The 1,153,433-nt window shown below is 41.6% G+C and overlaps 3 protein-coding genes, 1 long non-coding RNA gene and 1 pseudogene across 26 annotated transcripts; 3 read left to right on the forward strand and 2 right to left on the reverse strand.

The window, feature by feature from the left end:
• Nucleotides 1–165,777: 165,777 nt before the first annotated feature.
• Nucleotides 165,778–944,539, reverse strand: LOC144930211 (uncharacterized). Of its 17 annotated transcripts, XR_013635332.1 has the most exons (23): nt 944,273–944,536; nt 940,201–940,503; nt 870,780–870,944; nt 842,498–842,570; nt 763,877–764,006; nt 691,738–691,921; nt 668,755–668,941; nt 614,836–618,603; nt 600,260–600,469; nt 598,533–598,616; nt 564,115–564,159; nt 561,617–561,672; nt 554,377–554,606; nt 505,492–505,550; nt 504,136–504,230; nt 425,800–425,849; nt 419,054–419,172; nt 415,495–415,624; nt 413,991–414,157; nt 328,646–328,725; nt 327,507–327,615; nt 308,826–308,881; nt 284,633–284,715 (listed from the first exon to the last, which is right to left on the reverse strand). XR_013635332.1 is itself a non-coding variant. In XM_078851597.1 (20 exons), exons 14-17 carry the CDS (start codon nt 554,457–554,459, stop codon nt 327,511–327,513), a joined length of 342 nt encoding a protein of 113 aa, XP_078707723.1. In that variant the 5' UTR covers nt 554,460–554,606; nt 561,617–561,672; nt 564,115–564,159; nt 598,533–598,616; nt 600,260–600,469; nt 614,836–618,603; nt 668,429–668,515; nt 668,755–668,941; nt 691,738–691,921; nt 763,877–764,006; nt 842,498–842,570; nt 870,780–870,944; nt 940,201–940,503; nt 944,273–944,535; the 3' UTR covers nt 165,778–166,216; nt 178,621–179,137; nt 284,627–284,719; nt 327,507–327,510. The 17 variants fall into 17 exon arrangements, 8 of the variants coding, with proteins under 8 accessions (XP_078707723.1, XP_078707721.1, XP_078707726.1 ...); XR_013635328.1 differs by lacking the exon at nt 308,826–308,881 and having other exon boundaries at nt 284,633–284,719; nt 944,273–944,535; XR_013635330.1 differs by lacking the exons at nt 308,826–308,881; nt 944,273–944,536 and adding an exon at nt 942,928–943,162 and having other exon boundaries at nt 284,633–284,719.
• LOC144930285 (28S ribosomal RNA) lies at nt 383,352–384,340 on the forward strand (annotated as a pseudogene).
• Nucleotides 549,822–559,617, forward strand: PRL (prolactin). Its single transcript, XM_073331892.1, has 4 exons — nt 549,822–549,995; nt 552,041–552,148; nt 554,457–554,636; nt 559,426–559,617. The coding sequence occupies exons 1-4, from the start codon at nt 549,846–549,848 to the stop codon at nt 559,615–559,617; spliced, it is 630 nt and encodes a 209-aa protein (XP_073187993.1). The 5' UTR covers nt 549,822–549,845.
• A 32,194-nt stretch (nt 944,540–976,733) lies between the features above and the next one.
• On the reverse strand, nt 976,734–981,269 carry SOX4 (SRY-box transcription factor 4). Its single transcript, XM_073331894.2, has 2 exons — nt 979,264–981,269; nt 976,734–978,644 (listed from the first exon to the last, which is right to left on the reverse strand). The coding sequence occupies exons 1-2, from the start codon at nt 980,509–980,511 to the stop codon at nt 978,597–978,599; spliced, it is 1,296 nt and encodes a 431-aa protein (XP_073187995.1). The 5' UTR covers nt 980,512–981,269; the 3' UTR covers nt 976,734–978,596.
• A 1,087-nt stretch (nt 981,270–982,356) lies between these two features.
• On the forward strand, nt 982,357–1,107,979 carry LOC144930212 (uncharacterized). 7 transcript variants are annotated; one of them, XR_013635337.1, is made up of 16 exons: nt 982,357–982,441; nt 985,855–986,036; nt 989,429–989,554; nt 992,738–992,852; nt 1,027,771–1,027,811; nt 1,038,292–1,038,404; nt 1,040,289–1,040,498; nt 1,043,138–1,043,191; nt 1,045,214–1,045,269; nt 1,046,336–1,046,398; nt 1,047,217–1,047,738; nt 1,057,085–1,057,181; nt 1,057,537–1,057,641; nt 1,069,540–1,069,606; nt 1,084,325–1,084,370; nt 1,084,594–1,090,715. It is a non-coding gene; the product is annotated as an uncharacterized LOC144930212 (long non-coding RNA). The 7 variants fall into 7 exon arrangements; XR_013635340.1 differs by lacking the exons at nt 982,357–982,441; nt 985,855–986,036; nt 989,429–989,554; nt 992,738–992,852 and adding exons at nt 1,029,108–1,029,177; nt 1,107,143–1,107,979 and having other exon boundaries at nt 1,025,359–1,027,811; nt 1,084,594–1,084,685; XR_013635338.1 differs by lacking the exons at nt 982,357–982,441; nt 985,855–986,036; nt 989,429–989,554; nt 992,738–992,852 and adding an exon at nt 1,029,108–1,029,177 and having other exon boundaries at nt 1,025,359–1,027,811.
• Nucleotides 1,107,980–1,153,433: the final 45,454 nt, after the last annotated feature.

A 1,153,433-nucleotide genomic window follows, 5' to 3' on the forward strand; every position in this document is an offset into this window, starting at 1 on the left:
TTGCATACAGTTGAGGTCAAAGTAACAGGTATGTAGTTTCCTGGATCACTTTTTCCCCCCTTTTTAAAAAAAGATCATATATTGGCAGTTCTCTAATCATAGGGTATGATCCTTGAGTTTACGGATTCATTACAAGTTCTTGCTACTGGGCTTGCAATTTCATGCACTAATTCCCTTAATACTCTTAGCTGGAGATTATCTGCCCCTCCCCCGCCCACCCCGATTTGGTCCCAATAAGCAGTTTGAGTTTGATTTCCACCTTGGATGTAGTAATTTCTACTTCTGTATCCTCATTTCCATTACCCATCTTGTCACTACCCCTAAGTATCTCATTATCCTTATTAAAAACTTAGGCAAAGTATTCATTTAGGTGTTGGGCCTAGCCTAGATTATCTTTAATCTCCACTTTATCTTCAGTGTTTAGCGGTCCCACTTTTTCATTTCTTGTTTTCTTTTCATTTATATGGCTATAGAACTTTTTACTATTGCTTTTAATTTCCCTTGCAAGGTCTAACTCTGCTTGCCTTTTGGTAGTTCTCACTTTTCCCCTGTACTTTCTGTCCTCCACAGAATCATAGAATATCAGGGTTGGAAGGGACCTCAGGAGGTCATCTAGGCCAACCCCCTGCTCAAAGCAGGACCAATCCCCGACTAAATCATCCCAGCCAGGGCTTTGTCAAGCCTGACCTTAAAAACTTCTAGGGAAGGAGATTCCACCACCTCCCTAGGTAACGCATTCCAGGGTTTCATCACCCTCACACTGAAAAAGTTTTTCCTAACATCCAACCTAAATCTCCCCCACTGCAACTGAGACCATTACTCCTTGTTCTGTCATCTGCCACCACTGAGAACAGTCTAGAGCCATCCTCTTTGGAACCCCCTTTCAGGTAGTTGAAAGCAGCTATCAAATCCCCCCTCATTTTTCTCTTCTGAAGACTAAACATCCCCAGTTCCCTCAGCCTCTCCTCATAAGTCATGTGTTCCAGTCCCCTAATCATTTTTAATAATCCAATCCCCTAATCCAGAAGGTAGCTTTCCTTGCTGATCCATCCCATCTTCCATTTCTTGTAGGCTTTTTGCTTTCATGTAATCACCTGTTTGAGATGCTTGCTTATCCAGCTTGGTCTGCAACCCCTCCCTACAATTTTTCCCCCTTCCTTGGGATGCAGGCTTTGGATAGTTTCTGCAACGTTCACTTAAAGTAATTCCAAGCCTCCTCCACATTCAGATCCGTGAGTTCTTCAGTCCAGTCAACTTCCCTAACTAATTCCCTTCATTTTTTAAAGTTTGCCCTTTTAAAATCAAAAATCTTAGTTGCAAACCTATTTTGGTTTATCCTTCATTGTAGTTTAAACTGAATTAGCTCATGATCATTCGAACCAAGCTTCTCCCGTACAACCAGTTCTTCTATGAGGTCCTCACCACTCACCAATACCAAATCTAAAATGGCTTTACCTCTTGTAGGTTCTGCAAGTATTTGATGAGTAAATCTGTCAGCTATCACATCCAGGAAAATCTGGATCCTACTATCATTAGTAGCACTTGTCCTCCAATCTATATCTGAGACGCTAAATTCTCCCATGTTCACGTAATTCCCAGTAGTTTTTTTTTTCCATTAAAAATATGAAAGAGGTCTCTGTTCATATCCAAATTGGATCCTGGGGGACAGTAGCACACCTCAAGCACTATCCCAGGAGAGCTTCCAGTAGCTTTCTTCCTCAAAGTGACTGTGACAGAAACAGACTCTGTTTTATCCATTTAATCACTTATGATTTCTTCATAATCTACAATACGACTCCACCACCTTTACCTTTATTTCTGTCTTTCTTGAATAGCACATACCCTTCAGTATCTGTATTCCAGTCATGACTTCTATTTCACCATGTGTCTAGTTCTTCCATTTTGTTACCCAGGCTCCTTGCCTTGGTGTACAGACATCTTAGTTGTTTCTGCTTCACTTTGCCCAGATCCCTCACCAAATTATGTACAGTCATTCTACTGCCAGTATCACCTACCTCTTTGCTTCATTGTTATTGGCACCGTCTTTGCTCTCGATGTCTGTTCTCCTACCTCTGCTGTTTCTTTCTCCATTGCTGTATACTCTTTCTTGATTTTTCTCTCACTCAATATTAGAATCAAGCATGAAGATTACATGAACATCTCCCAACCGTTTCCCTCGAATTCTTAGTTTAAAACTCTTGTAAGCAGTTGTGACAATTTCCTGTGACAATAGCAGGAGTCTATTTCCTTCCCTCCTCAGGTGGAGTCCATCCCATGAGAACAGTCCTCTGTCCATGAATGCCTCCCTGTGTTTGAATATTCCAAATGTCCTCTAGGGACAAGTAGAATCCCACTGAAGATCATCTGAGCCTCCATTTCTTTAACCATCTTCCCCAGCCCGGCATAGTCTCCTTTGCTAGATTCTCACTGGAACATATCAGTATCATTTGTTCCCACGTGAAGAACAACCCGTGGATTCTTTCCTGCTCCCATTCAGATGCTCTTCAGCCTCAGGCTCCACATCCTGTATCTTAGCTCTCAGCAGACAGCACATCCTTCTGTTCTCTGGATCAGCTTTGGTGACAGGACTGTCTGCTCTTATTAGGGAGTTCCCAGTCACATACATCTGCCTCTTCTTGGTGTTGGTGTCATTCTCCGGCCTGCCTCCTGTTCCTTCCTTCTGGCTGCAAGTCCTCTTGTCTTTTGTTCTCACTTGCAATCTTCTGTGACTCATCCCTATCCTACTGGTGCTCCGAACTCTGGCTACCTCCATTGACTCTTCCTCTCCTCTTGTAGGACTGGCCTCACTTGTCTTCTTTGCCGTCCCACCCTCTGTTACTGCCTGATGCGCCCTTTCTTTGTTTTCCTACTCAGGAAACATGTTCCTGAGCTCTATTTCTCCTTCATTAGCTGGTATTTTTCTCTGCCTGGTTCTTGTAGTCACATTTTTCTACAGGCCACTTTCCTCACTCAGCAGTCTACCCTCATAGTTCTCCAGTCCAGCTTGCATCTGTGAGTCTTGAGTTTTCCCTTCAGCCTCCTCACCTTCCCTCCATCATCTGCTCAAATCCCCTTCAAAATACAACCATAGTTTCTACCTGCATCTCCCAACCTTGGATTGTCTCATCCATCAGCTCTATCAGCTGGCACTTTGTACAAATGAAGCTCTTTTCGGATACCCACTCTAGGAAAATGTACACCCCCACAGCTTCCACATCCAGCTATCTTCATGGTTTCTTCTGTTTCTTGAGTCACTGCCATTTCTGCCTCTGTACCATCACAGCCTTCCCACCTAAGCTCCTGTCAAGAAAAAAAAAATAAAACTATGGAGCCTGTCTCCTTAGTTCAAGTTATAAACTCATGCTTTTTGCTCTGGAATTTGCAGGTGTCAGCCCAGGTAATAGCCATCACTGCTTCATTCATTGTTTTCTTTACAAATTGAATCTCTCCTTAAGACCTATTCCTTCCAGGAAACCTTTATACATTAGTCTCCTTCCAGTAATTTCTCCACAGACTCTCACTCCCATTCACTTGAACTGTTACCCCGTGTCTGGTGTTTGTCTGATCTGCCTTTGACTGTAATCTCTTCTAGGCACTCCCTGCAAAGCTTTGTGTAAACTGGCTTTGCTCTGCACTGGTAATTGTTTATTACGAGTAATACTTAGCATGTTTACAATTAATGTTAAGACTGGAGATGGGGTTATCATCATCTAGTCACTTTTTAAGATGAAGTTTCAAAAAGATTTCTGTTTTGGTTTTGTGGGAAAGCATCAAAACACAAAACTGTTTTCACACAGTGCATAAAGGCTTTCGAATACCTGCAGTAAAGCTGCCTATTATATCTAGGCTTCTGTCAAGAACGTTTTCCATCTGTGCATTTCTAAAACATTTTCAAAGCTTGATTTCTTCCACTTTGAATAGGTGTTAAGGAGTCATAGGTGCCAGAAACACATCATTTCTTTGTCTTCTTTTTCCTTTGGCTAGAACTCTCTGAAGTTGTGATGCTAAGGCTTGGGGAAGTTGCACATAGTGGTTATGAAGAGAAAAAAAATACTTGCTTTTTAGAGTGCTGCTAAATTGTTTAATAGCTCCATTATTTTTATTAAAATGTTCAAAATGATTCACTTTTTTCCTCTGAGTGGGACAACCTTTGGAGATGGTTGCTATACTCTGTTGCTATTATGCTGTCATGTTTAAAAAAAATTGTTTTGCATTTTCTCTACTTTTTGCCTTTTTTCTTCCCAGGAATAGTTTTCGTTAGTTGATTTTGGCTTCTTAACCTCATACTTGGGTGTGCAATTTTTTTAAAAAAATTTCAGGTGGTGGATAACTGAATAATAATTTGGGGATTCTCAAACCCAGGAATAATGAAGATTGCCTTTGAGGGTTGTCTTTATGAGTCCACCCTCCTAGGATAAGCATGTGAGCTTGAATTTGTACAAAGCAGTGTATGTTGGGGCTAATCCCCCTCATGGGACGTTCTGAGGGTACAAAAGGTTGGTGACCCTAACCACCGTTCTGTTCTTTTAACCATCCAAGGTGCAGTGAGCTTGGAGTTCACTCAGTCCTTGACACTATCATGGGAATTTTTTTTTCTTGTCAGCCTATGGGGACTAATTCCGTTTAGAGTTCATCAATCGGATAGTTGGTCAGTTTTTGTAATTTAAAACCTGGAATTGTTCTTTGGTGTCTATACTGTTGTAGGGATTGTCCGAGGAAAAGGCCTCTGAGGCTACTTCCCCTCTTTTTTCTAATGATAGTTTTATTAGGCCATATATTTTCTCCTTCCACCCAAACCCATGAAGAGTGGGAGGACCACCTCAATTTTCTATTGATGTGGGATGCTCTTCAGGCCCAGTTGAGTGAGTCTGCTTTCGAGCATCCAGCATCATCATTGCTGAGGGGCTTCACAACTCCAAAGAACTACTTATCAAATTGGTTAAGTGGACCAGCAGCATCCTGGTTTCCTCTGGGTTGATTGATTCTGGTGCCAAACATCCGGTAACATCCATATTGAGCCTCCAACTAGGTGTCAGTGCCCTTTGTCCCTGGGCTGTGTGTCAGATGATTCTGGGCCAAAGGTGATGTCACTTCAGACTGCACCAGAGCAAAAGGAGGTGATGTAGTTGCCAGGTACCTGACACGAACACACTCACTGTCAAGGAAATCGATAATAAGGGATATATGTGTCAGAGCATCAGAAAGCTTGGTCAGATCTGCTTCTGAAGGTATCAATTGGCCAGATACTTTATGACCTGTGTGCTATCTTTCTTCAGCATCTTTAAGGAGCTGTCGGTGGTGAATGTGGAAGATACCTCGGTGGCCAGGTCTGTGAAGGCTTCAGCATCAGCCGCTGCCGACAATGCCTCTGATCCTCTGGGGAATTAATACCAATCATACCCTTATTGACATAAGCAAGGCTGATTCTGTCTCTTTTTCAATCTAGCAGTGTTCCTTTCTACTTCTCTCCAGGCTTTGACGTTGTAACTTCTTCTGGGAGATGTTAGACCTCAGGGGCCCCAGTGATGGTCTCACTGCCATCAAGAATGAAGCTCGGGCTCATGCTGGGGTTTTGTTAGTGCCCAAATTCAGCCAGGCCTTTTACCCCTGGCTCTACGGGTCAGACTACACATATCCTTGATCAGCATCTATTCTGCCACTTAACTCCTCTGAAACTGTGCAGTACTTCTGGACTCCCATCCTATGGTGGCAAGGTTGGCTTCTCCACAGCTGGTGTCGAGTGCGAAGGCTAAGTATTACAGGAGTCTGAGTTTGATGTGGCTGATGAGTTAGAAACACTTCCTTTGTTGTCTTCACTGGGTATGTCTGGGGACTTCTGTTCCGCTTCACATATTTCTGATGGCATGAAAGCCTCCCTGGAATTGTTGGGACATCTTGCTTCATCTATACATCTAGAGCTAAGTGTGATCCAGAAGAAAGCCATGGGCTCTTCACTATTCTGTAGCCCAGAGACCAGGCTGTATGGCATCATTATAAATAAATACACCAGGTTGCTCTTTTGATTTCTATACATTATTACACATACAGCACTGAGCACTCACCTTGACTTTCAGACCTGGTGCCTAATTTTGGAGAGCAGTCTTGTGGTAATTTCTAACTAATACCCCTCTGAGCCACACCTCATAGGTTGCTGGATGGCTTGCTAATATCTCAAGAGTGAGGAATCCATGTAGGCAATTCTCGAAAGAAAATAGCTACCATAGGAACAGCAGTCCTCTATGATGTTTGCCTATAAAGATCAAACTCCCCACCCACCTTCCATGCCTCCTCAGAGTCTCGGATTAAATGATTGCTGAATTAGTGGAAGGAATTTAAAGGCTGTGGAGATCTCTCCTCTTCTCATGTCCTGAAAATCCTATGCAAGGGGGAGAGGTGAGAGGTTCCAAAGGACAGTGCTTTCTGGAAGACTGAGATCATGCATCAGAAGTGTATGTGTATCCAAGAGTATGGATCCATATAAGCAATCTTGAAGAACCTCAGTTACTGTGGAAACTATTTTCCCCCTCCTTGATTCACTAATCACCTACCCTAAAGAGGTCTCAAACCTAGGATATAGATTTATAGAGTGTGGGGACCTGTTCTGGGTGTTGAAAACAGACTTATTTAATGTATGGAGCGTGCAAGATTCTTGTCTGTGGTCTGGGATTTACTTGGTATAGCTATGCGAGACTCACCTGTGCGGCACCTCCCGCTGGTTGTCCTGGGAATTAGCTCTCCAGCCTCCGGAGTGCCCTCTGCAGGCTGGTGTCCCACTTGCCTCAGGCCCCCGTGTCCCTCCCAGACCCCGGTGCTCCTTTATCTTGTGTGCTGCCCTCTGGCAATATACCTTCTCTCTGAGTCTCCCCACCCAGGGGAACCCCCAACCCTCTAACCACACCTCACCTCAGTCTAAGGCTACTGCTAGTCACCATCTAGCCCCCACTCACTGGGCAGACTGCAGTGTACAAGCCATTCATCACTGGCAAAGTGGGGGGCGGGTTTAGACCTGCTGCCTTTGCCTACCCTCTGGGCCGCAGCCTCTGCAACCCCAGTACCTGGTTTGGCCTTTGACAAGGCCTGCAGCCTGGTAAGTTGCCAGGCCAGAGCTCCCCTGTTCCTCTCACCTTTCCCCAGCCCTGCTTGGTTGCCTACACCCTCAACTCCTGAAGCTAGAGGGAGAATCCTGTCTAGCTCCTGGCTCATAGCTCTTTTATCAGGGCCAGCTGAGGTCTGATTGGGGCATGGCCCAGCTGTGGCTTCTTCCCCAATCAGCCTAACTTTTAGAGAGCAGCTCCAGCCCTCTCCCAGGGCTGGCTGTAACCCTTTCCAGACCAGGGAGCGGGTGAACACCGCACTACACTTGGAAATTTGTTTTTCAATCAGATATCCTCTTCTAGCTCAATGGTACACTCTGCATGATAATGCATCTTGTTGGGTGATACCATCACTTTTAGTATGTCGCAATATCAAAGATCACCAACTGGTTCCAAAATATGGACTCCAATGTTCAGTCTGATGAGCCAGGCTGAGCACTAGTGCAATCTGTGGTTGTGCGAAGAAATTCTTCTGCCAAGCTGAATGCTAACAGGTACATCTGCAAAATGAGAGTATCAGTGACAGAAGCAGTGGTTTTATAAGGAAGCATGCCCTAAGCGGCACCCTTGTTTACATTTTCAGCCGACGGGTTTGTACTGCACCTAGCACAATGGGGTCCTGATCCTGACTCTGGTACCTAGGCACTACGGTAACATTAATAATAATAATATTGATTAAATATTGAATGAAATACCTTCTGACATCTTGAGAGGATCTGTGGTCATATTGGCGTGGGACATAAAGGGGAAGTTTCAACTGCTTCTGACCACACTTCACTTGCTTTATGGACAGAGACTTGCTTTATGGATGAATGTCTAGGACTGGCAGACTAACATTTCTCTCTTAGCCATTAAATTTCCTAAAAAAATTAAGGAAAAAATGTCTGTAGCCATTAACTGTAAAACATGGTCTTTATTGACATGTGTCAGTAATGAAACTCTCACTATCCCAGGGAACATCTGCAATGGAATGATAATGTGTCCAGTCACACTGAAAATGTCAGTACCCGATAGTTCTTCATACCAGTGCCAATGATGCTGAGATGCTGATTTGCCAAAGTTGAGATCTGTGAAATCATTGCTCTGGAGAACACAGCATCGCTCAACAGGTAAGAAGGTCTGTGCAGATGTCCTCCCACACATCTATAGTATTGCTAATTCTACACAGCGTGGGACATGGCATTTCCTAGCAAGTAAGAAGGAGCCATGTGTGTGTGTGTGTGTGCGTGCACGCGGGTGTGATGTGTATGCACTCACACCTCCATAAAATGAGTTCAGTGCAGTGAATGGTGTGGCATTGCCTCGCTGGTAAAGAAGTTCTAAGTTAAGTGTGGTTAAGTGTTCTGTAGAACACAGCATCACCCAGTATGCAAGCTGGTCTCTGCCCATGTTCAAGCAGCATCCACGGCAGTGACCTTCAACCTTAAAAAGTTGAAGAGCCATTTTTACTTTGGAGCTGGCATTGCACTGAGCTAAAAAGGATTTAAAAGAACTCAAAATACAGAGGTAAATCTGAATAATTTATTGATGGGGCGTAATAATTATCCTTTAGTAACGCAACATTTTTGTTTGTTCTGTGTTTGTACAGCACCTAGCACAATGTGGTCCTGGTCCATGACTGGAGCTCGTAGGCACTACTGCAGTAATACTACTCATAAATAAAAATGTGTAAATTCTGTCAAGACAGGCGTGAACCAAAACCCCATAGCCAAGCCTTTTCAACTTTCTCTAAGTTTAGACCCAGATGTGAACTTCACATATCTGACCCCTTCTCTAACTTGCTGAACTGGAACTCCAGATTTGAATATCCTTACCTTTTCGGTCAGTTCATATGTGGGTCTGAACGTTGTGTCTCTGGCTTATCTCTGCATCAGTTTGCTACCAGGGCAGTTACATACTTAATTCATCTGTCTATATGATTTGTAATTTTGTTCTGAATTGCCATATTTCTTTCTGGGGCAACTAGAACCCAGTATTGAAATTCCATCTTTGAAACTGAGAAGCGAGCGGTACATTTGACTACAAGCTAGGGATCTGTATGATTGTCCTATAGGACTGAGTAGTTTTTACTAGTCAATAATGGAAATGATAGCCTGCATCTCAGCAGTGATTTAAGTGCATAGTATTACAATGCGAACTCTGCCCTTTTGCTAGCAGTATCCCAAATCCATTCTGTCCAGAGCATTAAGCACAAATCAATTTAGTGACATTTCCATCTTCTGTTGCTGAACACCACAAACTGCAACTTACTGCTATCTGAAAATGAGAAGTGTATGTGATTGTGCGTGGCCTACGGATTCTTCATCATTCTCCACCCCCATCCCCCCAGCCACAAAGCTGCTTTTGTTTATGAGGTTTTCATGATGAAAATCTGTGGGGTTTTATGTTCTTCTGTATAACATAGGTGTAAATTGAGGAAAAAAGGATGTGTGTGGCATTGGCAGTTTTTCTACTTAAAGAGGGATGGGTTGTGGGATTATCCTGAGTTTGCAGCTCCTGGACATTTCTAGTAGCCCACTGTAGCAGAGCAAAGAACCACATTGTTATTGATGTCTGCTACTATATCCCCTCAGTGTTTTCAAAATTTTTCTGCACTAAATAATGCATATCTATCAGTCCTGGATTAAGGATCTAAATGTATTTCCTGAGGGTGAAGGTACAGGTGAGGGGTAGTTCAGAAATACTCACTTCACTTTCATTGCAATATATATTGTGTTTTCCTTGTGAAACACTCTTAGCAATAAAAGATCCTTTCCCCATCATTTTTTCTTGCCCACATTTTATTTATTTTATATAGAGACATACACACATATTAGTAATACATGCAGATGCATTTTAGCTGCAAAAAGGAAACAATGGAAATACATTAATATGATTTCCTGGAACAGATTTCATGTAAAATTAGGGCACTGCAACAGATAAAAAAAGGAACTTAAATTGGTCAGTCAAATTCTGCTCCCAGTTATGCTGTTGTAAATCCAGAATTACTCCACTAAATGCTAGGATGTTACTGTAGCATAACACCATCGTACCTAACAGCAGAGTCTGGCACATCAATTATAATGGGAACCAAACTCTGAACTTTAAAATTAGGGGAATATATTTTAAGTTTGTTTCAAACTGAATGAATTACAGTACTATTCAGTATAAAAACAGGCAAGGGATTAAATAGCAATATTCTTTTATTGTCTTAAATGGGTCACTACCCTCAACATGAGAGCCAGTTGTCCAGCGTAAGCCCTTCAAGAGTTGACCAGAAAAGTATGTATTTTTAGTTAATTAACATTATATAAATAACTTGATTAGCAGTCAACCTGCAGTTCAAATTAAGATGCATATTAATAAATGTTATTTTAAAAAAGTGGAATAGGGTAATAAATAAAGTATTATAGCAGAGGTAATTAGACCTTTCTTGACTTCTGGACCATAGAGTGAAAGGCTCCATCTAGGTAACAGCATCATTTGTTCCAGTGACTGATGTCTGCTCTTTCAAAGGAGCACTTCCCTCTGTGATTAAATATTTATCACTACCTTACTTTCTTGATAACAGTCCCCCAATGTACATTTATTCCGGGAGTTATTCTTCGCTATGGTACTCTAAAGCTCATTCTGCTTTGGTTTGACCTATGTGCAACTTGGTTAGAAGTATGTTCTTTATGTTAGAAAAATGCATTGTCATCAACTTCTCCTCTGCCTGTTTGGTTTAGTCAAGCATTTTGTTTAATAAGGAAATATAGCACTCATACATGCCATAGGTACATTGGCTGATGATGAGATGCTTTATCCTGTCTTAAGCAACTTTACATGGAGGTATAAGCATGGCCTGTAGTGAGATTTCTTAGGAGGATGTTGGTTAGTGGGCTGTGGCTGATACTTGCTTCTAAGCATGGAGGGGCTGAATATAGTTCAAACTTAAAAACCAATTAAACTATTACTGGCCTCTTAGTGAAGCACCATGCATCTACTACAAAATTGGGTGATAAACTACCAAGAGCGGGCTATAGCTTTGTATTCAATTAATTTTTACACAGACTGGAAGGAATAAATGTCAAAGTCACAGAGACTGCTGTTTCACAGCAGAAGTAATTAGGTGGACCTTTCTTGACTTCTGGACTATAGAGTGCAAGGCTCCTTCTAGGTAACAGCGCCCTTTGTTCCATTTTCAAGAGCCAGTGACTGATGTCTCCTCTTGCAAAGGAGCACTTTCCTCTGTGATTAAATATTTATCACAGTGAGAGGCCAGCAGTAGGACTAAGTGCCTCCAATTAACCACAGCAGAGGTTCATAAGTGACTATAGGACAAGTATAAATATTTTAAAAGAGCAATGGTTGTACTGGACTTTCTCCCTGCAGATCAGCCTATGTTTTTTGGTAAACAGATGTGTACCTAATAACTCTGCACTTTATTTGTTGTGCCCTAGCGATAAATCAGGGTCTGTCAGTTATTGCATTAATCTTGTGTCTGAAGAGGTCTATTTTGCCTGGTGATTTTGCAGAGCAAGTGAAAACATAATTAAAGGCACTGAGATCTGTTCTGTTGCTGTTGTGTATTTTTTTTTTTTTTTAGAGGATTCACTCACAGAAAGAGTAGCTAATTCTTGGGCATGTAAATGTATGAGGAGCTTAGCTGGAAAGGAGCCTCATTGAAAAAGGGAAGGAAATAGGTCTTGCCCCAGGTCTGTGGTCAGGAGGAGATAGAATGGGATCAGTAATATCCTACAGAGTTGACCAGTGAAGGGAATGGGATTGTGCTATGAGGGGAAGATTGGCTGGTCCCTGGCTTTATCTAATATACACACCCATTCATTGACAGAACATTGGAGACTTAGTCACTTCGGGTTCCTCTCTTCCTGTATGTGAGGAATAACTCTAATTTTGGGGCTGTCCAAAACCACTGTTGTATTATCCATCTTCTTGTCAGTATCCTACAAAGAATCTCTAAAGACCTGGAACCTCTCACTGTCTTTTAGCTTTGATTTTACCCTTCTGGCAATGCATTATTTTTTGGTAGTAGAGTGCGTGGTGCCAAAATCTAAGTAACTTACTGTATTGTAACAACTGTATAGAATTTGTGCTACACTAGCTTGCACTGTGTCTTAACCAAGTAAAGGACCAAAGGTAGGTGTTTGGATCAATAAACAATCTCTCAAATACACATGTTAAAACCAGCAACAACTACAGTGAAATTTCTGTGGAGGCTTAGATTTGGGAGTATGTTTTTATAAGATGTTACAAGAGCTTACAGCAATTCAGGATGTACCTGAAATGGTTTCATTACTGCTAACTAAGAATGAGGCAATGACAGACAAAAATTCAGGTCAGGGTTTATTTGTTGCAAAAGCGTGTGAGCATTTCCATTGTACTAACTCTGTTTTCAGTTATCAAACCCAGTCACATGGTAAAGCTCTGCATCATGGAACGCGGGGGGGTTGGATGGGGCAGGAGTCCCGGGGGGCAGAGGTGGGCAACGACCCCCTCGTGGGGTGAGGAGGGAACCCGTTCTTAAGATTTTGGCAGCTCATCACTGGCTAGACTTGCATAATAAAGAGAATATTTATACGTCCAAAAAAAAAATAGACACTGGCTAACCAACTAGTGTCTGGGCCCAAATTAGGATTAGGATTCAATTATAAGGAAGGACCAGAGCTAGAGTTCAGGTTCAAAATGCAACCACACTGAAATCTCAGTTCAATGTGCTTCAATCCTGTTCTGTAATTTTATGGGATGTTGTGACAGGGCATATTGCTCATCAGCAGTGCTAAGCAGTAAGGAGAAAGCTTCATTGGTATTGGTACTAACAGTTGGGTACGCAGTACTGGTAGCAGAATGACTACCTAATCAGGTGAGGAATCTGGGAGGAGTCAAACAGAAACAACTAAGAAATCAGTACACCAATGCAAGGAACAAAATGGTGGAACTAGAAATACTGGTGCAAGAAGTGAAACCAGGTATTATAGGGAAACAGAAACATGGTGGAATAGTAGTTGCGACTGAAGTACAGGTATTGAAAGATGTGTGCTGTTCAGTAAAGACAGAAATAAAGGTAAAGGTGGTGGAGCAGCATTATATGTTAATAATGAGGTAGACTGTAAAGAAATTAGAAGTGATGGAATGGACTAAACAGAGTCTGTTTGGGTCAAAATCACTTTGGGGAAGAAGGCTACCATGGACTCCCGTGGGATAGTGCTTGGGGTGTGCTACTGTCCCCCAGGATCCAATTTGGATATGGACAGAGACCTCTTTAGTATTTTTAATGAAATAAGTATCATTGGGAATTGTGTGACTATGAGAGACTTTTACTTCTCAGATATAGATTGGAGGACAAGCGCTACTACTAATAGTAGGGCTCAATTTTTCCTGGATGTGATAGCTGACAGATTTATTAACCAAATAGTCAATAAACCAACAAGAGGTGGTGCCATTTTACATTTAGTATTGGTGAGTGGTGAGGACCTCAAAGAAGAACTGGTTGTATGGGAGAAGCTTGGTTCGAGTGATCATGAGCTAATTCAGTTTAAACTACAATGAAGGATAAACCAAAATAGGTTTGCAACTAAGATTTTTGATTTTAAAAGGGCAAACTTTAAAAAATGAAGGGAATTAGTTAGGGAAGTGGACTGGACTGAAGAACTCAAGGATTTGAATGTGGAGGAGGCTTGGAATTACTTTAAGTGAAAGTTGCAGAAACTATCCAAAGCCTGCATCCCAAGGAAGGGGGAAAAAATTGTAGGGAGGGGTTGCAGACCAAGCTGGATAAGCAAGCATCTCAAACAGGTGATTACATGAAAGCAAAAAGCCTACAAGAAATGGAAGATGGGATGGATCAGCAAGGAAAGCTACCTTCTGGAGGACAGAAAGTGCAGGGAAAAAGTGAGAACTGCCAAAAGGCAAGCAGAGTTAGACCTTGCAAGGGAAATTAAAAGCAATAGTAAAAAGTTCTATAGCTATATAAATTAAAAGAAAACAATGAATGAAATAGTGGGACTGCTAAACACTGAAATTGAGGTGGTGATTAAAGATAATCTAGACCAGGCCCAACACCTAAACAAATGCTTTGCCTCATTTTATAATAACAGGAGCTTAGGGGTAGTGGCAGGGTGGCTAATGGAAATGAGGATACAGAAGTAGAATTTACCACATCCAAGGTGGAAGTCAAACTCAAACAGTTTAATGGGACCTAATCCAGGAGACCAGATAATCTCCATCCATTTGAGAAAATAAATGATTTTTTTAGACAAAGGAAATTCAGTAGATCTAATCTATCAGGATTTTAGTAAGGCACCTGGTACAATTCCACATGGGAAATTATTAGCTAAATTGGAGAAGATGGAGATTAATATGAGAATTGAAAGGTGGATAAGGAACTGGTTAAAGGGGCGCCTAAATTGGGTCATACTGAAAGGTGAACTCTCAGTCTAGAGGGAGGTTACTAGCAGAGTTCCTCAGGAATCAGTCTCGGGACTAATCTTATTTTAATAGTTTTATTAATGACCTTGGCACAAAAAGTGGGAGCGTGCTAATAAAATTTGTGGATGATACAAAGTTGGGAGTTATTACCAGTATGGAAGAGGACTGGAATATCATACAAGAAGATCTGGATGACCTTGTAAACTGGAGTAATAGAAATTAGATGAAATTTAATGGTGCAAAGTGCAAGGTAATATATTTAGGGATTAGCAACAAGATTTTTTGCTATGAACTGGGGAATTATCAGTTGGAAGTGACAGAGGAGGAGAAGGACTTGGGTATATTGGTTCATCACAGGATGACTATGACCCACCAATGTGATGCAGCCATGGAAAAGGCTAATGCAGTCCTGCAGTCAAGTGAGGTATTTCTAGTAAAGACAGGGATGTTTTCGGGCCTTTATACAAGGCACTGGTGAGACCTCCTCTGAAATACTATGTGAAGTCTGGTCTCCCATGTTTAAGAAAGATGAATTCACATTGGAACAGGCGCAGAGAAGGGCTACTAGGATGATCAAAGGAATGGAAAACCTACCTTATGATAGGAGACTCAAAGAGCTTGGCTTGTTTAGCTTAACCCAACAAAGGCTGAGGGGAGGTATGATTACTCTCTATAAACACATCAGAGGGAGAAACACCAGGGAGGGAGAGCTTGTGGGCACAAGAACAAATGGATATAAACTGGCCATCAGAAAGTTTAGACTTGAAATTAGATAAAGGCTTCTAACCATCAGAGGAATGAAGTTCTGGAACAGCCTTCCAAGAGAAGCAGTGGGGGCAAAAAACCTAACTGGCTTCAAGACTGAGCTTGATAAGTTTATGAAGGGGATTGTATGATGAGACTTCCTACAATGGTATATAGATGCTCTGTGACTGCTAGTAGCAAATATCCCCAATGGCTGGTAATGGGACACTAGGTGGGGAGGGCTATGAGTTACTACAGAGAATTCTTTCCTGGTGTCTGGCTGTTGGGTCTTGCTGAAATGCTCAGGATCCAACTGACCACCATATTTTGATTCTGGAAGTAATTTTCCCCTGGGTGAGATTGGCAGAAACCCTGGGGTTTTTTTGCCTTCTGCTGCAGCATGGGCACAGTTCACTTGCAGGTTTAAACTAAAATTAATGGTGGATTGTTTGTAACTTGACATCTTTAAATCACGATGCGAGGACTTTAGTAACTCAGCCAGAGATCGGGGTCTATTACAGGAGTGGGTGGGTGAGGTTCTGTGGCCTGCATTTCGCAGGAGGTCAGACTAGATGATCATGTTGGTCCCTTCTGGCCTTAAAGTCTTTGAATTTGAGTGTGGCCGAGTGAGAGTGAGGCTCCAGGTTGAGGAAGTAAAAGTTAATGTACAGAGTTTGGAAGCAGCTGGGCCTCATTAGCCTCCCTGATGCTCAGCCTGGAGCATTTAGAAGGAAGAGAAAGTCAGCTATTAGGGGCTGCTGGGAGTGGTCATTTCCAACAAAATTACACAGCAAATCTTGACTGTAAACACAGAGAAAAGGTTACTGGAAGCTGCACCACGATCCTCTAAAAACAAAAGAAATAACTTTATAAGTAACACTTAAAAGAACAAACTTTGCATTAAACAAACTTCTGCCACCCAGAGTATATATTAGTAGGGTCTCTATTGTTATTATGCGGGATTGAGGCCCCACTGTGCTAAACACTATATACACGTGATTAAAAGATGGTCCCTGCCACAGAGTTTACAATCTATGTAACTACTGAGAATAAGGTACTGTCCATGAATGCTGAGAAAACAAATGTGTAATAGGCAGAGTGGCAGCAGAGTGGGCTCTGAGTTCATTCTTCATAATTAGATGTTCCATTCTGCCAGGGGCAGACACAAATTAGATTGTAAAATCTTTGACTCAGGGACCATGTCTTCTTGTGTGTTTGCACAGCACCTAGCACACTGGAGCTGCAATACTGATTAGGGCCTTTGGATACTACTGCAATACAAATGATCAGCGCTGTCAATTAATCGCAGTTAACGCATGCGGTTAACTCAAAACAAATTGACATGTTTTTTTAAAACGAGCATTAATTACACTCTAGGGTGCTGTGCTCAAGGGGGTGCCACTGCGTGCCCCTGGGGCAGGAGTGCCCCTCCTCCCGCTGCCCTGCTCCACCCACCTCCTCTGCTGCCCCCCTCATGGAGCCACTCCTGTCTGCTGTGCAGAGCAGAGGCGCGGGGGGCTGATGTCAAGGTGTCCTGCTTCTCCCAGCCATGTCAGTCGCCACTGATCTGGGGTTGGGAACCAGGGGGAACCTGTCTGCTGCTGGCTAAGGCATGAGTGCTGCCGACAGCGGCTGTTTCTAGCTGAAAAAGCATTCAGGCTCCTAAGTGCTCTGCTTAAAGAGACAGTGCTCCCCCAACACAAGCACACACACACATACACTCTTTCCCCAACACACACACACTCACACACTCACTTTCCCCTCCAACAACACACACACTCACTCACTCACTCACTCTTCCCCCAACACCAAAAATATTTAAATAAATGGAATTCCATTATTGTTTAACAGTGCGATTAAACTGTCATTAATCGCAATTAATTTTTTTCATCATTTGACAGCCCTACAAATTATATGTAAGGATGATAACTCCTACTCACTATATGCAACGGAAATGGGATTAGCAGGAATAACTAAAACGTGGCACAGCACAAAATTGTGGGCCTAGTAGTTTTGACATATTAAAAAGCATGCACTGGCTGCCCAAGCATGTAAATCACACACCGTTCCTCAGTGATAAGCCTATCTCTGAGATAAGCAATAAATTCCCTCTGAAAAACCAACCACCATGTATCCAGCACACATACAAAAATTCACGTTGCAAACACCATACAGAATTCAAGGATAAAGAACCATTTGACAAAAAGTTATCTGAGTCATATATTCCATTTCTACAAAATACAGAAGAGTAATTCATATGCCTCCAATCTGTCTTCACCAACGGTACCACATGCCTTCTAAACAAAAGAAACTGAGCACCAGTGTGATAACTGCATAGTCCTCAGTACTTAGATACATAGATACTGTATGCTGCATGTAGATAATGAAATAAACCTGTACCCTGGAGGCACCAGTGATACTGCGCTTCCCAGCATTGATGAGAGGAACCAATTTACTGAGACCTATTTAAATTTTGTGGTTAGAGCTGCCATGGTCAGGTTTAGGTTTGTGTATTGGATAGCTTTTTTTGTTGTGCATTGTCTTTGAAAACTGTGTAATTTAATCTGCACTGACTTGGTACTTGTGATACTGATGTGCCTGTTTTCAGCTTTACGTGGGGTATGCTAAACCTACCTGAGAGTACACATAGGAAATTAAATTCCAGGCAGCATGATATTATTTTATAAATTAAATAATTACACACCTAGGCAAATGCCTCAGCACAGTTATTGGCGTATGCAAATCAATAATATCGGTTGACTAATAAGCTTATTTAACATGCTGACTAGTCGTAACTTAACAAACAAAAAACAGAATCTGACCCTCCCATTGGCATCTCCCTGGCCCTTCTGACTCTAGTTTTAAATCACCCTAAAAGCACAATATGCTGTCTGTAAATGAATTCTTACACATTTCTCTTGGCTGCAGCAATATGTCTACATAATATCATGGGAGGCTGATGAATGCTGACATACCCATCACCCTAAAACTATTCTAATTTACAATTACAACATTATAAAATTCCCAGCAGAGTCTGTGCGCCCCATTCCAGGGGTGCGTCCATTATCATTTTGAATTGTTTTTATTACAATAATATCTTGAGGTTCTCACCAGCACCGGGGTTCTGAACATTCAGTAAGAGATACTTGCTGTCCTGGCCAAAGAGTTTATCAACCGAGAGAGAAGAGAACCAAAGGGTGAGACAAAGGGCTGCAACATGCAAGCGGTGTGATGCATGCTAATTCCATTTTTAAATTTGTTTTCTCCTTTTGTTGCTTTGTTTGCGGAGTGAGTTTTCAAAGTGGTTTGTGCGGGCTGAGGTTGGGTGAGAGAACGGCATGAGAGGATGAGTTATTAGTGGAGCTATTTGGAAAATGTTAGGGTTTTTTCAGGGCAAAACTGAATTTTCAGTGAAAAATTAAACCCCAAAATCGTCAGTGGATGATTAAAAACTTCCATTTGGAAATGCCACTGCAGTGCCTCCTGGCAGTTGTCATTTGGGTGATTCGTGTCCCCATTCTCCTCTATGGGCTGGGCTCCCTAGCCAGATATATCCGCCATGATGCACCACAGTCCATCCTCTTGCTGAGCTGCCATTGCATCCTGGGAGTCCCCAGCCACGGTGCAAAATGGGAGATATAGTCAAGCTGGAAACTCTGGTCCATAAAGCAGAATAGAGTGTTGAGGCAGCATTTCCAAATCAAAATTGTTCATTTTTTTCCATGAAAAGTGATACATTTCCATTGAAAACCCCACTTCTCAAGAAATACTTAATTTAGTCAAAAATCCAAATGTCTGTTAAATAGTTTTGATGGATACATTTTGACCAGCCCTAGTTATTAGGAGAAAGAAGTGGGACAGGAGAAAGGAAAGGGGAATGAAGGAGGGGAGTGTGGATTGCCGAGAGAGTGGAGCTGGCAGTGGAAGGACAACAAAGTAGGGGAGGAGGATCCCAAAGGAAGGAGAAACAATAGAGGAGTTTGCCACAAACATAATCATATGTCTGGCTTTTTAATTCTATGGAATATTAAGACCCCTTCATGAAAGCCCATATAATCTTGGGTGAAAAAAAATAATAAAAGGTACATGAAATGCTATTTGGGGACATTGTAGCTGATGTAGGAAGCATCAGTATTCATGTGTCACAGAGCGCATGCCTATAGACCCCATAGTTTTATGAATGAGGATACAGTGTGTCGAATATAAACAAGCAAAGAGGGTGGGGGTGGGGGGTGGAGGTGGGGGAAAAGCATGCCACATAAGGAAAGATATCAGTCATGTGGCACCAGGCATGAGCGAAGAAAATGTCTAGCATTTAGGAATCCACATTGTGACTGTAATAGGGCCAACTGATCCACACAAAATCTGCAGACAAAGCAGGAAAATGCATGGGTAAAAGGCAGAATTCCAAGGATTGCTCAAGTGAAGGTTAAACACTCTTGATAATAATAATACGGGCTAGTGGATAGGATCCTGGGTGGGGACTTAGGAGACCTGGGTTTAATTCCTAGATCTACCATTGCTTTGCTGGGTGACCTTGGGCAAATCACTTCCCTCAGGTTTTTCATCTGCAAACTAGGGATGAAGATACAGACCTCCTTTGTTAAGCACTTTGAGATCTATGGATGAAAAACGCTATGTAAGAACTAGGTATTATTATAAAAGCAAAGAAAAGATGCAAACTCTAGAGAATGCCTGCCTAAAAATATGCATAAATGGCCTACATGTGAAATGCAAAATGGACACAGGGGCACAAGGGAATGTAATAACAGAAAGTGAAAAAGTGTAAGTCTAAAGACTGAAATCCTGTGGTGAGGAATGCACTCTAGTGTTAGGACAGTTGCAATGAATAGACATACATAGGCAAATACCATAAAGCAAGAATTAGTGACAATTCATTGTGGAAAGCAAGCAGTAGTGAGTGTATGCCCAAGTGAGATACTTGGCCTAGTCAGAAGGATGTTTGCCTTAGACAGTCAAAATAACAACTCTAGTATCAATCTTGAACGAGGTTTGTATGGGCTTAATTGCAATGTTTGAAGATGTGTTCACAGGAAAGGAGTGTCTCCTGGTGATATACAAGATTTAGTAATGGAAGAACACAGTGCCTGTTGTGCATGCTACCCAAAACTTTCCTCGAGTATAAAAACAAAAACCAGAAGGAAGAGCTGCAAAACTTAACAGATGGTATCATTCATAGAAGAGCCAACAGACTGGGTTCCCTGCATGGTAATTGTATAGAAGAAAGCGGGTGGGCACAGACTTTGAATTAATCCCTAGAAGCTGAACAAGAACAATAAAAAGGAACATTTCCACTTTGCCCATGAGGAATGAAATGATTGCTGAGATGGAAGAAGCCAAATTCTTCGGTAAATTGGGTGCACTGGCAGAGCTTTGGCAGATTCCCTGGACACAAAGCTTCAAGATTTGCACTTTCAATAAGCCACTTGGCAGATACGGCTTCTTAAGATTACTTTCCAAAATATGTTCGGTGCCAGAAGTAGTTCACTGCACAACATTTCAGATGTTAGAAGTTCTCTCAGGAATAAAAGCATTATTATTGATACCATGATAGGAGAAGCATTGCTGATGAACAGCAGGGGCAGTTCTGGAGGCTTCGGAAACAGAAAGAAACAACTTTAAAGTGGAAGACAGGTGTCAGTTTCAAACAACTAAAATTGCCTTCTGAGCAGAGAAACTGGTCAAAACAATGACTCTACAATTCGAGCAAAGACTAAAACAGAAATTCAGATCCTGCATGGACTGCTGAATGTCCATTTACACTGGGGCCATCTACACTGTGATAACTGCAGCTGGCCTGGTGCAGCTGACTCGGGATCTCAGGGCTCAGACTGCAAGGATATAACACTGCAGAATAGACATTCGGGCTCAGGCTGGGGCTTGGGCTCTGAGACCCTCCCCCAGGGGAGCAGCCCAAGCCTAAATGTCCACAAGGTACTTTTTAGCCCTGCAGACAAGTTGGCCGACCCAGGCTCTCTGAGACTTGGCACTCCAGGTCATTTTTTATCTCAGTGTAGACATATCTAGTAAGTTCACACCCAATTAGACATTTCTCTAAGTCTAACTCCTTCACAAAGATGTAGAATGGGCATGGATGCTCAGGAATTTTCCATCAATTTTGCAGTTTCTGCAAAATCAAAATTTTCATAGGAAAATATCCTTTGAATTTTCCAGGATGTGCTGCAGCCTCTCCTCTAATTGAACTGATGTGGTGCCTTATGGGAGTCACATGACCCTGAGCATCATGGGAGATGTAGTCTGGGTGGGCATCCCAACAGATAGAGAAGAATGGGAGCATGAGGTATACAAACTGCAACTCCCATTCAGCACCGCAGCAGCACAAGGGAACACAGATTAATGATGAACCAAGCCAAAAATAAACACTTGAGTTTGGTTAAACAAAAGAAACATTTTTACTTGGGAATGTCAAAACATTATGCTCTGACCCTAAATGTCAATGACATTTTGACATTTCTAGACCATTTTTTAAAATGTTACATTCCATGAAAAATTTTGATATTTTGACTTTTTCATCTTGAATTAGGATGCAAACAAATTTTAAACTATCATAATTTTCCATAAGGTAACATACAGCACTTCTTGTGCAAGCCTACTTTATTCTTTAGGTGACATCACACCACCTTTAATATGGGCTCTGACGGGAGCAGTCCTTCAACACTCCACCCACAGGGTTTCTTTTGCAGTTACAAGTTCATCATGGCCTCAGCTCAGAACTAGCACCTTCTAACCCTACTCTAAGGATTGTGGCCTTCTCTTGGCCAGGAGTCCAGTCCATGTGGTGGCTTTGGGTCCATTGAAAATCACTCTATTTATCCAAAAATCCTTTCTCTGTCTGTTGGCCCCTAGAAAATCCAGTTTGAACTATTTCAATCCAGTTATTGAACTAGTAACTGGTATGACTCTCAACGGGGTGACTTCAAAAGGCTGATAATGGAGGAAGTATCCCTGTCCTACCAGAGAAAGTACATATAATAACACATACACAATTGCATTTTTAATAGAATGGATCCCAAAGGTATGAACCCTAATTCCATAATTCAATAAAGTTTACCTTAATTCCATGAGTTTTTTTCAGTCTGTGAGTATGTCACAAGGTCAGAATCAGGCCCAGAGCAAGGCTCTGATTATGCAAATCTTTAACTCTGGTGAAGGTATTGTTACTTTTTAATCTATATATGTATTAAATTGAAATTCATAATTTCTAAATAAAATGTTACATTAAGAAAACTTCACCCCACAGGAAAAGACGTTGTATGTTTCTGCAGAATGGCACTCAAACTCTGCGTGAACCATCGCTGTATCGATTATGCTTTAGATAAAACCACGGGATTCAGTTAACCATGTAGGATTGTTTATGGATAACCACTAATGGTAGAAAGCCTAAAGACAAATCATAGATGACTAAAGTCAGGCTAATTTGCAAAGATCAATGTTGTGACTGCATTCATCTATCATCTCAAATACATGTACATGGTAATCAATGGTAATCCATCTCTTTCCCACAGGTCAATTAATCTTTTTTAATTTTGCAAGGGTAACCACACTAGTACAGTACTCTTCACAATATTTGTAAGATTTTTTTTCCATAAAGATTAAATGGCCTAAAATTTATCATGCAATCACATAATACTGGAGAGGGGGCCTAGTGGGAGTAGACCCTGACACCTGAGGCCAGCTGGCTATCAATCCTGACTTCCTCTCTGCCTCATGCTTTGAGGCAATACATTTTAAATACCCGTGATCATTTAAATTCCAATCAGGTAGTAAAATTTTAGAACTGGTTATTGTTTTATGAAACTGAACAAATTAATCTTGTAGGGTGGTGGAAAGAGCAAAAGACAGTAAGGCCTGAATGATGCTTGCTTCCCTTCATACAATTTTGAGCCTGCAAGTATACATATAGATCCACATCTTATGAGAAAGGAGGCTGTGTAGAATCCTTGGTTAAAACAGGAGAAGAGATGTGAAGCTGTAAGGAGCTAACATTAACTTGGCAGAAAGAATAACAACACTCCTGATCAAACAGGAGTGCCATCTTGATCCGGTGGACCTAATTAGTTGTCCTTCAGGAAGGACCTTCACCTAGCTGGAATGCACTGCCTCCTTAGAGCTCACAAACTAGCCTGACAGTAAAAGGCCTGAGTGGCCTTGGGATATTCCCCAGTGTGCAAATAACCTAGAGAAGTGCAAGTTCCTAGATTTTTATTTTTATTTTTTGCTTCACATAGCACATCATTTTCCATCCTTCTGTCTTCACTTGCATTGGCTATCTATGAATATGAAAACCCAAGAGAAACTTTTTGTCCTAATAGACAACTCAGCTGTGAATCTGCTGTATTACAATAACAGAGCAAAGGGATAAGGAACATCAAGAGGTAAATATCTATAATGGAAATATTAACAGTGACAGCTAGTTACTGGTACTCCATGGTGAAAATATAACTTATGCTGTATTAATTTAAAAAGATGTACTAGCAGAAAAAAAATTGGCCAATAGTTTGGCAAATTAGCATTTTACATAAGGTAAATAATGCCACTGTTTTCTGATAGCATAAACTAACTTCAAATATCCATACAAAAATATATTTTTCACTTATATAGCATCTTTTATCCAAAGCACTTTACACAGATGGTTAAATTATCCCTATTTGAGAGAAAGAAACTGAAGCATAGAAGTGAATCCTGACTTCCATTTCATCTAATGATCTAATCACTAGATTATGCTTTTGGTGTGGCATTTTAAGAACTCTGTCTTTGAGAACAGGGGCAGCTGTTATGAAGAAGCTTTCTTCAAAGGACCATTGGCTCAGAGATGGATTTCCCTTGAAAGATAGATGACTATTTGTGCTATGCTACATAAGCTGCCCATATTCTGCCCTTACTTAGTCCCTATGTAGCTTGGATGGTTGCAACATTTAAATAATAATATTGTGCGGCTTTTCATTCGAGGAACTCAGAGTACTTTAATGAATTAGCCTATGCTCACTTTACTGAGGGGGAAACTAAGGTAGAGTGAGAACAGGTGGTTTGGTTCATATCGTGCCATAATCATGAGACCATCTTTTCTTCCAATAGACAAGTGTCAGTAAGTGGCTCTCATTCAAATTAAGTGGAGTGTGCATTCTGTTTTAGACTCTGAGATGTTGATGTATTTAGTTTTCTGATACAGCCTAGTTGTCAACATTTAAAACATTTCTTGGGAGGGGAAAAATCATCTTGAACAGAAAGCACTCTGTATTGCCTATACTGATACATCATGTCTCCCCTCAAAATGGAGGATTTTTTTTAATGTTGCTGATTGGAAGAGCTGTCACTGTCAAGTTGGAACCTGGTCCATTGTCAGCTAGGGTGACCAGGTGTCCGGTTTTTGACCGGAACACCCAATTGAAAAAGGACCCTGATGGCTCCAGTCAGCACCACTGACCGAGCTGTTAAAAGTCTGGTCGGCGGTGCTGCGGAGCTAAGGCAGGCTAGTCCCTACCTGTCCTGGCACTGCAATGCGCCCTGGAGGTGGCCAGCAGGTCCGGCTCCTAAACCGGGGGGGCGGGGGTGGCATGGGGCTCTGCGCGCTGCCCCCACCCTGAGTTCCAACTCCTCACTCCCATTGGCCAGGAACCGTGGCCAATGGGAGCTGAGGGGTGGTGCCTGGGGGGGTCAGAGCAGCATGCGGAGCCTCCTGGACCCCCCCCCCCACCTAGGAGCCAGATCTGCTGGCTGCTTCTGGGGTGCAGCTCAGAGCCAGGACAGGCAGGGAGCCTGCCTTAGCCCCCTGCGCCACTGACTGGGAGCTGCCCAAGGTAAGCCCACACTGCAACCCTGAGCCCAACCTCCTGCCCCCCAACCCTGAGCCCCCCCAAACCCTCTTCATGCACCCCAAACCCCTCATCCCTGGCCCCACCCCAGAGCCCAAACCCCTAGCTGGGAGCCCTCGCTCCCTCTCGCACCCCAACCCCATGCCCCAGCTAAGTGAAAGTGAGTGAGGGTGGGGTAGAGCGAGCCACCGAGGGAGGGGGAATGTAGTGAGCAGGGGCAGGGCCTCAGAGAAGGGGCGGGGTTAGGGTCTTCAGTTTTGTGTAATTAGAAAGTTAGCAACCCTATTGACAGCATGTATCAATGATCTTTTAAAGTTTATATATAATTTTAAAAAATGAATAGTGTCACACTTCCTTTGAACAAAATATGTTGTAGAAGAGGCAGGCCACTACCACCATTTTGAATGCTTAGTCCCTCCTATCAGCTTGTTGATCTCTCACATGTATATGGCTGCCAATGCAATTACCTCCTTTGGCCTACAGGAGTCCTGAGGAAGGAAGGAAGGGAGGACACTAGCCTAGAACTTCAGAAATCTAGGTTCTAGTTCCACGATCAGCAGATGCACAGATACTAGGATAATGGGGTGGGGGCACATAAGTATCAGAGATAGAAAACAGTTAAGGTTTTATTATGAGAAAAATTTCCCTTTGCGTCTTTTCTTTTAAAGGGACACCATAGACATAAATCACAGTTACGTCTGAAAATTTTTACCCATTTTTGTTACAAGTAACGCCTAAAATTACTATTACTGAAAGAAAAGTAGAGAGAGGAAATATATTTTTCTATTTTTTATTTTACTTTTTTCATTCGGCAGTACTTCGTGTCGTCAGTTTTCCCATTCAGCCAGTTGTTTTTTTTCTTTTTTTCTGTGAGTCTTTTACAAAGCAACAGGGGAGAAAATACACTTTAAAAACTGGAAAATGTGATTGTCAAACCAGAGAAATTGGCAAAGGGACTCAGGAGCAGGTACACTGCAATTGCAATTGCATTTAGGACTGCCCAGATTTCAAGCTAATGGCGTCCCTTTAAAATCCTATAAAAATTGTGAGTTAAATCTGCCCATAGAAGAGCTTTCACTTGTGCAGATGGTACTCATTTGGCAGATCACCCTGATGTTGGCGGCATTGCAGGGGTCATATTTGTACACAGATGGACTGTTCTTCATCAGTTTCTTCATTGTAATATAACCAAATCGATTTTCCTTCAGTAATAGGTAGGCATATTATATTTCTCCACCCTATTCCTTGTCAGATGACTAAGCAGAGCAGTGGATCGCAAATAAATGTTTGTTGTGGCCGCATGTGCAGCCACAGCAAATTCAGAGTGGCTGCAGTTTTGACTGTTAAAATATTATACAAGTGACAGTCTAGTTGCGTGGTTATTTGTAAGTGTCATGTAAATGAAATGAATCTTTTCAGTGGAAAGAATATTTACTGTACTAATACTACGAACGTTACACAGTTATTACTAACTATATCGATTTAAAAGTTTGATGTAAAAATACTTTTTCATAGCTTTTTTTGGTAGCAAAGTAGTTGTAAATATCCATGAACTTTTTTTTATTCCGAAAATTGTTCTGGCTGTACATGAAGTCCCTGGTGGCCACCATGGCCGCACTTGACAATCAAGTTTGGAGGAATCTCAAGAGTCCTGAGCCTGAGAATTTGGCAGCAAAAAGGACATTATTCTTGGAAGATACAAAATTAAAATTCATAATACCTTTTCCATGAGTTCAGTATATTTCTTTGTACACCCCACTGGGGGAAGGGGCTTCTTTGCAGCAGAAGTTCATGAGCACTGTACATCAGGATCACTGCCCCATAATACAGTCACAGAAGCTTATGCATGACATGCTTATATCTGAAATGGACCTTCAAAGGAACTTGCAGGAAATCTAGATTTCAAATCTAGGGTACTAGTTCATATCCCGTGGTAGTGACCAAAAGTTGTGACCATCAGTTTAGTGACTTATGTGAAATGAATTCATTGTTTAGTGGGGAGATGTCCATATCAGTTAAAGTGCAAATAGTTATTCCCACTGGCAATCTCAATACAGAGGCAATGGCTTGAATAGACATCTCATCCACAGAAGTAGTCCTGTTGGATCTGATTTGAGGCACAGTGGCAAGACAGTCCGGGGAACAGCATTGCCATTGTCTTGTTTATACAGCATTTGTTCCATTAATAAATAGAGAACTTTTGTCTCTAGTGCACTCTGTGCTTTGCAAAGTACGGTAAAAAAACAATGCACCTGTCTTGTTGCAATGAAACAGAGAGAGTTTCTCAATTCCCATGTTCTCTGAAAGTAGCCTCAGCTTTTCAGTGAGTTATTACTCTTCCTTGCTGATCTAATGGACATACAATCGTAAAAAGTCACATAGTGCAATTCTTTCACCATAATTATTATTTTCTTAGTATGATGTGTTGCTTAGTACTTTCATGTAGCAAAAGATACCTTTGTACTGCATACAAATGAGGTCAAAGTGAACATTACTATGGGAATCTTAACATTGCATTTCTTGACATTTTTGTAATAAAATCTTAACATTACTGCTTCAATAATGTAATTTTTTGTTATACCTTATAGACATTCCTGTCTCAAAGAAAGTATTGAAAGGAAGCCAGAAAACATTGTTCTTAATTATAAAAGGAATTGCTTTTTTATTAAAGTGCTTGTTGCTTACATATTCTAAATTAGAAGTATGTTGTTGCTTGTTTACTTTATTTCCTGATTCCTTTTTATCCCGTTGATTGCTTTGTGGATAAAGGGCCTGATCCAATGGCCAGTGAAACATTTTAAATTGGATCAGGCACATAGTGAGTTTGCTGCAGTCCCAGCATCCACAGCTGACTTGAGTAACTGTGTAATTGATCATACAGAGTAACAGTTATAGACAGCAAAATTGCTGACTGCAGCTAAATTTTGCTTTTGTAAAACTACAAAAGCATTTCTAAACTTTAATTTCATATCCATCTGGTAAGTCTTCATAATCAGCCTCTAATTATCTACTTTTTAATGCTTTTCTGGTTACTCTGACTCCATATGAATTTTTCTATGCATAGAATTCTTGCTTAAAGTCATGGAAAATTGTACATGTTGCTATATATGCTTGGCTACAGCTGGTTCCTGGGGGGGAAAGGGGAGGTTGGGTATTTTTTTCCATCACAGTTACTGAACATTTCTACACAAATAGACACACTGCATTCTTCTGGTTTAGTAAGAGTTTTAAAGACACAGGAACAGTTTAAAACCAAATCTCCTTATGAAGCATCAACTATAGAAAGCAAGTATTAGGAGAAAAAGCAAACTGTCTGGTAGTGTGTTTTCAAGAAGAAGAAAGGGCTTGTCATGTTGGGTGTTGTCCCCCTACCCCCAATGACTTAGAAATCATACATCACGGTTTTGAAATGATTACTGTAGATGATTATTGCTTGCTTGTAAATGTTCTGTCACCACTAGAAGTATCTGCAGTTCTAAGTTAGTCAAGTCCTGCTGCGTCAGTCCTTTAAATGTGCCATTCGGAATGTGAGATATTTGTATTTATGAACCTGAATGCAGTCTTCAAAATCTGTTGCTTTGGGTGTCCCCTGAAGCCTTTTAGATAATACTGTTATATCAGCCCCCACTTATGAGGAAGTGAGGAAACAGGTAGGTTGACTTGCCCACAGTGACTCAGGGGCACAACACAGAGCAGAACATCGGAATTCCTCGCCCGAGACCTGTACCCAATTTATCAGATGACGTAACTTTTCAAAAGCTTACCATTAAAAACACAACACTGGCAACCGATGGGTTTAAGAAAGACACATCCTCCTGCCTTTTACCACCTCAATACATTCATGATAAATACCCTATTAGCTAGTGACCCTAAAACTAAAAGAAAAATGACACATACACATCTCTCACACCCTTCTAGTGTGTACCAGAAGAGGGAGAGAAGCTCAGACCCGAGAATTTCATAATGTTCTGCCACTCATCTCCAAAAGCTAAACGATACTTTGGCCAGAACAACAACAAAAATGATCGTATCCTTCATCATCACTAGCACTGCCAAACTGGAAATGATCAGTTAAAATGGGACCTGAATCCTAACCATCCCGTTTATGGTTTGATTTTGCCAAACCAAAACCATCCCCCATTTTACCTGTCTCTTAATTTAAATCCAAAGCACAAGCAATGAGAACATTTCAACCACTTGTAAGTGATGCAGCAGTGCATGGGAGGAATTATCCGGAATAAGTGCAAAGAACCAGGCCCGCTTACAATAATTTGCTTCATAATTCCTAAGAGGAAATTAAGAAGGACAGAGACAAACTAAGATCACATCTAGTGTATATAACCATTTGCTATCATTGTTGTCTGATGTGGTTAGAGGCATCCATAGTTTAACATTTTGTGTAACAGCAGAGTGGATAGTTGTATATCCATGTTTGGGAGCCGTGTTGTAGCCCATTTGAATTGCTCACACAGCTCAAAATATGACTTCAATTTTTTGACTGAAACAGCTATCCGAAACTTTCAGACTAATTAAGGAAAATGAATTCAAATGACATGTCAAGGTGGGAGCCCAGTTCAGCTGTAGAAAAGGTACATGCAAGAGTGTGAGAGACAGTTTCTGCTCTAACTGCCCCATTTGATCCTTGCTGCTACTTGAGGTAAACATAGTTTAATCACATGGGGCTAGACTCCGCCCTTTTCCTACATAGCTGTGCCGGTGATGTGGCTGGGTACGACTTCACTGGATTGTGGTTCTCTCTATGGGCAGGAATGGAGGAGAGCATGAGCTATGTGCAAAAAAGTGGTGAGGGGTAGAGAGTAGGCAGAGTCATGGCCCCAGCTGGGCTGATATAAAGGGAAGCTGCTGAGGAAGTGTGGCTCACAGAGTTCCTCCTATCATGAGGCAGCTAGACATCACCCCATCCACAGGGTGGTGCCTAAAGGCTGAATCTAACCCTTAGTTCCTTATTCAAATATGGGTTCACATTCTCATTTTCTGCTCTACACTGCTCTGGCTGTGTAAAGGGTCCTGAAAATGGCCGTAAATGTAATTTATGCCCCTTTTAGGGCCCCTTTGCACTTCCGCAGCAATGTAAAGCAGCAGCAGTGAAAATGAGAATCTGCCCCAGCCTCTTTAAGTTGCAAAGGTTCTAACTGTTCTGGCAGATTTGCAGGAACAAGAATTTCAGTGAGCACTGGGTATTTATTTCTTGAAAAATGGTAAGAGGGAACTTGCAGTGCAATAGTGAGATTCAAGAGTGTTCCTACACAGGTTGTCAATACTCCTTCAGGGCTAAAGCTTAACATACAAGGTCGCACGGAGAAAGCAATATTTATTTTTGACAAATTAAAAAAAATGGCTTCAGAGGCTATTTTAAATTGTGTAATTGCAAAAATTAAAGCCCCCAAGGAGCTCATCATGTTAGGTGTTTCAGAGGTTTTTTACCATCTGCATTTGCATTTTGCCTAACAAACATAGCACACACTGAATATTTTAAAGATGTGGCTTATTACTCTGAGATTAGCAGTAAAGCTATATTTAAAAAGCACATATTTAAAGTCTTTCACCTGAAAATTCACCTTTTCTTTATGACATTTTCTGTTATTCTGCTTGTCAGTCTTCCCAATGTTTAGTGTTCCCTCTATATATTTATAAGATGGTTTTATTGCAAATAAGTCTAATCACTATGCAAATTAAGTAATTATTTGGTGAATATTAACCTTTTTGTTCTCTGCACAATAATAAATATGTCTTTTAAATTCTCTCTGTATTTATGGAAGTAGTGTAGCAATTAAAATACACTTAAAGAACCCTTATTTACATGCAAATTGTTAAGATGAAGGAGACTATTAGGATATGCAAAATAATGTGTTTTTCAATTTCATATATATTTGTTATTAGTATAAATATCTTCCAACATAATTTAGTTCTGACATATATTACCAGTGATATTGGATGTAATTTCTGATTTAGATTACTTAAGTGCAAATTACTTTTTTGTTTTGTTGGCATTTTTTGTTCTTTAATTCTAAGGTATACCTGAAACATTTCATCTGTATGAGGTTAATCAAGTTGCCTGTGAATAATGTATGTAATTCATATTTTCTGTTGACAGCATTATGGCAAGGAATTGTTCATTTTCCAGAGTGCAGAAGCACTGGTGTTTACTGGCTCTGATTGAATATTATTAAATGAATGTATTGAGAGAAACTCTACTTTTTTGATTCAATAAATTATTCAATTAATTATTTTTCTAGTATAAGATCAGCTCTAGTAATAAACCTGACACAGTTGCTGGTTTCTAACAGTCTGCAGCTTGGCAAAACAGAGTCTTTCTGATCTCCTTTGGTCAGAATTACAGCCAGCATTTTACTGTAGGTCACAGATTAAATGTCTTTTTTTTTTCCACTGAAAAAGAGTTGCTCAAATTTTCTCTGTGCTTCTCAGAACCCGTTCTGAAGCAAATTGAAGTTTATTGTGGAAATACAGATTTCTTCTTTGAGGGGAGAGTAGAGAAAATGGGGTATGATCCAATTTCCATTAAAATCATTGGGAGTTGGGACTGTGCCTTTGTTGCACATGGACTGGACAAAGCCTGTGTTGCCCCTGGCAACCTTGCCAAATTTTATATGCATTCCATTCAAAGGTGGATTAGGGGTTTGTGGGGCCCTGGGCCAGAGCAAGTGGGGGCCCCTCCCCGCCCCTTCCGCCTGCAGTCCCCCCGCAGCGCTCCTGCTGGGGAACAGGGTTGCGGTGCAGGGGCTTCTCTAGCTCCCCAGCACGAGCGCTGAGCAGGCAGAGCAAGGCAAGCCCTGGCACCCCACACCAGGCAGGAGGGTGGGGCGGGGAGCGGGAGCTCCCATTTTTCCGGAGGTCTCCCAATTGGCCGGTGCCCCTAGGCATGGGCACCGTTGGCCCAGTGGCTAATCCACCACTGATTCCAATCTTCAGTTTAAAAACCATTTGAGAATAATGGTGTAATTAAGGCAGAAACTGCCTTCCTACTTAAGGTCTTGCCTTCTCAAAGCTCATTAAAGCAGTATTTTGCTTAAAAGATATCTTTCCAATGCAGTCCTCCTGGACAGTCATATTAGATGGTGGGACAATTGAGCCTGCACTGACCACTGTTTCTGCCCAGACTGCCCAGGAAAGTACAGATGGTTGAGAGATGTGGTGGCTGTGCTACACCGAATATTTCACCAACATCTGTTTGTGCATCCGAGGGCAGTGTGTCTTTCATCATTCATCAGGAAAACTTGAATAAACTGCCCTTGGTAGCTCATTGTAGAAGGAGTTTACACTTAGAGGTCAGAATGTCCTTCCAGAAGCTGATAAATTAGGTCAGGAACCAGAAGGCAGACAGGATCCCAGAGATAGCTGATGATGGTGGTGATCAGCAGGGATGCAACCAGTCAGGTTGGAGGACAAAGGCTAGAATTAAAGCCAAAGGATGGGATGTGCTACTTGCATGCCACTGGTACCATAAACGTGTGTGGTCCAAATGTTGAATTCAATGAATTCATATGAGGAGAGGGTAATTTTTCAGTAGAGAAAACAGATGTTGTGTTGCAATAGATCCGGTAAAAATAAAAAGATAAAGACCATATCAGGGTTGAGATTGAGAAAAGGAATTCACAGGGGCCAGGAAACAGTTTATTTCACATCATTTTGTTGGGAGGCAGAGTTTGCCCCCACCCTTCCATCTGGACGGGGAAGGGGTGAGCCATACTAAACTCAGAGATATTGGGAAAACTTTAACTATATGGATAGTTAAGCATTGGAATAGGCTTCCAAGGGAGAGTGTGGAATCCCTGTCACTGGAGGTTTTTAAGAACAGGTGAGACAAACATGGGTCAGGGATGGTCTAGGTTTACTTGGTCCTGCCTCTACGCAGAGAGCTGAACTATATGACCCCATGAAGTGCTTTCCAGCCTTACATTTGTATGATTCTGTCCCCCATGGAAGGCACCACCAGTAGATTTGAACTGACCTTGGGAGACACATAAAGGGCAGAGGACTTTTCCTCCTCCCTGCTCCTGATGGCCCCTTCTCCAGAAGTCATGCTCTGATTGGCTCCATCCCAAGGATTGCCCTAAAACTCCCTTCAGAACATTTCAGTGTTTGGAAGGAAACCCATGAAGGAAAGATGGTGGCTCAGAATTACCTTATTGGGAAATCCCCGCAGGTTTATAAGGGAATAAGGCCACAGACAGAAGCAATCACTCAGCCCTGCCTTTGTGATTCTGCATGCTTCCCCTGGTGTTTGGAGCCACTTCCATGGGATTAGGGGGAGAAAGGACCATACTGTAGAGCAGCTGCTTCTCCTGTCCTCATCACCTGGCTGACTTCCAGCTTTCCTCCCCTCAATTTTGCATATAGTCCCAAGAGTTTAAAAAGCTGTTGTAATTAATTAAATTTCAGATTTTGTTGCTACAACTGTGCACACATTTATGAATAGTAATGATTTTTATTTGGTTTGCTTGTGAACATGGAAATTGTGAATGTATCCTGGATCAAAGACAGAAGACAAGTGTTTATTAGAGGACAGCAGGCCCTGGAATTTGGTAACGAGGATATAACTATTATATCAGAGTACTATGAAGTCCATTGTCCAAATATGGCCACTGGTGCTGGTTGCACACTGCTAGAATCCTAAGGGGAATGGAGGAGAATCACTTTCGCTTAGTCTTCTTCATAATGAAACAGTTCTAGGGCCTTCGTCCCGAAGCACCTGTTGTCAGTCCTAGCAGGCTGGGACATAAATCTAAAAATTGGTACTATGGAGGAGTGAGGATGCAACCAAATGAATGATAAAGAACAGCGAAAAAATTGCTTCAAAAACAGATGGCAAAACCAGCAGGATAAAAAAAGTTTGACTTGAGTTAAATCAAACCTTTAGGTTTTGGTTTCAAATCAAAAATCAATTTAGAACAAAACTAAATGAAGTCATGCTGAGAGAAAGGCATTGTTAATATTTCAGCCCACTATGCTATTAATATACAGTACCGTAGTATCACAGAGAAGATATAGCGTCTGTTTGGATATTTTAGTAACATCTGATATGATTTTAAATGAAATAAAATAAAATCAACTCTGTTTAAATCAAAATAATTCATGCCAAGTCAGTATTTAATGTTTTCAAGGCAAATCTCAAGCTGTTTAAAATGACTTGATTTTTTGCCTAAATGTTTCTTAAAGTTGTGAATGTAGATTCACTCTTCAACTTGCTCTTCCTCTTCATTAGAGTTATCTGTTTTTCTTTTGTCTTTCAGTTGATATCTTTGGCAACAATGGATAGGCTTCACAAAGGTACTAAGGTGCTTAAGTCCAGATTTAGGCTCCATCGCAATTCACAAAACTCCTGCCAAACCCTGTAGGTGCCTAAAATCACTCAGAGCCTAAGTTTTCAGGGTAAGAATTCCCTAGGAGGAATGCACCAGTATACATGACCTGCCGGGCCCAATGTAGTAGGCAGCCTCTGAGCACATCTACTGGATCAAGTTCCATTCAAAATGTGACTGGAGAAGGAGGAGTGGTGGTGCTGGGCACCTTATAATTTTTAACCCAGTGCTTAGAGCACTCACCTGCAATGTAGGAGACCCAGGTTCAAACTCCCCCTCAGGCAGAAGAAAGGAATTGAACAGAGATCTCCAACCTCTCAGGAGCAGTGCTCTAACTACTGAGCTATAGGATGTACCCGACAGGGCTGTCCCTAGGGGGTGCAGGGCCTGGGGGCCAGGGCAGAAGTGACAAACCCATCACTTCTGGGACTGACCATGCTGGCCAATTGCACCAGCCTGCAGGGCACCACAAAGCGCGGGGCTCAGAGCAGTCGCCCCAATTTGCCATACCCAAGGGATGGCTCTGATACCTGATGTGGTGCTCCCTCAGTCTCTCCTGTTGAAGCTGTTCTTCTGTAGATAAATATTTCAAGAGTCATTGGGGTAGAAAAAGAGCATGAGCGAGAATGATTCTGTAGCCTGGTGATTAGGATACTCACCTGAGCAGCCGATGGGCCAGTCATCCTTCTCCAGTTACTCTATTTGTAAGGGGTGGAGTTTGGCTTATAGCAGGGATGGGGACCTCTGGCCCGTGGGCCAGATCCAGCCTGCTGCTTAATTTAATCTGGCCCATGGCAAGTCTCCACACCGTGGGCCAGAAGTCCCAAGCCTCAGCTCCTGCCCCACCCCCACACAGCTCCCAGGAGGAGGGGCGATTAGGGAAGCTCCATGTGCTGCTCCCGCCCCTAGCGCCAGCTCCACCGTTCTCATTGGCTGGGAACCAATGGGAGATGTGGGGGCAGCGCCTGCAGATGCCATGCAACACGCAGAACCCCCTGGCCGACCCTACACCTACGGGCCGGACGTGCCGTCCACTTCTAGGAGCAGTGCAGAGCCAGGGCAGGCAGGGAACCTGCCTTAGCCCTGCTGTGCCACCAACTGGGAGCCACCTCAGATAAGTGACACCTTGTCAGAGCCCGCACCCCGAACCTCCTGCTCCAGGTCAGAACCCCCTGCCACACCCTAACTCCCTCACAGACCCCACATCCCCACCCGCACCCCAGTCCTGAGCCCCCTCCCTCACTCCAAACCCCTTGGCCCCATCCCAGAGTCCTCTCCCATCTCCTCATCCCTAGCCCCACCCCAGAGCCTAGGGGAAGCCCCGAGCCTCCACACCCTTCCCCCACCCCGCAGGGCTGGAACCATGAGCACTGGCTCGCCCCACTGTGGTGGAAGCCCCGAGCCTGTGGGTGGCCCACGACTGATTTTTTTCTGGGGGCCAGTGGCTGCTGATAGGAAAAAGGTTCCCCACCCCTGGCTTATGGATAAGGCTGTGATTTAGTCATGGGTATTTTTAGTAAAAGTCATGGACAGGTCACGGGCAAAAAACAAAAAAATCACGGGCCTGTGAGCTGTCCATAATCTTTACTATAAATACCCCTGACTAAATCTTAGCTGCCCAGGGCCCCCACTGACCTCTGTGACAGACATACAGCCTTACTTATAGAGCACCACAGAAGTGATGAGTATTATTATAAGATACTGAAGTACCCAATCTGAGAAAAAGAGAATGCAGTTGTTCTGATGGATTTCCTGCTTTTCGGCATTGTGTTGGTTGGAATAATCCTACCCCCACCTTCTCCAAAAGAAAACCCCTTGAAGTAATAGTAGGTGAGAGCCCTCTTCTTGAACTCAAACCAAATGTCAAGCCCTGCACCACCCTCCTCCTCCAGCCAGATTTTGAATGCTCAGAGACCACCTACTGCATTGGCCCCTGCACATGAGATAGGTGCATGAATGCTTATCTTGCCCAGTGTAGCACAGGTGGCAGCTTGGGCAAGCCACCCAAGTATGTATTCAGACGCTCTGGGCAGGTAGGTACTCAGGCAGCTAGCCCGAGCCGCAGTCCATGCTACCTGGGTTATACTGCTATCGTTAGCAGAACTACCTGCTGGGGTACGTACCCACTCAGACACTCTGGGTAGCTATGTGGGTGGCTAGTCCAAGCTGCCACTTGTGCTGAACTGCTATTTATTTGCTGTAGTTCAAACAGAGCCAATGCAGGTACATCTATGTGAGCTGGGACCCACACCTCCCAGCTGAAACGCAGACATAACCTCAGAGAGAGGGAGTCTCTTCTGTAGTCATACTGAAATACACAAGGGGTTATGTTCAGTATTTCATTATAAAATTAATTGGGCACAAAAGAGAGGATTATATATAAGTTACTGTTACAGGTTTCTCTACCCTGTTAGCAGATGTTCATTCTGCTGGGAAAGGGTTAAATACATTCTGCTGAGACACTGATGAAGGGGATCCATTATCCCACATGGATATAGGAGTGGCGGAAGCAGCTTTTTGGGGGAGTCATCCTGAGAGAAGAAATTCATAAGCAGTCAAACCTGGAGAGGTTTGAACTGATCTTTGTTACATTTCTGCTTTCTTTATTTTATTAATACAATCAAACCCCACAAAAGGAGAGGGTTTGGACCCTCCATACTATGTGGATTGTTTTTGTAGAGCAGGTTGGGAAGAACGTATGTTTATCTTGTAATAGCTTTGAGAAATAAAAGGCCAGGTCTACAGCTGGTGAAATTGTCATAGTTCCACTGAAGTTAATGGAGTGATGCTCGTTTGCACCAGCTGAGGATCTGGCCCATTAGCTCACTAAGGGTCTGAGAGTCTTAGATGGGCCATGTATAAAATATTATTAGGTAAATTTAAGCAGATGATTATGGGAGATAAGAGTGACACTACACTATAAGATAAATAGATATTTAAGAAACAACAGGGAAGAAATTTACTATAATTTACTTTCATTCTTGGCATACATAAAGGTTGCTGTGCCATTGTATTAAATCAGCCTCATGATAAGACTCTCCATTACTGTCCTATTTCCATATGAACTCCTTCAACATAATCCTGTAAGAACATTGGCACATTCTGCTCCTTTGTACCTTGTCACTGAAATTTAAATCCTGACCTACTATACTGAATTTGACTTTGTAGATAAGAAATGACCAAAGACAAAGCTTGGTGGTGAATGTTTTGATGTGCAGTTTTATGGGTGTTCTCTCTAAAGTTCCAACTGGGGAAAACTTAACTCAGTTAATGTTTCATTGACCAAGACTGTTGTTCAGACCTATCTGTGTAAGTTCAACAAAGTTCGAAGCTTACTTCTATCAGCCAGCTTTAGTCTTCTCCCACTGTCCCTAGCCCATTTGAAAATATAAAATACCCAAATACAAACTGTAACAAGAAATACACGAAGCAAACAATCTGTATTTCTTCCCTTACAGGTGTAATTTTTTCTCTTGTTTAATGTTGTCTCATTCCCCACTGCTACCCACTATAGCCTGTTGTTGTGTTTATCCCTTTGAGGATCTGTGCTTTTGCTGGTCGTACAAAGTAGAATTTACACTTCCCTGTACCATCTTTCCTGAACTGATTTCCTCAAAATAAACATAAAGATGTGAATATATCCGCTAATAGTCCTGTAATATAAATAACTAACATATAGAAAAGTCTCAGTTAGTAACCAAGTGTGCAGATGGTTAATATTCTTCAGCCTACTGTTAACAGGCAAGCCAGTCAGAATATATCAAAATGAAATAGAGCATTGGCAAGATTAAACAGCAGTGAATTTGCACTTGTAATAAAATGGCTACACAGCATTTAATCCACATGTAATTGGGAATAGATAAGGCTGGAACTGAATGATTGCACAGAATCTGCATAACACAGAGGAAGGAGGAGAGTAGCCCAGGGCATAGTGTAAGAAGGCTCTGTCACCTGAGGCTTGGCTCCTCCATCTTGGAACAAAGAGGCAGTTTACATCATTTCATTGTGGCATGTGAGCAGAGAGTGACATGCTGATGAACTTGATAAAACAATTGGGGGCCGGGCTGTGTAAGAGCTTTTAATGTTATTAGTCCCCTTTTAAAGTTGGTCCCTAATGGAATCAAGTCAGAGAAGGCTGAGTCTGGAGCTGTGATGATGATGCTTTTCAGATTTCCTTATCTGCCTAGCAGCTGATTTTTAAACTAGTTAGATCTCAGTGATCAGCTTGACTGGGAGGCCTTCCAAAAAGGCCCAATCAAGCTGAAATATGCAACGCTTGAATGGTAGAAATAAAAATGGTCATTTTCCCCCTATCATCTCCCTGGCCTTGATCAGCCTGAACTCTTTACTCTCAACTCCTGAGGTATGTCAGCTCAAAATTCTCTCTCCCTTTCCCTGTCTTAAAGTTAGAGCTTGTCCAAAAATAGGTTTTCCTTCCTGAAAAAAGAAGTTGAGATTTTCAAATAAATCTGACAAAACGATTTTGACAAATTTTGTTTCTGTAAGCAGTGTCAGGATGAGCTCCACCCTGACATCTGGTGGTGAAGTGTGGCAAGTTGTGGAAAAGAACTTCAGGGGCCGATCTCATTTGCATAGGCACACCCACCCCACCTAGAATGAGGCCATAGCTGCCCAAATGGTCACTTTGGCTGCTGTGGGATCCCCAGTGTCTCTGTTATTGGGGCAGGAAGAATAAATTGTTATTACCCTGATTATGGGAACTGTGCTTGGAACTGTACTTGGCCTTTTGTTATGATGGAGGGACTCACCATCAACTAAGTAGCACTCGCTAGGCAAGGGTCATAGGTTCCAAAACTCTGTGAATTGAGAGAGGCTGGGGACAAGTATTAATACTTGGTGGCATGGGCCCCTTGGTGAGGGCCTTACATGCTACTTGCACTTCCTCCTCTCTCTACTGTGGAATATCAGAGCTAATTTTGATTCCATTAGGAGTCTAGTTACAGGCTGCTGAGCTCACTTTGGGCTAATAGTGCACCAGCACTGAGGCTCCCCACTACAAGCTGAATTCACCAAAGAGCTGAAGTGACTAAGAGCTGAAATCACTGAGCGTTGTGTTAAGTAGTGGGGGAGCCTGAAGATATATTGTGAAGCAATTTGTGGGACGGCTGCAGTGCCTTGTGGACAGGCTGGTGGAGCAGTTCGTAGGACGGCGGGAGCTGCTGGTGGGACGCGGAGCAGTTTGTGGACCGGCTGGTGGAGCAGTTCATGGGACGGTGGGAGCTGCTTGTGGGCCGTGGAGCAGAGCTGAGCGAAGGAGTTCGTGGGGCGGCTGGTGGAGCGGAGTGAAGCGAAGGCCTAGGGAGCTGTGGGGCGGTCAGCTTCAGATCATGTAAGGTGCCTCTTACCCCTGTCCCATCTCCACCCAGGTTGGGAGGTAAAGCTCCGCAGATAAACTTTCGAACTCTGGGGCTGCCCTGACCAGGGACAGAGACTTTTGGGTCATTGGACTTTTGGGACTTTGGGTGATTTGGGGTTGCTGGACTCAAGAGCCAAAGGGAAAGGGGCATGCCCCAATTTGCTTGGGGTGGGTTTTTTTTTGCTCATGGGTTGTGTTATGAATCCTGTTGGTAGTGTTTCCCCAACATAATGCCACATTGTTTCTCTCTGTTATTAAAAGGCTTTTTGCTACACTCAGACTATGTGCTTGCGAGAGGGAAGTATTGCCTCTTGGAGGCGCCCAGCGGGGGTGGTATATATTTGTCCCAGGTCACTGGGTGGGGGCTCGAGCCGGTTTGCATTGTGTTATTGGAATGGATCCCCTAGATATTGAACCCGGTCCTTGTTGCTGCCAACTCTGACGGGCAGAAGGGTTACATTTCAATCAGCTCTACTTAAAGAAAACTGACTTTTCCCAATTTATTTTGTATCCTGCAAGAGGGCCAAGTGCATTAATTAGATTTAATTGGTTAGGAACAGAATCTTCAGATTTACCTACAAGAACAAGCATCAGCAGCATAAAGCATGATCTTGGGCTCTGTTAGGCCTATCCTGGTGCCATGTATATGTTGAGCTGTATGGATAGCACTAGAGCTCGGTCACACAACAGACGCAAGAGTGGACAGCCCTGTCTCATACCCCTGCAAGGTGGGAATGGTTCTGAAAAAATCTCATATGTGACCACCGTGGAACAAGTGTTCATATAAAGAAGTTAAATCCAGGAGATGCAGCTTAAGCATCTCTTGAAGGACATATTTGGTCCTTATTTGCTAGGAAACCCAGAGACTCCACAATTGTTATTGATACAGAAACAGCTGCATAGGTTTACCTGACCAGCTGCAGCCTATTACAACTTCCTGGCCCAAAAGACTTTCCCTAATTTCGATTTCCTGCACCAGGCCTGGAACAAATATTTGTCTGTACCTTGAACCCTAGACAATGGGGAAGTGCTTTGCAAAACATTAAAACTCTATCTCACAGGGCTGTTGTGAGGATAAATCCATTAAGGACTGGGAGGTGCTCAGATACTATGGTAATTGGGGCCATAGAGGCACCTTAGATAGATCTACAAACATGCTCCCCCTTACATCTCAGGAAGGCAGTATGGTTGCCAACCCTCCAGGATTGTCCCAGAGTCTCCTGGAATTAGCTTGCCAGGAGCTAGGATTCACAATGTGATGGAGAGACTGCCGAGACTCATCAAGCCCTCGGATCGCTACCCCTTCCTGCTTCTCCATGTGGGCACCAATGATACTGCCAAGAATGACCTTGAGTGGATCACTGCAGACTACGTGGCTCTGGGAAGAAGGATAAAGGAATTTGAGGCTCAAGTGGTGTTCTTGTCCATCCTCCCCGTGGAAGGAAAAGGCCCGGGTAGAGACTGTTGAATCATGGAAGTCAACGAATGGCTATGCAGGTGGTGTTGGAGAGACTGCTTTGGGTTCTTTGACCATGGGATGGTGTTTCAAGAAGGAGTAGTGCTAAGCAGAGATGGGCTCCACCTAACAAAGAGAGTGAAGAGCATCTTCACAAGCAGGCTGGCTAACCTAGTGAAGAGGGCTTTAAACTCGGTTCACCGGGGGAAGGAGACGAAAGCCCTGAGGTAAGTGGGGAAGTGGGATACCAGGAGGAAGCACGAGCAGGAGAGGACGAGAGGGGAGGGCTCCTGCCTCATACTGAGAAAGAGGGATGATCAGCGAGTTATCTTAAGTTCCAATACACAAATGCAAGAAGCCTGGGAAACAAGCAGGGAGAACTGGAAGTCCGGGCGCAGTCAAGGAATTATGACAGAGACTTGGTGGGATAACTGACATGACTGGAGTATTGTCATGGATGGATATAAACTGTTCAGGAAGGACAGGCAGGGCAGAAAAGGTGCGGGAGTTGTATTGTATGTAAGAGAGCAGTATGACTGCTCAGAGCTCCGGTCTGAAACTTCAGAAAAACCTGAGAGTCTCTGGATTAAGTTTAGAAGTGTGAGCAACAAGGTGATGTCGTGGTGGGAGTCTGCTATTGACCACCGGACCGGGGGGATGAGGTGGACGAGGCTTTCTTCTGGCAACTAATGGAAGTTACTAGATCGCAGGCCCTGGTTCTCATAGGAGCCTTCAATCACCCTGATATCTGCTGGGAGAGCAATTCAGCAGTGCACAGACAATCCAGGAAGTTTTTGGAAAGTGTACGGGACAATTTGCTGGAGGAACCAACTAGGGGCAGAGCTCTTCTTGACCTGCTGCTCACAAACCAGGAAGAATTAGTAGGGGAAGCAAAAGTGGATGGGAACCTGGGAGGCAGTGACCATGAGATGGTCGAGTTCAGAATCCTGACACAAGGAAGAAAGGAAAGCATCAGAATACAGACCCTGGACATCAGAAAAGCAGACTTTGACTCCCTCAGGAACTGACGGGCAGGATCCCCTGGGAGAATAACATGAGGGGGAAAGGAGTCCAGGAGAGCTGGCTGTATTTTAAAGAATCCTTATTGAGGTTACAGGGACAAACCATCCCGATGTGTAGAAAGAATAGTAAATATGGCAGGCGACCAACTTGGCTTAACAGTGAAATCCTTGCTGATCTTAAACACAAAAAAGAAGTTTACAAGAAGTGGAAGATTGGACAAATGACCAGGGAGGAGTATAAATATATTGCTCGGGCATGCAGGAGTGAAATCAGGAAGGCCAAATCACACTTGGAGTTGCAGCTAGAAAGAGATGTTAGGAGTAACAAGAAGGGTTGCTTCAGGTATGTTAGCAACAAGAAGAAAGTCAAGGAAAGTGTGGGCCCCTTACTGAATGAGGGAGGCAACCTAGTGACAGAGGATGTGGAAAAAGCTAATGTACTCAATGCTTTTTTTGCCTCTATCTTCACGAACAAGGTCAACTCCCAGACTACTGCACTGGGCAGCACAGCATGGGGGGGAGGTGACCAGCCCTCTGTGGAGAAAGAAGTGGTTTGGGACTATTTAGAAAAGCTGGACGAGCACAAGTCCATGGGGCCTGATGTGCTGCATCCGAGAATGCTAAAGGAGTTGGTGGATGTGATTGCAGAGCCATTGGCCATTATCTTTGAAAACTCATGGCGATCGGGGGAGGTCCCGGACGACTGGAAAAAGGCTAATGTAGTGCCTATCTTTAAAAAAGGGAAGGAGGAGGATCCGGGGAACTACAGGCCAGTCAGCCTCACCTCAGTCCCTGGAAAAATCATGGAGCAGGTCCTCAAGGAATCAATTCTGAAGCACTTAGAGGAGGGGAAAGTGATCAGGAACAGTCAGCCTGGATTCACCAAGGTCAAGTCATGCCTGACTAATCTAATTGCCTTCTATGACAAGACAACTGGCTCTGTGGATGAGGGGAAAGCAGTGGATGTGATATTCCTTGACTTTAGCAAAGCTTTTGACACAGTCTCCCACAGTATTCTTGCCATCAAGTTAAAGAAGTATGAGCTGGATGAATGGACTATAAGGTGGATAGAAAGCTGGCTAGATCGTCGGGCTCAACAGGTAGTGATCAAGGCTCCCTGTCTAGTTGGCAGCCAGTATCAAGTGGAGTGCCCCAAGGCTTCAGTCCTTGGGCCGGTTTTGTTCAGTATCTCCATTAATGATCTGGCGGGTGGCGTGGATTGCACCCTCAGGAAGTTTGCAGATGGCACTAAACTGGGAGGAGAGGTAGATATGCTGGAGGGTAGGGATAGCATGCAGAGGGACCTAGGCAAATTAGAGGATTGGGACAAAAGAAATGAGGTTCAACAAGCAGAAGTGCAGAGTCCTGCACTTAGGACGGAAGAATCCCATGCACCACTACAGACTAGGGACCAAATGGCTAGGCAGCAGTTCTGCCGAAAAGGACCTAGGGGTTACAGTGGACGAGAAGCTGGATATGAGTCAACAGTGTGCCCTTGTTGCCAAGAAGGCCAATGGCATTTTGGGCTGTGTAAGTAGGGGCATTGCTAGCAGATCGAGGGATGTGATCGTTCCCCTCTATTCGACATTGGTGAGGCCTCATCTGGAGTACTGTGTCCAGTTTTGGACCCCACACTACAAGAAGGATGTGAAAAAATTGGAAAGCGTACAGCGGAGGGCAATAAAAATTATTAGGGGACTGGAACACATGACTTATGAGGAGAGGCTGAGGGGACTGGGATTGTTTAGTCTGTGGAAGAGAAGAATGAGGGGGGATTTGATAGCTGCTTTCAACTACCTGAAAGGGGATTCCAAAGAGGATGGATCTAGCCTGTTCTCAGTGGTAGCAGATGGCAGCATAGGGAGTAATGGTCTCAAGTTGCAGTGGAGGAAGTTTAGGTTGGATGTTAGGAAAAACGTTTTCACTAGGAGGGTGGTGAAACACTTGAATGCGTTACCTAGGGAGGTGGTGGAATCTCCTTCCTTAGAGGTTTTTAAGGTCAGGCTTGACAGAGCCCTGGCTGGGATGATTTAGTTGGGGATTGGTCCTGCTTTGAGCAGGGGGTTGGCCTAGATGACCTCCTGAGGTCCCTTCCAACCCTGATATTCTATGATTCTATGATTTAATTGAAGCTTATGTCATGTGATGAAACCTCCAGGAATATGTCCAACCAAAACTGGCAACCCTAGAAGGCACTCTCAGTGACCAAGCTGGGAATAGGTCTCCTGAGTCCTAGCCCTAACCTCTGAATCACATGCCTCTCAAATCAGCTAGCTGTGTTACAGATGCCCATCCAGAATATTGGAAGGTGAACTGGGAACCATTTTTAGCGGAACTTGTGGGGTAACGTTTTTAATACCTACACGGCTTTTATATGGCTTGAGAGTTATGAACCTTTGTGGTAAGAGGACATGACAATCATTTTGCAAATATGTTGTGTTTAGTAACAATTACAATTAAGTGTGGTCCGAAGCCTCTGGTTCTGGTATTTTTAGCCTCTTGCATTATTATTATTTCATAGCTGTATAAGTTGTACATTTCCTTTGAGTGATGTTGGCTGTGTGTTTGTGCCCCAGGACTCTATATAAAAAGAGAAACTGTTTAATAAATGAATATGGGTTTTTGCATGATTAGGTTTGCTTCTTGCCTCAATGCTGTTAACTCCCATGTTAGACTAAACTTCTTGTTTAATTTTATTTTAAAATGATCAGCATTATATCCTGCTTTTAACTAGGGTTGCATGTAGTAGTGCGACAGGAATTCAGCTTGTGGTGATTACATGGGCACTCTGGGGTCTAATATTGCAGAGCAAATGAAAATTGAATTAAAGCAAAAGGATTAAACAAGGGCCCACTTTTGAACAAATTACTGCATCTTATGTATACATACACCTATTGGAGTTCTCTTTATCTCAGTTGGTGCTGAAGGTCCCAGGTTTTATCTCTGCTGTGCCCACTAGGTTTCTATGTATGCGGCATGGTCCATTAAACACAACATTAAGTTTCTCTGTCCATATATGTGCTCCAGGCACTATCACTTAATTCACAGTGCTTGTTGACCTGTTCTGAGGAGGGTGATCAGTGCTATAGAGGACCTTAGAAGAAAGGGCTGACTATTTGTGTAGCTGGAGAAGAAGAAAGTTGGTGCATTGAAAGCATCTGTGCTTCAGTGATTCAAATTTGCCAGTAACCTTCCTTAATTGGGACTGTGTCAGCCAGAAGCTAGTGTATTTCAAAAGCTGTAATCTACTCGTTTGTTTATTTTTGAAGGGATAGAAACTCTCATGCTTCAGGGCATGAGGAAACCAGTAACTGATGTGGGGATTGGGAAAATCTTCCCTTATTGACCCATGTGAGATAGTGGTTGTGCACGTCACACACAAGCAACCCTTTCACAGGAGTACTATTTTTTGTGGCTGCCCACTCCTTACTATCTCTTTCCCTATTACAATGTTTCCCTCTTCTCTCAGCATGCCTCTGTAGGACTGGCTCTTTAAATTTGATTGGGTCAAGCAGCTACAGTCGGAAAGCAGACATTTTGCACTTTGCTCTTTCATTTTGTAAGTACTGTAACTGTTACGTTTTCCTTTTCTTGTCGCTGAGGAGAGTGTATATTCTGGTACTGAATCCTGTCAGACTTGATAGACCAGTGGACTGAGCCCAGTGTGACAATTCCTGTGTTTGACTGCAGTTCTTTCTCAGATAGCACCCATACCAATGATGCAAACTGTAATTAAAGGTGGCCAGGTCAAATTCTGCTGAACCATTGGTGCTTGTTAGAGCTAGCAAACCCTGAAAGCAAAATATGGGCCATGGGGCTGGGTTGTTTCCTCTGTTTCTGTGAGTACTAGGAACACAAAGGTATTGGGTGAAGGAAATGGACAAGGAGGAGTGTTGGCTTTGAAACATAATCCCTGGCATCTCCCTGATTATGCACTTCTGTGGGTGCACCACAAAGATGGAGTTCAAGAGAAAGTGAACCCAAGCTAGTGTGTGGCAAATAGCCAGTGTCCCATTATTGTACTTTCCCTCCCTCACCCCCAACTTCGTGGTGATTTTACAGAGAACGCTAATGCCTGTCAACATTTTCCCAGTCAGCAGTTCTGTTCCGATAACACCTGAGCTCTCACAGAAGGATGAGAGAGCAATGACAAGGTATGCTTGAAAAATCCCAACACATGCCTATCTGCATCTTTAGGGACCTAAATACCGGGTCCTTAGCGAGTTGGATCAATTGCCTTCTCCACACAAGGGATAGGAATGGGGAAACTATGCGCCTTCTCCACTGAATGATTCAGAGGAAACTCTAGGCTTGAAAATTTTCATGTGAAGCTTTTCTCCTACTGGGGAAAAATCTAGCATTCCCACCTGACCCACCCCACTTATTTTTTAAAAACTTTGCTTCTCATCGTAAATCAAAATGTATTAATGTTAACATTTTTGCACTACAAACTTTGCAAACCCTGCATTAGCTAGTGACTTTTGCATCATTTACATTCACTTCTTGCTGGCAAAATTCTGGACAGAACTTACAAAATCTAGCAGCCAAAGGGGGACTTTTATTTATTACTTTTATTGACTGATTGATTTCTAGGCTTTGTCTCTAGTTATATGCAAAATGTGCTTGTTTTTAGGTTCCTGTGAAACAATTTGCACTCACACCAAGTGAAGTTATACTCTAAACATTCTCAAGCAGGGTAGAAATTATCATATGCAAGTAATTACTCTGGATGATTGGAATTGTTGAGGAGGGTAATTGTTGAGGAGGGTAATTGTTGAGGAGGAATAATGTATATTCTAACGGTATGTGCACACAAACACCATATTAGCTGAGATGGTGAACCGAGTCATGCATTTTAATCATCCTGTAGTGGTTAGCATATGGCAAAAGTATCTTTTATGAGTGTTATAAGTCTGGCTGTGACTCAGAGTTGAATGGTGATGCATCCCAGGTCCTTTTCTAATACTGATGAGAATATCTTGTACAGTCCAGTTGTTAAATTACATTACATTTCTGAGAGAGATACGGTGGGGGAGGTAATATCTTTTATTGGACCAACTTCTGCTGGTGAGAGAGACAAGATTTTGAGCTTCACAGAGCTCTTCTTCAAGTCTTTCTGGGACCAACATGGCTACATCACCACTGCAAGCTACCTTTCTAAGGATGTCAATATTTTTGGCAATTACAGTTCAACTTGTTGCATTCTTAAACTGGGGTCCAGTCTGGATGAGTACTCTAAATAAAGCGAAGGCTCTCACAAATTGTTTCAGGATTCTCTAGCTAACCTTTGAACTGAGCGGTCCTTCTGTAACTTAATAACAGGATCCTGGCAGGCTGGAAAAGATGGATGGGTGTGTGTTTCATTTTGTATGTTTAAATTGTGGGGGGTGGAATGGGAAGTAGGTCTATCTTTCCTTTTTTCCTGCCTAAGGACTAGGGTCCTATCAGGTTTTTTTTTCTTTTTTTGGCCCACTAAAGCCCTTTGTAGGCTCTTGCAAAAATCAAGTTACAGTGGACAACAGTTATAAAAACAAGGATGAATTGCTTTAAACAACCCAGTGGCTATCGTGTGTATATTCCTACAGAGATAAGCCAAATGAGTTAAAACAACCCAGACGGCTCTAAGTGCAATGGTGTTCCATTAAGGATTCTGTGGGCTGGGTGGGTTTGTGTCGGGATACTCATTTTATTTTTAACTTGTTAGCCTTGGTTTCATAGAAAGGCATGCTGCAATCCTTGTGGTTTTAAGGGAATTTGTAGTTTAATTTTTTAAGAGCTAGAGGTCAATGATGAGATTTCCACAGGCGGTCAGGATGGGAATTGTACTGTGTCTGCTACTCTTCATCATGCCTACAACCATACTTTTCTTGTCTGTTTAGGGAATCCTACCGGATTATCACTGTGAGGCGCTAACTGTGATGTGGCTGTTCACCATACCCCTGGAATATTCTAGAAATATTCTGTTTCACCAGTATTTTGATCCTAATTCACTTCTGTCATCTTGTTGCCTCTTGTATGAAGTGTATAAAATTGCCAAATGCAGCCCTCTGAGTGGGTCTTTTTATGGGATTGTTCTTCTGGGTGTTAAAGGTGTTGGTGTGATAGCCACCTTCCATTCAGGATAAATGAAGGAATAAATGTGCCCTTTGTTGATAGCTGAAACAATGGAAAACTCCCACTCAAGGACTAGACCACATGAAAGCCTGGGCAATGGATGGGCCATATGGTCCAAGGAGTTTTCTGGGGGCCTAATAACAAATGCAAGTGTTGGGGATTGACTTGACTGCAGCTTTGTATCATGGGTAAGACAGAAGCAGCAGAAACACTAGAACTAGCAAACCAGCCAGCAAAATACTTTTGGATAAAGTGCTGGCTGGAAAGTGGCTTGGAACTGTGAACAAAGAAACTGTCTGATTCCTAATATATTCTTCATAAGTACACAGTCCTGCATCCAAGAAATACCTGCCTCCATCAATTTCTCTTTCTAGCAGAAACTACCCACAAGATCCTAGAAACTGGCTAACTGCTCCAGTAAAAAGGGATAACAGTATTTTGCTTAGTATCCTATGTGTGTTCTGGTGCAGACATTTTGGTCAGTGTTAACCTTGTAGTACTAGTGGTTTGGGAGTTCCCATCACAAAATACATGTGTATCTTTAACCCTGAACACTAAAGTTAATCCCAACTCCTCAGAGTTAATGAGGAGATAATTGCACTCACCCAGATTAATTCCTGTGTAACTGATTATATTCAGTGGAAACACACCTGGGATTAATTTAGCCTAAAGTCTCACCAAGTTCATTAATTTTATTAAACAAGAAATAAAAGATCTTAAGTATGCTATACTAGCTGCAACTCTTCTGTCTGGGTCCAACAGTACAGGGTGATTCTCTACATAACAATTGTAAGGCTATGTTTGTAAATACTGGTAAGTACTTGGCTCAAAGAGAAGCATTGTTAATTTCTTCCAATGACTAGGAAAGCCCTGACAATTCACAGAATTTTGAGACTTAGCAAGTAAGGGCCTGATCCTGAGAGATGCTATGGACCTTCAAGTCCCATTGATTTAAGCTGAAATGACAAGTGTTCAGTACCTCCCAGGAGTAGGCCCTAAACAGTGAACACACACATGCAAGGATAATCACAGAATGTACTCTACTTATTTTTTGTACAGTTTGGTCTTAATTATTTATGGTCATGATTCAGAGTATACTGGCAATGTTGTGGAGCTAAGTCTTACTAATGAGACTTTCCTATAGCCTCTGCTATTAAATCTGCTTTAGAGATGAAGGGAGAATACCAATTATGTGTGTTTGTGCATTAATGAAGTTCTAATGTGTCCACCTTATGGAAACATCTCACTCTCAGTGCACTTAGCCCCTAGGGTAACAGTGGAAATTTCTTTGCTATGTAATGCCCTCTATATATGTAGTAAGTGACTGAATACTGAACGTACAACTAAAACAGCCTAGTATAAATCTTTGAAGATGCGCATTCAACGCTAGACCAGAAGGAAATGTCTGGTTGATGGGAGAAGTGGGTGCACACATGTGTTAAGGCAGACTGCTAGGCTTTCAACACTCACATCATGCTGCTTCCGTTGTCGGAAGGTACGGGAATTCTTCGTTTCCCTACAGCTGCACATTTCATAAATATTCTAGCTGGGCAAAATGACTTATCTGCGATCCATTTCAATATCTAGCACCTAACCTACAAAATCAGGGTATGCTCTATACAGCTGTACAATATGCAAAAGCTGACTCAACTTCAACTGCAATATGCTGTTCCAGGGAGCTCTCAAGTGATGCCGCTGTAATTTCTCACCATAAACTGTTTCATATTAGAACAAACAATACTCAGGAGGCAATCTGGATTCAAATTAATTCAAAAGCACCATCACTGAGAAGTGAGCAGCTTCTTTGTGTTATCTACAAGATTTTATAATATGACTAGACTGCAAATAGCTCTATTCATGATAAACTGGTAACTTTGCAAATTGTATGTGCTGAAAGCTATTTGTTGTACACGCTGTTCTGGAGATAAATCTTAAATTTAAACCCTCCCTGATGGGGTGATGATAGGCATAGGCTGCCTGGGTGCTGCATAGAATGTTTCATTTCAGGAGCACCAGAGCTCTGCAGGGTCCCGCCGTAGGAAGAAGCCATCTGGCCAGAAGAGCTCTAGGCTTCAGGAGCCTAAAGCAGGTGGCTGATTAGGAGACAGGTTCCCTTGCCTAGTGGTGGGATGAAGAAAGCATCTGAGATCAGAAGGGGAAATCAAGCAGTGGAATAACTTTGTCCCAAAGTCAGAGAGCTGACTTTGCAAATGCCTCCAGTCCCTGCTTCCCCTTTGAAGCCCCCATTGTCTTCCCCATAAGGACCTCCAACAGCATTTCCACTTTCTTCATTTTCTCCGCTTACGTTTCCACCAGGAATTTACTATTTATAATTCAATAATGTTCAGGGTATGTGTTGGACCCTGAACCAAAACATAGGTGCTGAACTGCAATTGGACTCCTTCTCCCTTGATATTGCAAGGGGATGAGTGGACTGTCAGAGGAGACCTGAATTTTCATCTTGTTCAGACCAGTGTAAATCAAGGGTAACTCAGTTGAATGGGTATAGTTTCACAAGAGTCACACTGCAGAATCACATCACAGGATTTACCACGCTATTTCAGATCACTTAAGTCTGTCATTCTCTCTCAGGCATGCTTTGGAGGAAGGGTGAAATCACAATTGGGGACCTAAACTGAATGTCTTCTTGTTGTATAAGTAATTAAATGTTCTACATTTGCTAAACAGCTAAGCCACAGCTGAAAATATTCCCTGTGTTGAGTTGGGCAGGTCTATTAAGCCTGTATTTAAAAGTTCAGGCTCTTTTAATATTTGAGTAGAGGACTGAACTCCTAGATAAACCACCCTACTGTGACATAGATGAGTGCGCCTACCACTTCAGAGAGTGAAAAGTGTCCTCATAGTGCATTGGTGCTGTAAGAGGGGAAGGATGTTTGTTGTGATTCACTGAAAAGCAATGCTCTAGGAAATTATAAAATAGCATTTCACTACTGGTTGCGGGAGCAGCTCCAGAAGCTGAGAAAATGAAGTCCAATGACCTTTTGATCCATTTATCAAATCCTTCCGGTTCCTATTTCCAAGAAAGTAAAATAATAAATATGAAGGAAAGAAAAGTAATTTTTATTAAATAACCCTTGAAACACAACCAGCACTGTCTACACTTGGCATCCCTTTTTGAATTATCTTTTTTAATTATTAAACACATTGGAGGGTAAAAACTAAAGCAAAATGTCTGCAACTTCAAAGCCATAGGGTCCAAACACTCCTCCATCCTCTAAGGGACAGAGGAGACAATTTTTGCGGTCTAAAATCCCTGCTGAAGGCATGGGAAACTCATGGAGAATAGGTGCACGACTTGGGGCCGGGGGCCAGGGGCGGTAGTGCAGGATATAAGGCCAAGGTAGCTAAGGGGTTGGATGCATTAGCCTGTGATAGCAGTGCACTGGAGCTAGTTGCTGTCATGGGCCAGCGACATCTAAGGCAATGGGAAATCCCTACAGAATGTGGAGCTGACAGATCTGCTCCAAATCCCATTGTTCATAGAGCTCTGCTTAAATTAAAGCTGATTCAGACAGCATTCTTTACTTGGACTTATGTGCCTTTCCTATTTACCTGTTAGTCCTTTTCCCCACGGCCATGTCCCTTGTTTTCTGCTTAGTTGCTGCTATGTTTGTTTAGTCCACATGACACAATATCATCAACTCCCCTGCCGTGCCCTTAGGAAGCTTTTTTTTTTTTAACCTATTCCTCTAATCTTCTTTCCTTTTGTCTCACAATGCAACTTTTTAAATGAAATGCAGGTGGTTTTACAGAGATGGGTATTGACCCTTACAGAGTGTCTGCCCATATTTTTCTTGTGTGACAGTGACTGATGTTAGTCATGTCACTTAATGCACTGCAGGAAGGTGCTTCTCAGGAGGGTGGTGTAATAACCTGTATAGGATAGAAAAGACTAGTCTGCGGCTGGTATTTTCAATGGAGCCTATGTGAGTTCAGCACAACTCTCATTAAAGTTAAAGGTAGTTCAACACCTAAGGCCTTCTTGGATTTCCAGTTGGGCCCAGTCTACAGCCATCATTGTCATTGTAAAACTTCCACTATCATGAGGTGTGTGTGTGTGTAATATATATAAAACAAATACATAATTTATAACAGCCAAGATGAAACAACTTAACTAACCAGCAATCAGTCATGCCCACCAAATTGCATTCACTGTTACACTTTAAGCATGCAATCTATATATAGTATGGTTGCAACTACTGTATCTGTTTGCCTAGCCACTCAAGAACAAAAAGAATGTACAGATGTTAGCTGCCTAACCTCTGGATTTTTAAAGCCAAATGTCTAATTAACACACTTCTCTTTCTTATATTTATCTTCAGTTCTGGAAAGCAAAAAACTAGAAAGCTCAACACAGCTATGGTTCATTTATAGACTTGAACTTACATGAGAGCTTTGCAGTCAGATTCTTTGCCAGTGTAACTTCATTGACTTAAATTTTCTACTGGCATAACTTCATTTGGCCCTTTATATTTATACAATTTTCTGTGTATCTTTCTCTGTGTTTATAGGTATATACCAGATCCTCAGCAGCTATAACTGAGTATAGCTCCTCTGGCTTCAGTTGAGCTCCAATGACTTACTCCAGCTGTGTATCTGGCCTAGAGTGTCTTTCTTCTATATCCTTTTTTCCCCTCGCCCTTAATAGCAATGAGGAATCCGAATTCCTTAAGGAGGATAATACCAAACATAATTAGGCAGGATATGTTCTTCAAGAAGAAAAATTAATTTGAACAGGGTTCCATAGAAAAATTTTATTGGCCTCTGGTGGGATGCTGGCACTTTATCTTAATGAATCCTTTCTTCAAACCCATTTCAACCACTCTAGTATTTCAAAAACTACATTATAATATTACTCATGTGGTGGGGGGTGCTTAATGATACAACTAACTGCATGTGTGTGCTTTTAATGCATTTAAACTTTTGTCCCAGATTCCAGATATATTATTCTGGGCTGCAACAAAGCAGTGTAAAAGTATGTGCTGTAATTTAAACAGTTTAATTGTCTTTGGCACATAGAAAATATGGACTAATGACTCAGTTATGGGACTATGATTGAAGAGATGTGGGCTGTTCCTAAGTCTGCCACTGACTTGCTGTGGGACCTTGGGCAAGTTATTTAACTTCTGTGCCTCAGTTTGCTCACCTGAACAATTCAGATAATGCTTATCTATTTCACAGTGTATTGTGACTACAGAGCTGATATCACCATTGCTTGTGAAAAGCTTTGAGATCCTCAGATAATACTTTGTATTTCTATTTTATTAACTTTTATTATTATTGGGTAGTTTCCATTTGACTGTGGGTCTATAAACCCAGCAAATACTTCAGGTTGGGTGATCTGTCCAAATCAACTCGGATTAGCTGCTGAACTGTGCAAAATCTATAGCAGGGCTCAGCTTTCCTCCTTGTTTTCTGATTCCACACCCATCTGCCCCTTCTCTTTGACAAGAAGGGGCCAAAGTCAGTAGTTGGTAACCCTGACATAAGTTTCCCAAACTCAGCGGAGCTATTGAGACTTACACCAGGGTAATTCACAGAAGAAACAGCCCATTATATTATAAGCTCATGGCAAAGGGGAAAGGCAATCAAGAAGAGTAGAAGGAGAATGAGGTGGAGAGGCACAGACATGGTTAAAACTTGTAATACCTCCGGTGGTGGGGACCTGAATGGGTTAATGTGGACCTGAGAGGCCCACATTATGTTAGCTGCCTCATCCGGTGGGAGAGCCAGGCTTAACTGAACATGAAGCCCAGCTAGGCTGAATCAGACTGATTATTATAAAGAGAGCAAGTCTGTAGCCATAGGGGGCTGTGAGGAGGGAGTCTACAGTCACTCTGTGGGAGCAGATGAATAAGCTTTGGGATCTTCGCCCTGGAAGATAGAGGAGTTGTAAGGAAAGAGCCTGAGAACGTAGGGCAGGAAGAAACCTAGGGAAACAGCAGCGTTGGCTGCTGATTATATGGTCCCTTGACAGGAACCCGGTGCAAAAGGGGTGGGGACTTAGTAGATCCACAGGAGGGAATGCCTTATTATCTGGCTTAGCAACAAGCCACTTAGCATGCTGGATTTTTGTGGATCCCGTTTGTAAGCACCTGTCTCTTCCCCTTCATTGTTTAGGAAGCCTAGGCATCTCACTCGGGCTCTCTTGATTAGTGATTTTTTTTTCTAGGTGCCCAAAGGTTAGGTGTTGTGACACTGAACATTGCAATGCCTAAGTCCCTTTGTAGATCCAGGCCTTGAGCCATTGCATTAAGTGATTCACACCTTGTCTTAAAAATCATGGCACTACAATGTGATAATGTAAACTCAATATCTTTGGCCCTGATACTCAAAGGTATTTAGGGGCCTACCTCTCATTTTAAACAATTAGAGTTAGGCCCCTAAACGCCTTTGAGGATCTGGGCCTTAATGTCTTATTGAGCAGTTCTAGTTTTCTTGATCATATTTTGTAGCTTGTATGGTTTTGCAAATTAATGAGGAATGTATTAGCGCATTCTGCACTCTTCCTAGATGTGCACAAAAGTCCCAAGTAGTTGGTAAGTGAGTTAATGAATCTGGCATTACAGCAAATTATTAGTGTGTATTCATTAAGCATTCAGAATACAATCCAACAAATATAACTATTTGAGAACATATAATGAAGTTTGCAGAACCCTGCAAGCAAGCAAAGCCAGTGCATCTAAATTTATGATTTTGTAAGATGGAAATAATGAGTTATACTGTATTTGAGAAATCAGTCATTTATTAGATATTTTTAGGGGGAGTGAGGGAGGAATATAAATTGCAACCAATTATTGATGCCGCAAAAAATCAGCTGCCCAGAAAGCATCTGTGAAAATTCTGACACGGGAGTTAATCACCGATTTGAAGCATGTTTTATGAAAGCTTGGAGCATCTTTTCCTTGCATGCTGGTGATAAATTAGTGCACCATGACTCAGGCTCTGCATGTATTTTTAATCTAATTATCCACTGGTTTTTCGATCCCAGTTCTGATTATAGTGCAATGTGATCATAAGAGAGCTCTTCTGTCTGCAGAAACTGGCAAAATAAAGTAAATTGTTCTCCCAGAAGATGTCGCTTCACATCTTCCTATTCCTTAATTAACATACAGGTGAAAGGAGAAAATTATGTCCTATCTTGGCTACCCTTCCTCTTAAAATGTTGTTTTCACCTTGCAGTACTCGATCACAAGCAAAGGATAAGGGAGGAGTGGGAAAAATGAAGCTTAAAATCCTAATATTTGGGGAGGAGCCTTTGCGGGGAGATAAATATCCAGTCTAGAATTACTGTCTGTCATGCTCAGACTGGGATAGGCCTTATTCATGTTGATCAGCACTTGTTAAGGTGAACAGTGTCTTCGTCTTCAATTAAATGACTTGAATTAGTAAATGTTTGCCAAGGTCTGAGCTTCCTTATCTGTCACACTGTTTTCAGTCTCCCACTCCCCTACCTCCCCCCTCTGGAAGAGGGATGAAGGCACTTTATACCAATTTTTTAAAAAGTGGCCTAGTAAAGTGTGGTTGACTATACTGAAATATGGATTTAATGATTAAATATTGAAAATCTGATACAGGGAATTCCTGATGTGTCAAGCACAATGTTTCTGGAATGACTTTTGATGTTGAGAAATGGCTGTCTAAAAAGCTTAATTGCAATTCACTGTGAGCTGTGAAAAAATTGACCTTCCCCTTTGCATGATCTCTAATTTTTCACTTAGTTTAACATAGATTTTAAGGTAGTGTATTTGATACACTATTATGAAGTAAAAAGACTATTTATAGAAAGTAGATTTGTATCACAGAGGATTAAGATGGCTTTAATTCTGTGTTGTTTCTATGTAGTGCATTCAGTAATAGATCCTGTAATTATTGGGTTTGTTCTGTACCCCAAACCCCTAGGCTGCCGGTAGTATGCCTGATGCACTGTGTTTTGCAAGCAAGCACTATAGGTATTTCAGCAACTAGGTCTTGAGCCTTGTCTGCACATAACAGCAGTGTGTAGGGTACATGTAGGCACACGCTGCAGTGAAAGTGCATCCATACTGCAGTGTGTAGCTACACATGGCAGTGAAAAGCTCTGGTTGGGGGGAGGCAGAGAGGAAAAGGTCTGGCAGGAGGGAGCTACACTGATAAAAATAACAGTATAGGTGGGGGAGGCATTGCTTGAGTGTGTAGAGAGCTGTGTAGGGTACATATCCTAAGGTTCTGGCATGCCTTTACTGGCCTAAGCCGTGCCTCACGGCCAGCACTATTTAGAAGTGCGTGCTAGGAGGGCACGCCGCATATGTACTCTATACACAGCCATAAGTTGAGTGTGCAGTGTATACATACCTTTGTAGTTGCCAGCCCTGGTGGTTCTCAGTAATCACCAGGACACATGGCTAAGGGAAAGATGTTTTTACTAGGGCTGGCAGGGAAGGGAAAGGTTGCAGATACCCTAGGTACAGAGGCTCGAATGGTTACCGTTCAAAGGGAGCAATAACAGTTCTTGTTTTGGTCTCCAATTGGGTGGTCCAATTGAGAGTCAGGGCTCTTCAGGCCTATTGCCTAAGGGGTCTTCTCTAGTTCAGTCTTGATCCAAGCAAATCAATGTTCAGTTATTTGTTCACATTGGGCCTGTTTGCTCAGGCTCCCTGTTCAGCTGCTGCTGCACCCTCATTAAGTCTCACATGGACCTGCAGCCAGCCCCAGCTGTGATGTCTGGCACTCAGTCTGTTCCACCTTCTGCTCTGCTCACAGTTCCTGAGGTGTCTTTGCAGCCCCCACCCCCAAACAGAGCCTGGCCATTTCCTAGTTCAGGATCTTTCCCCTTCCCTGGTTAGGAGGACAGGAAAGGGAAGTGCAAGGGGGAGGGGGCTGATGGGGAAACATAGTCCTTCCTTAACCAGGGGAAGGGGCTGCACAGTGGGGAAGGGGCTAATGGAAGGTGTAGTACCCTGCTTTGCAGAGCTATCATAATCCCTTCAGCCTGAGGCAGTTCCATTGCCAAGAGAATTGTTAACCGGAAATGTCCCTTCTTCTTAATCACCATATTATATGGAACAATATCTCTATCTTTAATTGTTCCCTGTGGGAGCTGAGTTCTCCTGAAAGATCTGCCTCCTAAAGTCTAACTTTAGATTTGTGCCCCTAATTTGAGTTGTATACAAATCTTGACTGGCCAATTTATAAGATCCCACAATAAAGATCTGTAGTTCAGTGTTACAGTCACTACCCAGAATAACATAGAATGAAGTTTGTGATAACTATGTGATATGACTGTGTAATAAGATTTAGGTTTACTATTGTTAATGTCTGGGATTAAATTTGTTCCATTATAGTGTTTACCATATTTTCTGTGATTTCTTTTTACATTCTATTTTGATCAATAAAACTTTTAGAAAGAAATCTCAAATCTGTATATGTGTTCCAGCTGAGTAGCCTGAAAATCCAAAAAACCTCCACTTTCCATCCCTCCCAGGAGACATGATGGGATTACCTGGTTATCTGAAACTTTTAACAAAGAGGTTTATAATGTATTATGTGTCCTACCTAAGTCCTAAAATAGATGTAAGTGGACTATTAGCCTGGTGCTAGCCCCTCTGCACAGGCTGAGTTCCATTGTCAATCAGGAGATTTAGGTCAGATCCTGCAACCCTTAGTCCTGTTAACTTTATAAATACTTCCATTAAAAGTACAACACTTGGGCATACAAGTCGTAGTAATTTCAGTTCCATAAAGCTTCATGATCTTTGGCACTTTAGTACTCTAGTTCTTTTGACCACTAGGGCCCTATTAGTGCCAAAAGGCAATTTTAACTGCCTACCTTATACTGTACGTAACAGAACTTTCATAAGAATGTTTCTTAAAACCTCCTTTTTGGGCCAGTAAACCTCCTGTATTGCTGTGACTTCTTAAAATGACATTTTGTTTAGAATCCAGCTAGGAGCATGGGAGATGGGGGTGGGAGCAACACCACAGACTGATAGATTTAATTAGGTCTCGAATCTGTATTCCATTTAGAGAGGAAGACAATTAGCTTCCCTGCCCTTGTGAGTTTGGGGGAGGGGGCGCGGAGGAAGAAGGGTTTACAGGAGGTGGGTGTGTGTGAGAGAGAACATGAAGTCACTGCGTTATTCTGCTTTTCCTACCAGAAGTTGAAATCAGTGCTGTACATAAATGCTGTCAGCCACCATAAAGAGAGCAGAACACTTAAAATACTGTTAAGGTTTCATCCAACCTCCAGCATTATTGAAGCTGGTTAATGTAGCAGCTGCTTTTCATTCAGGATAAATGTAAGAAACAGTTAGGCTCTCTTTGGAGTAAAACAGCTGAAACAATAGGAGCCACTGCCCAAAACATGAGCCACATGTAAGGCTCATCAGAAGCTGAGTTCTGGGGGTTGAATGCAAATACAGAGAGGGATGGATATTTCTTTAGGTGGAAGGGTGTGCATATGTATACGCTTAGGAACACCATGGAGAAAGTAGCAGAAAGCCCAGGACAGCCAGAGAAGTACTTATAGCATCACAAAGAGCTTTTTGGGCAGAGTGCTGGCTGGAAAGAAATTTGGAATACTGAGCATGGAAGTTTGCTTGTTGATCCCTACTGTGATCATGGAAACAAGACTTTGTTGTACATTTATAAATAAATAAGGCTGCATCAGAGAAATACCTGACTTCATCAGTTTCTCCTCCTAATGGAGACAATCCACAAGCCCCCAAATATTTGCGAACTGCTCAGGTTTGAAGGATTTACAATACATGGAAGGTTACCCTCTCCCATCCCCCACAGGACAGATGTGCACTTGCAGTGCAATGGAACTTACAAGTGCATAAAGTGAGGAGGGAAACCCAGAGAGGAGCCAATACAGAAATGGCAGGGCAGGCCCACCTACAGCAATTCCAGGCCCCAGGGCAGAGTAGTCAATGGGCCCTCCATGAACGCACAAGCTGGGCCCCCATGGATGCGGTCCACCTGACATTTGGGTGGTGCTGCACCTACGCTGGCTTGTACCCAGTGAGCTGCTGACTGCACTACTGGGCACGCTCTTCCAGCATGGCCAGGGCTTCTGCATGCCTGCCCAGTAGGGTTGCCAACTGTCTAATTACGCAAATCCAGAGACCCTTGCCCTGCCCCTTCCCTGAGGCCCTGCTCTCTCAGTCCACCTCTCTGTCGCTTGCTCTCTCCCACCCTCACTCACTTGCACCAGGCTGGAGCAGGGGGTTGGGCTCTGTGAGGGGGCTGGGGTGCAGGAGAGGGTCAGGGGTTAGTGCTTATCTCAGGCAGCTCCTGAAAGCGACTGGCACGTCCCTCTGGCAGTGGATCATAGGTGGGAGGCCCAGGCCCCACTCCCGCAGATCCCATTGGCTGCAGTTTTTGGCCAGTGGGAGCTGCGGAGTCAGCGCTGGGGGTGGGGGAGCACACAGAGACTTCCTCCCCCTGGGGCAGTAGGGCTGTTCCAGCCCCTTCCGGGAGCAATATGGAGTGAGGGAAGGCAGGAACCGACCTTAGCTCTGCTGTGCTGGGGGCGCCAGGGCAATTGCTTCCACCCCATCGGCGGGCCCTGTGACTGGGTATTTTTTTGAGAAAACTCCCTACTACCAGACATCATGGACTATTTGGAAGGAACTGGGGTGTCTCTATACTTTGACTGTATTCCCAGAAAAGCTATCTGTAGAAGGTATTGGCAACAGAAAGCAGCCGATCAGCATAGCCCAGAGCTCAAAAGTGTAGTAGTGTTCCGCAGTGTTCATGTATGGAGTTGGGGCTTTTCAAAATGGTTGAAAGTGATAGCTTCTAATGCCTGACAAATGAATAGTGCTGCCAGACTGTCCGACTTATCTGCTGGCCTCCAAACACCTCTGTTCTTAATCATATGGGAGCCAGTTCTTGTCATCACTCCTAACACTTACAACTCCCCTAGCTCACCTAATTGTATGATTTCTTCTCATTCCTGACACAGGCCACTTCTCAGGTGGACCATTTATATGTTCTGGTACTGCATAAATATTCCTAATACAGTGCAACACAAAGATCCCAGCTGGGTTTAGGGCCCCACTGAGCTGGGCACTGCACAAATGCAAAGTGATAATTCCTGCTATTCTAAAGAGACTAACCGATACAGTGAAGGTAATGGGGATAGAACATAGAAGCAAATGAATTTGTAATATCTTATGTTCCTTGGAAAAACTGTCAGTAAATGATCAATTCACATAGATCTCCACAAGAACGTGAATTGCCCGCACATACACCAGTTTCTTCAGGGCTCAGTGTAAATGTTAGGGAACTCTGAAGAACACCGTTGCACATGCTACATGAGACATCTAAATTCAAAGCTCAGCCTCCACATCAGAGGTAGCAGGTTTTCACTTGGCTGCTGTCTTCAGTGGAGCCAGAAGGGGGAAAAACCTCCCTCTCTAATGGAAGGAGACCATTCTTAGAAACAACCTAACTAGCTCTGGTTGTTTCAAATTTTTTTTTTTTTAAAGGAAGGAAAAATTGAGAGGAAGGTGTTTTCGTTAGCTTTCTCAAAGGGGTGACAGCAAGAATCTTCCTACATGGCTTTAGGACTTCCCTATTTCGGCACTTGTATTCTAACAGAGAGAGGATGGGTCAGTGGTTAGGGACCTTGGAAACCTGGGTTCATGTTCCAGCTCCACCACAGACTGTCTGTGTGACCTTGGGCAAGCCACTCAACCTCTCTGTGCCTTCGTTCCCCATCTGTAAACTGGGCATAATAGTATTTCCCTACCTCACAAGTGTGTGGTGAGGGAAAATACCTTAAAGATTGAGGTGCTCAGATACTACAGAGATGGAAACTACATAACTACCTAGAACAGATTAGAAATAAATTGGGGATGGGGGGAGGGAGGTGAATCACTGGGTTTAAAAGTATCCAAACTTCTATACGAAGGACTGTAATGCACTGTTAGTCCATGCATGAGGCTTCCCTATCAGTGGAATTTGAATAAGTGGACAGAAGGCAAAATAGTGTAAATGAAAATCAGGTCCTTAATGTTCTAAGGGATCTCTATACTGCCACAAATATAAAAGGGGCCTTAGTGCAAATGTGAATCAGGACTTTTTCTAAAATGTCTTATTTTTCTCTGATCTGCCTCCTTGATCAGCCTCTTCATTGTGTAATCTTGTGTGTACAATATTTATAATCATTATCAGTAATGTAATTTGTATTACAGTGGCACCTAGAGACCCCAAACTAGTCAGGGAGCCTATGTGTTGTATGTATAAAATATTACTTTGTATACATTTCTCTATGTATTATACCTATGCATGATCATACATGTTTGTGTGCATTTAATATCTTACACCACTCACCTTTAGAGCTCATATTACAAACTGGATATTATATGATTTCCCCCCTCCGCCCCCGTTTTCTGAAGTTTTTGGGAAACTTACTTGTGAAGAGGATATGAATTGTTAATAACCAAAGTGACTGTTACTATATCACCCCTTTTGGGATTTACCTGCTCAAAATCCTCAAGAAATAACATTCAGTATGAGTTGGAGAGTGGGGAGGAAGTGAGATATCTCAGGCGATAATACAGACAGACAAGTATATAAACAGAGCTATGGATCTGGAGATAATTTTACATCTCTGCTTTCCAACAGGTAACTATCATCAATATTCTTGAATTAATAGCCCAATTTTGAACTAAAAATTAAAGTAATTGGAATTGTTGGGGTCCTTAAACTGTTAATCCAACCAACTGGCCACAAAGATATGATTAGCTTTAAAAGCTACATTGCAGCGTGATCATATAGGGCATGTGCCTAGGATTGCATTACCTCTTATGCTGTTTCCCTTAATGTGCATGGCTAGTCAAATATAACATATCTCCTAAATGATTCACATTTGCCCAGCTTCAAGTGTGAGATCTGTAAAATGTGATGTTGAAAATGAGAGAGCTGAGCAAGTCGCAGCATTACAGGCAAGTATTAGCTCTGTTTTGTTGTACTCTCTATGAACCTGCACAGCAACAACAGCTAAATCTCTTATGAATCCTCATCAATTAAGCCTCAGGCCGTGAAAGGCTGACATCACTGAGCTGCCTGGTCCCAAGCCCTGACATGTGCTCCTTTTCAGGCAATTTTGTGATAGGCCATCTCCTTGGCAACCAGGTTTTGCCGTCTCTATCTCAGACTCTTCCTTAGTGTAAGACATCTGGGCTGAACATCAATGATCCATTTAAATGTGTCTGGTAAAATGCCTTCAGCATAGAAATCTAACAAGCATAATCTTGCCCAACTTTTAACAATAAAACTATGGACTTTACTTTTTAGAATGTTTATATGTATGTACCAAGAACACTGGAAAAAATGAGTGAGTTTGTTTTTTAAGGGGGAGGGCGAACAACATCAGATGTATTTTTTTAAGTGTTCCCCTTAACACTCGTCACTCTCCTCTTTAAAACTTGCCATTGATTTTGAATCTAATTATCTTTTATAGCCTCTGTGATACTCTATTGTATTGTGCTATGCTGATCTAGCCCTCTTAGTGGTAATAATGAAATGGTCATTTTTAGCATAGCATGGGGCCCACAAAAACCAGAAGCTATGGCTCTAACAATGAATGAATTTAAAATCTGTGGGAGGCTTTAACGACTTGGGGATGCTGAAAATGTAGTCAGAGGGATGTTAGAATTAAAGCTGTGGAGTCTCTGCTTATAAGCTGGGTGCTGTATCTCCCAGGTAAAACAGGGCTAATGTTGCTTAACCATTTGCTCTGTAACTATTTATTAAACAAATTTGCTCAGTCTGTGTTTTACAACACTTCTTTTGTATTTTCTTTCCATGAAAATTCCAGCCAATTAATTTTTCTAGAAGGAACTCTGGATGAAACAAGAAAGTTTAAGCAACGGTTTCAGAATATTTGTAAGATGTAAACTAGTAATCTGTTTCTGAACCAGAAATCTGATTGAGTTGTTTATCCATTAATGGAACAAATACACTGTCCAATCAAACCTGCTCAAAATTTTGGATGTCAGATGTTGGCAATTACCAGGTTGTAAACTAGGTACAAATCAAGAATTATTATACAGAAATAATTTGTTTGATATTACCTAATAAGTTGAACTATAATCTATTTATGGACGATCCATGAAGAGGGGGAAAAAACGGTGGGAACTGTCTCCAAATTATTTGTTATGAATAATTCACCCAGCTCTTTTCCTAGGGCATAGTGGAGCAGGGGATAACCCCTGGTTTTAAGCAGAGAGGTGTCTACAGTCTGTTAGGTGGCTTAACGAGAGAAGAGGAGCAAGGAGTCTCTCTCTCTTTTACAGGTTCAACATCTTGTTTTTAAATTAAACCCTTCTCTTTCTTTGCATAGTTTCCCACAATGCTGACTGAGACACCAGGAGGGTGTATGCATGTATAACACTGGTATACAACATGTATCATTTGTTACTTATTTGAGCCCATAAGCAAGACCCTCTATGGTATCATGCTGAAAAGAAGCCACAACCTCACTGCCCTGAGCATGGTACAGTCTCTGCCTCCTTTAAGGCCAGCATACCCTTTACTTTACAATAATGAGCCACAAAAGGCCCTGCAATCCCCAGTCTGGTCACATCATTTAATTCAGTTTTTAAAATAGCTTTACCTCCCATCTACTCCCTTATCACATCTACTGTACACCCTTCCACACCAGCTCCTTTGCAGAGCAGTAGCCAGCTGAGCTGGGTTTGCCAGGGGGTTTTGAGGATGGATGCCAGGGCTCCTTATCCCTCCTGTCCAATTGTAGCCCATCTTGGTGTGGGGCTGTCCCAAAGGCTGCTCCTCAGGTTTTAATAAGCTGCCTCGTTGGCTGAAAGGGAGAGAGCTGCCCTTCCTTCCCTCTTTAAGCTGAGCTGGGAAGGAGCAACAGGACATTCAAATTTTTCTGCTGACGAAAGGTTTTCCCTCCTCTCAACTATGTGCCAAGGGGAAGAGCTTAGGGCTAGCAGTTGGGTCATGCCCGCCGGCTACTGATGTTCAGTGGTTGATTGTGTTATACTAACTGACCATTGATGTCTGTCTGGGCTCAGCCAGAATCCTTTTTGAATTTCCACATGTTTCATGAGACTTTTCTGCAAATTTGGAGCAGAGTTAGTCTGTACAGGGGGAAACTTAGGCCAGAATGGTAGGCAGGGAAGGGTTCCCTGAAATCTCCTAGAATTGAGACAGTGAATCGCTCAGTCCCAGCTACACACAATCAGACACTACTTGGAGTCTGTCTCAGTGGCGATTCTAACCCTCTCGATAGGAGTGAAGCATGACTCTTGGTCGAAGCCACAGGGCCAGGCCTGGTTGTGACAGATGGCATCTGGCTAGGTAGTTTTGACTTTGCATAGGGAGGAGGTGTCTGTCCATCATAAGAATGTTGAACATAAGAATGGCCGTATGGGTCAGACCAATGGTCTGTCTAGCCCAATATCTTGTCTTCTGGCAGTGGATAATGCCAGCTGATTCAGAAGGAATGAACAGGGCAATTATCAAGTGATCCAGCATCTGACAGTCAGAGGTGTAGGGACACATATCACAAGATTGCAGGAAAAGGTTGGCTTAGGGTGAGGATGAGTGGCTACAGTTCCTCTTTAGCATGATCTACACTAGGAGTTTAGGTCAAATTTAGCAGCTTTATCTCTATTTAACCCTGCATCCGTCCACACAACAAAGCCCTATTTTTTTACTTAAAGGGCTCTTAAAATCAGTTTCTTTACTCCACCCCCGATGGGGGGATTAGCACTGAAATCGGTCTCGCCGGGTCGAATTTGGGGTAGCGTGGACGCAATTCGATTGGCCTCCGGGAGCTATCCCAGAGTACTCAGTTGTGACTGCTCTGGACAGCGCTCTCAACTCAGATGCACTGGCCAGGTAGACAGGAAAAGGCCTGCGAACTTTTGAATTTCATTTCCTGTTTGGCCAGCATGGCGAGCTCACCTGCACAGGTCACCAAGCAGAGCTCATGAGCACAGGAAACCATGCAGTCCCAGAATCGCCAAAGAGCTCCAGCATGGACTGTACGGGATCTGATCACTGTATGAGGAGACGAATCCATGCTGGCAGAACTCCGTTCAAAAAGACGAAATGCCAAAATATTTGAAAAAATCTCCAATGGCATGAAGGACAGAGGCTGTAACAGGGACCCGCAGCAGCACTGCATGAAAATTAAGGAGCTCAGGCAAGCCTACCAAAAAGCAGAGAGGCAAACGGCTGCTCCAATTCAGAGCCCCAGACATGCCACTTCTACAATGAGCTGCATGCCATTCTAGGGGGTGCAGCCACCACTACCCCAACCCTGTGCTTTGACTCCTTCCAACATGGAAGCGGGTTTTGGAGGCAAGGAAGATAGCTCACAGCAAGGAAGCAGAGAAACCGGTTTTCCCCAACAGCCAGGATCTGTTTCTCACCCTGGACCTGGAGCCAGTACCCCCTGAACCCACCCAAGGTGGGCTCCCGGACCCTGAAGGCAGAGAATGAACCTCTGGTGAGTGTACCTTTGTAAATATTATACATAGTTTAAAAGCAAGCATGTTTTAATGATTGATTTGCCCTGTCATTCACAGCCAGTACAGCTACTGGAAAAGCCTGTTAACGTGTCTGGGGATGGAGTGGAAATCCTCCAGGACATCTCCATAAAGCTCTCCTGGATGTACTCCCAAAGCCTTTGCAAAAGGTTTCTGGGGAGGGCAGCCTTATTCCATCCTCCATGGTAGGACACTTTACCACACCAGGCCAGTAGCACGTAGTGGGGAATCATTGCGGAACAAAGTATTGCAGTGTATGGTCCCAGTGTTTGCTGGCATTCAAACAACATCTGTTCTTTATCTCTGTGTTACCCTCAGGAGAGTGATATCATTTATGGTCACCTGGTTGAAATAGGGTGGTTTTAGTAAGCAGACATTCAGAGGTGCTCGTTCCTACTGGGCTGTTTGTCTGGGCTGCACAGAAATCTTCCCCACTGTTAGCCACATGGTGGGGGAAGGGGTGAAGCCATCACCCAAGAGAATTGTGTGGGGGGGACGGGGGGTTAGTTGGGTTTCTGTTGTCTGTGAACCCGGAAACCGCAGCCTCTCCTTTTAAATTGTCAACCCATTTTAAATGGCCAACCCAACGGCTACTTCATATGGGAAATGAGGGCGCTGCTGTTTGAAGCCATTCCCACATGTTGTTATGAAGGTTAAAGAAGCCAAAAGACTGTGGCTTACCATGGCTGCCTGCAAGCCGAATTCTGCTGCCCAGCCCTGCATAAGTGATCTCTCACACCAAACCGGCGTACCCTACATAAGAGTCAAAATGCGGCCTTGTAATGAAAGCACATGTGCTATGTAATGTTAACAGCAAGGTTTACTGTGAAAGCATGTACCCATTGTTCTATAAAATGTGTCTTTTTTAACTACCACTCTCCCCTTTTTTTTTCCCTCCACCAGCTGGATATGTTTCTCCTTCCCAGAGGCCAGCAAAGATTAGAAGGTGAAAAAACTGCACTTGTGATGAAATGTTCTCTGACCTCATGCTGTCCTCCCACACTGACAGAGCACAGCAAAATACATGGAGGCAGACAATGTCAGAGTGCAGGAAAACACAATATGAACCCGAGGAGAGGTGGCAGGCTGAAGATGGTAGGTGGCGTCAGCTTGCTGAAAGAAGGCAGGAGTCAATGCTCAGGCTGCTGGAGGATCAAACTCGTATGCTCCAGCGTATGGTTGAGCTGCAGGAAAGGCAGGAGGAGCACAGACCGCAGCTGCAGCCCCTGTGTAACCAACTGCCCTCCTCCCCACCAAGCCACTCCACCCCAGAGGATTGCCCAAGCAACAGAAGGCTGGCATTCAATAAGAATTAAAGTGCTGTGTGGCCTTGTCCTTCCCTCCTCCACCACCCCACACAGTGCTTCCCTCCTCCACCACCCCACCCGGGCTACCTTGGCAGTTATCCCCCTGTTTGTGTGATGAATAAATAAAGAATGCATGAATGTGAAGCAACAATGACTTTATTGCCTCTGCAAGCAGTGATCGAAGAGTGGAGGGGAGGGTGCTTAGCTTACAGGAAAGTAGAGTGAAACCTGGGATGTGGGGGGGGGGGGGTTTCCATCAAGGAGAAACAAACAGAACTTTCACACCGTAGTCTGGCCATTCTTGAAACTGGCTTTCAAAGCTTCTCTGATGTGCACCAAATCCTCCTGTACTCTTCTAATCACCAGCACCGATGGTGCTGGATGCAAGTAATCAGCGGCCAGGCGATTTGCTTCAACCTCCCACCCTGCCATAAATGTCTCCCCCTTACTCTCACAGATATTGTGGAGTGCACAGCAAGCAGTAATAACAATGGGAATATTGGTTTTGCTGAGGTCTAACCGTGTCAGTAAACTGCGTCAGTGCGCTTTTAAACCGCTCAAATGCACATTCTACCACCATTCTGCACTTGCTCAGCCTATAGTTGAACAGCTCCTTACTACTGTCCAGGGTGCCTGTGTATGGCTTCATGAGCCATGGCATTAAGGGGTAGGCTGGGTCCCCAAGGATAACTATAGGCATTTCAACATCCCCAACTTTTATTTTCTGGTCTGGGAAGTAAGTCCCTTGTTGCACCTGTTCATACAGACCAGAGTTCCTGAAGGTGCGAGCATCATGTACCTTTTCCGGCCATCCCACGTTGATGTTGGTGAAATGTCCCTTGTGATCCACTAGTGCTTGCAGCACCATTGAAAAGTACCCCTTTTGGTTTATGTACTTGCTGCCTTGGTGCTCTGGTGCCAAGATAGGGATATGGGTTCCGTCTATTGGCCCACCACAGCTAGGGAATCCCATTGCAGCAAAGCCGTCCACTATGACCTGCACATTTCCCGGAGTCACTACCCTTGATAGTAGCAACTAAGTGATAGCGTTGGCTACTTGCATCACAGCAGCCCCCACAGTAGATTTGCCCACTCCAAATTGATTCCCAACTGACCGGTAGCTGTCTGGCATTGCAAGCTTCCACAGGGCTATTGCCACTTGCTTCTCTACTGTGAGGGCTGCTCTCATCTTGGTATTCTTGCACTTCAGGACAGGGGAAAGCAAGTCACAAAGTTCCATGAAATTTCCCTTATGCATGTGAAAGTTTCGCAGCCACTGGGAATCATCCCAGACCTGCAACACTAAGCAGTCCCACCACTCTGTGCTTGTTTCCTGGGCCCAGAACTGACGTTCCACACCATGAACCTGCCCAATTGACACCATGATGTGCACATTGCAGGGGTCTGTACTTTGTGAGAAATCCATGTCCTCATCACTCTCATCACCGCGCCGCAGTCACCTCCTCCTCTCCTGGTTTCTCTTTTCTTGCAGGTTATGGTTCTGCATATCCCGCTGGATAACGCGCATGGTGTTTATAGTGCTCATAATTGCTGCAGTGATCTGAGCGGGCTCCACGTTCCCAGTGCTATGGCGTCAGTGCTGGAAAAAGGCATGAAACGATTGTCTGCTGTTGCTCTGACGGAGGGAGGGGCAACTGACAACATGGCTTACAGGGTTGGCTTACAGGGAATTAAAATCAACAAAGGGGTGGCTTTCCATCAAGGAGAATCAGAATGGCCCCTCACGGATAGAACTCAAAGCCCTGGGTTTAGTAGGCTGTTGATTTCACGGAGGGAGGGAGGAGAAAACGAATACAAAGCAAATCTGGTCTATTTCTTGTTTTGAGCCACTTCATCTATCTTTATACATCTTGCTGGCAGCAGACTGTGCAGTACAACTGCTGGCCATCGTCATCTCCTGGGTGCTCGGCAGAAGACGGTACAGTATGACTGCTGGCCAACATCGTCTCCTGGCTGCTCATTAAAAGACAGTGCAGTAGGACGGCCGGCAGGACTGAATCACCATGAGATGAAACTTAAAAGGGTAATGACCTGGCTGAGTCACTCCCACATTTGCCCAGGCGCCTCTGACCTCACCGAGGTCAGTTAAAAGAGCACCTAGAGTACGTCAACGATGGCTACCTGTCATACTGCACAGTCTGCTGTCAAAAGGCAATGAGCGGCTGCTGTGTAGCAATGCAGTACCATGAACAGGCTCCGTACTTGCTGTGGTATGGCATCTGCTTGGGTAACCAAGGAAAAAAGACACAAAACAATTGTCTGCTGTTGCTTTCACAGAGGGAGGGAGGGAGGGCCTGACAACATGTACCCAGAACCACCTGCAACAATGTTTTTGCCCCATCAGGCACTGGGATTTCTACCCAGAGTTCAAATGGGTGGCAGAGACTGCAGGAACTGTGGGATAGCTACCCACAGTGCAACGCTCCGGAAGTCGACGGTTGCCTCAGTACTGTGGATGCACTCCACTGACTAAATGCCGGATAAATGCACTAAGACCATTTGTGTGGGGACACACACAATCGACTATAAAAAGGCTTTCTACAAAACTGACTTCTATAAATTTGACCTAATTTCATAGTGTAGACATAGCCTGTGTTGTAAAGACTCCATTCTTTCCCCTCCATCTGTTTGCTACAACTAAACAAATAAGAATGTAATGTGCTATAAATGATCCCTAATTTGTGAGGTTTCTTTTGGGGACAGCATGAGCAACAAATTGCAGAAATGAAAGAGACCCTAATGGATATTTTTGTATCTAACTTTATCCGGAGTCTAAAGCCTTCAAAGGATGGTGCTAGCACTTATACTGGAAAGGAGAATATTTCAAAGCAACAAGTTACCTCATTTATTCCAGCACATTTAGGCCCTTTCACGTGTCCTTTGCCTGTCAGTAGTAAAACTTAGAGACACGTTCAGGGAGGCTGGTGGTGTTGGAAGGAGGGGACCTCTTCACTTATGGAGAAGAGAGGCTTTTTTATCTCTCCAGGTAACCTGCTTACGTTATATGACATTAGTTCAACTATACATCAGTGATTCAGTTTATTAATGGGAACAAAATATCTATTAAGTTCCTAATTAAACATGGTCTTCCCTTCTAGAGAAGTCAAACACAGTAAAGAATTTTTCTTTTCTTATGCTAAACATCCTGGGCTAAATTCTAAACTGCACTGAACTTACAGTTAAACAGCTGAGGAGAATTGGGGAGAGGTGGTTGTAAACCACCTTTCTTGTCCCCAACTCTGCGGCTGCATGGGATCTGCAATGGTAACTGGCATAACTTAGAGCCCAGTGCATTCTACCACATCCCATCTCTGGCATATCCCCTTAACCCACTGACATTCCGTTATGCAGAAAGGGCAGGGACAGGTGTCATAGACTGATCTATGCTGGTTTTGTGCACCTGAGAGATTATACTATGTCAAGATGAATCCTTGGCTGCCCTTTGAGGGCTTCATTCTGGCTGCTTTGCTTAGCTACAGAGCGTAAGACCAACAGCAAAAGGGCCAAGCATGGAGACCCTGTCTCTTCTGATTTACCCACCTTTCTGTTCACTTCAAATCAGGACATGTTGTCATGTACCAAACCAAGCCTTGAATGGATATCCTTTAATTTCTCATCTTATTTGATCATGATTCCAGGTCATACTTTTTAGTAGCCTTCACCACCACTTTAAGGGCCATGGTTTTTCGTTTTGTTTTTTTGGGGGGAGTCGAGGCAGGGGGAAGTGACCTGACATCACAAATTTAGATCCTAAATGCAGAAGATGCTTGAATAAACAGCTAGAAATAAAAGGCAGCTGGTCATGGTGACCCAAGTCACAGAATAAGTCAGTGGCTCATTGCTATTGCAACACAGGAATCTCTTAAATCCAAGGTCTTCAGTATAACTGCTGGACCTAATGTTCATTTTGTCTTCGAGCACTGTTTAGACCGAAGTGACTATCTGCCAAGTGTTTCAATCAAGAGTGGAAGCTATTCTCAGAAAGATGCTACAGCTCAAACAGAAGCTGTGGGCTTAATGCAGACATTTTTGGGAGAGGAACTAGGGCTAGTTGTTACACAGATGGATTAGATTATCATAATGGTCCCTTCTTGCCTTAAAAATCTCTGCATTTGCATTTGCATGCTTGAGAACAAACTCTACAGTGTAGATAACTTCTGCCTGTGCTTGCCAGTATGGTCACATTAGTGTCTTCAAGTGAAACACTTGGAAATATCCGTATTTAAAAAACAAACTAAATGCACTGCTGTATCGGCGCCTGAAGGGGCTCATCCTAGTGTAAAACTGGTGCGACACATTAGTAAATAAGGTCCAGTATCTTCAAAATAATGGGCAGATCTGTAGAAAGGAAGAGACCTAGAAAATCAAGGTTTTCTAGTCTATTCAGATTCCTAAGAAGCTGTGCCCCTCGTCAGAGCATCTGAGTGCTTGTGGGACAGTTAAGTTCCATCTTTTAGGCCCCCATTCTGTACAGCGCTTAAGCATGTGCTTAGCTTTAGCACAATATTGGTTCCATTGATATCTCCATTTATTTCTATTAAAGGATGTTTGGGTAAAATGAAGCTAATTAATAATCTGGCTAAAAGTCATATTTGTCAGAGGTGCTGAGCACGTACAGTTCCAATTGACTTTTGAAATTGAGAGCCCAACACTTCCCACTTTTAAACTAGTTCTGAGGGTTAGTTAGTTTGTTTTTTTCCCCTCACCCACCAGAAGAGATGTACAATACAAATATTGAAATAGCTCCCTCCAAATCACCCACCTCTCTAACTTGTATTGAGGGCATTCTCCTATGGACATGATAGTGAAGGACATGATACCATGCTGCTGCTGATTATGCCAGAGGTATGGTGGAGCTACCCAAGTCTCAGATGGGTATACAGTGTCTTCTCTGCTGGGATTCCAGGCAAGAATACAAGGTTTTAAAAAGTTTTTATTTTCCTTAAAAGGAAGAGCTGGGGTCAGACCTAAATCCTGTCTTCAGTAGATTTTCACAGGAAGTAACTGTGGACAGAACTTGGCCCCATGTTTGTTTTCTATGTGATAGTGTCACACCAACTCCTTCATGCACGTATAGAGTAAGCAGCAAAAGGAAAAGCCACAGAAACAAACAGTAACTTTATCCTACTAAGTAAGACAGCTGAAAGAGGATACTTAGATTGTAGAAATCTGTTCTGTAAACTTCTAGGACAGAATGGAAGCATTATCAATCTGTCAGTTCTGACAGCTGTCAAAACTTATCCAACAGCAGAAATTTTATGGAAAAAGCTTTTGCACCTAAAGTGAAACAAACACTATTTTCATTGCTTTAACAACAATTTAAAACTTTCTTTATATTACTTTTTTTTAACTCTTGCCTTGCAACTGTAAAGTATATTTTATTTTGAAAAACCATTAACCCAAGACATAACCCCCTCTCTCCCAAAATGAGGGAGCTCGTTATTCTTTTTTCCAGTAGTGCCCTTGCAAAAGCCACTCATGCTGGAGTCAACTGTCAATCCTGGTCCCTTAAAATGCTATACTATTCTTGGAACCTATTTATACTGGTACCTCATTCAGGGACAGGTTATGTAGTTACTCACGGCAGGCTAAACAGACTTTCTACTGCACAAATCAGGTGCCATTTTTTTTAAAATTCCTGTCTGATCCTGGAGAAGTCCAAGAATGCACAAAGCTTCAGTCAAGCATCTGGATCCATAGAGATTGCTAGACTTGCTGAGGCACTAAGATGGATCCCAGCAAAGGCAGGAAGCCTGGCAGGCCTGGCCCTCAGTGTTTTGCTGCCCAGGGTGGAAAATCCTTGCCTGAAAGGCCAAGCAATCCCCTGCCTCCAATGCCCCCCTTTGGTGCTCCCAGAAATGAGTGACCGCTTGATCGCCTACCCCTAAGGTCAGTCCTGAAGCCAGGGATTCAATGAAATGATGTATAAATCCCTTCTCCGTGTCTGGAAATGGTTTTTGGTGGGGTTATTGAAGGGAGGCTTGAGGGAAGAAGTGAGTTTTACATTTTATTCTGAAATAAGTCATGGTCATTCTGATCTCTTCTGGAAGCAACTCTTAACCAATGTAGAACAGCATGCCAGAAAACCATGTCCTATGCGTAGGACTCAGTCCTGAGGTTGACAGTTCCATCTTGAAGGGAAATCCATGGCTCTGCTGAATGAGGCAGCCCTTCTGTTAACTTGGACCAGTCCCATTAAATAATTTGAAATAAGGATCCAAACCTTGAACTGTTTCACTGCTGTTGATCGCGAAGCACTACAAACAATAGACGTGATAGTAACAGTTGAGCTTTTTCTAATGGTTTAGTCTTCAGAAGATTCAAGGCAAAAGTGGATAACTCATTTGCTTTAAGGAAACAGCAGCCTTGAAATATTTTAGGATTCAGAGTCCGTGCAGGCGCACTCATGCACAGGACTATATTGGCCCCTGCTCCATCAGCATTAGCAATCATCCGGAGCAAGGGATAACCTTAGCTCACAGTATCAGAGGGGTAGCCATGTCAGTCTGGATCTGTAAAAGCGGCAAAGAGTCCTGTGGCCCCTTACAGACTAACAGACGTATTGGAGCATGAGCTTTCGTGGGTGAATACCCACTTCGTCGGACGCATGTAGTAGAAATTTCCAGAGGCAGGTATAAATATGCAAGCAAGACTCAAGCTAGGGATAACAAGGTTAATTCAATCAGGGAGGATGAGGCCCTCTTCTAGCAGTTGAGGTGTGAACACCAAAGGAGGAGAAACTGCTTTTGTAGTTGGCTAGCCATTCACAGTCTTTGTTTAATCCTGAGCTGATGGTCTCAAATTTGCAAATGAACTGAAGCTCAGCAGTTTCTCCTTGAAGTCTGGTCCTGAAGTTTTTTTGCGGCAGGATGGCTACCTTTCAATCTGCTATTGTGTGTCCAGGGAGGTTGAAGTGTTCTCCTACAGGTTTTTGTATATTGCCATTCCTAATATCTGATTTGTGTCCATTTATCTTTTTACATAGGGACTGTCCAGTTTGGCCGATGTACATAGCAGAGGGGCGTTGCTGGCACATGATGGCATATATTACATTGGTGGACATGCAGATGAATGAACCGGTGATGGTGTGGCTGATCTGGTTTGGTCCTGTGATGGTGTCGCTGGTGTAGATATGTGGACAGAGTTGGCATCGAGGTTTGTTGCATGGATTGGTTCCTGAGTTAGAGTTACTCTGCTGCGGTGTGTGGTTGCTGGTGAGAATATGCTTCAGGTTGGTGGGTTGTCTATGGGCGAGGACTGGCCTGCCTCCCAAGGCCTGTGAAAATGAGGGATCGTTGTCCAGGATGGGTTGTAGATCACTGATGATGCGTTGGAGAGGTTTTAGCTAAGGACTGTATGTGACGGCCAGTGGAGTTCTGTTGGTTTCTTTCTTGGGCTTGTCTTGCAGCAGAAGACTTCTGGGTACACGTCTGGCTCTGTTGATCTGTTTCCTTATTTCCTCATGTGGGTATTGTAGTTTTGAGAATGCTTGGTGAAGATCTTGTAGGTGTTGGTCTGTGTCTGAGGGGTTGGAGCAAATGCGCTTGTACCTCAGCGCTTGGCTGTAGACAATGGATCGTGTGATGTGTCCGGGATGGAAGCTGGAGGCATGAAGGTAGGCATAGCGGTCGGTGGGTTTTCGGTATAGGGTGGTGTTAACGTGACCGTCACTTATTTGCACTATGGTGTCTAGGAAGTGGATCTCCCATGTAGATTGGTCCAGGCTGAGGTTGATGGTGGGGTGGAAGCTATTGAAATCATGATGGAATTCTTCCAGGGTTTCCTTCCCATGGGTCCAGATGATGAAAATGTCATCAATGTGGCGTAGGTAGAGAAGGAGCATGAGTGGACAAGAGCTGAGGAAGCGTTGTTTCAGGTCAGCCATAAAAATGTTAGCATATTGTGGGGCCATGCAGGTGCCCATAGCAGTGCCACTGGTCTGGAGGTATATATTGTCACCAAATTTGAAATAATTGTGCGTGAGGATAAAGTCACAGAGCTCAGCAACCAGTTGTGCTGTGGCATCATCAGGGATACTGTTCCTGACAGCTTGTATTCCATCTGTTTGTGGGATGTTTGTGTGAGGGCCTCTAATAGAGAGAATAACCCTGGTCGGGGCCCTAAGGGTATGTTGATTTGTTCCTCTGTTAGTGTAGGGAGTGTCCTATCCTTGGACACACAATAGCAGATTGAAAGGTAGCCATCCTGCAGCAAAAAGCTTCAGGACCAGACTTCAAAGAGAAACTGCTGAGCTTCAGCTCATTTGCAAATTTGACACCATCAGCTCAGGCTTAAACAAAGACTGTGAATAGCTAGTCAACTACAAAAGGAGTTTCGCCTCCCTTAGTGTTCACACCTCAACTGCTAGAAGAGGGCCTCATCCTCCCTGATTGAACTAACCTCGTTATCCCTAGCCTGATTCTTGCTTACATATTTATACCTGCCTCTGGAAATTTCCACGACATGCATCTGACGAAGTGGGTATTCACCCATGAAAGCTTATGCTCCAATACGTCTGTTAGTCTATAAGGTGCCACAGGACTCTTTTCCGCTTTAGCTCACAGTATTAACTAGTAAATAAACCGATGAAAGGCTTTGACCTTCCAGTCTATTAGAGACCTTTCGGGAGACCTAAATCTAGTACTAATTTTATAAAAGGAAAAAAGCAGCAGTATAAAAGACTACCTACATTCTGCTCTGCTATACGGGCACAAAGCTGGAGGAACTATCTACTTCAGTGGAATTACTCCAGCCTTCCACTCCTATAAGCAAGAGGTGAATTTGGCTCAAATTGCTTTAACAATCCATGCGACTTTGACACTCCATTTCCTTTAAACACTAATGGTAGTGTTTCTTTTAAACAGAAGAGTCCAAAAGAGACACTCAAACAAAATGTCAGGTCTTTTTCCCCCTCTCTTGTTTTAAAATGCAGTCAGTTTCTTGAGCAATATCTGTACCTGAAATGTTTGTGGTGGCAAGGCTTCAATGTAGAAACTTCTCCTGCTTAGAAAGGGACTAATGTTTTAAATAATTCTTTTAATCATTGTAGAGCTTGCACACAACACATGAGAAATGCCATTGAGTAACTAGAGATCAAGCACAAATAAAGAAGGGTGGTTTTCTTCAAGATATTCTATTACACTGACATTTTTCTCTCCAGTTAAAGTGGAAGTAGTTTACATTTTAGCAAACCAAGTCAAAATCTTTAATCTAGTGGAGAAAGACATAGCAAGACCCACTGGCTAGAAGCTGAAGACAGACAAATTCAGATTAGAAAGTACACAAATTAACACTGAGGATAATTAACCATTGAAACACACTATCAAGGGAAGAAGTGCATTCTCCATCTCCTGATGTTTTCGCATCAAAACTAAGTGACTTTGTGGTAGATATTCTTTAGTCAAATGCAAGTTATTGGGATCAGTATAGGGGTAACTAGGTGAAACATGAATGCTTATGATACCCAGGAAGTCAGGTTGATCTAATAGTCTCTTCTGGCCTTAAAAATCTATGAATCTACAGGGAGGCTAGCACAGCTGAGTGATAAGCTCACCCAATGTTTGTGCTCAGGGAATGCGCAAGGACTGTGTGACGCTACACGGAAATGAGAGGAAAGCTTGCACCCTCTCTCCCTTGTGCACCTGCACAGTTGTAGTTCTATTCTGGAACATAATGCAAAACAAATTAAAATTAATGATTAGTCTCTTGGCCAATGGAATGCATCTAGCTGTGTGCAAAAATTCTACAGCAATCCTTATATAATTAGGTATAAAGAAAATACATTAAAATTAAAAGAATACTGTTAAGGTGGCAAAATTGAACACTCCAAAGTTTGGATATGTCAGAAATAATGGTGCCTGTGAAGTGTGGTGATATTGCACTATGAGCTGGTGTTTTCTCCAGACTGCTCTTAAACAGTCCACACACTGTGTTGAGTCTAATCTCCTTCTTCTCTTCCCCTTTTTCTGGCATGGTTGTTTTATTACTACATAGCTTAATAATATGAATTTCAGCTCCAGCCTTCTAACCAGCCATCATTGTTTCTAAAATACTCCCAAATATTTAACATCAGATTTCTGTAGGGAGGTTATATTTAAAAGTCAGAGTGATAAGACATGGGTTACCAGGAAAATGTTAATTCTGGCAAATGCTGCACGGAGATGCAAAAATTGTGTAAGAATCTGTCTGATTTACTTTTAATGTGTTTCTGAAGAGGGTCCCTTATCCCCTACCCTAACAGCGATATGAAGCCTGAATTATTAAAAAAAAAATCAGACCACTTCAATTCTGGAAAAATCAAAAATTAAACAGCAGAGTCATTTACCCCATGGTGGCATCAGGATATCAGGTTCAGATAGATTTAATTTATCAATAGGGTCAGGCTGTACTGAATGTAAAATCAAATTACACTGAAGCAGATGTTGAAGTCCAACAGGAAAAGGTGTAGATTGATTAGAGAAAGGCAGGGCATCAAAGGGCCCTTTGTTTGCATTTGACTGGGTGAAACAGCTGACAAGTGGCCATCAGATACAGCAGTAGGGCAGCTGCATGATGGCAGTTTGACAGCTGACTTCATTTTAGCCCCTAGGATACACTCTGGAATGGATTTGTCCTTTAATTGAGCTGGGCCAGAAAATAGCATGGAGAGGGTGAATAAGAATGAAAAGGGCTGAAGTTTGACAATGTAACCCAAAGGCCAGACAGGTGAGTGTAATATAGCTATGACATTTAGAGTCTGTGTTTGTGTGTGTCTATGCATCGTGTGTGTGTTTCCACAGATTAGATATAGATTAGCCTCAAATATAAACAGCATTTCTTCCAAAATGTGTACAAATATTGTTAGTGCACTTTTTAGAATAAATGGCAGACAGAGAGGTGGTAGCGGCTTGGCTTTCATCTGCGTGTACTGATGCCACTGTACAGTCTTGTTCTGGGACTCAGAAAAAGCTGGTGACTGCTCTATGGAGGGCTATTTGTACAGAGTATATCAAGAGTATTTTTTGGAAGTAATGTTTATTTGTTTGTTTTGTTTTGTATAGATGGATGATGGAAATCTGGAGTTAGTAGAGATATATGTACTGTATATGAGGCAAATTCTGAAATTCATACTCAGTTTTTTAACCAGTCCTTACACGGGCAAATCTTCCAAATCAGGGGGAATTTTTCCTGAGGAAAAATATCAGGGACGGGTCCCCAATAATTCAGAGTTTGACAGGGACTTTGGTGATATACATTTAGTAGAAAAAATCCTGCAATACCTACTCAGGCAAAACACCCACTGATGGATGAGAAAGTCTTGCCAGAGTATGGACTGCAAGTTTTAGGTGCTTATGTCAGGATGCATTGTGCAAAGTAGAAGCTAATCAACATAAATAGGGAAAGGGACTATAGTGAAAATGTGTGACTATGAATCTGAGCCTTTTAGAATCAATGGTAGTTAAATGTGTGTATCAAGTTGTGACGGGGTGGACTGGCTCCGCACTGGAGTGGAAAGGGTTAAGGCAGCGCTCTTAGTAGCAGAAGCCACACCCCCTCGACCCTGCTGGGCATGCTCCAACTGCTGCTGCAGTAGTATAAAAGGGAGCGCATAACCCAGTCTGGGTGGACTTCCAAGGAGGAAGGATGCTTGGTAGAGGCTCCAGCCCAGGGGCTGTTACAGCCCTTACCTACAGGAGCCGAAGAGCCTGAGACCTGGACCAGAGGCCTGCCGCTATCAGAACCCCAGGGAATGTACAGCACCGAGGGTCCTGGAGGCCCCGATACCCCATGGACCACTGCTGCAGGAAAGCCGGTAGGAAGTGACCCAGGAAGGGTGAGGGAGTGGTATCTCTCACCCTCATGAGGTCAGTGTGTTTCGGTGGGATTCCCCGCTGACCTAGTTGTGGACCACTCCTCCACTGTTAGGGCCCTGGGTCAGTGCCCAATGGAGTCAGGTGGGCCTGAGGCCCCCTACTGGGGCCACCACCACCCCTGGTGACAGCCCCCAGGAACTGGCCACTTGGGCACCTTACCCTACATTTGAGGGTGATTGTATGGACTCTGGCTGCTAGGCCATACTACCATGCCTCTGAGGGTGAGTATATTGACTCCAGCCATTGGGACACACTTCCCTGAAGACAAGGGGAGTCCTGTTGACTCCGGCCATTGGACTATGCAGCCCGGTGGCTGAGTGCAACCATATTGACTTAACCATGGGGCTAGCACTCATGTACCCCACCCCACGGCAAGGGGGGGTACTGGCCCCATGACACAACTGAAGAATAGACTCATTTATGCTCTCCCAAAGCATATATATGTGATTACAGAAAAAAATACACATTTGAGTTGCCCTGAAGCAATGGCCCTGTCTTCATGGTTCTTTCTCTCACCTATTTTCCCAAAGCAGTCAACAAATATCAAATGTAGTTAAAGCAGAACATATTCATGCATCTCATTAACCTGCAGCATAATTACTAAGCAAAAATGGATTTCTCAAATTCTCATATGCCAGTTCAAAAGCCTCTTCAAATTACATACACTTAGAAAACATTATATAAAAAAGTCTTGCATATGAATAATGTTAAATCATGACAAGTCAATGACTCAAGCAGTAGAGTTTGGTTTATGTATCAAAATGTGTAACAGCATAGACTGTGAGCTATTTGGGACAGAGACTGTCTTTCTACAGCCTTTTTGTACAGTGCCTAACAATGGGTGCCTGGTCATTGACTGGTGTCCCTACTCTTGCAATAAGCAAGCAACGAATAACAATATCAATACAAATCTGTATGTGATATAAAAATATGCTGCTTTAAAAGTCACTTAATATCATCCTTATACAGATTCTGAGGATTTTAGAGTTTGAGGGATCAAAACTATTCGACCTTGGATCACTTCTGAGCTTCCTATTTTTCAATCGGCTAAATAAACCAGTTCCTAAATTATTATACTTTTACAGTGGTGCTGGAACACTTTTAATAGTGAGAGTGCTGAAAGCCAGCCCTTTACCCTTGTTCACCCCTTCCCTCCCCCCTGCGCACCGGACCGAGCTGGGTCTGGGAGCAGGGCCATGTCTCTGGGAGGGGAGGATACGGACAGGGGTCTGGCCGGGGCCCCATGCACAGGGCCAGGAGCAGATCCCCACATAAAAAGCTGCAGCACCCCTGCACCCCCAGTTCCAGCACCTCTGTACTTTCAACACATTCCAGTAGTTTTTTGTTTTTTTTCTTTTGGTGAGCCTACACGGGACTTTTTCCACATGGAATGGAAACCCTGAATTAGCTTAGGGGGAGACTTTTAGAGGCAAACAGTTAGGCACCATACTTACATGGACAATCGATGGAAGTTAGGAACCCAACCCCCATTTGTGTCTTTAAAAGTCTTCCTCTTAGTAAATGCATTAAGAAAAGAATCAAGGGAGTTAACTTTGGCAAACTGTGAAGGACAGACATCCTTATTCATGTTGAGTAGTTCCTTGATGTCAGTGGGGCCTCTCATGAACTAAAGATACTATTCAATATGAGTGAGGGTATCAGAATCTGGTCCTATGTTATCATTGTGCTTTCATTCTTAGCCCCATTCTTAGTCTGTTGCTACAGAATAGAATCAGAAAAAGCTTATCAAAATTGAGACTCTTCTCTCTCCAGTGGACCTTTCCCCCATCATGTCTTTACATTACATGATATATTACATTCAATAAATCAATAACTCTTTTAGCTTGACCCCTATTTTAACTACTGGTAATTACAGGCCAAGAAATTGGGTTTTGCACTTATATCCAAATGACTTAACTAGAGATTTCTAGTTCCTTCTGTGGGATTCTTTGGGTCCAGACTTTGTCTAAATTTTATTGTGATCCAGTTAGGGATGCATGGGTGGCACTCAGGCTATGTGAAATGTGAAGTAGAGAGCTGGAGGAGGGAATAATGGAGGATGATTGGTACAGCATCTGGTTAGATGCCCCAAAAAATGCCATATTATGTAAAAGAGAATAGCATTTAGTTAAACTACTCCATTGTACTTTAGCTTTCCTCTTTTTCTATAGACACTCTGACCTAGGATGCCAGTCCAGGCTGGAAAGGCTGTGGAGTTGGCCACTCCTCTGCATGTACTCTACAGCGGCTACACTCATTGTTTTGGAATGTATAGAGAAGTGTTTGTGACTAGAAGTGGCTGGGAAGTGCTCAAGAAAACTAAAATTGACAAAAGGTGGAGGGTTATGATGGGATTTCTGTGCATTTATCCTGCCTACATATGATGCACTTTATATCAGTCACCAACCCAAAGCGCTGGGGCTGGTAGTGAAGTAGTGATGTATATACGTGTGTACACACACACACACACACACACACACACACACACTGTTTTGCAGACTTATTACATACTTCACATGTGAGGTACATGGTCTCGTGGCCTGCCAGCCACATCCACCCTCCACCCTCGCCCCATTTCCAATATACTCTCTTTTCTTACAGTGTGTGTAGTAAAGGTCAGTAAAGCTACACAACCCACTGCAACATGTAGAGCAACTGCTGCTACAATGGGTAACCTGTGAGTACCCTTAACATAGTACACATATGCCCTGCTACTGGGCATATGAAAATAATATTCCTGAGTATTCCTAAGCAGGATCAAGCCCTGTGTGAGCTGGTAGGGTGGTTTCTCACTTTAAAGAAGAATAGATTGCTCATGGTTTCCATCTGCACCCTCTTCCTGGTTATCATTGGATCATGTTTCTTTTTTATGTGTAATATTTGCTATATGTTGACAGGGTACAATATATCTAATACCCAGAGGCATTGGGGCATGGAATACTTTTATAAAGGAATGTTTTTTATGTTTTATCTGCCTGAAGTGAACATTTTTAACTTTGTGGGAGTTCTTCTATTTATGAGCAAAATCACAGCATAGTCTTCCCATGATATTGTGGGCACTGCAGCATAAGCCACTATGTGGAAAGCATACTTAAGGTTGAACTCTGATCATATAGGAAGAAATAATCTCTCTTATGACCCTGTTAGAAATCTGTGCATTAGTAGAAGAGATGGGACAAAAATGAGTGTTTTGAAACTAATTTCAAAGTGAGACATTCAAATTGTTGTTCCTTTAAAAGAGCTTACATTTAGGTCTACCATATGTGGTTTTGATGTGGGTGTTGGACCAGCTAGTACATTGATTAATAGAGTCACTGTTAAAACCTAATATAATAAACATTTGCTCAATATTGTCTGTTTAGGTAATCCTCTGTAATGGCATACAGAAAGTCAATATTCTTTGAGTAATGGCACTGCAGTATGTCTGAGCCACATTGTTGAGATCCACACGTAAATTCTCAGTAAAATGAGTTAATTTGTTGTACTCAAGCTGCAGAGATGAACAAAAATGATCTAAACAAAATAAAGGGCACTTAACTATGATGCAAATCTAGTGGTGTGGACTAATGTCACAATACCAACAGACAGCTGCAATTCAATGATGTAAAACCAACGGGCCTGGTTCCCTTTCCACTTAATCTACTTGTGTAGAGTTATTTTGGTGTTATACCAGTATAACTGATAACAGTCAGGCTACTTATCTGCAAAATAAAGGTTTAGGAAGTGGGGTACTAATTTCATTTAGGGAGTAGATAGAACTTTCAGAAAATAATATCAATGAGGCAAATTCATTCTGAGTGTAATACCATTGATGTCAGTGGGGTTAAACTGGGGATGAATGTGGCCCAGTGTCTCAAAGCATTGTTTGAGTCAGAGCTATCTAAGCAGAAACTGAAGGCAGTCAGAAAACCGCAGCTGTATGGCTGGAGTTAATTTTGTTTGTTGTATTGGCCAAAAGAAAAAAAGAGATGGGCAAAACAACAAGACTTTTTCATTTGGGGTTAGAAAGTTTGGATTTAGCCATTTTGGTTTTGTTTTTGTTTTTCTGAAGTGAAAATCCCTCTGTGGTTTTCAGTCTTGGCACTAATTGTATTTATTAACATTTTTCAAAACCGATTAATCTTAAGGCACTCTCCAAAGATGAGTAAGCTTTATTTTCCTCACAGAGAGGCTGTGGGACTTTCACAGGGTCACATAGTGAAAACAGTGCAACCCAGGATTACTGACTCTCTTAGCCCCCTGCCCTAACCACTGCATGACAAATGCCCCACTTCATGTGATAATTACAAAACAGAATTTTAAATACATGAAAGGAAACAGTGTGGGTAAACAGTGGGAGTCAAGAACTAAGTTCTGTTCTTGGCTGTATGACATTGACCTTGCTGTCTAAATTGAAATGTACCTCCAAGGAGTGTTATGAGGTTTGCAAAGTGGTTTGAGATTCTCCAATGAAACATGTTATGAAATTGCAGAGTATTACTACTATTCAGCTAACAAACTCTCTTCCCCCCCCCAACTCCAGAACTGAGACTGAAAATGTGTCCATATCTAATGTTCTAGAGCCTAGGAATTATTATTTATTTGTTTTTACGCACCCCCAGGGTGCAAGTTGTATTATAGACGGCAGTATCTTCCAACTTCAACGAGTGTACAGTCTAAGTAGACGTCCCAGGGAGTCACCAAAGAGTGGGTGATCTGAGATGCAATGATTTCTGTTTAATTCTTAGTCCCATTTTTGAAGCTCTACTTTCTTGACTAAAACAAGTGGGATAGTTGTAGAAATAGAGTTCGTTGCCATTCTTACCATAATATCGTTTCAAATCCAGTTCTGCCCTGAAAAGAGTGCACCTGCAGAAATGAATTAGGTGCTCAACCATCCACTGGGGAGAACAGAGCAAGTAACTCACTTTCATTTATGAGCCGAGCAAAATGTGAAACTAGGTTTTCCAAGGCAAAGGGATAGTTAACCCAAATTAACTCAAATTAACCCAATACTCGGTTAAGCTAGCTTTTTGTTTGGTTTTTAATGTTTGGCTCAAAAAAAGAAAAGGCTTAGATAATTGTCATGGATGCTTCTTAAAGTTAACATAACTGAACACGATGGAGCTTGCAGTTCCCTTTTAAATTAAATTCATCCTTGCGTGCTGGAGTCAGTAGATTACTGACCAGACAATGACACTGCCATCATGTGCCAGCAATGCCCCTCTGCCATGTACATTGGCCAAACTGGACAGTCTCTACGTAAAAGAATAAATGGACACAAATTAGACATCAAGAATTATAACATTCAAAAACCAGTTGGAGAACACTTCAATCTCTTTGGTCACCCGATTACAGACCTAAAAGTGGCAATTCTTCAACAAAAAAACTTCAAAACCAGACTCCAATGAGAGACTGCTGAATTGGAATTAATTTGCAAACTGGATACAATTAACTTAGGCTTGAATAAAGACTGGGAGTGGATGGGTCATTACACCAAGTAAAACTATTTCCCCATGTTTATTTCCCCTCCTACTGTTCTTGTAAAGTGCTGGAAATGGCCCACCTTGATTATAACTACAAAAGGTCCACCCCAGCTCTCCTGCTGGTAATAGCTCACCTTTCCTGAAAAAAGAAAAGGAGTACTTGTGGCACCTTAGAGAGTAACAAATTTATCTGAGCATAAGCTTTTGTGAGCTACAGCTCACTTCATCGGATGCATTCAGTGGAAAATACAGTGGGAAGATTTATATACATAGAGAACATGAAACAATGGGTGTTACCATACACACTGTAACGAGAGTGATCATTTAAGGTGAGCTATTACCAGCAGGAGAGCTGGGGTGGGGGGTGGACCTTTTGAAGTGATAATCAAGATGGGCCATTTCCAGCAGTTGACAAGAATGTCTGAGGAACAGCTGGGGGGAGGAAATAAACAAGGATAGGTTCCTGGGTTAGTGGTTCTGGTGTGTGGTTGCTGGTGAGTATTTGCTTCAGGTTGTGGGGCTGTCTGTAAGCAAGGACTGGCCTGTCTCCCAAGATCTGTTGTCCTTCAGGATAGGTTGTAGATCCTTGATGATGCGTTGGAGAGGTTTTAGTTGGGGGCTGAAGGTGATGGCTAGTGGTGTTCTGTTATTTTCTTTGTTGGGCCTGTCCTGTAGTAGGTGACTTCTGGGTACTCTTCTGGCTTTGTCAATCTGTTTCTTCACTGTCATTATGCAAGGCACTGAATTTAGCCGTTTGGAGTGGAAATCTATCAACTTCATGAACACTCTTGTTACAGTCTGTATGGTAACACCCATTGTTTCATGTTCTCTGTGTATATAAAATCTCCCCACTATATTCTCCACTGTATGCATCCAGTGAAGTGAGCTGTAGCTCACGAAAGCTTATGCTCTAATAAATTTGTTAGTCGCTAAGGTGCCACAAGTACTCCTTTTCTTTTTATGGATACAGACTAACATGGCTGCTACTCTGAAACTCATCCCTTACAAATCCTAATGCAAAAGATTCTAAAATAAGTTGCAGTCAGTCATCATGTACACATTTTTTGAAATGCATGTCTTTTGCTCAGTAGGTTATGTTATCCTAGGGTGTGTGTTTTGTTTGGCTTCCAAAAGAGGTGTGTGTCCTAGTGATCTAAACAGATATTAGGGAGTGGGATTTTATGGCGGTGTGTTAAACTCCAGAAGACAGAGGGTTAAAATGAAAAGCCAGCCATGCCCTCCATTGTAATGTAAACAAACCAAATCATTACCTTTTGCCTTTTCAATGTATTTTGAATGTTCTTCACAAGAAATCCCCAACCACCACCAGCAGCATCTCTCCTTTCATTTACTTTCCATGTTCCAAGAGTGTCTGTATGGCCAGGCCTTCAAAAAGGTGCTGAGCACCCACAATTCCCAGTGCTTTATGGGCTTCTGTGTTCATTGACTTCAATGGGATTAACAGGTGCTTGGCAGGTGCACTGACCTCTCAGAACATAAGCCATGATTCAGCAAGGCATTTACCTTTAAAGCATATTCTTAAGGCTATTGAAATAAAGTGTGTGCTTTAAGTCTCACTGACTTTACCCAATGAGTCTTCAGGATAGGCTTAAGTGTTTTGCTGAATCAGAGCCTTGTGAGGTGTTGAACACAACCTGAGAGTCAGCATGTTGTGGGGAAAGCTTACATAAACGCACGGTGGGGTAAGTGGATAAAATGCCTTGTGAAGTCACAGACTGTGCCTATTAACACACTGTTAACAAAGTCCAATTTCTAGCTTCCTGAAGCATGTGAAAGTAGACTGAGGTGATCAGTAAAATATAAATGTTATAGTCCATGGATACCTACTGCAAGTACTAAAATATTGGGCTATCTCTTTTTTATTATTATTTATTATTATTATTTTTCATTTAGCTCAATCCTGGTCGAATGACACTTAAAACAAATGTCACTTCTGCAGAGTTTTCTACTATCAAAAAAAGCACTAACCCCTTTCATTCCTGCAAATCTGGTGCTCCGTTTGTTTGCTAAGACTGAGCTTAAACACTTTTTGCCAGCCATTCCCAGCTAGGCTGTGTGCTCTGAGTGTCCGATGTCTATCACGTATCTGTGACCCTTGGACTAATATTAATCAAGCAAGACAGCTGAGTCTTGCTAGGGTTGTCTGAAAAGGGGGGCCTTTATCAGTTTCAGCTTAGTTCAGTAGACATCTGCGCAGCAGAGGTCCTCGTGATGATCCTGGCAGCCGCTCTTTTAGTTTGGGTTTGGCTTTTAGCACTGAATGCTTTTTGTCCTGACTCCCCGTACCAGTCTGTCTCAGCACTTTCAGCGCCAGAGCTTTCTCTTTTCAGAAAGTCTAGCTCTCTTTACAGGCCACTGGGCCTGACTTGGGCTGTAACCAGAATTACAGAAACCAGCAACCACCTGTCACCAGCACATTGTATGTGTGGGCAGGGAAGGAGGGAGCCAATTGCTTGCAGGGAGATTTCTGAGAAATGGGACAGTTTGCTTATCCGATTGCCAACATGGGAAATAGTGATGGTGCAATGGATGCTGAGGCAGAGGGGCAAAGGATTAGAGCCCGAAAGGGACCACTTTTCCCAGAGACAGCTGATTACTCTTCCTTTTAAATGCCTTTGCAACTGGTAGGATTTATTATACACATGATCCCCTTGAACTTGAAGGGAGGCTACACACATTCCACATACTTCTTATATTAGCATCATTTGGTAATAAACAGAGTGCTGTGTCTTCTGATATAGTAAACTTCATATCCTATTATACCGCGCAAAGAAGGGAAGAGTAAAGAGGTATCCATGACCACAGCAAGGTACAACCTGTCAAATTGTCAACTCTTTAGCAGAGGAACTCTTTAGCAGAGGGACTATGTATTACGCTATATTTTCTAAAGTTCCTTGTACCCTTATGGCATTACTGAAATGATTAACAATAATGGTTGGCCCAAATACTGAATGTCTTAACTGGGAATGAGGGATGGTCCCATTGATGTCCGAAAGACCTCAGGAGTTGTCCTCGTACTAACAAGAGAAAGACATGCCAGACAGACCATAATGGTCTATGGGTTTACAGTGTGTCACCCTCCATTTTATTTTTGTATTTAATTTTCACCCTGGGTGAAGTTAACCTGTTGTGTACATTGTTCTCTAATGTATTTTTGCTTATGTATTGTAACAATTAGGTTTTTCCAAGGTTGCTGTGGATCATAAAGGAGCAGAGCAACGGGAATAAGAAAACTAGCCAGTTAAAATAGATAATAAATTAAGCTGGCTCTACACTACTGTTCATTGAACATATGAGTCCTTACAGTTCAGGGCGCAATCCTAAACCCTAATACACCAGCCCTCTCACATAGACAATAACAAGAGAAGGAAATGGCATGATGGTACTTTCATGTCAAGATCTCCAGCTGGCTAGAACAGGAAGTGGCACCAGTAAAAGGAGTTTCTGTGTTGTACCTACCTCTCTTTTCTGCTTATTCTCCCTTTAGCTTTATGCTTTTCCTCTTCACCCTTCCATAAGTCCTCTGACTGCCTCAAGAACTGACAAGTGAGAATGGGTATATGAGTGGCTTTTCAACACCATGTGATCTGTGGGCTGACCAAAATTCAGTCAGCAGCACATATCTCCTGGCTACTCATGAGGAAACAGATTCATGCTAATGGAAGAAGAGAGAGGGAATAAGGCCAGTTCATGTTTGTTCCTCCTTGTGTAAATACGGATAGCATATATAATTAAAATATCATTATTCTTTTATGAAGATATAAAAGAGGCAATGCATTTTTAATGGAGGATGTTACATAGTTCTTTGGCAATTTTAAAATTGAAATGACCAGCCACTACCATCTCTTGAAAAGTGATAACTGTGGTTATCAAGGGGTTTGGATTATTAGTTTGGTTCTTTTTGAGTGCCATTCTTGAGTATTATGCTAAAAAGCGTGATAATACCTTAGCTTATTGCTTCATTCTAAATACTGATTTTAATTACAGGGTTATCATAGAATCATAGAATATCAGGGTTGGAAGGGACCCCAGAAGGTCATCTAGTCCAACCCCCTGCTCAAAGCAGGACCAATTCCCAGTTAAATCATCCCAGCCAGGGCTTTGTCAAGCCTGACCTTAAAAACCTCTAAGGAAGGAGATTCTACCACCTCCCTAGGTAACGCATTCCAGTGTTTCACCACCCTCTTAGTGAAAAAGTGTTTCCTAATATCCAATCTAAACCTCCCCCACTGCAACTTGAGACCATTACTCCTCGTTCTGTCATCTGCTACCATTGAGAACAGCCTAGAGCCATCCTCTTTGGAACCCCCTTTCAGGTAGTTGAAAGCAGCTATCAAATCCCCCCTCATTCTTCTCTTCTGCAGGCTAAACAATCCCAGCTCCCTCAGCCTCTCCTCATAACTCATGTGTTCCAGTCCCCTAATCATTTTATCAAAACATTTTATCAAAAAGACCTGGAGGCACAGGACTGTAAGCATAGAATGGGTTTTCCAAATCACCCAACATATCTCCTCAGTAACATTGCCCTCTCAGGTTCTGTCGGTTGCCTGTGCCATAAAAAGGTAGAATTTCTATTTCTGCCAGTCTATCACAGCCTTAAATTCATCAGTCTGGAAAGATCATACAAGATACATATGTTCAAGTGCCACCAGGCTCGGCTGAGTCGGGTGTTTGAGAAGCTTTTGATCTTACACTGCAGGCTCAGCAACAACATGGGGGAAGCTAATAAAGTCTAGCTTATTGCCTGCAGAAGTAATAACTTCTCTCTTACTGAGAGAACCATTTAGTGGCCTGATCCTTCTCCACTTCCAGAGAACATGGAGGGAGGCCAACAGCAGCATAGTATTATAGGGAAAGAGTAAGGGGGGGGAAAAAGCTACTGGTGGCCTTCTATCATCCCGTGGATACACTATTTTACTGTGCAGGCCATAGTTCTCTATTAGGCCATACACAAACTCAGTGAAGAGGTCTCAGACACTTTCACTAGAAAATTGTATTGTGTTTGGCTAGCCATCCTAGTGGAAATTCTAGAACTGCATTAGAATCATTCAAATACCCTGTTTGTTTCTATTGAAGGACCAGCAGCCTCAGGAAAAGACTTGATGCCAAAATTGCCTACTGGAATCAGTAGGAAAATTCATCTGAGTAGAAAGTATTAAATTTGAATGCTGTTTTACAGGCCAAGGTTTTTTCATTATTGGGCCACCTATCAACACAGAAGAAGAAACCTAAGAATTTTTCCTTTTCCCCATATGGCTAGGATTGGTACTATTTATATTGCAGTATCTATTTCATAACACTTGCCCCCACCCCCAAAAAGAGGATGATCAGTAGAAGCATCATCAGCAGAAATAGCAGAGCTGCCCCTCATACAAAAATACACAATATATTTGTCAGAGATGTTGTATAACCAGGGTGCTCTGGCCTGATGTGGGAGCAGTCTTCATCCTTGTTAACTTATCAGCCAGTCACTTTTACTCCATAAGACAAACAGCTGTTTTATTTAAAATGGGAATTTGTATTTTAACTCCCTACAGGTACCAGAACAGCCATGAAGCAGACACTTCCAAGACAGCTGCCGTACGTACTGATGACTAGAGATGGTCAGAACACTTTCAGGGAAATATCAGGGACTGGAACATAGATCTCCCACATCTTAGACCAATGGCGCAACCACCAGGCAATCAAATGTCAGAGAGAGTCTCTCAGACCAGAGCACCCTGTTTGGTTTTTAGGGGTTTTTCCCGAATACATTCAGAAGGTTTTCTTTTCATTCTAATGTGGAATGCAAATAATCTTAAAAAGTTACCATGAAACAGAATTGTCATCCTGTGGACAGCTCTACTGATGATTGTTGCATTAGGAGTATAATGATACTAATGGTGATGAGGAGCAAGATATTGAGGGTGAAATCCTGGCCCCATTTATGTTAATGGAAAACTCCAATGACTTCAATAGGGCCAGGACTTCACCTGGTAAGTGTAACTGAGCAAGATAATAGGGTCCCAGTTCTGGGAGGTGCCAATTGTCCTTAACTACCAATGACTTTGGTATGAGGTGGAGGTGTTGACCCTCTCAAGTTCAAGCCAAAGGAGAATGAGGAAATACTATAGACAGAGGAGAAGTAGCTATAAAATATTTCTATCTAGGAGAAGCAGGCTAAATCTTTCCATCTGGTGGCAGTCAGTTTTCTTATAGCTCCCTTAGAGATAATTTCTGTGGATTGTGGTCAACCTGACCATGCTGACCTCTATTCCAAGACTTCAGAGAGAGCCTCAGACAGCTGTATGTTCCTGAAGACATTGGGAGGAGGTGGTGGTCCTTGGAGATGGATTGTCAGGTCACCTCTGCCCTCACCAGAAGTCAGCTAAAAGTAAATGAGGAGAATGATCCTGGGACATATTGAAGAGAGAGTATACAAGGAAGATAGGATGTCCCAAGTCATGGTTTAGGGTCAAAATTGTGAGGAACTAGATGGTTTGGAATAAATTGGACTTACTTTTAAGATGCCAAACTTGAAATCAAAGCTCAGGGGATATGAGTTCACATGGATCAGAACTGAAAAAGTTCACACAATATAACCATGAAGTGAAACTTCAGGGTTGTTCTACACAGCTTTACAGGCAAGAGTCATGTGTTACACACACAGAGTCTTACAAGCAAAACTAGCAATTCCGCATATGCTGTTTCCTCCAGTAGAATTGACTTTAAATAGTCCTGTGAAATGTTACACATAACTTGGTTTCAAGCGGCAATAATACACACATGAAACCAGGCTCCATGCAGCTACACTCTTGCAAAAGAGGTCAGCCAGCATGTGCATATTCTGCTTCTCAAGTGTTTATTTTTGGTCCAGTTCATATGTTCTCACCTGATTTTTGCAGTTCACACTTTAAACTAAATCCATTTGACTGTTTCTACATCTTTCTCTCTCCATAAGCCATCACCGTGTTATATAGGTGCAAATTACAAAATCAAGAATTGGCATAATTTTGTTTCACAATGAATGGGGGATCTGGTCATTGGGTAGTGATCTGGTCATTGGGGCACCGATCCAGCAACTATTAAAGTCAATAGAAAGACTCCCATTTGCTCCAGTGGATGCACACCTACTTACTGAAATCCCTGGGGGTGAAATCAATCCTGGCCCCATTGACTTCAGTAGGAATTTTGAGGGAGTTCAGGGTAAAGCCATTAGAAATCTCTAAGTAGGCTTTGCTTTATATGCTAAACTGTCAAGACTACTTTTGGTGTGAAAGATACATATTCTAAATGCTCTCTCAGCCTAATCTGGAGAGTATAATACCTTTTAATGTTCATGGACTCATAGCTAAGTATATTATCAAATGGCTTTTAAAAGGCCTGGCTCAGACACATCTCAATGCCCTTCTTTCTCTTCCCCCTTCGCCCATATAATATATAGACTCCCAGCTCCTGAAGTAAATTCACTTACATAAAATGACTTTGTAGGTACATGAAGTGGCCTGCATTTCAACCAATGAGATCACAGTGATACAGAGCGAAAGCTAAATCTCCTGGGTGATGCTTCTGCCTGATCTCAGGCCATTAAAGCCATTCTTGTCCCCTCAGTGGACTCCAGGCCAGATTGTCGGCCTACATTTTTCACTGTGACTGTAACGCTGAATTGCCCTACTTCTGAGGCACGTAAGTGAGGCCTCGTAGCATTTTGTTTCATGTTCTGCCATTGAGTGTAAATTGTACTGAGGGGGGGAATCCAAGATTTTATAATAAAAACACACATACAAAGTCTCTCCATTGCCGTTAATAATCAGCAGGGTCCAAGTTACCTCTTATTAGCATTTATTTTACAGAAAAGGTAGGGTATAATTTAGTGATTGATTCAGATTTGGAGAAGCACTATAATCAGCCTCCTGAAGTGCTCTGCCTGAAGTCCTTGGATGCTTTTCTTTTTTTTTAATTACGTTGCTCTTTCTTTCTCTCTCTCTCCTTTTCTCTCTCTGTCTCCCTACCCCCCCACCCCCACCCCCGATCTCTCTGAATAATGCAATTGCTTTGAATAGTCCAGACAGGCTTGAAGATTAGGGAGCCGGTTTGTAGAGATGGGGGCCAGCTGAATAGGAGCAGGAGGCCCACTCCCCTGGAAAACAAGGCTCTGGGAACTAGGCCAACTGTGAAGAGCATGTGCTGTGAGTGACTGAATAGGCAAGCAGCAGGCCAGCCCATATGTCAGGCTGTGCCACAAAGACTTCTCTGCACATCTACCATGACAAACAGGATTACCGAAGACAATTAATCTGGCACGCTTTATCAAAATCAAGCGCTGACCCCCAACCTCTCCCCTCAGTGTGCAGCAGATGCCACGCTCCAATTCAATGGTGCTCAAGTGTTCCCTTTTTCACTGCTGAAAGGAATCCAAAGCCTGAATAAGGCTGGCGTGGACTAATTGCAAACACTGTCTGATGGTGACAGTCCTAATCAAATAAGATGAGCTCACCTTTTCTCCAACTTCTAATGGGAGGCTGGCTGCAGCTCTCTGTCAGCTGCTGGGAGAAAGAAATGCATCAATTTTAATGTCCCTCTTTCCCCCTTGCTGTATGTTGGGGGATGGGGAAGCTATGCTAATCATTTCTGCCTGACTCTTTGGGAGGAGTGTGTCACAGGGGAAGGGAAGAATGAATACATAGCATGAAGTTTGAGCCATCTCTATGGAAAAGGTGTTACTTTCTGCATTTGTGAAAGACGAAAGGAAAAGAATGTGGAAGAGTTGCTGGGAATCAGATGCTAGATATCCAGCGAGCTCTGCTTTCTCGCTGCACTAAATGTGTAGGGCCAGATCCTTAGCTGGTATTTTTGGAGCTGTGCAAATCACCTTGTATTTAGCTCTTCGTATCTATTAACCCTGTCAGTGCTACAGTGTGTACAGAACATCACACTCATTAGGAGACCATTCTTTGTTTGCATCATCATCTTCTTCTTCTTCTTCTTTTAGTTACATTACAACCTAGAGGGATTTTTAAAAGCCTACTCTGGTGACTTGACCGAAAATTAAAAGCACAGTTCAACTAAGACAAACAGGGGTAGCAAACTTTCTGTCTTGTAGTTTATTCTGTTCAGATTTACCCTACTGATGTATTCTACCTTAAAATTTTGCTGCTCATTCAACTGTATTCAAATCTCTCTATTGTGGAAATCTCATGAGATCAGGCTTTCTCACAGATCTCCTCCACTTCCTGGTTCTAGCCAGTTTAGAGCCAAATGCACTCATTTCTCTGAGTACTTCAGTCCAGTGCTTCTCATCCTGAATGCAATGCAGGGTTGCAGAGACATGTTCTAATTTTAAAAAACAAATGTCTCAAATTTTCAACCAGAAATTCTGTCTGGTCCATTTTCAATTTGGGGCTAAAGCTCTTTCTTAGTTTTTATTAAATTCATTCTTCTATTCTAAAATATAGATATAAAAGTTATTAATAGAGCTGGTTGGAAAACAGAGCTTCAATCCCTAATATTTCAAAATTTCTCTTATTCCTGAACCGGGACAAAAACTCAACATTTTGAAATGTACTTTGGAATGGAAATTTGGAAATATTCAATTTTAGAAATATTGAAAAGGCCTTAATGAAATGTTTCAATGTTTGTTCATTTTAATAAGATTGAAACATAATATAAATCTTAAGTAAAAGTAGAGATGAAACCAAGTCTAAATGAAATACTCCATATTGTTTAAAAAAAGTCTGTCAGATTTTGTTGAAATGGCCACATTCCTAGGCAAAGTTATGATTTAGAGATTAAACAAAGTTTTCTGAGGGGGGAGGGAAACCAATCCACCAGATTTTTCAACCAGCTCTAGCTATCAACTTTTAATGCCCTTCATTACATTAAGCCTGAGCACTTCATAAACTTTAAGCCAGAAGGGGCCATCATGATCAACTGAGCTGTTGCACATCGCAGACCTCAGAACCTCATCCAACCACTCCCGTAACAGGCCCATAACTTCTGGTTGAGCTAATGAAATTCTCATATCTTGATTTAAAGACTTCAAGTTCCTGAGAAACCACCATTTTCTTTAGTTCAAACCAGCAAGTGACCCATGCCCCACGCTGCAGAGGAAGGCATAATTCCCCAAGAGTCTCTGCCAATCTGACCCAAAGGAAAATTCCTTCTCAACCCCAAATATGGCAATCAGTTAGACCCTGAGCATGCGGTGAAACCCACCAGCCAGACTCTTGACAAAGAATTATCTGTAGTAACTCAGAGCCCTCGCAATCATTAATAAATCCTAGCCTCACACCACCTCATTCGGAAGTAGGACAAAAATTTCACAGGTAAGGAGCTGATATACAAAGCGATTAGATGACTATCCCAAGGTCACATAGGAATTCTATGACAGAGACAGGAACTGAACCTAGGTTTCCTGAGTCCCAGTCTCATGCCCTATACACTAAATCATCCTTCCTCTCCAACTGAACAGCAAATGTCAAACATAATGTTGAGTTTGGGAAGGATATAAGTGATTGCAGAGCAGTTGTGACTACTGAATTATATTCCTGGGTCAACCACTGATTAACTTTAGCCTTGGACAAATCACTTAACATCTGTGTTCTTCAGTTTCCTTGTGTGTAAATTTGGTATCATACCAATCTGCTTTATAGTGGTGAGGCTTAATTAGTTAGGACCCACCCCTGAAATGAGATGCATGCAGGTGGCCCCTGTCTCACTGTAGGATTGTGACTTCATTTAAAAAGTAATTGGAGCTCTTTAGACGAAAAGTATAAAGTAGTATTATTATTAACAATGCTTTATTAATGATGCCATCAAACCTACAATTGCTGAGAGTCTATGTAAAGAAAACAAGTGTGTGAGTTACAAAGGGAATGGAATAGCAGTTGATTTTGATAACAGATTTTATACTCTAGCAATGTATTCCAGCATTCATGAATTGCAAAATTAAAAATGGGCCCAAGTAGGAAATCTGCAAGCAGTGCTAATATTGCTCAGGGCAGCCAACAAAGGCCAAGTGTAGATCATGCAGCAGTTCACTGCTGACATACCATAGCCCAACATCTTTCAGAAATGAAAGGCCAGCTTATAATTGTATTCAGGGCACTGAGTTCAGTTTCTAAGAAGCTTCTTGCAGTGAAGCTGGGTCAGCAAGGAAAAGCCTGGGGCAAAAAAGGTCAAAGAACCACAAATCCTACTCAAAAAAAGAACACACCAAATAACTGGGGAAGTGTTGATTCAACTGAGCACTTCAGGATAGCGCATGAGGGGGAAAAGTTGGAATTACAAAATGGAAACCTATAATGTTTGGTAATGCAGAGAAAACAGTAGTCGGCAATGAACAGCCTATAAACACATTAGGCAGAGAACGGAAGAAGATGTCCACTGTCCCTAGACCTATCTCTAGCTAACAATATTGTCAACACTAGCTTGGAGCAGTGGCAAGATGTTTCCCAAAAGACAGGAATAAAGGGAGAGTGTGATCATGGGCACATCCCCCTCTGCACTCACCAGAAGAGCTGGGTTGTTCAGAGGCAGCGCACGGTGCACCTTTTCAAAGGCTGGAGCAAGGACCACCACTGCCAGTGAGTCAGGGATAATGCCTTCAGGAGCTCCCCAGGGGACAGTGCATCTCCTCATCACTGCCCACCGTGGACAGTAGCTGAAAAGAAAGCCCCAATACAGCCTTTTCTGTTTAAACTCTCTTCGACTGAGCACTGATATGAAGGAGTAACTTATACAGAGGTTAAATTTGGAGGGAATGGGAAACACCAGGCGCCTTTCACCTACTCGCTAGCAATGGCTTTTAAAAATCCCCCACATTCTGAAATTTTTCAGTGAAACACAGGGGCCAATTTTTCTTGAAAATGTTGGACAGAAACGTTTGCACTTTTCAAGCAGCAATACCATTGATTATCCTGCCAGGTTGGTGGGGGGAGGGCCCACTACTTCCTCTCACATCTATAACACCAGTAATTAAAAGTACACTTAAAAATGATTGGACCAGATCCTCAGCTGCTGTCAATCAGCATAGCTCCACTGACTACACTGCAGGGATGCCAATTACACCAACAGAAGAGAGTCTGACATGGTATATCCTAGCCAGTCATCACCATCCTCACCAGTGAGGATAGAGTGGTCCTTATCAAAATACTGCAGTGTTAATGATAATGATCACTTGCTGTTTATTTAAAATATAAATACAGCAAACATCCAGTGAGCTGAGTCAGAATAAAAGAATCCCCTTGGGAATCCTTAGTGCCCAGGCTAAAATGAGCCCCAAACTTCTTGGTTTAGATACGTGCTGCCTTCCTCTTTTTCTCTGAACTCAAACAGGCCCCTTTGCCTTTGGTGATATGATGTCCCACAAGGTCCATCAAAGTATCTCAGTTGCTCTGGAATTCCCTAAAGAAGGCCCTTCAGGTCTTGTATTTTAATCAAATTATGTGTGTTCCTCCATTTCAGAATATGCAATGTATTTTGGGACACCTCTGGTCGAGGGAAATTACAGTGTCTCCACAGCTAAGTAAAAAAGCAGAGCAGAGGTACTTTAATCACTTGCTGGGGTAACACGGATGTGTCAAGCCTTACTATGTTTCAGTTTTGATGTCCGTAGCATACTATAATAGGGAAAATAAAAGCAAGGTAACCTCAGAGGAACGTTGTATTCCCATCTATTGCAACAGTAATTTACGTTATATCTCCAGTGAGTGATGCTTATGGTGAAGGCAAGAATATGTTCAGTGCACTGGAGAAATTACTACTGTGTGCATATGAATGTGTAGTCAGCGCTCTGGTAGGGTGGAAGGGAATGGGTTTTGTTGGAAATGACTCTCGCATCATACTTTTTTCATATTAATGCTTTTCAATCCTGTTATGAGACTAGTCTCAGATTAGACACTGAGGTAACAGGTGCCTTTATAAACATAATGGACAGTTTAGATAGTTTTCAAAGCTCTGAAATGAATGAGATATTCTCTGTGGAATGGTTGGTCTTAAAAAGAAGCCAAACCTCACATCGCAAAAAGCAAACAGTTTGATTATTACAGGATCACATAACTCTTCAGAAAGTCTTTTGTGTTGTCCAGATCTAGATTTGAGGATGACTTCACGAGGAGCTTGCAAATTAAGGATGTAGGTGATGCCCTCTAGAGAGGGAGGGTCATGGAGGGGAGAGAGGGAGTTGGAGAAAATGGATGCTACATTGCTGAGCATCTTGCTTTTAAGAGATGGCTTAGACTAGAACAATGTTGGTTTCAGGGGGATTTTAAACCTTTGCTCCTGTGCAGGGATGGGTGCCATTATGCATTTGCTTCTGTGTCTTGTAAGGGGTATCAGTGTGAGAAATGCTGGTCCAGAATGGAGGACAAGGGGGAAGTTTTACAGTGCCTGTTCTTTCCGACATGATCTTGCAGTCCCTGTCCTGGGAGCAGTGACAATTCACACCAGCCTAGGAACCAGTGTGAGCCTGTATTTGTATTCCTGGGGCCTTATGACAAAAACTAAGCACATCCAAAACCTATAGTAACTAACTGCTCATGGGTCCCGTATGAAATGTAGCTGGGAGTAAATCCGAATCATCTCAAAATTCAAAGAGAAACCTCGCACTAACTACCTGTAGTTAGAACAATGGCACCTTTTTTTTATCTTCCATTTGTTGAATCCTTAAATTGTTATAACACCCAGTGAACACTGAGATAAACTGCTGTTCAGATAATTCACTGTCAAAAATATCGAGCATGCTTTAGTTGGATGGTGGTAGTAATGGTCTTTTCAAGTGCTGCTTCACAAAAGCTGAGCCTATCGAGATTTTTTGGCAGGCTTTGCGTTTAACTTGTCATGTTTTATATGGCAGTAGTGCAATTCAGGATCAGGATAAATCAGCTTACCAGTCTCAGGGAAGCTGGGGGAAGCATGCTGCTGCAGCCTATTAGCTGCACAAGAGTCTAACAGAAGGTGGCAGCATTTCAACATTGTCCACTCCAGTAAAAAATAAATGAAGACAGACAAAACCAATGCAATCTGCATGGCCAGGAGGCTTCTCTTTCCAATTCAAGCTGGATTTACAGATTGTGGCCTCACATTCATTGTTTTGGAGAAGGTGTACAGGGATAGCAGTACAGGGATGGGAAGCTGTGAGACCTCTTCAAACAGAGGAAAAGGGAGAGGGTGAGGCAAAGTTGATGATTGAGGGAGGACTGTTTCACTACTGGTGAAAGCTGACGTGCCAAACAGATTTCAAACCCTAACAAAACAAAACTGATGGCATATATATGGTAGCTTCATCAAAAATAGGGGTAGAAAAGAAACAGCCCACATGTTCTCGTAACAGTTTTGTATAGTCATAACTCCATTGTTTTTTAGGAGAATCACTAGCAGTATTGTCAGTTTCTGATCTGTGTGTTTGCAAAGAGAAGCTGGAAAACATGACCTGAGTGCACCTTAAAGACTCAAAAACCAGAAGGCAAAGGAAAAGATTTTTAGGGGGACCTGACTATGATTTTTGAATGCTTTAGGTTGGCAATACTGTATTCTCGGTTTAAGATTTTGATTCAGCAAGGCACTTAAGCACATTGCTGTGTGCTTCGCTCAATAGAGATGGACTTAAAGCACATAGTTAGTATTTAACTTTAAGCATGCAATCAGCGTCATTTACTTCAATGAAACTACTCACTTGCTTACAGTTAGGGAGACCAGATGTCCTGATTTTTGAGTCTTTTTCTTATATAGACTCCTATTACACCCCACCCTGTCCGGATTTTTCACACTTGCTGTCTGGTCACCCTACTGACAGTTAAGCACATGCTTAAGTACTTTGCTGGATAGGGGCCCTTACTTCAGTGGTCATTGGATCAGGCCTTTACACTAAAGTCAACAGGAAGACACTGATTGGACCAGAACCTAATTGAGATCAGAGTCAGGCCCCCAGACTTCTTATACAGCACTTTTCATCTAAAGCCCTCAGACTGCTTTAAAATGTTACTTGTTTAAGCCTTGCCATAGTCCTCTGAGGCAGGTACTGCTAACATGATGGAATCTGCTTAATAATGGTAACCAGCGGGATACCATATTTTGCAGCTGGTTATTATACTCTCTTAAGGTGATTTCCTTTTACGCACTTCCAAAGCATCCTGTGTGTTTAAAACACAAATAAAAATAGGCAGATCTCTACTTGGAAATTAAATTGCCTTCATTTTAAAATTGCAATTTTCATATATGGAGTAGAAGAAGAGAAACCTTAATCTTGAAGTGGCTTCCCATTGCTGCTACCTCAGCAAGTTGACTGCAATGCAATTAAACCACTGGATGGGTCACCAGATGGCATCCAAGCATGAGACAAGTTAATCTAGAGGGGATATGAAATCTCGCAGGAACTGTGATTTTGCAGATTTAAAACAGATTACTGTGGCTAGCAGGCAGCCATACAGGCTTAACTGTGTTAATACTACAGATAGGTAAAGTGAGGCATGAAATTAAATTCCTCTCTCGGGGCCATAGGAGAGAATCACTGGCAGATTTGGTATTAGTACTGTGGTACCTTCGCTCTCTGGCCAGTGCTCTAACGATTTTGCTACACTCCATTCCTTTTTGTTCTCTGTACCGAAATACTCAGATATTGTAAGTAATAGACTCTGCCAAGTAACCAGTAGTCAGGAATCAAGTTGGCAGGCAGAGGATGGCAATTCAGTTTTGTTTGGCTTTTCAGCTCTTCCTGGAGTTCCTATTTGATGTATTATGATGTACTGATAAATACTTAAAACTGGAAATCGGCTCAGAGGACTGGTTGAACCTTTCAACCTTGTGAAACATTTGCCCTTCTGTTTGTTCCTAGAACAATTCAGAGACTGTCTTGCCTCTGGTACACAGGTTAAAAGCAAAAATCAGTGGTGAATAACTGGTGAAGAGAGAGACTGGGCAGGGGGATAGCAATCGCTCCAATCCCAACCCTTGAACAAAAAATCAATATAGAGATGTGCAAGACAAACTTCTGCTTAATTCATATGTTCTTCAGCTGACAGTCCTCTGACTACATATTTTGCCTGAACTGTAGCACAAATCTATTAGCTAATCATCTATTAGAGTGATTCTCTCAAAATTAATCGAGTCTAAATTTGACATAAATGATCTAGAATGACAACAATTATAACAATCACTTTACAAAAGAATGACCTTTAATAGAAGAAAAAGCAAATTTAGGCTAAATTGATTCAAATGACACATAGGCAGACGAGGAGGATATCTCTCTTTGTCATTATGGTAAAATGTCTGAGAGGTGATTCTATCAGGCTCCCAAATGTCATGTTTAATATTATGTCAAGGTTTTTGTGACTTTTTTTTAATCATTTTTACTGTTACTCCACACATAGGGAATAAAACTTCACGCATGACTTCTAATATCATCATTAAGATCTTTGTTAAAGTTAATTCCATCATAGCAGATGCATTTTAATTGCCACTTCTTCAAGCTCAACTCTACAGCACCGTTTATATTGCTTTAAATTAAATCTTTGGTTACTAATGGCAAGATCTGTCAGTCCTCTAAGTAACATACAAAAAGCAAGTTTGTCATGTTTAAAATGTGCAAATGTAAAGGTAGTGAAAATGGATCTTGGTGGATAAAAGTGCTGATCTTGGTGCTACCGTAGTAAATTTCACTGGACTCCAAAAAGATGATGGGATTTCATGCCACCTATATGTGTAGTGAGACTAGGCAAAACTCAGTGTGGAAGCCAATAGAAGATTTGCCTGAGGAAGGAATGAGGTGGGGACTTCAAGATTTGGCTCAAAAGAATTAGTAATAATCACAGTGCATTATACAATATTATTCTCACATCACTAAAACACTGTTGGGTAACTCAGGCCTTGCCTACTCGGGGCATTAACCCCAGTTGAAAGCTCAAGAGGCCAGCAATTGGTCTAGCTGCATCAGAGCAAATTCCTAGTGTAGGCAAGAAAAGTTTATAATTTGCACTGATTTGAGCTAACTCCAATTTCAAGCCAGGCTAAGGCTCAATCTGTGAAAATTACTGCATTCTTTGCCTTCATTTAGGGATCTGCACTGTTCAGCTACACTGATGGTGGTCACCGAATCGGGGCTAATTCTCAGGGTTTGTCTACACTTACAACACTGCAGTGGCAGCTGTAGTGCTTAGTGAAGACACTACCTTCACCAGTGGGAGAACTCCCGTCGGCGTAGCTACTCCACCTTCTCGACAGGCAGGAGCTATGTTGATGGGAGAAGCTCTACACTGGAAGTTTGGACATAGTTATAGCAACACAAGTTCATAGTGTAGACCAGGGCTGTATGTGGACGTGGCCTTCCTCAGAAATAATCACTTAAGTCTTCATCGGGCCTTTTTCATTCAGTAACAAAAGTGCATGTTTTCCCCCTGAAGCTTTCATCTCCTCTGCATCCCTGCAGGGCTCTAAGGACTCACCCTCACCCATTTCCCACCTTCAGCAAACCGCACAATTTATGGCTCAAATCTTTCTCGATGAGGACGAAGATGGATGGGACATCCTAACAGAACCCATCATGCCCCTTCATAATCAGTGACTGAGCAGCATTAGAAATTCCCTCTGTTTCAGGGGCTGATATACCCCTCCTCATAGCTCCCCACACACTCTGCTGACCAAGATAGCAAGAGACCAGCAAATTGCTGCATTTTACTTCTACAGCCTACATTTATTTGCAGTTCAATATCATCATCATCATCATCATCATGTTCCTATTACGCCTCTGGCATTTAGGGCAGTGACAAAGCTCCTCCACTCCTGTCTGTTTCTGGCAAGTCTTTCAGTGGTTTCCCAGCTGTGCCCCAGGTTTTTCAGGTTGGCTTCCACATCTCTTTGCCATGTTGTTTTCGGGCGGCCTCATTTTCGCTTGCCTTCAGGTGTCCATCTTATTGCTACTCTGGTGATGGAATCAGTTTCCATCCAAAGCACATGACCGATCCATCTCTAACGCCTCCTGACAATGATGGTGTTCAGATCCTCTTTGCTGCACTGTGTCGATAGATCTTGGTTTGAGATTGTTCTAGGCCAAAAGATTCGGAGGATTTTTCTGAGGCAGGTTGTATGGAATGAAGACAGTTTGGACATGTCATACTTTCTCATTCCCCAGCATTCTGCACTATAAAGTAGTGTTGAAAGTACACAGCTCTGATAAATCTTAAGTTTGGTTTGGGTGTTGTATTTTGATTTCCTGAAGGTGTTCCTGGCTTTAGCTCAATAATAAGTACTTAAAATTAGGGGCCATTTTTTTTCAAAGCTGGGCCACCTAAGTGGCACCCAGAAAACTGGTGTATGCAAATCCTACATCTGTGAGCTCAAACAGGGAAATGCATGTGCAAACAGGTAACTGTGAATAAAATTGTGTGCACACATCCAATTACTTATGTAGCATGAGCAAATGTAGGGTTTGCTGACACAGCAAGAGTCCATGCAAATTTTGTGGAGAATTTGACGGTCTACTTATAGAAATTTCACACTGTATGTGTGTGTGGTAACTAAGAATCAAGAGTTAGACACTGGACACAATTTAGCTGCATGCAAAGGGTACAGAAGACAAAATACCAATTAAAGAGCCTTACACAGGGGTGACAAACTGGGAAATATCTGAATTATTTTTTATGAATATTGTTTATGCTTCTGTGTGTTTGGTTATGATAGGGTTACTTGCTGTGGAGTTAGATCAAAAGAGATTACTAGCGGAACCAAACAGGAAAGGCAACTCAGTCAGGCCTAGATAAGGAACATCCCAACAAACACTCAGATGCAATAGCCAGGTTTATAGCTGTGAAGAGGTGACTCCTGTTTCCCAACCCTGGTGACATAACTGTTTTCCCAAGGCTGAGAACACACAGATCAAAGGGAATACTAAACCATTACAGGACCCTGGGCTTCAAAAAGGGGGTTTGAGTGAGCAAAGGGAGAGTCAGTGAGAGATGCCAGGCTGGCAAGATGAGAGACAGAGCAGGGGACAGTCAATTTTCTCGCGGCCAGAGATGGGGTTTATATGGGCTGAGGGAACTTACAAATGCTTGCAAGGAAAAAAATTGTGTCTAGAGCTTTAATGTGTACCCCTTTGCTCTGCCCACCTTTGGTTGAAAGAATAAATAATTCTGTGTATTGAGGAAGCTGGGTTTTTTAGTGACTCTACTTCACTGTTGTCACAGGTCCCCAGAAGTAAAGGGCTTACAGGTGCCAAACTTAGCTGAGATTGTTGGGTTAGGAAATGGGGGAGAGACTATAGCCCGAAGATCCAGTCTCAGAGCGATTGGTTCCACCCAGAGAGAAGTAAAGGACGCAGGTTCTGTCAACTGAGGGCTGCACTCAAGAAGGACAAAAGGGGGTCAAAGAGCAGGTATCCTGTTGTCACAGTTACCAGACCATCAGGACAACTTTTTAATAATACTGAATTCATCTTTATGTTCTGTAATTTTGACAATGCCTTTGGTTTTCGGTCAAAGTATACTTTCATTATTCTGCATCCATTGATATAAATACATCTGACATGGACTCAGACAATTTATCAACAAAACCTCATTCTTGTTCTGCAAGTATTTATTGACAAATCTGATCTATTAAAATGTTTCCTGTGAGCGTAACCTCATAGGCCAATAAATGTCTTTAGTCTTTTTTGTTTTCTCTAAAAACTGCTTTTTTTTTTCTTCTTTTTTTTTTTAAACAGACTTGAGTGGTAAGAGCTGTAAAACTGCAGAAAACAGATTGTGGGATATGGACAGTTTAAAGTGGACACAGTTTATAAATCTAGTGTCTCTTAAAATTTTCATTGCTTCTTACTACTGCTGTGTCTGGTTTTTACCCGAGGCAAACTACTTTGGTGGAGCTTTGACCAGCCAGTAATTAATGAGCACCAATAAAATACAATGAATATCTCCCAGTATTGAATTCCTCAGCCTCATACAGGATTGATAAGCAGTGGGAAATGAGATTGGTTATTGAGCAGTAGCCATGATCTGCTTAGGCAGTGTGGCTTAGTTGATAGAGCACTGGACTGGGACTTGAGATCTGGGTTCAATTACTGGCCTGCTATGTGTGACCTTAGGCACTTGACCTCTGTGCCTCAGTTTCCCATCTGTAAAATGGGGCTAATGATTGCCTGCTTTGTAAAGGGCTTTGAGATCTACTGGTGGAAAGGGACTTTATTGGTTATTATCTTACATAAGGTGCATTGTCTGGAGAGCAATAATGTCTGCATTTCAAAGATAAAGCAGGATTTCAGGCATGTTTCAGGAATCAGTCAGGTTTCACTAATTTCAGGGACTCTAAGTGGAAACTACTGGACATGGCTACTGGAGAATCCACAAGGCCCTCTGCCCACTGTGTCCATGGAAATCAAGGAATCTGACCATTCTCAACCAAACAGCAGCCCAGGGTAAAGAGCTGCATAAGCCTCAGTGCATGCATTCAGTCAGCTGGCAGTTTTGCTTTAGTACAAGAGCAATGGGCTTCCCTGTAGGCCCCAGATATCTGACCCATCCGGAAAGAAACTGTAATAGTTGGGGGGGCACAAAGCCAGATAACAAAATAAACCAATAGAGTCCAAGGTATACAATGAAGTTAAGTTTTTATTTTCAGGAATCTAAATCTGGAAAAGCTCAGTATTTCTACCCTGAGAACACACAAGGAGACAAACCCTGAGCTACCCTTCTTCTGACATTGAATTGTACATTTGTTATGAAAAGGAGCATTTTGTAGATGGGTCTGTTACTCCCAATGGTTCTGAATGAGCTGCTCACCCCTTCCTGTCTTATCCCTTTGCCTCTGAAGTAACCATTGTGGCACATCCCTTTCAGGCAATAATAAGTTGCCCCTGAAAGGCCATCAGAAATGCCATTTGGTGAAATGGGCAGCAGAAGCATGGGGAGGATGTACAGGCCTTACCCTCTCGCTGTGAAAATGTCTGAATTTTCCCTTGGGGTAGAGAAGAGACAGGACTCAGTTGCATTGAGTAGTAAGGAGATTCTTTATTGCCGCAATTGGACACAGCCATGACCCTGTTGTGCTTTCTAGCTCAATAGTTCCACATTTAAACACTGTCTATGCTGCCTAAATTCACCACACAGATACCAAGGATCTTTAAGTCCTGTTCTGGGCCAGCCAGTCCTGGAATGGACTGCTGAATATATTGCAATGCCTGTCATGTCACTGCTGCAGTACAAATGTAGCTGTTCTCACTTGCTTAGCAGGGGTTTGAGTGTGGAGCAGGAGTCCTGAGGTCAGTGTTCAAGCTGGTTTGGTGCCTTCTAGCCGATAGAACCTACCTTCAAGTTAGCCTGAATCTAAGCCCTGGTCTACACTAGGAGTTGAGGTCGAATTTAGCAGCGTTAAATAGATTTAACCCTGCACCCGTCCACACAACGAAGCCCTTTTTTCAACTTAAAGGGCTCTTAAAATCGATTTCTTTACTCCATCCCGGACAAGGGGATTAGCGCTGAAATCGGCCTTGTTGGGTCGAATTTGGGGTACAGTTAGACGATATTGGCCTCCGTGACCTATCCCAGAGTGCTCCATTGTGACTGCTCTGGACAGCACTCTCAACTCAGATGTATTGGCCAGGTAGACAGGAAAAGGCCCGCAAACTTTTGAATTTCAATTTCCTGTTTGGCCAGCGTGGCAGGTGACCATGCAGAGCTCATCAGCAGAGGTGACCATGATGGAGTCCCAGAATCGCAAAAGAGCTCCAGCATGGACCGACTGGGAGGTACGGGATCTGATCGCTGTATGGGGAGAGGAATCCATGCGATCAGAACTACGTTCCAGTTTTCGAAATGCCAAAACATTTGTCAAAATCTCCCAGGGCATGAAGGACAGAGGCCATAACAGGGACCCGAAGCAGTGCCACATGAAACTTAAGGAGCTGAGGCAAGCCTACCAGAAAACCAGACAGGCAAATGGCCGCTCCGGGTCAGAGCCCCAAACATGCCACTTCTATGATGAGTTGCATGCCATTTTAGGGGGGTCAGCCACCACTACTTCAGCCGTGTTGTTTGACTCCTTCAATGGAGATGGAGGCAACACAGAATCAGGTTTTGGGGATGAGGAAGATAGCTCACAGCAAGCAAACAGAGAAACCAGTTTTCCCGACAACCGGGAACTGTTTCTCACCCTGGACCTGGAGCCAGTACCCCCCGAACCCACCCAAGGCTGCCTCCCAGACCCGCCAGGCGGAGAAGGGACCTCTGGTGAGTGTACCTTTTTAAAATAGTATACATGGTTTAAAAGCAAGCATGTTTAATGATTAATTTGCCCTGGCATTCGCGGCTCTCCTGGATGTACTCCCAAAGCCTTTGCAAAAGGTTTCTGGGGACGGCAGGCTTATTCCATCCACCATGGTAGGACACTTTACCACTCCAGGCTAGTAGCACGTACTCGGGAATCATTGTAGAACAAAGCATTGCAGTGTATGTTTGCTGGCGTTCAAACAACATCCGTTCTTTATCTCTTTGTGTTATCCTCAGGAGAGTGATATGATTCATGGTCACCTGGTTGAAATAGGGTGCTTTTCTTAAGGGGACATTCAGAGGTGCCCGTTCCTGGTGGGCTGTTTGCCTGTAGCTGAAGAGAAATGTTCCCTGCTGTTAGCCACAGGGAGGGGGGAGGAGGGAGATGCTAGCCACGCGCTGAGGGGAGACAAAATGCGACCTTGGAACGAAAGCACATGTGCTATGTATGTAATGTTAACAGCAAGGTTTACCGTGAAAGAGTGTACTCAGTGTTCTATAAAATGTGTCTTTTTAAATACCACTGTCCCTTTTTTTTCCCACCAGCTGCATGTGTTTCAAGGATCACAGGATCTTCTCCTTCCCAGAGGCTAGCGAAGATCAGAAGGCGAAAAAAACACACTCGTGATGAAATGTTCTCTGAGCTCATGCTGTCCTCCCACATTGACAGAGCACAGACGAATGCGTGGAGGCAAACTATGTCAGTGCAGGAAAGCACAAAATGACTGGGAGGAGAGGTGGCGGGCTGAAGAGAGGGCTGAGGCTAAAAGGTGGTGGCAATGTGATGAGAGGAGGCAGGACTCAATGCTGAGGCTGCTGGAAGATCAAACTCATATGCTCCAGTGTATGGTTGAGCTGCAGGAAAGGCAGCAGGGCCACAGACTGCCGCTACTGCCCCTGTGTAACCAACATCCCTCCTCCCCAAGTTCCATAGCCTCCTCACCCAGGCGCCCAAGAACGCAGTGGTGGGGGGCCTCTGGCCACCCAGCCCCTCCACCCCAGAGGATTCCCCAAGCAACAGAAGGCTGGCATTCAATAAGTTTTAAACTTTTAAAGTGCTGTGTGACCTTGTCCTTCCCTCCTCCACCACCCCTCCTAGTGCTTCTCTCCTCCACCACCCCTCCTGGGCTACCTTGGTAGTTATCCCCCTATTTGTGTGATGAATTAATAAAGAATGCATGAATGTGAAGCAACAATGACTTTATTGTCTCTGCAAGCAGTGATTGAAGGGGGGAGGGGAGAGTGGTTAGCTTACAGGGAAGTAGAGTGAACCAAGGGGCGGGGGGTTTCATCAAGGAGAAACAAACAGAACTTTCACACCGTAGCCTGGCCAGTCATGAAACTGGTTTTCAAAGCTTTTCTGATGCGCACTGCACCCTCCTGTACTCTTCTAACCACCCTGGGGTCTGGCTGTGCATAACCACTGGCCAGGCAATTTGCCTCAACCTCCCACCCAGCCATAAATGTCTCCCCCTTACTCTCGCATATATTGTGGAGTGCACAGCAAGCAGTAATAACAATGGGAATATTGGTTTCGCTGAGGTCTAACCGAGTCAGTAAACTGCGCCAGCGCGCCTTTAAACGTCCAAGTGCACATTCTACCACCATTCTGCACTTGCTCAGCCTGTAGTTGAACAGCTACTGACTACTGTCCAGGCTGCCTGTGTATGGCTTCATGAGCCATGGCATTAAGGGGTAGGTTGGGTCCCCAAGGATAACTATAGGCACTTCAACATCCCCAACAGTTATTTTCTGGTCTGGGAATAAAGTCCCTTGCTGCAGCTTTTGAAACAGACCAGAGTTCCTGAAGATGCGAGCATCATGTACCTTTCCCGGCCATCCCACGTTGATGTTGGTGAAACATCCCTTGTGATCCACCAGTGCTTGCAGCACTATTGAAAAGTACCCCTTGCGGTTTGTGTACTCGCCGGCTTGGTGCTCCGGTGCCAAGATAGGGATATGGGTTCCGTCTATGGCCCCACCACAGTTAGGGAATCCCGTTGCAGCAAAGTCATCCACTATGACCTGCATATTTCCCAGGATCACTACCCTTGATATCAGCAGTTCTTTGATTGCATTGGCTACTTGAATCACAGCAGCCCTCACAGTAGATTTGCCCACTCCAAATTGATTCCTGACTGACAGGTAGCTGTGTAGCATTGCAAGCTTCCACAGGGCTATTGCCACTTGCTTCTCAACTGTGAGGGCTGCTCTCATCTTGGTATTCTTGCACTTCAGGGCAGGGGAAAGCAAGTCACAAAGTTCCATGAAAGTGCCCTTATGCATGCAAAAGTTTCACAGCCACTGGGAATCATCCCAGACCCGCAACACTATGCGGTCCCACCAGTCTGTGCTTGTTTCCTGAGCCCAGAATCGGCGTTCCACTGCATGAACCTGCCCCATTAGCACCATGATGCCCACATTGCCAGGGCCGGAGCTTTGAGAGAAGTCTGTGCCTATGTCTTCATCACTCCCATCACCGTGCTGATGTCACCTACTCGCCCAGTTTCGCTTTGCCAGGTTCTGGTGCTGCATATACTTCTGGATAATGTGTGTGGTGTTTAATGTGCTCCTAATTGCCAAAGTGATCTGAGCGGGCTCCATGCTTGCCCTGGTATGGCGTCTGCACAGAAAAAAGGTGCGGAACGATTGTCTGCCATTGCCCTGACGGAGGGAGGGGCGACTGACGACATGGCTTACAGGGTTGGCTTTCAGGGAATTAAAATCAACACAGGGGGTGGCTTTGTGAGAAACTGAATGGCCCCCTCAAGGATAGAACTCAAAACCTCAAGGATAGAACTCACAACTGGGTTTAGCAGGCCGTTGATTTCACAGGGGGAGGGAGGAGAAAATGAATACAAAACAAATCTGGTCTATTTCTTGTTTTGAGCCACTTCATCTATCTTTATACATCTTGCTGGCAACAGCCTGTGCAGTATGACCGCTAGCCATCATCATCTCCTGGGTGCTCAGCAGAAGACGGTGCAGTATGACTGCTGGCCATCATCTTCTGCTGGCTGCTGATTAAAAGACAGTTCACTGCCAGTAGGACTCAATCGCCATGAGACGAAACTTAAAAGGGAAATGACCTGACTGAGGCACTCCCATGTTTGCCCAGGCGCCCCTTCCCTCATCAAGGTCGGTTAAAAGAGCACCCAGGACTATGTCGATGATGGCTACCAGTCATACTGCACTGTCTGCTGCCAAAAGGCAATAAACTGCTGCTGTGTAGCAATGCAGTCCCGCATCTGCCAGCACCCAGGAGACATACGGTGACAGTGAGCTGAGCGGGCGCCATGCTTGCCATGGTATGGCGTCCGCACAGGTAACTCAAGGAAAAAGGCGCAAAACGATTGTCTGCCCTTGCTTTCACAGAAGGAGGGAGGGAAGGGGGGCCTGACGATATGTACCCAGAACCACCTGCGACAATGTTTTAGCCCCATCAGGAACTGGGATTTCTACCCAGAATTCAAACGGGCGGTGGAGACTGCAGGATAGCTACCCACAGTGCAACGCTCCGGAAGTCGACGGTTGCCTTGGTGCTGAGGACACACTCCGCCGACTACATGCACTTAGAGCACTTGTGTGGGGCCACACACAATCGACTGTATAAAACCGCTTTCTACAAAACCGACTTCTATAAATTTGACCTAATTTTGTAGTGTAGACATCTGCACAAAGCTGGAGTGCTGCACACAATTCACTTCACTGTATTGTAAACTCAGTACAACTGATCCAAACAGAAGAGATTGATTTCTCTAAGTCATGTATTTCTTAGAATTTACCTTCCTTTTTGTGTGCTGGAAAAACTCAGTGCAGGACTTGTAGATATCGTTTCTTTTCCAATAATTATTCTTTATTTAAAACTGGTTTTAACAGTTTCAAATCTGAGGAGTGAACATGGGATTTAATCAACTTAAACTACTCTCTCCCCATCCCTAAAAACCACAAATCCCGCAGCAAACACAAGCCTGGTGTTTTTAAATAGTATCAAATCAAAGATTTTTTTAAACAAATAAATACTTTGGGAAGAAATGAGCAGCTATAAACCAAAAATCACTCCTTTTAAAAGGTGAGACAGCTTCCATTCTGTATCTTGGTTATCCTTACCAGGCAAAGAGAGGAGCAAAGGTGGGAACCCCCAAATAACTATTGGAGTAGTTTGGTGACATGGGGCCTGATTTTCTTTGACCTTCTGGCAGTGTAAAAGTCCCTCAAAGTGGTGCAAATATAACTTATGCCTATTTTAAGGCCCCTTTCATACTATTCTGGCGGTGTAAAGAGACTTTGTATAAATGAGAATCTGGTCTGTAGTGTTAACAATTCTCGGAAGGGCTTTACTATCAGACAAATTAGTGTGGCACCAGAGGTGCAATGCCATCACTATCCCCCTCAGATATCCTCTCTCTGCCCCCCTCTTGATACCTTATCCTTTTTCTGACTTGAACGGAACTTTACTTGCCCAGTAGGCTGGAAATCTCACTGAAATACTCCAGAAAGGCTGGATCCCTTAAGTCTGAAAATTTTAGAGATGAGCTGGCTTTTCATAGATTTCCTTCATCTTGGGCCATTGGAAAATTGGTTAGTCTCTAAGGTGCCACAAGTCCTCCTTTTCTTTTTGCGAATACAGACTAACACGGCTGTTCCTCTGAAACCTGGAAAATTTAAGAAATTTAATCATGCCCACCAAATTACTGGAAGAGGTAGGAATAGAAAACATTCATCTTGACACTTGTCTGCTGCTCCAATCACTAACCCATATCTAACTACTTACTGACCCAGTGTTAAGCACAGGGAGAATCCATGATAGAAGTTTGTCTTCCTTTTTGCCTCTGAGAAAAGTGTAGGATTGGAGATAGCTCTTGTACTCCCTGATTCAGCAAAGCACTTAAGCATGTGCTTGAGATCCGTTGATTTCAGTGGGCCATAGTGACCAGTTTGCCCATCCCCAGTTGCCATACACATGAGCAGCATGCCATCAGATATGGCTGCCTTTTGCCAAATCTTTCTTTGCAGTCCAAAAGAGTGAATTCCACAAAAGTACTCTGTTTGGCTTACATAGATACATACTCAGGATAAATATGGAACGTTAGATAATGCTAGGTAAGCATTCTTTAAATATAGTACCATAATGCTTCTACAAACTTCCCTTTCCTTTTTTCTCTTTCTGTTTCTGTGAGACTAGAGGATGTTTATAGACACCACTGTATATACAAGTTGTAAGGAATCAATTGCTAGTCTATATTATAAAGTGTGTTAGTTATAGATTGATTTTACACATTAGGATTTGTGTACTCTGTACTGTGTACATGTATATAGATAAATCTTGTCTTGTATTTCTTCTGATAGCAAATAAATAAATAAATTAAAAAATAGCATGCATGAACTCAACTCCTCACTCCCTGTCCCATCCATCAGAAATGTTTTCAAAGCAAGTGTGGGATCCATGGAGAGCTCTTGGCACTCCTGTCATATACCAGCAACCAGTTTTAAGATGAATTTGTCATAGTGGCTTTATTCAATAGTGGTATCTTGTACCCATTGGGATGAAAGCCATGTGCGGTGTTCAGGTTTTTCCAAGCGAATGGGGGCAGATCTCTATTTGAGATAGGATTACTGCTCATTTAATTGTGCTGCTGAAATGATTTGATTAATATAATTATCCATTGCATTTTTAAAACATACGTATCAGAGCAGACAGTAATGCATTAGCTCAGCAGAAATAATACTGTACTATTGTCTAAACTAACGTGAAGCACTTTTGGATATGACGTGTATATATTTTAGTGTACATGCTTACCTTTGAGTCAGCTGAGCTTCTCTTTCCCATACATCTTTGATTTGTTTCATTTGTTATAACTTGTTGCTCCTAGGATTCAAGGCTGCATTCTCAATATCCCACACTTGTACTGTCTGTCTCTCGGCTTCAGACGATCCAATCAGCTGCCTGTGTATCTGTGCTATGTATAATCAAGATCTCTTGCATCCGAGCTATTTGCTGTAGTTACAGGAAGTCTGTTGTATTTTGGGGGCTCCTGGACTTGTAAAGATGATGCTTTCGCAGCATTAGAGTGAACATTACCTCTTTAAATGGATTGTCCACCCTTATTAAAACCACACCTACTAATTGCTACACACATTGCAGGTTCATGTAGATTTGAAGGGCAGATTGGTGCAGTTTACAGTTTTTGACGCCATTATATACATTCATATTCACTTTCTATTATACTGTATTCATTGTAGTGGCATCTGAGGACCTTAGAAGTTACTCAGATATGACAGTATTAGAAGAGAACAGGTAAATACAAGTTCTCTTCTTCAATTGCCTCCTCCAGCAATGCTGGAAGGTTTTTATCTGTTGTTTGATTGTTTCATACTTGCTTCTTTATTTTTTTTTCAAACTAGCTTCTGCTGTATTGCCCATTAATTCATAGTTATTGGCTAGTAATCTTGGTCAGACGGAGCTCCCTACACATGCCTTTGGTGATTCCCCTGTATTAATTGGTGACACTTCTGATGAAAGGCCTCTGAGATTTTGAAGAACATCACGCAGCAGTGTTCATTCACTTGTGCTCAGTGCAGGATTCAGTCCTGAGCTAACTTGCGGTTGGTTGCAAAGAAAGCCAATATGATTTATTTTTCCCATGCAGTCGGCTGTCATGATAAAAGGGTCCTTAACTAAAAAAATATTTTAACCAGGTTGGGGAGTGGCTGAAGGCTGACAGTAGGGAAGGAAAGTAACAAAGGTAGAAGCACTACAATAATTATACACCTGTCAATTCTTCTCTTTCCTATTAAAGACTCATCCATTTTTTGTCTGTGAAAAGTTCATTTAAAGCGGTCTCTTTCCTGCAGTAGGAAAAACAACAGTTCATTCAGTAGTATAATACAAATCCAAGAATGTTTTCAAATTTCCCTCTTTTGTGTGTTTTCAGATTGACAACTATATAATTAGGCATAACAAAGAGAAAAGGGAATTAACAAGATTTAACACAAGTCAGGTAACTTGGGGAGTAGGGAAGAAAAAGGCAAGGACAGAAACTAAGTGAATCAATGGAATTATTGGAGTGAAGTGGGTAGATTTTGTACGACAAGGATGGGGTAATATTTCAGAAAGTTAGCTGTGTTTCTGAGGTGCTTGCACAGGGATTGGTAAGACCTACCCACTATATACTCAGTAAATTGGTAGAGCTTTCCTTTGACATCAAAGGAATTAAGCTAATTTATACAAATTGAGGATCTGGCCCTATATTTTGATTCTTCATGTTCATAGGAGATATTCATAGTGACCCATCCCTAGTGGTAGCAATGTACCTCTGCCCCAGGGGAGAAACAGAGGACATTTGTAGTGATGGATTCTCCAGCCCTCTCCGGCTTAGGCACTTGTGGCATATGGAGACTTGACAGAATTGTGCTCTATGCTACACACTGGTGTTGAATCTCACCTTTGTACAAAGATCACCTCAAGGTCTGTGGTCCACTGAAGGTATTTTGAGGACTAGTTTTGGAGGAATGATGAACAGATGAACACATAACCTTGTTCTATAACTATTTTCTCTTTTGGGGATCTGTTCTTCAGTTTGTGAATACTTTTCTCCATTTCCTTCTGTTGTTTTTTCCATTTTTGTAAATTTCACCAATACAAATCTGTTTTTTTCTGACTGCTTTGTCAAAACCTTTGATTTTTTTAAAGCTATGTCACTCCTTGAGTCTTTTCCGTAGATACCCATCTATTAGGATCAGTGGAAGTTACAAAAATATTTCCAGCAAAGAATATCAGACTCTTAAAAATTATTTTCTTTAACACAAGATTCTTATAGCTCCCAGTTACGAAAACTTGGTTGTTAAGCTATTTTGAGGAGTTACTGAATGTATATAATCAATTTTTCTATGAAAATGTGTCATTTTTTTGACTAGCTATAAAAAAAACCTTTCTGAAGTCTTCTTGTGTGCGGTACAGCAATGACATGTTGATGTTCTTGAAGTGCTCATAAACAGATTTTAAATAATTCATAGTTGATTAATTCCATTAATGTCAATCTAAACATATTCTGCTCTGCACCAACTCAGCTATTTACTTATAGAAATTCAGACTCAAATCAGAGAAGACAAGATTTTCCCCTCCATAACACATTGATAGACATGTCACTCATACTCCAGGAGTTACTCTTTTACATTCATACCAATAAATCAGTTTTGGTGCAAAAACCTTGCTGTTTGTAAAAATTGGATATTTTTCTACAGGAAAATTTGCAAAAATGAGAAATTTATTTTAAGAAACATCTTTCACAGGCAAATTTGATTTTTTGGCAGACAATCCAAACCTAAAATTTTCAGTTTAGGAAACTACTGCATTGTCTCATGGGAGGTATAGTTTTGGGTGCCTCCTCCCTTTAGTCTCCTCTGTGGGGGAGGCTCCATGGCATCATTACATTACACAGGATACAATACAGTCCCATGCCTTCTGAGTTCCCACAGTGCATCATGGGAAATGTAGTCTGGTTAGAGAGCCTAACCCACAGAAGAGACTGGGGGTTTGAGGCACCTGAACAACAACTCCTATGAGGCACTGCCATGGCAGTTCCAATTCAGAACTTTCAGTTTTCAGTAAAAGATTTCTGGGGATGTTTGGGAGTTTTTCTGCCAGAAACCAAAACTTTTAGTTTTCTGGGTGTTTGGGTTTTTTTGCTCAAAAGTTAACATTTTCCATGGAAAGCAAATGCTTTTCATTAAAATATTAACTTAGTTGAAAACAATTTTTCATCAACAAATTTTTGGCAGAAAACTTCTTATGAAGCTTTAAGCTATGCATTTGGCATTTCTTTTCAAGAGATTCCAAGGCCTGGGTAATAAAGCAGGTTTGGGTTACTTAAGGTACATAGAAGAGCCAAGTGCACCAAATAAAAAATACCATAAATGCTAAATAATAATTTTCTGTTTAAAGTCTTCTTCAGTAGAAAACTGGTTTTTCAAAAAAACCCAAAAATTTCCATGAAAAGTGTCTGCTTTCCTCAAAAAATTTCTGGTTTTTAGATTGAAAACAGAAATCCTGAAAATTGTCTTTAAACTGTGAAATGAATTTCAGTTTTCAACTGAAAATTTGTGGATTTTAGACTTTAGTTTTCTGAAGAAAAAATTGATGTTTCTGTGGAAAACTTAGATAAATACAAAATGTTTTGTTGTCATTGTTGCAATTTTCCATTTGGGGTGGGAGGGGGAACCATTTTCTGTCCAGCTTTACTTATTAGTTATTAAGGACTTCAGCTCTAGTCATAGCACATTAACAAGGATCATTGTGGGGAAGCAAAGGGCCCAGAATCCGACTGCAGCTGCCTCGCCGAGAATTCCTGGTGGAAAGCCAGTGAAGCCAGCTTCTACACCAACCACCCCACCCAACTCGAAAAAGGGGGAGTGATGGTTGGAGGACAGAGGCTCAGCTGCTCACTTTTATGTTGGGGCCAAAGCAGCTGCCACTGAGAATCAGGGAACTGCTTGAGAACCTGTGCTGAGTGTATCTCAATGCAGCAGAGAATCTGTCCCATAGTATTTGATAGTCCTGGAAAAAAGAAAAAAGAGGGCAATGGTGACAGGAGAGAGATTTAAACTCTATAAAAAAAGGGAGCAATACGAGCTTCATACCTCTGGCCAAAAACTGGCAAGCCGCCACAGTATTACACCACTTGAGCATGTAGAATTCCTGTTATGAGAGAGGTGATGACAGCACTATGTCCACAGCCCATTCACCCTGAAGGGCACCTGCCCATCTGTTATACATGCAGGTATTTTTATAGCAATAGCTCTAGAGAGATTTAAACAGGTGTCCACACCTAAAATACATGAAATAGTAGCTACTGACAACAGGAGTCTCAAGGTCTGCTGGATCCAAGTTAACATGGCACAGGAGCATAGGGGAGGGGTTGTGAAAGGAACGATGAAAATGCCGCTCAGGTCTACAGGTCCCCTGTGTCTTATTATTAGGGGAAGCTTTGGTGCTGGGCCATTGTCCCACAATGAGAAATGGGAAGTACAATAAAATTAGCTTAATCTCAATTCTATGCAACACTCAGAGCTATTAAATTAACAGCTCACTCAACATTTCCATCTTCCAGATAAAGGATCCAAGTTAGAGTTTTGTCTATAGTCAAAGCTGCACTATAGTCAAGTGGCAGAGAGGCCACTTCAAGAAGATGATTATATTTTTAAATGGTAAATAGAGCATTTAATTCCATTCCTCTAAAATTAACAGTAATAAAATCCCCAAATTGTGTTTTTAAGTGTTTTTTGTAATCACAGTAATTTATGATTGTCGACTTAAGTCAACTTAACTCTGTGGTGTAGACATCGCCTAAGATTTGAAGGATTTTTTTTTATGATTTCAGGATACAGCATTATTTTACAAGGAAGGGTAAGTGTGTTAGTTACACTGCAAATACTGAACATAGCTGCCTGGTGATTAATAACAATACAATCTCCAAGTAGACTGAGCAGATGATATGGCAATCGTGAAATCTCTCATTATTCTGAAAAATTATTCTTTCAATACTGGCAAGTCCACACAGCCACTATTGTACAGGCTGGGACATAGATTTCCATGTTGGTAAAATCAATCTTTTGGCAATAGGAAATGACCTTTAAAAGAAATGTTTGTACCGCAACTAGCTCTCAGAACAGTAATGAAAGTCCTGCCTTAGCCAGTATGATGACCAGGCCACTCACAATTACGAAAAGGTTGGTTCCATTGCTGTTTCGGCTTCCAAGGCCTGACTAAAATTTTATCATATAAGTTATAGCTATCCGGATATTCCTTGCAGTTGTATTGCCGCTATGTGCCCCCAGGATCTTGGCCACAATTAGGTATTAGTCTGTCCGTCCTCCAGCACTCATAGCCTACAGCCAGATTTATTTTAACAGCAGCTTTAAGACCATTTTTTTTCCAGCCATGGAAAGATCCCACTTGCAATGACAACTTAACCATGCTGAGAAGGACAGGCAGTAAAAGCTGATATTCCAAAGGGAAATTGGTTGGGTGAGAATCCATGATTCAGGTGGTGGAACAAAGCCTGGTGGTAATTTTGGATCTATTTAAACTTGAAACTGGATTGGAACTCCCCTGCTCAAGAAAAGTAAAGAATGTATTACATCACAATCTGGCAGTACCCTTTATGGACTGCATCCGTATTTAAATGTAGTCTATAACAGTGCCACAAGATTACTCCTACCTACATTTCCTGGCTTCTCAACTCATATTTAAAAATGACTATTTTAACAGTATATTATTTAGTAGCCATGTGGAAGAGGGCGTAAATATTTAAATAGGCTTCAGCTTTTCTCCTTGGCTTCTCTGCTAGCTTGCCAGTAAGTGTGGATTGTATTGCTGATTTTTGTGAGACAGATACTGTCCAGTAGAGGCTGAGCTGAAATCACCACTTAATTTCACGTTAGCCAATAGCCATCAGATCACCAGGTTCTGCAGACTTGGGCTATCTTTGAACCAAAACTAGGCAAATAAATATATTTCCTGATGTTAGAAATTAACATCCCTTTCTTATCATAAATCATTTGAGAGTACATTACAGTTACCTCACTTATTTAATATTACATCCAATTCCCCACCACCACCACCACCAAATCTGTGAATTATTTTTGGTCTAGACATTGTTTACAAACTTTTTTTATATTTTTATTTATTTCATATTTGAAATTCAAGTCCTGTGGTTTAGTTTTGATGGGACACACTGGTCACATGGTATGTTTCGTGCTTGGATGCGCATTATTCTTAGCTTGAAATGTCGTGCTGCAATTACCCCTGTTAAAGAAATCCAATTTGGATTTTGTTGACTATTTGCCAAGATTAATTTAAGATGAATTATTTCTATGAAGGTTTCTGCCACAAATCTCGTTTGTTACAGCATGAGTTTTCAGCCTCGGGGTCAAGTCCACCCTCCCTTTCTTTTTAGCTAGATGTTTTCCCTTGAAAGATAGGGTTGCAGTACGGAAAAGGTTGAGAACCACTGTGCTAGAATATTGATGGAGAAACAAACATAACCAAAGAGAATCCATTAAAAATTTTAAACCAATATTTGCAGAAGATTGTCTGCAGTGTTTGTCCAGCTCTTATTTGAACCAGTGACCTACTGGGAAATGCTCCAGGCCAACTGGGACTTGAAACCATTTATATCATTGTTCTTGTACTAATAACCTTGTGGATTTATTACTTTCAGAGCATTTTATTGTTTTGTTCACGACCTGGGGCTTTTTGAACTCATTGTGGTTGTTAGTGTTGTATATTCCTATATGAGAAATACTCATCTGCCTCTGTTATCTTGCAATATTTTCCCTATATCTTATATAATACTTTCCTATATCCTATATTCCATAATTTGTTAGAAATAAGGTTTGTAAATTATTATTCTATTATTATTATTATAATTAATATTGTGTGACTATCAATCCCTCTGTTGTTGAAAGTATGCAAAGGATATTAATCACTTGTAAAAGTCATGAATTTGATGCCATTAGTCTCTCTGTCACAAAAAGGCATCTTCATTCGCATATGCAGCTTCCTTTATTGCTATCTGCACAAAGAGAAGCTCAGACACAACACATTATCAAGAATCTACAACCTATCCTGAAGGATGACCCAACACTCTCACAAATCTTGGGAGACAGGCCAGTCCTTGCCTACAGACAGCCTCCCAACCTGAAGCGAATACTCACCAGCAACCACATACCACACAACAGAACCACTAACCCAGGAACCTATCCTTGCAACAAAGCCCGTTGCCAACTGTGCCCACATATCTATTCAGGGGACACCATCACAGGGCCTAATAACATCAGCCACACTATCAAAGGCTCGTTCACCTGCACATCCACCAATGTGATATATGCCATCATGTGCCAGCAATGCCCCTCTGCCATGTACATTGGTCAAACTGGACAGTCTCTACGTAAAAGAATAAATGGACACAAATCAGATGTCAAGAATTATAACATTCAAAAACCAGTCAGAGAACACTTCAATCTCTCTGGTCGCTCTATTTCTGATCTCAAAGTGACTATCCTTCAACAAAAAAACTTCGAAAAAAGACTCCAATGAGAGACTGCTGAATTGGAATTAATTTGTAAATTGGATACAATTAACTTAGGCTTGAATAGAGACTGGGAATGGTTGAGTCATTATAAAAAGTAACCTATTTCCCCTTGTTTATTCCACACACAGACACCCCCCCCCCACTGTTCCTCGGATGTTCTTGTTAGACCCTGGATTTGTGCTGGAAATGGCCCACCTTGATTATCATGCACATTGTAGGAAGAGTGATCACTTTAGATAAGCTATTACCAACAGGAGAGTGGGTTTGTTGGGGGGGAAAGGGGGGGAAGAAAACCTGGATTTGTGCTGGAAATGGCCCACCTTGATTATCATACACATTGTAAGGAGAGTGATCACTTTAGATAAGCTATTACCAGCAGGAGAGTAGGGTGGGGGGAGAGAAAACCTTTTGTAGTGATAAAGACCCATTTTTTCATGGTTTGTGTGTATAAAAACATCTTCTGTATTTTCCACAGTATGCATCCGATGAAGTGAGCTGTAGCTCACGAAAGCTTATGCTCAAATAAATTGGTTAGTCTCTAAGGTGCCACAAGTACTCCTTTTCTTTTTGCGAATACAGACTAACACGGCTGTTACTCTGAAACCAGCGATTATTAAAGAAGGCTGGAGTCCTACCAAAGGTTTTGTGTTTCCACTTTTACAAATTTTATTCAACTTTTATATTGTGGGAGTACTTTCCTTCCATTCTTAAAAAGCCACACGACCAGGTGCCCTTGAACAAATCAAGCTACTGAAACAATGAGGGAACTCTTAACTGAGGAAAAGTGGGTAGCCATTAGTTAGACCATCTGCGTGTGATTATTGATGGATGGGCTAATTTGGGGCGGGAGGAATTAAAAGGGCCAAATTTTTGATATGTTACTCAAAGTTAATAGGACCACTCCTGGAGTAAGACGGTAACAAAATATTGACTGCCACCCTGCCCCAAACCCAATAAAGTAAATAAATAAATAACCAACCGCCTGAATTTTCACCTAAAAGTTTAACTTTACCTAAAGTGAACATTTTTGAGGTTTGAAAAGTTCATTTAACTTTCTAAGAATTATTCTTCAACATCATCTTCTGCACTTCCAGGTTTTGTCTGGGACTGGACTAAGTAGGGAATTTCTTGAAAATACCTTTTTGTGCAGAAAACTTCTTAACTCTGTTTTGCAGCCCCAAGAATATCACAAATGGTTTGGATAAGCTTCGCAACAACCCTTGGACCTTGTGACTTTTGGGTGGTTATTCAAACTAAAGTTCATGATCTTTTGAGGTTCACTATGACGCCTTACAATACCTGAAAATGATCATTAAATGAAGGAGTTAAATAACAATAATAATTTTTTTTAAAGCAGATCTGGTTCCTTAAAGACCAGATTGTTCAGAAAAGGGTGTCTAGAATATACCCATGAACATGTGAACTTTTTGCATGCTAACACTCACATTTGTGTCAATTTGTAACTAGTTACTAAATATGTGCAATGGGTAGCCATACAATTGTCGATTAGGTGTGCATACGTGCTATTAGTCCACACAGCTGATGGGCTTTTGATGTAAATTATCTTGGCACAATTTAGGCCACCTACTATTGAATTTTTGGAGGAAGAGGCATGTCACTGAAAGAGCATCTTTCCCTTCCTCACCCCACGTCTGCTTGCCAAGTCATGAAGAGCATTTGGCAGCAATCGTATGCACTAAACAACCTGCAATATTCTCTGAGGCATCTATTTAAACCTCAGACCAAAACGGGAGGAGGGAGTGGTGGGAAGAATGATAAACTTTTGCCACAGCAGAGCTTCGTACAGGATTTTAGCTGAGACATTACAGGCATGGAATGTTTTCTGTGTTTATTTTCTCAAAAGAAATCGTTGGGGGCATTTCTGAGAGAGAGCATTTCCTTTGTTTCTACTAAAATGCTCATACTTAAGGAGCCATTTACTTTACACAGACTTGCGTAAAGCTTTCCATAACAAGTAGAAGTTGATTCTTACCTTGGGACTCATTAGACACTGGTTTAGCAGGCTTATTTTTTGGAACCATGTCCTGGATAAGAAAAGCAATGATATTTGCAGGAGGGATAAGTAAAGGAAAAATCCTGCTTTACATAAGAAGGAAATTATTTTTCAGACTGACTCAGTCTTGGACACTCACACCGTTGTTCTGAAATTGTACCTTTAATACACACTAAGGACTCCACAAGCTGCTTAACGTTGGCAGGTAGAAATCATCATTGTGGGGGATGAATTTTTTGTTGAGTGATACTGCAAAGCAGTGGTCAAGCTTGGTACACCAACCTCTAGATACAGGGTCAAGAGTGAAAACCAACCTGTTCTCTCCTCTGTGCCAGCCTGCCCTGCATGCCCAACTGCTAACCTAGAGAATGGAACTCAGACTTCAACCAGGAATCTATGCAGCAGATATTTAACCTAAAACCTGATCCTCTTGGGCAGGGCATATCTAAACTGCTTTAGCATTGCTGAAGAACTCTTTTCAGGATGATTTTGGTAATTTTGTTTGTTTGTTTTTTAAAGGGAGGGAATTGCATTCCAAAGCTCACAGGCATGCCATGTGGAATTTACTAAACCAAGTGCTCAGGGACTATCTCAGCGAGGTGCTGAGTGCCTCCTGCAAAGTGCCTTTAACCCCCATTGACGAGTTGAGCCATGCAGGAGGTACACAGAATCTTGAAGGATTAGGCCTAGGTAGTTTTTTCTCCAGCATTAATTTGTTGATGCAGCACATCCTGTTATGTTACCGGGTGTCAACAAGGCACTGACTCCATAGTTACTTTTGCACCGGGTACAGAAATAAAATTGGAGTTTTGCAAATCCCATTTAAAAAATAGTCTGCAAATATTGGCTTACGTGAATAAATGAGTTTGTTTTGGCTATGGTTGTGACCCTTTTGTATTCACTCTTGGAATTCTCCACTAAACAAGTTTACAGGGAGAAATGTTTGCAGGAACAGCAGATACTAGGCAAAACTCACAGGAAGGAAAGTGGGGGCTTGTTAAGTGCCAGAGCAGCTGTGGAAACACAGGTTCCCCGTGAAATGACCCTTCACTTATTGAGGCTTCTCTGGAATTTTTTATACTTGTGGGCAGGCCCTGTGGCCTCTTCCACAGGCATGAGAGAAAGCAGGAGGTCTAATCTCTGAGCATGTATCTAATACACTGGAAAAAGCAAAGAGAAAGACTCCCAGAAACTTCCTTCACCAGAGCTGGCCCTGATGGGTTTTCCTTTGTGAGGGAATGATCTAGTCAGCGTTTGCATTGTGATGCTGTTGTCTGCCAACCCCAAATTTGCATCAGCTGTCTTCGCTGCTCCATGTCTGCATACAGCCTGTATGTACTTAGCAAGGAACTATGCCACTTTCTCAGGGTGATGAGCCGCTGCCAAAATGCTTTCCACAGTGTCTCATACCCGGTGTCTGCCTCTTTTTTCCAAAATGTGACTTGCATTTACAACATCTGGAACAGTTAATCAGCCAAAATAAGATTCATGCCCTGTCACCAGGACTTAATTTTATTGAGTTGGCAGGCGGAGAGCACTTGCACACGGGCTCAGGGACGACAGACAAATTCTCCCACAATACACTATAAGTGAATTCATAGAGTGGCCCAGCTTAGTGCAGGAGCCAAGAGTCTTAGGATATCCTGCCAAAAGTCCAGCCCAACACGCAGCACTAGTGTGCAGGCAGCTACGTGAGTCTGTCACAGGTGTGACTTTGCAATGGGGATGGTCCACCTGGGCCTAGGCAAGCCCAAGTTAGCTGAGCCCATGCTCTTTCTGTAGTGAAGACGCATCCTAAGTTCAGCTTTGGCTGGCAGCTAGAAAAACAGTTGCTTTCAGCCAGGTTTGGAATCTTGCCAGATCATTTCAGTCCACCCTGCCCTTGTGTGTGTGTGCACATTTATACACAATAATGTTGAAGTATAGCCAACTTATTTGGACTACATTTGCGGTTCAATATTAAAAACGTTCAAAAGACTAAATAACCAAACTTAGTCAATTTATTGTCTAAAGACAAAGAAATAAAATATGAACAGTAGTTATACATACCACTCCCTCCAGAAAGCTGTTTCTCTCAGTGCACAATACACCTTACGGAGAAGGAGTGCTCTGAAGCAGGCCTCCAAAATTACCTATATTTCTATCATAGCTGTTTACAAGCTAAAAGCACTCTGTATGTCACCCAAGACCAACATTTACCAATCAGGTTTTTCACTTGTTTTTGTGATGCCATGCTGTACCTTTTCTTATCTGTTTTGGACACTAGAGTCCAAACCAATTGCCTGTGAAGGTACTTCCTAGCTTGTACCAGGGCAGAACATTCATGTATCTTGTCTTTGACAAGGTTTTGTATTCACTTGTGTCAAAGCTGACTTCAGCTTTGCAGGGTATTGTGGGTGAACATGAATGAACAAAAGTAAACAGCTTTGTGGGAAAGACATAACCAAATTATATTAACATAACTGCCCCCATGTAGTATGCACTATACCTAATATATATGTATTGACTAACAACACATACATCAAATTATATATAGCTAAACAAATCCAGTCTGAACACTTCTGAATACCTTTATGGGAAGTTTTCACTCTCTTTCTGCAAACATTCTTGTGAGCAAAAACTAACTCATAAATAAAATGGGTGTCACTGCTACCATCAAAGCAAATTTTCAGGTTTTAATACAATAAAAGTTCCCAAATATGTTTTGCACTGTTTACCCAGGTCTATCCCACACCAGCTTAGGTGGGTTTTAACTTTCATATCCACCTTCTGTATTTGAAACCATGTGACAGCAAATAGGTGTCAGTGGACCAGGGATGTACAAGTAGTAAAATAACGACACTCACGGCATGTGTTTGAACAACTCTCAGGTTTGCAGGCATTCATATATTTTTGAATCTGCTCATAACTAAATTATAGCTTTACTTGACTAAATTAATAAAATGGGGTCAGATTCTCAGCTGTGCCATGTTTGGATTCAAGGCAGCTGAGGAAAACAGGGGTTAGAGAAAGAGTTGGCTTGAAGCCACTTTTCTGCTCTCCATGCCAGGGCTAACCAGGAGCTGAAACTGCTTCTAGCTTAACTTAAAGGCACCTAAGGGCTGCTCTAAACTACACTGGCTACAATGGTCCTTCCGCTTTGCCACATCCTCTCTTTTCTCTTCCCTCCCTCCAGTATGTCCCCTCCATGAAGCAGGAGCAGGTGGCATAGAGCTAGCGTAGGATGGCTATCAGGAAAGATTCTCAGCTGTGATATTAAGTCAAATGGACTTAGTCAGGCTGAATATCTGTCTTACCATGTTTGTTTGTTTTTTCTATTGGGTCAGCTGGGTAAAATGCATTAATGATAAAAAATGGGACCTCCTGTTTGCTCTGCATGGATGTTAGTCTCCAGAACAGTTTTAAAAAGTAGAGGTTTCACAAGTGCCCTTGGCCAAATTTTCTTTTCTCCCTGATGCCAATTTACTTCACTTACTTCCATGGAATGACGTCTGTTTACACCTGAGGATCTGGTGTATGAGCTGAATGTAGTGAGTGTCTAAATGAGTGGAATAGAACAGAAAATGGTGATTCTGTTCCAGTCAAGTCAAATATAAACCAACTTTCTCTCTCTCTCTCTCTCTCTCTCTCTCTCACACACACACACACACACACACACGCACACAGATATCTGCTGAAACCACATACAACCAACATTTATTTTCATACCATCTGGTACAGAATGAAAATCATCCAAACCCAGTTCAGTGCTTTTGTTAGCAGAAATCCCTCCATGGATTAGTACGCAGAACATGCAGGTTCACTCTTCTGCCACCTGTTCTGTGATTGTGCATAGCAAATGCATACCGCTGTGGCAGGTTGCAGCATATTGGGGAAATCAACAAGATCCTGATGCGTTTGCTGTTAGTTATGAGTACTGGAGTGAGAGATGTCATTTTGTCATTTTCAGGTACATGCATTTTCAGGTGCTATGCCTCCCATATGATAGGTGCATATGAAATGTGTGAGAGCTCCTGGTTGGCATTGCTACTGCAATATGTAATCTACGGAGCAGAAATACAAAAGAGACCTTTAAAAAGCCAGTGATGCTGTCAGCAAGCATAAAGGCAGATTGGGAGACAACGTAATTCACTGAGGATTTGCAGCAGGGAATGTGGGTTAGATTAATTTTGTTTAGGAGAATATTGAGCAGAATAAAAACTCATTTGTTTACTTTAGATAGACAGTGTCATCTGATTGTATTTTGTGCAAACAAGCCAGTAGCTCACAACTCCACTAGGCTGGTAGTAAACAGTTTATAGAGCTGATCTACTGCTGAAACAGTAAGAGAGCTTCCAATGGGCTTGCTAAAAATCCATTACAGAATGAAATATGTTGCATATTACAGCAGCATCTTGGCCGACTCTTTCCTTACCTATTGAAATGTCACTTCTGGAGACAAACTGCTGAAAGGCTTTCAAAACTCAGGGTACAAAGCTAGTGCCCCCATTCCCTCTACCCCAATACACAGGCATGCTTTTTTTTCTTCTTATTCTTGCTTGTTGTTGTTCCCAGACGCAACAATATCTTTACTGCTTCACTTTGTCTTGAGCAGATGAGTTTTGTCTTTAACTTCGGAAAGGTTTTGGCAATGTGACAACATGGTGCAATGAACTGCCCAGGTGAAAATGGCCAGTTACAGGAATTAAAGTTTTCCTCAAAATAGACAGAAGGTCAATGCTGTGTGGTACCTGGGTTCAGCTGTAAAAAATGAGAGGAAGGATGGTCCAGTGGTTAAGGCACTAGCCTGGGATACTGAAAATCCAGTTCAAATTCTTTATCTGCCACAGACTTCCTGGGATACCTTGAGCAAGTCACTCAGGCCTAAATTTTTAAAGGTTTTTAGTCACCTACAAATGCAGACAGGCACTTTTGAAAATGCCTTTAGGAGCCTATTTGCATCTTTTGGAACCTTAATACTTTACATCTCTGGCCCTTGGTATTTATGTGCCTAAATTCCCCATTTGTAAAAAGGGAATAATAGCACTTCCCTATCTCACAGGGATGTGGTGAGGGTAAATTGATTAGGTTGTGAGGAGCTCAGATACTACAGTAACAGGGGTCATACACATAGCATAGATAGAATGTTCTATCTTTGGGGTTAGGGCTTAAGACATGTACCGCTGCACTCCATCCTGAGGTGATGTGTGCCCAGTCAATATGCGGATGGTTGAAATCCCCCTTTACTACTGAGTTTTCTCTTTGTATAGCCTCTCTAATCTCCTTGAGCATTTCACAATCACCATCACCATCCTGGTCAGGTAGTATATTCCTACTGTTATACTCTTAATACTCAAGCATGGAATTTCAATCCATAGAGATTCTATGATACAGTTTGCTTAATTTAAGATTTTTACTATCTTTGACTCTCTGCTGTCTTTCACATATAGTGACACTCCCCCACCAGCACAACCTGTTCTGTCATTACTGTATATTTTGTATCCTGGTATTATCACGTCCCCTTCATTATTAGCATTCCACCAAGTTTCTCTGTTGCCTGTTATATCAATATCCTCATTGAATAGCAGCACTTGCTACTAGTTCACCCATCTTATTATTTAGACTCCTAGCATTTGTATACAAGCACTTATAAAATTTGTCAATATTTAGTTGTCTGCCTTCATGTGATGTAATTAAATCAGACACTTTTTCATATGACTGTATATCTTCAGTTACTACTTGTATTTAATCAACTTCTATCCTCTTCTCTTTACTAGGATATAGAGTATTTCTGTTAAGAGATCCTCCCCAAAGGGATGTCCCTGTATACTGTATACTCCTCTGCTTTCTCCCAGACCTTAGTTTGAAAACTCCTCTAAAAACTTTTTAATTTTACATGCCAGCAATCTGCTTCTGTTTTGGTTTAGGTGGAGCCCATCCTTCCTATATAGGGTCCTCCTTTCCCAAAAGGTTCCCCAGTTCCTAATAAATCTAAAATCCACCTTCCTACACCATCGTCTCATCCATGCATTGAGACCCTTCAGTTCTGCCTGTCTAACTGGCCCTGCACGTGGAACTGGAAGCATTTCAAAGAATGCCACCATGGAGGTCCTAGACTTTAGTCTCTTACCTAACAGCCTAAATTTGGCCTTCAGGACCTCTCTCCTACCTTTCCCTGTGTCATTGGTACCTACACGTATCACAACCACTGGCTCCTCCTCAGCACTGCACATAAGTCTGTCTAGATCCCTTGAGAGATTTACAAGCTTCACACCCAGCAGGCAATTCACCATGCAGTTCTCCAGTCATCACAAAGCCATCTATCTATATTTCTAATGATCTAATCCTCCATTACTATTACCAGTCTCTTCCTAATAATTGGAGTTCCCTCCCCTGAAGGGGTATCCTCCATGGGAGAGGAGACCATAACATCATCTGGAAGGAGAGTCTGGACTATGGGATTGTTTCTGTCTGCTCCAGTTTGATGTTCTCCTTCCCCAAAAGTTTCATCCTCCTCAACAGCACAGAGGCTGTCAGACTGGGAGTAGGACTGCTCTGCTGTGTCCCAGAAAGTCCTGTCTGTGTAACTTTCTGTCTCCTTTAGTGCCTCCAGACAACTGAGCCTTACATGACATCACCATTTAACCAGGAAGGGGTGGCAACTCCTTGCTGCTTGAATGGGCCATCACCCAGGCATATTATCCCCTGGTGACTAACTTTTACTCCAAGACCATAAAGCATACTTAAATATTGCCCATACACACATCTCACAATGATTATAAGCCTTGATAAGTTATGAGTTTTCTGTAAATACCTTATGTGCTATCTTTTATACATAAATACCCTAAAACATGGGTTTTGGTGGAGTGAGTTTGTCAGGTCTGAGACTAGAATTGTTGGCAAAAAATGAGGGAACCTTTGCCAAGGGGACTCTGTGTCACAACAGTATATTTTAAGGTACCCAGGTACAAACATTTTTTTAATATATATGTATGTGTGTGTGTGTATTATTTTTGGCATCTGTGGGACCTTTTAGGTTGATTGTGTCAGCCACACTTCCTTTCTGAACAGAGGTTGCATGCAACAATTGGATGAACAATTTTATAGAACTCCCCGGAGGGACTTTCATGAAGCTAAGCCCATATGAGATCATGTTATGAGAGTGTAGTTTGGTTGTGTTTTTATTCAGTAGGTGATCTCATTTATTTAAAGCACTAATCATTTTAGCAGGCTTTCCAAAATCATTGCAAAAAGTGATCTTGTTAGGGCTCCCCTGTGAGTTTTGCACAGAAAATATCCATTTCTATGCTAGCTTAGTAGATATATACCTAGATATTCCTGGTTAGAGATATTAATAAAGTAAGTTAAATGCAAGCAAATAAGATTACCCACTGCAGTCATGACTTTACCACTATCCAGGTTTATTATTCTCACTTGTATAAGCTCTTCTTAGATTGCTAGCTCTTTGGGGAAAGGAACATGTAAACCTCTGTGTTTGCACAATGCCTAGTACAGTGACAGTTCTGATTTTTGCTGGGGCCTCTGGATATTATCCTAATGTAAATATTAAGTAAAATATAACAGATAAAGTATCCTGAGACAGGTTGCCCCGTGATTACCCCTAAAAATGCGTCTAGAGCATTTTCTCTGGTGCTCTTCAATAATGAAAAGAATACAGGGCAGGCCCAATTATCTGCAAGATCATGAGGTAGAGCAGGCTCTTTGCCAAAAACTTATTTGGGTCCAATCAGCTGAAAACTTTGAACTGTCTCTCAATGCAGAAAAGTAAAATGTTAACAGTCAGAAATAACAAGGCTGGGAAGCTAAATGAGAAGCAAGAACCAAGAATAGCTTATCCTAATTCTGGTTTCAATCAAAGACTGCATCAGAAGCAGGCACTGCTGTGGGTTTCAGAATAATGACTTTATTTTAAGCAGACAGAATTTGTTGGCTTGGCCCAAATGCTGACAAGCAGTCTCCCCTAAGCACTGCACACACAGGGCCAGATCCTGAAGTCCTTACGCCATTTTAACTCTAGCAAATCCCATTTTCATCAGTGCCTGAGTACATGTAGTTGATTTGTGTAAGGTCCTTAGTATTTCACCCACACACATTATACTATATGTTGGACTCTTAAATTCACCATAGACAAATAAATACTTGTCTTCTGATTTCACTTTCAAGTAAAAAAAACCCCAAACCCATGACCACTATTGGCCTGATTCTCCAGTGCCTTGTGTATTATGTGCTTATTTAACCCTGTGTACCGTGAATGCAAAGCAGCTCTCTCTGTAGTGGTAGCACTTTATACCCACCTTGCCATCTTTTTTCACTGGTTTAAACAAATATATAATGTGCAAGGCAGTGTATGATCAGGTCCTGTGCCACTGAGAGAGAAGTTATACTATAAGAGTTTGATCCTGCAAGGTGCTAAGCAGCAACTCCTGCTGAGCACCTTCCACTCACTGGGAACTAAGGACATTCAGCATCTTGCAACAGCAAACCATATATTTTCCTTGGGTCAGAGACTGTCATTCACTGTGTTTGTACAGTGCCTAGCGCAAGGGGCCCCTGACCTCAGTGAGACCTCTAGACAACTGCTCCAGTGTAAATGTTAAATGTATCATTTCAAATACCAACCAAGCAGCGTGGCGATTGAAAGGTAATATCCCCAAATCATAGAAGCCAAGACAGTACAAAGGACTGGTACAAACAAAGCTGAAATTGCTATCTCTATTAAGAAGGGAATGGGATGAAAGACAAATGACACTGGAGAATATTCAGAGGATGTACTGTTTCCATGGGAATGTAAATGTTAATAAAAGTGAAGGAACATTTAAGATAACTCCCTGTATAAAACTTGCAAATCCTAACTTTTGGGAAAATTCTCTTCCCCAGAAAAGATTTTTGCAGGTGATATTTTATCATATAAAATTGGTAAATGCCAGATGTTTGCACTGCGTTCGCTAGGATGTTGCTGAGTCCAGGCAAAGCATTCTTACTCAAAGGGGAAGTGTGAGTTCTACTACTGCAATGCATCCTGCTATTCTTTTTCACCCAGGACCATGATTCAAGTTCAGCCTGAGGTCCAAAGTGAAATATACTTGTTAGTTTCATTTCTGTCCCTAATAGATTATAATCACCTTAAAAAAACATAAGAGCTTGGAGCTAACTGAAACAGAGACTGAATTATTGTCCCCTACAAAACGTAGTCTCTCTGTATTAGTCTGGTGGGTGGGTCTGTGGGTTAGAAAATAGAATTAAAGACAAAGACATTATACTAGAGAAATTACAAGTGTTATCGCTGATACACATATCTTTACTGGGAGATATAGTGGTAAGCAAGCCAAGTCAAAATGATTGAATTCCCTCTTTGTACTGGTCAGGCAGGTGTAGTGGGAAGGAGTGATGAAGTGACTCTGAGCCACACTGGGCAATGAATAGTTCAGTTACTACTGCATCAGGGCGGGGGGGGGGGGCTGCCATCGTTTATGGTGACACTTTATATTGTATGCGAATCAGGGAGCAGGTGATCAGCAACAGCACAGCCCCTCATGGATGACATACTTCAGCAACGGCTTTAATGTCTCCTGCTACCATTGCTAGGTCAGCAGTTTAACTTGGATAAGAAAACAAGCATTGCCATCCAACATCTTTATATGGGCCTTTGAAAATTTTAAATAATATCAAATTACTAGAAGTGAAACGGGGCAGCGGTTTAACAGCATCACTACCAAGACTGCAGCACAAAAAGAGAATCTTTTTTAGTATTTGCAGCTATTTGCAGGAAGGCAGAAGGTAATCACCCAAAATGGGGGTCTTATTGACAAGTGATTTTAATGGAAGAGCTCTGTCCAGATATCAGTGGTATGATACACCCATGCAGTTTAGCCAAAGCATGGGTTAACAACACCCTTTCTCAGAGTGGAAAGGTGTTCCTGTGGTTCAGGCAACTCAGGGACTTTGGATTCATTTCCCAGCACCATCACAGACTCTCCATTTCTACCTCAGTCAAGTCCCTTAATCTCTTGGTGCTTCTGATCTGTAAAATGAAAATAAAAATTCCTGTCTCTCTCCCTCCCTTAGTCTGTGTTGTCTGTACTCTCTAGGCCAAGGACTGTCCCTAACTAGATGCACAAACCTAGCAAAATGGGACCCCGGTCTCCATTTGGGCCTCTGAACTCTACTATAATACAAACAACAACAATAATAATCTTACAAATGTGTCCAGGGATGTTTAGTGGCTGCAAATAGCTTAATGGAAAAGACTGATATATAAATAACTCTTTAGTAAAGACTGAATGAAACTAAAGCGCTAGCCCTCAAGCAATGCTTGTATGATCTTTCAAAGGGATGTCTTTTAGTTTCATGAGGTACCTCAGTGTGATATCTCTCCTGATCAGTAGTGAGAATAGTCTGAGGTTTACATGAAAACTAGAATATGCAGATCAAATTTAATCTGAAGTGATTTAATTACTGTTTCTGGTGAATTTAATTAGTTAATGTTGGTCCATATTTTTCTCTATCTACGGTACCATGTTGCTATGTACAGGTTTATTGCAATGAAACCTATTTTCTGCTCCAGAGGTCACCTTCAGGAACTGCAACAGATCTGTCTAACTGATTACAAGAAAAATGTTTGTGTAGCTTGTTTGTAACAGATTTCAGTGTTTTAGTCACTTGTCTTCAGAGCCTTATCGCGGGTATATGTTGCAGCTTCAGCTACAAGTCATTGTGAATCTCTTAAGTGGATTTAGGGGGCAGAGTGTAGCAGCCCTGTATTGGGCTATAGCTGAAGAGTTTTAATAGGAAAATAGTGTGTGTGTACTGGAGCAAATAGTAGGGGATCCTTTATAGATAGAGTTATTATTCCAGGCAGAATTCCAAGTGACTTTCACGCAAGTGTCTTTACAAAGACCTAATATTCAAAATCTGTGTGTTTTGTTTTTCTCTCTTCCCTTTTCAGTTTCTCACAATGAATGGAAATATTGTAGAGCAAATCGACTGAACTGCTCCTACAGCAATCTAAACCCCTCTTTATTTATCCAGGACCTCTCAGTTATCTATCTAAGGTACTTATATGCCATCCATTACTGGAGTATCTAAGCACCTTATAACACCATTTTGAAACAGGGAAGTACTATGTTCCTTACTTTACGGATGGTGAGCTGAGGTACAGAGAGTGAGAGTGACTTGCCCACGGTGTGTCAGAGCAGGTAATTGAATCAGGGTCTCCCGAGATCCAGGCTAGCATTGTAACTGCTGGGCCTTCCTTTCTCTGTTTATTTATCCTTATAGGCGGTGCAATTGCCGTACACCTCAAAGTGTACTGGAACAGGATTAGGACAGTTCTCAGGTTTTGTTTCAGGGTCCCAAATCCAAGTGCCATCTTGGCTGCTCGTTCTGTTTTTTTGACCTTCACTTTCTCTGCAGAAAGCTGAATAAATTATGAAGAAACAACTGTTGATAGCAAGACAATAGGCTCATCATGCTCTTGGCTTTGTATCAGATGACAGTACTAACTAGGCCAGAAACAAAAGTGCTATGGTTGTGTATAACTGTCAGTGTGGGTGGTGGATGCCTGGCCAAAGGAATGGTACAAACAGAATGGCATTGGGAGCCCAAAGCAGATCAAGAGAGAAATGGTGTCCACTAGTTTTCGTCTTTGTTCTGTGAATATGAACCTGAATAATATCTATTCTGGTTGGCCTTAGAGGATAATGTAGAATCTTTACCTCTCTATAGCAGAAAATAAATGATATAGCATTTTAAAAATTGCATTTAGAATACAACAGTAAATTACATGCAATGCTCCAAGAACTGCACAGAATGGTCATATAACTCATCTGAATGTATCTTAAAATATTAGGACTGAGGGAGGAAGAATAAGTTGGCTACTAGTAACTCAGGGAGACCCCCAGCTTCAAACATATTTTTATCTTATAAATGAAGGTCAAGGCTTAAGAGTGAAAGGCTTATTAAAATGAATGCTAAAGAGATCCCCCATCCCTTGCTGCCATCCTAGCTCTGTTTGAAGGATAGTACTTATTTTCTTTAATAATGGAGCTTACAAAGGGGATAATTAAATAAAAAACCACAGAAAAGTAATGCATAATATCAAGGCTTGGATTGAGTAATTGTTACCACTTTTAGCAAGCTTTCAATATCATCAAAGAACATCTTACAAAATACAAACATTTAGTGGTTTTTTAAAGAGAGAAATCCCGATACTAGTAGTAGCTAATTTAACCAGCTAGACAATGTCTAATATTATTTCTGCGCAGCGAGGTGTCCTGTGAGGGATTTCAGACAGAGACAGCTAAGGAGACAGGAATTAGAATTCTCATACCCCCTTCTTTTAAATGTTTTATCTGAAATGAATACTATCAATGTATTTTCCTTTATTTTAAAATTTGCTCTATTGCTTTTAACGGAACCGTAGAATCTTGAAACTGAAATCAGTGTCTTTAATGTTTTATTTTCTTTCACCTTGTGCACGCAGGGTCCAACCCAGTTTGAGTTAGATTGAGTTTATTGCTTTTGTTTGTTGTTGTAGGGTTGTTCCTGAGTGCTGGTTACTTGCAATGATTTGTTTTCCTTTTTTAGAAAACAAAATTGGAATATAAGAAATATAATTTCACAGGCTTCACAACCTGAAATAGAATTTTTAAAGGTAGGTCACATTAGGGACTTGAATAATGAAATCTTATGTGAAGAGAAAAACTGCCACATATTTTGTGGTGGCAACAGATGCCTTCATCCCCAATCTCCTTTTCCCACTCTTTAATTGTAGACTCTCTTTTTCTCCACTTCTTATTTTCAGTCATCTGGTTTCTCTGTGCAAAAGATGGAGACTTGGCAGCTATCCAAACTAATAACAACCATTTGTTCCTATTTTTGTTTCATCTCTGTAGTGCCAAAAAGAAAGAAAGAAAGAAAGAAAGAAAGAAAGAAAGAAAGAAAGAAAGAAAGAAAGAAAGAAAGAAAGAAAGAAAGAAAGAAAGAAAATCCCTGTAAAAACCCTGGTGAACATCCTTTAGTCAGTATTGTCTTCTTTCCAATAAGTATTATTAACAATAATACCATATCTTCAACAAATATCTATTCTACCCTCCATGTAATTTCCAGGTAGAGAAATTACCTAGAAAGATCTACTTGTAACCAATAAACATTTATATAAAATGTTTATATGAAACATTTATATGAAATCTCTCCCTCTATCTTTCTGCTCTGCATTGAAATGAAAGTTCACGGGATGGTGCCATCTTTTTGTTTCTGAGACACTCCATTTCCATATGTATCACTTTCCCCTCTTTCCCAGTAGCATATTGTCCAAGAGAGGGTGCATTGGCAGGACATGAAAATATGAGAGAAATGAAATTCCACTCACCCTTGCCTCTGAACAGAAAGAGAGAAGTGAAAAATTATGTCATTATTGCACATACACAGCATATCCATGACACGCACTTATGCCAATGAAAAAATTCTGATAAACTAACCAACCTATTTTTCTTGCTGGAAGGACGAAAGAGAGGTTGTTGTTTGTGTTTTTAAATTCCTAGTAGGCACCCATATACTATGAAGATGAGGGTTGTGTAATTACTTAGGTAGGCTGATGGACAAAACCCCTCACAAAGCTTACTTACGTTCTGTAAGGTGCTTAGATATGATGGGAGGCATGGTATAGAAACTAAAATAAATAGATTCGATGGATATGTGTTTCATTTTTGCTAAAAATAATGGTTTGATTTGTTTGGGTATGAGCTGTCAACAATAATTTCAGCATTACATAGCATAAGTAAAATTTTCGATGGCATCTGAATGACTTGTGCACCTAAGTCCCATTTTCAAAAGTGATTTAGGCATTTAGGAGCCAATAAAATCTGTGGAATTTAGGCTCTGCTAAATCACTAAGATGCTTTTGAAAATTATATCCACTGTGTATATATTTTACAGGCTGTTACAATTAAGGCCTTCGTTTTCACTTACTGTTTTCTACTGAAAATCCCCAGGTTTTACAGAAGTAATTTGTTTTTTTACTGATTTTTCACCCAAATATTGGATCACCCAAGTACATGAAAATACTGATTATGTTAAGAAAATCCAATACATTAGATTAGATAGATGTATTTGTGTTAATAATAAATTAGTCTAAGTGCAAATGTGAAGCTGTCTGTTAAAGTAAGATAATGTAGTGGGAGATACGCAAGCCTGCACTCATTCATTTGCATACATGTCCATACTGTAAATGTACAAAACTGTTTTTACTTTCAATACTCAGACTTTTCTCTATTTGAGGCTTTTGTTTCTCTCTTCCTGTCTGCCAATATTAACCCCAATATTTACCCAGAAAAATATGAAGTTAATTTTTTGGACTTATTTTACCTGTTTAAAAAAAATTGTAAGAAACACTGATAAATTCCTGGGAATTTAAAACAAAGTAAAAACCAAAACCAAAGGGCCTAGATTATTCCACTGTAATAAGAGATGGGCCAAAATCAAATTCCCAGACTGCAACAGTCTCAAAATTTGGGAAAGTTCCGATCCTGATCTGGAACTGAAATACGCACCTCATGGGCACCTCTGACTATGATGTTTATATCTCTAGCATGGACTTTTCAAAAGTGCTTTGCACTGGCCGGACTCTAATCCCACTGAAGATTTTGCTGAGTACATTTGAAAACCCAACCCCTAATTTACAAGAAAACGAAAGCACTCATTGTTGGCCTACACAACCTTTCTTCCTCCAAATATTTCATGAGTTTTGACCAACTTCCGTAGTGTTTGTGCATAGTCATTTTGAGGTGATTCTCACTACAGCTTCTTAAACAGTTGGACTAATAATCATGGGCCAGTATTTTTTTAAAATGGGGACATGCTCACAGCGGATGTATTGATACAATTAAGCACCAGCCAACATCTAGAGGCATCTGGCAAACTGTTTGCCTCAAGTCGGTGATGTTTGCATGGAGTCATGTCATCTTGGTGTAAGCTTTTATAGTATATCAAGCTACACTTGACATTTAGAATGATATGTTTGCACACAATCTGTGTGCTATCCTTTCTCTTGCATTTGGCTTCCAATGTCTTCATCATCAGGTTTTTTTTATCAGAATGTTCCCTGAACCACAATCCAGTTTAAGTTTCGTTAATGATTTATAGACTTGTTAAGTCGTTTTGTTGTGGGTACTCTGTTTTTGTTCATTAACTCTATCATTCTTTTCTTGAGGATACTTAGCCTGGCTCAGAACAATTTTAATCTGAAGGTATTTGTAAATTGGTCACCATCTTGATTTGGACCTGATTCATCCAGGTACAAACGATAAAATGGATTGATGTGCCAAATAAATTCCTGGTCTAACCCAAATGACTTTATCAAAATTAAACTAAAATGGAATTTGGCCCAGTAAGATAGTTTTCATGCATTTGTAGTAGCAATGTTATCCCTTTAGCTAATCAATAATGAAAGTATGTGCTACTCATGCATAAATTATCTCATAGAGGCATTTCCCATGTTAGGCTTTACACCAAAATGCCATATCAATAATTTATTCCTCACTGTGTGAGCCAGCCCATCAACCCATTTTATTCCAACAAACTATTTCATTATGACCATGCACTTAATCTTGTTTTACATGTTGGGACCCTCTGTGGGATCCACACCGTATTGTAATATATGATTGTTTATATTAGGAGGAAACCAGGCCCCTATTTGGTACAGAGGTACTAAAGTTGAATGTTTAATGTGTGATATTTCACCACTTTAGATTAATTTTTGAAGGTATTTGGGAGTCATAAGGGCACATTTAATTTATATCAGTTAAAACAGAATCACTTTCTTGATTATTCCCACTTTTCCTGTCTGAGAGATTGGGAGTTTATTCCAATTTACTGGGTTTTTTTTCTGTTTATATTCAATGACCGGTAGTATATTTTCTTTCAACACTTCTTCTTGTCCTATTTAAATGGGAGTTGGATAACATCTAATTATGTGGTCATTGTTAATTCTGACTTTTACCAAATAGTTTGTCACATTGTGTTATTTTATCTAAAATGTTTAAAGAAAGGTCAGGGAGGAGGATATACAGCATAATATAAGCTGTATATAGTTTTGTTGTGCGAAGTTTTTACAGTGGTCCAACCGAGCATTATACAACAATGGAGGGGAGTTGTCATAAATATAAAGGGAAGGGTAAACCCCTTTGAAACCCCTCCTGGCCAGGGGAAAGCTCCTCTCACCTGTAAAGGGTTAAGAAGCTAAAGGTAACCTCGCTGGCACCTGACCAAAATGACCAATGAGCAGACAAGATACTTTCAAAAGCTGGGAGGAGGGAGAGAAACAAAGAGTCTGTGTTTGTCTGTAAAAAGAAAAGGAGTACTTGTGGCACCTTAGAGACTAACCAATTTATTTGAGCATGAGCTTTCGTGAGCTACAGCTCACTTCATCGGATGCAATGCATGCATCCGATGAAGTGAGCTGTAGCTCACGAAAGCTCATGCTCAAATAAATTGGTTAGTCTCTAAGGTGCCACAAGTACTCCTTTTCTTTTTGCGAATACAGACTAACACGGCTGTTTGTCTGTAGTCTTCTTTGTTGGGGATAGACCAGGAATGGAGTCTTAGAACTTTTAGTAAGTAATCTAGCTAGGTATGTGTTAGATTATGATTTCTTTAAATGGCTGAGAAAAGAATTGTGCTGAATAGAATAACTATTTCTGTCTGTGTATCTTTTTTGTAACTTAAGGTTTTGCCTAGAGGGGTTCTCTATGTTTTTGAATCTAATTACCCTGTAAGATATCTACCATCCTGATTTTACAGGGGGGATTTCTTCATTTCTATTTACTTCTATTTTTATTAAAAGTCTTCTTGTAAGAAACTGAATGCTTTTTCATTGTTCTCAGATCCAAGGGTTTGGGTTTGTGGTCACCTATGCAAATTGGTGAGGCTTTTTATCCAACATTTCCCAGGAAAGGGGGGGGTGCAAGTGTTGGGAGGATTGTTCATTGTTCTTAAGATCCAAGGGTCTGGGTCTGTAGTCACCTAGGCAAATTGGTGAGGCTTTTTACCAAACCTTGTCCAGGAAGTGGGGTGCAAGGTTTTGGGAAGTATTTTGGGGGGAAGGACGCGTCCAAACAGCTCTTCCCCAGTAACCAGTGTTAGTTTGGTGGTGGTAGCGGCCAGTCCAAGGACAACGGGTGGAATATTTTGTACCTTGGGGAAGTTTTGACCTAAGCTGGTAAAGATAAGCTTAGGAGGTTTTTCATGCAGGTCCCCACATCTGTACCCTAGAGTTCAGAGTGGGGGAGGAACCTTGACAGGAGTCGTCCCCAGAATTCCCACAAAGCTATTAGTATATTTCCAGGAGATGGCATGCTTCCTTCCTATATCATCCCGTCTGGGATGTGGTACTTCCTACATTTTGCAGCTACATTTCAGAAATTTTCTACTGTCAATTTTTCATTCACATTTATGGTTCCTAAATGGAAATCCCCAAATCAGTCTGGTGGTTTTCTTTTCAGCAATAGAAGTTTGTGTTTGCCCTTTGAGTAGGCATAACTGTATTTTGCATATGTAGTCTGTGATTATCTTAGGGTCGTGTCCTGTGCCTAAATTACACTGATGCACATGTAGAAAACTCCACTGCTGTCAGTGGATTTATTGTGGATTTACACCAGCGTAACTGAGATCAGAATTTGACTCCATATCCATTCCATGCAATCTGCTCTAAAACGTCAAATAGAATTTGTAGCACTGAGAGATCAGAAAAGCCATCATGCCTGCCTTGGACATGATTTATTAGTAAACCAAGGGGGGAAAACAGTATTGCATTGATTTGTAGATGATTCATCTCATGGCTACCCATTTTACTTTAGTTGATGGCTTTAGCATTACTCTCTTGGTTATATTGTATAACTATATTTAGGAACATTCTGAGAAGTAATGGGGCAAAATATAATCTATGAAAAAAAAAGATTTAACATTGCTGGGTATTGGACAACTAATAAAAGTCTGTGAGCATTTTGCTTTATCATTTTAACCCTTCTTTTGGGGGAGTTATTTTTCAGCCAGAACAATGGCATTTGGGCTGAAATCTGATATTTTACAAGGTCTGAAGTCTGGAAAAAATGTTTGCTTGAAAAGAATTAGTTAAAGATGTTTTGGATGTTGTTTTCGACAGCCACCGATGATCTTCAGTGCATTCAGACTGTGTTATCAGTGCCAGTGACATTGTTCTGGAGAGAGGACTTTGTGTAGTATATCTAATGTTCCACATCTCACTTGAAAAAAGAAAAGAAAAGAAAAGAAAAGAAAAGAAAAGAAAAGAAAAGAAAAGAAAAGAAAAGATGAAGCTGCAACATGTCAGATTCATGCTTCAGTTTCTCTTGTTACTAAGGCCCAGTCTAAAGTGAAGTTGACATAGCTATATCAGTCAGGGGTGTGAAAAATATACACGCCTGAGCATCATAGCTTTGTTGACCTAACCCCCTGTGTGGATAAAGAGGGGCATGGATCAGCATTCATGTCACACTCCCCGTCAGTGCCCAGCTCAGGGAAGGTAATGACCCAAAGAGCAGCCCAAATGTGGTGATGAATCCTGGTCACATGCCACCTGAGGCACATTGTGCATATGCTAAGAAAAGGTGTGGGTGCAGCTATGTCAATGGATGAATGCTGCTGTCTATCCACATTTGGGGAGGTGGTATTCCCAAACTGACAGGAAAATCCCTTCCATTGGTGTAGGCTGCATCTCTCCCGTGGAGTTATGCCAGCAGAGCAATGTCAGTATCACATCTGTTGGGCAGGCATAAACTTAGGCCAGACATTGGGAATGATGTAAGGAGAGGTGGCTACATTTGTTTGCCATGGTCAAGGTGCGATTGTCTTCCTATCAAAAACCTGTGGGTAACCTCCCGTACAAATACAAAAGTGCCAGCTTTTGTCTGCCTATGAGAACTTTGCATTCATGATAGCATATTTTGTGCTTCATATAGTTTATATGCTACCGTAGCTGATCCTATGACAGAGAAAAAGCTTAAAAGTTTATTTGCCTGAGAATTGTCTTGGGCTTGGGAAAGGAAAAAATGGAGCTTAAAAGATCCGAGTTCTTCTTCCATTCCCCTCAAGTCTAATATGGAGGAGGCTTGGGTGTCACTTCCACCACAGCCTCATAATATATGACAACACAGGAACTATTTCCTTAATCTGTTCCAAAGATAACCTTGTACTGTTGCCAATTTTAAAGACTTGCCTGACATTTCGGTTTTTAATTTAACCTCTGCTGCTGAATGACACAGAAAATATGTTGGCCAGCATTTTCCAACCTGGGTGCCTAAAGTTAGGCTCTTGAATCAACATTTAGGCATCTAAATAAAAGGGAGTGACCTGATTTTCACAAGTACCATGTACCCACTTAAGTCAAAGGGATCTGTATGTACTCAGCATCCTTGAAAATTTAGCTATTATTTAGATGCCGATATATGAATTAAAAAACCCTAACCTTAGGGACTGAGGTTTGAACACTTTGGCCTGAGTCTGCAAAAAGGGATCCAGTTAATTGTATGGGTATACAAAGCCAAATCCTGAGGCCTGAAGCCAAGCAAATTCCCAGTAATGTCAATTCATTTGACCTATATGGAGAACAGATGAAATATCACATGCAAAGTGAGAAGGTCTGCTTGTCTTAAAAAGAAAAAATACAAACAGATGCTGGCTCAGCCAGAGTAGAAGCACAAAAATGAGAGTCGTCTTTGTAACAGTCATATATATCTTGAAGCTCTAGATCTCTCTGGGTCTCTTTTAAAATGTTTTTCAATATTGAATTCATCTCTCTCTTTATTTGATATTAGCTGCATGAGCTTTAGATTCAGGGGATTAACTTTGAGTGTCTAACATCATCTCTTTCTCCTCTAAATTCCACTTGTACATAAGCAGTTCAGAAAACAAACCCCTTTAGTATAGCAAGCAGGGGCCCAGGTCTCATTTAGCTCTCCAGTGAAGAAAGGAGTCATTATTGACACATGTAAGTGATTTAAGAAGAGACTGTCTACCCTGATAGAAAAAGACTTAGTTGTCTGGTGAATCAGGAAATGTCAGACTTTCTGAAAGGTTAATGGGAGTCTTTAGAAACATGTTAAACCTAATCTTACAGTGTGAATGCTGATGACTGTATGTCAAGATCCTAGAAATAAGAGAGGGCAAGGGAGAATACTTTAAGTGAAAATAATTTTTGAGCGGATAACCAGTAGAGCACTTTTTATTGCAGTATGTTGTTGAATTTATCCTCTCCTGCAAAGCTTGATATCTGGTTGATACCGTTAACAAAGAGTAGGCCGTACTATGACAATTGTCTTCTTTTTAAATGGGATTAGTCTTTCCACACCTGTTGACGATTAATTAAATTAATGGCCTGGCATGGGTTTGGAAGTGAATGAACTTAATTTTTTTTCAGGTTTGTGTTCTTTAAATGGGCTGAGTAATATTGTAGTAACCGAAGAGACCACATTAGACTACGCAGGTTAGCATTAATATTAAAATAACCCTTCAACTTCAGTCAGTAATCATCAATGCCTCTTCTGGTTTAGCTGAAGATTTTTTTTTTAATATGCAATTCATGAATATACACACATTACATGCAGTTTTACAATCCAACAGCCATTAACAGTTGCAGAAACATAGTGCATATGGGAACAAGTCGTTGAATTTTTGTTTTGTTATTTCTTATTTTAATAATTTACACATTTTGGTGCAGATACATTTCTGTGCAATATTTTTTTCATTTATATACATATTTTTGCTGATTTTAGGTCATTTTTGTTTGTCTGTGATTTAGTTTAATTACCATACTGCTTTGTGGAGATTTGCCTTTCTTTGTTGTTGGCAATTTTTTACAGTGTAGGCACAATTTGTTTAATCCCATAATAGAAACCTGCTCTGTAGAGAGTTCTATTTTACTGTACATACTGTATCTCATAACACAGTTTCAGAATCGGATACAGCTGCAACTAAATCCATGGACCTGAAGAGAATGTGTGGAATTGCCACTTATAAAATAACATTCAATGTTCTGGGGCCCTCTTATCCCAGTGCAGGCTATGAGTAACACCCATTACCATCAAATCAAATTTTCAGTCTTTATTTTTTTCATTATCTGATCTGTTGCCATGGAAGAGAAAGAGAGACCTAATGACTGCAAGGAGTGGGTCAACCAGCAATTTGGACATAGACCTGCTTAAACTTCAAAACATTTACTCTCATTGAAGTAAGTATCCACATATTTCTAAGGTTCTCCTTATCCATCAGAACATCTTGAGCTAGATCTTGGTTTATGACAAAGCTAACCTAACAATAAGATGGAGATTTCCTCAACATGAGGTACACCCCATCCCCGCTCCATAATCCTTGGCTTCTGCCAGTGGCATGCGGGGAGAAGGAATTTAAGGCACTCAGGAGATATTTGGTTTGTATAAAGTGCCTTGGTGGCTGTTACAGAACACTGTGGTCACAGAGATGCAATAATTTGCATCTATCCTACCCACCCCAGGGATTGAGGTGCAGCTCTCAACAGAGTATAGCAACATTTAACACCTTCTATCTTTCATCACCTCCAACCTCCCCCTCTTATAGTTATAATGAGATTATATAAAATATGAGAAAGTAGGAATATGGATTAGATTAATACTATGTAATCTGAGTTGTAATGCCAGTCTGGGGAATGCTAGTCTTTAGCCAATATGTTGCTCACAGGTGGGCGTCCATATTGACTTCAGTGAAACTCTGTGCTGTCAAAGGGATACACCACCATAAGTCCCAGTTTAGGATTGGGGCCATCATTCTTCATTTTTGTGCCCCTTCAACTGTTTGAGGTTGTAAAAGGGTTACTGCAAAACTAATTGCCATTTTAAAAGAAATCTGGCCCATACTGTGTACTGGATTTATCTGTAAATCACTGTACAGAATACACAGCACTTAAAAAAGAAAATGTGTGGCCACTTTTCTGTATATTTCACTGGCTCTGAATGCAGCAAGCGAAACAATCTTGGTTGACTGACAGCAAAAGAAACAAAAAATGGATGGAAATCTAATAATGTTGCACTAAGGGCTGTTTCTTTGTAATAACTAATAACAGTGTTTCTGCAGTACTAATACATGATAGCAGCATTTTCACAGCAAAAATACCCATCCAGTCTAAGTACCAGTGTGACTGCAACCCATGTTAAGTTTTTCCTCCATCTCAGAGTGAAATAATCAGATTGAGACACCCACAAAATACATCAGGCTTCCTCAGGAGTCAAAATGCAGGCTGGCATCTTGATTTCATTCCAGTCTTCCTCAATAGCTGCAATTCTCTCTTTCCACTCTGTGCAAAATGCGGAGTGTGGTGGAGCATAATTATTTCAATCAGCTTGATTCAGTCAGTGATAGTTTGATAATGATCAGTCAGGAGAAAACTAGCTGGACTATTGTTGTACATGGACAATGTTAGATTTGTTGCAGTCAACTTTCACTTTAAAAGTGCCTTCATATACCCTCTGGGACTATTTTTTCTGATTGAGTACTCATTGAGATGCATTTCACTGGTTTCACGTTCTGTCTGGAATTCTTTGCACAGCCCTGGTTTTAGTTCCAATGAGTGTTTTTATTTCATTTCATTTCTTTTTTTTTTTTAATCAGTGTCGATCTATGGAGAGAAGAAAAAAGGATGGGGACCCAAATGAAGGACTAAGTGCTTACTTTTGTCCACTAGCTTTAGTTGTCCTAAGGTTATGAGTCTATCAAGTTCAAGAGAACATTTTGTTTATTTAAAAGCGTATTGCAATGTCTGTGATACCGTAACATGTAACGATAAAGCAACATCATAGGGAAAAAATCTAAAGAGCTAGATCGATATATATATATAGACTTCATCGGCAACCCTATCTGAGTTATCTCCAATATTTATTAATCAGGATATCTCACACTGAAAACCTATCATCTTGCAAACTGCCAAGGCTGGCTTCAGATGCTTCATATGAGCAAAAAGCTTGGAATGACAGTTGTCCAAGAAGATATCCGATATTTCTAACATTGGCAATTTAGATAGTACTGGACCTTAACATCCTCAGTTGACAATGGCCACATATAGTAAATATAATTTTAAATCCTTGCTTTTTACCTTAGGCCATGTTATGGTGCAAGAGGACAATTTTCTATGAGCTCCTCATTACAAAATGGAAGCTGTAATGAAAACCGCAGAGGTTTACAATGTTAGATGTATTCCTGATATGGGCAGGTGAGACAAAGATGCAGAATAAGCTCAGTTTTATCACCTAGTTGCATAAATAAAGGGAAAGTATCCCTGGATGTCACTGTTTGTTTGTTTACAAACAAACGCACATATGCATGTATGTAATATCACATTTTATACCTGGCTGTCATGTTTTGATTTATTTGTGAATATAACATAAGACAGTAAAAATGGCTATACTGGATCAGACCAATGGTTCATCCAGCCCAGTATCCTGTCTTCCAGGTGGCCAATTGGCTAACAGTGGCCAATGCCAGGTGCTTCAGAGAGATTGAACAGAACAGGTCAATTATCAAGTGATCTATCCCCTGTCATCCCGTCTCAGCTTCTAGGGACACTCAGAGCCTGGCGTTGCGCCCCGACCATCTTGGCTAATAGCCATTGATGGACTTATCCTCCATGAACTTATCCAGTTCTTTTTTGAACCCAGTTATACTTTTGGCCTTCACAACATCCCCTGGCAACAAATTCCAGAGGTTGACTGTGCGTTGTGTGAAGAAATACTTCCTCATATTTGTTTTTTAACCTGTTGCTTATTATTTTCTTTGGGTGACCCCTGGTTCTTGTGCTAGTGAAGGGGTAAATAACACTTCCCCATTCACTTTCTCTACACCAGTCATGATTTTATAGACCTCTATCGTATCTCCCCTCCCTTAGTCATTTATTTTCCCAGCAGAAAAGTCCCAGTCTTTTTAATCTCTCCTCATATGGAAGCTGTTCCGTACCCCGAATTGCCCTTCTCTGTACCTTTTCCAATTCCAATATATCGTTTTTGAGATGAGGCAACCTGACCTGCACACAGTATTCAGGGTGTGGGCATACCATGGATTTATATAGTGGCATTATGATCTTTTCTGTCTTATTAGCTATCCCTTTCCTAATGGTTCCTAACATTCAATTAGCTTTTTTCACTGCTGCAGCACATGAAGGAGATGTTTTCAGGGACCTATCCACAATGTTTTTCTTGAGTGGTAACAGCTAATTTAGATCCCATCATTTTGTATGTATAATTGGGATTATGTTTTCCAATGTATCCAGTGTATGGAAATGGAGAACAAAGCTGGTGCCAACAATCATTGATACACAGCTATGGTGAAAGTCAGCATGAACTAATGCTTTTGCCTAGCTGAGCTTCACTTTGTCCAGGAGTCCTTGATGCAAAGATGGCCACCAAAGCCCACTTCATTGGAAGTAGGATCAGGCCCATACTCCTAGGGCATTTTTACATGGAGATTTCGTGCCCGGCAGGCCAAGGTGTAAATCTACAGCACGCTAGCCTGTCGCTCAATAGCTCGTAGCTCAATCGCCATGAGGACCCTGCTACCGCACATTAAAAGTTCTGTAGAGCTCTTTGACATACTGCTTATTGAACTTTTATTGTGGTCCACATAGAGATTTAGTGTGTAGCAGGCTACTGCATTATAGATTTACATGCTAGCTTGCCATGCATTAAGTTTCCAAGTAGACAAACCCTTACTCCGAGGCAGACTGGTTTAAATGCTGATGATTGTGGATATCCACATTGTCCTCCTCCAAACCCTTCCTGACTTAAAACTCTCCTCTGAAGTGATGCTTACAAAATACTCAGCAATGGTTAGGCTGGTGAGCTATGACATGCTGATCAGCATTGTCTCATTGTTATCTTGTTCTCCCCTGTCTCTCTATATCTACCTATTGTGTCTTGGTTTATACTTTGATTGTAAGCTCTTTGGGACAGGGACCATTTACTTGTAAGATGTTTGTACTGAGCCAACCACAATGGGTCTGGGGCCAAGTTAAGCATACATGCCTATTTGGTTGTATTTGTTTTTATGTGTGTATTAATGTTGACTTAATTTGGAGAGGTAGAATGTTAGAGCTCAAGAACAATACCTGTCATGCCCCTCCCACATTGCATTGTACTGGTAGTGGAGTGTTATGCTCTGATGCCCCCAAGAATAGCAATATGCACCCACGCACATACTCACAGCAAAACAGCAGGTAGGCTGTCCATGAAAACACAAGAATCACAAACTGGTTAGGTCAGCAATAGTTTGAACAAAACATAACAGTCTGAACAGCAGCCATATAGCAGCCGTCCCTGAGTAGCTGTACACACCCACGCTATCCACACACAGACACAGCCTTTATCAGGAACAGAACACTGAGGTCAGGGAGCAGGACCCAGAAACAAAACAGGAACAGGAGCAGGAAGGCAACACACACACCCCAAACATCACATGGAGTCTGCAGTAGAGTCCCATACAGCACGGGTTTAGGTTTAGTGCAATAGTGTGTGCTATGTCATAACAACCTGAATGTAATCCTAGTAATGCAGTAGCACTTTTATTGTCCTTTGCATTTTAATGCATATTTTTGAAGTGTGTGTGGATGTGTGTGTTTCCACTGACACAGGTCAGACATTCTCCTTTCCAGACCTTGGTCATACAAGCTACTTCAGAATGTGACTATGTCAAATCTCAGTTTTCCTTTGGTGAACTGGTCTCACAATATTGTGTACACTTGTATTCACCTATAACTCATCTGGTACTGAAATCTGTAAAGCAACCCCCAAAAAGATTTTTCAATTGGGGAATTATAAAGCCATTAAAAAATACAATAAAACCTTAGCTGTACTGATTCAATAAACTATTTCTAGCTCTACTGTCAACTGTAATCTGTACCAGTTTGCACGGAATAAGCAACATTTCTTTCCCAATGTTTTCCCTTTCTCAAATGGCACTGCAATTTAGACAATAACATGCAGAGCCCATGATTAATGAAGCTGTGAACTGAGAATGGGACAGCTGCTGGCTCACAAAGAGCTGCTTTGTGTGCATGTTACTGCATTTTCGAGAAACTCCACAAATTGATAATTTGCTAAATTAATTTACTCTCTCTGTGTAATGTTAATGTAACCTTCAGTTGGAAAAGTTCATACAAATGCACAGATTTTCACCAAAGTAAAACAGGCAAGGAGTTGAATCCTCAGAGGAGTGACTTTGCTCTACATCTCGGTATTCAGTTGTTTACATTGGCATAATGTTACTCAGAAATCCTTTTTTTTTTTTTAATGTAATTCATTTTAAAACTTAAGTGCTCTTTGATGATTTAGGCCAGTTGAGATTGAGAGTTATACAGCACAATATGCAGCATACAGTACCATGTATCACCAATAGATAATGGCCCTGTTTTGTAGACACTGTGAACTCTGGACTATGAATTTAGGGAGGGCCTGAACCGAAACCTCACCTCTGAACCCATCACCACCACAGACTGTAGTGAGATGCAAACCAAACCTACAATCCCATTCCCAACGCCCAGACTTGGGGAAAATTCAAATCTGGATTTGAACTTTGTGGCTTTGCCCTTCTCTAAATCATAACTGGTTTCTTCAGGAAGAGAGGAATAAAGATTGTGGGCCTAATTGCGACCCCAGCGCTGTCGGTTTTTTGATGATCTGATCACACCAAGGGAATGGAGATACGTGTCCTAACATGGCAGCTGGGGATTCTTCTAACACAGGAGGAATGGCCAGGTGATGTAAAGCCGACATAGCTGTAGGGGTATTCCTGTGCAGGCCAGGAATGTGAGAGAGCAGATTGCTGGCTGATGAAGCAGTCCCCTCAGAACTACTCTAACCTGTGTAAGTTGGCCACTCTGAAGCTGCTCCAACTTCAGCCCAGGATCAGGGGAATGAAAATCTGATTTATAGGCACCGTTCTTCCTCCGTTCCACGAGTGCCGCACAACTTGTTTCTTACCTTCTTGGTACAATTTCCAAGGGAAGGTTGTAAGTGAATGTGCAAGTCTTTTTTGGATGGACAAACTGGCATGTAGCTCCATAAAATGGCAATGAATGTTCCCATATGCCAATCTGAGGGTTCAGATGTGACATTTTAAGTTCCTATTAAAAGGCCAGTCTTTTTGAAATAGGCCTACCTTCGGTCAAGCTGCAGTGCATTTTTAATGAAGTGATCAAGGAAGTAAATAGTGAAGGGTGACTTGTTTAATGTATACCAAACTAGCTTTTATAATAGTAATTCACATGTGGCGCTCAAATTGAATAAAAATCAACAGTATTCAGCCTCATAAACATGCTCATTTTGCCTTACTTAAATAGATGCTAATTCAGGACTTACAGCATTACCAACTCTCCCTGTTGTGTTGTTACTAATGGGGATACCTAAAATCTTGAGATAACATTACTTACCATCCCATGCTGGAACCCATACTGGGTATCATCAAACAATTACAACTCCGACTCGAAAGGGACCACACCCTGAAATAAATCTTTCCTGAACCCCCTCTTCTGGCCTTCCAACAACTTTGGCAAGCTCATCATCAGAAGCAAGGTCCCCACAGACCAGGACACACCAGTTCAAAGTGGCACCAGACCCTGCCGTAACTACAGATGCAAAACCTGCAGAAGTGTCACCTCTGCTGTGATGATCAATACCCCCAACACAACACACCTTTCAAGATCCATGGCATGGGTAGCGGGTATCATAGTCTTGGGAGAGGCCGTGCCTGCCCAAACAGCCTGGTGTGGCCCTGCCCGTGCTCCGCTCCCAGACCCCCTCCTGCAGTTCCTGGTGCTCTGTTCTGGCCCAGGCTGGCTGGGGCTGGGGCTGGCCAGCCTGCCTCTCGCAGGGACTCAGGGCAGTTGGCACTTGGACTGCATTGCCCAGCTGCCTGGTGCACCAGGGCTGTGGGAGCTGTGGCCACGCCGCCCAGTGCTGGGCTGGGGTCGGGGGCTGCGGGTGCGTGTGCGTGCTGGGCTTCTGCAGGGGGGCGGGGAGACAGCAGAAGAGGGAGGGGGCGGGGCCAGGGGTTCCTCCAGTGGTCAAGTCACTTGCCGCCCACGATCCATGGCTCCTACACATGTCTATCACAATATGAGATGTGCCTCATCCAGTGCACTAAATGCCTCAACAACAACTCAGGGCATGGCTGCACTCGAAACCTCAAAACGCTGCCACGGGAGCGCTCCCGCAGCAACACTGTGAAGTGCGAGCGTGGTCACGCGCCGGCGCTGGGAGAGCTCCTGGTACTCCGCCTCCAGGAGGGGATTACTGCTTACGCTGGCCCCTTACAGCGCTGTCCCTTGCCGTGCTCAGGGGGGCGGGATTTTCTGGGAAAGCTGCAGCGCTGTAAAGTGCCAATGTAGCCATAGCCTATGTGGGTGAAACCAGACACTCTCAGATGCACTCACAGAAAATGATAAAAGACAAAAACACCCCATCACCTCTGGGTGAACACTTTACACAAAGCAGTCACTACTTGCTGGATCGCTTAATCCTTGTCCTGAAAGGAAACCCGCACACCACTTTCAAAAGACAAGCCTGGGAACTTAAATACTTAACTCTGCTAGACACCAAACCACGGGCTCAACAAAAACACTGGCTTTATGGCTTATCACAACCATTTGTAACCTACTCCCCTCCTTTGTTCTATGACTGCAGGGGTGCTAATTTCCCACTTTATTTTAACTGGTCTCCTGCAATATGTATTAATCCCTTAATAATCGGTCCCAGTTTGTATTTAGCTGTGACACTCTGAGTACTTTTTCCAGATCTGAAGAGGAGCTTTGTGTAGCTCAAAAGGCTTGTCTCTTCCACCAACAGACGATGGTCTAATAAAAAATATTACCTCACCCACCTTGTCTCTCAAAACCTAAGACCAACAGGGCTACAACAACACTGCAGACATTACTTACCATAGTTAACTAATCTGAGTTTTTACATGTGATCAGTGGTAGCTGCTCATTGGTGAAGGGGAAAATGGAAAACAATCTTCCTCGTAGGAAATCTGGAGATGTAATATTTTTTCTTGAATGCAGATACAGAAGTAATTTTTGTTTCAAGAGCATATGCTTTAAGACTACAGAAAATACAGTAAGTCTGAAAATGCCTGAAGGATAGAAGTCAGTCACTGAACATTAGCTGATTAAAAAAATACTGCAGAAGTTAGGATATCTTTGTTTTTACAGCATTGACTGGTATACATCTGAGTGGAATTTCTTCACAAGATGACCAAGTAAATCTGGGTGTTTTGGTGGATGTCATCAGTGCACTTGATCTCTTGAAAAAGTTAGATGCACAAGCATGTTAGAAGTCTTGCGGAATGAGTAAAGGGCATTTAGTTCATCCCATTTAGTACGGCATACCTCCTGGGCATATAACTAGTATCATGTGTGACTGTGATGCTTTGTCTTAACAACTCTCATATAAATCCATGATTCTATACATAGCTACACAAGGCCATCAAGAAATACATCTGGTTTCCATACAAATATGAATGCTTAGTAAGCTCTTCCATTATGTACTGAAACATATGTATGAGATAATAAAACCTGGAAACTGCATAGACAATCATAAGGTAGAACTTTGATATGCTGTACACAGGAAAAAAATGTACCTTACATAATGAAAATTTATACTTCACATAAAACGCTGCAGAACATACTGGAATACTTATACTTCCTCCACGCATTGGTGTTTTGTATTCTGCAATTTACTGTGTATCCAAATATGAAATGTCCCTTGTCAAATAGCTTAATATGCATGTAATATGGAGACAAATACAGGTATAACATAGCCAGTCTCCTCTAGTGTGTAAGGAAACTCAGATATGATGAAGTGGGATTCTTAACTGGTCAATTGTCGTTCTAACCCTGTCTTCATACTTTGCTTCTTCTAGGTTACTCAGCTGTACAGATGAGCAATGCTGCAGATTATTTGGCAGAGTTTTTCAGAATAAAGTTGGTTTTCATCTCAGACCATATGATAATACAAAACTACAGTAAATTAAAACAAATTAGAGGTAAAGCTGCTCAGACTTGGTACTGCAAAACTTCCTTTATGTCTAAAAAACTCATTGGATTATAAGGCACTCAGGGCAGAGATGGTGCTTTTAACTTGTATTATCTAGAGAACCAAGCAGACTGTTATTGTTGGCCAAGTAAGAAAGGCCAAGGGTCTGAAAAATGACTAGCAATTTGGGACATCTAAATTTTTGGGTGCCCAACCTGAGACACCTAATGTTGAGAGGGTGGGTGCTCAACACTCGGGATTTAACCCTGCAGACTGGGGAAGGGGTCTCCCAGAGTCCCTGGGACTTCTGAGTCAGTTAGAACTCCACTTGGAGAATCAAAAGGTGGACAAGTTAGAGGTGAATTGTGCCTCCTGGATTGTGGTCAGACACTTTATGCAGAGATGGGGTAAGAGTTCAGCATGACCTGACTCTCATATTACCCTTTCAGACATGGAGAGTGAAATCTTGGCTCCAAGGGTATGTCTAAACTGCAGTAAAAGTCCGATGGGGGGCTGCAGCTGGCACTGGTCAGATGACTGGGGCTCCTGCAGCTCATGCCACGGGGCTAAACATTGCTGTGCAGATACTCAGACTCGGAACCCCACTAGCAGCAGGTGGGTCTCAGACTCCAGCCCAAGCTCTAGATAATGAACCCAATGCCTGCTGCTGCTGTCTACACAGCTATATTTGGCCCCTGTGAGCCCATGACATTTGACCAGGCCTCTGAGACTCTGTGCCATGGGTTTTTTATTGCAGTGGAGATGTATCCCAACTCCACAGCAAAACTCCCACAGACTTCAGTGGGCCCAGGATTTCACTCCCAGGGTACATCTACATGGGGATAAAAGCCCCATGCCACCTCCAGACTTGTAGGTTCCCAGAACTTGGCCTCCAGCCCGAGCCCAAATGTGTACACCACAATTTTTCAGACCCAGAGCCTGAGCCACACAAGCCTGAGTCAACTGACCCAGGCCAGCTGCTGGTTTATTTATTCCCGTGTAGACATACCTCTAGTGCCCATCATGGCTTAAGAGTGAGAAAAGCCTTCTCTAGCCAGAGGGATCTGTCCAGTTCATGCTCAGAGATGCAAAAGGGAGGAGTGGGAAGGTCTGGAAAGCTCCTTGCTCCCTCTCTCCCCTTGTGCATGTATACAGAGCCTGCCAGAATCTGGCCCTTTATCTGATAAAACTCAACCAAGTACTATCTGCTAACTCAACAGTTAGAGAGACAAGGTGGATGAGGTAATATCTCGCATTGGACCACCTTCTGTGGGTGAGAAAGGTAAGCTTTTGAGTTTACACAGAGGTCTTCAGAAGAAAATCTATTAATGCTGGGTTCCCTTTCAGTGAAAGTTTTCTTTTGTTATACATAGACTCAGTGCTTGTGAGTGGGAAAGTATTGCCTCCTAGAGGTGTCCAGGAATGGTGTTTAGTTTCCCCAGATTACTGGGTGCGTGTTCAAGCCACTTCTCTTTTGGATTAAGAGGAGCCTTACTGAACCCGACCCTTACTGCTGCTGATTCCACCTGGCAGAAGGATTATATCTTTCTGAAGAAGAGCTGTGAAAACTTGAAAGCTTGTCTTTGTCACCAACTGAAGTAGGTCCAATGAAAGGCATTATCTTAGCCTTCTTGTCTCTCTAATATCCAATCTGGTGATGACAGAAGTGCCAATAACTCAACAATTGGTCAGATCTCTACCACTGCCATTCTTGAATAACCTGGGAGTCCCAGAGTACATTGTGGGATGAAGTTAGAATAAGACTAGGGTTTCCAACTTCCTAATTGCTGAAAACTGGACTCCCCTGACCCACCTCTTCCTCCCCCATGCCCTGTTCCCTGCTCCACCTTTTCCCCTGGGACCACTCCCCCACTCACTCCTCTTCCCCCTTCCCCCCATCATTCGCTGCTCTCCCCCCTTGCCCTCCTTGTTGCTCGATCCTCTCCACTTCCCTTCCCCCAAAGCTGGGGTCCCTCTGCTCCAGGGGCTGGGACAGGAGCTGCAGTCTGACACGAGCCTGCTGCCTGCCTGCCCATGAGATGCAGGTAGGAGGCGGCCCTGGCTGAGCAGGGGCTGGCATGGGTTGATGACCCGGTGCCCTCCCCCCACCCACAATAACTGAACTTTTGGTATCCAGTCAGTATATCTGACTGGACATTACCAGGTCCTCTTTTTGACTGGACTTTCTGGTCGAAAACCAGGCACCTAGCAACCCTAAATGAGACACACAGGGTGGGATGAGTCAGATCACTGAGCGATACAGGGCACATCAGAGGGATTTACAAACTCACTATGTAACAAGTACTGTTTTGCATGTCACATCCTGCAGAAGACAATGTAGAGAGTTCAGTAAGATTGTATGAATATTTCAGAGGCTATCTTCTTTTTAATGAAATATACATTTTCTGCATGTAAAGTACATTTTAGGAGATCTCTGAATTCTGAGGCTGCGATATAAGTGTCTCCGTATTCAGTTTGAATATTTCATTATGTCATAAATATCGTATGTTTCAGTATAATAAGGAAGACAGGTAACTAAATATTTGATTGTATGCCAGTCATAATGACCCCTCACATGAAGAAGGGTTTTCATGATCTTGACCCAATTACAAGTGCACTGAAATACTCAGCAATAATTTCAGGAACCAGTGAGCCACATGGTGCAGTGTGTTATAGCAATGTGCTGACTGCTCCACTTCACTTGCTATTCTGCCATTATTTTCATTAAAATGTCCTCCCATTTCCAACATGATGTGATGAAGGTGGGAATTTTGGTAATATTTTTATGATGCCTGTGTGTGCCTCAATTTCCTTTTGTGCTTTGCATGGCTGTTCTGAAAAGGCTGCCTTGTGTGACTGCACGTACTTACTGGGGGCATTGAGCCCTGAAGGAGTAAAGTACAAGCCTCTCTGTTTGGTTCTTCTGAACTTGCTGCTGGGACCCATGGAGGGAGATAGGGATCACTAGTGCTGAAGGCCCAGTTCTAGAGTCTTGAAGGCCAGGGGCTTGTTACTGTGGAACTGTGTGGATCCTTGGGGTCTGGCACATTAAAGGGTCACTCCCACAGGACTGGGATGCATCCGATGAAGTGAGCTGTAGCTCACGAAAGCTTATGCTCAAATAAATTGGTTAGTCTGTAAGGTGCCACGAGTACTCCTTTTCTTTTTGCGAATACGGACTAACACGGCTGTTACTCTGAAACCTCCCACAGGACTGGTTGCAGGCTGGGGCACAGACCAAATCCTGTGGTTCCATGACACACAGCATTACAATTTTCTTAAAGCCTTTCAAGCTAAAACTTGGTTAGGGCATCGACAGTCTATTTTGAAATTATTTGAATTGGTTAATGTAGTCAGTACCAAATATCAGCTCTAGGCTGAATTCATTCCCTCTTTTCAACTGGAAAATGCTCTCCCACTCAAAGCTTTGTAACGAGTCGCATAACAAAACAGTCACTAAATATATCAGTGCCCCTGATATGCTGCTTTAGAAGTCTCACATAGCAGGCCTGGTCATATATTTACGCATCATGACGGTCTCATAGCAATTGCAGTCTTTATAATTAGAGATGGGTTTGAGCTACAAAGTTTGCATTGCAATCCAAACTTTCCTAAAAGTTGTGTGAATGTTAATGTCCGGATCCTTAGCACCGCCATTATGGAAATAAAAGCAACTATCAGAACTGGTTCATTCTATTTATCTGACCTGTCTACTGTGTCTAATTTTTGACACCAGGCTCATCAGAATAGTATTATTTGAACCCATTCCCCTTATACTTCAATTGCAATGTGAAGTTTTGGTGGTAAAACTATTTTACACATTTAGTATGTGGAAAGTCAAATAGGCTTCTACAACAGGCTGAAGCAAAGTACCATGTGGGGCAAAAAAAAAAATTTCTATCTAAGACTATGGATATCTGCTACTAATGCTCTTATGATGTGAAAAATTAATTCTAGAATCACTTTGTGACACTCCTGTGGAGATCACTTTGCAAGGGACAAATAGAACAACATAAATTTACAGTAGCATTAAAATAGAAAGGAATTAAATACTAAAAATATGGTTTAAAAAAAACTTACCTGGTGCTGGTTCTTCGCCAGAGCATGAAATATTAAGGTTGAGCTAACCAAAAAAAGCAACTTTTTGGTGCTCTTCAATGGAGCGGCTACCGTACCTGTTATGCTATTCCTACAACCTTAAGTCCTACCTCACAACCCAATTGTTTCTACATATGTCTTCCAGTTCCAGACCTCTTTGTCTCTCTCTCTAGTTCTCTCTGTCCTCCCTTTCCTTCTCCCACTCCTTTACTACCCATTTGTTCAAATTACTTCTTCTCATATTTAGCTGTTTCTATGGTCACTATTTCTGTAAGATGCAGTCCTAGGGCTCTGATTTAACAAACTAGTTGAGCAAATGCCTAATTTTAATTGAGCGATCCTCTTGGGTTAAATGTGCTTAGTTAGGCACATGCGTAATACACGACTGAATCAGGGCCTAAACCAATGGAAAGTTCCATATTGGTCTGGAAGTCTCTGGTAACAACTATACACTGGACTTTAAATTTAGGCTCAGTTGGGAGTGCTCCCCGTGGCAGAAGGAGACATGCTGCTGGAGGTTATTTTTAAGCTAAGGTAGGGTTGGGCGAATCCAGGGAAAGCTGAGGCAGCTGAGTTGGAGGAGGACTGTGTTGGGTGACAATTCCTCTCCCTTTTTCACAGGAAAGTGTACTGGATCTGTGTTCTACTGTAAGAGTAGTGGCACACTGGGTCATTCTAAAGACACAGGCGTCCATTTGACATAGATGCTCAGGAGTACAGGAGTTGGAGAATTGCTATGGGAATGCGTGTCAAAGCCCTGGGAAGAAGCTGGAGATTGATGCTAGTATTTTAATTTGAATTGCAGTGAAAGATCACAAATGGCTGAAAGGAATTGGAAAATTGAGAACAAAGAGCTGAAATGGCTGAAAATTAAGTCTCAGTGCCAGGTTGGGTAAGGAGTGCCCTTGTGGGTTCTCCTTGGAAAATGTTTGGGAAACCAATGTGGAGTGGAAGTATATTGGTGATAAAGGATGAGATCAGGGCAGTGAGGCACAGCTGAGAGCAAACAAGCTTGGGGAACTTCACCACGAGGCAATCTGCTCCCAAAACTTCCCTGCATGCTAGTGCAGAAGGAGCCCAGAAGGAACATGAGCCTGCTGCAAGGGCTCTAACACTCACAGGCTGAACGGTAGTAATGGCCTTGCAGGCAGGACCCTCTGTGGATGATGGGGCAAGATTTGCGCTATAATACTGTTTTTCTCATCTATATGGCCCTGATTCAGGAAAGTTTTTAATCCCATGCTTATCTTTAAGGATGCATTTAAGTGACCTTCCTCTATAGGGATGCTTTTTGGATTGGATGTTCTTTTAAAAGATCTGCTCTAGGAATCTTTTTGTGGGGGGAGTCTATGGCTTGTGTTATACAGGAGGTCAGACTAGATGATCACAATGGTCCCTTCTGGAAACTATGAAGCAGGAATTACATAGGGATACTATTTAACCTGTATACATGGGTATTATTAGGTTGATCTGGTTAATGTTTACAGCATGCATTTCAATCCACAGAGGATGTCACTGTATCAGTGTAGTCTGATTAACATAAATTTTTATACTCCTTAAAGTCTGATGCTTTCTCACGCAAATCTCCTATTGCCTTTAAAAGGAATTTTGCCTGAATAAAAAGTCCAGGATAAGAATCTATCCATTTAAAATTTACCATACAGCTGTATGCCCTGAGTCTCTAAACACTTAAGCATGTGTGTAACTTTACTCACGTGAGTAGCATCATTGAACAGTAAGGGCTATTCATGTGAGTAAAGTTAGACATGGGCTTCAATGCTAGAGGGATCAAGGTGTAATTTTGTATAACTCCTTTAATTACAGCCGTATCCCACAATACTTTAGAGTTGAAAAATCTGAGAGGTGGATAGAGTATGTTATAATAGATGGAAAACAATAGTGGAAAGAAATTGTATAGCACATAATTAGTGCATTTGTTCAGAAGAGGAAAAGCAGAAGTAGTGAAAACTAAGGCAGCAATTGTGCTGTGAGCTTTAAGAAAAAGGAGCGGGGCTCGAAGAAAAGCTGCAGTCAAATAACGCTTTAAATTAAATCTCCTTGTGTAAAAAGGGGATTTAAAGTATGGCTGTGTCCCTTGAAAACTGTGAAGCCGATCACTTAATATCATCAGAACACTCTTCCTGTTGTTAAGTGTCCCTGCATTAGTTATGCCTGCTGCTACTTTAGTTGTTTCATTATCTATTATGTATCCTGACAGCAAACCCTGCTCCATCTACATGCTGTACGTTCCCATTTACACAATTAAAATCTTAAGCAGAAATTTCTTTTCTGGGTATGTAACTTTGCTGCTGAAAAACTTTAAGAAATCTGCCCACAAACGAACTAAACATCTCTATGTGCTGGCATATTATTATTTAATTTTTCTAGTAAAACCCTACCATTGTGCTCAGCGATGCACAAACAGAGACACATGGACCCTGGCCTGACTATACCCTCATTATGTATCTTGAGGGTACGTCTACACTGTAATCAGCGGTGTGATTGCAGCTCAGGTAGACACATGCTAGCTTTACCCACTCTTGTGTGGCTTAAAAATAGCAGCATAGACATGGCAGCACAGGCTTCAGCACTACGAATACATATCCAGGGTCCATGGCAGGTTTGTACGGCCAACATTGTAACCTGCACCACTGCATCTACACTGCTATTTTTATCCATGCTAGTGAAGTTAAAGCTACAGTGGGTATGCCTATGCCTTTTGCAATCACAGCTTGGACTGCAGTGGGACATACCCTGATTTCCAAAAGTGATGAGCATTCACCTTGAGGGCAGACTAAAGAAAACTGGGAGATACCGAGAGCTGAGGACTTCTGAAAATCCAGCTGTTTAGGTGTCTAAATATGGACCCATGAGGCTAACGTTAGGCGCCTGGTTTTGAAAATGTCCTTAGTGCTTTGCACTTCCTTAATCCACACAGACCAACATCTATTCCCTGTTTTTTCTCTCCCCTCTCCCCCTTTTTTTTGTACAGATGGGAATACCATTTTCCAGTATTAATTTTTTCCAGGTGGAACATCTCCAACCCATACAAGTGAATTTCTCACAATCATCTATGAATAGAATTAAAAACAGAACTTTTAAATGAGTTGAAATGTATTGTTCGAAAATTCCGTTCAGGTGACTACTAGGGAAGGCAAAGCAGAAACGAGGTGGGCTCTTTGTTTATTATTATCTGTTTTATTATTAGTCAAAAGGCTTAGTGACAAACTGAAGAATCAGTGGTCTATGCCACCTTTGCGCATGTTGCTGAGCAAAAAGTCAACCCGTGAATGTGCCCCAGGGAAAGGATTACAGCTCCAAACATTCACCTACCTTTCTGTATTATTTTTAAGTTTAAATCGTGTTTCAAGCAAACTTGCATGAGCATCACCTCATAGTTCTTTCTCTGCACTAGAGCCACCTGCAGAGCCACCAGAAGATTATGTCTAATGCAAATAATCCATCCCAGGGCACAGAGCACATCACAGAGGTTTAGTTACCACTGTTGGTGGGGAAACCAGAGAGCTGTGGCCAGAAATATCTCACAGATGGGCTTGCTTGAAAATCCGGGGCATCCTGAGCTTTCAAACCTTTGAAACAGATGAAGTGATTCCAACATGACCCCTGTTGTGATATAATGGCTCTGTCTGTGTGTGGAGGGCTTGCCATGATTTACCTATTGCCATTCATAGCTTGTATAATAGATGACAATTCTGAAAATGGATTACTATTGATTAGGCACCCTGCACTATTGAATGCTCTGAATTGATTTATTTGAATAAAAGCTTTGGATGACCTCACTAATTTTTAAATGGCTTTGAAAAAACAGTAACTTTTTGTATATGGACAGCTGATGCTTATGGGCCCTATTTAAACCAATTATGTCCTGTCATCACCCTTAAAGGTTTATAGTTATCAATTGAAAATTAAAAACGGATTTCAGGAACAATGGGAGAGGTGCATCCCAGAGGCACTCTCCAGGGGGAAAGTCAGGGGGGAAAGTAAGTTAGAGGACTTACCGGTACGCCGGAGTCCTGAGCAGGGGGTGTGGCCTCAACCAATAGAGGCGTGGCCTTAACCGGAAGAGGCAGGGCCTTAAATCCCCAGGCCCTTTAAACCTTGATTTAAAGGGCCAGGGCTCCAGCTGTGGTAGTGGTGGCTGGGAGCCCGGGGCCCTTTAAATCACCCCCAAGCTACCAGCTGCAGAGGCGGCTGGGAACCCCGGGGCTCGGGGACGATTTAAAGGGCCCAGGGCTCCAGCTGCCACTACCGCAGCGGAGCCCCGGGCCCTTTAAATCACTGAGGAGCCCTGGGGCCTCCCGGCTGCCACCGCTACCCCGGGGCTCTGGGCTCTGGCAGAGCTTTAAAGGGCCTGGGGCTCCCCTGTGGTAGCGACTGCCGGAGCCCCAAGCCCTTTAAATCCCTGCCTGAGCCCTGCTGTTGAGGCCCTGGGGTAGCGGCAGCCAGGCTCCATCAGAGATTTAAAGGACCCTGGGACTCCAGCTGCCACTACTGCCCCGGCCCTTTAAATCCACTCTGGAGCCCCACTGCCGCTACCCCAGGTCTTCGGCAGCAGGGCTCTGGCGAGTATTTAAAGGGCCGGGGCGGTAGCAGCGGCTGGAGCTCCAGGGCCCTTTAAATCCCCGCCAGAGCCCTACCCCAGGGCTCAGGCAGCAGGGCTTAGGTGGGGATTTAAAGGGCCCTGGGGGTGGGGGGTAGCAGCTTTAAATCCCCGCGCTGGAGCTCCGGGGCCCTTTAAATCCCAGTACGGTGCACCGGCTCTTAATGGTATGCCGTACTGGGGCGTATCGGCTTCCTTTCACCTCTGGGGAAAATCTACACTTTTAAACATAGGGGGAGCTCTTATCTTGTTCTGTATGATAGTGGAAGCCAGTGGTTAGATCAGCACCAGAAAGGCAGGTGAATGTTGTCCTAGAACCCATTCATCTTCTTCGAAAGACATACAGAGCCAGCCTTACTTACGCTGATTTCATTGGGAGCAGTCAGAGATTAAGAAACTGCTCAGCCTGAAAAGGGTGACAGAATCTGGGCCAGACTCCTTTAATTATCCCTCAGCATTTAGGGCCGGAGATAATATTGTGCTGACAAGGGAAGGAATTAGTTTTTGTTAAATTAATCATAGCATCATATGAAAACTCTTTAGGGGATCTGAATGGGATTTTTAAGGATTTAGACTGCCTGCATTTTAAAGTGTAAGCCATGCAATATTCCCCTAAATAATGTTTACTTGCAGCATACATAAATGTGTATGTAGCAGTAATTTAGGGTCCAGTTGCACTCCCACTATGGTCAATGGCAAAATAATCATTGAATTCAGTAGGTCAGGATCAGGCTTTCCATGAGGATAACCTTGCACAGTTCTGCTGATGTTTCAAATTCATGTATATGAATAGGTATTTTTATTCAAAAGTATGATAAACAGGAATAATTTATACAAGTGAAAGTCAAGCCCCTTGTGAGACTAAATGGATTAAGCAACTTTTCCTGTTGTGTCCTGTCTGAAGTGAAGGAATAACATGGTTTTTGATATGATAGTTTTATTAGTCTAAAAGCTGTAATGTCCTCAAAGGCACCTTTACAGAACATTTACAAGGCCTGGAAATAACTTGTATACAGTACATCCGCTTTTCCTTCAGCCTCATAGAATTTGCTTATGCTGCATAAAGGACGAGGGGGTGGAGGGTGAGTTACTTCCTGTGATTATTTCTAACTATATCAGGATTGCAATATTGCAACATTGTGGGGCGGTATCAGTTTTATAAACAGACATAAATACCCTAGCAGCAGAGCAGGAAGAATGGTATAAAAAGAGATCAAGTGGGGCTGTTCTACTATAAGCAGAAAAATAGATTCCTAAAAGAGAGAGGTGAGCTGACGTAGGCCCTTGGAGACTTTTAAATAAGAGAAGGAAGTTCTGTAAGAACATGTAGCAATAAAATGGGCTGTTTATGGCTCTGATGGACTATAGTTTAATTCAGACATAAGTGGCTTGATTGATGCTGTAACTTTAGTGCTTCCTCTATAAAGGGCATAAAACAAGGCAAAACTCAATGTGATTTCTAAAAATCTAGGCTACCATAGATTTTTTTTTTTAAATCTGCTTATTAGGAAAGAGTTACCCCAAAGGCAAACCATTTCAACAAGAGCCAGAGTAGTTTTGAGGTTAGGGTTAGCTTTGGGGACAGGCTCATATACTGTCTCCCTGAGTCCCTGAAAGAGCATAAACAAGGCTAGTGGGATACCAGCTGCTGTTATAGTATTTTAATGAGCTGTTTTTCTCCATGAGAGACGGTGGTTGCCACCACCATGAGGTGAGTCATCTGCTCCCAGCCCTCAGACTTTGCATTCAAATCAAAGATTTCCTTTGAAGTTATAACGTAACATGGAAACTTGATAACTATTTTCCCCCCAGTGCTTTAGCGATGATGAATTGCCGATCATGAAAAGGGAATTACTTTTTTTTTTTCTTTCCATTTACATAGAAGCAGTAAAAGTCAAGGTTCCACATTGCAAATATGTGCAAATTCATCCACTGGCTCTCTGTGTGCTACAGTAAATCCTATGGAGATAAGGAGCTAAAGCAGCAGGGGAGCGGCAACATAAGCTCCAAAGCTAGACATGGAATTTAATAGGCAACAAACTTAACAAAGGGCAAGGGGATATTTAATGGGGGAGATGGGGTATTCCAAGCAGTTAAAAAAGGGCACGCGGCACAATAGTCTTGGCTATCAAACTGCAGCTCAATATAGAACGCAGACTTATCAATAAATAAAGAAGTTTGCTGAGGCATTACTTCATACAGTAATCAATTTTTGAAACAGCTGATTTTATTCCTAGAAAGGGTGAGGGTTGCTGCTGTTTTAATTAGCATTCAATAAAAGAATATGAGGCTTTTTTAAAACAATTGGTACTGAATGCTTAAAGTAATCAAGGTTTTCATCATAAATGAGGGTGTTTTTACCATAAGCAAATTAGACCATGTCAATTGTGTAGTTTGCACGTGGAGCAGCAGAATTTGTGGTGGCCTATATTGCACACACAGGGTCTGATTCAGCTCTGGTTTACACCTGTTTTACACAGGCATAACTCTGACTTCAGCAGAGTTACTCCTGACTTACACCAATGCAAGTGAAATCAGTGTCCGGCCCATAGTACAGGGTATCCTGGTGCTGACAAATAAAAGCGAAAACAGATTCCTGCCCAAACAGGTATCTATTAATATTAAAATAACAATTCTAGTAGAGACCTGATTCTGTTCTGATCTTTAATACATGATGATGAAAAGGCTGGAAAGTATTTAGGTTTGTCAAGTGTTTGCAGTGTTAGCAATTGATTGCCTTTTTTTCCCCCAACAACCCAGACCTTGAACTATCCATACCTAATAGGTAGCACCTGATCTGAAGATTGGCCTTTTCCTTTTCATTTCTGCTGCCCAATTGTACCCAATGCAGTTGCATCAGGCTTCATGGCATTTAATGGCAAATTCACTCTTCTGGATCAGATATTTGCTTTCAGTTTGAAAAGTTTCTGATTCCAGTGGATGAGGTGAAAGCAGTAATGAGGATTGGAGCCATGTTTCCAGGGTTGCCAATTTCCAGTTAAATAGGATCTTTCAGGACACTTCTGGTTAGACTTTAGTTTTTAAAAATTGTGATTGTAAAGGGAGGTACATGAAAAAGACAGTGTCTTTGTTTTATCTTGCTAAAGGAATATTTTGCTGGAAGGTTCAACTTCCCAAAGTGTCTCTTAAGTCATGCATTTCTAATGTGCCCATCACCATAGAATCCATATGTGCTGTTTCATACTTCCAGCATAGGACCCAATCTGTTCCTGGACAAGTCAATGGCAAAACTACCAGGATCAGGCCCATCATCACCTGTTATATCTCATAAGCAAGTGTCAGCCTGTAAGCCCAACTGGAGGAGAAACAGCAGAAAATGTAGTGGGGTTGGGTTTGTTTGTTTGTTTTTTTAATTAAAAAGCATGCGCTTTATCGTACTTCTCTGTGAAATCATGTCATAGCAATAGCATAATTACTGCATAAGACTGCAATAGAATTTGTGTTTTAAACATAAAGAAACCCTGCTCAGATTTGTCTCTGGTAAAAATGTTTGTATAGCGTTTCCTTAACAAGCAAGGAGAAAAATGGTACTTCTATAGATTTCCCATTCATTACAGGAAAAAGAAAGAAAAAAGCCCTAGTATGAGAGTAACTGAGCAGGAATATTATTTGAGTTAGGAAGCCAGTTAGGCCTGGGTTAATTAGCTTTTCCAACTTATTTGCAAGTATTTGCAAATGTTGGTTCCTCTTTAAAAGAAAAAAGGTAAGAAATGCTTGGGGTCAACTCTATCAGTGGCTCAGCATTATGACCATTTTAAACACTTAGATCAACAAAGAGGCATTTAGACAAAAGGCTCTGGGACGGGGTAAGGTAAGGGTGATTAGAGTATGAGCTAATAATTTTGTTTGAAAATGAATAAAGAGGATGGGAAATTATCCAAATGATTGTCTCACAATGTCTGGTCTAGCTGTGTTAATGATTTGTCATGCTTGTTAGAAGTGGGGAAGAATGGTCTTGTGATTAAGGCACTAGAGACAGGAGATTTTGGAACTGAAACATAACCAAACGGGACAATCCTGACTGCAGTAAATTCCTTGTGTTACCTTGACCAACTCATTTAATTTCTATGTACCTAATTTTCTCATCAAGAAAGGGAAAACGATACTTCCTTCCTCTGTCTTGTCTATTTACTCTGTAAGCTGTTTGGGGTAATGGAGCCCTTTTCTTGGATGGGTCTTGAAGATGCTACTCTAGAACAAATAATATAGAACTTGACAGAAATATCTGATGTCCAGAAAATGTACAGGTGACCTGCAAACTTCTTTGAGAGCCAAATATTCTGAATGCCATGGAGATGGTGTTTTAATAAGGGATGTTGGTAACACAAATAATGGTGTTTAACATAGTTCAGAACCCAGAGCCAGTAGCCTTCTATCAAAGGGAGCATGCTATGCTAAAAGCCTTCTACAGAGGGTGGAGCATGTATATTCTATTTGACAGCATCACCTACAACATGTCTTTTGTAGATATTGGTGGTTAACTATCCATAATTAAAGTGCTGATGATTATAAATGGCTAAAAAGAGAGAAGTATTAAATCGCTACTTAGCACCCACTGCATATTTTGTTATCCAGCCAATATAGGTATGTCTATGCTGGATTGTGAGCCCAGGGTTAGTGGGACTCAAGCGATACCAAGATGCTGGCATGCAATCTGCCATTAGTGGATACACGCTGCTGCCTGTGGCTCTTAATACAGTTTTCACTGGGTTATTAGCTGGAGATCCCTCCTATCCTTATATTAATAACAGCAAACACAGGGCCAGAAACTTACCAGGCTAAAAGGCAACTTCTGCCTCTTCTGTTTCTGCTGTCAGTTCTGTGTAGGCTGCTCTTCAGCAAAAGGCTCCTCCATGTAGGGACCCAGGATGTGGTGCAGCTGCTCCAGCGGCAAAGCCTCCTCAGAGACCCCTGCGAGCACAAGAGTCACTTTGGCAGCCTGGCCCAGTGCTTGCTGGCTCCCCACCAGCCCTAGACTGGATTCTGGGCTCATCAATTCTGGCTGACCAGGCTCATTGCTTGGTGATGTACCCAGCACCCAGTCAAACTCCTTGTAAAATGACAGGATGACAGCAAGTTCCCAGAAGTGTGGTTCTCATCCTCGGCTTTCCAGGAGTCATTCTCGAGCCACTTCATCCATTCCCTGCACTGGTCACCAGTCAGGTGAGTCTCCAGTGCTGCCAGTTTCTGTGCTATTTCCTGGTAGGCACGGTCATTCCCGGAACTCTTGCTGAAGTCGAACTGTTTGCTCATTTCGCACCAGAGATTAACCAGGATCTGGCTGCACTCCCATGACCAGGTAGCAGTGCACTTGCAAAGGACAACTTCTTGTCAGTGGCCCTTGGAAATGCAGGAGAAGGTTCACTCTGCTTGCAGCTCACCAGTCAGACTAAAATGGAGGGTTAAACGCCAAGCGGCTCTACTTGAAACAGGGAGATTGCTTTCAGTTCCTGGGAGATTGGCCAGTCTTCGGACTGAAAGGACAAAGCATGGGATTGTAAGATAGTGTTGGCAGACTCTCAGGAATTGAGTCTGGGGACCACAGGGCTGAGCTGCATCCACACTGAAGAACAATGGAGTTTGTACCCGAATCCATGCAGGACTCAAACCCCTTACTCCATCCCTCCAAATCCCAGAGTTCTGGCCCAAAGGACTTGCTGACCCAAGTCAGACAGAATTGTGTGTAGGCTGAAAGGGGGAGTTGGGATCAAGCCTGAGTCTGAGCCCAGACTTACATTGCAGCATAGACAGACCCACAGAGAACCAAGCATTTTAAGCCTCCTGTTTAAATAGACACAGTTACTGTATCTAATCAACAAAGCAGAGTTGCTTGCCAAGAATGTACAAAACTAATAGATTTTACACAGAAACTACATCACCTTCAAATCAATGTTGATAACAGAGGTGTCATTTACAAAAGGTAAAGAAACTCACATTCACCCAATCTGTCCCTAGTGACTGCCAGCAGGGTCTATGAATTCACTAGCCAGACAGAGGTTTTGCCATAGAAGAATTTCATTAAAATAGGACAGGTTGACAAATCTGAGTGATTCTTTTACAAAAGTATTTCATTTAGGGACTGCCTGTACTGTAACGAAGTCTGCAACATACAGACTCCTTATTTTGTGTGCATAATCTTAAGTCCTGATTCTATAGATGTGCCAACATCCATTAGCATTACCCAGATGATTAATGTTAAAGTGTTTGCAGGATTAGGGCCTTGGGTGGCCAAAGTATGGGCAAATACAGAAAAGAATTTTGTACAACTAACAAAGCCAGAAAAGTGTTTTGAAATTAATTTGGATATGGAGTATTGTAATGCTGTGAGATGCTGGTGACTGCATGAATCACAAACCTCTCTGATTGGATGTGAATTGTGAATGCACCCTTCAATTAACATAACTGTCAGGATGAGTTAGTTAGAAGCCCTCCCCACCCCATCACCCAAGGTAAAAGGGGGTTGTGAATCCACCCAAGAGTTTGGACTGAATGGATGGATGGTTTTGCTGGGTATTATTTGTGTTTTGCGGTTGGAGGTGTGGGAAGGCAGAACATGGAGAGAAAGCAGATGCAAAAAGCAAGAAAGGCAAGCAGTAGCTTGTGAACACAGTGTATGACTGGAAAAAAGTGAGAGCTTTTGGGTGTGTTGACAAAAGAGGTTTGGGACTGTCAGCTAAGAAACTGCTCCTTTTGTTCTTGGTTCCTCCTATTTTCAGAGAAGCAGGACTTCGTATATTCCTTATAATAAACAAGATGGCATCAAAGTTAATACCAGACTCCCTCAGTTTCTACTTCCCACTGGAACATCCTAGCTCCCCAAACTTTAACTAGATGTTCAGGTCAAAAAAGGGAAACAGAATCTAAGGAAAATCTAGGATTTTTTTGTACAGAACTCAGTCCAGAAAACAAGGTGTCTTAGGATTTTAAGAGAATTAGCTAATGATGTCACTGTATAACTAAAAAGTCATCAGCAACCACAGGAGGTACCTAAAGTCTTCAGGGGGGAAATAAGCAAATGCAACACTGATTTTTCCAAAATGAAAAGAAGAGAGATCCTGACCATTAGTGTTGCATACATTCTGCACCAAATAAATGAGGCAAGATTATGTAAAAATATTTACAGAAAAAAAGCTAAATATCTAGAATATAGACCTGTAACTATAAACAGCATGAGTGTATAAAGAATAAGTTATGCCAGGCAATTGCACAGTTGCTTTATTTCGATAGAATGCGGTGGATAACACACAGTTTGTCGGATGTTAGTAATGCGTTTTATCTTGTGTTTCATGACATCTTTTTTGAAAATATAAGTCATATGGTTTTGGATAGAAACAGTGTAATGTTGATGGGAAATTGTCTAAAAGACTAAACAGAGGATAATGATGAATGGCAAGGTACTGCATTGTTAGGAGGTGGCTAGTAGAAGTCGACAGGAAACAGTGTTACATCCTGTTTTATGATCAGGAAGATTAGGCAGTATGTTAATGAAATTTGCAGATGATCCTAAATAAGGATGCGCTATTAACACCGGCCAGTGCAGAGAAATAGTGGACCTAGAGATTTTGGAAACTTGGGCAGTATGTAGCATTAGACCTAGAGATTTTGGAAACTTGGGCAGTATGTAACAGAACTAGACTTGAATTTTGCAAAACACATGCTGAGCACATCCAGGGAAAATTAATCCCAAACACAATCACTCAGTGAAAGGAAGAAACAGGGAATCCATTATAATGAGACTTACAGCTGAGAGCAGGTAGCAAATTGGGCATGAGATTTGAGTATGATATGGCAACAAGCAAAGAAAATGCCAGCGCAATTTTGGTCTGCATAGGTAGAGGCATTATTTCATATAGCAGGGAGCAATAATACCTGTCTAAGAGCCATAGTTTGATCTCCCCTGGAATATTGCATCCGTTTGCGGACACCACTACAGCAGATACGTTATCAAAGGGGAGGTCAGAGAAAATCGACAAAAATCTTCAGGAGGCAGAACTGAAAACAAGCTACAATAAAAATGTTTAGCTTGGCTAAGCAAAGGGAGAACAGGATGAAAACCCACAAAAATTTGAAGGACAGAGAAGATTCTTTTTAATATAGTATAACTAATAACTCTAATTCAGTATAGCATAATGGATATAACTATGAGTAAATGGAATGAAATTAAGAGGGAAATTTAAGATGAATCTGAAGAAAAACTTCTTGACAGTGAAATGTATTAGATTGTGGAATAGTCTCTCTGGGGAAATAATGAAAGCACCATCGCTTGGGACTTTTGAAATTACACTGGAAAAAAACAATAGAGAATGTAGTGGAGGGAACAATCTTAAATTGGCCCCAGGGATATGGACTGAATGACTTAATCATTCTTCTCAGTCTCTAATTTCTATGGGCCAGATCATTCCCAATGCAGAGTTTTTCCACATAGGGGAAGAGGAAACTCAGACCGTTTCCACGCTGCATTTTTTATTTAATGTTTTCTGTGCCTGGGTGGGATGGGGTTTGGCTTTTCCTGCCTTGCAGAAATTGTAAGGTTCTGGCCACAGGATGAGTAGTCAGGCTGCTTTGTATCTCCACAAAGCCATCTGGCCCTTCTGCATACCTCTCCCGTGATCCTGATGACCAGATGGCTGCAGTAAGGGAGCTCTCATGGGTTCCCCTCTCACTGCCCCATCCCACCCTTTTTGGAGCACTGAAAAGAGAAGGCCAAGAAGTAGGGTGACCATATTTCTCAGAACGGAACACTGTGGAGGGCTAGCCTGAGCCCCTCCCCTTCATGGGTCTCACCAAGGTCCCCGCCCCTGCACAGGGCTGGTGTCACTGAGCTCACTCCTTCGACCTCCCACGTGGGTCTGGCCTGAGCTGTTTGGTATTGCTGCTTGCCTGAGCCTCACCGTGCAGGGCTGGCATCACCGCTCACCCCCCTGAACCTTTCTCCACAGCCTGTTGGGGGGGAGGGGCTCCCCTCTTTTTTGGCAAAACTGGGCATTTGTCCTGTCTGGTTTTGCCAGCCAATCATCATCTGGCAAGAGCAAATGGGACAAATGCCCAGTTCTGCCAAAAAAGTTGGGACGTCCAGGACAGGGCTTAAAAAGGGGACTGTCCCAGGCAAAATGGGACATAGGGTCACCCTACCAAGAAGTAAATGCTGACAGTGGATATCCTGTAGGATTGGTGGTAGCGAAAATGCTGATGTAAGCATCATTCTGCCTGACCCACTCTGGGGAGCCCGGTCCTGAAAACCTGCCTGTCCAGCTGCAGCAGAGAAGCTTAAAAGTGCCAGGGAAGGAGGCATGATGACTTGAAGGCAGCACTCCCCGCTTTCTTGCCCCATCCTGGCTCTACCAAGTTTTCTTCCCCTTTACCTACAGAACTGGATCTGTCTCTTTGATTCTATGAAATGCCGCTTCCAATCACTACTCAGAATTTTACATGTGTCAAAGCTGAGATGGAGAAAATTGCATGTACATAAGTGAAGCTATAAAAAGTGGCACCCACCATTTTAGAAGATGACTTGAAAATTTGGCCCTAAAATTGAAGTGTTTTCATTGTTTTCCTTTCTCAGTTGTTCAGAGTTTGTTTACTGACGTAACATAATGATTGCCTTACACCGCTGCTAATGAAAAAATGGCTCTGTGATGGTCTGAGCTAGTCTCCAGAAAGAATCCTATTTAATAGCAAAGAAACAAGCAATGTTTTGGGCTGTGATACTTCTGTATTTTGATATAACACTTCGGTCTGCTCTACACTACAGAGTTAGGTTGATGCAAGGCAGCTTACATCAACCTACCTACGGAAATGTCTACACTTACATTTTGCTCCTGCCGACATAACTACCCTGCTACTCCGACTTAACAACTCCACCTCCACGAGCAGTGTAGAGTCAAGGTCGATGTCATTAGGTTGATGCAGTTGATGTCAGTGTAGATACTGTGTTGCATCTGTTGACTGTTACTGGCTTTCAGGACCTGTCCCACAATGCCCCACATTGACAGTACAATGGATACAAGCGCTTCTGGTGAGGATGCACACCACTGCCACAAGGAGCAAAGTGTAGACACGCACAAGCAATGTAATTACTGCAGTGGCTGTATCCCGATGTAAGTTAGGTAGACTTAATTTTGTAGTGCAGATGTGGCCTATATAACTGTAACCCTTCTGCCAGGCCAAGTTGATAGCAGCAAGGGCCGGGTTCAGTACACAGGGGCTCCCTCTCATCAAAGCAAATGCAAAACTGGCTCGAGCCCCCACCCAGTGACCTGGGAAAATCTTACACACCCCCTGGGCACCTCAAAGAGGCAATACTTCCCCTCTCGCAAGCACAGAGTCTCGGTGTAGTAGAGAATCTTTAATAACATGAGGTAAACAACATCAGCATTAAATTGGGGAAACACCACAACTACCAGGAGCAAAGACCCACCCCAGAAAATAGGGCCACATCCTTTCCCTCGGGTTCTTGAGTCCCAGAACCCAAACGTCTCTTGAGTCCAGCAAACCACAAATCACCCAAAGTCCAAAAAAGTCCAGCCCCAGAGTTCAAAAGTTCATCTGCAGAGTGTTACTCCCCAGTCTGGCTAAAATGTGCCTGTGTGTGGGGGAAAGAGGTAAGGGGCACCTTACGTGTCCTGAAGCTGACTGCCCCACAGGGCTCTGCTCTGCTACGCTGTCTCACGAACGGCTCTGCTCCACCATGACCGGCTCCGCTCTGCACAGCTCGCCGTCTCACGAACAGCTCTGCTCAGCTCGCCGTCTCTCGAACACACCGCTGTCTCACGAATGGCTCCGCTCTACCACGACCGGCTCCGCTCAGCTCGCCATCTCACTAACAGCTCTGCTCAGCTCGCCATCTCACGAACACACCGCTGTCTCACGAACAGCTCCGCTCCACCATGACCGGCTCCGCTCTGCTCACCTCGCCATCTCACGAACACTCCACCAGCCTACCCACGAACAGCACCGCTGCACTCTAGATCTTCCGGCTCCCCACTACTTGACACAGTGCTCAGTGATTTCAGCTCATAGTAGTGGGAGCCTTAGTGCTGGTGCATCATAAGGCCAAAGTGAATGCAGCACAGTACCTGTAGCAAGACTCTTAATAGACCCAAAATTAGCTCTGACATTCCACAGTGGAGAGAGACAGAGGTGCAATTGGTGCTTCAGGCACTCACAAAGGGCCCCATACCACCAGGTACTAATACCCGTCTCTCTCAATTCACAGAGTTTTGGAACCCATGTACCTTGCCTAGCGAGTGCTACTCAGTTGATGGTGAGTCCCTCCATCATAACAAAAGGCCAAGTACAGTTTCAAGCAGAGTTCCCATAATCAGGGTAATAACAATTTATTCTTCCTGCCGCAATAACAGAGACACTGGGGATCCCACAACAGCCAAAGTGACCATTTGGGCAGTTATGGCCTCATTCTAGGCAGGGTGGGTGTGCCTATGCAAATGAGATCAGCCCCTGAAGTTCTTTTCCACAACTTGCCACACCTCACCACCAGATGTCAGGGTGGAGCCCATCCTGACTCTGCTTACATAACTAATGTGTACTAGGGGAAAGTCTGGGGAGAAAGATAATGTGCCCAGATAAAGAGTCAATAGCATTGTACTAAGGTAACTTGAGGGAACAAAAGACTAGCCTAATGGGCCTAATACCCAATCATTAAGATAATGGCTCAGGAGGGAATGGATACACAAGGGGAGATAACATGGTTCAAATGTATGAAAGCTTTAGGAGAAAAATATTAGTCATCTACCCTGTAGGTTTGGAGGGAAGGTGCTACCCTACCCAAATGTTTGTTTGAAACTGGATTTTTTTAAAGAAAGCTAATAAGCAAGAAAGATCATGCAATGAAGACAATTAATGACAAAGAGAAGAGGAGGCTTGTGAGCCTGGAGCAAGATGAACAACAACAAAAAAGGCGGGATAGCCAGGAGGACAATCAAGGAGATGGCTGAATCTAGCACGTACACTCTTCTGCTTACATTTTGCCCATAGCTCATACAAGTCGTCTTTTCTTTCACCAGTGAGGTTGGAGGTAACCTTAGCTTGTGGTTATGAAGCTTTGCAATGTACTTTTATTTTCACTGAGTCTCTGTTTTATTGCTCTGAATAAGCTTGGCTTAATGCAAGTTAGAGCAGAGTTATTGAGTGCATTGGCCTGAGTGTTGAGAGCCATCTAAAGATGACAGAAATGCTGTTTCAGACTCCGAGGCAAAGCTGAGGAAGGAGAGGATCTGGGCCTAAGTCCAACTTGGTTTTTTGGTCAAATATCACAGACCCATAAAATATTGTTATCTCTCTGGCTGCCATTAGGCAGAAACATGGGAAAATCCTAATGGCCACCGATCAGAAATGAGTTTGGTTGATCAGAAAAAATGGCTTTTAAGGTTTGCAACTGCCTGCTGAGCAATAGCATCTGGTAAGTACATAATCATCTATTCTTATTTCTCCGATTTCACCCCTGAATTCTTGGAGAATCTGTGCGGTGACATCATGTAGCCAGAGATTATCAGAGCCAGTTGCCAGAAAACTCAGATTTTAACAAGACAAATCATTCCATTACTCTGCAGATAACCTAGCTTATAGCACTTCTTCATTTGGTTACTTCCAAAACAACTATATCAAGTTACACATTCTCCATTCCACCCCCATCTCAATTTGACCAAGCTGGTCTATCTGCTGTCACGGTCACCTGAACAGGTTACTGCCCTGTGGGTGGGGAGGTGAAGGGAAGGATTACCCTGAGCTCTTGCATTTGTGGCCTGCAAAGCTCAAGAGTATGTGTGTGTATATACACTTGATTGGGCAGCAGCACATTAAAGTGACCATGAATGGCAGGTTGTCTGTCTCTCAATCTAAGTGATCAGAAGTTCTTTCTCTCTAAGATCATAGAGTCATTGTCTTTGCACTGTTTCATCATCCAGAAAAAGATCCTGCTAGCATTTCAAATTCTTGCACTCTATTTCCTCAGCAACAACAAAAAAGAAAAAAAAAAGGAAAAGAAAAAGAAAAAAATGCAAACCTGTCACCCAGCCAAATAAACTTGTAACTGTAAAAATCTCTATGCAGTAAGAAACCAGCTTGAATTAACAGTGGCCTTAAGTCCCCATTATGGTAGAGACTCTTTATTGGAGGCAGATGAGATTTGTTAGCCAGAAAGATTATCTGACCAAAAAATGCCCTGTTTGCAAAACCAGAATGAACTTTAGGCACATGACTAATAATGCCTGATTCTTATATAGCACTTTTCATCCAGAAATCTCAAAGGACTTTACCAAGGAGGTAAGTATCATTGTTCCCATTTGACAGATGGGGAGACAGGCACAGAGAGTGATGTGATTTGCCCAAGCAAAACTGGGAATAGAACCCAGGTCTCCTGAGCCCATCTCCATGTGCTTATGTGAAGCAAAAGCTTAAATGCTCTGTTAAATCTGGACCCAGATCTCCCTTTCTTTTCATTGCCAGCTCCCATTTGCATGCTTGCTAAAATTCAATTCAAAAACCATGGGCAAGTGAAGGGTGCTGCAGAGTATTAGAAGAGCCAGTCTTTGTGGGTTTGCAGAGCTCATGACAATGAGCCTCTCCCTTTTGCGGGGATGTAGAAACGTAAAGGACAATCTCAGCTTTCATATTTTAAAAAAGGACAGTTATAGCCCTTTTCCTTGAAAATATAGCTTTGAAAATGGAAACTAATCCTCACTGGTCATTAGGATGGAAATCTCATCATTAAAAATCCAAGTTATTCACAGTCTCTTGACGGCTGGCCTTTGGGTTCTAAATAAACAGATCTGTAGCTCCCTTGATTTGTGGGAAAACACTACATCATTTCACAGCTGTAGGGGGTGCTGCCACCCTCGCTACCCACATTACAGCTAAGGCCACTGTGAGCTACCTACCAGCCGGCTACCTTGGACTGAGCCAACTTCTTCGCTGAGTGGCCATTGTGATCTCTGACCAAGGACAATGCTCTACTGAGAGTTTCTGTATGCAATGAGTACCTACCAATCATCTTTGTCCTTTTCCACTTCGCTATCTCATTCTCCCCTCTTTGGCCTCTCCCAACCTTTAATAACAAAATATTTTCCAGACTTAGTCTTCCTCCACAGCTGGTCCTCATGTCCAGCCATCATATCTCACTGAGTCTGCTGTTCCAGAAGCAAGGTTTCCCCCCGCAAACTGACAGAAGATGCTGCGTCGGGAGGACTTGATTCCTTGTGATACATAACACAGGTAGCTTTCTAGTTGTGTAGGTAATAGTAACAATCAAATCCTTAACTGACTTTCAGAGCAAGAATGCAGGCCTGGCTCCTGCTGCCCACTTCTCTCTAGGGTGGGTTTCAAGCTAGAGAAGCTTGCATTTTTTTTCTGTGTGTCACTGGCTGCTACCCAAAGCAATTTTAATTCTCCTGTCAGCTGTGTAACCCTATATATTTCCCCGTGAGCCAGATTTCTTTTCACTGTCTCTTTCCCCGAGCTTTCTGCAGATTCTTAAATTGCCAGCAAAGTAAATACCACCAATAGTAGCAAAATCTAGAGAGAGGGAGAGACGGAATAAAATCTGCGTGGAAATGAGCCGTGGACCTATTTTCACTGCTCACTGCCTCTCAACAACCCAGCAGGGGAGGACAGGGTAAAACAAGCAGGAAGGGAGCCAGTCCTAGAAGCAACACCAAATAAAGCTCACAAACAAACATCTGCTTTGTCATGTTTAAACAGAGCAAAGCTTTGTATAGTTCTCAAAATCAGGCTGCTCCTCAACGTGTATTTTTAAACTTTTGGTGTTTAAATCACTCCAGGTCTGATGAAAGTTATTGTATATTGAAAGTTTTATGGAGACTTAAACCTAGTGAAAATATTTTTAACAGTTGAGGTTTTCCATCCATTCCACAATCAGGGTGAAAAGGTTTACTCTGTCAGTTGTTTCCAAATATGTATTTGACAGACGTAACAGGACTCTTACTGTGTGTTGTTAATGAGGAGCCGTTGATTTTAAGGGCATATTTCCTGAGGTTTTAGACACATTTTCTGAAAATTCCCATACAGCAACAGACAATATGTATCCCCCTATAATAAAAATTTCCAAATGAGGATATTCCGTATTGGGTTTCTGGACACAAACTATGCAAATTCTGTTCTCGTGCTGCTCTCGTGGGTTATGGTTCCAACAAAACCCTTTGATGGAGTTATAGCCTTTATTAAATGATTGCTCATCTATTATTTTTATGATAGTACATGGATTACAGAGTTTAAAAGGGCACAGTCTGTTTAAAATACATATTTTTAAAAATCAAATTTCCTTACAATCTTCCCATTTTAAAAGTGTCTTCCACTTAGAAAGATTTACTGGCTTGAGAGAGATTGCCACTGACATTTATTAATTACAATGATTATTTTATTTTATTACAGTAATATCTAGAGAGCCCTGATGTTATGGCAGCTCCAGTCTTAATTTCATTGTACTTAAGGTCTTTCATTTTCAGTTTTTACTGACATTTTCCTGAGTTTTACAAAAGCTATTATTTGGTATTTACCGATTTATGCCCAAATGTTGGATCATTCAAGTCCATGAAAATATTCATTATGTTAAGAAAATCCAATATATTACATTGAAGTAGAGGTGTTTATGTTAGTACTAAATTAGTCTCAGTGTAAATGCAAGACTGTTGAAGACTGTAGCGAATACATGCATGCACTTGCATATGTGTGTATACTGTTAATGTACGGTTCCTGAAATGAACCACTATATTAAACTGCTTTTACTTTCGGTACTCTTATTTTCTTTATTTGTGGCTTTTTTTCTGTCCTCCCATCCCCCCAGCATTGAACCAATATTATCCTACTTTTCACCCATTTTTTAATTTTTATAATAAATGCAGAGAAATTCCCACAAAATTTTGAACGACACAAAAACTGAAAACAATGGGCCTTGATTGAACTATACTAAGAGACAGTTCCTGCCCCAAACAGATTACATTTGAATAGACAAGATAGATGATGGATAGAAGAAGGTAAACAGAGGCATAGAGGGGTAGAATGACTTGCCCAAGGTCACATGTCAGGTCAGTGTCAGAGCTGGGATTACACTAGACTCCAGGAGTGACATTTTGGCTCCACTGATCTCAATGGTAGTTTTGCCATTGTCTTCAGTAGAACAAGAATTTCACTCTGTGTCTCCTGATTCCCAGGTCGGTGACCTATCCACTAAATTATGCTGCTTCTCAAGATCATGGTTCTCAGTCCAGTAATAGCTCTGAAATGGAATTGTACCTATATTTGCTAATTAGACTTAGGCTATTCAAACTGAAAAAAACCCCAAATTAAGTCTAATTTATTTTCCAATGTATATAGTGCTTGTTGACCTTCTAATTCTGCCACAACTTGGGATCCAAATGCTGCAGGGGATGTTTAAAAACACATGTTTCTGTTAGAATAAAAAGATGCATGGAAACACTTAAATGGTTCTTAGGTTCAGTAGAAGATTATTTTTACAAAATCTGATTTATGGGCCAAATATGACTTGGCAGCATCCATTTAGGGCACTGTACGGCCCAAGTTAAATAATAACACCAGAATTCAATCAGGAAAACTGTTCTAAAATAAATAATAGCAAGTGGAAAAAAATAATCTCTTCTTCACTGAAGCCAATGGCATTACACAAGACTGAATTTGATGCAATAGACTTATGGTCGCCACAGTAGCTGTTGAGAATGAGAGGTGCAAAGTGACATTGGCATGCTAAGGTTTTTTTTTCTTTGTATTTTACCTCCCAGTGCTTTCTCATGGCATGATCTGTTGTGACTGATCATATGTGCTATGATATCATTTTGGAGTCATTACATTGCTTATATTTTTGAGTCAGCACTATATATTCATGGGTAAACAAGGAAAGTTTTCTCAGGCTGCATTCTCTCTAAGAGCAATTAGCCACTACGTCATTATAGAGAAAAAGCCTCAACACTTGGAAACTGAAGATCAGACATTCGAATTTACAGCATGGACTTGAATTCAGGAGAAGAGGGAAGATAAGTACATTAAAAAAAGCAGAAAACACCACTGCACATTCCATCATTGTATTCAAACCGGTCTGCTTTGTTCATTCTACCAACATAACACTGATGTCAGGTTTTTGCATTGCAGTTTTGCATTGCTTATTAGAACCAGTCTTGTTGCCAAGGAATTCATCTCTGACTTAATTGGACCCCTACTTAGTAGCATTACGATTGTTATGTCAGAGAGAAAGAAAACTAGTTCATAAATTCCATAGGTATGTGATAGTTTGTCTGGGTCTTCTGGATGATGCTAACTCATTATTTCTGCTGTGTAACTCTGCCATCAGCATGTCCCATTGGGGAAATTAGTTCCAAATTTTGCATTAGTGCAAAGTGTATTAATGGTTTGTGACATTAGTAGCACCCTGGTCACTGAGGTTGCTGCAGCACTGGGAAGAGTGCAGGCTTAATTGAAGCCAATTCATCAATTGCTTTTGGGGATTAGTGACACTTGGGTGATGATTGCTGGGCTAATGGGGCAATTGGCTCAATAATTGGGAGGCTATAAGTGGAAGGAAGAGGAAGCAGGGGAAAGCTCAGAGGAAAGAGTCATGCTGTCTAGAATGGCTCACAAGCAAGAATACCAACCTCAGGGCAGACTGTTGGCACAAACCCCAAAATGATTGTGAGTTCTATACTTAGATTTCACCAGCCAAGTAATACGTCTAAATTCCTCAGGCACTATATCGCCATAAGATGGAGTCAGACAGTCCTCCTGGGCATTCTGATCTATCTTGCTACCTAAACAAGCTTGCCTCTCTAATACATAATCATTTAACACCAAAGATCACAAAATATTCAGGTTACTCCAGTCCCAGAGGGTCACTTACCCCAGGTCAAGTTGGACCTTAAATCTCACACCAAAGACAACGTTTGTAGTCAATCCTGTATCAAACCAACTAAGGTTTATTAACTAGGAGAGAAATAAGAGTTATTTACAAGGTTAAAGCAGATAAACATACACACACAAATGAGTTGCAGTTTTAGGTTTCAGATGGTGATAGAGCTGCTGAAATATGACCGCTGTATATGTCCATTGGGGCTACCCCAGGTTAGTCCTGGTGACCTCTTGCTTATCCTTAGGAATCTTTGCTGCTTAGAGTCCGAACAGCACAAAAAAAACCCCAATACCTTCTGGTCAGGGATTTTTATCCAACCCCCCCACCCCACATAGTCTAAGATGATAGGACAAATGCTTCTGCACATAACCTCTTCGTGGGTGGGTGGGGGAGCAATTGACAAAGTCTTTGTTCCACAATGGTCCATTTGGATTCAGTAGCCCTTCCTGATGGGCAGGAGATAACTTCCATAGGAATCCAGAATTTTTGCATGAGTGAAGATTTTTTCCTGTTGGTGAGATACAGCGTTTCAGAACAAACCTTTCACAGTTCTAGAGCAAACACTTAAGTATTGCCTTTTAACATGGAGTGCAGATATTATAAGTAGGATTACTACATGCAGCATCCTACAAGCATTTCATAAAGTCTAAACAGTAAAAGCATTCTTATAATATTAATATCTATTTTAATTATATTAATCCACAAGCGAGCCAGCCTGGTCTCCAGCTATGCATTTGTCAGTGCTCAGAGAGGCCCTTGGCATAAGCTGGCATCTGGTCTGCCAGCATCACAGAGAGCTCAGAGGGTAAGCCTGGGCTGAGGAGTGAAGGCTGTGCAGAAGCCTCCTTTTGCTGTAAGCCTGAAGTACACTGTTATACTGTGTAAGGAAAAAATAAATACACATGTGGTGAAAGGGTAACAACCTGGTATGTGTTTGTGACTGAGAGGCCACATGAACTGGCCAGGCAGGGCAGTACCCTGGGTAGTGACAGAGGCACTCTGTGACCTGGTTCTCAAGTCATTCTGCAATACCATATAAGAGCTGCTTATTGCTCTGCTTGGAGTGATTATGAGGTATTAATTTCCCAGGTATAGATTGGAGGACAAGTGCTACTAATAATGGTAGGGCCCAGATATTGCTGGATGTGATGGCTGATTGGCAGATTTCTTCACCAAAGAGTCTCTGAACAAACAACAAGTGATGACATTTTAGATTTAGTATTGGTGAGCAGCGAGGGTCTCATAGAAGAACTGGTTATAGGGGACAAGCTCGGTTTGAGTGACCATGAGTTAATTCAGCTTAAACTAAATGAAAGGATAAATAAAAATAGGTCTGCAGCTATGGTCCTTGATTTCAAAAGGAGCTATCTTTAAAAAAAATAAGAGAATTAGTGCGTGAAGTTGATTGGACTAAAGAACTCCAAGATCAGAATGTGGCGGTGACTTGGAATTACTTTAAGTTAAAGTTGCAGGAACTATCTAAAGCTTGCATCCCAAGCAAGGGGAAAAATTCAAGGGGAAGGGTTACAGACCAAGCTGGATGAACAAGCATCTCAGACAGGTGATTAAGAGAAAGCAGAAAACCAACAAGGAATGGAAGATGGAAGGGATCAGCAAGAAAAGTGTCCTCTTGGGGGTCAGAAAGTGCAGGGAAAAAGTGAGAACTGCCAAAAGCCAAGCGGCATTGGACCTTGCAAAGGGAATTAAAAACAACAGTAAAAGGTTCTTTACCCATATAAATAAAAAGAAAACAAGGAAAGAAGTGAGACTGCTAAGAACTGAGTCCGGGGTGAAGATTAGGTATGGTCCAACACCTAAACAAATATTTTGCATCAGTTCTTAATAAGGGTAATGAGGAGCTTGGGGGCAGTGGCAGGGTGGCTAATGGAAATGAGGATATGGAAATAGAAATTATCACATCTGAGGTGGAAGCCAAACTCAAATAGCTTAATGAGACCAAATTTGGGAGCCTGGACAATCTCCATCTGAGAATATTAAAGGAACTGGCACATGAAATTGCAAGACTAATAGCAAGGATTTTTAAAGAATCTGTAAACTTGAGGGCCATACCCTATGACTGGAGAATTGCTAATATAGTACCTTTAAGAAAGGGGGGGAAAGTGACCCAGGAAACTACAGGCCAGTTAATTTGACTTCAGTTGTAGGCAAGGTCTTGGAACAAATTTTGAAAGTGAAAGTAGTTAAGGGCATAGAGGTGAACGGTAATTGGGATAAAATACAACATGGTTTTTCAAAAGTGAGATCGTGCCAGACCAACCTGATCTCATTCTTTGAGAAAATAACTGTTTTTCTAGGCAAAGGAAATGCATCATGTCTGATTACCTGGATTTCAGTAAGGCATTTGATACAGTTCCACATGGGAAATAATTAGTTAAATTGGAGAAGATGGGGATTAAAATGAGAATTGAAGGGTGGGTAAGGAACTGGTTAAATGGGTAGACTGTCAGGCTGAAGGGAGATTACTAGTGGAGTTCCTCAGAGACTGGTCTTGGGACCAATCTTATCTAACATTTTCCTTAATGGCCTTTGCACAAAAAGTGGGAGAGTGCTAATAAAATGTGCGGATGACACAAAGTTGGGAGGTATTGCCAATACAGAGGAGGACCGGAATATCATACAAGAAGATCTGGACAACCTTGAAACTGAAATAATAGAAATGGGATGAAATTTAATAGTGCAAAGTGCAAGGTCATGTTCTTAGGGACTAACAACAAGTATTTTTGCTATAAACTGGGGATTTATCAGATTGGAGCAACAGAGGAGGAGAAAGACCTGGGTGTACAGGTCGATCAGAGGATGACTATGAGTTGGTAGTGTGAATCAGCAATGAAAGAGGCTACTGCAATCCTAGGATGAATCAGGCAAGGTATTTCCAGTAGAGATAGGGAAGTGTTATCCCTAGCATTATACAAGGCATTGATGAGACCTCATCTGGAATACTGTGTGCAATTCTGGTCTCCTGTGTTTACGAAAGATTAATTCAAATTGGAACAGGTGCAGAGAAGGGCTACCAGGATCAGAGGAATGCAGAACCTACCTTTCAAGAAAAGACTTGATAAACTTTGGCTTCTTTAGTCTAAACAAATGAACGACGAGGGGATATATGATTGCTCTCTATGAATACGTAAGAGGGATAAACATCAGGGAGGGAAAGGAGTTATTTAAATTAAGGACCAAAGTTGGCACAAGAATAAATGGATATGAACCAATCATCAATAAGTTTAGGCTTGAAATTAAATTAAAGTTTCTAATAATCAGAAGAGTGAAGTTATGGAACAGCCTTTGAAGGGGAGTAGTTGGGAAAAAAAACTATTTTGTTTCAAGACTGAGCTTGATAACTTTATGGAGTGGATGGTATGATGAAATTACCCAGAATGGCATATGGCCAATCCATGACTGCTATTAGCAAATATCTCCAATGGCCAGGGACAGGACATTAGATGGGGTGGGCTAATTCTTTCCCAGGCGTCTGGCTGGTGGGCCTTGCCCATGTGCTGAGAGTCTAACTGATTGCCATAGTTGGGGTTGGAAGGATTTTCCCTCAGGTCAGATTGGCAGAGACCCTGAAATTTTTTCACCTTCCTCTGCAGCATGGGGCACAGGTCACTTGCGGGTTTGAACTAGTGTAAATGGTGGATTCTCTGTAACTTGAAGTCTTTAAATCCAATTTTGAGGCCTTCAGTAGTTCAGCCAGAGGTTGTGGGCCTATTACTGGAGTGAGTGGGTGAGTGAGATTTTGTGGTCTGTGATGTGCAGGAGGTCAGAGTAGTTGATCAGGATGGTCCCTTCTGGCCTTAAAGTCTATGAGTCCATAAGTCTTGCAGTGCATGTTTAGTTACCCTTATGCAAATACGAAGTTTGGGGTTTTCTCTAATATGCTTTTTGTTGCAGTTTCCCCACTTTTACTGAAAGCCAGTAAAACAAAACTGAGTCTGTATGCAACTCCCCTATACTTACTGTTGCTTATAAACGAGCAAGGAATGTTACAGCTTCTGGGAGGGCCAGCTTGAGCCAGTTACGGCCTGACTGAGCTGCCTTAACATTAAAATAGCTAGTAAAACTCATGCTTTTCTTGCAAGATGGAGCTCTTCCCCCTGGGCATGTGGAAATTCTGATTTGTGCATTTCGTCATTTTTATGGATCTGGATGTACAGATGATTCAGGTATAATGATTAAAATGGGAGTTGTCCAAACAAATCCCTGTAATACACAGAATGTGATTATTTATTAGTAATAGTGCAGTGACGCTTAATGGTCCCAACCAATATCAGACCCCCATTTTTCTGAACATAGTACATAGACCTATTTAGAGACCGTCCCTGTTCTGAAGAGCTTACAATTGGTTTCTATGAGCTGTGTTTCTTTTCCCATTTGGATGCAATCCACAGCGTACATATTCAATTACAAAATAGATGCTCCATTGTCTGTGACACAACCAAGGTTCCATCCCCAAGTAGCAAAGAAAAGGGAAATGCAAATTTCTTCTAAAAGTCGACTCCTGTGGCCTTCTCTCTGTTATCCGTTCCCAGGCAAAGCCTTGAGTTCAGATACTTTGAGGCAGGGTAAATGTTTGACAGAGCCTGCATGCCTTCACTCTTCTGAGCAACCCGAGTAACTTGAGAAAAAGCAAAGCAGATCTATTGCTCAAAGAAGGCTCCTGGTCCTGACCTCCCATTGTACACTTAAAATCTGGTGAGGATATTAGAGCTTCAGAACAGGAGGGTTTCTGCAAGGAATGGATCACACACTCTTGCTTTCCTCCAACCAGCACTCAAAAGTTTGCTCATGTCACCATCTTAGCCACACGGCGGACACAACAGCAGACAGATCTTGTGTTTGCATTCAAAGTTTGCTGCCACAGTGTACCCAGCTCAGCTCTAAAAGAGAATCTTTCTGTTCACTGAGAGTGGATACCAGCCTTTAAAAGCTTCTAAGTAAATAAAATTAAATTAAAAAAAAAATACCGCAGGTACTGAAGAATCCAGTGGAACTTTGAAAAGAACAAAATCCCTGCAATCGTTGTGGCTGAGCGTTCGGGGTGGGGGTGGGGGTGGGGGTGGGGGGGAACAAAGGCAAAAAGAATGTCTCAGTGGCAAAGTGCCAGTTTAGGCCGAAAAGGAAAATTGCTAATTTTGGACTCACTGCCCCTTGCTGATGCTGAGCAAAAATTATTCACACAGGTCTGAGGCTTGTCTTGGCTTATGCTACATCTGTGCTCAATTATAAGTGAGTCTGAGACATGGGCTAATTCTGCAGACCAAAGTAATTTTTGTTTAAACTTTCCAACCCTATGAGGACATGCCATGCCAAAGGGTGGTGGATGGAAACGGGAGTGTGTACCTGGAAGTGGAGATAGTGAATAAAAATCATTTCTATTTCAAAATGTGGCTCTTTCCTCTAGCACTTCCTTCTGTAATAAATATGTGTTCAGGGCAGGGAAACCTTCTAGCATTGAGAACCATTGATCTAGCATTATTGCAGCTCCACTGGAGAGAGCAATGTGGGACTACTAGTGTAGTCTGGCCAATGGCACTTGATCTGCTGTGTAACCTAACCTAGCTCAGAGAAGACCTGGAAGACAAGGTGGTAAAAATACCAGCCAATGGTCAACAGTTTCCTGTCTATACTAATGCCCCGCCATGGCTGCCAGTAATGGAGCTGAACGGGTTTTCATCAGAATCAGCATGTAGAAAGCATCTGGGTGCTTTAGTTTCCCCAGCCATAGAATGGGAATGATATTACAGGGTATGATGAGGCTCTGGGGACATGGATCAGCATTCATGTTGCACTCCCCATCAGTACCTGGCTCGAGCCGGGGAAGCCAGTGATCCAACCAGTGGAACAAATTTGGTGATGAATCCTGGTCACATGCCACCTTAGGCACGTTGTGCATATGCTAGAAGATTGTGAGGCTTACCTAAAGTTTGTAAAGTGCTTTGATAACCTTGAATAGAGAACCCTGCCATTTAAATGCAATTCGGTAGCTGCCTTATAAATACATAAGCTAGGCAGAAGATGCTGCAGAATTGCCAAACAGAGAAAATCTGTGCTCCTCTGGGGTTTCACAGGAAGATGTTCTCTGCTCCAGGGCTGTGTTCTTCAGATACCATGGAGAGGTCACTCTGCTGGCCTTCTGTGAAAGCAGTTATGGAAGCATCTTTTTAGACCAGGCCTAGATACTGGGGGGCACAGTCAGTGTTATTTTACAAAAATGTCCCTTGCCCCAGCAACGCACACACCCACTCTCTCTCTCTCCATACAGATTATAGGTGCTTCTAGAAGAAATAATGTGAGTGGAGCGGCATGTACATGGATTTACTGCTGGTCCATATACAGGTGAACGTTCGTACTTTTTGCGAGTACGTTAGTACTTTTTGTACATATACGAGTTGCACATGTGTTTTCAGTAGAAGTTGGAACCAAGCCTGAGTAAATCATGGTCCAATTTAATAAGATACTTGCCAGAGCAAAGTTGGCTACTTGATATGCTCATTTGTGTGCCATTATCCAGAATGCTCTTTGGGTTATTTGGGTCTGAGATCTGGGGAAAAAAAGAACACTTGGCTGCGGTGGTTCAGCCTGTGTGTAGAGTGGGCTCGGCTGCGGGGGTTCGGCCTGTGTGTAGAGTGGGCTCGGCTGCGGGGATTCGGCCTGTGTGTAGAGTGGGCTTGGCTGCGGGGGTTCGGCCTGCGTGTAGAGTGAGCTCGGCTGTGGGGGTTCGGCCTGTGTGTAGAGTGGACTCTTTCATCCGTGCTCTAGCAGTCACTACCTTGAACGAAAGAATTTATTTTCTATAAAACTATTTTGAAAGTTAGTGCTCTTCATTTGTTTTTGGATCCATTATCAGGACTGTGTATATTTTACCAATGGGATGAAAGGAAAAAAAAATCTTTAGATACTGCCAAAAAGAAACAGCCTAGTGGAAAGTCTGTGATGTTGTTTACAGTGGAAGGAAGAAATAAAAAAGCCATTTTCAACATAGCTTAAAAAATCCTGGCCCATCGTCCGCTCTCACTTATATGTATAGAACCCCATGATGGTGATGGGAGCTGCACCTGTGTAACTGAGAGCAATGCTTCTTGCCCCTCTGTGAGCTGGCACGTGAACACGCACCGCCTACCTTTTAAAAGTGTTCTCTACGTTTTGATGCCTCCATTTTTGGGTGCCCAATCTGAAGCACTCAGAGCTTAGTCTTTGGAGGTGCTGAACATCCAGAGCTCCAATTGCTCTGGCCATTCTAGTTTTAACATTTCTATCCTGGTACATTTCACTAGGAAATAGATTGCCTCAGGAGATGAGGAAGGAAGTGAGTATGAAGTTTGCTGTAGCAGGAAAATGAAAGAATGGAGAAAATTGCTTTCTTTCTTTTTTTCCCTGGGGCTGTTGTGTTTTATCAGTAGGAAAAAACATACTGGTAGCTTTTCATTCAGATATTTTCTTACCACAGTTATGATAACGGTGAGACAGGATGATGGGAAACTCTGACCTTTGACCCAGAGTAGGATTGTCATAAAGAGCATGAAAAACAATATTCATATGACATGTGGTTTCAACTTTTCAGTCCAGAGACAGTTTGTCTTTCCTCCCAGCTCCCTGTGTTCTGAAACCCATTTCCCACAGCCTCAAATACTACATAAAAGGAAGTAATGACACCTTTACCCCCGAGGAAAGAAGTCAAGGTTGACGTGGACCACAATGAAGCACTTTGTGTAACATCATTTTCTGCCTCTATTCAGACTAGTGTTCAATGACTAGGGCTGGTAGCTTTTTCCAAGTAATCATGGACTAATCATTTTTGTTTGTGCTAGTGAAAAAAGATGGCTTTCTTTCCTCCTATCATTGTTAGTTTCTCTAGCAGACATTGCCCTTAACAACTGCAATATGCTTTCTCCTATATGCTGTGAACATATTTTACTAAAAGAAGTAGTTTCCCATCTTACAGACAGTGGGGGTAAGGAGGAAAAGGACATAACATCTTTCATGTTCTTCCTGTGTAGAATTTTTTTCCCATGGTTGTTCTAAATTTGTCATTATTTCCCACGTGAGTAATATCTATATAAGTTATAGCTTACATAGGCTCGACACCTGAAATGAAAAGCAGATCGTATTTCAGACTTGAATTATCCTCCAATATTTCATGATATATATTCCATCTTGATGGGGTACTATTGTTATATATTTCATAGTTATGATTTCCAGAGTATCAAACTACTCATTATCTTCCAGGGCTATCTGGCTATAAATGCCAAAACACTCCAGCAGCCTGTGTGTGCTTTTTTTAAACTTATAGTCCTGTGTTCTGTGTATGTTTAGCATTTTATGTGTTGCATAATATAAAAATGCTCTAATACTCTATCAAAAGCCCTGCTAGATTATTGACAGGGTAGGTTTCATTTAATTCCTTGATTCAACAGCCATTCCAAGATATTTCTTGTGTGGTGCAATAAATACCAAATGCAGCGCTTATACTGAATATTTAAAAAATCAATCAGGCTTGAAATGTAATGTTATCTAATTGGCTTGCTACATTCACACTAAGCTGAATGACATTTAAAAAAAATCCAACCCTTCTATATAACTTCATATTTCCTCAGTTATAAAAATTGATTTTTTCCTTTAACTTTAATATAATTTGAATGTATTAAGTTAATTTACTCTTTTCTTCTAAAGTTTAAGGAAATGTTCTGAATCTAACTCAAGATACTGATCAAATGTGTGTGCATGCAGGTGTGGTAGTAATGGAAGAGTGTTAAAATCTCCGTTTAAGGAGCTACCTACAAAAAGCCATTCGCAGTGCTTAACAATAGCAAGCTTTATTGGTCTTATACAAATCCTAAGAACAATGCTGCATATTCTCAAGCAAAATGTCCTGGCACTCTGTTCACTATTTAAATATACAGACATCTCTCCTTTATGGAGCCCTCCCATAACAGTGGATAACACTGTTGTAACATTCCAAGATTGTTTTCTCAAGAAGGTGTTAGGATTCACAAGGAATGCGACGGGCAATAATACAGAAAAAATATAAAGCCATTATATTGAATCAATAGGTATTCTAGGTAACCCCATCTTAAAAAATACATTGCAGAATTAAAAGGGGTTAAGAAACGGTGACCACAATTGTTAGGGGCATGGGAAAAAATCTCATATGAAGAGACATTGAAAGGACTGGGTTTCAAGGCTTACCTTAGAAAGGAGACAAATAAGTATATAAAATAATGAATGATGTAGGTAAATCATGAGCTTTTGTGCCCTGTGTTTCACAAGAAGAAGGAACCATTCAATGAATTTGAAAGTTGGCAAACTGAAAATTGATAAAATTATATACTCTTTCCACACAACACATAATTAGACCATAGAACTCGTTGCCACAAGATATGACTGTAGCCAGTAACTTTGCAGGAGTCAAAGAGAGATTGAACATTTATATGGATAACAAAAATACCCTGAGTTACAATGGCTAATGCTAAAAATAGAGTATTGAAAGGGATATACAACCTCAAGCTTCAGGTTGTAAATCAATCTCTTACTAGAAGGGATTAAAATGAGACCTTCATGAGAGTCAGAGTATCTCACATTTGTCTACTGTGGGGTTTTCTGCACCTTCCTCTGAAGCACATGGTGCTGGCCATTTTTGGAGACAAGCTACTGAACTATTAGACCAGGGCTTTTCAACCTGTCAGTTGTGACCTGACACTGGGTCTCCAGAATGTGTGAAAGGGTCAGAGGGCTGGCTGTGACCTGGTGCATGGGGTTGCAGCACTGCTCAGGTTTGGCCCAGCTGCCCTTCCATCATGATGATGGTGGGGCCAGCTGTGCCAAATCTGAGTGAATGGCACTGTGACCCCATGCAACAGGTCACAATACCACTGATTTGGCCCAGAAAGCCCCTCCCAGGAGCCAAGCTCAGCCAGCCCCAGGGGGCAGGAGCCAAGAGAGGACAGTTGGTGTCACATTCTTCAATAAGTACCAGCTTCCCAATATACACCGCACCCTGCAGCTGGGCAACACCCCAACTTCCATACTCCCTGTCCTACCCCATGCCCCCCTAGAATGGGCCCCCCTCAGCCAGGAGATTCCCCCTCCGTCGTACCAGCCATCCTGGCCCTCAGCCCTCCAGGTCTTCTCCCATTGCACCTCCAGCCCCTACTGCCCCCTAATTCCTTCCCCTAGGCCTCCAACTTTATCTCTGGGACCCCAAATTCCCTGACCCCCTTCATCCTCTGTCCCCATGGGCCAAGGGGGGGCTGTGTGTTTCTGGGAGAGCTATCATCATGCCATCCATCCCCTACACACCTCTGGTCCCAATTCCTTCCCCCAGTCCTTCCAGAACCACCAGTTCCTTCCTAACTACACTCCCATTTCACCACTTCACCTCCAGGCCCCCAGATCGCCTCACCCCCTACCCTCTGTCCCCTATGGGGAGCTGTTTGTTTGTTGACGGGATTTCAGCTCACTGTCCCTGCCCAAAGAGCCAGTGGAAGGGGGTTCCTAAGTTGCTCAAATCTGGCCAGAGTATCTGGAATCTTATCTCTGAGGATTCCCACCCCCACCGCCCCGCCCATGCCCGGCATAGGAGGGACACAGGATCTGGGCACATCTCTGGGTTGTGACAGTCCATCAAGGTTTACAAATGGGTCCTGAGCCAAATAAAGGTTGAGAACCACTGATTTAGACCACAAGTCTGATTCACTATTGCAATTCCTATGTTCTCACATGGAATACTGACATCCTTAGTAACGCTATATGTGTCCTGTTATGCCGCTTTCTTTCCATGCACGATGCCACCTCAAGTGGTAAGTCACGTTTTTCACTCACCCCAGTAGAATGTTGAGAAGGAAGCAACATGGAACCAAATCTTTTGATATCTGAGCATTACTTTTCTTGATCTTAACTTCTCTTAATTACTATGGAAAAGGCACAGACTCTTGCTGAAAACTGGCACTTAAAAACCAGTAAACACAAATGTTATTTTTTGGTATATAATACCATCTTCTGATCCTTTGTTCAGCACTGGACAAAGTAAGGGATATAATCTCACCTTGCTGCTTTAGGATTAATGTATTGAGGTGAAAACACAGTCCTTCATTTCTGAAAGCTATAGCATGGGTTGTCATGTTGTCTTGAAATTGGAAGATGGATGGCACCAATATTTTTAAGGAAAAAGCTTATGGATAGCAAAGTTATTGTGTCAGACTGTAGAAGTGTACTGTCTGTAGAAGTATACTGTACTTGTTACAGAGTATTTGAAAGTACAGTACCTCTATAAAATCTCTACAGTGCATACACTCAGATTTGCCAAACAGACATTTAAACTTCACCTCAACATCAGCCAAAAGCCTGTCTGATCAGGATTTGAAGTAAGCCAGGATACTATCAGTCCAAACAACAGTTCAGCATCTTTCATATTTTCATTAGTTCCTGTAAAATTTAAGCTTTCATTTTTCAGAAGTTGAGTTTTTAGATGCTCTGACTGCAAAGAGAACCTTTGAATCAGAATTGAGGTGTGTTTTGTTATAAAATCTGCAGCCAGAAACAATAATTTCTGGGGAAGAGAGAACAACTTCATTTGACTCAGAGGAGCACTGACTCTGAATTCTAATGATGGTAATTTAAATATCAACATTATTAACCAGATGGTGGTTGATCATTTCAGCAGAAACATCCAGCTTTATCCTTATCCAGTGTTGCTGGGTGTAATAAAGATTAGAAATGGAAAATACCTATTAGGTCATTGAATCCATTTCCCATGTGGCTAGTGCAGGATTGTATCCTACAGTACATTCCTCTACTATTTTGTCCAGTCCACTTTTAACACTGAACCCCACTGCTCTGCAGCTTCCCTATCAACACCACCCTAGCTGAGAGCTCTGTTGTGGGAAGACCACCCTTTCATGGTTCTGCTAGGGTGGTTTTGGCAGGGTACCCACATCTCTATTCAGGTAGGTGGGGGCTGGGCCTTCCTTCCGCTGGGGTGGAGTGGGGAGACCCTAATTTAACCAAAGAGGAGCAATGATGCCCCCACCTCACCAGCAGAGATAATTCCTGTATTGGGTGCCACACCCACTACCATCCCAAGGTGGGAAAGGGCTAAGAGGGACCCCCTGTGAGGGGATGTGCATGCAGCCCCTGATTGCCTTAATCCAGACCTGCCTGTGGGCTGTATGTATCACATATCCAGTCTAGGTACAGCAGCATTTGATGTACTTTGAAATGCAGGCCAGAGTCAATCTCTTAGAAACCTGATATGCTTTTAAACTCCTCAGGTCTCCAGCTAGTAAACTCCGGGGATTTAAGCAATGACTTTTCTTAATCAATTAGCTTGTCTGGAGAATGTTCAGGTCTACACCTGCATTGTGTGTTGAACCAATGATCCACAGGCTTGTTTAAAATTGGCTTTCAATTGTTTTAAAAAATGCTTTTGGTGTGTTCAGCTGCCAGATCCCCTGGGTAAAATGGTTTTCTTGACACTGCTCCTGTGTAGTCTCACATCTGTGTATCTGTCTCTCTAATACCTAACAAAAGAAAAACCTTGCTGCCACTTTTAATGCATGACTCCAAGTATCAGTCTATTTGAGCCATAAGCATTTGAGCAACCGCGCTTAGGTGGGTGCTCCTCTTCTGGTTTATTGACTTAATATAAAAAGGTAAGTCTGGAAGATGGGAAGCACAACTTTTAGATATGGAGACCTTACATGGAGGCTTAAATTAATGATGCAAGTGGTAACAACCCTGCCTCTCACATGGACATTTAACAATGTTAGAACGGGAACCCTAATTTGGGCCCTCACCGTTGGTGACATTCTTTTTTTTTTCTTTAGAGACCTAATCACATGTATTTAGAGTCCCTTAATTTAGATGTGGCAGGGGGCTGAGAAGAGAGATTTGGTTTATTGAGAAATAGAGGAGATGACTGGGTTCCAAATGATGGGAAATGCCTCGGGCCAGTTCATTACAAGAATTCTTCCCCAATAGTGAAAATGGGAAACAAGAAAATCTCAGGATATTGGCAACCTATCAAATCTACTTAGAAAACAATTCCATTATTAAGGAGAATGAGCAAAAGAAGAGGACTGAAGAGATTTGGGGAAGGAGGGTAAGCTTTATTCATTTGTTAAATAAACCAGATGTTAAATATCAGAGCAGCCCAAGTCATGATCCCAGTCAAATCTACATCATGATTTGAGTTAGAAACAATTTGGAGACGTTTTAATTTTATTTCTTTGGATGCATGGAAGAATAAAGTGTGTGTGTGGGGGGGGAGGAATTCGAGGCTCCAGGTACTCCTAACATGAATTACAAGAACAAAAAATGAAATTAAACAGCAGCTTACTGTCCTGACAGCCATCAGATCTCAGTTCTCTACAAAACACAAACGTAAGCACTACCCAGGCCTGTCTCTCACTGATCCCCAGGAGATCTCTTTGCTGAAATCCCTCTCAGCATCTTTGAAAATCAGGTAGTTTTCAGTGCTACTGGACCAGTGTCTTTAGCAGTCTCACAAGATCTGAGGCTCCATGTGAGAGAAAGGGGCCCATGCTTACAGGGGTACCTATGATTTAGGAAAGCCCTGGAGTCTGCAAGGTTTATATTGAATAGCTGACCAAAGCATGACTGTAGAGTTCTGGAAATGAGATGGAGCGCTGTGTTGTGATATCACAAAAGGTCTTTGGCGGAGGAGGTGTGAAAGAGAAGGAGTTAAGCACAAGGGTAGTCAAGTCACGTGTTGGGGTTGGAACAGGAAGTGCTGCTGAGTGGTAAGGAGAGCACACGGGGAGCAAGAGTATAGAGAAACTGAGTTCTTGAACCTTTTCCCCAGCAACCTTGTCCTTGAAGTAAATCTATATTTGATCTTGCTGTTGCTTCTGCTTAAGGAACTGTGATTCTAAGATTGCATAATGAAATGAAAGTTTAAAGGGGAATAAAAGCTTCAGAGAACAGCTCATTCAGATTTCTGACAGACTCACTCCTACACTGTGCTCTGCTCTTGTGCTGAAGTCCTTTTATTCTGACTTTGAGCCATGGCTTGGAGAAAGGGAGGGAGTGGCAGGCAGTGATAAGGAGATGGAAAATTGAAGGATGGCAGAAGCGGATGACCCAAGAGAAGGGCGAAAGCAAAAAGTTCAGACAAGTTTTCCATCAGCATTTGGGAAATGTCTTCACCCAGCCCACTACCCCCACCCCTCACGCATTTGTTTTGTATGGTTCTTATCTTCTATGTAATCTAGACCATAAGCTATTTGCTTCAGAGACCGTCTTACATCATTTTGTACAGTGCCTAGCATAACTGGGTGACAATCACTAAGACCCTTAGATGCTCTTCCAGATAAATAGTGCATAATTAAAAGTCCCTGTTAGTGGGTATATATACTCACAAAATTTGACACAACTCATTCTCTGCTCAAGCAAATTCTAGTGCTGGAAGGGAAGGTGGGCGTCACAAGTCAGGACTGAAATGCTTAGGTAAAGCTGTTGTGCCTGCGGATAGCTTTCACGATACTTGCCTGCATTACGCCTGGTTCACAGGATAGTGTTTTTGTTAGGCCTTCACTTTCATGATCACTTGAGTTCACAGATAGATTTTAAAAAAATGTTCAGGAATAAAATACATTTAAAAAAAAAAAGCATCCATCTATGCAAGAAGATTATATATCTAGCAGGAGGTGTTTGCTGCATTTTTCTTTTATCCATGATTATCTGGAATGAATATGGTATAGAACAGGAGTCTATGTATTTGGTAAGAAGGACCACACAATGTTTAACAATAGGCACTCTGGCTCAATAGTGTTGTCCTTATAGTGTGTGTTAGGCCCAAGCCGCACTGTTCAAGCTCAAAGAATTAGCCAGTTCTCTGTCAAAATGAATCTGCTTCATAGCCTGTTAATGTTACAATTAAATACATCTTTAAAAAAAAAAAAACCATTTCCTCCTTTACTGCCCTGTTAAGAGCTGAATCCTGCTGTAGTGTGTGTTAGGTCCAGGCCACTTACAGGGGAAATTGCAGTCATATTCCTGACTTTGCTTTGAAGGCATTACTCCTAATTAAGGTTGCAGATATTGACTGATTCCTTGGTGTAGACCATGAGTAATTCAAAGCACTCACTTTGCTCTAAAATGCAAACACTTTGTTGGGCATGATCAATGACTCCTTACATGTCTGACATTGTCCCATTGATTAATATTTGGGTCAAGTGCATATTGTATCACATTGGGTCATGATGTCATGCAGTGAAAAACAATGGGAAACAGCAAAACGGATGTAACACAATGCAGTGACTCCAAAAAAAAGTTATTTTCCAATCAATAAGCCAATCCATTTGGTGAGGTGGAAGGGATCAATTGGAGGGTTGATTTATTTTTCCCTTAGGGAAGGCAGGAGGTTCTTCACCATCATGACCTTGATGGAGCTAATGCAAGTAACTTACCAGAACTCCCCTGCATACACCACATGTTCTGATAAAAGGCTGCATATCCTGCGGGAATCTCTGAAAAAGGGTAGGGATTCTGTAAATGGAGGCACTGACCTAGCACTTAGAAGTGCCCCTTATGTTCCCCTATCCAATATCTGCATTTAAAGTGGGCCAAAACCTCACTTGATTTACACTGGCTGGGAATCTGGGCCAGTGGGTATAGCATAGCTCAGCCCCGTGGCCACAGCACTAGATGCAAGTTACACTGCTCTAGATGAAAGATATAATCATGGCCCTCTAGCTTGTGTTCTGTGTTGATATGGGGAGGCCTTTCACTAGTATAGTCGTAAAGCTGTGCTGGCATGACTTGTGATGGAAAATAAATCAAAAGGGAGTGTGGTATAAAGGCAATGCTATCAATTTGATCTGGTTGAAACAACAAGCAAGGGAGTCCAGCAGTTCCTCTGTATCAATCACCAAAGGATACATTAGCCTCAGCAGAGTCAGAGAGCCCATCTCACTGTTCTTTACTTCCTCTTCTTTTTCCACTTCTCTGTAGACTCTGATTCCTTTGACCAGTATGGGATGACCTGCTCTTGCCTCTCAAATGTAACCATGGTCTGTCCATTATCATGTGTGGACAGATAATCTCTTCCTTTTTTCAGTACAAGACCTCTCCCCCTTATATTGGAAATTGTACCTGGTTGCTCCAGTTCCTCCCCGGTACACACTGGTTTTCCCTTGCATTCTGCAGAGGGTGAATGTCATGCAGCCAGTACACTTAATTTGGACTGCATATTCTTTGCACTCATAATGCTAATTTGGCTTTTAAAAGTGAATCTATTGATAACATAATGCACTATTCAACATCTGTGGTGGGAGAGTGGGTGTGGGAGGGTATGGTAAGGAAAAAGAAGCCCCTGCAGGGGAGGATGCCTTGGCGATTTTCTGGCATTTGTTGAAAGCTGGTACAGTCAAAAAGCAATAAATAAATACATGTTCTTCAAAAGTGTTTTTATGAGCTCCAGAGATAAATCATCTCTGGTAGGGAAGATTTTACTTTATTCAGGGAGGAAGAGGATGTACATCAGAGGCAGGGAATTAACTCCAAACCTGCACTTCAGTTTGGTAGAAGAATATTACTAAGAGGCCTGTAGAAGTCCCTTTTAGCATATCACTGGGTTTACAGCTATCAAGTGGTAATTCCAGTCTGATTATTTGTCTGGAGAATTTCAATACTTCATGTGAAATTTGAAAAGAATGGGTGCCAATTCGCTGCAGTGGCTTTGTTCTCACTGCTTCACACCCACATGATAAAAACAGGATGTTGAACTATCTGCAATTAGTGCATTGGGATAACAGTCTCCATCCCACCTTTTCCTTTTCCTCTTTCTCTCCCCTACTTTTGTCTGGGGCTGTAGAGATGACCTCAAACTGTTCAAGATAGATCAGTGCTTCAAAGAACTTTTAGGAGTCATAAGCCAACTATCTTGCATGTTAGCAAACGCTCCAACACTTTTTGAACCTCCTTAGGCTTGTGCCACTATGTTTCTTGATTTTTAACAGCATACTGTGCCAAAATATAAAAAGAAAAGTGAGTGTGTTAAAGAAGTAACAAAAACTATCATGTTATTCTGTCCAGGAAATCTAGTGACAAAATATCCTGTGAGCTCTGAAGTTAGCATCTTGCAAACAAAATTTCCTTCCTCGTTCCAGTGGAAGCTACAGTGACCCCTTAATGGTACGCTGAATTGAATTGGCCTCATTAGCACTGACCCCCCACTTGGTAAGGCAACTCCCATCTTTTCATGTGCTGTATATTTATACCTGTTTACTGTATTTTCCGCTCCATGCATCTGATGAAGTGGGTTATATCCCATGAAAGCTTATGCCCAAATAAATGTGTTAGTCTCTAAGGTGCCACAAGGACTCCTTGTTGCTTTTATTGATACAGACTAACAGAGCTATGCCTCTGAAAGCTGTTCCTATTCTAACCTCTTCCTTCACTAGCTCTTAATTTTCTGAAAGTCTTTTACCTTTTTTAGAATGAAGTTTTCCAGTCTTGGCTTCTGCCTGCAGGAGACTTTTTTTTTTAAGTTGGAGCAAAAAATGTTCATCCATTTTTTAGTATGTGTGAAAAAATACACTTTGAATATCATTAAAATAATTCAGCTTTAATTTTAAACACTCTAGTGCCAAGTGTCGAAGAAATTAGAAATTTGCCATGGAAATAATCCATATGGCAGACAAGTGCCTTTGCGTGTTGGAAATTTGGGTTTGCTTATAATGTGTGGAGAGTGTTTTGAAAATTGCACTCTCTCTGCACAGTAATGGTTTAGTAATGACATCACTAACCTTGAAATGTGAACAATGATGGAATGCCACTGTGCACACATAGCTAATGTACTTGTGCAAGGAGAAAGTTCATGTACAACAAACAAGGCATGAGCTCTGCAGGGGATCCTGACCCTTTGTGCAATTTGTATAGTAAAATATGCACAGATCCCAACAGTTGCAGGAGATGGGGTCCTTCTTGTGGACACCTTAGAGGGCGGAAGGAAAAAATATCACATGATGCTATCCTATACGGAGGAGAGGGATTAATAATAATAGCTTGGAATGTTTCTTCTTGGAATGTTGCCATTTGTATCCACAATTATACTGATAGCCTATTGTCTCAGACAGAGTGCACGACTTTATTATTTCACTGTAATACTTTATTGTAACTTTTGGTGTACTATAGTATCCTGGAGACTGGGAATTTTCAGAAAGCATGTAATAATCCACTACTCAAGTGAACAGACTAGAGGTGAGATTAAAGTTTTTTAAGGTACTGGAATGTCTTTCATAACAGGAGGAGTGTAGGCAGCGGATAGTCTTTTGCTTCCCACTCCACTTCTGAGGGAGGTCAGAAGCATTGTGATGTTTTGGTGTCATTTGAGTGCTAATTTTGAAAGTGGTAATTCCTGAGTTGAGCATGCAGAATTAGAAACTATGATTGGCTGGTGCTGAGAACTCATTTCTGAAAGTAGCCTATTTCTTTGGAAAACATCAAATTCTGGCTGGTATGTCATGCTGGTGAGATGTGTGTATTTCAGATGTATTTGCACAGGAGACAGAGGCATTGGTACCTGTGTGTAGTTTTCAGTGCCTTCATCTAAAGGGCCTATTATTCCTTAAGGAGATTTTTCACTGTTTGTGTAGAGCGGTGGTTCCCTAACTTGTTCCGCCGCTTGTGCAGGGAATCCCCTGGAGGGCCGGGCCAGTTTGTTTACCTGCCGCGTCCGCAGGTTCGGCCAATCACAGCTCCCACTGGCCGCGGTTCGCTGCTCCAGGCGAATGGGAACTGCTGGAAGCGGCAGCCAGTACATCCCTCAGCACGCGCCACTTCCAGCAGCTCCCATTGGCCTGGAGCAGTGAACCGCAGCCACTGGGAGCGCGATTGACCAAACCTGTGGATATGGCAGGTAAACAAACTGGCCCGGCCCACCAGGGGCTTTCCCTGCACAAGCGATGGAACAAGTTTAGGAACCACTAGTGTAGAGACTTAACAAGATGTCATTACAATCAAAACAGCTCCTCTGGATTTGCATCATGTGCAGAAAACAGTGAGGCAGGAAAGATGGATACCTGCGGCTGTGGTATTTCCCAAGGTGAAGTGGCTGTGTCCATAAATCACTGGAAATCCATAATCTTTACTCTTCTCACCAAGGATTCAATACTACTGCTATAGCAATTGGCTACCTGGCTCATCTTCCTTTCACCCCACTTCCCCCTCTGTTTTACAAGGCACACTTTTGTATGGTTTGGAAAATGGCTCAGCTCCCATAAACATTTTTGTGGAAATGTAGCACATCATTGTACCCTCTTTTATTTCTTCAGCTGGTGATGGTTCTTTCCCCCTCTCATCTGCACTCTGTAAATAGACAACTGAATAGCGTGTTATCTTCATAAAAATTCACAGGGACCTAGACTGCACTGGAGCACAGGGGGTGTGAGAGTAAGATTAATCTATCCCAAGGGAGCCAAAACTTTGCTCAACAGAGACCTGCATTGGTAGCTTCCAAAGAGTTTAAGGATCACACCTAATTTGAATAAAAAATAGACTGTTTTAAGAGCTGATGTAAAGAGCTGTACAAAGGAAGCAATTTGCAGTGCCCAACAACAATGAACTTTATTAGTCCTACAGAACACATCAGTAATGCCTATATATTCTTGCGTCCTGCCTACTGGAACAATATCTGCTAGCTAATGAGATGCCTATATACAAATATAGAGCAATCTTCGAACAAAACAGGTTGCAGTCACTTTCCCTTTTAATACAGGGGTGTAGGCCGCACATGCTGCAATTCCTAAAATCCAGTGACTGGATGAGCAGAACAAAATGGAACATTGCATAGAGAGCCTGTAAGCTCCATCAGGCTCAGCTTTGTATTGGAACTTGTTTGGGGGACGAGACTGCATCATAGAAAGCCTTGGTCCTGTTTGGCACATAGGCTACCCTTTCCAAAGAGATGCTCTAATTGGATCCATAGCACAAAGAAAGAGCTATAAGTTTTTGCTGCATTATTTTAAAAAATGCCATTTGGGAGGCAGGAGTATACATGAAGAAGAGAGGTGGGAGGGAAAAAACTTTGGACTGTACATATCTGACGTACTATTTTGCCTGGCAATGCTAGAATGCTGTGAATAAACTGAATGCAGCAGTGCGCTTTGAATGAATGCACCAGGTCCATATGAGAGTCAGAACTGACCATGCAGAAATTCCTATCCAATCAGCATGGGAAATAAGGAAACAGAAAGTATAAATCTTTCTTTTCACAGATGATGTCGGCATTAAAACACCTTCTTGGTCTGGCAGTGGGCAAGTGCATATTAAGTGACAGTAAGCCTGTTCAGTCCAGTTTTAAATGAATACTGTAAAGTGTTCTTTTGACAACTTATTAAAAATTTAAGCCTGATTCCAAACCCTCAGGCGACTTGATTTTTATAGTTAACATTGTCTATTGAAATAGCAATACATGATGTCTGTCAGAAAGCCAGTCATAATAGCTGTAGGCTGCGTTCCGAAAATAAAATAGCAGTCGATATCTGTCAATGTTGTGTTAGTGCCATGTTCTACATCGACTCTTCTAAATCTTGATAATTCACACTGCTGAAATATGTCTGGGACTTGGCTGGAGAAGGCCCTGTATGCTCTACAATCTGAAACAAATTACGTTCTGTCCCTCCTTGTGGCATAACCAGAGCAGACCCATCATTTTTTATAATGGGCGCTCAAAGTAACGTATTTGTCATGTCAGAAAAGCACAATAAAGTCACAAAAGTTCCCAAAAATGGAGAAGTGCCTTAAATGGGGGGGAGGGGAGCGTTGGCTAGTCAAGTTTTTAACGTGAAAAGTTGTCCAAGTTTGATATCGTCTTTCAAAACAGGAAGTGGCACAAAGGGAAGCATTGTGAATCAGGGGACCTGACTGCAAGTCAGACCTGGGTTCGATTGCTGGTTCCAGCATTGACTTGCTGGATGACCATAAGCAAGTCATTAAGCCTGGCTGCAGTTCACTTTCCCCATTTGTAAAATGGGGACTGTAATGTGCACAACCACATTTGTACTATGCTGACAGAGGAATGGAAGAAAAGGGCAATTAGAGCCCTGTGGGTGTGTACATACGTGCCTGTGTGTGTAATAATTCAGCACTCTCTTTCTCTCTGTATTTAATTTGCTCTGTTGCTTTGGACCAATTCCAGTTGGGAATTTACTTTGGAAAAGAGAAAATAGAGGACATCATTAGCATTTACCTCACAAATGCTCCCTGTTCTCTCAGTTCAGAGGCATATCTATGAATCATACCATATTACCTATATTCCTTATTATTAGGGGTGTTAAAAGGGTAGGTACAAAGGGAAAGAATGGATTAATAGTGCTCTCTCGTTTTTCTCTTTGCAAAATTAATGAGCTGAGACACAGTTAAAAATCTTTTGTGAACATTATAGATATTCTCAATGAAATAATAGGGAGCCTGGTTTGAAGGGATCACATTTCCATTGCAGAAATTATGATTTAAGTTACTGATCTTTTTTCTCCCCTACCAAGTAAAATGACTTCCTTGCAGAATGCAGGACACTAAAAATCAACCACTACGTACATTTCCATTAAGATATTTATGAAAAAGTGAAACACTGGATCATGGAATACAGAAACTTTTAAGTATGGTTAAGTGACAGTTCAATTTGTCATAGAGTTGCATGCAGCCTGACCGCTAAGGAAAATGGATCCTCTGTTTACACTGGCAAAAGTGTCCTGAAATGGATTCTTTCACTGTATCATGCTGCTAATAAGGTTCACACGTGTCATGAAAAGGCAGTATGGTCTTTTGGTACCATTGTTCTAAGGTGTAGGCATAGGAAGAATGAGAAATTAAACACACTAATTATTTTAAATTAAGTCCATTTTCCAACCTATCCTCTCTCGTCATATATCTTCTATTCACCCTGGATGCATGGGTGGTACGCAAAGCTAAATGGAAGATATTTCTTCTTTTTCTTTTGTTAAAATTTCATACATACAAGTCACAATGCACATTTTCCAGTGATTTTGATGTAATACCAAAACCAGTTGATTCTGACTGAATAAAAAGACTATTTGCACTGGAAACCAGATCCTGACAGTTACATTCGTCCAACCAGGGAACAGAGACACACCATGTGATTTATGTGTCCAGTCCAAACTAACCAACAGCACTTGAATTTCAAATGTCAGAGACTTGAAATGAATCACTCAAAATCTACAAACTAAGAATAATTACTGAGTACTCAGAGAATAATTCTGAATAATGAACCAATTTGATGAAATTGCAATCACCTTTCAAACATTTTACAAAATTTCTTGAGTAACATATCAGTTATGACTTATTCACACAGTTCTGTCCCTAATGGACACTTTTTGCTACCTGCCATCAGTGAATGCAAAGCATAGACTAAAATTTTCAAAAACTTATTTGACAAGCTCTTTTTCTTGATGTCCAACTCTAAGATACCTATTCTTTCCTTCAGATAATTACATTCATTTACAATGGAATCACACAGATGGAAACTGTATAAAAACAGGCTTTTCTGTGATCAACAGGAGATGCCATTTTATTTTTTTTTCAATGAACATTTTCTTTGGGTAATTCAGATAAATCTGAATTAAGTTTATTCCTCACAGAAGACTTTTTAAAGAGAACAGAGTAATATCTTCACTCTGTAAAAGAAATAATGGGAAAATCAAACCAAAAACAAATGTTGTAATAAAATAAACTTCTATCATTTTACATATGTGATTTTTAAGTCATGTTTTCCTTAAGCATATATGGACTTTAGGATGTGGGCTACTGTAATCAACCTTTGTTTCATACAGAGGAGTGGCTAATGATCTGTGATCTGATTTAGAAAACAAAAGATGTCGGCTTCTCTAAAAATGATAACCATCACTTAGAATAGTTATGACATCAAGAGAAACAGGAAGAACCCAATGTTGACCTTTATTCTTATCAGGAAACAGATTATGTTGCAACATGACTTTTGACTTTTCAGAATATTCTTATACCAAGCCGCACTGTTCAAGCTCAAAGAATTAGCCAGTTCTCTGTCAAAATGAATCTACTTCATATCCTGTTAATGTTACAATTAAATACATCTTAAAAAAAAAGAAAACCATTTCCTCCTTTACTGCCCTATTAAGAGCTGAATCCTGCTGTAATAATGGGGCCTAAGTGCAAGCTTAATTGTAAGAAGTGAGTGAAAGTTCATAAATTGTTACAATGACCAGTTCTATAAAACTGTGTTAAAAAGTAAGAATGTAAGAAATGTAAGAAAAAGACAGACTACATTAATTGAAACAGAAAGTATTTTACTAATATCACTCAACATAAGAACATAAGAATGGCCATACTGGGTCAGATCAATGGTCTATCTAGCCAAGTATCCTGTCTGCCGACAGAGGCTGAACCCAGATTCTTCAGAGGGAATTAACAGAACAGGCATTTATCAAGTGATCCATCATCTGCCAGTCTTGGCTTCTGGCAGAGACCTAGGGACATGCAGAGCATGGGGTTGCATCTCTGACTATCTTGGCTAATAGCCATTGATGGACATATCCTCCATGCACTTACCTAAATTCTTTTTTGAACCCAGTTATACTTTTGGCCTTCACATCATCCTCTGGCAATGAGTTCCACAGGTAGATTGTGTGTTGTATGAAGAAGTATTTCCATGTATTTGTTTTAAACCTGCTGCCTATTAATTTCATTGGGTGACCCCTGGTTCTTATGTTAGGTGAAGGGATAAATAACACTTCCTTATTTACTTTCTCCACAGCCATTTATGGTTTATAAATCACAGTGGTTCTCAACATTTTCAGGCTACTGTACCCCTTTCAAGAGTCTGATTTGTCTTGCGTACCCCAAGTTTCACTTCACTTAAAAACTACTTGCTTACAAAATCAGACATAAAGATACAAAAGTGTGACAGCACATTGTTACTGAAAAATTGCTGACTTTCTCATTCGGACCATATAATTATAAAATAAATTGATTGGAATATAAATATTGTACTTACATTTCAGTGTGATACCTGAACCTGTTTTTCACTTGTGAGCCTTGTCTGAAGCCTGAGCCCCAGGAGGTGGGGTTGAAGCATATAACTTAGCTTTGTGAGGCCCCTTCTGGTGTGGGGCCCCAGGCATTGCCCTGCTTGCCACCCCTTATTGCTGGCCTTGCACTTGCGAGCTTCCTAATCCTGTCCCATGAGCAGTCAGGGGGATGCAACCCCCAAGTTGAGAAACACTGATCTAGATGAGTTGAGTACCCTCTGGAAGATCTCTGCGTACCCCAGGGGTATGCATACTCCTGGTTGAGAACTGCTGCTCTATCATATCTCCCTTGGTCATTTCTTTTCTAAAATGAATAGTACCAGTCTTTTTAATCTCTCCTTATACCTCTGTCTTATTATCTATCCATTTATAATGGTTCCTCATATTCTGTTCGCTTTTCTGACTGCTGCTGTACATTGAGTGGATGTTTTCACAGAACTATCCACAATGACTCCAAGATCTTTCTTGAGTGGCAACAGCTATTTTAGACCCAATCATTTTGTATATACAGTTAGGATGATGTTTTCCAATGTGCATTACTTTGCATTTATCAACATTGAATTAATTGGCCATTTTGTTACCCAGTCACCCAGTTTGTAACTCTTCACAGTCAGCCGTGGACTTAACTACATAAGTAGTTTTGTATCATCTGCAAATTTTGCCACCTTACTGTTTACCTCTCTCCACTGTGAAAACTGACCATTTATTCCTACCCTTTCTTTCCTATCTTTTAACTAGTTACTCATTCATGAGAGGACACTCCCTCTTATCCCATGACACCTTACTTTCCTTAAGGGCCTTTGGTGAGGGACCTTGTCAAAGGCTTTTTGAAAGTCCAAAAACACTCTACCCATTATAACACTCTTGTCCACATACTTTTTGACATCCTCAAAGAATTCTAATAGATTGGTGAGGCATGATTTTCCTTTACAAAAGCCATGTTGAGTCTTCCCCAACATATTGTGTTCATCTGTGTATCTGATCATTCTGTTCTTTACTATAGTTTCAACCAGTTTGCCTTGTACTGAAGTTAGTCTTACTCGCTTGAAATTGCCAGGATCACCTCTGAAGGCTTTTTTAGAAATCAGTTTTACAATAGCTATCCTCCAGTCATCTGGTACATCTTTAAGTGATGGGTTACATACCAGAGTTAGTAATTCTGCAATTTCATATTTGAGTTCCTTCAGAACTCTTGAGTGAATGCTATCTGATCCTGGTGCCTTATTACTCTTTATCTATTTGTTCCCAAACCTCCTCTGTTGATACCTCAGTCTGGGACAGTTCCTCAGATTTGTCATCTAAAAAGAATGACTCTCCCATGCAATTAATTCATTTAACTTCTCCTCAATGGCCTTGCCTTCCTTGAGTGCTTCTTTAGCACCTTGATCATCCAATGGCTCCATTGATTGTTGGCAGGCTTCCTGCTTCTGATTTACTTAAACTTTTTTGTTGTTGTTAGTTTTTGTGTGTTTTTCTAGTTATTTTTAAAATTCTTATAGGCCTGCCTAATTATACTTTAACACTTGCCTTGCCAGAGTTTATGCTCCTTTCTATTTTCCTCAGTAGGATTTGACTTCCAATTTTTAAAGGATATAATTTTTTCTCTGACTGCCTCTTTTACTCTGTTGTTTAGCCATAGTGGCATTTTTTGGTCCTCTTACTGTTTTTTTTAAATTTGGGTATACATTTAGTTTCAGCCTCCAATATGTTGGTTTTCAGGAAGTTTCCATGCAGCTTGCAGGTATTTCACTCTTGTGATTGTCCTTTTAATTTCCATGTTTCAGAGTAACAGCCGTGTTAGTCTGTATTCGCAAAAAGAAAAGGAGTACTTGTGGCACCTTAGAGACTAACCAATTTATTAGAGCATAAGCTTTCGTGAGCTACAGCTCACTTCCTCAGATGCATATCGTGGAAACTGCAGCAGGCTTTATATATACACAGAGAATATGAAACAATACCTCCTCCCACCCCACTGTCCTGCTGGTAATAGCTTATCTAAAGTGATCATCAGGTGGGCCATTTCCAGCACAAATCCAGGTTTTCTCACCCTCCACCATTAATTAATTTCCATGTAACTAGCTTCCTCATTTTTGTGCAGTTCCCCTTTTTGAAGCTACTGTGGTGGGCTTCTTTGGTATTTTCCCCCAGAGAAGGATATTAAATTTAATAACATTATGGTCACTATTACCAAGCTGTTAAGTTGAACCAGATCCTGTGCTCCATTTAGGACTGAATCAAGAATTGCCTCTTCCCTTGTGGATTCCAGGACTAGCTGCACCAAGGAGCAGTCATTAACAGTGTCTAGAAGTTTTATTTCTGCATGCCCTCTGAAGGAGATGTACCCAATCAATATGAGGATAGCTGAAAACCCCCATTATTATTATTGGGTTTTCTGTTTTTGTAGCCTCTCTAATCTCCCTCAGCATGTCACAATCAACAACGTCATCCTGATTAGGTGATCAGTAGCGAATTCCTACTGCTGTACTCTTAATATTCAAGCATGGAATCTCTATCCAAAGAGATTCTGTGAAACAGTTTGATTAATTTTAAGATTTTTACTATGTTTGACTCTATGCTTTCTTTCACATATAATGCCACTCCCCCACCAGCACACTGGCTCTATCATTCCTATATATTTTGTACCCTGATAGTATTGCATCCCATTGATTATCAATGTTCCACCAAGTTTCTGTGATGCCTATTTTATCCTCATTTAATACCAGACACTCAAGATCACCCATCTTAGTAGTTAGACTCCTAGCATTTATATACAAGCACTTATAAAATTTGTCAATATTTAGTTGTCTGCCTTCACATGGTGTAATTGAATGGGACTCTTTTTTTCATTTGACTGTTCCTCTTCAGTTCCTACCTGTACTTTATCAATGTCTATCCTCTCCTCTTTAGTAGGATGTATCGACAATCTCTTTCAATAAAGCCTCCCCGAGGGAGGACTCTGTCCAAATCAAGTGCTCCTCCATGCCTGTCAGATTTTCCCCAGCCCTTGGTTTAAAAACTCCTCTACAACCTTTCTAATTTTACATGCCAGCAATTTGCTTCTGTTTTGGTTTAGGTGGAGCCTATCCTTCCTGTATAGGCTCCTCCTCTCCCAAAAGATTCCCCTGTTCCTAATAAATGTAAATTCCTCTTCCAAATGCCATCATCTCATCTATGCATTGAGACTTAAGATTATAACTGGCAGACAAGAGGAGTAGAGAAATAGAAATCAATGAACCAACACTGGTGTGTTAGAAATTAGGCTTGTTGGTGGACAAAATAATAAAGAGATGAGCTATTCCAACCATCACTTCCTTTTGGGGACCTTAACAAAAGACTTTAGGAGAAAAATTGGCTACTGGACCAGCTTCACCAGCATAGTTGCTACCACCACTGTCTCCTGGGACCCCAGATCTTCTTCAGCCTAATCCTGAAAGATGTCCTGAAAAGACTAGGCCAGAGAGAGGGATTTAGATGACATTACACCTCCACGAGATCTGGCTAAAACCACCTGGGATATGAGACTTTGTCACATGCTCCCCACTCCCTCCACTGTGTCCTTTCCGTTCCTCACCTTATTTATTTTTTCTGTCTTTCTCCTTTTGCTTTCTGTCAAATAAGAATCTGGCATAGATGGCCAAGACTATATATTCTGCAACATTGCTGTAAGCCTGTGACCGGAAAGAGGCAGCTAAAAGTAGTCCCCAAAACAGCCCAATGTTGGTACAAATTTTCTAGATCTTGGAGTGGCTGATGAGACTATGTGTTGGGCCTTTGTTTTACTGCAGTGAGTTTGCAAGTGAAAGTCAATACCAGAGATAGAAACTGCATTTTCTATCTTTGCCGTTCATTTCTCTCCCCTTTTGTGTGTGTTTGTCTTGTTTAGTATTTTAAGAAATAGAAATGGACTTTAGTAACAACAGCAGCAGCAACATCTCCAGCCCATATCAACAAACGTCTCTCTTCTCCTAAAAGGTCAGTTTTTTTCATCTTTGATACCATCTAAAAGATTTAAACAAAGGGGCTTTTCCTTCTAAAAACTCTCTTCAGCTAAAAGGAAAGGGAACAAGAAATGTTATTAAAATGATAGCCTTACTTAAAGCTTTATATTTCAAAAGGCTATAACTGTTTTTCTGTATATTTAATAAAAAGTTAAAAACATTTTTAATTGTGTATTTGTCATGGCACTAAGCAGGCTGAGATCTCTGTATACCTCCCTGCACTTTGTTTAAAACTGTTTAATGTTGAGCAGTTTCAGAGTCATGTTGACACCTTTGACACTTTGGGCCCATCTAAATTAATATAACACTCCTTGTCTCTATCCCAGGGTTTAACCATGTCATCAGCTGTTGCAGAAAAAACACAGATTCCTGAATTCACATCTTGGGTATTAAAAATATATTTCAATTCACTTTTCAAATATATTTTAATTTGTAAACACTGTCTCCCATGAAATATACTGTAGGGGAAGAAAGAAGGGGAACGAGCAAAACAAATAACATATGAAAACAGGAATAATATTTTTACTTACACATGCTAGGTAAGCACTGAATAATTTTACTTATTGCTCCATCGCACACAAGTTATTTATCACATTGCCTAATTTATGTAGATGATTATAATACCTGCTGTGGCCTTTATCCATCCTCCATTCCATCGGAAGTTCAAGATGGTTTTTCTAAAGGCAGCTTCATTCTGCTTTATGTTGTGTTTGTTTTATGAAGGAGGATTATATTGCGGTTCAGTGAAGCAGATATGTAATGCATATTGGGGCATTTTTCCAGATGGTTCTTAAAAGGAACTGAAGAGGGAATGTTTTAGAAAAATGTTTGGTACCAGAGGACAGTAAGGAAGTAGCTAAAGCATTGGCTTCCAGTTCCTTTTTGCTCGTGCACTGCATCCTTGTAATAAACTAATAAATAGATGTCACCTTTAGGCCACTGGCCCTATTTTGGGATGGTGATGAGCTATCAATGAGCTCAAGTAAGGTTAAGCAATATGTATAGTCCACCACACTGAACAGAAGTAAATGTTGAGCAAATACCGCCTTCTTTACTCTCAAGAGTAAATTGGTTAGAAGTGGGGAGTGGATTGAGGCAAGCCAAGAATGGGTATGTTAAGAGACCTGAGGCCAGATTTTTAAAGATATTGAGGTGCCTAGCTTCCATTGAAATGAGAGGGCTTTTGGCACCCAAATACCTTTAAAAAATTTGGCCCATAGTCTTAAACATCCTCCTGGTGCAAATGAAGGGTTTAGCTGTGTGCTCTATTCTTAGGCCTCACCCCTACTACCAAGCAGAAGTAACTTAGGAACTAGGTAGCAATACTCTCACTAATGCAGGTTCACTTGCCTCCTTGTCCCACTCCCCACTTTCTACCTTGCACTAATGTACATAACACCCAGACCTGCACCACGCAGGGTCACGCAGTCTCAGAATATGAAAATACCACAACTATATTGTCCTAAGGATATTCAGGTGCTAAGGGAAATGCTTTCTTTTCAGGGTAAACTACTGTTCATCTGCAGATTGACAAAAAAGGATCCTCTCATTTCTGGTTTCATTTTAAATGAAACCCATACTTGAGACAGTAAACTCAGAGGAGGGGATTTCTACAAGGACATAGCTGTAGAAAGGAAATATATAGGTGTGAAGTGAAAATGTACTTTTTCTGTACCTCACTATTATTTATACCCCTTTGATATTAACTGAAGAGATTTCATTTTAAATAAGATCTTCCTGCCTCACAAATCTAGATCTATGGAATTCTGCAGCAAAGTTATAATTCTTTCTTTCCATCAAATCTTTTTGCTTTAGAAATAGCCATAGCACATAATAGCTACCTTATGACTTCACTGAAGGATTTGTTTGTTTATATTTATCAGCATTTCTGTGGTATACATCACCATAGCATTTGAGCAAGCTGGAGGAAGAGATATACAGGGGCACTCTAATGAAAGAAAGGGACCTTTTTTACATGTGACTGTGTTTAATAATTAGTCAGTAATTTGGCATGCACTTTGGGAAATATGAGAACCAGCCTTAGCATCAAGCTGAATTTATCAGAAGGTTCAGATCTTTTTTGGGTAATTACTTTTTCGCATGTGTACCTGATCCCAAGTCTGTGTTGCTTCTAAAGGCCATCAAATTAATTGCAGATCTTCATATGGAGAGAGTCTCGGAAGGCTTGGGCTCTAAGGCTCAGAGATGTGCAATGCATTCTGCAAGGCGTTGGACCTCAGGGAAAACTGGTAATGTACAATTTCACCAAAGCTGCCAGCTCAACTGATGAATTTAATATGGTGATATGAAAAGTGAATGCATGTGTGCAGGCGTGCTGAGGCCTGACCCTGAAGGAGGGATAGAAAAGAGAAGCAAAGGAAAATGTAAGCCAGAATCATCCCAGGGAACCAGCCTGCATGAATGAGAGAAACTTGGTCAGAGATCAAGTTTCAAGGAAGGGAGAAGAATCTAGTTAGATACAGAGAATGAAGAGAGAATGTTGGGATGTAGGGAAGAAGAAAGAGAAAGAAAGAAGGCCTTATAAAATGGCTTGAAAAGGGACTGGGAGTGGCTGGCTCACTACAAACGCAATTTTCCCTCTCTTGGTATTGACACCTCCTCATCAATTATTGGGAGTGGACCACATCCACCCTGATTGAATTGGCCCTGTCAGCACCGGTTCTCCACTTGTAAGGTAACTCCCTTCTCTTCATGTGTCAGTATATTTGTGCCTGCAGCTGTAATTTTCACTCCATGCATCTGAAGAAGTGGGTTTTTAACCCATGAAAGCTTATGCTCAGATAAATCTGTTGGTCTTTAAAGTGCCACCGGACTCCTCATTGTTTTTATAAAATGAGGCATGCAGAATTATTTGGGGTTTTGAGGTTTAGCTTTACACTGATTATGAGCTGGAATGGCAAGAAAATATATGAAAAATACATTACGTTGAATCCTGTTTAAATTTAACAACATATTATAACATTGTCCCCAGTGAGCATGTACCCTCAAAATCAGTTGTATATTCTGATCTTTAGCAAACTGACATGATTTATCAGTATTCTAACAGAGCTTTCACTTTGAAGTATTAGTCTTAACACTAATATCAGGTACAACATGATGTCATACACATGCCTCACATGTCCCTTGGAAATATCACAAGACCCAAATCTGAACTAGCTGATTTCCTGGTTTGACACGGAATTTTTGAGGCTGCAAATGCCTCAAAACTGGCATGCAGTATAGATATTCTGAACAGAAATAAGCTTGTTTCAAAGATAGATAGCATATTCAGTCAATTGTTTACAATTTTAATGGGCTCTGCTAGGTAAATTTAATACAGCACTGTTGTGCACTAAGTACTTCTGACATTGTTAGCTCCTTGGAACTTTCTTTTTCATTAGAGGACTTGAGAAATAAAAGGCCTCCACCAACTAGATTAAAATAGAAGTGCAAGGGCAATGTTTATGGAGAAAGAAATCCGGGATAATGGTTGGAAGAAACAGCATGAACTGTGAGTCCCAATGAACTTTTTAAATCTTTAAAGGGTTGTGTAAAGCAATGGTTCTCAAAGCCAGTCTGTCGCTTGTTAAGGGAAAGCCCCTGGCGGGCTGGACTGGTTTGTTTACCTGCTGCGTCCGCAGGTTCGGCCGATCGCGGCTCCCACTGGCCGCGGTTCGCCGCTCCAGGCCAATGGGGGCTGTGGGAAGCGGCGCGGGCCAAGGGACATGCTGGCTGCCCTTCCCGCAGCCCCCATTGGCCTGGGGTGGCAAACCGAACCTGTGGATGCGGCAGGTAAACAAACCAGTCCAGCCCGCCAGGGGCTTTCCCTGAACAAGCAGTGGACCAGCTTTGAGAACCACTGGTGTAAATGATGCTGTCTGTTCAGTCTTGTTAATTGTTATGGAGTAACTTTGGCCATCTGCAGTTATCATCCCAGCAATGAAAAGCATTACTGTGTCATCACAGGACATTTTCTAGCGACATTCAGTGACTTTCAGAGGCTTTAGCTATTTGTTTTATATTTAACAGAAATGTCCTTTTTACACCAGAACTGCAGTTCAGGTGTACCAGCCTATTAATATTATGGTTGAAAATGTACTAACTGCTAAAGGAAGCCCTTTGCACTTGTAACTTTAGTGCCCTCGTGGCCAAGATGGAGTCTGCGCCTGAAGGTCGTTCTGGCCAAGAGAAGGCATGCACAAGAATGCAGCAGGAAAAATCCCTTCCACCCCAAGGGCACCTGTTCCAAACCCCCAGAGTGAACACACGCACACCAGAAAACTACAGTGGATATCAGAAAGGGAAATATTTATTTACAGAGGGATGAGAGGAGAAAAACAACACGGGGAAATGTAGGGGAAGCAGTAGAACAGGGTTGCATCCAAACCAAGGCCACACAGGCCCAGTGGTAGCACAATCACACTCTGAACTGGCAGATGATCCCTGACTAATACACAATGCCCCGGGTTGACAATGCCTTGGATAGCCTGAATGGTAGCTGCTGGTTCTCGGTCCTTGACCTCCACGGCGGATACTATCAAGTGCCCATGGCACCAGAGGACCGTGAGAAGACAGCATTCATCTTCCCCTTAGGGTTTTACCAATTTAATCGCATGCCACAGGGAGTATCTGGAGCTCCAGCCATGTTTCAGTGACTCATGGAGTGGGTGGTAGGGGACATGCACCTGTTGGAGTGTCTAGTGTATTTGGATGACATTGTAGTGTTCGGGCACACTTTAGAAGAACACGAGACTCAGCTGTGTAAAGTTCTAAATCGTTTGGAACGTTGGCCTCAAGTTATCCTTAGATAAGTGCATCATCTGTGCGGTATGTGGGACACATAGTGTCTGCAGATGGTATAGCTACAGACCCAGAGAAGGTGAAGGCAGTAACCACCTGGCCGAGGCCCACGACTCTCCAGGAATTACTGTAGAGTCTGGGATTCTGTTGCTATTACCACAGGTTCATCAAGAATTTTTCGCATATCGTACATGCTCTCACAGAGCTCACCAAGGGATACCTCCCCACACAAATAAGAAGAAGGGAAACTCACCTCAGCATCAATATTTTAATGTGGGTGCACCTTTTGGAAAGCGGTGGACTGATAAGTGTGAAGAAGCTTTCCATAAAATCATTCAACAGCTCACTCAAGCACCTGTTTTGGTGTATGCTAATCCCACTCAGCCATATGAACTTCATGTCGATGCAAGCTACACCAGTTTAGGCACTGTCCTTTATCAAGAGCGTGAGGGCAAACTCCGATTGGTAGAGTTTGCAAGTCGAGGTCTCACACCGCCTGAGAGAAACTACCCTGCTCATCAAGTGGAGTTCCTGGCATTGAAATGGGCCATCATAGAGAGGTTCCATGACTACCTCTATGGGGCCAAGTTCACTGTAGAAACCGATAATAACCCTTTGACATACATCAAAACAACAGCTAAATTATCCATAGCAGGGCACTGGTGGTTAGCGGCACTCTCTACCTATGATTTCACTCTGCAGTATTGACCCGGTCGAACAAACATGGATGCAGATGCCTTGTCTTGGTGGCCTCACTCTAAGGATTTATCACCCAATGATCAGATGAATGTGAGGACCCCTGAATTGAGACCTTTATGCCAACGAGTATCCATTGTGGAGGAAAAGTCCACAGCCAATGAAGAACGAGCAACTGACTGTCCCGGTGAGCCACCATTAGCCATACCCATAGTCTACTCAAGTTTTACTAGAGTACAGGACCCTCAGCTGCCCAGACTAAAGGATCAAGAGGTGGAACATGCCCAGCGAGCTGATCCACGGATAAAGAACATATTTTATACAAAGGGGAAAGGATCCCAAGGCTATTCGACTGAGTCACACAGAGGAGACCCTTTTGCTGAAAGAATGGGACTGCCTATTGGTTTGGGACGGATGAATTTATCAAGGACAGAAGCATCCCCAGAGGCCTCACCCAAAGCAATTGATGCTACCGCAGAAGTACCAGTGAGGCCTTCCATGATCGAATGGGGAATTTGGGAGTCGAGCAATTGGAGGCCCTAGTTAAGGCAAGATTCTATTGGCCCCGGATGGGGCATAACATCGCCCACCATATTCGCACCTGCACCAGATGTATCCAACAAAAGACTCTTCCTAAGCAGGCAGCTCCTCTTGTCAGCATCACAAGTTCTGCACCCATGGAGCTTGTCGTTATGGACTTTCTATCATTAGAGCCTGCCGGCCGGGGTACTCAAAATATCTTGGTGGTCACTGACCATTTTACCCATTATGCCCAGGCTTACCCCACCAAAGATAAAAAAGCTTCCACGGTTGTCAAAATCCTGTGGGAAAGTTCTTCATTCACTCTGGGTTGCCCGCCAGCCTGCACTCAGATCAGGGACGGGATTTTGAAAGTCGGTTAATAAAAGAACTTTGTAAGATCATGGGGATCAAGAAATCACTCACCACCCCTTATCATCCACCAGGGGATTCACTGCCAGAACGATTCAACCACACACTACTGAACTTGCTGGGAACTCGGGCACCGCAGCGGAAAAACTACTGGTCCAGCTCTGGCCTGTCCTTCTCGGGCAATTCCCCCCTGGCACAGTGCTCCTCCTGGCTCCTGTCCTGGCAGGTCCCCAATCGGCTGCCCTGTCCTTCCCAGACTTCAAGCAGGTTCTCTGCTGCTTCACTTTGGGAGGGCCTGCTTGCTGCAGCCCTTCTCTCTCTCTCTCCAGCTCCATTGCTCTACCCTGAGTTTCCGTCCTTTTTCTCATTCTCGCCCTCCCCCTTAGGAAAAAGATTTAAAGGGCCCATGCTCGCTAAACCTCAAGGGGTCACACACTCATAATATCTCAAAGTCCTTTACTACCTGAGGCAGTGACGGTTGAAGGTCATGAGTGAACTCCTACCTCCACTGAAGTCAGTGGCAGTTTTGTCACTGACTTCAGTCTTCTTCCTCCTTGCATTAATCCCTTCAGATGGGGTCCAGTCTATGAGCAGTCTCCCTCCAAGGAGCTATGTTCAGTGCCATATCCTGTATCACAGCATACGCTAGTATGTCTTTCTTTATGACATCCCACCACTTCTCCTTGGGTTGGCCTCTCTGTCTTTTGTCATTGACTTCAGTGGGGCCAAGATTTTACCCCAGGTTTTTAGAAACGCACACAAGCATTTTTAAGCCTAATTTACAAATGCATCTTCCATGATTGTGTATATAATTTCATGCATAGATGGCCATTTATGCATCCAGCACATTATTTGCACATAGTTATGATGATGATGTGTGTATTAACACTATTGAATGTATTTTTGCACATCTGATTTTGTGTGCACAGTTCTAAAAATCTAGCCCTAGATAACTTGCCTAACTATTAACTTGCCTAACTATTAACAAGGAGGCTGCTCCTGCTGACAAGGAGGCACTTGGGTGGCAGCCACTCCTGCTACATTTGGGAAATTATGGGGGGTGGTCAGACAATAGGGAGATCAGACAAGAATTACATAATGGCAGTAGACATTGAGATATAAAAAGTTAAAGCTTTATAACTGTTAAATGATCAATATCACATGTCACAATGTACAAATGATCAATATCACAAAATCACAATATCACAAATGATCAATATCACATGTCAGAATGTACAAACTAATCATCCTTAACTTAAACTCTCATATGTTCTCAAGCGGCCTCTTTCTCACTGTGCCTATCTGTAGAAATGTCAGTTGTTATCAATGGAAATATTTTTTAGTCGGTCTGTGTGTGTTCGGTGAAATCAGCATGCCAACACTTACCAATAAAACACTAATCCTTCTTAGCCAAGTCATGATCATCAACTGAGTTGGTGTCAGAGTCAGCAATAAAATTAGAGTCCACGCTCCCAGTCCTCTGCCCCAATGGCTGTACTACCATCCATCTCAAATATGCAATGCTGATTTTGTAGTGCCTTTGAGTTTTTGATTTAAGTGTGTGTGTATATGTATATAGGAGATGTTTTTGTGAGTGTATATACAATATAGAGAGAATATACATCATGTAGACAGCCAGAAGGAGAACTATTTGGGATTAAAACGTCAGTGCTCGCAGCTTCTCTGGCACATACACGACGAGCTGCAGGAGACCATGCTAGCATTAGCTTTTCTACCTCATCCACAATTCTTTCTGTTGTTTCCATAGAGTTACCACAAGGACAGCCGTGAATCAAGACCATAAACTGGGTACCAGTGTAACTTCTACAGCACTATTCCATGGGGCATTATCACATGATTTGCTACCAGATTGTGCCAACTACAGAATGTAAATGAGGTTAGAAAATATATATACTGTATACATTGTCAGATTCCAGGTGCATATGGTAGCATGGAGTTGCAAGAACAGCTCTGTAGGCTTAACCCACAGACAGACTCTGTTATAGCTGCTTTCCTCCTTTTCTTAAATACATATAGGCCATTGTAATATCTTCCTTCCAGGCAGTCCTTTCTTTTCTTGGCCTTTGCCCTGCTACCATCATTCTTTCTGCAAATGATGAAAGAAACAAAAGGCCAAAACATCAGAAGTAATTAACAAGCAGTTGTTTCAGTCCTCTGAGGTATGCCTCAAAGTGTTAGAGCTTCAACAGGAAAGCAGGTATAAAGGACAGGAATGAGAAGAGTTGGGGGGAGAAATGTGGTGCAGAACTGGAAAGAACATACATCAGCAAAAATGATGCCTTTGGCATTGTTGAGCTCTGTTTTATTAGTTGAAATAATGTCAGTGGAATCAACGATAAGTGGTGCTATTTATGCTAATATTATTTTTATAAGCTATAACTGTTCCAGTGGGTTGCATTGTTATAACTCCATTCCAGCTGCATGGAAGTCTTGAGTCACATGGCTTTGGGCTCCATCAGCTGAATAATATTAGGAGAAAATTCTGTTAACACTGAGCTATTCAACCCAGCATGGTCAAGTTAGCTAGACAGATATTTTAGACAGATAGACAGCAGAGGAATGTAAACCAATTAAACAGCATTTCCTAGTGCACCCAGCTGTCCCAAGAGTAATACAAGAGCTAATATAGATTGGTGGGTTTGAAATATATAGATAGCAACAATGTATAAAAGACACTGGTGAACCAATTCTTTGGGTATTATTAATATGGTTTGGATAATTAGTGGAAAGTTCTTGGTTCTGAACTGAGTTTTTTTGGTTTAAAAAAATAATTGCAAAATCAGAATATGTGGAACTGGAAATGAAACAAACAAAAAATCCACTAAAAACTAATTATGATAGGAATAAAATTAAAAATATGTCAATCAGTCTTCCATTGTAACTCTTCAGTATTTTTTTGTCTTAGGCAATATTTTAAAATGAACGATATGTCCATGCCTTCTAGCACTGCTGGCTGCGTTTCAGTTATTTAATAACTACCTCCTGCAGTACCTTACTATCGCACCAGAAGAAGGTGAGGAGAAGGGTGAAACATCCACTGCATATTAACTAATGTTAGCTATCAGTTGCTGTTATAATTTACTGCAATTATGAAACGGAAAGGGAAGGGTATTTTCTATTTGTACAGCGAAATTGAAGGCCAGGGAAAAGGGACAATCACCCTCCAATCAGTAAAGGGCAATCTGATGTTCGGGCTCATCTGAAATCCTGCCAGAGGTGGAGAATTTATTTCACTTGTCTGCCCAAGTAGATTGATCAACATGCATGCAAATCAGAGATAATATATAAGTAGAGCTGAACACATGAGAAAAATCTATTTGAGAAAAATTATTTGAAGGGAAAAATGCAAAAATACTATTGGCAATGAATTATTTTCATGCATTAGTTTACCAATTAATTGGCGATATTTGAACATAGTAATCTAACAGACTATTTTATTTTATGCTTTCTCCTCTTTCCTTATACTACAGGGATTAGATTATTTCCCTGAATTCTATCCAAAGGGATGGGGCTTAGCAGTCCTACAAATACAAGACTGCATTAGAACTATGGCCACAGAGTTACAACATGTGTGTACTTTCCTTTTCTACTACCCATTGCCATTATTCTAAGGTGCACTGTGGCTGACTGCAGTTTGCTATTAATAATCCTCATTACAAATGTCATGTTCCTCTCCCCGTAGGCAGTAGGGGAGCTTAGAACACTTAAGGGGAATGAAGGGGTGCCGAAGGTGACCGAGCCTGAGAAGAGTCAGTGAACATATACTGCTCTGAGAGGTTACAACAAGGTGGGAGTGATTTCTGTCAGGGATCCCAGCTCTCTGTCTGTCTGCCTCTGTTCCCATTTTCTGTATGGTTTTTGCAAATCAGTGTATGGTCCAGACTCCTCCAAGTAGAGGTATGTGCTATTCTCAGTTCATAGGCTAAGGGTGAAAGAGATGGCAATTGGGAAAAGCTGTCATAGATAGAACTGATTTGCTGGAGAGTTTTTTTATTTGTAATAGTGTGGTACTATCAGCACTCATTGGACGCAGCCATGCAAAGTCTCTACTTTCCCGGCCATATCCTCTCAACAGCCAGCACAATACACATTTGGGGTGGTGCTAACTATCTGATGGCCCCCAGGCAAAGGGGAGCTGCAGCTGCTTATGCACCTCTACTCCCCCTCCTAGCAACTGTCAACCACAAGTAGCCCTTTTGCATTCAGTGCCACCCAGGCAGGGCCAGCCTTAGGGAAAATGGCACTCTGGGCGAACTTGTATTTTGGTGTCTCTCACCCCTGCTGCCTCCCCATCCATTACCCCTGACCCCCACTGCCTCCTCAGGTACCCCACCACCGCCATCACCCCTGGGCCTCACTGCTTCCACATGCCCCAGCTCTCCACCCATTCCCCTGGCCCCACAGGCTCCCCAGTCCCGCATTTCCCTTGGGCCTTGCTGTCTCCCCCACACATTGTCCCAAGTTCCCTTCTGCGGCCTCGCATCCCAGGCCCCGCCCCACTCCTTGCCTCTTAGTCATGACACCCCCCTGACAACAGCACCCTGGACGGTCGCCCATGTCACCCAGTGGTAAGGCTGGCCCTGCACCCAGGGATGAGTTGAGCCCATATTTCCATCATTTGTGGAAAAGCTAGATGGTTTTTAATATTTTCCAGAGATAAAAAGCAGGTTTTTTTAAAAAGTATTTTACATGTCAATATTGTGAGCGCCTGCCTCCCCTGCACACCTCCTTAGAGCAGGGATCACTGCTGCAGAGGCTGTGCTTCAGTTTCCCGCCAGGCCTGCAGCTGATCCACTCAGACTCCAACACCTTCTGGCTTGAGGTGACTTGGCCCTCCAGGAACATCATATAAAAGTTCTACCCCTTCAGGGTATGCAGAGTCCAAAATAAACACAAACAAATACACTCTTCTTCTCTCTGCCTTCAGGAGGCCCTGATAGGTGGCAGTCTTTCCTCAGTTCCTAGCCCCAGCCAGTCTTGACTCCCACTCCAGTAGCTCAAGGTTGCTCTCCCTCCCAGCCAGACAGCAACTGAGCTGGGCTCTTCCCTTTTAGCTTCTCCCTTTAGGCTTGACACCTACTGCAGGTGTAGCTGGGAAGGGCTGAGAGAGGCCACAGGCTTTCCTTAACCCCTTCTTAACCAGGGTGGGGTATGTGTGCACCCCATCACAATACTCATGAAACACTTGACATTTTCACACAACACTCAATAAACCAGAAAAAGCAACAAACACTTAGTACTGAGGCAACTCTACAAAGTTGGCTCCACACACCTGAATTCTACATTCTCCTTTTCACATCTCTTTGCAACTGTGGATTCTACTGGGTCAGGCCGACCTTTTCTTTCTTGCAACTGTAGGAAACTTGAATGACTCGTATGCTCAGTTTCCGCCAGGAAAGTGCATGAACGGTGTAAGATTGTTCAGGTGTGGGGGAAAAAATCCCTTCTTAAGTGAATATATACTGCAACTATAAGAAAAGTAACAGTGTTTTTGTCTCCTGAATTGTGTTTAAAAAAGTGTTTTCGACATCAAAGGGATAGTCATGATAAGGGCTCAGAAACAAAGGTATTGATTTATCCTTTTGGTCCAAGTATTTGCAGCCTATCATGCTGCCTTCCCTTAAATGTTACATCAAATTATGATCCCCATGGGTCTGCCATAGTATGTGATTTTAGAAGCAACAGAATGTGATATAGCGATTAGACTGTAAAGCGCTCAGGTACAGTTCTTCAGGGCCAATATCTGTTATCATTTCAATGACAAAGGCCCACTCTGAAATGAAACCAGTGGATCAAGGTGAAGTAGCTGGCTAAGTGTCCATTTCATTAGCATACTGGTACTTACTGGGCGTTGGCAACCAGCCAAAGAATTTTGTCACATTAGTTCTCATCAGCTTCCTTTCCAATTTTCCTTTTGAATATATCCGTGGTTAAAAACAGAAATGCATAAAGATAGAAGGCCTTACTACCTAATACAGCATACTGCTAAGACATTTACATTTTAAAATTACACAGTATAACTGAGTTTCTGAAGGTCTTGGGGAGGAGAGACACTCAAATGCTTCAGAAAATAATAGTTTTGAAAACTAGGAGAAGCAAGGTGCTGAATTGTGTGCTCAGAGTCTCCCCCCCTCATTGGAGTGTATAGACACTACAATCTCTTGGCTGGCTTCCTCGAGTCTGGAGGAGACTGGCCTATTTGCCAAAGGTCAAATGGCTCTACAAAAGTCTGCATTGTGGGTTCCCCCAGACCTGGAATGCAACAAAGAGGGAATGCTGGATGGCTTGCCTGCCAAAGACCAACTAGTTTGGCAGAGAGAGAATGCTTCAGGGTAGTGAAAGCAAAGTGCTGGCGAGCTCTGAAGAAAGAGGTTTCACTCTAAGCTGAGGGGGAACCCAGAGCTCATTGAGAAGGTACATGCCAGCAGAGGGCTTTTTTTTTTTAAACTTAAGAGAAGGAACAACATGACCTATTGCTATTAACTATAATGTGTTACCTAGCATGCTGGGGGTAGAGGACAGAAATTTCAGCTTTTCTATGGCTTTTGTGCACCATGTATGTCAAATCTATAATTCTGTGGTACAGTGGGTAATGCACCCTTTTGATAGGAGTGTGCTAAGTTAATGCTCTGATCTAATTTATAAAGCAGATAAATATTCAGGTCCAGTCCATGTGCATTGACTGCCATCTTGGCTGACACTGAGAATTAAGAACCTAAGAACAGCCATACTAAGTCAGACCACTGGTCCATCTAGCCCACTATGCTGACTTCTGACAGTAACCTGTACCAGAGTTTCAGAGGGAATGAAGAGAACAGTCAGTCAGTCAGTGAGTGATCCATCCCCTGTTGTCCACTCCTAGCTTCTGACAATCAGAGACTAGGGACACCTAGAGCATGCGGTTGGCTAATAGCTATTGATGGATCTGTCCTCCATGAACTTATCTTTTTATTTTTTTGAACCCCCGTTACAGCTTTGGCCTTCACATCCCCTGACAATGAGTTCCACGGGTTGCCTGTGCATTGTTTGAAGAAGTACTTCCTTATGTTTATTGTAAACCTGCTGCCTATTAATTTCATGGGGACCTGGTTCTTGTGTTAGGTGAAGGAGTAAATAACACTCCCTTAGTCACTTTCTTCACACCGTTCATGATAATTATTGAACTGGGGACTTCCAAAGCATGAGTCTCTACAGATTGAGCTAAAGATCCAGGCTCTCAAACTATGAGCTGCAATGGACTCATTCTATGAGGATCACGTAGAGGAGGACACAAAATAGACACTGATCAGTGGATTACACATACACAGCTTTTCTTACAAGGGTCTCTTATTTTTAAGACACACACAAAACAACCTTTACCTGACTTTCAGAAGCAGCCACCAAATTTTCACCCAACTTTGGCAGGTGCCAATAACTGTGGGTGCATTTCAGCCCTCCCTAGTGGCTCAAAACCATATCAAAAGTGTGTCAAGGTCATTCTCTTGTGTTCCTCCATTTTTTTTCATGGCTTCAGTTGGAGTTTTCCTAGGCTAAAGACCAGCATGAGGCATTTTGCCATGCTAGACAATTCCTTCCCCTTGGAAAATATTTGAGGATAGGAGAGATGAGCAGGCAGCCAAAGCTGCACTAGTGTGACACTTCCTGGCTGGTATGGCTGGATGCCCTTAAAGAAGGAAATCAAACCATTAACCTGGGCTGGAAGGGCAGCCATCACAGAGCAGTGATAATGAGGCTCCCAGGTGAGGAGGCATGAGGGGAGCATGAAGGGGTCAGAGAGGAGGCTGGGCCAGAGTTATCCCAAAACAATCTGTGCCTTGGGTGGCCTACACCTAATGCTGGTCAGGGCTGTGTAAGGCATTGGACCCCCCACATAAGGAATTACCATCTCAGACCACATAAGGAAGTAAGGCCATGGCTACTCTACAAAGTTCAATTGATGCAAGTTATGTCAGTGTACAGATCTGTATATCGCTTGGGTGCATGCACGCTTGGCTACTTGCATTGGCACTGCACATACTCGCCTTTGGTGCTTGCAGCAATACAAAGTGCAGTGCATCATGGGTAGGTATCCCAGTGCACCACAATGACACTTTACAAATTTTTAAAAAACTTTCCCTCAAACTTCATCTCTGGCCATCACTAACCACCTCGGTTCAAACATGTAAAAATGGCTCCCAGCCCTCTGTAAGTTAAGACAAATGCCTTTTGGGACATTTTTGCAGTACTTTGTGGGTTGTCAGAGATTCACCCAGGGATTTCTGGGAGCTAAGGTTCACGCTCCCACCATGCCACTTTCTCCATCCCATGATACTTTCCACTTCCCGTAATTTTTTAGGATTAAAAAAAAAATGCCAGCAATCCTGCACACGCTTTTTCCATCTATGCCATCTCTCTGGCAGAAATATGGACCCAGCAGAGCTTAGCACAATTCTCATGTGCATTGCTGGTACAGGCCCCCACAGTTTTCCAGTATTAGAGCCTGAGGGAATACAAACATAACTGTGGTGAGGAAGTCTCAGTTTGCTGCTGGCATTGGAGGATCAGCTCCACATGGTAGAGCACCGTTTCTGGGCCCAAGAAACGAGCAATGTTTGGTGGGATCGTATCGTAATGTAGGTTTAGGATGATGAGCAATGGTTGCAGAATTATTGGCTGCAAAAGGCCACATTCCTGGATCTGTGTGCTGAGTTTGCCTCAGTCCTCCAGCATAAATACACCAAAACAAGATCTGCATTGACAGTGGAGAAATGAGTGGAAATCATGCTCTGGAAACTTGCAATACCTGATTGCTACTGGTCAATCATTTTGGAATTCGAATATCCACAGTAAGGGCTGTTTTGCTCCAAGAGTGTAAGGCCATTAAACATTTCCTGCTACACAGACCTGTTATTCTTAGCAGCAAATAGGAAACAGTGGATGGATTAGCAGCAAATGGATTTGCAAACTGTGGTAGGACAATAGACAGCACACACCTCTATTTTGGCACTAGCTCACTTAGCCACAGAGTTCATCAACAGAAAGGGCCACATTTCTATGGTTATACTAGGGCCTAATGGATCACAGGGGGTGCTTATCATTGTGGGCTGGGCAGGGAAGGTGCATGAGGCTCACATCTTTAAGACCACAGGCCTTTTCAAAAAGCTGTAAGCAGGGACATTCTTTCCAAATTGGCAGATTACCACTGCGATGTAAAACCCTTTCACCTGTAAAGAGTTAAGAAGCTAAGGTAACCTAGTTGGCACCTGACCCAAAATGACCAATGAGGAGACAAGTTACTTTCAAATCGGGAGGGCGGGGAACAAAGGGTCTGTCTGTCTGTCTGTGTGATGCTTTTGCTGGGAACAACTCAGGAATGCAGCCTTACAACTCCTGTTAGTTAGTAAGTAATCTAGCTAGAAATGCATTAGATTTCCTTTTGTTTAATGGCTGGTAAAATAAGCTGTGCTGGATGGAATGCATATTCCTGTTTTTGTGTCTTTTTGTAACTTAAGGTTTTGCCTAGAGGGATTCTCTATGTTTTGAATCTGATTACCCTGTAAGGTATTTACCATCCTGATTTTACAGAGGTGATTCTTTTACCTTTTCTTTAACTAAAATTCTTCTTTTAAGAACCTGATTGATTTTTCATTGTTCTTAAGATCCAAGGGTTTGGGTCTGTATTCACCTGTACAAATTGGTGCGGATTGTTATCAAGCCCTCCCCAGGAAAGGGGGTGTAGGGCTTGGGGGGATATTTTGGGGGAAGACATCTCCAAGTGGGCTCCTTCCCTGTTCTTTGTTTAACATGTTTGGTGGTGGCAGCATACGGTTCAAGGACAAGGCAAAGTTTGTACCTTGGGAAGTTTTAACCTAAGCTGGTAAAAATAAGTTTAGGGTGTCTTTCATGCAGGTCCCCACATCTGTAACCTAGAGTTCAGAGTGGGGAAGGAACCTACCCCGGCTCATGAAGCCATACACTGGTCACCTTGACAGCACCAAGGAAAGATTCCACTCTTAGCTCAGCAGGTGCAGAATGACAGCTGAATGTGCTTTTGGTACCTGAAGGGCTGCTGGTGTTGTTTACTCATCAAATTAAATCTCAGCAAGAAAAACATTCCAGTGCTGCTAGCCATGCTGTGTACTGCGTAGCTGTGAGGCAAAAGGGGAAAAGCTGGCACCAGGGTGGAGGGGAGAGGTGGACCAGCTGTCTGCTAAATTTGAACACCCAGACACAAGGGCTATTAGAAGAGCCAAGTGTGGAGTTATGAGGCTGAGGACGGCTTTAAATGAGTATTTCATAAGTTAGCCACAGTAGAGTTATCTGTTGCTTTCATGAAATAGTGCCGGTCTTGTGTACTCTAGTTTGTATATTGGCTGGGTTTTTGTCTGCTGCTATGAATTCTATAATGCATGGTGTACAAGGAAGAGCTGGTAGGCAGGCTGTGAGAACAGACTGGGAGCAGAAGAAGAGCTCTGGTTGAAAAAGAAGACACCAGAGCTAAGTAGGGATTCTTGTGGGATAATGGACTTTATTTTAGGACCCTGAGGATTAAGAACTTTTTGTTATTAAACCAGCCCCAGGCAAGGAGGTAGTCTTATCCACCTGAAAGCCTGTATGCAGTTCTTAAGAGACCTACATGGGTGGGGGGGGGCCCTAAAAGAGATGGGGTGCCTGTAAAGGCAAGGGGGCACTCAGTAAGTGGCCACTCCCCTACAAACCCTTTTTGGAATTTATTCCCTATCCAACATTATACCAGTAAAGCGATGAAAACACTGCTGTCTTAACTTATGGAGAGGCTGGGAGCCATTTTTACATGGTTGAACCAAGGTGCAGGTGATTAGTGATGGCCAGAGATGAAGTTTGAGGGAAACTTAAAAAAAGTTTTTAAAAATTTGCAACGTGTCATGCATGTACACACTTACCCATCTCCCTTCCCCTTCATTAACAGGCTCATCTGTGCTCAGCTGGTGGTGCTGGCTAGACACCAGTGGAGACTCAGTTACTGACAAATGTCATAGTTTGAGTTCCCTGCCACATCTCCCTCACCCTCCTCACCATTCATGGCAGGGGTCTCAGTCTCCTCCAAGGTATCTGCAGTGGCCAGTGGTATCCTGGTTAGATCATTGCCAGGTAAAGCATGCAGTTCATTGTAAAAGCAGCAGGTCTGCAGGACAGCACCAGAGTTCTTGTTGACCTCCCCTTGCTTTGCGGTATGCTTGGCATAGTTCTTTCACTTGCAGACGGCATGGCTGCTGATCCCCACCATGCTCCTTTGCCAGCATCCCCCATGCAATCTGCTTGTACATGTCACTGTTTCTGTGGCTGGTCTGTGGCTGGGCTTGAACAGCCTCTTTTCCCCACAGCCCCAAGACATCCAGTACTTCCTGCCTGCTCTAGGCAGGAGTGTGTCTGGTAGCTCTCTGTGTACGTGGAATCAGCCTGGTTTGTTGAGCAGTCACTGGCTTTCGTGGGCAAGTGGGTAAGTGTGCTCACCAAGGTGGGTAATCAGGAAAAGGCATTTCAAAAACACGCAGCAGTTTTAAAGGTAGGGGAGTCTTCCGATCTCTGTGACCCTGGGCCATAGAATTCAAAATTGTAAACAGAGCAGTCACTGTCATGGGGACACGGATGTTGTAGAACATCAGCTGTCTACATTTGCACTGCATCGACCCAAGTAGGTTGACTGTGGCTCTGCATGGTGGAGAGGTGGTTTTACTGCCTGTCTGAAAGGGCTGCTTACGTCTGCGGGAAACAAATGTTAATGTAGTCACATTCATAACTCTGTCAGTGCAAGTGGACTTACATCAACGTAACTTTTTAGTGTTGTTAACAGGCCAAACCCTGAGTCCATTATACAGATACACATCAGATTCTGCCTGGTCCTTTCAGTTGCGGTGAGGGAAGGGCACAAGAAGAAGGCCCCTCCCTCCTGTTCTTGTGCTTGGAGAGTACAGACACTGCTCCATCTCTACTTCCCTGGATGCACACCATACCCCAAAGAAGACAGAAGCCAGTCCTAAAGCTGGCTAGCTATGAGGGTGTAAGCTGCAACCAATAAAAGGGGTCTAGCAGGCTGCCTGAGAGCTTGAGGTAAATATACCTCATGGTGCTCTTGTGAGTACTGCTCAGTTGAATCCCCAGGGTCTCATTCTCTAAGTTGGAAAGGCAGCATTTATACCCACTGTGCACTGGTGTGAACAATTATACCAGGTGCAAGGCAATCAGACCTGAGTGGGCATGTCTACATTGCAGTATAAAACCAGGTTCAAACTCAGGGTCAAACCTAATCCCCCTTTCATCTACACACAAATTGTGTTAACTCAGGGCTTGAACCCAGGGACCAAGGACTCCTCCGGGGCTGGACGTTCTGAGCCTTAATCAAGCCAGTACCCAGGGTTGAAGCCCTTTTGCTTTGTATTGTAGATAAAGCCTACTGGACTTGTGCTCTGGGAGTCTACCAAAAAGTATCCCACAATTGGTTTTTATTCATCCTTATTCAGCCAGGTACCCACTGCAATCAAGGAGAGTTTAGCCTGAATAAGGACTAAATAAAAAATAAGGACCTTACAGTGTCACCCTTACTCACATTGAGTCATCCTATGAGTATTTACTCATAGGAGTAATATTCAGGCCCTAAATAAGGACTAGGATTTGACCATATATGTTTTGATGAGAAATGTATAAAGAATGGCCATGGGTATTTTAATAAGAAGACTATTCTATATTTAACAATATTAAAAAAAAAAGTCTAACAATGTTACTTAACCCACAATACACATTTCAGTTTTAGAGTGTCAATAGCCATGTGCAATTCAGTGTAATGCATAAATACCAAGGGATCACGTGTTTCATCTGCAATATGTTTCAATTGGTAGAAACAAGAAAAAGTATTTACTTTTCTGCCACATGTTAAATTCACTAATAGTCAGAGTGCTGGAAGGAAAAAATGAGAAATCTTTTCCTTGGGTTAGCAGGGAGAAAGCTAATATCGGTCAGCGAATCCTATTATGATTATTATATATGACTCTGGGTCAGATTCATTCACAGATTGCACAGCTATTACTAAATAAGACTTCAGGTGGCTATATGTGAGTTTTTGTAAAATGTGATTGGGTTTCAGTGCAGTGACTGCCAGGTAATGGATTAACGAGCTGTCACTGTGAAATTCATTCATTTCTCCTTATCATTCAGAGAGCAGGTGTCCTGTCACTCTCTGCCAGGCTGCATGCACAGTCCAGGAAGACATGCAGCCTTCCACAGAGAAATGGAGGCAGCAGCAGATTTCATTTATCAGTAACAACATTCTGTTCATGAATTCTGACCTTTCATATCCGACACCTATGCATCCTCAATCAGCCTCTGCCATTGACTCCGGCAATTTTTCGGTTGAGTGTGATGGTGGTAAATGCACTGGAATAGGATGAGCGCTCAGTACCTGTGAATTTTTGAAAGCTTGGAAGAAGGGAAAATAGTATGTGCACATATGTAAGTGCATGTGTTTGGAGGACACAGGGACTATGCTTCATTGAATCGCATTCTTTGTACGCACATGCACATGTGCATTGGCTTCAATGGCATTGCAGGGTGGGGAAAGTCAGTGAAGGATTTGTCTTGCTCTTCTCAAAGGATCAGCCAGTCCCACAAACCTCTGCAACACAAGTGGTATAAATTCAGGGACAATTAAATTATGTGAATTAGACTGGCAGTGGGATTTTTTTCTTTAATAAAAAAGCTAAACATGATAGAGAAGGTGTTTTGTTTTATATAAAAGAAAAATAACAGTTAGCACTGGGCCAGACAGGGTTTTTTTAAAATTATTTTTTGTAAGAAAGCCAATAAAATGTTTGGCTTGGAAAACTAAAAAAGGGTGAGAAATGAATTCTATTTTGACCTTCAACTCAACAGCCTGTCTGATTGAATCTCCGAATACGATGAGAGAGTGCTTTCTTCAACTAGGCAAAACCTTGGTGAGACTGCATTTCCTACCCTCTCATCGCCGTTTGTTTACACAGATTGTTTATAAAATGACCTCAGTGGCTTTAATGCATCAGCTACAACTGCAGCATTCCCATTGCCAGATCTTGGGGAAGTCAGGATAAGGTTGGGAAAGGGTAGTGATCACCAGGCAAAACGAAGAATAAATTAGCTCAATACTATATTGTGTTTCCAATGTCCTTCCATGAAAACAAGGCACAGTAGTACAATATTTCAGAAGGGAACTTTTGAAAGGTTTTGTATTGCTCCAACCCTCTGGTATAAAAATATGCATGTAGCTTTGGATTTTGCAAAGTAGATAATTATCCCCAGAACATCAAACTAAGGTGGGGATTTCCGTCCCTCGCCCCTAGTATCTTTGGTGAAGAATGCCCTTCTGTAAGTAAGTTGGTTGAGGTGTTGTGGAAAATGAAGCAGTTTCTTTGACAAGTATTACAGAATTGGCTACCGAATGAAGGCTGTCTTGCCTGAACACCTCATTTGATTTTCATAAGAAAATGTTTCCTACCAGCTAACAAAAGGAGCTAGTATGAATTGTAAACCAGATGAATTGTTAAACAAGTGCAAAATCAAAGTCATCCTGAAAATAAAATTATTCACTCTCTATCTTGTGCCTCTCTAATACTCACAGAAGTTAAGGATGTTGAAAATTCTTTTCAGGTATCCCTATCGGGTGGATACAAGTACTCGAAACATTGAGGGTACCTGCCAAACCCTTTCTATAAATATTGGCCACCAAAGCATTTGTGCTTTGTAGGTATGTAACCACATATCCACTGTCATTCCTGAAAGTGTTACCTCTAGGACTGGTATTCAGTGAGAATTACGTTACTTTGTAGCTCTTCAATGTGACATCGAGAACATAGGTATTTTGGAGGTACCCATATTGCGGTTGAGGATCATGTGACCATCTCATCATGTGACTACTTAATGAAAAACCCATCTCTTGATAGGAAATGCAGTACTGATTTCTCAAAGCTCTGCAAATTTAGGCCTTCCCCACTCAATACCATGATACACTGAAAATAGCATACTTCCCTTAGGAACATATTTTCTTTGGGTCCCCTAAAACAGGGTCTCTGTTATAGCTCTTTGTGCTGCTCCAGCGCTGCTAAATGGCTGTAAAGCTGCCTTAACTGGGCAGTTGAGAATTCCCCTAGCTTGGGAAAATCTCTGGGTGGTATACACAGAGGTCTAGCACAGTTGGCTCTACTCCACAACCTCTCACTGCCTGAGAGCATGAAGTGCAAATATGGCCATGGGAGAAGAGGGCATGGTAGAGAGCCACTGTGTTTTGGCTAATCCCCAGCTGGGGTAACTCTGAACAACCCTAAAGCTGCTCTAAATGGCACCAGGGGATAAATCAGCTCCCAAGACATCTTGTGATCAAAGATGTACAACGCTGGTGATGTACAATCATCTTTGCCTCTGCATCCTGCAACCAAGTACAGCTCAGTTAGACCTAAAGATTGGGCCTAAAACAGATATTCCAATACAAAAATCTGCTACCTGTGTGTAAAGATAGCTGGGACCCATTTAGTGCATATACTAAAAACACAGGAGATCCTGAGCTGAGAGTCTTTTTAAAAAACGGAACACTTCTTTGTACTTAATATTTGATGATTAATCCTGGCTGAGAGCTCAAGATGCTATGCAATATAAATGTCAATTAAAATATGAAATAAAAATGTACATGGCAACTTTAACTTGAACCAGAGCAAATATTAAGTCAACTTAAAAAATAAAATATGTATATGCTTATAAATGATTTAGGCCATTTCTGAAGAATCCTACATTCTTAACTATACCCTTAGTCATGTAAAGCCGTGCTTGCTTACTTAGGGTATGTCTACACTGCAAAGAAAAACCAGTGGTGCCGAGTGTCAGAGCCCAGGTCAATTGACTCGGGATTGCAGAGGTTAGAGGCAGGGCTAAAAATGCAGCATAGCCATTCCCACTTGGGCTGAAACGCAGAATCCAAGAGCCACCCCCCTCACCAGGTTTCAGAACCTGGGCTCCAGCCTGAGTGGGAATGTCTACACTGCATTTTTAGCCCTGCAGCCCCAAGTCAATTGACCTGGCCTCAGACTCAGTGCCGTGGGGTTTTCCTTGCAGTGGAGAAATATTCTTATATGCTTAATTTTACGTTCTGTGAGTAGTCCCACTATACACACTGTGTAAAACTAAGCATATGAATAAGGCTTTGCAGGACCAGGGTCTATATTCTTACAGTATCTCTCATATTTGCATATCTACTACATATATTACACAAAACAGAACTTCACCAAAGTAAAAGCTATATGACCAAACATTTTCATATGATGTATATGTGCTTTTTAGGTGTTCATAAATGCATACGGTATGTACATATTTTTTAGAGCCTGGGCCTGATTCTCCTTACACCTTTATATAGCCATTTGCACTTGTATTAAATAGGCCTGAAATGCTATCACTGGTGTAAGGAAGTGAAGAATTGGTAGGGTTTATCACCTACATTTCACTCATTTACGCTACATTAAGACATGCAAAGTACAAGCGTTTGGCGACTCTGACCCATTTTATTTCAGGCTATGTCTACACTACAGCTTATGTTGGCATCACTTATGTCATTCGGTGGGGGGGGGTTTGAAAACAAACATCCCCCTGAGCGACATAAGTGACACCGATGTCAGCGCTTGTGTTCACAGGGCTATGTTGGCGGGAGAGCTTCTCCTGCCAACTTAGCTTCTGCCACTTGTGGAGGTGGTTTTATTATGCTGACGGGAGAGCTCTCTCCCACTGGAATATTAGGATAATTTCCTAAGACATCTGACTAGGAGCTTCTTAACCATACTTTTAATGTATATTATTATGAAAAACAGAAAGGGCCGAGTTAAATTGCTGTGACCCTATTGTGCAAAGATTTAAGCACAGGCTTAATAATTTTATTAAGATAATGTTGAAATAAGAAACGATACAGAGTTCAAGTATAGAAGTTTCTGGTTGTCAGTGGATAAGGTACAGATTATCAAGGGGTACGAAATTCAATTTAGGAGCTGGTGGAGTAAGGATTACATAATAAGCTGCAATCTCCCCGACTGGGGGTAAAAGTTTAACCGGTCAGAGTACAGACATTGAGATATGGGGGTAAGTTATCCACATAACGACTATGTTCAGGTGCGGAGTATAGTGAGTGGATACGATGGTGGGGATGGGTCTACCCTCATTTGCTGGGATTTAAAGTTCAGTGGGTTTATGGTTCCAGTTCATACGGTCCAATGGGGAAAGCCTCTCAGTCTCTTTCCCACAGTGGGTGCACAATGTCATAGCGGCTCACTCCTCCTGGTACTGTCGGTGGCCGGTGATGTGCTCGATGTAGATGTCCCTGGACCATCGGATGGTGTCCGAGACCATGAGGCGCCGCATGAGCCGTGTGTAGCGTCTACCGATCCCGCAGGTCCGTAGCACAGGCTCGTTGCAGGGGTCCCAAGCGCCCAGGGTTCTGACGATCAGGGCGTCCAGCTGCACCTCGTAGCCCTTCGCTCTCAGGGTGTCAGCCAGAAGGGTGTATTTTTCCAGTTTCCGAGCTCGGGCTTCTCGGAAGGCCAGGGTCCTGTTCTCGACGGGGACCGTGATGTCGACGAGGATGATCTTTTTCTGGGCCTCGTCGGAGACAACCACGTCGGGTCGCAGCAGGCTGTCGGTACCGGGGATGGTGCAGTTCACGGCGACCTCCCGCAGGCGCGGTGCGATGGCTTTCACCAGGCGGTTCTGGATGGCCTTGTGGCGCAGCTGCCAGGCTCTGGAGTGGGGCTTGCAGCTGCACAGGACATGGGGCAGGGTCTCGTTGGAGTAGCCGCACTTCCTGCAATGCTCGTCTCGGTTCCCGTGGCGGACGGCTCCGTTGAGCGGGACGCAGTGGATGAACCGCCAGTTGGCGAAGCGGGTGAAGCTGCCCCCGCCGAGGAAGTGGTTGCAGGCGTCCCACTCGCTGGTCAGTTCGAAGGCTTTTCCCTGATCCTGGTACGCTTCAGGGCTTCTATGTACAGCGAGTGGATGGCTGCCTTCAGGGTCCTCTCCAGCAGGCCCCTGGCGCTCGGGGTGATGATGGTGTTGTCCTCAGACCTGATCTGCGGCACCAGGACTCCCAGCTCCTGGCGCTCCTCGCACCACTCCCAGCGGTAGCCGATGCGCTTCCCCAGGCGGCGCGTGGCATTGTGGGCGCGGGACCACAGTGAAGTGATGTTGCCCCCGTCTCGGCCAAATTACACAATGGGTCTGTTTACACTGTAGCTGGGAATGTGCTTCCCAGCTTGGGTAGAGAGCCACGCGCTAACAGGTCGCTGAGGTTAGAACACAGGGAGTCTGGGTATTTTTGTTTTCAGACAGCTATATTTAGCACACTAGCTCAAGCAGAGCTAGCATGTCTCCCAGCAGCCATGTAGACGTACCCAGTGTGAGTAGTCCCATTGACTTCAGTTGGAGTATGCACATAATAATACATATTATATAGCACTTTTCATCAGTAGATCTCAAAGTGCTTTGCAAAGAAGGTCAGCATCATCCCCATTTGTAAAATGAGGATAAACTGAGGCACAGAGAGGTGAAGTAACTTGGCCAAGGTCACCCGGCAGGCTGGAGCCAAAGCCAAGAATAAAACTCAGGACTCCTGAGTCCCTGTCCAATGCTCTATCCACTAGGTCACACTGTAAGGTTAAGCAAGTGTATCAATCCATAGGATCAGGGCTTACGTGCATCTTGATTTCATTTTACACTTGTTTGTGAATGTATTGATTTGAAATAGTATGAAAATCAGGAATGACTGTCTTTTCAATTCCCAAAGGATACTATGCTCCCAAAAGTTTTGGAAAGTTATTTACACTAGACAATAAACCCATTTTTCAGCCTCTTGGCACACACATATCCTTCAATCTCAAAAATATGAAAATTATGTTTTCATAAGACAAGCCATCCAATTGTCTCCCCGATGAATAAGAAAGCAAATAATAATTTTCCATGGGAAAACTAACTAAAAGAAAAATAATTATTCTTTTTGCTCATTTTCTACTCACTTCTCCACTGTCCTACTGTACACTCACTTTCGGTAAAAACAAAAATAAGCAGGCTTTTTATTTTAGCATGTTTTAATTGGGCTAGTTACCCGTCATTTGCAGTGTGTTATATGAAGTTAACTATACAAAAAAGAAAACCATTTTCCCATCAGTTTTCTGATTTCTATTGGCAGCTTTGACCTTTGGTCTATGCTTCAGAAGGAAATGGTAGCTCCAAAAATATGCTAACCATCCACCCTTTTGTTTGCATTCTATTCAGTGGTTTACATAAATATTCAAGATCTATAAAGAAAGAGTGGAGCAAAATGCCTGACATTCTACTTCACATTATTGGCATTCCTTTTGGGACTGGGATAAACTGATAAACAGCCTTGTTTCACAATTTTAAAATAAAGACTTTGGATGTTTTTTCTAAAAGATCTGCTCTAGGAATTATTTTGGGGAAGGTCTATAGCCTGTGTTGTACAAGAGGTCAGACTAGATGATCACAATGGTCTCTTCTCTCCTTGGAATTGATGAATCTATGGGTCTTATTGTCTACTTAATAGTTTGCATGAAGCCAAGTCTGATGAGAACACCTTGCAAGAATATGGTGCCCCCTAATCTATATCCAAACTTTAGCCATGATTCAGTCCAGAACCTGAACCCTAATCTAAACATCCTCCAGATCCAAATACCACCTCCTTAGTTCATCTCTAATGACTAACTATCTTTGATATTTAGTTTGAATAAAGGGCTTGTCTACACGGTGCATTAGTGCACACCAGTGGGGTGTAAATACTAGTCCACACCAGCATCTGGTGCAGTAACTGGCCCAGGTGGACCCTGCGGGCACTCACTAAAAGTTCCCTAGTATTCATTAACAGTCTCATTTCAAACAGTACCACATGCACTAGGGAGCTTTTCGGGCCAGTTAGTGTGTGACATGCTGGTGCAGACTGGACTTTACACACACACCCCGGGGTGGACTAATGCACCATATAGACAAACCCTAAGGCTTTTACTGATTTTTTTCAGTTATACTGAAAACTAATATATTCCTATTGTACCTGACCAAAAAGCATTCGCCTTCCCACTCCTCTCTTAGAAGGAAATCAACAATTTATCATTCTAATTGATTTTAAAAAGTTAATTTCTATCCAATTAGAGTGACATGTTATATAGGTACTGATACTGTATCTATCTGCCAGTTGAGTACACCAAAGCATTCCTTTTAAGGAGTTAAATTAAAATATTTTATAATATGGTTTTGATTTTGGCTACATATTGAGAATTTAAATAATTCTAACTTAAAATCTAAAACCTAAATCGAACTTAAAAGGACCTGGATTCATTTTGTACATTATTAAAATTAAATTATTTTTTCTGATTAACATTTAATTTACATTTAAGTATTCTGTACTTTTTCCTCTATAAAGTTGCAATTGTATTATGTTTTTTAAAAGTGAACGGAGTGGTCCATGTCTAGCAACAGGCATGGTTCCTGTTTAGCAAAAGGAAAGGTTCACCAAACAGCAGCAGTAGCAGTGCAAGCTACACTACAGTACTCTACTACTGACAGGTTTCAGAGTAACAGCCGTGTTAGTCTGTATTCGCAAAAAGAAAAGGAGTACTTGTGGCACCTTAGAGACTAACCAATTTATTTGAGCATGAGCTTTCGTGAGCTACAGCTCACTTCATCGAAAGCCTATGCTCAAATAAATTGGTTAGTCTCTAAGGTGCCACAAGTACTCCTTTTCTTTTTACTCTACTACTGTGTCTTATCCTCACAGAGGTGAGAGGATCCACTCTACAGATTCAATCAAAAAGGTGCTATTTACAGTGTGCATGCATGTGATGCAGACAGCTGCTTTACTAAGACCAACACCATCATGGGTCATCTCTAGACTCCCACACTCATCCACGTGCCCACTATCCTGTGTTCCCTATAAGCTGCATGGTTGGGCGGCCGTCCAGGAGAGATTCGAGTGCCACCCAGTTGATTAGCAGAGTGCGCACATCCAGCAGTATACGTTCCGGTGCCCCTCCCCCCACAGCTTTGCAGCTATGTTGCTCTGTCTTGAAGCTGTTCCTGGGATCCTCCTGCTAGCTGCACAGAGTGAGGGGCTGGGGGAGCTGATGTCAGGGTATCCCCTCCCCCCACCCATCTCCACAGAGCAGGGGAGAGGGGACAGCCTGGCACAGGAAGACTCAGAGCTGCTGTGGCCTGAATGGTGAGTGAGTGCCTTTCTTAAAGACATCCCACACGGTTTGAGACTTCCCCAGCAGCCAGCTCACACGGTGTTTGTGTGTGTGTCACACACACACACTGTCACAATCACCTCCCAACACATACTTGTATTACTGTTGTTGTTACTTCTTGGTACTTCCTGCAATGCACATATATTCTTTCATTTTCTTTCAAAGTGTGTTATTTTAGTGTTTTGACTGGTCTATGCATTTCATAATTTTTATTTCTCTTACACTTAAATTTAATTCTTTGAGTAGTGAGTTCTAAAATTCCAAACCTGTCCTAGCTGGAGTAATTGTCCCTATGGTAACTTTTTAAATATATAATATCTACGGTTTTTGGTTCTACTGGTGGCGCACATCTGCACATACCTCGGTGCACATAACAAAATTTATTCCGCACATGGATGGAAAAAATTAGGGGGAACATTGCCACTGTTCCTGATCTTCAGCAAAGGATTGGACAATAAAGGACATAATCAACATACCACTGTACTGGTCCATCCACTGCCCCATTCAAGTGAAGACCTCAGCCTTCCTTCCATTCCACCAGGAAAATTTACAAAGACAATCCACATTTTGAAACTATTTAATGCTTTAAGTCTCCAGCATGCTCTAGAAAAGCAAAATATGCAGTTACAAGCATGGGATGCAAATGAACTGAGGGAACAGAATAATCGCTTGATGACCACTACCATCAATGCCTTTCACTGCAATGACAATAAAAATCACCCAGGCTCAGTGATGAAGTACACAGGCAGAATGTTAGAACATTGGTGGCAGAAACCAACTCTGAAACCATCCACCAGCACTGCAAAGATCTCCTAGAGGAATATGCCACTGCAATAAAAGAAGCAAAAAGAGACACTTTTCATCCTCCACCATCACAGCTCATAAATCACAACAGAGAGAGCTATTGTGCATGGCAAACCAGCTAAACAACCCCAGCTGTATAATCCAAACACTACACCCAACTAGAAACAGCTGAAAAGAGATCTCTTCCTACTTCACAAAAGACAGAAGCCCAATACAAGCAGAACTTGCTGAGGAGGAAATCGCTATGCTAGATCACATTAACCACCTCACCATCTCAGGTAGAGCAACATGTGACATCTGCCAATATCCTGGCTTCAGATGCATAAACAGTACAGCTATAGTTCTGTTAGCACTAAACAATGATCACCACATGGCAATGGATAGAGACCATATCCAATGCTCATGCCACTCAACTCTCTCCACTCTCTTTCAACACAGGTTACCAAGACGTGCTGGTGACCTACTTACAGGGCATGGCTGGAGTAAATGACTCAGAGTTACAGTAGCTCCAAGTCCAGTCACTCATTCTCAAGAGGACACAGAGTGGTGATGAGCTGGAACTGTTATTTTCCGCAAAAGCCCTCTTCAACATCTACATGAGGCCACTTGGAGAGATGGTGAGATGCCATGGGCTGCACTGCTAACACTGCATTGGTGATTCATTTTCCACAGACCTAACCAATGACATGTTTTCTTGGATTTTTTTTTTTTTGGTCTCCTTAGACCTCAGTGATCACCACTATCCCCCCCCCCCCAAACTATAATACTTTTGTTTAATTACTATTTTTTCCTATTCCTTTTGTGTGATCCCCACTCCCATCTTTTTTTTTAAGATATTTCTCTTTCATAAACATCCACACAGTAATATGTGAGTGCAGAACTAGTGCACTGAGTCTCAGTTGTCCCCCTCTTTCCACTAGGATGCAATTTTCTTTAAGATTTACTTTTGATTTCATTAAGCAAAAGAGCAGGGTTTTGTTTGTTTTTGGGGGGAGTTGGGGTTAAACATTTGCAATAGGCAAAAAACAAACTTTTTAAAGCCACAACTTGGCACAAAAAAGCCAAATTGTGCCAGTTTTGATTTGTTTCAAAAAATGCACTCATGGGGCCAATAAGGAGTGCACCCCATGTACCTATGAGCAGATATCCTCGTGAACTGTACTGAGAATATATAGAGCTGTGAGGGGGAACCACTCTCAGTTCCTTCTTCACCACAAAATCCCGTGAGACTCCAAAGCAGAGGGAAAGAAGGGTGGGTAGTGAAGCATCCATAGGACACACATCTCAAAAAACTCCAGTTCCTGCACAAGGTGAGTAACCCCTCCTTCTTCATGGAGTAGTGTCCTTTGGATCTGTCTGCAAATGTAACAAACAGCCTGGGAGACTTTCTACATGGTTTGGTTCTGTCCCAGTAGAAGACTAATGCTCTTTTGACATCAAAGATTGGGAGGGCAGCTTTCTCACTGTCCTAGTTTGCTTCAGGAAAAAATCCAGAAGATAAATAACCTGGTTATTATGGAATTCAGAAGATACTTCAATTAGAAACTTATGGTGCGGTTTTACAGAATCTTTTTCTGTGAAAAGCAGTGTAAAGGGAGGCTCTGCCATTAAAGCACTCATTTCTCTGACTCTTCGGGCAGAGCTGATGGTCACCAAGAAAGCTGTCTTCATAGACAGGTGAAGTAGAGAACAGGTAATCAGTCATTCAGAGGGAAGCTTCATAAGATAATTAAGGACCGGGTTTAAATCCCAACCAGGGGAGGGCTGACTAATCTATGAGAAAAAAAAAATCAACCTTTTGATGAATCATGGGGCAGGCAAACACTGAGAATCCTTTTATGGATGAATGAAAGGCTGTGATAGTCACCAAGTGAACCGTGACAGACTCCATGGTAAGACCTGATTTTTTAAAATTCCAACAGATAATGAAGAACAGAGGATGGGGAAGAGTAAAAAGGTGAAAACTGTCACTGGAGACACTAAGGGTGAAATTTCTTCCTCTTGAAGATGGTTCAGGAGGCCTATGGTAACTGGAGAACTAAACTGGGTGAGACCTCTGTGTCACTTGTGACTTGCTAAATTTTCTTTTGTTTTCAGATGTGGGTGTGTGCTGAAGGACCTGAGTGTGGCCCTGTAATGTTTCAAAGATTCATAGATATTAAGGTCAGAAGGGACCATTATGATCTAGTCTGACCGCCTGCAAAATTCAGGCCACAGAATTTCACCCATCCACTCCTGCAATAAACCTCTCACCTATGTCTGAGCTATTGAAGTCCTCAAATCATGGTTTAAAGACATCAAGGTACAGAGAATCCTCCAGCAAGTGACCCGTGCCGCATGCTACAGAGGAAGGCGAAAACCCAGGGCCTCTTCCAATCTGCCCTGGAGGAAAATTCCTTCCTGACTCCAAATATGGCGATCAGCTGAACCCTGAGCATGTGAGCAAGATTCACCAGCCAGATACCCAGGAAAGAATTCTCCGTAGTAACTCATATCCCACCCCATCTAACATCCCATAACAGGTCATTGGGCCTATTTATCATGAATAGTTAAAGATCAATTAATTGCCAAAATCATGTTATCCCATCATACCATCTCCTCCATAAACTTATCGAGTTTAATCTTGAAGCCAGATAGGTCTTTTGCTCCCACTGCTTCCCTGGGAAGGCTTCCTGATGGCCAGTTTATATCCATTTGTTCTTGTGTCTTGTGTCTTTCATCTGTGGACTCAGAGAATAAAGTAAGTTAATCAAAAGGGAGGTCTTCAATGATATTTTGGACCTCCTTAGGAAAACCAGACAGCTGTAGACAAGACGTTCTACGGATGACTACAATGGTAGAGACGGAGCAGACTGCAGTGTCGGCCGCATCTAGGGAGGCTTGCAGAGAAATTCTTGCAAGGAGCTGATTGTTGGCTATGACAGCTAACAATGTTACACAGGAAGTTGTTTGATAAAATTGTTGAATTTGTCATAATTGATGTTGTACTTTGCCACTAGGACTTGGGAATTTGCTGTCTGAAATTGCAGGGTCACTAAAGGGTAGTTCTTATATCCAAATAGGTTGAGTTGCTTTTTGTCTTTATCATACAATGTAGACTACATATGATATTGTCTTCCATGTGCGTTGACAGCTTCCACAACTAAAGAATTTGGTGGAGGGTGGAAGAACAAAAATTCCAGATTTTCTGCTGGAACACAGTATTTCTTATCAGCCCATTTGCAAGTAGGCAGTGTGTGGACAGGAGTTTGCCAAATGGTCTTTGCAGGATCCAGTAAGGCTCCATTCACTGACAGAGCTACTTGAGCAGAGACTGTAGTATGTAAAATGTCCAAAGGCTTATGTTGTGATTCCTGGACCTCCTCTAACGGAATCTGTAATGAGTCAGCAATACATTCAATCAATTCCTGAAGTTGCTTGAAATTGTCAGAAAGAGAAGGTAGGGGAGACATTACAGCCTTCTCTGGTGACGATGATGAAATATTAATTTGCAGTGTCACCTTGTCAGCTCTAGTCTGTTGCCCCTCAGAAGCCTCCCCTTCAGCTGGGATGTTGTGGAGGCAGTGATGGAGCAGGAGAGTGCCTCTGCCGGTGATCTCCTTGACAGAAGCTAAGAGGTCTTGAGGACTGCTGGCGATGGGCAACTTACTGGTCCCAGGATGGCCACTAAGGTGGACCATAAAGGAGAGGAGGGGTCATCCAGTATTGGTTACTGTAACGGGGCGCAGACTCACCCAGCGGTGCCTCCTCCTGGTCGTCCAGGAATTAGCTCTTTTTACCAGCTCCAGAGCACCCTCTGCTAGTGTCTCGCTGTCGCTGGCCCCCATGTCCCTCCCGGACCCCGGTGCCCTTTTACCTGGGGTGCTGCCCCTCCAGGCAATACCCTACAGATCTGGATCTCCCCTCCCCACTCTCTATCCTCACCTTGCCTCAGCCTCTGGGCTACTGTCAGTCACCATCTAGTCCCCTTTCACTGGGGCCGACTGCAGTGTGTATAAGCCAATCATCATAGGCAAAGGGGGTTTGGACCTGCTGCCTCCGCCTACCCTTGGGCTCCCCTGTTGCAACCCCATTACCCTGTCTTAGGCCATCTGCCAGGCCTGCAGCCCGGGGCTTTTCCAGTCCAGAGCCTCCCAGCTCCTCTGGCCTTCCCCAGCTCTGCTTCACCTCAGGTACTCTGGTACGCTCCCCAGCAGCCAAGCCCCTCTCTCTCAACAGCTAGAGGAGACTCTGTCTGCTCCTGGCCCACTGCCCTCTTATAAGGGCCAGCTGAGCCCTGATTGGAGCATGGCCTCAGCTGAGCCTGCTTCCCCCAATCAACCTGGGAACTGCTTGCTCCCAGCCACAGCCCTCTCCTGGGCTTTTTTAAGCCCTTTAAGGCCAGAGTGGACGACCACCCCTCTACAGTCACCCAGTAAGAAAAGGCACAAAATTGTGTTTCCTTTGGAACTTCCCTCTCAGGGATGGTGGTCAGGGAGATGTCTCTTTGATGGTAGACAGGAGATCCCTGTACTAAGATCTCAATATAATCAAGATAAGATAGTACTAAAATGACGCTCAACATAGCCAGGGACAGGCAGTGGAAATACTTCTGTCTGCCTGGTGCAGTTTGTACAGGAGAGTTAGGAGGTATTGGAGAAAGAAAAGGCCTCAGTGACCCAGTAGTTCTTGGTACAGATAATTGTTCAGTACCTATTAACAATAGATTCCAGCTCATCTGAAATAGACAAGTCTCTGGAGTATCTAAATTCCTGTGGTATCAGATATACATGAGTATGATGAGGACCAAGAGACCTGACTTTGGTGGTGGTTCCATTTTAGAAGATGGCATCAATACTGGGAGTGCTGAAGTGGTACATGTCTCTTGGATGATGCTAGTACTGAGGACGTTGATGACTTCTGGGATATGAGTTTGGTACCTTCACCAAAGAGTCAGCAGGCAGCACTGACCTCCTCGTTTGAGGTCTCTGAGTGATGGTACTATTTAGGCAGTACCTGAGTCAATTTAGTTCCCAAAGTATGTCTGGCACCATGACTTTTTGAAGAACTAGAAGTCTTCAAAGAACTCCTGGTACGAGAGCCTCAGCAGTATGCCTAATGGGATGTGAAGTCTCCAAAGCAATCAGTCTCTGAGGTGACTGGTTTCTCTTCAAAGGAAGCTGTCTGTTAGAACTAGAACTCCTCCTTTTCAGAGTCCTGTTGGGTACCTTCCATGCTCTTCTTCCATGAGGATCTCAGTGACCAGAATATGGAATTGTGTGAGTCACTAAGTGTACGGACCCCAATGTATGAGTGTACTGCTTTTAAAAGAGATGCAGATCTTCCACTTCAAAGGCATGTGGGTGTCTCCCAAACAGCAAAGGCCCCAAAAGTGCCTGTCACTAGAAGAGGCAGCGCTTGAATCCTGGCAATGACAATCCCCAAGAAGAGCTCCTTGGGCGGGCGGGCGGGGAGGGGTGGGGGAGAGGGAGGGGAGGAAGGGTATTAAATGGAACCCCACCTCAAAACACTAAAAAAAGCTATAAAGCTAAGTAAACTTGAACTAAACAAAACTATTCTAAACTAAGAACTGTAAGGATATGTTATTGCAGACACGCTAGATGCTCTGTCTCTGCCAGTAGGGTGGTTGAGAAGGAACTGAGGGCAATTCAACCATCCAGCCCTATATCTCTTTGGAACTGGGCAGGTGGATGCCCGGAGCGCATGCACAGGCCAAACAGACCCTTCTACTGAAAATCTCCATTCAAAGATGCACCATAGGGGCAGTACTCAAAGAAGAATGGTGAGTATGGGAAAAGGAGACTTTGGAAAACAGAAAGAAAAGACAAGTAACTGAAACAGAAGATACGTAGTCAGAAAAGAATAAAAAGGTAGGGAAGTGCAAGTTATTCTTGTTTAGGTTTTGCCAGCCTAAATGAATTGACAGGCAGATTTTGAAGCACATATCCTTTCTCTTTTGTTGGAAAGTTATTCTAGAGTTCAGACAGTATGTCAGGTGAATTACCTGGAACTAATCCAGTTCAAATAATTTGAATTGCTAAAGGAAGGACGCGTGAAAGTACATATCTTTTCTGAAGGAAATTCCATTAGCAGTAATCTGATTTTAGTCTCATCAGAAACAAATACCTAGAAGGAATTTACATCCTGTCTTTGACTCAGCATTCGGTTTCGAGCTTGTGAATCTTTATTCCCTACAGAAGTTTATAAATGATTCTGTAGATGGTTTGTCAGCATGTGAAGATATAGCTTTTTTTTTTTTTTTGGCATTGTCAACCCTTTGTATTACAAGACTGGCGGCTGCAGTGAAATGATGCTAGCAGTGGCTGAAGAGTCACCAGAAACAATGTGCTATAAAAGAAAAATACAAACAACCCACTAATAAGGTAATAGCATTATTACAGCAGCTAAAGCTATCTGCAAAATGATACCAGTGTTTGTAATGATGCAACATGAACAGCAACAAAACTATGCAAAGTGTAGAACATTAAAAAGCCATTATAGCAACTGTATTTAATATACATTCATTTAGAAAGCTGCAATGGGCTAATATCCTTTTATGAAGGAAATTAGCTTTACGAGAGTCAAGTTAGAGGAGAGTTGACTTTGTGGACTTTATTAAAGTCCACAATTTGTACATTTTGAATATCAGGACCAGGAGGCCAGATGTGGGATTAGATGGGCCTATGGGCCTGATGTAAGATGAAATGCTTTAACTAATTCTTGCTCAAGAGTGCACAAGGTTAAATTAACTGCCACAGTTAGAGTCAGAAAGGAATTTTCTCCCACAGCAAACTGAGAGAGACTTTGTGATGTAGGGTGTTGCCTTTCTCTGGAGAACTGAACACGGATAGTCCCTTGGGATCACACAATGCATCTCCTGTGATTTCAGGTAGTGAAGGAGCTGGTGGGCCTTGGCCCTTCTTGTCATTACTGTGTTTATTCCTCTTCTGAATGATACAGCTTTGTATGCAGTTTTCTCATGGTGCACAGTATTTCTACTCATGGCACAGTGTTGGCTTAAAATGTCATCCTTCCCTCTGTCTGTTGCTTAGTACCATTTGTTTTATTGTTACAGAAGTGATTCCTTATTTTCAGTCTTATTACCGCTATTAAGAGTACCACAGTGATACAATATGAAGTGATAGATACATCAAAAGATAACAGATTTTTTTCTTCTTTCAGTCTATAACATGTACCAGTACAGGACACAGCACTCCGCTCCTAGTCTTTAGTTATCTACTTTTAATTAGAAATGAGCCCCAAAACTGAAACCTCAATTCCAGACCTCTTTGAATTTTATGGGGAAAGAAGTTCAGATTGGAATTCTTGGATCTATACTTACCCCTACAGCTTTGCCTCTACGTTAGATGAGCTGATCATATGCAAAGTAAATCGTCAGTTTTGCCACAGTCATGTTGTTTTAAATGCCTGGCTCTATATCCACAAAGGAAAAAGCAGTCCAAGCCATGAAACACATACTGCACTAATCGATATCTGATGGAGATTTTTACTATCATTAGCTTACTGGAGTACTGGACTATACCTAATGACATCTCTGCTCACTGCTTTCCTCAACAGTACCCGAAGTACATGGGTTGGATTCATGGCAAGTTAGGTTGCAAGGCAAAGAAATGCATTACTGTAACAAGTCTCAAAAGCCATTTTTATTGCTGAATGCTAACACAGTGGGTGGTACTAAAAATTCAAATTATGACTTTCAGCAGTTACTGAGATACTGCAGTATCCCCTTTAGTATACATCAGAAGATACAACTATCACAACAGTTACTTCACCTGAAATGGAGAAGGCAGAGTTTTTAATATTGTGTACTATCCTCCTGAACATGCCAAACAGGATGATAGTTGTTGAAGCCTTTTGTTAAATACCAAGTGACCATATCATATCGAATGGCTGGATGTGAATGTGGTTGCAATCATTTTTATTACTGATTTGTAACTGTTTTGTAATTCTGTCACTGTGAATTGTGTAACAACTATGCACTTGTTTTGTGACAGGAGATGTAACAGAATGAACAACTGGCTAGAAAAGCCGTTTTATCAGAGAAGTGTGTCCTTGTCACATGTTTAACAATGACACAAAACATTACAGAAGCATTTGCTTCTTTCTCCTCCCAGTAGAATGAGTTTGGGGGATTCTTCTCTCTCCTCCTGTGTGTTCAGGAGGAAAACGTGCTCAACAGTGACTGAAACACCTTTGGGTAGAGAGTGTGAAATGCACTGATTAGTACATCTTCGTGCTGCTTAATCAGTGTAAAATCAGGCACAGCTCTAGTGGATAAGCATGAATCAGCATACTCAGCCCAAAGTCTCTCCCAGTGAATCAGCGAGAAACAGAATCCATTCCAATTCTTTTTCCTGAACACAAATATTATGGATATTCATGATATTCTGGAAAAGAAACATTTGATTTGGCTCTGATCCCGAGTATATGGTCCTATGTCTCTACTTGGGTGTTCTTACAGGCTCCGGTGGTCCTTGTGCTACCTCAGACACAGAGTTGATCACTTGCCTTCCTGCGTGAATTCCCAGTACCTTCAGCACTTTAATTCCTTCCTGGTATGTGAGTAAAAACATATTCTAAGACAGACTGAGTTATAGAGTATAATTGTTAGATGTTCCCTAACTAGTTAATGACAGTGCACACATTGATACTTTGGGTCAGGACCTTAGGAGGAGGCCTCGTGCGGTTTCTTGTTTCCTGTCAGTATGATTAGACATGTGCTGAAGTGAGGTGTGGCATCAGTTTTGAATGTTGAATAAACACCCGATCCTGCTTCCATCAAACTCAATGGGAATTTTGCCATTGACTTCAGTAGGGACATCATCAAATCCAAAGTGAACCTGAAGTGTGCGTGTGTGCATGCACATGGTAAATACAACTGGATGGTTAACAAGGAAATGCTTTTACTCACAGCAGGTTTAGGATCACATTCGGCACTAACTAGTAATTTCTCTAATGGCCAGAAACTGTAAGACATCTTTCACACCGGTTGGCCACTTCCTCACAGAGGGCTCACTCACCGGAGGTATTGAACACTTTTACCTCTCACTAGAGTCAATCTTGTTAAAATTCTTCCAGTTAGTAAGGTTACATTTCTTAAAGGAACAAAACACTAAAAAATCCTTAAAGGAGTAACACCGACCTTTTTTGGGTTGCACAAGTACATGCCTCCAGAATATTTGTGAACCTAGTGAACTGTGATCTCCTTAAAAGAGAAATTTTTGAGTATACGTTACTTAAACTATTAGAAGAGACAACATGTGAGTTTTCCATCCTGTGCAGGTTTTGGTGTTTGTTTATTTTTATTTTTTTGCATGAAGCCACTTTATATCATAGCAATTTTACATTTATTTCACAATACTAAGATAATGCCAATGAACTGCTCACTTTCTAAACTCGGGGTAGTACTTTACTCTTCTTGCAACCCCATTGAAATCAATAATGGGGCTGCTCAAAGAATGAGGCAAGTAATGGCACCAGAATCTGGCTCTCAGTTAGCAATAACAAAACTATTTAAAAAATAAATAGGAGAAAAGCAAACAGTTCTGTTTCTTCCTCAATAATAGTCAAATAAATCAAATTTATTTCTATAGTTCACCTAGAGAAATTTTGTCTGACATATATAAACCTTTTAAAGGAACTGATAATGGAAACATTGATTTCATTGTAGTTTTCATAGAAAACCAACTTTTGTAATACAAAACCTAAGGTCTAGGGCCAGATATTTGGCCCCAGTGCCAACTGCTTTCTCAGCTCTTTTTTAGTAACACCCATCTTTTTTTTTATATGTCTGTATAGTACCTAGCACAATGGGTCTGGATCCTGATTTGGACCTCTACCCAATACAAAGGCACTACCACAAGGCAAGTACTAAATTGATATTAATAAATCCCAAGGAGATAGAAAATTTCCCTAAAGGGACGGGTGACTTGGAAGAATCTTTGAATGGTGTAAACCCACTATAACCCGTACTATGTCACCAGCTTCCCAATTCCATGTCGGGGCCAAGTCAGGGGCAACAACTGCCAGATCAGGACTGCTCCAACTGGTGCAACTTAGAGCAGCCTACTCCAAGGGATATTTGGGACCATTTTGGCTTCCAGAGGCCACCAAGATCAGTAGAAGAGACTTCCTTCCTTTCTCCCTTCTCTTCAGCTGTGCCTCTCTAATGTGCAAGTCATGGGCTGCAGAGTAATGCCGATAATGCTAAATTACTGACAGGACTGAACCAAGAAACGAGACGTAAATACTCCCAAACATTGAGGCAGTTCAGGTCCTGGTTTGCACTTCATGGCAGGCCTCTACAATAGGCTAAACCAAACTTTGTGGCTCATTCTCACAGCTAGTAAACTTTTCATTCATACCCTCCATTTGATTAGAGATTGATCCAGGTGGCGTTTGATCTGCAAAGAGACTGCATTTGGGATGTGCTGTGATGCTGATGATACCTTAGAGATTCCGATCTCCTTCCTTCTCCACCATGGCAACTTTTTGTTGATAATATTTGTTGCTGATAATATTGATAAAGCTACATGGGGGAAAGGTCATCATTCCTACATGTTCACTCCCTGAAACACATTCCTGAAAAATATGGTGTTTAAGCCAATTTCTCCTATTGTGCATGTAAAGCAGAATTTTCCTTGCAACTGCGATTCACCCTGACACGTAAAAGAAAATGTGTCTATTTACAGTATGTGCAAGAAGAAAAAAAGGCTTTTAACTGGAGCATGGAAAATCTGCACAGAAAGAATATCCCTGCAAAGAAAAAAACCCATATAGCACAGGTCCAGGACCAAACCTGACAACTCTCACCTACCTTGAGTAAGGCTCGCTCATTTTAAAGGCAGCTTTTTAAAGATACCCTATCTCACTCTTGTGATGAAAGATTTTGCTGTGTGAGTCTATAAGCCATTCCCTCTCATTTACACTGCCATTTAATGAGAGCCCTTTTCTCATGAGAAGAGGTGAAGGGAGGTTCTTAGTTCATAAGGCTACTCACCTTATGTTAGTTAATCAAGGCCAGTGGACAGCAATGAAAAAACAAAACTTCAGAAAGGGGCTCTATTCCATGCCAACAGGAGCTTGTCCACAAGGAGCAGTGGCAAGAAATCCTATTGTCCTGCTGTATAATAACATAAGAGGTATATTAGTAGGACAACATCCTCATGGAGCTGTAAAGTACTGAAGCTCTTTCACAGAGCTGAGATGGGAGAATAGATGGAGTGATTCAAAGAGTTTGTCCCTTGCTTTCATGAGTCCTGCATATCATCTGCAGAGGTGGCTCTTTAGCAGAGTGGACTTCACTCTTCACCACCAATGAGACGTACTCATGTAAGGAAACACTGACCACCCTCCTCCCAGCAGGAAACAGAACAGGGCCCTTCCTCTGCTGCTTTGAAACTGTAACCCTGAAAGCAGCTCCTGACTGTCTTCCCCTGCTCACTCCCAACCAAAAACTTTTCTTCGTTGCCCCTTGGTACGTAAGGTCCATGCAGCTTAATACCTATCATAAAAGGATATTTAAAATGACTCCATCTTGCAACCTTATTTTTCATTGCCCTGCAGTGGATATTTGCCCCTTCCACAGTGCCAAGGGCTGTCAACCACCCCTTAGATCTTCACCAATAACCACAACTAACACAGGACATTTCTCCTACACAGTTCAAGTCTTATCTGGAACAAACACCCACTGGATCTGCAAACCAGCACGCAGAAAGCAGATCTTTGGGCATATGCAGCCAATCAAATGTAACGATGCACGATTCTCTTCGTACAAGCATACAGTAGAAGGCAAATATGAGGTCCTTATGCTCCTGCTGATCAATGCAAAATCAGTGGCCAAGAAGTCATTATCCTCTATAGTATCTCCATCAAAATAGCCTGACTTGGTCTGCATCAGGGAAACATAGCCCAAGTTATCCAGCAGATCATGGCAGGATCATGACCTGCAACGACAGCTACATTTCACTGTAAGAATAAAGCTATCAGCAACTGACCCAAGAACGTGAATTGCTGAGGCTATAATGGGTGCTGTGGCCCATAGAAGGTCTGGAAAGACTTTCCCAGGAATCCACAGTGCATCCAGCTCTGTGTGATCATGTCCACTAGCTTCTCTGTGAGACCCTTGCTGGGTCCACCCCAAACTGAGCCAAATAAAAGCCCCTGCCTGCTCAGGTCAGATGGAAACAGAGTGGCTCAGGGCAAACTAGAGGAGCACATTCAACTGCAGAAATGACCCGCATGCACACACTTGCTGCTGAATGCCTGAAGGCAGAGGATGGCCTGAGCCTGACCACAGCACAGCTGACCTATCTCTGCACTAGATTACTCGCTCCACTTACCTGTTTTCTCCCCATCCTGTATTCAGGAGTATGAGTGGCCACATTATGGCTGAGTCCTACACAGGTCTTAAAAGGAACAGAAGCAGGTCTATGTGTTCTCTTCCCTTATCCTAATGCATCCATGCTGAGCTACCTAGAATTTAATCCTTTGTGTGATCTGAGGGCCTTTGGATTCCACCATGCTATTCACCTGTCAATTTGACAGCCACTTTTCTGACATTATGCACAAGAATTCAGTGGGGGCTCTAAAAACAGTGGCTAATTCTCCCTGGAGGAATGTGCTGATAGATTACTGCGAGTTTTCTTTAAAAAAAACAAATAGTTTGAAATCTAGGGAAAGACCCTGCCCCACCCCCAAGCCCCAGTGAGGGAAAGGAGGAAAAGGGAGCAAGACGGTGTGTAACTTGCACATCCACACATGGTAGGTAATGAGTTCTTCAGAGCATGAAGGCCCCATATCCCCTGCTTGGCAGCTAAGCTTTTATTCCATCATGCTCAGTGACAAGAAATTCCCCACTCCAAAACTCGAGCCATCTGGGCTATGAAAAACATAATCAATCCTAGCAGCTAAATCACTCCACACAGCATTTTGAACACACAAACTCCTTAGTACATTAAAACACTGTTATAATAATGACAACATGATAGGATCTACGAGGTCTCTCAGCATGAATCCCTTTCTATTTAAGCAACTGGATAAATTACAACCCCCAAGATTACAGTATGGCTGCCTATTAAGAGCAGTTACATATGAATAGACCCTTAAACCTTTCGCAATCAGAGCTCAGAGAGCTGAACTGTAACCTGCTCCATACCAGGAGCACCAGATTTGCTTTCACAGCTCAGTTAAGGTAGATATTTGTATTTACATCATATGTAAATATGTTACGTTGTATTTACATTCATTTCTGGATAGTTAATTGTTGTCCGGAGTTGAAAGTAAAGGCCTATGTTACGCAATCGATTGGTCTCGTATTTCTTTTTCAATGTTTCACTCGTCAAAGAAGAACATTTTTGAAATAAATGTAATTGAGATGAGATCAGCCAATAGATTGAATCACTCCATGAGTTTACCCTTTGCTTTCATTGGTGCGGTCTGCAGAGAATATGCAATTTGCCTATGAGACAACAATCACAGGAAAAACACTACAAATACCAGGCACCAATAATCACTAGTCACAATGTAATATTTTTAAGTTTTAGACCACAAAACACTCATACTTTTAGCTGGTCAATAAACCACTATAAATATATTTATTGCAATGAAGTGTCCTTTCCCTCCAGTCATTCTAGTCTGATTTCTACATCTTGGGTAAAAATACAGCAGTTTTACACCTCACCACCCATGCAAATTGGCTCTGGGAGGATAAACCCAGTCTAGCAGGAACATCTGGAGGCACACAGGCAGCAGTGGCTTCTCTGTCATTCCTCCTCCCTGTGGGTGGATTGCAGGGATTAAGGGAGCATGTCCAGAGCTTCCTTCAGCCCTGCTGCCGTATTAGCCCATTGGCAGCCCCACAAGTCTGAGCAGCATTCAGGCTACTCTAACTTACTCCAAGGGGAACCAGCCCAACACACCACCATCACAGGCTTGGGGGAGTGCGAAGGTAACTTAAAAGCACTTTTGCAACCCACAGCGGAGTTGTGCTCTGTTTCTTGGCCACAACTGAAGATCTGAGCCTGTATCTCGATGAGCGATGATACATTGTTTTGCCTTCAGTGAATCATAGACAGTACCACTACAAATATATTTGTGTATTACAAAAGGATCGAATTGTGCACAGGACTGGTAATTGAATACAAAGTCTTGTACCGCTAGTTCACCAAAGTAAATGAAGACTACGCTGGCAGTGACTAGCAATCTGATAAAATCTGAGAGCTGGTAAGTAATTTTCACCAAGTGAACTGGTAAACCTGTTCAGCGTTGTCAATTGCTTCATCACAAGTCCTGCCATTCCAATTGGCTTTCACAACAGACAGGTTATGGACTGCATAGGCACCCTTGAGGTTCCCCTTCCTGTCGGGTTAGAGAAAGACATACTGGCAGAAACTTGAACTCTCACTGCACCTGTTCCTTGGATAGAGACTTTCAGTCTCCATGGTTGTCAAAGTGACATTTCCCACAAGCACCAAATGAGTGTGTTGTAGAGGACCCCAAGCTTCCTTCAGCTCTCCTTGGCATGTGCTGTTTGCACAGAGCTGGAAGACATTTACCCCTTGCTATAGGTCTTACTCTGAATTATTTCAAGGGAAAATGTCAAATATGTAGAAAATACACCAAAGCTTTCCTGATGGAAAATTAGCAGATAGCATTTTGCCCATCAATTTTTCTGTGGGAAACTGGCCTGTCCTTTTGTCACAGTGCATCATTATTTTGTGTGACAAAACTCTTTTCCATTGGAAAAGCCACTATTAGTTCTGAAAGAAGCTGTCTTGGCAGGGCATATACCAGTAATACAGAACAGGTGAGAAGTACCTAAATCACTGGCTCACTGAGGCTCCGATTTGTTCCCCTCTCCCTTATACTCTGCTTTAACTAAGTCTTAACATCACAGATGGAACAACAGACAAACAGGTGAGCCTACAATGCACAAAATCAGAACAATTAGCTATTAGTGATCTCATCCTGCAAGGTGCCAAGAGGGATGATTTGGAGCTGCCTGTCATAATTTATTAATATTAGATGTTCTGTTTGTCCATTTACTGCATGTATATACAGAGTTAATTCAATAGCCAGGTTGTTGGGGAATGCACCCAAGAGGGAGGGGTAGAGCCTGATATACCCTTCCTTGCAAACATTTAAAATACAATGCTTTGAAATTCCACATCTGGTATGCTGGGCTTCCCTAACCAGTTTAACCAGGCTCAGAAAACACAGGAAAATAAGAGATCTTGGGTGTGGATAAAGTGAGTCACTAGGGGCAAAGGTAAACCCAGACTTTAGAGGCTGGGGTGTTAGGGACTTCAGACATAATGGGGGTCACCAGAGGATGGATGGACTCTAGGTAAGACAGACTTGTGCTTAGGCCTTTTGTGGCTTACAAGCCTTTTCTCTTATATGTGTTTTGTTCCTGCTGTTCAGATTAAACAATACTTTGTTTTAAGAAGGTTCTTTTCAGTCACTGTATTCACCATTAGTCACAAGCTCCAAAGAGCAGAACCACAGGTACTTGACCATAGTCAGATCCGTGGTATAAGCACAGATGATAGAGTGCTGTAGCCTGGGACCTAGTCTAAGAGAGCGAGAATCATGTGATTCTACCCCATGGAGATAAAGGCCAAAGGCATGACAACTGGGGAAGGAAGAGGTGCATTCAGAGAAATCAGAGAAGGGGTCAGAGGGGCAGCTAGTGCTGTAACTATGACACTGAGCACTTCCTGTGAGGTTGTGAGCACCCTCGAGCACCTCTGAAAACAATAGACAATGCAGGCATTCAGCACCGCACAAGAATGGAACTGTACTCACGGAACTGGACACTACAGGAACACTGCCTGGTGACATATGGCCCAAAATGTACTTTATACAAATCCAAAGACTGATAAGAAGGTTTCTCAGATTTTAAACCTTCCAGTGGAATCTATTTTTTAAAAACAAATGGATATTATCCTGTGATATTTGGGACCCAAACATTGCTCCATTGTGCTAATATATGAGAACCTGAATGTGACAAGTGGAAATGAAGCTTGTTTGGCCTATTCTCATTTTCCAAGATGAGATACATGCCCAAATGAACAAACCAAATAAAAATGAAATTCGATTTTAAAAATATTTTTAATAATTCAAACAGTTATAAATAATAGACACAAAGAACGTTTTCTTGTATATGATTGTTTCATTAAAACTGTACTAGGATTTAATCATTGATTTTGCTTGAAGAACTTTAATTCATGTTAAATAAAAGAAGATAAAACATACTATATAGTAAAATGCAATATTCTGATTCTAGTATTATTTAATCCCACAAGTAATCCCTCAATCCCTATTAGAGTTTAGCATGATCCAAAATTGTTTATGCACCAGGACCGATTTTTTTGAAATGCAATCCTGCACGTCATCACATCCATCCACATCTGAAGAGGATTAAAACAAGTCCCAACCATGTAGCAGCATCTCTAAAGTGCCTATCACCGCAGTGCCTGGACATTGAGATAGCAGACCTATCTGCCTGCATCAGTAAGGGCTATCTATTTACCTCAACTGAATAGATTTATGAGAAGCAAATTATAACACCCAGATTAAATCAACAGTCTGTTTGCAAAGCTTTCCATATTGTAGAATATTGTTTTACACATCTACATACAACAGGAGAGATGTCGATTTTTACACCATTCATCTAGATTAACAACTGATGGTCCCGAGCCCAGAAGCTAGCAATAAATGGCGAATAAAGAAAAAAACATGCTGATGATTCCTAGTAGATTTAGATCTCAAGAACAGAGACAAAGGAAACCAAAGAACTGAAAATGGTACATTCCCTTGAAATCAGCACATATACAAATGTTTTTGTTCTAATAAAATAGTTCTTCCCAAATAGTGGATTCAATAACAGTCAGATGGCTTTTCACTAAAATTTAACACCCTCGTGAGCCAGGATGTGAACAGAGCAGAATGATTTAGCGGTACAGATCTGAAACACCCTAACACAGTTTTTATTTGGGTAAAGTCCCACTGACATTAATGCCATTTGAGTGAAGTGCTTAGGCTTTGCCTATTGACTCTTGAAATAAAAGCAATACCCAGACCAGAATTGCCTACTTACAAAGTAAAAAGCACATGCAAAAATACACTTATGCCCCTTCTTTTCTGTCCCAACCCCTTAATCATCTCATGATGCTGCATAATGAACCAAATTCACAACTGGCACCTGTGGCAACAACGCCACTCAAGTGGATGTTGCTGTGCCATCTTCTGGAGCGAACTTGAGCTATTTGCTTATTTGGAAAGAAAAAAGATTTCTGGGAATCACTCATATTTTACTAACTCATTCGAGCAGCACAGGAATGCGCTGGAACTAAAGCGAATCTCGGATAATCTTGCCAGCTCTTTGGCTGTTTGTGAGGAGTTAGACAGTAGAGCTGGGAATTTTGGGGGGGTAGCGGGACATCCTGAATTGGAACAAAAAGTTAAAAATTGAAAAATATTCAGGAGCGGGGGAAAAACATTTCAGGAGAAATGAAACAGGGTTTTGGGGCTTACTCCTCAGGCTGCCCTACTCCCCAGACAGCTGGATTCCGGGGCAGATAGCAACATGGGGAATCAGACAGCTCTGGGAACTGGTTGCTGAGTGATTTGGGCAGCTCAGGAAGCCAGATGACCAGGGTGTCTGGGATCTGGCAGCCTAGGGAGTTGGGAAGCAAGCTATCTGGGCTGCCTAACGTCTGGGCAGGAGGCTTTCTGGGCTGCCCAAATCCCAGGAGTTAGGCAGCTTGACAGTCCAGCTCCCCACCCAGTGGGAAGCCAGGGATCCCTTGTTTGCAAGTTCCCATTCTGTAGGCTGCTGCAGAGCCTGGGATCTCAGGAAGCCCTGGGCTACTGAGGGGCCAAGGTGGACAGGGACACATGCAGGCAGGCAGCTGAGCTGGCAGGAAACCTGCTGCCTGGGTTCCAGTGAAAGTTTTGTCAAAATCAACACATTCCTGCAGAACATGTTGATTTTGATGAACCAGCATTTTCCCACCAAAAAAGGGGTGGGGGGGGGAAGTCACTGGAAATTTTCCAATCTGCTCTAGTAGACAGCAGCATTGGCTAAGAGTCCTGGGGAATGGAGTGGGTGGGTTTTTGTGTGTGCTTGTCAAGGGGAAGACCTTAGTTGTCATTCATGCCTGTATAACTTTTAAAAGTTAAATTTCTGCAACATGTTCTACTTTGTACAAACCTTGAAGTCCAAATAGAAATTTCAGCCAGTATAGAGTGTAAGGCGGCAGATTGGTTATTTTGTATTGCTTCTAGCATGGAGGCACAGTATACAATCAAAACACCACTAAAAACAACTTCCTTTAAAGATATTCATACAGGTCGCATATGAACAGAGTCTGATTTGTCTGGGAAGTGCTTGGATAGTATTCCAAGTAGTGATTGTACCAGCTTCTTGCAATTCAGAGTGTTGGTTTTTATTGGAGTCTGTGTATCTAAGTCAGAGGTGGGCAAAATACAGCCTACAGGACCGTCCTGGGCTGCCCTTGAGCTCCTGGCCGGGGAGGCTAGCCCCCGACCCCCCACTGTCCCCCATCCCCCGCAGCCTCAGCACTCTGGGCGATGAGGCTATGAGCTCCTGCCAGGCAGCACGGCTGCCAGTCCTGCTGCTCTGAGCGGCATGGTAAGGGGACACAGAGCAGGGGGGTCGGATAAGGGGCAGGGGGTCCTGGGGGGGCAGTCAGGGGACAGGGAGCAGTTGGATGCGGCGGAGGGGGTTGGATAGGCGTGGGAGTTCCGGGGGGCCGGTCAGGGGATGGGGGTGTGGACAGGGGTCAGGGGACAAGGAGCATGGGGAGTTGGATGGGTCAGGGTTTCTGAGGGGTCAGAGGGCGGGAAGTGGGAGGGGGCAGATGGGGGAGGGGCCAAGCTGTTTGGGGAGGCACAGCCTTCCCTACCCAGCCCTCCATACAGTTTGGGAATCCCGATGTGGCCCTCAGGCCAAAAAGTTTGCCCACTCCTGATCTAAGTCATCCTCTTTGTAGTTAAATTCTACAGCTGAGATCCACAAATCAAGACTGGGGGTTCTGCTAAAAGATATACTCTAGTTCAAACAGGAATTACTCCAGGGACATTTCTATGGCTTGTGTTACACAGGAGGTCAGACTAGATCACTATCGTGGTCCCATCTAGCCTTGGAATCTATGAGATCTTCATGGTGTCAATTTTCAAGTTTTTGTTTCAAAAGACTGTGGGCTGGGTGTTCGGCTAGATGTCCTTATGTGGTTAAATCACTAGCCTGGTCCAAGTTCGATTCCCTGCTCCAGCACAGACATCTTTTGTGATCTTAGGCAAGTCACTTAGCCTCTCTGTGTGTCAGTTCCCCATCCGTAAAGTGGGGATAATAGTGCTTCCCTACCTCACAGGATAAAGATGGTGAAGCACTCATTTACTTTGGCAATAAGGGCCACATTGATGCCTTAGAGGGAAGGGTCCTCGACTCTGCAAGTCATTGCAACCTTGGACCAAATAAATCCTAATCTACTGATGCATCCTGCAAGGCTCTTCTGATTACCCAGATTTTTTTCTGAGGAGGCTGGATGGGGTGGCCTGGAGGTTAGGTTTATCTGTTTGATGTGGGAGTTATTTCATTGGTGTCAACAGATGAGGAGCTGTTGTGTAGTGTTGACATTTTTATTGCAAGTTATTGTAAATGCATCCAGAGGTTGCTCAAGGGATACATTATATAAAAGAAATAAAATATCAATCAAAGGGTCTCAGACAAGATTTGCAAGGTATATAGAAGATGAGCAACAGGCACATTTACATTTAATTTAATAAATGTGTGGTGCATGCAGCCATGTAATTGAAAGGAGATGTCATCGTTGTGTTTGCTGCACATGGCACCTGTAAGCATTGAAGAGTCTCACTGCTTGAAGCAGAGGCCATCTGCCAGTTTGCATTTCAGTTCAAATGGAAAATGTTACAGAGTTAGTGTTGTAGCTCTGTTTGTCTTGTCTAGACTACTTCCCTCCAACCACATCCACCTATTTTGTCTTTTTCACATGGATTTCACATGGTTGAATCCTCCAAAATTAAAAGAAAGGGCAAGTTATATTTTTACTTCAAACTAATGGCCCATCTATTCCAGTAACCTGTCTCCACCATTGGCCTCGCCATAAGAACAACATACTGGGTTAGACCAATGGTCCATCTAGCCCCGTATCCTGTCTTCCAACTGTTACCAATGCCAGGTGCTTCAGAGGGAATGAACAGAACAGTCAATCAGCAAGTGATCCATCCCCTGTTGTCCACTCCCAGCTTCTGGAAAACAGGCTAGGGATACTCAGAACATGGTGTTACATCCCTGCCCATCCTGGCAAATAGCTATTGATGGACCTATCCTCCAGGAATTTATCTAGTTCTTTTTCTAATCTTGTTATAGTTTGGGCCTTCACAACATCCCCTGGCAAAGAGTTGCACAGATTGACTCTGTGCTGTGTAAAGAAGTACTTCCTTTCGTTTGTTTTAAACCTGCTGCCTATTAATTTCACTTGGTGACCCCTAGTTCTTTTGTAATATGGAGTAAATAACACTTCTTTATTTACTTTCTTCACACCAGTCATGATTTTATAGACCTCTATCATATCCTCCCTTAGTCGTGTCTTTTCCAAGCTGAAAAAGTCCCAGTCTTTGTAATCTCTCCTCATATGGAAGCTGTTCCATACCACTTATCATTTTTGTTGCCCTTTTCTATACCTTTTCCAATTCCAGTGTATCTTTTTTGAGATGGAGCGACCAGATCTGCATGCAGTATTCAAGATGTGGGCATACATGGATTTTATACAGGCAATCTATCCCTTTCTTAATGGTTCCTAACATTCTGCCATACCAGAGTTTCTGGTGGAGAATACAGAACAGGGCAATTGTGGAGTGATCCACTCCTTTTTTTCCAATCTTTGCTTCTAATAGTCAGAAGATTAGGGTTGCCCTGAGCATATGTTGCCTCCTGACCATCTTGGCTAATAGCCATTGATTGACCTATCCCCCATGAACTTATCCAGTTCTTTTTTTGAACCCAGTTATAGTTTTGGCAATCACAACATTACATGGGAATGAGTTCCACAGTTTAATTCTGCACTGTGTGAAAAAGTACTTCCTCTTCTTTGTATTAAACCTGCTGCCTATTAATTTCGTAGGCTGACTTCTGGTTTTGTATTACATAAAAGGGTAAATAACACTTCTCTATTTATGTTTTCCACACCAGTCATGATTGTATAGCCCTCTATTATATTCCGCCCCCCCCCCCTTTAGTTGTCTCTCTTCTTACCTGAAGAACTCTAATTTAGAGTAATTTTAGAGGAGTTTTAGTCTCTCCGCATATGGAAGACGTTCTATAGGCACAATAATTTTTATTGCCTTTCGCTCTACGTTTTCCAATTCCAATATATCTTTTCTGAAGTGCGGTGACCAGATCTGCATGCAGTATTCAAGATGTGGGCATACGATGAATTTATTTCGTGGTATTATGATATTTTCTGTCTCTTTCCTAGTAGCTCCTAACATACTGTTAGCTGCTGCTGCTTATTGAGTGGAAGTTTTCAGAGAACTGTCCACAGTGATTCCAAAGTCTCTTTCTTGGGTGTAATTTAGAACCCAACACTGTACGTGTGTAGTTGGAATTATTTTTTCCAATGTGCATTACTTTGCACTTATCAGTGTTGAATTTCATCTGCCATATTTAAACCAAAGAGTAGACTTGTTTCTCACATACAAACTGTAAAGCCTCTGTGGGATAAAACCTAATGCCTTAAGAGTCAAATTCTACCCCCATTTTTTTTTTTTTGCATTACTTAAAAGGGCCATCTATGATGGGTTCCCCATTGTACTAGGCCCTGAACAAACCCAGAGTAAGAGACAGTCCTTGCACCAAAGAACTAACAAAATTAAAGAGGTTGTATTAAAATTAAAAAGGCCATAGAACAGCTTTTAAACTAAGGGCTGTGGGAAAGCCAACAGGTGCGAGGAGCATGTGGTTTGGCTGGAGACATCCCTTAGGAGAGGATCTATTAATGGAGATTCTCTATGTTCTATTAAGGAGGAGAGGATGGAAGATGATCAAATGTGGGTAGGAGCTGATGAGAAACAGTCAAATGAAAAAGAGACCCATTCAATTATACCATGTAATAGCAGACAGCTAAAAAGTGACAATTTTTTAAAGTGCTTATATACAAATGCTAGAAGTCTAAATAATAAGATGAGTGAACTACAGTATCTCATATTAAATGAGGATATTGACATAATAGGCATCACAGAAGCTTGGTGGAATGAGGATAATCAATGGGACACAGTAATACCAGGGTACAAAATATATCAGAAGGACAGAACAGGTTGTGCTGGTGGGGGTGTGGCACTATATGTGAAAGAAAGCATAGAATCAAATGAAGTAAAAGTGTTACATGAACCAAACTGTACCACAGAATCTCTATTGATTGTAATTCAATGCTTGAATAATAAGAATATAACAGTAGGGATATACTAACGACCACCCGTCCAGGATGGTGATAGTGACTGTGAAATGCTCAGAATGATTAGAGAGGCTATAAAAATAAAAAATTCAATAATAATGGGAGATTTCAACTATCCCCACCTTAGGACAGGATGCAGGGAAGCAGTTTCTTGACACCTTAAATGACTGCTTCTTGGAGTAGCTAGTCCCGGAACCCACAAAGGGAGAGGCAATTCTTGATTTAGTCCTAAGTGGAGCACATGATCTGGTCTAAGAGATGAATATAGCTGGACCGCTTGGTAATAGTGACCATAATATAATTAAATTTAACATCCTTGTGGTGGGGAAAACACCACAGCAGCCCAACATGGTAGCATTTAATTTCAGAAAGGGGAACTACACAAAAATGAGGAAGTTAGTTAAACAGAAATTAAAAGGTACAGTGCCAAAAGTGAAATCCCTGCATCCTGCCTGGAAACTTTTTAAAGACACCATAACAGAGGCTCAACTTAAATGTATACCCCAAATTAAAAACCATAGCAAGACAACCAAAAAGTGTCATCGTGACTAAATAACAAAGTAAATGAAGCAGTGAGAGGCAAAAAGGCACCCTTTAAAAAGTGGAAGTTAATTCCTAGTGAGAATGATCGAGATGCTAAAGGAGCACTCAAGGGCAATAAGGCCATTGTGGAGAAACTAAATGAATTCTTTGCAGCTGTCTTCACGGCTGAGGATGTGAGGGAGATTCCCAAACCTGATCCATTTTTTTAGGTGAGAAATCTGAGGAACTGTCGCAGACTGAGATGTCATTTGAGGAGGTTTTGGAACAAATTAATAAATTAAACTGTAATAAGTCATCAGGACCAGATAGTATTCACTCAAGAGTTCTGAAGGAACTCAAATGTGAAACTGAAGAACTACAACTGTGGTTTGTAACCTATCATTTAAATCAGCTTCTGTACCAAATGACTGGAGGATAGCTATTGTAAAACGAATTTTTTTTAAAAGGCTTCAGAGGTGATCCTGGCAATTTCAGGCCAGTAAGCCTAACTTCAGTAGAAGACAAATTGGTTGAAACTATAATAAAGAACAGAATTATCAGACACACAGATGAACACAATATGTTGGGAAGAGTCAACATTGCTTTTGTAAAGGGTTATCATGCCTCACCAATCTCTTAGAATTCTTTGAGGGTGTCAAAAAGCATGTGGACAAGGAGGATCCAGTGGATATAGTGTACTTAGATTTTCAGAAAGCCTTTGACAATGTCCCACACCAAATTCTCTTAAGCAAAGTAAGCTTCCATGGGATAAGAGGGATGGTTCTCTCATGGATCGGTAACTGGTTAAAAGGTAGGAAAAAATGGTCAATTTTCAGAATGGAGAGAGGTAAATTGTGGTGTTCCCGGGGAACTGTACTGGAATCCCAGTACAGTTCAACATATTCATAAATGTTCTGGAAAAAGGGGTAAACAGCGAGGTGGCAAAATTTGCTGATGATACTAAACTACTCAAGATAGTTAGGTCCAAAGCAGACTGCGAAGAGGTACAGAGGGATCTCACAAAACTGGGTGACTGGGCAACAAAATGGCAGATAAAATTCAATGTTGATCAGTGCAAAGTAATGTATGTTGGAAAACATAATCCCAACTATACATATAAAATGATGGGGTCTAAATTAGCTGTTACCACTCAAGAAAGAGATCTTGGAGTCATTGTGAATAGTTCTCTAAAAACATCCACTCAAAGTTCAGCGGCAGTCAAAAAAGCTAACAGAATGTTAGGAATCATTAAGAAAGAGAAAATAAGACAGAAAATATCATATTGCCTGTATATAAATCCATGGTACTTCCACATCTTGAATACCGCATGCAGATGTGGTTACCCCTGTGACGGGTTGGGTCACAGAAACCCCCTTGGGACTGCCACCTGATGTGCTGGGAGTACCTCTGAGCCCATTTTCCTTGGCAACTTGGGACTTCAGTACCTTGCCTGGTTGTGCCAGACATGCTAGCCTGCTACAAACACAGATCCAGGTCTGAACCATGTCCCCCAGAAGCTGCAGGCTTAACTGAAAACAGATTTAGAAGTGCTCCAGTCTCCAATACCCAGATACCCAGTTCCCAATGGGATCCAAACCACAAATAAATCAATTTTATTCTGTATAAAGCTTATACAAGGTAAACTCATAAATTGTTCACCCTCTATAACACTGATAGAGAGATATGCACAGCTGTTTGCTCCCCCAGGTATTAATACTGGCTCTGGGTTAATTAATAAGTAAAAAGTGATTTTATTAAATATAAAAAGTAGGATTTAAGTGGTTCCAAGCAATAACAGACCGAACAAAATAAATTACCAAGCAAAATAAAACAAAAATACGCAAATCTAAGCCTAATACAGCAAGACACTAAATGCAGGTAAATCTCATCCTCAGAGTTTTCCAATAAACTTTCTTTTACAGACTAGATTTCCTCCTAGTCTGGGTCCAGCAATCACTCACACCCCTGTAGTTACTGTCCTTTGTTCCAGTTTCTTTCAGGTATCTCTTTGGGGTGGAGAGGCTATCTCTTGAGCCAGCTGAAGACAAAATGGAGGGGTTTCCTAGGGCCTTATATAGTCTCTCTTGTGTGTTTTCCTATGCAGAATCACAGCTACAAGATGGAGTTTTGGAGTCACATGGGCAAGTCACATGTCCATGCATGACTCAATTCTTTACAGGCCGACGCCATTGCTTACATGTTAGTTTGAACGTTCCCAGAAAAGCTCAGACGTGGACTGGCGTCTCTCAAAGTCCACTGTCAGCTTAAGTGTTTCTTGATTGGGCACTTACTGAGAATAGTCTTTTCTCAAGAAACTGACCAAATGCTTCACTGAGGCTACTTAAAATCAAACAAGTACATAGCCAATATTCATAATTTCAAATACAAAAATGATACATGCATGTAAAGAGGATGAATATATCCAGTAGGTCATAACCTTTGCAGAGATATGTTACATGGCATATCTAGCATAAAACATATTCCAGTTATGTCATATTTATATTCATAAGCATATTTTTATAAAGCGTTACGGGGTGCAATGTCAGACGCTCCTCCTGAACTTACTGCCAGAGACTTAGACACTGTCCATGGCGGAGGCAGTACCTGTAAAATCCCTGTTTGTCCCTGGTCACACTCCCTGTCAGTACCTTTAAACAATATGATGCCATTCATAAGTGTTCTAGCAAGGTTCGGGGTTCCTGGTCCCCAGGTGCCTGAAAACAGGTTGGGGTGTAGTATTGCTAACAGAATGCAGACAGCAATATCTCTTAAAATGTGGGTTTCTTGGCATTTAGCCACCAATGCCATAAGGCGGTGTGCCTCAGTTTCCCCTTTGACAGAGCAGCATAGGCCGGTTATGCTTTTGCTGCTGTGCCAAGCTTCCAGACTGTTTACAAGTATAAGCTGAAGAGCAACATGCTCGTAGGACTGTCTTGTCACCATCCCTAGCATGTACAAATGTCCCACATCTTTCAAGCGTTTACTGCTAGTATTAACTCCTTTGTCTTGACCGATAGATGAAGTAGCAAAAGACACAAGATTAACAGCAAATCTACGGCGGATAGGCTTTGTTCACACAATTTAGCTTGTTCAGTGTCTATTGCATTTCCCAATTCCTTTGTGTACCCTGGTAGGTGCTCTGATGCAGATTCTTCTGCCTCTTTGGAGAAGGCTTTTATTTCAGGCATGCGTTTGAGGCTTTGGCAAGAAAGGGGTGCACTGCAATCATGCCTGCCCTCAGCCCCTCCCTCTGGAATTTCTTTGGGTTGGACCCCACCTCCTTGTGAAGCTTTCCAAGTGCAGAGTTTTTCTCCCCCAGCCTTGAAGAGACAGTGCTATTTTTCACAAGGGTAGCAGGAATAACATTCTTTAATGGAGTGCTTTGGATCGGTAAGACTTCCCTCTCTGGGCTCACCACTGACAAGGGTCAGACATTCCTGTGTCCCCCAAAAGGGAAGGTGACCCTGGTCCAGCTGTGGGCTCACAGCTACCAGCTATGACAGACCCTTCACTGGCCAGCAAAATTCCACACACACCCCCGCCTCCCCCCCATCCTCTTGCCCTCAGGTTGGGCTTGTTTTCAGTTACAGAGTCCTTGGTGTCTGTTCCCACCGCAGCAGTCACCAGGACCCCAACTTCCACCTTCGGGATACATGTCTCTGTGCACCCCAGGGCAGGCCCTGTCCCCTGCTGAACTGCAACTTCCTGTGGAACTCTTTGCCAGAGGCTGTTGTGAAGGCCAAGACTGTAACAGGGTTCAAAAAAGAACTAGACAAATTCATGGATCCATCAATTGCTATTAGCCAGGGATGATGTCCTAATGTCTGTTTGCCAGAAGCTGGGAATGAGTGACAGTGGATGGATCACCTGATGATTACCTGTTCTGTTCATTCCCTCTGGGGCACCAGGCACTGGCCACTGTCAGAAGACAGGGTACTGGGCTAGACGGACATTTCGTCTGACCCAGTGTGGCTGTTCTTATGTTCTTAATCTGAATTGACAGAAGAAATAGAGAGGTGAGCTGACTTGCCCAAGGTCAGACAACATGTCACTGGCAAAGCCAGGAATAGAATCCAGCTCTTCTGAGTCCCAGCCCGATACCCTATCCACTGAAGTATGCTGCCTTGTATGTAGAGATTCCTTGGAGCTGTAGAGAGACAGAATTTTGAACTAAATACATCGCCCCCTTTCTATTAAAAAGAGGGTACAGTAGTTTATTTTTCCCTGAAGCTCAACAAAGTATATGTTGCCTGAGTTTTATTATAATTATCCTATTTGTGGGAGTAGAATTTTTCACAACCTCTGGGTAACTACACCTGTATTCTCCTTCCACAATCCACTCCAGGAGTTTCCAGTCAGGTCTCCTGCTACCACCTGTCTCCGGGCAGGGACCCTTATCCCACGTCTGTCTGACTGGGGAGTTTTAAGGCTGCACAGCTCCAGCTTACACTGCAATATCCCCAACATGACAGCCTGTCTAAAGGCTGGTGCCTGTGCTTTGCTTTCTCTCCCAGGGCTATGAACAGTGTATTGCCAGCAATTACAAGTTACCACACAGCTCTTCCTAAGCAAGTACCTTATTCTTAAGGTAAAAGCATTACACACAAAACAATTACAAAACTAACCAGATTAAAACACACACTAAACATACCAAGAACCACTCAGTCTTATGGGGTTTAGTAGGCCAAAGTCTTTCTGACCCTTCTGCACGGGCTGGGGCTTCCCCTTGGGTAGAAGGTCCTGTCCATTGACTGGATCACAAAGAAGGCCCTGAGTCAGTTAAAACACAGCTTTTAAAGCCAAAAGCCCTTGCTTTGTCTTTTGGCCTATGGAAAACCAAGTTTGAACCAGTATCTGCGAGCCTCCCCAGGGGTGGCACCTCTCTGGAGGTGTTTCCAATCTAAGTGATTTACCTTAATTACCCATCACTATTTTTGTCTCCTGGAGGAGTTGGGGTAATTCTCCCCACTGAACCTGCATACATTCCTTGACTCACAGTGATACACAAACTTAATGAACTATGATCTCTCAAAGACACTACACGGGATTGCAATATCTGTCGCAGTAATCTCAACATTTGAAATGAATTAAATAATCTCATCTAAACAGAGAGTTGTTTAAGACCTTTCCTGTGAACAATCCTACCCAGAATTCTCCAAATTCCCAAGCTATATCACGACTGATTCTATACAGAGGGTAAATAGAAAAGGGATAAAAGGGTCCCATTGTCTTATTCTTTCTGCAATATATATAAAAAAAGGAAGAACAAAGTTCATATTTACAGAAGTTTGTTGAGAAAAATGTTAAATGTATACCTGATAAATAAAATGAAGCTTCCCAGTTGCTCCATTATGGACAGATTACATTAAACTGAAACATATAGTAAGAATATTTTAATCTTGTTAGTGTAGTGTCTTATTTATCGTCATTATGCATGTAATTAGGGTGATAGTTAAGGTACTATAAGCAGGAAATTCCAGTGTGGGATTTATCTTTGACTGTCAAAGGGAAAAGTGTAAGTCGGGGGGGGGGGGGTCCTCAAACTAAATTTACCTTAGGGCCAGTGCCAGTCTTCAAATCCTTCCAGTGGGCCAACAATGTCACTGAAGATGGCGTTCAGAAAAGAAAACGTTTATATTGTATTTTTTATTTCGAATTTCTTAGAAATAATAAAACTGTCATACAACTTTATACAATTCTTCACCTGCCAGAGAGTTTTCAGTGTTTGCCAGACACCTGGCCATGCTTCAGTCCTGTCAGTTTGTTGATGTTTGGCCTCAGTGACCAAGCAGTTGAAACCTTCAAGATTGCAGCAAGGTGTGCATCAGATAGTTGCGTTCGGTATTTTGACTTGTTTATATTCATTGTGGAAAAAAGTGACTCTGTTTCCGTGCAACTCAGTGACTCTGCCCAGCAACCACGGCTGACTCTGCCCAGCGACTAGTGATGGTATCTCTGTCCCTCTTCCCCAGCCAATGGGAGCTGTGGGGGCAGCGCTTGCAGCAGACATTGCTGTCAGTGTGGCTGCATGGGTCTCTCCTCCGGGGGCCGCAGTGGGGAGGTTCTCGGGCTGCTGATGGCCTGCAGGCCAGGACTTTGAGACCCCTGGTGTAAGTATTTGGCCAATGAATTATTCCATAGGGAATTACCTGCTGGAGTTGGCTCATCCACCCGTTGCACAGTGTACGCTTAGTTAACTAACACATTTCAGCTCCAACAGTTACTGATAAATCCCGTACACTGAGGATACGTCTACACTACACCTGGTACAGTGGCAGAGCAACAGCGCTGCAGCTGTGCCATAGTCACGCTGTAGTGTCGATGCTTCCTATATCAAAGGAAGGGTTCTTTTGGTCGATATAGGTATTCCACCTTTCTGAGAGGTGGTAACTATGTAGATGGAAGAATCCTGCTGTTGACCTAGCTGTGTCTACACAGGGTGTTATGTCAACCTAAATACAGTGCTCAGGGTGTGACATTTTTCACAGCCCCGAGTGATGTAGTTAGGTCAACCTAAGTTTCAGATGTAGACAAGGCCCAAGAAAGACAGAGCAGCATAAAAAAAGGGGATGAAGGAAAAATAAGAAACAAATATGACCCCACACATTTCCTCTGTAAAAGGAACAGATAATATGGAATTGCCATCTTCTGTAATACAATATGTCAATCTAAGTTCTTTGGTGGGAGCATCTCTGCCTCTTAATTTTTTTGAGAGAATAACTGCTGTATTGACAACAACAAAGAAGCATACAAGAAGAGGTGAAAGGTACAGAGAGACAGGCCAGCAGTACTAAGAATAAAAGGCCAGCAGTACTAAGAATTAAACTTGAATAAGTTTAATCTAGTGCTGTACTCAAAAAAGAGCCAAACCAGCTCCTGCTGTTGCAATGCATGAGAATTACAAATAGTAGTCACAGGTACTGTGTTCCATTTATTAGTATTCTTAGCAATACTATTAATTACACTGTTCTCGGTCACACCAGTGTAAATCTGGAGTAACATCCTTGTGGATATGCACATGGAAGTTATTTCTGCAGCATGACTCTCATGCAGATCCCCCCTCCCTTACCTCCACCCCCACACACACAGTTCAGCAAAAATAGATGATCTTTGGCATTTTAGGGCCTTGCGCAAGGCACTTTAGGATTTGTCCCTAAGAAATAGAAAAGATGAAGAGAAAACACCTGTAACAAACAGTGCTAATGGTGAGAGGAGACTGGTTCGTGCACATATGCACCAGTGCCCTACAAAGAAAATCATTGGTGCGTTATATTTTTCTCTCTAGAGAAAAGGACAGTAAAATAGCAATCTGATATTTCTATAGGCAGAGGGACAGTAGAGGAAAGGCAGATACATACACAGGAATGTCTGCTCACCACGGCATGTAAATAGACTTCTGGTATTTCAATAGGGCACAAGCGGAAGGAGGGGGAAGCAGCAGCAGTGAGACTGGTAGCAAAGGACGGGTCTCTCTAAAATGTTACTGCCACCACTAGTGTCAGGAGAAGCAGAACCCGATAGACAATTTTTTCCACCAGATGGTATAGCCAGCTATGGATTAGAAATTGCACTAAATGAAAACCATTTTACAGACTGCACATCAAGGCCAGAATTTTCCAACCATTGCATGAGTGCCAATGGCCTGTTGGAGCGCCCGCTAGATCTCAGAGCTAATTTGGGTGCCCGGTGGATTTTCAGAATGAATTACAGTTGTGGTCAAGTCCTGTGGGTTCCCAGGTTGCCCAAAGAAAATTGTTCTGGAGCACAGCTAAAGGACTGGGCACTTGGTTAGCATTTTCCAGGGTCCTCAGAGGCCCTCACATGTCCACAAGACCATGACTCAGGGTATGACTAAACTGCAATTGGGAAGTGTGATTGCAGCATGTGTAGGCATATACAAGCTAGCTTTGACTGATGTAGTTTGTTAAAGCTAGCAATGGCGGCAAGGGCTAGCCACCTGAGTACAAGCCTGCCTGAGATCCTGGGTATGTACTTAGGTAGCTAGCCCTGTGCCATTGTGGTTACACTGATGTTTTTTTCTAGCTGGCTCAGTCAGAGCAGCTAGCATGACTAGACATGCTGTAATTGCACCTCTAGTGTGGACATAACTCCTAGGGTAAGCCACTTTGCCACACTCTGGTTGTTCTGCATACAACACACCTGGGATCCCCACTCCAGATTAAACACAAGACAGTATGAATATGGGAGACAGAGAAGAGCATGCGAGCATGAGCAAGAGAGAACATGTGCAAGCAGCAACTAGGGGGATTGAGGGACAGGGCAGGGCTGAGGGAGTAGCAGGAGGGTTGCAGAATACAGGATGGGAAGGGGTCATAGTTCCCCTCATTCCCTTATAAAACAGAAGAAATTATCTAGGGTAGAGCCAGTAGTTTCTCTGGGAGGCTTTTTTGCCCCTTTGAAGGCTCTGTATACCTCAAGGCAATTTGGCTTTGGCAGATGCAGACCTGCTAATTTGCTCACCCTTTCCTACAGACGACGGGGAACCATGATGTTTTGTGATGGTGAGTGGAGGTATGAGAACATTAGGTTTTGGAGAGATCCTGCAGGCTGTTATGCATATTCCCTGCCCCTTCTGAAGGCGGTGCAGAAAGTAAGGGTTCAGTCTGGGATTTGACCACATACTTTGGTGGAGGTGGTAGAGTAGGAGCTGGAGAGAGAGAAAGGAATAGAATCATAAAGTTTAAGGCCAGAAGGGAACACTAGATAATCTAATCTGACCTCCTGTATGTCACAGGCCACTAAATACCTCCCAGCCACTTCCACACCAAGCTCAACAACCGGTACCAAAACAGAACACAAGCCTCAGGAGACTAAACTATTGTGTGTCACTGTCACAGGGCGAGAACAGGAAGAACTGAGGTTTACCAGCATCCACATTCTTATGAAGTTAGCCGTGCATGGGAAGGAAATGATGAGGGATGGCATAGTTGCAGTGGTTGCCTTAGCAGTACCTGATCTAAGAAGGATGCAGTAGATTCTACTGTCATCCCTAGAGACATTGGCATAGAACACATTGCATGGCATATCCTTCACAGAATCACACTGCACCCTCAGTGCTCACTGAACCAAGCACGAGCAAGTGCCAGAGAAGACTCGAACAGCAGTATATTTTCCTGACATACTGTTGCAATAACAGAAAAATAAGTACCTTGTAAATACTCTCATAACTGTTAAAATTATGTGATTTGATCCTTTCTGAAGAATTATTTCTAATATCTAAACAAAGGGAATAGTCTGCAGCTCAGCAAAAACGTCTGTGTGGATTAGTTATCCTTGCTGCTCAGACAGATAGTGATAATTCATACTTCACAAATCTCCCAGTAGCTAGTCTCTAATAACTTTGGTAAGGGTAATAATTATCCTATAAAAATTACCTGGCACTTGAACTGGCAACCAGTTTTACCACCTGGAGGTGACTGTTAAGCAATCTGTGTCTATTGGCAAGCAACACTGCAAGTTTAGCTTTGACAACTCCTTCACCAGAACGGGCATGTGAAATTGCATGGCAAAATCATCAAACTGATTACCTGTTTCTCTCTCCTGCCTATGTTTATCATGTCAGATAATGGGATAAATATAAAGCGTGTCCTTTAAGGCAACATCTTCTCTAGGTATACGTTGCAAACAGAAGTGGGTCATCAGTATCTTGTGACCGAATGTGTTAATGAGTGGCTGAATAGACTGAACACTGAGATCTGGCTTTGATCCAGAGTCATAAGGAGGACATTTATCATTATTACTAGAGCCACCTCTATACCATGTTGTGGTCTAAAGCCTGATTATGAGAGGTCCAAGATGTGAGCAGATGCCACATATTGTTAGATTTTTGATCATTTTGCCTAGGATGGTGAAGTTAATGACAGTTGATGAGACTGTCTGCATCAAATCTTGGTTTCTTGAGGACCAAACAGACTATCATGTTCTTTAGGGAGGTTCAGACAGTTTCCAAAAGAGGTACTGAGCATTTCCATTATTTAGTGGAGCAATTGGTGTTTCCTGGTTTCTACTAGCCAAGAGGGGCAAGGATCTGTTTTTCAAATACTAGCCTGGATGCCCCCCATTGCTACCAGCGTCTATACGTAGGTGAGAGGGATGAATTTGGTTGGGGTGGTTAGATGGTTATGGTTCTCCATCCTCTTTTGAGGAACTCTGTCCCAGTGAGCTCATCCATATTCAGCTTTTTATTTCTGAGCACTAGGATGAGAGCTCTCTGCAGCAATTGGAGCTGACCTTTGGATTATGGAACCCAAGTTGATAAAACAGCTCAATACCAAGAACAATTCTGGCAGTTGTAACTGTCTTTCTGCAACTTCAGATCCCAGATTTATGGGCATCATTCCAATTTAGTTGGATGAACATGGAAAAAGAGATGGACCCAACCATCTATGCACTTCCAGTGGTGAAGACCTACATGCAGGAGTAGTGTTAACTGATGCAATCTGAAAAGTCTCAACTTTGCTTCTAGGTCAAAAGCAAGATACAACCAGTTCTCAGAATATCTGATATATTTTATTATTCATACACATGTATTAAGAAGCACACATTTACTTGGCACTTTACAAACTTAGTCTCCAATCCTGAAATAAAATACACATTGGCACATGCTCTGCAGTGATCCTCCAGAAATGTATTATTGCCTGTCGTGTCTAACTACTTAATTAAAAGGAATGTCAGACATTTCTGAAAAGACACTAGTAAGTTGTCAAATGCAACAAAGAAAGAAAATAATTTTAGGTGAGAAATAAAGTCTATGTAAATTATAACACCCATCCCACCCTTCCAAATCACAGCTATGATCATTTTAAGTGATTTTTGTCTGGCATTTTAAAATGAAATGTGATTCTCTTGTTCATTCCCTGGCAATATTCCCTGAAATATTCCATTAAGTGTTTTCAATTACATACCAGTCCCAATAGGATCTCAGTAAGAGGTTTTAAAAAGGTATCTTATCCAGTACATTATCTAATGCAATTTGAATGCTATCAACGTTGCAATAAATAAAGATAAATTAAGTAATATAGGACAAAAGTGTTATAGCTTTGAATCAATAGACTGGGTAGTATGTGGATCTGTTCACATAAGTACGGTTCTATCTAAAGAAAGGTTTCAGAACTTGGCTTTAGAGTGAGTCTTTTATTTATACCTCATTTCCTTTGGCTTATATCAAAGTCTAGTGCAGAATAAAAACAAAATGAAGCCTAAGCTACACTGTTATATGTGAAAGCTTAGATGATTATATTTTTAAAACATACCGAAGTCCATTATCTGTATTATGATATCAGTTACTTCTTAAAGGCTCACTCCTAGAGGCTGCTGAAAGAGGGCTGGGGAAGCAAACTTCTAGAGCTGAGCACTCTGCTTTTCTGCACCTCGTCAGCGCAGAGTCATGCACGTGTGTGTTTGTGCACAGGCACTGGTAATTTTTGTTATTACCGTTGTTCCAGTCAGATGTTTCATTCTGAACAGTTTATTGGACAAATTCAGGCCTCAAACCTGAAAATGCTTCCTCACGTGCACAGCTTTATTCATGAAGATTCCCATTGATTTCAATGGGGCTCACCACAGTGAAGTTAAGCGTTTGCAAGTTCAGGGCCTTAGCTCTTCCTACCCCCTCCCACTTTTCACACTCTCACCACAAATAGCTAACAATATTTGTGCTCAGGAACCATTCACAGTGAATACTCATTAGACTGCTTAGATAACTGGCATTTGCTGTTGGAGGTGTGACGGCCCATCTACATCATACAGCATTGCTTCTATTCCTTGACTGGGTGACCTAACCTTTATACATTACTTGTGCTTTCTCTTCAAACTATTGGATCAGGAGTAACAAAGCACAGGGTTCACCAGCCTTACCAATGGCACTGTTCTTTTCCCTTACAACCCTCACTTGCTCCTCTGCATGCTGAAAATCCTTTAGCCTTCACAGTAAAAAGCTATAAAAACCATCATAATTTTCAAATTCAATGACAGCCTGGCTGTCAGGAAGGGACGTAAACAGAGAAAAGCTCCATCACTGTCCAGTTTGCTTGGTTGCAAGATTCTTAGTGTGTTTTAACTAAGATTTATAACATACTGACTGGTTAAGGCCCACGGGTTCAGAAAAGCAAAGGATGGAGGAGGAGGAAACAAAAGCTGCTAATAGAAATGTAACATTACATTATGATAATTAGCATGAAATGTGAAGATTTTATAAATTGCTTATCTGTTTTAATTATTCCTGAGACGTCTGTAATATTAACGCAGGGATAAAGAATGTTTAATTGGAAAATAAAGAGATCTAAATTTATTTTTTTCCCTGTGTATATCAAGGGAAGCCTCAGTATTAAATCTGGAACTTCCAAACTCTTGTTATAATTTAGAAACAAATAAATTAACCAAACATCTATTATAGAAACTAAGCCTTGTCAAATCCCAGTTCTGATGGAGCAACTAGCCAGGGAGTGTTAATGCTGTGGAAAATATACTGTTTGCTTCATTAAAAAAAATTCCTTTGTCACTACCATTACCATAAATGCTATAATAAAACAAATCTGAGTAGCAGCTTTTTGTAAATGACATTTCCTTCCTTTTCCCCCTTGCATGTTTCACAAATTTGAATTTCCCCAAAAGACAATAGTATGTATTAAGCAAGAATAAGATGATTATAGGATGACAGATTTTTTTTCCTTAATCCTTCTTGAGAGCCATTACAAAGCAGCATTATATCTATACTTCATCTTGCAGAAGGAAGGAAATAAACATTCAGTTAAATGGATGGACACAGACTTACAAATTAAAAAAAGAGTGAAGGAGTAAAAACAAAAACTGATAAATGTGGCAGATAGAGAGGTAAAGAGTTTCAACTCAGAACCGGAGCTCAGAATTTCTGGTCTGCTGCAGTTTCATGTTTATTAAAAGGGATTTATCCTGGAACCATCAGGGCCGAGCCTACTAGCTGTTCAGTTCTCCTTCATTTATCTTATTGATTTCCAAGTTATAAGGATTAGAGCAATCTAGTCATGCAGACCGCCTCCTGTAGACTCTGTTAAATACACAATCTGCTGACAATATGGAGCTTTCCCTATCTTCTCCCCATTTTGGTTGCACTATAATGAGCACACAGCCAATGCTAATCAAGCTGCCTCTCTCTTACATCAATGTTATCATTTCTTCTATGAATTTCTTTTATGGAAAAAATATTGTAGAGAAAATCCACAGTAAAGCAGAGCTTCACATACAGATTAATGTATATGCTAACATTTCTGGAGCCTATTCACAACTGGATACATAATTGCTAATCACTGAAGGGCAAATTCTGCCACCAGAGCCTCGTATTTCTGGACGTTGTTTTAGAAGTTTGCCTCCCTTTTGGTGTGCTGGATATAAAGTAATTTACACTTAAAAAAAAAAACCCAGTGAATGTTAGTGCTCTTGAAAGAAGCCAAAGGTACATTACCCTTTTATCCAAGAACAGGGACAGAATTGGAAGCAGAAGTGCAAGTTTCCCCCATGTTGCCCCATTCAAATATCTCAGCACTGATTAATGGGACTGCCTCTAGTGGGGAGAGTGTAATTTACTCTCCACAACCATTTTATTACTTGATCCTGCTTCACTGAAATCAATGGGAGCTTTTCTATTGGTTTCAATGAGTGAGAGATCAGGCTTCTAGTCTTTGACCTCTGCTGATACGGCCAATATATACCAATTATGGCCCTGATTCTTCTATGAGCACTGGATCCTTGTGGCTGTGCAGAGCCCCACTGAAATCAATTACATCAATGGGGCTCTGTGCAGGCGTAGAGATCCTTCTGTGTGGTGTTCATTGCGGAACCAGGCACTTCGATGGCGATGTTTGTTATGCAGACATCTGCTCACTAGGAAATAGACAGAAGTTACCAGCTTATTTCATTTAGGCTATCAAGGATCCCTTAGACATAAAAGTTATCAGGGGCTGCTTCTGTCCTGTTCAAATTTTCCAAGTATTCCAGGACCTATGTTTTATTTGTAGTACAGTATTTATACAGACTTTTTCCTTCCTTACTAATTGGTCAGATTTCTTTTCTGTATTATTCTTGTTAAAAAGAAAATTTTTAAAAAGGAATTCAAGGTTATGATTTTTTAATCAAAATTCTGACCTACTAGTAACTAGTAGACCTCCAGACACCTTTGCTTGATGAGTATGTTGAGGTAGTCTCCAATTGTCAGGGTTTTGCATTAAATCCCAGGTCCATCCTCCTTCCCGTTAGACTGGCTGATGCATTACAAACAGGTAGCTCTAGCAATATGCTGTAAAAAACTTCTTTTACACACAATCTTTGAATCCAACATTAATTAAGTAGAACATAACTGCTGAAGAAATAATCTCCCACATTCCGATGTAACTAAAAACAGTACTTTTGCATCAGGCCCTAAGATCCTGCAGATCTTAGGATACAGAACTCACTATATTATCTTCCAGGAACAATTTGTGTCTTTTATTGGCCAAGCAATGCATTCTGTTATACGTATTATTCTCTTTCTCGATGCATTTGCTTGCATTATAAACCTACACCAGTGCTGCTTTGACTATGAGGTACTGAACATGCTTTTAATTTCAGTTTAATAAGAGAGGTATTATATGCAATGAAGTAGAACATTAAAAACACATTTACTGAAGCTATGTAATAGATACATCTCTAACACAGATGTTAAACCTCAATAAATATGTTTTCAGGTACATTATTTATGTAGTATGCTTTCCCAAACTGAAGTACTGTGAAAAGAAATACCTAGCTTTCCAACATGCTTGGACCCACCCATGTCCATTGACTATATAGGATTAAGGCAATTTACATCCTAGGAAGGTAAGAATGATAGAGCTCTAGGTGGTTTAGAAGGACTTAAAGATTACAGAAAATGAATAAAAGGGAACCCAGGAGTTCATACATTATTATTCCCCATTTCCCCTTGCATAAATCTAGTGGCATGTCATCTGGCATGTTTCTATGAGAAGGAGAATAGAATTAGCGTGTATTACTCATGGAGAAATTCAAAAAGGACACACCAAATTCTGTTATACTTCGTATTTAAACTTGTGCAAGATCATGCCCCCAATATATCAGGTCAAAGTTGTGGGGTGGGGGACAGCCAATCCTGCACCACTCTCCTCCCTGATGAACTCCAGGGAGGGAGTTATACAGGTCCAGCAACCCACCCATCAGATGAGGATGTGCATCATTCACTCCATTCCCAATCCATGTGATCAGGGGCTAAGCCAGTGGTGAACTGGAGCCGGTTCGCGTGAACCGGTTGTTAAATTTTGAAGCCGGTTTAGAACCGGTTGTTAAAGGGATGGGCAAACTCCGGCTCGCGGGCCACATCCGGCCCACGGGACCGTCCTATCTGTCCCGCCTGAGCTCTCGGCTGGGGAGACTCCCCTGTGAATTTTTACTCACCCGGCGGCACTCCAAGCCTTTGGCAGCACTTCAGCGGCGGGCCCTTCACTCGCTCCGGGCCTTCAGCGGCACTTCGGCGGTGGATCTTTCAGTGCCGCCGAAGACCCGGAGCGACTGAAGGAACCGGTTCTTCAGCTTCTGGCGGCTCATCATTGGGCTAACCTAGCCTTACAGTGCTTTCCCAAACTGAAGTACTGTGAAATACAGTCCTTTTGCACGTGATTAATGGGGCCAGGGCTAGTTCAAAGAAACCTGGGATGCTTGCAAAGCCATTCCTGTCTGCAAGTGGCAAGATTCAATATGTGACCTCTCCAAGAACCTATATTCTTCTGCTCTACCATCCTGAGTGTATGTGTGTGTATAGAGGGGAGGACTTTAGATCCATAGGGTGTGACCCAATAGGGAACAGTGGTGCATGTATTTTCACCCATGAAGCCTTAGTTATCACTGCAGCAACTTGTACCCCACACTAAATAGGATATGGATAGGGCCATCGTGACTTGGGGGACACCCTGCAGGTTTGGCCCTATTGTCAGGCATGGCTCTTCAGGAAGCAGGAGCGTGCCCAAGAGGGGGCCAGCAGGGGCATTCCCCCCGCCACAATCATCAGCAGGGACACAGAGCTCCTCTGACCACAGGGCCGTGGCAGTGGGAGCACAGAACATGCCATTCCAAAAGTGGTCTAATTTAAATTCCTGCACACGCCCCTGGCAGGAAGGGTTCCAGGGTTGAGTTCTCAGTGGAGTCCCTAGTGACATGAAAAGTGTGCTGCTGTGGAGCCAAAATGAAGGGCAGGATTGGTGGGGTCAGGGCAGTGGCATAGGGGCCTGTATATCTGCCCGATCTCAGGTGAGCTGAGAATTTGGGCACCAGATCCCAACTTCTCCCACATGTGGACAAACCTTTGAATTCTTCAATTTAGAGGACCCTCCACAAAGGGAACCTGATAGAGTTCTCCTCTGGGCTGGTTCACTGTGTGGTCATAGGAAGAGGTGAGCGGAACCTTAGTCATCATACTCTATCTTATTAAATCTCAGTCGAATGTAATAAGAAAGTTACTGTATGCACAATGAATGCTACTTGATCATTAGGACCTGGTTCTGCAATTTGCTTAGCAACATGTTAGGTGCTCAGCACTGTCATCTTTTAAAATAAATGGAAGTTGAGGGCCCTCAGCACCCAGAAGTAGCCACTTAGTACTTTCCAGGATCCACTTTCCAATATATAATTACCTCTTTTCTGGTACATAGTGCCTTATTAACCTTATTCCAGATATTAATAGCACTCAAAGAGAATGTTAATAACCTATTGGAATAAACAGTCCTTAATACTCAGGGACTCATTTATATATGCCCCACTGCGTGCATGTCGGATTGTGCAACTGAAAAGTGAGCTCAGTGGCTCCTTCTGAGGGGCAGCATGTTCCACTGGTGTCTCACCATACAGTGCTTGATTGTAGAGCTTTTTGTTTAAAAAAATTTATCAGCAAAAATCTGTTAGGATAACTTCAAGGCTCAGTGGTCAAACACTCAAAAGTAAGGACATGGCAGAGTTAAGGCTGCCTGTGCAGTATTAAGTCTGCCCCCTTGTGCATATGCATAACCGGCTTTAGTGATATGACCACATTAATTTCTGAAACAAAAAATATTACGTCAGACAATGTATTTTCTTGTGTAGCTTGCAAAGTGGGCAGTGACTGAGGCAACTGATCCAAAGGAGAAGACCTCACTGTGCATCTTGTACAATAATGGCTTTCATAAACTGTCTGGCATATGCAAACTTAGTAGGTAGTGCAGTGTGGAAGAGGCTACACATGTGTACCTAATGTGATAAAAATCTATGTTATATTATTTAATTGTATTGTGTATGCATAAGAGTGTAAAATTAGAATTGTGCATGTAACCTTAATGTTGTCGTTTCCTAATTATTGAGTGCTTAGCTGTGCAACCTTAACATTCTCTTAGCATATTTTAATGGAATAATTACATATCTATTATCTAGTTTCATATATGGGTTAAAATATTTCAAACAACACACATTTTTTTACCAGTGCTTTAGGAAATTATATCCCTTTTCACCTCTGGGCTACTCTTGTTCTGTGAGCTTTGCTTTTTTTTTTTTTTAAACAAAATTAATCTTGTTTCCTTTTATCACATGGAGAAGCTATATCCTCTGTGTATGTGAGTGTGTGTATGTATAAACAAATACACAGAGGCCATACAGCATGACATATATGTTTGCATACGTACATATATGTATACCCACACATAAGTGTGTATGCCTTTTTATATGTATAGTGTGTGTGCTTACACACACCTAGACACACATGTATACAAGGACAAAATATTTGAAGCTAGCAGCCATTTATTTTAAACACACATGTTTTCAGCAAGCTTCTTTTCGATTACCACCCACACTGGTAAATATGCCTCCCCTCCCTGGTCTGCCCTGATAAAACTGCCCAGCCATCACTGACCTGCAATCTCAGCAAACTGATGGGCAGATCTTGTTTCCGATGTGCATTTTGATGAGCCCCCAGTACAAATCCAATCTGAGTTGCAGGCTAGCTGATGCATGGCTGGCCTCCTGCTTTATTTAACTCACCATATTTTCCTCATTCCACATACCAAATTCTGTTTATGGGTTCTGTTCAGACTAAATTGTAAAACAAAATATACATTGGCTTATTTGATAAAGCTGGACACAGAGCAAGTGAAAAGGAAGAGTTGCACAAATTTTCAGCCATAATTTAGTATACAGATGGTAACGATAGGAGGTGTCGGCTGTAAGAAATGAGTTGATCAGGAAGATTTGCTTGACTGAATTTTGATTTTGTTTCCAGCAGATCTCCTCACATGGCATTGTTTATGCAAATATCCCCTCTTTTCAAAAAGCGTCTGGCTTCAGAAAACCCCTGGCAGTAGAGCACAAAAGCTAAGTTGTACAGCAGCTAGAAGACCTGAAAAGGCAGGCTGAATGGAGCAATGGATGCAATATGCAGGCATTTGGACAAACAGAAGAGCCATTCTTCTCTGGGTACCAGTGGTGTGTGGAGAAGGCAGCCTACCCTGGAGGCAGAAAAAATGACCCTGAATAGGGGATAACTGCCCTGCTTCTATAGAGAAAAGAAAAGGCTAAAGAGACGAGAGCCAAGGATTATAGACACAAGTATGCTAAAGCTAACTGCTTTAACCTATTTTTAAGACATCTTTAGAGGTGGCTAAGTTTGGGAGGGTAAAATGAAAAGGCAGCTAGAAAATAAGAGTAAATCTACTTCTCCCACCATTTGTTCTGAGGTAGGAAAGAGGAGATGGAAGAAGGGAAAAGAGTCACTGCTGCCTTCCACTAGCATTCCATTTCTACATTCTGACTTCTACAACTAAATGGGAAGAATTGTATTTATACTGTTTGCTGAAATAAACAAATAAATGGGAGATATTTCCTTAGGTAACAGGCATTTAGTTTGGTGGCATGCACTGCAATAGATTCTAGAAATCTATTTTTCTTTGTACTACACATATAGCATAGCTAGTTAGCTCTATAGACTCTATAGACATATGCACACACTAGATCTATATATAGGCAGATATGTCTGTATGCATGCCCTATACCACATATATAAACAGGTAATGTGAAGTAAGCAGAAATATTATATTAAGCATAATGATATTACAAAGCACATAGCAAACAACACATAATTTTGAAAATTCTGAACATGTTTATTTTTCACACAGAAAGTAGTATATTTCTAGGGAAATTCTAAGAACTTTGAAGCATCCAGCCATTTGCTGATGAGTAATCAATTCTATAGCATCCTGTTATTATTTCTGCATTATCAAATGCCTGATGCCATGAGACAAATTATTTTGTGTTATAGTTCACTTAAAAACCAAGTCTCTTTAAAAATATGATTGGAATTATTTTCCTAATATATAAACATTAGTATGTGTATTTTCATAAAAGATGCATGTCAGTGTATACGTTTTCCTCAAAAGTGCATATATCATTGTATGTGTGTCTAGCACACATACAAATTCTGAAACGTACATTATCAAATTGCACACATAACTGCATATTCCATGTATAGCTGCATTGAATCTATTTTGTTTTGTGCTTTCAAAGACTTTCTTACGTTATAAAGAGGACATCTATTCTGTTAAGTGAAAATGTTGCCACATTGAGTAAATGAATAATGTATTTTTAATTTCAGTAGTTCTGGATGCTCATCTTTTAAATGAAAGAACATATCTGGAATGGTTCTTTTAAAAGGCATTTGTAGACAGCACAAACAGCCTTCAGAAAGCTCCTTGAATGTGGAATTTTGCAAAATCCAATTCAACCTTAGACCCTCCTCTTTTTAAGAGCGAAAATCTAAGAAAACCAAAGCACAAGAGACAGTGGCATCATCTGCATTTCAGTGGCCTGGCTTCTATATAAAAACAGCTATCTTCTTCTCCCTTTTGTTTTTTGTAACAGTTTTTTTGGAATTGTGGGGTTCGTAGTGAGGGGTTATTTGGAATCTGCCATCAGCCTGTGTTTTGCATACCAATAAAAAAAATAATAAACTAATTTCAGGCATATCTGACACAGTTCATGTAGAAGGCCCATTGTTAGGAGAGGAATAGTATATTCTTATCAGTGGCTTTAAACAGCTATTCATCATTTCTAAAGGGCAATTATTTGGAATCTCTTAAACTGGAATTCATAATACTCCTGCATGCTGAATTTTAAATAGAAATCTGTATTTAGATGAAGGAATACATTAGTATAAGTCATTAGAGCACTGAAAATCCATGACTTGCTCATTTTTCACTCACTCGTTTTTTTTGGTTTTTGCAGATAATGTAAAGTGCCAAGGATATGAGCATTTAAATAAAACAAAAACAAAAAAATGTGCTCTTTCATGTGAATGCAGTTGTAGATAATTTATTCTCGTCTTTTTTATCAGAATATTTCCGTTATTGCTAATTATTGCTGAGAAAATAAACCATCGACAATGACCACCTCAAAAATCAAAGACACAGACAGATGCATCTGTATTCATATATTAGGATGAGCAGAAATGAAATATCTAGCTATCTCCAATGTTTGCTTGGGGAACCTAAAAGACAGCAAATGATAGATATGTACAGTGATTCCTTGTTAGATTTTTTAAAATATACTTATAATTCTAATATTCTGGTTATTCAGTATTATTTATTAGAGGAATTAGCTATCAATGGACAAAAATAATAAAGCAAAAAAAATCCATAGTACAAAATGAGGAGGGGGCAAATGGGTGGGAAGTGTTGACCAACTCAGTAAATTCTAATCAATCTTTTAGCAGGAGGCCCACAACCAAATAGAAGCAAGCAATAACCCAAGCTCTATGAAAAATAAATAAACAAACTAAATATCATTGTCACATGCTGCTCATATTTTGGCAGTAAATCTGGTTTAAGAAAAGGCACAGCACATGGATAACTTGCAATCTGGTCTGGAACTTTGTGAACACAGACTATTCCAGCACACACAGTTAAACATCATTTTGATTTACCCAAACACACACACACACACACACACACACGCAAGCAAAGACTAAATAAGCTGAAGTTGATTTATAGTAAACAATTAACCAATCGCCATGGGAACACAAGCTCTATAGCTGCTGCTGCTGCTGTTCAGGATCCTGGTACCCATTAATACGTAGACACACTAAAAATCACTACACTGAAGTAACGGCTGTGCCTTGGTTTTGCAACCATGCTGCTTCTTTACATCTGCAGTCATGCATCTTTGTTTGTTTCCTTATTTCAACTGAAAAAAACTACACACACACACACACATTATATATATATATATATATATATATATATATATATATATATATATATATATATATATATATATATATATATATATATATATATATATAACTAACATGGCTCCTGTGTGGCTGCACAAGAGGGAAAAAGAGAGCCCAGATACTTCCCCCTACCTTTATCCCTGTGTAAGTGCTAGGTACAGTATACACCATGAACTCCTTTAAGAATAGCCCTTCCGCAGGCCCTGTACACAGGGGTGAATTTCACCCTATCACAAAACCTTGATGCAGGGGATATTCTAGGTTAAAACTGATCAGATGTTTGACACTCCAGGAGCGCTGAGTGGTTATTTTTGGAAAGCTTTTTCATTCTCTCTTTTGGGGGTACATATTTATTATGGGTTTATACATATGTAAAGTTTGGGGACTTCAGATTGCTTAGCAAGAACACGTTTTAATAATTAACAGTCCCCACTCCCATCTCCCACCCCCACCCCATCACATTTCAACATTTTGAGCTTCATTCTTCTTCATACTGGGAACTAGGGGGTCAGGGGCCAGAAGTAAAAAATCTAAACAAACAATAATAAAATTGTCCAGTGTACTTGAACTACAAAAATCAAGAACATGCGGATCTACTCATGAACATTCTGAAAGCAGTTTAAAACAGATAGAGGAAACTATCTGCTAAGAATTATTTGCTCGGCTGTAGTAAATGCTAAGGAGTGAATGGAACAGTTTCCAGTGGTCCAAGGGGATACAGAAAGAGAATGCATGTGTTTTTCCTTCCATGTAGTTATTTTTAAGTTGGGTCACAGTATAAATTTATCCAAAGTATTGTGATACTTATTTATGTCATATTCTAGACCTTTTTGGCTTCCTCGCCACTTCACCCAGTTTCCTAAACAAATCACTGACCACTGATCATATCACACAGAATACTCTAGTGAGGGGGTAGGGGTGGAGGTGGGGGGAAGGGCTGGACCCTAGCAACAGTAGCCCTGTGTTGAAGAGGCATCTCATTTCCTATAACAGTGGTCCAATAGTGACTTCATTAAAAAGAACAAAATCACTTATGGGAATGTAAAAATCTCTCTGAAACCAGGGAAAGTATGTTTTACAATGCACTCCTTCAAATTAAAACATAGCCAAATGGATTGTCATGTGTGCCATGTTTTAGCTCTCTGATAACTTGAGTACTATCCCGGGAAAAGAGAATTGAAACCCTTTCAATAGAAATTGTGGCACAATTAGTGAATGGTAACTGTAGCAGATACCATTGTAATGATAAATAGGAGCATAAACTGGAATTAAAATACTTCCACTTCTAGACTTTTGTCATTGTACAGTTAAAATGAGCTCTTTTGCATAAGCTATACAGAAAGGGCAAAATAAATCTTACTGGAGTTTATGCTGTAGAATATAGCTCAACATACAGTTTTTTTCGTGATAGTGCAGGAGTAAAACTATTAATATTCTTTACCTTAGTTCTGGAGTGCACAGTGGCATTTACCATTTGCAGGTGGAGATATGTACCCTGATAGCAGAGGTTGTGTCAGTAATTCCCTTGTAAATACCTGCTTTTGGAGGTTTATAATAATGTAGCCACATACATTTGCTCTTTGCTGGGACTTTCCATATTTTATCAGAAAATTTGAAGAGTTAATAGAGATCCTGCTAATAAGAATGGCTGGTACACACAGATGTATTAACTTGTACGTACATGGCTGTTGGAAAGACTACATATATTGTCTGCTTTAGTGTTTAACCATTCTCACTACTGCCTAAGCTGGCTGAAGTGTTTCTTCTGATCAATTTATAGAAATCTATGTTTATAGAGTCAAAAGGCTTGAGGTCCTAGTCAACTCTCATTGAACTCAATGGTATTTTTTTCATTGACTTCACTGGACGGTGGATGAGTCTCTTGAGAGCTGCTGCACAAAGCACCATCCAGTTCCCGCTGACACTCAGGGAATTATGCATGCGCAAAAGTTCTCAGGCTTGGAAATGAAAAATTCTAGGTTTTATTCCATATCAGTTGGCTGTATGCAGTTAGATAACAGCCACACATTATTACAGCATCCTGTATATGTTCATTCCCATAATCCCTTACATGCTTTGGAGTGACTTCAAAGAGAAAAGAATTGTTCTAACAGCAAGATACACTTAGTCAATTCAGAAGTGGGCACTAATTTTGGGTGTCCAGCTCAAGACACATAAATCTGTTTCAGATGTGGCACCCACGATCAGTGAGCATATTGGTCTATTAGGATGTCAGTCTTTGCCTCCTGCAGATACACTACGTGTTGCTCTGCTTTATACACACCAGCCAGCTATGAATGGTGGGATTTTACACCATTTGGAAAAGGTAGTTTTCAGGCTTCTGGATATTTTATTCATTTGCTTCCTTTATGAGCCTGATCAGAGGGTTAAGAAAAGTGGATCACACTGGGGAAGGAATTCAATACTAAAAACACGGGAGCAGCCGTCTAGCCAGCTCTCCTATTCCAGGGGAAAAGCCTCTCTCTTAGTCACAGAAAAACAACAAAATATAAAACAAAACCCCCCAGTTTGGGAGCTTCTTACCCACAGCCCTGAGCTCAAGAACCACTTTCTCCTACTAGCTGCCTTCACCCCGGAGCAGATGTGTTAGCCTGAATTGTTAATAACTCCTCGTTTGTCAGGCACAGTATGGGGTCTCTCTTTGCCATGTCCCACTAAAGTTACATTTTGTGGAGTTCATCTCAAAAACATCAAAGCCCATCTTGCCTAATCATACTTCATTTGAGTATCTAGTAAGGAGAGCAGAGATCTCAATGAGTGCCAGGTGAGAGCTCAGGCTCACAGGTAAAAGGTTATATCTCACTCATGAGAAGAGGAGGCTATCAGTATCAGTAACAATGTGCAGAGTTGCTAATCCTTGCCTGTCCCTCTTTAATTCTGTTTGACTCTTCTACAGTAAATTGATGCTAATTTATGAACGAAGATTCTGTGTCTGAAATTCTATTTATTTGGCATCCAAGTACCAAAGTGTTAAAGGACAATGTGTATCTCCATAGTTGGAGTATATGAAGAATGGCTTGTATATACACGCCATTGCCCTTTATTGGGTGGAACATGAATGTATTTTGCAGGCCCTGTAAGTTCTTTACAGGTGTGGCTGCTTGTACATCTCACTGTGTTGTTGGAGCTGAGAGTTGGGAAATCTCCTTCAGAAACAGCATTTAAACACCTGGAGTTGATGTCTATACACATTATATACAGCAAAGCAAAACAAAACAAAAGACAAACCTAACTACTTTAAAAGAATATTAAGCTTGCGAAGTCAAACACTTGACAGTTAAGGACTGACAGTTAAGGTTGCCTGTGCAACCTCAATTTGGCCTCTTGTGCATACTAATTACATACTATTTTGATTGCAGGAGTTCTGTCCCTGTCTGCTCCTGTCCTCTGCTCCTTTTCCCTCTTCTTAACCTGTTCTACTCTCCAACTTCAACTACCTGAAGGGGAATTCCAAAGAGGATGGAGTTCGGCTGTTCTCAGTGGTAGCAGATGACAGAACAAGGAGCAATGGTCTCAAGTTGCAGTGGGGGAGGTTTAGGTTGGATATTAGGAAAAACTATTTCACTTGGAGGGTGGTGAGGCACTGGAATGTGTTACCTAGGGAGGTGGTGGAATCTCCATCCTTAGAGGTTTTTAAGGCCTGGCTTGACAAAGCCCTAGCTGGAATGATTTAGTTGGGGTTGCTCCTGACTTGAGCAGGGGATTGGACTAGATGATTTCCTGAGGTCTCTTACAACCCCTGATCTTCTATGATTCTATGATCTTCTCTTTGCTCTTGCTTGCCTACTTCTTACCCCTCTGCATTCAAGTCTGGATACTTCCTTCCTCCTCCTTCTCACTGCCTGGATACAAGCAGGGGATGACAGAAAGCACAGGAGAGACAGCTTCCCTGCTCTCAGTTCCAATATTGGTCCACAGCAGCCCCTGGCAACATTTTCATTACAAAAATGAATGATATTGGAAGTAGGAAAAATAAGGTCCAGTGTTTCTTACCCTGTATATGATGTGAAGGCCCTGGCATCATATAAAGAGATACAATGAGTTGCCACTGAGAGGGAGACATCTGAAATTTGCATGAAGAGCAGAACAATCCTGCTGAGCCTCTGATCCCTAAAACACACTCACTGGGGTGGGCATGGAACTCTGTGGGGATGGAGGCGTGTACTCAGTGTGGATAGAATCTTTAGAGAATTTTGCTGCCAAACTCTGACAAGTCTCCTAAGCATGGGCAAATGGTGATTTTCCGAGGCTTATAACTTGTTGATTTCACAGGAGCAGCAAAAGACACATCTCTCACCCTAGGGAGACTCTCCTGCAACATTTCAAATCACTGCTCCAAAGCATGGAAGCACGGGAGGTTCTCAGTTAAATGGCTGTAAGAATTTTCTAACATTAGCAAAACAACATGATCTCATTCTCAGAAATGGCTCAACTGTTTTTGCTGAAACTTCAGAAATAACTTCAGCCTGAAGCAGGCACCCGTTCTGGAAAATTTCACCCCAAATGGTTAACGTTATAAGTAATGGAAACAGGATCTTATAAAGGAAACTGTTAGGCAGCCTAAACTAAAGGGAGCATTGCCAGCTTTGCCTACAGTGAGGCCTCAGATTGCTAAACTAAATCCTCAATCCTACAAATGCTTCCTTGAATGCTTGATTTTACAAAGGAGTTGTCCTGCTGAAGTGAATGGGACAACTCACAAATTAGGAACACATGTAAGTGGGGTCTTGATTCTTTTAAGTACAGTCTTTTTAGCATCCATGGAAAGTAGCAGATTGCTCACACTAGAAAGTAAACTTCTCTGATTATCCATAGATCAGGTGCCTCAATCCTGAATGCTTTCCATGCCCACTGAAGGAGAATGAGACGTGGCTGTTTCTCAAGACAATGAAGGCTTGTGGTTAGGCCAGCATTTTTCTAAACACGTGCATGTATATGACAACACAAACTCCATTCTAATCTGTTCCACTACTATGGTATAGAAAAGTGCTCCATTTTGTAATGGTTATGATTTTACACATATGAAAAGAAGTTTCAGCTGATAATTACAGAAATTTTACAAAAATGAATGATATTGGAAGTAGGAAAAATAAGGTCCAGTGTTTCTTACCCTGTATATGATGTGAAGGCCCTGGCATCATACAAAGAGATACAATGAGTTGCCACCGAGAGGGAGACATCTGAAATTTGCATGAAGAGCTGTCTGCAAAACAAATGAAAAGGGACAGATAAAATCCCACGTTATTAGCTAATATAGCATATGAATTTCAGTGTGCAGTGTGCACATTACAGATAGCCATGGTTTATTGTCGCAGTGAATTAATAACATTGTCACAATGGATAACATCATATATGCCTCCTATCCAAATGATAGGAAAACAATTAGGGTTTCATAATAGCATGGTTATCCCATGGCTACTTTGGGATTAAAAAACCCCAACAAGTTGAAATTCTTTAGTGGCGAGTGGCATAATCTGAGCCTACCACTGTAGGAGACAGCTCTCAAATTTATACATTGTGTATTTATACATTGTGTGTGAGTCCCAGTTGTTTTTTTGTACCGCTGACTGAACTTAGTTATGCTGAAGAGTAGATAGTAAAAGCAAGCTCCTAGACTTCTTCCTACTTGGTATTTTCAGTGTTACTTCTAGTCCTTCTTAGAAAGAACAAGGCCTTGGTTTGCTGGAAAGAGCAGGGAAGGAGGGGGGCTGTTGTTAGGGGTGAGTCTAAGTAAGTCTAGAGGGAGTTTTTAAGTTGGTGTACTATACCGTTGTCTGGCCTCCCTCAGTGTATACATTTCACCAATTCCTTAGACTTAAATTAACTTAGATTTGCTTAGATTCACACCTGCTTACTACTATGAAGCTCTTTCAAATATACTTCTGAACTTGGTCCACTGAATCTGAGTCTATGTTAACTTACAACTTTGTCGACCTCATTGGTGTGTAACTTATATTCCTTTAAGCTCTTACATTAGTGAGTCAGTGTTCGTAAGTCTAAGGGTGTCTGAGCATAAGGTCTTCTTAGTAAATGAAAGGATATTTAATTAATGCAATTTTATCATCACCTTTGATGATAAAATTTGATACAATTTGATACAAATTTGATACAATTTGATACAAGTTTGAAATTTGAATTTGATACAATGCCGGTATTACACAGCATGCCTTACAGTATGTGTATTGTTTAATTTCAAAAGTAGATAAATTGTTTTCTTTTCCCTATGAGAACTATGAGAGTTATGCACTTCCCATTGTGGAAAAACTCAGATTTCTATTAATAATTCCTATGAATATCTTAACTATATTGCATTTATAAAACTATTGGTGGAGATAACTGTATCTGCAATACTGAATTTGAGACTATTCCCCATAGAAATCATTTTCCTTCGTTGCACCATAGAAATAACAAATGCATCGAACACCTTTACTATTAACGGTGCTTGCTGTCTCCAGGGTCACATTTTTTGATTAACAATTTCCAAACTTTGTCAAGGATTGCACATTTCCTTTGGTATTCCTTATTAAATTATGCATTACTTTTCTTTCCAGCATACTTAGAATATTTCACTGATGTTTGAGGCAGCTCATATTCATATGAAGATATATGACCAATATAGATGGTCAAAAATGTAAACACATTCTGTAAATCAATCCCATGTAGTCCCTAAGTATAGAATAAAATCTGGGGATTTTTGAATCTGAGTTTGTCTTTTGTGTTTTGTGCCCAGCATGCAAGACCTCCTGCGTACAGTGTGAAATGAAATACTTGTGTTATAGCTGACTTCTTATGAAAAAGTAATGAAAACATCAAGCAATATACTCCACTTTATGCTTTTTAAAGCTTTTGCACAGAAAGCAAATTGGACTGTCCATGAGCACTGTAGGGTTCTGAACAACACCCAGGTGTAATGTTTCAAGAATAGGCAGACCCTTCATAGTATTGATAGATTTTTATTATTTTGACGTAATCCTACTTTGTCTTTTGGTAGTAACCTATTTGATTTGCAACAATTTGTTTTTTAATTAAAATAGACACAGAAAATCGATAATGCTCTTCCCAAAGAAGCCAACTAAGTATGCATATTGCAGTGTATTCACCTAAACAAATAAAAGAAGATGAACAGCTGCAGTCTTTCTTTTTGCCTCTCAGTGAGACTGTTACTAGCATACTCTTATTTTCCCTAGTTGTCTGAGAAGTGTGACTAAATATCTTTGCTATTATTTGTTATTTGTAGTATAGTGGTGCATAGAGACTCTAATCAAGACTTCAGGTGCTGTACATACATATCATAAAAACAAAGGCAATCCTAGCCCCAAATATCTTAGTCTTTTATATTTTTCTTTATACTATATATAAATTAAAATACATAAAATCTCCCATAGCATGGGGTGTTTGAAAGTCACAGATGTTATTGCAGGATTTCCTGTACTACCTATAAAGACTGCCATAAATACCACAGTAAAATTCATTAAGAAAATGGCAACATTTTAAAGATTGTAATGCAGATGAAGGGGGCCAAAGTGGAAAGGCGGCCTGATGGAAGGACTGGACATATGGCAGAGGAAAGCTGTTGTAACCTCATATCCCTTCCGGAGCATCACAATGCAAAATATGAGTGCTAATAGTTAGCAGTGTACATGTGTGGAGGATCGGGCCAGGACATGTGCTGATCCTGCCCTGTTGCAGCCTCCACAAGCTAGACTTTTGTGGAGGCTTAGTCAAATTTTCAATCTGCCCACACTTATCAGTGCCACCAGTGGACCTTTTTTTAGTGAATGCCTCCTTTGGTGAACCTAGCCCAGTCAGACAAGCATTTATTATTATAGGGAGGGCTGGTAGGTAAACTTAAATATAGGTAGCACTAACACTTTCCATTTTAAGACCCTGTTTTAATTTGCTTATAACTATGCCAAACTGTAATTTCGGGATGAACTTTTCCATGCCAGATGTCTGCCTCAGTGTGCATTATTATTAATTATGCTTATTATGTTTGAAAGTTTCAGCTAAAATGGTCCAGGTATTTCTGAGCAGAAGAGAATATGTTGTTCTGCCTATGTTAAAAAAATCTTACAATCATTTCACTGAGAGGTTCTTGCACTACCAGGCTTCAGAACAGGAATTTGAAATTTGGCAAGAGGGACACCCTGGTATCAGGGATATGCCTTTTGCCATCCCTGTGAAAAATTGCCCAAATTTGGCCAATTTATGAGCCTCTGAAAAATCTCAATCTGCACATGCTCAGTAAAGACTTGTTAGAGATTGGCTATTAGATTCTATGAAGATGCCATCTGTATTGAGCATGCTCCAGCCCCTCACTTCTTCCGCATACTGTCTGGACTGTACATATGCCATCACCACAGAGGGACTGAGCGTGCTCTAGCCCAGGGCTGCAGGGGCTGAGCTGGCTTTCCTTGCAATTTCTCTTTCTGCCTGCTGTGATATTGGACATGGGAACTGAGAGCAGGGAGACTGTCTCTCCTCGTGTCTCAGTGGTCCCCCTGATGGTGCCCAGAAAGCAAGCGGAAGGAGGAGGAAATTGCTTGACTGGAATGGATAGGAGAGGAGAGGGGGAAGGGCCTAGATGGGAGTGGAATAGAAACAAGGAAAGGTCAGAGGTGAATAGGAGCAGAGGGAGAGGATAGGGGCAGGAGTGAGGAGGAGGGGGAACTAGAAGAAGCGTTGGGAAAGGGGGATAGGAGCAGAGCAGTCAGGAGACCATGTAAATAAAAACACGTGTCATCATTCATATGTATAAGGGGGCTGAATTAAGGCTGCACAGACAGCCTTGATTCTGACATTTCCTAACTGTCTAGTGTTTGACGTTGCAACCCTATGCCTCTTTTAACATAGTTATTGTATGAAATATACTGTATGAAATCAGTGTTAGCCAGTAACGTCAGGTCTAGCTTTCAACTATAGGGGAAAAAATGCACCCACAGAACTCAATTCAAAAGTCAAAATTCAGTGGTTCAGTAAATGTAGACACTAGTCTAGGATTCTTAGGTACTATGAAGATTGGTGCCTAGATAGATAAACAAGAGAGACAGAGATGACAGATTATAGAGAAAGAAAATAAGTTTTCTGGTTTGCTGAAGCACAGAACAAATCCTCTCTCTGACTTACTCCCTCTTTCTGAGCCAGTCATAATGCCGCTTTTCAACAAAGCACAATGGAATATAATACATGGGTCTTCTTTTGGCTTGCCAGGGAGAGTAGACCTCATTTATTTTATTTTACAAATCATTTGATATAATCATAATAATATCAATGGAATTGAACTTTTATGACTCAAAAATAGTCTCCTGCTTTGAAAATAAATGTCTTAGCCTCCGCATTTATCTTTCAGCAGGTGACTATTATCCAGTCACAATGTTCAATTTCATTGACATTATCTCCTAAATTGAATCATAAATGTGAGCGAGATCTGTAACATAATATGCAGACTTGGGTGTTGCTACGAAGGAGGTGGAATTTCAGCTCCTGTCCCTTGGAGTCTGTTTTGTTTTAAAAAATCAGTGGATCATTTCCAAATGAATTCCTCCATCTTCCTTTGAAAGATGCCAAGCACAGTGTGCTGTCTGCAGTCAATTGAACCTCTATGCCCCACGGTAACTCAATCCCTCCCCCCCTTGTGCACGTGAAAGCTGTGCAACTGATTCCCAAAATGACTTGCTATCCCTACCCTGTCCAAACCTGACACAGCGCACATATAATTTAAAAGAAAAAGAAAACTATAAATATTTTCCAAAGCTAGGATCAAGAAGTCAATGCTGACTTGATTTAAATGCTACCCATGTCTATGGAAAGTTACCGCAGTCTTCACTCTGTTCACCAATATCTAGTAAATATGCACGACTACACAATGTGCCACACCTTCCTCCCCATCCTAATATTGTTATCTGAGAAAGAATCCAAATGCCTGTTATTTGCCTTTGCCTTGGGTAACTATAAAAGGCCTTTGCTACCTGAGGGTGAACACTGAAAACAAAACCTGGAAGTTTGGTTGTTTTTTGTAAAGGTAGTTCCCAAAATTGTTCCTTGTAAAATGCTGCCAGATTACCACTCCAAACTACAGAACATTGGCAAATACTAAGGACATCGAGTATGGAGGTGTGACAAGACCTGAAATGAATCTGTAACATTTTGATTTTAAAAGATCAAGGAGAGAACACTGCTTTCAGCTCTGATATGTTGATGCCCCTACAGGTCCCAGACTGCTAGGAACCCCAGTGGGAATTTGGCACATGCAAAGTGAGAAGAACATCACAGCTAAGATCCGCCATGACTACTGGAAAGCAATTTTTTCCAGTATATTATAAGGTGTGTTTACCCTGTAATGCCCTTTGGATATCTCCTCCACATCTGGATTTTTGGTGCCATTTGTCCTGCTAACTCTGCTAGTCGTTTGTATCTGTAGGAGTCAGAGTTTCTTTCTTGTCAGCATCTTTTTTATTTTGTATCATAACATCGGTATACTCCTTTTCCTATCTTACACTTTTAATAACCATGTTCCAGTACTGTAGTTTGATAATAAAATACAGGAGGGCCCTTAAAACATTTCAGTCACAACAGATAATGCCTTAGAACCACAAATAGAGAAATTTACCTCAGCAATAGTGGTATAATGCCACATTGCAAATTCTGAGGTAAGCTTATCTACTTGTATGTCTGAAAGGTGCAAGACAATTTGAGCCAGACTATGACCCAAGATTCACATGTGTGAGGAATCCTCTGTGTGCAGATTTTACCACTTGTGAATAGAAGGGGGGGGGAAAGAGGGAAGAGAGGGGGATTAGCTGCCTCCGTGGCACTATTCCAAGATCCCGACAGAGATTTTTCTACAGAACCAGGATTTGGGCACACTCTAGATTTACGATAGCTGTGTACATTACAGCACTGCCTCATGACTATTAAAAGTGTTTTACAGTAGAGGGAGGTGCTGCTATGATATATATACATAAAATCATATGTTGAAAATTAAAAATAATTCCCCAGGAGGGAACCAGGGAATGGGGCAGGGGGAGGGAACTGTAGAAACCTCCTAGTCTGAGCATAAAGAATTACTCTATGCCAAAATGGCAAATAAAGCGATATATTTTCAACAGACGCTAACTTCCAGCTGGATTAGGAAGTCTGCTAATTGATACATATAAATTTATAAAAGATAAATAAATGCCTCATTTACAGGGCACACAGGACTGTGCTGTTTTTGCCCAGCAAGGCCAAACCCACTATTGCTAAGAATCCTGTCAGATTAAATCAACCTGCAAATATATAATTGTGGTATATCTTGTTTCCATTGGTATAGTGTATCATTGTAGTCATTATCTCAAAGCTCTTTCATTCTGAGGAGCATCAGTGTTTAATTATATCCTTTTATGAGGCTTCATTTGTAGGCATCTCCCCTTTTCAGACTGGGCTTTGCCAAGTAAACTAAGTCATTATGTCTGAGAATGTCCTCAGTAATGCTGAACATTAAGCCTCTGTGCACAGTGCTCCTGAACTAAGCACCACATTGATTCAAATCTCCTTTTTGCTTTCTCAGAGATAAACTGACAGATGCATATACCCGCACTCACGCATTCTCCTTAATGGAAGCAAAGAACTGGGGTAAAGGGGAGGCCAGCACAATACACGTTGTATGCTACCAAACGTAGAACTTCACATGAGTTATACAACAAGGCTATTTCCATGGTGGAATTCCCCCAGGAAAGGCCCTCAGCAACTCTTAAGCCACACTTAAAGCTTGGGTTAAGGGACAACTTCAACCCTCCACTCCACCAGCATAGAAAGCTCTCCTAGAAGTGGAACAAATGTGGTTCTCCTTTGGAAGAGGAAATAAGATTTTTGGGTACGTATGGTGATGGGGGTGACAGAGGGCCCAGCTCTGCAGTAGCTCCTCTGTGCCAATTTGATGGCCACCATTTCCACCGAGATGATGGCTGAACCCCAGAACTCTAGAATTAAGAACATAAGTCTCTACAACTTGAGCTAAAGAATGATGCTGTCCAGCTGAGAGCTGTAACAGGCTCACGTCCTCTGGGGACTGGCCACAGACAGAGAAAGAGAAGTAACATACTCGGACCAGTGAATTACACCCACATGAATGGGGTCAGAGAGGAAGTGACTTGCAGGGCAAGATAGGGGCTGGGCTATGAACAAACTACTTGCACTGTTTGTGGGGCATTGGATTTGAGACTAGGGTCTTAAATGGTGATGAAGACTGCGCTTGAGGTCTCTTCACAGGATGAATTGCATCCAGAAAGAAAAACAGGGACTGACATTTTTCATTTTTATCTTGTCCTATTCTTTAGAAGTGCCTTTTCTAGCATGGAGCAGTACGGAACATACTAGCAAACAGATAAGGAATAATCCATATTGGTATTTTTATTACAAATTAGGATATGCCCAGTTAGCATTATCTTCAAGTTTAGTAGAGGTAAAGTGACCAGCTGACCCTATGCCCACAGGGGGTTGAAAAAGAAGTACAATAACCTAGTTGTAGATACATATTGCTAGCACTGCTTAGCAAGACAAACTGCACCAAAAATCCAGATATGGTTTCCAAGGTCTGAAAAGTAAGATAAGCTCTTATTATAATATTTAACAGCTCCTCAATATTAAAGAAGCTTTGTTCCTATTTAGATTGTTTGCATAGAGTCTGGCCTAATGCTGACAGTTTTGAAGATAACTAAAGACTTAATTCTGAAAGCTCATATGTGGATATGGGGTTCCTCCTGCTCAGAGCTCGTTGTAGGTTTGGGGTCTATGTTATCACATAGATATACATATTTGACCCAATCCTGTTCACACTGAAATAAATGGCAAAACATCTAGGAGTTTAATAAGAACAAGAGTAGGTCTACTGTAAAAGATAAACATTTAATGCCCCCACCCCGCCACAAAGTCTGAAATAAAAAATGAAAACTATGAATACTAAGATACCAAATCTGTATGATATATATATGTAAGGGAGGTGCTTCTATTATATAATTATTTTTAAACATTCTATAGTATCTTCTTTGAATACAGATCAGTGTGACAGTCCATGACAGTATAAATGATGACTGAAATACTCTAATCAATACAACGTGTGTTGTTTTATTTATTAAATAATTAGAATAAAAAACTACTATCCCACGTATGCTATGAATGTTTTTATAAAGAAAGCATTCACAAGCCAGACTCCATACCATGACTTCAAATTACACATATGTTCATTTATAAAATAAGAAACTTTTGGGATAAATGAGACTCATAGATGTAAATCATGATTTCCAACTTGTGTTTCTTTTGAGGAACCCCCCAGGTTACTCCATACACCCATCATGCAACTCACTGGACACCTATGATACTGTACCATAAATTGTTGCTTCCTCATAAAGGCCCTCTGTTTTGCAAAAAAGGGCTCAGTATGTGGAATGACAACTTGATTTTCCATTTTGACATTTGTTAAAAATGAGCTACAACATAATCAGGCAAAGGAACTTTGTGTGTATTGTGTGGAAATTGTTTGAGCTCCCAGCCTGCAGCTCTCACCTTTTCCCAAGACCCAGACTGAAAAAGGCTGCAATGGTGGTGGGAATGTGTGGTGCTGTTAGGATTTCAAAGTAATGGAATTGATCAACCTTTCACCCAGTTCACAGACAAAAATTTCATAATATTTTCTTTTTTTTAAACAAAGAATAAAAAAAATTTTAAAACCCATAAGGGGTGACAAGGGGGTTAAATAAATCAATACAAATATAGGCTGTACATTAGTTTATTTATCACAACTCACTATTAAATCATACATCATCCTAGTTATCAGGGACTTTTTTAATACCATTTTAGGACCTGATGCAAAGTCCACTAAAGTCACTGACTTCAGTGGGTTCGACTCAGAATCTTAGATTCCAATTCCGAACAGCACTTTTCTTAAGCACATGCATAAATCCATCCCTAATCAGGAAAGCACGAAGTATACATTTACCTGCTCTTTCTGAGTCAGGATGCTTTCCTGAATTGGCGCTTAGTAGCAACCTATCACAAGGGTCCAATGCTTCAGCCCTTACTCACCAAAGTAAAAATAGTGTAAAATGTAATCGGAGGAATAAGAATATGCAGATAATAGGCAGGCCACAAAAGATCATATTTATTATCCACTCTTTTGCTCTAACCTGTTCTTAGGTATCTGTAATGGTGGTATTGCATTTAAATTACCCTATTTTTGGTATGATCCTATTAATTTCATAATACTGTATTGTCTTTGCAAAATGTCATCCATAATGGCCTGACAAGAATGACTTGCTTGTGTAATTGTGGCTTGCATGTTGCAAATTAGACGAATAGCTTCATTTTAATGGCTTTCACCTTACAGAATCAGTGGCAAGCTGTTCCTCAAGGCAGCACAACCTGTTGCGATATGAGACCTGCTTATGTCACTTGAGTGCTTTATAGTGATGGTTTGGAGGGCTATAGAATGGGAAACTTTCTGTCTTACTCAGTAATTGCTAGCTCAGATTAAGTCAATTACTGTCTCCCAAGTGTCTTAGCCTCAGGGCTGCTCTAACTTTTGCCTGGCAGCTCATGGCCCCAAAGAGCTATTCTGGTCACTAAGCATTGCTGGAGACTAGCCAGCCATGCCCCTTACTCCAGGAGGTGAGATGGTGTAGAAGTCACTATGTAAGTCATGATGTGTTTCTCTATCTGCCTGTTTACATGTAAATTAACACCTGGGCATTCCTCGACATCTGTAAAAATGATGATAATTATACTTCCCTCTCACACAGGGTTGTTGTGAGAATAAAGTATGTAATGTTTGCGAGACCCTGTGGTGCTGAGGTTCATAAACTGTCTAGAAAACAGCAGAAGCTTCTATAAATCAGAATACTAGGTATCATGAACTGTTGGCTAACTGTCTGGCAAGGTCCCAAAAGAATAAAATGAAGCGTTAGGAAACAGCTTTATATTTTTAAATCTGAAAGTGATCCTTTGAAATACTCCTCTGACCCCTTCATAAGGTAACGTTTCATCACACCACATCATGTGACCTTACAGGTTCATAACAGAATGTGGCTGACTCATAGTCTGGGAATTCTGAGTAGACATGGTCTTTGTAAAAATGGTGCTAAAAACTTGCCGAACAAGAAAAACAAGGAAAATTTGTTACTTGGCACAAATATCAGATGTTTGCCACTTTGTTCTTTTACAGATAATCATCACAGGCAGACTTACATTTTGATTGAAGTTGCAGTGTAGCTGCACAGTGCTTATAAGGCAGATGCAGCATATCTCTAGTTTTCATTGTTATACCAGACAGTTTGTGTAAAATTGTGATGCTCTATCTTTTCCCATGAAGACTGACCCTGAGGTGGGCCCTACCTTAGATACATGCATGAACAAGTGTTGTGTTTCTACCAACTTGTGGCCACATATTAGAGCAATAACAAATTTTTAACCCTTTCGCCAACTCACTGGCTGGATTCACCAGATAAACCTAAAAAAGGACCTGCATGATTCTTGGGCAGCAACTGTACCAAGAGATGGAAGCCTCTCTGCAGTCAAAGTAGTAGGAGCAGTGCTACATTTGTCTCATGTGGAAGTTGCTATTTGTATATCTCATATCAAGCAGACCCCATCTGTCTAATGTCTGGGCATTCTGAATTGAAAACAAGGTTTCTATGCCATTGTTTTTAACTGTTGAGATCATGTAGTTTCTAATTCAGCTAATCTGATTAAACACAGTTTTTCCAGAACAGTAAAGAGGTCAGCGTAGCTTAGGGGATTTTTAATGAGAGCCACAACCTTTTACTTCTAGGTCACTAGGTTCACTCTAAGCCAGGTCAGTGGTGGCCAAAAGCTATTACTCTCTGATAGCCATTCTATGGCCTACACGGGTTTCTTGGTCTCAGTCTTATCACCAGCGATTAGATGGCCACATCACAGTAACTACTACCACAACTGGCAGCCTGGCTGGAAGCAAAGAAGCTATGGGAGCAGAGGTGCTGGAACAATTTGTATAATGGGGGTGCTGAGAGCCATTTAGCCAAACTGTAAACCCTGTATATGAATAAAACCACTTCAAGCCAAGGGGTGCGGCAGCACCCCAGCACCCATAGTTCCAGTGCCTATGTGGGTTGCGCTAGTCACAGGAGGAATCACTGAAGAATTAATGGCCCAAGGAGACTGAGCTATTCACTCATACAGTCAGGTCTGAGACACTAAGCCCTGGTCTACACTAGGACTTTAGGTAGAATTTGGCAGCGTTAAATCAATGTAAACCTGCACCCGTCCACACGATGAAGCCCTTTATTTCCACTTAAAGGGCTCTTAAAATCGATTTCCTTACTCCACCCTTGACAAGTGGATTAGTGCTTAAATCGGCCTTGCTGGGTCGAATTTGGGATACTGTGGACACAATTCGATGGCATTGGCCTCCGGGAGCTATCCCAGAGTGCTCCATTGTGACCGCTCTGGACAGCACTCTCAACTCAGATGCACTGGCCAGGTAGACAGGAAAAGAACCGCGAACTTTTGAATCTCATTTCTTGTTTGGCCAGCGTGGCAAGCTGCAGGTGACCATGCAGAGCTCATCAGCAGAGGTGACCATGCAGAGCTCATCAGCAGAGGTGACCATGATGGAGTCCCAGAATCGCAAAAGAGCTCCAGCATGGACTGAACGGGAGGTACGGGATCTGATCGCTGTTTGGGGAGAGGAATCCGTGCTATCAGAACTCTGTTCCAGTTTTCGAAATGCCAAAACCTTTGTCAAAATCTCCCAGGGCATGAAGGACAGAGGCCATAACAGGGACCCAAAGCAGTGCCGCGTGAAACTTAAGGAGCTGAGGCAAGCCTACCAGAAAACCAGAGAGGCGAACAGCCACTCCGGGTCAGAGCCCCAAACATGCCGCTTCTATGATGCACTGCATGCCATTTTAGGGGGTTCAGCCACCACTACCCCAGCCGTGTTGTTTGACTCCTTCAATGGAGATGGAGGCAACATGGAAGCAGGTTTTGGGGACAAAGAAGATGATGATGATGATGAGGTTGTAGATAGCTCACAGCAAGCAAGCAGAGAAACCGGTTTTCCCGACAGCCAGGAACTGTTTCTCACCCTGGACCTGGAGCCAGTACCCCCCGAACCCACCCAAGGCTGCCTCCTGGACCCGGCAGGCGGAGAAGGGACCTCCGGTGAGTGTACCTTTTAAAATATCATACATGGTTTAAAAGCAAGCACGTGAAAGGATTCATTTGCCCTGGCATTCGCGGCTCTCCTGGATGTACTCCCAAAGCCTTTGCAAAAGGTTTCTGGGGAGGGCAGCCTTATTGCGTCCTCCATGGTAGGACACTTTACCACTCCAGGCCAGTAACACATACTAGGGAATCAATGTACAACAAAGCATTGCAGTGTATGTTTGCTGGCGTTCAAACAACATCCGTTCTTTATCTCTCTGTGTTATCCTCAGGAGAGTGAGATATCATTCATGGACACCTGGTTGAAATAGGGTGCTTTTCTTCAGGGGACACTCAGAGGTGCCCGTTCCTGCTGGGCTGTTTGCCTGTGGCTGAACAGAAATGTTCCCCGCTGTTAGCCATGGTGAGGGGGGAGGGTTGAAGGGGTAGCCACGCGGTGGGGGGAGGCAAAATGCGACCTTGGAACGAAAGCACATGTGCTATATATGTAATGTTAACAGCAAGGTTTACCCTGAAAGAGTGTAGCCCCTGTTTTATAAAATGTGTCTTTTTAAAGACCGCTGTCCCTTTTTTTTTCTCCACCAGCTGCATGTGTTTCAATGATCACAGGATCTTCTCCTTCCCAGAGGCTAGTGAAGATTAGAAAGAAAAAAAACCGCACTCGTGATGAAATGTTCTCTGAGCTCATGCTGTCCTCCCACACTGACAGAGCACAGACGAGTGCGTGGAGGCAAATAATGTCAGAGTGCAGGAAAGCACAAAATGACCGGGAGGAGAGGTGGCGGGCTGAAGAGAGTAAGTGGCGGGCTGAAGAGAGTAAGTGGTGGGCTGAAGACAGGGCTGAAGCTCAAATGTGGCAGCAGCGTGATGAGAGGAGACAGGATTCAATGCTGAGGCTGCTGGAGGATCAAACCAGTATGCTCCAGTGTATGGTTGAGCTGCAGCAAAGGCAGCTGGAGCACAGACTGCCACTACAGCCCCTGTGTAACCAACCACCCTCCTCCACAAGTTCCATAGCCTCCACACCCAGACGCCCAAGAACGTGGTGGGGGGGCCTCCAGCCAACCAGCCACTCCACCACAGAGGATTGCCCAAAAAACAGAAGGCTGGCATTCAATAAATTTTAAAGTTGTAAACTTTTAAAGTGCTGTGTGGCATTTTCCTTCCCTCCTCCACCACCCCTCCTGGGCTACCTTGGTAGTCATCCCCCTATTTGTGTGCTGAATGAATAAAGAATGCATGAATGTGAAGCAACAATGACTTTATTGCCTCTGCAAGCGATGATCGAAGGGAGGAGGGGAGGGTGGTTAGCGTACAAGGAAGTAGAGTGAACCAAGGGGCGGGGGGTTTCATCAAGGAGAAACAAACAGAACTTTCACACCGTAGCCTGGCCAGTCATGAAACTGGTTTTCAAAGCTTCTCTGATGCGTACCGCGCCCTCCTGTGCTCTTCTAACCGCCCTGGTGTCTGGCTGCGCGTAACCAGCAGCCAGGCGATTTGCCTCAACCTCCCACCCCGCCATAAACGTCTCCCCCTTACTCTCACAGATATTGTGGAGCACACAGCCAGCAGTAATAACAATGGGAATATTGGTTTCGCTGAGGTCTAACCGAGTCAGTAAACTGCGCCAGCGCACCTTTAAACGTCCAAATGCACATTCTACCATCATTCTGCACTTGCTCAGCCTGTAGTTGAACAGCTCCTGACTACTGTCCAGGCTGCCTGTGTACGGCTTCATGAGCCATGGCATTAAGGGATAGGCTGGGTCCCCAAGGATACATATAGGCATTTCAACATCCCCAACAGTTATTTTCTGGTCTGGGAATAAAGTCCCTTCCTGCAGCTTTTGAAACAGACCAGAGTTCCTGAAGATGCGAGCGTCATGTACCTTTCCCGGCCATCCCACGTTGATGTTGGTGAAACGTCCCTTGCGATCCACCAGAGCTTGCAGCACTATTGAAAAGTACTCCTTCCGGTTTATGTACTCGCCGGCTTGGTGCTCCGGTGCCAAGATAGGGATATGGGTTCCGTCTATAGCCCCACCACAGTTAGGGAATCCCATTGCAGCAAAGCCATCCACTATGACCTGCACATTTCCCAGGGTCACTACTCTTGATATCAGCAGATCTTTGATTGCGTGGGCTACTTGCATCACAGCAGCCCTCACAGTAGATTTGCCCACTCCAAATTGATTCCCAACTGACCGGTAGCTGTCTGGAGTTGCAAGCTTCCACAGGGCTATCGCCACTCGCTTCTCAACTGTGAGGGCTGCTCTCATCTTGGTATTCATGCGCTTCAGGGCAGGAGAAAGCAAGTCACAAAGTTCCATGCAAGTGCCCTTACACATGCGAAAGTTTCGCAGCCACTGGGAATCGTCCCACACCTACAACACTATGCGGTCCCACCAGTCTGTGCTTTCCCAAGCCCAGAATCGTCGATCCACAGCATGAACCTGCCCCATTAGCACCATGATGCATGCATTGGCAGGGCCCATGCTTTCAGAGAAATCTGTGTCCATGTCCTGATCACTCACGTGACTGCGCTGACGTCGCCTCCTCGCCCGGTATCGCTCTGCCAGGTTCTGGTGCTGCATATCCTGCTGGATAATGCGTGTGGTGTTTAATGTGCTCCTAATTGCCAAAGTGAGCGGAGCGGCGTCCATGCTTGCCTTGGTATGGCGTCCACACAGAAAAAAAGGCGCGGAACGATTGTCTGCCGTTGCTCTGACGGAGGGAGGGGCGACTGACGACATGGCTTACAGGGTTGGCTTACAGGGAATTAAAATCAACAAAGGGGGTAGCTTTACATCAATGAGTATTTCAGGCAGGACTTCACGGAGGGTTCCAATAAGAAATGGTGCACCTAAGTAATTGTTCTTATTGGAACAAGCAGGTTGGTCTGGTCTCTGATTGATACATGGCTAGATTTACCTCGCTGCACCTTCTCTGTGAGTGACTGCAGTGTGACCTAGAGGAATGAGTCCCCTAGATGGGGGAGGGGAGGAAGCAAATGAGTACAAAACAAATCTGGTCTATTTCTTGTTTTGATCCACTCCATCTATCCACATCTCATGGCTGCTCGGCAGCAGACAGTGCAGTAGGACTGCTAGCAATCCTCATCTCTTGCCTGCCTGGCAGAAGATGGTACAGTAGGACTGCTAGCAATCCATATCGCCTGCCTGTTCACCATAAGATGGTTCAATAGGACTGACTGCAGGACTAAAGAGAATGACCTGGTCAAGTCACTCCAAATTTAGTCCCTGCGCCCACATCTGGCCAGGAGCACCTCAGACATGACGATGACGGCTACCAGTCGTACTGTACCGTCTGCTGCCACAAGGCAATGGGTTGATGCTGCTGTGCAGCAATGCAGTACCAAGTCTGCCAACACCCAGGAGACATACGGTGACGGTTACCTGAGCAGGCTCCATGCTTGCCGTGGTATGGCGTCTGCACAGGTAACTCAGGAAAAAAGATGTGAAACGATTGTCTGCCCTTGCTTTCACGGAGGGAGGGAGGGACCGGGGGCCTGACGATATGTACCCAGAACCACCCGCGACAATGTTTTAGCCCCATCAGGCATTGGGATCTCAACCCAGAATTCCAATGGGCAGCGGAGACTGCGGGAACTGTGGGATAGCTACCCACAGTGCAACACTCCGGAAGTCGACTCTAGCCTGGGTACTGTGGAAGCGCTCCGCTGAGTTAATTCACTTAATGCACTTAGAGCATTTTCTGTGGGGACACACACACTTGAATATATAAAACCGATTTCTAAAAAAACGACTTCTATAAATTCGACCTAATTTCGTAGTGTAGACATACCCTAAGGAAGGTACTGCTGCCCACCCAGTACCTGTTCTGCTGGTATATAAAAAGCTTCACTCTCCAACGCTGTTAATCTGGCTCTTTTTGTGAGCATTAAAACATTTATGAGACAAAGCAGGGAACTAATAGATTAGTTTACACTTCCCATATGGATCTGACACTTGAATCCTGATTCTTACCTAAACAATTTGGTAATAGGAGCTCTTCAGTCTCGGGCCCTCCTTTCCCCTACCCCTACCGCCCCCAAAACAAACTCTGCGTATATTTGAGAGGCAATTGAAAAATATATCTGTGTGACCCAGAAACCTCTTAGTGTCAACAGGCAAGGAGCACAGAGGGGGTGCATGAGGGCTACAGGAATCTCATGTCTGGTCAGGGGTGAAGGTATCATAAAAGACTTACTGGTACGGGGGCCCAGCTCTGGGCCCCCGGAAGGGGCGGGGCCTCGGACGGAAGAGGTGGGGCTGGGAGGTCAGCCTCCCCCAGCCAGCCCTTCCACGCTGCCTGGCCTGCACCGCCCAGGGCTCCGGCAGCAATTTAAAGGGCCCGGGGCTCCAGCCGCTGCTGCAGTAGTGGCAGCCGGTAGCCCCAGCCCCTTTAAAATCGCTGGCCCCTGGGGCAGCTGCCCCCCCACATCAGCAGCCCTGGGGCTGGGGCAAAAGGGGCAGCAACTTTAAAGCGCTAAAGGTACAGTATGGTCCAGTACCGGCGGCCCATACCATACTGGCCCATACCGTATACCGTACTGGCCCATACCGGCCCACTTTCACCTCTGTGTCTGGTATTACATTCTAGTTCACTGAAGAGTGTTATGTGAGGTCTCAAATAAAAGCCAGTGTGTTACATTGGTCATCAGTTTCATCACAAAATGTATGTATGGGTGTTGTGTAAAGAGGTATGTATGTACACTAAAAATTATGTTCTTAAAGACTGTGTCTCGGGACTGATCACTGGCAAAGGTGAAAAACAGGTTTTTTGTCTGACAAGAAATGTTTATCTATCTCCCTGTTTACATGTAAATTAAGTATTGTATGGTTCACAATGGGCCTCCTCTCACTAGTCTGAACCTGTCTGAAGGATTATGAAAACTTCAAAGGAGAAAAGTAAGCAGTGGGAGGGGGGAAGGAACCCTATCTTAAAGTGCACATCAAAGGTTTGCTCTAGTATATTTCAGGGACAAAGATGACACCTGGGCAATGGCAGCCTCCACCTAGGAAGTAAACACAGTATGAGTTTGTTCATGAAAGATGGGTCTCAACCAGGCTTGGTTGAAAATGCTGGTGAGATAAGCTTCTTTAGACAGGAGGTTAACCTGTTAGTTTGATTTAGTCTCTAGACAGCATGTTATGATTTTATATGTATCCCTTTGTTTCCAATATTCTTACTCACTATCACTTAAGCAAAGTGGTGATCCTGAGCTGAATCTTACAAGCTGGTATGTAATGTTCCTTTGGGAACAGCAGGACTGGTAATTCTGGGAGTGTTAGCACTTGGGGGTTGGTGTGTGGTTCACACTAACCTGGAGAGAGACCTGCAGAGGCCTGGAAGATAGTTGGAGGCCTGGAAGCTTATGTTACCAGAGGTTGGTGGTTTCAGAGTGCTGACAGAGCAGGCATAGCCAAGACTTCCTCATGATGAGATGAGGTGCCTCATAACCCTGGGTACACCTGGTGAATGTCACAATCTGTATACCCTAAGAAAAAAAATCTCTATTCACTTCCTTTCAGAAATATGTCATCAAGAAACGCATCTTCAGAGTAGGAAATAAAGAGGGAAAAGTGAGTAAAGCATACATCTTCATTAAACCTTTAATCTACACACACACACACACACACACACCAGAAAGTTGCATGACAGTGCCCTTCAGCAGGAAATAGGGGAGAGGTGGCAAGGGAAGAAAGAGGAGTGTGATAAATTAAGTCTACCATCATGAATGAAGATTCTTATCCAAGAGAGGCAGGCAGGGTCAGTAGTGATAAAATGAAATCATTCAATACCTTATACCACTCCTGCGAAAGAAACCTCTATTTGTGGCCTAATCCTACTGCCATTGAAGTCTACGGGAATTTTACCATTGAAGTCAATGGGAGGATTAGATCTTCATTGCTTAGTAACACTTTGTGCCAGCTCTGAAAAAAACATCTGCACCTGCAGTTCAAGTCTCATAGTGACCACTGGATTTTTTGAGTGTCTCGCTTCCCAGAAGTGCTACAGAGACCCTGATGGAGGTCTCTGATGGGGAAACGATAAGGATGTCCTCCTGAATGATTGGTGAACCCTACACCTCCATCAATGGTTACAGTTATATTTCACCTTTGTGCTACATGGTAGAGGTTTTGGAAATGTGAGCATTTGGGATAACAGAAACGTCTCAGGGATAAAACTAAACCTTGCTATGTGTGATAGCATTATAGGTTGCAAGGATAAACCCTTGCAGCTCTCATCAGAAGATATGTGAATGCCAGAGCCTTGCCTGCATAAGTGATGGAGGACCCAAGGTGGATATTTCAGTGGGAGTAAGGTTGAATTTTCCTGTTTGTTATTCTCCAGAGTTGCTGAGCACCTACATCACAAGCTGATTTCAGCAGCATCGCAGGTGCTCAGTGTCTCTTAAGATTTGGCTAATTAATTATACATTTTTAGCCCTTTTTAGAGCAGTGTGAAACTTGAGAGTTTTACTTAGTGGTTCTTGATTTGCCTCAGTTTCAGTCCATGTGAACATGGGTGTTTGGGTTTAGACAAACTCAGAATCTCAGACAAAGCTCAGATGAGACCAGCTGTCATATGGAAACTGAAATATCTGAAAATCCTCCTGTTTTCAGTACAACATCATTTTTCGACCCAGATTTGATTAGAAAATGTCCCAAGTTAAATAAAAGAATCATAGAATCATAGACTTTAAGGTCAGAAGGGACCATTATGATTGTCTAGTCTGACCTCCTGCACAACGCAGGCCACGGAATCTCACACACCAATTCCTATAACAAACCCCTAACTTATGTCTGAGCTACTGAAGTCCTCAAATCATGGTTTAAAGACTTCAAGGTGCAGAGAATCCTCCAGCAAGTGACCCGTGCCCCCGCTGCAGAGGAAGGCGAAAAACCCCCAAGGCCTCTGCCAATCTGCCCTGGAGGAAAATTCCTTCCCAACCCCAAATATGGCAATCAGCTAAACCCTGAGCATGTGGGCAAGACTCACCAGCCAGATACCCAGGAAAGAATTCTCTGTAGTAACTCAGATCCCACCCCATCTAACATCCCATCACAGGCCATTGGGCATATCTACCGCTAATAGTCGAAGATCAATTAATTGCCAAAATTAGGCTATCCCATCATATCATCTCCTCCATAAACTTATCAAGCTTAGTCTTGAAGCCAGATATGTCTTTTGCCCCCACTGCTTCCCTTGGAAGGCTGTTCCAAAACTTCACTCCTCTGATGGTTACAACCTTCTTCTAATTTCAAGTCTAAACTTCCTGATGGCCAGTTTATATCCATTTGTTCTTGTGTCCACATTGGTACTGAGCTTAAATAATTCTTCTCCATCTGTGGTATTTATCCCTCTGATATATTTATAGATAGCAATCTTATCTCCTCTCAGCCTTCTTTTGGTTAGGCTAAACAAGCCAAGCTCCTTGAGTCTCCTTTCATAAGACAGGTTTTCCATCCCTCGGATTGTCCTAGTAGCCCTTCTCTGTACCTGTTCCAGTTTGAATTCATCCTTATTAAACATGGGAGACCAGAACTGCACACAGTATTCCAGGTGAGGTCTCACCAGTGCCTTGTATAATGGTACTAACACCTCCTTATCTCTACTGAAAACACCTCGCCTGATGCATCCCAAGACCCCATTAGCTTTTTTCACAGCCATATCACATTGGCAGCTCATAGTCATCCTGTGATCAACCAATACTCCAAGGTCCTTCTCCTCTGTTACTTCCAAGTGATGCATTCCCAATTTATAACAGAAATTCTTGTTATTAATCTCTAAATGCATGACCTTGCACTTTTCACTATTAAATTTCATCCTATTACTATTACTCCAGTTTACAAGGTCATCCAGATCTTCCTGTACGATATCCCAGTCCTTCTCTGTATTGGCAATACCTCCCAGCCTTGTGTCATCCACAAACTTTATTAACACCTTCCTGCTTTTTGTGCCAACATCACTAATAAAAAGATTAAATTAGATTAGTCCCAAAACTGATCCCTGAGGAACTCCACAAATAACCTCCTTCCAGCCTGACAGTTCACCTTTCAGTGTGACCCACTGTAGTCTCCCCTGTAACCAGTTCCTTATCCACCTTTCAATTTTCATATTGATCCTCATCTTTTCTAATTTAGCTAATAATTCCCCATATGGAACCGTATCAAATGCTTACTGAAATTGAGGTAAATTAGATCCAATGCGTTCCCTTTGTCTAAAAAATCTGTTACCTTCTCAAAGAAGGAGATCAGGTTGGTTTGACACGATCTACCTTTTGTAAAGCCATGTTGTATTTTGTCCCAATTACCATTGACCTCAATGTCCTTATCTACTTTCTCCTTCAAAATTTTTTCCAAGACCTTGCATACTACAGATGTCAAACTAACAGGCCTGTAGTTACCCAGATTGCTTTTTTTAACTTTCTTAAAAATAGGAACTATGTTAGCAATTTTCCAGTCATACGGTAAGACCCCTGAGTTTACAGATTGATTAAAAATTCTTGCTAATGGGCTTGCAATTTCATGTGCCAGTTCCTTTAATATTCTTGGATGAAGATTATCCGGGCCCCCGATTTAGTCCCATTAAGCTGTTTGAGTTTGGCTTCTACCTCGGATGTGGTAATATCTACCTCCATATCCTCATTCCCATTTGACATCCTACCATTATCCCTAAGCTCCTCATTAGCCTCTTTAAAGACTGATGCAAAGTATTTGTTTAGATATTGGGCCATGCCTAGATTATCCTTAACATCCACTCCATCCTCAGTGTTTAGCGGTCCCACTTCTTCTTTCTTTGTTTTCTTCTTATTTATATGGCTTTAGAACCTTTTACTATTGGTTTTAATTCCCTTTGCAAGGTCCAACTCTACATGGCTTTTGGTCTTTCTCACTTTATCCCTACATGTTCTGACCTCAGTAAGGTAGCTTTCCTTGCTAATCCCTCCCATCTTCCACTCCTTGTAGGCTTTCTGCTTTTTCTTAATCACCTCTCTGAGATGCTTGCTCATCCAGCTTGGTCTACAACTCCTGCCTATGAATTTTTTCCCCTTTCTTGGGATGCAGGCTTCTGATAGTTTCTGCAACTTTGACTTGAAGTAATTCGAAGCCTCCTCCGCCTTTAGATCCACACGTTTTTCAGTCCAATCCACTTCCCTAACTAATTTCCTTCATTTTTTCAAGTTAGTCTTTTTAAAATGAAAAACCCTAGTCACAGATCTATTTTTGTTTATCCTTCCATTTAGTTTGAACTGAATTAGCTCATGATCGCTCGAACCAAGGTTGTCCCCTATAACCATTTCTTCTTTGAGGTCCTCACTGCTCACCAAAACCAAATCTAAAATGGCATCCCCTCTTGGTTCAGCAACTACTTGGTGAAGGAATCCATCAGCTATTGCATCCAGGAAAATCTGATCTCTATTATTATTACTAGCACTTGTCCTCCAGTCTATATCTGGGAAGTTAAAGTCTCCCATGATCACACAATTCCCATTAGTATTTACTTCATTAAAAACATTAAAGAGGTCTCTATCCATATCCAGATCGGATCCTGGCTCTTCACCATCCCTGATGTATTTATTTAGAGCAAGCCCCTCTCAGCCTTCTTTTTGATAGACTAAACAAACCAAGCTCTTCCAGTCTCCTCACCATAAAATAGGCCCTTCACTTTCCCTACTCATCCTAATAGCTTTTCCCTGCATCTTTTCCTGTTTGACTTCATCTTTCTTGAACATGAGTGACCAGAATTGTACACAGTATTCCAAATGAGATTGTACCAGTGCCTTGTACGCTGGTATTAATACTTCTCTATCTCTACTGGAAAGTCGTTGCCTGATGCACCCTGGGATCACATTTGCCTTTTCACAGTTGCACCACACTGGTGGCTCATGGTCATCCTGTGATCAACCCAGACACTCAGGTCTTTCTCCTCCTCCGTGGCTTCCAACTGATAAACCCCCAGATTATAGCAGAAACACTTATTATTAGACTCTAAGCAAATGACCTGGCACTTTGTACTACTGAATTTTATCCTATTTCTGTCACTCTAGTCTTTGAGTTCATCCAGATCTTCCTGTATAACATTCCAATCCTCCTCTGTATTGATAGTGCCTCCCATCTTTGTATCATCAGCAAATTTCATTATCTCACCCAAAACATCTACATGAAGTGTTCCAGCTTCATCCAGGGTATTAGCTCTAGAAATAGGAGCAAGTTTACCAAACCTTATACCCCAACCACCCACAGTGAAATTAATGGGAAAATAGCATCGTTAAATAGAATGAGGGAAAGATTTGTCATCAGGATACCTTGAAAAGTCATTACATCCTGATCAATAATGTGTAAGCTTATTGGAACATCTGGGTTTGCGGTCGGTGATTTTGTAAGATTAGGTTCTCCCATGATATTTCCAATACTTCCAGGTACTGGGACTCGTGATACATTTGTGAAAGGCAAGGCAGTCTCACAAAATGCAAAGATCTGAAGCCTTCACACACTTTTGGGGAAGCATAACCCAAGAGAGAGACTAATCTTGCTGTTCTGAAAAACCCTTAGCATTAGCCAAGTTTTTTACCTTGGAGAGGTAACTAACTTTCCCCCATATTACAGAAACAGAATACCCATTTACAGCTAAGTTAACTGAAAGCTTGGAGAAAGCCTCTTCAGGAGAAGCTGCAAGTAGAATCCATGGTTCTTTACAGCAGAACCAATGCTCATCCACTTTGCCACACACACTTTCAAAACAACATGTCAAATTAGGGGCTTCTGTAACCCATACAAACCGTGTGCCACCTTTTAGCAGGAAGACCAGATGTACAGGTTGATGATTCTGCTACCACTTTTACACCAAGAAGTCAAGTAATTTAGAGAATTATGCTTTTACATCGGCGAGTCCAGGTTCATTTCCCTCCCCCGAGATTACCTGATGATATGGCCACTGTTACATTTGGTTGTTTTGACTGTAACCACAATCTACTGCCAGAGCCAGAAACAACAATAAGAATCCTGGTGCCCAGTGTTCCACCGCTGTTTCACACACACTTATGTAACATCCTGGCAGCGTCTGTGTTGTGTCCCCATCTATAGGCTGCACTGCATTCCCTTACATACTGTCATTTACTGCTATAGCTGGAGTGGGTGGAAGAGGTCTATGCAATAAATCAGAAGACTGCAGGTTCCATCACTGCTGATGACCCATGTAAGAATATATAGTGTTAAATATAAGTATTAAAAGTTAGTATAAGTATCCTGGAGTAATTGTTAGAATGGTTTTATACTGCAAAGTGGTGTATTAGGAAGTGAATTTGGATGAGCTGGATGTTGTGTAGTATTTCTTTTACTGTTGCATTTTTATTATTTGCTTTTGATAAATGGGGCTGTCCCTTTATGAACAGTGTTGATCTGAGACTGACCACAATAGGTGGGAGATTTCATCCATGTGCCTAGACAGTGAAAGATCCTGTTGGTGTCAGGGCCAAAAAGGTCAGAGTTTGATTTAATAAATGTACATTTCCACAATGCAAGTCTTATGCTCAAACGGGGAATATTAGCATGTATGGGGGACTGGATGCCTCAGAGCATTGCTAATGATCTATAGAATCTTTCACCTATAGGTCACCAGTCTGAGTCCTGTGCAGCTTAGCTATGGGATATTTGGGAGCCCCTCTCCAAGATGAAATTGGTCAGTTCCAGCTACCATGTCACAAACTGACCCCGCATATTAGGGACTCTATTTTACCATGTGTTTGTACAGTTCTAGCATACAGGGGCCCTTATCTTGTTTGGGTCCTCTTTCAAGAGCTCTTGAAATAAGGGCCAAATTAATTTACTCAAAATTTGCAAGAGTTGGCAGCACTCTCTCTGTCTCTCTTTTAGACAAACACACAGCACAAAGGACAGAAGACAGACCAAAAACCATATATAAAAAGATCAGGGTTTGGAGGTCAAGCTCATGCTTTTTGTGGCTCTGAATCATGATTTTTGAACTTTTGAGATTGGCGAGACTGAGATTTGCACAGGATATAAATCGGAACAGAATCTGGGACAGGTTTTGCTAGCTATAGTTACAGCTTTGTAATCACTGTTTCTTACTCCTTTTACTCACACAAGTAAGGGTTGGCAGGCTCTGGTCTTAAGTTAGTTCATTTCCTTCTGCAAAACCTGCAGGGAGAGTACAAAAGAATGTTTTCTGGTTGCTACAAAATACACTTTTTAAAAAGTTCAGTATTTTGAATGATGAATTAGAAAAAAAAAATTCACAATGAAATTAGACAGTTAGAATCCCAAGGACTTTTTCAACCTATTACAATATATTTAATTAGTTTAAAGTTGGGGCATGTATGGTTTGACAGAACCCTTTAATTTTAGTAGGGCAGTTTCATGGGGGAGGGGAAGAAAAGAAAATATGGATGTCCTTAGCAAGCATGGGCCTGTGGGTTTGGATAAAATGACATGAACTTTCTCTGAAGTCCGAGAAAGTTTGATTCATTTCTGTTTCCTAATTTTTCACTGCACCTCTGCACTTCCAGTCTTTGCCTGCAAATGACAACAGAAATATCAAAATACACAAACAAGACTGTTCTCACAGTATTTCTGGCCCAACCAAAACCAAGACATTCCTCCTTCCCTGACCACTGACTGACTGAAATTCATTCTTTCAGGACCATCATTTAAGAGAAGTGCTAGTTAAAACCACCTAAGAAATGTTTATTTCCTCTTCCCATCTTCCTCCACCTAGATTTGTCATTTCTATGCTTGTATCGAATGCTGAGAATAGAAACTTCATAAAGATTCCCAACAGGTGTAAAAGCCATATACTTTATTCCAGCACTGTTGTTTTCCTCTTCTTTCCATACAGCTATGTACAGTATGTGTTCTCTAATGTAGGGAAGTGCTGTGGATGCAGATCAAAGCTGTTAATAGAATCATGGACTAAACTAGGCTTAATAGGCTAACTACTTCAAATGTGATTAAGGTTACAAGAAACCAATCCTTCTCCTTAACCAGGTCTGGCAGTTCCAGGTTAAAAACTGATTTTATAAGGCTATATACTCTTCTTCCATATTAGTCAAATTTCTATATTTTTCTGTTTCCACAAGCTGCAGTTTGTACATTTCCTGACAGAGCCTTGCCAAGCCATCAAACAGACAAGTTGGCAACTTTAGGACTGAGCAGCAGTTTCAGGAAAAAAAGAAGGACCTGGCCAATTATTCAGCCTCCTTCCTCCTTTCCCTATTCTAACAAGTTCACTGCTGTAGTTTTGTGGGATCGGATATTTATGTGGTCACTTCGTGCTACTGCTAATTTATGATGTTCCCAGTTAAACCTTTGTAGCCATGTTGGAAGTTGAATCACACCAACATATAGAAGAGCTGTTAAACTGAATATTCAGTGCTTTCCCTCACAGCAAATACTGCATGGTCCATGTAATTATTGCATTCTTCAGAAGCATCACTACCTGTATTTCACATATATTTTCACTGAACAAATAAAAATCAACCCATTTTCATAGTAACTAAAAATTGGGTCAGTGTGCACATTTTAAAATATGACCAACATTGGCTAAGTTTATAATATTTTAGGTAAATGTAGTATTTTACATTGAAATATATGAAATACATCGTACTATTTATCTATTTGTTTATATGCCAGCAATGAGCTCAGAGCAGTACAGGACACAAATTTAAAGCCTGTCCGGGTCCTGACGACCTCACAATCTCAAAGATAGACATAGGGAAGACAATGTTTGATAAACATATACTGTACTTGGAACATCCTTTTTTTTCCTGCCTGGGTTAGGTGGATGAAGATAGATAACTGATCGCAAATAAGGTCCCTCTCCGCTTCTCTGCTTCCATTGAAGCTACTAATGGATTTCCTCTCATTTGGAAGACAGAAAGGGTAATATACATTGCATGGTTTTAAGGGGTGATGCAGATCCCACTTGGGCATATGTTCCCACATGTCCTCTGGACTCCGCCATAATGCCCTTGGGCACTCCTGTTGTTGTAAAGCCTTTTCACACTCCAAATTGAGATACAGATTAAAAGCCAAAATATAGTCCTAAATCTTCAGCCATTCTCTCTGATACAGTTATACGTGCTCACACTCTATATTTATATATAGTCTTGATCTTGCACCTGCTGAAGTTAATAGGAGTTTTGTCATTGACTCCTATGGTGCAGGATCAGCCTCTACATGCATTCATGTGCGCACATAGACGAGATAATTTTAAGCTTCCTGTTGGGATTCTGGCAATACACCATTTTTCTCTTCTTACTACAAATAATACTTTCCAGGGTAAAATAGCACAGCAGCTATGTAAAGATTCATGTACATAGAAGCAATGTCTTCTCCAACCCCTAAAGCCTGATTTCCTTAAGACAATTCCATGCAGATCTTATTCGGAAAATGATTTTGTATTCTTTGGATTATAGAAGACAAAAAATAACCTATAAAACATAAGGTATATCTGAGCAGATGCAGTTTTACAAGGTGTCCCTGTGGTGTTAATACCTAAGGAACCTAAGAAGTATGAGTTCATCACAAAGTAATCTAATATTCCAAGGATGATCAATGTTCATTTATGAATGCATGTATTATGCATATATCTCAGCCATCAGCTGATGGGCTATGCTCTTGTAAAGAAATCTACAGAAACTTAAACAAGCAGCTGCCCTCCCATCAGCCTTGAAAAGCAGAGGCAGCAGAGAGAGAGATTTTGCTAATGGAGCTATGTTTCTATTTTCTCTCCCTACCAAATAATTTTCCTTCTGCCCTTCATTTTTTTTAGCTACTTTGTAATTTTTTAATTTGGAATGAGATTTATGCTTCTGAAGACTATCTGAGAAAGCTGGATTAGAACATCTCTCTCCTATACCCATGCCTTTAGAATACATTTCTTATATTTTTGGCACACCGAACCTTTGTTCTACTAAATGAGCAAAAATATTATTTCTTCTTTAACCCTATGCTCACCTGTTAAGTTGAAAAGCTGAAACAATTATTTATTTATACATTGCACATAACAGTAACAGTATCTTTCAAGCAAAACATATACTACCTCTTCCATATTGCATTGGCTCATGAAAAAAACCTCCATTTTCCATGGACAGCAATCTCCTACCTTTCTAAAGCATTAAAGACATCAGTTCTTTAAAATATTGCCTACCGTTTAAATCACTAAACTACAGATAAGCCAGAAATGCAGCAAGATTTACTGCTTTCTGAATGTATATTCTTTCAAGACTCCTTTAATCACCTTCTCCCCTCTCCTTTTTTGTCCCCTCTTCCCCTTTTCAGTATCTGCTGAATAAGGTTCCTGATTTCTGTCCCTGCAGAGGGCAACAAAGAGCTTTGGTGTTGGTTGTATCATTTGATTTGCACCCTAATGAAAAACTGTAACCAATTATAGCATTCTCTTGCTATCAGACCTTTGTGAGCCCTTGACAACCAACCTGAATCATGTTAGCTACTCCAGGCAGACTGATCACTTCTCTAAATGCACATTACTGCTTTGCTGCTGGTATATTTCACAGGCCTGATGGGCTGGCTAGCCAGTCCTCACATCAAAGAGTTGATTGTTCTGACTTATTGGTCATGTGTCTCTCAAGGAAACATACTAACCTTTTAGAAAAAAGGAATGCGGGAAAGTTAGATTTGTAATCATTCAAACTAGCATATAATGTTTTAGTCCAGCCCCCAATGCAGCTGGTGAAGTATTTAGCTTTTGAAAACGTGTTTCAATAAATCAGTTGTCCTTTGTAAAGAGGAAAAATGCTGACTTAGGATAAGTGCAGGATAATACTTAAAATCATGTTACAATTAGCCTGAAAACTTCATATCTACAGTGGTTCAAGCTATACTGTGGTGTGCGTGTATATATCTATCTATCTATAGCACACATGTGTATGTGTGAATAATATTCATCTCACCTGATTAAAGGTTTCCAGCTTGCTGTACCTATTATCATTTGTAGCACAGTTTCATGCCTGGAGGCTGATATTTTCCTGTTCTATATCTCTTTGTTATTGTGAACTCATGACAGCACAACTAAACATTCAGACAGCAGGAGGAGCTGCATGAGTCCACATCTCAGTTAACTGGATCAGGCATATCAGTAAAAGATTATACTGGCAACTTCTATAGACAGGGAGAAAAATATTCAACTGGATGGTGGAAGGTGAAAAAAAAAAGCATAAACAAGCTCTCATACAAAATATAACATGCTGTTAGTTTTACTCTACTTCAAGGGCTTTGCTATAAAATATCTAAAACCACTAAATTACTGCTGGTCTTACCAAATATCTACTGTTGTTTTTCATATAAACTTCATGCAAGAGGCAGAAGGAAGTCAGTTATTCATTCTGGATATGTGAACAGTGAAGCCTAATCGTTTCAGTTCATCCTTGTCCTGCCCCTTTATCTGCTCTCCTCTATGGAAAATGAAAATGAACAACAGAATAAACAGTGAGATCTGACCCTGGTGAAATGCAATGGCCCATTGTGTGAGAAGCCTATAGCGCAAACAATTTTGACAAAATAAGTCTTCATCACCTTTTCCAGGGAACCCTAACTACATACCTTCTGGGACATCTGACTGAAGGTAGCACTGGAAGCAAGAATCTGTCTTGTGTGCTTGCTCACCTGCTTTTCACACATCTTGTAGGCCAGGGTTTCTCAGCCTGGGGGTCGTAACCCAAACTTAGGTTGCCACAAGGTTTCAGTGGGTCACATGGCAGCTCTTGTGGCTATGGTCCCACAGAGCTGACTGGGCCCGGCTCCCTGCTTCAGGCATTACAACCTCTCAGGTTGCAGCACCACTCAGGTTTGGCACGGGTGCCCCTTTGTCATGATGGCAGTGGGCGGCCACACCAAATTTCAAAGTGTGGCACTCTGAAGCCATGCACCAGGCCACAAGGCCATGCTCACAGTTTTGGCCCAGTTGGCCACCTGTCAGGGAGATGGAGCCAAACCTGAGCAGCGCTGTCACCCTGGAGGTCAGAATGCCCCCCCATAACCAACCCAAGCTCAGTCTCCATTAAGACCCCACATCTCCATCCAGTTTCTTTTGTTTGTGGCATCAAATTTGTTGGATACAATGCTGGTCTCCTACGTAAAAACTGAGAAGGTTCATTATGGCTCTACCTTGCATCCAGTTATGATTTTAGAAAGCATTCTCAAACATTGATCTCTGTAGAGGCCCAATCCATCTCCCACTGAAATCAATGCAAGTGCCCCATTGAGTTCAAGAAAAGTTGAATTGGGCCCTCAACCCACCAATGTATCACCTTTTCTAATGATCTAGATATCAGAGGTGAGATCAAGGAAAATTGGTATCTCAATTCATAGGCGCTGGAGCACCCACGGAAAAAAATTTATGAGTGCTTAGAATCCACCAACAGCCAGCTCCACCCATCCCCCACAGTGCTTCCTGCTGCCGGCGGCCCCACTGCTCAACTCCTTCCACTTCCTCCCAGGGCCTCCCGCCTGCTGAAATCAGCTGTTCCGCTGAATGCAGGAGGCACTGGGGAGGGGAGGAGCGGGGATGGGGTGCGCTCAGGGTGGGGATGGAACTGGGTGGAAAGAGAAGAATGGCAGAGGGGGGCAGGAAGAGTCGGGGCGAGGTGGGGGTGTGGGGGAAGAGGTGGAGTGGGGGTGGGGCCTAGGGTGAAGCAGGGGTTGAGCACCCCCGGGACAAAGAGGAAGCTGGCGCCTGTGTCTAAAGTAATTCCTTTTTACACTCTTTCTAAATTATTTACCTAATATGCACAGTGGTGCTGTAGGTCAGAACCAAGCACATAACAGGACCCTTCTCCAACCTGCTGAGAGATTAAAGGCATGAAGGAAAATAGGCACAAAAAACCACTGCACAGAACATGTATACTGTGGGATTTAATCATTAGAGCTTGACAGCTTCGTGAAGAGGCAGTTACAACCTTTTCAGCCTCTATAGGCAAGAATACAGTATCCATTCTTCCAGTGCTGTATAACTGTCCTTCCCCTATGCAGCCATGCATTGTTCAAAAATAGCTGCTTCTAGGGCCTTCTCACACATGCAAGACGACTGGCCCCAAATCATCTGGGAACAAACTACCTACAATAAATTGGATTTGTCAAAACACAGCCATGTTTAAAAATTTATTCTGGAAAGCCACACCTTTAAATAGACCCTGAGCAATATCTCAGACGTCTCATTACCTAAAACAGATCTGGGGCAACACCTCCATAAATCCCAGAATAGCTTCTTAGCCACACCCAGACCAATGCTTAATGCTAACAAATTGGACCACAGCTTTTGCAACCGCCTCAATCACACTCTGGGCTATGCACTCACAGGACACCCACACAGACATTCTCTCCTATTGGCCTCTTTGTCTCAGTTTTCTCAGATCCCATCCCTCTCTCATTTCTACTAGAGATGAGAAAATAGTGGGGGAGGGGGAATTGCAAATATTTGTTCTAATTCAAAGTTCATTTCAATTTGAACATCCTTGCAAACCTTTTGTGATCACCTTATGTCAGTGGTTCCCAAACTTGTTCTGCCACCTGGTGGGCCGGGCCGGTTTGTTTACCAGCCGCGTCCACAGGTTCGGCCGATCGCGGCTCCCACTGGCCGCGGTTCACTGCTCCAGGCCAATGGGAGCTGCTGGAAGCGACAGCCAGTATGTCCCTCAGCCTGTGCCACTTCCAGCTGCTCCCATTGGCCTGGAGCAGCGAACTGCAGCCACTGGGAGGTAAACAAACTGGCCCGGCCCACCAGGGGCTTTCCCTGCACAAGCGGCGGAACGAGTTTGGGAACCACTGCCTTATGTGAACCTTTGAGAATTCAACCTCAGGTGAACCTTTGAGAATTCAAGCTGCAGTAGCATGAATATTTGCATGGCAGACATTTTTCTACCTCATTCACCCTTCAGGAATTTCTGTTGTCTATTCAATTGTAAAATCAATATTACACATTAACCAACACAACATAAACTGTGATATTTACTTCTGTGATATTTACTAAATGTATAATTCACAGATCGGGAGGAATGTCAGACACACAAACCACATGGGATTGTTTCTGTTCCCTGATTGCATTATAACCAACCAAAATAATGTAAATTGCAAATTTTACAATTTACAACATAAATCAAAATTTACTCCTTATTGGCTAGTTATATTGGACATCCTATAAGGGAGCAGAGGGAATACTTTGTGGCATATGTCACTAACCAAAACAACATGCATTGAGAAATGTCTATAGGCAATTGTAAAATTAACAAGTTGAAATTTGAATGATGATCTCACAAAGCATTATTTGCTGACAAAAAGCAAAATTTTGAACAACAAATAAAACTAGCTGATTTTCATGATCTGTTCTTAGACACAAAAGAAAAATTAATGGAATAACTTTTTCACCATTCTGCAGTCTCAGGTTTTTCTTATATTTTGCCTTTAAAATGAAAATATTGTTACATCTGCATTGCAATATTAAACAATGTACACAGTTCAGCTGTTGTTTGTTTCTTTAAGCTATAGTAGCTGGAATGTTTCTAAACACATATTGTAGCCAGGACTTATTGATTACTTAGCATAACTTTGCCAAGATGAACAGGGACATATGAATGGGGCCAGGGAAACGCATAAGGATCCTATATCTCCAAAGGGCCTGGCAGCAAGCCCTAACTCTAGCTATGACCAAATATTCTTTTGGCAGATACAGATGGTACATTTCTATCTAATCCATAGGCTTTGTTAGCTCCCACTGAAGTAAATCAACCTTTAAGCACATTTCTACTCTAGATGAAATGGTTCTGAGATATTCTATGATCCAACAAGTATGATGCTTTGCTTGGTCTACTATTAGGATCATTTTAGCAGTAGTTTTTTTAACAGCAGGTGGCAGATTTAAATTCCATTGGCTATCTTCTCTGGTCCTCTAGGAATTGCGCTTAAAGATCTGACTTTATCCAAAAGTATTATCCATGTACGAAGAAGAGATAATTTGCTAAGGGTCAGGCTCTGTCTGGGAGGTGGTAAACAGTATGGATCCCTTTTACCCCAGGGAATTTCCAAGAGGCACTCCTCTTCTCAGGGCTCCAGCGAAGATAGGGTAAGTAAAGTGCGTTCCTTTTTCTAAATAAGGGGTGCAGGGGCTGGTCAAAAATCTAACTGTGTTTTATCATGGTACATTCAATGTTCTGATGTATTTATCTAGAAAAATTCTGTATGCTATAACAACTGTAACCCTTCTGCCCGTCAGAGTTGGCAGCAACAAGGGCCGGGTTCAATATCTAGGGGTTCCATTCCAATAACACAATGCAAACCGGCTCGAGCCCCCACCCAGTGACCTGGGACAAATATATACCACCCCCGCTGGGCGCCTCCAAGAGGCAATACTTCCCCTCTCGCAAGCACATAGTCTGAGTGTAGCAAAAGTCTTTTAATAACAGAGAGAAACAATGTGGCATTATGTTGGGGAAACACCACCAACAGGATTCATAACACAACCCATGAGCAAAAACAACCCCACCCCAGGCAAATTGGGGCATGCCCTTTTCCCTTTGGTTCTTGAGTCCAGCAACCCCAAATCACCCGAAGTCCCAAAAGTCCAATGCCCCAAAAGTCTCTGTCCCTGGTCAGGGCAGCCCCAGAGTTCGAAAGTTTATCGGCGGAGCTTTACCTCCCAACCTGGGTGGAAATGGGACGGGGGTAAGAGGCACCTTACGTGATCTGAAGCTGACCGCCCCATAGCTCCATAGCGGCGCTCCGCTCCGCCAGCCGCCCCACGAACTCCTTCGCTCAGCTGCGCTCCGCTCCGCCAGCCGCCCCACGAACTCCTTCGCTCAGCTGCGCTCCGCTCCGCCAGCCGCCCCACGAACTCCTTCACTCAGCTCCACGGCCCACAAGCAGCTCCTGCCATCCACACACTGCTCCGCGTCAAACTGCTTCACCAGCCGTCCCGCAAACTGCTCCACAATATATCTTCAGGCTCCCCCACTACTTAACACAACACTCAGTGATTTCAGCTCTTAGGTGAATTCAGCTTATAGTAGGGGAGCCCCAGTGCTGGTGCACTGTCAGCCCAAAGTGAGCTCAGCAGCCTATAACTAGACTTCTAATGAAATCAAAATTAGCTCTGATATTCCACAGTGGAGAGAGGAGGAAGTGCAATCAGCATGTAAGGCCCTCACCAAGGGGCCCATGCCACCAAGTATTAATACTTGTCCCCAGCCTCTCTCCATTCACACAGTTTTGGAACCCATGACCCTTGCCTAGCGAGTGCTACTTAGTTGATGGTGAATCCCTCCATCATAACAAAAGGCCACGTACAGTTCCAAGCACAGTTCCCATAATCAGGGTAATAACAATTTATTCTTCCTGCCCCAATAACAGAGACACTGGGGATCCCACAGCAGCCAAAGTGACCATTTGGGCAGCTATGGTCTCATTCTAGGCATGGTGGGTGTGCCTATGCAAATGAGATCGGCCCCTGAAGTTCTTTTCCACAACTTGCCACACCTCACCACCAGATGTCAGGGTGGAGCTCATCCTGACACTGCTTACACAACCATTAGGATTTTTTTAAATTATTATTTGTAGAATTAACTGGTTACACCTTTACACGAAGCATCAATACCAAATTAGTATTAGCTTTCATTTGTCTTTAAAACTGAATTGTAGCACTCATAGAAGATTCTAAACTGACTACACTGGAGACTAAAGCCCATCCAGAAAGGATTTGAGGCTCCTGTATTTATCCACGGAGCAGATATAGGATGGGCAGTTGCATTATAAGTTTTTCCACATCAGCCCAATGTACTCCACTGACTTTCATTAAGAATAAGTAGTTTGTTCAATCTCCATTCCTCAAAGGTTTCTAAAGCACCTATCACCACAGTATCTAAGATAGATAAATGGATGCCCCTTCGGTTGTTGGCCTCTATGTGAAGCTGTTAACAAGGATGACAGTTGCAACCAACAGCCATGGTGGCTTTTTTGTTGTAAACACTTGTCCACTAAGAACTGAAGCGCACCACAAGCTTCTTTTGTCTATTAAACAACTAATAGATGTTAACCATTTTCAGTGACTCCGTACCTGAGGAGCTCTGGAACATATGCCAGATAACTTAGAGGTAAAAAGCTACATATTCCAGTGCCAAATACCTGTCTCCTAAGACATTCATTTGACCCCTAGATATAAGTCTCGAGTTAAACTGGAATTTAAGGATTCATCTGAAAAACAACAATGGGTAAAACTTTCAAAAGTACTTACATAACATAGACTCCTAAGTTCTAGTTTCAGAAGTGACTTAAGCACTTTGGGGCTAGTTCACAAAGAAACTTAGGTGCCTAGACAATCACTGGGGTTTCACAAAGCCTGAGTTCAGCGCCTAGGCTCCCTATGCAATGAATGGGGAAAGTCAGGCACCCCAGAATGGGATTCACAAAGGCCAGCATAATAGCCATCTCCTCACCTAAAATACCTAACGAGAGATGCCAAGCCAAGGGGTGTGTGCTAAGCCCCATCCCCTCTCAAAGATAAGCACCTAAATCCCCTTGTTTGGGATTCTCAGCTGAAAGCCCTCTAGTGGTATTAGGCACCTGCACTACTTTAGCAAAAAGGAGAGGAGGAGGGGGAGATCTGAATTGGGATCTGCCACCTCTTAGGTGAGAGCTGAAAACTCTGGGCTACGGGATTTTCGCATGTGGGGCTCCCTCAGACTCTCCTGTTGAGGCTGTTCCACTGTGGATAAATAATAAAAGAATCATTGGGCCAGACACAGAGATCAAGCATAAGAATGATTTTGTATCCTGGTTGTTAGCATTTAGGAGGTGGGAGACCCAGGATCCAGTCCCCGCCACTGCAGTGACTTTTTTCCCCAAAGCCACAGTGGAACAGCATCAACAGGAGAGAGAGGTGGCAGACTCTTAATCAAATCCCTTCCCCATCCACCTGAAGGGGGACTTGAACTGGGGGTTCCCCCACCTCCCATGTGAGACCTCTAACCACGGGGATAAAACGTAGAAAGCAGCAGCACCGCCACCTCCTTCTCCACCTCCATTTTGTGTAAGCTCACCTCTAGGGGTCTGATCTAGTAGGCGAGGTATAAGCACCCTTACCGGATTGGGCGCTACAGGCAAATTAAGCAGAGGAATGCCTATCTTCCCCCATGCATCCGATGAAGTGAGCTGTAGCTCACGAAAGCTTATGCTCAAATAAATTGGTTAGTCTCTAAGGTGCCACAGGTACTCCTTTTCTATCTTCCCTCAGTTTGTGCATTGCTGGTGGTGTTGTACTGTGCATGCTCAGAGGCAGAAACATAGGCACCCAGGGAACTTTACTGCATAAATTTAGGCACTGAGCAAATTTAGGCATCTACAGGGTTCGGAGGCAGCTGAGAGGGTTTGAATTCCAGGGCGGACGGCCTGATTCTAGGATTTTAGGTACCTAAAGTTGCAGTTAGGTGCCTGCATAGGTGCTGGAACTAGAGGTGCTGGGGGTGCTGCTGCACCCACTGGCTTGAAGTGGTTTCCATCATATCCAGGGTTTACAGGTTGGTTCAATGGCTCTCAGCACCCCCACCATACAAATTGTTCCAGCACTCCTGGGTGCCTGAGGCCTTTTGTGAATCTAGCCCTTAGGAGCCTAAGTCATATTGAAAGCTAAAGTGAAACCTAAATGTTTTTGAGGCTCTGAGCCTGAGGCACTTTTGAAAATTTTATTCCAAATGGTATTTTCTTTGTGTCCTTTTTAATTGATAGTGGTCTTTAGACTTTGGACCTGATTTTCCACTACCTAGCACTTTGGGTAGCCATTTACACATCTTTAAGATGGGTATAAAATGCTATATTTTCAGATTGGTTGAGTTTTTACCCTTATTTACACTGGTGTAAATTACTAGCCTAGGCAAAGCTGTGAAAATCAGGCCCTTAACTGAACTTGTTAGATGGTGCGAGTAATATGCAAAGTGTTTCAATGCTGCTTAGGACTGTTAGCTTGGAGAAGAAAATACATACCCATGCTATCCCTTTCCCCAATGTTCAGTAGTGAACTTCACATAACATTGACCAAGATTTATGGATGGTATTTATTTTAATGCTGTTAGGTGACACCATTTGATGTTTTCTCAAAGGGACTCAATGTAATGCATTTTGAGTGAAAAATAAAAACAAATAATTTAAAAAAGGGACAAGCTATTATTCTTGGAAAACAAAACTTTTTTTAAAAAAAGGGGTCAAAGTAAAAAAAAACCTACAGAAATAATTTAAGAATGAAGCATGGAGGAAGGCATAGGCTTTGCTGATGACTCTAACATAAATGTCTTGGACTTGAACACTACCTCAGCATGGGCTCTCACTGCTGACAGGACATGCTGTTATTCTTCACAACAAGCATTAAATATACAGAGGAAAGGGGTTACAACTGCTGTACTGAAGGAAAATTACTCCATTTGCAAAAACAAAAATGCTTTCCCTGTAATAGAGAGCATTCTAATTTACAATTTGAAAGCACAATCTTATGCTATAGGTAAACCTGTGATTACTAACAAAATCACCTCAGTTTTCTGAGAAAGAAAGAACACTTTTCCTCCCTATTTCTCTTCCCCTCACCCACAACCTTTTGTGTGCTACATTCTAATGAAAGGTCAGAGGTGAGGACTTTATTTTCCTCCAGACCATGAATGCTAAATAGCACTAGCACGAACAGTTCAATGACCCCTGTGTGTTCTGAAGTTCCTAAAAAATGAAAACAAATGTTAAGCTGGGTTTCAAATCAGACCCTTTCTGCTTTATATATACTTATGGAGAACATTAGGCCACTTACAAAAATCAGTCTGAACTGTGACTTCTGACCTACCTCCATTTTAAAATGGCTAGCTTCATTTCCAAAGCTGCTGCTGGGCTTGCAGTCCCCAAGTTCTCTCATGTAATTCTCACTTGATGCCTACTACTGTTCATGTGCAAGTTACATAAACCAGAGCAATCTCTAGCACACATCAAGGGCCCCGTTCCAATTTAAAAGTAGATGGCTGGAGTAGGTGTTATTTGTACCCTATGTCAAGCTGTGATTGCTCACATCTGGCAACAAGCTGAATAGGACTTTTGATTCAGGGTGAAGAAAGAAAAAGTTGGTGGTAAGAATTAGAAGGAGGATGAAGCAGGGTTTATCTTACAGCATTGTGACTTGAAATGAGATCTCCTCATAGCCAGAAAATATCAAGTTAGAAGAGACCGGTTTAGTCATGTATATGTGCTGCAGTATTGCTGGATAGCCATGACTACAAATCCAAAAACGTAGTCCTGTGACATTTAAAATCCCCACATTCAAAAATAAACCAGTTGTTTGCTAAAAGCTTCTGACATACCAATACATCCTCATTTGTGGTAGGACAACAAATGTTTTTTCAGTTAGTATAAAACCATGGCAATGGTCTCTTGAATCTAATCTCATCACTGTGGGCCAGACAACTTCTTTTTAAATCTCATTTTCGTGTTTTTTTTTTCTTCTTCTTCTTCTTCTTCTTCTTCTCTCTCTCCTTCTCTTTCATTGTCCCCAATGCAGATACAGAGCAGAGTTTTGAGACTGCATTGTTGAGACCCAAAGATTACGATCAATTTGCAACTGTGGATTGTGCAGCTACTAATTCAGAGTTTGCCACTGCTTTTTCTTGAAGAGATTCTTCTGGGGTAAAAAGCACATACACTGCATTGGTTGCTATTTGAATATTTAATCTCATGCCTTGCTGCAGAACTGTATTAAAAAGCTGTACACTGTGCTTATAAAATACTGTGCAGAAAGAAAGGTGTAGATGGATGCTAATGAAGCTTGCAAAGATAAGTAAGTTGGTATTTAAGTATAATTCTACTTATGAAAATCCAGATACTTAGAAATGAAAAAAGCACAAAGGTCTTACTCGCTTCAGGAATCTGAAAAGTGTGGGTTGAATACATTTCAGAGCTTCCAGGTATTTAAAGCCCTGGAATATGTGTTCTAGTATTACAGTTCTCTGCTGGTGCAGCTAAAAGCAATGTGTAACTCAGTGGTACTACACTAGGTCCCCTTAAATGAAAAGACAAAGCACTAGGGGTCAGAAATCACCAGAGGTTCTCTCTCCCAAAAGCAGTAATTATTCAAAAGCTTCCTGAGCACTTGAGTACAGTTATTTTTAAGTATTTTAATAGAATTTGATTTGCTAGGTGGAATCACCTGGCATCATTTTTGTAACTATAGAGCTATTCTCTGTCTGCTTCTGTAACTGTTGGTTGTTTTATTTTTTTATGGTGATAGATTCACAGTGGTTTCAAAGCAAATCTAAGAGAATCATTACCACTAATTTGTAAATGAGAACATGTTTACTTGGAATGGTTTTAGAATGATTTGAGGGTACTTCTTTATCTTAGTGAATGATTTTTATGTTGAACTTTTCTGTGATATATGTATTATTTGCATGGGTCTGGTCTATCTTGATGGATATTCCCACAGAGTAGTTCAGCTATACTTGTATGTGTGCGTATGGTAATTCTTACTACAAAGTCAGCGTTTACAACCATTTCCCTATCGTAGTGTCTTCCCACACTTACAAGGAAGAAAGAACTGCAGGATAGCAGATCCAGTGGAGTGGTAAATGTCAGTAATTGTGGACTTTTTTAATGGTACTAACACTAGGTGGATAGATTAGCTGTAGATATTTATTACTCTTTACGCTCTGAAAATCAAAAGGGGAGCTGAGGAAAAAGGAGCTATGGGAAGAAAAGAAGGGACTCTATAAGACCTGCAGTTGATTGTACCTCTGAAGGCCATTAACTATGACTTTAGACACCTGGATTTGAAAATTCTCCATTCTTAAGGCTCCCCTCTCTCCTTGAAGCCACTCCCTATTTTAAAATTTATCAGCGATTTCCAACAATCAGTCTAATTCAATTTTAACAGTGACCTCTAGGCTAGAATACATGCAAATTTACTCTTGAAAACCACTTATAGACTACAGCTGCTACATAACAAGAACATGGCAGTTGGACTTCTCAGACGACTTCATCTATTAGATTTAAGAATATTTAAGTTCCAAAAAGCTTTGGCTACCTACAAATTAATGGATGTACCTCATGATATATCATTAGCGCATAAAGCCCTGAATAATATAGGATTCATCTACCTTCAGTGAAGCATTCTGCCTTATGGGCCAGCAGTGAGACTGACTGAACTGAATGTGTTGACCATCCCAAGATGTAATGCAGAGAGAATGGGAACGAGGATTTTTTTCTGTTGAAGGCCTGCGCTACAGGAATTCTGTCCCTCTGGATATCTGCTCTTTTAGGTCCCTGATTTCCTTCAAGATGGAATTTATTCTATTTTTTGTCATTTTGGGTTTCATTTGCTTTTGTGCAAAGGTTGCTCTTCATTTATGTTTCCATTCTCTTCTGGACATAGACAAAAGCTGACACCATGTGTCTTTGTACATTTGTTAACTGCATTTGCTAAGTCATCCAGAGGCCTTTGGTCATGGGTTCCAAAGAAACTTAATTTATTATGATTATGTAATGTAGCATCATTGACACTGAACAGAATCACATAAAGTACAAATTCAGACACATCTACAAAGTGTGGTTTTCTCAGGTTATTACCACTATTGGCTTTTTTGAGATGAGATGGGTCAGAGGTGAGTTGCATGTGGGGAAGGTTTCTCTCCCAGAAAGACTAGTTAACTGTAACTTCTTTGAGGGATGTTGCCTTCTTTAAGGACACAGGGAATGTGTATATAAAACACTGTCAAGTATAATTTCTTCTATGTGAGGTTATTTATTAAGTTTGTCCTGGCCTGAGCTTTCAGAGTTTGGTATTCCTTTCTTGCTCCATGGGAACTGAATACACATAACATTACACAGATGATTTTCTGAAGGCCAAATCTTGAACCTGGGTTTAGATAGTAAGGCATGCACATCCCCCTTATTCCTACATCCAGGCACTCCTGACCAGTGCAGAGGCTTGCCTGGAAAAGGCTGAGGAGCTATTGAAGGGAACTGGGGAGATCATACAAATGAGACCCCACAATTCCAGCTAAGTTTCCACGTACTTCTGCGCCGCACAACCAACAGTACAGCTGCAGTAACTACAAGTATGCAGCAGTGGGAAACCACAAATAAGAAAACAAAGTTCTTCCAGGGCTGGACTAGTCTGGGCCATGTACTTTGTCCAACTCCCTGATGAGAAGTGAGATCACCTCGCTGACACTTGTTTGGGCTCTGCTGTGAATTTAAGATTCCCCGCAGCTATCAGTCAGCTACCTAGAACCCAGCCCTACCTCTGCTGATTTAAGGAGGCTCTACACAAGTGCAATGCCTTTCGAAAGTCACCCCCAAAGACTTGGAATGTCATGGATTCAACCGTTTGGTCATCAGGGAAGCATCCACCATTGCAGCTGTGGAGCTCCAGCTGACTCTATGCTTTCTCAGATAGGACAGATTTGGCCTTCAGTGCTCTCTGCAGATAGCATATATGTTTCAAACATTCTCATCTTGCTCCTGTCACATCTGCATCCTCCCTCAACTTGATGCAAATAAGAAAGGGAAATATTTTGTGTTTTGTTGCCCTTGGACAGTGATGGGGAATTTCAATATTGGTTTCAATACACTAGAACATCAGCAGCAATACTGAAAGCACATAGGAAAGATATAAGATGTGGCAGGGGTCTGGAAAGCCAGAAAGAAATGTATTGTTTTCTGGGTTTGGAAAGTTCTGCCTTGCACATTCAGCATGAATTGTATTGTACTGTAAAATTAACCCAACAACAGCACCAAACTTTCTCTGCAAGAAGAGGAAAATCCCACTGCTGTATGGAAGAAGTTTTCTGACTGACTCAGTATCATTCCAATGTCTCAAGCTCTTTGGAGCAGGGACTGCCTGTTATGGGTCTGTTCATTGCCTAGGACAACATTGCCTTGACCCAGGAGTAGGGCCCCAAGGCACTACCACAATACAAATAACAAAAATAATAATAAATCCCCATGCACTGCACAGGGATTTAACCCCAAATCATAATACAGTACGTGTTTTAACTTTGTTTTTGAAAAACTATTGATTGGGTGTCAAACCACACAAAGGGGATGTATGTTATAGGCCTTTTTGTCTCTATGGATTTTAAAAGATTATATACCATAGTTACACATGGAGAGGATAAAACAGAGAGGAAGGCTGGTCCAGAGGTTACGGTATTAGACTTGAGAGACCTGGGGTTCAAGTCACTGCTTTGCCACAAACTTCCCGCATGATCCTGGGCAAATCACTCAGCCTCTCTGTGCCTTGGTTCCCCATCTGTAAAATGGGGGGTGATAGCACTTCCCTGCCTCACACCGGTGTTGTGAGGATAAATACATTAAAGATTATAAGGTGTTCGGACACTATGGTGTTGGGAGCAACAGAAGTACCTTAGGTAAATAAGTTAACCATGGTACAGGCCCTCTTGACTTTAATAGGAGCTGTGCCAACCTCTCCTAGTGCTGAATTTGATCCATACTCGCTAGGATTTAGGATGTAGATTTAATTTCTCCACAGTATCCAGAAAGCTATCTGACCAGCAAGCTGTTCCAACAGCAACAAAGAGCAACCCAACCGTGTCATTCTGATTGTTCACACATATTTTACTTTGCTTTATCTCGGTGCTCTTCCAAAGCCGCTATCATGAGTTTACCAGATTGGAATAAAGCTCAGTCACATGCTTTTGTCTTAGAGATTACAGTACCTGTCACTGTCTAAATCTAACACAAAACCATCTGCTGAAGTGTCACACAAATAATGGAAAGAGCAAAGCTGTTATTCGCAAATACAGCGTTTCAGTCATTATGGCCTATATGATTTTAAATATTTTTTTAATGGAGATTTGACTGCAGAATAAAAAGGCTTGGTTAATCACTGAATTGCCAGCAACACAGTCATGCTGAGAAACTGGAAATCCAATAGGGTGAAAGACAAGAGATCATCCCCATTTCTCATTGCTTCCTGTGAGTAGATGGCATTCAAACTGAGGAACTATAAGGGCATCTTTAGGATACTGGAAACTTTCTGGTTGCTACATTTACAAAACAGAGACTATCTTTCAGATAAGAATTTCTGTTTCAGGAGAGCTGCAAAAGTATAAATGGCAAGTAGACGCCTAACTCCCACTGAAAATCAATGATAGTCGGGTGCCTAATTACCATTTCCACCTTTGACAATCTCCTCCTCAGTCACTCTTTGAGCATATACATGACCTGAGCTTCCATAATAATAGTTATGACTCCCATCTAATTGCATTTAACACCCATTTTTCTTCCTCTTCTAAGTTACTTTATTTTGGGGAGGGGGGCATTGGTTATATTTCTTAATCAAGTGGAAGTTTCAAGTTGGATTTAGCAGGAGAGTAAGTATAGGGAAGTTCTATGTTAAGCTGCAAGATGTCATTTGTTTGTTTATGTTCTTTTTATAAGAAAGCTCATGCAGAGAAAAAAAAACAAGGACTAGACTATGTTACAGAATCAGGAATAGGGAGATGGAGCAGGGAGTGAGAATGTGTGGACTCAAGGACTGAGCCTGTACACTGACTCTTATGAAGTCTGATGGAAAGGAACAAATCTTTTCTCCTACTAGAGATATCACATTCACATCACCACAGATATGTGGCCTGACTTCCACCAGCCTGCAAGAACGTTGGAGCACATTAGGCAATCGCTGCCTACTCTGCCCTGTTGAACTCCAAAACAAGCACCTTATGGAAACATTTTTGTGATCCATATTGCCAAGGCAGGATTCAAATCATAATTTTACCTGTTCACTGGAAGGAGGAAGGTCCCATAAACAGTGTTGAGTCCAGATCATGCATCATCTTCCTGCCTGTCTTCCTATTCTCCAGCTCATGAGCATGAGCTAAGCAAATCTGAAAAAGAGAAAAAGGATCTTTTGTATTTTTTCCGAATTACTCATCAGCATGTGACTTTGCTGCAGATACAGCTTGACACTGACTCTCCTTGAGCCTCTGGGATAACTCAGCATATAAAAGAGACTAAGACACAGAAATTACAGCAACAAGGGATGAATTAAGTCCCCTATTTAGTCTTAATTCTCCCAATCCAGCAAATATCTTGAGATACCACAAAATTTTCAGGGCTCCCAGCCCCTCTCTTCTTCTCATTCCTGACTCCACCTGTCTCCTGTCCCGCAAATGGATGCCTCCCCTCCCCACCCACCGCAGCCCGGCTCAGCTCTTCTTTTCTTTCTTCTGACTCTTTTATCTTTTAAATGATGCAGCCCTTTGTGCTTGGGCATTTGGCCAGAAGCAATCAGCTATGTATTGCACCACCTTTCTTTATTATTTATACTGCAGTAAGGTCTAGAGAGCCCCAAGTGAGATCTCATCACCGCCATGCTGGTCACTGTATAAGAGACAGGCCTGGCCTATACTTAAAAGTTAGATTGCCATGGCTATGGTGCTGAGGGGTGTGCACAACTCACACCCCTGAGCACTGTAGCTATGCTGTCAGTGCTTAATTTGTGCCAGGGCTGGACTTGCTGCATCAGTTATGAAAGCAAAAATATTGCTTGAGCCCCAGCATCTAATTTCTTAAGCCCCAGTGCCTCTTTCAATACAAATTAAGCATCGTATGCCCACCTAACTCCCAATGTAGATGCCGCTAGGTATGCAGAAGAATTCTTCAGTTTACCTAGCTATAAACCCTCAGAGGGGTGGATTACCTACAGTAGAAAAGCAGTAGAAAAACCCTTTCCGTCGCTGTAGGAAATATCTACACTACAGTGGCATAGTTGCACCACCATCAGGCTATGCCGCTGTAGCACCCATAGCATAGACCATGGACACATAGGTCAGTGCTTGCCTGGCAAGATTACAATTTAAATAAGAGACAAAAGGATGGGAAAATAGGCCAAGTGATTTGCCCAAAGTTACTCACCAAGTCAGTGGCAGAGCCTTGAACAGAACCCAGGTTTGCTGATTCCCAGCCCTCTGCCCATAGCTGACTCTCTACCACATCTGGATCACAAACAAACAGTCTGTCTTAATTCAAGACTAGCAGCAACAGTAACAAATGGCTATACCCCTCAGGCATGCAATATAGCCTATATATTACAGATTTCCTAATAAGGTAAACTTAGACTTATATGGGCCCATATTGTCTCTCTTTGCAAAACATTTGTGCAGGTATAAAACCCACATTTGCATGGACAAATGGGCATTGATGCAACTAGGTGGGATAACTGTACAACCACAGCTCAGCACTCCCCTTCCTTTCCAACCCACAGTTGCTTCTCCTCTCTCAGCAGCAGATGGCTCCAGCTTTTAGAATCATAGAATATCAGGGTTGGAAGGGACCTCAGGAGGTCATCTAGTCCAACCTCCTGCTCAAAGCAGGACCAATCCCCAATTAAATCATCCCAGCCAGGGCTTTGTCAAGCCTGACCTTAAAAACTTCTAAGGAAGGAGATTCCACCACCTCCCTAGGTAACCCATTTCACTGATTCACCACCCTCCTAGTGAAAAAGTTTTTCCTATCATCCAACTGAAACCTCCCCCACTGCAACTTGAGACCATTACTCCTTGTTCTGTCATCACTGAGAACATTCTAGATCCATCCTCTTTGGAACCCCCTTTCAGGTAGTTGAAAGCAGCTATCGAATCCCCCCTCATTCTTCTTTTCCGCAGACTAAACAATCCCAGTTCCCTCAGCCTCTCCTCGTAAGTCATGTGTTCCAATCCCCTAATGATTTTTCTTGCCCTCCGCTGGATGCTTTCCAATTTTTTCACATTCTTCTTGTAGTGTGGGGCCCAAAACTGGACACAGTACTCCAGATGAGGCCTTACCAATGTCGAATAGAGGGGGACGATCACGTCCCTCGATCTGCTCGCTATGCCCCTACTTATACATCCCAAAATGCCATTGGCCTTCTTGGCAACAAGGGCACACTGCTGACTCATATCCAGCTTCTTCATCCACTGTAACCCCTAGGTCCTTTTCTGCAGAACTGCTGCCTCGCCACTCGGTCCCTAGTGTGTAGCGGTGCATGGGATTCTTCTGTCCTAAGTGCAGGACTCTGCACTTGTCCTTGTTGAACCTCATCAGATTTCTTTTGGCCCAATCCTCTAATTTGTCTAGGTCCCTCTGTATCCTATCCTTACCCTCCAGCGTATCTACCGCTCATCCCAGTTTAGTGTCAGTTTGCCACCTCTACAGCTATCTTTCAGCTGTTCACAGATTGGGGGTAAAGCCAGAGCTTGCTGCAGCTGAAAAGGAGAAACAGCCAGCAGGAAACAAACAATTGAGTTGCAGCCCGGAGAAGAATCTTTATGAAACACACAGGTCAGTCCTTATGGGACAGAAAGGGTGGAAACCTTCTCACATCATGGCTGCTTGTGCCCCTTTTTTACACCCTCTCCACCACACTTGCTTCTGTGTCAGTATTCTACCCCTCTATAGTTGCATCTGTCTCCCAGGCATGGCTGTTCCCTCTTTTCACCCTTTCTGGGGCAGGACGTTGTCGTCATACTATCTGTAAAGTGCCCAGAGCGCTGTTGGCCTAAATAAATAATTAAATAATGCTCAGAATATTATGCTAATAACTCTGGGTTCCCGTTGTTAATTTCTGAACCAGTTCATTACCCACCAGGCAGGATCATGGTACAAAACTTCTATCAGTGGAATAGTCATGCCCCGAAGTAGCACATGTATCAGATACCATAGGGCCATGGAAGCACTAGTACACTTAACTGTGGCAAGCAGAATACACAGCAGAAAAAATAATCTGTTTTACGTCCAACGTGGTCAAGTGAACTGGCGCATATACAACTGGCACCTTCCCAAATGCCACGGTGTGACAGACCCTTAGCAAAAGTGCACAAGCAAAGCAGCACACAAAGAGCCTCCCCCTTACCAGCACTGCCCACTCAAGAGCTTTTCTCAATTTCTGTCCCTGTGTTTCCATTAGTGGAAGGACCATTATAATTATAGTCAAAATGGGTGGGGGAGGAGGCATGGCCCCATCCCCCATCTGCAGCAGCCCACAGACAGGACAACCATCCTGATGAATGGCAAATCCAGCACAGTCCCACTGCATGCTAAGGCACTGGTGGAAGAGGGATTGACTGTGCCTAAGGCAGGGCACAGCTCCTCTCAGAGATTCCCACTGAGCAGGGTAATTCTGCATTGCTTCCTGCACTGGTTGGTCCCAAGTCTGTTTTCTAGGCTCCAGTTTCATTCAGCTGTGGTGCTAAGATTACTGGGATAGCAGTGGGAGGCTGACCTCAAAAGAATGAAAATGGTAGAATACAGTTGCCAAGATTCAGAAGAGGAACTTTTGAAACAATGTTTTGTTTTTATGTCTATACATTAAATAAATCTTTCCAGTAAGACCAGGTTTTTTGAAGCACAGGATTTTTAAAAGGAGTGCAATTAAAATTCCTTATGTAAAGCTACTTTCCACCCTTCAAGCTAAAGCCAATGATTCTTAAAAAAGAAAAGAAAACCACAACCATGTGTGCACAGAGAATATCTGACAACCTGTTTTTAATAAATGAACATTTATTTATCTCTCAGTCCCTTTTTTCATAAGTGTTCTCAGTCATATCACATAGGATCTCTTCACTAGGATTCCCACCAGTTGGGCACAGAAAAGAGGAAGGCTGATACCATTCCAGCCATTGCCACTCAGATCCTATTTTCAGAGCAACTCCTAATGGCCTAAATTCATCTTCTCAGCCATCTTTTTGGGGGGGCAGGGAAACCTTAATTGCTTTTCATGTAACGACCAGACAATCAGAATTATGAACTCCTGTCACCTTTACCCCCAGATTTGTCTCTGTCTACTGTCTTTACATTTTGGAGCTGTCTACATTGGATGGGACCCACTCTGGTTCATGTTTTTAGCCAAGAACCTGAACTTGACATAGGTTCACAGATAGAGCTGGGCAGAAACCTGGTTTTCCATCCTGTGAGACTTTCAGAGAGTTCTAATTTCTTTCCGAACCCCACATCAGGATGAAAAGTTGAAGTCTCAAAAGTGTTCACAAAATGACAAACTAAAAAAAAAAAAATCAGTTTGGGTCAATTGAAAAGTTTAGTTTGGATAATTTTGAAACCTTCCATATTTAACTTTTTTCTTAAATAGTTTTAGTCTAAATTTATTTAAAAAATTTTAAAAAGGTATTTTGACTCAAAAACCCAAAACTTTCTGGTTCAAAAATATCAAAATATTCTGTTTCAATGATTTTGAAACTTTTTATTTTTGCAAAAAAAACCCTGAATTGAGAGATTAATCAGAAATGATCCCGTTTCACAAACAGTTTAAATTTAAAGAAAAAAAATGGCTTGTTATAAACTTTCCAAACAACTCTATTCTTAACAGCCCCTTCTCCTTTAACCTCACAATGAATAACAAATCAGCCCCAAATAGTGTGAAAGAAAAGAACCTTAAATTTTAAAAAAAAATTATAAAACTGATTAAATCATTCTATTAAAATCACGTCTAGTCATTGCTTTGTTTAGCAATTTAGGCTGGGATTTTTAAAGGAACCTATGGGGTTTGGGTGCCCAACTCACAATGAAACTCAATGGGAATCAGTAACCTTATGCTTCCTTGAAAATCTCAACCTTAGTCAGATGACACACAATATTGTATTTAAGGAATTAAGTCAGTATACATGCAGGCATTTGTGTCCCTTTAACAAAAAAACAAACAAATTAGGATCACACAAGGATAAATTATAACATGATTAAGTTATGGAACTTCATACTTAGCCAACATGGCTGATCCCAAATACAAAGGTAATAGATCAAGGTCAAAATAGGAAGCAGAGGCCGATATGTGGCTTGTGGAACATAATCCTTTCCTTCTCGGGTTAAAAAAAAAATCCAGATTTCTACCCTGATCTAGGTTTGCTATGGAAGTAGTGGCACAAATCATTGGTGGGAAAATGTAGAAGTAAGACAGGAAGGAAAGATGATAGAATGTGAAATTTTGTCAATTTTTTAAAAGACCTGCACTTCTGTCCAACGAACTCAATCTTAATAAAGAGTATTTCTAGTACCTTTGGATTGGTTTGGTCATATAGGAGAGCTTGATTCTGGAAAAGCAAATATGTTGGTAAAAGTGCATAAGTATCTAAGGATAGGCCTAACTGTAGCAAACTGGGGAATCAAATATGTTCTCATGTTTTATTTAAAGAATTGCAAGACACCTTGAAAAATGAGACTTGAACCTCACAAATGACTCAACATGGACAGACCCTTTTACTTGCATGGAGGCCTATTAAAGTCAAATTATTGTCTGCTCAAAACATCACATGTGTATTATATGTATTCCTATTCATCCAACATTATGCAGTCACCATTGGGGATGGAACATAGCATCTGTTTAACAGTGCTCAGGTACTAGCACAGATAGGCACACCTTGGAAATTCACAAGCATTCAGGACAGACTGTGAAGGAGAATACTACAGTCAAAGGAAGCAATAAAGAAAATGTACAGAGACAGAATGTAATTACCTTGGAATTTGGCCACGACATTAGTGTTAACATACCCCTAATACTGTAGAAAGTGCCATGGAATTTTGATGAATGAAAATAGTCAGAATTTCGTTTGTTTCACCTTGTATGTCAGGTAGCGCCTTCAGGGGCACAACCTCCACTAAATCCATTGGGTCAGTACTGAGTCCAAGGGGACAGTGCCTCCTACCAAAACACCACTTCCTTTGATACCTGAGTTTTTCCTAGACATTTTCCATCCAAGTACTGACCCAGCCTGATCCCGCTTAACTTGTGAGGTCTAATGAGATCATACATTTTATGAGAAAGTAAAAGAGCTTAACTGGCCTTAACTGAACACAATCAAACTTAGCAGTTAGAAGTAACTTGGTTCATCCCAAGTGGAAAGCGGTGTGTTGAGGGGGCTTTCTTTGCTTCTGGAGACTGTAATTAAGATTGTGGGACATTTACTTCCCTGACAAATAAGAACATGTTTTCAACTTCTTTATTAGAGCCTAAGAGCCATGTTTTCAGAAAAATGTGGTAGACAGATTGGTCTTTCCCATTTGTCAGACTCCCAAGAAGGCATCCATCTTGCCATACCCCAATGAACCAAAAGGTGACAACTTGGGCACAGACATGGAGATGTTCTCACTTGAAAGAATATTTAGGAAGTAATTGTGTATGATATTTTTCATTTGTCCATGTTAATGTCAGCTTAAAACCAAATAAAATATATGGGCCAAGATTTTTAGAAAGGATTTGGGGAACCAGCCTGAGATTCCTTAAAAGGGGCCTGATTTTCTAAAAATACGATCATCCACCCCTTAAAATCATTTAAAGTGTCTCATGTTGGGCACCGAAAATCACTAGCCACTTTTGAAAACCATGACCATATACGTATATGTTTTGGGCAGCAACTTAACTGCAAATGCTCCAGGCAATTATCTGTGACTAAGTCTGGCAGGCAAAAGGGCAGTCACAGTTCAGAGCCATCACCTTCTAGGGTCAGAACCTTGAGTCAACAAAATGGTCACTGAAATAACATATTTGTAAAGTTCCACTAAGGCGAAACCTGGATCTCAGAGAGGAAAAATTCTGATTCTCATGGGAAAAAGTTTTGGTAAACATCTCTTCATGTTTCACAGTGAACACATTCCACCCACACAAAGACGGCTAAAGTCTCACTTATGGGCTTCCAAAATGACGACACTTAAGAGCATAGCGTAACCTCAGTGTTTAGTGAAAAAATACAGGAAAAGCAGCACCTCCCTTGTGGAAGAGGAAAAGAGCAAAAGCACAAGCAGTATTTCAAACACAAAAAGCCCCCACACACCACCAAAGCAGCAACTAGAAAGTTAGTGCCTCTCTTTTGGTGGCTATTTAAGGTGAATCAAACAAAGCCATGCAAAAGGATTTTTAAGTAAATATCCAACTCCAGGCCAACAGGTCAGAGCCCTGGGCTATTTTCCTATGGTATTTCATAACATAAAACTGCAAATTGCAGCATTTCTCCATATACAGGATCTAGCTAGCTATTTTAGGGTTTTATACCATTTCCCATCACTGTAGTATCTGAGTGCCTTCCACATAAAATCAATGGCAATACCAAAGTCCTAGTGGACTGGGGGTTTTGAGGTGGGATTAGATTTTATTAATTTCTGTTTTTGTGATGTATTTATTTAGTTAGTTAGTTGGTTGGTTTTGCTTTGATTGGGGTATTTCAAAGTCATGAGTGTCATTCTCACATTGGTAATGTCTTTTACCAGGATCCAAGTATTGTCTAATATAAAAGAGGCTAATGTAATGTGATCGAAGATCAGCTTTTCACCAGGTAGCTGATAAGCAATACCGATAGCAACTTTCCCCATACTAATGCTGAAGAACCATTCCACAGAGCTGTTAGGGAATAAACAATATAATCAGAGCACAAGTACAGATGCTAAAGAAATTACATCACCCAACCAAGGCAATAGTTACCTTGCAGCCCTGTTTCTGACAGAAAGATCAATTTAATTAATAGGGATTATTTTCTTTAAGTTTTCGTTGTTTGTAAGTACAGTCTTGTAGTCATAGTACCTCTATAGGCTAGTTTATGAGCATTAACATTGCTCAGATAATCTTGCTGGCGAGAATAGAAACAGCTATCATGTTACTTGAAAGAACTAAAGCTGTATTGTGTACCAGTCATTAGTCTCCTTGAATCTGCTCATAATGATGAATGCATCATTCTGCTTGCATGCAACTTTGGTAACAAACGGCACAGCCAAGACTTTTCCAGTTCTGTTATTCTGTTTTAAAAAACACTGACATTTTCTTAAACAGACATAATTTACAATTTTAAGTAACACAACAGTGCCTTGGTGTGTAAGGGCCAGCAAGCAAACAAGACTCCTTTCAGAAAGATCAGAAAAAAAAACAGTCTTGTGCTCAGTGAGGTCACTACAGCTTAAAGCTAGAAGGGTGCAGAACTAGGGCACTTCTGTGATTTTTTTTCCGCTTTGAAATGTATATAATGCTCCCATTGCAGAGCCTCTGAGTGCATGTAGAGTAAAAAACATTACCCAACACCACAGTAGCATGTGGGAGTAAATCTAGACACAGAGAGATCAACCAGGGTCCTGATCCTGCTTTGGTTGAAGTCAACCGCAAATCTCCCATTCACTTTAATGGTGCAGGATCAGACTTTTAAGTTCTGATCTTGCTCCCTAAGAAGTCAATGGGAGTCTTTTTGTTGACTTCATTGGGCTTTAGATCATGCAATGAATGCACTTTTATTATCAGAACTCCACCAGACTGTTCTATACTCTGGGACTAACTTCCTGCAGAGGATGATGGGATCTAAATTAGCTGTTACCACTCAAGAAAGAGATCTTGGATAGTTGTGGATAGTTCTCTGAGAACATCCACTCAATGTGCAACAGCAGTCAAAAAAAGCTAACAGAATGTTAGGGATCATTAAGAAAAGGAATAGATAATAAGACAGAAAATATCATATTGCCTCTATATAAATCCATGGTACACCCATATCTTGAATACTGCGTGCAGATGTGGTAGCCCCATTTCAAAAAAGATATTAGAATTGGAAACGGTTTAGAAAAGGGCAACAAAAATGATTAGGGAAAATGGAACAGATTCCATATAAGGATAGATTAATAAGAGTTAGACTTCATAGAATCATAGAATATCAGGGTTGGAAGGGACCTCAGGAGGTCATCTAGTCCAACCTCCTGCTCAAAGCAGGACCAATCCCCAATTAAATCATCCCAGCCTGACCTTAAAAACTTCTAAGGAAGGAGATTCTACCACCTCCCTAGGTAACGCATTCCAGTGTTTCACCACCCTCCTAGTGAAAAAGTTTTTCCTAATATCCAATCTAAACCTCCCCCACTGCAACTTGAGACCATTACTCCTTGTCCTGTCCTCTTCTACCACTGAGAATAGTCTAGAACCATCCTCTCTGGAACCACCTCTCAGGTAGTTGAAAGCAGCTATCAAATCCCCCCTCATTCTTCTCTTCTGCAGACTAAACAATCCCAGTTCCCTCAGCCTCTCCTCATAAGTCATGTGTTCCAGACCCCTAATCATTTTTGTTGCCCTTCGCTGGACTCTTTCCAATTTATCCACATCCTTCTTGTAGTGTGGGGCCCAAAACTGGACACAGTACTCCAGATGAGGCCTCACCAATGTCGAATAGAGGGGAATGATCACGTCGCTCGATCTGCTCGCTATGCCCCTACTTATACATCCCAAAATGCCATTGGCTTTTCAGCTTGGAAAAGAGACGACTAAGGAGGGATATGATAGAGGTCTATAAAATCATGACTGGTGTGGAGAAAGTAAATAAGGAAGTACATAATACAAGAAGTAGGGGTCACCCAATGAAATTAATAAGCAGCAGGTTTAAAACGAACATGAAGAAGTATTTCTTCACATAACGCACTGTCAACCTGTGGAACTCTTTGCCAGAGGATGTTGTGAAGGCCAAGACTATAACAGGGTTCAAAAAAGAACTAGATAAATTCATGGACAATACGTCCATCAATGGCTATTAACAAGGATGGGTAGGGATGGTGTCCCTACCCTCTGTTTGCCAGAAGCTGGGCATGAGCAACAGGGAATGGATCACTCGATGATTACCTGTTCTGTTCATTCTCTCCGGGGCACCTGGCATTGGCCACGGTAGGAAGACAGGATACTTGGCTAGATGGACCTTTGGTCTGATCCAGTATGGCCTTTCTTATGTTCTTAATCTGAACTGACAGAAGAAATAGAGAGGTGAACTGAATTGACCAAGATCAGACAACATGCCAGTGGCAGAGCCAGGAATAGAATCCAGCTCTTCTGAGTCCCAGGCCAATACCCTATCCACTGAACTATGCTTCCTTGTATGTGGAGCTTCCTTGGAGCTGTAGAGGGACAGAATTTGGAACTAAATACATCACCCCCTTTCTATTAAAAGGGGAGTACAGTAGTTTATTTTTCCCTGAAGCTCAACAAAGTACATGTTGCCTGAGTTTTATTATAATTATCCTATTTGTGGGACTAGATATTTTCACAGCTGCTAGGTAACTACACCTGTATTCTCCTTCCACAGTCCACTCCAGGAGTTTCCAGTCAGGCATTGGTCACGGTCGGAAGACAGAATACTGGGCTAGATGGACATTTGGTCTGACCTAGTGTGGCTGTTCTTATGTTCTTAGCTGGAGTTCTCATGTTATACCAATAGAGTGGTCTTAAAGGAAAAGATCATTGTGACACTTTCTGGCAGTTGCCAGGGTTGTGAGGTACCTCTTTAGCATCCTGCCCTTAGCATAAGGAAGCCTTCCTTGTAAGCCTCCCCAATTCCACTAGCCACAGGCAACACAACCATTCCCCTCAAGGCTTATACAGGCCCCGCTCTCTCTCTCCCCCTCTCTCTCTCTCGATGTTAGTGATTGGCACACTCCAAACCCCCAGCCTTCCAAGCATCCCCCTGGAGTGACCAACCCCAGATCCACTAGAAACAGAATTCACAAGGTAGCTGCTTCCAAATAAATAGTACTCACAAGCATACCAGTTTCAGCTCAAGATCACCATTCCATTTAGCATTTAGATATGTTTATAATGAAAACAAGTAAAAGGCTATTTAACAAAGAGGAGAGATTTAAATAATAGTAAATAGAAACACTGGAAACAAATGGTTACGTGTAAAATAAAATCATAACACGCATTTTAGAACCTAGACTTACTTAACTAGTTACTATCATGTTTTCTGGTAGTGCTGACGTGTTTTTCAGCCAGGTAGGCTGTGATCCCTTTTCCAGGAAACCAAGCATGCTCTCAGCTTGTCTCCTCAGTGAAAGATCCCAGGTTCATCTCAGTACCTCCAGTTATGCCCCCCAAATCCATTGTCTTTATTCGTAAACAGGACACCCCCTCACTATTTTTGTTATTTCCTGCTTCTCTTATGTCAATTCACAGCTTCTTCATTTGCATTAGGCTCAGTAATGCACATATACTGAGGGTATGTCTATATTTAAAAGGCTACAGCAGCATAGGTGAGCTGCTTTCGTGTAGACACTACCTATGCCGATGGTGTAGACAGTACTAGGTAGGTGTAGTTAATCCACCTCCCTACGAAGCGGTACCTAGGTCAATAGAAGAATTCTTCCATCAACCTAGTGCTTTCTGCACAAGGACTTAGGTCAGTTTAACAATGCTACTCACCCCCCAACTGACGTAATTAAACTGACCTAATTTTCTAGTGTAGACTAGGTTTTACAGTGTTAGACACAAAATACCCAATGACCACCCAGAGAGAGAAACTTTTACTACCCTCTACCTAAAAAGAAGCTGTTTAGCACCTTCTGGTGAGCTGTCTAAACTTATACACCTTAAACACATAGTTTTCAGTATAGATATATAACTCCTTAAATATCATCCATACATACCTTTCACTATGACTATGATGACCAGTAAGCTACTGGCTTTCAATAGAGAGCTCACCTGCCTTTGGCACACTATTAAGTAGATACCTGACCCCAGGGATCTTTGTAAAATGCTAAGTACCCCTTATGCCTTCTGCCAGCTGGCATCAGGAGATCTTTGAGTCACAATAATTACAACTGTCTGTCACAACAACTGACTGTCACAATTAAATAAACTGTCCCCAATAAAGTAAAACTTACTCAGCCATAACACAAAAAAAGTAAAAAGATGAACCTTATATCATTTCCTAAATCTCAACAATTTTGGCCTCTGTCACACTAACAGGGAAAGTGAGTTCCATAATCAAGGATCCTCCACTGAGAATGCCCTAACTTTAGTCCACTTACAGTCATATCCAGGATTTTTAACAGCAGCATTCTAGTTGATCTCAATTGCTGGGAAGGTGCACACGGAAAGAAGTAGTGTCTCAAATATTCAGGATTTAAAAACCAATAGATTCAAACCTAAGATTGTATCTTGACAGATGGAAACTAGTGAAGTCTGCACAAAACAGTTGACATATGAGCCACAGGACTGAAACTGCAAAATAAATGGGTGCAGTAGCTAAACTTTCTATGTGGTCTTGAAGAGTAGCCCCATTTAGAAGTACTACAGAATTACTAAATCAAAAGATGTGAATTAAATATTGGCCCAAGTGAAAATCCTGGACCCAAACACCTGAACTTTGAACATCAGCTCTGGATTCAAGCTTTCTGGGTCTAAATCAAAGTTTGTTTAAATACTTTTAGGCCCTTATTCAAAAAAACTAATGTAGAATAAATCCATGTGTCTGCACTTCTGGGGTACAACTGGGATCATCAATGCCTAAATACTGTGAAAAGGGCTGTTCTGATGATATTTGAAAACAGGAATCTCACAAGAAAGCCCATACTTGTGAAATCTCTAGCAAAATGTTGCCTCAGGAAGTTTGGATAGTCCAGACAAGGTTGAGATAAGCATGCAAACTTTTGAATGTTTATCTGAAATAAACTCAAGCACTGACTCTTTTGCAAATTACTTGAGACTAGTGTGTACACAGTAAATATATTCATTCTTTTGACCATATTTATATTTAGTTGAGGAATCCAGTTTGATAACATTGCCCCCTGCCTCTGCAGCTGCCTGGATGGAGTCAAGTTGATTCAAGAGAAGCAATTATGCTTGAGACATCTCTCTCTATTCTACACAGATTACAGCAAATTTGAATTTAAATTAGAAGTTTAAAAAATGGCTGATTATGGTCAGAGGTGGGTATTACCCATGAGCTTCAGTACTGAATATGTTTGCGTGATCAAATAAATACTCTATATTCTACTGAAGCTTTTGAAGAATGTTTAGAAGTAACACAAGTGGGAAAAATCCTCCTTGTGCCAGACTCTAGGATGTTTTTTAAACATACATCAAGGCAAAGCCATAAAGCAGCCAGTTGCCCTCTGCCAAAAGCAGCATTCTCTCTCTCTCTCTCTCTCTCTCTCCTCTCCTCCCTTGAAATGAATAAGATCTAGATCAAGGAAGTTGCACCACACCCTTTAGGTACTTTTTACATTTGCAGAAATCTCTATTTTGCAAGAGGACTTTTTAGTTTTCTTTTGCCCAATCAACCCACCTCCTTCCTTGCACTGCACCAAAGGTCAGAAGACAAATAAAGCCTGTCAGTTCTAGAGCTGCAGTGGTCAATCCAAGCTATCAGCTGTATGCAAGGGGCCCCATACCAACGGTCACAACCTTGCTAGGGACTTCTGGAGTGTCTCAAGGTATCAGTTCAACATGAGGGGGTGGGAGGGAGAGTGTTCTTGTTCAAGATTACCTGTGATAAAGACAGCTCTGTGGAGGTCTGGTAAGAATGAATCTTTCAGGGGATAACACGTGCTGCAATATTTTATCAAAAGGGGTTACAGTAAACCCCTTCTACTCCTGTCTCCTAATCTTCCCTTTCTTATCAAAATACAGTACGTATGTTGTTAAAGGCCTCTTATTGCTGCAACTAAGTTACATCAGCTCCCCTCCACTCCGATCACATGCTGAATCAGCAGTTCTGAAAACAGTGCCGTCTCTGACAGGCACTGATTCTGGATATGTCAGTTAAGCACTGTGAAGGGCAAGCGGCCAAGTGGCAGCAGGGTAATTTTGGAGTTCCTGCATAACACTTGCTAGCCTGCAAGATACTGTGTGTGGGTTTACACTGATACGAGATCACAGCAATTGAAAACATGGCTCTGCATTTAGAATCTGAAGATCATTTGCACCCCTGCCAATGATTAACGTACATAATATGATGCTTCTGAACACGTCTCAGAAACTTCCTAATCAGGGAAAGTGCTGAAATGTGGTAATGCATGGGTGCAACTTGGGGCAGCATCTGGATTTGCAAGTGATTTTTTTGGTAGGTGGGACATAGCACATATAAAAGTAAGAGAGAACTTTAAACAAAATACAATTAACATTTCTATAACCCCTATTTTTATTATCTTTTCCTCCCTAATCCTCCTCCCCCTCACACACACACACACACCTTTTTTGTCATTCTATTCATTTTTCAACAGGTCACTTTTCTTTCTTTCAATATTTTTTCTGAGCTAATTAAAATGGTTTGTCCATTTCTCCATATTTTCTCTCTCTCCATTATTCTCACTCTTTTATAGTATGTTGCTTACCCCCCTATGAGCCCTTATCCGTTGAGATACCTTTGTCACCTCTGCACCCCCATTTTCCTTATTGCTCCCCCCCCCAGGTTCTTTGCTGTTCACAATCTCTCTTTCCTGTCAACCTGTCTCTTCTGCCACAAGAACACCACTGTCTTTCTTTCCCGCCAATGGCCCTGCTTCAGCAGTCCATTCCTGTTTAGCAAATCATTTAAGCATGTGCTTAATTATTGGGCTTAATTTTTATTTCAATGGGCCTCAAGCACATGCTGAATGGCTTTACTGGACAGGGGCAGATTAGGCACGCGTTCAGATGTTTTGCTGAATTGGAGCTATAAACCATCATCGACAGCAAAGCAAAGCATCAGGCAAACTGTAATGAGCCCCTTTCTGCTCACCACATCTGTACACCAATCCATCACTGGGGTGCTTCAGTGCTTATAAGAGTAAATAATGGCCTGCATAAACCACACTCTCTAGCAGGAATGAGAGAGGCTTCTTTTTAAAATGTGGGTTACTCTGCAGCTATAACATAACTGTTTCAAAGGCTCCCAAATCCTGCATAAAACAAAGTAGAACCATTCCTTGAAGACAAAACAGCAGTAGCAGGACAGCCAGGTGCTCAAACTATCTTGGGAGAGTAGCACATAGTTTAAAAAATTACTTCAGCCTGAAGTAATTTGAAGGAGAACCCATCAGTGCAAATGACAGCAAGGGGAGGTGGAGTTTTCACATTATCTCAGAGGTTCTGACTTGATCAGACTTTCAAGTACTCAAAACTGGAGAACAGGCTAGAAATTCTGGTGTGGCAGACTCCAAATGTACCACACAAACATATATTACAATTCATAACACTAATACATAACAAAGTATCTAGCATTAAAATATTAAAACTCATGAACCAGATCCTGGCCCCCTGTTTATGGCCTCAAAGGGCTACAAAGCCCTCAACATGGGAGAATCCTCAGGTGCTGTAATGCTGGATTGGCTGGTTTTCCGTCACCCTGCCTCACAGACTTGAGGGACCGAGTTACATCACGGATCTGACTGGGTAACAGGAGCACGTTCAGAACACCATTGCACTCGGGTAATCCCGAGCCACTAGAACAGCCCCTTGAAGGTGTGGGTAGCTGGGAGCAAATTAAAGCAGCTTTGGGGCTGCTCTAATTTGTATCAGAGGTTGAATCATCCTGTAGCTGCCACCAGGGTCAGACAGATATAAAGTCTTTTTGTCCCTCCTAAGGTCCTGCACCATGCAGAGCTTGGCCATTTAAAAACTGGGGCCCATCTTTTTCTAAAATAAACTCCTCACCCCCAAAAGCCCATTAGTGCATTGAAAACGAGTTAATAGAGCTATCTGTGACTGCAACAAGAAGTTTAAGGGTGTACATTCATCAGACTTGATGCCCATTTCTTAAGGCAGTTGATCTGATCATGTTCAAGTAGTGTATAGGGCCAAAACCCATTTGCTTAACTCACAAAAATGGTTAAATAGCCGTCATGCACAAGGCAAGCTGGATTTGACTCCTTATCAATAAGGACACAATTCTGCAAACTGGTAATACTGGATATATGTGCTGATTCAGCAAAACACTCAAGCACGTGCTTAATTTTAAGCGCATACATAAGTCCCACTGAAGTCAAGGATTTATTTAAGTTTTTTGCTGAGGAGCATAGTCACAGTAGTAAGAACTAAGTTCAGTACTAAGTATTTGCAGAATTACAGTATTGGCTGTAATTTTGTTTTGTTTCTGATGTCATAACCCTCACTCAGATTCAGACCTTTAGTGAGGAAGTGAAAAGGTAACTACTTCCACGGAAACAGACAAAACTGCTAGGGAAAAAAAAATAGAACATTTGATGCATTCCCCAAGGCAAATATTGTGTAATCATGATAGTATACTACATCCCTCATAACTCTGTGAAGTATAAAATGCAGCAACTTACCTATCCTTAATTAGCTGTATTTAGTAGTTTTTATGGACACTGAACATAGTATGTTAATTTGCATATATTAGCATGTCATTTGCATGCTTACCTAAAGGTACTCAATTTTATTACCTTCCGTGGCCCTATTTCTCTAATGACTGTATTGGAATATAAAAGATTCCCCATTGTGTTTGTTCTATTATCTTTATATGTATTTTGGAATAATGCATCTTGCTGAGATGTGAGAATCTTTATGCAGAAGCTTTTGTTTTAAAATCTGAGCCATTTCACAACCACCCACCCTGCTGAATTTTCTGTCCAGTTTATATTTTCTTGCCTGCTCTTCAATCTACCCAAATAAATTCTCGGATTTTTTTTAAAAAAAAAGTCAGGTACTGAGTAGAAATTTGCTCAAGTTTTAGCTTAAAAAGAAAGTCAAGCACAAAAAGTTAATGAATCTTACTCAGTCTATCAGCACCTAAAGGCACAGAGAGAGAAAAATAACAGCTGCAGCTGGGGAGAGCTGAAAAGGGTCAGAGGTTAGTGCCTGCATCTGCATTCACTGAGAAACAGGGAGGAAAAATAAAGGGTCTCTCTTTGTTGCAACTCAGCACTATTTTAGAAAGTGCAGATACTAACTTAATTACCTTTTGCACTGGAGCACTGCAGCAGGCTATAAATCAATACCTAAGGTCACATTGCTAAAAGCAGTAAAAACAGCCTTTTCTCACACTCCAGTATGTTGTTTGCTGCTTCTGCACCCGTATCACTAGAGTTCAATATCAGATGGGAAACAGAGGGCTGAAATAATGACCACAAGAGGAATCAGAATGATAAAAACTGATGTTTAAAGTGACCTAGTCAAACTCAAGGCAGATAAGATGACCGCATTAAATCTTCTATCCTTTAACAGTTAAGAGACCTGTGTAGCACCAGCTGAGTGCCCAGCAGTTTAAAGACATTTCAGTGTGTCCTGGATGCTCGTTTTGAGTTATAGTTTGATTTTATTTTTTTCCAACAGTAATTTCCGCGGAGTAAATCTTTGGCAACTTGAACCAGTACCTGAGATGAACAATAGATGTGAATGCATGGCATCTGATTTCAATAAGGTATTGGGTGCAGAGCTCATTTTAACAAAGGACAGACATTCTCATTTGATTTTCTATTATACCTGCTGACCCAGATATTTTACAGGCCTTGGAAGAGAAAACAATTGATATGAAACTGTAAGATATGGAAAGAGCCACTTCCAGCTGAGACAAGATTGGCACAACTTTTAATGGGTTTGCCAGAGGGAGCCGTTTTTTCATTTTGGTGCACATGGTCAAGCTGCTGCCTCAAGCACCTCAAATGCAGTAGTGTGCAGGACACACGCCCAGGTGCCAGAGAGAGATGAGGAACTCTATGCCTAGATTAGATTAGAGGACCCAGGCTCCACTGCCTTGCAATCATTCATACTTGTGTTAGGCGAGAGCAATGTGAGTATAAAATGCTACCACGGCTCTGACCTGGTAGTGTGTTATGCTCCCTTTCCAAGTGTAATTCACTGTCCAAGGTAGAAGGGAATCAAGCCCTAGATCTCTGCCCTGATACCAAAGATCCCCATGAGCTTGGAACTAACTGGTAGAGAGATCACCTTTCCCACTGCAACTATGGTCTTCCTTAACAGTGGAAACTGTTGATCAGTAGGAGTAGGCTTGAGAGCAAGGCAAAACACTTACAGGAACTGGACCTGGACCTAGATTTTGGAGCTCACGTGCATTTTTTACACTTGGCTTTCCACACACAAAACGAATCAAAGTCTGCAGGCAGGGAAGGAAGAAAAAGAGACTATTAACATTTTTATTTTTAATTACTTGGAAGGTGCCTAGATTTAAGATGACGAGTATCACAAAATATCCTTGGTGATACAGTAGATAGATACACTCAGACAAGAGACAGATAGGACTCCATTTGAATCCACATTCAATTAGCTGGAGTATAATTAGGCCAAGTTGGAAAACTGAAAACTTCCAGCAAAAATATTTTTGGTAAAATTTGACTACTGCCTCTCCATAAAGTACAGTAAAAATAAGTAAAATTCTGATACTCAAAACCATGCCCAGAATATTTTTATTACTTTCAGGTTCAGTATTCTGAAATTTCCCCTTTGGACTGTTTGAGTTGCATACACCCCTTATGAAAAAAAACAACATAATGCAACCTGGTTTGACTTTTAGCAGTCTTAAGAGAAAGTGGTTGTAGATGGGAATAAAATTTTCCACCAAAATCCAACTCAGGAAAACCAGGTTTTCAGAAAACAGATGGTATATTTTGAAAAATATATTTTTAAAAGAACCCTCGTGGGAAACTAAATTTGTATCTACCCAGTATACAGAATTAATTTTCTTGATAATTATGGGTGTTGTAATAGGATATAAACAAAACCCAAACAGTATGTCAGGCTGGGCCTTCATGTTTCGAGACACCTGAAATTTGCATCACTGCCTACGGGCACATTTCTGCCACTAAAAAGTCTGTTCTTTTCATAGAGTGGCGTTGTGTGTGATCATTAATCATAGACTCTCAAGCGTTGCCACCATAAATACTGAATCTGCATAAAATTCACTACTGAAATTGCAGGATTTTTTCCCCCAAAGACTATCAAATGCAGACATGATGGGGAGAAAGTCAATAGCAGACAGAACAGAAGAAAGAAAAAATACCTCCCTCGATTCACTAGATTTTGCTTAGACATTTTACAGCAGTACTATACATTTTTGGTACAGTTCTTCAGATTCTTGAGTATTGTACCTGGCTCACTCTCAGTTTTAACACACACACCAATCCTCAGACACATCTAAATATAGCTTCAACATAAAAAGGAAAAATCTTTCTTTCATTATTTCAAAATAATAAGTCTTCTATAATTATTTTAATTTTTCCTCCAAGACTGTCACATAAAAATACAATATAGTGCATCTAAGGGGAATGTATTTAGATTTGTATCTTAAATCAAGTTTCAATATTCTACTCACAAAAATGGGGCTAGGCATTTGAAAAAGTAACCCTTAATCAGGAATGCTGAACATAGCAATACGTTTAGTATGCCTGGATACTGGCCTGATTCCAAATTTTTAAAAGAAATATCAGAATAAAAAAAGAGAAACACATTGTGATTTTTAAAAATCTATTTTAACTGTAATTAGTTTCATGCCTGTATAAATGTATGGTATGTAATTCACAAAGATTTACATGGGTAATAGATTTATATAAATACCCATGTGGTAAAGTAACTAGGACAAGGAAATGGGATTCAAAAGGCCTGGTTTTCATTCCTGGCTCTGTAACAAACTTTCTGTGTAAACTTGTCAAGTCATTTAGCCTTTCTATGCCTTAATTAACAGAGGTAGTCAAAAAACATTGGTGTAAGTTTTCTGTTGGAAAATGCATTTCCATTTGTGTCAGTTTTGACAAATTTTCAATGGGAAAGTGTCAAAATGAATAATTTAAAATTCCTTATTTCATTCTGATAATGCTGAAATGTTTCTTTTTGATTACCATAGGTAAAAATATTACAACTACAATTACTACAAAAATTACAACTATATCATGTCATTTTGACTTTTTAAAGTACCAATGTTTCAAATTTTTTGAAGTTTTTGGAATTTTAATTCCACAAATTTTTTTTGAAATTTCAACTTTTCAATCTAGTATTGAATGAAAACAAATATTGAAGTGTTGGAATTTTCTGCTGGATGGAAATTCCATTTTCCAATGAACTGTATTAGTTGACCCATCTGTAAAATGGGGATAGTATACTTACATATTTAATGGCATGTTTTGACTCAATTACTTAGGTTCAGATGGTTAATTGTTTTATATACACCTGCAGCAAAATTATTCCCTTGAATGAGAAAAACATACCGCAGATCTGTGCATGGGACTATTGCTAAGAGAGGCTGTAAAGAGCTGCCCAAATGAAACTATTTGCAGTGCACCACAAAAACAAGAAGTTTTATTTGTCACAAAAGACCCAGGAACCATGCTATATATTCTTGAGCACCATATTACTGGTACTGGAGCTGGTCAAAAATTTTCTGTCAAAACTGCTTTTTGACAGAAAATTGTCTTTTTTTTGACAAAACACAATTTTTCATGAAATGGGCCTGCTTTCTCTGGAAAAGTTTAATTTTTCATCAAAAAACAAACATTTGAAAACTGAAATATTTGGGCCAAAGACCAAAATATTTTGATTTGGACATGCACAGTGCCTCATGGGAGTTGTAGTTTGGTGGCTTCATGTCCTCACTTTCCTCTATGGACCGGGCTCCCCAGCCAGACTACATCTCCCATGCTTCAAAGCTTCCCATTTCCAAGAGGAGAGACCATGATGCATTATGGGAGATGTAGCCTAATGATGGAGCCCAGTCTATAAAGGAGAATGGGAGCATGAGTTGCCAAATCTACAATTCCCATGAGACACTGCCAAATCAAAATATTTTGGTTTTGCCTAAAAAAAAAAAAATCAGTTTTCATAATTTTTGTTGAAAAATTGAATTTTTCAGCAGATAAAAACATTTTCTGACCAACTCTAACTAGCACTGTATCTAATAACTATTTACATCTACTACTTAAATATCATAACAAAGATTTCACATTCCATGGGGCTGCTATCCCCCTCCCACAGAAATGGGGTCAGAGAAGACAGAGAAGCAAGGAATGAGAGGAACTTTGTCTTTGTCCCCCTCCAATGCCCTGGCTAATACAGCTGTGCAAAGGGGGAAGTAATCTGCTGCTGGTTTGCACTGGTAGTAGATTACTTCCCCAATGGAGCAAGACGGGAACTAGGGAGTGAATTATGACTCTTAGGCTAGAAGCATCCTATTTTGTCTTAATATTTATTTGTGACTAGTAACATAGTTCTGCTGTGCTACTAGTCACAAATAAATCAAACTAGTGGCAGGAAAGAAACATGGTTCCTTGGAAAAAATAGGATTCTGGAATTGGGATGGGTTTGCTAATTTCCCAATTCCGGGAATAAACTAATCACTGAGATTAAAAAAGAACTATGAACATAGAGCTGAATCCAATGTAATTGTTTATATATTCCCACAGATGAGCTTTAGTCCTCATGACTATGACTGATAATGCCAGTAAGAGTTATAGTGGGCTAAATTCTGCTCTCATTTGCAGGGAACCTAATGGGTTTCCTAGGTTTAATGAAGAGCAGAAGTTGGTCCTGTGTTGACAGTTGTTATACAGAATCCTACAGACACAGCAGTCTGATATTTTTATGCTAAGCCTCCATGTTGATTTTGAGATGTAGATTCATTTCCACTATCTAGTTTGTATTGAAACTGCTAGGCTCACAGATCCGAACCCAGATTTTCAAGAGCTGACCCTCTAACACATTCACTTCTTGGCAGCTTACCTCCACTTTCAACACATATTCTGCAGACTGACCAAGAAAAACATTTTTCTTTTTTCCCTTTGTGAGTGGGCTCTTTCCTTGTCCCTTTTCTGAATTAATTCAAAAGATAACAAACTTAAAGTCAGGACTGTCTCTTAACAGCCTTTACCAGTGAAAGATCAGAGGGGAACCAAGCAATCAGGCTAAAAGTGGAAACAGTTAAGACCAATTATAGCAAGACAAATTAAAATGTTTCATAGTTCATGAGTCAATTTAGCTGTAGGTCACGTATTACGGAATTGAAGGGCTCAAAATATTCACCTTATTATTCCTCTGTGTGCAAAAATAATAACAGCTGTTCTAGTATTCCAGCTGTACGTCATCCCATAGTTGATAGCTGGTTGCACCAAAAAGTACAGGCACGTCAGAAATAGAACTACCATCAAGTTATTCAGAGTGTCTGTCCTGCTTCCCCAAACATCTTCTCTCCCCCTTCCAAAGCTTTAACTTTATCCTTCACTCTTGCACATTCTTTTCTTGAAGTTACAGGCTGCTCTGAAAAACTTTCAGCAATAACACAAATACCGGAGGTCCCTAAAATGTCTGAAACTCTTTCCCTTTCACCAGGGGTGGCAGGTTTGTAGAAATTTTGGTAGTGCCCAGAACCCGCCCCCGCCCCCAAACTCCACCCCCACCTGCCTAAAGCTCTGGGAGGGAGTTTGGGTGGGGGTAGGAGATCTGGCGGGGGGGTGGAAGGCCCTGGGCTGGGGCAGGAGATTGGGGTGCAGGCTCTGGGTGGGAGTTTGGGTGCAGAAGGGATGAGAGGCTGGGCTCTGGGAGGCAGTTTGGGTTGGGGAGGGGATCTGGGCTGTAGGATGGAGTTTGGGTGCTGGGTGAAGGCTCCGGTCTGGGACAGGGGTTTGGGGTGCAGGAGGAGGGGTTGAGGGGTGCAGGCTCTGGGAGGGAGTTGGGGCGGGAGGAGATGTGTGGGAAAGGGGTTGGGGTGCAGGCTCTGGGAGGGGGTGGGGGATTCGACCCTTACCTGGGGCTCCTAGGCAGGGCGGGTCAGGGGGCCACCACGCGCTGCTACCCCCAGGAACTAACCTCGCAGCTTCCTATTGGCTGCAGGGGTGCTTGGGGCAGGAGCAGTGCGCGTAGACACAGACCCACCCTGCCCAGGGGCCACAGGGAGGGGCCAGCAGCCATGTGGAGTGAGCAGGCAGAAGCCCCTCAGCTCCGCTGTGCTGCCAGTGGTGGGTGGGGGCCCCGGGGCCGTTTTAAATTGCCCGGGGGGGGAGCGCCCAGGGGCAGAAGGCAGGGCTGAGGGAGAAACCAGGCCTCAAACAGTGCTGGAGCCAGGCCCCAGGCCAGCAATATTGCTGGTGCCCAGGCACCACGGGCCCATATAACTCACCGCCTATGCCTTTCACCACATCAAAGGTCTGAAAGGCTGATTTACAGCCTTACTCCACTGGTGTATAAGACCCACAACGCTGATCTTCCACTGGGAATACCCACAGTGTAAGAGTGATTCCTTGGCAGCATGGCTCTACTCTTTACCCAGTGCTTAATTTGTAATGAAAGAGGTGCCAGGGCTCAAGCAACTTTTGTACTTTCATAATGGCCGTGGCAAGCCCAGAGATGCCGGGGCTATGAACTGCCAAGCCTAGAGATGCCGGGGCTCAGCCCCAGCAAGCTCTGGCACAAATTAAGCACTGTCTGTACCCCTCTTGCTGCTGTCTTCACTGTAGGGGCATGAAGGGGGAAATTGCTCTCCAGCTCTTCCATAGAGAGCTGTTGACTTTCAGTGGAACGTAGGTGCTAATGAAAAATGTATCCAGTATCTATCTGTCTCTTCCTCTTCATTGCTCTCTAAAGCAGAGTGACAGATTAGAGTTTCAGATTTGAAAAAAAATAATTTGAAAATAAATGTTTAACTGGTCTGTGTTGGTAACAATGATTTCCTATGTAGGCTTTGAGTGGCTGCTGCCTCCTGCCCTCTCCCTATGCTTTCCAGCTCACGTAATGCATTATCAATCACATGGCTTTCCTATGATATACTAAAAGACAGTAAACAAATATTGTCAGCACTCTAACCTTGAGAGAATGGGATTCTGCAAGGAAAGGAGGAACTCCCTGCGTCCTCTTCCCCCATCTCTTTGCGCACTCATGCAAGAGGAAAGCCAAAATCTGACTATATAAATAAGCCTCACAAAACCCCTGTAAAGCAATGTTTGCCTACCCAATTTACAAATGAGGAAACTGAGGCAAAAATAACTTACCCAAGCCAAATACAAACCTGGGAATAGAATGTAGGAATCCTCTGTCCATCGCCTGCTCTATCTATTTAGCCACATTGCTTCATGATAGTAACCAGGCTTCGTTCATATCACATTTTGAAGCATCAGCTATCTAGGAGATTAGCCCACCTTTTAGCATATCATGCTTTTCTTTCATTTGATCATCAGAGGAAGATACAGGCACAGCTTGTTTTTTGGGGCCACATACTATCGAGATTCAGCACGACAGATCTAGTTACAAGGTTTTGCTTCGAGAAGTGACTGTGTACATCATTACAGACAAAACAAGAAATTCACCCAAAGTAACAGTTTTATCAGAATAAATAGGCCCAGACCTTCCCTGATAGCACCACTTTCCACTGGCTGGGTGATTAGAGAGGCTATCAAACACAACCTCTTTCCTGCTCTCCAGGCTTTAAATAAATACTTGTGCTAATTGCAGATAGCAGCAAAATGCAGCACCAAACGTTTCAAAACGGGCATGGATGTGAAAGGAATAAACAAGCTATGGTAGATTAAACTCTGCAGAGTGGTGTTTTTCTGACACTGTCAGAATGTATAATAAAGAGTCCCTTGCTATTTTACTGTTCCTATCCTTGTAATGCATGCCGGATACCTATAATTTATGACGCGGAGCCATTGCTTCATGAGTTGCACTTCCTTTTAAACTGATGCTGAACTCGTTAGTGGGGAAAATGTGACAGGTTGATAGTGGTTTCTTATCTTCAGGTTAAACATTGTCAGAATAATTCATGGTCAGGCAACTGTTAGAACTGTAATGTTTTTATAATTGGAGCTGGAGTGGATTGTTCACCAAGGATTTGAGATCTAGCAAACAAGACTCCCCTGTTCTGGAGCTCACTGCCTGCTCATCCATCAGTGTTCACAAAGGGCAGTATTCTGAAAACCATTCCACTGAGCTTTGAGAAAATTTCAAAAAGATCCAAGCAGAGGAACCAACAGAGCTGCTGAAAGGTGAAAAATCACTGTATTGCCAACTCTCAGTGATCAAAAATAATGAGTCAAGTCCCAACAAACAGTGAGATTTAAATAATAAATAACAAATAATTATAATAATAAATGTTGGGTTAGTTGTTAACGTTCATGTTTTCAAGTTTTTCTCTTTACCCATGAGGGCTAGAAGCTTACTTTATTTTTAATGAAAGCAGAGATGGTCATGTAATCACATGACTCCTGGAGCTGAGGATTTAAGAAAAAACAGGAAATAAAATCCTGAGTGCTGGAAACCCTGAGGTTACATTCAGAATTGGCTCCCTACATCTGTCAGTTTAGATCAGCTAAGAATCTGGACCTATATCTGTTTTCTGGGAGTGCGTATTCTGCATGTTGTATATTTGCATGCATGTGTGCATGCGCATGTGTACCTATGCCAAGACTTAACTGAGGACAGTGACCTGTGTTCCAAAACTGCAGGAAAAAAAGGTTTGTTAAAGTTTGCACTGAATTTGCATAGAATATGCAGCTTACATTTTAGACTGGTTAACCCAAACTTTAATTGTGAGAAAGTGCTTGCATTTCAAAGAAAGGAAAAAGCTCATTTGCTATTAATGCTGACCCTTTGTCATTAGCTATCAGTTGCAACACAAATTGCTTCTTTATTTTATTTCAATTTATTGTTATACGCTCACGAGACCAACAAAATGCTCTGGTACCATGACCTTGAGAAGTGGCACTTACTTCCAAGTTCTGTACAACCGAACACAGCACATGGGCTTAACAGAGCAAGTCTCAATGAGATGAGGTGGGTGAGGTAATATCTTTTATTGGACCAACTTCTGTTGGTGAGAGCGACAAGCTTTCAAGTTTCAGAGTAGCAGCCGTGTTAGTCTGCATCCATAAAAAGAAAAGGAGTACTTGTGGCACCTTAGAGACTAACAAATCTATTTGAGCATAAGCGTTCATGAGCTACAGCTCACTTCATCGGATGCATGCAGTGGAAAATACAGTGGGGAGATTTATATACACAGAGAACATGAAACAATGGGTGTTACCATACACACTGTAACAAGAGTGATCAGGTAAGGTGAGCTATTACCAGCAGGAGAGCGGGGGGGTGGGAAAAACCTTTTGTAGTAATAATCAAGGTGGGCCATTTCCAGCAGTTGACAAGAACATGTGAGGAACAGTGTGTGTGTGGTGGGGGAGAGGGAATAAGCATGGGGAAATAGTTTTACTTTGTGTAGTGACACATCCACTCCCAGTCTTTATTCAAGCCTAAGTTAATTGTATCCAGTTTGCAAATTAATTCAAATTCAGCAATCTCTTGTTGGAGTCTGGTTTTGAAGTTTTTTTGTTGAAGAATTGCCACTTTTAGGTCTGTAATCGAGTGACCAAAGAGACTGAAGTGTTCTCCGACTGGTTTTTGAATGTTATAATTCTTGATGTCTGATTTGTGTCCATTTATTCTTTTACGTAGAGACTGTCCAGTTTGGCCAATGTACATGGCAGAGGGGCATTGCTGGCACATGATGGCATATATCACATTGGTAGATATGCAGGTGAACGAGCCTCTGATAGTGTGGCTGATGTGATTAGGCCCTATGATGGTGTCCCCTGAATAGATATGTGGACACAGTTGGCAACGGGCTTTGTTGCAAGGATAGGTTCCTGAGTTAGTGGTTTTGTTGTGTGGTTGCTGGTGAGTATTTGCTTCAGGTTGGGGGGCTGTCTGTAAGCAAGGACTGTCCTGTCTCCCAAGATCTGTGAGAGTGATGGGTCGTCCTTCAGGATAGGTTGTAGATCCTTCATGATGCGTTAGAGAGGTTTTAGTTGGGGGCTGAAGGTAATGGCTAGTGGCGTTCTGTTATTTTCTTTGTTGGGCCTTTCTTTGTAGTAGGTAACTTCTGGGTACTCTTCTGGCTCTGTCAATCTGTTTCTTCACTTCAGTAGGTGGGTACTGTAGTTGTAAGAACGCTTGATAGAGATCTTGTAGGTGTTTGCTCTGTCTGAGGGGTTGGAGCAAATGTGGTTGTAATGTAGAGCTTGGCTGTAGACAATGGATCGTGTGGTGTGGTCTGGATAAAAGCTGGAAGCATGTAGGTAGGCATAGCGATCAGTAAGTTTCCGGTATAGGGTGGTGTTTATGTGACCATCACTTATTAGCACCGTAGTGTCCAGGAAGTGGATCTCTTGTGTGGACTGGTTCAGCCATCAGGTTTGCCGTGACATTATCGGGGATACTGTTTCTGATGGCTTGTAGTCCATCTTCATGTGGAATGTTGATATAGAGGGCTTCTACATCCATAGTGGCTAGGATGGTGTTTTCAGGAAGATCACCAATGGATTGTAGTTTCCTCAGGAAGTCAGTGGTGTCTCGAAGACAGCAGGGAGTGCTGGTAGAGTAGGGCCTGAGGAGGGAGTCTACATAGCCATACAGTCCTGATGTCAGGGTGCCAATTCCTGAGATGATGGGGCGTCCAGGATTTCCAGGTTTATGGATCTTGGGTAGCAGATAGAATACCCCTGGTCGGAGTTCTAGGGGTTTGTTCTTGTGCTTTTTCAGGGAGTTTCTTGAGCAGATGATGTAGTTTCTTTTGGTAACCCCCAGTGGGATCAGAGGGTAATGGCTTGTAGAAAGTGGTGTTGGAGAGCTGCCTAGCAGCCTCTTGTTCATATTCTGACCTATTCATGATGATGACAGCATCTCCTTTGACAGCCTTTTTGATTATGATGTCAGAGTTGTTTCTGAGGCTGTGGATGGCATTGTGTTCTGCACAGCTGAGGTTATGGGGCAAGTGATGCTGCTTTTCCACAATTTCAGCCCATGCACATTGGCAGAAGCACTCTATGTAGAAGTCCAGTCTATTGTTTCGACCTTCAGGAGGTCCTTCTTTTGTAGTCTTGGTAGGAAGGTCTCTGTGGGTTAGTATTTTGTTCAGAGGTGTGTTGGAAATATTCCTTGAGTCAGAGACGTAAAAAATAGGATTCTAGGTCACCACAGAACTGTATCATGTTCATGGGCGTGGAGGGGCAGAAGGAGAGGCCATGAGATAGGACAGATTCTTCTGCTGGGCTAAGAATATAGTTGGATAGATTAACAATGTTGTTGGGTGGGTTAAGGGAACCACTGTTTTGGCCCCTTGTGGCATTTAGTAGTTTAGATAGTTTAGTGTCCTTTTTCTTTTGTAGAGAAGCAAAGTGTGTGTTGTAAATGGCTTGCCTAGTTTTTGTAAAGTCCAGTCACAAGGAAGTATGTGTGGAAGCTTGGTTTTTTATGAGCTTATCCAGTTTTGAGAGCTCATTCTTAATCTTTCCCTGTTTACTGTAGAAGATGTTGATCAGGTGGCACAAGCACAAGAAGATGTTGAAAGTGTGTGCCACAAGCTGTCAGCATAGTCTGTGTGGTATGTAGATTGGAATGGATTTTTTACCTTTAGTCCTTTTGGTATGATGTCCATCTGTTTGCATTTGGAAAGGAAGATGATGTCTGTCTGTATCTGTACGAGTTTTTTCATGAAGTTGATAGATTTCCACTCCATACGGCTAAATTCAGTACCTTGCATAATGACAGATTTCAGAGTAACAGCCGTGTTAGTCCGTATCCGCAAAAAGAACAGGAGGACTTGTGGCACCTTAGAGACTAACAAATTTATTTGAGCATAAGCTTTCGTGAGCTACAGCTCACTTCATTGGATGCATTCAGTGGACAATACCTGATCACTCTTGTTACAGTGTGTATGGTAACATCCATTGTTTCATGTTCTTTGTGTATATAAATCTCCCCACTTTATTTTCCACTGAATGCATCAGATGAAGTGAGCTGTAGCTCACGAAAGCATATGCTCAAATAAATTTGTTAGTCTCTAAGGTGCCACAAGTACTCCTTTTCTTTTTACAAGCTTTCAAGGTACACAGAATTCTTCCTCAGGACTGGGAACAGTACTCAGAGTGTCACAGTTAAACACAAGGTCAAACTGTTTAGCATTAGTAGTTAGCATCTGAGGGATCATTCAAGGTGAAGTGGCCCATTATTTCTCCTGTAGTCATAGGACAAAAATGGGGGTTAATGGGATACAGATTGTTACAATAAGCCATAAATCCAATGTCTTTATTAAGACCATTATATTTAGTATCTAGCAAAGTTATGAATTTAATCTCCCAGGCTCATCTTTTCAAAGTGTTGTGGAGGTTTCCCTTGATGATGAGGACCAATAGGTCAGATATAGAGTGATGGCTTTGTGAACAGTGTTCACCCACGGGTGATAGGGTGTTTTTGCTTTTTTATCATTTTCCTGCGTGAATTCATTTGAGAGTGTAGTGATTGTCTGGTTTCACCCACATAGCTGTTATTGGGGAATTTAGTGCACTGGATGAAGTACACCACATGTTGTGATACGCATGTGTAAGATCCAGGGATCTAAAAAGGTATGCTGTATGTGTGGGGGGTTGGTCACTGTAGCAGTGGAGATATGTCTGCCAGTTTTGCATCTATTGTTCTGGCAGGGTCTGGTGCCACTTTGAGTTGGTGTGTCCTGGTCTGTGGAGAGCTTGCTTCTAATGATGAGCTTGGAGTGGTTGAGAGCTTATTTGAAGGCCAGAAGAGGGGGTTCAGGAATGATTTCTTTCAGGATGGGGTCCCCCTCAAGTATGGGTTGTAGCTGATTGTTGATACCTTATGTGGGTTTTAGTGGGGGGTGGCAGATGACCACTCGGGGTGTGCAGTTGGAGGGAATTTTATTTCTGTATTGAAGCAGGTTCTCTTGGGGTATTCAGGTGGCCTACTCCATGATGCAATCTACTTCTCTGGTGCATTGTCCCTGTTTGATGAAGGTGGTTTTGAGTGTATTAAGGTGTATATCCCAGACTTTATCCTCAGAGCATATTCTGTAGTATCTTGAGTGCTTGACTATAGATAACAAATTTCCTGGTGTGTTTGGGGTGGTTACAGTATGTGGATGACATTGCCCCAGCTGTTCAGCACACAAGTCTCCATACCATCAGCTGCATCCTAACCCAAGTTCTTAGCACAATGGCTGATTATTTCCAACTCTGGAAACTTAGGCCTAACCCCAAAAAACCATGGTGGCCACTTTCCATCTGAACAATAAAATGGCTAATACCAAACACGATGTGCAGTTCTGTGATGCGAGCGTCAGCCATGAGGCTAGCCCAAAGTACCTCAGCGTTACACTGGACCAGAATTTGACCTTTCGACAACACCTTGAGAGCGCCCACAGCATGGTCAGGTCTTGTGTTGTGCTTATCAGGAACTTGGCTGGAACATCATGGGGCCCCAGTCCACGGACCTTACAAACTGCAACAATTGCCTTGATATATTCTGTGGCTGAATACTGTGCACCAGTGTGTTCTAACAGCAGTCACACTAAATTCCTTGATACTCAACTCAATAACGCCATGCGCATAATGTCAAGGATGCTCAAATCAACTTCAGTCAACTGGCTTCTGGTCCTATTGCATATCCAGCCTCCACAGATTAGAAGACCTGCCCAGTGTGACAGGATCCCCCGGGTGCAGCCTGGGACTGTGGAACAGATGTGCCCCCTTAACTCACTATTCTGGGTTGTCTCTCACAATGCTTTGCTAGTGACAAGAAGCGAACCCATCAAGGTCCTGTTATCACTCAGCACAACCGTATGTGGAGCCCCACAGCCAGCTAGATTGCATGAATGCTTCCAGAGCTACTCATGAATCACACAGAGTAAGGCACCAGCCAAATCCCCCCCAGCTCCCAGACTTCTACCTCAGGAATATAACATTTTGCACTGCTCAAGACCCTTTCTTGAGCAATGCAAGTTTATTAATTGGTTCACCACTTCATCAGTGGAAAGTGGATATACACCAGCCTTTGTAAACTTGAGCAGATTTACAAAGCACTTCAGGTAAACAGTAAAATAATAAACAGTAAAACAAGTTTATTGATTACAAAAGACAGATTTTAAGTGATTATAAGTGATAGTAAAAAAGTCAGAGTGGTTATCAAAATAAAATAAAATATAAGCATGCAGTCTAAACTCTCAACCCTATTAGACTGGGCAACGTCTAGCTTAAGCAGTTTTTCTCACCCCACTAGATATTGCAGTTCATAGTATACAGGTTTCACCCTTAAAACCTGGGCCAGTCTCCTCTGTTGGAGTCTTCAGTCTTCTGAGTGTCCTCGTTGCTTGCAGCATAGGTGTGGGGGAAGAAAAAAGGCGAAGCCTGGGGCCACTGTGTTCTGTTTTATATCCTTAGCCCATTTGAGAACACAAGTCCAGGCATGTCTGGTGGGCATTGGTGAGTCACCAGGTGAAGCAATACCCCCGCTGTGTCTCCTGTGAGTGAGTCAATGAATTGTAAATCCTAAACTGGACAATGGCTGGTGATGTCTGCTCAGCACCCACCTGGGTGTTGGTTACCTCCCTTATTGTTGTCTCTGGAGAGCTAGTATCTGGGCGCTTCCCAAACCCACAGCATATTTTAGTGAAAACCATACAGCAGAATTCTTATAATTTTATATTCATTAATGATATACATACTTGGATGGAACAATGTGTTTCAGGAGATCATAACCTTTCCCCTGATACCTCACATGGCATGCTTTATATGCAATATCACAATTATATATAGATGAGGAATATGGGGGTTACAGGGTGCTCCGCCAAGATACAGAGTGTCACACCAGACATCTCGCTTTCTCAACCATGTCATTGCAAACATGAGAATTCTGTTGCACGATGAGCTGCAGAACCCACCAAAGACAAGATTAAAATCCTGCATCCCTCTATGGAACCACATTAAGACCCTTACATTCAACTTTGAAAGTGGAGCTCCATGGAGAGCCACATGGAGCATTTCAACAGTGCAAAATAAACAGCTGTTGTTGACCCAGCTGAGGAACCACTGGATTTTGATTTATGTCAGAGAGACTCATGAAGATTGAATCGCGTCAGGATATCTCATGGGAGATGTGGACAAATCCTCTTTAAATTGAAAATGAGGCAAACACCTATATGCGACTGTGGTCTCCAGGCACAAATGATGGAGCACATCATATCTGAGTGTCCCCTTTGTTCTTTCGCCAGGGGCCTGAAGGACATTCACTAGCTCACTGCTGTGGCAATGGGCTGGCTTTCAAATCTAGATATACATTTGTAATCATTGCTACCTACCCAAGCAATACAAAAGAAGAAGACTGGATCTATAAGGTAGATGTGTGATCCATGGGTTTCTTGCCTATAGATGTTTGTAGGGTTCCATTGCTGAAATTGGTGATGGTGTCCAGGAAGTTGATGCTAGTGTGGGCGTGTTCCAGAGAGGATTTAATGGCACAGGTGGCAATTGTTGAATTTGTGGTGGAAATTTGTGAGGGAGTTTAAGCCATCTGTCCAGAGGATGAAAAACAACATTGATGTATCTCTGGTATATCATTGGCTTTGTGGTGCATTTGTCCAAAAATTGTTCTACAAGTTGGCCCATGAAGAGACGGGCATATCAGGAAGCCATCCTAGTACCCAGGGCTGTTCCCATCGTTTGGACAAAGTGATTGTTGTTGAAAGTAAAATTGTAATGTGTGAGGATGAAATGCATGAGTCTGGCAATGTGTTTGGGGTCGATATCTGATGGCTGTCCATTGTCTTGTAAATATTTGAGGAAGGCAGCTATGCTGTCATTGTTAGGGATGTTGGTGTATAGGGAAGCAACATCACATCTCAGACACTCCATGACTCACTCCAGTACCATTAGAAAAAGAGAAATTCTGGATATTAGACACTTCGTGCTGTTTGAAAAATAGGTTTTGTATAAATAAATAAATATTTAATAATGCATGCTCTTTTCTTAAAATATTGATGGCAGAGCTATGATTGTTATATGTCTAAAAATCCCAAATGGCAAACTATAATTAAAGCCAGAACTGTTGAACAAATAAACCTGTTAAATACACAATATTATCAGGCAAAATGGCTATGCGTTTAACTTTTTGCTACTGTAATTACATTGACTGCTGCTCTTCATGCATATATTAATACCTTGCTTACATTACAGAGGCTAAGACATAAATTACAGAGCACAGACTTGAAGGAAGGTTGTAGTCAGACAGCGAACAGTGGTAGCAAGCATTTTATATTGAAAAATAAACTCCTAGCACTGGATTTGACTGCTGTTTTTACTGGGATGTTCCAGTTTCTTGCAATCCCAACAACCCAATTTCTCCAAAATTATAATTAATGAAGTGTCATCTTGGAAAGCCTATCTAGACGAGGTTTACAAAATACTACAAAATACTACAGGTCACTTTGCCCTGGCTGCGATTACAAAACTAGCTGGACTCAGAGAAGACATTCAGTTTATCTTGAGATAGGAAAGGAAAAACACCACGTCAGTTCTATTTTCTGTGTAATAAGAAACTATTTTAAGGGCTCTCGGCTAATTTCAGCAAGGGTTCTGTATAATTATTGATTGGCTGGAGTGGGTGTGCTACCTATTAGAGGCAAAAGAGGTCAGGACATTCATTCCCATGGGCTGAACTTTTCTGAACCTGGAAATGAGAGAAGAGACTTGGAAGTGACTTCTGACCACTTGAGACAAATGATGCCAAAACTGCCTTTACAATTTATATGCTGTATTTAGCTGTGCCTGGCTTTTGAATGTAGGAGCTGTTAAATATTGTACTTGAGATTGAAAAATTACAAAGACTGTGATGTTTTCTTGAAGAAACTCATGGAAAAATTTTCAGGTGGCACTTTATCTTAAGCTTCTATTTACAAATGGTTTGGAAAAGATTAATATATGATGGGTAGATGTCATAGGCATGATTAACATGAGTTATAGATGGTTATAAATACATCAGTAGAAGGTGTTATGGGTGGTTATTACATCCAAAAGAACTATGCTGATAGAATCTTAAGGTTACAAAGCCAAGCATTCAAAAATTATTAAAAGCCAGAATTAAAGTTGCCCATGCAACCTTAATTCAGCCACTTTGTGTTTATCCATTATCGTAAGTCTAATTATATGATCACATAATGTTTTATTCATGGGACCCCGCCTCACTCTGAGCACAGGATGGATGGTACTTACTGAATGGGTAGTCATTCGACATTCTTTTTAAATCTCAGGATTCAGGGTGTGGCCCTATGCATTATTTACTGCACACCATCCAAATGGCCCACTTGACTGCAGAATTATTAATTTCCTCATGGTGCTTTTCCATGGTATTTTTATTGTAATATGTTAGCGTGTTACAAACATTAATGAATTTATGTTCACCACACTCCTGGCAAAGGAAGGGTGACATTTATCCCCATTTTACAGATGGAAAATTGAGGCACAAAGATTATGATCAAAAGTATCTACTACTTTTGGTGCCCAATTTGAGATGCTCAGGATCTGATTTGTCAGAGTACTTAGCATTTCATAGTACTTTATATGATCAGAGCAGCACTCCAATTGACCTCAGTTGCAGGTATAAATGCTCAGAACATCTGCAAATTAGAACCCAAGTGTCAAGCAGGGTACCCAGAAAGCAAAGCACAGACACTGGCCACCTGTACAACATTTTGATTTATATAACTTGTCCAGCATCACACAAGAATTCGTGGGAGAGACAGAGATAGAATCCAGTTCCTCCAGGCACATTAACCAGGAGACCATCCTTTCTTTTCCTGCAACCCCGGCTCACTCAGTATAGATGCTCCAACTTCTGTGACGAATGAAGCAAGGATCCCAGATATTTGCGGGACATCAAAGGAATGCTGAGACTCAGGAATCCTGGGTTCTATTCCAGATTCTGAGGAGGCATGTGCTCTAGTGCTTAGAGAGTCTTCCACTCCTCTACCCCCAGCCTCTCCATGTCTCCTTCTGAACCTATCCTCCCTTCCCTAGCTATTCTCCCTGTTATCAACACTCCATACCCCCTATCATCTGCTGCTATCCCTTCCAGCTCCTACCCATCCTGATAGACCTGACTTCAGGCCTCATCCCATCCTGCTCCTATTCTCAACACACACACAAAGCCCTGTGAAATCTCCCACTAGGCCCTACACCCTCAGTTCCCACACACCTCCACAACTGCCACCTACGCACCAATCTTGAAACCATCCCTTTCGAGTGTTGTGATTTTGGGGAAGGCTACATAGCCTGATAATCCCTCCTTTATTTTCCTTTATTAAGTTGGCTTGCTCTTTCCTATCTAATGTCTTCAGAGGAAGACAGTAGGCCAGCTCCCCCGCCAGCAGACTCAGGAGCAGAATCTTCATTTCTAGAATCTTTAGATAAATCTCACTTTTCTTTCTGTTCTCCTTCAACTCTCTCCTGAGGCCAGTTTCCCTCATATCCTGAGTTCTTGACTCCCACATGACCACTCCCTCCTTCTTCCCTCCCTCCCTCTGCAGCTCTCTTCTTTTCCTTCCTCCTCCCAGCAATGGCTCACTTTCTTGATCTTCCTGGGAGCAAAGAATTTGCATGGTCCTTTGTGCCCTTATGTCCGTGTGAGCAACAATCACCTAGGAGCAATTCAGATTTACACCTCAAAGTCTGAAACACACCCCTTTCCAAAATCCATAAGGGTTCTGGGCTGGATTTAGCTCATCTCTCGTTTTCAGAAATGAAAAAAGTTAAAAACATGTCAAAACTTACATCACTCATACACACTGTACATGTATACAGTGGGCCCAATCCTCCTCTCATACTCATTTTACATCAGTGTAACTCCATTCACAAGTTAGCACTAATGTAAGTGAGAAGGGACTCAAGCCCACTATGTTGAAGGGGAGTTTCTTTGTGCACTGACTAAGGCCATGTCTACACTAGCACTTATGTCAGCAAAGCTTTTCTCTCTCAGGGGTGTGATAAAACACACCGCTGAGTGAAATAAGTTTTGCCAGCATAAGCGCTTGTGTGCACAGTGCTATGTTGGAGGGAAATGCTCTCCTGCCGACATTGCTACCGCCGCTCATTGAGCTGGTTTTATTATGTTGACAGGAGAGCTCTCTCCCATCAGCATAACACGGCTACAGGAGTGCTCTTACAATGGCATAGCAGTATCAGTACAGCTGTGCTGCTGTAAGCCTGTGAGTGTATACATGACCTAATTTTCACGTTGTTGAGTGACTTTGGTACTGTGAGTATTTCTTATTTCCTTTAAACGTTCTTAACTTACTGTAGGGAAGTTTGCTGAATGTTCATGTTACTAAGGCTTATGTACCCTCTATAAATGACTTCAACTACATATTTTAAGTCACAGAATCATAGGACTGGAAGGGACCTCAAGAGGTCCAATCCCCTGCACTCATGGCAGGACTAACATATTTTAAGTCACAGAATCATAGGACTGGAAGGGACCTCAAGAGGTCCAATCCCCTGCACTCATGGCAGGACTAAGTATTAACTAGACCATCCCTGACAGGTTTATCTAACCTGCTCTTAAAAATCTCCAATGAATGAGATTTCACAACCTCCCTGGGCAATTTATTCCAGTGCTTAACCACCCTGACAGTTAGGAAGTTTTTCCTAATGTCCAACCTAAACCTCCCTTGCTGCAGTTTAAGCCCATTGCTTCTTGTCCTGTCCTCAGAGGTTAAGAAGAACAATTTTTCTCGCTCCTCCTTATAACAACCTTTTATGTACTTGAAAACTTATATCTCGTCTCAGTCTTCTCTTTCCAGACTAAACAAACCCAATTTTTTCAATCTTTCTTCATGGGCATGTTTTCTAGACCTTTAATCGTTTTTGCTGCTCTTCTCTGGACTTTCTCCAATTTGTTCACATCCTTCCTGAAATGTGGCTCCCAGAACTGGACACAATACTCCAGTTGAGGTGCGGAGTAGAGGTACATCAGTGCAGAGTAGAGCGGAAGAATTACATCTCGCGTCTTGTTTACAATACTTCTACTAATACATCCCACAATGATGTTAGCTTTTCTTTTGCAACAGTGTTACATTGTTGACTCATATTGAGCTTGTGGTCCACTATGACCCCCAGATCCCTTTCCCCAGTACTCCTTCCTAGGCAGTCATTTCCCATTTTGTATGTGTGCAACTGACTGTTCCTTCCTAAGTGGAGCACTTTGCATTTGTCCTTATTGAATTTCATCCTCTTTACTTCAGACCATTTCTCCAGTTTGTGCAGATCTTTTTGAATTATAATCCTAACCTCCAAAGCACAAAGTCCAAAAAATAACGGTATTCATGTATTATTGGAGGTTTCTTTCACTGGCTGGCAAGCTGCCTTCTTTCCATTACATTTAGTCACCCTGTTTTTGAGCAAGGCATTTTCAGTGTTGATCAGTTGTGTGTTTCCACAGTCCTATGGATGGTCACAGCATTAGCTGGTCTTAGGCAATTAACATCTGGTAAATTAAAGAAGGTTACCCTGTCATGGAACAAATATGATTCCCTGATCATGATTTCAAGAACCAATGCTTGAGACCATCACTGCCAGTATGAAATAGTGTGGCAGTTCCATTTACATGAAGGAAACAGGCCGGAAGGACAGTTATCTCCAGGGTGGGTTTCCAGTTAGAGGATTTTAACAATTTTATTTGCCCTTGTAAAGAGTAACGTTCAAAGCCCCATTTTGCTGACACTGTTTATTATAATACTGCTACTGTTTTAAGATCACATTTTCATATCTACACTAACATGGAGTAATATTTTGTTTGAAGAGTAGTCCCACTGAAACTTGGGGGGTAATATACTACTCATCGAAAGAAAGGATATTAAAATCTGACCCTTAATTACTATGGACCATTCCTGAGGTTTTTAAAGCTGCAGAAAGTATTTTTAGGGAGCTTGTCATGTAAATGCCACAGAAGTAAGTTTGACTTCAATAGGGATTTGCTAATGACTGAATTAAATTTGCATCAGTACTTCAGGATTTGGTCCATATGATTGTAGATCAAGAAATCTGCAGCCATTTATACTCAAATAAGGTATTAGTTTGTGGAATGTATTTTGAGTGCAATATCTAGTCATGTAGATTTCTTTTGGTCTCTGCAAGATTTTGCAAATCTCTTACTGTAATACCTTGCAGGGGAAAAAATCATATTTTTCAGCTGTTTCCATTATATAGAGAATGTGGTGCAGAGCTTCAGCTGGAATAAGTAAGCATAGCTCCATTGACTTCAACAGAACTACATCGATTTACACCAGCTGAGGATATGAGGCCTTGCATTTAATCTGAACAAAATATATATTGGTAATACAAAACTGTTAGAAGATATAAGGAAAAACAAGATTACTTTTAAGGAGCTCAAATAGAAATTTAAGGAGAAAAATGTCTCCAGCAGAAATGACACAGTCAGAGAATAACACAGACCACTGGAATAACAACCATGCTGTCAAAATATAGCCAAAGGACCACAGTTTGCAGAGAATTACAGTATCATTATCAGTGACATGGGGAAAAAAAGATAAGAGCAGCTTAACTACTGCCTGTCAATGTCTGCGCCTCGTTCAGCACCCAACTTAAATAGTATTCAGGCAGCTGCCTGTGGATATACCCAATATTACATGTTAATGTAAAAGTTAGACTGCCAAGTTAGGGTCCCCCCACACACACACTTTTCTTTGTTCTCTGAAAGGAGCCTACCAGAAACTACTTTAAACTTCTTCCATGACATTCACTGTGATCCCAAAAATGCAGAAGATGCATGCGGCTTCATGATTCACAACTATGTTAGTTTCTGTCGTATAATAGAGAAGGAAGTAACCAATTAGAATTCAGAATACAAGTAACCCTTAATGTTATTTTTTTTTAATTCCCTTCTTAATTCTGACCTTGGTCAAGTCCCTTCATCTCTCTGTAACTCTGATTCCTCATCAATAAAATGGATAATAAATCAATACATTAATAATAATAACAGCATACTTTATATAGGATTGGCAGGATATTTTAATCCTAACCAAATCTGAGAGACAGTGTGGGTCAGTAGATAGGGCACTGGATAGGGACTCAAGAGATCTGGGTTCTACTTGTGGCACTGTCCCTGGCCTGCTGGGTGATCTTAGGCAAGTCACTTTCACATCTCTGTGCCTTTCTGTTGTGTCTATTCAGATTTTAAGGTTTTTGGGCCAGAGACTGTTTTTCGTTTATGGAGTCTAGGTCAATGGGTGCTACCATTGTACAAAGTGTCCATTACAGTTATTTAACTTTTTGACAACTCATTTTTTAAATGTATGGTTTTTAATATGCAAAATGTTTTGGTCCAGACACTGTGGATTGTATGTAGCTGGGCCTAAAGACCAAAAAAAATCTATAAAGGCAAATAATATGAAGTTTGCAATTTAACTACGTGTTAACATGTTAGACTATAATGGCTCAGAAGGAGAAGTTATCGTTTTTTATGAAGAAAGGAGGCCAGATAGAGGATTGGTTCAATACTAGAAAATATTTACAAGAGAGAAAGAAGTAAAGTATTCAGAGTTAAAATAAAAAGGAGTATTCTTAGGCACAACATAAAACTGCATCTGTTGAAACAACTCAAGTTCAGAGCAGTCTGATAGGGCATCCTTTGTTGCTCAAGTATGGCAGTATCTATCCGTGCCCTCAATAGATAAATTAAATGACGACAGATGAAGGGCCATTGCCAAGACAGTGAAGGAATTGCATTTAGATGTGTAAATAGTTGGTACTAAACCATTAAAATAAACAGGTGAAATACAGATTCAATGGCTTAGACTGCTAATACTGGTTAATTTGTTCTTTGACCATTTTATAAACTGTCTGAAACTCAAATTAGCAGCACATTTCTTCTAGTAAAGAGCACAGTCCTTTGAGGTGCTAACTTGCCCTCTCAGTTTTCAATGAATACATAATGTACCACACAGCTTTCAACTCTGACAGATACATAAAATCATCTTATTCTTCTGAGGGAGGGGGGCAGGGGCAGGTTTTAATCTTGCTAGAAACAAATCTAATTCCGAGGTATGCAAGTTTTTCCAGCTCTTCTGTCCTACCAAATAGGTCAGTCCCATTACACAGCACTAAAAATCTGGGCTGAAATCCTGGCCGTGGTGAATTCAATCGGAGCTCTGCTAATGATTTTGATAGGGCCAGGATTTAACCTCTGAATCAGAAAATAGCCACTAGGTACAGCATTTGCTTCCTGGTCACCCCTCGTCCCCAAAGAATATCATGTATTTGTAAACTCTCAATGCTCTTGCTTTAATTCTGCATACTGGAAGCTTCTCAAGCTGGTTGTGAGCTTTTTTTATGTTTTACAACTATATCCTTCTACAGATATTTGGGCCCAAGATGTAAAGTCTGGGAAAGTTTGGATCTGCCTCCAAAGTTCAAGGATGTTTGGATCTGGAGTTAATTCATTATGGAGAAAGGGCCCAGCTTGGAGGTTTAGATCTGAACTTTATTAAATTTCAGGGCATTCAGATTTGGGATTTGGTTTAGGCCCAGCTGTTATCCGCATCTCTGTACATGCTCCTCTAACAGATTTGGAGGCAGCCAAGACTACACTTGTCAGTATGTAATGTAAACAGCAGTCAGTATTGTTGTTTTTGATGTTGTAGGTTGGGTAAATTTGAGTTTGATTTGTTGGTGGTAAGTTTTTATTTTTTGTGTTCATCTATAACAGAGGTGGGCAAACTACGGCCCGCGGGCCACATCCGGTCCACAGGACTGTCCTGCCTGGCCCCTGAGCTCCCAGCTGGGGAGGCTAGCCCCCGTCCTCTTCCCTGCTGTCCCCCCCCAGCAGCCTCAGCTCACCGCACCACCAGCACTCTGGCCCACCGCTCCTGTCAGGCAGCATGGGTCGCGTAGCTGGCTCCGGCTGGGTGGCGGGGCTGCGAGCTCCTGCTGCTCTGAGCAGCATGGTAAGGGGACGGGGAGCGGGGGGGTTGGATAAGGGGCAGGGGTTCTTGGGGGCAGTCAGGGAACAGGGAGCAGAGGCCGGTTGGATAGGCATGGGAGTCCTGGGGGGGCTGTGGATAGGGGTTGGGGCAGTCAGGGGACAGGGAGCAGGGTGGGTTGGATAGGGGGTGAGGTCCCGGGGCACGGTTAGGAGCGGGGGCCTGGGAGAGGGCGGTCAGGGGACAAGGAGCAGGAGGGGTTGGATGGGTCAGGGATTCTGAGGGGGCAGGAAGTGGGAGGGGGCAGATAGGGGGCAGAGGCCAGGCTATTTGGGGAGGCACAGCCTTCCCTACCCGGCCATCCATACAGTTTCACAACCCTGATGTGGCCCTCAGGCAAAACGTTTGCTCACATCTGATCTATAATATCACGTGGTAGTCTGGATCCGCAGTGATGGAAGCTTTAGAAATACCTAGGCAGGCACAGAGCACCAGAAATATATCAAATTACTTTATATTACTCTCCACAACAAGTTACTAGAAAGTCAGTTGTAGGATGAGTGATGAAAATCAAACAAACAAACAAAAATTTGGTTTCACACCACTTATCCATGTTTTTTTCCAGAAGTATCATCAAAAGAGTTAGGTACATAATGTAAATAGAAGTTCTCATTCAACAGTGGAGATACCAAGACAATAACCAAATTATATTTTTGTTCGTTTTTATTTTCCTCCTAATTTTTAAATGTTTAAAAATTTCCAAACCAGTTCTAGTACTGATCAAAAGTTCCTTTAAGAAACCTCATCTCATGAGACACTCATATCTCAAAGCTTTGATATTGATCCTCTGTTCATGAAACACAAATATGACTGTCATCCTTTGGAGACTGCTGCCACTCTCTAGCCTATAGGTTTGTTTCCTTGGGATTTGCTTATTTGTTTTACCAGAGTTTACAAAATATAAGCATGGTCTAAGTCCTGCTTTTCATCTTAGTAGAAATGGCTTAGCCCAATATCCCTCACACCTGTCTCTGTTATGGGGCATATCTGAACAACTAGGGCCAGATCCTCAGTTAGTGTAAATCGGTGCAGCAATACAATCCTAAAAGACTCCTCATCTTTATACAGTAAAATTTGGTACCATCTGGGTTAAGATTGAATTTCAAATCATGACAAGTTTGGGAGCATTGAAATCTTTGTTTTGGAGACAGCCTATTACAGAGATCCAGTGTTTTGGTTTAGCCCTATTTCTACTTATTAGCTAAAGGCATAACAATTTGCGATGTGGTATGAATAGATTCCCATCACTATAATTTCAACTCAGTGATTACACTGAACCAAAATCATTTCCTGAGCATAAAGACTCAGGATGCTATTCACATTGTTGCTGAAAATCTGGCTGCAGGTTTCATTCTGTCTGCTACGGGTGCACTTGCTGGCACTCTGTATCCTATGCTACTGGACCATGTGCATAATCTGATTTAAATCCAGGCACACGCAAAGATAGGTCCCTCAGAAGCCAAGAGAAAACATAATTCTCTAGGAAATAGAAAGATTGCTACAGAAAGTCACCAAATGTCACAGCTTCCGTTTCTGGAGCAGGGTCACTAAGAGGGGATGCTGTAAAAAAGTTATCTGTGTGGGGAAATTCTGATGCAAACATCCATTCTGATTCTTACACCAATCAAAAGCAGGAGTAATTCCACTCAAGTCATGGGTCTCGCACTGGTGTAAAGCGGAATCAGAACTGGACCCTCCAACTGCTTTCATTTCCATCTGTCAAAGGCACCTCCAGGCCTTGTGCCTCAATGCATACCCAAGTCATGGCAATATCTATAACAATATACTCTTACTCATGTCTTACTTCTTAATTTAAGAGTAGATTGTGCTAGCTAGCATCTAATAGTTATTAATATCCTAATAGCATTAAGGTGTTCAGTATTGAACTTAATTGTAACACTGATGAGAGTCCACTAGAAATGTGGAAATCTGATTATGTGGAATCTCAATAATAAATCACAGCTTTCTTCCCATTCCTTAATAAACTGTTAACCAATACTAAATTAACTATAAGTAGTTAAAGAGACACTGAAAATTTGGACTGAAGGACTACTGGTATCTTTTTAATGGGAAAGATTAGATTCTTCAGACCTGGTGTACATGAGAAGCCATTAAGCTGTATACTAAACCACTTGCTGCTCAGTATTCTTCATCAGTTAAAACTTAACAAAAAACACACACCCCTAAAAAACACATGCCTAATGTATTTCCATGCAGCAAAAACCTGCAGCACCAACTGAGCACCAACTGCTGTGAAAAACTGTCATCCCACTGCCACATTCCAGGTGCAGTCCAGGCCAGTGTGGGGTTGTCTCACCACCTGCCCTGCAACCTTGGGTGCCTCACCGTGCTTTGCTGTGGTAGCTCCCAACCTGGGCTGCTCACAAACAGCCCAAGAGCTTGCAGGTCACACCCTGAGGGTCTGTGTATAGCTACAGCCCTGGTCCAGCAGCTCTGACCCCAGCAGCCTGTCAGTATCACTCCAGTCACAGTCTGGTTTCCACCAGCCTTGGTTACTACTTGCAGGCTGACCCCAACACACTCCCAGTCCTGAATTTTCCTAAAAACATCTGTACTGCACTGTCCAGCCCTCTCCTGAGCAGTTGAGATATCAAAGGTCCATTGCCCCGTTAAGGGTCAATATTCACCTGTTTGCTAGTTCATTTTAAACACAGCACTGGATTGGTTTAGATTTAAAATAAAACAAAGAGAGACGTTTTAAGTGAGTACAAGAATAAGGCATTAAAGTCAGAAATGGTTACAAGAGAAATAAAGATAAAGCATTTCCTAGTAGCTAAAACTTAACAAGCTAGACTTGGTTCAAGGTAACGTCCTTACCACAAGTTCCCAGCAACAACACTGACCAAATTCCCAGGTCAAGATATCCCTCCAAAGGTCAAAGGGCTGGTTCCTTTGTCTTTTTAAGTGAAAGAGAGAGAGATAAGGATAGGTGACTTGGGGTGGTTTTGCCCCTCACTTTTATAGTCCCAATCACCCTTTGAAGTGGATTCTTCTGAGGGTTACCACTCAAAGCAAACTTTATTCAAACAGTAAAGAAGTCAACATGGAGTCTGGTGGTAAAGGTAGCCCCATGCTCTTTCTTCTCTCCTGTGTCTGCTGAAATGCAGATTTGCCTTGTCTCTTGCCATTTTCCCCTCTTGCTGTCTCAGGGACCCTGTTTGCTACTTATATGTAAATTGAGGTAAACACACATTCCTCTGTTTAGGATAAACCTATTCAACTACTTTTGCCTAGTCAGAGCTGTGTGGGTCTGAACATGTGCTAACATCATCATACAAGGGGAATGCATAACTTTACATATAATGTTGCTACATACATTTCACAAGCAAGTTAATTAGTTTTCAAATGATATCTCACAAACCATATTTTGTACAAAGATTATTACAATAGTGTGGAGGATGTGAGTACAGGGGTGCTTTTGGTCACACCTACTTCACTAAAAAGATCATGCACATTCCAGAAACCTTCTCAAACAGCATGGATTTGCTCCACCTATACCCACCAACCATAAAACCACATGCATTCCCAGAGTTCACTACATTCCCTCATCAATAAGTTCTGGACACCCTAAAGGAATATCAACCCAAGACTTATGAATCTGACCCAGGCCTTTCCTGGCTTTTAAAAGAGAGTCATAAAAAACTGGTGCCAATTGTGACCAAAATAACCAATGCATCTTTCAGAGAAGGAATCTTCCCTTCCTCCTTCAAACATGCAATAGTCTAACAAACACAAGAACAAGTATACACTGGTTTTAACCAACTACCTCCAATGCCAAACCTACCATTCCTGAGTAAGCTCATGGAAAAGCTAGCCAAAGCTCGTCTAACTGAGGCTAACATTCTAGACCTGGCACAATCTGGATTCAGGCCAGGACATGGAACTGAAACTGCCTTATTGGCACTGATGGACAATCTCTTCCTGTCGATGGCAAACAATCAGTGCAAACAACCATTCTCAGACTCCTGGACCTCTCGGCAGCATTCAACATTGTTGACCATGAGATACTGCTGTCTCACATAAGAGAAGGGGCAAAGGTCCTGGCTAATGCACTAAAATGGTCTGAGTCCTTCCTGTAGCACCCAACGAGTAGATGGGAAACTGCACCTCTACCACTACACCTCTCACTTGTGGAGTTCCGCAAGGATCAATTCTCTCTCTGGTTGTTTTCAACATCTACATATAGCTACTAAATGAACTGGTCAGATAAAATGGACTCAAATGTCAGTAATATGCAGATGACACACAACTCTATCTATCCGTCACCACATATGACCTCATCACTGCCATCAAGATGGCCCAGGGCTTCAAGAAGATTAGCTCATATATGAAGAACAGCTGGCTGAAGCTGAACCCAAGCAAGACAAAGGTGACACTGGTGAGCAAAGGAAAGCATTCTGAAAGGTCTACAGCCACAGTACAATCTCCTGTGGTTGAATGTACACACCTCAGTTTGTCAGGTCAGTCCATAGTTTAGCATTGCTCTTGGATTCCTCATTGACATAGGCTCTCACAAAGTAGCGTCCATGAATAATACTTTCTATCATCTTCAGTTAGCTCCTTCCCATCCTGGCAGACAATGACCTGGCCTCAGTCATTCACGCCTTTCTCAGAAGGACTACAGCAATCTGATATACCTGGCATAGATTCATAGATATTAAGGTCAGAAGGGACCATTATGATCATCTAGTCTGACCTCCTGCACAATGCAGGCCAGAGAATCTCACCCACCCACTCCTGTGTCTGAGCTATTGAATCCTCAAATCATGGTTTAAAGACTTCAAGGTGCAGAGAATCCTCCAGCAAGTGACCCGTGCCCCATGCTGCAGAGGAAGGCGAAAACCACCAGGGCCTCCTTCCAATCTGCCCTGGAGGAATATTCCTTCCTGACCCCAAATATGGCGATCAGCTGAATCCTGAGCACGTGGGCAAGATTCACCAGCCAGATACCGAGGAAAGAATTCTCTGTGTAACTCAGATCCCATCCCATCCCATATCCCATCACAGGCCATTGGGCCTATTTACCATGAATATTTAAAGAACAGTTAATTGCCAAAATCATGTTATCCCATCATACCATCTCCTCCATAAACTTATCGAGTTTAATCTTGAAGCCAGATAGGTCTTTTGCCGCCACTGCTTCCCTTGGAAGGCTGTTCCAGAACTTCACTCCGCATGAAGTCTTCAGCACTTAGGAAATTCCTACTAGTACAGAACACTGCAACATTTCTCCTCAGCAACACTGGTTACCACAAGCACATGAAACCTGTCTTGTGTTCTCTCACTGGTTTCCCATAGAATGCTGAATCAAGTTCAAGACTCTGTTCCTTATCTTTAAGTCGATCCATGGCCTAGGATATCTAAAATATTGTCTAAATTTGTAGGACAAAGACCATGGTCCTCAAGCACAATGGAACTCTCAGCAATAAAAGTAAAGCTCATCTGTATGGAAGACAGAATTTGTTGCATGCAAGTTCAAGACTGTAGAATGAACTTCTCCAGCAACTAAGGGTTATCACACATCTCATCATTCTGCACTCCTAGAGCAAAACACATTTCTGTGACCTTGCCTTCTTTAACAAATACATTGCAATGTGTATATTTTAAAACAAACAAAAAACCTAAAACCCTACCAAACAAGACAATCCAGTGTATGTTATTCTCCTCCTGAGGAGAGGATGAGAGAACAAACATGTGACAGATGTGTAATCAGGTTGCTTAATGCACTACTGGACAGAGCTCAGATACTACAGAGAAGAGCACAATATAAGTAAGACCTTATATAGAATACTTATCTAATATAGCTGTGATAGAAATACTTAGAATTAATTTTACCAGATACCTTACGCTAACAAACAGACCTAATCTATTAGTTTAGTGGCATATATTCCCTCCTTCATATGTATACATCAAAGGACAGGATGAATCTGGCAACAGATAATCTGACCTGAAAGTCTCACTTTCCTGCCGCACAAATGTTACACACTCATTAATATGTGAAGGCATTTCTTAACAGCAATAAAACAACTCCTAAGCGGACGCTCAGCTTTGCTCTGTCTTACTGAATGAGTTAAGACTGTTGCACAAATATATAGCAAGAGAAAGAAGAACTGCATTATAGGAATGGACATATTTATGCACTTCTTCCAGTGTATATAACGCCTCCCCATTGCTCTAGATACTACATTAATCAAAACTGACAACTGTCCAAAAAATACAAGCCACTTAACAGAGGTGAACTGTCCAATCAGAATATAACAGCCTAGGTCATATCCCAAAATAATAATAAAATAGCCCCAGTCAGTTACCACCCACTCTTGACCAGCTGTCAATTAAAAGCCTAAGGGAAAAAACTCATTACAGTTAATTACCAGCATTCAAAATTGTATCATCTATGAGCTGACTCTTCTTTATCTATTTATAATTACTCTACATACAGTGGGAGCCATTAACAGGGAAGTGCACTGTTGTTTCACTGTAAGTAGAAGTTTGCTAAGGGGCTGGTCAAAAGCCCACTGAAGTCAAAGGGAGGCTTTCCTTTGCCTTAGCTTTGGATCACCCTCTCAAGTTGCCCCTAGAACTCCTTCTTACCTTCTCTAGTTACAAGGGGCATTGACATCTGTGGAAAACTATTGGAAAGAGATTATATCTTGGGTAGTGAATGGAACAAGACCATTTTCGCTGTCCCATTTCTCTTTTTTTCCAGTTTAATACAAACCTGCCTTATTTTGTTGATAACATAAAAGCCCCTTGGTGGTTCAATCAGTACTGAGACCTTTCAATTCTCACAATGCAAATGCTTCTAATATCTTATTTCTATCACCCCAAACTATGTCAATTCTGAAGAACTGTGGGAGAAAGGCAATTTGTACTTTGTGTGTAAAAACAAACAATACAGGGCAGGTCTCTATTGCTATGGTATTTACTTTCACTTTCGCAGATTACTGTTGTGAGTTTTTCCCTTCTCTTCTCTCATGTCATAATAGATCTACCTCTATAAAATATACTTCAAAATTGTTCATAGTATGACATGCACCACATACACACAGTGAATTTTTCCTCAGGGAGTACTGTTCTTTATTTTTTTCATCACAGGCTCAGAGTGAAGATATAATGGGTTGTGCATGAATTGGCAGTAACGTTTGTTTCCCCAAAATCACTGCTTCAACCCTAATTTAGCAGCATTACCAGAGAGAACCCATTTGAGTGAATGAACCAGGTTGGCTAGAAACCATGACAGAAGGGATCCTAACAAGGAAAGCTTCCTGATGGTGGGGTGCAGGAAGATGTCAAAGAAAGACTGCTTCAAAATCCTGAAAACCATATTGTAGGCTATAGAGAGAGACTAGTAGACCTTTGGAGAAGAAGTCAAGAGCCACAGGTAATTAGAGGTAAATGGGTTTCACAGGGAAGGGAAATCTGAATGGTAGTTTTGGAGAGTGGGACAGTGAAATGGAAGAAACTTCAGAAGATTTATTATTCATGTTGTGGTAGCATCAGGACCGCATTGTGCTTGGCATTGTGCCCATATGTATTATGAAAGAAGCAATCCATGCCCCAAAGAGCTTTTAATCTAAGTAGATTGTTTCTAAGTTTTGATATGATTCCAAGATGCTGGGGTGGGGTTTCACCAGTCATCAAAAGCAGCACTCTGTCCTGTTTAAATGAACCTTAGTACGAGCTGAGAAAATTGAAAGGATCGGTTTTCTGTAGTTGAGAGAGGAGAAAAGGTAGTAAAACACAAAATAATGAATTGCATAAAAGAAATAAATGAAGTGCTACTGTTTACCCTGTCATAACACAAGAATAAGGGACCGTTCAATGAAACTGAAAGGCAATAGCATTAAAATGGATAAAAGGATTTTTTTTAAATAGAAAACATAATCAATCTGTGAAACTCACTGCCGCAGATGCCATTGAGGCCAAGAGCTTAGTAGGCTTCAAAAATGGCTTAGATGTTTGTATGTATAATAAGAACATCCATCATTACTTGGAAATGATTAAATAAGGTTAGGAATATACAAGGTCATGCTTTAGGGTATAAACTAAGACCCAAGTGAGACTAGGAAGAAACTTCCCGTACGGGCAGATTATTCTGTAACCATTCGCTGGTTTCTTGCACCTTCTTCTGAATCATCTGGTGCTCCCCACTGTCAGAGCCAGGATATTGGACTAGATGGTCCTGATGCAGTACGACAATTCCTATCTTCCTGTTGTCACACCAGAATTCCTTTGGTTGGTGAGCCGCTGTGTTTTTCCAGCCCTCACAGCAATACCAGAGTGCAACATCCCAGCGTGTATTTCGCTGTTGCACAGCAATGAGAGACTGTGGCCCGGGAGCAGGTGGCTCACTTCACTCATCAGGACTCCATGATAGATGAGAAGTGAGGCAGCTCTTGAGAGATCTATTTCAGGCTGGCAGTACTTCAGTCCATTCTGATGTTTCTTGCAAAGATCTGGCAGGATCGAAGCATTTAAAACAAAAAACAAAACAACCCAACAATGCTCCCCTCCGCTTTGATTTTGTCCGCTGTAGCTCTGAGAGCTGTGCCGAAGAGTGAAAGAACCAGGTCACTGATGATTAGAGTCTGTTTTGATGTAGGATTGCTTGTGTAGGCTCTGGAGAAAAGTGAATAGTGAGCATGAGATTAAAGAGCTAGTATTAAAGCAGATATGCAGGCTTTGGTCCTACAACCTAGCACACAGTCCCAATCAGACATCATGCATTATTATTCCCTTGAGACGGTCTGGGGCACTGCCCCACTGGGCTCCACTAACACAGCACTACTCTCATTAGATGTGAGAAGCATTATTAAGTATTACCAGCAAATCTGAGGCTAGTAGCTCATTCAGCATCTAAAATTATTAGATGTGAGAAGACATCTATAGCAGCTGGCACCTACAACATTATAGCAATAGACCTGCTTCTAAAATCTAATGCTAGGGGGGAAGTGGCAAGGGGAGTGGGTGAGGAGGAGAATGGCAAAGAAAATGGGTGAAAAGGGAGCAAAAATGGGGCGAGCAGAGATTGTACAACAGAAGACAATGCAAAAACAGAGTGAAGACAATACAGGAGCAATTGATATAAAGAAAAGAAAAACAAAGAACATTTATCCCACAATAGAGATCCCATGCTTCCTAAGACAATAAGCCAGGAAAACCAATGCAGGCAGTGGGAAGGACCAGTTGTGAGGGGTAAGGGCTGAGGCATTTGTCATATATTAAAACTTGGACTCACAACCTTTACTTCTAAATCTTTGGCCTCTATTTTTGGTACTGGTGGGATGCTCTTCCACTGAAAACATTCTGACATGGACCCTGATGGCCATTAGCCAGGTCTAGAAAAGAAAGCACATACTTTGCGCCTGACAAAACCAGGATGGGACAAATTGATTACTGCTGTAACGTCATTGACTTCCATGAGCTTACACCACTGAGATGATTTGGGCCTAATCTGTTTGCACTGAACAAGTGCTCAAATGAACCAAGTAATCATGTCAACTGAGACGCCAGGCTACGTCTAAACTATGGGCTCGAGTTGTGATTCCTCTGCTTGTACACACACACACGTGTGCTGGCTCTCCGTGTCAAGCTAGCACGTTTATAAATAGCTGGGTAGCTGAGGTAGCACTGGTAGAAGCAGTGGAGGCATGGCTGAGCCGTGACTAGTGTGACCCAACCTGAAATAGGTGGGTACGCACACAGCATGGTTCAGCCGTGCCACCGCTGCCACTAGGGTCTGTTCTAACTTAAAGCAGCCATCCACAGTCACAAGTGGGCTGCTCTTTAGGCTAGAATATCTCAAGTTCATAGCTCTCCAGCTACTCCCCTTCCTGCCCCTGACACACCCCTCCCACCCCTATTCATCCCCATTTCCCCATCATACCCCTACACTAGTTGCTGAGGTGGGGGAAGTCAAGGGATAGCCTAGGTCTGCCTTTGCCAACTCCACATTGCCTCTGTGCTGGGAGTATTCCTTGGTGATGAATATAAAAGTGTTGCAGCAGAGCACAAAACTGGGTTTGGGGTTTTTTTAGGCTCTTAACTCCATTAGAAAGCGGAAATGGCTTTACCGAAACTGAGAAAGTAAAGCAGTGTAACTTAGCCCTGTGATTATCCTCTGATGGATAGCAAATACTTTTCTCTGAACCAGAATGCAGGACTGCTGGTCTCCATAAGGATTATCAGGAGGCCCAAGTGACGGGGGGGGTGGACTCTTGACTGGAGTAGAAAATCTCATCTGACCCTTTCTGAGAAGATTCCAAACACGCACACAAACCTCTGTGCATGCAGCACATGCTATCAACCCGTCCGTTTATAAAAAGAATCGTTACAATACGAGTGAGGAAATATCCTTTCTTGCAGTATTTCCACATCTGGTCCAAGCGGATCTCACAAGTACGTAGGCATGCAGTAATGAATGGGAAAGGGAAGTTAACCAAACTTTTTTTAACATTGGGTTCAAGTTCTGGGTGAAGGTTCAGGGAAAGGGCAGGGGTCCCTGTTTTACCCAAACTAGTCTGAACATCCCTTGTAAAGAATGAAAACAGCTGTCTAAGGCAGTGCTCCAAGTTGCCAACAGTTTGTAAGGCTAAAAAAGTTTAATCGATTAAATGAACAGGCATTTGTTTTCCTACCCACCAATGTATCTGATGACTATAAAGGGACAAACTGCATATCTGGCAACTGAAGCTGTCAGTAGGGCAGGCTAGCAAACAGGAATTATATTTTGTAGTTCTTGTTCTGTATTAGAAGAACATTTACTGGGGATTTGGGAGATGCAGGTTCCAGTCCTGACTTCAAGCAAGCAGAGCAGGGACTTGAGCCTCTGTCTCCCACATATCAAGTGAATTCCTTAACCACAGGACTAGTCTGGGGTGGACTGGTGGTTGGCTGGCTAGGTCGGTTGGTCTCCCTCTCATCTATACCATGTCTAGAGAGATAAGAGGGATATGTTTTTGCTAAAAGTTTCGGTTTCAACGAATCAACATTTTCTAATGGAAAAGAGATTCAATGGAAAATTCCCAACCACTTTTAGCTGTGTTTTTCAGGTGTTAGCTAAGGGTCCGTAAAAAAAATTTTTTTTTAAATTTCAGTTATCATTAGTAAGCTTAGGGTAGCTGAAATTACCAATGAAACATTATAAAGTAAACTGTAAGAGATCCAGTCAGGTGCCCCCTGCTGGGCACCCACCAGACTGCTGTGCAGGTAATCCAAAACCCTGGAATCCTGGAGCCCTATGCGGCTTAGGTCTCTGCAGCCCCGGGTCTCAGCCGGTTGCAGTATCATTTCTTCCCTTGGTGCGTCTGGCACATTTCCTGGGCACAGACTCAATTAGTTACTCCTTTATGGAAATGGTGCTCCTCAGCCCACCAGTCTTGTGTCCCCAGGACCAGCACTGAAGATACCTCAGTTTCTTAAACACACCCTGTCCCAGAATCTCACTGACAGATGTGAGTCTTGTGGGTTACACTATAACTCTCTCAGGAGGCACATGTAATTTTGAAGCAAATAACACACTCACACACTTTACACAGAAGTCTAACACATTTGCTCTTTTTACTTAATCATATGAACCACAAGAGAGTACAGATCATTTAGAAAACAATAAACACGGCAACCACAATGCCCCTCATCAGCTTACCCTTCCCTTAAGAGATCATCTAGGTTCAGAAAAGCAGGCAGAGTTCCCTGCCTCTGCAGGCCCCTGCAGGCTGGAATGCTTCTCTCTCTTCTTGAGCTGGAGACAAACTGGCCTATGACCCCAGGCAGCTCACCTCCTCCCTTTCTATAACTTGTAGCCCCCTTTATCAGGTCAACAGGTGACCAGAGTCCTGCCAAGTGACTTCATTACCAAGGCAACCTCTCCCCTGCTAAACCAGTTCTCCTGGTTGAGAGCCAGTCTATTGTTTAGAGCGATTCCATTTCTGTGAGAGAGCACTTAACAACAACAGCCCGCTTGTTTTTTTTCTTTTGCCACCAGCCTTTGGAATTTCAGTCCAGCATGGAGGCGAACCAGCAACAGAGAAGGCAAAAGGCTGCACATTCAAAATGAAGTTTGCTGCTGGGTAAAGACACATAGAAGGAGGCATTCACGACTTAGCAGTTTTCATAGTAACACTTCGTAATCTCAGCTAGAATTCATAAATTAGGACAGCCGGATTCCCAAATTGTCACATAGGCATATTAACAAAAGCCCATTGGAATCAATAAGAGTCTTTCTTTTGGATCAGGCACATTACACTCTCCCCTCCAGCACTGCCAAAGGTTGAGCAACGGAGTTTATAATTGAGGGCTGAATTATGGCTTAGTTATGAATTAGCTTCTGTCTGGCCTGCTCTCCTGAGTCATTTTTACTGTAAACTAAACTCTTTGCAAATCACTGTCATTCATGACTAGTCATTACTGTTACAATGAATCAATGTTGGGGGAGAAATTAAGGATGTTATGGACCCCTGCTAAGAAGTCACAGGTACGGCTGTCCCTGAATTAGGATCTATAACCTAATTGATCTCAGTGCAAATAAGGATAAGGAGCAAGAAAAGGTAAACTAAAAAGGTTCTTTATTTAACATAAGGTAAGTATATGGACAAAATATCTCAGTGGCTTGCATGGGCATGAAGCCCAGAAACCTCTCCCTCTACAAATGACAGACAAATATATTTATACTTTACAGATCAAAGTTCGTCTGATCGTCTGCCTCAGCGTCGAGATGTTGGATCCGGACCTACCACTGCATTTGGGAATGACACGTGGTGCAGGAGAGACTCGGACGTTTGAGGACTGCTGGACCAGGATTAGGATCAGGATCAGTTCTCAGGTAAGTAGCTGTGGTGGTACCTCTCAGAGATCTTCCTGCGGTTCTTGATCCAACAACACTAACGCAGACTGCTGCTAGGTAGGACAGAGGGGGGAGGAGGGGGCTTTAAAATCCCCTAGTCTCTAAGCAGATTAGTGACCACCTGACCAGTCCTTTTCCCACCTTTCCACAAAAGAGTGCCAAACGCAAACAAAAGGGCACCAAAGTTCCAAAGAGAAGTATAGCCAACATGGCTGCCAAACAACTACTAGACACCATTCAAGATGGCGATTTTAACAAATTTTTTGACATTATCATTTCCCAGGTAAATAAAACAAGATAAAACATAGACATAAATCAGAGCATGCATATTAAAATATAAATACATGAATAACGCTATACATTACCAACACTGCTATATTACACTGTTCTTTTGCTGCAAGTTTGCCTCTGACAGCTTGTAGTTTGATAAGTGAAAGGAGGTTGAGGGACATTTTAGACCACAAGGGTCCACAGAAATCACACATATCACAGTCCCAACATAGCCCTGGGACAGTTTTTAAGAACTATATCATAATGATATATAAACATACCAAGATAATATTATCATCATTGTAACAACAGGGGAAATGCTTCTGCTGCTCTTAGCCCTGCTAAGAATTTTGTTGGTGATATCACTTTTACAACCCATATATACATCATTGGATGCGTTTCTTGCTATAAGCTTCTTGCTTTGAAACACAAAAGTAGACCTGGTCAAAAATTTTCCAAAGGAAAGTTTTTGGAAAATGCCAATATGTGGAAGGTGAAATATTTTGCAGAAGTGTGTCAACTTTGTTGAAAATTCGTTGAGAGAGAAAAATAGAAAAAATACAATTTTTTTTCCCACAGTTCCACGGCCCAAAATGTCCAAGAAAGCCAGGGCTTTGCCTGGGTGCTTGCTTTGAAAGTTTCCATACTTCTGTTGAATACTCCTCATAAATAATTCCTTCTACTGTCTCACATACAGGCTCAGACTCCTTACAAGGACAGAACTGCATCTGCAGAATCCAACCACTAGCCACTCCTTCTCTCTGGCTGACCTGGGTGCATCCCGCTTAGCTTAGAGAGCTGCCCTGCATGGGTGGTGAGGAGGATTGGTCCCCAGGCTACACAGATATGTTCCCCCAGTGCCAGGGATACCCAAGCAGTTGTGGTGGGGGAGGTGTCTCCCATGGAGGAAATAGGAGCTGGCTTAACACATGTTCCTGTACTGTGGCTGTCAGTCAGGCCTGGCTAGGCATAGGAATAGGTGACTCCTGGCAGTTTTGAGGTGGTTCCCTGTGCCTGTAGCAGGGAGGATGGGGTCTGCACACACCACACAGTCAACCTATGGAACTGGTTGTCTGAGGATGCTGTGAAGGCCAAAAGCATGGGTTCAAAAAAGAATTACATGGATAATAGGTCCATCAATGGCAATTAGCCAAAATGGTCAGGGATGCAGCCCTATATGATCCGGGTGTCCCTAAGCCTCTGACTGCCAGAAGCTGGGACTGGCTACAGAGAATGGATCATTCAATAATTGCTCTGTTCTGTCTATTCCTTCTGAAGCATCTGGCCCTGGCCACCGTCAGAAGACAGGATACTGGGATAGATGTACCATCAGTCTCATCCTTTATGGCTGTTCTTATGTTATTAAAAGAACAAAAAAAAAAACAAAAAACCATTACAACAAGGAGAAAAATTATAAAGAAAGGATGCATACAGCACTTGAGATTCCCAGGTGGTCTTGCATCCAAGTACTAACCAGGCCCAGGACAGTTTATCTTCTGAGCTCATATGAGTTTCAGTGCATTCAGTCCAGTATGGCCATGGATAGTTGAATCTGGATTAGAGGACAGGGCTGGGAGTCACCAGCCCTTGAAACAGGTTACTGAATGCCTTCTACTGCTGGCTTTAGAAGGTTCTGATGATACCCGTTCCACGGGATCCTTTCCCTCATTTGATGTCCTTTTTTCCTAATTTCTCTTCTTCAATCTATCTACCAAACCCTTTTTCTGGGAATCTCATGATGATTAAAACAATTCTAGCTTCCTATAGATGGATGGAACATGGTAGGCCACTTGAGGTGGTCAGTATCCTGACTAACACAGAAAAGAAACCCACAGGGGTTTTCACATAGCCAAATACCTCATCTAATTAGTGATGTGCATGAATGGCTGAATGAGAGTCTCACTGTCCCTATTTACTATCTAGTGAAACCACAGCCAACAAAATGGGCTTGGCATACTAAGCAGTGAAACAAGACCCTGTTGAGCATGACTAGTCTGGTACTGTGAAGAGACATGAGAGGTGCAGAATAAGTTAGAGGCCTCCAGGCTGCCAGAGAAATATCACTACTCATATTGTTTTTTCACTTGCCAGTTTACCAGTGAGGTGGAGGGAGGAGAGGCAAACCCTGAGGGGCTCTCACTTCTGGCTCCAGGTACCTGGTGCATGCTGGGCATGACCTGCTGTGGGAGAGGTGTCATGTTGGGTGTTTGACTAAAGCAGTACACCAGTAACAAAGGTGTACTAAAGTGAGTATAGGGAGGACAGAAATCTCCCATGGCGCAGAAGGGCAAAAGCTCATTTAATCTTGATTTTCAGTATGAATACAGACCAGGAAAGTGGGGCCTCACAATGCTTCTCAATCCTGAGAAGTCCAAATGTCTCTTCATCCAGAGCCTCTATCTCCTTTCCTGAAGAAAAACATCTCTTTAAGCAGGAGGGGTCAGAAATGTTACCACAGGGATAACTGGCTTTTGGCAGCCAAGCGTTCATAGCAGTAGCTTTTTGATCCTTCAGAGTCAGCTCTTTCTATCATTGTGAAGCAGAATTCACCAATCAGTGGTTGTTCACCCACTAATAGGGAATGTGAGCTGGGGATAGACCATCGTGAGACAGGTTAGTTTTATGCGATTGAAAATGTGTTGCAATTGTAATCCTGCTCAGTATGAGAGGAACCACAGGTTCAGACATTTGGTGTATGTGTTTGGCTGAAGAGCCAATGTGGTGAAGCTACCATCTGTAGGATTATGACTGAATTCCTCTAAATCAGTATCCCCCCTAAACATAACAATATGGCAACACCGTGGAGCCTCAGTTGCCCTGGATAGCCAGCTAATCCCTCAGGTAGGGCACAGTACAGAAAACTGTTCATGTTGAATCATAGAATCATAGAATCATAGAATATCAGGGTTGGAAGGGACCCCAGAAGGTCATCTAGTCCAACCCCCTGCTCAAAGCAGGACCAATTCCCAGTTAAATCATCCCAGCCAGGGCTTTGTCAAGCCTGACCTTAAAAACCTCTAAGGAAGGAGATTCTACCACCTCCCTAGGTAACGCATTCCAGTGTTTCACCACCCTCTTAGTGAAAAAGTTTTTCCTAATATCCAATCTAAACCTCCCCCACTGCAACTTGAGACCATTACTCCTCGTTCTGTCATCTGCTACCATTGAGAACAGTCTAGAGCCATCCTCTTTGGAACCCCCTTTCAGGTAGTTGAAAGCAGCTATCAAATCCCCCCTCATTCTTCTCTTCTGCAGGCTAAACAATCCCAGCTCCCTCAGCCTCTCCTCATAACTCATGTGTTCCAGTCCCCTAATCATTTTTGTTGCCCTTCGCTGGACTCTCTCCAATTTATCCACATCCTTCTTGAAGTGTGGGGCCCAAAACTGGACACAGTACTCCAGATGAGGCCTCACCAATGTCGAATAGAGGGGAACGATCACGTCCCTCGATCTGCTCGCTATGCCCCTACTTATACATCCCAAAATGCCATTGGCCTTCTTGGCAACAAGGGCACACTGCTGACTCATATCCAGCTTCTCGTCCACTGTCACCCCTAGGTCCTTTTCCGCAGAACTGCTGCCTAGCCATTCGGTCCCTAGTCTGTAGCTGTGCATTGGGTTCTTCCGTCCTAAGTGCAGGACCCTGCACTTATCCTTATTGAACCTCATCAGATTCCTTTTGGCCCAATCTTCCAATTGGTCTAGGTCCTTCTGTATCGTATCCCTCCCCTCCAGCGTATCTACCACTCCTCCCAGTTTAGTATCATCCGCAAATTTGCTGAGAGTGCAATCCACACCATCCTCCAGATCATTTATGAAGATATTGAATAAAACCGGCCCCAGGACCGACCCTTGGGGCACTCCACTTGATACCGGCTGCCAACTAGACATGGAGCCATTGATCACTACCCGTTGAGCCCGACAATTTAGCCAGCTTTCTACCCACCTTATAGTGCATTCATCCAGCCCATACTTCCTTAACTTGCTGACAAGAATACTATGGGAGACCGTGTCAAAAGCTTTGCTAAAGTCAAGAAACAATACATCCACTGCTTTCCCTTCATCCACAGAACCAGTAATCTCATCATAGAAGGAGATTAGATTAGTCAGGCATGACCTTCCCTTGGTGAATCCATGCTGGCTGTTCCTGATCACTTTCCTCTCATGCAAGTGCTTCAGGATTGATTCTTTGAGGACCTGCTCCATGATTTTTCCAGGGACTGAGGTGAGGCTGACTGGCCTGTAGTTCCCAGGATCTTCCTTCTTCCCTTTTTTAAAGATTGGCACTACATTAGCCTTTTTCCAGTCATCCGGGACTTCCCCAGTTCGCCACGAGTTTTCAAAGATAATGGCCAGTGGCTCTGCAATCACAGCCGCCAATTCCTTCAGCACTCTCGGATGCAACTCATCCGGCCCCATGGACTTGTGCACGTCCAGCTTTTCTAAATAGTCCCTAACCGCCTCTATCTCCACAGAGGGCTGGCCATCTCTTCCGCATTTTGTGATGCCCAGCGCAGCAGTCTGGGAGCTGACCTTGTTAGTGAAAACAGAGGCAAAAAAAGTTGAGACCAGAGTGTAGACAGAAGGGAGCTGCCTATCACCTGTTCATGGGGATAGCTCAGTGGTTTGAGCATTGGCCTGCTAAACCCAGGGTTGTGAGCTCAATCCTTGAGGGGGCCATTTAGGGATCTGGGCCAAAAATTGGGGACTGGTCCTGCTTTGAGCAGGCGGTTGAACTAGACGACCTCCTGAGGTCCCTTCCAACCCTGATATCCTATGACAGGACGGTAAGCAAAACCAAGAGATTGCTGAAGACCACATTTTCATAACTTGGCACTATATTAGGGTTCACAACTCAGGTAAACCCACACAAAAAGAGGCACATATTTGCATATACAAACTCTTGATTTGCATGGGCAAATTCAGGTACATGTGAGTGGCCTGTTTTATTTGCAGGTGCAAAGCTATTTTAATTGAGAGGCTCACAACCCAGGAAATTTTGCACATTTCACAAGAGTGGAAAAAAGTTTTTATTTCACGGTAAACATTGCATGAAGCAAAGACCAGATGTTTGCCTGTTTTTACTCTGCCTCACTCTCCCAGCTGGAGTTATTAATTATACCTTTTATTCTCCTTTAGCAGCTCTTAACTTTAAAAGATTAAATGGCTTGATTAGCCCTGTTTAGCATTTCCTAGGTGGTTTATTGAATGTCACATTTAACATTCTGGCACCTCAGAGATGAAGCTAAAGGAGGAATAGAAGCCTTGAAGGAATAGAACTATTTTTTCCAGGGAACAGGAGAAGGGCAATTGTTATAAATTGGACATTTTTATTTACACTCCAACACACACACACACTCAGCTAAAATGTACATTATTTATAAATGTTGACATGGATTTTTTTTAAGTATCTTTGGAAGAAGTTTCCTAGGAACAGTACCTGCACTGTTACCTAAAAGAGTGCTCCACAAATGTCCTCATCTGTCTTTTCTAGCAGATCCACCTTCTTGAAAGTATGTAGGAATATTCTTCAAAGGTGAGGATGATGTGCTATACCAAATTCACTTATTCTAAATGGGGCTGAGTCTTTCTCCTTGTATTCTATGCCATATGTTACATAAGAGGTCAGATTGGTGATCATAATGATCCTTTCTAACCCTGGAATTTATGACTCTATGAATCCTTGCCTGGCTCAAATGGCTGCATCCCCACGGGCAAAATGGAACCTGTCATTTACCAACAATAATGCGAAGTGCAGCTCCATCAGTTGCAGCAGGGTTGGGAGCTATGATGTAGGTAGCACTTAAGCACTTTTACTATTGTATACTCTAACTCTGCTCAGTGAATGGATCTGCTTGGGTGGTGAGCTACAGGTCCAATATTTTCCACAGTAAACAATAGCTGGCTGGCATGTGTAAGTAAAAGTGGGGGAGGAGAAAGTGTGTGTGTGTGTATATATATATAAGGGCGGGGGGAGGAGAAAGTCTCTCCGTGTCTGACCTTCAGCTAACTGGAACATATTCAGCCATTTAAGGCATTGTCATTGGATAAATCCTTGTGAATGCCTGAGATCATAGAACCCCTCCATTTGTTTTAAGGCCTATCTCCAAGCTCTGGTTAAATAGCTATCATTTCTAACATTTGCATTCCTCTTACCCTGTAGTGGGGAGAGGGGGAGGAAGATGGTGCTATCATAATTACACTACATTCTTCTGGATTCCATAATGAGCTATTATTTTGCTAATGGAATATTCAAGTAGTCTGCAGTAATTTATCAAATAGTCCCAAGTCCCATTTTCTCTGTGTGAATCTTTTTGTTCGCAGGTAAATTGATGTGTGGGGGGTTATCAAGGCTTTTTTGTAATTCAAATTAACCATTCCACCTCCCTTTCTCAAGAAAAGCTCTTTAGGCACAGAATGTTATTTCTTTTAAATAATGTTTAGAATTAGAATTGTGCAGACTTTCTGTGAGTGGTAATTTCTGCATTTTAATTTAGTCTCACAATGTCTGCATTTCAACACCTAATTTTGAAAATTTGCCTAAACCAAAGGGGAGCAAAATGTAATTCAACTTCTTTTTAAATCCATTGTCTGTTCCATTGTCAGATTAAACTGAACTGAGTTAGAGATAAAGGACAGAAAACCCTCCTGGTTTTCAGTGTTTTATTTTACCTACAGTGGAGGAAAAAATGGCCTGAATGTACATATAGAATAAATTGAACACCCACCACACGTACGCACACTCTGCACACATATTGGGGGGGGGGGGAGAAAGAGAGGATAGCTAATAGCACTGCAGAGCTGTTACTGTTCAAAGCATTCTCTGCATCCAACACTTTCTCATTCAGCGCCTTTCTTAAAACCACCTCTGCCACAATGACTATGAGAAATCAGCCATTTAATAATGGTTTGGGGGGTATGGAAGGAGACAGTTGGCATTTTACATATAAGTAACAGAAGAAAAACTGCAAAAGGAAATATACGTAGACACAAATTGAAAATATTTGATCCCTCTGCCACACACACCATTTGCCTGTCATCTTCTTAGACCTCAATCCTGCAGTATGCTCAGCAAAAGCATACCTGTGCGCCTGCACATATCCCCATTGAGAACAGCCTGTGTAGAGGTTATTTCCAATTCGGAGCCTTAGATTTTAAGCTCTTTGGAACAGAGCCTGTATCTTCCTATGGGTCTGTACAGCACCTAACACAAAGAGGTTCCAGTCCTAGTTGGGGTCTCTGGAGACTACTATGGTGGGGGCTCTCCAGTCAAAGATAAGTTGTTCCAAACTCCCATCCCTCCTCCAAATTTTGGGGAGCGAGGAATAACTCCAATACACATATCTGTTCCAAGATCTTTATCAGAAGACCCACAGCACCACTAAACAAGAGCATAACACAATAAATAAAATCTAAATACATCATAAAGGGACTTTAACTCCATCCATAACAAGCCATCCAAACACTCTCTCTGGCCTTTATCCAATAACCCCAGGTTAGGGCACTTCCTTCCCTTTACCCAGAGGACAATTATAGTGTTCAGTGTAGCTCAAGTGTGACAGCTGCCCTCTTGGCAGACTTACTAGGGATTGAAGCAGGGACCTCCAGAGCTAAAAGCATAAACTTCTACACTTGTGCTAAAGAGCCATGGCTGTATCAATGCACATCTGTGGGTTACACAAGCTCCTAGTGGCCACATACCCAGGCTGCTCCTTGGGTCTGTCTCCACCCTAAGGGCTCAGGCTCTGAGCTTGCTGCAGCCCTGCTGCGCAGTCCCTTCTAGAGCGGCATCCTTGTCCTGGAATGCTCCAAGCAGGAAGTATGGCCCATCCCCTAACCAATCATAGGGCTGGCCCTCACAGCACTACTATTGATACATGGAGTAGGGGGATCTTCATACAGCAAACAAGACAGCATCTAATGAGAACTTTTTAACTGTAATGTTCTATTATTAACAAATGAATACATCTTTTTTTGCAGTTTCTCACATACATCAATGCTTTTAAGAATATCTTAAAACGCATGCTAGATCTTAAATCATTTTAACATCCTCCTGCTGAGCCATATCACCCACATTTATAACACATTTAAAGTGACAGAATGCTTTGGGAATATGTCGTTGCCACAATATCATTCATTAAACATAAATATTCGAGAACTGAACTTCACAAACCACATTTTTTAGTGGAAGGAAGTTGTGTAATGTAAACATTTGGTTCACACTATAAATGTCTTAAAATACTGTCATCTGCCTGCAATAATTTATGTTAAATAGAAACTAATTATGCCTAATCATGGCTCCAAGTTTTCCATGAGTTTATGGTCAAGTGGTTAGAACTAGAATCCACACTAGTATGCTTCAGTCTATATGCTATATTTAGGCATGGAAGGATTAGATTTTTATCGGGAAATGTCGGCAAATGTCAATTTCACCATACACAAACCTGCAAAAAATAGTCTCACTGATAGTAATAACCATTTGCAGATAGACAAAGTAAGAAAAATGCTGCTTGACAACTTATTATAGTTTTATTTAAAGATATTTACTTTATATATTTTGACATGCAATGTTGACAATTTGTGTTTTAACAGTTATAAAGCTTTTAACTTCTTTGTCTCAACATCTACTATCATTAAATATTTATTGTCGGCTCCCCATTGTCTGACACACACACCCTTTCATAATTCCCCACAACTGTGAAAATTAAAAATTGATAAAAATAAAAAATGCTTAAACATCAGTATCCATTAATATTATTTTTTAAAATATCAAATTCTGCCACGCCCAGTTATAGTGAAGGTTGGCATCAAGCCACAGAGAGACCTGAACTGAATACTATCAAAATCCTAAAGAGTAGCTTTGCTCCCTAAAATATAGAGCTTTGTTTGTATTTGTTCATTTAATGAAATGTGATTTTATCAATTTAACTTGTGCAGTGATATAGTAATGAAACAAATCCAATGTTCAGTATATCTGTTCATTCCTTAAACTCCCTGTTGAAACTGCCAACAAATGCCTTAATGTGGCAATTTCTTTGATGCGAATATCTGCCCATCTCTACCATTTAGGGCTGATTTTGAACTGGCAGTCTTGGTGTGAAAAGCTGTGTACCCCATCACTAATCCTGTGAGCCAATTCACTACACATTTTTGCATTAAAATGAAACAAAGTTTTCTAAGGGGAAAAATAACTTGATCAGAAATGTTTTCTTTATTATTAACGGAACAGGTACACAAAAAGAACAAAAGGAACAAAATGTGAAGAATGAAAAATGTAAATGGAAGTGGCAGAATTATCCATAATAATGCAGAAAAGGCAGAAATGTTCATTAAATATTTCTGTTCTGCAGTTAGGGGGGAAAACAGATGATATAGTCTCATCATACTGTGATGCTAATAGTCTTTCCATTTCTGGAGGAGGATGTTAAACAGAGATTACTAAAGTTAGAGAGTTTCAGGTCTTGATAACTTGCATTTAAGAGTTTTAAGAGAGCTGGCTGAGAAGCTTGCTGGACTGTTAATGTTGATGTTCAATAAGTCTCGGAGCACTGGGGAAGTTCCAGAAAGGCTGGAAGAATGTATCAATTTGAAAAAAGGATAAACAGGATGGCCTGAGTAATTGTAGGTCTGTCAATCTGACATCAATCCCAGGCAAGATATGGACAGTTGATATGGGACTTGATTAAAAACGAGCTAAAGGAGGGTAATATAATTAGTGCAAATCAACATGAGTTTATGAAAAATACATCCTATCAAACTTAATTGATATCTTTTTTTCTAAATGTGATTACAAGTTTGGTTGATAACAGTGATAGTGTTGATATAATATACTTAAACTTCTGTAAGGCATTTGAGTTAGTATTGCATGACATTTTGATTAAAAACAAGAACAATATACAATTAACATGGCACACATTAAGTGGATTAAAAACTGGCTAACTGATAGTTCTCCAAGTATAATTGTAAACAGGGAATTTTCATCAAGTGGGGTGTTTCCAATGAGGTCCCACAGGGATCTATTCTTTGCCCTACACTATTTAACACCTTTATCAATGACCTGGAAGAAAATATAAAATCATCACTGATAAAGTTTGCAGGTGAAACAAAAATTGGGGGAATGATAAATAATGAAGAGGACAGGTCACAGATTCAGCACAATCTAGATTGCTTGGCAAATAGGGCACAAGCAAACAATGTGTGTTTTGGTATGAATAAAGGTAAATATACACATCTAGGAACAAAGAACATAGGCCATACTTACAGGATGGGGGACTCTATCCTGGGAACCAGTGACTCTGAAAAAGATTGGGGGTTGTGGTGGATAATCAACTGAACATGAGAGCTCAATGTGATGCTGTGGCCAAAAGAGCTAATGTGACCCTAGGATGCATAAATTGGGCAATCTCAACTAGGAGTATTTTACCTCTGTATTTGGCACTGGTGTGACCACGGCTGGACTACTGTGTATGGTTCTGGTACTCACAGCTCAAGAAGGAAGTTGATAAATAGGAGAGGGTTCAGAGAAGAGCCACCAGAATGATTAAAGGATTAGAAAACATGCCTTAGACTGAGCTTAATCTATTTAGCTTAACAAAGGGGAGGTTAAGGGGTGACTTTATTATTGTCTGTAAGTATGTACATGGGGAATAAATATTTAATAATGGGCTCCTCAATCTAGCAGAGAAAGGTATAACAATGCAATGGCTGAAAGTTAATGCTAGACAAAATTCAGATTAGAAATGAGACATAAATTTTTGACAATGAGGGTAATTAACCATTGGAATACTGAGGGTTGTAGTGGATTCTCAATTACTGACAATTTTTAAATCAAAACTGGATGTTTTTCTAAAAGATTTGCTCTAGGAATTATATTGGGGAAGTTCTATGGCCTGTGTTATACAGGAGATCAGAGGATCACAGAGACTCCTTCTGGCCTTGGATCTAAGAATCTATTAACATTATAGCAGATTGGAATGCAAACTGCTCACTTCTTACTAATCTCACCTGATGTTTCAGCTGACTGGGACCTTACTCTTTAGTTTATGTTGTTCTGTGCAAAGTGAATGACTAATAAAATTGGATGATTAGGTATGTATAAATCTTGCTGGTTTTGCTTCAGTCTAAGACTGTGGACAGTTACACATGCAAACATAGAGAGAGGCAGGATGGTCCAGTGACTGCCTAGGACTTGGAGACTAGGGATCAAGTCCCTGTTCCATCATAGACTTCCTGTTTGATCTTGGGAAGTCACTTGTCTCTCTATGCATCAATTCCCCACCTGTTAAAAAGAGTGAGGATAATAGTACTTCCATACCTCAAAGGGGTGTTATAAAGATAAATACACCAAACACTGTGGTGCTCAGATTCTTTACTCAGATACTTCACGCTACCATAGTAATAGGACACATAAATTTCTTATATTGAATGTAAATTTCACATTTCATGACTTCTGAATACTTAATAATAGTTAGATTGTGAACTCTTTGGGGAAGAGACTAATACTAGGTGTTTATCCAGTGCCTTTCATAATGGTCCCTGGTCTTGGTTGGTCATTAAGTGCTACCATGATACAAATTAATAATAAATAAAATAATAATAATAACAACAATAATAACAACATAAGCTTTAGCATTCTCTTAATGATTTTGTTTCTAACACACACTTCCACACAAGCATCCCGTTCTCTCAACAAAAAAAAAAAAAGTCTAAGGAGAGTTTGAAACTTGTCTAGATTTTTCCCATTTCATCATCACAATAATGCAGTAGGAAATTTTTGTTCAATTACATTTGACCAAAGGAGTATTTTTCACAACAGTGGCATCCACACATTCCAATTCTATGGTGATCCACTCCCGAGTGTAACGTATCACTACTCTTTTAGAAGATTCTCCTGGTTTAGGTTGTTTGGTACATTATTATTCACATCTTCAATGTTGATGTAAAATGATTTTGTCAGTTAACTTGGGAAGGGTGAGAATTATCTGCACTATTGCTAGAAAGTTTAAGCACCTACCTCTGAGTGTCCACTCCATCTTTGCACACCATGCTGCTAAAAGAATGCATTCGAGGAAAACAAACCTTTGTTCCCTGAATGCAAGAATAGAGACAATATGAAAGAAGATCTAATGACTAAAAACATAGCACATTTTAAGATAACTCTAGCGCTTTCCGTAGTTAACAGAGACCACATACACTGATGCTATTGCTAACTTTGCTCCACCTCATTGCTAATGAACAAGACTAAAAAACTTCCCTTTAATAGAAAGGGGGGAAATCTCAACAGCTTGACTCTAGCAGGATTTGCCATAGCTTCCACAAAGATGTACTGTAAAAGCAAACACACTGACTAGCAAAGGCTTCTCGCCAGTGGGAAACAAGCCCTTTTTAAATAAAGGCACATCACTCTTTTTTCCAGGGTTAGCAGTCTGCAACATTCAGAAATGGCTTTCTCAGCCCATCTATGCAAAGATCTGAAATTCTACTGTTTTCTGTGAGAGATTCTATGCCCAGATAATAGCTTTCCCTAAAACCCATTCCAGTTGAAACCAGCATCTCACTCCCTCCTTGCAGCAGTTGCCATGGTTTTTCTAATGCAAAGTCCAATTGAAAAACACATATTTAGAAGAATTTGAACACACACAAGCACACACAGCAAACACAGCCAAAGGAGATTTTTCACAAGGCTACTTTCTCCTGGCCTGTATTTCAAGACAGAAAAAATTGTGTCTGGTCTCATATATAAAAGTTAGCACTGACATTTAAGTTTTGCCATATCAGTAAGTTCAGAGAAGAAAAAAAAGTTTTCAGTTCTGTGTTGCTTCTGACAAAGAGCTTATGTGAGCCCCAGGAAAAGGGCTGCTGCAGCTGTTGCAAACGAGAAACCTTAATTTTGCTGAAAATTCTTTCCTGCCTGCTAGTTTTCACTATCAATATGTTATAGTAAATTATTTCATTAAGTAATTCTTGTCCTCTGTACCCTACTCATCTTCGAGGACAAACTTTAGATCTACCTTGTGAATGTTGATAATATTTCTACTCAAAAGACACCTGCTGTTTTCTAAAGTTGACATACCACCTGGGCTCCTTTTCCGAGTCTTCTTCATAAAGATATATTATAATTGCAACAGTTATTAAGAAAAAGAAAATTATCCTTTGGTGCTAGTGATCTACTATATTCTTTCCCACCTTTGTTCTTAGGCAGACCTCTCTCCTACAGACAGACATGAAGACAACTTCAAGTGACAATGAGACAAATTTCATTTTGTTGTGAACTGTCTTTTCAATTACTTTACTCCTTTCCATTTCCCCTTGCTGACCTGGACCAGGCTGTTAATCTGACAGAGGTCCCAAACCTCCAGATTAAAATATGGAAATTGTTATCCTTCCACTTAGACCAGTGGAGTATGCATTGTAATTACAAGGAAGTGTTTGGTTCAGGTTTACAAGAAAAACTGAGTTACTTCTGCTATAGCCCATGACAATATAAACAGAATCTGACATGTTGCAACCAATACATTTATGTACAAATAGATGCACATAAAGTACATCTTGGTATATTTTATATTCTTTACAGCAGCCATTGTTAGGAAATCCAATGACACCTCCTAGGAGTCAACAGTCCTGATTCTCTACCCAATTACACCAATGTACTCCATTGTAACCCACGTTACAGCCAATAGACTTACATGAGTGTAATGGAGAGGAAAGTCAAGCTTAGTGACTCAAGTCCTGCTCTCACATAAAGCTTGATGCATTGCATACTGAAGTAAATTGGAGTTTTCCTGTTGACTTTAATGGGCATTAGACTGGGCCTTTACAGAGTAATTATTTTGAAGTTAATGTAGTTACTCCAGTTGTACAACAGAATTTGCTCAGTTCATTTAAGGAATAAATATTATAGCACAGAGGTTCTCACTCTAGGCTGGGCATTTCTCCCCCAGCCCCCAACTGCTTTCTGCTTCCTTTTGTTGTTGTTTTGCTCTCTTTTTAAGGTATCTTTTCCTAGTCTCATCACTGACAATGCTAGGATGAAAGATATTTCATGATACTCAGAAGTTTGCGAAGCCAGCGTACTGAAGGAGGTCTACATAGTCAGGTCACATTCTTTCCAAGTTTTTTTCAAGGGCCATTTGGGGAGACATTCCAAAATCACACATTTTACATAGTCATGTATCATTTTCTGGTCAGAAAACATATTGTTACAGTGCAACAAGATATCTGGGATTTCATAGGTGCAATTTTACATGGCTAACTCAATTTTAACAACATAGGGCGAACTGAGGCATTACTTAGAAGCCATGTTTTTGTGGAGGCCTGAATTAGGAGGGATAAGTATTAGAAATCGTGTTAAACTGCCCTAAACATATGGGGCATTCTGCATTTACTGTAGGGCCCAGCTCTAGCCTCAATTACACCCAGTCAACCTCACTGAAGTTGATAGAATAGAACTATGCAAGAAAAAGGACATTTCCCACACAGAATTTTCTGCAATTTTATTTCACTGTTTATATATCCCCCAATGGTGTAGTTTTGTAAAATATTGCAAAATTGTCATTTTTTATAGGACAACGTTGCAAATTTTGAATTTTTCCATACTTTAGCAGAAGCTAACTTTGTTCAATTTCAGTGGGATTCTTGGATGAACAAGGAATACACCAAAGAAGGACAATCCAGTGAGCTGGGGCTCAGGAGACCTTTGCTACAGACTTCCTCTACAACCTTAGGCAAGTCACTTAGCTGCTCTGTGCCTCTGTTTCCATAGGTACAAAGAGGATAGTAGCACTTCCCTACCTCACAGGGGGTTTGTGATAATAAACATCAAAGATTGAGAGGTACTCACATGCTATGTTAATGGGTGCCATATAAGTACTCAAGCTGGAGAGACCATCAGGGTCTCAAGAGCCAATTGACCTACCACAATCAGAGAACAATTCCAAGTAATGAACAATCTGATTAATCCAGTTTGCACCTTTCCTTTCAGGAGTTGCGCGTCAAGGAATTTTCAGGTTATTTTGTGGTGTCAGGAAAGCACGGTCTGTCTCATTGTGTGGTAGGCACAATCACAGACACTTCCCTGTTTGTGTTGCTCACTGACTAGACAGGCTGAGGCACAAGTGGGATCCATTCCTCTCATTGCTAGTGAGGGAAAGTGCCGAGATGCTATGGCTATTCTTATCATTGATGTCCTTTGGGAGGGCAAGAAGCCAGTTTTTCTGAAAGAAGCACTTGTTAGACCCAGAGGCTCAACCACATAAATAAAGATGAGGTGAACAGAGAGTGAGAACCTGAGAGTTCTGCATCTGCACTGAGTGGGATTCTAGATCTAGATCATACTGTATCTTTAAGAACTGTAATTTGCCAGTGAATTTGCCATTATTAAAGATGCCTGAAGGTTGGTCTTTCACACTTCAAGGGTGCCTGCCTATATCCTCTTAGCTTCTGAGAGGGAAACACAATAACTAAAATTAAGATAAATTCTCACATTTATCCACAGGATATAGGCAGTAACAACACAATGAGCATCCTGCCCTGCCAATGCACCTCAAGTCCAATTTGAGTGGACCACCCTGTGGGTGTGAGGGTGGTAACAACTGTGGACCAAGATACTCCAAACCTTATTCAAAACATAGTCCTATTGAAGTCAGAGGATTTTGGCTGAGTAAGTCTCAGGTAATAACTACAAAATTTGGCACAATAAAATACTTTGCACTTCGATACTAAATATCATTAACTACTTTACAAACATTAAGAACTAACCCCTCATTTTTTGGTTTCTGTGATGTGGACAGCTGCCCATTGAAATCAACCTGAGACCAACTCATTTTATGTAGGTTACCTAACACCCAACAGATGGTAACAGCTTTTCATGAACACCAACAATGGTTACATTCACATTAATGAACTAAAGGTGAAGGCCTTGTATCCCATTACCAGTCCCTAAGCTATCTACTTCCTACAAAACAATATTGGCTGGGATTCCCATTATTAACTACAGCATTTCTAGTTAGAATGTTTGATAAAAGTCTGGAGAACTAATTGTAGAGAAAAAATCAATTAAACTGTTACAATTTCCTTGTTAGGTTAATATTATAAACTTTTAAAGCCTGTCTTAATTTGGCATCATTAATAACTGGAATATCAGTCATGAGTTCTGTTGTCCCTTTAAACCAAAGATGATTAACTCCACTCTCTCTCAGAGGTATAATTTGCAAAGGATAAAAACCACAGAAGTACAACAAATTATTATACTAACAATGTTGTTTCTGTGTATGATTTTATGAGCAGGACTCCATCAATCCAATGAGTACCTATAGTTTCATACAGTGCTATCCTCATATTCCTACTGAAATGGGAGGTATATTTGTAATGAAACGCAAATTTGCTTAAAATTTTAGCATTTACATATATTTACATCCCTATTTTCAGATGAAATTGTTTTTATTGAAGCAGTTTCTTATGTTTATGAGACAAAGACTCCCAAAAATGAACAATTTCAAATATGCAAAAATGGGGCAAAATATAATTGTAGAAAATTCCACACAAAACTGTTCCTAGAACTTCTCACAACACTTTATTTAACCCTGTAGTTCTGCGGCATCATAGAGGATCTCAGAGATCAAAAACCTGTAATGCTCCCGTGATGCTGAAACCATTTCTTTTCACAGAGCAGACAGTCCTCTTCTAGGCTTCCCCTTCAGGGCTGTCTGTTTATCACTATCCCCTAACTGCCGACACACCCGTTCGCTGCTGTGCCCAGTGCGTGTGCTGCTGCACCTTCTCCCCAGTGCTGGCCACCACAGCTTTAAAACACACGCCAGCCAGTTTTCAGGATCCCGCTGCCTGCCCAACTTCCCTGATGACTGCTGCTCCATTGCCACCCACGTGTCTGGATGCCTCTGCAAAAAAGCATCTCCAAAATCACCACACTGTAGCGCAGGTCTAATTGCCTATGTGTCTTTTGTGGTCTAGCACAGACTGTGAACCTGGGTGTACAATTCAAAAACGTGTTCCATCTGTCCACTACTCACATCCCAAACATGCAGTATCTATGGAAGAAAGCAGTTTTATTCACAGCACTAAATATTTTAGGTCCAATTCTCCTCTTACTTGTACAGGTGTAACAGCACTGAATTCAAAGGAGTTACATCAGCAAGTCAGAGTAGATTTATGATAGAACATAGGCCAATAAGCTTACAGAATGCAGCATTCCCAGTGCACAGGACTGCATCTCCTTCAAATGCCAGCTAGTCATCTCTCACATCCACCGCCATGCCCACAGACACACTTTCCCTTTATGAGATTCCACATTTTTCTGCACTGCATTAAAACCTATATAATAAGATTTAGAGGTAAATATTCAGGCTGCTGTGGGATAGCTAGCTGCACAACTCCCAATAACTCCCATGCATCATTTCAAATATTAACACCAATGTCTGCTCCTTCCACATGACCTAACAGTCCCAACTGGTTAATCAAATAAAGCTGAACACAACAGCAAAGCATTCACTGACTCACCATCTGTGCAGGACAGATGACAGATGAAACTGCTGTCACACAACCACTCCCAAAGGGGGCGGTCTCCTCATGATCAACTGGTGACTGATCAAATGGAGTCCCTGACCTCCCAGTTCCAACTCTTTAGATAATTCTTTTATTAACCATCTGAGCTACATAACTGTTGACCTCAAGTTTCAAGCTTCAACTTCCAACGTCAGTCAAGGGTAAATAATGGATAAGCCTTTGATAAAGTATTTCCGTACTATATGAAATTGCTTTTTTTTCCCTAACTGGCGTATCTGATGCCAAGGAAACAATTTCTCTGCCCTGATACACAACAAAGATCTCTGAAGCTCCTTTGAAAGGACTGTAATCCAGAACTTTTTCTACTTGGATCAAATGCCTTTCCACTAATAGAACCATCATGACATTAAAAAGCAGGAACCATAGCTTTAAATTAATATGTTTCAAAAATATCCAGGTAGTCTTATCTTTAAATTTACAATAAATTCAACATCCCACCTTCAATCTTCTAGGGCAAAGAGTCTTTGCTGGATCAGAGCTCTGCTTGGCACAGGAGAAGGCAGCGGTGCAAGCACAAATCATATCTTGCTGGTACTGCACTCATGGGAAGGACACAAGGGGGGGGCACGTGACCTCCCCATGTGACCCTCCATGTGACTCCTCCCCAACCCGCCCCCAGCCCAGGGTCCCCACACTCTCCCCGTCCCCTCCGACACTCCCCTTTGTGTATACAAACATCAACATCCTTAACTACTCACTTTCCCCCCACATATGTAGTATTCAGTCTGTTTATATGGAATATGGGAGTTGGGTGAGGAGCCATTTCAGCATAGGTATGACTTATTAAAAGACAAATTTTAAGTAGAACTGTATCCTAAACTGCTTTATGGTATTGTAACCAAACTTTGCATTTCAATGGGAGATTCAATCTCCTTTATAGGAACAGACTCCTGAAACTCTTACCAGTCCATAAAAGTGGTCCACAGTCATGCAAATAGTCCCATTGTATTCAGTGGGACTTATGAAATGATTAGGGGTTTACAGGATTCGGTTCCGAGTTTGTAAATTGTTTTGGATGAAATTGACAATGCCTGAGCTGTCAGATCAGAAGGAGTTTCATTTGAACAAAGGTGGGCAGATGTGTGATAAGTCTTAGCTCTGTTGCTAAGATAAGGAACATATTTTCAGCAAACGTCTTGGCAGATTCCTGAGGGAGCTGGTTTAAGGCCATCAGTATAATAATATTCACTTATAGTTCTCTCACCCACAAGCTGGAAAATGAGGCATTTGCTTTCTTTGTTTTGCTGCTCCAGTTCCAGTTAACAAAATGCATGTTAGACTAGTTTGGCTTCAAAGAAGAATTCTTTGTACACTGGGGACAACACCTGATTCCTGTCAGGCTGCAGAACTGTGCTGACATCAGAATCCAAATATCCTCTGGTCAGTGCAAGCAGAGGCATTCCTCTAATGATTTGGACTTGATGTGATGTAGTATGGATGTCATGGATAATTCAGACCAATGGGGAGAAAAAGAATCAAAAACAGTGTTTAAACACCTTCCGTCCCCCCCATCCCTCCCCCTCTTGAGGACTCCTGACCAATGTAACAGCACAATACATATGCTAATGAACTTAAACAAAGACTTTGTTTAAGTTCGTTAGTATATGTATTGTGCTCTTCAAGCCATTTAAAGAATGAATGCCCTCCCTAGCCGTGTTCTGCTCTTTTAAGGAGCAGAGCACAGCCCCATACCCCGCTCCAGAGGTGGGGGGGGAGACTAACCCCAAGTCTTTCCGGTACCCCATACCTGCTAAAAATATCTTGCCGGTACCGCCCTACTTGCACTCCTGGGAGAAGGGCACAGGTGGAGGTAACCTCAGTTACATTCCCCGATTCTCTGGGTGGTTCTATGCTGCACCAACCCCGGCAGAGTTTAGAGCAGACTGGGGACTGCTCTAATCTATACTAAATGGCAATGGTCCCTCAGAGACTGGCCTCCAGCTAGGGATAGAGCACAGTGTGCAATAACACTGGAATTGGAAGGGTTATAGTATAAGAGCCAGCTATGTTGCCTCTGTGCTAGCTGAGGACCCTCCCAACCTCAATAGATGAGATCTGTCCAGTTCCTGTCTTCTTTGTGCCTCCAGAGCAAGAGTTTAACAAAGTGGAGTAAATCTGGCTATATAAATATTAAATGTACATAATAAAACTAAAATTACACCAATTATATTGTGGCTTGTTTGGAATATTAGCATTTTAGTAATGTAGAGGGAAGAAAAATAATTTGTTTTATTTCTCTGAACAATCCATCCAATATATTTTTAAAAGACAAAAACGCTTTCTTGAGTAATAAATAACTAATGTAAACCCCATCATTGTGTATGTATAGTTGAGATTATGTTTTCCAATATGCATTATTTTGCATTTATCGACACTGAATTTCATCCGGCATTGTGTTGGCCAGTCACCCAGTTTTGTGAAATCCCTTTGTAACTCTTTGCAGTCAGCTTTGGACTTAACTGCCTTGAGTAATATTTTATTGTCAGCAAACTTTGCCACCTCATTGTTTAAACCTTTTTCCAGATCATTTATGAATATGTTGAACAGCACTTGTCCCAGTACAGATCCTTGGAGCACTATTTACCGCTATCCACTGTGAACACCGACCATGTATTCCTACCCTTTGATCATATCTTTTAATCATTTACTGATCCATGAGTAGACTTCCTGTCTTATCCAATATCTGCCTACTTTGCTTAAGAGCATTTGGTGAGGGTCCATGTCAAAGGCTTTCTGAAAGTCCAGGTATACTATATGCACTGGATCACTCTTGTCCACATATTTGTCGACAACCTCAAAAGAATTCTAGTAGATTATACTAGATTAGGTGAGGCATGACTTACCTTTACAAAAGCCATGTTGACTCTTCCCCAACATATCATGTTCATATAAGTGTCTGATAATTCTGTTCTTTACTATAGTTTCAATCAATTTGCCTGGTACTGAAGTTAGACTTATTGGCCTGTAATTGCCAGGATCACCTCTGGAGAAATTTTTTTAAAAATGAGTTGCATTAACTACCCTCCAGTCACGTGATACAGAGGCTGATTTAAGTGATAGGTTACATACCACAGTTAGCAGTTCTGCCATTTCACATCTGAGTTCCTTCCTTGAATACCATCTAGTCTGTTGACTTATTACTATTTAATTTATCTGTTTGTTCGAAAACCTCCTCTACTGACACCTCAATCTGGACAGTTCCTCAGATTTGCCACCTCAGGTGTGGGAATCTCCCTCACATCCTCTGCATTGAAGATCGATGCAAAGAATTCACTGGCCTTCTGCGCAATGGCCTTGACTACTACTACCAATATACTCCTTCCAGCGTGCCTGCACATACTAGAAATCCATTATACCTGTCCCATGCACCTTCCCAGAGAGAGTCAGAGATTCCACCTTCCAACTCCAGACCACATCTGGAACGTTACCCAGTGCACACTTTGGGCCAGAGGCCTCAGAGTACCCCATTCATTAAACATGACTAATTACTTACTTGCCATAGAGATGAACATAGCCACAGTATATTTTGTTTCCATTTGCACTATAGGATATAAATCATGGAATGAACAGAGACCCAATATAATATATACAATATATAACCCACTTAACACACATCCCCCATTTTTTGTCTTTCCCCACTCTGACTGGATGGGTGTTAACAGGCCACTTCACTTCACCTTGATCATTCTCTTGAAATGTGTGTTAATTACTTATGCTAAACAATCCTTTCCACCTTATATTTAGCAGTGAAGCTCTGAGTACATTTCCCAGACCTGAAGAAGAGCTCTGTGTAAGCTCAAAAGCTTGTCTCTCTCATCAACAGAAGTTGGTCCAATAAAAGATATTATCTCACCCACCTTGTCTCGCTAATAAAAGAATCTTACATTGTCGTTGTTTTGATACCTTCATTTGCCTTTAGATTAATACTGGACAGTTATCAGAGGGCAGACTTAAGGCTGGTTTTGGAATGTATAATGTGATAAGTAAATGCCAACAAGTAAAAAAAAAAAGACATTGTATGATTTGGGAGGCTACTTAAATATTTCTTTTCCAATAAATGCTTATTCCCATACTTGAAAATGTTTAAGTGTCTGTAAACTCTAACTTTCCTTGGTACACACCTATTTCACCTTTCATGTTAACTAGCAACCAGAACTTAAAGGTAACAAAGATTTTGTTGTCTATTAACTGGATATATATATAGAGAGAGAGGCCCAGGGTGGAATTTTGGAGCGTCCAACATGCCCACTCCCAACATGTGCCTCCTCCTCTGTTCAGCTTGAACAAACAAGTATCATGCCTGGTTCTCTCTTACAACGTGGCACTTCAAAATTCTAATAAGTCGTCCTTTGCCTGCCCCCCATATTTCAAACTGCCCGACAGCCTTCCTTGTTGGTCTAACCCGTTGCTTTCAGAGCAACTGCTATGTTCAAATACACAACTCACTTGCTGTTCATGCTAATGCTGACCCTTGTTAAGCTGCCAATTTTTTTTTTTTATTTTTTTTTTGGAAACCTGTTCCATTGCTGGGAACATGTGGCCTAGCTACTTTGTACTCCAGTGGCCCAGGCTTACAATCTATTCGCTTCCTGGGCCAAACTCATCCATGATGTATCAGCTGAATTTGGCCGATCATTTCTAACTATAAATGGATATCTACTGTTTGGCTGGGTCCCCAGCTATCCTTCTTCTAAACTGTTCATCCCACTTAAGCCATATGCTGTCATTGTAAGTGGAGTGTACATTCCAGGTGGCATTTATGTAACTAAAGATCAGTTTACCTGCAGTTATTTCTCCCCCAAGTCCCATTGGCCAAAATACTGACATCCAATTGTTAACTGATGATGCTAGTTCTGAAACAATCTCTAATCTCCGTTCTCTTTTTCCAATGACTCTTCAGTTTTGCTTTTTGAGCACTTCACATATTGAAAATATATTGCATGTATTCCCATCACTTTTGGGTCTACTGATCAATTAATTTCCAGAACATCAAGTAGGAACAGGAAGGTTTTTAATCCCATCATGCCATTTGCCCTGTTCTACTTATGGTTCTGAAGCCCTCTGTGCCTTAAACCCACCTTTAACAGGCTTCATATATTACTGGCCTATTTTAGGGTCAAACCTTGGTCCCTCTTTTGTGCTCATGAAGGCTCCAGTTGCAGCAGAATTGGGCAAACTTCCCTCAGACCCCCAATCTTGACTGTTATGAATTGTGGCCCCATCACAGCTTTCTCCCATTTCTGGCCTTATTTAACTAAAACTATTTTCTACCAAAAAGAAAAAAAAAAGGCAGCAGACAGATAAAAGAAGAGGAGAAAGATGAAAAGTTTACAACAAGCATGGAAGAATACACAGCAGAGCTTAGAACTCTCAGAAAAACACAAAACATCTCAAGTACACTGCATAGGATTTCACCACAGAGGCCAAAATATCTCTGGCACCAGAGCTCACTCTTCTCACTACAAGTACATACCTTGTCATCACATGTTATTTTACTATTAACATTTGTCACTGACATTTCTGAGTAAAAACAAAAAACAGTAACTTTGATCTATATGATTGTTATTCCATAAAATGTGATTCCATAAAATCTTGCCCCATCCATTTTAAGCCAGAATTCCCGCACTGAATTCAGTAAGGAGTTCTTCTTTCAAATGGATGGATAGGAGAGTATAACCCACGGGTCGGAAGACGTAGTCTCTTTCCACAGTGCAGCTTTTAGCCAAGTTTGTAATGGCTTCTTAAAATGCATCATTCTAAACATGACACCCACACCCAACATAGTTGATTAGTAACAGGAGGCAGATAACCAGTTTTGCTCTTACCCCAGGTACATAGTTGTATTTCTATGGCCATTGCTAACCCTTAAATCTTGATTCAGTAAAGCTTCTCTATTCAGAAATGGTGCTTAAGTAAGTGCTTAGCTTTAAACACTTACTGATGTCCCTGTGACGGGGGCCCTGTGTCAAGCTAAGGTGCCTCCATCGGTGCACCCCGTCACCCTGTTGTCGGGATCCCCCTGTTATGCGGGGGATTTCAGCCAAGTGGGTCCTGACCCCCTGACGGGGTTACTTAGACAAATAGTCCATAATCCGGAATCCGGGCGGGCAAAACAAGCAAACAGTCTGGAGCACTAGAGTCTCTGGGCCGCGCAAAGCAACCAAATGGTCTATGGCCCTGTAGCCTCCAGGCTGGGGCAAGACAAACAAACAATCTATGGCCTGACAGCCTCTGGGCTGGGGCAGGCAGTTGCATTGGGAAATTAGTTCTCTGGGCAGGGCAAAGCAGCAAGCAAACTGCAGCCTCTGGGCGGGGCAAAGCAGACAAACAGTATATGGCCCTGCAGCCTCCAGCAAGGGCAGGTAGTTGCAGTGGGGGGATTAGCCCTCGCAGGGCAAAATATGAATCTGTCTATGGCCCCAGGGTGGGGCAAAACAAACAAACCAGGTAGGGGCCTTACTTCCCTCTGGGCTGGGATGTAAAACAGGCAGCAGCCTCCTCAGCGGGCAGCGGCTTGGCTTCCCCAGCAGTCTCTGCAGTCAGCGACTTGCCTGGAGCGTAGTCCGGGTCTTCAGGCTCTATCGCTGGGAGCATCGCAGGAACCGGCAGGGTATGTCCTTCCTTCTCTGTCACCAACCCTGACTGAGCTGTAATGCCTTCTTTTATCTGGCCTCTCCAACTGGAGCATGCACAGCAGGGAAAAGGGGGCGTGACCACCTGGGCCCACGATTGCAGCCCCTCATCAACCCAGTGCAGGCTTGGTGCACCCCGTCACAGTCCCATTTAAGCATGTGCTTAAATCACTGGTTCTCACCCTCAACCACTTGTAGCCCAATCAGCACATAGCTACGGCCCATGTGACATCCTTAGGGCCATACAGATAATATATATCTATTGTACAGCCCACGTAAAACATAACACATATGCAGCCCACAAAGGTAAATTGGTTGAGAACCACTGACTTAAATGCTTTTCTAAATAGGAATGGACAGAAGCACCTGCTTAAGTGTTTCCTGAACCAGGGCCTTACTTAGCTGTATGGACAGGGACTTGCAATTGTTTCTATGTTCTATGTCAGTATGGCTGTTTTCCCTCCCTCTTGGCTGTCAGTGTAATAGGACATCCCAGTACTCTGCCTCATGTTCTGCGGATGTTGCTTCATGACCAGGTCTTCTGGGCCCTCCATGTCCTGCTGAAGCAGTATGAATAAATGTTCAGATTAGCCTGAAATGCAGACTTAGGCAGTGTGGTAGGGATGGATGCACACACTCACTTGACACATGGTTGTGTTGCAAAAAGAAAAAGCTACTGCATGGCCACAACCCAATCAGTCTTGGTGGTTCTGGGTCAAATGAGAATATCACAGACTAGTTACAAAACCTTGATAGAACTTGTAGCATGGCAAGGTGTGACACTTTTCAGGTGAGGTGTCCAAAGTGAATCACTACCACTTGCTCACAGTGGGAAGGAGCCCTGTCTGTGCCCACTAGAGGAAACACTCCCCAGCCGGCATCTGTGATCTCTGCTATTCCCTCCTTCAGGCTAGCAGTTTACATGCCTCATTTTGTTACACTCAGGTACCCAGTCCCTGTTCTTCTGGATACGCACACTGTACACCAATTCGCTGCCTCCATGAAAGCAGTGCACCCCAGTTCACTGGTTTTACCTCCAATGTTGGAGCACCCACAGAAAAAAAGTGGGTGCTCAGCACGCACCAGCCACCCGCTGATCAGCTGTCATCAGCTCCACCAATCAGCTGCTCCCCCTCCCCACCAGCACCTGGTACCCGCTGCCGATCAACTATTCAGCGGTGGGTGGGAGACACCAGGGAGGGGAGCGGAAGGAGCAGGGGCGTGAAAAGGTAGAGCAAGGGTGGGGCACGCTCAGGGGGGAGGGGAGGAGTGGGGACAGGAAGAGGCAGGGCGGAGCCTCGGGGGCAAGGGCAGGGCCTTGGGGGAAGGGGAAAAGTCGGGGAGGGGCCTTGGGGTGGAGCGGGGATGGAGCACCCCCAGGGAAAGCTGAAATCAGCACCTGTGGTTACAAGTTATTGTCTCTTAATCCAAGAGGCCCCCTCTTCAGTGAGCTCTCCTGGGCTTCATTTATCTTTGTACATACTCAAGTCTCCACCAGATCCAGACAGTGAACAAAGTGCTATCTCCAGACATGCCCACTGTGCTCAACACTGATTGAGTTAGCCCAGAGACCCCACCTCACTGCAGGTGACAAGTCTTACTTCAGCAGTTTCATAAACTAATATCCCACATTTTACATATCTCTTAAATTGTTTCCTGCACAAACATCTTGCAATAACCATGACAATCAGCAAGTTCTTAGCTTTCCACAGAAACTACACACAAACCCACCTTTGGTAAAATATAGAGAAGATGGTCGGATGCAGGAGTAATAGACCTGCCTGGCTATGCCTCTGTCACACGAGGCTATTTGCCAATTACAGTAGATAATCCCCTCAGTCCCCTTTTCCTAAGTAATATTAACATCCCAGAACAATTGTTTTAATCTATCTATCTATATTACAATAATTTATTTTAAAAACATTATTACGTCAGTAACTATCAACAATAGAAGAAATAAAGGCAAAGCCTCAGTGGTGTGATTAGCCGTCGAGCTCATGTAAAAGTCATAAAGCACTGAGAGAAAGTGACTTCTGCCAGGAGGAGCAATAACTTGTGAGCATTGTTCACAGAAGGACATGCATATGGGAAGGACTGGAACATTTTCAGGTGCTGGATTTTGTTTCTCATCCTATCCTGTTTCACTTATACTAAAAGTTAAGGGAAATGGTGAGAGAAATCACTTTCCCATGTTGCACTTGGAGCCTTTCTCATGATTACTTGCCATCTTGACTCAGCAGTGGTAACAGAAACAAACATCGGTGAAAGTCATATCATCTCTGCATAGGAAATATAGAAAAGCACTGGTTGTGGTCGGAAATGGTTTTGCCATAGCTGTAGATTTTATTGTGTGTTATTAGAGTCCCTGCTGCAGCATCTCCAGGAGGAAGCCAGTAGCAGAAGCTTAAATGGAACTAAAGATCAAAACTTTGATGACCATTAGAGAGGGAGGAGTGGCAAGCCAAAGGATCCTGAGAAGAGTAAGAAGCTGGGGAACCTACAAGAGGAAGAGTGGGGGACTAGCACGAGCTAGTTGTTTGTCTATACTGCTCCAATGGATGGTAGCCCAGGAAGCAGTCTCCTTTCCCTATAGATTTTGTGGACAACTGGAAATCAGGCCTGTCTTCCTAGGCCTGCAATGGACTCTTTTTGTGACCTTGAGACAGTCACTTACACTTTCTCCTTGCCTCAGTTATTGCACCTGTGAAATTGTGAGGCTTGAAGCACATCAAGATCCATCACATCTGAAAAAGGCAAAAATGACTGCACTATATTTTCATGAGAGATGCTAGTGTAATATGTGTTGACTCTACAGGACCTGCTAACATATTCTGGCAATCTACCATCGTAATTAAACTATAATTATTTATTATACTTTTACTGTGGTTTATTTTTTCTTGGAGACAGTAAATCCCCCACTAATCTTTTCAGAGATTGATTTTTAAATGCCCACTGTTTGCAAAGGGCAAGGTTGTTAAGTAATTATGAGTTAATAGCTCTGTTATTATTAGGGGATATACATCATAAATGATGGGGAAATCTCAGGGCAGGGAATGGTTGAATTACAAATGAGATACCTTACTTTAAAGCTGGACTGGGATAGTCAGTAGAAGACTTTCCTTTGTCATCAGCTGGTGCACATCTTTGGCATGTTTTTTTATCTCCACTATGGCTGGATTGTAAAGGAACCTAACCCCCATCAGGGATAGCTTATAGGGTTTCGGTTCTCATTTCTCCCTCTTCCCCTTCCTCCCCCCCCCCTTTTTTTTTTTTTGGTCCTTTCACCCTTGTTCTCAAAAGGACTCTTGGCTTTTTTGCACATCCTTCAACAGCACTGATTTTCTAAACAATAAATAAGCTCCGTATGAACGTGTAGTCTGTTGTTGGCCTGTGAAGTCTGCTGCTGTAACTTTGGACAAGTATCTACACTGGGGAAGTATCATTTAAAATGTTCCAGACTAAACATTTAAATCAGACAAAATAAATATTTCAGCGTGCTAACCTGTAAACTATTCCTTGCTGCTACTGGAGCTTAATGCACTTACTGCTGTAGCTCCTTGTTAAAGGGTAATACATATTTAATACATTCAGGCATCACAGTGAGTAACACAATCAGTGTATATTGGCTAACAAATTATTTGCTGTCCTTGAGCCTTAGCTTACTACATCTTAAATTGCATCCATGGAGATTTGGAATTATGGTGGCACACAGGAAACATGCATTTGCTGCGATCAATTTACCATCTTAGGCTACACAGGATTGGGCTTTAAAGTTCCACCTATCCTGAAGGGTATTTGCACTGAAGAACATTCTGTCCTGTGAGAATACAAAAAGACTCCCTTTCTGTAAGGAAAGTGGAATTTTAAGGTGCCAGGAATGTACTCTCATCATGCCTCAAAGTCAGCAGATGAGGACTTGGACAGGCCTCCGAAGGAATACCATTTGTTGCTGGATGAAGTGTTGGGCACACCCAGGGTGGTAACCTTCCCTCTGATGACTGTATATAAAACCAGTGCCCCTCTATCATATTAGGGAGCACCATGCTCCTAGAAGTGCTATCTTTTGCATGAGAGCTCCTCATTGCCCCTTGTCAACATTAATGATTCCATCATACTTATCCCCTCAAATTAGGGGTGTTAGCCCTGTGTCTGGTCAAATTTCAACTTGGCTAATCGCATTTCACTTCTGACATTTTACAGCCACTTTTTACTCATTAATAACTACACCAGGCCCAAGGTATCTTTATTATTACTACACAGCGGGGACTGAACTGCCATGCTTCACCAAAAAAACTTCAAAAACAGACTCCAACGTGAAACTGCAGAACTGGAATTAATTTGCAAACTGGACACCATCAGATTAGGCCTGAATAAAGATTGGGAATGGTTGGGTCATTACAAACCTAAACCTAATTTCCCCAATACTAATTTCCCCCTACTGTTACTCACACCTTCTTGTCAACTGTCTGAAATGGGCCACTCTCATTACCACTTCAAAAGTTATTTTTCCTCCCTTGGTATCCTGCTGTCAATTGAATTGTCTCATTAGACTGACCTCACACTTGGTAAGGCAACTCACATCTTTTCATGTATTTATACCTGTTCCTGTATTTTCCACTCCATGCATCTGATGAAGTGGATTCTAGCCCATGAAAGCTTATGCCCAAATAAATTTGTTAGTCTCTAAGGTCCCACAAGGACTCCTCGGTGTTTCTCCCTTACGGAATATGTCATGGTAGATTGGGGGCAAGGAGGAGTGGTGGCAGGGGCTGGAAAACACCATTCCAGCAGGTGTAAGTTAGAACACAGCTGTGTCTGCTCTAACCCATATGGGGTCCAGTGCAGCCCCTGACCAGTCACATGATATGGGGAGGTGGTTGTCATTCAGGGTTCAGGGTGGGATACACAAAGGGACTTTGGCATTGGAATGCTGAGTTTCACGGCCTAGAAAAATCAGACAACAACACTGCAATCCACAAAAACTAGTTAGGCAGATAAACTCTCTATACAATGGATGAGGATAAATAGGCACCTAGAAATAGGATCCACAAACCCAGCATGCTAGGCACAGAGCCACCTAAGCTAGCTAACAAGAGCATGTGCTAAGCCCTGTCCCTCTCTCTGAGACAGGCACCTAAGTTTGGGCTGCAGGGAGGCACCTCTCTCTGCTAAAAATCCACAAATGGGAATCAGCTGCCAGGAGTCAGCTGACTTAGATGCTTAAGGCATTGCCAACCTTATAACATTTAGCCCAGTGGTTAGAGCACTCTGAGGGTGAGAAGGGATTTCATACTTCTGAAGAGGGGGCTCCAACCACTAAGCTATGGGATAGTCTGATGCGGGGTTCCCTCAGTCTCTCCTGTTGAAGCTGTTCCACTGTGGATAAATACTTAAAAAGTAATTCAGTGAGAGTACTTCTCTCTCTCTCGCTCCCATCCCCTTGCTCCAATCACTTTTTTACTAGTTATTCACAGTGGAACAGTTTCAACAAGATAGTTAAGGGAGCCCCATATCAAAATATCCCATAGTTCGGCTTGCCAACATTTATTTTATTGTTTATAATTTTGATGGAATATATTAATGTTTACGTTTTTTTTAATCAATTTAACTTTTCACAGTTGCAGGAATTTATTGGGGGGGTCAGATAATAATTAGTGACCGCTGATATTGCAATTCAAAATGCTAAAGTTTTATAACCATTAAATCACAAATTGTCAATGTCACATCAATATAAACAAAGGAAATATCCCTACATCAAATGCTAATAAGTTCTCAAGTAGCATTTTTCTGATTTTGCCAATTTCAGTTATTATTGTTGGTTTGCGTGTGGACGGTGAAATTGACATTTACTTGCAAAATGCTAATCCTTCCAAGCCTACCCATAGCTCAGTGGTTAGAGCTTTCACATCCTTTCTCCCCATCTAGCAGAGAGGTGGCAGGTTTGAACCTAGGTCTCCCACATCCTAGGTGAGAGTGTTAAGCACTGGTGAGCACCACCACTTTCCCTTAGAGTTTGAATGGACCTGATCTTGTAGGTATGCTCAGATACCACCTACCAGCTTGGGCCCCACATGCAATTTAGGCTGCCGAATGCCTATCTTCCCTGGTTTGTGAATTGCTCTAGGACTTAAGCGAGAGATAGACATTTGGACACCTAGACGGAGGCAGCAGTGTGTGTGCTTATAGGCAGAAACTTAGGCACATAGGAAACTTTTATTCTGAAAACTTAGGCACCAAGTGAGTTTAGCTACATACCAGGTTTGGAAGGAGTTTTATGGATCTCAGTGGAGCCAAAACTTGGATTTAGGTGCCTAAGTATTTTTATGGATGTGGGCCTTAGTGCAGATGAGGATCGATCCCTATATCTGGATTGCTTGTATTTCACAAACTTGTTCACTTATACTTTCACTAGTCTTAGAACCAATGGAAATCTGGAGAAATATAGCCAAATCCTTAAAGATATTTGTAAGTGTTGTTTTGGGTTTGGGGGGGGGGAGAAAGGTTTTTACACTATAGAATTCAATTTCTAAGGATATCTAGAGCCTGCTGAATAATTTCATATCCCTTAACAGTCAATGTGTAGATTAGAATGTGTTCCTCTACAGAAGCAATACTGATTTCAAATATAAAAGCATTCCAAGTTTATCCTAGCCATGCCTTCCAAGCAAAGAGTTGGAATAAACTTTAGAAACTCCAGGATAAATAAAGAAACACTAGGGCTGGGTTTATTATTCTGACCAAGTAAATGAGCTGTCTAAAAATGAAGACAAAAAAATTAAAGGTCTCTTATCTTGCAAGCCTGAGGAAAGCCTTAATTAAAATCTCTTGCAGTTGTGTTACTGTAGATGCCACCCCCCATTTTGTTGTTGTTGCTTCATCTCTCAGACAGGAGGTTCCCATTGTGTCAAGGCACAAGTAGAGGCATCTGAAAAAGATATTGTCCCTTTTCCCTTCTCTAAACTGTAAAGTTTTACCTATCCCTGTTTTGAGCATCAATGTGAGCAGTGTGTTTTAGAGAAGGGCTCAAGCTGCGTTATTGTTATTGGGATCCAGATTATGAGCTCCCTAAAATTTCATGGTACCTATAAAGCTAGGGATTGTTTGCAACATTCAGGTCTGCATCTGGAATTTAGATTTTGAACCTCTAAAGAGAGATAATTCTTTCACTCCCCCTTTTATTTATCATAAAGCACATCCTCACAACTGATTGCTACTACTCAGAGGACGTGGACTTTGTGTGTGCAAAAAAATTTCCTTGAAATTATCTGAACGTTGAGGGGAGGATAAATTTAAAAGAGGCATCTTACATTCTGCCCCGAACAAGCTTGTGCTTAGTTTTATTGCTTCTAGTAGGGTGTTTCATAATCTAAGGCCATCCACCTAAAGTATCCTGCCTCCTGATCTTGACAGCTTCACCATGAGTCATAGCTACAAAAACCCCAGTGAGCATTGCTTTATTGATGGATCGTGGATATGGAATCTGAAAGATAATCTTCCTTTTAAGACTTTCCTCTGAAACAACAGGCATCGACCACTCTCAGAGGCAGATATTAAACATTAAGGACCATTAGTCTGATGAGGCACATCTTGCATTCGTATCATATATTGTGCATGTTTATTGGCCATTCAGATTACATTATGATAGATGCAAGCCATACATCATAGGAGATATAAAAAGGATTCTATTTTAAGTCTCTGTATCCCTTCCCTCCCCTATTCCAACTGTGGATTTCCATCCCCAATTCCTATTTTAATGCTAGCTAACTGAAAAATTGTACTGAAAAATTCCATCCTCTTCCTGGGCTCTTTGCTCTTAAACTAACAACCAGGCTTTAGTGCCAATTTCAGCTATGTTCTTCATAATGAAATTAGACCAGGCACGCAGGGATGGTATCAGTTTCCCTAGGACTCATCAGGGTGAAATTCCCTCCTGTGCTGAGGCCTGTGCACCACTTAAGTCCTAAAAATAATGGTTAATTTGAATTTAAGTGGTGTATGGGCCCTGTGCTGGCCCTCTGCACAGATGGGAATGCCACCACAGAGGGGGCACTCAGCCATACCTCACAATACTGGCCCTTCTTTGTCATCTAAATGAAGTAATCAAGTAAACTCAGCTCCAAAGAGCAAGGTGGAATGAAAAACAAAGCCACCTTTATTCCCCAAGTCAGCTTCCAGAGGCTTTTCATCATGGTTTGAATCTGCATTTGATTGGAGCTCAGTACAGCTCTGGTGATATTTATATACCACCTGAACAAACTCAAGGAGACTAGAATTCAAGTCTTAAAGGGTCAGCTACAGACTGTTCTTTGAACTTATTCACACTGCAAGTAAAAGACTAGCTAGCTCCAAACATAGACTGTCATCAAATGGCTGTAAGTACTCACATTTTTGTAGGAGCAATTAAACTTGTTCGTTTTTGAAAGTTACATTAGCAAAGACAGCTTGTGTGAGAGATAGGTGACATTCAGCTCTGGCTCCACTATCAAAATGGAATTTGTGCTTTGATTGCACCATTGGTGCCGATTCATCTCCAGGATGGAATAGCAGCTTTCTATGGAGTGACAATATAATCAGCTAGAACTATTTGTTTTATTATTATTCATATTTTTTTCCATCAATCAACAGTTAAAAGTAATACAACAAGGAATACTATAAATTACTGTAAAAATACAAGCCCAGGCAAAATCATATTTATACCAAAAGCCCCAAGTAACAACTCATACATCTTTAAGTGTGCCAATAAGACAGTAATTTCATGCTGTTAGCAAAATCTATGAGACAGTGAAGCCCCTTTATGGGGAAAAAAATTATTCTGACACCAAAAGTCAAAAGAAATGAAGAAAGAGTTCATTTGAAAGTATTCTAGGTGCATTTCTTGAACTACAGTAAAATACTCTAATCTGACAACTGCGTCCATTGTTTACAACTTTGCCTACTATTTTGCAACCAGTAGTAAAATGAAAAAACAAGGGCTCAATATTGTAAAGTTTAGCCCCTCCTGGGAGGTCCTGAGTGTTCCCAACCTCAGTGGGGAAGTTGATTTTTAAGTGGTGTTAATGGCACCCTGCATTTCCCAGGATCAGGACCGAAGCAATGGGTAGTTTCATGCAGTAATATTGCCATGTGTCAGAATTTCATACCATGGTTATTTCATTCAGCTATCTCCTCTTTTTTTAGCTCGTATCAGCTGGCTTTTCCATTTCCCCTCCCTCCAAAACTTGTGAAGTGTACTGGATTTGCTGTATTTTGGGTATCTGTATTTTGGGTAAATCACCGTTCCTGTTCCATTGCAGTGCCTAGCCAAGCAATATCCAGGGATATAAAATTGGGGGGGGGGAGAGGGAGAGAGTGTGCACCTCTCCCCCCGGAGTAGTACTGGGACAGGGAAGCCATGGGTTCTAAGCTCATCTTCACTAACAGCTGATTATATTTCTGTTTTATAACCACTACTATTAAATATGGTCTCATATCCCAGAGAAAAGCAATTATTGGTCTCCCCATTTTACAAAGACATTAACTGAGAGGTGGTACAAGCCATTTCTAGGAGTCTGCTGCTGACTAGTGTGGTGGGGATCCATAGGTTTACACACGAGGGAATTTGTTTTTCCAGTTTTCTTTTTAAACTGGTTTATTGAATTCATAGAGTGAGAAGATATCCTTAAAAACAAGTCTGATGGTTAAAGCAACATGATAATCTGTCATTTATCATGGCATGTGTAACAAAAACACAGTTGTTCCATATTTCAGTTACCTTTCTCACACATTAGCATGGTTAAAGATTTAGAGAGTTTTTTCCTCTCAGTGGTCACCAATATGTTAATTCCCTTGAAGTCTAGTCTTATTCTGTGATTTTGTTGGCAGATGATTTGCTTGTAAAGTAGCACTCACTCTTAGAGTCACTTTCAGATGTCCTGCTTCACCTTTTACTCAGCCAAAACTCCCAGAGTCAATGGGAATTTGCACCAGGTTGGTTGACTCACGTCTGCTAAGGAATCCGCTGAGTGAGTAGACATTTTGCCTGAATAGATGTTGAGAAAAAAAGTGAGGACTTTGGTCATAGCCCACAGAGAGAGTTCCAAATGGGACAGAATGCAGCTAGTCCATTGATGCTGCACAGTTTATTTTGCTAACTATTTTGCATCAATTTGTTATTTCTATTAACAGTAGAATCCCAGGAATCCAGGACAATTTGTGCTGTTAAAGCCCAAAGCCCATTCTGCGGACTGACTCACAAGCTGTTTATTTGCATGATCCAAGAAAGTAATCTTACAATACATTTATTTAACTTTCAGATTTGTATTAAGGGTCAGGTCACTTGTGCAGCTAGAATAAGGTGTGCATTATGACATTATCCACATATGACAATAGAAAATCACAGAGCCTTCTTTTATTTTAACATCCTAAAACAGCCTTAATGCCACTGTTGGGACTAGGCTGTCTATAATTCATTCTGAGGGCAGATGATTACTATAAAGTTTTGATTGTGCCTTAATTTTCCCATGGTACAAGGGCTGTTTGTTAAATTGACTATGTATGACACAGTCGTCTGGAGTTGCCAGACAAATGCATTTTCAGTACTCTCACATTTCCTGTTTTCTGAATTGAGGTCTGTATTTGTAAATGGTATGAATTCCTAGGCTCAATAACAAAGCAGCTAGCTGATATGTGGCCACATATGGTAAAGAGCATTTTTAAAATATATATGAATCCCTTTTCCAGCCAGTAGGAGGAGGCAGTAATCCCAATGACTCACGTTACCTCCTGACACAAGTAAAGATAGAGAGCAACAGCAAGTCATTTTCTCTCCAAAGACACTAAGATAGTGTGTCTTGTAGTGGCCCTCAGTAACCAGAAAGTCCTGATTTTCATAAAAAACACCATAGCATTTGGACATGCTAGGGCTTGTCTACACTTGGAAGTTTACCAAAATAGCTATTCTGAAATAACTCCCCTCCTGGACACTCTTATTCTAGAAAGATCATCCACACACTGGCTTGTACCGAAATATTATATGTGATACAGCATGGCCAGAAGGCAGCAGGAGAGTGATCTAGGAGAGATATGTAAGTCCCACAATGAGGAGAAGCCTTATTCCCTGTAGAGGGAAGAAAGGTTTCTATAGATTAATTAAAAGTACCTGAAGCCAATTAGAGCTCCTGAAGCCAGTCACCTGATAAAAAACCCCTGCTTCAATCAGCCAGGGAAAGAAGTTGCAGCAGAGTGGTTTGGAGTTGGAGCAGAGAGCAGTTTGAAGGAGTTGGAGCAGAGTGCAGTCTGAAGGAGTTGGAGTTGAAGTAGAGGAGAGTTTGGAGAAGTGCCGTGGCTGGCTAGAAGACCAAGACCCTAGGTAAAGAGACACTCGGCCTGTGCAGAGAGAGAGGGCAGGAAGCCCAAAAGCTGAAGGGCAGGAGAGGGAAGTAGCCCAGGGGAAAGAAGCACTAGTTCAAGTGGTTTACCACTATCCCTAGGGCCCCTGGGCTGGGACCCAGAGTAGAGGGCAGACCCGGGTTCCTCCCTCTCCACTACCCTTCTCTGGGTTACTAGTGGGACAGTGGATACGCTAGTTCAGGGGCAGGAAACTGTGCCCCGAATCCCCCCCAAGAAGAGGAAGTGTGGGACCCATCATAATCGTACCGGCAATTTGCCACATATAGTACATTTCCAAGTGTAGACAACCCCTTACTTCACGGGTAACAGGTTAATCTGATTACACTATAATGTATAAATGCTGCAGGCTATAAGCATAAGTTCTATACCAGTCTAACAGAATGCCGACTGTCAAGTGCCATCAGTTTTGTTATCTAAAATGTTGGATAATGGCAAAAACTAAGGAGGATCAAAAATATCTTTGTTATATGATACTCCCCCAAAACAAAGCTCCGTGTTAGCCTTCTTTTAAGTATTATAATAAATCGCAACTACAGGATTTGTGAGTTAGATTTGTGAAAGAAAATTAACATCTTTTAACTTATACACTGTAAAAAAACTGACCAAGAAGGAACACATAACAATGACATCTCTCTATGGGACTTAATAGAAGCACAACAAAATATACATCTTACTATTGCACTATTCGTGTCAGATTAGCTACCTGTTCATCTGTCTTTCTAGGGTAGTGTTTCCCAAACTTGTTCCACCGCTTGTGCAGAGAAAGCCCCAGGTGGGCCAGACCAGTTTGTTTACCTGCTGCGTCTGCAGGTTCGGCTGATCGCGGCTCCCACTGGCCATGGTTCGCTGCTCCAGGCCAATGGGGGCTGCGGGACGTGGCGCGGGCCATGCTGGCCGCCCTTCCCATAGACCCCATTGGCCTGGAGCGGCGAACCACAGCTAGTGGGAGCCGCGATCGGCCGAACCTGTGGATGTGGCAGCTAAACAAACCGGCCCAGCCCGCCAGGGGCTTTCCCTGAACAAGCGGCGTCCCAAGTTTGGGAAACACTGTTCTACGGTATTTATAATGCAACCAGCACAACAGTATCTTATCACTAAATTATGAGATCTTCAAATTTCAGGGTATAAACTGAGGGTATAAACTGAAATTTCAGGGTATAAACACACAGGACAGGAAAGAATCTCCTATTTCCATGTCCATTACATTTCAGCATTGAACAACTAGTCAGATAGATTATTTGGCCTGAATTCTCATTTGTGGAAAGGGATTTCAGTGTTCCCTAGTGTAAATGAGAACTCAGGCCAAAGAATCAATCTGACTCGTCAATGAAAAAAGCAGCCATAAATCAGGATTATATTTGCGCTCACTTTAAGGCGCCTTTGCACCACAGAGTAGAGAATGAGAATCACTCCTTTATTTTTTATAGTTAATACCTCTCACTTTTTTCCATAAATGGACGTATACAGAAACAACCTGAACTGGCATATTGACTGTTCCCTCTGCTATACCTCCATATTGTCTGACTCTCCTTTCATTTGCTCCCTTGCTGGCCTATAGAGAATCCAGTCTGAAACCTTTGCTTCTTCTTTCCATACAAATTGTCCTTTAAGAATAATCTTCATTACTAGTTCCTTAAAAGGAATGCTACTTAATTTTTTTTTAAGGGAAGGATGTGGAAATCTACACATATATTCAATGAAATGTAGAAACTTACTCTTAGGTCTAAAGGACCAATATTATTATTTATTCAATTGCTGAGCTTTTCTCTTGTGGTAACAAGGTTTCATTCTGATCTTAAAAAATGCCTCTGTGGCTGATTTCCACACTCCTCCAATGAATATTTCACATGGGTTTTAATTTAGTACATTTTGCAAAGATTGAGTGTCATGGATACAGAATAATGCATTGCTGCTGAAGAGCTGACAAAGAATGGCCAGAAAACAACAAACCCTATCCTGGTATCTGAACAGTTCCAGGAAAATCAAAGAGTCAGACAGCTTCAATGAATGCCACAGAATTCCTCTGGGCTCCTTTTTAGTGATTGTTTTTCAAACTTACTTGCATGTCCTTTATCATTAATTCCATTTTGTAGGTTGAAATCCAGATGCCTTTCATCCCTGAATACAAATATTTGTTGATTACATTTTCATGTCATTTGTAAATTATTCAGAATAACCCTGAAAGAAAAAAAGAAGCCAGAAAGTTCTCAATCCAATGATATTTAAAACCAGATTATTAAATCTTTTCAAGCAGTCAAAGAGCTTCCCCAACTTGACACTGATATTCAAGAGAGTCCTAGTATATTTCCTTTAGTGTGTGTAGTTTGCCCATCCCACCCCACCCCCATATAGGGAGAGGAACAAATCCCTCACTAAATTGCAGCAAGGGAACTCAAAGCTCAAGATGGTCTCCAACTGAGTGGAAGAGACTGCAGATTTCAGCTAATGTTTGATACACTCTATTAAGTATCAGGAACTTGAGGGGAAGTGACTGTCTTTTGTTACCATGGCTGCCAAAATATGTGCAGTTATTGATCAGAGTATCAAGGTTGAAAAGACAGTGACAAGAAAAACAACACAGCACTCAGCTGCCATAAGCAAGCTATTTCCAAACTGTAATGTCAGTTTGCTGAGAAGGACCTTTCATTTCTATGTCAGCTAGCTAGGTTTGAACTATGGCCGGGTTCTTTCTAATTACTAGGAAAAACTAGATCACACTTCCAGTAAGAGCTCAAGGCCCCAAGCATCTACGAGAATGTTAGAAGCTTCCTACAATCACCCAGATGTTTAAACATGCTTTTATTTTTTAATCTGAAGACAAAAAGTGCTATTTTCTTTTTTAAGGCTGCTGAAAAGTCTTGTTCATAGAGTATGTAAGATCACACCAGAAAACACAAGGACAATTCAAGGTCAAATCTATATCTCATCTCACTGCTTCCTTAATCCATTTGGCACAGTTTACAATCTAGAGGACTATAAAGGATGAATAGTAGGGTTCTTTGCACAAAGCACATGGAAGTGACCTCAGCTGCCCTCCTATGAATAATGGGAGCTATTAGACTGAGGTGATGGCAGTAGCAACAATATAGTACTTTGTAGCTCCCACTTCTGAGCAAGTAGGGGGAAAGCAAGAAGACAGTTCAGTCCTGCAGATATGTATTTACTATGCCAATATTTTTCCTTTTCTTTTGTCGTTATAGCAGTTATAGCAATGAGATATTTATTCTGGCATGGCTATCAGCCCCCAAAGTGTAGCATTTTAGTCATCAGCCATTTTAAATGCACTTCATTTTAAAAAGCTGACAAACAATAATCCATTTCACCAGATCATCATAGTAAAGGACTCATTATGCTCAGCTTCTCTGAAGACAATTGTTGTTATGACATCGACGACATGAATAAACAGACAGGTACAGCTCAAGGGGTGATGGGTGCAGTCAGAATAGTGTCCATCATTACCATGCACCCTTTCCATCAGTATTCACCTTTTTAACTGTGACAGGGATCTATTTAAAAGCACATGCACGTTATAATCAGATTATCATCCTCAGCTCCCAGGCACTTTGGAGACTTCTTGGTGAGTTCCAAAAATGCTTTTCATTGTGGTGACGTAAAGGATGTGACAAAATACTCTCTGCTTTTATTCTTCCTCCTATTCTAGATATTTCCTGTTTCGGGGCTCACACAAGTAACAGTTTTCTGAGAAAACAAAAAAGACTGAAAAATGTTAATGGAGATTTGGGATGGGGGGCGTTTTTCTTTTTTGTGCTGCATTTTCAGGTTCAGCTCCAGCTCAAATGGTGATAAAGGGCCAGATCTGGCCAAAATGCAGACAAAGGCCACCATAAATCTTAATTTTGCCCTCCTAGAACATGATGTTTCTGGGTACAAGGATCATAGATATAGATATCACAGCAACCTGAGGGTTGCTCTAGCTTTCCTTGGCTGCCAATGCTACCATAGGGCTGAAATTGCAACTGGGGACATAGGAACATCCTGGCCATCTTTGCTCTGGTTAGACTTTTTCCAGTGCAGAAAGCAGGAAGAGTGAATCTGCTCAAATGGTTAAGCTGTTTCTATAAGCAACTTGCCCCCTTCCCAGAAGTGTTTTGAAATTATGCCAGATTTGTTACCTTCATGGATGTGAAGGAAACCTTAAAATGTAATCCAAATGTAACCAATGCCGAGATGCCAGCCTGAAATAATATCTCAGAGAGGTGTGAAATGCAGCTGCCGCATTCCTTTTACTGGGTTGTAAACCCACTACTGTTGAGGGCTCTCCCTGACCCTCAACAGCACCTAGTTGAGGGAGTATCAATGACTTTGCTGAGGTGATGACGTCCCATGCTCCCCCCAGAGACTCGTGCTCCAGTGAGCTTGTTCATTCACCCTGTGGGACATACTCCAGTCTGCCTGGAGTCACAGAGGGATGATTCTAAAAGGGAGGACCCCACCTGCCCAAAGAGGCTAGATGGTGGGACACACACCGATCTAGCAGATGGCTCTATTTTGAGTGGCTCTTGCCACTATCACCCTAAGAAAAGGCAGGACCATGACACAGACATGAAACCACAGCAAAAGGACCAGCAGTGTCCCCCATGTGGAGATGTGGCCGAAGATGCCAGCTTGACTTAAACCAGCCCCTAAACGGTTTAAGTCAATGGAGCTAAATGGAGCTAATGATTTACCTAGGAAAGAGAGGAAAACTTTGACTGCAGGGGCAGGGGGAATGACACATTTTCCCTGAATAAGAGGTTTCAGATTCTGACTATTAGTGGCTGGCTAAAATGTTGGCAGTACTTATGAAACCTGGTCTGGTGACAGGCAGTTGCAGATATTTGAAACTAGGTTCTTAGAGACCTCACTGATCATTTGTTTCCACAAGTTTTATTCCTACTTTTCGCAGCCCTTCAGACACACAGTGGTTACCATTACAAAATAAGCATTTACCCACAATTGACTGCATAGTGCTATCTCACATACCACAGTTAGTTCCTATTCTAAGTTGAGAAGAAACTGAGATACCTGAGAAACCACTGCAGGCAAATGCTCAACTTTCTTTAAAAAATGGTGACCACTGTGTACTCATTTGGTTGCCTGCATGACACATTTTATTCCCCAACTAGCTGCGAGTACATTAGCTAAATACTTCACTTTTCACCCATCTTGAGAAGTCCTCAAGTTGTTCCTAAACACTTCTCTCTCTGCAGCATATTGCAATGTTACCATAAGATGCAGCCAAAGGACAGCAATATAGTCAAAAGTACCATATTATTCATAGATATTTAGGTCAGAAGGGACCATTATGATCATCTAGTCTGACCTCCTGCGCAACGCAGGCCACAGAAATTCACCCACCACTCCTGCAAAAAACCTCACACCTATATCTGTGCTATTGAAGTCCTCAAATTGTAGTTTAAAGACTTCAAAGAGCAGAGAATCCTCCAGCAAGTGACCCGTGCCCCATGCTACAGAGGAAGGCGAAAAACCTCCAGGGCCTCTTCCAATCTGCCCTGGAGGAAAATTCCTTCCCGACCCCAAATATGGTGATCAGCTAAACCCTGAGCATATGGGCAAGATTTATCAGCCAGATATTACAGAAAATTCTTTCCTGGGTAACTCAGATCCCACCCCATCTAATATCCCATCACAGGCCATTGGGCCTATTTACCATGAATATTTAATTACCAAAACCATGTTATCCCATCATACCATCTCCTCCATAAATTTATCAAGTTTAATCTTAAAGCCGGATTAAAATATGTTCAAAGTATTACTTTTCTGATATCATGTAATCATATTTTTCTCTCTAGTGTTGGAGTAAAATGGGAGACTTGCCTGTTAACCTGGTAATTTTCATTCTAAGTTTTTCTTCTATATAAAATGAGCACTATCATCTCTCTTTGTGAAATTATTTCCAATAAGGTTCCTCCAGAAACAATTATGAACTTTTTTTTTTGGGGGGGGTGAGGAGTTACAAGCTTGAATTTTCTAGCAAAGCAACAAAGAAATTCTACAGAAGTTCTGCCAACATGTTTCTGATAACTGAGACAAAGCAAATAAAATATATTTAATAAAAGATGACATAAGATATAATGGTATTATCTATAATATTATATTTTTGCATTAGCAAAAAAAGAGTAAGTATAAACAAGAACAAAAAATTCAACAGTAAGGAGAAGTAGGCTGAAACTGCAATGAGACACAGTATGGATGAGATGTATAAAAAAGAAGTGTGAAAAAAATCACACCAGAGGGTAAAGCTAATGATTGACAAATATTGAGTACCAGAAGGACCACATGTGAAAGGGGAAAAAACAGGACTTGTTGACAAGTGAAGAGCTGTGAGAGAAGAGAGGAGCTGAACATATTTTTTTTAATGAGGTGTTAAGTAGATCACCTCGAGAGGTTGGGATAATGATTGTGATGATGAGTTGGCCAGCGTGTGAAAATAGCTAAATAATATGACACTTGGCAAACTCAGGAGAACACTGAAACATGAGATTGTCATTTTATCCAGAACCTAACTACTCATTCTACTCAAATGACTTTTAGCGATGTTCACAGGAAAAGTGGTGGCCATCTCATTAAAGTAACAGCTTGTAAAAAAAAAAGGCATGTATTTTTTTTACGTGTCCAAGAAATAGCCTAGTATTTAAAATATCAAATCTTTCCCTCTTTCTCAAAGCTTATCAAAACCCAAATATTCTGACACCTTCTAGTTATAGGCCCTTATCCAGCAAACAAAGTTAAGCACTTGCTTAAGTTAAGTTCATACATAAGTCCCACTGAAGTCAATACTTAAGTATTGAGTGGTCTGGTGAACTGGGGACATAATAACCACCCATCATTCTGCTATCTTTCTGTCTATGTTGTGTTCTACATTGACTTGTGCCTTTAGCAGGTTAGTCTTTTGCAGGGAAACTCTTATTCATTTGACAAAGTTCTCATATTGTACTTTCATGTATACTTAAGGTCCTACATATAACAGATTAAATAATAAAATAAATAAGGAAATAGCAATAAATATGCAGTAAAAGATTAATTTGTTGCATTCCTTATACCCTTCCAAAAAAAATCCCCACTAGAAATGGAAGCAGGGGGACAGAGAATTCTGTTAGGCCCAAAATGATGGCTGCATCCTGCCACCAACACAGGAGTACATAGGTGTAGCACAGGGGTTCTCCGTGAATTGGACAGGAGGGATGTATGTGGGTGGAGGAATGGCTGGTGGATCTACGAACACATTCAATCTACTATCTGTGCCCCTGCCCTAACACCTGGCCTCACAGAAGAACTGGAGTGAAGTGAGCTCCCATGGACTTATCCTTTATGGTGAACAAGGGGTTCTAGATACCCTAGGTTCTAGATATCCTACTCTCTTTGAGGTGGGACCATACTATCTATCCATATCCAAAGGGGGAGGGCTGGATTTGGAGGGGGGGTGTCAGGATTTGCCTCAAAAATAAAGAGGAAAAAACTGTGGGAACATTTTAATGGGAAATAAAGCAAGCAGAAGTATTGTCAAGTTCAAAAATAAAATGTCTGAAGTGTCTAAAATAGCTTACATCTGTTTGAAGGAACTTGACAGTGACAAACTCAGAGGATGTTTGTTGTGGATGTTCAAGGATGGCAAGGAAGAGGATATGCTTATGTGTTGAGATTCTAAATATAGAACTCCAATGCACAGCAATGAGACACAGTTCATCAACAGTATCTATAGGAAGTCAGGAATATAGCACGAACTAGGGGAAGCACCACCACCGTTCACATAGTAACTATGCAGAGGAGGCAATTCTATCCCATCTCGGCAAAGCATTTTGCTGGGTCCATTGATTTAATACTATATATGAAGGGAACTGTGAACATTATAGGCCAAAGAATAGGGCCAGATTGTGATAGCCTTACTCATGCTGAATAGGGTGACCATATTTCCCCAGAGGGAAAATGGGACACTGCACAGGACCTGCCGGAGCCCCCTACCCTTGCACGGAGTTTGCCTGAGCCGCTTGCCTGAGCTCCTTCCCATGCATGGAGCTGGCCCAAGCCGCCTGGCATCTCTGCTACCCAAGCCCTGCCACACAGGGCTGGTGTTGCAACTCCTCCCCCCAAATGTTCCTCATGCCCCACCTTTTTGTCGAAGCTGGGCATTTGTCCCATTTCCTCTTGCCAACTAATGATGAGATAGCAAGAGAAAAATGGGACGAATGCCTAGTTTTCCCCAAAAAAGAGGACTGTCTTGACCAAAATGGGATGTATGGTCCCCATAAGGCTGAAGGCTATACCCCTTAACACATTCAAAACTGCCTTCACCAAACAAGGACAATCCACCATAGGAGTAGATCCCATAATGGAATGGGCCATCCAGATATCCTAAGACAACTGCTTCAATGCAAAAATAAAACCCCCTCTAACTGCAGATGCCTAATTATTATCTACCACTCCACACTGGAACCCATATGGGGTTCAAACAACTACAACCCATACTCGATGGCGATCCCATCCTGAAAGAAATCTTTCCTGGACCCCCTCTTCTGGCCTTCAAACAACCCTCCAACCTCTCTTTGTAGTAATTTCCAGTATTCTCACAAGTGTCATGTCAGACCCGGGGTTTAATATGATGTTTTGCTCTGGATAAAATTTCACAAGTTTTCAAAAAAAAAAATCAGCTTTTGCAGGGTACATTTTGCTATGCAATAATTAGAAACATGTGGGTCTGCCACTAATAAAAAGATTTAAGATGTAGATTGGTAAACAAGAGGGCTAGAAGTGGAAATTCATAAAATAATGTAAAACTATGCTCACTAGTCACCAGTTGATTGTATGTATCAGCTGTTCATCCATCCACTTCTCCACTGTGAAGAAAACCACCAAAATCATCATCAAAACATTTCACACACTGGTATATAAACCTCTTGACATAGATATTTTCTTTCATGAACCTGATGCTACTGGATATGAAATTCACTAAGCAACACGTTCTTGACCACATTTCTGCCCATCCATATTTTGTTACCTCAGTCTTATTTTTCAGATGAGAAACCCTTATTCCACATTTCAAGTGACAGTGACAATGAACTCCATGCCTGAAGCTCAAATACAGGGACTCCATCCTTAATCATTTGTTTATCTAGTGCATCCCAGCCATTTTTAATCTGGAATCAATTGACACTGATTACAAATGCGTGCCTATAGAGTCTTGGGGAAGGCAAGATGGGTGTGAGAAGTAGAACTTCTGTATGCATCAGGGAGAAAGTGGACACTAGTCAGATTTGATTTTACAGCTGCCCCATATGGAAAAGAGCTACCTCCACAGTAAGCTTATGAAATCGCAGGATGAACCTACTGATGTTAGATTGTTATTTCTTCTAGTCTTGATTTTGCCGCTATAAATGATCCTCACCGAGTACAAAAAAGATTTTCACCTAGTATAAGTTGGCATCGCCCTATTGCAGTCAATGCGGCTCTTCTGATTTACACCAGCTAGCTATCTGGTTATTTTGTCCACTCTGGCTAAGATGATGAGTAAAAGAACAAAAATGGAGACTCCACTTGAAAATAAAAAAAGCAATGCTGGGGAGACAGCAATTAATGTGTTTTCAAAAGTAAAGATGTTGGTTATTTTGGCATATTCTATCCTAAGAAACATGTCATTACTAGCCTTCTGGAAAACAGATATTTTTCACTAGGTTATTAGGCTCTGCAATTATAAAGAGGTTGAAAGAGTCAGAAATGGTTTCATGATGAGGTAATAAGCTACACACTAGTTTTCTAGTGTTTAAAAGTTTTAGATAATTTTTCTCAATCTTACATCAGAAAGACAGACCAGCATAAGACCAGCTGCGCTTACAGACAAGTGGAAAAGTTGTTTGCCAGAACCATAGACTCTTAAAACAGTTGTGCACATATTTATCAGTAACTAACACAGATCAAAGAGGAGTTGCATATAGAATCAGAGGGCAGTAATGACTGAAATATGGAAGGAGATCTGAAAAGAGCCAAAATGATAACAAACAACAGGGACAGAAAATTGGTATTGACTGTAGCTGAGAAACGATGACACACAGCAGTGTAAAAGATTTTGGGTTTTTTCCTGAAACCACAGGACAGACACAGCAAGGTGTCACAAGAATGAAGCTTCTATGATAAAGAAAAAAGATATACTTCTTGGCACAATTAAAGTTTAGGGTTGCAAACAGGGGGGTGAAACATTTTCATTTTATGAAAAAAAGCTGCATAAAATTTTCTAGCAAAAAATAAATGAGAACCAGCACCACAAGAGTTACACTGAGGCTGTGGTATTCGGAACAGTTCCAGAACTGGAAAAACATTTTGAGAATGGTGCTAGCCCAAAAATATAGCACTAAACTGCAGAGGTGAAGAAACATCAGTATAGGTTCCCTATAACCTGTTTTATATTCCCCACTCATGCCCCACAAATCTCAATGATGCAAAGCAACCCTAGCTGTTTGGATTGTACCACTGAGGTATGTGTTTGTGAGGGGGTGGATAAAACCCACACTCAAGAAAGTTTAGAGTGCAGGAACAACTCTGGGCCTGGGAGGCACCACCCCAACAGGCCTTCTGAGCATGCTCCAGCTACAGGAGGGACCTCAAAAGGAGTCTTTTCAGTATAGCAGGGTGGTGGACAGAGAGAGACAGACCTGCACTCGCTGCTGCAGAGGGGCTATGCCAGGAAGGTGCTCCTCAGCTGCACAGAGCCAAGATTCCCTAACTTGCTAAAACCCATGGTCCAGGTCACCAGGGACAACCGCCAGCCGTGATGCACCCCAAGGGGAGTGGTAGAGCAGCAGGAAGAGGCTCGGGGACAGCATTAGTTGGACTCCTGCGTTACAGTGCTCAAGAGGTCCCCTGGGTCGGAACGCAGTGGAGTGGGAGGACTTGGGTTCCCCTACCCCATAATCACTAGGTGGGGCTGCCACCACAGACTGCAGCCACTAGGCAGGGAGGCTCACCTCCCCCACCTACCTCCAGGCCAGGGGACTTCAGGGAAGGGGTTGGAATGGGGGGCAGGGAAGGGATGGGAAGAGGTGGGGCTGGGGCGGGGCCTCATAGAAGGGGTGGAGGGGGGGCAGGGCCAGAGGCAGCGAGGGTGGGGTGTCAGTGATGCAGCCCTCGGGCCAATGCACTCGTCCTCATGTAGCCCTCATGGTCATTTGAGTTTGAGACCCCTGCCCTAATGTCTCAAAAAAAAAGTGGCTTTGCCTTTTAATTTAATCGCATGATATGCTCTTTTAGTTTTAAAGTATGGATTGTTGTATTATGCAATAAGTGCCGAATTGCGTAATATAGGAGTTGCAGAAATGTATAGAAAGCACGCGTTTGCTCGCAGCATGCGTCTCCACTACTGCGGCGCCACATTACCATTGGTCCTCCCCTTCCCCTCCGACTACTATTCTAGGAAATTCTTTGACCTATATAAGCGGCCACATCAGGCGTGCCCAGCACAGTGTTTACAGTGTTTGTAATCTTTGTTGCATGTACTCAGCTGAAATAGCAATAACAAGCCCGTGGCTTTACGTTTTGATTCAATCGGACGATACCCCCTTTTAATTTTAAAATATGGATTGGTTCGTTGTTAAGACAAGAAAAGGAGCAGGCAAACTGAATTATAATAAATGTGCTGATAGTAGTGCAAATACCTCGGACTCCTCACTTAAGAACTTACATGAAGATAATGCCGCCACCAGTTCCAGTGCGTGCAATAAACGGAGCAATGACCAACAGAAACAGACTTTGTCTCTTAGTTCAGGTCAGTGTAGTTCCTATTCAAAGCCATCAGACATTCCATCTGATGTCTGTGATATTCCAAAAAATAGATTAGAACACCGGTCTCGATTATCTAGAGGTCCTTATCAGCCTAGATTGAGCATGTTTCCTAGAAGTAAAATAGGGAATAAACAAAGAAGTTTTCAGTCCGATTGGTATGAAAAGTATAGGTGGTTAGAATATAGCCCATCAAAGGACGCAGCATTTTGCTTTTCTTCTCCTCTAATGATGCAGCAAACAAAGGTCATACTGATCCAGCATTTATTAATAAGAGACTCAGAAACTGGCATAGGGCTAACAAATGTTTTATAAACCACCAACCGTCAAAATCTCATGTGTTGAGCTGTTCTTCATGGTCAAGTTTTAATGAAGTATTGACTGATCGACATTGTTCTGTCTTTGGCGAAAGGTGGGAGACCATTCAGGGGTCACAATGAAAAAGCTGACAGTTTTGAGAAAGGTTTATTTCTAAATCTTGTCAATATGCTCCAAAAATATGATCCCGTAATGGCAAAGCATGTGCAACAATCTCCTCAAAACGCTACCTGAGTAATCGCATCCAAAATGATTTAATTGTGGCCTTGCACAACATTGTGCAACAAAAGATTGTGTCTGCACTAAATGGAAAAATGGTCTCAATAATTGCCGACGACACTACTGACTGTGGACACCATGAACAGATGTCCATTGTGGTGCGGTATTTTGACAATGAAAAACATAGTCCAGTTGGACATTTTGTGTCTGTTCAGAGACTATTATCAGTTGATGCTCAGTCTATTTTTGACCAGTTAAATGATGTCCTTGACATTCTTAAAATTGACTGGTCATCTCTCTGGTTTGATGGCGCATCTACTATGTCTGGATGTACTGCGGGAGTTCAAATGAAATGTAAAGAAAGAAACAGTGAAATACTCTATGTACACTGCTATGCACATCGTTTGAACCTCGTCCTTGTAGATGTATGCACTTCAAGTAAACAAAACAGAACTGTCTATTTTTTTGGTGTTATTCAGACTCTTTATGCCTTCATGGAGGGGAGTCATGTGCGACATGTGGTAATGGAGAAGATTTCACAAGAAGTAGGATCCCAGTTGAAGACTTTGAAGTCACTATCAAACACAAGATGGGCATGCAGAGCAGAAGCAGTGGCTGCTGTAAAACAAAACTACTCCATTATTTTATAAGCTTTACAAGAGATTATCGAAACCACTTGCCTTGCTGATGCTAAAATAAAAGCCAGGGGTCTTATCCATGAACTAAATTCATTCAAGTTCATCTTTGCCCTTCATATGATGCATGCTATTCTCCAGATGGCGGTAAAAGTGAGTAAGGCTCTTCAAGCTCCAGATCTCAACTTACTTACTGCAATGACAGGGGTGAAAAATTTGCATAATTCTTTGGCTGCAATGAGAAGTGGCCCAGAATATTTTCAATGACAGTGTGAAAATGTGTGTAGAGAATGATATATCGATTCCCCCAGTTAAGAAGAGAAAAACGTCCACTCATATTGATGACACGTTTGAGTCCCAGCATCACTTTGATACAAAAGAGGAGCAGGAGAGAATAACTTCACTTTACCCACTCCTAGACTCAATGATTACCGGCATTGACCAGCGATCTGAACAGGAGACTTGTAAAATTGTGACTGCAGTGGGAAAACTGCTGAGCTTAGACTTCGCAGGGACGATATGAGAATCATTGTTAACAAATTTAAAGTGTCCTTGGATGAGTTGGAAGCTGAAGTCGGATTGCTTCAGGGTTACGATGGATCTGTTCCTAAAGGTAGCACTACGAACACCGCCAGAGAGTGGCTCGATTGGCTAAAGGAATTGGATTGGTCTTCCATGTTCCAGGCCTTTTACAAATGTATTCAATGCTTTGCAGACTTACCTGTTACAGGCTGTTCATGTGAAAGAGCACATGTAAAAAACAAACTAAGTAGTACAATGTCCCAACAGCACCTCGACTCACTCATGATTTTGTTAATTGAACAAGAATTGGCTTCATCAGTTAATTACAATGATGTGATTGAGGAATTTAAGTCCATAACACCTGGTGAGTGACATCTCATTCTCTAGGACAGGAAGATGAAGAAACCTTAATCTGTTTTGGTCAATTTGGGTTAGCTCATTATCTGGTTAAAGATGAAGATCATGAAAATTGACTGTATCTTTGTATACGCCTGGTTATCACTACTGCAAAAATTTGGTATTTTGTGTCTCATTTTTTAAGTTTGTATTTTTTAAGTAAAGTTTAGTTGTTAATTTTAAAAAAAATTAAGTTTAGTTAAGTTTTAGTTTCTTTAGTTTGTTTGATGAATAAAAATAATGTCCTTTATGATTGAGTATTCAATAAATGTTCACTTTTAAAAAATAAATAAATAAATAAAATTCCCTGGGTGCACACCCTAATGAAATGTGCTGCACACGCCTATGTTAATTATAATTATCAGCCAGATCACACCCTCCTGTAGACAAACCCATGGCAGCTGGCTGAGAAGGAGAAAAACTATAAGAGTCTTCTCCTGGAGATTCCCCCATGTTGTTTGATTAGAGGGATGGGAGTTGCTGAAAAGTTCTCCTCCACACCCTGTGGATTCCCAAGGATTTATGTGGAGGCCCCCATGTTTCCACTGTGGTTGCTAGAGCCCCTCTACGTCCCCCAAACTCTCTTTGGCAATGTGTCTCCAAGGGACTGTCACTACTAAGAATTCCAAGGCTCCTGTTGTGAATGAGACTCTTCAGAAAAGAAAACTAAGACCAAGGCTCAGGGAATCTCCTCCAAGATGGAGAGTGGATGATATGGATTCCCAAATGGATTTAGGAGGGAATTGGAACTGTGTAGACACATTGTTTGCTAGTTAGGGGAGAAGGATACCAGTTGCCCCTGAAGATAAGAGCATGATGCTTGAGTTGGAGGTAGGATAGCAGCCCCAGATCTCTCACAGACACCTTCCTCCTCCCATGGGCGAGTCATCTCTTCAACAGGGTCACTCTTCCCCCGTGATCTGAAGTCACAGGTAGGAAGTGAGAAAAGCGGAGGTAGTGGGAAGGGGTTAGACTAGGTTTGGTTAAATTTCAGTGAGAGATAGAATGATGATTTTGGCTAAGGAGATTCTTATTCAAAACAAACTTGTTCAGCCACATTTATTAGATAAGATGATGTGTATGATCACGTGACAATGGTAAAGAATCAAAGAAGTCATCACTTTCTTCTGACACTGACCCAGAGTTTTATTAGAACAAGGAAAAAATGATTGTTCCTATAGCTACTCTGTCTCTTTTTCTGCTTCATGGTAGAGCTTCAGCCTAGCACTTCCCCAGCCCATGCCTGCCTGGCTTCCTGCAGATTTAAACAGATTTAAAGCAGCAGCATGCTATCTTCACCAGTATAAGAGACATTTCCAGTGTGACCTGCCTGTCTTCACTGTATGGTAGAACTGGAACTGGCTGCAAATTCTATGCAAATGAATAGTCTCTAAGGTGCCACAAGTACTCCTTTTCTTTTTGCGGATACAGACTAACATGGCTGCTACTCTGAAACCAGAATTTAGATGGTAGCTTATAAATAAAGATGGATGGAAAATGGTTCAAAAATGAAGAGTTTGCAGCCTGATGGTAGAAAAAAAGTTCAAGTTGAGAATGTCAATGTCAAAGTTCTGCTCTTTCCTAGTGACCTGCTCTTTCCAGCATGATGATCTGTAATGGGTGGCTGGGTACATGTGTAGCCATTAGAAACAGGTACGGTAAATTGATTCTTTGTTGGCAGGTTAATTACCTGCATTTTATTTAGGAGCAATTTAATCACCCAGAACATAAAAATAAATGTGTGTTCATCAGCTTTGTTCATTCTATAGGCCTGCTCACTATATTGTAAGATTCCAGTTTCATACGTGAGTTTTGTCTCTCTCGAACAAATGTATTATTTTTCCAGGTGTTCAGAAGGAAAGAGCTTCCTTTGCAGCACATACCGGATCTACTGAGAACCTGGCATTTGTTTATGTTGGCTTCACTGTATTTCATGGGCATGGATCTTAGCCTCCTCAACTCTATTAAGCCTCCAGCTTTGATGGGACTCTGAGTCAGAATTTGATACTAGTAGCTGAAGTAAAAAGCCCTGTGTTGACAGAGAAAAGAGACTTTTAAAAACCTTTTCATTTCATTTTTAGCAGATTTATGTTAAAGACCTCCATCTTCACCAGAAAGTGTGTACAACAGAAAGATGAAACATTGAAGTTGCCCCTCCTGTGTATGTGTGAACATGAAACATGCAATATACATTGCTGTCATCTAACGTCATGTCTTCAGAATGGAATGGTTCATGCATGTTGAAAGAATTTGTAAGAATTTCTGAAGTCCTTGTCCCCTCCATTTATAAACTGATGGCATATTAGCCAGCAAGTGAACAGCTTTGTGTTTAGAGAGTTTTTATAATTGTTCCATTAGTAATATATCAAAACATCACTTCTGGGTCAAAAAACCTCTCAATATCACTCCTAGGAAAGTGGATGTGCCTTGGCAACAATTACAAAACTCCAGCAATAAAATAACAACAGCAACACAGGGAGGAATTGACATTTAATTGATGTTTTCTTGTTTAATTAGTTTTAAATTCAATTGACAAAATGTAAATAATTATTTCAAAAAATACTGGGTTTTTAATTATTACAAACAGTTTTGTTGGTACTTAAAAACAACATCATGCTGTAATTTGCTGTAAAGTTTCCTGTGAGAAAAGAATGAACCAGACACCTGTAGGATGCACTAAAGGAAAATTTCTTCTAGAGTTCATTTCAAGCTAGTTAGAAAGATATAAAGTGAACCATTTATGTCTGTCAGCTAATAGAATCCATCTACAGAGCAGATGAATGCACCACTAATGAGGTGATATGCTGTAGTCTTTGTGGCTTTGGCAAGCTTGGAAAGGAATAGCCCATCACAGCCTATTTTCCTTCCAATATTCCTTCAAACCCCTAGAAAAAAACAAAGAAACCAGAAGGAGTTAATAAAGAGATGGCTGTTCGTGGTTCTCCCATTCTGAATCAAGTTGGAGTAAACGAAAGAAATAAAATGTGATTAATTGGAAGACTTTTGTATTTTATTCTGTTTAAGCCATGAATGATCACTCACTTGAATAGTGTTAGGAATTTCATTACACATTATCAAATGAACTTTTTACATAGATGGTGGAAGGACATCCAGCCACAAAACACTGCTTCAGCAGATCACAAATGTTAATGCATTTGGCAAGAGCATTACTTTATTAATAATTGCTTGCTACTTACGATGTGCAAGACACAAAGATCATACATTCTCTAGAACTACCCTGGAAGACCCAGAAGAAGGTGTTACCTGGGAATCTTTTTAGTTTATCTGTCTTCTTTTGTTCTCCTTACATAAAATGTTAGAGTGGAGATACAGACTGACTGATGTGGTCCTTGTGAAAGACATGAGTCTTACGTGGGATTTGAATGAGGAGAGGGTATTGGTCTGCTGCGCTGGGATTGTCATTTCAGTCCCAGTGGGCTGCCTGAAAGTCGTCATGAAAATGGAAGGTGTAGACGAAAAGAAATGGGACAGAGTAGCTCACATCGTTGGTGGAACAAAAGGAGAAAGGCTGGAGACCCATATGCTGGTAGGCACTGAAAGAGTTACATTGAAGGACTCACTATATATAGAGGTAGTGTGACTGTACTGTGTCACTTCCAGATTATTAATAAAACAATATTTCTTGTTGTAATCACATGTACTTGTGTGTCCTTCTTGTCCCTGCCTGCATACAACAGACCCACCAAAGTGTGTCCCATGAATGCCAGCTGGCAAAGAATATCCTAATTCTGGTATGTAAATTCTGATTCACCAAAGAATATCATGTGAGGTCTTAAATGAAAGCCAGGGTCACACTGGTTATTAATATCATTGTAAAAAGAAAAGGAGTACTAGTGGCACCTTAGAGACTAACCAATTTATTTGAGCATAAGTTTTCGTGAGCTACAGCTCACTTCATCGGATGCATACTGTGGAAAGTGTAGAAGTGAGCTGTAGCTCACGAAAGCTTATGCTCAAATAAATTGGTTAGTCTCTAAGGTGCCTCTAGTACTCCTTTTCTTTTTGCAAATACAGACTAACACAGCTGCTACTCTGAAACCTAGTATCATTGTGAAACACATGTACAACTACTATGTAAGAAGTTATGTATTTATAGTAAAAGTACATCCTTAAATTCTGTTTCAAGGCAGAGTTGACAAACAGGTTTTCTGTCTGCCTGTCAGCATGTATATTAAGCATTGTAAGCCAACACAATCCTATTTACATACAAAGTCTACAGGGGGATGTGAAGTCAACAGGAAGGCAAAACACCAGAAGAAAGCCACAGGGATTTATTCTGACTGAATACAGACAATAAATTCTGGGGAATATAAAGAGAAGGCAAGAAAGATGCCCCTTTATTCTGCATCTAGGCAGTAATCAGGTAATGCAGTTACATTCATGAAAATGGGGTCACAACCAGCCTTGGTTGAAATGCTGTAAAGAACATCTGGGATGAGAAACTTCTATAGGCAGAAAGTTAAGATAAGCCTGTTAAGATAAGTCTCTATATATAGAAAGCGTATTATGATTTTGTTTTATATATATATATATATCCCTTTTGTTTCCATTATCCTTACTCGCTATCTCTTGAATCTTTTAAAATAAACTTATTGTTGTTCTCACCATAAGCCTATCTCAGTGCTGTGGTGTTATACAAGGTGCTGATCCGGAGTTGAATCTCACAGGCTAGTGTGTGCTCTGTTCCCCAGGGGACAGCAGATCTGGTATTTCTGAGAGTGTTCAGTGGATGGTGGTAGGACACTACAGAGGAATTATTTGAAGGGGGGCTTGAGGCCTGAGGTGCACCTACTGTTAACCTACAAGGCAAAGTAAGGGCTGGCATAGCCCAGAGGAGTGTGCTTGGGTAGCAGATAAGCTGGTGGTATCAGGAAGCTGACATCCATGATCCAACTAAACACAAACAGGTCCCCTTCTCACTGGAAGCAGCGGGGGTAACAAGGTGATGCACAGTCCTGGGTATCCAGAGAACCGTCACATATAAACATAAGGATGGAGGCACAGACCAGGGCCAAATTGACTGGAATATGAAACAGAGACATAAACTTTCAAACAGTCTGAGAGTCGGAGACTTTGCTCAGTGCAGAGAAGCACCCAAAAACGTAGATGCTTAACCTAATCTTATCTGAATCTCCTGAGTATGGAAAAATGGATTGAAAATCCCATGAGACAAGGCTCTCTCCAAAGACTGTTGGTACCGCCAGCTTGCAGATGGAGCTAAAAATACTGCATGAATGTTTTCTCAATGTATTTGGCATTCATACTTCCAACACCAAGAAAAAAATATGTTCTAACAGTTAAGGCTTTTGATACTGTCATGCATGACCATCTCCTAAACAAATTAGAGAAATATAACCTAGATGGAGCTATAACTATAAGGTAGGTGCATAGCTGGCTGGAAAACTGTTCTCAGAGAGTAGTTATCAGTGGTTCACAGTCAAATTGGAAGGGCATATTGAGTGGGATCCCGCAGGGATAAGTTCTGGGTCTGGTTCTGTTCACTATCTTCATCAACGATTTAGACAATTGCTTAGAGAGTATACATATAAAGTTTGTGGACAATACCAAGCTAGGAGGGGTTGCAAGTGCTTTGGAGGATAGAATTAAAATTCAAAATGATCTGGACAAACTGGAGAAATAGTCTGAAGTAAATAGGATGAAATTCAATAAGGACAAATGGAAAGTACTCCACTTAGGAAGGAACAATCAGATGCACACATACAGAAGGGGAAATGACTGCCTCGGAAGGAGTACTGCAAAAAGGGATCTGGGTCATAGGGGATCATAAGCTAAATATGAGTCAACAGTGTAACACTGTTACAAAAAAAAAGAAAATGTCATTTTGGGATGTATTAGCAAGAATGTTTTAAGCAAGACATGAGAAGTAATTCTTCCGCTCTACTTCATGCGGATTAGGCCACACCTGGAGTATTGTGTCTAGTTCTGGGAGCCACGTTTCAGGAAAGATGTGGACAAATTGGAGAAAGTCCAGAGAAGAGCAACAAAAAATGATTAAAGGTCTAGAAAACATGACCTATGAGGGAAGATTGAAAAAATTGGGTTTGTTTAGTCTGGAGAAGAGAAGACTGAGAGGGGACATGATAACAGTTTTCAAGTACATAAAAGGTTGTTACAAGGAGGAGGGAGAAAAATTGTTCTCCTTAACCTTTGAGGATTGGACAAGAAGCAATGAGCTTAAACTGCAGCAAGGGAGGTTTAAGGTTGGACATTAGGAAAAACTTCCTAACTGTCAGGGTGGTTAAGCACTGGAATAAATTGCCTAGGGAGGCTGTGGAATCTCCATCGTTGGAGATTAAGGGCAGGTTGGACAAACACCTGTCAGGGATGGTCTAGATCAGTAGTTCTCAACCAGGGGTCCACGGCCACCTGGGGGTCTGCGAGCCCTTTCAAGGGGTCCGTGGGGCCCTGCAGCTGAAACCCCAATCCCCAGCGCCCCCTGCGGGGCTGAAGCCAGGAGGCGCAGGGCTGAAGCCACAATCCCTGCTGGCGCCCCTCACGGGGCTGAAGTTGGGAGGCGCAGGGTTGAATCCCCGAGCCCTGGTGCTCCCTGTGGGGCAGAAGCACTGAGCCCATGGGCAGAGTTGGGGACTTAGAGGGCATTCCCGCCGCCCGCCCTGCTCCCCCCCAAAACTGCAGCGCAACAGCACGGCAGTTCAGGGGGAGGAGGGGCAGCTCCACACCTTGCCCCCCCCCAATTTCCTTTCCCCAACCAGGCCAGGTTGGAGGCAGGAAGCCAGAGCCCATGTAGTGGAACAAACAGCTCCCTGGAAGAATTTCCTATCTAGGTTGTACTGATCATGCTCACCCAAACTGAACAGGCTCAGTAGGTAACTGCTATTGGTGGGCTGGGAAATGTGCTGGCTGCTGTTTTTGCCGTTACACCAGGCAGTGTGGGGCAGCTGCTGCTCTGGCTGGTGCCCTGGGGCAGGCAGCTGCCGCGTTCCCTCCTCTCCTGCTGGTGCCCCAGTTTGAAGCTGCTCCTCAACTCCCAGCCTCCTTTGCTCCCACAGAGGCAGCCGGTAAGAGCCGCCCATGTGGGGAGACCCAGCTCTGTGGCTGGCAGACCCATCCAGGAATAGGGACTGCAGGGGAGCCCTCCCACCACTCAGTCCCTAGTACCCCTCTCCCTACATCCTGAGCTACACCCTCCCTGCACCCTGAGCTACCCCCTGCCTGTACACAGCCCCAGCTACCTCCCTCCTTGCATCCTGAGCTCCCCCACACCTTTATACACCCCCAGCTACTCCCCTCCCTGCACACTGAGCTACCCCCATGCCTGCACACAGCCCCTAGCCACACCCTCCCTGCACTCTGAGCTGTTTTCGAACTTTTTGAGCTAAGCCCCCCATCTCTGAGTTATCATTTTTGGTTGCCTCCCCCCCCCAGGCTAGGTGGCCTGCAGAGGTGAGTCAGGCGGTAGAGGTGGCGCTCCCTCAACCCCGCCACATGGAGGTGGCTCAAGCCCTGCTGGCCCCTGCCCCCTCAAAATAGAAGTCAAACTATGCCTATGCCCACAGCCCCTGCCCCGAGGCCCCCACCTGCCTCCACTGGGCCCTGGAGTTTTTATAGCATGTCGAGGGGGGCCTACAATTCTATGAGCTTCATTACAAACCGCAGTTTTATTTTTCCTAAAAATTATACCTTATATCAGTCTTTAACACATCTCCTTTTCCTTCCCTTCATGATAAAGGCTCTCCAGTTGCTGATATAACTGTACTGAGTGCAGAGGAGGAAAGATTCAAAACAAGACTTATAATTTTCCAAGCATCAGCATCACTTTGAATCAAATAATGTTGCCATCCCAACTACATCCCAACCTTACCATTACCACATTTAAAATAAGTGGCTCAAATATTTAGCACTTTAGTTTTATTTACTGTCTGGCCAGTCATATTCTGAAAGAATTCCAGACAAAGGAGAAAAGCATGGTTTGCCTCCTAAAAGACAAATAAAACCCCAACATTTCATAGCTGGAATGTTCTTTTGCTCTGTTTCTTGTGGTACATAAAAAATGATTGAATGGAGAGGTCACCTTAATCCACACAGGTGACCTACTTCAGGTCAGAGGACTGTAGGTGATAAGAAGCCCAGCAAAAAGGACACATCTGCTGTGCATCTTTTTGAGTCTCCTTACTGAAATTCTGATACTGGAATAAGCATGTTAAATACATTATCAAAATATAACCAAGTGTTAAAATATGATACTTTTTATAGCTCTTTTAACTGACTGCACCATTTCTATTAATACCACACGTACAGAGTGAAGCCTTCTTAAATTACCAGTTAAACAATAAAGCTGTTTTAAGAAGTAGATGTACTGTACATTAAGGCCATGCATTTACAGAACCAGGTAGCATATAAATCCCAGATGATAAACATCAAAGACATCTAATGAACTATATTACATAATCCCCATTTAGCAGCCAGGTTAAAGTAGGTGACATTGTCAACTGCTGTACCCTTCTCAGCAACCTTCTCCTTCTACTCGTTGAAAGTGAAGTATTTTCATATATACTCTATGTACATACACACACACTATATATTAAAGACTAAATTTTGGACCAATTCAATGCCAATATTCAAAACTCTTTAATTTGTTCTACGTAGTAATTCTCTGCTTCCAATAAAATCATTTGCAGTACTAAATATCACTTCTGAACTGTCTTACTTACATTATGCAGCTACATATGCATCGCTTTGGCATTGTCAGACAAACTAAACACTCTGAACTATAAACCTCAAGTCATATTCACACCAGAAGAAGTGGTACTATATTTTTTAATGGGATGGGACATGACTTGCCACAGCAGAGGGACCCAATTTTCTGAACTCTGCTAGAACTCAGGCACAGAGATAATTAAGCTAGACGAGGATCTGATGGTACACTTTGCAGCTAGGACCATGTACACATAGATAGTTACTGAACATAGAGAATTACAGACTAGTATATGTTTCAGAGTAACAGCCGTGTTAGTCTGTATTCGCAAAAAGAAAAGGAGTACTTGTGGCACCTTAGAGACTAACCAATTTATTTGAGCATAAGCTTTCGTGAGCTACAACTCACTTCATCGGATGCATAAAGTGGAAAATACAGTGAGGGTGTTTTATGCACACAGACCATGAAAAAATGGGTGTTTATCACTACAAAAGGTTTTCTCTCCCCCCACCCTACTCTCCTGCTGGTAATAGCTTATCTAAAGTGATCACTCTCCTTACAATGTGTATGATAATCAAGTTGGGCCATTTCCAGCACAAATCCAGGTTTTCTTCCCTCCCCCCAAAAACAAACCCACTCTCCTGTTGGTAATAGCTTATCTAAAGTGATCACTCTCCTTACAATGTGTATGATAACCTGGATTTGTGCTGGAAATGGCCCACCTTGATTATCATACACATTGTAAGGAGAGTGATGATAATCAAGGTGGGCCATTTCCAGCACAAATCCAGGTTATCATACACATTGTAAGGAGAGTGATCACTTTAGATAAGCTATTACCAACAGGAGAGTGGGTTTGTTTTTGGGGGGAGGGAAGAAAACCTGGATTTGTGCTGGAAATGGCCCAACTTGATTTTCTCCCCCCCCATCCCAATTATTAATTATTAATTAGCACAAATCCAGGTTTTTGAATGTTATAATTCTTGACATCTGATTTGTGTCCATTTATTCTTTTACGTAGAGAAACTCTTTTACTCTACGTAAAAGAATAAATGGACACAAATCAGATGTCAAGAATTATAACATTCAAAAACCAGTCGGAGAACACTTCAATCTCTCTGGTCACTCGATTTCTGATCTCAAAGTGACTATCCTTCAACAAAAAAACTTCGAAAACAGACTCCAGTGAGAGACTGCTGAATTGGAATTAATTTGCAAATTGGATACAATTAACTTAGGCTTGAATAGAGACTGGGAATGGTTGAGTTATTATAAAAAGTAATCTATTTCCCCTTGTTTATTCCTCCCCCCCTCCCCCCCACTGTTCCTCAGACGTTCTTGTTAAACCCTGGATTTGTGCTGGAAATGGCCCACCTTGATTATCATACACATTGTAAGGAGAAAGAAAAGGAGTACTTGTGGCACCTTAGAGACTAACCAATTTCTTTGAGCATAAGCTTTTGTGAGCTACAGCTGTAGCTCACGAAAGCTTATGCTCAAATAAATTGGTTAGTCTCTAAGGTGCCACAAGTACTCCTTTTCTTTTTGCGAATACAGACTAACATGGCTGTTACATTGTAAGGAGAGTGATCACTTTAGATAAGCTATTACCAGCAGGAGAGCAGGGTGGGGGGAGAGAAAACCTTTTGTAGTGATAAATACACATTTTTTCACGGTTTTTGTGTATAAAAACATCTTCTGTATTTTCCACAGTATGCATCCGATGAAGTGTGCTGTAGCTCACGAAAGTTTATGCTCAAATAAATTGGTTAGACTAGTATATGCAATGCCATTAGTATTTTTCTGTAATGCGTCCTTTTAATTCTTTAATTTTCTTCCAATCTCAGTGTTTTTAGAGATAAGTAATGGAAATTCTAAATCCTAGTTTTAATTTTTCTAAAATGCTTTTTGGTTCCTAAGGTCCTCATCCAGTCCAGAATCAAAAATAATACCATGTAACCAATCACAACTAACCAGCACAACTGAAATTTCAAATATCAAAAATCTTATAAATACTTGCCGTAAACTATCTGCCATAAAGTCATAGTCATTCCAGAAATAACATGAGAATAGCCTTTCTCCCCAGTATTTTGGCTCTTTTGCTTCCAATTCTGGTTGCAATTCATGAAGCGTTGGAGGAAAAAGAATGAAATTTTACTTTTTCTAGTTCTGTCTCGGTTCACTGCAATTTTCAGAACCAATTGGTGCATTCCTTTTTTCAGATATGTATTTCTTATGTTTCTTATCTCTGCCAGCCCTTGAACTTGGCATGAGCATTATCATGCTACAAAGATCATTACACCAATCAGGTTATCTTTTCAAATTAAGAAATCCTTAGTCACGCAAAAACCCTACTGATCTCAAAACAAGTTTTACCTGAGTAATAACTGCAAGATACATTCCTTAGAAAAAAAATTATATAGCCATTCCCATTCATTTCCTGGATTAACAGTAAATTTTACAGTAATATTCTCTATGCCAAGCAGACATTGATACATTTTCATAAGCACTTTCTCACCTACTAACATCATGATACTTTGCACGCTGTCCCCACTGACAATGATGCTATGAAAAATCATAGTGCATGCCAGATAAAGCAGACTTTCAGCATTCACACTCCATTAATTAATTCATCACCTAAAAGCTAAGTATTGATTTTTTAATGGCTTTACAAATCTGTTTAAGTTTCTATGATGTAATTAAGAGGACGTGTGTTTACTGTAAATTATCTAACAAGTACAATGGCACTGCTCTCAGCAATAACAAACATCCTAGGCACAAAGCAGACAACAGGGAAAATGACTGCTTGAAAATGCTTTCCTACTAATGATTTATTTAAAAACACACAGGGTAAGATTATTTTCAAGCTCTATTGTTAAAAATTCCCTTACAGCTGTTAAAAAAAGGGGGGTTCAGTATTGCTCCCATTAAAGTCAGGGAGAGATGACATTGAATTCCATGGTAGAAGAAGCAGGCCATAAAATGAGACATATCTTCCATCTTTCAATTCACAACAGAAGCCACATTTACCAAATAAAATTCCAGAAAATGGTGTCAAATTGTACTGGTCATCAACAGACAGATAAAGCTTTTTACAAGTCTGAATGTGAGGGATCTGTGATAATTCTATGTAATTTTCCATCACAACAAAGGTTTGCTTGGGTGTCATTTTGAAATTGTTCCCACAATCACTCATTTGTAATAATTTTTGTTTTGTCTAAAAAGAAGGAAGAAATGCAATGCAAGAACTACTATCGCACAAACAATATTTACTGTACTTTTGTTCCTAAATACTAGTTAAAAAAAGCCATAATTCATATAGGCAGCAACAACATTTCCATTAAAATAACACTGAAAAAGAATGGAACCATGAGACAAACTTGGGATCAACTCCCTCCTCACATACCTCCTCCCCCCCTTAAAAAAGATCATGGTCTTGTGGTTAAGGCACTGGAATGAAACAGTCTCGCCACATGCGTATTAGAGTTGGTCAATTTTTTTTTCCCTAGAATGATTTTCTGACAAAAAATGCCCTTCTTGCAAAACTAAAATTACTCAGGAGAAAATTTCTGTTTGGCTGAAAAATTTCTATTTTCCATCAAGAAAATCAACATGACAGCTGCCAAGCTGCCTGCTTGGAAGATTCATCAATATCACTTCTTGACAGTGAAACTGACAAGAGCTTTTGTGATGTGCTGCCCAGGCTAAGTGCCCTGATTCTGTTTCCCCACCTTGTTCTAGAGACAGAGAACCAGGGCACTCAGCTTTCCTGCCAGCTCAGAGAGATAGAGAGGCAGAGTGGGAGGTGGGGAGCCAGAGCAACCAGGTTCTCTACCACTCCAGCTCCCATAATTACATAAATACATGACAAACTCAACAACTAATACCATGGTGCTGATACAGCCTCCTGCAAGTATCTGTGAATCTCTGGCCTTACAATTACACTGCAAAATTAAACCTGTCAGTGCTAGCTGATTATCAGAAAGAGAGTGGGGTGGGGGTGAGTAGTGGTGATAGCTGTTTGGTTCTGAAATAAGAAACTAGGTGTGCAAGGAATTACAGTCAAAAAATAAATTGGCTGAAAATAGTGATACCGAAAGAAACAAGGTTGGGAAGGTTTAGAAGGTCCTGACCTTTGGCCCATCCCCCAAACCGAGAGCACATCCTGGAGGCTGCTTTCTCTGCTAATCTGCAGCCTTTCAATTAATGTGGGGGGATGGAGTGGGGGGGGGGGAGAATCTATCCATTGTGTAAGTCTATGGCCGAAATGCAGAGGGTATATTTTATTTTACAGCGAACTCCAGAGGGAGGGCTGCAACACTTCTCCTGAGAATAGTTACTGCTATTACTCAGTTTTCAAATGACATCCAACTGTTAATGGGAGAAGGGAGGATATCTGAAGCTACTCATCATGCAGAGATAAAACGGTGGCAGAATAATCCGGCTATGTCTTTTTTTAATGTTAATGAGCGGCAGAACTTAGTTGGGGTTTTTTTAATTAAAAATTCATTGGGTTTTATACTTACTTGAAAAAATATTGGAACGCTTCTCAATATTTAACAACAGGATGTAAAAAGATATTTCTCTTAATATCATATTTTGGTTTAGGAAGAGACCTCAACATTTTTATACTAATCTACACATTTCGGTAAATTTAAAGAAAGATGTTTGCATAATGAATGTTCTAAAGAGGCTTGTACAGCTTATTAAACTAAGTCTTTTTTCATTAACTTAATGTTCTATGACTACTATACTATGAAAGCTAAATACAAGGTACTTTTAGCACCAGTAGTACTGATAGGAAACATTTCAATATTCTTAGTCCATACTCCTAGTCGGTCTGGGAAGTCACTAGTTATCTGAAAACTCTAATATGTGATGACCAGAAAAGCAGAAAACATGGAGATAATCAACCCTTTCATTTTTCACCATACTATGCAAAGCACACATCTAATAATGATTGCACCATGTCTGGATATGGACTAACCTGGAACCCATATACGTTGTGCAGATACTTTGAGGCCATGGGCATAAATATGTAACAATTAACTCTTTACCTATTGGATTACTACAAGATGTAATCCACATGAGCTACTGCATTCCCACATGAGCTGCCTATAAATAGCAATATATTGTTGCTACTAACATTCTAGACTGCAGTGAACCCAGAGCGGGTGTCTTATACATGCAGACTAATAATGAATAATAACTATTTAGAATTAAAACAGCAGCCCTCCAACTGATTTTCTGCAAAAAGGTAAGGTGGCTTTTATGATGATTTATTTGCTGTTTGATCACTATTGTTCCTTGCAATTCTTTCTTTATATAATAAAAGAGTAACCATGTTAAGAAGATCCAAGTGAGTTCTAAGAAATTCATCAAAAGAGTAATTCTAAAGCATTTTAAATTTTCTTTTAGAACATCCTTCTCCACCCATCCTGCAGTAAGTCCTTATGAAAAGTAGCAAGTATTCAGAGGAAAAAAAACCATGAGCTACAAAATATACATGTCATGAAATTGCCTGAGAATAAATGGACTTTGAGTTTCTGTCCTCACTTACTTTCCTCAAGGAGATCTTCAAATACAGTTTGTGGAGTAGTGGCTATTGTTATATGGGGGTGTAGTGAGGCGGTGTGGCTCCCTGCCATCCCAGAGAGGGACGAGCCCTTCCGGGCACCAGAGCGGGTGGAGCTAGGGAGCTCTGAGCCCACCCCTCAGAGGGTCAGGCGGCGCCCCGGAAGTATAAAGGCTCGACCTCAGAACTCACTGGGAAGACAGCCGCCTCCGACCTCCCCATGCCCGCTACCCAGAGGAGTTGCTGGGCCTGCCTCTCGCCAACTACCCTGAGGAACCCATAGTGCTGGACCCCCCAGAGGACACCACTGAGACCCAGGTACCTCAAGAGGGGGAGTGTGGAAGTAGCCCAGGGGCAGCCGACCTAAGTCTGACTGTAGCACTGCCTGAGCCCATGTCAGCGTGTTGCGGCCAGGATCCCCACTGACTCAGCAGCGGGTCTTCTGCCTCTGCTAGGGCCCCGGGCTGGGAGGCAGTAGAGTGGGAGGGCCTGCGTCCCCCTGCCACCCAACCCACAGGTGGTAGTCTCCCCCTCTCCCAGGCCCTTTGGAGGCTTGGGCCTACTATTGGTACTGCTCCTGCTCAGCCCCCGCCTGAAGGCCTGAGCGCCTGACTCCTTGTTGCCCCGCCCAGACCAAGGGCCTGGGCTTATTGATACGCTTGCACTGTTACCGCTCAGCCCTGCCTGAGGGCCTGCATGCCTGACTCACCGTTGCCCTGCCCTGACCCAGGGCCTGGGCTTACTCTGCTTATTGCAGTTGCCGCAAGGGCCGCCAAGGCAGATTCCAGGGGCCGGACTAATTCCCCCAAGACATCAATGGCATGTAGTGAGGCTGTGTGGCTGCCCGCTGCCCCAGAGAGGGACGAGCCCCGGCTAACCTCTTTACAGGGGGCCTGAGATTTTAAAATAATAATACATTTCGGGAGTTGTTTTTAGATTCGGGTGCACTCAAGTCACGTTTTCAAGCTTTCCTCCACAAACATAAGGGCTGGAAGCTCACTTTTTAAAATTATATAAGTATTTAAATTTTCATGTAATCACACAACTCCAAAAGATGGAGTTTAAGAAAAATATCAAATACGGTAAGACTTGCCATCAGGGCTGACCTTACCATGAGGCGAAATGAGGCGGCTGCCTCAGGTGTCAGACTGTGGGGAGGGCACCACTAGGACCCAGAGTGTAAAAAATTGTGCCTGCTGCTTGGGCATATGTATTCTCTCTGCTCTAGATGCACAGAGATGGTGGAGTGCTGTGTTGGAGGAAGGAGGGCACAAGAGACATAATAGATAGGAGAAAAGGTGAGAGGGAATAACAGAAAGCAGCAGGAGCTGCAGGAAGAGAGAGGAGGAGGAGCCTCTTATGTACCTCTCTAGCACCCCCAGGAGCCTGGACTGATTAACACCAGCTTCTCAGGGAGCTTCCTGTTTCCTGTTGCTTCCCCGAACCCACTTGAGAACAGGCAGTCAACTGAACTAGTAGGAGCCAGTTAGGCCCTTAAGATGCTGATATCTTCCCTCACTCAGGTCCTGCTACCAGCCTGCTTATTTTTCCCCTTCAACTGAGTGTTGAGAGCCACTATAGCTGGCACAGAACAGCAGTCATGAGTAAAAGAAGAAAACGCCCCTCTGGGGCAGCATTCAGAAAAAGAAAGCAAGCAAAGGAAGCTTTTCTATCTAAGCAGGAAGGAGCTCTCCTGAGATGCATAGACACAAATGTTCACGGTGAGCCTTCCGGCCCCAGTGAGGACGTCAGTGGTGAGGAGATGCCTGATCTTCCAGTTAGTCAGAGTGCACATGACCTGGCAGCTACTGCAGCATCCATATCTCCATCTCAAATGGATATAACCATGCACATTCCTGAAGAAAAGCGTAGATCAGAGACGAGTATGGTGGAGGCACAAGAAACAGCTGCTGCTGAGTTTAGTTCCTTAAATCTTGATGATCCAGGACTGTGGACCCACTTGAGCACTAGCCTGAGGGACTTCCTTTTACTGCATGGACCACAGCAAGTGAAAAACTTCATGTTCCCCAAAGACAATAAAAATAGAAGTTTCCATCCAACACATTACTGGCTTGAAATCCCCAATGGTGACAAAGTGGAGAGGCCATGGTTTATGTACTCAAAACCCAGAATGCTGCATACTGCTTTTGTTGCAAACTCTTCCAGTCTAATGTTCCAGCCACATTGGGTTCTACCGGAACACAGGACTGGAAAAATCTGGCTAGAAATCTGCCATGCTATGAGAGGCAGCAAATCACCAGAGAGCATTCCATAGGTGGAAAGAGCTTGAGATGAGACTAAGGTTAAAGGCCACCATAGACGATCAGCATCAAGAGAAGATTGCATCAGAGTCTCTTTACTGGCAAAATGTTCTGAAAAGGTCCGTTGCCATTGTGAGAATGCTTGCTACCCAAAACCTAGCACAGTGTGACACTTCAGATCAGCTGTATGTGCCGAACAGTGGAAACTTCCTTAAAATTGTGGAGCTGATGGCTGAGTTTGATGCTGTACTCCAGGAGCATCTAAGAAAAGTCACCACCCAAGAAATGTACACACACCACTACCTTGGAAAAACAATTCAAAATAAGATCATACAGTTACTGGCAACAAAAGTCAAACAGAAGATTGTGGCAGATCTGAAGTCAGCAAGATATTACTCTGTTATTCTGGACTGCACACCTGACATCAGCCATACGGAACAAATGACTTTACTGGTGCGTTTTGTAACAACACCAGAACCTAGTAAAAAGGTCCCTGCAATGGTGACTGTCAGAGAGCATTTTCTAGAATTTATTGACATTGATGATACTACAGGAGCTTGTATGACAAATGTGCTTCTTAAAAAGCTGGAACATACGGGAATTGCGATAGCAGACATGAGAGGTCAGGGCTACAATAATGATGCCAACATGAGAGGAAAGAACAGAGGAGTGCAGAAATGGATTTGAGAGTTAAACCCTCGAGCTTTTTTTCCCATACAGTTCTCATTCATTGAACTTGGTGGTCAGTGATGCAGCATCAGCTTCTAGTTAGGCTGCTGGATTTTTTAATGTAATTCAAAGCATCTATGTATTTTTCTCTGCAACAACTCATCGATGGCAAATTTTGAAGCAACATCTGGGAAGATCCTCTCTGACACTGAAACCACTGAGTGCCACACGATGGGAAAGTCGAGTGGAGGTGATAAAGCCTATTAAACACCAAATTGGGAAGATAGATGATGCCATAGTTGCCATTATGGAGGAAAATGTTATGCCAGGAACTGTTCGTGGGAGAACAGTGGCAGAGGGAAATGGAATCACCAGAAACATACATAACTTCAAATTTCTGTGTGGCTTAGTGTTGTAGCATGACATACTGTTTGAAATAAATGTTGTAAGCAAGAGACTCCAAGGTGTTGACCTTGATATATCTGGAGCAATGAAACAACTGGACAAAGCAAAGTCATACCTACAGTCTTACCGGTCAGATGAGGGATTTCAAAACATTCTGGAGAGTGCACAGAAGTTGACAGAGGAACGTCACACTGAAGCTATTTTCCCACCCTTTCAAGAATACAAGAGTCACCAAAGAAGATGACATTTTGATTACGAGGCACAGTATAATCTCATAAGAGACCCCAAACAACAATTCAAAGTTGAATTCTTTAACCAGGTGCTAGATTGTGCAATACAGTCAGCTGAAGAACGTTTCATGCTGCTTTATGGCTGGCCGAAACGTTTCAACTCTGCCGATATTGAGCATACAATTTTCAACCAGCCAGGCAAAATCAAGGATATGATGTTTCCAGTAAATGAGCAGATGTGACACTTCTCAAAGTCACACTGTGAAAGAGTGCTTGAGAATGGTGAGAAACTGAATTGGAGTTGGCTAGTTTACTCGAAATCAACTGACAAAGTGTCCTGTTTTTGTTGCAAAATATTTGACAAGAATGTCAAATTGTTGCTCGCGTTTTCTGGGTACAATTACTGGCATAACTAAACTAATGCTCTGAAGCAACATGAAAAGTCACCCAACCACTTTATGGCCTACTCCAAATGGATGGAGGTCAAGTCCAAGCTCGAGCTGAATAAATGGATAGATGCAGAAAACCAGCGCATTATTAATGTAGAAACCCAGCACTGGATAAGCATGCTTGAGTGTCTGATCTCAATTACCCTCTTCCTTGCAAAAAATAATTTGGCTTTCTGGGGCTCATCAGATAAGTTGTTCATTAAACATAACGGTAATTTCCTCGGTTTGGTAGAGCTCCTTGGGAAATACAATGATGTTGCGTGTGAGCAACTATGTTGAGTAGTTTGTAAAGAAGCTATGGACCATTACTACAGAAAAACTATTCAAAATGCATTGATTGACCTTATGGCAAGGAAGATGCTTGATAATATATTGATGCGGCTCAGCAAAGCGATGTACTATGCTGTAATAATGGACTGCACTCCCAACATTAGTCGCAGTGAAAACATGTCATTTACAGTAAGATTTCTTGCCAAGGATGGCTGTACCCAAGTAAAGGAACACTTCATCTGTTTCTGGTCTGTGGACAACTCTACTGGAAAAGGCCTAACAGAACTGTTTATGAACATTTTGAATGAGAATGAAATAAAGCTTCAGGACTGCTGCGGTCAAGGCTACAACAGCGCGATCATGAAGGGAAGAAACAGTGGCATCCAGGCAAGGATCCTTGTGCTGATTCCAAGAGCTTTCTTCATACCTTGTGGCTGCCATTCCCTCAGCCTGGTTGTGTCAGATGCAGCATCATCTTCTTTAGAGTCAGTATCTCTCGACAGAGTACTGCAAAGGATATACGTCCTGTTTTCAGCATCAAATATCAGGTTGAAGATCCTCATGGACAATGTTACAAATCTGGCCGTGAAGCCACTAAGTGACACTCACTGGGAGAGCTGCATTGACAGTGTAAGCCAGTGAGTGAGGTTTACGATGCCCCAGTGGAACTGGTGCAGTCAAGTAAAGCCTAAGGCGGAATCAGATGCGAGGCACAAAGCCTGACAAACCAGATCACTGATGTCAAATTTCTGGTCTCAGTTGTGGTTTGGCATGATATCCTATTCCAAGTAAACATTGTAGCAAGGCATTACAAACTCAGTCAATGGCTATCACAACCGCTACTTCTTTGGTGAGAAGCTGTCTTGATTTTGTTGTGTTCTACAGAGACAACAGATTTGAAGATGCCATCACTGCTGCCAAGGAAATGGCAGAGAACTTAGGAGTTGATCCTGTCTTCAGGGAATCTCATATTCATCAGAAGAAGAGAGAGTTTGGTTACAAGGACAAAAATGAGATGATGGGAAGCTCGGAAGAAAAATTCAAGAGGGAGTATTTTTGCTCACCCATTGACAAGAGTCTCACTCAAGAGTCTATCGAAGAAAAAGGTCTGGACAAATGAAACACCACAAAAACACCTGGGTTTTTTGTATGACTTTAATAAGTTGCGGGCAGACAGGAAAACAGTCAAACAATTATATGGACCATCAACAGATGCTGACACGTGGGGACTGTTCGGATGTCAACGATAAAGACCTCAATGTCAAATTAGACAACATCCGTTACATTTTGCAACACAGGAAGCACTCTCCACTCCAAGTTCTCCAATTCATTCGTGATGCAGAGTTGAAGGACATGTTTCCTAATGTGTGGTAGCTTTGGGGATTCTGCTCACACTGCCAGTCACAGTAGCAAGTGGTGAGCACAGCTTTTCAAAGCTCAGGCTCATTAAAACATATCTTTGATCAACAACGGTCAACCAGAGACTGACATCGTTTGCTATTTTATTGCTTGGAAATGCCATTGGCCAGTCTCTGGATCTCTCTGATGCTGTGCTTCAGTTCATGAGGGCAAAGGTGAAAAAAGCGACCTTTTGAATTAAAGGACTAGGGTTAACATTCTACAGCTGTCACCTACTGTAACAGTATTTAATAGTGGTCCACCCAACGTTGGTGCACAGTTCAATTTCACGATGTTAGTACATTTCAGTTATTCTTAAAATTTAAAAGTTTATACAAGCTTAGAGAAAACAATTTTTTTTATTTGCGTATATATGGCCTGAATAAATACAGATTTACAGATCCTAGCATACAAATTTATCATCTTGTATGACAGGGATAAATCATGCAGGCAAATCGAGCACCAAAGTTGTGAAATGGGCTACAAATGCAATAAAAATAAGGTATTGAAAAGTTTAACAAATGGAGAGGGAGGGCACCGAAGACGCTCCTCGCCTGGGGCATCATTTGGTCTAGAGCCGGCCCTGGCTGTGTAAACTCTTCCTCTAGAACTAAGAAGTATCTGAAATCAGCAACTTGTCACAAATTCAAATTTTGTCTTTGAACCAGCAGAGGTTTGCTCAAATTTTCTTCACACCCACTTGCTTTCTGCTCCATCAGGCTGCTGTTTAATTTATATGGAGTGCAAACCTGGTTTGCTTTAAAAATGAGTCTGAGCCAAGCCTCCAAACTCTGGGAAAATCTAAATCCAGATCCTAACTTTACAGCTCGAGGCAATTTCTAATTAATTGATTTAGGCTGCATGCAGCTAGTCAATATGCCATTTCTCCTGTACTCCTCATTGGGTGGTTAAAAGAAAAATAAATCAGTTAATTTACAGATTACCAGATCAACATATTTTATAATATACCTGGTCTTGTGAAGACAGTATACTTTCCCTTGCTTGACACAAATGCAGCACCCCAGTAGTTCCAATCTCTGTCTCAGTACTTGATAAACTCTTAATTTCCATAAAACACATCAGAACACACAACACCACATCTCATGTTATTCTAGCTTCCAAATTCCTTAATTACTTTAGTTTTCAGTCTCTATCTAGAATTCTCCAATTCCTGAATCCTGCAGTTCCACACATTGGATGCTCTATACTCTCTGGGTGAGATTTAAAAAAAAAAACAAATTCAGAATTGGCCTGACCTCGACCTTCAGCTGAGTGCTTTGAAAAAACCCCACTCTCTCTGTGCAAATGAAAAGATGCTCAGCTTGCGTTTCTGATTAGCAGTGCAACATTCAGCAAATGTTGTCGAGTTCACGTTTACTTACGTTACAAAAACAGGAGAGAACTATAACAAAACTATTTTAAGTTACCATAAGCACATAAGACTGTAATGAAGTGCCATGAATGATTACATTTTCAATAATCCAACCAAAACTATTTGCAGTGTGATCTAATGATATTGAGAAGTTCCTATTAGACTCAACCTTATAGAGCTCACACAGTGATCCTTAATACTTCCAGTAACTTAGTTACACTTCCAATATTGAGAAGCTCTTGCATTTTGGTATCATTGTTCTGAACGGTCCAGCTCCATGGTTAGTCCGCAGCTCTGTTGCACAGCATCACATGAAATACACCAGGATGCTACAGTATTAAGAAATTGCAGAGATCATTCCTTTAAGCTGATGCAAGTTTCTTCAAAACACATGCTGCTAAATTCAACCCACTAAAAGCACTGACTGTTTTTTGTTCATTTCTTGAAATTAAATTCCAGCTGTTCTGAGTAATTCTATCTGTCCCTGGTTTGTATGACCAAATCCCCTGTGTTATAATTCTTTTTTAGACACCGCAAATAGATTTCACCAGTTTCTGCTGCAGAAATGACAAACCACTGTAAATTTGTAGCAGGAATACTTCATTGTTAACTGTAGTTTCAACAGAAATAATAATGAAAAATACATCTTATGAAAGAATATTTTTGAAGGTCACTACCAAAAAAAATTTGCTTAACAAGCCTGAGTTTGAGATGAATTCTAGTAAGCTGCATAGCCCGGGGGCGGGGCAAGGAGGAAAGAATTGGATGCATACTCATGTTACCTTGAGGAACATGTCAGTGCTGCTTTTCTGCAGCAACATCCTGATGATTGCACACGTTTTTACATGAAATGAAACATAAAATGATATTCGATAATAAAAAAAAGCATTTTATGTCAGCAGCTAACACGCAGTTTATTACAGTAGTTTTACCCTGGTCTTATTGGTCAGAGCTTTGAAATTCCTGAGGTTGAGCTGCCATGTGTTCAGAAGCACTTAATGCAGTTCAAATTTTCTTCCCGGTTCTGCATTATCACATCTTGAAGGTATGTCTTAATGTAAAATCAGATGGTCTATGAAACCACCAAAACTATAAAAGTAAAGAGCAATTCTCTGGGGCTTTTCTACAGCTCCTTTCTTTGGCTTTAACTCTAATCTTAGCTTTGATTTGCTTCAAACTGTTGTGCAGATGTCCTTCTATAACTTTGTACGGCTCTAGGTCATTGTCACACAAACTCTTTGTATGTTTGCTAGACACTTACGCTGCATTCCAAAAACACTCCTGTTTGTTTCACTTACTTGCCTGTACTAAAGATTAATAATATATTATTGTGAAGGACTCACAAACAATTCAGTTTCATTAACTTTTCCTCATGTCAGGTGAACCAATGTTTCCCATTCCATTCCCTTGCTCGACAGATTTCCTGTGAATGCACAAATCTGTTCACTCATTTATCATTAAAGTCCCAATTTAGCTGAATTAATAGGGCTTATTTAACCTTCCCCCCAGAGGAAATGTATCAAGTTTTACAGAAATAGCATGTCTTTTTTTATATAAAAAAAGTCCCAATATAAATCACAGCAAACACACACTTTCATATCCTGCTTAACCATGAAAAACAACTAACCCAGAATAGTTTTACCCATGAGCAATATACACAAAACCACATGTGCTTCTCTGGAAGCGATGCCTTCCTTTTTCATGTTTGTTTCTGAGCGAAATTAGTGTTCCTGAAAGGTGACAGACCTGGAGGCTCAAATTCTTGATTCATCTACAGAACAGGTATGGCATGTGCAGAGGCACTGCAAGCTTCTGGATAGCACTTTGTTAATATCCCTGCTCTTTATTCTGGAGGAATTAACTCTGTAGGCAAAGAGAGAGTTTATGTTCCATTCCCATTCAGTCCTTGGCCTCCACCGAACCCTCCAACAAGTGTGTCAGTTAGCATAAGTTGTAAGGGTGTTCATTTGTGAGTTGACATCTGGACCAAAGAACATGAACTGAGACCAGCAACTCATTTTATTTAATCCAGATAGCTATCAGATGCTAATAACTTTCAATCACTCCTGAGCTAGATCAGAATTCATTGGGAGACTTATATCCCTACCCTATTCTTCTCTCTCACAATGCAAGCATGTTGTAGTTTCTTCATTCTAAAAAAACCCATTCTTTACCCCACTTACCTTTCCAACTACTACTTTCCAACTTCCATCTCCTTTTCATCTCAAAGTCCATTGAATGCAAAGTTTACATTTGCTGTCTGCAGTTCCTTTCCTCCAGTTACATATTAGACCCTCTCTAATCCAGCTTCCACCCCCTTGCATTCCACTGAAACTATTGTCAAATTTCAGAGTAACAGCCGTGTTAGTCTGTATTCGCAAAAAGAAAAGGAGTACTTGTGGCACCTTAGAGACTAACCAATTTATTTGAGCATGAGCTTTCGGATGCATCCGATGAAATGAGCTGTAGCTCACAAAAGCTCATGCTCAAATAAATTGGTTAGTCTCTAAGATGCCACAAGTACTCCTTTTCTTTATTCTTGTCAAAGTCGCCAATGAACTTTTCCTAGTCAAAGCTCAGAACAAATACACTATCCTCATCTTCCTTGAGCTGTCAGCTGTCTTTGACACAGCTGACCATGCTCTCTTTCTTGTCCATGACTACTTTCTTGATTCTCCTCCTATCTCTCGAATCACTCCTTCAGCGTGTTGTTTGGAGGACCTTCTTATGCTGCCCTGCAACTTTCTGTGGGAGTTCCCAGGGTTCTGTCCTTGGTCCTCTTCTCGCTCTGACCTTATCGCTGGGTAATCTCATCCTCAAACACAAATTCAACAACCATCTCTATGCTGACAAGTCACAGATTCATCTCGTTACTTTAGAGCTGTTAACTTCAGTCCAAACTCAAATTTAATCGTGTCGCTCTAACAACTCCTCATGGATGTCTAGCCATCAGTTCAAGCTCAACATGGCTAAAACAGAGCTCCTAATCTCCCTATCCCCCCAACGCTCCCCCACTTTTCTCAGTCACTGTGGCCGCCACCACCACCATCCTGCCTGTCACTCAGGCCCATAACCTGGACATCAACCTTAACTCAGACCGCTCTCTATAGTGGGGTGGGCAAACTACGGCCGGGGGTCACATCCGGACCACCAGACGTTTTAATCCAGCCCTCGAGCTCCCGCGGGGGAGTGGGATCCAGGGCTTGTGCTGCTGTGGCGCTCCAGCCAGGGGAGTAGTCTCGGGGGCTTGCCCCACGCCGCATGGCTCCTAGAAGCAGTGGCATGTTCCCCCTCTGGCTCCTACGCATAGGGGCAGCCAAGGGGCTCCGCACACTGCCCCTTCAACTCCCATTGGCCGGGAACCGGAGCCAATGGGAGCTGCGGGGTGGCGCCTGTGGGCAGGGCAACGCGCAGAGCCACCTGGCCGCGCCTACACATAGAAGTCGGAGTGGGGACATGCCATTGCTTCTTGGAGCTGCTTGAGGTAAGCGCCGCCCAGAGCCTGCACCCCTGACCCCCTCCTGCATCCAAACCCCCTGACCCAGCCATGATCCCCCTCCCTCCCTCCGAACCTCTTCGTCCCAGCCCGGAGCACCCTCCTGTATCCCCACCCCAGAGCCCTCACCCGCTGCCAGAGCCCTCACCTGCACCCCAACCCCCAATTTTGTGAGCATTCATGGCCTGCTATATAATTTCCATACCCAGATGTGGCCCCCAGGCCAAAAAGTTTGCCCACCCCTGCTCTATAGCCTCACATGCAAGCTATATTTAAATCTTGGAGATTCCTTCTGCATAACATCTCAAGATACAGCCTTTCCTGCCCATAAAACTTGCCTGGGATCTCATAATCTCACATCTCAATTCCTGCAACATCTTTTTCTCTGATCTTGACAAACAATCTTGCCCTGCTGGTATCCATGCAAGCTACTGCTGCAAAAATCATTTTCCTATCTGGTCATTTTGACCATGTCTCCCCTCTCTTTGCACCATTCCACTAGCTCCCCCTTTTCTATCACATCAAACGTAAACTGCTTGTACTCACTTTCAAGTCCCTTCACACCCTATCCTCATCCTATCATTCAGTACTGAAGTGTCAGCTCCCACCTCTGATCAGCCCATGATCTCAGCTTCCTTCACCCACTTGTTAAATTTCCAAACAAGCACCTTGGGGCTCCTCCATGCTGCCACTCATGCTTGAAAGGAATACCTAGTAAACATCCACACAACTACTTCATTATCCACTTTCAAATCTCTCCTTAAAACTCTTTTGTCATGATGCAGACAAAAAAATTGACAATGGTTAGGCTGTATCACAACCTAGCATGCTGACAAATGTTGTCACTTTGTTTCCTTGCCCTCCCCCATCTGTCTGTAGCCATCCACTGTCTCTTGTCTTTTACTTAAATTGTAAATTCTTTTGGGGACAGGAACAGTCTTTTTTGGTCTACGTTTGTCCATGGCACAATGGACATGACAAGGGCTCCTAGGAGCTACAGTAACACAAATAATAATAAAATAAGCAAATAAATAATAATAATAATGAAATATCATGGAAGGCTCCAGTTCATCCTATGCGTCCCTTACATCATCGATCCTATCAACTCTTGTCTGATCACATTAAAGAGGAGACTAGAGACAAACAGAAACCACTTTTTAGGGGAAAACGGATAAACTGCCCAACACTCAGTTATCAAGCGCTTTATGTTTTAAAGCTGAAAGCCTTGAAAACATTTATGGAGTGTTCATTCACCCTTATACACTATTTTTAGGAGATTATTCAGACTGCACAAAAGAGAAAGCAATATGTTTTATGAAATAGTCTATTCACATCCAGTTTCCTGAGGCTATCGCTGACTATTTGCCAGCTCCTTGTCTAGAAACAGGGGGGACACATCAGCAGTTTCACCATTTATATAAAGGCTGCCCTTTTAGGGCTTGATATTATATGCTGGACGTTCCACTGAAGTCAGTGGATTTCTTTTAAATTAAACTGAATTCCCTGGGTTAGTAATGCTTGGGTTTGGATAACTTCAACAATTGGGGAGGGGGGGGGGGTGTAATCCTGATGGAGCATTGCCAACCCTACACATTCAAAAACCATGAATCAGGCCCCAAAAATATAATGAGATTGACTTAAAAGTCAGATGCCTTTTTAAAAACTAATAATTTGGGGGCAGGGGGGGAATTTGCCTTTTGGCTTCTGAGCCCTGAGAGTACACTTGGGACACATTTTCAAGCTTTTCTTTGCAACCATAAGGGCTATAAACTTACTTTTTTTAAAATGAAAGCTGAGATTGTCATGGACTCATAAACTGGGGCTTTACGAAAGACAAAAATATCACATGACTCACAATGAAATCATGAGAGTTAGCAAAACTGATATGTACTCTAACCTTAACTCCACCTTAAAAAAGAACCGCCTGTGTTGTTTGGGTACCTCTAACACAGAGCTTGAGAAGACAAACTTACTGAAGTCCACTACCTCTATTACACCAAAATGAATGGTGATTTATTATTAATTATTTATTATGATTATTATTTCAGGTGTCCACTAGGTGGGCTGTGTTATATATCTTCCAAAATTAGTCACTTTGAATTAAGGTGTACTTAACTGTCTGGCAATTTTACTGGGAAAAATAATGAGTTTTTCACTTTCATCCTGGTTCAAGTGCCCTGACACCTTAAATGACATGATTCTGGCATTGTCCCTCCTCAGTTATGTCTGAGATAGATGAAGTCATTTTTTAAAACTATCAGATCTAATTTGGAAACACTGAATATGTTTACAGCTAGTCTCTGGTCCATTGATGTCACAATCTGAGTTGCTGTGAAAACCTGAAGTTGCTGTGAAAACCTCTAAGCCCTAGAGAAGGAACCCTTAAATATCAACAAGGTTGCTGAAGAAGGGAATAGAGATGAGGTGGAGGGGAAAGCTCACATGCCAATTACAACTGGCTTTCCAAACAGATCGACAGAGGCTTCTTTAGTTCTACTTAGCCTTGCGTGACCATATTTGACTATCACATGGGAAGGAGGGAGTGGGAACAAGAAAAAAAAGAGAAAGAGAGAGGGGGAGAGAGAGAGAGACTTCTCAATTTTCTCTTGTTGATCAGATCCATCTTCTCTAGTCTCTTTGGGTACTAGCACTTTTGTTGTCATGTCCCTTTTACATGTGTGGTTTTTCACAGGCAATGCAGAATCTCAAAAAGCTCCTATTCAGTGTACATTGAGACACTTATCTAATTCTTCACAGAAATATCCCAACAGCATGGCCTGTAAAATGAGCCAAATCCACTGGAGCTATTGACTTCAGGGGAGTAGCAAGCAGCAGTATATTTGGCCCATCATTTGGACAGAGAAAAGCCTTTCTAGTGAGACTTTGTACCCCAGAGAGGTAGAAAGACAGACAAACAGCAGCTTTTCATAAGGTATTTCAACACTTCTGATCCAAGACAGAATGAAAATACAGACTCACACAAAAGTGAAAGAACATGGCAGAGGTGGAAAGGAAACCAAACCCTACTGAGACTCAAAAAAAGTTTTGGATCAATATTTTGGTAAAAGTTCAGAAGGGCTTAGTACCAGTTCAATCCTTCCTTGCTCCCACCTGCTTAAACACCTCGAAGGCAGCTAGTAACGAAGATCTGTCAATGTCTAACGATTTGTTGCACAAGTGAACTTTGTGGTGGATATATGTTGTCTCCACAACCACATATTCATCTGGTTTTTTCCCCTAGTCTCACGTTTTTTCCCCCTCACATGACTTGTGGGTTTCAGCTATGTTTTTACATTAAATAACATGAATAAATATTATGGCATGGCAGTAATAATTCTCTAGCTAAGGCTGAAATTATATAACTCTATTATCAGCCTAATTTTCCAACCCATTTCCAAAGAGGGACCAGTTTTCCTTATGTTTTGCATGCTGCATCTCACCCTAGGGCACACTTTTCCTCCAACGTTTGGTAAAAATCCAACAAAGGGTTTTAAAGTTGCTATATTCTTAAAATTTGTCTGTAGTTTACTTTTAAACTCTTTTTTCTAAGACTTTTATTGTTGTCATTTATTATTTGTATTATAATAAGCAGCACCTTAACCTTATATCCAACTGAGATGGGAGAGCCCAGTGTTTCTAATATACAAATACATACCAAGAGAGTGTCAGCCACTAAGAGCTTACAATCTAAATAGACATACAGACTGTGTTGGAAGGAAAGGATAGAACACAGCAGTGGAGAGAACAAAGTGATAGTCTCCAAGTGACATGTTAGTGCCACAGTTGATTGATTTTTTTAAAAAAATGTTTTGGGTAGGGTTTTGTTGGGATGGAGTTAGCGAAACAGAAGGACAAAGGGAGGGAGACAGGATCCTGAAAGGAAGGAAATTAAAGAGAACAGGGAAGAGAGACAAAAAAGGGAAGCATGGAAGGCAGGTGGAATGAGACTGAAGCAAAGAAACTGTAAGGGAGGAAGCTAGAGCAAACAGCTAAGCAGCAGAGTTAAAGCCAATCCCAAACATTCAAAACTCGTGAGTCAGGCCTCACCGCTCCCTCCTAAAAAATCATGAGTTTGACTTAAATATAATATATAGTGGGTTCTTTTTATTTTCCTTCTGAGTTTCTGTTTTCCATCTTTTCTCTTCAACCACATGTTTAAAAGAAAATGAGATTCTCATATACTCCAGGGGCAAGGGTTTTAAGAGAAACATGACAAAATCATGAGATGTGCCATCAGCGCAGCAGTGGAAAGTGGTCAAACACTGATGATGACAACAATGTCTCAAGTCTTTGCAGCAGCTCCTTGTCTCTGCTCACAGTACCTCTATAAAGCCCAATCAAAAACTCCATCTTTGTTTATTTTTTAGGCCTTGCTTTAGTATTTTGGGGAGGGTTAAAACCATATAAAGAGTTGGCTTTAAATGCAGACAGAGCAAAGTTTATAGTGTACATTTTTTATACTGTCAGATTATAACTTACTTTCTTCTGACTTCAACCACTACAGAGGAATGGGAACTGTGGAAATCCAGGGGAAATGTGGTGGTGCAGAACTCCAGGAAACTGTATGGAGTAGGGACCTGAAAAGTGGGACATCGATGAATGAGGTGCAGGGGTGGGATATGAGGGGTGCTTCCTTGGGTTAGAATCCAGGGGGTCTCTGAGAAAGGTAATAAAAAGGGGGCTTGTAGAGGGCACAGATTATTGGCAAGGGCATGAAGGGTGCAGGGGACCCCAGGAGCATAAAGAGGCAATGCTCACACCAAGTATCCCCTTTAGATTATGCAGCCTGTTTCCCTAATGCACCCGGCCACCTCTGCAAGCTGCTGTGAGAGGAAGATCACATCCCCACCTCCACCCCTCCCCATGTGAGTGATTTGAGCCCATAAGGGGTGCTATGAAGGAGTCATCCCTTCCCAGAATGCAGTGCACTGCAGTTATATCAGCCCTTTCTGCAGGAGGGGATAGGGAAGAAGGCACCTTGCACTTTCCTGTCCTGTGCACCTGCACAAGGGCTAGATACAATCTGACCCTATGAAACACGACTACCTATAGGGTGAAAGGCATAGTATACTAATATATAGTATTTGACTTCTAATATATTTTAATTTAGATTTTTTCTTAAATGTTAAGGTATTACATTGTAATGGATCTTTGAACATTGAAGTTTTACAGTAGAAGTTGGGAACATATTGGTATATCATGGGTGTGGCTTCTGCAACTACCGTACATGGAAACTGTAACAGTTTTCAGTGACCCTCATGCTCTCATTTCTGCCCGTGAAGCATGATAGGATGTGTGGTCTGTGGTGTGGTGAGGGTGAGAAGCAATGTGGTGAACAACTGTCAGTAGCACACTGGTGGTCTGTAACATACTGGAAGGCTTAAAATGTTCTGGGTTTACACTGCCCACGCAGCCAAATTAATTGCCACCCACAAACCACCTGACCCATTTACATTTTCCAGTCAAAATAAGATATTATATTTCTGTAGGGTGTTATCTCCAGAGCAGCTTGTGAGCTAATTCAATGTGACACCACTGGACCATATATACTACTCTGCACACTGCAAATAAGTGCAAGTAGGAGTATCGAAAGTGTGATAACACTTTACCTATCTCTACCATAGAATTTATCCCAAGTTACAGTGTTATGTGTATTTGGGGCTAATAGTAATTGTAGGTATATTTAAGCAGGTATCTACAAAAGATTAAAAGGTGAAGAATGCAGGAGGCCATAAGTGTGTTTTACACAGAGTGAACATATTCTAAGAGGATAGGTGAATGATTTTATACTCTACTAAGAAGTCCCAAGGTACCTCTCTACTTCAGTCAGTCTTGCATGAGGTTTACACGCTGGGAGACATTTTCACATCATAAAAAGAGAGACATCTTCCTTTCGCATCCCCTTAAAGTTCCTAAAAATCCCAATTCACTGTGTGCTTCCAATAGAAAATGGCTCCTCTAAACAGCAGAGGCTGAGAAAGGGGCCTCACCCCCAATCCAAAAAGAAGCAGTTGCTGTAGTACTGCGGGTGCAAGTCCTCAATTAGGACTTGTCATACATCTGTCAGCACTCATGACATTCAGATGCCTGAAGTGACAGGTACAGTAGCTGGTTTGGGATTTAAAAAAATTGATACCTTCAGGTTTCTTCTTTTCCCGACTACTCTGGGAAACAGAGCAGAGAGAGATACTGTACTGCCTGTGTCTTGAGGCACCGTGTCAGGGAGGCAAGAATTCAAGTAGAATTACAAGAAATGGGGTTTTAAAGTGAGGGGGGAAAACGGGGAGAGAGAGAGAGAGAGAAGTGATTCTCTTTCAAACTCTGACAAGATGGATGAACATACAGCTGTGATATTTGAGACCAAGACTGGCAGATGTTTGACTGCAAGTTCATGCCATCCATGTCAGAACTTGACATGAGGTTTAAAGAAATGAAGGGCTGGGTTATCTAAGAAAAAGCTCTTTGTGAACGAAGAGAAGAAGCAAATAATTATAGCACTAAGGGGCCCAATTCCTTTAAAACAACATAAAATGCCTGTAAGCTTTTATTCATTTAAGCTGTACAGGGATTTCTTCCCCTCCTCCCTTTAACAAGCCAATTAAAGCACTGCATGACCATTGCAAATAGAAAAAACTGAAGACTTGTGCAGGTACTGAATACTATTTAAGCAGAAATGCATGCATGAAATCATTAAAGAATTTATGAAGGTATCCTTTTCTCTCTCCTTCCTAAATAAAGCTGGCAAACTTCTATGTCTCTACCTCCACCTAGCATGTATACAGGCTCTCACTGGGTAAATTCTTAAAAAGTCCAATAAAAATGATGTGAAAATTTGCTATGAATCAGGCCCTAAAAATCTGACAACAAATCCCATGCTGAAATCCTAGAGGCTGAGTGGAACAGATTTCTGTAGAAAAACTGGAATTCTGCCAAGAATTTTTAAGAGTCTGAATGCCTCGGGGGGAATATATAAAGATAACTTCATGATTCACCTAACCAATGCAGTAAAACCAGTTCCCAAAAGCAAGGACCAGAACACTATGCATATTTGGGTGCATTTTTTAACTCCTGGTTTTCCCTCCCCTTCTCCTTCTGTTCCGTTACTGGTTGCCACCCAATTCCCTTTGAACTAGGAAGGTAGGCTATATAAGCTACTTTTACTTCTCGGCCAGCCAAAAGGGAAGGGTCATGAGCAGGGCAGCCAGTTCCCTCTTCTTTGAAAGCTGTATGTCTGTTCTCCTTTAGATACACATCCTCCTGCCTAAGCCTCAGCACAGTGTTTCTCCTCTCACAAATGTCTAAGCTCCAGTTCTGTCCTGCAATCTTCTCACTACCTAAATCAGCCATGTAATAATCATCATCCACTCCAATGTATAAAACATCTCATCGCTGTCTTGCAAGGCAAACAAAAATCAAAGCAATTTTAACTATCTTATAAAATTATGTTTAAACTAAAATACATCTGCAGCAAATGCAAAGAAGATAGTAGGCCACTTATAAACACCCTGACACGTAGTATGTTCTGAAAAGGCATCTCTCGATTCAAGATAGAGAAACCTGCCTGACATCCATATGAACAAAAAGGAACTAACCTCAAGAAGTCCAACCAACTGAGACCAAAAATGATGACAAGACAGGCAGGACTCCAGAAGGCTCTCTGACATATTCATGACAAAGTCCACTTGAGCTTTTGATAGTTATAAAGATTTTAAATGATATTAGCACAAGCTAGAAACAAACTTTATGGCTTGGACCAACCTCGATCATGTTGCAAACCTCTGCCCCGCATTTGAAGAAACATTTTGGATCCAGATTAGGAACCAAATTTCACAGGTAATCTCTACTTTCTAAATAACTTTATATTTCTTTGACTACCTTTGAAGTGTATTTTAGACCAGGATAACATGATGCCCATTAAAACTCTAGCAGTGGCATTTCTAAAGTAAACAGTCTCCTGATCAACAAAGCTGGAAGGTCTAAAGAAGGTATATAAAACATTAATTAAATTCCACAACTGACCTCTGAAGAAGATATTATACCCCACCCCCCCTTTTTTTTAAACAGACAATGGAATCCTGCTTCCTGTGAAATCTGTGGAAGTTTTGTCATTGATCTTCAATAGAACCTGGCTTGGGTTCTAAATGACTTGCACAAGAACATAGAGGGAGTCAGTGGCATAAAACTATAAAGCAGACAGTTCTGCAGAAGTCTGTCCATTCCAGGGAAAGCAGCCAGATGGTACAAGTGTCTCCAATATTATTCAACATATTAAAGTGGGTTCTGTTCCTGGCTGCGCCACTGACCTGCTACATGACCTTGGGCAAATCACTTCACCTTTGTATGCCTCACTTACCCCAAAAATAGGAATAATTACTCCTTCCTTTGTAAACTACTTTGAAACTTAAGGATAAATAAAAGCTGTATAAGAGCCCAATATTATTTGGAAAATGCATTCTTTGGGACATAATTTTCCCTGCTGAACTTTGATTCATGGGAGTTGCCAAAACAAGCGCCTTTTACAACTGATTTAATTTGAAACCCCAAAAAAACTTGGGATCAAGGTTTGAATCAAATTACTAGAAGAGATTTCAGCTGTTACACAGCCATAATAGCTATAGTAAGATGGAAAGTCTTCAAGACCACAGCTGCCAATAAGAAACCAACAGCGATGCTTCTCTTATTGTAGGAAAATGGCTTCTTCCCCACAAACCACTTCTCTTTATGAGACAACAATGTAATAATGCACTGGTTTCAAGACGAAAAGGAGTACTTGTGGCACCTTAGAGACTAACCAATTTATTTGAGCATGAGCTTTCGTGAGCTACAGCTCACTTCATGAAGTGAAGCTGTAGCTCACGAAAGCTCATGCTCAAATAAATTGGTTAGTCTCTAAGGTGCCACAAGTACTCCTTTTCTTTTTGCGAATACAGACTAACACGGCTGTTACTCTGAAATCTGGTTTCAAGGCGTAAAGCTAGCAGCTGCAAATCCCATTACTTTTTTTTGTACAGTTCCCAGGGCATGGGGGAAGGTGGGAGGCAGATAGATTTAAAACAATAAGGGGATAAGACCTCAGAACAGGTAACAAAAGCACAAAACATTTTTGTGCTGTTTTTCTGAAAAACATACACAAATACAATGTGACAGGTTTCAGGGTAACAGTCGTGTTAGTTTGTATTTGCAAAAAGAAAAGGAGTACTTGTGGCACCTTAGAGACTAACCAATTTATTTGACCATAAGCTTTCGGTCACGAAAGCTTATGGTCAAATAAATTGGTTAGTCTCTAAGGTGCCACAAGTACTCCTTTTCTTTTTGCAAATACAATGTGGTCAGCACTCGGAGCACATCGTATCAAGAGGAACTAAAGATAGAGGTTACAGTTATTTGCCACCTCTTGCTGGTAAAGATTAAAATAACTACAGACTGACAAATGACATGAGTAATATTTTTTTTAATCAGATATTTTCTCTTTTGTAAAGAGAATGAAAAATTTTTAACACCACATTAGCCCCATTCCTCATTTGGGAATAACAACAATGCCCCAATTCAGCAAAGTACTTAAAGGCAGGTAACTAGTCCCATTCTCTTCAGTGGGAGTATTCAGATGCTTAAAGTTGATGTTATACATGTGTCTAAATTAAGCATGTAAGAGTTTTGCTGAATCAAGGCCTAAGCTTGCAGAATCAGCCTTCTCAATTGGTAATAAATGAGCCCAGAATACAATTTTATCTAGAACATGAAATTTCATGTGTTGCTTTTATCTTTTAAATACAGTAGGTCTGTGTTTCATAGGCCCAATGCATTAACATCTGCTATCTGTAATCTGTAACACCTATACAGAAGAACCATTATCACAAGATGACAATTTGGCAGTGAACTTTGATATACAACAGTGACAAGGTGTTAAACCCAAAACCTTGTCTCATAAAGAGCGAGTATTTTATTGCTTTAATGGGTTGACTTTATGCTGTTTCTTACCTTTTTGTGTACCAAGAGTTAGGGATTTTTTTTTCCAAAGAGAAAAAAGGGGGATATTAAACACATGTGGGAAACTCCTTTGTTCAGCTATAATGATTTGAAGTTTTGATTATTTGTAGCATGTTCTAATGAAAATCTATATCTTATTTATCAGGTAAAGGGCCCCATATTGCACATTGTCTGCATACAGGACTTTCGTTGAAGTCAGTGGGAGTTCCTCACTTCCTCAGGCCCTTAATTCTTTTTCCGGGATTCCTTTGTAAGATCCTCAAGGTATATCAACAAATATATTGCCTTGTTGCATTTGAAATGCACTCTTTGGCCCCAATTTGACGAACAGAAAGGAAGGGGTTTTCCATCTCTTTTACACCTTGGTAAATCAGTCACTGAGGTCAGTGGAGTTACATTGGTGTAAAACCAGTTTGTGAAGAGAATCGGCCACTTTTGGGGCTTACGGTGGTGAATTAATGACCAATCCAACAGATTTTCAGATCAGGGGAACCAAATCAGCCCAAGAATACATTACACTTTATGATGTTGATATACAAGATGATTCAGCAAACACCGCCTGTTGAAACTTACAGATGGAGAGCTAACAATGGAACCAAAATGTGATCTAAAATAAACATCCCAGCAATGCAGTCAACATCAGAAACTGCTGAATGAAAGAGAGTTAACTATCGCTAGCATGCAGACCAAATGGTTTCCATTTACACGTGCTGGCTTCTTTTCTCCATTTGGAATCTTCACCCTGAGCATTCCTTGATATTATGTTCTCTTTCTATAATTTCAGTGCACTGGATGGCTGTGTGATGCGAAGATGGCAAATTATATGTGATTCACTTAGTCATAGCAACACATAACCTGTACTCATGACCAGATAGTCCAAGCTATCACAGCATGTGAGAAATGTGAAAGCTTATGAAAATTAATCTGGAGGACATGAAGGAAGAGCTGGGTAATTTTATGATCAGAACGAATTTAGTCAAATGCTAAGGGTACATCTACACTGCAGTTGGGAGCGTGCTTCTCATAGGTGCTGATTCTGTGGGTGCTCCAGGGCTGGAACATGCACAGAAAAAAATTAGCAGGTGCTTAGCCCCCCTCCCTCCAGGCGCTCCTTGCACGCCATGGAACAGCTGTTCTGCGGTGTGCAGGAGGCGCTGGGTGGGAGGGGGAAGGGACATAATGGGGTGGGAAAGAGGCGGGATGGGAAGAGAAAGGGCAGGGCCAGGCATGGAGTGGGAATGGGAAGAGGTGGGGCGGGGTGGGGGTTTGGGAGAAGGGATGGAGTTGGGGTGGGATTTGGGGCTGAGCTGGGGTTGAGCACCCCAGGGAAAATTAGAAGCCGGCATCTGTGGTGCTTTTCATCCCAGGTAGACACATTCATGCTAACTAAAAACACGAAGCAGCTTGAGCAGCAGCTCAGGCTCTCAAGCCCACCCAAAATCCTGGGACCAAGCGGGGGTGGCTAGCCTGAGCCTTCGCCAGGGCCACCACATCCAGTCTGCTATTTCTAGCATGCTCACAAGACTGTCTGCCCAGGCTGGGAGGCACATTCCCAGCTGCAGAGTAGACATATCCTTAAAGGTTTATGGAATAAGTGAGTATTTGAAGAGAGTTCAGGAAAGAAAATTTTCCCCAATTAAAGCACTGCACAATTGGCCAGCTGCATTACTGCTTGGGAATTAATTTTCTCTGAAGTACGGGCTACTGTCAGAGACAGAATACCAAGTTATAGTCAGCAGTAGTCTGATCTGATATGACTATTCATGTGTTTCTATGGCTTTGTCTACATAGTGGTTTCATGAAATCAGTTCAAACCCGTATGGGTACACTCCTATTCCAGTTTCAGAATGATTTATTTTGGTTTAGCCGAACACCTGTTCCTAATTAAGTTATTGTGCAATAAACTACTCAAACTGAACTAGAAGGGTTTGCACCATTTTGACAATAGCACCATCTATAATTTAAAGCGGCCCAACACTTCCCAGTAAAACCTTGTTTTCTGGTTATAACTTTGTGAAATGTTAACTGTTAGAGCTGAAATTTTACAAGTCAGGCTTCTACCTTGGGCTGAATTTTTCTTGAAAATTTTGCCAAAACAGTTCACCAGTTTGCAAGACTGAAACTAGGGGAAAACATGTTGTATTACAATGTTTTAAAAAATAATATCGGGTGACCTTTACTTTGTACAACTCTAGCAACCACATGCTTTGGAGCGGGGTATTGACATTTGGCAGAGGGTGACCTTTGTGTCAGGAATGAGCCTTTTGCCATTCTAGTGAAAATTTTCCCAAATTTGGCCAAACGATCAGACTTTGAAAAATGACAATTCATGCATGCTCATGCCTGCCCCCCTGGAGCCAGGACCGGGAGTTGGGGGGGGGAATGATGCAGACAGGGGTAAGGGGACCAAAGCTGGGGCCACAGCTGGAAGTGGGTCTTGGGATGGGTATGGGGCCACAGCCGGGGGAAAGGATGGGGGCAGGGGTGCAGCCAGGCTGTGGTGAGGGCCAGCAGCCAGGTGCAGCTCCATTCCCGGCCTTACCCCCAGCCTCAGCCGCAAGCGGGGAATGGAGCTATGGCCAGCAGGCTGAGGCTGGGGGCTGGTGCAGGGCCAGGAGCAAAACTGTGCCAAGGCTGAATGGGGCCAGGCATGGGAGCCAGAGACACAACTGGGGGCAGGACCGGAGCAGAGTTGGAGGTGGGCAGGGACTACATGGCACTCCCTCCCCGCTCCCCTGTGGGGGCTGGCCTGGGCCCCACTGTGCCCCCCACCCTGTGGATTTTCCTCCACATCCCCCTAGGGTGGCGCAACCACAGTTTGGGGACCTCTGGTTTAACAGCTAAAACTTCTGAAGATGACATCGTCACTGAGCTTGCTTGAGCGCCTTGCCTCCCAGTGCTGGCTGGACTGAGCGTGCTCCATTAAACCTGTGTGCAACCTTAATTCTGGCATTTTCTACTTTTGAGTGCTTGACTTTGTAACCTTTGTGTTCTTTTAATGTAGTTTTTTTTAATATTGAATATATAGGACCTCTAAGGGCTTCATAACAAATTGGTTGACACTATATCAAGAGAGAGAGAAAATAAAATATTTGATTAAACAAAAAAGCTACAGCATTGTAAGACTGCACTCTCGTATTTAATAATTTCTAGGTTCGATGCCTCAGCATTGAACTGAACACATACATTATGTACCTAAATCTGTTGTATTGCTAATTCTTCAAATAGTGTGCAGCATGTCATGTCATTCTGCTGACAAGCAATTGGCAGGTAGTTTTTACAATAGCAAGATGGATTCACAGTGTGGGATGTGTTGATTGCTCATGTCAGTCCCTTTGAAATTTTAAAGCAGTAGTAATTAGAGTTATAAATCTCTCCCAAATATAATTAGATTACTATTTATACCTATTGTTAAAACCAGCCTGAGAAATTACTTTTTGGGCACCATGTCAGGAGAAATAATCTCTTTAAAACACTGAGTTAAATATAATCCATAGACCTATATTCTGTAATAAAACTGCATAATGCAGGTATTAAAGAACGCTTAGTGTCTCATCCTATTACTACATTTCATAATAGTGCATTCTAGCTGAAGTTTTCTTCACTTTCTACCTCTGCTCTGGTTGAGCACTATAATGCTGTAAAATGAGATAAAGGTGCTATATATGGTCATCTCTGAGCAACAGGCTCAGAGATAAGGGAACAGAACTGCATGTTGCATAGGGTACAGTGGTAGGTTATGATTACTGTACTGTGGTGATGCTGTGCTGTGAACATCAGAGTATTTTGATTTTATATAATCAGATTGTAAGCCCTCAGGTAACCATTATGATCAAGTTGGTCTGACCTTGAACTAGACCATATTCATAGATTTTACTTTCGATCTTTTTGAAAGATATACAAGACTTCAAGTGATGGCAACGCTACCGCATCCTTTGGTAATTTGTTCAAATGGCACATTACCCTTACTGATTTGTATCTTGTTTTGACATTTTTTTCTGACTTCAGCTTCCAGCCTCTGGATCTTATGACTTGGTTTGCTAGATTAAAGAGCCCTCTATCATCAAACAGGGAAAAGATATCTACACAGATGCTAATGTAGATATTTATGTGATCAAGTCAACTCTTAACCTTCTCTTCTATAAACTAGATAGATGAGTTCTTGAGCAGAATATCGGGTAATGGGGCTTTTCCTTTGAAATCCAGCAAAAGAGTAGACTTCCTTCCATTTCAAAATGTACCAAGCCATGAGTCTTTGTAGCAGGCCAGCCCCATTGTTGGTCTAACAGGTTCTGACTAAATCATGCAGAGGTTGAAGTGCAATCAATATTGCTGGCATTCCCCAATGACCAAATCAGACCTCCTTGGGCACAATCAATTATATTTATAAGGCAAAGACGATAGGTGCATTTCTAAATCTATGGGTAGGATGGTCACTCTAAGACTAAGCAGGAAAGAGATCTAGAGGATTCACCTGCAGCACCTAACAGCAAGATAACCCTCACCTCCACAGGTTGAACCAACTGTGAGCAGGCTTTGCTTACTGATTTAAAAGCTAAGGCCCCAGTCCTGCAGATTATTCTGTGCAAACAGACTCCTGCATTCATGCAAAAACCCATTGCTTCCAATGGGGCTCTGTGCAGATGGAGGTATCTGCGCACATGGAGATGGTTGCAAGATCAAGGCCTAATAGGGTAACCATATTTCCCAAAGAGAAAATGGGACACCACGTTGGGGCTAGCCTGAGTGCTCCCCCCACCGCATGGGGCTGGCCCGAGCTACTTGTCAGAGTCCCCCTCCCCACGCAGAGCTGGCGTCCTGGTCATAACATGACGTATAGTCACCCTAAGGCCTAAGAAATTTTAGTTCTCAATGCCCTGTCAAAGCAGCCCCCTTGCAACAGCCAATCAACATTCTTTCTTTTCCTCAGTGCCCAAGCACTCACTTCATTTTTCTATTTGTCTTTTTATTTATTTACTTGTAAGAATATCAATATCAATAATTTTTTTGGGGGGGGGGTTCTATTGAATGATTTGACTAATATAAAAAAGGAGTGTTGATTTGGTTCCTTATTGATTTTATTAACATTTTCATCCAGTGTAGTTTCTGCTTAACATGTTATTGAACGTTTGTTTAATTCTGTAGCTCTTTCATACAGAACAACCAGCCAGATTTAATTTCACTGGTATTTGACTGATAAAAATGCAGTCTGGGCATAGTTCTTTATTCACCGTTATACTCTTTATTTATGGCAAAATGGAGTTCTTCTGTATTACTAGCCTCTCTGTTAGAGAGACACTTATCACTCAATGTGGCTTGAGAACTTGGTGAAAACTTTTATTGCACATTATTGTTATGACATTTCATGGAATGTCTGTCTTTTCTAAAAATATCAAAATTATAAATATAATTTTAAAAGACTAGAATATTCACATAAGTTTTTGTTTGTTTGTTTTTGCAGTACTTGTTCTCCTATACTATACCTCCTACTCCATCAACAGCTTAATCCTGTTCCTGCTCATGCAAATATCAAAGCTCCCATTGATCTCAGTGCTACAGAAACAGACTCCAAGTTACAGAAGACACTTCTGTATTCAAAGCTTATGTTTATACTGTTTTGAAACCACTTAAGGTTTCCATCGTGCTTGAATAAGATTTTTTCTCCACAGTAGAACTTAAACACATGCTTAACTTAAGTATGTGTGTAATCTCACTGAAGTCAATATCCCCTAGTGTTGACCACAACCACCACATTTTTAAACATGACTAGCCCTATCTCATTTAAATGAGATGCAATGACTCATTTAAATCGGTCAGCTAAAACTTGCTACGTAACACGTTTTCTAACCCAACTTATTCTCCCAACTAAACAAATCACAAATGGAAGACAGGGTGTGGTGGTATGAATAACTTGGCCCCTTACATGAACCACCCAGTGCTCTCTTTATGTTTAGGAAATTGTTAAAGAAAAAGGATTTTAAAAAAAGCACAAAAGTGAATTTTAGTAAGTTTCCCCATTTTTCTTTCAATTTTTTCTTGGTGGTGTGTTTCATTATGACCATTGAATGTTTCTTATCTTTAGGCAACTACATCCATAAGGAAAGTTGTTTGTTCCCAGCATTCATCAGTTAGAGTCTATACCCTGAAGCACAAGGGTTTATATCCCTTGTAATACATGGCACAGAAGTTTCTGATGAACCTGTTCTGTGGTTACATAAAGAATTTCTGTTTCCAAGACTTCCAGCACTTGCATGAGTACTTTAGGAAGGGGAGGAGGAAAGGACTTATAAAAGTAATTTCTTGATATTAAAAGGAAAATATTAAATATGCTTTCACTCTGAAATACTGATTTTTTTTTCTAAAAATGTTCCCAAGACTGCAAAATGTTTTATGTGTCCTTTGAGCACTCTAACTAGAGTAGCATATGTTTGTGCTGCTTTACCAAATCTCCACATCTTCCAAAGGCTGGAATTGTTCCTATTTCTTTTTCCTTTGTGTGTGTGTGTATTGAGGGAATATTATTTATAACCTTCAAAGGTCTGCCACAGCATTTTTGAATCAATGCCATTCAGCACATCAAGGTTACAGTTGTTCTATATTAATCTAATTGTTTTAACAACACTGGAAAGCTTGTTCCTACTACAGTATATATTTATACCTACTATAATTCTGGCCTTTGGGATAATGGTATCCTAAAGATCAATGTTTCAGCACCACCTATTACACTAATATTAACAAAAATCACCACAAATACATACCTAGTCACGAACCTCCCAGTATTATTAAAGTCTGCAGGAAGTCTCAGTCTAGTGAAATTGATGTAGGATTTGAAGTGGTAAAAGTAAGGAATGTAATTACTGTGAGGAGAAACACCCTGGGAGATGGTAAAGAAGAAAGAATTGAAAGAACTGAACCATGAGTTGGCCAAAAATATTAGCGTACAATGTAAAAAACATACCACACAGAACCACCAAACACAGGAGGTGAGAGCTTAACCTCTTTTTCATTCTGGAGTACCAGGATTTGAAAGTGAGATGTCCTTGTATGAGTACCTGCTTGTGTTTTGCATGCAGCATGCTAAATAATGCCCGATGGTGATTTCTGTCTCTTCTGGTGTTGAGGACTTTTAGCAAACTCCGTGAAGACATTAATTGGAAAGATTTTCATGGTTCAAAAGAGCAGCTTCCCTAAGTTTTTCGTAACAGTGCACTGTGACTGATTTTATAGACACAATCCTGTTTCTATTTAAGTCAGTGGGAGTTTTATCACTGCCCTCCATTGGCCTGATGTTAATGGGCTGGAGCATCCCCTCTGCAGAGGAGAGGGGGTTAGTGCTCCCACCTGGATATGCCAAAGAAGAGGAATGCTAACTTCATAGCAATGTCCTTTCTCCCTGGAATCCTGTGGATGCTCCTCGCCTGGGGCCACACATGGAAGAGGTTCCATGCAACTTCAGCATAGGGCTGAAGAAGGGAATAACATTAGACAATCCATTCCCCAAGCCACCATTGCCCGTCAGCCCTAGGGGAATTCCAGAAGGGACTCTAATAGGAGCTATTGCTGCTCCAAACAGCATTACCCTCCCATGCTTCACCCTTGTGATGGCTGCCAAGCAGCTGAAGGGGGATCCAGCCAATGGCAGAACAGCTTGTGCAGGAGCCAAACTACCAGAAAGGAGGGGGTGAGTGGAGCAGTATGTAGGTGGGGGGTTGTCCAAGTGGATAACTCCTGCCTTTATAGATCCAGGAAGAGGGCTCTTGACCCTTATGATGTCCATAATCCACGTGGTGGGGTAGCTTCTCCCCCTCTAAATTTGTGATCCACATAACAGGCAGAATTGGGGAGCAGCTGAATATAATGCAGAGGTGCCCCATGTGGCAATGAAATACTTCACGAACATATCAGTGCTGTGCTCCTAAACAAGGTATATGTTATGCTATTAATCCACAAGTCATCACATTTTCTACAGAACACAGTTTCACAGCACCATGTTATTCTTCATGTAGATTTCAACACCAAAAAGGCTGGTATCCTTCTGCAAAGGAAAGTTTCACCATCTGAGCACACAGGAGCAATTTGGTGTAGGATTCACATGCAGCAAGACATTAATAAAAATTTACATAAATATATATGTTCATTTGTGAGATGAAAACACCCAGTAACATTAGCATTTAAATGGTGACAATCATCAAATCATAAAAGACAATTCATGTGAGTAAATGAAATATTCTAGGAAAGAAGCCTATAGGGACCAATCATGCAGTATGATAGCATTCCCTGAGCACGCTCAGTATCATGCAGAAGATTCCTGATTTCCATAATTGTATCCTGAACTATTAAAAGAACTGTAAAGGTAAATTTTCAAAAGCACCTAACAGACTTAGAAGTCTAAGTCAAAAGTGGCTACAGCACTGAGGGGCCTAAGTTCCATTGACCTTCAATAAGACTTGAGGCAATTCTACACTACACTGACGCAGCTGTGCCGCTGTAACACATCTGGTGAAGCGCGCTATGCAGACAGGAGAGAGCTCTCCCATCAACATAAATACTCCACCTCTGCTAGAGGTGGAACCTACCAAGATTGCACCTGTGGGACAGCGCTTAGGTCACTGTGACTTGCATCACTCGGGGGGGGGGGGGAGAGAAGAGGGTTGTCTTTTTCACACCACTGAGTGATGTAAGTTGTATTGACTTAAGCGGTAGTGTAGACCAGACCTTAGGCTCCTGGGCGCTGAAGTCACTTTTGAAATTTTACCCATACTGTTAACACAGATGGTCAGCCATAAAGTCAATGGTTTGATAGTCACTGGTTGTTAAACATGCCTCTCCCTGAACACTGAGCACAAAACCCTAGATCCAACCACTCCTAACCTTAGGAATTGGAATTCAAGCTGTGGATAAAAATTTCCCAAAGGTCAGGTTAGCTGATTCAGTGGCAGGATTAAGGCCCATTAGAGAGAGCGCTCCAATCTCTAAACTGAAATCTCCAATTCAAAATCTATATCCGATTCAAATCTCCAATTACAGTCCATCTCTAATTGAAAAATGATGCCAGGAGAGGACTCAATTTGACCATCACAGTAAGCACTGTTTGTGGTCTGAGGTTTCATACTGGAGGATTAGGAGTTGCAAAATGAAATGGATTCTATTGTATAAAAACACTTTTCACACTAGTGTTTATAACCTGATGGTGCTCATTTCAAATGCTTATCTAGATGTGCCATCAGATATCACATTTGTGTACTTCCAACGCATATGCATGGTGAAATTAAGCAATAAATTGTTATATTTTTAACAGTCTAATTATTAGGAAATGTGAAGATTAACCCTTGGCCCCTAACTTTCTAATTGCTCTAATTTAATACTATGTTTTTGGCAGAAAATTTAATTTGAAATGGCAAAGGGTTGATTATAGAATTTTCCCAGGGAGTTTTCCAAGGAAAAATAGAAAGACAAATATTGAGTAAAACCAATGAAATGCTAATTTGAGTCTCTAATTTCTACTTTGACTTTTTTTTAAAAAATTACTCATATTAACCTTGTGTATGGAATAAGAGTAAGAATATACTTTTACTGAACTATGTTCTGAATTTGGCAAAAGGGAATTAAAAGCCACACACTAAACAAGCAAAGTAGGGCATGTTTTAAACAGTGACCCTAAGTAAGCATTTAATTAATATCAATAGATTTAGATATCCGATTAAACATTAATATCTAAAGACCTGTGTGTCTCCTTTTAATTATGAGCAGATGTAATCACACATAATAAGCTCAGGTTTTCTTTTCCTTCTATAAGTTGAGGCTTTTACACTCTTTGATTTAACTATGGCTGTTTAACATTATCGGCACGTTACACCCAACTAGTTTGGAGATTTCACATTAGTACTTTGAAAAGGCAGCCTTGATCCTAGCCAAAATCACATACAGATATTCAAATCTCTATCCCCTATGTACACACAGACACACACACAGAGTTGGATCCCTGTTGTGAAATACAGTCCAAACAAAAGCGTTTGCATTTGAAATCTGAGGCCAGGACCGTACATTTTTCGGAGATGCAGACACAGTGTCAGCTGGTGGGATTTGTTGCAATGAAAGCTTTGCATTTAGAAGGAGGATATTTCAGAGACAGGTCTTTGGCTTCCAAAAGAACCAGCGTCCTATTCTTGCACTGACATGCCCAGCCACTGTTAAGGCTTAAGTACAAGCACCTCCCCTGCCACTGACCCCTTCAGAGTGGTATTCACAGAAAACACAATAGAACATTGAGAGCAAAAACAGCTTATGAGGGTACTTCAGCCATTCTGCTGATTTTCTCCCTCCTCCTTGTGTCTGTCAGTCTCCTCAGAGGCTGATACCTCAGGTGGCCCATTCTGCCTGTCCAGACACTCAAAGGAAAAGCCCCTCTCCTCAGGAGATTTTTCAATCCAGTGAAACAATCTGAGACATTGACTTCTCATGGGATTTTCTAATTTGAACCAGACATTTAGTCCAATGAAGAAAGGTAGCTGTAAAGAGCAGTCAATCTGCACTACAATACAGTATTTCAGCATTTATATTTCAATACAATTAATTTGGTCCATTGTATCAACTCATCTACTACATGGATCATCACATCCAGTGGTTCGTGATTTCAATCCCAGCTCTGCCACTGACTAACTGTATTGCATTGGGGAAGCCAGTTAACTTCTGTGTGTCTCAGTTTTCACTTCAGTATAATGGCGATAATATTACTCTCACACTGTAAAGTTCCAAAATCCCACTGATTTCAACACAGTTGGACATCTAAATCCCTTAGGCTTCTTTTAAATTCTAACCCTCATTACTTACTTGCCTGAGTCCAAAAGTCACTTTTTAGCATGCACATGCATCTGATAAACTCCCAGAACCTTTACAGTTTGCTGCCAGATAATGCTGATTAAAATCTTAAACAGGCCATTTGTAATCTTTGGCTCTAAAACCAATTCAGAATGAAAGATACAAGTTTACTACTTGTGAAACGGAAGCAAGGAATTTTATTCTTCATCTATTACATAAAATGAGATTAAAAGAAGAGTCCTGTAGATGTTATATAAATGGAAACTGTCGTATGCTGCAATTGCACAACAGTGCGTATGGATTAGACTGTTTATGCAAGTTGTCAGCTGTCCATCAAACAAGCAGATGCAATACAGAAGTATCATTTCATTTACCAGATTTTTGACACATAAGCACGAAGGAAAAAAATACAACTTGTCCAAACAAAATTACTGCTATATAGTATATTATTCTGTTATTCTGCTAGGGAGGGGTACATGAGAGAACTTAGATTTGCTGATATTTATGTTCTTCAGTAAACGCTGCTTGTAACCACGTCTGTCTAGATTATGTGCATTTTACTTTATTGGAAGAGTAACTAACAACACATTGTAGTTAAATTCTGGCCTCTAAATGATGTTAGAAGGCTTTTAACGCTGGGAATTTAGTAGTGTGTCACATGCAAAAGGCCTCGAACCGAACTTAAACCATTTGCTACAGTAGCTTAAAAACAACAAGAGTCAGTATTAGTAAAAAAAGAGAACACTCACACAATCACAAAACCCTATTCTCTGAAAGGCTGTGTTCAGTATATAAGATTAGATCAGACAAATGGATTTGATGGGTTTTATAGTTAGAGCCCCATGCATTTGATGGCACCAACAGACCAAATTTCATAGCAACACCTCCGAAATTCTGCAGCAGCAATTTCTAAAGTGTGCAACAGTAACCACTAAATTCTGCAGCAACATTTATGTATTCTATTGCCCTAAAATGCCCTTCATTCCCTTCCCATCCACCCCTCACACCAACAATCCATGGCTCATTGTTGCCAACTCTAGATAATTATTTTCAAGCGGTCCCTCTCCCCCAGATAGCCCAGCTTCACTCCGTAGTTGTCAATACCATAACGTTGCCCAGGTGATCCCACTAAGAAACTCTTTCCCCTTACATGGGATGGGGAATGGAAAGCTTGCAGCTGGCCTTAAAAAACTGAACTATCTGGCTCTCTGGGTCTTGGCTGTTTCTGGGTCCTCCACTCCCCACCAGCAATCTGTTTGCAAGTTCCAGCTGCCTAGAACCATCTAGGAAGCGGGGAAAGTTGAAGAATCAGACAGCTGCATGCAAGTCCCAGCGTGTCAGGGAGACAAATAAATAAATCGGACTTGGATGCAACAAAATGACAAATTCTATGTCAGAAATATTGAATTCCACAGCATCTTGACAAAATACCAAATTCTGCAGGCATGGAGTTGCAGAAACTTGACTCAGATGAATGGAACAGTTCCCACCTCTCGGTTACTGTTTCAGGTATCTCTCATTCTGAAGACACTGCACCTGTTTTTGCTTGGTTCACATTTTGACCACTCCCTTTTTGTCTGGACATGAAAGCTATATTCTGGACCAAGGGAGTCCACCACCACAGAGGGCTTGACTTCACAGCTGGATTAACTCAAGGGCTGCCCCTAACTCAAGCCCTGTCCACACACAAAAAATCCTTGAGTGTGGTGCTGCTTTTAACTCTGGCCCGTTGGAAGTATAAGCTAAAACCTGCATGAGCACAACCCACCAGCTGCTAACATGACGCAAGCCAACTCTGATCAAATGCCTCTAGTCCTTCCAACCCTCCTTCCTCTGTATGCCCTGAAAGAACAGACAAATTCTCCTACCATTCACTAGGAAAGAATTCATAGAGGGGCTCAATTGACTGCAGCACAAAGAACTGTGGGATACGCTCCCGGAAGTTTTAGTATCACACATGAATGAGTGCAGCACCAGTGAGGACACAGCAACTCAAGTGTTTTTTTCACAGCATGGCTGTTCTCAGTTGAGCGAGGCTAACTCGAGACGAAAAACTCTCGAGTTAAGTCTGCAGTGAAGACTTACCCTGGGTCACGGACTGTGTAGTGCCTTGCTCAAAATTAAACGTGTTATTATGAAGCAGCTGCACAAGTTTTAAACATTAGTACTGGAACTGAAATGAGTGGCATCTTATTTTAATCCTCAGAAGGGAAAATGAACCTGTTTGTAAGCACCTTTATCAAGCGAGTGATTATGAGGCAGAAGCCTGGGCTATTCTACACTACTCACTTATAAGAAGATAGTATTTTATTCCAGCATAAGCTATTTGACATTAAGGTAATGTTTTAACATTTTGAGGGAAATTATCAAATGAATTAAGAATTATTAGATATTGCTTCCCACCCAACAAATAAGAGCTATTCCAACTTATCATCCGATTTCATAGACTAAGTAGGGTCAAGCCAGGGAGGTGGGAGGATTCAAAAAGTGCTGTTGCTGATGTGGTATGTGACACCCTTCCTCAAACCCCAACATAGCATTAGGAGTACCGTCCTGGGGGAAAGGTTGTCAAACTGAGCTCCTGATTATGTATTGTTAAAATTCTCAGTCACTTTTTGTAGAAATAGATATGTTCCCTGGCCGAATTCCATTTGCAATACATAGGGCATTGTGCCTGCCTAAATTCCACCAGCAGTTTCACCTGTAAGTAGAATGGCGTTCTTCACCCTCTGCCCTAAACTGCTAGAAGAGGAGTATTATACAAAACACAGGGGCTGCTATTCCAGAAGATCTTACAAGCTAAGCAAAGTCAAGACAGGTAATTACTCAAAGAGGGGACACATTCCTCGGTAGTGGTGTCTTTAATAGCTATGACGGGTGTGCACCTTGTTTTTTTGTCGCAGATGAAAGAACCCAGGCCTTTTTAAAGATATATAAAAAGAGTGAGGGCTGAAACTTGGACACACTCCAATCACAGGGATTAAATTCTGCCTGCCTTTGTAGTAGGAATTAAATGGTATTATTCTGTTCCTGACACAAAACTGTTAGGTATTATTATTGTTAAACAGCTTCTCTGCTCTGCCCCAGAAATGAATGAAGTGATCCCTTACCAAGATGTTCTGAGGTTCAATTAAATAAGTCTCAATTCTTCTGTTAGATGCCTGAATCAGGCTGCCACTGAAGACAGTGGAAGCCATGTGCAACACATCCGAGGGCATAATTTGGTCCATAATATTTGTAGAGTGCTTTGAAATCTGGGATGAAAAGCAATATAGAAAAAAGATTATTATTAGTTTAGTTTCAACAGGTCCCAAGACATCATTGCAGAGAAGGATTCGTTAACAACTTGCAGATAGCAGATCCATTTCACCTGCTAGAGATGCCTCCGACCTCGTGCCTGAGAAGTTTCTAAACCAGGTTACTGTCTAACGAACATTTCTTCAGGCTGAGTCCTCCCCATAACTTAATAGAGTCATTGCTGAGTTTTATGGCCCAGTAGAGACATGCATGATTGTCCCCACTCTTATGATTTTATCTCTGTTTATCTGAAGAGCGTCAGTGACATGTACTGAAAGGACAGTTGCTTTTAGGTGGGGTTACCAAGCTGTTCAGTCACTTCTCATATTTGAATCTGGCCATGCAGTTAGCATCCCTCTAGTCACAGAGGCCCAGAGAGCCCCTTCTGCCAGAAATACCGATGGGAGCTAGCCTGCCAAGAGGAAAATTCAGTCAGGCTCTCTGCACCCAATCATTGCACAGGAGCTGGGGTCCGCTCTGCCCCTCCAGAATGAGTTGTAGTTCTACCCAGAGAAACCAGTGAATCCCAAAATTTGCAGGAGAGAGACCCCCATACAGAAGGTTCCCTCGACACATGGATCTCAAGGGCATGACCTGGAGGCCACTTAGAATCTCATTTCTAAAACAGATTTAGTGCACAGCTCTCTATTTTCCAGTCCACCTTACACAGAAATGGCAGATACTCCATCCTTCAGCTATAGGCTGGTACAAAACGCTTGCACATAGACAGATGGGCCTGACCCAAAACGTTAGCTATAAACACCTCTGGAATTTGAAAGGGTTCAGAATCCAAACCCCTCTGTGGCTCCAAATTTCATGAGTGTCTTTCTCTGTGTCAAGGCAAAACCCTACACAGAGCACTGTGAATTTCAAGAGGTGAAATCGGGATTTCAATCTAATGTTGTGGCCATGGCCTATCTTTGGTCTTTTCTACATTAGGAATTTCTACAATTTTAATTATACCATACAGTAAAAACCCCACCTTCCCCTAAGCGGGGATGCAGCTACTTTATACTGACATAACAGTTCCGCTTTCCAGATGGGAACAGCTATACCAGGATAAGTCATCTTTGTATTAGTTAACTGCACCCACACTGGGGTATTCACTGCAATAACTACTTCAGTGAACTAAAAATCATACCCTAACTGAAAGAGTTATAACGTAAAACTTAGAGAGTATTACCCAGGCCTTTAGATCTTAAGACATATGCATGCTGCAGTGGATTTCTGTAATCAGATAGCTCAGGACTGGGGGGTGAGGGGAGGGAGGTAAGAGTGCAGGAGGAGAAACTCAGAGGCAAACTTTGCAAACTGAACTTGTCTTGAACTCGTGGCAGTTTCTGAATTTCATTTTAGGAATCTCACCATATCACTGCTTTAGGAATTTTCATTAACTGTATAGCCCATCGGCTCCCTATAGAGAAGTTGCTGGTATAATATTTATGACATTGAGTTGGTGTTGTTAAAGGTCTTAAAACTGAGGTAGCTGTAGCTGCAAATAAATATTAGGAGAAAAGCACTCCAAGCTCCGTTCTGGATTGCATTTAGCTTCAGCTGAATTTCAGAGAGAGGAGGGCAAACACAAAATGTATCAACCTAAGCAGCTCTTGAATTACAAACTCATAAATCAGAGACAGAAAAGACCTATTATGGCCATTTAGTCCATCTGCCTTTTGCCAGTGCAAGGAACCTCCCTGCTTAAACATGCCCCTGTATGATCCTAAACGAGGAGCTTTTTACTGACTTCTCCTCCAAATCAACTTGTGAAGGTTTTCAATTATTCTATGAGCAACTCCTCTTTCGTGAAAGATCAACAAAGTAGTTGTCAAACATACACTAACAGACTATACCCACTAAGGAAGTTAACACAATGAACTCATCCTGCATGAGTATCCCAATACACCCAAGTGCAGCTGCCATACTTCAATTATAGGAAAGAATGCACTAGATCTGGGGTCCAAGCGAGCAAAGAATCACCCAGCGGGCTACAGTGAAACAAGCTGTTGTCTTTAAATAGAAAAATGTTCTGTATCCCTGCATTACCTCTTTATTCTGGATGTAGCCACGGAGTTTGGGCCATGCAGCCCACAGAGAAATAAGTACTTGTCTACAGTTAAATAGAAATTTATAGAGGGTCCACATTTGCTTTGCTAGTGCATGAGTTAATCAGTTCCTGCATATACCTCATGAAGCTATTATAGAGCTTAAAAAATTAAAAGGGATTATCTTATACTTCCAGGGTCCATCCAAGTGTCACGCAACAATTTATCCAGACATATGGATCTGAGACTACATACAGTGGTTCATAGATCAGGAAGACATCAAAGCCTCTTTCAAAGGAGGTGTGGGGTGGGGGAAGCATTAACAGGGCTAGCAGCTGAGAAATGGGCATTGCTACAGTTTCTGACATCCTCAGCCTGAACAGACTGTTTTTCATGACAGCCCCTATAATACTAACTGTTTCCACATCTCGAGCAGGGGGCAATAGAGTGTCAGGGGAGGCTTAAGTTCTAGCAGCAAGCACTAAACCAGCTGGCACTCCCTCACTCTCCTGCCAGCTGCCCAAGAAGCAACTTTCCCTACCTCATCATAAAAATGGCATGACTTCAGTTGGCTCCCTCACTGCATTAACCCTCCTCTTCCCAGAATGCAGACGTGCCACAGGATCATCCGACGATGTATGACTAAGGATGATCTTGTTCTGACAACAGAGCGAGAAAGACAGACCCTGTAACAAGCCAGACAGCCTGTACATTACTGCACTCTTACTGTCACTTTGAGTAGCAATGTAAAAAATAAATAAAGATACAGCTGAACATCTCTCTCACACGAATTAAAACCAGATTTGGAAAGCAAATAAGACACCGCTTGGTTCCCACATTCCAGATTATAATGGTATTTACACTACACTTACATTTATCATATAGGCTGTACCAGCTGAAAAACAGCTCAGACACTACAGAATGGAGGGAGATTTGTGAGGTAATGTATTTGCCTATTTGCAAATAACTCTGGTTTTGGCAGCTCACACCTCTTTTCCCCTCAAATATGTTTGTTTAGCCTGTGTTATATCATGGCAGGGCAGTGCATAGCTCACTAAAAACTAAGCCAGTAAGCATGATAATAGAAAAACGTGCCCAGAGCTATATGTTCAAACCTGGCTATTTTTCAGGGCTGTCAGAAGCCAAAGGGGGAGTTTCTGTGGAGCTGTTTCCTGTGGTGGCTGCCTAAGATCACCTCCAGAACTAACATCCCCTCTCTCCTTCCCCCTGTGCACACAGCCCCTACCCTCTATTTCAGTGAAGCCCTTTCAACAGCACATATGCAAGTCTGTCAGCTCGGCTGCATTGAGAGGATTTAATGCCAGGCAACTGTACAACATTTTTTAAAATATGGAACCAGATTGTATCTGGTGCTTGTGCGAGAGGACCTTGGTCCCCCCTCCCTGAGTCACCCCCTCCATCATGCAAGGGAAAGAGACAACTGCAGGCCCTGGTTCCCCTGCTATATGCTGACAGGATATTGATACCACCTGTGGGGAAGGCATAGCAAGGTGAAATTCACCCACTGCAAAGGACCAGCACAATGATCAAGCATGGTCCATACCTCTGGTGCTTTTCCCTGTCTCTTGCATGGCAGTGGAACATGATGGCACCAGACAAGCACCAAGCCTCTTGTTTAATAGAAACAAGATCTGCAGGCGGTTCCAGATCACTACTCCAGATCTGCCATCTAATGTAACTTCTGAAAGAGACAAAAATACCCTCAAAGGACTATGTGAATGCAAATAAGCATGAATATAACGCTCAGCTTCCACAAGCCAGAAATGAATATGAATTCATTCAGAGAATTTCCTTCATGAGTTACGCTTTAGGACATTATACATAGAAAGGAAATAAATATAACAAATAATAAAAATGGAAGTAGAGGTCTCAGAAAGTTTTTTTAAGATTTACATATCTGTTTAAAAGTTAATTGGCTTATTGCCAGGTAAGAACTTGAGTCACAATTTCAAATTAGTAGCATTCACATCCTGCATTCAAGACCAAGAGAAAGATGGTTTTCAACTCTTTTTATACTAAAAATGTTGTAATTGAGTCTCCAGAATGCTTCCTATCACCAACGATTAGAGCTTGTGGACATATTTGTTGTAAGTGATATTTGTTGTGAATTTAGCCCCTTTTCCTTGTTTGTAAATCATTCACTAACCCACTCTAATTTCTAATAATTTTCAGGGGCATGTTCTGCAAATATTCGTTTATGGGTTCAGTCTTGCAACACTGAAGTCCATGGGAGTTTGGACTTCAAGGAGATCATGGACTTCAATTGGAGCTGGATTAGGCCTTCCATGAACAAACTTCAACCTATAGGTTAGTATCTACAAATTGTTTATTTCTATTATTTGCTAAATCAGCATTCACTGTTTGACTTGTCACTTTTAAAGCTGGTCAAAATTCTTCGTGCTTAAAAATGAGTTGTCAACTATGAAATTTGTTTTGTTTCTTTTAAAGGAAAATGCTATTTGACAAAATTTTGACAGGAAATTTCAGTTCAGTTTTTGAAAATAAAGATTTCTGATTTTTGTCCCTCCACCCCCACACTCTTTTTGCTGCTGAAGGCAATAGAATGATTGATGTCTAAGTGTTCTCACTCTCTTTATTTCCCCCCTTTCGGTAACAGAGGGGGAGAGAATCCCTAGGTCCACCCCCTTTTCAAGGCTATGATAAATTCTGTACAAACTTTGCCTTGTAAGATATAATCCGAAAACATGATTTGCTGATCATGACTGTCCTGGTAACATATGTGTGGCAACATTGCATGTGAAGTTATGAGATTCTACTATATGATGTTAGAAAGATATATTCTAAATCTGGGGAAGAAGCCACAAACCAGTTCCTCAGAGACATAAAGCTGACTGACACTGCAGCCAGGTGTCGATGAAATCAAATGGACCACCATCTGGTTAAGTGCCCATTCTCTGGCAGGAAAAAAGGGTGTGAGTGAGAAATTTACAATTTGGCAAAGAAACAGCTGGAGGCTCCTATCCCCACAGACTCTCTCCCCTGAATCCCAGCTCGAGATGATTCTCAAAGAGGAAAGGGTACAAGAATGGAGGACTCGCCAAAATATTCCTCCCTTTGTCTCCATCCACAGCAGCCACAACACCTCAGGAATGAAGTAACAGCTTTGGACTGAGGGAAGGATCCTGTATGAATGGAATTCAACCAGTAAGAAGCATGTCACGAGAGAGACACCTTTTGCTTGAATTTACTTTGGCTTGTTAAGTTAGGTATTAGTTGCATGTTAGATTTTATTTTTTTTAATTTTTTTTCGGTAAATGATTACAAGTAATGAAGCATAACAGTCAGAATTGAGTACAAAGAAATAAAATGTATCTTTCTGTACTTAAACTTGTTTTATCTAACCAGTGTGTTTGGATTGAAATGTTTGGGAAACTCCATTTGGGATAACTGGATTTGTGCATATGATTTTCTATTCATAAAAGGACCGACTTTACATGAGCTTGAGAGAGGAGAGGGCTGGGCAGTACAATGTGTACATTTCTGGGGGAAGTCTGGGAATGGGAATTTGCTGGTGTTACTCTGCAATGTAATTGAAGAGTGACTGGCTTTAGTACTATATAGCTGGGAGCAATTTACATGCTGCAGGCTGTGTGTGAGCAGGCCAGGAGTGGTACTTCTCACAGCAAAGCAGTGTAAAAGGTAACTAGACTGGAGAATTGAGGGGGCACAGCTGTCCAACAGTCCAGACTGTACCCTGCGTAATGTCATAGGGGGAATGAAAAACTAGAGAACCCTGGTAAAGACAAGCTGCAGTGTCTGGGTCCCACATGCTGGACTCATGTGCTTTTAAACTTCCTGAGACTAAGCATAGTCCAGGCATTTCCTCTGGATCACATGGCACACTTTTGAGATGCAGAACTTTTTTCTTGCACACCCCTCTCAGAACTGAGAGCCAACAATCCAACTTCCTAGGCCCTGTAACTAGTGCTAGCTGCCCTAGCATACCCCTTCCCAGAGCTCTACCTTGTGGGCACTTCGGCTTACAGTTCATCTCTTCAGGGGCCCATGATAGTGGAAGCAAATAGACACAAGCTTGGCAAAGGGTTCCAAAACCAGTCACTGTTTATTTTAGCTAGCACAGTGTACAGATCCAAACATGCATATATGCCATTCCCTGTCTCATTTGCCTCACCACGCTGGAGTGTTCTTCAGAGATTGGTGTCTTTGGAGGTTCCAAGTCCCCTCTCCGGGATTTCAGTCCACCAGGCCAGGCTTTCTGCCTGCCCCAGTGTATTTGTTCTGTGCACCCAAAATTAATTTTTAAAATATGTATTAAAAATATCTCCACTAGTGACAAGATCGGGAAAGGGAAATACAATAGAAAACTCATGATGGGAGGTGCCTTACACAGAAATTTAGAAGAATCTGGTGAGAAGCACTGCTCTGCATCCTACTCCAATTTTTTTTTCCCTGCATGAAAACATGTTTATTAACTTGAACATCCAACAGTGAAACAAAGCCAAACGATATGCAAACAAATCAGTTATTCATGCATTATTGATCCCAGTCTGCAAATTGATGCTTTTACCGGTCAGACTGGTTTATAAATGGGCTTTGGAGAGTCAGTTACATCCTAGGCAACAGTAATACAAATTGGCTGTAAAGGTTTGTTGCATTCTACACCCACTTAGCACAGGTAGCAAGGACTACACAAGGTGTATTTTAGTAAAGAATGAGTAACAATGGCCCTCATTCACCACTGTGCTCCAAAAACAGCTGAAAATCTGGATTAATCAGGCTCCCTCAGTTTTCCCTGGGTGGCATTCAGCTGCCGTAGCAGTCCTCAGTGCATGATCCCACAATTGCAGGAACAATCCCTTGGTGCTATGGGTAGCAAGGTGAAATTTAGGGCAGCCATATACTGTCCATATCTTGCAACATAGGACTGACTTGGCATACTGCTGGGACAGGCCATGACTCGGGGTGCATAACGGTAGCCTGAAGCCACCTTTGACTTTCAAACCCCCTCCATAAGTACCTCTAGAATGGCCTATGATTCTCCATAGAATTTTCATAGATTTATGAAACTGTCAGTCTTCCAACTTAAAGAACACCATCGCCACATTATTTACTTTAACTAAGGAGGCCAAGTTCATAGAAGACACACTAGAACTCCCCTTCCACCTCACAGTTGAACTCCAGTTGCGGCCTCTGTGTATTTGATCCTAGTGACTGAGGACTGAAGTTTTAAAGAGAATGCACAGCACATCAAGTGATTCAGAATGTAAACAGCCTCTTGAAGGGAAAATATACAGGATCCACAGGCAACACAATAGACTGACCCATCAGCCTTCCCATCACTAGCCCAAGCCTCTAGAAGTAAATGCAGCAGAGGAAATAAAAAAAACGAAAGATGAATCTCAGTGGCTGTGGGTTTTCAGTGACTGGCTGCCCATCCTGTCTTGTGGAACAGAGATCAGTGCTAAACAGGAAAACATGCAGAGTATATTCATCCAACTGTTTCAGCTTAGTTGCCAACCTGAAAAATGGTAATAATGTATATTCAAATAAGAAAAAGAAAGATTTTAAACATAATTTCTCTTATAGATCTAGATTTGTTGTGAATTCCTACGGGATCATTATTTTATCTAGTGACTAAAAAGTGCAATACAACGGATGTCCGACTCGTGTTCACGACCGCATATTTCACTATGGCCTGGAGAAAAAGTAGAAGTAAGACAGACCAAGGCAGCTTTGAACAAGTCCTTTCAGTTAAAGTCTGGCTCTTCCAAGTTTAGCAGTGCATTACCTGAAGGCTTGTGTCACTGAGTTCTGCAAGAGCTGCTCTATGAATGCGAAAAATAAATAAATTAGATAAATAAATAAAATAAATAAATAATAGGAGGTGAAATCACCACCAAGTAAGTAATTACTGGCTTCTCCCTCTGAGGAATAAATCCAAGCCAAGCAGACAAAAATATAAAGTTTCCTTTCTAGATGCAGGCTCCAAAGCCAAGAGGCACTGCACAAGGGTTTTCACAACTTTTGGAAACATTCAACAGTAATAAAGAACATAAACGGACTACAGATTAAAAGTGAATGAAGCAGTAGGAAGGAGCTCAGTTATCCTTACGCTGTGCTGCCCCTGGACCGACATCAGCTTCATTTTCCATTTGGCACAGAATGGTTTTGGAACTCCCCCAGCTGAATTAAAAGTGTGCCCAAAGCTCTGTGTCCCACATGTGACCTGAAGCAGGTCACCTGGGTCCAGCAGTCAGGGGGAACGAGATCAGTTAACACCTTGCTGCACTTTGCGAGAATGAGGGAGGGAGCCAGTAAAGAAGGCTCAAGGATCAGCTCAAAAAGCAAACAGTCCTGCTTCCTGGTTTAAGAATATGATCTGGGCAGAGCAGCTCACTTGTTTCAGTCCAGATGGAAGGCTAGCTCAGCTCCCCAGTGGCCTTGCTGCAAACAGTAAGTTTTCTGTGTTTCTAGGCAGTATGTGCAAGTTAAGAACCGACAGTGTAAGCCAAACAAACATTCATTTTAACGGCTTAAGGGTCCAAACAGGCACACCAAGAAGTTCAGCTCTCCCCTGTGGTACAGCTCTACTCAGTGAGGGGTTTGAGTGGGATCCTAGTCAGGGAGCAGGCTGTGGCTCCCTGACTCTGTACCAGCCTAGTCCAGTGTCAGCTGGAGCAGCCTAGGAACTACTCTAATTTATGCCACTGGCTCTAAATCTTTAAGGGACTTTATGCTAGAGGAGGTTTGGAAGAGCAGAGCTCTTCTTTGCACATTCCCTATGCCAGACTGGGGGTTGGGACAGCTGGCATAGGAGCTCCTTTTGCGGGATTTATGCCAGAAGAATTCTCTGCTAGGCAATTACGTCCATCATTAGTCCTCTCTGTAATCAGACCAGTAGCTCTGAAGTGCAATGGAGAATCTGGCTCAGATTTTTTTTAAAAAAATATAACACACAGAAGAAGCAGTTTAGACTTAATTTGAAATATCCTATAAGTTATGAAACTGATCAAAATGAAACAAGTAGGATTTGTTGATATTTTCTCCATCATCATGTGTGTGCATGGCACTTTCCAGATATAGGCCATGATTTAGGATCCTGAAGGGAACCCAAATAAGTGATCTGATTTCAAAGACTGCCAAACTCATAATAGCTTTCACTAACCACATTCATATGAGCCATTACTGAACTGGAGATATAAGCCTACAGCTATTGCTGTGTTAACGATTTTGAAAATCTTGATCATAAGTTTTATGACGAGACCCCTACAACTCTGAATCATGCAACCCCCTGGGGACATTGGCAAGAATAGTTGCATGAATAAAAGCATTGGAAACAGTCATTCTTGTGGCATTTGTTTTTTTCTTGAAGGCCCTGCTCCTGGATTCATATAAATCTCATTTAATTTAAAAAAAAATTCTAGTCCATATGAATGCAAAGAATCACTTGAAAAATATGAACCCTAAAGGCTCCAACACAAAAAAGGAAGAACATAACATGTATTTCTTAAAAATCTCATGGTTTTTGAATGCTTGGGTATAGAAATACTTAGGAAGGGTTTCAGCACTGCACCTTAATTTGATGCAACAGACAAAGGAACAGGAAGAAATAGAAGACAAATAAATTCTGAAATTTATTTTGTTTGCCTTTGTAGCATGTCCTTTTAATCTGAAATTTGATTCTAGAAATGCATGAAAATCTTTACCTCTCAAACAAGTGAGGGGAAAAAATGGTGCAATCCATGCTTTTGAAAAGTCATGGAATTTTTACCATACCATTTCATGCTCCACTGCATAGATGTCAAGCATTTTTTATTGCAAGCCCTGAAAAAAGTTATATAAGACCTGCCAGAAATGTATACTAGGGCAAGCTTTCAGCAGGTGGAGGTTAACAATTGCATGCTGCAGTATACATGCATAATTTATCTGCATTTACACATGCTACTATCACAGTGGCACAAGTAAACTGTACAACAAAATGCACCTGAATGTCTAAGTACCTACTAGCATACAGAGTTATCCAGTATCCAGCAGTACTTGCCAAGTGCACATGCACTCAAAGGGTCATGTTCTACTCCAGTGAACACCCTGGCAATTCCATTGGTCTCAGTGATGTTGCACTGGGCACACAATCAGCATTCAGGGGAAAGGTTGCATGTTTTGCACACTGACCTCGGCCTCCACCTATTGACTATGTAGTCTGTTAGGTCTCCCTGGGAATCTATTTACCCAGACATTCATAGATTTAAAAGCCAGAAGGGACCACTGCAATAACCTAGTCTGACCTCCTGCATAACAGAGGCCAGAGAACCTCACCTAGCAATTCCTGCAATAAACCCTCACCTTTTGTTTGAGCTGTAGTATCTGTTTTAGAAAGTCAGCCAATCCTGATTTAAAGGTAAAGTGATTGAGAATCCACCACATCCCTAGATAAATTGTTCCAGTAGTTAATTACCCAAAATTAAGAAACAAATCAAGTATTAGCATTTTCCTCTTGCCCAAAACAGGATCTTTCTCAGATCAATTAGATGGTTCAATCTCATAAAACCACCCAGCAATGTTTAGTTTATTCTTGGATTGACTTCCAGTTCTTTAAGATACATATTTTAGCAATAGTCACGTTTGTTATACACTACTTATTTGAATTATTCAGACTTCAAGTCTACCATTTTACTAACTATCACTTTAGTGAGGTAAAACTAACTCGCTAACTTTCTGATAATGGACTACGTTAAACATGTATTTAGTAAAGTTTTGGATGCTTGGTAGAAGTTAGTCTGCCAACTTGTACGACCTTCATCAATAGCTTTGTTTAAGAATCATAGAATATCAGGGTTGGAAGGGACCTCAGGAGATCTAGTCCAACCCCCTGCTCAAAGCAGGACCAATTCCCAGTTTTTGCCCCAGATCCCTAAATGGCCCCCTCAAGGATTGAAGTCACAACCCTGGGTTTAGCAGGCCAATGCTCAAACCACTGAGCTATCCCTCCCCCCTGCAGATGTTGCAGTTGTCTGTATCTATTTATTCCAATGGATTATGATCCTACCCAGCAATGGTCAGAGGGGCCATGCTCTAGTGATGGCAATGTGAGATTCAGAATATTACGGGGTGAGGATTTACTGGTTTAGTTTCTCGTTAAACTGCTGTCACATTTTAAGTCTTCTAGAGGAAAGGCTTTGGACAGTATAGCTCCCCCATACATTAAAACACTTAGCAAAAGTGCTTTGTAATGATTTTACACCTTGGCTCAAGCACAGACCTTTTCCATGTACTGTATTGAAGTCTGCACTGCATGAGGCAGCTGAACAGCCTGCTTTCCTCTGTTGTGGCTATTCTTGTAGCAGCTGTGTACTACAATGGATTCTGCGTATATAATTCAATATTGGAGAGTTCTGGTTTTCTGCTGCAAGGAGAACATTAATAAGAGAACCAAGACCGTTATACAAAAGCAGTTCACGGCACAAATGTGGCCAGATGCCATCCAAACAGAGCTCTTAAAAAAAAAAAAGCGCCCTAAAATAATGAGCATGGGCCATTTGTGAATGTATTGTGATAATATATAAAATGAGAATGATAACACTTCTCTACCTCTCAAAAGGGTGTAAGAATATGTTCATTGGTGTTTGTCAGGTACTCACAAACAGCATCTAACTTTTGCTCTGTTTTACGGATTACCTCAAAAGGCGGTTTTCTGCATGAAATAAGTGGTTTGTTCTTTTAGGTGTGGAGAAATAGAGTACTTTTTGCACACCAAATGATTTTACTTGAATACCCATTAGAACAAATTTTAAAAGGGGCCTCAACCCAGCCTTTAAAATCCTTAGAGCAGTCTTCCACATCTAAATTTTAAGCTGTGCAAATATGTGGATTGGATACAAATGTGTGCGCGTATACATTCCCAAATGTGTTGCTGCAGAAAGCTGGATATTACAACATTTTCATATGGAAAACTGCACCCACAGCTGTGCACTTTTGAAAATATAGCCTACTGTACATAAGATCATTCAGTGTAGGTGCTGCAATACCTCAGTCATTTGAGAATGAGTTAAACTCATAATTTCCTTGTTTTTATTGGAATGCACCTCAGTTTTAACATTACATCTATTTTTAGCATTTTATATTACATTAATACAAATAAATCACATAAGGACTATTCTTAACGGATCTGCAACTTGCATACATATCACACACAATAATGTAGTTCCATTTCACATTAATCACAGTAGTATAATACATCAGACAATAAAACAGATTTCTGACAGGTTTGTGCAAGTTTACATTTGCTCAGCCCAGATCCCTTCTTCCTATAATCATCCTCTACTTGATATACGTCTTAACAATTTTTTTTAAGATACTCCTCCAGCCTGTAAGGTTAAGTATATCTCTGTAATCCAAGTTACTATTCCATCTGAGTGTGCTTAAAATATAAAACTAAATTTTGGGGCAATTTATGTTCTCAGAAAGCAATATAAGAGATTCTATTTCCCCTTGTTACTTATACTCTGAGAGTATTGGCATTTCATGCAGTTTAAATGAGGTACACACAGAATGCAATCTCAATAAAATTACCTAGAGTTTGTATACACACGCATGCTTGAACCAAACCAAAAAAAACACCAAAAAAGGGCCTAAAATCATTGCCACGGTTGGCAAGGAGGATTTCCCTCCCTCCCTCGAATACATAAATATAAACTTCCACCAGAAATAATTAGAGACAGACCTGACACAAGAAATTCAGATTCAAATCTGAATTTCAAACTACCCATGCATTGTTCAGCTCTTTTCCCCTGAGCTAGAAGGCCATCTGCAAATTTTCGGAAGCCCCCCACAAAAGGAGCATTGATTTGGGCTACTCATTAAAACTAAAGGAGTACTTGTGGCACCTTAGAGACTAACCAATTTATTTGAGCATAAGCTTTCATGAGCTACAGCTCACTTCATCGGATGCATACCGTGGAAACTGCAGCAGACTTTATATACACACAGAGAAAAAGCTCACGAAAGCTCATGCTCAAATAAATTGGTTAGTCTCTAAGGTGCCACAAGTACTCCTTTTCTTTTTGCGAATACAGACTAACACGGCTGTTACTCTGAAACCTGTCATTAAAACTAGTAAGTGTTAGATAGGTGTATAGGGGGAAACAAATCCGAAAACGCTTGTTTTCCCTCTTCAAAGTCTTCTAAAAACGATGATGCCTGTAACTTAGTGCTGCCTGCACCACTCAGATTTCTGTGTGAGCCTCTTTGTCCTATTAGTCTCACTGTATCACTAAGCATTAAATGCATCACAATCACAAAAAAACTTACTGAAAGTGTTGAATGCTGTATGTATAAACAACTTGTGTGTAATTGGATAAGTCTAAGTGAATTGGCTGACACAGCATTTGGCAACAGAAAGCTGGATCAGCTTCCAGCTGAGAAAAGCTTACCCTAGTACCTGTGAGATTTCCTTTTACAATAGCTCACCCTGGCAGAACAGCTGCCTGCGGATGATAAGGGTACTGGCTGGACTCTTGGCTATCATGCTGTATACCTGTGTGCAGCAAACTGCAGAAAGGAAACCTTTTTAACTAGAAGTTTGAGGACCACTGCTTAGCAGACAGTGACATTATATACACTGACTACAGACCTGCGTCTGTAATTTGACTCCATAATTGACTTTTATGGCTCCAATACGCCAAACCAATACCCCAGATCTGGATATGCCCAAAGTGGGGATTAAAAATTCAGATCTAGATCCAAATGTCCTGGCCCAGGATTATATAGGATTGCAGTGCCCTTCATGTAGGTTAAATAAAGCCAATGCACCAGATGTATACATCTTTGAGGATTCTTGCCCTAAGTACCAAATTAAGTATGGGATAGACTACATTGGTAAACAATCAAGGGTGAAATCCCAGCACCATTAAACCTTATTCCTTTGATTGTATTTACACTTGCATATGACTTCAGAAATACATGGCAGCTCAATGTATGTTTTCCATGTTCACTACTGGCCTCAATCAAAGACCAGTCCAGATTTGGTTTGGTTTCATTTTGGGGAACACCAATTTTTAATATATGGATGTGAAGAGTGTGTACATCTCTAGTCTATGAGAACGGACAAGTGACCAAATGTCAGTTCAAACTTTGGGCCTGATCCAAAGCTAATTGCAGTCAATGGAAAAACTCTTGACTTCAGAAGGCTTTGGATCAGGCCTTTAATGAACAATATGGCAAAGACAGATGTCAGCAATCTTCATGGCTTTCAGGCCATCACCTCACTGGCCTAAAAGGGAGCAAGCCAGGATAAGCCGTTTGTCAGTCAACATCTCCTACACCAGAAGAAGCAGCACTACTGCCAATCCAGAAGGGCAACCAAAAAGGGTGGTTTATTTCAAAGTAATTGAAATGCAGTTGTAGACCAAGCCAAAGAAGTTCCGTGACTCTAAGACATAATCAATGTTTATTTATATTACATGAGTAATACAGACCATAAACTAAAGTAATTGTATCCCTTTATTTTATTGAAAACATTAATTTGAATTAAAGAACCACATGTTCTTTATATACAAGAATCTAAAAGCTATTCCTGCCTAGGAGAAATAAAGAGTAATCAGAATCATAGCTGACTAAAAGGATTTAAATTTTTATGGACTCCCAATCGCTTATATAAAGCTTGTATTTTATGTTATGCATCTGAATGTTTGACCCATCTCATGCAGTTGCCAAACAGAAATGAAAGATTTAATGGCCTTTCAACTTTATTAACCTTATATTATCACTAGTAAAAAAGGGAAAAGATACCCAATACATACGTCTGCAAGAAAGTTTATTCGTTACAAGCTGCCTGTAGGAGTGTATCATACAAATCTATGTTAGTCAACAACAAGAAAGATAGTATGTCCTGCATATTGATCTTTCCTTTGCCGATTAAGTGAGGGTGAGCTCATCTACAATTCCCCTCAGTCACCAAATTATTCTCATTCTGGAGTCAAGCAACGGTTTCGCTGCAGTGCCGGAAATTATCGCTTAGACCCCATGCATCCAGGTCAATAACCTATCCCTAGCTTTAGCAGCTGCATGCTGGATTAATAAATTATTCACTCTTTTCAATATTTTATGTTCACTTTATTGATTTATTATTAACTGTTGGAAATGTTGACATCAAATATTATCCAACTCCTAAAAACAGACAATTGCTGGGGTTGGTTTGTTTGAAGGATCAGCTTGTTCTCTCATTGACTGTAAATGGCTGGCCCACAAGCCTGGAACACATTGGACCAAATTACACCGGATTTTGGCTCAGCTCCACTGGCTTCAGTGAAGTTCTGCCACCAGTTTATGTCAGTAGATAATTTGGCCCCTCCCCTCCTCAGTCCCTAGAGTTAAACGGGAAGCTAATTAAGCTTAGTGCTTTTAAAAACTGTTTTAATGGAGAGAAATAAATTAGATAATTTCAACTTCATCATGGACAGCAGTAGACTGTAGTCTCTAAAATGAAAGCACATCAGTACAGTCTGCCATATGGTACAGTCAGTTTATTGATCAAAGAAGATCTTTGTTATATAGGCAGATAATTCACCTTTCACTTTGGAAGAGGTTGAAGGTTCTACAAATACTAGAAGTTTCTATCATACGAATACTTTGCGATTCTAAACTGTCTTCTAGCTGAGTATCTACAGGCCCATTACATTCATGAATGAAGCTTCATAAGGTATCATGAAATGGAATTGTCAGCCTCCAGCCAGCTCTACCAATGAATTCACTAGATGTGAAACTGTTGGACCCAATGGCAAGGGTGAACAGTGGGACACGCCACCACTTAACCTGTGTTTCCTCTTCTCTACATTTTATACTGGCATTACACTACAAGTCTGAGGCCTGGACATATCCGTAAAATACAAGATCTGAAGGGAACTGCAATCAGGAAGTCTCCAGTACAATATTCTTGGGTGATGTTTATTTGTTTCCACTAGATCAGAGGTGGGCAAACTATGGCCTGCGGGACCATCCTGCCCGGCCCATGAGCTCCCGGCCAGGGCAGCTAGACCCCGGCCCCTCCCCTGCTGTCCCTCCTCCCCCGCAGCTCACCTCGCCGCCAGCGCTCTGGCCCACCGCTCTGGCCGGGCAGTGCAGCAGGCTCGGGCTGGGGTCGGGGCTGCGAGCTCCTGCCGCTCTGAGCGGCATGGTAAGGGGGCAGGGGCGGTCAGGGGAACAGGGCAGTTGAATAGGCGTGGGAATCCCGGGGGATGAGGGTGTGGATAGGGGAGGGGTAGGGGGTCCCGGGAGGGGGCGATCAGGGGACAAGGAGCAGGGCGGGATTGGATGGGTCGGGAGGTCTGAGGGGGGCAGTCAGGGGGCGGAAGCCAGGCTGTTTAGGGAGGCACAGCCTTCCCTACCCAGCCCTCCATACAGTTTTGCAACCCCGATGTGGCCCTCGGGCGAAAAAGTTTGCCCACCTCTGCACTAGATACTGCACCATTCAAATAAAGTGATAAGGAGATAAGATCAGTGGACACATTATGACCTAGCATACAGACTTCTGAAGAGGGAATGCATTCCCTTATTTATCACTCAACGCATAGAAGACAGGTCTGCAACAGAATTCAAAGCTAGCAGGCTTATATTTGATGCAAGAGAAAAGAAAGGTTCACACCAAGGAACTGCACAGAACTCAAGGAAGTACTGGACTTGCTTTACCAATGCACAGTTCTGTGACAAACACCAGCTATACCGCTTCCACTTGCAGCCATATCAACAATATCTGCAGCAGAACTTATTTGTATGTTGAAGAATAAAAGGACAGAAAATCATTGAGCTTGACCTACCCACACAGAATCACAGTGGGCTTGACAGACCCCCAAACCCTAAGGTACAGTTGTTTTTGTGTAAGGGGTTGTTTTTCAATTGACAGACCTCAAGTGATTACATGGTGAGGGTATTGGTACTTCTCACACAAGGAGATAACTGAATGAGCTAGCCCCACAGATTTTTTTGCTGAAGCTCCTGAGTCAGATATAGTGCTAAATTACACTGGTGTATGTCTGGAATAACTCCACTAATTTAGTGGAAAATGTACAGGTGTAAATGCAAGTGGAATTCAGCCTCTCGTACCTACTTCTATATCTTGCATCTTTTGTGTGGCAGCCAGTGACTGAAGAAATCATCCTGAAAGAGAGCAAACCTAGGCTTGCTCCAGTCAGGAAGTGCTGTCACACCCCAGGTCATGTCAAAATAGAGATGTGCAAAGCCTGGCCTGCTGCACGCTGAGGAGTTTGACCTAAGGAAGGGCAAGAAGCTATGCTGAGAAATTCTGTTGGTTGAGGACTTCCTAGGAACTCCCACTAGCAGAGGCTCATGAAAGAATCAGCAGTCACCAGCTGCCCAAATTACACTATCCACCACCAGCAATGCCCACTTTTTGAGCTACATTAGCTTCACTTCCCCAAGCAGAGGGGATGCTGTGGATACCTTGTGTTGCTCCCACCTTCTGCTGGCAAGAGCTCTGCACCAGGTTCCATGCTGGTTATTGCTGGCACAGATTTCTGGGGACTAGTCCGGTAGCCCTGACTCTCTTATACCAGTTTAAAACAGAAGTCCATGAAGTTCCACTGGTATAATAATGGTAGGAGCGGAGAATCAGGTATCTTATTTACAGTACACATCAGGAACAAATGCAGAAAAACTTGCACAGTGAGAGATTTTGAAATACTGTTATTTCTGGTTTAAAGCCTATAACATCATGACAGATTTAGACAGTGTTGTATATAGAAACAGGAGGTGGCCATTCAGTGCTAGCTAACACCTTTAGTGTTCTATTGAAGGCTTTTTCAGATTCATCATTGTAATTGGAACCACCACCAATATGGGTTTGTGATAAGATCTTTGACTTGGGTACACAATCCAATCTCACTAACAAAAAACGAGCTGTTGAAATATCCCTCTGTAGGAGGACCAGATGTCCAAGGTAGTCAGGGATTTGCAAGACACTGGCCCCCCCATCTGCCTCCGCATCTCAGTTTGCCTCAAGCTACTGTAGAATACCAGCTTCTCAGCACAGGTCTACTGATCAGAGGAGATGTTGTATAAAAATGACACGACCTCCCTTCAGAATTCAGCAGGATCTCTGAAGGAGCACCTTTTTCTGACCCACATTTTTTCTGCCCTGATTGAGCCTTCCCCTTGCCAATAACCCTTCTCTATCCCCTTCCGAATCACACTGAACCAGTGCCACTGAAAACAGTCAGTCACTAAGCTCTGTCCACTCTATCACTAAGCTGGTCAGGTTTAGGGAACAACTTCACTAAAAAGGTGAAGTTTACCTTGTTGGAGATCATGTTAAAAGGTCTTATAATGCAACTGGTGCTGTCTATGTTGATGGGTCTAAGCCAAGTTATAGTCAGTGTAGGAGATTATGCTGCAGCCATGGTCCTTACATCTCCACAACAGACTGTTATTGCTTCTATAGTGCAAAGAGTAATCTGAAATACTTGTTTCGTCAGTCAAATAAGCACATAATGGATAGAGTTCTACTGTCATTTACCCAGATATAAAGCGGAGCAACTACATTGAAACCAGAGTTGAACCAATGTAAAACTGTGGAGAAGAATCAGGCCCATAGACTTCATACAATCCCAAATTCCAAACTCAGCTTATGTACCCATCTATTTGAGGCACTGTGTATAAACCCTATACCATGCAGCTTAGTATGTAGAGGAGATTTATTTTTGTTTTGTTTTGTTTAGGGAGACCTTTAACAAGCCAAGAAAATCTATTCTGTGCAATTCCGTGGCTCTATTCATTGCAGTAGGGGCTGAGGAACACAGTATCTTTGGACAGGATTCCCCTTCTCCCTGTAATCTCCAGAAGTGGCATAATGTCATGGTAGTGACATTATGCCACTTGTGTTTTAATTAGGTATATAGTTTATGGAAATGCTATATTCAGTGAATACAAGATAGTGACACTGATGCCAACAGGCTAATACTATCAGCTTTTGAGTTAGTTGGAGTTGGGGAGTCTTAGTCTTTCATGCTGTGGGTGGCATAACCTACCGTTTACTGATGGGACCTTCTCAGACATAATATGCTGTCATATTTGTCAGGGGAGATCAAATGCAGCTTTCCAATGTACTGTCCCAAGGGTATTAACTTCTTATGGAGGATCTCCTTTTCCCAAGGGATTGAAATAATCTTCCCACAGACATTAGGCTGGCACCCAATTCAAACTGTTTCAGAGGAAGATTAGGGGAGATCCTGGTGTTATTTAATAATTGTAGCTGCTGACAGGGGTTTAATATGCATGTTTAAGCATTGTATTTAGCCCCATTGTTCATATTCTGCATGAGCTAGATCCCTGGGACAGTGAAGCATGATGTTAACAAATGTGGCTCTTTCTCCTCTGATAAACGCCTATCCTTCTGTCCTTATCCTCAGCAACAAAGCATCACTGTTCACCTCAGTCCACTTTTCCTTTGGAAAAAAATGACAGTTTCAGCATTGTAAATAAAGAAACAGTGTCAGTGGATTAAGTAATGTGATAGCATTTTGATAACTAAAGGGCCTATTGCTATCAAACAGCTGCTGCGTTCTCCATTTGCAACTCCACAGGATTATAATTTGCTACAGAAACTCAGTTACAATAGACAAGAGCAAAGGTTTCCCAAATCAATGGAATCATTTTTCAATAGCAAACCTGGATGTGATCCTACTGACCACACATGGGGAGGGCAAAGCTAACACCTGTCTATATGAGATGAGGAAATTAGTAACAAAAGAGTTTTGTCCCTACAAAATAATCACCCAGGTGTACTGTAAGCTATATGCTAAGGTTCAATAAGTGTAATGCCATGAAAGAACTCTTTAATGAGACCATCCCTGTAGTAAGATTGCTTACGTCTTCACTGTTTGAGTCTTTACAACAAAAGACCTTTATCTTAAAATGTTTCCAAAATGATTTTTAACCCTGACTGCAGCCCCAATTAAAATGCAGAAGATATGTCAAATAATATATTATCACTCAAGCAGAAAGTTAAACCTAAAGCAGGTGGCAGCTGGCATTTTCAGACCAAAAAAATCTAGCTCTTTTGAAAATGGACAATAGGAGACTAAGGCTGCCCCTCTCTCTTACTGGGGAGATTGCTTGTGAGCTGCTTAAGCCAGAAATAATAACCCACAAAAGTCACACTAGTCCATAAAACACCATACAGATTGTTATGGCCTGGCTGATCCAGGAATCTCATGTAAAGAGTGTTCCATACACCAGACAGAACAACAAGAGCATGTTTGTACATTTGCATATTGTATCACATGTCAAAAATATCCACTACTCAAACCCTGTTCTTTTCAGATACGGCAGATTCCTAGTATTGCATTTGGTCCTCAGCAAAATGGGGGCCAGATTACGGCGGGAGTAGCCACTGCTGCAGTGCTGAGGGAGTGGAGAGTTGAGCCACACCAGCAGCAGCAATAGCAGCTGGAGGAGACTATTTTCCCTGCAAGCAGAACGCCTCTGGGGCTGGTAGGGGAAGGTACACGGGGATAGCGTCTGCTACATTCTGTACACAGCGTGTGTCCTTCCAATCCCAGATTCAGCCTGTGCAAGCAGCGGCCTTGCCCTCTTTTGAAAACTCCAGTGCTAATAAAGGTGCTTGTGCCACCACCATGCCCAGGGAGCACAAGCACCAACCTTTTGGTTGCTCTCTGAACAGAAGCACATGGGGAGGGGAAAGAGGGCTTCTTGGCTCTCTTTCCTCCCACAGAGACACAACAGTGGACAAAATATTGGTTCTCAGCCCTCCAAACTTGTGGTGTTTAGATGTTGCTTGTAATTATTAGAATTGGGAGCACTGGCTGTTGGGAGTCTGAAAGGACAGGAAACAGGAAGCGGGGGGGAGGAGTTGAGAGGCTGGGAGAAAGCTACAGAGGGTGCAGCAGCAGCCTGCTAAAGAGGTTTCCACTTTGAAAATAGAACCATAGAATACAGGGTTGGAAGGGACCTCAGGAGGTCATCTAGTCCAACCCCCTGCTCAAAGCAGGACCAATCCCCAATTTTTGCCCCAGATCCCAAATGGCCCCCTCAAGGATTGAATTCACAACCCAATAGAGTCCTGTTGAAGCTTGTTAGTACTTGCCTTGTTGATACAACCTTTTGGCGATGAGGATGGATCTTCTGCCTCTGAACCCACCTGCACCCTTTCTGCAAAGCCCAGGGTGAGCCTCCAATTGCTTTTACTACCTGGATCCATATGTTTGAGACTTATTTGCTTGCAATCAGTGCTACAGAGATTTCTGAAGTAAGAAAGCATTCTCTGCTAATCCACTGCCTTGGAGCAGAAGGGCAGAGTATATTTTACACTTTTCCCCTTGCAGATGATAAATATGAGACTGCACTCACTGCATTAAAGAATTTTTTTGTGCCAAAAGTGAATGTAGTAGCTAATCATTACAGATTTCGCCAGCGTGAGCAGAAACCAGGGGAAACTATACTGCAGTATATTGCTTCCCTGAGGAGTTTGATTGTAATTTGGGAGTTTGGGAATATGGCAGATGAGATGATTAGAGACCAGCTCATTGAGAAAACAACCATGCTTCATGTAAGAGAACGCTTACTCTAGAACCACAACTTGCACTAGAAAAAGCAATAACCATTGCTACTCAAATTGAGTCAGCTACAGCTGAAGCCAAAATAATGAGCATGGATACAGGAGGCACAGTCCAGGCTGTGACTCCTTTGCAGAAAAGTTCACTACCACTGCAGACACACAATTGCAAGAGGAAAACTAATGAAAAACCACCAAAATGTGGTCACTGATTGCCTTTTTCGCCTGCCTTTGCCTTCACCAGATGGTCCACCGGAGGATAAGGATGTAGTGGTTGCACTTATTACAAGCACTCTCACTGCAATTACAAGAGAATAATTTCAAGCTGCTTGTTCAGCGTGTCCAATTCAACAAAAACTATGGGAATTTCTGAAAAAGAGATGGCCCAGTCACCCTAAAAACCATGACCCAGTTTTGAGTTCGGGATGAACTTTCTTTCTTTGATGGCTGCGTGCTACGAGGTACACACCAGCTCCTTGTGCCAGAGGAATTACAGTCAAAACACACACCTGGCACATGACACTCATCAAGGAATTGTCCGAACCAAACAACGACTACGGGATCTGTATTGGTGGCCAGGGATGGACTCTCAATCTGAAGCACTCATAAAATACTGGGTCACTTGCCAAATGCATGATAAGACAGCAGTGACATATACCCCTCCATTACAGCCTGTTCCTCTTCCTGAATCTGCATGGGAAAAAGTGGTGATTGATATTGTAGGACCCTTTGATACTGCTCCAACTGACTGCCATTATGCCATCACTTTAATAGACTGTTTCAGTAAATGGCCTGAGGTAGCGTTTAGATCGCAAATCTCTTCTGCTACAGTAATTAAGTTCCTCTCTTCAGTTTTTAGGAGGGAAGGTAACCCCAAAGAACTGGTTTCAAATAATGGTAGTCAATTTACTTCCTCTGTGCCAGAAAAGTTTCAAACTCCAGGAAACATTTTACACAGAAGGTCATCCCTATATTACCCTCAAGCCAATGGGGAAATCGAACAGTTTAACAGAAGTTTGAAAGAGTTTGCAAATGGCTAAACTGGAAGGGAGATTATGGATACCCTTCACTACTGATTTCTTGCAAGCATACCAGGCTACACGACATGCCACAATGCAAAGATCACCCGCAGAGTTACTGCATGGGAAACAGATGAATACTAAACTGAACATTGCTGGATTGTTAAAGGCACGACCTGATACCCCAAATGAGGATGATGTGAGAAAAACAGTTGAACAGAACCAAGCAAAGTCTAAGGCTTTCACAGAAAAGCGGCGTGCTAAGGAATGAAAGTTTAAGTGTGGTTCCTTCGTTAGAATATGAAAACCTGGAATTTTACGCAAAGGGGACCATAAATTCACAGCTCCCTAAAAATCATAGTGAAGAAGGGACCTTATACCTATCTACTTTCTGATGCGCAGGTATGGAATGCTTCTTATCTTGCACCTGCGTATTCACCAAGAGGAGATTTTGCCAACACCCAGTTTGCATTGGATGACTTCACCAACACAACAAGACATTGCACTGAAACCGGGGCTTGAGAAACGGCCTGTCAGACCCAGATGACCACCTGCCTGGACAAGAGACTATGTTATGTAGTATCTACAGTGTTTTCAGTGTAATATTTCTGCCAACAGTATAGTGTCTTGTTTCGTATTTGTTTCTGTGGTTAAAACAATAATGTTTATTTTAATTGGGAGAGTTTCTTAAGAGAGGAGAGAATGTGTGTTTAGATGTTGCTTGTAATTGTTAGAATTGGGAGCACTGGCTGTTCGGAGTCTGAAAGGACAGGAAACAGGAAGGAGGGGGGAGGAGTTGAGAGGCTGGGAGAGAGCTACAGAAGGTGCAGCAGCAGCTTGGTAAAGAGGTTTCCACTTTGAAAATAAAGTCCTGTTGATGCTTGTTAGTACCTTGCCTGGTTGATACAACAAAACTGTGCAAAATGCAACGAAACCTGAGAACATGAACAGAGTCCTGGACTAAATTGTTAGCTCAGCTTTGTCTTCCTAGGCATTTGTGTTTATGAAGAAATTAGAGGGAAAGAATTAGGCTAATTAGCCCCAATAACCAGTGAACACACCACACTTTGTGTCTCAATTAATGGCCAAGACTATTCCTTTAAAGCAGACCTCATTTTGTTAGCCAGGCATTTCGGGAAATGATGTGTGGGGAATGAGAGAGGGACAGGAAAGAGCTCTGGTCTTTAGCGCTCATGCAAATACAAGTTTCTTTCAAGATTCGCAATACCTGAAGAGGAGAAGTTCTATTGAGAGAACACTCATTACTACACTAGCTGGTTACTGGCGTGTTCACAGGCATCTTTGTGGTTCCTCTCATCTTCTCCAAATCAAAAGCCCAGCTTAACAAAAAAAACACACACACAACACAACACACCACACACACCCTGTAGCTGGCCTTTTCAGAGCAAATGGACTTTTTATGCAGTTAGCAACACATGCACAGGGGAATGTTCATTATTTTTTCTGCATGGACTGAAGAAGTCTGAATGCGCTCATCCTTGCATCACTGAATGGCTGTGAATGAGCTCATCCTTGCATCACTGAATGGCTGTGATATCATCAAGTACACGAGCCTGGATAGTGCAAGAAATCAATTGCATTCTAGAACTACTTGGGAGATGGCAGTTTAAAAAGCACTGGGACATAAATCATGATCTCTCGTATGTACTTCATTAAATTAGGTGTCACATACCTTTCGTTCCTGGCTTGCGAGAGAAGTTTTGCACCGTTTGTAGCCCAGAAGCATCTCATTGAGGCTTTGAGTCTTTATGTTATTTCTTAGATTAGCTGGGAAAAGAAATCTGCTTTCAAAAGGAGTTTTAGAGAAATGATACAAAGTGTTAATATGTGGAACCAGTTATCAAAGGCAGCATAGAAGCTGCAACTGAATACATTCAAAAGGAGACCAGTACTTAAAAGGTGATAAAAAAATCACTGCAGGGTAGAAACACATCTTAGAGAGGCTGAAGGACCTTGACCACCTCCTATTTCAGAATATTATATGCTGTACTAATTTAATTACATTGAAACCCTATTATTCCCAACTCCAGCTAATTTAGCCACCCCCACCAACTGCCTTATTGATTAACCACTGGGTGGTCACAGCCTTAGCCATGTCCCCTTGCAGTTAATACACATTATACACTGATCCTCCAGTTTCATCAAAATGCTGTTTCCCCACAAATACATGCCTTTATGCCAGTTATTCAAAAATCCATTTTTCTATGGTTTTGGATGTTCTCCTTCATCAACCCCACCTACGATTGTATCAACTATTTTTTTTAAAACATATAAAACATTTACAATTAAATTAAGGCTCTGCAATAGAGCCCACCAGAAAGGTGACTACTTGTAACAAATCCTATACAATTGTTGAACTGCTCACCAAAGAGTTGATGGTACTCAATCAGAACCTAATGGCCAGGAAAACGAAGTACCATACAGAAGAATAACCTACAAAGGACCAGCCCAACCATTACGCTCTGCCACTTAAGCCAGATTTGCAGCTGCTTTGCATTTCTAGAGTGACACAAAGCAGCCGGAGTGGTCAAGGGAATGAAGCCCCAAATCTGGACATCCATGCTTTTATATCAAAGGCAGCAGACACTTAGAAGTAGGACTGTGCAAAATAATAACCACCAGTAAAAACAGCAAAAAAGTGGCAGCTTCATGTGTTTATGTAAATGTCAGACAATGTGTGGTTGGTCTCCAGTGTTTACCCTGTTCTTTTGAAAACAGAAAGCAGGGTCCTCAGTTGGGACTTTTGTCTTCTTGCAAAAATAGCAACTCCCCCCCCCCCGTAGACATGTATACATGAGAGCAAATTCAGGAACATTCATACATTTAGCATTAAGTAACATTTCATCCTCACATGCAATGTAGAAAAGCAACTAATGAAGAAAAAAAAAATGACAGAAAAGCTATGCCAGAGAATGGACGCAGTTTGGAACAGAGCCAGGTAATTAGAGGCGAACCAATTGTTAGAGAATCAGCAGCCTGATCCTAGAGTTCTACAGAAGCAAAATTCCCTATATGGGGGTTGACTTACCCAACTCATGATGAAGTGCATGGAGCGCCTCTTTCTCTAGCTTCTTGGATGATTCAGCCCTGTAGGCAAAAGGAGAGAGTCTTAAACAACAAGACACATTGCTTTACCCTCAGTAGGCCGTCTCTCCAGTTCCTTAAATCATCCCGGTCCTTGTAGGGCTTTCTACAGTCTATTTTCTACTCAGTGCAATAGCTCTACAGCCCCTTTCCCCCAAAATGGCTTGGACTGCTAAAGGGTCTTCTCACCACCTCCCTAGAGAGCTCTAAACAGTGTAGGGGGAGCTGTCTGCTCCCAGCCCAACTGCTGACTTCACTTTTTCAGGGTCAATTCCTATATCACCTGCCTTGTTCAGGCCTACTCCCTGACCCTTCTCAGAGTTTGTTTAGTACAGTCTTTCCAAGCTCACTCCTGTTTCTTTAGTACTGTCCTCCTAGTTTCCTGCCTTACCTCCGTCTCCACAAGGAATTACTACCCCTGGTGTCACATACCTTCTCCCCAGCAAGCTATTAATTTTCCTTAGCTTTCTACCTGAACAGAAAGGACCCTTATATGGTCCTGTCCCCTTCCCCAGCAGGCCTTTCTGTATCTTGCAATCACATGATCCGAGAAGTAAACCAGGCACAGATAGGAGCTGGGATCTGAGTTCCTCTTAAAGGCCCAGCTCAGCCTTCAACCTTGCAAAAAAAACCCTTCAAGATTTGATCCTAGTTCACTAACCAAGGGTCAGGTTCAGTCAGCTTTGTGAGCCATTTTAAGTAATACCATCTCTATGAGTAGTCTCACTTGTTTCACTGGGATTATTTAGAGAGTAAAGCCTTAATCAAGCAACCTGCTCTGTACTAGGAGCAGATTTTTAGAAGTATTTAGGCACCTAAATAAGCAAATAGGCGCCTAGTGAGATTTTCAAAGGTGCCTAGATGCCTAACTCCCATTCAAGCATCTTTACACCTTAAAATATGTTTTAAAATCTGGCCCTTGAAGACTCTTGCATGAAGCCCTACTGAAGTCAATAACACTCCGCACAGGCACAGGGAGCAGCTTATAGGATCAGGAACTAAGCTCCTACTCACCGTGAGTAAGAATGGTTGAACTAGACCCTACATGAGTTGGGAATATATGGTAAATTGATGGGATGATTTATTCATGAAATGAAATGACCAGGAAGAGTCAGTGCTGAAAAGCATGGCAATAAAATTCAGAATGATTTAGCCACAATGGGGTCAGAGAACGTGTGCAATTAATTGCAAGTTAAAATAAAAGCAAAGAGCCAAGATATAAAATAGAAGGCAAGGGAATAAAATGATCTTCCATGCTACAGGCTATGTGAAACAGCTCTGGGGTAGTGGTGACAAAAAAGGCAAACAAAAAACAACCTTTGTCAGTGTGCTTAAAATTCCAGGAACTATAAAAATGACAGAGATGACTTTCTTGGTGTAGCTTGGAAGAAAAAAGTGAAAGCATCAGAGAGTTACTGGAGAAGATGCAGTGCATAATGTAGCTCTGTAGGAAAGAAACAAACAAACCAACTCAGTATCACTTAGTGACCAAGTGTTTTGGTCCTTTGAAGATGTTTCAAAACACAGGAACAAAACCAGATCTTTTAAGTGTTGTATCTCTTTTGGACATTTATCTATTCAAAGACTGAGCAAGGAGAGGAATCAGAGAAAGACTTTTGTTGACCCATATAAAACATCATGTTTGATTGTGAGTGGTTGGGTGTTGGGGCCGGTTTAAATTGTTCGATCTGCAGAGAGTTGGAATCATGCACTTTATTTAAACCTGTCCTGCTAAACTTGTGAACTTTGAAAACTTAAAAAAAGGGGGGGGCTCTCTCACATAATTATATAGCACATCCTCACAATTCTAGGATTTCTCTCTGTCTAATTAATGTGGAGATTTCCAGAACCTGCAGTCAGTAGTTGCTAAAAATGGAGTTGCAGTTAACCTAAAGCTGACTCAAAACATTATCCAAAATCAAAATGATCCTTTTTGAAGTTCATAAGAAATATGGTTCATTTTTATCTGTTGGGAATTTTTTGTTTGTTTGGCTATTCCTATTTTCATGAGCACTTGTGCATATTTTGTTAAGACCCGAAGTGGAAATACTACAAGAAAGTCTATTCTTCTTGTATCTCTGATCTATCCATAGTTAAGAAAGAGCAGAAATCTCACAAGAAACCCTTTTTCTTCTTCCAGTATTTCCAACCCAATTTCTCCCTCAACTGGAAGCAGAGGAGTGCTAGACTAGAAGCAGTGCTAGAGTAGAAGTGAGGAGACTTATTTTCTGTTCCTCACTCTGCCACTAATTTTCTCTGTAACATGGTGTTATGTTTACAGCAGACAAACAGAGAAGTTAGATAAAAACATCAAATACTCTTGCTGAAAGTCTGTAACATAATACTACTTTTATTCATAATATCCATAATGATAACAGTAACCAAAACCAGAGAGAAGCAAAGCAGGCTGCTCCCTAAAGCAGAGAGGCATAACCTTGTTCTAAGCTGTCTTCTTCCAGACTGACTCTGATTGCAGGCTTCCCTACAGAGCCTCTGAGCCTGCAAGTAGGACCAGGAACACCCCCTCCATTATACCCCTACACATTCTTAAAAGTATAGCTTGCATTTCCAACACAGTGCTCAGTACATTGCACATAGGACGTCCCCCTCATTATACCTAAGTTTTCCCATGTTTAAAAATAGGGCCAGCAATTCTTTCATACAATTGAAAAGTGCTAAGTATCGTGGGTTTTTTCATGGCTGTACTAAGGTTCTGTTCTCAACTTTTAAAAAGCACCCGTGTTTCATGGATGTTTACATAGTTTGCTCTGGCCACTCTGATGGAATAGAAAGGCTGCAAGAGGTCTCACCTGCACCTCTGCTACACACAAAGCACCACATTTCCAAAGGGGCTCATTACTTGTAAGCCCATCCCTATAAACAGGTAAACTAGGTAATTGCATGTAGAGATGTGTAGTTTGGTGTGCAATTACCTGATTTGCACATGCAAACAGGCCATATACATTAAAATGTAGTTCTTCATGTACGCCCCAGATCAGCAAGATTCTTAACAGTATGTCTACTTTAAGAAAACTTGGGTTTGAACAATGGAACTATTCACATGTCAAAAGCATGCTGCATCAGGGCCCTAGCAACTAATAGTGTGCGCAGTTACCTGATATGGATGCTCAAGTGCAGCTTTTTTTAGAGGTGAGCTTGCTTAAGGAGCACTTTTTACATCTGAATCTAGTTTCAGATACAGGTTTTTGCCAGATCAGGACTAGGGTTCTGGTTAAGTTTCTTGATTTCAATCAAATCTGGAATAGAACTGTTAATTAGTCGGTCTCCTCCAGTTTTGAATCTGACCTGAAGCTAAAGCTGTAGAGAGTGGTTTGACTAGGTCAGGGATTCAAATCCAAATATCACATGATTTTGAATGAGTTCTGAATGAAGATTCTAGTTCTAAGCCAGTTTTGTCCTTTGAGCCAGAATACTGACCAACATCAGGGATACAGTTTGGCCCCAAACACAGCGAAAAACCAGGCACAGATGGGAGCTCGGTCCTGGTTACAATTTGCTGAGCAAGAAATAACATTTAATAATGTATAATTCCTTTGCCTAGGGTCTACTGAATTTATTTTTGTTTAAAGGATCCCTGTTTTCATTTCAAATGAAAATACACCAAAAATATTGCATCACCAGATGTACTTGTGAATTTAGTTTGTTTCTTTATAGTTTATTTTCTTTTGATGGGTCTGCAAAATACAAAAAATAATTATTAAAAAAATACATTGGACATGTTTAATTAATATGCATTTCTAAGGTGCTCATCCTAATAATATGTGAGTGCCAGGTGCAGAATGAATTTTCATATAATTGGTTCTGTGCCTTGTATTTTGTTTGAGAAGCTTACAAGAAGAGACACAAATCTCAAGGTCTGTCCAATTCATATTAGATAATTATTTAATCAGACCCATTAAAATGAAGCAACTATTAAGAGACCAAGAGAGAGCAGAAAAGGCAAATTCATATTTCTGTACAGACTCTTCTCTCATTAGTCAGAGTGACCAAAGATCCAAGATTCCATTTCCCAGCTCTCAGCCACCACCCAAGATTGCAGTCTGCAGATGTAGCCACTTCATTTTATCTGTAAATATATTTCCCCACAGGGGAAAAAAATCTCTCCTCCTCTACCCCTTTTTTCCCCATGTACAGAATTGCTCAAACAGTTAGGTGCACTCTATTTACATATTTATATGGATGCCGTTACTTCAGTATCTAATCACCTTAGAATTATTCAAAAACAGATCACAGCAATCTCTCCTTCTCAGGCTATAGGAGACATGTGCTCATTTGTTTTTGTTTCTATGTTTGGGGATGTTGGGTGTCTAGGTTTCTGTGAAGAATTTACAGAGGGAAAGCTAAATCAAAGAGATTAGATTTGTGGTAGAGGATGAAGAAGGGACTCGCTTTCCTCTGAGGCATCAAGTACCATATCAGCTGCCACTGGACTACGTGGACCCATAGTCTGATCCAGTATGACAAATCCCAAATTCCTATTAGGTTTTTATTAAATGCATCTGAATTCAATTTCCTGGGTTACTGTAACACATTACAAAGATGTACTTTGATGTGTCCCCCACAAACCTCCTCATCACAACACCCTGTCCTTTTCCCCACACTCTCCACCCCTGGCCCCTGGATCTCTCAAGTCAAAGCAATGTCATGCTGCATGCCTTCCTGCTCACATGAATGGCAGTTGCTGGAGAAATGAATCCAAAAGAAACAGCCAATAAAAACAGTAACAGCTGTAACAATTTTACATGGCACGGTTCTGATTTCCTTGATTTTTGGGTCTTACCCTACATACACACACACCCTTTCTTTTTTCTCTTTTCTTTTTCCTTCCTTTACCTTTACCACATATAATAATTTCATATTATTATTTTTTTTGGGGGGGGAGCAGGTTTGTCTGCCTGCTTACAAACCTTGTGATTTGGAAACGAGTTTTACTTTATTACGGATTAGAATTTTCCAAAACAAGTGGAAGAGAGGGTGAAAAAGGGAGTGGTAATAAATGCAGAAGGAGATACTGTAGGAAAAGGGGGCAGGTAACTCCCAGTCATAGGTGTAGAGTTTTATAGTAATAGGACTGGTTCTGTTTTTACATTTTCTGTTGGCAAATTTAGAAGACGGTTCTTTGCATTTTGACTGGGTATGTTTGAGTGAGGAGCACTTTCCTGAGAGTCTGTACTGTTGCCATGTTAGTAACAGCAGCATAAGGAGAGAGCATCAGGCCAAAGGGAGCCTTCTGGGTGTAGCTAGTAAACACAAGACTTAACTAAGAAGGAAAATGAATACAATGGGTTGGAAAAACCAAGCACAAAGAAAAGCCCAGCATTAGATTGTGATCAACCTGTTCCTTTCCTCCCATTAAAACTTCATGGCCCTCAGGAATGCTCCCTTACCCCAGACTGCAAAAGAAGTCCACAGGACCTGTGCAAGGACTGTTCCACAACGGCTTCCCTTTAACAACTACCCTGTCCTGAACCCCACTTTCCAAAGGGAAGGCTGTAAAACAAAGACGGCTACTGCACAGCTGTAAGATCCCTATTGTTTTTAAGCACAAAACAAAAGGTGTGATGTATTTTTTAAACAGGCGCTGCACTTCTCCACCTATACTTACAGACTGATATGCGACTCGAAGACAAGATGGGATCACGAGAGGCACTAGTTTTGTCCGAGGGAACATACTCTGATTTCTCCTGGGACCCACCTTATATGTATAAGTGAAAGTGAGTCTCTCTCTTTGGCTAGGGATGGAGTTGCATCTCTCACACAAAATAGACAATCTGATTTTTTTAGTAGTACGTAGTTCTAAAAGGTATGTTCTAATTTAACCACAAGTTATGGGCCTGCTGCAGGAATTACTGGGTAAAATTCTGTGTTCTGTGGAGGTCAGACTGCATCACCGTAATGTCCCGTCTGGCTCTCAAATCTATGAACTGGCAACCTGCAAAAGATTCAGAATTGGGTTTGGTTCAAATGAGCACTCCAAAAAGCTTGTCTAAGCCTCTTTGGTCTGGAGATTTCCAGTGATATAAAGGAGAAAAAAAGTGGGTCCTAGTTTGAAAAAGAGAGGGAAATGAATGAGTGGACAGAGTCTGCCAATAGAAAGTTAACAGAGTTGCGTTTTGTAAATGAGAACAGAATTTGTTCAGTGTTTCCAAAACCTGCCTTTCACATTAAGTATTTTTAACCAAAAGTGTCTCTGTTGTGTTTCTTATTTCCAAGGTTCGCACAGCTGTGACCACTGAGATCAAAAAATAGCATCTCCCAATAAATTTGCCATATTTTCAGGTTCATATAATTGCATTAAATTACTTCATCTTTTTTAAAAAATACTAATGTGGGCCATTTTGTGTTCAGACTATTTGCATGTAACTAATGAGTTCAATATGCTTCCATATTGCTGCTGTGCTAACAGAGTTTGTGTGATACAATATTTTTGTGACATTAACACCTGAAACTTTAAACTGAGGTCCCTTGTTGCTGTCACTTAAAGCCAACCAGGTGGAAGTTAAAGAGCCTGTGGCATCTTTTAGAAAGAGTAGGGGGATAAGATTGATACTTTGGCCAATGATCCCCCTCTCACTGTGACAGGTTCTAATGTCCAAGGCTATGCAAAAGCTTCAGCCAAGTGCCTAACAGTTGCAGTGATTGCTCCATCAATCACTGAGAGCACAAACAATATTTAATTTGTTATTGTAAAGAACTTCCAGATAACTAATAGACATTATATAAAGTGGACTGAGTGGCAGTTTGTTGTGTAATAGATTTGTGGCCAGAGTATGAGCAATTGAGACCTGCACTGGATAAGACATCTGCCATGAAGATTGGATAACAGAGTTTTGCCCTTAACTTGTGCTGAGATATCTCCATAGCAAGGCACAACAAGATCCTTGAAAGATGGACTTTGAACTTCCTTATTTTTTTCAGGGCATGGTCATGATCTTTGTTGTGGTGCGGTGGTGAGCGATCCTCAAACCAGAAATTACCACAGCCTTGCACTCCACAGAAAGGCCAAAGGCCCTACCAAGTCACTCCCTTCAAATGTCACCCAGCTTTTTTTGCAGAATTTCATTTAGATGAGGTTTCTGCATGTGCAATACCAGTCATACCCACCCCTATGTGCCTGCCATGAGCCCATCAGACCTCACAAACTATGCTGGGTCAGTATTTGGATGGGAGACATCCAACATCTTGGATGGAAGAAATTATCCTGGAACAGAAGTGCTCTCTGTTGAGTCAGTGCCACGGCATGGTATCAGGGGACGCTGGCAGCGGTGGTGGTGCTGTGTCTTGCATAAGACATAAAACCAATGTTTTGATCACATGTCTTAAAGATTGCATTGCACGTTGTCTCATGCGTAAAGGATCTAACCAAAGTGTCCTGGCTATGTTTCAATTTTGGAAATCCCTCCACATGCAAACTGCCTTCTCTAGCTCTCCCTGAGGTTGTGTGGCTCTGTACCTCATCCAACATGGGCCCATGCTCTGTAGACAAGCAAACATTACAAAAAACATTTCCTATGGGATTTCTTTTGTTTGGTGGGTTTGGGGTTTTTTGTTTTGTTTTTGTAACAAACTTGACAAATTCACAATTGTTTAGGAAGTTAAGGCAGAGTGGCTTTTCAAACACACATGGTTAGACATATAACTGTATATGAAGCTATACAATTTGCAGGAAACATGCACCTATGGGCAAGCTTACTTTCTGAATATGGGTTCCTAAGGCCATCAAAATCCAAAGGTTGAAAAACTGCCTTATAGATCATGCACATTTAGATAATGACACCCTTTTGACACATGACTTTGATAAAATTTGAAAGGCTGTTCTGTGTATATTGCTGCAAAAGTAACAGTGGCCGGAGGAAGAGGAAGCACTGTGGAGGGCCCCCAGGATCTTTAAGCTGCTTTTGACCTTAAGTGAAACCTGAGTGGATTAGATCTCTGTTTCTGCTCCCACTCCAGAAAGAAATCAACCCAGCTCTGGGCAAATGCTGCTTACAGGACTGTCAAGCAGTGGCAGTTTGTGCGAGGGAGCATTCAAAATACTCAAAAAGAGATTTTAAACGTCTCCTCAAAACACACTGAGAAATCCTTCACCATAAGACAGGGATACTTTTAAAATACCTAAATATTATTCCACAATGAGAACATCTCCTTCCAACTGAGTGAGATTTGGCAGGTCTGAGCTTAGCCTCATTTCCGTATCTTCCACTGCCAAGGATAATAAACAAATCATTGCTAGTTCTCTACCGAGGCTGGTAATGAAATCTCCAGTAAAACAATGAGATTCCCTTCAAAAACGGTGAAAGAAGAAGTGGGGTTGTGGGTTGTGTCAATATGTCAAGTAATATTCATATTTCAGAGTGGCTGAGAGACCTTCTCTCTAAGTGTAAGGGGACTGTTGCCCCCTTACTAACATTCAGTGGGGGTGTTTTGGTTGGCTAGCTCCCAGTACTAAAAGGGGAAGGGTCTATGGGAAACCAGGACCCTAAGACTGATAGACCCCAGGAACAATGGGGAAAGGCCAATTTTCTCAGGTCAGCCTGAATGACAGGGCGGGCAGGCTAATCAGAGAGTCAGGAGGCCAGGGAAGTTCCGTCCTCCCTGTGAGCTGGAATTGCCTGGGTCAGACAGAGTGGGGCCGAGCTAAGGAGAAAGCAGGGGCCCAAGCTGAGCTGGAGAGCAGAGCTGTGCCAGATCCAAAGAGAGCAGACCCTGTCCTGGGAGCAGAGCTGCAGCCCCAAAGCCAGAGGCACAGCCCAGAGAGAGCAGACTTGCCCTGGGAGCAGAGCTGTAGCAACCAGAGCCAGAGGGGCCAGAAAAGCAGCCCAGGAAGCAGGTCAGTGCTGGGAGCAGAGTCACAGAAGCAGCCTGCAGAGCAGACCTGTCCTGGGAGCAGAGCTGCAGCAACCAGAGCCACAGGGGCCAAAGAAGCAGCCCAGGGAGCTGGAGGCAGAGCAGCAGCAGTGCTGAGGCCCAGCAGCCGGGGCTGGAGCAGTCTGGAGCTGGGTGCGGTGAGCAGCTGGGGAGAGCGAGGGGGACCCTGGGCAGCGGGCCCAGCACAGGGAGACACCTCAGCCAAGAGGCTCTGCAGGCCAGGCTTGGATCGTAACCCCGACAGGGCGGGGGCGATACTGGGAAGAAGGGTCCTACCACTTAGAGCCTGAGAGCGTGTGGCCACCACCAGAGCAAGTGTCCAACCCACAGCATCCCTGCAGCAAAACCAGGGCCTGAGAAGAAGGCCTGGGACTTACAAGGAACAGACTGTGAACTGCCCTGACATTCCAGAGACACTGTTTGTGATGTTCCCTGCCACAGAGCAGGTTGATGTGTTTCCCTTAACCTTTCCCATTTTTCCTTATTCTTTTTAAAATTAATTGTTGATTAAATAACTTGCATTTGCTTTAACTTGTATGTAATGGTCAGTGGGTCAGAGAAGTGCCCAGTGAAGAGAGAGTACCCTGGAGTAGGGACACTCTAGCCCCTGTCCTAGGTGACCACAGCAGGGTTGGGGGTCAAGCCCCCCAGGAATCCTGGGCCCAGCCTTTTGGGGTTTGGAGGACTCTGCCAGACAGGAGAGTGGAAGAGGAGTCCTCAAGGGCAGGGAGGCCACTGGGTAAAGGAAGTGGGAGCAAGGACTCAGATCCTTTCGCTGGCCCACTTCACTGGGGTAGTGCAGAATCCAGGAAAGTTCCCCACAATAGTGGGACTATTCCCCCACTTACATAAGTGACACTATGGCAACTGACACCTGCTGAAGTACTCTTGCTATTAGTCCCTACACTGAAATGTCTGTAAGGTTCGGGTAGGTATTTGATTCTCAGATCACTCCCTCTATTAGGCCCCAAGAAAGCCTGAATTAGTTAACCTTCAGAGTAGGCTTTTGCCTAAAGGGATGAATGCAAAGCCTTAACTACACTGGGAATCCAGAAATTAATGGCCAACAACCGATATAGCTGTGAGTGCGCAAATCCTAGGTGGGTTCCAAACAAGAGCAAGTGCTACCACAGCTTTCCTTGTTTACAGGTGAGGTTTATACTGGTGCAGTTACGTCTGTACATGGCCACCAACTGCTGGAATTGGGGCAAATTCGTAATATAAACAAGAGAGTGGAGAAAAGTCCATTATCTTTAAGTACAATCTGTTAGACTTGCCTACGTTTTTTTTTAATCTCAAGTATTTCTGCTTACGCTCAGAGCTGTGTTTTTCTGTCTAAAGTCAGGATTTCCAGTCAATAATTCCAAAGAATGGTAAAACAAACCTAGATAATGTAGAAGCTAACCAAAACCTCCACCCCAAACTCAAACACAGCCCTTTGTGATCTCAGGCAGTTTGGTTTGCTTTGCTTCTTTTTATTTTTCTAATTTTCATGCATCTCTGTTCTCAAGGGGTGAGATACTCAACTGGTGTAAATCAGCATAGCTGCATTGACTTTTATGGAGCTATGGAAATGTAGACCAGCTGAGAATGTGGCCCCCTGGATTTTCAAGAGGGGGTACATATTATACAGTATGAGTTACGTTCTATACGTAATAAGCAACTGCGGGGTTTTCTGACAGAATTACCCTGTCAGAGCCCAACAAACAACATCTATTCTTCAAAATAAAATGTGAATCAATGAGAAAGCATATCCCATTCCCATTTAATTCACTCTCAGTTTATAGTAAGTCAACACCCACTCCAGGGTTTTCCAAAAGCATCTTGTCTCATCTATATTTGTCTTCTAATTTGTAAACTCCTCAGGCAAGAACTGTGTTTATTTATGTCTTGTTCAGTGCTGATCACATCAGAGATTAGCAAGTACTTCTTAATATTAACAATAATAAATATTATGTGGCAAAGCACAGCACACCAGAAGACAATATGACTCAGAATGGCCTGGCAAGAAGCAGACACCTCAGAAGTTGAAAGGTCAGGTCCCAGCAGAGAGGACACTTCAACACCCTATCCTCACACTACATGCATGCAGCTCTCATGTAAGCTATTCAGTTTGGAGGAGAGAGTCCCTTTCACCTCCCTGGATGCTTCTATAGAATGGACTTTCCCCCTCTCAGAGCACAGAAAACCAGCTGGGGTAACTTAAGTGCAGTAAAGTAGTAAAATAAACAGAACAGCAAAGTGCTGAATCCAGCCATTTCCTCTAGGGGAATCTGAGCAGCTTTGTGGCTTTATTGGTGCTTGTAATTAACACCTGACTCAAGCATGTTGATGGGCAAAATGGGGAGGAGGGTAGAAACTTGCAGCCTTGAACTGAATGGCTTTGAATTGGCTCAGTTTTCCATGGAATATTTTGGCAATGGCAATGATTGAATAAACTTGAAGTGAAAAGGAGTTTAGGGTTTTTCCCCTGCCCTGCCCCCTTAATTCCTAGGATAAAGCATGTGTTTCCATTTAATACTGGATAAAATCCAATTGATGTCTGGGTTTTTATTCAAATGTTTATTCTGCTGTGGGATTATTAGTGTTATTTTTTAGTTAGGAGCAGCTTACTTCTACCTCAGTTCAGCAAAATCACTTCTTTATTCTTGTGCTCACATCAGTGCTTTAGGCTCTTGAGAAATGTTGCACCTACTGTGTGTAGGGCTGTACTCTTCTCCTAATTCACACACTGTTTATGTTTACAGGCCAGATCCTTCAAGTCCTTACACAAAGAATGGTAAGCACCCATTGGCTTCAGCTTGAGTTTTTAAACAACAAATAATTAGAATATCTTGGGACTAATCCTCCACTGTGTTACACCAACTTTATGCCAGTGTGACTATTGGCACATAGTGTGTTTTCTCACGCTATCTCTCTTTCATGGAGACTTTCCTTTTGTGCTTTCCTCCTTGTTCTTTGACTGGTATGAAATAAGTAGTTTAGCCTGAGGTATAGAAGGGTTTTGCATATATGGAAAAATACAAGTGGATCTATTGCTGGCTAAGGTTTAGGCTAAGATTTAGGTTCAAGGCTCAACCGGGACTAAGTTTTGAGTTTGGGCTTGTTGGCCAATATTGTAGGAGCCAGTCTCATGAGATTGTTCAAAACAATGCAAGTCGTGAAAGATCAGCAATGTTGATTTCTACCTTCCTGGATGACATCCAAAGGGGATCCAGTAAATAGGCCCCTTCAAGTTCCAAATATGACCCAGACTTATACATGGGTTTACATATGGAGTTACAACCTGACTGTCCAAGTTTCCACTTTTGGCCCAGCTCCCATTATCCAGTATTAATCAATATGTGTTATCTGTTAAGGTATAATACCTACACCAAATGCTAGCGTTAAGGCTGTTGTGGGAATGGTAACTCTGTATTCTCTGGTTTCAGAGTAGCAGCCGTGTTAGTCTGTATCCGCAAAAAGAAAAGGAGTACTTGTGGCACCTTAGCATAAGCTTTCGTGAGCTTCCGATGAAGTGAGCAGTAGCTCACGAAAGCTTACGATCAAATAAATTTGTTAGTCTCTAAGGTGCCACAAGTACTCCTTTTCTTTTTTCTGAATTCTCTGCCCTTAATGTGACTAAAATCCTGACCTTAGTGTTGTATTAACAGAGGGCTGATGAATTTTTCTGTATATAGGCAGGGTGAGCAGGGGAATCTTCAAAAGAAGCAGGATACACCACTCAGGCAGCACCTGGGGCCCGACTCCCTCAGTGTCAACAGTTTGTCCTGATTACATCAAGCAGTTGTGAAAGCATCCTGTTTGTTCCACAGTGTGTTGCTTTATGGAACTTTAGGCATCTGCTCCTTTCCTGAAACCCCTTTAGCCAACTGGTTTATGTATCTGACATATCCTAATTTATCCGTCTACCCCAATTTTATTACAGTGCTCTATTATTGCTACTAACAAAGTATTTTCCAACCAAAAACTAACCCAAGAACAGCAAAAATACTCTGCCCTTCTGCTCAGCAATTTTATATCAGAGTTCATATGGCATAGTGAAGTCAAACTAGCCCTAATGTCAAATGACTAAAACTTATATATTTCATCAGTCTACGGTAATTCAAATCATTAACTTTCGGAGACATGGAAGTTGTAAAGAACCATTCACACATATGGCATTAAACAAAATACTAAATAATAACATAATAATAATACGATTAAATCACCATTTCACATGGCATTTTCCAAATGACTAAAGCTTCCAGGCATTTGGTCAAATCCTGACAATATAATCATGATGATAGTAAGCAGGCTGCCTATTTTATAAACAGTTCTCCAAGCAATCAGTAAACTATGGAGTAATGCGTTATGTTTCACAAAATTAAGATAAAATGTTTATGGTATTTACTATTCCTGTTAGCCAGGTTTGAGTAACAATTAGGGAAGCATTCTCCTTGGGCCTGCCCATAGACTTTGTGACTGGCAAAATTCTTTTTGGTAGATCTAAACAGTAACACTCAACTGTGGCCTTCTGTTCTGCCTACATATGCATCACTTCCACTGACATCACTGGGGCCTACACACATACAGAAGGAGAACAGATCTTAGAAGAGAATTTGCCCTCAGGGGCAAGTCCAGTTGCACCTCTCTTACCCCTCCCCAGGCTGTGGAAATTCCTTAGGCAACACAACTGAGGGACCTAAATCTGAGGCTGTATCAGAGGAGGCAGGACATTGGTTGACCAGAAAAGTGTGAGGCTAAAGGATCCACAGCTGCATGGGACTTTCCATCCCCTCCACCCAAAAAAGAAATCCTTGAAAGGACTTGAATTAGGTGTATGCTACATCAGCCACTGGTCTAAAGCAGCCTCCATGGAGCAGCTGGAGGGGAATGTCCCATGACATATCTACTCAGTGCTCAGCCTGGCTTCTTAGCCTGTATTGCCTACAAATTTAGTCTGAAAAAGAACAGCCTCACCCTGTGAGTCAGCCATGAAAATCTCAACTGGAGACCAATTTAAGAGCAAACTGCACAGTTTCTTGTATAAAATTTATCAGGCCTTAGCTGAAGGAAGATTACATCCTTGGGATTTTGTTGGCTTGTTTTTTGTTTTGTCTTTGCCTTTTAGCATTGTCAGGTAGTGAAAAATGTTGAAAAATATCTGAAAGGAAAAAAAAGAGGCTCTTCTTGCTTTGTATGAAAATCACAACTTACTATCTCAGGCTAGTCACATTGCAGCTGAGCAGTACTGTGAAGACAAGAAATACTACAAGAAAAATGCTTGTTGAAAAGATAATTTTTTAAAAAAAATAAATGAATCTTTTTGACCCATTGATGGGTTCTCTCATTCCTCGGTTTTTCTTTTTTAGGGGATAGATCCTGGAAGGTGCAGAATGCCTCAATTCCCATTGTCAGCTATGGGAGCTGAGAGTGTTGAGTGGTTTACTGGAGGCATTGAGCACAGCATCAGGACCTGTGTTCATAACCTGCATCAAACTGAGGCATAATTATTGTTTCTTTTTTAGTCAGAGTGATGACAACTCATTATGAGTGCCATGACCACAGGGATACAACAGGACCTTTCTGGGAAGATCTGGCTCTAAAATCTTCTTTCACTGACATGACCTTTCACACTCAACCCTCCTTCTTTGCAACATTTGCAGTAAAAAAGGGGGGGGGGGGGCGAAGGAAAAACATTGCATAAAGTTTTCTTTTTCTTCTGTTGTTCATAGTACTTCTGCCTCAAAGCCTACAAGTGATGGGGAGGATAAATAATAACTGACTAAGGCCTTGATTCTGCAAAGAATTACACAAGTGCATAATTTTAGACATGAGTATTCTCACTGAAGTCCCACCACTAAGGTATATCTTCACTGCAATCAGTTGTGTGAGTGCAGCTTGTGAAGATATATCTGAGCTAACTTTGATCGAGCTAGCTTGAACAATAAAAGCAAAGTAGCCGTGGCAGCATAGGCTAGCAGCTACAGCACCAACCCAGGATCCTGGGTGTGCTTGAATTCAGGTAGCTAGCCCACGCTGCCACCTGCACTGCAGTGACTTCACTGCTATTTTTAGCAAATTAGCTCAATCAAAGCTATCTAAGGTATGTTTACTTGTGCTGAACTCACATCTCCTGATTGAAGCGTAGACATACCCTTAGAGCCGTGGTCCCCAAACTGTGGGGCGTGCCCCGGGGGAGGGAGAGACACCCAGCCCCACTCTGCCCCCAGCTCCACTCTGGTGCCACCCCCAGCCACAGGTCCGACCCCAGCTACTGACTCCCAACTCCATTCCCAGCTGAGGGCCCGTTCCTGGCTAAGGCCCTGGCTGCAGCTCCAGCCCTGACTGCGGCCCGCTCCCAACTGTGGCTCCTAGGGGGGAGGGGTGCGGACCAGGTAAGAGTGGAGTGGGGGGCATGGACAAAAAAGTTTGAGGACCGTTGCCTTAGAGGGACTGCTGTTAATTTAAGTGAATGGAGCTACTCATGTGGTTAATCTGAATGCATAAATAACACTTTGCTGGGCCAGGACCTTATACAGTAACTGCATGAACTCATTATTGTTGCCTTGTTTTCTTCTTTCTTTTCTCTCCCTTCCTCTGTTTAGGACTCTCAATTGTGGGGTTATGTTAAATTTGGATTGGATTCAGGGGAAGTGTCTTTACTTGCTTATGAGGTTCTAGGCACTCAAATAATGATTATGCCATCAACAGTACAAGTTATGACTTTACTTTAAATTAAGCAAGTAAACCTAACTAAGCAGTGTGCAAAAAAAATCCCAATATGATCAGTTGTCAGTTAGACTGTCTGGCTCACATTAAGTGGGGTCACTGTAACTTTGTTCCGGGTTGAAGGAAAGCAAGATTTGACGCTCCATCTGTTTCTTTCTTGCTCTTCTTTATTGGAAATTGACTGTGTATTATTCCCTATGGAGGAATATGTCCCAAAAGGGTAGGAAAGGCTGGGGCTCTACCCACTCTCTACACCAGCTAGCAAAAGGTAGAAAATTCCATCCCACAATTGGCTCTCCCTGGATCACTGCAGAGCACCCCTTGCATTGACTTCCCTGGGAGTTGAAGGTGCTCTGCACCTCACAAGTGGCTCTCAGCATTTGACAGAATCAGGCCAGTAGTCAGGCAGGAGCATATGGCTTTATAGATCAAAATCAACACCTTGACCCCTGAAGCAAATTGGAAGCCATTGTAGACTTTGGAAAACAGGAGTAAGTAATATGCTTCCTTGGCTAGCTCCAGTAAATAAGTGAGCAGCTGCATTTGTACAAGGTCTAAGATTTTCAGTTTCTTTGCAAGCAGACAACGCCACCTGACATCTGGGGGAAAATATTATTTCCAAACTAGCCATATGTAGTGTCCCAATCAGATTTAAGATTTACCAGAGCAATATTTGATTTGAGTCTACCTTCTTTTAGGATTAGGGTTTATTATTTTAAATAGGGTAAAAAGGAGTATCAGAGAGAGAGACAGACAGACTAATACAGATAGATATCAGAGTTGGAAAAAAAGTAGTTTTCCGATGAGATCTTCTGCATAAAAGCTATCCAGTGTATGTCCACGAAAGAAAAAAAAATGTGGAGAAATGAATGGTATCTTTTGGCTAATTGCACCTTACACCTGGGAAACTGAAAAGCAGTAAAAGATGTTCACTATGTAAAGAAAACAAAGCAATATGTTCCCCTGGTTACTAGTCTAGAAAACAGAAGCCAGTCACAATAATGAATTCAGATCCTATATTACTTTGCTAGTGTCAGTGCAGGGTTGGACGTATTGAGTGTAACTTTAAAGTGATAGCAGATATAAAATAAAGTGGGGGATGGGAGAGAAAAAGAAGGGGAGAATCAGCTCCACCAGGATTTCAGTACTGTATGTAGCAAAAGACTGCCCAGCAGCTACCGCATTTCATGCCTTCACAATAACTGAGAAAGCTGTTTTCAGCTGATCCAAGCTTAACTGCCATTGATCAGAGGCATTTTGCTGATTGCCAAATAGAACATGCCATGTGTCAATCTCTTTTGTAAGAACCAGTTAAAACAAACTTAAATCCATGAGCAGCACCTTGCCTCCCCCTCCACCCCCGGCCCCAGCTGCAATTTTCCTCTAATGCACACACCTCTCCAGCCCCAATAAAGGGAAAGGGATAAAGGGGGGGAACCCACTTCTTTAATTAAAACTATTTGTGTCATGTAAATTACTCATGACAAAAGCAAAAGGTGTTTATGAATATCAGCAGATATCAGCCTTGCAGAGCAAGGGCTAGCATTTACATTTCTATTGCTTATCACTGTTTGGGATGGGAATTATAGCATTCTTCAGATTAACTCCCTCCAGGCATGCAACTGTTTGACCTTTTGCATGCTAAATTGCATACACTAAATTATTTTTCTCTCTCTTTCTTTTACTGAGATAAACAAGGCCTGTTACATGACTCAGGCTGCCCTTTTCTCTTGCCTGTTACATATGTATAAGTAAATATTTTCCAGTTAATCCTCCAATTTAAAGTCTAACTTTCAAAGCAGCCTTTATGAAATTAGAAAAAAAGGAATTATGTGATAGATTAGATGGATTTTGTTGCTTTTAAACCACAGAAGCAGTTTTTAGTCAAGAATTTGTAATCAGTTTGAAAATAAATGGAGGCAACACTATGATAAAGTGAGTTTCAGATGAGCATGTTTGCAAACAGGCTTCAGAGGCAGTGCATGTTAAATGGAAAGTATCAGAGTAGCAGCCGTGTTAGTCTGTATTTGCAAAAAGAAAAGGAGTACTTGTGGCACCTTAGCGACTAACAGATTTATTTGAGCATAAGCTTTCGTGAGCTACAGCTCACTTCATCAGATGCATTCAGTGAGCTGTAGCTCATGAAAGCTTATGCTCAAATAAATTTGTTAGTCTCTAAAGTGCCACAAGTACTCCTTTTCTTTTAAATGGAAAGTAGGAATTCTTTAAGCTTTGCCTACAATAATTAAAAAACAGTGCAGCTAACTACAATAGTTCCCCAAAGGAGGTGGTAATTGGGAGAATATTGGAGAAGAAAGAGTATGGAGAACAAAGCCATATGTTCATCAGATGATTAGCTATATTCCTACATATAGGTATGGTAGGGTCTCTCAGATTAATCCTTGCTATTCTGAATTTTTAAATGATAGTAAATGAGATATATTTAAAAACAGACCACTGCTCAGACCACAGATCCAAATTACACTCTCAGTTAGAATGGTGTAAATCAGGAGTAACTGAGGAAGTTAGTTGGAGTTATTCTGGTCTCAAGTTAGTGTAGTCCTGATGTATGCCACTGAAATTGAGAGCACAATCTGTTCAAATACAATAGAACTGCATTGACATAGCTGAATTTGCATAGGTAATGGTTACAACTCCCTCATCTGCAGAAGCCTGATTCCGGTGGCATGCAGGATCATTACGGCATGGGACTTCCTTAGCTGCAGTGGGTGACCAAGACATCTTAAGTGCCTTGTCACGCTCTCCATCCCCCACAGCACGATACTGAACCACCTTCATGGCCCTTAAATCACAAATTGATTTCCTCCACCCAGTCCACCAGAACAGTCTTTGCATACTAGAGAAAGGCAATTTCCCCATCTTGCTGAGGGTATAGGACTCATCGGCTACCCTCACCTGCTTTATCCCACTCATCAAAGAGGTTTACCGGAGTAAAAAGAAAAGGAGTACTTGTGGCACCTTAGAGACTAACCAATTTATCTGAGCATAAGCTTTTGTGAGCTACAGCTCACTGAATGCATGTGTTTCAGAGTAACAGCCGTGTTAGTCTGTATTCGCAAAAAGAAAAGGAGTACTTGTGGCACCTTAAAGACTAACCAATTTATTTGAACATGAGCTTTCGTGAGCTACAGCTCACTTCATCGGATGCATGCCGTGGAAACTGCAGCAGACTTTATTTATACACAGAGAATATGAAAAAATACCTCCTCCCACCCCACTGTCCTGCTGGTAATAGCTTATCTAAAGTGATCATCAGGTGGGCCATTTCCAGCACAAATCCAGGTTTTCTCACCCTCCACCCCCCCACACAAATTCACTCTCCTGCTGGTGATAGCCCATCCAAAGTGACAACTCTTTACACAATGTGCATGATAATAAAGTTGGGCCATGGGGGCTGAAGGTGACGGCTAGTGGCGTTCTGTTATTTTACCAGAGTGTGGCCGCTGTCGCTTGCAAACAGCAACTTGGAGCCACTGGTGAGAGCTGGGTATAGGTGGGGACCAAAGCAGATGAACTACTCCCTAAGGAGCATGACATATTCCTGCGACAGAGGTACTACCTCTCCCTAATACCCCCATACACCCCATCTATAGTCAGCACATGAAACAGCTTGAACAATTTTACATGTGCTACTTCCACTCAATAATGAGGATTCACTGGCAGGACAAACTGACCAATATATTAAGGTCCCTGAAAGAGCAAACACAACCAGCACTGAGGAAATGATATTGAGAGAGCACAGCTTAGGTGGACCAGACATGTAATCAGAATGGAAGAGCACCGTCTCCCAAAACAGATCTCATATGGGGAGATGAGTCAGGGCAAAAGAAAGAAGCGTCGTCGGTCTAAGTGCTTCAAAGACAACCTGAAGAGCAGTCTCCAGTGGGCTGGCATCAATTCCAAAGAACTTGAGCAAATGGCTCAGAACAGGACTCACTGGCGGTCTCTGACAAGATCAATATGTAACGGGTTTGAGCAGGATCGACGAAATCATCTCCAGGCTGCATGTGAAAGGTGCCACAGAGCTGCATCATCAAATATCATAGATACAGACTTCCCCTGCCCTCAGTGTGGCCAGGGCTGTCCCTAGCTATTTTGGTGCCCGCTGCGGGGGGGGATCTGTGAGCCCACTGCGGGGGGGGGGCTGTGTGAGGCCCCAGGCCTCCGCAGGGGGGCTGTGTGGGCCCCGCCCCAGGCCTCCGTGGGAGACAGGGGCTGGCTACTTCCTGCGGGAAGTGGAATGATGGAATGACTCGGCCCCAGCCTGCTCCGCTCCCGCGGTTCCCTCTCCCCCGCAAGCCTGGGAGCCAGGCGAGCGGAGCAGGCTGGGATGCGGCGCGGCTGGGAGCCAGGGGAGCGAAGCAGGCTGGGGCCGGGTCACTCCACTTCCCGCAGGAAGCGGCCAGCCCCCGTCCCCCACGGAGGCCTGGGGCCAGCTCCCCTGCTCCCACCCGCAGAGGCCTGGGGCCCCAGGCTGCTCTGCTCTCCTGGCTCCCGGGCTTGCGGGGAGGGGGAAACGCCCCCCAGCACTCGCTGGCAGTGCGGCTGGGAGCCAGGGGAGTGGAGCAGGCTAGGGCTGGGTCGCTCCATTTACCAGTGAGTGCAGGGTTGGGCTTGGCCGCAATCTTCAGGGGGGCTGGGGCAAAACAGGGGCAGAGGCCTGGGGAAGAGCCGGAGCAGGGGCTGGAGCAGCACGCAGCTGCGCAGGGCACCAGGAGGCACCAGGAAATTTGGTGCTTCCTGGTGCCCTGCCTAGGCAGCTGCATGCTTTGTGTATGGGTAAGGACGGCCCTGAGTGTGGCCAACTCTGTGCATCAGGGTTCGGATTGCAGAGTCGTACGCATGGCCAGAAATGAGAATTGCGACATATGATCATCGTCGTGAGGGATGGACTACCAACAAAGGTTACAAGGGAGGTAAGGCGTGCACACACAGAGAGTAAACAAGATCTTCCCCATTTCACTAGTGATTATAGAAGACGTGCATCATTACATGATGTGATGTACTTTCTACTATTGTGACATAAGGAAAACCTGATTGCTATCCTGACGATGAGAAAAATTCCTTGTCCTGAACAATAGGAAGGTTAGCTCCCTGGTTGTCCTACAACCACAACTTCAGGCTTTGGCCTGCCAATTTAGCAGGAGCCAGCATATATCTCAGCTGTGAGGGGGGGGTTCTGTACATGCAAACTTAACTAGGACTGAGTGAAAGCCAGACCATTAATTGTAACAACGTGCCATCTTTGGGATGTTCCCAGCACCATTTACTCAAAAGACATTTGAAGAGAAATAACTAGAATTTAGCCATTTTAGTTAAGAATATACATTGTGAAATTGTTAATCCACTCATTTAGGAGGGTTCAAAGTTGTTCATGGGGTGGACCACATCCTTCTAGAGAGAATGCTTTGTGGACACCTCAATACCATTCTCAAATCACATTGTCCATCTCTCCTTGTTACATTCACAATCTCAAGGACTATCTCCCTCTCATTTATAATCATATTGCATCCCTTTGTCAAATTACTGCAGTTACATGGAAAAGTGATCATGGGAAAGCATTTGTGCGTTTTTTGCAATCTTTATTGTAGCAAGTTTTTTGTCCTTTTTGAAAGGAGTAAAACATGCTGCCTACTTTTATCCTTCCCTTCATCTCCCTCTCCCATAGTTTCTGATTCTGTCGGTGGAAAACAAAACAGGACTCAGCATGATGTGGCCAAATAGGCCACGAACCATAGTTTGAGAACCTCTGTTCTACTTACTGGATTAAACAAGAACACAGGTTAAAGCACGTACTTAACGTGACTTCTGTCAAGTTTATTGGATATAATATAACTCCTTTACGTCTGCCAGTCTCTGTTAGACTTTTATTTCATATTTTGTTATATACTTATGGACAAATCATGTCAGAAACCTGTACTAAGTAAAAGCTTTTTGATATGACCAAAAGGAGAAGCCATCACAGAAGACCATATTCTCCACTGATACCTAATTGTAGTTCCCAATAATAATGTTACATGCACAAACTAAAGGGAGAATAATCTATACATGTTACGTGGACACTCTAATGAGGGACTCAGTAATATTAAGGCATATATCGTCTGTTCATAGATACAGTTATTCTTTGTAAAGTCTTCCAATGGCATGCCAGACAAACCCATTATAGAAAAAGTTTTTTTGCTAATTTGGAGAATCAGAATACAAAGTCTTTCTATTCTTTTCCAGATCAAAGGGTCAAATTTTGCCCAAGGGGCACAAAACTCAGTTGACTTGAACAGGAGTTGCATTTGCTTATCTCAGAGAAGAACCTGGCCCGGAGTTTATTATCCTTCTATCATGATGTTGAGCCAAATTGGATGCTCCAATGGACCTCAATAAAATTATGAGTTGAGACATTAACAAAATGGACCATCTCTTAACTATAGTGACATTAATCCCCAAAAGAGAAAAAGAAATGATTTTTTTAAATTACAATCTGTTGCACCCACCATTGCATCCAAATCCATCCTCCTCTCTGGGAAGCTATGCATAAATACACACACACTTACTTGTACACATATGTGTAAATCTGCCTCATCCACAGAAACACAGACACCATGATTCATGCAAATCACTGAAACTGAAAGCCAGGCATTCTGGAAGATTTCAGTGTTGGGGATAGAAGAGAAAGTTAGTATTTCTCAAGGTCACATCCAATGTGTTTGTTGGATTGAGAGAGCCTACTAAATGGCTCTTGCAGTGTCACATACCGGCGGGGGAAGGGGGGGGAATATCTGAGCCACAATGAGAATCATTTAAAAAGGCAAATAAAACATATAATTCTGACAAACAGATGGCAATCAGCATAGCTGTGTGAAAATGATAAAAAACACTAGGGAAATTCTGCAAGATATCCATCATAATTTGTCTAGTCCATGGTTCGGTGTTCTTGGGACGTCATTCTCCCCCCTTTGTTTTATACCCAGAGACAATGAAATCTGGGTTAGTTGTCTCCCAAAACATATTACTTATAATATTGTGGGTCATTTTATTTTTCTTACTTCAAAGGCCAGAATTTTATTATACAGCTTTATGGTGAAATGTCCAAACCTCTTTGACATATGAACCCATGTCCATATTATAGCATCCTGGTTTTATAAACCCAAATTGCTACATAACATTACTTAGAACACTACTTATAAGCCTGAAGTGCACTGTCAACTCTTTTCCAACATCCATTTGCTTTTACAAGCAAAGTGGAGAAGTTAATAGAAGAATATAGAAATTAAGAAAATAATAGAAAAACCCATTGTTTTTTTCATTTGTTTCCTTGCTGCCTTTGTCCTTTAATGTATTAGAGCAGTGGCTCTCAACCTTTCCAGAGACTGTACCCCTTTCAGGGGTCTGATTTGTCTTGTGTACCCCCAAGTTTCACCTCACTTAAAAACTACTTGGTAACAAAATCAGACATAAAAATACAAAAGTGTCACCACACACTATTATGGGACAATACCTTACTTTCTCATTTTTACAATAATAAATCAATTGGAATATAAATATTGTACTTACAATTCGGTGTATAGTATATGGACCAGTATAAACAAGTCATTGTCTATATCAAATTTCAGTTTGTACTGACTTCACTAGTGCTTTTTATGTAGCCTGTTGTAAAACTAGGTAAATATCTAGATGAATTGATGTACCCCCTGGAAGACCTCTGCATACCCCCAGGGGTACACATACCCCTGGTTGAGAACCACGGTATTAGAGCAATATGGTACATCCTTTACTGCCAATGGGGCAGATCTGAAACCCTATTATAACCGTCTACACCTCAAATACAATCATGTCAGGGGGCCTTTTTTTACATGGTTGTCTCTTGACATATAGGAACAGCTGGGAGGAGGGGCAGACGAGGAGGCGAGAAAATGGAAACATGTCCCCACTGCAGAACAGACACATTTTTCACTCCAGTCCTCCCCTCCCACAACTTTTCATGTGTGGTTACACTGCAGTGACCTGACCCTGTTGCAACATGGTTGCAATCTGTAGCATAGATGAGAATGTAACTACAGTATGTTCCATAACCAGGCTGCTGCCTTGTGCGTATCCTTATGCTTTTGTGACCTGCCATTTAACAAAAGAAATAAATCACAATTTGCCTTGGGATTCTGTTTCACTTTGGTTTTTTAAATTACCCACAAGGGGCAAGTATCCTTTGCACCAATCATGTAAACCTCAGCTTGAAAGTCAAAGAGGCCTCAGCCTGTTGATTAAAGTCTTGATCACTTGATAGCCCCAGCAGCTGCGAGATTTGTTTCAGAGGTTGGCTCCTGTTAGTCTTGCCACAAGGAGAAGGCTGAGCTGGGAAAGACTGAACAAACAGGGGGTGAAATCCTGGACACATTAAAGTCCATCACTAACCTCTCATTAACGTCAGTGGATCCAGGATTTCACCCAGACATTTCACTTTAGACTGATAGAGGGAGCGCATTTCCACCAAAGCTTGTTAATTCATTTTTTATTTTCAATCACTTTCAGTGTATTGTTCTGTTAGGTTCTCTAGGAACTTTGCATTGGAGATAGTCAAAGTGTTTTCTTCCTACAGCACCTGGCTTCAAAAAAAAAATCAAACAATTTTTTATAGCATATGGATTAACATTTTGCTTGCGTCATGTTAAATCAGTGGAATACCCAATCCCACTTTGGAATAGCACCTGAAAAGGGATAGTCATTTGCTCACGTGCCAAAGGAAATATTCACCACTGTAACCTTCTGACAAGGATGCCATTATTAAGAAGTAATCCTGGTTAGGCAGGTCAAATCAGGGGACTGGGAGTGAGTAAATCTTGGGTTCTCTTCCTACCTTCACCAGCATCTTGCAGCGTGACTGTTAGCAAACTGCTTGTCCTCTCTTCTCCTCAGTTTCCCCATCAGACAAATGGGAATAAGAGTACCTACCTCACAGGGTTATTGAGAAGACAAATTAGTGCATGGAGAGTACTGTGAAAGCTTCAGATGAAAGGCAGTTTATAAGTGCTTACTATTATTACTGAAGTTTTCAGATCAGTAAGGGAATAAAACCTCTGCATCATTTTCTTACTATTTGTCATTATCACAGAAAGCTTCAGAGGCCCCAAACAAGATCATTGTGCAAGGCACTATATAAACACGCAGTAAAAGATAATCCATGAGTTGAAGCCATTACTTTCTAAACAGACAAGACAAAGGCTGGGAGAAAGGAGTATTATCCCCATTTTTTACAGATGGGGAACTGCAGTACAGATATATTAAGTGACTTGCCCAAGGACACACAGGAAGTCTGTGGTAGAGATGAGAATTAAGCCCGAATGCCAGGCCAGTGCCTGAACCACAGACCTTGTTATCAGGAAGCAGCTCTCGCTCTCTCTCATACACTAGACTTGAAGCTGCCTCTAACAGCAAAACTCCCATATACGCCAACAGGATCAGGATGCGGCTCATTGCACTCTGTCACTTTTAGAGCTGTAAACTGCAGCCTGTAGGTCAGAAATGCAGAATGAGTATGCTAGCAGTCAATGTTATCACTTATACTAACTCAATTAAGTCCATGTGGCTTAAAGCTTCTTGCACTAGGTATTTTCTTTTCTCCCCACATATGGGACTTGGTAGGTTGAGGCTAGGGTAAGAAAAGATTCCAAATCAGTCAAATTCAAACTAAGCAGAGAAATGGGATAATAGGTAAGGTTCATGTCTGACCTTTGGCAGAATGTCAGAAGTGGTGAGGCAAAGCCTGGAAACAGATTGGTGCTCTGACTCTAATCCCTCACTACTGCCTTCTCTGTGCAGCCTGAGCCACGGGGCTACACATCAGTACGTCCGTTTTTAAACCTCTCAGCCACCGCGTCAAGAATGAAGCCCAAGGACAGGAAAGTTTCAGATTTTGCTGGAGAATAGATGATTAGTTCAGCCCCTTCAGTCACACAAAAGGTGCTAGCCCTTAAAACACTCATCCAGATAAGGTCTAGTCTACATTACAAAATCTAACCATGTTCAAGGACAGTTAACACTCCAGTTTACTGAAACATAGTAGTGTCTTGTAGCATAGTGGGACCTAATCATGATTTAGCTGTGTCCCTCAATTGTTCTAAACTCTCAGACACAATGGACATAGGAGCTAAGGCCATGTCTACCGTAAACTGTTCTCTTAAAATTTCCTCTGAGTTTTAACACAGCTCAGCTTCACCAGCATTAGGCGGTGGGAGCATCAGCAGCCACCAATATTTTAAGCAATGTGTCATGAAGACCTGAACAGGTCCAGAGGACGTCGTGCTTATATGCCAGTGGCCACCTAGATCCCTGCCCTGCATTGGGGCTTTTGCTGTCACTGTCACTGGTGGAACTGCACCAGAGCTAGCAATGCTGATAAATATTTAGCATAACTTCCTAGTGTAGATTCACCCCAGGTAGTGTCAGATATTATCATTTATTATAAGTAATACAGTAGCACCTACAGGCTTCAACCAAGGTCAGGGCCACATTCTGCTAAGCACTGTTCAAACACAGTAAGGGCACGTCTACACTCACCTCCGGAGCAATTGATCCAGCAGGTTCGATTTAGCGTATCTAGTGAAGATGCGATAAATCAACCACCGAGCACTCTCCCGTTGACTCTGGTACTCCACCGGAGTGAGAAGCGTAGGCGGAGTTGACAGGGGAGCATCAGCAGTCGACCTACCGCAGTGAAGACATTGCGGTGAGTAGATCTAAGTACGTCGATTTCAGCTACGTTATTCACGTAGCTGATGTTGTGTAACTTAGATTGATTCCCCCCCCCCCCACACACACACACAATGTAGACCAGGCCTAAGAGATGGCCCCTGCCTTGAAGAGCTTATACTTTAAAAAGGCAGGGAAGGGTGAAGTGATGTGCCCATTGGCAGAGCTGAGACTAGCATCCAAGTCTCCTGCACAGAGCTGTACAAATAACCGATTTTTCAATTCACTGGCAATTCTGAAAAATCATTTCAGGTTTACCCAAAATACAAAATTTTTCAAAATTTTCAGAGAAACAAAAAAAAAAAATTTTTTTGGATCAGACAAGATATTTTGTTTAGATTTCAAGCATTTAACGTTTTTTTAAAAAAATAAAATGGAAGGAAATTTCAAAACAAAGTCATTTCACATAGAAAAATCATAATGTCATTTCAGAAATGCCAAAACATAATCTTGTGACATTCTCACAATGTTTCGTTGTGTTTTCAACATGAACAATTCATTGAAATGGATACATTTATGTAATATTTCAATGTTGACAAATCTGCACTGACCACTGGAAAAAAAATTTCAGCTGAAACATTTTGCCCAGCAATTCTCCTGAGTCCCAGACCAGTGCCATGTTTGCCAAGCCTTGCTGCCTCTCATAATAGGATAGGATTTATTATTTGGACAAGTGACAAATTAGATATTACTTTACCCATTTTTGCAGAGGGGGAATTGGAAGTACAGAGAGATTTATTGACTCTGTCAAGGTCATCTCCATCCCTGCTCAGTTTTCTAAGAATTGTGCTGGCCAAACTATGCTATTGACTGCATTGAAAGAAAGTCTACTAAGGGTTAAAAGTCAGGCCCTGGAGTCAGAAGAGAGAGAAAGTTCATACAAGGCCTGTTTGATAGAGGGTAACTGCTTCACACTATATTTTCCCATCTGTAAAATGGAGATAGTTAAAACATGAATTCCAAAAATATCTGGAAATATTCATTTGAATTTGTAAATGAATTTACTCCACCTCTATTCACAGGCCCATTTTCTTCACTCTTCCTGAATATCGCAGCAAGTAAGCTTTCCTATTGTAAAAACTCAGAAGGAGGACATTGTAAACTCAAACGATTGAATATTTGTCAAAAGCAAATTTTAAAATATATAATTAATCCTGAGCCATGTGAATTCCAGCTTGTGATTTTTGCACTCAAACATGCAATTCCAAATTTGCATTATTGTTGCTTAGATATATGTTACCCAATCAGGGAACAGAAATTAGACCAGGTGATTTTGTAACTAACCAGCACAGAGAAAATTGTGAATATTCTCAAATGAGCTGTTTTCTAATGATCTACAGACCAAGAATTATTCTCTGAAGAAAATGACAGATAATTTTGAATTAATAAATGTAAGAATATTACAATTTTAATGGACAATTTCAGAAGACAAAACAGCAAAATTTACTGAATGAAATGTTCATTGTGAATTATTCATCCAGCTCTAATAATAATTCTTCTATATAGATGCTTTAGAAGGCTTAATTAATGTATGTAAAACACTGGGAGGCTCAGATGGAAGGTGCTACAGAAGTGCAAAGTATTGTTATTATTATTGTAGTCTATAGTGCAGAATAACAGACACAGTTCTCAGAAAGAAAAAAAAAAGAATTGTGTCAGTATTGGTCAAGAAACCAATATATATTAGGCCCACACAAGCAAGAACTACGTTTAAACATGGATTTTGCCGGCACATCGTATTGTGAGCAGAACCCAAACAGTGACGTTATTTTCTGAAGACTGCTCTTTATGCATTTATTCCCTGCTCCCTCCACTCCCATAAAAGTGAGAATCATTTGCATTCCAAAAGCAGGAAGGCAAGCAGTCTGCAACTTATACAGCCTCAAATGTGAGAGATAATTACAGGTACAAGCAATTAATAAGCAGCGCACCCTGAGAGGGGGCTCAGTGGGGACCCTCTAAAAAGCAGTAAAGAAACATTCTAGAACTTAGCTGGCTTACAAATAGAATTAAGCAGTGAGGACTTGTGCACCCTGTTCTCATTTTCCCCTCTTTTCTTTTGAAATTGAGAACATGGAGTCACTTTGAAGTAAAAGTTGTGGAGGCTGCCTGAATGTGATATTATGGATTTCCATAACGTGCTTCTCCACAATGCGGATGTGCATTTTTCAAACATGTTAATAAATCCTTTGATCTGATTTGTTCCACAAGAGCATTGTATAAACTAAAAGTAAGCACTATATATGGACTTGGCTGGTGGAAAAGATGATTGGCCTGTCTCAAAAGAACCCTGAACCATCACGTCTGAAAGCTCTTTTCAGCCTTCCTCAGCCTAAACATTTTATGGAATGAGGGTCATGGGTCACCAACTGTCAAAACACAACAAAATTACACAGTGCTCCTGTGAGGAAACTGAGCAGACAGTAAAGTCAGAGTTCACAAGCAGGACTCCTTAATGCATGTAACAAACAGTAATGCTGCTGTTAAAAAATAACAGGTATTTTCCCCTAAATCTTTCTGATTTTTACAAGTAGCACAGCAAGTTAAGAGAACTTCAGTATAAAAAGATCAGTGCACATGCTGAATTAAACTATTTAAAACATTAAAAAAAAGAAAAAAAAATCACCAAACTCAATCTCAAAGTAAACTGCTTGCAAACTCCAAAGTACCAAATGGTTTCTTAAAACCAGAGGCTCATAAATCTTCCTTTAATGTTTCTAATTTCAAAAATTGTATCTTTGTGTGTGGGTGTATATTATTGTTGTTGTTTTTTGGCTTTGTTTTTGCCTTTGGATGTATGGTCTGCAAATCTCTAACAGCCTTTTAAGCTTGCAGTACGAGCTTCTGCTCACTCTGTTGGAAACAGCCTGCCCAGTCAACAGCAGGCTCCGAGCATGACTTCATTCTTCAGAACGAATCACTGGGGAAGATGCTGCACAGACAGAAGAACTGTAGTTTCTATTTTTAAACACTGCCTGTCTCAGTCATAGCTCAAAACAGTGGTAAGAGTTCAAACATTCAGGGCCTCGGTGTATCCATTCTCCCTTCTGGCTGGGCCTCAGAAAGATGATTCCTCTATTATTAAAAAAAAAGAATAACCTAATTTTTAGACCATACTCTGCAGTGAATACACACATACAAATCTCATCTTCTGAAATTGACTAGATGAACACAGCTGTTCAGAAAAAAAGGAGATCATGGATTTTTCTGTTCTTCAGCTTTTCCTCAAATTTCATTTTGAAGGAATTTATCTGACCAGCTATCATATAAGACTGTGACATCACCTCAGATGAGCAAAGACCACAAATTTTGGACACAGATCTAAACTTTCCCTGCATACAGGAACATTTGAGTTCCCACATTGCAGAAATCATTGCCAGTTGAGAGCCTCAAAGTTTGGGGTGTCCAGAACCAGAATCTGTTTCACTCCTACTGCTAGTGTTGTTGACGTTGTTTTTCCCTTCTAAAGCCAGATTTAACATTCCGGTAGGACCTGTGAAAACTATTTTTCATGTCTCACTCCACCACCACTACCTCGTATTCTGCTCCAGCTGTGATCACTCCACTAAAGGTGAGGCCAGCCTAAGGCTATGAGGGAAAAGATTACCAAGATAGTGAGTTGGAGCACGCTCCAAATTGACTGACATATTTGATGTAAGTAGTAAGCTGGGAATCATCAGCTTCATCACCAGCCTTATAGTGCAGGAGAAGTGGAACCGAGCAGCTGGTTCTGAAATATGTGCTACTCCTAAGGGCATTCTGCACCAAAAATTTTAAAATTCTGCACACAATATTTTAAAATTCTGCAAAATTCTTCAAATTTTATTTGTCAAATGAATGTGAAGCCTCCAGCATGGCATTGGGGAGCACAGTCCACTGGCTGCACAGAGGTGGGAGATCACTTTGCTGCTCCCTGCCCCAGACATGGACTCAGTGGTGAGGCTGCACCCAACTCTGACACAGTGCAAGGATACAGCCTGCCCCAAAACACTCCAGGGCCCAGTCCTGCTGTGTGGGTAGGCATGCTCAGCAAGGCAGGATCCAAGTGTGGAGGGGCTTAATGTGGGGGGATCCAGGTGTGGGTTGAGAGGGTTCTGTATGGGGCAATCTGAGTGCGGGCAGCTCAGTGGGGGATCTGGGTGCAGGGAAGATTTGGATGCACAGGTGCTTGTTGGGGGCGGGGGTCCAGATGAAGGTGGTTGGCACTCAGCAGTGGGCAGGGTCTGGGTGTGGGGGGATAGAAATCAGCAGGGGGGTCTGGGTGTGGGGGGCTCAGTGAGGAGTCCAGATGCTGGGGGAGTGGGTTCAGTGGGGTGGGGATCCAGGTGCAGCTGGTTGGGGCTCGGGTGGGATGGGGATCCAGGTGCGGGTGGCTCATTGGGGTGGTCCAGGTACGGGGGAGTGGGGCTCATCGGGGGGATTCTGAGTGTGGGGGAGTTGGGGTCGGTGGGAGGGTCTGGGTATGAGGGGGTCGGGATGTACGGGGGTTGGGCAGATGGGGGAGCAACTCCCTGTGCAGGGGTCCCTTCCCATGCAGCCGAGGAGTGACGGGGTGATGGGTGCAGGAAGCGGGGGGGGGGGGATTTTGCAGAGCTTCCTGAAGCCAGGGGAGAAATCTGGGGGTGGGTCTGACCCAGGCCTGGATGCTGTGCAGTGGAAGAGGAAGTCCCATCCTCCCCAGACCAGCTGGGACTAGCTGAGCCCAGTACAGGGTAGGAGCCACCAGCCAGGCCTTCCAAAGTCCCGACCCCTGCCCCACAATCATTTACTTCTCTGCCAGCTGCCTTGGGCACCCAAAACATACTGCTGGGGAGGGTCGCATGACCGCTCTTGTGGCTTCCCTTTGCTTCCCCATCAGACAGTCATTTTTCTGCAGGGAAGCAAAGAAATCTGCAGGGGACATAAATTCTGCACATTTGCAGTGGCACAGAATTCCCCCAGGAGTAATGTGCATGGGTCTCTAGCAACTATACAGTAAGTTTTGTAAGGGACAAGTGTTTAAATATACCATGGGTCTGGAGGTTAAGTCACCAGCCCCAGCTGGATGGGTTTGTAGTATGCTCTGGTCACTTTTAGTACAGCAACTATATAGTACCTTTCAAACATTTAATAGTTTATCATCACAATACTCCTATGCAGTAGGTTTGATTGGCAGGACCTTTCAGGGTGATTAGTATTTGAATAGGTCAGGCTCTCTCAGTTTTGGTTGTTTCCTGCATTGACTTTGTCAGAGTTTAACTTGAGAATAAGGCACTGTAATACCTCAAACAGTACATTAAAATATTAATAGCAGATGAATTCAGAAGCCTTTGCCAAGGAAACAAATATATATTTGTTTCAGGTCCCATAATAATGGATTAAAGCATCAGGAAACGAATTTTCCAGTCTAATCCTGCAATATTCATACAGGTTATTCTTCTTGGCACATCAGTGAGACTACAAACCTGGCAGTCAGCAAAATACTTATCTCCTAATAATTCCCTTCATCGTTTCTTTGCCAAACCATGTCAGTATTGTTTGAAACGGTCAATTTTATTTCCATGTCAAAGAAAGGGTCTGAAAGTTGTTTCTATTTCAATGCCTAGAGGGATGTATCTTAAAATACTAAATGACATCCCACAGCGTAGGCTAATGTAGTATCCTTTCTAGATTCGAGCCATACCATGGCATTATTTCATTATTCTGGAACTACTTTTATGATCTCCTTTCTAATCATATTATCTTGTTGCTTAATGGAAAAGTGATTTCAATTTACTTTGGTGATATGTCCATGAAGCTGTAAGATTTTCTGTCTTTCTATTGGCTAATGGCACAGAATCTAGTATAATAGAAACAAGAAACAGAGAATATAGTACAGGCACAGGGAGTGAGGGGGGGGGTTATATAATTATTTTTGTGTGAATAGACCCTTATCCTGTCAAAAACACTATACATCAACATTGCTTCTCATCAGTACTGCACCTATAATTGAAACTGACAGTAGCCACGTGGAGTGAAGCTCTGATCCATGCTTACGTGCCTGTATGTTTGTGTTGGTATACTAAGACTGTGTGCTCTGTATATGTGCGGTATGTGTGTGTAGCATATCTATGCAATATGTGTATGTGTAAGGGACGTACCTGGGTTGTGTGCAGAAGTGTGTGGTACTATATGTAAGTGTTCTGTTTGCATGAAGCAGTCACAGTCTAGTCTAATGGATTTGTACCATGCATGAAAAGGCTACATGTACATGGGGTGCCTCCATAAGGGTTCAGCATGAATAAATGCATATGGATATGTGAGAAACAAAAGAAGGAAGAAGGTACAAGTGAAGTAGACGCTGTAGTTCTAAGTTATGTATGATTTGTGTGTGTTTTTGTAGGATTTATAAGGGATGTGTGTGCAGAATGCAAATGCTCTGTATGTAAAATTTATGCACATGTGATACATGTAAGTGATATGTATGCTTTTGCATAAAGAAAAATTAATATACTGTTCAGAATATTCAAATATTCCAATTTTCAGAAGGTACACATGGATACAAAATTAAAAACTGCATTTAAACTGTTCTTAGGGAAACAGCAACATATGCACTCTTGATTTTATCAAACCCCTCTAAAATCCAGTTCAATAAGCATTTAGATCTATCACAAAACATACACACTGTGAGCAAAGCCTCTCTCCCAACACAAACAAAATGAATAGAAACAGCAGCAGCAGAACCTCCAGACAGGATTCCTAACAACTATGGACATTTTTTTCCATTACACATTTTAATGTATGTGTGTGTCAAATGTGGCACCAGGCAACATGAGAGTAATTGTATCTGCTTTTATTCATAGGCCAACAAGGCCTCTCTGACCTGAAGTTCTGAGGACGAACCTTTCAAACAAATCAAGGTCTCCACAAAGTCTTCAGTGAAGAGTCCTGAACACTGTCATGAGCCTGTCAGATAAAAGTTAATTGTGTCTCTTGCTGATTGATCCCTCTACTCTTCTTTTAAAAAACTTGCAGATTTCATTTCATAGAGTGAAGGGCAACTTGAAATTCTCTCCAGATGTCAAGGGTTCTCTCCCCAATCCTCCCCTCCCCCAACTCCCAAGATCTATGCTCTGAGAAGAAGGGAATAGAGACACCACCACCCCTAAAAAAATAGAAAGAAAAAAAAGAAAGAAAAACCCTTCACTGAAGTGAAAAGCCTAAATTAAAAAACATTTGTGCAGTGAAAAGTGGCTGGAGGGAATGTAAAAGAATCGCTGATTGCTACTGGCAAGTTTACAAGCTTTCAAGGATCTTCACATTCAGCTTAATGAGAATGGTTATAGCAGCATTGCGTCACACTGAGGTTTTATGAGAATAATGAAGTCTTTATTAAACGAAATATCTGCAGTTTCCATTATTGCTCACGTAGCTATGGAACCTCTACACTTGTCTACACATGGGACGAGGAGGCTCAGTGCCTGGCATAAATGAACCACCACCTACTGTATCTTTCCATTCTTTCTGTGATCTTCTGTATCTCCAACAAAGAATGAGTTTCTTTCCACTTAGGCTGCTTAAATGACACAGAGAGTTGACATGACTCCCTGGCAACCATCTAGCCAAGTGAGTAAAATGGAGATGCTAAAGAGAATAATTTGCTGATTATAGGTGAAAAGGACCTTGGAGGCTAGATTAACAGAGTTATTTTTAAAAAACAAAATGCTGTGAAAACAGAAGGAAATTATTTGTTGCGTATCTTTCTTTGACCATTTAAAGCACTGATACTAAAAGCACCTACATGGAACCAATTGCAGGATCAGGGCCCAAATCACTATTGGTTCAAGAGCTATTCAGCTTCTCAAGCTTGTAGTGGACTACTAAAAAGAGGGGGCTTTGTTTCAGAGTAGCATTTATGGGTAACAGGAGATGTTAGTGGGTTTCACACTGAACAGAAAGATGGTCTGTGGCTGATGTGTGATAAGTAGAAGGTGTTTCTTGGATCTATAGATATATTGTGTGCTATCAGGGCTGCCTCCATGCTACACCATAGTCTACAGCAGTGGTTCTCAAAGTTTTGTACCGGTGACCGCATTCACACCGCAAGCCTCTCAGTGCGACCCCCCCTTATACATTAAAAACACTTTTTTATATATTTAACACCATTATAAATGCTGGAGGCAAAGCAGGGTTTGGGGTGGAGACTGATAGCTCGCCACCCTCCATGTAATAACCTCATGACCCCCCCGAGGGGTTCTGACCTCCAGTTTGAGAACCCCTGGTCTACAGGCCAATTAGATGCAGCCAGAATGTTGACAGATGTCATATTGTTTGAAATTAGTTGTCAACTCTCTCATTTTGCCTATGAATAGGAAGTGAGCAGCTGGATGGGCTTCCCTGAGGCAAGTGGTGCTTGTCGAGAATGAGTGAGGACATGACTCACAGTTCTTGAACCCTGGAATATGGGGCATAGTCCCCCAGAGAAGGGGGGCGGGGGAGCCCAGCCCCAAACAAGGTGAGGGTGAGACTAACGACACTATATAAGAAAAGAGAAACACTAATTACAACAGACAAATCATTCTCGCAGGCAACCTAATGTAGGGAGGAACTAGGATTCTGACTCTGACCATACAGTGGTAAGAGGGAACTGAGGAGGTGTCATCCCGCACAGCCTCATATAACCTCGCCTGCACCATGATGCTACATATGGTGCATGTGTGGGCCAACGAACACTGGTACAAAAATCTTCCCGCTCAGACGCATAGTGTGTTTGCGCACTCACATTTGGAATACATATAGAGACCATTGCTCGAAGACTTATGAGTTGTAGATGAGGTGATAGTTAAAGAGGTCATCTGCACTGACTCCTGGCTTTTTGAAGATTCAGCTTCTGATTCATATATTGGACCAATATATGTGACATTTGCATTTTCAGAGAAGTTGGCAGGACACCTGGTCAAAAACTGCAGAATACTTTTCGTAAAACTTGTTTAAACTTTTTCTGAAAACTTTGTTGAAATTTTGAAAAATATTGGCCCTTTCAAAAGCAGGTTGAAAAAGAACAAATTTTTTTTTCATGGAAATTTTTTGAAAAAAATGTTTGAAAGAAATTTTGATGAATTTTGAAATTTCTAGTTTCAGTCTTTTCCAGTTGGCAGTTCCCTCCTCTGCAGAACACACCGATTATTTCCATTCACAGTGGGCACAGGTAACCCTGGCTGGCTTCCACTAGCTGGGATGAACATGGATCTCTGCCAAAGATGGTGGCTCAAATATTTCTCAATGTCTGTTCCACAAAGAAGGCAAATGCCAAACCCTAATATAAGATTTCAGGAGGAAACCTTGTGAAAGGAAATAGTTGTGAAGATTGTCTTCCACTTACTTCCCTGGGAAAACCAGTAAGGGAGAGTGATAGGCACTTCAGATTTGGTTTGTTGTGAGGAGCCCTCAACCCTTGGGATGATCTCCATTTAAAGCAAACCAAACTGTAATTTTATAATTGCACTTTAAGGAACGAAAATTAAAAAGTATCTTCTAAAAAGAGCATGAACATAAAGATTTTCATAATTTAAGTCACATAATGAGATTTGTGACACTTCTTGTGTATGAAAGAAAAAAGTATACAACATAGAAGACTTATGATAGTATTTTTGACAATGGCAAAGCCATTCAATTTATATGATACTTCAGCCTTCACTTTGCAAACCACTAGATGTTCAAGGTTCAGGCTGAGACCATAGGAAATGAGTAAAGAAGCTCTAAAGGTGAGTTGCTCCAATTAGATGCAAATACATTTATTAGAGCAGATGCTAAACAGGAAGACATCTTCCATTTTTAATGAATTTTTAAAGACACAAATGAGCAGCAGGTGTGCTATTCTAATGTAATTGACCTTTTAAACAGTGATCAGCAATGGGGTAATGCCCTTACTATCAAGAAATTTTCTTTTGTATTATTTCTCCTCTCTCTCGTTTTAGAAATGTTTACTTCAAGTTTTGAAGTTTAATTGTATTAATAATTATTTCCCTTCGGTTTTAATGATTGATCATCCATTATTATTTGTGTGTATTCTGAGGGTTTTTTAAAAAATGTAAAATACAAGTTTTGGAATATAGATGCTTACCCTGCACTATAATCCCTCTGAATGGCCTTCACAAGTTACCTGGTTAAGTGCTAGTCCTTTGAGTCAGGTGTTGAGCCGACAGTTTCTATTTGCACTGGATGAATTGGTATGAAGGAGATGTATAGAGCAACCACCTAGTTTATCCAACTTCTGAACCTCCACAGAGGAAGGAAAACACAAGCCACGATGTACTTAAGCCCTGAATCTGCAGGCACTTCAGCATGTGCATAATTTTACTCACTTGAGTATTCCCATTGAAATCAACCATAGTTTAAGTGAAGGAACAGAGCTTAAGACCCCAACAACTGCTCGACCGGTAGTATAGGGAGCAGCCCTGGCTAGTTTGAGTATATACCCAGGGTCCCATCTGGGTTTGTACCACCCAAACTGCTGCCTGTGCTGCCCTAGCTTCACAGCTATTGTTATTCGAGCTAGCTAGATCAAAGCTAGGTCCGGTACGTGTTGCAGTCACACCGCTGCCGTGTAGACAGACCCTCGGAGGCGTAGCACAGATTCTCACCCCTGACCTCTGCCAACCTTTGCTGCTTCACCAGCCCGCTACTTTCAACCTATACCACTTCCCCAAGGTCATCTTTCCACGCGCCCTGTTCTCTGCATCAGGTCCTTATCTACACTCAAAAGGAACAGTCTAATTGGAAAGTACTGAGCTGGGGAAGCAGTTCAGGGATGCACTCTCTCTGACATAAGGGGCACAGGATTCATTCTTCGTCTGACATCCCTGAACACCATCAGTTAGTAAAATAAAGTAGGCAGGCTAAAACAAAACTATATTTATCGCAAATATATGAAAAAAATGTGTCTTTATTGAAACTTTTCAAAAATGTTTATCCAGAGTTCAGTGCTTTTTCCACAGGATTTCAATGTTAAATCAGCCTCTTGTTTTTGTAGGCCCCAATTCTACAAAGCACTTAAGTAAATGCTTAATTCCAAGCACATGGGTAAGCTCATCTCTATTTAGCAATGGACATATGCATATGTTTAAAGTTAATCACATACTTAAGTGCTTTACTGACTTGGGTTGTAATCTGATTAATTTCAGGAAAATTGCATCTTCCAATAAGAAGCAAATTTTACTTTTTTTTAAACAATTCCCATTATATTTTGACAATTATAACAATTGAAATGTTTTTTGTGCAGCGAGTGGTTCCCGCTCAAAACAAACCCTCTTAACAATACTGATCAACTTGTATAATGTATAGAAGACAGCGCTTTCATAAGATACTCAGTTGACATGTCACTGAATAAATATATGGTTTTACCTTCACTTGCCAATTGGTCATTTCTGTTTTGCTATGCATAGGTAAATTCTTGGAGGCTCATTCCACTTAGAGATATAATGAAAAGCAATGTAGTAAAATGAGGATTTATGGGGAATAACTTACTGATTGTAGCAGAAACTGGCCATGGAAAATGAGTTAAGAGATTAAAGCAAACATAAGAAAATAAAAGCAAATTATATAGACTGTTTAAATCATTAATCTTTCTACTTCTACAGCTGTTACATTCATCATGTTTCAGAATCAAGTGCACTTCTTCCTGTAGATATGAGAGATGACAGACAGCATTCAATAGTGTTTGAATAACAAATTTATTTTCATTTAGGGACTCTCTCTGCAAAAACTTACTATTGTGTGTCATACTTACTATTGCAAAAACTCCCTTTGGACTGGATTGCACCTTCTGATCCACCCAAGTAAGAGGCAATGCATAATTCTGCTGCAACAGGACCAGGGCAGGGACCAAACAGTGACGCAGAGTCACAGTTTGATCCCTGCTTCCCCTGTTGCATCAGCTCACCTTTGCTGGCCAGCACACTGAGGAAGGCAAAGAGTAGGCTCTGCCCACTCCCTACCCACCTGAGTAGAATTGTGGGCCGGCTGGCAGCTACACCCTTCACAACACAAAGACTGGCAGTGGGCGTGCATCAGCCGGTGTGCAGTCAGGCTCACAATTCAGCTCATTAACATCAATGAGAGTACTAGCCTATGGCAAGCACTATGCCCGGTGGAAAGTCTTTACAGCACTGGGCCTTTAGATGCAAGTAGTTACACACAACTGTTGAATTTCTCGGCTACTCAGATATGCTCAGAGGAATCCACTCAGACATTCAGACTTAAAATAGGCACTTATTCATTTTTACTTTCAGAGCAACCTGAAATATCACAGTATCAGTATGTATTGTCTAGCCTTTGTTTCACTCTTTGTGAGTTCATCTGTTTGGCTTGCATCATCAACTGGAACGCTACTTGGGATTCACACTTAATTTTTTATGGTGTAATTTGACTATGTCATCACAGTGCAAATGATAATAAAACTAGTTTTCAAACATGTTCTGCAATGTTTGCTTCTAATAGAGGGTATGAAACAACATAAGTATTTAAATTTACATTAAAAGTGAACAGAAAATTTCCCAAAGATTTCCATTTGTTTTTTATTTTTCCCCCATATGAAATCATTGTCCCTTATGTTCTTATGTGTTTTTCACACGCCTGCATATAGAGATCTCACTAAGGAAATATTTATTCTCCATTTTTCTGTTCCTTCTGTGACAAACATTTTGAAAGCATATTTTTTAAATGTCAAGATTCTTTATGAGGGGATAAAAGCCACTTGATTTACAGAATCCCAGAATATCAGACTCTCCCTTTTATTTTTGCATGAAAGTCCCAGATCTTAGAGATTGTAGGGTGTAATCAGAATAGAAAAAAAAGTCAAGAATCATTTTAGATAAAGAAACAGTCTATAACTTTTTTTGGGGGGGAGGGGTTTATTGATCACATGGAAGTTCTTTTGGTGCAAGCTCCTGTTCTTTCTCCAAACCAAATTGTTTTGTATATTTCCAAAGCTAACTGATAAATCCAGCTAATTGGAGAAGTGTGTAAACTATATATAAACCAAAGACACAAACAGTTATATTTTTAATATTCTGTACCTAAATTATACCTGAAAAACATTACTGTACATGTAGCCAAGTATACAAATGATTATGTCATGCGTACTTTATTCGCACACTCAAATGTGAGATTTGCATGTACAGTTTAGGGCCCATCTTTTTAAAATGTGACCCAAACTGTCTTTTTCAAACTTCTGTACCAGTTGTGTTCTTTTCTACCAGATAAATGCACTTCCAGCTCACTGTATGGCAAAATCAAGATACATTATCCAGTCTTCATTTCAGTTAGCTATCCCTGTTGGATACACACTTAACTAACAGGGTAATAACCCATTTTCTTTCCTATGAAAAGCCCTATTTCAGGTGCATATCAACTATGCAACATACTATTCATATTTCAGAGAGCCTAAGAAAGGTATAGAATGGTATGAACTTGTAGAGGTAGGATCATTATCTCTGAGAAAAACTCTACTTTTTAGCACTGACAAATAATTTTTAATCGAAAGTTAAACATGATACAGTCTAAGATATTTATCTTAAGTAAAAAACTGACACAGTACTATGAATATAGCATTGTATTCTATGGCCTGCTTGCCTGTTACTGCTTTTTTTTCTACTAACAAACATAATATTCAGCTATAGATAATAATTGAGTCTCACTGTTTTTAATACAAATTGTTATCGTTTTAAAGAATATTACTCCTTTGACTTATTTCTTTTCTTTCTTTGTCTATACCTCATTATTATATCTCCCTCTTCTTTTGGCTTTATGACTGCAGTGAGGAAGTCTTTACTTAAGGCACAGGTCTGGGAATCAAGAGGTCTTGGTTCTCTCTCATCTGTGATACAGACTTCCTGTGAGACCTAGGACAAGCCACTTAACCTCTCTCTCTATCAGCAGTCACATCTGTTAATGGGATTTCACCTTTACATTTCCCTCTCTCATAGGTGTGTTTCTTCTATTCCTTTGCCTATTCAGATTGTTTTGAAGTTTAATCCATTTGTGTTTGTAACACACTTGGAGATCTTGGGAGGAAGGAACAATAGAAAAGCACAGTATCTTCAGTCCTGTTTCTAAGGCCTTGTCTACACTATGGGGCTAAGTCGACCTAAGTTACACTACTCCAGCTACGTGAATAACGTAACTGGAGTCGACATTGCTTACGTTGACTTACCGTGGTGTCTTCACTGCGCTGCATTGACGGAGACACTCTCCCGTTTACTTACTTACTCTTCTCATTCTGGTGGAGTACCGGAGTCGACCAGAGAGTGCACTGCTGTCGATTTAATGTGTCTTCACTGTACCCGCTAAATCAATGCCCGCTGCATCGATTGCAGCAGTGTCTATCTCCCCAGTAGTGAAGACAAGCCCTCAGTAATTCCTAATGCAGATGTCAACAAAATCTGAAGACTATTTTTGCTTCTTTGGTGGTTTGCGTCTGAGGATTTCAAATATTATGAACTAGAACTAAAAAATACCTGTTAGGTAGGTAAGTATATCAGACTGACACACGGAGGTTAATACATGACTTGCCCAAAAGTATGTGGAACAAAGGGCTGAGTGCAGAGGCCAGTTCTTCTGACTTGCTTTCCTGTGCCTCAGATCTCAAACCAAGCCTCGTCTTGGTTTGATTCCCGTATGAGTTTAAGCAGCTACTATACTAATAATTGACCCAGTCCTGAGCAACATCCTGTTGGTAATTACAACCTGTTGCTGACGCATTTCTAATTGAATACTGTTTTTCAACCACTGAATCCCACAGTTTACCCTCTAGAACTCTCCTCTCCTGTGTTTTTAATTTTCACCCTTTACATCCACAGTTACAAAACAATGAAGAATTCAGAGTTCCATATGTGCCCATTACATGGGTATGGAATGGGTTATCTGAAGGTAAGATATTCATTAAAAATTAATTCCTTATTCATTATAATCATTTAATTTGGAAAGTTTTTTCATAGGTAAATGGATCTGAGGAACAGATGAGAGATTAAGCACTCGCTAATACATTCATACAGATGGGCCTCACATAATAACATGGGGCTACTAGAGCTGACCTGCTGAGTAGCTTGTAGATTATCACAGAGATGTCAGATCTGGAAACAAATTATACATCCCATTGATTAGAACAACCACTACTTTCCATACAGTAGATATGTAGATTTTTTAAAATAAGTAGCTCTCATCTGCAATAAAAATCTCATCTTTTATTAGGTTTCCATTAATAGATAATACTTCAGTAAGCAGCAAACACGACAACTTCCCTGATTTTTTTTTTAATTTAAGTGTGTTTAATTATAAGAATTGCACTCTTCCCTTAGCACCTTTCAGATTCAGGACAAAACAATACTTCTTGGTTACTATTTAAAGATCTAATACTTTGGATTCAAATTTAGGCTCCCTGTTCTTTCTCTTTCCTGAATTGAGCTGTGTTCCTATCATGCTGAGGTTTCAACAAACTAGTTTTATAGATGCATTTTATTTGGAGGAGCCTCCATTTCCTCTCTTGGCAGATTTCAGTGCAATTTGTTCACTTCTCTCTCAAGGTCTGTAATGTTGATTTTGCAAGATACTGTTTCCCTTACACAGTTACCCATAACTATCAATAATGAAAATGCATGTGTCCTTCTCATGTGGAGAGGGAACTAGCAATAAGACAGTAAAAGTTGGGGATATCTTTCCCAGCTTGCTAACTAGAACACTCCGGCCTAAACTAGACTCCCACAGAGATCAGTGGGATTTGCACCTAAGAGCAGAATATGTCTACTCTTTCATTCTGACCATCATTGTACTACTCCAGTCCACTCTAAGATCTCACAGCCAAATTTATCAAATTCCCTCCCCCAAGCCACAAAGTCATGCTGAATATGAATATGAAAGAGAGGAGCATTTTGATGTTTGTAATTAAGAATGTAAACTCAATGACGAGGAAGCATAGGAAACAACCTGCTGAATAGATGCAGCATGGCCCCTGGAGGGTATATAAATCTGGCACCCGCAGAAGATGAGAATAAGAACTTCAGGCTTCTTTCTGGTGAGGAAAGTTACCACACATGCTCACTACCATGAGCAAGGGGACTTCGTTGAAAGGTAAGTCTCTTGCCATTAGCTTTTTGATATTTGTGTGTGTGTGTGCTTCTTTTAAGTTAGAGTGAATTTGGTACAGAATGAAGAAAGGTGTTGGAGTGACAGGTCTGTAGACTGAAGTCCTCTCTTTAGCCATACAACACATACAGTACAGGCAGCATCAGTGCAAGCTTTCTCCATCTCTACATGGAAAGTCTATTCCTAGAGTGAGAAGGTAGTTTGGTGCCTATATCTACTCAGTCCTATATCTGTTGGCCTCTCTGCAGGCTTGTCTTCATGTACAGTGCAGCTGCGTTGCTGTAGTGCTTTAAAGGGTCTGTCTACATTACCCACGTTACAGTGCGGCCGCTCTCCCGGCAATTAAAAAAACCACCCCGAACGAGCGATGGTAGCTTTATCAGCTCCTGACAACAAAGCACCGTCCATACTGGTGATTTTCAGCGCTAAAACTTTTGTCGCTCGGGGGGGGTGTTTTCACACCCCTGAACGACAAAAGTTTTAGCGCTGCAAGTGGCAGTGTAGACACGGCCTTTGTGAAGATGCTACTATATTGACAGGAGAGCTTCTCCCATCGGCATAGTTAATCCACCTCCTTGAGAGTTGGATTTTTCACAATTATACCAATAGAGGACCATACTGGCCTCACACTAACAGGAGTACTGATTAATGTAAATTATAATTGGTTTAAGGATGTAACATCGACACCACCCAGATTGCCTATTTATTTCACAAAAACCACTGAATAGCTGTCAGAAAGCAATGACTTTCAGTCATTACCAACATTGTCCAGAATCAAACTAGGGATTTAAAAGTGCATGGCTCTGTAACCTAATCCCAATCTCTTGAGCCATCTAGTCTCAATGTTCCTTTACCATCTGAGTCTTTCTCAGCACACTCCTCTATCTGCAGCATTTTGAGTATACACTGTTTATCGGGTTTGCATTATAATGCTTGTGTAGATAAAAGGAATTTTCCTGAGTTCAAAGCCAGAGAGAAACCTGCTGAACTACATGCTATTACTTTAATAGATGATATAAAGGTGGTTCTTCTGTTTTATTAGGTATATTTTAGTTTGGCACACATAAAATGAATACATTTGATAAATCAGTACATTTATAAAGTCATTTTTCTGGTGCATTTTACCTCTAGCTGTATGGGATCCTAATATTTGAACCAATGTATTAATTTATCAGGTATTATTTTTTAAAGATTTCACTGTACTTCTGTGCATATTTTACTTCACTGGGTAGAAAACTGATTCTGTCAAGTTAATGTTAAAGTTTTATCAGATCTGTTTTGTCTATAAGACATTCAGAAGTCCTTTGTAAAAGCTTCAAAAGATCAGAAAGGGGCTGAAGTACACTATGGATTTTGTTAGCAGTAGGCACTTTAGGGTTAAACTCAAACTGCTAAACAGCACAGCTGCTGGAAATCTTTTGAGGGAATTCCCAGGACAATCAAAATCTTTAGAGAGTGACCTAACCACCCTCCCTCAAAATTAATTTAAAAACTGCAAACATTTGCAAAGAAGAAAAGCACATTTGTGGAAGGCCAGGAGAAAAATAAAAGGGAGTAACCTACTTTTCCAACTATGTATCTATGAAAATATAATTATGTATTTATATTTACAAAGTGAGGAAGGCTGATTTTTTTCCACTTATTGCTATATAATGAAGGCAGGTACAGTGGTAAGAGACAGTAGAGAGCGCAGTATATTGTGATACAGGGAACCCTGTTTCCTGAAAAATTGTGATAGTTTCTGCTATACGACGCCTTCTAAATCCATATATCTGTGTGTTTTGTTTTTTGTTTTAAACCTGAATAGGTGTGCTGCTGGTGGTTCTGCTGGTATCAAACATGTTCCTGCCAAAGAAAGGTGTGACCTCATTGCCAATCTGTCCCAGTGGGTCTGTTGGTTGTCAGGTCTCCCTTGGGAATCTTTTTGACCGTGCAGTTAAACTCTCACACTATATCCACTCCCTCTCCTCAGAAATGTTCAACGAATTTGTAAGTACTCAGCATTTTATGAGTGAGACTTGACAGAAACTGCAGTACAATACTTTAAAAAAAAACACAAGCGGAGCTTAGGAATACAAAATGGTTCAGGCTTGGGGAAACAGGGTTAGTAGTATCTGTGTCCACTACAGCACACTCCCCTCCAGAGTCTGGAATGGAGCTCAAGATTCCTGAGTCTGATCACACCTCTGTGGTCAGCAAATATCTGTGAAACCCACTGGCAAAGTCTGTCATCCCCCTCCAGCACTGGCCCACACAGAAGTAACAACCTACGACTGCAATGAGTTACTCCACTAGGTCCAGTGGCAGAGGTCTGTGTGGTGGAGCTAAAGGTTCTGACCCTGCTGATGAATCAAGTGGGTGTCAATAAGGTGCCACATGGAGGAATTTCTGTTCTTTCAGTTTGCTTTTCAGAAAGACCTACAAAATTGCACAATAAACTAAATGAAAGGAATATTAAGGTTGAAAACTCGAGCACTCAAAAGTTAGGAAATACCAAAATGAAGGTTGCCTGGTCAACCTTAATTCATCCCCTTTGTCATACACATTATGATTAGGCTTGGAAGGACTGGTAAATGTCAGTACATTGTGGATTTCACCGTATACATAAACTAACAAATATTTCCATTGATAATAATCAAAATGTACAGATAGGCAAAGTAAGAAAAACGCTGCTTGAGAACTTATTAGAGTTTGATTTAAGGATATTTACTTTGATTATTTGACATGTGGTGCTGACAGTTTGTGTTTTAACAGTTATAAAGCTTTAACCTTTTGAATCTCAGCATTTGCGGTCATTAAACAATTATTGTCTGACCCCCCTCATCATCTGACCTACTTATTTCCCACAATTATTAAATAGCTAATAAAATTATTCAAAATAGCCATAGATATTATCCATTGAAAAATCAAATTCTGCCAAGCCTTATTATGATGCAGTCTTTAATTTTACATGATCACATACTTTTTCCCCATAGGACTGGACCTTTAGTTTTCTACAAAGAACATTAAAACATTTTCTAGGGCATAAGCAAACTGTACCAGGTCTCATTAAACTGACCCTTTGTTCAGAAAGGTTGGATCTGGACTGACTCAATACAAACTCAGATATCAAAGACATCAAGTGTCCTTCTAGACTCCTTGATGGACATTCCTTCTAGACTCAATGATGGATCCTTAGGTGGTATAAATTGACATAGCTTCTTTGACTTCAATGGAACTATGCCAGTTTATACTAACTGAAGAGCTGGTTCTTAATTTTTATATTCACTTCTTTAAAATTGAAGGTCAACTCCTTTACCTCCCTTACATTGCAGGCTTTCAGTCACTGACTGCTGAGCTTATACATGCTTGATATAAAATTTGATGGCAAAAGTATAGGTGCCAATATTTGAAAATTATTAATAAGGCAGTTTGGGAGGGAGAGGAGGAAGTAGAAAAAGTATCTCCAGTGAAATATACCGAACAAGATTATTCTTTTGGGAGGACATAGCTGTACAGTTATAAAGCGCCACAAGCAAGCCATAGGCCAGTTATACCTAGAATATTTGAGGAAACTCTGCCATTCCTATCACAATATATTTAAATAACTTCAAAATTGTAACTTAGAAATAAAGATATCCACATAGTTCATTCTGTGGACCACTTTATAAGAAAGATTCTCCTCTCACATATCTTACCCCCCAGATCTCCAAATCCCCTATTAGTTGATTCTCAAAATGATTTAGTTTATCAGACCACCAGAAAGGGTTGTAAGAACCACTATACTAAAATATAGGAACTATCCCTTCTAAACAGATTCTGTGCAGGAGTCTAATCCCAGAAAGTATTTTCCTTCCACAGTTTTAGGTCATATCAACTCAAATAAAAGAATCTGATCCCAAACTACTTCTCTGTATAGTGACTGGACAAAACACAGCACATGCAGAGATGAAACCAAAGGAACAATACCTACTTAATTTCCTTTAGAATATCTGTGCCATGACTCATCTATTTATTTATTTATTTCATAAATGCACGTTGTTGTTGATCCACAGGATGAGCGCTATGCTCAAGGCCGTGGGTTTATTACAAAGGCCATTAATGGCTGCCACACTTCCTCCCTAACCACTCCTGAAGACAAAGAACAAGCTCAGCAGATTCACGTGAGTCTCATTTTTAACCTATTTCAGAATGAAAGGAGGAGAAAGAGGCAATAGTGAAATTAGAGCTGGCTAGGCCACAATTAGTTGAAAGAGATAAAACAGTTACCGTATATACTCGATCATAAGCTGGTTCGTTTATAAGCCAACCCCTCCCCCCCCAAGATGGATAAGTAAAAATGGAAAATTTTTATGACCCATTCATAAGCTGACCCTATAATTCAGGGGTCAGCAAACTTTGGCTCCTGGGCCATCAGGATAAGCCGCTGGTGGGCCGCGTCCACAGGCACAGAGGTAAACCTAAGTAAACAAAGTGTCCCGGTACGCCAGCTGCTTACCCTGACGGGCCGGGACAGCAACTGGTGGGGAAATTTTTTGCAAGGGAGAAGCTGGGGGTCAGGGGAGTAATCCCTGTGACCACCCCCCACATGACCCCACCCCTAGCCCGGGAACCCCACACGATCCCCATCCCATCCCTTCCCTTCCCACCTTATCTGGGGAGGGCCAGGGGAGGATGTCTCTGGCCTGGCCGGAGCTGCTCCAGCAGGCTGGGTGGTGTGGCCGCAGCATGTTCCAGTGGGCGGGGCCGAGTGGCGCGGCCACAGCCTGCCAGCCCTGGAGCTGCAGCTGTTTCAGAGGCTGGGGGGGAGAGCAGCATGGCCAGAAGTGGAGAGACTCTGGCTCCACCTCTTCTCTTCTGGCTCTGCTGGCTGTGCTGCCTCTCCCTGCTCCCTCTGTTGGGGGGAGGGGCTCTCTCTCTGTACCCATTCATAAGCCGACCCCCTTCTCTGATGCTTCCCTTTTTTACTAAAAAATTCGGCTTATGAACGAGTATGTATGGTAATTAAAAATCAAATGCAAGGAAAAGAAAAGTAGAAAATGTCAAATACTGATGAAAATTCTTACAGATATTCAGTTTCAATATATGTACTATAAAAGAAAAAATCTTACTCCTGTTGCTCTCAGTCTCCCTCTCTTCATATGTTACATTCAGTTACTGCATATTATTTCAAATTACTCTCTAGAGCAGAGGCCAAGTCTTTCTTTATATCTGTATAGCACTCTCATTGGAGCCTTTGGGCATTACTTTAATACAAATAGATAATAATTAAGCATGATAATAAAAGGTACAGGAAGGACCAAAGAGGGCCTCAGTAGTCAAAGAGACACATAAATACAGTAGGTACTATTCTATTGGCTCTATAGTTACTGTAGCAGTTGACAGACTCTAAATAGATAACCATGCAATAGCCACCAGATAAGAAGTGGCCACATCATCACTCAGATAGAGACTTTAACAACACAAGGTAATTGCAACAATCAAACAACTTGTAAAGAGAGTCATGTTGGATATTGCCACATTAAATTCTGAATTCTCCATTTAACAATGGCAGCCATAATCAGAGATGTGTATGTCCACCTTCTTTTAGCCCTTGAAAATGCTTTGGAGAGGACAGTGTGCAAGCTTAGTCACCAAAGAGTTATGCCAGAGTTTGATGTTTTACCAGTTGCACCCTAGTCCCAGTTTTGCAATCCCAAGATCCTCCTTTTAGAATATTACAATAGGGTTACAAATTCTCTTTCTTTTAGCACAGGAGCAAATGCAGAATATAAGTCCCATGTGTCAACTTCAAAAGGTTTCTAGTGCAGCAGAATGGTTAGCAGCACCCCCAAAAGAGCAAAAGCTTTTTGAGCTTCCACCTAACCCCAAGCAATGAAAGCTTCTAAAGAGAAGAACTTTCCTTGGAAGCAAACTTTTCAAAGGGGATGAGGAGGATGACAGGGCATGTTTACTATGTTCTATAGACAGTAGAAGTCCTTTATAAAAGGCATTAAGTGGCCTACCCCAGAGTGCATCTTCCATTCCGTGCTGAGATTTTTCTTCAGATCCCACCAGACTTCTAAATCTGTCTCATTAAAAACTGGCTAATTATCAAGTTAAATGCAACTCCATTCAGAGAGGCTAATCCTAGTCACTCTCACTATACAATATACTGTGGAGACAATTTTGGTGATATTTTGTATTTGCAGTATTCTATCACCATTCATCCAATTCTCTTTTAACACATTTTTAATAATAACTGATTGTATGTACATGAATACACCATTTGCAGAGGGGTGAACTGAAATATATGGAGAAGACAAGTGATGTGCCAAAGGGCACACTGCAAATCGGTGACAGAGCTAGAAATAAAATCGAGGTTCCCTCAGTCTTAGACCACTGCTCCAACCTGAGTGCAACACTGCCTCCTCGTGCTGCCTTCATATAGTCTTCTTGCTTTAACTGCATCTTCTTAATGTTGATGAACAGCATGAAGACCTACTGAATTTAGTGCTGGGAGTACTGCGCTCCTGGAATGATCCCCTGCTCCACCTGGTCTCTGAAGTGCAAAGTATCAAAGAAGCTCCAGATACCATTCTCTGGAAGGCTGTGGAGATTGAGGAACAGAACAAGCGTCTTCTAGAAGGAATGGAGAAAATAGTTGGACAGGTAGGTGAGCATTAGGGCCCCAATGTCCTAGTTCAAAGCTCCCAGGAAGCCACATACGGGAGTAGGCTCATTCTGTTCAGAGCAGGAGAGTGATGGAGGGGGAGGGGGAGGGGGAGGGATTCTCAGCACTCATCTGCTCTAACTGATTCCAACCATGTACTGTCCCTAAAGGGACACCTGATGATTGGCATGGAATAGCTTAGCTTCCATCCTTCCTGAACACATCCCTACACCAGGGGAGGGTGCAGTTGGAGCAGGACCTAGGTCTGCTGGCGTTCCATCACAAAAGAGGCCCCCTGGCACCAGGCTGAATTATAATTGAGAATCTGGCCCACAATGTTGCCCATTGAAGAAGCAATGCCTTAATTCCTTCCCTTTTTGGCCACTAAGAAACTATATGCTGTTATTGCACTACAGTTTTGGTGTCTATGTGTAGACAGAAGGAAGGGATCACCTTTTATAAACAGTTGACACAAAAACATCCTAAAGTCCAACATATGCTACAACACTGACAAGCAGAACTATATAACTAGACGCTAACATGCTTCCTTTCATACTCAATGATTAATATTTGAAATGTGTGTCATCTTAACCTTGTGAGGTGGTTTGTGGATACTGTGTTAATATCCTTTGCCTAATTTTTAAGCATCTTTTTATTTCTCTAAAGAGGCTAGAAAGTCAGATTATTTTTAATTTTAAGAACAAGTAATTCTGTCGATTAGAGGGGAAGGAGAACTTTTTTCCTGCACAGATGGGTATTCATTTGTATCTTTAAGATTATGCCAGGCCTAATGATGCCTCCTGGAAAAGCTTCCACTATGCAAGAGTCTTTAGTCTAGTAATGGAATGATTGTGATGCAGAAGTGAAAAGACCATATATGTACAAGAGATGATAGCACTGACTATCATTAAGGTTCCCAACATTTCCCCTTATAAGACCCTGTTTCCAGTTGCTTATAACTTTGCCAAACTAACTATTTGGGCTGAAATTTCCTATGCTGGGTGTCTGCCTCAGGCTGGATTTTTTGGAAAATTTCAGACAAAATGGCTGAGTCGTTTCCAAGAACAAAGCTAGGGAAAAATATTCTAGGTGACCTTTTCTTTGAAAACCTTTAGTGGCCTCATACTTCAAGTAGCAACTTGAAATTTGGCAGGTGGGTGGGCTTTGCCTCCATCTGAAGAGCCAACCAAATTTATCCAAGAGATAAGCCTTTGAAAATTTGCAATTCACACATGCTCAATAGAGACTTGTTACAGCTTAATTCCCCAAACATTCCATCTGAATTGAATGTGTTCCACCCTGGGGCTTCAGGGGTCTGAGAAGGACTTTCCCTATAATTGATGTTCCTGGCTGCTACAGGCTGTGATGAGCCTGGATCCAGGGGGAGTAGACTGGGACAAGGAGCCTGGGGAGTAAAGACTGGGAGAGTTGGCATGAGGGAGAGAACTGGGACTGGGAGTTTTGGGAAGAGACTGGAATTGGCTGGGCAGGGAGACTAGCACTGGGAACTGAGTGGGTTGATGCTGAAATTGGATGAAGAGCCAGAGGATACTGACCGAGAGCCAGAGTGGACAGGATGTGTGGGGCTGACTGGAAGCCTTGGAGGAAGAGAGAGAAATTGGATGAGGAGCCAAAAGTGGGGAACTGGGACTGGAATGAGAAGCCTGAGTAATTGAGACTGGGACTGGCTACAGGAGGAGAAATGAGACTCGGACAGGCTGGAGAGGAAGGAGCAGAAGGAGTCAAGCTTGGGGAAAACAGGCAGAAGACTTTGTGGCCACTAGAGAACACATTGCTCCAAAGCCTGGAAAGGAATTCAAGATCCCTGAATTTAACCATTCCTCTCCTGAGAGCAAATATCTGTTTCATCCCCTTATAGTACTGATTCACATAGAGGACGACAACCTACTACTGCCATCATTTACTCCATTGGCTCAAGTGGCAGGGGTCTCTGTAGAGAATCTAAAGATTCCAATTCTGCAAATGTCCCATGTGGGTGACAATATGATGTCCCATGAGGGAATTTCTGTTTTTTCAGTTTATTTTTTAAAAACCTAGGAAATTACACCCACAAAAACTGCATTAAAAGGACATTGTTAAAGTTACAAAGTCAAGTTCTCAAAAGTTAGGAAATGACAGATGAAGGTAGCCTTAATTCAGCCCCACTCAGCCTATGCATTATTATACAGTCTTTACTTACATGATCACAAACTATTTTTTCCACAGGACCCCTGCCTCATTCTGTGCACACATTCAACCTGCTCTTGGGATGAATCAGGGTTGGATAAAGAAAGAGGCTGTTGTCTGAAGGGGTCCCTGCCTTATTTACTCTGAGAAATCAGGTCCTAGACATCTCACAGATTCACAAATTCCAAGGCCAGAAAGGACCATTGTGATCATCCAGTCTGACCTCTTGTAAAACACAGTTAAAGAATATATTTCTTTTTGAACTAGAGCATTATCTCAAAAAGTATTCACCCAAATTTAGTGGATACTTTTTACTTTAATCTCTCTGTTCCTCAGTTCCCCATCCATAAAGTGGGATATTAACAAAATAAATATTAAACAAATTCATTAATGTTTGTAAAAAGAAAAGGAGTACTTGTGGCACCTTAGAGACTAACCAATTTATTTGAGCATGAGCTTTCGTGAGCTACAGCTCACTTCATCGGATGCTGTAGCTCACGAAAGCTCATGCTCAAATAAATTGGTTAGTCTCTAAGGTGCCACAAGTATTCCTTTTCTTTTTGCGAATACAGACTAACACGGCTGTTACTCTGAAACCTGTCATTAATGTTTGTGAAACACTCAGATACCATGAGGAAATAATAATTCATTCTTCAGAGCAGGGTTTGAATAGCATGCAGTAAATAAGGCCTAGGTCACACACTGAGCAATGAGGAAAAAAAAATATTGAATAGTGGTTCACTGAGTGCTCTGCACCCTGTGCACTGAATGACACAGGTACTTCATGGAAAAAGTAATTTGTGATCATGTAATTAAAGACTGTATCATAATCTACACACACATGGAGGCAACCTTAATTCTGGCATTTCCTTACCTTTGGGTGCTTGACTTTGCAACCTTAATACTATTTTTAACATATATATCTATATATATAGTAAGTAATATATATAGTATTGCTTACAGCTCTCCAAACTGGAAAAGAGGTGTTTAAGAGTCTGTTCTTGAAGTCTTGCATTTTGCAAGGATTCCCTGACAATAAACATGGAATCTTTCCTTGCAGAGGTGTCCTCCTCTCTGTCTTGGATCTGGTTCCCGAGCATTATGAGAAAGTCTGTGACACATGGTCCCCCCACCCCCTAGTTTGGTAAGCCTAGACAACATAGTTGTCTCACAGTACCCGTACATGAGTTATGAGTAACTGATTGAAAGCTTTCCTGTCTAAAAGCAGCTCAAGTTTGTTTATGTTTAATGGGACCTCTGACAGATCCCATAAATCAATCAGTAGCTGAACTGGGCTTTACAAAGTTTCAGACTTCACTGGCTTTGGTCAAGTTCTAAACAGCTGAACATCCTTAAGAAGTGCTCACAGTATTCACTAACTTCTATTAGAGCATAAATAAAACATGGTCTTATTCTCTCAGTTTGGAGTCTGTTTAGACAGCAACCTGACTTTGTTCATGACCACAAATGCATCTATCAATTAAAGCTGAGACATCTCCATCTATATCCATCTGTAAAACCTGCAGGAAGGGGTCCAAGAAAACAGTGGAAATTAAGTGCTGCTAGAATTATCTTCTTACATTGTTCTCATTCTAGAAACAGATTTAGAGATCAGGTTGGCAAGATCAGTAGTGTCAAGTCATGGTTTCTTATCCACTGGCAAGACTATTGCAGTGTGGCCAATAGCTTGCCCAGACAGAGACAGCCATAGGCAGTCTTGGTTTGTAGTTGTTCCCCACTGGTTTTCACAGGAGGGATGAATCAGCTTTGCAAGTGGTGATAGGAAGAGATGATCCTCCTGCTATTAAGTATAGTTGTCCTTGACAAGAGAAAATGGATGAAAACTTCTTCAAATGAGGGGAGTTTAACCAATCTTTATTTTAGACGCTCACTGACTACATGAGTTTTTACTCATACTCATCTATCAGATTTCACTGAATCACTTATGATTTCCCCTCATGTTCTACTGGACCCCAGTATTTGCTTTGTAGAAGTGGATGTTTATATGAAGAAGCACTCTTGATGTCTGTCTCTGCCTTTAACATACTCCTGAGGCTGTCCATACCAGAGTCATTGTCTCAGAGAAGGCCTGAGACAAAGCTGGGAGGGGGGCACATGTAAAGAAATCCAAAGAGCAGATCCATCCACCTGCCCAGGAAAACTTAAAGGCAGATTGAACCAAGAGGCAATGCCATTGGCAGGTCTGCACATGATGGAAGGACTGGCTTTGTCATGAAATCAGATTCCATCAGGCATTAGAGCAGGTAAGCACTCTATATACTGTAGAAGAGCAAACTTTTAGTGAAAGACTGATAGCAAAATCATATAGATACACATAGAAATATAATGTGGCATTATTTTGAGGTACAGATTTAATGTTCCATACATTAGGGTGTATCATGCCTCGAAGATCTTTGGAACCATAATGTAAACCAGATGTTTTTTTACAAGCTTCAATCAATTAGACAGCATACCCAAGGCAAGCATTACTTGGCTCTTTGGTGCTTTACCTAGAACTCTCTTGTCTGATTCCCTAGCTTCTATTGCTTAGCCTAGTAGTACTGTCAATGAAATACTATCACTTTGTTTCCTTTTGATTAGGTTCATCCTGGTGAAATAGAAAATGAAGTCTACTCCAGGTGGTCAGGTCTCCCATCCCTGCAAATGTCAGATGAGGACTCCCGTCTCTTTGCCTTTTACAGTCTGCTACACTGCCTGCGTAGGGATTCCCACAAAATTGACAACTACCTGAAGCTGTTAAAATGTCGCCTTATCCATGATAGCAACTGTTAAGTATTCACTAGGCCCATCCCTCACTGAAATGATATCACTAAATCGTTCAAGGGGGCCTTCTTGTTGCTTTGTCATTTTTTGTTGCAAACTTTCTGAGAAATTACATTGTGCTGTATAAAGACCACCAATAACGTTTATGCATGTTTACATGGTTTCTGGCTGCAGTCAATAATGTTGTTTATCTCAATGTTTAAAAACTTTTATCATAAATCCCTTGTACTGTAGTAATACACTGTACTGTTTACTTAACTCAGCTACTGGCATCTCAGTGATAACCAAATCATGCAAATACAAATACAAATATTACTAAAACCAAAATGCATAAATATGTGAGTTGAATCAGTGCAGGAAAAATGGTTGCTATGCCTTAAATCTTTAGCAACACAAGCTTCTTCTTTTGGGTCTCCATCTCCAGTTATTGATGCACAACATGGGCTGTCCTAATTCCCTCCTCCCTACCCACCCCTAAAATTAAAGGGACATAATCTAGAGGATTAACCTCAGCACTGGAAAGCAAGGTGGTCCTCCATTCCAATCCTAATTCTCCCACTTTCCAAACATTACTTACTAAGTCCTCACAACATCGCTAAGAAGTACGCATTTAGTATTACCTGCATTGTACAAGTAGGGAAGCAGAAGCTAAGAGAAGTTAACAGACAAATTGTTTCCACTAAATTTGGGTGCTTCAGTTTTTGGGCACCCAACTTGGCACACTGAGGTTGAGCACCCAAAAACGAAGTCACCTAAAATTATTAGGCATTTTGGAAAATTTGGGCCTAAGGTCTCCCAGCAAATCAACTTGAGAACCAAGATTGGAACATGGGCTCATAGTTACTAGGCACATACTTATTTGATTAGACTACAATGCCTTGTCAGACAAGTCACTTAATTTCTCCATGTCTCATTTTAACCATCTCTCCAGTGGGTATAATGATAGTTGCTTACCTAAACTGCATGTGCTGCGTACATATCTGGATATTTTAAATCCTTTATAACTTCATATTTCATTTTTATACTATATTGTTATTCCCATTTTACAGCTATTTAATGAGAGGCAGAACAAAACAAACTTCTTCCTAGTCAGTCACTACTGACAACTGCTATAAGCAGCATCACTTTAGCCACCACTGAAATACAGCAAACAATGGCTGGGCGCAGCAGCTGTTTAATAGTCTACAGGTGTACAACACAACAGTTAAGGACAGGGAGCAAATGGGTAAAACTGGGTAGGCCGAATGTAGTTGCTCAAAGTGGAGTTTCATCTGGATAATGGAAGTAACATGCCTTTTGTTGTAAAAACAATGCCACAAGTTCTTTATTGATCGCAAATGCTTAGAACTTCAGTTTGAGATCTCATTTTAAAAAAAAAAGGCAGCACATCTCTCTAGTACTCAGGAGGAAGAGCATGACCTATTGAATCACAATCAACTCAAGAGCTCCTATCTATGTGTTGAGATGTCCCCATGATAATTAACTTTTAATTTCTCTTGAGATCAAAGTCCAAAGTAGCGTGGCTACTGACACACACACTTTGAATTCAGGTGAAATTAGCCTAAAAACAGTAGACATTTCTAATTCCAGAGCTAAAATAACTTTCTTCACTCTACAAAAAACTAGTGAGATTTGATGTAGCCATCCAAAAGGAGAAGTTAGCAGCTTCAAAAGTGCAGCTTCTCAACTTCCCTCAAACAACTGTTGTAATGGATAACTCATTTTTTTAAAAAGCATAAACATCTGGTTTCTTGTAGCTTGTTTTAGTATGATTTGGGGAGTTTTTTTATTTGGTGGAGAAGCAGAGGAAAGATGAGCAAAAATGAATTTTAACAACTGAAAAGTAGACTGGGATTGCAGCTGTTTAGCTAAAGGGACATTTGAAACAGATCTGGTTAACTTACTGAGTCATCGCAGCTGTCACAGAGAGAGAGAGAGAGACACACAGAATCCCATAACCATAGTCAAAATTAGACCTGTCCTTCCCATGTCCTGGCAGAGACAGTACCTGCAGGATGCAGTTTCTACTCTCCAGGTCTTCAGGCATCTCCACAACATGGCTACCTAAAGTTAAGGGAGAAAGTAAAAATGAGGAAGTCACTGGCTGCAAACATGTGAGGTGAGTCAATAACAAAGCTCCCACTGAATTCAGTGGAGTCCGGATTTCACTCCTGATATTAGAAGCAAAAATCAGATGCTCAGGGAAAGGTCATTTTTAGTTTTTAAGAGCTTTTGTTCGAAGGTTATATTAAATGATATAGGTGAAAATTCAAAATTCTTACAACTTTAAAAGTATTCCTAATAACTAAACCTGAACATTTCATGGAAGAAAATGGAATTTGATGGGAGGAAGCTGTTCTATTTTGTATGGCGGAGGTCCCCAAAGTGTGGGGCATGCTCCCTATAGGGGCACGGAGGAACATTCAGGAGGTCACGGCGGGACCTGGGCCAGCCCCCATGGGTGTTGGGAAGGAGTGCTACCCAGCCCTTCCCTGCCTCCAGTTCTGCTCCAGTTCTGCCCTCAGCCACATCCCCAGCGTCAGTGAGGCTCTGTGCCCGACCCTGTGCCAGCCCCCAAACTTGGCTGCTAGCAACAGCTCTGTTCCCAGCCTGGGGCACGGCCAGGAGTGGAGCAGCACCTGGCCATGGGCCCAGCTACCAGCCCCCACCGCACCCCAGCTGTGGCTCTGCTCACACCCTCTGCCCCTAGCTGCGGCCCTGCTCCTGACCCCAGATCCACCCCCAGCTGCAGCTCCGGGCTCAGCCTCCTTACCCCTGTCCACGTCTCCCCTCTCTGCCTCCCAGAGCCACGGCCCCACTCCCAGCCCAGTTCCAGAAGAGTGGGGGGTATGGACAGGGATAAGGGGGGGCACAACCCTCAAAAGTTTGGGGACGCTGTTGTATGGACTACTTAAATCAGAGGTGGGCAAACTACGGCCTGCACACCACATACGGCCCTCGGGACCATCCTGCCTGGCCCTTGAGCTCCAGGCCGGGGAGGCTAGTCCCCAGCCCCTCCCCCACTGTCCTCCCTCCCCCGGAGCCACACCACCGTGCAGGCAGTGTGGCTGGCTCCGGCCGGGTAGCGCAGCTGCCAGTCCTGGTGCTCTGAGTGGCATGGTAAGGGGGTGGGGGGTCGGATAAGGGGCAGTAGGTCGCGGGGGGGGGGGGGGTTTGCATAGGTGTGGGAGTCCCGGGGGGCCTGTCAGGGGGTGGAGGTGTGGATAGGGGTCGGGGACAGGGAGCGGGGGGGCTGGATAGGGGGTAAGGTTCCAAGGGGGCGGTTAGGGGTGGGGGATCCCAAGAGGGGGTGGTCAGGGACAAGGAGCAGGTGGGGTTGGATGGGTTAAGGGTTCTTAGGGGGGCAGTCAGGGGGTGGGAAGTGGGCGGATAGGGGGCGGGGGCCAGGCTGTTTGGGGAGGCGCAGCCTTCCTGACCCGGCCCTCCATACAGTTTCGCCAGAGCAGCCTGGTGGCTTCACGGCCTAGGCAGCTGTGCACATGCCTAATGTCTGAAATGTAGATACCGAAGGGACTTTGTCTGGTGCCTAGTTTTGCGCCAGTAGTGAAAGTTGAGGGTGCTGCATGCCAGAAATACTCTGGACTTTACAAGATTGAGTCCCTTAACTACTCTGTGCCTCATTTTCCTATCTATAAAATGAGGATAATACTTTACTAGCTGTCAGGGATGTTGTTAATTCACTAATATTTATGAAACATTCAGCTACTTGGGTGTTTAAAGCTTATAAACAGACATATGGTTATTATTGGTTGTATTTATCTTCAAATGGGAACCAGTACATCTGTTAACTGAGTACTGGAATGGAACTCAGAACTTCTGGATTCTGTTCCCATCTCTTCTACTAACTCATTGTGTAACTATAGGGAGATTACTTACGTGCTCCATGCTTCTGTTTCCCAAACTATAAAACTAAGTTAATGATACTTACCCACTTTCCTAAAGTGCTCTGAGATCTTTAGGCTAGATATAAGTATACAAGCACAAAGTATAGTTTTTCTATGTAGACATTAGAGATTACATAGCACTGATTTGTGCTATTGAGGCAGACCATATTTTTTAGAATACAAAATCAATTAATAAGAGTTTTCGGTTACAAGTCTCACCTTCTAGATACAACACATTTGCAATCCAGTAACAGTAGTACTGGGACCCATGTTTCCAGCAGTATGGGCCCAATTAGGGTAACCAGATGTCCTGTTTTTATCGGGACAGTCCCAGGTTTTGGGACTGTTTGTTATTTAGGCCCCTATTACTCGCCACCCCGTCCCATTTTTTTCACAGTTGCTATCTGGTCACCCTAGGCCCAATCCTGTTTCCATGAAAGTCAATGAATGACAAAGCTCCTACAGATTTCATTGGACTTAGGATCAGGCCCTATTACACCAAATATAAATGATGCAGAAGTTAAAACTGATTCATCATGGTTCAATTAATCATCAATCACAACAAAGTGGAATGTGTAGGCAGGGCAAAAATCTAACCCACCTTCTTGTGACTTGCATTTGGTACAGCTTTACACATCTTGTCCAGCTTTAATAACAATAGAAAGGGGAAGCTGTTATACACAGTGAATGCCATGTATAATCAAGTACTAAATACTGATGCGGTAACTTCTGTGGCAACCTCCAGTTTCTTTTTTCTCTTTTCCTACAGTAAGCTGCCAGCAAGTACTAAACTTTCTCTATTAGACACACTCTCTTTCTCTAGGTTTAACTGGCTGCATTCCAGCACTTGGTAATTCTCCAGTAAAGATTACTTTCACAAAAATAGTTCCAAATGGGACTCAATTTTACTAACAAGGGTTGTGGTCTGGAAACAGGACACACCTTTTTGAAGATTTACATTCAATTTCAGAAAGTTAAGGAATTCCCCAATCATTTAGGGCATATTGCCAAAGATAAGTACCTACATTAATGAATGAAAAACGGGCATAGACACAAATAGCAGGTGTAATGTCCAAATACAAACCGGGTAATTTCATGCTTATCTATATATTTGCATACATTTAGACCCCAATATTACAAACACATAGGCATGTAAATAACTTTACAGACATACTTACTCCCACTGAACTAATTCGGACTACTCATGTCTGTAAAGTTACTCTCACGCAAGATCAGAGCCTTAATTTGTGCTTTCAAATTTTGTAGGCACAGCTTAGATGACTGAAGTTTTCTCTCAGTGTTCAATTAAACCCAAGACCAAGACTGAATATCCACAAAATGTTGTTAATATTAAAAAAATGTTAGCGTATTCAGAATTTCTTAACTGCCACCATCTGGTATTTGGAAAATCCACATTCAGGCATATATTCGTGTTCAAATGAACATCAAAACTTGAAACCAGTGGGAATTGTATCCAGAGATCACACCCCCATCAATTTATTTATTTAAATAAATGTAAAGAAACTGGCTTAACGTAGTCACAAGTAAAAACAAAACATTGAAGATCTCAAAAGACTCACTCATATCTCATTGTTTTTAAGCAATTCTTATCTTGAAGTTAAAATGACTATCAGACAACATTTCAGCAATATCTACCTTCCTCGGAGCTTTGTGTCTGTGTTTAGAGACATCCCTCCATAATTGAACATATAGAAAAATGTACATTTTTATGGTAGTGATTTTTTCATTTCCTTTCATTTATTCAGCTGGGAAGAGGAAATGAAAAAATATGAGCAATGGTGTCTGATGTACTGTAAACTACATCTATTTCTGGCAGGGGCTAGCAACATGAACTGTCCTTACGTTAGGTAAAGGGGACATATTTCCTGCTCCCATTTTCTTTGTTCTGATTTATTCAAATACCCAAAGGCTAATTCTATGAAGTGCAAAAGAAATATAAAAGCATTTTAGCCCGAGCTATAGGCTGGCTACCAATTGGTAAATTAATTTTACCATGCATTTCTCTGTCTCCTAGGATATGATCTACTTCAGAGAAAACTGTTGCCTTTTGCTATGCTACCTACTCTCTCCTTTGTACCTCTGTTCATCTTCTACTACTCACCTAGGAACACTTCAGTTCCCTTGCTCAGACTGTGTGTGTGTTTGGGGCAGGGTGAGGGAGAGCACAGAATAGGTTGTTATGCCACATCCCAACTTCTTGCGTTTGCCTGCTGAGGAAAAATTGCAGCTTGCTTTTTTGCCTCCCACCCCCACCCCCCACCCTTTGAGCAGCGTTCATGTAATTTGCTGAATGGTTGAATTTTGTCATCAGAAGTAACTCAAACCATCACCATCTTCCCCATTCACTTCATTGGCACACTGTAATCTTATTAGTGGAAACAGAGTAAGTGAGCATAGGCACTGACTCTGTGGGTGCTCTGGGGCTGGAGCACCCACGGGGAAAAATTAGTGGAAAATTTAGGAAAAATTGGTGCAGAGCGCCCACCAGCAGCCAAGCTCCCTGCCCCGACCCCGCTCACCTCCTCCTCCGCCTCCTCCACGAGCGTGCCATGTCCCAGCTCCTTGCCTACCTCCCAGTGCTTACCGCTGCCAAACAGCTGTAGCAAGCTCCTGGCGGGAGGGGGGAAGAGCGGGAATGTGGCGCGCTCAGGGGAGGCAGTGGGGAAGGAGTCGAATAGGGACAGGGAGGGGGCGGAGACTTTGGGGAAGGGTGGATCCAGGGCGGGGCTAGGGGCAGAGGGGAGTCGAAGACCCACCAGCGCTATTAGATGTTGGTGCTTACGTAAGTGAGCAGGAGTATACAGAAAGACTAGCACTTTTGGGGTCATTGAAATACTTGTTCACATGCACAAAAGTCAGTGACCTGTAGAGAAGCCATAATGTCTTGGGGTTTTTATTGACATTGTTTTCATTTAAAAAACAAAAACAATTACTGGAGATCAAAATTTTAGGCAGAGCCTTTTCCTGGAAATTGCTACATTCATGCCAACTTGGAAAATTATGATATAGATACTAGTCAAAGTACCATAATGTTTAAGAAAAACAATACAGCAGACATTTCTGTGCATTTTTATCCAATCTGCCATCAGGAAATACTTTACCAAGCATAAAAATGAAAGGTATTTACTGCCACTATTTAATAGCAATAGTTCCACAAAAATTCTCTTTTACTGTCAAACAACACAACACTTATTATGTAAGCACTTTTCTTCTTTTAATAAATGATAGGGTTGGTTTACACTGAAGAGTTCAGATCATTTATGAAATCACACCAGTAAATGAATGACAGTGTGAGTCATCAAAAATGCTAAGATCACTCAAGCTGGTACATCAAAGCAGCTTTAAAACTCATTTTAATATTCCATACATTGCATGTTGCAGAAGGGAGAATGTAGAATATGAAATATTGAATGTGCATTTATATCCTGTGGATTGTGTTGGGTGCTAAATGACCCACATATCCAGAAAATTTCCTAGTTACCAATATATTTCAGTATCAACCTCTCCCTACCTGACCTAGTAACTTCATTTACAAGTTTATCATTATTGTAAGAAAGTTATTGCTGAACATTTATTATTTGTGTTACCGTAGTGCTTGGAAGCCCCAGTCATGGCCCAGTACTCCACTATAGATACTGTACAAACTCAGAACTAAAAAAAGGCCTTTGCCCTAAAGAGCTTACAATCTATGTGAGATGAAACAGTTTACAAAACCTAGTCTTTATCATAGTCTATCTCTTTATAACTTATTTCTTATTATTGCTAACATAGGAATACATCCTGCAACATTAACATACTATTATTGTGCTCCTGATAAGCATCATGCACCATTTGCACGGTCAAGCCTATAAGCAGGCATGATGATGGGTTTTTTCTTTTTTCATAGATTCATAGATCCCAAGGCCAGAAGAAACCATTGTGATCATCTAGTCTGATACCTGTATATCACAGGCCATAGAACTTTCCCAAACTAATTCCTAGAGCAGAGTTTTTCCTGTTAGAAAAACTGCCAATCTTGATTTAAAAATTGTCAGTGATGAAGAATCCTTCATTATAGTAAATTGTTCCAATCGTTAATTACTCTCACCATTCAAAATGTATGCCTTATTTCCAGAAGGAAGTAGCACTGATACGCTTCCCCGGGACCCATTTTTCAGGAGGTTTCCAGCCCAATTTTGCTGACAAAGAAAGGTTCAGATAAAAGTTTAGAAACTTATCTGAGCTAAGTGCTTATCCAACCCAAAACAAACCTCTGAACTTTTTTGAGGCACATCAATCATTCTGAACCTACAGAGCCTGTACTGTGACCTTATATGACAAAAGCTGCTTAAATTAATGTGCCTTGACATAATACCTGTGGGAGAATCAGTGCATTCTCTGTGGTCCCCTGCGTTAAAGCTATTGCAATAAAGCAACAGGGCAAGTCTTTTAAGCAGCTCTAGGGCTATTTGAGGTGAATCCATTCCTTGTGTGTCCCTTTTGCACCAAAGTGACAAAATAAAAACAGTAAGATCCTGTTTTTTGAGATCTGGAACTAGACAATATTTTTATCGCTATTAGAAAGCTCTCTCTCCTCTCTCTCAAGGGTCATATGAATGAAGAAAGTGCAGCATGCAGTCTGAGTTTATGGAGAGATTCGCTTTTGATCAATGGTACCATAACAAATGTACAGCAAAAGCCTAAATAAGTATTCGCAAGATGTTTTAGGGGGATCTATTTCTTTTTATTTTCACTAGCGAATCAATCTAGGTGAACAAACAATATGAAAAGAACCGGATGAAAAAAATCTAAAGGACTTTTTAAGATGGTAGATAACTGCATTTTCCTGGAGGTCATGCTTTCTGTCTCTGGGACAATGATTCTAGTTTGTGTCAGCATACCATCCTCAGAAAAGGGTCACTACTGTTCCATGGGAGAATAAAGTAGTGCCAAAATAGCCAGTGAAAAGTGAAGGGTACAGTGAAAATCCTACTACCTCTACTTAATCTCTGTCTAGGTATTTATACAATGCTCATCACCTTGGTATTTTAGCACTATACATCTCGTACCACACGGCCCCTTGGAAGAAAGGGTTGTGATTGTGGATATTGGCTTGGCACATGTTAGTGCATGAGAGACACCTATGACTATGACATATGTCTGCTCAGGGCCAAGGGGAGCAAGGTGGAGTTATATTAGGAAGTTTAGGACCCCTGCCTGAGTCTCTCGAATATACACCATACTTATCAGGGAGTGAGTCCGTAAACAACACATACACACTTCCCTGCAATCATGTTGATACAGGATGTTTTTGATGATAGGAATAATCTTACAAATAAGCAGCCACTTGCTCTTTTGAATCTACTTAAAATAAAGAATTTATTCATACCATGCACTATCTCCTGAGTTGAGCATAGTCCACAGAGATTAATTAAAGTGACCCAAAATCTGAGGGATTGGATTCTTAGGCTCTCTCTCAGGCTCTGTCACTGATCAGAGTATTAAATCTATATTTTGTATCCACTAAACAAATACTGAGAAGAGTTTTTCAGCACCTAGATGAAAGCAGTGCATTTCCTCTAGCTGTTTTAATGCTGCCATGGCTTTTTCTCATAGGAAGTCCTCTGAGAAGGTGAGTATTTGGTTCAAATGCATTTAAATAAAGAAAAACTCTATTACAGTGAACATTCACTTGGCAGATTATTTCCATGGACACATCACTATAAACCAAGCTTGCGCCATCTGCTCTACCCACTAATTACTAATGCAACCCCTCCCCCATAACTCACAGTTGCATGGTACAGTAAGATGTAAGAGATTTTCAATGCATGTGCATGTTCTTTTTCAGAAAAGCATGCATCTGCCATATTTTTCTTGTCTATTAGTTAAAAATTAAGGGAGGAGGTTACCCGTTTGATTTTATTTGCAGCACTAATGCAATTGTTTTTGCATCCTCATTTAAAACGGTAATTACTACTACACCTAGTTCAACTTAGAAGTGCCAGACATTTAAAACACAATTCATGCTTGCAGCATAGGTAAGATAGAATTGTGTTCCTAAATTGTTCCACAGCCCTGCAAAGCCCAACGGTCAGTGGTGCAAGTATGGTGGTATGGTCCAGTACGCTGTACCAGTAAGATATTTATAGCTTGTACGGCATACTGGAAAGACACAGGAGGAGCCTGCCCCCAGCCCATCCATACAGCTGTCTCCTGAGTCCTCCTGCCTGGGGTCTGTACAGCAGAAGTCTCTGGCGCAATGGGAGGACAACAGAGCTCCCCCCCAACCCCGCCCCAAGGTAACGTGGGATGGATGTGGCTCATGGGGAGAGCACGGGGGCCCCGGGTTGGAGGTAGGGAGGAATCATGTGCGGAGGGTCACATGGGGAGGTCACGTGCCCCCGCTTTGTGTCCCTCCCATGTGTGCAGCGTACCAGCAAGAAATGATTTCTATTTCCACCACTGCGAACAGTACAGCACTATATGGAACCAAAGTTAAAACGAGGTTCACTGCTGCGTAAGCTACAAGAGCACACAACTTTTAACTATGTCAGGGTCTTACAGTGTTGAAACTGTCCTGCAAAATGCTAGATTTACATAATGTAGCTGAGGCCTTACAAATTATTTTGTTTGCTTCACCCATGCAATGAAATATTTTCAGAATTAATTTCTATTAAAAAACAACTGGGAAATGAGGATTTTTCTCTAGTAAGGGGAAAGTATCCCATTCTCACTTATCTGCGTTCAAAGCATCAGGAAAACATAGCTGATACCTGTCTTAACTAGACCTGACTCTACAAAGGTAACTATTTTCATCAAAAATTTCCTAAATAAATGAAGTTTTTCAAAAAGGTTGACAGAAATGTGAAATATGCCAGAAACGTTTTCATTTTGAAGAAAAGGTCACTGTTAATTTTGAATTAACATTTTTCAAAGAACCAAACCAAGCCACATTTTAAGTCAAAATGTTAAATTTTTGTTCTGGTTAAAAATGTTAATACAAAATGAAAATTGTTTCAAAATGTCCTGTAGGAAAAACTGACTTTTTTTCATTGGAAAAGACATTTTCACACACACACAAAGTTTTGACAAAATCCTATTTTTGGTGGGAAAATTTTCCTCATGCAAAATTCCAGCCAGCTCTATGATTTGGAGGAGAGTTTTAGAAACATCTGGCAAAGGGGAAGGATGAGGAAGGGGGACAAAGTAACCAGATTTAAATGGCCGCACAAGATACCAGAATTAGAGGGTGGAGAATACTCCTGGTCTTCACTCCATAGATTACCAATTTCCACTTTCTTCTGTGTTACCACTTCCCCATAGTGGTTACCCATAGAGGTAACCCTAATGATATCATGATGCATCATACATAGGGTTTGGAAACATGTAAAGTGAGCTGTAGCTCACAAAAGCTTATGCTCAAATAAATTGGTTAGTCTCTAAGGTGCCACAAGTACTCCTTTTCTTTTTGCAAATACAGACTAACATGGCTGTTACTCTGAAACATGTAATGTGATGTTTATCACATCCTATCAATATACAAAAATCAAGAAAAAAATGTAACTAAGGTAGCTGAAAGTAAAAAACTCTTTCAGAAGAGAAGTACATTATAGGCCTTTTTTGCGTGCACACAAATGACTGTGAGAACAAATCAAGTAACACAGATATGTGAGTAACATTAATTGTGCTTGCATTTATTTGCTCCCGTATCAGCGAGAGTGGAAAAAAGTGCGGCTGAGCTGATGGTCTGCTCAAAATCAGGCCCCTAGTACCAAGCTATAGCGCTTAAAAGGAGCAAAACGGGGTGATATCAGAGGTAACTGGCCTGATTTTTTCCTCTACATTAAATTTATTTCCTTTAGAAATTAGCAACCGCCTTCCCATCCACAACTACCAAGCAGTGGGATTATCAAGATTCTCCAATGAGTACCAGCAGGAGTATTTCTCTCAAGGGAAATCCTGCCTCAATTCTCAATCACATATCCTCACAAACCCCTCTCGATTTTTTTAAAGGTGTGTGGGAGGGGAGGGTTAGTTTTTTGCCTCTACTTTGAAGGACTCTGAAATCCTTCTGATGCTGAATCTGAATTCTGAATTACTTCCTTGAGTGATCATTGCAGGAGACTGCTAAAAGAAGCAATTATGTAGAGGCAGCCTTATGGCTGGAAGAAAAAGCAGGTTTAAAGCTATGTGTCAACACTGACCATTGTTCCTATTAGGGTACAATTTTCATGATATTTAGCATGGCATGTAAAATAAGGTTAGTTAGAACATGCAATTCTAAGCCTTTCAGAGCTTATCATTCTTCAAACATTCAATAGTCATCCTTAATACATTACCTTTGGGACAACATTTGAGTAGGCCTCTGCAATCTAACACCAAGGGACCAAAGAGAAAGACCATGGCTTAAAAGCCTGGTTAAAGATTAACACAAACAGTAATAAGGAGATTCTTAGGAAAGAATCAGGACAGCTGCAGCTGAATCTCTACTACCTGCTGAGGGTTGCTAAGCAACTCAGGCCTACGACTGCCCCAAGGGCCTTTTACTTTACCATTAGGATTTTTGAGGGGGGGCGGGAAAAGGATTTTTAGTCAGACTATTGAGATGTGAATATATATTCTTTCAAATAAAGCAAAAAAAAAAAAAAAAAAAAAAAGCCCCTGTGTCAGTCAGTACTTTCAACTGCAGAGCATTCACTGTATGGAGAGATTTTTTTAAAAAAAAAAATGTAACTGACAAAATCTGGCAACAATGCACAGTTTAAAAAGTGACATTTTGACTCTTAGGGAGGAATTATTTGCAATTTGTTTTGAACAGAAGCTTAGTTCATGTCAGATGTGAACCTCCAGACAATCATTAGTTTAAACTGCCTGCTATGTGTTTAAAAAATTCAGTCAATTTAGAACTGATCTGAATTGCAAATGTAATGGTAATAAGCCATTAGGGAACAACATATCTCTTTTTTGCACTTGCAGCCCTCTGCTTTAAGGGGCCTCAATTGCACTGAAATATGAAAAAAAAAACATTTTAATCATGTGCACTGTCAACAAACATGGAAATGCTAGAGATTCAGATGTGTGAGAGAGTAGTATTCAGAGGATAAGAACTAGAAGTTGCGACATGAGTAGAGAAACACATGTGCTCCTTACTTTGAATGATATATGGTAGTAAGTCTTCCTAAAAATTAATATTCAGCCTTTTCGGTAGCATTACAACCACCTGGAATCAAGGAATAACTTGGAGCCATTTTGGAACCTCTGTGAAGTCATTTTGAAGTGTCTTGTCCAGTTGGGTCAATTTTGTTGAGGGTCATCATCATTCAACTTCTCCTAGTTTGCATGTTTCATATCCAAAGAATCCCTCCCCTTTCCTTAGTCTTGCCATTATTGGGGGATCCAACATAGTATTTTTTTAAACTTTGTATTTTATATTAAAACAATAAAAATAAACACGTAACCAACCAAAATGTATGTAAATACACACACCAGACTGAAATAGTATATAAATAAATTAATTATTTGCAAAACCTGGAAAAAACACAAAAAGAAACAAAAACCCTGAACCCATAGAGGTCAGTGCATCAATTAAAGTGATTAAATAAATATATAAGTGAGAATATAACCTGTGAGTATCAGGAACTAATAAATATTAAACTTCAAAAATATGCAATAGCTTAATGCATGACCAGACATCCTTGTATTTTTTTCAAGTGTTTCTATTAGACTGAGTCATTTTTTCTATTAATGCAGTAGTAGAGAACTCACTAAACCAGTCTGTGTCTGAGGGAGGAATTGCAGATTTCCATTTTCTCAAAATAACTGTCTTGGCCACTAAAAGTTACTGCAATCCATTTTTTAATGTTAATTGGTGATGCCAGCTCATCCAGCACCACTAAAATACACAGTATTTGAGAAGGAAAGATAGTGACACTTACATTTTTTGAGTGAGTGCTGAATATGGTGTTCCAGAATACATGCATTTTGGACAGGTATAGAGGATGTGTGAAAGGTTGGCATGTGGTTGTTTGTATCTCCAACATTCGCTGTGTGGTGTCAATCTAGCCTTAAACATTCTGTTACTAAACAGTTGTACCTGTTTAATGTTGTGTTCTGGAAGAATCACAAGGATAAAAAACTTGAAATATCTTTCACGTTAAGCCATATATCCTCCTAGGTTTCCGTTGAGATAGTAAGGCTAAGTTCTTTTTCCCATTTTTCTTTGAGCCCGAGTGGGTAATGCAAAGTATTAAGCCACCTATAGTTAATTCCTACAAAATGAGTTTTGTTTCCATATTTAACATGTTCTTCTAGAGGTGAGGGAGTTGAAATGGACTAATTGTCCCCTATCCTTGCATGAATCCTTGAGCATAGCCCCTAAAAGAAGGACCTGTGTGACAGCCCTGAGGTTAATATTTGTTACACATGTAATCAAAGGAGGCCAGCCTATCATCTTGTATTATATCTTTAATTTTTGTATCCAAATTGTCTTAATCGTGGAGCTGGCCTTGATTCTGGGGTGCAGGTTATCCGATAGCAGTACAGAAAGAGAATTAGTAAGATCTGATGCTATAATTATCCCAACACATTGCTCCATGTAGATGCAAAGATAGGATTTTTCCTTAAGGATGTGGTTAGCCTCTTAAGGTATATAAAAGAGGAAAGAAAACCAAACGGCATGGCTAAGCTTTTTTAAACTCAAACCAGGCTGGTGTGTATACTGAGCCACTGGAGGGGAACCACCTTACCATAGGACACATTTAGAATCCTAGATAGGAAGAGACAGTATTTTTATACTGCCTCACAGACCTGAAAATAGCAGACAAAACTCAAATTACTTCCAGGTTTCTCAAGTCCACAACTTCCAGTGAGTATGTGATATTACATGCTAGCTGATAAAGTCAGACACCTGCCAAATTCAATCAGACTCCTATGGGTGATAGTGAATTTCAGCAGAGACTTGGGGCAGCTCTGTTGTCGCTTATACTGTATGTGTAGCCATGAAGAGGAAAAAATATCCCTGCACTCTAACATTCACAGCTGTATTTGCAAATAAGATTCCTGGAGTTTTGGCTCTGAGGTCCTTGTTCTTGTCTTCTAGGAGCTTTGATCTTTCTAAAATTTGCCAGAGATTATAGGAAATAATAATTTCTGAATAATAAAGACAAATTACTACATATTTGACTTTTACATTTATTTTCTTTCAATATTCAAAATATTTCCTGAGGTGACTGTAACAATATAAATAAGGCTCTTACTAGGACAAATCATTCTAAGCTTTATTTTATTTTATTCAAAGATACTGTAACACTGCCAGCAGTGACTCAAGAGCCTGAATCTCAACCTTGAAGCAGACTGTTAGGAACCAGGGCAAAAACCCCAAATTGGCTGAGAGTTTTATACTTTGATGTCACCAACCAGTTATCACGTGTAAACTCTTCAGACACTATAACATCCTTAACATGGAGTCAGACAGTTCCCTTGGCTACTCCAATCTGTCTTGCCATTCAGGTGAGCAAACCTTTGTAATAGAAGGTCCCTTACACCAAGAATCAACCAATATTCAAGTCATTCTCAGTCCCAAAGGACCAGTCACTTACCCAAGGTCAATCATACATTAGATCTCAACCAAAGACTACGCTTGTAGCCAATCCTATAGTAAGCTGTATGAAAATTTATTAAATAGGAAAAGGAAATGAGAGCTATTTACTGTTCCCAGTCAATGGGAGCTGCAGGAAGCAGCAATGGACCGCAGGGATGTGCTAGCCACCACTTCCCGCAGCTCCCATTGGCCGGGAATGGCAAACCGCAGCCACAGGGAGCTGGGGACGGCCGTGCCTGCAGATGGTCAATGTAAACAAACTTTTCCCTTGAGTTAAATCTAGAGAATTTATGAATTTTGCAGCCCCCCCAATAGATCCAATAGTCCTCTATCCAAGGAGTGGGGTAAGGATTAGGCTCAGTGATGGCATATACCCTTCTAAACCTAGACAAAAGCTCATGGATTTATCATTTTTAGGTACTATTATAATAGCAAACACCCAGAGGCTTTTTGATTTAGTAATCACTCCCATGGCTAGCATGCTCTCCACCTCTTGAATTTGTCTTTGCATTTCTCCTTCAGCACAGTATGCTCTGCTAGGGGCAGGTGTGGCCCTGTAGTTTCAATGGAATGCACTATTTTGTTAGTTAAACCTGGCAGGTTGGAAAATACCTGCCTGTGGCATTCCAAAAGGGCCAACATCTCCAGCTTTTGGGTTGGGTCCAAATCCTCCCAAATCTCAATTCTCTCCTGAGAAGTCTGTTCCTTACTCTCCCTGATCACATCAATTAAAGGGGCAGTAAATGTTAACTCATCAGCACCACAGATCATTCACCAACATCTCTCTTCCGTAGTAAGCTTTCAATCTATGGACATGTACTGTTTGCACAGCTTCCCTGCCACGGGGTTTCATTATATAAGTGACCTCATTCACTCTATCACCTTGAAAGGTCCCCCCGTCCCAACAATCTTGCATCTTTTTGTTCTTCTGGAATCAACTCTGGCACCAAGTCACCTATATTAAAATATCTTTCTCCAGCATGCCTGTTATAGCATGTTTTCTGAGATACCTGACTCATTTCAAGGTCCTGATGCACAAAGCCCGTCATGGTCTTTAAAATGAATAACATACTCCCCTACAGGCTGTCCTGACTCTCCTGTTCTACCCTCCCAAGAGCCTCAAATTAAATCTAGGGGGTCTCCTCACCTTTCTCCTGTAAAGGAGAGCAAAGGGGGCAAACCCATAGACTCTTGGTGTTCACTACTGTATGTGAGTAACAAATAAGCAACACATCCCTATCACTCTCTCACCAGGTAACATACATCATCAGCGTAGACTTCAATATCCCATTGAATCTTTTTACCTGATCATTAGTTTCTGGATGATAGGGGGCAGCCTTTATATGCGTACTCCAAACAACTCCCATAACTTTTAAAAATTAAACTACAGACATTAAATTTTCACCATGGTCTGACATGATTTCCCTGGGGAAAGTAACTCTGCTAAAAATGGTAAATAGGGCAGTAGCCATGGTTTCAGTTTCTATATTAGACAGAGCTGTGGCTTCAGGGTACCTGGTGGCAGAATCTACAACCAGTATTTATTTATTTCCATTTCTGGAAGGTCTGGGTAGGGATCCCACAACATCTACAGACACTCCGGCAAACACTTCCTTAATGATGGGCAATGACTGCAAAGGTGCCTTGCAGAGTCCCTTTAACCTCTTATGCTTTTGACATAAAACACAACTCTTACAGTAATTTTTTACTGTTTAAAACACATGAGGCCGATAAAAATTCTGTTTGAGCCTATCAAAGGTTCTCTCCACTCCTAAATGTTGTGCAAAGGGACAATCATGAACTACCTACAGCAACTCTGTCCCATATTTATCAGGTACGAGCACCTGCTTGCAAACCTCACCAGGGCATCTTTTCTTCCCTATGGGAGCCTTCTTGTACAAGAAGCCTCCTTCTAAAAAAAAATCTACCCTGTCTTTCCCCAGCCAGGATATTATTCTGAACCACATTCCTCTCCTTGCTCTGGGAAGGATCAGCCTGTTGAGCCTCATAGACTTTTGATATGTTTACACTGCAATTAAAAACCCGCAACTGGTCTGTGCCAGCTGACGCAGGCTGGCAGGTCTTGGGCTAAGGGGCTGTTTAACTGCAATGTGGACATTCAGGCTTGGGGTTCGGCCCAAGCTCTGGGACCCTCCCACCTTGCAACCTCCTAGAGCCTGGGCTGCAGCCCAAGCTCGAATGTCTAAACCCCCAATTAAACAGTCTTGTGAGCTCAAATCAGCTGACACTGACCAGCTGATGGTTTTTAATTGCAGTTGTAGTCATACCCTTTAAGGCAAGAAGAGACCATTATGATCATCTAGTTTGATCTGCACATCACAGCTACAGAACCTCACCCACCCATTCCTGTAACAGACTCAACCTCTGGCTGAGTTACTGAAGTCCTCAAGTGTTGAGGTAAAGACTTCAGGTTACAAAGACTCCACCATTTACTCTAGTTCAAACCAGCCAGTGACCCATGCCTCATCCTGCAGAAAAAGGGGAAAACAAACAAAAAAAAAAACCCAGGGCCTCCGCCAGTCTGACCGGGGGAGGAATTCCTTCCTGACCCCAAATATGGTGATCAGTTAAACCCTGAACTTTTGGACGAGACCCACCAGCCAGACACCTGGGAAAGAATTCTCTGTAATAAATCAGAGCCCTCCACATCTAGTGTCCCATCTCCGGCAGTTGGAGATTGGACTATCTCATCATACAGTCCCCTCTATAAACATATCAAGCTCAGTCTTGAAACAAGTTAGGTATTTTGTCCCCACTACTCCCCTTGGAAGCTGTTCCAGAACTGTCAGTGTCAGATATACACAAAGAGGTCAAGATGCAGACTGCATCCATAATTCCATAGTGAAAAAAATTCAGAAATTCTAGATTCCTTATTTCCTGGACTGCATAGTTGACAATTTATCTCTCTGACATTTACATCAAGTGAATCAATCTCTTTCCAGTTATCCCTCTGAAGCATTTTGGGGGACAAAACTCTACCCTAGTATACAAATATGCGTGGGGCTCCCCTTCACTTCAATAAGAGATATACATTCACATGCATCCAAGGACAGAATTGAGACCACTGTAAATATCTGACAGCCAGCAATAATTAGCACATTAAAGATTCAGAACAATCCTCTCAATTACTACTAATCAGGAAGTATCATTCCTTCCAAGAGTGATATTACTGCATAGGACAATTAGCATAGTGCAGTGCATTCCCAGAGGTATTTCCTTGAAGCAACAAGTATTTCCTATGATAGTATTAAAAATGGTGCCATAAAATTCACTCAGATGGAAGTGCAATAGTCAAATATTTTTAAGCAGTACAGAGCTGCAATATTAAGAAGTATCTAACTATTCCAAATCACTTACCCACAAACTTAGCTACATGCCATTTCCCCAGTGACTGCAGGCTTCAATGGAAAAGTAAAAAAAATGGGTTTTTGTATTCCTAGATGGGCTAGGAAATTCAGCACACAGAGTAGGTTCATTAACTGCACTTAAAACTCTGTAATAATTAGGCATAAAAGGGAGAAGAAAGAATAAGATGACAGCCTAAGTTTTATATTTCTTTGTTTTTATTGGTTGCATTAGACAATCAATCTCAGTTTAATATTTTTGGCTCATTAGGCCAGATTTTCACAACTTGCTGCCTAAGTTACTCCTGCAAAACAGGAATGTGCCCATGAGACATGTTCAAAACATGACTTTTCCACAAACACAAAGTTGGGTTCTTGCATGCACAACTAACCAGCTGCACACGCAAATGCATGTCCGGCTAGCTCGAATGAGTATACGGAATGTAGAAGATACTGAAATTGGAAGATTTGGTTAGATTTGGCTATGTTAGAAATGTGACTTTATATGGTTAACCATATACATTTTGCATCAGATATCCGGCTATTTAAATATTATTTTTCCCATGATGTATTCTTGAGAGCATGTCATATAAATTATCATATATGGGTTATGAGTGGAGTCATGTGAATGGAGCCCAAAAGCCAAACAACAGTCTCTCATCTGCAACTGAACCTAATCCAAACAGAGTAATATTTTAATTCAGTTAAAGAAGAATGTTATTGGAAGTAAAAGCCTTACCCTGCATCCCTTATTCATGTGAATATTCACATTGACTTTAATGGGACTACTCAGATGACTAAGGAGTGAATGATCAGTTTTGTTGATTTAGATTTTTAATCCCCAAGGAGTGTCAACATAGATTGTAACAAAGTGTAATAAAGAATGTAGATATAATACTATGAGCCAGATCTTGGCCCAGTTTGCATGTCAGCACAAATAAGTATGTGGGTATAAAATGCCCCCTTATTGCCTTGCACCAAGTATCTGGATTGTACTTAAAAGGCTGCTACACCCTCTCCACACCAGTTAGGAGGTGGTGATTTGGTTTGTGGGTGGAGCTATGTCTAGAGTAGCTACTCTGATGTATCACAGGAATTATGCTGGTGTAGTATACTTCCTCTGCACAGCAGTGGTAAATGGAGAGACAGCGTGTAACCCAGAGTTACAATCTGCCTTCCAGTCTACTCCAGGGTGAGGCAACAATAAATTGTCCCCCTTGCTCAGGGCCCATGGCAAAACCATAACTGAGCCCTGTGTGTGTATTTTGCACCAGAGGTTGGACAAACTTGTCAATATCAGGGTCCATGTCAGGGTTAGGCTCAATGCTAATCGCCAAATAAATAATAACGTGATCATCCCCATCCTTCTTATATGACATCTTCTGGTTACTATGCAATCCCAGTAGCTTACTATGGAACAGTATTTTTAGGGCATAAAGATGAACACTGGTAGTAGAGAGTAGTACAAAGATGTCCATTGGAATTAAAGAAGGGGAAAATGGTTTGTGTGATCAGGTTCTACCATTTTAAATTGGGTGTAAGTAATGTGTAGGTCCTTGCACAGACCCTCTATAATGTTCAGAGTTCAATATGTTCAGAGTTCAAAACAAGAGAATGGGTCTCCTGGTCCTAATCTTACCATACGATTGCCACTTGATATTTAAGGTTATTTAAGGCCGTGTTCGTCTGTATTCGCAAAAAGAAAAGGAGTACTTGTGGCACCTTAGAGACTATAAATTGGTTAGTCTGTAAGGGGCCACAAGTACTCCTTTTCTTTTTGATATTTAAGGAAATTCCTGTTCAATAACTCATATAGCAATAACATCTGTTAAAGGAATCTCTTTGTGGTGACATCAAAGATAAACAGCTATTAATATGATCATTTTAGTAGGTGAGAATCATTAAGGCCTGGATCATGTACTCTTCTGGGCAAGGGATAGGTGGGAGGAAAGCACTGTGAGGTTCCTCCTCACTGAGTTTCTTCCAAAGAGCAGGAGAGTGTCTTGTCACCACCTCCAGCTGGAGTTAAAGAACCCAAGCCCCACATATCAACTTAGAGTTGTATCTTGCTGGAAGCAAATGGCTGTCCACACTGCCTCAAGGCATCCTTCAGCTCTTCTCTGGTAAAGCCATGCTCACAGGGCTTCCTGTGCCAAGAACTACAGACAGAACCTTCCTTCCTTTCCCCTAGAAGGAAAGTTCAGCTGCACTCTAATTCTCCACTACTACAGCTTCATGTTGTATTAATCCAAGTGGATGCCACACAGGTGATGGCAGAGACAGTGTATCCTCTCACTGCATCCCAGGCAGCACCCCCCACTGTAACCTTTCTTGGGGCGTCAGTACAGAAAAGCACTTAAATATGTGCTTTAAGCTTCAAGCATAAGTTGTCCAATAGAACTACTCATGTGCTTAAAGCTAAGCATGTGCTTAAGTATGTGGATCAGGACGCAACAAGATGTAGATCCACAGACTTGCACCAAATCCTTTATAGTTCCAAGGATGGGAAGATGGAGCCATCAGGCTGGTGTTCCCTACTATCTCCAGCATGTGGGAAGGGGTAGATCTACATGCAGCAGGCCTCCTACAGGTGGATCTACAGCGTTCAATCTGTCCCAATATTTCCCTATTTGCTAAACAAGGTTTTTATTCATTCAGGGGACAAGACATGTCAGAATGCATGTTAATACAAGATAATGCATGCCTCAGGGCCAGTTACAGCGAGGAGGTGAAGACAGCAACCCATGATGCAAAGGTGAAAACAATGATGCAAAATGTGTTTTATCTCACAGTAACACATGCCTGGAGGTCCTTTTACTCTGAGCATTAAAAGTCCCAAGCAAAAAACAAAAAATATAAAAAAGGCCTTTTCCTAATTATCCTGTAACCTTTTACATAAAGGATTTTTTCCTTACAAATACAGAATATAATGCAAGGTAGAGAAGTGAAAATAATTGCAAAATACTCTTAATATTAAAAACAAAACTTAGATGATTGTGCCATGGCAATGTAGTGAAAGAACTGTTATTTTCTTTTATTGTAATGTTGTCAAATGAATGTTCAGAGACAGAATTCAGGGCAAAACTAACACCTTGCTGTATGTCAACAGGCTCACAGCTGTATAATTATTGTATATTGTGCTGGTGGGTGGGTGAGGGTTGATTAATTTATATTGTATTTGTTTTTGTCCTTCTCCTTGAATTCATTTGGCCAAATTGTTTATTTGCTAATAAATCTGAGTAATCCCCTTAATTTAATAAGATTACTCAAAAAAATAGAGACCATTCACAAGCATAAGCATGTACAAGAGCAGACCCTATGCTTTTAAATGTGTTTGTGAAGGTATGTAAATGTGTCATAAATGAAAAGGAAAACGCTGCAAACAGTTACTATTGGGCATAGTTCTTACTACAATGAGTAGTTCATTAACAGTTTACCCAGCAGAAAGTCTTTGCAGGATCAGTCCTTAGAATATTAACATTTATTACCATAAACTAATAAATGCATTTTTTTCTTCTAACAAACTGTACATTCTTAAAAATTGAGAACTGAAAAAGCCCAATAAAAATCAATTTAAAAGGCACCCAACACATTACTTTTGCCAAATTTTACTTTCCTTAATGGAAAGTAATTATGGACCTTGCAATTCCATCCTTGCCTATGAAAATAAACCATTTTTCCTCTTTGAGAGCTTTCATATGGGAAAATGAGAAAAGTTTTTTTATTCAGACAGAGCACAAAAAAATTCAAGAATTGAAAATATTTCAGGAGGTTTGGGGGAGAATTTTTTTGTTTTGTTTTTTGTTGTTTGGTTTGGAGTTTTGTACTTCATAAAAATGTGACCTTGCATTAGCAATGGGAATTTTTTACACCGTTTTTAATGGCCACAGCAGAGTTTAACCCTTCGAATACTGACCAATTTGCAGCTGGCTGACATCTGGAAACTGGATATACCTAGGATTTGGGAAAAAGATGGAGAAGGGATAGCTAATCCAGAGACTGTGGAGAGTTTCCCAGGTAGTTGGTACTAAGGATAGGACTCAACTGGAAAGAGACATCATCTAATCCCTATCTGTCCCTCAGAAAATCCCCCCCCCAAATCCCATAAAATATGAGAGTCTGCTTCATTGCTGTTGTTTCCCATTTAGAAAAGGTCAGGATTCAGCAGCTGGGAGGTTGGTCAAATTTCCAGTAGTCAGGGAAGTAGGTCATGTGATTACAGGGGTGCTGGGGGACACCATTGCTGGATGGGGAGCAGCTGGAGAGAACTGACATTTGTGGTAGCAGGAGAATGAGTTTCAGCAAGATTATGGACAGGTGCAAGGCATGTAGGGACTGGATCACTTGCTGTTGAGGAGTAGAGGAAAGGAAAGGATCAATGGCTCAGGGACAGTTATGGGTAAGGCTGGCCAGAAAACAAGAATTCTGGTTCACTAAAAATGTAAAGGTATCAAAATTTGTTTTTGTTCTGCAGTGGAATAAAAATGAGACCTTTAGATATGTTTTGCAAAAAAGAATAGAAAGAAAGAGACCCCAGAATAGCCAATTGCCTGCTGGTGAGAGCAGTCCACCTGGTATGGGATATGGTAACCCAGATTCAGGTCTGCCTGGGGTGGGTCTCTCACATCCCAAGTGAGTGCCCTAACCTAATCCATAGGGCTATTGGCAATTGTGGGGTCTCCCTTTCTCTACCACTCCCCCTTCTATGAAATTCCATCCTGGACCAAGAAAGTTTAGTTGAAAAATTTCATGAAAATTTCATGTTTCAATGAATTGGTATTTTCTCATGAAAACCATTTAGTTAAAAAATTCCCAACAAGCTCTGGTTGTGGGGAGCATGTTGATGGAAGGAAATTATTGTAAGTTGTTGAAGGGTTAACAGCACATTTGTGCACTTTGCTGACATACAAGAGTAAAATACTTAATCAGGTGATTTATGCAACAGAAAATACAGAGGTGTACATGCCTATCTACTGGTGCTAAGTCCATTAATATTAGAATTAGATATGTCATCTACACCCAATAAACTCCCTTCTCCTCTACCTCCATTTGTTTTTAAACACCCCCATGGTTGCATATCAGAATTTTGTTTAAATGAGCTTCACTGAGTACAAAAGACCTGAATAATTTGAAATGCAATAAACGTGTCTTTGTAGCCTTATTATTTCCTTACTAGAGAAAAGAATAAGGTGAGATTAGCTCAAATAACAATTCACTGCCTTATATTAGGTTCACCAGGTTACAGAGGGAAACCATCACGCACTTCGAAATAAAAGGGTTGTAAAATATGACAGCATGTATAGTTAATTAGGTGTCTTGATTATTCAATCCTGGTATAGGAGCACAAGCCATGTTTTACTGAAGAGACAAGTGTTGACAGAAGTTCACGCTTTAGAGATTCTTCTTTAAACATTTTAGACTCTTGTCAAAAATATAATTGCACTTATATTGAGATTTTCTGGATTTATTGTAATGTGGGTTTGATTTTGTTCACCAGATGCAAGTTTATGAGAAATCATGATGATGGGGTGGTCTATGAATCTGAATAGAATTAAATACAATGAGAGTTTTGCTGGAAAAGTAAAAAACAAAACAACTTCATTTCCAACAAGAAAAAGAACACTAGAAATAAAATTAAAGAGAATGTGTTAGTTATTTACACTATCAAAGTTTTAGAAGTGGCAGAAGAGAATTCTGGTCCCCAACCAGCCTGCACACTCTACTCCTGACAAAAGGCTAGCACTGCTGTTGGCATCATAGGAAAAGGAAAATTCAGACACCCATAAGGCATAAAGGAAAAAACTATCCTGCCTTAGAGAATGCGTTTGGTCAGATCAGAGACTTACAAATCATCACTGGGAGTGGCAAATGACAATTTAAGGGCAACATTATGTTTTAGCCCTGTTTGTGAATTGTGGGGTTATGGGGAAGAGAAAAATGTAAATTGAGATCTTTAAAAAAAAAAAATCACAAAAAATAAGTGACTATGGTATAAATTCCCAAATTAGTTTAGAAATGAGAATTGCAATTTCTCTGCAATGCAACATTTTCCTTTCAAGGAAAAAGAAAGAAAAGTGTTTATTTTTACTATGTCTGGATTCCATGGCTCATCTAATGCATGGTTCCAATGCAGCAGTTTATTTGGTTTTTTTCTTCTCTTTTTTTTTTTATTTGGTGATGACACTGAATTTTACATGCTGCTTGTCTTAATGCCACTAAAGAATCCTTTTTTCTTACCTGCCATCCCCTAACCCCTCGGGGAAATGTACATGCAGACACTATACACAGAAAGCCCATTTCCCTCTGAGCCCTGCATTTACCATTTCCAATCACTCTAGACATTTGCAGGGTGTCAGCTGTGAAGGAAACATGAATATGTTCACATGATCAGCAGCTGCACAGTGAAAAATGCCTGGGGGGAAGGGGAATTTTCTAGACCCCCTACCTACATCCAGACCTGCATGTTGTGAGGTGATTAAAAATCCAAGCATAGGAGTTAGCAGGAAAGCCACAGATACTTAGGGAATGATGAGGCAAAAGAACAGATTTTCAGTAAGATTTCAAACACTGTGAGACTGTGTTGCTACAAGACACTTGTGTAGCTGATACTATTAATAGCATCCTTATTGGAGATTAACCTGAACAGCAAAATTCAAATATAGGTTTTGGAACATTTCTCCTCCGCAAAATACAGTGGTGTTCAGATCCAGGGTGTTGTTTCAGGCCTGGCTCAAATCTTTGTAGCTATTAGTGACAGCAAACAATTTATATAGTAGCTTTTCAGTAACATCAGATTTCCCAAATCTTGGGTGGGCTTTCATTTACTAAGGAGCCATGGCTTATATACAACAGAAGCTTTCCAGAATGAGGCACCATCATTCACATCTGATCTTCATCTCTACAACCTATTAGGACTATACTTTTAGCCCAAAGGCTGCTTCTGGGTCAGTCTTAATAAATTAAGATGGCTGAAAATGGAGCAGTATCACCTTAAATAGAATGCCAAGGTATTTGGAGAAACAGCGAATTAAGAAGGAGTGCGAAGTCAGGCAAAACAAGCTTAGAGTTAGAAATGGTGGACATGCTGGAGAATAATTTGTCTTGCTATTTGGTTGTCTTTAGCATCTATACCCTCCCAATCTCTCTGCATGGGAGACTGTGCCGAGAATATGAAAGCAAATAAAATCTTAGAAAATTATCTATTGATCTAAAACTACTTGTAAAGTACCTGTTATATTAGGGATCATTTTGCTCTCTTCCAGCAATCCAGGACTCATAATTGAGAATGAGCATCAGAGGTCAGGAACAGGGACCCCGAAGCCTGAATAGTGTTGGGTGAGTGCTGTTGAGTGTGTGCATTTGGCAAGAGAAGGCCATGAGCTTCTTTCTCTCCAATGCACCCAGGCAACAGAACATGGGGATTCTTACCTAGTGTTCAAGGAAGCAGGGCTACCATGCTTTGCTGATGCTTTACACAGGAACAAGAGGGCAATCTCCCCGCAAGTTTGGGTGCATCCTACAACGTGCAACATCTGCTAGCCATAGATGAACGCTGCTTCTTTTTAGAGTGGTGGCAGCAATAAGCGATCTGTGACTCCTCCTCACAACTCCATGAGCCATGCTGCCCTCTGCTAGAAGAATGGCTGCTGGAGCAGATACATGACTGGCTCATTTTCCACAACTCTTATTGTTATGGGCAGGATTTTGCCTAGTGAGAGTTAAAGATACAATATCTCCAAGTGAAATAAACAAACATCAGAAACACCTGTCCCTCAAATTCCACCTGACATTATTCCACGTATGTATATGAGGGCAAATTTCAACACCAGATTTCACTGCAATGTTTTTGAAAATGTTTTCTCTTCGTCTAGTCAGGAAACTTGCCAATGTTCAAATGATGGGATACCAAGTTTGTGCTGTCTTCCACGCAGCTCTAAGGATGGCCTTATATACCAAGCCTCAGAAGTGACAACCAAAACATTTTTTGATGATGATGATGAAGTGTTTTTACCAGCTGAAGGGTTCTAAACAATGTCACGAGCCATCAAGCAAAGTAACATTCAGGATTATTCACAATAATAAAATAATAATAATACTTTGCACGTACATAGAGCTTTCCATGTTTTAAGAACTGCGCAAACATTTCTTAATTAATGTTTAGTTAATATTAAGATCCCTAGATTTATTTAAAGTATTCCCACTTAAAGGCTCACTACTCTCCTTTCACTCTCCAGCAATCATCTACTCCCTGGTTGGCGGAACACACTATTGCCTTTTATAACTGATAAACAGAAAGCATTTTCTAGGCTGCAGACTCCCACCTCCCAGGTCTTTGATCAAATCCCAAGCTTTTAATACCTGCCTAGTTGGGTAGCTGGAGAACAGTGTCTCAAGAGTAGAAAGGGTAGGGCAGTCTTTCATCAGCAAGCTCAAAGTATTTTTCAGGATGAGAGGTTCAACTTCCATCCAACCAAATGAGTTCTGACCAAAACTGCAGATATGACTCCAACACCAAAGAATGAAGCACAGAATTTGAAAAAAGCAACAAGGTGAAAAGTAATTCCAGCCTATACAGCAAAACAAATTCTCATCTCAGTCTGATCACAGACAGGCAAAAAGCCCTATACTAGAAACAAATCCTAGCTGATCAAGATGGAGCTCTCTGAGAATGCATCCTACTTCTCACCTTGAGGCAACGGTCCCAAAATCCAATTTTCCCCAGTGTTTAATGTTATAATTATTTATGCCCTCCATTCTGCATAAAGGTAAACGTTACCACTGCCCTGAATCAGATACTGGCAATACAGATCAGATATACAATACTCCAGATGAAGGATTAATCTTGAGGGAGAGAATTCTTTTAATACGTCCTTGTTGGACTAAACAAAAGGGTGTTGTAATGGGGTCGGCACCCACCTCTGATGTGTGCCCCATTTTTTCTGGCCAATAGTGCCTGAAAACACAGTTCTTTCTCAGGGGGGGAACAGGAGCACTCACCTCTCGTGGATGGCCCCCTTTCTCTCAGTTAGGTATGACCTTACTTTTTTGGGGGGTCTTACATTAGGGTGGCGCCTGCCTGTCGCAAGCACCTCCGGCCATTGCCTCTCTCAGCTGATCTTCAGCAGTTCAGCCTCCGGCCAAGCTGCACACACTTTCTGGGGTATACAGTCCCAAGTTCTTATCTTGGCCCTGGTATGGGGCTGTAGCTCTAAGGCTTCTTCCCTGAGGCGCTGCCTTCTTCAACCACCCAGCCAGGGCCCATCTCAGTACCCTCACCTGGTCTGGCCAGGTCCTGGGCTCAGACCCCTGGGCTCAGCCTGCCCGCACTGACCTTTTCATGGTCCTGCTGCTACTCTATCCAGCCAGCCAGACACCTGGTCTTTGGCAGCCTTCCCTAGGCTCAGTTCTGCATAGTGAGCTCTCTGCTGTGAGCTGCCCATGGCCTACTGCTTGTCTAGCCAGCCAGGCACCCAGTCTTCCCTCATCAAGCTCCACACAGCAACTGAAGGCTCTGCTCTGCTGCTTGCCTTTTATCTGGCCCTTCTGGCCACTTATTGGTCACTCGGGCAGCCCCTCTGATTGGCTGCTCTTTTGCAGCCACTTTAGGCTTCCTGGAGGACTTCTGGCTGCTCTATTCTGGGGCAGGGTAATGCAGGATCACGAGGGCTCCAGACCGAGTCCACCCTGCCACAGGTGTCTTAAAGAGGGATTTGAATAAAAAGAGAGAGTCTGCTTGATATAGAAACGGAGATTGTTCCAAGCATAAAGGGTACATTAAAAATAGCATAATCATGGCAGGGGAGTGTGTAAAAAGGGACTTTAGCTGGAAGACACATATGCAATGGAAGGCGGAGCAGAAAAAAATCGAGAAAGAGGCAGTCATGAGTGGCCTTAAGACAAAAAGGTGAATCCCTTCACTGGTTACCTTTCAAGAAGAGTGACAGAGCACTGGGAGAGGAGATAATATTAGCAGATGCAAGACTGCTTGGGGAAGGTTGGACAGCCATGAAGGGGGAAGCTGTAGTTGCCAAATAGGGGATTAAAAGAAGGGAACAGGAAGAAACAAGTATGAAATAGGATTACCTGTTCTGTTCATTCCCTGTGAAGCACCTGGCATTGGCCACTGTCGGAATACAGGATACTGGGCTAGATGGACCTTTGGTCTGTCCCAGTATGGCCGTTCTTATGTTCTTAAAAGGAGGTTCTTGCAGCAGATAAACCATAGACTATGAGAGGAGGAGGAGGAGCTGGAAGCAACAGATAGGTTAGAACAAGAACTCAGTACTACCACCACTGCAGTAAAGGTAAAGGGAAATGCTATCAAATGAAATGGAGAGAGACAGGTTCCTCTGAGGAGGGGACATGGATAGAATGGTGGATTAAGCAATCATGGGCTAAGGTAAATTTCTCAGAGATGGAGCAGGAGTTTCTGAGGAAATAAGGAATGGAAGTCAGCAAGGGAGCTGATGAAGGCATAATAGGACTGAACTCATCAGGTGGAAGGAGAGAGCAGATATAAGGGAAATGGCATACGTAGGATGACTGATTCTGCAGAAGAACAAGAGGCAGAAGTGGAAATGAGAAGGGAATTTGTTCGAATGAAAACAGAAGTGAAAGGCTGGTGCTGCCATTAGATAAGGGAGGAAGCTAGTAAGTTGAATTGGTGAGAGTTGAAAAGGGAAGGAGGGACTCTTGTCGCATAGAATCTAAGGGAATGTTTACATTGCAGTTCGGAGCATGCTTCCGAGTGTGGGTAGAGAGACATGCACTAACTCTGCCTGAGCCAGCATACTAAAAATACTAGCTTATGCAGGGATAGCACAGGGGTAGCTTGCGCTAGCTGCCTGATTATAAATCCACCCAGAGGCCCTGGGTATTTACTCAGGCAGCTAGTGCAAGCTACTGGGCACGCTACTCCCAAACTACACTGCTAATTTTAGCATGCCAGCTCAAGCAGAATTAGCACATATCTGTCTAGGCACTCTGGGAAGCATGCTCCCAGCTGCAGTGTAGACAAACCCTAAGAGGGTAATGACATAGGGCACTGAAGAAGAAGGTGGAAACCAATCTATTTATATTAGGTACTTATACCCATTGCCATAGTAGGAGTACCTCTTGAACATATTTATCCTCACAATACACCCCTGTGAGATAGGTAAGTGCTATTAACCCCATTTTACAGATGGGGAACTGAGACATGGAAAGGCTTAATAACTTGCCCAAGGTCACACAGTAAGTCTGTGTTAGAGCAGGGACTTGAACCCAGGTTCCCCAAGACCAAGCCTAGTGTCTTAACCACTGGACCAAGATGCTGCAGATAGTATAAATGTGGGAAACATGGCAATAGCGAACACTAGTGAACTTGAGTAGAGCCAGAGCCCTATTATTTCATGTCTAATGTAACTCCACTGACTTCAGTGACATTACACAGGTCTAAATTTGATCCCAAATGTCAAACATCACCTCTCCCCATTTCTGTTTTAAATTCTGTAACATTAGAGATGTAAAACCTTACTTAGAAAAGCTGAGACAGCTGTGGGCTTTTGAAAGAATTCACTTACATGGACAAGGCCAAATTTTTGCCAGCAGACACATTTTTTGTGGAATAAAAGTTTCACCCTAAAGCAAATTTGCCACATATTATATCTTTGTTTGAGCATAACTTTTTACTTTTCCCGCCCAAAGTAAAGAAGCTTTTTGACGGCCAGAATCATCTTTTAATTTCATAGAAAGGGTCAAAATATTTAACTGCAGCAAAACTGCAGTACTTTCTAGGGATTTCTATTTGCTTTTAGTGTGTGGTACTGCTACTCACTGCAAGAGAAAGGAGAACTCAGACTTGAGGAGATACAAAGCGAAGGACACAAACTCTTGCACAACTGGACCTTTGGTGAGTTTGTGTTGTTATTGCATATACTGCTGCATAGAGGGAGGGGGTGCTTGTGTTGCTATTTCTGTCTAATCAATGCAACTAGTTGTAATTTATTAAATGAAACATCCCTGACCTGTGCATGGAGAGAATACAGAATACAGGCTTTTATACTGTACGCATAGGAATATGTTCAGGGTAGGTGCTTTTATATCTATTATCAAGAAAATAAAATAATTAAAATACATGATGTTAAGCTCAATCGCAGCCAGAAAAAAACCCACACAAGCTCAGGATTCTCCTGAAAAAATATTTCATTTTAGCATGGGTTTGTTAGTTTGTTTCCTTTTTCCCCCACCCTCTCTTCAGTCAGCTGTCTATCAGAGAGGCAGGTGGACTATCAACTTTGCTGGGAAGAATGAGACTCATTCCTAATATAAAATAATGACTCAAAATTATTTAAATCCTTTGAAAACCTTAATGCTGGTTGGTTTTGGTAGATGTTTGGTTTTGGGATGCATTTTTTTTATTTTTCTTTAAATGGATTCAAATTATTTGTGAGTTTTTTTAATTCAATATTTTCTCTCTGTGTCAGGGAAATGACATCTTTGAAATAGCTGTTGAGTGTAGCTGAGAAGTCATAGTGAGAGCACATGATCCAAGAAGTGTCTCCTGAGCCACTGGAAAACCTATACAGCTGCAGCTAGTGAGAGATGTTAAGAGTAACAAGAAAGGTTTCTTCAGGTATGTTGGCAACAAGAAGAAAGCCAAGGAAAGTGTGGACCCCTTAATGAATGAGGGAGGCAACCTAGTGACAGAGGATGTGGAAAAAGCTAATGTACTCAATGCTTTTTTTGCCTCGGTCTTCACTAACAAGGTCAGCTCCCAGACTGCTGCGCTGGGCATCACAACATGGGGAATAGATGGCCAGCCCTCTGTGAAGAAAGAGGTGGTTAGGGACTATTTAGAAAAGCTGGACGTGCACAAGTCCATGGGGCCGGACGAGTTGCAGCCGAGAGTGCTAAAGGAACTGGCGGCTGTGATTGCAGAGCCATTGGCCATTATCTTTGAAAACTCGTGGTGAACGGGGGAAGTCCCGGATGACTGGAAAAAGGCTAATGTAGTGCCAATCTTTAAAAAAGGGAAGAAGGAGGATCCTGGGAACTACAGGCCAGTCAGCCTCACTTCAGTCCCCGGAAAAATCATGGAGCAGGTCCTCAAAGAATCAATCTTGAAGCACTTACATGAGAGGAAAGTGATCAGGAACAGTCAGCATGGATTCACCAAGGGAAGGTCATGCCTGACTAATCTAATCGCCTTCTATGATGAGATTACTGGTTCTGTGGATGAAGGGAAAGCAGTGGATGTATTGTTTCTTGACTTTAGCAAAGCTTTTGACACTGTCTCCCACAGTATTCTTGTCAGCAAGTTAAAGAAGTACAGGCTGGATGAATGCACTATAAGGTAGGTAGAAAGTTGGCTAGATTGTCGGGCTCAACGGGTAGTGATCAATGGCTCCATGTCTAGTTGGCAGCCGGTGTCAAGTGGAGTGCCCCAGGGGTCGGTCCTGGGGCCGGTTTTGTTCAATATCTTCATAAATGATCTGGAGGATGGTGTGGATTGCACTCTCAGCAAATTTGAGGATGATACTAAACTGGGAGGAGTGGTAGATATGCTGGAGGGCAGGGATAGGATACAGAGGGACCTGGACAAATTGGAGGATTGGGCCAAAAGAAATCTGATGAGGTTCAATAAGGATAAGTGCAGGGTCCTGCACTTAGGACGGAAGAACCCAATGCACAGCTACAGACTAGGGACTGAATGGCTAGGCAGCAGTTCTGCGGAAAAGGACCTAGGGGTGACAGTGGACGAGAAGCTGGATATGAGTCAGCAGTGTGCCCTTGTTGCCAAGAAGGCCAATGGCATTTTGGGATGTATAAGTAGGGGCATAGCGAGCAGATCGAGGGACGTGATCGTTCCCCTCTATTCGACATTGGTGAGGCCTCATTTGGAGTACTCTGTCCAGTTTTGGGCCCCATACTACAAGAAAGATGTGGATAAATTGGAAAGAGTCCAGCGAAGGGCAACAAAAATGATTAGGGGTCTGGAACACATGACTTATGAGGAGAGGCTGAAGGAACTGGGATTGTTTAGTCTGCAGAAGAGAAGAATGAGGGGGGATTTGATAGCTGCTTTCAACTACCTGAGAGGTGGTTCCAGAGAGGATGATTCTAGACTATTCTCAGTGGTAGAAGAGGACAGGACAAGGAGTAATGGTCTCAAGTTGCAGTGGGGGAGGTTTAGGTTGGATATTAGGAAAAACTCTTTCACTAGGAGGGTGGTGAAACACTGGAATGAGTTACCTAGGGAGGTGGTGGAATCTCCTTCCTTAGAAGTTTTTAAGGTCAGGCTTGACAAAGCCCTGGCTGGGATGATTTAATTGGGGATTGGTCCTGCTTTTGAGCAGGGGGTTGGACTAGATGACCTCCTGAGGTCCCTTCCAACCCTGATATTCTATGATTCTATGATGTCTATGTTTATTTTGTGACAGTTTGAGGTGGCCAGCCAAACTACCTTATCTCTGGAAGCCATTTTAGTCATGTGCCTTGTATTACATTAAATTAACTGTGAGTAATTAGTCCAGTTTATCCACATTGAGTGCCCAGGTTTTCAAATTTCATTCTCCGAGGCTGTCATCAGGACTCTTTCTTGGGGCAGTGTGTATTGCGCAGGACTCTCTGCTCAGTGTCCCCCTCTGGATCTCTCATTTTAAACCTGTGTTTGTTTTGTTTTTCATTCTCTGTCCCCTGTAATCAGTAAATACGGAGTTCTGTGCCCCTTCCTTGTCTGAGGGGCAGTCTTTTCATTGCTTTGGTGGGCTCCTCTCACCACCCCAGGACTGAAATTGGCTTGCACCTTTCACAAGCATTAAAAGTCTGATCCTGTAACAGGATCTGTGCAGGTGGCCAATGCAAAGCCCCACTAAAGTCAAAGGGGGCTCTACATAATGGCAGTAGTCTGACCAGACAAAGCTTATTCCAACATCCAGATCTAAACTTGTACATAAACACTTAAGGAAACTTTAGAACTACGGTAAGTTACCCCAGGTTCTGATATTGTAAGAGGGAGATTTTCAATGGGAGTTAGATGCCTACCTGCCATCTGTGCCTGGGATCATGTTTCCTTTAGTGACTATAACAAATAACTACAACTGATTTAGAACTTCTCAATCATAATGTAATTCCCATATTAATATCTTACACTGGCAGTTTTGGAGCAAAGCATTACCTACCTAAAATGCCCTGACTTATAACCAAAAGTGTATTGGGAATTGTTAGTGGCCGAGCTCAAAAATAAAGGATCCCTAATGATTCTGCATGGAGGACTGGAAAGGAGCAATCAAAGAGGTTATGAATTATTATATACAGATGTTGGAGGCTAAGAGAAAGTAGGAGGCACATTCTAACTGGATCTGGAAGAATAAAAGGGGTAACAGGACTCCTTTATTTGGCACTAAAGGTGTAGTTTGCACTGTACCAGAAACAAAAATAAAGACAGCCCCTCCCTCCAATGGCTTGCCATCTAAAAGTTAAACACACGGAAAATGGGACGGACTGAGAAGGAGGTAGCAGCATTTTGGATTTGTTGTTTTTTAACCATTTTTGGGGTTTTTTTGTTTTTTACAATGAAATCATTCTTGTGGGCCTTTCAAACCCTAACTGAAAAGGAGAAGGTGGTTTGATATATGGTAAAAGGAAGGTTGTTGACATGGGGAACACATCAGTGGGATACCTTGGAGGAAAGTACTATTGATGCTAAGGCCCTGACCCAGGTACATAGCTCTGAGCATGTGAGAAATCTTATTGACTCAGTGAGAGTTTTGCCTGATTAAAGACAACAGAGTTTGTCCCTTAAAAACACGTATTTATGTGTGTATGTCCATGAAGGAGAAGTAAACATTAAAATAGCTAAAACCCTCTCAAGCCTCCCAAGTACATTATTTTGATGACAAAAAACACCTTTCCTTCTGTGAAATCCAACAAGGTTCATAAGTAGGTTTGAAATTCCCCTAGAGCAAATATATTATCCCTAGAAGAGTGGCTAATTTCCCCCAGTTTTTTTTTGCCACTGAGGCTAAGCTGAGCTGTCTTTCCCTCTGTAATCTGGGGCAGCTGGCAGAGCCAACAGATCTGCCCCAGAGCACACAGAGGATTTTGCTGTTAATTCTGTCAAGGCTTCTCTTTCCCAATACCAAGTAAGCCCACCCAATCATAATCAAGTATGAGCTTGTCCAAAGCACTTAAAAGCCTGATTAAAAGCCCAGTGGCATCACTGAGTGCCTTTCCATTAACTTCAATGGGCTTTGAATTAGGTCCTAGGTCAGCCAAAAATTGAACATTCTGATTCACTCTAAGAGTAGTAATTTGTCAAAATATGCTAAGATCAGGGCCATTTAAGCCTAACTTTCTAAACAATACTTAGTTTATACTATAAAAAAATCATAATGGTATGAATTTGGACATTTCCTCTCTGTTTGCATACAGTATGCACTATTCTGATCTGAGAGACACGTGTGCACCTCCAACTGAAGTCACATGAAAAATATTCAGTAAGTACTAACATTAACACATAGCTATAGAATACGGATTGGCAGTGCCATGCCAGCATATTCCTACCATCATGTCTGAGTCCTGATTTAGGGCCTAATCCAATGCCCACTGAAGTCAATGGGAGTCCTCTTGAGGTAAGAGGGTAATTTAGCCCCTGGTCCAGCAAAGCACTTAAGCACACGAATAACTAAGAACTTAAGTAGTCCACTGAAGCCACACACATGCTTAAGTGCTGTGCTGAATCAGGGCCTTAGTCTCCATGGTGACTCTTCAGCCTTGGCCTCTCTTTTGACACAGCTAACAAGCTTGCCAATTAATGATAACTGCAGTAGAGATTTTGAACATGGACAGTTTTTCACTAGAAATTGGTCTGAGATCAAATTAATGTCACCTAACTGCAATCACTAGGTGGGGAATAACTTTTAGGTCCCATTGACTTGGGGTGAATTCAAAATGAGATTCTAGAGGTAAAAGTTGATCCATTACCAGTCTCCTAAACTATCCAGTGTCCCTATATCTTCTAACTTTTTATAATAACGTGGGGGTTTTTTTAACTGGTTTCTGTATCACTGTCTCTGGAAAATAGTCTCATTTAGAATTAAGTGTTGACACAATCCATAAATTATCTGCGTCTGTCATATTTACCTTGTACTGATATGCACTACCTATTCAGAGCTTGAAAACCATTTGTAATATTTAAACTGTCTCTCTCAAACTATGTGTCAATACAGCTTAATAGTTTCAACTATTAGGAATCATTTTGTTGCTGTATAAAAGAGTTACCTACACTTTTACTTATATGCCATGTAACTGTCTCAGATATAACTCACAGGATACAGGACATTGATGTAAGGCTAAGTCACATTACAAGTCACATGGACACAAATGCTCTTTGATCATCAGCAACTGTGGTTTTTCTTGTGGTGAATTCTCAGAGGTTTGGGGAGAGCAAGATGATCTAAAGTACTTTGCGTCTTTCCAAAGATAGGAAAATGGATTTTTAACTGCAGCACCACACATAGGTGGTTTGTTGTAGCTGTCGAGGTCAGGTGGGAACAAGTAGAACATTCACAAAAGCAAACTGTTCAGTAACATTTCAGAATACAGTATCACTGTACATGACAGTGTGTGTTTGCGTGTGTATTAAACCCTTGCATACATAGATGACACTAAGAGCTGTCTACATGCACTCATTTGGAAGGATATTTCTTCATTCTGATTTTTTTAAAAGCATCTTCCCATGTATGATAAAGAATTTTGCTGTGTTTCAATGAAACATTTTAAAAATTCCCTTTTTTTAAAAAAAAAACCCTCGTTCAAATTGTCACAGCTCGACAACCCTGTGAAATATTATTCTGCTACGGCTCACAAAGTGGACAAGAGTCACTCAGTCAGTCAATAATAAATTCAAAGGTGGAGACAAGGATGCAATTCTACAGGGCATATAAAATTTGCACCCTGTTATGAAGAAACCAGTTATAGTCCACCATTCCAGAATTTTATCTAAATCGCCACTAAAATTCACACTTTTTCCAAAGCTAAATCAACATCCTACCAATTTTTATTAAAAGATGCCCAACTTGAGTGGGGCAATTTACTGTTCAGATATCCCTGAATTGCTGATACACACATTAAGAGAAATCATACATGTCTACAACGAGAACAGACTTCTGAGATTATAAAATCAAAAAACGCAGATAAAGGAAATACCACACTTGTCTTGGATAATATAACCAAATATCATGCTGAAGTGGAGGAACAATTATCCTGTGGTGCATATGTCAAAATAACTAAAAATTTCTACAGCCTCTGTGTCCAAGAGGTTTATTTAAAACAGTTTATGATCAAGGATGGGAAAACCAGTTTAGCTGAAAGCTGGACCTGATCTGAATCTTCAATAAAAACATAAATAAAACCATACTATAATTCAAGATAGTGTCCTTAGCTTTTCTTTATTTTTTTTTAATTGCATACTTTTTAACAGTTTTTGCACATCTCTTAGAGGCCAGGCTTTGAAGTCACTTTGCAGCTGAAAATTTTGAGGGCTAATAACTGCCCGCTCAAATAATTGTGCCCACAGTTTAGGCCAAGTTAAAGGCACACTTAGGTACCTAACTGTCTAAATGACCTAAATTGAAAGTGAAAGTAATTAACAGCCCAAGACCCGGAGGCAGGTTGAAATGCAAGCTTTTCTCTTCTCACAGCCAGCGTCTTCATTCAGTCCCACACACAGACTAGAGTATACTTACAGCATAGCTGAACAGGTAAGATTAATGGTGAAAAGACTTCAGGATCCCATGGATTGGATTCATTTAAAGTGAATCCCCTGTAGACAGAGCTAATAGCAACACTGTAATCTTCATCAGAGTAGCTTGGTATTTCATGAAGATACCTAGGTTTCTCCTGATGGTTGCCTATGGATGGTTAGCTCAGCACTAAGTGGACACTCACGCCTTCAAACTAGGGGGACCATGCTAGGAAGATTAATCCAGCAGCTCCTTTCCCTCACACATCTTCTTCCAAAGAACTAAGGGTGCAGCAGCACCACTGCAGCATGTAGTGGGAGAGTTTCTTCTGGTGGCATAGTTAATCCACCTCCCCCAGAGGAGTTAGGTCAGTGTAACTGCATCGCTCAGGGGTGTGGATTTTTCAAACCGCTGAATGACATAGTTACAAATCTAGTGTAGACCTGGCCTATGAATGATATTTTTAAAGGGAAAAGTTACCCTTTTCTTCTCCATTACAAGGGGAAAAAACAGTAGGCAATGATCCCCCTGCAGAAAGAGCTCTGCATGGAGCCCCACTGAAGTCAAGGGGGCCCCATGTGAGTGTGGGGATCCACCTGCACAGAGCTCATGACCTAAAAGAGAAACTGGCCATTTATTTCCAGGTTGCTTTTTTTTTTTTTTGGCTAGTTTGGTATCACGAAAAACAAACAAACAGGGATTTATTTTTATTTTCACTTCCAAACACAATTTACTTTTGCCAAAACCAACTCAAAGTATGTGTGGTGAGTAATCTTAGCTTCACTCCTGGGGGAAATGAAAATTGAACAGGCACTGCTAGCAATGGGTCAGATTTAAGCCATAGTCTAACTTCAAGTATCAGAGGGGTAGCCGTGTTAGTCTGGATCTGTAAAAGCAGCAAAGAGTCCTGTGGCACCTTATAGACTAACAGACGTATTGGAGCATAAGCTTTCGTGGGTGAATACCCACTTCGTCAGATGCAACAAAGTAATACATTTGGTATTCACCCACGAAAGCTTAAGCTCCAAAACGTCTGTTAGTCTATAAGGTGCCACAGGACTCTTTGCCAGTCTAACTTCACTGACTTCAGAGGCAATTTAATAGGGAAGCATATTGGCCTAAGCATGGGAGGAGGGAGAAGGTACAGAAGAGAGCTAAGGCAATTTGCTCAGGGTTCACAACAGCAGCAGCAGTTGTTTCAGGATTTGACAAATAAAAGCACCAAACATAACCGTGCAGGTATTTGTCTTGAGCAAGCGAACTGAACCTTAACAATTAATGCACTGTGTGCGTACATTACATACATTTACCAGAGGAACCCATCACTCACCTGTAATCCGTTTTTACTCTTTGGGATGACAGGGCTTTCAGGCCAGCACTCCACACACAAAAATATTGGTGATGGACAATGATTCTTCAGTAAAGGAAAGAAAACAGAATTGCTTCTTATGGCGAATACAGCACATTAATTACAGTAACGATTTACACTGCATAAAATCAAGGGAGAGACCTGTTGGAATGCCTTTTCTCTCTTCAAGTCAAGAAACGCTTTAAGAGTCTCCATTAGCTATCCAGAGAGGAAAGGAATCACACTGATGTCATAGGCTTAAAAAAACTAATTGAATTTTCACTTGCCATAAAAAACAGAAGACAACAATTAAGGGCTGTACCCTCCACTGGTGTAAATCAGCAAAGCACCACTGAAGATCATAGAGCTATGTCAATTTGCATCAGCTGAGAAGCTGGTCCAGAGTGTGCAGAGACAGTAATTCAAGCAAACAATTCTGATTTCCAGGCAGCTTTCTATGCATTGTCATTTTGAAACCAGGCTACAGGACATTTCTTTGAATTAGCCTTGAAATCCTTCAATATTAAAGTATAGTATGTACCAGCCTAATTGGAAACAGTTTTGCCTCAACACTTCCTGCATTTATTCAAGGCCTTAGAGAAAGAGAGAGAGAGAGAGAGAGAGGTCCTGCTTTGAAGCCATGTGACATCTCAAGACAAATTTAAGCATCATTTTCTAAAGTGTATAATTGAAAACATACTTTAATACACACTGTGATTTCACTCTACCTGGAGATAAGTACACACCAAAATCTTGGATCTGAATACCCCCAAAGCTCGGAGCAGTTTTGATCCAGACCCAAACTTTACAAATTTTCCTCTCCCTGTATAATGAGCTGAATCAAGATCCCATATCCAAAATTCCTGAACTGACCTGAACCCATCTCTAATTCAAAGATATCAATGTCAGTATCAATTATCAATCCCCATACCATTTATCATTTACCAACCACCACCAAACAAGATCAGGACCCTGTACACGCACACAGTCCCTACCCCAAACAGCTTACAATTTAACTAGACAAAACAGGCAGAGGGCGTGGGATAAAGGAATTATTATTGCCATTTTCAGACGGTGAACCAAGGAAAAGAGATTAACTGTCAGATTCTCAAGTGCTCAGCATTCACAATTGGTAAAGTGAAGATTTTGTCACAGGTATTTTTTACTAAAAGTCAGGGACAGGACATGGGCAATAAACAATAAATCATGGAAGCCTGAGCTCTGCCTCTGGTGGGACTGACAGCTGAAGCCTGAGCAGGGCTGAAGCTGAAGTCGTTGTGAAGATCTGTTAAAGTCCCGGAATCCATACCGCCATGACCAAATCATTTCTTTAACAATTGGGGTCAGATTTTCAAAAAGTGCCCTGCAGCTCTCATTGAGACCTTAATGGTGTCTAAATGAGAACTTGGTCTCAACTGTTGGTGTTTTGAACATTTGCCTGTAAGTGATTTGCCCAAGATCACAAAGGAAATCTCTTGCAGAGCCAGAAATTGAATCCGCGTCTCCTGAGTTCTAGGCCAGTGCTTTAACCACAGGTCCGTACTTTCCTCTCCATATCAGCACAGTGTATTTCTTTGTAAAATTCCATCTAGTTAAATAGCACATAATGGGCTTTTTTCTTTATTCATAAATAATGGTAATATGACATTACGAGATTGTCACTTGTTATTCACAGGCAACACTTGTTCTCTTTCCCCACAACTACATACCAGATTGTCATCTGTGAATGTCACTGGAGCCACTGTATTTTAGAATCCTTTTACAGCAGTTTTCCGAGTGCAATTGTCCTTTATTTATCTTTTGAGGGTAGAAAAGGTTGATAATCTGAAGTTCCCATGTAGAATGAATTAAGTATCCCCTCTTTATACAGCCATCTAAAAAGCAGATAGATTAATGCACTGAGAGGCTTTTCGGGCCATCTGAGAGAGGGAGAGAGAGAGATATTTTCAGTCAAGATAATCATGATAATAGCAGGTGTTTGCATCATCTCCATAACAGCTGCTGCTACTCAGTGAAGGTTTGTCTGCCAGAGTAATATTTGAGTAGTGGCCACTGGACATCATCATGTGTCTGTGAACACTAATATACATGAAGAAAAATGGCATAAAATACCATACTGTGCCTTTTGATACTACATTTCTGATTTTACTTGGAGAAATACATAGAATTACCAATCATTTCAGCTTCTGAGGGTCATGGAGGAATGGCGTATATTGCTTCCATCTCATCCTATACATCAAGGGAATTATAGACTTGTGCTGTATCTGTATACACAAACACAAGACCTTGAATCTTGAGTGCTTGATGTCCAGAACTCCACTCACATTTGGGTTACTATTTTTATACTTTTCTCATCCTTGTAATTCCATTCTTTTCAAACACCATCCCTTCTAAATGACCTTTTGGATCAATTGCCCTTTGTTGTTCCATTTCTCCCTTGGCAAAATAATAATAATATTTAACAAACCTTCCAGAGCTAATCTTACCCTAATGGTCAAATCCAAACTCCAGACTCTTTGCTTCTTGGCAGAGTTCTTCGTTACTGCTACATCATCAACTTTACCTAAAGATCTGTTTTCCTCAGAAAGATCTTAATAGTTCTTAAATGACTTTCCTTTTTCTCAGTTTTATATCTATTTCACCTGTTATGCAGCTCAGAGAACTAGCACTAGAATTCACTTTCTTTTCCTATTTTATCACCTCAGAAATCAGGATTTTGTCCCAGCTCTTCCACAAACTTCCTACCTAAGTTTTGGCAAGTCAATTAAACTCTGGTCCTCTGGAAAATGGACCTGTGTGCATTTCCACAAGTGAAGGAGGCATTTTGGTGGGAAACCGGGGAGAAGTCTCTGGGCTTGTCTACATAGGGACCGCCAGGAAAGCTAATACAAGTTAACTAAAAGTATGAAATAGAAGTAGATCAGTTAAACTGCATTAAACCCCTCACACACTCATTCAGAAATAAAGTGGCCTTAATTCAGTGTAACTTAATTCACATTGCAAGTGTACTGACAAGCCCTCTATCACATCTTGCAACTGCTTGTCATTTTGGAAAAGCAGCTTTGACTCTTTTGGACATCAATAATGAAAATATTTTTGTCACCCTCTTTTCTCTCCTGTATCAGCTTAATTGACAAGAAATCCTGGCTTTTTTTAAAATAATCACTTTTTCTTAAACATTTTACTATTCCTGCCCTTAAACTGCCTCTTGCATACGCCTATGTTGAAATCTACCTTTGGTTCTAATGTTGTCATGTAATGTCATTTAACTGAGTAGATCAAAGAACAAAAACATAAGACATTTTGCAACAACTTCCAAAAAAGCCATTCTAAAAGTATTTTAATTTTTAAAAGTACTTAATGTAATCAAAATGTCAAAAGCATGATCCCTTTCCCAATGAAACTTAACCCTAAACATTTGAAAGCCTGAGGATCATTATATTGTTTCAGGTTTCAGAGTAGCAGCCGTGTTAGTCTGTATCCACAGAAACAAAAGGAGTACTTGTGGCACCTGAGAGACTAACCAATTTATTTGAGCATAAGCTTTTGTGAGTTACAGCTCACTTCATCGGATGCATTCAGTTACCTAGGGGCAAGGGTATAAAAATTAGCATTACAATGAAACTGTAGTTACAAAATTAGATACCCCCTCCCTATAGTAAATCGCGCATGCTTGCTGAACTCAGAGTGAAAATCTGCTCCTTCAGCCCTAAAAGCATAGGCCTCTTGCACTTGAGCTAGAAGAAGGTCTCTGTTGGCTTTCAGCACCAGAAAAACATACCTAGTCTCTCTTAACTGCAGCCAGCCCACAGAGGTCAACATGTTCCTGCATACATATAGACACCAATTCATCATTGCCCTGTAGCCATTTTACACCCGCTATGTCAGCACAATGGGGCTGCAGGAAAGGTGTAAGATTTCTTGGTCCGGAGGGCCAGCTCTGGGCCCCACCACGAAAAGTTCAGCTGCTGGTGGTGTTCCAGGGCAGTACATAGGAAGGAGGGGGAAATCTGAGGACAAGAGTGGGTAGAGGGAGCTATGTGCGGCTGCAAATCCTCAAAGGGGCCATTGACACATGGATATAAGTTAGAGCAGCCCTTAGGGCTGGAAATTTTAGTAACTACTCAGATTCCTACATTTGTAAAAAGAAAAGGAGTACTTGTGGCACCTTAGAGACTAACCAATTTATTAGAGCATAAGCTTTTGTGAGCTACAGCTCACTTCATCAGATGCATATCGTGGAAACTGCAGCAGACTTTATATATACACAGGAATATGTTCATATACACATATTCTCTGTGTATATATAAAGTCTGCTGCAGTTTCCACGATATGCATCTGATGAAGTGAGCTGTAGCTCACAAAAGCTTACGCTCTAATAAACTGGTTAGTCTCTAAGGTGCCACAAGTACTCCTTTTCTTTTTGCGAATACAGACTAACACGGCTGTTACTCTGAAACCTACATTTGTAAATACACTCCTATCAATCACTCTACAATTACTTCTTTTTTCAATTACAGGTGGCTTTTGAGTGTTCTAGAATTGTGCAGGGAAACTGCAAAAATGTAGCTTTTGTTTGTTGGTTGGTTGGTTGTTTTTTTTTACCTGCATCTGTGAATAAAGCACCATCTAAAAACAGAGATAGTGATTAAAATGGCTTAAATCTACTGTAAAATGTGATTTAATTAGCATAATTTAAAAAAAAAATCTTGTCACCTTCCTCTTCCTAACAGCAATGCCTGAAATTGTGCACATCACCCACTATTTAAACATCATGTAAAGCACCCTACTGTATGCCAAGCACAGACAGCCAAATAGATCTTACTGGATGGAAATTACTTTCAGCTTTGTAATATTCAATGATATATTGTTAAGTGACTTCAGTCTGTTTACGGTATGAAAGGGAAAAAAAACATTCAGCGAACTAGAAAAAGTTCCAATGTTTGAGAAAAGATGAGAAGTCATTTCATGGTTTTATAGCTTTTGAACTTTCACATATTTTGGATTTTTCTAATACTTGTGTGGATTAAAGAGCTCCACATCTAAGTGGCTGGGGCACTTCACATTTTTCTGGATCAGGTTTAATGCTTTCAAAGTTGTCGCCTTCTTCACTTTGTATGAATGTACTCTAGATTCGCGGTCTTTTTCCTTTATAGTTGTGTGTTTTCTAGTGTGCTTTTTTTTTTTTTTTTTTTTTACATCAACCCTCCCAAATGCCTGGGTTTCTGGATCACAAAAATGAGAAATTTCACACATCAGTACATTTTGGGTTGTTTTGGTGTGGGTTTTCCCATGCTTTTCTTCCCATTTTAATCCCTGAAACATAAAAAATAAAATGGCAGAAAAAAATTAAAATGGAAGAGGTCCATACTTTTTTCACCTTCATGTGCTATGTCAAACTGGGCTCTTGAAATAAAAAGAGAAGAACCATTTACATCAGTGTAACATTCATGATTTTAAAGCTGCAGCTATCTCTTTTTCATCTCTTTAGAGACTATTTCAAAGCAGAGGTTCTGGGAACCAGAGAAAGAAGAAAAAACTCTCTGATGTCCATATTAAAATGCTGCATGCTCCAACCCATTGGCAGGGGATTAAGGTATGAAGAGTGGTTCCTTTCATCCTTATGAATTTCAATGCTCAAAAAATGTATATATATTGTTATGCTGAAAAGTGCTAAAGGTTGCCATGGAAGGGATGGGGGTGTCTTTCCAGTAGAGACAGGGAAGTGTTAGTACCATTATACAAGGCACTGGTGAGACCTCACCTGGAATACTGTGTGCAGCTCTGGTCTCCCATGTTTAAGAAGGATGAATTCAAACTGGAACAGGTACAGAGAAGGGCTACTAGGATGATCCGAGGAATGGAAAACCTGTCTTATGAAGGGAGACTCAAAGAGCTTGGCTTGTTTAGCCTAACCAAAAGAAGGCTGAGTGGACACAGGATTGCTCTCTATGAATATATCAGAGGGATAAATACAAGGGAGGGAGAGGAATTATTTAAGTTAAGTGCCAATGAGGACACAAGAACAAATGGATATAAACTGGCCATCAACAAGGCTCAAAATCAGGTGAAGGTTTCTAATCATCAGAGGAGTGATTTCTGGAACAGCCTTCCAAGGGGAGCAGTGGGGGCAAAAAACCTAACTAGCTTCAAGACTGAGCTTGGTAAGTTTATGGAGGGGATGGTATGATGGGACTGTCTACAATGGCATGTGGCCCATCAGTGACTGCCGGTATCAAATATCCCCAGTGGCTGGGGACGAGACACTAGATGGGGAAGGCTCTGAGTTACTACTGAGAATTCTTTTCTAGGTATCTGCCTGGTGGGTCTTGCCCACATGCTCAGGGTATAACTGTTCACCATATTTGGGGTCAGGAAGGACTTTTCCCCTAGGTCAGATTGGCAGAGACCCCGGGGGAGGGGGAAGTGGGGGTTCGCCTTCCTCGGCAGCATGGGGCCTGGGTCACTTGCAGGTTTAAACTGGTGTAAATGGTGAATTCTCTGTAACTAGAAGTCTGTAAACCATGATTTGAGGATTTTAGTAACTCAGCCAGCCAGAGGTTAGGGGTCTATTACAGGAGTGGGGTAGTTAGGTTCTGTGGCCTGCCATGTGCAGGAGCTCAGACTAGATGATCACGATGGCCCCTGCTCACCTTAAAGTCTATGAGTCTTGGATCCAGAGGCAATCAGAGACTTCATTAAAGCAAATGGGTATGCCAACTACTCTATTTTAGGTTCAAAAGAATGAGCAATCAAGCCCTTTTTATATAGTAAAAACTTTTGCAGACAATAAGGATGACCACCCAAGGACCAAACCGCATGGCCAGGGCACAGCTAAAGCCTGGCTGATTAATAGGGGTTTACTGGTTGCAAACACAAGGGCTCTGATATTAGTTTCAGGCTGTAGGTATGCTGGAGGAAGAAAGGCAGCAGCGGAAGTTGTAAGCATGACCCTGAAAAGAATCAGAGAGAGCTTCTTGGGCACTGAGCTCACTGAAGGGACAGACTTGGGGATTTCTAAATAAGGAAACTGCCTGCTGTATGTTTCTACTGTGTTCAGGGAAACAGAACTTTGAATAAACAAAATCACAGCAAAAATATACCTGGACTTGTATCACCAACTTTTCATCCAAATGGAAACAACCTTACAAGTTCCTGAATTTTGGCCAACTGCTCAGGTCAAAGGGGCAACAATATAATGCAGTCCAATAAAGTAAGTTAAGCTTGTGGACATCCCCTTACAAACAAAAACAGAATTAAAATTTGAAAAAGTTATTTTGCTAAGAGAAATATTTCCCTTCTTTACAGTAATAAATATTTCAGTAGTCTTCCATTTGCAGCATGATCAATCTTTTTTTTATCTACCCTAAACAATCATTGAAAACAAAACAAATTCATCAGTCATAGACTGCAATGACTTTTTTCAGCAATAAATCAGTCCTCCTTGCAGAAGTGTCTAAAGATGTTTCTTCTCCCCATAAGCTTCTGGGATTTGCCAGCATCTTTAAAGAAAACACAAAACAGTGTGGAGATATGCCAGCATTATGTCATAAATGTTTTCAAGAAAATACCATATGATCAGCACTCTGATCTCCTCTTTCCAGCCTACAAAGATGAGTAACTTCAGTTCTATTCTAAAATTCAGGGTCTTCACTAAACGTACTCAATTTAAAAACATTGAAATAAAAGACAGAAAAATACATACTGAGTTCTCATTGCATCCATCATAAAAATACATGAGCGTTTTGGGCTCCAGCTGAATCATCAAGGGCAAAATAAAATCCATAAAACTCTGTTACTATGAGAGATTTTTCTTTTTCTTAAAAAAGACGGCTGGTGTTCTTGATTTTTTTTCTTCTATCTAATGTGATTTGCAGGCTTGCAAGCAAGTTACTGTTTCAATGCTACAGTATAACCAAGTTTATTGGTCTCTATCATTATGTAGCACTGGAGTATGGTGAAAATTTTATTGCAGCTTTCCTGCCTTCAATTTCTCCAGGCTGTTTTACAATTCGTGTCTCTCTGGTATAAAAGACCATCAAGAAATATGAGATAACAGACACTGTTGCTCCAAACCCAGAGCCTGATTCTGGATTCCTTCCATACCCAAAACTCCCGCCAGGCAGAGGTGCTGGAACAATTTTGTAGTGGGGGTGAGAGACGGCCATTGAACCAAACTGTAAACCCTGTATATAATGGAAACCACTTCAAGCCAAGGGGTGCAGCAGTTTCAGCACCTATGTCCACTGAAGTCAATGCGAGTTTCGTTGAGCAAAGAATGCAGGATTGGATAGCCTGTCAATTGTTACGACTTATGAATTGACAGCACTTGTAATTTTGGACAGTTCTTTTTAAGAGTTCTCTAAATCTGTAGTGAAAACTGGAGTCTAGACAAATTATTAGAATAGTTCAGGTTTCAGAGTAGCAGCCGTGTTAGTCTGTATCCGCAAAAAGAAAAGGAGTACTTGTGGCACCTTAGAGACTAACCAATTTATTTGAGCATAAGCTTTCGTGAGCTACAGCTCACTTCATTGGATGCATTCAGTGGAAAATACAGTGGGGAGATATATACATAGAGAACATGAAACAATGGGTGTTACCATACACACTGTAACCAGAGTGATCACTTAAGATGAGCTATTACCAGCAGGAGAGCGGGGGGGCGGGGAGGAAGTTTTGTAGTGATAATCAAAGTGGGCCATTTCCAGCAAGTTGACAAGAATGTCTGAGGAACAGCAGGGGGGCGGGGAGGGGGAAGAGGGGGAATAAACATGGGGAAATAGTTTTACTTTGTGTAATGACCCATCCACTCCCAGTCTCTATTCAAGCCTCAGTTAATTGTATCCAGTTTGCAAATTAATTCCAATTCAGCAGTCTCAGTTCAGTAAGTACAAATATAACTTACACTATATAACACTGCACTATTACTGCAGTGTTAATTGCAAATTATTAATTTTAGCTTTTCATGAAGAAAATACAAACAGTGAGTTGGCTCCATATCTGACTACCTCCCTGCACTACTTCTTATTATACTGCAGGAAGAATATCTGTTCTATGAAACCACATGTGATCTGGCTGCTTGGTCTCCTTGGTCTGCCATAAACTGGCCTACAGGAAATCAGATTTCTGTCATAAAACAAGAGAAGAAAAATAGTTTGGAAGGTAATGCTTAATTTACATGTCTTCAATTCCTTTTTCATTTTAGGCTAATCTGTCATCCAATGGAGAACTGCAACTACAAAGATAAGAATCAAACTATCTGAATTCTATATTAAAATATATATATTATGCCACTGAACATAGTGGTAATAGAGAGTCTAATGCAAAGGCTACGAAATCTGTAAAGACAAGTGTGTTACTCCATGTTTTACTAATAAAAATGCTTGATGGAAATTATACCAACTGACTGTGAAAGTAAGTGGAAGGCATAATGATGCAGTTTCTACTTCTCTAAGGAGAGGAATGATCCACAGAACTCTTAATGGAATTCAGCAGCAGATATCACACAGCACTACAAGGAAGGAGACATAATCTTGTCAAATGTTAAAACAAATTGAAACAGTCCTTAGTGCAATGGCTAATCTATATATGTAAACAAGTCATATAAAAGAAGTGGAGGCCCCATGTGTAAATAACTATGTTTGAGATTTAAAAGAGAATGAAAAGAATAACATGGAAATTGTAGTATTATTGTATATATATCGTTGCTATTTTGAACATATTCCATTGAGCAATAAAGGGGTATGTGTTACATATGTAAACATGAATACAGCTCGGAGATACAGCAACATCTGCATTATAAAAGGTAAAAACAACATCTGCATTATAAAAGAATCTGATTAAGATTCACTAAACATTTGTTTAAAAAATTTCCCAGAAAACAAGCTCCCATCACAATGCGCCCCGCACACCTCCCCCCACATCATGACTGAGCCTCTGAGCCCTGATGAAATACCACCACCCCCTCCTCCTCTAAAAAGCACAGTTATTTCAAATACCTATACTTTGAAGTATTTGAAACACCATGACCTTGGAATGGGCTGTAATTATTATTTCTGGAGAAAAACAAGCACTAGGAGTCAAAATACAAAGAAAAATATGTGGCAAACCGACAGAGAAAGTTGTACTGCACCATGACTTAAAACTTGCATGAACAACTTTGTTGTAGACAGTCAGAGATACCAAAACAGGGATGAAATATAGAAGCCCACTACAATGCCTAACGTTTTCTTATTGTGTATGGCTTCTTTATACCTAGGAGAACACTGCTGTGTGTGACAGCAGCAATCTTATTCTCAAAAGTTCTACAGTCTATTTCAGAGGAGACATTGTACTTACATGGAGACTTTACTTGTGTTCTTTCTTGTTGCTGTTTTAGTTTATTTAAAATAAAAGACATTTTAGGTTGAAAGTATATGGCTGCCCTTTGGTATGGAAAAACAAAGTGGAGAGCATCATCACATTCCTTACGCATTCAGTACTGAGGTAAAATTTCCCCCCATTCTTTCCTACAGTCATGAGCACACTCTGGTACACAGTTCATTAATTTAGTGCTGCCAGCTAATTTTCAGAGCAATACTGATGGAAGCTGTCACAGATCCTGGCAAATGCCCCCTCCTGGCCACTCACCAGGACCACTGTGAGGGGAATCCAAGACACTATGTTTTCGATCTCTGGTATATTTTAGCCCCTGGAGCCAAACAGAGCCCAGCCACTGCCTGGATCCTGGGGTCTCCAGGCACACTCTCATGGCACCCACTGTCCAGCGGCATAGCCCTTCTGAGCACACCGGTGACCCCTCAAACTCTCTTGCACTTAAACACACCTCTCCCCCAGAATTCCATCAAAAAGGTGTGATGCTTCTAGTTACAGTTTAACTCTCTCAGATGCATGCAGCAATTATGAAGCAGTTAACACACAGTCACACACTTCGCCCCTAGTCTAACCTTTAGGCTCTTTTATACTTACTCATGCAAAGCACAGGAGAGTACAGATCATACAAGACAAACTACACATATATCCCTTCCTCCATTTCCTCTCCACTCCAGGGAATTCTTGGATGGGGTCAGAATCCCTTGGGAATCACCTGGGCTTAAGAAAGTGGGCAGGGCCCCCACTCCATGAGGCTGCTACATCCTGGTGACCTTGCTCTTTCCTGTTCATTGCTTTCTCTTCCTGTCTGGCTCCCTTTGCTTCTGTGTGGCTTGCTAATTATTCCTGTGTTCTTTCTTTTGGGTAACTTCTCGCTGCTCCTTCTTTCTGCCTCTCTTCAGAGGAGAGAGCTAAACTGGTTTTCTAAGGATGCAGCTCACCCACTGTTTGCATCTCAATTCTGTCATTGAATTTGTGTTTGTGTTTGGACCTGAATTGTGTCGTTGAATCCCCCATTGCATCTGTCTGGTGGATACCTGCTACAGAACCAGTCAGCAGCGATTGATCCACATACATGTAAGCACTCATGAGACAGTAATATTTCATAATACAACTTCACAACAGCAACCAGAATTCATAATTTTTACTAATATAGCCCCCAGTTCATAGAAGATTAGGGTTGGAAGAGAGACCCTTCAGGAGGTCATCTAGTCCAATCCCTTGCTCAAAGTAGAACCAACACCAACTAAATCATCCCAGCCAAGGCTTTGTCAAGCCGGGCCTTAAAAAGCTCTAAGGATGGAGATTCCACCACCTCCCTAGGTAACCCGTTCCAGTGCTTCACCACCCTCCTAGTGAAATAGCGTTTCACTTCCCTCGATCTGCTGGCAATGCCCCTACTAGTACAGCCCAATATGCCATTGGCCTTCTTGGCAACAAGGGCACACTGTTAACTCATATCCAGTGTCTCATCCACTGTAATCCCCAGGTCCTTTTCTGCAGAACTGCTGCTTAGCCAGTCGGTCCCCAGCCTGTAGCGGTGCATGGGATTCTTCCGTCCTAAGAGCAGGACTCTCATCACAGAGGCTTATGTAGGGCCAACACATTATTGGAGTGAGGATACAGAAAAGGGTGAATCCAAAGGTAGAGGAAAACAAAAGGGATGAAAATCCTGACTCCACTCAAATTCATGGCAAAACTTCCATTGATTTCAATACGGCTAGGATTTCTGCCAAGGACCCCATCTAGATACATTTTGGAATGGATGAGGCTTAATGGAAGGGGGCATGAAAAATAATATTTAAAACCTGTCTTTTTAACTTAAAGAGCATATTCTGTAGTATTAATACTCTACATTATGCCTCTAATTCTTGAAAACAGAATGTGTGACCGTGTGAGTTGCTTTGAAGGCCTATCTGCCTATGTCTTTACACACACTCTTCTTTATCTCTAGTGTAAAACACTAGTATATTTGTATTGTCATGAGACCTAGGTGACAGGATTTCAGTTGTGACTTTGCCACTCATGAGAATTATTCAAGTTTTATGTGAAGACATATTTTAATTTAAAATAAAAGTATTTTCTGGAGCCATGAATTGCAACCTTCTCCTGACATAGATTGTCATTATACATCACATACTGCACATGCATGCTATGTGTGGTATTATTTTGTATGTATATATACATACACCTACATATAAGCATGTATCAATAATGTGGAAGCAGGAATAGATTTTCGTGCCCCATTGGTTTGGCAGATTTTTAGAGTATTACAGTATTCCCGTAAGAAGGGAAATTTTGCCTATATCCAAATTTTTCTAGAGGGCATATTTTTGAATTTGTAAACTACTCAATACACCTTGTAGTGCAATAAAAGAAATATGCCAGTTGCTACTCTTGAATTATAATATAATTCCTTGCACTTCTGGTTTGAACTCAGAACCTAAATACATCTGCAGAGGGAGTGTCGATCTTGGTATCCTGGCAGGATGGTGAAGGCTAAAGAGGGTGGTTCACTCCTCACAGCTCTATTCTCTTGATGGCAAGAAAGTGCAGACTGGTATTGCCATATTTTTATGCTATATCATATGGCCATTTTCAGGAAACTGGAAGGTTGTGTGGTTACAGTACAAAATGTCTGACAAATCCATAGCCACCCAAGACTTCACTATTAACAGTATACCAAACAACATGGACACTTTTAGGACTTCACAGTTTCAAGTGAAGATAGGACCAAAATCATAGGCCACTTTTGTTAAAGGTGAATCATCTTTAGTTGCAGTAATGCTAAGGTTTAGGGCACACTCTTCAGCAAATCTGAGGATAGCAGGCAGTATACTAGAATTGTCACTGCAGACAAGCGACATTTAACTAACAAGCAGACGCTGCTGCAGCAACAGGAGTCTCAAAGGAGGTCATTGGAAGGAAGTCAGGAAAGATTGCCATAAACACGTTTTTAAAGGAATGCAGAGAATTTACAATATTTTTAATGTAGAGGTTTCTTTCAAAGTCTTCCAGGATATGTTGCTTTTTTGGGAGGTTTAGTAAAAGCATTTTTCTTGCTCTTTGGGGTTAATTAAGCCTATGTTTCTGCCACTTATAGTTTCCACCAACATCAAGACAAGAATGTGGGTAAACAGGTTTATTACATGAATCTTCCTTTGTCCCTCTTCCACCAAGTACAGGTTGTCAGTTCATTATGCCTTTGAACTTAAGGTATACCAAAGGAAACCAGATTGGATATTTCTTTTTTTTGGAGTCACTTTAAAAAGAATTTTAGAAAAGTAACCTATTGTCAAATATAATTTATGGGGCATTGCATTTTTCTGTGCATCTAATAAGCCATTTAATGGTTTATTAAACCAACTAACTTTGTAGTTTGTGATAAGAAAACATTCTCTCTCTTGGGATGAGACATGTTCTGCACTGAAATTCCAATCATCAAGGAATATGTAGACTTGTTTGTACAATGCTTGATTGGGAAAGCTTCCATATTATTTATTCCTTTCCTTTAGAATCCTCCCTCCTATCTTTTGCATCCAGTGCTGTGCAAGAATTTCAGGACACCTAAAGTTCACTCTTCCTAGAAGAAAGGTTGCAAGTCATATTTCCCTCTCTTGTACACACACACCTTATTGCACATTCATCTTTATTGGCTGATGTTTCTGTGGACTAGACAGCTTATTTCTAGGGGCTGTTAAAAGCCCTTTGAAAGAGATTCCAAATCATAATTAACGACTAGGTTGTGGCTGGCTTATGAAGAGGCACGCTGTGAGGAGGGCAAAACCAGGCTTCTCCTCCACCAGAAGCTAGCCACAATCCCAGTTCCTTCCTTTCCCTAGCACAGAGGTTACCCACCTGCTAGCCTCGAGCACAAGCCACCCTAAAAGGGTGTGTCTACACTGCATCGGAGAGCAAGCCTCCTAGCCTGGATCCACAACTCAGACCAGGGGGCTTAAAACAGCTGGACAGACATTGCAGCTCTCAAGCCGAGGGGAAGGCTGAGAGCCCGAGCTCCAGCCCAAGTCACAATGTCAAAGCAACAGCTACACAGCTATTTTTAGCATGCTAGCGTGCACCCCATGAGCACAATTCTGTGAACCCGAGCTGGAAAGGCTCCCAAATGCATACCCAAAGGGACAGGAAGGGGTCAAGCATGGCCTCGGCCCAACACTCTTCTGCATCATCAGCAGAGCAGGTAAACCAAAGAGGTAGCAATAGATACACCCTCTTACAAGAATATATCCCCTTACAAGATATAGGAGCGGGCATATACTCCCTGAAGATGTGGGAGCTCTGTGAGGCATGTCATTTGAGCTGATACAGTTAGAGACGTTAGAGAGATATTTGCAGATGCAAGTCTGAACCAGGAAGAGATCAGAGTGTAGAGGTAGTTTTGTGAGTTGTCAGTATAGAGAGGGTAGTTGAAGCCATGAGATCAGTTAAGACCACCGAGGGATTTCATGCAGAAGAAGTGGCAGCCAAAGACGGAGCTAAGAGGACACCAGATCAGAAGAAAAGTAGGAATGAGGTTGAGAGCCAGAGAGTGGGAAGGATACCTCAAGCATCCAATGCTGAGTTTATCTTTGAGGAGTCAGCCAGTTGCATCAGATAGTGTCAGTTTTCCTTAAAAACCACTGCCAACGCCTTGGACTGAGGAAGAGGTAAGGAGGTGGTCTGTGTTTAAGGAGAGAGTCAAAGGTGGAGAAGAGATGGCAGAAATTTAAATCTGTATGAGAGTAGTGATTAGAAGACTTAAGGGCTTTTTTGGGAGGGGTGGGGGGTCACTAAGACATAAGAATATAAGTCTCCGTTTTCCATTGCTTCATCTTCATACCTGTCCAAGAATCTGTGGGGGGTGAGGTAGAGGGGCCAGAAAACTTTGTATTCACTGGGAATTCTGGGTGTCTGGAGAATTGTGAACACGGTTTACATCACTCGAAAAAGCATTTAAAAGAAATTTTAAATGAAAAGTTTCAAACACAAATCAACTTGCCTTTCATCATACAGTCACACTCTTATATTACCAATCAATATTTTTGTCTCTTTCCCACATTCCACCTCTTCCCTCTATTTCAAGAAGTTATAATTCTTTGCTTGTGACATCATAACGTGTGTTCATGAAAATTAATTTAAAATTGCAAGCACAAAATTTTAACTTCTGTGAATGGAGAAGGATAACAGAGGAAAATTGTGATATAAACACAGATCTCCTATACTTAATGATAACAAAGAAAATATTCACAATTACATCAAGGAAGTCTTGATTGACTGTTTTTATTTGCCTCCTGAAGGGAGGTTAGAATTCTGTTAAAAAACAATAAAAACCGCACTGATTTAAGGGGATGGGTATAAAAAAAGAGCTACTGAGGAAGTCCAGTTCCAAACTGAACACAGAAAGCTATTTGGAAATCCAGAAGAGGTTATCTTATCAAACCGATCACAGGCCAGCTATAACTATCTACTGTACATGCAGCACAGATATGTCTTCAGTATGCAAATAGTTTTCCAGATAAACACTACACACAACACTGTCCTCTGTAGAAAATCTTGGGTTTGTCTGTGCATATGAGAGACAGAGACTGGGGAGAAGAATTTCACCCAGGAACATAAACAGATTAATTTTGTGAAGCAAGGATAGCTAAAAAGAGTCAAGAATAATGTTATGCAATAAAAGCTGGTATATATTTCCCTTTCCAAACTGGGAATCCTACATAGCTTCTTTTAAACAAGCCAGTTGTTTGGACAGAACAAAATTTATATATGTGTTTTGTTCTCTTCTAAAGGGGACAGAGTTCAAATATACAGTACATGAAAGATGCATGCCTCAAAACAGTGCAGTGCACAGGAGAGAGAGAATATAACCCCTAATCTGTTACCTGTTCCAAGCAGTCTAAGAACTTAAATATCTTACCCTTTGCAGCATCATTTTAAAGATTAAAACAGTAAATGATTATCAACATTTCATAACTCTTTTGCCTTCCTCTGCAAAAAATAGGTCAAAGAATAAATGGCAACAAACTGTCTTTGCTCCTTTTTCTGCATTTGAGAGAGAAAAATGAGAGAGATAAATCTGCATAATACTGAACCGAATCTCTTTAATTCCAGTCAGCTTTTATCATTCAATCACCGAGTCTGTATGTGGAAAAATTCATGCTAATTCCCCCTAGCAACAGCCTCGGCCTATCAGGACACTCCATGCACCATGAAGCTGCCAGCCAGCAAGAATAACTCTAAGTAGGTCAGGCCTGTATTTCTAAAAATGCCACGGTCTAGTAACCCCACTGTCCCGTCTGTCTGCCCTGCTCCATAATAACCTCAATTGCCTGGTGACACAATGACATACTACCCTGCTAGAGCGCAATCAAATCATGCTGCATTATTCTGCTGCAAGCATCGCTGCTGGATGAAGGACCCTTCGAGGGGCAGCATTAATCAGGGAGCCATTCATGTCCACTAGCACTTCACTCTGGAGATGGGTCCTGCATTAATGACCAGCTGTTTGAACTAACACAAACAAAATAATGTCTTCCACCCTGTTGGGCGCACAGAATACACTATTCTGATCAGGCAGGTTATGCTCATTGACTAAGTCTAAGATGTAAATTAAACAGGCTCAGACAATGCTAGCTTTTGTAACCTTCTATTAATTAAATTAAGTATATTTAAATTATATTACATGCATTTCAAAGAGCTATTGGTTTAATATACAGTCATCTCCTCCTACAAATTTGTGTTCACAGTAAAAAAAAAAATCTGTGTTTGCATAATACAAACTATCTATCTTGGTGTATTAAGGAGCTAAATAAACATCGCTGAACTGAAACTGACTTCAGCTGGGAATATGGAAACAAACCAGGCTTGTAGCAATTGTGCAGCATGAACACAAACAGAAATGCAAACTGAATGTTGTAAGGTGTATGGATAAAAGCCATGTAAACATTTTACAGCAACAATGTGGAAAAAGGCCAATCAGAGCAGATTAAGTACCCCCCACAATCTCACTGTTTAAATGTTGCTGAATGGCCAGCATAGACCTAAAATAACTGCAGAGTACAGAAAGATCCTAGCATGGCTTGATCTTGTCCCTTTAAAAACAAGCATTCCTGGTACTCTGCAGTATTGATGGTTTTCTGCTTGGCTCCAAGATGATGTACTGAGCCTCACAAAATCTTTTTTCTTTTTTTGCACTCTTAAACAGAGGAGTCAATGTAAACCACATCAGACCACAATAAGTCTTCTCTGGGGTGGTATTTTAATATCAAACATGTAATGCCAAAACAGAATTTCAGCATGCCTTCTTTATGTTTTTTTACTCCCTTTCTTTTAAGCACCTCCGTGCATCTCTTGGTTTTTTCCTTTGTAGCATGCTTCAGTGTCATACAGCTGCTTGTACTAGATGGGAGTCCTTAAAGATATTTTCAGGGATAGTTCATCTGCATTTTTTAAAGGATTCACGCTTTTACTTAGTGAACACATGCCCTCTGACAAGTTCCTAATTTAGCCTTCAATTATGCAGAATTCAGTAAGTCTTATATATGTAATCCATCCATATTTGATTTATGAACACAGCAGATTCATTAATCCATTTGCTCTTGTTTGAACCAGGCTTGATAACTAGGTTATGACTATCTTCCTTACTTTGTGGCACACATCACAGTTATTCTTGGAGAGATACAGTCACTGACGTAACCCTGAGCAGCTAATTACAAGCTGCTGACATTTTGCTTGTCTCTGCAGCTTTGAAGCTATAAGTTAAAGTCTCTCTTCCTCCTCCCTGTTTTGTTTTAAAGTGGCTGGGTTGGAAACACAGCATTTGAGAAAGGTACATGAGAGGTGCAACTCCTTAGCTGAGCTCAATGTATTTTCCAAAACTATTTTTCCTTTAAACAGATAACTATAGTTTGGAAGTAATAAGACTCCTCCGCCCACAACACCGGAATGTTATCCAACAGCTGGCTAAATATAATCCAACACACAGGGCTGCCTTTGTAGACCTGGTAACAAATAGTGGAAGGCCCAGACAGGCGTCTTGCAGGATAGCTCACCATGACTATTGGGAAATTCCCTCATACAAATTTTAAAATGACTTTATGGGTTTTGGATTTGTGTTTAAAAAAACCCCAAACTCTCACAGTAGGTGGTGGCTGAAAATCATACCAAGTCCCCACTAGTTGAGTGCAGCATTTATTTCCCTTAACTTCATTTTGCACATTACATGGATATGGCCAACCTGAGCTGTCTACTAGTTTTCACCATACTAACTATGTCTGTATTATGATAAGTCCATCTGTTCTAAAAACACAGTCTTCCAAAGGCATGTCCAAAAATGAAAAGTATCAGTGTCCATTTCAGAATGATGCACTGCCAGTTGTGAGCATTGCCTCTTTTAACCGGACCAAGAATCTTTTTTTAATTATAGGCTGATTTTGAAATTTAAAAAAAGTAGTAAATATAATGCTGAATCCATCTCAGTTGAGCATTTAGCCATCTGAAGACTGTGGTAGCCAGCTGGTCTAGCAGTCATCTGGGATAAATTTATTTTGATTAGATTGATCACATTTCTATTTACAGTATAGAATTTTTCACCATACTAAATACAGCTGTGTTTATAAAGATTTTAAGATGAAGAAAACAAAACCCACACAGTTCCTCTCAGCACAGTACAGAAGATTCAGTGCTTCAAGGTGTTAAATCAAAAGAAGCTGCTTTCACATTTCTTAAAAGAATTCTGCATACGTCTGTTTTCACAAAGCAACCTTCTGATTCAGGAAATGGGTGTAGAGCTGTAGCTGAAAACATAAGCTGCAATCAAATCTGATCTAGCAAACTCACAAACTTCCTGTGTAAATTGGTCAGAAATGCCTTTTTTCATGTCTACACATGGACACACAAGAGATACACATACATATATAAATATATACTGCATGATGGCCGTTTTCCCTGGGGATGTCAGCACAGTCACCTAGCCCATCAGTTCCCTCCCTGACAGCGTCGGGAGTGTTCAGACTACAATTTACAGTCCCTCCGTCCATACATTGTTTGGTAAATTATGCAACCCTCTCTAGAATAAGAATGCACAGAATCAGACAAACAGAATACAGTGTTTCTTCTTCCTTTTCATTTGCTCTCTCGCTCTCTTCCTCCCACAGCTTTGCCTTTACAGGCGGACATATCAGATACCTTATTCATCCATCTCCAGCACAGTGCTGAGGTGAAACACTACTGCATCACTGTGGCTTTTCCCATGTTAATCCTTTCGAGCAGCAGAGGCTGGATTCGTGCTGCTGATGCCCTTGTCGTGTGCTGGATTATTTTGCGTAATATTTCTTTAAACTTTCTCCCACCTCACTTTGGATTAACGTCCCCACCCTTCCAAAAAAAACCCCAAAACACCCCATCCCACATCACAACCCTTCTCTTCCAGCACCAACAGAAAAAAAATGTGGCCAGCGTTCCATCGCTGCTCTTCCTTAGCAGTGTGCAGATGAGTGATTCCTGACTCAGACATGCCAGGGTGAAGCACAGGCAGCCAAACCGCAGCAGCCCCGGCAGCAGCAACAGAAACAGCAGAAGCCGCCCAGGTAAATGGGGGGAAAAAGCAGGATATGCTGAGAGCGGTGCCGCGTCGTAGCTGTGAGAGAAGACGACGTTGCTTCTTCCAAACAGCGCAGCTCGAAGCCTGCAGGAACGGAGGAGCGGGAAGACCCAAAATGAAAAATAAAAGCCAAAGAGTTAAGAATTAATAAAACAATTATAAATATAATAATAAATTGATTCAACTTTATTTCTGGGCTTTTGCGGGGGCTCTTTTCCACCCCCCCAAAGTCTCTTGTGTTGCTGAATGTTACTGTCCAGGAGTGCCGAGTCACAAAGGCTCACTCTCCAAAGCGCAGGGAGTCCAGCATCACATGAGAAACCACATGATACACCAGAATTGGATGCTGATGTGGTCAACTATTTCAGTGAACAACAACAACAAAAATACGCGGAACGAGGCATGCCCCTCTCTAGCAGCTAGAATTTCCTTGTTTAATAATCACCAAAAAAATTAAATATCTTTCGCTATATAAACTCCTGATACTTCAAGAGCTAAGAGGATGCTGTTCCACAGACACTAGCTGGATGGCAGCAATATTACTTCTAGGCTGCATTGCACAAAGCTGATTCCACTTTAGTGAATTCCTGAAAAGCATACTCCATGTCTTTACAGCCTGAACAGGCTCAGAAAACCAATTCCATTATACTCCCTGCAATCTGTATCCGAACCTGCATTCTGAATCATTTATTTTAGACTAATAAGATGTTTGCCAAGACGGCTCCTTTCCCCAGTTAGCACCACAGGCTAGATTTACTACGGTGGGGAAGCCTGTCCCAGTGCAGCATGGAAACATAGACTGCATTCGTCATTGTCATAATCGGTGATTTTACTAAACAACCTGTCCCACAAATAGTCAGGAAAAACAAGCAAAAGGTGTCTCCTGCTTTATTGAACCTGACAGGGCTCTTTGTTTGCAGTGGGGCATATTATGTTTATAAACAGTGGCATTATTTTTTTCTCATATTGCCGTGATGAGCCCTTTTGGATCGAAGCGGAGGATTAGATTTCTCAGCATTGAGAAAACAGGCAATCTCTCTAGATAGCTTGCTCCTGCAGAGGTGCTCTGCCACAGTGTTTAACTTACTAGCATGTCAGCAACCCTTGCAATGTCCAGCTAAGGCCCTGGAACCTCACAATGCTGTTTGCTGTCAGGTCTCCAAGAGGTTAACATCCTTCCTTGCTTTACCATCGTGCCTATAGGACCATCGTACTGAGGGAGTGGTTAGCTGGGGGCGGGGGAAACTGATCTGGATGATTGATGGAATCACTGCTGGCATAAGGTTATCATCCAACAAACAGAGTTAGCAGTTTGAAGCTTGTTTTACTCTATAGTTTGTGAAAATGACAGAGCAGGAGGCACAGAGTCCCCCATCCCCTTTGTTTTCAAAAGCAGGGCATCACTTTGCAACGCCATACTCCCTGGCTCTTTATACTGAAACTGTAAACGATGTCAGGAAAATGTAAAAGGATAGCTGCCATGAACACACACAGCTGTTTTCCATGAGATCTCACTGTAAGCTGTGAAGTTTATATCACAGCACTCAAGCACAGAATTCCCCAAAAGAAAGATATATGTATAGCATTTGGGCAGGAAGGGGGAGTAAAAGCACGAAAGAGTGCTCTTTTGTGTTGTTTTCAACCTTCCTAACAGCTCATGCAATGGCAGATTACAAGAATTTGCACACAGCAGTTAGTATTCATTTTCATTGGTTCCTAATAGAAAGGGTTTTTTGAAAGGGCTGCACCTATGAGAAGCCAAGATCCACATACAACATTACCAAAATGCCAAGTAAGTCTGTGCAGAGAACTCTGGGGACTACAGTTTTATACACAAACATCATAGGAACGTTATATAACTATCAAAAGGCATTTTTATACATGACATGACCAGTTACACTTTTTCATCACTGTGTTGAAGAGGGATATCAGCACACAAATTCAGGCTGTGGCCAGTGCATACTTAAAATTAGCCACTTGTTTTCCAGTTGCAGTGTTGGCTTAATCTGGATGATGAAGACTTCAAAACAAGCTTTTCACAAGATAAGTGTGAAGCATTATTGACTGGTAGTGGCAGCGAATGGTGTGTGCACCAGGAAGAGATATATTCAAAGTCCCTACAAAATTTTGGCAAACAAGACTAAAGTAGCTGTCTTGGGTGGACAGCAGAAGTCTCAATCTCATTTTGCTAGCAAAAGTACTCCTGGAACTCATCTAACAGTCAGACAGAAAGGTTAGCAGTTCCTTTTGAGCTTGTCTTCCTTTATTATTCGTTTCTAATACATAATCCTTGTCTCTGTGAGTTGATGACCTTTTCCTGTTTTATCCACTAGATTCATAGATATTTAGGTCAGAAGGGACCATTATGATCATCTAGTCTGACCTCCTGCACAACGCAGGCCACAGAATTTCACCCACCACTCCTGCAAAAAACCTCTCACCTATGTCTGAGCTATTGAAGTCCTCAAATCATGGTTTAAAGACTTCAAGGAGCAGAGAATCCTCCAGCAAGTGACCCGTGCCCCATGCTACAGAGGAAGGCGAAAAACCTCCAGGGCCTCTTCCAATCTGCCCTAGCGGAAAATTCCTTCCCGACCCCAAATATGGCGATCAGCTAAACCCTCAGCATATGGGCAAGATTCACCAGCCAGATACTACAGAAAATTCTTTCCTGGGTAACTCAGATCCTACCCCATCTAATATCCCATCACAGGCCATTGGGCCTATTTGCCATGAATATTTAATTACCAAAACCATGTTATCCCATCATACCATCTCCTCCATAAACTTATCGAGTTTAATCTTAAAGCCAGATAGATCTTTTGCTCCCACTGCTTTCCTTGAAAGGTTATTCCAAAACTTAACGCCTCTGATGGTTAGAAACCTTCGTCTAATTTCAAGTCTAAACTTCCTGGTGGCCAGTTTATATCCATTTGTTCTTGTGTCCACATTGGTACTGTGCTTAAATAATTCCTCTCCCTCTCCGGTATTTATCCCTCTGATATATTTCTAGAGAGCAATCATACCTCCCCTCAACCTTCTCTTAGTTAGGCTAAACAAGCCAAGCTCTTGGAGTCTCCTTTCATAAGACAAGTTTTCCATTCCTCGGATCATCCTCATAGCCCTTTTATGTACCTGTTCCGGTTTGAATTCATCCTTCTTAAACATGGGAGACCAGAACTGCACACAGTATTCCAGATGAGGTCTCACCAGTACCTTGTATAACGCTACTAACACCTCCTTATCTTTACTGGAAATACCTCGCCTGATGCATCCCAAGACCGCATTAGCTTTTTTCACGGCCATATCACATTGGCGGCTCATAGTCATCCTATGATCAACCAATACTCCAAGGTCCTTCTCCTCCTCCGTTACTTCTAATTGATGCATCCCCAGCTTATAACTAAAATTCTTGTTATTAATCCCTAAATGCATGACCTTACACTTCTAACTATTAAATTTCATCCTATTACTATTACTCCAGTTTACAAGGTCATCCAGATCCTCCTGTAGGATATTCCTGTCCTTCTCTAAATTGGCAACTCCCAGCTTTGTATCATCCGCAAACTTTATTAGCACACTCCCACTTTTTGTGCCGAGGTCAGTAATAAAAAGATTAAATAAGATTGGTCCCAAAACCGATCCTTGAGGAACTCCACTGGTAAACTCCCTCCAGCCTGACAGTTCACCTTTCAGAAGGACCCGTTGTAGTCTCCCCTTTAACCAATTCCTTATCCACCTTTCAATTTTCCTATTGATAACCATCTTATCCAATTTAACTAATAATTCCCCATGTGGCACGGTATCAAACGCCTTACTGAAATCTAGGTAAATTAGATCCACTGCGTTTCCTTTGTCTAAAAAATCTGTTACTTTCTCAAAGAAGGAGATCAGGTTGGTTTGGCACGATCTACCTTTTGTAAAACCATGTTGTATTTTGTCCCATTTACCATTGACTTCAATGTCCTTAACTACCTTCTCCTTTTCCAAGACCTTGCATACTACAGATGTCAAACTAACAGGCCTATAGTTACCCGGATCACTTTTTTTCCCTTTCTTAAAAATAGGAACTATGTTAGCAATTCTCCAATCATTTCTCTGTTCTGGCCATGCATAACTACAGTTATTTTATATATATTTTATATATTACACACTCACACATGTTATCACTGAGGAGGTGGGGTGAATCCTTCAACGACTGGTAATGGAACGTGGAACTTTTCTCCTGTTGGTCACCTAACTGAATCCAACTCAGGTCAGTAGTGTCTGAAAGTTGTCACCATCTAATGGCTGTCTCAATGGCTATGTAAAATGGTCCAGAGCTTTCACTTTAGATCCTAGCCCACAACACTAAAATGGCCAAAAGTGGCCATCTCAGTAGAAACATCAAGGACTGAATGAGCACAAAACCTGAATTATGCACTCACACTAAAGCTAGTCACTGCAAGACAGAATTGAGACACATTGATGGGGCACAGCGTGGGAAAGATTTCACTACTGTTGCCTGGACTGAACCTGTTTGGAGGACTTCAGTCTCTTTAGGCTGCTAACAAATGTCTTTCATGAACACCAGGGGATACATTTAAATGGGCCTCAGAAATTGTGCCCAGCAATATCTGTAGATGCAGCCAGGAGGTCCTGTGATTTGCATTTCCAAACCTTCCTATGGAGAAACAGGAGCAACCATAGCCCCACAGAGACCCTTGATTTCAATATTTCAGGCTCACGTTATTGTTGGATACTATGATTTTATCTATCATATGTTAACTCCTGAACTCAGATTCAGGTTCTGGAACCATCTGTCTGAAAAATCACTATTTCTCTGTTCAAGCCCAGCACCTGAGTTGCACCCGGCAACATTAGTCCATCCAAGCCCTGAGCAATCAAACAGGCAGCTATGCACACAACACAGGTAATTTAAGGGGAAAATAGGCACTTCTGGGTGGCACATTAGCTTTTGTGCTCCAATGCAGACTTTTAGATTGTACAATACCTGGAAAGCACTTAACACATTTTGGATGCTACCACAATGTAAATAAATAAATAAATAAAATAATAATAATCTCCAGATGCAATTTAAGGTGCCAACATATGACGAGTTGTCCCCAAATATTTGATCCCAGATCCTGCTCTGTGTTAGGGCAGTTTTGCACCACTCTAGCAATGAAAAGTTGGTGTACCTGACCACAGGAGGATTGTCTCTGAAGAGGGGGACAATTCAGACCCCTTCAGGTTGCTTTAATTTGTGTCAAAGACTGGACCAACATTTAGATGGCTCCAAGTTCAAGAGAGTGAAAAGTACCTTTGCAAAGAGAGTGAAAAGAACCCACAGTACCCTGAGGTGTGTTGAGTAGTCCTCAGCTGCGGCTCAGGATGTGGGTCTTGATGGTCTCCTTTATATGGCCAACCATGTTCAAAATAGATCAGTTTATTGAGCCAGTGTGCTAATGTGCGTCTTTTAGATCTGTGGGCTAACTGCAGGATTTTAATAATCGGAGATCTGATTCTCATCTCACCATGATTTTACAGTTGTAACTTCCCTTGACTTCAGTGGAATTATTCTTTATTTATAATAGTATAAGCAAAAGCAAAATACAGACCAGAGGGTTTTAAAAACTCATTCTTTTGTGACACTGATATACTTCCCTAATGAATAAAGAGAAAAAAATAGAATGCCTAAGTGAACCGGTACTAAAACAATAATGGTGATCTCTGTGTAAGTCACAAAGGAAGTACTGCAATAAGAAATTGCAATATCACATTGAGTATTTACAAATCCTGTACAAATCAAGTGTGAAAGACCACCCCCTTTGTTTCAGTCCCTATGACAGAAAAAGCAATTGAGCCCAGAAAGCTATTCTATAAGCAGGCCAATGTAATAAACAAAACATTAAATTAGTGCAGAGCTGTTGACCCTACTTCTTTCTGTTTTGTTTTGTTATTTCCACTATTGTTAAGCCTTGATCATGACAACCCTATTGCTTAACCACTGCGAATTTCTGCTCTTTCTGACTGCTTCAGAAAGTCACCCCAAAGGTACAGCCAGATGCTGATGCCTTATTTGCACTAAAGTGGGTTTCCCCCTTTAAGTCTGAGCAATCACATCTGACTAGGTACCTACCATATGAAATGTGATTTCATATATTGACTTGGGTTAAAGGTATTAAAATTAACATCTACAAAAGAACTGGATTTTCTGTGTCTTTTCATCACTACTGTACGTACACCATTCTGCTCATGTAAGTCAACATCTGCGCAGTATGCCATATAAAATCTAGGTAGGACATTTTTGAAATGTTGATTTCTTTTAAATCTCACTATGGGAACATGGCTTACATTTGTAAAGCATGTTTCGGCATGAAATGTTTTACACTCTTTATGAAACTACAAGTGGTATATGCAGTAAATACAGGAATTATTTCATCCACCAATGGAATGCTGTTACATTGGGGTGGAAGGTAACTCCTATTTAACACCACACAGCAACACTATCTATGGCAGGAAGTGAGGAATAAACATCCTACTGAAACTAGAGAGAAATTCTAAATTCCCCAGGAACTGGAATATCACTAATGGACATGTGCAAATCAGATGAACTTTCTGGTTACTAGTTTTACTACAAATCCAAAACTTGGCCAAGGTTTCTAAAGCCCCCGTTGAGCCTATGAGGAAGGGTTCACTGAAAATTCAACCCAGATTGCCTTCAATGGGTCACAAATCTCAGTGAATCTAAGGTTTCAGAGTAGCAGCCATGTTAGTCGGTATCCGCAAAAAGAAAAGGAGGACTTGTGGCACCTTAGAGACTAACAAATTTAAATTTGTCAGTCTCTAAGGTGCCACAAGTCCTCCTTTTCTTTTTTAGTGAATCTAAGGTGTTTTCAATGAACTGTCTCCCTCCATACAAGCTTTGGAGAGAGATTTATGGTTATGCTTGAGGTTTCAACCCAAAAGCCAGGCAAAACTTGGGGTTTGTCACTGAACCTGAAACCTCAAAGTGAAACTAAGGGGGTGAACTCTGTGGATTGAAACCAAACCACATACTTGTTCAGCCACAAGTGAACAAAACCTCAGTGCTACACAGGCTCTAGTAGAGAGTCAGGCAGGATGTTGGCCACAATATTAGGGTACCTACCCTTTGCATAAAATGCCATGGGATGTTTAGTGACCGGGGTCTCATCTGGAAGATATCGCTTTGGTTGTCTATCTCTCCAGAGAAAAGCTCAGGGCCCTCCTATCTGTAATGATTCAGTAGCTGTGCCTGAGCTCCGTGCTGCCAGAATACACAAAAACCTTGAATTTTTCTAGAATATGTTACTGATAATGTATAATTTATGGTCAATATAAGTTCCACACTTTCAGTACGGGAAAAGAATGGGAGATGATTATCAATAGGGATAGGCAAATAATACATAATTACTATTCAGTGAATCTTCTCTCTTTCTGAGATTTATCCAGTAACAGATCACAATTTACTTGAATTTATGTTATTCAAAAGTACTTTCTAAATAATTTTCCCAATAATTCTTGGTCTGCAGCTCAGTTATGAATGGTGTGTTGCAATTATTCAAAATCTGGTCTGTTTTGACTGAAAGGATAGGTCACATGGGATATTTTTATTCCCTGATTGATTGATTGTAACACTTAGAATTAGGTTTCCAACGTGAATATTTGCTATTATGATACTGAAATTCATCTACCATGAATATTCTGCAGTATTTCCTTAAAATATACTGTTCCACAAACACTTCCTTCCCGTCAGTAAACTCAATCCATAGAACATTTGTGGACAGCAAACACAAAAGGGGTCTGGGACAAAGATAAAATAAATGTGTTTAAAAACGCAAATGATTATTACTTTTTTCCTTCAGTATTTATTCAGCTCTAATAATCACATACCTGAAAAGATTAAAATGTTTCTATTGCTGCATCTGAGCACCTTAAAGACCTGAGTCTATGATTCTTAAGTGCTGTGGGACTGAAGCATGAGAAAATGGTCTGAGTGTGAAGTGAGACCTCACTTTTGGTGCTGGAGGACAGTAGTGATTTAGAGTTTCACTGGGGAAGGATACGGCACCACGAATGATGTAACGTAGCCAAGAGAGCAGCTTCCACCCTTGATGAAAAATATCACTCCACATTGATAAAACCTTCTCAGAGTTCAAACTGCCATTATTACTCAGACTTACTCAGAGTTGTTTTCTGTAACCAATCACTATGTAAGAGCCGGAGCCAAATTCCTCTGAGTTACAAATTCAGCAGTAACGTAAATGTTGGTGTAAGATACATATTGGGTGTAAGCTGGTGTTGAAGTACTGTGACTGGCACTAATTTGATATACAGTGGGTGTGCAAAATGAGTTTAATTTATAAATAGAGGACTTGGGAAAGTGAGAGTGTGCATGTGTCTGGAAATGCAATTTACATGAGGATAGAAGATAACGTTGCTTTATTTTTCACACTACTATGTTTCCCTTTTTATTTCCTCAGTGTAAATTTCATTTATTGTGCACAAAAGCTGAATATTAAATTGGTGCTAGTTATACTACTTAGTCTCTGTGCTCATTTTTGATCAAACTACATCCAAATATATAAACTTATGCCACCAGTAACATCACCACTACATCTGACGTCCATCAGAATTTGCACTTACTTCACATACAGCTTTGATTTTGACTCTAGGGCCAAGATTCTGCTTTCAGTTGCATGGACATGACTGCCTGAAGTCAAAGGGACTTGAACCACTGGACGGAATTGGGCCCTAAGTCTTGAATTACAGTACAGCCATTCCATGGTGGTCCCACACTTTAAAAATTTAGTATAAAAGCACCAGATTTAAGATCTGCTATAAATATCAGTTCTTCCTTGGATGCCTTGTTGCTTGTAGTACCTGTATCACAAAATGTTTCTATGTTCTAGATGTTATGGAGATGCCATAAAAATCAGAGTGTGAACGATGAATTCCTTATCCAAACAAGTTTACAGATTCCAGTACATATTTTACAAACCAGAAGAAATCATGGGGAAGGAGATGCCCCATGGAGACTGAAGATCTGTGTGTACAATAATTAGGAGTTCATGGTGAGAACAACTGCCTTTAGTTGCCTGGTGAATTCACACTGTATGTGGTTACAAATTAAATAACCAATTGATATCTGTTTTAGAATTACAAATTGTATTCTACAAAGTGAAAAATGCCCTGAAGCACACTACAGGCTGGTCTACACTACGAGTTTATGTCGAATTTAGCAACATTAAATCAAAATAACTCTGCACCTGTCCATACAATGAAGCCATTTTTTTCAACACAAAGGGCTCTTAAAACTGATTTCTGTACTCCTCCCCGATGAGGGGATTACCTCTGAAATCGACATCGCCATTTCGAATTAGGGTTAGTGTGGACACAATTCGACAGTATTGGCCTCTGGGAGCTATCCCACAGTGCACCATTGTGACCACTCTAGACAGCACTCTGAACTCAGATGCACTGGCCAGATGTACAGGAAAAGCCCTGGGAACTTTTGAATCTCATTTCCTGTTTGGCCAGGCGAGCTCATCAGCACAGGTGACCATGCAGAGCTCATCAGCACAGATGACCATGCAGCCCTAGAATCGAAAAAGAGCTCCAGCATGGACCGAACGGGAGGTACTGGATCTGATCGATGTATGGGGAGAGGAATCCATGCTATCAGAACTACGTTCCAAAAGACAAAATGCCAAAACATTTCAAAAAATCTCCGAGGCCATGAGGGACAGAGGCTACAGCAGGGACGTAACACAGTGCCGTGTGAAACTTAAGGAGCTTGGACAAGCATACCAGAAAACCAAAGAATCAAACGGACACTCCAGGACAGAGCCCCAGACATGCCGCTTCTACGCTGAGCTGCATGCAATTCTAGGGGGGAACATCACCAGTACCCCATCCCGTCTGTGGACTCGGATGATGGGGTACTCTTCACCATGCCTGAGGATTCTGCGGATGGGGAAAATGAGGAGGAGGAGACGAGCTTGAGGAGAGCACACAGCACACCATTCTCCCCGACAGCCAGGATCTTTTATCACCCTGACTGACATACCCTCCCAACCCAACGAAGCTGGAAAAGGGACCTCTGGTGAGTGTACCTTTTTAAATATAATACATGTTATAAAAGCAAGCGTATTTTAATGATTAAGTAGCCCTGAGGACTTGGGATGCATTCGTGGCCAGTACAGCTACTGGAAAAGTCTGTTAACGTGTCAGGGGTTGGAGCGGAAATCCTCCAGGGACATCTCCATGGAGCTCTCCTGGAGGTACTCTAAAAGCCTTTGCAGAAGGTTTCTGGGGAGAGCAGCCTTATTTCGTCCTCCATGGTAGGACACTTTACCACGTCATGCTAGTAGCAAGTAATCTGGTATCATTGCATGACAAAGCCTGGCAGCGGATGGTCCCGGTGTTTGCTGGCATTCAAGCAACATCCATCCTTTATCTCTCTGTGTTATCCTCAGGAGAGTGATATCGTTCATGGTAACCTGGTTGAAATACAGGAATTTAATTAAGGGGACATTCAGAGGTGGCCGTTCCTAGTGGGCTGTTTGCCTGTGGCTGAAAAGAAATCCTCCCCACAGCTAGCCAAGTGGTGGGGGAGGGAGGGAGGGCCATTGGCGCTGAGCTGTTTGCTTTTGGCTAGCAAAATGCGACCTTGTACCAAAATCATGTGCTACGTAATGTGAATAGTGTTGTTCACCATGAAAGAGTATAGCCATTGTTCTGTAAAATGTGTCTTTTTAAATACTTCACTCCCTTTTTTTCCTCCCGCAGCTGCAAATGTTTCAAGCCTCCCTCCTCCGTCCCAAAGGCTATCTCAGATAAGGCGGCGAAAAAAACGCACGTGCAATTAAATGTTCTCTGAGCTCATGCAGTCATCCAGCACTGACAGAGCTCAGCAGAATGTGTGGAGGGACACAATAGCACAGGAGAGGAAAGCGGCCAATGAACGTGAGGACAGGAGGGACGATCACGGTGAGAGGTGGCGGCAGGAAGTTCAGAGGAGGCAGGATGCAACGCTGGCACTACTGTGGGATCAAATGGTCATGCTCCGGCGTCTGGTGGAGGTTCAGCAACAGCAGCAGGATTGCAGACTGCTGCTGCAGCCCCTGTTTAACTGCCCTCCCTCCTCCCCAAGTTCCATAGCCTCCTCACCCAGACGCCCAAGAACAGAGGGGAGAGGGGAGGGAGGAGAGGCTCTGGGCACCCAACCACTCCAGCCCAGTGGACAGCCCAAGCAACAGAAGGCTGTCATTCAACAAGTTTTGAAGTGGCCTTTTCCTTCCCTCCTACCCTCCTCCCACACCCCACCCGGGCTACCTTGTGAGTTATCTCCCTATTTTTATAATCAATTAATAAAGAATACATGGTTTTTAAGTGATAGTGACTTTATTTCCTTTGCAAGCAAGCTGTGATCGAAGGCGGGAGGGCGGGTGGCTTACAGGGAATTAGAGTCAACCAACGGGGCGGATTTTCATCAAGGAGAAACAAACAGAAGTGTCACACGGTACCCTGGCCAGTCATGAAACTGGTTTTCAAAGCTTCTCTGATGCACCGCGCTTCCTGCTGTGCTCTTCTAATCGCCCTGGTGTCTGGCTGCGTGTATTCAGCGGCCAGGCGATTTGCCTCAACCTCCCACCCCACCACAAAAGTCTCCCCCTTACTCTCACAGAGATTGTGGAGCACACAGCAAGCAGCAATAACAATGGGAATATTCGTTTCGCTGAGGTCTAAGTGAGTCAGTAACCAGCGAACCTTTAAACATCCAAATGCACACTCTACCCCCATTCTGCACTTGCTCAGCCTACAGTTGAACAGTTCCTGACTACTGTCCAGGGTACCTGTGTATGGCTTCATGAGCCAGGGCATTCAGGGGTAGGCTGGGTTCCCAAGGGATAACCTTATTGGGATCCAGGAAGTGGGCGGGCGAAGCCTAAGTGGGGGGTCCACAGGACCTGGAAAACCAATTAATTACGGGGGACAACTAATGAACAACAGGGACAGGAGTGCGATCAAAGGGTCAAACGAAGGGAACCGGACGGGGACACCGAGCGGAGAACCCCGGACCGCGCCCACTGCTCCTCGAAGGCGTCAAAGGATTCAGTGGACGCCGCCCAGAGGAACTCTGCCTAGAGGCGTGAACGGACAGAGGGTCGGAAATAGGCCCTACAGTCGCAGGAGACTCCATCAGCCAACCTCCTCACCCTGGTTTTCTAGATGGCCACTTTAGCCAGGGCCAGGAGGAGGTTGACCAGGAGGTCCAGCGACTTAGTGGGGCCACGGACAGGGAGTGCATGGATAAGGAGGTGAGGGGAGCAACCAAAATCTTAACAAAATATTCATGAGGAGCCAGAATAGGGGCTGCAGCTGGCGCACTCCAGGTAGACGTGCGCCAGGGTTTCCCTCACGCCGCAAAAGGGGCAGGTGTCCGGGATTGGGGTGAACCGCGCCAAGAACACGCCCGTGCTCAGGGCCCCGTGAAGGAGCTGCCAACTGATATCTCCGGCGGGCCTCGGGACTAAGGTGGAATATAGGCTGACCCACTGGGGCTCCTCACCCTCTAGAGGTGGCAGGAGGTCCCGCCACTTTGTGTCAGGGCGGGACGTGAGGGTGAGGACATGAAGAGTGTGGAGCACGAGAGTGTAGAGATGTTTCTTTGACGCGGTCTGGAACCAGACCGGCGGCAGCTCACGTAGCTGGCTCATGGTGAAGGGGGGGGGTTGGTCGGGTCCACGGGGCAGGAGCCCGATGAAAAGGTCCGGAGGGTCTGGGGTGGAGGGTGGGCGGGGCGCGCCCTCTCGCGGGACCCGCTCAAGGTAAACCCGAGCAGCGGGCAGCAAAGCAGCCCTCACCTCCTGGAGTACGCGCAGGGGAGTACGAGGTCTGGAGAGCCCCATGCACTGAGCGAGCTTCAGGGGATCCAGCCAGTCTGCCCAGTCATAGTCCAGGAGGTCTCCAACTCTGGTAACTTCTGCCAGAACCAACCCCTGGCGCACCGAGGGGGACTCTGCCACCTGCACACGGAGCTGGGGGTTGTGTAGCAGGGGCTCCACGAGGAGATCTTCCCCCATGGAGGCCGCCATGGACCTGGTCGCTGTGAACAGTTTCCAGGTCCAGAGAAGTTCCTGGTAGAAGACCGGCAGCCCGGAGAGGTCTCGCGGAAGACCTCTCGGATGGAGATAAAGGAGCTACCAGTCATATTGGAGCCCTCGGAAGCGGCGCAGGAAGGCGTGCGCCAGTACGCTCCACGCCGGACTACCTGCACCATAAAGGAGCCTCTGCAGGGCCTGGAGGCGGAAGACATGGACCTGAGTGTGGAGACATTTCAGACCCTGCCCTCCCTCCTCCAGGGGTAGATGGAGAACCCCCGCAGAGACCCAGTGCAGTCCTGACCAGAAGAACTCCAGAATCAACTTCTGGAGGTTGTCCAGGAAATCCAGGGCCGGAACCAGGGTGTTGAGCCGGTACCAGAGCATGGACAGGACTAGTTGATTGAGCACCAGTGCCCGCCCTCGAAGGGACAGACACCGGAGCAGTCCTGTCCATCTCCGGAGCCGATCTACCACCCTGCCCTCTAAACCGTGCCAGTTCTCCGGTGGAGACGGATGCGTGGCAGAAAGGTGAACGCCCAGATAGAGCAGCAGACCCGCGCTCCACCGGATGGCCTGAAGCGCGGGTGGGAGGGAGCTCGCCTGCCACCAGTCTCCTACCACCAAGCCAGAGCTCTTGACCCAGTTGACCCGGGCAGAGGAGGCTGCCAAGTAGACGGCCTGGCAAGCCTCCACCCGGGCCAAGTCGCCCGGGTCCTGGACCACGAGGAGCACATCGTTGGCATATGCCAACAGGACCAGCTCCGGCTCCCGTAGCGCCAACCCCGTCAATCTCCTGCGGAGGAGACAGAGGAAGGGCTCGATCGCTAGAGCGTACAGCTGGCCCGAGAGAGGGCACCCCTGCTGTACTCCTCACCTGAAGCTGACCGGTTCGGTCAGGGTCCAGTTGAGCCTGACCTGACACTCTGCGGAGGTGTACAGCTCCTGGAGAAAACCCACAAACTGGGGTCCGAAGCCAAACGCTCGCAGAGTGCTCAGGAGATACCCGTGATCCACCCTGTCGAACGCCTTCTCCTGATCCAGGGACAGGAAGGCGAACAACAGACCGTCCCTACACCTGAGTTCCAAGAGGTCCCGGACCAGATACAGGTTGTCGAAGATGGTGCGGCCTGGGACGCTGTAGATCTGGTCTGGGTGGATCACATCCGCCAGCACGGACCCTAGCCGCAGCGAGATGGCTTTTGCTATGACCTCGTAGTCCGTGCTGAGGAGCGAGATGGGACGCCAATTTCGTAAATCGCAGAGGTCCCCCTTCTTTGGCAATAACGCGAGCACGGCTCGCCTGCACAAAAGAGGGAGGACCCCGCTCTGCAAAGACTCGGCCCAGACAGTGACTAGGTCTGGGCCGAGGACGTCCCAGAACACGCAGTAGAACTCCCCAGTCAGCCCGTCCATACCCGGAGATTTATTGGTGGGCATGCGGCGGAGGGGTTCCGAGAACTCGGCCAGAGTGAGAGGCAGCTCTAGCCATTCTTGGTCGCCCGCGCTGACCATCGGGAGTTCGTCCCAGAGCACTCTGCAAGCGTTAGGATCAGTCGGATCCGGGGAGAAAAGGCCTGCGTAGAAGGCCCTGGCCCTCCTACACATCTCTGCTGGATCTGTGAGGGGGGTGCCGTCCTCTGCGAGGAGGCAGGTGACGTGCTTCTTGGCCCCCCTCTTTTTCTCCAGGGCGTAGAAGAAGCGGGAGCCGCGATCCATCTCCCCAAGGATAACTATAGGCATTTCAACATCCCCAACAGTAATTTTCTGGTTTGGGAAGTAAATCCCTTTCTGCAGCCGTTTAAACACACCAGAGTTCCTGAAGATGCGAGCGTCATGAACCTTTCCCGGCCATCCCACGTTGATGTTGGTGAAACATTCCTTGTGATCCACCAGTGCTTGCAGCACCATTGAAAAGTACCCCTTTCAGTTTATGTACTGGCTGCCCTGGTGGTCTGGTCCCAAGATAGGGATATGGGTTCCGTCTATCACCCCACCACAGTTAGGGAATCCCATTGCAGCAAAGCCATCTACTATAACCTACACATTTCCCAGAGTCACTACCTTTGATAGCAGCAGATCAATGATTGCATTGGCTACTTGCATTACAGCAACCCCCACGGTAGATTTGCCCACTCCAAATTGATTACCAACTGACTGGTAGCTGTCTGGCGTTGCAAGCTTCCACAGGGCTATTGCCACTCGCTTCTCAACTTTGAGGGCTGCTCTCATCTTGGTATTCTTGCGCTTCAGGGCAGGGGAAAGCAAGTCACAATGTTCCATGAAAGTGCCCTTATGCATGCAAAAGTTTTGGAGCCACTGGGAATCATCCCAAACCTGCAACACTATGCGGTCCCACCAATCTGTGCTTGTTTTCCGGGCCCAGAATCGGTGTTCCACGGCATTAACACCATGATCTCCAAATTGCTGGGACCGCGGTTTTAGAGAAATCTGTGTCCATGTTCTCATCACTCTCATCACCACGCTGCCATTGCCTCCTCTCCTGATTTTTCAGGTTCTGGTTCTGCATAAACTGCACGATAACGCACAAGGTGTTTACAATGGTAATAACTGCTGTGGTGAGCTGAACGGGCTCCATGCTTGCCATGCTATGGCGTCTGCTCGGGCAATCTAGGGAAAAGGGCACGAAATGATTATCTGCCGTTGCTTTCATGGAGAGAGGGTTGACTGACGACGTTTACCCATAATCACCCACGACAATGTTTTTGCCCATCAGGCATTGGGACCTCAGCCCAGAATTCCAATGGGCAGCACAGACTGTGGGAACTGTGAGATAGCTACCCACAGTGCACTGCTCGGAATGTCGACGTTTGCCACAGTACTGTGGATGCACACCGCCGAATTAATGTACTTAGTGTGGACGCATGTACTCGATTTTATACAATCTGTTCCCAAAAATCAACTACTGTGAAATCGGAATAATTTCGTAGTGTAGACATACCCCAAGACCAGGTTCTAGTGAAATTGCTGACAAAGTGATTAATATTTGGTCTTGGGCAAGAGAGGGCTTTCCCTTTGTTAACTACCCAGTTTTCGACTGGTCTTTTACATGGAACACATTCCAAGTTCAAAGTGGAAGATCTATGTTTTTTCACCTGTGAATATTTTCACCTTAGACTTCAGCAGCACTGTCAAGAAGTAACTTTTCCATGCTTGTTACTGTAAACAAAGATTGCATGGCAAGCATCCAAGAGTTACAGAAGGTCAGGGACCAAACTGCAAGAAAGTCGAAGACTGCCTCCAGAAATTGAAGTGAGAACCGCCAGAGTACCAAACTTTGCTTGCTCTTCTCACTACTCTGGTTAGTTGGGCAACATGACAAACATGGGATTCGTTATATAATACATACAAGTTTATATCGGCCCTTTTGTGTTCAGTTGTTATTACTTTGTCAAACATACTGTTTAGGTTGAAATTTTCCATGCTGGTTTTCTGCATCAGACTGAAATGTTTTGGAAAGTTTCAGCCAAAACAGTTTGTTTGGCATAATTATGAGCAACCGGAAAAAAGGGTCTAATGTTGTGCACCATAGAAAAGGTGATGAGGAAATTAATAATGCTGTCTTCAGATCAGGTTTTGAATAGTGTGAAGTAAACAGGACAAGGGAGCACACACTGAAAAATGGAGAATAAAATAAAGTATTAAATAGCTGCTCACTAAGTGAGAGCAATCCATCCTGTGCACTACAAGGCAGGTGTCTTGTGGAAAAAATAGCATGTGATCACATAATTAAAGACTGAATCATAATGCACATGCAGAAGTGGACAAGCAAACTTAATTCTGAAACCTCCTAATGTTCATGTGCTTAACTTTGTAACCTTCATACAAAAATGACGAAGAAAAAGCACCAACTCAGAGACTAATCTAAAAGCCCCAAACTAAATATATGTCCTGACTGAGGAAAGCACTTCAGCACTTGCTTAACTTGAAGCATGTGCTTAAGTCCCATTGTCTTCAACAGGTCTTAAGTATATACTTAAGTGCTCTTCATGAATAAGGGTGATTTATTGAATCTGGGCCATAGCAGCCAGAAAATGGATGTTGCACTAGCAGGAGAGTATGGAGGCAAGAGGCACATGTTGTTAGCTTGTGAAGTACAGATATGTTTACTTGTAAGCAATCGCGAGAAACTTTGAAGAGCTCTAAGACTAACTATTGACAACAAGATGAATGTTTCCTGGTCTCTCATCTTACAGCAAGAAGTCATTTGCAGATGTTTTCTACTTTTCATTGCCATTTAGAAGCAAATTCAATTCCTCCAAATCTGAAATTCATAACGATGTAGATTCCCAGTGTTTGTACTATACTGTAATTAACTCATGAATATGTTTTATACATATTTTAAAATTGCAAAACAAAAGCTTCAAACTTGCTTTCATGCTGAATTGTGTGATGTGGGAGTGTAGTCCACCATCTCATGAGCTAAAGTACAAGAGTTGCTATTTATCTAATTTCCAAGACAATGAACAGATCTCAGTACTCGTATGGCAGCCTCATTCCATCAATTATATTGAGGGTACAGCTCCAGGACATGATAAAGCCCTTTTAGGAATAGTCTGATAGCTAACAGTGGTTTCCATTGGCTCATATAGATCTTAACCAGATAAAATGCTCTGGTTCAGCAATTGGGTTGAGCTGGTTTCACCATATACAGCAATAATTCTGACACTCCATAAACACTCCAAGGGTGAAATCCTGACCCCATTGACTTCAGCAGGGCCAGGACTTCACTTCAAGCATTTCTGCAGTAGATTGAGAGATTTAATCCAAGAACATAAGGCAGTTATATACTTGCACCAAATATTTAATGTCTGTTTCAACTGAGATTTATTAATCCGCAAGTAACTATTGAAATATTTTAACTGAGTTAAATATTTACTGCATGTTCAAAATGGAACTAAATGAAACGGACACCGGTGCTGGCACTGTGTGCACATTTTTATCAGTCCCCTCAAGTTTAAGTTTCCACACAACAATTTCTCTTCAGTCATGTATTTGACAAAATAACCTTCCTCTGTAAACATACTGTGGCGGTAATGAAAGTCTTCAACCTTCAGTTCAGAAATCTTCCTTGTTGAGTTCTGAATGTGACTGAATACTTGCATGAACAGTTGTGCAGGGGGAGAGTTTTCAACATTCACACACTACATCTGACAGCCTGGCTTCATCTAATTACAGCTGCTGCTCCATATTGGACTGACCTGGTCATTTGTAACTAAATGAGTATCATGTCTAGCTGTTTTTCTTCAGACTTTTCCTCACTCCATCAACCTCATGAAGAAACTTGCACAAGTACAGAGAGACATCATCTTCCTTTCCAAATGCAAACAGATGGACATCATACCAAATGGACTGAAGGTGAAAAATCCATTACAATCTACATACTGCACAGGCCACAGTTAGAGATTATGCCACACACTATCAAAGAAACTGAGGAATCACCTAATCAGCATCCTATACAGCAAACAGGAAAACATCAAAAAAGAGCTCTCCAACCTGGAGACTCTCATAAATAACCAACCTTCCATACAAATGGACTTTACTAAAATAAGACAGGAGATCTACATTACACACTTCACCTCTCTAAAAAGGAAAAAGGACTGTAAGCTGTCTAAAATCCTACCTGACACATGAGGCCACAACAGTGGTACCCCTAACTCACCCAGCAATATCGTCAATCTATCCAGCTACACATTCAGCCCGGCAGAAGAGTCTGTCCTATCTCGGGGACTCTCTTTCTGTCCCGCCACCCCCACAAACATGATACAGTTCTGCGTGATCTGGAAGCCTACTTTCGCCGTCTCCGACTCAAAGAATACTTTCCAAGATAACACTGAACAGCACACTGATACACAGATACCCTCCCACCAACAGCACAAGAAGAAGAACTCCACATGGATTCCTCCTGACAGTCTGGACCTATACATAGGATGCTTCCACGGACATACACAGGCAGAAATTGTGGAAAAACAACATTGCTTGCCTCATAACCTAAGTTGTGCAGAACTCAATGCCATCCACAGCCTCAGAAACAACCCTGACATTATCATCAAAGAGGCTGATAAAGGAGGTGCTGTTGTCATCATGAACAGGTCTGACTACCAAAAGGAGGCTGCCAGACAACTCTCTAATACCAAATTCTACAGGCCACTTTCCTCAGATCCCACTGAGGAATACATTAAGAAACTGCACCATCTACTCAGGACACTCTCTACACTAACACAGGAACAAATCAACATACCCTTAGAGCCCCAACCGGGGTTATTCTATCTACTACTCAAGATCAACAAACCTGGAAATCCTGGACGCCCCATCATCTCGGGCATTGGCACTCTCACTAAGGGACTGTCCGGATATGTGGACTCTCTAACTCAGACCCTACGCCACCAGCACTCCCAGCTATCTCCGTGACACCACTGATTTCCTGAGAAAACTACAATGCATTGGTGATCTTCCAGAAAACACCATCCTAGCCACAATGGATGTAGAGGCTCTCTACACAAACATCCCACATACAGATGGAATACAAGCTGTCAGGAACAGTATCCCTGATGATGCCACAGTACAACTGGTTGCTAAGCTCTGTGACTTTATCCTCACGCACAATTATTTCAAATTTGGTGACAATATATACCTCCAGAGCAGTAGCACTGCTATGGGCACCCGCATGGCCCCACAATATGCCATCATTTTTATCGCTGACCTGGAACAACGCTTCCTCAGCTCTTGTCCACTCACGCCCCTTCTCTACCTACGCTACATTGATGACATCTTCATCATCTGGACCCAGGGGAAGGAAACCCTGGAAGAATTCCACAATGATTTCAATAGCTTCCACCCCACCTCAGCCTGGACCAATCTACATGGGAGGTCCACTTCCTAGACACCCTGGTGCAAATAAGTGACGGTCACGTTACCACCACCCTATACCGAAAACCCACCGACCGCTATGCCTACCTTCATGCCTCCAACTTTCATCCCGGACCCATCACACAATCCATTGTCTACAGCCAAGCGCTGAGGTACAAGCGCATTTGCTCCAACCCCTCAGACACAGACCAACACCTACCAGATCTTCACCAAGCATTCTCAAGACTAAGATACCCACACGAGGAAATAAGGAAACAGATCAACAGAGCCAGACATGTACCCAGAAGCCTCCTGCTGCAAGACAAGCCCAAGAAAGAAACCAACAGAACTCCACTGACCATCACATACAGTCCTCAGCTAAAACCTCTCCAACGCATCATCACTGATCTACAACCCATCCTGGACAATGATCCTTCACTTTCACAGGCCTTGGGAGGCAGGCCAGTCCTCGCCCACAGACAACCCGCCAACCTGAAGCATATTCTCACCAGCAACCACACACCGCAGCAGAGTAACTCTAACTCAGGAACCAATCCATGCAACAAACCTCGATGCCAACTCTGCCCACATATCTACACCAGCGACACCATCACAGGACCAAACCAGATCAGCCACACCATCACTGGTTCATTCATCTGCATGTCCACCAATGTAATATACGCCATCATGTGCCAGCAATGCCCCTCTGCTATGTACATTGGCCAAACTGGACAGTCCCTAAAAAAACCTGTAGGAGAACACTTCAACCTCCCTGGACACACAATAGCAGATTGAAAGGTAGCCATCCTGCCGCAAAAAAACTTCAGGACCAGACTTCAAGGAGAAACTGCTGAGCTTCAGTTCATTTGCAAATTTGAGACCATCAGCTCAGGATTAAACAGAGACTGTGAATGGCTAGCCAACTACAAAAGCAGTTTCTCCTCCTTTGGTATTCACACCTCAACTGCTAGAAGAGGGCCTCATCCTCCCTGATTGAACTAACCTCGTTATCCCTAGCCTGATTCTTGCTTGCATATTTATACCTGCCTCTGGAAATTTCCACTACATGCGTCCGACGAAGTGGGTATTCACCCACGAAAGCTTATGCTCCAATATGTCTGTTAGTCTATAAGGTGCCACAGGACTCTTTGCCTCACTACAGCTGTTTTGTTTTGTTTAATCCACATTAAAGTTATATAATGACCACATAATTTAGAATGAGGACACATGCAGTGCTTCAAATGGGCCCATACTGGATACATATATAGACACACACAAGTTTATACAGTATTGATAGCAATAATTATTTAATTGCTAAAACTCATATTTTATGCTATCTATCCCCCCGACATATCTATAGAACCAATAGTGCAGAGGGTGAATCTGCCCTGGATCCAGGTTTTCTAAAAGTAGATCCCTGAGTTCTTGACACAACCTTTTTCCATCAGATCCTCACATCAGGCTACATAAAAAGTATCTAAAAATAGGGCAGCCAGGTTCTTTATTCAACAGAGCATGTGCAAGGCACCCACTGCCTTGGGATTCCCATTGACTTCAGTGGGCCAAGATTTCACTTTTGGTGTCTAAAGCTTTTGAGCATGTGCTGTACAGCTGTATTCTTGCTAATGATTCTATACAGTGGAGCAATTGTTGCACTGCACCCAAACGTATTATTGTTAAAACTAGTGAAGAAAGAAATCAATGTGGCTCTTGGCTAATAAAGTAGCATGTGTTAATTTCAAGGAAAAAGATTTTTTTTCAGAATTCTTGCAGAAAGTGCCAGTTTGACACTGGAGGTGAAACTGAATTAAAGGCTACACATTCTATTCCTTGCTAGAATAACAAATTAAAGATTGGGTGCATCAAATACTAAGAGTCTTAAAGTGAATTTCAACAAACTAAATGCCATATTGTGCGTATATCTTCATATTCAGATTGTATGGATGTCTACATATCTTGCTTTGGTGCTTCTAAATTTACCAAGTAGAGAGAACCTTTCAGTTCAAAAGATCTCTATTTCCCTTCTGAGCTCCTTGTGCTTATACACTGAAGGCAAAGGTTATTTATCATGAGATCAATGGGAATATTGCAAAAACTATTCTCAGCCACAAACCTCTATTGCTGATGAAAATGATGGCTTGTGGCTTCCACCTTGAAATCACATGCCAAAAATGAAATTAACTGCACTCACACATGGCTATACAGTTGTATCAGTAAATCCTGTGGTACAACCCCCAAAAGCTTAATAATTGTGCTCCTGATTAAATATTAATAAAAATGTTTCCCCAGATCAGAGATGCATTCTAAAAGAAATTGTTTTGGGAAGGTGCAGTGTGGATTATCCTGTCCTAATAAAATTAGTGTTTCTAATTATCTTAGACATTGTAAATTATTCCAAAGGAATTCATTATTTACTATTATATAGAGATGAAGGATAGTCTTGTGTAAAATATTGGACTACGACTTGGGAGATGTGGCTTGAATTCCTGACCCTGCCAAAGACTTCCTGTGTGACCTGAGCAAGTCACAAAGTGGGATTTTCAAAAGAACCTAAGTGATTCAGGAGCACCAGTCCCACTGAAAATCACTGTCAGATAAAAATTATGTTGAATTGGAGATGGGGTTAGGCACCTAAATAACCTTAACTCTGCCCTGAGAGAAAAAAATGAAAAAGTATCTAATGTCTTTACAAGTCAGCTTCATTCAACCTGGGATTACAAATACTATTAATCACTAATCATGCAGTCATTACATGCAGGAGTTAAGGTTGTTTGGGTGCCATAACTGTGCATTTCCAGACCTTAACATGTTTAGATTTCTTATAAATGTAATCTAATTCTGAATTCCTGAGATCATAATGTTTGTATGAAGGATAATTACACTGGTTTTAATGGTTTTACCCAGTTTACCATAGTTTTTATTTGGGAATTAGAGGAGGCCATCATTTCAAATCCCAATACAATATAATCAATAACATTAATTGATACAAAATAGAGGAGTATCCAGCACTTGAGCAAAAAGTGACAAAAAATCAGACTGCTCTGGAAAAATAAAAAAGAGCAAACATTCTCTGCTTGCAAGATAAAGCCAGAAGGGCACAATGTAGAGATAAGAAATACAACACTGTATAATAAGACTGTGAAACTCCTTCACAGTTTCATATACTTGTAGTTTGTATTCCTACTGCTCCCTATGCCTGGGAAATTGATATCTCTTAATGAATAAATAAACAAACATGAGAGTTAGTAAGTAACTAAAATATTAGTTCTTTATCCAACACATAATCCAGTTTATAAGGTTTGGCCAGGATCACAAAAGTGATTACATTGCCTAAACTACTGTACATTTTGGGCCAAATAAAGCCTTAATGTAATCAGGTGCAACTCTACTAGTTTCAAGTAAGTTATGCCTGCTTACACAAGGGATGAATTTGATCTACTGTCTTCTGTAGCTACCGAAAATATAAACATATACATCTGACCTTTATCTGTACACTTTGCACTGTTTGTTCTGTAGATTTGTTTTCTATGTTTTAAACATTCATTTTGGCCAGTAATAAAAAAATACACCTTTAAAGATAAAAAATTATACTAGTCATTGAATAAGGGAGAGGGAAAAAAGGAAGATGCCTGAATTAATCCAATCTAAGAAAATATTTTAAATATGGACTCTTGGTACATGATAGGTTGTAGATTCTGTGTTCAGTCATAATTTGAAGCTACATTATATTTAATAAAACCACAGTATGGTCTCCTGTCCTATTAAAACTGCATTCTACCTAACTGTAGCTGAATAATTTGTATAAAATTGATTGCTCCAGTTCTTAGTAGAAGCTCTAATTGCATTCCTGGTATAACTTAAAAATGATAACCTTATCTTAATAAGTAGCATGCTACGGTAATGCTTTTGAAAGCCTCTGAGAATTAACCTGCATTTTTAAACAGGAGCCTTGGGGCTTTTTAAAAAAATATCATGTAGAACACGAGTGTGTGTTAATTTATCAAAAACAACAAAGCAAAACAATAAAACTGTGACAGCAGAAATAACACTGCTGTCACCTTTTCTGGTCATGCAGTATGCCTTTCTGTTGGTAGATCTAGATTCAATAAACATGTGCACATTCACACACAAACAAGACAATCTGAGGGCTCTCCACCCATGAAGGTGGGAGTATGTGCCCACATGTATGCAGGAAATGTGTAGTCAGCAATACTGCATTTCAATCTTAATTCACAACGAAATCTCAGTAAAGCAAATAAGCCATCCACTGGGATATGGGGTGGGATTAGCACGCATGTAGGCTGAAACAGAAGACATGTTTGTACCATAAAAAGCCTGCACAAAAGCCTCATGATGGATATACTCCAGAACCCAAGCATAAATGGATGGAAAAACAAATTCGGCTGAATTAAAGGGTAGTCAAAAGAAAATAATATTCAAGGCAGTCCAGACAGCATAATCAACAGGATCTGATGATAGAATTTGAGGTCATTTTAGCACTTAGGTGAGTTGGTCAAGGAACCAAAGTTGCCGTGCTGTTGCTACTTCTGGAAGCATATACTTCCCAGCAGGGCAAACAAATGCTGTGGTTTTGCAGAAGAATGGTGGTACAATCTGGTTAGCAAGTGTCCAGGTGCTCTTTATATAAACCCTGTTTTGCTTTTTTTTTTTTTTTTTAAAAGTAAGCATTAGAGATAAAGGTACTTTTGTATATTGCATATGTTTGTCCTGTGAAATGCTAGTAAATCTTTCTTGTTTAATATTAAACATTAGTCAGGCTGATCAGGGATTGCAGGAGTGATTCATGCCTACTAACAGGATGTGATACTGGCAGTTTGCAGTGGGGTGCAAATGCTTCTAACATTTAAGACACCCTTTACGATTGTCTGGGTTATATTTCAGAATAATCTCTAAGGCCTAAGCTGGTCCCACTCATGTAAATGGATAATTTCCTTTGACTTCACTGTTGCAGGATCAAACTCTCCATGTACAAAAAGAGTGAAGTAAAGCTACAGGGTATTACTGTGCCCGTTCCCAACACAATCCCTGCATCTTTTCAGAAATAACTCTCATTTCTTAGCTGGCATCTGTGAAGAGCTCATTTCAGATAGAAATTCCTCTTTTGAAAATAATTCTGCTACTTATAGGGCAGACACCATCCTTAAATCATGTGTGTGTACAGTGCCTAGTTCAATGGGACCCTGATCCTTGACTAGAGCCTCTAGATGCTACCTACAAATTCATTAACAAATAAAATAAAATAATAATAGTAATAAATAATAATAATAATACAGTGTTGCCTTGTAATTATTTTCATCAGATTTTTTAATAAAAAGCATATACACGTATATGGAGCTCAAGACTTATGTGCGTGTGTGTCCCCTGTCCCTACATTATTGCCTCTGAAATTTAATTTATGGTCATTGGCAAAATATTAAACACTTTTCAGAAATAGTAAGACCCATCTGTGAATGCTCCCTCTGTAACAAGATATATTAGAAAAGTAAATTCAGATAAGCAGCAGCAATCATTATCAGGCCAAACTGGCATTAAAAACCCAGTGGAGAATGTATGTCCAATGACATACTTTAAAACCAGTTATGCCAAATGCATTTAACAATATTATGTCTGTTCTTTAAAAAGAAAATGTTCATAGAATTTGAATTGGTTTTGGTTCTGAGGGATTTCTTGAATTTTGCCAAATCCTTAGCCTTTTGCCATAATAATCTGATTCTCACAATTTTCATCAGTTCTTATTTACCACATGGATATACAAAAGAGGGACTGAATGAAAACCATCAGTTATTTAAGACTGCCTGCCTAATGTTTCTGCTTAATGTAATGCACAAGAAGCACAACCAAGATAACCTCTGGTGTGATTCCAGCCAGTCTTTTAGCTAGCCCTTATAAATCCATTAATCACCTCTATGAAAGCCACTGCCTTCTTTAGCAAAGATAATGTATGTTATTGGGATTACTCCACTGCATGCAGAGTCATTAAAGAAAGATAGACCAAAATTTATGACTGAGTCTGTGGACAGCGAGGCATTATTTTAACCATAAAATCACAATCTGCAAGCAGAGTGGCCAAACTGGAGGAACCATTAAAGACTTATAATTACAATCAATCAATGTGACACTACTGTGGACATCTTTATTACTTTAAATACACTAATCAAATACTTCTGCATTCAAATAGAAAGATTGATAGGCAGATAGACACAGAAAACATCCCTACAGAGAGCCATTTAAAATTATCTATTCAAAAGGTAACAAAAAAGCAGCAGCATAATTAAATGGAATGCAAAGCATTGACTGAAAGTGCTTTGAGTTAGGGTACCAGACTCGGGATGGACAAACTTGCATACATATCCAGTCTCCCCTCAGAAATATACACACCTGCATACCTCATTCCTACAACTTGCTGAACTCTCCTAAATTGGACCAACAAATAACCCACAGGTAATCTTTGCTTCAAGGTATTTTGTAAGAAAAATAAATAGTTCAGTAATTCTGCACCAGAGTATTCAATTCCCTCTCTCTTTCTCCACACGTCTGAAGTCAGAGAAAAGACTATCTTGGTGTTGTTTACATAATTACAATTGTGACTGTCAATATTATCTAATTGCATCAACATTCAATTTCATATCACCCAGATGCTGGTATTATTGTTGCTCACATAAATATTTCAGTATTAATGAACAAGAACCTGTTCAGCATCTTTGCCACCCCTCAGGCCCATATGGTATTGTACCTGAATGAATATGTTATTGAGGAGGAGCTGCTTTTCAGCAGTGCCTGCAAACTTGACATTCATGAATGGTTGCTTCTTGAGCTAGTGCGGGGAACCAAACACACACGTGCTAATTCTTATGAATTGAAATGATAGTGTCTGCACTGCTGCCCACAGGAGAAGGATTTCTAATGAATCTTACAAAGGACTGGATTAGTGCTACTTCTTATTATACACAATAAAGCTATTTAAAATGCTGTTGTTATTTACAAGGAATAACCCTTATGGTCATTTAGATACAATTAACAGATGATCTTAACATACATACTGACTCAAACAACATGCATTTTCCCCCTCTCATTTGGAAAGAAGCATCACACAGAGTTTCATTAAAAAAATCTGCCATCTGTATAAAATCTGAGGTCTTGGGCAGCGTGTGTGTGTGCAGGGGGGTGATTTTTGGTTTGTTTTTCCCTGTGCTTATCTAGATGATGGGCTTCTCTGAAGAGACGAGTCAGTGGCAGCATGCCAATTGCCTCACCAATGCAATGAGGAAAAGGAAGAGGAGACCTGTGCAAATACACTGAATACTTTCAACAAAAATTATAACCACTTTGCAACAACATAGCAACTTTCATCCAAGGCTCTCAAATACTTAAGGTGGATAGGGCTCAAAGATAGAGAACAGCTTCAATCTGGCTTCTCAGTTTTGTGTCACAGGGAAGAATACTCTCCATTACAACATGATAGCCTTAGAGAAGGCTAAGTAATGAGAAAACTGCAGTAATTTGTCTATTGAAAATCCAATTAGTTTAAGCCAATATTTATCAGATCACTCCCTTTAAAACATTTATCTTCAATTTTAAGTGAGTTACAGTCATTTGGATTGGACTATCCTTCGCTAATGAAACTGTCAAAACTTTCAGACACTTGAATTCATTTTCAAATACAGTGGAGCCCTCTAAAAGGAACAGAAAGGTTACTAAATATATTTGAGGTTCCACTGCATTAAAACACAATCTCTTGTATCAAATGACAAAACACAATGAAAGCTTTTAGAGGAAAACATTGCAAAGTGACAAGCTAAAGAACGCACGCACAACCTGGCAGCAAACAAGTCCAACCCTCTGACAGGATCTTCTGTGCCTCATGCTGAAAAAGCACTTGTGCCTCACAGGACTGACTAGCTACTTTCAGTCGACTTGAAGTTTCCCCCTCCGTCATAATTCTTTTCCTTTTATTGACTCAGTGCAAACACATTGTACAGTAGTCTGAGTAGAGAAGATTGTGAAAGATCCCATGACATTCTTTTTGCAATTGACCTTATCATTTGTGAAAAACAGACAGCCACAAAAAGTTTACTAGCTATGAGTCAGGGATGGGGCCAGCCGTATAAAAAACAGCGATGTGTCTTTAACAAAACAGCTGGCAGTAAACAAGAGTTGCCTGAATGGGAAATGACACACAGCAGGGCACAGTCACTTCCTGGTCGAAGCATTCGGCTTTTGCCAAAACAAAAATCAAACAATACTCAAATCTGTGCATATATCCTCGGTGACAAAGGACAAGGGTACAGTGGTATTGTTAAATACCAGCTCCCTCAATGTTGAGATCCAAAAAGCCTGACACTGCATTTTCCCCTTGTAGAGGAATTTACATTACAAAGAATACAAACAGCTTGGGATCATGTATGTGTACAGTACTATACATACAAATATGAAGCCTGGTTTTTAAAAGAATGCATGAGTTTTTGTATGAGCTGATGTGTGTACAAAAGTTTGCATGACCTTTTAAAAATCTGGCCCATAATATATGTTAATATTAGGGCTGTCGATTAATCACAGTTAACTCACGCGATTAACTCAAAAAAATTCATGGCACTGTTAAATAACAGAATAACAACTGAAATTTATTAAATATTTTTGGATGTTTTTCTACATTTTCAAATACACCGATTTCAATTACAACACAGAATACAAAGTGTATAGTGCTCACTTTATATTATTTTTATTACAAGAAATAGTATTTTTCAATTCACCTCATACAAGTACTGTAGTGCAATCTCTTTATCATGAAAGTGCAACTTACAAATGTAGGGGTTTTTTTGGTTACATAACTGCACTCAAAAACAAAACAATGTAAAACTTTAGAGCCTACAAGTCCACTCAGTCCTACTTCTTGTTCAGTTAATCACTAAGACAAACAAGTTTGTTTACATTTGCAGGAGATAATGCTGCCCATTCTTAATTACAATGTCACCTGAAAGTGAGAATAGGCGTTCGCATGGCACTGTTATAGCTGGCCTCGCAAGATATTTACGTACCAAATGCGCTGAAGATTCATATTGCTCTTCATGCTACAGGCATTGTTCCAGAGGACATGATTCCATGCTGATGATGCTCGTTAAAAAAATAATGCGTTATTTAAAATTGTGATTGAACTCCTTGGGGGAGAACTGTATGTCTCCTGCTCTGTTTTACCTGCATTCTGCCATATATTTCATATTTAGTAGTCTGGGATGATGACCCAGCACGTCTGTTCATTTTAAGAACACTGTCACTGCAAATTTGACAAAATGCAAAGAAACATACCAATATGAGATTTCTAAAGATAGCTACAGCACTCGACCCAAGATTTAAAAATCTGAAGTGCCTTCCAAAATCTGAGAGAGATGAGGTGTGGAGCAGGCTTTCAGAAGTCTTAAAAGAGCATCACTCCAATGCGGAAACTACAGAACCCAAACCACCAAAAAAGAAAATCAACCTTCTGCTGGTGGCATCTGACTCAGATGATGAAAATGAACATCACCCACTGTCTTGCTTTCCTTGCAGGAGTAACCCTTTCGATGTCATAATACAGCCATCACTTCCACATTCACACCCCTACATTAAGCCAGATGAAACTGAGCATCTTGTTCACATTCTCTCCTTACTTGGGGACACAGGCATAGCCTTTATCAAGATGACTAGTCAGAAATTTTGGATATCTTAGTCTGAAAACAAAGTGCATTGGGATACTTCTAGATGAAAGATATTATTAGGATAACATGCTTTGTATTTGAATCTTTCCAATCACTGACATAATGAATGAGAAATATTTGCAAGATTTTTCTCCTGAACGACACATTATTTCTCTCTCCCCCTTTCTCCATCATAATCCACTCCCAGCTTTATGCCACATGGTGATGCATGCCATTACTACTAATGCTGCATGAAAATTTATGCAGCTAGAGCAAAGGCCCTTTACAATTGTCTGAGCCAATGGTATTAATCATCAGCTGAGATGTGAAAATCATAACCAGGAGACAGCAATCGAAACAGGTCTGCATCATAATAACAAAATGTGCAGAGCAACTTGGAAAAAAGAACACCCCTTTCTACTTTCCAGTCTCTGTGCAATGAGGGAAGCATATTAAAAAAACATGTTCATTTCAATGTTTTTTATTGCAACAATAATTTTCTTGCTCCACTGGAATATATTTTTAATTATATAACCTTAGAATAATAACATTAATCAAGGCACTTCTGCATGGCATTGTCAAGGGAATAGCATATACAGAATGTGCCCAGCTACAATGGAATCACTAGTGAAAGGGCGGAGTTTAGCACAGTCTGATATTATACACACACACTTTTATTACCATGTTCAGATGTACATAGACAATACTCAAGTACAGTAGCTGTCATTGTTATTTAAAAGCTTATATCCACATTTAATAAAATATTCAAATTGGACTCTGAATAAGATAAGTTTTCTTTGAATAATATATGGGCTGGAGATATTTTATTAACTGAAAATACATGTGCCATTTCTCATCACGTGCAAAAAAAAGTAAAAAGGTGTAATTTACATTTCAGTTTGAAATGAAAGAGATGGTAACTTTTCATATGGTCTTCTACTCAGCCTCTCTGCACACACAGGGAAAACTGTATGCAAACTTGCACCTGTAACTGTGCAGATGCAAACTCTCATGTAGGAGCTGTAAAATTCTAGCTCCTGCACACCTATGCACACACACACGGTTTGACCAGTGCAAATGCTGAATGCCTGCTCAGGCAGAGATGTATGTGCAAACATCTGTGCATGTTCTTTCACGTTCCAAAGGGCGGACATAAGGCTCATGTGCCTTTGAAAATGTAGGTAGGCCATAACTAGCAACATATGAACATGAAAGGTATTTTATGAACAGAGATATCCTAATTTAATGACATTACAAGGAAGTTCATATGCAATAAATAAGCTGCAATACAGCCAGGGCCCTTGGAAAAACTTTGAAAGACTCATCTAGGATTCTTCCTTTCCCTCTAGGGAACATATAGTGGAGTGGTCTGAAACTAGGGCTGCCAATCCTCCAGGATTGCCCAGGAATTAAAAAATAATCTTTAACTAAAGAGGTCATGTGATGAAACCTCCAGGAATACATCCAACCAAAATTGGCAACCCTACCTGAAACAGTTCAGAATACTCAGCTCAGCTGGCTGGTTTATGGTGGGACTGTCCTCACCTTTCCCTTCAGGGGTACTATGCAGACAAGCTATGCTAGCTTTGAGCAATCCTTTCTCTCAGGAAGTACAAGAGTTGATTTCAACTGGCCACTGCACAGAGGCCTAAAGGGGCTAGTCCTGTACCATTGGAGTATATGTGAGAGCTTTGCTGTTTACTTGATGGATGCAGGATCAGGTCCATGTAGAGAGGTTAAAAGGCTCTCACTCCTTATGTGTCTGACTTGAGAGAAGCCGCAATCTGATTCTGAAGAGTTATTTAAGAGATTTACAATGTATTAATGTCTAAAACTTTCAAGAATACATTAGCTGCTATGACAAAACAAAACTTAATCACTTAGTGCATTTGACGTTCACCCTTGGTTCACATTGGTTAAATGATACTTTTTCAACAAATATTCAAAGCAATACGCAGCAGAATTTCACATAGTAGAAGGCAAGTCACGTGTCTTTTAAGGTAGGGTAAAATGCCTGTCTGATACGTGTGTAGTCACCTCAGAGACTGCAAAGTATTATTATTCCATGTAGATTTCCATGCAGTTACTTCTTTACTAGCACTTTTCAGGGACCTGTAACAAAGTGCCCATAATGTTACTTGCTTCAAATTGTAAAAGCAGAGAGTGTATTTTTAATTTCCATTTCATTCACTTCAGCTGTGCTCATCCCTAATTACTTGAAATTGAGAGTTCTGTCAACATATTCTCTTGGTGACATACAAGCCACAGTACCACTTCCGCTCTACATATTCTATTGTGCAGTCTGATTTGTTATAATTACCTTGACGAAAGAAAATGTATCTTATTGACTGAATGCCACTAGTTCCAAGGCCTTCCTTTTAGCTTTTCTTTTTTAAACTCATCTTCATCTAAGTGTTTTTGTTTTAGTATCTGGTAGACACATGCAGTAGGGTGTTTTGACATATTCCGAGAATGGTCAACAAAAAAGCCAAGTTCTTTCATTTGACCTATAAGTCAACAAAACTGTTGTTATACTGCTAACCTTAATCTGTTTATTTTTTGCAAGCTTAATCATGTATATAGGTAAACCTATAAACTAGACTTGCAAATTCATCCAGTTATAACTTGTATTCCAATATCATCAATAAGACACCAATTTTACAGCAAAGGACTTTTATAAAATCAACAATTGCAAATAAAATACCCTATAGTAAAAAATAATTTAAATATTAAGACTATTCTGGATGTATAAAGAACTCAGGATAAAATTTACTGCAGAGGCTGCTTTCAAGGGCCTCCGTGCCACTTAAGTTAATGTCTGAAGATGGCCTGAAGTAGAGAGAAAGGCCTGAACTAGTCCTCCATACTGGGATGGATTTCACCCTAACGGAATAGCACTGATATTTAAGAAAGAAAATTCCTAGTTTTATGATTTTTTTACCTTTTAAAGTTACTTTTGGGGGTATTAAATTACTTTCCCCAACTCATAGAAAATTATTTTTGTAGGCTTAATTATTTTTACCTGATGCAATAGAATCAGAACTGCTCATTACTACAATTGAAGAGCTCCATTCTGAGCAACTGAAACAGGCATCATTATTTATTATTGCAATTTCATTGTTAACTAGATTTTTTTCTAATACAGGAGAAATTGTAATACAAAGAGATGACATTTACTTAAACCTGTAGTCTATGGAAGTTGCGTACTCCAACCAACAGAGTTCAGTTGGATTTCCCTGTTATAAAAGAGTACGTCAAGTACATCCATTTTAGGGCTGGACAAAAAGTTCTGATAGGAAGCCAAACCTGTTTGAACTTGCACATTCTTCTATGTATCCATCTTTGGATATTATGTAATGCACATCAATATGATACCTAAACTCTGCATGTTTGAGAAAACAAATACCCCCAAAGAACTGTGTTTTTCTCAGGGTTCCTCTGGGTCAGAGTAGGGTGATTTTGTGTGTTTATTCATTCTCTGTTTTCATTGTATTATATTTTATAAGCATTCATTCTTGGGAAGACTTCATAGAAAAGATGTGACCAGGACACCATCAGGCTCAAGCTTAGCCTTGTCTCTTTCAGTAAGGAGCTCCACAGTCAGGGCCACTGGCAAAACTCTGTTCACAGTACCTGATAGTTGGAACCTGGGCCTATCTCTAGGATACACAGCTGAACTTAGGGAATTGTGGTCTGTGAGGTAGCTGGCCCCAAGTTCATTAAGTGCCTTGTAGATTAGGACCAGGACTTTAAACTTGGCTCTGAAGCCAATGAGAAGCCAGTAGAGTTTGTGAAGCACACACATAATGTGCCCTCACCAACCTTTGTTGTGACTGAAGAGTGCCTCTGCATGCTCTACCCTCTTCGGGTTTTTTGCCCTAGCTGCATCCAGGCACAGCAAGTCACAACAGTCCATCCCAGAGCAGTAGAAGTGTGGATCACCATGGCTCAGTGCTCATTTGAGAGGAGTGGGTAAAGGTTCCTAAAGAAGCACATTTGAAATGAGGGATTTCTTGCCATTGTGGCAATCTGTTCCAGGAGTGGTTAGGTGTCTAGCAAGGTCACCACCCTGATGATCTACAGTCTGATGACCTTGATTGCTGGTGATGTTAGCATACTGGCAAGTTTCTCAGATTTCCTACCATCATCATGTGTGTCTTTCCTGGCTTGAGCCCAAGCCAACAAATTCTTTATCCACCTGTTGAATTCTTCTAGGTGTTGGCTATCTTGGCAATGGCAGAGGCTGAGTCACTGGGGAAGAAAACAGTTGAATATCATCCACATGATGTTGATCAGTCTGGAGAATCTCACGTTCTCTCTGGGCAACCACATGAAGACATCAGAGGAATGGAACAAATGTTGAGTCTTGTGTTACTTGACAAGATAAAGTAAAGAACAAGAGCTGGACATCGTGACTTCAGTTCAGCAGACATATGTGTTACTACAGGGAGGTTCTGCATTGTGACATAAACATCACATCATACTGTGGAGGAGTGGGCACTTGGTTTCTGATGAGACCCACCTAGAAAAGCCCTGCTTTGAGATCCTAAACTTTAGAGCACCATGAGAGGAGAAGGCAAAGCATTATTTCTACATTCAACTGAACTGAACATCCTGCATTTCCAAAAGCCATCGGTGGTGTAAGGTTCCATCACAACTTCTGCTTAAAGGTTGACCTAAGTCCTCTAAAATCAACATGCTTCACCTCAGGAGGGTACAGTGTAGGGTTAGTGACCCCAAGTTGGAATCACGTGAGCTAAGGGTTGTGGAGAGATAAGCCCTGAGAAAAAATGGACATTTTTCAAAAGGTTTCTAGGCAGGGGGAGGGATAGATTGCGCAGAATTTAGAGATCAAATTAATTGCTGTGATGCAAGTTAAAATGGTCTCAATTCTGTCTAATTTTACCCAAGGTCGTGTATGGAATTCACTGTATCTCTGCCGGACCCAAACTGAGAACAGTATTTAAGAAAAAAATATATATATATATATTTCTCACAGTGTGGGTGCACCCACCAGCGCTGGTAATGTGTCCCAACTCCCCAGTGCACACCCTGAGCATCCATCCATTCACTTAGACTGTGAGCTCTTTGGGACAGATTGTCTAATGCCACTATAGTTAAGGTTGTGTCATGACTTCTGTTTGAAGGTTGACCTTTCTAAGTCCTCTAAAATCAACATGGTTAGTCAGATTCCTATGAAATTTCGTGTGAAATTCAGGTGGGTGAGGGTAGGGTTTGTGACCCAAATTTTGGGTTCTATTGAGCTACAGATTCGGGAGAAATAAACCCTGAAATAAATAGGAATTTTTCAAAAACTTTCTAGGTGGGGGTTCTTTTGGTCTCCACCTGTTCAGTTTTATCCAAGGTGGAGCAGGGCACCCGCTACATTTGTAGGAGACTTGAATTGAGAACAGTGTTTAAGAAAATGTACATTTTTACAGTGCATATGCACCAATGCAGAAAAATGGCTAGAGTGTTTCCATTCCCACCATTATATGTGCTTTAAAGCTGACATTTGTACGTGCTCGAAAATCCAAAAACAGTTACTTGGCTTGCTTTGAAATTTGGTGTGCCTCATGGGAGCACAGGGTACTACTGGTGATCCAGACCAGGAGTCATTTGACTGATGGATTCCTGAGTTACAGCCTCCCCCACAGAAAAGGTTTCTCTCTGCTGCCTTGTACCGGTAAACTGAGAGGTAACTAATGACTGGATTAATGACTTTTTGTCCTTTAATAGTGTCAGATGAAATCCTGTGGGGGAGAAAGGATAGGTTGTAAAAGGAGATGAAGAGCTAGTACATTTCAGCAACTGTGCGGTTGGCACAGTAAAGGTATGTGTGTTAATAGAATGTACTGGGGTATTGCTGAAAGAGGGTTTAACTCTTTATTACCAGAAGTTTGAGGTTTGCTTAACTCAGCATTCTGCAAGGGAACAACATACCACCAAGCAACGTTAACTCTGAATTAATACAGTTTTTCCCATTGAACAGAGTAGTTTGTATTCAAGCTCAAACGTGAACTTCTCTGGGTTTCCCAACCCCCAATCCATGTGGTGATTATAATGATATACCAATTATGGTCTAAAGAGACAAAGTATGTGCACCTAGATTTAGGGACATATTGGATCAGAGCCATGTTGGGCTTAGGACTAGGGGAAGGACTGGGACAAGGGTCCCCAAGTTCTGCTGAAGAAAATTCCTGTCGACGGTGGGTCGAGTACTGAAGCAAACTGGTTCACGTATTAACTCTCTATACACACTGACGGGGTAAACAATATGGGATAGATATTTACCATTTCAACTGCTCTGTCTGTTGATGCCACCTCTAACAGTTCATCCTGAATTTGTGCCAAAGAACTCCCGGCACAGGCCCAGTTTGGCAAGCTTACATTTTTTGGATGACTTGAATTCAACACATACTTGTAGGATACAGGATGCAAAGCAGTTGTCTTTGAAAGCAACTTTTGCTTTAGAATTAGTTAATGCTCCAAAGACAGAGTAGGAATGCAGGTAAAGGGATCAGGGATATTTCGCAACATGGGATAGAGAACCTGTGGAGGATACATTGATTATGCATATTGAGATAAATGAAGATAATTAATCACAGACATTGGTAAATTTTTAAGCACTCACTGAAGTAATAATCCAAATACATATTGCTATTGTGCAGGCAATGCCCACCCATAATGGCTGCTGTGGATAGTCCATAAGGGAAGAGTGCAAACACCTGGCTGATAGTGGGTGATGAAGAGCATAGAAGGAATTGTGTATTAAGCCACAAAGCATTTTTCATGCTCAGGTAATAATGGGATTTTCAAAAGTAAAGAAACTACTTTGCTAATCTCATAGGACATAGATGTGGTTCTGACTCAGTGTGTCATTTACATTTTGTCATTTACATATTATAATGAGTTATTGGCATACCTTAGTGACATTTCCATGACTTTTAAGGCAGCCTGTTGATGAGAGCACCTTATGCATCCAGTGAGCGTGATATTGGCACCTGCTTCAGGCAGTGGTTCCCAGGCAGATAGCTTGTTAGATCACTCCAGAAAAGAAAGGAAAATTTTACATGCAAGGAGTTGATACTATTAACTCAAATGATCCAGAAGAGCTATTGCCTTCCTTTTCATGCGCAGCTATGGTTGTCAGCTAGGAAAAAATCCACTCTTGCAAACTACTGTGACCAGAAAGGCAAGCTAAAAAATATGCTTTAATCTAATTCTGGTAAAAGTTTACCAGGTCTTGGAATGACTTTTTGTTCTCCTATCCTTATGCTTTCACAAGATAATCACTTTGTAATAATATACCTTTGCCTGAGACTTTAGACTAGCTCTCTTTTTTCATTAAATGGGCATATTTTGTAGGTCTCTCTTGTAGCACTGTCTTGGGCCCGAGGAGGGATATGGTCCAGCACCTATCCATCTAGGTCAGCCCTGGAATATTCTAACTACTCTTAAAGTATTTAAACCCTATTATGGTTCCTAGCACAGTTTAAAAATCCCTGTAGGGTGCCTCATCCAATGGACATCTCCACAATGCCCAGAAGATGTGTGACTTCTCCCCAAGGACACAGACACCTTGCACCTGGAACAGGCACTGCATAAATTCCCTATATATATCATCTCTTTTTGGGGCCAGCCAACTAGGACAATTCTGGCCAACATACTTTTAAGAATAAACTGGTGTCTGGCTGGCTAATATTTTTCTCAACTTTCGTAAGTGAATGCTATGTCAGGCATACAGCAATCTAACATGCTGGCAAAGATTCCATTGAATATAATGCATATTAACTTGGCAGCATAGTTTACTTTGATGGACAAATCACTTCAAACTAATCCTTCATTGTGAGCTCTGTTCTCTAATTACATATACAAAAACAATAACTCAGAATGGCACCATGAAAATGTAAGGTCATGTGTGTGTTCTTCCACTGTGGGCTATAAATCTGACAACTTCTTCCCATGCTTTAGACTCAGGTTAGAGAGAAATCCAATCTGCCTTGGAAAAAAAATGACTTTTTTTCATAAAAAATAATTCATAATTTCTCAATATAATTTACATTATATTGTGGCACTGTAATAAAGATAGGACAGTTGTGTTTGATAATTGACTTTCATTCTGAGTCCTGGTTTTCAAGAGCAAATAACTTCATAGCTAACTTCAGACTAACTTGTCCCAGTCCTGAATTCACAGCTCCCATGTATATATTTATGAACTTTAACAGATACATGTCCCTGCATATTTATGAGGAAAATGAGGCCCCAAAGGACCATATTTAGCTTGATCCCTGTTGGAAAATGGTTAGCTTTTTAATGATGTTCTAGTAGATATCAGACTTTGGATAATAGAATATTCCTTTTCTATTTTCTATTTTCTAAAAGTTTGGGATCATTACCTACATACACAAATGCATATCTATGTACAGTTTCCTGCAAAACATTAAGTAGTAGAAAGGAATAATGGCAGAGTTTGGGTGAGCACAGATCACCAAAGTAAGTGAAAGTCAACTGACTGCCTTTACGTATTTCAAATATATAGGAATGGGGAAGAGACTATTCAGAGCATCTATGACATTAACCTCTTGTTACTGGTACCCTTGTTCCTGGTACTAGTTTTGGAATTATATGTATTATATTCATACAAACACATTCCTCTCCTCCACCTCTGCATTTGTGCAGAGATAGTTGCTGGGGAAAGGGATTGAGGTAGTGTTGCAGGGTTATCCTGGACAGATGTTTATTGCTGATAATTTCTCACTGTATATACATACACACACTTCAGTACTGCTAGTCAGCTTGAGGAGTTAACCCAGCAGAAGTGTGTGAAATACACCATCTCAACTTTTTCAAGAGAAACCCCTATCAGGCAAAGGAAGAAACTGATCAACCTGACCTCCAAGTTGTTGGAACTTCTTGTAAAAGATCATCACAAGTTCACCCTGGATCAATTCACTTGTCCTGTCACAATACGGACATCATGGGATGGTTTAGAATATCAGTTCAGCTATTTGTATTTGATAATACAAAAACACTTTAACATGAAGTAGGGGGGGTTGAATTGATATTTCCTCTATGCATGTTGCAGCAATCTACCAATGAGTTGTCAAAATAGCACCAAAATACAGGAGAGAATGGGCCCTCAAGTGGAAACCATCGTGGTTGAGGTGCAGAGGTATGTAAGAGGACATGTTGAAAGAACATGGCCATTCTACATGAAATGATCGGATACTCCCAATGAAACAAAAAATATGGGTTGCAAAATCGCAATGGAAATAGTAAGGTTAAGAGTTAACTTGATCTCAGTCTATAATTATCAACATGGGAAGAAGATATCTGAGAGCAGAGGGCTTTTTAATCCAGCAGACCAAAGGCATAACAAGAACCAATACCCAGAAGCTGAAGATAAGCTGAAACTTGAAATAAGATGCAAATATTTAACATTACAGGTAACTAACCATTGGAATACCTTATCAAGGGATATGGTGGATTCTCCATCACTTGAAATCTTTAAATCACGATTGGGTGCACAAACAATATGCTCCAGATCAAACACAAGTTATTGGGTTTAATTGCTCCAGATCAAACACAAGTTATTGGGTTTAACTTAGTAATTATTCTTTGGCCTGTCCTGTGTAGGAAGACAGACTAGAAAATCATAATAGTTCCTTCTGCTCTTAACATCTATGAATTTAGCCATCAGGCTAGCTGTGGAAAAAGAAGCATTTCATTCTAATATTTGGTTCCTAACCTTGGATGAAGTGAAGTGCCTACTGAGCAGCTTGTATGTCTTTAAATCATTGAGATTTATGAAAAGTATCTGTTCAGTAGCCTGATATTTTTAATTGTTGTCATCACAGGCCATTGGAGTTTTAAATATCTTCATGAGAAATTGCTAAAACAGGAACTCTGCTTCTGCTTGTTAGCCTGTTGTACTTGCATCAAAGCTACAGCCTGTATAAACAGGAAACTGGAATCAGTCTGCTAATGCATTACCCACAGGATTGAGAGCACAGAGGGGACAGCGGACATATAAACAGAACTACATCCCATACTGCCTGTTCACTGCTGAAACGTAATCACTTCTGTGCAGATCATCATCCCAGGTAAAGCCAGGATATAAACTTCTCCGACGTAGCTGGATTAAGTTAAATAAGTACATATAAAACCAAGTCTGAATAGTGCACCAGTGATTTAAGATTTTTATGCTTGCACTGAAATTCAAGGTACAATTTTTCAAGTGACTTACAAGCCTAAAGTTTCATTTTCAAAACTGACTTAGTCCCACTAACTTTCACTGAGACGCTAGGCTATGTCATTTACTCACTTAAGATAATGTTACATTTAGCCTTTATAACTCTCCTTCAAAGTCAATGCAAAACTCTGTGGCTGAAATTTAGGAGTAAATGCAATAAGGAAAAGCAATATTGTAACACTGTCTCTCATCCACTTTATTTGATTACTGTGAGTAGCTACAAAATGCAAAAAAAGACCTAACTGACTTGAAGGGTGTACAAAAGAATCTAGTCCATTGTAAATGCTGTGCAACAAAGTGCACTGTGCCCTGAATTTTCTAAGTATCATGTTATATGTTATTATCCGGGCTGTAAGGGGTGCCAACAGAGCTACAGAGTCCTTTCTATTAATGTTTTAGGAAGTCTAAAAGAAACCTCAGAGAATGAAATTGGAGATGCCAATTAAGGTGTTAATAAAAGAATAAGAGGCTCCTGCCTCTGAGAAGGATAGCAGCAGCTTTTGCAAATTCTATGTTTTACTCTTCACAAAAAAAAAAAACAGTTACAAATGTCACTATTTGAGATGGAAGGTCCTTATGGTAGACCAGGTTTGGGGTTTTTTTCCCCCCTTGAAGGAATCAAATATGGTCCTGAACAGGTGCTTGTCAAGCTGCCGTTAGAATCCAGTTCCCTGACTCTCACACTATCTTGCTGTATGACCTTGGATAAACCACTCAGTGGATCTGAACTTCAGTTTTCCTATATCTAAATGGAGCTCATGACCCCCGTGAAGGTTAAGGGCCACCAGTTGAGAAACTTTGTTCAGGACCACATGGGCTCTGTGAAAAGGACAGGGGAGTACTTCTGATTGTCAGTGTAAGGTTAGATCAAATAAGTTGATTAGGTCCTTCACTTTCCAGCTGCACACATATGGGCACCACATCCACGTTTAAGATTACTTAAAATTTAACACTGTTTTATCGTCTGCACTTGTTCATAAATGTCATGTTTTACAAGTAGTTTTTTCCCAAACTGTTAAAAGCTTATTTTACTCACTAGGCACATGCATATTTCAAATTATGGGAAATTTGGAAAAATACTTCAACATGTGCTTAAATTCATCCTACTTAGCAAAGCACGTAAGCACATGCTTAAACACCACTGAAGACAAGCATGCGTTAACTTTGCTGAACTGGAGTTAGGGAGATAATATTGAGATGATGCTCAGTTTAGCACAGGATTCTCTAATATGAGGGGAAGTGGGGCCACTTTTTCTCAGAAGCCAATTTTAAATAATCTGTGACCCAAAGGTTTCAGGCTCTCTATGACTTATAACTGCATTTGAAGGGTGAGTCAGGATGACAAATCAAAGGGTCATGCAACCTTGCCTTTACAAAAACAAGTCACAAAGTGGAATTGAGGGTGTGCATGGAAGGTCCCTTTCATGATTCTGCGCTGATGGCAATTGGAGTTCTGGTGAGCACAAGACCTATCAAGAAAAGGATGCTCCCTCCTACTAAAAAGCAGGTTTCAGCAATGAGGATTAGCAGAATCTCTTCTCTTCCTCCAACCACAAGTAAATTTGGTGTTATTTGTGTATTTCTACATTTATGCCATTTGATCAGGCCCAGAGTCATTCCTCTCCTCACAAACAGCAGTGAAGTGATCCTTCACTCCAGCTTTAGAATTGTAGTGATTCTCATTAGCTGAGTGACCCCCCCCCCGGACTGAATGGACAGACATATGGGGAAAGTGAGGCAAGGTCACTCTCAAAGCACCTCTAAACAAACAGCTGATTTTATTTTGCTTCTTTTAGGGTCAGACAGGTTGACTTGCTTTAATCCCATCATCTGCAGTCTTCTACAGTTTGCGCTGCCGAAAGAGTTTTCAATCAGGCTCACTGATGGAAAATAAAGGAGTAACAAGATATGTTTAAACTGATGAACCAAAAAAAAAAAGGGGGGGGGGAAGCTATTTTTTCTGGCATTCCTAAAGTGCAAACTAGATTTTTTTGTATAATATTTTAGTTAGTTTTATCATATTCATATTTATGTAAGTAAACAGAAATGTATTCTTCAATTCTGCCTCGCAGTTTAACAATCATGGTTCAGCCCTAGTTACAGCTAACAAAATTTAGCTACAAGAATTTGATGCATTGCTTATCTGAATGGTAACAGTTTTATAAGTGTCCAAACAACTTTATTACATTACTTTTCTTATTCATACATCTACACACCCACGCGCCTTATGTGTTAGTTTTCTGAAACCGGCAACCAGACACTCTAAAACGTATTATTATTGAACAGGACTCTCCTCAAATTACTGAATATTACCCAGGGTCAGGAGGGTATCTCAAACATATGGGTAACCATATGCTTTATCACTGACCCATATAGCCTTTTTTTTTTGTTCCTATAGGATTTTAAGCGTATTGTTCTCTAGAACATTTCAGGCTGCTCCCACTTCACTGTTTCCGCAATATACTCCAATCATTGCAGACAAAAATAGAAACATATTCTGCATCAGTCCCAGTCTACTTCAAGAAATGACTGTAAATGCTTCTTTCAGTCTGCACTTTATCTTCATATCTGAAATGGTTATCCATTCTCTCAATACTAAGTGATCAGCATGATGGAAGAGCAAGAGGCAATTATTACTGACCTTCAGAGACTAAAATACCTTAATGGTCATATGTTCTCCTCTCTGCTTCAATGACTCATTTATTTCTACAGTAACTCTTCTTCAAGAAAAAAAAACCCACAACATAAGTTGGCTAACTCAAAACTTACAGATATTAAGGGTTTCTTGCAGGTTGGGAACTTCTGCGGAATCTAGTTATTAAAACTATGTCTTTCTCCAGAATAGAGAAAAGAGTGGTTAGTACAGTAAAAAACTGTCATGTAAATACTGCAAGATGAGCAGTAGTTATATTACTAATGCATGTTTTTTGGGAAGGTGATTTTTTATTTTTTACTATGTCAATTGCTGCCATGCAATAATAATCTTTTTCCTCCGTACCACACTTTTAAATATCCCACCATCTGATCTATTTCGATAGTATAGGCCTATAGCCAGTCATACAATTTGCTGGCCTGAAAACATAACAAACATAATTCAGCAACAGCAACAACAAAACACTCAAAGTTTAAGATATTTTACTGCCAAGATCCAGCTCTGAAATGGGTGGGCCATGGTGTAAGCCAATGACTTTTTCTGCTTGATTATTTTTCATACATAGTTTGAATCCTCCCATAAATGTAGAGGACTACATTTTCAATATTTGTGGGGACACACTGCACATTCAAAAAATGAATTGGAGGTGCAAATATCAGTACCTGTGCCTTAATTCGCACCTGTTAGTAGGTGTAAAATATGTGCACAGATTGACAAATAATTGGACAATATTACTACGTATCATTCTTCTTTCAGTCTTGTTAGTCTAAACAGACTGTACACAATACAGATTTTAATTTGATATTGCACAATAAGTATAATTCATAAGATGGTTAATGTATATTGCATTAATATACAGTGTGTACTAAGAATAATACAGTAATTAATGTACCATAAGCTCAGAACAGTTTTATAACAGGAAAACTTTGTCCCGGGAAAACTTTGCAATAGTATCTTTCGCAAGTAGGCAAAATATTTTTGCTTTAAATATTGTTCAGTACATCTACATTTCTAAAAGAAATATGTATTTTACATACATAGAACGGTATTTACTCTCCTCTTAAAGTTTCGTTTTAGTAACAACAGGCCTGATTCTCCACAGACTTGTAACGTGTATAATCATTTACACCTGTGCAAAGTGGATGTGAAACACTACTGAACAGGTCCCACTTTAAAGCTTTTTGCACTGGAATAAATGATTACATAAATGGCAAAGCAGTGGAGAATAAGACCCTAGGACAGGGGTTCTCAAACTGAGGGTTGGGACCTCCCTGAAGGTCGCAAGGTTATTAAATGCGGGGGGTTGCAAGCTGTCAGCCTCCACCCCAAACCTGGCTTTGCCTCCAGCATTTATAATGGTGTTAAATGTATTAAAAAAAGTGTTTTTAATTTATAATGGGGAGTCGCACTCAGAGGCTTGCGATGTGAAAGGGGTCACCAGTACAGTTCAAGAACCACTGCCCTAGGACTATGTCCAAATACCACCTTCTTGCTCACCAGAACTTCTTCGTGTGCATAGTCAGTTGTAGCTGCTGACTTTACCAGTGTAAAAGCGGTTTTACTACTTTACATCTATTAGCCCTGCAGAGCCAACACAGTTCCAAAAGAATGAAGTTGAGTCTTCTGTTTTACACATCTTGAACAGAATTGTTCTTTAAATTATGAACCATAAATAGGGTGACCATCTGTCCCGTTTTTAAAGGGACAGTCCTGTTTTGGGGGACTTTTTCTTATATAGACGCCTATTACCCTCCATCCTCGGTCCCTTTTTTCACAGTTGCTATCTCGTCGCCCTAACCATAGAGATCACAGCCTGACTTTCAGAAATCAGGCAGAATGTACAGGACTGATAGCTTTGAAAAAAACAAAACAAAACAAAAACAAACACAACCATCCTTTTACTTATACACTGAGCAAATGTGCAATGGAGTCATTGTCTTTGTGTAGATTAAGATTTAAAAGCATGTTGTTAACATGTTAGCTAACACACACGAAAACACATTTTAAAAGTTGAGTGTGGATAATGCAATGTATACTTTAACAACTAGTAAACTCATCCAATTAAAGCCTGAGGGGAACCAAGGCTTTTACTTAGCCAGTTTAGCACATGCTAAGACATGCACTGCCTTATGTACAATGGTCTTAAAATGTTAACTACCATAATATATTCCAACATGATGCCTTTAAATCTCTGACTAAAATGGGCTGCTGAAAATACATTTAGGCTAGAGTTTGTGGCCCTACTGTAACTCAAGGTAATTCTTCTTTGCCATTTATCTTAGAGTTAGCTAACACCTTTGCAACTGTCCATTAAAGGTACAGTATGTTTAAACCACGTTTTAAAACCTGCTGCAGTGAGTATCAGAACCTGGGTCTACAGACTCGAGCTCGTGGAGCCAACACTACAGCACCAGAAACAGCTGAGTAGATGCTGGAGCTCAGGCTCTGAAGCCTCGGAAGGGACTGGGTTTCAGAGCCCAAGCTCCAGGCCAAGGCACAATGTTTACACTGCTGTTTTTAGCAATATAGTGAGAGTCTGTAGACCTGGGCTCTGAGACTTGCTGCCATGATTTTAAAACGCAATGGAGACATACCCCTAGATGCTTCAGGGCACAGAAGTGTGTTGTTAATCCCAGGGCTTGTTAATTTGAGTTACAATATGGCTACAAACGTTTGTCCAGTCACTTCTAGAAACAAGCAGTATACCACAATCTCATATTTAAGTCACTTTTCATAGTATACTTTAACACAAGTGAAGAAAAAGTGTTCATTATCAAGGATATTCTCCTTCATCAATTTGCTATGTAATAATTTAAAAATTAATATTCCTTGTGAAACTAGCCTACTTACATAACATTGACTTTTTCACTGCATTTATTTCAGTTATTAATTTCTGCTATACAGTGAGGGTGGCCATTTTTAAAGTTGAATGAAATAAGTTCCTTATAAGATGTTATGGAATTAGTCAAGGAGACAGGGAAAAATGCTGTAGTTTAATACCTATAATATTTCCTTTTTGGCAGTCAGAATACTACCATGATTTTACTGGTGTATTAATGACCTGCATTCTATAAACTTCCTAATCAATAAGGATGCAAGAACGAGCGCTGCTTATTTGATAATTAAGCAGGAACGAGCACAAAGCTGTGGTATGACTACAACAATGCACAGTAGGGTTAAATCTGAGCATGATAGAAAGCTGATGCTAAAATGATTTGACAAATAATAGCTTTGAGTTCATTACTGCTATTCTCTGTAGAGTATTAACATACAACTAACAACCAGCCAGAAGGAGGAGTACATCTGTTATGTTACTTAGACACTTAAATACCATGATGCTGCCTTTAAACACAATAGATCTTCCATCGGCACCCTGTCCAATACATCCTTAGAAAGCTGAATTTTCACAATTTTAATTTATGCAGCTGTGTTTATTTACATGGAGCCTACAAATCTATTAAATAAGTCATCAGTTGCACTCATTCTTTACCATCATAGTTTTCCAGTATGTACACTTGTAGTGAGAGGTTTATTTACAGTGATTCAGGCAGTGGTGGACCAATTAAGAAACAGAAAAGATCTATAAAGAGGAGAATTTTTCTGCAGCATGAGAGTTAGCAAAGGGAAACTAACATGTTATTTAGCTCTGACACAGTAAACAAACTAGTACAACCAATCCTTCACATTCAGAGGTTAGGAGAAAAGAAATGAAATGGCATTCTAGAAGAGGTGGGTCATATGTATTATTTCGAAGTTTTATGTACACTTACAGATAGGCATATACCAAGAGAGGAAAATCAGTGAAAACTGTCATGTATTCAGTCTATGATGGAGCATGGATTTCACAAGAAACCAAACATTATTAACAATTTCCTGTTCTTACTATTAAGGGGTTTCACTGACTGAAGCTAAGCAACTGCCTAGAATACATTTCACACTGGAATTAAAATGAGAAAAGAGTTCTAAGTTGACTTCCTTTCTGTAAATAATCTTTATCCATTCCTCCTTTCATTTATTTTATAAATGTGGGCTACAGTTAGTGCAAGTCTACTAGTAGGATGTGCTGGAAAAAAATTAAAAACTTCTAGTTTGACAGATATCCAGTAGTTCATAGTTTTTCATTTTTCCTGTATAGTTAAATGGTATCAGTATTTAAAGTGTCTGAGATTACCAAATGGGAATTCTTCACAGTAGAAATATACTTTCCTTGTGGGCTTACAAAATAGCATTTAGTCTAATTTTTCATTAAGTAAATATAAGATTTTTCTGGGAAAATAACAATGCAACTTGTCTCCTTGAGATAGTTTTGTAATATCAAGAAGCAGTGTTACACTTTTGTTCCTTGAAAGACACTCAAAACAAGGTGGGCAAGATGTTGTGGGGGAAACCAACACCATGCAGTTGAATTCCCCAAGGAAAATTCATGTTTATTAAGTTGCTATTCTTGTTCAGTGAAGGTTAGCAAACATTTGAAAGAATTTCCTTCTGGGTCTAACGAAGTGGAAAACGGGAGTGGATGTGATAATACCTGACAGGCCTTGGTTTTCAGCTTGTAGAATTGGTATTATTTTTGCACTATTTCAAGTTCTGAATCCTGGTTTCTGATAATATACCAACAATTCAAATATCTCTCTCTATATACACACACTGAGGAAAACAAAAACAATTGCTCATGTTCGCTGCAGTGCAAAATCATTCTATTTAATGTTGCATTATTGTTAGCATTTGACAGCTTCATACATAATGACAGGGGTTAAGCATGCTGTATATTCAGCTCTACTGTAATGGAGACTCTCTTTTGCTATATTTCTTTCCAAATTTAGCATAGCTATTTCTTGCAGGCTTACAAGTCAGAATGAACTACTACTTCTACTTAGGACCTGACCCAATCAAAGTCAATGAAAAGACTCCCATTAATTTCAGTGCATATTAGTGCAGGCCCTTGATGCCTACAATGCAGAAATATACTTGAAAAAGTAGTAGACTCAAAACACAACATACAAAGATATTTCTTATAATTTCACATTTCAGCTAGGGTCTTCTCTCCAGAAGCATAATTCATAGAATCATAGAAGATGAGGGTTAGAAGAGACCTCAGGAGGTCATCTAGTCCAATCCCCTGCTCAAAGCAGGACCAACACCAACTAAATTATCCCTTTTGTTCCTTAGTTTCTACCTTTGTGACACTTAGCACCACAAAGAACGCAAATCATGCTCATCAGAGAATAGACTTCTAATCAAAAAGGCAGAATTCTAAGATTTTCTTTATTTTCTTATAGCCTCATACAGCAGCTGCATTCCTCCTCCAAGAGGCTTATTGTGTTATACTCACTAAAGAGTTTGAATCCACTACAGTTAGGCCATGTCTACACTACAAGTTTTGGTCTGTGCCAATTACATCAGCATAAGACCGCAACAGTTAGTCGATCGTGCATGTGCATTTATACTTGACTGCTTGCGTTAGTGCTGCACATTCTCATCAGGAGTGCTTGTGTTAACGCAAAGTGCAGTGCACTATGGACAGGTATCCCAGTGAGTCACGTGCCACCCTCCAACACAATCCCTTTTTGTAAATTTTCACAATGCGTTGTGGGGCACACACAAGTCGTGCAGGGAGAGCTGGAAGCAAGGGGTCAAGTTCCCATGATGAAAATTGCTCCATCCAAGAGAGCCAAGCCTATTTAATAATTTTCACACCTTTTTAAAAATCCCACACACCTGCATGGTACTTGTCACTGTACACCATCTCTGACAGAAGCATGGGGCCCAGTGACACTCGTTTTTTATAATTTGACAAAATGAATTGCAACCAGATTTTTCCCTCCCTTGAATCCCTGTACTCAACAGTAATTTTTCTTGTGATAAAGATTAAAAAACAAAACAAAACTGGATGGCTTAGGAAATAAGCATTTGAATATAAAACCTTTCACCTATCAGTCACAGAATCAGATCAAGCCCAAGTGGAGGATGAATGAAGTCAGAGCCAGACAGTAGTTTGGTGGACTGTGAAAAATGAGCTGTGCTTCATTTATGGTGGACAGGTGTCCTCATCACAGACTGACACCTTGGCTGACAGACAAATGTTAGAACAAGCATGGGAACTACACTATCTTTGCATCCCTAAAGGATATACATCTTCAGGTCAGGATGAAGAGATTTTGGACGTGTCCATATTAGGCAAAAAGTTAACATATGGTAGGAATACACCTAACGTGGTAAAATCCTACTGAAGTTAAGGTGGGTGAGGTAATATCTTTTATTGGGCCAACTTCTGTTGGTAGAGAGACGAGCTTTCAAGCTTACACTTCTGCATAAGCTCGAAAGCTTGTCTCTCTCACCAACAGAATTTGGCCCAATAAAAGATATTACCTCACCCACCTTGTCTCTCTAATATCCTGGGACCAACCCAGCTACAATACCACTGCATATAAAAATGGCAAGATAGTGACGACAAGGCAGTTTGTAATTTTCACATGCGTTAGCAGATCCTGGGAAGATCAAACTGCTAACATGTTAAAAATGCAACTAGATGTTTACCTCATTGTAGTTACTGCATATTAGCTGACATGTAGTAAGAACACACATTGTTTCCTAGTGAAGACAAGACGATTGAGGGGACTGTATAAGTCAAAACAGCCCTGACACTGGTTCAACCTATTCTGTCCATAAACAGAAGGCATACGTCTCCAGTGTCATCAAATTAACACTAGATGATGCATTTCTAACCTCCTCTAAAAGCGTATTCATGAACTGTCAACTTTCATGAGCACTAAAATGAATTAAAGGAAAAACCGCAAAAACTGACGATGTTCCTAACCAATCTTTACTTGTTATTCAGAAAAAAAATCCAGACGTGAAAGAAAACTACTGGAAGTTAACAGCTGAAGAAAAGTCTGTTTTTAAAAAGGTTTCTTTTCCTCCAAAAGATAAGAATATCTTTTCCAGAAAAAGGTGGTTGTCCTAGCCACATAAAAGAAGAGTAAATTGATTTGAAACATTTGTGGGAATAGCAATGTTTTTCCACAGCTGTAGGTGGAATAGCAACAATTAGCATTTTCACATGGACACCTTTGAAGATATCCACTTAGGTATTTTTAACGGGTGAAAGCTAAATTTATTCAAAATTCAGGGGCTTTTTCAAATACAACAAGTGTTCTTCCTCCTTTTCCTGCTCAATTCCCCATCTGACAATGCTTAAACAGCAATCCATTTACATCATTTAAAATCCCATATAGTGTAGCTTCTGAAATGTTCATATTTAACTGCAGAATTGCATTATTTGCAATGACATGACCCAGCTGAAATGTAAAAATAATAATGTAAAGCTGACCTGCCAATATGCCAGGAGTATATTGCAGTATCACCCAAGATGCATATCAGACCAATGCCTATTTCAAGTTTAATGATAAATGAGTTCCTAGGATACAAAATAGTGAAGATCATAAGTCCCATAAGGAATTTCTATCATTTCTTGCTGCAATTCAGATATCCACATTCATAGACAGTTATCAAGAAAAACGAAGACAGAATAAAATGAGTGGGGGAAATATAAGTGTAAATAAATTTAAAGCAAACGCTATTTCTGGCATTGCTAACTTATTTATGAGATATGGAACAAGTAAAATTAGATATGAGTTTGGGAGCACTGGTTCTCACCTGTAGTCCTTAGTATCCAGAGAAGGGCATAACTTGGACATTGCTTGGTCACCATTACAGTACCTCCTGCCATAACAGCAAGAGTGACAGGCAAGCCGTACTATCCCTCAGTGAGCAGTTTCTGAGCGGGCCCCCTCACTTAGGAAGACTGGCTTGACTTCTGGGCCTCGTTGCTATCCAGGGAAACCTTTAGAAAACAAAAACCATATAAGAAGATCAGCCAAAAAAAGAGAGAGAGACACTCCAATACAAACACTATGGAGATAACTGCTGAAAAATGAGTATTAGACAACTTTGGCACCATTCAAGCAATGTGATTTCCAAATTAGATTTGGGATATATAGTCCTAGAGCTAAAGGTTAACTGATTTGAATTACCTGATCTCTGACTCTAACTACTTTAAATAGGTGGCAAAACACAAGCCATTTCCTTTACATCTATAACTTCTGTTGAGTTCAGTAGTTCAAAAAGTCTTATTATCACAGCGAGATAAGACAGAATTATGACTCTGGGTTTGACATAGTGGAGTGCCTCATTACACATTGTCAGACATCACAGAGTGCACCACAGATTTCCCCCTCAAGGAGAAATAATGAGCTGTTCTGGATCCACGGTGCTTTTTACAGCATCTCAGATGTTTCCCTTTGTTTATTTTTTCATTTAAAAAAATAGCAGCCAAAGTAAACAAAAAGTAAAACAACAGTAGTATAAACTTGATAAAGACCAAAATGCCATTGTTGCTGACCAAGCAAATACTTTACTAGTCATAGAAATAATCTGTTTATTTAGCATTCTGTTGTAATAAAATGGGATGCCCACACAGTCTTTTTTTGTGCAATTCCCTCCTCATTATCATCCTGTCCAGTTTGCTGCAGGCCATGACGTAGTCTTTGATAATAGTTTTGGCATATGTTTCCTAGGGAAAGGCCTGGCCACCCTTCTGCTGAATGGATGTCCATCGCGTTAATGCTGAAGATACATATGTGCCGCCTCCCACTGTGTCAAACCCTTAACACCCACGTGATCTGTCACTATCATTTAATACCATCCAAGCAACATTAATTATACAGATAGTACAGACCTTCTCCTACAAATGGGAAATGTATGTATTTATATTGTGCACACACATGAAATACACTATATATATTAGCAACACACACTACATTTAATGACAGATAAGCTTGCAGCAGGGCATACCGTGCCCACCCAAAACCTTATAAACAGGGAAATAAAAAGTTAAAGGGAAAGACATGTACACTCTTTTTCACCTTCATATTGAGTACAACTGCAATACACTGCAATGTCCCATAAGACTTTTGCTTCCGTCTCCAACAGATAATCCAAAGCAGAAATAACACTAGAACAACAATTTTATTTATACGGCACCCTTGCCACTAAATAAGGACTTGTGTGCTGAACAATAAAAAATCCTCATTAACAAAAACACTCCAACCTCCACAATATTACAGACAACAAGAATAAAAGACAAAAAGAATCAAAACAAGGCAATAAAACAACAACATCAGTGATAGTAATTTAAGAATGCCCCAAAAATAAGCTTCAAGGGTTTTTTTTTAAATGGGAAGAGATGAAATTACATGAATTTCAGGAGGGAGCGAAAGCTCTATCGCCTACTGGCTCAAGGCATGATGTCCTGAAGCTATCCCAGCTTCATCAAATGCATACTCTAATGCAAAACCTTAACAGTGACCTCAGCAGTGTTAAGGCAAAATAACTTCCCAAATGCATGGAATGTGTGACAATCTGATGTATTGATCTGATGATAGAATTGATATAAAAAGCATATGATGTAATTTTTTGTTGTACTAAAACTCACTGACATCAGAAATTCACCATTCCTTCTACTGTTAGAATGAAACTCTCTGATGCATCCTTAAGTACAGTGCAGCTTCTGCTGCACCATAATATCAAAATCACTATCTAGCACCTTGCCACTTTCCACATCAAGCAAAATAATTAAACTATGACTCAACTGCATCTTATTGCCTTGCCAGGTGCACCTGGGTGGACAATGCATTGAGAACCAAAAATACTAAATCCAATGCATTCCCCTATGCAGCATTCCCAGCTCCAGGGGAAACATGATAGCAACAATCACCCTGAAGGTAAAGAGTATGAAAAATGCAACACAAAGAATTACCAATAAAATACCTCCACAATAAAAGACCTTAACAAACATTACAATGGTTATGGGAAAAAACACATACATGCCCATGCACACAAAATAAATAGTTTAGCATATACAGCAATACAGGAGCTTCTAACAAGAATGTGTAGGTAGAACAGCTCTTGCTTGAGCCCATCTAGAAACAGATAATTAACCTCTGATGAAACTGAGAGCAATTTTTTCTTTTGTTTTGCCCCCCCCCCGTTTTTTTAAGGGGCCAAACCACTGTTCATAGGGTTGGATTCTGTACTGCATGTGGGATAGATTCAGATTTCTAGAATCCATTCCATATTGTGTGGGGTTTTTTTTTAAACTGAAGATATACCAGCTCAGAGAAGCTGAAATTCTCATGAGCAATATTTCGTCCTTTACTGAGCAAGACAGCAAAGCAAATCAGAGCTCCAAACCAAAGCACAAAATGTGACATAGGAGTGCTCTAAAAATGAAAAAAGAAAAGGAGTACTTGGGGCACCTTAGAGACTAACCAATTTATTTGAGCATAAGCTTTCGTGAGCTACAGCTCACTTCATCGTATGCATACTGTGGAAACTGCAGAAGACATTATATACACAGAGACCATGAAATAATACCTCCTCCCACCCCACTCTCCTGCCAGTAATAGCCAGCTGGACAATGGGGTGGGAGGAGGTATTTTTTCATATTCTCTGTGTATATATAAAGTCTGCTGCAGTTTCCATGGCATGCATCTGATGAAGTGAGCTGTAGCTCACGAAAGCTCATGCTCAAATAAATTGGTTAGTCTCTAAGGTGCCACAAGTACTCCTTTTCTCCTTACAATGTGTATGATAATCCAGTTGGGCCATTTCCAGCACAAATCCAGGTTTTCTCACCCTCCGCCCCCCCCCCCCCCCCAACTCACTGTCCTGCTGGTAATAGCCCATCCAAAGTGACCACTCTCTTTACAATGTGTACGATAATCAAGATGGGCCATTTCCAGCACAAATCCAGGTTTTCTCACCCCCCCCCCCTATTTTCCAAAAACCACACACACAAACTCACTGTCCTGCTGGTAATAGCTTATCCAAAGTGACCACTCTCCCTACAATGTGCATGATAATCAAGGTGGGCCATTTCCAGCACAAATCCAGGTTTTCTCCCCCCCCCCCCCAACAGACTCACTCTCCTGCTGGTAATAGCTCATCCAAACTGACCACTCTCCCTACAATGTGCATGATAATCAAGGTGGGCCATTTCCAGCACAAATCCAGGTTTTCTCACCCCCCCCCCCCCAACAGACTCACTCTCCTGCTGGTAATAGCTCATCCAAACTGACCATTCTCCTTACAATGTGTATGATAATCAAGGTGGGCCATTTCCAGCATAAATCCAAGTTTAACCAGAACGTCTGGGGGGGGGGGGAAACAAGGGGAAATAGGCTCCCTTGCATAATGACTTAGCCACTCCCAGTCTCTATTTAAGTCTAAATTAATAGTATCCAATTTGCAAATGAATTCCAATTCAGCAGTTTCTCGCTGGAGTCTGGATTTGAAGTTTTTTTGTTTTAAGATAGCAACCTTCATGTCTGTAATTGCGTGACCAGAGAGACTGAAGTGTTCTCCGACTGGTTTATGAATGTTATAATTCTTGACATCTGATTTGTGTCCATTTATTCTTTTACATAGAGACCGTCCAGTTTGACCAATGTACATGGCAGAGAGGCATTGCTGGCACATGATGGCATATATCACATTGGTGGATGTGCAGGTGAACGAGCCTCTGATAGTGTGGCTGATGTTATTAGGCCCTGTGATGGTGTCCCCTGAATAGATATGTGGGCACAGTTGGCAACGGGCTTTGTTGCAAGGATAGGTTCCTGGGTTAGTGGTTCTGTTGTGTGGTATGTTATTGTTGGTGAGTATTTGCTTCAGGTTGGGGGAAATTTGTGCTGGAAATGGCCCACCTTGATTTTCATACGCATTGTAAGGAGAGTGGTCACTTTGGATAAGCTATTACCAGCAGGAGAGTGAGTTTGTGTGTGTGGTTTTTGGAAAAAAAAAAAGGAGGGGGGTGAGAAAACCTGGATTTGTGCTGGAAATGGCCCATCTTGATTATCATACACATTGTAAAGAGAGTGGTCACTTTGGATGGGCTATTACCAGCAGGACAGTGAGTTGGGGGGCGGGGGGGCGGAGGGTGAGAAAAACTGGATTTGTGCTGGAAATGGCCCAACTTGATTATCATACACATTGTAAGGAGAGTGATCACTTTAGATAAGCTATTACCAGCAGGAGAGTGGGGTGGGAGGAGGTATTGTTTCATGGTCTCTGTGTATATAATGTCTTCTGCAGTTTCCACAGTATGCATACGATGAAGTGAGCTGTAGGTTATGCTCAAATAAATTGGTTAGTCTCTAAGGTGCCACAAGTACTCCTTTTCTTTTTGCGAATACAGACTAACACGGCTGTTATTCTGAAACCTAAAAATGAAAGTTTTGTTTTGTATATTTTCCGTGCTTAAAGAATAAGCTGCCCCATTGCTCACAGAAGGGGAGTGGGGAGCTGAGCCGCTTTGAGTTGCTGGTCCTTTTAGTTCCCTATTCCCGCTCCCCCTTTCCCTCCCATTGAGAATAACTTCTGGTTGCTGTGGGGAAAAGAAGGCGGAGACAGTTCCATCTGTGACAGCTCTGATTGGTTATTCTGTCCCAGGAGGAAGGCAAGTGGGGGACAGGCAGGCAGGCAGAGGGCTCAAATTCATTAAAGGGCTGTAGTGTCTCCCATCATTGTGAGATTGGCTCCAATCCAGCCCCAGCTGGTGAGGCTATCATAATGCAGCATGTCCTCTTAATCGCAGGGTTTTTGAAATTTTTCCAAACCAGGAGTGTTTAATAAAATGTCAACCCAAAAGTCAACTCTATTACTCAGTGCCCATGATGCTGCCTTGGAATCCTTAAACTTGACACTCCCTGGCATAGGCATGTTGTGGAAATTTGCCTTTGGATAAGTAAAAATGGCATAAGTTGTGTTGCTCCATCAAAGTAGGCCATGGTCCAACTCCTAAACAACTTTCGACAGAATCACACATCTCCATATAAGTCTGGGGTGCCACAATGGTGAAGATGAAGGGATGCTATTTTATATACAGTAACTTATGTAATAAAATGATTGATACAGCTACACAGGTTGGTAATGATACAGACTATCAGCTTGCCAGTCCACTCATTTTGCACAGTGATTCAGCAGCATCAGTACCAAACGAACTGCCCCACAGGCTTCGGTATGTATCTCATTTCTCCTCGTCCTCTAATGTAATCATCTTATTTTACTGTGGTATTAACGTCCAATACAAGACACTTCTAAAGAAGTGAGAATTAACATTTCAAATCCTATGTGACTGGAAGTGAGGGTGGGGGCTAAAATTGTGGAGCAAGGCCCTTATACAAAATCTAGAGTCAACAGAATTATCAGAATCTCATGATTATAGGATGTTGGGGGCGGTTTGCTGTTGTTTTGGACTTTTTTAAACCACACTTCCCCTGGTCTCCTAATGTTTGTCAGCATCCCTATAAACTTTCAACCTTACTCAAAACGGCTACCATTTCTCCATTCCCGCTTCTTCCCCCCAATTAGGATGAAACAGGGCTGACCTCAGTGAAAATGATTACTTACTGGTACCCATAATGTAGAAAATGGACAGGAAACCATGAGAAAACAGGAAAATATGGGCAGGAAGGAAATTGAGGGCACATGCAAGGGAATGTAAGAAAAATTAAGAGATATAAGCAGAAGAGAAAAGTTGTTTTCCATGAGTAGTTTTCTAACCAAAGCAAAAGTGGCTTTAAAATTTAATTGCATTTATTAAAAAATGTGCCTTTCAATTGCTTTAGTCATAAACCTAAATTCAATTGAAAAGTGACAGTACAAAATTGTTGAGAGATTAGAGTATAAGAGGAAATATAAATGGGAAAAATACTTTATAATATCTACTATATAAATACTGAGGAACTAACAAGATAAAAATTATAATTAAAAATGAGCTGCAAATCATCCTGAAGACACCATCTCTATCTGCATGCATGCAGCAGCTTGTACAAATGGGTTCTCTGCACAAGTTTACACAAGTTACCAAAGTGGAAAGCCAGGCATGAGAAATGTCACTCATCTAAGTCTGTTTTGGTTACATTTCCTATCACCAAGCAGACAGGAAGCGTTCTCAGACTCACAAAGAAGCAAACAGAAGTCAGAGCTAAAAGTAGACTCTTTTTCTGCATGCTATTACTCTGAAAGAACGGAAACCATATGGGGATCGGGTTATTATTCAGCTAGTTAGAGCCTTCAGGTGGCTTCAAATTAAAAAGAAAGATTGTCAACAGATGTACCCATCCACTCTACATCCTTTTTTTCATACAGTGTATTAAAACATTATTATAGCTGCATCCACTTGTGCTGCTATAGCCCAAGGTATGCCAGCATTTCAGTATCTGATTGTTACTTTCCTGTAAGAACTCACACACCGAAAACTTAGTTATAAAAATTCACTCTGGGATGAGCCTTTAGGTTTTTTGGAGTGGTCAAAAGTAGTTGTAAGCATTGTAGATGGTTCTACACATTAAACATACTAACTCTGACACAGATACCACTTTTGGCACTTTCTCGTCTAACGTGTCAGTTATCTGTGCCTTTACCAATTCAGCACCGAGTGCTGTACTAGCCTTTCTTGTGAATGAGCCCATCCGACACATCCCCATTACATTATGTCCTAATATTACATGCCATAGGCAGCTATACCAGAATAAACACATGTTCCAGCTTTAAGAGTTTAATGACAGGTTAGCCCAGCATTTTCTTGTTCATGCGTGAATGGTATCAGCATTCATGAAACAGATTCTTGGCACTTGTGTGTGGGGACATGAACAAGTGTCCAAATGAGCACTGGGATAAAGCCTATTAACAGTACGTTTGAAACTTACCAAAATAAATTAACACTTTCAGGCATTTTAGATTTCATTCCTGATTGGTGGGTGTAAGCTGGCGTGACCATCCCTCCGCATCCGCCTCCTCGCAGTTTGGTCTGCTAGAGTATTCTCCCAAATGAAGAAAAAACAAGGGGAGAATCTGCGGTTCTCAATGGGCCCCGGCCTTCCAGCATGGCGGGGCAGAAAGCAGTCAAGGCTCTGGCCTGCAGTTAGGCAGAGCTGTAGCAGTTTATCCGCCCAGTCTAGGGGCTCCAGCAGGGGGCGAGCGCCAAGTACTGTTGCTGGGGCTCCAGTAGGGATGCCCGAGAAGCGCAGGCCTTTTGGCCTAAGAAGGGGGAATACTGCCACCCCAGGGGTGGGATGGCAGGGGGGACGCAGGCCTGCCCAACTCCATATCCCAGGCCAGGGCCCCAAACACTAGCAAAGTGGTCTGCCTCTGAGTCAGCTGGGATTCCACCCGCAACACGCTGACCGTGTTTCCGGCGGCACCACAGTCAGACAGTAGTCTGACTCCCTGACTCCTGCTTCCTATTCTCCCCCTCGGGTGTACCTGCATCCAGGGGTCATCCTCAGTCTCCCCGGGATACTCTGCCAAGGGTAGCGGTAGCAGCTCCTCAGCGTCGGGAGTGGCAGGGCTCTCTGGAAGCTCAGGCTGGTCTTCTAGGCAGCAGCAGTTCTCCTTGGCATCCCACTCCAGCAGCAGGGAAGAAGCGTCTGTCTCCTTCTGCAGCTCCCTTTTGACAGAGCTGCTGGGCCAGCCTTTTATACTTCCTCTCTCTGTCCCGCCACTGCAGAGCGTGGCCCTCCTGGTTCCACCCACCAGGCGACTTGCAGCGTTCCCTCCGCGTCCACCTCTGAGGGAGGCCATGCCACCTCACTACAGTGGGATAGCAGGAGAAATAGCTGTGCATTGTGGTGTTTGCTTTTACACCAGCTATTTGAAATGTGAACAGAAAATGATCACAGACATTTTTAAATGTAGTACAGCAAATAATTGATTATGCAAATATAACCTGTTGTAGCACGTGTGGTATTCTTACTAACTCTGCCACCCAGGAAAATGTATATGGAAATCTACTGGCATAGTACTTTAATTCATGAACTTAGTGCCATAAATTAATGTCTATCATCTTATGGGTTAATTTGCAACCGTATAGTGATTTGCAAGGACAGTAGAATCAAAGACTCAAAAGCAAAATATGCACAGAATGCCAACTATGATACTTGTAAATGTAAGCACATCCATATTCACTCATTCATTCATTCATTCAAACACAGAGGATTCACTCATTTCACTTATCAATCAGATTGGTACATAAGATAGCTGTGGGCAGAGGGCAAGATTTCAAAATATTTGTTTATTTTTAATAGCACAGGTAATGATAATAGATACTAAACTAGGGCAAAAACTTAACAACAATTATTTCTTCTAGTTTTCACCCTAGAGGGAAAAGGTATTTCCCTTTGCCTGAAATGTCTCTCGGAAATATTTTTCTTTAAATGAAACATTCAGAATTGTATGTTTTTGAGAAGTGAAGCTGATGGTTAAAAATAGGGAATGGCAATGTAGCAGAAAGCCCTTTTAGCCTTGCATATTGAAAGAGCCTTACCCAAAGTTCCTTCTCTTCTATTATCCCGCAACAGCCCATGAACTTTTCAAAAACTGCTGCTGAAGACAGCTTGGGGAGGCTTTTAGTACTATTAGGATATTACTTACTGCTTTCCAAATGCATGACAAGTGACTTAAATGAAAAAAATCATTCCAATAGTATTTGCAGGAGGGACCAGTTGTTCTCATCCATTCAAACAAACTTGAGTACACACTCCTTCAGGCTTTATTATCCAGTCTACTAAACTACCTCTAACAATTGTAGGATCTTTAAAATAATTCAGTTCAATGAACAAGATCTACATTTTACAAGAAATTGAAGTCTGTTTATTCTAACAAGGTCTCTAAACTCAGTCTAAAGGCAAGCTATCAAACTTGGCAACATGAGATTTACCATCAAGTTCAAGGCTCCCTTTAACCGCAATTAATGATGGTATTTCATGAAATGTAACCATATGCCAGCAATCCAAGTCTGAACCCAATTTCTCCACTAGCAAAACTTGAATGAATTCAAATCCCTCAATCCTTCTTTTTTTTTTTTTTTTTTTTTGGCTTTAACAACTGATTTGAAAGGCTGTTTGAGATTCTACTTTTCAATCAACACGTGATCAACATCAGTAATGACTGGATGATCAGCCACAGAGTCCATAGTCATTGGATACCTTCCTGTAGCCTTGCCAAATCCCACACACCCCTCACCCTCAGCAAGTCGTATTTTGATGGTCAGTTAAAGTACCACTCGAGTTCTTTTCCACGATCAACTGTCATTATAGAAAAGTGCAGATGAATAGACATTGTACCTAGGTTGATAAGTTTTCATGACAATTTTTCAAAGCTACTTTACAGTTGTATATTAAGCCTCAAAAGCATACACATTGTTATGTTGTATTTAAACTGATAAAAATAAATTTTAGTGTTATGCTCTTTGCTGATCTTTGCCTGATGGCTCCTGTCAGCTGTCTGTGGGCAACCAGCCTCTGAAACTGAATTACAGAGTAACAAGGTGTCTGCTTGAAAGATCAAAGGGACATTGGGATAAATCGTGCCATAACAATTACTGATAATAATTATAATTATTAACACACACACACACACACACTTTATTTCTCTAATGTCAGTCTTGGAATCCTAGGCATTAAGATACGGCAGTATGCTTCAGTGTGTTGTTATTTGTTAATCAATAAAATGCTCCCAGTACAAAGATCTCTGAGTGCAAGTACAATACCTCACCTCCCAAACACTACATAAATCATGCTGTCCAATCTAATTAAGAAACACTTACAAAATAAACTAAACACCCACATCCACAGGTAAAAGCCAGCTAGGTTCACACCATGCCATGAAGTTTTGATGATGAAGATGATGAAGACGACGACGGCCACCAAAACAACCCTGACTCTGCTGGATCCCTGTTGAGCTGAAATCCAGTATCAAGAGTTCTCCATGAAATTGTACTGGGCCACAGAGTTAAATTACTGAATGTTAGCACAAGTACCTAAAAGCTGGCATTTCCACACTGATGAACAGAGAGAAGACGTCTTTCAGAGACCTAGGATCTATACTATATAGGCTGCTGTAGTTCCAGTGAGAGAAACAACTAAACAATCTTCCTCCCATACTTTTTCTGTACAGACCTTCCCATGGGCTTAAAAGTGTCTTTAGGCCCCAATCTGGGCTCTAGAAAGTTCTTCCCCAGCCTTCTTTAGGCTCTCCAACTCTGTAGTCTCTCTTTTAGGTCTCAATTAGTTTTCTTCCCCTGAATTTAGGGGTTTATGTCCACCACTTCCAGATGTCACTATATAAGAACTCAGGCCCCCTTCTCTTCTGGGTTCTGGTCCAGGAACCCTATATAGTCAGTAAGTGCCCAATTCACTTGACATGATTGTATCACTTTTTCTCTGCATCACTTCCTTCATGGCCTGCTCAGTTCGAGGCTTCTTTACAGACTTTCCCAGACTGGACACTTCTCCACTCCTCCAGGCCCTCTTTCGGCTATGCTCCAGGCTTCCTGTCTGGAGAACTTGGCCCAGGTTTTTGCAAATCTAATTTCCTTCATGCTGAGCTCCAGCTACTTCTTATATTGTCCACTCAGAGAGTCATATTCCTAGTCTCTTGAACCATCAATCATATGCTCCAGCTGATGACTAAAATTAAAAAAACCTCCTACCTTAAAGGGACTGTGTCCCTATTACAGACATCCTGGTCTGCAAATGTCACCCCCTCCCGCGAAAGGACTAATGCCTGGTTACAGGGGGCCACCCTGCCATAGTTTCAACTTACAAGCATCACTTATATCTTATCTAGGCAGGACTCCAGCTAACTTGGTCTCATCTAATCTACGATTTAGGCCAAGTTCTTTGAAAGCAAAGATCTGTCAGAATTTGATATAATAAAGAGAAACAGATGTATGTTTTCTTCATAATGATCTCACTAATTCATTACACTATTTCCACGAGCAGCCTCTCACATCCTGGGCTCTCTCAGAGAAAGAAAATAAGGCAACAGGTCCACAAACAGGTCAAAACCCTTCTGGTCAACAACAACTAAGTCTTTTGGCAGAGCCAAAAGTACAAGCACACCTGATCTTTCTTTCACAGGATGAGCTCAACCACCAAAAAAACTAGTGCAGTCTCATGCAAGACCCAGGCTGAAAGCAAGAGTGAGAGAAACCAAGGAAATCTGGAGGTCTCTAGAGATGATATCAGAGCCACCTTGCCACAGTCTTCCCAACCTGCAGCAGAAAGATTAGAAACAGAGAGACAAATGGCAAGACTGGCGTCAAAGAACCATTCATCTGATGATGGCATCCTGTCCTTCCACAGGATTTAACTGTAATCTAAATTTACAAAATACCTAGTTTTATCACAACACATCTATTTTAAACATACTGTTTGAATATCAATAATGAATGTTTTTGATAATATCCATTTTTAGTTTTTTGCTATATAATTTTAAAATTCCGGCTTTGCTGCCATCTTCCTGGCTTTCTTATTGTTCTGTCTGGCTACTGAGACAGTTAAGATGGGATTAAGCATGTCAGTGCAAGGGATGGGCACTGGAAAGGGGAGGAAGAGAGAAAATGAAAAGACCACAGCCTGTGCAAAGCAGAGCATAGTTTTGTGGTTGCCAATCTCCAGTGCACCTAACAGGATCAATTATTAAATTGTTCATGCCCTTTGAACCTCATGGGTTATGATCTAAACAAGAATACACCCTGTCACTGATATTCACAGATGTGCAGATGCTGAAACTGTAAGGCTCATTCCCTCGCTTGAAGGGAATCAAAACACCCTGATGACACCTGGTGCACATTAAAACCAGCTTTGATTTCAACATTAGAAATCTAGGGGAATTCCAGGGGGTCATATTTGTCAGGTCACACTTTCCCCTCCAAATGTGGCTTTCCTTTCATATTTTCATTAACACTATCAACCCTAACAAATCTTCTTCTTCTCATTTTTTAGCTCTTCCTGCCATCTGAACCAGCCAGTTCCACCCTAATTGTGTGGAAAACCTGATTAGGAGACATACCTAAATTGTATGATAAAGTAGCAAAACAGACCTGTTAAAGCCAATCACACTGTGACCCTGTGTGACCACCACATGGCTATTCTCCTATGTTGAGAACTGCTTGAGCCCAGAGAACAGCACTTGTGGAAAGTTATCATAAACATTTGGAATGCACCTTCTGCTCTTTCTACATGGTTACTGCAGTGAATGTGGCTTTGGCGTATGAAAAATGAAGACACCGAGTTACTCGAAAACATAAAAACATAGGAATTGCCAAACTGAATCAGACCAGTGGTTCAACTAGTTTGGCATTCTGTCTTCAAGAGTGGCCAGTTCCAGACACTTCAGAAAAAGTGATCATCACCAGAATATCCTGTATTTGTGGCCCTAAACATGAAAAACTTTAATTTCAAGGTTTTCAAAGTTCAGGGTCTTGAGTTTCTCTTCTGCAGCTGAAAACATATGACAAGAAACACAAAGTAGAGCACAAGCTTCTTTTCTTACTCTGCTCTAGGCTCTTGCTACTTTACCGCCTGTAACAAGCAAAACACAGAACCAAGAATACCTTGGCTTGGCAGATCAATAAAAGGCAAACTGTTTTTCAACTATTTTGTTTAAAAATGTACACTGTCCATTTTTTACATCTCCATCTATATACCAATTCAGGATACTAAATGGTATCTTACATTTATTTATTTTTAAGGGATTGGGATTTGTCTTCTTTCTTCTAGTCAAAGTTTATGCAGCGATTACTGATGTACCCTACCTGGCCACTATTTTACAACTCGCACCCTCCAGTTTAAATGCAAGAAAAATCACTGGGCATTGTACTTCTTTAAAAAAAGAAAGTTTTCTCTTATTTGCTTAGCACACGCCCTTTACTCCTTCAGCTCTGTTTTGCAAAGCAACAGCAGCAGCAGATATAGCAGCCAGTCACAGCAACTAGGGACAGAGGAAAAAGGAAAGGGCTCAACTGCACCTTGAAGGGTGGGACAGATGCATCCTGTCCCAGGAGCACTGGGAGGCAGCGTGCTACAGGCAGGCACAATACCTCCCACAGCTCCTATGGAGGGCTGCTGTTGCGCCACCCTTTCAGGGAGTGCAGCACATGCCCCCCTCCAAGCCCAGTCAATATGGAGAAGGGTGACAAAGCCATGGCTCTGGCCCCACACTGTGATAGCTATCTACCTCGGATCACTAGCAACACTAGTCTGGAACACATCTTGCACTCCAGGGATCCAGTGCCTAAGGGTTCCTTGGATTTTTCTCCTCACTGTACACCTGAACATGTGCCATGCACAATTTGTTCCCATGTTTACCCCTTATATATATTTGGGAAGATGATTATATATTAATATCCCATATAAAATGATAGCAACAGATACAGAGCCAAATTCTTCTCCCATACATACTCATGTAAGTACAGAGGAACTCCACTGACTTCCATGGAACCAAATGAAGTCAATGGAATTACTCCAGATTTACATCAGTGTAACTGAACAAAGTTGGGCTCACAGTCTTCAGCACAACATATTCCAGAGCAGGTAGAATTGGGAAAAGCCAGTTGCTCCATTTTGTGAGGGAGAATCTATATTTATTTCATTAAGTTAATTTTTATACAGCTTAGTGTTCATATGTCACAAATTCCAAATCACAAAAATATGTTCATTCTGGATTCTTCTTATTTTGTGACTTAGAAATATTCATTGTCTCTTCATTCCAGTTTACAAAGAGAAGTTTCCAGACGTAGCACTGAGAGCATGTCACTGCTCCACATTCATTCAAGCATCGTTTTAGAAATCTTGGTCTGCTAAATATTTTCTCACACTGGCTGATCAGACCCAGAGCTCAGGCAGTAATTTACTTTGGTCATTAAAAGGAAAGAACAGAGTGCATTATCAGCTTTAAATAGAAAAGGCTGAATGTAAACTAACACAGCAGCAGTAGTCAGTCTATATTATTCACAATAATTAAAAAAGTCATTCACATCCATTCTGTGGCAGAAATTCTAGTACCCAAAGAATTAAATTCAGAAACTCTTTGATGATTCCAGAAAGCATTACTCACTTTTTACTGTCATTGGTATAACATCATTTGCACAATCTTTTCTCCCAAGTATAATATCTGCTCTTTGTATCTCTCAGACTCTCGGCTTAGTTTGCATATGGCTTTCCTCTGTCTGTGACATTTGCCCTCTGCCCCCTTTATGTATTTTAGGATTTGCTTTCCCCCTCCGCAAAACTTGCTCTTAAGCCAATGGTGCTAGGCAGCTTTTTTTCTTGATGCGTCCACAGCAATGCACTGAAAGAACATTCTTCCACATATGTGAAGAGAAGAATAGTATAATTTGAACTCAAGAGTGTCTGCAAGTTTTATATCATGTATTTCATTTGCTATGTAGGTAAATAGGCCTGTGGTATATAAATAAAGTAACAGACAGCAGTAGGTGATACACTGCAGTCTGACAGTCACATGATGAAGCCATGAACCCTCATGCACCTGCTCCAACGGTGCATGTAGTCTGAGGGTTTTCCCTGATTGATGTCGGTGTAACTGCTTTGCAGGCTGTGTGGGTGAAGGATGTGGGTTGGCTTTCTGCAGTGTACTGTTCTAAACTTCCATCTGACATTACATAAGGAGAAGAGAGACGGAGACTCTCACATGCCCACCCACACAGACAAACAGACAGATATAAAAATACATGACCTTAAAAGTAGGAAACAAGCAAAAAGGAGGAAGCATCTTTCTAACTAGTTTCAGAGTAACAGCCGTGTTAGTCTGTATTCGCAAAAAGAAAAGGAGTACTTGTGGCACCTTAGAGACTAACCAATTTATTAGAGCATAAGCTTTCGTGAGCTACAGCTATCACCAGCAGGAGAGTGAATTTGTGGGGGGGGGTGGAGGGTGAGAAAACCTGGATTTGTGCTGGAAATGGCCCACCTGATGATCACTTTAGATATGCTATTACCAGCAGGACAGTGGGGTGGGAGGAGGTATTGGTTCATATTCTCTGTGTATATATAAAGTCTGCTGCAGTATCCACGATATGCATCTGATGAAGTGAGCTGTAGCTCACGAAAGCTTATGCTCTAATAAATTGGTTAGTCTCTAAGGTGCCACAAGTACTCCTTTTCTTTTGTCTAACTAGTGAAGCAAATAAATCATAGATGAAAACACCATGGGCATAAAAACAACGAAGAGCTAACTCCATTCCTGATGGAACATCACTGATGTAAATGGATTTACATTAGGGATGAGGCTGGCCTGTTACCTTTACAAGATTTGTTAGCACCCTCGACAGCTAGTGCTTTGCACAAAATATTATTAATTTAACCCAGCAATTTAATTTGAGTCCATGCTACCACAGAAAACCTGAACAACAATCCTGAACAACAACAACAAAATGTGTGTTTAAGTTTGGGCTGGTGCAGTGGGGGAGCATCTGGAAACTAGAGATGAGCAAACTTCTAAAGTTTCCAATGGTCTGTTTGGCTAAACATCCAAAAGGAAGCTCTTGAGCTAGTATGATTTTACAAAAAAACTGGTTCACTCGTATCCCAAAAGGCAGCAGACCACTCAACAGTCCAGTATTATACGTACACCCTCTCTCTTTTAGAAGGCAGGAACATCTTTATGGTCTCCTGTTCAAGGGCTAATGAATGTCACCATGCTCACATGAAACATTTCCAGTAAATTACTCTTAAATACCATGGGAATACTCTGTTTATTATTTTAAAAAGGTGAGCTCCTGGAACTTCAGAAAGAAAGAATTCCTCCTGCATAAGCCTTCTTTCACCTCCAGAAACACCTTCAGTCCTTGGCAACTCATGTGTGATTCCATCTGCTCCAAATCCAGTTTTGTGAGGGCAAATTATTCGCTACACTTGTTTAAAAGAAAATGATTGTGCTGCCCCAAAATAATATGTATATGTAAGTAAGTCACCTAACTCCCAACTCTATCCATGTTGTACATAGCTACATAGTTACCCAATTGAGTATGGTTCCTTTTAATAAAGTTACAGTACTGGAAGGAACTGAGTCAACACAGCAGCTTGTGGCTGAGGTGAAAGGTGTGAACAAAGGCTGTTCAAAGAAGGCTGTGGATAGAAGTCTCCCAGAAACTTTGGCATTCACTCACAGAAATGTGCTGAAACTTTGGTCACGTGTAATTTTGAAAAAAGAGCCTGAAAGAGAGAGATGTGAGCAGAACAGAGATAGATCTGAACGCTCACTCCAGATCCAATCGCACTCCAACTGCACCCACTGTGCCAGAACCACATACAAGAGAGGTACATAGGCACTGCTACTTTCCATCATCCCTGGGCTACAAATCACACAAAGGGAAAGGGAGGCAGCAGTAAGAGTGCTAGGTGCTATGTCCTTATCCTGGGAGCAGGCCCTTTCAAGGAAGTCAGGGACTAGCCTACCTGTGACTGGCTCCGCCAAGGAGAACGAGACAACCCAGAGCCAACTGTGAAGAGTTAATTACCTAGGTGGCCGGGTGGGAGTTAATTAGTTAAGGAACACCTGGGCCTTATAAAGGGTTATGAGGGCTCAGAGAGGAAGCCCCAGAACACAGGGAGGAATCTCCTAAGGAGAGGGACATCTGGTTAGAGAGCTCACCAGAAAAGGGGACCTCTGAAATGAGCGAGCAACAATTTTTACCCAAGCTCCCCACATCTTCAGCACAGTTCTGTGTACAAACTATACAATCCGGTGCTAAATAATGATAATAATAAATAATAATAATAATGTGTGTATAATAGACTCTCCAAGGTATATTAAAGCACTATGGAAACCTTGTGTATGGAATTATAAGATTTTTGTAATTTTTCTTAATTTGGGGAATTTTCTTGGAACTACAGCTAGAGATATAGATCAAGATTTGATAAAGTGACCAGTTAATTTTGGCTGTCCCACATGAGACAGTTCAAAGGGACCTGATCATCAGAGGATAGTTGCTCAGCATTTTTGAAATGCAAGTTGGTGTAGCAAGTTGGGCACCCAACAATGTGTGGCATTCACAGTCTTTGGTTTTTTGTTTTTTTAATCTTTGCCACATGAAGTATTTGCTGTGTAGAGACTTAAAATCCTGAACCACATTTACCCACACTAATACACCTGGAAGAAACAGAATTATTTAACTTTCACTTGCATCAGCAGTCTGCCAGTAAATATTTGGCAAGGGTTATGAAGCAGGTTATTGTAGATGCAATTCTGAAGCTAAGAAATGTAGCTCTTTCCATCTATTTTTCCTCACGCTGACTTCAGTGAGGCATAAAACATACTGATCTTTAGATGTGGAAGTTACACTACATCCAAACCCACAAGTCTTGTTTTACAAAGTATGACAGAACTTCAACTTTTGTTTGTTGATTGTTAGTGGGAAACCATTATACTTAATTCCTGGTGAAATACCTTGTCCTCAAAAGACCACTGCTCGAAAACATTATGTGCCATGATCTATCCACAAAGGAATTAACATAGCACGATATGAACGCTACATACATCTGGGAGAAGATATATGAAAGGTAACATGATTTTAAATGTCAGCAGCAAAGCCAAGGATTCTAAAACTTCAAACCAGAGGCTGAATCTGGACTGAACTTTCCTGGGTGAAGTAATAAAAATAATTGGCTTTCCATGCCTCATATTATCCATGATCTTGAATCCATCTCTGTTGAATAATGATCAGCATTGGTGTGAAATGCCCATGAATAGATAGATGAAAGAGAAAACGGAAGTGAAGTTCAATGTTAGAGAAAATAATAATAATAGTAACAACTGTTTAACAACTATGATAATATTTAGCTAACATAGCATTTTGCATCTGTAGATCTCAAACAGCTTTATACAGCAGAGATTAAGTACCATCTCAATTTAACAGACGGGAAAACTGAGAAATAGTGAGATAAAGGGAAAAAGGGAGATAAAGGTCATATAGCAGGTTATTGGCAAAGCTGTAAATATGACCCAGGGTTCTTAACTGTAACTGCATTGTCCTAGCTGCTAGACCACAGAGAGCAAAAAAATAGCTTATTAGTATATTAGTTAAAAACAATCACCCCTATATTTCCATCCATTTGGGTCTTCCTGATTAATCCAATAACTACTAGTAGCAATGTACAGATTTGAGCAACAGAAATTCAATGTTGCATTGCCTCTCATCTTGCCTTTGAAAGGACACTTGTACTTTTCTGTGGCTTTGTCCTGCTTCCTGCAACATCAGACCCCAGGGTGCAAAAAAGTCCCAAATTAAAATTTGTGCCAGGTAAATCATATTTTTTTACCTGGCACTGTAAATGTATCATCAGACAAGATAGGAATGAATGATGTTCACCCACTTGAAAAATTAAAATGCTGACTTATTTTTTTCATGGGCTGGTATCCGCAAAGGTGACTAATAGAAACCCACTGCGGCAGTTACTAGCTATTGTCAAAGTGCATAAATATTGATTTGGTGCATCAAAAGCCTCAACAACCATGAAACTGGACTAGGATCAGTCCCACTTGCAAGAATTTGATCCATCTGCTGAGCACCTTAGCCTTCTTGGAAACAAGAAACAAGAGAGACAACATACTCACTACTAGTCCAACACCTAGTCTGCTAAACACATAAGAACATTTGGCTTTGATACTTGTCCCATATGAAATAACCAAATGCTGCAATAGCAGCAGAAGATGCAACTGAAAGCGCCCAAAAGGAATGCATGCTCAACAATGCTATAAATTGCACGCCTGTGTAGAATCTCATAATAAAAAGGTCTGTAGTTTGGAATTCTAATCAAAGGGTTTGGAAAACAGGCAAGCCCTTGGGCCCCATTGCCTTTGTGACTGATGAACTGTCACTGCTGGAATAAAGCAAAAGGGAGGACGCTCCGTTTGTTCTTCTACTAAATGGGGATGATGTTTACCTAACTCACAGGGGGGTTGTGAGCTTAATTAATATTTGTAAAGCACATTGACTACCGATAGTAGTCATGAACTATTGCTGTAGGATGTGGTGATATTTCAATTACGCACCACACACCGATACAGGCTGCTTCAGACTAGGATATGGTAACCAACTATTCAGATACTCCACTCTAATGATCGGTTTCAGACCCACAGATCCAGACACCCTCATTTTTCCAGTGAATGCAAAATGTGAATCTGTGAATCAGCAGTTATTTCAAAACGTAATAGTCAGCCAGCATCCAGCCACACTCCAGTTCACCTCCCCACTCAGTCTTGCAAGGTTCTGACCAAGCCAGAAATTTCACCACTGAAATAGCAAACCTAAATAATGAAGGGGGAGAGGGGCATCTGAGTAGATATTAGATCTCAACCATAAGTTTTTTTCCTTTTTAAAACCTCTCCCCACTTCCACTCAGATTGACTTTAATATCTTTGAAATATCAAAGCAGAGAGGATCTCTGAAACATGTGAGGGGAGACACTCGGTAACTTCCATGTTATTTTTTTCTTTATTTTTCATGTACAATGTGATTCTTTTTAACAAAGGTGATACCCGGAGCAGGGGAGAAGCCAGGTAAGAGTGGGTGCCTTGAAATTAAAATCCCTGACAGGACACAACACTACAATTAAGTAAGTTAACAAACACAACTGCATTTAGAGAAGCAATAAGAAAACGTATCTTATCCTTGAGTGAGAGGAACATCAGAGAGGTTAAAGTAAAAACCACAAACTAACACTTTCCTGCTAAGGAAAAGTCTTTGCAACTCATCAGCCTTGCCTGCATGCTTACTAGCCTCCTATTTGTTCAGCTTTCCCCCTCCTTGCAGTCATTGTAATATTTATACTATTTGGTCAGAATAAACCCCTGCATGGCATTTTGAGTGCAAGATCAGTCCATGAACCAGACTCTCTGTAGAGGGGTGCCAAGATTATTTGCTTTCCCATTACCTTTTAACCTTCACAATACGAATGCTCCCCCAGATCTCTCTTTTCCCCATTCTGTTGGTTTTAAGGAAGAATGAAGGGAAACACTCTCATACCCTCGCTCATGTCCCTTTGGGTCAGCCTTGATAGTCATGTTTTGACTCAACAGCTTTTAGGGAGAAAAAAAAGCAGCACTGACAAGAAATTTGTGACTTCCTAGCCAGGTTGTTTTGGAAGGAAATGTGCTCTGCCCTTTCGGGAAGGGGAAATTGCTTTGTAAGTCTAGACCGAGCCCTTCCCCTTCCATGTCTATTTCAATTCATTGAAGACAAAAAACAAAAGGAAGGTGGAGAACTGAAAGGACCATTGAGCAGAGTTTCCAAGCTCAAAACAGAATTATATGCAGGTTTAAAGAGTGCTTTGGCAGCCCAAACACTGATGAAGCATCAACCAGGGAGAGGGGAGGAGAGACAGGGAGAATGAAAAGACTATGAAATTAGAATGGAATCTAGGACAGGGATTGTGGTAGCATCTGCTAGTCAAAGTGGAAAAGGAGAGAGGCAAAAAGGCAGCACAGGTGGCAGGCAGGCAGGCAGTCTGGCTATAATATCAGACTTGTTTGCCTTTACAACACTACAAAGAACGCAACACCAGAAGTGAATGTCTAGAACTGCACAGGTCATGGAGAAAATGTAAACAAGGTACCAGCAAATTCAGTGCATTTTGAAGGCAATATTACTGATGAATACCCAACAGCTAAAGATGTGGTAAAGAATAAAGACATGATGACACCAAGCAGCTGTCAGATAGGATCAGAACAGCAGGAAACTTGAAACAATTAATCAGGTGAAATTAGATGCATTTTAAGAGAAGCCCAGAGGGGCCAGATGAGTTAAGATGTGGGAGAGACCACAGAGAGCATCTTGACAGTTGCACTGAGGCCCAGAAAGAATTAAAACAAGGGCCCAAAAGGAGTGGCCTGAGACAGTAGCACAACTGGTGACTAAAAATGCAGCACAGGTTGAAAGTGTGTTCCAATGCAAGAAGCAAGCTTGGAGCAGCAGCAAAGATAAAAGTGTGAGGGAAAATCAGGAAATCTAGAGGAGCCTAGTGGAGAGCAGACAGCGAACTGATGTGGCCCCAAGAGATTTAAAGCGAGGTTTAGGATAATGTCAGAAGAATTTGAGTCAAAGCAGGGAGGGAAGCATATTGACAGGGGGTTTTGACCCAATTGAGAGACAGGGAGAGTGACCATTTAAATTGAACTAATTTGTAGAGAGTCATTGACCCTCACAAACTCCTGTTTTATTTACTGTTTATTTTTATGTTTAGGCGGAAAACATGGTTTTCTGTGTTTTGCTTTTATTTTAATTTTTTATTGGGGGGGTTTTGGGTGTGTGGAGGAGGTGAATGGAGTACAAAGTTTGACTCTTGTGAAGATCTTGATCATTTTCATATTTAATACTTTGAGTTTACTTTATGGACATAGAGGTAGCTGGCACTGTGATATTTTTCATATGGGAAAACAAATGTGGGCCTAGAAAGCAGCAGTGCTGTGAGCTGAACACAGCCAATGACTCAGGGTCAAAGTTCAACCAGAGCCCTAAGTCTAAGAGAGGTTTTTTTCTTACTGGGAAGCAAACTAATATACATGATTGGACTCTCACATTTCTGGTCTCTCCATTAATAACAAATAAAAACAAACAAACCAGTAATGATCTTGCAAAACCCTTAGCCTTGTGCTTTTAGCCAATAGCACATTTCTTAGTTGTGTGTGCGAGTAAGAGAGAAAATCTGGCAGCACATCATTTAAGAATTCATAGGGAGAACTGTTGCAAATGCCAGCTAATATAGCATATTTCTTATCCTGAGGTTGCACTGGGCTACAGCCCAGTTTCCTTAAGTCCCAAATTAAGAAAGAAAAAAAAACAAAACATTTTTTTCTTGACTAAGTGCCAAAAATGATATTTTCCCTCCTTACGCAAATTTCTCTGGACTAGAGATGGAATTGATACCTCTGAGTCATCATCTTCTTTCCCTGAATCAGAACATCATGCAGATGATGTAGTGTTTTCAGCACTGACACTTTAAGTGGCCTGGCTCTCTTCCCTTCTAAATCACAGAGTCAGGTTCGGGAGGTCAGTTTTATAAACAAGGTTAGGAAATTGCTATTAAGTTGGTCAATTCCAGTAATCAGCATCAAGGTAATGACAGTCACTCACTCACATTTCCCTTCAACAGACCAGAAATTGTTGATCAGCTAAATCTGTCCCAAGAAGTGTTTGATTCAGCACAAGTAAATGCAATTAGGTCGCAGTTATTTTTTTCTTAAAGCTGGAAACTACACCTGCATATATAAAATCATTTAAACTAGACACACCCCTCTAGCTTTAACATTTGGAGACACCTCTAAGCCTATTACAGGTTTTAAGGAATATATTTGGAAAGTAAATAATGCATGTGCTAACTTTCTTGTTAGCCAGACTGGCAAGATAATGAATTCTATCTATCAGGTGCTACCTGTCAATTATAGCCCTCATGTTGTTTACCGCATACCTGTGATTTACTGTAGGAAAAATATTGATTTCCCTAATGATCATACAAAATTCTGCTGAATTTCATATAACATTACTGTGGGGACTAGTAAATCAAAACACATAAAAGTAGCCTTCTTGCTTATCTTAGCCATCCGCAAAGTTTCATACAGCAAAAAATTATTTGATGTCATGTCAAATGGCAAATATGCTTCCCTGAAGCAGCCAGCTATTTAAATATGTACACTGTACTACCCTAATACATAACACCTAATTAAGCAATTTGAGAACTCCAACTGGCAGGCACAACACTGGCATACTGTACTTACAGAGCAGAGTATGGAAAAGAGCTAAAAATGAAGATGTGGCATGCTGCTTGCTGCTCTTGGTATTTCTAGGTTGCCCATCACAGTGTAACTAATGCTGCTGCTTCAGAGACCAATAATGGTATCGTAATGCCAGCTTGCGGATAGAGGCCCTTTACCATGTTCAATAGCAGAATGAAGACATCACCTATAAAAAAAATTAAAAGCAATGGTTATTTAACACCCCTAGACACACCGCTTTCTTCTGTACTGTGGTTTGTCTCCACCCCACTCCCTCAAAGTCTCAGACAACAGACTGCTGGAGCAGTAAACACTTCAGTTTCATCCCAGTCAGCATCAGGTGGCACTTTTCTCAGCCATTTGAAGGACATTTACTCAAGGAGGGAAGCAGACAGAAAATGGCTAACTTGCTTTATCAAAATGAGTCTATTTCCACAGGCACTTTAACTACAGGGGATGGGGGAAAAGCAGTTTTTCTGCCCCGTGTTCACTCAGCATGAGACAGTAAAAGGCAGTGAAGATGAGTCATCTCTATGCGCAAACTGAAGGACTACTGGATACAAAGCAGAAAAGATTTAAAAAAGAAAGCCTGTGTAAAACACTAAGGGATCCTGGCGACAAACTGTGAAAATGGAGCTTGAATCCTTTCCTTAGATGACACTGTTCCACGTTAGCAGTTTTAAAATATATATCTATATATCAGGTTAAAATGTTTTCATTTTTAGCTTTTACCTATTTATATAATATGCCAAAAGCAGAAAATAGATGTGACAGCATATCAAGACTTATATCTGTTGCTGCTGTACATGGGAATTATCATAAGTAATTATTTAAATAGTTTCATTATGTATTATGCATAGCTTATTTCCCCCCTCCCCCCATACACAACTTTAACTAACTATATCATGGGTCCAAAAATAGTTCTGCACTATTGACTGGATTAAAACAGGCAAAAGATCACTGTGCATACTCTACTTAGAAATGAGATCAAAGAACCTAATTCCCTACTGCCAACACACACACTTTGATAACATTCAGGCGACATTTTTTAAATTTATAAAAACAGGAGCTATTTATATTCTATACATGAGCACGGAATATAACCTTGCACACTGCAAGCTTTTGCAGCTCACACACATTCTGATGTCACTAGCAAAATATTTGGAGAGATAGCTGCTAAGTTTTGATCTAGATTCAATCTTCTTTAAAGCTCAGCATGTGTTCAGATATAGGTGTCTGAGCTGGATCATTAAACTTTGGCTAGTGGCCAAGTTCAGATCTGGGTCCGAACTTCTGCAAAGTTCAGGTGTTTTTGTTTCACTCTCATCTCTAACATAAGTAAATAAGAGTGAGACTAAAACACTCAGTACTTACTCAGCTCTTTACAAACATTAACTAATTAATAACATTTATAGAAAATAATGTTAAATTATTTAGGACTTGAGTCTGCACTTATTGTAGTCAACTGGAGTTTTGCACTGACTTCAGTGGGAGCAAGAGAAGACCAACAGTCTATCATTATAGAAGAGAAGATGCATGAGCTATGATTATTTTATACATTGTTACAGAAAATGTCATGTTCAGCACTCACGGCAAGGTGCTTAGCCCCCAGCATGCAAGCTGTATAGTGGTTCTGTGTATATGGATCACTGAACGAGTAGATATTTAAATATTTGTTGCTTTTCTTTTAATTCGGGTTCTCGTGCGATTAAAAAAATTGTCGTGATTAATCGCGCAATTTAAAAAATGTATCCTGATTAACCATACGATTAATCATGCTATTAAATAATCAAATACCATTTGTTTAAATATTTGCGGATGTTTTCTACATTTTCAAATATATTGATTTCAATTACAACACAGAACACAAAGTGTACTGTGCTCACTTTATTTTTATTTTATTACAAACATTTACACTGTAAAAAACAAAAGAAATAGTATTTTTCAATTCACCTAATACAAGTACTGTATTGCAGTCTCTTTATCATGAAAGTTGAACTTACAAATATAGAATTATGTACAAAAAAAAAACTGCATTCAAAAACAAAACAATATCAAACTTTAGAGCCTACAAGTCCATTCAGTCTTACTTCTTGTTCAGCCAGTCGCTCAGACAAACAAGTTTATTTACATTTGCAGGAGATAATGCTGCCCACTTCCTGTTTACAATGTCACCGGAAAGTGAGAAGAGGCATTCACATGGCACTGTTGTAGCCAGCGTTGCAAGGTATTTGTGTGCCAGATGCGCTAAAGATTCATATGTCCCTTCATGCTTCAACCACCATTCCAGAGGACATGCGTCCATGCTGATAACGGGTTCTGCTTGATAATGATCCAAAGCAGAATGGACCAATGCATGTTCATTTTCATAATCTGAGTCAGATGCCACCAACAGAAGGATGATTTTCTTTTTTGGTGGCTTGGGTTCTGTAGTTTCCACATCTGCGTGTTGCTCTTTTAAGACTTCTGAAAGCAATTCCCACCTCGTCCCTCTCAGATTTTGGAAGGCACTTCAGATTCTTACACCTTGGGTGGAGTGCTGTAGCTATCTTTAGAAATCTCACATTGGTATCTTCTTTGCATTTTGTCAAATCTGCAGTGAGAGTATTCTGAAAATGAATAAGTCATCGTCCGAGACTGCTATAACATGAAATATATGGCAGAATGTGAGTAAAACAGAGAAGGAGACATACAATTCTCCCCCAAGAAGTTCGGTGACAAATTATTTAACACATTTTTTTTAATGAGTGTCATCAGCATTGAAGCATGTCCTCTGGAATGGTGGCCAAATCATGAAGGGGCATATGAATGTTTAGCATATCTGGCACGTAAATACCTTGCAATGCTGGCTATAAAAGTGCCATGTGAATGCCTATTCTCACTTTCAGGTGACATTGTAAGTAAGAAGCGGGCAGCATATCTCCTATGAATGTAAACAAACTTGCTTATCTTAGTGATTGGCTGAACAAGAAGTAGGATTGAGTGGACTTGTAGGCGCTAAAGTTTTACATTGTTTTGTTTTTGATTGCAGTTATGTAACCAAAAAAAATCTACATTTGTAAGTTACACTTTCACAATAAAGAGATTGCACTACAGTACTTGTATGAGGTGAACTGAAAAATACCATTTCTTTTGTCTATCGTTTTTGCAGTGCAAATATTTGTACACTTTGTATTCTGTGTTGTCATTGAAATCAATATATTTGAAAATGTAGAAAACATCCAAAAATATTCAATAAATTTCAATTGACATTCTATTGTTTAACAGTGTGATTAAAACTTTGATTAATCACAATTAACTTTTTTAACCACAATTCATTTTTTTGAGTTAATCACATGAGTTTTATCGGTAGAATAGATGGAGACATTTGTATGTGTTAATTGATATTATACATTAGGAAATAAGGGCACAGAAATTACATATGTTCTCGAATAAAAATGTTAAAATTAAAATTCAGTCTTTGATTCTTTAAAATACCAACTCTTTGTTTATATTGTCACAAAAAGCAATCAATAAAACACAGCCTTGTACAGTTATGTCTATTAAGGCAGTGGCTCTCAAAGCTGGTCCGCCGCTTGTTCAAGGAAAGCCCCTGGTGGGCCAGACCGGTTTGTTTACCTGCCGTGTCCACAGGTTTTGCCGATCGTGGCTCCCACTGGCCGTGGTTCGCCGCTCCAAGCCAATGGGGGCTGCGGGAAGCGTGGCCAGCACATCCCTTGGCCCGTGCCGCTTCCCGCAGCCCCCGTTGGCCTGGAGCGGCGAACCGCGGCCACTGGGAGCCGCAATTGGCCAAACCTGCGAACATGGCAGGTAAACAAACAGGTCCAGCCCTCCAGGGGCTTTCTCTGAACAAGCAGCGGACCGGTTTTGAGAACCACTGTATTAAGGTATATCTACACTGTAATTAAAAACCTGTGGCTGGCCTGCACCAGCTGACTCAGGCTCACAGGGCTTGGGCGGCAGGGCTGTTTAACTGCAGTGTAGACATTCAGGATCAGGCTGGAGCTTGGGCTATAGGACCCTGCAGGGTGGGAGGGTCTCACAGTTCAGGCTGCAGCCCGAGCCAGAACCTCTGCACCGCAATTAAATAGCCCCTGAGCCTGAGCTTGGGTCAGCTGGCATGGGCCAACTGCAGGGTCTAACTGCAGTGTAGACATACCCTTAAAGTCAAGAGATCTTTTTTGTGGTCACTATTCTTTCTTCTGTTCTCTTTCTCACAAATAAGTTACACTGTTATAAGAACACTTTATTAACAGGTTTCAGAGTAACAGCCGTGTTAGTCTGTATTCGCAAAAAGAAAAGGAGTACTTGTGGCACCTTAGAGACTAACCAATTTCTTTGAGCATAAGCTTTCGTAAGCTACAGCTCACTTCATCGGATGCATACTGTATTATTATGCTCAAATAAATTGGTTAGTCTCTAAGGTGCCACAAGTACTCCTTTTCTTTTTACTTTATTAACAAATATTTCATTTCATTTCAAATACACTGATGTCAACAATACAAACCCAAATCTGAACAAGCCACTAGGGTTTCTTTGAGGAACCCAGCGCTGATGATGCTTGAGACCTTGAGTTTAGAAGACTTTACAGAATGCCCCACAATTATATGGGACATTACTTTGTTTGGTAAGTTATGTTTTTACACAAGAGGGATTGGTTCAACTCTTCCTGCATTGATTGAACAGCAGTTGTATTTGAGACTCAAGCAAAAAGGATAACATACAATAAATAGTCAACACAAAAAGTTCCTGTTTCTCCTGGGAAACTCTACAAGTTTAATGGAATTCCAGGTTACACTCAGCTTGGAAAGTGGCATGGGTCTGTATTTCAGGAAAAGCAACTTCTCTGAAAGCTTCTAAAGAACTTTAATACTTCAATGTCCTTATTCAGCAAAGCACTTACATTCATGCTTACCTTCAAGCACACTAGTAGTAATCCCTTCTCTACTGTGCAAAGAATTTAAGCAAGTGCTTAACTTTAAACACATGCTTAAGTTATTTTGCTGAATCAGAGTTTTAAAGAGGTAGGTAAAGGGGCCTCTGAAAGAACAAATATCTAGGAGTCAGCCAAAATTGTTTGTTGACTGCAAAAATCTGAGTTCATAATAGGCCATGCCTGCTGGTGACCAGCTCTGATAAGGTACAGCAGTCAGCTGCTTTTTTTGGTACAGTACAATGTACTATTCACAGTACCCTTCTCTTATTCATTGGGAAAAAACAAATCCTGCAATTCAGGTTGCTGCCTTCCCTTAATGTATTAGTTTCTATATATCTGGCTATTAAGCAAAACAAATTTTAAAAAACCTTCATTTTAGAGTCATCTATAACCTTATACTAAAATGATTTACTTAAGAGAGAAGGTTTATGGCGGAAGAATATATGAGGCAATAAATGTCTTACAGCTCGTTAAACACGGAAGCAAAGCTGAGGCCTTTGATAATTGTAAAAGCAGTTTCCAGGGATGATATTCTAACGTCCTCTTTATTCTAACATTCTCATAACACAACAGGATTAGAAAAATATAGACATCCTCATTGTTTCCTTCTTGTTGTTTCACCTTTTGGAGTTGCATGGATTCCATTTGGAACCATCATTTCCTTATGACTTTCTGCTAATGCGGATATGGACAATTTGTGGCTTGGATAAGTAAGTAACCGAGCAAGGCTAGGTTTTAAAAGTGCAGATTTGTTTGATGTCAAGTGAGTAAATAACTGAGCAAAAGAGTGTCCTGAGTGGAAAAACTTGTGATGTGATTGGAGACTAAATTTCCCAAAATAGGAGCCTAAATATTTCCTGCAACATATGTCCTTTGAAAAGTTAACAGATCAGTTTCAGACATGATGCAAGCGTGTGCAAATCATCTTACTTCAAAGAAGTTGCAGCCATGTACACTGGATATGAACTTAGTAGTAAATATTCAATTACCCAATTTCATGCATGTAAACGCAACGCTGTCGGCAATAAGATGCCTACTGAGGAAAAAAATTGGTCTGGTAAGTCCAATAAGTACTTCAGTGCACTTTCTGAAGAGAGTGATAGATTCTTCTAGGCTGTGATTGGGTGAAATTCTTCTCTTGTCATACAATGCTGGATTATAGCCATTTAGATAAAATGAAGGAATGTAGCATATAGGTTGAAAATACTGCAAGAATATACTCTCTTGGGTTATTTCACAGAATCTCCAATTTAAAATAAAGTACCCACAAAGTGAAAAGCAATGACATATAGGAAATCATAGTTGACATGAGATGTCAAAACACTAAGATGACAGAGTTTGTATTTTGTCTTTTTGGAGAAAGGGTTAGTTTTTAAGTAAGTAGTGGACATTTAGCATCCTGGGGACATTCATCATCACATTATAACTATTTGGAGGCAGCTAAAATTTGGGACTGAAACCCGTTGTTAGCATCACTTTAGTCCAATTTTTAAATCACATTCCCTGTTCTGCTACTGTGTTTAGCACCATATTACGTTTTAGAGAAATCATGTGGCTTTCTGGATTCTTTGACCATTGTGCATTGTCCCATAAATTATATTTAAGAATGTAAAGAGGTCCTGCATTTTTGTTACCACAACATTTAGATTTCTACTTTCTGAGTCAAACGAATTTTGGGAGGCTGACCTTAAACCAAGTCTGAAAGCTTGTTGTTTTCTCACTCCACAACCAATATCCCAATTGGAACATTAATAATGACTCTTCTCCCATAAATCTCAGCTATTCCCTTCCCATTTACTTGCGTTTCTGTGAACAAATTGTTGCTTCAAAGCAAAAAGCTGCATCCTGCATAGCTAATCAGCATAACCTCTGTCCTTTAAACCTACACCTCCCACCAAAAAAAAAAAATATAGTCTTCACAATACTCCTACACAATGACTGCAATTATTTAACCACAGAAGATTTTTCTTCTTCCTTTTTTTTAAAGTTACTGAGGGAAGGTCTATGTTTTCACACACATTTTCAACTAGTACTAAGTAAATTATTGCTTTTAAAAAAGAATTGCAAAGGTACAAAATATTTAGGGCTTGGGAAAAGTGAAAACAGATCAGGCAATGTGAAAGTAGTTCATTATGAAGTGATACTGGTTGCTCCGGAGTTTATGTTGAAACTAGCTCTACATTACAATTTTCAACACTCCCTGCAACTTTCTAAAAACTGTGCATGCTACATCTCATTCTCATCAACCACAATTTTTCTACCACATTTGGAAGTGGCTGGCTCTTCTCTTCCTCTCCACCTTTTAGAGGGGTCTCTTCCTTCCCCCGCTTCCCATCATGAGAAAGGTGTGTTAATAGTGGAAGACTTTTTTCTCCCTTGATTGCAAGGAACTGGCCACACAGACACTGTCTGCTTTATTCATTTTTACAGACTAGTTTCTTTCATGAGGAATCCAGGGGCTTAAGTTCTGACTCTGAACACATGTCCATCTAAGTGCATGGGAATATGTCCCCATAAGTCACAAACATATGGTTCTAATGATACTAGAAAGCAGAACTGGCCATAGCATTTTAGAATGGGCTTGCAAAACAATTTTCCTTCCTCCCCCACTCATTCTTTTATTATAGTGTTGACAACTCTAAATTTTAATGCAAATCTCATTATTTTTGATTAACTTGAAGCCTCAGCTCCTGGAGACAAATGCTTATGTAAGAATTTCATGATTTTTAAGCCAGTCTCGTGATTGTTTGACCATTTGAGGTTGGCAATACCATAATATTATTTGTATTGTCCTAATTTATTCCTGTCCAGCATGATCATACCATTTTGATGCAGAGGGATGACCAAGGATTTGGGGGAGGACTAGTGAGAAGATTGTTTGAGATACACCCTAAATTTAACCCACTCATTTTACATAATGTGTATGGGGAGATCTCTTTATGCGTACCTAGTCTCCTACTGCCGAAGAACGCTGCTGCTTGTTTCTACTTCTGCGGGTCTCTATTTGTTGACATTTTCACAGCTACTGTGCCTTTCCGAGGAATAGGGCTAGTTTTTTTTATTATTATTGTAAATGAAAGCAGAGATTCTCCTTTACATTTTCAAGGGCTGTACAGACCCTTATAACAGCTCTCTTGGCAGTAACACTTTAAAGATACAACAAAAGACTAGGAAATAAAACGGGGTTTTATTTTAAAAGATGGAATTAAAAAGAGTAAAATGTTGGGCTGAAAACATCCAGATAGTGACTATTTAATCTTTATAAGCCTATGGCTTCTTTCCAGGACCTGTACACAAAGTAAATTGATATCACAGAAAGAAAAATATCCAGCAACAAAACAAATTAAGACATTCCCCCTGAAGGGACAGTGCAGAAAATCTTTTCCATTAATTTAAGAGGGAATAATCAAAAACAAAACGACAGACTCATTTCTAATGTGTCACCATATCAAGACACAACAATTACACATGGAGGTGGCAATGGCTTATATCAGTGTACGTATGTTTTGAATATGCTGTAGTGGGGCCCACACGAAAGTGTAGCTCAGTGACTTCATGATAATGATCTCACCCTGCTGAATGAGATCACACGGCTATAGTGTAATTGTGGTCAGCACTGGCACATGTATATGAATAAAAGGTCCTGTAGAACTCTCAACTCATGTGAGCTAGTTGCATTTACTAACTCATAAGAGGGCAGGCAATGCAAATACAAGGAACAAAACAGGATAAAAAATGGCATTGGTTGAGGCATGTTAGGGCCTCATCCTGTAAACCCTTACCATTCTCACGTGAGTAGTCTCACTGAGGGTCACTGAGATGCATATAGATTCCTGGTTCTGTGTATAACCATGAATGCCTTAAGAGTTACTTCAAAATGGCCATTTTCTGAAGGCTAAAATTTGCCAACATGCTTCACAGAAGAGAAATAATATGACAAGCAGCAACACCACAAGCATAAATTTTCCCACATCCTGCCTGCATCTGTCCGTGAAGTGGCCCCTACAAGGCACAAGGTGGGTGGTGTAAGGAAAAGTAAAGCATGGGGCAACAACAGTCCAGCTCTTCTGTGAATTGAGAGTTTCGGTCTCTGGCACCTTTCGTGCACATTAAATTCCCCCACAGCAGATTTTAAAATAACAAATGTTTGGCTAAAATAACCTCTCAGGGGCTGGGTGTAATTTGATTGTTGCATGTTTCCTAAATGAAGGTCTAGTATTTCAGAGTATTTATAGAAAGCTAAATTAATCTTAAATGTATTTTGCACTGAGATTATAGACCTAGCACATATAGAGCATTTTATAAATACTGTCAGGCTTCAGGAGCAGTCATAGTAAAAAGTTGCCCAAAACTTAAAACTATTTGACATTACGGCACATTGCCCACAGCCCCCATAGGTGGAAGGAAGGAGGGAGGGAGAAAGGAGGGGCAGGCGTCTGACAAACTATTTACCAGTATGTGCATACTATTGCCGAACTGCTTTGGTTTTCAGGCCACACACACTGTTTCCCCTTATTAACCAAACTCAGCAATCTGAAGGAGATAGACAGTTAGAGCAAGAAGAGGAGGAAGAAATATTTTTAAATGCATGAATTTGAAATATTACTCATGCTTTCTCTCTTACTTCAATTACGAGCCCTTCAGCCATCCTTACACCATAGCCAATAATACAAAATTAGCAACATTCACAACAAAGAAACCAGACTTCTTTACAGACGCTCTAAATGTTATTTCTTTCTTCTGTGTTTGGAAGGCAGTACACAAAGGCTGCATGGCACTCCCCACTGTGCTCAGTCCACAGCGCATGCCAAGCAATGAATGCCTTTTTAGTGTGCATGGGTGTGCATACTGGAGGAGAGGTTGAGTTCTCTCACTGTAAACCGTTCACAAGGAATGAATGGCTTGTGTGCGCACCATGAAGGTGTCCAGCCGAAACAGCATGACTGAAAATTAATGTTTTAGGATGGCTAAAGGCCACAGTGTTATGAAGTCACCTAAGAGCCACCTGCAGAACTAGTAAATAAGGGACTTGACGCAAGCTGGAAGAAGTTGCTTCTGCCAAAGGAAGGAAAAATGTGTGTTTTGAAAAAAAAAAAAATTCTCTCTGACCCTGGTCTCCCTTTGCTCTCCTATTCTCCTCTATAAACATACACCCAAAGGGACTCCAGCTAGAAGAGAGGATGGTGAAGAAGGGGAGAATAAGAATAGGACAAAATAGCAGAGCAAAGGTAAATGTCAATTTAAAAATTCCCCAATTAAAATAGAGAAAGAAAGCAACGTACAGGTTTATTCCTGAATTACAGACCTCCACTCTGTGTACATCTAATGTGTACAGGTTTTTGTTTTTGGATTTTTTTTAAAACACCCTCTTAGTTCTGGCTTTGTTCACACAAAATTCCTTTGAATGGGCTTACTGAAATATGGTGCAAAGAAATAAAAAAACAGCCAAAGACCTACAATCTTCTGTACCTGTTATACTCATGTCCTCTATCATTCTGGGACCCAGCAAGTGGTTTTCATAGACATTGCAGAACAGCAGCAACAAGATTTCCTTCGATGAAATGTTTGAACCACACCATTTTCCATTCACAGCTTACAGGCCATTCACCACAACTCTGCCATGCAAATCTTGTGCCCCTCTTTGAGTTCTTCCCTCTCCTCTAACCCACCATCCACTTCTCCCTAACGCCAGTTTGGGAATGCTTGCAAAATACAAAAGGAGAACATGGGGCAAATGCCAGCGTGTGACCTCTGTCTGTACTTAGCCACTCATGATATGTGAATCAGGTTTGTTGCATGCAGGTTTCCATGGTAATGTGACTACACAGCAAGCAGAGGAGTTACATAGTTTTTTAGCAGTGTTACAAGAAACAACAGAGCTATGCTTAAGACGACACCTAAATAGTTCCTATCACCACAGATCTCTACAGATATAACTGAAGGGCTCTTTTCCACATTATTCTCCTTCTTATTTTTCTTTTCTTTTCTAAATAACCTGTCCTTTTTTTTGATAAATGAAAGGCATTTTTCTAAGGGAGTCTGTGATGGAAATAGCTATCAAGAAGAATGCTTATATATAGGAGGGAGAGAAAGTGATCCATTATATATAGTCAAGCAGTACACCTAATGACCCCTTTAACTTCTTCTGTTGAGGGCATTTCTTGAGTTTTACTGTGGACTATAAAGCAGTGAGCTGTAATTCCTGACCGGTTTCTAAAGCCCAATAAAAAAAGGCACTCAACTAGGCACACTACAGAAACACCGCATATTTTTATAGACCAATTTTTAAAAATTCCAAACTTTAAAAGCTAAGCACTAGGTACCCTGAAGGCTATTAAATAAAAATTAAATTTTGAAAAGTCAGTTGATTTAGTGTTTATTTTTTGTCTTTTCCCATTTTTCAGAGAAGAGGGTTTTCTTTCATTCCATGTACTGTTTAACAGGTAGTTTAATATCCTTAGATATTAAAACTTTCACCAGGTGTGAACTGTCCCACATCTAAATTCTTTTTAAACAGAATTTCAGGACACCCTTCTGTTCAATCATTTTCCTGTCCTCAGCCTCTTATCTCGTCACCAACCTCCATGATTCAGGAGCAATGATGATCCACTGCCTCAGATGGACAGTTCTGTTCCTTGCTCTGCACATTTCTAGTAGACATGAGCAGTGCTGATGAGAAGAAGAGTAAATGCTGCTAGGCAAGAGATGCATGATTTCTCCTAAGCTGTGGAGGTGGGTGAAAGTATAGCTTTTTGAGATTTCCATGCACATTTTTGAGCAAAAAATTTGTTTTTTCAAGTTTGTGTGTGCCTCAGTACAAAAAGTTACCAGTTTCCCGACATTTTTTCCTGAAATAGATATCTCAAGCTGTGCAAAGTCATGTGAAATAAATTGGCGAAAATTTTTTACAACTCATGAAAAAACCTGACTAACTTTGCCCTGAGCTACTCACAAGTGTAGAGGAGCCTATAACAATACGTATTACTGATAAGTACCTGAACAGAGCAACCTGCTCAACTGTGCAGCCAATAAAACATTTAGCAGAGTATAACTGCTCAGGAAAGCAGTATCTTCTCCCCGTAAACTTCTTGCATCAAATAGTAACATAATCTGATGAGCCATAACTGACATGATTGCAACGAAGTATCTCAAATGACGCCACATGATCTATTTTAGCAATGTGGAAAGATGCGCTCTCTCCCAACTTCACAAATATCCTTAAATGAAATGTAATGTGAACAATTCAGGAAATGCCTTTACAAGTCAGCATGCATAATATCAAGATGAAAAAAAATCAGGACTAAAAATTATTTGCTGCTCATCATAAAAGATGTGTGATGGACTGTTTTCTTATCGCTAGTAATCCATGCATGCTGATAATTTACAACTAATTCAGCTTGGCAAGCTACCACTAATGAAAAGAGAGAAAAGACATGACTTGATTATAAATGAAAGAAAAGAGAAGTCTGAATATACTATATAAACCCTAGCAACTACAGAAAATATGAAATCTGATGCTGTATCAACTTTCAAAAGGTGTGTGTGCAGTTTCCCAAAAGCGTTTTCTCACCCTTCCACATAATGTATAAAAGAACACACCAAAACCCCTGATAAACATTCCCACTGGGGGTGGGGGTGGGGGTCTGGGAGGGGGAATAAACCACACACACTTTCCATATATTTTGCTAATCCTATACAATATTCACAGGAAAGCAAAAGCAGCATTAAAAAAAAAAATCACTCCAAGTTAAGCATGCATGGCTTTAGAAAGTGACTTCTCATGTGTAAGAGAAAGGGGCATTCTGTTACTATGGAATCCAATCCAATTCATCCTATGTTATGGGAATTGGCTCAGCTCAGAGATCATGCTACTTGTCCACAGCTAACAAATTGAAAGCCACATAGCCGCTATACTAAACTTGGCTTACTCCAGGGCTGTGGAAGAAAGGATAAAAGCATCAGAAGACATAATGTTACTGTGTTTTTAAATGAGAAATCATCTGAGCAAGCCACTGTCTGGGAGGAGGGATTTATTTGGATAAATTATACTGATTAAATAGGGCACGTGCCAAAAGCAATGTGACTGTGGAAACACAATGTTACTAAACTGTTTGGATAGTCCACAGTTAACACCAAAACTTTGTGTGGTGTCAGAAAAATTGGCATCTTAGAAAAGGTAATATTTTACCTGCCCCAGGAAAAGTGATTGCTTTTTAAAAAAAATTTGCAGTCCCTCATGGTACAATGCAGCACAGGGTATATTCTAGTCCCACATGATGTGACACAAAAATTCTTTACTCAAGAGATTCAGTCAGCAGAAAGACCATTAATGTAATACCAGAGGTTTACATTCTGTATGGCTCCCATAATTTTCTGTCTCCACTCTCCACCTTATTCAGCTTCTCTGCAACTTTTAAATTCCACTCTGAGTAAATAACACCATGGGGGAGATGGGAGCCAGAGCCTCTATGGCTGCTGTGCCCAGCACTTCCTGATCATCAGAAGGGTGAAACAGATAATCAAACACTTTTGCTGCTGCTAGAGATGAGTTATGTGCAGGTGCAAAAGGGATAACAGTGCTGTGGCTTGAGGAATTCTACATGGGAAGGAAGAGACAAACAATTGATCTCTCCTCTCTTTCCAGCTCCACCTCTCACAACGGGCTGTAACCAGGGTGAGGGGAATGACACAAAGTGTGTGTGTGCAGGGGAGAAAAATGGAGCAGAAAAATTATGGGAAAAGTGGTAGGGGGCACAAATATGCGTGTTCAGTCCAGATGCTAAAATGCCTAGTTACAGTTCTGCCTCGCAATGTTGTCAGTTTCAGCCTTCTGTATGGGGAAGTGCCATAAACTGCAGCAGCAGCAACAGGAGGTAGGAAAGATAGGAAAGTAAAGAACATCCCCAAAATAGCAGGGGATAGAAACCCAAGTAAAAATAGAAAGAGAAGAAAATAAGTGAATAGGTTAACACTGTTCCATTATTGACTGGTTGTGGTTGAGTCCACTGAGCATATGTTTTGCCAAATGACATTTCAATATGCTTTTTGCACATAAAGCTTTACTGGCTGTTATCACTTTCAACCAGTTCACAAGCACACAACAAAACAGCACTGTTTTTAACACTTAAAGGAAAAGGGGGGGAAATGGGCAGTCTAAGAAATGCTTACTCATCCTGGGTTGTGAAAAGTAGACTCCAAGAGATTAATGAGGGTGAAGACTGCACTTGAGTTAATTGGTTCAGTAGGCAAAAGAAACTCACAGAACCATTCGACTGCAATTTTGGAAACTGCCCCTGCTGCCATTAAAAAAGAAAGGAGGAGATTTTCCCCAAAAGACAATTCACGTTGCAAAATATTTCAGTTCCACTCAGTCATGATTATCTATACCTCTCCTGCATGAAAGAAATTAAAAAGAAAGGGAGGGTTGGGAAGAGGGGCTGAAGTCAGCATCTCCTGAAATGTGTGTTACATACTGACACATGAGCTACACAATGGGGAGATACCTTTTTAGTGCTACCCTCACATATACACAGGGCTCCTACTGGAGACAGCTAGAGTCACCTAGTCACACAAGAACAGAATATGGCTTTTAGCACAGATGTGTCTAAAAGCATCTATACACATTACAATGTCCACATGGACTTCAGATACACAGGAAGGAATGTTCAAAATATAGAGGTAAATTTCAAAATTAAAGAGCACAATTTTGGCACACAAGCTATGAGTAACAAGCTACCAGTAACCTGGACTCTTCCAAGATTTTCCCAGTTCTCTGCAACTACTACAGCTTGTCATGTCTGTGACCAAGATTACTTTTGTCTTTATTAAACAATAACAAAATACTTTTTTTTAATATTTGGTCTACGAATGCTTCCAGTAACATCCCCCCTCACAGTCTTCTCCCTACACCCCAGGCAAAAAAGAAAAGGAGAAAAAGAAAACCCAGATCACGAAGTAAAACTGTTCTTCTGAAACTTGGAATTTGCGGACATTGTTGAGAGATTGGGAGCGATGCTCATTTTTCACATTTCCAGCCTGGAGTTCTATACTGGTACTCTCACTGGCTGCATCACTCTTGCAGAAAGGAGAAGGCATTCCCAGGTTCTCAATTCAAAAACTCTATTTGTCCCCTGTGAAAGAGCTGGATTCTCCCTTTAAAATCCATCAAGCACTACTGTGCTCTCAATGCACACGGCTAAAACAGACGCCCAACAATAAGCCCAGAAGCACACGCTATGAGTTCTTCATACATTTTAATTACAATTTACACAAAATGAAAAAGACAAGTTAACAAACTCAGTTCATAAAAATTTAATCGCAAATTGCATTTTTATACTGAAAAGCAGAGGACGGAAGCCTTCAGCCAGCAGATCAGAAAAACATATTACAAATAAAAGTAACCTGCACTCCCCAGTTGGGAGGAAATAGAGAGAAGGAGTATGGGACTGCACAGTGACAGAGATTTTGTAAGAGTGTTTCTCATTAAGCTGGTCCCTCTGTACCAGAACTGCAGACTCTAAAGGTCTTATCCCATGCGCTGTTTCAAGACCACTAACCAAATGTGTGTGATTCAGCAGAAACAGGAAGCAGAACAAAACTATTTCAAAAAGCGACACTGGAGTGGGAGACAACAGTTGCCACCTCCAGACATTGAGAGATTGCATTATGCTGAGGGATCTGTGGCCACCCATGTTTAGTGCAGATAAGTAAGAACATGCTCTGCTCTGACCAATCAGAGGCCTACTACTGCAGCTGCACATCCAAAGCACTGGGTGGCCCTTCATTTCAGCAGCTCTAAACCGTTTTAAATTGAAAACATGATTGCAGAGATCTGGGGTGGTACTCTGAACGGAACAGAAAGATTAAAAAGGAACGGGGGGTTAATTCCCTGCCAGCCTCTCTGAATCATCCACCGGGTGATAGGGAATCCTGTGCAAAGCTCAAGTTAATTTTATTGTAGTACCTTATGCCACTTCACTGCACACTCATGATGATCAGCAATGAAAGTAATAAAGGAAATTGTGCCCTATAGGTCCCTGTAACAGCATGAAAATTACTCCACTATTTAGTCTCCTTTGCATGGACTGTTTTTACAGTGTAATTAGTGCTACTTGATTAAATATGTTATCAAATTCAGTACAAAATGAACGACAAATGTCATAGCTTTACAATGCCATTACTGCAGTAAGGATTTCATCTGTCTTCCTGACTCCATCTTTAAACACCATGTCCATAGCTGCACCTTGCATTTCACCTGTCACTTGGAGGCTAGTGCACCTCTAATTCCATGTATTAAAATTTACTTCTGCATATAAAAGTACATGACTCAGTCTGTGATTAACAGGGGATTTTTTTTAAAAAGGGGGTGAAAGGTAAATTATAAAAGTTACTTCCAGAACAATATCATTTGCAAGTTAGAACCCTTCAGTTAAAAAGAAATCCACTAGGTTCTAATTTATTAATGAATAGCTGCTGTCTTTGTAATTTTGCAGTACTTATTCCATTACTGTCTGACACTTCCTATTGTCACTGCTTGAATTTTTAAACACTTCCGCATGACTAGTGCTAATCTCTACATCTTGTGGAGGGCTGGTAATAAAAGGAGAGAGATGCACAGGTGTGTAAGAGTGATTTTATCTAAACATGTAATAAAGCCCACTAGATAATATAAAAAATTCCCCCCTCAACTTCACCATCTCTTCTCCCCCAACCCCCAGGTTTTAAAAAGAAAACAGATATTCAAACACAGTATAGAAAACTTCATTTTCTTTATTTTGGAGAGCATCTAGACTGATACCTAACTCTTTAGAGGAAAAAGAGAGAATGATTCTTTCTCCAAGAACAAAGAGCGTTGGTGCAAAGAAGTGACACTTCCACCTGAAAAAGAATATTTTGTAGCGAATAGAAAGTTTGGTATCTTGACCTGCTTTCAAAAAATCTTGTATAACTGGAATGACAAGCTATTGTGAACATCAGCTTTGAAGAATGCAATCTCCAAAAACAAGCTCTGATTTACACAAGAATCTATATACAGGTACCTGGACAACCTTTTATTTGTCTATTCAAGAACATTTCAACATCCCTGTTAAAACTCTGATTCTCTGCAAACTAATTTCAACAGATACGTACAAAAAAAGTATGCTTCTGAATGCAGGGTTTAAGGCTTTTTTTAAAAAAAATTCACATTTTATTTTATTGTCGCAGTACCCATATAGAAATATACATTGCAACATATATGTTATTTGGTTTCCATACCAAAGTATCAAATGATCACATAGCAATGTTCCATTCATCTTCTTTAGAAACAGAAGAGGTGGGATATTTCTAGATCTTTCTAAATCCTTTGCAGAGTAATGAATTAAATATTTTGGTATTACAGTTATGGTATAGGCAAAAGGTGCTATTCTGGTCTCAGCAAAAGCTACCATGCGGTCTAGATCCTGTTACATGTTGAGAGAGGGAATATAGCTGAGCATCCAGTGTTCCTTTCCTCCACTTAAGATGGCATGCAATGTAAACTACCACTTAAGATAGAGACAGATACCATAATGACTGGCATTTTAAAAGATAGATTAGATAAGACCTTATTATAACATCTCACTAAAGCAATAAGGCTTTTTTGTTAGCGTGTGTTGGAGGCTCAATTCTAACAGCAATTTCATCACGTTGTGGATCATTTTCACCTGGGGTAGAGCTGATTTGCACTATGCCACCAGCACAATGCATTTCTAAAGCTGCCACAGCCATCCCAAGAAGGATTACCCCAGCGTAGGGGCTCCTCCATTGCAGTACAGCCAGATCTGTATTGCCTCCTGCGTCATTCCCCATCTCTGCATCCCGTGTAAGGAATATGAGGAGGCAGCCGGGGAAGAGGACATATGGCCAGGGCTTCCCTGAACCCCAGCAATCCCTAGCTGGGCAGCTAGTGTAATTTAGAGCAGACTGATCAGCGCAGCCAACAGTCATTCCATAATGAGGACTTAAAGCCACCTTTGCAAACCTACCACCCCTCCTCCCAACCACCCCACATCGCCCGAATTTCCCCAGATTTCACTGTGTGTTCCTAGAGCTCAAAAGAAATCTTGTTTTTATCTATGAGGAAGCAATGTTTTTATCTATGAGGAAGAGAACAAAGCATTCCTGCAGTCAGAAATTGTGTGCCTATTTGAACTTGTCACATCATACATCGCCATATACCCTACATATTCTAAAGTTAAATTAGTCCATTGCATAAGACACTAGAAAGCAGTGTAGGTGTGTGGCCAACTCTGCTAGGTACATTGCCATGCAACTGCGTGTTACATGAGATGCTTGAGGCAATCCAATCACAGGCAAAGAGTAGTCAAATAGAGTTGAAATTTTTATCTCATCAGCCACCACTGCTCACCAGGGGTTCGTCACTATATTGAGAGATTTCCTAAGCAGAAGACTTTGACTTATAAGGTTTTTAGGAATCTGAAAGTAGTTCCAGTTTTGCTCTTTTTTTTTTTCTGTCCTAAATTTTCATAATCATTGTTCTATTTTCAGTTAATATGGGGTCAGGATCCTTGGCTGCTGTTAACCTTGCATGTCTGTCTATCGCAACAGATATCCTGTAGAGCACCTGCATTATAATCGCTCTGTTTTAAACAGAATGACTGAAAAGAGTCAGCAGTAATCATCATTCTTAATAAGTCGAAGACATACCAAGAGAGCTCACTGATGTCTGAAAGTGCTGACAGACTTGCACGGGACTCCTACATCAAAAGGAATAGTTAATACAGCTGGCTGAAAGACATTACATATGGCTCCCAGTGTGATAATTTAAGAGTGATCCTGTGGCAAAAACAGTTCATAAGGGCTCTGAAGGATTCATTTTTATATTGCTTTCACAGCATCCAAAACCCCACCAAACCACATGAATGGGTCCAGATAACACCTAGCCCTATTGCCACATAGCGTAAGTGGATCGTCTAAACGTTCTGCACAAGCCTAACGACACAGCTTGTAACCCAGAACTGCCCAACCTTTCCACACCGTAGACTGCACTGGCATATCGACAGAGCCCTAGAGCCAGAGCGAGTTTGACTATACATTGACATGAATTGTTATAATAAAAAATAAACTCAAACCACCATAATATCAGATAAAAAAGAAAAGGAGGGCTTGTGGCACCTTCGAGACTAACCAATTTATTGGAGCATGAGCTTTCGTGAGCTACAGCTCACTTCATCGGATGCATGCAGTGGAAAATACAGTGGGGAGATTTATATACACAGAGAACATGAAACAATGGGTGTTACCATACACACTGTAACCAGAGTGATCAGGAAAGGTGAGCTATTACCAGCAGGAGAGCGGGGGGAAGGAGGGGGATGACTTTTTTGCAGTGATAATCCCCTCCCCTGCCACCCCCACGCCCCCCGGCTCTCCTGCTGGTAATAGCTCACCTTACTTGACCACTCTCATTACAGTGTGTATGGTAACACCCACTGTTTCATGTTCTCTGTGTATATAAATCTCCCCACTGTATTTTCCACTGAATGCATCCGATGAAGTGAGCTGTAACTCACGAAAGCTTATGCTCAAATAAATGTGTTAGTCTCTAAGGTGCCACAAGTCCTCCTTTTCTTTTTGTGAATACAGACTAACACTGCTGCTACTCTGAAACCTGTCATAATATCAGATAGTTCTAGTAACCTCAGTTCACCAGCAATAAATACCTGTAGGCAAACAGGTGAAGTTCATGCTGAAGTTACTGGCAGAGAGTAAATATAGGCCATATGTTGAGGACTGCACATGCCTCCTGAGGTGCATGCTGGCCACCCTAAGACGGTTTTCGAAAACATTTGCCTTCAGATCTGATACATGTGTGCATATTCAACATAGGGCAGAGTAAAAAACACATCACTCCTATCACTGTGAAAGAGATTTACACCCTAATTCCCTCAGGCAGTGCTTTGAAAATTCACCCCTTCATGTTTTTTAATCTAAATAATTACATTTGTCAAAAAATATACAACGGTTGCGATTCAACCTTCTCAGTTGCTTCAGACAACTAGGTTACTTTATCTTGGCATTTGCACTATTCCCTAAATATTCCTTAGGCTAAGTAAAGGGAAGAACAGAAAATACCACCAATACTGAGGTGTAGTTGTCCAGGGAAAATTGGACAATCTTTTAAATGTGACCATCTGAAGACAGACCTGCCAAACCTCAATCAATTTTTTAATGCAGAGATTAATTCTTAGACTTTTGCAGTTGTGCTAATGTAGAGAATAAAGAAAAGCATTACTGGTGTGGCCTTTAAAACCCAGTTTTCTTTCTTTTAATCTATATTTTGCTCCTACAAATAACCTCAGAAGCAATGTTGCAAGTGCAAATGAGAGCATGTAGACATCTAATTACCTGCTGTAGTCTCAGATCAGGTAGGTAGATGTTGTGCCTACAAATAAATGTTCCCACAGTTATTTGTGAGCATGAAAAGAGAAGCCAGGTTCAGGCAAGTTTAAAAAGTCAGATCCGAAAAGTCCCAAAGCATAAAACAAGTGATTTTTTATTTTGTATAGACAACCTACTGTAAATTGCACATTTTAAAAAAAGATAAAATTGGCCCCAAGCATGCTAAAAGTCAACACAATAATCTGCCTTTATCAAATTAAAATGATCTGAAATACAGTTCTAAATCAAAATTGTGTATCAAATGCAGAATGCATTAAACGATATACAGTATAAAATGTTAGTATAACAGCAACAGTAAAGGTAAGGATGTTCAAATTCCGTAGCTGGTATTGCTCCATGTCTAGTTACTTTTACCTTATTTTAACATTCGTGTACTGCCATGTGTTAATATTTATCCTAAAGTCCAAAACCATTTTGCTACTCTATGAAAGAAGATTGCTATATTTGTATCTTTGTAGCTTATCATTGCTTAAATGCATAATGATTTTGCGTAATAAATAACACTTGATTTCATTGAGAACTGCCAGTGCTCAGCACATCTGAAGAGCGGGCCCATTATCATCACATAGAGACAACACCATACCGTGAACACATACCATCCTAACTTTGTGACCCTGAGTCAAACACCCAACACAAAATCCGGAGCTCTCTCTAAATACAAGATGAGGACAAACCAATGAAAGTTGGGTTGTCCCACAAATTTTGTGATGGGTGGCATCAAGACATGGGCAAACCTCAAGGAGTTTTAGACTATGCTAAGCTATGTTTTAGACTTGCTAAATACATTTGAGCTCAAATACTAATTTTGAGTATAGCATTGTTTCTTTCCTAATAGGATTCATTTTTTATAAAACTGTGTTTGTAGAGGAAGAGTACTAAAATACTCACTCATAGAAACCAAAGGATTTATTGGAACACTGCAAGTAACAATACGAGCACACAAAGACAGGACTTAACTCCCTCTTAGCACAGAATTCTTCCTCTTTCTACCCTCTACTTCCCAAAAGACAAGCTGACACTAGTGGTTTGAATGTGACCATATGCACCATATCTGTTTTTAATTGCAATTTTTAATTTAGAATTTGGTCTCTCCCTTTTCTCCTTCCTACTTCTCTTTTTCACCCTACTCATTCTCTACTCCATTTTTCATGCTTTTTGTTGTTGTTATTGTTTTTTAAACCACGTCCACTACTTTGGTCCTTTTATATCATTGTGTTTCATAAGTTGTATTTGTGTTTGACAAACCTTCAAGTCGGAGTCAAAATTTAGAATGGATACTGTCTGAGTGAATTGAAATTAGGCAAAACAATTTTTACATCCTTTGTGGCAACACTAATTAGAGTTCACGTGAAATTAGCAGGGCTTGTCAGTAAGAAAAGGTAGCCTGTTTCCTGTAACTGATTGTGCTTTTAAGCAATTACGAAGATGTTATTTACACAACAGTTTTAAAGACACTTTATAGAAAACTAGCTGTTCTTGATCATGTGTGTCATTTTGTTTAATCATAAGATATTAAATATCTTTCCTCCCTGGCTTATTTTACTGGAAAACTCTTATATCGCTTTAAAACTGTTTGCAATTATATTTCATTTTAGATGTAATTTATATTTTATTTTTTGGTTTGCTGCCAACATTACCCCTGGGACCTGAAAGCAAGATGCTGGATCTCAAGTAGTTTTCCATGAAGAGTTCTGTAATGTATATTACATTTATGTTTTCAGTAAATAACTGGCATTAAGCAATCACAGATGTGAGAACAAACCTGAAACCTAAATATTTATCACAGAAGAGTGACCAGTTGCATAAGTAGTAAATCATACTGATGAATAATAATTTCTGGATTTCTAGTAGTTTATACATGAGAAGCTGAATTTTTAAAATTTCTCTGCCCTAATTTAGTCACTTAAATCCATATCAAGGCACCCATATACTTTTATTTTGACACATAACTATGGAATGAAGTGCTTAACTTCAGGCAATTGTTCAAAGCACAATTCAGTGTTGTAACTGGGGCTTTGATATTACCATGGTAATTTTTAGGTCACAATGATTATGGTTTTGAACAACAACTCTGTCCAACTATTGCTGGCTATTCTACCCCGTCAGATGCATTGGAAAGAGATGGGCACCCCTCCGCGCACACACACGCACAGTTACAGTCTCTCGTTAGCAGTGCAATGTTCTGGGCTGGAAGACTGAAGAAGGGTAAATTCTGCAGTCATAGAGAAGCTACAGCAAAATTATCAAAAATCCTGGCTGGGTTTTGGAGTAACCAAACTACTTTTGTAATTGCTCTTCACATTTTGTTTTTTAAAATTGTAAATTAAAAAATAAACAAACAAAAAAAACTCACCTCAAGCCACCCAACAGAATAGCCCTGCAATCCTGAGTAATGAAAACTCTTACTGAAAGTCCATTGGTCTGGTCCTTTGTGTCTTCTCAGGATTGCAGCTGAGCTTCTGCTTTAACCCTCTTGTGCAACCAAGAGTTAACTTTGCAGTGCCCAGTGCTCTCAACCAACGTTTACTCAACTGCATTCACCCACCCATAAAAATTCCCTTAAACAAAAACAACCCCCCACAAGAAACATACAGAATTTCATACACCTATTCCAAAGCCCGACCTTAACCACTATAGATATTAAATCACTCTTACATGAGTGTGAAAGGAAAGAGGAGAGTAGGCTGTTTGTAACTAAAGGATTTTAATTAGAAAAGAGCATGCACCTACACTAGCTGTATGAACTAAATCAGCAGAGACTCCCTAACTCAGTGTTATGAGACTTTGACCAGAGGTGGGACCTAACCAAACCACTCTCCCTTTTCCAACCCCTGTAGTGTAGGGTAGTATCTCCTTAAATAGTTTGTGAGCAACTCTAGTGATGCTCTCTGTCTTAGGTTTTGTAAACCAGTCAGAGAAGTTGTAGGTATGCAGCTAGGCCTTGCATGTTTCTACAGATTTAGTAAATACGGTTAACTACGACTCAACTGTGCCCATTTGGATTCTTCATAATGTTTATTGTTGTGTAAAAAGCAAAAGACAATGCTCCCTCTATTAATAAGGTTTACCAAATGACAAGGGATGTCTATGTTTTCCTACTGACAGAGAAAACAACATCCTGACAGTGTTACCAACATGCCTCCAGCTTTCATCCAGACCACACCACACGATCCATTCTCTACAGCCAAGCTCTACGATACAACTGCATTTGCTCCAACCCCTCAGACAGAGACAAACACCTACAAGATCTCTATTAAGTGTTCTTACAACTACAATACCCGCCTGCTGAAGTGAAGAAACAGATTGAAAGAGCCAGAAGAGTACCCAGAAGTTACCTACTACAGGACAGGCCCAACAAGAAAATAACAGAACGCCACTAGCCATCACCTTCAGCCCCCAAATAAAACCTCTCCAACGCATCATCAAGGATCTACAACCTATCCTGAAGGACGACCCATCACTCTCACAGATCTTGGGAGACAGGACAGTCCTTGCTTACAGACAGCCCCCCAACCTGAAGCAAATACTTACTAGCAACCATGCAACAAAACCACTAACCCAGGAACCTATCCTTGTAACAAAGCCCGTTGCCAACTGTGTCCACATATCTATTCGGGGACAGCATCATAGGGCCTAATCACATCAGCCACACTATCAGAGGCTCGTTCACCTGCACATCTACCAATGTGATATATGCCATCATGTGCCAGCAATGCCCCTCTGCCATGTACATTGGCCAAACTGGACAGTCTCTACGTAAAGGAATAAATGGACACCAATCAGACGTCAAAAACTATAACATTCAAAAATCAGTCGGAGAACACTTCAGTCTCTTTGGTCACTTGATTACAGACCTAAAAGTGGCAATTCTTCAACAAAAAAACTTCAAAACCAGACTCCAACGAGAGACTGCTGAATTGGAATTAATTTGCAAACTGGATACAATTAACTTAGGCTTGAATAAAGACTGGGAGTGGATGGGTCATTACACAAAGTAAAACTATTTCCCCATGTTTATTCTCCCCTCCTTCCTCCCCCACCCCCCCGTTCCTCACCCGTTCTTGTCAATTGCTGGAAATGGCCCACCTTGATTATCACTACAAAAGGTACCCCCCACCCCGCACCGCTCTCCTGCTGGAAATAGCTCACCTTACCTGATCACTCTCATTACAGTGTGTATGGTAACACCCATTGTTTTATGTTCTCTGTGTATATAAAATCTCCCCCCTGTATTTTCCACTGCATGCATCCAATGAAGTGAGCTGTAGCTTACGAAAGCTTATGCTCATATAAATGTGTTAGTCTCTAAGGTGCCACAAGTACTTCTTTTCTTTTATCTGAAAGTGGAGTGACTCTGATGAGGACTTAACTGTGCCAGATAATTACTTTTGCCCACTGCTGTGATGTCACTTTCAGAAGCACCTCCTTCAGAGATAACAAGGTGACATAGTTCAAGAAGGTGGCAGACAGAAATTCGTAAAGAGATTGAGGAATCAGAACACTTAGCATACCTTTTTGGATCCAAACACTGTTGTGTTCAAATAAACTCAAGTTTTCCCCCCAAACAGATTGGTCCGTTTTTAACTACATACTATACAATTCCTATACCAAAAAAAGATAAATCAGTCCATGAACATAAGCGAAATCGGAAAAGGAAAAACAAACAAAAACAAAAACAAAAAAAACATCTCAATCCCATCTCGTGTTCATGCTCCTGAACTAATGCCAAGGTTATGGTACATTTCAGAAAACATATACAAAAGTCAAATATGCAGTTCCCGATATAAAACAATTAGCTCATGTCAAAATGGGCTGAAAACACCACTTATTTTAGTTCTCTCATGTTACTACCTATCTACATCCTTGTCACATCATTGTGTCATTTCAATACATGAGAATTACATTAAGTTTAGATGAAGACTTTTGCTTCTTGCAGAGAAGGGAGACAGTATTTTCCTAGAAAACATTTACTGCAATAAAGATCCTGCTTCAATATTGACTTTAGTTTTGTGACTTGCAATCTGTCACTTTCATTTTACCTCACCAGACAAAAATGATTGTACTCAAAGAGCTAGACAATAAAATAAAAGGGAGTGTGAAAGTCAAAAAATTAAAATGGACAGGACGAAGAAGAGTGGAAAAGATGCAAAGAACACAAATAAAAAAATCTTAATACTGAGAACAATCAAAGGGAAATTAGGAAACCGAGGCAAACCCCAAGTTTCTTACTCAGGCAAACTCTCTCAGATTTCATTGATCCATTAGTTACTGTCACTGAGGAAATCCTAGCCTTCCCAACTTCTGTTATTTTAACTATTTTTTTTTTGCCCAGAATATTCTTTTAGATTTAGAAGCTCATTAGCTTAAGTATCTCTAAAACTACAAGCAAATCACCTAAGAACTCACAGTAAATATGCCCAGGTGTGCTTTAGATCGTTTATGGACTATAATACAGGCACAGAATAGTCATCACACCCTTACTATGCATATTTTTACTCTTATGATTCATGAAAGTGCCATTTCAAAGCTAACACTGTATCTTTATTTTTTCATTCATGTCAATGCTCCAGCCATTTGAAAAGCCGCAATAATTTGCTCCCCTTTAAATTCTCATCACAGGAGCCAAACTTCTGACTGGGTGGGACTCACTTGAAGTCTGTAAGGTCATTCTTGAAATCACTCAGCAGTGTCAGGCCCAGTGTAAAGCCTTCCTAATACAGAGGTTGAATAAACCACCCAGGAAATACCAGGCCAAGCCTGGGAACAAAAATCAGGGCTTCTGCATGACTGCATCAAGTATTACTGACAGGTCATTATGCTGACCCTTATTCTCCCACACAAAACAATTGGCAATATTCATTTCAATGAGAGTTGTTTAGCCTCTTACATTTGAAAGTATTCCTAGGTATTCATGTTATCGGCAGTACTGTTTGATAAAAGATCCTGTTTTTAGAAGGAGATACAAATTTCCAATACGGTTTCTTTCACAGATTCAAAAACAAGCACAACAAAAGAACAGGGCAATTTCTGTTCCTCCTGTGTTATTTATACAGTAATTCCACGCACAGAAATGAAGAAAAAAGTGTTTACTGTGAACACAGGAAACTTTGTAGCTCATACTTCATTTTTCAGTCATCTTTTTTTAGGATTTTCCAAAATTACTATCAAATGGAAACTTGTGGAATCTACATCTTAGGTTAGTCTTCTAGACATGGAACTGAAGCAGTCACATGCTGATGAGGAATATTTCAGTGGAATGAAGTTATGCTAATCATAAGGCTATAAAATATGTACTGCACTGCTTGGTGCAGGGTGTCAGAGAACTGCTGTAATTGATTTCAGTGTGGAGAGAAAACACACTAGATAGACTAAAAATTCCTTGAATATTTTACGTCATATAGCTAGGCAAAGAACTAAAACTTGTTGCAACTGTTAATTTTAAATTTTAAAACTTCTTATTTTTTTTCTCCTTCCTCACTGCAAATGTCACTTTCTCTAGCATCATATATACACACTTATATCCCTATTTTCAAAGCATTACTTGTTAGCCACATAGCTGCCCACAACAATCACTGTGAATAACGTGTGGCTCATTTCCATGCAACTTTAAAAATGTAGGACACATGTGACCATCTATATTAACTGACACCAGAGGAGATTTCTGAGTTGCAGAATCTCATCAAATTTTAAATAGTTATAATGCTTAACCAGAGACCGATTTGATTCTTACCACTGGGACACTAGATAAATTCGAAATCTTGTCATCAATTATGGAAGATTCCTATGACAACTTTGATTTTACAAAATTAGGTTATCTTCCAGCCTGTGGACATTTTCCTATTGCATTCTGGGTTAATCCACATATATGGCTTTTTCTGTCAGAATGACAAAAGATAGTTGATTTTGTTTCACAGTGTATTCTTATCGATGCTCTACTCTTAGCCAGTCTTTGACTGATAGGGTGTTACAGAAAAGGTCCAGGAATTGATTTGTAAATAATTACAGCTAAGTCTTCAGTTCTGAGTAGCTATCGATAAACGCATATCCTTTTTCACTGGTGAATGCCTTTAAATCGGCTTTAGAATGTTCAGTTTCTAACTCTAAGACACTGAACTCATTAAACTCTTTTCTGAGCGGCATCCGCTAGTGTTGTCATAGTTAAGGGTCTGTCAGGGATTTCTATTATACCACCCAGGAGGATGGATTTACAGTGAGAAAAATTTGCTCTTGGAAGAATCCAGAGGCAAATATTTCTTTTTAAAGCAGATTTATTTTTCAAACCTTTGTTATTTTAAAGTTACCAGAGAAAATAGAAAAGAATGCACCCATTACCTGCGGTTTGTTTACTCAACTTTTAAAATAACCTGTTTCTATTTTATATACTGTGCAGATTATAAATCCACACCAAAAATGGGGAAGAGTCATTTGGGGAAGAAGAAAAAAAAATGTAAATGAAAGTTTGAAAAGCAAGTACAATGCATGTGCAACCATTTCATAGGCTTTTTACTATATTTTCCATATTATGAAGTTATAATAGTCAGAAACATACTACAGTTACTATGCACTCAGAGAACAAATGCCATTAATCTCTGAAAGAGCCACTATGGTATTCTGAGATGGCATTATAAACAACCAGGATAATGTATGGAGGGTTGTATTTAATTTTTGTACATAGAGCTGAACAAAAGAAGTACAGAGCGGTATCTGAGAGCTGCCCCTTCAACATTACAAAACAATTGACCATAAAGCCCTCTTTATTAGTGGTTACTAGAGATAGCCAACGGTTTCAGTTTAACAATCAGATCAGTCCTCTACCTACTTCAACAATGACAGCAAAGAAGTGCCCTCCTAACAAGGGCTAAGCAACGGATTATGACAAACACCACTTCGGTATGATGAACACCAGCCATCACTGGCACTACCCTATCAATAACTATAATTCAATTAATTCCACCTACCTGCACCACCTGTCTCTCTGTAAGAAATACTGGTGTTGCTGCAATGCACTTAACTTAAACACTGCCAGCACACTAATGGGTCATTCCCCCAATGTGCCAAAATTACTACAAGTTGCCATTAATAGCCTCTCCCACAGGAAGTTTCTTGACAATTCTCCCCCACACGTTACGTGACCAGAAACACTGCTTCAAGTCTTCACGCTGAAAACAATTAAGTGAGATGTCCTTATTTCCCAACCAAATATATGTCGAATAGCAATAATGCTTGACCATTTTGTTTATGTCCCCAATTGTTTACAAAGGAAAAGATAGGATACCCAGAGTGATACCTGGATCACGCCCACTTATAGAGGAACCTTTCATAGAGATCTAACAGAAGCAAGAAAACTGTGAGACTGAAGGGAGAGGCAGGAATGATTCCTAGTTTTCAAGGTGCAAAGCCTCACAACCCTCTGGATCCGAAGAGACAAGACCACTAGCTCTGCAGAGGCTGATGCTGCCTCCATGAATGGCTTCCACTTCAACTCTCTTTTGCTGATCTCCCTTCATGTGCTTCATTGGCTGGGGCCCCTGTAGCTTCAGAGAAGATTCAGAAAGGAGGTTTGACATTACTCCCACTTAAATATCCATTGGGTTAGCAAAGGACAGTACCACAGTGTGTGGTCTACTCTCTCTCTCTCACTCTTCTGGCTCCTCCTCCTACAAAGGGTTCTCCAAGGGAAATGATACCATGAGGCAACAGCATCCCCCTGCTCCTTGGCGAAGGGGAGATCCACTCACAAAAGTAATCCTCTCTCCCAGTGTTATCAAGTGGAAGCTTCATTGATGCTCTTAAGGACTTGATGGTGGATGGACCCAGAAATAAATTAGAGAAAATATTTGCAAGCAAAGAAAAAGCAGGCAAAGTATTTCACTTAATATTAAAAAACCCTACATTCTTAAAAACTGCCTTTAAGCCACTGAGGCAAAGAAGCCTTTAAAAAAAGTTGGGCATAATTTTATTTTTATTTTTTAAATGTACTCACTGGATGTGAGCCTCAGCAATAGCTTCCATTAATTGTGGCACCAGTCTTGTTCCAGATGGCATACAAAATAACTTACAAATGACAAAGTTCAGCAGGTTTATAGCAGCTGTTCAATTCCAGTATTTAGGCCACCCACTTCAGCAGAACTGAGAGCTTTCAATTAACTCCTGCCTCACAGAGCCTTCAAACAGCACCAGAACATGTGTTCAATATTTTCTCACAAAGTAGTCAGCCAAATATGGAGGCTTAGCAATCTGAGCTGCCCTGCAATGCACCCACATCATTCTGCCTTTTTTTTTCTTTTTTTTGAAACTGAATGTGAGCCTAGGTGAGCAACAAGCAGTAAGAGAATTTAGGGCCTTATGACCTTAGAAATATCATTGTAAAAAACAGAAGTCAGAGTGCTCCTGTGTTAGTCTTCCCAGGCAAGAATGAAAGAACAACCCTTATGCAAATATTATTTATGTTAGGTGTTTCAAGGGCTCCTGTCACCAACACACATAAATGTTGGATAACTGTTAATGGCAAATTGAGCATGTCCAAAAGCAGATCTCTTCTCTCCACCCTCCCCATTTCCATTTGTATTTCTATTTCCTCCTCTTCCTTGGGGTTGCCTGTTATTCCAGTCTTCCACTTTCTCTCAAAATCTTCTCACCAGGGATTGGTACTATGGTGAGGGAGAGATGGTGCTGTCAGGCCTTTGCGACAGGTCTTGTATTTAGACCTGAACACAGGCAAACTCTGAATCAATTTATTCTACTCTTATTAAGTGTTCCATATCTGGAGTCCTGCCACTGAGAATGGCAGCCCACTTTAGCTCATGAGTCTGATCTAGGACCTAGACTAGTTTCAGCACACCTAGAGACTAGATGCCTTGGAAGGTGAAGGAGGGATAGGCAGTCTCTGAGATAGCCCAGTCCTAATCAAGGGTCTTGTAAATTAGGACTGACTCTGAATTTGCAAAGCACCCGTATGTGGTGAGTTCATGTCAGTCAATTCTGCTCAGCAGACAACCTGTAGTGGCTTCACATGGTGTTTACTTCTCCACAACATACGAGTGAACTAGCTTGAAAGTGACAACTCCCGGAAATGATTACTAGCTTGGAAGTGACATCTCACAGTGGAAAGATGCTTGTCAGAGAAGAGGAGGAAGCAGTCTCCTGGCTAGGCTGTAATGGGAAAAAAGTTTTCCTCACCACTTCTTGAAATCTGTATTCCCTGCAGCAGTGAAGGAATTTTAGCCTGACCTCAAGGCTGCTGTACTCCCTTAATAACTGGTGGTCAAGGGGGAGATCACGGTTCTGGCATGCTACTGAAATGTTTCTAACTCTGCCAGTTATTTATTATTTAATGATTCATTCATTATGACAGTTGTTTGAACCATTCGAGAGCAGCAACAAGAAGCATCATCTCCCTCAGTGCTATTGAGTGTGTGTGGAAGAGCGAATGGGCAAGTATGGGTGTTATATATACTAGTTCTCTGAGGAAAAAAAATCACTCTTTACGTGTGATTTACATTATGAAATTGTGTAAACGTTAGTTAAAAACTAATTCTTGGCTTGCATTAACTTCATATTCTGTTCAGAATTGCCAAGAAGCATCAGCATAATAGAGGGGAGAGAGGAAGATTACTCCAGCTTTTGAAATAAAGGCAGTGTTTTAAGTACAGCAGACAATTGCAGATACATTGTTAAGGGACATGATTATAATGGACAATCAGCAGTAACAGGCAAGAAAAGATTTTTCCAAACTACACAAATTAAAATCAATGCATTCTTCTCTGGCTACACTGGAGAAGAGCTCTGGCTACAGAGGACACTTTGAAGGCATTACTAGTACTCTAAACAGAGCTAGAGTAGGGGAGGTGGCAAGTGCAGAGATGAATTGGAGTAGGTACAGATGTTTAATTTTCTACAAAGTGTTATTCTACATGTCACACACATTTTCTTTCGCTAAAAAATTCTCCAAAAGACAAAACACTGATATTTTCAGGAAACTTTCACAGTAACAAGTACCTATTTTCTTACTGTCCAGGAAGCTCAATGAAAAACCTACTTTTTGGGGGTTTTAGCAGTAAATTTACTGGCGGAAAAATGAATTGGAATAATATTCTGAAATTAAGAGAGAGAGAGAAAGAGAGAGAGAGAGAGAGTGTTGCTACACAGGCCTTTGAGTATAGTCTACATATTTGTGTGCATTCTGTCACACTATCTGTAATCCCTAAAGTACATAATCCCTACCTCATTTGCAACTACCATCCTCTCCTCATCCTACCTTCTCCAAATATCAAAGACCAGATCCTCCAGTGTAGTGCAGCCTTGCGTGCTACATTGCTAGCAGATTCTGCCCACAGAGCCTGGATATATGGCCCTGGAGAGATCTCCCATGGCAAGGGGAAATCCTGCGGTGGTGTAGAATTAGCACAGAGGCTTCTTTGACACTCCCCTTTCCCTTATGTTTAACCCACAAGGAAAGGAGGCATAGCCAAGTACTTGCATGTCATGCCAATACCCGGCTGCAGTTTTGGCCCCTTGGGGCTTACTTGCAGCCAACATAAATTAAAGACAATCAAAGACTGCTCTAATATAAGTTGGAGGACTAGCCCTGCACACCATGACCTCAGGATTGGGAGAGAGTAAAGGGGAGTTTTATGGAAGGAAACAGATACTAAGCCCTGCAGGGACATCCTAATAAGACTGGGAGGGCAAAGGAATGTCTCTGTCTAGCACTTCAGTATTTTATTCTTGCTTCTATTTGATAGACATAACATTATGTTCATTTTGTCAAATGTAAAATGTGTTTTCACACATCTACCTGGAAGTGTACATGTCTTTCTAGTCATTGTTTAATTAAACTATAGCACACAATAGCATCTGGGGATATATAAAACAAAAAGCTGGCTAGGTATGGAGTTTTCTTATTATAACTATCTTCCAAACTTGCACACTTTCTGATGAAAAATAAATAGGACAGTTTAGCTGAGCACCCCATATAGTAGGATCAAAGAAATCCACCAGTTCTGATACAGTCCAGCTGGCAGTGTGTTAAACACAACATGCATAGAAACATTAACAGTAAGGTTTAGTAAGCAGTAATACATGTCATAGCTCCAAACTTAGGCCTGGCTGAAAGTATGCTGAATATATTTTTTCTTTCCCTACGCTAAGCTAAACTGGATTCAATACCAGCTCAGTTGTTCCTTTGCCTATTGTTAGCAGGTCATTTTTTGAACATAGACAAGCCCACTGGCTTGGGCCCAGTCTTGCATGGTGCCTGCTCTCTCCTCCTCAATCCTCTGTATATGCCAGATGCAATGGCTGTCCTTGCACTCAGGGAGCACAGAAACAACATAAGACTAATATCTTATATTGGGGCTAACCTCCCCAGGAAGGGCAGAAAGCATCTCCCACTGTAGTAGTGAACATTTGCGCCACCCCTACCATGGTCTATATTTTAATGGCACTCTTTAGCCCTTTGCAGGCAATGAGCAATAACAAGGTGTAGTGGAAACATGCATGCCTTAGGTGAAGTACATGGCATAAGGCTAAAGGCAGATTGCTTTCAATCGCCAAAGTAGCATAACTGTGTGTGTGTTTTCCCCCACCCCTCTCATATGCATTACTTTTTAGTGATCCAATGCCCTGTTTCTACAGAAACTGGATCAGAAAGGCAGTTGGTAGCTAGCACTTGAGCAGGAGCCTGCTTCCTTGCAGAACTCCACTATTGACAATGAGCCAGGATATGTAGATGACAGTTTGAACAAGCAGTCTGAGGTCTGCACATTATTTAAATTTAGAATATATAATTAAATCTAAAAATAATAAAGAAGATTTCTTTGAGACATTGTCCTTAATAGTTGCCCTCTTTCCTTTCCTCATATGCAGTATCAGAGCCAGATCCCCGGCGTGGAGAAGCCACTTTGTCCCAACTACTGACAGACCTGGACATAAAGCTGGGCTAAGCCAGCCCAGGAAAAATCATCACAGGGTAAGAGCCATTCTTATGCCATTCTCCCCCTTTGCTGTCAGTGCAGCAGGGAAAATGGACTAAGGACACACCTGAGCTGGGCCAATTCTCAGCTGCATTTTCAGCCCCCTGTAACCATTTACAGATGGCATAAGCCAGACTAGACCTCCATCTGTTCTACCTCAGTGCAATAGAACCAACCATCCCTTTGCCTTCTCCCACACAGCCTCATGCTGTGTGCAAGTCAACCATAGCCAAGGATTTTGCCATAGATTTCCAAGACAGCAATTAGCTACTGCGCCCATGACTGTGCAGTTACACTGGATATACATTCACATATTGAGAACGATCAGTGGTTAAATGGTTGTCTCTTTTGAGAAAGGGTGATAATCTATAAACAGTGTCTTATGAACTCAGGGTATTATTACACATTAACATTCACATTTCTATCAGGAATAGAGTTTAAATGATCAGACAAATAACAAGGATATTATTTAATTTAAAATTTTGTGCCAACTGGAAAAAAATCACCATCCATCTAATATTTGTTTAACAATCCAAGATGCTCATCATGAGAAAAATTCTGAAAGAGGCTGTTCAGATACCTTTATCCACCAACCTTGAGTCACTTACTATACTTTTCCCCTGATGTGTGCATAATTCCAAAACACTTTTTTAAATTCTTTGCCTTAAACACTGTTACTCTAATTTTTCAAGTACAGTAGAAACACCTCAGTTTATTCAAATAATTGAAAGAATATATATATAAAGCTTGAATAAGAGGACAGCAACAAATGCAGAAGCCTGTCCTAGATTTTTATCATATTTCCCTTTTGTTTTATTTTCTTTGCCATTTTTAAAAACTGCAGCCAACACATGCTGTTAAATATCTTTGACTCCATGGTGGAGGAAAGGTGGAAAAGATGACAGAGTGTTCTGTGCAACTTCAGCGTTACAAACATTCCTTCAGGCTAGCACCTCGATTGTTTGATTACATGAAGTAGAGTTATACATCTCATTCCCTTTCCAAAAAGTGACGTTACAAAGCATCCGCAAATAAAAAAATATTTAAATTAGAATCATAGAATATCAGGGTTGGAAGGGACCTCAGGAGGTCATCTAGTCCAACCCCCTGCTCAAAGCAGGGCCAATCCTCAACTAAATCATCCCAGCCAGAGATTTGTCAAGCCTGACCTTAAAAACTCCTAAGGAAGGAGATTCCACCACCTCCCTAGGTAACGCATTCCAGTGTTTCACCACCCTCCTAGTGAAAAAGTTTTTCCTAATATCCAACCTAAACCTCCCCCACCGCAACTTGAGACCATTACTCCTTGTTCTGTCATCTGCTACCACTGAGAACAGTCTAGATCCATCCTCTTTAGAACCCCCTTTCAGGTACTTGAAAGCAGCTATCAAATCCCCCCTCATTCTTCTCTTCCGCAGAATAAACAATCCCAGTTCCCTCAGCCTCTCCTCATAAGTCATGTGTTCCAGTCCCCTAATAATTTTTGTTGCCCTCCGCTGGACGTTCTCCAATTTTTCCACATCCTTCTTGTAGTGTGGGGCCCAAAACTGGACACAGTACTCCAGATGAGGCCTCACCAATGTCAAATAGAGGGGAACGATCACGTCCCTCGATCTGCTGGCAATGCTCCTACTTATACATCCCAAAATGCCATTGGCCTTTTTGGCAACAAGGGCACACTGTTGACTCATATCCAGCTTCTCCTCCACTGTAACCTCTAGGTCTTTTTCTGCAGAACTGCTGCCTACCCATTCGGTCCCTAGTCTGTAGCGGTGCATGGGATTCTTCCGTCCTAAGTGCAGGGCTCTGCACTTGTCCTTGTTGAACCTCATCAGATTTCTTTTGGCCCAATCCTCTAATTTGTCTAGGTCCTCTGTATCCTATCCCTACCCTCCAGCGTATCTACCACTCCTCCCAGTTTAGTGTCATCTGCAAACTTGCTGAGGGTGCAATCCACACCATCCTCCAGATCATTTATGAAGATATTGAACAAAACCGGCCCGGGGACCGACCCTTGAGGCACTCCACTTGATACCGGCTGCCAACTAGACATGGAGCCATTGATCACTACCCGTTGAGCCCGACAATCTAGCCAATTCTCTATCCACCTTATAGTCCATTCATCCAGCCCATACTTCTTTAACTTGCTGGCAAGAATACTGTGGGAGACAGTGTCAAAAGCTTTGCTAAAGTCAAGGAACAACATGTCCACTGCTTTCCCCTCATCCACAGAGCCAGTTATCTCGTCATAGAAGGCAATTAGATTAGTCAGGCATGACTTGCCGTTGGTGAATCCATGCTGACTGTTCCTGATCACTTTTCTCTTCTCTAAGTGCTTCAGAATTGATTCCTTGAGGACCTGCTCCATGATTTTTCCAGGGACTGAGGCGAGGCTGACTGGCCTGTAGTTCCCAGGATTCTCCTTCTTCCCTTTTTTAAAGATGGGCACTACATTAGCCTTTTTCCAGTCGTCCAGGATTATGTAACTCTCCCATGCACAAAGCCCATCCATTTTCAACATGATAAAATGTACATTGATACAAACTAACCCTTTCGTAATCCAACCAATTAGTTAATATCAGAGTCATCAGGTAAAGCCCCACTGCAGAATCTTCAGGTCAAGGTATAAGTGGTGACGGATATCAGAAAGTTTTCATCATCTTTAGAGACAATTCCGACACAGACAGAAACATACCAGTACTTTCACCCTCATCTCATCCAGCACATGTGCATACTCACACACATACCTACACATCAAGTACACTTGGGAGAATACACAAATAAAATCACATACAGTTAAATAATATTGCAATAATTCCCCAGGAACTTTAAACAAAAAAACCCCCATCTTTTTTAGATCCACAAGCTTAGACTTTTAGAAAAAAGGCTATAAAATGATGCAAGGTTTTGACTATTAGAGTTGTTCCACTGATATCATTAAAAGAGCTGAATTAGATTTGTAATTATTCCCTTATGAGTTTTGCTGTCTATCTGAGAAAGAAGAGTATTCATTTGTGTCCTTAGGTTGACTTACTTTGGCAAAAAAGCCAGAGGGGTGGGAGACAGCAAAAACTTATTTTTACTGTGCGTCTTGTAGAATGGAAGGAAATAAGACTTATTTTGAAAGAAAAAAAAAAAAGGAAAACCAGAATGTTTGGAGACAGCAAAAACTTAGTTCTACTGTCAGTGTGGTCGAATGGAAGAAAATAAGTGTCAATAATTAATAAGGTCCATGCCAGTCAATATCAGCTGTATCTTCCATTTGGATTATACAGCAGCATCCTCAGAATAAATCCGGTCTCTGCAGTATTTGCTCACTATCTGCTGCGTAGCACAGTAACAGTTCATTAACATGCAAATGCTTGACAGTTACTTGGATTAAGTACATCTGCATATTTATAAACAGCCATTCCAAACCACAGCCCCATTTAAGGAAAATGTTTAATGACACTGAACCAAAATATTAACTCATCTAACTCATACCAATTGAATAGTGTGCTGCTGGTGGGTATGTTTTTTTTATTATTATTATTATTAGCATGTTGCTATTTCAAAAATAGATCAGTAGCCAAGTGTTCTGATTCTTCTACAGTTAGTTCATGTTTTATAGGTTCTTTACATCTTTTCTGAGACAATCATTCTCTTTAGCTGTGAAAAAGCCCAAATAGGAAGGATGAAGCCATGCTTTGGACATCCACGAAATGTAAATGTATTACAATGAAAACAAATATATTTAAAGTTAAATTTAAGCAGAATTTAATAAAATAGAATATCCATAAAAATTTCTTTATTTTAAAAGGATTCAGCAAAAGCTTAAAAAAAAAAAAAAAAAAAGAGGACAGGTTGGTAAAAAACAGGCCCAAAAGGGACTCAAAATCAATGCACTTCATTTCTTTTTATTGTTAACAACAGTAACTCTGTGGTGCCCTGTGTTTATGTCTACTTAGCTCTAGAAATCAAACATATCAAAACAGCTGGCTAAACTTTATTTTTTAGCATACCGTCTAATAATTAAATCATTTCTCTAGAATTATTTGTATGGCTCTTTCTTAAAGATTTGGCCATGAATCTGAATTCCTCAGTTCCTCAACCTAAAACCACACCTCAAATATTTACAGAGAAAGATTAAAATCAGGAACACAGGTTTTTAAAAAAATGGACAAAGGTTGCTGAAAGCTATAGACTCAAACTGATGGTAATAAAACATTAAGTTATTTACCTAGTGCTGCACATGTTTTCCTGATGCTGGAAGACCAACCTCCAGAGCAAATTAATGTCAAATTAATGCAGGAAAGGGGAGGAGGAGCTCAGTCAAATAAATGGGTAGTTAAGAAGACTGGCCTCAATAGTGATAGATAAAAAGAAACTTTTCTGATTTGTACTGCTTGTCCTAAGCAGGGCAGCAAAGGAGTCACACATTCTTCATTATCTTGCCAACAGAAAAAGTGCTCACTTCCCGGAGAGCACCGCCCTTTCAGATATCAGACGCCATGCCGTCAGGAAAGTCAAGAGCTCTGGCTACACTAGAGAGCTTACAGTGGTGCAGCTGCATCAGTGAAGCTGCGCTGCTGTTCACTCTCTAGTGTAACTGCTCTAAGCTGACAAGAGAGCTCTCCCATCAACTTAATTAACCCACCCCAATGAGCAGCGGTAGCTATGTCTGCAGGAGAAGCTGCCCACATCGGTGTTTCGGCCAGTGTAACTTATGTCAATCAGGGGGGTGGCCCAAGCCCACACCCCTAGCCCAAGTGTCATATTTCAATGTCTGTAACGTCATCTTGATGAAAAGCAACTGTAAATTACAGACACACACAGGTAAAACGTGTATATTTCATACCCGTATAACCAAAAGGGCTTACTTAGTCAGTAACAGCAGCAGGGTACAATACAGTTTTTGACCTCCATGGTTGCCCCTTTTCACAGATTGATTTCTTTCGAGGAAAAATATGTTCAATGTCCCATTTGTCTGCACTGAAGTTCAGATTCTGTTGCACTAATGCCTCCAGCAAAAAGCTGTGGGAAGGGAGGAACAATGTTGGGGTCAGGCAACACACCCACAAATGTCACAGAACACCCCTGCTCCCCAGAAGAGCTCTTCTGAGAGTATGGATTAAGCTCACAGAGTAAAGTTGCCCCTACAGCCTCCTTCTAGATTCCTCATCTCCCATAGAGCAAAAGCCCTCAAAAGCAACCTCTGTCTTCTGGCATGCTGAGTCCTTGCTCATCGTAACAGGATCTCTGACCTTAATAGCAGTGCTGAAAATTAAACTCTTCACATGGGCTTGGGCTTGCTGTGAGATTTCCTTGAAAGTCTATGAAGACCTGTGATCTGCAATGCATTTTACCCTCGTGCACGCAAGAGGGTCAGCACTCATGCTATAGACTTCCTCGCTTAATTCTATCAATTTGGGTACCAATCCAACACAAAGCTACATCTAACCAACCATGGAGTATCATGAGGCTACAGGGACAATTTACAGACATGAACTGTAAAACAATTTCATATAAATTCAGTGGAATGAACTAAATATTGTATTACTGAGAAAACATGAGCTTCACTCACGTGCCTAAGAGGGTACATGGCTAAAAGCTGAAAAGCTTCTTTGCACAGTCCTAATCCAGAAACATTCATGCAATGTGTGTTACAGGTTTCAACTCTACCTGGATCCTATTTACCAGCTATAACGTAGGTTACAAGTGAATCAATTAGCATGTAATTTTAGTTACCCTGCAATAGGCACAATTTAAAAAAAATAGATGTTTACATCACTGTTGTCCGTCTATATCTGTTGTCACAGCATTTCTATTCTATTTTAAGAGCCTATTCCACATTTCCTCTACAGCTGTTATCGAAGTCAGGAGTGGGACAAATGCATTTAAGACTTTGATATAGAATCAAACAGGGCCAAAATGAAGTTGGCAGCAGTTGTTCTTTGGTATCTTATGCAGTTTACATATCACTACTTGAAATTCTTCTCACATTATTTTCAGATATTTTAATTTTTTCCCCCATCATTATCTATGAAACTGTAGTTATAGGTTATATATTGTGGAAATCCTTATGAACAAAAGCTAGGATCCAAGTAAGATTAACTTTATGATTTTTATATTCTTTGATTTTATATATTTAATTGCAACCTCTTGCTTTCCCTATACTGGCACTTTTGAAAATTTTGCCCTAACTCTAAAATCTGCTTTCTAGCATATCCTCCTATGCAGACAACTGAAAAGAATATTCTGGTTTTAACACAAACCAAGTTCACCACAGTAACAACTACAGGTTGTTGTGGTTTTTTTTACTTTTTCTTCTTCTAAATAAATATTGCTTGTGTGGTTTTAAGCTGTCCTGTGTTTCTCCCTGACACCCTCCTCAGACTTCATGCTACTGGTGATTGTAAAGCTGATCAACTACAAGCTCTTCTACAGGAGATAACCGACTAATGGTAACTCAACATAATATGTCAGACCTGCTACAATTTACTGCTATGATGAGAGGGAGAGAGAATAGGTTCTTGCATAGCTGCTTTTCCAGAAAGCTGTGCCTTCAAAATGTTTATCTTTCTACCTCATTTGTTGGATGAGTGAATGTTGCCTGCATGCAGACTTAGTGTCATAATGAGAAATCACATGTGCACATGAACAGTGAATATAATGGATCAATATGAATATCAATAAAGCAAGTTTGGCAGATGCTGCACCACTGTAATCTAGTATTTTTTTTTAGCCCTCATCTTCATTTGTTGTTAACAGAATTTTTCCTGCCCCACTAGATTCTAGTACAGTAACTGATCAAAACACTCCCATAGAAACAACTTTTTTCTGCATCTGCTCCCCCAAATGTAACTTTCAATAACACACCTATGTGCAGAGCCAGACATAGTAATCATTTTGGGGAGTGAGAGCATGAGAGAGAGAATTCTTTGAAATACACCCTAAACTGAACTGAGTTGATTTACATAAAACTTGTGTCAGGTTTCACACAAATCATTTGATAGTATTTCTATTTTAGGTATTCAAATTAGAAGTGAACCCAGTCACATAATGATGGCCACTCATTCCAGCTGCTATGTTTCTGCTTGTGTTTCATTTTATTGATTAAAAACTTGAATTTCAGATTGAGCGTGATAGAAATGTATTAAGGAAAAAGGAGAAGTTTCACCAATATTAAACCAAATTAAACCAGATCCAACAAACACTTACTGCTCTCTCAAACTATAGCTGATCATGAGCTGAAGCCCAGACCCTAAAGTGGGGCTTAGAAAAAATTTTTTAAAAGGCTTTGGATGGCTCATATATTCAACAGGCTTTCATACAGTACATTTACAGAAAGGGAGCTGTTTGTGATTTTGGACGGGAATTGGTGAGATGTAGCACACAGATGAAAGAGCAAACATTTTTTCCCTTCGTTTTATATTAGCACCACATTCTGAAATGAAGCCCAGCAGGAAACAAACATCCAGCACAGATTTCAAAAGACATCTCACATCTTTGTATTAAAATGTGTTATTTTGAAGTCCTGATGTTGCATATTTGGTTTTTATTAAGACCAGAGCCAGCACAGGAAGTGCTATTTAATTTATTGTAAAAGAATGTGACAAATATTAGTGGACAATCGGATGTCAATTGCAGGAAGCCAAAAAGAAAATTGAAGACTTGGAGAGAATGACTCATGGGCCTCATGCTATTATCTATGAGAATACTAAGGGCTGCAAGGTTTGAAAAATTACACTGATGACCTTGAGAGTAACTCAGATGAAAGAATGTCAGGTTGATGGAGTTTCCTGAGGGGATGGAAGTAGGGCAGTCTAGGTTTTTCTTTTCCAATGGATTGTGAAGACGTTTCTGATAAACTATCCTAATTTTCCTTTAAAACGAGTGGCTACAGGTAGCATTCCCTGACAGAGCCAAATAAGAGAGCACCCTATCTACTCCTGCAAGAAATGCACAACTCTTAGAGGGAAAAATGTCTAAATTTGATGGCAACTTAGTATTTCTAGGACTGAGAATATTCTTTTCCCCCAAATATCCACCCTGTTTTTACAGTAAGAATAAAATTGACTGGAATGGAGTTTTGCATTGTTCTATCCTGCTAGACACAGCTTTTACTTTGAAAGTCACACGGATGTTTTTCTCTTTCCCTCACAGACTGATTAGGTTTTTGGATTAAAACAAGAAGGAGGTGGTTTCCATGAGATGAAAGATATGACCATAGAGGACTCTTAGTTGGAAGACTTTCTGCTTCCTAATGGTAAGATATGAAATGCAGCCTCTTGGGAGGCTGCTACCTGTTTACTGACGATAACATTCCCATATAAAGATTCAGACTTTGTATTGGAAGTAATGTTTTTGCTATTGCCAGCTCTGGCTTCTGCTTTTTATGGCATTTAGAGGTCTAGTGATGGGTACAACATTCCCCACTCTCCAGTCTCAGGCTTGGTAAACTAGCAAACTCTGAGACTAGCAATCACAGGGCAAGACTGGTAGTCCAGATTTCTGAGTCATATTCCTGACTCTGCCATAAACATACCATAAGAGCACCAGCCAGCCAAACCCACACTGGGCTTCTATCTACCTGTACATAAAAAGAGGGACAATAAATACTTACGTATCTCACATGGGTTGTTATGATTAATGAATTGGTTGTAACACACTTTGCTATTCTTGGATGAAAGTGCAAAGCACTATAATATTATTCTTCACCACCTTAGGCCCTGATTTATGTCACAAAGGAAAGGAGTACCTGCAACCAGTCTGGTGTTTTTGAACCTGCCACTTTTCACCGTAAACCCCTTGAGCCTGGTTCTCATCCATAGTTGTAAAGTGTTTCCAAGGCATTGATCAGACTGACTATAGCCTGATATGGCTGCAAATGACATCAACTATGGGAGAGGGATCATCAGTCAGTGCCCTTTGACTGCAGAGAATAGGTTTCAGTCGCCTTTCCTGCCAGGCAAAATTGTTTGTATTCAGGAGGAGTCATCTACTGTATGGAAACACCAACAGGTTCTCAAAGTGACAAGCATCAGACCCTCTGTTTGGTGACAGCCCACAATGAGACCATGGAGGTGCTACTGCTAGGACAACTTCATGCTCCAGCCTGAGAGTTGGACTCTTGGCTTCATGTCTAATGAAGTACTGGGTTCATTGTATCAATTGGTCCGTTCTGGCCTTAGAATCTATGAATTATGGATTGAGATTGTCAGCATTTCCCTAGGTTTCAGAGGGGACCAAATGTCTAATTCTTAAAGTTGCCATTTTGAGGTCAGTGTTCAAGACACCATCTCTTGATTCTGAAAATCTAGCTATTACCTCATATCCAATCTCCCATTTTTGTGGAAGAGCACTGAGGTCATGGTGAGGCAGTGTCAACCTGATGCTACAATAGCTCAGTCCCTTTTCAAGGATACAGGGTGTAAGCCATTCTTATAATTCAGTCTAAACATTAATAGTGATCCATATTTGATATAAAGTAGAATGCAAAAACCTTATTCGTATGTTTGCTATTCTTCCTTACCTGTGCAATCTGGGAGAAAGTATTTTCTTTCATTAAAATGCTCATCTTGTTATTGTATGCAAGGTTTATATTCCCCTGCTATCCCATTGCATTAAGATTTGTCTGTGTCCAATCATTCAGTTGTTCTGCAGGGTTTCTCACCTGAACATGTCCTAGAATTTGGAAGCACGGAGATTTTGTGTTGTTTTTTTTTCCAGGAGAGCCAATGAGAATCATCTGCATTTTAAAAATTATTTGTTTTGGATTTGGGCACTGGTGTGCTGTTTATCATGCTGACTAGTATTGTCCTATTGTTATCTTGTGCTCTGCCCATCTGTTGCATATACCTTTTGCTCTGACTTACACTAAGATTGTAAGTGTTGCCTCTTGTCTCACACTTAGATTGTAAGTTCTTCAGGGCAAAGGCCATATCTTTTTGCTTCAGGCTCCAGCCCTGGGCTCACCCCCTGCATGGCCGCTGGCCCTCCCAGCCTCCCTCCCCACCTAGGGGTTAATTTGTCCCTGAGCTTGCTGGGGCTGAGTAAGTCTGCTGTGAAAAGTGATTTTAATAAATATACAAATATCACTTTTCACAGTAGCAGATCTAAAAAACAAAATCAAACAAAAAAAGCAAAACATGCAAAGCACCTTATTTGTGTTTCTGTTCAGGTCCAGTAAAGAACAGAGACAACCGTACATTACTTTTATTACAGAGTCTTCAAAAAAAACCTACATAAATAAATGACAATGATTTGGACATGTATATGTTCATATTTATGTGTTTTTCCTAAAATTAATTAAGTATTTTAGGAAAAATTGTCAGAGCAAGAGTTGGTGGCCGCACTCTGAGGCCACCAAAAAAATCTGTTGTGAGAAACCCTGGTTTAGATTATAATTATCAAACAATGATAAGAAAGCAGATTAAAAACACACAAATCAAAATAAATAAAAATCTGAGTGAAAATGTGAAAAGGGCATATTTTCTTGTCTCAACATAAGCATGTGAAAGACCTCCTGACAATGAGAACCTAAGAGGCTTGTTATATCAGGATATTTGTGTGACCCACATCGTTATTGCATGATCGCTACATACTAAGGTACTTGAGTATTTCTGAAAAGCTAGGTTTAGAGTAGCAGCCGTGTTAGTCTGTATCTGCAAAAAGATTTCTTTTTTCTGAAAAACTAAACCTTAATCACTCTTTCACAGTTGTGGTGGAGTATCATCTCCTGCTGGGAAGTATATCTATGCTCTCCACTCTTTGGACCATACAATAGGACCATTCACACATGTTTTGGAGCTGTTACAGTTGTAATGAGTGAATGTATCTAATGAGCATTCAGTACTTGTTAAATCTGTGTATTCAAAACCTTTAGCAACATTTTTACTGGGACAAGAGCCGATATACACTATAGCCGCTTTCTCTAAATTATAAAACCACCTGGCACCTTGTGTGGTTTTATGCCTTGGATGCATTATTTCATACTACAGATGAATTACATGCAAACTAAAGTCCCTAAGCCCACTCTTGTTGAAACCAATAGAAAAGTTCCTCAATCAAGCCCTACATTTTAAAATACAAAGCACAGAAACTCAAAAAGCCTCCAAAACCTAGAAAAATATATATATTGGTTTTCAGTTAAAGTGTAAATTTGAAAATAACCGAACCAAATATCTTTCAAAAATAAATAAAAATGGTAAAAAATCTCAGACAGGAGAACATTTTTACAGCCCAATTATAAACTTCAGAAAATAAATGCTTTAATGGAAATGCTCACAGACCTTTAATATAGCACTGTTAATAGCTCTTTTTTCCTAGCAGCGAACTGAAATGCAAGAATTGTGGTATAATGGTCTCCAGTATTTTAGATTGACTGAATTGATTTTTAAAGATTCTACTCCAGGAGGTAGGGAGAGTGTGTGGTGAAAAGCAGCAACTCCATCTGTGCAGTGGAATTGATTATATGTTCAGGATGGCTTATGCTACAGGACTATAAAAAATTGCTGGTGACTTTGGTTACAAGTGGAGTTATCAGTCAGGCTGAATTATTGACACATTTTTGTGTATTGTGGTTTCAAATATCTTTCCATGGTTTCTTTTTCATCCACAAAATCTAAACATTCAGAGCCATCATCTAAAAGAAAGTCACAAAATTGACTTTAGGAACAAGCTGCTTCAATCCCAGAGATTACCAAAAACTTCTTTCTTCAAAGCTGGTGCAGTAGGAAAGATGTTTAATCTCCCACTTCCTTTGGCTCCCATTTAGGCCAATTAATATCAAGAGACCATCTGTCATTCTAAAGCCATACAGTGCAGCGGCACTGCCTTACTGGTCTGTCTTCAGGCTAGCCACTGCCTCATTTTCCCCTCAGTCAAGATGGATCTCCCAACCTTCCCAAGTCTCTTTCTGGGCATAGTTTTATTCTTCAGACATAAAATTTAGGCAAAATATGTAACCAGCAGCAGTTCCTCTGCCCACCTTGGGCTACAGCGTTTCACCTTGCCCCTCCCAGGGCTTGTCTACACATACAGCGCTGCAATAAGGGTCTCCGCAGTCCTCTTCCTAGGGGCGGCAGAAGAAACCTCTCTGGGCATTGGTCCTATCCCTAGGTCAAGCTGTTCATTCAGCCATGGCATAGGGTTCTCTTCAGCCTTCTTCTAAAGACTGCAGTTATTCCTCTGCAGCAATGGTACTGGGGAGCTTGGTCCCTCTCTCTTTTTCCTGGAATCCCAAACCCTAGTAAGTGAAGCGACCAACTACTACTTCTTCCAAGTCTGTTCACCAGTCCCCACAGCTACTTCCTAATTGACCCTCACAGATTGTTTCCCCAGGTCTTCTGCCTGGCTTCTATGGTCCTGCCTCAGCCCTGATCCTTCCACTAGAGTGTGTCAAGAACATTCTTTACATAGTCTCCAGAAGACAATCACAAGAGACAGTCATCTGACTTCTCTTCCACATAGAATCATAGAATCATAGAATATCAGGGTTAGAAGGGACCTCAGGAGGTCATCTAGTCCAACCCCCTGCTCAAAGCAGGACCAATCACCAATTTTTAGGCCAGATCCCTAAATGGCCCCCTCAGGGATTGAGCTCACAACCCTAGGTTTAGCAGGCCAATGCTCAAACCACTGAGCTATCCTTTGTGGGAGGAGATGTGTTCCATCTGAAGACAACTCCTGCCAAAAATCCCTGGTCTCAAGGGGTATGTCTACACTGCAATTGGGAGCAAGCCTCCCAGCCCAGAACTACAGACTTGTGCTAGTGGGGCTAAAAATAGCAGTGTGGGTGTTGTGGCTCGGGCTGGACCACCCAACCCCCTAATCTTGAGAGCCCAAGACACAAAGTACACACTACTATTTTTAGCGTGTTATCTCAAGACCAAGTGTTAATCTGTTGACCCAGGCTGGGCGAATCACTCTAAGAGGCTATATCCCTATAACAGAACTGACCTCATCTGTTCTTGCAGGCCACCATTCAGTTACATTAATACTCAAATAAAATTACTGAAGAATAGCTTTCCTGAGGCAAAGAACCTCATGCATGTTCCTTTCTTCTCATGTCTTCAGATCAATTTTAATATCTCCTAAGTCACTCACAGGTCAAAGTAGCTCTGCTCTCATATTTACTCTTCTACAAGACTGTCCTACCTTGTTTCTCCTCATACACAGGACACTGGGAAAGCTAACATTTTTGGCTTTGCCAGCACAATGGTCAAAGACGCATATATCCTGGGAAATTCATATAACTCAAAATTCAGCTTTACGATTTTAGCATACTTTGTAAATTTGACCCCTAAAGTTTTTAAAATAGACTGCAGAGAGGTCTTACAAAGCTATTTGTTCTTTTCATTCTGAAATAGGGCAAGTAGAATGAAACTGACAAGACTGGCATCTGCAAGCAATCCAAGTGGAGAAACCCAAATCTGACGATTTACCATCTGGAGGAGCAGTGTAGTAACTAAGGTAGCAAAGTGAGAAAGGGATATGGCAAGTCTGAACTAAAGTATTAAAATCATGAAGGTTGAGGCCCTGCCAGGGTTTGGGAGAGGAGGGGAGAGGTGAAGCAGCTCTTGATGGAGAAGGCCAGCTGATAAAACAGGAGCTGCTAAAACTAGTTTTAACTGGAACAAATCATGGCAGGGACAAAAAGAATGTTAGTAAATACCAGTACCACCGTAGCTGTGTATGAACACTAAAGCTTTTAGTATTTTTGTTTTAGCATATTCATCCATAAAATTTGAAGCACAAGCATTAAACGGCTATCAGTCACTTAAGATCTGTATATATTAATGCTAAATTCTGTCTTTGCTGTTATTTTATGCCTACTACCTTGGAACAACTGTGCATGAAAGGAGGGATAGTTTAAAAGAAATTTTAAAAAATCAGGTATGCTGTGATAATTCACTGCTCTGTAAATATTGAAGATAGCTCGTTGTTCTACTGTGCACTAGTATTCAGGGTTAGAAAATCAGCTACTTAATGTCCATTCATCCTGATAGGAGTGTTTATCCTACCTCTCCGCGTAGGTACTCTGCCTCCCCAAGAGGCAGTGGTGGATTACCTACGCCCCGGAGTGTAGTTATACTGACATAAATTTGTATTGTGGACCAGGGCTTAGAGACTGAGGAAACCTAACTCTCCCTCTCCAGCCCAGGTCTGGTCTACACTACGGACCTGTATTATTATAACTACATTGCTCAGGAGTGGGAAAATCCACACCCCTGAGCAACATAGTTATACTGACTTCAACACGCCACCCCACCCCATATAGACAGCGCTATCTCAGCGGGAGAACATCTCCCGCCAACATAGCTAGTGGATTAACTATGCCCATTGGCTTAGAGCATTTTCATTTAAGTGATACAGCAGCACAGCTGCTCTGGTGCAGCCCTTTAAGTCTAATCTCTCTAATGACTCCCTCAGGCTGGCTCCAGAAGCAGCACAGAGGACCTGTAGAAGAACCTACCTAATCTGATGATACACTCTTTGCCTTGAGAGAAATAGGTCACAACTGCAGGGCCACCAGAGGAGCGGGAACAAAAGGGAAAAGAGGAGGGAACAAAAAGTTGGAAAAAGACATCTCAGAATGACAAATGACAGCTGAGATTCTCACATAAATCACTTTTTTTCCAGGAGCTGGATCTTTAAGTAAAACAAAACATCACAAGATTTGGCAACACAGTGATACAATACCCAGCATGAGGAGTCGTTGATTCCAGAATGGAACCTCACTAGGTGCTTCCGCAACACAAATAAATAATCATTTCACATGACAACATGAGAAGCAGGGGGTTACCTAGTGACTGATAAAAACTTTGTAAGTGTACCAAAGATTCTATTCAAAACACCTTGAAACAAACTGCACTGTTGTCTGTATTTGGGAATAATAAAAAAAATGTTGCAAAACTCATGCCATGTATACATACAAAGTATACACTGAGACTCTGCTGATTTCAGAGGAAGCAAGAACAGATAAACTACCAGGATAACATATGGTTTGGATATGAATGAGGTTTACATCTGTTAATGGTTAATTTGTTCAAACTTCACCCACAGTGGAGTTTTGAAGATGCAAAGATAAAAGTTAAATAAATGAGCCATGTTTTTAAAAGCTGAATGGAGTAATGGACCTAAAATCATAAAATGATGATTCTCTTTGACTTTACTAATGCTGCCATTAAGAAACACCTTTGCAGTGTAATGGACTAGGCCTGGGCGTAGTAGTCAAGAGACTTTGTATTTCATACAGGTTCTCAGCAAGATTTACTTCAGTTACGTCACTTACACTCACTAAGCCTCAGTTTTTCCATCTGCAAAATAGAAATAATGGTATTTACTTATTTAACTAAACAGTGTTTGTGAAGTGCAATGTAACTGCAAAATTTTACTGAGATTGGTAATTATCAGGAGGCAGAATTGTAACTCAGGACTTCCTGGATCTAGCACTGTAGCTAATCCCCTAGGTCAGAGGTGGACATACTACGGCCTGTGGGTCACATCTGGCCCACGGGACCGTCTTGCCTGGCCTCTGAGCTCCTGGCTGGGGAGGCTAGTCCCCAGCCCCTCCCCTGTTATTCCCCCTCCCCTGCAGCCTCAGCTCACTGCACCGCCAGCGCTCTGGCCTGCTGCTCCTGCCGGCCACTGTGTTGGCGTAGCTGGCTCCAGCATGGTAATGGGATTGGGAATGGGGGGTTCCAGGGGGCAGACAGGGAGCAGGGAGCTGTTGGATGGGGCAGAGGTTCGGGAGGGGGGGGCGGTCAGGGAACAGGGAAGTGGGGGGCTAGATAGGGCATGGGAGTCCCTGGGGGCCTGTCCCTGGGGGTGGGGGTTTTGGGGGGGGGCAGTGAGGGGACAGGGAGCAGTTGGATGGGGCGGAGGTTTGGGGGGGGGCAGTCAGGGGACAGGGAGCAATTGGATGGGGTGGAGGTTTTGGGGGGGGCAGTCAGGGGACGGGGAACGGGAGGGTTGGATAGGCATGTGGAGTCCCAGGCAGTTGGTCGAGGGTTTGGATGGGGGTCAGGGCAGTCACGGGACAGAGAGCAGGGGGAGCGTTGGATAGGGGGTGGAGTGCCAGGGGGGCAGTTGGGGCGGGGGTCCCAGGAGGGGGCGGTCAGGGGACAAGGAGCAGGGGGGTTGGATGGATTGGGAATTTTGACGGGGGTAGTCAGGGGGTGAGAAGTGGGAGGGGGCAGATAGAGGGCAGGAGCCAGGCTGTTTGGGGAGGCACAGCCTTCCCTACCTGGCCCTCCATATAGTTTTGCAACCCCTATGTGGCCCTCGGGCCAAAAGGTTTGCTCACTTCTGCCCTAGGTCATGTGGATTTTCACCTCAAACTCCAGACTCTTCAAAATTCACAAGTGTAAATTTTCTAGTAAAAATGGTTTTTTTCTCTAACTTTTACAAAGGTTATTTCACGACACTTCAAAAAATGTCAACATTTCATAATATTATTCAAATTGCAGTAAACTTGAAAACTGGCAAATTTCACTAAAAAACACTTTCATGATTAATATTTCTCCCAACTACAGATAAGGAATTAAAGCTATCCTAATCGATATTGAGTAAACACAAAGCAATACATGTCCACGGAGTGGGGTCTGAGTTAACAGTTCCAATAAGAACCATAACTGAATTTCCTGATTTAACTGTACTTTAAATCTCAACTACAATGTAGCAGTAAAATAGTTAATTGCATTTTAATCTATCATTAACCATATTATTTGACTCCAGGTTAGAACATCTGCCTAAATGCCATTCATACTAGGTTCTCCCTGGGGAAAAAAAAACAGATCATAAGAGATATTGGATAACATTTATCTAATTTCCAATAAACTCCTGCAATCTCTGGAAGATACGAATTTTGAAACGGGCCCTAACCCATGAGAAAGAAATTCCTAAACCTCAGTTATAACTGTGAAGAACATATAGACAGACTGTTCTTATAAGGGACAAAAGGAAGGGAAAAGCAAAAAATCCCCATTGCTATCATGGTAATCTGAGTGTTGACTACATACCACAAGTTGTGTCAATGCCTTTTTTCCTTCTGCTATGCCAACACCGGACTTTCTTTTACAGATACAGCAGGGAAGAATTTTAGAGGGTTTGAGGAGGAAACCGGGAGTTAGGATGACTTGATTCTATTCTATTTGACTGACTGTGTGAACTCTGGCAAATAAACGCTATGCCCCATTTTACCTATCTGTAAAGTGGAGATATATTTACCTACTGTACAGGACAGGGCTGCAGTTAAGTTTAATTTATTAGCTTGTGTCTGTTAAGATATTTGAAATTTATACACTGTATAAATATTAATGATGCTCTTCAAAACAGTGGTAATAACAATCCACATGACATCAATACTCTACTATTTCAAGGAGGAAGTTATTTTTCCCTACAACTATATGAACCTTTTCCCCCAGGTGGAAAGTACAAAACTCTTTTTAAATAGTAAAACATTTAAATGAGATATAAATAAAAAGTGTGTCAGGCCAGGTCCTGTCTTATGAATGTGCCAGTTGCTTAAAAAAAAAAGCAAGGAAAAAAACCAATAAAATCAAGAAGGAGATTTAAATAACACATAAATGGGAAGTGTGGCAGCTAAAGATCTTTCTTGTGCAGGTGCCATTTGCTTTCCCCCTCCCCCACCCCGGTGAGAAAAAAATAATAAAATCAAGTTCAGAATATTTGTGTTGTAACCCAATCCTCATGGTCTTTTGACATTTGATACTTGGGTGTTGAATTTTGCCATAACCCTCATGGACTCATCGGTGTCTGACAGCTTTATAGGATTACTAGGGAGGTTTTGCAATAGTAGGATGGTAATTGAAAACCGGGCCTCCTAGTGTTGTGTTTATGAATACAAGCAGATGTGTACTCATCGTTCTCATATTTAAGTAATACTTCTAGAGCCCTTCAACTTAGTTAAAAAGAAAAGGAGTACTTGTGGCACCTTAGAGACTAACAAATTTATTTGAGCATAAACTTTCGTGAGCTACAGCTCACTTCATCGGCTGCATCCAATGAAGTGAGCTGTAGCTCACGAAAGCTTATGCTCAAATAAATTTGTTAGTCTCTAAGGTGCCACAAGTACTCCTTTTCTTTTTGCGGATACAGACTAACATGGCTGCTACTCTGAAACCTGTCAACTTACTTAGACATTCCCAGAGAATTATACATTCATGTCACCCACTGCAAAAGATTTCTAACATTTACTCTACATCGTACCCATTTATACAAGGGAAAAGAGCCACTTTGCCAAGTTAATCATATGGCTGATATCTTGCATCTCAGCCCAGTACACAAAACACATTGTATCACTAACTTTTTATAGAATATAAATGGGCATCCAACACTTCCTTACAGATCTCCTGTCTCTGTTGTATCTATTAATTATGAAAGCTCCACAATACGGGGAGGACGGCAGATTACAGGCAAAGCAGACCACTTATCAGAAAATATCATCTTACATTTCTCAGGGGACCATGGCAGCATGATCTTGCACTGCTGAATCACGGATATGTCTGGTGCATTTATAATGTTACCGTAGTAGCACTCACTCTGTAATCCTCTGTGCCTTAATCCCACAGTCTCAAAGCCAGCAACTTGTCACATGACCTGAACCACTTCTGCTGTGTGAGCAGGATTCTTTGCACGAGCCTTTATCCTGGGTATTATTTCCCCTGATCTGCATGTGCTGAACAGTTGTCAGTGAGGATGATAAACAACACACAAATGTACAGCCTTTGGAGAGGGGGAAAAAACAGTTTGGCAATGAAACAATGCCGGTGCCAGTAACTGTTACATAACTACTACCGACAAACCTCCTAATGCGTCTACTTCATTACTACTATTTCAGTTTCGTCAAAGCAAACAAGATTTTTTTCCACCACGTGGTATTATAAAATCTATTATCAAATGTATTCTGATTTAACAGAAGCTAAGATAAGACATCATTTGTGCAATACAGGGATCCCTCCCGCTGCCCAATACAATATAGCTATTGTATATACCTTTATATAGTACTGTGTGGACACAACTACATGGAATTCAATGCTTATTCAGTATCTAGCAAGTAATCTTTAAGGAAGTATAATAAGAAGGGTCCTTCAAAGTCAACAATCTTAACCTTTCAAAGAAAATCAGCACCTTTCTTTGAGGAGAAGGTTGTCTTTGATGGAAAGCTAGAAGAGAGACCAGGTATCCAAAAAAGTTCTTTGTTGATGTCCTCTGCACCTTTGGTACCTATGGCAGGGCTACAAAGAGCCACAAAATAGTAAGGAGCAAGTTCTGCTGTCCTTGCATTACTGTCTCAGGAAAGATAACCAAAGGAAGGTGAACAAAACATGCCAAAAATCCAAGAGGCGGACAAAATCAAGCTAATAATGGAAGAAATTTAATAATAAACCTGAAGAACACCACTAGTACTAGAAATTCTACATTAAGCCCCAAAGCACTTATTTTCTGTTCATTTCTTTCCCAATATGGGTAACACTACTTGGTCTACATACAGTTGTACGGGAAATGAACTGGATCTGCGCTGCGTAGTCGCCTTCAATATATGCGCATATTTATCAGTCTTGTCCTACATGCATAAATCTACCTTTGCAATTTCTGGAAAACATTGATAAACACTGTTTAGAAGACTAGAAATGTAAAAGGACAGATAAAATGCAGTCCATTTATAAATAGAAACTTACTGTGTCGGTAGGTCATTCAAATGAACCCAATTTTTTTCCCACAATTAAATCTACAGTGTTATCAAGAAATCGGTTTATTTCAAGACTGTCAATCCAATATATAAATTTCCCTTTGTACTTGAAATGCCTTTATCAGATAAGATAGCTTTTGTTTAAACTGCTATTTTCAGCCTTTGCTTTAGAGGTTTTGAATATACACAGTAAAGTAACTTGAGATTTCCTACCCTGTTTTAAAAAGTGTTTCTTCTGTCTGTTTGTATTTTGTAATTTCCTGTCAAATAACCTCACCATAATTAACTTTCCAAACTCAAACCTACTTTTTTTTTTAAACTATTCCCACTTCCTAAGGATGGTAATAAAATGCTGATTACATTTGGCTGTTATCTGCCCTTTCTTCCCCTCCTTTCTCCCTACCCGCCCCCCTTTGTCAAAACCAGCACTCAGGTTTCAATTCGTGGTGGACTGAAAGGAGCACGTAACAGAAAGAGGAAGCAAATCAGACTGCAGGAATCCAGATTCATTAGAGTTTATTGGGTCAATCTGCAGCTGGATTGGAGCCAGACAATTAGGTAGTGCCGCTCCTGAAGTCTGGATGTGTCAGTCTCTTTCCAATGCTAAGTGAACTCCACCGGGCCCACAGTAACCAACACAGATCAGCCTGCTGCCCGGCTGTCTGCTGTGGTAGCAGTGGTGTGAGTGGGCGGAGGAAAGCAAAGGGAGGGCTTATGTCCCCAAGGAGGTGGAGGGGGACCACAGCAATGTGCTGCTTCTCCAGTTCAGTTTAAAAATGATTGAAACAGGCTGATTTGGCTGATTTATGTATTTCTTTTTGCATCATCAAAATCACAAAAAATACAAGCAACATTTGCTTTTTAAGGTAAATAATGTCTCTCTTTGCTTACTATACGATATTTTCCATAAAGAAAATTTATGTTGTCATGCTATTTCTACGTACTCTGACAAAAGCATTATTATGTGGTAACCTATTAAATATGAAGGAGATGTGTCTCCTGCATTCTTTCCAACTCTAACCCTTCTACTTTCCCTAGTGATCCCATCTCTTTCTATGTACTTAGCAGCCCCTATTTCCCCAAATCTCTACCCCTCATTGTCTTCTGGCTCCTTCCCCTGTCCACTATCCTCAAAAACCTCAACTCCACCTGCTACTCCAGCTATTGCCCATCTCAGAGTCATTCCCCCCTTTAATCTGTAAACTAATTGTATGTGCAGTCTACAGCCCATGCATTCACTTCCTCTCCTACAACAAACATGGTCTTGGATCCCTTCCAATCTGACTTCCATTGTTTCTGCTCTACTGAAACCACTCTCACTAGGGTCTCTCATGACCTCTTCCTGGCCAAGTGTCAGGCATTCTACTCAATCTTCAACATTCTTGGCCTCTCTGCTGCTTTTAATACTCTTGATCATCCTCTCGTCCTTATCCTCATTGGGCTTTCGAGACACATGGCTAGTTCTCCTCCTACCTCTCTGCTCATTCTTGTATTATCTCTGTTGGTGGAGTGCTCTCCGTCTACTGCTTAAAGCTATGCCACTGTATCACTTCCGTACAGACACTCACTATAGCAATGGGACTGATTCTCCCATCACTGTAGTAAATCCACCTCCCTGAGGGGCAGTAGCTAGGTCAACAGAAGAATTTTTCCATCAATCTAGCACTGTCCATATGGGGACTTAAGTCGGCTTAACTACACCGCTTGGGGGTGTGTGGATTTTTCATATGCCTGCGCAATGTAGCTGGGTCGATATAATTTTCTAGTGTAGACCAGCCCCAAGTTTATTTTAGTAGTTTTTAAAGCCTGTCTGTCTGTCCTTGACACTCTGCTCTTCTCATTTTACACCCTTTCTATGGGTAGTTCTTGGCTTCTCCGTTGAGTCTGCCAATTAGTGCAAACCACAGGAATGAATTTGTACTGAGAATTTGCACCAAACTCATTTCTTAAGGGGACTACCAAATATTCATTATATTGAGAACAACTTTCAGTCCCCACTGAACTGGCTGGATTAAAATAGAGGTGAAAGGCTTTGTAGTCGTTAGGTATTGGGGGGCTGGATGTCTCAGGACATAAGTGATAATTTATCATTTTAGCTCTGTATTTGGCACAGGTGTAACCGCTTCTGGAATACTGTGTCCAGTTCTGGTGCCCACAATACAATTTTTAGGCTGTTGATAAACTGGAGAGGGTTCTGTACCCACCTCTGCCTGAAGTGACCTAGTATAATTTTTCATTTACTTTATTTCTACAAGGGGGTCAATTATATTTACCCTTAGGGTAGGCTTATGAGGTGTAGGTAAGTAATAACATTTGTATGTAAGCTGATCAGTAAGTAATAGAGATGAGATGAGAAGAGAATTTGCTCCCAGCTCAATGCACCTCCTCTTAGGCTAAAGGGCATTTGGTCTCTCACATTTTGTCTGAGGTTATAACAAACTTCTCAGCAGAAATAAGATTTTTTTTTTAATTTGGGTTTGTTTTGGAGGGGAAGGGACAGGTGAACTCTACTACAGCAAAATCCATAATTACAATTGCACACGAACCCTTGGCAGAATATTGTTTTTCAGAAGTTTACTAGATCTATGTTTCCTAAATTTATTTCAGTCAAGAGATGCACTTCCAAAATGGATGAACACTCCATGTGGCTTCTTTAAACAAGATCATCTCACTCTGTAAATAAGAAGTGGTTAAAGGAATTCACTACAGAAATCAGTCACATTAATCAGCTAGATACAGCAGATTGATGTAGGGCCATTAGAGTTGTCTAAACAGTTTTGTTAACCTTTAACAAAAATGTGAGGGAACACATGGTGGACTAGTTCACCGTTAAATAGATATGAGGTACACTTTTTTGTGATGTAATGCATGTATCGTTTATCTTGTTCCTTTTAATTTTGCGAAAGGAAAAACAAAATAAAATTAGTCAATAAAGGACAATTTATAGCTACATGATTCTTTCGCACAAGTTCATCTTAGGCTATAGACAGAGACAGACAGTGAAGGAACATACATGTTTACACAAGGACAGATAGCCTGAGATGCACTGAAGCAGACGGACATTATTAGTCAGCATATAAAGCAAAAAGAATCATCAAAATATCTGATTAGAGAGATATTTCAAAGGATTTCCTCTAGTGTTTTTGGTAGGATCACTGTGTTCTTTACAGCTGATCACCACAGCATTGCAGAACAGCACTCACACCAGTAGGTGAAATGAGGCCACTGCCTGAACACCAACATGTGCTCCACTCGATCCGCTTCCTCAGGAGTGCTCCCCACTGAATCAGGAGGACCAGGAACTGAGCAAAGAGACCTAATAAGGTGACAGTTGCCAGTGCCGGGAAGGGAGAGAATGGCCTATTTAGCCCCACTGGCCACAAGCAAGAGGGCAAGAAAATGCTGTTTTATTATTCCCCCACCCAGCCCCACTCTTCTCTGAGGAAGGGATGAGGGAAGCCATCTAAAGAGTGATCAGTGTGGTGAAAGGAGGAGTTTGGTTTAGTGTTTCCCCAGTCTAGCCAAATCAGGGTGCTTTTACCAAATAGCCAAATTTTGCTATCCTTACAATGAGCAGTACTTTACTCTGTGAATAGTCCCACTGAAATCAGTTCTACAGTGACTTTGCATTATACCAGTCAGTCTCTTTATTGAGTAAGGGACTATTAAACCTGAGTAGCAGTAGCCTAGTCAGGCTCAGTATTGCCAATCCCAAGCATTCAAAACCATGAGTCAGACCCTGAGGGTACGTCTATTGATCGATCTATCGGGGATCGATTTATCGCATCTAGTGTAGACGCGATAAATCAATCCTCAATCGCTCTGCCGTCAACTCCTGTACTCCACCACGATGAGAGGCGGAAGCGGAATCGATAGGGGAGCAGCAGCAGTCAACCCCATGAGGATGCAAGGTAAGTTGACCTAAGATACTTGGACTTCAGCTACGCTATTCTCGTAGTAGTGTAGACCAGGCCTAAGAAACATGAGATTGACTTAAAAATAAGAAGAACCACAAAATGTTTTGAAAATCTCATTTGCTTTCTTAGCACTGGGTTCATGCTTTTCTCCACAACCACTAGGGCTAGAAACTTCTTAAGTGAAAGCTGGAAGGCAATCACTTGCCTCCAGAAGCAGGAGCTTTAAGAGAAAGACCAAATTTCATGAGAGTTGGCCACAGCACAGGCTCTGTGAAAAAACATGCTTTTGCCAATCATAACACTAACTAGTACTGAAATCAAAACCTCATGTTTACATAAATGTTTGTTTAAACTTGGATTTGATTTTCTTATTTGTTTTGTTACACAATCTGAAGGAGTACAAATTCACAAGTAATCAGCTAATAAAGATGTTTAGGTGCTGAGTGCTAGAAATGTCTAGATTTTAAAGATGTTTTCAGAGGCAGGGTACCAGGGCAAAACAAAGGGATTTAATTTCTACCTTCTATGGATTTACATCTTATTTTTACCACTTTGTTTTTGTCTACAGACATAGGGCCAAATTCAGCCTGGTGTCAACTCTTATTGAAGTCACCGGGCCAAATTCCGTAGTAGTGCAAGCACTAATATAAATTACAAATGGTGTGTTAAACTCTAAGTTACAATGGTGCAGCTCAGTTGGGGACATTGGTGTAAGTGAAAGGCATACGTGGCCTGGTGTCAACACTCCTCTCTATGTAAATTACAGCTGTTAATTTGTACAGATACTAAATACTAAATCAATGCAGATTACACTATTTTACTATTTACAACCATTTTCTGGTCAGCTACACCTGGGATTCAATTCTTCTCCACAGGATACAAATAACTTCCAGTAATTTAAAAGGGAGTTACTCATATCCTACAGGAGACAACTGGGCTCCAACATTTAACTTGCACAACTATTTACACCTACACTGAATTTGGCGCTTGGTGTCTGTGCCTACTATCAAGGCATAGGCTGCTTCCACTATTAATGTATGACTCTGAACAGTTATCTAATAATTAGCCATTAGGCACCTGCCTAAGCAACACAGAGAATGACAGACACTTGAGAATTGGTTCACTCTTATCCTAGCCTTTTCTTAATGACCTGCAGTTTTCATTGCTTTCTTCATTAAAAACCAACAGATAGCAACTACTGAAGCCAACATAAAGCTCAGTGCTGGGACTGCAGGCATCTTGGCAGGGCCAGGTTTTCTGTCTCCTCCTATTAACACAATGTAAACCAACTCTTGATCTGAAAGGTTGTAGGATCAGTCAGTACGGGTGAGCTTAATGTATTTGGAGCTGTCGGGCAGATACACTGAACTGGAGAAACAAGGCTTAGTTTAATAACACTGCTGGTCAGGTTTGTAGTACTATCAATGGGTCACATAAGCCAAAGACTAGGATGTTCTTCAAACAGCAAGATTTCTATTAACTCTCATGTGATATGCCCAGGGGGTATTTTAGGATTTATCTTTAAGCACTAAAAAAAAAAAAAAATGGTACATGGGCAAATCAAAGCTAAGGCTGCATAGTCCATAGACTTGCAACAGTACATAAAAAAAAAGTAAACTGTCATAATGTCATGTATGTCTTCCACCGTTTGCTTACTGGCAAAGTTTGGTCGACTCTCAAATTTAATCTGAAGTAAAACTCTCTCCTTTTGCAAATATTAATAGACAGCCTTGGTAATACAGAATCAGAGAGATGTAGGGCTGAAAGGGACCTTGAGAGGTCATCAAGTCCAGCCCCTTGCACTGTAGCAGGACCAAGTAAACCTATGCCATCCTTGACAGGTGTTTGTCCAACTTGGGTTTAAAAGCTTCCAATCATGGGAACTCCATGATCTCCCTTGGAAACTTATTCCAGAGCTTTAACTATCCTTATAGTTAGAATGTTTTTTTCCCCAATATCTAACTTAAATCTCCCTTGCATCATGTTAAGCCCGTTACTTCTTGTCCTGCCTTCAGCCCTTCACATATTGGATCATCGCCATCTTTAGAACAGCCCTTCATATATTGGAAGGCTATCCACGCCCCCCGCTCCCCCCCCCCCAGGTCTTTTTTTCTCAAGACTAAACATGCTTGTTTTTTTTTAAACCTTTCTGCACACGTCAGGTTTTCTAAACCTTTTATCATTTTTGTTGCTCTCCTCTGGACTCTTTCCAATTTGTCCACATCTTTCCTAAACTATGGTGCCCAGAATTGGACACAGTTCTCCAGCTGGGGCCTCACCAGTGTTGAGCAGAGCAGGACCATTACTTCCCATGTCTTACATACAACACCCCTATTAATAAACCCCAGAATCTTATTAGCTTTTTTTACAACTTCAGCACATTGATGACTCATATTCCATTTGTGGTCCACTATAAATCCCAGATCTTTTTCAGCAGTACTACCACCTAAGACAGTTATTCCCCATTTTGTAGTTGTGCATTTAATTTTTCCTACCTAAGTGAAGTACTTTGCACTTGTCTTTACTGAATTTCATCTTGTTGACTTCAGACCAATTCATCAAGAATTCTAATTCTGCCCTCCAAAGTGCCTGGAACTCCTCTCAACTTGATGTTATCTGCAAACTTTATATGCACACTCTCTACTCCATTATCCAAGTCATTAATGAAAATATTATGTAGTATTGGACTCAGGACCGATCCCTGCACCACCCCACTCGATGTACCGTCCCAATTTTATAGGAAACCATTGATAACTACATTTTGAGTATGACGTTTCAACCAGTTGTGTACCCACCTTAAGAATAATTTCATCTAGACCACATTTCCCTGGTTTGCTTATGAGAATGTAATATGGAACTGTGTCAAAAGCCTTACTAAAAATCAAGGTATATCATTGTCTACTGCCTCCCCACATCCAGTAGGTTAGTAATCCTATCAAAGAAGGAAATTAAGTTGGTTTGGCATAATTTATTCTTTACAAATCAATGCTGACCATTCCCTATAATCCTATGATCCTCCAGGTGCTTACAAATTGATTGTGTAATAATTTCTCCAGTATCTTTCCAGGTATTGAAGTTAGGCTGACTGGTCTACGTCGGATCCGTAGTGCCACTAGATCTCAAATGTACCATGGGGACCAGTTATCCAAATAGAAGCATAGTTTACATACGTTTTGGCCATATGGCTCTCTTTGCACATACTTTCATATAATTAAATAAAAATACATAGATAAAAAATTAAGCTATGATGAAAATTAATAGTGGTCACTCCATGGAAGTCCTTAATTAAGAGTGCGGTGGTACAGAGGGAGACTATGTCTACCCTAAGGGTTATTTTTAATTCTCTTACCATCAATCTAGTGCGCCCACTGTTCCTGGCACTGGTGGTAGAGCAATTCAGAAAACCCGTAGCATAGCCAAGGCCAGAAAAAGAGAGAAGAGCAACATACTGAGGGTCTGGTTCTGCCAACCCTACTCACAATGGATACTCTGTAAGTAGCTGTGTTGAGTAAGGCACTGCTCAGCATGAGAAAGGGTGGCAGAGTCAGTCCCTGAAGGATTAAAGCACTGCTGTTCTGCTCCACTGCTCACTCTTAAAAAGGCTATTGCCACTAACCTACTGTGGCAGGTAAAAACAGCAGCTGGGAGGCCTTCCTGCCTCACCTCACATACAGTTCTAAATAAGCAGCCTTAGTCTTCTGTGAGGTCTGACATTATCATTACACAGATCTCTATAAATAAAGAATTATGAACGGCTGGTGTCTGGATAGCCCTGTCTCCCTTTGTGACTAAGAAGCTGTGTTTTAGGGCCTACTTGGCTTGCCCTGAAGGCTTCCCAGAGTGTTGTATAATAAAGATGATTGAAATGCAGACTATGTCAACAGACACTTCCTTTGAGAGAGGTAAACAGTAGGACAATACCTCACTCATCAAAAACAACCAGACATATCTATGGGGTATACAAAGCCAGACGAGATCCCTTTGTGTGGGTGGGTGGGGATGGGGGGGAAGGGTTGGAAGGGGATCTCCAAAAAGAAAATATTTTTGCAGATTTAATATAAAAAGAAGAATGTGCTGGCAACACCCACAATGATGTCATATCAGCTGCTCATTCCAGGTCAAATACAGTGTGACAGGAAGCATGAGACTCAATACAAGCATGACCCCATGAACTTACTGCCGTTTTTTCCCAGTGTGGAGTACTGAGAGATACCCAGTGGAAAGAGCATATTTGGTAATGCATTTTAGCAGCACAGTCTTTTCAAAAAACATTATGCCATTACATGAAAAAAAAAATGATATGACAAAATGCGCTCTCATGACTACTCCTGTATTATAAAGTCCTGACAATCCCAAAGATCATATTAAAATTAATATTCCTCTGCAGTCTCTATATTGCCATATCAACAGGATAGGGGAGGATATCAAATGGACAGTTGTTTTCAGCCACCCAGCTTAGAGAGACAGATAGTAGCATATCATAACATGAAACGCTGAAACGTGGCCGGTTTCAGAGTAGCAGCCGTGTTAGTCTGTTTCCGCAAAAAGAACAGGAGGACTTGTGGCACCTTAGAGACTAACAAATTTATTTGAGCATAAGCTTTTGTGAGCTACATCGGATGCAGCATTTTTAGTAGCAATCAAGACGTCCAAACAACTGAATCATGACTCCCGAGAAAAAATGGTGACCCATTCAGAAATCTGTTCATTTTCCAAGTTCCTATTTCTCTATTTCTGAAAAAGAGTTTTTTGTTTTTTTTTTAAAAATTGTTATGAGGTTTTCCACCCTAATAGCTCAACCAGTTCAAAATCATCATTTTGGGGGAAAGGAGCAAGAAGGAAGAAAGCCAGACCTCAATTACTGGTGGTGCTTCTTTTATCGGCTGATCTAGGCCCTTACCAAGTGTGTCTTTCTTTCTTTTTCTTTCCACTTAAGTAGAAATTCTGCAGCTGTAGCAAAAAGCAGAAGCTGACAGATCTCTCTTATTCCAGAAAAGGCTTTAGTCACTCTGCTATAGAGTATATAGTATTACATATATTTTTATGTAATTTAATGAAAAAGTCATTTTTACTATAAAAAGTGTCATAAGTAAAGGGTCAACCTCATAACAAAAAGACCAGGTTTGGGCTTCTTTAGCAAAACTACATGGGACTCGTGCCACATGCCTTGCTTATGACTTCTACCGCACTCCCTGCCCCTGCGTCATCACTGGGAAGTTTTAACATGCCCAGCAGTTACAGCAGTAATAATGAGCCAATGCTAATTGCAAACCTTAAGTGACTGGATTACACCATAGGCAAGAATGGGGGGGGGGGGGAAGGAACGGGTGTCTCTGATCTACCTGAAGTATGTAAAGCGGAGTCCCAGTGGGAACAGGGGTTGCACTCATGTAGCAATGGAAAAGTAGATCCTAAAATATGCTTTTTACATCCAACACATTCACACTTATTCTAAGACAAACAATTAACATTACTTTGCCGGCACTGCCCTTGTTTCCTCATATGGATAAGTTTTCAATGTTTTTATAGCTCACCGCTCATTATATTTTGCTCATTTGCAAGTATTAAACGATCATCTGCACAGAGATGATGGTGAGCATAATATAAGAGTAATATTCATAGAAGATAAAACACAGTGGGTAGTGGATTCTAATAAAGAGCCAATGAAGCTTGGCTGACCCTTTTATCAGTGTGAACTGGCTCTTGCTTCTAAATTAGGGCTCACCATACTTTGTTGTACTCTTTCTGGCTACTTTAAAAAGTATAATCACAGCAAAATAATTGGAACATGAACAGCAATATAAAGGGGTGCAAACTGACTAGTGTTTCTATTCTTTTTATCATGGGGTTTATTAAGAGCCTAACCGATCACAATTGGGCCACTAACACAGTATAATAAAATTACAGACAATTTAATGTAAAGGCTTTTTTTAAGTAGTAAATTTTAGTTTTGGGGTGTTTTAATGCACCCATATCTTCAGCCAGTGGGCTTTTTCACCACCAGTCAGATGCTATTATTGAACAGGACTGTAAGAAATGTGCATTCAGGGGTCAGTTCACACAAACTCAATACAGGAGTTGCCATGGGAAGGAAACTTCTAGTGTAATAGCCAAGAATCACATCCCATCACCCCTACTAGCCCTGAAGACATGGGCTATGTCAGACTTTACTTTTGATGTCTTGTATGTGTCTTGGGGAGGGGAGCCTGACCACTTGTTCCATCCTGGGGACATATGGCCCTCCCTGCTCTACCTTGGGTCCTCAAACAGTACCAAGATGGCTGCTATTCCCAGCAGGAGAGTTGCCTGGTATGGAAGGCTGTCTCTCCCAAACCTTTCCAGGGTCTTTGGAGTCAGTACACCTTGCCCACTCGCTTCCCACTATATAGCAGGGAAGCACAGTAGTTGTCAGCCACCTTCCAGACTGGACTCAGCACCACAGATACCCTGTAATCCTTAACATGGCTGCTACAGAATGATTAAGGCAAAGAGTCCTAGGGCTTCTCTTCTTTACATTCTAGTTTCAAGGAATTATGGGTATCTGTCCCTGAGGTCACTAGAGCACCACTCTGGCTCTTTCTTCACATTTGTTTTCCTGTTTATGAGGAAAGATTATCCACTTTTACACTCAGGGAGGTAGTGACTGATAGCAGGTTGTCCTCTGTCTCCTTCACCACCATCCTTAGATATGTACAACAAACAGGTTGGGGAGTGAAGATGTAGTAAGTAACCCAGAGTCCCACAAAAGACCACAGCAGGAGGCTTCTGGTTTTAGGACTGAGTGAGAAGAGTATAGGCCACACGCACCTCTGTCCCCAAAGACAGACATGGAGCAGGCATCACAACTTTGCAGCTAAACATAACACCATCACAACTTTGCAAATGGTGGAGCTGATATTCACTGATAAAAGAGGATCTGAATCCATTCTGATTTCAAGGTGGGGGGGCTGGATTCTAGGCAAAGTGTTTACAGAGCCCTACTGCTGAACTTTGCATGCCAGTTTTATAACCTGGTTTGTGGTGATCTATTATGATTAAAGAGACAACGGCTGATGTGAGTATTGGCCTTCGTTAGCAAATTATCTGAACGCTGACAATAGGAAAGCCATATGTGCATATTCCTGTAGCTACATGCGTACAGTAATTATGGCATAGGTTAGCAGTAACACATGCCTCAGGTACTGTACTTGGTCAGGCATGATGCTCACAGAATACCTCTGGTTAAGACTTCAAACTCCAGAGTGCCTTATTGCTCAGACAAAACTGGCAGTCTATTTTGTAAATGTATATAAGATTCTACTAAAAGAAAACACTGTGTAGATATTTTACAGAATGAAATTTAGTTTATGGCAGGGAAACCAGAAACACAAATAAGAAAAAACAACTTTAATTGATATTTTTCCTGTTTTGTTTGTAAGTGAATTAATTCCAAGGTAGATTTTTAAAGACTACACTGCATTTATACAAAAGCGTGACAGTTTCCACTGAGATGCATGCTTTGCCCCAATCTCTGTTCACTTGGCAGGCAATCTAGGGTAAGCTGGTACCACTCAGGGAGAAACAAGGGTTGCTTGATACAACAGAAATCAGTCCCTTAATCTTCCCTCACACAAGTAATCCTTACTCACGCAAGTCGTCCAGCTGCAATCATGTGATTAAGGATTGCAGGATGTGACCCATCTATAGCAATTCATAACAAAAAAATCAAGTTAATTCTTTCAATTCACAAAGCTAAAGGGTTTTCAAAATGGGACCATATTGAAAAGCTTCACAAAAGTATATTTTTCTGAAAAGGTTCATTTCTATCTGAATGGCACTGACTGTTCAGCAGTTGTTTTTTAAGAGAGCTGGTTCTTGCAAGGTCTTTAATGCTACAGTGTGACCTGGGAGGTCACAGATAGTTAATGTAATTATATTGCTTGATATATTATGCCATCTACTATTGTTTATATTAAAGTAGTGCTTAAGATGTTGCATAGACATATGGGAAGGCATGGTCCTAGTGAAGAGTTTACATTCTGTAAGACAAAAACCAGAGGAAGGGGTAGAAGAGCTACAACATACAAGATTCTGTTCCCCTTCTCCTTCCACTGTAGCAATACCCCTCAAGTAGTGTCCTCAAGTTCTTAGCTCATAAAATTTAAACCATTACTTCAGAATGTTTCCATGGTGGCATAAGAATTTCTGGAGGATACAGATAGGAAGCCTTCCCTGGTTGTGTTTAGGCCAGTGTTGCTCACTAAAGTTCTAGAGATTCTGGAGATACTTCATGACACAACCTGTGCTACCCACTGTACTACCTACTTCTGAAAGCCAACAGGGAAGAACTGGGTCCACAGCTGGTGGAAACTGTCAGTGACTCCCCTGTGGAGGGCAATATCCCAGCTGTTATAAAGGAAACTGTGGCAGGCCCATTCCTCAGAAAAAAACATCAATTGATAACAATGTGGCCAAATATCATCCAAGATCTAATCTTCCATTCCTGATTGATTATTGACAAGTTTGTGGCCAACTCTCAGAGCACTTAAATGCCTCAAAAAGAAGAGGAGTACTTGTGGCACCTTAGAGGCTAACAAATTTATTTGAGCATAAGCTTTCATGAGCTACATAGTCACAAAAGCTTATGCTCAAATAAATTTGTTAGCCTCTCAGGTGCCACAAGTACTCCTTTTCTTTTTGCAGATACAGACTAACATGGCTGCTACTCTGACACCTTAAATGCCTCAATTATCCTTGTTTCTTGTCAGTCTGAGAACAGCCCAGAAAATGACCAGTCTCTCCCTAGCAATGGATGGCCATGCCAATATATTAGATCTGTCCATACCTTGTACAAAGTGGTTCATGTGGTGATGTGGAGCCAGGAGCCAGTGAGAAGCAGGGGGAGGCTAAGACAGGCAGAGGCTGGAGAAGATAAGGTTAGAAGGGATCAGACTTGTGGGATGGACAGGGTCAAATGGAGAGCACACTCTCCTCTAGAACTTGGAGCTGAATCTAGGATTCTGAGTCTCAGTATTCCTTTGCTAACAGCAAAGATCTGTGACATGCGCTAGCAAAGTGTGTGTCTCATCCCATTTGAGTGGCACATCCACTCAGGTAACAACAATTGACTATTGCTACCAGTTATCCTTTTACCTCAAGTGGCAGAGGTCTAAATCCTGATGATGACCCAATCTGGGGGTCAATATGAGAGAATTTGTTTTTTCATTCTACTTTAAAAAAACTAGGAAATTACAGTGACTGGTTGGATCACAGAAACCCGCTGGGGGCTGCCAACTGATATGCCAAGACTATTCCCCCCCCCTGCTTTCTTGCCCTGGCAGCTTGGGACTTCAGTGCCCTTCCTGGTTTGAGCCAGACCCGCTAGCCTGCTACAAACACAGACCCAAGTCTGAACCACGTCCCCTAACAGCTATCGGCTTAAACTGAAAGCAGCTTAAGAAGCGTTCCTGTCTTTAACACTCAGATGCCCAACTCCCAATGGGGTCCAAATCCCAAATAAATCTGTTTTACCCTGTATAAAGCTTATACAGGGTAAACTCAAATTGTTCGCCCCCCATAACACTGATAGAGAGATATGCACAACTGCTTGCCCCCCGCCCAGATATTAATACATACTCTGGGTTAATTAATAAGTAAAAAGTGATTTTATTAAACACAGAAAGTAGGATTTAAGTGGTTCCAAGTAGTAACAGACAGAACAAAGTGAATTACCAAGCAAAATAAAATAGAACATGCAAGTCTATGTCTAATACAGTAAGAAAACTGAATACAGATAAAACCTCACCCTCAGAGGTGTTCCAGTAAGCTTCCTTTTACAGACTAGTCTCCTTCTAGTCTGGGTCCAGCAATCACTCACACCCCCAGCAGTTACTGTCCTTTGTTCCAGAACCCCAGCTACAAGATGAAATTTTGGAGTCACATGGGCAAGTCACATGTCCATGCATGACTCAGAACTTACAGGCAGCAGCCATGGTTCACATGCTACCTTGAACATCCCCCATGTAGACTTCTTATGTGAATTGGAGCCTTCCAAGATCCACTGTCCGTTAAGTGATTGGGCAAATTCCTTTCTAAAGAAGCTGACCAAATCCCTTACTAAGGCTATTTAAAATCAAACAAGTATACAGCCAATATTCATAACTTCAAATACAACAGTGACACATGCATACAAATAGGATGAATATATTCAGTAGATCATAACCTTTACATAGATATGTTACATAGCATATGTGGCATAAATCATATTCCAGTTATGTCATATATATACACATTCATAAGCATATTTCCATAAAGCCTTATGGGGTGCACCTTCACAATTATATACAAAAAAATAAATTAAAAAGAACATTAAGGTTGCAAATCATCTCAAAATTTAGGAAATGGCAGAATTTAGGTTGTCAATGCAAACTTAATTCAGCCCCTTGTACATATGCATAATGATATAATTTTTAACATAACATAGTATTTTCCCATAGGACCCCCGCCTCATTCATTGCACAGGTGGACAGTGCCCAAAGAATAAATCAGAAACGTGTAGTGAATAAGGCAGTTATCTGTGGGAACTCTATCTCATTTGCTGCAAAGTCAGAAGGTGTGTACTGAATAAGGCAAGGTACTGCAGGAAGAGGAAGGGCGGTTTCATGGTCAATTGAAGTTAATGGGAGGTCTGCTCTGAATATATAAAGTGCTATACCTTACAAAGTACTCTTAAAAAAAATCAGACCCAAAGCATCTTTTTGGGCACCAAGATCAGCAGATCCTTTTGACATTACTCTCGCTGTGCCTCAGATCCCATCTGTAAAAGTGGAATAACAACCTTAACTCATGGGGGTAAGGGGAGGGCGGGGATTGTAAAGATAAATTCATTCCTATCTGTGAAGCACTCACATACTACAGTGATCAGCACCATGAAAACTCCATGAGGAAATTAATAATTCTGCATTCAGTGCAGGGTTTGAAGAGTGTGCAGCAAATAAGGCATAGGGCCACACACTGAATGACAAAACAAAATATCAAATAGCTACCCATTCAATAAGCCCTATCCATTCTGTGCACTGAATGAAATAGGAGCTTGTTATCATGTGATTAAAAGACTATCATAATGCATACACACAAGGGGCTGAATTAAGTTTGCTTAGGCAATTTCAGTTCTGGCACTTCTGAGTGCTTGACCTTGCAACATTAAAGTTCCTTTAACGTAATTTTCTTAACTGTAATTTAGGCATTATATAATTTACATTTCTAATGTGAAAGATAAAACCTAGACATGTATATGTGTATATAATTAATACATTAGTACATATTATACGCACCCGTGTGTACACTCGTGCACGTGCATAAATGTTAATTAAAGTAGTAACAAGGAGCAAGACCCGAGACTAATAAAAAGTTTAAAGAAAAGATTGTGTCCCCAATGCGCTCTTGCATTTGTAAGAAACTCTAGGAATACACACAGCTTCAATAAAAACTCTCTTGTGGTGACTTTCTTTAGTTGCCCTAAGTTTTAAAGTAATTTCCAAACCTAAAACACTTGTCACCAGAATAGATGTAAATTAAACATACTAATTGCAAACAGAAATACACACACTTCACACATACTAAAGAAAATCTATGCTTTTAAATTATGGAGTCATAATGTACAGCAGTTGACCAGCAAGCCAGTTTTTTACCCACAGTCCTGAAAAATAGCTGAGAGAGGCTAATACTAACATGTTTTCATTTTCATTTCAAACTCTGGTACCAATTCAGCTAATACCACACTGTATGATCTCATGCTGCTATAAGAGCCAAAAGTTTCACTTGAAATCTTTTCAATTATCAGATCTGGAAAGCTTTTCAATCACTTTAGTTTGAGAAGGATTACAAAAAACAAAACAAGACCAGAGATAAAAGGCCAGGGGCTTGAAACATTTATCACTCATCATACTCTTCCATCTGATGCTAGGTTAGCATCTTTACAGATTTAATAGAATTACCTACCTACCTTTTTTATGAAGAGATTAAACCCCAGAAATTTAAAAGCTGAATCTATGGGGTTAGCAATTAAAACCCAAAAACAAGGGCATTGAATCCTTATGGAGTAGAAGGGCTAGAAATGGAAACATCCAGAGTAGAAGGGAGATTCCCAGCTTCCCAAAAGGATATTTGCTTCTAGCTCTAGAAAACTCCGAAATATTGACTTTAATGACATTTTTGTGGATGAAAAAATGTAGGTAATTGTTTTTTAAAAAGTAGCAGGGTTTTTTTTTCTCCTCTAAGCCTTGTATAGTTGCATTCATACCACCTAAGGAACCTGGCTTTGCAGCTGGAGGGACACTACTAGTAGTTCCACTGAAAAATTTCAAGCGCTCACTAAAACATTCCCAAAACCATTAAACATGTGGCACATGATGGTGTGGTGTAATGTAAAGAGTTTACTGGCATTCATTATGAATGACCCACTCTGGCTACCCCAATCTCATGCTGATGATACCCTTAATACCATACCTCACGATTGATATTCTGCCTATACAGAATGCCCACAAAGTGGTTATTGTTAAATGAGCAGTGGACCAGAAAGTTCCAAATATGAGCGTATCTGATATAATTACACAAGTCAGGACTCAATAACCAGTTGTTAAAATAATGTAAGAAAAATCCTTTCATAAATCAATGGGCTGGGTCTTGGTCCCATTAATTCAATAGCAGTTTCCCCATTGACTACAACAGGAGAAAGAGCTAATACAATCACTTTACTTAAAAAAACTAGACTGAAGTATGTACCCTGTAAAACTAAATTTAAATCTAAGTCTTATCCCCTCCCCTCAAAAAACAAACCCAACCAAACCCAACCAAACCAACCACGATCAAGCAGAACAGTAAAGGAATTTACTGTATGTTAGTCATTGTTTTTTTAAGTATTCTTGTAAAGTCTTTTGAAAGTCACCAAATGTACAAAACATTAAACAAGGCTCCACACAAATCTTGATTTTCAAATAATCTCTCAAATCACTCAAGCTTGGGTATGTAGCTTCATAGGTCGTGATGGGTTACCTGGATGGTATTATATGGTGTGTCTCTTGAAAATGTACACAAAAATATAGAAAATACTATAGTTCCCATTGCCTTAACCATACCTAAATTAAGATATATTGTGTACATGTGGGTACGATAGAAAAATATTTTGATTTTCTCACTGTCTAGTTGGGGAAAGGTATTAAAATGCACACGTGACAAACTATATTAATCAAATTGTATTCTCCACCATCCAATAGTTTCTGCCATTTACTATATCATGGTGGGCAGAAATCAGACACACTGAATCCTATCTCTTCACACCTTCTTTGGTACAGATCCCTTCTTTCCCATTAGCTAACATGCTTCCCTAGTGCAAAACCTGCTCTCCCACTACACCCTAAGGACGTCTATCCTTCTGTTCTCTCCTCCCTGTGCAGAAACCTTTATCTCTGGATCTTCTCCTCTACCTCCTATTCTCCTACATTCCCTCCACCAGCAGCTCTAGAAGCACCTTCATTGCAACCTACTTTCAATTACAGCCCATCAGAAAACATTTTACAAAAATGGTTGTCACTTAACGTCAAAACATAGTTCAACAGAAATTTTCCCCACCCGCTCCATTCTCTACTACTGCATCCTTCCATCTCTCACCTGCTTCTAGAGAACCTACATATGGTGGCCACCCACTCCCATTGCCTCTTTCCTGCACCCACCCAACTCCAGAGGCACAAACACAACATTGCCACCCATTTCCTTCTGTCGTCCTGTCCTGTCCCCTCACCCAGTTCCAAAGCTACTCCTTTCCCCCCCTGTAACCTGCTCCTTCTCAGAACTTGCTTCCCTGCCACCACTGGTCTTCCCTAACACACCATCAGCTGCTTCCTCACTCAGTTTCCTTCCCCCACTTGGTTCAAGAGACCTCCTCATGGACTTCCTCCACAACACCACTCCACAAACATCTCTTGCCCCACCTATACCACCACTGCCACCTCTTTTACTTTCTTACATACTTTTTGGTGCATCATTTCCCTTCTGCCAATACTACACAAGCAGCAGCATCTCACTCTGCCTATGTGTGAAAGAAAACTGACCCCTCAATGGTTGAAAAGGCCTTCTCCGAACCTAAGCTGTTCTGGTGATGGCTGTACTAATGCGAGCATGGGAAAGACTCATCCAAATTGCTAAAGAAACATGAAAGCTGTGCTGAATGGTTAACAGCACTACAGAGGAACCAGGAAAGACAAAATAAATATAAGCGTTAAAAATGTTTAAGTTCATATACCAATACTGCCAGCGGGTTGCTGGGCCTTGGTTTTACTAGTCCCTAATTATCAGCTGTCCTGCCACCATCCCACCATCCTTTCCTAACCAATCATAACCGCACAGTATTCAGAGCGTAGCTCCAAACGAAAATGCTCCAAACTGAACATATTTGAATTTGGGAAGTTTGGGTCCAAAACTTGAGTACAAGCCCATCTCTACTCCTCTTTGAGCAGTCTGGTTTAATTTTTAATGACATTTAGCTAAGGTGCATGCCTGAGGTAAGAATAATCAGTGTTAAATTTAAACCAGTGCAGCTGATATGGTTGTTGGAAGACTACCCACAACCTTGTATATGAAGAAGGAGGGGAGGAGAGAGACCAGAACAGCTTAAGAAGATCATTTTTGGAAACATCATCAGGAACTAGTTGAAAACACACACATGTAGCCCAGCTGCAAGACAGATAGATCCCTGACCAGTGCTAGCCTTTCTGATCTACTCATAAGCATATGCAAAAGTGTGATTGAACTCTACCTCCTAGGCTCCACCCTGAGCTCTAGTGTGATTAGTTTTTTCTTAGGACTGATTCAAGAAAAATTTAAATTGTCAGTTCAACTTCTTTGATTTCTTAACAAATAATAGCTACCCAAATTACAAAGAGTGCTGCGCTGAAGGGTGTTGGAAAGCTGAAATGCATGGGATTTATCAAAACCTCATGCCACTCTTTATAGAAACTCTCTTGTTACTAAAGAGGAAAAGTAAACTTTGAAGGTTGGTGCTTATAATTAAAGGGTGTGACTGCAATAGCTGAAGTTTCTTCTATTCCCATTTGAAACCATGAGAGTTATATCTTCCTGTTTTGATGACAGGCCTCCCGAAGAAAGGTCTGAGTTAATTATAAATTATCCCATTACTCACCCCAGGTGTCCCTCCTGGAGCAGGAAGGAACTACAACACAGAGTGCTGCATGTAAATCCTTTGATCACATATACAATCCCACTTCAGAAACATAAATCCTCCTCTTTCACTGTACTGACATGACTCATACCTGAAATGAAGAGAGAACAGGACACAAGCTCTCAGTAACCTTATGTCAATGGAAAAGTTAAAAAAAAAAACATTTTAAACTAATTAGCCAAGTCCCCAGTATTTTCTCAATACAAATATGGAAGTCAAATGCATTTCTGTAATTAAGTTTCAACAGCCCTTGATAAACACACATTTATGGGGAAAAAAACTACATGTTTCAAGCTAAGTTCAGCTAAAATAGAATGTCCTGTTACATATTGCAGTCTGGACATTGCTTCAATTCAACAGAACTAATGCAAAGTCTTTGTTAGGATCCCTTTCTCACAAAAACTTTCAAGAGCAGAAACACAACCAAGACTGTGCACTTAAGACAGGGCCTTAAAAATAAAATACATGTCCTACTTCCACACTGCAGCAGGAAGCCAAAATATGTCTATGCAACACAAATATACCCTTACAACGGGTGTTTTTCTTGGTTTCTGCACCCTTTTGTAGTCTGTTCTTAATTAATTGTATTTATTTATTTTACTGCATCAGTTCCATAAAAACAGGACCAATGTGCTATAGACAAACAGAAGTGGCCATCCTTTAATGGTTTTAGATATGCCAAAAGACAGATAAAATAACATGTCTCAAAACATTAGCCAGTTTCCATGCATTTCTTCCACAAGAGAAGGCACATTTTTACTCTTTGTGAAGAGGAGAAAGACTTGCAAGCCAAATTGTAAAGGAGGACTTGTGGCACCTTAGAGACTAACAAATTTATTTGAGCATAAGCTTTCGTGAGCTGCAGCTCACTTCATTGGATGCATGTAGTAGAAACTACAGTGGGGAGATTTTATATACACAGAGAACATGAAACAATGGGTGTTACCATACAGACTGTAACAAGAGTGATCAGGTAAGGTGAGCCACTACCAGCAGGAGAGCGGGGGGTGGGGGGGACGGAGACGGACCTTTTGTAGTGATAATCAAGGTGGGCCATTTCCAGCAATTGACAAGAACGTGTGAGGAACGCGGGGGGGAGTGGGGGAGGAATAAACATGGGAAAATAGTTTTACTTTATGTAATGACACATCCACTCCCAGTCTTTATTCAAGCCTAAATTAATTGTATCCAGTTTGCAAATTAATTCCAATTCAGCAGTCTCTCGTTGGAGTCTGGTTTTGAAAGAAGCCACATTGTGTCAACAACAGCAGAATTAACAGAGTCTGGAGTGTTCAGCAAGACTTATACCTAAGTAAACACTAATAAAAATAAAATAAATTAAATGTAGAACACACTAGCACAACAGAGAGCTGACCCACGAAGCATCCTGGCCTGTCTGGTAAGTAGCGTACAAATAGTTTCCTGAGCTGAGAGACCAGATCTGTGATTGTTTTAAGTTCTCTGGCTTTTTTTAAAATATACATTGTTGGAAACCTAGTAACTCCAACTTCCCAATGATGTATAACAATATTTTCCAGCCCGACCAGTTCAGGCAGTATTAGACCTGAAAAAAAAAAAAATCACATAATTCTGAATACTATCTTGCTTCCCCTACCTGCAATTCCAACCACATTTTAGTGACTGTTATCTTGAAAACCGATAGCAAAACGAACATTATTTACTTACAGGGCACTTTCCTGAACATTTTTGTAATTGTTGTTAAATTTGCACCATTACCAAGTACTACCATCTCAACTGCCTGCCAATAATCAACAACAGAACAAAAACTATGCCATGTTTCCCCAGCAGAATTAATTTTTACAAGTGTTAATGTGTATCCATATTTCCTGAACTGTGCTGGCTGTTTCCTTTTTACATTTTTTTTTAAAACATTAAGTTTCTCATTCTTAATTTAAAGTCAAATTCTGCTTGCAGATGCACACTCACGCAGAACTCTTATGGATGCCAGCGGGAATTGCAAAATGTATATATCTGAGGACAGAATTAGCCCAGACTATTTAAATAAAATAGTACATTTATAAACATTTATGTAGCTATGGCACAAGTAAGATCAGTAAATTAATATCAGAGTTTAGGGCCAGAAGGGGCCACCAGATTATTTAGTCTGACCTGTATACATAGGCCAGCAACGCCATCCAGCTACCCACACACTAACCCAATCACTGAAATTAGACTAAAGTACTCCTGTCCCCAAGAGACTAAATCATTGTGTGTTACAGGCAGAGTTGGGGGGGGAGGAAGGGTACACCAAAACCTGATGTGACAGATACTATTGACAGATGTTATTTTTCTTTACACACGCACACACACACGCAATTTCACCTGAAAGAACACATGCAGTAAGAATTGGAAGAAAAACTCAAGTAAACATTCTTCTCTGAGATCACCAGAGCATTAAGCGCATTTCTTTTAGCTCTTTGAACAATACAGTCTAAACCGCAGACGCTGAAGCCTGTCAGCTATGAAGTGTCCAAAGATTACACCTCAGCAACATACCCTTGAATCACATTCCAGTCCCACTTAATGATAGTAAAGTCAAAGAGAAGGTACTTTTGCTGAAAACACTGATGCCAAAAATGCCAGGGGAAAAATGTTTTCTACTGTGAGAAATCTTTCATTAGTTCTATCTAAGGACAAGAAACATAAATATCATTTTTATATATGATGATTAAAATGTCACAATTAGTTAAAGTCAAAGAGGTCTATTTAGCCTCCTGTATAGCACTGTCATGGTCTCTGCCCAAAATTAAAAGGCTGGGAGTTAAAAGAAACTGGTGAATTACAAGCTTTCATATTAAAACAAAACAACAAAAACCATGAACTTAGCAAATAAGAGGGCCCCTGGGATTTCCACACCTACCCAACCACCCCATGCTCCCTGTCTCTTGACTGCCTCTGGGACCCCCGGCCGCTTATCCAACCCCCCTCTCCCCGTCCCCTTACCATGCCGCTCAGTGCACCAGGACTGGCAGCTGCGCTGCCTGGCTGGAGTCAGCCACACCGCTGTGCAGTCCAGAGCACCGGGGCAGACCAGCGGCTCTCGCAGCCGCGCTGCCCGGCAGGAGCTCGCAGCCCTGCACCCAGAGCACTGGCAGCACTGTGAGCTGAGGCTGTGGGGGAGGGGGGACAGCAGGAGAGGGGCCAGGGGCTACCCTCCCTGGCCAGGAGCTCAGGGGCCAGGCAGAACAGTCCCGCAGGCCATAGTTTCCCCATCTCTGATCTAGATACTAAAGCTATCAGGGAAGGTTGCCAAATTATACAGAGTGGATCTGACTCCACAAACTAAGCAACACCACCAAAAAGTATAGCTACAACATTTTTACCACTGTGGTTTATGAGAAAGATCCCATCCTGCACAGATACAGTGGTGTAAGGGTTACATGTGAGGTCACTGTCATGACAGTCTGGCAGCTTGAGGTTTATGTAAATGGAGTGGTTTGGTAACGTGATATGAGTTTTTATATAATGATGCATACAGTGTAATATTCTCCTGATATACTGAAATCATGGTCATAATAACTGTGTAGGAGTCTGCATGCTTTGCCGTTGCATACTTCTTTTAGTTCAGTTTGCACCTGAAGCAATTAGAGCACTTAACAGATAAAGATTTCCTCCTACTATAAACTTATCTGATTTTATGTGACTGAACATAAAATGCTGTGCTTAATGATCTTGCTAAGGAATGCACTGCACATTAAATCAGCAGTGGATAAATAAAAGATCATTAAAGTTCCAGTCAGAATGCCCTGTCTTCAAATGCAAAACAACACATTTCTATTTGTAACAACTAAACCTTCAAGAAGAAAAAACCACACACACAAGTTTATGAAAGAGTCATAAGGGATTGGACTTCTTTGGCAGTCACAACAAAGATTGCAGCTAGCTAGTATGTAGAAGCAATCAACATTAATCTTATTAATCATAAAAGTATTCCTTGGATCCTTGAATTTAATTATCGGTGCTCTGCTTGTGGACCAAGGGCAGGTTCTGTAGTTCTGTAAGCCTCAGATGGAAGGGATCACCTATTAGAAGATTTCAACACTTGAAGAGAGTTCACTCTGAAAATTATCATAAAGGCCCACTCCCCTTACACTTTGAGCTGACTGCCAAGAAAATTTCAAAGCCCAGCTGCCACCTGTATCTGAGATAGATTCTTCAAATACTGTATGTAGAGAAGCACACCTTAAAATGTGTCAGTGGCTGATGTGAACAAAAATAAGCCAGAAGTCTCTCAGTTGGTGCTGGAAGAATCACTTGGGACATATTCATCTGCCATACTGAGCAGAGTTAAAACTAAAAATCGAGAAGGGCGCGAGAGTTGTGACTGGGCTAAGGGCCAAATCTTGAGGTCCTTGTGCATGCTCAGCTCCAACCGAAATCAAGAGAAATTTAGACCTTAGGATTCGTCTATAAAAATTCTAAGAACAAGGTTTGCTAAAGGGCTTCTCCTGGCCTCCATTAGTGTGCATGAAAATCTGAACATGTAAAAAAAATTTGTATACACAGGTATACACACGCTTTCATTTGTGGGCTCAAATTTTAGGGTTCATGCAGGTAAAATCCACCATTTAAGTGAAATATACTGCATAATTAGAGGCCACGATTTGAAAATTTGGCCCTGAACGTTTTCCTGGTCTTGGAAGGTCTAATTTATGCTAGCCTTTGGGCAAAGCAGACTAGCTGGCATTAAGATTTAAGATCATCATTGAGAAAGAGAAAAGTACATTTCATTATTTATAACGTCTCAGTTGAACGTATTCAAAGCGTTGACATCTTTATGTAAGATCCAAGACAGTGACAATGTAAAAAAGGAGAGAGAGAGAGATGTAAACTTCTGTTCACTTCACTTTTTACCTAGCCAACATGCCCAAGTTTCTTGTGGCAGCTGTTTAACAGAATAATAAAATCGAGGTATACTCTTGAGTTGGAAGGTGAATTTCCTTCTCACCGCATAAGCTTTACCATCTAGTAGGCCACAACCACTTAACAGCCTTTAATACTTTATTTAAAACAAGGCAGACAGGAAAAAAAAATCACAAGAAAACAAATCAGCCAAGCCCAAGCCTCCTTTTGAGACGCTTGATACAGTCACCTATATTACATGTACTATCAGTATGTACCAAAGGGAGATATAGGAAGTATCAGCTGCTTGCTTGGTTGGTTGATCTTAGGATCATTTAAAAAACAAACAAACAAACAAAAATGAATAGTCAAGTTTCCCCTAGCCCAGTCTTCAAATACTGACACAATGGGTGTACTGTTCATACCCCTCTTGCTGGTTTAGCTTCATATGGGCATTGTGACGGGCACATGTCTCATTCTCAGGGTATGTCTACACTGGAAATGGAGGTTAATTCCCAGCTTGGGTAGACATATCCATGCTAGCTCTCAATGAGCTAGTACCCTAAAAACAGAAATGTAGCCACAGCAGTGAGAGCAGCGGGATAGGCTAGCCTCTCCAAGCATGATCCCATCTGAAACCTGAGGTATAAACTCAAGGCGGCTCATTCATGCCACTGTGGTTCCACTGCTATTTTAGCACAGTAGCTCAATCAGAACTAGTGTGGATCTTGAGCTGGACATTACACCTCCAGCTCCAGTGAAGAAATACCCTATGATAGAAAGGAATGGTTAGGAATCTGGGTATCAAAAACAGGGAGCGAAATCAGAGAAACAACCAACAGGATCAATTAATCAGAACTAAGAAGTTGGCAACAAAGGACTAGAGATGGGAAGAGGGGAAGATGGGAACTGGAATGAGGAATAAATAGGAAAGGAAAGACAAAGAGAGAGAGAAAGGTGAGGAGATAACAGATATAAATAATGGGGAGACCTGGGGGTGAACCAAAGGGCACATATCCAGGGGGGGCAATATGAGAAGGGAAAGTGGCCTGGAAAAGAGGCTAGCATCTGATGAGGTCAAGTAGTGAAAGAGAACCTTGGTACTGAACTAAAGAAGGGTGAGTCTTGCTTTATGAAAGACAGACAGATAGATAGACATACACACACACACAATGATGGAGAAAAAAATTATATTGGGATTAAGTCACAAAAGTCAGGGAACCCCAGAATAAGGATCTATTCCCAATACTGTAATAGACTATCATTATGACTGGCAGAAAATTAATCCCTCTGGCCTTTATAATGACAGGTTTCAGAGTAGCAGCCGCGTTAGTCTGTATTCGCAAAAAGAAAAGGTGTACTTGTGGCACCTTAGAGACTAACCAATTTATTTGAGCGTAAGCTTTCGTGAGCTACAGCTCACTTCATTGGATCATCTATCCGATGAAGTGAGCTGTAGCTCACGAAAGCTTACGCCCAAATAAATTGGTTACTCTCTAAGGTGCCACAAGTACTCCTTTTCTTCTGGCCTTTAGTTTCCTCATCTACAAGATGGGTGTAAAAATTTACCCAACAGGAGTATAAAGACTCATTAATTAATAAGTTTGAAGTTGGAAATCCTCAGCTAGAACATGCAATAGAAGTTATTTTGTAGACGAATACTATTATTTGACAGGAGAGATAAGGGTAGAGATTGCTTCTCTTTTGCCCACCAGAGGTGGAACTGCCATCATTTGAATTCCATTTTTCCCTCCACTTGTCTGGATTTACTATTTGTCGGTGAATATACTTCTGATATGGTTCAATCCACCAACAGAAAATTAACAGCTCGGGGAAACAGACTGTTTTTCTTAAAAGCGCTTATAAATAATTTACTTTTCATTTTCTCAAGTATGTTCTTCTGGATTTTAAACTTGAGCTATTCAGAATCAGGGCTGAACTTTCAAATCTGATAGCCTGTATAAAACCATGCAATGCATTTCTTTAGAGCAAGTCAAACCTACCTTGTTCCCTAATCATTACAAGATACAGAGTTTAAATAACTTCATTCTCATTTGCACATAAAAAGCCATTCCCATCAATTCAAACCTATGGCAAAGCCTCTTTTCATCTTACTGCTCTTTATGCCCAAATAATTAGCATGTGGACATCTCTTTCTTTCCACATGCACATGCACACTCCTTTGCAGTAAGAGAAGTAAGTTGGCTTAAAGATGTTCAGTGAAAACTGCATCTAACATGTACACACCAGCATCTGGGCTGAGTTTGGTTGGCTGCATAATTGGACACAGATTTCATACACCGAGCAGATGGAATTCCCCCTTCTTTCCTCCCCACCCCCCACCCCCCGCCAAAACACATTGAGGACCCATTCACACCCTTACCCAGAATGCCACTACAGAATCTCCCAGGCTTGCCACTTTCTAATGCTTGACATTATGCTGCCTCTGCCTCCTTGGCAGCTGGAGCCAATACATGCTCTTTGGTGGTGGGTCACGGGGCATGCTCTAGATCTTCATATGCCAAGACACATAAAATCAATGTTAATGCCCAGAAGAAGGAACTACTGATGCAGAAGGTCACTAAATGCCAGTTGCTCTATAGCACTGAAGTCTTGAAGGGAAACCCCACAAAATCGACAAGACATGAGCGAAACTGGTCCGCTAACACCACCATGGGATACTGGAAAATGGCAAAGAAAGCCAAACATGGAATAGACATCGCGAGTCTCAGAGAATTGAATACAATGATATATTTTTTAAAATATTTGAACTACATGCAGGAGAGCAGTCCACAGTATTATTTATTTTTATTTATTTATTTTAAAAACTATGGTCATTTTTCTAAGGACAACACGGATTACCAATACGGTTCTTTAAGAAAAGAAAAAAAAAAGAAAAACAAAAAAATTGATCTCAATTTTTTGTAGCATTAGAAAAAAGAAAAAAAGACATGAACAGGCTGCTTATCTGATCCAACTTCCACTTAAAAATCCGAGCTACGCTGACTGACGGATGGCATACACAAATGTGAAACCATGTGCCACATTACTGGCACTATTTCCCCAAGGAAGAGGGAGAAAGAACAAACAAACCACATCTGAAAAATGCTAGTCACATCACTTCATTCACTTCTGAAAGGTGCTCAGATATTATGGTAACAAGGGCAGTTTAAGATCCAGAATAGAATAGAATCTTCAAACAAAAATGACCTCTTTCCTCTGCGTCTGCTTAACACTATTAAAAAGCAGTTGCACCCTTTGGTGTGATATAAATTTTGAAGGATATGGTGTGTTGAAAACTGTGTTAAAATTGTGAGCCTCCATTTTAAATTTCAGGAGTTTCCCTGGTCCTGCCTGAAGACTAGGGGGTTCTCTAGGGAAGTATGTAATCTTGGTCAATCAGCAGAGAGTCTGTAAAAAGTCAGCTTAGAGTAAGGTGAGGTGAGTTGTGCCTCTCTGTCTTACAAAGCATCCTACTCTCTCTTTTCGGTTCTCATACATTAAGATTCTGGATTTTAAGAAAGAGTAGTGTTACACTGTAACCTTCCAGAAAGAGTATATTACATTTTTATCTAATTTCTCTGTTGGTATGCCATGAACATAACAGAGGACCACTGTATTGTTAGTCACATGCACTCTTCTTAAAACGTGGCTAGAACAGGGACTCATTGAGACGACTCAGGGCATGTCTACATTACAAACTTAACTCGACCTATGTTAGGCTGAATTACAGCCACTGCAGTTACTACTGAGGTGGCTTATGTCGACAATACCTTCCTTCTGCCAGTGGCACGTGTCCTCACCAGAATCACTTCCACTGACTTAAGAGGGGCCTGTTGGGGGCTGACAGCTCCGCATGCAGCTCCCCGCCAGGAGCCCAGCTGTCACCCAGGCTCTCGGCTCCCCACTGGGAGACCACCAGCCAAAGGGGTTCTCGGCTCCCCGCCAGGAGCCTGGCTGCTCCCCAGGCTCTCAGCTCCCTGCTCTGAGCATGGCTGCCCCCCATGCTGCTGGCGGAGAGCTTCACTCCCAGAGCCTGTGTGACTGATGGGCTCCCGGAGGAGAGCAGGGACCCTCAGTGTAGCTGGGTTCCTAGCAGGGAGCCTTGGTGCAGACAGGCTCCCAGCAGGCAGTGGGGAAAGACTGAGCTGTGAGTGACTTTGTCAATTTTACAGCTCCAGCATTGACCCTGGAAATTGACAAGAATGACAGCCAACAGCCGATGTAAGTAACCCGCAGTGTCTACACGGACACTGAGTCACCGTAACGACACCTGCATAAGCCTTGTGCCTCTCAGAGAGGTGGAGTTATTATGTTGTTGTAGCAGGACACACATCGGTGGGAACAAGGTTGTAGTGTGTACACTAACATAGTTACGTCAATGTAAGTTGCCTTATGTCGACCTAACTCTATGGTGTAGACCAGGCCTCAGAGGAGGAATTTAGCAAAGTGGGAGGCAAAACATTCACGGCTGATTTAAGGCAAATCTAAGGCCTAGGTACACCCTGACATGGCCCCAGTCTCACAGTCCTGTTCCCATACTAAGGCCCCAAACCACCTGGAGCAGCTCTGGAAAGTGGGCAGCCTCTTCCTTCCCAGAGAAATAGGGGCAGCAGCATGAGCACCCTTCTACCTTCCAGGAGAAGTAGCAGGGACAGTACAGAAATTACCTCCATCGAACCCAAGAGCCAGGATGACAGCAATGGGTTCCTCCAGTACTTATAAGCTCAAGTGGGTGGTCTGAGCCTGCTAAACCCTTCTCCTCCTGCCACAAACAGTCTTTTGCTAGGGTTGTGTTGGTGGGTCCATCCAGAGATGTGGGTCTTTGAGTTAGTATCCCCCTACCTGAATGGAGCAGTATGCCCTTCAGGATATGTCAGCACTGCAATTGGACACCCACAGATGGCCCGTGCCAGCTGACTCAGACTCACGGGGGTCAGGCTAAGGGGCTGTTTAATTACAGTGTAGACGTTCACGCTTAAGCTGAAGCCTGAGACTAAACGTTTATACCGCAATTAAACACCCCTTTAGCCCAAGCCCCAGTCAGCTGGCATGGAACAGCCACAGGTTTTTAATTGCAGTGTAGACATACCCTCACACAGCTATTGTTTTAGGGTGATTGTAGACTCAGGTAGACATCACAGAACTGATTGTAACCAGATGCTTAATACAATTTATATTAACAACAAAGGAGAAGGAATATAACTCAGAATAGGAAAAGAACAGGTTAAAAAATATTTAGACAAGTTAGATGTATTCGAATTAGCAGGGCCTGGCAAAAATTCATCCTGCCTTACATAAGGAACTAATTGAAGCAACCTCAGAATTATTTGCAATTATCTTTGTGAACTTGGAAGATGCATGAGGTCCCAGAGGACTTGATAAGGGCAAACATAGTACCTTTTTAAAAAAAGGAAACAAAGAGGATCCAGCAAATTATAGACCAGTCAACCTAACCAGGAAAGATACTGGAACAAATAATTAAATAATTGGTTTGCAAGCATCTAGAGGATAATAGGGTTTTAAAGAATAGCCAACATGTATTTGTCAAAAACAAATCATGCCAAACCAATCTAATTTCCTGTTTTGACAGAGTTACTGGCTAGTGGACAAGGGGAGGCAGTTGATGTGATTTATCTTGATTTTAGTAAGCTTTTCGCACAGTCACATATGACACTCCCATAAACAAACTAGGGAAATGTGGTCTAGATGAAATTACTCTAAAATGGGTGCATAACTTGTTGAAAAACCATAAGCAAAGAATAGTTATCAAAGGTTCGCTGTCAAAACTGGGAGGATGTTATCAAATGGAGTTCTGCAGGGGTCTGTCCTAGGTCTGGTGCTATTTAATATTTTCCATTAATGACTTGGATAATAGAGAGGAGAGTATGCTGATAAGATTTGCAGATGACACCAAGCTGGGAGGGGTTGCAAGCACTTTGGAGGACAAGATTAGAATTCAGAACAATTCTCCAATTTGCCAAGATCGTTTTGAAGTAAGAAAGATGATATTCAGTAAAAATAAGTGCAAAGTACTTCACTTAGGAAGGAAATATCAAACGCACAAATACAGAACAGGGAATAATTGGCTAGGCAGTAATACTGCTGAAAAAGATCTGGGTGTTATAGAGGATCACGAATTGAATTAGAGTTAACAACGCGAGGCAACTGAGAAAACAGATGTTTTCTTGTGTATTAACAGAAGTGTCATATCTAAAACATATGAGGTAATTATTCCACTCTACTCAGCAATGGTGAGGCCTCAGCTGGAGTACTGGGTCCACATACTAAGAAATATGAGGACAAATGGAAGAGAGTCCAGAGGAGAGCAACAAAATTGATAAAAGGTTTAGAAAAATCTGACCTACTTGGAATGGTTAAAAAAGAAAAAAAGAGCCTGTTTATAGTCTTGAAAAAAAGTAGATTGAGAGTGTACCTGATAACAGTCTTCCAATATGTGAAGGGCTACTACAGAGAGGACTGTGATCAATTGTTCTCCATGTCCACTGAAGATAGGACAAGAAATAAAAGGCTTACTTGCCTGCTGCAAGGGAGATTTAGGTTAGATAACTATCCTTATAGTTAGAAAGCTTTTCCTGATCATTCTGGCATATACTTCCCCAGGAGATAAAAATCAGGTTGGATAAACACCTGCCAGGGATGGTCTAGGTTTACTTGGTCCTGCCTTAGCACATGGGGCTGGACTTGATGACCTCTTGAGGTCCCCTCCAACCCTACATTTCCATGATTCTGTCATAGAGCCAGCTACACATAGCTTGGGTCACATTTTAAATATTTTCTTCTCAACTGTAAGAGCTACAAACATACTTGGGGTTTTTGGGTGGGTCTTAATAGAAGAATAATCAGCTGTAATTCCAGAAGCCGGGGCTGTAATGTGGGCCAGTAGTGCCTAGGGTCTATACCCTAATCTGGCCCGGAGGACAAATTAAGTCATTCATTTCTTCTGTGGATCACAGGCATTTAGGAAACAGAGGCACGCGTCCCAGATGTGCTAGTGTAAGGGGACTGTTGCCCCCTTACTAACATTCAGTGGGGGTGTTTTGGTTGACTAGCTCCCAGTACTAAAAGGGGAAGGGTCTATGGGAAACCAGGACCCTGAGACTGATAGACCCCAGGAACAATGGGGAAAGGCCAATTTTCTCAGGTCAGCCTGAATGACAGGGTGGGCAGGCTAATCGAAGAGTCAGGAGGCCAGGGAAGTCCCGTCCTCCGTGTGAGCTGGAATTGCCTGGGTCAGACAGAGTGGGGCCGAGCTAAGGAGAAAGCAGGGGTACAAGCTGAGCTGGGGAGCAGAGCTGTGCCAGGCCCAGAGAGAGCAGACCCTGTCCTGGGAGCAGAGCTGCAGCCCCAAAGCCAGAGGCACAGCCCAGAGAGAGCAGACTTGCCCTGGGAGCAGAGCTGCAGCAACCAGAGCCAGAGGGGCCAGAAAAGCAGCCCAGGAAGCAGGTCAGTGCTGGGAGCAGAGTCACAGAAGCAGCCTGCAGAGCAGACCTGTCCTGGGAGCAGAGCTGCAGCAACCAGAGCCAGAGGGGCCAGAAAAGCAGCCCAGGAAGCAGGTCAGTGCTGGGAGCAGAGTCACAGAAGCAGCCTGCAGAGCAGACCTGTCCTGGGAGCAGTGCTTTAGCAACCAGAGGCAGAGGGGCCAAAAAGCAGCCCAGGGAGCTGGAGGCAGAGCAGCAGCAGTGCTGAGACAGAGTGGGGGAGCTGGGGCTGGAGCAGGGTGCGAGCAGCTGGGGAGAGCGAGGGGGACCCTGGGCAGCGGGCCCAGCACACGGAGACGCCTCAGCCAAGAGGCTCTGCAGGCCAGGCTTGGATCGTAAGCCCGACAGGGCGGGGGCGATACTGGGAAGAAGGGTCCTACCACTTAGAGCCTGAGAGCGTGTGGCCACCACCGGAGCAAGTGTCTAACCCACAGCATCCCTGCAGCAAAGCCAGGGCCTGAGAAGAAGGCCTGGGACTTACAAGGAACAGACTGTGAACTGCCCTGACGTTCCAGAGACACTGTTTGTGATGCTCCCTGCCACAGAGTGGGTTGATGTGTTTCCTTTAACCTTTCCCATTTTTCCTTATTCTTTTTAAAATTAATTGTTGATTAAGTAACTTGCATTTGCTTTAACTTGTATGTAATGGTCAGTGGGTCAGAGAAGTGCCCAGTGCAGAGAGAGTACCCCGGAGTGGGGACACCCTAGCCCCTGTCCTAGGTGACCACAGCAGGGTTGGGGGTCGAGCCCCCCAGGAATCCTGGGCCCAGCCTTTTGGGATTAGGAGGACTCTGCCAGACAGGAGAGTGGAAGGGGAGTCCTCAAGGGCAGGGAGGCCACTGGGTAAAGGAAATGGGAGCGAGGACTCAGATCCTTTTGCTAGCCCACTTCACCGGGGTAGTGCAGAAGCCAGGAAAGTTCCCCACAAAGTTCCCTCGCTTACACTAGCTAGTCAGTCCATCCAAGGCTTTTAAGTGCAGCTCAGCAACTAGTTAAGTGAGGAATAAGGCTCCAGTCCTACAGTCATCTCCACGTAGATGAACCCCTGCAGAAGCATGGTGCCCATCTTAGCTCGAGGGCCTAATTTATTAAATTCCATTTGTCCAGACTGAGTTTTTGCTTTTCCTTGGCTGCCACATGAGATATTTTCAGTCTTGTTTAATGTTAAAAACAATCTCTGTGGTGTGCCCAATATGTTGAAGAAATTATTCCAAAAGAGTTCATTATTTTAAAATTGACCTATTATGCTGATACACACAATGCATATCTTGGGTTATCTGCCACTTAATTGCTGGTTAGAGCCCTAATTTACACATCCGACCTGTTAAGACACAGAAACTTTGCATTAATTAGTTCTGCAGTAGAATTAATTCAAAATGAAAAAAGGTGACCTATTTTCTTTTTTCTTCATCCTTTTTTTGATATATGCCAATTCTTTCAGTTTCTTTTACCACAATTCAACACACCCCACTCTCAGAAAATTAACTGTAAAACAATCTACATGGAATACATATTTCATTTAATTTACCAAACAGATTTGCATTACCAAACTTTTTTTGTACCTCTTTATGTAAAAGTTCATATGTTGCAGGGCATAAAATATTTCAAATAGGGGTCTTAGAATTGAAATTGAAATCTTATTCCTCCCAAATTAAAAGCTGCATCCAGTTTTATTTACACAACCCCCTCTCTGTTTGCCAGTGAATGATAACTATGCAGGTCTTCCTTCATAACTCTGTTGAGATACATCTTATATTTTCAGTGTCCAGCTATCATGGAGAAAGTAAATGATATAGGAACCACTATCAACAAAGAGAAATTCAATATTACAACAAGCATGGGTGTCTCCGCACTCTTAGATCCCCCACTGCATACTTAACAAGAAAACTTGCCTCAAGATTACCACTTCCTTGACTTTGCCTATATCTAGCACAGTAGTAGTTAAACTATGACACTGTGGTTAAGGCAGGTAGGAGAAAATTTTGCTTCAAGCTAGCCAAAGAGCAGCTTTGTTTCTAATTTACATGTTTATTTTTTAAAATACATTTTAACTACAAAATGTCACAAAGGAGAGTAAATAAATTATGAAAAGACAAATCCCATTCTATTTATATTTCTGCATCTTTTCTCCTCAAGTAAGGTTACACGAGTATCAGTCACATGCACCAAGAAAGGAAACCACTTTAAAAATGAGGCAAATCCATGGTGCCAGTTTTTCACACTCCAGTAGTGGCTTCACACTGTCTCATTTCTAAATGGCAATAGCTTCCACCAAGTTCATTTTTTTGCTTAAACTACTCATGGGGTGGGGTGATAGGGAGCATATCTAAACTTTGGCACATTTGTACCAACATTCAAATGTAAAATATTTCTTTACAAAACTGTTGGCTTTAGATATGGCCTTGAATAGAAAAAAAAAACATTTGCAGTAGCTACTCAGAATTAGGCTAAATAATTGATCAATTTAAACATAACCATATAGAAGGGGGGACACTGAACTTATTCACTCTGGCCTGTGTTCAAATATCCTCTTTTCTAAATTCTAAATTTTCTAAATTCTAAATCTTGAACAATTAAAATAGCTGCATCTTAAGAAGACACAGTCTGATTGAGAAGACTGGCCCAAATTCATTGTTGCTTATAAATCTCCACTGAAGCCAATTTGACAGAGACCATCGACAAGAATCCATAATGGGTAAGGCTGCGTGTCTGTTACAGAGGTCACAGATTCCCTGACTTTCCATGACCTCCATGACTTCTGCAGCAGCCAGTGCAGCTGATTCAGGGGCTGCTGGAGGGGGCTCAGAGGTGGGCGAGGAGTTGGGGTGCAGGGCAGCGCTTAACTCGGGGGACTCCCCGGAAGCAGCCGGCATGTCCCTGCAGCTCCTAGGGGCCAGGGGTCTTTGCATACTGCACATGCTCGCAGGTGCCACCCCCCCCCCCCCATCCAGGGTGACCAGATGTCCCGATTTTTGGGTCTTTTTCTTATATAGGCTCCTATTACCCCCCTGTCCTGATTTTTCACACTTGCTGTCTGGTCACCCTATGCCCCCGCCGCTCCCATTGGCTGCGGTTCCCAGCCAATGAGAGCTGCAGACCCAAAGCTCATGGCGGGGGCAGCGAGGGGAGCCCCACTGCATTCCCTCCCCATAGGAGCTGCAGGGACACATGGAGCTGGGTAGGGAGCCTGCCAACCCTTCCCCGCCCCCCCCTCCACCCCCAGCACCAGTAGGGGTCTCAGGCCGCACGCCGCCACTGCCCCCTCCAGCACCAGCGGAGGTCCAGGCCAAGTGCCCCTCCTTCTCCGCCCCCCCCCCAGCACTAGCAGGGGTCCCAGGCCATCCCCAGCATCCACAGCACCCACAGCACCCCTGGCCCCCCCACCCCCCCGAGTACCCCGGCCCAAATTTTAGTTAGGGGTATATAGTACAAGTCATGGACAGGTCACGGGCTGTGAATTTTTGTTTACTGTCCATGACCTGTCCATGACATTTACTAAAAATACCCATGACTAAAATGTAGCCTTAATCATGGGCAATTTTTAAATCAAGAATGAATTTATTTTTCAAAGCTATGCCTTAACTCAAACAGGAATTATTTGGGGGAAGTTCTATACAGAACGTGCTATATACAGGAGATCACATCAGTTAATTTCAACAATACCAATTTATGGTATTTTACTAAGCATACTAATATTTATGAAGGGGTTTTGTTTGTAATATTTTAAAAAGGAGCTTAGAAGTCAGAATATATAGAAGAAGACCAGATATCCATTTTGAAACCATCTTTTAAAAAAAAAAAACACTTGTTAAATAAACAATAAATCAACTCCTGTTTTTCTTCCAATGCTGTATGTTTTCTTGGCAGGGACTAGACTGTAAAGCCTATCAGAAAACAGATAAAGGAAGAAGTAAGGATAAAACACAGCAGGGGAACAGTCCCCAAGGCTGATTATTTGAACACAATTTAGTTTACAGTTAACTCACAGCATGATATTTGTAATGTCCTTTATCACCTATGAAGCTGTTTTCTCATTTCTCATTATCATTACACTTAAGACAAGAAAATATGTATCTGTGCAAAATGAAAAAATATTTGCACATGAACACACAAGGCAAAAATATGACAATTTACATTTTAAATGGGGGTTCTAGTTTACACTCACGCAAGAAAAATATAAAGTTAACATAGGTAGAACAGGTGTACTGATATTTTTTCAAATACCAAAGCCTTTTCTTCTTTGCTTTTAATCTTCTCCCATTCATGCTCACACCATGTAACAATAACTATAAATATTTTTCTCATTCCACTTTGTCCTCATTCTAACCAAAATGCTCCAATTTTCGCTTTTTTTGCTTTATTTTCATTTTTAACACACATTACATTCTTCTTTTAAATGGGGAACATTCTACCCTTCGAAGATGCTGATGTAAGACTTTCAGAACCACCTGTACTCCCTAGCTGGTGCATCTAACTGTGGGCCTTTTGCTATCCAAACTTAGAGGGCAATCCTTCTGAACTCTCTCTGAAACCAACTTCCAGAATGTCCACTGAAATCAATGGGAGTCCCATAAATGCATGGCAGCTACGGAATCGGGTTCAAATTAGTCACTCTAATTCATTTTTTTGCCCTTATATGGGTCAGTCTTTACCATACATATTTTTATTCTTACAGTCCGCCTCGTTCAGGCTTTCAAATACAAAAAGATCATCTACAAAGAATTAAAGAAATCAGTATGATCCACATCAACAATATCACTAATATCATACCCAATATGAACAGTATAAGTTCTGATCACTTATACTGGGTTTACCTAGAGCCCATTGTTAGGCATATTTATGGGTAAGGTATGTTAACACATTTAGGGTCTAATTCAAAAGCCCATATAAGTCAGTTGAGAAACTCACATTAATTTATCTGGGAACTGGATCAGGCTTTTAATGCCTATTAGCAGCAGTTATTATTCTGATGTATACCGCACACTTTATGATCTTCGAAGTCCCTGGTAATAGAAAATATGGGATCAGGATTCTCTTCCACAGCTGAAAATACTATATTAATAAAGACAACTATTTATTCATCAATTGATGAACGAAGTATTTCGGGGACTGTCACAAAGCAACATCTTTTTGTATTTGGATCTTTGATTCTGTTTGCCAATGTAAAAGGGAAAACTCAAACATCTCTTGTATCTTTTGCTACTGAAATTGAGTTAAAAATAATCTGTGAAAGGAGCAGCATGCAAACATTTTGCTATCTCTACCTATTTGGGGCTGTGAGGCAGTCTGTCAGGCCTTCTCTGCCCCCCACTGGAGGTGTCAGTGTCCTGACACCCTGCTCTCCAGAAAAACACACTCAGACCAGGCTACCAACAAGACTTAGTCCTTCAAAAGCGTATAAGGGCCAAGAGGAGACACTGACCAATCAGGAGCCAGCAGACCAGTTAAGGTGGCTTGCCTGATATCTCAGGGCCAATACTGGTGAGCCTTGGATAGAGAAGGAGCTATTCAGTGCTAGCCTGCAACCTCAGGACCTGGTCAGGGCTCAGCCTTCATGCACTGCAAATAAGCACATGCCTTTGAGTTTTGTTTTGTTTGTTAGACAGCCAAATCCTAAATTTTGATATCTTTAGTTTACTCCTGGGGGAATTCTGCACCACTGGGCACGTGCAGAATTTAAGTCCCCCACAGATTTCTTCGCTTCCCTGCAGAAAAATGACTTTCTGATGGGGAAGCAAAAGGAAGCCACAAGAGCGGTCATGCGACCCTTCCCAGCAGTATGTTTCGGGAACCCAGGGCAGCCAGCAGAGGTGAATCACTGTGGGGCAGGAGATGGGACTGGGGAAGACCCGTCTGGTGGCTCCTACCCTCTGCACCAGGCTCAGCTGCTAGTTCCAGCTGGGCTGGGGAGGACGGGACTTCCTGTTCCCCTGCAGGGCAACCAGGGCTGGGTCAGACCCACCCCCAGATTTCTCCCCCGGCTACAGGAAGCTCTACAAAGTCCCTCCCTCCCATTTCCTGCACCCATTGCTCCTCAGCTTCAGGGGAAGAGATTCCTGTAGAGGGAGCTGCTCCCCCATCCACCCTACACTTGTACATCCAGCCCCCCTCATACCCAAACCCTCCCACTGAGCCTCACCCCCCACAATTAGAAACCCCTCCCACCGAGCCCCACTCCCTCTGCACCTGAACCACCCCGATGAGCTATCCACACCTGGGATCCCACCCCACTGAGCCCTACTCCCCCAGCATCTGGACCCCCCCCACTAAGCCCCCATCACCCAGACGCCCCTGCCGAGTGCTATCACCTGCACGCCCCTACCATTTTCACTTGGACCCCCCAGCAGAACCCTATTACCCTTGCACCCAGAACTCCCCAACAAGCCCTTGTGCATCTAGATCCCCCTACACCCGGATCCCCCACTGAGCTGCCTGCATCCAGATTGTCTCACACAGAACTCTTTCAACCCACACCTGGATCCCTGCACAATAAACCCCTCCACACTTGGATCTTGCCTTGCTGAGCCTGCCTGCCCACACCTGGTGCACCCAGCACAGATGGGCAAGGCCCTGGAGTGTTTCTGGGGCAGGCCTGGTCCTTGTGCTGTCAGGGTTGGGTGCAGTCTCACCACTGAGTCTGTGTCCCAGGGAGAGCTGCACAGTGAGCTGCCATCTCTGTGCAGCCACTGGCCTATGCTCCCTAATGCCATGCTGGAGCCTCCCCATTTATTTGACAAATAAAGTTTGCAGAATTTTAAAATATTGTGCGCAGAATTTTTTTTTTTTTTTTGGTGCAGAATTTTGAATTTTTTGGCCCTCTGGAGTATTAGACTGAAACAGAGTTTACGGCACAGAGTGTGCTGCTCCTACGAGGTAGCCATAACAATGGACAAAGGCAGGGAGTGCCTGCAGCACCACACTTGGCCTGCAGAAGGCACTATTGAGCAGCTGCACCTATGATGGGTGTTTTTTCCAATGACTGGAGGCCTGAAGTAACTGTGTTGGAGAAGTAGAGTTTTGCTGAGCCAGAAATAAGCAGAAAAACAACCAGCAAAAACTAAAAGTACAACTAAACCCCATATTACTTCAACTATCTCTAGGAACAGCTGAAATTTTTGAACAGTCAGGTAATCTAACTAGATAGTTATATAAATTTTGGATTTGAGAGACAAATCCAAATGTCCAAAAATTGAGGTTAAAATAGTTGGAGTTTACTTGTACCTAAAGTGCAGATCTGATCGCAAACACTGACCGTTCATGTTCTAATTCCTTCTAAAGGCTTATATTTATTGTTCTCTTATTTCTACTCAGTTTTTCTTCTAATTTAAGATGTTCAATCCCAGGTTAAGCCCTCCTACTCCCATTCCCACACCATTGCTCCTGCTCTCTGAGATCATGGACAGGCTCTCTATTAGTGCTATTCTCAGCCTGAAGGAACGTTAATATTATAGAATTTTCACTGTAAATATCAATGTCATAAAGCAGAGTTGAATAGCAGAAGCTAACCCACAGGTCCAACACATTAGGTTTGCATCCAAATGTAGAGAAAATCCGGAAACCAGAAATTAAGCATGAGGTTTTTTGTTTGCTTGTTAATTTTGGGCTAGGAAGAGAGGAAAAATAGGATATGTATGAAACAAAACATAGAACAGGATGGGGGGGAAAATGTACAGTGGGATGAAATGACTATCTTAAAACAAAAACTGAAATCCTGGGACAGATTCCAAAAGATGCAGAGATCACTGTTTCACAAAAACACGGAGTCCCAACTCACAAAGGAGTACTTGGGGGAAACACCTGTTGGCTTGTTGGTTTTCTAAATGATGTATAGTTTAAAAGGTTCCCTATCTTTTAAACATTAAAAGACAAACTTCTATTAACAAAAACATTGGAGAGGCTGTAAGCAAGATATAAAGAAATATTTGCTGGCATCCATTTTTCTAGCCAGCCAATTTTTCTATTAGAGTAAAACTCTCCAATCTAACGTAACTCTCCTCTGCATATTCTGCACCCATTCCATGCATGGAACTCCTGCTGTCATCAATGAACATTCCACCCAGGAAACAACTGCAGGATATGCAAACAAGTTATCCATTGCAAATCAAAGAGGATGTTGCCTTTGTTACTGAGTTTAAAATATTGGTCGAGGAACTTATAAATTTCTTTGTAAGTAGGGAAATTAAACCTGTACATTCATATTAGTCAGAGAAAAATAGAACTAGACCTCAAATTTATTTTGTAGAATTTTAATACTAAACTTAAAGCCTCATTTTGAGTTGTCCATAGTTTATTCATCTTTTTTTTAACTGCCTTGCCTGTATTGGCACACTGTTATTCCAGATTACTTTCTTTCTTTTGAATGTTATCAAATTAAAGCTATCAAGGAGATGATGCAAAGAACAATACACCATTCAAACCAGTTTCTACCTAAAATCAAGTATGCTCTCAGTATGAGCTCTGGTAATTTCAGTCAAGGAATCATTATGAACTAAAGCTGAAAAACTTAATCAGTAAACATGAATGCTAATCTAGCCATACAGAAGTGTAGTTACTTTGTGAGTTGTTCCAGATAGCGTGTGTCCTCAGAAGTCTGCTGTGACAGAGACAAGACAGCAGTGCCAAGAGCATTGGTGGAGTCAGCAAACACAAGCACAGAGCAAAGACTCATCAAAGACTCCATAGGAAAAAAAAAAGTACAAAAGTGGTTTGTCTGGTGGAAGACCCATAGTTAGAGGACAGCCCTTTTTAAACTCAGTGGAAAAGACACATATACAAGGCACCAGCATAATTACAGAAGCCACTATGCCAGCCTGCCAAGCTGCGCTAATGTGGCCTTTTGACCGGGTTTTATTCTTGGATTCAGTCTTCATCTTCTACCCTCCTCCTCTCATCACAAAATCAGTTAGTAAATGTAAGCCTTGTATTATCATGTGGTACCACTTTCTCTTCTGAGGTCTTTCTATCTGACAGTCTAAATTCTGCAGTCCAGTTTGGCATAAGAACTCCCTTTAATGAAGAGAACTCTCACTATTCTGACAACTTTACATGTTTAAAAAAAATTTTCCATCCAGACTTCCTTGTTTTCTCAAGTAAAAGTCTGTCACTTAGTCTAGACCGTATTCAGCAGAACCAGAATCATTGTATCATTTATCATGAAAAACTTTTTTCATCATCTTTGTATAAAACATTGCCTTCTATATGGTACCAAGGAAAAAGTAAGACACATGGATTGTGATGTTCAATAATCACTCAGAAACAAGGTGCTTGACAAATATCTGCTTCATATAGTGTCACAGTTCCAACTGCCTCAGTTACACAAAATGAGTCTCTTAAAGGTACAGTTCCCCACATTGATGGATGGATGTTTTCCTTAATTTAGTCACGACTGTCTGTACTGAAATTGATCAGTGTCTAATGATTTGGTCTAAATCATTTTTAAGAAGCCATAAACTTGGACACTGGTATGAGCCCTACAAGGGAGATCCACCTATATAATTATTAATCACACCTGATTGTTAAACTCTATGCCCATCATATCCGTGTGTATCCCAGGAACCCCTACACAAATAAATTGACTCAGATTTGTGGTTTCCTTCTAATGAACCTGAAAGAGTAGGAATCTATTTCTTTTGGGATATATCACTTTGGAATATTCAAGTGATGGTGTGTTGTTCTCACTTTAATCTGCATAAAATGTAGTAATCACTTTACATATAAAATCTGTCACATTTTTCGATGGGACCTCAACTTGATGGCACAATTTTTTGTATGTCCTTTTTTTCCACTCAATTTGTTTGCACACACAAACTATATTTCCATATGTAAATTACATGGGTATTTAATATCTACCTATTTTGTATTTAATGAACTTGAGAAGAATGATTTTAGAGACAGCTATTGAAAATTTGGCCATGAAACTTTAAGACAGGCCCAAATGTAGCTTATGTTTTGAAACCAAAATTTAAAAGCAAAATTCTCACTGGAAAAAAGCTTTGCGATTCTCAGGTTTCCACATAGTATTATTCACCAAGTAGACTGCAAGCAATTAAACAAACTGAAAAGTAGTAAATCACAAAGCCACTAGTAATGTGGGAAACTCTGTGGTCAAACAGATATCCAAAAATGCGAGTTGCCCCATCCAATACAAGAAGTGTTTAATAGTGCACTGCTACTACAGTACAAAGATGTACACAAAATATCATTCAGTCTACACACTTCAACTCTTCTGAAGCAAGATTCAGGCTAGAATACTGTAAAAGGCAATGTATATTAATTTGGTAATCCCTTTATAGCAGAAACTTCAGTTCAGCTGTAAGTAGGGTCCCCACCTCAACCAAGCAGCATAAATCCAAACTGTAGGACAAGCATAGCAGATTTTCACATCTCAGGGTATGTCTGCACGTCAGGCTGGGAGTGAGTGTCCCTGCCCTTTGCTAGCTATCAGCGATAACAACGAGGAGTCCTTGTGGCCCCTTAGAGACTAACAAATTTATTTGGGCATAAGCTTTCGTGGGCTAGAACCCACTTCATCAGATGCATGGAGTGGAAAATACAGGAGCAGGTATAAAATACGTGAAAAGATGGGAGTTGTCTTACCAAGTGTGAGGTCAGTCTAATAAGACAATTCAATTAACAGCAGGATACTAAGGGAGGAAAAATAACTGTAGTGGTAATGAGAGTGGCCCATTTCAAACAGTTAGTATCCTGCTGTTAATTGAATTGTCTTATTAAAATGACCTCACACTTGGTAAGACAACTCCCATCTTTTCACATATTTATACCTGCTCCTGTATTTTCCATGCCATGCATCTGATGAAGTGGGTTCTAGCCCACAAAAGCTTATGCCCAAATAAATTTGTTAGTCTCTAAGGTGCCACAAGGACTCCTCGTTGTTTTTGCTGATACAGACTAACACGGCTACCACTCTGAAACCAATCAGAGGTAGTGCGCTAAAAATCGAATGTAGTCACAACAGCATGAGCAGCCGGAGGCGGTAGCCCCCAGTACATACCTGGTGTCTCTGATAGGCATGCACTCAGGGCGGCAAGGTCCTCCCACTGCTCTGGCTACACTATATTTTTAGAGCACTAGCTCGATGAAAGCTAGTGGGATAATGCATCCTAGAGCTGTGTCCTAGCTCAAAGAACCTTGGTTATGCCTGGTTTAGGAGAAGCTTCCCACACAGATACAGAATCCTGTACTTCGTCCCATATGGAAAAAAAGTATAGCAGAAACCAGCATTGCAGCGCCCACCATAATTTAAGAAGTTTTTGTAACAAAGATGTCTGGACACTACTGCAAGCAAGCAAGAAAAAGCAGTAGTTAAAAGAATAAAGTACTTCTGTGGCCTTTCATGTAATCATTAAACTTGCCCATAACGTGATACACAGGACTGTCCACTGTGTGCTAAGGCAGCGCTTCCCTATCTCTTCCTAAACGGCAGCCTCACTTCCCTGTATCAGGGATAGAAAAGTAAAATGTATTTCTTTTGAATACAAAACTATGCCCAGCCTAAAGCACATTACATGTTTGTAGTTAGGAAGGTGTGCGCTACATTGGCATTCATCAATATCTCGCTCTATTCAGAAGCAATGTGTTTCTCTTCACTTCACTTCCTCCAAAATACTAAAGGCCATAAACATCCAGGAGCTCTAGGTACACAAGATTTTCTCTTGGACACTACTTTTCTGGGGAACACAGTGCTTATTTACAAGAGAATCTTACCTGCCCAAATCTAAGTCAATGCTGAGTCGTCAATGCCACCCCTACAATGAACATCTCTCGGCACTGGAAGATCAGTTTGTTTAAAGCAACACACTATTTTGCATGCATCAGTGAAGTCACATTGACAACATTATACAAATACATTGATACTGGCTAATCTATCTACATTAACCACCACTTTTTTTTTCCAAGTCACTTTTTTATTATATTATTATTACTATTCCTGAAGTATTTTACTCACGTTGTAAAGACAGAGAATCAGCCTGTCTGGTACTTTCATCATATCACTTGCACATAATCAGTTCTATCTGATATCAGCCCAGCTATCTTAACTTTTCCCTTTGAAAGTATGTTGGTTCAGCTTGTTGTTATATAGCCCTGTCTGAAGCTGCCCAGGCTAGTCTTAAAGAAGGAGAGGAGAAGAAATGCACCTCTTCTTTTAGGTTTTGTCATCAAATATGAGACAGCAGAAGGGTAGAGGTAGTAGGGGACTCTTGGCCCAGATATGAAAAAAATAAAAATAAATGGCATTTATTTTAGCCCTCTTCTCAGGTCACTTTGTTAGACCTGAAGGACTGAAACCCATCCAAATTCTGCAGTCTTCACTAAATCCTTAAGCAAAATTCCCAAAGACTTTAATAGAACTTTTGCCTGGAGTAAAAAGTGCCATATTTGGCCCAATTATTATGGAGGTGCGTGGTAGGCTAGGATAGGATGATTTTAAAGTAAATTTGCATTTGGTTAAAAAACAAGAGAAAACCTTATTCCTATTTCCATGCAGCAAAAAGCAACACATGGAGTGGTTCGAATGAAAGCGAAGGGAAGGCAAGAGGGAGGAGGTGTTAAGCTAAAGATATTTAGAAGCCTCCCAGCGTGTGCTGGAAAGGACTGGGGTAACATGTGTTAAGGAGTTGGAAGTGGAAGGCTCAGAACTTCAAGGACTTGTGCATATTTTCAGGGATGGGCTTGTAAGGGTTCACAGGGTTTAGTAAGCTTTTCTGCCAACTCTGCCAAGCTTGAAGCAAATGCAGATAACCTCAGCTTAACCCAACTTCAAGCAAACCTCCCCGCCTCCCACGCACACCACCAGTCCTTCCATTAACGAGTGCTTATCTAAAAGGAAACTATGAAATCACTTCAGTCACAGCTCATTTAATGTATTTTTTATAAACTGTTCCATATCACTGGAATGCTGTGTCTCAGCATCCCAATATACACCTGGATGTTAAAAAACAAATAAATATATGGCAGTATAAAGAGTTCTGAAGGTTGATTTCCATCAAGCCTTTACTAATGCATCACGGGATTTCTACACATTGAATAAGGTATTCCAGATTTCATTACTGTTATCTGCTTCTAAGATAAACAATACCAAAAAAGTTCCTTGTGGAACTTCTCAAACACTGGTGGGCCTCTCAAATGGCCAGACTGAGCAATTAGGCATTTAGTTAGACTCTTAGGATTTCTTCTCTCCTCGGGTTGTTGTCCTTTCCCCTAAATGTGAACACAAGTTCACTACAGTGTCTGTCAAGGACCACCCAAGCATTAACCTTCATTTCGCACCATCTGTCTCTGTTGGCCCAAGATAAAAATCTAGACAAAGGCTTCCTTTATTATTTTACTCATAACTTGCTAAACCTTCACCTGACAAATATGGGCTCAGCCTTTAAGCACCTGTAGTATGGCCAGTAAGGGAAATGAACCATTGGCATGGAAGCAACAGCACAGACTTGAGAGCGCAAAATCAAATCCAACAAGGACACCAGAGAACTGGAGTCTACAATTATTGAGGCACCAGAAAACCCCAGCTCTCAAAATTGCAACTAGTGGAGACTATTCATTTTTATCATACTTTGCTAATTTGTTACCATAGGACATCTAGCAATATTTTTCTTGAATAACATCTTATCAACTCCAAATTACTAACTATGAATATTAAACAACCAGCTACTTTTTATTCAGATACTTTTGGTGTTCCTGCTTTGGCTTGCAGCAAGAAAGAAAAAACCCACAGACACTGAAATGCAATCTCTAGGAAGAGTCTTTTAAATACACAAGGCACTTGCAAATCAGCAACTCCTTCTACTTCATGACCTCGGGTGTTGATATAAAGAATGATGAAGTAAGGACACGACAAAACATCCCAGCTCATGATAAAATGCTGGTGAATCATGAAAGTCATTACTTAATGCTGATCAAACGAACCTTAATGAAACACTGTAGTCTCTCTTCCCTTATGTGCTATTAGCGTCCGTATATATTGCTAAAACTACCTTCATGACAAATTGGGACATCTCTCCTTTGGGTATAATTACATAGACTGCATTTGAATAGCTGCTGATGGGTGATAAAAACATGAAGTAAAAAACATTGGCTTTTATTTTGACATTTAACACCACTTCCACACATAGAGCCATCTTCTGCACGATTGTGCTAAGAGATCACATTCTAATTCTCATTGCCTTGCTCAGTGAAACATGTTAAGAATCCTTAATATAGTGATCTATTAGTCTTTTTTTACTGAAAAGAAAGCCATGCTGTGGCACTGAAATGCTGAGACGCACTCATTTGAAATGACACGGAGACTTTTTTTTCTTTTTCTTCAAAAATCCAACCTCTGAACTTTTAGGACTTGAATCCACCGGTTCTAATGAGGACCTTCTTAAGGGCCTGTTATCATATACGGAGCTACAATCATACGCTGAGTGTGGGCTTTGAAGTATTTTTTTTCCCCCAAATTTTCAGTTTCTTTACAAAGTCCTGTCTTTGACCTAAATTTCATTAGGCACTTTGAGGCACCAAGCAAGGGACCGTAATTTAGGATGCTTCCTTACCTAGAAGTAGCTTTGAGACATGCAGAAGTGAAAGAGGAGATATGGGGTGGGGGTGTTAAAACTGCTTTTGAACACACACTAGAGTTAGAGAACATTGATGGCTATACACCGCAGTGTAGACTCCCTGCTTTTGGGAAGGAGAGGTTGACATTGGTCCTGGATAAGTTACGAGAGAAGGAAGAATCTTTGTTTAGTGGTGGGAAACTTCCACTACTAAAAACACTCCATTATGCAAAATAGAGCTGGTCAGCTAACTTGCAGCAGAACAGGTTTCTGTCAGAAAATACTGATTTGACTCAATCAAAATGTTGTAAGAGAAATGACGGATTTTGTCAAATTTTTTTTACACAAAAAATCAAAGTGCTTCATTTTGACTATTACCTATCATTGTCAAAATGTTTCAACATATGTAGTATAAATTATGATATGCAAGCCAAAATGAAGCATTTCAGTCTTATCAGAATGAAATGTTTTGAAAAAGTCTTCTCAATATTTCCAGAATTAATTTTTTCAGAATTTTTGTTATGCAGGAAATTTCAACTTTTCATTCCAAAAGGAAATTTTAAAATGTAGGAATTTCCCATGGAATGAAAATTCCAAGTTTCCGCCAGCTGAATGCATAGCATGAAAAATGTACTCTCTCCGGTGACAAGCAGTTAATTCTCTGGCTTTGTCTTCACTGACACAAAAGGTATTTTTTGTAGGGGTGGGGGACTAATCTGAAGATAACAAATGCCCAGTAGTTATTTCACTGTAAAATCCTAAGTGGAGACCAGGCACATGTAGCATTTGCCATGAGATAGTTAGGCAAGATCAATACTATAGCCCAGAGGTGGGCAAACTACGGCCCGCGGGACCATCCTGCCCGGCTGCTGAGCTCCTGCCGGGGAGGCTAGCCCCTGGCCCCTCCCCCGCTGTCCCTCCTCCCCCACAGCCACACCACCGCGCAGGGGCAATGCTCTGGGTGCGGGGCTGCAGAGCCTGGCCTGACCCGGCGCTCTGCGCTGCATGGCGCAGCACAGCTCCCTGTCCTAGTGCAGCTGCACTGCCAGCCACCAGTGCTCCAGGCAGCGTGGTCAGGGGGCAGGGAGGGGTTGGATAGAGGGCAGGGGAGTTTGCGGGGGTGGTCAGGGGTGTGGATAGGGGTCGGGGCGGTCAGAGGGTGGGGAACAGGGGGGTTGAATGGGGGCAGGGGTCCTGGGGGGGCAGTCAGGGAACGGGGGGGATTGGATGGGGCAGGAGTCCCAGGGTGGCTGTCGGGGGTGAGAAGCAGGGGGGATCGGGAAGGGGGCAGGGGCTGGATCATGCCTGGCTGTTTGGGGAGGCACAGCATCCCCTAACTGGACCTCCATACAAATTTCAGAAACTCGATGTGGCCCTCAGGCTAAAAAGTTTGCCCATCCCTGCTATAGCCCCTGCCTGTGGTTAATCTTGCCTAGTTTACCTCATAGTAAAACTAAAGTCGCTTGTCTCCACTATGTTTTTAAAGCAACATAGCTAACACACATTAGTTATCCCACAGTAAAAAATACTTTTTTGGGGGGGCAGGAAGTGGTCAGTGAGGCCCTAGCCTCTCTGGCAACCAGGGACCTATGCTGCTGCAGCAGGAGGGGCAAAGTGAAGTTTGCAAGATTCTTGTTATGTTCAATGCTGCCCCATGTATTGGAAGCAGGAATGAAACCGATCAGATTGGTGTATATTTCATTCTTAAGTATGGCGCAGACCTAGTGTTCTGATGCTCAGCAAATTTTAAAAAAAAATTCTATTTCCCCTTCATCACCCAGAGCACACGTTTCTGCTGCTCTGACTGTTGCACACAAGAACAGCTGGTTGAAAATTTTCACAAACTTTTTGCCCATGCTTACATTTTGAATTTCCAAATTCTTCATCTAAAACGGGACAAATTTTGTGTGAAAATTCTCATTAAGTATTTTTCAGAATAAAATGGTTAGCAGCAGAATAAAGAAAGAAGAAAAGTCTTACAACCCCTGCAGAGTCCCAATGCCTTTGACTGCTCTATCTCATCCTCACACTTTTGTTTTGCAAAGTTGACAGGAAAGATCCTGTTCAACACAGCCATATTTTATACATTTTGTATGCAAGGTACTGTATCTTAACATGCTTATTGACAAGTTTAATATAAACTCTAATGGAGGGACTGAAGAATTAAGAGGTATAGAAATGTGAGGTAATATAGGGGTTCAGATGAAACCAATAAATAGAAGAAGCAGCAGAGATGGAGCAATACAGAAAATTTATAAGCTGAGGTTCCAAGTGCAGCCATAACTTGGCCACATCATGTATTTGACATAGGAAGTATTTTATTATAGTTTCTATTGTAATATATGGGCCTCAAACTCATTGTATTCACTGAATTTTTTCACATAAGGGGCTATGTTTAATCCAAACACTCATTTTAGATTTTATTTGACTTATTAAAAACCAGTCACTTTTCTATTGAGTATAATATTCCATTTATTGCCGCAGTGGGGGTGCAACTCTGAACCAGGGAGACTAAAGCATCAGGATCACATCCTGTGAAATTCCTACTATCTCTGTGTAACACTAAGGGCTTGTCCACACTGGCACTTTACAGGGCTGCAACTTTCTCGCTCAGGGATGTGAAAAAACCACACACACACACACACACCCCGAGCGCAGCAAGTTTCAGCGCTGGAACGCGCCAGTGTAGACAGTGCCCCTGCGCAGCGACCACACAAGCCACAGTAAACGCTGCCACGGCAGCGCTTTAACTTTGCCAGCGTAGACTAGCCCTAAAGAAAATGGCAGGACTCGGTTATGAACAAATGAGCAGAGAGAAAATCAGCTAACGAAAAGTTTACAGAGCAGTGAGGGAGGATTTGATAGCAGTCTTCAACTACCTGAAGGTGGGTTCCAAAGAGGATGGAGCTTGGCTGTTCTCAGTGGTGGCAGATGACAGAACAAGGAGCAATGGTCTCAAGTTGTAGGGCGGGGGAGGTCTAGACTGGATATTAGGAAACACTATTTCACTAGGAGGGTGGTGAAATCTTCGTCCTGAGAGGTTTTTAAGGCCTGGCTTGACAAAGCCCTGGCTGGGATGATTTAGTTGGTTTTGGTCCTGCTTTTAAGCAGAGGGTTGGACCACATGACCTTCTGAGGTCTCTTCCAATCCTAATCTTCTATGATTCATCTTTGCTACTTTTTAAGTAAGTAATTAGACTTAATGTAGATCTGGATCCAGAGTCCACTGAAATCAATCAAAAGTCTCCCTCTGATCTCCAAGGGCTTTGTACCAAATCCATAATGAACACATGAGAATAATGATTCTCATTTCCTTCCTCCTGATAGACACACCTTGGAACTCTCTGGGAGGGGCAGTTTGCCTTTTCTCCTCCCTCATAACCTAATTCAACAATAAAGAAAATGACTGAAAGCCATGAATGCAGAAGTGGCTTTTACAGTGTGTACTTGCCATGAGTCCTTCTTGTACCTGAACTTGGCCTTTTGGGTATTTGTCAGATTTTTAATTGCTAATAAGCCCCACCAATCATCTTACAGTCACCATTCTTCTTCCCATAAAAGGCAACCTCGATGCCCTTTGGACTACCACACTACCCTGTAATCATATGGAGGGATTGCTGTTGAGTAACATGATGTAGGGATTACTAGTGCCATTAATATCTGCAGTTTATTTATAGCTTTATAAAAAAAACCAGAAAATTGTGCACCTAACTAGTTGTTCAAACACTTATACTTTTTCTCTTCTCCTCCCACAAATAACCAAAACTGTTTCATATTACATTGTGCTCAGCTGGGCGTTTCCCAACTAAGTTTCCCCTGCTCCCACCCAATGCCCGAAACTTATGTAGCAAAGAAGCCGTTACTGATTTTCTTCTGGTGGCGAGATTGACACCAACCTGCTGTACCTGCCAGTTTCATTCTCTCTACGGTGTGATGCTGCATGTATGAAAAAGCAGGAACGCATGTACAGCTCAAGCATCAGCACTGGATAGCCATCTCAGACACATCACACCTGTGAATTTACCACCTATGACAGCATCAGACCAAGACTTAGAAGGCAAGTAGAAAGATTGATGTAAGTCTCAGGACAATTCTCATCAATCATCATTGGCCCTACTCCTAGTAGTGAACAAGGAGGAGTAAGTTGTTTAAATTTGCCTGTTTGTTAAACACATGTATAATTTTTTTAAAAAATTAATTCTGGTGCAATATATAATTTATTTAGGACCAACCAAAAGAAACCAAACAGTGAAATTGCTTTGACTATGTTTCATAATATCTGAAACCCAAGATTGACTTGAACCCTGACCATGACCTCACAAAAAGGAATTTATCGTAGCCAACTCTCCCTTTGTTATCCTTTTCTTCAAAGAGGACTTCACAAAATACCTAGCCTCAAACAACAAAGCCAAAGAAACGGGGGAAAGCTCTGTTTTACACCAATGTGAAGAATTTTACAGTTTGACAAAAGGTTGCAGTTCAATCTGAAGTGTAGTCATCAGGGACTCAGTCCTCCATGCATAATGGAACAAGTGAAATTTGTTTTTCTGACTCAGTAGACGAGATCACAGCATAATCCCTATCCAGGAATTTGGAGGGGAAGCAGAGGGCACTCTTTTCTTAACTCAACCCATGCAGTGGAAAGGAAGGGTGCTCCCTACACACAAGATGGAGCTACATCATTCATTGATAGTATAGGAGCAAGAGAACAGTTTTAGTAGATAAATTTCTTCCACTGCTTAGAATGAATGTTATGATAAAAAAGGTGTTTATTATAACAATCGGGAGTGACTAATCAGAATATTCCTCTACTTACTTTCAGGCATAACAAATTAAAAAACAAAGGTTCATGCTCCACAGTTAAAATAATTCAGGTGCCATTTTCTACATTCAAGCAAAATTGAATCTTGATTCACTAACAGAAGTTTTTTACTGAATTTATGCTGATATTCTCCCAAGTACAGTTCAGTGCACCTGGCAACTCAAGCTCTTTACTTTAAAGAATGACAAATAATATCTTATGTCTACATTTCAGCAGAGTTGGGGGGGTTTTGACCAATCAAACTGAAATTTTGGAAAGAGCTTTTGATTGCTATTTGTTTTGGTTGGGGGTTTTTTCGTTTGTTTGTTGGTTGGTTGGTTCTTAAGAGCACTTTCTCTCAAAATAAGGCTTGTGGTAATAAAAAAAACAGGGTCCCCTGAGGAAACCATGGCAGCCTCTGAAGTCTACTTTTATCTTCCTTAAAAGAAATGTGAAAACAAGAACCACAGTCACCCAGTCAAGTTTGATTAAATAATGTTTTAGCAACACCACCAATAATACACAAGTTAAAAAATAACAGCCACTGCAAAACTTAGAGCAGAACATTTTAAAAACGTGGTAACGTATGTCCAGTCTCTACTTTCTATTTGTCTGATTCTGCAACCCTTACATCTGTTGAATATATGAAATTACTCACTCTGGATAACATTTGCAAGTAAAGACTGAAGAAGAGGGCTTACAGTGTTCCTGAAATATTCTCAGAAACTGTGTGGCCTGTGTCATTTGGAAAAATTACATGAAATGGGGCTGAAATGTACTGAACTTGGCTGAAGAAGCACCTATTTGTGTGGGACTTGTGATTCCTCCCTCCCCTCCCAATCCCCCTGCCACTGTTTAATAGCATGCTAAAAACAACAGGCCCACAAAACTTGTAAAGTTACTTGTGCAAACCAAATGTCATATGAGAGTTGGCATAAATAAAATACAATTGAAAGAAAATATCCCTATCACAGATCTGTCTGAATGGCCAGATTTGTGGAAGTCCTTTATGTGGATGAAAAGCCTTCATTAAGACCACAGATGGAACCATAAGCCACAAGACTGGAGACATTTCTTGTTTAGTTCCTTTATTACTTTTTTTAAATATCCAGGCTGAAATTATTATTTCAAATACAGCCATCTAGGCAAGTTTCTTTTCCAAGCTGAAAGCCAAGGAAACAAGCCAAGGAAAATGTAAATTCCTGGAGATTCTATGCTTATTGGGTGGTAGTTAAATATTTAGATGTTGCTTTCCTTCCATCCAAGCCATGGCTACTTTTTTCCCCATATTTCAATGGATCCCCCACCCCCTCCCCGACAGGATGATTTATGAATAACAACAGCTAGCCAGCAGAAGCAGCAACAGCATGAGCTCCAGGTGTTAGGAAAAAAACCCTGCATAACTAATTCTCTCTGTTATTCTATCACATCCCCCAAAATATTATGGTTGAAGATTCAAAAGTCTGTTATAGTCCAGCATATTTACTCCTTCATCTTGGAAGAGAAACATCTCATGTAAAAAAAAGACAAAAGGGTTCAAGCATGGATTGCTCTCTGGCAGCTAAAAACATAGCAACCAATGGTTTGAGATGGAGAGGGGGGGGTTTCTGTTTTGTTTTTTAAGCCAAGGTCTAGCAATATGGACAACTTCGTTCTCAAAGATTCATGGGAAAATATAAGTGACTATCACAGGCTTCCAAAGCTATACCACACCAACTCTGTTGGAACCCAATTTCTATTATTGGGTTTTTTTTTCTTCCAAGAACTGTAATGTTTAAGTACAAATGAATTTTAAATAACATACTGGTCCTGTTCTGTACCATGGGTGTTTTGATTTTAATTATATAACTGTAGCACTCCACAATGCATCCTGACTGTGACTAAGCAGCCCTTGGATTCAGGATGTTATTTCATAGCAAAGCCTTGGAAAGACTTCTTGTGTTGCAGCTGATGCCTAATACTTAACTGAAGGCTAATACTGCTGGAACATGTTTATTTTTCTACATAACTGTGTAATTACACCTGTTTTGGAGAAACTTGCTATTATGGAATGGCTTGACCACAATTTAGAAACGTAATCAGCAAGTGGACTCTACCGGAAACATGGAAATACTTTAAATAATAAGATTCACTGCCAAAAAATGACTGCAGCTTGGTATTTTCATCTCACTGTGAATCTGAGTACAGCCAAATGTGGAAGAAATGAATAAAGTGGAACTTGAATAAATGCTAGGATGGCTGCAAATAACTTGGCACTGCAATAAATTGATGAGAAGGGAACTGAAAAAAACAGGAGTCTCCTGGAGTATCTGAATTGTTAGCTAAATATGTGCTTAAAGAAATAAGAAAGGGGGAGAAACTTCTTGTAAAGTTGCAGCATGAATCTGAATAAGAGAACAAAGCACAAAAGGCCTGGGGTATAATGAAGCGAGCCTTCAAGGCAAAGCAGTCCAATTAGATTTGCAATGTTTTCTTTCCTTCCTGCTTTCTTTCTTTATATATGTATAAATAACACACACCAATAAAAATTGTGGACAGGTTAGGAAAGAAACAAAATGGAATAAAGGAAACTATATACATAGACACAAAAAAACATACATAGTTTCCTTTATTCCATTTTGTTTCTTTCCTAACCTGTCCACAATTTCTATTGTTTCTTGCTGGTATACACCAATAGAAATTGTGGACAGGTTAGGAAAGAAACAAAATGGAATAAAGGAAACTATGTATGTTTTTTTGTGTCTATGTATATAGTTTCCTTTATTCCATTTTGTTTCTTTCCTAACCTGTCCACAATTTCTATTGGTGTATACCAGCAAGAAACCTTTCTTTTATTATTATTATGTTTAAAAAATCTGGTACTGCTGAAGAAAAAAAAGTCCCAAAACCCAGCTCCTAAATAAGATAAATGATAAAATAAGAATGGCCATACTGGGTCAGACCAAAACGGCTTAGGACATAAGAACCATGCCTGGCCTAAATGCATTAATAGATAGTTTTAAAAAAAATTAATAAATGGGACAGGATTGACTGGCAGAACAGAAGGCCATTCTCCAGTGTTGATCATGGAATGAGCTCACATAAAAATTCAGAGAAGCTGTACAACTATATTTTTATCACAGGGACATGTGATTCAAAGAAGAGGCAAATTGGTTTGCCGTACAGAGTTTAAAAAATCCTCACTTTAATCTGTCTTCATTTTGGAAAGTTCTTGGTTATTTAGTCTACAGCCTTCTTTTGAAGGGTGATCAAGATGGAGAGAAGCTGCTGGCTGCAGCTCTGAAAGAATGAAGAACATCAACAAACAGAATATTTTTCTTCTTTTTTATTCCTAACATTTTCAAATAGAAAGGAATTCCGATTCAATTATTTCACTGTGTTGAATCCAAATGCAAATGCTTTAAAGCAGGGAAAAGAAATAAATTGATATCCTATAAATATTCTGCAAATAGAGCTTGCAAATAGATAACTTCTCTAAGTTATCGAAGGGAACTTCCCCTCGGGATAGTAGATGGAAAAATAAGGGAGCAGTTTCCATTGGCATATTTACAATTATGAATCAGTGTACGTAATGTGGGATCATTATGTAACTTCAATTGTTGAGAAATATTATACATTATTTTTATGACATTAATTCATATCTTGGCCTTTTGCTTCTATCTATTTATATCTCGTAAGTATCTGTATCTCCCAATAATTATAATATTTGAGCACTTCACAACACTCCTCTTACAGAAGTACTATTAACCCCATATGACAGATGCAGAAGTGAAACACAGAGAGACTAAAAGGCATTCCCAGGGTCACAGAGGAAATCTGTGTTTGAGCAGGGAACTGAAGCTATGTCTCCCAAGTCCCATGTTAGTTCCCTAATCATTGGACCATGCTTCCCCACTCTCTCACTCTTGACCACATTTTTTTTTCTTTAATTTAACTAAAGACAGTCACAACTCTGATTGTGAGAAAGCAAAGCCCAATACTGGAATAAGTCCAATGAATGACTAGTTTTTTCCTGCTTACTGTTGGTCACCAGGAGCCAAACCTTGTGAGGCACTAAATGCTATTGAAGACAAACAAGACAGAGTGCCCAGAATCTCACAAGGCCAGTCCCTTTCTCTCACACTGCGGTACTACGGCAGGGCACTGATACAGGAAACTCAAGGATTGCTTTGTGCGCACACATGCACATGAATGTGAGAGCAGCTGCTCTCCAGCCAGCTTATCTTTAATGTTTTCATTCACAAAGGATACCAGACTTTCATATTAGATAGCAGAATAAATACTTTCTTTGCTGCTAGGCTAATTAGAATTTCTCCATTAAATTTTACATTATTCCCAAGATTGCTGGCCAAAGCCCTGTTGAAGTGGAAAATGCTGATTTATTTTCCTTTTAAAGCAAAACAAAAAAAACCTCATGATTGCCTTTATTTATACTCGTCTGATATTCTTCATATGGTGAGAGAAGAAAATTGGCAAGCAGAGTAACTCTTCCCAATCCCACACAGAACTGCACAAATTAACAACCACTGTGCCCTGTCTCTCAATTTATTTTTACCTTTACTGTGAGGAAGAATCTAGCTATGATCTGTAAAGGCAGAGTAATTTTTTGAGGGTTTTTTGGTTTTGTTTTTTTTTAAAAGAAGTCCTAATTACTATAAAGAAAATTGTCTGAATTCTTCTCAGACTTTGATGAGCAGGCAGCATCCAGCCTGCTGTACAGACCATTAGACTGCTGAAAATTGTAGAAAAAAAAGTCTGAGTCTCAAAAAAAAGGTAGGAGCAGGGGAAGGGACGACTCAAGCTATATTTAAGTACTTCACTCCTAAGCATGACTTCAGTCAAAGACAAATTGAGATATAATGTGTATTCTTAGTTCGTAAGTGGGTGCTCATGTTATGCCATATATAGCTGCTTACCACAAAGTGTTGTATCACATATATAGGACTGTACTCATGTTCAGAGTATAATTGTGGAATTCCATGCTTCCAGCCAGCAAGCCCACAAGTAGCTCTTATTAGTAATGATTCTGAAGGTTGAAATGTTGCCCCCCTAGAACATAATACAGCTTTCTTGGTTAATAATATTATGCGCTAACTAAAGGGGTTCCATTGCTCAGATTCACTGTAATCACAGCTCAATCCTTCATAATTTCTCCTTGTCTTAAGTAGTTCTTTCGAAAATATACTATTCTTACAAGGAGTTTTCCCCTCTTAAGGTGGAAAAGCAGACATGGCAGCTTAAAAGTCTGTAGATTCCTTGGCAAAATAATTCCAAAAGGCCAACATCGCTATTGAGAGAACAATGAACAAAAATAAAATGACATCTGAGATTGTGAAAATTATGCTTTTAGTGAAGGGACTGGAACACTCCTATTTGGCCTGCAATGAGACAGAGGGGTCTGGCATACTACACTTTAGGAGGATGAAGTGCTCTGTTTGGAGCAGAGAAGCAGCTCATGGTAACATCCTGCTTTTGTTATTTTTTATAAGCAGGCTTAAATCAGAGTATAGAGGGAGGAAGCAAATAAAAGAACTGGCTTCAAATTTAGACCACCAACATAAATGAAAGAAAATTTGCCTACCTGTCTATGATTTCCTTTCAGCCAACTACATTTTTATATGAAAAGTATAAACAACTCTTAAGTGCTTGGTTTCAAAGTAATATTTATTTCTATTTCCGAAGCTGCTGTGGTGCTATATTAAAGCTTTGTGAAAGGACGTAAAGAAAGAGGAGGAGGAGGAGGAGGAGGAGGAATGGGAAAGAAGAACATGGAAGCTACAGATGGGAAACATTATTGAATCTTGCTCCGCCCACTCAGGCCATCTGCAAAAGCTTGGGTCTGTCCGACTTTGCAGCCAACATGACCTTGAGGCCCTGTATAGTTACTCAAAACTGCACCTGCGTGGGATTAAGTATCCTGTTAGTGAGTGATAGCCTCTCTCACTCAGTCTCAAACAGCTTTCACAAGATCAAGCAGGAGGAGGGGGAGGAAAAGGCAGCAGAGAGGGCACAGCAGAGCAGTGCCTTCCCTCACAGACAGAATAAGCAATAATATTGATTTAGGTAGCTAACCTTGTCCAAGTCACCACCTGCAGAAAGCTGTGTCTGAAATTCTTATGCATGTTTAGATCAGTTCTGGTTTCAGCTCACACATAATTGCAGCCTGTCAGAAGCATGGATCTAACCTGGAACACAAAATATCTCCTTTGAGCCCATTACCATTTTATAATGCTGAATGTGAAGCTTTTTTCTTTTGACCCAGCAAATTGCTGATTCTCTGGACTACTGGCTATCTGAAATTGAGAGATGCCCCAGTAGATAAGACCTAAATATAGACATGTTTCTAAACAACGTCAGCCCAGCTGCTTTCTTGGAATTTTTCTAATCCCAATAAGGAATTGATGAAATGATAGCATTCAAAATATTCCTTAGAAGTCACATAACTGATCAGAGCAGTGACTTTGCAGTCCCCTGGAGAATGCACCCCCCTGAAAGTACAAAAGGGACTTCTGAGTCCTTGTCTAATAAGTGTCTCGTTAACTGATAAACAAAAACAAACTATAATCAGTTAACAGAAATGGAAGAAAAAAGTTCCAGACGCCTTCTACCCATGTTCTTTGCTCATAAAGGCAATTTTTATCTACTTAAAATATAGCCTTTTCCATACAAAATGTTCCTAATTTTCAGTGATAAAACAACATTCTTGCTAGATAAGAGCGAAAGGATTAAGGGGGAAAGCTCCAATCCATCCCAGACTCGGAGATCGAAAATTAATCCAAATGTCAGTGGACAATCTAGCTTTCCTCAGGGGAGCTCCACATCCCACTGTTAGGAATACTGCAGAGTTTCAAATGCATGGTGTAGACATGCACACCAGTGCATGTTGTTAGACTGTTACTGTAACATAACCAAACAGCTCATGTGCCTGTACTGAGTAGAAAATATTACAGAGCTCGTGCTCTGCCCTGAATTTAAGGAGGACAGGAGGGGTGGAACCAGACCATTTGTACAAAACTGCACTTTTCCAATCCAATTAGCCTTCTCCACCCAGCCTCCCATTCTCAAGGCCTGTGGTGATCCCCTGTGAGGCTGAAAGGCTCAGAACTCCCACCTATTATATTAGCATTTAATGCAGGGAGAGGTCAATTGCTACCATCCAAGTGTTTTTACACACATACGTTTATATAGGACACAGCAGGTTATTGCCAGGCTCAAGTGAAGGCCTAAATGATTCCCAGCACCTGAGAAGTGCAATAATCCCCTAGAAATAGTGCTACTGTGAAACAGAATTTATACATACAAATAAGGAAAACAGATCCGCTCATTTAATGGCCAGAGTGACATGTGCATGACATCATCAGCAACCAATCAGAAAGTGCCAGGTGTGTCTGCTGTTCTTACACCATTTTATATTTATGAGTAAACACCAGGAGGGTGTTAACCCTAAGCTGTGTGTTTCCTCCCTACCTACTTCTTTTCAAAAACAACTGCTTCCATTCAATATCAGACTTGACAAAAATATGCAGCCTTTCATCTCAATACATTCTCTGACAAATCCTGAACAATAAGTGGAAAGCGGGGGAGAATGGCTGGAACTACTTGTCACTGTTTCCTGCAAACCTGTAGGCAGCACAGAGCTTCAGATCATGTCTTCCTTGGCTACAGAATACAGAAACAAGGGAAAGAGAAGCACAACAGGTCAACACTGGGTCAAGGCTTTTGTTGTTATTCAACAAATGAATACAATTGTTATTTCCATCTAGATACTTTAAACTGTCTTTGTAAATTAAGCACTTAGCTGCTTCCTTCACCACCATCTCCTCTGATCTTTTTGGTAAAAGCCTTTTTAAGGCCTACCACTTACTTATGTGATACATAATACTAGTCAGGTGCAGTGTGAACAGGTCAATCAGATCATTAAAAGTCATGGCCATGCAGTCAGAGACACCCAGGCTTTTGCAGCTGGCCTGAGAGGAGTGGGGAGTAAAGGTCAAGGAACTTACACATCTGTAATTGTCATATTCTTCTCCATCTGTCCTTATATTATTCACTGAGCTTGTGGCTTTAGCATTCTGCTTCAGTAGCAAAAAAATCATTGCAGCAGGGATGTTACAGAGCTTTTCTGACAGCTTAAGTTATTACTATTAGTAGCAGTAGATTTTCAAAGGAAGATTTTAGACCGGGCCAAAAAAAAAAAAAAAGTTCACACCATAGTGATACATTTCCACAAGCAATCTGGTGCCTCACAAACCCATTCTTAAGAGTATTTCAAAAAAAGCCTAAATACATTCTCCTTTTTCAGCCTTTAACCATTATAGTAATAGCAGGATCGCTGGATGCTGCATCATGAAATAGAACTAATAATATCCGGTAGAGAACTTGGCCAGCAACAAAGATGACAGAGTTTTCAACATGCTGGCTTTAAGCCATATTGACAATTCTCAAACTAAATGTTCAATTCTCATTCTTAGATTTAGCAAATTTTACAGGGGGAAATAAATAAAGATACCCAACCTGGCCACAACAAACTTTGAGCGCCTTGCTTCAAAGCTCCTTGTAAAATATTCCTGTTCTCTTGCTTGTGCAAAATCCACGTAAAATGTGGCTCAAAAAGTGCACAGGGCAATATAAATATAAAGCTAATAAAGCAGACTTAAAAGATGGACTGTGTAATGTGAACATAGGTTTTACTGGCCAATACTGAATCCCTATGTTATTTAGTCACAAACAGCTCATTTTACTTGCATTGTATTGCTAAGAGCTAAAGCATGGTCCCCTCTGTTCTGCTGTTTATTAGATATAAACAGATATATGTCTTCTCCCATGCCTTTACATTATGTCCTAGATAGCAAGGTCACCTAAACCATTACCAAAAAGAAGTGCCATTTTTATACTTTTAAGATACAGTTTACTACCAAAACAGGAACCAGTTATTTTTCTTTCTTCAACATCTTCTGTACCAGTCCAGACATTTGTGTTATAGCTCATTACAAACATCTAGTTCTGCAGGAAAGGAAATTCCAACTTCCTCAAAGCTCAGCCTACACATTTCTTCTGGGGGGAGGAGAAGAGGGGGAGGAAGAGAAGAGAGCGAGAGAAGAAACATTTTTCTTGAAGATTTGCAAATCTATTGCCTGGGCATCATCAAACATCTTTGTAAAATATTATGGAACACATATATATATATATATATATATATATATCTCTACATATGCAGTCTTAGAAAGGTGAAAGCTATCAGGTGCTAGCCCCCACCCATAGTGTTTACCAAAGTAAACTGCTTCTGGGAGATTCCAAGGGTCTAGACTGGTACAGAAGACTGAAGAAATGAGGGACCTTTTTTTTCATAGAAGATTTATCTTTTTCTCCAAGCTTTTTGTACCAGTCCAGTGTACTTTCCTACAAAGTTTACTATCTAACAGATAAAATACATGCTTTCTGAAATATTCTAATTGTTCATTGAAATATGATGCAAGTCTGTTTGCTTTCTTGGGCTGTACTTTTCACATATTTAAATTAAGGCTAAGAGATAGCTACATTATACATGGACACGTGCAATCAGCAAATGACCAGTAAAAGCCTCTCCACTTGCTCGTTGGGAAGAACTAGAGAGTCCAGACTGGTTTAGAAGACTGAAGAGAACATCTTTCTGAGGGTTTTTTTGTGGGGGCCAAAATCAAGCGACTACACTGGGTGTTGTCACTGTGAATGTTTAAAAATACAAAGCCAAGACAAATTAACAAAAGGAACAGAAACGGACATGGAAACCAAAGCAGCATAAGGAAAATTCAGCACACAGCATCAAAAAAGGATGAATTGCTTCAATTTGAGAGCAGCTAGTACAGTCAAGGACATCCTGCCAAAATTTTACTTAATATGGACCACTATGACTAAAGATTGACCAGTATCTTCATTCAAAGAGAAATACTTTCAGTGGTCAGCATACTACTCAAAACTGACTTTGGACTAAACTTTGCAGAGGCTCTGAACCCAATAGAAAATTATTTTTCTCATGAATATATAATTATTTGTACTTTTATAGTGTCTTACAAAAATTAGTGAATGAAGCTTCACAGTACCTATTATTTAGGAAGTATAATTATGTCCATACCCAGAAAAAAGAAAACCACTTTAAGGGCTGAGAGTACATAGCACTATCTTAAGTATTAACATCATTTCAAGGAAATTGTATTTCCAAACCTAATATGGAACTGGAGAAAGCTTGGGCCTTAGAGGGGGAAAAAAAGGAGAATGGGGTTATTTTCCCCTACCTTCTTGCCAACTTCCAGAGAACGAGAATGTCCGTAAATGTCCAAATGAGCAAGTCCAAATGCAGACCCACAATCAAACTTCAGATCTCCTCCCAGTCTTGTCATTTAACCTCTAAATTAAGTTTCCTCACCACCTGTTGGAGCTGTTACAAATCACCAGTTCAAAGATACCTGGTAGATAATGGTTATCACCCCCCAACAGTCTAAACTTAATTGCAATTGTCATTTCTCAGCTTAACACTGAAAGGCAGACTGCTTACTGAAAAATAATCATTTTCATTTGTGACAACTGATTGTAAGCCTATAAGCCATATAACCTGCTTTAATACAGCCCACATTTTTGAAGTCACTAGGGCTCTCCCCCATCAATCATACAGAAACATATACCCCTTTTCCAAAATGGAGAGAGAATGGGAACCTCTTCATCATTCCAAATACACGGACATCATGGGGGCCAAGCTCACACCTGAGTAGCCAAGACAGTTTCAGTGCAAGATTAAGCAGGTTCTGCAAGTTCTTCCCCTCAACATCTTTCTCCCAACTACATTTTCTTCCATTCCCAAAACTTACAGTTCTTCTCAATCTGGTCTTTTGCAGGAGTGCAAAATGTGCACTTACAGTGAAATTAGTCAGAACTACAAAGTAGCCAGACCAGAACTAGGAAAACAGCTAGATTACAGGAGTCGGCAAACTTTCAGAAGTGGTGGGCCGAGTCTTCATTTATTCACTCTAAGGTTTTGCGTGCCAGTAATACATTTTAACGTTTTTAGAAGGTCTCTTTCTATAAGTCTATAATATATAATTAAACTATTGTAGTATGTAAAGTAAATAAAGTTTTTTAAATGTTTAAGAAGCTTCATTTAAAATTAAATTAAAATGCAGAGGCCCCTGGACCGGTGGCCAGGACCTGGGCAGCGTGAGTGCCACTGAAAATCAGCTTGCGTGCCGCCTTTGGAACGCGTGCCATAGGTTGCCTACCCCTGAGCTAGAGTAACTGGGTCAATACCTAAAATGGCCATTAAGCTATTACATTCTACAAGAATCTAACTGGGGAACAAATATTTAATAATGGGCTCTTCAATATAGCAGGAAAAGATCCAGCCACTGGATTGTGTTGTAAGATGGAGCTAGACAAATTCGGAATGGAAATGAAGCATACATTTTTAACTGTTAGTAATTAAGCATTGGAACAATTTTCCAAGAGTCATAGTAAATTCTTCATCACTGACAATTGTTAAATCCAGACTGGATGTTTTTCAAAAAGATCTGCTCTAGGAATTATTTTGGGGAAGTTCTATGGCCTTTGTTATACAGGAGGTCAGACAATGATCACAGTGGCCCTTTCTGGCCTTGGAATTTATAAGCACACTAGGCAGAACAACCTCCTGCAAAAAGAGCAATGTCTTCTTGAACTCTTGCCCTCAAAAGACAGAGAAACACCACAAAATGTACAGATGATGATGTGGTTTATACATCAAACTTCTTGGCAAAGACTTCCATTTTCCAAACTTCCCATTCCAAGACCACACCTCCACACTCAGGAGATTTACTGGTTTAGTACACCCACAAAGAAACCCTCCTATACATCAGAGCTAAAGGCTCTTATGAAGTTTCAAGATATGGCCCAAAATGTTTTCCGGATATCATCTACGGCTGAGGACTGTAAGGGATAAACATGTATGGTATTCTTTAAGCACCTCTAGATGCCACTGGATTCCTATTCTAACTATGAGCGTAGTTAAGTTCTGGAATAGGCTTCGAAGGGAGGTTGCAGAATCTCTATCATGGGAGGTTTTTAGGAATAGGCTGGACAAACGTAGGTCAGGGATGGTCTGAGTTCCCTTGGTCCTTCCTCAGTGCAGGGAGCTGGACTTGATGACCTTTCAAAGTCCCTTCCAGCCTTACATTTCTATGATTCTCATAGGGCTGTTCCTGTGTACAGTGGACTGAGCAAAGATAAAGTTATAGGGTTGGTTGTTTGGTTTAAACACGTGATGTTACAGCATTTGCCTAGTAGTTCTGGTAAAACTTAGCAAGTTTCTTTGCTTGCATTTAACTTTCCATGCCATAAAATGTGAAGTATCAAGCAAGGAAGCTCAAAATAGCTATATTTCAACTACACAATAAGAATGTAATTCATTTTCAAAGATCCCTCTTGTCCTCTTTTCCATTTCCTGAAGAACCTCTCAAAAAAGACAGGAAGCCTGAGCCAGAAGGGTGGGAGGCTTCTTTGACACAGGATAGCATGAGGACTCATGTTCAATTTTTTATTTTAATATGTTCCACTCTACTAGAGCAAGATTTCAATTTTACTATTTATAATGATCTAAACCATCTCCTGTAAACATTATTTCCAAATGGTCTGCATCTGAAATAATTTAATTCAAGTTACATGTAAAAATAGGATCTCCTGTAAGCAAGAGCTTGCTCTCTCAGATACACATATATACACAGACATCAAAGACACCATCAAGCCGGCAAAGAGAATGTTTATAACTTCACTAGCATTTTTATGTCAGAGGAGGAAGACGGGCCTGCTCATACTAGAGTACAAGTTTTGCATTATACCTTGAACACCTGCTACAAAACAAAAGCCTCTAGTGAACAGGAAAGAGACTTCATTCCCATTCTTACACAACTTTTTTAAAGTCTTTTTAAAAGCACCAATTAATCTTCTCTTCCTTCCACTTAATGATTTTCTAATCCTAACTGTGCCATTTGAGCACATCTTGTGATATAAAAATTTGGTAGTAAAGGAAGGAAATGTATCCAGCTGTTTACTTGTAATTACTCCCTGAATGGCAGCTATCACACAATTGGTGACAAATCCTCACTTAAATATGGCAAAATCAGAAACTCTCCACTACACTGCAGGTTCAATAATGTGCCTAAATTCTGTCACTTTTGCAGCAGAATGTGATAATATACATTCCCAATGAAAGTCCTGCTCTACCTATCCAGATCAGATGTGGTAGAGACCTATGAGAAGGAGGGTTTGGTGACAGAGCAAGCCTTCACGTAGCTTGGTGGCAGACTGCTGCAGACCTGAAAATACTGTCCACTCTCCACTGACTCCTACGGAGTAAAATTCCTTCTTCGCCCCAACTGATAAATATATGAAAATTCGTCTCTTGTCATTCTTTCTGTCTCTGCTGACTGGCTGACTCACTCAAGCAGACCTACAAACAATGCTGTCAAAATGTCTTATTCTAGTTTGTTTTGGAATAAGTAATTTGTAGGAGGCACACAGTCTGCCAGTTTGAGATGGCCCTCCGTGACACAGAGACCCACTGGTGGTTCATTACTCAGCAACTCTTGTCAGACCTGACATACTCACTACACCTAACACACTGTTATGAAATATACCCAAAAGATAGCATGTAATATATCATTGGAAAACTAATAACTTACTGATCATTAAAGTTCTTGCATGAGGTCTGTATGGGGTGTTATATAAAGATTTATAAGTATGTGGTAGAATTACATTCCTAAAATGTGTTCAGCAAGCAATGTATAAGCACAGTCCTACCTAGACAAAGGAATGTGTATTTGCATGTCTGACCAGCCTAGTCATCAGGCAGAGAATGGAGATACATTTACATGCAAGTCACCAAACTAGCGAATCAGAGAAATTGCTTCTTAACTATAAAGACAAAGGGTCTAAACCTCAAATGATAAGTAATTGAATCAACTGATCGTATATAATATTACCGTACATATAGGTCATCCAACTGCCATTCAGTGTTACCACATTCAGCCACTAATGGACTGGGCTGAATTTGAATAGTTCTATGTCCTGTACCCAGTGGCCGGAAATATTCAGTATATAAGTATAAGCATTTTTTTAAAGTTTCTTTATATGCAAATAACTGCAATTTACATCTGATTACCATACGTTTTTATGAATATACATTCCGCAAATGACACATGCAGAGCATTTTGGGTATTTTATTTTAATTGTTTTAGGCCCCATTCTTGCTTTGAAAACATCCTACATCTTTTAAATGGTCACATGTGGTGGTGGTGGTGAAGCTTAATGAGCTGTACAAGTTTGTTTGTTTTCACTTTATTCCATTATGGTACAGTAGTGTGCTAAGGATCATACTGAAATCAGATTTTAAGAGATATTGAGAATGTGTGATCATCTAAGTGTTCTTCCTTAATAAAGTAACTATCATGTTCACTGTTCTGTTCCAGAATACCCAAAGCCATCATGGACTAATATCATGCAGAATTTTAAAATAAATTAAGTATTTTTTGTATTGTAATAACATATAAAAGTATTTATAATCATCAGCCTAATGTTTTTTATTGTATTCCTTTAGCTTAAAAAATATTCTAAACAAAAATTAAAAATTTGCTCTGGGCTCAGACTTTGTGTGCCAAGTTTCAGTTTGCAATGAATTTTAATAGCACAGTTATAAACCAAAAGCAGGGGTCTATACTGGAAATAACACAATAATAACTATAGCTATCAGCGCAAATGACACTGCTCTAATATATTGATTCTCCAGTGTATGGATATTCCTCAGAGCCTCGGATTTTGTGCATTTGTAGCATACATTAAAAATGTGGGGGGGGAGGGGGAAGACCTGTAATTGTATTCACTGGAGTTAAAAGTCAAAATACAAAGTCTAGATCCTTAACCATTCCCTCCCTATCAAGAACCTGAAGTTCCTAATTAGTTAAGTGCTCCATGTACTTTCTGATTAGAGAACCTATTTTGGAAAAGGAAGGGAGGAGAGTACTTAACTCAGGCATTCTGGCTAGAAGGGAGAGGAAGAAAAGAAGAATAAACTTAAAAGGAACAGAAGCAGGGAGAAAAACAGAGGAGAAAGAGGGATCACAAGAGACAAAACTGGAATACAATACAATATAGAAGAGGAAGCTGATTATGAAAATCTATGTTAATGAAGGTAACAGGAAAGCTTCAGCATGAGAAAATAAAGAAGGAAGAAGAAAACATAGCAGACAAAGGGTGGAGAGAGAAAAAAAGAAGCTAGGAGAGAATGAAGGAAACAAAGAAAATGATTTTCTTTTAAATGTAACTCAGACAAAGCCTAATCCTTCAGACTTTGTGCAGGCAAAACATTAATTAATTTTCAGAATCAGAGCCACAATATTAAAGGTTAGTGATTTTTTTAATGTATCCTTTGTACATTTCATTATACTGTACTTCTGTGGCAAAATCTCCCACAGCTCTGTAAATATGGGAAAGGAGGTGATGGCAAAATGTTGATGCTGAAGGGACTTGAGCCAAATTGCTGCTTACTGTTGGGAAAGTCCCTAGGTTAACGGGGCAGCTAGTTTTCAGAATTGCATGTTGCAGCGACAGGTAACATTTTCCCCTGTATTTCATACCCTGCTGTCTGAAAAACCACCAGCACCAAGTGTAACCATTTAAATGAGGCTTGATGTTCTCAAATCAAGACTTCGCTTAAAAAAAATTAAATGCTTTGCATGTGTCATTTTCTGAATGTATGCTGGCAAAAATGTACAGTGTATGAGATTTAAATTGTAAGTATTTGCAGGTAAGCATACACTTTTTTAAAACACTTCCACTTTTTGCAGGAAAGTCTATTTCCTGTAAACACACAGTATACGGACAAAATGAGTCGTCATTATGCTGGAAAGACACAGTTAACTGGAGTTGAAGGCACTCAGATTTAGCCCCACATTGGCGAGTTGGCTGCAAAGGCCAGCACTGAGCAAATTCCATCCCCAGTGTTGCAAGCCTCTGAGACCCTCAAGAGGGAAAGCTAGGATGTTAAGTTTCTGCATGAAGCCCAACATTCCTGGCTATTTTTTATGCATCTCCAGGACCTGTCAGAGCCCCATGCTCCAAGGCTTAAGCTTTTTTTCCCTTCCATAAATTTAATTAATGAGGAGTTTTCTAAAAGAGTACATTCTCTTTAGGGCTATGTTATTCAGAGGTTAATGGCTCTGATATGCAGCCAGGCCAAACAGTCATAAGCAGCAATAACTCTTCAACAGCTCCAATGCTCAGCCGTAAATGTCACTGAGTCTTACATTGAGCTTCTCCCCCCGCCCCCATCCCTGTTCATCCCCCATCCTACCCACCATAACTCTTCTGGTTTCTATTTAAGCATTACAGAGTGGTAGCTCATACAATATAAAAAGTTTCAGCAACATAGTCAATGTCCCTTAATTACTGCACTTACTTTCCTTAAAGAAAAAAATATTAGTGGGAGTCAATTTTGACTGCCCTGAGGCATAAATACTAGATGATAGGGAAGTGATTCTATTTAGTCTCTGGAAAAATAAACAGCATGCCGATTTCTAAACTATGCTGGAGTGCTACTGTAACATTTGGCACAACCTCATTGGGAGGACTATGTCATGCTGATGGATTAATGAGCTGCTACAGAAGAAAAGAAGATATATGTAATAAGTTGAACTGACATAGCTGCTGCAAGTAAATGCTGCATGTCTTACCTATACTATTCAATGCCAGAGGGACAAAACGTATGAGAAATTCTGAATGGGATAAATTGAGAATATGATTAGAAAAGTGGAGAGGATGATTTTATAATAAATCAAAAATTTGTTCAAGGTTCTATCCCACACTTTGAAGACTGGTCAGATAGGTCTAGGAAAGGACTTACAAAATGCACATATCAAAACAAAACAAAAATCTAAGTAATAAATCTTGCACCAGAAGTATAAATCCCTGCTGCATTAGTCCAGAGACTCTAGCTTATGAATTATGTCTTTGCTCTCTCATCTTCACGTAAAACTAAACAGATATGCTTAATTTGTTGGATGTTATTTTGACTGGTTAGTAAATACTTTCTACCATTTTGCTTATGTAGGTCACTGAGCAATATTTTTGTTTATCAGTGAATATGAAATGCTCTTTGTACTTTAGGTATAATAAGTTGTTTGGGTTTCGTGACCTATTTATGTATTTGTTCTGAAAAACAGCAAGGAATCTCAAAGTTTACAAAAATTTATTTTAGATGAATACCCGAAAGTTTATACAACTGTGCAAACCTAATTGTCTGAAAAATTAGGTTGGAAATCTTGAGAGAACAGACTGAAATAAAAATGTTTAGTACTTCTACTTCCAGTAAGAAGTAGAAAACGCAAAAGAATGCACAGGAGAAGTGAAAAAAAGCTTTTTAAACCCTCAAGTCTGTTCAGGTTCAAATCAAGGAGTGTGAAAAGGTCTGGCTCAGACCTTTCTTGAGTCAAAGCTGTTCCTTCATCCCTAATATCAGTTCCATTTAAGATTATTTTCAAAAGGACAGTGAATGGGATGTAAAGAACATGTGTAGGAAAGCTGTTCTCAAGACTTAAAAAAATAACCACCACCATGTAAATAAATACTAAAACTAGAATGCTTGTGTTTTCATGATTCCCAAAATGTGCAGGACAGTCATGACCTTTAATAATTTTTCTTAAATCCTACAAGCTTACAAGGCAACTAGTGAACTCCAAAGGCACTGCATGCTCACAATGAGACACTGAGTCACACTGAGGTAACACAACATGACTCAACGTGACCGGGGTGCTCCACCAATAGACCACACACAGCCCTCAGAATGTTTCATAAGGCCCACAGCCTGCTTCAACACAATATACTAACAGCTTATTCATTTGCATTTTGTCGTCGTGTTTACATCATCTTAGTGATACACAAGTGAGTAAGTAAACAAAACTGTACCTAGAAACAATCTAAGTATGTACGAAAGAAGCTAACTTAAAATATAAATCAATACAGGTGACTTTAAATCTTATTAAAATATGTAGAATTTGTTTGGGCCACACAAGGTTGTACTTAGGTTTATGTGGCCCTCTTGTGTAATAAGATTGGTCACCACTGAAGTAAACGAATAATGCACAGAACGAAACATGATATCAAGAACCAGGCTAACCATGCTGTTAAACAAAGATAGGTAGCAATTAGAGCTAGGCCAAAACCTGAAAGCTGAATCGGAACTCTAGAACAGCCCCATCAACACCATATCTGAGTAGTGCTGCTCAAAACTGGCCAATTCAAAATGAAAGCTTTTATTTCAGAAGCTCCTGCAAAAAGGAAATTTAAAAAAAAATTGTTTCCAAAATATTGATCTATTTCGGTTTGATTTTCCTAAAAGAAACAGAGCAGTTGCCTGCCCTGACTCCAGAAGTTGCCTGAGGAGTCTCCAGACAAAGAGTGGGAAGCCTGGCTTTCAAGGCTTCTAGGCTTCACTGGCGCTCCCTGCTGCAGAACCTGGAACCTAGACACTGAGAACCCTTGCTGCAGTTCCATCAAACCCTACCTGTCTTTCACAGAAGTTTGTCAAAACAGAAATATTTTCCACAAAAGATTTCAGTTTTGACAAACTTGTGTTTTCAAGAGGGAAAATTCCCAACCAAACCTACATTTGAGCACCCTCAGCGTAGTTCAGATCCAGAACTTCCCTCTCACTCTCTTTATTTTATTCATACCCCTCTAGCAACCCTGATAGCTGAAGCTGAGGCCACCTTGCTCTGTTTTGTGTATGGTAGAATCATATGCAGAGGAAATGGGACAGGATCAGCAAAGGGTGATATTAAGCAGGTACAAGAGAGGAAGCGTAACCGCTGCAGTGAATTAAAGGAGTAGCCTTTCACTGCTGCAGACCTGTAAATTAACATCTCAGCCACAACATGGGTTAAATAAGTCACACAAAATATAGAAACATCAAAGTAAAACACAGGCACACAGTAACATTACCACAAAGGTTTCAGCGTAGAAACCTTTTCATATGACTATCATTGGACATTGGCTATTTTTGATATTATGCAGTTAGAATATTTTTATTGCTAATCACTCTTTACATTCTATATTCCAGAAGATTGTTAATACTGACAACCCGTCTTCAGCATAGGCAGCTGTAGAAATTTGAGCTAGAGTACCACAAGACCCTCACGTATAAAAAAAATAATATTCTGACCAATTAGTGTTCTAGTATTTATCTGGAATTTTGAAACTGTTCTCATTTTTACCACAAAACATTTTTAATATTATTAAAATATTACATCAAAATATTGACAATTTTACCAAATTACAGAATAGCTCCAAAAAGAAATTAACAACGTAAAAACCATTATCTGCTCTTTTTCTAGAAATCCCTGTTTGGTATCGCTATATAATAAGTTATAACATCACAGGATGCAAAGCAAGATAAATCAAGATGAAACCATAACAAAATACAAAAATGACCTCCCACAGAATATCCCATTGTCACAGCAGGTTGCACTTTATGGATTCTTCACTAAAATGGGAACAAGCAAAATAACAGCTGCTCCTTCCTGTATTCATACACCAGTATGAACCTTTTCTAAATATGACCCACTGAAACACGGAAGCAATAACAAATAGTGTTTAAGTTCCAAAAAATCCAATAATAATCTCAAAGGAGGAAACATGCAGTTAATTCATAGCACACCACCAAAAAACAGTTCAGCAAGTCAGCCAGCAAACTCCTGCACTTGACAACTGGAATGTGAAACTCTTTTGGTCAGGGACTGTGTTTTTACTATATGCCTACACCATTGGTCCCCAAAATGTTGGATGCACCCCTCTAAGGGAGGCATGGAGAAACAGTTCGGGAGGGGGGGGTCAGCGGGGTCTGGGCCACCCCTACAGGGGGCAGGGAGGGAGTGCCACCCAGCCCTGCTCTGCCAACAGCTCCGGCCCCAACCATGGCCCCACTCCCAGCTACAGCTCTGGCTACAGCTCCTACTGCAGCCCCGCTCCCAGCCTCCAGGCAGGCCAGGGGACCAGAAAAGGTGGAGCAGGAGCAAAAAAGTTTGGGAACCACTGCCCTACATACGACTGCAATACAGATAACATTATGTTTGATGGGGGTTGTTTTGTAACTTACTAGTCATGTATTTAAATATATTTAGCTAAACACAGCTTGTTTGGAAACAGAATGTTAAATCTTGGGCCATATCACCCTCTTCTGTGGTAAAAACCCATGAGAGGAGGGGATTGAGGGAAATAACCTACATGAGGAGACTCCATGACTAAAAGTAATATGGCTCTAATTTACCTCGAAATTACCACAGAGTGCAATGGATGACAGTGCTCAGCATTCTTCAGTGTGTCATTCTCCACACACATACCCCACCACCACAACCTCCCCCACACGATCCCAACTCTAGGGAGCATTCAAGCATTTTCTCTGGAGTGTGGGACTGGATGATGCATTGTAGGTGGGTGGAACACTCTTTTATTGGGAAAAGGTGACTAAACGGCATTAAAATGATCTTTATAGGGAGGCAATCATTCAGCAATATTTACACTTGAAGCAAAGAGCAAACAGAATGTCATCTAAACACTTCAGGTTACTTAGTTAGCTTTAAGTTATTTGAAAGCAAAACATTATGAAAAAGCATCTTCCATCCCATTCTGAACAAGTGCGCAGGAGAAAGATGACAGTACACATACACTGGGCAGGTATGGCTAACTCAGTGGAAGGAGAAATATCAAAGATTTTCTACCACACACAATTCATAACCTCTCAACCTTCACATGAAACACACACAAAGTCCTTAACCAAACTCCAGATCTAGCACCCTAAGGGGAGATGACCATCACAACTGGCTCCAGATTGTCAGGTGGGAGCCTGGAGGGAGGTCACAGCTCCAAAGCAGCAGCATGGCTTCTGCTGGTCACTTAGGAGGGTTGCAGCTCTGGTCCGTCCCAGAGTTTCTTAAAGCCACCAAGATTGGCCAGATGCCCATAAAAGGTGGCACAGGGCAGAAACTGGTCTCTTCTAGCTCTACCCACCACTGCAAAATCCCAATTTCCCCTCTCCTTTGGATTATTGGCTACACAATGTCAATTTACTGTCACTCTGCCTGCATAGGGCTGTGTGTTGTCAGGTCAGGGAGTCACAATTTAACAGCCAACGTGGGGATAGCGCTACATGTTGTACAGGTTTGCATTGCATGGGCTCAGCCTGTTGGACAATAATCTTCATTTTGCGATGCACTTGAATTATGTTAAATTCACGGGCTTGCAAATTCAGGAGGCAGGTCCCAGTAGTAAGTATTAAATTCCTCTCAGAGGAGGTAGCATTCCTGCAGAGGTCAGGAGTTGGGGTAATGCTCACTTTTCCCACAAATTAGGCATCAGCCGGAATTCCTTATGTGCAAGAAGGGTCTGAATTGACAGGGATGCCTGAGCTCTCCTGGGATTCTCATATTGACTTATGCAGTAATCTTCACAGCCCTGTGGCCTTAATATACTTTAGTCCTAGTACAACTTTGGGTTGAAGTAGATTTGCTCTGGATTTGGGGATCAGAGGAAGAAAAGGCCAGTGACCACCTGGGGTGGCTGTTGCTTCCCGCTCTTTCATTGCTGCTGGAACAGGTTGCTTTTAGTTCTTTGGATTTAAATCAAGGATTTAATAGAGTTGCAGTCACTTGGGCAAATGATTCTAATTCCGTTCTCCATTATCACTGGCCCCCTGACATTTCCAAAAAACTTTTCCCAAAATGGAACAAACCTCCAACGCTCCAAGGTGTATGTAAAATTTCATTACATTCACAGCAAAAAAATAAAAGGCTAGTTTCAGTATCTGATGTGGTCAACTTCCATTTCTAATGCTACATTAAGAAAGAAATGTCTTACCATTAAGTAAGTCATGAAGTAGTGTTGCCAACTCTCATGATTTTATTGTGAGTCTCATGTTATTTGGTGTTTTTCTTAAAGTCCAGACTCTAGGGGTCATGTAATATGTTTACATTAGACTCTCAGCTTTTATTAAAAAATTAAGTTTTAGCTTTCATGGCTGTGGAGAAAACCTGGAAAATGTAAGTCCTAAAATCTCAAACATAAAAAGGCAAATAAAAAGACCTCACATTTATTTATTTTTTAAATCGCATGGTTTTTAAACCAATCATGATTTTGGGGCGCCTGTATTAGGATGTTTGAATACTTCAGATTGGTAATAGTACAAGTGGTACTTACTTCCCAGACTCTGCTGTAACAAAAAGATCTTTGAGAGTAGATCACTGGTATCAGAATTTAGCTGGTAGTTTTGCTCATGATGCATGAAAGCAAATGAAGTAAAGTTCACTCTTCCAGTGCTGTCCTGGCTTTTTGTTAGTAAAACTTGGGCTTAGCAATAAAACAAACAGATGACTATAAAGACAAAGGATTATATTTTCAACTAATTTATACCACAAAACAGGCCAAACTCTCCTCAAGAGCTTAATCCTGCATCTACCGAAATCAAGTTAAAGCTCTCATTTTAACGGTGCAGGATCAGGCCTCAAAGCACTAAGGAGTTAAATTCAACAGCTTGGGTGTAAAAGAAATCCTCCCTCTCCAGAGGCTGCTTTAGTTTCCATGGCTGCTATATTCCTCCTCCACTCCCCCTTACGTGGGACAAGTGGAATAGCTGATACAGCCACTCTCCACCACAAATCCCCACTCTAGCCATCAGAATATAATCCCTGCAGAGTGGAGTGAGGAACACTGATTTATCCCAGCCTCTCCCTCATATGCAGATGTCAGAGCTCAAAGCCCAGGTTCCATAACCAGAAAACGGCCTCTGTACTAGGCACTGTAGACAGCCCTCCAGATGTTGGGTTGGGCACTGTTCCATGAGTTATGTCTGCACCAGTCACAGCGTGAGGCAGAAACCAGACCACACCAATACATGGCTGTGACAAATCTGGTCATGCCAGAGAGTAGCCTGTTGAGCCTGATCCATGTAGAAAACGACATGGGTGCAGGGTGGACTCCTGAATTTATTTAGTGCATTAGACTCTTTCCCCCCAATGCTTCCACTCTGTAAGGATGTGATTTTCAGTTCGCTGGTGGCACTAATGTATGGCATGCGGCAGCTGCCATAGCAAAGGGGTGTTGAGGAATTAGCCATGGTGTCACACCCTAGTCCACAGGAGTGGGATTCTTCCTAGGGTTGCCAGTTTTCTAGTTGCACAAAACTGAACACCTTAGCCCCATCTCTTCCCCCAAGGTCCTGCCCCAGGTTCACTACATTCGCCCTCCCTTTGTGGCTTGCTCTCCCCCACCCTCACTCCCTTTCATTGGGCTGGAGCAGGGCTGCGGGAGAGAGTGAGGGCTCTAACTGGGGGTGTGAGCTCCAGGATGGGGCCAGAAATGATGGGTTCAGGGTGTGGGAGTGGGCTCCGGGCTGGGGCAGGGAGTTGGGGTGCAGAAGGGGGTGCAGGTTCCGGCTGGGGGTGTGGCCTCCAGGCTGGGGGCTGGGGCCGAGAGATTCGGAGTGCGGGAGGGGGCTGCAGGTGGAGGCAGGGGGTTGGGGTGTGGAAGGGGGGTGAGGGCTCTGGGTGGGGGTGCTGACTCTGGGGTGGGGCCAGGGATGAGGGGTTTGGAGTGCATGAGGGGCTCCAGGCTGGGGCTGAGGGATTTGGAGTGCGGGAGTGGGCTCCGAGTTGACGCAGGGAGTTGGGGTTCTGGAGAGGGTGAGGGCTCTGGAGTGGGGCTGGGGATGAGGGGTTCAGGGTGTGGGAGGGGGCTCTGGGCTGGGGCAGGGGGTTGGGGTGCAGAGGGAGTGAGGGCTCTGGGCTGGGGTGCAGGCTCTGGGGTGGGGCCGGTGATGAGGAGTTTGTGGTGGAGGAGGTTGCTCCAGATTTGTGGCGGGGGTGGGGGCTCAGGGCTGGGGGAGGGAGTTGGGGTGGTGGGCTTACCTTGGGCAGCTCCTGGTGAGCGGCGCAGCAGGGCTAAGGCAGGCTGCCTGCATGTCCTGGCACTGCACTCTGTGAGCCCCAAAAGCAACCAGCAGGTCCAGGTCCTAGGTTGTGTGTGTGGGGGGGGGAAAAACAGGAGGCTCCACACACCACTCTCGCCCTCAGGCGCTGCCCCCCGCTGCTCCCATTGGCTGGTCACCCTAAATTCTTCCCTGAATACAAGCAAGCCTTCAAGTTGGCACAGCGCATTGTTCCCTGTCTGAGAATGAGGCAAAAGTCAACTGGAGATGTACCAGGTTGGTTTCATCCGTCACAGTTCTCCAGGCAGACTTAACAGCAATGGCATCTCGTGAAAGGTCGTGTGGAGCTATGCATGCTAGCACATACAGACGGTAGGCTGGAATACAGCTCAAGCCACCAGTAATAGTACGAATGGCCAAATTCAGCTCTGTATCAACAAGCAGAGTGTGATGGCTGCACCCCAAGAGCAGTATTCAGCTGAAGCAACACACCAGGGCCAATACAGATGTATGAAGGCCTGAAGAGTCCGCCTCCCAGGGGTTCCCAACCGTTTTCATATCAAGGGAGTGCAGGTAGAAATCTTCATTTTCTGGTGTTCCACGCGAGGCCACTATGTCAGACTGTGGTTGAGTTTTACCCCAAGTTTATGACGGCTGGATAGAATGGCAGTACCCATCCTTGGACATGGATCGAGATGGCAAGACAATTGTTTAGATGGAAAGTAGGTGCCACTGTTTTGGTATGAGAATTAGTCTCCGTTGCTGTATCTGTGTCAAAATGTCTGTGTCTTGTCGAAGATTCCTTTAAATCCTGTGGGAGTCAATCAATTTCAGTGTTAGCAACACAGAAATCATCAGCATATGCAGACTTCCCAGCCTGCATTTCAGAACTGTCAAGTGTGCATAGAGTGAACAAAAGGGGAGCAACACTGACTCTTGGAAGGCCATGATGGAGATGTTTAAAATGATTGATTTTCTCTCCATCTTCGAGGAATGAAGCTTTGGTTGCTAATCATTTCTTAAGAACATAAGAATAGCCATAATGGATCAGACCAATGGTCCATCTAGCCCAGTATCCTTCTTCCAACAATGGCTAGTGCCAGATGCTTCAGAGGGAATGAACAGAACAGAACAGAACAGGCAATATTGAGTGATTCATCCCCTGTCACCCAGTCCCAGCTTCTGAAACTCAGAGGTTTAGGGACACCCAGTGCTCGGGGTTGCATCCCTGACCATCCGGTCTAATAGCCATTGATGGACCTATCCTCCAAGAACTTACCTAATTCTTTTTTGAACCCAGTTATACTTCTGGTCTTCACAACATCCTTTGGCAATGAGTTTCACAGGTTGCCTGTGCATTATGTGAAGAAATACTTCCTTTTGTCTGTTTTAAACCAGCTGCCTATTAATTTCATTGGGTGACTCCAGGCTTTTGTGTTCTGTGAAGGGGTAATGAACACTTCCCTATTCACTTTCTCCACACCATTCATCATTTTATAGACCTCTATCTTAGTCATCTCTTTTCTAAGCTGCTCAGTCCCAGAACTTTTAATCTCGTCTCATATGGAAGCCATCCCATACCCCAATCATTTCTGTTGCCCTTCTCTGTACTTTTTCCAATTCTAATTATCATTTTATAATATGGAGCGACCAGAACTGCACACAATATTCAAGGTGTGGGCATACTATGAATGTATATAGTGGCATTATTATATTTATTGTCAGATTGTTCATCCCTTTCCTAATGTTTCCTAACATTCTTTTAGCTTTTTTGACTGCTGCTGCACATTGAGTGAATGTTTTCATAGAACTATCCACAGTGAATCAAAGATCTCTTTTTTGAGTGGTAACACCAAATTTAGACCCGTACGTATAGTTTTTTGTATGTATAGTTCGGATTATGTTTTCCCATGTGCATTACTTGCATTTATCAACAGCTGAATTTCATCTGCCATTGTAGTGGCCAATCACTGAATTTTGTGAGATCCCTTTGTAACTCTTCGCAATTTGCTGTGGACTTAACTATCTTGAACAATTTTGTATTGTCTGCAAACTTTGACACCTCCCTGTTTACCCCTTTTTCCAGATCATTTATGAATATGTTGAACAGCACTGGGCACTAAATAAAAACTCATGGCCCATGACCTGTCCATGACTTGTACTATATACCCTAACTAAAACTTAGGTGCTCTGGGGTGGGGCGGCCCAGGGGGCACCACAGGTGCTCGGGGGGGTTAGGGGGGATGACAGGCACCAGTGTGCAACCTGGGACCCCCACTGCTTTGGGGGGTCTGGGGGGGAGCATGGCCGCCAGAGACCCCCGCTGCTTCTAGGGGAGGTGGGGGGCACAGCAGCCCAAGACTGCTGCTACTGCTGAGGGGCCCTCCGGCCGCTGTAGGAGACACAGAGGTCCCAGAAAGTCATGGAATCCATGACCTCGGTGACAGACTCGCAGCCTTACTTATCAGTAACAGAACAGAGCAATCATTTGGTAGCTGTTTGGGTCTGTCAATGGTTTCCTGGCTTGGGACAGCTATCACATTTGCTCTGCATCAAGCTTTTGGGCTGTTGCAGTCCTGGATAGAACAATTCAGAAATCAAAGCAGCCAGCTTCTGGTGATTTGTCCAAAGTGAGAGACAAACTCATAGTGGAGGTTATCTAGCCCAGGAGCCTTCCTGATGTATAGCCATGTTATCTAAACACGCAGCTACAGTTGATATATAGCCAAGTTGAGCTCTTAATCAGCAAAAGTAGCCATCAGGTTCATGTCTGCACTCAGACCCTGCCATCTCACAGCATCCACCCTTTTAAATCTAGGGTTGAAAACTGTGTCTCCATTAGGAGCTCTGCCATTGGCCACCCGCTGGGATGCAATGGAATTTACTGTGACTGCATATTTCCTTTTGCTCAGACTAGATTCGCTGCTCAATCTTTCAATAGTTTGCCAGACTTTGCAACTGGAATGCATGAAATTCAGTGTGGAAACAATTTCTTTCCAACGCTCTTGTTGGTTTGTTCTAGAAGATGAGAAAAAAATCTCTACTTTTATGAAAAATCTCCTGTTAGTTCTTGGCAGATTTAAACTTCTGATATTGTCAATCTGATGCATTTACAACAGTGTACAGATGAAAACATAATGAAATGGAAAATATTTAGTTGGGCACAAAAATGAGTAACCTCTCCTTTCTACACCAATAAATCATAAGAAAGACCAAGCTCAACAATAATCCTTGTAGCACCAACCTGGACACTTCTTCCTAACTCAATATGCTGCTCTTATCTATTAGTTTTGTTGCTACTCCCACTGCTAGTTTTCAAATTTAAATCAATGTGCCAGTTCTCACATACAAAAGCCAATATGAATAAGATTTCATGAGACAAATATCAAATTCTTTACAAAAATCAAGTTATTACATTGACTGAATTCCATTCAGCTATTTTGTAATTCCATCAAAATGGCAAACCAGTTTGTCTGGCATGATGTGACCCTTATACATCTATGCTGTTTATTGCTCATCATTCTGTTATCTGTATTCAGACAGGATATTTTTTGTCTTTTAATATTAGTGATTCAAATTGAGACACAGAAAATTGTCCGATTTTTGTTAAGATTAGTACCTGGTTTGCTTTTTTCCTCACAATCCTCTACTAGTGCCCAGTATTCCACAAATTTTCAGATAGAGTGGTCAGTGGTATGGTAAAATCATTAGCTAAATTTTCTAAAAACTCTGGGATCCATATAATATGAACCTGCTGTTTCATATAGTGTCTTTAATTTTTCAAACTCTACTCTTTTGTGTTCTTTATAAACAGCTATATCCTCTACTGCACCTTCCATTTTGATTTGGTAGAATTTAATTTGGCAGAATTTTATACCCACTCTGCATCCACTTTGCACAGGTATAACTTATTGTATAAGATGCAAGACAATGGAGAAGCCGACCCAAGGTGTGCATTGTTCACAAAGTTTCTTTTCCTTATTTTGCTTGTTGCAAACTTTCAAAAGCATCTGAGTAGCTCAAATCTCCCTCCTTACGTATTACTGGCCCTACTATATAGCATTTCTAGTAACAAGCTACTTAAATATTTTGTGTGTATTTCAGAAAAAAATTCTGAAAAATTTGTGGAAAATAGTAAGTCTTGATTGCTCATTTACACATCTAAAATGAGTGAGTTGTTGTATAGAGTGTTAATGTAGATTCTATAAAATTAGCTCCTAAATCAGACTTTCTATGTACAACCACTAACACTTATATGTATATTTGTAGCACAGTTTGTATATTTAAACATATAATTGTGGACACCATGGCTGCAAAATCTAAGAGGAAGTTTCAAGTTATCCCGCCCTAACTACATTGTTCCTACTGGAAAGATATTGCAATCAGTAGATTAACCATAAATTAAATGTGTATATATAAAAAGTATCCTGCATTTTACATCCTAAATTAAAAGAGATGTAATTAGGGCCCTTGAAAATAATTTTGGCTTGTGCTGAGTTTATACCAATAGCTATAGCAGCCATTTATCTCAGGCACTTCTGCCAAATTTGCCTCATTCTACTGGTCTGTGTTTTAATCATCACATATACTTTCATGTTCCAGTTGAAAGTATCCATTATATACTCGAACAACCAATACTCTATGGAGAAGTTTTTAAGGCCAATGTAGTTTCAATTTATTTGGGTGTTATTGGCGAAGTGCCAGAAGCATACAAATTCTTCTGAAGTGCATTATTTTCTATATTGTCAGCACACACACACACGTTGCCAGGCATCCACGGAACGCCCAGTCAAAAAAGGGTCCTGATGGCTCCGGTCAGCAGTGCAGCGTGGCTAAGGCAGGCTCCCTGCCTACCCCAGCTCCGGGCGGCTCCTGGAAGCAGCCGGCATGTCCCTGCAGCCCCTCGGCACGGGGCAGTCAGGGAAGCTGCATGCACTGCCCCTGCCTCGAGCACCAGCTCCACAGCTCTCATTGGCTGGGAATCATGGCCAATGGGAGCTGCGGGGGCTGCACCCGTGGGCACCTACCGTGCAGAACCATCTGGCTAGCCTTGCACCTAGGAGCCAGACATGCCAGCTGCTTCTAGGAGCCACAGGGAGCCTGTCTTAGCCCCGCTGTGCTGCCGACCAGGAGCTGCCTGAGATGAGCCCGCACCCCTCATTCCCTCCCACATCCCAACCCCCTGCCCCAGGTTGCAACCCCCTCCCACATCCTAACTCCCTCCCACAGCCCACACCCACTCCTGCACCCCAATCCCAACCTCAAGCCCCCGCCCACACCCCAAACCCCTCATCTGCCCCATCCCAGAGCCCACATCCCAACCCCCTGCCTCCCGCCCATAGCCCCCTCCCACACTCTGAACCCCTCATTTCTGGCACCACCCCAGAGTCTGCACCTCCTCCCACACCCCAACTCCCTGCCCCAGCCCAGTTAAAGCAAGTGAGGGTGGGGGAGAATGAGCAAGGAGGCGTGGGGGGGATGGACTGAGTGGGGTGTGGGTTCTCGGACAAGGAGCGGGGCAAGGGTGTTCAGTTTTGTGTGATTAGAAAGTTGGCAAACACACACACACACAGAGTCTCTGATCTCAATTACAGCACTGCAAATTAGGAGTAACTCTCCTGCTGACTATTAACTTACATTGGCATGATATTCAGGCCACTGAATTATATACATACACAAATACATAATCTTAAGCAAGCATGGCAATAGCGTTAACACCACATTTAGTCAATTTTATTTTCATTTTTCCCCAAGTTAGCTTGGTTGTTTTGTGATTTTTTTCCATGTGCATGCACACACATGCAAAGTAAACATTTGAAGACTGACAAAGTCCTTATTATAATCAAACCCAGAGACAACTCACATCAATGGCCTCTAACAAGAATGTGCAAAGGCATAACCTCCTAATTTATGAGATAGTTCAGAGCACTGATAAAAATTATTCCTTGATTTAAGGATTCAGATTAGACTATAAGGTTTGGAAATAATTAGTTCTAGTACTGCTTAACTTTCAGTCTACTTGTAAAATTAGATAGTGTTTTTTTCAAAAATGTAAGCTGCTTTGATCTGGTTCATACAGTGCTTGGTTCAGCTGCTGAGTGGACTCCAAGAACAGCAGGAAGCAAACTATTTATGGAGCTGGAATTTTAGATAATTGCGTTTGGAGCAATTTCTCTGCAAAACCAATCTTGTTTTCTTATTTGGTTATATACAGGATACCACATGAGAGCACCTTATAAATGCTTCTATCAAATACATACATGCACATGTCTATGGTTAAACTGAAAGATCAGTGTTCAGATTTCCCTTGAATTAAGCTAACAATGTCTAGACCAACTGCTTCAGACAGTCCAATTATAACTCTCCTGTAAAGAAAAAGTGAACAGCTGCAGGGAAAGGAAGGCAATCACAGCTGCCTTAAAACTTATTAAACTAAATTATGCTGGAGGATCTGCAGCTGAAAAGGAATTTTTATCAACAGTAAATTCTCAAATATTGAAAGTTTGAGATATTTTAGCGGCAGGTAAATTTATTTAATCCCGTTTCTCTTTAATCTTCACCATAATTTTGCATGACTTTGGGCCACAGTTTACATGAGCACTTACTGAGTAGCAAACTGGCATGTAAATCTACAGCACGCCACACGCTATCTGTCTGTGTGGAACCTGCTGATATACACTTAACATTCCACAGCATGCTTTGACATTCTGCTGTTTGAAATCGCAGTACATTGAAGTGCGCTAGCGAACTTTTAGCGTGCAGCAACAGGGTTCACGCTGTAGAGTTACACACCAGTTTTCAGTGGAGTAAGTGCTCATGTATGCAGACATGCCATCAATTGCAAACATTCAAATCTGGGGTAATTACAATGAAGTTAATAGAGTTGCTCCAAATTCAAATGGGTGTAAAAAGAGAAGAGCTCAGGTCTACAATTTTTTTTTACTGACCACTCCCAAAAAAAGTATTAGCAGGTGAAAATAAAATAAAAACACTGAATGTGTATCTTTGTATACTTTCTACCTTTATTTACATAGGAAGCCTCATAAACATTCAAATGAGATTCAAAAGAGACAGATATACACTGGGCTAGGTTATAATTACCTCAGAGCAGAGAATATTCTTTAGATTAGTGTAAGTCCTGAAGATAAAACAAGTACCTGTTTGTATTCACATTTAGAGTATGTTAGAATTTTGCTCATGAGCTAGATCTACAAAAATGACAAGTATTTGTTCACATTACTGTTCTTCATTAAAAACCAGCAAGATATTACAACCCCTCCACACAAAGTGTAACCAGACATACATTAGCAAATAGACTAAAATTTGAAAAAAAAAAATTACTAGACATTGTTTCTATGTAACACAAATCAGTTGCAAAAATTTTGTTGGCCCAAAGAAAGGATTAGTTATGAATGTGTGTCACTTGGATGTGAAAATGTTTGGATCTAGATTCTTTTTTGCCCATAAAAGGTGGTGAACCCAAACCCAAGCTTCATTAGCAAGGAGCCCTAGACCAGCTGCATGAAGACACAACTGGCATGCCAATCCTCTCCCACGGTCCAGGAATTGGGCCTCAAAGCTTACAAATCCACATTAGCAATCTTTGGGTCCAGTAAACAAAAGCAGATGGCCCAACTTGTTTCCATTTCTACCCACACTATTGCCCCAACCCCATTTACTACAACATAACTAACCTCACCTCGTGGGTGCCAGAGAGCGTGTGTTATTTACACAAGTACTCCTTTCAGAAAGGTGCAGTGTCAACATCATCAAATCACACCCTACAAGAGATCTCCCTCCCCCCCCCACCCCCTGATGCATCAGGTATTTTTAATGTATCATGGAGTAGTAAGCATTGGATTTTGCTTATGACAAGTGTTCTTTGTATTCAAATCCCATTCAGGTTTCTTCGGGATCTAGAAAATCACCTATCTGCTCCTTGTCTTGCCTGGTGAGTGACAGCAACCTTAGAAATGGGAAACAACAGTATTCTCACTGCAAAAAGTGTAACTATAAACAAACACCACAAAAAAAAGCCTAGATGAAAAAATACAAATGCCTCAAAATCTTCAGCCCTGCCAAAAGAATGAACAAACCAGTTCATTGCTGAAAGCCTGAGAAATCTGGACTATAATTCTGTGATGCATATTCCTAATTGTATTATATTCACTGACTGAAAAAAAAAAAACACATACTGTCAATGTTCCTTTTTTACCAACTTATCAGTGCATGCCCTTGACCACAGTACAAAAAAGCATTAACCAGCACTCTGTAAGTAAAAGACTGTTCTGCAATATAAGTTGTACATCTTAGAAACTCAGCATTTCTTTAGCACTGAAAAGCTATTCAAGCATTCCTGGATCTGTAGGCTAAGTGGTTTGCTTCATTCGGGGGGATGGGGCGGGGGGGCCGACAATGCTGATATTTCAAGAAACCTAATCTCTTAATGATTGGGATCAGAGGAATGGGTATGGCCATGAAAGAGACAGCTTGAAACAGGCCTAATCTCAGGCATATCTGAATTTACAAACAGAGCGGAGAGTCAGCATTGCCACCAACATTGTTTCAACTGACTGCGATCTGTCTATCCCAGGGTGGTCCATCCAGCATGATTGAATTCCACATCCTATCCCACACTGAAATTTCTTACTCACGGATACCTTCTCATGAAAGAACTATCACATTCATTCTCTTTGCACTGAATGCAATGGAAATACGGGACTGCCATTATGCAGAACTACCACTGTGAGGTGAGTAGGCATCCCTTCCATCCAACAATGGCAGTGCAAACCCCCAGAGACAAAACAAACACTCCCACTTGGCTTTGCTTTATTATGGGCAGGCTCGTATTTGCTTTCCAGACTATAGATTTTCCTGGTTCTGCCTTGTAGCTAGCTCACCTCTGCATTAGATTCCAGTCTATAAAGTACAGACTCTTTCTATTCATTTTAAAAGACTGGATATTATTTTTCATGGAAAATCCAAATGTTTTCCAATTCAGGTCACTCCCCATATCAGTGAAGCATAACACTAATCAGTACTGGTGCACACACACTGTGGCCTCCGCTTTCCTTATCAGTCCGCATCAGGGCAGTCATATGTAACAGTATATTTTTCTTTTTTGTGATAGTACCATGCTGGATCGTCTCAAACTAATCTTCCTCTGCTTCTTCACAGTATGCAGATGTTTCTACATTTGCAAAAAAATACATAGTAATTCATAAAAAAGGATTTGAAACTGTGTCAGCCATAGGGATCTAAACCAGCATAATTACCCTTTAATGTTTAAATTTGAATTGGGGTAGGGAGTCATTCTATAAACCAGAAAGATCTGTCAGCAACTGTAACTGAAGTCCAGAAATATCACACCGGCACCTGCAATGCTGGTTTCCCGTGCCCTGACTCCAACAATAAAGGAAAGGACCACCCTTACTGGCATAGTAATATAATGCAATAATGCTAACTCATCTCCAAGGCTTTTCAGCAATAATTAGGGTTTGGTAATTGACCCAGTTAACATGCCATTTGTAGGTCACCATTTTCTTAGTAATGCTCATCTGTAAGAGGTGACATTTTGGGGGTTAAAAGCTGATGTGTTTTTGTTGTGGAGAAAAGTAGGACAACGATGACTATACTTTGTTATCAAGAGGGGGAAAAGGTCACTTGGCTCCATGATGGGTTCACATAATTATCTGGACACACAAAATGTGGCATTCTAATTTTTTCCTGAACAGAACAGCAGCGGCTTTCAGTCAGCGATAAGTCTGTGGGAGTTTTGTTTTATATCTGTTTGGTGTTGCTTTTATTGACAAATATAATATACAGGTAAGATAGGGATGATGGACCCAAAAATGGGGAGGGAGTTTAAATAGATTTTGTAATGTGTATTTCATGGCTTTAATCTATGCATTTCTAATGTAGTCATCACAAAACCTAAAATCTGAGACTTCCAATAATAAAAACAACCAGGAGAGGTCTACTAGGAACTGAGTGGAGGAGAACAATCTCAATTTAAACTTGACCTACAAAGCTAAAGGATGACTCTTCAGTTATGAAATATATCAAGACAGAAAGATCTTTGTTTATTGAATTTCCCTAGCATAAAGGTACATTCTGAATGGCAGAATACTTGTGCTTATAGTTAAGTTTTGGATTACAAAAGAAAAAAACCCACAAATATGGCAACTTGGAGACTCTATACAATTTTAGGAATGCAGTTTAAGATTGTGAACTCTGTATGAATCTTTAGGAAAATCTTAGGAAAACTGGTTTGTCGGAGGGGGTGGAGAAGAGGTCATCTCCCCATGAAGTTACCTGGTAAGGTTTTGATCTCTTGAGGCGGTTTAACAGAGAGTCATCTAGCAAAGGAGACTGGAAGGTTATAAAAAGGGCAGGAGCTACTCTGTTTGGGATTTTCAGCCACTTCTACCAGCTCAAGCAGAGGGTAGCTGTGGCAGGCATCTGATGAGGCAGAGAGAATCCTCTACACTTGAGCTCAGATTATTCCCACACGGACTACCAAGGGAAGAGAGAACTAGAGTGAGGGGCACAGCCTTAATAATGGTGGTTGTTTTCTACCTGAGCTGCACTCCGTGCTTTATCTATTGGGTAAAGAACAACGATGATTTAGAATCCTGTGCCAAGTCTGCCTGTATGTTACATGCTACACCTATCTCATGCTCTTGAACGATTAAAGCTGTGGACCCAGAACACTCACATGGCTGGAGTTCTGGGAGAGGGTGTGTTTAAGATATGGGAGAAGTGTGAGGGGCCAGGACTGGTGTCAAGTGCTGAACAGTTGGACCACATGGTCTCAGCTCTGAGGAGGGAGTGCTGCTGGACAGAGGGTCTGTTCCCTGGGAGTGTGGTGCCATGCCTGGACTCTGTTCAGACCCCAGAGGCTTAAACCACATAGGATCCATTGGTTTGCCAATTGGCCAAAAGGGATCGCTTGACTAGTTCTGTGACAAGTAGTGTAAAAATTGCTACATCTAGACCTGTACATAATTATGTGCATCTGCAATGATAAAACCAAGGTGATAAAATTTGCTCTGAGTGCCTATTGCTAAGGTATCTTAATAAATGGGAGGTCATTTTACAGCTAACAAAATGACTAGGTTTAAACTTTTAATGCTGTTTGAGTGCACAAGTGCGCACACACACACACACACCCCGAAGTTTAGACCATGAGGTAAAGATTTTCAAAATTCTGGTGAGAGCTGCTGGGTGCTCAGCACTTCTGAAAAAATCAGGCCACTTAGTTTGGTCCCTAATATGGACTTAGGAGCCTACCTTTGAAAATCTTGACCTACGTTATATTTTAAGAATTGTGCACTCAGATAATGAAAGGTAGAGATATGATGCTCAGTTCAAACACTGACTCTAGTGACACTAAAAACTCAAGATAGATACGACAAAAAAGGAGAATCTGGCCTCTCCAAAGAGATTCTGCCAAGTTTAATTTACACAAAAACTACCAATATGTTGATTGTAGGGTTGCCAGAAGTCCCTTATTACAAGGGATGTCCTTATTTTTTAAATATCTGTACAACAAGACTGGGAATTGCTTAGTGCTGCAAAAAGCAGCAAGTAATACCCCTGCTGAATGTAGGTGAGTACTGCTTATTAATAAATAAATATCAGGAGGAGTGCGGCAAGGCTACTAAGAAAACAGTCCCTTATTTTTGAAATACAGCACTGGCAACCCTAGCCTTGATTCTCATGTTCGCACAGCATTCACAAAAGGCATTGCAACAGGAACCAACAAAAGTTGATCTTATTGTGAATCATTTGTATGTATTAGGACAAGCATGTCTTGCTGTAAGAGTAGAAATAAAAATTAGGGCTGTCAAGAGATTTTAAAAAATTGCAATTAATTGTCATTTTAATCACACTTAAATAGAATACCATTTATTTAAATATTTTGGATGTTTTCTATATTTTCAAATACATTTCAGTTACAACACAGAATACAAATTGTACAGTGCTCACTTTATATTATTTTTATTACAAATATTTGCACTGTAAAGATAAACAGAAGAAATAGTATTTTTCAAATTTCTCATAGAAGTACTGTAGTGCGATCTATATCATGAAAGTTGATCTTACAAAGGTAGAATTACTATTTTTACATAACTCCCTTCAGCTGAGTGAGCCCTTGTTTGCAAGGGAGGATGCTGAAGGGGAAGAGAGACTGGTGCAGGGAGGCTGACCTTGCCAGAACCCTGTTCTCTATGGTCATGGTTCTCAAACTTTGTGTGCTGGTGATCCCATTTGGACTCTAAAAAATTGTGACCCCCTATCTTCAGCGCTAGGAGGCTCGGGGCTCCAGTCCCTTCCACTCCTGCTCCCCAGTCACTAGCATTGCCAATTTTGGTTGGATGTATTCCTGGAGGTTTCTTCACATGACAATCTTTAATTAAAGATTAATCTTTAATTCCTAGAGAGTCCAGCCCAATCCTGGAGTTATGGCAACCCTACCAATGGCCCACAGAGGTCTGGGCTTCAAAGCCTCCCCCTCCCCCAGCTGCCTGTGGAGCTGCAGGTTCAGCCTCCCTCCCCACCCAGACATATGCCATTAACACGTTAAATGCACTAATTTTGCTCAGTTAATTGCAGGTGTTAACTGCGATTAATTGACAGGCCTAATAAAAATACTAGTGTGAGTCTAAGGTATATTAGGCCCGTGCCAAGCAATTTTATGGGGGCCACATGCCAGTTGTCAAGGAAGCTCACAGAATGCAGATTCTAGAATTTTCCCTGAGAAGGGGAGTCAACTGAGAAATTCTGGGTGGCAAGCTTGCTTGGTGTGGGTCTGAAGTTAGATGCACAGAAAGTTCCAAGTTCAGCTTAACAACTTGGCTCAGTTGTTCCTCTAAGGGACTGAATAGCAAGTCAGGCTGCAAGGCTCATTGCAGAGGATTCAAACAAACAACTTGTTCAATTCTCCAGACAGAGCACAGACAAACCTAGCTTATGGTTTTAGTTAGAAACATGTTTATTGGTTACAATTCAACATAATAGTAGTTTGGCATTCCTGAATATGTTTCAGTAATTTCTCTTATACCTACAAATGCAGTTCAGTTTGCATTTCCTTGACTGATTTCCCCAAGCTACCATATACCAAAAGGAGAGGGAACACAGTAGTATGTGACTGCCTTCAAAGCTCACTACCCCGTATTATTAAAGGGAGCCATACAAGGGTAATGGGATCTACATTAGCCCTAGAAAAATTTAAACATTTAGAAAAAGAATGTTAGTTTTTTCCCCTAGATTTAAAAAATGGCATCAAACTGTATTGTATAGCCAATGGAGTGGTTAGAGATCAGAGGTTTTGTACTCTCAAATCAGCAAAACTACTATGGGTCCTGCACTGTCATTACTGAAGAGTATTATCTTAGAACGATTTGGACCAACAGTTCTATTTTAATGGTATACCTGTGATTTTTCTGATCCAGAATGAGTTTCTCATACCCTTCAGTAGACTATATGCCACTAAACTGGATATTTTCATGAGAACTATACCTATTAATGGGGCAGTCAACCTGAAATCTTGACAACTGAAAAAAGTCAAAAGTAATTTTAGGTACTAAACCTGCCCCTGATCACGATCCCTACCCCCACTCCACCCATTTTTGTGGATTTACAATCACAATTTCCTATTTTCAAAATGAGTGTCTCTATCCTGATGCTGTGTGAAAAACACACAGAGGACAGAGGAAATGACTAGGGCCCCCGTCCTACAAACATGCACACGTTGAACTTTAAACACAACACCAGTGCTATTAGTTTCTGTAACTTTGTTTCATAGTTTTGGCTTCAATGGGACTAGTTATGTGCTTGAAGTTCAGCACACGTGTAAGTGTTTGTAGGAACAAGGCTTAATTGATTTTATCCACAGAGTGCTATCAAATACACCGAACAAAGAAAAAATTCCTAATCTCTTTCAGTCTTTCATGCATCCTAAGCATAGGTGGCAGGTATCTTAGGCAAGGGTAGGCTTTGCCTTCCAAACAGCCTAGTGTGGCCCCACCCACACTCTGCCCCCAGGCCAGGCCCCCTCCTGTGGTTCTTAGGGCACTCTGCATGGCTGGCCACCCAGTGCTGGGGCATCACCCCCGGCCGGCCAGTGCCAGGGCCGGGGTACTCTAGTCTCCTGCGGGGGGGAGGCACAGAAGGGGGGCAGATGGGGAGGGTCAGGGCCTTGGGCACAAGGGGAGGGGCCAGCCTCCCCAACGGCCAGGTCACCAGCTGCCCATGATCCTAAGTCTTTCTTGTAACAATGGTAGCTATCAAAATTTCAGAGAAGTGTGATTTTCAAACCAGCTACGTCCCTTTAACAGTGGTGCATTTTTTCCTGCTGTTTCAGTTGCAGTGCATTAAACATGCATGGATAAATTTGCCAGATGAAGTGGTTTAGATGGCAAGTCCTGTCCCCCCCCGTTCCCCTGCCAACACACACACACACAAACCCGGGGGGGAGGGGGGGGGGGAGAGCGGGAGAAATCACATGCCACCATTATTTTGTATATTAAGCAGTGCTAGCGTGAGGTCTTTTGGACCAGACATTAAATGAAGGACCTTCCCCTGATCTTCTAGAATGGGTTCCTGAAGCTCAAGGCTCTTTGTGACTACTTAACAATGCAGCCAGCTCTTCCGCATCACCTATCATCTGAGGCCGGGCTGCAAGAGTCTTTGTACCATAATTAATCCCCAGGAAACTCTATACAAGGTAGATAATGAAATACCTTTAACTGAAACAAGCAGCAATTTATAATACAGGCTTTCAGGCCAGAAAGATCCCTTTCTTTAGGTACTTCGGTAGAAGCTGCAAACTGAAGAATTCCAGGAACCAGCTGCTGCAGGGTTCAACAGATTCACCTGTCTATGCTTCAGACAACTACCAGCAGTACCTGCCAAAGCAGACAGAAGACTACTTGGACTATCTAGAAGATATGTAACTCAGAGCCATCTTCAGCACTGCCAAAGACAATTCTTCTGACTAAAGTGACTGAGCCAGTAGCATTAAGCTACTGAGCCAGTGATTCAGCATTAAAGAAAATAGCACTTCCTAGGGGCCATTTTTTGGGGAAAGGAAATCTGCAGCAGTTCACAAGTGAATTTAATTTGCCATATTATATTTGCACAGTCATCTCTTCAGACAATTAAAATATTGTATTGCAAATTAAAATTCCTTATGCCTTGTTGCAAGTCTTACTACAAATGTTGTCCCCAGGAAGCACTATTAACTTTAATGTGGCAACTCTCTGTTCCTGGCACATGAGGAGTCATCCTCAAAGTAATTCAAGGGTCATCTCACTGAAGGTGGAAAGAGAAAAGAGGATCAAACAAATAATGATGCAGGGGGAAGTAAACAGAATGACAGGTTATGACAAGGAGATGTGCAAGACGGAGATACACAAGGAGAAAGCAAAAATAAGGCAAAAGGGAAATTAGAAATAATGAATGGTGTGCCATTTGCTTAGAGGCAAGTATTCTGCAGATATACAGGCCTGGGTTCAATTCTCAGCCTCTGTCTCATTCTCCCAGGCTATCAGGGGCTGGGAATGCTGTTGACACAATGCTCTCAGGCCCTGGAGGAAGGGTCACTGCTTCAAATTGATCAAAAGAAGGATTATGACAGGCTCTAAAGGAAATTCCTTCAGTCCTCTTCAAGCTGGAACGATGGGACTTTACAGTGGAATTGGGGGAAATAATTTAAAACATTTTAGGAAAAACAACCAGCTCTGTTAGTAGATCTTATTTCTTGCCTTTGGGCTCTGCTGTGCTGTGGGCCTCAGGTAAAAATGTCTGCACTCTGCTTACATTACATACTACACCAGTGGAACTGCTCCAATACAGAATTTCTGTAAGTTCAAATTTTGCTATGGTAGAAGCAGCCAATGAAAAATGGATCCCCCAATAGCCCTGCCTCATTCAATACATGTACAATACCATCCAATACATGTACTGAATGATTCACATACTATTATTTTTCCATGATCCACGATCGGGTAAATGCACTGTATCATAATACATATGCACAAGGGACCAGAGTTAAGGTTGAGATTTATTAAGATACTAGCACTAGAATGTTCTGTCCCAATTTTTCATTAAGACCCCCAAAAGACACTTCTGCCAAATTTCACCTTTATTCCCTCAGTCAATATAGCATCTGGGTGGTTCATCCGCCGGAAGATTTTTTTTTTTTGGAAAGTATATTCCCCCTCTTCTCTTATTAAAAAAAATTAAATAAAACCTAAACTCTATTCACTCAATACTTTCCAAAAAAAATCACTCTCAGCAGAGGTCAGGCCTGGAAACCTTAAATTATAAGACGTTTCAAACAGTTATAAGCAAATGGAAAAAAAATTAAAATGCAAACACTTAAGCCTTAACTATAGCTATTGTTACATATTCTAGCTATAATTTAGTTTATCTCAACATAATTCAAAATTTGTCACCCCATGAAACATGAATAGTGAAATAAGATCACTTTTTACTTGCAGGAGGAGAAAGTAAAGGCAGGAGCCATACCTGGCGTAAAAAGGCATAGCTCCTTTGGTTTCAATTGAGCTATAGTGATTGACACAGGCTGAAGATCTGGACTGAGGAAAGAGATGCGGATAGGCAGTTGAGGTGCATACAGAGAAAGAAAATGGTGGCTGCATTTCTCTGAACTCTGGCCAGCTCCACATGATACCTACCCCCTCCATTAAAAAAAAATCCTTGTGTATTGCCCAGCTGCCAATGAATAATAATGGTTTGCTCTAACACTATGGGAGATTACCAGGCACCTACTGCAGGATCATACTGAGGAAGAAGGGGATCTTTAAATGAGCTGCAGTGGAGGCATTGGGCCAGTTCTTCTATACACTGATCTTGTTCATCTTTCCCTAGAATAGATTTATTATAAACAGTTTCAGCATACATTGTAGACATGTATTTTACAGTGCTGTTCTATTTGCTTCAGAAGAGTATGGTCTCTATAGAAAGGCATCATGTAACTGTTCGGAATCTACTAGAATTTTATTTTTCCTTAGCAGCCCTCCATTAAAGATCTGAGAGGCTTCTGTTAAAGTCCTACTTGAAAACCAGTTTCCAAAGTGAATTTAGCCACTTGAATTCACTATTATTTGAAAAGGACAGAAGCTCCCAATCACACCACATTCCTAACTCAAAGTTCCTGATCTAAACCAAGCTTTAGCCCACCAGTGTCTTCTCCATTTAGCTCCTTCCCACACTTTTTTTACGTTGTGACCATTTCAGTCAGAAACTAGGGTCATAAACTTCTCCATTGGAAAGCATTTATAGCTATTTGGACTGAATTATTCTTTTCAAGAGGTTATAATAATAAAGGAAGCTTAGAAGCATACTTCTTCCAAATTCTAGTATGTCACTGCCAGTTTGGAAAATTGGCTCACTATTTATCTTTGTTTGGCTCCTCTAGATTCTCAAATTTCTTGCTTTGAACCTACTCTGGACAAACAAAAAAGCTTAACGTTAACACCAAATTAGCATCAGGAAGAATATAGAAAATTTTACTTCTCATGAATTCCAACTTCAGATTCACAGTTGAATATAAATATTGTCAGAGTTTCAAACAGTATTAAAATGTTAAAATCCTGCCAAAGTTTACAGCCTAGTTATATCCTGCCACAGAAAAGTTTGTTCTGTTTTTCAATTTTATGAAGTCTCTGGCAAGAAACAACCTAGCTCCTTACATTCATATGCACACATCCACGCCTTATTTCACTGTAGCCTAATCAAACTGGCCAACTCACTTTCTCTACTCCCAAACATCTGCAACATCAGGGCGTGCACAAGGGGGAGCAAGCAGGGACACAGCCCCACCCTGAATAATCGGGGGCACAGAACTCCTCCAGCACTGGTGGGAGCTGACAGTTCCCCCAGCCCTGGGGCTGCAGTGCAGAGAACGAGCTCCTCCGGCCCCAGGGCCATGGTGGGGGCACAGAATATGCCCCTCCAAAGCACTGCAATTTTAATTCCTGCGCATGCCCCTGCACAATGTATACCCTCTCTCGATCATCCATTCCTGCACAGCAGAACAGAACAGTAGAACTTTTCCTCCTCTTCTGGGGACTGACTCACTCTTCTCTTCTGCAGACTAAATAACCCCAGTTCCCTCAGCTTCTCCTCATAAATCATGTGCTCCAGCCCCCTAATCATTTTTGTTGCCCTCTGCTGGACTCTCTCCAATTTGTCCACATCCCCTCTGTAGTGGGGGGACCAAAACTGGACACAATACTCCAGGTGCGGCCTCACCAGTGCCAAATTGAGGGGAATAATCACTTCCCTCGATCTACTGGCAATGCTCCTAATACAGCCCAATATGCCATTGGCCTGCTTGGCAACAAGGGCACACTGCTGACTCATATCCAGCTTCTCATCCACTGTAATCCCCAAGTCCTTTTCTGCAGAATTGCTGCTTAGCCAGTCGGTCCCCAGCCTACAGCAGTTCATGGGATTATTCTTTCTTAAGTGCAAAACTCTGCACTTGTCCTTGTTGAACCGCAAATTTCTTTTGGCCCAATCCTCCAACTTGTCTAGGTCACTCTGGACCTTATCCCTACCCTCCAGCATAACTCCCTTCCCCCCACCCCCGTTTAGTGCCATCTGCAAACTTGCAGAGGGTGCAATTAATCCCATCATCCAGATTAATAAAGATATTGAACAAAACCAGCCCCAGGACCAACCCCTGGGGCACTCCGCTTGATACCAGCTGCCAACTAGACAGAGCCATTGACCACTACCCATTGAGCCCGACAATCTAGCCAGCTTTCTATCCACCTTATAGTCCATTCATCCAATCCATACTTTTTTAACTTGCTGGCAAGAATACTGTGGAAGACCATATCAAAAGCTTTGCTAAAGTCTAGATATATCACATCAACTGCTTTTCCCATATCCACAGAGCCAGTTATCGCAATCAGGTTGGTCAGGCATGACTTGCCCTTGGTGAATCTATGTTGACTGTTCCTGATCACCTTCCTCTCCTCCAAGTGCTTCAAAATGGATTCCTTGAGGACCTGCTCCATGATTTTGCCAGGGACTGAAGTGAGGCTGACCGGTCTGTTCCCTGGGTTCTCTTTTTTCCCCTTTTTTTAGTATGGGCACGATATTTGCCTTTTTCCAATCGTCTGGGACCTCCCCCGATCGCCACAAATTTTCAAAGATAATGGCCAATTGGTCTGCAATCACATCAGCCAACTCCGTCAGCACCCTTGGATGCATTAGATCTGGACCCATGAACTTGTGTATGTCCAGATTTTCTAATTAGTCCTTAACCTGTTTTCACCATTGCGGGCTGCTCACCTACTCCTCATGCTGTGTTGCCCAGTGCAGCAGTCTGGGAGCTGCCCTTGTCTGTGAAGGCTAAGGCAAAAAAAAAAAAAGTATTGAGTACTTAAGCTTTTTCCACATCTGTCACTATGCTGCCTCCCCCATTCAGTAATGGTCCCACACTTTCCCTGACCTTCTTGTTGCTAACATACCTGTAGAAACCCTTCACATCCCTTGCTAGCTGCAACTCCAATTGTGCCTTCTACCTAGCCTCAGCACATTTAAGGAGCAGGTGACCCAAAACTTCTCTAATTGAGATGGCTGGTCCTGCAACGTACTATGAGCTCCCATATTAGCCATCAGAACAGTAAATAAACTTTAAATCATTTTTTCAAAGAGGAAGGACTTAACTGAATGTCACATCCCACTCTCAACCCACCTATGATGACTCACTTCATCAGCTTAGCCTAGAGAAGGCCCAGAGCTTTGAAGAGCTGAATAAGAATAAGAACTGCTTTAACGTTTTCCATTCAGCATGTAGGCAGGGACAACAGCAAACAAGGATAGATGTGCTCAAAATGAAATGCTATACAGCAATATCTTGGCTCTGTGCTCAGGATCAGATTACAGACCCAACACCTCCATTTCAGTCCAAGTGGGAAAACAAAAACAGTATCCTTTATCCAGCTCTCTCAGCTCCATTGCCCAGATGGTCTCTGCCAACCATGTAGGAACAACACGACACTGAATTACTGCCCTCTGCCACCAGCTAGCTCTGCTTTTTGGCAAATTTGGCTCCCTATTCTAGTTAGAATATCTTCCCAAATAGTTAACATCTCATTTCTCAGAGTCAAATCTTGCAATGTTGAAGAGGCTCATCCACAAGAATGACAATAGCCATTTTCATTTTGGTGATCTCTGGCACAAGGTTAGGATTAATATTAATTTACCCTTAATCAGTCTACTCTTCTGATGCAGCATCCACTCTAGTCTACTAAACACGTGAAGGGTTCCCATTTCCTGCTGTACCTTCAACATGTCACATATATACGCATGTCACTTAGTGGACTGGATTTGTAACAAGTTTTTTTTTTTTTTTTAAATCTTTCACCTACCCAAAATTTCTGTGAATCTCAACATAATGCATTAGAGGAAAAAAAATTAAAATAAAGCTAAGGAGAAAAAATAGGGCTTTAGTACTACTTGTAGATAGGCCTCATAGCTGGCAAAAGGGCCTATGCTACAATGTATTGGCTGGGAGTTGAGGGCTCTTAGCATCTTTCAGGATCCCTCTGTACCTTGGATTATTCATGGCATCCTGAGGTCTTCACTGGGGATGAGCTCTTCCCCCATGGACTAGAAGTCTGTCAGCCAGGGAAGAATTTTAAGACATGCATTGCAGCCCAAAAGTATTGTGCTCTCTCTGACTGAGCTCCAGAAAGGAACTGTGTTAAACAGAATAGGAAGGACCATGCAGCACAAAAACTATCCCTGTACATGGAACAAAAATAAGCAAGGGATAATCGGGAGAAGATTAGACTGGCTCATCCTCTCTGCTGCATTCTAGCAGTCAGTGAGTCAAGGAAGCCCATGACCCCCACTTCGCTTCTGGAAAGTTTTGTTTATTTTAAACCTGCCTGGTAGGCCAAGCCCAATGCCTGTCCAACACTCCATTCTTGTCTGAGGCGGAAGTAATTCCGGCAGGCTGTGTGAGTGCTGGGAGTTATGAAGTGCGGAAGCAAGGAAACTCATTCATTTGAATACTTCGTCTCCTTGCCATAGGGTAGCTCTGCAACTCCCTGCTACCACTGAGCTGGGTTTTAAAACATGTGTTTTGGAACATGAGTGACAAGTTAACCTTTCTGCTGAGCAGGTCAGCCTTCTAAGGTGCCAGCTTTTGTGGCCTTCTGGGGTTTGTGCTGGATCATGCTCATAAGCAATAAGACCCAACAGGCAGTGCATGTTTTTGCAATTAGATCCTTGATAGGTATTTATAGCCACAAGGCCAAAAGCCAAGTTACTTTAACCACCCAAGCAGCACCAAAAATCACACTGAAGTTCAAGGCCTAGGAGGTTCTCATGGCTAATCTGAAATATAGTTCAGCAATAAAGAGAGGAAAACTGGTTGTCGCACCTGTGCAATAGTGCCTACTCAATGTATAAAGGGGACAATCACAAAGCTCCATTTGTGTCCAGCATTCTAGACAAACATGTATTACTGATAATCCTATTATTTAAGAACATAAGAGCACTTGTGCATGTGACAGAATTGGGGTTTAAGTAAATTTATTCAAGCAGAGGGTAATTTATGCCTCTTTCTTCCATGCAAAATATAGAGCTTTCACCACTGCCTTCTATCTTTGGCCGTCTCTTGCTGCAGTTTTGGCTTCTTCCCATGTCAATTTGATAGCTTTCAGTTCTGCTTCTGCTGTATATTTCCAAGTTGTCCTTGATCTATCCTGTCACCTCTTGGCCTGGGGATTCCAGTCCAACACGTGTCTTGTTAAGTTGTTTGGTTCTTTCTTCCATGTGTTTCTACCCACCCACTTTTGTTCCATAATTTCTTGTCCTATCAGTTTCATCCTCCTCCAGAGCAATTCATTTCAGATTTTTTCTGGCTATCTAATGTTCAGAATTTGTCTAAGGCATTTGTTTATAAAACCTGGAACTTTAGATAGTAAGGTCTTGATAAGTCTCCAAATTCAGCACCATATAGTAAGATAGATTTTACAATGGTGCTAAATATTCAAAGTTGAGTTTGGAAGGCCAGGTTTCTGCTTCTCCAGATCAGCTTTAGAGTTGCAAAGGCATATCTGGCTTTTGCTATTCTGCACAAAGAGACATCAGTGATATGTAGGAATACTCTTAAGCAAACCTTTTATAGAAATAAATGTCTTTAAAAGAATAAGTTTGTCACACTTAAGATGACAGTGAATTGTTCACATCTTCAGAAATCCACACATGGCAACAGTGTAATACCTTCTAGAAACCCAAACCATAACGTTTCTTATTGAGGTGATAGGCTTGTGTGTCCAGAGAGGGAGGCACTAAATGTGCAGTTCATCCATGCAGCTGCGCTAGCATTTTCTAAATATACAGCCACTTATCTGGTCTTTCAACTGAAAGACTGGTGTTTATGACCCCAACTACCTACATGAAAGAACTGGAAGAATATTCAGTGAGGGACAAATTCCACTACATTTCTGTGCACACCCAGACAGGGTCAGCAAAACAGAGCTTTCTACCACAGATCCACCACTTTGGTGTGGCTGAAGCCACTGGATTCCACTTGGGTAGGTGGGTTGACAGAAAGAAAGAAAGAAAAACAGACTGGTAAATCCTTCAGTTATTAATTTGTTGTACCATATATTGTCAGAGTCACCATATTTTTTAAAAAACTTCTCAGGTGATTTAAACAGAAACCTGTAAAGAGCAAGAGATGGAACTTTGATATTTTTCACTGGCATTTTGTTGCTGTAACATAAATACTGCTACTATTGGACTATATCCAGAAAAAATGGAAGGCAAAATTGTGGGAAAAATTAATAAACCGCCACACTAAAAAGCATATAGCCCGTTTCCTACCTGAAGAATATTCATCAATCCTTGCTGTCCTGTGACAGTGCTTCAGCAACCGTGCAAAAGAGATGGCCAATTCCTGTACATTTAAAAGAGAAACACAGGCATGTCATACCATGCAAAACCACAAAACTCTCAAAAGGACACCAATAAACTGATGCAGAAAAATAAAGACTTGCCAAAACTGGTTCATATGTTTCCTTGAAATTATTCTTTTGGGATGGTTCTGTGTTGTACAGCTAATTAAGTGTTTTATTCCACAAATTCAGGCAGAATTGTGGTTATTAATGAGATCAGGAGGACTTCATTTTGGATAGAAAGCTCAGGGCAAAATAAATGAAAAACAAATCACAATGATTAATAATCATTAAAGCAGAAACCAGCAATGCATTCACCAGATATGTCTGCTATGAAATGGAATAAAAATGAAAGCCACCTAAGATTAAAGATCTCTCTCTGGACACAGTATAGGAGAGAGGCTTGTTCTTGTTCATTTACACTCAAAGCAGAAAAAGCAGCTTTACAGTTCTCATAGGAAAAGAAAGAATGGTTTGCAAATGGCTATATTTTACAGAGATAATGATTTACTTATTCTAAATATGAAACACATGGGTTTTCCTTAAAGCTTTGTTCTATTTTTAATTCCAGTTGCAAAGCTCTATCTTCCTAAACTGTCTTTGTATACAAAATATTTTTGAATTTTGGAGACAACGTTCTCCAGATTTATGTTCTGGCTATAATATTATCACACAAATAAGAAGCTTCTGCAACTCAGAAAAGTGACAACACAGCAGAAAAAAAAAAGTTATTTTTCTAATCAAGTATTAAATTGGTAAAACTACTCAGATTCTACTGTGTTAATGTTAGATACATCTCCTTGATTACTAGAGAGTAACCATGCAGTAAGCTATTAAATTAACCTTGCAGATTCCATGCAATGCAATCCTCTTCCATATTTGCTAGAATGTCTCCTTAAAGCTCGTAGGCAAATTATGCTTTCTAGGGCACTGAAAAGGTACTACTGCATAATATACTTGGGAGGCTGATTTTATGACCATCACTGCACATTTTAATTTAAATAAAACCCATATCACACGTTTTCCCCCCCCCTTGTGTACATCACAGAATCATCATGGACTAAGGTGAGACAGTTTCTCACAGGAGGTCCTATCCAATTTCCTAGTAATCTGTAACACATGGAGGAGTGTTCTGCCACTGTGCTACAGCTACTTCTCATAGATACCTCAGCTGTCAGTCTCACCCTAAATAGAGTTAGCAAAGCATCATTCCCTGTACAATCTAAGGGATGTGGCTGCATTGCTCTCAATTATATTTCCGTGTTAGTAAGAAATGAAGCTTAGAAAATCCACTCACAAATACCTGGCTCTCTTTTATAAAGCTTAAAATGAGACTTCTGATACTAGCACCCTTAATGACAGGTTTCAGAGTAGCAGCCGTGTTAGTCTATATCCACAAAAAGAAAAGGAGGACTTGTGGCACCTTAGATTCTAACAAATTTATTTCAGCATAATGCCTACCCAAGATCCATAAACCTGGAAATCCTGGACGCCCCATCATCTTAGGCATTGGCACCCTGACAGCAGGATTGTCTGGCTTTGTAGACTCCCTCCTCAGGCCCTACACTACCAGGACTCTCAGCTATCTTCAAGACACCACTGACTTCCTGAGGAAACTACAATCCATCGGTGATCTTCCTGAAAACACCATCCTGGCCACTATGGATGTAGAAGCCTCTACACCAACATTCCACACAAAGATGGACTACAAGCCGTCAGGATCAGTATCCCTGATAATGTCACGACAAACCTGGTGGCTGAACTTAGTTATGGGTGAGGACAAAGTCACAATTGGGGGCAATGTATACCTTCAAATCAGCAGCACTGCTATGGGTACCCGCATGGCCCCACAGTATGCCAACATTTTTATGTCAGACTGAGAACAACGCTTCCTCAGCTCTCATCTCCTAATGCCCCTACTCTACTTGCGCTACATAGATGACATCATCATCTGGACCCATGGAAAAGAAGCCCTTGAGGAATTCCACCATGATTTCAACAATTTCCTTCCCACCATCAACCTCAGCCTGGACCAGTCCACACAAGAGCGAGATCCACTTCCTGGACACTATGGTGCTAATAAGCAATGGTCACATAAACACCACCCTATACCAGAAACCTACTGACCACTATGCCTACCTACATGCCTCCAGCTTTCATCCAGACCACACCACACGATCCATTCTCTACAGCCAAGCTCTACGATACAACCGCATTTGCTCCAACCCCTCAGACAGAGACAAACACCTACAAGATCTCTATCAAGCATTCTTACAACTACAATACCCACCTGCTGAAGAGAAGAAACAGATTGACAGAGCCAGAAGACTACCCAGAAGTTACCTACTACAGGACAGGCCCAACAAAGAAAATAACAGAACGCCACTAGCCATCACCTTCAGCCCCCAAATAAAACCTCTCCAATGCATCATCATCAAGGATCTACAACCTATCCTGAAGGACAATCCATCACTCTCACAGATCTTGGGAGACAGGACAGTCCTTGCTTACAGACAGCCCACCAACCTGAAGCAAATACTCACCAGCAACCACACACCACACAACAGAACCACTCACCCAGGAACCTATCTTTGCAACAAAGCCCGTTGCCAACTGTGTCCACATATCTATTCAGGGGACACTATCATAGGGCCTAATCACATCAGCCACACTACCAGAGGCTCGTTCACCTGCACATCTACCAATGTGATATATGCCATCATGTGCCAGCAATGCCCCTCTGCCATGTACATTGGCTAAACTGGACAGTCTCTACATAAAAGAATAAATGGACACAAATCAGACATCAAGAATTATAACATTCAAAAACCAGTCGGAGAACACTTCAATCTCTTTGATCACTCAAATACAGACCTAAAAGTGGCAATTCTTCACCAACAACAAAAACTTCAAAACCAGACTCCAACGAGAGACTGCTGAATTGGAATTCATTTGCAAACTGGATACAATTAACTTAGGCTTGAATAAAGACTGGGAGTGGATGGGTCATTACACAAAGTAAAACTATCTCCCCATGTTTATTCCCCCCACTGTTCCTCACACCTTCTTGTCAACTGCTGTGGCCCAGCTTAATTATAACTACAAAAGGTCCCCTCCCCACCACACACACTCTCCTGCTGGGAATAGTTCACCTTACCTGATCACTCTTGTTACAGTGTGTATGGTAACACCCATTGTTTCATGTTCTCTGTGTATCTAAATCTCCCCACTGTATTTTCCACTGAATGCATCTGATGAAGTGAGCTGTAGCTCACAAAAGCTTATGCTCAAATAAATTTGTTAGTCTCTAAGGTGCCACAAGTCCTCCTTTTCTTTTAGCACACTTAAGAGTATTTTCATTTAAGGTTGAGGTTTTAACTCCCTCTGGCCAAAGCAAGAACATTTAGAGTTGTAACTATTCTTAACAGGCATCATGGGCGGTGGGTATAATAGCCAGGGAAGGCTTAGCCTTCCCTGGAGTGCCGCCAACCTGCCGCCTGACACCTGGGTCATGGTGGCCCTGCCCCTTCTGAGACCCCCACCACGTCTTCCACTCCACACTCTCCCTCCCCAAAGGTCCCCACTGCTCGCCGCGTCCCTCCTCCTTGGGACAGGGAGAGGCAGTGGCCGGTGGAGTGAGGCGGCTTGGCCAGGCGCTCTGGGGCTGGCAACTTCATGGGGGGGGAAAGGGGAGCCTTCAGGGGCAGGAGGAGCTGGCGCTCAGGGCACTAGCAGCTCGGTCCTGGTGGGGGGCAGCAGCTTGGCAGGGGCAGCCTTCAGGCCTGGCAGTTTGAGGGGCTGGCCTGGTGCTTGGGGGGCCAGAGGTTTGTCCAGGCACCGGCAGCCAGCAGTTTGTCCAGGGGAGGGCCTTCAGGGGCGGGAAGAGCTGGAACTCAGGGAGCTGGCGGCTCGGCCTGGTGCTGGCAGCCAGCAGCTTGTTACCTTGCTACAGTTTCAAGCTCAGTGTGAAAAATCACCTCTGGTGCTCTTCCCAAATTTGGAGACTCCAGGAGCACATGAAGTCCAAGGATAGTGACCACAATCACAAGTACAAACTTTTTCTGTACTACAAGTTTTATTAAAGCAATAAGTAATATTACAATTACCCATTCATATAGAAATCCTACAAAAACCCATGCAGTGACTAAGACTGTAGCCTTATTCACATCCTCAGAAGATATTCTAGGTTCTGATGGATCTCTCAGATGATCATCAGTAGAGGGATGGTTCCTGCTGGGGTTTCCTGTGGGGTCTTGACTTTTATCCAACCAAGGAACCTCTTTTATATATTGTTCTCACTACACCTAACACATATGCATGAGGGTTGAAACCCTCTTTTCCTTATTTGTACTTCCACACACCATGAATATTGGGTTGCCCCCTTTTTCATAGGTTGTTTCTTAGTTCCTCGTATTCTCATTAGCATCTATGAACAACATGTACTCTGCGGTCAGGAAGGACATTCCATGATGTTACAATCAGATGTCTTGTGATCTTGGACAATAAATTGCAGTTTATTGCAATCTAGTTTTCCATAACATTACTGTAAAACAATGTGCCAATAGGCACCCTTGTGACCTTACTGCCATAGGGTTATTCCTAGGTCACCCACTCACAAGCATTTTAAAGTCTATGGCCTAATCTGACTAAGCTAAAAATTTTACAGGCCTCAGCCTTTGTATTCCAGGCCATGCTTTTTTTTATATTATATTAGAGTGACCAGATGTCCTGATTTTGGGGTCTCTCTTATATAGGCTCCTATTACATATCTCCCCCCCCCCACCCCCCATATCCCGATTTTTCACACTTGCTGTCTGGTCACCATATTATGCACACACACACACACACACACCCTATTACCTTACCAGACCGCTGTGACTTCAGCCACGGCTGCAGCCAGGGCTGTGGGTGCACTGCCCCTGCTCATCCCTGTGACTGGGGCTGTGCTGCCCTGCAGCTGGGGCTGCGCTATTGGAATTTACTATCTTTTGACTGCTTGGTTACTCATACCAAACAATGCATTCACAGTAGTTTTAGGCATTTAAATTCCTGCTTCGTTTTTTCTGAGAATAAGGGAAAGTAGTATTACTGCCCCCTGACTTTACCTCAATCAAGCAGTCCTATATCCAGAAGGACTTAAGTGAGGCCTCCTTAGCTCAGTAGTTAACTGAGCATAAGCCAAGGCTGAACATTCACTGCAAGATCACTATGATTGTACATTTTTCATCACCGTCCACATATTTTAATCCCAGAAAGGAAAATACTGAAGGACCATATTCTCAATCTGCTTTATGGCCTATTTGCATGGACTTAGGTGGCATAGAGGAACCATAACCCAGATACAAATAACCAGCAGAGAATGCCCCGTTGAAGGGAATTCTCTGTTGCTACTTCCTCTGCTTCCCACTCTGGGCAAATGAAGTGAGTTGGAGAAGGGGCAAAGTGTTTTGGGGTGATTTTTTTTTCATTTGTTTTTTAGGAGCTTCAGAGAAGAGCTCTGCCAAGTCAATCCTCCACTTTTGCAGGGTCCATTAAGGACCCTGACATTTGCAGAATTTACAAGCTAGTCTGGAGCAACTCTGACAGAGCTGATGGAAGAGAAGTTCCGAGGTCTGGAGATGCAGGTAGACTCTATGATGGAGTTTCAAAGGGGACTCAAGCAGATGGAGGGAAGGCAAGAGAAGACTGAAAGGAAAACTCAAGTCTTCCAGATGCAAGCTGGACTGGAGAACACTGGAGGGTAGACTGATGGGTCAGAAAAGTGGCCAGTGGAGGCATGTGACTACAAGAACCAGACAGAGAAGACCAGCTAGTGAAGGAGAAATAGAACTCAGGAACAGATTTGCTGAGTTTGAAAATGGAGAAGGGGCATAACAGCCAGTAACAGAAGATGGGAGGGCATGAAGGAAGAGGAGAGTCACTAGTCCTACAAGAAGGGAAGAGTCAATGGAAATAGCCAGAGTTTGAAGCCCCGGGACAGTGGATGACTCGTAAGATTGCAAGGGAGAACAAAAGACGAGAGGACTTGCTGCAACACCAGGAACAAACAAGTCAACATAACTGTTGATTCCCTACAAAGAAAAATGGACAGGCCTGTCACAGAGCTGATCCAGAGAACAGAACCGTGTGCTATCTTCTGGGAGCAAAGATACAGGATGTGGACCTGAGGCTGAAGACAGCCCTAATGGGTGCAGGAAAGAATCCACTGATTGTCCTTCATGTGGGAACAAATGATATTTCTAGATTCTGGCTGAAATGCATCAAGGGAGATTATGCCAGGCTGGGGAAGACATTAAAGAAACAGAGGTTCAGGTGATCTTCAGTGGGATTCTATCTGTCCCTAGAGGAGGAGAATGAAGGCAAGACAAGATGATGATCAACAGATGGCTCAGGCAGTGGTGCTACTAGGAGAGCTTTGGGATGTTCAACAACTGGGAGTCACATTCATGAACAGAAGATTGTTCTCATAGGATGAGAAGGAAATAGACTTCTGGGATTGAGGTTGGCACCACTGATTAAAAGAGCTTCACAGCTAAGTATTCAGAGAAGCCAGTTGAAGATGCTCACGTAACCTCCACTGCTGAATCTAATATTGACCAGGAAGAAAATTAAAAAGGATATAGCAATGAAGAAAGGAACAGCAGTGGGTAGGAGAATGGACATCAAGAGGAAATTAACACCAATCCCAGTGATGCTAACAGACAGGTAGGTGACACTGGCAGTAGAATGACTGTACCTAATTGGGTGAGAATCTAGGCAAAGCCAAGCAGAAACAACCATGATGTTTGTACACCAATGCAAGGAGCTTGGGTAACAAAACTGAGGAACTAGAACTACTGGTGCAGGAAGTGAAAGCAGATATAGGATTAACAGAAACATGGTAGAATAGTACAGGTACTGAAAGATGTGTGCTGTTCAGAAAAGGCAGAAATAAAGGTAAAGGTGGTGGAGTAGCATTACATGTTAATAAGGTAATCTGAAAAGAAATTAGAAGTGATGGAATGGATAAAACAGAGTCAGTTTGGGTCAAAATCACTTTGGGGAAGAAAGCTACCAAGGGCTCCTCTGGGATAGTGCTTAGGGTATGCTACAGATCCCAAGATCCAATTTGGATATGCTTAGAGACTGGATATTTTAATGAAATAAAAACTGGCAATTTTCTGATTATGGGAGACTTGAATTTCCCAGATATAGATTAGAGGACAAGAGTTACTAATGGTAGGGCCCAGATTTTCCTGAATGTGATAGCCAATAGATTTCTTCACTAAATAGTCACCAAACCAACAAGAGGAGATGCCCATTTTGAATTTAGTATGGGTATGTAGTGAGGACCTCATAGAAGAGCTGGTTGTAGAGGACAAGCTTGGTTCCAGTGATAGTGAGCTAATTCAGTTTAAGATAAAAGAAAGGATAAGCAAGGAATCTACTTCTTGGAGGTCAAGAAATATAGGGAACAAGTAACGGCCAAATGCCAAGCAGAGTTGGACCTGGCAAAGGAAAGTAAAATCAATAGTAAAAGTTTCTATAGCAATATAAACAAAATGAAAACAACGCAAGAAGTGGAACCGCTAAGAACGGAGGATGGGGTGGAGATTAAAGATAATCTAGGCCTGACCCAACACCTAAATGACTACTTTGCCTCAGTTTTTAATAAGGGTAATGAGGAGCTTAGAGGTAGTGGTGGGGTGGTTAAGTGAAATGTGAATATGGAAACCAAAAATTATCTCAGAGGTGGAAGTCAAGCTTAATGGGACCAAATAATCTCCATCCAAGAATAATGGAACAGGCACATGAAATTGCCAGACCAATAAAGTTTCATTAAAAATCCTGGCTAAACTCCGAATTGCTAATATAGTATCTATTTTTAAGAAAGGGGCAAAAAAGTGAAACCACACTCCTGTTAGTTTGACCTCAATTGTATGGAAGGCCTTGGAACAAATTTTGAAAGAGAAGACCGTTAAGGACATAGAGGGAAGGACATAGAGGAAAATGATAATTGGGATAAAATACAACATGGTTTTACAAAAGGTAGACCTTGCCAGACCGCCCTGATTTTTCTTTCAGAAGAAAAGAGATGTTTTTGACAAAGAAAATGCAGTAGATCTAATCTGCCTGGATTTCAGTAAGACATTTGATACAGTTCTACATGGGAAATTAATCAAATTGGAAAAGATGGGGGTGAATATGAGAATTGTAAGGTGAATAAAGAACTGGGTAAGGGGAGACTATAGCGGATCATACTGAAAGCTGAACTGTCAGGCTGGAGGGAGGTTACTAGTAAAGCTCCTCAGGGATCGGCCTTGGGACCAATCTTATTTAACATTTTCATTTATGACCTTGGCACAAAAAGTGGGAGTGTGCTAATAAAATTTGCAGGTGACACAAAGTTGGGGAGGTATAGCCAATACTGACGAAGATCGGAGTATTATACAAGAAGATTTAAATGATCTTGAAAACTGCAGTTAAAAGAAATGGCATGAAATTTAACAGTGCAAACTCATGCATTTAGGGACTAACAACAAGTTGGAAGTGACCAAGGAGGCAAAAGACCTGGGTGAATTAGTCATCTTGTGATCAACCATGAAATGCCAATGTCATGTGGCTGTGACAAAGGCTAATACAATCCTAGGATTCATCAGGTGAGGTATTTTCAGTAGAGTCAGAAGTGCTAATGTCATTATACAAGGGACTGGTGAGATCTCATCTGGAATACTGTGTGCAATTCTGGTCTCCCATGTTTAAGATTAATTCAAATTGGAACAGGTGCAGGAAAGGGCTACTAGAATGATCAGAGAAATGGAAATCCTACCTTATAGAGGAGATTTAAGGAGCTTGGCTTGTTTAGCCTAACCAAAAGACAACTGATGAGCGAGAGGATTGCTCTCTATAAATACATCAGAGGGATACATACCAGGGAGGAAGAAGAGTTATTTAAGTTAAGTGCCAATGAGGACATGAGAACAAATGGATATTAACTGGCCATCAACAAGTTTAGTCTTGAAATTAGACAAAGGTTTCTCACATTCTGAGGAGTGTAGCTCTGGAACAGCCTTCCAAGGGGAGCAGTGGGGGGCAAAAAAACTGTAACTGGCTTAAAGACTGAGCTTGATAAGTTTATGGAAGAGACTGCCTACAATGGCATGTGGCCCATCTGCAACTACTAGTAGCAAACATCCATAGTGACGGGGACACAAGATGGGGAGGGCTCTGAGTTAGAGAGAATTCTTTCCCAGGTGTCTGGCTGGTGAGTTTTACCAATATGCTCAGGGTCTGACTGACTGCCATATTAGGGGTCAGGAAGGAATTTTCCCCTGGGTCAGATTGGCACAGACTTTGGGAGAGTTTCACCTTCTGCATCATGAGGCATGGGTCCCTTGCAGGTTTACATTAGAGTAAATGGTGGATTCTCTGTAACTTGAAGTCTTTAAATTTTGATTTGAGGACTTCAATAACTAAGTCAGATGTTATGGGTCTATTACAGAAGTGGGTGGGTAAGGTTCTGTGGCCTGCAATGTGCAGGTCAGACTAGATGATCACGATGGTCTCCTCTGGCCTTAAAGTCTATAAACCCTAAGCAACACTGTGGATCCCTGGTTCTCAGGCCCAGCTCCACCATAGTCCACACCCTGATGTCCCTTCTCCCCCCTCCACTCCAATCTTCCCTGCCCTAAGCAGAGTTCTCATGAAGGAGAGACTCTGCCCCATTGTTTCAGGCTGTCTGGAGACACTTAGTTCTCATAGTCTCATCACAAGGATTAACTTCATCACCATGTATGCTGGAAGATTTAAAATAAAATTTAAAAAACAATTAAATATGATATGAAAGCTTAGTTTGAGGAGCACAAGATGGTATTCTTTAGGAAAAGTAGTCTTACCCAGCTGCTGTGAATTGTCCCTGTTCAGTCCCTGACTGTATTTTCAAAGTGAAGAAAGAATCTTTATGAAATTATTTAAACCATAAGAAGATATTTTCTTATATATATATATATATATACACACACACACTAGTGTTTGTAATAATGAAATGAAGGACATTGCCTGCAAATGATTTTTTAACCCCTCTTATGCCTGGATTCAAAGCTATAGTATATGACCCACTAATATAACACAGCAGGATCTCCAGACTTAGGTTCAAAGAATTCATTTTACAAAATAGAAGCCAACTACTGTAAAGTTATTTTTCCTGTATGCGTCAAGTGCAACCTCCACTGTGAGACCATCTCTCATGGAGAGAGAACGGACAAAATCAGTCACTGAATTTCTTAGTTCATTCCTGGACCCCTGCTAAGCAAACATTACAAATAAAAGCCAAGATCTAGCTGCTGGGCTCAGTTTATGAAATAACTAAAGGAACAACTTGCAATCATCTAATATATTTCTCTTCGGATCTTATTTGCATGAGGTTTTCCTAGAGGTGAACAGTCAGCTAGAACTACAAAAGCACCTGGAATCGCACCAGTTTATATGTAGAATGGCATGAAACCAAAACATAACCAAGCCCTCATCAAAATAAAATAAAATGGCAAAGCCTTATACAAAGAAAGTTTCCATGGCATATTAAGCTCATTTAAAATAACTATACCTTTATTATGCATCTCAAATCCACAAAGCAAAGAATTCAGAGCTAAAATTAAAAATCTGGACTCAAGCTCTGGGCCAAATTCATCCTTGATGTAAGCCTATTAAAGACAGGAGTTAAGATAGGAATTAATTTCTGCTTAATGCAATCCAGTTCTCTCCTGCCCTGTACCTTCTGTAGGCATTTATGCATTTGCAAAGTTAATACGAAGTCGCTAGCAGTAAGTCGCTATTAAATCAGCATTCCACATTCATTTAAACCTGTGATAGAATTTTATACTCACTTTTCACAGGTGTAAACAACTACAAGGTATAAGGGAGCAGAGAATCAGGACTACTGAAGTGCCATACTTGAGTTTTGTACAATTTGTTTTAAAAAAGGTACATTGAAAAGGTATATTAAAAACGGTAAATCTGAAACAAAGCAGTGGTGAATCATACACTGTATGTATGAAAGATCACTCAGTAGCCTAAATCCCATGAAGAACTTATAAGAGAGCAAGTTAAAGCATGAGTCACTAACGATACTCAGTCTAAACAATGGATCATCTAGTTTTTATGGATTTAAGTCAAAGACTTCAAAAACTATTTTTGCATTTTTATAGATTAATTTCCATAGGTATTTTTCGTTAGTATTAAAAAAGAAAATTCCTCAAACAGTACTCCAACATAACTAGCCTCTTAAAAACTCCTTAGATAAATATTTACTTGATTCAGACTAATGTCTTTTAGCCAAGTATGTATTTAGAGACTTTTAAAGCTTGCATTAACAACCAGATCACGTTTGTATGTATTCAGGGGCTTTTCAATAAAGTATGTATTTGACCCATCAATCTGATCAATGTGAAAATGCACACCAACTTATTTTTAGATTATATTGAAATGTGTAGTTCTATTTCTCTCATCATTGAGCATCATTGCCACTTTTCAGACCTTAATGTCTTTTCAATGAATTGTTTCTCTAATTTAAGTATCAAAAGGACAGATCCTAATTAAATGCAAAAATTCAAGGGAGTGTGTTGGGGGGGGGATTTGAGCACAGAGAACTTCTGAAGTCATGAAACTTCTAGTTCCTGCCCTTCTAACAACTTTTAAAGTGCTGAAACCTACTTAAACTTTAAGAAAAGGAATGAGATTCGCTACTGAATTATAACTATTGCAAGTTTCACATTAGAGCACATTACAGCTAAATTAAAGCCCCCTTGGAAAAAAAGTTTCCTAATGGAAACTTTGACAAACCTTTAACTGTACCAGCATGAATAGGGCACTACTAAAATTGTAGCATCTGTACCAACCGTCTCAAAATAGAGGGATTTGGGTAATCATGATCTTTAGTGTCAAAATGATGCCACAAATTTCAATTAAGCTAATCCCATTAAGATCTAATATTGTTATCCTTCTGAAATGAAAATACATTTAATTCAATCATAACAATGACAAGCATTCTCCCTCTGCCATTTCAGTACTCCTTTATTGAACCCTTTTAGCTTAACCAGAATATGGGGAGGTCATTTGACTGGGATGGTTACTTCTGTTGCCAACTCCCTCTCCCCACATACCTATAAAGGACATATTGTCCTAAATGAGTATAATCATTTCTGCACAGTTGCTGCCAGCACTGTGTTCCCAAAGAAAGACTCAATTTTGAGAGATTCTGGTCAGTGTCACAGCTAAACCTGACTAAAGAGGCAGGGAGGTGTAGCGGATAGAGCACTGGGCTGGAACTCAGCTGGTTAAGATCACTCCCTCACACAAAGGAATCCATATGCAATGTGGGGCAAATCCTGTTCTCTGGAGGGTGGTTTTCATGGAGAAGGCCAACGGTTACATACCTCCTTTGTTGCAGTGGACAGGGTATGCAGGAACAGGGGTTCTGTAGCTACACAGATACTTTCATTCACCCCTACAACTAAGTTGCTTGTAAGAGCTATTTTATAAAGATCTTTTTTTAAAATTTGAGAGAAAAGTAGTATTGTATCTCCATCATCACCAGAAAAAGACAAATGGTGCAGTATCTGCTTCAATATTTCTCTTGTACAAAATAAATTTACATTAAGTTTTTCCAACAAAACTAATTCCCACAAGGTGAACAAATACCCAAAACAGGGACCCAACAATAAACCAAACACAGGTACTTAATCTTCAGAGACTATTCTAAAACAAACTAGTAAAACTGCCCCTTTTCTCCATAGCTATTTGCTAGAGATGGGCACTTTGGATGTTAAAAAATGATCAGTTTTAAAAGAGGAAAAACAAATGGGCTTCATTAGAGTTGACAAAGTTCACCAGCCCATTTTCAATTGTGGCACTCTTTGGAACAAAGCACTTTATGACAAGAGATTTTACCTGCACAAATCTAACAGAAAAAATATTTTGTGCAGAACTGATCAAATGTGAAAATTACTAAGTTTTCTCTGGAGCGAAGGCTACATCACTTCCACAGTATCTGACAGCTGAGTGACTGGGCATTTTTTCATTATCCTGTCCATCTTACCACAGAACATTCACCCAGACTTGCTGTTACTGTCTCTGGCCTTCTGGTAAGTTTACTTTAGGCTTTTACATTTTTTCCCCTATTTTGATGTACACCTCTCTCTGCAAGAGGCCAGGAAATTATGTCATATCTTATCCGGCTTCTCCCAGACTCTCAGCATTGAAAGTCCTGCAGACTCTCAGCATTGAAAGCCATGAGCTTTGAGATGCTGGCTGTGTTTACATTTTTTGAAAAGACTTTATAGGGCTACTTAAAATGTAGGCATTTCCTTCTATATCCCTTCTTCTATTTAAATTCTAAAAACCTTTTACATATTTTACCCTGCCAATATTCTTTAAAAGGAACACTGGCAAAAATTTGACCTTCAGCCCCTATACTATGGACTGCAATTCCTTATGTGCCTGAATTCCACAAAATGCCAGATGCAACCAAGTCTTACCACCTACATGACACATCACATCACAGGAGTTATTAACCTCATTGAGAATGACCTTCAAATTTTTACTACCATTTTTAAAAGAAGTCTTCCACCTTGATACAGGTACAAGTGGGAAAAACATAGGGAAAGAAATATTATTTGCAAGCTTCTAAACAAGTACTGCTAAAAAGGGAAAAAATAAATAAGATGTCAAATACTAATTTTTTTAAACAGATGCAAGTGTCCTTTTGACTTACCACTCATAAAAATAAGACCTCAAGTATCAGTACAGAATACAGAAATAAATCTCGATGAGAAAAATCTGTTTTTATAATCTATGTTATCATTAAGATTAAATGCACTTTAAGTGTGTTTAATATAAAAGTAAGTGACTTGAATTGTAAGTACAAAAGAACATAAAGTGGTTAATAGACTGCAGGCAATTAGTTGTAAGTATATTTGAAGCTAAAATCATGATAAACTTGAATATGGGCCTAGGATTACATTAAAAAAATTTAACTGTTGTTTAAAATGTAGTATTTTGTAGGATGTATCTTACTGATAATGATTTTTATTAATTTATTTTTGAAATTTAAAAGGCCTAGTTTAGATGTTCATCAGAAACATGTATTTCAGGAATTCTTTTCCTAAAATTTTAGGAAGGCAACAATATACACTGATCTATAAGCTGATGTGGAACTTTTATTCTCATTCCATTAAGGACCTTTAAACTGCCAGAGCAGCATAAAGTGTGTTTGATGCAAATGAGACTCAAGCCCTATATTCTTTATAGACATTGTGGGATCTTTTAAAAAAAAAAGGTCATAGGATATTATGCACCTTAAACCACCACATTCTCGAGTGTTGCTGATTTCTGCTAGTATAATGAGTATCAACTATTTGTAAAGTTCTTATTTATGAATGTGTTACACTGACGAAGTTCATTTAACAACTGGCAGAATGACCCACATCAGAAAGCCTGACAGAAATTAAAGGCATTCAATTTCCTACACTGATTTGATCCTGTTTTCTACATATGGAAATCAAGTTGGGTTTTATTTCTGCAGTGACATCTGCCATCAGAGCAGAAGTTCTGCAGCAAAAGAATTGCTACTGTGAAATATTTACCCCCTGCCTTTAGCAGAAAGCTTACATATTATTTTCTTTAAAATCAAATCTGTTTTCAAGTGTAGTGTTCCATAAAAAAAGAAAACTTAAAAAAATACCTCATAGTGAATATAACAATCAAACCTTCCCAAATGCAACTATAATTTACCTCGGTCTGATCTTTATTATTTCTTTGATCAACAACGTTATTTTTAGTAAGTTACAGGGTTTTTGGAGAGCTGACTTAAGAGTCAGTGCTGCAGTGTGCTGAGCTTTGGGAAGCTGATGTGAGGACATGTAAAACAGTCTCCAGTTACAGTTAGAAGAACCCCAGATCCTCTTGAAATGGAAAATGGGTAACTATTCCCAAAAGAATAATTAACTGTAGTTGATTTTTCCTATATAATCAGAGTACTCAAATGCAAACCAACCAACTTAGCTTGACTAATCCTTGCAGAAAAATTTTGGAAAAGTAAGTAGCAAAGTGACAGCAACAACTGTCAAAGTCTAATACATTTAAAATGTTTCCTAGAATGTCCTGCTTCTGTCAGAATCTGCTTTGGCCAAGGACAGGACTGAGACTCAGGATCACAGTGTGGATAAAAGTAGATTTAAAAAACAAAAACAAAACACAAAACCATTTTGCTTTAAAACTGGATTTTTAAAATTAATCCTATTTAAAAATCAAATTTGACAACCTATATTAATCTATTAAAATAATTTAAATTAAAATAAAAATGTACACAGTACATGTTTGCTGTCAAGTTTTAAAGAAAGTGAAACCACTAAACTGGTAGAGGTCACCGGCTAAGCAACTGGAACTAAGTTTGTTGAAGTGCTAAATCAGCTTTCGATAGCAGTAGCCTCTTCTGCAGGTACAGAGAAAAAATATTAATTTCAGTTTATTTAACTAGTTTAGTTCAAGGATTAATTAGTTTATTCAAAGTTAAGAAACCACTTTGGAGTTGAAAGAGAGCTTGTTTGCCTCTTCCGGTCTGTGAATAAAAATGGTGTGTTAAAGGATGAGAAGTACTAGTTCTTAAAAATTTAAAGGACATGGTGACCTAGAAATTATCAGTTCAATTCACTAAATTGTTAAATAAGTTAGTTTATCAAAATATGTTTTGCATATAAAACTATGAGCATAGTGGGTCAGACAAATGGTCCATCTAGCCCAGTACCCTGTCTTCCAACAGTGGCCAGTATCAGAGCTTCACAGGGAAGTGTACAGAACAGAGCCATTGGAGAGATCCACCCGTCTTGCCATCCCAGCTTCTGGCAGTCAAAGGTTTAGGATCACCCCAAGCGTGGGGTTACATCCCTGGCCATCTTGGATTATGTCCATTGATAGTCCTGTCCTCCAAGAAAGCATCTAGTTTTTTTGAACCCAGTTATACTTTTGGCAATCACAACATCCTATGGCAATGAGTTCCATAGGGTAATTGTGTGAAACCTGCTCTAAACCTCTGCCTATTATTTTCGTTGGGTGACCCCTAGGTTTTGTGTTGTGTGAAAGAGTAAACACACTTCTATTCACTTGCTCTACACCATTCAAGATTTTATAGACCTCTATCATATTCCCCTTTAACAGTCTCTTTTCTAAGCTGATCAGCCCTAATCCGTTCAGTCTCTTCTCGTATAGAAGCCAATCCATACACTTGATCATCTTTGTTGCCCTCTGAACCTGTTCCCGTTCCACCATATTCTTGTTGAGATGGGGCTAACAGACCTAGACAGTATTCAAGGTGTGGGTGCACCACGCATTTATGTAGTGGCATTAGGATATTTGCTATTCCTTTCTGAATAGTTTTTACATGAACACCTAAAGTTGTCTGTAGAAGTGCAGTATCAAATGAAAATGATGAACTTTCAGAAATGTATATTAACTTTATGTAATAAAGTGACTAACAGGTGATATACACACAGATCACAAGCTCTGCAGACAGAGCATCCTGGGCAAGCTGCATGAGTGAGTAATCCTGAGAACTGGAAGGAGCTGATGAGGTAATTCCTTGAATGTATAAAAAAAAGTACAGCTTTAAACCATAACCCACACTTTGTCACAAGCTGCAGCTGGAGAGTTTTACTAACCGGAATCTGCAGAACATATGGACTGGAATGTGTTCCAGCATCAAGCAGTTCAAATATGTACATTAAGTCACTCAGCTTTAATACACTATTTACAGTTTGACTTATGAATGCATCATTGTATTTTACATTTCCAAAATGAATGTGTAAAAAAACCCTGGAAGCTTTATTGAGGGCAATTGATGCAAACATCAAAGACACCTAGAGCAAAGAAAAATCCGTGACCATATTAGCTTACAGCTCAAACACAAGGAGGATAGCATCTGTAAGTTCCATTTTATATAAAACAGCTTCAGCAAATTCTTTCCCCTCTCACCCCCATTGTATTTCCTGACTACATCATCATGTAAGGAAGTCTGTGAGCCTTTGAAGCCTTCACCCAAAACAAACAAAAGCCTTTGTAACTCGAAGTCTTCTGCTTTCTGACCACCCACAGAGAATCTAACAGATACCTTCTTTTAAAGGCCACCCCAGGATGCTACTAGGGGAACGAAAAGATGACAAAGTCCAAATGTAACCATTATATAATATTGGTCTAGTGAAATATAATATTGCCATAATCTAAACAGTATGCTAAGATTTTCATTAATATGTTGAAGGGTCTGGTAGTGTTCATTGATTGAACAGGATAAGAACAAGATTTATTGCAGGGCCAAGTAGAAAACACTTTCAGAAGCAGAAATTTTGTTACTCTGTTTTTGATGCCACTTCCATAAACAGTACTTCCTAGAAAGACAGTGACTACTGGCTGATGTAGCAGCTTTCCAGCCAGCAACTTCCAGGAATTACATAATCAAAGCAACCCAAATAGTGTGGTGTATACAGGGACATACAGGTTGATGCCCAAGATATACTGACTGAATGGACTAAGCATTAGGGTGCAAAATACTGAGGCTATGTCTACACTACCATGGTAAGTCGACCTACGCTACGCAACTCCAGCTATGTGAATAACTTAGCTGGAGTTGACCTACCTTAGGTCGAGTTACCATGGGGTCTACAGGAGAAAATCTCCCATTGACTTACCTTAGAATACAGGGGTTGACTGGAAAACGATCTGCAGTTGATTTGGTGGGTCTTTACTAGACCTGCTAAATCGACCGCTGGTGGATCGATTTAAGAGCTTCAATCCCAGCTGTAGTGTAGACTTGCCCTTAGAATTCCTGGAACCACAGATTCAATTCTTGGCATGATCAATTCAACTGGTCATTCTTGTGAGGTAGATGAATAGAATATTATTCCATTTCCCCATGCGTGAAACTTTGTCTGTAACGATGTTAGAGGTCCCTAACGTACTTTACTTATCAGGTGTTTGTTTCTTCATCCCTTGCCAAAAATATACTCCCCTTCAACTATACACATCTTCAATCCTGGCAGTCACAGTATTTCAGCGGTACTATCTAGCTTGCAAAGTACTTTGGGATCCTTCAGGATGAAAGTTCTCAGATATAATTTGTTTTGTATTGATACTTAGAAGGGTGTTTAATTCCATTTTACTGACAAATAAGTATTTTATAAAGCACAACTTGAAGCTTGTGAGAAATTCAAAAAAATGTTCACACTTAATTGCCCCTACTTATAATTTATTATAAGATGTTTTTATTGTAATGATTTTAGGGAGTGTAAGAAAATTTAAAAAATAAAAAGAAATTCAAAGACACACAAACATGATAAAAATACCATAAACTTTTAGAATTTAAAATTTAAATATAAATTAAGTTAATTTGGCATTCTTGAAAATAAGAATTAGAGTGTTGTTTGCAGAACAGACATGGTGCTGCTGAGATAATGCTCAGACTACAGTGTGGAAACTAGAGACAGGAAAAAGTGGAGGATGTGCTCTGACTTATGTCCTGCACTCAAAGCCAAGTTCTTAACGGAACTACCCACCATCTCATAGCTAGTGGCAACTTTTACTTTATTCAAGTAAGGTGCCAAAAAGTGTCTGGCACTATACATAAAATAGAAACTTCAATAAATAATCCTATACAGGGTCAAATGGTCCACTGTAGTCTGCAATCTGTGGTACAAATATAAACAAAAATAGGAAGCTAAACCACCATAAAATGACCCAAATAAGGAGGACTTAAGGTCATCAATCTTTTGCTGTCTTGAAACTTTTAGTTAAGGAGCACCATAGCTTCAGGCCTTCTTAGAAGGCTCTCTTTTTCTGACCCTCATATGGATCCAGATTAAATCTCAGGATAACGAGAAATTCTGCTCATGGGACACATGGCAAAAATTCCTGTAAGGCACCACGTCCTAGATTAAAGGATTTTATATACTACAGCCATGTGCTGTGTTTGTCCTCAACCTGTCACAAGAATAGCAGCCCTTTGAGAAAGACCACTTGCCAGCACTACATCTTTCAATAAATTCACACACAAAATTTAAAAGTAGGTGTCTGTTGCTGTGAGGAGCCTGAGCATATCTGTGTCTAGTGTTTAGAAGGTATAATGGCAGAACACAGCCAAAAAGGAGGAATTGTACTGTGTAAACCCACTTAGCAAGCAAGAACAAAAAATATGCTCTAGGACCACTTTCTCCCGAACAGAAGTGATGAAAGATGAAAAATTGGTTGTTGCACTGTGGTTACTGAAATGAAATGTTATTAAATCCATATACCCAAATGATTGCAAGGGTCTATCATTTTTCCCAAAAAACCTCTCCAAACATGTTCCAGTTAGTGAGAATCAAATAAAAAACAATGTCATACAACATAAGTGATGTCAGAAGAGGTGAGAAAATGAACAAAAAAATCACTGGACAGCCAAGAACTGTATAACCCTAAGATAATGGGCACATAACCCTCAATAGCATCCTAGTGTTATTTTTGTTTATGAGAGAACCACCACAAGTGCCTGTTTCACACAAGCTAAATGTGAATGTAAATAGGCTGAATATATAAAATTGCAAATAAGGGGTGTGTACCACAGCCTGTCAACTTTAGCAGTCAGTACCATCACAATCTGTACCTGAAAACCCACTGATGAACAGTTAACAGAACATTTGTCTTGAAGGGCTAGCACACAATAGTGTGGTGTTAACTGGCCTCTAATAAAACATGAGAGATCATGTCCTCCAGGCTCAGTTGAGGCTTCAATGTATATTGTCCATGTGAGCAAACCTCTGTAGGGTACATTTAAACCTCTGGCAAGATGCAAGATACACAGTTAAGGATTTTTGCATCCTGAATTAACACTTCACCCAGCAGGCAGCTCCACATCAGTTATCCATAGGAATGAATCTCAGAAAATATTTTAAAAATTATAAATATGCAAAATGGCTGCAAGCATGCTAATTATTGCAAACAAATTGTAAGCATAATTATACTTTTAAATATTTAAATTTTATGCATTTTAGCCTCATTTGTGAAAAAGGGAATTAATACATTTTTATAAACACATTGTTGCATACTACATTTGTTATCATTTACATTTTTTCTCCAGTATCTAATATGATGTGCATTCACAAAACATCAGGTAAATGCTACCATTCCCCCTGCCCCCTTGCTGCTGTTCTTAGCACCTTGAGAATGGCTCTCACTACAACCAATGTTAGAGACAATTTCCCACCCTCTGCCTCCTTTCTGCTCGGAATTATTCCTAAAGGAAATATCTCAAATAAATATATTTTAAACCTTGAAGGAAACTGCCAACATTTTAAAGAGATACCTATCCTAGAGACAGAGTTTCTCCTTGTTATAACCAGAAACCGATGAAATGCACAGTAGAGGGGAAACTGAAGGCCAAAAATGTCCATTTATCACAGCTGAACCTCAGGTTTGCTTGCCTGTGCAAAGTCAAATCCTAGGCCTAGAACTTCTAACTTTGGCCCCCACCCCTTCTGCATCTCCCCTCCTCGGTGTGGGCAGCTAAGAGAAAATACACAGGCTTACCCAATATATATTCCTTTAAATAAGTCAACTGAATATTACACCTTTCCTTATAATGTCTCATGTTACTGAAAATATTTTATGGTGTTGCTTGAAATTGAATTTTGTTTCTCCTGTTATTGATGCATTCAGTTGCTAGCTCTGGTCTACCCAAGTGGAAAAATTATATTATGCACATCACTTGGGGCGGAGAGGGTGCCAGGGGAGGGGGAGAAGAGAGAGACTGACAACTTCAGTAAGGTTTTGGTAACTCAAAGGGATTCCTCTATTTATAAATTAGTGTAACAAAAATAATTCAATAAAATGTCTTTGTCAGGACATACACTTGGAATTAATATAGTCCAGGGGAAAAAAACACCATAACCCTTGCCCCATTTATAGAGCCATTCTGATAATGGCAGAACACAGCATTTTCTGTTGTACAGAAGATCTGAGAGACTTTCAGAATAAAGCGTTTTCTCAACAAAAGGAATTGGTGTTGGCTTAACCTATTCAAAAGGATCACTGACAATCTTAACGCATTCTTTTCAGTGAAGCCAGTTCTGTGTGCTCCATAGAAGGCACATCAGCATCTTAAACAAGCACCCAGGTTACACACCCTTCCAGCTGCTTGTAAGCAAACAAGAATGAAAACACTTAGACAGAACCTGAAGGCTGAAGCCAGCTGTTATCCTAGAAAAGACATTTGTTTCATAAAACATCCTTTTAAATCAGAATAAAAATAAGCATCTTCACAATTTTAAAGAGTCTTAATTCTTCTCAGGTAACAGAAGCGAGTTAACCTTTCACACTCCAGGCAATTTGGGTGATAGCAGTCATACAATGATAGATTTCATGATTTTAAGGAACGGAAGGAGTGAGAGCAGCAGAATAAGGATAATGGACTTCAAAAAAAAAAAGAAGAAGAAGAACTGGAAGGTAAGGTCCCATTGGAAGAAAACCCAAGGGGAACTAGCTGTTCCTCAAGGAGACAATATTAAAGGCACAACTGCAAACTATCCCGATACTATTCTTCCTCTTTCCTTTGTAAGAGGCCAATATGGCTCCACCAGGAGCTCTTTAATAACATGAAAATCAAACGGGAATTCTACAAATTAGTAAAAATATTGTCAAATGGATGAGGAGTACAAAACAGCACAAGTATGTAGGGACAAAATCGTTTTGTGCCTTCACCTTTGAGTTACACCTTTCAAGAGACAAAAGGCAGTAAGATAATGTTCTTAAAATACACTTTCCTTTGTCTTTCTTGCTCCTAGCGTAGGTCCTCTACATAGCACGGAAGGAGAGCTAATAACTGATGACATCAAGAAACCTGAGGTGCTTAATGCCTATTTCTTGTCTACACTAAAAAGTAGAACCAGATACTCAACACAACACCACCCACCAAGGGGGGAAGAAACACTAGGCAAAATAGGGAAAGAATACGTTAAAGAATATTCAGATAAATTAGAGATATTCAATCAGCAGTGCCTGATGAAATTCATCCTAGGGTACTTAAGAAACCAGTTAAAGCAATCTTCGAGCTGTTAGCAATTATGTTTGAGAACTTCTGGAGGACAGGAGAAGTCCCAGAAGACTGGAGAAGGGCAAACATTATACCTAGCTCTAAAAAGGGGAACAAGGAGGATCTGGGGAATTATAGACCAGTCAGCCTAACTTGGATAACTTTGGAAAGATACTGGAGAAATTTATTAAACAATGTGTAAGCCTCTGAAAAACAGGTTTATAAGAAAAAAAGTCATGCCAATCCAACTTCTTTGATAGGATTAGTGATCTGGTGGGGAAGCAGTAGACATGACATACCTTGGTTTCACTAAGGCTTCTGATGCAGTTCCACATCACATTTTCACAAGCAAACAGGGAAATGTGTTCTATATGAAACTACTAGTAAGTGGGTGCAAAACAGGATGAAAGATCATACTCAAAACATAGTTATCAATGGTTTGCTGTCAAATTGGGAGAGTTTATCTAGTGGGATTGTGCAAGGATCAGTCCTGAGTCCAGTACTACTCAATATTTTCATTAATACTTGGATAATAGAGTAGAAAGTGTGCTTATAAAAAGTGTGCAGGTGACACCAAGTTGAGAGGAGTGGAGTTTCAAGCACTTTGGAGGGCAGGATTAGAATTCAAAATGATCCTGATGAATTGGAGGCTTGGTCTGAAGTCAACAAGATGAAATTCAGTGAAGAGAAGTGCAAAGTACTTCACTTAGGAAAGAAAAATAAAATGCACAACTACGAAGTCGGGAATAACTGTTTAGGTGGAAGTACTGCTGAAAAGGATCTGGGAGTTACAGGAGACCACAAACAGGATATGAGTCGTCAATGTGCTGCAGCTGCAAAAAAGGCTAATAAGATTCTGGGGTGTATTAGTAGGAGTGTTGTATGTAAGACATGGGAGGTAATTGTCCTGCTCTGTTCAGCACTGGGGAGGCTCCAGCTGGAGAACAGTGTCCAATTCTGGGCACCACACTTTAGGAAAGATGTGGACAAATTGGAAAGAGTCCAGAGGAGAGCAACAAAAATGATAAAAGGTTTTAAAAAACTGGGCATGTTTAGTCTAGAGAAAAGACAACTGACAGGGGAACCTGATAAGCTGTCATAAAGAGGGTGATGATCAATTGTTCTCCATGTCCACTGAAGTAGGACAAGTAGTAATGGTCTTAATCTGCAGAAAAGGAGATTTCGGTTAGATATTGGGGAAAACTTTCTAAGGTATAGAATAGGAGGTCATGGAGTCCCCATCACTGAAGCTTTTAGAAATGAGCTGGACAAACATCTGTCAGGGATGGCCTAGGTATACTTGGTCCTGCCACAGCGCAGGTAGCTGGACTTGATGACCTCTTGAGGTCCCTTCCAGCACTACATTTCTATTATTCTATTGAGAGAGAAAAAAATCCTCCAGATTTAGAGACTGACAACATAATACAAAGGATTCAGAAAACACCAAACAAAATGAATATGGAAGAAATGCACACCGCTCTTTAAAAGGTGAGTGCTGTGTCTTGGAATTCCTAAAGAAACCTATATGAAAACAGAAGTTGGCTGGACCTTTCTGTTTTGTGGACTACTTTCTATTTCCTTATGAGATAGAAAGAACAAAATTATCCCATCTTGGATCCACAAATAAGTATTCTATCCACCCATTTTCCCCTCTCCCCATGTTGATTTTTAAAAAAAGACAACCAGAATATCCCAGATTTCTGCTATACCCTTGGAAAAGTCACCGTAAATATTATTTCTAAAACAAATCGGAGGTACTACTGTTGGGATAGGGCCTAAAGATGATATGAATCTAATCAAGATGTGTAAGGGGACTGTTGCCCCCTTACTAACATTCAGTGGGGGTGTTTTGGTTGGCTAGCTCCCAGTACTAAAAGGGGAAGTGTCTATGGAAATGAGGACTCTGAGACTGATAGTCCCCAGGAACAATGGGGAGAGGCCAATGCTCCAGGTCAGCCTGAATGACAGGGCGGGCAGGCTAATCAGAGAGTCAGGACACCAGGAAGGTCCCATCCTCCCTGTGAGCTGGAATTGCCTGGGTCAGACAGAGTGGGGCCGAGCTAAGGAGAAAGCAGGGGCGCGAGCTGAGCTGTGCCAGAACCAGAAAGAGCAGACCCTGTCCTGGGAGCAGAGCTGCAGCCCCAAAGCCAGAGGCACAGCCCAGAGAGAGCAGAGCTGCAGCAACCAGAGCCAGAGGGGCCAGAAAAGCAGCCCATGAAGCAGGTCAGTGCTGGGAGCAGAGTCACAGAAGCAGCCTGCAGAACAGACCTGTCCTGGGAGCAAAGCTGCAGCAACCAGAGGCAGAGGGTCAAAGAAGCAGCCCAGGGAGCTGGAGGCAGAGCAGCAGCAGCGCTGAGACAGAGTGGTGGAGCCGGGGCTGGAGCAGTCTGGAGCTGGGTGCGGTGAGCAGCTAGGGAGAGCGAGGGGGACCCTGGGCAGCAGGCCCAGCACAGGGAGACGCCTCAGCCAAGGGGCTCTGCAGGCCAGGCTTGGATCATAACCCTGACAGGGCAGGGACAATGCTGGGAAGAAGGGTCCTACCACTTAGAGCCTGAGGCCACCAACTCACAGCATCCCTGCAGCACAGTCAGGGCCTGAGAAGAAGGCCTGGGACCTACAAGGAACAGACTGAACTGCCCTGACGTTCCAGAGACACTGTTTGTGATGCTCCCTGCCACAGAGTGGGTTGATGTGTTTCCTTTAACCTTTCCCATTTTTCCTTATTCTTTTTAAGATTGTTGATTAAGTAACTTGCATTTGCTTTAAATTGTATGTAATGGTCAGTGGGTCAGAGAAGTGCCCAGTGCAGAGAGAGTACCCCGGAGTGGGGACACCCTAGCCCCTGTCCTAGGTGACCACAGCAGGGTTGGGGGTCGAGCCCCCCAGGAATCCTGGGCCCAGCCTTTGGGGGTTTGGAGGACTCTGCCAGACACGAGAGTGGAAGGGGAGTCCTCAAGGGTAGGGAGGCCACTGGGTAAAGGAAGTGGGAGTGAGGCCTCAGATCCTTTCGCTAGCCCACTTCACTGGGCTAGTGCAGAAGCCAGGAAAATTCCCCACAATAGCAGGACTATTCCCCCCCCCCCCCCCGCTTATATACACAAGACCTGTTGTAGGAGTGATTACATTAATATACATGTATTAGTGTAGGACAAATACTAAAATATTTTCAAACTGGGAACTTTATTCATGGTCAATTTACCTTTTTAAAATTTGTATTACAGTCATTTGCCTTGTGTCAGAGGTTCTTAAACTTTTCATAGTGAGGGCCTCATCTTTAATACCATGTCTTGTGGACCACCACTCCACCCCATCACGATTGCCTGGATCACTCCCTGCTCCCATTCACAAACACATAATAGCTCTAACAAATATAGCACTGGCTTACTTGGAAGAGTAACATTAGAAAAGTAATGGTGTTTTCGCTTCTTTTAATGCAATTTATTGGCTGGAAACAAGAATGATGGTCTCCACTATGTGGCCAGCCAACTCACCACAGACCACAAGTGATCCATGGATCACAGTTTGGGAATGTCTGATCCAGATCATTAGACATAGCTGCTCATAACTCTCAGTTACAAACACCATTTAATGATGCTGTGCAACAGTAAGTAAAAATATCCTAATTAAAGCTACATTTGCGCTTGAGTTAAACACTGGAATTTAATAAATCTTGCATGAGATGATCCTAAAGAAAAAACACACTAAATATTTATTTTAATTTAAATGCTGTGAGACTCAAATGTTGGTAGCTCTAAGTCTCTCTAGTTGTTATTCCAATCTCATAGTTGGGTCAGGGTTCAGTGATCTTCTCCTTTCTCTCAGACTAAATTGCATAAAAATGCAATGAGTTTAGCAGACTGATTCTTCTACAGAGCCAGATCATAACTGGGGATGCAGCCAGACTCCTTTTTCCTCTCCCACATTTAGTCATTTGGTCCGTGAGAACAGTGTGGGCTTGCCTGACTTTACACTACCCCATTCCCAATTCACCATGAAATCATTGTGGAAAGGGCCTCTTTCTAAAGTGGGCACCCCTGCCCCCTCTTTCCTCTTAACAGCAGAGTTATATGTTGTAAAGTATGTAACCCTTTAGATAAATAATGAGAAGAGAGCACCGATTCTCTCTGGACGCAGTCCATTTTAAAGCTATGAGAACTTGGATTTCTTTCAGTTTCTGAAAGAATGAAATGCAAGGAGGGAAGGGGCAGTTCTCACACACACACACCCATCCACCCACCCCCTCTCTGGGGAAAGAAAATTATGGAGACATTTATGATGCATATTTGAGCAAAATTTTCAAAATGCCTTCATGCTACCCAGATTTGTGCATTCATATTTGTACCCCCAAGTTACTGCTCCTACAGATATTTGAATGCTTGATTTTGGGCACTTGTGACTACACAATTTGTATCTACAAATCCACATTCTCTGCAAGCAAAGACTAGTCACACAAGAACATGAAGCAAATCTGAGCACATGAGAATAGATACGGCTTTTGAAAATTTGGCCTTATAGGTGTAAGTTTCCCCAGTATATTATTTTTATGATTAGCAACCTACTATGGGTGACCAAGAGCTGAATTCTGTATCAGACATATGCCTGATTGCCACTGGTTTCAGTGGGCAGAGCTTAGCCAGAAAAATAAAAATATCAATTACCCATCAGAAAAAGCTAATATTTGGAAAAAAACACTAACTATTGATAGAAGTTAGTGAAACTAGATCTGCTCAGACAAAAAGATGGGACGACAGGGAAGATTTGCACTTTGGGCAATAACAGTGGAGCAAATCCTTCTTCTCACCTTCCACACCAACTGCAAGTAGTCAGGCAGATTGAAGACAAAAATCATCTTTCCCCGCCCTCACTTTCCTCCTCCCCATAGCAACTTAGGACTGCAGAAAGGCAATGGAGCTACTCCATAGCCACAGAACAGCATAGAATGAATTAATCCTCAGCATTTTGGTCATCTTCTTAAAATGAAGAGTTGGAAAAATTCCTCTAAAACTTTTTGTATTCCTGTCCCTTTCCATGCCAGTTGTTAGACCAGTTATCTCAAGTACCCACTCTATTGCCTCCTACCTCTGCACCATATTATGATTGTCAATGTTTTTCCACTAATTATAAACAGGTTTTTACTTTGCACATGATATATATCTACATGTAGGCCCAGTTAATACAAATAATTTAGATATGACTGATGTATAGTAATTAGTGCTGAAATACTATAATTTGCTTTAGTGCTTATATTTTAGAGCAACTTTTGCCTTCTCAAATAATGGCAAGTACCAAATCACAAGAAAAAAAAAGGGTGATGTCATGTTGGGTAAGACTTCATTATGTTGTGCTGAACACTGTCAGTCCAACAGACATAGTAGGACATGATCTGATATATAAAGTCAAACTATTTTGGAAATGGGGGAGGGGAGAGTGCACCCAGTAATTTGTCACATACAAAATTCAGAATGAGGTAATCTACTACTCGTCTGACAGACTTCAATAGCTCATAGAACTGCTTACTGTAATATTTCTGATCAGGTTATAGATACCACTTTCACAATGGGCTGACTACTCCCCTGACCACCACAGTTCACTATATCTTTGCCACTTATTTCCAGTGGAGCATGGAACCTAGAAAAGTAAAGCTGGGGGAAAAAAATCTGTCCATAAATGCAAATCCTAATCTTATTCTTCACAAAATGCTATAAAACAATAGAAATAAAAGTGTGCTAGCAGTCTTTTTGGCCAATTGTTTCTTCTACTGATCTAGTGAATTTGATTATTGCTGCAATATCCGAAGGTATTACTGTGTACTTCACTTCTATTGTTATGTGCCCCAAACAAAACTGATGGTTCTGATTTGTTTGAATGATGCAAGTTCTAGCTGGTAGCATATTCATTTCAGTTTTCCCCCCACCTTCAGAAAATCCAGTTTTGTATATATTTTATTTATTACTTACTTATTCTTACTAAAGATGGCAGCATGCTGATTTGCCTGCTTCGTGCTTTAAAAAACGTTTAGTCTCATGATGTAGGGATGAAATGGGAGAGGGGCAATTAAAATTACACAAACCTGCTGTTGAACTGGCATACAAGTTTGAAAGTTTAGGAAGATCGTCAAACCACTCACCTAATCTTTATTCAAGGCAACCTGATGCAGACAGTGTGACAAGTCTGAACACTAACTGGTGGGAGTTAATATAGGATACCCCAGTTTTGGAAGGGATAACAACTTGCCTCTATCAATAAACAAACAGATGTAAATGTCCTCCTTATTTGATCAGTTTGACAGGCCCTGAAATAAAAGGACAGATTATTCCATCAATAATGCAAAACTACTTGAAACATTTCAAATATATATCTGTCTCAACCAGGCCCACCCAACAGATACACAATACCCTAGCTCGAAGCGTAAATACAAGACTCTTGCAAGTCCCTGTCTCATCTGGTTAATGGATTTTTTGTAATGCTTTAAATTAATAGAATACAAAAGTGGGATTAATTAGGGTCTAACATTGCTGTGGGTTAGTGGGTTATATAGACCTGCAGTCAAAGTATACCTCATTTTAAGGGATTTCAATTTGATCTACTGGGATTGAGATTTGATATAATTTGGGATTTTAAATACTGTACTATTTGGCAATCAGTTAATCAAAGACACTTGAGAATATTCATTTATACTGCTATATTACTTCAATGTACAAAAATGTTCCTCCTGTGGCCTCAAGGCACATACATAAAAAAACACACACATCTATACATCAATTGAATCAATGTAACTGGTATTCCCAGCCACGCAAAACCACAGTCACATTCCCACCCCTCAAAGCTCCCTGCACAGGAAATGGGCTTTGCAACAGCCTAAAGTAGTTGACTTCCATGGCATATCTCCAACAAAGGAGAAAGAATTCCAGAGTAGCAGTTTCTGCACAGAAAATGTTCTTTCCCCCACCGTGTCCCAAATGAGTGGCTAAAATACAAAAAAAGGGTCTGAGGTAGACAGAACCCAAGCTTCTACAGATTTTAAAAATACCTTTAATTGCACCCCAGAAAAAAAACTGGGAGCCTGGGAAGAAAAACTAATATTTGACTATAAAACACGTGCAAGTAGACAGAAAATTCTGCACTAGCTGAAGTTTGAGGGATCTTCACAGGTAGCCCCAGCTATAGTGCGCTGAAATTATATAGAAAAAAGCATGGAGGCCTGCATATAAGCAAAAAGGTTGCAACCTCCTTGCCAAGCAATGTTTGAAAAAAGCATTCTCAGCCACCAGATCATCAAGATGTGGCAGAGGAACTACTAGGACTCCTAGATTGCAAACTTCGGTAGCAGGTGATAGTCATTCCCTCCTGGTCAGTGACAGCTATCACCAGAGCTATCTCCTTGGGTTATTCCCGCATCAGACAACCAGCATCACCTTTGGTCCGATCCAGAAAGGGATTCAGCCAGCTGATTCCAATTCAAACCCCAGTCTCATCCAGGCAGCAGGAAAGTTGAACAGCTGCATCACCAACATAGTTACGTTGAGGCAATTGCAATGCTAGTACTCCTACCAGTTTCACACACATTGACCTGTACTGGTTTGTCTACTGACCACTTCAAAGTTAAAAAGTGTTGGTTTTGATCAATAAAGTCCTAAGTGACTTGGGACCTTGTTACCTAGGACACCACCGCTTATCACCATTACTTCTAAGGAAACTTGCACAAAACAGAATTTGTGCAGAATTTCCTTCCCTCACCCCACCACCACAGAAAAGGGCTGCAGAGCTGCTGGTTTTCACTAAGGGCCGCTGGACCTGGCAGAGCCCATCTCCTAAATAGAAGACACTGCAGCAGGGAGGGGGGAAGGGAGCTAGAGGGTTCCCAGCAGTGGCAGTTCTCAACATGCCCTGAAGGAAGGAGGTGGCATTCAAGAAACTCCATCCAAGTCTGGGACCCAGCATCAGGCTGTTTTTCCCTCTGGATCCCTGGGCTCTGGGGAGGGAGGGGTCAGAGAAACAGGAACTGGGTTGTCATAGGGATTTCTTTAACTCTATCTCTGAGGGATTTTTGTGTGTCTGTATTTTTACATACTTGCTGACAGGTATTTTGAAATAAATTACTAAAATAATTGAAACTGGCATGGCTATATATTGTGTTATTTTGACAAATAAAATATGAAATTAAAATATTGTGTGCAGAATTCCCCCTGGAGTACACCATGTTATATTGTCAGTGTCACAATCAGCAGAAGTGATCAAACTGGAACAGCCTCAGAGTAGATGGCTGATGTTTGGAAGAGGTGTTGGTAGGGCCTTTTCCATATGAGGGCATTTGATTCTGAAGCTGTTTTCCTGCCTCAGTCCAGTAGAGCCTGGATGTGTTAACCTTCCAAGCACATCTTCTCTTCTCTTTATTCCCAGGTTTTTGATTGGAGCTCTGATTGAAAGATAATGGGATTATAATTATTCTTTTCTTGTGCAACTGTTAATTGGAAATTCTGGATGCACAATTTGTTTATGTGTTTAATGGCAGCTTGGAATTATTCTTAGTTTTGTTTAGTGTATTGCACAGCACCTAGAACGAGTGATAGGTACTTTTTGGATCCAGAAAAACAAATTTAAATTAAAATAAATGAAACTGAGCAGGAAGGATGGCAAAATAGAGCCCTGCAACACTGCACACAAAAACCTTAAGTTAATTTTTCCCTCGAGATCAAACATAACGTCAGCCTCTCTGCTATGGTCAACAGTTGCTTGTTGGCCAGTGCTAGAAGCAATCACTCAACTAATAAGACTTGCACACACAGGCGCTGACTTTCTAATGTGCTGGGGGGTGCTCGACTCCTAACTCTGCCCCAGGCCCTGCCCCCACTCTAGTCCTTCCTCCAAGTCCTCACCCTGCCCTACCCTCACCCCCCCTTTTTGCGCCCCATTCCACCCTCTCCCCTGAGCACACTGCATTCTCGCTCCTCCCCCCAAAGCTCCTGCATGCCATGAAACAGCTGATCATGGCAGGTGGGAAGCACTAAGGGGGGGCTGATAGAAGGGCACCCACCATTTTTTCCCCGTGGGTGCTTCAGCCCCGGAGCACCCATGGAGTCTCCACCATACCCAGGACTAAAATCAGATTGAGAGGGGTTAAAGAAATCTGGGGACTCCAGATTTGTGTGTTGAAAATACTGAAGTAGGACTAAAACAAAAACAGATGGCAGTACACTGCCAGATCCAAGTAATTCTAACCTATTGCAACAACAATTTAAAAAAGAATATTTGCTGTTTCTTTATAGCAGTTCTCAGCCCCTAAATGTCAAGAGCACAGCAATCTCAAGGCATGAGACAAGAAATACATTTAGTGGGCACAGACTTTCCATAAATCCCATGGATTTGGGAGCTCACTACCTGTCCTCTCCAAGCAGCAAAGTGAAATTTACTAAAAGTCTTAATCCCCGGAGTGCTGAGACAGCACTTCAGAGCTCCAAATTTTCATATATTTCACTTGACTGCCAGCACACTGAACTCAGAGACGCACAGCAGGGGAGGGCAACACAAGAGCAAAGGGTGGGGGGAGGGATAATGTCTACATAAGGGCTGCAGTGAAGGTGAGTGTAGAAAGACAAGACAGATTAGTAGCAGAGGGGGAAAAGAAATAGTGTGGGAGGTAAGAAGAAAGAATATAAGAATACTCCTGAGAGCATTCTATGCCAAAAAATTAAAAATTCTGCATCAAAATAAAAATTCTGTGTAGAAGATATAAAAGATCTGCAAAATTCTGCAAATTTTATTTGCCAAATAAAAGTGGAGGCTACAGCATGATGTTGGGGAGCACAGGCCACTGGCTGCACAGAGGTCAGAGATCACTGTGCAGCTCCCGCCCCGGGACACGGACTCAGTGGTGAGTCTGTACCCAACTCTTACACACCTCAAGGACTGGGCCTGCCCCAGAAACACCGCAGAGCCCTGCCCCTTTGTGCCAGGTACACCAGGTGTGGGCAGGCAGGCTCAGCAAGGCAAGACCCAAGTGTGGAGGGACTTAGTGGCTTGAGAGGGTTCTATGTGGGGCAATCTGAGTGTGGGTGGTTCAGTTGGGGGAGTCTGAGTGCGGGGGGTGAAGATCTGGATGCACAGAGGCTTGTTGGGGGTTCTTGGTACAATGGCAATGGGACTCTGCAGGAAGGTCCTTGTGAAGGTGGTTAGGGCTCAGCAAGGGGGGGGTGGTCCAGGGTGTGGGAGGGTACAGATTCTGGGGGCGTGGGGCTCAGTGGGGTGGGGATCCAGGTGCAGCTATTTGGGGCTCAGTAGGCTGGGGATCTAGGTGCAGGTGGCTCGTCCAGGCAAAGGGGGAGTGGGGCTCAGCAGGAGGGTTTGAGTAAGAGGGGGTCTGGGAGCATGGGGTTTGGGTGAATGGGGGAGCAGTTCCCTGTACAGTGATCCCTTCCCCTGTGGCTGAGGAGCAATGGGTGCAGGAAGTGCAGGGAGGGGGGAAGTTTGCAGAGCTTCCTACAGCTGGGTCTGACCCCGCCCTGGATGCCATGTGGGCAAGAGGAAGTCCTGTCCTCCCCAGTCCAGCTGGGATTAGCAGCTGAGCCCAGCACAATGTAGGAGCCACCAGCAGGGTTTTCCCCAATCCCGTCCCCTACCCCACAGTGATTTACCTCTCTGCCTGCTGCCCTGGGCACCAGAAACATACTGCTGGGGAGGGTCGCATGACTGCTTGCAGCTTCCCTTTGCTTCCCTGTCAGAAAGTCATTTTTCTGCAGGGAAACAAAGAAATCAGCAAGGAAAATGAATGCTGCACATACACAGTGGTGCAGAATTCCCCCAGGAGTAATAAGAATCAAGTTAGAGCATCTGATCACTTACCTGGAAGTCAAGCAGATTCTTGCTTCTCCCTTCCCCCCCACCCACTCCCTTTTCAACACATTGCTTTTTCTGGGTTGCTATTTTTAATCATCTTCCTCTTTTGCTTTCTCCCTGTATTTATTTACTGAGGATGGTGATAAGAGCCCTTAAACTTTGTTGGTTCAGATGGTTTCAAGTGAACATTTTATTTAGTTTTGAATCACTTGGGTTTGCAGCCCTTCCCCTTGTGTTTTGGTTCAAAGAACCCCCCAAGAAAAAAAACAAACAAAGCAAAACACAAATCTGTCCTTTAACATGGTTTCAAAGTTATATATCAACTGTGGGCCATACAAAAGTTCACAAAACCTTTACTGAACATTTTGAGTAATCTGCACTGAATATGAAGATTATAATGGAACCTGAAACTAGGTGAATTTTGACTGCTTTTTTGAACTGTTGGGACATTTTGCACATCATTAATATTGATTGGCTTTTCTCTTTGTTGTGAGAATCTCACAAACACTCATGAATGTGTCTTCACTGTATCTTTGCGGGGTGTGAAAGGATCATCATCATAAAAATGAACTAAGCACCAGAGAGATTAGGCGACCTGCCCAGGGTCATGCAGGAAGTCTGACACAGAGCTGAGAAATTAAATGAAATCTCCTGAGGTCCCAGTCCAGGGCCTTAATCACTAGTCCAACATCCTTCCCTTAGTAATAACTCTTGGTCACTGAGTTTCCAAATGCTAGAATGGGAAACAATCAGCCCTCTTCAGCCCCACTGAAAAGAAATGGAGGTGTTGCCATTTTCAGTTAAGGCCAAAAATTCACAAGTGAAATCCTGCTGTTCCTAGAATCATGAGCAGCTTTAGCTCATGCACCGACACATACAGCTTAATATTGCAATACTCATAAAAGTAACCAGGAGTTTGCAATACAGTATCATCAATGGTCCAGAAGATGTACAGATGAAGATGTTTCATTTTATATGAACAATGATGCATGCCAATTTTCACCATGATCACTTGGTTCGTATGTTGCAACCCTGTCTGCTACCTTTTATCTGTTGGTCTTCAGACTGTGAACTGTATTTTCCTGTGTCTTTAGCACAATTTGTGCACTTCCATAAAGATACGTAATCCAAGTGGAAGGCTGGTCTAGTGACTAAGGTACTAGCCTGGGACTCAGGAGAGCCAAATGCATATGCCTGCTCCACCACAGGACTTCCTGTGTGACCCTGAGCCAGTCATTTAGTCTCTCTATGCCTCACTACTTAGTAGTACTTCCCCTGCTCAGAGGGATGTTAGGAGGATAACCATATTAAATATTGTGAAGGCAGTCATTATTTTGGTAATGAGGTCCTAAAAGTATAACAGATAATTACTTGGTCACTACATACCTGGACTTGATTTAAGGGAGAAATCATAGAGGCTTTACATCTCATCAACAATCAACTAAGGCATCCAGTGCCAACATCTACATATGTTGTTTGAAGGTATTTGTCCCTTGTGTATCACACAAGTCCAATAATAAGATTATAAACACTGATTGTCTTTTATGATTGCATAACTTCACTGTAATAACAATGAAGGAGCACAAACAGCTTACAGTTCATGCTGAAAAGATTGTGCACATTAATACACCAGTCTGGCTACAGTTTTTCCAGTGCACTAATTTATAAGTGTTGACAAGCCAAGTTGTGCTGGTGAGAGATTTGTAGAAATTTCAAGGTCTAGTAATCTTACTGTTAATAATGCCCTCATAAATTCACCGTACATTCACACCTTGAATAGTGTGTGCAGTTCGGGTCACCCCATCTCAAAAAAAGATACTAGAATTCAAAAAAGTACAGAGAAGAGCAACAAAAACTATTGGGGTTTGGAATAGCTTCCATATGAGGAGAAATTTAAAAGACTGGGACTGTTCAGCTTAGAAAAACGACAACTAAGGGGGGATATGACAGTGGTCTGTAAAACCCATAAAATGAATGGTGTGGAGAAAGTGAATAGGGAAGTGTTATTTACCATTTCACATACCAGGGGTCACCCAATAAAATTACAAGGCAGTATGTTTAAAACAAAAGGAATTACTTTTTCCACACAACGCACAGTCAACCTGTGGAACTCATTGCTTGGGGATGTTGTGAAGGCCAAAAGTATAACTGGGTTAAAAAAAAATTAGATACATTCTTGGGGGATAGGCCATCACTATCTATTAACCAAGATGGTCATGGATGCTACCCCACGCTCTTGGTGTTCTGAAATCTGACTGCCAGAAGCTGGGACTGGATGACCGGGAAGGGATCACCTGATCATTGCCGTGTTTGGTTCATAATTGCTGAAGCATCTGGCACCAGCCAGTGTCAGAAAACAGGATATCTGGGTTGCATGGACCATTGGTCTGACCTGTATGGCCATTCTTTTGTTCCTTTTGGCTGATTAAGCTATGTGAATATTCTTTTGCATGTTTGATGTACTTTACTTTCAAAGTAGTTAGATATTGGAGGATAAATCTATAGGAGCATCAAATACCTTGCTCAAGGTTCTCAACTGCTTTTGAAAATTTCTCCTGGAGAGGGCAGGACCATGTCATGTATGTCAGATGATACATGACATCTGGGGCATAAAGACAATAGCTTATTGAAGTCTATTTTTGCTTATATATAGTAAACATGCTAGCAACATAAAATACATAACTTAGATACAGAAATAGGACTTTAAAACACAGAGTAGTTCAGGTCTGTATCAGTCTTTTATTAGGTTTCAGAGTAACAGCTGTGTTAGTCTGTATTCGCAAAAAGAAAAGGAGGACTTGTGGCACCTTAGAGACTAACCAATTTATTAGAGCATAGCTCACGAAAGCTTATGCTCTAATAAATTGGTTAGTCTCTAAGGTGCCACAAGTCCTCCTTTTCTTTTAGTCTTTTATTAAACATTCACATAATTCTAGAGACAATATCTTATTGGCATGGTGACCTTCATTCATATAACTGACAGCCAGTTAAGGAGAACACAAAATTAAAAAAAACCCTCTACATATCTATGAAGGTCACCATGCCAATAAGATGTTATCGATGGCAATAACTAGATGTAGAATAAAGAAAAGGAGTACTTGTGGCACCTTAGAAACAGACAAATTTATTTGAGCATAAGCTTTTGTGAGCTACAGCTCACTTCATCGGATGCAATGAAAGCTTATGCTCAAATAAATTTGTTTGTCTCTAAAGTGCCACAAGTACTCCTTTTCTTTTTGCAAATACAGACTAACATGGCTGCTACTCTGATAGATGTAGAAAAGTGCTCCCTAGTCACAGAATTGCGGGAACCAACATACAGAAAACTCTATTGCCAGAAAAGTCATATGGGTCCTTGACTTAAGAGGGAAATTAAAAATACAGGCAAGACAGACTGACTTGCTAAACAGAAAGTAGAGTAGTTTCTCCTTTCTACAAGGATTCTCAGTGCAAACCCCTCATTCATACACATGATATATGTTTAGGATAAGCAAATATGCCAGTTTCTACTGAAATCAGTGTTTAGTCATCATTTTAGGAGAACCAGTCAGGGTAATATGCGGCAATCCCTGCCCATCCCCTTTCTCCCACTGTAACATTCCAACTCTTCCCTGTTGGATTCCTTTCCCACTTCCTCTCTTAATCAAACTCGCAACTGCCACTGCGTGAGGCCCCGCCTCCACCTTTACCAATGTTGCCTCTAATTTTTGACGGGCCGTGTGCACAAAAAATTTCTTCTGTGCAAACTGTTGTGCTTCTGTGCAAGTTTTTGTGCAGGCAGTGTTTTGCCGTGTGTGTGGGGGTTTTGGATCTGTGTGCCACGCACACAGCTTAAAGGGAACTGTGACCTTCACCACTGTGACATTCCCCAGAGTACAAGTTGAACAGCGGTGTCTCTTTAAAAAATTTCAGCCTGGGGAGCCTCTTCTATTGCTTTGCTGGGAAACAACCACCTCTCCTGGGTCTGCTCACAGGCAGCCTTCAGCATGTAAATTCACACCCACTTAAATAAATGGAGCACTCTGACCAGTCACTGATGAATTCTAGGATGACACCTGCAAATTCTTTGTCCCAGACGTCCCCTAGAAATGTGCATCTTGTACTGTACAGTACCCCCTGGACAGTACAAGCTCACAGTGGGTGCATCATTTCATCAACGGAAAAATTATAATGCACCAACCTTATCCCAAAGGGAGTTTCCACACACATTTCAATCCAAACACACACTGGTTAAGATAAGTTTATTAACTACAGAAAGATTTTAAATTATGCATCAAAGCCAGGATTGGTTACAAAAGAAAACAAAAGTAATATCCAAGCTAATACCTCACTTAAGCTCACTTAGTTTAAAAGCAAAGATTTGGTCTCACTATAGCTGTTGAGAATTTCATATGCTGGGTCTCCTTCCAGCCTGGGACCATCCCCTTTAGTTCTTTGATAGCTGTTGTCATCATGAGCAGAGAGATAGGAGGAGGCAGCAGCGGCGTGGTGAAATGGGGCCCACTGTGTGTTTCTCTCTTATACCACCCTCCCCTCTTTGAGGATTACCCACCGCTGGGGTGTAGGCAACACATAGTCCAGGGTGGCTGAGCCGCATGCAGTTCTTTTACCATTGAAGTGTGGCTCCCGGAGCCCTCCAGCCCACCCCCATTCCCTGCCTACCATGCTGGGGGAGAGAGCTCAGGGCTTCTGCTCTACAGCAGAGTGGTGGGGCTAGGGGCTTCTGCCAGAGACTACTGGTGCCTGCTGAGAGTGGAGGACACAATTTAAAGGTTTGCCTGCCCCACCCCCAACAGCTTAAGTCATACCTCACCCCAGCCACTCTCCCCTTAACCTCAGAAGCCCCTCCCTGCAGCTCTCAGATGTTTGCTCCTGCCTCTCCATGTGGAGCTAACAGCTGGGAGCTGCAGGGAGGTAGAATGAGTCAGCAGCAAAAGCAGCTGTTCTCCCTGCAACACCCAGCTGTTTGCCGCTGCCTCTCCCCGCAGCCTCAGCTCCCAGCTTGCCTGCTCCAGCAGCTGCCATGCAGGGAGGGGACCCGGCATCACCATGTTACTGAGTGAGCCAACAAACTCTGACAAAAATCTGGGGGAGGGCACATGACTGCACATGTCCCCTTCACACATTGCTTCTGGCTTCTGCCCAGCAGGAAGGGGGTGGAGGAGTCTAGGGGCTTCAGTCCCATGGTGTGCACCTGCTTGGGCTTAGGGCTTCAGCAGGAGTGGGGCTCCTCCTGAGGGGCTGAAGCTCTGATGCCTGGCAGGTGCACCCCAGCTCTCTCAAACTTCTGACGATTGCCATATGTGGCTCAGCAGGTCAGTAAATTTGGCCACCTCTGACATTGTCCCTCATGGACATCAGATTTGAAATGTTCCTGTGATGCAATGTAAATTTCTTATTCACACCTTCCCTGTGCTAGAGAAGGACTGCTTATGTAAGTGATAGCCCACTTGACTTTGTTGATACCTCTCTGGCAGTGTCAGTGTGTCTTTGTCTCTGAAAAGGAGGTTTATGGCTGTTACCCTGAATTACGAACACATTTCAGTAAAAATCATACAGTAGAATCTCAACTTCACATAGTGTTGCTATACACTTCAATGGGATAATAGTCAGCAGATTATGAGTTTTCAAATGACTCAAGGCATACTCTGTACAGGATTTATCATAGTCTTGTACAAGTAGTGACCATAATAGACTGTCACAACCACCACCATCTCCTCTGATTCTTCAGGCCTACAATATTTAGCCTGTCTCTCAGATGCCACTCATGGAAATATGGCAGATTCACACGAGAGAAGCAGACTAGGGCTGCTATATACGTAAAAGTTTTGCCAGCATAGCTATGTTAGGTTTGTGGGAAAAGTCAGAACCTATCTCAGTGACAGCTATACTGGCAAAAGCCTTAGAATAGACACGGTTACACAGACAGAAGTCCTTCTCATGGTATAGCTTAGTCCATTTGAGGAACTGATACAAGTTAGACCACCAGAGACTTTTTTGCCAGCAAAAGCTGTGTCTCCATTACACTGGTTTGCCAGCATAGCTATACCAGTATATCACTGTCAAAAAGACAAATCCCAAAGGGACATAGCCTCCTTGCAGACTGAGTACCACCCAGATTGATCTCTAAGCTAGGACCTTCAGACAGTTTGGCTGGATATTCAGTTTGTGTCCATCACTGGCAATCTTATGTCACCAAAGCTTTTGGACACCATGTTTGCTGGCTGGTTAGCAACATTCTTTGGTGCACACACTTCATATTTAGTTTGTCAACCCTAATATGGTTGTAGCAAGACAGACACCAAAACAACCAGTGCTAATGGATGCGGTTGCTGGACTCATCTACAAAAAATCCTCATTGCTGATCTTATTCTGCTACTAAATATGGAGCAACTGATGAAGATGAGAATCAAACATCAATCTGTGGCTCTTCAACCGTGAAGAACTCCAACTTCCTCAGGGCCCACGTTTCATTGCTGGGCAAGAAAGCGGGTAGAACTATGCTTCCACAGATCTGCAGCTTTGTAGACATCTTCATATCATGACATCTCAGAAGCGATTGCATGGCCCAGAACTTGGCAGCAGCTGCTGCTATATGAGCGTCCACATCTTTCAAACACCCTCCAGTACTATCTATGATGCTTCCTGTACACTTCTGATGTGCTTTGTGGGAAAGGCCAGGATACTCTGTGCAGCTTCAGACCTAGTTGTTTCCCCATCAACCACATATTTATCTTGACACAGCTTTTTGAGAAGATGGCTGAATTTAATAAGCTCTGAGTAACTTTTTAATAGACTTCTTTCAGGACTTTGATCCACGGCATCGAGCAATCCTGTAGGCACCAATGTTGTGGCTCATGGTCCCTGGGAAGATATTACTGATAAGGTCTATAATAAAGTGGAAAGCGGTGTTGGAATTTAGGGTTGATAAACAGCAGAATTTCCTGTTGCCACAGGAGTTTGGCAAGGCTACATCCTGTCACCATCGTTGTTCAATATCAGCATTGGTGGGCTGATGGATAAGCTTGAGGAAGCAGATGTTGTGGCATCAGTTTGATTGTTTTGCTTTAAGACCTCAAATACACCAATCATATTGCTGTGTTGGCTCTGTCTGGTGAATTGCTGCAGCTGATGCCCAGTCTGGTAAGGCAAGCAGCAGCATGCCAGATCCAGTTATTAATCCAGACAAATCTTTACCATCAAGCAGTTACCAACCCTAAATTACAGTCAGCTCAGTATTAACCTGACGGGTTACTGAGGAAGTAGCAACTGTCAAATGCCAGTATAGCTGTACCAATAAATCCTTACTAGGGTAGATAAGGCCTAGTATAGTACATGACATACCAAGTAAGATAAAGGCAGCTCCTGGGTCCATCTTCAGCTGTCAGTTAGGAGGCAGGAAGGGAGTTTTAGGGGAAAGGCAGTGAGAGTGGAGATTGTCACAAATAAAAGCCATAAGGCTAGGCTAGGAACTATAACATGCCCAGCTATCACATGGCTCCTCCTCTCCCTCCCCTCTGCCCCCCCATGTCTTATTTCCCATACCCACATATTATAACTGTATTTCACCCACTTGCCACTCCCTAACTGCATACCCAAAAACCATCTGACACCCACAAGTGACATATCTATCTTGTCTGACCAATGCTTTCTCTTTAAGGTGAAAGTGCTCTTTGTTCCTTCCATCCCATAGATCTCCCAATATTGCATATGTCCCAAGAGGCATGCTCATCTCACAGGAGTCTACTATTCCCTTTAATACAGAAACAGCAAGTACATGCTTATGACAATTATTGTTTCCACCTTAGTTATAAAGCTTAGGATATAAGAAAAGTAAATACAAATCCTAAGAAAATAATTTCTTTGAAGGACTTAGTTAAGAGGTTTGGTAGTAAGTGAAACTTGTAGAAAATTCATAGAAATTATTTATCATACCTATTGATGCAGGAGTTAGAATTAAAGTAGCAGCTGAGTTACATATCTCATTCACTGAGGATTAGTCTCAGAAGAAATATAGTAGAACATTAGAAATGCGTCTAATTCATTATCTTTGCAAGATTCTAAACAGATTTATGGCTAAAATTTTCAAACTTATTAAGAACCTAATAAGTAGCTGGATTTTCAAAGATAATAAAATCCTGCAGCGCAAATCAAAATCAACTGAGAGGTATTTCTGCCTCCACCTTTGAAATTCAGACTGCTTATTTAAGTGCCTAAATATGGATTTTGGTGCCTAAAGTTAGGCATCCAAATTTGAAAATTTTGGCAAGTACTCACATTCTCCTACGTCTTGATGTGGGTAATGATTTATTTGTTTTCTCTTTTCTTGCAAAAAGAAAAAATACATTAAGAAATAAAGCTATTTCAAACTCAAATGAGAAACATTTTGAAGGAGGAAAATGAAGCAAGCATGTTTAAAAATTATGGAACTTTGGAGGGATCCTAGTTGCATACATTGTACATAAATAGTTTAGTGCAAGAAGGAGGGGGAGGGGGTTGAAAAAACCAAAGAGGGAAAGTCAGTAACTCTGCTGTTTAGATCTAGTGGATAAATTCTACTTTGGGGACCACATAAACGTTTCTGCTGTGGCAAGTTTTTCCTGCAATGCCAATATAGCCTATATTACTCCTTTTGGGGGCATCTTCCCTTTACAATTACATAATCAGTGTTAAAGACAAAAATAGACCTTTTTGGTCTTTTTCCCATGCACATTTTAGGAGCATTGCCCATACACAGGCTGACACCCACGGTGACAAAATTAGAAAATTATGTAAATGAGATGAAGTTGTGATGAATTTGCAGGACATGTGTCAATGAGCTTAAAAGGATGAAAAATTCTTTTAATATTTTCTAAGTGTTAGTTTATTTCTAAAGGTTCCACCTTTCACTCCACTGGGTTGCAAATTCTTCAAAGTAAAGTCTATTTCAAGCCTAATTAGCAGTAATGCTGCCAACAGGTTTTTTTCCTGCTAGCCCACATTTTCAATAAGAAAAAAAAGTTGAAGGTGGGGGTAAATTAGTAAAAGTTGCTGTAGATCAGTTCTTTTCTCTTACCAAGGTAAGGTTTCAAATGTGGTGTAGGTCACAAAAGAGATATGCTACATGTTTTTGCTCTGATTTAGCAGACAAAATCCCCACACAAATGATAACTAAATATTGTCAGCATGGTGCCAGGATTTAAGTACATTGGCTAAATCACAATGTATTTGGGAATGTTGTACAACCTGTTTCTAGAAACTAATCAGTACCTCTAAAAAGAAAGGAAAAAATAAGTAAAATGATAACTGTCAGTTTGATAAATCTCCCTTTACTCCCCTTGTTTCTGGCTAGGACAGTTTGAAAGGAGGGATATGGCAGACCCCCAGACAAACATGAAGATGATCTCACACCAATACTCCAAAGTCTTGAATTACCTTTCTAATTGAGATGAGTCAAAGATAAAAATGGGAATTACAAGATTAAATGCTCTTTGCACTAAACATCTGTTCTCACAGTTACTGTATTGACTTCATTGGGGTTTCTAACTGGAGAATAGAATTTAGCCTGAATATGCTATTAGCATATCATTGTACAAAACTTACAGTATATTCAGAATATGTATCTTTCACGATTTCGTTATTTAATTCTGACTTAACTCATAACCCTGTTACGAAATTGTTTCCTAAAACAAATACTTCCTGAAGTCCAATCAAATATTTTTGAGGATTTAAATATCACTGTGGTAACAGTAATGTGTATGTTTGACAAGATGACATGAACATGCAATGTGAAGATCCTATTAATTTATCCTTTTATATACAGTGTCAGAGCTATGCTAAAAGCTATAGGATGCGGATGCATGTTGAACAATGACTTTTACGAATTCCTTTCTCCAGATAGCCAATTTCTCCCTCCTGGAGTGTGTCACTAATACACCATTTTTCCTGCTTCAGGCATTCTTAGAAATAGGAAAGTTGTGGCTGCCATGTACTCTCTTCCTAGGATAAAATTTAAAACCAGGAAATATCATTGAGGAGTTTTGAGAAGTAAAATAAAAGTTAAGGCATCAGCCATGTATAATGAAAAGCTTCAGTCATGCCAACTAAAGCAGAGTTTAAAAACCACACACACCCCCGTCAAAGGTTTTCCAAAATTATAAAAGGAATACTTACAATTGTATTAACCCATTCAGTGTTGCCAAACATAGCAGATACTTCTTAATATTGCACTGACAATAGTGGAACATCATTCAGTTCAGAATCACAACATATGCAGCAAAGCAGTTAAAAGTAAAGCTTCTCTTTATTAGAATTTAAGATGAATTTTAGAATACACACAGTATGCACAGCAATAGTATAATCCTGAGGTTTAAGAAATCCCTAATTCCTCATTGACACATCAGCCCATAACAGCTCCTTCAAACTCTGACATCTACACAGCCAAAAAAATAAGCTTTATTAAAAGTCCCTAAATGTGGACATAAGCAGCAGTTGTAGCCTAAAAAAATTCCTAAATATGTATTTACATGACAGAAGGCTCTTAGTGAACATTTTAGAAGTTTTATAGGGTTAGCCCCAGCATCCTCGTAGCAGCAGTCTTGGCACCCATGCAAAATAAGGTGTAGCGCGGATACATACAGCATTATTTCACATTTATGTAGTGCTTTTCATTAACAAATCTCAAAACATTTTACAAAGTACATACAAGTAAAAATTTCACCCGTCACCAAAATGCAGCAAATTTTGCTATGGAACACAGTAGCTATTTAACAATGTATAGCAATACCACAGAAAGTGAGAAGAATATAGTATCTAGTTGAAACAAAGAAATTTTAGGTACTCAGAATATAGTAAACCTGGCCAGGACACTAGAGGCCACCACACTTATTGCTGCAAATAGTTTTATGGGATCTTTTATGACAATAGTTTCACAGGATCTCATTATTAATCTTTCAGGAGCTCAGTTTTGTATACGAGAATGATTGCGATTGAAGTGGTCCGGTACTTACCCCACCCTAGCACCATGCTGGGACATTAAATCAATCCTTACTGAGAGGCATAGCATGCCACCTGCTGAACTGCCATCACCACTTCTGTGACTCTGCCAGAGGTCCCCAGGGCTGTGAGGCACCTCTCTACCACCTGCCCTTAGCATGTAAAAGCCTTGTCTGCAGACCAGCTCCCCAACTCCACCAGCCATAGACAACATAAGCACTCCCCTCTAGGCCAACATAGGCCCCACTATCTTGCTCTCTACAGGTTAGCAATAGGCACACTCCAACCACCAACTTTCCAAGCATCTCCCTGCAGCTTTCATCCCGTTTACTGGACACTTGCAATATTTACAGATCCATTGCTTCCAAAGAAGCAGTACAACCCTGCTTACCAGTTACTCCACTTGACACACAGCACTAAGGTAGGTTTATAGTGAAAATGAGTGAACATTTAACTAAGTAGAAACAAACAGTTACATATACAATAAAAATCACACTTTCAAGAACCTAGACTTACTTAACTAGATGCTTTCATGTCTCACAGCAATGCTTGCACAAAGTCACAGGAATATAAGAAAGGATTGGTCTGGCCCAGTATAGCCAGTCTGACAGTGACCATTGCCAGATGTTTCTGGCAGTTAGAGGTTTAGGGAGAACCAGATCATGGGGCTGCATCCCTGACCATCTTGGCTAATAGCCATTGATGGACCTATTCTCCAGGTTCTTCCATCAAATCTTTCCAGCATTTTACAGCCAGGCTTAGCTGTGATCTTGTTCATGGGACCTCTTCAGTGAAAGGCCCCAGGTGTCTGTTTGAACCACCATATTATATATATCTCCTTATTCATAAGCAGGATGCCCAATAGGGTAACCAGGTGTCCAGTTTTCAACCGGAATACCCAGTCGAAAAGGGACCCTGGCAGCTCTGGTCAGCACTGCCAACTGAGCCATTAAAAGTCTGGTTGGCGGTACTGTGGCGCAAAGGCAGCTAGTCCCTACCTGTCCTGGCTGCCACCGTGCTGCACCCCGGAAGCAGCCAGCAGGTCCAGCTCCTAGGGTTCTGTACACTGCCCCCACACCAAGCATCATCGCCGCACTCCTACTGGCAGGGAACTGGCCAATGGGAGTGGGGGGCACTGCCTGCAAGCAAGAGTGGAGTGTGGAGACTCCTGCCCCCCCTCCACCCCCACCTAGGACTTGGACCTGCTGCATGTGCCCTGGAAACAGCCAGTGAGGTGCCAGGACAGGGAGGCAGCCTGCCTTAGCCCCACTGACCAGGAGCTGCCTGAGGTAAGCCCACTCCCAAGCCCCACCCCTGATTCCCCCCCAAACTTGGAGCACCCTCCTGCACCTCAAACCCCTCATCCCCAGCCCCACCTGAGAGACCGCACCTCCAGCTGGAGCCCTCACCCACCTCCTGCACCCCAACTCCCTGCCCTAGCCCAGAGCCCCCTCCTGCACCCATCATTTCTGGCCCCACCTCAGAGCTTGCATCCCAGTTAGAGCTCTTACCCTCTCCCGCATCACAACCCCCGCCCCAGCCCAGAGAAAATGAGTGAGGGTGGGGGAGAGCGAGCCACCAAGGGGGCAGGGAATTTCTTGAGGGGGGTGGGGCCTCAGGGAAGTGGTGGAGCTAGGGTGTTCAGTTTTGTGCAACTAGAAATTTGGCAACCCTAATGCCCAACCACTGGTTGTTTTTTCCCCTATATATGCCTTTTTATAATTGCTCATCAGCATCTGGCCCAGTATCCAAATAGGCATACATTGTGAAGCAGAAAATACACATAAGACCAGACAAGGAAATAAGTGTCTGTTACCTCCTACCTGAAAGAAGCCCTGTCAGAGACATGTCACTTCCTGAAGACCACCTTACCTTCAGGCCTTATAAACATTTTTTGTATGGAGACATAACTTCTTAAATATTATCCTTATACACATTTTGCAATGATTATGATGTCCAGGGGGCAACTAACTCTTGATAGAGACCTCACATGCCATCTTTTAGTGATCTAATATGAACATTTCTGACCTAAGAGATCCCTCTAAGCAGTCAGTCATTCTTAAACTTTTGTACTGGTGACCCCTTTCAAATAGCAAGTCTGAGTGTGACCCCCCCTTATAAATTAAAAACACTTTTAAATATATTTAACACCATTATAAATGCTGGAGGCCAAGTGGGATTTGGGGTGGAGACTGGCAGCTTGTGACCCCCCAATGTAATAACCTCATGACCCTGAGGGGTCCCAACCCCCAGTTTGAGAACCCCTGCTCTAAGCACCCCCTGTGCCCTCTGCCAGTTTGTACCAAGTCATCCCTGGATCACAACTTCCCACAGCAACTAGGTGACCTACACACATCTCCACCCAAAGAAAGATCTGCCCAATTTATGTAATTTGATGTAGCTACTATCCATGAAGGCTAAAAACGTGAAGCACAGCAAGCAACACTAGCAGCATCCCCTCCAATGTCCATCTTGAGTGCCAGATTCATTCCACATACAGATCAGTGGATTTTCAGTGCCAAAATGCTCTCTCACCAACACATAGCCAAAAGGGGCATCTACAGCTAGAATTAGCCTCCACAAACAAAATTATATACACATATATACACACACACAAATAAAAAGGTAAAGACTATTGTTAACTGGTTGCAGCCAACTCTCATTATTAGTATTTATATTATGCCACTATCTACAGTAGGTCTTATTGTGGTGGGTACTATACAAAAAAACATAACAAGAGACAGTCCCTGCCTCAGAGGGTTTATAATCTCAGTAGACAAATCAGACAAAGTATGGGAGACAAAAATCATCCCCATTCCACAGATGAGAAATGGAGGTTTATGATGTTACACTTCACAGTGTATAAACAGAGAAGCCAGATAAAAACAAAATATTCTTGCTGGGAAGTTGTAACATAACTTTGTTTCTTAGAATTCAGAATGAGAACACACAAGAAGCCCCCCAAAGGAGATACACAAATCAGGCTGCTCCCTGAAACAGAGTGGCACAACTCAACCCATCTTAATCTCAACTGGCTGTTTGCAGATTACTCCTGCTAGGCCCAGATCACACACTTGCTCAGCCTGCAAGTAGGACTGGAGGACTCCTCACCCCTTTAAAGTGATAGCTTGCAATTCCAGTACAGCCCTCAAGAAACCCACACAGGGAGATTAAGTGATTTGTCAATGGTCACACAAGAAGTCTGAGGTAGACCCAGGAAAACCCAAGTTCTAGACTCCCAATTCAGTGTTTTCAGAGGACCATTCTTCCTCCCCCGGACATAACTGTCTTACAATTTTTGATGACAGCTAAGCTTCTGCTTTGGGAGATGCAGACAATTTGCAATCCCTCCTTATCAAAGAATTAAACTTACCTTGCCCACTCCTCTGATTACACCTACTAAATGTTCAACTCTGACAGAATGTTTAAGTTTGATATTCTTCCTGAGAGGGCTAAAGTAGCTTTAGTTTAAAAATACTAGCCACGTAGTAACTTCTATCATAGTTTTTCAGAAGTGGAGTCAGACTCACATCTATCAAGTCACTCTTTGCAGCCAGATACCCAGACATCCTCTTTCTATTTAAGAAATATTAGTGATGCCAGTACATTACAATCAAGTTGTAATAGTTCTTTTAATACCAGAGGACCAAGAGGAACAGATAAGATAATGCTGAGTCCATTGATGCTCAGATAATTATAACAATAACTGGTAGCATCTCAAACACTGGCAAAGTGGAAAAGAGTATATAAACTCTTGCAGTATACAAATCAGAGCAGCTATACTGATATTACAGTCCCCAGAGTATGTATAACACCAGTGGAAGTGACAGGATACTGCTTTAGTTGCTGGCATGTGTAGTAAGAAATGAAATATAAAATAAAAATTAATTTGTTGTTCTTAACTGTTTTCCTCCTTTATTTCTGTGATGTCCTATACAAGTTACACAACCAAAGAGCTTATATGGAAACCCATCCACTAACAAATAAATAAAAAAGACATACCCAACTTGTGTTCATTTTTCAGTTCCTGACATTAAAATATATCCAGCTTTTTGTATTGAAGACCATTAAGGAAGCCAAACGGCTTTAATTCTGCCCTGTAACGATGCTATGAAAGTAGTTGGGGAGGGCAATGAAAATAACCTAAGTTTGTTTAAAAAAAATTCAGTTGAATCTAATATGGGACCACAAACACTACAATGCCTTAATCATAATGGTGTGATTACTGCATGGCATCACCTGGAAAAGAATGTGAACCAGTCACTCCTTGATCTGCACAAGCTGGCAACTGAAAAGAATGACCCTCATTTGTGTGACTTCATTGAAACACAGGGCAGAGTCAAGGTTGTTTGGGTGCCCTAACTGTATTTTTAACTTAAAGAAATCCAAATATGTTAAGTATAAACTTAACTTTGAATGTCCTGGATTTAGAATGTTTGGTTTTGGAATAATTACAACATGCCTGCAATGTTTTTTCACCTTCAAGTTACGGATACACAATCTCAACCTTATCTCCATCTTAATGTAGTTTTTTAATTTTGAAATATAATTTACAGTTGGAGGTCTGCATGGAATTAATACTTTGAAGCAGACTAACATTGCTATGGCTGGTTGAGTCATATAATGGACCTGTCATATCTAGGTTTTCCTACTCTACATGGCAGAAGCTTGAATACTTGAAACACTTTATTCGGTATCACTGGCACATACGATACTCCATGGATATTTAACATTTTTAGGCTGTTCCCCCTCCTATTATAAAAACAGAAATACCTTGTATGACTGAACTTGCTATTACAAAGCATATAAATAGTGTTTTCACTACCTAAACTGTCAGATTTCAGAGTAGCAGCCGTGTTAGTCTGTATTCGCAAAAAGAAAAGGAGTACTTGTGGCACCTTAGAGACTAACATTTATTTGAGCATAAGCTTTCGTGGGCTACAGCTCACTTCATCGGATGCATTCAGTGGATATCTATCATACAGGAAGAATTTTTCTTTTTTGTGGATTTAAATAATGTCACATTGCATACCTGTAGCAGCAGCATTACCAAGAGCATGTTGTTTTACACATCAAGGAAAGCACATTAAGTGGCTTAAATTCTGTTGCTTACAGGTCTCAGGCAGATAAGATACTGCCTTATTGGCTGTCTGTACAATTCAGATTATAAACATCATGCAAACTCCTTGATCAGTGAGCCAATTTCAGGAGAGAGAGATTAAATTTGACCAACATGGCCATATTCATGCCCTTTTATTTAAAAACACATGTGCTGAAAATCTGAAAGCCCTGGTTTGAAGGCTCCTTTCTGAAAATGCTGTTTACACTTCTGGCTGTGGGGGACGCTTCCAAATCCACACCACTACCAAATAAGGGGAGCTGGCAAGTAATTGACATGTCACTATGGAGCTGCAGTTATACATTCTCGTTAACTGAAGCTTCAGTTCCTGCAAGCCTTGCCAATGTAACTGTCCTCCTGCCTGTGAAGTTCCCTACCAGAACTGTAGTCATCTCAACTACTAAGAATCAGTCACAGCCTCAAGAAAATTAGTCTTTAAAAGACTAAATATCACAGAACACTATACAGCAGTCCCAAAAAAAAAAAAGCATGACCAGAGTAGAAAGTGGATGTAAGTAAGGTTTGAAAAATTTACCAGACACCTGCTAGCCAGAGGCTGGTCAGAAAGATGGAGTCTAGGGGGTCTCCAAACACACAGACTCAGTACCCTGGGGAGAAAACCAAGCATTCCACTACCCCACGACCATTTTGAGGGGCAGAAGTCTTGCCTATTCTATCCCACCCTCATATTATTACACAGTGATAAGGTTGCTTGAAGTCACAATATCCTGCCGACCCCCAGTTTTATCTCCCCTTCACAGGAAAGACAACCAACCCATCACAAAGATGTCAATAGGACTACAAGAGATCACATATACAGGGACAGAAGCTGGCATACGACTGAGGTGATGGTGATAAGAAAGGAGGCAACATTCAGAAGAGCTAACCCATTGACTGACCTCCACCTAAGCCACCTGCATTTCATTCAACAAGTTAATATGAAACTTTGGTGTCCTATTGGAGTCATTACTAATCCTGAACACCCAGACAGCAACAGTGGTGAGAAATTCCTTCCACATCCAGCTTTTCAGGAAACTGTGCCTTGGGAAAGGCTCTGGCCATGGCAATAGATTCTATTTGGACTATTGTAATTCACTGTACCTGGAGTTGAATGCAGAGGTAACAAATTCCAGCTTGTGCACAATGCAGCAATCCACATTTTTAGTAGGAAGAACTATCAAGAACACATCACATGGGTGCTCCATACTTACCACTGTTTTCCCAGATTCATGCAAGGTCTGAGTTCACTCACCATTGGGCACCTCCTTGTGGCTGTGTCTAGGGATTAGCTCCATTCAGATCTAACACCCGCTTCCTTGCGCTATAGCCCCCTCTCTCTGGGACTCAGGGTGCTCCACTTCATGACTCAGCCAGGTCACTGTACAGTCCTCCCATTCTGGGGGTATCAAAGTCCCACCGGATCAGCTGTCCTCATGCCACTCCAGAGAGTCTTCCAGTCCAGGGACAAGTCCTGTACCACTTTCCCAGCAGCTGGTAGAAGAACCCCAGCCCACCCATTACTCTGGGTTCCAGCCCAGGGACCCTACATGCAGCAACTACAGTCTGCTTGCTCCCAGACCCTGTCACTATTTCCCTGGACTCTTTCCTATTTCCTTTATTTTCTGCCCACACCCAGGTTTACTGTCCCAAACAACCTCCTTCCAGGCAGTAACTGTAGAGTACCTCCCCTCTTGGATTCCTTGCCAAACAAAACTCCCATTTTCCCTGGGAGCAACTACAGACTACTCCTCTATGGCCCCCTTCTGGTCTCAGTTTCATCCCTTTATACAGGACCAACCTGCTCCTTGCCAGCTGAACTTCACCTCTCATTAGACTTTATTGAGCCCTGGCTCTCCTCCCAGGTGCACATATAAGGTTAATTAACCTAACATCCTGCTCTGAGTGGGGTAGACATGCCATCACAATACCTTTCCAGTCATAACTCACAAAGAGAGCTGTGTTTCTCTAGGATAATGCAGCTACCATCACTCAGGACGACAATCAGCAACACAGTTAACACTGCCCTCCCCACAATAACTGAAGAAAAGGAATTACAGCAACAAGAGAGTGCAAGAGAAAATAAGAAACAGTAATCAAAACTGCCAAACCTAGGACTGATTAAGTGCAAGGTTCACTATGGACAACTTTATGCACAGCTTACTTATTGTATTTAATGTTCAGATTCTAGGAACCCATCACTATAGCACTAGATACAATTCCCCTAAATAGACACTTCCATTAGCATACCCTAGCAACATTGCACATTTTCAGAACGAAGGGAAGAAGTTGATCCCAGAAATTTAGCACCTTTCCTTTGGAGTTTTCCCTTAAGTCCTGTGAGCAAAAAAATTTATACCTTGCGTACATTTTGTTTGAAAATGTTAGTGTCTATGGATTCTATGCTTACTTTGCCAGAGTAGCTACGGAAGAGCAATGGGAAAAACTTGCATAGTGCCTGACTGGTCTGTTTCCCAAATTCTGTTAGACCTTTAGTTCAATAATAATAAAATGATTTAGAGCAAGAAGGTACCATTATCAAAAATTAATTAAATGCTACAAGCTTGATTTTTTGGTATTAAGAAATTAATTGCCCTCAGATGATAGAATGTGACCTTTAAGCCTTCAAAGTAATTTTTTATCCTATTTCAACACTCTTCCATAAAAGGAATACAAGGGTGACAGAGTAAATACGTTCACAGATGCTACAGATAATTTATCTTTAACTAGCATATTAAAAACACAAAATTTCAGGATAAAGTTATTTCATGACTCCCTTTTTGTTTCACCCTATGCATTTACCACAGAACACTGACCCCTCTATACACACGCAGAATTTGTACTAAATACCATTACCTCGATCCATGAACTGAATTGTCTAAATTGTCATTAAAGCCTCAGATAAAATTCATTTTGTCACCTTTCCTCTACTTTCTGAATGAAAGGAGCCATAATCAGGTATTTTACCATGCTATTAGTACATGTTTTGATGATGTTCTATACCAGCCATTCCCCAGAGTCTACAAAACCATTAAAGTGTATGTTTACCCATTCTGGAAGCCCTGTGTGAATAAACTGGAGGACTCAGGGAGCTCTTAAAACCTTTAAGAAAACGCTGCCTGTTTAAATAGGTTTGTAGAGCAGAAATGATGTATTTCCATTGTGAGATCAGACTAGCACAATGCTCTATAAATTCACTTACCAAAACTCTGAATCTTACAGTCCCTATTATGTATCCAGAAACCCTGTTAACCATTTACTTTGTGCATTACTTTGAAAAGGCTACAATTTCTTATATGATGAATGCAGTTTCTTTACAAAGCAGAATAGCAAGACGTTCAGTCAATTCCAACTAAAGAATTGGGTGGGGGAAACAAAAAACACTATTCTCTGCAATCTTAGGTGTGAAGAAAAAACTTGGGAAATGATAGTTGCAAGTTTGGTCAATATGTATGAATAGTCTGTAAAATATGGCTATCAATGTTTCATCAATAGCTTATGACAAAACACACCATACAGTTTCCATTCAACACTGCATTTCACTGGAGTGTGTAAAAGCTATTGTCTTTATAGTCATTCACAAAAGAAACAAAACAATTCCATTTTGGCACAATGCACTAATCCACCACAGTTTGTGTTTAGCTTCCTGTCAGAAAGGCATTTCATGTTTCCCACCAGGAGCAGCCCCATTACAGTTCAGGAAGTGATGAGAGAAGTGAGCTGTAGCTCACGAAAGCTCATGCTCAAATAAATTGGTTAGTCTCTAAGGTGCCACAAGTACTCCTTTTCTTTTTGCGGATACAGACTAACACGGCTGTTACTCTGAAACCTGTCATTAAGAAGCTGCTTTCACCAAGGTTGTCTCCAAAGATGACAGTGTCTGAGATGAAAGCTTATTTACCACCAAGCCTTGAAGTCTTAGGAAGACTGACAGTCCTTTGCCAAGCTGGGAAAGAATATTTACTTAGCCAGTTATTGTTCTGTTTTATGAAAAGAATATATAAACCAAAATTATTGAGTTTATGATGGACACATTTATTCATAAAGTCAGAGCATAACACATCAGGTGAATACTATACCTGAGCATTTTTTCTCTCTTCCAACAGTAGTCAGAAGCATAGGATATAATCTGACGCTAACGTACATTAATATATACACAAAAATTGTAACAGAATTACATCATGAAGTAAACAATCACAATGAGGCTTTTCTGCTCCAAGTTTGCTATTGTCTCCTAATCGCTTTCACTATTGTTTGTTAAAATTAGAGGCTTTCAAAGGCAGCCTTACAAACAAAAGTTCAAATTTGAATTACAATAGGTTTAAATTCAAAGGCAGAGACAGAATAAACAAGAGGCTCAGAGTAAAGGTTCAATCACCATAAAGATGTACACTAAATAGCACCCCATGCCCCACATATTGAATTCTAGACATTGTTCAATAGTGCTTGAGACAGCATACCCTTAAGTGCCAATATTTTTCCTAGGAGACATTTTAAACTACTCCAGAGTCCCATAAACTTGATATATTTGGAGCAGTTAAGGGGAAATCTCTAGACTCTGAACTTAAATGTCTGTAAAGAACGGTTACTTCCCTTAAAGAAAAGGAGTACTTGTGGCACCTTAGAAACTAACAAATTTATTTGAGCATAAGCTTTCGTGAGCTACAGCTCACTTCACTGGATGCATCCCTAAAGTAACTGTGGTTTTCAAAATGTTGTAGTCAGCATGGACCCCTCACTGTAGGCAGATATGTGCCTCACGCACAAGACCAGAAATGTTTTGAGTGGCAGCGTCCATTGGAGCCATGCATGCACCCTGTTCTTCCTCATGCTCCTGCACAAGGGCATTCACAGTGGGGCAGCCATACCCTATCTCAGCTCACTTGCAAGCAAAACTTGCATTAGCTGAGGGCTCCGAAAGCAGGGATGGAGGGCAGGTAATTGAATTCACACTGACTACTGCATCTCGAAGAACCACAGCTACTATGAGGGTAAATAACTACTCTTTCTTCTTCAAATGTGTCAATATGGATCCCACCGTAGGTGCAGGCAAGCATCGTCATTCCTGAAAGTTGGAAGTGAAGCATGTCAGCTGTCCCCATCAAATAGTGATTCCAATACTACTCTCCTGAAATTAGTATCTGATCTGGCTGCCCTGTCAAGGGCATAATGTTTAACAAAAATCAGTGGGTTACTCCACTTTTCAGCCTTCCATATCTCAGTCGTTGGCAAACTCCTGAAGCAGGCAGAAGATTCTAACTCTGCCTTGGTGGAACGTATCTTGGCGTTCAAAGGCAGAGGTTGCAATGGGTCCAACAGCCAAAATTACCTCTACCAGTAAGGAGCAATCAGGATGATTGCAGCCTTCTCCCATCTGATCTTGGATATCATCCTTGGGATCAGGGGAATGAGTGGAAAGGTATATAGGAGGCCTTGAGGCCAACATCAGGCCTAAGAGTCCCAGGCACGTTCACAACATTGTGGAATTTGATCTGAGGTCATTTGCCAACAATTGAAGAGACTGGAACCTTTCATCTGGGAGCCATGTTCTTATTCATCAGGTATCTATCAGAGTTCCTATGAACTCTTATCTGTGAGATATGAGCAATGATTTTCATCGTTCACAAGGAGTCCTACCTGACAGAACAGGGAAAGGACGTAGTCTAAAGCTGTTGCAGTCCCCTGTTGAGATCTGCCTCTGATCAGCCAGTCATCCAGGTTTGAGATACATGGATTTCCCGTCTCCTTATATACACTATGTGCTACCACCCCTGCCAGGGAAAGTATTTGGTAAATACTTTCAGTGCTGTGAAGAATTGAAAGGGCAAAACCCCGTACTGGGATGGTTGGACCCCACTGTGAATTTATATACTTCCTGTGTGCCAGATGGATGTCTGTATGAAAATATTCATGCTCCAAATCAAGAGCCACAAACCAGTCATGAGGTTGCAAAGATAGAATGATGGAGGCAAGCGTTACCATCCTGAATCTGAGATAACATATGTATTTGTTGAGTCTTCTCAGGTCTAGTATAGAATGAAGACCCTCTTTCTTCTTTGGAATAAGGAAATACCAAAAGGAGAAGTCTCTTCCTATCAACTCTGATGGAACCTCTTCTACTCTACATAAGACAACAAGGGGGTCACTTCTCTTTGTAATAGGCCCGCATGAGAAAGATCCCTGAGGACAGACGGTGAAGGGGATGAGTAGAATGTAAAGAATGGAATTGGATGGGCTAGTCATGGGCGATGATCTCCAACACCCACTTGTCCAACGTCATGGCAGACCACACCTGATAGAATGGGGCAAGGTGGCCTTTGAAGGTGGGTCTGAAGCGCCTAATGGCAATCCTGTCAAATCTGTTGACATGGCTGGAGTGGGGTGTGTTGTCAATGAGGAGGGCTGCCATCCTGTTATATTTCAGGATGCCTGATGCATGGCACATTGTCTCTGCAGTGACCATTGCCTCTGACCACAGTGTCAAAGGCATCCATTGCTGCCTGCTGGGCCATCTTGGCAAATAGCTACCTTCCTTAATTATGTCAACCAAACACAAACAAGCCCTGCACTCCTCTTCTGTAGCTGAACCTAGCTTTTGTGCATCTAAATAGAAAATTAAAGAAATGTTCATGTATATTACCATTTACCATAATGTTCCAGTATCTTATTTATCAGCTATTGGTGCTTAAATCTAAAATAAATTTCTGCCCAGCTTTCCATAAAAATAACAAAGTTGTTTCAATAAAACATTAAATTAACTGAGAAGAGGGAAATCTGAACACATTTGGCATAACTGCATATAGAATGGAGTTACTGTACTTCTCTGACTGCAGACCAAACAGAGCCATACTCATTTTTAAAGCTGTAGGAAATGACATGTTATAATAATAATGCTTGAAAGTTCCTTCTTTAGAACAGCACCCCAAAAATCAACATGGCATTTTTGACGCTAAGGTTGCTTCTGCACCAGTGTTTCCATTATAAATCTCTGCCTTTAGGAATTTATAGCATCATGAAAACAATTCCGGCCAGGCTGAAATTTGGCACAAGTTCCCAAGACTATGTTTTTTCAAATATCTGAAAGAAATCACTCTAGCTTTCTTTGGCCAGACTGGACTAAACAGTGTTTTTCCCTAGTTTTAGACCAAGTTTTTGCTTACTACAAAAAATAACACAGATTTTTAATTTTTTTTTTTCAAAGAAAACATGAATGTTTGTACGTCATTAGTGCTAGTGAAAGTTTGTAAGAAATATATTTAAAGTGAATGAGATGTTTATAAAGGGAACACCATCCATGGGGAGAGTGGGGAAGTCACATCAGTTACTTGTAAGTATCCACAATTACTAACACTGAAGCTTGTTAGAGAAATAATATTTTTTTACTATCTTCTTCAGTTTTACCTTGTGAATGTGACAGCACTGTAGTCAAGTTCACTGCTCTACGGATGGTCAGTTGCTCTTCCATTCTCAGGCACTAGCATAAGGTCACTCATGCATTGTTCTAAATAAAGCTTACGGGCAGGCTGGTAACAACAAGCAGTAGAGTCATCATTATTGTTAGTTTTAGAGTAACAGCCCTGTTAGTCTGTATTCGCAAAAAGAAAAGGAGTACTTGTGGCACCTTAGAGACTAACCAATTTATTTGAGCATGAGCTTTCATGAGCTACAGCTCACTTCATCGGATGCATACCGTGGAAACTGCAGCAGACTTTATATATACACAGAGAATATGAAACAATACCTCCTCCCACCCCACTGTCCTGCTGGTAATAGCTTATCTAAAGTGATCATCAGGTTGGGCCATTTCCAGCACAAATCCAGGTTTTCTCACCCTCCACCCCCCCACACACAAATTCACTCTCCTGCTGGTGATAGCCCATCCAAAGTGACAACTCTTTACACAATGTGCATGATAATCAAGTTGGGCCATTTCCTGCACAAATCCAGGTTCTCTCACCCCCTCACCCCCCTCCCAAAAACCACACACACAAACTCACTATCCTGCTGGTAATAGCTCATCCAAAGTGACCATTCTCCCTACAATGTGCATGATAATCAAGGTGGGCCATTTCCAGCACAAATCCAGGTTTTCTCACATCCCCCCCACCCCCATACACACACAAACTCACTGTCCTGCTGGTAATAGCTCATCCAAACTGACCACTCTCCAAGTTTAAATCCAAGTTAAACCAGAACATCTGGGGGGGGGGGGGGTAGGAAAAAACAAGAGGAAATAGGCTACCTTGCATAATGACTTAGCCACTCCCAGTCTCTATTTAAGCCTAAATTAATAGTATCCAATTTGCAAATGAATTCCAATTCAGCAGTTTCTCGCTGGAGTCTGGATTTGAAGTTTTTTTGTTTTAAGATAGCGACCTTCATGTCTGTGATTGCGTGACCAGAGAGATTGAAGTGTTCTCCGACTGGTTTATGAATGTTATAATTCTTGACATCTGATTTGTGTCCATTTATTCTTTTACGTAGAGACTGTCCAGTTTGACCAATGTACATGGCAGAGGGGCATTGCTGGCACATGATGGCATATATCACATTGGTGGATGTGCAGGTGAACGAGCCTCTGATAGTGTGGCTGATGTTATTAGGCCCTGTGATGGTGTCCCCTGAATAGATATGTGGGCACAATTGGCAACGGGCTTTGTTGCAAGGATAAGTTCCTGGGTTAGTGGGTTCTGTTGTGTGGTATGTGGTTGTTGGTGAGATTTGCTTCAGGTTGCGGGGCTGTCTGTAGGCAAGGACTGGCCTGTCTCCCAAGATTTGTGAGAGTGTTGGGTCATCCTTTAGGATAGGTTGTAGATCCTTAATAATGCGTTGGAAGGGTTTTAGTTGGGGGCTGAAGGTGACGGCTAGTGGCGTTCTGTTATTTTCTTTGTTAGGCCTGTCCTGTAGTAGGTAACTTCTGGGAACTCTTCTGGCTCTATCAATCTGTTTCTTTACTTCTGCAGGTGGGTATTGTAGTTGTAAGAAAGCTTATTGTTAGTGGGGATTTTATTTGTATCTCTATTACAGTAACACTTGGTGGCCCCAACTCAGATCAAGCTTTCATGGTGGTAGGTGCTGTACATAAATATAATAAAATAAGAGACAATCCCTTCCCCAAAGAGCTCAGAGCCTAAATCTGAGACCATGCGAGTGCTATCTTTTCTTGGGACCACTGCTGGGAGACAGGAGAAACTGAAAGGATCCACAACTTCACTTCCCAGGCCCCTGCATTGAGCTAGAGCAGTGATTCCCAAACTTGTTCCGCAGCTTGTGCAGGGAGAGCCCTGGTGGGCCAGGCCGGTTTGTTTACCTGCTGCATCCGCAGGTTCAGCTGATCGCAGCTCCCAGGGGCTGCGGTTTGCTGCTCCAGGCCAATGGGAGCTGCTGGAAGCAGCAACCAGTACATCCCTCGGCCCGCGCCACTTGGAAACCGCTGAGCTAGAGTGTAGTGGGAGCCCTGAAGGGGCATTTTCTGGATCCCAACAAATACTGAGGAGCAACTGAGGCTTGCAAGGTGCTGGGGAGGTGTTTCACTCCCTGGGACTCCTCAATTGTTCCAAGGAGGAGTTGAGGAGTTTGGAAGCTTTACCTTGATGCTGCTTCTGCTGTAGATTCTGGTAAGCAGGTAGCCATGTGTGCAGCACGAGAGTAAGGAATGATAAGCTAAATTCAGGACATGCTTTTCTAAAGGGTGCTTATCTGAACAACAATGGACAAAACAGCAGCAGCAAAACTTGCAAAGGCACATAACCAACCTTCAGAACTCCAATAAAGCAGATGTGTTCATCTCCACCCAGATTGTTCTTAATTCTCAAATTCTACTAACATTTTCCAACTGGAGAGCTGACAGGCACCTGGACAAGCGTTTATGCAGTGAAATATCTCTGATCCAAGAGACATTAGTGAACAGTTGAAAACAAAAAGAATGAAGAATTTCTTTTAGCATAGAAGCAGCAAGCTCCTTCACTTAGCACCTCTGGCACAGACTGACACATGTAGGTATGACAACATTGAGAATTCATGAATGGTATTTTCCTCACAAAGTACAGAAAATACAAGCTTTATATTGACAGGTTTCAGAGTAACAGCTGTGTTAGTCTGTATTCGCAAAAAGAAAAGGAGTACTTGTGGCACCTTAGAGACTAATGTATACACCTGAGTTCTACCCCTTAGGTACTGTATTTGTATTTGTAACACTACTTACGCTTATTTATATACAGGCTAAAAATGTCCAATCTTGTTAGGACTTTTGGTTGAGTATTTTTTATCTATTTAAAATTAAAATATTTTTAGTGCTCTCCTGAAAAGAGGCAATATTCTCATGGCTAAGAAGGTTCAGAAAAAAGAAACATCAAACGTACACAAACCAAAAATGTTCGTAAGTCATTGAGGCCATTAATAGGCTAGAGTCAAAGACTAAGAGAGAGATGGCAATTATCTGCAATACCTTTGGGAGACCTTACTGAATTAAGTTTAAGTATCTTCAGAGTCCATTGCATTAAATGCAAAGGTTTTGTATTACTGTGGGCTGGGATGATCAAAGGACTATATTGAACAATGTGGCAGACAAGAACGAACTTTTGGGAAGAGGATTTCCTGTAAAATATCTAAGGAGACATGAATGCAAATTTTCCCACACCTTCCCGCCCCCCCTGCCCCCCTCCCCCCGCTTCTTGTTATGCAAAAACCCAGCCCTTTGAAGCTATACCCTGAGGTGAGGGTGAATGCCTGCTGAATATCTGGTCCCAGGGTCCAAAGATCCAAACTGTACAAAGGAGGGATTCACAGATTCTTGGGGGTGCTTGTTCTGATCTAGCAGCTGTTACAAACTTGTAACCAGGGCCAAAACCCTTGGTGAAGTTTGAAGGACCGATCACCTGCCAGAGTCCTTAATGGAGTGGGGGTGCTGGTAAGCTTATTAGCATGTGTGTAGGTTCTTTTATTGTTTTAATACGTTTTCTCTGTAAGGATTTCACCTTAACAATAAACATGCTTGCTTAGATAGAGCTGTGTGGTAACTTATAACTGTGGGCAATTTTGCTGTTCATAGGCTCTGAAAAGAAAGCAAAGCAGGCCTGCTGAGGCAGTCTGATTTGCTGGGGAACCCTGCCTGCAGCCTCTGGGTGAGGTGGGTCTGTGTCCCGCCCCAAGCGGCCAGTAGGAAGCTGCAGGGGCAGTGCCTGGGGGTAGCAGCACACGGAGCACCCCCCCCCAGCCTGCCCTGCCTCAGAGCCCTAGGTAAGCGCCGTACCCCCCCACCCCCTCCCAGAGCCTGCACCCCCACCCCTTTCCCACCCCCCTCCCACCCCAAACTCCCTCCCAGAGCCTGCACCCCCAGCCCCAGCCCAGAGCCTTCACCCCAGACCTCCTCCCCCAATCCAAACTCCCTCCCAGAGCCTTAGGCAGGTGGGAAGTGGAGTTTGGGGAGTGGGTGGGCTCTGGGCATTCTGGACAACACCAAAATTTCTACAAACCTGCCGCCCCTGGTGACAGACTCTAGAGAACAGTTTGAGATCTCAAACTCAGAAATTGGTCCTAAATTCCTACTGCTTTCCACTTTCCCTTCTTCAACACTAATAGACGTGGTAAAACATTCAAAGGAAGAAGTTAATAACACAAGTGATTTGTGGCAGGGACCCTGCTTTTTCTTATGTTCCAATACCACGTTGCGAGCACTATTTGAAAATAATAATACTGTAATAAAATGTAAAAGAACTGGTATAAATGATCTCAAATAGAAAAAACAGTGAATAGACTACAAACTTCTAATCTAAAGAGTCCTCTCTCATTATCACGCTTCTCTCCAAGCCATTATCACATTTTTATACCCATTTTCTAAAGAGAGCTATAAAGCCAGATTGAGCCTTTGATCAATGACTTGTGTAAAGAGGTGCCACAATTCCATCCATGAGTCTCATCTTGCACCAGGGAGTAAGTAATCTGTAACCGTCGTCCTTCAACAGACACAGATTTCTCCCCCCACCACATCAGCTTTTTTGACCAATGCATTAACGAGTCAAGGCTTCATCTACTCCCCAACCCTCACAGCTCACCCATTCAGGAAGGAAGGGGAATAGCAGTGTAGTCACAGCCCCAGTTTCCCCTTTCTGTACCAAGGCCTAAGGTCCAGAGAGGCTATGTACGCATGCCCACATTTTTTATTTTCCTTTACATTCCTCACCAGCCATGTGAGGTTTAACCACAATCTGGCCCACAGACCCACACTTTTCTGTAATTGTTGACATACACAATATTAAGCATCTACAAACCAGGGCATCATGGTTAACTTTAAGAAGGTAAAAAATGAATGAAAAGTATAAATGTTTACAAATATAGATCAGACAAGCAATACACAGAAATTACCCTCTTCTACTTAATTCACAATTGAAGATTGTCAAATACCACGATGCTATTTTGTCCTACTTTCTTTAACTGATAAATTGCCTTGCCTTTCATTATTTTCAAATGTAAATAACCTACTGCATCAAGAATTGATTTTATTTCAGATACAGTTTTTCAATGCCTTCAAGAATAGCAAAGACTGTATTGTATGCCATTCTCTCAAAGATCAGTTACTACTGAAAAACAATCAAAAATCTTGATGGATTTTCTTAGTCCGAGGGATGTGGGAAAATAAACTAATGTAAAGAATTGATAAGATCTGTGGTTGAAATACTTTTATGTGGAAAAAAAATCTAACACTCTGGTTTAGCGCATTACCAGAGAAGAATTTATTGTAATAAATTAAAAACACTTTGGAATTATAGTTGAAAGAGCAACACTGTGAGTGATGTCACAAGTGTGGATACAGTTTCATTTTCTTGTTTTATTTTGCTGTAATTTTTTTAAATCCAAGTGATGTTTATAAACGTATCATAGTATATTGAGATTGCAATGAAAATCTGAAATTTAAATAGGTCATAAGCACCTATTCAATTGTCCAATTTTTTCTTTGTATTTCCACCATGTATTGTGTTTTGTCATACATAGATTGTAAGCTCTTTGGGGCAGGGACTATCTTTTTTTTCCTGTTTGTACCTAGCACAATGGCATCCTGATCCATGACTGTGACTTCTAGCACTATAATAATGAATGCTCAAGCTGTCATTATTGTAGATTTCAACAGAATGGTCACACGAAAGGATGGTTCATTTTTGCTCCCTGCATGATATGATTTCCCTTTCATAGTTCAAACGATGAGTAAGGGTCATCATCACGGGCAGGACTGAAGTTTCTCAGCTAAAAAGCAACGAACACTTATGTGCATCTATTCAAATTTACAGTTCAAAGAGTAAACCAGAAGTAGGACAAAGTTGGAAGAGAGCATGTAGCAATAACTACTGGTAGAGTAACCAGTGAGCCAGTATAAATACTGGGGGGAAAGCTACACAGCTAAATCAAATAAACTGAAAGGATAAAGGAAAAATTTAGACAAGAGATTATTTATTAGGCACTTTATAAGAGCCACCAGTTTAACTGTCTGCATTTCAATACATCCTAGAATAAAATCAATATTTATCATAAAACACTGTTGTAAAAATAATAGCAAGTGGAGTTACTAGAAGACAAATGAAAACACCTTTTTAGGAAGTAATATTGAGGAACTAATAGTTTTCAGAAAATTACAGTACAAGACAGGAGTTTTGTGTTAGATGAGAAGATCCTTTAAAATGAAGTGAGAATAGCATATCTGTCCCCTCTGCTGAGTGATAAGATGAATAAATAATGAGTGGTGAAATCCTGAGCTGTGAGTTACTAAGGCCACACTCCTGCAAGGAGCTCTGCCTGGATGGTCTTCCTTGCAGGATTGGGGCCTAAACACATACACCTATTGCTTTGCAACTTTACACCACCACCTTAACGTTAAAGTTGTCATGATGTGATTTTCTTTGGTCTGAAAAGTCCTTGTCTGTTATTGTCATAAGTAACATCTTAACTTTTACTATGACTGAAAAAGAAAACTAGAAATTTTTCCTCTATTTTTTCAAATTTGTGTACTTCATGCATTTTGCATATGACCTTATCCCAGACATTGTGCAGACATTTATGCACCCGTAACACTACTCATATGAGTTGTCTAAACAAAATCAATACAGTGGTACAGCTCATCTCCACCTCTATCTTCTCCTGGCTGAGCGACACCTCAGTGTGACTACTCTCACCATACAATGAATATATTCTTCTGCAAGGGGTAGTTGGGCTAAGAGTCCATAGGAACAAAATATTCACCCCACCACAGCAGCAATTTTGAGGGAGTGAATAGAAAATGGAGGCAAAAAAGAACAAAACAAAACAAAACACAATCTCTCCACATCCTTCCCCCAGGACCTACCGAAAGGAAGGGATCCTGACCCTACATTCCAGGTTTCCCACAGCGCCAAGTACTTTCCAAAACTCAACAAAGTTTTTAGGACCTACTTAGTTCAAACCAAAGTATTCTGGAACTCCACAGGAGAGGAAGGCAGCTGCCTTCTCTTTCAAGTGCTACAATGGCCACCATTCACCCAGTGGGCCCCATCCTCTCAACAGCTGAAGCACAGCAAGTGCAGAACAATTTAAGAGCTGCATACTTATCTCATCTTACCCTAATAGGTCCAGTGCTGCTCATCTGCATCTCGGGAGGCTCTCTTTATTACTACCTCCCACATAGCAAAAAAGAAACACCCCCCTGACCTACCCCTTGCTGAAGAAAATACAGGACATTACTAAGACAGGGAAAAGTCAAGAAAAATGGGGATGTCAGGAAATTCTCATTTTTGTGGCTATCATAACATAGTGATTTGTTGCATCTTGAATTTAAAAAAAAGGGGGAAGAATTATTCAGTTAATAGTGTGTTATTTACTTGCATTACACACAGGGCCCTATGCAGACTATATAAAATTAATGAGAAACAAAAGCAAAAGGGTGGCCACTCCCACTACACAATGAATATTTTTATGTATAGAAGGAACAGCTGAATAAAGCTGTTGTCCAAGCTGCATAAAACAGAGATGGGACAAGGCTAGGGTGGTCCTCGATTTGAATTTGCATCGGATAGCAATATGAAATATTTCACACTTGACAATTTTCTCCTTCTCAACTCAGATTCCAAAACCCGAATAATATTCTTTTCCGTAAGTAATTCTTGCCCTCTTTCTTGGGCTATAAGTATAATAATTCAAACATCAATATTACTACAGAAAAACTAAGCGTAAAAGCAGTTCAAAACCTAGCAAAAATTTAAATGCAACTGTTTATGTTGCTTTTCTAACATACAGATACTAAAGAGATATGTTGGACCTGATTTGCAGAAATGCTGAACACCTGCAAATCCAACTGAAGCAAGTGAGAAATGAAGGTGCTCCACACCCTGTAAAATGTGGCCTCTGGTGTTTCTCTGATGTAAGAACTTTCTCATGAAATGCATTTTTGCTGAAGCTCCAAAAACCAAGAAGAAAAGGGACCAATTTGGAGTATTTATAATTTTACAATGAATATTTTGCTCTCCCTTTACAGATTTTTAAAATGTACACTGGATTCAGTTGTATTACAGTCATTTCACTGAAACAGTAAGAGCTACGCAAGACATGTTTATGAGACAACACATGTTAATGACTACCTAGGCATTCCTCATTACATGAATCAGTGACACAATAGACTAACGACTAGTGGAAAAGCTTATTTAAGGATTCTTTCATATGCATATCACTGTCCTAACAATGCAGCCATTGTGGTCTGTTTTGTCAAAAGCCTAGTAGGGCAATCTTTTGTCCACAGATTCTGCATTCAATATTCAAATTGCTGAAACAATACAGCATAATGGCTCCTTCAGAGACATAATCCATCATACTAAGACACATATTTAGGGTTTAGTGTGGACATCGGCACCCAAGAGAGAAGTACTCCATCAGACCCTGAAGCAATCTCTGCAACTGCAGGCAGGAAAACTCCTAGACTAACACGGCTGTTACTCTGAAACCTGTCCTAGACCTTCTGCAAACTACACAGCTGCAGCATCCATTACGGAGCAGCTAGAGCTCACCAATGTACCTTTACCATGCTTGAAGGAGAACACAATCTACAAGTCGTACCACACTGCTAAGGTAGCACAGTGATGATGTATATGTCCACAACAGCATCAACCACAAAATGGCAGGCTTATCTCTATATCTAATCCATTGCAAACGCATTATTTATTTAAAAAGGGCACAGCTGACCTGAAGTCTAGTAATTTAAAAAACAAAAAAAAGAAAAGTAGTTTCACCTGCCCTGAAACACCCACATGAAGAGGATAAGAATGACTGTGTGGAGGGGGAAAGTGAAAGTAAAATACACAAGTGCACAAAGTCACCAAACTAAAAATAATTAGATAAAAATAGGTTTCAGAGGAGCAGCCGTGTTAGTCTGTATTCGCAAAAAGAAAAGGAGGACTTGTGGCACCTTAGAGACTAACCAATTTATTTGAGCATAAGCTTTCGTGGGCTACAGCTCACTTCAAATAGCGGTTCTACCACGTGGAAACCATAGCAGGTAAAATAATTCAGACAGAAGTGTAATTTTTAAGTTGATGGCAAAATGTCATCGCATCATGCTACACTAGGAATTTATTCAAACTATGGCCACACTCTATTTCTAAATCCCAAAACAAATGTTGACAATGATCTCTGCATTTTTATGGGGGGGGGGGGGGGAATAAGACTAATGGCTCTGAAGCATTGCACATGTGCCTCTGGGAAAAAACACCTTACCAAAACTGGATAACCAAAACTAAGGGCTTGTCTACACATTGAATAATCCCTGATTAACTCCATGTGTGGACAAGAACTAATAAATTGTGGGGTTTGCACTAACAAATGAATTAATTGTCACATAATTGTCTAAGTCCAGATTATCATACAATCTACTCAACACCCTTCCTGCACTGAATCCTAAACACAGAATATTTCCTTTAATTTCATGCTTCCTTGCATCTTCTGAAAGTGAGCCATTTGGAAAAAAAATACTATAAAAATAAAAAAAATACATATTACCCTCCATTAAGTATCCTAAGAGGTGGACAGTTTTATCAGTTTGTGGACATTTCTTTTTCAATAGCTAATAACTAATAATGATAATGCTTTCTAAAAGATGTTTTAAGGGGTTACATGACCATTGTGTTAACTTGAAACAACTGTTAGCAAAAAGCCTCGTCCATTTAGGTAATTACATTAAACCTCTGTTTTCTTTATTAAGTTACACTCACATTTCTCTTCACAAATTCTAATTCTCTATTCAACTTTCTTCTAGGTTTTACCACCATTAAGAGGGAGGCAATGAATTCTGTGGTGACTATAACAATAAACGAAAGTCTGAAAGGAGGTACTGGAATGGAACAGCTGTCTAGAGCCAGACAAAGATGTCCCCCCCCAAAGGATAAGGCCAAGAGTCTTTTTTAAATAAGGGAATAGGAATTTGGTGGTTAGGAAGAATGTGTGGAATTGGTTAGATAAAGTTGAAGGTTGAAAATAGGGAACTAGCAACCAGGAAAAAGGAAGGATGTTGTAAACAGGAAGGGAGAAGACATGAATTGGATTGCTTGGAAGAAGAGCGATGAAGAGCAAATTTTTCAGAGCTTCTCTGAATAAACCTTGGAAATTTTCATCACCAAAAAGGATTGTTTTGGATTTTTTGAATAACCACGGTTTATAAAAAGCCCTCACACCTCCAATTTTTGCTAATCTAATGTCTGTTTCCTGGAGAGAAAAACAGATAGCCTCTTTCAGCATGAAAGAGTTTTGGGGATTCTTGTCAGTTTCAACTAAGGTTATGAGTTAATCACCTACAAATTTAGACTTTTTAAAGTCTAAACAAAACACCCTGAAATCTGCGGTGGTTTAAACTATAAAAAGTAAAAATAAAGCTTTAAAAAAAGACATTTAAAAAGATCTAAAATTTCTTACATTTTTCTTTGCTTTAAAATAAGCTCTCTTATGGTGAACATCTGCATTTCTCTGATATATTACGTTTGTCTCTCACACTTTTAAAACTCATAAATAAAAGAGAACTACTACACAAATACTATTTTATTTGTTTGTTTTTGTTTTCTCGAAGAAGGGATATTTTCATGATGCAAATATGGAAAAAGCAAGTTCTAGTTCTAAACCAGTGACCAGGCCAGATGTACAGAGTTATCCGCTTCATCTCTCATGGATTATGCAGCAGTTGAAAGACTGGTATTGCTTTCTATTGGTGTGTGTGTGTGCGCGTGCACACAAGCACCTTATTAAATGCACACACACAAAAACCAATCATTTCATATTAAGACTGTGCAGTTAAAATAACAAAGTCAAGAATTTCAAAAGTTAATATTGCTTCACTGAACGTCATATATGCTTTTATATACATTTAACAATTCATATTTTATTCTATGTACTGAAATAAAAATAGAATACCCTGTGGTAATGAAGCCACATAATTATGCTGTTACAACCTTAACTAGGTGCATTACCTGACACTGTGATTGTAACTATGCATTTAATATTGTATCAGCTGCTTTCTGCATTTAGATTTCCTAGGGTTTCTTTTGTTTTTGTATTTTAAAAAGGGAGGGGGAGAAATTAAATTAAGCTTATAAACTCCTAAAGCTGAGTTATTGAGCTGGCAGAGCTCGCAGCACTCATAAGCTCCTTAAACTGGAGTTATTGGACTGGTGGAAGCTACACAGCATCACGGTGTCTTTAATAAAAATGGGACAACCCTGAAAATGCAGAGAATGCAGCACTCAGGGAGAGTAAGAGAATGATTTCCTAATGAAAAAGCTAAGGCCCGATTCACCAAAGCACTGAAGCACATGGTTAACTATAACTTCAATGGGATGTAAGCATTTTTCTATGTTTTGCTGAATCAAGGCCACACAAAATACTGGGCTGCAGAAGTGAAGCTCATTGCTTCACTTGTAACTTTGCTACTCAAGAAGGTTTGACCCAACAAAAGAATGCTGCAAGTGCATTCACAGAACTATTTTATTCAAGAATCCTGGTGCTCAAAATTTTGCTATTCCTTTTGAAAATGTACAGCTATTTTCTAATATATACACATCAGGCTGCACAGCAGAGAATTTGTTTCATCACACCTGGATCAGACACAAGAAATAATTTACAATGATTTGTCAAGATTAACCTTTTGATAAGACATAAATTTGTCTAGATTTAAGGCACTTGAAAAAGGTGCAAAGGTCCATTTGTGTTAAACAAATGCTGTATCAGCAGTTTGAAGGCAGCAAATATACTGACGCTGATAAAAACTACTACTCTAGTGGACTTAAACTCAGTGTAATAAAACATAGATTTGGCATTTCAGCATGGCAAGATATGATTCATAACCAGCTATCATTCTTATTTAGACCTAGAAGTGTCAAGCTCTGTAATTAACAGTAGGTACTTGCAGGTCCACACATTCAGGGTGTGATGATAACGTGAATTCTACCTCACCCAGTAATTACAGTTATTTGCAAACATATGTTTTTAAAATACCTTTACAGTCACACAGTTTTTAACACTGTAAGATAGACTGCATCAAATGTCACTGGTTTTAGAACAGTGTGATTAGAGTTTGTAATGTAAATCAAGATAACCGAGAAACAAACATTTTACTTTATCCTTAAATGTGGATACAAATAAGTAATCTGCTTCATGATTAACTGTAGCTTCAGTAAAAATTAGATACTCTGGCCAAGACTTTACAAACAATTTTTATTGTTCCTCAAAAAAATCAAAACCAAAACAAAACCTAATTTTGATTTTTTTATATCCTATATATTTACAGTGCTTTCTTCATTTTAACAAATTAAGCACTTATTTTTTAGTAAGCCATATATGTTTAGACATTGATTACAATAGATACTAAATTCTGTTTGAAGACCACACAAAAACACATTCTTCTGCTGGAGCCAACCACAATGTAATATAGTGCCAGAAAATTTCATTGTAAACAGGATCATCCAACCAACCAAGGGCTACATTGACACTTTGCCTGGAGCCCAAAGACCATATCTAATAAGTATAAATGTACTCTCTGTCATTTTTAATACAGAGAAAGAGCCCCCATAAAGAAATTATAGGCCTCAGCAGATATGCTGCTCTAATTAAGATGGAACCTGTAGTCATCCCAGGGGCTGCACCTTCATACTGGAGATGAGAGCAACAGTGGATTCCTTTATAGAACTTCATGCACTTTTATTACATTTGTGTGTAGCATTTTGGCTCTCACTGCCATAGGTAATGTTCCAAAGAAGACCTTCAGGAGTAGTCCTCTGATTTGACACATATTCAATTTGTTAAATGTGAATATTTTTAGTAAAATTAAGATCTAAAAATTTCATACCAAATCACAGCAGAACCAACAACATATTGTGAAGGCCAATAAGTCTAAAATTACTATAAACCATCTAGTGTTTTGATTTGTGTGCACTTTTCTCTATATGCTACTTGTCTACTCCATTCGAGAGAGTACAGAGGGTATCAGAATCTACATTAGGCTGTTTGTATAATCTCCGTGATCACTGGATCATCAGCAATATAATTGTTTAATTGCTTGGACAATGCACATATTAATGTGTTAGCCATGATTCTAGTGCCCAGCACTATATTTGAGGCCCCAATTCAACAAAGCATCCCTATTCAGGGCAGTGCTTAAGCATTAAGCTAGATGATCATGATAGTCCCTTCTGACCTTAAAGCCTATGAGTCTATGTGCTTCAGTGTGAATTATCCTGAATTAGGGTTGCCAACTGTCTAATTGCACAAACCCAAACACCCTTGCCCTGCCCCGCCCATTCCCCAAGGCCATGCCCATGCCCCTGCCCCATCTCTTTTCTGAGGCCCTACCTCCCTCACTCCAGCCCCCATCCCTCTGTCGCTCACTCTCCCCCATCCTCACTCACTTTCACCAGGCTGGGATGGGGGGTAGGGGCCAAGGAGTTCAGAGTGTGGGAGGGGGCTCTGGGCTGAGCCTGGGGCAGGGGGTTGGGGTGTAGGAGGGAGTACAGGGCAGGGCATGGGAGGGAGTTTGGGTGGAGGAGGGGGCTCAGGACTGGGGCAGGTGGTTGGGGTTGGGGTGAGGGTTCCAGCCGGGTGGCGCTTACCTCTGTGCAATATGAGTCCAAAAACCTATGGGTAGTCTTGCAAATAATAATACTTACTAAGATACCACAGTGATACATGTAATATAAAACTTGAATAGAATACCAGTTAGGTAACCATGCCATCATTATCAGAGCCACAGAGAGACTTCTGGTTTGAGCTTTTTCAAAAGTACATCAGCTGGATCACATTTCTCAAAATCAATTTCCTACTTTGGACTTTCAGCTTAACTGGGTAGAGAATTGAAGCCACAATCTATAATAAAGAATTTCTTATAAAATGTTCAGTTGACATCCTCATAGGACTCAGACTAGAAAATGTTATACTCCCAACTGTCTCTCTTAGTAAGCACGTTTCAACACATGGTCATAAAATCCTTGGATTCTAAAAGGCAATAGAACATCTATGATTTTCAACATTTTAACATTCACTTAAGTCATAAGTTTTCTACGAAGACTACTATTTTTGCAGAATCACACTCCAGCAATCTCACATTGTTGGATTGGCTCTTGTTCTTCAAAGAGTTGATCCTATCTACCAGTGCTAAGAACCTTTCATATATTGCTCACGATTTTCCTTTCACTTTCAGCACCACTCCAATGGTCCAATATGTAGAGGTTTCTATACAGCTATCAAGAGCTGTCAAATTCTCAGCAACCCCCTCCTTTACAGGATCACTTCTACAGAAGAAAGGGTAGCTTGCTGCAATACAGTCCATCACTCTCTCCAATGAAAATGTTGAACACATCCATTGCCTTTACAAAGGCCTGCAACATGGAGATATTATTCTTGGAGTATACAAGTTATGCTGGGGGAGCTGAGCATTAGGACCGAGAAGTGGCATGAAGTTATGATCTATTCTTCCATTTCAATATTGTCAAAGAAAAACAGTAAAACAAATATAGCTAAACTAGTCTTTTAAAATGTCAAGCACTAAACAGAAACGTTTTTCCAAGCTTCCTACGCCACTGACTAACAAACTATGTCAAGAGTTGTCAGGAGACATGCTTTGCTCCACTAGCAGACAGGTTCTTGCCCCCTAACCCTATCCCCTTTTTTTTCCTCCAATTTACTGGAACAGATGGGTGAATAGAAAAAAACCCAAAATCACAAATGAATGAAATACCTGTTTGGATGAGCTCTGGTACCCGATATATTTTATTATGAACAAGCCTAACTTTGCTGTTCACTGTAAACAAACAATACATATTATGAAAAAACAGGTATCACACTGAACACCACATTGCAGAATTTTTTTTTACCAATTATTAAACAAACAAACAAACATGATTTTAAGAAGTCATGGATAGTGGATTAGAAAATACACTTTTTGTTAATTTATGTTGAAAAATTTAAGTTTAGTTATATGTGCTTGTTAGTCAATGCACTGTAGTATATTAATATAAAATAAATGAAAACTTAATAATGTGAAACTTCACTAGTTTTCTGCTAATATTCTTTGCTGAGAAATGGGGAAAGACCACTATCTTTTTGGGGGGACTGCAGATTAAGAAAGTGAGAATTAGCGAGCTTCTACTACAATATGACAAAATTCAACACTAGGTTCTCAAAGGATGAAAATCAAACAGAAAATGTATTATACAATAAAATACATATTTTTAAAATGCCATGTAAACATAGCTAAATTTATTTGAATGCAATCCGTAATACACACTGCTTATGTAGCTAAAGTTTAAACCAGTCATGTTTTTATTTCCAGAACTCATGTATATGCTATATTACTGGAAAACACCTCATGGTTGGCCACATGAAGGCTGCTCATACAGTGATCTGCTGGATTTGACACAGAATGTTATTCAAATCACCAGCAGTAGCCTCTTGCATTGCTTTCTCCTAAATCAACAGTAAAAGAGAGGCAGTTACCAGATCCCATATTTTCACACATGCACACTCAAGCTGTCTATTGCACACTTCTCTCTAAGAACAGAAGCACTGTAATCCTTCACTTCCCCAAGCCTGCTTTATTATTTAATAAGAAGTGAAAAGAGGACAATTAAAATACGATAATTGTAGAGTTACTGTGTTCACACACTGAGGGCACGTCTCCACTGGCAACGTCAAAGCGCTGCCACGGCAGCACTTTAACGTGACTTATGTAGTCGCGGCACAGAGTTGGGAGAGTGCTCTAAAAAACCCACCTCCACGAGGAGAGCGGCTCCCAGGGCTGGTGCACTGTCTACACTGGCGCTTTACAGCGCTCAGGGAGGTGTTTTTTCAGACCCCTGAGCGAGAAAGTTGCAGCCCTGTAAAGTGTCAGTGTAGACAAGCCCTTATTTTCATACACTTTTGCTGAATGTACTGTGAGAAATATCCCGTTTTAACAAATATAGTAATATAAGTTGTGTACATTGGAGTCTGCAGAAGTGTCTTTGGATTTACTGGCTTCTCAAAAAAATGTTTTTAAATTACTAGAGATAAATAGGCACCAAAAATTTAGGCTCAATAAAACTCTCAATAAATGAATTATCACACTCTGCATGCACCAAATATGTACTTTTGTCTGCCCTTTTTTTCTGATTATCTACCCCATTAGGAATGTTAAACCTCTGTGCTACGTAAATGAAAGTAATTAATTATATAAAGTGAAAGAGGAAGGTTTACAGTCATATAACCATATAATTCCTTTCTTCTTTAAGCAAAAATATTGAAAATATAACTGAACATCTGCTAGGAATTTCAGAATCCTAAAACCCCTCCTTTATACACTTTCAGAATTACATGAAAACAATGTAGAGCATTTTGATCTTAATAAAAATATGTTCCTGTATCTAAATTTTTAGGTAAAATTTAAAAAAGTCTCTGCAAGAACAACATCAATCCAAGGGGAAAAGCAAATTCAGAAAGACACTGCTCATTTGTTCTGTGGTTTTTCAGTTATTTTGGTAACTAACTATAATCGCAAATGAATAAAAAGCTAAATGGTAAACAGAACTCATGTAAATAAAACATACCTAATTGAGAGCTATTCTGCAGCCCTTCTATTAACAGAAATACCCATTCGAACCAATGGGAGTTCAATTCATGGAGCCACTGCACTAGAGAAAGAGAGACACTGACCATCAAGTGTCTCATTAAATGGAGATCATGGTCAATATTGTTAAGCCTTAAAATAAACTTCCCCGACAGCTGTTAGATACTTGGGCTGTTACAGTGAAGACTGCAGCTGTGTTTTTTTTAAATGATGATAGCTGCCTCACTACTGTAAATATTTAACTAAATCCCAAGACACATTGTAAAGATCTACAAATGCATTTGTGGTAATGCAAGAACTACAATATGGAGCAGATGTCAAGATAAGTTAACTTTATGGCCTAAACTTTCTAGTGCCTTAATTCTAAAACAAGAGAAGCAATCACTGACTTACCAGCTTTCCATTATCATGTAAACACATGTACAGAATAGGCTGGTGAGCCCTGTATGTTTGTACGTGCCCGTCAAGGAAGCAAGATTCTAACATCTCTCCAAGCAGTATTTGTCAGGACTCTGGTTACCTTCCTGAGGTAAATCTTTTGCAAGGCTCTCACTTCTCCGCTTTGAAATCCTAGAGTTGGAAGGAAGGATTGGAGCTTATTGGATTCCCTAGCTGCCTTTGAAGTCCGGGTAGCAGCAATGACAAAGCATGCTTTTTCCTCATCTGCTCTTGACAAGAAGGTTGCAGTCTTTCCTTCTTTTGGAGGCTCACCTCATTACACTTACCCATGCCTTGGTCAGCTTGAGGTTAGGTTACTGTAATACATGCTCTATATGTAACTTCACCTGAAGACCATTCACAAACTTCAACTGATGCAGAATGTGGAGGCTATCTATTTAGCTGGTGTATTTTGCAAAGAATTGATGACCTGGGAAACCACCTTTCTGCTTGTGTGATATGGATATTTGAAATCAGTTTAGGATTTTGAACTAACAGACCATTCATTTAAATGCAAGGGAGCTTTCAGCAGGGTATTTTCAGCTCTTGATTCTTGAACTGACGTTCCCACTCTTGTTCAAAACCAGAGTCTCTTGTCCTTCAAGACTAGGAGCCCGGGTAATAAGCAAAAGGAATTGGAATTGCTCATTTACTAGCATATTTATTAAATCTAGCTGGTATTACTGAAAGCTGGTGGGATGATTCTGGAATGTTAAAATAAATGGTTATAACCTATTTAGGAAGAATGAAGAGGGCGAAAGGCCAGGGGAGTGGCACTCTATGTCAAAAATGGCATTACATGTTTCTGAGCCACTGCTAACTCCGAAGACAATGATCTTGAATGCTTATGAATCAATATCCTAACAGATAAATCACAAGATGGGGTTTTAGTTGGTGTCAGCTACAGACCACCTAATCACATGAGGAAACAAGATGACTGCTTTCTTACACGCCTTTTGACATATAGGAAGAAAAGTTGCACAATCATAGGGGACGTCCATTTGAGTGACATATGCTGGAGGTCTCGTGCTGCCAATACTAAAACATTCTTGGAATTTCTAAACCTAATAGATGACAATATCCTAATTCAAAAAATGTTGCAAGTAACACCATGGAATTCTATATTAGACATTGTCCTACCAGACCTAGAAGAATTGATCACAGAACTAAAAATTAACAGTAGCTTAGGCACAGGTGATCATGACTTCATCACATTTTTTAATGTGCAAGCAAAATAAAGTCCCAACCAGAAATATATATACTTGGTCCTTTAATAGGACCAATTTCATAAAGCTGAAAACAATTATGAGCCAAATCAACTGTGAGAAAGAATTTAATCAGAAAAATGTGAATGATAATTGGGAATCGTTTAAGAACACCTTACTAGATGCTCAAAAAAACTAAAAAACTGAGAAAGAAGGCTGTACTGGTTTTTAAAAAAATAACCTAGTTTACAGAAGTAAAGGCATCTTTACAAAATAAAAATAATACTATATAAGAAATGGAGAAAGGGGAAATTGTTATTAATGAATATAAGTGTACTAAAGTTAGACATTTTTAAATCAGCAGATCCAAATAAGTTGCATCCAAGAGTTTTACAAGAGCTGACCAAGGAGCTCGCTGGGCATTTGATTTTCAGTAACTCTTAGAGCACTGGGGAAGTTCCAGAAGATTGGAAGAAAGCTAATATGCCAACTTTTAAAATAGGTAAATTGGATGACTTGGATAATTATAGGATTGTCAGACAGACATTGATCCCAGGCAAGATAATGGACTGACTAATATAGGACTCAATTAATGAAGAACTAAAGGGTACTGTAATTATTGCAAATCAACATGGGTTAATGGAAAATATAGCCTATCAAATTCATTTGATATTTTTTGATCAGCTTACAAGTTTGACTGATAAAGGTAATAGTATTGTCATAACAGACTTCTGTAAGGCATTTGAATTTGTACCGCATGACATTTTGATTAAAAAACTAGAACTATATAAAATTAACATAACACACATTTAATGGATTAAAAACTGGCTAACTGATAGGTCTCAAAATGTAACTGGAAACTGGGAATTGTTATTAAGCGGGTCTGTTTCCAATGTGATCCCGCAGGTATCAATTTTTGGTCCTATGCTATTTAACATTTTTATCAATGACCTGAAAGAAAATCTAAAATCATCAGTGATAAAGTTTGCAGATGACACAAAAATTGGGGGAGCAGTAAATAATGGAGGCGACAGGTCACTGATTCAAAGGGATTTAGATCGCTCGGTAAACAGGGTGCAAGCAAACAATGTATGTTCTAATATAGCTAAATGTAAAAGAAGCATCTAAGAACAAAGAATACTTGCAGGATGGGGGATGCTATCTTGGGAAGGAGTGACTCTGACCATCCACCACAACCCCCAAATATTTTTTTCAATTGAACATGAGCTCCCAGCGCAACAGTGTGGCCAAAAGAGCTAACGTGATCCTGGCATGGATAAACAGGGGAATCTCAAGTAGGAGTGGAGAGGTTATTTTACCACTGCTGGAATACCATGTCCAATTCTGGTGCCCACAATTCAAGAAGGATATTGATAAATTGGAGACAGTTCAGAGAAGAGACACAAGAATGAGTAAAGGATTTGAAAAAATGCCTTATAGTGATAGACTCAAGGAGATCACTCCATTTAGCTAAACAAAGAGAAGATCAAGTGGTGACTTGATTACAGTCTATAAGTACCTACAGGGGGAACAAATACTTAATAATTGGCTCTTAATCTAACAGAGAAAGGTATAACACAATACAATGTCTGGAAGCTGAAGCTAGACAAATTCAGACTGCAAATAAGGCATACATTTTTAACAGTAACAGAAATGAACCACTGGAACAATTTACCCATGGTAATGGTAGATTCTCCATCACTGACCATTTTTAAATCATATTGGATGTTTTTCTAAAACAGATGTTCAAGGAATTATTTTGAAGTTCTGTGGCCTGTGATATACAGAAGGTCAAACTAGATCAGTGGTTCCCAAACTTGGTTCGTGGCTTGTTCAGGGTAAGCCCCTGGGGAGCGGCGAGATGCTTTGTTTACCTTAGTGTTCGCAGGTACAGCTGCCCACAGCTCCCAGTGGCCGCAGGTCACCACCACTTCACACCAGGCCACCGCTTCCCACAGCTCCCATTGACCGGGAACAGCGAACCATGGCCACTGGGAGCTGCAAGCAGCCATACCTGCAGACACTCCAGGAAAACAAAGTGTCTCACGGCCTACCCAGGGCTTACCCTCAACAAGCCATGAACCAAGTTTGGGAACCACTGGACTAGATGATCATAATAGTCCCTTCTGGCCTTCAAAGCTTTCAAGAAGAGAGTGAGTTGAGGTGGTGTAGAAGTGTACAAAGGTAGGTAGTACGTATGTGGTTGGTGAGACTACGTTTTGAATGTAATTTTTGTAACTGTTCTTATGTTGTTTATGCTCCGAGAGAGTCTACAATCAGAACATCTTGTAAATAAATGTTGTTTTGTCAAGCAAAACTATTGCAACACATCCTCAATTCATTTCAGAATTATTCTATTTTTAAATGTCACAGGAGAAAATAAGTTATATTTGCTCCAGAAATCTCAGATGTTTAATGAACTGTTTGTTACCATTCAGATACTGGCAGGTACCAAAGAGGTCAGTGGATAATTAAGATGTCAAGCTATTGACTGTTACTTTGCTTGTCCGGCTACATCTCATTTTCATGGGATATTGTTAATATTCAAGTATAGCATTAGATCTGCTAAGACAAAAAGCAGTATCACAACAAACTCATGTCTACATTCGTTATTCTAGAATGTTACGTCCTCTAATGCAGTGGTCCCCAAGCTTTTCAGGGTTGCACCCCCCCTTACCCCGCTCGCCATGGGGGCTGGCCCGAGTGGGGTTGTGGCTCGGAGAGGTGTGGGGGAGACATGGACAGGAGTAAGGGGGCCGAGGCTAGGGCTGCCGCGTAGCTCGTGAAAGCAAACTACTTCCAAGCATGTTTCCTGACAAAGTAACTACTTTGTCCCATTCACCACAGAGTTACTCCAATATCTACTATTCAGAAAAGAGTGCTCTTGCCTATGTGAACACCAGGGTGCATAAAAATATTTTTAAAAAATATATTTTTATTTAAATTGTTATTTAAATTAAATACAGGGTTTTTTAAAGTCAATTTATTTGAAATTAAAAGCCTATGTTAAGACAAAATCTCTTAAAATCATTTAAATTTAAAAAAATATTAAGTAGTTCTTGTTTGATGCCAAGTTTTGAAGAAAGTCAAACCACTGACATCACTGGTTAAACACCTAGAACTACAGTTTGTTGAAGAGCTGAACCAGTTTTTGATATCAGTGGTCTCTTAAGCAGGTGCACAGAGAATATTTTCTTCTAATTTAGTTCAGTTACGAGTTCATTCAAATTAAGAAACCAGTTGGGAGCTGAAAAAACAAAGGTTTTTTTCCCCTTTTCCAATCTATGAATGAAAACTAGGTATGAGGATGAGATGAATTACTTCTAAAGTTCTTCAGACATGGTGACCAGAACCAATCAATTCAATATAGAAAATACAGATAGTACTTCCTTTGTTTAATAAATCGATTAGCTTTAAATACAAAACATATTTGATCTACTTTTTTTCTTATGTATCCAGCACTTTTAAGGTAGGATTATTTAATACAAAAAATTAAATACTGTTTTTGTGTATTTTAATTGAATTTTCATCCAAAGAGAGCTTGACGCAAATCACAAGTTAAAAATAAATAAAGAAATAAATAAATCCTCATCTAGTAAATAAGAAATGCATGATTCATCAATTTCTAACATAATAAAAAAAGTAAAAATTAAAGATCTAATATAAATTAAACTATATAATTGCTTAAATGTGTATAAATACACTGTACCCTCCTGGTTAGCAAAAAAAGAAGCACTAAATTAGTGTAAAGGCTATATTTAGTTGCAAATCAACAAGTTCTATTGGTTACCAACCAAGGAGAAAAATAACTAAAAAGCAAAACTTGATTAAAATTGACTATTTAAATCAAGATTTCCTATTTGCTGATTTAACTGTTGATTAAAATTGGTGCTTTAATTAACTTTGATTTAAATCAATCTAGCCTGGACAGGGGTACAGAGTGGGCATGTACAAGCATCAAACACCCTGCTCAGTAATGCCAGCCTCAAGAGATTAAAAATCATGAGATTGGCCCCACAAATAGTGAGATTTTAAATAATCAAACCGTGTTTTTTAGTCTGTCTCTTGATTTTTTTAAACACTCTTCTCCTCTTGCGGTTATTTGTGAGAGATAATTTCAGGTTGAAAAGTGAGCCTTTCATTCACACAAAAATCCAAGCCTCTCTCTGGCTGCTCAGAAGGAGACTTCACTTACCCTCTCTCCTAGCCCCTAAGAACAGCAAACATTTCTTATTACTACCATACATTTCCTATTATTGTCTTGAATCCCCTCTCCCCCGTCTCACTGCCTCCTGGGGTTCTCACCTTCCCCCCAACCAGCAACACCACCTCCCCAACTTGTTGTCTCCCTCCCCGGACTCTCCTTATCCACCCTTACACCCAGAGGGGGCTGCCATTCTACCCCCCTCCCGCTCTCATCGCCATCATTGGTCCTCTGCACCCCTCTCAGCCTCTCTCCTGCCCGCACAGTTGTACCCACACCAGGCACCCAGCAACCTCCATTAGTTTACAAGTTACATCTGATAAACCATTTTTGCCATGTGAAAGCAACACATCAGAACAATCAGTCATATGATCCTTGCAGTTATTCCCTGATCACAGACAATCCAATGCCCACATGTCCAGATGCCATAATCTTTTCTCTTTAAAAATGTACATCAGATATTTATCAGCTTCCATCAGATCTCCTTTACATAACTGTGATCCATTACACTCACAAACTTTGCACAGAAAGTTTATGTTGAGCTGCCATCTCTACATGTTGACCGGTGGCTTCTTACTCACTTGGAGGGGAACTTGGCCACTTCCATCAGCAAGAGGCCTCTTCCCCCATATTCCTTCTCCTGACTACAGTGTCCTTTGCTACTGAATCCAAAGCAGGGACTATTCCAAATGCACTGCATTGCAGCATTGAAGAACTGAGCAGCTAGACACTAATTCCTAGCTTTCTGTAAAATGCTTTGAAATGAATCCATGAATGCTTCGGTTTTTGCTTTGTAAGTATCGTCTGACTCGTCTCAGACACATGCACTACCCATACTGTCTGTAATCCATAACAGTTAACTCCGCACACAGCAGAATCTCTCCTCTGAGTACTCAAAATACCACACAGTGTACTATTTAATATGGGGTGCAACATGGGGGCATGCAGGGAGCCCAATCCCCACCCCAACAGTTTGTTGAAGTGCTAAACCAGCTTTTGACAGCAGGTAGCCTGTTCTGCAGTGCAAAGAAAATATTTTGTTCATTTCAGTTTATTCGAATCACTATATCGTTAATTTATTCAAAGTTAAGAAACTAGATGGGATTTGGTAAAGCAGGAAAGCTTGTTTTCCTCTTCCAATCTATAAATAAAAATGAAATCTAATAGCTCTAAAATCTTGAAGTACATGGCGACCAGAAACAATCAGTTCAATTCACTAACTACTAACAATACTTTCCTTTGTTAGTTTTGAGACAAAGTGGGAATTTTCTGCAGTATTTTTATGAGTTCTATGTCTGCCTCAGTTTTCTCCTATTCTTTGAATTGCTACCCAGTCATGGGAAAAGGATTACTTCCTCTCAGGGCAGACTCAGAGACATAGGCATGTCACCACCCTGTCTGTAATAAATAGAGTCATTAAGGAACTGGCTGAAACTGACCCAGATCAACAAAGGGTCCATAGAGACAATGCAAGTTCCAATGACTCAGAAATCAACACTCAACAGCTGGACACGCCAGCCAAGGGGGTTGTGAACTCAACATGGGCCTGGCCTGGAGAACAAAGGACAAAGGTGTTCAGCAGAGAACACGTGTGAGCTCTGGAAGAAGCTGGCTCTCTCATCTGGGAACTGATTCAGGGCTTGTCTACACTTACTGGGGGATTGACGAGTGTCGATCGATGCATCGGTGCTTGATTTAGTGGGTCTAGTGAAAACCCGCTAAATCGACAGCAGATCGCTCCCCCGTCAACTCCTGTACCCCACCGGATTGAGAAGAGTAGGGGGAATTGACGGGACTGTGTCTCCTGTTGACATTACATAGGGTGGAAACAATGGTAGTAGATCTAAGATAAGTTGATTTGAGTTACGCTATTCATGTAACTCAAATTGCGTAGTTAGATCGAATTTCCCCTGTAGTGTAGAAAAGGCCTCAGAAAGGAAGTCAGAGAGGGAGGCAGAGCCTGAAAAATTGAGTTCACTACAGTTGGTGAATTGTGGCTTGACCAGAATGGACTATACTTTAGCTTTTGTTTTTCTGTGCTAACCTAAGGGCTTCCAATGCTGAGTTCTAGTTGACTAATCAATCCACTCCGCTGTTTGGGGTGTTACTGCAAATACTTACTGGGGAGTGTACAAGTCTCTATCCAGGGCAGGGTGGATACAAATCCATTTTTTTAATCAGATTTGTTTTATTTAAATTGGATATTTTTGATAAAATTCTTTCTGAGGAAAAAACATATCTATAGATAGTTTTAATTAAGATACATTATAGCTCAAAGATATCTCATCATGGAATAGGGATTATAAATTCTAATTCTATAGTATGAGATAATATATTCATGTAATGTTTAAGAAAAGTTTTGCAAATGAGTTCCAATGGTTCATGGATTAGGGACCCAATCTTATGGGGTTGCAGCAGCTTCTGTATAGATTATTTAGGTTAATCTTTCTATCTACCCAATGGGACTCAGTGCTCAGTCTAGATACCATCAGAGATGCTTAGTTTTGCAGTTCTCAAACTGTGGATTTGTGTCTCCAGAGATAACATGCTTGTTAACAGCAAAAATGTTTTAAATAAATAAAATAAATAATATACAGAGGGGAGAAATAAGAGACTTCACCCCTGTTGTCCCTCTGCAAATTTGTGTACACAGAGCCAATCCCTTACCTCTCTGTAAAAGTGCAAAGTTTCAAAAAGTTCAATGAATAGAAGAGTCTTGGGGGTCGAATAGATCTGGACAAGGAGAAGAAGTCTGGAGATAAATGTGAGAAGAGAGGGACAGGCAGTAGAAATAAAAGTGAACCTGTTTGAGCAGCATATCCAGAAGTGTTGAGGTGTAGCTGTCATTGATTTGAGATCTGCCATACCATTTTCTCACTAGAAGGGAAAACCTATAATGGCAGCAGGCCATAAAAGAGACCCAGGTTGGGAATATTTTAATGAAGTTCCTCTACCTGTGGGTAAGACAGGCATGTGTGCAAAAATGCAAACAGTGCAACAAAGAAATGCAAGGCCTGGTTGCCCGAATGAAACATCATGAGATGTGTTCCTTCTCAGGAGGAAGCTGCTTTGAAGATGCTGAAAGGAACATGTCTGAACATGCAGGATCTTCAGGTTGGTAAAGTATTTTCTTTCATGCTTCTTTCTTAAGGACTGCCCGTCTTCCTTCTGGACGATTCTTGAATTCTCATGTTTGAGCAAAAAATATAGTTGTTACTCTATGGTACTATCATTTTAGATGCAGTTGTGATAAAAAATAAATAGCTGAAATAGGCAGATCTTCCTTTTACAATTTCACCTTTAAAGTAGTACTGAGTGTCAGTGAATGCAACGAGTAATACTAAATCAGCAGTATGGTAATAATAATTAAATAACTGCACTGACTTATTTTGTTTAGGAAAATCCATCCTCAACATACAGGATTCTGAAAACTATCCACCTTCAAAATCACCATCATTTTCTATAGTTTCAGAGTTATCTGCCTATGACAGTGTTTCAGTCACATCATGTATGTCACATAGCCACAGTATATCACCTGTAGCAAAAAGAAAAAAAAATCTTCATCATCCAGAAACAACAGCAGGACAGTGGGGTGGGAATAGGTATTGTTTCATATTCTCTGTGTATATATAAAGCCTGCTGCAGTTTCCACGATATGCATCTGAAGAAGTGAGCTGTAGCTCACGAAAGCTTATGCTCTAATAAATTGGTTAGTCTCTAAGGTGCCACAAGTCCTCCTTTTCTTTTTGCGAATACAGACTAACACGGCTGTTACTCTGAAACCAACCACAGATAAGTTTGTGATAAGAACGAGCAGATTACAAAAAGAGGTAACTGATGAAAAAACTGCCCGGTTTGTTTATGCAACAAACTCTCCTTTCCCAATGATTGAGAACCCACACTTCATTAACATGGTTCAGTCATTAAGACCAGGATACAGTACACACAACAGAGCAGATGTCGCAGACAAATTACTGGATAAAGTGTATGACAGAGAAATTAAGCAGTGTTCAAAAGGTCTAGAGGGTAAAATTATTAATGGGTGGAGCAATGTCCACAACGATCCTGTTGTATGTGCTTGTGTGACAACAGAAGAAGGGAATGTCTTCCTTGCAGAAACAATCGATCCATCAGGAAATGCACACACAGCAGAATACTTACAAGAAAAGCAGTAAAAGCAGTAACAAACTGTGAAAAAAAATTCAAATGTCTAGTACACAGCTTCGTCACAGACAATGCTGCAAATGTATCCAAGATGAGAAGAAATTATTTAGAAAAGAGTAAAGAGAGTCCCAAGCTAATAACATACGGTTGCAGTGCTCATTTGATGCACCTCCTAGCCAACAACTTCAGTGTTCCAGAAATAAAGGCTAATGCTGTTGAAATTGCAAAATACTTCCATAACAACCACTTTGCATCAGCTGCTCTGAAAAAAGTGGGAGGAACCAAGCTAACTCTCCTATAAGATGTGCGATGGAACTCAGTAGTGGACTGGTTTGAGCACTGTATCAAGAACTGGCCTAATCTGATGACAGTTTGTGAACAAAATCGTGAAAAAATAGATGGCACTGTCACAGCCAAAGTTCTCAACATTGGGCTTAAGAGAAGTGTTGAACACATGCTGAGTACCCTGAAGCCTATTTCTGTAGCCTTGAACAAAATGCAGGGAAATAGCTGTTTTATTGCTGACGCTGTTGAGATTTGGAAGGAACAGAGTGAGATCTTAAAAAAGAGACATATGCAATGACGGAGTTATATTACAAGCATTAAAAAACCGAATGGGACAAGCACTATCTCCAGCTCCTTTTCTTGCAAATATTCTCAATACTTGGTACCAGGGTCAAATCTTAACGGCTGAAGAAGAGGAGTTGGCTATGACACGGACATCCAGCAATCATCCCTCCATAATGCCAGCTACAATAAACTTCAGAGCTAAAGGTGAACCATTCAAGAAATATATCAATGAGTGCGGTGGCACCTTCAAGACTAACAGATTTATTTGAGCATAAGCTTTCATGAGTAAAAAACCCATTTCTTTAGATGCATGGAGTGAAAATTACAGATGTAGGTATTGTTATATTGACACATGAAGAGAAGGGAGTTACCTCACAAGTGGAGAACCAGTGCTGACACGGCCAATACAATCAGGGTGGATGTAGTTCACTCCCAAAAATTGATGAGGAGGTGTCAATTCCAGAAGAGGAAAAGTTGCTTCTCTAATGAGCCAGCCATTCCCAGTCCCTATTCAAGCCCAAATTAATAGTGTTAAATTTGCAAATGAATTTCAGTTCTGCAGTTTCTCTTTGAAGTCTGTTTCTGAAGTTTTTTTGTTGAAGTGTGGCTACTTTTAAATCTGTTCTAGAATGTCCAGGGAGATTGAAGTGTTCTCCTACTGGCTTTTGTATGTTACCATTCCTGATGTCCGATTTGTGTCCATTTATTCTTTTACCTAGAGACTGTCCAGTTTGGTCAATGCACATGGCAGTGGGCATTGCTGGCACATGATGGCATATATCACATTAGTAGATGTGCAGGTGAATGAGTCCCTGATGGTGTGGCTGATGTGGCTGGGTACTCTGATGGTGTTGCTAGAGTAGATATGGGGACAGAGTAGGCAACGAGGTTTATTACAGGGTTTGGTTCCTGGGTTAGTGTTTCAGTGGAGTGGTCTGTAGTAGCTAGTGAGTATTTGCTTCAAGTTGGGGGGCTATCTGTAAGAGAGGACTGGCCTACCTCCCAAAGTCTGTGAGACTGAGAGATCGTTTTCCAGGATAGGTTGTAGATCACTGATGATGTGTTGGAGAGGTTTTAGTTGGGGGCTGAAGGTGATGGCCAGTGGTGTTCTGTTATGTTCCTTGTTGGGCCTGTCCTGTCACAGGTGACTTCTGGGTACCCATCTCACTCTGTCAATCTGTTTCCTCACTTCCCCAGGTGAGCACTGTAGTTTTAAGAATGCTTGATAAAGATCTTGTAGGTGTTTGTCTCTGTCTGAGGGATTGGAGCAAATGTGGTTGTATCTTAGGGCTTGGCTGTAGACAGTGGATCATGTGATGTGTCCTGGATGGAAGCTGGAGGCATGTACGTAGGTATAGCGGTCAGTAGGTTTCCCGTATAGGGTGGCGTTTATGTGACCATCACTTATTTGCACTGTCAGGTCCAGGAAGTGGATTTCTTATGTGGACTGGTCCAGGCTGAGGTTGATGGTAGGGTGGAAATTGTTGAAATCCAGGTGGAATTCTTCAAGTGCCTCCTTCCCGTGGGTCTATATGATGAAGATGTCATCAATATAGCGCAAGTAGAGTAGGGGCGTTAGGGGACGAGAGCTGAGGAAGCGTTGTTCTAAGTCAGCCATAAAAATGTTGGCATACTGTGCGGCCACATGAGTTTCCATAGCAGTGCCACTGACTTGAAGGTATAAGTTGTCCCCAAATTTGAAATGATTGTGGGTGAGGACAAAGTCACAAAGCTCAGCCACCAGGTGTGCCGTGGCCTCATCAAGGATATTGTTCTTGACAGCTTGTAGCCCATCCTCATGTGGCATATTGGTGTAAAGAGCTTCTACATCCATGCTGGCCAGGATGGTGTTTTCAGGAAGATCACCAATGCATTGTAGTTTCCTCAGGAAGTCAGTGGTGTCTCGAAGACAGCTAGGAGTGCTGGTAGCATAGGGTCTGAGGAGAGAGTCCAAATAACCAGACAACCCTGCAGTAAGAGTGCCAATGCCCGAGATGATGGGGCATCCAGGGTTTCCAGGTTTATGGATCTTGGGTAGAATATAGAATACCCCTGGTCAGGGCTCTGGGGGTGTGTCCAAGTAGATTTGTTCCTGTGCTATAGCAGGGAGTTTCTTGAGCAGATGGTGTAGTTTCTTTTGGTACTCCTCAGTGGGATCAGAAAATAGTGGCCTGTAGTAAGTGGTGTTGGAGAGGTGCCTGGCAGCCTCCTGTTCATAATCCAACCTGTTCATTATGACTACAGTACCTCCTTTGTCAGTCCCTTTGATTATAATGTATACACACACACACACACACACTATATGTTTGCTGATGATGTTTTAAAGAAAGTCACACCAGTGAACTGGGGGAAGTCACTTAAGCACTTGAATTCAGAGACTGTTGAAGTGATAATCTCACTTTTAACAGCAGTAGCTTCTTCTGCCGCTGTAGAAAGAATATTTTCATTCCAAACTGAGAAATCATTTGGGACCTGAAAAAGCGGGAAAGCTTGTTTTTCTTTTCCAGATTATGAACAAACAGGAAAATGAAGGTGAAGACGACTGAGTTAGCTGCAGAAGCCAAATATTTTAAGTTTCTCATGTTGACCTGGCCGACACAGTCGATTTAATTTTTCTTTTTTTTCAAGAAAAATATTTCATTTAACTATTGTAGCTAAAGACAATTTTAACAAAAACTTTAACAAAAATTTTTTAAAAAACTTGAATGTTTAAATTCAAAAATTCATATGCTTATTTTGTTAAAATATTATATGTTTGCTGTTGAAGAAAAAAATCCAGAATACATAACTAAAACAATTTAAATGTCTGTCTGGTGATGTTCTCCTCCTAATACAGCATGGAAAGAAAATCCTCCAAATATTAATGATTAACCTGTTGAATTGCAGATAGTTCACCTCCCAATGACTTCATAAATATCTGCTTCAATTACTTTTGGTAAATGAAATAACCAAACAACATTCATTTTCTGACATAGCTGTAAAACTAATCTGAAAAGTTTTCAAAATAAATCACTTTAAAAATGTACAGTGTATACCTTCTAAAAATGAAACCTACATCTATCTCTGAGTTGTGAAGAATATGTATTAAGGTTATTACAACCAACAAGAATCCACATTTATGTAGAAATCCATGATTAAATCGAGCCTTCCTGACTAGTGATTTAAATCCATTTGATTTAATATCAAATCCAACCTGACCCACAGTCTAACTCATTTGGACTTGCTGGACTCTGAAACCCAGAGGCTCAGTCTAAGACTCTGTGAAGCTGCATGGCCTACCCTGAAGGAAGAGTGAGACCCTGTGGGGGTCTGGCACACTGAGAGAGTTCCTCCAAAAGACTATTTAAAAGCTGAGGTGTAGCACAGAACCTGTGGATCCATGACAAGTTTTAAATGTAAGAACATGTTTTAATAAACTTATTTTTTTTCCTTCTATATCCAGCACACTTACGTTTTTATGTTACTAATAAAAATGCTGTCTCTGCTGTATTTAATTGAATTCAAATTTCCATTCAAATAGAGCTTAATACAAGTCACAAGTAAAACACTCACCATAATCTAGTATGCAAGAAATGCATCACTTCTAACATAATAAAAAATGTAAAAATTAAAGACTCTGAATATATGTAAAATAATCTATTTAATCACTTAAATAAATGCATATAGAAGTAAGGTATCCTCCTGGTTATCAAGGAGTAACAAATTTAATGTAAACTCTATATTTAGTTGCAAATCAACATGTTTTAATGATTACCAAACAGTGAGACTCAACCTTTCTTTAGGAAAACAACAAAAAGTACAAATGCAAAATATGATTAGAATAGATTATTTAAGTCAAGGTTCCAGTTTGCTGCTTTAAATCATGATTAGTATCAATAATTTAAATGACCCTGCATTGGTGCCTAACTTTAAGCACTTAAATAGCCTCTTTTTCAAAGGTGCTGAGGATCCATGCCACTAGTCAAGTCAATGGCAATTACAGGTGTTTGGCACTGCAAAGTGAAATATAGCCACCTACGTTTGAACTCTTTGACCAAAAGAAATTGACTGGAACATTGCAGTTACTGGTTTTAATTTCTGAGTGTGCAAAAGCTTTTATGAATTAGGTGAGTTAACATGAGTTTTAAAGGAGGCATTTGAATGGAAAATTAATAGAGAATTTCTAGTTAATCCTGAATGCTTAGACATTTATATTGTGACTGGATCCAAAAAGCAACGTGAACAAGAACTACACACAAATTGTTATTGTTGGGAGCAGGAAAGAGGTGTTTTGTTTTTGTTTGTTTTTATATATTAAGTTTCCTATATGAACACATTGTTGGGAGTACTTGATCTGCTGCCATGCAGGGAAAGTGTGCCCAAAGCCTGGTCCCTGACCACCATAAAAACCAAAGTGACCTTAGTCCTTTGGAAGGTAGGATCACCAACTGTTTCCAGCTACACCGTATGGCTGATGTTCAGAAGGGAACTGTGGGGATCCTCATAGACCCACTTAGTGTGAGGCAAGGTCACAATTACATTTACTCTTTGAAAGTGGTGGAAAGACTTAAAGGGAAATTGGAGAAAACCAGGAGATACCCCAAAATATGTCAACCTTTTCTCCTTTCTGTTTACTTAACCATTTCCAACGTTTTGGAACGTTTGGGGGTCTGAAAATATGTCTGTTAGTCTGTTTAAGCATTATTAGCTCTGAAATAATTTTGGACTTTAAATGTTGTGGGTGAAAATGACATGCAACTGCAGTGCTATACCAGCAGCCAGTATATTCAAAACTGCGAGACAATCTAGTGTTTTCAGCATCCAAACACTTACATCTCGTGTTTTCAAAAGAAGGTATAGTGCTTCAATTTCTGCTATAGCTCTTCTTGAGATACTGCTGATAAAACACTGGAATTTCAAGAAAGATGGTAATCAGAATGACATGGATATCCGGTGTCTTGCAGCCTGCTAGAGCTAGAAGTAATTGTTGTACCACACACCAGTGTAAAACTGAAAATTCCAGCTTTGCAATGGCATATAGTATTAGTTCTCCAACCCTGGTGTTTCTCAAGAAATCTGACTACCCCAGAACAGATGAAATCTCATTCCATTTCTGGCAGCTATGTTAAGTTGCCCTAAACCACAAATTTTTTTTTTTTTTAAGTAGGGGAAAGAGTGTCTAAAACATGTGCAGATAATTTTAAAGTCAGTTTAACTGATCAACTTTAAATTACATTATAAATTCAAACTTTTAAAATTCTCTCAAGTGGCATGTGCATGAAAAATTGCATAGGATTATAATTTGAGTTGGCAATGCAGCTTGTTATAAAGATAGCTAGTTTAAATTTTTACTGATTTTGTTTTCATTCAAGCATTTTATACTTTTAAAAAGCCATGTGATCAATCCACAACATACAACATATGTACCGTAGCTGATGGTCACATGGTTTACATAATAATGAAATGCATATAGAAAATTTATATATTTCAGACCTTCCTAAATTTTATTCAGATGACCAAAACCAAGAGATTCTATGGTTTAAAAGCTTCCTTTTGATTTAAACAAAGTTTTTTGCTATATAATCAGATCGTCACCTAAAATAGACCAAAAATAATTCTCATACATTAGGTACATATAAAGGTGAATGACAGTATTCAGATATCAGGTTTTGATATTGCTGAAAAGAATATATGAAAGAAATGTCAGTTCATCCAGATGAATGAAGTAGTTATGGACATAATCCTTAAACATGCACAGAAGAGAAGGTTTACATTTATAACCTATAGAATGCATGGATTAGAATTAAGACTGACCATAAAATCACACATGTGATTCATGAAGCTGCAGCACACCTACATGATAGAAGCATACATTTAATTTAGAAATGAATGTATTTCATTAGTTGTTTTGTGATCTTAATGAATTTCAGTGATCAAAGTGAGATATTGAGAACATCAAGTACAGCCAAGGATAGCAAAAGCAGGAACACTCAAAATTTCCTACACATGGATCTCTCAAAGCACCTCATTTCTGACCACTATTCCCAGTTCTGAGTGCAGAACTTCTAATGAGGGGAGCTACTGTCTATATTACAGTGCCAAATTGTGTTGTCAGGGAAAATGTTAATCACCAGAAAAACAGGTCTAATTTTTTTCTTTGCAAATTTACTTTTCATCAACGAGGATATGAATTATTTATCAGGTCCCATTTTCAAACTTATGAACTTCACACACAAAAAGTGTCTCTCTTTTACTACACTATTGCAGCCTCTTTAGATTGAAGCCAAACACACAATAAGCGCTGATGTCTCAACATCCGTTAACTTGGTTATTCTGAACCCATCATCAATTTTGTTATTGGCAATATTTATGTACTGACCCATGGACTCTGATCAAAAGTAGATCAGCAAATTCTGAAAATTGCTCAGTGAATGGCCACACAAATTCTTGCCTACAGCATGTATAAATTTAGCAAATTTCATGGTGTTAAATCTACTACTTGCTTACAGTGGAAAAACTGATTATAAGCCCAACAGTGGCACATATCCAAAGTATTAAATTATTGAATTTTCTGAAGGACAAATGTTAGCATTTATCTAAAGGCCTTCTTACACTGCATAGTATTGAAAAATTAAACAGAGGAGGCTAATTTTATCCCGCGTGTAACCCCACTGAGGATAGCAGAGTTATTTCAGAAAACAATTTCATTCAGAACATGTAGTGCTAAAAAAAAAAAAAGGGAACTTTCCCTTTTTCAGAGCATTGTATGACAGCGGTTTTCTCATTCACTATATGGGGATCAATCCCACTGATCCCCAAGATAGCTATACCCCATATCATGGCCATTTAAGGACTTAATTAACTTTTCACATTTGAAGCACTCTGATGGCACAATTTTGAGACACATAATTTATTGCAAACAACAGAGTTAATTCTCTCCCCTATTCCAATATCATAGTATTCACTCAGAATCTCTCAAAATTTCACATTTAACTAAAGAAACTTGTTTAAAGTGCTCTTGTTTAAACTACATAGAAGGTGTCATTTAAATGAACCAGAGTCTATTTCATTATTTGGATATATAGATATATTTTTTTTATTTTTTTATTTTTTTTAATGTTGGTCATCCACACCCAGCTGGGAAGAACCAATTAGCTGTGGTCAGTAAATGGCTCACAATATGACTGAAGTTCGGTGGTATTTTTTTCTGTGGCTATTTTTAATATCAATAGAAGAAGGAAGGTTTTCTGGAGTGGACTCCAGCAGCTACAAGCAGAACCTAGGCCATATTTGTGGCTGTCCAGAAGAATAGAATATATGAAATTTCCTCTCCAAAAGAGAGGAAACCATTCAATAGAGATCCATTAAAGAATATTCAGGATAAGATCCCATTTGCCTGTTGTGTACTATTGACTTATCTAATCTGTTAGGAAGAGCTTTCTGCCCAGGCTGCACATGGGTAAAATGGAAACTACTATGCTCCTTGGGACAGAACCTAGGTGGCCACATACTGAGCAACTTGCTCTAGCTTTTAGTTTGCTTGATTTTGGCTTTTGGTGCCTGCTCCTTGTAAGGCTATGGAGAGAAATAGCAGGTCTTTGGTTTAGTGCACTATCATGTTTGATAGTCTTTCCAACAACTCTGATGGTGAACTCTACCAAGGACCAATAATTACAATCTTGGTTCCCTGTCTCAAGACCAGCCTACCTTGGAACCACGACAGAAGGAGTAAGCGCATCCTAGAGATTTGCCACTGGGAAGTCCATCTACAGATTTCCACCTAGCAGGATAGTAGTAAGCCCTCCTGTATATAAACTGCATGTGTCCTTGGTCTTCAACAAAGTTATAAAGCCCATACCATATTACTCAACACTTGGTGGGGAGGAAATATCAGATGCCTTTGAATCTCTGAATTTAATTTTTTTTTCTACCTATAGATAGAACAGCAAGAAGGAAAAACTTACCCAGTATCTGGACACTTCCTAAAGTGGAAATAACCCAGAAGAAAGGGAAAATCCAGGACCAGCCAATTCACTTCATACATCTGAGATGTTGAAGGAGGCTCTGAATTTTGTTATATGCCTTGTCAAAGAGAAACCCTAATTGATTTTTGAATCAAGTGGCAAAAGGAATACTGGAAAGATGGATGGAGGGAGGACCTCCATAGGGGATTTTCATCTCAGACAGTTGAATTGAGAGACCTGAATGTACAGCAGGATGTATCCTTGAGTCATTGAATGGAGCATAATGTCCTTGAGACAACAGGTTCTTCCATAAAAAGTGTTGTTTCCAGCGACATCAAGAGTACCTGTGGCCTGAACTAGAATTAATATCTTTAGGAAGTTATGTGACCCCACCTCTTAGTATCTGCATTTAAACATCCACCTGAATGATCACAGAGGTATAAATATGCCTACTTTCATATCAGCCATATCTTTTCCCCCAAAAGAAGTCCCACAAGATAACAGAAGTGCTCAGCTTTTGTAGGATGGCAAACTAGTGTCCCACCAACTAATGGGTTTGAAAACTCAAGCAAGTTCACTTAAAATTATGCAAATAGAGCTCTACCAAAAATAAGCAATTCACATACTATAAATCTACTCAGGATGGCTTATCTTTGCAGCGCTGAACATGTCAATGCTTGTCAGCCAGCATATTTTCATAAATTATTAATGCACTAACAGTAATATTGAATAGCTTCCTGTTTAGATCTCTCATAAAATACTCAGAGATAAAGTTAAAGAGAACCTCTTGGGTTCGCTTGTCCATCCTTTTGCAATCAAAGGTCAAGAAAGGTCACAAGAGATCCAATAAATCTTAGAGCTTCAGTTTTCCTGTCTGTGCACAGATACATTGGTACTATTTTTCCACACTTGGCATACCAGTTAAGCCATAAGTTTAAATATTTTTCCTACAACTTGGGGTATTTGTTTAAGTCTCTGGGTAAAATTTTACTCAAAGTTCCTAATGGACAAGTTTCTGTGGGTAAAATTTTATTCAAAGCACCTAAGGGACCAAGTCACTTTTGAAAATGGGACTCAGGAGACTAAGTAACTAGTATGAAGTGTTGTTGTAACCATGTCAGTCCCAGGATATTAGAGACACAAGAGACGTAATATCTTCTATTGGACCAACTTCTGTTAGTGAGGAAAGATAATCTTTCGAGTTTACACAGAGATAATTACAAAGATAATCTTTATTCAGCTCTGTATAAACTCAAAAGCTCGTGTCTCTCACGAACGGAAGTTGGTCCAACAAGAGATATTACTTCACCCACCTTATCTCTCTAAGTCACTGTCACTTCTGAAAATTTTACCCAAAAATCTATTTTTAAAAAATTAGATATTTTTGTATTGGCACTAGGCATTCCTCAGTGCTTCTTGATTTAATCCTTAAAATGCTAAATGAATGTTTCCTACTTAAAAAGAAAGATACAGCAAAAAAGTGTGAACACACAGCCAGTAACAGCCACAGAAGATCAACTCTTCAAGTGCCATCTTACAACCAGCATTACCTATCTATGACTGCTACAAGTGCTATACTCATGATGACTAAAGTAACATTTCAGAACAGAAAGAAATTAAGAGTTAATATTTTTTTCTTTATTTTTGCTTGATTGATAGTTTGAAATACTTTTTTGCATGTTAAATATATTACCAGTATTAACAACATCTTTTATTTGGAGACATTTAACACAACCGGAATTAGATATTCAAAAGTGTGCTTCTATCTAAATAAATATCTTTCATGACTGTAGCACTTGGCTTAGTGTCCAACACTGCATTTAGGTGTAAAGACATTTAGCAAAATTCACACTCCTGTGTCCAGTTGTTAGGTATACTAAAGCGCTGATTCATTATTTCCACACACTGGAAAATACTCATGTTTGTATCCAAAACAATAATATTCAGCACTTGCCTAGTGCTTTCCATCTACCAAGATCTTTACAAACATTACGTAATGTTGTAAAACAGACAATAAAATGAATAGAATAAGAGATTATGACATTTTGAAACATATGAAATACAATACACATAACATGTAAATGTTTACTGTAATTATATATAATTTCACCCATTTTGAAAAGTTGCATATGTGACTTTCAACAGGACCATTCTGATTTAAGGCAAATGATTGAAGTGTTTTATTTCTGTACAGTAAGTAATTACAGTATTTTCCTAGCGATCTCTACAATGTGTACAGTTATGCACATAGAATCTGCACTTGCAGTAGCATTGTAACCATATAGGGGAAAGTTTCTCCCTCTATGGCCATATCTGATTCTCTGTTAAAAGGCAGAGTTCTCAATCCCACCTAGAAACCTAAACATGTCTATGTGTTTTAATCAACGAAAGGGAAAGATACCAAGCACAATAGCATACAGCTCAGGCTTCACAGAAGGTCTGCAGCAAATTTCAAATAATGTCCGTTTAAGTACAAAAGATCAGAATAGAGTCTGCTAGTGGGTTGGAAACACCATCCAGTTATATAAAAATAAATACAACTGAGATGAAAAATAGAGCAAGATGAAAACAAATGTATTCCAATAACTATTCACGTCCATCCTGACCTATATACTTAGCATTTTAAAGCAAGTGCCTTGCATGCTGGTGCCTAAGCTTTGCTTCTGCAATCTGCTGCCCCTCAATATTTCTGAGTCAGAGCTCTAATATACAGGTATTACTTTAAAAAAAAACAAAAAACAAAACAAACAAAAACATGGTTACATAATTCACATACAGTAATTCTTCCGTTCTAACGTTGTTCAGCATTTACTGGACCACAAACCATTCTCTTTTCATGAAGTCAATATAATTTTTTCACAAAGATTAAGGCCCGATATTTATACTGATCCTATAAAATTCTAATAATTCAGTTTAAGAATGCTAGATATATTGACAAACCAGTGAAGTGATACAGAATGGAAGAAGAAAATACTGTATTTTTAGCTATAATTATGAACTATAACGGATGTCAATATGAATCAGCACTGAGCAAAATAAGACATAAAAACAATGGATTGATGCCTTTTCTTTAGCTCCAAAGGTAAATGTAAAAATCTGTACAATTAGAGACAATAAACCAGACTACATTCTGTGCATCTGCATGCAGAGGAGCCCTTCCATACATCTTTCTCACCACTTTCCCAGTGTAAAATATGGGGTCAACCACTTCAGAGGCACTATCTGCCCTATATACCCAGTCTCTGGGCTACTAAAGACCCCTCCTTGAGGCCAGGAATCTCAATCTCAAAGTTGCATTAAGTTGCCCTCATAGTCTAAACATGGAAACTCTCACTGTTCCCCAAATGCTATGTTGGGGGCAGCTGCCAGTGAAGGAAGCTCAGGCAACATTGGTCCACTGGAGCTGTTCTGCTGAAAATGAGAAAGGCCCCACAGAGCTAACACAAGGTACAGGGCCCTGTGACAAATAGTCAGTGAGAATTTGTGCAGATCTCGGGTTCTTTCTTCTAAAAGAACTGGAGAACTCATTCTTTTGTGGGGAAGGGAGGATGACTCAAGGAGGAAGTGAAATGAAGGGGGAGGGGGCAGGACCTCACTGAATTTTCCTTTCTGCAGGGCCCCAACCTGCAGGTTTTTCCTATAGGAGAGGGCAATCTCTCCCCTCCTCTGCATAACCGCTATTCACCTTAACATCCAACTGCACCATACCTTTAAGTACCTATGAGACAGAAGTTACAACAATCCCCGTTTCTTCCTTCCTTTCTTCCCAGTGATCACTATTACAATTTAACCATCCATGACAGACTGTGAAAGCACTTTGCATCCCTTTTATATTCTCTTCTCTAACTTCCACTTCTAACTGTTGCTTTTTGTCATTTCCATGGTCATTTTCACGTCAATAAGAAATAAAAAGAATGTGGAAAAAGAGCATTTCTTACAAACAAAGCTTGTGGGGTCAAAAGTTCTTCTTATGATGTCACTGAATAATGAGAACAGGTTGAATAATGAGAACTGAGGTGGATCGGAAGACAACTTTATAGCATAAGGTTTTCTCCCTGACTTTGGTCAGTTGTAATGTGAGACCTTATTTCACTTAATAAAGTAACTCAAAAGCATTCTCTAACCATTGTATTTTTCCTTCTCTCTCTTTGAATCCTGCTTTTCATTTTTCCTGAAAGTGGTCCAAAGTAATATGAAATAACAAATTGTATTTTTTATCCTTAAATCTTATTTCAGTCCCTGAGATATTAATGATAGAAATGTAATGCAAATGCAAATCAAAGTATTACAAGAAAAACATACAGTAATTTGTTTTGTATGTCCTGAAAACCATGACAGCAAGAAACTTCAATAACACCAAAGACTCAAATAATTGTAAAGCACAGTAGTCATCTCTTCTTAAAGATTTATATAAATTTTTGCTCCAGTTATCAAATTTTGATCAAATTAACAGATTTCAAATAGATGTAAAAAATAAATCACATTTTCCATTTATTAGAAAAAATAGTAAAAGGCAAAGAGCTGTAAATTGGTAAGAGGTAAGCAACTGATGAGGAAGAGAACTTATCTTCACTGAAAACAAGTTTTTTTGAAAATTTTATAACTTAACGACTGAGCTTTTGCTGTGAGTTGATGCTAAATGGCAAAATTTCATGCAGCACAGATCTTTTTACGAACAGCCCAGTACTTTCTTTGTGGTGAATCTTGAAAACAAAAACTTCCATACTGCTGATTTAAAGTGTCCCAAGTTCCAGAAGAAATGTCCACAAAACAAATTTTAAGGGTACAAATCTAGGCATTCAGTACTAAGGGCATTCAGTACTTTGCAAGATCATAGCCTCAGTAAGCAACAGAAATAAAAAAGTACATCCTCATTACTTTACAAAAATAACCCATCAGGTGCAGGTAACTATACACAAAACAAGCACGAAGACAATCAGTCTCTCTTTACAGCTGGAAAGGATAAAAAGTGATTATTTGTTCAGATTTCTAATTTTGCTCTAAACTAGGCCAACCAGCTCAGGACTTTTCTTGAGATGATGTACACTTGTCTACCCTACATCTTGTATAGGCCAGAGGAGGGAAAGGATACGTCTAAAACAACCATTTTAATATTGTTCATACTATGTTGTAAAGACATTCCATACAAAACTAGTATCAAACTGATATCAAGTCTTTTTTGCACTGAAAACTCATGATTCTCTTTCCAAACTTCATAATTAACTTAGAGACACCATAGAGTTCCCAAACTATATTATTAACATCTTAGATTCATGATGTTATTCCATGTTTAATAGTTTACTTTTTCTCCATAAACCTTAGTTTTTGCTTGTCTCTCAGTTTGAGCGACGAAAAGAGAATGAGGTCAGGTTCAACTGTCCAGATTCATCAACTCCCACAATGCTGTAAGATCTGAATTGCAAATAAATACGGTAGAACAAGAATGTTTAAATCCAAACTAAAAAAAACAAAAAAAAAACTTTTCATTTTACTTTCGTTAATGAAAAATTTTACTGATCCTAACTTCTGTAAAAATGTTTGCTTTGAGGGTGGTAATTTTTATTTATGTATTTTAAAGAGAACGCACTTATTTTAGACTGAATTCAATGCAGGATTGCCCCTTTAAATGGCAATTCTGTTACATTTCCTACAGTCATGATATGTTTAAACTGTTTTTAATCTTTCTTTTCTTAAAAGTTAGTGGCTTGATTTTAGAGATTCCCAGCACTTCTAATTCCCACTGATTTCAAAGGGATTTGTGGGTATTCAATACCTCTGAAAAAAATCAGGCCATAAATAGTGTATTAACTTACTGTATTCTGTCTAAATTTAAGAAATGTATGTTACATGCAAAATTAGAGAGACATTCCTCTGTTACACCACATAATGCTATTGATAGCTATAAAAGAAAATGGAAAGAACAAATACAAGTTTGTCTACAATGAAAACATATTATTTAATCTTTCAATGGATAAAAATATGTTTTGCAATGATTAGAGAACATACCTACCTTATTTTAATTGTAGAATATCATTGTCACAAAGCGATCTCCTCCAGACCATTTTCAACAGTACCTTCCATATTTTCTGATTTCTTCAAGAGCCACTACCACCAGTTTTATCAGTTTATTAATAGATGTATAAATCCAAATGATGATGTTTGATGTCTTTAGCCATTCAGTGTTTGTACTCTGTTAATCCCCACTAAAGTATCCACAGCCGTATTCCACCATTTGAAGAGCAAATGCAATATGGCACCTATTCCTGGAAGATGTTTTGGCAGCCATCATGCTTCTCTGACAATCACACTTTACCTATTCAGATAAAATTAATGAGTGATTGTTAGTTCTAAACACGAGCAATAATACTATATAGTAATTCTGATATATAGAACCATTCCTGGCTCAAGTATAAATATCAAAGTTACAATCTAGCATTTGAATAACTTCAGCTGTTTTATTTAATAGACGATTTGTTCATATTCTAAATTTAAATTTGGTGATTGCTTAAACTTGGAAAACTTCATCATGTTGGAATACTACAAAAGAATCCAGTTGGATATTATTATTTAGTACTTTCAATACCCTGTGAAACAGGCATGGGTATTTCTTTACACAATGAATACTCTTACATCTTAGAAAACCCTAAAGCATTAAGGGGAAAAGTGACTAGAGGATCTTCAAAAGGCCTCAGAAATATTTCAAAAGCCTGAAGTTAGAAAGATATGGGAAGTAAGAAAGTATCCGGGAGACGGTGACAAGTAAGGGAGTGCACATGCTCAGACACTGGGGTGGGGCAGAGCAGAACCGAAAGCCTTGTCCACAGTAGCCTTCCCCCCAGCTAAGATTTCCTAGTATTGCATCTCCACCAGCGGGAGTGCTAGTATAGACAAGGTGCTAGCAATATTTCAAACGTTGCTGCTGAGACCTGGCCCTGCACAGAACAGATGACAAAGCAATTTAAAGCAGCAGCTTGTCTACACTAGTGTTCCCACTGCTCCTGCCTCTGGTGTGGCTCCTTCAGTGGTAGCAGCAATGGGAAATTTTAGGGGGGAGGGAAATGATGGTGCAGACAAGGGTTGTGTGTGTTGATGGGGGTGGGCGTTAAGGGAACCTGTTTTTGTGCTGCCAGGGTTGGGGTGGGAAGGAAGTTGAGAGGAGAACAAACTTCTACATAGCAGAGGGAGGATGAGAAATAGAGAAACCCTTTGTGTAGAGGATGAGGCATGCCTATAGGGAGGAGGATGGGAGACTGCACCAGTGCAGGGGAGAGGAGGCTTGGTGGGGGGAAGTGTGTGTGTGGGGGGGATTTTGTGTAATGAGTCCTGTGTATGTAAAGGGGGAGCCTACATCCCTGTGAGAGTGAAAGAGAAAGTTATTTGGAGGGTGAGGGGAAGAGTAGGGAAGGAGCCTGCACCTTTGAGCGGGTGTGTGTGCCCATGTGCATGGTTTGGGAGAGGGGAGAGACCCTAGCATGTGAGAGGAGAGAGGAGAATGTGTGACCATAGTTGGAGACTGGAAAAGTACAGGGACATTTGTGGCAATGGGAAATAAAAAGGAGAAGAACAGAGAGGTAGTGGGGGTGGAGAGAGAGATGCCCAGAGGAGGAAGAGAACACCACAGGGGGGAAAAAAGGGGGAAGGTGGCAGAGTGGGATGAAGGGAAGAGAACGAGCAGTTATTACACAATGTAGAAAAAGTGAGGGGAAATGGAAAAAACAATAGCTAAGATGTACACACCAAAAAAAGGGAAGGAAGTGAAAAGAAGAAATACAAGGAAGACAGTATCCGATGAAGTGAGCCATAGCTCACGAAAGCTTATGCTCAAATAAATGTGTTAGTCTCTAAGGTGCCACAAGTACTCCTTTTCTTTTTGCGAACACAGACTAACACAGCTGCTACTCTGAAAAAAGGAAGACAGTATAAGTTTTCCAAAGTTGGAGTATTTAATAGAAAGCAGAAATGCTAAAACACTACAATAAATAACCAATTAAGGTTTGGTTTTCTGTTTTGTTTTAAGGCCATTGGTTAAAAAAATACTGTGGAGGTGAAGGGAGTTTCACTTGGGACCAGCCTGGTCTGTCCATCCTAAATTCACCATCGTAAATTGAACAAAATTCTCCTTCCTAGTCTCTACTCCGTTCCCCAGACTGGTTGTATGTGGTTGCACCTATGCCCTCCTGCACACCTTACTCTACCTGTCCCCTATCCTCGCCGTATTTGCAGTGTCCAAATACCGGGCACTTCCCAGCATCTTACCCACAGTTCCACAAATTTACTACACATCCCCCACCCTCCCGTTACTGGGCTCTCCCCCTACCACTAAAACACCCCTCGTCACCCCCCACCCCGCCAGATTTTGCTGCCAGCATTTCTGAACATTTTTTGTTCCGATTATTCCCCTAATCCTGGGAAGTTTTCCTGTTCGGATCCTTCCTCCTCCCAGGAAAAAGTACACCCAGACTCTTAAAGTTCTCTATAGCCTAAAGAAAGCCTGCACGGGACCAGGACCGACTAGCGTCCACCAATCTATTGTACGTAAGTAAATACGGAATAGCTGCGTTGCCGTCATAAAACAATACTTCCATGTGCTGTTACATAAGTACAAAGAAAGAAAAAAGATTCCTCTAGCCTGTGATTTCCCTCTAGAGCACCCGTACTTCACACTTTCAATTCACTCTGAAGCCTGTAACAGGGGGAGGGGAGAAAAGAGCAAATAAACCCTAGGACAAAAACTCACCTTCTCCCTTCTTTAAACTCTGAAAACGAAATCGAGGGAATTCCTTATGAGGCCACGGTGGGGCCGTTTGTTTTGTAAGTAATGAGAAAGCTTGGAGGAAGTTGGGCAATTCTCTCTGGATAAAGTTCCCGAAGATTAGATAACCCAGAAGAGGAGAGAGATGGAGAGTTCATCCGAGTTTCTCCTTTTGTTCAAGTTCCCTGAGCAGACAAAGAGCAGGCAAGCGGCAGCAGGTTCCTCTCTGCCTCTCCCCCCTTTCCCTCCCCCAGCCCAGTCCTTGCGTATCCAAAGGAGCAACTCAGGTCCAACACTGCCCTTCCCCTCTTCTTCTTCCTCCATTCAATTAACACTGCAAATGTTAGTCCTCCCCATCTCTAGCAGGCTCCCAAATCCAAACTTCCTGCTAACTGAGCCTCCCAGAAAAACAATTTCAATGGGGGGGGGGGGGGAGAGAGAGAGACAGGGAGAGAAACATCTCTCAAATCATTATTTCCGGTAGATGCACCTCTTTGTTTGTATTCCCTTGACAATCACTGAGAACAATCCCCTTGGTATCTGGTTTCGGTCAGTTTGGTCTTCTACAGTCTGAAGGACAAATGTAGATTAAAGGAAAATATAAAAACGAGAGAAGAAAGGGTCCATTTACAGGCACACACGCACACACACGAGTGGATTTGGCAAGACTTTGTCCTTTCACTTGTGGAGACATCCAGCCTTCAGAACAAAAGCTTAATCCCGGCCACGAGACCACCAACAAAAGATATTTCCAGCCTTTGGCATCTCTACCTGTTGCGCAAACCACAGAGATGGTGCCAGCAGCATCCCCTGGCAAACCAAAAAAAAAAAAAGTGCAAAAACCACACTGCCCCTTCACCTGTCCCCCAGCCACCAGACCATCTACCCAGCCCCTCTCCAAACAAAACCAGAAGAGGAGGAAAAGGTAACAACAGACAAGAGCCCCAAACCTAATCTGCAGCCAGGAAGACGGGGGATTTCCAGAAGCCCTGCCCGGGGCCCATCCCATTCATTATCTGCACAAATAAATCACACCGCCCTGAGAGCTTGAACCCCTTTCACTTGCTCCTTGATGCCGACGATTTAGCCAGGAAAATTAGACAGCCCCTTCCACCCCAAGGAAAAGAAAGGCCATTTCTGGCTCTAGGACCCGCTCTCGCTCTCTCCATTTCATCTGCGATGGAGCAGATAGTCGCCATGGGCAGCAACCTTGTGCGCTAACTTTCTGTTTAAGTTTCACTGTCCTGGGAAGGAACCCGGGTGGAGTGGGATGGACGGCGTCTTAGTTGCGCAACAGGACAAAAGAAAAGCAGAGTAAATCGCAACTCACCTTGGTGTGATACACCTTCCGCTTTCCTCCTCCTCCTCCAAGCGCCTGGCTCCTTTGGGTGGAGGGAGGTGTTTGACGGGAAAGGCTAATCGCTGTCGATCGTTCCTGACCTGTATGTGTCTGGCTCAGCCACCCTCTCCAAAGGTCCCCCCCCCCACCCCCAGCAGAACAAAGGCGCTCTCCTCGCTTTGTGTGTAACTTTCTCATGCCGCCCACCCCGCTTCGCAACTTTCCAGCCCAATTCAGACGGAGTGCCGGGGGAGGGGGGGGACGACAGAGAGAGAGAGAGAGAGAGAGATCAAAGCAGTCCTGAGCTGCAACCCCTGCACCCCCTCGCTAACCAGCAGTGACGCACTCCCACCCCCAGAAAGTGAACCTCGCTGTGACTCACATCAGAGAAGGGGCTAGAAGTTGCAGGAACCAGCCCTACGCCTAGGCGAGGTGCTGCGGACTCCCCTGCACGGGGTGTGTGTGTGTGTGTGTGTGTGTGTGCGTGTGTGTGTGCGCGCGCGTTTTTGTTTTGGAGGAGGAGGGTGACAGAGGGGAGGGAGCGGGGAGAGGAGTCATTAGCCCGGTGGGAAGAAGCGGCGGCGGCGGCGGCGGCTCCGGGTCCCTTTGTGTGCACGTGCGAGAGGAGAGGCTCTGGCCGCGCCTTGTTGTTGAGCTCTGGGATCCCGCCCTCCAGTCCCCACCGCGGGCACGGCCCAGCCACCAGCAAGGGAAGCGGCCACCCCGAGCCGAAAACGGCAGCGCTGGGCTCGCCCTCCCACGCAGAGCTTCGCTTTTAGCAGGACCCCCCCCCCCCCAACACACACACCCCACCCCTGCGGCCAGGACCTCGAGACATTCGGTTTTGAATTACTACTGGCGGTGTCCAAAATACTTGATGGGGCTGCAGGTAGGAGCCCCCCCACACACACACCAGCTCCCCGCGCCCCGCCCCGTGCTGCCGCCTCCCCATCCCCGGGCCCACAGGAGAGACCGTTGTTCAAAGTTACCTGAAACAGAGAGGGGGAGTCAAAGAGAAGGTGGAGGGGGAAAGCCTTTCCCCCCCCCACACACACACGCACTCTTAAGGGGCAGGGGAGAGAAAAAACAATATCCCTCTGTGACCCTTTAGGAGCTAATATTTATTTCCAAGACCCTGTGTGGTCTTATTGTCCTTACCCACCAATATCCTCTATTGTTTGTCTGTCTCTCCCTGCCTCCCACCCACCAATTCACCCCCACTCAACTCTGCCAGCCCAGAACCCATATAAGTTCCTTTGGCTCCCTTCAGTCCATCCCCCTACCCCCACCTCTTTCCATCTGAACCCCACATCCTAGGCTCACATCTATCCACTGCTACCTGAACCTACCAGGCTCAGACTTCCTTCCCCTCCATCAGCTCAAAACCATTCCCCTCCTTCTAGGATCCATCGTCCTCCTCACCCCAAAAAATCCTTCCTATCCAGCCTGCGCACAGCTCTGAACCCTTCTCTTCTGAAATGGTCCTCCACCCTGGCTCAGAACCTCTCCTGTTTCAACTAGATCCTGCTCACACCCATTCCTGGGGCCTGCCGCCTGCTGTAGGCATTTTGCTGCCTTAGATAAACTACACTGTGTGTGCTGCCCCCTCTATTTTATCCCATCCTATATTTTACGTTTTATTGCTGCTCAGTCTAACATTCTGGCATTAAAGCAGTTTTATATTAAGTACCCACCAGATCTGTGTTGTGTTAAGTCTGCTCTTTCTTTCCTTTCTGTCATTCCTTCCTCCCACCACACACATCATTTTTGGTGTAAATTTTCTATCATTTTTGGTTTCCCTCCAACTTATTCTCCTGTAGTGTATAATAATTGTTTCCTCTTTTCCTCACTTTCTTACCATCCCACTTCTTCCTCTTTTTCTAATTCTGGGTTTTGTTCTCTCATCATCTCCCCCTTCATCCTTCTCTGATTTATTTTCTCCCCATCCACATCCTCATTCTCCCCCCCACCCCTTCTATTTTTAACTTATGCCATCAATACAGCCCTACTTTCTCCCTACCTGTCACATATACACTCCTCCTCATGCACACTGCTGCCTTGATCACACTTATAAGTTCTCTCTTATACCAGTTCCATAACCCAGTAGAATATATTGACTGGAATCCTGTGGTGAGAATAGGCAGAAATAATAGACCTCTTTTAAGGTAGGTCCTTATCCTTCCAGCATGTCATTCTGTTCTGGGAAAAGGCCAACAGCCACATTTTCAAAAGTAAGCACTGATTTCAGATTCTTCAGTTTTTAGGTACCTGATCCAAAACACCCTGAGGGTGATTTTTAAACATGTGGAACACCTGCAGCCCCAGTTGTTTTCAATGTATGCCCAAAGAGAGGCACTAACTGTGACTTACCCCCATTCCCTGGGGTCTGGGTTAGCAGTATCACCTATGCCCCCCTTCCTCTCCACTACAGATATGGGAGTAATAACACTAAAATGAGTAGGAAGGCAAAAGAAGAAGTGCATTTTTGAGGAGAAATGGAGGTAAGGGAGGTTATGTAGTAAATTTGTTTATATTTTTGCCAACCTAGGCAACCACTCTACAACACTATAAGGTTCAGAAACCTTGTCTAGCGCTCACCTTACCTCCTACTTCAAAACATCTCCCCAGCTCAGAAACTCCTCTTTCCCATTACTGGTGGTGCTGGAAGAGCAGAGGCAGTAGAAAGAAACTCTGCAGAGAACATGTGGGACCCATACTCTCTCTCTCTGATATAATCTGAATTAGTAGCTGGAATCCCAGCTCCGCACCTGCTCCCTATGCTGACTGCAACCTCGACTGAAGCTGCAACAATCCCACCAACAGTTTCCTAGCAGTAGCCAGATGTATTGTGGCCGCAAGGAATCTTGCAGTGCCCACAAATGGTACAGTAGCCACCCTATAGATAATTTCCATGTTTTACAAATCCCTAACAAAAAACTGTTCCTGTCATGGGTGGACTTCAATTTGAGAGACATATGCTGTATGTCTCATTCAGATAGTAGTTAATCAGAGTTTCCAAAAATTATAGATGATAATTTTCTAACACAAAAAGTATTGCATCCAACACAGGGTAACTATTTTGGAACCATTGTGATAGATACAGATTAATTAATCATTGGCCTGGAAGTTGATGGTTGCATAGGGACCAGTGATCATGACCTGGTTACATTTAATAAGAGAAAACAAAAGATAGACTCAACCAGATTTTACTTATAAATATACACACATACAGACTTAGTGCTTCAAAAAGGCTATGGCCAATATCCTAAAAGGTATTTAGGTGCTTACCTCCTTTGAGGGTCTGGGCCTAATTTCCCAAAGCTGAGGAAAATTATGAATTAAACTGATGGTGAGGAAAAAATTAGGCAGAAAAATATGAATGAAAATTGGGGGTTAAGCGTTTATTAGATGGCTAAAAAGCCATAATTCACAATCAAGAAAGATGACAACTTTGGCTAAAGTCCCGGTTCAAGTGGCAAAATGAAGGCAGCAATTGGGGGTTGAGGGGGAGCAACATATAACAAGTGGAGAAAGAGGGAAATAGGTAGAAATAGATATACGCTGGAAGTTATGAAGTACAGAAAATTGAAAAGGGAAGTGAAAGACTGCTGGGAAAAATACAGGCTAAGGATAATGAGGTGTTTTTAAAGTATATTAGAAACAAAAGAAATCCTAGCAATTGTATTTGTCTATTACTAGATGGAGATGGTAAAATTGTCTATGATGCAGAAAAGGCAAAAATATTTAATAAATACTTCTGTTCTGTATTTGGAAGGAAGTAGGATGATGGTGTCACATTATACGAGGCTTGTGAAGTACTTTTCAATCCGCTAGTAACTGAGGAGGATGTTAGGATGTTACGAGAGATAAACATTTTTAAATTACCAGGCCCAGATAACCTATACCCAAGAATCCTAAAAGAGGTGGCTGAGGAGCTCTCTGACCCACTGGTGTTAATTTTAATAAATCTTGGAATAGAAGGAAATTCTGGAAGACTAGAATAGCGGTGACGATGTGCCAATATTCAAAAAGGGAAAGCATGGTGATCCAGGTAACAATGGACCAGTTATACTGACGACAGTCTCAGTCAAAATAACAGAAAACCTGATATGGGATTCAACTGATAAAGAATTAAAGGATAGGAATATAATCAATTACAAAGCCTGGTTACCAAGAAATGCCACTATGTGATCAGTGATAATATGATTGCCAAAAGTATTCGTGGCACAATAAATTCACCAATTTTGGTCATAGATTGAACATCCAGCCTGTCTGTATTAAGGACGTAACTAGAGATCAGTCTCAATCTGGGTGACATTCAGTCAGCAAGGAAGCTATGTCTCTCAGGCATATGCCTTGATGATAATGATAATGTTGAATATAATTAACACCAGTCAACATGGTTTTATAGATAATAGGTATTGTCTAACAAACCTAATTTTGTTCTTTGCTGAGATTATTGTTACCTTTATCAACCAAACATGTATAGATGTAATAACTTTTGTAAAGCATTTGACTTAATAGCACTTGACATTCTGATTTTTAAAAAATAGCACTATGCGATATCAATGGAATACATGTTAAATGGATTAAGAACTGGCAGATGCCAAACAGCAGTTGTCAATGGGGAATCATCATAGAATGGGAGGTTTCTAGTGCGCTTCCACTGAGATTGATACTAGACCAGACATGAAACATTTTTATCAGTGATCTGGATGTAAATATACAATCACCGCTGATAAAATTTACAGATGACAAAAAGATTGGTTGAGTGGTAAATATTTATGAGGACATGGCAGTCACATAGAATGATAAAGATTGGTTGGTAACCTGGGACCATTAAAACGTGTTTTAATACAGAAATGCAAAGTTACACATCTAGGAGAAAAGAATGCAGGCCATACCTACAGAATGGGTGAGTGTATCTGAAAATGAATTAGGTGCCACAGTGGACAAGCAACTGAACATGATCTCCCAGTAGGATGCTGTGGCAAAAAGGACTAACACAATCCATGAATCAACAGAGGAGTAATAAGTAGGAGTAGGGTTGGGATTTTATTTCTGTATGTGGCACTGATGAGACCAATAATAGAATACTGCATACAGCTCCACTGTTCACATTTTTAAAAGGATCCAGAAGAATTGGAGAGAGTGCAGAAAAGATCCACCAAAATGATTCCAGGACTGGAGAAAGTGCCTTACAGCAAGAGACTTAAAGAGCTCAATCTGTTTACCTTATCAAAAAGAAGATTAAGATGTGATTTCATTACAGTGTATAAGTATCTTCACAGGGAGAAAATACTGAAGTGCTCTTTCATCTTGGGGAGAAAACCATAACAAGAACCAATAACTGGAAGGTGAAGCCAAACAAATTCAAATTAGAAATTAGGCACATATTTGGAGCAATGAGGATAATTAGCCTTGGAACAATTTACCAAGGGATGTGGTAGATTCTCCACCTCTTGATATTTTCCAATCAGTACTTTGTGGAAGATATGTTTTAGTCAAATGCAAGTTATTGGGCTCAGTTCAGGTGTAACTGGGTGAAATTTAATGGCCTGTGATATACAGGAGGTCAGACTAGACAGTCTAATGGTCCCTTCTGACCTTCAACTCTATCAATGTATGAATATATATTTGCAAAACGTAAGGTCTCCTGCTGCTGCCATGTTTCACTGAAACATAAAACCTCTTTGCCAACTCCCCAATACGTACACTCCATCTTACTGTCCCGGATCTTCATGTCTTCCTTTTCCACCTCATATTCTCACTTGATTAACTCTCATCCAGTATTTAAGGGGTGCTTTCTTTCTCTTTTCCTGTATATTTGGAACTTGATTTCATAGTTGCTGTAAGAGGGGTCTGAATAGAACTTTATCCTCCACTTTCAAATACAACCATTTTCCAACGACAGTCATAGGTGGTTTGGAGGAAGTTGCAATACAAAAGAAGTTGCTCACACAGTGCCAACAATGAAAAATTTTCAGATGATGTAGACCTGTCATCTCTGAGCTCCTAAATAATGGGGACAGTTGGGCTGCACTCAGCTACATTTATTTTCTTTGATTTAGTATTTAGAATCCTTCATCATCTACTGTACAAAGAAGTTATTGTTTAAGTCTTTTAGCCTTGCGGCTGCTCTAACTCATATTCTGCTTTCCAGGGCCCTTATGGGACCTGGGAAGCAGAGAACAACTGCAGTGCAGTGCGCTGTAGCCAGAGATACATAAATTTTAATGCCAGAAAGGACCATTAGATCACCTAGTCTGATCTCTAGTATAACACAGGCCATAGAATTTTATCAATTTATTCCTGTATTGGGCCCAATAGCTTATGCTTGTCCAAAACATATCTTCCAGGAATACATCCAGTCTAGATCAGAAGTCATCTTGGACTCCCTTGGAAGTTTGTTCCAATGACTCATCACCCTCACTGTTAAAAATTTGTACCTTATTTCTAGTTTGAATTTGTCTGTCTTAACTTCCAATCACTAGTTTATATTGTACCTTTGTCTGATAAATTAGATTTACCTGCACTTGGCTCACCTCCAAAGCACCCTCTATAACCAGGAGTTGGGATCAGGGCTTGTGTATAGCCTTCATGCCAGTTCTGCACTGGCCAGAAAAACTCATGGACTCCTAGACTTTAAGACCAGAAGGGATCATCGTGATCATCTAGTCTGACCTCCTGTACATGGCAGATCACAGAACCTCACTCACCCCTCCTGTAATAGACTGATAACCTCTGGCTGAGGTACTGAAGTCCTGAAATCATGATTTAAAGACTTCAAGTTACAGAGAATATATCATTTACATTAGTTTAAACCTGCAAGTGAGCAAAGCCCAATCCTGCAGGGGAAGGCAAAAAAAAAAAAACCCAGGATCTCAGGCTCTGCCCATCTGACCTATGGGAAAATTCCTTCCCGACCCCAAATATGGCGGTCAGTTGGACCCTGAGCATTTTGGCAAGATCCAAGAGCCAGACACCAGGAAATAATTCTCTGAAGTAACTCAGAGCCCTTCCCATCTAATGCCCCATCACTGGTCATTGGGGATATTTGCTACTAATAATTGCAGAGCAGCTACATGCTATTGTAGGCCGTCTCATCATGCCATCCCCTCCATAAACTTACTTAGTTCAGTCTTGCAGACAGTTGGTTTCTTCCCCCCTTGCCCCCTGCACAAATTCCCCTTGGAAGGCAGTTCCAGAGCTAATGGTTAGAAACCTTTGTCTAATTTCAAGCCTAAACTTGTTGATGGCCAGTTTATATCCATTTGTTCTTGTGTCCACATTGGTGCTGAACTTAAATAATTCCTCTCCCTCCCTGGTATTTATCCCTGTGATGTATTTATAGAGCACAATCATATCTCACCTCAGTCTTTGGTTAGGTGAAACAAGCTGAGCTCTTTGAGTCTCCTCTCATAAGGTAGGTTTTCCATTCCTCTGATAATCTTAATAGCCCTTCTCTGCACCTGTTCCAGTTTGAATCCGTCTTTCTTAAACATGGGAGACCAGAATTGCACACAGTATTCCAGATGACATCTCACCCGTGCCTTGTATAATGGTACTAACACTTTCCTGTCTGTACCTCAACTGATGCATCCTAGGATCACATTAACCTTTTTCACAGCTGCATCACTATTGGCGGTTCATAGTCATCCTGTGATCAACCAACAAACCCAGGTCTTTCTCCTCCTCTGTCACTACCAACTGGTAAATCCCCAGCTTATACCAAAAATTCTTGTTGTTAGTCCCTAAGTGCATGACCTTGAACTTTCCCATTAAATTTCATCCCATTTCTATTATTCCAGTTTTCAAGGTCATCCAGATCTTCTTGTATGATACTCCAATCCTCCTCCATATTGGAAATACCTCCCAACTTTGTGCCATCTGCAAATTTTATTATCACAATCCCATTTCTTGTGCAAGGTCATTAATAAAAATGTTAAGTAAGATTGGTCCCAAAGCCAGTCCCTTAGGAACTGCACTAGTAACCTCCCTCCAGCTTCACAGTTCACCTTTCAGTATTACCTGTTGTAGTCTCCCTTTTAACCAGTTCATTATTGACTTTTCAATTCTCATATTAATCCCCATCTTCTCCAGTTTAATAATTTCACATGTGGAACTGTATCAAATGCAGGTATTTTAGATCTACTGCATTTCCTTTGTCTAAAATATCAATTATCTTCTTAAAGAAAGAGATCAGTTTAGTTTAGCACGATCTCCCTTTTGTAAAACCATGTTATATTTTATCCCAGTTACCATTTCCCTCTATGTCTTTAACTATTTTCTCTTTCAGAATTTGTTCTAAGACCTTGCATACAATGGAGGTTAAACTAACAGGACTATAATTTCCTGGATCACTTTTTCCTTTTCTTAAAAACAGGTACTATATTTGCAATCCTTCACTCATAGGGTGTGGCCCCAAAATTTACAAATTTATTAAAAATCCTTGCTATTGGGGTTGCAATTATATGTGCCAATTCCTTTAATGTTCTTGGATGGAGATTATCTGGGCCCCCCATTTAATCCAAGTAAGATGTTTGAATTTGACTTCCACCTCGGATGTGGTAATTTCTGTTTCCATATCCTCATTTCCATTAGCCACCCTGTCACTACCCCTAAGTACCTCATTACCCTTATTAAAAACTGAGGCAAAGTATTTGTTTAGGTGTTGGGCCAGGCCTAGATTATCTTTAATCTCCACCCATCATCAGTGTTTAGTGGTTCCACTTCTTTCCTTGTTTCCTTTTCATTTATATGGCTATAGAACATTTTACTATTAGTTTTAATTTCCCTTGCAAGGTCCAACTCTGTTTGGCTTTTGGCAGAGGCGGATTTACAGTAAAACACAGGGTGCCCTGGCACTGCCCCCGCCCCCCAACAACAGGGGGACCCCGGGTCAGGCAGCTGCGGGGGCAGAAGCTTGGTCCTGCCAGCTGCTAGGGCTCCTGCTGCAGGCTCCACACCCACCAGCAGCCAAGCTCCCCCATCCCCCACCTGTTCCCTGCCTCCTCCCTCAAATGTGCCACATTCCTCCCCCTCCCTCCCAGCACTTTCCCCACCGCCAAACAGCTGTTTGCCAGTGCTCAAGTCACTCTGGGAGGGAGGGGAAGGAGTGGGGCCACAGCATACTTGGGGAAGGAGGTGGAGAAGCGGGGGTGCCTTGGGAAAGGGGGTGGAATCGGGGCAGGGCAGAGCAAAGGTGGGGCCCCCGCACTCCCCCTACACATACCTGCCCCAGCCTCCTGCCATGAGCCACTCAGGGCAGGGGGCTGGGTTGGGGCAGGGAGCTGGGAGCACCCCCACAATCCCAGCCCACACCCCCAGTTCCCTGCCCCGACTCCTGCACTCCCCTCACACACCCTCAGCCCCCTACCCTCCCTGACTCCTGCACCCCCACACACATATCCAGTCCCCCACACCCCATGCCCTGACTCCTGCACCCCCCTCCACATACCCACCCCAAGCACCAAACGGGAGCTCCTGCACCCCCCCACATTCCCACCTGCGCCCCTTGCACCCAAATGGGAGCTGCCCCAGGTAAGCACTCCACACCCCAACCTCCTTCCCCGGCCCTGAGCGCCCTCCTGCATCCTAACTCCTGGCCAGATCCTGCACCCCAACCCCAGCCCATTCGTGCACCCTAACTCCCTCCCAGACCCTGCACCCCTAGCTGACTCCTGCACCCGCTCACACTCCCAGCCCCTTGCGCTCCCTGACTCCTGCACCCCTTCTCACACACACCTGCATCCCCCTGCCTTCCCTAACTCCTGCATCCCTCCACATCCCCACCTGCACCCCTCACACCAAACAGGAGGTGCCCCAGTTAAACGCTCCACATCCCAACCCCCTGCCCCAGCCCTGAGTCCCCTCCCACACCCTAAGTCCTGGCCAGACTCCGCACCCCAACTTTTTTTACATTTTTTTTATACAGTGCTCTTATCCAAAGCGCTTTACAATAGTTAGCTAATGGTACAAACAATATTTGGAAAGATCATTAGGTGGTCCACTGAGACCCTCAGTGATTTTCAAGTGGTCTGCGGAAAAATAAGTTAGACTACAAAAACAATCAAGGTACCTCACTTTATTTTCATTTACTTCCTATTACTTATAGGAGGAGGATGAAGAAAAAAAGCATGAAAAACGGGGACAGGTGGGAGATAAGAGAGAATGTTCTTTTTCTTGGCTGGGTCCCAAGGAGGGGCCCCAAAAATGAAGCTGAGCACAGGGCCCCATTAACTCTAAATCTGCCACTGGCTTTTGGCAGTTCTCACTTTTCCTCTGTACTTTCTGACATTCAAGAGGCAGCTTTCCTTGCTGATCCATCCCATCTTCCATTCCTTGCAGGCTTTCTGCTTTCTCAATCACTTGTCTGTGACGCTGCAAATTTCCCTACAAATTTTTTCCCCTTGCTTGGGATGCAGGCTTCAGATTGTTTCTGTAACTTTGACTTGAATTCCAAGCCTCCTCCACTTTCAGATCCTTTAGTTCTTCAGTACAGCCCACTTTCATAACTTATTCTCTTAATTTTTTAAAGTTAGCTCTTTTGAAATGAAGGACCCTTGTTGCATATCAGTTTTTGTTTATTTTTCCATTTAGTTTAAACTGAATTAGCTTACAATCATTCAAACCAAGGTTTTCCCCTACAAACAGTTCTTCCATGAGATCTTCACTACTCACCAATACCAAATCTAAAATGGCTTCACCTCTTGTTGGTTCAGCAACTATTTGCTGAAGAAATCTGTCAGCTATCACATCCAGGAAAATCGACTATTATTAGTAGCACTATTATTAGTAGTAGTATTATTTAATTTGCCTTCAATCTATATCTGGCAAATTAAAATCTCCCATAATCACACAATCCCCAGTAGTTTTTATTTTGTTAAAAACATTAAAGAGGTCTCTATCAATATCCAACTCAGATCCTGGTGGTGTGTAGCATACCTCAAGCACTATTACAGGGGAGCCTCTGTTACCTTTCTTCCCCAAAGTGATTTTGGCTCAGACTCTGTTTTGTCCATTCCATCACTTCTAATTTCTTTATAGTCTACCTTACCATTAACATACAATGCTACTTCACCACCTTTACTTCTGTCTTTTCTGAACAGCACACTCTCAGTGCTGGTACTCCAGTCATGATTACTATGCTACCATGTTTATGTTAATCCTATAATATCTGGTTTCACTTTCTGCAGCAGTAGTTATAGTTCCTCCATTTAGTTACCCAGTCTCCTTGCATTGGTGTGTCTGTAGTTGTTCCTGCTTGGCTTCGCCCAGATTCTTCACCCAATTTAGGTACAGTCATTCTACTGCCAGCATCACATACCTGTTAGCATCATTGGTATTGACATTATCTTTCCACTTAATGTTTATTCTCCTACCCACTGCTGTTCCTTTCTCCATTGCTGTATTCTCTTTCTTGATTTTCCTTCTGGTCAATATTACAATCGGGGGGGAGATTACATGAGCATCTTCCAACCATCTTCTCCGAGTACCTAGTTTAAAGCTCTTTTAATCAGTTGTGCCAACCTCCATCCCAGAAGTCTATTTCCCTCCCTACTTAGGTGGAGTCTATCCCATAAGAACCATCCCCCGTCCATGAATGCCTCCCAGTTTTTGAACTTCCCAAAGCCCTCCTTATAGCACCAATGCCTGAGCCATCTGTTGATCATCATAATCTTGTCTCACCTTCGTTCTCCTCCTCTAGGGACAGGTAGAATCCCACTGAAGATCACCTGAGCCTCCATTTCTTTAAATGTCTTCCCCAGCCTAGCATAGTCTTCCTTGAGGTGTCCCAGCGAGAATCTAGCAGTATCATTTGTTCCTACATGTTAGTCTCTAAGGTGCCACAAGTACTCCTGTTCTTTTTGCGGATACAGACTAACACGGCTGCTACTCTGAAACCGACATGAATAGGGTGACTAGATGTCCCGATTTTATAGGGACAGTCCTGATTTTGGGGGCTTTTTCTTATATAGGCACCTATTACCCCCTACCCCGATTTTTCACACTTGCCCTCTGGTCACCCTATACATGAAGGACAATCAGTGGATTCTTTCCTGCTCCCATTAGGATCCTGTTCAGCCTTATGTCCAAATCCCATTTCTTGGCTCCCAGCAGACAGCACATCCTTCTGTTCTCTGGTGACAGGCCTGTCCATTCTTCTTACCAGAGAGTCCCCAATCACACAGACCTGCCTCTTCCTGGTGTTGGTACAATTCTCCAGCCTGCGTCCTGTTCCTTTTGGCTGCAAGTCCTCTTGTCTTTTGTTCTGTCTTGCAATCTTCTGTGAGTCCTCCTCTATCCTCCTGGGGCTCCAGACTCTGGCTAATCCATTGACACTTGCCCTCTTCTTGTAGGACTAGCTGCTCTTCTCTTCTTCCTAGCCCTACCACCTTCTTTCATTGCCTGTTGGGCACCTTCTTCATTTTCCAACTCAGCAAACCTGTTCCTGAGCTCTGTTTCTCCTTCACTAGCTGGTCTTTTCCTCTGCCTGGTGTTTGTAGTCACATGCCTCCACTGGCCGCTTTTCTCACCCAGCAGTCTATCCTCACCGTTCTCCAGTCCTTGCCTCTGCGAGTCTTGAGTTCGCCCTTCAGCCTCCTCTTGCCTTCCTCCCATCATCAGCTGAAATCCCCATTGAAACTCAACCATACTTACCACTTGCATCTCCAAATCTCAGATCTTCTCTTCCATCAGCTCTATCGGTCAGCACTTCATACAAACAAAGCTCTTTTTGGGTACCTGCTCCAGGAAAATGTACATGCCGCAATTTCCACATCCAATCATCTTAATTGTCTCTTCCATTCCTTGCGTCACTTCCACTGCTGCCTCTGCATCTGTCATAGCCTTCCTGCCTAAGCTCGGGTCAGAGAAAATAAACAAACAAGCAAAAACCAAACAAACACACCAAAATAAAACCAGAACACCACACAGTCCCTCCCCCAAGATCCCCTTACAAACTCCTACTCAAACTCTCATTTTCAACTTTCTTTGCTGGCTCCTGTGCCTCTGGCTGACAGTTACGCTGCCATTATAGGCTCCCTAAATCAGGGAAGCCCTTTCCCTTAATCAGGCTCCCTACCCAGAGGATCTTACAGATTGTTTCTGTCCCCAGGCCTATTTACACTCAAATATTAAGGTCCCATTATTTTTCCTAGAATAATAGGCAACTGAATCTTTTTCTCCCCATAGTTCTCTTACAGTAGGGAATGGGCAACGGTTGTTCTCCTTTAACTGCCAACTCACGTTATCTTAGCTCTCTAGATGTCCTTTGCTTTTGCTGACCACGCAGTGCACTGCTTTCCATTCCCTGCTTCCTACCAGCGGCTTCTTCCTCTTACAGAAGATGCTTCTGCAATTAAAAAGAATTTTTTTGTTTGGAAGCATAAATTAAATCATAAGGTTCAATCTACTCCTGCAGATGTAGTGATCAAGACAGATGAGTCTGAAAATGAAATAACTGTTTTGGCTTGAATATGTTCTTGTCTGGAGACACATACTCAGCAAATTCATGGTCTGTTTATTTTGGAAATGCAAGTACTGGAAACTTTCACATGGAAAAAAAGAAAAAAAAACGTTGTTCCAAGAGCATAGAAAAACACAAGCTTTATAGCTCAGCATTCTTTTAACCCACCTAGAGGTTGTTCACGGCCTCCAAAATATAGAGGGAAAGGATTTGCAATCAATTCTTGAGCATATATATATATTTTCCATATATTCTCTGAAGTGAAATGAGATTAGCTAAATTGCATATGCTCTTTATTCCAAGGGTGCACTTGATTAGGCCAGGGGAAAGGCCTGGAACTCAGTTAATCCAACCTTCTCCCTGAATATGTCTGCCAGAGTCCCCTTGTCACCTTAGACCATTCTGACCCCCTTTATCACCTATTCTTCTTTTTTGTTTTCCTTTTTGTTGTCTATTTTCTTCCTTTTGGCAGTCTAGCTGTAAGCTCAGTGCCATAAATTCAGTTTTATTTCAATTATTTTAACTATTTCATCCGGTATCCTAGGGATCAACTAATAGATATTGAAAAAATTGGTAATTAAACATATACATAAATAATCATTCCCAGACAAACTCAAATAGGGGGTTTGAGTCAACGATAGATTCCTATACATATATTGTTGCATCAAATCCTTTATTTGAATTTGTCTGGGAATTATAATTTATGCATGTATGTATACAGTGAATTTCAGTTGCTGATCTGATGTAGGGAGAACATTAATTGTGGTGACCGAAAGAGCTATTGGGAGTTAAAACAAGATTGTTTTATTTAAAAACAATAGGCAGAGAAGGACAGTTGTTTTCTCCCAATTGTGAATTTGTTTCAGTTCACTTCAGACATAATTATGATCATTAGTTGTATGCAGTGTTGTAGCTATGTTGGTCCCACGATATTAGAAAGACTATGTGGGTGAGGTAATATCTTGTTGTGGAGCAGTTGGTGAAAGAAACAAGCTGAAGAAAAGCTCTGTGTAAGCTCAAAAGCTTGTCTCTCTCACCAACAGAAGTTGGTTTAATAAAAGATATTACCTCACCCACTTTGTCTCTCTATAATCATTAGCACAATACAAAACACATCAAAACGACTTAGGCTATAGCCTGGGTGTTCCAGTTGTAACCTCTCTTAATCCTTAAAGATTTTAATAATGAGCATGGGATGATTTTTTATAAGTTTATCCAAGTCGAGAAGCCCAGTAGCATAAGAGATTGCCATGTGAAACTTGTACAAGAGACTAACCTTACTATGATAACATCTTATTTTGAGAGATCACCCCTAACATATCCACAAAAGTACTGGGCCAGAATCCTAGCCCCAATATTACCCCTTTGAGAGTAGCACAGACAAGCCATAAATCTGGTTTAACTGGTGAGCTGGAGTTTCCCCCAGCATAAAGGAATCCCCAACTAGTGTAGAGATCTACACAGTCCTTACTCTCTGGCATTCCGCAGTATAGAGGATATGTAGAGGACAGTGCCAGGAAAAAGGTCCTGAGTGCTATTCACTTCAATAATCCCCAGCTGGTGTAAGAACCCTTTATGACTTTGCAGCCACAGCCACCCTCGTTCCTGGGACCAGGCCAGTAGACTCCACCCTCCAGTTCTGATGAGCCACAAGCACATCCTTTGCAGATGCCTCGATTCCCTCATTTGTGCCCAGCACATAATGAACACAGCTGAGAATCTGAGGACAATGATGTTTCACCTTTGTTAAAAGACCATTTCTGATTTTTGTCAGTCTTTGAAGTACTTACTTAAGAGAGGGAGAAGACCTGAATAAGGTTTTCAATTTTAAAGCACTAATATTTAATAAAAGTTAGCTGGTTAGTCTCTCAGATACCACTGTACTGAGTGGAATGAATCCTTAGATAGGTAACTAGAGCGGATTTGTGCTGGAAATGGCCCAACTTGATTATCATACACATTGTAAGGAGAGCGATCACTTTAGATAAGCTATTACCAGCAGGAGAGTGGGGTGGGGGGAGGTATTTTTTCATGCTTTGTGTATATAAAAAGATCTTCTACACTTTCCACAGTATGCATCCAATGAAGTGAGCTGTAGCTCACGAAAGCTTATGCTCAAATAAATTGGTTAGTCTCTAAGGTGCCACAAGTCCTCCTTTTCTTTTTGCGAATACAGACTAACACGGCTGTTACTCTGAAACTAGAGCTATTCAGTGTGTCTAAATCCATCCCCTACCTCCATGGAGCCGCCGCATTCAGTGGAACTGGGGAGAACTAGATGGGTAAACAGGGATTACACAGCTCTGTGCAGCAGCAGCTCATAAGGGCCACATTACACACTCTAGAGCCTACTCCAGGCATTAAGCTGAAGGAGTCTCAATGAAGCTGTTCTGCAGTCACTCAGCAGACTGCAAAAGTGGATTCCTCTCGCTTTGCCCAATGCATCTTCACAGCACCAGATCTGGCAACTCAGCCCTGGTGCTGCTTTTTTGGATTTTGAGCCTATATGAATATTGAATTGCTGCTAAGACCCTTGTTTTCACATGAAAAAAAGTCAAATTTGCAAGATTTTTTTTTTGTGACAATAGATGTATCTCAATACACGTATCTCAAGGAAGCTCAATGCCATTGTAAATATAGAAGTTTCTCAGCCTGGCATTTTTATTACAATGGCAATGTATCAGGTCCGGTAAATCCAGCTCTAGCAAAGATGTAGAGATATATAGAGAGTTATATACAGGGTGAACTAGTTGTCTAGTTTATAACCTATATTATAGTATAGTAGTTGATAGCAGTCCACCCTTTGGGCTTATATGATTATCAGTGTCAGCATTTCTGGCATTCTCAGACAACATCAGTGACTGACTTTAAATGTTGTGACATTATTTAGTTTTATTATTTTTGTCAGAAAGGGTGCCTGTGATCAATACACGATGCTTTTATCATAATCATCTGTCCCTTAGTCATAAAATACAGATATTCAGCTTCATATGAATGTCTTTTTATTTTTATTTACACATATAGTTGTAATTCAGGACTGTCTTAAAACATGTTTGTACAGCACCCAGTACAAAGGGGCCCCAATTCTGACTGGGGCCTCTTGGCACTACCGGAATACAAGTAATAACAACCCTAATTTGCTAAAAATAGAATTAATTTCAGTGTACCTTAAAATGCAGTAAAACTAAGACAAGTTATATTAACAATCACAAGAACATATTGCTTCTGCCCCTTTAGAAACTGTGGAAGTGCTACACTGGTAGCGTATGGGATTTAGTTATTTTCTTTGTACCAAGGGATTAGTCTAACTCCCACTGAAGTAATTGAAAGATTCTGACTTACTTCAGTAGAGCAAGCCCAAAGATTGATATCAGTCATAACTGAATAAGTCCCAGTACAATATGCAATTACCCATGACCAAATACATACACTTTTAGAATCCAGTCCTGCAAATACACATGCAAGTAGCTTTATACACATGAGTAGTTCTACTGACTTCAAAGGAGTAAAGATAAGCAAATGAATAAATGTTTCCATGATCAGGGCTTTCAGTTTCTATTGCTCACTGGAGCCAGGAGAAGGTAGGATGAGTTGGGGACAATAGCATATAACATTCATATTTAAGGGTTTACCTGCCTGGTAAATATTTTTATGGAAATGTTCTTGACAAAAATCCAATAACTGGAACTCCAGTGACCTTCTTTTCTCCAAGCTTTGTCCTCAACAAAATTGGAACAGATTAATATAATTTTTGAAAATTCTTATCCTTAATAGGTAAGAGGTTGAAACCTTACTAAATAAACAGATGATCTTTCAATAACCTCTACCTGAAAGGTCAAATTTCAAATTTGGTCTTGTTTTCTGTAGCCATTATATATGAATACACCAAATTTCAAGATTTCTAGACCAGAAGAAACCAAGATATTAATTACGTCTATCAGTCAGTGATTGTATTGTATTAAATTCCATTATAAATCAGAAGTAGCACGGATAATAAATATTTTCACTAATGTGTATTATAGAATATGTGGATACTCATTTTCTTATAAAGTTAAGCTAATTGTGCAAAAGGTGACAACATTAAACGGTAGTAATACCCTTAATATTTCTTCTGGTTACTATTTAGGTATTTTTTCAATTTCCTACACATTCTCTAATGATTCTCCTTGAATATATTTTGACTGCAAATTCCTCAGCGATGAGACACAAAGCCAGGAGAAATAATTGTAATATTAAAAAGAGGTAAATATTTACCATCTGAAAGTCAGAGTGAGCCAAAATGACTACCTTAGGACAGCATTTGGTTCTCTCTCCAGATTCAAAGGGTCAGCTACCAGGAGTATAGTTTAGGAAAATCTGAGTTCAATAATGGCCGGCCAATGAGAACACAGGTAGTTCTTAAGAAAAGATGGCTGAAATTCCAATTTTATGAGGTTAAGGATCTGAGAGAAAGTATGTGGTTTCCATAACTGAAGGTAATGTGCTATTTGTTACATTAGTTTTGTTACAATATCTTGATGCAATAAGTATCCATATCCCTTCTGGACATCTGCTGCTTCCTTTGCTTGAAGTTTACCAAGCAAAGGAAGCTTGGTACCACATCATCAGAAAAGGCCTTATTCTGCCTGGCAGTTAATGACTATACAGTGGAAGAAGTGAGGAGCACGAGGAGTCTTGCTCCCTTTATACAGCCCAGGTAAGGGCAAGGCAGAATTGCAGTTCTTGTGCTCAGTGGAATCCAGACACTGCACCACTCCCATTTGCAAAGTGCCACAAATGGGATAGGTAGGAGGTGAGGCCATGCCTCCCTCCCTTCCTCTATGGCCTGCAGATTGGGGCTGATACACAAGGTGTAGCTAGCTGCAGCCCATAACGGGGCACATTACCAAATTCATTCCCTTGCATTTCAGGAAGTTTAGAAATGCATTCTGCCTGACGTCTCCAATTCAGTTCCTAGGTCATTCACCCACTATCAGATGGTAATAACTTTTGGCTACTTGTAACCTGGATTTAGCTCAGTGACCTGGAGTAGAGACAGTCATCCTATTACAAGTCTCCTAAGCCACCCAACTGACAATAAACGATTTATTTTCATAGTTTCCCCACCCATTGTAAATAATAAAATTTTACCCGGGTATAAATTATGACAAAAGCTCCTAGGCAGTGGAGAATCAGGCTCTAAATATTCGTGTGGAGTGCCTAAATCCTTTCTTCTTGACATTATTCCCAATGATAACTCACTTATAATATATGTAACTCAGAGCCCCTGAGACCAGTATTAGCAATGTTTATATTTTAATTCTTCTGGATATTCAGATTTATATTTTTACTTTGATTATAAATATCAAAAATACAAACAAAAACTTTGTTTGGTGACTGTTAAGGTTGAATCAGGACACACCCCACCAACCTCACACTTTGAAAGCATTGAAATAAATTACAGAAAAAGTCTCTTTTATTTGTTGCCTTCTGATCACTTACAATTCTGTCAATCACCTCACTCACCTTTTTTTTTAATTTTGACACACTCGTTTGTTTTGTTACAAATGATTGTTCCATGCAATTACTCAGTTGAATAAAGCTTAAACCCACATGATAAACTGAGGCACATATTGCTAAGAGATATGTAACCTCCAGGAATTTCAGTCTGTAGCTGTGAAAATGCACAATCTACAACCATAATCAAAAGCTGAAAGTTTATATTCACATGTTGTATTAATTGGCTGTGTTAGTTTGTGATTTTGTTGTTGCTTATTTGCATGGAATTATTTTTAGAAGGGGGATGGTAATAACAGCAGCAGTCAGTGAATAGTGACCCTTGCCAAGCGACAAGGGGGTGTAACATTCTGTAACACTGACCCATGCTATGTGACAGGGCCAGGAAATAAAGATTTGTCCCATGTTAGTACCACTGTGCTTCATACCTTTATAACACATGGCACCCCTTCCAATACCAATTAATCCGATCTTAGTCTTTACAGTAACTGTGAACTGAGTTACCTCAGCTCTTACTGGCAAAAACCACAAAAACTTGTAAATCAGAATTTACTTGTATATACATGATTCATTGAATAAAGCAGTCATCAAGTTAGAACTTGATGAAAAATATGTCAGAAGCGTAACATCTGACTAGAAAGAATACTAAGGGCCTAGTCCAAAGACCATTTAAGACATCTGGAGCTTTTCTAGTGGTGTCAATGGGCTTTGGATCACAGCTTAATCAAATATCACTTATAGGAGTTCTCACTAGGGAGTCCTAAAAGACCAAAAACAACCATGAAAACATGAAAGATTTTTCTAGTTCAGTTCTCATGGAGTATCATAGATAATAAGGTGAAAGTGCTTAATTAACAGTACTCTAACAGATGAGCAGATAACACTGATGCTACAAAAGGGGAAAGTGTTATTTAAATAATTCTGGGTCTTCACTTCCCCTGGTTTAAAGCCTCCCATGTGGAATAGAGTAAATAGGGGTGGGAAAGCCCTCAGACACACAGAATAGGGAAAAATAGAGCCAACAGAGCTCTCTCCTGTCTTTTTCCTGAGTCTTCAATGCCCCTCTATGACACTTCCCATTCTGTCATGGCTTTGGCAGGAGAGAAAGAGGTGGAGCCTGGGAGCAGCTGTATATGCAGCAGTGTCTTCTCATAACTCTCTATGTATCCGTACAGAAACTGATGTTGCTCAGTTAAATGAGATCTTCTTCCCTGAGGGAGGACAGAAGATCAGTCCCAGAAGAAGAAAAAGATTTTATCAACTTAAAAGCTTTTCTAACGGAATCATTCTAATCTCTTGGAGATACCTTTTTATTTACTGCATGAGCACAGTTCTTCTAGCTGTGTGCAGAGGCGGTTTTAGTTTTGATTTCCGATTAATAAACTATGAAACTTAAAGCAATTACACACAAGTTTATAGGAACCCTCTATAGAGCAAGACTCAGTTGCTTAAAATCAAGGTTAGAATGTTCAGGCTGCCTTATAAGGTGTCTTATAAGATAATCATTTTTATTCTGAAGAAAGTTTTGTCTAAAGATAAAGCTGAATTTAAATCTTATTTAAAAGATACTTCTTGAAAAGACTTCTATATTGGACTAAATGTAGTCTTCTTTACTTCTTAGTTAACAGAAATATATTTCTTGCTATGGTAAACTGATTTGAATAATTCAGAAATTTATCTTTCATAAGATGTTGTTTCTTAAAGACATTAATATTTGTAATATCTGTGATGTAGGTTATCAGATGGAAGATATTATTTCAATTTAACACTTCTGTATAGATCATCACATGATCTATAATAATAAATAATTATAATAATAAAACCTGTTATTTTATTTACTTTACACAAAATACCTTCACACAAAGATCAAATTTTAAATAGGAAATATTTCCTATTTTTGTACATCTAAAATGAATTTATATTCCATCTATACTGAAGATCTATTGAAATCCTGTCCTGAATTTCACACATTGGGTTAAGATTCATTTGTTGTAACGAAATATTTGGAGTTAACTGAGTAAAAAAAGAAGTTATACCAATGCAACAGGATGCAGGGGCACTGCTCAGAAAGATAATGAGGCAGGGCAGGAGAAGGCAGAACAATCAGAATCTCAGCAAGAAGACACGAGGCTCTACAAGAGTGGCTTCAGAGTCAGAAGAAGGGGAGGAGTAAAGAGGACTCTACAGCCACCCACTCACTACAAGGTGGAGATGATGGTCCTGAATCGGGAGTGGTTATTTTCTGGTAATGTAAGATAGAGTAGTTAAAAATAAATGATTTAAAAAAAACAGATTTTTAATTTGAATTAGACACCTTTCTTTTTTAAATAAACCTATTTAAATTAAATATGAAATTATGACAATTCTATGTTAAGGCAAATTTATAATCTTTGAAAATAAAGTAGTGTATGTTTGCTGGCACAGTTTTAAAGGATGTTAAGCCATTGAACTGGTGGCATCATTGGCTAAGCACATGGAACTGTTTCTTGAAGTGCTTTTGACAGCAGTATCCTCTTCTGCAGGTGCAGAGAGAACATTTTGTTAATTTCAGTTTATTCAACTAGTTCATTTCAATGACAAATTCACTGAAAGTTGAGAAAAGAGTTTGGACTTGAAAAAGCAGGAAAGCTTGTTTTCCTTTTCCAGTCTATGAATGAAACCAAGTGGGAGAGGCTGAGATCTACTAATTCTAAAATCTTGAAGGACAGGTTGACTAGAAACAATCGGTTCAATTTACTATCTACAAATACTTCCTTTGTTTATAAATCAATTATTTTTAAATTTAAAATGTTTTTTGATTAAAGAACTATGAACCAAATCCTCAAGTCTGGCCATTTGGTAGCCTGTGCTACCACAGGCAAACCACAAAAACAGCTATAAGGAGCCATTATGAATACTTGACCCTCAGGCCACCGGATGCCAGTCAAGCCCCAAAAAACAACTCAGAATAGCTTCAGAACTGCCCTAAACTGCATTAGCTGCAACTGCACCCATGGGCCTGTTTTAGCAGCTGAGACTTGCTATAGCTCAAGGGCACTTTGTTTATGTCCCTTTTCCTCTGACTATACCCCCTACACTAGAGGAGGACAGGGATAGAACCAGTTACACAGATTCTTCTCCCACCCAGAGATTTTCCCTACAGCCTCATCCCAACAGTATTAGGATTTATTTCTTTACTATGATATTATTTTTCCAAATATATAGCAATTTAATAATGAAATTACAACAAAAAAAAAAGTAGGGTGTAAGACAGCGTCCTCTATTCACTGCTGGATGGTGCCGCCTCCTGGCAGTTCTGGGGATTAACTCGGTCAGGCCGACGCCCCTTCCAGTGGCTAAAGCCCGTCAGTTTCTCCTCTGCAATACCTCTCTTGCTCTCAGGAACCACAGCTGTCCTCTTAGTGGGTCAGCCCTCCAGCCAGGTCACTATTATGGTTCCCCCTTCCAGGGGGAGTGTATTAAGGTTCCTGCTCTCCTGCTGTCTCAGGCAGTCGTCTGCTTTGCTGCCTCACGGTGCCACTCCTACAGTGGCGCAGACCCATCCTGTACTCCAAGTTCTAACTCAGGTCCATTCCCTACACCTTGCTGCCTTTCCCTGAGCTGTTTCCATACCTCCTGGCCTTCCCCACTCTGGGGTTTGCCAATCTCTTCACTTTCCCCTTCCTGGGAGTAACTTTAGGCAACTTGTCCCTGTGGCCCCTCAAACATTCCTCCCTTCTCCCTCCTGCTCCTTCTGTTTCTGTTTTCCCTGGAGATTTTTCACCTTCCTCTGGGGCACAGGTCACTTGCAGATTCAAACTATTGTAAATGGTGGATTATCTGTAACTTGAAGTCTTCTTTACATCATGATTTGAGGACTTCAGTAACTCAGCCAGATGTTAGGGGTCTATTATAGGAGTGGGTGTGTGAGGTTCTGTTGCCTGCAATTTGCAAGAGGCCAGACTAGAGAATCATGATGGTCTTTTCTAAGGTTAATGTCTATGAGTCTTTTATAGAAGCCCCACATGTTTATGGCAGGTAAGCTTTCTCTAATTAGCTGGCTCCAGCCTAAAGCTTCCCCATTTGCAGCCTAATTAACTGATTGGGCCCACCTGATCCATCTCAGCTTTTGCAGGGCCAATGTGGGGTGCACACCTCAGCACAGATGTCCTTGTATAGTAACATTATAGTTAATTTTATTTAATATATTATACTTTTTCTTGTAATATGTCGTTTTAAAATTATATTAAATGCATCAGTTTCATAAGTTGAATTAGAATTTGTGCACATCCAGTTGGGTCTAATTCACTGAAGAAAGTTCACATATAGTCTGTGCATATTTTGCTTTCCTTGGGGATGGGGAAACAAAGGACACAGTTTGCTAAGACAATTATCATTCCTTTTTGTAATTTGTTAAACCTTTTTTCACAGTGTGCACAAGTAGTTACTTCTCTGTAACATATGCTGAGTATGTACATGTGTTAATGGAAAGAAGATTCTCACACTCCTTTCCAAAGCTGATTCCAGAAGACAAGAAATCATTGACGATCCTAACACTACACTAATTACCTACTTCCTATTTTGTTTCCTGACCTAGTTTTCTAGAAATGTAGAAACAAACAATCCTTTACTAATTCTCTGTACTTTTTTCTATTTTTCACCTAACTGGTGACGTTCAGCCAAGAATCTCAATTCACTCTATAAACATTAACTAACAATAACAAAACCCTATAACAGCCTTGCAAAATAAGTAAGTATCAGTATGTCCATTTTTACCTACAGATATAATGAGGCATAAGAAGCCTGACTGTTTTTGAGTGCACAACTTGAGACTACATAAAGAGGGCTAGCTTTTCAGAAAGTGCTGAATACCACCTCCTTAAAAGCAGACTATCTCAAATTTAACATATAAAAAACTGGGAAACCAAAACTCTCTATTTATTTTTACTCTTGGCTCCAGGGAACAGCAAAGCCAGGAATAATACTGAGCAGGCCTACTTCCCAGTCTGCTGATTTATCCAGTGCACCACTCAATTTCCCACTGCCAAAGCTACATTTGACATCATTTCAGCAATATGTAAACTATGTACAGTCTTTCATTACAATATAATACTGGTATTTACTTATTATAAAAAGAAATGGGTTTCGAGAATATCCGAATAATTACATAAAAATATGTCCCTATCTGGGGATTATGCTCTGTATCTTGCAAAAGTTTCTTCTACATGCAGATAGAGTTGCCAGGCGTCCAGTTTTTGACTGGAACACCCATTCAACAAGTGCCCCTGGCTGCTCCGGTCAGCACTGCTGACCGGGCCATTAAAAATCCAGTCGGCAGTGCAGTGGGGCTAGGGCAGACTCCCTGTCTATCCTGGCTCTGCACAGCTCCCTGGAAGTGGCCAGCATGTCCAGCCCCTAGTTGCAGGGGCGATCAGGGAAGCTCCAGGTGCTGCCCCCACCCCCTAGCTCTGGCTCCGCAGCTCCTGTTAGCCAGGAACCGCAGCCAATGGGAACTGCGGAGGCGGCACCTGTGGGTGTGGGCAGCGCAAACCACGTAGAGCTGCCTGGCCTCGCCTCCGCCTAGAGACCAGATATGCTGGCCATTTCCAGGAGCAGCGTGAAGCAAGGACTGGAAGGGAGCCTGCCTTAGCCCCACTGTGCCACCACCCAGGAACCACCTGAGGTTAAGCACCACCTGGCCAGAGCCTGCACCCTGAACCCACTGTCCCAGGTCAGAACCCCCTCCCACTCCCTAACTTCCTCCCAGAGTCTGCACCCCACACTTCCTCCCGCACTCCAAACCCCTCTGCCCCAGCCTGGAGCCCCCTCCTGTACCCAAAACCCATCATCCCCAGCCCCACCCCAGAGCCCACACCCCAATGCCCTGCATCAGGCCTGAGCCTGCTCCTGCACTCCAAACTACTTGTCCCCAGCCTGGATCCCCCTCCTGCACCCCAACCCCCTGCCCCAGCCCGGAGCCCCCTCCCACACCCTGAACCATCATTTCTGGCCCCACCCCAGAGCCCGCACCCCCCAGCTGGGGCCTTCACCCCCTCCCGCACCCCCAACCCCCTGCCCCAGCCCAGTGAAAGTGAGGGAGAGCGAGCAGTGGAGGGAGAGGGACTAGAGTGAGTGGGCAGCAGGGCCTCAGATAAGGGGCAGGGCAGGGCCTCGGATAAGGGGCGGGGCAAAGGCAGAGGAAGGGAGTTCAGTTTTGTGCAGTTAAAAAGTTGGCAACCCTACGTGTAGAGAACATGTGCTCTTACACCTACATACAGAAATACCTCATGTTAACTTTGAAGTTGCTTTGCCTTTCTTTTTGGTGACTTGAGGTAAATTTGAACCAGTAAGCTACATGTGAAGGATTCTGAGCCATACCATCCCCATAAACTATATTTTCTAAATCCAAAAGCATATAAATTTGTCTTAATCCCATTTCTTTTCTTTATGTTGAAAGAACCAGATCTGAAAAGATTGTGTGGATTCTCCTGCAAATTGCTTCTTCAATGTCATTCACGCTCTGGCAGTAATGAATCTTGTCCCTGTGTAACCCACTGATCAGTGTGTGTTATGTGTCCCCGTCTGTGCCCAATCTACAAAAGATATGAGTCTGTTACAGAAAGCCTGACTTGTTAGCTGAAGCAGTAGATCTCTTCAGATCCCTAATCAACAGTCCATGTCAGTCAAAATGGTAACCATAACACTGGCTGCTAGTAGCTGTGCTGGTGCATGGAGGGAGAAAATAGCAGGTCCAAGCCACCCTGAGCATCCTAGATCCGTCATAGTTGTGCAGAGCAGGGTGGCTCAGTGCAGTCCTGTGGAGAATAAGGTATTTGTGGGACGAACCATACTGTTACTCAAAAAGAAATGGTATGTTTCCCTTTCTAGATTGTGCTGCAGTCTGACCACCTGCTCAAGTCAGCAGACCATGCCCCAGTGGAATCATGAAGCATTTGCAAGAGTACTAGCCAGGTTCATCTAATACAGAAGAGTGCTATGTGGCTGTCTTGTTGTGACGTTTAATATGAGGAGGGACTTTCCCTATGCCCGATTACTCCCTACACCCATTCAACACTGACAGAATTTAGTCTGGTATCATTAACTTGAGGACTGCACTTTTCATGACTAGTTCTGGAATCTTGACAAGATATTTTAATATTTGTTCCACTGCCTTGAGATTGATGGGACTGTTAATCATGTTTAACTGCAAAGCTCCACGTATGTTGCTAAAATAAGAAGTCACTGACTTCTGTTTCCTCAGATATGCCAAGAAATCATATATAATATTGCAAGATCTGTTGTGACTGAACATGAAAATATAAGTATTCATAATCTGTGATATGATTACACAGCTATATCTAGTCTGATCTCACCTTTTCATGGTAAGCTCCTCCCCCACCATTCAAAATAGTCAATTTGATCAACAGTCTTTTAAATTATTTATGTAGGTCACCAGCTATTTTAATTTAGCCTTAATGGATGCAGGCACAGCTTGTACCCAGCATGAATTGATGATACGTCAAGACAGACAACATATAGAAATATCCTCATTGGAAAGATGGGGTCTGAGATAGGTGATAGGCTTCTTAGCGATAACTTGTGTTTATGTAATAGATCCATATTCAGTTATTTGTCTTCCTCTATTGATATGTTCTGTACAATGCCCCTTTTGCAGAAAAACAGGTCCAATGCTGGAATCAGAAGGTTCCATGAAGGGTTGGAGCTGTGAGGAGAGAAAAACAGTTTGACCTGAGCAGCTACAGAGAGGAAGATAAGTTCTGATGTGTGATAACACTGGTAAGACCCCTCTTGAAAAGGATAGGACAGCCATGGAGAGGCAGGGGAAGGTGAAAGAGAAGTGAATGTTAAGCCAAAAGCAGAAAAATGGACAAGAGCCATAGAAAAAAACAAATGAAGCACAAGGAAAATGGGGCAGGGAAAGAAAAACCGATCAACCTTTCCCTTCCTCCTCACATGAAAAGGTAAGTAAGACCAGATCTACATGAGGAGCACTTTGCCAGTCTAGCTATAGTGGTATGCTATACCAGTATACTCTACTGGCAAAGTGCTCCTACTGTGGATGCAGTTTACACCAGCCTCTGACCTCCCCAAGCACAATAATCTCACCAGCAAAGTGCAGTTTTTCTAATATAACTGCATCTATACTATGGATGTTTGTCCGCATAGCTATGTCGGTCAGAGATCACATCCCTGACCGACACTGCTAGGCCAGCAAAAGTTTGTAATGTAGACTTCACCTGAGTTCCTGCTTTCCTCTCACTGCACTAATAATACTTAGTACTTCACACTTAGGCACAAAATTGTTCGCATAGGATGGAGGAGGATCCAACTGCCCAGATAACACAATACTAAATTCTTCCTTGCAGGGGGAAGCTTTGTGACTGTCAGCTCCTATTTCAAAGGAGGCTGATGTGCTGGGGAAAAACTGCTTCCTGTACTCTGTAGATATCACTGTCCATAGCTCCCCTGTTGTCTAGTTCCCATTTTCTGAGAGATCAACTCTCCTGTCAGACACTTGCCCAGTACACTCTCTCCCACACCTGTGAATTCTCCCCTCCCCAAAATAAGAACAATACCATTGCTTATCCTACAAGGCCTGCTCCCCACCCACTTCCTCTGCCCTCTCAGCACAGTCAGCTATTCCCTCTTGCCCTTGCCACTGTATCTTTCCTCACTAAGATGGATACTCCTCAAGTCTTCAAGAATTTAAAATTCTCCACCCACCTACTTGTAAGAAAGTTGGGACAGGCAGGAATGCTGGTGAGAGACTGGTCTTTATTTCCTGGCTTCAGTAACATGGCATCAGTCAGGATTACAAAAAGTTCCTATCACATAGCAGGGATCAGTAGGCACTGATACCAGTGGCTACTGTTACATTATCTTCTTTTTACATTAAATTCAAATAAAAAGGCAGATGTAAGGGTAACTACTGGAGTCAGCAAATACTGACACTTATCACGTGACAGAGGTTTTAACCTCGTAAAGGTACTGAAGTTTGAGGGAGCCATGTCAGAAAGGAGGGGTGGGGGCGGGAGCAGAGAGTTATTGTGTTGCTAGGAAAAAGGCAAGATGTGGAAAGAGTGCATTTAGAAATTATACAGTAATGGGGGCCAGGGTGCATTAGGAAGTTTTCATTGAGGTACATGCATAAATCATTACCTCCCAGATTATTTAGTTCTGGTAATGGTTACAAAGATTCAGTGAACATTATTACTAGTACTGAGATATGTTTGTAAGAGGACATGAAAAACTGAAGTTAACAGCCATAACTGTGTTAAAGAAAAAAAGACTCCAAGTAATCCATGCTTAGTAAGCAGTCTTGGGTAAATCAGCTTCTGTTCCTCAGTTCACTCACCATAAAACAAGGACAATCATATTACCTTCCTCATCTGGATGACAAGAGGCATAGGTAATATTATTAAAGTACTTCAAGATCTTTAGAAGAAAGGTTCCACGAAGTGTACAATACTTTATCATTTTTGTATCCTGGAAAACCCCAAACTCTATTTACATTTATAGAGCCAGTCATTAAATATTTGTAATGACTTCAGAGCCTTTTAGAAACCACGAGGGAAAATTAGCTCATATACAAGGTGTCCCTTTTAGTCTTTATCTACATATCAAAAGAAAATGTTTTATATTAGTTGCTTGTTGAACTTCTACATGTAAACACTTATTTTAATTTTCAGTTGGGTAATTGACACTAATGCTGCAAACAAAGAAAACAAAACCGAAATTAAATAATTTGCTCTTCATGCACTAAGATTTTCCTCTCCCTACCCCCAATTACATTTAAAGAGCATAACTCTTACTTAAAATGTCTACATTAGCGATTTAGCTTTTATCCTCTGAGCTTTTGAGGTGCACCACATTGGATAAGAGCAGGGAGAGGTTATATTAGGCTCCAGTGGCCTACTGCTGCCACTTGGAGACCCTGGTGGAAGTATAACATGAAAGTACAAAGCATGTTCTTTTTATTAATCACTCTTGGGGTACTTTGCTTTGGAAAAGAGAGAAAATGTTCTGTGAATGCAGCCACATCCCACGCTACTTCCCAGGGAAGGCAATGAAATAACTCAAAGGAGAGGCAGGCCTGAATGATATAAAATCACAGACTCTACGAGTAAATGGCAATCATATGGCAATCTTTTAAGTCCAGTTTTTGTTTTAAAAATAAGCACCATTTGTTTAAAAAATTACATTGGTATGGTAATTCTTTAAACAAGTTAGAATCTAGTATTTCAGCTCCTTGTACCAGCAGGTCTATGTGTTGTACACAGAAGCTAATTGTACTACCCTAAAGTTTTTTCTACTAAAAAATCCCTTTTTATGTACTCTAGATTTCAGAATTTCCTGTCTACTTAATTTTTCTTCTAAAAAAGTTAATGATATGCTATTTTAATGATACTCCTCTTTAAGCAAAACAAAATTGAGTATATAAAATAATATTGGATTATATTTTCTTTAATATTTTGTGCTTTAGTTTGGTGTATCTCCTCTGGTCAAAGCAATTGCATAGGCTCTTACTGCAGAAAACAAAGAATGTCTACATATTTTTTAATTTAAAAAGAATGTAAGACAGCCACTTCCATTAAGTTATATGAATGCAGCAACTTGTGCCACCAAATATTCCCCAGAGATCTAAATCAGTTTGGTAATACTGAACTTTATTATAACTGAAAATGAAAACAACTTATGCAGGAAACCATAAAACCCTGCAAGTTAACTGTAGTCAACGGTAAAATCTCATTAGAGATAATAGACATATTGTGGCACAATCTAAATGCTCAGGGCTTATGGTCTGACTGAATTCCAAATGTTGTCAGTAGGAAGAAACTGCAATTCAATCTTGCCACCACCCCCATATATCCTTTTTTCCATAGTCTGTGTCTAGCCTCAAAAGCCTGTGTGTGTAAACTACACCATATTAGGCACTTCAAAATCCTTACAATGGTGAGGTTTTATTTACACACATTAATTACTACTATAATTTCCATCACTCCCCCTGCCACCTCCCACCACCCACAAAAGGATGCGGCCCTCCCCAGTACACACGCTTTGATCAGGATGTGTAGGAGTCATATGGGTAGCAAATGTGGGAGAAACTCCACTGATGCTCCTAGTAGGATTTTTTTATTTTATTTTTAAATGCTATCATGAAATGAGAGAATTTAGAAATAAGTTTGAGTGGATGATGTTAAGGGAAAAATTAGAGAGCCATTGACTGTATCGTTCTGAATTAGAAATACAATCCTGGAGTTGATTTAGGGTAGTGTGGTGTAAAAATAACCTCCGTCACATTAGCAGCTCTGCAAAATCCCAAATTAAATGTGTGGTATTTTTTCAAAGAAAGGAATGTTTATGGATAACCCAACAGTAAAGTAACACCCAGGTGGAATTGTATTATATATACATATGGAATTTTAAAATGTGCTTTACAAAATATTAGAGTACCATACAGATTTTTTTATTCTTTTTGGATGGGTGGAGGAGAAGGACATGTGAGTACTGAAGGGTTTGCCTTGGCTTACTGAACACCTTTGCTTTTCCCCACGCCAAGGAGGTATCTAGCAGAATAACATGCTCCACAATAGTGAACAGAGAAATTGCAGAGCGAAGAAGCCTATACACACTCAACCCATCATTTCAGGCAGTCTTCTCCTCAAGTTTACCCTCTTGCAGTTAATCATGGCTTTGGCTGCAGGCCCATTGGGTCCACCCTTACAGTTTATGAAATCATCACATTCCCATTCCCACCCCGCCTTCCAACTGTGGTCAACTTAAGTGTTGTTTTTTATCACTGTTTGCAAAGAGTTAATTAAAATCCTCCAGAGAATCTACTTTGCATCACGTTTGGCTGCCTGAAACAAAGTCATCCAATCGCTCCTAAATTTTGAGTTTGTTTATTATGACAATTTTGATGTATACCCCCATGGGAATGAAAATTGATTCAGATTTAAGAAAGCACACTCATGTTTAGTATAATTAAACTCACATTAGACAAGACACATGGCCAAAAAAGCAGACAAAGTAGTCTGTCATTGCAAAAACACAAATGTAGTCCTTGATTCAAAAAGGCCACCTATAATCAGAATGCCACAGGTTCAAGTTAAAGGAGACGTCTTCTAAACGCCTATGTAAAAAGTTACACAAGTCTAATGGATATAGTGTTAATTTGTAAAGAAATTATAAACAGCAAAAAGCAGAAGTCTTGGATTATTTGGAAATAATATACTACTGGGATAGTTAAAGATACATAGGTTTTCCAAAGGAGAAATTTTACTGAAATACTGTAGCTGAACTACTTTCAAATGACTCAATTTTAACTAAATGTACAGTACAATGAACTGCTTAGTTTAGGGTCTCACATTCCCCTCCCCCTAGTTTACAATGCAAATACTAGGCTTCCCCACACCTACTTTATTTCCAAGTTTCCTCAACTCTTGACAGCTTTACTGATAGCCACTCACTACCACTCTGCTTAAGAAGTTGTGACAAAGATACATAGGAATATAAACAGCACCCTGCCTGAGGAAATCTTGTAAAATCCAAGGCACCCAGAAAGTTGGCCTTTCAGTTTGCAAACAGCATGCCTACTGTACTGTACAAATAAATGGTGACAATTATTTTCCTTCCCTACAGTCTCCTTGTTGCTATGACGTCTGCATATGTTAAAGCTTCACTGGTTCCAAGCTGGGGAACAGAGCCAAAGTTAATGGCAAAATAGGTTGTGGGTTACTTTGGCAGCCCTCCCCCTTATCTCAACTAGGGTAGGTGTGTAGGGGGAAAGAGGGTCCACTTCTCTTAATGAATGTATCTGCTGGAAACACTGCACAGCAGCTGAGCAAATATCTTTCATTTGCATTTGAAATCTTTGGAGGTAAATCCCTCCAAAAGATATATTTAATAAACTTAAACCTTCTTTTCTCTTGTTAGGATACTGAGCAATGTCTTTCACCTTGGAGAGGTGAGACTGAAATCAACAAATCCTCCCACCGGGCAGGTTTCCTGCAAGATAGATCTGAAATGGAAAGGCAGGATTCAAGTCACAAGGTCAAACAAAACGGTTGAGGAGGCCTCTTCTACACATTCCTGCTGTCTAGATTTCGTCTCGGATGGCAGCTGGCTTCGCCCAGCTCCCGAGTGCAGCTTCCCCATCCCCCATTCCCACTGCAGTTTTCTACTTCCAGCGAAAGGTTATTAGCATTTGGTTAATGCACAAAAATTCCTAGAGAGCATTCAGCGATGGCACACATTCAGACTAACATCCATTTACTGCGAGGCTTTGGCCTGCCAAGTCTCTCCGCGGGGATGGGGGAGGGGTGGGGTACGGTACATGTTCCTGCAAAAAGATGTATTTTATAGTCGTCACTGTAAGTACATTTTATTTAACTGCTAATACAGAGTGTACCAGTGTCTAAGACCATTACAGAATAACCACACAGAAAAGCTGTAGCATGACAATGATGACAAAAACAGTCAAAGTTTAGGGTTCAGTTCCAGCTGATTTTATTTCCTTCTCAAAAAAAAAAAAATTATTTACAGAAGGTATATCCACAATCTGACAGGCAGTGAACTGGACATGATTAGCTGGCATGATTTTTTTCCTCTTTCCCAACGTTGTGTTGTGGGGTGACCGTTAGACAAAAATATTCTACACAGCATATTGCACAGGATGGATGACCAAAAAACAAAAACAAAACAAAAAACCCTTAAGGGAACCACCTCATTAGGCAGACGTCCTACTGCCTGTCATGTTATATTAACATACATAAACACACAATCTTCTTTTTCTCTTCTTATAATACAGACTTAAATGTACAAAGGTGTTTTCACTTCTTTCATCTTAAACACAACAGCTATAAACCTGAATACATATGCTATCATCATGCCATAAGAGACTAAAACAATTATACTTAGCGACAAGTAGAAAGGATTAAATAGTCAAATACAAGAATGAAAAACGCAGTACATAGTGTCGCGAACTCAAATCGGCATTTAGATAGATCCAGTGGTTTAAACGGCACGTTTTTTTGCATAAAAAAAAAGTGCAAAAGATGTGGTTTACAAGTTAAAGGTACAGGATCCCTTTTTTCTGTAAATGCACCAGTTGCTTTAAAGCGCCTGTACGATATATGGTTTTACTTAATTATGGGATTTTTTTAAAGTTAGGAGACTGTGTATTACGTTTATTCTTCCCCCCTCACAAAAATCAATGAGATTAAACACTGGGCACTGGTGGCATGTATAAGGGATACTGTCACTTTAAGAAGCCTGCAGATTGGAGTGTAAACATGGAGAAAATAAAGGGGCTGATTTTTGTGTGTATGGGTGAGACATTAACCAGCGGCCCTGTAATTATAATCAGGAAATCCAAACAGCGATTTACACCGATTTACACCCCCTTTATATATTTTTTACAAAAATACACTGAGAAAATAATCAAACGTTTTCATCTCTCTTCTCTTTTGTTTTTAAAAGTGTCAAAAGTCTACATTTAAATATAAAAAATTAAAAGTTAAAACTCTAGCCCTTCAGTGAAGGAGACATAAAAATGGTGCGAGTAACAACGAGAACTACCAAAAAAGGACAAAGAAATACAAGTCAAAAATGTTTGGCCAGTATAAATACATCCACTTATAAAATGGCATCCGATTACATTTACAAGGAAAAAACAATAAAGGAATAGCGCATCCGTGAGAAAAAACAGTCTTTTCATTTACAGCTATAAGGAACAAACACATACATACTCTGAGAAAAAATTTGGTCCTGATTTTTTTTTTTTAAAGTCCAGCACAGATTTGAGTTGCGTTTGAATCCTTTAAAGAGTTAAGAATGAAAAAAAAGCTGGTGATTTTTTTGTAGGAATCAAACATAGCGCCATCTATCTGCTTTTATAGTTTCCTAACACTATTTTTTAAACTGTTCAACAGTCTTACAGAAATCTTAAAAAGATAGACAGGATTACATGCTATATTAAACCCCACCAGTGAAATAATCCAACACCATCACGATTCTGAGTAAGAAGAAAAAAATTGTTTTTTGCAAAAGCAATCGCCCTCCCTCCATTCCCCCTGTACCACATCATTAGAGAAACTGTTTTGTATCTGTCTCCGTTTCAAAAAAAGTTTTCCGTGTTCATGAAGTTCCATTTTATTGATTGATTTTCTCTCTATATAATAAGGTGACTGAGAAAAGCGCTGCCACCTTCTCCTCTATACGTGCAAATGCATTTCAGTTTATTATTATCTTCCTCTAGTCGTGTTTCCAGTTCATCTTTTTTTTAAAAAGGCAAAAAACCCTAAACCCCTTCCTCTTCTCTGTCCAACTAGGATCTCAGTTCAGTTCCTAGCTCAATTCGCCCTTTCCGCCTCCAATCATCTTCATCTCCTCTTGCTGCAGGAAAAAAAAAATTGAAATAGGATTCGCTTCCCTTCCCCCACACCATGGAAACCCTGCAGTCTTTTTAAAAAAACAAACAAACAAACAAAAAAACAGTTCTCATCTCTCTCAGAACAAAATACTCGAGATCTTCAATGCACTCAGCACAATGTATCACTCCCCCTTCTTCACAGAACGTGGATAAAAAAATCAAAAACCCAGAGGCTTGTGTGTGGTTTTTCCCCTTCTCGGTCTGTCTGTCTGTCTTTCTCTCTCTCTCTCAAAAAAAAAAAAATCACTCCCGCCAGTCTCTAAAAATTAACACCAGGCATCGGAAGGGGCGTGGGGGGATGTGTGTGTGTGTGTGTCTATCTCCAAGCAGAGGAAGGGAGCGAGCGTGTCTTTTTTTAAAAAAAAGGATGATGCCTTTTATCATCTCGGTTTTTTAAAAGCACAGCAAGTCAGTTTCATCAGCCCCTCCAAGGGAAAAAAGATACACCCAACAGCGTGGGCGAGTCCTCTCAATAGTGTGTCTACGTCTCCCCCGGCATTTATTTATTTATTTTCCTCAGTAAGTGAAGACCAGGTTTGAAATGCTGGACTCCAGCCAGTCCCCTGAGATCATCTCACTTACCTCCGGGGTGCAGTAGTCCGGGAACTCAAAGTGCGAGCCCGAGCCAGGCTCGAAGTTAAAATCTAGGTCCCGGTCCAGCACGGACGAGCCGAAGCTGCCCAGGGACATGCTCTCAAAACCGGGGCTGGGGTTCAGGTCCAACAGGTCGTCTTCAAACTCGTCGTCCGAGGAAGAGGAGCCGGAGGAGGAGGAGGACGAGGAGGAATGGGAGGAAGCCGAGGAGGAATGGGAGGTGGAGGGGGCCGGGGAAGAGGCCCTCAGGCTGGTGTAGCTGCGGTGATCCGAAGGGGAGCTGCTGCCCGGCGGGGAAGGGCAGGAGACGCTGCTGCAGTCTCCGTCCTGCTGGCACCCTCCGGCGCCCCCCTCCTCGTACAGGCTCAGGGGGTCGCTGGCTTCCGTGGAGCAGCTCAGGGTCGGGCTGGCCGGCACGGCGCCCCCGGGGGAGGAGGACGCGCTCTGCCCGTGGCCCCCGCCCGTGCCGAACACATAGACCCGCTTGAGCTTCTTCTCCGAGGGGTGTTTGCCGGCGGCCGAGCAGGAGCTGGCGGCGGCGCCGCCGCCGCGGGATTTGTACAGCGAGTGGTGGTCCGGGGGCAGCAGGGCGGCCTGCGCCGGCGGCTCGGCGGGGAAGGGGGCGGCTTTGCTGCCCAGGATCACCTTGGCGTGCGGCTTGCTGGCCCCGCAGCCGCCGCCGGGGGAGAGCTTGGAGCCGCCGCTCTTCTTCAGGGCGGGCTTGGAGGAGTTCGTGCTGCCCCCGCTGCCGGTGCCGCCCCCGCCGGCGCCAGGGCTGCCCCCGCCACTCTTGTCTCCTTTCTCGCCGGGCTTGCCGGAGCTGTTCCCCGATTTCACCTTCTTCCTGGGCCGGTACTTGTAGTCGGGATAGTCCGCCATGTGCTTGAGCCTCAGCCGCTCCGCCTCCCGGATGAAGGGGATCTTGTCGCTGTCCTTGAGCAGCTTCCACCGCTTGCCCAGGCGCTTGGAGATTTCGGCGTTGTGCATGTCCGGGGACTGCTCCATGATCTTCCTCCTCTCGATCTGGGACCACACCATGAAGGCGTTCATGGGCCGCTTGATGTGCCCGCTGGGGGTCTTGCACCAGCTCGGGTCGTCCGCCTTGCCCCCGGTGGAAGCGGTGGAGCCCGGCGTGGGAGAGGAGGCGATGCCCAGCTCGATGCCGGCCCCGGAGTCCGAGGTCTCTCCGGCCAGAAGCGCTTCCGTGTTCTCCGCGTTGTTAGTCTGCTGCACCATCTCTGGGTCTCACACACACGCGGCGGCGGCGGCTTGCAGGGAGGTCGCCGGGGCTCAGCTCGACACCAGTGCAACGTAAAAAAAAAAAAAAATGCTCTCAACTTTAACAAGTACAACGAGGAAGGGGAACGAATCAGACAGTCCCAAACCACAGCAAAATGTTCAGCCCTTCGCCAGCGCGCAGCCCCTCTGCTAAGTAGTTGTAGTTCCAGACAGGCTCGTCTCCAGCGCTCTGTGCAGTCCTTCCCCCTTTGCTCTCTATTAATTTAGGGGCAGCAGCCAGTGCTCAAAGTGGAACAGACATAGAGTTTCTTTAAAAAATGCTGCAATTCCCCCTCTTCTTGTCAGTGTTTCCCCCCTCCCCTTCCCGAAGCAGTTGATTCCAGTTCACAAGTGCTTTTTCTCTGCCCAAGATGTTTCAGGAAAACAGCACACGCGCTGGTAAAGCCTCCCACTACTGAGCCCGGCAACACACACTCACACACACACAAAATCAAAAAAAAAAAAAAATTAAAACCGGACTCCAGGACTCGTGGCTGTGCAGTCAGTGATCAGGAGCTTGTGCAGTTAATTAATTGGTTGTTGAGAGGTACTGAACAAAAAAAAAAAAAAAAAAAAACCCACTCATGCAAACGGGTAGCATGAATAAATGTGTACCTTCCCCGTTGGAAGAGCGGTGACTAATGCGATAAATATATATAGTCTCCTTTTCCCTTCCTTTGCATGCACAACCCCAAAGAGAGGAGAGACACATACACAGACCGGGGCTACTGGTATTGGCCTCTTCCCCCTCACACACTGTTTCTCTTGCTGCAGCTTAGAGCGGACCCCAAATTCCGCCTAGCGCCTCTTTATCCTTTCACAGTCCTCGCCCCGGCCAATCACTCGCTGTATCCAACGCTTCCTCGTGCCAAACCCCACCCCGCCGGCTGCTATTGGCTTGGAACCCGATGCAATAATAATCACCGCGTGCAATGAGAAGCTCCAAATCTGACCTCATTCCAATTTACAGAGCAAACTTTTTAAAAGGGCCAGAAGTGCAGCTGAGATTTCTGAGTCTCTTTTTCCCTTTTGCATTTCTCCTCCCCTCTTCTCTTCCCTCCCACTCCCGTGTGTGTGTGTGATAATGCACTAAATTATTGAGGAGTGGGAAGGGGGAAATATATTCTATCCTTTACGTTCGATGAGTTGGATGGGGAGAAGTGAATTAGTGTACACGGGGAGCTTTACTTTCTGCATGAAGGGAAAAGTGATTATCTGTGAATATTAGTTCCTTTCAGCACCGAAAGGAAAAAAATCAGCATGTGGTGTAAAAAATCGGTTCCTCAGGGAGAGGATTCATTCTGAGAAAGGACCAGAAGAAAAGGGAAAGGGAAGGCAGAGACAGCAAGCATAAATCACTGATTTAAAAGGGCACTGAGAAAGTGGGTAGACACCTGTCATCACAAATATTTTCACATTCATGCCTATATCACAGATGCTGATACATTGTATAACACTCCTTACAGCAATTTATTCACTTATAATTAACACAAAATACTTGCAATGCTTGTAGGAATTTCAAAGATTCCCATTCCTCCCAAGCAGATTGCTTTTTGAATGCTGCAATGATTGAAATCAGATCACATTTTCTCCAGGGCTCAAATTAAGGATCAACCATGAGACACAGTTCTGTTATTATAACAATAGAATTATAAGTAATTTTTGTGTAGGGGATAGCTTCTATCTCATTTTCCTCTGGAAGCTGGGTGGGAGGAAAAGGCATTTATCTTAGCTAATGTTTACCATTCACACCCTTCTGTTTGCTTCATCATTGTACTACAGGCATCCTGTCTGCTGGCAAGCCTACTTGGTTCAGGGTGCACTGGTGCAAGGTGATAGAGGTCTTCCACATCTGTCATTGAACTTCTTGCAGCACCTCTGGTACACAGTGAGTATTGTGACAGAGATGTTTTGTTTTGTTTTTAATCTGATGAGGGAAGGAAAGGGGGATCTCTTGTGGGAAGTTGCTGCTCTGTGACCAATATATTCAACAAAGAATGTTTTGCAGACACCACAGACAAGATTATAAATTGGGTGGGTGCTATTTTGATTTTTTTTTTCTAATTAGGACAGATATCTAAATTGTCAAACACATTTGTACTTTATTCTTTTTGTCTATTTTAAAAACACTGTCAGAGTAGTTTAGGCCTCTAATCTCTTATGTGCTATAATTGTTATAACCTGATGGAAAACAGATATTTTAGGGATATTTTTAATCCAACATTCTGCCTCCAGTAAATAAAATCAATCAATCAAAGTTTTAAAAGGCTAAAATGTAATAATGATTTGTGCTATAGAGCTCTCCTGCATCCTCTGTAGCAGCACCAGTTAAATAAACTCTGGGGTTAAAGGCATAGGCCCACCAAAAAACAACAAAAATCACTCTTCTCCAAACTTTGCTTGACATCAGTGGTTATACCAGTAACCAAAAGGCTGTTCATCAATTTCACTTCCAGTGGGAAAAAAGAGCAGGGAAAATAATGTTTACTAAATAGAAAAAAAAAATTGTAGAGAACTTTTCAAGGTTCTAAGAAAGTAGCATACGAAAGTTATATATTTTTCAAAAATGGAAAGCCTATGATAGTGTCCTTTCAAAGACTATTTAGTTTGAATACAAGCTATGATTTTTTTAGGCTCCGAATTTGAACCAAACTAAAACTGCTATGAAGTGCTGAGAAAAGTCCTGTGAATTCTAAGTATCTACTCTCTATGTTTGTCGTTTTAAACCTCTAACTAAATCACTGGGTTTTTTTTAAAGACAGTAGTCTCTTATTGTTGGGCCTACACAATTAATATTTTGTATTCAGTCTGCTGGCTGTTCAGGAGTAGCTTCTTCAAACATTGGATCAAAGTCTCTTCTCAGTTAAAATGGCAACTCCAGTAACATCAGTATAGTTACATCAGATTTACACCAGTATAGAGAGGAATTTGGCCCATTTCCCTCACAGCTGTGCTGACATTAAATATATTACTTCATGAAGTACCTACATCTATTGCAATCAGTGGGAGTCTAAACAGGTTCAAAAGTGTTTTGGTGTCATAAAGTGCTACTGACTTTATTCACACCATTTCGATCCATGTGTAAAATCCTGAAAAAGCTGTGACTGAATAGAGCCAGTAACAAAGTCCACCTATTTGCTTGTTATCTTGGGTATCTACAGACATTTCAATGTATGTTAAAATCTAACTGTAAATTTATTTAAATTGCAAGATATCTAAAATAGCCTCATGTTTCTAAATAGGCTAAAGAAGAAATCAAGGTACCACACCTAAAGAAATTGGTAGAGATAGATACAAAGTGTAGCAAATAAACCTACAGGAAAATGTGTCCAAAAGAACCTTTTCCTCTAAATTTGTTACCAGAAGCAGGGTCTTGATCACTATCACTACTGTGGCAATATAAATCAATGTTTATGTTAATGAAAACAGTCATGTCAGTTTTATCCCCATTCAAAGAGTATGTGCCCCTGGGAAGGGAAAATCAATTTTTGCTAAAAGGAAAAAGACAAAATGGTTGGTAAAATTTTGAACCTTGTAATCACAACGAACATTTAAAAATATTTTATTATATTTCTTGGCAGTGTACTTTAAGTTAATCATGGTTTCCATTCTTAATTATTGAATGTGGGCTGAGAACCATTCAGAGTGGCCAAAGAAATTTAACATATAAGTAAAGTGCGAACATTCTGCTTTCAGCTAAAAGGCAGTTTTAACAGCGCTGTCAAAATCTCTCCACGTTTAATAACTTAAAAGGACTGGAGCTGTAGGTTTTCCAAGTCTGGGGGTGGAAAAAAGGACGCTAGGTGGCAGAGCTGAGCCTCTTCTGTAAAAGAAGTAAACGTGGGAAAACGTGGATCTGACAAATCTAAGGTTTTATCCTCCCCCACCCCCATTTTATTGAGCGGCTTACAGCTCTAAAGTTTCTGAAAGAACTCCAGTGGGTTTCTAGAAAGGACCTCTCATGAGGAATAACACACACAGGTTAAGCAGTTTTCAGCTGACAGAAAATCTCAAACTGACAAGGAAAATTAAGGTCTTATTCAGTGCTTAATTTGCAATGAAAGAGGTGCTGAGGCTCAAGCAATGTTTTTACTTTCATAACTGATGCAGCAAGCCCAGAGGTGCTGAGCTGCCAAGCCTAGAGGCGCCAGGGCTCAGCCCTTGCATAAATTAAGCACTGTCTTTATTGTTATTAATTCAATTATTATACTTGTAGCTGAAAACTAGAGTTTACAATTTATTGTGTTAGATTATCTCTTGCTTATAAAACAGATGAGTATTCAGTAAATCAATTATCCATATAAATGTCTTCAGGACACAGCTACAATATGAAAAATAAAGACACTGAAGTTTTACTTAAGAATTAGCAAGGTACAAAGATGGTTCCATCAGTTAAAATGGCTGATTTAATAACGCAGCAGATCTTTTCTTTTTCTCAAAACAAGGATTAATGGTGCTCAACCTTACATGGCAGCTGCTGAAGATTTTTTTTTTCCGATTGTGTTTTTTTTTCCGATTGTGTAGACGGAGAGAAATGAATTGGAAGCCACATTTAAAAACTTCTCTCTCTTGCAAGTATAATGACTGGACAATAAGCCTAAGAAATTCTGAATAAGAAGTGATCATGGCCTTAAAAGTGGCTATATAGTCAATTACACCTTACAGTGCCAAAATGTTCAACGAGTTTCTGTGAATCCCCGAACATGGGGGAATGGCTGATTCCTTCTGAAGTCAGCGTTCTTATTAATGCCTGCATACAGAATACCATTTCCCTATGTAGTTACAATACAGTATACTGCTGTACAGATATTTACTCTAGTAAATATCACATCCATACCACCCATATATTTTAAACGTTCAGTGTACTGCTGTATCTTTACATAGTGCTTAATGTAGATACTGAATGTAGAGTGTGTACATTGTAAATATACAGTGCATGCATCTCCACTGCAGTATGACTTCACTCTACAAATGTATGCTTTATGGTGTTATGGTATAGATCATGTATTTTATTTATAAACATCCAAACTCGGAATTGTTGTTTTCCTGATTCTTGCATATCATGTGTATTTTCCATAGTAGAGCGTAGGATAAGATTTAATAGACAGTTCGGTTATAAGCTTTCAGATCACCTGTCTCTTGAAAGCTGCTGGGGAAAAAACCTGACCCTCCCATTTCCCCCTCCCCACTATAAATGCACAGCGAAGGGCAGCAAAGCAGACTGTGCCTGAATCCCCAGAGCAGCAAGCGCTGAAGCCATTTATTCCATTCTCTCCCCTCCTTTTCCTGTTTTCTCCCCAGAGGGTTGTGACGGGGTCACGGAGAGAAACTGGAAACAGAGGAAGCTGATGCTGCTGCTCATAGAAAAACAAGGCAGCGCTTAGTTTAAAAGACTCCTTTGGTTTCTGTAAGGATCAAAGCACCTGTGGGAGGAGGAGGGATCAAGTTTGAGCAGGAACAGAAGATGAGGCACCAGGTGGCAGGTAGGTAACAGGTCGCTTTCGAAGGTTACCTCTGGCGTCAGTGTGGAGAAGCTTTTCAGGGCTTGACATGGTGTGGCTGAACTTTGAGTTCACAGCTCTCAGAGCCAGGCGCACCGCATGCAAATAGGGAGCCTTCAGCAAGAGCCCCGACGACTTTCCTGGGCGGAAAGGCGCTGTCGCCAGCCCGTTAGCGCCGTGGCTGAAACTCGCCCAACAGAGGGATTTAAAACCCTTACCACGCGTTGTATTATCCCTATTTCCACAGTTTAAAAACGGCAGGTCAACCGACTCGCTTTAGAGCAAATACGGGATGCTGGGGGAGGAATATGGAGCCCCCCAACCCAGTGCACACAATATGCCCCCGCTTTCCCAATCGAAGGCGTACAAAGAAGCGCTACTCTGAGGCGCATATAACCGCTCCAAGCCAAGGCATATAATCCCCGCACCCTCCCAGTCCCAAACACAGCCAGGAACCGCCAGTCCAGTGCCAATGACTCACACACCTCCAGTCCAACGCGCACACACCACACGCCAACTCACTGCACGCTCCCAGCAGCGCTCGGTATAGCGCCCCTGGGGTTGCACGTGGAGGAAACTCTCGCTGTGACTTGCATCCCTTTTTCTTGCACGTCTCCCCCCCTTTTTGTAGCCTGTGGAGGGCTCGGGGGGGGGGATCCGATGCATAGACATGGCTGGGAGGGGGGGAGAGTAGGACGCTTAAACAGCTGCCACGCGACGCTTGTCTGGGGGAAAGGAAGGGGGAGGGGGGCCGGGGCCGGGCGCGTGGCGGCGCGAGACAGGCAGGTGGCGCGGGGCGGCTGGAGTCGGAGCGGCGCAGGCTCCTCCGCTCTAGCCCGGCGACAGCCAGCCCGGCACAGGGGCGAGTGGGCGGGACGCGGGCCAGGGAGCGCGCGGGGCAGCCTCGCCTCGGGCCAGGGCAGCTGCACCGGGTGGTTTTCTTTCAGTGCCGGCTGCAGCTGCCTGAGCTTTCCCTACGCCCTCGCTCCGTGCTGGCTCGGCTACCATGCCCGCCTCAGCTGGGCTGCGAGGATTGAATTCACCCCTCCCTGGGCTCAGGCCACATTTTTGTTTTTAATTACCCGAGCGTTGGCCCGGGAGATGGGGCTCAAGCTCAGCCGCAGTCTGGGGCTCCAGATCTCGCATTTCCCAGCAAGGGACCAGACTGCAGGGTGCTGCAGTCTGGGGCAGTGGTTAGTCTAGTCTTGCAAAATTAAATCCACCCGCGGCGAGACAAGCGCGTAAAATCTATCTAGGTACTTTAACCAGTGCTTGGGGTTAGGGGCGGCCGAGGAGAGGAGCCGCAGTTGAATTTTACCTCCATATTTGTTTGGGGTGAAAGACTGTACATGGGCTTTGGAACAATTCCTCAGCCTTTGAAGGGGGAGACTTGGGGCAGCCCGAATTTTGTATCGGATTTCTCCCCCTTTGGGGTACAGTGTATAGATGTACTCCTGGTGCAAAGGGTAATCCGGTATCCTGGGTTGAAGTGTGAACATCTTGATTTTATGGCATTTCAAAAGGCTCTGTAGTTCTATGGTCAGGGTTGTTCCTTTGCTTCCTTCAAACAGGAGGGTAGCATCTGAGTAGAGATTTGTTTCCCCAATTGTCCCTTTCTGTCTCTTTTAACCCCCTCCCCTTTTCCCCCCCATTCCAAATCAGTCTCACTGCCAGAGACAAAAACTACACACAGGGACCAACACTAAATAATAAGGCAAGCTTTATGTAGGGGATAGGCCTCTATATTGGTTAATAATATAGTTATTCATAACTAACAAATATGGTTATACAATTATTATAATTTGTTGTTCTCACTTTAGTTATTACCTTCTTAATTTCACCACTGAATTTAGGAGATGATATTTTATACATGGGACTCTTGGAGAATAGTTTGCTTCACCTGCTTATGTTTCTGGTTGCTTATTTACTGCAATGAAATTATCTAATTAAGGAAATTCCTAAGAAATCTGTGTTTTTTGTCAACCTATGACAAGCACCAAAAATGTGAAAAAGGATGACATTTATGTCCAGAAAGCCTATTTATTACCTGCAAATGTGTTTACACTGACAGGAATACAGCTATTATTGCTTTAATATTCTGTACTGTTTTCTTTTATACTATGTTTTAAAAGGTGTAAAAGTGCTGTTGTGCTTTTTGCCTTGCATATAATATTTGATAGGGGTCCTCAACAGCAAGTTGTAAATATACTACAAATGCAGTAAGTTAGGGAACCGTTTGGTCAGAAAGGTCAACAAGCACAAGATTGTTTTCTCAAAGAACAGAACAGTAATAGGGTGGCTTGCTTTTTAAGGGCTGGATGCCTGGGCCAGCCAACCCTGATTGCTGAAGGAACTGCTCCAGCCCACCTGTGCCATGTTATCAGCATGGATGGTGCCTGATGAAGGACAGGTGATTCCCCTATGAAGGGCAGCAGGAAGCTGCAGTGAAGGGGGGAAACTCAGGTAACTATAGGGAGTGAGAGACGCTGCTGTAGGGCAGAGATTGATAGCATGGGAGTTGAGAAGTCAGAGCCAGGAGACTGAACTCCAGACAGGTAAAGCCTGAAAATGACTGTTGAATTAGGACCCAGCTCTGGGAAGGAGAGCAGAGGGCTGCTCTACCCATGGGAAAGAGACAAATACTGAACTGGGTGACCTTGAAGGACCATTGTGTACCCTGAGAGCTGAATAAATTAGGCCCCCCCCAGAGGAGAAGTGTTTCAATGAACTTTGGGTTGTTTTTGAGTTTCTTAAAGAAATAAGAGGGGAAACATAGGCAGGGTGCTGCAGAGAGACCTCTGGCCATGAGTAGGTGCTCAAGAGGTGGCTGACCCCCATCCTTCTTGTGGGGGAGGTCATTTGTCCAGTTATAAACTGGATAATAATCTTTTTGCATGGCTAGCGCCCCAAATGTGGTTTTGGGGTTGGGGAAGGTCCATGCCATTCCTGGGGGTACTGGAACATGTGAATGGCCACCCTATTCCTTGTGCAAGATACCAGCATGGTATAGATGTGATCTTTATCTCAAGAAATACTAAAAAAAATTAGTTGGGTGTGTTTGAGAAAGGAACTTGGCTGTATAAAAGAATGAGGACACCCTCTATTCAGAATCAGAGAGGAGTGATGCTTAAGGATGTATTATCCGTGTCATAACTTAAGTCATAAAAGTGGAGTCTCTTTGAATCCAGTCAGTACCCTGAAAAAGATGTGCTTTGTACCTTCAGTGAGACTATGGAAAGAAGAATTTTCTCTGAACTCTTAGGCTCTTTACATAAATGCCTAGTCATGCTTATACTCTTACCTTTATGCATGCCTCAATCCTACACTTTCAGCACACATCTCACCTTGACCTATTCATTTCATCCTATCTCCAGAAGCCAGCAAACTGCATCAACAAGACTGTTAAGAAGGAAAAAGCCACAATACAGCCTCAAGCAGCAGCAAATATCCAGCCCAGCACTGCTTGTGAATAGGACTTCACTGAGACTTCAGCATCATTGGTGAGAAGGAGGTGTAAAAGTACTGCCAATTGATTCGATTTAAATTTGTTTTTGAAATCATTTCAGTGGGATATTGAAATGCTATTGTAATATAACATACTCCTGGAAAGGAGACATAAGCTAAGGCTTTGTCTACACTAGCACTTGTCAGCAAAACTTTTGTTGGCCAGGGGTGTGGAGGAAAAAAACCCACTACTTCCCAACTGACATAAGTTTCCACCAACAATAGCGCCCGTGTGGACAGTGCTGTTGGCAGGAGAGCGTCCCCCACCGACATTGCTACCTCCACTCGTTGGGGGTGGTTTAATTACACCGACAGGAGAGCTTCCCCCACCCTGCCCGCCCCCCTGGCATAGAGCAGCTGCACAGGAGACCTTCCAGCGGCAGAGCTGCAGTGGTACAGCTGTGCCAGTGTAAGGTCCATCGTATAGACGTAGCCTAACCTTGGTAAACAAATAGTGGAATTTTATTTGAATTTAAGATTAACATTTGTTAATTTGCCTGACTCAAGAGCGTTACTTGAATGGCTTCTTTTTTAAGTAACCGAGTTAAAACTTCCTTCAGTTTCATAGGACTTTGAGCTTGTCTACACAGCTCCACAGTTTGGACTTTGGTGGTGTGAACTGAAGCATGCATTGGAGTGTTGCTCTGTAATTCCCCCATCTGGATGCTGCTGGCATGAACTCCATGTGTCTACCCATGAAATGCTACAGCGGCACAGCTGCGCTGCTGCAGCACTTCAGGCGCAACCTACTCCAACGGGAGGGGTTATCCACCTCCATGAGAAGCAGTAGCTAGGTCGACAGAAGAATTCTTCTGTTGACATAGCACTGTCTACACTGGGGATATGTCATCTTAACTATGCCACTTGGGTTAGGCTTTTTCACACCCCTGAGTGATGTAGTGAAGCCAACTTAATTTTCTTGTGTAAACCAGGCCTAAAAGGTGTCTAGTTTGCATTAGTGTAGTCTCCTTTGAAAGAGGACTATATTAAAACAAACTGAATAACTTTTAGTTCACACCAGCAGCATCCAAATGGGAGAATTACAGAGCAGCACTCTAGTGCGTCCTGGAATTCACATCCCCATAGTCTGAACTGTGGGGTTGTTGAGTAAACAGTTAAGATCGGTTACCTTTGCCCATTTATAAACTGTTTGGTTTATTCATGCTAAACTAAACAGGATTCACCAACTATTTGGACAAAGGAATTTTGTTTTTGTTCCTTATGATATACTAAGACAGAACTCTACACATTTGGGGAATAATATACTTTTGGTTTTAACTAGAGAAGAGTATACCCACCAGGGTTGGCCAAACTCTTAAGGTGCAGTTTCTTTTGAAAGCTCTCCACAGAGCAACATACAAAAGAGATTGTAAGTGAAGTAACCATTGCTTGCTGCTTATTTTGTGTCTTCTGATTTGGTTTTGCTAGTTTTTCCTCCCCACCCCCCCCTTCAATATTAAAATGGACACAACTAATAACTGATTGTTTTGCTTATCTTTAATTATATTGATCCCCAACTGCATGGAAAGAACCCCCTGTAACTAAATAGTGGGAGTCACATCCCTGCATTGACCTTAAGAGACAATTACTAAGATTTGGCTTACTATGTCTTGTCTCTCTAGACCAGGGATCTCAAACTCAAATCACCACGAGGGCCACATGAGGACTAGTACATTGGCCCAAGGGCTGCATCACTGACACCTTTTCGTACAAAGATACAAAAGGCCCCAGCCCTGCCCGCACTCCAGCCCTTCCATGAGCCCCAGCCCTGCCGCATCCCCACTCTTCCCCCCTCCCTCCTGGAAAGTCCTAAGCACTGCCAAACAGCTGTTTGGTGGTGGGAAGCGCAGGAAGGTAACGGAAGAGCGGTGTGCTTGGGGTGGGGGGGGAGGCGGGGGGGCAGGGGGTGAGGGGAGCTCTGGTGGGCCGCAGGAAATAACTTTGCGGGTGACGTGTTTGAGACCCCTGCTCTAGACTATATAACACTTGTAGTAACTGCCGGGATAAAATTACTCAGTGCTCCACAATTTAAACCTCCCCTTTAAAAAATGTGGGGCTAGATTCTGTGGCACAAATAATATTCTTCACAGCTTCATTTTCCTGATTTGGCATTTCTGGTGTACAATTTAGAATGCCAAAGAAGAAAACAGCAAGTTTTTGAAGGGTGATGCAAAACATATGTTTTAGTCCAAAAATGAGGGAGAAGTTTAAAAAAAAAAAAAAAAAAGTAGGTTTCTTTACTATGATTTTTGTGTCCAGGGCAAACAAAACGGTGTCTTCCCTTCTTCTTCTTTATCTAAAAGATCAGTAAAGGTGTTAAAACTAGTAAGTATACTCTGTTTTCGTGCATAAACTGTTTAAATGGCAGTTATGTCCATACATGTGTATCCTGTAACTTATCTTACCTTGACTATAGAGTTTGTGTGGAGTAAGTCTAAAATTTTAACTATGAATAAATATTCCAAGTAAATTTCCAAATAAGTATTTTCTACTTCTACTGTTGCTCTTAGAATGATATATCTTTTAACACAATTCCAGTAAAAGTGAAGAGTTCTGTACCACTTTCTATAGAATATTGATACCTGTCACATTCAGGCAGTGCGTATGATTAATCTTAATGTGCCAGGTATGCTTAAATGAGGCAGGATGTTTGAATTTACATCAGTGTTTTAAATTACTGTATTTAATTTTGATTAATTGATACCAGAAGTAATAAATCCTCTTGACAGGACAGAAGGAAGCTCTAGTATCTATTTTACATTGCTAAAGACTGCTTAAAAATCAGGTACTTTCAATGTATCAGCAAAAAACTACAACAAGGAGTACTTGTGGCACCTTAGAGACTAACAAATTTACTTGGGCATAAGCTTTTGTGGACTAATACCCACTTCATCGGATGCATGCAGTGGAAAATACAGTATGCATCCGATGAAGTGGGTTTTAGCCCACTAAAGCTTATGCCCAAATACATTTGTTGTTCTAAGGTGCCACAAGTACTCCTCGTTTTTTCTGCTGATACAGACTACCACAGCTACCATTGTGAAACCTTTCAATATATCGTAACACTTATAGCTTCGGTTCATACACTTTATGGCAAGAAACTGTCCTAACCAGGCATCAGAAACCAATTAAAACAAAAGTTTGAAAAAGCTGAATTTTTTTTCTTTTTTTAACTTCAGAATAATAGCAGATCAGGGCAGCTGAACGGATATCAGATTTTGCCCTTTGGATTTTCAGATTTCTAAGCATCTGGCTGTGGGAGGAGTTATGACATTTGTACACCTGCCAAACATGGTGAGTGTTTAACCTGTGTGTCTATACACATAAATAGCTACTTTATTTTTCCCCCTGATATTTTCCTTGTTTTGGGGTATAGGTGCTAAATGGGATTCCTAACTATTACTGCATTGGCTATAAACTGGCATTAGTACTGGAACTTACAATTTAATGAGGACTGCTATATTCTACAATGCTTTAGTTAGGATATAGGACATCTTGTTAGATGTATGCTTGACTAATTGCATATGAAATACTGATGGGTAAATGGGAGACTTGAATAGTTGAATATTATTGGAATTATGCAAATGAACCAACCATGGTCCAGTTATTTTTAAACCACAATTACAAAGAAATGAGAAAAGCAGATTTTAAATTTCAGTCAATAAGCAATTTGGAGCCAAAGTTTAACAATTGGATCCAGAAAGTCATTATTAGTCACACAGATCCTGTATGCAAATTACTCATCAGCTCAGCTGTAATGAAGTTTCTCTATAACTGATCAAAATCTACTGATAGCAAACAGAAAAATTATGCATTTGGGGTAAATCAGTCTGATTCTGGTAGGTCTACCATCACAAATGCAGCTGATCTGAGGCTATAACCACATGCACTTTTCAAGGATGGAAGAATCGGTTTACATTAACTATCACTTCAACAGAGAAGTTCCTTCCCGGCAGTTAGCCCAATGGATAAATTTATTCTATAGTTTGGAGACCTGTATAGCAAGCCCCTAGAGCTAAATTTTGGCTGGTGTGTGTGCCTCCTTGTATACCAGAAAAGCTAAAGTGTGGGGTGGACAAAGAAAGAACTTTGATTCTGGCTTTCCTAAAACTTTCACGAGTGCTATTCCTCTCCTGATCCACAAGAGCTGAAGCTATGATCCATGCATTATAAAGGACACTTGCCCTGACGTGCCATGATTCCAGGCACCTCTTTACCATGCAGATTACTCCTGTTCTGGAGGAAGGGAGAAGTTGACATTTATAATATGGGAATACAGTTAATATTCCTTTTGAGTCTGTTTTGTGGAGAAAGCTAAAAGTGCCTAAATTTGGTCCAGGTATCTAGTTATTTAAGAAAATTAATGACTCACAGTTTCGGTTCAGATTCATAGTGCTTCTGTGGAGGAAATAGATACACCAGTAGTTGTGAGATCTATCTGGATGTTGATGTAAAGTCAATGGTCAGCAAGGAAGTTTAAGCACACAAATCTTTAGCAGAACCCATTCTACAAGTGCAGCACCAGACAAAAAGCTACTTTTAGAATATCCTGATATTTTTCAGCAATATTTATTGAAAGGGAAGTTCCCCTGCCCCACCCATGTACTTCGACAATTAGCCAGGGTGGGCAACAAAAGGCTTCCACAGTTGGAGAAGGGAAAGGAGTCCTTCCTTCCAGGACCATGAGTGGTAGCAGAGATGCTCCATGCATGCTGCTCCTGTACCATAGCTACGTAGAGAAAGTGGTCAGTGGAAAGAATACATAGTGGCAGAGGCATTAGTCCTACCTCCATGTACCCCCTGCTGTGGCCCAACCCCTCCTGTATCAGCCAGCTGGAAGCATCCGTGGAGCGGTGGTCCATGTTGTGCAGGAGGTTTTGGACACCCTGCCATGGCTGCCAATGTCCTACACCTCCTCAACTCTGCTATGCAGTGGAACCACTGTCATTCTAATGCATTTGACAAGCCTTCATCTGTGGAGGTGGGGAGTTGGATTTGGTCCTGTGTGGGTCACGATATGTGCATACATTGGTCACTTTACAAGTTTCTTCTGTTTTCAAAGATTCTACTGGTTTGGGAGATATTCCCTATACTCAAAAATAGAGTACTATTTGTGGAACTGTTAACTCAAAAGAAACTTTAAGAATGTGACCACTGTGCCTGCATAAATCATGAACAAGTTATTAATCTGCAGGAAGAAAAAGATGGGAAGGTTTCATAACAATCTTGTAGGTAATTTCAATGTAAACTGTTTGTTTGCCTTTAGCTGAAGAGTACAGCTCTAGATGAGTAAATCAACATACACAAGTGAGCTACAAACATGTTTGTTCTACTTGCACTTTTATTCTTCTTGTAAACCAGTGATCTAATACCAGGCAAAAAACTTAGTGCTAAATAAAAAAATAAATCAGTTCGTACAAATGGCACAAAAGTTCTCTCCTCATAGTTTACCAAAGTGAAAAGCAGTTACTCCATATTTATCACAGTGATTAGTGGAAATCACACCACAATTTATAGATGGCCAGGTGCAATCGACATACCTAATCTTATCATGCATTTGTTTTATTTGCAGCTGTAACAGTTGGTGTCAGTTAATAGGTTACTAACCATCAAGTAACCTTATTTCCTTTTAGTATTTATCCTGCCTCAGAGTTACAGAAATTATTTGCAAACAGTCCTAACTTGTATATTAGCTGCTGAATTTGAATTTCAGTGTTTTGGATTTTTCATTATTTAGTGCACTCGATTTAGAATGAAAATGGTTAATGAAGAATCCATTATAGTGATCAAAAGTAGATTTTGATCAACATGTTCCATTTCATATATTTTCGCTGGATCTAACATTTGGAATTTTCAAAACATAACATTTACTTTCTGGGCTTTTAGTGTTGTAAAGAGGGGATCAAGAAAGCTGCTGAGTGTAGAAAAGAATGAGTCATTGCTAAGTAGGGCCCAATTCTTCCAGGTGCAGAGTACCTCAACACCTCTTGAGAGGTGCTTAGCACTATGATGGATTGGGCTCTTAGTTTCCTAAATACAATCACAGTCTGTATGAACTTGATTTTAAATAATATCCTGAAAACTAAGGATCAAATTCTGTCCTTAGATGCATACATATTGCAGACAATGGGATCGGTACACATACCGAGGAAAGAATTTGGAGTAAAGGGTTTGTTTTCATGGAAACATTTATGGTGGTCATCACATGCATTTGTTCTGCTCAGGAGTCTATGGCAGCAGCTAGGAGATTTGCATTTTCCCTATTTCCGTCAGTAGAATCACTTACAAAACCCAGGACGACCCCTAAAGCTTTCTTGTGTTCTTTCACTGTAATATGAAGCAGCTACTTGAAGATAAACAGACGTACTCACTCCTAATGAGTATGTCTGTTTGTCTGCAGTTTCTAGAAGTGAGCAATAAATTCTCAATTATTCCAAACTTTTGTTTCCACTTACATATAGTCTACCATATTCTCCACTCTTAAGTTAGTACTGTTGTATTCAGTTTTATCTACATATACTCTATTAAAATGCATATTACTTTTAGATAATTTTGTGCCTAGTTTTGGCGACCAAAACAATAATAAGACAGTGCAGTCGGGTTTAATTATAGAATGGACTAGTAAGGTCCTAAGTTCTGAAGTTGCAGGCTGAGTGTTTTTAACCAACAGAGGAATGAAGAAAGAAGTTCTGTAATATTTTAGGCCCTCCATCCTGATCAGGCCTTAGTAATGCCTCACCTGAAGTGTTGTCTTGTACAAATTCTCTTCTGTACCAACGTAATTATGAACCATTAAACATGTGAATTTTTGAATAATTTACAGTGAAGAATTTACTCTTTCTGCTGACAGAATGCCCATGAGCAGACTGTAATTCCCTCTAATTCCTCAGGTTTTTAATGCACTGTTTTGTTCTGTTAATACTAACAATTTACTTAATACTGTACAGGACATTCAAAATCTAGTTCTATGATTTTTATTTGCTAAAATCCTAAAAGTACAAAAATGTACATATTCCAATAAAATTAATGTTGTTCCCAAAATTATAACCTGTCCTTCCTCTGCAACTGACTCATAAGGCTCTGGCTGTCAGGTTCTGGCTCCCTCCTACTCCTGCTTCTCCAGTTCTGATGGGAGGATGGTGCTTGTAGTGGGCCTCAGACTATCTGCTCATGCTCTCAGCATTGTTGGTGGGATGGTGCTGCTGCCTTTGGCCTTGAAATGTCCGCTCCCACTGTCCCTGCTGTGCAGTGGAGAGGATGCTGGTTGATCAGTGAGGGAGAGGATATATTAGAAGACAACAAGAACAGTTCATTAGCAGTTTTGATGCTTCCACATAAAAGGGACTTCTTGGTGGGATGTGAAATCACAGTGCTAACTTCCTTGTCCCACTGTCTTTCATGTAGGGTGCTATCTTCACTGTTATTGGTGATTTCAAACAATGGCAGTTTCCATTGTCGGCTGCTAGCTCTTCTACATGTTTGAATCATACATGCAGTTGACCGAAAGTCATATTTATGGGCAGACAACACTGATAACTGACTAATCTAGAACTTGCTGCCACAACTTGATCTTGCTATAGCCGCCAAGCTAGGACTATTAGGATTCATGTTCACTATTTGGTGAATTTGGTACTGAGAGACCCTGTTTTGTGGCTGCTTGTGCTCCCAAAACTTGATGTTCCATGATTGAATCTTTTTAAAGAACAGAATGAGGACTAACAAATCTTGAATAGATGAACAAATGCATTACTGGTGTGAATTTTCAGAATAATAGTTTGTGCTAAATTTGGGGGTTCACAAACGTTTTCACAAAGTACCTGGCAGCTATCTGCATATTTCATAAGAACTAATATTGCCCTCAAATAAAAGCAAAGTGAACACAATGCTTTTATTCTCAAATCACTTTTCATATTAATCATCTCTACTGGGCATATCTTGAGTGCCTATTTCTTCACTTTCACATTTACTGAATATTTTATAAAAAGATTTTTTTAAGTGCTCTTTAATGTTACATTTGATTAGACGCTCAATTTCTCAGAATTTAATGTGGAAGGTATTAACGTATGTAAAGATTCCAGTTTTACCATGTTCTGTGTACTCATTAGTTTTAGTTAGCTCCCAATCCCACATGAAACTGCACGGCCAGACTATCGTGCACAGAGCCCATTGATTTCCTTGGAGCTTAGCAGGAGTTGGGGGTCCATGTATGTAGCTCTCAGTGCAGGACGGGGGACTTGGCTTGTAAGGTAAACTACTTTTAAATATGATCAACTCCATATTATGGGCCATCGTGTGCCTACTTCTAAGTGCGTGAATAGAGTGGGAAGAGGGCATGGGGAGCCCTTTTCACCCAGTGTACCAAAGCCAGAGGCAACCACAACAATGCTGGCAGTGCGTGCAAGTGAGGTTTAGCTAATGATGCACATACCAACAGAGGTGTAAGAATCAGGCTGGAGATGTGCCTGGGGCCTGCTCCCTGTGCATCATCTAGCCTTGAGGGAAGTACTGCTGCAACTTTTTAAGGGGGCAGTGTTTCAGACAACCACTACAATACAAATTTAAAAAGGAAAAAAAAAACTTTAAAGCTATTACATGTTCAGCATTATTAGCATTGTAGGGCAAGGAACTCTTCTGTGTGCACATGCACAGTGCTTAACAGTGGGGCCTTGATACTGGGCTGAGGCGTCAATCTACTACCACAATAAAGGCTTGAACTGGGCTTGGTCATGTTAAGTCAGTGATGCAGCCCTTTTTTTGAGGCTACCATCTTTTTCCCTGAATTTGAGTTTTCATTTAAAAAAAAAAAAAGGTCTCTAGCCCTTGTTTTTGTGGCAGTAACCTTGAAACTGTAGTGACTATAAATCAAGTGATGCTTACCTGAGTCTTCAGAGAGCCTGAAATAATAGCTCTAAGAGCCCTGAAATGTACTGTTAACTCAGCTGCCCAGTGATCGTTATTTAAATCTGTCTATTGATAACTATTTCACTGCAGATCAAAGCATGGAAGCGTGGGAGTATCATTATGAAGACCTGTGGAATTTATTGGGAGTGGTAGACTGTTTTGGAAACTACCACTTTTTTTTTTAAACCAATTTTGACCTGTGGAACCAAAAGGCAAGAGAGAAAGAAGAGCCCTGAGGCCTAACAAGGGGGAGCTAGTTGCACAGAAGATCCCTTGCTCCCTCCAGTTAGCTCCAATTCTGAGTAGCCAGTGGCTTCAATGACTGCTGTTCCTCTATATGCTGGAGGCTGCCCACAAACTCAGGCAGACAGATGTTATACGCAGGCCTGGAGTACAGCTAAAACTTAGCTAATTTCATCTAGGTTGCTCAGGGTGTGAAAAAGAGACTACTGGCTCTATGGAAGAATTCTTCTGTCAGCCTAGTTACTGCCTCTTAAAAGGATAGATTAAAAATAATGGAAAAATCTCTTCTGTTGCTGTAGCTGGTGTATACACTGCAACACTACAGAAGCATAGCTGCAGTGCGGTAGCTGCTCTGTTGTAGTGTAGATATACTTTAATGCAAACTGGGCCTCTGTCACAATAAGGGCTACAAAATTTGTTTTGTCAATGAAAGCTCAAATTCTGATGCTATTACAGAACTCTGGGAACTAGGACTCTGCACAAGGTGCTTATTCTGCCAATGCCTTAATCTAGCCCTGCCCAAAAAATATATATAAAAACACTACTGATGAGGAATCAAGCCTGAGGGGCTCAGAGGAGCTTGCATGATCCTATTTTGAACATATCCGTGGTTTGCTGTGAGGGGGCATCTCAAGGGGCAGACCTTGTGAGAGTACCACCACTTCTTTGCTCCCTCCCCCATTTGAGTTCTGACCACAATAGAAATAATATACTATTTCAGTTTATATGCTATTAAATTCATGCCTACTCACACTTTTAGTGCCTGACTCAGCATTTTGCTATTGCACCGGATATTTTACAAAACCTACTCAAGCTGATGCTTTTCTGTACTTGCATTCCTAGCGCATAATGAAGGTAACATCAAATTTCAGTTTTAAGTTTTCACATGCCATGCACAAATTTAATAGCTCTAATCACCTATCACAATCACATTTCACCCTTATTACAAAAGGTTGGTGTGTGCAGGAATAATTAGAAGTATGAAGTGTAAATTTAAATTTTAGGGTGTTTTTTTCCTATCCTGCTCTTAATTTCCTTCCTCTAGCCATGAACTCCTATAAGCAGGAGACTCAATGGACAGCTTCTAAAAAAGTCCCCACTCTACAAATATATTTGCAATTTCAATAGCTTATTTAAAAAGGCCAGAAACTCGGGTTTGTTTTTTTCTGCTGGCAATCCAAGAAATGGCTGTGTTCTAATAGAGAAGTCTTTGAAATATAATGGTAGTCCTTGCACTATTGATTATGGTAAATTTTAGTAAGAATGGTGCAGGATACATAGTGTGGTTATGGTGTGGAGTTCTTAGACCAAACTCCTCCCAACAAAAATCTTGTGTTGAAACATTTCAGACCAGACTGTACGTGACAGTACATCAGTACTCATTGGATGAGCTAGATACAATATTTTTCCTGTAACATATCTTAGTGGAGCTTAGAATTGGCAATTTTTTTTGACATTCATATATAGTCTCTTTATATTTCTCATTTTTATTTGCCAGTATGGAATACTGTACATTGTACAATAAAAGTTATGGATGTAAATTTAGTAATTTTAAACAGTTAGAAATGTCATAGCTAGACATCAGTATTGTCCAATTCCTTATATTCATTTTCCAGTTTATAGAGGGGATTCAACTTGTCCTTTGGGTGAAGTCTAACCAGACAACATTTCTAATGTAGCTACTTCCTCATGCTGTACTTAAGGTTTTAGTCCTCCAATCTATTATACAAAGTGACTTAAATTTGTTTGATTCTCCAAATTTGTTTGATATAGTATCTGCCACATGCAAGTCCCTGTACTGATGGAAACTGTCTCTCAACAGGATTCTTAATGGCTGTTCCATTCACAATTCAGAATGGAACTATTCCTCTCTATATATTTAAAAAAAAAAAGTTTCAAACACCAACAAATGCAGACAAATCTTATCTGTTCCTGGAAGTCTGAAACCATGTAAGTACCCAAGCCCTAATAGAGTACTGGAATGTACGTTCCTGCAGACACACATGATTAGTACAAGTGTGTGGTACTTTTGTAACCTTAATGTCACTTTGAATTAAGGGCCACTTCGATGAACTATGATGATGATGTAGAAACTTTTAGGGCTGGATTGTGCACTTGTCTTGGAGGGCTGAGTAGGGGAGTGAGAGTGGTAAGGCCCTCCTCCATTCCTTCCCTTGCTCAGACAAGACAGACCAGATCTTGGGTCTGGAGGTTAGTCCCTGTTTTTGAGGTACCGCTCTTGTGAGCAAGTGGGCTGGGAAATGGCAGAGAAGTGTGGGCAGCAGGCAAGACTGGCCAGTCGCAAGGGCAAAGCAAGCATTGTCTCTTCAAGGGCAGTAACTTACTTTTCCCTCAGAGGTAGCATGTTTGAGACTTCGTAACTCCCAGGCTTCTGCTCCTCCTCCTCAGGGCTGTATGTAAAGGCAAATCTGTCCTTCAAACAGTGATCTATAAAATATTGCAGACTTCAAGTTCTCCATAGTACTGGTTCTGAGTGTGTGTGTGTGTGTATTTCTCACACCCCTGGATCATTTATTTACTCTTCTGAACGGCCTTCAGGTGTTTTGCGAGAGAAGGTGGGTGAGGTAATCATTTATTGCACCAGCTTCAGTTGGTGAAAGAGACAAGCTTTCTAGCTACACATGGTTCAGGTCTTTAGCTAACTTGGCATCTAGTTTCTGATCTCCTATTTCAGCTTGTCTTCTGGAATAAAGCTGGTTTGAAAACTCTGCTCTGTTAAGGAGGCACAGGAGGAGATGTAACCTAAAGCTCATAGTGTGTAAGAGCAGGAACCTCTCCATCAATGGTTTTTATTTGGTTTGAATGGCTAGTTTGTTGTGTCCGTCAAGTGAAACAGTCCCTTCAGAACTTGGCAGTTGGGTGATTTGATCTCATCTTACCCTTTGTTTATATGTAGCATGTAATGAATACAACTTGGTATTACAAAGCGAGGTATATGGCAAGACTGTAGCAACAGCAGGAATTCTTCATTGGAAATAGTCACTCATGTAGGGAGACAGATCCTCCTTTGGTGGAAAGACAAATGGGTGGGGCCAGGGTCAGTGCTGCTCTGACCCCTCGTTTCCTCCTTACCACCCGCAGAGTGCTCAGTGTAGTTTTACCTCAGCTTGTTTCACAATTTCTCTGATTTTTCTGTACATTAGTCAGTCAGTATCCTTTCTTTTAGTGATGGCTTTCTCCTCATCCCCTGCCCCCAGTGGGATGCCCTCACCAGGTGTTAAGCGCTTTCCTTCATGTGGGGTAGCTATCCCCAATAGCAGCCTCCACAATCAGTGTTTGTGCCTCAGGGAGGGACACATTGAGGAAGGTACTCCATCTGTAAGTGGTTTTTTTGGGGGGGTGGAGGAAGGACACAGGTGTCTAGAGACTTGAAGTTAAAGCAGCATCTTCTCAAGCAAGCCATGATCCTGCTTCAGCACCAGGGACCAATGTAGAGTATTAAAAAGAGTCCTGGTATGGTCTGGGATGCGTCAACAGGGCTTGGTTTCCTTGCCCAAGAGGAAGAGGGATCGTTCTCCTTCAGGTCCCCTGAGGAAGGGATCCCACAGAATAAACTGGGGCTGTTCCAGAGCTCGGATAGATTCTTCTCCTTCCAGGGGAAGTAGTGACCAGCACAGTGAGTCTTCAGGTACGTGAGATAGAACTGGGCTGTCAACCCACTCTCTGGTGTTGATGAGGGACCAGGTGGACACTGTACTGTTGATGCCATTACTACCTCAGGGGCATCCGTTGAGTCTGGTACAGATGTCAGTGTGGAAACACAGTGCTGACCATATCAAGCAGCAGTGGATTTGCTGTGCCTCTCTGCTCCTGACTTGCCACTGATTGAGAAACATTCGACTGTAGTGGCATTAGCCTCTATGTTCTCAGCGATCCCTGGATGGGCAAGAGAAGTACCATTGCCCGTGCCACAGCTTACCCAAGGTGCAGTAGACTTTCTGCTCATCACAGAGAGGATTGCTAATGCAGATAAGGTCTTCAGTACTGATGCTGCTTACAATGCAGTGTGCATCTTATGGACCTGGTACCAACTCTTGTTTTGATACTAGTGCCTGCCCTGGGGCTAACTGCGAGTGAGATGCCAGTACTATTATTCTCAGGGCCAACAGCTGTTCCTTCAGTACCAATTGGATCGAAGTGTTGGATTATGGCTGAGGTGAGGTGCATGGGGCCCCCATCAGGAATAGCTTCCCCCAGCCCCATGACCCCACTGAAAAGTCTTCGTGATCAGTTTCCGAGGCAGCTCCTTCCCCTTCCCTCTCAGGTTTCTGGTGTTGAAGGTCATTGAAACGCAGTGGGAGTCTTAGTCACAGAATCAGTACCATTCCCACACCAGAGACAAGGGCTACTGGCTTGATCCTACTGCTCATCAGTGCTATATCCCTATCCACAGTGGTCTCAGTGAAATGGGAAGTCTGTCATTTGGTTACGTCCTGGTCATCTGTCCACTCCTGGGTAAGATACCTGGGATAGTTCCCCTGCCAGAGCCACCAATCCTGTAGCCACAGAGAGATGGGAGCTCCTTCTGTGTTGGGGCAACCTGAAACCTTAGCCCCTCTGATAGCACCATCACAAGACAAGCTGCATCCATTGTCATCCTTGTTGCCAGAGGACACTGCATTGCCCAATTAAGCATCTCCACTGCTGTGTGACTTCAAATACTGTCAGGACTGTCTAAGACAGATGGTTTCAGTGTTGGGTATTCAGGCAGAGTTTGTCCAAAATATTCAAATTAATAGATATCCTCCAGACCTTAGCTCCTGGGAGAGTTGCTCTCCCTATAAATGAAGCAATATTAGAGCCTTCTAAATCCCTATGAAATACCCCATCTATGTTAATACCCATAGAAAAATATGCTGATGAGGTACTATGGGCTCATCAAGGGTTTCAGATGTTTCTTCTCACATCCATCTCCTAATTCCCTGGTTGTAACAGAGGCAAACAAGAGAGCAGCAGGGAAGATATAAATCTGCACCTAAAGAAAGAGGCAAAAAGGCTGGATGTGATAGGAAGAGGCTGACAAGACTTTTCTTCCTTGCAGATGTGTATTGCCAACCAGAAAGTGCTACTGTATAACATGACTGAACTGGGACGCTCGGTCCAGATTTGTGGCTCAGCTACCAGAATCCTTCAGGGAGGAGTTAGTCTTTTGTTGCAGAGGGCCGTTTATGGCCAAGACATCATTGCAGTCAGCCCTGGTTAATTGGATGCCTTGTCCAGGCTCATGGCCCTAACAATTACGATGAGAAGGATCTCATGGTTACAAACCTCTGGCATAGATCCAGCTGAGTGTAGAAGACTTGCAGTTAAATAATAGTCTCTTGTTCTTTGAGAACTGCCACTGCATTCCCTTTATGACCAACCAAACCGTTTTGTGCTCCTTGGCCACAAGGAGATGTCACTTTGGGAGCCAGCAGCAGCCAATGGTGCTTTCAGAGATATTTCCATCAGTTCTCCTACCCCTTGAGACAGAGAGACTTCCCCAGAAAGGGGCATAAGTGTTTCCAGACATGATCAGAGATCCTTTGTGCGCTCACACACACAATTGCTGTCCCAAAGAGGTTTCAAACTGTTGGTAGAATGGAGGGAACAAAAACACAGGGGGAGAAATCTGGCCAACCCTTGGGTGAAATCAATGGCAAAATTCCCACTGAGTTCAGAAGGGTGTGGGACTCACTTCATGTGTTTCAGCAGAGAATTAGATTTGAGAGGTGGTCAAAAATGCCAGTTTCTTTTTCCCAGCCAAAACAGCTTTGAGGGAAACAAAGTTGTGACAATTTTCACCAGTAGTGCTTTATTTTCAGTCTATAAATCTAACAATTAATTTGCAAGGCCTATATAACCACATGCATAAAAACATAGTAAGATACTGAAGGTTAAGGACCAGATTGAACGTGAGAGCACGCCTTGTGCATACCCTTGTGCAAATGCATACTCCAATGCACACCTTTAATTCCTAATTTATGTTTGTATATTTGCATGTGGAGACCATGTAGTTCCATTTGGGGAAAGAAGTTGGTGTATGCAGAACTGGACACATGCAAATATCCATGCACAAATTAGAACAAGTGTCCATTAGTAATTACCTTTCATTTAATAATAATTTGATTATGCATTTCTTGCAAATTATTGTACCAAAAGATCTAAAAGTTACATAAAACATGACTATATTTAAAGTTACATGGTTGCTTCAAGTGTAACTTCTGTGTAACTTGGTAGGCATGTACTTGTTCTGTGATTACATGATAATTACCGTGTACTAATTAAGGAGTAATTGCATAGTTATTTGAGACCCATAAAAGCACAATGTTACCCTGAGTTGGTAAAAAATTCTGTGCAAGCGCAATCTTTTTATATCCCTGCATGATCTGGTGGGCTTCATTTGAGAATTCAGTGGCAATATTTCAAGCTGTCTTTTCAAATGTGTATGACACGTTGCACCAATAATTTCATCAGTAAATTCTTTGACCCTCCTCCCCCTTTGAAAATCGCATTTGTCTACTCTGTGTGTGTGTGTGTGTGTGTGTGTGTGTATATATATATATATATATATATAGACTATTGGGAGTTTTTGAAGGCCTCCTTTTCCTTTGCGCTTGTCTCCACTTACCGGGGGATTGACATGTGGTGATCGATCCACCGGGAGGTTGATTTTAGTGAGTCTAGTGAAGACCCGCTAAATAGACCACTGATTGCTCTCTTGTCAACTCCGGTACTCCACCAGAACGAGAAGCACAAGGTAAGTGGACAGGAGAGTTTCTCCAGTCGACCCAATGCAGCGTAGACACTGCAATAGGTCGACCTAAGGTATGTCAACTTCAGCTAGGTTATTCATGTAGCCGGAGCTGCGGAACGTAGATCAACTTAGCCCCGTAGTGTAGACCTGCCCTTCCTGACTCTTCAACACAATTTAAAAACCTCAGTAAAAATGGTTCACTTAGCAGAAACATGGGAACAGATTGTGGTATTCACTTGCACGGAATAGTATCTCACTCCACAAGTAGCTCCATTAGCGTCACTGGGACTACTTACATGGTGTAGTGTCAAAATTCCTCTCAAACTATGTTTATAGCAATTTGAAAGGCTTCTTTTGTTGTGTAATTCTTTTTGTTTAAAAACATGAAGGGTAAGATTTGGATACCCCTATGCACATTGGTTAGCATTCAAGCTGTGATGCTCAGTATGAGTAAAGGTGTCAGAATCTGGCCCCATGTCATATATAAAGCAGTAACACTATAATAGTGCCTGATCCTGCAATTCCTAAGAATCCTGTGACCCTAAGAATGCCTTAGCGCCAACTGGCAAGGGGGTCACTCTTCTGTAACAGCAACTACTCGCACAGTGCTTTCATAGTATTTACCCAGAAAGAGTCCTGCAAAGTGTCTAATGGAAGCTTAGATCAAACTGATCCTCCTGCTGGTTGTGTGATGTATGTATGGGGGATATTAAGATGTAAGTATGTATTGGAAATATGTTTAGAATCTGTATCCCAGGCAGGGTTGGCAAGCAGCCTTTGCCAGACAAGGTGATGGAATCACCTATCTGCCTGGGTCTCTGCTTGGAAATGCTTTGTGTTGGCTTTACAATGCTCCAAGTGCCATAGAATCCTAGAATATCAGGGTTGGAAGGGACCTCAGGAGGTCATCTAGTCCAATCCCCAATTAAATCATCCCAGCCAGGGCTTTGTCAAGCCTGACCTTAAAAACTTCTAAGGAAGGAGATTCTACCACCTCCCTAGGTAACGCATTCCAGTGTTTCACCACCCTCCTAGTGAAAAAGTTTTTCCTAATATCCAACCTAAACCTCCCCCACTGCAACTTGAGACCATTACTCCTTGTCCTCCTTGCCATTTGCATATAAAGTCAACAGGAAAAACAGGTTGATAACGGGTGGGGGGAAAATGTGAACTCAGCTGGGGAGAGCACACACAGTCTGAATCCCAGGAAGTTGACCTGACTTTTGGGGGTGAGGAGGAAGAGAGCTTTAGCTTGTAAGAACCAATGCCCCAGACCCCTCTCTTACCCTGTACTTGAGTGGGGTAACTGGGCAGTGCAGGTACATCCATGTAAACAGGATCTCAACCGAGCTGGGCTGAAACGTTGCAGGAAAGGCTTACGTGAGGTAAGACTATGTTAGACAAGGATTGTAGCCTATTAAGTTATAGTCTCTAGAAAGCATAGTCTACTTCTATGTGTAACCTGTTTTTATTACCCTGGTTCACTTTCATAATTTAGTTTTCACTATAAAATAGATTAGAGTTCTGTTGTTACGTTGGAGTGGATACTCAGCTCAATCAAAGAAGCAGGTGTATTTATGTTAGAGTAGCAAACCTGGTAATTACAGAGTGTGTCCAGTGACAGGGGCTGGATGCATTAGGGGACTGCTCTTCAAGGATGGTCTTAGATTGGGACACACCTACTATTAAGCTGCAAAGAACTGGAAAACTGCCCCTTGTGTGAGGGGAATCTCTAACACTTCAAACCTGGTAGAGATGGCATAGCCACTTCCTATACCACTGCACCCCCACAACCTCTAATGTAAATAGGAGGAGGTGGGTGCACTTGGAACGTGCTGAGGGTGGGAAGGGACTGCATGGGAGGGTCAAGCTTTAAGACACCTGAACCCCTGCTGGTATAAACTCTGTCTTATGCTGTCAGATGAAATTACAATAGATTCCCTTGCTGCTCTAACTCCATCAGGGTCAAGTGCAAGGATCAGGAAACCCACAACTTGTCCAATTCAGCTAATACCATTCATTACATCGGAACTGTAGTTGGAGGTGCAGGACACTAGGAGCCAGAAACAGCAGTAGCAAATTAGTCTTTCTGGACAGAAAAAGGCCGTCCATGAAAACTGAGCTATTTCCCCCCCCCCCCCCAAATCCAACTCCTACAAGGCCCTAATTCTCCAATTAAAAAAATCCACACCCTGCCCAGATCCTCAAGCATCCGTTCAGGGGGCCCCTTAAGTCAGTGTGTGCATGCATCTCGCGCGTGTGTGTGTGCACGCGTGCACTCATGCATGCGCACACACACACTTAAAACTGTCTCACTCATTATGGCGCCAGTTTAAACTAACATGGTTTATTAAAATAATATAAATTCAATTTGCTTGATTAAAGCCACCCAACTAAAAATAGAAATATGGAACCAGAAAGCTGAAACTACCATGAGTAAAAGTGCTGAATATAATTTAAATCTGCAAACAACCTGCACCGGGGTATTTTTTTTTCCACTTGCTTTCATTACTGGGTGGTCATAGATTCAGGACTTGTAGTAGGGGTTTTCCTCAGTCACACTGGATTTCTATTTTCATTCACTTAAAAATGATGAATGGGAAGAAACATACCATTCTGCTTTTGCTAATATTTAAAATATTTAATTACTAATCCAGACATTTATGCAATGTTTTAAGATAGAAGTTCCTGAAAGTATGGTACAGTCTACTGGCTAGATCTTCAGCTGGAGTAAATTAGCATTGTACAATTGTTACTCCAATTTAACACCAGTTGATGATTTGGGCCTGATCATGTCACCCTTACATGAGTAGCCCTTTGTGGAGTGAGTATACCCATATCAGTAAGACAGTTTCTCAGGGTTCCCAGGACCAAGAGTCCCCATGTTACCCGCCTTCTCCTGCCTTTGGCAGGAGGGAATTTGTCTTGTGGTAGCTGGGTGTCAGCACCTCTACATCACCAGTCTTTCAAGGACTCTTCGATGACTCCCAGTTCCAACATCCTTTTTACCTCTGCCTTGATCTCCTCCCTTTTTGCTGCTGGAAAAAGATAGGGCCTTAAAGTTACCTTTGCCCCAGGGTCTGTGATAATGTGGTGATATGTTTCGGTGGTCTGGCCTGGTTTGGTTGAAAACATGTCCTGGTATCGGTTGATCATCTCAGTTACCTCCTTCTTCTGGTTTGGTGTCAGATCAGTGGATATCCTGATCTGCTCCTGCATGTTATTTCCCTGGATCGGGGTCTCTTGGGCCACTACACACGCCTCTCGTTGGTGCCAAGGCTTTAAGAGGTTACTGTGATAAATTTGTTCTTGTTTCTGGTGTCCTGGCTGCCGCACCTTGTAGGTTACTTCCCCCACTGGCTCAACCACATCATAGGGCCCCTGCCATTGGGCCAAAAGCTTGCTTTCTGCCGTGGGTACCAACACCATCACCCGATCCCCTGGCTGGAACTGTCAGACTTTTGCCTGGCGATTGTAATGGGTTCGCTGGGCCTCCTGCGCCTTTTCCAAATGTTCCCGTACAATAGGGGTGACCCGGGCTATCCGTTCTTGCATCTGCAACACATGGTCAATTATATTTCTCCCTTCACTGGGTTCCTCTTCCCAGATTTCTTTTGCAATATCTAGTATGCCACGGGGGTGGCGTCCATATAATAATTCAAAGGGGGAAAACCCAGTTGAGGCCTGAGGTACCGCCTGGATTGCAAACATAAGGTAGGGTAGTAGGGTGTCCCAATCCTTCCCATCCCGACTTGCCACTTTTCATATCATTGCCTTGAGGGTTCGGTTAAACCTTTCTACCAGCCCATCGGTCTGCGGATGATAGACTGAAGTTCTCAGGGTATGTATATGGAGCAGCGTACAGAGGTCCTTCATTAGCTTTGACATAAATGGGGTACCTTGGTCTGTTAATATCTCCTTTGGTAGCCCCACTCGGGCAAAGATCCCCGCCAACTCTTTAGCTATCGTTTTAGAGGCAGTGTTCAGCAGGGAGATGGCTTCTGGGTAGCGAGTAGCATAATCCAGAATGACAAGTATATATTGGTGGCCCCGGGCTGTCTTCTCCAGGGGTCCTGCTAGGTCCATGGCTATTTGCTCGAAGGGGACCTCTATGATGGGAAGGGGTACTAAAGGTGCCCTCAAGTGGGGACGGGGACTGTGCAGCTGACACTCCAGGCAGGATGCACAGTATCTCCACACTTCTTCATGTACTCTGGGCCAGAAGAGTCATTGCAGGACCCTAAATTCCCCCCAAAAAGAGGACTATGGGCCAGACTTAATACAGCATTCTGGTGGTTTTGAGGTACTAGGATCTGCTGTATCTTCCACCCCTGTGCTGGTACAACCTGGTATAAGAGATTCTTCTTCATTATGAAGTAAGGTCCTGGTCCCTGGGTTTTCCCTTCCACGGGGACCCCATCTATTTCGGTCACCTCTTTCCTAATGTTGTCATACCTTGGGTCTTCAGCCTGGTCCCGTCCAAAAATTTCCTCTCCCGGGCTAATCTGCCCAAGGTCTAGGGGACCATTCTCTGTTGCCTCTACTGATTCAGAGGTGTTCGGGTGTGGGTCAGACTCGGGTGCTTCTCCCTCCTGGGTGGCCTCCTTTTCAGCTGCTCGTGTCCACCTACCTACGAGAGCAACCCTCTGGCTTTGGGCCAATATTCAGGTTTCCAAGGCCTTAGCTGCCCTTCTTTTCCTTTTCGTCTTTCTACGCTGTCTGGGAGTGGAGAACAAATTTGGGGATCGTTCAGAGAAGGTTTGGGGTTGACAGTCTACTGTGGATGCCTCACTACTTTCAGGGCTTCCCCCTTTTTCCAATTCCCCTATTGGGAGTAAGTCTCCAAAGCCTGGGAAGTCCTTCCCTATGAGAACCAGGTATGGGAGTTTAGTGACTAGACCTGCTGCTACCTCAGTAGTGTTCCCCTGAATCTCGATTTTTACTGGGATGGTGGGGTAATAACCAGCTGTCCCACTGACGCATGTTATCCTCGTACGCTTAGCCCACAGCAGCTGACTATGCTTCACGAGCTTCCCCGAGAGAAGCGTGATAGCACTCCCTGAATCAACCAGTGCTGTGGTCTCTACCTCATTTAGCTTCATGGGTCTGGTGTACATATGTGGGGTTAGTGAGACCCCCACAAGGTGGATTAGGGAGCATGGGTCTGCCCAGTTCCCCAGGTTACACTGCATAGGCTCCTCGGCATTGGGACACTGTGCAGTTATGGGTCCCCACTCCCCACAGGCGTAACATCTGTGTGGAGCCCTAGGCATTCCCCGGTCTCTTGGTTTGGGCAGTCTAACATCATGATCCTCTTCCCCCTCAGTGCTCCGACTCTTTGTGGCTACTGGTGGGCCTTCAGTCCCTCTCTTTTTCCACCTGGGCTCTCCTGGTGGCCCAGTCACCCGAGCTCTAGGGCTTGGTGCTGCTAGTTTAACTCAGGGTGCTTCTTCCTTAACTGGTCGGGTCAGCTCCCTCGCCGTCCTTCACCTTTCTACCAGCACCACAACCTCGTTGTAGGTGGCAGGTTCGTTCTGGCTTACCCAGGCGCAAAGGTCTGGCGGTAGTCCTCTCATGTACCGGTTGATGACAAGAACCTCTAGTATCTCCTCCAGACTCCGGGACTCAGTTCGTAACCACTTTCGTGCAAGATGGATGATGTCATATAATTGGGAGCGTGGGGTTTTGTTTTCCTGATACCTCCACTCATGATATCACTGGGCCCGCACTGCGGTCGTTACCCCTAGATCTGGCCAGGATCTCTGCTTTCAGCTGGGGGTAGTCTGCTGCAGCCTCTTCAGGCAAATCATAGTAGGCCTTCTGGGCCTCCCCACACAGGAATGGAGTGAGGATGCCAGACCACTGTTCTCGGGGCCAAGCCTTCAGCAGGGCTGTCCTCTCAAAGGCCAGGAGGTATGCCTCTACATCATCCTCCTGCGTCATTTTCTGCAGCCAGTTGCTGGCCTGCATGATCTGCGTCCCATCATGGCCGTGATTCAGCTCTGTAAGGGCCTTTACCTGGTTTATCAGTTCCCGCAACATAGCCTGGTCCATCAGCTGGCGATTAGTCTCTTGCTGCAGCCGCACTGCCTCCTGTTGGGTGGCTGCCTGGACACGGGTAGCCTCCTGCTGGGCAGATGTGGCTTGTATCAGTGCCTGCAGTACCTCCTCCATTGTGGTGAAAAAAATAAAAATAGACCCTTTTTTTTTTTCCCCCCCAAACACCCTCCTTCTTCCACCGTGCTGTGTACAACAAATCTCACCTCTGACACCATTCCTCCTCTGCCTTGGTGGGTCTTGTGCTTATTGGCAGATTTGCTCGCCTTGGAGCTTCACGGGAGCCCTTAGCTTGGCCGTTTTTCTGAACCCACAGTCCAGGTTGACTTTTCCTGTGTCTGACCAGGAGTTGAGAGGATTTGGGGTGAACCCGGGCCCGCCCTCTACTCTGGGTTCTAGCCCAGGGACCTGTGGCAGGCAGCTGTGTCGAGTGCCTCCTGAAACAGCTGTGCGACAGCTACAACTCCCTGGGCGACTTCCCCATGGCCTCCTCTCAACACCTTCTTTATCCTCACCATAGGACCTTCCTCCTGGTGTCTGATAATGCTTGTACACCTCAGTTCTCCAACAGTCCACATTCTCAGCCTCAGCTCCTAATGACTCCTGCTCCCAACTCCTCACATGCACGCCACAAACTGAAATGAGCTCCTTTTTAAAACCCAGGTGCCCTGATTAGTCTGCCTTAATGGATTCTAGCAGCTTCTTGATTGGCTGCAGGTGTTCTAATCAGCCTGTCTGTCTTAATTATCTCCAGAAAATTCCTGATTGTTCTGGAACCTTCACTGTTCCTTTACCCAGGGAAAAGGGACCTGCTTTACTTGGGACCAATAGCTCTCCCTTTGATCACTCTTCTGTAGCCCTCTGGCCTGGAGGGAAAGGGCTCCTGCTGCTAGGCCCTGTGCTTTCCCTGCTGCTACCGCTGCTCCAGTTGCTCCCCTGCCTGGGCCAGACACCATTCCCCTTCTTGGCTACTTGGTTGCTGGCCAGGTGCTGGACCCCCCACCCTCAGGTGCTGCTACTGCTCCAACTGCAGCCTTGAAGCCACCCCTCCTCCTACCCAGCCCACCACTGCTCCCGCTTGGGCCCAAGGGGCACCTTCCCCACTATGCCCAGACGAGGGGAGAGCCCCTCTCCGCTGCTTGCAATCTGGCGGGGCCTGTGGAGGAGGGTGCTGCAGGGACACCGCCGGGCATGGGAGAGGGTCCAGCGCAGGGGGAATCTTCCCTCCCTCGCACTGCCCCACTGTTAACCCCCCCCCGAGTCCCTGAGCCATCGCCCCTGACCTGACCCCAGCTAGCCAGCCCCCAGATGATGCCATGGAGGGCTGGGCCCTAGTACAGGGGAAGCGGGGCAAGTGGAAGGCTCGAGCTCCACTTCTCCCATCCAGTGCGGAGGCCCCCCGGAAGACCAGGAAGGGGAGCACCAATGCCGAGCCTTCCGCTTTGCCCACAGGTGTATTCCATCCACCGATGCCGGCTGGGGAAGAGGTGGCAGCACTGGAAGGCAGTATCTCCCCTCCACGGGAGTCCCTCCCCTCCGAGGCCCCCGGGGGAGCCCCTTCTGCCCTGGTACCATCTGAAGCCTCTGTGAGCCCCGAGGCGACCATCGGGTGTCAGTGGGGAGAACCCCGGGGTGGCAGAAAGCGATCTCCCCTCCATATACGAGGAGATCGAGGCCCTAGGTGTGACCCCGGTCACCCAGGGGGAGGATGACCCTATGCCAGCGGGCCTCAATCTGGGCGACCTCACTCCAGGCCCCCTTTTCCCATGCTCGCTCCCACCTCCGAGGAGCCCCTGGACTCCTCCATCAACCCGGCCCCAGAAGGCACCCCGCTGGTGGCCACCGAGCCTGTTCAGGTGACAGCCAGTGCCATGTGGCCGAGACCCAAGCCACCAGGGGCACGCCTTGTTGGTGTGGAGCAATCGACTTCCTTCCTGGGCAGGGGCCCTACAGAAGATAGTCCACCTCCTGACGCCATGGCTGCCAAACTCACCATAGAGCCTGCGCCCGGCATCACTGAGAGCCTCCTCCCCACCCCCTCAACCCTTGAGCCTGATCGGGAGGTGCCACCATCCAGCTGCTTGGCTTTTGAAGCCCAGAATCTCACCCCTGCCCTTGTCCCTATCCCGTCCACCTCCTGCGATGTTATTGCTGCCCGTGGGGCTGTCTTCTTCCCTTTTCCAGGAGCTGACCCCCAGGGAGTGGCCTTTGTGTTTACCTGTCCTGACCCACTAAGGGCTGCTATTCTCCCTCCGCCACCCCCTATTGCCCCAGGGTTTGAGGCGGGCCTAGTGGCGCCAGCCCATCAGGCGCCCCGTTCGGAGTCCGCACCCTGTCTGCCCATCTTGGTGGACAACGGGGCTGTACCAAGGGCCCCGTCAGGGGATAACCAGGAGACCATAACCCCACCCCCCCATGTGCTGCGACAGGAGTTGCGGGAGTTTTTAGAAGACATCCGTGGCTCCCGCAACAAGGTACAGCTTGCTCTCCAGCAATGGGGGGACTTTCATCAAATCCTCCGGGCCGCGAGGGCCCTCCTGGGGGAGGGTAAAAGGACCAGGAAGCGGGCTGCTGCGGCCTACCAGTGGGTCCGCCTCGTCCATGACTCCTTGCTCATCTAGGGGGTAGGTCACGGACTGTTGTGTGGCCTGTCGGGAGCCGAGAGCATCCCTGCCGGCGAGGATCCCCCCCACAGCCCTCCTCATGGCACCTCTCACCATTGAACACCCGGGGCTGTAGGATGGGTCTCCGCAGGTCCCAGGTGCTCTCCTTCCTTCGGTGGGGGGGACGGACTCTGTGGTTTTCCTGCAGGAGACCCATACGGAGCCGACCTCCGAAGACAGCTGGCTGCTGGATTGGGGGGACAGGGTGTACTTTAGCCATATCACAGTTCGTAAAGCTGGAGTGGCGACCCTGTTCTCTCCCGACCTACGGCCCGAGGTGCTGGGGGTCGCCGAGGCTGTGCCGGGCCGCCTGCTGCCCCTCCAGGTCCATATGAAGGGGCTCGTGGTCAACCTCGTTAACATCTATGCCCCGACATTGGGCCCGGAGCGGCTGAAATTTTATCAGTAGGCCTCTGCCTTCCTTGGCACCTCATGAGTACCTGGTCCTGGGTGGGGACTTTTAACACCACCCTCGAGGAGCGGGACCACTCGGGGACCGAGTAGTGCCCGGCCACAGCGGACGTCCTCCAGTAGATAGTCGAACACCACTCCCTGGTGGATGTCTGGCGCGACCATCACCGGGATGACATTTCCACATTCACCTTTGTCTGGGTGGAGGCCCATCGGTTGTACCACTCCCAGTTGGCCACATTTATTTATCACATTTCCACCTTTCACGAGTCCTCCAGCATCCGGCTGGCCCCATTTTCTGACCATCATATAGCCACCATGACGGCCTCCCTCTGCGCGGAGAGGCTGGGGCCGGCCTATTGGCATTTTAATAACAGCTTGTTGGAGGATGTGGGCTTCATGACGTCCTTCTGGGAGTTCTGACTGGTCTGGCGAGGGCAGCGGTGTGTTTTTCCCTGGGCGCGGCGGTGGTGGGACCTGGGGAAGGTGCGCGCCCGGCTCTTCTGCCGTGACTACACCCGGGGCACCAGCCGACGGAGGGATGTGGCGATAGAGCAGTTGGAACGGGAGGTCTTAGAGCTGGAGAAGCATCTGGCTGCCAGCCCTGAGGATCCGCCCCTCTGCGGAGCACGCCAGGAGAAGCGGGAGGAGCTCGGGCCCTGGAGGAACATTGGGCCCGGGCTGCCTTTGTTCGATCCCGCATCAGTCTCCTTCGGGAGATGGATTGCAGCTCCCGCTTCTTCTATGCCCTGGAGAAAAGGAGGAGGGGGCCAAGAAACACGTCACCTGCCTTGTGGCAGAAGACGGCACCCCCTCACGGATCCGGTGGAGATGGCTCTCGCCCTCCTGCACTTCTATGCAAGCCTTTTCTCCCCGGATCCGACCGATCCTAACGCTTGCAGAGTGCTCTGGGAGGAGCTCCCTATGGTCAGCACGGGCGACCGAGACCAGCAAGAGCTGCCTCTCACGCTGGCCGAGTTCCCGGAAGCCCTCTGTCGCATGCCCACCAATAAATCTCAGAGCATGGATGGGCTGACCGGGGAGTTCTACTGCGTGTTCTGGGACGTCCTTGGCCCAGAACTAGTCACTGTCTGGGCCGAGTCTTTTCAGAGCGGGGTCCTCCCTCTTTCGTGCAGGTGAGCCTTGCTCGCCTTATTGCCGAAGAAGGGGGACCTCCGCGATTGACGAAATTGGTGTCCCATCTCGCTCCTCAGCATGGACTACAAAGTTGTGGCAAAAGCAATCTCGCTGTGGCTAGGGTCCATGCTGGCGGACGTGGTCCACCCAGACCAGACCTACACCGTCCTGGGCCGCAGCATCTTTGACAACCTATATCTGGTCTGGGACCTTTTGGAACTCAGGTGTAGGGATGGTCTGTCGTTCGTCCTCCTGTCCTTAGATCAGGAGAAGGCGTTCAACAGGAGTATCTCCAAAGCCCTCTGCAAGCCACGGGTATCTCCAAAGCCCTCTGCAAGCATTTGGCTTCGGACTCCAGTTTGTGGGTTTTCTCCAGGTGCTGTACGCCTCTGCAGAGTGTCTGGTCAGGCTCAACTGGACCCTGACCGAATTGGTCAGCTTCGGGCGAGGAGTACGGCAGGGGTGCCCCCTCTTGGGCCAGCTGTATGCTCTAGCGATTGAGCCCTTCCTCTGTCCCCTCCACAGGAGGTTGTCGGGGTTGGTGCTGCGGGAGCCGGAGCTGCGGCTGGTCCTGTCAGTGTACACCAACGACGTGCTCCTTGTGGTCCAGGACCCAGGCGACTTGCCACGGGTGGAGGCTTGCCAGGCCATCTATTCAGCAGCCTCCTCCTCCCGGTCAACTGGGTCAAGAGCTCTGGCCTGGTGGTCGGGGTGGCTGGCAGGCGAGCTCCCTCCCACCCGCGCTTCAGGCCATCCAGTAGAGTGTGGGTCTGCTGTTCTGTCTCGGCATTTACTTTTCTACCACGCATCCCTCTCTGCTGGAGAACTGGCACAATTTAGAGGGTGGGGTGATAGAGCAGCTTCAGAAATGGACAGGACTACTCCGGTGTCGCTCCCTTTGAGGGAGAGCGCTGGTGCTTAATCAACCAGTCCTGTCCATGCTCTGGTACCAGCTCAACACCCTGGTCCCGGCCCCGGGTTTCCTGGCTAACCTCCAGACATCAATTCTGGAGTTCTTTTGGTCAGAACTGCACTGGGTCCCTGCAGGGGTTCTCCATCTACCCCTGGAGGAGGGAGGGCAGGGCCTGAAGTGTCTGCACACTCACGTCCATGTCTTCCGCCTCCAGGCCCTGCAGAGGCTCCTTTATGGTGCAGGTAGTCCTGTGTGGAGCATACTGGCGCACGCCTTCCTGCGCCGCTTCCGAGGGCTCCGATACGACCGGCAGCTCCTTTATCTCCATCCGAGAGGTCTTCCGCGAGACCTCTCTGGGCTGCCGGTCTTCTACCAGGACCTCCTCCAGACCTGGAAACTGCTTTCAATGACCAGGTCTGTGGCGGCCACCGAGGGGGCAGACCTCCTCGTGGAGCCCATGCTACACAACCCCAGGCTTCGCGTGCAGGTGGCAGAGTCCTCAGTGCGCCAAAGGTTGGTCCTGGCAGAAGTCACAAGAGTCGGAGACCTCCTGGACTATGACCGGGGAGAGTGGCTGGATTCCCTAGCGCTCGCTCAGCGCATGGGGCTTTTCAGACCTCGTACTCCCCGGCACATACTTCAGGAGGTGAAGGCCACTTTGCCACCCGCTACTCGGGTTTACCTCAACCGGGTCCTACATGAGGGCGCGCCCCGCCCACCCTCCACCTCAGGCCCGCCGGACCTTTTCATTGGGCCTCTGCCCCGTGGACCAAACTGACCCCCCACCCCTTCACTGTGAGCCAGCTGCATGAGCTGCAGCCGGTCTGCTTCCAGACGGCGCCAAGGAAACATCTATACACGCTCGTGCTCCACACCCTTCACGCCCTCACCCTCATGTCCTGCCCCGATACAAAATGGTGGGACCTCCTGCCACCTTTGGAGGGTGAGAAGCCCCGATGGGCTGGCCTATATTCCACCTGGGTCCCGAGGCCCACTGGGGATATCAGTTGGCGGCTCCTTCATGGAGCCATGAGCATGGGCGTGTACTTGGCTCGGTTCACCCCTATCCCGGATACCTGCCCCTTTTGCGGCGTGAGGGAAACCCTGGCACACATATATTTGGAGTGTGCCAGGCTGCAGCCCTTATTCCGGCTCCTCACCAATATTTTATTATGTTTTTGGTTGCACTTTTCCCCTCACCTTCTTATTTATGCACTCCCTATCTGCAGCCCCACAAAGTCACGGGATCTCCTGGTCAACCTCCTCCTGGCCCTAGCTAAAATGGCCATCTATAAAACCAGAGTGAGGAGGTTGGCTGATGGAATCTCCTGTGACTGTGGGGCCTATTTCGGATCCTCGATCCGTTCACGTATCCGGGCAGAGTTCTTCTGGGCGGTGTCCACTGACTCCCTTGATGCCTTTGAGGAGCAGTGGGTGCTGTCCGGGGTTCTCTGCTCGGTGTCCCCGTCCGGTTCCCTTCATTTGACCCTTTGACCACACTCCTGTCCCTGTTATTTCATTAGTTGTCCCCCGTATTTATTTGTGTCCAGGTCCTGTGGATCCCCCCTTAGGCCGGGGTGGGGGAGGGCTTTGCCCACCCATTTCCCGGATCCCAATAGGATTACTCTCCTGTAGCCATCTGGCCCGACCCTGTCACAATACTGAAATACTATATGCTGGAACAGGTACTGCAACATGTCTATAGGTTTTATATCTTGCTTGATTAATTTATATTTAGTTTTATTTACATTTAATACAGTTTGAGAGATGAATGACAGTGTAATAATGGCTAACATGAAAGTAACTGGATTTTGATACCAAACACCACTTTCAAAAACATTTATTACTTGGAGATTCTGGTTATGATTGGTGGCTGGATGCAGTTTTGCCTTGCTTTTCTGAGAATCTGCTTTCCCCATTTTTTCTTTAAAACAAAAAAAATCACAATTGTTTCAATATATTTTATTCAAGCTTTTTCAGTTCAGCGTACATCTTTAGTGGAAAACTGGCAGACAACTGAGGAGTGTTAAAGTATCACTTTGCAACTTTGTGTATACTACTTCATTTTGTTACCATTACTTAGTTTACTCCTCAGGGAATTCTACCCCACTGAGCACGTGCAGCATTCATGTCTACTGCAGAATCCCCCCCCGCAGAAAATACATTCTGCCCAAAAAATTGCTGCAGTTCTGCCTTTTGCACAACCAAAGGTGCTGTGGTAGCAGAACAGCTGGCTGACTAGCAGTAACTGCAGCCTGCCTGTGGAGCCAGGTTTGGAGGAAGAGTGGGGCTCCTGGGGCTGCTGGAAGGGGTCACAGACTGGGGTTCAGAAGGGCTTTTGGGGGTGGGACAGACTGGGGCACAGGCTCAGAAGCTAATGGGGTGACAGCACTGAGTCAGGGGCTGAATGGGAGTGGGCTCCAGAGCCATACAGGGACGGGAGGCAGTATATGGGATGTCATATCCATTTCAATATTAGGCCACCTCTCTTCTTTCTGGCCTGATGTAAAAATTATGCAAAACTTGGACCTGGTTGGGGGTGAGGGAGGGAGAAATGTTGTTTTAAAATATATGGAGAAGTTGTAGAGCACTGCTTTAGTAAATGGTCTGCCTGGAACACCAACACACTACACTATATACCACCCTCCAGTGCTTTCTGGAGTTTCCATAAATTTTACTTAGACAAAGGTAATAAAAGTAAACAAATCCTGGGTCACTTACTCCCATTGAGGAGGAATTTGTAAGAACTGAATGAAAGTAGAGTAAGGGCCTCTGAATTTGGCCCAGAGTGTATACAAGAACGGCAGTGTGAAAGCACAGTTCAGTATCTGATGGGGGGGGAGGGGGGGAAGAAATCAAGGTTTAAGTGCAGAATTGGGTTGATCAAAAACCTTATGCTTGTGACCAAGGTGAAAGAGAAGCGGTGTATTTCTTAATCCCACTTCATATCCTACCTTCTGAAACAATTGCATCAAGATCAAATTGGTTGAGTGCACGTTTCTTTGGACATATGGTGAAAGAAAATAATGCCCATGACATCAGATGCGTAGGAACTCTCTACTTCTGTTTTACACATTTATAGCTAATGCAGAGACTTAAATGTGAAATTAGCGGGACAATGAATTTGTGACTCTCCCTGTGGGACCTAGGGTTCATAAACTAATAAAGAGATTACACTCCTTCAGAATATGTATCTTTTTCAGCTTTGATAATTATGTGGATAATCTTTCATGTAAGTAATTAAAGTATAAACAAAGCTGGCTGTTAGAAATAAAAGTGTTAGTATAAAAACTAAATAAAAATATTTGTGTAAAACACCATGCATGCAAGAAAATGGAAATTGCTGATCTGAAATATGAAAGAAAGTTGTAGTGTTGTTTGCTACATGTCATGTAGCATGAATATCAGTGAAAGGAAAGGCAAATGAGAGGTCTTTGTCCAGGGCATGTCATCCATAGGACTTCTCGGATATGCTCAGTATATACCACATGATGTTGCTTTTTTGAGGTGAATGAAGGGTAATCTAATCTCCCTGTGCCAGTAAACAGGGATTCACTTAGGATGGTGGGACAGGGTCAAATTAGGGATTTTATGACCTTATTTTGATGCAGCATTTGATAAATCTGAGAACGACTAATCATGTAGTAATATAGAAGATTATCTACTGGGACCTTGGTTTGTCAGCCTTTGTTTACACTTTGGATAATACAGTATTCACATTTGCTGAGAAGGACAGCTCTGGTGGAAGAGATAATAAGAAAACAATTTGGGGTAGCTATAAAAAGGGAAAAACAAGGTATATTGTACATGGGAGAACCTATGGAAGAAACTCTAGATAATGGCAAAACTGGGTGAGGATAGTAGAGCTGGGAGGGAAATGACTTCCTTTCCATAAGAAAAATTGGTTTATTTATTTTTTTTTTTTAATTTTCCTCCTCCTCAATTGGGACACAGTCAAAATCTCAAATTTTGTGAGCTGGAAAGCTAAAAAATAAATTTCTGATTGTGCCAAATGAAACATTTCATTTTGATGTCAACCTTTTACATTTTATTTTACCATAAAATTAGTTTAAAACTGTAAACAGGTTGTTTTGACCTAAATAAATGGAACTTTTTAGTTTAGAAAATGTCAAAAGGGACATCTTGACAATTTCAAAACTTAAAAAAACCCCTCAAAATGGGAAATGTGTTGCAATAGTCTCTTTCTTACAAAGAGTTTCAGTTTTAATAGGCATTTTCTGACACAGATTTTATCCAAATGTGACCATGCTTTACAGGGTCCAAGACAAACATCAGGGCAGATTTGAGTAAGGTGCAAAGTCCACTGCATTTATTGAGGCAGTTTCCCACACCTCATCTTTGGGAAAGGGTTCTATACAACAGGCTTGTTAGGCCTCTCAGGCCTGTCCCAGACAGCACAGATACACCAAAGGTCCTTGGGCCCCCAAGGCGGTCTTAGACAGCCCAAAAAGCTGTTTTGGGGACTATTTCTTTGCTTTGCTCAAAAAAACCTCCAAAACAAAAAACCCACTCAATAGTCCTGGTGCAGGCCTACCTTCTTCCAGAGGGTTCCAGCAGTCATCAGTTTCTGGGCTAGTCTTTTCTTCAAGGAGCAAAGGAGAGGAGGTCTGTTTTCCTCCCTGATCAGCCAGCTATTGAGCTGTCATCCTCCCCTTTTAACTGCCCCTTCATTACCTGACAGTAAGTGCAGGTGTAGCGGGACAGGGCTGAATGGGCCCACAGCAGCTCATTAACTGTTGCTGGCTCAGCGTATACTCCATCACACTGAAAAAACCTTCAAAATACTAGCAGATGCATAAATGCTGCGTGACAATGAAATTATATGTTCGTAGGGGAGAAGGGGAAGTGGGGACATCACAAGGAGTTGCAAAGTGTTCCGAGTTCATCATTTCACATAAAATATAAATCTTTTTGGTTATGCCTTAAAAACAAGTTATAGTATAGCTTTGTGTCAGCAGTACTAGAGTTAAGTACCTGCCAGGTCTTTCCCTTTAACATCATTGGATCCTCACATTTTCAGTATAATAGCTCAGTTGTTTCAAATTCGTTGCCTAAATCTTAGCATACAAGTTTATGAGCCTGGATGCAGTTTTCTGTTTTTTGTTTAAAAAATTGATTTGTCCTGTTCGTTGACTGGCTGAATGGCCAAAAAAATGTGAAACTTTACATATTTCAGTGACTGTTTCCAAGCTGTAGAGCAATAATGTCCTAGTTTAAATATATAATATAAAATTTGGCCAGGAACTAGACAATACAATAGAACCTCAGAGTTATGAACACCCAAGTTACAAACTGACCGGTCAACATACACATCATTTGGCACCACAAGTTGCAAACAGGCAGCAGCAAAGCAAAAAAATAAAAAAGTAGTATAGTACTGTGTTAAACGTAAGCTGCTAAAAAAATTGACATAAGGAAACTTTCTATGCTTGTTTCATTTAAATTAAGACTGTTAAAAGCAGCATTTTTTCTTCTGCATAGTAAAGTTTCAAAGCTGTATAAAATCAATGTTCATCTGTAAACTTTTGAAAGAACACCCATAATGTTTTGTTCAGAGTTATGAACAACCTCCATTCTTGAAGTGTTCGGAAATCTGAGGGTCTGCTGTAGTTTGAACTATGCACCTTCTGCAAAAGTATTTTAAGGCAACCAAAGACATTATTTTTTAACATGCCTGATTAAGGAACTGTGTACACATTGTTGGAAAGTTCATTATCCTTCAGCAATATTGATAACTAAATTGAAAGCAGGGCTGGTTGAAAGGTCCATATAAGCCAACAAAGGTTTCAGAAAGGTTCCTGAATCTGGGTCGACGGCATTTGTACAGCCCTGCATTTCACACTCATCTCACTTTCAGTGACTCCCCAGGACTTGTTCCCTCATTGTGCTAGGGCCCACTAACTTCTTTCACCATTCCACCAGCACGGTCTTCAGGATCAATCCTCAATTCCTGTGGGATCTTTGGGAAATAGGGTGCATCTGCCTATCCTCTCACCAAAATAAAGCATCAGGATTGGGGAAACACTTCAGAGCATAGGCGCCAATGCCATGGGTGGTCTGGGGCTGGAGCACCCATGGAAAAAAAATAGTGGGTGCTTTGCACCCACCAGCAAAAGTTGCTTGGTGGCTGGGGATGTGCTTTGGAGAGGGCAGAGAGCAGCAGGTGGGTGATGCCTTGGGGAGGGGTTCGAGCGGGGCAGGAAGAGACAGAGCAAGGGCGGGACCTTGGCAGAGGGGGCAGAGAAGGGCGAGAAAAGGCAGAGGGGGTGGAGTCTTGGGGTGAAGCATCCCCGGGAAAAAGAAAACTTAGTGCCTATGCTTCGGAGTGTTCCTTAGCTAGTGTACGCTATATCTGCAGCCAGCTCAGTAGAGCTGGTGGGTGCAGCAGAAGAGAGACATGCTTCCCTTTTCCCACTAACATAATGGTGGAAGGGCCAAGAGAGGGCAAAAGGCAGCCACTTCAGCCCCAGGAGAAGCCCAACGGAAGAGGGATTCCCCTGAGCAAATAGAAGAAGAGGGTTTCTCAGGGCATGGAACAAATAGTGTCTGGGGCTGCCAGGCAAACATGCTTAAAATTTTGGGTGTACGCTTCTGAGACGGGACTGTGTAGATGCCAACTCCTGGAACCAAGCTCCATTTGACATAGTGTACTAGTCATCCAACAGCTCCACTAACTGGTATCCTTAACTTGCTGCTTTTTGCTTTATGCTTCTCCAGTGTGTGTGTTAGGGAGTCTCACAACAGTAAAAGAAAAGGCAATCTTAAATGCCATGTGTGGCATTGCTGAGACACAGCAAAAACTAATTCAGGTTAGCCCTGCCAAGGGGAAAGGGTGGGGGGCACAAGAAACTTCCCCACTTTTCTGCAATATGTATAGGGGCTGGCTACTATTGGAGTTCTTGTATTTTCCTGAGTACAGAACTGTTCTCTCTTAATGCCCTCTGGGACATTAGTCACCCTAAAATGGTTAGGGAGGAAGTAGGACGATGGCCCCATTTTCCCTTCACTAGCTGGGTCATGGATGTGGACACATGCCTCATGACCCCCCCGCCCCCCAAAGCAGAATAGCAGTGGATGTCTGCCCTATGTGCATCAGGGAGATCTGGGCATCACGCTTTCCATTTCTCTCCCAACATAAAGCTGTGGCTTAGAAGTCACAACAAAGCTTTTAATATTGTTATTTTAATACAGTTTATTCTGGTTTTGGTGCAAATTGTTAATTTATAGTATAATTCCATATTGCTTCCACTTAAATACTGAAGTAATTCAGTATGATGATAGTCATTACAATTAATACCAACCTAGTTTATAGCAATTGCTTTGCTTAGTTTAGGGCTTGTCTACATGGTGCCGCAAAGTGTTCTAGAGAGATGTGATTTGTAAAGTGCACTACCGTGCTGCGCTCTAACTTCACTGTGCAGACCCTGTTGGTCTGTTCTAAAAGATACCCAGTTCACAGTAACATAGTCCTGACTACATTAATGGGAAGTGGGTCCTTTTTTAGAATGCACCATCAGGTCTACATCAGGTGTTAAGAGTGCAACTTTACAAACCATACCGCCTCTAGTGCGCTTTGCTGGCACCATGTAGACAAGCCCTTAGTGGTGTTAAACCACAGGGTAACACCTTTATAAATATTTTTCATTGACTTTAGTGGCTCACTGAGATGCACAGCATACAGTAGGAATGTAGGGGAAAATTTAGCCTACGCGAGTGTGTTTAGACCGTACAATATACATGCCTTTTTGTAGGACTTCACTATGATTTAAGACAGATGATGAGTTAATTGTGTTCTAACCATTTCTAATGGAACTGCCATCACTATAAGAATAATTTTAGAATTATACGTGGCCAAGATTTTCAAAGATAAATGTCTAAATCTAGGATCCTAGGGGGACAATTTCAAAGGCACAAACAGCAGTTAGGCACCTGACTCCAACTGAGTTTGAATGGAAGTTAGCCACCCAGCTGCCATGTGTACCTTTGAAATTCTCCCCTGGCAGTCCCTCTTTAGGTACCTGGACAAGTGTCCTGATTATCAAAAGTATTGAGCACCCAACAGCTCCAACTGACTTCAGTTGGGAGCTGCATAATAATCAGCAGCATCTATGAAAATCAGGTCATTTATTTAGATGCCTAAATAGGGATCTAACTTCAAACACATATCTTCCCAAATCTTGGCTTATATTTCTAAGGCACTAAACCCCATAGTATATATGTGCCAGAGACATGTTCATGTTCATATTCAGGCAAGAAACTTCCATAGATAAACCTCACCTTTTTTGTAGGCACATGACTTACAATTCAGCATTTTCTAGTTCATTTGTAACACTGTACTTCAGTCATAGCAACTGTTGTCATTAACAATAGCTTATCATATTGACTATTTTGATGATGGGAGGTTAACTATCCAATAGACATGTTCCATTCTTGTAAGGAATTTCTTGTAAAAAAATTCAAGACCCTGTGAAGCTGCTGAAAACTATGTAGATGGAAAATGGCACCAAAAATCACTGCCAGGTGTATCTGAGTGTAGCTACTTTTTCTAGTCCAATTTTTGTATGCAAGGTCATCCTTCTGGTGCTACCTTAGAAACTGGCCCTATCCTATAGAGGACATTGAATGATAACACTGCAAGTCAGCTGACTGCTGTGTCACAGAGCTGCTGCTTTCTACATTATCGCAACTGCCAGAGCTCTTAGTGCTGCAGTTTTCTAGTCGCAGTGCGGCAAAGCAGACGCATAGAACTAGACACAAAGCAACATAGGTTTTTTTATTCTTCGATCGGTTTTTTTGTATGAGGGAAATTTACTTTTGTTAGCATAAGAGCAGACATACAGCCTGGATGTGCTTCTAACTTGGCAGCGTTTTCAGCTGAGCAGCTACTGCTCGGAGCCTGATACCCAAATTGCCTCTGATGAAGAACAACTGGTTTCCCACCTTGTTTACTAATAGTTTCTTATACCACGGTTGATATACCTGCAAGAATAGGACAAAGGAGGCGGCACTTCTCACTCTCTGTCTGATTGGGGCCTTTGCAGCCACTTCACTGCTGAAGCTGTCTAAACGAGCCAAGGGTCACATATAATATTGGCACTATTGATTGATTGTAAGAAACTGCAGCAGTTAGAGCAAAGCTCAAACAAGAAACCAGACTCGCTGACCTAAATCAATCCCAGTCCTTCTGGATACAGGGCAGCAGTCGACTAGCAATGACACAACCAGCCATCAAGTGGAGAGTCTCTGGGATTGCAATCTGTGTCAGTTGGAGCCTGTGAGAATGAAACACTCTACTTTCGGTTATCCAGTTGCTTCTTTTTTTTTTTCTTTCCCCGTCAGCAGCTATTAATTGTGCTTGGTCTCTAAGTGTATATTTGTGTGGATTAGTCTGTCTGTAATGCAGTCCTTATCTGCTCTTGCTGGAAATCAGGGCACTAAGTCAGTCTGCTTTAACAGTTGTTCCTTTCTGCGTGATGCTATGCAGCTAGAATGGGTTACACTGACAACAAAGGAGGAAGCACAAAGCATCACTTTATCTTCTGGGCTGTTACAGGAACATAACTCTTGTTTTTGATATGATGCCTTCCTCTTTTTCTTTTCTGTTTTTTTTTAAATTCATCTAATTGAAGAGCCTAACAGACAATCATCATGGATGTGGTTTTTAATGATTTGGAAAAGACAGCCTATGGAGACTGTGATTTGAGACAGCAACACATTTAGGTTATTGCCAATTTGAAATACTTGGTTTGTGAAGCAGAGCCCTAAGGGACAAGCTCAGTAACTGAGAGAAAGATCGTAGATAAAGAAATAAAAATGACAAGCGTAATGGAGGTTCTGCAAAAGAGACTGTCAGAGAATCAGTTCATGGATGGCAATTTCACCAGTCTGAAACTGAATAATTCATAGAATGAAATTACCCTGCTTTCACCTTTCCATTTAAACTGGCATGATCTGAATCTCTAATAAATTTTCAAGATAAAGTAAAATGCCAATTTGAATCTGAAGAGCTTTTAAAACCAGATGCTACATTCTGAATCTTTCGATACCTTTCACAATTTTCCTGTGAGAACCGCACTTCATCACGAAGCACCATTACCAGTGAAAATTACTGTGATTACAATATAGCAACAATAGAATATCATCAAATGATACCTAATTTTCCTAATTTACTAAGGCTGACAGTGTGGTTTTAATGCCCATCGTGTGTCATCATGTCTGGTATTGGATCAGTATCACACTGGAACAAAAATGTCTTAGTAAATGCCTCAGTCTTTGGTACTTTTAACTTTGAAAACCCAGGAAAATCTATATACCGTGTTAAAACATATGTGTTGTAAGCGTGTTTTAAAGTATGAATGATTCTCCATGATTTTGTTTAGCTCCTGAGTACTGGATGGCATTATGTTACTAGTTTGTTTATACCGTATACTTTTGCACAAAGACTGCAGCAAATGATTAACAGTGTGGAGAATCCGCACTATGAAAGCAGTAGCAGTGCTTTCATAGATTAAGCCAATATGGGTTTTGTGCCTTATTTGAATAGTTACCTGTTTTCAGGTTAGAAATCCTTTTCAGGAATTGCTGGTCATGGTTACGTTACTTAAGTATTTGATTTTTAAAATGCACACCATTGCCAGTAAAAACAACTGTGTGTAGCACTAACAGGATTTTTCCCCCTCTTTAGCAATTAAATTATGATATGTGTATGCTCTGAAAAATATGTGCTGATCATTGGAAATCTCTTACTGAAAATAACAACTTCTTTTAACAAGATGGGAAACACAGTGCTTCTGAATCTGCTCTCATTACGCCTTGAGAAGCTCTTCTGGTATCAAATCTTCACTTGGGAACTGGCCATAATTTTGTACAGCGAGATGCATGACTTCTGAAACAATAGCTAGCATTTATACAGTATGTTGGTTCCTACAGCTAGGAAACAGGAGAGTATTTTAACTTGTATTTTGAGATAGAGTCCTTATCATTTAATAGTAGGAGTGGGAGAGAGGCACAGAAGTTTAGAAATATGCATTCTTTATGGAGGCAGATGTGGGGTTTTTTTATATGTGTTTGAATTATATACCTCAGTTTTGTTTTTCATTCCACCACCAGGTCTATTTTATCTTCAAAAGATATTTTCATATGGAAAGAAGGTAAGTATTTCTACTTATTTCCATGATTGTGTAATATTTTCTATCTAATTTCATTTGGGGAAAAATGCACTTTTCTATTTTAGGTTTATATAGGCAATTAGTATCTCTTGGCATACTGTACAAAATATCCTCAGTATCTGTTTTTAATAAAACTAAATAAAGTAGATTTTAAAATAAAAATTGGTGTTCTCTAGTCAAAATACATTTAAAAAAAATTGCTACACAAGACAAAAGACTTCTTTTTTTTACAATGAACCTTTCCTCTTAAACATTGTTTAATAAGGATCTACTAGATTTCATTATGAGTGTTCTTAAAACTTTGCATGGTACCATTTTGGATTTTAAGATACTGCGTTGTCCTACACTGTGTTATATCTCTGAATTTTCAGTATAGGAGTCCAGTCTGTGTTCATACTATCTGTGGAAGTGGCAGAAGGTTTTGCAGTTTGTGCTGTGGAAACAAAGGGCTTTGAAAAGGCACTAAATATGCTTATGCAAAAGGTTTAGGTTTTTTGATATTCAGTAACTGTGATTTAGCAAACAGTTTTACCTAGGCAGCAGATTCTGTAGCTGCTAAACTATCAGGAATTAATTAGTGTAATCAGTGATGTGAAAATCTATTTTGTGTTCTTCACTTTTAAAGTGGTATTCAGGAATTAACAAAGAAAGATCTTTGTACAGTGCAAAGACTGCTACTCTTTTGGTAAAAGTGTGGAAACTATGTTATGCTACCTTGGTAATAAAAGGCAAAAAATTAAACCCAAACTTTTCATGAGATAATTAAAATAAGTATATTTTGGACTTTAACTGCTTTATAACAGATACTTTACATTTGTATGCATCTTACAGATATAATAGATACTGTAATAATTAGTATAGAATATGAATTTTGCATATAGGAACATGAATTTTTGAAAAATGCCATACAAATATGGGTTAACACTGATATTAGTATTACAGTTGACCACTGGTAGTCCGTTGAGCCTTCTGTTCAGATCCTTATACCAGGTTCATCACAGAGGTGATGGTCTGTAGAGAGTTGGTTGGTCACATGGTGCTAGCTGTTCTCATTTCCATCTACAAAACAGTATTAAAAGATAAGAAAATGTATTTTTAGCTATGTCTTAATTTGTTTCCCCTAAATTTTTATGGTCTGATTCAAAGCCTATGGCAGTCAGCTAGAAGAATCCCATTGAATTTCATGGGCTTTGGATCAGGCCCTTATTAACAATAAACGTGAATCAGATCCTCTTTGAATTGTCCCACCTTTAATCTGCCAATTGCGTCCTTCTGTAGCTCCAAGTCTGCCTCATGCTTCAAAATAAGTGATGCCGGTACCTGGTCCAGTCTACTATTACTTTTTTAGGTAAGCATCTGCTGTAGTTGCCACAAGGTTCCTTTGAGATGGCCAGTGGGAGGGGAGGTGGTCTGTGAGGCACTCTGTTATAAGCACTTTATGAAAATGGTTCAGAACACTGCAAGAAAGCTATACATTTAGGTCTGCTGTATATTTAAAAATAAGCAGCACTGTCATGTGCCTCTAAACGTATGGCTGACTGTAAATGGGGGTGAGGGAGAGACACAAATTCAAATATTTTAAAAAATTAAATAAATATTGGCATTGTTACATTATTAAAAAGTGTTAAAAATATAACTATATATTAATACAGCAATGGCAACTATAGCAATAATATCTGTATGGTTGTATAAGCAATTAATAAAATGCAGCCAAAACTGAAGTAGGCTGACATTGAGTAATATAATTACACATAATAAAATAAATGGTACAATCTACAAAGTTAAAATTTTTAACTAAAATCCTGTATTATAAGGTGGATTAGCTCTGGCTTTGTACTTATTATTCCTTTGCAATGATGTACTATTACATACAATTATATACAATTTAATTTTCAATACGGGCAAAATACAGTCCCAGACACTTTTGCACATGAGTAACTTAAATGGATCTACTCACCTTAGTAAAATTACTTGTGTGTAAATGTTTGTGGGATCAGGCCCTAAAGCTACACTTGGTAGTGATCCTACTTCTATAGCACATATAACAAAATATTGGGACCGATTCTTCTAACATTGATGTCAACGGCAGCATGATTGGTCCTATTTGCTTTATGTTTATGGCCTTTTTGCTTTTTGTGAAAGTTGCTTTTGTTTCTTTCCTCTGCTATAAGTGACAGTATATTTGATGAAATAATAAATTTCCTCTGCTTCCTGTATTCAAAATATTCAAACACTCATATCCTGGAGTAAACAAACTCTAAGAATGAACATCCAGAATATGTTGGCTAATCATTTAGCAGGGAACAGCAAGATATTGTATTTCTGTTATTATAATGAAATGTACCATCCAGGCTTTCAATCTTGCATTCTTATTGGTACTATAAAACATGCTGGTTCTGACTGGCCACTGCCTCTCTGAACTCCCCTGATCTAAAGTCCATTAAAGTCAATGGAGTGCTTGAATGTGGTAACTCAAGCTAACTGTTGCAGTGATAATAGTCTCTCCCCTTCCTCTCTCTCCACACACAGAGGCCCCAGTTCAGGAAAACATCCCTAGTTAGAAAAGTCCTATGGGATTTACGCATGTACTTAAGTACTTTCCCGAATAGATTTAAGTGCATGCTCAAGTTCCTTTCTGAACTGGAGCCATTTTACAAATTAAGTAGGGTACTGAGTAACATAGCAGAGAGGTAAGTCAGAAGTTGTGCTTCCATGTTTGCTGTGGGTTAATGGACGGAGAATACCAAGGACAGTAACCAATCAAAGCTGAGGGATTGTCATAATCACTGTACATTCCTCTATTCCATTTGGCTAATGTCCTTCAGAGTACAGGCATTTTTGTACTGTATAGTTACTAAGAAATAACTATACACTCTAATGGAAATCTGAGCCTCTGAGAATGCAGAGAAATGAATAACTGATGAGTGTACAGTTATGCATTGTAATTCTAGAGTCCTCTGAACTCTGGCTGTTATAATATATAAAACCAATATATTCTTATTTTCCGACAGAAAACTATGGTACATGCTCTTAACTTTAACTCCATCATATAGCAAATTAAGGTTAAAAACAAATTACAGGGATGCTGTAGGCATCCCAAAACCAAGCATTAGAAATCCAGACAATTCAGTTACTGAAAAAAAATCCATGCATTTAAAGATAAGAAGTACCTAGTTAAAGTACCCAAACAACTTTACTCTGCAGTAACTCCAGAGGATGACCATATGATTCTGATTTAGGCAACTTAGTGTATCTGTGGTTCTAAATTAAATTAAATTGATTTTGAAAGGCACATTAGATTTTTAAAATATTTATTTCCATTCATAACAATTAGATACAATGATCATTAATAACTTATCTTAATTACAAATTAATTTCTTCAAATGTAGCCTATGCACAAGATTTCTGTTAACTATATGGAAAATTGAAGAGTCTACTTTATTCCAGTGTTAAGATCATTCAGGACAAAGAAAAGACCGACAAAATGCTAAGTTTCTTAAAGGACCCAAATTTTAATTTATTTTAAATCATACACAAATTAACAGATTTATTTGTAAATTCATCTTGTGCTCAAGAATAAGTGCTGTAAATTTGGGAGGATAGGTTGTATTTTTCATACACAACAAAGAGGCTGAATAGGCTTTATAGCCAAATGTCTTTACTATGGAGTCACTGTCGGCAGCTCCATAGTATTTTACATACTAGTAATATGTACAATAAAAATCTTCTCGCTTTGTCCATAAAAATAGCACTGTTGTTCTGGACAAAATTCACTGTCATGTACATTTTAGTTTAGGTTACCTATTTTTAGGTGCAGTTAATAAAGCAAATTTTGAGATCATGATGGCTACTTGATGCATAAAGCTTCACCAAAAGGTCCCCTCAACCTCAAGATCACATACTTCTAGATGTGCATCCGTGACCAGATTATCCATTTTGGGCCAAATTCTGTTGTCAGTCATATCAACTGTAGCCCTGCTTGGTCCATAGTGTTCTTTCGGACAATGTTAGGTATTGTGCACATTATTGATAAGTTTTACTGAACTTTCAAAGGAAAACTTCATTCCGAGCCTGATCCAATGCCCCTGGGAGTCTTTCCATGGACCTCAAGGAAGACTGAAACAGGCCAGAGGTCCATTTTTTCCCCTGTCTATCAAAAGCTTGCTGATTTAATAATTTAGTCCAAATAAAAGAATCAACACACCCATTTAATTTTTTTTATTGTTTGATGTAGAGTAAATCAAAATTATTTAGGAAATCTGATAACATCACTGTATGAATACCAGGGCTTGTAAAGATCCATATCTGAGTAGATCTTTTTATGGGTCAAGTTCTGGCTGGCCCTTCACGTAATTTGGGAATAGAAGCAATCTGAAAGGAAAGCCAGGACATAGTTACTGTGTCCCAATCCCTGCAAATCTGTGGAAGTGATACTCACCACAGAGAGCTGTTTCCAAGTGGTACTTGGAGATTGGGGAGAGACCAAAATTCACATCAATAGTTAAAGAAGAATAAATGTCTTCATATGCTAAAGTCTATAGGAGCCTGGTTATTTACTTAGCTGTGTGTAGCTGTTGAGCTGCCATTATTATCTAAGCACTAGTCATGGTAATTAATATTTGGTTGCTAACAGCGGCATTTATATTTCCATGGTTCCTAAAATGGAAATCAGATAGACCTTTACTTTACATATCTTGTATTTATATGCACACGTTAAAAAAGGGTATCTGTCCATATGCTCTACACTCCCCTGATATAATTTGAAAGTACACAAAACCTCCAAAGAACACTCCAACTTAGCTAACATGGATCAATGACATTCAGTGTGACCCACAGCCAGAAACCAAAGCAAATCAAAAGCTGAAACCACCCTTCTTCTCCAGCAGCTCACCACTCTCACAATTCTCTACTATGTTCAAAAGCCTGTAAAAAAAGCTAAGATTTGCACTGTACCCTGATAGTCCTTAAATTCAGGCTATTCTGACCATCAGGTGAATTCCAGAGTGGCAGAGCCCCCAAAGAGAGTGCCTTGTCAGCAGTCCCCCCCGTTTTTGTTTGTACCATTGGGGCTTCAGCTTCAAATGCCTTTGATGATCTGAATCAGGAGAGAGAGGCTGTCTTGTAATGTCTTTAGCTTGCATGACAGAAATAAAACATCTCCACCCAGATTTCTCCTCCTGTTGTTGGCTTTATTGCTGCAAAGGGCTGGGTGCTTAGTACTCTTAGCTCCCAATGAAGTTAGTAGGAGCAGAACTGCTCAGTTCCTGTTGAGATCAAGCCCTTTGGTGCTAGATTTCTGTGTAGAAAGAAAGTCAATCAAATATCGTTTAAACTCCATGTCATGTAACAGTATGACAACAGCAGCACAATGTGCTTTACATAATTTACAAAGTTGTCAAGACATTATCCAAAAAGGTTCAGACAGACAAGACTCAGACTCATGTTAGTGAGGCCTCAAAGCTGTTGGCCTAAAATAGAAAATGCCATACAGACCTCATAACTTAATTCTCCATAGTCATTACAAAATGTGGCCCATATCTCTGCTTGCTTTACTCACACAAATAATCCCTATAACTCAGCGGCTCTACTCACATAAGATGAGAAGGATTTGACTCAAAAACTCCTGAGAAGTCTGCAATATCCATTTATATTTTAGTCCTCAAATCACTGAATCAAACGAGTCTTACAGTGTCAGTATGTTCCTGTTCCACTAAAACAATTGCTAAATTATTTGCCATCAGTGTCTATGATGAATCACTACATAAGGTAAAAATTCCAGGTACACTTTACACATGATGGATAAATGGCCCTTCAGACAAGAATCAGATTTTATTTTTACTGTAATAAATATTAAGGATTTGTCACTTACCTCACATGCATTTCAGTTATGGTCAAACAACAGAGCTGCCTGGCATGATGTTTCTGTTTTAATGAGTCCAAATCATCATTCTCCTACCATCTCACAACTCCCATACATTTCAGCCATGAACAGACTTTAAAAAATCTAAATGTAGTAGTATTGTGCAAAAAGCAAGTTAATCAACTTCTTCTTTCATGAGATAAAAAATTGGTATAAATAACTTCGCTCTTCCCTGGATGACCTTAGTTTATTCAGGAACTCCTGAGCCCAGCATATACCAACTATTGCATGTAAATGTAGCCCTGCAGAAAAGGTCTATTCAAATTATTAAGGATTCATTTTATGCATTATCCCACAATTTTTGAAACATAGGAAAATCCCACTGACTTTCACAGTTGCTGTGCAAATATAAAAGACAACCTTCAACCCATAACTGACAGGAATTTAAATATATTAATGTATATTTTATTACATATCTAATACTGTAAATAAGTAACATAGGATAGTTAATATCAAGGCATTAAATTAAAATGTTATGCAGTGGTACTAATAAAAGTTTGTACTCTAAACAATATTTTAATTGGACATGTCATTTTCATTATGAGTAAGGTGCTTAAATCAGGTTTATTGTTCTCAGCATGTGACACAAATTTTAGGGTCTGTATTTTGAGGTTTTGACTCCATCTGCTTACTCAAATCAAACGTCTATTGAAGTTACAGTTTTCCCAAATAAGGACTACATTATAGCCAAGTAAATTCTCCAATCACTGAGCTATGGGATATTCTGATGTGGGTCTCCCTCAGTCTCTCCTACTGAGGTGTTCCACTTCAATTAAATAATTGAATAATTAAATATTAATTGGGCTAGAGAGAGTGAGAATCACCCAATGGTTAGAACACTTGCCTAAAAGGTGGTATATCCCTGTTCAAATCCCATCTCATCAGGCAGAGGGAAAACTTGAACCTCCTGCATTATAAGTAAGTACCGCCAACCAATGGGCTAAAGTTTATAAGTAGGTTTGATATTCCTCCACCCCGCCCAATAATTTCAATGGATAATACTGATCTTTATTTTTAAGCATTTTTAAAAATTTGTAATATATTTAAATTTTCACAGTTGCGGGAAATTATGGGGGGCGGGAATCAGATAATTATTTAATGACAGTAGACATTGAGATTCAAAAAGTTAAAGGTTTATAACTATTTAAAACACAAATTGTCAACCTCGAATGCCAAAATATACAAAGCATATAGCCTTAAATCAAAGTCTACGTTCTCAAGCAGCCTTTTTCTTACTTTGCTTATTGTACATTTCAATCATCATCAATAGAAATACTTTTTCATCAGTTTGTGTGTGTACCGCAAAATTGTCTTTACTGAGATTTGCCAATTTAAAAATCTAATTTTTCCAAGCCTAGTTTGAAGGGAGGTCCCCCCTGGCTGTTTTGTGTGGAGTTAAGGAGACTCTGAGTACACCTACCAGACTGGGCTCTGCACACGAGTTAGGCAGAGGAACCCCTATCTTCCCCAGCTTGTGGATCACTCTGGGCAGTAGACAGGAGCTATGAACCCGGACACCTAGAGGGAGGCAGCAGCATGCATGCCCAGAGGCAGGAACATAGGCTCTTACGGAACTTTTATTGCAAAAACTCAGGTGCCGAGTGACTTTAGGCACCTACAGGGTTGGGTGGTAGCTGAGCAGGAGTTTTGTGGATTGCAGTGGCATCTAAAACACAACTTAGGCTCCTAACTCCCAGATTTAGGCACCTATGTCCTCTTGTGGATCCTGGCCTTAAGTCACTTTTCATGGCATTAGGCCCACTGATGTCAATGGGACTGTTCACATGACTAAGAGCTCCTCACAGAAAGGCTTCTCCGTCTGAGCCCCAGTAGTGTAAAGAAAACTTTACAATGAACTGAGTTTTGCACAGCTCTAATTTAAATACACTTTTCACAGCATTATGAAAAAACAGGATGCATGTGTCAATAACTTGTACTGCTATTTCTTTGGCTCATCATCTTCACAATCCTTAACAATTTTTATTTACAATATTTTAATAAAGGATTTAAGGGCCTGATTCAAATCCCATTGAAGTCAATGGAAAGACTTCCATTAACTTCAGTGGGATTTGAATCAGGTCCTTTAAAGTGTATTTTAGGGTTCAGTAATATATTCCATTCTGGAATAATTTAATGTATTTCCAGCCCTCTCTTCACAGCTCATGTTTCCTTCCCTAAGCGCCTCATCCAGTCTCAGTGTCTGCCCCCCACTCCTCACCAGTCTCTTTGCCCAGCCAGTACCAGTTCTCCCCTTGTTCCCTGGCTCATCGTCTGATCTGTTCCGCTTCCCCCACCCCACTGGTTCTCAGTCCCAGTTTCTCTCTTGGATCCTCATCCAATTTCAGTCTCCCCGTGACCTATCACCTCCCCAAACCACTTTCTTCCCTGACTCCAAGTCTTCTGGATGATCCAGTCACCCTCACCCACCACCTCCAGCTTCCAGTCTCCTTGTCCAGCCAGTCCCAATCTCCCTCCACCCTAACTCCCAGTTTCCATCCCCACCTCCACCAGCCTCTCCTTTCTCAGGCTCCTTGTCCCAATCTACACCCCGCACAGGTCTAATTCTTGTTCCCTCTTCATTCAGATCAGGCTGGTTTCTTATCACCGCTGTTTGGCCCAGTAGTGGGGTTATTGAGAGCACAAGAAGGACAGTCTCCCTGCTCACGGTTAAGGTGCCCAGACCTAACATGATCTGAAGTGTCCCAGGGCTGAAATTTTATGGAAAGTCCTAATCAGCCCCACACTGGAGCATGCCCAGCGTGGATGAAATCTTCAGGGAATTTAGCTGCTCAAATCTAAGAAATCTTTACTGAACATGTGCCAACTAGGGTTGCCAGGTGTCTGGTTACCAGCTGACCGGGCCGCTAAAAGTCTGGTTGGCCGCAGTGGCTGGCTCCGCTCGACTCATGGAAGCTGCCAGCATGTCCCTCCAGCTCCTAGGTGCAGGTGTGGCCAGGGCGGCTCCGTACGCTGCCTCTGCTTGCAGTGGAGGCACTGCCCTGAGGACCAGCTCCGCAGTGCCCATTGGCTGGGAACCCCCACAGATTCCCCACAGGGAACCCCCATACCCCAGCCCTGAGCTCCCTCCTGCACCCAAACTCCCTCTCAGAGCCTGCATCTCCTCCCATACCCCAACCCCCTGCCCTAGCTCAGAACCCCTTCCCGCACCCAAACTCCCTCCCAGAGCCCGCTCCTCCACCGCTTGTACACTCCCTCCCACACCCCAACCCCTGCCCCAGCTCAGAGCCCTTGCCTGCACCCCAAACCGCTCATCCTCAGCCCAGAGCCCTCACCCCCTCCTACACCCCAACCTCCTGCCCCAGCTAGGTGGAAATAAGTGAGTGAGTGAGGGCAGGGGAGAGTGAGTGATGGAGGGGCCTTTGAGCAGGGGTGGGGCTTCGTGGTTGGGTAGGGAATGGAATAAGGGTGTTTGGTTTTCTGCAATCAGAAAGTTGGCAACCCTAGTGCCAACTTGATTTTTCAGAGGCTTTTAACTTGGACAAATTTGGGCAGATTTTCATGGGATGGCAAAAGGTACATCTCTGGCACAAAGACCACCTCCTGCCAAATTTCAAGGCCCTGCTGCAAAGCATGGGGACAGCAGAGTTTTTCAAAGAGAAGGTCTCTAGAATTTTTAAACATGGGCAAAATAACGTAGAATCATAGAAATGTAGGACTGGAAGGGAGGTCATCTAGTCCAGTCCCCTGCACGGAGGCAGGACTAAGTATTATCTACACCATCCTTAACAGAGGTTTGTCTAATCTGTTCTTAAATATCTCCGATGACAGAGATTGCACAACATCCTTAGATAATTTGTTCCAGTGCTTAACTACCCTTACAGTTAGGCAGTTTTTTCTAATATCCAATCTAAATCTCCCTTGCTGCAATTTAAGCCCATTACTTCTTGTCCTGTCCTCAGTGATTAAGGAGAACAGTTTATCACCCTCCTGTCATCATGTCCCCTCTCAGTTGTCTCCAGACTAAACAAACCCAGTTTTTTCAAGCTGTCCTTGTAGGTCGTGTTTTCTAGACCTTTAATAGTTTTTGTTGCTCTCCTCTGGATTTTCTCTAATTTGTCCATATCTTTCCTCAAGTTCCTCCCAGAACTGAACACAGTATATATTTTCCCCTAACTTCGTTCTCAGAAACAGCTGAGTTGTTCTTGTTGAAATTTTCCAGAAATGGTAAGCATGAGGCACACACCCAGCACGGAAAATTTTAGCTCAAAAGTTTGGTAAAGTTAGAAGTAACTGATAGGGTCTTATTATGGGAAATACTGAGTAACTTTAATGTTTGGCAGTGCTACCTGCCCTGTGTATAATAAGTATGATAAATACAAACAAAGTCGTCATTTAAACTTCTCTTAAAGGATAGCATGAGCACACAATTTCTAGCAATATTTAATTAAGACACAATCCTCCATCCTCAAAGGCATTTCTTGGATTCAAGGAAAAGATGATACTGATTTGGATATCAGTGGTTTCTTAAAATATGAATGAGATTCGCTGTTTAACTACAATAATTCTTGTTCATTTACACAGGATTAAAATTGTTGACAAATTTGGGACCAGGAAGAAATTTCCACCACATTGCATGGCTTGGACTGTGGTGGGTTCTTTCGCTTACTCTGGATCAACAAAGACGGGATCATCAGGTAGGCATACCTCACTCAGAAGTTTTCTTTCATTTGCTAGGCGCTGTACTAAAAGCAAATTCAAAATCTGTATTTTGGACCTAGTTTTCATCCTGCTCTAGAATATACATTCAGTACTTCAGAGAACAACATACCATTTCTAGATATCATCATTCCAGCCTCAGTTAAAAGATTTACTAATAATGCTATTAACTATAGAGGAAAAAAATCCGCATTGTATCTTCAGGTCAGTTTCCTAAAAGCTTGATGTAATTCTATTATCTATTTTCAACTAAAATGCAAATACACTTGGAGTGATGAACTGGTGATTGCTATTTTAAAGACAAAACTAATGAAGTGTGTCCCATTTTTGCTTTAAGAATTGCGATTTCCCAGCCAAGGCTCTTGTTTATGAGCTCCGAGTGTCACAATCTATCAAAGACTTAAATTAAAAAAATATTTTAAGCAGGAGGGCCCACGTAACTCCACACCCTTCCAAAGAGAAAAATTTAACTTCACATGCAAATAATAAAAGAAAACCCAAATTATTCCCATCTACTGCAACTAATTTTAAGAGGCTCCGTTCATGCTTATACTCCTGTTCTTTTTGTTCATGCTTATATGAATCTAAGAGCTAATCTAGTCTAAAACACAATGTATCCTACAAATGAGATATCCAAAAATATACTCTCCTCATTTAACATCACAGTAACCTGTCATCAAGTCAGACATGGGTCTAGATTTTCATTTAAAGAATTTACAGTTTACATACATTTTCAAACAAGTTGTTCATTCCATTTTCTGCAGAAAATACAATAAATAATACAACAGAGAAACATAAAGGTTGATTTTTTTTTCAAGATAAGAGATTTTAGGAAATGTCCCCAATATATATCTACCTTGTCAGCTGTTAAAAAAAAAAATCAGTATAGAAGGACAGACAACCTAGGCCATCAGAATCTGTGGGTTATTATTTTTATGCTGATAAGAAAAAAGAAAAGTTATAACTATAGACAATCAGGGCCATATTTTTTAATCTGTGCCTGAATTGTGCACCCAATCAGGAGCAGAAGTGCACTTAAATTCTTGAACACTTTCAACAGGTGTCAGTCCAGAGTTCAAACACTATTTCTTGCATGAACAAGAAAGTAAAATACATGGGCAAACTGTGTACTGGGAGTTAGGAAAAGCAGCATGGTATTTTTTTAGAATAATTAGGGATGCAGTTTTCATTGATGACAGGCATCTGACTGTCTGTGTCGATATTTTCAAAGGTGCCTGTTGCTGTGGTATCTAGGTACTATCGCAGATTCATCATTTCCCCATTTAAGGACTTATGAATACTGAAAAGCACTATTTTAATCATCTGTTTACTATTTCCAACTAATCAGTTTTTTCAGACATCTGATCGTGAATATATTTTGCAAATGCTTCTATTGTTTACATTTCCTTTGAATCAAAGTATTGTCAGTTAAAAAATTTACCATACAGTGCCACATGACCAAGTGAAAAAGATAGGAAAAGCACACATTCAAAATGAAAAATACCTCACAATGGAGATATAGGAGAAATTCCTCATTGATATCTTGTCCTCTAACATATACTTATTCGGACAATAAATAAATTGCTCTTGCACAGAGAACCCAAGGCATATTTCAGAGTCCCAGTAAATTTGGAGCAGTTGCCAATAAAATGACACTGAAAGTGTAGAAAAAACTGTGAGTTTATAAAAATGATCAAAGATCCCAGCGAATCATATCAGCATAGCATATAATCATAATACTTGGCATATATATATAGCCCCTCAATCTGAGGATTTTAAAGTGCTTTACAAATATTAATTAAGCCACTGTAAACAACTGTAGGAGGTCAGTAAATATCTCCATTTTACTGTTTGGAAACCAGGTGCAGAAAGATTAAATGACTTGCCCAAAGCTATACAGGAGTTCTATGGCAAAGTGGGCACAGGTCTCCTGACGTATTTTAACCATAAGACCCTCTGGATGTTTTGAGGTATAAACGGAGAGAAGAAAGAGATGCCATTTTTACCTCGGGAGTACAAGAAAAACTCAGACTTTCAACACTTTTGGAGGAGCAAATATCTCAGAATGACAGGCAAGACAAACCCTAATTAACCTGTTAGGACATTTTTTCTGTTAAATTATTTTGATATGAAATTAACAGCAAATAGGTTTTAAGAGGATTGAAAATTAGCTTCGCCTGCTACTGATTTTCTTCCTAGTTGCCACTGTTCGGTATGGCAAGAAATAAGCTGTTAACCATAACGCAAATGAATGCACGACTAGGAGGGGACATATTTAATAATCCAAAGGACATTGATCAGTGTAAAACTGCATGTAAAAAAGCCTCTTGCTACTGTTGAAAATCCATCAATAAGTTGTGCAGACCATTGGGAGCACTTGAATATTCCTTTGGACAGCACATATCCCTTATTTTCAGTTGCACTAAGTATTTGAGTTGTTCATCTGAAAATAATTCCATTCCTGTGCTTGTGCAATTTTACATGTCATGAGGCACTTAATATGAGCTCTGTAAATGTAGTCCTCATAATCTCAATCCACATTCTTATGACCAAATTTTCTACACACCTCCAAAAATTCACCCACAATATTTGAGAGCACACCCATATTTCACATGAGAGTTAACTGTGTGCAGAGATATTCAGGCATGTTTTCAAACACGTGCCGAAATGCTGACGTTTATCAACATACTGGGCAATTTTGAGATATCCCTAAATGAGGACCTCAACTGTATCTTGCTATTGGCTATATTACATTCTATGCCGTTAAGAACATGAACCCTTTTCAGGAAAACTTTTTGGGCCAGAACTTTGGGTCCAGATAAGGTCCCCTTAGACCTCTGCAGCAACACAAAAAGATCTTAAACCAACCTAAGGATTGCCAGTGTAGAGGAACCCTGGACTTGTGTAAAGGAAGCAGGACAGTGCAAGCTAGAAGTGGGGCATTCCAGGAGGGGATGTGACATGAGAGGTTTGGGGCTAGAATTTGATGTGCTTGCTGATTCCTGGTCAGTGGAAAAATCCCTAGCAGCTAATTCTAGCCAGTGCAAGTAAGAGAATTTTCTTGGAGCCATACGGCTGCTCCGATTTGTTCTGGGGGTCTCTCAGCCTCTGGCTGCCTCCAGGATCAGGGGAGGAGTAAAGCTACCTTGGAGCCACCTTTGACACCACTTCAGTTATGCTGAGGATTGAACCCTCTGAGTTAAAGTTTTTTTGTACTAATTTAGCTGAATTTTCAATGTAAACTTGCAAGCTTTGGCTGTATACTGCAACCTGACACCTATATTGACTTCTCGTGGTTTCCCCTCCCCATTCAGCTTTGTTTTGTTTCTCCTTACTCCAGCTCCTTAGGAAGTTGTAGCCTGAAATTGTATTTGCACTTACAAATGATAATTCAAGAGCTATTAATTTTACAAGTGAAAATAAAACCTTTTTAAAAATTCCATTTGCCCACTGAGTGCTATAGAAAGGAGCAGACTGCAATTCTTCATTATCTTCAACAGGACTCCCTGACCGCTTAAGTTTTCAATTTTTTCTTTTAAGAGAAAAATCCAAAGGAAAAATTATAAATCAGCATTTAACAGCAATTCACATTTAGATTTTAAACGGTAAAGCAAAACTTAAAAGTCTCAGCTGCTAGTGAGCGTTATGTCTGGCATTTGAATGACCGCATCAGGAAAGAACAAAAACATTTGTTGCTCTTCTGATCATGCTAGTTCTTGTTTTCAACCACATTTCATGTCTGACTGGTCTACTCACTTATTTCTTTCAATTGCAAAAACTAAGTGGGGAGTTGCACACATAAAAGTAAGTCTTGAAAGGAGAGATGAAGAATTGTAGGTAAAATAAGAACTGACACACACACAAGAAGCTGCACACACAACTAAACTAGATCTAAAGTGAACCTGAAAATGTGAGTTTAATACAAATGTAATTAACTTTTTTTGTTTTAAATTTTCATACCCCTCTGCACATCTTGGCTTTGGCCAGAAGAACTACCAAAATATCACGCAAAGGGCTGTTCTTGTATTATTTCTGGCCAGACTTCAATTGGGAAACACTAGGTAGATCTCGAAAAAAGTCTATTATTTTCCAAATAAAGATTTGTACTCTTAATTGCTAGAAAAAAAGTTAAGATACTGAAATCTCCAGGTAGAGAGAAAGCACATTTCAGTGGAAGAAATAGAAAATAAGCCATTCTAGATAATTTCCAAATTTATACACGTGTAATAAAAAACAAACAATAATTTTGTGTTGTGTGTGTCTACATATCTCCAGTTCAGCTCTATGAATGTTCAGGGCCAAATTATGTATTTTAGCAAATCACCCAGGCTGAGAGATGTGGGGACCACTGATGGTGGTTGATACCTCTGGAGGTACTATACCTCTCTGACATGTAGGGGAAAAGTGTGTAGATTCTCCATGTCTTTGAATGGTGCAGCTTGTTTCTCTCTGAGTGGCTGGTCAGCTACATTGATCAATTTGAAAATGAGCTAGGGAAAGAGACTTGGTTCTCTTTCTTGTTCCCTCTGGGGAGCATTGTGCTTAGGAGTAGTTGTCTAGGACCTCCCTTGAGTGCAGGGGGCTGTATTTATCCCAAACCCTTGCATGGGGAGCATACAGGGGAAAAGCTCTAAGTGCATTCCTTCCCAACCCCCACTTCAACAACAACAATAATAATTCCTAGCTCTTATATTGTGATTTTTATCGGCAGATCTCAATGCATATGCCATGCTTGTTTAAGGATAAGAATTATTTTTTCTAAGAGGTAAGAAATGCATATTTTATCAAAACAACCTTAACTGTTTTTATCAAAACAACCTTAATGATTTTCTTTCTGTTGTTCTTCTACCTTATGTTTTCAGAAAACAAAACAGCTATTTTGGACAGTACAAGGAGAAAAACATTTTTCTATTCATGCTTAATTTCTTCTACATCCTATTTACATTTTCCCAGGGCACAGATGGTAGTGCATTCTTGGAACACATTCCATCTTGTGTTTTTGGAAGATTCCCCTATTCAAGATTACAGTGCTCTGAGGCATCTACTAGTTGTTATTGTTCTTTCCCTCCCCGAAATAGTGTGGTTATTGGGTTGGGTTTTGCCAAGCTGTTAATATTTTCCCTCTCTCTGGTTACAAACAAAACAAGGCCCAATGTTTGCAGAAGTAGCTAATTAGGTCTTTGGAACAAGAAGCACTTAAAATCCCAGGTGCCACTCATACACCAGGGAAGGCAGTGCACACTGAAGAAGTGGAAAAAGACATGATACCCAAACCATCATGTCAGCAGTAGGAAAGTAACCTGCACTTTCCAGCTAATACAGGGGTAGGCAAACTATGGCCTGGGGGCCACATCTGGCCAGTCAGACATTTTAATCCCTCCCTCAAGCTCCTGCCAGGGAGCAGGGTCCAGGGCTTGCCCCGCTCCGGCACTTCAGCCACGGAGTGGGGTCGTGGGCTTGCCCCGCTCCGCATGGCTCCTGGAAGCAGTGGCATGTCCGCCCTCTGGCTTCTACATGTAGGGGCAGCCAGGGGCTCCGCACGCTGCCTCTGCACCAAGCACCGCCTCTGCAGCTCCCATTAGCCGGGAACTGCAGCCAATGGGAGCTGCCTAACCACGCCTCCGCGTAGGAGCCTGAAGGGAGAGCTGCTTCCAGGAGCTGCTTGAGGTAAGCACCACCTGGAGCCTGACCCTCTCACACGCCCCAACCCCCTGCCCCAGCCCCGATCCCCCTCCCACCTTCTGAACCCCTCGGTCCCAACCTGGAGCATCCTCCTGAACCCCCAGCCCCACCCCAGAGTCTGCACCCCCAGCCAGAGCCGCACCCCCTCCCAACTCCCAATTTTGTGAGCTTTCATGGCCCACCATACAATTTCCATACTAGATGTGGCTCTCGGGCCAAAAAGTTTGCCCACCCCTGAGCTAATATCATGCACATGATAGAAGCAGTTACAGATCTGACTGGAAGGAAGGTGCTAAAGAGGAAATGGAAGAAAAACAAACAGAAAATATACTTTTCTGCTTTTTCAGATGCTGGGGCAGGTTCTTCAAGATATTTGAAATAGCAGGGTGTCAAAGCGCTCTACGATAGCCTAAATCTTTCAGGAAGTGACTAATGCTTAAGTTTTTCTATACTATTGCTAGATGCGCAGTGATGTATAAAATCAGACTAATGTATATGTATAATAGCAGAGAACAGAGAGCTATTCTGTTGGTAAACACATTAGTGAGAACTTCATGTTTGTGCTAAGGAGGAAGGTAAGAGGCACAGAGTTCCAGTTGTTACTTTCTGGGCGAAATAAATTATTGTAGCCTTGTTAAAAGTAAGTGGTAGAGCTTTTTTGTTTGTTTGTAGTTATGTATTTTCCGTAAACAGAACAATGGGATTAGAACATTTCTTACAGAAATTGATGGAGAAGCCATTAGAACCTGCAACTTTATCAGATTGGTGCTATTTAATAGCTTCTTGGATTTTATTCAAAATTATGGCATTCTGAAAAGTGTATGGTATATTTTCTGTTAGTAAGGGGGAATTTTAACTCCTGTAGGAACCCCTTGGTGTCAGTAGGACTCTGCTTCACTTCAGGAATATTCAGCTGCTTATAGAAATTCAGGCTAATTTTATTAGTAAATTGGTAACTAGTTTTACCTAATATCCTATCTTGATTGTTGCTATAAATCTTCTGATGTTGAGCAGTATATGAATTGCTAGCTAATTTACCAGATTTGTTGGTAACCTTGAAGGACAGCTGTTTCTTATGTTATAAGGTATCTTTTTGCTTTTTCAGATAAAAGAAGGTCCAGTTCATTTTTTAATATGGGTTACCTGTTGCAAGAGTTTAAGGTGAGAGTATTAAATGTTGATTTACTACAGCTCTTTTAATGGTTTTTCTACTTTGTCTTTTGGGAATACATCTTGATTTGAAAGGCAAGGGCTATTATAATACTAAGCAGGTAAGTGTCATACGGTGACTTTAGGGATGTGGGGAAGCCTCTTTAATTTAAAAAATAAAGCTCAGTTTGAAAGGCCTTGTTTTTAAAATTAGGCCCAAAGTCTCTGATTTAAATAAATCAAGCATATGCAAATAGTGGTTTCAGAAGTATAAATGAGTTGGTACTCATGTCAGAAGATATTATTTACCTTTACTCTTGGTTCATTAACTTTTGAGACCTACTTGGGACAAGTATAACCAAATAGCTCTCACAGAACTCCATTTTACCAGAGGAGTAAACAATCCCAAGCTAAAAGTGGATGACTTTCTTAAGTTATCAATTTAACAAGAGTTACCTTAAGATGACACCTTTTCCTATCCCCCACCCCTTCTTCTTTGCTAATTAAGTCAGACTGTGTATTTGTCAAGCTGAAGCTCTCTCATTAGTCTCTTTTCTTTTGGACATGTTAGACTTATTCTACAGTGCTAAAACAGAGGTCCTTGCAAAATACCTACACAAAGTTACTTGTCATGTAGAAATTGAAAGGTGCAATGGGAAGAATATATTGTATTATTACTTTTAATCAGATAAAGGCGTAATGATGATTGAGAGAATACACTACTGAAGTCCGTCATACTGCTTAATGCACTATGGGAATGCACTCCTGAAACTACTGGAATAAGGGCATTACAAGTATCTATACAAAACAGAAGTAGAACAGAATCACTGTAGAGGCAAGAATGATGATTTTCACAACTAAATTGTAAACAAGATGGTCACTTATATATTATAATTAGCATGATCTTTGCTTATAAGGCTAATGTATGAAAACATAGATATACGACTGTAAATCACTGGTTTTCCAAAGCAGAGTAATGAATTTTCAATGCAAAGTAGTGAACTACCTTACAACAATTATGAAAAAGGAAATTGAAGGAGAATTCCTATATAAAATAATTCTTTTCCCCCTCCTGCAGCTTTCGCTGACCAGCATTCTGTGAATGAATTTTTTAAATGCAGCACTAGAGAGACTTTTCACGGTAAGAAAGCTTTACTACCTGTGGAAATGGGAAGTACTGATTGGCAAATGAGTTGATAGTATAAACATTCAGGCTTTTTGTTTGGCATCTATATATGCTGAAACATACGGAGGGTATTTTCTGGTAAGCAAACTAAGATGAGATTTTTCTAGTCATTTTGCTCTCAGTTCGCAATTTTGTGTGTCTCTTTTGAATATACCCAGGGTGGCTCTGCTGTGTGAAATTTACAGAAGATAGCACAGAGCTGATGATGCAGAGATGAGAAGTTTTTGGCATAGAAATATAGAGATTAAAGCCAAAAACTTGAGAGCCTAAAAAGCTCGACACATAAATCTATATTTGAGCATCTGAATAAATTCTCAGGGGTGCTGCCACAAGTACGCCTCATTTTTTTTTGTTGATACAGACTTACACGGCTACCACTCTGAAACAAAAATCAGTGAGGGCTGTAGTTACTCAGCACAACTGAAAATTAGAACATTTAGGCTTGGTCTACACTACGAGTTGAGGTCGAATTTAGCAGCGTTAGATCGATTTAACCCTGCACCCGTCCACATGACGAAGCCATTTTTGTCGACTTAAAGGGCACTTAAAATCGATTTCTGTACTCCTCCCCGACGAGGGGATTAGCGCTGAAATCGACATTGCCAGGTCGAATTTTGGGTAGTGTGGACGCAATTCGATGGTATTGGCCTCCGGGAGCTATCCCAGAGTGCTCCACTGTGACCGCTCTGGACAGCACTTTCAACTCCAATCCACTAGCCAGATACACGGGAAAAGCTCTGGGAACTTTTGAATTTCATTTCCTGTTTGGCCAGCATGGCGAGCTCATCAGCACAGGTGACCAGGCAGTCCCAGAATCGCAAAAGAGCTCCCGCATGGACCGAACGGGAGGTACTGGATCTGACTGCTGTATGGGGAGACAAATCCGTGCTATCAGAACTCCGTTCCAAAAGATGAAATGCCAAAATATTTGCAAAAATCTCCAAGGGCATGATGGACAGAGGCTATAACAGGGACTCGCAGCAGTACTGCATGAAAATTAAGGAGCTCACGCAAGCCTACCAAAAAACCAAACAGCTGCTCCAGGTCAGAGCCCCAGACATGCCGCTTCTATGATGAGCTTCATGCCATTCTAGGGGGGGGCCCTACCACTACCCCACCCCTGTCCATGGACACCTGCAAGGGGGGAGTCTCATGCATCAGGGATGAGGAGGATAGCGCACAGCAGGCAAGCGGAGAAAGTGTTCTCCCCAACAACCAGAAACTGTTTATCTCCCTGGAGCAAATACCCTCCCAAAGCGGGCTCCCAGACCATGAAGCTGGAGAAGGCACCTCTGGTGAGTGTATCTTTGTAAATATAATACATGGTTTAAAAGCAAGTGTGTTTAATGATTAATTTGCCCTGAAGACTTGGGATGCATTCGCAGCCAATACAGCTACTGGAAAAGTCTGTTAATGTGTTTGGGAATGGAGCGGAAATCCTCCTGGGACATCTCCGTGAAGCTCTCCTGGATGCACTCCCAAAGCCTTTGCAAAAGGTTTCTGGGGAGGGCAGCCTTATTCTGTCCTCCACGGTAGGACACTTTACCATGCCAGGCCAGTAGCACGTAGTTTGGAATAATTGCATAACAAAGCAGGGCAGCATATGGTCCCGGTGTTTGCTGGCATTTAAGCAACATCCGTTCTTTATCTCTCTGTGTTATCCTCAGGAGAGTGATCATCCCAGAGAATTGGTTGGTGGGGGGTTTAGTTGGGTTTGTGCTGCATGTTAACCCTAAAACTGCAGTCCCTCCTTTTAAATGGCCAACCCAATGGGTGCTTGGTTTGGGAAAGGAGAGCGCTGCTGTTTGAAACCATTCCCACATGTTATGAAGGCTGAAGAAGCCAAAAGACTGTGGCTTACCATGGCTGCTTGCAAGCCGAATTTTGTTGCCCAGCCCTGCATGTGTGATCTCTCATACCAAACCGGCAGGCCCTCAATATAAGAGGCAAAATGCGACCTTGTCCCGAAAGCACATATGCTATGTAATATTAACAGCTTGGTTCACCGTGAAAGAGTCTACCCATTGTTCTCTAAAATGTGTCTTTCTAAATACTACTCTCCCTTTTTTCCTCCCGCTACTGCAAATGTTTCAACACCCCCCCATCATCTCCGTCCCAGAGGCTAGCATAGATAACGAGGCAAAAACACCGCACTTGCGATGAAATGTTCTCTGAGCTCATGCAGTCCTCCCGCACTGAAAGAGCTCAGCAGAATGCATGGAGGCAGGCAGTGGCAAAGCAGAAAATGAACGCGAGGACAGGAGGGACGAGCAAGATGAGAGGTGGTGGCAGCATGATGAGAGGAGGCAGGAGGCAATGCTGAGGCTATTGGAGGATCAAACTGATATGCTCCGGCATCTGGTGGAGCTGCAGGAAAGGCAGCAGGAGCACAGATCCCCCACTGCAGCCCCTGTGTAACTGCCCACCCTCCTCCCCAAGTTCCATAGCCTCCTCACCCAGACACCCAACCACTCCACCCCAGAGGACTGGTTGCAGAGCAACAGAAGGCTGGCATTCAATAAGTTTTAAAGTGCAGTGTGGCCTTGTCCTTCCCTCCTCCCGTCATCCACCACCCCACCCGCTGCTTACCTCCTTCCCCACCCCTCCCGGGCTCCTTGCCAGTTATCCCCTATTTGTGTGATTAAGAATGCATGAATTTGAAACAACAATGATTTTATTGCCTCTGCAAGCGGTGATCAAAGGGGAGAGGGCGGTTGGCTTACAGGGAAGTAGAGTGAACCAAGGGGGCGGGTTTTCATCAAGAAGAAACAAACAGAACTGTCACACCGTAACCTGGCCAGTCATGAAACTGGTTTTCAAAGCTGCTCTGATGAGCAGCGTGCCCTGCTGTGCTCTTCTAACTGCCCTGGTGTCTGGCTGCGCATAATCAGTGGCCAGGCGATTTGCCTCAACCTCCCACCCCGCCATAAACATCTCCCCTTTACTCTCACAGACATTGTGGAGCACACAGCAAGCAGCAATAACAATGGGAATATTGGTTTCGCTGAAGTCTAACCGAGTCAGTAAACTGCGCCAGTGCGCTTTTAAACGTCCAAATGCACATTCTACCACCATTCTGCACTTGCTCAGCCTATAGTTAAACAGCTCCTTACTACTGTCCAGGTTGCCTGTGTATGGCTTCATGGGCCATGGCATTAAGGGGTAGGCTGGGTCCCTAAGGATAACTATAGGCATTTCAACATCCCCAACGGTTATTTTCTGGTCTGGAAAGTAAGTCCCTTCCTGCAGCTGTTCAAACAGACCAAAGTTCCTGAAGATGCGAGTGTCATGTACCTTTCCCGGCCATCCCATGTTGATGTCAGTGAAATGTCCCTTGTGATCCACCAGTGCTTGCAGCACCATTGAAAAGTACCCCTTGCGGTTTATGTTCTGGCTGCCAATGTGGTCCGATCCCAAGATAGGGATATGGGTTCCGTCTATTGCCCCACCACAGTTAGGGAATCCCATTGCAGTAAAGCCATCCACTATGACCTGCACATTTCCCAGAGTCACTACCCTTGATATCAGCAGCTTAGTGATTGTGTTGGCTACTTGGATCACAGCAGCCCCCACAGTAGATTTGCCCACTCCAAATTGATTCCCAATCGACCGGTAGCTGTCTGGCGTTGCAAGCTTCCACAGGGCTATCGCCACTCGCTGTGAACTGTGAGGGCTGCTCTCATCTTGGGATTCTTGCACTTAGGGCAGGGGAAAGCAAGTCACAAAGTTCCATGAAAGTGCCCTTAAAGTTTCACAGCCACTGGGAATCATCCCAGACCTGCAACACTATGCGGTCCCACCAGGCTGTGCTTGTTTCCTGGGCCCAGAATCGGCGTTCCACGGCATGAGCCTGCCCCACTGCCACCAGAATGTCCAAATTGCTGGGGGCCGTGCTTTGAGAGAAGTCTGTGTCCATGTCCTGATCACTCTCGTCACCACGTTGCCGTCACCTCCTCGCCTGCTTTTGCAGGTTCTGGTTCTGCACATACTGCAGGATAATGCGTGCGGTGTTTACAATGCTCATAACTGCCGCGGTGATCTGAGCGGGCTCCATGCTTGCCATGGTATGGCGTCTGCAGGAGAGCAGAGTTGCAGCGGAAACGGTGGCTCACGACGGATGCCAAGAGAATAAATATTTATAGAGAACGACGAGAGGACCTGTGAGGTGGAGTCATGAGAGCAGGAGAGCAGAGTTGCAGCAGAAGCGGTGGAGGACGACTGTTAGCACCGCGCACATTTCCTGAGGCAGAACACACGCCAGACAACATGGAGAAATTCACTAGTGAGGCAATAGCAGCAGAGCAGAATTGCAGTGGAAGCGGTGTATGACTATGGTTAGCAGTCCTACTGCACCGTCTATTGCCAGCAGTACCCAGGACAAAACAGTGTCGGTGAGCTGTACTGAGTGGGCTGCACGCTTGCCGTGGTATGGTGTCTGCGTGTAAAAAAGGCGTGAAATGATTGTCTGCCATTGCTTTCATGGAGGGAGGGGTGACTGACGACATGTACCCAAAACCACCCGCGACAATGTTTTTGCCCCATCAGGCATTGGGAGCTAAACCCAGAATTCCAATGGGCGGCGGAGACTGCAGGAACTGTGGGATAGCTACCCACAGTGCATTGCTCTGTAAGTTGATGCTAGCCACGGTAGTGAGGACACACTCCGCCGACTTAATGCGCTTAGTGTGGACATATGCAATTGACTGTATAAAATCGATTTCTAAAGATCGACTTCTATAATATCAACCTAATTTCGTAGTGTAGACATACCCTTAGTTAGGTGCCTGTGGGCCTAATCTTGTTTACACTTACACCTTTGAGGATCTGTGTGCTTTAAAGGAGTCCCATTGAAATTAGGGGACTTGTCACATGAATAATTGCTCATGGGCAGAACTGTTTGCAGGATCAGGGACTAAATAGAAATTTAGGTGCCTAACTTTAGGTAGCCAAGCTTGACAATTTTGGCATTTTTGCGTTAGACTGTGAATATTCTAGGTGAGATATTTAGGTAGTGATGAGGTGTGAAAACCATTTCTATTACTACTATATGTAATAAAATGTAAGAGGGTTTTTTTTATTTGATCAATAATAAAAATAAAACCTAGAATTTTATTTTGCAATCTTTTTATAATGAAAAAGTCATAAACCAGTACAGAGCAGGTTAATCAATTAGAAGGACAGGAGAGTTTTGGGCACCAATATATATTTTTACAAGATGGGGGGGGGTGGAAATAGAGAGATAAATAAAGAATACTGAACAAAAATAGACTGTACTACACTGAGGTATATTCTGATTTATAGTTTCAAATTGCAGTATGAGGAGCTTTAAGTAGAAAAGCCACTGGTCAGGGCTGGTGGTAGGAGTAGGCTAGTGCATGGAGATTGGTGCAGCCTATCAGGGCCCCTAATATCAGAGTTTGCTATAATAATTGTAAAGTAAATAATAAATAAGCAAGTTCCACTATATAAACACCTTCCATATAGTCACAAAATGGTTGACTTGCGAGGGAGATATAGTTGTTGTCAAATGAATATATCTGATGATACGGGTATAAATTGGTAACTCTCTTCTAGGTGTGTGGTCCACCTGCTGGTGGGAGTCAAAGCACTCTCTTCTTTCCTCCCCACCTCTGCCTCCGACTTCCCTCTGTCATGTTGCCCAGTTTTCTTATGAATGATCTCATTACAAGAGAAATAACCAGATGTCTCAGCAGGATTATTTTCATAATGCTACCACAGTCTATGCTTACCCACGGTCATCATGCTTGCCTTTACGTTATAGTATTTGTTTTTCTTTTTTTTTTGGACTTCAACTGAATGTGCTACCCTTCTGTATTAGATTTTTACTTAAAAAACAAAGGCTATTGCAAATAATTGAGAGGTTCACCTCCAATTTTCTGAGCCCTGCTTCGAGTCCACCTACCTTAACTTCTAGCTTTTCAACAGCTCTCAGAAATGTTTACAACACCCTTAAGGGCTCCCAGGGTTGGAACCAGAATTTTGAAGGTAGGTATTTGTTGGCAGCCTAGCAAACCAGAGTTTGTCCACCTTATCCTCACACCTTGCTGGAGCCCATCTCTTCAGAAGCTCTGCCCCCTCCCTTCAGGAGACTGAGGTCTGACTCCTGCCTGAGCTGGGTCTACTGCTTCAGACCCAAATTCAGCAAAGCACTGAAGCACGTGCTTAACTCCCATTGAAATCAATAGGATTTCAACATGTGGTTAAGTGCTGTGCAGAATTGGTGCATCAGAGCTGTCTGTCAGACTCTATTCCTACTGTGCAACTCTCATCTCTCTCTCTGATGTTAGCTCCCAGAAGAGATTTTGACCCTAATCTGATGGTGCTATGGCTGCACTACTCTGCCCAGGCTAGACACCAAACATTTCACTTTTAGAACTCCAGCATCGCCCTTGTGAACAAGTGAACACCAATAAAGGTATTTTTGGGGTCTTTACTGCTAGCATGATATGCAAACCCACCCAAGTTAGGTGCAGCTAGAAAACCATTGCAAAGTTTGATAGTGCAGTACAGTCTGTGAGAGTAAGTAGCTAATACCTCATAGTCAGCATGCAATATCTGTGCCTCTTAGCACAAGGGATGTACCTGATCGAGAAAGTGAAGTAAGAGCATAAGTGACCACTGAGACTCTCAAAGTCTCAGGAATCATTCTCAGCTTTTTATTGGAAGGTGGCTTGTAGAAGGGATGTGACCTCCTGATTTTTCCTGGATTGGCTTACCTCATCTTATTATAATACTATGAAAATTAAATTAAAAAATTCTCATGTGCACAGTCAAATCCCTTTGCTGCTGAAATTTGAAATAAATGATTCCCTCACCAGATGTTTAAAAACAATTATATCCATTCAGTGTTCAAAAGATATTACTCTTGAGGGAATTCTGCACCACTGAACATGTGCAGAATTCATGCCCCTGCAGAATAATACATTCTTCTGGGGAGGCACTGCAATTACAACACCCACCCACCTTCTGTGGCACCAGAAGAGAGGGTAGCTGGCTCAGGGCTGCCGCAGCCAGCTGTGGAGAGGGAGGAGAGGCTGCTTTCCTCACAGCGCCCTGTCTGCAGGGTCACGTGAGGAGGCACAGAATATGATGGGGACAGATTGTGCAGGGCACATGGGGCTGCTGGAAGGGTCACAGACTGGGGTACAGAAGGGCTAGTGGGGGGGACAGACTGCAGAGGGGCACAGGAACTAGTGGGGTAACAGCACTGAGCCAGAGGCTGAATGGGAATGAGGCGTGCGGGGGGGAGGGAGGTGGCTGAGTGGGGGAGCAGGCCATGTGGGGAGGGAGAGGGTGCATTGACACACAGGGACAGAGGCAGATGTGCCTGACTGAATAGGAGAGGCTAGGGGTCAGCCAGGGTCTGCATGGGGGAGGCTCCCAAACTCCCTAACACCCCGCCCCCTCCCCCCAAAAAAACTCTGTTCCATATTTCGACCACTCACACCCAACCACCCTCCAGGTTCACTCTCAGGTTTCTGCCCAGCAATTACTTCCCTCTCCTTCAACTCCTCCATTAGCCCTGATTCCCCCAAGCCTTTTCACTGTTTCTGAGGGGTAAGGAAAAATAAGTTTCTGTACTGTAGTTTAAATGAATTATTACTCCAAGTTCTGTATTAATATGCCTAGTAAGGAATCTATATGTAAAAAAACATTTCCTGAATCTTTTTTGATGTCGGTATTGTTACAGACATACCTGCTGATAGGTATTTTGAAATAAATTAACAAAACAATTGAAACTGGCATAATTATATAGTGTTATTTTGACAAATAATATTTGCAGAATTTTAAAATATTGTACGCTGAATTTAATTTTTTGGCAGAATTCCCTTAGCAGTAAGATGTGTGGCTAAGTACCTCATCTTGCAGCCTAAAATATCTGAGGCAATATATATTTGTCACTTGAAAAAAGACTAACTATGCATTTCCTTCTCTCCATGTCTTCGCTTCCTCCACACCAGTTGTAACGTTTGGGCCTTCAGCCAAGTTCCCAAAGTGTTCCCTGAACCTTTGGCCTGATACTCAAACATTGCAGCTCCAATATTGCTGCTATCACTGGACCAAGCCATTTCACCTCTTAGAGCTCTGAGGTGGCAGCAGTACTGAAAATAAATCACCATTTAAAAAAAACCCCAAGTTGTAGCTTATTAGAGAAGTAGGAGCCTATCTTTAAAAGACTGAAGGCTGTATCAATATTGCTATGAAAGGGCATGCTAAGTGATACTAGGAGTGAAGCTCCTTTGCAGGGTACTCTCAAACCAGAAAACAGTTCAAACTTTAAGAATGGAATTAATTGTCCACAAAAGGGGCATAATGGGCTTGAAAGAAGACTGGGATGGGAACATGAAGATATAACAAAAAGATTAAAAAGGCTGGAGGAATGAGCACCACACTGGGAATCTGGAAGTCCTAAATTCTAATTCCAGCCTTGACACTAACTAAATTGTTAAGCTTTGGGGAAATTTTTTCCACTTCTCTCAGGTTGCTCATCTATTTTTTGTAAAGTGTGGGTGAGGCAATAATATTACTAATTTACCTATCTCACAGGAATGTTGTAAGGATTAATTAGCTAATTTGTTACAATGTTTCAACATGTAAGACACTAAGTGCCTCATTCTCAGGCTGATTTATACCATCTCGGTAGTGCTAAGGGCCCTTTAGCACTGCCAGAGAAGCGTAAAGTGGCATTAGAGTAAATAAGAATCTGGCCCTAAATATGCTAGGTATTATTATCTGAGATGAAATGAGCAAAACCACTCCTCTTGTTGGTATCAGCACAGCAGCTCAAGTACCAGAAAACACAGATCCCAAACTTTAAATTACATACTGCTAATAGAAAATCTATTCTTAAATGAAATAAGAACATGGGTTGATCAGACAATATATGCATACTCTGTGCTGAGCCATTCTGCTATGCTTCAGCACATCCAAGGTGTACCTATATTGGCTGTTTAATGTACACCCTGTGGTGTGTTATTGCCTACCTAAGGCTGAATACTGCATGACCTTGTTGTTTCTGTTAATTATGTTTTCTCTTCTGGGAAAGTACGTTTACTCATTCTGTATTGTGCCAAACCACATAATCCGAAAAGGACTATTGTGGCTCCAGTTGGAAAGACCTCACTTGGCTTCAGCCATCACTGGGAAAGCGCTATATTCTTTTATTATTTTAACTGGCCAAATGCCCTTTTTTCCCCACATTAGCAACCTCCCTATGGTGCTTGTAACCTTGATATTATTTTCACTTTTACGCTAAATTTCACCAGATGAAAGACACAAACCCTCCAATTTCAAAAGAAAAAAAGAGCATGTTTTGTTAACTCCATATTTCAGAAACAAAGCCTGTGAAAATTATAACCTATGTCTGCTGGCTGCAATTGTGTTCAGTAAAGCCATCTTGCCAGCTGTTCTCATTGGCAAAAGGAAACATAATATTTTGGTATCTTTAATTTGTCCATTCCAGAGGAGAGTTTTGCTTGTGTCATCATTTAAACCATACATGCTAACATCAGTCTGGCAAACGCAGCACTTTATGCAGACTCAGTTTTGGACAGTAGCACTATGATGTTGCAATAAAGCAGTTTTAGAATATTAAATCCAACTTAAATTGTTTTCCTGAGTGTGGATTACTGCAAGTGTCCTGCATGGCTCTGCTGGAAAAATGTTTTGTATTCTAATGAAAATCCTAAAGTAGATGTGAAAACAAACATGCATGTCTTAGGGCCTGATCCTGCCTTCGTTGGGAGCTGAGGGTGCTCATTATCTGTAAGGACTGAGCCTTTAGTGACGTGCCTTTTATTGTGATCTTGAATGATGTTCAGTGCCCACAGCTCCACCTGAGGCGACCAGCAAACAGCAACTCTTACTGTCAGGCCTTAGAGAGAAACAAGTATGGTGGTGTGGCTTGTGCATAGAACTCAGGGGCAGGAAACCTGGAGTTCCAGGAGCTGTCAAGCCATTATTTAATAAAATCACACAGCAAATAAGAAAAAGACCATTTAAGTGTATTTATTCTGAAGGTAGGACGACAGGATTTACAATATGCATATGCCCTTCTGTTGCCTGATTTGTTGAGCTTTTATTTATTCTGACTGTGTTGATTATTTAGAGGGACTAAATTCTCCACTAATTCTTGTGGAGACCTAGAGGTGGGAAGACAGGTGGTAGTTCATGGGGTCCTAGCCTGTGTCTGGCATGCCAAGAAAGTCCAATAGTCAAGGTCTACCAGTCACGTGGTGGTTGGGCCTGATGGCTCTCATGAATATTCACAGCCAAGCTTCTCTGACAGGGCTAGCTGAAGAGGTCTGCTCCCTTTTTCAGTCAGCCATCACTGAGCCGGGCTCTTCCTCTTATTTCCTCTCTTCAGGCTCTCCCAAAGAAGTCAGGGTAAGGCTGATTGCAGCCACAGCCTCACATTAACCCCTTCAGGCCCAGTTTGGGGTTAATACACCCCATCACACTTTTCAGGTCAGCTCTGCACTGAAGTCTTAAGAAAAAGATTGAGTCTGCAGGTTTTTTTAGTTCCTTGCAGCTTTTAAGGATTGTGCCTTATCCGTTAAAAAATAAAATAGGAAATTTGACTGAAACAATGTTTTATCCCAAGCTTCTGCTTGCCCATAGGTACCGTATGGACTCCATCAAGTTGAGAACTGGAGAAGAGGAAATTATCCTTATTAAACAAGTGTAGTTTTTGCATCCTCCTCATTGTTTCACCATCGTAAGTGTTTGCGGGAATCCCAGCCACTCTTAGGGTTGAGTGTTGATGACCGTTTTGAGATAATGAATTAATGGTTGTTACTATTTGTATATGTTTCAGTATGTTTTTATACTATGACCACAACATCCTCTGCAGTGCTGATGTAGAGTCAGATATTACAGTCCATTAAAGTAGCACAGAACCACGGTATTTGCTCCTGTGTCATCCCTCACAGTCCCAGGATTGGCAGGATGCAAATCCACTTTTCCTTACATCTGTTGTGAGCTGTGCCAAGATATTGAATTTAGCAAATTGGTTTTCACTGCAGCATTTTTTAACCCTCTCAGTCATATGAAAACCTTTTCTCCTTCTTCAGGTTCTGAGTCCTCCTGATGACAATCCCTTAGCTGACGTTAGCTTCCTTGATGAAGTGCTGGAATCTTGTGGGGCTCCGCTGAATATTTCGGTGCTGGGAATGTAGGTAAGTCCATAGAATAAAGCTTCAGAACACTAGAAGCCCACTTTTAAAAGTGGCAGATACATTTTGGCAGTTTTGATACAGGTCAGTATCCTGGTTCCGCTGTGCACCATCTGACAGCTCTCCCCACCCCGCCTTATGTGTCTATTACAATGGCACCCAGCCACTCCATCTAGGATTGAGGACCCCACTGTAGTAGGCCCTGTAAGAGAGAGTCCTTGTCTCTAAAGAGCTTGGTGGATAGTAAGCTATGTAAATTCCACCCAACCAAGTGCTGTGTTTGAAGGAAAGGGTATATTTACCTCACTTAAATTAATCAGATGTAATGTGCTTTTGTCGCTTTAAAGGAGCAATGAACCTTATTATTTCTCTGAGCTGTCCAGGAGAGGGCAGCACACATGGTTTTGGGGAAATTCAGAACTGGGAGTGTGTTCGGGTCACCTGGCTGACTGTAAGCAAGGCTAGTGGAATCCAGAATGGGGCTGCAGAGAGGCTGCTGGGGTAAGAGCTGCTGAAGCACACAGGGAGTGACTTGCATGCTTGTAAGCAGGTTCTGAGTGTCCCATGCTGGGAGCTACAGCAGCAAAGCATTGTAAGGGTTACAGGGTAGGTGTTGATAACCCCTCCCTGGTCTGGATTGCACCGCATACCCCGTGACACATGACTATCCAGGAGACATATGGTACCCAGTGCTCGGCGCTCCGGATTCATACGGGAATCTCAACCAGCCCTCTCTCCTCTTAGCTGACACTAGCTGGCTCCATTAGAGCACACAGAGGAAGAAATTGAACTGGATTTACCAGTGCCGACAGTTCCGATGGGCATGTCATCCTCGTCACCCAATGAGGCAATCACCCCATCCCTGCCTGATGACCACAGGCAATACCAAGAGCTCTTGCAGAGGGTTTTGACTGAACTCTAGAGCCCACGCAAGGACATCCATGATATGCAGAGAGGCTCCTGCACATCTTGCGGCCTTCTTGTCGCAGCCAGGTGGCCCTCCCAGTAAATAAGGTCATCATTGCACCAGCCAGGACAGTAGGACACACATTTGCTAACTGTGCCCCCTGTCCTCAAAGAGGGCTGAGGTGTGATGATACTTTTTACCAGATAAAAAGTCAGAGTCTGTTTACTCCCGCTGCATCCCACTCCCTAGTAGGGCAAACAGCCACAGAGAGATCCAGGCTACAGCACCCCCAAGGAAACCCCTGCAGACAAAGGCACTAAATGCCTAGACTTCCTAGGGAGGAAGGTATTTTCATCCACCAGCCTTCAGTTTAGTATTGCTAACTAACAGGACTGTTAGCAAAATATGATTTTACAAACTATTCCAAAGTCCTAGAGCTCAAAGACAAACTCCCTTAGGAGGACAGGGCCCAATGGCAAACTGGTAGCCATGACCTCTCTTCAAGCTGCAATGGATGTGGCTGATAACATGTCTAGAGGTATATAGCTGAGGCCAGTAGCAGATTAGGCATGGGGGGAGTGGACAGGCTGAGTGGGGCAAGCCCCCACGCCCTGACCCATTTCCCCAACAGGAATGCCGGGGAAGAGGGGGACTGGTGGCAGAAGAGGTGGAGAGGGGCCTCCACTTGCTCTGGCCTGGAGCCCCACAAAACCCTAATCCGCCCTTGACTATGGCAATAGTTATGAGGTGTGAATCTTGGCTTCACTCTCCCGTGTTTCCCAGGGAGGTGTAAAGTACCATAGAGGCCTTGCCCTTTGACAAGTCTAATCGCTTCAGTGAGAAGACTGATGAGTAGCTACACGCACTAAAAGACTCCAAGACAATTCTCTGCTGTTTGGGCGTTCATACCCCAGTTCCAAAGAGAATACATCACGAACAGGTGTATAAATCAAGACCTCTTCCTCAGCCATTCTACCACCTGCGCCCTTATGAACCAGTGCACAAACACCATAGGGTACCAAGAACTAGGTTTGCAGCTCTCTCAGCTGGAGCTGCTAAACCCCATTCACCAACCAGCTTTTGCCAGGATGCCTGAGAACCCTCATGCATGGCATCTCTTTCTGTCTCCCAAACCTTTTGTGGCCGCTTCGCCTTTTTCACCCACAACTAGAGGACATTAACAACAGACAGGTGAATACTAGATATCGTCTATTCTGGTTACATCAAGTGCCTCTCACAGCCCCTCTTCAAAGACCACTCTCATGAAGAAATCTTCCCTCAGGAGATGGACTCTATCCTTTGGTAAGAGGCTATAGAGAAAGTACCACCCCAACTTCAAGGAAAAGGGGTCTGTTCCCCATAGTTCCTAGAAAAGAGGATTGAGACCCATTCTTGACTTTTGTCAGCTAAATATCTTTATGCACAAATCAAAATTCCACATGGTTACTGTCGCATTCCAAGTGCGATCCAATCCTGTGAGGCATTGTGTCACCAACTGCCTTGCAACCTTGGGTGCCTCATACTGCTTTGCAGTTGTAGCCCCCAAGCTGGGCTGCTTGCAAACAGCATGCAGGTCACAGCCTGAGTGTCTGTGTATAGCTACAGGCCTGGTCCAGCAGCCTGCCTGCACCACACCAGCCCTGGTTACTACCTTCAGGGTAACCCCAACACCCTCCCAAATTTTCCCTCAAAGGTGTGTCCTGCACTGTCCAGCCTTCTCCTGGGCTGTTCAGATATTATAGGTCCATTCCACATTTAAGGGGTCAATATGCAACACTTTTAACTGGAATTACCCCAAAAGTTCAGTTTAAACACAACAATGGATTAGTTTAGATTAAAAAAATAAAACAAGTTTATTTAACTACAGAGGGATAGATTCTAAGTGAGTACAAGTATACGATATTAAAGTCAGATATGGTTACAAGAGAAAAAGATAAAATAGTTTCTAGTTGCTAAAGCTTAAACTAAACTTGGTTCAAGGTAAAATCCTTACATGTTCCCAGCAATGTTGCTGACCAATTCACATGTTAGGATCCCTTCCAAAGTCAAAAGGCTGGTTCCTTTGTTGTCTTAGGTGAAAGAGAGAGAAAGAAAGATAACCTGGGGTGTTTTTGCCTCTCACTTTTATAGTCCAGTCACCCTTCGAAATGCATCTTCCTGAAGGTTAGCCCTAGATCAGTGGTTCCCAAACTTGTTCCGCCGCTTGTGCAGGGAAAGCCCCTGGGTGGGCCAGGCCGGTTTGTTTACCTGCTGCATCCGCAGGTTCGGCCGATCGCGGCTCCCAGTGGCCGCGGTTCACTGGACCCTGTTTACACCTCAACTTACATCTAACAAATTTCTTTGTTTAGGATAGACCTGTTTAACAACTTATGTCTAGTCAGGGCTATGTGGGTTTGAACATGTGCGATCATCATCATCATACACAGGAAATTCATAACTTTATATATATAATGTTGCTACATACATGCCACCATGATGTTATTAACCAGTGAGGAGTTAGTTTTCAAATGATATCTTACAAGGCATATTTTGTACAAAGATTACTACAGTAATGTGTAGGGTTCATATACAGGGGTGCATCTGGTTACAGTGGTATTGGCTTCAGTTATTCTACTCTCTGGAGAGGTGTATATGATTTGTGGTTCTCAACTTGAAAGATGCTTACTTTCATGTTAACATTAACCCGTCCTACAGAAGGTTCTTCAAATTTCTGTTAGGACAAGACCACCACCACTTCAGAGTACTTCCATTCGGCCTGGTAACAGCACCCAGGGTCTTCATAAAGAATAGGTCACGTGGGTGACCGTCTCCTGGCAGTTTCACTGTATGTTGTGTGAAGCAGTACTTGTTAATGTTTGTTTTAAATCTGCCACGCATGACAATTCATGGGGTGACCCCTGGTTCTTGTGTTATGTTAAGGGGTAAATAACGCTTCCTTAGTCGCTTTGCTTTAAGCTGGTAAGCCCCAGCCTTTTTTATCTTTGCCTTTCTCGGTACTTTTCCCCCCGCCATGTGTTCAAAGCACCATGTGTCCTTCCTAGCCCCCATCACATCAGCCAGAAGAGTGCGTAACCTGGGCACACTCACAGCTGACCTGCCTTACTCCACATTTCATAAGAAGGTTCCCCTTCATCTCCATGGTAATTTCTGAGTTTCACATGAACCTATTCTCTTACCGGTGTTCTTTCCAAAACATCTTGCTTTCCATGAGAAGAGGAGACTTCATTCTCTCAACATCAGATGGGCTTTAGCATTAGGTCTGCAAAGAATGAAATCAATTAGGAGAATATGCCGCCCTAGACTATTTACTGCTATAGCAGAATGATCATGAGGTCAAGCATTACCTGCTCACTGACTGAGTGGATCTCCACCGTATCATGCTTTATTAGTTGGTGTGTATTCCTCCCCTGGAGGGGTGAGGGCCCATTCCACTCGAGCATAGGCAACCTCAATAGCATCTCTCTGCTTTCAAAAATATCTGGACATTTTTAAGATCTGGAGTTCCAGCCATACTTTCATGAAATACTGCACCTTAGTCCAGGCCTTGTCTGCAGATGCAGCTGATGAGACAGCAGCATTACAGACATCTATACCAACTGCATTCTTCCACCCCATTTCTGTTTGAATACACACAGGAACCTGCACTTGGAGAAGAAATGGAAGTTGCTTACTGGAGGTTCTTTGAGATGAGTGGTCCTTATCTGTAGTGCACTATCTACCCTTCTTCTCCTCTGCTGTGGGATAAAAGGAGTAACTGGAGAGGCATTGGTCTACACCAGGGATCGGCAACCTTTGGCACACGGCCCGCCAGGGTCGGGCTGGGCTGGTTTGTTTACCTGCCGCGTCCTCAGATTTGGCCGATCGCTGCTTTCACTGGCTGTGGGTCGCTGCTCGAGGCCAATGGGGGCTGCGGGAAGTGGCGGCCAGCACATCCCTTGGCCTGCACCGCTTCCCGCAGCCCCCATTGGCCTAGTACGGCAACCCACGGCCAGTGAAAGCCGCGATCGGCCGAATCTGAGGATGCGGCAGGTAAACAAACCGGCCCGGCCCGCCAGGGGGCTTACCCTGGTGGGTCGTGTGCCAAAGGTTGCCGATCGCTGGTCTACACTGCCACTTTATACTTATGGTACACAGCATGAGGGGAGAAACTGCATTGGTGCAGACCAATACATACTACTTGCTAGAAAACTCTGGTCTCAGGCACATGCACCACATATGTATCCATGTGTGGAATACAGAGGGACCCTCCCTTACAGGTAGATAACCTCCACTGAACAAAAAATACAACTGGGAATACATTTTTCATTGCAGTGCCTGAGGAATCATGTAAGACTCCTGCGAATAATGAAATCTGGGTACATGCCCCCTCCAGAGCTATGAAAATTCAGCTGCTCTGTTTTACCCAGTAGAGGAATGAAATGCTTAGATGCTCACTTTCACATCTCTGAATAATTAAACTTGCCATATTCTCCAACTTTTAAGGAAAAACTTTTGAAAATATCTGATTTACCCACAATATATATGTGATAACTTATTAATAGAAGAAGAAAATATGTTGCATTCACATATTCATTTTTAAATAAAGTTTAGAATAAGAGGCATTTAGAATTATTTAGCTAAAATAATGGATTCAGATTCATTAAATTGATATTCTTTGTTTGGCTGCTGGAATACATAACTGCTAAGAAAGCTACAGGAATTCTCCCTGGTAATGAATAATTAAAGGCAAGGCAGTAACTTAACTGGAATGGTATGGCAGCAGTGCCTTGTACTGGTATGCATGAAGCCTGGGATTGAGAATTATCTTCAGGCTGTCATTATTCATGGTTACTGAACTTGGACTCCAGTTGCATAGTTTCTTATGCTGGCGACTATAGCTGAGCAGGAAATGGTTATCCCATTATGCAAAAGTCTGGATATTTTTCCTGTCCCAAATCAGAATGAAAAAATTGAAATCTCAAAAAATTTAACGAACCAAAGATCTGGGGGGAGGATGGGAGTCAGTTTGGATCAAAGTTTCATTTTAATAATGTCAAAATGTTTTTCAATTTAAACTGCGGTTGTCAAGCAATTAAAAAATTAATCGCAATTAATCGTGCGATTTAAAAAAACTAATCGCAATTAATTGTGCTGTTAAATAAAATACAATTTTTAAAAATATTTTTGGATGTTTTCTACATTTTCAAATAGATTGATTTAAATTACAACACAGAGTACAAAGTGTACAGTGCTCACTTTATATTTATTTTTGATTAAAAGTGCACAACCATATTAGCACTGTAAAAAAATAAAATAAATAGTATTTTTCAATTCACCTAATACAAATACTGTAGCGCAATCTGTATATTATGAAATCTGAACTTACAAATACAGAATTATGTACAAAAGACTGCATTCAAAAATAAAACAATGTAAAATTTTAGACTCTGCAAGTCCACTCAGTCCTACTTCTTGTTCAGCCAATCACTCAAACAAGTTTGTTTACATTTGCAGGAGATAATGCTGCCCACTTCTTGCTTACAATGTCACCTGAAAGTGAGAACACGTGTTCTCATGGCACTGATGTAGCCAGCGTCACAAGATATTTACATGCCAGATGCACTAAAGATTCACATGTCCCTTCATGCTTCAACCACCATTTCAGGGGACATGCATCCGTGCTGATGATGGGTTCTGCTCGATAACAATCCAAAGCAGTGCAGACCAACGCATGTTCGTTTTCATTATCTGAACAACATGTGCTGGGTCATCATCCGAGACTGCTATATCATGAAATATATGGCAGAATGTGGGTAAAACAGAGCAGGGGACATAAAATTCTCTGCCAAGGAGTTCAGTCACAAATTTAATGAACGCATTTTTTTAACGAGCGTCATCAGCATGAAAGCATGTCCTCTGGAATGAGTGGCCGAAGCATGAAGGGGCATACGAATGTTTAGTTTATCTGGCACGTAAATACCTTACAATGCTGGCTACAAAAGTGCCATGCAAATACCTGTTTTTACTTTCTGGTGATATTGTAAATAAGAAGAGGGCAGCATTATCTCCTGTAAATGTAAACAATCGTGTTAGTCTTAGAGATTGGCTGAATGAGAAGTAGGACTGAGTGGACTTGTAGGCTCTGAAGTTTTACACTGTTTTGTTTTTGAGTGCAGTTATGCAACAAAAAAAATACATTTGTAAGTTGCACTTTCACGATAAAGAGATTGCACCATAGTACTAGTATGAGGTGAATTGAAAAATAGGAATTCTTTTGTTTATGATTTTTACAGTGCAAATATTTGTAATAAAAAATGTACACTTTGATTTCAATTACAACACAGAATACAATGTATATGAAAATATAGAAAAACACCCAAAATATTTAATAAATTTCAATTGGTATTCTGTTATTTAAAAGTGTGATTAATTTTTGTGAGTTAACTGCGATTGACCGCCCGAATTTAAAACTGTTGCATTTTGTTTAAAAGTTGAACTATAATTTAGCTTACATTTCAAAATCAAAATGTCAAAAGTCCCAATGACAATTTTGAAGTTTATTTCAACATTTTTCAAGTTTTTCAATATCAACTGATATTGCCTATAAAATTTGAGCAAATTCCCCGTTATATCAATAGACTTTTGTTTACAGCACTAAATAACATTGTTTTTGATTATAATAAAATATTGCTAGCTCTAATAAAGAAGGTGTGTCATTTACGCCACTTAATTACCTTTCAGTGCAAAAGGAAAGCAGCTTAGAACACAAAGTTGTTTAAAGATGAAATTTCACTTCAGAAATCTTCTGTGATTTATTATTGTTATATTCTGTCTGTTTTTAATTATCTTTAAAAAAAAGAGTTGTGTTTGTGGTTGCATTACATCAAAACACAAACATGGTTGGAGACTCATTAACTTGGCGAATTTAAGTGGATTTTCACAAGACAGTGGAAGGCACATCTATAATATTATAGTGACACCCGCCCCTTCCCCCTCTCCCCCCCTTATTGTGGAGGCTTCACAATAAATGATTTTAAGAATATTTTAACATGGGAAAACCATTTTCCCCTAACTTTGTTCTGAAGAACTATTGTAGTTGAAGCTTTCAAAAATAAATTCAGCCTGAGGCAGACAATGGGTATGGAAAACTTCAGCCCAGACAGTTAAAATTGGCAAAGTTGTAAGTAATTGGAAGCAGGGTCTTATAATGCACTGGCTCTCAACCTTTCCAGACTACTGTGCCCCTTTCAAGAGTCTGATTTGTCTTTACATTCCTCCAGGTTTCACCTCACTTAAAAACTATTTGCTTACTAAATCAAAATACAGAAGGGTCACAGCACACTATTACTGAAAAATTGCTTACGTCCCCTGGTTGAGGACCACTGTTATAATGGAAAGCATTGGGCAATCATAACTGTAGGCATAACTACCAGCGTTGCCGATAATTCTTCAGTGTAAAATTACTAGCCAACCCATTTCCTATCTTCCTGCATCAAACCTTGTATCATCATATTTTCTTGGACAACAATGCAAGATTCACTAGTAACAGCAAATAGAGACAATTACTAGTATAAATAGGCTGAAAAAAGAAATTTTAAAATTAATGGGGAATAAATCATAATTTCAGATTAATTGTATTTGCTTGGATGTCACTGAACATCTGTTGTCTATCTCCAAACTCCGTAGACACCAACATAACATTCATCCTCTCCTTCCTTCTGATTACATTGTTCTTATTTGCCCATGATGAGGACTATTCACTGTGGTGACTCATAATTAAGGCTGCGAGTGTGTCACAGATTCTGTGACTTTCCGGGACCTCCAGGACTTCTGCAGTGACTGGTACGACTGACCCCAGGGCTGCCCGAGCAGCTCAGGAGGCCCCCGAGCCAGCTGCGCTGGCCACTTCTGGGGCAGTCTTGGGCTACCAGGCCCCCCCAGAGCACCAGCAGCAGTCCCGGGCCTCGCACACCCGCCCCCGAGCACCAGCAGTGGTCCCAGGCCGACCCTTGCCCTAGAGCTCCCCCATCCCTCAGAGATTTAGTCAGGGGTATATAGTACAAGTCTTGGACAGGTCATGGGCTGTGAATTTTTGTTTACTGCCCGTGACCTGTCCATGACTTTTATTTAAAATACGTGTCACTAAAATGTAACCTTACTCATAACAGAAACAAATCTGAACCTTTGTGTGACTTGGTGCCTGGAAGCACTAATCAGCTATGTAGTTTTACGCATCAGTTTAAGTAGAAAGGAAAAGACAAATCAAAGTAAGTATCTCTTAGATCTGGCTTAAATTGCTAGATTTGAACAAAATCAATTTAATAAATTTAAATGCATATGCAATCAGTTCTAATTACCCCATGTCTTCATAATACCATTTACTGTATCTTCTCTTTACATTTCATAAAAATTGTACAATTTTTGATTTGAATGGTAAGTGCTTTTGAAAAAGGTTTACAGTGTCCATGTGTTATATACTGTAACACTATTTGCATGTTGAATAAGACAGACCTCTTCCTATGGTGTATGCTTTGTAGATATAAAGATGCTATATTTTCAATTCTACTTTTGACCTTTTAAGGTCATTTCACTATGCAAATGAATACTTGTATAAACAGAGCACAACAGTCATATTTTCAAAAATAGGCCTCTTAGCTGTGCTTGCAAAATTTGCAAGCACTTACATGCGCATGTAATTATTTGTTGATATCCCTGTAAACATAGGACCTGATTTTATTCCCATTTAAGTCAAGGTGCAGGAGCAAATGCCTAATTTTGAAATTTGGTCCAAAACATTTGAGGTGCTAATGCATTTGTTTCAGCAATATAATGACATAACTAATGGTAATAATTTCACCCACAATCTTCATGCGGTTAGTCTATAAATACTCTTTATGGCTATAGTAATTAGAGATTGCCAAAATCTGTTTTCAGTGAAATACAAGTCAGATAGATTTTTATAAATTTGGTGGCTTGTTTCTTAAATCAAACCACATTGCCTGAGTGCACCACACATATTACTTACATATAGATATTTCTGTAGTATTCAGGCTCTATATACCTGATCAGTGAATAAACAGGGTAGCTGGACATGTGCTGCACCCTCTCCCAGGATGGCAGAATTCACCAATTCAGCATGGTTTCTGTGGGAGAAATTCTGCTTAGTCATTCAGATGACTCCAATTAGCTTTCAGTTTGGTGCTTCTGGCTTTAAACCACAATTTAGCTCAAAATCTTAGAATGACATTAATATAGAATTAGATGTTTCTCCTAAAATATCTGCACAGTAAATTATCTTCAATGAAGACAGCAAGGCCTTCTACCTTCCACCGCCTTCAGCACAGAACTCTGTGGATTAGCAGACAAAAGACAGATAGGGTATTATGGTGTCATAATACCAATGCCATAGTTAAGGTTGGAGTTCTGTTTTGTACTTAAAGCAGTATGACTTATGAGGACTAGTGGAGTGCATTGCCATAGCGAAAGCAATCCTAGTGCACTCCCGTCTGCAACATCCATTCTCAGCATGGACTTTCTGGTGCTTGCCCACTATCTTTGTTCAGTGGACCCATTTCCACTGTGTTTGGGGCATTCTCTCAGCCTCCTGTGGCTGAGTATATTTCTCGTTCTGTGATTACCTCCATTGAGCCAGTCAGTATACAGCAGTGTGCTCAAGCAATCACATAAAGTTACCTGATTTCTTTTAGAGTGCCAAAGAGAAGGAAGAGGCTTTGCTATTACTGTCCTGAGGAATTATGAGGCCACAAATGCCAAGCATTGCAAGCATTATACAACAAATACGATTGTTTGTGTGCCTTGAAGCTGAGTCACTGTGTGTCACAGCAGAGAGTCTGATATTGAGGATGAAGTGTATTAAACATGCTAAAACAGTAGGCGAGGGACTGGAAAAACACCACTATCTATATGTGAAAAAAAATCATGGCTGTCTAGTAACTTGGTAAAATTTCTGCACATTCTCCTACTTAGTATGGTTTAGTTTACATTTGAATTCACTGTTTCCATGCAACATTCTTGTATCCAAATAATTACAGTTGCTTTACTCAGAAGCAATCAAAAACTAATCGGTGAAATGAATAAAAGCCCATTTCTATGTTATTCTGGCAAGTATCAGAGCCTATTACAGAAGGACTGGGAATAAAATCCATTTTAATGCACCTTTTTTATAAGACAACTATAGATATTAATTAGATATATCTCTCATAGTAATTAGAGAGATAATTTTACTGGTACATTTTAACATTAAGAATACATTTATATTCACCTTGGATGAACACTCCATTAAGTATGGTTTTTTGTTTCTTTTTAAACATTATCTTGGCATTTTTTATTGCTGGCTTTAGCTGTTTGATAAAAGTGGAAAGGTAAGAATTTTACAGGTAGAGCATATCACAGCAGGTTAATTGGTTCAACATCAAATTGCTTTACAGTGATTTGGAAAAAACCCTAATTTTGAAACAGCTCTGGAGGTTGAGTATGAAAATTTAGCACAAGTTTTATATATGCAGAAAAACTGCTTTTGCATGAATTCACTCTTAAAATGTTAATATATTCATAAGAAAATTGTGTTCCTTAATCTCTGAAGAAACACTTATCACTAAGAACCTGCTTAATTCTTTTCCTGTGCTTGATTTATTAGCTTATGAAATTATGCTAATAGATTGCATGTTAATGGTTTTTGGGCTCAAATGACCTGATTTTAATAATGAAGTAATTTATGCAATAAATGTAATCAGCATCTATGAATCTCACTTAAAAGACCATATTGGTGATTACCCATGCTAAAAACCAAATGACTGTCAGCATGATGCAATGTATATGTTACTGCAGAGAACTGGGACACGTTCAGGTCAGTGCACATATTAGCTGCTGGTTGAGTCCCAGTTTTGCCAGCCACACTGGGACTGCAACTACAGTTTATTTAACAGTGTTTATTTAACAATCTTTATTGGCCATTGTAAGTGGTGACTGACTTCAAGTAATCTACTTGCACACAGAAAAACAATGCTAGGAGGAGGAAAACAGAGGGTCTGAAGTATGCATGGAGCCAGCAAGAACTGCTCGGTAAGTAGCAGATCTCTTGGGGATAAAGGAATTTAACTGAGCTATGGGGGATTCTTAGTAAGGAAAATAAAATTACCCATTTATTTGTTACTGGTACAAGAGGCTCTCTCTCTGAAACATTTGGTAAGCATGTGTGGAATTGTTCCTTCGGAAAAACCCTTTCCCCAAGCATCTTTGTTTGCAGAGATATGCGAAAGCATCACATGCTTGAACTGTGCATTATTTTCCTCTGCTCCATTTCTTGTGCACTTCACTAGGACAGAGAAAGTTAAAACTGTGCACTGAGCAGGAAACACTGGTTTCTTTGCAGTAATAGAAACTAATGTTCAACAGACTAACACCACACAGACTTTCACACAGGTATTAGAAAAAAAAGATACCATTAGCTGCCAAAGATTATCTCATTATTTAAACACTGACAGAAACTGATGGGAGGTCACTTTGTATCTGATCCAGAGAGCACTGGAGTAAATGGGAAAACTCCCATTGACTTCACAAAGGTTTGGATCAGCCCTCCCTCCAATTCAAACGTTTAAAATAAATAAAACAGTTTTAATTTAATTCAAGTTGCAGTGGGGGAGGTTTAGGTTGGATATTAGGAAAAACTTTTTCACTAGGAGGGTGGTGAAACACTGGAATGCGTTGCCTAGGGAGGTGGTAGAATCTCCTTCCTTAGAAGTTTTCAAGGTCAGACTTGACAAAGCTCTGGCTGGGATGATTTAATTGGGGATTGGTCCTGCTTTGAGCAGGGGGTTGGACTAGATGACCTCCTGAGGTCCCTTCCAACTCTGATATTCTATGATTCTATGAATTAATATAATATCATGTGGTAAATCATGCAGTGTCTCAAGCACTGTATGAAATATTGGCAAACAGCCATCTCCAGAGTCCTCTTCACTTCAAAAATTTGAAAAGGGGTGTGTAACATTTTCTATAATCTGGCTGCTAGCCGTTATTTTAGACTTAAGTGTCACTCTCCCCCCCTCACTAAATAAACTTGTTCTTTGATCTGGTCTTCACGTGCCTCTAAATTTCATGGGTGAAAACAATTAAAGGTCCCAGATCTTTTGCCTCAGTTGGAAGTTCAACCCACATGCACCAAAGGCTCAGGGATGGACCATGCATAAAGCCTCTTTAACACGAAATGTTTAAGCCCTGCCTCTCCTTCAATATAACAAAAGAGTTCCTTATTACAAATTCATTGCATCTGACCTTTGAAGTGCCTTATCTTCAGGGAAAAAGATCTGCCAGACATCCGTAAGCATCGTGACGGCAAAACTGTGCCTCGCCCCTAGGCAGGTGCACAAGTAAGGAGAAAGGACAAGGAGCCTCCCTTCACTTCCCTTAAGCATGGGCTGGGCACAGTGGCAGCTCAAGGCCTAGATACCACTGCTGGTCCTAGCTTCTTCAAAGGGGCTGAGCCAGGGCAGTTCTGGTAGGCTGACAAATCTGCAGTCACAGGGGACCCCAGATGTGTGTGTGTGTGGGGGGGGGGGTGTTGGGAGGGACAGAGTTTGATCAGTGTTTATCTCCTTAGTCATATTAGGAATAAGGGTGAGCCCACTGAGTTGCCCCTCACACTCTGTCCCATGGACCCAAAGTCCTAGGCCTGGCCAAGCATTTGGAACTTTCCAGAAGTGAAAGCCCCCAGGTGAGATAGGAAGGGGTGTCCCTGACTTTTCTCCTATCTAGCTCCTGTTTCCTGCGCCCTGGTCCTTGCGCCTTCCTTCATTTCCAGGGGCTGCTCCTCTGGGGCCACTCTTCCTGGGCGCTGTTTCTGCATCTATCGGGGCAGGCCCACAGCTAGACAAGTGTGGGAAGATGTAAGGAGACAATGTTTTATTTAATAGGGGGCAGGGCTTTTCCCCTGGAGAAAGCTGAAACACCAGGTGTGAATTTTCCTGCATTTTAGAAGATTTTAGGACATTTCAGAACAAAAATATTTATGCTTGAAAGGTAAGTACCTGCCTGATGTTTATTTGGAATTCTGACTAGGATAAGTGCCAAAAACCAAAGCCACACGTCCCAAATGGTGGTGCACTTTTCCCCATTAGACATACACAAAAACATTCAGAGCACCAGCATCAGCATTTAAAGCATAAACAGACAGAAAAACCAGGAAAGTTATCTTCTCCCGATTTGTGGGAATCTTGTGCTCTGTTGCCTAGCTGTCCTTTTGCTCCTATAAAGTCATGTCACCTTGGGCTATGCTTTGAATGTCAAAAAATTAGATTTTTTTTTAACAAAGTGTTCATATTTTTAAAAAAATAACATGCTATTAGTGTGCCATAAATATAAAAATATGCAGTGAGCTAGTATCGGGATTACACAGAACCATAAAACAGCTAGGCAGAGGGCCAGTTTTGAGGGCTTTTGTTTATTTACTTACTTGTACTTTAAATGGCTCAAAACATCAAGTTGTGCATTAAGCTATCTAAATACCCATATGTTCTTATTACTGTCACCTTCATTTGGCTTCCTGCTATATTATGACTGTTTCTTTCATTCACTTCTTGTATCTTTTTCTAAATTAGATTATAAATTCTTGTGGGCAGCGACTGTGTCTTGCAGTGTGTTTGTACAGCACCTATCAAGTGGGGCCCAGATTCTGACTATGGCGCTTGTTGACTACTAAAATGCAAATAATTTCCCTATGCTCCTATGCTGAACACTTGTTCCATCAAAAAGCACTAGATGACCAGAAACAGAGAAATAAACAATATACATTGCTATATAAAATTGCTACCAGGATCTCACCTCTAACATTCAGGAACCGCGAAAGAATCAAAACAGGCCTACAGTTTCAAACGTTAGTAGGCACCTAAATAAAAGTGGCCTGATTTTCAGAGATAGTGAACTACACCAGCTCCCAATGAGGTCAGAATCTTGACCTTTAATATTTTACTGGATTTGTCACTGCATCCTCTGTATTTGTGTCTCTTCTCACTGTGGGAACAGTACCAGACCTAAACATTTAGCTAAATTTAATGATGAATTCTGAAATTAGGGGTCAGGCAAAAAATCATGTTGCAATTTTAGCAAATGGAGAGGTGGAATCATATTTACCAGTGGATTTTAGAAGAAATGAAAAAGGACATTGTTCACAGTACCACCTTAAATCATAAGAACATAAGAATGGCCACACTGGGTCAGACCAAAGATCGATCCAGCCCAGTATCCTGTCTATAAACAATGGCCAATGCCAGGTGCCCCAGAGGGAGTGAACCTAACAGGTAATAATCAAGTGATCTCTCTCCTGTCTTATCATTGTTTATTTCCACTTCCCTTCCTGCTCCTTAACACGTTGATCATGTTTTAGTTGGGACCCTCCTTCCAGATGATGTTGGGGTATCCTCTCGCACTGAGGTTACCTCTCCAGGGGAGGGAACTCCAGTCATGAGGAAAAGGCAGCTGTTAGTAATGGGAGATTCGATCATTAGAAACATAGATAGCTGGGTTTGTAATGACTGGGAGAACCGTATGGTGACTTGCCTGCCTGGTGCGAAGGTTGCGGATCTCTTGAGGCATCTAGATAGACTTATGTGTAGTGCTGGGGAGGAGCCGGTGGTTGTGGTACATGTAGGTACCAATGACGTAGGGAAGGGTAGGAGAGACGTCCTGGAGGCCAAATTTAGGCTGCTAGGAAAGAGACTGAAATCCAGTGCCTCTATGATGGCATTCTCAGAAATGCTTCCAGTTCTACGCAGGGCCAGGTAGGCAGGCAGAGCTTCAGAGTCTCAATGCATGGATGAGACGATGGTATAGAGAGGAGGGGTTTAGATTTATTAGGAACTGGGGAAACTTTTTGGATAGGGGGAGCCTATATAGGGAGGATGGGCTCCACCTAAACCAGAGTGGATCCAGACTGCTGGCTCTAAACATTAAAAAGGTTGCAGAGCAGTTTTTAAACTAAGAGTTGGGCGAAAGCCGATTACGGCAGAGGAGCACGTGGATCGGACAGAGACTTCTCTTAGAGGAGAGTCTATTGATAGAGATTCTCTAGGTTTTAGTCAAAAGGAGAGGATGGAAGTGGATAAAGTATGAGCCAGATCAGACGAGAAACATTCCCATAAAAAAGAATCTGACACATCAGAAAAGGGCAGACAAATAAATAGTGATAGGTTTTTTAAGTGCTTGTACATAAATGCTAGAAGTCTAAATAATAAGATGGGTGAACTAGAGTGCCTTGTGTTAAAGGAGGATATTGATATAATAGGCATCACAGAAATCTGGTGGAGGATGATCAATGGGACACAATCATTTCAGGAGTACAAATATATCGGAAGGACAAAACAGGTCATGCGGGGCAGGGGGGGGAAGGAGTGGCACTATATATGAAAGAAAATGTAGAATCAAATGAAATAATCTTAAATGAATCCACATGTTCCATAGAATCTCTATGGATAGTAATTCCATGCTCTAATAAGAATATAACAGTAGGGATCTATTATCGACTACCTGACCAGGACAGTGATAGTGATGATGAAATGCTAAGGGAGATTAGAGCGGCTATCAAAATAAAAAACTCAATAATAGTGGGGGATTTCAATTATCCCCATATTGACTGGGTACATGTCACCTCAGGACGAAATGCAGAGACACAATTTCTCGATACTTTAAATGACGGCTTCTTGGAGCAGCTGATACAGGAACCCTCCAGGGGAGAGGCAACTCTTGATCTAGTCCTGAGTGGAGTGCAGGATCTGGTCCAAGAGGTAACTATAACAGGACCGCTTGGAAATAGTGACCATTATATAATAACGTTTAACATTCCTGAGGTGGGAAGAACGCCTCAACAGCCCAACATTATGGCATTTAATTTCAGAAAGGTGAACTACACAAAAATGAGGAGGTTAGTTAAACAGAAATTAAAAGGTACAGTGACTAGAGTGAAATCCCTGCAAGTTGTACGGACACTTTTCAAAGACACCATAATAGAGGCTCAACTTAAATGAATACCCCAAATTAAAAAACACAGTAAAGGAACTAAAAAAGAGCCACCGTGGCTTAACAACCATGTAAAAGATGCAGTGAGAGATAAAAAGGCATCTTTTAAAAAGTGTAAGTCACATCCTAGTGAGGTAAATAGAAAGGAGCATAAACACTGCCAAATTAAATGTAAAAATGTAATAAGAAAAGCCAAAAAGGAGTTTGAAGAATAGCGAGCCAAAAACTCAAAAGGTAATAACAAAATGTTTTTTAAGTACATCAGAAGCAGAAAGCCTGCTAAACAACCAGTGGGGGCGCCTGGACAATCGAGATACAAAAGGAGCACTTAAAGACGATAAAGTCATCACAGAGAAATTAAATGAATTCTTTGCTTCAGTCTTCATGGCTGAGGATGTTAGGGAGATTCCCAAACCTGAGCCGTCTTTCGTAGGTGACAAAATTGAAGAATTGTCACAGATTGAAGTGTCACTAGAGGAGGTTTTGGAATTAATTGATAAACTTAACAGTAACAAGTCACCGGGACCAGATGGCATTCACTCAACAGTTCTGAAAGAACTCAAATGTGAAATTGTGAAACTATTAACTATGGTTTGTAACCTGTCCTTTAAATCAGCTACTGTGCCCAATGACTGGAAGATAGCTAATGTAATGCCAATATTTAAAAAGGGCTCTAGAGGGATTCCAGGCAATTACAGACCGGTAAGTCTAACGTCAGTACTGGGCAAATTAGTTGAGACAATAGTAAAGAATAAAATTGTCAGACACATAGAAGAACATAAATTGTTGCGCAAAAGTCAACATGGTTTCTGTAAAGGGAGATCGTGTCTTACTAATCTGTTAGAGTTCATTGTGGGGGTCAACAAACATGTGAACAAGGGGGATCCAGTGGACATGGTGTACTTAGATTTCCAGAAAGCCTTTTACAAAGTCTCTCATCAAAGGCTCTTACGTAAATGAAGTTGTCATGGGATAAGAGGGAAGATCCTCTCATGGATTGAGGACTGGTTAAAAGACAGTGAACAAAGGGTAGGAATAAATGGTAAATTTTCAGAATGGAGACGGGTAACTAGTGGTGTTCCACAAGGATCAGTCCTAAGACCAATCCTATTCAACTTATTCATAAATGATCTGGAGAAAGGGGTAAACAGTGAGGTGGCAAAGTTTGCATATGGTACTAAATTGCTCAAGATAGTTAAGACCAAAACAGACTTTGAAGAACTTCAAAAAGACCTCAAAAAACTAAAGTGATTGGGCAACAAAATGGCAAATGAAATTTAATGTGGATAAATGTAAAGTAATGCACATTGAAAAACAACAACCCCAACTATACATACAATATGATGGGGGCTAATTTAGCTACAACTAATCAGGAAAAAGAACTTGGAGTCATCGTGGCTAGTTCTCTGAAGATGTCCGTGCAGTGTGAAGCAGCAGTCAAAAAAGCAAACAGGATGTTAGGAATCATTAAAAAAGGGGCAGAGAATAAGACGGAGAATATCTTATTGCCCTTATATAAATCCATGGTACACCCACATCTTGAATACTGCGTACAGATGTGGTCTCTTCCTCTCAAAAAAGATATACTGACATTAGAAAGGGTTCAGAGAAGAGCAACTAAAATGATTAGGGGTTTGGAACGGGTCTCATCTGAGGAGAGATTAAAGAGGCTAGGACTTTTCAGCTTGGAAAAGAGGAGACTAAGGGGGGATATGATAGAGGTATATAAAATCATGAGTGATGTGGAGAAAGTGAATAAGGAACAGTTATTTACTTGTTCCCATAATATAAGAACTAGGGGCCACCAAATGAAATTAATGGACAGCAGGTTTAAAACAAATAAAAGGAAGTTCTTCACTCAGTGCACAGTCAACCTGTGGAACTCCTTGCCTAAGGAGGTTGTGAAGGCTAGAACTATAACAGGGTTTAAAAGAGAACTGGATAAATTCATGGAGGTTAAGTCCATTAATGGCTATTAGTCAGGATCGGTAAGAAATGGTGTCCCTAGCCTCTGTTTGTCAGAGAGTGGAGATGAGATTGCAGGAGAGAGATCACTTGATCGTTACCTGTTAGGTTTACTCCCTCTGGGGCACCTGGCATTGGCCACTGTCAGGAGACAGGATACTGGGCTGGATGGACCTTTGGTCTGACCCAGTATGGCCATTCTTATGTTCTTAATCTTATGTCTACTACTAAATTTACTCTTCCCCAACAGAGTAGCTTCAGGCCACTGGTACCCCTCCATCAGGAACTTTTGTCTAGTTTTCTTTGACAGGCTGGAGTGACAGCAAGCTGTATCACCATTCCAGTGTTTCCACAAATGGCAATACTCACAGTACTATACACATCTACCCTTTGGCTTCTCTCTTTCATATGACATTGATCATCATGACACAAGATGGTCAAAGCCATCAGTTTTCCTAAAATTCAGGAACGCAATAACCAGAAAGAGAAAATTAGTATGGCCACTCTGGCCAGAAGAAAAGTGTATTCAGTTGTTTTAATATTAAGATTATTCAAGTCAGCAGAGACCAGGATGGAGCATTGCCCTAATTCCATATTCTAGCTGTTTATAACAAAAAAGGTGCCAGATTGTGTTGCCCTATATGAATCCACGAGGGGTAAGGCAGCACCCCTCACCTCATTTGGGTTAGTGTGTAGAAGCCATTCACAATTTCTTGAGCTTTGAATCTATCATTAGCAACTGCATTAGACTCACTAAATAGGGCAGGGAGGATGCGGCCCTTTCCATACTAGCCAGCTATGCTGAGTCAGGGCAGGGGGAATAAATGCTGCACCTTTTAAAAGGGTGGTGGAGCACCTACTTCCATAGAATGGCCATGGATGGATTCTGTCTCTCAGTCTCTTCTCCTTACAGCCCTGTTAAAGCAATAAATACAGCCCATTGTATGTTCACCACATTCACAGTTTGCCAGCTTGGTCCTTCGGTCTTCAAAGAGATTGTCGTCTCCAAAATTGGCACCCTTGGGAGCAGACTGAGTACATGTGCCAGTGAATAAATGTCACATAGAGGCTAATTATCTCACCTCTAGAAGGGAGGTGTCCCTCTAGATCAGTCTTGATTCACAGTGGTAGAGAAGATTGTCTGTCTGGTTCATACAGGACTTCAGTATGGAGAGGCCGACACTTTTAACAGCATTAAAATCACTTTGAAGATAAGGTAAAAAAATTATTTGGGTGTAAAATAAAGATTGTTCCAAAAACCTTTCAAGAGCTGTAAAATTGCTTCAAATCGGCACTTCTGGGTTTCAGAAGGATGCAAGAGAGAAGTTGCTGAGCTAGGGTGACACGGATGTTCTGCTGTCATGTCACTAAAGTTTTCGGAAGGGTAAACCCCCAAAGGCCTAAAGCTCATGTGACCACTGGTGCTCTTCTACTTCTAAAATAGCTTTTAGAAGGTCAGCTTTTGCTGCAGGGTGTAAGAGAAATGCAAATATTTTTACAAGTAGTAACATGGGTGAGCTGCATTGTCAGCTGAGAGAACTTACTTGGAAATGATTGTTTTGTTCTTGGAATCTGAAAGGTGCTGTCATTTACACTATCCCTTTCAGGGCACTTATGCCCGCTGGCTTAACTAGATGTTACATTGGTACCAGTTTAGTTCACAAGATGACCTGATTCTTTAGTCTATCTAAATGCCATTCATTGAATTTGCATAGTAGACTATCCCCTACAGACCTCTCAAACCATTTTGTTTTTAGGCCACTACTACATAGTATTAACATCATCCCCAGTCCACAAAATATTACCAATTGTACTTCTGATGTGATCAGAGCATTATATTGCAGTCATACTGGTTGTTGAACTCCATTTTGTCTGTTATTCTAGACACTGATCCCCGTTTTATTAACCAAATAAAAAATACAGAAAATAGCAAAAGAGACACATAAGAATGAGTATATATCAGTTTGTCACACTTACAACACATCTTCCTATACAACTTTTCACCCGTTCTTTACTTGCTATGCTACACCTAATTTAGACCCTGCAACTTGTTCTTCACAGAGCCCTATTTGTTGTCAGCTCTCACAATTCCCACGCTATCTGAGGTCAGAGCTAAAGTTTCCAACCAATTTCAGGGAGGCTCTCATTCTGATACTGATACTCATTCTCATCCCTGATACTGATCCTCATTTAATAACTATGCTTGCGAGCTCTGTAACCCTAAATTACCAGGGGGGTTAGTCACTGGCCAGCCTTTAGCTCTGGGCTACTAGGTCCCTCTTCCAGATAGAAACTTGCTCTACTTGACTCCCTCTGATCCCAGTTACAATAATATTCTGGACAGAGACTACTTTAAATAAATACAATTTCCTGAAGGCCTAGGCTGAGCCAGGGCATTAAAACAATAAACACCAGTCTGCCTCTCTTTGGCTGTCTCTTGCAACCCTGAAAAATATGTACTAGGCCAGATCCTCCACTGGAGCTCAGGAGTCTAGCAGGGCCACAAATTTTCCAAAGCCATATTCCGATGGGCCTTTTGTTGACATTAGACCCTATATATCAACTCCCAACAGTGCAGCGCTGGGAGCTTGTCACTGGAAAGAACAACAAATCCCTATGCCTGTGATGTTAAGAGGGTAGCAAGGCAAAGTTAGCAGCTGGACAAAGCTAAGAGAGGTAGCTGGGGAAAGGAGAAAGAGAAGAGGTGCTAAAAGGGAAAAATTGATAGTTTTGTATTAACCCCAGGTCTCAAAGTACCCAGTCCCTTTCAGGAGCTGTCTGGGGACATCTAGCTGCTTTTAATGCACTTCCTGTTCTAAAGGCCAGATTATGAATGGTGCTGTGAAAGGTGAGGGGGAAACTGTGCAAGGAGATTTCCCTTCACTTTGCATCCCTGCTGAACATTGCTCTCCATGCTATTAACAGCTTTTCATTATTTAATTTGTTAATTATCATAGTATGTCTTCATTTTGCAGCTATCAAATTTGTTATTTTCATACACAAGGTATGAATTTGTTATAAATTCTCTACTATATACAGGGACTTTTTCCTCAAGTTAAATATTTGTTTTTTGAATAACCCAAACAAATTATTCAAAATATAGGTGGATCTTTTGTTAATTTCATTTTGTATGGGAATGTAAAACAAATGAGGATTGGGAGTAATTCTAGAAGTCTCATAGCATGAATTCTTCCTACACTATTACCATTGCTATTTTGTTCTGTACCTATTGAGGAAATAAAAAAGTTTAATAAACCCAATTTGCCTGCAGAACATTCTGTCAAAAAGAACTCATACTAGACATATAGTGCCTAAGGCCTGGTCTACACTACGGGGTTAGGTCGAATTTAGCCACAATAGGTCGATTTAAAAATGACTGCGTCCACAGAACCAACCCCGTTCTGTCGACCTAAAGGGCTCTTAAAATCGACTTCTGTACTCCTCCCCGACAAGGGGAGTAGCGCTAAAATTGACCTTGCTGGGTTGAATTTGGGGTAGTGTGGACGCAAATTGACGGTATTGGCCTCTGGGAGCTATCCCAGAGTGCTCCATTGTGACTGCTCTGGACAGCGCTTTGAACTCTGATGCACACAGGAAAAGCCTCCCGCACTGATAGGGCACAGCTTAATGCATGGAGGCATTCAGTGGCAGAGGACAGGAAAAAATTAAGCGAGCACGAAGAGCGGAGGCAGGACGTTAAGCTGAGGCTAATGGGGGAGCAAACGGACATGATGAAGCATCTGTTGGAGCTGCAGGAAAGCCAACAAGAGCACAGACCCCCACTGCATCCACTGTAAAACTGCCTACCCTCCTCCCCATGTTCCATAGCCTCCTCACCCAGATGCCCAAGAATGCGGTGGGGGAGGCTCTGGGCACCCAACCACTCCACCCCAGAGGATGGTCCAAGCAACAGAAGGCTGTCATTCAAACAGTTTGATTTTTAGTGTGGCTACAATAAACAATGTGGCCTTGTCCTTCCCTCCTCCCCCACCCCACCCGGGCTACCTTGTCCGCTACCTCTTAATTAATAAAGAAAGAATGTATGGTTTCAAAACAATAGTTACTTTATTTTGAAGGGGGGAGGGTGGTTGGCTTATAGGGAATTAAAATCAACAAAGGGGATGAGTTTGCATCAAGGAGAAACATATAACTGTCACACCGAAGCCTGGTTTGCAAGGTGGTCTGGTGCTAAGATGGGGATATACGTTCTATCGCCCCACCACAGTTAGGGAACACCACTGCAGCAAAGCCATCCAGTATGACTGCACATTTCCCAGAGTCACTACCCTTGATAACAGAACATCAATGATTGCACTGGCTACTTGGATCACAGCAGTCCCCACAGTAGACTTGCCCATTCCAAATTGATTCCCAACTGACCGGTAGCAGTCAGGGCGTGGGAAAGCAACTCACAAAGTGCAAGGGAAGTGGCTTTATGCATGCGAAAGTTTCGCAGCCACTGTGAATCATCCCATACCTGCAACACTATGCGGTCCCACCAGTCTGTGCTTGTTTGCCGAGCCCAGCATTGGCGTTCCACAGTATCATCCTGCCCCACTGCCACCATGATGTCCCAGTTGCCACAGCCTGTGCTTTCAGGAATGTCGGTGTCCATGTCCTCATCAAAATCCTCCTTGTGCTGGTGTTTCTTAGCCCAGTTCTGCATATACTCCAGGATAATGCGCAAGGTGTTTACAGTGCTCACAACAGCAGCGGTGATGGTGAACTGAGCGGGCTCCATGCTTGCCATGGTATGGTGTCTGCACGGGTAATCCAGGAAAAAAGAAGCGAAATGATTGTCTGCCGTTGCTTTCATGGAGGGAGGGGCAACTGACAACCCGAAACCACCCGCGATAATGTTTTTGCCCCATCAGGCATTGGGAGCTTAACCCAGAATTCCAATGAGCAGCGAAGACTGCGGGAACTGTGGGATAGCTACCCACAGTGCACCACTCTGTAAGTCGATGCTAGCCACGGTAGTGAGGACACACTCCGCCGACTTAATGCACTTAGCAGGGACATACACAATCGACTGTATAAAATAGATTTCTAAAAATCGACTTCTATAAAATCGACCTAATTTCGTAGTGTAGACATACCCTAAGAGTCATATTTTCCCAAACAAATTAATGTTACCCTAGGTTCTTCAGCATTATAAGCTAACAGTGAGACACCAGCCTAAACTTTGTGCCTAAGAGGTACACATGGATTGGCACATTTCCTGGAAGTCTAAGGGAGGACAAGCAACAATATTTCAATAATGTATGATAAGAAAATAACTTGTCAAATATATGCAAATAGCTATTTGGTTAACCAGGAAACATTAAAATAAGGGACTAACTTAAAATGTGCTTGTGCAGCATCCAATGGGGACTCAGTTCTGACTACGGTTTTTGGGTGTCACTGCCTGTTCCAAAAACAAACAGATCCCCCCCCCCTACACACACACACAAATCTTATAGAAATGTCCTGGTTTATGCATCACTTGGAAAAGCATGACAATTAAAAAGAGGGCCATAATTAACCATTGGCTGCATTGCTGGTCTTACCAAAGGAGGGTATAAGACTCTTGTTGATATTTATTTGTGTTAAATTTTATTTACTGTGTTTCCGGGATGGGAGTAGGATATAACTTGACAGAGGCTGGGAGTGGGCAGCAGGGGCTGGATCACTTGATGATGACCTGTTCTGTTCATTCCCTCTGGGGCACCTGGCATTGGCCACTGTCGGAAGACAGGATACTGGGCTAGATGGGCCATTGGTCTGATGCAGTATGGCTGTTCTTATGATCTGTTAGTCATTCACTAGGCCAGTAGTTTTCAAACTTTCTTTCTGGCAACCCACTTGAAGAAAATTGTTGATGCCCGTGACCCAATGGAGCTGGGGATGAGGGGTTTGGGGTGTGGGAGGGGCTCAGGGCTGGGGCAGAAGGTTGGGGTGCGGGGTGAGGGCTGCAGGGTGGGGTCAGGAATGAGGGTGTGGGAGGGGCCTCTGGGCTGGGGCAGGGGGTCGGGAGGCAGGCTCTGGGGTGGGGCCGGGGATGAGGGGTTTGGGTTGCAGGAAGGGGCTCTGGGTTTGGGGGGGCTCAGGGCTGAGACAGGCAATTGGGGGGTGGGCTTGGGGGGTGGGATTACCTTGGGCAGCTCCAGTGCAGAGGGGGTGCTAAGGCAGGCTTCCTGCCTGTCCTGGCACTGTGGACCGCGCTGCGCCCCGGAATCGGACAGCAGCAGGTCCGGCTCCTAGGTGGAGGTGGTTCCCCGTGGCTCCCCCCCGCCTAGGAGCTGGACCTGCTGTTAGCTGCTTCCAGGGCACAGCACAGTGTCAGAACAGGTAGGGACTAGCCTGCCTTAGCTGGGCAGCACCGTCCACGAGACTTTTTTAATGGCCCGGTCAGCAGTGCTGACCACAGCTACCGCGACCCAGTACTGGACTGCGACCCGCAGTTTAAAAACCACTGCACTAGGCTACGTGTAAAGTACCATTGTCTTTCCCTTATGTTATGTTCTTATGACCACATTAAACCACTTTTTGGTAGACATAGCCAAAAAAGCAAAATTAAGAGAAATTCAAAGGCTAAATTGATGTTTGACACAATTAAAAGTTCTTGCTAATAATAAATGTTATGAGCTAAATCCTGTCCTGGCCAACCCAATAAGGGAAAGCAGTAATCCCACCCAGTGTGCCCTCCTCTGAGGAAGGACTCATTTCAAGAAGGGCAAGATTTCCCAAGGAAGTCTTGCAGAACATACTGTGGAGTTCACTTTACCATTCCTCTGAGTAGGAACAAAGTTGTCTCTCAGCTTGTATCTGCTTCTGACAACAACATATGCACTTGCTGATTGAAGGACAGACTTTCTAATCCATTCATGCTCCTATTGCTGCAAAGGACTTATTTCATTTGCCCTCCCATGGGGGCTGATGGCCGCAACTGGCGTTTGGGTTTCTCTAAGGCACTGGTTCTCAACCAGTGGCCTGCTTGCAGCTCAATCAGCACACACCTCCGGCCCATGTGACATACAGGGCCATACAGGTAGCATATATATTGAGTGGATGCGATCCACATAAACACACAGAGCTGTGTATGTGGCCCACAATGGTAAATAGGTTGAGAACCACTGCTCTAAGGTATAATTTAAATGGACACAGCTAGAACATTATATTTGGCCCTTGACTATAGGTTGGCTCCTAAAAAAACTGTGCCATCCTCAGAGGACTTGTTGAGGAACAGATGACTTATGATACAAAATGGAGAAGGAGGTGGCTAGAGTGCAAGTGGGTATCAACGCTGTACAAAGCTGTCTAATTGTGTCTGTGTGCCGTGCACTAGAGAGAAAGACTGTGCCCTGCCATATGCACAGAGGAAGTGGTTCCCAGTGCTTGCTCTCTCCTTGTTAAAGCAACACATGGAAAGATTAAGCCCTTTGTTTATTTCTACGAACCCTGGATGCATTGTCTCCCTTAATCATTTACTACTTCAAAATGTTCTTTAATTAGACCAGTTTGTATGGATTATAGTAATCATAATAGCAAGTATGTAAAAGGACAGTGTTGATTGTTCTCATTTAACCTAGGAAAGAAATCTGAGCATCTCTTCAGAAATTCCACATAAAGTCTCCAAATTTTCCCCTTCCCCTTTACCCAAGAAGGGAAATAGTAGAACTATAGAAGTGCAATTAAAAATCTCCACACTATTCTCAGTAGAGCAAATGTGATATTTTTCACCTGCACTGATGTCAGATCAAATCCTCTCCAAGGTATCCAGGTTTGTTGTTAATATTTGCTTTTTCTATCCATATCTAATTTTAGCTCTTCTTGAGGAGATGGAGTCATGAGGTGAAAACGGAATTGCAAGGTACAGTACCAGATCTCCTAAGATTTCTTTGATAGGTAGGAGGGGAAGAGCGTGGGGGAAGCATTGAATAGATTAGTTGCTCAGACAGACATTCATTTTCTCAAAATCTATAGTAACAGTGTTGGCAGACCAAATTAATATAGAGAGTGTTGCAATGTGAATCCTACTCATAGTGCTTATTAAAAAATATTGTCAATCTGATAATAAGTTTTCCTATTTCTAGACCACTGCTTCTAAAAGTATGGACCCTGGATCACCGGTAGTCCACAAATCCATCTGCAGAACAAAAGATTTTGAGAGGGGAAGGAGACTGAGGTATTGGGAGGCGCCCCATTGGAGGATCTCTTAAAAAAAGTGGTCCACAGATGGAAAAGTTTGGAGACTCTCTGCTCTAATTCTTCATGTGATAACAATATTACTACTATTCTCTACTGCAGTGGTTCTCAGAGGTCTTCCTCTGGGGGTACGCAGAGGTCTTCCAGGGAGTACATCAACTCATCTAGATACTTGCCTAGTTTTACAACAGGTTACATAAAAAGCACTCGCGAAGTCCGTACAAACTAAAATTTCATACGGACAATGCCTTGTACATACTGCTCGATATACTATACCTGAAATCTAAGTACAATATTTATATTCTAATTAATTTATTTCTAATTATATGGTAAAAATGAGAAAGTCAGCAATTTCTGTAATAGTGTGCTGTGACACTTTTGATCTGATCTTTAGATCTGATTTTGTAAGCAAGTAGTTTTTAAGTGAGGTGAAACTTGGGGTACACAAGAAAAATCAGACTCCTGAAAGGGGCACAGTAGTCTGGAAAGGTTGAGAGCCACTGTTCTACAGCGTAGTTATGATTCTTCTCACTGAAGGCTTTCTGTGAAACTGTTATTTATCAAATACTGACCACATGGGTCAGTGCTGTACACATGTATTTTGATGTTTAACTCCACTTACTTGGCCCAGCTACAATCTTTTATGTAAATGTCACTGTTTTGAAGCTGGAAGTGGTGAAAACATTTTCTTGAACTTATGATTAACAACTCATTTTGGGCACCACATGGTGCCAGCATGTCAAAGGTGCAAAAGTATTAACTTAGGTGATTTAGTGGTGGGCCCCAGAAGATAAACGTGGATTTATTGTGTATGCTCACAAAATAAGCTAAAGGTATGGGTACAGTGTTTGCTCCCTAGTGAAATGGAACTCAGCACCTCCGGACAGGATTTTTTTCCCCCCTAGCCATGGGCTCAGTGAAGAACATGAAGCACTCATATGAATATATTTGTAATGGTTAGCTGAACACACACATGTATCTTGCAGGTAAGACACAGGACTTATAAAGCAGAAAAGTAGAAACTACACCACTAACGTTATTTTCCCTCCTTCCACATCCCCTATGAAGGATGCAGGAGGTTAGAATAACACAACTACAATAAACATTAGAGATGAAAAAGCTTTTCCTTGTTCCCTTGCCTCACATGAGGTACCGCAGGCTCAACAAAATATAAACTATACCAGCCAAACAACCTCAGCCCTCAGATTGCTGCAGGCTAGAAAAATAATATTACATCAAGTATGCAAACTGGCCCTGCTGAGGGGGGTATCCAGGGCTAGAAAAATAGAATTGCACCATACAGTACAAAGCAATCTCTCAAGCACACTGTAAAATGTGAATTGTCCTTACCCATATGCAAACTCCGCAGCTGCGCAGTGCACCAGGAAATTTGGGGCACCGAATTGCCCCAAATTTCCTGGTGCCCTACGCAGCTGCCTGCTGTTCCAGCAGCCAGCCCGATCCCCTGGCCGGCTCCCCTGCTCCCGCCCACTCCACCCCTTCCCCATAGCCCCCGCCCCTGCTCCACTCCTGCCCCGCCTCTTCCCACCCCTGCTTTAAGGCGTGTTCCACTTCCTAGTCCTTGCTGAGATGTGTCTTAGTCTTCCATCTCTGGTGACCTGGCTTGAAATCCATCACAAACAGATGGGATGAAAACACACAGCCTTGATCCAGATCCAAACTTTCCCTCAGCTTGGATCTGGAATTGTAGTTCAGGCCCATTAAAGGAACAGGACACATCAGGATCCAAACTTTCTCACAGTTCTAGGCATTTCTGAATGTAGGAGTTGCGGTAAACACTGTGTCTAATCAAAGTTAAAATGGGTTTGATGGTCATATAAGAGACATATCTGCCCTCGTCCCCTTGTCTACTTCACAAAACCACCACAGTCTGGTCTGATATCTTTTGCACCCTGTACTCCAGAGAAATCCAACACAGGAATAGCAGAGTCTGTTGAACATCAGCCTGGGAGTACAAAGTAGGCAAAGATGCACAGCATATGTCCCTTTTGTGCCTACATCAAGTCAGCCCTATCAGTTCTATAAAGTGTTACATTCATCCACTAAAATCGAGAATAAAAGAATCACACACTGACTTATCAGAATACTGCAGATGGAAAAAGAGCAAGTCTGGCAACATAAGTATTTCAGACAAGTCAGAGAGAGCTACTTAGGAGAGTGTAGCTACCAGTTTAGTGGGTTTTTAATTTGAAGTTTTAGTTTTGGGAGTGGGTTTTTTCTTTGAAGTGTTAATGACAAATACTGATGGAAATCCACGCAGTTCATCGTGAAAGAAAACAGTCCTCCCCTCCCCCCCACTGATTTGCTTCTGGTTCAGTCCTGCCCTGATATATTTTAATCTAAGCCAATTTGGGATGTTAACAGCATGTAAATGTGTTTTCTATATGAGCTGCCAAAGAAAGGGTTTTGAGCTGGAATTGTGTTAAGCTGATTACTTCTTTTAATTTCTTCTTAATAATACAGCATTTTTAATTGTTTGACTCATAATGATTGATGTAGCTGTTTAGAGAGCATGGGAGATGCAAATGAAAACTAATAAATAATGTCTTAGGATATAAAATCAGAACTCCTGTGCCATGGCAACAGCAAATTTTCATTACACGACCCATTCTGCAGTGTTGCTCTCTCCATATTTACAAGATCATATAGAGGAGAACTGGAGAAGAGAGAGATCCTATAAGCAAATACATCATTTTGCTAGAAAATGTGATTAATAACATATATCCCCGCATCTCACAGTGAGCGTTTTCTCTTTCCATTCCATGAGATGAAATCCTTCCCATCTGAGTGCCTCATATGCTATGCAATTTGCATTCCCCCATGCTGGAAAATACTGACATCAACAGGAAAATGGAATATGTTGACCCTATCATCAGCCTGAGAAAACTCTACATTCACTTTCATTCCAATGCTGCAGTGGGCTGCCTGTTGGAACATTCATGGCCATTTAGAAAATCTTTCTGCTAAGAAATCTGCTATTTTCCCCAAATACGTGTATTTCTTCACTGCTGTTTTTCTTTGATCTCATCTCCTCCCTTCAAAACTCATGCAAACTACTGTAAACAAAACAGCCCAGAAGCTCGTATCACCTTCACTCTAATAATTTTAGGGCTAAGGTCCATAAAAATCAGGGATAGTGTAATGAAATCTTTACAGGGCCATATTTCAATATGCAAATTAGATAGTTACGTTTTCTCCATTCACAGCAAAGCTAGGTATCAGCGGTACTGTGACAAAATGTGAGTGAATATGTTTGGTTCAGAATGTGACACTTTATTTAAAAACAAACAGCAAACACACACATACAGCCCAGGGCTTACTTACAGTGTTTATAGCTCTTAATTATCTGCATTCACCCCACACCCCCATCTGAAAATCAGTACAACTAATGTAGTCTCTTAAAGGAAGGCTCTTTGCCATAATTATATTTGCTGTTTCCTCTCCTTTCAAGACACTTTGGCTGTAGACAATTGCCATTTACTCTAATTTGTTAGAGAGGGAATATTTCTCTGGGTAGTGGACTTTCCATAAGAAGCAGCAGATAAAATGAGAACTGAATTACACTTCTTGAGTGGCAGGCTCTCTGAAGCAGTTACAGCCTAATTTGAATACTAGACAGAGGGACCCGAGAGTTGATGGTAGCTCAGAATCTGGATTTGAAGTGTTAAACCTACGGCAGCCATGATTTGTACCACTGGGAAGTTTTAGCATGAGCACACTGTGGAGATTCCATAGTATAGGCTATGCTGTCCTAACAGTTAAGCTTCGGCATGCATTAAGCCTTCTGTTCAGGGATGAACTCCATCAGGCTTCCCAGTGATGAAATGGAAATAAGTAATCCACATAGCCTACCTATAGCCTCCTGGTGTGTGTGTGTGTGTGTGTCTCATCTTTGAAATTATGGCTTCATCACAGCAGTTTGAACAGCTGCATAAAGTTTATACAAAACACAAATGCCAAAAGCAAATCTAACAGTATTTTGCTCATTCTGATTTTTTAAAAACACGTTCTCACAAGATAAAAACATTTACACTGCACAAACCTGGAGGAACTACATAAAACAACCATGTAGAGCAAAGGTGAACCCTTTTTTAAAAAAACAGGAAAAATCAATATAATTTCCACCAAAGCTTTAGACATGCAAAACCCTGTATTTTACTGAAGTTTGTATCTGACTGAATTCACAGAACCAAACTATACTCCTAATAGTGTGGAGAGCATAGTGTAAGGAAACCACATTCATGGCAGCAAGGGAGGATTATTTATATTTCCTGTAATTGACATAAAGCACCAAAGGGTAACTAAAAGGTGAGATTTGATTTTCTATCCACAGTTTTCTGATTTCAGTATTGAGCTGAGATAATTCATAAGTGATACACCATTATAGGATTGTGCTCAACAACTTTCACCATCCAATTTTAATTAAAAACATAAACAGAGATTGGAAGGAAAATACTAAGTCTTTTCCTTTCCTAACCCTTTAGGTCATCCTAGAATCACAGTCATGGCCATACTTTCAAAACTAGTTGCCTAGGTTGTGCCAATAAAAAAACATATCCTCAACACTCACATTTGTACATCCAAAAAGGGTAATTGAACATACAAAAAGGTATATGTGCAGTTGGTTGTTTTGTGAAGGTAAATGCTGGGTCTACAGGTGCAGCGGACATGCATGCATGCAGATTTGGTGGGAAGAATTAGAAGCAGCCATTTCATAAAATTTAGCCTTGATTAATTTTAGTCTCAACCTCATGACCTCCCTCTTGGACTCACTCCTGCCCCTTAACCACTGCCTACTACCTTTCAACCTGTGTCACAAAATCCTACTACATGGATTTCCTTTTCCCAGTATCTCACTTCCAGTTCCTACCACAGAAGACCATGACAACATTCTTTCCCATATCTCTCGGCCAATTTGCCTTTCTTAAAATACTCCCAATAGCCTGTCCCATTCAGAACCCTTTGGTAAAATTTCTGAGACCAAGACCATCAAAAAATGCTGACACTGTCCTACAGTCCACACCTACACCCCCTTCTTTTAGTAATAGTTAAGATCTTCACCCTGTTGTAGCTTGAGAGTGAACAGTACATTATGAAATTAAACTGGATTATATAAGTCTGTTATATTTCCACTATGGATCTTTAGAAGGTTTTCTGCCACAAGACAAAATACCTTGAAGGCTGATTCCACTTAGCAGAAGAGTTTTACACCCAGAGCTTGGAGGGGGGAAAAAACAAACCCAACCCTGCTGTTATAATTTTCCCCACATGCTGCCTGTAATGCTGTATGGAATCTGGGGGACACTTGAGGATATTATGAATATCAAATATTGTAAAATTGCAATGAGTTGTGCCAGATATGCCATGCAAGGTATCTGCAAAATTGTTATAATTTGCCAAATATGATACTCTTGTTTATATGTTTGTATCACCTTTGTATTATGGGTTATAGATATGTATGTATGTCTCTATTTCAAAACTTGTGCTATGCTTCTGGGTAACACCCCAAGACAGTTTCAGCATTGCATAGCCTAGTGGTTCTCAAACTTTTGTACTGGTGACCCCTTTTACATAGCAAGCCTCTGTGTGCAACCTCTTTTAAATTAAAAACATTTCTTTACATATTTAACACCATTATAAACGCTGGAAGCAAAGTCGGGGTGGAGGCTGACAGCTCGTGACCCCCTCCCCATGTACTAACCTCATGACCCCATGAGGGGTCCTGACCCCCAGTTTGAGAACCCCTGGCCTAGCCTGCTTGATGGCCCATTAAGGACCATCAGCTACACAACTGACCCATTGAGAGAAGGCAAGGGATAAACCTTGTGACTCAGCAAGGCATGCAGGGGCATGCCCATGGACAGAACTCTAAGTCTTCCCAGCCATGATTGTATCCTGGGTCAATCCTCCTTGCCTTTCCCTTCCCAGTCCTTTACCTTTTTGTTCTTTTGTCTCTCCCTCCAGCTTATTTAAAAAAAAAATTCAGTAAGATACTGTGTGTGTGTGTATGAAAGGGGAAGCTTATAGGAAGTGAAAGCATTAGACTACTGTAAATATGTACATAAAAGGAATCTTGAGCATAAAATACACACACGGTGTTCATGCTAAAGGCAAAAGCCTTTTACCAACCATGATCACTCAAAGCATACTAGAAGAATGCAGTAGATGTACAACTACAGCCATAACCTTTGATTTGTTCCTACAGTTCAGAAACTAGCACTGCTATAAAAAAGAGCAGAGTTATAAGAGCATTAAAGGAATTAGGTTGAGCTCATCAGGGCTTCCCTTTTGCTTTTTAGAATAGCCACTGCATTAAAAAAAAATATTCTGAGTAAAAGAATCTTTCCATATGTGGCTAGATAATACTGAACTCTGTTTCCACTAAGAGCTTTAGCTCACATGGAAATAATTTTTTAACTAGCTGGGAGTGGTTCCCTAACAGTTCCTGAAGCTGTTCCCCTCTGCCCATATCCCATCCACCCTGGCTCATTTTCGGAGCTACACCCAGTGTGCAAAGTGACCTCTGTTCATAAGCTGACACACACTGTTATTCACTAAAAGAGGGGAAGGGCATAAGTGACCACTTACACACACTAGGAGATTTAAAGCAGGATCTGCACTGTCAATATGAGAAAGTCATGAAGGACAATACATTCTTAGTGACACTATGATGAGTACAATGATGTTATCTTTACACTGTATTGCTGCAACATGACAATGCAAGTTCATACAGATGATATAAGAAAACTGAAGAGCCAGTTAAAGTAGTATGTGGTTTATTTAAAATTTCAATTCTGTAGGCCCCGTCACACAATACACCATAAGGCAACAGTGTCCAATAGAAATTCAATGCTAGCCACACTGCTGGCCACACTTGTGGTTTTGAATTTTTCTTATTAACCACATTATAAAAAAGCCACATGCATTAGCCACAATTCAATAGCCTATCAGCCACATGTGGCTAGTGGTGAACATATTGGACACCGCTGTGATAAGGTCACAAAAAGAGGAATTATATGAAAAACTACAGATGGGGAAGAAACCTCAAAACAAGATTGGATATGCCACAAAAAATCAGTTCTTTAACCTATTCAGATTGAACCAATATCACCCCTTTTCATTTAACCCTACTCCAATAGCCTATTTGACCTGTCATACCTTACATTCTTTAACCCCTCCCTTGGTATATTTATTGGGTATTGATATGAACATAAAAGTACTGAATACCAGCGAAAAGCTCTTGCTGGATTCTTCCTTGCTAAACCAGGGAATAGTTTATAAAGGATAAACTGTTCAAGTTGTTGAGGCTAAATTTAGAATCTGGTGTGTGCATGTGGTGAGTCACAATCCTAATACTGCAAAAGATGTAAGCAATTAACAGAATCAACCATAACTAATTATTTCCTACAGTGTAGCAAACATAGAATAATTTGTCAGGAACAGCCACCAAAGTAAAATAGTATTGATTGGTTACAAAAACAAAGCAGTATTTTATTTAGAACAGAGAATGACAGAGAGATGGGGCTGAATATTTAAGACATGTATTGGACAGGGACTTACTGTCTTTTCAGTCCAGCAATTGCTTATGGCCTTATAAGTGAGAATAACTGAGCCCAGAAGTGCAATAGAGTATCAATAGAAGATAGCTCATCCATACTACAAACCAAATGGATCAGTTTTTTCCCCCATATTATTCAACATCTAAGTAAAGTCACTGGAATAGTTGGTTAAACATGGTTTGAAGCTCAGACAACACCCAACTCTAAAGCTCTTTTATGTCCAAAGTAAACAGCACATCACCCAGCATTCTCAATGTCCAGCCAAAATTAACACCTGCATGTAGAACAGCTGGCTAATGCTGAACTGGCAATATGGAGGGGAAGCTGGTGAGATACTATGAAGAATTCTCTTTCTCTGTAACAAACCCGATTATCAAGGGCATCTGTCATATGATTGTTACTTGGTCTGCAGCTGTGGGGTCCTTTTGGACTGGTCAGTACTTCTGGATAGTCAAACAGCTGTGAAGGCAAAAACTGTCCACTTCCACCCACAACTGACAAGAAGATAGTGCCCCATTGTGTCAGTCACAGACCAGGTCTGTGATCTCTATGTTTGAATATTGCAACTCATTGGGCCTGAGCCTTTGTCTGGCTCCATCGCTTTGCATTGTTGGAGAGGCAGTAAGGGGACGGTAAGCTGGCATAATAGGTGGCTCTTTGCCAACTGCACCTGGCTCTCACCCTAGCATAAGGAATATTGCCAAAGTGCATTAATCTTTGGCAATCCTGCATTACCAAAATGGTTTGTAGGGTTCTGAGGCTGCTCTATTTTCTCTTTTGAACAAGCCCCAGTTGTCCTCTGGATCAGAAAGGCGGAAAAGTGGCAGAAATCTGCCTATGTACCCACTTTCCCTTTGGGTACACCAAGCAGTGTTCAACACCCCTAAGGATCTAACCCATTATGAAGCTAGATAGCCTGAAAAATCTCCAATTAGTACGAAAAGCAACAGCTCATCTACTTAATAGCTTAGATCACCCACCCTGTACTCTGCTCCCTGCATTGGTTCTTTGTTGATCAGAGTCTAGTTCAGAGTCTCTGATACCCATGGGATTGTCCTTGCACACCTGAGAGATTGTCTTGCGCTCTGCAACCATGACTTCCTATGACACTCGGGTTCCATTCGAAAAATGTCAACCAATGGGAGAAAGAAATTCCACCGCATCTGGGTTTAGCTTATGGAACTCACTGCTGAAGTAAAGTAGTAAGAACAAGCTCAAGCCTCACCATCTACAGAACTAATTGCAAAATTTATTTCTTTAACTTAGCTTCAATTCAATACATTCTACACACACAAAAAAACCCAACAGATGAATAAAGCTATTTTTTCTGTAGGCTGGGAAGGAAGAAAATGAGAGTTTATTATTAACATTGTTGTTGAATACTCTGGAGGTGCCCAGATATTTCACTCATTTGTAGACAAACACTTGGCCCATGTATATGTTATTAATGTTCAACATAGAAGTTTCAAAGTCAGTTATGTTAGCCTCATGCACAGATAAGAGGAGGATACTTACCTGTAACGAGGTTCTTTGAGATGTGTGGTCCCTATTTGGTTTCCAAAATATGGGTGCGCGAAACTGGAACAATTTTGTACCAGTGTCCATTGACCTGCCTATGTGTCTTCCTCATGTCTGCAGCCGAGGCTATAAGGGGTTGACACTGCCCAGTATCCCTCTTACCACTAAGCAGCGTGATCCGTAGCAGAGGGGGGATGGAGGGCGGGTATTGGAATCCAAATAGGGACCACACATTTAAAAGAATCTCTAGTTACAGGTAAGTAACCCCCTCTTCTTTGGAATCCCTATATGGATTCCAAATGTGGGTGAGTAGCAAGCAGTGATCAGCATGGAGGTGGGTGTGAGGACTTGCAAGAAGTTATAGTCTGCAAGACAGCGTGGCTAATGGGCGCATCTGCAGCCGGGGCAGTGGCGTAGCGAGAAATAAAGATGTAGACAGAGCTCCGCAAGGCAGGCCAACGTGGAAGAATGTGCCCGTGTAGAGTGAGCTGTAACCCCAGGAGGAGGAAGTATCTTAGAGTGTGTGTTGCATTTGTAAATGCAACAGGAGATCCATTTGGAGATGCGCTGCAAGGAGAGGGCTTGTCCCTTGCAATGTTCAGCAATGGCAATGAAGAACCTGGGTGAAGTGCGAAAGGCGTGGGTGCGTTGCTGATAGAAGGCTGGTGCACAGTGGATGTTGAGAGAGTGCGAAGTGCTGTCTCTGCAGGAGGCATGAGGTTTGGGATAGAAGGCCAGGAGGTGGAATGAGGACACCACATTAGAGATGAATTTGGGGTGCAGGTGTAAGGAGACCTTATCCTTGTGGAAGATGGTGTGGAGGGAGGTCAGCTATCATAGCCACCAATTTTCAAACACGTCATGCCAACCTGTCAGCTATCAAGATCATCATCTTCATTGAGAGCTGGGAGAGAGAGAACATTGTGAGGGGTTGCTTGGCGGGCAGAGAAAGCGATGTTAAGGTCGCAGGAAGGGGTAGGTTTGAGCACCAGCAGACCTTTGAAGATACAAATGGTGGTCTGGTGAGTGAAGACAGAGCAACTTTCCACTGGCGGGAGGAAGGCACTGAGTGCCACCAGGTGGACCCATATGGAATTGTGGGTGAGGCCCGAGAGTTTGAGTTGGAGAAGGTAGTCAAGGAGAATAGGAATGGTTATGGAGTCCAACGGGTAATGGTGGCGATGAGCCCAGGTGGTGAATTGTTTCCATTTTGCTTGATAGCAGGCCCTGGTAGACAGCCTCCTGATGTGCGTGACGATCTCACACATTGGGATGGAGCATGCCCTAGCTACTCGTGAGCTCCATCCAAACACTAAACCGTGAGGTGGAGCGGGCTCAGGTTGGGGTGCCAGTCATCCCTAAGCCTGCGTGAGGAGATCCAGATGAGTGCGGAAGCAGATTGGGGGGCAAGCAGAGAGGTGGAGGAAGTCTCTGAACCAATACTGGCAAGGCCAACAGGGAGCTATTAGTATGACCATCCCTCGGTCCCAGTGAATCTTGTGCAGGACTTGCAGGAGTAGGGGAATGGACAGAAAGGAATAGCTGAGGTCACTGGTCCAGGGAAGGAGAAAGTCATCTCCTGGAGCAATAAAGGGGAGTTTATGGTTCTCGCGAAGAGGTCACAACTGAGCAGGTCAGAGCCAGGGGAGGAATCAGACATCCCTGCTTCACTGCAGAACTCCGGATCAGGGACTGAGTGGTGCAGCACCCTGCCCCCGAAGGAGACCAACTGTGGAGAGGAGTTATTGGGACTGCTGTACAGCAGTTTATCCTGAGGAGACTGAGGACCCATGGACTATGGAGCCACCCCAAGGAAGGGTGGGAGGAAGTTACCCAGGGAAACCAGGTTTCAGAGGGGTAGCCATGTTAGTTTGTATTAGCAAAAACAATGAGGGGTCCTTGTGGCACCTTAGAGACTAACAAAATTATTTGGCCATTAGTCTGGTTGGGTTGTCGGGAAACGAGTCAGTGTGTTTCGGTCACTTCCCCACTAACCCTGTGGCGGGACCACTCCCCATTGTTAGGGCCCTGGGCTGGAATCCAGTGGAGTAGGGTGGGCCCGGGTTCCCCCATCCCCTTGCTGCCAACCCCAGCCTTGGGTGGAAGCCTACTCACCCTAGGCCAGCAGGCCTGTACCCTGTTTTGTGGTTGCCCCAGCCAGGAGGCTTTGGGCCCCTAAACTGTGTTTGCTGTCTGCTCCAGCCCGAAGGCTGAAATCTAAAGACTGTTGCTCTGCCCCACCCAGAGGATCAGAGCCACTAGCCTGTAAATTGTGGTCTGCCCCTGGCAGCAGGCTTAGGCTAAAGATTCCCTGTTACTCTGCGCTACACAGAGACCCAGAGCTACATATGGTAAATTACTGCCTGTCCCAGCCAGGAGGCTGGGCAATAGATTGTGTGCTGCTCTGTCCTGAACATAGGGTCAGATCCCTAGCCTGCTAATTGACTGCTTGCTGTTTGATGTAGTGAGGCAGAGTGGCCTCCCTCCGAGCCTGACAGGGAATGACAACCACAGAACCACTAAACCTGGGTAATGTCCAGTACCCAACTGTCTGTGGTGATCTTGCCCCAACTGTGGGCAAAATGGCCCCCAACGATGCAACGGAACACTGGATAGGAGAAGGTTTGCAGGTCTTGGCGTTGGAGTCAAAACTGCTGCTTACACTGGAGGTGTGGGAGGGTCGATGAAGCAAAGGTGGCAGTGGCGGAGTAGAATGGCTGCTGAGTGTGATGGTGGCTTCGGGGTGGCTCTTGCTGGCATTGAAAGTAGGATGGATGGGGGCATAGGGATATGGGCAGAAGGACGGCTGCTCTTGCTGATGGCTCAGGGCTGTGATGTAAATGCCAGGTAATCTCAAAGTAGCACAAGAATCCTTGAGAGAACGGAGAGATTCATCCGTCTTGTCGCTGAAAAGTTTGTGGGTGTGAAAGGGGAGGTCCTCAAGAGTGATCTGGACCTTCTTATGGAATCCAGAGGATTGGAACCAGGAACCCCAACAGAGTACGATGCTGGTCGCCAGGGAGCGGAAAGCAGTGTTGGTAGCACTCACCGCTGCTTGAAGGCCTTTGACCACCCAAGTCTCCTCATCCAGAAGTGCCTGGAATGGTTGCTGCTTGTCCGACGGCAGAAAATCTTTAAACTCTGAGAACTTGGAGTACTTGTGAAAACTGTATTCAGCCAACTGGGCCTGGTAGTTGGCGATACGAAACTGGAGTCCTGTTGAAGAGTAGACCTTCCTGCCCAAGATGTCCATTTTCTTTGCTGCCCTGTCTGGCCAGAGAGGTGGACTTGAGATGTTGTTGGTGAGTGTGTTCTGTTGCTGTGGGGACCACCTTGGAGTTAGGGTGAAAAGGAAGTCCGCCACTTTACACGGGGTGAAGTATCACCTGTCCGCGTGGGTGTAGGGGCACAGGAGGCTGGCGTGTGCCAGACATCTGTGTCAGTTGCAAAATGGCCTCACAGATGGGAAGGGCTGTCTGGGAGGGTCCTTGTGGTTGGAGGAGCTGAAGGTGCATGTCCTGGACCTCTTCCACCAGGAGTCAGAGATCTGCTGCAACCTGCTGAAGCAGCTTGTGGTAATACTCACGGTCATCAGGAGGGGAAAGGGAGGGTGGAATCAGCACCTCATCTGCTGATGATGAGGCACCAGTGGAACCATCGACTGCACCACCTCTTCCTCCTTTTTCATAAACTGAGGATGATGCACTGTGGACCGGGGATGGCCAATATGATGCCACCAACAATGCACCACAGTCCTGGTATGGGTGGCCAGTAGGGTCAAGCGTAAGGGTCTCTGGGATGTGGTGGACCCAGTGGGTATCGGTACCATGGCTCGGCGATGGGGTCGTAAGCCAGAGGATAGGGTGGTTTGCACGTAGGATCCAGACTATGAGACTGGACAGGCGAGAAGGAGGGGTTCAGCTCTGAGAAGCCATCGGATTTGGAGGATGGGTTCGGCAGTGGCAGAGCTGATGGTACTGGCAGTTTGAGGCGAATGGAAGGAGCGTGCCTCTCTGGGAGGAGCACTAGAGGTTCATCCACTGGAGGAGGCAGGACCCAGGTGCCCAGGGCACCCAAAAGCAGCGGGGAACTCAGGTATGGTAGCAGCAGCTCTGCAATGGGCAGCAGTGGTTCCAGGCAGCCAGGTGTTCAGGGGACCATGCGTGGCAAACCGGAGAAGCCCGACAGTGTTGGTGGCGCAAGCGGCGGACTCAGCAATGATGGCGCCAGGATGGTGACTGTGGCTGGTGGTGGCACCAGTGGATTGCATCAGTGCTTCTCTTTGTGCTCCATCCAGGGCTTCTTGGGAGCTGGACCAGTTGGGTCCATGTGCAACTTCTCACCTGAACTGGCGTGACTCAGGGACGCAAAGCTGCATTGAGGGGCAGTCCTGGACGGGGATCAACCCTTATGCCCATGGCGATAAGGGAGGCAACCTAGTGACAGAGGATGTGGAAAAAGCTAATGTACTCAATGCTTTTTTTGCCTCTGTTTTCACTAACAAGGCCAGCTCCCAGACTGCTGCGCTGGGCATCACAAAATGCGGAAGAGATGGCCAGCCCTCTGTGGAGATAGAGGCGGTTAGGGACTATTTAGAAAAGCTGGACGTGCACAAGTCCATGGGGCCGGACGAGTTGCATCCGAGAGTGCTGAAGGAATTGGCGGCTGTGATTGCAGAGCCACTGGCCATTATCTTTGAAAACTCGTGGCGAACCGGGGAAGTCCCGGATGACTGGAAAAAGGCTAATGTAGTGCCAATCTTTAAAAAAGGGAAGAAGGAAGATCCTGGGAACTACAGGCCAGTCAGCCTCACCTCAGTCCCTGGAAAAATCATGGAGCAGGTCCTCAAAGAATCAATCCTGAAGCACTTGCATGAGAGGAAAGTGATCAGGAACAGCCAGCATGGATTCACCAAGGGAAGGTCATGCCTGACTAATCTAATCGCCTTTTATGATGAGATTACTGGTTCTGTGGATGAAGGGAAAGCAGTGGATGTATTGTTTCTTGACTTTAGCAAAGCTTTTGACACGGTCTCCCATAGTATTCTTGTCAGCAAGTTAAGGAAGTATGGGCTGGATGAATGCACTATAAGGTGGGTAGAAAGCTGGCTAAATTGTCGGGCTCAACGGGTAGTGATCAATGGCTCCATGTCTAGTTGGCAGCCGGTATCAAGTGGAGTGCCCCAAGGGTCGGTCCTGGGGCCGGTTTTATTCAATATCTTCATAAATGATCTGGAGGATGGTGTGGATTGCACTCTCAGCAAATTTGCGGATGATACTAAACTGGGAGGAGTGGTAGATACGCTGGAGGGGAGGGATAGGATACAGAAGGACCTAGACCAATTGGAAGATTGGGCCAAAAGGAATCTGATGAGGTTCAATAAGGATAAGTGCAGGGTCCTGCACTTAGGACGGAAGAACCCAATGCACAGCTACAGACTAGGGACCGAATGGCTAGGCAGCAGTTCTGCGGAAAAGGACCTAGGGGTGACAGTGGACGAGAAGCTGGATATGAGTCAGCAGTGTGCCCTTGTTGCCAAGAAGGCCAATGGCATTTTGGGATGTATAAGTAGGGGCATAGCGAGCAGATCGAGGGACGTGATCGTTCCCCTCTATTCGACATTGGTGAGGCCTCATCTGGAGTACTGTGTCCAGTTTTGGGCCCCACACTTCAAGAAGGATGTGGATAAATTGGAGAGAGTCCAGCGAAGGGCAACAAAAATGATTAGGGGACTGGAACACATGAGTTATGAGGAGAGGCTGAGGGAGCTGGGATTGTTTAGCCTGCAGAAGAGAAGAATGAGGGGGGATTTGATAGCTGCTTTCAACTACCTGAAAGGGGGTTCCAAAGAGGATGGCTCTAGACTGTTCTCAATGGTAGCAGATGACAGAACGAGGAGTAATGGTCTCAAGTTGCAGTGGGGGAGGTTTAGATTGGATATTAGGAAAAACTTTTTCACTAAGAGGGTGGTGAAACACTGGAATGCGTTACCTAGGGAGGTGGTAGAATCTCCTTCCTTAGAGGTTTTTAAGGTCAGGCTTGACAAAGCCCTGGCTGGGATGATTTAACTGGGAATTGGTCCTGCTTTGAGCAGGGGGTTGGACTAGATGACCTTCTGGGGTCCCTTCCAACCCTGATATTCTATGATTCTATGATGCTTCTTATGCTCACGCCGCGGCTTGTTAGGCTGTAGCACTACTGATGGAGCTGGTGTCCGGGAGAAAGATGGAGGGGCATCCAGTGGTCCCAGATCCGACTGCACACGTTGGGGCATAGCCTCTTCCATTAGAAACTTACGGAGACGAAGTTCCTTGGCTTCCCACGTATGGGACAGGAATTATTGATGAATGGAGCAGTGGCTGACATTGTGGGCTTTGCTGAGGCAGTACAGGCCCGGTGCTCGTTGCTCACCAAGAAGGACCATGGGCATGAAGAACAGTGTTTGAAGCCAACTTGCCGGGGCATAATCCCCGGGAGGGGAGTTCTCCCTAACGGGGGAAGAACTCTGAAAGCAAACCTAACTAAGTACAAGACTAAGACGTTACAACAACAAGAGAAAATACTATCTACAACTATATACAAGAAGGAAGAACAGACAACCAACTCTCTTAGCTAGGCTAAGAGTGCAGAGGAACAGAAGTTCCGACTCTGGCCATGTGGCGGTAAGAGGGAACTGGAGCAGCATCGGCCCACACAGCCTCTTACAGCCTCTTATGCATGTGTGGATCAATGGACACTGCTACAAAATTGTTCCAGCTCCAGCTAATGGAGCACATGCGCACCCATGTTTCGAATCAATATTGGGACCATCACTTGAAAAAGAACGTAAAGTATCAAATTAAATTATTGATAAACTGAATTTTCTGCTAAATATTGGATCTGGTTTGCATTTCAAAATGAGAGTTCATTAGATTTGTATTGCAGTTGATTATCTTCTCTTAGGGAGCTGATTCTGGAAATGTCATTATCATGTAATATATATATATATATGCATTGACACCTACTTTACACACAATTCCCAGAAAGCAAATATAGGAGCTGACATAGTGATCTAATTGAATTTTACCTGCCAGTTTTGACCCATATTTATTTAAATCCAACTTAAAAATGTCTTCCAGTTAGAACATCAGTATGCTGAAAGTCAAAAGGACAGTCCAGTCGACTATATCAAGTTACTGCTAACTGTATGGATATTCCATTTTGCTAATGTAATTTCCTCCAATTAATATGTCTCTTTAGTAATATGTTTGGAAATAAATAACTATAGGAAAGAAATTAAGACTGAAGCAGATTAATATAGTTGGAGATCTCACACATTTTTTTTCCAGGACTATACCATTAAAACGTCTATGTTGTTTTCAGTACAATATGGTACCGCTTAGTCTAGATAGTTATGCACTTAAATTGAGATACGAACTACCACAACATAAGAATACAACTATACTGGAGATGGAAGGTGTAATTTCCAGCTAAAGCAGACATACCTTAGCTCCAACTGAGCTAGCATGCTAAAAACAGAAGTGTAGCTGTGGTGACGGGAGGGGATAGCCCCTGAGTATGAGCCCATCGAACAACTCTAGGTATGTACTCAGCACAACTAGCCCCACCTGCCACTTGCACTGCTCTGGCTACACCTTTATTTTTAACACACTAGCTGGATCACAGCAAGTATGGGTGTGTCTCCTTGATCCTGAAATTACATCTCTATCACCAGTGTAGACATACCCTAGAGCAGTGGTGGGCCTGCCACTTTCCGTAGATCCCATTGGTTGGGAACGGCAAACCGCGGCCACTGGGAGCTGTGGGGGGCCATGCCTGTAGACGGTCAATGTCAGAGAAATGTCTTGCAGCCCGCAATCAGATTACCCTGATGGGCCACATGCAGCCTGCAGGCTGCCCACCACTGCCTTAGAGGACATCACTGGCCAGGCTCCCTGTCTTCCTTTGGAAGTGAATGCCTCCACCATTATTGTTGCCCCTGAGGACACAGTGTGTGCGTACACAGTGTATCCTATCTCCCTGCAGGAGTGAATCTGGCTCCTACTTGCATCTAGTGGAGACTCATCCACACTCCTGTCATTTTGATTTACACGATCTTTAACACAATATCTACATTTCGGTTAGCTTGCCCCAGTCTTACAAAATCCTGTGTAAACAGAAGGGCCATCATCTTCAGAGTTGAATCAGAAGTAACTTCTGAAATGGGTGCAACTCTCAACCAGTGAGTGAGCAGTGGGCCAACAAGCTCTCCTCCCTCCCCGCACCTCCTCATATCACATGATCCAAGCATGATCAGCTATGGTTTCTGTAAACATTCCTGATCTGGACAAAGTAGTGCTGAAAATAATGGCTTAGAGACTTAGGGAAAAATCCAAAATTGCTTCAGTTAGGTATGCTGGGGAGGAGCAGAGCAATGCTGGCCATGTAAACGGTCCCTCAGCTATCCTGCTGGGCACAGGGTAGGGGAGCTCAGATAGCCTGCCACCAACAGCATAAACCAGGAGCTTGACTATTCCCCATGCTGATACATGACATTCATTTGAGGCTTTCCTGCCAGTCATATTAGTCAGACAGAGAATCTTCCTAATACTATAGAAAGTGCTTCCCATGCTACTGTTACATGGGTCCAGAGAAAGGAAAGAGGTTCCCTGCAGAGGAAAGACTCAAAGCAGACTTAGACACACAGTTGATTGTGTGAAGATACGGGAAATCCCTGTTAAAGGAAATATCACTCAGCCACTGGCCTCTAACATGGCAGAGGGTGGTTACTTCCTCCATGTCAATAAGAAAACACCAGTTCAAGTGGAGCCCCTGAGGTACTCTGGTGGGGCAGCATGTACTGCTGCTGCATCTGTTGTACCTTCTATGTACAAACAGAACTTCAGCCTGCATGAAATGCAACTTTAAAAAAACAAAAAAAATTAAAAATATTTGTATATTCAAAAAGATATCATGCAAAGTTCTGGCTCTTAAGTGTCACAGGGGCCACTCATTGTTGGGGCGCCTCCTAGTGGCTGCATCTGGGACTTGCTCTTTGACACTCCCCTCTACTGTTCACTGCACACCCTGCTGCCACTCTCTCTCTGTGACTCAGGGTGCTCTGTCTTTGGTCCTCCACCCAGGTTACTGTGCATTTGCCCTTCCTCCACATCGTCCCTTCACTGTCCAAACTATGCCACTTCCCCAGTGGCTAGTAGGGAAACCCGGGCCCATCCCCTACTCCAGGTTATAGCTCAGGGACCCTCTAATCAGTGGCCAAGCTCTACATCTTCTTAAACCTTGCTGCCTTTTCCCTGAGCCTTTTCCTATGCCCTCTCCACTGTCCAGACAGTGGCTACAGACCCCTTTCCTGCAACCCCATTCTACTGCCAGCTTCCTGGTTTCATGGCCCCACCTGTTCCTTCCCAGCTGGGTTCCATCATTATTCAGGGGTTACATAGGCCAGCTAATTCCCATCAGCTGTAGCATATCCAGTTAACTGGCCTTTCCTCTACCTCATTAACCCCTTCTAGACTGGTATCAACACCCCATCACAAAAAGCTACATCAGAAAAATGGAGAATGAGGTAGAGGACACTCTGCAACAGCTACCAGAGAGATGTTAAACAAGAATAGCTTCTTCTACTCCAAGAGTTGAGGTTTATCTCCAATGGAAGAAGCAGAATGTTAAGAAGGTTCCCTGTGGCAAAGCAAAGAATCGGAGTGAATGCCAACAACTACAGTATAAAGAGAGAAGGAGTTTGCAGCCACAGGACCTTTATTATATCTGGATCCACCACTTATTTCTCTGTGTTTCTAAAATACACTTTGTTCCAAAGCAAATAAAATGTGGGTTAGTGCACACTGACGCCCTATAACCATACCAGGCAGTGACAATGTGCTTTGTGTATTATCAGTCAGAAAAAACTTGCCTGGTTGCTACTACTATTTTTCAACTTGCATAAGTTTGCACATTGATCGTATTCATTTAATGAGACAGAACAGGTAATTCTTGAGATGGTGCTTCAGGGAACTATTCCTTCAGTCTAACGCACAATGGAATACTGTTTTATTGCTCCCTCCTTTCTCCCCCCCTTTGTTTTGTTTCAAAGACTTACTTTTAAGTATTTATTTTAGTGTATGAAACAGCTGCTTCACAGTAAGACAAACTTGGCAACTCTGACTGGCATCAAAGCTTGTGTGACTTTTGTAAGGTATGATTTATAGCTCCCTTTTTCTTGAACAGTACATGTAAAAGCCAAGAGTATATAATCCTTTTGGATATCAAGACTCCAAAGTTCTATATTCTAGCAATAGCCAGCCTGAGGCAACCAGCCAATACATTTTTTGTTACATTTTGGCAACATTAAATTTCCTTACAGGGCTGACATAATCCTGGAAATATTACAGAATATCCCTATTTTTCATGATTGGTCAGCTCTATACTAGTGGAGCAGGTAGGTCACTGAAAGAAGAGTATGACACCACCATAACAGATGAAATGCATTTTAAAAATAACCTTTTGTTTTTTAAATTAAAATAGTTTTTAATGAATCTCAGATAATATTTAATTTTAGAAGCAGCAACAAAAAAAAAGTTTTCATGTGAAGCACTTTCATATAACTGCAACCTTAAAGCTGGGTAGTTTTCCTAAAACCACCACATCACAAACAGTGCTTAAACATTAATTCTGGCAGACAGCTTCGAAGGGGAGTATTTTATTAACCTGTTTGCTACACCTGTTGCTTTCCTCTTTGTTTACAGCTACTTATTTGTTCATTTTCTTTTTGTACTACTTGGTCATGGGCAACATAGGCAATTCAAATGGTTCTTAATTGAAAAGATCAAATATATGTCTGTTATTCTATTTCACTATAAACAAAATTCTATTTTAAAAAATCTTTTAAAGAAACGAAACAAAAGCACCACAGCATCAGCTTATTTCATAGCAGTCGGACAGAAGGTCCTAAAGACTGAAATGCTGATAATTTACCTTGCAAAGAATGTAATGAAGGTAAAATGATCGTTGTTAAAATGAATATATTGAAAATCTGTACTGCCCAGAACTCAGCAAATAGCTGAGCACCTATGGTGCTGAGCACACGTTATACGAAGGCATTTACCGCTCTGCAGAACTGGGTTCTTCGTGTGGCATGATGCTCAGATGAATCTTCCTGAGTGTAACTGAAGTTCTGGAAGGGATGCATGACCACAGTTATCCTATGCAGAACCTTTGATCCGTTCAGTTCGTAAAACATGTGCAGGATATCAACACATTGACTTGGTTTTAGTGCCCTGTTTGGCTCAATTAGAGAAGTACGATCTTTTACTGTAGCTCAGACTGAGCTACTCAAAAGCAGCACACTTTGAACTTGGGATGGGAGGATGGGTTTATGGGATGGGTTTATCAAATCAATAGCTCTTCCTTTTGGTCAGTACAGAGTGGCAGTGGAGTACACAATTCTTCATAAAGGAGGACAGTGGCTGCAGCCTAGGACTTGTGCACCTGATATGCAGAGTCGTAATTAAAAGTGGGGAAAATAAGAGTAATATCTGACTGATATTCACCAAAGGGACAGAGCATTAGATCTATGAGACGAACTCACTCAAAACCTGGTTGTCTATATGGACTTCACTAAATATATTGCAATACCAGTTGTAAAAAAAATCCCACTAACTTTTAGCAGAGAGAGCTTTCACTCTGTTTCCATAATAATTAACTATCAGATACAAGACCAGATCAGAACCAAAGGGGTGATGCATCTCTCAGGAATGGAAACCACCAAGCCTGAGGCAACTGCAAGGATACAAAGTGCTATTTTGGTCAACTACTGCCTAACTTGGATTCCTGATCTCACTCACATTCAGAGCTTGAAGGATTAGTTCCATGCAGACAATGTTAGCTTATTGGTGACAAAAAAAGATTGCTAATGAACCAAGCCTCTTAGGAGGTGGAGAATCTTTAAAGATAATCCTTTTCTCTGCAGGGAAGAGCTTTTCTTTCAATTAATATATTTCCTTTCGTAAACCTAAGAGTTCTTAGAGGACAGAAAAGCATTGGGATAGTGGGAATTTTGATAGTGGGATGGGGAATTTTGATTCATTCTAGGCATTCCCCTCTTGGTCTTGGTTTGCAGCACTTATGGATAGGGTTTTAAGCATCTCTCTGCCAAATATTTAACAGGCTTAATTCATCTTATCACAGGGAAGTTGGCATGACTACAGTTTTCCAGCTGACCTTAGAACAGGCATCTGATGGCCTGTAGCTACATAATTTGAAGAAATCACTATCCAAATCTACAGATAAAGCCTTTGGGACATCTGCGGAGCTCCCCAGCATTGTATTTGGCAGCAAAGTAGAAAGTGTCCAGGCCACATTTGTTTTATGATGATGGTAAAATCCTATCCTGCAGCCACTCAGCCATTCTTTCCTCATATGTTAGGATAATTTCTTAATCAAAACAAGGCTTAGAACTGGCCCGTTCTATGGAAGAGGTGTCTGTGTATGCATGAAGTGGAGAAGGAATATCGATAATTACTATGGTGAGAGAGTGCAGGTGTTGCTGTTTGACTGACAGCAAGTTCTGCAGTGACTAATTAAAGCAGCTATAAGAACCCCAAGTCTGGAAATAGAATTAAAACACTTAATGTCATATGTTCAGAAGATCAAGCCTCTTATTTGCTTTAGACAAAGCAAAAGTTATAGTTGTGTTTGGCAGTACTGACTATTTTTAAAAGAAGAACAAAATATACACTCAGACTTCATCGTCCCAGTTTTCATAATATGCCGACAGGTGCTGTTTTCAGCAGGTTCCCTACACTTCATATGACAGAACTACTATAAGGAACAACATCCTCCCCTTGCCCCGCATAAATGGCACATAACCAGCAGTTCCCATTGTTCTCCAGTCACTGACCATTTACCATTACAAATACAAGAAAAGGTTAAAACATGGAAACCGAACAATTAAAAGCTGCTAACATAGAATCACTATAGTGCAAAAATCCCCCAAATTCTCCATGTTTCTGTGCAAGTGTTGCTAGAAGTATTTACTGTACCACTTTGGTAGGACATGACAGCTATTCTTCCATGTAAGTGTTTCCAGCTGTCCCGGTCTCCCCATCTACCACATGTGCCATAGATGCAGGAAGCATATCTAGCTGATAGACAGATGGTTGAAAAACATGATCAACTATTTCTTTCTCAGCTCTACCTCAATTTCCCCATCTGTAAAAAGGGGATAATGACACCCTACTTTTAAAGCACTTTGAGATCTAACGATGAAGAGTGCTAGGGAACAGCTGGGTATTATTATTACTACAGAAATATTATCTATCATCTTTTTTTGGTCTTGTTTCAGGTCTGCTATGAGCCCTTTTCCCAAAAAGCAGTTTCAAGTAGGATCCAGCATTTGTACTAGCTAAAAGAACACGGGCGTTTGTCTCACAGTGTCTTGCAGTCAGAGAAACCAATAGCTACAGAGTCTCAGCTCCTACAGAGGAGCTGCGACTGAATCTTGAAGTGACTGGGCAACCGATACTGGAAAGATGTCAAAGCTACATTGACGCTATTGACGGCGCTGTGACCTTATGCATTAAATGAAGGAGATTTTGGTGAAGTTTTCAGTAATGCATCCAGAACACTGGAAAAGTGTATGATAGTGTTTGCTGGAAAAGCAATGTATTAATACCGTAAATCTGTCTGGATTCTGTCAGGCCAACATTACTGTCACGGAAAGAAAAGGAAGATAGTGCTATCTGTGGATGGCTTGATTTCTCAAAGGGGATATTAGAAATGATGAGTATGTAAGTCTGGACACCACTTGGAAAGGAAGAGAGGCTGGATTTATCTAGGGAAATGAAAGAGATGTGAAAGAGAGATGGGGAACTGTGGAAGGGAAAGGAGTGGAGGAAAGGATTGGGCAGAATTAAAGGAAGATTGAAGAAAATTAAAAAGACAAAGCAGAAGCAAAAGCAAAAAAATAAATAAATAATGGGACCAACATGCTGTTTGCTGCCACTATATTGTTCATTCTACAGGTGGTGTAATCCCCTCCCCTCCCGTCTCTGTCCTGTCTATTGGGATTGTAAGCTCTTTGGGGTACGGACTGCTTACTACTACTGTGTGTTTGTACATTGCTTAGCACAATGGGCCTCATTCTTGTTAATCCTTTGGCACTACTGTAATAAACATTATTAATAATAAGATATTATATATATGGGTTGTTCATTTCATTTTATTTTAACTTTATTTCTCTTGCAAAAAAAGAATTATTCCAAGCTGTTCTGTGTCCATTGTCAGTCAGTGACAGGCCTGGTGTTTATTTCAACCCACTATAAGCCTAGGCATGGGAGAGAGGGGAATATCCAGGCTGATCATGTTTCTTGGAATGCAGGGAAGGGAAAAAAATATCCTGTCTGATCATGGCCTTGTCAGGGATGAGAGGCAAATAAAGGAGGACTATCAAAGCAATCATTGCCTGGTGGAGAGAAGGAAAAGACTTTTGAGGTGATCATGGTTGTTGATGGTTAAGGGAAAGAAAATCTGTAGGATGATCTTAGCTCTGTGAAGAAGATAAAAAGAAAGGGGCTCTTCAGAGTGAATATGGACCTGGGACAAGATCCACTAGAGTGAGGGGAGGAGACTTGGCTATTCTACAAATTGTGCTTTAGCTCCTGTTGGAAATCATCATCTCTATGACATCTCCAGTTCTTGTTGCTATCTGTTACTACAAAAGATACCTCCAGTAGAAAGTGTGATTTAGGGCCAGATGTCATGCTTACTCAAAACTGAGTAATACCTTACTCTTCAAGTAGACCCATTAATTTCAGTGGGACTTCTATGACTACTCAACATGAGGAAGGATGGCAGAAACTAACCCTTGAAGATGATTAGTTATCATTAGTTAGCAATCATTGTATTGCATTGGCATTTAAGAGCCCCAATCATGGGCGAAAGTTCCATTTTGCTAGGACAAACACAGAACAAAAAGAAAGCACGTGCCCCAAAGAGCTTACTGTCTATGCATGACAAATGACAACAGATGGTGACAGGCAGACATATGTGGACAGAGCAAGGTAGCAACCAGGATCAGGATTTTTGTATGAATCATCGCAGAGGCGTTTTAATGATGAAACGTCCCTAATTTCTTTTAATATATATAATTCAGGTCCTTACCATTTCTTTTCAGTTGCCTTCAACTTTTCAATATTTTCAATAAATCTTTAATACATTCCCTCCCCCCCGCCCTCCCCATAAAAAAAATCTTCCAGGAAAATGTGGTGATCATATGTTTAAACTCTTCTTCCAGACTCCCTTTACTAGTTGCCATCAGGATCCCTCCAGAGTGGAACTCATTGTTGCTCCATTTCAGGGTTTGGCATTGTCGCCTAGCAGATCAAAATTGTGACATTTTGGGGTAGGTGGGATTTATTTCATGGCTAAAATACAAATGTGCCCTGTAGATTACTCTAAAATGGTAGCCTCATTTAATAAAGGAGACATTTTTGTCACTGAATAAACAAAGGCTTACTTTCTGTCTTTAAACCTCAGATGTAATTAAACAGAAAGGTTAATATTGGATTTCCAAGTATCATAGTTCTGCTAATGTCAGTTATTCTTTGTGAACACAGTATGAGTTTTGATTAATGAATCAATTCAACATGCACTATTGCATAAGCCCAGTGTACTTTGCATGACCTTCAGGTGATTATTGCAGGTTCCCCCCAGAGGTATTTTTATTTTCATCTCTCTTGTTCCACATTGTGATAACTGCACTGTGATGAGTCAGAGGAGCGGCACAGAAAGACAATTTTTTTTAGTTTTAGTTCAGGTACCAGATCCAGACTTCAGTAAAATGAAAAAAAAAGCTTCCACAAGCAGAAGTCCTAGGTGTCGAAGGACAGAGTAATGTATCCTACACCATAAAGTCCAAAGTGGGAGGGAGCATGGTTTGGCCTCCTCAAGCCTTCAGACTATCTGATCCTCTTCTCTGTTCCTGTTTATGTTTCCCGTAGGGAACCCAGTGCTCACTGTCTATTAAACTCACTAACATTTTCCTCATGGACTTCTTAGTGCACAATTAGGCCTTGCTACTGAATTGCTTCTTGCAACAGCATGAGGTAGGTGGCTGCATCCTGGTAACATCTGCAGAATTGCCTAGCTGAGCAGGAAAGGGGTACATCCTAGGCTTCTCAGGTAGTATCAGGAATCCATCCACCCCATCAAATTGCTGTACAATAGTGCAGACATTGGAATTGTGTGTGTAGGTACATAGCTACCTACACGCCTATTTTATATTGTGCATATACACTGTGAATATATTGAATGTGGGGTTCGAGTTGAAGCCTGGGGCATTGATTTCAGATTCAAACTATTTTTTTCCCTGCTGTTCAATAGGCCCTTCCTTGACCTTCTCCCCACAGCTTCTTGATCTCCCGTCTTGAGGGGGACTTACTCCTGGAACCTAGCAGGCCCCAGTATGTTTTGACTTCCTCAAAACCATACCAAGATTTTGGAGCCACAGAAGATGCTGTCAGTTGTTTTGGGAGTGTTCTAACCATAGGTGGCAGGTAAAATTATTGTCAGGGTAGGGATGCTACAAAAAATAGAAGATTCTTCCCTTGCCTATTTCTTACCCTGATCCTGACCTCCAGAGACAAAGCCATTGTTGGGGAACCTGGAGGTCTCCTTCCCTTGGAGATGTATTTAATGTGATCTATGTTTTTTTCTCAAAAAATGGAGAGTATTTTTAAAACTAAGAACAGACACTGGAGAAAAAAAGCAAACCTTAAACCAACCACTCCATATGCTCTTCTGTTCTAGGCTCTGCTTGTCATAGAATCATAGAATATCAGGGTTGGAATGAATCACCTATCTGCCTGGGTCTCTGCTTGGAAATGCTTTGTGTTGGCTTTACAATGCTCCAAGTGCCATAGAATCATAGAATATCAGGGTTGGAAGGGACCTCAGGAGGTCATCTAGTCCAACCCCCTGCTCAAAGCAGGACCAATCCCCAACTAAATCATCCCTGCCAGGGCTTTATCAAGCCTGACCTTAAAAACCTCAAAGAAAGGAGATTCCACCACCTCCCTAGGAAACCCATTCCAGTGCTTCACCACTCTCCTAATGAAAAAGGTTTTCTTAATATCCAACCTAAACCTCCCCCACTGCAACTTGAGACCATTACTCCTTGTGTTGTCCATCTCTAACAACACAACACAACTAGGATTCTCCAACTCTCCCAAATTACCTCTTGTTTCCACAATACACAGCTAGTCACTTGTTTGCACCCTTCCCGATATATGGCCAACTTGTCCTTTTCTGCTGCCCTAACTGCACCAATATGTGTTCCTCTAATCCCCGTGTACACTCTCGTCATCATTTCCAACTCTAATGTAGGTAACAGGTAACAAAAAATTAAATGTTATGCACTGTAAAGCTGTGTGAATTTATGCCTTTTCTTTTCCCATTTCCTCGCTTTTCTTTTTCCTCTCTCTCACGCACACCTCCCTGATCTCTATTCTTTCCCTTACACCTAATCTCTCTCCTTCCTTTCCCTCTCTTGGTTTACTTAGTGGCTCCTTTCTCTTCTTCTCATCCTTTCCTTTGCTGGTTTCTTTCCTTTACCAGCTCTTTCATTCCTTCTCTGACCACTACCCTCTAGCTATAGGTCTCTCATACCACCTTTACTAGCCCTCTCTCTCTCTCCTGTCCTCCCTTTACAAATCTTTTCCTTCCTCCTCCCAGGTCTTTCTCCTCCACTTTTTTGCAATTCCCTCCATGACACTTCTCTTCCTCCTTGTTTCACATTATCCCTCCACCAGGATACTACTACTGGGTTGTGGAAGACAGACCTGAATTGGCCCCTTCTCCAGCCAAGCAGAAGGAGAACACTCAGACCTGGACCACTTTTGCTTTCACCCTGCCTCCCTGCTGTGGCCAGGCAGGCAGGGAACAGAGCTGAGCAGAAGAAATTTCCATTCAATCTGAGAACACCTGATCTACCCAAGTGCTCCTGTTCTTTGTGAAACAAATCCAAAGCATTTATATGCCAGAAGAGCCAGGAAGGGAAGATGCTGAAACTGTTTGCAGCACCCTTCTTGTCTTTGGGGGCAATCTCGTTCTGTTTATGACACTTAGCACTCCCCCACTTTCCCAGTCCCAGGCACCTAGGTTTTAACCTCTTGGGCACAATGGGGAACCAGTAGGCCAAATTCATCCACATGTAATGACTTCAGTGGAGTAACACCAGGGATAAATATGGATCAGTAACTGCTGTTCTCATCTCCTTCCGTACTCCCACAGATAAGGCCAAACTGGGTTCAAAGTGATGCAGTTAATATTTTGCAGGTAATGCTTTTTATACCATGATTAACAAAACTATCTGTTAAAAACATGATCCACCTGTTATCTGTGCTCTTCCTGACTTCACAGTTAGTCAGTAACAGCACACAGAAGGGGAGTAACAAACAGTAGGATCAGTCTCTAACTTATATGTAATAACAGCCTTGGTAAAAAAACAAAAGCAAATAACCACACCACTGGTAATTACATGGGTCTAGGGTACCCCAGTAAAACACAACACAGGAGACCTAATCTTCCCAAATATTTGTTTCCCATTGAAACAAAAAGCATCAGACTTTTAAATGGTAGTTTAAAATAAAGGCAATAATTTATTTCCAGATGGTGCAATTGTTTAATAAAATGCCTGCTGTGTCTCCAGAAATAATGTTCTTCTTTCCCCAGCAACACAGATAATTACCCTGTCTTTGGGGCCACCAGCACAATGCATCCAAAAATGTTCTCACTTAAAGTACAAGATTTTCAATGGCAGTAATTTGCCATATGGAAGAATAATACTAAAAAAGGAGTTACAAACATATGAGCAAATTGGAAAAAATATTCTAACAGAAGGCTGATGCTGCTTCACTAGTGTAATAACTATTCATGTAATGTTTTAATTATGAAAAATAAAAAAGCCCAGGCTGTCTTTCTTCCCATCTACATTCAAACTTCCACACTTTGTAGGTGTTACTCTCAGCACCTTCAGTCTGTAAGGAAGTGAGATGAAAAGGCAGCCTTCAAACTATAGTAGACTGGATGAAAAAACTGTGTGTAGCTGTAGTTAATTATCTTGATTATGTTAATTTGTGTTGTTTGTCAGCAGCCAAGGAGGTGCTAGGTGTTGCTTAAGGGTTTTTGTAGTGTCTGAGTTTTTATTTAAGATGTAATTTGCATAATGCATAAAAATAATTTTCTATGTCCAGGCCCCAAAACAAATGTTTGATTAATAAAAAAAAATAAGTGATTCTTTTGTTTTGCTTTCTTACAGCTCAGGTAAGAAAACAGAGAATAAAACTCTGCCTATGGCAGAATTATCCCACTGGGCAATACAGTTTTTAACATTCTGATGAAACTGTTTGTTTGGACGAACTAGATGCATGTTTATGAAACAGTGTTATTTAGCATTAAAAGCTTGTCGCTGACATGTATTGTTTCTCCAGCAATGTGATCTAGTTTGCATACTAAAAAGGAGTTACTGTTTTCCTTTTCCTCACGTGTGTCCACAAAATTAAACTAAGATACGGAGAAATTCAGTTACTGGCATTTCTTGGAGACTCTCCAATGCCAGAGGATTTTGCAAATGATATAATAATAGCTGATGCAAAGAGACGACTGCAAATCAAGCACATACTCCCCAGAGAGAGACAGTGTGTATATGAGGAAGATGAGAATATAGCAGAACCTCAGAGTTATGAACACCTCGGGAATGGTATCTGCTGCGGCCTGATGGTGTACTTCCAGTTCCAAATGAGGTGTGCGGTTGACCGGTCAGTTCATAACTCTGAGGTATTGTTGATACTGCAGCTCAACAAGGATAGAAGTTCACAGTCCTCAGAAAATGGATTCAATTTGCACCATTCTTATTAAGGCAACAGCACTATACAAGTTTAAGAATTCCTCCATTCCAGGAACTTCTGACCAACCGCAAGGACTGCACTGCAATGTAACATTTATATAGCAAATCACTGCTATATTTTAGCCCCATCCAGCTAAGTCAAAGTAACTCATATCATCACTAACTACTGCCCTTGCCAAGAGAAGGGATTCATGTTGTCCTACTCACTGTTCACAGTATAACCTTTGTCTCAAGAATAAGTAGTATGAACTCTTTAATGCTTCACATATTCTAGACACAAGCCCAAGCTGTAAAATTTGTTTGACCTTGTCAAGGTTCCTTCCCTACTCTGAACTCTAGGGTACAGATGTGAGGACCTGCATGAAAACCTCCTAAGCTTACTTTTACCAGCTTAGGTTAAAACTTCCCCAAGGTACAAACTATTTTACCTTTTGCCCTTGGACTTCCACTGCCACCACCAAACGTCTAACTGGGTTTATTTTTGAGAAAGCGTTGTTTGGAAACATCTTTCTCCGCAAAATCCTCACCAAAACCTTGCACCCCCCTTCCTGGGGAAGGTTTGATAAAAATCCTCACCAATTTGCATAGGTAAGACTTGGACTAGGGTTTTTATCCTTGAATAAGACTCCTTTTTTCATGTTCAGATTGTCAGGAGACTATGCCATTTCCACTTAGACAAAGATCCATTCATTGTGATCCATACATCCATTACCTACTGTGACAAAGTTCCTCCTAAACCTTGGTGGGTCTTGCGCTTATTGGCGGATTTGCTCGCCTTGGAACTTCACGGCAGCCCTCAGTTTGGCCGTTTTCGTGAACCCACAGTCCAGGTCAACTCTTCCTGTGTCTGACCAGGACTTCGGAGGTTTGGGAGAACCCGGGCCTGCCCTCTACTCCGGGTTCCAGCCCAAGGCCCTGTGGAATGCAGCTGTCTAGAGTGCCTCCTGGAACAGCTGTGCGACAGCTACAACTCCCAGGGCTACTTCCCCATGGCCTCCTCCCAACACCTTCTTTATCCTCACCATAGGACCTTCCTCCTGGTGTCTGATAATGCTTGTACTGCTCAGTCCTCCAACAGTATGCGTTCTCACTCTCAGTTCCTAGCGCCTCTTGCTCCCAGCTCCTTACATGCATACCACAAACTGAAGTGAGCTCCTTTTTAAACCCAGGTGCCCTGATTAGCCTGCCTTAATAGATTCTACCAGCTTCTTGATTGGCTGCAGGTGTTCCAATCAGCCTGTCTGTCTTAATTTGGGGGGAGGGATAGCTCAGTGGTTTGAGCTTTGGCCTGCTAAACCCAGGGTTGTGAGTTCAACCCTTGAGGGGGCCATTTGGGATTGGGGCAAAAATTGGGGATTCGTCCTGCTTTGAGCAGGGGGCTGGACTAGATGACCTCCTGAGGTTCCTTCCAACCGTGGTATTCTATGAATTGTCTCCAGAAGGTTCCTGATTGTTCTGGAACCTTCCCTGTTACCGTACCCAGGGAAAAGGGACCTACTTACCTGGGGCCAATATATCTGCCTTCTATTACTCTCCTGTAGCCATCCGGCCCGACCCCGTCACATTACCCATAGGAGCGCATTCAACCTCAAAGTGAAAGTGGAAGCTCCAGATGACATAACACACACAGTAACCTACACGTTAAGAAAGAAAAACTTATGCCACAAGAATTCCCACTGACTCCGATAGGTCTGTTTGTGGAGAGGCATATTATTCACTGGAAGGGTATCAAGTGTGGCCTACAGTGATGAGGTTTATGGCAAGTGTATGTCTTGTTAGCTCCTGGATCTCTTTTTTTTTAAATTTTAAATATTATATATATATATATAGAGAGAGAGAGAGAGCTAAGTTTGGTTTTTTTCTTGCTTGTTAATTTCAGTGTCTTCATTCTGCCTGCCTATTCCATTTTATTTTTACTTTTCCTGTTTAAACAAAAAGCCTCAGCCTCATTTATTCATAATCTTTCATGAAGTGATCAGATGCAGATGTTCAGATCTAGTTTCCAGCTTATGCGGGTCTCTAAAATCAAGGCCTTTTTCTGAACACGATCAAGGAGAATGAATTGGAATTAGCCAACTTGGGAAAAGAATCCAATTTGGACTGCTTTCATTCCTGATCATATTATAGAAGGTGCAATAAAAACCACTGACTCAGAGAGATACTGTTAAGTTTGGGGTTTCAAAGGGTCTTTTCACTGACTCCAGGATCTGTCAATCATGCTTTTGGACTTGATTTTACTGTTTTTTATATCTAAAGATTAATATACTCTGACTGGGTTTTCTCTGACCGGGAGGCTAGCTTTCCCAGGGAGGGATAGATCTCCTCCAACAATCTTGTTCTCTTAAACCTGTGGGAATTCATGAAAAGTGCCAGACTGACAGTTCTGCAAACTGGGGTCCTCTGTTTATGCCAGAGGTGGGCAAACTATGGACCGCGGGCCACATCTGGCCTGCGGACCGTCCTGCCCAGCCCTTGAGCTCCCCACTGGGGAGGCTAGCCCCCGGCCCCTCTCCCGCTGTCTCCCCTCCCTTGCAGCCACGCCACCACAGGGGCAGTACTTTGGGCTGCGGAGCTGTGCGCTCCAGCAGGCAGCACGGCTGCGTGTCTGGCTCCAGTCGGGTGTTGCGGATGCCAGACATGCTGCTCTGAGCGGCATAGTTAGGGGGCCGGGGAGTGCCGGGGGGCAGTCAGGGGACAGGGAGCAGTTGGATAGGTGTGGGAGTCCCGCGGGGGGCCTATCAGGGGGCGGTTGGATGGGGCAGAGGTTCTGGGGGGGCAGTCAGGGGATGGGGAACAGGGGGAGTTGGAAAGGCATGGGAGTCCTGGAGGGGCCTATCAGGGGGCGGGGTGTGGATAGGGGTCGGGGCAGTCAGGGGACAGGGAGCAGGGGAGAGGGGGTTGGATAGGGGCGGTGGGTTCCGGGAGGGCCCGGTCAGGGGACAAGGAGCAGTTGGGTTGGATGGGTTGGGGGTTCTGAGGGGGGCAGTCAGGGGGCAGGAAGTGGGAGGGGTTGGATGGGGAGTGGGGCCAGGCTGTTTTGGGAGGTACAGCCTTTCCTACCCGGCCCTCCATGCAGTTTTGCAAACCCAATGTGGCCCTCGGGCCAAAAAGTTTGCCCACCCCTGGTTTATGCACAGGACAGGTATAGCATGCATAGTGGTAGTGCAAGGTCCCTCACACTGGCTTGCCAATGTGCATATTGGAGGGTGAGGTATGTAATAGCAATACTCAGCCCTTAAAGAGTTCTTTATATTTTCAAAGCACAGGAGAAACATTAAGAGATGTCGAGTCTAATAGGTCTCTATGTCTATTCAAATCCGTTGTTACCCAGATGAGGCTATCAACCATTTTCTAATTAGTGCTATTTGGGGGAGGCTTTATGTAGTGTGGACTTCTATCTATTGGGAAACTGATTTAAATCACCAGTTTATTTCACAGGGATCACCAAACAAAGCAACTTTTGCTCGTTTCCACTGGATTCAAATCTATAGGTGAAAGACTCTGTGTATTCTAGTCTGTCCTCTTATTGGCTAGGACTTTTCAAAAGCAGCACCCATTGATGAACACTTAGGGTGAAATCCTGGCTCTACTGAAGTCAATAGGAAAATTTTGAGTGACTTCAATGAGGCAAGGATTTCACTTAGTACTCAGTGCGAATATGCAGATCTCCTTTGCTGAACCAAAAGAGGAAGTGAAACTTTGTTCATATGTTGAGAACAGGCTTCCAAACTCAGCCAGTCTTTTCAAATGCTTCCAATGAAAACCCTGAAATACTGTAATCTCCCCTTCACCTAACACCCTATTTATTTTATATTGTACCGTTGGTACCAAAAGATCCCCAAAGTCTTTATATCCAAAGAACACTTGCTCTGCCACTGAAATATAGACACTTCCTGGATGAAACACGGTTGATGTTTAACACTACACAGCAGATCAGGACTCTCTCTCTCTCTCTTTTTTTTTGGTATAGACATAAGGTAAAGACCAAAGCGTATAATCTGTACTTTAAAAAAGAATGCAATGACAAAAATTGGGCATTTTAGCCTAAAACATATACAGATTCATTATCTATTACAGAAAGTAAGACAGAAAAACAACAAACAGCCCTTTTGTCTACCAAAAGAAATATTGCAAAGAAACCCTTCAGCAGTTAAATATGTCATAGGAAACGCAGCAGGACAGCATAGCTCAGATGGAAATGTCTCTCCCCTGGATGAGCAAGGAAGGACAGAGTTTTGCAGAATAGAGGTTACACTTCCACCTTTCCTGACTGCTCGCTGTGTTTTAGAGCCATAAAATGTGCTCTCTCTCCGCAACTGGCAGAGCAAAATAGTAAGTTAAGCTATTTTCAGTTACAGATATAAACCAAGTCTTTGTTTGGTTTGGCTTCATCTTCAATTAGCAAAGGTTTACTTCTTAACCTTCTGTCCTTATGAAAAGACTTTTCCAGTAAAACATTGTGTTCCCCTCTCCCCCACCCCACAGAGTATCAAGTCAGGCAGTAAGGGGAGAACTGAGCTTATGACTTACAACTAAAGATACCCATTGAGGCCTCTCCCTTTGGCTCAGAACAAAACAGCATACGTAAAATCCTTTAACCCCTTCAATTGCCATCTACTGCATGCACTCAAAAACACAACTTCAATTCAGTAGGAGGATATAGGGTGTTTATAAGCAGGACCCATATAAACTAGCATTGAAGTGTAGTGTAGTTTATAGCCAGATGCGAGCTTGTGGGGATTTCAAACAAACAGCCTTGAAAGGAACTAAAAGAGAAGTCACTTGCAAGTGAGTCACAGTTCAGGGCAACTGCACCTGTAGTTCCCCCTCATGGTCTAGCAAGGGCACCTACTCGAAGAACATAAGAATGGCCATCCTGGGTCAGACCAAAGGTCCATCCAGCCCAGTATCCTGTCTGCCGACAGTGGCCAATGCCAGGTGTCCCAGAGGGAGTGAACCTAACAGGTAATGATCAAGTGATCTCTCTCCTGCCATCCATCTCCACCCTCTGACAGAGGCTAGGGACACCATTCCTTACCCATCCTGGCTAATAGCCATTAATGGACTTAACCTCCATGAATTTATCCAGTTCTCTTTTAAACCCTGTTATAGTTCTAGCCTTCACAACCTCCTCAGGCAAAGAGTTCCACAGGTTGACTGTGCGCTGAGTGAAGAAGAACTTCCTTTTATTTGTTTTAAACCTGCTGCCCATTAATTTCATTTGGTGGCCCCTAGTTCTTATATTATGGGAACAAGTAAATAACTTTTCCTTATTCACTTTCTCCACATCACTCATGATTTTACATACCTCTATCATATCCCCCCTTAGTCTCCTCTTTTCCAAGCTGAAAGGTCTTTAATCTCTCCTCATATGGGACCCGTTCCAAACCCCTAATCATTTTAGTTGCCCTTCTCTAAACCTTTTCTAATGCCAGTATATCTTTTTTGTGAAGAGGGGACCACATCTGTACGCAGTATTCAAGATGTTTTATATAAGGGCAATAAGATATTCTCCGTCTTATTCTCTATCCCATTTTTAATGATTCCTAACATCCTGTTAGCTTTTTTGACTGCCGCTGCACACTGCGTGGACGTCTTCAGAGAACTATCCACGATGACTCCAAGATCTCTTTCCTGATTAGTTGTAGCTAAATTAGCTAAAGCTTCCAGCTCCCCAGCTGTCACCTCTCATCTCTCCCACTCCGTCCCTGCCTACACAGTGAATTCAGCAGCAAGACAGATTGCCTACCCAGGACTGTTTTGCCTTCTCCTCAGAGGTATAAACAGCATTATAAGTTACCCCCACAGCTCTTTCCAAGCACGTATATTTATTCTTAAGGTAAAAGCATCAGAAAGAAAAGTTTAAAAACAAAAAACCTACACACATGCTAATAAGCTTACCAGAGATTACCACAACTCAACAAGTCTGTGAACAGTCCTTCAACCCTCACCAGAAAGTTTTTCTGTGGTCACAAGTTCATAACAACTGTAAGCTCAGATCAAACACCCCTGTGAATCTGTGATCTCTTTTTTCTCCAGTGTGGGCCCCCTGATCTTGTCTTCAGCAGACAATAGGTTTCCCCTTAGTGCACAGATTCAGAAGGTTGGGTTTGCAACTGAGACATTGCCTTCCTTTCCTCCAAGTATTTCCTAGGAATTCCACTTAACTTTGTCTGTCTAGCACATTGCTTCAAAGAGTCCTTTTGAAGCTCAAAACATAATAATACACACACATTTTTAATATGATGAACTCTAAAGATACTGACACTTAATTCAATAAGGATATTGCCATATCTGTCACAAATGTATCACCAACTAAAAAAAAAAATCTTATTCTCTTGTGCCCTTCACTGTAACTCAAACTCTATCCTCTAACTCTGCCAAGTGCTTAATTTTTTCATGACACAGGGGAAACAGTTCCTGCTTCTTATTCTTGCATGCCAATAATATTAACAACATCACCACCTATGGTCTTGTCTCACTGGTGGCACCAAAAGCTCTGAAGCCAGACTTGGACAGGTATCAATTTGCACTTTATAGCTCATGAAGCTTTTGGGGTTTTTTAGAATATATATTTGAAGAACGTGTATAAATTTTAAGCTGATTATTACATTTTGAGGCCATCTATATCTAATCCCAAAATATTATATACTCAAAACGTATAAGTAGTTATTCCCTCTAATAGAGCTCTTTGTCCCAGTCAGGTCCAGCTTCTCACTTGAAAACAAATTTACATATGGAACTGTACTAAATAGTATATTTTCATGGTACTGGATTAAAAAAATAGGGCAATTTATTTTTGAAGACCAGGTTTAAAGGAGGCAGTTAATAAAAGCAAGGCTGTTTATTTACACCATGTGGACTGTGTGTGTTACTCTGTTTAATTGTAAAGGAAATTCTCTATGATGATGATTATAATAATACCTAGCACTTATGCAGCACAATCAGGCCATACAGTATTTGGAGAGTGGGAAGACACAGAATACAGCCACACTCCAAGTCCTCAGTGAACGCCACATAGACATTGGGGCAAACTAGCTTGGATAACATATAAACTGACCAGAAATTTCACCCCAAACTCAGACCCAGATCATGAAATCTTGAAAAAAAAATGATTAAGTCTGGAATTTTCAAAGGAGCTGAAAAATCTTATTGACTTTCAATGGGAGTTGGGTGTCTATCTCCCTTGGGATCCTCTGAAAATCCCAGTCTTATTTTTTAAATTAGGTTTTGCACCCATCTGAGATTTCCTGGTTTCAGAACTTCTTGTGGCACTGTATCCCTGTTCCAGCTGCTGCAAGGATGTACTGAAAGAAGTCCCAATTCGTATGAGATCTCCAGCCTTGCTGAAAAACCAAAGAGCCAAGCTGATACCCAAACCTTGGATGCTCACTTGAATTTTCACACCTCTTCATCTTTGCTCCGGTATATGCTATAGGAAGCAGGAAGTTGTTATCAGAAGGATAGTGTGTGTGTTGGACACTGGGTTCCTCTTCATAGAATCATAGAATATCAGGGTTGGAAGGGACCTCAGGAGGTCATCTAGTCCAACCCCTGCTCAAAAGCAGGACCAATCCCCAATTAAATCATCCCAGCCAGGGCTTTGTCAAGCCTGACCTTAAAAACTTCTAAGGAAGGAGATTCCACCACCTCCCTAGGCAACGCATTCCAGTGTTTCACCACCCTCCTAGTGAAAAAGTTTTTCCTAATATCCAACCTAAACCTCCCCCACTGCAACTTGAGACCATTACTCCTTGTCCTGTCCTCTTCTACCACTGAGAATAGTCTAGAACCATCCTCTCTGGAACCACCCCTCAGGTAGTTGAAAGTAGCTATCAAATCCCCCCTCATTCTTCTCTTCTGCAGACTAAACAATCCCAGTTCCCTCAGCCTCTCCTCATAAGTCATGTGTTCCAGACCCCTAATCATTTTTGTTGCCCTTCGCTGGACTCTTTCCAATTTATCCACATCCTTCTTGTAGCATGGGGCCCAAAACTGGACACAGTACTCCAGATGAGGCCTCACCAATGTCGAATAGAGGGGGACAATCACGTCCCTCGATCTGCTCGCTATGCCCCTACTTATACATCCCAAAATGCCATTGGCCTTCTTGGCAACAAGGGCACACTGCTGACTCATATCCAGCTTCTCGTCCACTGTCACCCCTAGGTCCTTTTCCGCAGAACTGCTGCCTCGCCATTCGGTCCCTAGTCTGTAGCTGTGCATTGGGTTCTTCCGTCCTAAGTGCAGGACCCTGCACTTATCCTTATTGAACCTCATCAGATTTCTTTTGGCCCAATCCTCCAATTTGTCCAGGTCCCTCTGTATCCTATCCCTGCCCTCCAGCGTATCTACCACTCCTCCCAGCTTAGTATCATCCACAAATTTGCTGAGAGTGCAATCCACACCATCCTCCAGATCATTTATGAAGATATTGAACAAAACCTGCCCCAGGACCGACCCCTGGGGCACTCCACTTGACACCGGCTGCCAACTAGACATGGAGCCATTGATCACTACCCGTTGAGCCCGACAATCTAGCCAACTTTCTACCCACCTTATAGTGCATTCATCCAGCCTGTACTTCTTTAACTTGCTGACAAGAATACTGTGGGAGACAGTGTCAAAAGCTTTGCTAAAGTCAAGAAACAATACATCCACTGCTTTCCCTTCATCCACAGAACCAGTAATCTCACCATAGAAGGCGATTAGATTAGTCAGGCATGACCTTCCCTTGGTGAATCCATGCTCTTCACAAACTCTGGTAGATTTAGACCATGCACTACCAACAAGTCACTGCAGGCATAAACTTCTTAAAATTAATGCAGTACAAGGAGTATTAGGTGACAGCCTGGAGTCCCAGAGTGTCCATGAAGGCTACTTATTTTGCTGTTCTGAAATGTATCTAGTTGTAAGATTGGAGGCCTCTATTTTTATTACACCTCTGCGGTATATTTGCATTGCTTTCTCTCAGTCCTTGGCTCAGATGGTGGATAATTCTTTGCTGTCATCATCACAGCTATGTGCCCCTTCCCTCTGCCTCACTGATTTCCCAACCCTTGTAAAAAGGAAGCTCAAGCAAAACCTACTTCTTTTGCACTGCCAACAAACTGTCAACCAGTCCCTCACACAGATGACATGATTGCCACTCCTGCCGCTCTTCCCTCTTTGCCCTTATCTTTCATACCAAGGTCAGCTTCTGATTCTGACTTCCAAGACTCTGCACAACTTCATTCCTGTTTATGCCTTCTGCTCTGATTTCTTCTTAATCCACCATTCACTTCCTTTGTTTGACACAAGTCTTCCCCCTAACCACTCCTTTTATCCTTCTCCCTCTTCCAACTTCATGCATTTTCCCATACTGCCTCATGCTAAGACTAGTTTCCTTGTGCACCAGTCAATCATAGTGTCTTCATTCGCCTCAGCTCCTTAAAACCCACTTCTTCCACAAAGACTTACAAAGATTCTTCACCCATGGTATTTGAGTTATATGGGCAAATCAGTCAGAACTAACGGGAAATACACTAAACAAGATAAAAGGGGGAAATCCTGGCTATATTCAAATCTAGAGCAAAGCTCCCATTGACTTCAATGGAGCTGATATTTCACTCACGAAGTCAGTTTTTCCCTTAGAGCAGCATTCCCCCCAACCCCATTCACCTTGTTCTTTTGCCATTTTTGCTGCATTTGCAGGTTACGTTAGAGCACATTTTTCATTGTAGACATAATAACTTTTCATTTGCTTGCAAAGCGTCATGCACACCAATAGCAATAGATAGTACTGGCCCCAACTGCCCACATACCTTACTGTGGCAGTGCATTCTAGCTGTGATTTGCTGGACATGTGTACACACAGAGGACCAAGAAAAGACATGGTTTTTTGTGTGCATTTTCATCTTTTTTATTGTTCTGCTCTTTTCACGGTCCAAGCGTCAGTGTTCATTGCCTGAAAAATGACGGTTGAACCAGCGTATTACTGTATGGTATATTTCCTTTGAATGAGAGAACCTGCACAGTGACTTTTCTCCAATACACCTAGCAGTCAGCACTAAAAATTCTTGGCGTGTATCCTAAGTAACAATACACAGGCTGCCAGCACTGGAAAGTCCCTAAGTTCTAGGAGCTAAGATTAACTGCCATCTATTTTTAAAACTTTCTCACCACCCCACCCAGTTTCTTAGCTCTAACCCACTTGATGCTGTCACAATTGCCTTTCTTGGGTTTCAGAAAACTTCCTGAGACAGTTTTAAGTGAGTGGAAAGCACTTAAATTCCCCCTTGAATTGATTGACTTTATATGGCAGCAGTACTGGTCCTTGACTTGCAGCTGGATGCTGGTCTAAGAGCAGTTTTGTTTCTCTTACACTTAGGATTTTTCTCACATCAGAATTTCTCTGAAGTTGAGCGGTTGTCGAGAAAGGCAGCAAAAAGCAGCAATGCAATTTATATATTGACTCATTTAAATCAGGAGATAAGGTCAAATCCTGCAAGTGCTAAGCACTGTCAATTCCAATAAACTACAACTGAGGGGAGGACACTCATACTGAAGGAGATGAGCTCAGTACCTTGCATTATGAGCCCACACAGTTCTGCTGGTAATGGAGCAGACATGGTAACATGCAGGGACTGGAGCAATGGGCTGTATATCTCTACAGGTCAAGCATTCTCTCACTCTTGCAAAACTGCACTCTGAACAACAACAAATAATGTGACTTCCTAATCACCAACAGCAATGTCCTTCTCACTGACTCATCTGGGTATGGCAGGAAACACAAGTGGAAACAAGTAAAGGAAAAAAGCTGCTCTTGTGATATTTTCAACTTGAGCAAAACCAGGATGAATAGAAAATCTCACTCAGTTTTCAGTCGGGTTCCTCACACACAGAGATTGGAATCAGTTTTGAAGAACCATCAGAACATTTGGATCCTTGGCTGCATCAACCCTTCCTGTACAAGAAGACACTCTGTATTCTAAAGTAAACAAATGGGTCATTACTGTAGAATGGTAAACTTTTCAAAAAGATTTTGTGTGTTTTCTTCTAAAAGAGTTGCTGTCATGGGCTCTACTCACCACTACTCCTCCTGGCTGCTCTGGGGATTAGCTTCTTCCAGGTGCTGGGCCCTCCTCTAGTGGTCTCTCCACTCATCTTTCTCTCTCATCCTGTAGCCCCTCCCGCTCCAGGAGGTGCAGATTCCTCTTTGTGACTTGGTCCTCCGGCCAAGGGTATCAAAGTCTTTCAGGGGGAACTGTCCCAGGCTGCCTGGCCATGCCACTTCCTCAGTGGCTAGTAGGGGAACCCAGGCCAACTCCCTACTCTGGATTCCTGCTCACAGGACCTCTTTTTAGCAGCTAAGAGCTGCGCTAACCTATGCCTTGCCTCTTTTCCCCTGAGCCTGTCCTACCTTTCTAGCTTTCCCCATCTCTGGGTTTGCCAGCTGCACAACTCCTTTCTTCCAGGGAGGGACTGGAGGTGACTTGCCTCTGTAGCCCCAAACACACCTCCCTACTCCCAGAGAGTGACTGCAGACTATTTCCCTACAGCCACAGCTGCTGACCTCTATATAGACCCCTCCTGTTCCTGTCCAGTTGACCCTTGCCTAATTAATCCCTGCTCCCTGGCTCCTCCTCCAGATGTAGCCTGGGCAGTTAATTGGCCTGCCTAGCCACCTTAACCACTGTCAGATCTAGTGTGGGGTGGATGCCCTAGCACAATGCCTATTTTTATTTACGCCTTTGACTCTAACCCCAGCCAGTCAGCTCTGGGGCCTAGTAAGGCCAGAATTCTACAACCAAATTTTGTTTATTTTTTTTTTAAAATAGGTACCTATGTAGTATCAGCAAAATGTTTTTGTTCAGACACAAGCAAGTAATTGCACATGCAGATCACATATAACTGTACATTCTGTGTACACAATTTCAACAGCTTCACTCACATATGTAATTGTATATTGTGTACTACTCATAATATTTGTTTTTATCTTTGCAAATATACCTTGCAGGCACAATGTTGGAACCTTTTTTGAAAATTTTGCCTTTAACTGAATGAGTTTGCTAAACAATAAAGACTCCATTCTCCATCACATAAACAGGCACAATCTCAGTTAGTTTTCCATCACAATTCCAAGCAGGGCCTGTGTATCTGAGGGCAGAACTGGGTCTTTATTGTTTAATTATCTGATTCAATTGAAATGCTTTTAAAGAAACCAGAAACAAATGCTCACAAATAAAGCAGGGTCAGCCAACTAACTAGCTCTTATTCTATCATGGTTTATACTAGATTGTATATTATAAACATACTACCCAAAGTGTAATTCCTGTTTTCATCCTCTCACTGTTTAGGCTAATGGGTTATTTATAATTTTATCAAGAGCACCGGTACAAAGAGTTCTCTAGAGGGGGCTCCAGTAACAATATACAATTTCAGCATAAATAATCAATATCCAGCTATCTGGATAGCATCATTTTTTGGGCTTAATGATTCACACACTTATTAATGAAGTTAAAGAAAAAAATGTCTTTGTTTCCTAATAAAATGTATGAACATAATAGAAAACCACTTAAACCAGTTCTCTCTAAAACGACAGAAGAACAGACCTGAAAAATGTATGGGACTCAGAAGACAGTCAAACTGGACAAAGGGCAACAAAGTAATTATCCAAAGCCAACAGTATAAATGAGGATTGGAGAACCCTAGAACTTTATGATTTTGTATCTTTACTGAGTACATTGAAATGAAATTGTGATTACTACCGAGACTACTTCAAAGTCCCCAAAAGAACAGTGATTCAAGGAAATTGTCACGTTTTAGAGGTGGAACATATTAGTTAATTTAGTCATTGACATTGCATAACCAGTGGCAAAAAGTAGCATTTTTACAGCAGCAGCGATTAGCTGCTTACCTTAACTACCTATTAATGTGCTGGATGTTTCAATAGCTTCTGATACTTTTAGAAGTATCTTTGATTAATGCTAAATGATTTAATTAAACAGATAACCTCACTGCACCAATCTGTTTTTTAGTTATTAAAGAGATTTATGCTCCTTTGTAATTCTTAGTCATTTTAAAATTGCATATACAAAAGAATGTCCATCCACCCTTGACAGAGATTAAAATTACAATGCACAGAAAAGCCTCAGCTCAAACCCACCCTACCCTCATACACATGCTCTCCAATTAACAAACCCAATACAGATTGAAACTCCCACTTCACACTTCCACAGAAATGCCCCCTGCCCCAACAGCCCTATACCTTCACACTTGCGTGATTGAGCAGATGGGTCTTATGGCTTGCCAGGAAGATCAACCTAGATGTGGGTTATAGCTGACCAAGCTGAGAGAGCATTCCAAAGGAAAGGGGACTTCACAGAGAACGCTCAGCTGGCTCTCTTTTATAATGAGGGGTGCACTTTAAGAACCTCCATAGATCACAACTGTGGCAGTATGGCACAGGAGAAAGGCAGGCAGGCAGGTTTCAGACCAATTAAGGATTTATAGGTCAAAACCAACACAAACATTTACCCGGAAGTCAAAAGAGAGGATATTTTGGTTTTCATGCAGAATAACTGATTTGTTAAATTCATTTTTTAAATTAATGTACTTAACAAATCAATTATTCTGGGAACATTAACAAGTTTCCACTCTCAGATACCTGTAGGCTCATATAATATTAACACTTAAAATAACTTCTCTATGGACCACTGCAGTAATGCACAGCAGTGAAATTGGTAATTATTTATTAGTGTGTTTCAGTTTGGTCCTCAGAAAATAAGAGGCCTGTTCTTTTTTGAAGTACTCATTTCAGTGGGCTTTATCATCCATTTGAGAATCACATCACAGTGATTATCAGTGTTTGCAGCTCTGTAGAAAGAGATACCTTCATATATTATCATTTAATGGATTCCAGGGCAGCTTCTCTCAAAATGAAAGAGCCACTACAATTAAGCATGAGTTTAGGAATCAAAATGTCCATTTCTGTAACAAAAGATGGGGCGCTATTCCTTTAAAGAGATACCCAAATCTGAGCTTTATGTACTACCTCCTCACCCAATGCATCTCTAACAGCATGCTAAGTTTAAGGGAAAAGATTTTTGGTCACTGTCATAAATATAAAGGGAAGGGTAAACCCCTTTGAAATCCCTCCTGGCCAGGGGAAAGCTCCTCTCACCTGTAAAGGGTTAAGAAGCTAAAGGTAACCTCGCTGGCACCTGACCAAAATGACCAATGAGGAGACAAGATACTTTCAAAAGCTGGGAGGAGGGAGAGAAACAAAGGGTTTGTGTGTCTGTCTGTAGTCGTCTTGGCCAGGGACAGAACAGGAATGGAGCCTTAGAACTTTTAGTAAGTAATCTAGCTAGGTATGTGTTAGATTATGATTTCTTTAAATGGCTGAGAAAAGAATTGTGCTGAATAGAATAACTATTTCTGTCTGTGTATCTTTTTTGTAACTTAAGGTTTTGCCTAGAGGGGTTCTCTATGTTTTTGAATCTAATTACCCTGTAAGATATCTACCATCCTGATTTTACAGGGGGGATTTCTTTATTTCTATTTACTTCTATTTTTTATTAAAAGTCTTCTTGTAAAACACTGAATGCTTTTTCATTGTTCTCAGATCCAAGGGTTTGGGTCTGTGGTCACCTATGCAAATTGGTGAGGCTTTTTATCCAACATTTCCCAGGAAAGGGGGAGTGCAAGTGTTGGGAGGATTGTTCATTGTTCTTAAGATCCAAGGGTCTGGGTCTGTAGTCACCTAGGCGAATTGGTGAGGCTTTTTACCAAACCTTGTCCAGGAAGTAGGGTGCAAGGTTTTGGGAAGTATTTTGGGGGGAAGGACGCGTCCAAACAGCTCTTCCCCAGTAACCAGTATTAGTTTGGTGGTGGTAGCGGCCATTCCAAGGATAACGGGGGTAATATTTTGTACCTTGGGGAAGTTTTGACCTAAGCTGGTAAAGATAAGCTTAGGAGGTTTTTCATGCCGGTCCCCACATCTGTACCCTAGAGTTCAGAGTGGGGGAGGAACCTTGACATGGTGGCACAGTGGTGGGATTAACCTGAAATCATTTTGAGATCCAGTTGAGATTTTTTGAACTAGAAATACAGATTTTAAAAAGGAATTTTTAGGAAGTCCAGAAGGCAGCTTTGAAACTGAAAGCAGCTTGGTTTCTCTCTGCTTTGTGGCCAAGCAGAGACAAAAGGGGATTATCTTGTGAATTGCAGGTTTCATTTGCCTGGAGGCAGGGTACTTAACTCCTGCAGGGAAATTCACAGTCTTCCAACCCAGAGGTTTGTTTTTTTTTTCTTTTCTTCCTAAAAGTAAATAGGGGGTGTGTGCTCTACCCATTTGCCTGGAGACAAAAGTGGCAGGGTTTTTTTTAGGATTTTGATTTTTTTTTTGTTTTACAAGGAGCACAGGTTTGAAAAGAAATTTTTTTTTTTCTTCGTTGGGCTGGGTAAGCAGGTTTCCAAGTAGTTGGAGGTTTTTTGCTTTAATTTGGGCCCAGAGCAGAGACAAGGGAATTGTCTTTTTCTGTAGGCTGACAATCACTATCAGAGAATAGGTATTCTATTCCAGCACAGCAAAATTTTACAGCCAAGTTTTGTTTGTTTATTTCTAAACCTCAGGTGTAAAGTTAGTTAAAAACAGAGAGGTTAGAATGACCAAATCCTCAGCTCGACTACAGCTGGAATTAGCCAAATTTCAGGCTGAGGAAAAACAAAGGGAACATGAAAGACAGATAGAACTCATGCGGCTGGAGAAGGAGGTACAGGAGGCTGCCCACAAGAGGGAAATGGAGGCAAGGAAGCATGTGGAGGAGGTGGAGAGGATAAAGGCCCAGCAGAATATACCAACAAACCCTAGCAATCCTTCTCCAGGTACCACTTCCCATCCCAGAAAGTTCCCCACCTACAAGGCAGGTGATGATACTGAGGCCTTCTTAGAAAACTTCGAAAGGGCCTGCCTTGGGTACAACATCTCTACTGACCAATACATGGTAGAGCTGAGGCCGCAGCTCAGTGGACCCTTAGCTGAGGTGGCAGCTGAAATGCCTAAAGAACACATGAACAAGTATGAACTGTTTAAATCCAAGGCGAGAGTCAGAATGGGGATAACACCCGAGCAGTCTCGTCGGAGGTTCCGAGCCCTAAGGTGGAAACCAGACATGTCATTTACCCGACATGCCTACCACATTGTGAAACATTGGGATGCCTGGATATCAGGAGCAAGTGTTGAATCTCCAGTAAATTTGCCCTTCCTAATGCAAATGGAACAATTCTTAGAGGGTGTTCCTGAGGAAATAGAAAGATACATCCTAGATGGGAAACCCAAAACTGTAATCGAGGCAGGAGAGATTGGAGCCAGATGGGTGGAGGTGGCAGAGAAGAAGAAAACTGGTCGCAGTTGGAGCGGAGACCAGAAGGGACCACCCCAGACCACACCCTATTACCGGGGGCCGCCCAAAGCCCCACCTACCTCCCAAAGAACCCTCCAGACCCCTTATCGTCCCACCACCCCATTCTCCAGCAACCCTCCTCGTCCCAGTGACCCGTCAGCTGGACGATGTTTTAAGTGTAACGAGCTGGGGCATGTAAAGGCCAACTGCCCCAAGAACCCCAACAGATTACAGTTCATTGCACCGGAATCACACCAGAGGTCCACAGGCCCAGATACCTCCCAGATACCCTTGGAGCGGAGGGAAACTGTGAGTGTGGGCGGGAAGAAGGTCACCGCGTGGAGGGACACCGGAGCACAAGTGTCAGCTATCCATGCTTCCTTAGTGGACCCCAATTTAATCAACCCAGAGATCCAAGTGACGATTCAACCCTTCAAGTCCAACTCTTTCAATTTGCCTACAGCCAAGTTGCCTGTCCAGTACAAGGGCTGGTCAGGAATGTGGACTTTTGCAGTCTATGATGATTATCCCATCCCCATGCTGTTGGGGGAAGACTTGGCCAATCATGTGAAGCAGGCCAAGAGGGTGGGAATGGTCACCCGCAACCAGGCTAAACAAGCCGTGAGGCCTAGCTCTGTTCCGGAAACTTCTATCAGGACCCAGTCAGAGGTGATGGACCTGGACCCCAGGCCAATGTCTGCAACAGCAGTAGTGGATCCAGTCCCAGAGACCCAGACGGAACCAGTCCCAGAACCGGAACCAGCCGAACAACCAACACCAGACCCCGTGTCAGCACTGAATCCAGTACTTGCAACCTCAACACCAGAGGGCCCCACCGAACCTGAACTGGCAGCAGCCGATAACCCTACACAAGAGGCTCAGCCGGAGCCTGAATCCCAACATAGTGCACCAGCGGAGAGCGGTTCACAGTCAACAGAAACAGCTCCATCCCCTATATCGCTTCCAGAGGGACCAAGCCTAGGTCCACAATCCCATGAGGAACTGATGTCTCCAGCATCAAGGGAACAGTTCCAGACCGAACAGGAAGCAGATGAAAGCCTCCAGAGAGCTTGGACGGCGGCACGGAGCAACCCACCGCCTCTCAGCTCTTCTAATCGATCCAGGTTTGTTGTAGAAAGAGGACTTTTATACAAGGAAACTCTTTCTGGGGGACACCAGGAAGACTGGCATCCTCAGAGACAGTTGGTAGTTCCAACTAAATACCGGGCCAAGCTCTTGAGCTTAGCCCATGATCACCCTAGTGGCCATGCTGGGGTGAACAGGACCAAAGACCGTTTGGGGGGGTCATTCCACTGGGAGGGAATGGGCAAGGATGTTTCTACCTATGTCCAGTCTTGTGAGGTGTGCCAAAGAGTGGGAAAACCCCAAGACCAGGTCAAAGCTCCTCTCCAGCCACTCCCCATCATTGAAGTTCCATTTCAGCGAGTAGCTGTGGATATTCTGGGTCCTTTTCCGAAAAAGACACCCAGAGGAAAGCAGTACATACTGACTTTCATGGATTTTGCCACCCGATGGCCGGAAGCAGTAGCTCTAAGCAACACCAGGGCTAAAAGTGTGTGCCAGGCACTAGCAGACATTTTTGCCAGGGTAGGTTGGCCCTCCGACATCCTCACAGATGCAGGGACTAATTTCCTGGCAGGAACTATGAAAAACCTTTGGGAAGCTCATGGGGTAAATCACTTGGTTGCCACTCCTTACCATCATCAAACAAATGGCATGGTGGAGAAGTTTAATGGAACTTTGGGGGCCATGATACGTAAATTCGTAAATGAGCACTCCAATGATTGGGACCTAGTATTGCAGCAGTTGCTCTTTGCCTACAGAGCTGTACCACATCCCAGTTTAGGGTTTTCCCCATTTGAACTTGTATATGGCCGTGAGGTTAAGGGGCCATTGCAGTTGGTGAAGCAGCAATGGGAGGGATTTACACCTTCTCCAGGAACTAACATTCTGGACTTTGTAACCAACCTACAAAACACCCTCCGAACCTCTTTAGCCCTTGCTAGAGAAAACTTACAGGATGCTCAAAAAGAGCAAAAAGCCTGGTATGATAAACATGCCAGAGAGCGTTCCTTCAAAGTAGGAGACCAGGTCATGGTCTTAAAGGCGCTCCAGGCCCATAAAATGGAAGCATCGTGGGAAGGGCCATTCGTGGTCCAGGAGCGCCTGGGAGCTGTTAATTATCTCATAGCATTCCCCACCTCCAACCGAAAGCCTAAGGTGTACCATATTAATTCTCTAAAGCCCTTTTATTCCAGAGAATTAAAGGTTTGTCAGTTTACAGCCCAGGGAGGAGATGACGCTGAGTGGCCTGAAGGTGTTTACTACGAAGGGAAATGTGCTGGTGGTGTGGAAGAGGTGAACCTCTCCATGACCCTTGGGCGTATGCAGCGACAGCAGATCCAGGAGCTGTGCACTAGCTACGCGCCAACGTTCTCAGCCACCCCAGGACTGACTGAACGGGCATACCACTCCATTGACACAGGTAATGCTCACCCAATTAGGGTCCACCCTTACCGGGTGTCTCCTCAAGCTAAAACTGCTATAGAACGGGAGATCCAGGATATGTTACAGATGGGTGTAATCCGCCCCTCTGAAAGTGCATGGGCATCTCCAGTGGTTCTAGTTCCCAAACCAGATGGGGAAATACGTTTTTGCGTGGACTACCGTAAGCTAAATGCTGTAACTCGCCCAGACAACTATCCCATGCCACGCACAGATGAACTATTAGAGAAACTGGGAAGGGCCCAGTTCATCTCTACCTTGGACTTAACCAAGGGGTACTGGCAGGTACCGCTAGATGAATCTGCCAAGGAAAGGTCAGCCTTCATCACACATCTCGGGCTGTATGAATTTAATGTACTCCCTTTCGGGCTGCGAAATGCACCCGCCACTTTCCAAAGACTTGTAGATGGTCTCCTAGCGGGATTAGGAGAATATGCAGTCGCCTACCTTGACGATGTGGCCATATTTTCGGATTCCTGGGCAGACCACCTGGAACATCTACAAAAAGTCCTTGAGCGCATAAGGGAGGCAGGACTAACTGTTAAGGCTAAGAAGTGTCAAATAGGCCTAAACAGAGTGACTTACCTTGGACACCAGGTGGGTCAAGGAACTATCAGCCCCCTACAGGCCAAAGTGGATGCTATCCAAAAGTGGCCTGTCCCAAAGTCAAAGAAACAGGTTCAATCCTTCTTAGGCTTGGCCGGTTATTACAGACGATTTGTACCGCACTACAGCCAAATCGCTGCCCCACTGACAGACCTAACCAAAAAGAAACAGCCAAATGCTGTTCAGTGGACCGGAAGGTGTCAGAAGGCCTTTAACAAGCTTAAAGCGACACTCATGTCTGACCCTGTACTAAGGGCCCCAGACTTTGACAAACCGTTCCTAGTAACCACAGATGCATCCGAGCGTGGTGTGGGAGCAGTTTTAATGCAGAAAGGACCTGATCAAGAATTCCACCCTGTAGTGTTTCTCAGCAAAAAACTGTCTGAGAGGGAAAGCAACTGGTCAGTCACTGAAAAAGAATGTTATGCCATTGTCTACGCTCTGGAAAAGCTACGCCCATATGTTTGGGGACGGCGTTTCCACCTGCAAACCGACCATGCTGCACTAAAGTGGCTTCACACCATCAAAGAAACTAACAGAAAACTTCTTCGGTGGAGTTTAGCTCTCCAAGATTTTGATTTCGACATCCAACACATCTCAGGAGCTTCTAACAAAGTGGCTGATGCACTCTCCCGTGAAAGTTTCCCAGAATCAACTGGTTAAAATCGTCCTTGAGATGTGGAAAATATTGTTAGTCTTTATGTACTTGGTAGTATATTTAGAGATGCATGTGTCTTATTAACTCTGTTTTCCTAGAGCTCCAGGAAGAAATCCCAGCCAGTGTTTCACCCTAGCTGAGATTTGGGGGGCGTGTCATAAATATAAAGGGAAGGGTAAACCCCTTTGAAATCCCTCCTGGCCAGGGGAAAGCTCCTCTCACCTGTAAAGGGTTAAGAAGCTAAAGGTAACCTCGCTGGCACCTGACCAAAATGACCAATGAGGAGACAAGATACTTTCAAAAGCTGGGAGGAGGGAGAGAAACAAAGGGTTTGTGTGTCTGTCTGTAGTCGTCTTGGCCAGGGACAGAACAGGAATGGAGCCTTAGAACTTTTAGTAAGTAATCTAGCTAGGTATGTGTTAGATTATGATTTCTTTAAATGGCTGAGAAAAGAATTGTGCTGAATAGAATAACTATTTCTGTCTGTGTATCTTTTTTGTAACTTAAGGTTTTGCCTAGAGGGGTTCTCTATGTTTTTGAATCTAATTACCCTGTAAGATATCTACCATCCTGATTTTACAGGGGGGATTTCTTTATTTCTATTTACTTCTATTTTTTATTAAAAGTCTTCTTGTAAAACACTGAATGCTTTTTCATTGTTCTCAGATCCAAGGGTTTGGGTCTGTGGTCACCTATGCAAATTGGTGAGGCTTTTTATCCAACATTTCCCAGGAAAGGGGGAGTGCAAGTGTTGGGAGGATTGTTCATTGTTCTTAAGATCCAAGGGTCTGGGTCTGTAGTCACCTAGGCGAATTGGTGAGGCTTTTTACCAAACCTTGTCCAGGAAGTAGGGTGCAAGGTTTTGGGAAGTATTTTGGGGGGAAGGACGCGTCCAAACAGCTCTTCCCCAGTAACCAGTATTAGTTTGGTGGTGGTAGCGGCCATTCCAAGGATAACGGGGGTAATATTTTGTACCTTGGGGAAGTTTTGACCTAAGCTGGTAAAGATAAGCTTAGGAGGTTTTTCATGCAGGTCCCCACATCTGTACCCTAGAGTTCAGAGTGGGGGAGGAACCTTGACAGTCACATTCAATCCTAAAGGAGGGAATCATTCAATTACATGCAAGGTCACCTTCTCCCATTTCAATAAGAACTTTCTTGTCATTAATACATAGGGGCGAAAAGTCTAAGACCACATAGTCACTTGTCCTCTAGCTCTATTTTCTTCTAATTAATTACATGAGTAGAAAACAAGAGTGGGATCAGGGCCTATACATTAGCCTCAACGCAAGGCATCACATGACATCTGTGTTGTGAGGACATCTATGAAAGCATCTTCTGATGTGGCCATTACAGCAAAAACCGGCTGGATGCCCTACCTTTGATTAAACTACATCATTTGTTTGTTACTAGCCTATCCTGAATGCAACCTGGTGTCTTTATAACCAAAGCTGCTCGAAATCAGTTTAATTACTTAGTAGTCTGTTGAAACTTCTTAGGCAATGGACAGAACACTGTAGTTTGTTAGGAAAGCCATAGATGACATTTATTTAAACCACCCCAGAAAAATACAAAACAGAAAACCCACAGCAATGCATCAAAATCTATACCAGATTCCTTGGGCAAAGTTTGTTCATAAGCTATTTCCTGAAAAAATTTCCTCAATTACTTTTCTGCCTCTGCAATTCAAACACTTGTAGAGTTCTTTCGAACAGCAGCAGCAGCAGCATTAGCTGAACAACTGGGGTGGTCTTGTTACTTTAAATCCCTTTGAAAATTCACAGCCTGCAGTCATCTCACATGTCAACGTGCACTCCAACTTGGATGCAGAGAAAATAGCATTTCGAGAGGTCTGCTAAATAAGCTCCGCTTTCACAACAGTAAAATTCCTAATACTTTCGGTTGAGAGAGGCAGTAGCTCACAGTTATATTTTCAGTCACTTTTATAACATTAGAAAGATTACCTTGTCGTCTGCATATTTTCAGAACTTATTGTTAACTTAAAATCACTTTTTTTAAGTGTTCATAGAAATACACTGAACTGTTTCTGAACTATCAGTACATTATTATTATTTATAGAGCTGTAAATGTAGATGATATTTTATGGAACACAGAGAAAAGAAGGGCCCTAAACATACACTTAGATTCTGGGACGTTGCCAGAAGCAAAGTCAGCCGACACCTTCTCCATATTTATTCTGACTAGGGGAAAAAAACCTCCAGATTTCCCTCCCTGGAAACTCCAAATGTGAGAAAAGACATTTAAGGCCAATAGGACAATTATACTAAAAAGAACAGACACTATGTAAGAAATTCAATTTAACTCCTGTTCCCAAGTTTACCAGTCTTCAGCTGAAACATTAAACATTTACCTAAACAGCTTAGTCTGATCCAGGTAAAAAGCCAAAGATCTTCTAATGTCCAGAGTATGGTGCTTTTCCTCATCTTTATGCATATGAGGTTTTGGGAAGAAAGTTGGTAAATAAATTGCTTGATTAATATGAAAACTGGAAACTACTTTAGTAAAAAACTTCAGGTGAGGGCAAAGGTTAACTTTGTCTCTATAGAAGACTGTACAGGGAGTTTCTGATACTAGAGCTCACGATTTCCCCACTCTCCTGGCTGAGGTAATAGCAATAAAAAAAGCCACTTTCATTGAAAGGTGCAGGAGTGAACAGGTTGCCAAAGGGGGGACACATTAGCTCTGCTAGTACTAAGTTCAAGTTCCACAGGGGGACAAGGTCTACTACCTATGGGTAGAACCTGTTCAGATCTTTCAAAAATCTGACAAACACTGAATTGCAAAAGAGCGAGTGGTTATTCACAGGAGGGTGGAAAGCCGAAAAAGCTTCTAGGTGGACCCTGATGAAACTAATGGCCAATACATGATGTATGAGAGCCTGGACCAGGAATTCACCTTTCTGATGGGACCTGATGGAGAATCTTTTCCATTTTATGAGGTAATTAACCCTAGTAGAAGGCTTTCTACTATTTAGAAGCACTTTCTGTACCCCCTTAGAATAATCCCTTCCAAGGGCATCAGCCATGAAGCATCCAGGCCATTGGAGGGCCTGCAATTTGGGAAGGAAGTGGTGGCTGGTCCTCGGAGATTACATCTGCCTCCAACAGGAGAGACAGTGGAGGTCTGACCAATAGGACTAGTAAAGCTGAGAACCCAGTGTTGTCTGGGCCACACTGGGGCTGTGAGTATAAGGTGAGCCTGGTCTTGTTTGATTTTGGACAAGACCTTGGGCAAGAGCAGTACTGGAGGGAAGACATACAGCAGGCTGTTGATCCTGGGTAGCAGGAAGGCATCTGTCAAAGAACCCGAGCTGGAACCACTTGGAAATAAAACTGGTGACATTTTCTGTTGGCCCCTGTTGCAAACAGGTCCACCTGGGGAGTCCTCCACAGCTGGAAAATAAATTTAGTCACATCTGAACTTGTGGTAATCAGTGAATGATCTGCTTAGGTGGTCTGCCACAGCATTCTGCACCCCAATGAAGTCAGCAATGTGGAAATCCCAAAGCAGAATCGCCCCTTGGAACAACTGCATCAACCGATTCCCCCTTGTCTGTTCACATAGAACATGGCTGCTGTGTTGTGTTAGCACCAACAAATTCTACCTCTCAATATGTGGAAGAAAGGCCATGCAAGCTAAATGGAGAGCTTGCAATTCTCTGACATTTATGTAGCTTCAGATCTTGGGTAGACCAAAGATCTTGCGTCTGCAAGGTCCCAAGTGAGCCTTCCAACCTAAGGCTGACACATCTGTAACCAAGATGAGCATTGGTCGCAGAAGAGCAAAGGAGACTCCCATGCAAACGTTCAAGGGTTCTGTCCACCGAACCAGGGAGGACAAGTCCTGATTTGGTACCTGAACCACCATTTCAGTATAATGATGGACCAATGAATACATCAAAGCTAACCAACCTTGTTGCTTTCTGAAGCACAGCCTGGCATGCTGCATCACATAGCGCACGCCACCATGTGCCCTAGAAGTTTGAGGCAGTTTCATACTGTAGTGACAGGACATGCCTTTAGATCAAGACCAACAGTCCACATTGTTTGAAATGTTAACTTTGCCAGGAAGGCCTGGGACTCAGTAGAGTCCAGGACCGCTCCAATTAATTCTATTCTCTGTACAGGAGTCAGGATCAATTTGTTCATACTGATTAGTAGACCCACTGCTTTGAAGGAGGGCTGGATAATGCGTGTACTGGACAGCAGCTGAGACCTGGACTGGCCTCTCACCAGCCAGTCAACTAGCTAAGGCAACACATATACTCCTGACCTTCGTAGAAAGGCGGCTACCACAGACATGCATTTTGTGAATTCATGTGGGACTGCTGACAGGCTAAAGGGAAGCACTGCAAATTGGCAAGGGGATCCATTTGCCATGAACTCATCAAAAACCACACACACTCCAACAATTGTCACGTGTGGTAGGGAGGAACTGAGGAGGGTCGAGATCTAAGTTCTCTTTAAGCCGCGTGGCAGTTTGGCTGCACAGCTACCTATTAAGCACTGCGCAGGGTTGCGGCGGGGAAGGATGCCTCTCCCCCAGCACGGACTTGTCACAGTGGGAGGTGGGAGGTGGGATGCATCCGATGAAGTGAGCTGTAGCTCACGAAAGCTTGTGCTCAAATAAATTGGTTAGTCTCTAAGGTGCCACAAGTACTCCTTTTCTTTATAGTTCATGCCTTGTCTAGTGACCTAGTATTAGTGCTGGGTTTGATTCCTGCTATATCATGCTCCAGTTTTTGTATAAAGAGTGACAAAAATTCACCTGACATCTCCAAACTGCATGAACTACGATCCTGGCACATCACATAAGAGGAGAAAGACTGGGCCTGGCCAGTGGATGACTGATAAACCTCCAGAGAAAGAGTGAATGGACTACACATCTCTTCTTCACAACACATTGTGCTATTATTTCTTCTCTTAAATAATCTCTTCCCACTTCTCCCCAACACCTGCTTTAACTATTTTTTCTTTTTTGTAAAATCTAATATACTAAAAATTACATTAATGCAATATTGTAGTCAAGATTTTAATTACCAGGAAAGTTAAGATTACAGTAGAGTCTTTTTGCATGATTTTCAGCTTTGGACATATTTGGCACTGGTGTGACCACTGCTGGAATACTGTGTCCAGTTCTGGTTTCCACAATTCAAGAAGGATGTCAATAAACTAAAGGTTCAGAGAAGAGCCACAAAAACTATTAAAGAATTAGAAAACATGCCTTATACTGATAGACCCCAAAGAGCTCAATCTATTTAGCTTAATGAAAAGAAAGTTATGGGATGACAATTACAGTCAATAAGTATTTACATGGGGAACAAATATTTAATAATGGGATCCTCAACCTAGCGAAGAAAGGAGTAACATGGTTTAATGGCTGGAAGTTGAAGCTAGACAAATTGAGTCTGGAAATAAGGTGTACAGTTTTTACAGTGAGAGTAATTAATCACTGGAACAATTTATCTAAGGTCGTGGTGGATTCTCCATCACTGACCATTTCAAAATCAAAACTGGATGTTTTTCTAAAAGATCTGCTCTAGGAATTATTTTGGGGAAGTTCTATAGCCTGTGTTATACAGGAAGTCAGACTGGATTATCACAATGGTCCCTTCTGGCCTATTAGTATGTCTATTCATAAGACATATTACTCAGCAAATACCACAATATCATAACAGAAAGGGACAGCAGCTTTTTCTATAACTTTAGATATGCATTTGTCACATTTGTGTATTACTGCACATATGTGGTGAGATGATATATTGAAAGACATTATTGTAAATCAGAAAATGGGCCAGCCCCTCAGATGCGGTAAATTGGCGAAGTTCCATGGACTTCAATATTAATGAATTACATACCTATATGCCCTTCTCCAGAAAGACTACTTCTGTCACCACTGACGGACAGACCAGCAGGCCTCCTATCTTATCAGCACCATTAAACACAACATATCTGAAATGGAAGGATCTCTACAAGTGACAGGGCAGGAGTAGTTGGCCAATCTCTGTCTAAAGTCCATGTACCTATAGAATATACCTTACAGGAGAGTGGAGGGAGAGAAATGGCCATCTGCAGGTATACGCTTTTGCAGAAAAGGAGTTTTAAATTCTGTGGATATCTGTAATACTTTAGAGCCCAAGTGTAGCTTCTTACATAAAGCTGATTGTATACATTGGGTTCTTATAATAAACTAAAATGTATGGCAATTAAATGGAAGACAAGATAAGAGTTTGGACAAATTCCTGGGGAAGAACATTGCAAATAGAGGGTTTTTTCTTTTGTAGGAAACAATCAAAATTCATGGCATACACAGAAAGTGGGGATGGGGGAGGTGGAATACAAAAATTAGTTCAAAGAATGATTCCATGTGGAGCAATGGATGGGGATGGGTGTTCGGCAGGGAAGAGCACATGTATCTACCAATTCACCTTGCAATTCTGATGATTCAAAAGGAGTGCATCTTGCACTAATCTGGCATTCAAAATGAATTCAAGGAGTGAAATCCTGACTATACTGAAGTGAGTGGGAGTATTGCCATTGACTTCAGAGAGGCCAGGATTTCATCTCAAATGCGCAAAATGATAGTAGCTACAGGACTTACACCAACGAGACAAAATGGGGGTGTAGCAAGAAAAGCAACAAGCAAGAAAGTGTAAGTTAGGGCAACCCACCCTCACAAACACATTTTATTTTATTCTGCACCACTCCTAATTCTTCTGAGTCCAAACTTGGCTGGGATTTAAATGGGTGCAACTCCACTTTGAAGCAACTGGGGCTTGTGTCTGCTTATGTCAGGGACTAAATGTATTCCCAAATAAAATACCAAATCACTGTGAGTTACAGTCCTATTTTTCACCCATTGAATCCCAAAATGCAGCCTGTTACTTGGCCATATATGCCTGTTTTGTGACCAATTTACACTACTATGCAGTTTACCATTAAACCATTAAATTGACTTCCAGAGCGTCTCTGAGGCTGTCAAAAGTTTGCAGGAAGTGGATATGTAAAACTGTTTGACATAGAGATTCCCAGTTCTCCGGCCCAACCAAGGCCAAACAGCTGCTGGGATATGTGTGGTGGCTGTGTCTTCTTATTTCTTCTCATCTGTCACTTGCTGGGGAATGTTTTGCATTTTTCAGTTGCTGGAAAAGATTTTTTTTAAATCTATGCATTTTGTTCCACTTATCTAACATGATGCCAAAGTAAAAAGTAAATATGGTTATGTACAAAAGGCTTTAGCCTGGTCTGAGGGGAGCTGGAAGATGAATGTGACAAAGTTTTGAAAAGGAACGTCTAACAGTTCATGATGCGATAAAATTATAAGTCTGACCTTTCAGCAGAAATGAAAAGAGAATCTTCTGGACAGTGCAGCCACTGACAAGTGGGCCCTTCACTAAGAATGAGTAGCACTGATTTGTATCCTAGCCTAGGGGGAAAAATGCAATTCAAAAATTGCTTGTTCATGTCATGGTAAATCTATAATGCTTTTAATGAAAGTTCCTCTCCTCCATGAAGTATTTCTTGCTAAAAAAGAGGGCAGCAAATTAATACAGTGTTTCAGATGTCCTTAAAGTCAGGTTTAATTGGGGCAATTCCCTCCAGTGAATTGAAAGATGACATTCGTCTTCATTGTCCGGGTGGAATGCTAAACTGAAGGCAGGGCTGAAATGTCAACATAAAATAATGCTGATAATTATTCTGAATGTTACATTCTCCTTGACCCTGGAATTTAAGAGGTTGAGATGGAGGCTTTTTGTCAAAAGTCAGGAAATCATCTGGAGACACTGCTGACATTTATGTTAATGTAATCTGGCAATATTAGGAGAAGAGACACAGAATATACTATTAGGTTCCAGCACATGGGTAATTCATTTTTACACCATTATGGAGCCTATTCATACTGATAGCAAGAAACAGTGTACTGTCTATAATCTGAACACTGACGTTTTTAAATAAGTATATTAACAGGCTTAAAACAATAGCCAAAATGTACAAAATATAATTTAAATCATTGCAGTGAGAGAGGAGAAAATATCTCCAGTCTCATGCATGTTACGATTTCTTGTAGTTAAGACATAAAACTTAATCCACTCACTTTTCTGCTATATCTTGTCATCACAGGTTTTTCCACTCCATTTGCAACTTAAGGATAAAATAAAACTCTGCGAGGTAAAGATTTGTGTATGCGGCACCCTGAAGAGCCTCATGTGGCTTTAGCTTGCACCTTACATGCAACTGAATAAGTTGATCAGTGATTAACATAGGGCCCACACAGAGTTACAAAGGACTCCCAAAGAACCCAATCCTACAGAGCACGGAGTACCTTCAACTCCCACCAACTGCAACAGGAGATGGCAGTGCTCAGCACCTTACAGGAGGGGCTCTGTGTTTCTTGCATCATCAGGTTGAAACTAAGATGAAGGGATGCTGCATTCTCAATCATATGGAAGGACAGTATCTCCTCTTTCACAGGAAAGGACTCATTTGATTATTTGTGATGCATACAGCAGCATTTTTAGAGTTAACTTTGCACCATTGTTTCTATCCACCATTGTTACTAGGGATAATTCACTGGCCTCTCAAATTTGCTAAATGTTTTTTTTTAACTTCTCTTCCTAATCAGTTTGGCTGTTTTAACTTTATATTCTGTATATACATATAATCCTCAGAAGGTATAAACCAGTTTAAGACTTTAAGAAGCCTTTTTTTAACATCTGTCTTCAAAACAGCATCATTACCATAATAATAGCTAAGACTTTTAAAAACAAGTGAATTTTAAAACACTTTTGAACTGTGCCTGAATGATGTCTTTGAAAGACTTAAGTCCTTGATTTAGCCACAGGCCAGGGACAACAGAAACAGCAGCATCACAAACATCCTTATGCCATCTCACCAATGTGCGCTGAAAAGATCACCTCTCGTATTGCGAGTGGTGTTTGCTGATTCACTCTGATTCAGTGCTTGCCTGCTCTGCTGAGATTAGCAACAAGGCGCTGGTTAATTCTAAATGTCACGGTGGTGTTTGTGAGGTAAGTGTAGTTTTTTCTGTTATTTCGAAATTAAAATAATTTGAAACAGCAGAGATACTTCACTTAGAAGAGGGGTTACTGGGCACACACAGCACCGACAACACTTCTTCTGTGGTTTCGCTTTTTGTACCATCTTATACAAACTCTAAATAGGTATTTTCACAATAGTCTATGACAGCTCCACAAGACCCATTATGGTCTATTAAGTAAATTCTACAACTTTTTAATATAGCACAAATAACCCATTCTATCCCCTTGTTACATTTGTTTATAGACATTTGTTTATTAAATGCCTTGTGTATGTACATAGAAGGCCATATTTGAAAAATCACATTAATAAATTTTACTGAAAGGATCTTGAAGTCATTCCAGTCTACTGAGTGCACTTTTATTTGGTGTACTCTGTGAATTGGTAATATTCACTCCAGATCCTTATAAAATGTTGCTGCTAAATAGTTTTCTCCCCCAAAGTTTAATACTAACTTATTAATTTTGTTTTTGCTGAATGCAAACACAAGGAGGCCATTTGACAAGCTAAGTCCTTGCATTTTTGGAAATGAAATCTATATTTTGAGTTTTTAATGCAATAAATATTTATGCAGTATTCTCCAAAAAAATTATCTTCGGATACTGCATAACCATAACCTTTTGGGCCTGGATTTTTATATGGAAGGAAGTTGAGGGAAACATACAAAATGCTGCATGACTATACACTTAATTTCAAGATTCAGTTACTGAATCTTGAAATTTGCACACACAAAGCAGGTATTTGCAGATGCACATGGACAGGTGGACACCAACAATGTCTATTTGTGTGTACTGCTATCTATTTGCAAGGGCAAATGTGGTAAGTGCATTGCTAGGTGCAATTTAGGTGGAGAACCTGTACGCCATTTTGCACGTTCACGTGTGGAAACTGTTTGCATAAATTCAACATGCAACTGAACGTTCATTTTGGCACACTGTTATGGATTTATATTTTAAAATTTTTGTCCAGAATATCACGGTCAGCCAGGTTAATCCAGCTGAAAGACATATACTGTATTTTAACTTGAGTGAATCTAAATGAATTCAGGTTTCAGAGTAACAGCCGTGTTAGTCTGTTTATTTGAGCATAAGCTTTTGTCTCAAATAAATTGGTTAGTCTCTAAGGTGCCACAAGTACTCCTTTTCTTTTTTTAAATGAATTCATACTCTGATTAGCATGGAGGAGAATCACACATTTGAGTTCTTGTGATACTAGATGCTTGTTTTTTCCCAGCAGTTTGAAGTTGATGTTTTGGGGTATAGAAGAGGCTGACAGCACAGAATATTTTGTAAACGGTAAGAGATCATAAAGGTCAAAATAAATTGGAGCTACCTGGGAAATGTGGCAACAATTATCTACTATGGCTATGTCTACCCTATGAGCGAGGGGTGTGATTCCCAGGCCACATACACATACTTGTGTTAGCTCTCACGGAGCTAGCATGAGTACAAACAGGAATGTAGCCACAGAAGCACAGGCAACACCATGGCTTAGTCATGATGACTAAAATGGGGCGGAAACAAATGGGTACGCAGTCAGCATGGCTAAGTCATGCTGCTGCCACCATTACCTATGCTACGGCAGCTAGCATATGATTTATACCTGTATTAGCTCAATGAAAGCTAGCGCAAGTATTTGTATGCACGCTGGAAAAAAATCACATCCTAGATGGTAGTGTAGAGGTAGCCTATATAACAGATTTGAAACATTACTGGCAACACATGTGAGCTCTTGAACAAAATACGCACCATGGCCCATTTTGTACCTGAGAGAATCCTGCTATAAACTTCACATTTTGGAAGCTGGTTAAAGAAGGTCACTCCAGAAATGAAAAGAACATAGACTAAGCCACTTGGCTGAAAATTAGAAAGGAGATGTTTGGGTCAAGTAATATTGTACAAAAGGTACAAAGCAGATTAAATCTGAATTTAAATTATGCTAAAACATATTTGTAGATTTTTGATGTGGTATATATAACCAAGATTTTGTTTTCTCTGTGCTATAATTCTTTACATGTAAGAAGCAGGTTTGCAGAAGGGCGGGGCTATGAAGAAGTCCAAGTGTGAAGCTCTTACAGAGCAAGATCTGCTTTTCTTCTTGTAGAGAGTTTATATTTGTTCTTTAATTTTTGTTGTTTTCTTTGTCAAAAAGTCATATAGAAACTGAAAGCTGATTGTTTTCTTGTGAATGGGAAAACACAACATTTACCATATATTTATCTTACCCTGGGGGGAAGTGTAACTGTAGAATACAGATGGCCCCATTTTTCATCTCTAAAAGACATTGATTATTTAGAAAGTGAGATGTATTCAAGAACAATTAGTTCTTGCAGAATTAAAATATAAAAATAACATGGGTACTCAATGGGTCCTCTATAGGCATGACAGAAAACAGAGATGGGTAAAAATATATATGTACAGTATTGGAATAACAGAGGTCACCCTAATAAAGTTTTTTTAAATATAGCAAGTTACAGGATTATCTTGAGTGCTGTTCTTCCTATTTGTTGTTAATAAAGCTAGTTCAAGACTGGCTCTGTGTGCACACTTCACACTTCAGTTGTTCCCCATGAAAGTCTGTCTCTCATAAGAACAATGAAAATCTTTAGTATGATGCCATCAAATATCAGCAAGTGACAGAAAATAATATTACCAACATTAAACAAAGATTCCTTGAGGCACTCCACAACTAAGAAGGTCTGGGGCTGCAGTATCCTGTGGACCAACTTCATTCATCTCTCCCCCTCTAACCAGCATCTGCTAGTTATATAAAAACTGACCTAAACAATCAAATATTGTACCAGAAAATGTACTCAATTCCCCCAGATGCTTAAATAGTATAGTACTCCAGTAGTCAAAGGCAAGAGGGAACAAAAGCTAGCAGATGAGGAATATAAATGAACCTAGAATTATATTAGTCGTTGGTGTTTCAGTGACAGAACTAGGAATGGAACTTGGTAGTCCTGGTTCACGGTCCTGTGCTCTAACAACTACACATCTGCATAGCCAGTAACATATCACTTGTGATCCTCAATTAAGTGCTTTTTAATATGATGTTAATTAACACCAGACTGAAGTTTAGTTCTGAGACACTAACAACATGCCTGCAACTAGCAAACCATATCTTTCTTCAGCATTTCTAGCAAAAACCAGTAAATGAAATTTATATGAAAAAAAAATGTCAGGATTATAGAAAGAGAGGCTTCTTCATTGCAGCCAATATCAGAGCATCCAGAACAAGCAATCAAAATAGTATTTTAAAAAAAGATCTGCATCAACAAAGATACTAAATCCAACAGCAAAAAGCAAAGGCTGTGGGTTTTGCTATGATGTCACAGATTTTAACTAGTTTATTACACTATATCCATACTGGAGGCAAAAATGTTCTACCTGAAACCATTTTAAAAACAGATTTTAAAAAATGCTTTTCAATGTTACAGGGCTAGCTGCACCTCTGACCACGGTCTGGTCTCTCTGAGTGCACTCCCTCAGATGTCAGGCCTCATGCCTTTACCTTTCTTGGGGTGAAATCCCACAGTTCTTCCACTCTTGGACCAGGTCTGAGGCTACAGTACCCTGTGGATCGACTGTGCTGTGCTTACCCAGCAGGTCCAACTGGGGTAAGGTACCTGCAGCTCTTCCCTTTGGAAACTTGGTCAGTGTATTAAACTCAGGTCACAAACAGCCTTCTCAAACCAAAATACTGTTTAATCTTAACAGGAGGAACTAAACATAACATGAAAAGCATTTTTAAAAAATCTATTTTAAAAATGGTTTCTGGTAGATGAAGACAGCTTCTCAGCATCAACTACCTGACTTCTGGTCAGAGAGAGATTTTTAAAGGACTGTTAATAGGACTGCATATCGTCCTTTGGATCTGTTGGTTCCCAGGATTAGCAAAACAAGCCATGTCACTTTGGCTGGAGCCTGGAAGATAGGGTCTTTACAGTTAATAGCTCAGGCACTGTCTCTTATTCACCCTGAAGTGTTTGTTGAGGGATATGTTACCTCAAATCATTGTTTTGCTTTCCTGCTTTTTTTCCACAACAGCCCGCGATTAAACTAAATCAGCGTATTCACCTCTTACAACAATTAGACAAATATATAGAACACATTGTATTCAAAAATTATTACAGACCAGCCACACATCCTTCCCTGAACTGCACAAATCACTTCCTGCCCAACTTCCAACCTGTAACCTATTATTTTACTTATTTTACCCCAGTTGGATACCATCACAAAACCGCTTTCTTTTACCACAAAGTATCTTTCATTATTATTAACAAAATAGCTCTTCTGTAACATCTTCCATCTAAGAATCCACAAGGATTTAAACATTAGTTGATTAAGTCTCATGATACCTCCAAGAGATAGGTATTGTATCATCCCCATTTTACATATAGGGAAATTCTGATCAGAGAAATTAAGTGTCCTGAAAGTCAGTGAGAAAAGAACTTGGAGCTCCTGACTACTGGTCCCATGCTCTAGCCACAAGATGATGACCCCTCCCTCAAACTGGAATCACAGAGTAGAAAGATCCCTCTGATGTTCTCACCCAAAGGCAGCCTCTTTCCTCATCCCACAAAGGCACTGACCTGGCTAATATGGAGCTTCCTGTTCCAGCTTCCTGAAAAGAGTTCACTCAGCCAACCAGTTTCTTTTGAAGAAGCACAGAATTTTGAGGGATTGTTTGCCCGAATATTGCAAATGTCTTACACCACAGTGAAAGGAATAAAATACAGTAACTCTCACATGCAGGCATTTGGCAAATACCTCCAAAATCTAAGTTGTTGCTACATGGTCAGCAGAGTTAGAGCTGGATGCTACACAGATAGGGAACCATGAGATGGTTCAGTTCAGGATCCTCACAAAAGGAAGAAAGGAGAGTAGCAAAATATGGACCCTAGACTTCAGAAAAGCAGACTTTGACTCCCTTAGGGAACTGATGGGCAGGATCCCCTGGGAGGCTAATATGAAGGGGAAAGAAGTCCAGGAAAGCTGGCTGTATTTTAAAGAAGCCTTATTGAGGGTGCAGGAATAAACCATCCCGATGTGCAAAAAGAATAGCAAATATGGCAGGCGACCAGCTTGGCTTAACAGTGAAATCTTCAGTGAGCTTAAACAAAAAAGGAAACTTACTATAAGTGGAAACTTGGACAGATGACTAGGGAGAAATATAAAAATATTGCTTGAGCATGCAGGGGTTTAATCAGGAAGGCCAAAACACAACTGGAGTTGCAGCTAGCAGGAGATATGAAGGGTAACAAGAAGGGTTTCTACAGGTATGTTAGTAACAAGAAAAAGGTCAGGGAAAGTGTGGGACCCTTAATGAATTGCAGAGCCATTGCCCATTATCTTTGAAAACTCGTGGCGATCAGGGGAAGTCCCAGATGATTGGAGAAAGGCAAATATAGTGTCCATCTTTAAAAAAGGGAAGGAGAACCTGGAGAACTACAGACCGGTCAGTCCCTGGAAAAATCATGGAGCAGGTCCTCAAGGAAACCATTCTGAAGCACTTGGAGGAGAGGAAGGTGATCAGGAACACTCAACATGGATTCACCAAGGGCAAGTCATGCCTGACCAACCTGACTGCCTTCTATGATGAGATAACTGGCTCTGTGGATATGGGGAAAGCAGTGGATGTGATATATCTTGACTTTAGCAAAGCTTTTGATACGGTCTACCACAGTATTCTTGCCAGCAAGTTATAAAAGTATGGATTGGATAAAGGGACTATAATGTGGATAGACTATGGACTGTAAAATAGCTAGATTGTCAGGCTCAATGGCTAGTGATCAACGGCTCGATGTCTAGTTGGCAGCCGGTATCAAGCGGCGTGCCCCAGGGGTCAGTCCTAGGGCCGGTTTTGTTCAACATCTTTATTAATTATCTGGATGAAGGAATGGATTGCACCCTCAGCAAGTTTGCAGATGACACTAAACTGGAGGGAGAGGCAGATATGCTGCAGGGTAGGGACAGGGTCCAGAGTGACCTAGACAAATTGGAGGATTGGGCCAAAAGAAATCTGATGAGGTTCAACAAGAACAAGTGCAGAGTCCTGCACTTAGGACGGAAGAATCCCATGCACCGCTACAGGCTGGGGACCAACTGGCTAAGCAGCAGTTCTGCAGAAAAGGACCTGAGGATTACAGTGGATGAGAAGCTGGATATGAGTCAGCAGTGTGCCCCTGTTGTCAGGAAGGCTAACGGCATACTGGGCTGCATTAGTAGGAGCATTGCCAGCAGATCGAAGGAAGTAATTATTCCCCTCTATTCTGCACTGGTGAGGCCACATCTGGAGTATTGTGTCCAGTTTGGGGCCCCCACTACAAAAAGGATGTGGACAAATTGAAGAGAACCCAGCGGAGGGCAATGAAAATGATCAGGGGGCTGGGGCACATGACTTACAAGGAGAGGCTGTGGTAACTGGGCTTGTTTAGTCTGCAGAAGAGAAGAGTAAGGAGGGATTTGATGGCAGCCTTCAACTACCTGAAGCGGGATTCCAAAGAGGATGGAGCTTGGCTGTCCCCAGTGATGGCAGATGACAGAACAAGGAGCAATGGTCTAAAGTTGCAGTGGGGGAGGTCTAGGTTGGATATTAGCAAACACTATTTCACTAGGAAGGTGGTGAAGCACTGGAATGGGTTACCTAGGGAGGTGGTGGAATCCCCATCCTTAAGAGGTTTTTAAGGCCTGGCTTGACAAAGCCCTAGCTGGGATGATTTAGTTGGGGTTGGTCCTGCTTTGAGCAGGGGGTTGGACTAGATGACCTCCTGAGGTCTCTTCCAACCCTAATCTTCTATGATTCTGAGTCCTGATTACAGTACTTAAATTCATGACCAGTGACAATATGAGCCCTAGCATGTTCAGACTGTGCACTTGAAACATTGCAATCCAGCTTCTGGACAAGGGCACCAGCTAGCTCCATGAATTACAAAGAGGATGGTGAAGGACATGCGCTGATCTCATTAGATTAGATCATTATTTTCTCACTGGAAAGTTGCTGAAGACCAGACTAGGCAGTAAGTATCATTTAGTCATTCCTTTTTTGAGGATTCTTTCCTACCTGATGAAGCAGGAGCCACGTACAGATAAACCTCTCATCGACATCAAACATCTTCAGTCACTGTCCCATTTTAATTAAAAGTGAAAAGACAAACAGCCCATTTAAAAAGAAAACTAATCACATCTTTGAGACGAAGGAAAGGGTTTGATGAAGTGATCCCAAACTGTAAACTTTTTTGTTGGAAAACAATGCTATAGTTCAAAGTAATTATCACATCAGTTCCACCTAATTAGGAATGAAGTTAGAGGTCATAATAAACAATGGACTAATAATTCACTAGAGAGAGCCTGGCCTTATTTCAACCTGATATCTTTTCTGAAATACAATCAGTGGTCCCAGCTCACCCTGAACTTTAGCAGACAAGACAACACTCCTCTCTGTTTTCTGCTCAGCAGAAGCCTACAGGTGAATTAGTAAATTAGATTACATTTCCTTTCACTCCACTGGGAAAATTGCACTAACTCTCTCTTCAGTGGAGAAACTGGAGAATGATAGGTGCAAGTCCAGTTTTGCCCTTTACACCCTCTTCATTATTATGGGCGCCAGGATTTGCCAACCACACCCTCTCTTCACCTAGCAAAGGATGTCATTGGGATGGTAAGCAGAAGTTCACCTCACAAACTAGAGGTGGGTAAAATATATGTTGAAACATAAAGCAGCATCTGCAGCAGCACACCTCTGTTGTAGTAAGGGAGAATGGAGGTTAGAAAATCATTAATCACTTCTCCAAGAGAGAAGATTGAATGTTAATGCCTTCTTTTCCTTACCATGCTTCTCCACATTGTAGTTCTTCTGGCCCTGCACCTGTCCTCTAATTGTGAAATAATCCAAACATAAAATAAAAAATCCTTCCTTACAATAATTTTGAAAACCTCCTGTTTTGTCATGCATTCACCTGGGAATTAGATTTACTGAATGCTGACCTACTTCATCAGATTGAAACTCCTTCTCGGAAATATCAATAAAAGGTTCACTAGGAGGCCATTCAGACTGGTCATGGTTATTATGGAGGCAGTGTAAAAGGGGGTAAACTATTTCTAAATAGCTCTTTTGAAAATTAATTTTTAATATAGTCTTACTTATTAATCATTTAGTTATTTAAGAAATCAAAACTATTCATTGCAGTTTTTCTTAAAATAAAAAAGGACAATTTTAGTGACAATATTAACTCGTTCATAAATCAGATTGTGGCACTTAATGGACCATTTTCCACTGAGTGTCTGTGTGAATGTGACCAGTGGTCTTTATTTGGGATGAGAATATAAGAATGGCCATACTGGGTCAGACCAAAATCCATCTAGCCCAATATCCTGTCTTCTGACAGTGGCCAATGCCGGGTGCCCCAGAAGGAATGAAAAGAACAGGCAATCATCAAGTGATCCATCTCCTGTCGCCCATTCCCAGCTTCTGGCAAACAGAGGCTAGGGACACCATCCCTGCCCATCCTGGCTAATAGTCATTGATGGATGTATTCTCCATGAATTTATCTAGTTCTTTTTTGAACCCTGCTATAGTCTTGGCCTTTACAATATCATCTGGAAAGGAGTTCCACAGGTTGACTGTGCGTTGTGTAACAAAATACTTCCTTTTGTTTGTTTTAAACCTGCTGCCTATTCATTTCATTTGGTGGCCCCTAGTTCTTGTGTTATGAGAAGGAGTAAAGAACAGTTCCTTATTTACTTTCTCCACATCAGTCATGATTTTATAGACCTCTATCATATCCCCCCTTAGTCGTCTCTTTTCAAAGCTGAAAAGTCCCAGTCTTATTAATCTCTCCTCGTACGACAGCCATTCCATACCCCTAAACATTTTTGTTGCCCTTTTCTGAATGTTTTCCAAGTCCAACATATCTTTTTTGAGATGGGCAACCACATCTACATGCAGTATTCAAGATGTGGGTGTACCATGGATTTATATAGAGGCAATATGTTATTTTCTGTCTTCTTATCATCCCTTTCTTAATGATTCCCAACATTCTGTTCGCTTTTTTGACTGCTGCTACACACTGAGTGAACGTTTTCAGAGAACTATCCACAATGACTCCAAGATCTCTCTCTTGAGTGGTAACAACTAATTTAGAGCCCATCATTTTATATGTGCACTTGGGATTATGTTTTCCAGTGTGCTTTACTTTGCCATTATCAACGTTGAATTTCATCTGCCATTTGGTTGCCCACTCACCCAGTTTTGTGAGATCCTTTTGTAGCTCTTCGCAGTCTGCCTGGGGCTTAACTATCTTGAGTAGATTTGTATTATCTGCAAATTTTGCCACCTCACTGTTTACCCCTTTCTCTAGATCATTTATGAGTATGTTAAATAGGACTGGTCCCAGTACAGACCCCTTGGGGGACACTACTATTTACCTCTCTCCATTCTGAAAACTGACCATTTATTCCTACCCTTTGTTCCCTAACTTTTAACCAGTTATCAATCCATGAGAGAACCTTCTCTCTTATCCCATGACTGGTTACTTTGCTTAAGAGCCTTTGGTGAGGGACCTTGTCAAAGGTTTTTTGAAAATCTAAATACACTATATCCACTGGATCCCCCTTGTCACATGCTTGTTGACCCCCTCGAAGAATTCTAGTAGATTGGTGAGGCATGATTTCCCTTTACAAAAACCATGTTGACTATTCCCCAATAAATTATGTTCATCTATGTGTCTGACAATTTTGTTCTTTACTATAGTTTCAACCAGTTTGCCCGGTACTGAAGTCAGGTTTACTGGCCTGTAATTGCCGGGGTCTCCTCTGGAAACCTTTTTAAAAATTGGCGTCACATTAGCTATCCTCCAGTCGTTTGGTACAGAAGCTGATTTAAATGATAGATTATAGACAACAATTAGTAGTCCTGCAATTTCATATTTGAGTTCCTTCAGAACTCTTGGGTGAATGCCATCTGGTCCTGGTGACTTATTACTGTTTAGTTTATCAGTTTAAACGTTAATGAAAGAATTAAAGGTCCACCACAGAGCCCTATCTGGGTTTTTTCCTAACCCTTAGTCTAAATAAATGTCAACAGAATGGGTTTCCTTCAGATAAGCCTAGTAAAGAAATCAAGATGGCGCTTTCAAGAAGGACACCCTCCTCCAACCCCCCAAAAACACAAGGATAAAACACAGTCTTTGACTCATGGCTTCAACCTAGCATAAATTCAGTGGGTAACAAAGTGGTCAGCTACACAGTTTTTCCTCAGTATCTCTGATATGGTTCTTTGTCCCAGGAGACTCCCAACCTTTTACTCTATCAGGCGAGAAAATTTCTTCTCCCTTACTGAGGATCACCTATTTCTGCCTGCTTTGTCTTAATCAGCACCATCTGGGAACTCTCCCTCCTAAATGGCACTGTATACAGTTTCTCCGGGATAAGACATGTCCTTTCTACCTACTTTACCCACTGCAGATTTTTAACC

The sequence above is a fragment of the Lepidochelys kempii genome, chromosome 2 (assembly GCF_965140285.1).
Source record: "Lepidochelys kempii isolate rLepKem1 chromosome 2, rLepKem1.hap1, whole genome shotgun sequence".
In the NCBI taxonomy this organism is placed as follows: Eukaryota; Metazoa; Chordata; order Testudines; family Cheloniidae; genus Lepidochelys; species Lepidochelys kempii.

Coding starts and splice junctions, on each gene's coding strand:
- SOX4 (XM_073331894.2), bottom strand. CDS start 980,511: ATGGTGCAGCAGACTAACAACGCGGAGAACACGGAAGCGCTTCTGGCC. Junction 978,645..979,263: donor CGGACTACTGCACCCCGGAG/GTAAGTGAGATG, acceptor TTTTTCCTGCAG/CAAGAGGAGATGAAGATGAT.
- LOC144930211 (XM_078851593.1), bottom strand. CDS start 573,553: ATGTTGGAGATACAAACAACCACATGCCAACCTTTCACACATCCTCTA. Junction 504,231..505,491: donor TGCACTTCATCATGAGTTGG/GTAAGTCAACCC, acceptor TTCTTTTCCCAG/CTAATCTAAGAAATAACATA. Junction 327,616..504,135: donor TCGCAAGCCAGGAACGAAAG/GTATGTGACACC, acceptor TCTCTTTTTCAG/ATTTGCTTAGCTCATGCTCA.
- PRL (XM_073331892.1), top strand. CDS start 549,846: ATGTTCCTGCCAAAGAAAGGTGTGACCTCATTGCCAATCTGTCCCAGT. Junction 549,996..552,040: donor CAGAAATGTTCAACGAATTT/GTAAGTACTCAG, acceptor GTTGATCCACAG/GATGAGCGCTATGCTCAAGG. Junction 554,637..559,425: donor TGGAGAAAATAGTTGGACAG/GTAGGTGAGCAT, acceptor CCTTTTGATTAG/GTTCATCCTGGTGAAATAGA.